At 41.4% G+C, this 1,047,066-nt stretch overlaps 1 protein-coding gene across 5 annotated transcripts; it reads right to left on the bottom strand.

The window, feature by feature from the left end:
- Nucleotides 1–84,441: 84,441 nt before the first annotated feature.
- Nucleotides 84,442–594,914, bottom strand: LOC126414647 (parathyroid hormone/parathyroid hormone-related peptide receptor-like). Of its 5 annotated transcripts, XM_050083365.1 has the most exons (13): nucleotides 594,778–594,914; nucleotides 480,347–480,420; nucleotides 335,085–335,163; nucleotides 300,659–300,765; nucleotides 278,976–279,107; nucleotides 271,909–272,003; nucleotides 245,619–245,784; nucleotides 227,818–227,980; nucleotides 212,498–212,628; nucleotides 174,652–174,737; nucleotides 174,397–174,538; nucleotides 157,195–157,309; nucleotides 84,443–84,706 (listed from the first exon to the last, which is right to left on the bottom strand). In XM_050083365.1, exons 2-13 carry the CDS (start codon nucleotides 480,365–480,367, stop codon nucleotides 84,621–84,623), a joined length of 1,323 nt encoding a protein of 440 aa, XP_049939322.1. In that variant the 5' UTR covers nucleotides 480,368–480,420; nucleotides 594,778–594,914; the 3' UTR covers nucleotides 84,443–84,620. The 5 variants fall into 5 exon arrangements, with proteins under 5 accessions (XP_049939325.1, XP_049939322.1, XP_049939324.1 ...); XM_050083364.1 differs by lacking the exons at nucleotides 480,347–480,420; nucleotides 594,778–594,914 and adding an exon at nucleotides 383,553–383,616 and having other exon boundaries at nucleotides 84,444–84,706; XM_050083366.1 differs by lacking the exons at nucleotides 84,443–84,706; nucleotides 480,347–480,420; nucleotides 594,778–594,914 and adding exons at nucleotides 128,937–129,647; nucleotides 383,553–383,616.
- Nucleotides 594,915–1,047,066: the final 452,152 nt, after the last annotated feature.

The following is a 1,047,066-nucleotide window of genomic DNA, read 5'->3' as shown; positions in this document are numbered from 1 at the left end:
ATTACCACATGTTGTGTTGGATAAACACATTAAATGTCATAAGTATAATCATAGTGTTCGATAGTCGCAAGTTTATGTGTCTGTATTTTTGTTGTGTGTGCATGTGTGTATATAGAAGTGCAGGATTATTGATCACTCAGATTTGTTAGTCCTCTTACATTTGTATAATGTAATGGAATTGTTAGTGTTCTGTTTAATACTTGAGTGAATGTCCATTCAGGTAAAATATATTTCTTATTATGAGGGTGATAAGTTATCTTACATCTTTTCTTTTTGGTAAATTCTGTAGCTAAATTATGCATTTATGTATCGTAATTATTTTGTGAAAGTGTTAAAAACAAAATTTCACTGCTCATGATTGCACTAAAATAACTGAACTTAAAAGCTCCCAGTATGCAAAAAATTGTAACTTTGAAAAGACTTTCATCATTTGATTTCAAACTACCATGTTATGGTCCTTTTTAATATAATTATTTTAACAAAGAAGGGTAAGATGTAAATGTGACATGTGAATAAATTTAGCATATTTTGTAAATAAAAATTAATGTAAGTTATTTTATACAGAAGTACAGTTACAGCAAATCAACTGAAATTTTTTGTTATTTACTACACATTCCCTGTTCTATGCCTACAAACATGTATGCATTGTGGCTAATGTCTGGCATCACTCATTCACTTATGCCCTGAGAAGAGAACTGTGCACCCTTAAAACACAGTTGCAGAACAGTTGGTTCTGGATAACAACATTGGCTGTGGCTCATGTATGTTAAGCAACTTGCTGGTTGTAAAACCTGCAGTGTGCTTTCTGACAAATAGTTTATGAAAAATGTTATTGTTTGGATTCTATATAAAACTACTACTAACCAGCCAAGCTTGGCTGTTGCTCAGTCTGCTTAAATGGAAAATGCAGAAAAGAGAAAGCACATATTTCTAATATGTATGGGAATTGGACATAAGTCCTAATCTCCTTCTCTCCCCTGTCTTTGTCCATCTCCCCCTCCCCTTCCTTTGTCCATGTCCTCCTCCTCCTCCTTCCTTCCTTCCTCTATCTTTCTGAGTCTTGTTTGTTGTTATCGAAAATTCAGATTCTGTAGTAGTGCTCTAACCCTATATATGAAAAAGTATGTAGTCTGGTGGTGGTGGTGGTGGTGGTGGTCTTCAGTCCAGAGAATTGTTTGATGCAGCTCTCGATGCTACTCTATCCTGTGCAAGCATTTCATCTGTGAATAACTACTGCAAACCTTCATCCTTCTGAATCTGCTTAGTGTATCCATCTCTTGGACTCCCTCTAAGACTTTTACCCTCCACGCTTCCCTCCAATACTAAATTGGTGATCCCTTGATGGCTTAGAATGAGTCCTACCAACCGATCTCTTGTTCTAGTCAAGTTGTGCCACAAATTCCTCTTCTCCTCAATTCTGTTCAGTACCTCCTCATTAGTTACGTGATCCACACATCTAATCTTCAGCATTCTTCTGTAGCACCACATTTCAAAAGCTTCTATTTTCTTCTTGTCTAAACTACTTATCGTCCGTGTTTCACTTCCCTACATGGCTACAATCCATACAAATACTTTCAGAAAAGACTTCCTGCCACTTAAATTTGTACTCGATGCCAAGAAATTTCTCTTCTTCAGAAACACTTTCCTTGCCATAGCCAATCTACACTTTATAACCTCTCTACTTTGACCATCATCAGTTATTTTGCTCCCCAAATAGCAAAATTCATCTACTACTTTGTCTCATTTCCTAATCTAATACCCTCAGCATCACCTGATTTAATTCGACTACATTCCATTGTCCTCGTTTTGCTTTCATTTATGTTGGTCTTACATCTTCCTTTAAAGACACTGCCCAATCCGTGCAGCTCCTCTTCCAGGTCCTTTGATGTCTCTGACAGAATTAAAATTAAAATGTCATCGGTAAACCTCAGAGTTTTTATTTCTCTTCCATGGATTTTAATTCCTACTCTGAATTTTTCTTTTGTTTCCGTTACTGCTTGCTCAATGTATAGATTGAATAACATTGGGGATAGGCTACAACCCTGTCCCACTCCCTTCCCAACCACTGCTTCCCTTTTGTGCCCCTCGACACTTATCACTGGTTTCCCATTTGAGCTCTTGATATTCATACAAGTGGTTCTCTTTTCTCGAAAGCTCTCTTTGATTTTCCTGTAGGCAGTATCTATCTTACCCCCAGTGCTATGTGCCTCTATGTCCTTAAATTTGTACTCTAGCCATCCCTGCTTAGCCATTTTGCACTTCCTGTCAATCTCATTTTTGAGACGTTTGTATTCCTTTTCGCCTGCTTCATTGACTACCTTTTTGTATTTCTCTTTTCATAAATTATATACAATATCGCTTGTGTTACCCACCCCGATCTCTACTAGCCCTTGTCTTTTTACCTATTTGATCCTTTGGTGCCTTCACTATTTCATCTCTCAAAGCTACCTGTTCTTGTTCTGTTGTATTACTTTCGCTCCCTCTCTACTACCTCTGGTTCTTTCAATTTATCCAGGTCCCATCTCCTGACATTCCTACCTTCTTGCAGTTTCTTCAGTTTGAATCTAAAGTTCATAACCAATAAATTGTGGTCAGAGTCACATCTGCTCCTGGAAATGCCTTACAATTTAAAACCTGGTTCCTAAATCTTTCTTACCGTTATATAATCTATCTGAACCCTTACAGTGTCTCCAGGCCTCTTCCACATATACAACCTTCTTTCATGATTCTTAAACCAAGTGTTAGCTATGATTAAGTTCTGCTCTGTACAAAATTCTACCAGACAGCTTCCTCTTTTATTCCTTACCCCCTTTCCATATTCACCTACTACTTTTCCTAGTCCTACTATCGAATTCCAATGCCTCATGACTATTAAATTTTTGTCTCCCTTCACTATCTGAATAATATCTTTTATCTCATCATATATGTCTTCAATCTCTTCGTCATCTGCAGAGCTAGTTTCATATATACGTGTACTACTGTGGTAGGTGTGTTCTTGATGTCTATCTTAGCTATAATAATGCATTCACTATGCTGTTCGTAGTAGCTTATCTGCTCTCCTATTTTTTATTCATTATTAAATCTACTCCTGCATTACCCCTATTTGATTTTGTGTTTATTACCCTGTATTCACCTGACCAAAAGTTTTGCTCCTCCTGCCACCAAACTTCACTAATTCCCACTATAAGTAACTTCAATCTATCCCTTTCCCTTTTTAAATTAACTAACCTACCTGCCTGATCAAGGGATCTGACATTCCCTGCTCTGATCCAAAGAACACCAGTTTTGTTTCTCCTGATAACGATTTCCTCCTGAGTAGTCCCTGTACGGAGATTCAAATGGGGGACTGTTTTACCTCTGGAATATTTTACCCAAGAGGACACCATCATCATTTAACCATTAAGTAAAGCTGTATGCCCTTGGAAAAAATTACGGCTTTAGTTTCCCCTTGCTTTCAGCCGTTCGTAGTACCAGTACAGCAAGGCAGTTTTGGTTAATGTTACAAGGCCAGATCAATCAATCATCCAGACTGTTGCCCCTGCAACTTCTGAAAAGGCTGCTGCCCATGTTCATATGTTTGTCTAGCCTTTCAACAGATACACCTCCGTTGTGGTTGCACCTATGGTACAGCTACCTGTATCGCAGAGGCAAGCAAGCTTCCCCACCAATGGCTAGGTCCATGGTTAATGGGGGGAGGGTATAGTCTGTCTGTGTCTAAAAATACATTAGAGGAATGTGTAAATATTGTAAATAAGTTGGAAAGGTACATTCTGAGATTGTTAAAAAAAAAAATGTTTTCCCTAAATATACGTATATTGAAGAATTTAAGTACCAGTATTAGAATTCAATGTTGTGACAAAATTTAAAAGCAATCGGTAAAGAACTTTTTGGAGATAACAGTCTTGAACAAACCAACATTTAAATTTCTATAATGATTCCCCTTTTATTACATACATATTATGTAGATACCAGGTGGCATTCCAGTAGGTACATAAAGAGTATTCAAGTGCAATGTTCTGTCAGAATTTCAAAGCAATCTGTGAAGACCTTTAGGGGATACACAATTTTAAACTAACATTTACATTTTATTTGTATAGCTTGTAGCCTCCACTTCTCCCTACACCTCACATAGTGAGATGGTGCAATGACCGTTATGGTGAAGTCTTGTTAATGAGAAATAGGGTTCGCATTCCCAATTTGCCATCATGATTTGAATTTCGTGTAGTTTCCCAAAATTTCTTCCAGCAGATGCTGGGGTGGTTCCCACAGAAAGCATATGGCAGCATGTCTTGTATCTGAATTTTTGCTCAGTTTTTAATAATATTGCTAATGACACATTAAAACATAACCTTCCTTTAATCCGTAACTTCATTATTTTGACAAGAAGTTACAATGAAGAGCATTGGGAATGTGAAGATGTAATATTCTGTTAAAATTATGTCTACTGAAGTATTTAGTGTTTTTTTTAAGGTGCATGTGCGAGTGCATGATGGCTGAATTATTGAAGTGAACATAAATTAACACTTTCATAAAGTCTAATCTCGTGGATGTAATGGTACAAGAGTGTGAACAAACAGGTTTAAAGAAGTTTTCGATCTTGCTCAGATTTCAATTACTGGTGCTCATATTGGTTCCATAAGTTTCCTATTCTCAAAGGGCAGTGGTAGTGCTAGGTGAAAACTGAATGTCAGCTTTGTGAGGCCCCTTTCACTTTCCAGTGAGAAAGGAAATGTTAAATTAAATGAGCTGAATTATACACTGAAGATAAAACAATGGAAAATCCAGGATGGAATGTAACGCAAAAAGCTTTTGGCCGTCCCCCCCCCCCCCTCCCCCCTGCCCGAACACACACACACACACACACACACACACACACACACACACACACACACACACACAATTTGCTCAAATGACTGCAGTGTCAAGTAACTAAGTAACTGAAACCACATTGAGTGTGGTTTCAGTTGCCCGAGACTGCAGTTTTGTGTGTGTGTGTGTGTGTGTGTGTGTGTGTGTGTGTGTGTGTGTCACACATTTAATTATTATATTAATTTTTTAAGATGATGATATAGTTAATACCAACTGCTATCGCCACTTCAATTGATGGTACTGACAATGCACAGATTGTCTTTCTTGGCACATTGTGCTTCTTAAGTATGTCTTAGTCAGTTTTAACTTTGAGAAACTTCTCTCGGCAGAACCTGTACTTACTGGAACTGTGAGCGCCATTCTGATTGTTATGTAAAAATTTTGATATGATTCTTCCAAATTATTTTGTAATATGCACTAAATAACCACATTATTGGGTCCCGTATGTTGGATTTTAAAAGTTTGAAAGGCTATATTCACTATTTTCAGCTTTTCGAAGTATTGTACCTAAATCATTACAATGTTTGTGAAGGTCATCCTTGGTTGAAGATTTCAAATAATTCATATCATAAATAAAACGTAGTTAGTCAAAATATTCATCGAGTGGTTTGAACCGACATTATGTTGACTATTACAGCATCTATTATTGTGTTAACAAAGCTAACTCTGTACTGCATGTCAGCAGATTGTATAGGTTCATCAATTTGTTCATAACCAAACATTCATTTTTTTCTGTACTATTTTTATTTCTTTAACTGAGACTCGATTTTGTAACTGTGTTTTTCTACAAACAATCGAGCTTCTGCAACACTTGTTTCAAATACTGTTTTACAGAATTCCTTGAATCCAGTCACGAAATAAACATAAAGTGTCAATAGCGACTTTCAAGTTCACTGGAACCAATTTTCATAGTTTACTTCAATTGTTGACATGCAGTAAAATCTCATACCATCCATGTATTGCAGCAATAATCTCAAAAGTTAACTTTTCCTTCATGATAGCTTCACAGTTGCTAAGAGTTTTGGAATCATCAGTTCTATTTTTCAGGTCACTCACAGTTTCGATGACATCATTAAATTGCAAAAATATGTCTTTTGCAGCTCCGATTCTACTTTCCCATAATGTTTCAGACAGAGGTTTCAATGTCAATTTCAATTTAGTTTTTATAAGATCCCAACGATTGCTTGTGTAAAAAGGACATAAACTTTATTGATGAAGCTGAAAAACGTTTTAGCTGTTGTAGAAGTGTAGCGGCATCTAGTAAAAGCAAATTCCAACAATGACATCTGCACAGCGTGAACAAAGGTCATGGATTAAGATTGAGTATTCTTGCTCTAGCATCTTTATTAATGCCAGTCATATTGGCGTCATTATCGTATCCCTGTCTTTTACAGTTTTGGTTGTCTAGGGCATTATTTTCTGCTTCATTTAAAATAGCATTTGTTAAATCCTCTCCCATTGTTTCTGCGATGGCAATAAACCCAGAGAAATGTCCCTCTATCTCTCCAGTTGAGAAATTACAAAATCTTAATATTATTGACATTTGTTTCACACAGTTCAGATCCCTGGTACAGTCAAGCATGAAGGCATATTATTTTGCTTGTTTGACTCTGTTTATAATTTCGTTGATAACAGAATTGCACATTAATGTAATTAATTAATTTTGTGTCTCATGGCTCGGATAATGCTGACAAATTTGCTTTTCATTAATATGTTGCAAATGCTCTTTTAGTATTACATCATATTTGGATTGCAGTTTAAATAGGTCTAGAAAATTTCCACTGTTTCTGCTACTGCTCAGGTTAAGGGATTCTTGATACCTTCTAAATGCCAGTTTGTGTGAAGCTAAGTGTTTTATAACATTAATCAGTCTTTCAAACAAGCTGTACCAATACTTTTGTGATTCCCTAGCCACTCTCTTATTTTCCTTATGTATTGTTTTTCCATATTTGATTCTTTTACAAAATTCCATCCATCTAATCGTGCACTCCATGTATCCTTGACTTTGTTCATGTCTTAGCAATTCCCTACTCAGATATTTCCAGTCACAACATCCTCCTATTACCATCTGTGTCTGCAAATGTGAAAAAAGTCGACATGGAAAGCAATAAACTTTGTCTTGAGATGTGGCATAAGCTAACCATCTTAGACGTTGGTTTTCACTGTTACTCAATTTTCTAGTTAAATTAAATTTAGTAAAATGTATTTTATTTACATCTTTGGGGCAACTTTCATCAGGTTTCTCTACAGCGTGTTGGGGACAATTTTGAATTAAATTATGATGCTGCAAATCTGTTACTAGAAATATCCACTTTCCTGGATCTAATTCTATAAACGACTGTCTTACTTGAATGGTTTGCTCTTGATTATCATTTTTGAAGTTTTTATTCATCTCACAATCTCAGATCATAGCAGTTTCACTCAACTCAGATGCTGTATCAGAAAGGATAACAGATTCATTCGACCCTGAAGCTAGTTTTAAGAAACTAAAGACACTTGGATAAGAGCTTCATCGGAGGCCTCTGGAGCAGTTACACCTGAAGGAAGTTTTCTTAAGAGACTTCATCATACTCAAACTTATAGCTTGAATGGATATAATCATCTCAGCCTTTCTTTTTCTTTTTGATGCACCAGATTCCCATTTTCTCCCTATGTCTCTGTCTCTTGAGTGTCCTGACTTGATCTAAAAAACATTTTGTGTTAAGTACGTTAATAAGTACTGTAGGGTACTTCAAGTACTCAGTGACATAATATAGAGTTAATAGCCTGTGTGATTAGCATACATGGCAGAATATATATTTTTTTATTCTGTCATGTGACAGCAGCCAAATAAATACATCAAGAAATATATTTGTATACTGACTTACCATAGGATAAGGTTCCTTTAGTATGTATGGTTGAAATCGATACAACCACACCTTCAGATATGACTTGTTCACTTGTATCAGTTCAATAACTTGAAGTCCGCCCCCGTTAGCTGAGTGGTCAGCGCGACACTGTCAATCCTAAGGGCCCGGGTTCGATTCTCGGCTGGATCGGAGATTTTTTCTCCGCTAAGGGACTGGGTGTTGTGTTGTCCTAATCATCATCATCATTTCATCCCCATCGATGCGCAAGTCACCGGTGTGGCGTCAAATCGAAAGACTTGCACCAGGCGAGTGGTCTATCCGACGGGAGGCCCTCGTCACACGCCATTATTACAATAGCTTGAAGAAAAGAGTGAAGTGTCACTTGGTAGGATTGGTTTCAGAGCTGTCACTTCTGGCTAAGACAATGATCCTGCCTGTATTGTCTCTTCCACAGAGCATTGTTGCATTTGTTTGTTGTTGGATCAAAGTGTCAATTCAGAAAAACTATGCATACCAAGTGGGCTGCGAATATGGTATATAGAAAAGTAAGTGTAAGTGTATTTTCTGTTTAACATGCATCTTTCTTTAATATGGGAATCAGCTTCTTCTCTAAATATACACTTTAATAATGTATCTTACAAAATCTTTTTAGTCTGTATGGACGATTTTACAACAAAACAGTCTCCTTAGAGTTCCATGCATTACTGCCATGTAGTAGACCTACCAGAACCAGCCTGTAGCCCCAAACTTGTATGCTTGGTGTGCTGCCTCACAGGTGTACACCTTAGATACATCTTGTAATGGGACTCAGCTATCATAATGTTGCCAGATGACCCCAGATAAATGTTACTATGTTCATATGCAAGTAGAGATGACAATTAATTAGCTAAAATTTTAACAGCGTCAATAACTTCTTTGCGGGGCCACCACAGGCATCTGGCCATCAGCAGTCACCGACGCCTAATAACACCACTGTCAAAGAGGGCTCATGCTCTCTCCAATTCAATGCTAACTGTGGCAGGAATGGCACAGAGGCTTTGATTTTGTATCCTACTGTATCCATGGACACTGATTGTTGTAACCTGGTCTTTACATTTTGATAGTTACACACTCGCTGTCCAATCAGTTGTTTGAATTATTCACTGGTTTATTGAATAAGTTCTGAGTATGAAATCTAGATAAATTCCAATACAATTTCTGATCTGTAGTTTATATTACACCATCTGCAGTAAATTATCTTATATTTTTGGACATAAAAGTTGCTCCCTGTAAACTCGTTGCAGAGTGATTTAAAGTGGCTTCCAACATACACTTTGTATAAATTTTTGATAATTAGAGTTGAATTGACTTATTGTTGATTACTAGCTTTTCACAAGTTACAATTAAAGTTTTATATTTGTGAGTGACTGAATACTGGAATAAGATTTGTTTGAATGGTAGGTTTTAGATAGAACAATAATTTCTGTCGAATTACACTAGCTAATTTGCCTAAATACAGGATTCTATTTGAGTAACAATGTTTTCACTAAGCTATTCACTCTGAAACTATACAAGTGCAAGAGTTGCTAACTTATTTCATCATTAGCTGTAGAAATGCTACAGTCATTTACATGCCTTTTTTGTCTACTCTGTTGGGAAGTTAGTAATCAGGTATATGTTTACCAACAAACAGTGACAAACAAATCAATAATTACCGTATTTACTCTAATCCAAGCTGCACTTTCTTTCCGGTTTTTGTAATCCAAAAAACCGCCTGGGCTTAGAATCGAGTGCAGAGTAAACGGAAGTTCTGAAAAATGTTGGTAGGTGCCGCCAAAACTAACTTCCGCCGTCGAATATATGTAGCGCTACATAGGCATGCTTTGCAGGCACAAAGATAAATACTGGCACCAAAACCTCTGCGTCAGAAAATAAATTAAAAGAAAAGGTAGAAGAATGTAAACATTATGTCATGTATTCATTTGTGTTTGCTGCTGTCTCATTTAAATCCTGTCTGCCTAATAAACTACGAAACTAGGGAGAGACAACAGCAAACTTGGAAGAATATACATATCATGTCATGTTTATATTTGTATTATTCTTAAGCTGTATAGTGATACAGTCAGAAACGAAGTGCAGCAACTGATTAGCTTTTTAAATCTAAGATGACTCTTAATTTCTGTGCAGAATGTAATGTACTAAAGAGGCGTCTGCAAAGATTTTCAAACTGAGAAAAATTTTCGCTTAACTCTCGTTCAGAACATCTTCTATCGTATGCAGTCTATTATTTGGTTCTTGTTGATCATTATCAAAGAAAGCAGCAGTGTACTGACACAGTACAATAATGCATTTTCAGCTTAGAGTGATGTAAACACCTATAACAAAGACAATGGCACTCATCAGATCAAAGCAAAATTAGCAATCAATTCAAACCAGACGAAGCACGTGAAAAAGGAAGGGTACCTGTATAAATACGGATGGAGCACCTGACACATAACAATGGCCACGTAGTAAACTTAAATGTTAAGCTTACGACTCTAACCAAACTACTGTAGCTGTATCTTCATCCATTTAACCTAAATTGTGTCTCATGTTACAATGGACCAACTTTGTTTCGATTTGGAGGTGCGATCTAAAACTTTTCTCTCCCCTTGAATTTCGAGTCTCAATTTTCAGGTGTGGCTTAGATTTGGGAAAATTTTTTTTCCTTGCTTTTGAGTCTCATTTTTCAGGTGCGGCTTAGATTCGAGTAAATACGGTAATGATGTTTTGTAATAAGCTGAGCTTTTAGGCAAACTAGATAACTCCTTACAACCAAAGGAATGTAATAGGTAACAAGAGTTAAGTTGATAAGGCCTGCGTCAGTATTTGAGATTTTTTGTACTGTACACTTGACGTAAAGGTACCATTATTGAAGATATCACAAAACTTGGAAAAAAATTAATATAATATAGATGAGGTCTGTTCAATAAGGAATGATCATAATTTTTTTTGACAACATACCTTTACTCGTAATTGTAATTTTGATGGCCCTTCTCAATGTAGTCTCCCATGAATGCAATGCACTTGTCCCAGTGTTTGTGCCAGTCTTCAAATACATGCTGGAAACCAATTTTTGAGAGGTCCTTCAAAATCGCCTCTGCAGCCTTCACCATTGCTTCTGATGATTGATAATGCCTCCCATGAAGTTGTTCTCGTGTTAGGGAACAGAAAAGAGTCACATGGGGCTAAATCCGTACTATAGGGAGGGTGAGGGATTCACTTCATGTTGAGTTTTGCACGATATTCAGCAACAACATTGCCAATACGCGGCCATGCATTATCGTGGTGCAGCATCCAGCCTGCTTCACGGAAATGTGGTCTTTTGCATCTGATATGGACTTGCAATGTTTTCAGGATATCCCTTTAGCATTGTCCAGTTACTGATGTGTGTGCAGGTACAAATGCTGATAATCCATTCTACGAGTATCAAAGAATGATATGACCATAACTTTCCCAGCAGAAGCAACCACTTTTGCTTTTTTGATCAGCATGATTACATTTGAAAGAAACTCTGGATCTTCCTCTAACATCAACTTTAACTGCATGCAGATCTGCACGCAAATGTCTTTGTTTGGGAATCAACAGCCTTGGAACTCATCGCGCACAAACTCGTGTCCTGTAATTTTTCTGTCACCAACATGTGGGTGGCACCCAATGAAATGTTTAGTATTTCAGAAAGAAATTCATCAATCCTCTCTCACAATGACAGCAGCAGTGTTGATGTTTTCTTCCGTAAGAACAGTGACTGGAGCACCGGATCCACCTACCTTTGAAATTTATTGTCTCCCCTTTTTAAACATTTTAAACCACCTTCGAGTTGTGCTTTAGGGAAGAACAGACTTCCCATAGGCCTCCTGTAACAGTGTATAGCCTCAGCTGAAGATTTATTGAGACGAAAGCAGAATTTCAGAGCCTCGTATTGTTCCTCACGTTTACCTCCATTGCAGTGGAAGGTGATACTGAACATGTCTGACCTTGCCTGCAGTCCCAACAATGAAACTACTATGGCGTGTTTGTTGTGCATTAAGCTAACAGAATATCATAAGATTAAATTTTAGTGTGAGAAATTATGACCATTATGACCATAAAAAAATTATGATCATTTTTTGTTGAATAGCCCTCATATGTATTGGGGGGAAGGGGGGGGGGTGAGGAATCACACATTCAAATTCAAAATTATTTTGGTTGTTGTAACTGGACATGAGCCTACAATAAAAAATTAAAAAATACAAACTGGTCAAAACATAACACAGAAGAAAATTGTGTTTCGTAGTTAAATGTTTTTCCTTGAAAATCAGAAGATGCATAGCAAGAGAAAACAAACTAAAAAGATAATACACTTATTACTTTTTACAAGAGAAAGAAACTTCCCAGCTTCTAGTCACTTCACTACTTTTTGATTGCAAATTCACTTTTCACAGTTACATGTAGATGAGACTGTGTCCATAGCTTTTTCAGCTCCAAATAATTGTCCCGTGTCCTCTAATTTCATCAGAGTCTTTGGAGATGGCTATACTCCATCATTGTGCACAGAAAGCAAAACAAGACATCCTCTTCAGTATATAATCAATTGTCATAACTAAACCTATAAGAAAATGTTTCATTGTTAGAGACATCCATTATATACACTAACAATTTCTCAAATTGTCACAATAGTTCACATATAAAGAGAATGGAATCTGTTTCACATCCTCCTATACTTGATGGCGTATCACTGTTTCATTTCTCTGGACTCGGAACACAAATATCTAATTTTATATTTCAAATAACCAAGCATGTATTTTACATATTACTAAGAGAACAAAACCCTGATCACAATACCCTGACATAATCACTAGTTAAATTAAGGAGATAGAGGCTGTTGCAAATCATTAATTACTTCACTCAAATTAGATTACTGCCTTCACTCAACCAGAAAATTAAATACTCATTAAATTCCCCAAACGTCGCCAAATCGCCCACTCTTGTCAGAATATTCACATTACTTCTGAACCCTTGTTATCAGTTATTTAGCAAAATTATTTTTCCTTTAAAGTATCTTCGTAACCATAAGTCAGTCATTACCCATAACAAAAATAAAATTTCCCAGTAGTGTGTAGAACGGAACATGCAGCAATATATAACTAGTACTTTTTCAAAATATTACTCTTTCATCAACTTTCCATTTTCAGTGTCATGAAATTACGCAGATAAATACTAGCAAATGTTGCTTAGCTCGAGCAGATTTTGCTATAGCAAAATTATACCTGCCTGTAAACAGTTAGCATTATATTACTCATACATATCTGTTAGTTTCATCATATCATTTCAATCCTAACCTTTGTTATCTAGAGCAGTGCATACTCAATAATTACCATACTGTAGGGCAGATCCCCCCCCCCCCCCCCCCCCCAATGATTAATACCCTACCTAACACATTTCTCATTATTACTTCATTATTTGGTTGATGCATCATTATACCTCATATCCTTCCTTCATCATTACCTCATTACTATATTATTTAAGAAATAAGCACCTGGTTTGCTCCTCATGTACAAAACTGAATCTACAGAACTACACTTCACAGTAACAAACCCTATTATTATAGGCAAGTTTTACTCTCATTACATAACATACAATATACGTACTTCATACCATCACATTACTTTAACTGTGGCCTGAAGGGAAATACATATACAAACATTTCTTTTCAATTCCTCATACATTACTACAGGGAACTCTATCTTAACATTATTCTATTTTAATGATGCCAGAAGTGCTATAGCATGACACATTTCAACACAGATGGACAAACCTCTACATAAATGATTTCACTGTGCACGAAACGTTTGTATGTTGCCACAAATAGCATTAAATCATGTGTTCAAGATGTTCTCTCTTACTGACTCCAAACATTAGCTCATTACTTTAGATCTTAAATATGAGTTTCAGCTACTGTTGCATTTTTCACATATCCTGACACACTTTTAATTTTCTACTTACCTTACCTTTTGGCTGAAAGAAATTTAGTAGTGATGAAACAAAAGTGTTCTCATTATGACCTTCACAACTAAAATACACACAGCTCCTCATCAATTTTGCCAAATACCATATATGTATTGTATACTGTTCCTGCCTCCATCCTTTTGTACTTCCATTACTTCTGATCATTTCTCCAATACAGTCCAACAGCACAGAATAAATTCTGCACTCAGTCATATAACCATACTGAAGGTAACACAAAAGTTGGAGACATGTAGTGACCAACTTACATGCTACTTGCTGGATATTAGAAGAGGTTGAGTGCCTCAGGAAAAAGGAGGGATGAGACATCCAGCTCAGGGAAGTTTTATCACCATGTAATGAATTCAATACAGAGCATTGAACCACCTACTTGCTGGTAGGTTCACAATTAATTTGATCCTCTGCTATTCCACCTAATTTTATATTACTGATTTCAGAACAAAACTTGTGTTTAAGAAAATGTACATTCTCCTTTCATTTGCATTGCAGATTAATTCCTGATTCATGTTACTACAAACTGCTTCCTGTATACCTTCATTGAAAAGTGTTCTTGTCACACAAGAATTGAAATTTAATTTTTGGGCTTGATACGGAAAATTTCTTTTTCAAATTTACACAGAAAATAATTTCTTGCAGTTTCTCACCAAATATTAGTGTTTGCAAACTGTTCACTATTTAATGTATCTCCAATGCTCTGTACATATCAATCACTGATGACTTGTGAACAAGTTAATTTAATTTGGTGACTTTTCTCCTCTCAGTTCACATTTCAGCACAACGTGATTTACATCGATTGACATTTACCAGTTGTGTTTCATATACCTTATTACTAATTATCAAAGCTTTGGATTCTTTGTTGATAAGACCATCACCTTTGCCAACATTTTTGTTTACTATCAGTATAAACTCTGTTTCAACATCAGATGTACCATTATTTACATCAACAGTTTTCTAATTGATCCCCAGATCCTGAATATTAACATTACTTACTTCACTGCATCCATAACCACCACCACCACCACCACCACCACCACCACCACCACCACCACCACCACTTATATCAGTATTTACACCCGTATTTGTATGCACTAGCCCAGGTCATTGACTGAGATAAGCATGTTACCTGAAACTTTGGCACATTTTGTTTTCAGTGTCATTTACTTTAGGTTCAATTAGTGGCAGATCACCTACACTACTGTTAATTATCAAAGTCTCATCTTCTTTCTTATTCTGACATCCATTCACACTATTATCTACTATGTCAAGAACATCATTCATTATTTCCACACACTATGCCTCAACGTCCACACAAACAGCAGCTTTGTGCTCAACAGAATCACATTTTTTTTGCAGCTTCACGTACCCCTACACTAGTGGTCAACTTTGTTCACTTTCACTTTATTTCTAATGGGCAAAGCTTCCCCACATCTGTTCTTCAATAAACTGATCAATGAGACTGAACCATTTCATTTAGTATTGATAAACACATTGTGTTACCACAGCTACTTTGGTCTCAATAGACTGCTCTTCATTTACTTCAGTAATAATCACCAATAACTCAACTGTTCCTTTCCCATCAGCTTCCTGTTCCAAATCATTTACCTTCCCAACAGCTTAAGTCTCCATCTACCAACTTACCGTTTCAGCCTCACTCACTTCAGATTAATCTGCTTATACTTCATTTACATCTGTGTCACTAGTTACTAATTCATACACTCTTTCATTCTGACTTTCAGTCTCATACTACTCTGTAGCATCACGCCAGTTCTCCACTATCCACTCATGTTCTGTATAAATCTCCTTGCAGTTGTCATCTAATTTATCCTTACTATTCTCTCATGCCTTTTTCACCCATTCATGTCTCACCCTAGCTGGTATTCATTCTTTAATTGCATAAAGTCTGCTTCCCGCTCTTCCATAATAGCTGGAAAGAATTCACCTGCTTTGTAAAATCTTTTGCCAATTATCTAATTTCTCCACCTCAAAGCTCTGCTGTAGCGATTGCATTCCAGGAGTCCAACACAGTTTCCATCCCCTACTGAAATTTGTAGGCCCATCCCAGAATCTCTCACACTGATGACACCCTGCACACCCACCTTCTACATGCTCCCCAGAATCCACAAAGCCAACAGTTCATTAAAGGTGGTTGTTGTGCTTCCATCAAAAGAATTTTTGCTCTTGTTGGCCAACACTTCCAACCAACTGCCTGGAACCTAGCCTCTCACATCAGATCACTAAGCACTTTCTTTCCAACTCTCTGTGATCCCCATCCCTCTACCTCCTTGGCAGCTACTCGTCACTGTTGATGCTACACCCCCATACACTCAACATCTGTCATGCTCAGGGCCTTGACACTATCAAACAGTAACTCACCCAAAGTCCTTCAGATATCAAACCCACTACGTCGTCCCTTGTACACCTTACCAAAGATATCCCGACAACTTCTCCTTTGAGGGGACGCTATGTAAACACATCCATGACACAGGCATGGGCACCTGTATTGCACCCTGTTACACTGACTTTTTTATGATCCATGTAGAGGAAACCTTCCTAGTCTCCCTAAACCTCAAACCCCCCATCTGGTTCTGGTTGAGTGATGATATTCTCATGACATGGACTCAGGGCAAGACATCCTGTCTTCATTCCTTCACAAACTCAACACCTTCTCTCCCGTCTACTTCACCTGGTTCTCCTCACCCAGTGTGCTATCTTCCTGGATGTTCACCACTACATCTCTGATTGCTCCATCCACACATCTGTCCACATTAACTCCATCAACACTATCTGCTTTTCAACTGCTGCTATTACCTCTGCACCAGAAATTTGTAAGCAACCATGCATGCAAAGTGTTTGAGCTGCTGGAGGAAAGTTAGTTCTGGTGTTATATGCAGCTGTTGTGACAGATGGTTTCATGCATGGGGGAGAGGAGAATGTAGTGGCATGAGGACTGGGGAAGTAAATGTGACTCTTCCTCAGTATTACAAAGTGTGTTCAAGAGACAGGAAAATAGTTGAACAGGAAGGGAAGAATAGAGCCTGTAAGGCTGAACTTGATAGTACAAGGGAGGAACTGATGACGTTAAGGGGGAGAAGGATACAGATAAGTGGAAAGTGGTAGCAGAGAATAGAGGCCACAGAAAGGGAACAGTATGTGACAGTTTCTTCAGTGGCACAAAAATAGATTTGCCTCATTACCTCAATTAATAAGAACAGGCTCATGTAGACGTATGTGTAGTTAATACCCAAAAACTTTTCGTTAGCAAACCAGATGTTTTAAGAAAAGTAGGAGGAAAGTTAGGTGACACGTACAATGTCACAAACTTGATCTAGCTCAGTGCAGCAAGTGGTAGAGGATGTAGGATCCTTGTGCAAGAGATTTACAAAGCAGGATCATGTCGTGATAGTTGGTTGCGCAGTAAAACACTATTACTAGGGATCAAGGTTACAATGTTGAGAGTGACTTGGTAAAAATAGCTTCTACAACGAACCATTGAAATGTGGGAATAGTGTCTGCTTTCATGCAGTATGATCAGTCCCAGCTGTGAACACCTCTGTAGAAGGGTCAACATGGAGTTAGACTGATTGCTTTGGGTGTCTACTGGGTCAAATAAGGTTTTTACTAGCCATGGCCTTCATCTCAGTAGGAAAGGGAAGGGTCAATTGGCTAGTTAAATAGCAAAATCCCTAAGGAATTATTTATGGGAGTACCTCTTTTTTTAGGCTAAGATCAGTGTTCAGTGCTTCAACGTTGAAAGGAATTTGGCTTAATGCGAAGTTCATGTGGACAGGTACTAAAGACATTAACATATCACAAGATTCTTATAAAAGTACAGTGAAAAATAATGTCAATATTGTTTAGAATATCGGGGGAATGAAGAACAAAGTAGAGGATCTTATTGTTTGCTTGGAAGATTTAGAAACTGAGGATCTACTATATGTACTATGTCTGTCTGAGCATTGTACAAGTCACAGATACAGAGAATGTTAGTGTAAGTGGCTAAAAGCCTTCCGCACATATAATTAGAAACAGTATGAAACAATATGGAAAAAGGAGGAGTTGTAATATATGTTAAAATGTATCATAGTGTGAAAAATTTAGAAACAAAAAAAATTTTGTGTAGAGCAGCATACAGAAGCAAATGTCTGTGAGCTTAAACTAAATAATGGCACTTTTATACCTGTAACTGTGCATAAATTCCCACTGGGAAATTTTCAGCCATTTCTGAAAAACTTGGATTTTTTGTTATGTTATCTGGAAGACAGAGGAAAATTAATTATTATTTGTGAGGTTTCAGCCTAGACTTTCTGAAAGAGTCTGATAGGAAGACTGACCTTGAAGTCTTTCAGTTTGGTATTAGTTATTGATTTTTGTACTTGGATAGTACAGGAAAGCAGCACACTGATAGATAACATTTTCAGAGACCATGACAAATTTAAGCAAGTAAACATTTATCCTGTTAAGAATGGTCTTTCTGATCATGATACTAATTACAGTGTATGACATAGCTCCATACAGTAAAGCTAAACAATGCTCCAAAATGATGCATTCAGTTAATCATTTAACAATTGCAAATTTTGGGAAAGCTTGCAGCAGTTAGATTGGAATGAGGCGTACAGGGAACCTGATGCTAATTTAAAATATAACATATTTCATGATATGTTTGTAAGCATGTCTGAAAAAGTTTCCCTATGAAAACAATGAAATGTAATTGTTAACTATATATGGAAGCGGTAAATCTATGAAATTTTTTAAAACTGAAATTCTACCCAACTCTCCTTTGGAAATTAGGAAAATAATAAACTCGCTCAAACTAAAATCTCACATCAAATTGATGGCATTTCCAACAGAGTACTAAAAGCTTATTCCCAACATATAATTAGGCTTCTCAGCCACATATGTTACAGTTCACTGAAACAGAGCATTTTTCCTGATAGACTGAAATATGCAATTGTTAGACCAGTGCATAAAAGGGGAGGCAGATTTGATGCAAACCACTACTGCCCGATCTCATTTCTAACAGGTTTATTCAAAATTCTTGAAAAAAGTAATGTATTCAATAGTAGCTTCACTTATTTGAAAAAAAAGAAATAAGGGCATTTTCAACAGAAAATGCTATATATGCTTTCACTGATCAAATATTAAATGCTCTAAATAACTGATCACTCACAGAGATTTTTTGTTTTCTCTCATACCTTTTGATAGTGTAAAGTGCAGAATTCTTCTAGATAAGCTTAAGTATTGTGATATGAGTGGACAGTGCACAAATGGTTTAATATGCGGTGGCTACCAACCATGATGACCATGACATCATCATCATCATCATCATCATCATCATCATCACTGACCAGTGACAGCGACTTTGTGGACTCTCTCTGACTGTTGAGAAAGCACTGTGCTCTGTTCGTGTGCTGAATCCTCATGTTATCATCTTCAATAAAAAGTGTGTCGCTCTATGTACCGTTTGTGTATTCGATGTTCTACACCTGTCCATATCCCGAGTTCCTGCATTGATGACCTCGACCTCGATGACTCAAGACAACTGTGTATGAGGTAATATTTATGCCAATACAGTTAACGACAATGTGACCCACACATAACTGCTGAACACCAAAATTTGCATGCCACACCAATGGTTCCCATTCCGGACCGTTCAGTGACTCTCAGCTGACTCTTCCACCATCTTTAGACATCAATTGTGCTAGTGAAATGTTTCAATACTGTGGTTCCACTTACAACACTAGTCTCAAACAATTGAAAGTGAGAAACGATCCACTGTGGAACCTCATCGCCACATCCTACTTTGAGAAACTCTATGCAATGACTGGACTGCACCATTCTGGCTGCATGGATTCTCTTTCATCCACCACAGACAGCACATCTAACACGTCTTCTGCACCACACAAAAAGTCATTTGACCTGCCCTTGCTGCCGCTGGTTGCCCAGTGTTTGAAAATGACCACAGAACATACACTGGTTAATCCAGACAAAATATTTCATGAATCACTAATTTGATACTAATATTTTTGATGGCACTGTTCACTGCCAAGCACCACAGCAACACTCTCTGCATCCTTCTTCCACACAGCAGCTGAGCCCAACCAACTATGCCTGATTGCTTCCAATTTTGAAGTCACAGCAACTGGCTGGAGCGACAACCTTCGCACATCTACAAACCCCCTTCTCCCTGTGACCTGCTCTGCACCCTCCCGAGCACAGAATTCCGTTGAGCAGGTCGCTCCCACACCTGCACAGAACTTCCCCATCAGTGTCACACCCAGGCCAGGGCAGAATGCTGCTGAGCACTCTATGATCTTCACTGCACAGAACATCATCAACCACGCTGTGCCTCCGCAGCAGTTCCATGCAATCAACTGCATCGCACCCAAGCAGAATTGGTTTGGCCACGAGCTGGTATCTTACGCCCCCCCTCCCCCTCCCCCCCCCCCCCCATCCCCGCGGCCTGCAGTCCAGTGCAATGACTTGCAGTCTGTCAAACCAAGTAACAATGAGCTGTGTGATCAAGCCTTTCGTGCTGATACATCCACATGCGACTGTCATTCAGTTTGTGACTACTCAGTAGTGCCCGTAACAGGTTTATCTGTTTGAGAAGTCTATCCTAGTCACTTCATCCTTCTGCATGACAGTTAGTCTTCCCTCACTACAGTGACAACAATTGCTACTGCATTTCACACCTCTGACTGTGCATGCGAATGTGATCTTTTCACCAATTTTGATTATGATGAGTGTTCTGAGAGGCTTCCATCCCTGCCTGTTCCTTTTTTCTACTTTCAATGAACCATTTTCCAGCAGACATCAGCACTGGTATAAACTCACCCCTGTTTGAAAGCTCATTGACAATGGACGAACCTACAGCATTGCAAACACATGAAGATGCCAGCACATCAATCACAGTTCACGGATCCATGACCCAAACTCTACATGTGTCATCTTCTTGGAGCCTCACATGGACATTCTCTTGTAAGGGCATCATAAAACTAGACCTAGAAATGGACTTTTTATGCCAATTCCTCCTGTCCTTGTTTGTACATCACTCCTGTACATCACATTGGTCACTGAATCCCAGGACCTTTTGCCCTGACACCTCCGCCCCTCCCTGGTACATCAACTATTCAAGACAGACAGCACTGAGACAGTCGTACATCCATCAATATATTCAAGTTGTGTACCTTGTTAGCAGATGAGTTCATGGTGATCCATCAACACTACACTGACTGCCATGTGTCAGCATCCACACTCCATATGGGGATCACGTTGTTCCCACAATGTAATAATGACACATCCACTGCCCTTACCATCGTCTGCAAGCAGCTCAAGGGCTCAACAAACAACCATCATGACAATGAGTGTGGCAGCACACATGCAATCTCGGTCCCTTCGACCAGTCATGCCTACACGAAGTCTGACCACACATGAACCACACAGCATCTGCACTGTTACTGATCCCGGACACGCAACAAAACACACTCAACAGTACACAATGTTTATTCTTGCCACCTGGCTCCTCTGGCACTGGCATCTCTGGGCATGCCCTTCTGGCTGGACACCACACTGTTACCGTCTCTCTCACCAGAATGCAGCTCAATCACCATCCACTACCAATCTCCACATGACATCACCAGTTTGATTGACTACATTCACATGGTCCCACATTCAATTACCATACACCTACCACAGGTTGATTATGGTCTGTAATGTCACATTCAGAACACATCAGAGGAATCAAACACAACACAATGCCAGTGTGACCACTGTCAACTGCATTATTCACCTCCAACTGTCACTGACAACTTCAGTGCCAGTTCCTGAGATGACCTCACTCAACACAACAATGCCAGACTCTATGACTGCATCTCTCCCTACACTGACTTAACAACAACTCAAAACAGATTGGTACCCAGTACTCTTGCCTCCTCCCAACCTCCAACCCATCATGGATAGTCACTGCACAGGCCAAGCCCATCAGAGTTTGCACAATTAGTGTATCACATCAATTGCACCACCCTCTCAACATACGCCATCACTCTGATCATATCAGAGTCCCTTTGGTACACATGGACGCCACATGCCGACATCCTCACCACTGACACTCACACCCTTACCCCACTGCCTGCCCCCCCCCCCCCCCCCCTCTCTTTGGTTGAATCACCGGCATCCCGTGTGGACACATAAGACATTTCTCACATCAGCCACAGATATACCAATGCTCAGTAGTCTTATGATAAGCACCATGACTTTGAGAAATGATCCAGACGTGTCTCATGAAAGAGGCAGCTATGGCGCAACTGGTCATGCGGCTCGTTGCCTACGAGAAACAGTTCAGCTGTGCCTGATTCCAACCCCAGCCAAGACATGGGTGATCAGAAGAGATTCATAAGTGCAAGAAATGGTCCAGCTATGCCTCCCTTCTAGGCCAGCCAAACTGGCCATACAGGGTGCCCAACATCGGCTACCTGCCATATCACCTCATTGACCTCAGTGATGCTCCTTCATTTCCTGCCCTGTGCTCCAAACTGCCATGGGGGAGTGAGGGTGGGGAGGGGGGGCGCTATCGTCCATAACCACCTCACTGGCCAGTGAGAGTGGCTTTGTGGACTCACTCTGACTGTTGAGTAAGCACTGTGCTCTGTTCATGTGCAGTGTCTCATATAATTGTCTTCAATAAAAAGTGTATACTCTATGTATGGATTGTGTATTTGATCTTCTGCACCTGTCCATATCCCAAGTTCCCACAAATTCAAATTTAATTGGAAGAGTGCATAAGGTTGAAATAAACAGTTCACATAATGTGAAAAAATCTGCAGATTCCTCAAACTGGGGAGACATCAAGAATGGGGTCCAACGGGGTTCAGTTTGGGTCCCTTACTGTTCTTAACATATTGATGACTTGCCACTCGAATTCATAAAGATGAAAAGCTATTTCTTTTTGCTGATGATAGTAACCACACCCAACAAAGAAGAATTAACTGAGGAAATTGTAAATAATGACTTTCAGACATTTTTTAGGTGGTTCTCTGCAAATGGACTCCCATTAGATTTTAATAAAACACAGTGCATACAATTCTGTACAGTAAATGGTATGGCACCATCAATAAATATAGAGTTTGAGCAGAATTATGTAGCTAAGGTAGAATATTCCGAAGTTACAGGTGTATACATTGATGAAAGAGAAACACAATGGTGATCTACTGAAACATTTGAGTTCAGCTACTTATGCTATTAGGGTTACTGCAAATTTTGATGATTAACATAGCAGTAAATTAGCTTACTATGTGTGTTTACATTCACTGCTTTCTTATGGCATCATATGTTGAGGTAACTCATCATAAGCATGAAATTAGAATAATAGCTAGAACCCACCCAAAATCATATTGCAGACATTTATTTAAGGAACTATGGACAATCACACTACCTTCGCAATACATACATATTCACTTACAAAATTTTATATTAATAATTCACACCAATTTAAAACTAATAGCAATGCGCATAGCTACAATCCCAGGATAAATTCTGATCCCCACTGTTATGGGTTAAATTTAACTTTGGCACAGAAAGGGGTGAATTATGCTGCCACAAAAATCTTTGATCTCATGCCAAATATCACCAGAAGTCCGACAGATGGCTAACTAGCTTTTAAATATAAATTAAAAGAAATTCTGAATGACAGCTCCTTCTACTCAGTAGATAAAATTTTAATGTAATTAGTAATCACAAAATTATTTTAAAAAAGGATTGAATTATGACATGTACAGAAACTTTAGTTAAAATGACATGTTCCACATCATTATGAAATTTTGTGCTCGTGCTCTATGGAACAAGCATTTACCTGACATACCCTAATCTAAAAAATCCCTCCCATACATTCTAGCCATCCACGGACAATGTTTTTGCAGCAGCGAGAACTCGGTTGCCCAGTATGCTGAAGGTGTCACAAGGATTGTCACAGACAGGCACTAGCCCACAAGCCTAGTTCACAAACAGATTTTCTATGCTGTATCCTCAAACACCTTTAATCTCCCCATCACCCACAAGAATCAGTCACAAAGGAGTGCCCTCTTGTTACCCAGTATCATTCTGAACTGCAACAACCAAACCATGTCCTTTGCCCCCTATTTATCACTCCCGTAGGGGTTATGAGGACAAGGTCAGATTAATCACAGCAAGGCATTTAAACAGTCATTCTTCCTACATTCCATATGTGAATGGACTGGAAAAAAGCCCTAATAACTGACAAAGTGGGATTTATCCTCTGCTGTGAATTTCCCTGTCGTTTACAGAGTATGGATATAGATTTAGATGTAAATGTGGGTGTACAGTAGTCTAACCCCTCCTCGTGCTCATTGGTATCTTTTTTTCTATGATTTCAAGTTTTGACTTTTATTAGGATCCTCAATTTCGTTCTTCTTTTCTGTTGTGAAAGTCTTAACTACAATATCATTTTCTTTATCATCTCGTCTTTCATCATATATGAAATTATCAGAGGCAACAATGTCTTTTACATCAGGAAGGTGTAGTCTGTAGCAGAGAAAATCCAAATCATATCTGGGAAAGGTTCCTTTCATTGATTTCTTTTCAATCTTTCTCTGTTTGTGATCCTCAGTGAGAACACAGCAGTCACACCTGAAACTTCTCTTAGACAAATATATATTTTGTGTCCAAAGTGCAATTCTACAGGGTTATTGAACTTCTCTAGTTTGATTTAGCATTAAGCCAGCACAATTTGTTGGTTCAGCCTACAGAATCTCATTCAGGTTTCATACATGTATTGCTGATTGTGCTGACTCTACAAATAAGCACATTTCTCTTTGATTTCTTTCATTTTGTTGAGGTGTGTGTGTGTTTTGTCTTGATGTAAATAACTCCCAAATTTATCTAGAAGCTCTAAAAGAAATAACTCTTGATTTTGATCTCATTGTCTTATGGTTCCCATTTTATTTTCATCCCAAACTAATTTTATACCTTTTTCATTAAGACAGAAATATGGAAAACAGATTCACCTTTCACATTCAGAAAATAAACAGTTTGGAGATGTGAAAAATCATCTTCAAACAACAAAAAATGTCTTGATGCTCTTAACAATATGAAATTCATTTCACACAGGTCACCATGAATTATATCCCAAGTATTTTCAGCAAACATCATATTTGTTAGATGAGAGCTGTGGTTGTGATGTTGTTTGCCTTAAGTACAACCAAAGCATGTATATTCATTCCATTCATCAATAAAATCAAATGACATTTATTTTTAGCATGTGTATGACATATATGACATTTTGAAGAGCTAAATTTTCATGCCACATTTTAATTGAGGTTGCTGTTATATATTTGTTAGACTCTCTTGTATGAAACAATATTTTATACTGCTGTTGTTAATGTCAGTCCATTGCTGCAGTTTCCTGACTGTCAACCCTTTTGAAAACTGAGATGTTTGCATTTGCAGTTTGAACAGAACCTTTATTTAAAATTTCAGTAACAGAAAATAAATTACATGTTATATCTGGTGCATATAAAATGTTCTTCAGACCCATGAAATACCATCATTACTCACTGAAAGCTGCTAATTGAAAGTATCCTATCCAATTCCTTCTATTTCAGTAGCATCACCAATCAGTACTTTTGGATATTGATTCAGTTTTATGTAATTTATTAACCAGTTACTTCTAAATGTCATGTGTTGCATGGCAACCACATCCTTTGTACCAAATGTTTTCTTGATTGGGTAACAAAGTCAGGTCATTTGTATTAGCAATACATAATCCAACAGTGGCTAATACATTTGAAACTTTTTAATTCTCTACAATCAGATTGTTCACTTGTCTCATTTCTGTCTAATGTTGCATTTGAACATTCCCTGGCAAAATGATCTTTTTGTTTGTAGGTGTTATGTGAATAATTGTCTCTACAATATGCAAAGTATTTGGCACATTGTTTATTTCTACAATGTTTCTTTATACACACTTTTTTGTCACATTTGAAAAACTGAACTATAGACTTTTTCTACTGAATTGCTTTGAAAAAATGTTTAATTTGTTCTGAGATACATGCATTTCAGGACACGTTTGACTGTTCTGTCACCTTTCATCCAGGTTCTTCCAGACACAAATATCCAATACACTTCAAGATCCTTTTTGGCTGCTACTGCATTATGCCATGCAGAACAAAAGTGGTGAATTTTTGATAGTAACATTCCAAGAATTTGTGGACTCTGTGCCACAACTCCACCTTCTGCTGCGAAATGTTTCACATTTTCTTGGCTCTGCATGAATTTTTGAAAAGCTGACTTACTAGTACCATATTTGTAACTGAAGAAATTTCTCCACAAACCTTCAATTTTCAAATATGGTTTCTTGCTATAAGACATAAAATTGCTATAAATCATATTTTAAGTATTTCACTAGCTGATTATTAATTTGCTTCTTTTTCCAGGCAATGTTGCTACTGCCATTCAAACCTACAAAAATTTGTGCCTCTAGATCTTTCTCAATCCATGATTTTATACGTTGTTCAGTTTCTCCTCCTGTTAGTTTAATTTCCTGTCCAGTTGCTATTGAATGAAATGTCTTTGACTCTAATGATAAATCTAGTTTAAATCGATACCAGAGAAGGAAAGTTGCTACTCACCATATAGCGGAGATGCTGAGTTGCGATAGGCACAATAAAAAGATTCACACACTCCTAGCTTTCGACCATTAAGGCCTTTCTCAGCAGTAGACACACATACACACACGCGCACACAAACACTCACGCAAACACAACCGCGCACACACACACACTCACGCAAACACAACTTGCACACACGTCTTTTCAGTCTCAGAGAGCTGAAACTAAATCACCAAGAGACATGGATAAGAAGTTCTTGGTTTACTTGCCATGTCAAATTTAAATAAAATCCCAAGCTTTTGATGATTGCTTCCCTCATCATTGTCAGCAGCTGAGCTTAATGGTTCTGAAACTTGTAAGGCTCTCACTTTTATGGCCAGAAGATTGCATCTAATTGGCTGCATTATGTCATGATGGCATCATTGAAATTTCCCGTACTGAGATAGTGTCATCTATATCAATAAATTATGTTTTTGCTCTCCATCTAGTGCCATCCACAGTGCAATCGCTCACATTGGGGTAACAAGTGAAATTTTCAACTGGATTGAGGACTTTTTGGTAGGAAGGATGCAGCATGTTATCTTGGATGGAAAGTCATTGTCAGATGTACAAGTAACTTCAGGAGTGAGCCAGGGAAGTGTGTTGGTACCTTTGCTGTTCATGTTGTATATTAATGACCTTGCAGACAAAATTAATAGTAACCTTAGACTTTTTGCAGATCATGCAGTTGTCTATGGTGAAGTACTGTCTGAAAGGAGCTGCATAAATATTCAGTCACATCTTGATAAGATTTTAATCTGGTGCAGAGATTGGCAGCTTGCTCTAAATGTTCAGAAATGTAACATTTTGCACTTCACAAAACTAAAAAAAAAATGTAATATCCTATGACTACAATACCAATGAGCTACTGTTGGAATTGGCCAACTGATACAAATACCTTGGAGTAACACTTTGTAGATATATGAAATGGAATGGTCACATAGTTTCAGTTGTGGTTAAAGCAGGTGATAGACTTCAGTTTATTGGTAGAACAATGGGGAAGTGCAATCAGTCTACAAAAGAGATTGCTTACAAATCAGTCGTGCAGTTCTAGAATACTGCTCAAGTGTGTGACCCGTACCAGATAGGACCAACAGAGGTATCGAAAATACACAGAGAAGGGCAGCATGAATTGTCAAAGGTTTTTAAAGGAAAACACCACCATTTGATAGTTTTATTGTTTATTTAAATACTACCCAGGTTTTGCCCTTTTATGTCATCATTTTCAAGTATTTGATTTTATGTCCTTAACATATATTGAGGAAACTTAACATGCTGTCAAGCTCAAAGTTGGCCACAAATTAAGAACAATATTGGCTCCCCATGAAATGCCATCTTGTAATGGATGAGTAAATAATCATGGGAGAACATCATATTTAGTAAAAACAGGCTTACACCGGTAAAAACAGGCTCATCAACATAAAATATGATGTTCTCCCATGATTATTTAGTGATCTGTTACAAGATGGTTATTTTACATCAGGAATTTTGTGGGGAGCCAATATTTTTCTTAATTTATGGCCAATTTTTAGCTTGACAACATCTTCAGTATCTTTAAATATATGTTAAAGTCATAAAATCAAATACTTGAAAATGTCGTAAAAGACCAAACCCTGGATTGTACTTAAATAAACAGTAAAATAGTCAAGTTGCGGTGTGTTCGTTTAAAAATATTGTATGACTGTTGCTCAGCAACATCAAAATCCCCTATGTATCTCTTACATAGGGATTATAATTGTGGAGATGGGAACTTGCTCTTCAATATATCCTCTCTTCCCGTTACCCACCAGGCCTCAATCTCCGCTATTTCAAGTTGCCGCCACTCATACCTCACCTGTCATTCAACATCATCTTTGCCTCTTCACTTCCGCTTCGACTGACATCTCTGCCCAAACTCTTTGTCTTTAAATATGTCTGCTTGTGTCTGTATATGTGTGGATGGATATGTGTGTGTGTGCGAGTGTATACCTGTGCTTTTTTCCCCCTAAGGTAAGTCTTTCCGCTCCCGGGATTGGAATGACTCCTTACCCTCTCCCTTAAAACCCACATCCTTTCATCTTTCCCTCTCCTTCCCTCTTTCCTGATGAGGCAACAGTTTGTTGCAAAAGCTTGAATTTTGTGTGTGTGTTTGTGTTTGTTTGTGTGTCTATCGACCTGCCAGCGCTTTCGTTCGGTAAGTCACATCATCTTTGTTTTTAGTTATAGTTATCCCACGTGGAATGTTTCCCTCTATTAAATTAACATATATAGTTACACAAACAATACTTGTAACAAGACTGTTAATTACTTTGGAATTAATTAAGGGCTGGCTTTGCTAACATGTTTTCAAATAGAGCCAAATAAATACTTAAAGAATGCTAGTGTTTTGTCTTCCAAACGCTTATAATTATAATAGAATTTATATTTATTTATAAGTCAACAATAGAATTTAAGTTACAAAACAATTACTGATTTCACCTATAACAATAGATACCAACTAGGCATAATCGAAATAAATTAGAAAATCAACTACATACATAAAACTAAGCACGGAATTAGATCTGGTGTTATATTCTTTAAAACTGAGGGCCAACCTTTCTGTTTTATGGAAATGCAGATTATACTAATGTATGTTAGTAGTAATTAGTCAAAAATGAAAAACAAATTAAGAGGAAGATGGCAAAACAGGAGGGGAAGTAAAAATATCTGAGCCTGCTTCGTTACAGACAGATATCTAAACAAATGACCACAGGATAGAAGAACCAACTAAAATCCCTCAAAAGAGTGAAAATAACGCCGAAGAACTTCTATATAGAACATGCTAAAGAACTTTCTTCTCTCCTACTACTCATCCTGGAGCTCTCCAAACCATGGATATACACCACAAGTTGTGTGATGCTTGCATTGTCCGGTTGGTAGATGCTATACTGCTGAGGAAAAATAAACTGGATTTATGGGTGGCCTTTGTCCACAAGGATAGATGCACACTTGTGTTAATTTATTCATCAATTGTACCTTCCAGAAATATGAGATTACTCAGGCAATGCTGTGAAAACATTTCCCAGATCATGATGCTCCCTCCTGTACTTTTCCGGTAGTGGTTCAGCATGTTTGCTTTGAGTCTTTTCACACCGATGGAGCATAAACTATGATTTGTTTGAAAAGGCTGCCTACTGCCACTCACTGGATGTCCAGTTTAAGGTATTAATGTGCACATTCCAGCCTTTGTCACTGACAAACAGCAGGCGCATGCTGAGGAGGCCCATACACTGCAACATTAACTAAACAGTCTTTTGGGAGTCATTGTTGGCAGCCCCGTGGTTCATCTAGGTGACCAGTTGGTCAACAGTTGCACTTCTATTCACCCATATACATTCAACCCTGCCATCTATGGCCCATGGTGTGCCACAGTTGTGTCATTGCAGGATGTGGATAGCACCATTTTGCCAAGTGCAGTGTAATTTAACCATGATGGCACACAAACTGTTCGCAAATTTAGCCATTTTGGAAATGCTTCCACCTGTGGCCCAAAGCCAGTGATCATGCCCTTTCAGACATAAGATAAATTACTCTGTTCCTGCATTACAATGAGTGCACTGTTTCCACATCATCTGGACACACTTCATACACCCTCTACTGTTAGTGCTGCTACCTGCTGTCTGTGAGAGATGGTGGTTACATTAATGTGACAGGACCATATACATATAGGGCATTCCTGTTTTTAAGGATGATCATGTAATGGATGCACTCAATAATAGGCCAAAATCGTTGCCACCAATCTGTTCTACATCTTGGGAATGAATTTTATACGCAATTTACATGAACTTTACAAACAACAATCCTATGAGATCCACCTTCCTCTGTTCATCAATAAGACTCAAGCAGCACTATGGCTGGCACTCCGTTCCTTGACTTCGGGAAACACAATTTGGGAAAAACAATTCTGCAGTTACCTAATGAACCACATATGAGCATACAGACTACTAGACAAGCTTTGTGATTAGATTTTAGATTGAAGAGCTTGTAGCAAATAGAATACAATATGTTATTCTTCATGATGAAAAATTTTCTTTCATAAAAGTATGAGGCACATCTGTAAAGTAAGTTTCCCTCCCGTCTGATAGCTAGCAAGCCATATGTTGTATGAAGTGACTGCATGTACATGATAGAATAATGACACAGCATGGTACATACACTAACAGAACTTTCCAAGATCTCACAGTACCATCATAGAAGGAGTTGAAAACTGAATCTGGTATTGCAGCTTTGGGTATATGTGAAGCACAGTTGTTGACAAAGTTTTTGAACACAGAACAGGGTGCCAAATGAAATTAATTGAAAGCTATGCCAAGTCTGTGGTACTAATGTCACAAGCGAGCAGCTGGTGCATCACTGGTGCAGAGACTTGGCAGCAGGTCACCAAAATTATTATAGGCAATCTTATGGTGTTTGTGCGGGAATGTGTTACAGAGCATCGTCACTTCACAATTGCAGAGCTCGCCTATCAGTTTCCATAGGTGTACCACTCCCTATTGCATGAAATTATAAGGGAGCATCTGTTCTTTTGGGAACTGCATACCAGATGGGTGCCAAAGCAACTAATTCCAGAACACAAAGCAAAGCACAGGAGGGCAGCTTTGACTTTTCTATGGTGGTACCATGAAGTAGTGATGAGTTTCTAACTGGATCATGAAATATGATGAGACTTTGGTTGCATGCAATACTGCAGAACCCAAGCAGCAATCAATGCATTGGCTTCACAGTAGCTCTCCCTGCAAGATGAAATTTAGGGACACTGTGTAGGTGTGGAAAGTGCTGTGTTCAGTGTTCTGGGACAGACAGAGAGTTCTTTATATTGACATTCCTACCAGCAGTGAGATGATTAATGCCAAATGTTAATGCAAAACGATGAGGAAATTGTGACAGGCCATTCAGGACAGGCAACGCAGGATGTTTACTGCAGATGTTATCTTGCTGCACAATAATGCTTGGCCACACATGGCTTGATGGACAATAGAGTTCCTGCAAACGTTCAGCTGGAAAGTGACTGATCATCAAGCTTACAGTCCAGATCTAATTCCCAGTGATTTTCATCTGTTCCAGAACCTCAAGAAATTCCTATTCAGTTGGAGACAGCGGTTTTAGACTAACAGATAGGTGAATTCTGGTTGTGAATATGTTGAAAAATTGCTCAACACTGCCTGTATCCATTCCGGTAAATCTTTCTATTAAACTGAGTTTTCTTTCTGTTCACGACTGGAGGGAAACATATTTAGTGGATGAATCTCATAGTTTGAAACATACCCCAAAGGGAATGTTACAAAGCATAATTATTCATGAGACAGATATTGTATATGACCAGTGGATAACATCAGAAGCTCCATGAGGCAGTTTGCTGATGACACTGTTATAGGTAGATAAAATAGTGGTAGAATGCAATAAGGTTTGCAGAGGATCAGCACTTAGTGCAGAGGTTGACAAGTATCCTTAACATCAACAAATGTAACATTGAACAAAGATCTTTGTTTATCCTTGTTCACACTATAGGTGGTACTCTTCCATCCTGGGGTCTGAGTATCCAACCCTTCCTCTTTAACCAAACCTATCCCTCTCCCAACCAAGGAAGGAACCATTAGTTCCAAAAGCAACATAATGTGTCACTTTAACTTTTATCTGTGTCCATCCTCAGTACTACACATTTTGCCTCCTGAAGGTAATTAGTGGCCAGAAATTCTGTTTCATAATGTATTAAATTTTCATGAATAATTTCTACCCTGTTGTACTTCTAGTATTATGTGAGGGTGGAAATGACAGTCAAAGAAAGACAATCCTTTAAATATACTGTTTATACATGCAAAACTAAACTAAAACTCTGTCTGAACAAGCCTTGGAAGACCCAATGGTACCAACCAGTTGCTGTGTCATCTTCAGTCAATAGGCATCACTGGACGCAAATATGGAGGGGCATGTGGCCAGCACATGGCTCTCATGGCCATTATCAAGTTTTGTGACTGGAGTCGCTACTTCTATGTCAAGTAGCTCCTCAATTGACCTCTCAAGGGCTGAGTGTACCCTGCTTGCCAACAGCTCTCAGCAGACTCAGATGGTCACCCATCCAAGTGCTAGCCAATCCCAACAGCACTTAACTTTGGTGTTTCGATGCAGACTGATGTTACCACTGGGGCAAGCCTGTTGGCTGTTTACATATGTAAGTATTGGTAAATTTGAATGGTGGCTGTTTTATTAAAATTGGTAAATTTGTTATCATTCAACTCACAGTGAAAGCATAAAAGGCCATAGGTCTGTGTGCTAAAGATGAGTACACGAGAATGGCTGGAGACAGGGGCAAGGTCTGTGCCATTGTAAGTAATGTTAAGGAGTTTGATTTCTAGTGATGAGTTGGGTATGTTATTTAATATCATAACTTTTTGTGTGGAAGTTTGAGACTTAGCACATCTCTTGAAGGCAAAGTGACTGCCTTCGAGTGTGAGTTCATAATTTTAACATTGTACCCCAGTGCGTAACTTTGACTGAGCACTTGGTTATACTTTATCATTGTATGTCTAGCTCAGCATAGTTTTGCAGGCAGTTTCATATTTGATTCTGAGCACTTGTTTGGATCAAACTCTTTTTATATTGGGACAGTTGCAATTCTGGACTTATGAATTATTTGCTGCAGTTCTTTGTAAGTTTCTGGTGTGCTTGATAGACATTGACACACATTTTGTGTGGATAGTCATATAATTATTTTAGCTGATGAGTAGTACTTAATGCTTTACTTTTGGTTTAGTGAAAATATAGTGCCATCAATCTGTAAAAATTTGCACATTTTCTGACACACACATGTCTTGCAACTATATAGACTTCTCTGTATTAGTGTTGATTATTAACTGTGTAGAATCTGCACTTGTCCTGAGGCTACAATTCCCTAGTGACTCTCCAGATATTTCAGTAATAACAGATTTCTGTGGTGTTGGCTACTATTATTAACCTTTAGTGATTTAGTCCTACATTATCTATTTATAATTTGATTGATTGATTTTTATTGTTGTAGAGATCTCAGAGATCATCTGAGGCATTACAAAAGTCAATAGTCAATATAAACCTGCTTCAAAAGATTTGTTTGCACAAAGTATAATTTGTTGATTTACTTAAGGGCTTAAACATAAGGGTGTACTGCCACTACTGTGACCCGAAACCAAGCCAGCTTTGTCACTAGGTCGCACTTTTCTCTGATTTTCAGGTGCATTCAATATACTTTCATGACTAAATGTTGACTATAATTGCAATAAAGAGCATGTTATACAGTGGTATGCTTAAATTGTTACGTGCCACTTTCATGTACTGTATGTGTAGTATCACAAATATAAGCTTTTCCACACCAACACAGCACTCTGTAGACTACAGCTTTTTGTGAACACAGATCATCCTTTACCACAACCAGAAGAGCATGTGTTTTTGTAGGTAGCCAGAAAATTAATTAAGCATAGTACTTTTTTTAAGGATACTGCCTAATTTAGGTGAAATGATGCATACATAGAGGTGGAGAGGGGGAGTGCATTGGACTGGAATAGCTCCATTCCTCCTTTATCTTGTGACTGATCACATTTACCCTTCACTGTAGCTGTACAAATATGAGTAGTGGAATATTTGTTTTCTTCAAACAGAGACTGTGAGTGTTCTGACTTCTTTATATTACTGTCCCTGTCAGACACAACAAGAACTCAGTACACAGAATTTGTGAAGGGTGATATATTTATCAGTGATATTTATGATGAAAACACATACTAATGTATAATATTTGGGGTCAAATATAGACAATCACAAGCTCTTACAATCTTACACCCCTAGATCTAGTCCCCAGGTCCATTTGATCACTGAATTAGATGCACTTAAAAGTCCGTTGTTGTTCCTTTGTATGTTCAAAGAGAACATCAGCAGTGATATGGTGGACTGACTGTCAGGAGTCACCACAGTCACAATGTGCAGAACGAGTCCACACCCACTTGTGCTGCAGGTAATCACATCTTCCTTGTCTGTTTCGAACCTGTTTCATGATTGTTCATTGATGTCTGTGGAGATCAAATCCTTGTATCTGAATGGGAAGGTTCTCAACTATATATGTGTTGACTACTAATGACTGATCCCACTGGGTTTTCCATGAATGGTTGTTAGTGAAAAAGGACCCAAATAGCTTCTTTCCTGTGTGCCATGATGATTTCAAGCATTGGTATTCTGTTTGTACAATATATTGATGAATGGGTAGCTGAGGATCCAACTGACTCATGTTTCAGACCTTCAGAAGGGCAGTGGCAGTTAGAAACCTACACATCAGTTCATGTGGGCTTAGATAGCAGCTTTAGTGAAATTAAGGTAAGGCTGTTTTAATGCAGTTGTAGTGCAAGGAGTTGAGGAAAATGGTATTTGAGGCATTTATTAATTATGAATGACTATGAAGCAGTATGTTGTAAGAAACTTGCAGTCCATGGTTGGAGTTTTGGACTAAAAGTTTTTTATAACATGTTAAATAAGTGACTGTGTTGTCAACACCGAACTTTACCATGGATAAAGTGTTAAATTTATAAATACACTTATATTCATTATTAAATGAATTAATCACTGCCACCACTGCATATTGTTATGATTGTGGTAATGTGACAATTGCCTGGCCATTCTGTTTCTCCAGACCGCAGCATTCTGCCATACGAATAATTATTTTTCTCACCCCATTGCGAATTAAACTTTCCCTAGAAATCTTTACACTTCTCGGTGGTGTAAGGAACGACCTCGATGGGCCAGCAATGGCTTTATCATCACTTATTATTTTGAATTACCTTTGCCCAGTTCCCAAACAGCTGCTACTGTTAGATGGCTAAGATTGTCAGAGATTAGAGTGTAGACAGTCGGCATGAAATGTTCCAAATACTGTCAACACTACAATGAAAGAAAGCCACCTTATTTTCTTAACCAAACTGAAATATTCGACAAAACTGAAGGATTCTTTCCGTATTATACCTGTCATGAAATGGATAAAATTGAGTAGCTATATGTTGTTTTATATTTGACCTTATGTTTTCTTAAAATATTACAGGGTGCATCCATAAATGTATGTGGGTATCGCTTCCTAACAAGTCTCTGAACTAATACTAAAGAGTATCAAAGCTCATACTATAGATGAGTCATTTATTTTGCCTGCTTGCAAAAAAATGGTCATGACAATGCTAGGAAATGAAGCAGCTATGAAAATAAGCAAGATTACTTTGTCGAATGATACAGTTCACAGGCGTATTATAAAGATGTCTACTGATATCAAGAAAAATTTATGCAGTAATAAACTCAAGCACTCAAACTTTGCATTGCAAGTTGATGAATCGACAGACATTACCGACCAATCACAACTCTTAGCATTTGTCCATTTCATTAATCAAGATCAGATAGTATATCCATTTCTTTTTTGCAAAGAGGTAAGTGTGTCTACTAAAGGTGAGGACGTTTTCAGCATTATAAATGATTGTCTTAATAAGTGGCAGTTAACACGGAAGTCGAATCTAGACATTTGTACAGATGGCTCCCCTTCAATGGTAGGCTGTGTTAAGGGCCTTATTCCTTTTGAAAAATAAAATAAAATAAAATGAAGATGTTATCATAACTCACTACGCCAAAACTAAAAGTTACATTTTAATTAGTAAGTCTAAGTTTCAGGAATGCTTTTGTTAGTTGCTAAATGTAAATACTGTAATAGTGAAAAATTCTTTATCATTTAGTGAGAGGCCTATCCAGTAAAATTGTAGAGGAATATCAAGTGTGTAAAATAACGAAATGTGCAATGACATCCCCTGTAACATGCACAAAACATAGTGAAGTGAATATTCGCCTTGCTTAAGCCACAAGGAGTATTGGGAAGGGAAGGAAACCAGCCCAGTTATTCTGTGCTATGATGAATCTCCCACTGCTACCTGTCAAATCTGAGATATATTATATCTGTTACCCCCAACCCCCCAATGAACCACGGACCTCGCTGTTGGTGGAGAAGTTTGCATGCCTCAGGGATACAGGTAACCATAGGTGAAACCACAACGGAGGGGTATCTAACAGAGGTCAGACAAATGTGTGGTTCCTGAAGAGTGGCAGCAGACTTTTCAGATAGTCCCCATTCGGATCTCCGGATGGGGACTACCCAGGCGGATGTTGTTATCTGGAGAACCAAAACTGTCGTTCTATGGATCGGAGCATGGAATGTCAGATCCCTTAACCAGGCAGGTGGGTTAGAAAATTTAAAAAGAGAAATGGATAGGTTAAATTTAGATATGGTGGCAATTAGTGAAATTTGGTAGCAGAAGGAACAACACTTCTGGTCAGGTGAATACAGGTTTATAAATCAAATAAGGGTAATCCAGGAGTAGGTTTAATAATGAATAAAAAATAGGAACATGGATAAGCTACTATGAACAGCATAGTGTATGCATTATTGTAGCCAAGATAGACACAAATTCCACACCTACCGCTGTAGTACAAGTTTGTATGCCAACTAGCTCCACAGATGACGAAGAGATTGATGAAATGTATGATGTGTATGATGAGATAAAAGAAATTATTCAGATAGTTAAGGGGGATGAAAATTTTAATAGGAAAAGGAAGAGAAGGAAAAGGAGTAGGTGGATATGGACTGGGAGTAAGGAATGAAAGAGGAAGCCGCATGGTAGAATTTTGCACAGAGCATAACTTAATCGTAACTAACACTTGGTTTAAGAATCATGAAAGAAGGTTGTATATGTGGAAGAGGTCTGGAGGGTCTGGAAGGTTTTAGATAGATTATGTAATGGTAAGACAGAGATTTAGCAACCAGGTTTTCAATTGTAAGACATTTCTAGGGGCAGATGTGAACTCTGACCACAATTTATTGGTTATGAACTGTAGATTAAAACTGAAGAAACTGCAAAAAAGTTGGAATTTAAGAAGATGCAACCTGGATAAACTGAAAGAACCAGAGGTTGTAGAGTGTTTCAGAGAGAGCATTAGGGAGCGATAGACAAGAACAGGGGAAAGAAATACAATAGACGAAGAATAGCTTTGAGAGATGAAATAATGAAGGCGACAGTGGATCAAGTAGGTGGAAACACGAGGGCTAATAGAAATCCTTGGGTAACACTAGAGATATTGAATTTAATTGATGAAAGGAGAAAATATAAAAATGCAGTAAATGAAGCAGGCATAAAGGAATACAACCGTCTCAAAAATGAGATCGACAGGAAGTGCAAAATGGCTAAGTGGGGATGGCCAGAGGACAAATGTAAGGATGTAGGAGGATATACCACTATGGGTAAGATAGATACAGGAAAATTAAAGGGACCTTTGAGGAAGAGAGAACCACCTGTATGAATATCAAGAGCTCAGATGGAAAACCAGTCCTAAGCAAAGGAGGGAAAGCAGAAAGGTGGAAGGGGTACATAGAGGGTCTATACAAGGGCGATGTACTTGAGGGGAATATTATGGAAATGTAAGAGGGCGTAGATGAAGATGAAATGAGAGATATGATACTGCGTGAAAGACCTAAGGCAAAACAAGGATCTGGGAGTAGACAACATTTCGTTGGAACTACCGGTAGCCTTGGGAGAGCCAGCCACGGCAAAACTGTTCCATCTGGTCAGCAAAATTATGATACAGTAGAAATAACCTCAGATTTCATGAAGAATATAATAATTCCAATCCCAAAGGAAGCAGGTGTTGACAACTATGAAAATTACCGAACTATCAATTTAACAAGTTCAAAATGTTCAAATGTGTGTGAAATCTTATGGGACTTAACTACTAAGGTCATCAGTCCCTAAGCTTACACACTAATTAACCTAAATTATCCTAAGGACAAACACACACACCCATGCCCGAGGCAGGACTCGAACCTCTGCCAGGACCAGCAGCACAGTCCATGACTGCAGCATCTTAGACCGCTCAGCGAATCCCGTGCGGCATTTAACAAGTCACGGTTGCAAAATTGTAACATGAATTCTCTACAGACAAATGGAAAAACTGGTAGAAGCCGACCTCGGGGAAGATCAGTTTGGATTCTGTAGAAATGTAGGTACATGCGAGGCAATACTGACAGTACAACTTACACTGAAGAGCCAAAGAAACTGACACACCTGCCTAATATCGTGTTGGGCACCTGAGAGCATGTAGAAGTGCCGCAACACGACGTGACATGGAGGGTACTGACACCATAAACCATGTAGGGCTGTTCATAAATCCGTAAGAGCATGAGGCAGGGAGATTTCTTCTGAACAGCACATTGCAAGGCATCCCAGATATGCTCAATAATGTACACATCAGGGGAGTTTCGTGGCCAGCGGAAATGTTTATGCTCATAAGAGTGTACCTGGATTCACTGTATAGCAATTCTGGACATATGGGATGTCGTATTGTCCTGCTGGAATTGCTCAAGACCATTGGAATGCGCAACGGACATGAATGGATGCAGATGACCAGACAGGATGCTTACGTACATGTCACCTGTCAGAGACGTATCTAGACGTATCAGGGGTCCCACATCACTCCAGCTGCACACGCCCCACACCTTAAAGAGCCTCCACCAGCTTGGAACAGTCCCCTGCTGACATGCAGGGTCCATGGAGTCATGAGGTTGTCTCCATATCTGTACATCTCCTCTGCTCGATACAATTTGAAACAAGCCTCGTCCAACCAGGCAACATGTTTCCAGTCATCAACAGTCCAATGTCAGTGTTGACGGGCTCTGGCGAGGCATAAGGCTATGTTTCGTGCAGTCACCAAGGGTGCACGAGTGTGCCTTTGGCTCTGAAAGCCCATATCGATGATGTTTTGTTGAGTGCTTTGCACGCTGATGCCCAGCATTGAAATCTGCAGCAATTTGCGAAAGGGTTGGACTTCCGTCTCGTTGAAAGATTTTCTTCAGGTACCATGGTCCCGTTCTTGCAGGATCTTTTTCTGGCCGCAACAATGTCGGAGATTTGATGTTTTACCGGATTCCTGATATTCACGGTACACTCGTGCAATGGTCGTATGGGAAAATCCCCACTTCATCATTACCTCAGAAATACTGTGTGCCATAGCTCTTGCGGCAACTATAACATCACGTTCAAACTCACTTAAATCTTGATAACTTACTGGTGTAGCCACAGTAACTGATCTAACAACTGCGCCACATATCTCTGTACTTGAATACGCATGCTTATATAGTTTCTTTGGCACTTCAGCGTATCTTATAAGATAGGTTAAGGAAAGGCAAACCTACATGTATAGCATTTGTAGGTTTAGAGAAAGCTTTTAAACAATGTTGACTGGAATAATCTCTTTCAAATTTTGGAGGTGGCAGGTGTAAAATACAAAGAGCGAAATACTATTTACAATTTGTACAGAAACCAGATGGCAGTAATAAGAGGTGACGGGCACGAAAGGGAAACAGTGATTCAAAAGGTAGTGAGATAGGGTTGTAGCCTATCCCTTATGTTATTAAATCTGTATATTGAGCAAGCAGTAAAGGAAACAAATGAAAAATGAAGAGTAGGAATGAGAATACATGGAGAAGGAATAAAAAGTTTTCAGGTTTGCCAGTGACATTGTAATTCTGTCAGAGACAGCAAAGGACATGGAAGTGCAGTTGAAAGGGATGGACAGTGTCTTGAAAGGAGGACATAAGATTAATATCAACAAACGAAAAACGAGGATAATGGAATGTAGTCAGTCAAGTGATACTGAGAGAATTGGATTAGGAAATGAGACACTTATAGTAGTAGACAAGTTTTGATATTTGGGAAGCAAAATAACTGATGAAAGTCGAAGTAGAGGGGATATAAAATGTAGATTGCCTATGGCAAGGACAGCGTTTCTGAAGAAGAGAAATTTGTCAACATTGAATATAGAATTAAGTGTCAGGAAGTCTTTTCTGAAAATATTTATGGAGTGTAGCCATGTGCAGCAATGAAACATGGGCAATAAATGATTTAGACTTGAGAGGATAGAAGCTTTCGAAAAATGGTGCTACAGAAGGATGCTGAGAATTGGATGACTAGATCATGTGACTAATGAGGAGGTACTGAATAAAATTGGGGAGAAGAGGAATTTGTGCCACAACTTGCTAGATGAAGGGATTGGTTGGTAGGACACATTCTGAGGCATCAAGGGAATACCAGTGTAGTATTTGAGGGAAACGTGGAGAGTAAAAATTGTAGAGGGAGACCAAAAGATAAATACAATAAGCAGATTAAGAAGGATGTAGGTTGCAGTAGTTACTAGGAGATGAAGAAGCTTGCACAGGATAGAGTAGCAACGAGAGCTGCATCAAACCAGTGTCTGGACAGAAGACCACAACAACAACATTATAAACGTATGCATAATGCCATAACAGAAGCAAGTGAAGCATCTACACAGAGGGCAATGAAAGGAACTGTGAATATATGTCAGTCTACTGACATTATTCCTACATTGGATGGTTCCTGGCAGAAGAGAGACCGTACATCACTGAATGGAGTTGCCAAAGTTACGTCCTTAAATACAGTTAAGATGCTGTACTATGACTGTCTGACAAAACACTGTGAAGGTTATACCAATAAGGTAAATGAACACAAATATGACACAAACTGTGAAGAGTTTAGTGGTGGTATGGAAAGCAAGGGGACATTCATAATCTTAGTAGTTCAGTTGCTAGATGTAGTGTGTGATATGCTCATTACCTTGATGATCGTGACTCTAAAGACTTCAACAGTATTGTGGCAGCTAAATCATATGGTGTAACAAAAGTTAAAGAAATAGAATGTATAGGAGATGTGCAGAAGAGAATAGCGGCAAGATTTAGGAAACTCAGCAACAACATGACTGGAAGAAAACCTCTCTGCTAGCAAAGCAACTGGTGGTAAAAGCAAACTAACCAAATTAGAAATAGAAACCCTCACAGAATATTATGGTCTAGCCATCAGGAACACAGTGTAGATTTCAGTTAGATGGGCAAAGCAATTTGGGCAACATTGTTTCGCAGAATATCCACTGATGAGCATCCAATAACGGCCTCTGCACAAAAAGAAACACTTAATGGTGCAAGTGTAATAGCTGTGAAACATCTACATCTACATGGATACTCTACAAATCACATTTAAGTGCCTGGTAGAGGGTTCATCCAACCACCTTCACAATTCTCTATTATTCCAATCTCATATAGTGCGTGAAATGAATGAACACCTGTGTAAATAAAGAAATCATGAAAGCCAACAAACAGTTCGAGAACATATGCAAAATGTATGACAATGCTCAATTTCTGCCTGTTAACTACCTACAGAGAGACTGCTTTACAAGAAATGGTAAGCACTTAAACGGAAAGGGAAAGAGACTTCTCAGCTATAAAATTTTAGAGACACTGATGACAACAGTAGAACCAAGATTACCGTGCCAGCCACAAATAATAGTACAGCAACCACCACCAACTACAGCTGTGAAACCATCAAAAACTACAGCAACAAAAAAACCACTATCAATATCAGAAACAAAACCACCATCATCAGCTGGTTCAGCACAGCCCTCACCAGTGGCAGAAAAACCAGCATCGACTGAAGCAAGACAATCCTCATCAACAGCAACAGTAGGCATAGTCACAACATTAGCTGACAATCCACCATCAGTCATGGCAGAACCACTACCACCACCACAGCAGCAGCAGCAGCAGCAGCAGATGAATCAGCATCATCACTAATCCCAGTAACAAGACCAAATACTAACAGGGTGAGTAAACGGAAAGCAGTGCTTCCCTCCCATCTAAATGACTTTTTAGTGGTAGGCCGAAGGGGGAGGAAGATCTGAAGGTAAACAGACTCAGGCACAGATCAGACAATTTTAATGTCCTTCACTGGAATGTACAGTGTTTATCTAATAAGTTGGAAGTAGTGGAAGATGTCATAGGGACTTATCACTTAGATGTAGTCTGTCTCGTAGAACACTGGTTAAAGCATGATGAAATAGATCTATACTGCCCTGAGGGCTACACCCTAGCTGACAAATACTGTAGAACTAATAAAAATCATGGTGGGTGTGTTATATTTATAAAAAAAAGGGGATTAAATATGAACCAATAGCAAAAGTTAAAGCATTATCTCTAGAAATGTTATGTGAAATTGCAGCTGTTAGGTTAATAGATTTAAATTGAATAGTTGTAGCTTTGTATTCAACTAAGACTGGAGGCAATTCAACAGATGATTTTGTTAACAAGTTAGTGTCTTTATGTGAGACAGTCTGTAAGTATAAGTGTAGGATACTAATCTGTGGAGATTTCAATTTGAATTTTCAGTTGTTCACTATCTATAACTCATACTGTCAGTAACATAGAAGAACTGTCCAAGATGGCGGCGAGTATACACGTAGTTTCAAATCGCTCGGTAATTTGTGATCGTATTTCGTCAGTGAAGTGTACCATATACCATAAAATTGTGTTAAATGGATTAAGAATTTGCGCGTTCAATCATAAGTGGTGCCATATCCATTGTTTCTCACGATCGGAAGTTCTAAATAAGTGCGACTGCGGTATAGAATGCAACGGGCGGGACAAAGCCAGTGAAATGCACAGGGCAGGTTTGCAAGTGAATGTAGAGAACGAACTTAGGAAAGAACTCGATTATATTATAAAATACGCAAAAATGCTTGAAAACTTGGTAATAAGTGTGAGAAATTCCTCAAAATCTAGCCTACAAGAGTTCTCAAATACCAGTCAAATAGACGGCACACGACCAAAAACAAAAACAGCGGAACTTATTTTAAAACTAGGTTTAGTGTACTTGAAAATAGCACAGAGGAGAAAGAACAATCAAATTGTACCATCATCCACACGGACAGTTCAGTGATCAACGCTAAATTGCGCTCACAAAGCAAAACAAATCGGCCTGCTATTTGTAAACAAAACAAAAAACACACGTTGGAAAATAGACATGAAATCCTTATTCTAGCAGACAGCCATGGAAGAGGTGTAGCCGAAATTATGGGTTCTAAGAAAACAGGATTCAAGGTAACTGGCGTAATCAAACCAGGAGCGCCACTATGTGAAGTTTTAAATAGCTGTAATCAATCTATGACGAATGGCAGCACATGTGTGATAATTGGAGGCGCCAACGATGTATACCACAATGAAACTAGACGTGCTACAACAGTTTTAAAGCAAGTAATTTGTAAAATGCCTGAAGTGAAATTTTTTGTTGTCACTATCCCTCATAGGTATGATCTCATGGAAAACTCTTGCGTGAATACTGAGATTATTACCGCCAACAGACTTTTCGCTAAGATATGTCGAGGTTATCCTAATGCTACATATGTTGGGATAAATAGTGATTGCAGAGAGCATTTTACAGAGCATGGACTTCACAGAAACATGAAAGGGAAAGAAGCCATGAGTGCTGAAATATCGACTGCTATTAGAGACTCTAAAGTAGAACGAAACACTATTACCCTGTCTGAAAACGGCCTTAAAGTATCAACATTAGCGGAAATAGGAAGAGCTGATGTCCCACAATCATTGGTAGCAACAGAAGATTCTTTGACGTTAGAAGAAGTAAAAAAATCTGAAGTGTCGTCCAGTACAGCAGCCACATCAGCCAAATTGTCAGTAGTGTCGAAATCATCAAAAACAGCTGAACCATTATCATCAGCAGCAGATGTACCACCCTCCCCAGCAGGTTCAAAATCAAGTCCAGAATCTGTGACTAGTCCATCAACCAGAAGAACAGAGGCAAGAACAGTGGTACAAAATGCCACTCAGATATCATCAACAGAAAAAAATCAACACCATCGGAGCTTCATTTATCAGTTTCATACGCAGCTTCAACGTCCACAGTAACGTCAGTGCCAACTGTAGTTCAAGATTTAAACGAAAATACAGTTTCAGCAAAAGTTCCAGTATCAATTGGAACATCACTTCCAGTATCAATTGGAACATCACTTACAAAACCAGTTTCAGCATCAAAATTGGCAGCATCTCCAACATCCATTGAATCATCAGCTTCAGAAACACCTCCAGCATCCACTGAAACACCAGCTACAACTATAGATACAAGAAGTATGGTGGCACGTCCAGGGGTAAGAAATACAAGGAGCAGGAAACGTGTAATTCTTAAGGATTTTTGGTACCCAGCCTCGGCAAGGAACAGCCGGTAACATTGGGAAACATGAGTACAAACTCCTCTCAATCTAATTTCAATAATTTAAAAATAATGAGCCTTAACATACAATGCATTAAAAATAAAATATTAGAACATGAGATTGCAGCCAGTGAAGCTAATATAGATTGTATTTGCATTCAAGAACATTGGTGCATGAGTTATGAACTAGAAAATATTTGCATTTCCCCATACAAATTAGTAAGCCATTTTTGCAGGAAGGAAACAAGACATGGCGGTGTTTGCATTTATGTAAAACCTGGAGTAAAGGTTAAAAATATGACTGTAACTGAATCCTTGAATGAAGAAAAACATTTTGAGGCTGCAGCAATACAGTTGAATATGCAAAAGAGTAAATTAATAATAATGTCAGTGTACAGATCACCATGTGGTGATCCTGAAATTTTTAGAAATAAGTTAGAGGCATTGCTCAAAATATAACATCATAAAAAATCAACAATAATTATAAGTGGAGATTTTAATGTCAACTTATTGACTGAAGGTGCATCCAAAGATCAGTTCCTGAATGTTTTACATAGCTTCAATTTGTATCCACATATAACTAACCCTACAAGAATAACAAACTCTTCAAAAAGTCTCATAGATAATATCTTCACAAATATAGATGCCATAGATATAGATGTAATAAATGTTGACCTAGGAATATCTGATCACAATGCACTTATCCTTAAATTTCCCATAGCCCCTGTGACCAAAAATAGTTCATACCAAATGTACAAAAGAACCTTCTCCACAAATAGTTGCAGTCACTTCATAAATACACTGACTAACCAATCATGGGTAGAAGTACTGTTACAAACTAGCACAAACACTGCATATAATGTTTTTTTCTTCCCTGTTTATGTTGAATTTTGAAATGTGTTTTCCTAAGAAACTTGTCAAAACAAACACATATGGGCATACACATGCTAACTCCTGGATCACAACAGGTATTAGAAATTCTTCCAGGACCATGAAAATGCTTAACTATAGACTGAAAAGTTGGAGTGACCTCAAGTTTAAAGAATATGTAACAAATTACAAAAAAATATATAGAAAAGTAATTACAAAACCAAAATTACTAAGTAATGATAAATTAATAAGAAAATCAGGCAATAAATCAAAAACTATTTGGGAAATTGTGAAAAGGGAAACACGTAAGGGCCTCAAGGATCAGGAAATAGTACTCAAAAATAGTGACAATATTGAATTAAAAGAGGAAAAACTGGCAAATTACATTAATAATTACTTTTTAAGTGTACCAGTGTCATTTACTAAACATGAGAAATTAACAGCCCCAAAAGTAGACAGTAGTATGTTGTTAACTCCCACAAATGATAATGAAATATTACAGGTGATAAAGAGTCTAAAATCAAAAATGTCTGCAGGTGTGGATAAAGTGCCTGTGTCAATAATAAAAAAAGTTGCCCAACAAATTATAAAGACCCTGGTACATATTGCCAATTTGTCTTTCAGTGAAGGTGTGTTTCCTGAGAGGTTGAAAATCTCTAAGGTTAGACCTCTGTTTAAAAAAGGAGATCCATACAAGGTAGAAAATTATAGACCAATATCCCTTCTCCAATCATTTTCAAAAATTCTAGAGAAATTAATGAAAACCAGACTCATAAATTACTTAGATGCTCACAAACTTCTAAACTGCAATCAACATGGCTTTCGCTCAGGCCACAGCACAGAATCAGCTATCCATGCCTATACCAAAGAGATTGTCAGGAGTCTCGACACTAAAAAAAGTGTAGTGGGAATTAACTTAGATTTATCTAAAGCTTTTGATACAGTAAATCACAAAATTCTGGTAAACAAGATGGAGGCAATAGGTGTAAGGGGAGTTGTGAAGCAGTGGTTTGAATCTTACCTTCAAGATAGAACTCAGGTGGTAGAAATCATCGCATAGCATAAAAATCAGAAAATCAAGTGGGTCTCAGATGCAAAGATATTGGAAATAGGTGTCCCACAGGGCAGTGTTCTCGGTCGTTTATTATTCTTGCTTTATATAAATGACATGAAAAATCCTAATATTTCTACCAAAATAATGTTGTTCGCAGATGACACTAGAATAATTATAAGTGATGATAAAAAATCATTAACCACCACAACTGATATAGTCCTGAAATATATTCAACATTGGTTTAATGCTAATGAGTTAACACTTAATCTAAGTAAAACAAATTATATACAGTATGGCAAAGCAACTCAAGATATGGACCTCCAGTTAAAACTAATGGATAAGAAGATAGAGAGTGTACAATCCACAAAGTTTTTGGGCATGCACATTGATCAAAACTTAAGCTGGAAAGACCATCTCAAGTACTTATCCCACAGGCTCAATTCGGCATGTTTTGCATTGAGGATATTATCTAGAGTATGCAGCACAGACTGTACTAGACTAGCGTATTTTGCTTACTTTCAGTTCATCGTGTCTTATGGCATAGTGTTCTGGGGTAAAACTAAATCAAGCTTAACAGATATCTTCAAATTTCAGAAAAGAGCTGTAGGAATCGTAACACATAACTCTCCAAGAACTCATTGTAGGCCCCTTTTCAAAGAACTGCAAATACTCACAATACCATCACTGTATATTTTTAAAGGCATTCTGTGTGCAAGAGCACATATGAAAAAAGTACGTACAAATGAGGACTGCCATAATTATAATACTAGAACTCGTAAGAATTTGTATGTAGAAAGGGTAAGGACAACACAAACCCAAAAGCATGTAAGTTATTTTGGAATAAAACTCTACAATGCTCTGCCAGTGTACATGAAGGCAATAATAGATGAAGTAAAATTTAAGACTGAACTTAAAAATTACCTTTTATCAAAACTTTCTATGACATAGATGAGTACTTTGATTGTGTGTAAATTTATTGCCAAAAATTTTAATTTGTATGTCTAAACTTGTACTTTTAAAAAATGTCTTGAAAGTAATATTCCATTACTATGTCTGTAGTACTTGTACTAGTATGATAACTTTGTTGTGATAATTCCTACATCATGTAAATGATATACAGGAAGATAATAAAATGAAATGAAATGAAACATATGTAAATAATTTATTAAATTCTTTTGATCTTTATATTACAACCACTGAAATAACAAGGCCACATTATAAAGATACTGGTACCTGTATTGACAATATAGTTGTACCAAATGAGTTAATGCGAGGTAATTAAGACCTCGGTATCTGACCACTGGCCACTACTTCTTAGAACAGATATAACAAGAAATTGTAACACTGACTCAGTGAACATGGCAGGAAAGAAAGTATGTGTGGTCAATTATGATACTCTAAATATGTTTAAGTCTCGTATTGATAAAAGTAATTGGTTACAGGTTTATCGAGAACATGCAATAGATAGAAAGGTGGAAGAACTCATATCTACTCTTTCTGTATATGCTAAGATGTCCTTTCCCATTAAGTTACTAAATAATAAAAAGGCACTTAGAGTAAATAAGGTCAAGGATGAAAAGGTGTAGAAGATCAAGAGAGAGTGTGATCAATATTATGACTGGTACAGAAGTACAGGTTCTCAAGTATTTAAAGACATGCTCACAGTGAAAAAGAAAAGATTAAGACAGGCCTTAAAGGAATCTAGGTGTAAAAAAAATGAAGATATAATACTAACATCTGAAAATAAGACACGTGCAATGTGCAATATCATTAACAGTCAGTGCAACAGGAAAATGACTTCACAGGCTGAAAGCAGTAATCTGAATGCTGCACAGTTAAATACATTCTTCACTCAGAAGGTGCAAGAAATAATAAAGGTGATTGGCACTTCCAATATAGTCACTGACCATAAAAACTACCTGATAAACACCACAAAGCCTGAAAGTACATTTAGCTTTAAACTGGTCAAGGTACAGGATGTTACTAATACACTAAGGAAAATGAAGAACAGTTTTAGTAATGACATTTGTGGTTTAAGTTCAGCCAGGTTAAAGTGTGATTCAGTTCAACTGTCAGAATTGATAACACATGTAGTAAATACATGTATTTTGGAGGCTCAGTTCCCAAAGGCACTAACGTTTGTTAAAGTCACTCTAATACACAAAAAAGGCAGCCTCTCTAGTTGTGATAATTTTAGGCCTGTGTCAATTGTGTCGCCTGTGTCAATTGTACCAATCTTGTCTAAAGTGATAGAAGCTATATTAAATAATCAAATAGTAAAATACTTTGAAGAAAACAAAATCTTCACTGATAGTCAATTTGGCTTTAGAACAGGGTTAGGAACTGTTAAATCTGCCTTATAACTTTTAACACAGTGTGTGAAGCAGCTAGAAAGCAAGCTAGTGGTTCAGAATAAACTCTTTGATTTATCAAAAGCTTTCAACACTGTGTCTCATGAAATCTTATTGAACAAACTGCAATTCTATGGCTTTACAGGAAGTGCTCTGGAATTAATAAAATCTTATCTAAGTAATAGAGTGCAGAAGGTGGTTTTTAATGGTGCAGAATCTGATTACTTACCTGTGGGCATGGGTGTCCCACAAGGTTCTGTACTTGGCCCAATTCTATTTATTATTTATATAAATCACTTACCATGTAACATAGTTGGGCCGTCAACTAGGACTTACTTATTTGCAGATGATCTTGCAGTCTGTATAACTGCAGATACAGCACAGAAGGTGAAACATGAAGCAGACCAGTGCACTGTCAAAGTTGAAAATTGGTGTAAAGCTTATTCCCTTTGTGTCAGCCGAAAACAAAATACAAGACCTGTATGTATCATGGAATAATAACACTGAACTTGAGCAGAGCTCAAATGCTGTTAATTTCCTTGGAATCTCAATTGATTCAAAATTATCCTGGGGTAGCCATATAGAAAAAGTGGAAAGCAGCATTAGCAAAGGAATATTTGCTCTAAGGAAGCTGCGTCTTTGTCTAAACGTGCCAGTACTTAAATTGGTTTATTTTGCTTTAATACACAGTCACATTTCCTATGGTACAATACTGTGGGGACATCAAAGCAAGGCAGCTAACGTCTTCACACTACAAAAGAAGGCAATAAGACTGATATGTAGCTTGGCACCCAGAGCTCACTGTAGGCCAAGATTTAAAAAATTACAGATTATTACCCTGCCAGCAATATTTATACTACAGTGTGTAATGCATATTAAGGAAAACTATCCGAGTTATCAACAGTATGACATGCGACGTAATTATAACACAAATAACAAGCAGGACCTAGTTTCTTTCTGATGTAACTATAAAAAAAACACAAAAGTGCTTCTTATACAACTCTATAAAAATTTTTAATGTCATACCCCAACATATCACGGATCTTCCAATTCAACAATTCAAAAAAAGTGAAAGAATTTCTTCTTGAGCTCAGCATTTACGAAACTGATGAATTTTTAAGGGAGGCTAAGAATATGGTATGACTACACTTTGTGATCAGTTTTTATATGCTTCTACATATGAGGAAGTCTGTAGTTGGCTAAATTTAGTATGCAATATCAGTTTGTACCAGAAGTTTCTCTGTTATGTTTTTGTGTGAAGGTACCATAATTATTTATGTAATATTTATATTGTGTAATATTTTTCTTGTTTTTGTAATTATTTGTGTAACATTTATACTATGTAATATTGACTTTTGTAATGCCTCAGATGATCTCTGAGGTCTCTACAACAATAAAAATCAATCAATCAATCAATCTATATCTTTCCGTATGAGCTCTGATTTCCTTTATTTTATCTTTGTGATCGTTCCTCCCTATGTAAGTCGGTGTCAACAAAATATTTCCGCATTCGGAGGAGAAAGTTGTTGATTGGAATTTCGTGAGAAGAATCCGTCGCAGCGAAAAACGCCTTTCTTTTAATGATGTCCATCCCAAATCCTGTACCACTTCTGTGACATTCTCTCCCAAATTTCGCGATAATACAAAACGTGCTGCCTTTCTTTGAACTTTTTCCAAGTACTCCGTCAGTCCTATCTGGTAAGGATCCCACACCGCGCAGCAGTATTCTAAAAGAGGACGGACAAATTTAGTGTAGGCACTCTCCTTAGTAGATCTGTCACGTTTTCTAAGTACCGTCACTTGGGGTGATTTGGAACTACTGGGGTGAAATGGAACACGGCATCCATTTCAACTAATCATCTTCGCTGTGGAGGCATACTTTGGTGTAACTAATGGAAACCACCCTCTAGAGTTACCACAGATATTAGTTGTTCCAGTGATATAAAAATTGTATGTGTCAAAGATGTATGTGATTGAAAAAAAAATAATGTATTTAAGTGTAAACTTTACCTTTTTTCTAAAACTCTGTAAACAAACTGTTGGACTGTTATTACTCTGGTAATAATAATACAGTTCTCTGAGATTGGAATGTGGAGGACAATTATCAGTGATGATGTTTGAAAAGTTAGGTTAGGTTTGGTTATGTTATTCATTAGCTGCAGGCATAAATGCAGAAAATCATATTTTTTCAGGGTGAATTGGAGCATGCCACGGGTATACAAAAGAAGATTGGGCCAGCTGGCTATCAAAAACGCAGCGAGAAAAGCGTGCAGAAAGCTGTCAGTGATGTCAAGGCATGTAAATTATCACTCAGGAATGCATCCAAAAAATATGGTACACCACCTAGTACACTTTCAAGGAAATTAAATAACAAAAATCCTTTGAAAATAGGTGGACAAACTGTTTTGAGCTTAGAAGAAGAGAAGACATTAGTCAGTGGATTATTTAAATGAGCAGAATGGGGTCAGCCATTAACAACAAGTGAGATAAGGGATATTGTAAAGAGTTACTTGGACCGAAGGGGAAGAGTGGAAAAGACTTTTGAAGACAACAGGCCTGGATATGAGTGGGTAAAAAGTCTGCTTTCACATCACCACAATCTTACTGTCCGTTTGAGTGAAAATGTAAAGAGAGCTAGAGCTCAAGTGAACAGAGAAGTCATAGCAAGCTATTTCGAAAATTTGGAGGAGACTGTGAGAGGTGTTCCACCTAGCCACATAGTCAACTACGATGAGACTAATTTCTCCGATGATCCTGGTGTTATCAGAGTGTTGGTCAAGAGGGGATGTAAACATCCTCATAGAATCATAGACTCATCCAAAACAAGCACATCTGTAATGATAGCTGCTGCAGGAGATGGACATCTTATCCCACCTTATGTAGTTTACAAGGCCACTCATCTGTATCCAACCTGGACAGAAGGTGGAGTGAATGGTACAGCCTACAACAGAAACCAAAGTGGATGGTTTGACCTCAGTATATTTGAAGACTGGTTTCAGACAATAGCTTTGCTGTATCTTAGAAGGCTTGAGGGGGTCAAAGTTCTGATAGGAGACAATCTCTCAAGCCAGATTTCCTTGTTTGTAGTCTCTCAATGTGAGAAGGAGAATATTAAGTTTGTGTTGCTCCCACCAAATGCAACACACATCTGCCAACCTCTAGACGTGGCATTCTTTCGCCCAATGAAGATAGCTTGGCGAAAAGCTTTGACTGATTGGAAGAAAGGCAATAGAGGTGTGCTTCCAAAAAGCGACTTCCCTAAGACATTGAAGGCGACACTTCACTACATGGGTGAGAAAATTCGAGACAATGTTATTGCAGGATTTCGTGCTTCTGGTATCATACCTTTCAATCCAAGAAAAGTTCTCTCTCTCTCTCTCTTACCTGTTAGTAGTTTGGAAAATGAAACAGGTGACCGAATGCAGGTATGGTCTGAAGCCTTTGTGGAACACTTGAAAGATGTTCGTTATGGATCTGTTAATTCCCAACCCAAAAAAGCTCGTGGTAGAAAACTGTAAGTTCTCCCTGCGAAAAGTGTCATGTCACAGACAGAAATTTCAGACAATATTGGAGAGGACAGCAAGGAGAAGGAAGCTGATGATCCCAAAGTTTTGGAGCAGGAAACTATAATATCTGAGGCAACGACTGAAGAGGAATATGGACCTGGACCTTCTGAGGCATCTCCAATGACTCTGGCCAAAAATGATTTTGTCGTGGTTAAGTTTCCTGTTACAGAGACTAACCATTCAAAATTACATGTAGGAAGGATTGAGGCTATCGAGCTGCATGACGACATTCAAGTTAATTTCATGAGGAAAAAAATTAGTGAGAAGCAAGAATACTTTTTTTTCCCTGATGTTGTAGACATGTGTGTGGTGTCAAAAGCACAAGTTATGATGAAGGTGCGAAGAACTGATTTTCGACGAGGTAGAATGATATTTAAAACTCTTGAAGGCCTTGACATCATGTGATGTAAAGTGTTGTATTAAGTAATGAATGATATGGTTTGTTTTTTGTAAAATAATTGTCGTAGATAAGCATTTGTAAGCTCAGAGATTTAATGGTTAATAAAGCTGGTCGCTAATATAAAAAATATTAATTGGCAATAATTAATACAAAGTTGACGTAGTATAAATGCATTTTTCTTGGTAAAATGCTTGTTAGATGTGTTTCACATTTTCCAATCCACCTCCCCACATGTTTCAAATGCAACTACAGTTCAAAATATGAGGTGTTCCAAATCACCCCAAGTCTTGGGGTGATTTGGAACACAATTCAGATCAAAATTTGAAGCAGGGTTACGATACAGCATTTTCATTCGTGTAACACATTGCTGTAGGCAGGACTAGAGATGCTGTATTTAAAATTTCAAAATTATAGTACAATATTTTGATATTAATTTTTTGTAAAAATTTCACATTTTCTGTGTGTTCCTTCCAATTTAAATTGTTCGTAATTCTAATACCTAGGCATTTAGTTGAATTTACGGCTTTTAGATTAGCTGATTTATCAGCTAACCAAGGTTTAACGAATTCCTTTTAGCACTCATGTGGATGACCTTACACTTTTCGTTATTTAAGGTCAACTGCCATTTTTCATACCATTCAGATTTTTCTTCTAACTCGTTTTGTAGTTTATTTTGATGTGATGACGTTATTAGTCGATAAACGACAGCGTCATCAGCAAACAACCGAAGACAGCTGCTCAGATTGTCTCCAAAATCGTTTATATACATAAGGAACAGCAAAGGGCCCTTAACACTACCTTCGGGAACGCCAGAAACCACATCTGTTTTACTCGATGACTTTCCGTCAATTACTACGAACCTCTTGTTCTGAGACGATATTCCATAAGCACGCAATTTCACTACGAGCCGCTTGTGTGGTACAGTGTCAAAAGCCATCCAGAAATACGGAATCGATCTGAAATCCCTTGTCAGTAGCACTCAACACTTCGTGTGAAAAAAGAGCTAGTTGTGTTTCACAAGAACGATGTTTTCTAAACCCATGTTGACTGTGTTCGAACACAATATATGTTCTAAAATCCTACTGTATATCAACGTTTACGATATGGGCCTGTAATTTAGTGGATTACTCCTACTACCTTTCTTGTATATTGGTGTGACCTGTGCAACTTTCCAGTCTTTAGGTGCGGATCTTTCGTCGAGGGAACGGATGTACATGATTGTTAGGTATGGAGCTAATGCATCTGCATACTCCGAAAGGAACCTAATTGGTATACAGTCTGGACCAGAAGATTTGCTTTTATCAAGTGATATAAGTTGCTTCACTACTCCGAGGATATTTACTTCTACGTTACTCATGTTGAAAGCTGTTCTCGATACGAATTCTGGAATATTTACTTCGTCTTCTTTTGTGAAGGCATTTCGGAAGGATGTGTCTAGTAACTCTGCTTTGGCAGCACTGTCTTCGATAGTATCTCCATTGCTATTGTGAAGAGAAGGCATTGATTGTTTCTTGCCGCTAACATGCTTCACATACAACCAGCGTCTCTTTGGATTTTCCGCCAGGTTTCGAGACAAAGTTTCGTTGTGGAAACTGTTACAGTCTTCTCGCATTGAAGTCCGCGGTAAATTTCGAGTTTTTGTAAAAGATCCTCAATCTTTGGGATTTTGAGTCTGTTTAAATTTGGCATGTTTCGTTGTTTCTGGAACAGTGTTCTAACCCGTTTTGTGTACCAAGGAGGATCAGCTCCGTAGTTTGTTAATTTACTTGGTATAAATCTCTCAATTGCTGCCGATACTATTTCTTTGAATTTAAGCCATATGTCGTCTATACTTATATTATTAATTTGGAATGAGTGGAGATTCTCTCTCAGGAATCCGAAAAGTGAATTTTTATTTGATTTTTTGAATAGGTATATTTTTCGTTTATTTTTCAAGGATTTGGGGATTACAATGTTCAATCTCGCTATGACAACCCTGTGTTCACTAATCCCTGAATCGGTTTTGTTGCTCATTATTAACTCAGGATTATTTTTTGCTAAGAGGTCAAGTGTGTTTTCACAAACGTTTACTATTCACGTGGGCTCATGAACTAACTGCTCGAAATAATTTTCAGAGAATGCATTTAGCATAATTTCGGTCGATATTTTATGCGTATCTCCGGAGTTAAACAAGGTATTTTCGCCAACATATCGACGGTTAATTAAAGTCACCACCAACATGTATTTTCGCCAACATATCGAGGGTAAATTAAAGTCACCACCAACTATTATTGTATGAGTCAGGTACGTGTTGAAATCAAACTCAAGTTTTCTTTGAACCTTTCAGCAACTGTATCATCTGATTTGGGGGTCGGTAAAAGGATCCAATTATTATTTTATTCCGGTTGCCAACAATGACCTCTGCCCATACTAACTCACAGGAAGTATCTATTTCAATTTCGCGACAAGTTAAACTGCTTCTGACGGCAACAAACATGCCATCACGAACCGTGTTTAGCCTATCCTTTCCGAACACCATTAGGTTCTTCACAAAAATTTCGGCTGAGCTTATATCTGGCTTTAGCCAGCTTTCAGTGCCTATAACGACTGGAGCATCAGTGCTTTCTATTAGTGCTTGGAGCTCTGGTATTTTCCCAACACAGCCATGACAATTTACAACTGTTATACCAATGGTTCCTTTATCTACGTTTTTCCTGTGTTCAGATTGCATACTTTGTGACTGACGCCCTTCTTGCGTTTTCCCAAGATCCTCTAACCTAAAAAACCGCCCAGTCCACGCCACACAGCCCCTACCACCCCTGCAGTCGCCTCCTGCGTATAGTAGCACCTGGCCTATTCAGCAGAGTCCGAAACCCGACCACCCTTTGGCGCAAGTCGAGGAATCTGCAACCTACACGGTCGCAGAACCGTCTGAGCCTCTAATTCAGACCCTACACTTGGCTCTCTACCAGAGGTCCGCAATCGGTCCTGTCAACTGTGCTGCAAATGGTCAGCTGTGCTTTCATCTCACAAGCAAGACTGGCAGCCTTTACCACTTCTGTTAGCTGCTCGAAACCAGAGACAATCTCTTCTGATTCAAAGTGACACACATCATTGGTACTGACATAAGCCACCACCTGCAGTTGGCTGCACCCTTTGCTCTTCATGGTATCCGGGAGGACCATTTCCACATCTGGAATGATTCCACCCGGTGTGCACACGGAGTGCACATTGGATTTCGTACCCTTCTTGTCAGCCAAGTCCCTAAGGGGCCCTATAACGCGACTAACATTGGAGCACCCAACTACCAATAATCCCACCCTCTGTGATTGCCCCGATCTTGCAGGCTGATTGGATTCCTCTGAAACTGGGGAGGCCTTACGTGCGGCTGCTGGGGAAGTCTTTGGCCGCGTGCTTCACCCCAGGGTGACCTCCCACTCGACCACAGGTGAGGGGTCAGCCTCAGTACCAGCAGTGACTGGGTTGGCCACCAGTGAGGACCGATCGGAGGACTCTGACGTGCTGGACGTCCGTTGGATCCCCATGGATGGCCCACAGAAGTGTTGCCCATCCACTGCAGTCTTAAGCTGTGTAACCGAAGCCATCACAGCCTGAAGCTGAGAGCTAACTGCCAGCAACTCGGCTCGCATCCACACACAACAATCGCAGTCCCTGTCCATACTAAAGACCGTGGAAAACTAAACTATGCAGATAAACAGACTGTAGGCATGTGCTGCACAACTCTACTGTAGAACCTGACAAAAATGCATGAATTGTGTCTAGTAATACACAGATATTCAAAAACCTAACCACCGAAGCACTCAGGTGCTTGTAATATATCACAAAATCGGTTTACTTTCCATCACAAACGAAAAACGCGACAACTGTTGCTATTAGATATTAAATTTACACGCAGACACTCAAGAAACGGATCTATTAAAGCACACAGATGATATTGCTCGGTCTGTCTCGGTTGGCGACTGCTGCCTGAGTGACAAATCGACGAAAATATACACCTGCGCACACCATGCCAGAAACGGTTATGTAGTAGAAGTAGTAGTAGTAGTAACAGCTTTATTCATCCATAGATCTCTTTTTACAAGGATATAGGACATGTTAAAGAATTTAAGAGTTTAGACCAATTTAAAATAAGCTAATTCGTATTGACATATATTTACAGACTTCTAGTAAGAGACAATCATTAGATTTACTCCTGGTATACAATACTTTTTTACAAATAACTTATCAAATAATGTAATGCCACACTGTTCACTCATATCTCAGTACCAATCACTGAACACACTATACGCACATTGTTTCATAACACTTCACTCTCTCTACACACACACACACACACACACACACACACACACACACACACACACACACACAGAACTAAACCCATTATATTGAGATCTTTCAGATTATAAACTCATGGAGGAATGTTTACAAGACAAAACATAGAATCCTAATGACAGCTTAAAATATGCATTTGTGAACAGTTGCCAAAAATTGTTTTGTTGGCGTGTCAGCTTTTCAGATTGATGTGATGGATGCCATGATACATTTTAATGATGCAGTAGCAACCAGATTAAAGACTGTGGCAGACTAGGCATCAAAACTGTGGACGACAGGAAATGTGACTTGCTGCAAGTAAATGGGCAACATGTTGCTAAGCTCTGAAAAACTGGTGAAGTATGACAAATGAGGCCAGAATAACAAAGAAAAGAAAGAATACTAAAGAGGATGAAACAGACACTCAGAATCAACAAGATTATGGAGCTGGAATGTTTTGACATGTTATCACTGAGAAGAAGATGACATGCACAAACGTTTTTGCATACTTAGGTGTTATTATTTCATTCACTATTAAATCTACAAAAACAAAATTTTGTACGAATAATAACAAAGTGCTTGCCCACACAGTGAACCACATTATCGAGCAACACATTAAATGCTTTAAGCTAAAGCATGTCTTATGTTCTTAAATTATCAGGAGAAAAAAATTTTTTTAAACAAGTAAAACAGTAAATTCGTAAATATTTCTGGTCTACTGTTTTATTTTGAATAATGTGGAAGTACAGTGTACCTAAAATAAAAATTGCATGTAATTCAGCACATAACATAAAAATCAATATTCGTACCACTATCTACTCCACAGTTTTTAAATTTTTTCCAACATCTATCAAAGTTTCTGAGTTGCTAAATTTCAAAATACTGGTAAAACTACAGGCCAAGATGGCCATGTCTCCTTAACGATCATTGTTTTTGCCTGCAGCCGTTTGAACGCCGCAGTTGAGAGCTGACAATGGCACTTCCATCCTTCACCAACTAATCTGTAGATACTTCATGAGGCTGGTTTTAGCAGAGCTGCATTAGACTGCTTTTCAATCTTAACAGAGAGAACAATGCTGCTACACTCTCCATTTGCACTGATGAAGAACAGTGTCCTGTAATCCGTTGTTTTATGATGTGGAGTCGTGCCAGGTGTTGAAACCCACAGAAGACCTTCAGCACATTACAGTGGCAGTGTTTCATCACAGCAAAGTTTTTACCAATGGACTGCACAATTCAAAAGCGCTAAATAAGGACGAAGGACGAGGAAAAAACAGGATGTCCAGTCACATCCACTGCTGCTACCAACATACAGTAAGTCCATAAATAAATTTTAATAAAAGACAAGTTAAAATGAAATATATTGGGCGTGACCAAGAGAGCTGTCGCTGTACAGATGTCTTAAGAGTGGAGTGGACAGGGATGTTTTTTTGCACATCCAATGTTAACTCGAATTGTCGCTTACTGTACAAACTGTCTAAAGCATTTAAAGATACTGAATTCGACGCAAGATTAATTTGATCTTTGATTTGGAATCTAAATGAAGGAAAAATATTTAAACCAAAGTGGTTAACAGCTGCTTTCGATGCTACTACACATAACTGAGTCATTTACACACATTTCTACGCAGGATCATTTGGCAGCTATATGCAGACTCAGTTCATGGCCCAAGCAACACAAGTGGCTGCTTGGGGCACCACGCTGAGAGGAGCACCACTCATCCAAGTGCAACATCTGTACACTGGCTGTATTACAAATAGCGTGAAGAGTAACACAGGTAAAAGTTTATGATAATAGATGCAAAAATGTTGACTAATTAAAAAGTTTTCATATGAAATACACTGTCTGATAAAAATTGTGAAGCACTTAGAAGGAGGGGAGTAACTGAAATAAAACTTCATCGGTTGAGAGGGTATGAATTGTAATTTCAGTGATAACAAAATCTAGTCAAATTTATGGAGAACTTAGCAGTATGAGTTCACTTATCAATATGACGATGTTCATCTTCTGGCCTTGATGCTTGCACTGACTCATTTTGGAAGGGTGCCATAAATCCAAGAGCGTTCACATGTTGCCTTGGCCTGTATGATCACCTGATCTATGTCCAGTGAAACGTGTATATGACATCATCAGACGTCAACTCCAGCTTCATCCACAATGAGCGTTAATCGTTCCTGTGTTGACCGACTAAGTGCAACAGGCTTGGAATTCCATCCCACAAACTGACATCCGGTGCATGTACGACACAAAGCATGTAAGTTTGCATGCCTGAATTCTGGCAGTTATATAAGTTATTAATGTACCAGTATTTCACGTTTGCAATGGCTTTTCTCAGACTTACACTAAACTGTGATGTTGCAACATTAATCAGTTAAATATGTTACATAGACAAATGTAATCCCAAAAGTTCGTTACCCTACATTAATTATTTCTTGGTGTTGGGGTTTTTTGATCATTGTATCTTCAGATCTAGCATCTGAATAAAATATTATAATCATTCTTCGATCAAACGTTAGTGTGAGAAAAATCTTACTCCATTTGTTCATGACAATACGTCAGCTACTCCAGAGCTTTGGTCTGCGTTGTGTCGGGCGCAGCTTTGTGAAGAAAAAAGTATCACTTTTCTTAAAGAAGACGGTCATCTAATGACGAAACAATTTAAATTGGTTACAAAATTTCTTCTTTTGGTCGATGTTGACTGTATTATAACTGAAAATATAATACATAATCGCCTATTGGTTCACATTTTACAGATCTTAGTCATCCAAGTTTAGCAACTTTTCCATTATGCATAATAGTATCTTTGTAGGTGAAAATGTCAAAAAGGTGTCTTACTTTTTCTGTTTTGGTTTATTAACTTATTATGACACCATATTCTTTCATAGGTCTTCTTACAGGAAGAAAGTGTTCCTTGCACAAAAGTGTATAATAAGGATAATATGTAATGTCCACTCTAGAATCTCTTGAAAACAGCCCATTGAGTTAGGCATAATATCAACAGCTTTACAGTACATTTACTACTGCATGAACTTTGGTTCATTACATTACATTTATACTTGTTCCATAGATTATGAATGCGATATTTCACAATGATGTGGAATGTGTTAGCTTAACATAAGTTTTCATTACATTTTTTTTACAATTACTGCTTCATATCTAAAAATTCATATATTGAGTAGAAGTAGTTGTCATTCAGAAATTTTTAATTTGTTTTTAAATGCTGGTTGGGAATCTATTAACCTTCAATTCTATTTGGCAAATGACCAAAGATTTTTGTGGCAGCATAATTCATCCTTTCTGTGCCAAAGTCAAATTTAACCCACAACAGTGAAGATCATCCTCTCTTCCAGTGTTGTAGCCATGCAATTTGCTATTGGTTTTGGATTGGGTTGTGTTATTAATAACAAATTTCATAGGTGAATACCTGTATTGTGAAGGTACTGTGAATATCCTGTGTTCCTTAAATAAATGTCTGCATTGGGATCTTTGGTGGCTTCCATCTCTCATTTGATTACACACTCTTGTGCAGTGAATACTTTTTCGCTTAATGATGAATTACTAAAAATATGACGCCATATGAAAGCAGTGGATGAAAATAGGCATAGTAACCTTAACAGCATAAGTAGCTGAACCTAACTGTTTCAGCAGCTCATCAAAGTGTTTCTTCCAATTCAATTTCTCATCAACAGTTGCATCCAGAACTTTTGAGCAACAGGCCTCCATTCAAAGTCTATATTTGTCAATAGTGCTGTGCCATTTACTATACAGAACTGTACATACTGTGTTTTCTCAAAATTTCGTAAGAGTCCATTTGCAGAGATCTACTTAATAATTCCCTGAAACACAATATTTACACTTTCTTCAGCTGATTCTTGTTTGTTGGGTGTGATTACTATACTTGTATCACCAACAAAAAGAACTAGCTTCACATCTTCATGAACATGAGCAGCAAGTTATTAATCTATATTAAGAACAATAAGGGACCTGAGAATGAACCCTGTGGGAACCCATTCTCGATACCTCCCCAGTTAGAGGACTCTGCTGATTTTTGTTATCTGTACCGTTAATTTTCACTTTCTGCATTCTTCCAGTTAAATATTAATTAAACCATTTGTGCACTGTCCCTCTAATGCCACAATACGTAAGCTTATCTAGAAGAATTTCATGATTCACACAGTCAAATGCGTTTGACAGGTATCAAAATAGCCCAATGGGCGATATTTGGTTATTCAAAGCGTTCAATATTTGATAAGTGAAAGTATATATACCATTTTCTGTTGAAAAGCCTTCCTTAAAACCAAATTGACATTTTGTTAGTACATCACTTGTACAAATAATGTGATGCTACTCATGAATACTTTGCTTTTTCAAGAATTTTTGATAAACTGTCAGAAGTGAGCTTGGGTGGTAGTTTCTAGCGTCAGAACTATCCTTTTTTTATGCAATTGTTTAATAATAGCGTGTTTCACTCGGTCTGGAAAAATGCCCTGTTTCAGTGAGCTACTGCATATGTGGCTGAGAATCTTACTTATCTGTTGGGAACAAGCTTTTAGCACTCTGCTGGAAATGCCATCAGTTGCATGTGAGCTTTTACTTTTGAGTGAATTTGTTGTTATGCTAATTTCATAGGAAAGGTGGGTTGCATTTAAATTTTATCCAATTGCATAGGTATTGCCTCTTCCATTTACTGCCTTGCATTTTCTAATGAATAGCTGAATCTGATCTTTTCTACAACACTTAAAAGTGATTGTTAGAAATGTTTTCTACTCCTGGCTTTTTGTTAAGAAACTTTTCATTGAGTTCAATAGAAATAAAGTATTCCTGTGCTCTTGGTTGCTCTGTTTCCCTTTTAACAATATTCCAAATCGTTTTAATTTCATTATCGAAAGTTCTTATCTCAGGCATATTGCACATTCTTCTACACTTTTTGATAACTTTTCTTATTACAGCGGAGTAGTTTTTATAATGTTTGACTGTTTCTGGATTATTACTCATTCTAGCTGTAAGATACATTTCCCTTTTCTGTTTACAAGCTATTTATATCCCTCTAGTTAGGCTTAGCCATTTACTATACAGAACTGTACATACTGTGTTTTCTCAAAATTTCGTAAGAGTCCATTTGCAGAGATCTACTTAATAATTCCCTGAAACACAATATTTACACTTTCTTCATATAATTAGTCTAAAGAATTACAATTATGTTTCTTTTTTTTCTTCGGGAAACTGTTTTCAAATATATTCACTAAGGTATCATGAAACTGGTTAAATTTTAAATTAGCATCAGGTTCCCTGTACACCACAGCCCGTTCTAACAGTTGCCAACTTTTCCTAAAAATTGCAACTGTTGAATCGTTAATTGAACACACTTTTTTGTATTACTGTATGAAGCTACGTCATATACTGTAACTAGCTGTGCATCATGATCAGACAGGCCATTATTAACAGGAGAAGTTTTTATTTGATTAAATTTATTTCAGCCTATAGTAAATTATGTGTCAGTGTGCTGCTTTCCTGTACCACTCGAGTAGGAAAACCAATAACTGATGTTAAATTTAAAGAACCAAGTAATACTTTAAGGTCAATCTTATTAATGGACTCTTGCAGAAAAGCTACATTGAAATCCTTGCAAACAATAATTTATTTTCATCTGTCTGACAAATCACACAATAAAAAATCCAAGTTTTCTAAAAATAGCTGAAAACTTCGGAATGGGGACCTACACACATGTACAATTATAAAAGTATCATTATTCAGTTTAAGCTCACACACACAAGCCTCTATATGTTGCTCTACATAATTTTTTTTTAGTTTTCACATTTTTCACAGTATGGTACATTTTAACATATGTGGCAATCCTCCTCTCTCCATAGTGTGTCTACTTACATTTTGTGAAAGCTTATGTCCACTTACAGTTATCTTTTCATATCTGTGACTATTTGATGTTCAGTTTTCAATGGTCAATTGCAATTCGAAAACAATGGTAATGTTTGTCATTAGTTACAATAATAGGAAGAGAAATTCTTTAGACTAATTATAAACCATTCATAATTATGCACAGAAATGGGTGAGACATTCCAACACAAAAATCTTTTAGAACTTACTCATGGAAGTTAAGAGTGTAATTGATACAATAACTAAATTAGTTTCATACAGCAACTGAAATCATTATATTTGGTGGACTACTCTTCCACTCCACCGAATTTTTTAAAAAATGTGTAAGATCATAATGGGTGTATGTGGGTGTGTTTGTATGTTGTTACTCATAAGTCAGTGTTCACAAACAGGGATTATTGGTAGCACAGATGAATGCAAAAGACTATAGTGTAAATAATCAGTATGTTGTCTTACTTTTTGCTGACAAAAAGTATTTTAAGTATTTCGCTATACAGTGAGAGATCGTGTTTATTAACCATGGGACAAACAAAATATTTAGTATCTTCTTTGAGTCATTAGAGAGAATGTTGCCTGACAACTAGGGGAGAGTGGGGCACTCTGAACCACGGGGCACAATGAATCAGGTAGCATAATTTCAGTTTAAGATGGTAAATTATTTTTTCCTCTGTGCATATGTTGTCAGTACTGCTCTATCAACTGCCACTTGCTTTCTGCAGGATCTAGTTCCCGCCATTAGTGTTGTACTGGTGATATGTTAGTTTCGTGACAGTGAAGTAATTTTTGGGGACATATATAGATTGAATTTTGTTCAATCCTTTGTCACCAAATTTTAGAGAAAGTAACTCATTGTAACAATATCAGTACTGTATTTTAATTATATAGATCTTCAAATATTAACAATGTTCACACATAACCTCACATGAGCTTTGTTTGAAATATGTACTATTGGGGCACATTGAACCAAGCTCTCCCAGGGCACAATGAGCCAGAGTTCATTGTGCCCCAGGAATCTTTTAATTGTCCAACACAAGCACTCTGTACTTTGTTTCCTTAGCATGGGTAAAACATATGTGTAGGAATTTTTTAAACTTTTAAATCACAGACGTTCAGCAGTCCTGTTTTATATTATCAGGTTTGTAGATGGTTCTTTCATACCGCAGGAAGACAGACAGAGGTAAAACTGATCATTACGTTATGCAAGAAGCTGTACAGGATGTTCTTAATAAGGGCATGGCAGTTCACCATGCAGATAAATCTCATTTAATGCCTTACCCAACTCTTCATTGATATGTTCAAGACATTAAATGGGGTTCCAGAGAAAGAGTGACACCAAACTATGACAATTGTAAGGTATTTTCTGTGGAGCAGGAGAAAGAATTAGGTAAAGGATGAAGCTTTTGTTCCAGATAGCAACATACTTTATGTGCTATAGATGGTGTGACAAAGAGACAAATATCATATTTCAAATTTGGAATCAGCGCCAAGTCCATTGATGTTCGGTAATTCCAAAATAAGTAACATGATTGTGTGCCTACAGATTTCGCACATGTACACATTATGTTTAAAGTATATTTACACTTTCTTTGTATGCTAAATAGGTTCTTTCAATGAACCTGTTTAAAGTGGTTCATTGTACCCCACATGTGGGGCACAATGAACCATGTACCAAATTTTCTTCCAAGGCCTGCAACTAAAAAACAATGAGTGACAATGCAATCATATAAGGTCATTTGATACTTGAGTGATTAAACTGTAACATCTGTAAATCACAACTCTGTAATAAAATTATTGGATGAGTAACACGGATAAATATTTTTTATGGTTCAATGCGTCCCACCCTCCCCTACTTCGCAAATCATTAATACCTCGATAGGTAACTCTCTCTGTTTTAGAGTTCTGTGCCTCAATTGGTAAAAACGGAACTCTTACAGGATCATTTTGATATCCATCTATCTGTCTGTCTGACTATTCAAAACCCTTTTTCTCAGTAACGAGAAGATGTATCAATTTAAAATTTTTGTCACATACTAATGTCTATGATGCGTTCGTGACGTAAGAAAATAAAGCTCCCAAATGGATGCAATCAAAAGACTCGACCATTTATGTCACAGATTTTGACAATCGCAAACTCACTCATTAAAACCTATACGATACTTCCCCTTGACATAGAATCATGAAATTTGGCAAGAAGAAAGGTTTCACACAGCAAGCAAACGAAAATTGTTAATTTGCAATTTTATCACATGAAAAAGAATTTCTATTGACACTTGTTATCCATCTTCAAACTTGAAATTAAAACATTCTCTAAAGTGTTGGAACTCCTGGGACCGATAACTTGACAGTATCAATATCGATAACAAGCAAAAATCGTCGAGACTCTCGATTCTGTAATGGAAGAACCGTCTAGATACACAAAACTAGCTTACTGCCCACTGCTTCACTCGCATAGACTGTATAACCTGCAGAAAATTTTTGTTTTTATTTCATCGAATTTCCAAAATCAGTGACATGTATATGTTTTATTTCATGCAGACAAATCAAATACAAATTTTCATAGATTTATTTTCAAAAATGCTTGCAAAATGAAATATTTCCATAAAGCTTTCATCCCCCATTTTACCTCCATAGGAGCTGAGTTTCTGAAGACAGCGAAACACTTATTTTTATTTCTAACTGAGAAGCCAAATTTAAATTTTCATAGATTTAGCTTTAAAAATGCTTTCAACCCAAAATATTTTCATAAAAATCCTCATCCCCTATTTCACTCCCTTAGGGGTTTAGTCTCCAAAAACACTGGATCACGTATTTTTTTATTTGTAACCGAAAAGTCAAGTACCAGTGTTCATAGATGTAGCTTTAAATATACTTTAGTATATACTAGAAATCTGTGAATATACTATAAAGAATTTAAAAGAAGTAAATAAAATTTTTAATATCCATGAACATGAAACAAGACAAAAGGAAAAATTTCATGTCCAGTCAATAAGAACATCAGCCTATAAAACCACCACAGTAAAGAACGCTGTACAAATTTAAAATAGTCTTCCATATAAAGTAAAAGACGTATCATCATTCTTACTCTTTTGTAAAACCCTAAGGGCATTCTTATTGGATCATTACTTCTGTTTAGTAGCAGAATTTCTAGATCATCTAAGATTCGAAGACATGAAACAATATAGTGCAGCTATTGCAAGAACCTTTGTGGATAAAGCTAAAATTCATGTATCTGCTGAAACAATTATGATCTTATTCTGGGCAGGTGTAAAATGAATGCGCACAATGGAAAATAATGAACGCTAAAATAATGATTTGGCCCTGTCTGACTGCCTCTTGAAGCAGATCTTGGAATCTCTTAATGCTCTTTAACATACAAATTACAACCTAAACATAAATGAATGATTAAGGCAACTAATACTACTAAATGATAAACGTTATTTCATATTATACATTTACTGTAGATTAAAAAGAACCCTTTGTTACAAACGTCTATATTTCATAACTAAAAATTGCTAATCAATTGCCCAAATCTGCCTCTTTTTATGGCCACGCGATCTAACATAAATAATGCGAAATGACTGACATCATCTACGTTCCAAACACTAGAAGACACTACTTTCAAAGATGATCTATGGTGGTGTGGAACCTCAGTGGAAATAAACTAACGTTATCACAGCCGTTTAGCTTTATAGCCCTAATAAGCTGAAGCAATTAGCAATATCACTGTATGTACTGCGTCCGGTGCATTGGAGTGATGGTTCTCGTAGACATCTGTGACAATGGAAGAATTCCAGCCACAGAATAAAATGCTTTCAAACACTAGGATGGCAGAAGGCGGTCCTCTGACTAATATACTCTAATACTGTCTTCTTCTCTCTGTGTTCTACAGACAAGAAACACGAATTCCCAGCCACAAGGACGAAGTTCAAATAACGTCTCAATGTAAGTATAGGCAGAAGAAGTGCTTTTAATCACTGAATGCTACGTACTCAATAATGACTTCCAACCTGAAGGCGAAGTCCAGAATCGTATAAGCTCGCAACAGTACAGTGCCTAACTGTTCTAACTATAAACTGTCGTGAGAGCAAAGAGAGCAAGTTTGTCTGTACCAAAAAAGCGGATACTGAGCGACTGTCAAACATGGGGCCTCAAAACGGAAGACCTCTTTTTTCCACTGCTGGCTCCCCAGCAAGGCTCAGCTCCCCACCCTCATAACTCAGAAAACAAATCATCTTCTCGAAACTACAGAATATTCTCCCTCTCTACAGATTCTTCCGAATGCTGACCAACCATATTTTAGTCTTTTGTCGTCCAGCGCGGAAAGTTTTCGAGAAAATACCTATACTCATACAATGTTACGCCTCTGACTAAAATCCTCGGAAATAACCCAGCCTGTGTGATTTCCGAGGTGGCACTTCCTCGTTCCTCACAGCTGCATCCAAGATTTTCATGGTTTCTGATGTATAGTTCTTCTGACCTAGCTACAACACTGGCCAGTCACCGCTGTATTGTGTTTCCGTGCCCAGGTGTCCAGGCTGTCTGTCTTGGCACTTCCTGTGTCAAGGAGGACCAGCACACCTGTGCGGGCTTTTTTCCAGCCAGGGCTTGAGCTCCGCCTGTTGTTTCATCTCCACTGGCACTCCAACCTCTACTAGTACAGGCAATCATTCATTATGCTGTTTTGATAAGCAAGACATTCTATCAGCTTTCATGCAAAAGCGTTAACAGTTATTTACAAGGCATACGTGACAATGTCAGTCTTCTTTAAATATTCATATATACAATGTACAACCTATCAAACGATACCTAGGTTAGGTTAGGTTAGATTGATTGTAGATCACGGCAAAGTATGTAGATGAATTCTTCCATTGTCACAGATGTATTATATATATATATATATATATATATATATATATATATATATATATATATATATATATATAGGGTGTTACAAATAGGTACGGCCAAACTTTCAGGAAACATTTCTCACACACAAAGAAAGAAAATATGTTATGTGGACATGTGTCCGGAAACGCTTTTTTCCATGTTAGAGCTCATTTTATTACTTTTCTTCAAATCACATTAATCGTGGAATGGAAACACACAGCAACAGAACGTACCAGCGTGACTTCAAACACTTTGTTATAGGAAATGTTCAAAATGTCCTCCGTTAGCGAGGATACATTCATCCACCCTCCGTCGCATGGAATCCCTGATGCGCTGATACAGCCCTGGAGAATGGCGTATTGTATCACAGCCATCCACAACACGAAGAGTGTGTACATTTGGTACCGGGGTTGCGTAGACAAGAGCTCTCAAATGCCCCCATAAATGAAAGCCGAAAGGGTTGAGGTCAGGAGAGTGCGGAGGCCATGGAATTGGTCCGCCTCTACCAATCCATCGGTCACCGAATCTGTTGAGAAGCGTACGAACACTTCGACTGAAATGTGCAGGAGCTCCATCGTGCATGAACCACATGTTGTGTCGTACTTGTAAAGGCACATGTTCTAGCAGCACAGGTAGAGTATCCTGTCTGAAATCATGATAACGTGCTCCATTGAGCGTAGGTGGAAGAACATGGGGCTTAATCAAGACATCACCAACAACGCCTGCCCAAACGTTCACAGAAAATCTGTGTTGATGACGTGATTGCACACTTGCGTGCGGATTCTCGTCAGCCCACACATGTTGATTGTGAAAATTTACAATTTGATCACGTTGGAATGAAGCCTTATCCGCAAAGAGAACATTTGCACTGAAATGAGGATTGACACATTGTTGGGTGAACCATTCGCAGAAGTGTACCCATGGAGGCAAATCAGCTGCTGATAGTGTCTGCACATGCTGTACATGGTACGGAAACAACTGGTTCTCCTGTAGCACATTCCATACATTGACGTGGTCAACGTTACCTTGTACAATTGCAACTTCTCTGACGCTGACATTAGGGTTATCGTCAACTGCATGAAGAATTGCCTCGTCCATTGCAGGTGTCCTCGTCGTTCTAGGTCTTCCCCAGTCGCGAGTAATAGGCTGGAATGTTCCGTGCTCCCTAAGACTCCGATCAATTGCTTCGAACGTCTTCCTGTCGGGACGCCTTCATTCTGGAAATCCGTCTCGATACAAACGTACCGCGCCACGGCTATTGCCCCGTGCTAATCCATACATCCAATGGGCATCTGCCAACTCCGCATTTGTAAACATTGCACTGACTGCAAAACCACGTTCGTGATGAACACTAACCGGTTGATGCTTCCTACTGATGTGCTTGATGCTAGTACTGTAGAGCAATGAGACGCATGTCAACACAAGCACCGAAGTCAACATTACCTTCCTTCAATTGGGCCAACTGGCGGTGAATCGAGGAAGTACAGTACATACTGCCGAAACTAAAATGAGCTCTAACATGGAAATTAAGCGTTTCCAGACACATGTCCACATAACATCTTTTCTTTATTTGTGTGTGAGGAATGTTTCCTGAAAGTTTGGCCATACCTTTCTGTAACACCCTATATATATATATATATATATATATATATATATATATATATATATATATATATATATATATATATATATATATATATGTGTGTGTGTGTGTGTGTTAATGTGTTATATATATATATATATATATATATATATATATATATGTGTGTGTGTGTGTGTGTGTGTTAATGTGTGTGTTGCATCCCACAATCTGGATAGATTTATAGAGTGAATCAATAAATCAGTAGTTCTTTAATAATGTTGTGTTTTCAAAAAAAGCTTTCACCCACTACTCCAGTCTCATAGTTTTAGGGGAAGGTTGGGGAATTACACGCATGTGGGTAATCCCACACAGGCTGATTTATGCAGTTTGAATGACGCAAGCTGTTCCCAGTTGCTGCTACACCCTGCCGGCAGGAGTAACAACTACTATGCAGCTTACGCCAGCCATTTTCCAGTGGCATTGTTGGAGCAGTGAAGTATTGTTTATTTTCGGCGTGTCTCATGTAATTTTGGTTTGCTGTATTTTGCAAGGTAAGTGCTACTATAAGTTGCTTTAATGTAATTCTTGCGTATAAACTGCTAACCCTAGATTAAACCTTTAATTTAATCGTAGATTTGTCCTGCTATTTGAATTAGGAAGGTTAGTCATCGAACTTACGGTGGGGTAATGCCACGCAACTGTTGAAGTGCGTGGTATTCCCCTTTGTAGGTTATATTTTCAATACTAACGAGGTTTTTTTTTAAATTTCAGATGGGTAGATATTATAAAAGAAAAACCCAGAAAGCAAAACGGATGCAAGAGGAACTTTGTAAGGCTCTTGATGCCATCAAATCTGGAAGAAAAATAAGGGAAGTATCAAGAGCTTTCGGGATTCATGAAGCTACCTGCGAACGAGAATGAAGGTTAAAAATACCGAGGGTCCAAAACTTGGAAGAAACCCAACATTTTCGACAGAACAGGAAATTGAGATTAGGGATCATGTTATTACAATGGCCAAGCTGTTCTATGGCATTACATGCATCCAGCTGCAAAAGATTGCGTTTGAGTATGCACAGGCTAACAACATTGCAAACAATTTTGATAAGTCATCTAGGTTAGCTGGAAAGGATTGGCTAGCTCTATTTTTAAAAAGAAACCCGAGTATTAGCATGAGAAAACCTGAAGCAACTAGCATTAACAGAATACAGGCATTTAATGAAGAAGAGGTTAACGCATATTTTAAAAATTTAGAACGTGTCTTTGAAAAATATAAATTTAAAGAGGGGCAAGTGTTCAACGTCGATGAAACGGGCATAAATATTGTACAAAAGCCCGACAGAATTTTGGCTCCTAAAGGTGTTAAACAAATAGGTTGGGCCACGTCTTGGGAAAGGGGGAAAAACGTGACTGTGATATGTTGTCTCAGTGCTGCTGGTACCAACATCCCCCCTATGTTTATCTTCCCCAGGAAGAGGAGCTCAAATCTCTTAAGTAATGATGGACCAGTTGGAGCAATATATGGTTGTTCCGTCAATGGCTGGTCCAATGAGCCATTATTTTCCGAATGGATCTAACATTTTCAGAACAATGTAAAATCAACTATTGTTGATCCTGTGCTGCTGATTTTAGATAATCACAGCAGCCACATTTCACTTGACATTTTTGAATTTTGTAAAAAACATTCTATTGTCATGGTAATCATACCTCCTCACACTTCTCACAAGCTTCAACCACTAGATGTTACATTCTTTCCCTCTTTGAAATCAGCCTTCAATCGTGAATGTGACATGTATATGAAGCCACAGGTGTATCAAAAAATTACACCATATGAGTTAGCAGAACTTTTTCATAATTCATATATTAAGGTCGCTACCATGGACAAAGGGCAGTCAGGGTTTAAGGCATGTGGGATTTGCCCTTTCAATCCAAACAAATTTCAGTGTGACGACTTACAACAATGTGAGATCTTCAGAGATGTTGTCCTTGAAGATGAAGAGGTTCCGAATGCAACAAATGGAAATGAAGTGGTAGCATCTACAAACGAGCTACATATCTCCAAAAGGAGTCAAGAACAGATTCCTGGATCTTCAGCATAAGATGTTCCACTTCTAGTAGGCCTAGAAGAGGTCACAACAACATCAACTAAAAGTGCATGTGTCAAGCACGTTAGTGTATTTGACATATCTCCTGTTCCAAAACAAAAACAAGTTCATCCTAAGACGAAACAAGCCAAGGGAAAGCCTAAGGAAAAGTCAGTGATCCTTACAGCAACTCCAGAGAAAAATAAACTGCTAACGGAGTTATCAATAAAAAAATAAAAAGCAGCCATGAAAATGATAGCTGAAGGAAACAAGAAAAGAAATCTTATGGATAAAGCAGATAAGTGGAGAAATCTGCAACTTAAAAAAGTCTCAAAGAAGAAACAGACATTATATAAGAAGAAACACCACCAAGAAAATGAAAGTAGCAGCGAGGATGACCTAAATCTGGACTTGCAGAGCATTAGTGATGACGATGAAATGGATGATATTGATCCATTGGCGATTTCAGATGTCTGTTTAGTTTGTGGAGAGTTTGGGAAAGATGGAGAACTATGGTAACGATGTATTTCTTGTAGCAGATGGAGTCATGAAGAATGTAGTGGCTGGAACACTCCAAAAGGTTGCAAGTGCGATCTTTGCTGTATGAGAAAATGAACTCTTTTCACATCAATAAAAATGTAAAATACAAAAATTATAAGAGATGTTTGTAGAATTACATTATTTCATTCTTAAATATACTGTTTACTATTTGTGGTAACTAATAAGCAAATAAAAATAGCAATTATTGTACATTTTTATGGTTTGTTTGTTTCACGTGTTATTACCCAGTGCTTTGCGTGTCATTACCCTCAGGGGTGGGGAATACCACGCATTTGCACTTTTTTTTATTTTAATGTTCAAAATTAAGATACTGTTTATAACTATTTACAGACGATTGGAATATGTGGAGAAATGTCCATTGTATGGTATGTACTTATTTTCGTAGGTTTTAATGACGTAACGAATGGTTCACATCGATTTTTCCTTAGGTGCGTGTATTTCCCCCACTCTCCCCTAAATTTCAAAAAATGCTGAAACACATATTTCTTTTTTTGTGACCGAGACACCTGATTTCAGTTTTCATAGGTCTAGCTTCAAAATTTCCGTAGTAGCGGCCATCATTTTTTTTAAAATAAGTTCATTCTGTATTTCACCCTCTTAGGATCGGACTTTCAAAAAATTCCATTTAAACGACTCTTACAGTATAAAACCCACATTTTCTCCAAATTTCAAGTTTCTGTCCTTAGTGGTTTGGGCTGGGCGATGAAGAGTCATTCAGTTAATCAGTGAGTCAGACAGGACATGCCTTTTTGTATAGAGATTAAAGATAAGGTTTCTACAGAATCCTCAGTGCGCCAGTCAAACCCACACTCACCAGTTTTAAGACATTTTCCAAATTGTGCCATGAAAGTTAAGGCGGTTACCTGTTGGAATTAGGAGCTTTTGACAAATTTATCCGGCCACATTCTCGCGAGTTATTAGAGTGTAGTAAATGCTGAGAAAATCTTTAAGTTCAGAACAAACAAACTGAAGAGTTGGTTGTCCATGGGCAATCTAGCCAAAATTATAGTTATGTCACTCATAACAAGTGTATTTCTTGGGATCCGAATTATCAATCAATAAAGGCCAGGACGTTTTCATACAATGTATATGAAACTGATATTTTGACAAACAAAACATTTTAAAATCATTAGTCATTAAAATCAAGAACCATTATTGTCTTACTTAGCTCCAGAGTCTACATCATAACACCATCATCACTGCCATCGCCTCTACATCTGCGTCTACATCATACGCTGCAAGCCACCTAATGGTGTGTAGCGGAGGGCACTGTTTGTACCACTGACTGAGCCCTTCAACTCTCTTCTACTCATGAACAGAACTTGGGACGAACGATTGTCTGTAAGCCTCTGCATTGGCTCTAATTTCTCGAATATTCTCCCTATGGCAATTACGCGAGCCATATATGGGGGAGTGGGGGGGGGGGGGGGGGGGAGGGGAAGTAATATCTGGTCCGTCTCTTCCTGGGAAGTGCTCTCTCGAAATTTCAGTAGTAAATCTCTCGGTGATCCACAACACTTCTCTTGTAACGTCTGCCAGTGGAGTAACGCTCTCGTGCTGACTAAACGATCGCGTGACGAAATGTGAGCCACTCGTCGTTGGATCTTCTCTATCTCTTCTATCGGTCCTATCTGGCAAATGGATCGAATAAGCGCCTTATAAGCCACTTTATTCTTGGATGAGTCAAGTCTCCTTAAGATTCCTCCTATGATATGGAGTCTGGGATCTGGTTTTCCCACTATTTGCTTTATGTGATCATTCCACTTAAGATAGCTCTGGATAGTTACTCCTTGATATTTTACGGCAGGTATTGTTTCTAGCAGTTTCTCATCAACAGTGTAACTATACAGTAGCAGATTTCTTTTCCTACGTACGCGCAAAATGTTACTTTTATTTATGTTCGGGGTCAACTGCCAGAACCTGCACCTTCATCAGTTCTCTGGAGGTCATTCTGCAAATCGTTACTATCTTCTGGAGTTGCTACTTTGTTATACACAACCGCATTATCTGCGAACAGCCTTAGAGAACATCCGATGCTTTCTACTAGATCATTTATATATTTGCTGTAAACAGTAACAGTCCTCTCATACTTCCTTGGAGTACACTGGACCTTGACATCTGTCGATTTTATTCGTTAAGAGCAACGTGTTGAGTTCTGCCTGCAAGGATGTCTTGAATGCAGTCTCAGATGTAATTTTGTTCGTCAATCCCACGGCTCGTCTTAAAAATGTGCTTTCTTCCAGTCGCTAGTTACCTTCCGTTGCTCAAGCGAAAAATAGCTGCTAGAAGTAGAGCAAGTTCTTTCATATAATCTTTGTAGAGTCTTATAGGTATCTTGAAGCAGAGACGTGTGGTATCACCGCTTACGGTCATTAACATGCAGTGAACCGGCTTTGTTGCCACGCCCACGCACTATGTTCGAGGGTGAGACTTGGTGATAGAATTACTAGAGCAGGTTTGGTTGTGACACATTTATTCTTCGGAAACTTACACCACATTACAAATGAAATCCACCATTAATGTTCGTCTGTACAGCTGTGTTGCCCTAAGGGTACGGCTCGATCACAGATCCCGGAGTGTACACACTCCAGTGATGAGCCGTGGCGTGACCGCGTGGACCGAACAAGACAAAGGCCACGTCACTGAATGTCCAGCTCCTGGCACGAGCGGAAGTGCCGCAATGCCTGCAGAAGGGAGGAAGGCACTGTCAAACGGAAGGGTGCACTCCGCGAAACGAGCGACTGCGTTTCAGACTGCGCATACTCGTTTGCAGGGGAGTTGCGTTAACTCGACACACGTGATCAGTGACGGTGAAGCTGGTGGAGCAGAGACGTGTGTCACATTGCGTTGACCAGCTCGCACTGTCTGCTTGCTTTGTTCTGTGCATCCAGTGCACGACGCACCATTGCCAAAATTCGGCATAGTGATACAGCTGCACTCGTGAATGCTGGGCGTCGCTTACTTCATGCATTCAGCCCTACACGCATTTGAACGGTGTGGCCGCCACACAGATCCACCCTTGGAGAGCGGAGCTCTGTATCTGCTAAAACATGGCAATCTTTCTGTGGAGCACGTGTATTTAAAGTTGGTGCGCTTCGTGATGACAGTGTGTCAGCCTTGGCAGGGGTCGGTCAGTGTTGGAAGGGCGGTGCCCCGTGACGTCAGCGAGCCGGACCGGTGAGCGTGCGGTGGGTGCAGCTAGTGACAGTGGCGTGAAGCACTGGCAGCAACTGTCCATACCATAAACAGTGAAGGCGCGCGCTGTAGGTCATTTGGTATGGGGTCTCGAAGGCACTGACATCTTAATAATAATGCCAAACATCCACAAGAGCTACAGAAAAAAATCACTATTTACATTGTTCAGAGTGGCAAGTCCAAGTGTTCATACGTTACAACGTTCCACAAGTTCACCGAGTGGCTCAGTTGCAGCAACACAGAGCAGCATTCGAACTGACCTTGACGTTCGAGACAATGGAGGTCCAGAGAATATGCGCAAGTGTGGTACCATCGGGAATCGAACGCTGGTCCAGGAGCCGTGACGGGCAAGCTGGGCGGTGTGGTGTGCGATGCCTGGAGCTCAACAGCAACGCGAATACGTTAAACTGACGCAGATGCCAAACTGGCCTAAATGCCCGACGTGGCGGAGGCAGAGGGATGCGAACACGGGTCTGGGAGTGGCGATGGACACGGGTGGCATTGCCCGGGGCTCGACTGGAGGTACCGGCCGAGGGCGCGGGCAGCTGGAGGCAGATCTCTACATTGGATGGCGGCTCGTGCTCGCCGGATTCTGACGGCTTTCGGGGGCTCGGACACTTGTTTAGTGTTTTGGGTAGTGCGGCGCGTTGGTGATGCAGCATGGCCATTGGAATCGGACGCGGCGGCCGGTGTGCGTGACGTAGTCCACTGGTGGCTGTGGTGGGGACGACCGGTGCGCCTGTGGTGGGTGCGTTCTGGGCGCCCATGCTGGCTGCCTAGGCGGGGTGGTGGGAGCTGCACATGGCGACGCAATGACAGGCGGCTGCAGCTGTGCATCACCGGTGGCTACGGGTGTGCGCTCCGTCTGACCGCTGGCAGAGGGAGTGTCGTCTGTAACCAGATCTTCCGCCAGGTCGAAGAAATGCGTGGCTACTGGAGTGGGCAAGATGTAAGCTGGTTTGACGCGATCGATTGACACTGCAGACGGCTTCCCGTTGCACTTGATGACAAGCGTTTTGTCTCCTCGTGCGATCACGTGATGTGGTCCGCTGTAGGGCAGCCGGAGAGCTGGCTGTACTGCGTTCGTACGTAACATGATGTGAGTGCAGCCCTGCAGGTCGGCGTGCACGAATACCTTTTTGGTGCCATGCCATGTCGGTGCATGTGCTCAGAGGCCGGCCATGTGAGTGCGCAGACGTTCTGCCAGAGTAGGTGCTGCGGCGTTGTGTGGGAGTGATACTTCCTTGACAAAATCGCCCGGGATTGTGAGAGGCTGTCTGTACACAAGGTCGGCAGGTGACGCATTGATCTCCTCCTTCAGCGTTACTCGCAGGCCGAGCAGCACCAGTGGGAGTGCCTCTGGCCACGAGGTGTTGTGGCAGGTTAGGGCAGATTTCAGAGTCCTGTGGAACTGTTCGACCATGCCATTCGACGCCGGATTGTAGCTTGTTGTCCTGTGTAACCAGATGCCACACAGTCTGGCGACGTGCGTGAACAACGTGCAGTCGAATTGGCGGCCACGGTCAGTTGTCACGTGACTGGGACACCCAAAGCATGCCACACCCAGGTGTCGACGAATGCAGTGGCGATGGTCTCAGTGGTGATGTCCGCGACGGGCGTTGCTTCTGGCCAGTGAGTGAAGTGGTCCACCATAGTTAGCAGATACCGCTTGCCTTGAGAGAGAGGAAGCAGGCTGACGAGGTCCATGTGCACGTGCGCAAATCGGCGGCTTGCATCAGGGAAGGTGCCCATGCATGCATGGGTGTGCCTTCTGACTTTGGCACACTGACATGCCATCCAAGTGTACGCCCATTCCCGGGAGTACTTCCGAAGCCCGGGCCAGACGAAACGGGCAGCCACGAGTGTCGCAGTGGTGTTGGTGCCGGGGTGTGACAGTCTGTGGACGCGATCGAAGGCACTGCGCTGGAATTTCTCCAGAAGAAATGGTCAGTTCGTGCCGGTTGAGATGCCACACCAAATCTTCCATGCACAGCTGGGGACAGGCACCAGCTCCAGTTGGAGGCCGCTGCAAGTGTCGTGACGGAAGTGGTGCAGTTATTCATCACTCTCCTGTGCTTGGGCGACGTCCTCAAAGTTCACAGGGGATGAGATGACGGCTCACGCTCGGGAAAAACGATCGGCGACGATATTGTCTATCCCTGAAATGTGTCGGATGTCTGTCGCGAATTGCGACATGTACTCCAATTGATGGAGTTGGGGCGGTGAACGCTTGGTGTGGTTGTTCTGGAACGTGTGGGTAATCGGTTTGTGGTTGGTGAAAATTACAAATTGTCGGACTTCTACGGACGGTCGGAAGTATTTCACTGCCACATACACCACAAGCCACTCTCGGTCATAAGCGCTCCAAGCACGTTGCAATTCGGACAGCTTTTTAGAGAAAAAACTGAGAGGCTGCCAGCTCCTGCTGACGCACTGTTGTAGCGCCGCACCGATGGCAGCCTCGCTGGCGTCCACGACTACGGCCAAGTCTGCGTCATGTACTGGGTGCGCGAGCAACATCGCTTCTGCTATATTTCGTTTTGAGTCCGTGAACCTCTGCTCCATTGCGTGTGTCCAATTAAAAGGGGTCTTTCCCTTTGAGATAGGACCGTGTAACGCCTTAATCAATGGCTCTTCCACGGCGGCTGCGTTGGGCAGGTGTTGACGATAGAAGTTCATCATGCTGAGGTAACGGCGTAATTCTCTCTGTGTCTGCGGACATGGCATTTTCAGTATCGCTTGCACTTTCTCCGGTATTGGCGTCGATCTGGTGGGGGTAATTAAGTGGCCAAGGAACACGATTTCCGTCACACCGAATTCGCATTTCGCTGGATTAATAACGATGCCAGCTTCACTCAGGCGCTGAAAGACGGTCGTTAGGTGGCAGCAGTGGAGCTCGAGCGACTTGGAATACACCAGGACGTCGTCGAGGTACGCGAAACAAAATGGCAAGCCTCGCAAGACGCCGTCCAGGAACCGCTGCCAAGTCTGGGCAGCATTCCGAAGACCTAAAGTCATAAACAGGCTTTCGAAAAATCCAAAGGGCGTTACAATAGCTGTTTCTTTAATGTCTTCAGGCGCCACCGGAATTTGGGTGTACTTCTTTACACAATGTATCTTGCTGAACACCGTGCAGCCTGCCAAAGCATAACTGAAGTCTTGCAGGTGTGGGACTGTCCGTCACCGTTTGCGAATTAAGGGTGCGATAGTCACCACACGGGCGCCACGAACTGTCTTTTTTGTGTACTAAGTGTAACGCCGATGACCATGGGCTACTCGATGGTCGAATAATGCCTTGCCGCAGCATGGCATCGAATTCTCCCTTTGCTGCTGCAAGTCTATCGGGTGGGAGGCGACGTGGGCGACACGATGTGGGGGGGTCTGAGTGTTGTTATTATATGGTGCACTGTTGAATGTTTAGTATCTCTCGGTGCGCTGGCTGGGTGGGTGAGGTTGGGGAATTTTTCAGGGATGTCAGCGTAAGGGCTGGGGCACTACACAGGTTTAACACTGTAGAATGTGGCCTGCTGGCACTGTCCCGCTATCCTTAAATTTGTTGTCTCGCCAATGAGCTGGTAGTTTGAGAAGTCAGTTAGCAGCCTGTAGTGGCCGAGAAACTCCGCGCCCAGAATCGGCTCATTAACGTCGGCCACAGTAAAAGTCCATGAGAATGTGCAGTGTAGAGCTAGACCTAAATTGCGGCTGTGTGTGCCGTAAGTTTTAATAGCTGAATTGTTCGCTGCTGTGAGGGAGAGTGCCTCGACCCACCTGCATTCTCGTAACATAGAACGGGGGAATATCGAGAGGTCCGAACCCGTGTCAACAAGGTACCTCATGCCCACATCCCGTTCCGCGACAAACAGATGCTTCGAAACCGCACTGCAGCCGGTTGCGCCTAGGCCCGGTCGTAGCTGGCGTTTGAGTGCGAGCAAGAGGCGCGGCACCTGGTTGCTTCATTGCCAAAATGGGCGTAGTACTAGCAGTAGCCGCTTTGTGCCTGCTCTGACGTCTGCAGGGTACCGTTGGAGCGGCTGTTGCTACGTTGTCGACTGTGTGAGCCGTGCCTGCTCTACTGCTGCTGCGGTGCGTGCTACCCTCTTGCTGCGAGCGCGTCAACCGGTCGACTTGCGAGGATAGAGCTTTCACCTGTGCAGCCAAGTTTTGCACTAGCTGATGCAGGTCAGCTTCCGATGTGAGGGGACGGTGTCGTGAGCTGCCGTGGCCGCGGTTCTAGGCGCTGTTGTCAGCGTATCGTGCACTCGATCGGCCAAGTTAGCGACGACGTTCAGCTGCATCTCCGTCTGTGCTGTTATCACTGCCTGCACCTGAGCTGGGAGACTGTGCACCCAGATAGTGCATAACAGAGAATTTGGCACCATGTCGGACTGTGCGAGGCTCCACAAGTGGCGCAGGAGCTGTGAGGGACTCAGTTCGCCGCATTCCTCTTGCCGCAGCAGTTGCTGCACTCGTTCCTTGGACGACGAGATCCGCCGGATCAGCTCCTCCTTGAGTCGTTTGTAGGAAGACTGCGTCGGCGGGGCTTTGATTATATCCCACACTTTGGCCGCATAGTTCTTATTGTGCTGGCTCACTACGTGTCCAAATTTTGTCAGGTCACCTGTTACGTGGTTGCTCATAAAGACCACCTCCACTTGGCTGAACCACATTACAGGGCCACAGTGCCATAAGAGAGGCAGCCTGATCAACACCCATCCAGTGCTTGTGGATGCTCTGGTGATTGTAGGAGGCATCGGTGTGGCGGGGATTTGCACACCAAAATTGTCCTGAGCTGTCTGTGGCTGCACGGTGTCCGCGTGTGTAGCCCGTGCTTGTAGCTCACTCTCCAGTCGCTTGTTGCGTGCGAGCAGGTCTTCAATGGTCTTTTGCAACTCTTATAATGTCACCATCTTAGCTTAGAGTTGAGTCCTCGCACAAGGGGAAAGCACACAGTGAAAATAACATGACAAAGTAAAACACAATAAAATAATACTAGACTGTTCGGAACTAAACTCATGCGCAAAAACAATACAAAAAAAGTATGTTAAAAAAAAAAAGTCTATGTAGCACTGTTCGGGTGCAGACGTGTACGGGCCAGCCTACTCGCGGTTCCACATCACTCGTACCAACGAACGTTCGTCACCATGTGTTTTTAGCCTTGGGTCACGTCGGGGTCACCAGTGAAGTGGGGATGTGTGGTATCACCGCTTACTGTTATTAACATGTGGTGAACCAGCTTTATTGTCGTGCCCATGCACTGTGTTCAAGGGAGAGGCTTGGTGACGGAATGACTAGAGCAGTTTTGATCGTGACACATTTATTCGTCGGAAGACTTACACTATGTTACAAATGCAATGCATCATTAACGTTCATCCGTACAGGCATGTTGCCCTAGCAGTACGGCTCGATCACAGATCCCAGAGGGTATACACTCCAGTGATGAGGCATGGCGCGACCGCGTGGACTAAGTGAGACAAAGGCTGCGTCACCGAATGTCCAGCTCCTGGCGCGAATGGAAGCGCTGCGATGTCTGCAGAAGGGAGGAAGGCACTGTCAAACGGAAGGGTGCACTCCGCGAAATGAGCGACTGTGTTTCACACTGTACGTACGCGTTTGCGAGGGAGTCACGTTGATTCGACACACGTGGTCATCGACAGTGAAGTGGAGACGTGTGTCGCGTTGCATTGACCAGCTCTCACTGTCTACTTGGTTTGTTCTGTGCGTCCGGTGTGCGACACACCGTTGCCAAAATTTGGTGTAGCGGTATAGCTGCACTCGTGAATGCCGGGCGTTGCTTACTTGTGTTGGCTGTGCCGCAGTTTAGCCCTTCACGCGGCCGCCACAGTCTCATCTGGTCCTGATGCCTTTCTGCCATTAAGTGACTGTAGCTGTTTTTCTATTCAGCATTCGATTATCTCAGTATTGGCCACTTCAACATTCGTACAATGACTGAAAGGAGGAAACGTATAACGACCTTCCGTGGTGAAACAACTTCGGAAGATCGAATTCAGTATTTAGGTCTTCTCTCTGTCATTTTCCGCTTCGGTGCCTGTATGGTCACTGAGTGAATGAATGGATGATTTTGACTCACTTACTGATTTTGCCTACGGCCAAAACCTCTCAACATTTTTACTCAGATCGGTTAACAATGTTTTACTTTCAAAAGTCATTGATGGTTCCTCTCGTTTCTGTCCTTACGCTCATTATTGCTTCATTCAGCTTTTGTTTGTCAACTAGGTTTTTACTTCTCTTGAATCTGAGATGAAGTTCTCCTTGTTTACATACAAGTTTTTTTAACATGGCTATTAAACCATAGAGGTCTTTCCGACCCCTCAATACATTACTGGGAACGTATTTGTCTAGGGCACACTGCATGATTCCTTTGAATTTTTTCCATTTGTTTTCCACATCTTCATCCTCATCACTGAATGTTTGATGATGACTGCTCAGATAATCTGCAGTTCGTATCCTGCCACTCTTGCTAAGCAAAAATATCTTCCTATCTTTCTTAACATTCTTTGTCAGACACATTCTCATACATGCTATCACAGCCTTACGAACACTGATACGTTCCACTACATTAACTGATTCGATAAGTTCAGGTCTGTTTGTTGCCAGAAGGTCTAAGAATTACCCTCATGCATTGGTTATCTATTTGCTCAAACTAATTTTCGGAAAAGACATCCAGGAGAATGTCACACGAATCCCTGTATCTGGCACCATTTTCGATAGCATAACACTCCAAAACTATACCTGGCAAGTTGAAGTCACCCCCTATTACAACGGCATGGACAGGATAATTATTAACGATATTTTACACGTTCTGTTCGATGCGCTGTACCACTAGAGCGCCTGACACAAGCGGTCTACAAAAGCACAGGATTACCATTTTTAACCCATCTTTGATGCTTGACATCACGCAGATTATTCACAGTCGGGATCCATGATAAACTTGCTATATTTTATCGAATTCTTTACTAAGATAAATGTGCCACCTCCATTGGTGACTAACCTATCCTTATCAGAAAATTTCCAATTTGAACATAGGATTTCATTATCATGAACGTCTGGTTTCAACCATATTTCTGTTCCTGATAATATCTGTGAATTATAACCACCATTAGGTGGTACTAATGCTGGAACCTTTCTTGAATGCTCCTACAGTTTACTAAAATGATATTAATCTCTCCTATCTCTGATCTGCTATGATGAATATTCTCTGAGGACATTGTGGCTAATTTATTAGGCAAATCATCTTTTATCCCACGGGAGGGCTTCTCTAACCTAAAAAAGCCCCATGTGCCCTCCAGACATACTCCACTATCATAGTAGTCGCTTCGTGAGTGTTGTGTATGCCTGACCTATTAAGGGGAACCCTACAATACTGTTCCCTATAGCGGAGGTCGAGAAATTCACATTCAATACTATCGCAGAGTTGTCTGAGCCTCTGGTTTAGACTTTCCACTCTGCTCCAAGCCAGAAGACTGCCATCAACAATGGGTACATGCTACAAATAGACAGCTTAGCCTGCACCTTGTGTGCGATACTAGTCACCTTCATCAAATCAGCCATTTGCAGAAAGGAGCCAAGAATGCCCTCAGATCTCAAGTGGCAGGTGTCATTCATGCCAACATGTGCCATTACATGAAGTCGTTTGCACCAATGCGCTCGACAGCTGCCAGCCAAGCCTCTTACAAGTCACAGGCGAGACCCCCTCAAAACATACTGACTGTGCACTGGCTTTCTTTCCCACTTGCCTGCTATTTCCCTGAGGGGCTCCATCACCTGCTTTACACTGAAGCTCCCAATGACAAGCATACCCACCCTCTGCATTTGTCTGGACTGGGCAGGAAAATCGGCTGCTGGCCCAACAGGAGAAGCATCCCATGCTGGTTCAGAGTTATCATCTACACTGGGTGGTACAACGTACCTTTTCCTGAGGTGCAGGGAGCCAGCCGCAAGACCTGCTCCCTCTTTTACTTTCTGCCCAGTGACACTCAAATCCACCACTGTCTGAAACCCTCTCGCGAGTGAGGATGGACCGGCCAGTTGTTATGTATCAGAAAATGCAGCAACTTTCAGGTCACCAGGGGATTCCAAAGGCACCAAAGGTGAAGCATGTCATGTTCCCAGCACCCCGATGTCGCCGCAACTTTGAGCATTAGCCGGAAGCATGTCGACGTTACCAACGCTGCTTCCATCTGTTAACTCCAATTCATGTATCCACATCGCCTACAGCATTAAGACTACCCACCAGGTCCAATAGCCGTGCATCACATCTTAGCCTGTGTACCTGCCACCCTTCCCACCCTCATTCCTAACAAGCAAATTGGCTGCCTCCTGCTAAGCTACTAGCCACCTGCCCCCACGCCTTCTTCCTGCCTCCATCTCCCTCTATCCACCCCACCTGGCACTATGGCCACCAGAAGCTGGTCCATTTGGTACTATATAGGGTCATAGGATTATTTTTGTATGTGTAGGAGGGGGGGGGGGTAGGGAAAGGCTGTGGCAGCTGTGAGGTATCAAAGACATGCAGGACAAATGATGGGAGTAGAGAAGTACTGAGAGACTGGAATAACATTACTTTCCTCCTGCTGACAAGCTTGGTGCCCCTGCAGATTTGAGCAGGTTTCTGCCAACTTTTTGACATCTCCACCACAAGCCTTACCATTATAATACCATTTGAGAACTCCACCATGATGTCCAACAACTCAAAACATTAGGTCCATCCCAGAACCTGCTGCATGAACCTTTTTCCTCTTCACACCGGCAATACCTCACACACTTGTCATCTGCTCTCAGAGTTGTTCAAACCCAATGCTACTGATCTCCTTATTTCTCAAAAAGAGATTTGTTTGTAGTTCCACTGCACAATTCAATTTTTGCTAAAAGAAACTGCTATCTTAAAACTAAGCAGATTTTTATTTCAACATATCATCTCTCCTCAAAGTCAGAAGGAAGAGTGATGTGGGACCTGGGTAAGCTGTGTAGGTTTAATGTTACATAAAAGACCAAATGCGGGATATGCATCATACTAAATAAATAATTTTACAGATGTAAATAAAAGGATTTTTTCTTTCACACCATCATTTCAAATATGATTTCTTTCAAGAACTGTATTAAATATCACTAGCCTCAAATACAATTCAATTGCCTACATTCATTTTTTCATATGTTTGCTAGTAATCAATTGTAAATTAATCAGTATTACAGTCTCTCATAACAGCTACCCAAATTTCTTATTTAACAAGGGAAATGATATCCTGAACATATGGATTTCCATGTGTCTCAACAAAATGCAGCAAAACCTCATCCTTGTAAGATGTCTTCTGGCTCTTATCTTCATTTCATTTACACCATGTGCTGTACTGGTACTGATCCTGAGTTTTGCCTGCTGCTGGGTACACCACAAGAGGGATTTTACATCGGTGAACTGCAAAAGTTAGAAACCTTAATTAAAATTATCTTCATTGACCATAAAGACCTATAAATCTATATTTAAAATGCACAACATTGGAGTAGTTAAATAAATGTGTTCACCTATTGATCAAAGTTTGAATATTAGGATTACCTAAAAAGTACCATAAATACGTTACAATAATAAAACAAATGATGTCATACATTGCAGTAGATAAATACATAGGTATGAGAGATCCTGGATGCTACTCTTAGTACATCCTCATCACTTGCACACTCACCACTGACATGGCTAAAAGTGCCAGTTTATATTTATTCCCCTGCCATCTACCAGGTTAGATCTGAATGTTTCACTACACAAAAGATACTTTGGAACAAAATTAATTATAAAATCTACCAAGTATATTAGGCAGATGAAGATAAGAAAAATGAAGCAATGTTGGGCAGCCATAACTCATCAATGAACCTTCTGAAGTTGCAGCAAGTCATTGTGGAAAATCAATATTCAAGTTTAAAAATTTGACAGCTATATCCTGGAGGAATTTCCATCTTTGCTACACAAAATTGCCACAAAAAGTTTTAATATTGTTTGAAAAAGTATGTGGCAAGTGAGCATTAAAGAATTTTGTCGCTCCAGTGATGTTGTGGTGATAGCTTTGAGTTCTTGAACAGAATTATCGTAGGTGATTAAATGTGATATCTTACTTATACCAGAATGCATCAAGAAACTAGTGCATTTGTATCACAGTGAAAGACTAGACTCAGGCATGTATATTGGATTTGAACTGTATTACAAGACTGAAAGATCACTGTGTTCATTAACTTCCTTTCCAAAAATAAGAAAGTGAATTCTGATCGTTATGGTGAAATCATGGAAACTGAGACCTGTCATGCTACTTTGTCAAAAACTGACGTTCTGTGCCTGTTTCTGTGTGCAAAATACAGGATGACACTTACACAGAGATAACAGCAACCAGCCATTTTTTACATTGGCATTTATTCATTTAAATGGTGCCACTACCAGTTTCAAAGTGACAGGTTCATCATAAGATGGCTAGTTCATGTTAAGATACATTTTACATGAACTAGCCATCTGAAGATGAACCTGTTAGTTCAAAAGTGGTAACAGCACTATTTAAATAAGTAAATAGCACCATAAAATGTGGTTGTTTGCTGTTATCTTCTATGTAAGAGTCAACCTATGTGAGACATGACACTCAAAATGGGCTACTCATACACGTTTTGTTTTCATCAATAAAATGCCTCCACACATGTAACTCATACACAATACATATTATGTGTGACTTAGGATAGGAAGTATTCAACAAGGGAAACTGATAGAGAATCTATATCATTACATAAATAAATAAGAAAAGCTGAACTCATCAAGTAGATTTTCATGAGGTGCTTGGTTCAAATGATGACAATGTGTAGTGCTGCAACACTCTCTTCAACTGGCCGGTCTTCTTAAGTTCTGCACCCATGTCATTTTCAGTACCTAATGATAAAAAACCCTAGCTGGCACATATATCTCATGTTGGTATGTCTTGTGGTGGATTGGTTGAGATAGGGATGTTAATTTTAGTGTCAAGATTTACAGAAGCTCTCCTGCGAACCCTGCAGAACTAGCATTCCTGAAAGGAAGGATATTTCAGACATGGCTTAGCCACAGCCTGGGGGATGTTTCCAGAATGAGATTTTCACACTGCGGTGGAGTGTGCACTTCTGTAAAGTTTGGAAGATAGGAGACGAGGTACTGGCAGAAGTAAAGCTGTGAGGACGGGGCGTGAGTCGTGCTTGGGTAGCTCAGTTGGTAGAGCACTTGCCCGCGAAAGGCAAAGGTCCCGAGTTCGAGTCTCCGTCCTGCACACAGTTTTAATCGGCCAGGAAGTTTCATATCAGTGCACACTCCACTGCAGAGTGAAAATCGCATCATGTTAAATATTCTATAACTTGCTCACAAATGCATCAGTAATTTAAATCAGAAATAGAAGACCGGCCAGTTGAAGAGAGTGTTGCAGCACTACACATTGTCATCATTTGAACCAAGCACCTCATGAAAATCTACTAGATTAGATCAGCTTTTCTTGTCAATTGAGCAAGGAGAAAATCCAACTTAAAATTTTAAAATGAAATACACAGTGTTTTTAAAAGGAAATATAAAATAATCTAGAAAAACAACGTCTGCCCATGCAGGAACATATAAAATGGAAGCTCAGGAGAAATGCGTAGGCAGTCAAAACATTTATTAATACAGCCACTGGACTAGACAACCTTTCTGAAAATTGAAGTAAAGCCTGGCAATTAAATAAAGTGCACGTTCGTTACAGAAAAATGAGTGAAAAGTCAAATGACTTCAAACTGAAAGGGGACAAAATGCACTGGTGATACACAAACTTGGCCATTGCATCTGTACAGTTCACACATGTGGTCACAAAGCAAACAGTGACTGCCATTAATATAATGTGCCAATCAGACTGAATTATGTGCACTACATACAACAGCTGACAACTGACTTATTATATATTCAGTTCACACCCAACCAGCAGAGAACAGCCCCATCTTACGATGTACTTCACTACTTCGCTGCCTCCAGGTTCTGTCTGGGGAAAAGACCAGCCAGTTAGCCCTGAAGTGAACTGCGCTTAGCCACAGTAAGTATTTGGCCAGCTCACTCCTCCATGTTGCAGCTGCCACATTATGGCAGCCACAGCATGCAATCAAATCCTCTATAGCGTCTGACAACTGCTTGTTGCCCACTTGCTCTCCAGCACCAGAGTCTTGTCTCCTTGGCGCAAATGATGTGACAATGTGTGGTGCTGCAACACTCTCTCCTTGCAATGGTGCTTATGTCATGATGTGCAGCACCACCAAGGAGTTGCTCAGCCATCACTGTTGTACCCGTGATGCAGATTTGAAACAGCCGCAGCTGCATAACATCTCATGATGCCACACCATCGCATGAACAGCACTCATATTCTCCTAGATATACTTGCAATGAACTTCTCAAACAGAGTAATTTTTACCCCTCAAATACATGCATCTGGCATGTCCATCCATTACATGATTTTCATGGTGTACTCACTAGAATATCCCAGAAAGAAACTGCACCTGTCTGCTACCGGGGTTTCAAATGCATTAATTTACCTGAAATTACAACTGAAGTGCAAGAAACAGTCTGGGGACATCTTCTATTCCTTTCTCAGGCGTAAACAAAAAGCTTCATGGGTTTACTAACAAACTCACAAAAGTATACGACAAATATATTCCCCTAAAGACTGGAAAATTAAGAAAGAAACCTGCATCTTGGCTAACCGAAGAACTAAAACAGCTCATGAATCTCAGTGATACTGTACACTACGCATACAAACTATGCCACATGCCTGAAAATCATATTGCTTGCAAGCAGAAGTGGGGCAGAGTCAGTCAAGCTACAGGAAAAGCAAAACTGTAACTTGTCCATACATTAAATGACAACAGAAATAGACCAGCTGCCCTTATGGAAAAACCTGTGTGGCAAGGGGGGTAAATTACTGTAGCCACAAAAAATTCTATCCAAAGCATGGGTCCTGCAGTATCTTCAAAAATGCCATCATTCATATCAGATCAGCATCTACTAGACATGATGACCCCACACTCCAAATTATGAAGCTTATTATTGAACCATTACTGCCCACCATAACTGATATTTCCAACCACTCCTTAACCAAAATCATTTTCCCTGAGGCCTGGAAACAGTGATTAGGTAAGCCACTACCTAAAAAGGATGTTGCCACAGCAGCCTCTAATTACCAGCCTATTTGCATTCTTCTTGCACTGTCCAAGGCTTACTAACTACAAAAAACCTACAACACAAATACTAATTAGGTTTCTGTAAACATCATAGCACAATATCTGCCTTAATAAAGATAACAAATGACCTGAAGCTTGCTGTGGATGCATTAGAAGCAACTACTGTGTGCTTCTTAGATTTCAACAAAGGCTTTACACTGCTGACTTTGACATTTTACTTGCCAAACTTAGCAGCCTAAATTTCTTGCCAAGTGCAGTGCAATGGTTTAGCTCATAGCTGGCATCTCACCAGCAATGCACCATGTCCAGCACTATAAAGTCACAAGGGAGGCAAATAGCATCAGGCATCCCCAGGCTTTGGCATTAGATCCCATACTCTTTTCGTTGTGTGTAAATGATGTGTCATCTCTTTTATCCTACTGCAAATGCCTCATGTACACCAAAAACCTCCACTTGTATCTAAGTGCAAAATCAATAAACCTGAAGACAGGTATAGAGAATTTCAGTACCAACTCATGTGCGCTTTCGAGATGGGCACATCAACCCACCCAAAATCCAAGCAATACTTGCTCGTCATTCTAAGCTCATTAGCCTGCGGTACCAGGAATCCCTACCATCTTTAACCCTAAATGGGTCAAATATCAACTTCTCTCCTTCAGCAAAGAGTCTAGAAGTAATAGCAGATGCAAATCTAAATTGGAATGAGCAATAACTACAATGTGCAAGATGGTATCAGCATCTCCCCATGCCCTATCAAAATATAAAAAACTATTCCCTCTTGTGCTTATAAAGAAACTTGTACAAGCATGTATACGGCCAGTTACTTACTGCAATGTTATCCTATAAGGTCTTTCTCAGGAAAGTTCATGGGGCCTGGAACTGGTTATGTGTTTGTAATATCTTGTTATGTGTTTGTAATATCTGTGCTGTTTGACCCTTTGATCATATTTCATCAGCTATGCACAGCTGTTCTGGCTTTATGCAGACAAGCACAGAGATTTCCATACCCTCTATTGTCTTATAATGAACACTGTCCCCCATATCTCTCCTCAAACTTAATACTCGTATCTGAACAACATGGCAGAAACACTTTCCCCCTTCATCATTCAGCCACTTTTTCAAAATACTTCTCAGTAGCAGGAATCTAACTCTGGAACAGCCTCCCACATTATATTAAAGAACTGAATAACATCTTCAGTCTGACAGTAAATGACATTCCTACTAATGCAACAATAAGGATTAGCATTGTTCCTGTATGCACTCTTTACTTTGTACATTCTTCTTTTCAATTAGATCTTCATCTTTTCGCAGTATTCTTAGCTGGTGCATCTCCTTAAATTTCCTTTCCCCTGAACTCACCATATCTGACAATGTCTATCTTGTACACCTTTAAATTCTTTTCATACCCACCACTATCATTATTGGTATTGTTATTATTATTATTAAATTATCGTTACTATCACTATTAGTGGCAGTTGCAGTAGTCCTAACTCTGCCAGTATTATTTACCAACACTGCCAGTTCAGACACTCAGATCATTTTAATATTATTTGTCATATTAAAATTGTTATTCTTTAGGAAACTATGATGTAAACAAGGTACTATATGTGCTAAATCCCAGTCCAATGTAAGGGAGGGCATGATGGATCTAATTCAGTGTGCGATTTGCAGGGGGGGGGGTGGGGGGGGGGGGGGGGGGATTGGGGGGGCATCCCCCCACCCCGCCCCCCTCTGCATCAGACCATCCCCTCCTCTGGCTTTAGTTCATGCATCTCAACTTGGCATGTTTATCTCCCACAGACTGGACTAAAACTTTACATAGAATTTAAATTTATGGAACCGAACACTGAAAGTTTACTATTAATATGTTTTCTTATTAATTTAGAAAAAGTGTGATGTAGTATTTAAGCATTTCAAAACATTTAGAACTAATTGACAAGACGACGCACGCCCTATTTCCGTAGCATGCCACAATGTTGCAAGATGTCGCCACAGCGTAACCGAGGCTTTAGAGCCAGTTCTGTATTGTATGGTGGATGTGATGTATTGCGTACAAAACTAAAACCTGCAATCAGATCCAAACGACGTGGAAAACTACGAAGAGGTGTCATCCTACAGCAAGATAACGCTCGCCCTCATTCTGCCCAACAAACAGCCGACGCAATAAAGGAGTTGAGATTCGAGGTGCTGGAACATCCATCATACAGTCCAGACCTGGCTCCAAGCGATTTTCACATGTGTGGACCATTGACGGAAGCACTACAGGGAAGAAGATTTGAAAGTGATGAAGATGTCATTGCTGCGGTGCAAAATTGGTTACAGATGCAACCGATAAGACGGAAAAACTGCATTGAAGTCCAGGGAGGTCACGTAGAAAAATAATGCATGTTCCAGTTTTCTATTATCAGAATAAGTACAGCTTTTCACAAATGTGCCTTTACTTTTCGAATTCCCCTTGTATACCTGTATGTAGATGATTTTGTAAATAAGATTTACCTATAATGTACTTTTAAAGATATAAGAAGGGATGGCTTTTCTGATAGCGCATACGCGTGAATAGTGAGTTTCGGCATAACTGTTTAACCATGGGTAACGCCACGGTGCAAGCTAGTAGCATGTATAATTATACTAACCCCCTCAGACATCCCCCCCCCCCCCCCCCCCCCACTGGTAAAAGCACAAATCACACACTAATCTAATTAGATCGTGTTAAATAAATAAATAAAGAAAACATTGAATTGCACAAGTGCAGTACATCTACTATAGTCTGTCCATACTTAAGGACTGACAATCCACTTCCGGGATTGGAATGACTCCTTACCCTCTCCCTTAAAACCCATATCCTTTCGTCTTTCCCTCTCCTTCCCACTTTCCAGATGAAGCAACTGTTGGTTGCGAAAGCTTGAATTTTGTGTGTATGTTTGTGTGTCTATCAACATGCCAGCGCTTTCGTTTGGTAAGTTACATCATCTTTGTTTTTATAACCAACAAATCAGTTGGTTTTACTGAGAAATTCATCAATGGAGTATAAGGAGTTGGCCACCAATAAATCCTTTAGGCTTCTCTTAAACTGAATTTCATTGGTTGTTAAGCTTTTTAAGGCTGCCGGCAAATTATTGAAAATGTGTGTTCCTGAAAAATGCACACCTTTTTGTACAAGACTAAGTGACTTTAAATCCTTGTGAAGATTATTCTTATTTCTAGTATTGATTCCATGAATTGAGCTGTTGGTTTGAAAAAGTGATATACACTCCTGGAAATGGAAAAAAGAACACATTGACACCGGTGTGTCAGACCCACCATACTTGCTCCGGACACTGCGAGAGGGCTGTACAAGCAATGATCACACGCACGGCACAGTGGACACACCAGGAACCGCGGTGTTGGCCGTCAAATGGAGCTAGCTGCGCAGCATTTGTGTACCGCCGCCGTCAGTGTCAGCCAGTTTGCCGTGGCATACGGAGCTCCATCGCAGTCTTTAACACTGGTAGCATGCCGCGACAGTGTGGACGTGAACCGTATGTGCAGTTGACGGACTTTGAGCGAGGGCGTATAGTGGGCATGCGGGAGGCTGGGTGGACGTACCGCCGAATTACTCAACACGTGGGGCGTGAGGTCTCCACAGTACATCGATGTTGTCGCCAGTGGTTGGCGGAAGGTGCACGTGCCCGTCGACCTGGGACCGGACCGCAGCGACGCACGGATGCACGCCAAGACCGTAGGATCCTACGCAGTGCCGTAGGGGACCGCACCGCCACTTCCCAGCAAATTAGGGACACTGTTGCTCCTGGGGTATCGGCAAGGACCATTCGCAACCGTCTCCATGAAGCTGGGCTACGGTCCCGCACACCGTTAGGCCATCTTCCGCTCACGCCCCAACATCGTGCAGCCCGCCTCCAGTGGTGTCGTGACAGGCGTGAATGGAGGGACGAATGGAGACGTGTCGTCTTCAGCGATGAGAGTCGCTTCTGCCTTGGTGCCAATGATGGTCGTATGCATGTTTGGCGCCGTGCAGGTGAGCGCCACAATCAGGACTGCATACGACCGAGGCACACAGGGCCAACACCCGGCATCATGGTGTGGGGAGCGATCTCCTACACTGGCCGTACACCACTGGTGATCGTCGAGGGGACACTGAATAGCGCACGGTACATGCAAACCGTCATCGAACCCATCGTTCTACCATTCCTAGACCGGCAAGGGAACTTGCTGTTCCAACAGGACAATGCACGTCTGCATGTATCCCGTGCCACCCAACGTGCTCTAGTAGGTGTAAGTCAACTACCCTGGCCAGCAAGATCTCCGGATCTGTCCCCCATTGAGCATGTTTGGGACTGGATGAAGCGTCGTCTCACGCGGTCTGCACGTCCAGCACGAACGCTGGTCCAACTGAGGCGCCAGGTGGAAATGGCATGGCAAGCCGTTCCACAGGACTACATCCAGCATCTCTACGATCGTCTCGATGGGAGAATAGCAGCCTGCATTGCTGCGAAAGGTGGATATACACTGTACTAGTGCCGACATTGTGCATGCTCTGTTGCCTGTGTCCATGTGCCTGTGGTTCTATCAGTGTGATCATGTGATGTATCTGACCCCAGGAATGTGTCAATAAAGTTTCCCCTTCCTGGGACAATGAATTCACGGTGTTCTTATTTCAATTTCCAGGAGTGTATTTTTAATGGCAAATTTCATTAAGGAATAAATATATTGGGAAGCAGTAGTTAGTATCCCTAGTTCCCTAAACAGGCTTCTGCAGGATGTTATTGAGTTCACACCACATATAACTCTTACTGCACATCTTTGTGTCCAGAAAACTTTAGATTGGTCTGATTAATTACCCCAAAAAATAATACCATATGACATTATGGAATGAAAGTAAGCATAGTATGCCAGCTTTTTCATTTTTATATCCTCTATGTCTGACACAATTCGCATTGCAAACAGCAGTTCTGTGGTGTGCTCCTCCCAGTTGAATTTATTATCAAGCTGTAATCCCAAGAACTTAACATTGTCCACTTCTTCTATCTTCTTGTCATCGTATGTTAGACATATACTCATGGGACACCCCTTAAAAGTTCTGAACTGTGTGTAGTGTGTTTTTTCAAAGTTTGGTGACAAAGAATTTATTAGGAACCAGTGATTAATGTCCACAAATATTTTATTAGCTGATCTTTCTAGGACTACACTTGATTTGCTATTTATTGCAATGTTTGTATCATCAGCAAACAAAACGAACTTGGCATCTGGTAATGTTACTGATGAAAGGTCATTGATATACACAAGAAAAAGTAAGGGCCCCAAAATGGAACCTTGTGGACCCCACATGTAATTAGTTTCCAGTTGGATGGTGCCTGATAGCTTGATACATGTCTCTTTCCTAATAACACCCTTTGTTTCCTGCTAGAGATGTAAGATTTGAACCATTTTGCAACATTTCCTGTTACACTATAATATTCTAGGTAGAAGAGCAAAAGATCTACTTGACATTGTGCATTCTGATGTTTGTAGACCAATGAGGGTCACGATATCTTCTCACTTTTACAGATGATCTGTCAAGAAAAACTTTTGGTTATATGTTAAAATCAACAACGTAAGTCTGTGACACATTCATCGAATTCAAAGCACGAGTAGAAAATGAAACTGGTCGAAAAATCAAAATATTGTTTTTAAAGACGATTGGAATTAAACATGAAACAACAACTCCTTACACGCCAGAACAGAATGGTGTTGCAGAACGCTTAAATCGAACAATCACTGAAAAAGCAAGATCAATGTTAACAGATGCAGGTCTAAGTAGACAATTTTGGGCCGAAGATGTAAACACAGCAATTTATTTGAAGAATCGTTCTCCAAAAAAAGCTGTTAAGAATGTCACTCCTGAGGAATTATGGAGTGGTCGTCGGATAAATTTGAGTCATTTACGAATCTTTGGATGTCGAGCATTTGTACATATACCAAAAGAAAAAAGGACGAAATTAGAAGACAAATCTAAGGAACTTATCTTTGTTGGATATTGCGAAGATTCTAAAGGATATCGTCTGATTGATCCAAATTCACCAAAGACAATTGTGAAAGCCCGTGATGTGCAATTCATCGAAAACTCAAAGTGCACTTGTGGAAACAGTATTTCAAACAATAACCCAATAGACGATAATCGTATAGACAGTCGTCAACTAGCGCCAGCACCTCACATCATTGAAGAGGCAACTGAACTGACAGAACCTGCTGAAGTTGACAGAAATGCAGTTTATCTTGAATTAGCACTAAGTGACACTGACAAAACTGTAAATAGCAACGTACATAGTCACACGGAAGTTGCGCAGCCAGAAATGCAACCAGAAATTAGAAAATCATCACGTGAAAGAAAACCAAATACTCAATATTTTAATGATGATTTTGCTTGTCTTGCTTGTATTTCTGAACCAAATTCGTATGAAGAAGCAATGAATTGTGATGACTGTGAAAAATGGATGGAAGCCTTAAATAATGAATATAAATCTTTACTTGAAAATGAAACATGGATTATGACTGATTTACCACCAGGCAGGAAGGTAATTAGTTCGAAATGGGTGTTCAAGGTGAAAGAAACGTCAAATGGTGAAATTGAACCTTATAAGGCTCGTTTTGTAGCGAAAGGTTATTCCCAAATACCAGGAATAGACTTTGATGAAACGTTCTCGCCTGTTGTTCGTCATTCTTCACTTCGCATCCTGTTAGCCTTATCAGCTGAATTTGACATTGAACATATGGATGTTCAAACTGCGTTCATATATGGTGATCTCGATGAAGGAGGTTACATTCGTCAACCTGAAGGCTACGTGAAGAAGGGGGAGGAGATGTAGGTTTGCAAGCTGAAGAAGGCAATTTATGGTCTAAAACAGGCGTCACGCGTTTGGAATACGAAATTAGATGTGACAGTACATAATATGAACCTAAAAAAGGCAGAATATGATTCTTGCATTTACTTCAGAATTGAGAAACAAAATATTATAGCTGTTTATGTAGACGACTTGATCATTTTCTCTAATAGAAATAATAAGTGGAAGAAAGAATTGAAGAAAGGATTAATGGATCAGTTTAAGATGAGAGATCTTGGTGAACTTAGTTGGTGTCTTGGCATGAGAATAAAACGAAACAGGATACAAGGGACGATTAGTATTGATCAAGGCAAATATGCAGCAAACATACTCAAGAAATTTGGTATGGAACATTGTAATCCGGTTGCATATCCATTTGAACCTGGTTCAAAGCTGCAAAAATATGAAAATAAATTGACAGATGAGGAAAACCTTGTGTTACATCGCATTCCTTGTCAGCAAGCCGTAGGATCACTATTGTATTTAGCTCAAAGTACAAGACTGGACATTGCATATGCTGTGGGGGTTCTAAGCAGATTCAATTCTAATTATCGGAAAATCCACTGGGAAGCGGTCAAACGAATTATGCGATGCATTAAAGGCACAGTCAATGTAGGACTAATGTACCCAAAACGTGGAACAACTGAAATTGAAGGTTTCTGTGACGCTGATTATGCATCAGACTTCCATCAGCGGCTATCAACGACCGCCTATATCTCCAAGTTAGATGCGACAGCAGTTTCCTGGACTTCAAAACAACAAACCGTCGCTCTATCAACTACAGAAGCTGAGTATATGGCTCTATCAGCAACAGCGCAAGAAGCGGTATTCCTTCAAGGACTGCTACGTGAATTGTGTGTTACGCATAGTGAAAAAACAGTAAATGTATGCTGTGATGATAGAGGTGCCATTGCACTGAGTCACAATGGTGTGCATCACGCTCGAACAAAACACATTGACGTGAGGCACCACTATATTCGTGATTTTATTTAAAACAGGAAAATTCAGTTTGAAACCTGTAAGTACCGTTAAGCAGTAAGCTGATTTTTTGACAAAGGCACTGCCTAAAGGTAAACATCAGTGGTGCTGTCAAGCTGTGGGACTTGCAGAGTTCACGAATTTACATCTCGAGAACTTGTGGAGGTGTTGGGAACAATCATATTTTACATTTGATGTGTTATATGTATGGTAGTTTATGTTTTCTCTTTGATCTTCGTTATGTAACATCGCTGAATAAATAGTCTCTAAAAATGTGTGTTCCTGGCAATATGGTGTATTGTGTATTTGATTAAAAGGTCAACTTTATAATCTCACAGAGGACTAATTAGAATCAATATCTAATAAATGGTCTACTCATGCCTCAACTACTAATCGGATGCCAATATGGCTTCAACATGAGAAACAGATCCTATAGGTTTGTAATAAACCTATCTAATTTCTCTAATCTGCCTACTTCATTCTAACACAACAATAAGATTAAGCGTGTTCACCATGGTGGGGAAACATATTTTAAATAGGCCTACCTCTACTGTTTGGAAAGAACAAAAGCAATACAAATAACAGGGTCTGCATATTACAGCAGCTATAATGTAAACAGTAATATTTAATTTGAGTGATACTGACTGGATTCCTGAGATGATTAAAATTTCAAAACTTTCAATGATATGATTTTGTTATGTAGTTACTTACTGACATAAATTGTGCACACCAAAACCACAGCTGTATCTCCCGTGCTCCATTTCCTTGGGGAAATGAAAAAACCCCTCTGATTTCACTCTTGTTGCTAAGGTTGCTAAGATGGATTCTTGAAATGTCAGTTTCATTGTCATTATCACTGCCACTATTGTCATTTAATGAAATTTTCATCTACTCCACTGAATTTTCCAAAGGAGCTTCATTCTGCCACCCTCGTTCTATGATGCTCTCCGTACATTTGACAATTTTCAGGGGTGACATTCCTGACAGCTACCCTTGTTAGTGCTTCTACTGCAGAAAGGGTAAATTTACCATAATTACTTGAAACATAACCTTTAATTTGGGGTTCATCCTCTGTATTACTTTTCTGGTGTGCTTCCAGGCCACTGAGTATCTTTTTATTATTGGTAACCGATCACAGATTACTCTAAATTTGTGGACCACTTCCTAAAACCTTCACATTAGGAACGAGAATGTATCCTTGAATTCCATGATTGTTTTCTCCATTCCCTCTCTCCGCTCCTGGCCCAGTTATAGGCCACCTTGTATACTTTTTCTAAGTACTACAGTTGGATCAGCCTCTGCATTCTCCACACCCACCTCTGGCTGATCGTCTGTACACAGGATGACATCTACCATGTTTCTTGTTTCTGTGTGAGTTGTGATTAATTTACATCGCACAGAAACACCTGCGGTTCACTGAAAACTGCCTGCCTTCCACAAATTTTTCAATCATGGATGGAACAGCATTATTTTCTACTAATGGCTAATGGGCATATACAAGTACTATACTTGTACTTCCATGGCGCACATCACAGTGCTTCCCAGCCACTCTGAAATTTCTTTCACATTCTCTGCTTCACATGAGCCTCTTAGTTGCAGTGCGGGCTTCACCTTCAACTTTTGTCATTATATCAGCGCCCTTATTGTCACGGCGTTTGACTGTGCTCTCTCTCTGCTTGTTATTATGTTCCTTTTGGAACATGTCTTCTGTAGTCACATGGGTGACTTGGGGTGTCATGAGAATGTACTCATTAACAGCTTCTGGCAGTCTAAATCCTAAAGGCTCATGTGCAGTGGTCTCTAACCCACAACCAGTTGCATCATGTCTGTAAGATTCTCTTTAGTTGGCAGTGTTCATTGAATTCTCATCACAACTTTTGGATAGCATACTGACTTCATCTGGAATGCGTGTTACCTCTAACAAATCACCTTCTAGCTACTGTGGCCCACCTATGAACTTTCCTCGGCCTCCTTGCATTGTACTAAATTAATTGTGGCCTTAGTGCTATCTGTACCCCATGCAACCAGATCTTTGTACAAATTTACCATGGTTTTAGTGCTCCAGTTGATGATCACCACTCTACTCAAGAGTATATCATTAGCGATTATAAAATCGAGTGCCAACCCACAGATGACATCTGAATTCACCTGGAAGCCACTTCTTCCGTTGCTTAGCAGCATGAAGGCCTGCTTTTCTACCTTTATCCTTTTTGCCTCAAAAGCAGGAATTAGTGAGATTCCTCTTACTGGTACCTCAGCTAATTTACTGCCTATTTCTACCAGTATCACGTAAAAACACATTGAAAATGCTGTCACTTCTGACCCGAAATCCAGACATGCTCTTGTCTTAATTCCTTCCATGGTTATCTCAGAGATGGGACACCGACTGTTCTGTTTTTCTGGGAAATCATAGTACTAGTCACTGTCGTCTTCCACTTGCTATCGCTGGTACCTCATACTGCATACGTAATGTCCCTTCACTACTGAGGTGTCCCCTGCAATACCTCATTGTCTTTGGCCAGTCACTTTTGTGACCTCATGCACATCTGCCTGAGGTGGGGCCAGTGGTGGTGAAGCTCCATAATTCTCAAGTCCTTTGTCGTAATGTGATGATTGTACACAATTCACATAGTGTCTGTGATTTAGCACTTCATTCCTGCCCTGTTCTCCCTAGTGTGGACCATGGCGTCTATTTAGCTCTTGTCTATTCCATTCTTCTGTCCTTTGTCTGTTATTGTGCCAATTCTACCTGTCATTGTGAGTAACAAACCTTTGTAACATGTTATTTTCTTCCCTCATTGTGTTAGCATGTACCATCCCTTGGCAATCCTATTTCTCAATGACATCCAAAGACATTAAAATATCGAGGAACTGTTCTCTTGACAGTGCTCTGATGAGTGCTCATTGTACCTGAGCAGGAAAATGTGAGCATATCACACTACACAATTCCTCACCTGTCATTTTGTTGTTCAAGTATCCCAACAGAACAAAAAAGTGAGCAGTATGTGTTGCCATGGATTGGCATGACTGTGCGACACATACTGTCCCTGATATATGCTTTCTTTGCATTTACCTTTGTGGCCATGCTACAGTACATTGCCAGAAACTGAGTGCAGAAATCCTTGTAACTACTGTTCCTGCAAATTTCTACATCAGATCAGGCAGTCTCCTCCTGGTCGGCAGTCTGCCATGCAACGAGGAAAGCGTTACCTTTCACATGCAGATAGGCATCTAAGTTCTTTAAGTATGCCTTCAACTGGCTACTGCACATTTGGCCGAACTTGACCAGTGGTATGTCCACCACGTGAATCAAGAATGTGGTCTGCAAATTCGCTGACATGACCTGCATTACAAGGACATTACCTTGTCACATTTCAGACATTTCTTGCTCAAGGACTGACACTTGTGTTTGTGTTTTCTTGGGCTATTTACTTTTCTCATCCGTACGGATGGAAATGTCTGTCATCTTTGCATTTATCTCATTTCTGAGTTGTTGACCTTCGTTTCACACTCTTTGCTCTCTTTATCCAGGCTGTTGGTGATTTCTGACCATATCTTTTTCGTTTCTTTTTAAGCAAGTCGTGCTTAATTTCAGCAGTCTGTCCATCAAGCTTCTGAATGCAAAATTTTATCTTGGCTTCCAGTCTTTCAAATCGTGTTTTATTTCCCTCACTCGTGGTGATGAACAACAATGTGTGGTTTTCTAATACCAAGAAAATTCCATCCAGTGGACTGTGACTGTGTATGGCAAACAGATGTGCCAGCCATCTCCTCATTCGCACCTGATCTCTCCTCCATTCGCCTGATGGTTTGTAATGTACTCTCAATTTGTATATTCCCCACAGATGTGCATGGCATTTCCTCACCCACATCGAAACTCTCCTCCAGTGTAATATCAGTTTCCATATCTATCAATCTCCCAGATCTCAGGTGCATAGAAAAACAAAAACCACAAACTTAAAGCACTCAACAGAAAGTACAGATACAGACAATACAATGCTGATGGCAGTGCTGGTAGCCACAAACAGAACAACGAAAATGGGGAACAGAATACCCATAGAAACAAACGATATTTTCTAAAACTACCTTACAAAATACATAGAAGGCTGTGGTAACCGAAACTAAATACACTAGCAATTGCAATGTGTACTTCGTACTCACATTTGCAATGCTTTCAGCACACAAACTCTCTATCCATACACCTGACCTCATACTCAAAAAGCTTAGCATATTCTAATAGAGAAATAGGAATTCTTTCTGAATCATGTCCGAAAATTTAAATGTTTTCACACTAGCAAAAACGTGAGAATGAAATCAAATCGAAGTCCCCTTTGGGTGCCAAAAATATAGTGAATCATTCAGAACTCTGTGATATGGCATAGCATAACATTTCAAATTATTACGAGTTGTCATCTTGCATTGAAAGTGTAGCTCACCGTGGAGCCGGGAGGAGAGCAGATTTGGTATTCATGCTGATGCTGGCTACTGGGCCTAGCTAACTGTATACTTGCTTAATCCTGCATGCAATATGTTACATATACAGTACTCTCTGTGAACCTGTAGAAGTACTTTTAAATATTAATCAATATTTTTCATACTTAGTACACCAAATGCTATGGATAACACAATCATACTGTTAAAATTCAAATCAATAACTTCAGTACTTTTGGAGATATACATTTTTACCTAAAACACATAATAGCCGTGATGGCATTGTGAAAGTGAGTTAGGGACTTTAATGTATTCATATATAGTATAAATTGAAGCTACAACCAAGAAGATACGTTCATATAATCTAATTTTCTGGAATTTTCTTTAGTTTCATTACAACAGATTTCTGACATAGAAGTACAACATAAAGTAACAATTAATTTACATGAATTTCTGTTTCAAGTTGAAGGAAACTGCAGCTGAAACCCACCAAATGCTGATGGAGACATTTGGTGAGATTGCATTCAGTCAAGAAAGAACATTTGAGTTGTTAAAGCGCTTCATGGAAGCCCAAGAATCTGTGGAAGATGAAAAACATTCTGGTTGATGGTCAATGTGCACTACACTGGAAATAATCATGAAAGTGCATGACATGATTCATGAAGACTGAAGGCAGACAATCCAGGATGTTTGTAACAGATGTGGGCTGTTTCATGGTACATGTCAACGAATTCTAGCCACTGAACTAAATGTGAGATGAGTTGCAGCAGAGGCTGTCCCTCAGCTTCTTAGCATTGACCAATGAAACCTCAGGATTCAGAGGGGCACTGAACTGCAACAAAGAGTTCAAGAGTGTCCAGAGTTCGTATGCAGAGTTGTAACAGGTGATGAACCTTGGGTGTACAGTCATGACTCTGAAATGAAGCAGCAGTCATCAAAATGGAAAACACCTTCTTCTCCAAGGCTGAAAAAAAGCTCAAAAAGTTTGCAGCAACATGAGGTAAACACTGATCATTTTTTTCAACATTCAGGGAATTGTGCATAAGGAGTTCTTTCTACATGGTCAGACTGTCACTGGACATCTTTGCTGTGAGGTTTTGAGGCAACTGACAGAAAATGTTAGGTGAAAATGGCCAGAGTTGTGGAAAAAGAAAGACTGATTGGTGCACTATGACAATGCATCAGTGCACAGCTCTCTCACCATGAAGGAATTCCTGACCAGAAACAACATGGCAATAGCCCCCACTCTCTCTACTCACTAGATCTAGCCCTATGTGACTTCCATCTGTTCTTGAAGGTGAACATTGCACTGAAAAGGCAATGTTTTGGCACGGCTGAAGACATACAAGTGGAATCACAATAGATCCTTCATCCTGCAGACTTCCAGGAATGCTTCCAAAAATGGGAACAATATTAGGATCTTTACATACATGCCAAAGGTGACTGTTTTGAAGGTGACAGAGGACATTAGGATGTAAGTATAGTTTCCTGATTTTTACAATAACTTTCTGGGATATTTTGGGTGGCACCTTATATAAAACTTTGTTTGCTTGTAAAACTTCAAACCTGGTCATGTTATTTTCATATCTTACATATTTAATGTTGACTGATACAATTAAAATTGAATAAAATCTGTTTTAAAAACTATACTTTTTGGATTGTTGGAGTAAAGTATTGCCTAGGATAGACATTCCTAACTAGATGAATATGGGGAGAACTCCCCAAACAAACCTAAAGTTACCCACCAAAATTGACTTTTAAGCGGCCTAGGATTGAACAAAGTCAGGTCTCATCTCCCCAATTTGACACAATATTGTGTAAACATGCTAACTGTGGTGCACCCCATAGAGATTGAGACAGTCCCAATTGACTGCAGAGGATATAATTTTTGATCTTAAAAATTCACACCCTTTTTCTTTTCTTCTTGACTGATGCTTATGGGGTCCACAGATGTATAGATGCATTTACCTAAAATATAGCACTCTTCTTAGAGTATAATACACATTTACTACAGTAAATGTGCCAAGCTGAATGTAAAGTTAGGAAGCAGTCATGAGTTTTCTTTGTCCACAAACCAACTGTAAACTACTGTTGTGGTTAAACTTATGCCATAGGTGGAAATGATGATAAACATCTGATGAGGCATGTAGTGCTTCACAAAATATTTGGACTATTCATAGCAGAATGCTACTCGAGTTTATTTCATCCACAGTTGTAGCAGTGGTTTGCAGAAGGCGTCCGCCAGCAGTTTGTGATCAGTAAGAATGAAGAAAGATGGCTCTCAATGTCAGTGTGGAAATGTTTGATGGCCTCGTACACTGCCAGGAGCTCTCTATCAATAGCGCAATATTTATTCTGTGCTGTAGACAGTTTTTTGGAGAATAAATGAAGTGGTGAAACTGTGTCGCCTATGCTTTGTTGTAATACTGCCCCGACCGCGATGTCGCTGGCGTCCGTAGTGATGAACAAATCGGCAGAGGGATCAGGGTGGCGAGTACGACTGTGTGAGCTAAAGCAGTTTTAAGAGCCCTGAAGGCCTCTAGCATGGGTTCAGTCCAATGGACTGGTTTAATGCCTGAAGTTTGTTTGCCAGAGAGTGAGCCCGTCAGCGGGGCCTGCACGGCAACGGCAGAAGGTAGATGACGGCAATAGTAATTCATAGTACCTAGGAAACGTCTGAGTTCTTTGTACGCAGCTGGGGGTGGAAAAGATGTGATAGCCTGCATGAGGGATTTGGGAGGCTGTATTCCATCTGTGGAGACAGTGTAACCCAGAAATGTCACAGAAGACTGATGCAATTGGAATTTTTCTTTGTTGACCTCGACACCATTGGATGCCAAAGTCTGGAGGACTTGGGATAAATGATCTTTGTGGTCTTCAGTCGATTTGCTGAAAATGAGTATGTCATCCAGGTGTGCAAAACAGAACTCGAATCGTCGTAAGACTGAGTCAATAAAACGTTGTCATGTTTGTGCCGCATTCTTTAAACCGAATGACATGAAGTTGTACTGGAGCAAACCGAGTGGTGTGATGATCGCACTCTTTGGAATGTCTTCTGGTGCTACGGGAACTGGTGGTAAGCACATTTGCAGCCAATCACACTGAAGATTGTGGCACCTGATAACATATGAGTGAAATTGTTTATCTTCAACTTTTATAGTCCTGTCTTCCTCAGTTGCGTGTAATATTACAGTATATTGATAATTTTTACTTATGGACCGTCTGACAGCAACTGAATAAAACACAATTTGAGTGCCATACGCATTTTGCCTTTATTTTCTGCAAGGCATCATTAGTGGCCTGGAATATGTACATATGTTAGCTATTTTATTTACATTTTTGTCATTGCGCCTATAGGCACATTCAGTTGCTGTCAGATGGTCCATAAGTAAAAATTATCAATATACCGAAATTGTTTATGTTTGGCACTGTGTAATTGTCCATGACAGTGTGAACATTTAAATGTCTGCAATCACCACACATTCGAAAAGAACCATTGTGGTTACATCTTCAACTTTTATAGTCCTGTCTTCCTCAGTTGCGTGTAATATTACGGTATATTAATAATTTTTACTTATGGACTGTCTGACAGCAACTGAATTGTTCAGTTGCTGTCAGATGGTCCATAAGTAAAAATTATTAATAAACCATTGTGTTTGTTGACGAGGTGAATTGGTGAAGACCAATTGCTGTCTGATGGCTGGAGAATGCCTGCCTCCAGAAGTTCGTTAATTTGCTGCCGGGCCGCGTGCAACTTAACGGAGTTGAGGTGTCTAAACTTGTGTCTAATACAAGGGCCGGTAGTGGTAATTATCTTGTGTGTTGTTCCATTGGTGACAGAAGAAACTGAGAATTGCACATGAGGCTGAGTAACATACTGACGTGGAGTTCTGGGACGAGTGAGGCGTGATGAGGTGTAGCCATTAGCACGAATGGGAAAAGACAGCACGAAAGTCACATGCCTATTACGCGAGTGCAGCATTCGCTCATTTGGAGAAGTCAGCTGCACACGCAGCACAGAGCGGAGTGGGGCATGCAGTGACTGTCTGTTGTTAACTACGCCTTGGGTAACCGGCGCGGGCAAGAGAGGCACTGGTGTCGCACAAGGGACAGCGATGGCCACTGAGTTGCTTGGCTGGTGTGCGGGAGAGGGGGAATGTTTATCAACAAGCGGGGTGGCTGCCTGTGTAGTGGGCGTGGTCGTGCTGTGCAAGCAACTGTTATTAGAGACACTGCTTGAAACACGAGGCACTGCATGTAGTGGGCGCTAGGATGGTGCAGAGGTCACTGAACATGAATCATCACATGCAATGAATGTTTTTGAACTGTCCTGATGAGTGTTTGGAATGATGCTTGGCGATGAAGTTCGATCTGGTGAAGGAACTGTGTACTGCAGTTTCAACAGTGAGTTGCAGGCCGAAACGAGCTTGTTGTAAGTGTGAGCAATGCGTTGTTTCAGCTCATCGTTCTCCCAGCAGAGGTGCACCGCTGAGTTGTATTCTGAAAGTAGGTTAGTGACACAGGTCACAATCCTGCCTGCGAGGGTGGAATACTCGTGAACCAAATCCCATGTTGCGGCGGAAGTAGAATGAGGAGCATGGGTGCTGGAACATGGTATCTGAGTGTTAGACGGGTGGTGTAAGACTGAACATTGGACTACTTTCTGGGAGAGCTTGTAATGGGACAAAAAATTCATACTGAGAATTGGTTCGTCGATGTTGGCGATGTACGAGATCCACAGGAAACACAGAGAAGGGGATAGTTGCACCATCACTTTCACAGAACCGACAGTTTGCAACATTGATGCACTGACAGCTCATAGGAGAATCTTCATTGGTGAAAAGTTGGTAGGAGCCAATGATCAAGGTATGATAGACACGTCAGCACCATTGTCAATTAGGTAGACAAACTGCGATGAAATATCTGTCAAGTAGAAATGACTGCTCGGCCGAGAGGACGAGCGGACAGAGTGCAGTGTCAGGGGACGCATGTAAAGTTCCGCGCAGGACTCGGAGTCACTTAGTTCCTGCAGTTGGCATTTGGGTGTTGGCAAGGTGACCTCCATTTCTTGGCCTCAGCCCCAAAAATCTTGCAGAACCAACAGTACGGATGAGCCAGATGTGCCGATGACGGTGACTGTGATAGCAGGGGAGGCTTGTCCATGTTGATCTGTTCTGTGATGTAAACCAGGACGTATGGGGCGTGGGCGAGTCTTGAGTGCTCGGAATGAGGAGAGAGCAAATGAGTACTGCCTGGCAGCATAGAAGGCATGGAAGCAGAATGGGGCCTGCCCCTGCCTGCAGATGGCCAGTAAACAGGAGGTGTAGTGGCACACAGCGATGGGGGATGAGCTGGGTGTTTCTGTCACAGGAGCACGTACAGCTGATCTGTGATGCATAGGCAAGAACCAATAGACTCGAAAGAGTGCAGCAGTAGGGGTATCTGTAGGTCGGTAGGTAACTGGAAAGACCATACCGCCCACAGAGTGATGTTTGGCATCATGTGTTCACTCACAAATAACCTGAGGTGGCACCAAAGTTGTGATGGATTGCAGTCCCCCAGGTGCTCCTCGCACAGAATCTTAATTACCAATTGCTGTGGCGAGCAGGCAAGTTGGTCCAATATTGTTTTCTTGGTGAACTCATACTTCAGTGGTGGTGGAGGCAAAAGTAGGAGATCACAAATTAAATCTGCATGATTGTGAAGGTGTGTGACCAAACATAGAAACTTGGAGTTGTCATCAGTCACTTGATGCACCTCGAAGAGGTCCTCCACCAGTGCAAACCATGAAACTGGATTGTCCTCATATAGGGGAGGTAGCTTAGGTAGGCAGCCTGGAGGTGGAGACAAAGGTGGCTTCGGCGTGTCTTGGAAGGCCTGCGGTCTCGCTGCACAAGAGTTCGTGCTGGGATCCAGCATCACCGGAGCGGAAATGTTACTAGCACACATGTTCGGAACAACGGCTGGTTGTAATGTCTCTGAAGACACCCAAAATCACGACGTGGCAGACACGGTCAGTACCGTGGGAGTGAACAGGCGAGCAGTACAAAATGAGGGCCTGTAAACTGGACAGGAAATTGTAGGAATAGCACTGACATTGTCCAACTCGGAAATGATGTGCAAGGCCGGTGCGGCAAATGCAGATGGTACTGCGCAATGAGCGAGCAGTTGTATGGTCAGAATCGAGGACCCCCCATGGGTGATGGGGGGGGGGGGGGTAGGGGGGGGGTCGAGCTTAAAGTGGCAACAATGAGAGTTTTCTGCACACACTGGCCATGCACCCTTCGTGGGAGGACCATAAAACACTGGTGAAACCTGTTAGTGGTTGCACTGTCACAGTACAATGTCGCTGGGTGAAGAGGCTATGTTGGGTGAACTTGTACCCTCACGGTCGCGAAACTGGGCCGCCGATACAGTAGTTTGTTGTGGCGAACTGGATGCATAAAATGTCTTTTACTGATCTGTGAGGAAGGCAAGGCTGGCATAGCTTGGTAATAGTTGACTGCATGTGCATTTTGAACAAATGGCGGCACTGCACACGGCACTGCTCCAACCGATGTCAGGGTGCATAGAAGATCAAAGCATGTGCGCGAATTTCAGTCCCTTTGAACTTCATGTGAGTGATTGATTGTCACACTATTTAGTAGATTGTCCACTTCACTTTCAACTTGTTGTTGGGTGTAACCCGGTGAAACAAAGCCTGAGTCCATTGTTTGAGGTAACTGTGTAACACTTGGTCGTTGTGGTGTTGCTAAAGTAGAGGTTATCCTCGTCGAAGATTGTAGATCATTGTCTGTTAGCTCTGAAATAACCAATGGTGGAAGGTTGTGTTGGCCTGGTTGTAAGAGCTGGGCCTCCAAATCTTCATAAAGAATGTTCAGTGATGTAGCCATGGCATCAGACGTGAAACCTGTTGATTCTATATGACCAGTGCGGAAGTTGCAGAAGACATAGAACTTTTTTGTCCAGGGTCACCAATATGGGAGTTCTGGATATGGATCATAATATATGTAATAAACAGTTCCCAAGTTTTCTATATACAGATATATTTTACCATAAAGACTGATACAAATGAACACTGCATGAAGTACAAAGGCAGACGGAATTAAACATGGCGGATCGACAGAACAGTTAATATTCCAAAGATTGTAATTTGTGTGGTCGATATGACCTATCGATGCCACAAACTGATATTCTAGAATTTTCTGTAAAAGTACTTTTATGTAAAATAAAGATAACTTTAAAACAGGAAGCAAACCTACTTAAGCATAATGGCTATTAAAAACTAATTTTGAAGTGAAATTAAGTATGTCAGTGTTAACAGTAATTTATAAAATTCGTGTCTTGTATGTGACCTGTGTAACAGGAATGACAATCGGTATTGGCATCAATTGCATCATTATAGTGTTTCCTGGTCTGCTACATTACAATGTGCAATAAATTTTACAGTTGTACATGTTGAGGAAAAAGTACCCATCTTTGTCAATATTGCTCTGTTGTTGTGTGATGTTGGAGGATATGAAAATGACTCCTGTTTTGTGGTCAGTTGCCAGATGAAACTTTACTCCATATGGACATGTGGAATTTTTTTGGAACAGGTTATGATGAGTACTTCTTATTCTATTACTTTGTACAGTATACCCCTCATACTGGACTCTGGGCATGCACAAGTGTTAGTATTAATTTGAATACACAATTAATCCCACTGCATTCACTAATGCAGTCATTGTGTTCTCTAGATTCCATTGGGAAGAAGGACGTTCAGGGATGTGAACATGTCACAGTATACATCAATGAAAGCTGGGGAAATCACAGCAGTTTAATCTGTATGCCACATTAACAATAAACTTTGGCTATACCGCTTAATACTATTCATGTTTATTCCATCTAAAACTGATCAAGTAAATTAGACAGATAGCTGATACTTTGAAAAACATTGCTGCCACCTCATTTATGCTACAGAGATGCTGTGTATCTACTGTTAGTAAGTTAATATTTACTCGATTGCAATGGCATGAAATATATTTTCTGTCACTACTGCTTTCATCCTGCAGGTAATTCTCAAATGATAATTTTCTAAAAAAGATGGTGGACAAGTAAATTGTTTATTATTATGTCCAATATGTTCTTGTTGTACTCAAGGTTTCCACAACTGTTATCAGTAATTTGAATAAATAACAGCTCCAATTGAGTGTTAGTCTGATGCATATGCTGGTATTACCAGTCACTAACCTGGCTTGGATATTGCTAAGCATAAGGGAGATTTAAGTTTCCCTTTTCATGAGTGGAATGCATAGTAGCATTTGCTCCTAAGTCTGTTTAGTAGCTGCACAACTGGGGTACATTGCGAATAAATTTAATATAATACTTAATCTTACTGAGGAAGGCTGGAAATTTGTTCCTTAAGTGTTGCTAATGCATATGGCCTTTCAGATTGACCATGCTTTGTGCTTCACAACCAAAACTGTGTGTTTCATACAGACACACACTGTGAAACCTCAGCTACCGGTGATTCCAGATATACATCTGCAAGTCTCTTTTTAGAAGTACGCTAGTTGCCGAGCGATTAGAGGCACCATGTCACTGACCGAGCGGCCCCTGTTGCTGGAGGTTCGAGTCCTCCGTCAGGCATGGATGTGTGTGTTGTTCTTAGCATTGGTTAATTTAAGATAGTTTAAGTAGTGTGTAAGTCTAGGGACTGATGACCTCTACAGTTTGGTGCCTTAAGAACTCACACACATTTTTGAACTGGCTAGTTTTGAAAGTAGCTGATCATTGCTGATGATGGATTATACTTCTGTGGCAGACTGCAAATTTATTGTGGTTTAAAATCTCTGTAGCTACATACAGACTCATGAATTTCTCAAGCACAGTTGTATCTCTGTCTCACCCATTAGCTGACACGGATTCAATGTGCTCTATACTATGTAGCCTACTGAATTGATTCTCTGGGTTTTCTCCAGTCATTCTCAAAAACTGATGTGGGATAGTGTTTGGCCAGAGTGTGATACAGGGCAGTAAGCATAACTAAGACATAGTTAAGATAATGTGACATTACTGTGACAGAAGTTGTCAGTTCTACTTAAAGCAATATTATCAAAAATCATATTTACATCACTTAGTACTTAAAGCAAAAGTTTATGAAGGCATCTCAACATGAATATTTTATTGAACTTACATGGCAACCACTATAACAGCTATTTTTTATGTAACCATGTTGTGTCAAGTATGAACACTGCAGTTTTTTCTATTATAATCCTTTGGCTGTTTAGGGGGACAGGCAAAAATGTGATGCACCTGATTGGTGACAGGTCTGTTGATTAATTAATGTCTTGACTGAACCTGTATCAATCAAAAAAGTGATTTCAGATTCCAAAATAAAGAAACACATAAACCTTTTGCACGACATTTGAGAGCATGGAAAATATTCAGTTAATACTAAATTGCTGTGCATATGAAAAATGAGCTAGTTTGTACTTTTGGTATCAGACAAAATATGCACAACTAAATTTGTTGTACTACAGGAACATTCTTTGGCAAAATAGATGTGATGTCAATTACAGTATGACTGTACGCAGTATTCGTAGACTCCTAAGGTTCACAGTAACTGCATGTATTTTAAAGTTTTCCACCTTCTACTGATTTACAGGTAGTATGATGAGACTGTAGTGACCCACACAGATACACATCCAAGGTCAAGGTGCACAGTCGCGAGGTGTGCCACAGAAGTCAGGGGACGCAGCTAGAAGTCCAACAACTGTTAGATGCCCTCACACATGACTGTGTGCGCAGTATCTCTTCCTCACACTCTTACCAGCTGGCCAAAACACTTAGAAACAGGTCTAGACAGCTCTGACTCCATTACACATTAACCTCTTCGTATGTGTTATTGGATCTTACTGTGGGCCACTTCGTAGCTAGTGCAACCATTATAAAAAGTTGTTTCCTAGACTTAATGAAGTTTGTTGTGCCAGTCATTGTGTGGTATTCTTTTGTGGAGTCAAAACACAGACATAAGGAAAGCATGTGACCCACACAGATCCACACTTAAGATCCAGGTGCACAGTTGCAAGGTGTGCCATAGAAGTCAGGAGACGCAACTAGAAGTCCGACAACTGTTAGATGCCATCACACATGGCTGTGTGTACAGCCTCTCGTCCTCACACTCTCACCAGCTGGCCACAACTTTTAGAAACAGGTCTAGACAGCTCTAACTCCATTACACATTCACCTCTTCATATGTGTTATTGGATTCTTACTGTGGGCCACTTCATAGCTAGTGCACCCATTATAAAAAGTTGTTTACTAGACTTAAGTTTGTTGTACCAGTCATTGTGTGGTATTCTTTTGTGGGATCAAACCACAGATATAAGGAAAGCATGTGCACACTGTATGTGTTAGGCAGACTAATGCGGTCTTTCCAGTTTTCTTGGAGCACTAATATAAACGTCTGGAGAGTGGAGGAATCAAGCTCTCCATCAAACACCCTGTCAAGGGGAGAGGAGTGGTGCTGAAATAAACAAGCCTTGCCTCTTTCACTCCATGCAGCATCTCTAATTATGTTTTGTGCTTCAAATTTATATACATTTAATACTACTTGTTAGTCCTATTTGGAATAAATGCCACTCTAACAGTGTTCTATCATGTTCATGTAAGTATTTCAGTAAGTTACCTCCTGTGTAGACTGATTGCCTTTTTACAGTACCCTATTGATGATCCTATGTCTGCCACCTGCACAACTGCACAACTGTAACCTATGTGATCATTACAGTACACATCCTTACAAATGGTTAAACCCAGATATTTCTATGAGTTGACTTATTGTAATTCTGATTCAGTGATATATAAAACATAGAATGCTACATTTTTGTGCTTTATGAAGAGTACAGCTTTACATTTCTGAACCAGTCAGTTCTTGATTATAGATAACTGCATCATCTGCAGAATGTTTCTGGTCACTGTTATTGTTGTCTGACGGCTTATTAATATACAACATGAAGACCAAAGGTGCTAACACATTTCTCTGGCACATGTCCAAAGTTACTTCTATAACAGTCAAGGACTCTCTTCAAAGATAGCATGCTGCATTCTCCCTATTAAGAAATTTATTTGAGACTCCACATGATCATATCTTTGTTAATATGTGCTGATGTGTGGTACTGAGTGAAATGGATTTGAAAGTCAAGAGATGGTGCACCTACCTGATTACCTTGATCTTTGGCTTTCAGGATGTTATACGATAAAAGTGTGAGTTGGTGTTTGCATGAGCTATTTATTTAGAATCATTGTTGGTTGACAAGAAGAAGGTAGTTCTGTTCAAGAAACCTCATTATGTTTCAGCTCAGAATGTGATCTAGAATACTACAACAGATGGATCCCGACGGGGTCAGGGATTTTCTCTGCCTCGTGATGGCTGGGTATTGTGTGCTGTCCTTAGGTTAGTTAGGTTTAAGTAGTTCTAAGTTCTAGGGGACTGATGACCATAGATGTTAAGTCCCATAGTGCTCAGAGCCATTTGAACCATTTTTACAACAGATGGATATCAGTGTTTTTTTTTCTATATGGAATCTGATAAATTTATGGTCACATACAAAAACTGTTTTGAAACAGCCTTTTCCAAATAATCATCATTAAAAATTCTGTGTGAGATTTAAACAAGTGTATCACAGCAGGAATGCAAATATCTTGCCAGAATGATGGAATATTTTAAGCCTACTCAATGCAAACCACAAATCTTGTCTTCATTATTTTAAACAATCTGAACAAATATTTTGACAAGTGATATCAAAAGCAAAGAGGTTAAAATATGACATTAAATAGAAAATTCCGGGAACAAGACAAAAGCAACTTCAACGACCATAGGTGCAATGTCATTAGACTACAGTGACATAGAACGTAATCAAAATAACAGTTAAATGATTCACCTCTCATTAGGGGCTAGTACAGTTAACATTTACTTTTCAAATAGCCTACAGTGCAAAATCTTATTGCCAAACAACAATAGACAGAACCAGGTAGCAATAAACTACAAACAGATTAAAAATTCATACAAGAATACTACTCATGTCTCCTGCAACACCTGATGAATTGCCTATGATTATAAAAAGATTGCCCAAAATATATTCAGAGGATCCTGATGGAACACTGGATATTGTAATCAAAGCAAATGTAGTATTTACTAACAGTTAATTTCCAATTAACATTTGTGGGTGGTATATTCCAAAAAATCTGAAAACTGCAAAGTAACATCTCTGCATAAAAAAGGAGACATATGCGAAGCTGAGAACTGCAGCCCTGTATCAGTTTGTCATGCTTTGGTAAAATTCTTGAAGAGCCTTATCTTGGGATACTGACAGCATCTCTAAAAGAAAAGTAATACTAATAAGTGATTTACAACACAGATTCAGAGCTGGCAGGTCAGGCAGTCATCTATTTTTGCCTTTCTAGATGAAGTAATAATTGCAGCAGATAATCAACGCAACATTTTTGGAATATTTCTTGACCTTAGCGAAGCTTTTGATGTGATATTCTGTTGTGAAAAATAAATAATTATGCAATTTAAGGAGTACCAAACAGGTGAATCCATTCTACCTCCATGATCACCAATAAATCAGTCAAGTAAAATACAAAGATGCAAAAATTTTAAAAATTTCTAATTTTTATAGTAATAGCTCGCTGGTGCACAGAGGAATGGCACTGAATAATTTAAATGATCTGTTTACAAGCCACTTCTGAGATTTTTAAGTGCTAAAATGCAATAAAACCAGCTCATATTTATTTCTGGTATTGTACATGCCATCCTGCTGGTAACTACAATAGTCCTTCTTCAGGTGCATTCAGTGTTGGCAGAAACATAATCTTCAGTTGTCTGAAATTGGGTCTACAATAAGCTTTGGGTAAAATGTTGGATGTTATCCTCACTGTCTTCATTTGTAATTTAATTATGTTGTTTGCTGAATGAATACATTGTTGATAAGGATACTATTATCTAAAGCAACTTGGGTAGGGAACTTTACGACTGATGTGAAATTATGAGTGGCTAAAGCACCTATAGATCACTTTTGCTGTCAGATTCTTTCAAGAAATTTACATTAAAATCACCACATATTAATAATCTAGACTGTCACTGACCCTGGGGAAGTTGCAAATAGTTTCAATTCTTACTATGCAACTGTTGCTGGGAAATTAGTGAAGGAAAAATTTGGAAATCCACCTAATACAACATGGAAAGAACTTTCGTCTATTGAAATAAATAATATATCCATGTTCCTCAGTCCAGTAAGCCCAACAGAGCTCCTAAATACCATTAATTCACTGAAGAGTAAGTATTCAACTGGTATTGATGATATTCCAGATTATATTATAAAAATAACAGCAAGACAAATACTTTCACCTTTATTGGACATATGCAATTCATCCTTATCATGTGGTGTCTTCCCTCAGCAACTGAAAATGGCAAAAGTAATACCCCTATATAAAAAAAGTGATCATCAATGTATGGGTAACTATAGGCCTGTGTCTCTATTGTCAGGGTTTTCGAAAATTATTGAAAAAGTGTTCCTTTCAAAACAAATTACATTCTTCGACAAGAATAATATTATTTCTGGATGTCAACATGGCTTCAGACCACAGAGATCAATTGAAACTGCCACTTTCAATCTGATAAACCATGTCTTAAATGCAGTGGACAACCACAGAAATATCTCAGGTTTATTCCAGGACCTAACAAAAGCTTTTGATGTGATTGATCATTCTATACTCCTGAGGAAGCTCGAATGGTATGGTGTAAGAGGTGTGCCAAATCAGTGGATCAAATCTTATTTGGAATATCGTTCTCAGGTAACTGAAATTAAGCACACAGAAGGAAATGAATTCCAGGTACATGTTTCAGAACCATGTGGACTAACTCATAGTGTTCCACAGGGGTCCATTTTAGGTCCCTTTCTTTTTTTGGTCTACATTAATGATTTCCCATCACACGTTAGGGATTCTGAACCAGTACTGTTTGCAGATGACACCAGTCTATTGATTGAAGGGAATAATGAGGAAAATCTTACTGCATCTGCAAAAGATATTACAAAAGGAGTGTCTGAATGGTTTACCATAAACAGGCTAATAGTTAATCCCCAAAAAACGGTACTCATGAATTTTCATACTGATAAAAATAAAAATCCGGCACAACCTGTAATATGTATAGATAACCAAAACATTAGTTCTGTCAATGAAACTAAATTTCTTGGGATTCATATCCAGGAAAATCTTAAATGGAACACTCATATCACAGCCCTAAATTCAAAACTAGCAAAAATGAGCTATGTGGTAAGAATTCTCTGCAACAGTACTAGTGCAGAAAGAGGGCTGTATACTTTGCTCGTGTACATTCAATACTGAAGTACGGTATCATTTTCTGGAGAAATGTACATCAGGCCATAACAGTTTTCAGGAAACAAAAGGCAATTATAAGAATAATGAAACAAGTGAGCAGCAGAAAATCATGCAAACCTTTCTTTAAAGATCTGAAGATCCTACCACTTCCCTGCATTTATATACTGGAAATAGTCACGCATGTCACAAAAAGCATACTGAGAAAAGAAAAACTTTTTCCTCATAACAAAAGTGTCCATGATTACAGTACCAGGTCAGACAGTGACATACATGTCAATCATTGTAACACCACATATGCCAAAAAGGTGTATATCATGCAGGAACAAAACTTTACAACAGATTACCAAGACATATAAAATCTCTTACTGAACTACAAAGCTTTAAAAAGTCTGTGACATCCTACCTTCTGAAAAACTGCTACTATTCAGTCTCACAGTATCTTATGAAAGAAAAAATGTAATTTGTGTCTTTAATTGTAGAAATAAGTTATAAATATACAGTATTTCAAAAATTTGTAATTATTAACTGTATAGATCCAATTTGTCATAAAAATTTATAAAATTTATGTTTGATATTTGAAAATCCAATAGCTAAAAAGGCTTTCTGTCCAATATCCTGTGTACAATATATGTACTTAAAAAGAGATTTATATGGACAAATAAATAAATAATCTGTACCTTAATGAACATTTCCCAACTACCCAGTGGATATCTGTTTACTGTAACAATTACAAATTTTATAGTTCTCTATAGCAACTTCACAAGCACGTACTTCTATATCATAATTGACATAGAACTTGGTTATCTCCACATTTTTGCATTTATATCTCTTTATTATGAATGTGTCAACTCCTATTTTATCCATATTGGCTCTACATGAATAGGCAGTTAACATATAGTCACTTACATTTTAATTTTCTATCCCTGTGGTTCTACGGCATTCAGACAAAGACATTATATCAATTTCTTTCCAGCTACTAAGATATTGCAAATAAATTAACCACTGATTTACTTTACTTTTTACTTCCCAAATATTCAGATGAAGCAACTTGACTTCATTGTTCCCTCTATCATTATAAGATGAACTGAGAGTCTTTGTTGATTTAATTTTCTTTACTGCTGTCTGTCTGATTTTGGTATTTGCCTTAATGTTGGTGTCTCACTTGGCCCGTATAACCACTGGAATTTGCTTGTGTGTGTTAGCAGTCCACTTTGTGTTTTCTCTAATAGATCTGCTAACTTGTCCTTACCCCTTCTATTCTGGTGGAGGCCCTGAGAAGAATATTCCTGTGAAAGTGATAGTGATTACTGGATATGAGATCTGGCATCAATCTGAAGGAGTTCTCTCAGTTCAATGTGTACTCACTTTGCCGTTGAGCTACCACAGAGCTGGTCATGGTACCTCCCCAAAACCCATACATGCATGCTCAGTAGCTGCTCCTTTCCTTCTCTAATTTTGGTAGCAATCAAAATCTATTACTTAACTAAATTTCAAATTTGCTTACAACCTTTTCCCCTGTTCACCATCTGCCTGCTACTTTTTTTTCTTCCCTCCCCTTCAACTGCCTTAATTCAGTTTGTTACAATTTCTAACTCTGCCTGAAGGGGACAAATCTTCAGCTCCTGTTCCTTGATTTTCTGGTCTTTCTTGTATAATCTACGATTGCCCCAGTGAAACCACAACCTATAGTTTTCACAAAACATTCCTTGTTTAACTAACCTGCAGCAACGTCCATACATATCAGTCACAAAACAAATGAAAAAGAAATTTATTTTACTCTTTCCTGTGTGATTCTCATGCATAAATTTAGGTCGAAGATTATGACTATAGGTGCAATTAGAAAAATATACTTTTTGCACTATTTTACATTATTCCACACAATATTAATGCTTCCACTCATGTTTATAACAAGAACTGTTAAAATGTAGCTTCTAATCTACCTTTTACATTATTATTTACAAAAGCAGAATTTCCAGTGATCTTGTGGGAATCACCTGAGGAACGCCTGTGAATGCAACAAGCGCACAGACAATCTGCTTTATTCTTTGATTTTGATGAGTATTCTTTGCATTGACTTAGATTTTTTCTGTTGATTCACATTTGAGCTTAAAGAAATGAAAAGTTATTGCTCGGCTGCTTTGTTGATCTCTTTATCAGACAGGCATAAACTGTAGTTGACATGTGGGGACTCCGTATATTGAATTCCATTGTAGACGAGAAAATGCAGCACTGTTCAGTATCTTCTACCACAAAGACGGCATGTCCACATGACACATGGAGTACTACAGATTGGCACGATGCTTTATTGAACCACAATGAAGATTTACAATGCAACATTGAAAACAAGGAAAATATTGCACTGAACTTTACTACAGCATCTAGGACTGGCCGTTCAGCAGATAACAGTAGTGAAAAGAAGACACATCCACCATATCTCATTCTGATAAACCCAAATTATGGCTTGCAATGCTCAATATGACTTTCCAACTCTATGGCATTGTAAATGAAGAGACCATATTTATGATTGCTGATAGTGCACTCGACAATGAAACAGATCATGGCTGATGTCCCACAGTCATTGGTAGCAACAGAAGATTCTTTGACATTAGAAGAAGTAAAAAAATCTGAAGTGCTATCCAGTACAGCAGCCACATCAGCCAAATTGTCAGTAGTGTCGAAATCATCAAAAACAGCTGAACCATTATCATCATCTGCAGAAGTACCACCTTCCCCAGCAGGTTCAAAATCAAGTCCAGAATCTGTGACTAATCCATCAATCAGAAGAACAGAGGCAAGACCAGTGGTACAAAATGCCACTCAGATATCATCAACAGAAGAAAAATCAACACCATCGGAGCTTCATTTATCAGCTTCATACACAGCTTCAACGTCCACAGTAACGTCAGTGCCAACTGTAGTTCAAGATTTAAACGAAAATACAGTTTCAGCAAAAGTTCCAGTATCAATTGGAACATCAGTTACAAAAACGGACTCAGCATCAAAACTGGCAGCATCTCCAACATCCACTGAATCATCAGCTTCAGAAACACCTCCATCATCCACTGAAACAGCAGCTACAACTACAGATACAACAAGTATGGTGGCATGTCCAGGGGTAAGATACAAGGAGCAGGAAACGTGTAATTCTTAAGGATTTTTGGAACCCAGCCTCAGCAAGGAACAGCCAGTAACATTGGAACACATAAGTACAAACTCCTCTCAATCTAATTTCAATAATTTAAAAATAATGAGCCTTAACATACAGTGCATCAAAAACAAAATATTAGAACTTGAGATTGCAGCCAGTGAAGCTAGTATAGATTGTATTTGCATTCAAGAACATTGGTGCATGAGTTATGAACTAGAAAATATTTGCATTTCCCCATACAAATTAGTAAGTCATTATTGTAGGGAGGAAACAAGACAGGGTGGTGTTTGCATTTATGTAAAACCTGAAGTAAAGGTTAAAAATATGACTGTAACTGAATCCTTGAGTGAAGAAAAACATTTTGAGGCTGCAGCAATACAGTTGAATATGCAAAAGAGTAAATTAATAATAATGTCAGTGTACAGATCACCATGTGGTGATACTGAAATTTTTAGAAATAAGTTAGAGACATTGCTCAAAATATTACATTATAAAAAATCAACAATAATTATAAGTGGAGATTTTAATGTCAACTTATTGACTGAAGGTGCATCCAAAGATCAGTTCCTGAATGTTTTACAGAGCTTCAATTTGTATCCACGTATAACTAACCCTATAAGAATAACAAACTCTTCAAAAAGTATCATAGATAATATCTTCACAAATATAGATGCCATAGATACAGATGTAATAAATGTTGACCTAGGAATATCTGATCACAATGCACTCATCCTTAAATTTCCCATAGCCCCTGTGACCAAAAATAGTTCATACCAAATGTACAAAAGAACCTTCTCCACAAATAGTTGCAGTCACTATATAAATACACTGACTAACCAATCATGGGCAGAAGTACTGTTACAAACTAGCACAAACACTGCATATAATGTTTTTTCTTCCCTGTTTATGTCGAATTTTGAAATGTGTTTTCCTAAGAAACTTGTCAAAACAAACACATATGGGCATACTATGGTCCTCCAGGACCATGAAAATGCTTAACTATAGACTGAAAAGTTGGACTGATCCCAAGTTTAAAGAACATGTAACAAATTACAAAAAAATATATAGAAAAGTAATTACAAAACCAAAATTACTAAGTAATGATAAATTAATAAGAAAATCAGGCAATAAATCAAAAACTATTTGGGAAATTGTGAAAAGGGAAACAGGTAAGGGCCTCAAGGATCAGGAAATAGTACACAGAAATAGTGAAAATATTGAATTAAAAGATGAAACTCTGGCAAATTACAGTAATAATTACTTTTTAAGTGTACCAGTGTCATTAAGTAAAAACTTTACTAAACATGAGAAATTAGCAGCCCCAAAAGTAGACAGTAGTATGTTGTTAACTCCCACAAATGATAATGAAATATTAAAGATGATAAAGAGTCTAAAATAAAAAATGTCTGCAGGTGTGGATGAAGTGCCTGTGTCAATAATAAAAAAAGTTGCCCAACAAATTATAAAGCCCCTGGTACATATTGCCAATTTGTCTTTCAGCGAAGGTGTGTTTCCTGAGAGGTTGAAAATCTCTAAGGTTAGACCTCTGTTTAAAATAGGAGATCCATACAAGGTAGAAAATTATAGACCAATATCTCTTCTCCAGTCATTTTCAAAAATTCTAGAGAAATTAATGAAAACCAGACTCATAAATTACTTAGATGCTCACAAACTTCTAAACTGCAATCAACATGGCTTTCGCTTGGGCCACAGCACAGAATCAGCTATCCATGCCTATACCAAAGAGATTGTCAGGAGTCTCGACACTAAAAAATGTGTAGTGGGAATTAACTTAGATTTATCTAAAACTTTTGCTACAGTAAATCACAAAATTCTGTTAAACAAGATGGAGGCAATAGGTGTAAGGGGAGTTGTGAAGCAGTGGTTTGAATCTTACCTTCAAGATAGAACTCAGGTGGTAGAAATCATCGCAGAACATAAAAATCAGAAAATCAAGTGGGTCTCAGATGCAAAGAAATTGGAAATAGGTGTCCCACAGGACAGTGTTCTTGGTCCCTTATTATTCTTGCTTCATATAGGTTGACCACATGCTTGTTGAACATGCTGCCAAACATAATGTCCTTCATTCCAATGACTGCTTCACAGCCTGTGCCATTTAGATCCTTCCCACCAACACCAGCTTTTCTGAATTGTGCAGGTGGGAACTCTCTCTGTAATACATCCTATGTTCTTTAACCCTCCTGGCCTCAACCTTAGTTAGTCACTGTCCTCACCCATCCAGCCCCTTCCCTGTTGCCATTCCAGTACTACACAACCATCATTCCACAATCACACTCAGTCTTTTTACTTCTCTCCCTTTCTGATACTTTCCATCCCCACCTCTTCTGTGCCCTCAGTCTAACCTGTAGCACTTCACTGTCTGCCACGCCCACCAAGCTATACCTCCCCCTCCCTGCCCCAGCCTCCTCCTTACCATCACCCAGTCACCACTCCCATCATGCACTGGTGCTGGTGCTCACAGTGTGGTTTCAGTTGCCTGAGACTGCAGTTGTGTGTGAGAGTTGCGTTTGTGTGTGTGTGTGTGTGTGTGTGTGTGTGTGTGTGTGTGTGTGTGTGTGTGTGTGTGTGTGGCTACATCTATCATTGACGAAGGCCTTAATGGCCCAAAGATGTATTTTTGTTGCGCCTATCTGTGACCCAGCATCTCCACTATATGGTGAGTGGCAAGGAGTAACTGTTTAAAATCCGTATATTTCTGCATGGTGGGCAGTCTGAGTATTATATCTGCATTCATTTCGTTTCATTTCATTTTATTATTTTCCTGTAAATCATTTACATGATGTAGGAATTGTCACAACAAAGTTATCATACTAGTACAAGTACTACAGACATAATAATGGAATATCACTTTCAAGGCATTTTTTAAAAGTACAAATTTAGACATATAAATTAAAATTTTTGGCAATAAATTTACACACAATCAAAGTTCTCATCTATGTCATAGAAAGTTTTGCTTAAAAGGTAATTTTTAAGCTCAGTCTTAAATTTTACTGCATCTATTATTTCCTTCATGTACACTGGCAGAGCATTGTAAAGTTTTATTCCAAAATAACTTACATGCTTTTGGGTTTGTGTTGTCCTTACCCTTTCTACATACAAATTCTTACGAGTTCTAGTATTATAATTATGGCAGTCCTCATTTGTACGTACTTTTTTCATATGTGCTCTTGTACACAGAATGCTTTTAACAATATACAGTGATGGTATTGTGAGTATTTGCGGTTCTTTGAAAAGGGGCCTACAATGAGTTCTTGGAGAGTTATGTGTTATGATTCGTATAGCTCTTTTCTGAAATTTGAAGATATCTGTTAAGTTTGATTTAGTTTTACCCCAGAACACTATGTCGTAAGACACGATGGACTGAAAGTAAGAAAAATACACTAGTCTAGTACAGTCTGTGCTGCATACTCTAGATAATATCCTCAATGCAAAACATGCCGAATTAAGTCTGTGGGATAAGTACTTGAGATGGTCTTTCCAGCTTAAGTTTTGATCAAAGTGCATGCCCAAAAACTTTGTGGATTGTACACTCTCTATCTTCTTATCCATTAGTTTTAACTGGAGGTCCATATCTTGAGTTGCTTTGCCATACTGTATATAATTTGTTTTACTTAGATTAAGTGTTAACTCATTAGCATTAAACCAATGTTGAATATATTTCAGGGCTATATCAGTTGTGGTGGTTAATGATTTTTTATCGTCACTTATAATTATGCTAGTGTCATCTGCGAACAACATTATTTTGGTAGAAATATTAGGATTTTTTATGTCATTTATATAAAGCAATTTATGAAGCTGTCAGACATGTCTGGCCACAAGTGGAAGCCAGGCCATTCACAGTTTTCACAGACCACAAGATGATTACTTTTGCCTTCAGCAGTAACAAGGATGGGTGCTCACCGCAACAATTTAGACAACTTGAATTCATCACCCAGTTCATGACAGACCTGCAGCATATAAAAGGACCTGAGAATGTCATGGAAGATTCCCTGCCATGATTGGAATCAATCTCTGAGGCTATTGGCCACAGGGAGTTAACTTGCAGTGCAAAAGACATACCAACAACTCACCAAATTCTGTTATGATAGTACATTCAGGTTATGTCTGCGGCAAATACTATCTGCTGGTGAACATTTCCGAGTTTGGTGCAACATATCACAGTGAAAACTGCAACTTTTGTACTCAAGAAATTGCGATGGGGATTATTTGACATCATCCATAGGCTGGCTCATCTGGGAATAAACACCAGCATCAAACAGATAATGGACAAATTTGTTTGGCCCAATACAAAGAAGTATTGCTGTAGTTGTGCAAACATGTCCTTCGATTTTCAGAGGGCCAAGGTTGGACAACATGTGCACAAAGCAATAGGACGTTCATCCAGGAATCAAGACCCACCAGTTGAAGAAACACTTAAGCAACATACACTTTGTGGTCAAAAGTATCCAGACACCTGTATGAAAATGACTTACAAGCTTGTGGTGGCCTCCATTGGAAATGCTGGAATTCAGTATGGTGTTGACCCATCCTTAGACTTGATGACAGCTTCCACTCTCACAGGCACATATTCAGTCAGGTGCTGGAAGGTTTCTTGGGGAATGGCAGCCCATTCTTTACAGAGTGCTCCACTGATGAGAGGTATCAATGTCAGTCGGTGAGGCCTGGCATGAAGTCGGCATTTCAAAACATACCAAAGGTGTTCTATAGGAACAGGTCAGAACTCTGTGCAGGCCAGTCCATCGCAGGGATGTATTGTCATGTAGCCAGTCTGCCACTGGCTGTGCATTATGAACAGGTGCTTGATTGTGTTCAAAGATGCGGTCGCCATCCACAAATTGCTATTCAACAGTGAGAAGCAAGAAGATGCTTAAAACATGAATGTAGACCTGTGCTGTGATAGTTCCACACAAAACAACAAGGAGTGCAAGTCCCTACCATCAAAAACAAAACCACACCATAACACCATTTTACTGTTGGCACTACACACACTGGGAGATGATGTTCAGTGGGCATTCGCCATACCCACACCTTGCCATTGGATCGCCACATTGTGTACTGTGATTTGTGACTTCACACAACGCTTTTCCACTGTTCAATCACCCAATGTTTACATTCCTTATACCAAGTGAAGCCTTGTTTGTCATTTACCGATGTGATGCATGGCTTATGAGCAGCCACTCGATCATGAAATCAAAGTTTTCTCACCTCCCATCTAACTCGACTAATGTTGAAGTAATGTTGGAGAGAATAGATACGGTGAATCCTGCAAGGCTGTCCATAAATCCATAAGAGTATGAGAGGGTGGAGATCTTTTATGAACAGCACACTGCATGATGTCCCAGATATGCTCAATAATGTTCATGTCTGCGGAGTTTGGTGGCCGGCAGAAGTGTTTAAACTCAGAAGAGTCTTCCTGGAGCCGCTCTGTAGCTATTGTGGACATGTGGGGCGTCACATTGTCCTGCTGGAATAGCCCAAATCTGTTGGAATGCACAATGGACATGAATGGATGCAGGTGATCAGACAGGATGCTCACATATGTGTCACTTATCAGAGTCATATCTAGATGTATCAGGGATCACATATCACTCCAACTGCATATGCCCCACACCATTACAGAACCTCCACCAGCTTGAGCAGTCTGCTGGTGACATGCAGGGTCCATGGATTCATGAGGTTGTCTCCATACCTGTACACATCCATCAACTCCATACAATTTGAAATGATACTCGTTCAACCAGACAACATGTTTCTGCTCATCAATAGTCCAAAGTTGGTGTTGATGGACCCAGGTGAGGCATAAAGCTTTGTGTCATGCAGTTATCAAGGGTACATGAGTGAACCTTTGGCTCCAAAATCCCATTTCAATGATGTTTCATTGAATGGTTCACATGCTGACACTTGTTGATATCCCAGAAATGAAATCTGAAGGAATACGCGGAAGAGTTGTACTTCTGTCATGTTGAACAATTCTCTTCAGTCATCATTGGTTCCGTTTTTGAAGGACCTTTTTCAAGCTGTATTGATGTCGGAGACTTGATGTTTTACAGATTCCTGATATTCATGGTACTTGTGAAATGGTTGTATAGGAAAATCACAACTTCATCACTGCCTCAGAGATGTTGTGCCCCATTGCTCAAGTACTGACTCTAACACCACATTCAAACTCACTTAAATCTTGATAATCTGCCATTGTAGCAGCAGTAACTGGTCTAACAACTCTGTCAGACACTTGTTGTCTTATATAGGTGCTACTGACTGTGGCAACGTATTCTGCCTGTTTACATATCTCTGTATTGGATTACACATGCCTATACCAGTTTCTTTGGTGCTTCAGTGTAATAGCCAAACCATGACATTAGCTATAAATCTGATAAACTGTCAGTGATCTCATCAAGTGAAAGCCAAGTATAGTGGTCACTATGTCTATTTTTATATCAGCAATAATCTTTTCACACACCTGTTTCAAATAATGCTTGCGCAATGTCCTTTCATCTGGTATATTGTGGCTACCGATACTTCCCAGGAAGCCCTTAAATGTAGGGTTCTTTACCATGTTATGTGGCATATTAGCCAACAAGTCTATATTAAAGCTGTCCACTGAACTACTTGTCATAGAGGAAATTAAAGGTTTAATCTGTCGTTTGTTCTTTCTTGTAGTAACTTGTAAGGTGAGCTGCAGACTCTTTGTGTTGAAGTAAATGTGACTTTTTATCATGACTTGACAAACTAAATCAAATGAACACTAAGAAGATGGCAATAACTAAAATATGATTGTGATCATATGAAAATGTTAACTACAGTAGAATCACTTATGCATGTCCATAAACTAATTTAAATTTCAATTTGAAAATCTGAGAGAAGAAGACTGGCAAAAAGACTGGTAGATAACATGAATGATGAAAATAACTTGTGTTTTCTTTCTTGTTTTTTACAGACTTGGAAAAGAATTACTCAGCTTTTAGTTGCAAAACTGGTCTTCCCCGGTCCACTGCCACAGAAGCCCAGTTTTTGCCAATTTTGGTATAGGCATGACAAAATTACACTTTAAGTGCACTACTCAATATGAGGCAACACACCATGAACTTTTACTTCATACACATACACACACACACACACACACACACACACACACACACACACACACACACACACAAGTGTCGCCAATTTGTTCCTTTGGTATAGCTTTCTATTGTCGGATGGCATTTAAGTAATGGATGGCTGAGTTTGTTCCAGTGCAGCAGCATGTGAACATATTCTCTAAACAATAATGCTTCATAGACAGTGTTAATTTCAAACTACAAAAATAGAGTCAAGCTCAAAAATGCAGCAGAATAAAGACAAGCAACATTGAGCCATACACACTCTGACTTGAGTGCAGTGCACAAATTTATTTATTATGTCTTTTCTTAATGTGCAAATTGAGAAATTGATTTTCCTTAGTATTAATTCAGAAAAACTTTTAAAAACCGTGTTTTCTGCAAAATTCCTATTTATACCCTTGTAGACCTGTGTGTATGATGTAACCCATTTTAGATTTGATGAGGTAATGACTAGAACCAGGTTGAGAACACTTTTCCACACCACCATCATTTGGAACTTCCGCCCCCTTCATTTTTTCACATAAGTAAGAAATCATTTGGTGCTTCCCTCATTTTTCTTTACATCATACATTAATTGCTGTTCTTTGGGCCCTTGTTAAGGCCTTTAAAAATAAATCTTATTCAAGTGGGTACAGAAATAGAATGTTTTCACTACTAGATGTGATACACCCAGTGTAAAAATTTTGCACTAGAGGTGTCTCTCACACCCATCTCAGCTTGGCATCCCACACACATCTCAGCTTGGCATCCCAAGTGGCCTTTTGCAATGCTTGGGCCTAAAACAGGCCCTGCTTATGACCAAGGTCTTTGTTGGTAGGGCTGATCTTTTTTAAGAAGATGAATCTTTTCTTTTCACTTAAGAATATTTTCTTTTGTCACATCAAAGCCTGAACTTCTACACCAGTTATAATTATCATCCACTCCCTAAATCTTTAGTGTTTTTCATCATAAACTTTATTACCTGTACTTGTCTTTTTTGATTTAATATTTCGCAGGGGAAAGACATGTTAATTGTTGTGGAGAGAGTGAGTTGAAGATCAACAACCTTTTTACCTGTGTAATGTTCTCAGTATATTTGCAATCAGTTACCTTTATCCAAATTAAACTTGTTTGTATTTAGAGTCTGTTAATTTACTACATACATATTTTCTCTTGAAAAATATACAGAGTTTGTTCCACCATTTAATGTAAGAAAATTTTTAAGAATTAAATAACTGCAATCAGATGCTTCAGTCTTAACTATATCTATCATTATTACATAGAAAATTTTTAAGAATTAAATAACTGCAATCAGATGCTTCAGTCTTAACTATATCTATCATTATTACATATGTGTAGCTTTGAGAGATCAAATAGTGAAGGCATCACATGATGAAATAGTTATGGCCTAGTAGACATCTTCAGATAGCACAGGATATATTGAATTTAATTAATAAAAGGAGAAAATATAAAATGCAGCAGATGAAGCAGGTGAAAGGGTTTACAAATGTCTAAAAAATGAGACTGATAGGAAGTGCAAAATGACTAACAAGGAGTGGCCAGAGAACAAATGTAATGATTTAGAAGCATAGATCACTAGAGGAAAGGTGGATACCGGATACCACCTACAAGAAAATTAAAGAAGCCTTTGGAGAAAAGAGAAATAGCTGTATGAATATCAAGAGCTCAGATGGAGACCCAGTTCTAAGCAAAGACGGGAAAGCTGAAATGTGGAAACAGTGTACAGAGGGTCTATACAAGGGAGATGAACTTGAAGACAATAGTATAGAAACGAAACAGGACATAGGTGAACATGAGATGGGGGAACAAAATACTGTGAGAAGAATGTGACACAGCAGTGAATGACCTAAGTCGAAACGAAGCCCCAGGAGAAGACAATGTTCTATCTGAGCTACTGATAGCCTCCATCTAGTGAGCAAGATGTGTGAGATAGGCAAAATACCTTCAGACTTCAAGAAGGATATAATAATTCTAATTCCAAAGAAAGCAGGTGCTGACAGGTGTGAATATTATCAAACTATCAGTTTAGTATTTCATGGTTGCAAAATATTAACATGAGTTCTTTGCAGAAGAATGGAAAAACTGACAGAAGTGAATCTTGGAGAGAATCAGTTTGGATTCCAGAGAAATGAGGGAACATGTGAGGCAATACTGGCCCAATGATTTATCTTAAAAGAAAGGCAAACCTGTGTTTATAGAATTTTTTGACATAGAGAAAGCTTTTGACAATGTTGTCTGGAATACTCTCTTTGAAATTCTGGAGGTAGGAGAGGTAAAATACAGTGAGTGAAAGACTATGTACAATTTGTACAGAAACCAGACATCAGATACAAGAGCCAAGGGGCATGAAAAGGAAGCTGTGGTTGAGAAGGAAGTGAGACAGGCTTGTTGCCTATCACCGATGTTATTCAATTTGTACACTTAGAAAGCAGTAAATGAAACCAAACAAAAATCTGGAGTAGAAACTGAAGTTCAGGAAGAAGAAACAAAAGCTCTGAGGTTTGCTGATGACACTGTAATTCTATCGGAGACAGTAAAGGACTTAGAGGGGCAGCTGAATGGAATGACAGTGATATTCATACATACAATACAAAAGGAGAAATGATTTACAATGTACATCAGTCAATCTTACTGAGGAACACAAAAGAGTAAAAATCTTTGATCACAAACTGAGTGATGTAAAAGATTCAAAGGATAATAAAACTAACTTGAAATACAAACTCTCTCTACTCTACATGACAATTTCGGAATGTGTACTGATATGGTTGTGTGTGTGTGTGTGTGTGTGTGTGTGTGTGTGTGTGTGTGTGTGTGAGAGAGAGAGAGAGAGAGAGAGAGAGAGAGAGAGAGAGAGAGAGAGAGAGAGAGAGAGAGAGAGATGTACTGTACAAAACTCTGTAGTATGCATGTAAGTAACAATAATAATAATAATAACATGCTGAACATAAAAAAATCCGTGGAATCTGCAAATAACTAAACAACAAACTAGCTTACTTTCTAGTCAAAGACAGACTTATGTCTGATGTAAATGATTTACAGTGGCTTAATTACCAGAAACAAAATGTGCACAAAAGTTTATATCTTAAATAATGTCTTTGCATATTTTGATTGGGTACCTGGCACTACAGGTATCAAATTTATGGTAATTGCTGAAACTGCAAAGAACACTATCAGTAGAGAAAATTTTTCTTAATGCATTCTTCACTGGTGTGAGGGTAGCTGAATCCACTGATAACTCTTAGATAACAGTAAAACACTGAACTGTAATGTTTATGTCTAAGAACTCAAGGTTGCTATAGAAAAAAAAACTCAGCATATCTCTAATTTTGTCAAAAACATATTTGTCTTTGAAATAAACTTTAACTGCTGTAAATGAAATTGTTTCTTCTTCATTTAAATGATGGAAAAATAACTGTATTTATTTTGTTTGAGGGATGTGTCACTGCATGTTACTAATGAATTTTGATACTGGAAAAATGTTTTCTAATAAGGAATTTTTTGTGTCAGTGTCAAATAGAAAATAACAACATCTTTGTCATTAATTTTAATATGTTACATGATTTAAGAGAGATGATGATGATACATTGTTTATGTAGATGGAGATAAATTCTAATGGAGTATTACTGTAAGAGATCTATTTTAGATTATGCAACTTTAAGCATTCAGTTGAGCAAGTACACAATTCCAGAATGAAATTTTCACTCTGCACCAGAGTGTGAGCTGATATGAAACTTCCTGGTAGATTAAAACTGTGAGCTGGACCAAGACTTGAACTCAGGACGTTTGCCTTTCACGGGCAAGTGCTCTACCAACTAAGCTACCCAAGCACAACTCATGACCTGTCATCACAGCTTTATGTCTGCCAGTAACTTGTCTCCTACCTTCCAAACTTCACAGAAGCTCTCCTGCTAGAGCACTTCCCATGAAAGGCAAAGTTCCCAAGTTCCCAGTCTTGATCCGGCACACAATTTCAGTCTATCAGGAAGTTTCATGTACACAATTTTTCACAAGTTAAACACCTCTTTCAGTCCATATATCACCTTTCATTATGAGTACAGACATTCACATGCTTTTATTGTTGCAAAATACTAGCTTAAATTGAACACATTAAGGGGTAACAAATTTCTAATTCAGTCAGGAAGTCATTGTTACAGTAACTTTTCAAATTTATGATTTAGTAGCTTTAAAATTATTTTTTCTTGTCTGCAGTGCCTGCAGCTGAGACTCATAGGAATGCTTTTCCTGCAAAAACATGGAAAATAATATTAGAATTTCATATAGTTTGTTTGAAAATTTATCTATTTTGTTCTTCTCTTTGAGAAAAGAGAGATTTAAATAACTTCATAACACTCCTAGACAATAAGTGATAATAATAAGATTTATAATTTTATGCTTTTAATAGTTCCTCTTTTACTGTGGATATTTTGGATGGCAGTAGCATACAAAAATAATATATTGTACTGTGTTATGATCTGTAATGATAAAAATAATATCATATGACAACCAGGAAAGGATATTATGTGCAGTGTATTCCTTTGTTCAAACAACAGAATCAGGTGATGATGTTGATGGGTGGGTTTTCTGGTGTTCTCTACATTTGAATCTTTGGTGGTCACACTACAAGTGTGATTAAAATAATTATTGAAAGTTTTGTTAAAATAAACTAACTGAATCTCTCTCTCTCTCTCTCTCTCTCTCTCTCTCTCTCTCTCTCTCTCTCTCTCTCTCTCACACACACACACACACACACACACACACAAGTAGTATAAAATACTTGATATTAAAATACAATAGCAGATCCATGCGCTTAGAAGTGTTTGGAAAAAGCACATTGGAACCCCTTAGTCCAGCCACATTTGCACTTAGAATCACTGCAAATCTTGGGTATAGGTAGAGCAGTAAGTTTTGCATATTTTCATTAAATAATGTCATATGGTATAATTTTCTGGGTAACTCATCTTTAAGAAAAAAAATATTCATTGTGCAAAAATGTGCTGTAAGAATAATCATCTTGTTGACATCTGTTTAAGGATTTGGGCATTGTGACTACTTCTTTACAGTACATTTATTCCCTCATGAAGTTTGCTATAAATAATCCACTACAGTTCAAAAGGAACAACGAGGTACAAAATTACAATACCAGAAGCAAGAACGATGCTCATTACTCCACATTAAGCTTGTCTGCAGTACAAAAAGGGGTGCACAATCCTGCAAACAAAAACTTTTTGATCACTTACCCAGTGATATTAAATGTCTTACAGACAGAAAAGCAAAATTTGATAACAAAATGAGAAAGTTTCTTCTTGACAACTCCTTCTATTCTGTAGAAGAATTTTTATTACTGTAACATGTAAAAGGTGGTGGGTATCTCATCTGTATATCTTTTTTTTAATAGGAAAAAAAAGACCTTAGAAATGTTCAAATGTAACCATATGTACAAATTATTTCGCAATGTGAATATAAAATGACCCGTTCCACATCATTATGAACTGTCATGCAAAATGATCATTGGAATATGTAACTAACTAGCTAGAATGCTAATATCCTGCAAGAGGGACAGTAAATTCCATTATAGTGCATCCCTGATAAGCTTACTGCAGCTCTATGTGCCCTGGCATCCAGCAGAGTGATAAACCTACAGCTGTATTCTTAGTTGGTAGAGGGGGTCATGTGGCAGCAGAATAATTTTTTCTGCTAGGTACCTCAGACAAATTGTTTGGGGGCAAATTATGTACCTGGAGCAGATCAGAAAATTCTTTCTTTGATAATGGCTCAGGATTTCATATAGCTTCAACACTGTACCTCAGTAATGCAATACGAGTGAGAATAGCAGAATGAAAGACTTCAGACTCTCCTGCTCAGACCCATCTATGTGCACTGTAATAAAATTGCAGTGCTTATCTAAAATTTAAGCTGAATATTCAAAAAATAACATTTACAGTGCTTTACCTTTATTATTATTTTATTTTAATGCTAGGTCTCCTGGATCTTCAGAGGAGCTTTGGTGACTATTTGTTCCAATGTTGGAAGAAAAATAAATATTTCAAAAAGACCTCACTGACCTCTGACTGTTAAAAATTCATCTCATTGTATATGTGAGAAATACTATGGTGTACTGGTGATGGGGGAACCATAAATTTTATTGGCCTCCTATATCTTGAAGCTTTACCGTCTGATAGAATCTGGTGGCTAAGCAGCCTCTGTACAGAAGCTGTGAACGGGAGTTGTGTTAAAATCCCCTGTGGCCAGCCTAATTCCTTTGTAGTAGGCTGTATTAATTTCCTTTTGGTGAGAAACGTAGTGAGATGAATAAATCAAGCAACCACAATCAATTATAATAATTTTTTTATAATCCTGGAGCAAATAAGCTTAATTTGTTTTCATTGTCTTGTAATTGATGCATATTTCTATGTCAAGTTCTTTAAGGGACCATGCTTTCAGATCCCTTAGATGTAGCACTCTAACAAGTCTGTTATCAAAACTGAGGCCCAGAAACTTAAATCTTTGAAATTTAAAATGGTATATCGCATTCTAGTTTCAGAAATATTAAAAACATAGTATGAATATATATTTCTAAGAAGAAAATTTAAAACCAATATGCTTTACCTACTCCTACAGCCTTGTAATTGTGAGTTACAACAGCCACATGGCACCTGAGGGAGTGAAGGATGATTAGAAAGTCAAAAACTCATCCACAAATATGAAGCTCTAAATAGAGCTTCTAAAGGGAATGTTAGTTACAAGAGGCTCACATCTAAATCCTGTATTGAGGAACACTGTTGTATTCCCCAGACTGATCAGATAGGATATCACTAACTCAGTATTAAAAGTAGTATGAGGAAAGAAATAATTACAATAAATGAGTAGACTTCCACAGAAACCATATGAATGGAGCTATCTAAGAATACTGTACCTTTGTGAAGTATCACTGGCCTAATCAAGATCAAAGAAAACAACTATAAAGTCATGCCTGTGCAGAATAGGGTGTTATAGACCAGCCCCTGCCTGGGTTAGGTTATCCACTAGTGCAAAACACACTGAAATGACTAAGGAGCTGTGTGAATTCTAAGATACAAGGAAGGTAGCAGTTGACTGTTTACTGTAAGATGTTTCCTACATGGCTAATGAGGGAAAAGTTATAATAGCTCTTCATATGTCTGTTCCTTCCCAAGTGTGAGGAGAAGATTTGAAATTACTTGTTTCCATGACTCAGAAAATGGTCCCATTTAATACATAACAATAAAATTTGTGGTATGTTGCCTCAATAAACTATTGTGTCTTTTCTTATTACATAGTGAGGTATCAAATGCTACAGAAAAGGCTGAATCCAGCTCACACAGAGAAAAGGCAGTTGTCAGCTTCACTGTTTATGGAACTGAAGTCTCCCAATCACTTCGCTAATGCAATCACTTAGCAGAAAACTGAACCCTGGCTACCAGCAGTAATGATTTGAGTGAGGTGCACTGCCATAGGTTGAATGGTAGTTTGAATAATGTTATTCATCAATGCAGCATTAATAGGTCATCTTGCACCTATAATTGAAAGACTCCTGGTGGTATCTCACACAAATGAAGATTTTAAGGAAATGAAAAATTGTTACCAATATCTGTTCCTTTTATCCTTAATAATTCAGTGGCACTTTGTCAACACCACATCAAAAGCTGTCAGACTTTCAGCAGGTGACTGACATTTGAACCTAAACAGAGCCATACATCAGCTTTTGTTTGTAAAGCAGGACTGTTTACACAAGCAGGTGACAGACTGTCTTCATATAAGTTCTGAAGAACTGTATTAGCAGTTTGGTGGGTCCAATTTTTTATTCATTTAATTCGTTTTGATCTTAAAATGCAGGAAGCTGGCTGTACAATGTAGTTTACTTTGCTAAGTATCCATTTTAGTGGCTTTCTTTCAAGCACTGTTCTATTTACCAGGAACATCCAGTTGGACAGAGCTTCACTAGATTGTAAATTGTTAACCAGATACCACTGGGTAGTGTTTGCAAGCACAGGAGGACATACTGAAAGAATGATGGCAGAAAGCAATTCTAAAATGGTGCTGAAGTGCATAATTTCATCCATTTTTGGGAGACATATTGTTCTGCCCAGGTGATTATGGTGGTGAACCTTGATTGTATATTGTGTACATCAACATCTCCACAAACAGAACCTAAGCTGAGGGAGTTGTAGGATATGTTTGTTGATAGCCTCATCAATGATGGCTTCATGCAGTGGCAGGTAAAAGGAACAGTTCATTGTCATATATGACATATGCACTGTAGCAGCAACTGACTGCTAGATTGTGCTGAGAGGGAGAAGTGACCAGAGGTATTTTTTGTTGACACAAATATTGTCACTACTATTTTAGCTCTCTACCTGCTGAGGTCAACTTTTCTGCAGGCCTTTAATATATGGGTATCGATGCCTCACCTGTGCAAAGAATCTCAATTCCCTCACATAAATCCTGAGTCATTTTATATACCGATCCAGAATGGGGGTCACTTTATCAGTTAAGTTTTATTTGATCCTGATCCTTACCCTTCTGCCAAGGTGAGGTAACTCTGAAGTACGGGAAGTTGTTAGGCAAACTTCATACATGATATCATTATATTCTCTAGTGGTTCATCAGACATTGTAAAGGATGCATGATGTCATAGTTTTAGTGTTATTATTTTTCATTTATTAGCACTGTTCATTAAAAGTTTGTCTTTTGGAGACAATGCTGAAGCTTTAGTTACAGTAATATTACTTCTTTTTCCTCTGACTGCCTCTTGGGAAGATCTGGTGACATATTTTTCTATGCACTGGACCTTCCACACTGGATACAGTGGTACATTTAGGTTATGATTCCATTTTGTAACTGCATTTAATGTAGGTGCATTTTTTATCACCTGTATCTATCACTGCCTTAGTGTCAACTCTAGTCTGCAGAATGGAATGTTACACCAGTGAGGTGACAAACTTTAGGATGTTAAGTAATTCAATGATATTAAATCATGTAAACTATGATATATGTTCTGAAACTTTGATTTCATGCATATTTTTCCTTTTATGAAGACCATAGTCTATCTGCAGGAAGCTTGCCCAAGTAACTGACACAAAGAGGCAGATACCCATTTCATGTGCAGGTGAACCACACTTCCCACAGGTTGCCTGAAGACCTTTACACATGAAGGTAGTACATCAAAATCACAAACACATGAACATTTCATAGGATTTGGCATATGGAAATAAACTATGAGGCAGGTAACAGCAGCTGCAACTCATTCTGGGTACTTCTCATTTTATTTTATTTATTTTTTGTTTTTCTTTTTTCGTGGACCACACTTGTAATATGGGCAATGAGACCAAGGCCTTTGTTTCCTGTAACACACAACATTCCACCTCTGCATTACATGGGAATGCTGAAGCATACAAAGATTTTGCAGTTAAAGAAGTCTGGCTAAGCTCAGCGGTCTCCTGTTCAGGAACCATCAGGCACACCGAACTAGTAGCTAAGTTAGACTGAGCTCTCTTAGGTGCTTGCCATATAGCATGACTCAAGAAGGATATGTCGCTTACTAAGTGCTATGGATATGATCAGTATTATTCCCAAATAACAGAATCACAAAATACAATCTTAATAAATGAAAAGCACCAGTTTGCTTTTGTTCTACAATATTGTAGAACAAAAGCAAACTGGTGCTTTTCATTTATTATAATGTTGTTCTACCAAGAACCGACGGAAGATTCTGCTAATAAAATACAATCTTCACTAGATAGTAAAATTATTGAGCAGTGGAAAAACACATGAATAAGATGTAAATAACAAGTTGAAATCATGATCAGCATCCAAACTTGAGTTCAGACTTGGATTCTGTTTCAGTGAGTGTGCATGCATGCATGCTGCACCCAACACTCACCATCATGCGCATGTGTGCCTACACACACACACACACACACACACACACACACACAGCTACATCAGTATGGCTAGCAGTCTATACCATGTGTGTGTGTGTGTGTGTGTGAACTCATATCTGAATGTTGAGGTATTTGTTTCTGTTGCTATGCACTGTTCAGTGCTTACAGTATTTGCCACCTGGTTATCTTTCTGTATTTTGGTTTGTATCGAGGATTTCCATTAACATATCAAAATGTGTTTGTTAACCCTACAGTGATGGAAGTAGTTAAATTTAATATATTTTTGCATTAAAAATTTTTCAAAATGTGTGAGCAGATGACTAATATTGCAACAAAGAATATACCCCTTGGTGTACAGTCTATTACTGATCAGCTAGCTTCATGAGAGAAGTTGAATTGTTAGTGCCTTTGGAGTACGGTAATGTGCTTGGATCATTGCCAAACACTGCCACTGATTGATATGTTTTACATAATCAGATAATCAGTATACCAGGTGCTGCTGAAATAATGACTCAAAGGATGACATCAACACCAAAGTATGGATGAAAGGATCTAATCAGCAATTGGCATGTCTGAACATTGAAGAGGAAAGAGGATTGTCACAAAGTACAGAGGGGTTGGCAGATACGGGTCACAACAAAACTCAGTCAACATATTGAGAAAACTCTTTCTAAAATAATAAATAAAATACCACAATAATAATAATAACATTAAAAATTCTGCCACCACTTGGTGAGTAGATTTTCTATCCATCCAATTAAATAATTTTGTAAATAAAAATTACCAGTGTCATAGGGATCATGCAAATGATGTTAAATGCCACAATAATGATTGGAAGAAAGTAGTACATTCTGATGATCATATGTTCATCTTTTCCCAAGCAACAATCGGAAGTCAAACATATAAATGTCATATACTTCTTAGTGAATCTGTGACACCTTTGTATATTCTATGTGACACAGGAGTACCCTGCAGCTAAGACTGAAGCCAGGCTATTGCAAAGCAGCTTCAAAAGTCCATGTCCACAAGACTTGCAGTATTTACAAGCATAAGCCCTGAGTAGATAATGGCTGTAACAAGTAGTATAGTACTAGAAAGCAGTATTCATGTTGCACAGAAACATATGAACACAAACACAATAACATCATTCAATTCATTCACTCATTCCTTCTTTGTGTTATGTATATCTTATAGCGAAGGAGAACTTTTCTAGTGCCTCTGCAATGATAAAAATTTACAGAAAAGTTAATTTACCCATGTTAATGGGTATTGAGCTCCATAGCTGTGAACTGAATTACTTGAATAAATATAACCAGCCACTTTTTAAATAGCTTTATTTATGCCAAGACATGTTTCAGGCTTTCATCAGTCTTCGCTGGTGCACAACATTGAGTGAAACTAAAAGTGTTTGTGCTAAGAATATAAAAGCAAAAAGAGAATTATAAGTTATAGAACAAAATAAAAAAAAAACAGCATTTAAAATGCAGTCAATTAAAATATTGTACTGATGAAGGTATAATTGTATTAAATGATCTGGAGATTGGTGAAAACTGAAAATGCATTTGGCTTCAATAAAACTCTATAATAAAAAGGCTGATTGCCATATTTCTTCAAGCAGCTTTAGATAATACTTGTCTGAAATAATTTCTGTAGCACATTCTTCAATTAATTTTCATTATTGCACAATAGTCTAAATGTTGTTTGAAAATTGTATAAACTGACATAATACAATCAACAGGAGAATTCCTCCTGAACAAAAAATTGATCTTTTAATGAACTATGTGAGTTAGATGAGAAGTTTTCAGACTGACATGGAGATATTATTGAAGTAAATAAAATTTTGTTTCTGTGGTATTGATGGACATAGTGCACTAGTATAAGTCAAGTGTCAATTTAACATGCAGAATAGGCTGCCTCATAGGCTTCTTAAATTTCTAATTTTGTGAATGTTTTGTTTTAAAGAATAAACAAGAGTACCAAATAGAATGTCTAAAACATTCAGAATGGTTTATCACCAAAATAAATAAATCAAAAATTAGTGAGGTTCATAAGAAGCCTCCTCAATGATTTTCAAATGTGTTCATATTTCGTCGCATATGATCCCTGTGAGGGTCAACAAATAATTGCTACCATACATGGAAACTTGTAATCAAAGAAGATGATGTAGAGAGTTCAGTGAATCTGCCTGCTGCTCCATATCCATTTGAAATAGCTTTGATCTCACAAAAACTCTGTCATTTGTTTTTTACACGACAAACTGTCTGTCATATCTATTTCAGCTCTATGTGTTCAATAGTTTGGTCACCGTTTACTGAAAGATTTTATCCTTACAACTAACCAAATTGTACACACTTGTATCAGATGTTGAAGTTCACAATTGGATTTGTCTTGTCGACCATGGATATAGCACATCATCTACATATACATTTTCGCTTTTTGTGGCTTGCAGAATTATATATGAGACATCTTTCACAGTTACAAAGACATCACAGAGTGGACCATAGTCTCTCAAAACTTCCTGTACTGCAAGACCCAAACAGTGTAAACCTAAATGTCATATGGAATTGTTTGCTGAAATATCCCACAGGGTAGGTTCAGCTGCCCATTGGAAAGGATGTTCTTCTGCCTTGCAAAATAGCCTCTTTTCTTACAGATATGTGAGAGTTGTGTTGTATGCATAGTTTCAGTATTCAGGTGAGTGTAATGGATGTGTGTATAGTGTAGTATCATCATGATGATGAGAGAAGGGAAGGCATGAAATCTGATGCAGCAACTGCTCCTCTGAAATAGCATCAAGAAGACAGCCAAGATTAATATCTCGACCTCATGGATGGAAGAGCATCAATTTGTGATTTAATCCAAGACATTTTCAAAAACACTGGTGGTGAGAAATGTTACACCATCACTCCTGCTAACCAAATACTGGCTGATCCGGACATGTTATTTTTTTCTGACAAAACATGGCTGCATTTAATGCAGTATGTGAACTTGAAGAACAATCAACGTTGAAGTCCTGGGACTCCTCATTAGTTACATCATAGAGACTCCATATGACAACACAAGAGTGTTTTGTGCAGTTAACATCATACAAATTAATGGACTGGTCTTTTTCTGCCATACCATAACTTCTTAAAGGTGTGTGAACAATATACTTCAACCTCTTTTTCAGAGAACTGAAAACTAATAACTATGTTGATTTAATGCAGGTCAGTGCAAGAGCACACAGTGGCAATGTATCTCTGACAATATTACAGGTACAGTTCTTATTGTCAGTTTCCATGGAAGTCAGAATGTCATACTTGGTCATACTACATAGATGTAGTACAGTACACTATGTTCTCCCTGATCCCTGCGTCCCCTGTACAGGATCCTTGGATCTACCACTTGCACACTACTCATAGGCAACAAGGGGTGTTAGATCCTCTAAATCATGAAGAGGAGACAGTATCCACAGGAGAGTATAATAGTTGAGATACCTTCGGTGTCTCTGTTACGTGTCTCTTGGCAGCCTGCCAAACACACAATTTGCAGCAGCTTTAAATATAACAACATTTCAGGAGATTTGCAGCTGCTTATAAACAGGAAACAGCTCATCTATACCTGAGAACAGCATTAACTGTGAGGGCTTCATTGTGGCTCGTACAAAGTTTTCCTGAAGAGTAAACAAACAAAACTAAGCTCTTTCTGAGTTCCTGGATCCATTGCACTACAATAATTACATTTTTCTGTGCAAAAATGAGCTATTAATACCTAAGAAAGTGATTATGAGAGCATATCAGAATTTTATCCTAATTCTAATCCCACCGATTTCAACTTTACTTCTCAACTGCCTTGTCCTGATTAATCATAGGTGGCTCTGCTATAGTAGCTGATGGTGATGGTTCTGCTGCTGTAACAGGTGGTGGCTGATATGCTACTGTTTGTGGTTGGCATGCTACAGTTGGTTCTGCTGTTTCATCTTGTGCTAACTGCAATCAACATTTCCAGAACTTTATAGCTGAGAAATTTCTTACTCTTTTGTGACATTCGCCTGCTTTATTTCCTCATTGATTGTCCTTGGTATCAATATACTGTGTAGCTATACTGTATGAAAAATGGGAGGGTGGAAGTTCAACACTGACTACTTTAAATGATGTGGCCGACAGGTGCACATTTGCGTTTCACAGTTCTTTTTCACTGTTCACAACCCCCCCCCCCCCCCCCCCCCCCCAAAAAAAAAACCAGTTATATGGCCAGTCCACTATAAGTTAACTTTTATAATCCTCATTAACACATTCAAGCAAACATCCACATACTGCTACAATAGTTTACTGATGAATGTCTAAGAGCAGTAAAATCTTAACCACACAATTCAAAGTTCTTGCAGAATAATACAGTACATATTGAACAGACACTGTCATTGTTTTAACACATGGCCTATTTGTCTTACACTTATTTCACAGTTAAGTTGATGCATTGTTGTCGATCTAACAATTCGGGTTCATCATCTGAAACTCGCGCGTGGACTGACTGTCTCGAGACCAAAAACTGGGCCTTTATATATCATCCCAATAATAGGTACTGAAACTATACATTGTTTGAGTTACAGAAATTACAACTGAAACATAATTCATTCAATTAACTGAATACCAGTATACAGAAAAATTCTGTCTTTTTAACAGTTTATTCTACTACAAGGGTTAAGCCGTATTATTTGTTTCAGTCATGTAATTAACAGATATAGTTATACAAACAATAATTTTGACGAAATTGGTAATTACTTTGGAATTAATTAAGGGCTGGCTTTGCTAACATGGTTTTGAATAGAGCCAAATAAATACTTATAGAATGCCACTGTTGCAGCTTCCAAATGTTTATAATTAGTACAGAATTTACATTTGTTTATAAGTCAACAATAGAAACAATTACTGAATTCACCCTATAACGAAAGATATTGACTAGGAGTAGTCAAAATAAATTGAAAAATCAATTACATTCTTATAAGGTGTACACGAAAATCGAGTTCTGCAAAAAATGTAAAAAATAATGAGTCTTTGTGTATTCAGTGCAATTAAAAGTATAGTGGTTCAACCTGGAAAATGTTACTGCTGCAAAGTTAAAGCACAAAACACAAATGAAATCATTACAAGATCAAAATCTAGTGAATAAACCATGGCAGATGTAAATTCAGTGACATCAGTATGTAAACATTGTGATGACTTTTGTCTCATTTTTGGTATGTTGGAAATCTGGCTCATTGTTTGTATACATCGAGTATGATGAGTAGACTATTTTTGATCTTGATGTTCACTATCTTAATTGTGCTACATCTAGTGTATTTTTATCAGAATATAAGTATTATGAACAATCTGTTACTTCTCGTTTTCAATGCCTAATCTTGCTCTGCTAACAGATTATGGGCCCAGAACGGCAAATCTATGTTTGTTGTGTGGGTAGGAAGATAAATAACTGAAGAAACGTGTTAGGTTATGTGCCCGCGTTGTGTGTGATACTTGTTTCGATTTGTGTTTTGTCAACTTCATCAGCATTTGAACTCTAATTTTCAGAAGAAATCAGTCTCATATTCTAGTGCTTTGAATTCAAGTGTCTGAAAATGGCTTCAAATGTAAGATTGACGAAAACCACTACTCCAGTGGTAGACAAACTGCGAAACAAGGATGATTATAACACATGGAAGTTCAGAATGAAACTCATTCTAATGCATGAGAAATTATGGGATTATACCATTGGTGCAAGTACTGCTACGAATGCAGAGAAGGATATAGATGCGTGGACACTTATTCTTTTGCATGTGGATAAATCTCTGTATGCGCAAGTGGAAAACACAACAAAAGCAAATGAAGCTCGGGATACTTTGGAAAACCTGCTTGTTGGTAAGAATGAAACCAGATGGATTAATCTCTGGGATGTTCTGCTGGATACTACACTATCCAAAATCGAAGGGACTACTCAAAATTACGTTACTCACATGTTGGATGTAGCCAGCAAACTGCAGAACATCGACAAACCAGTTGATGATGGGATAATTGCACTGGTTATGCTTAGAGATTTACCAAAAGTTTGTTTACCACACTGGATGGGTATAGAGCCCAGTACAGTGGATGAAAATTTCACATCAGAAAATATCAAAGCAAAGTTGCTGAATGTAGTGTGGAAGAATACCTCAAGTTGGACAAAGGTGGCAGTGATAGTGCCTTATTTACAAAGAATTATAAGAAATCACAGTAGGGTTTCTCAAAAGACAAGCAAGAAAAGAAGGAAGTGAAATGTTTCAATTGCTGGAAGTATGGTCACTTCAAGTCCGAATGTCCTCAGAAGCAAGACTTGTCAAAGAAAGAAACAAAGGGAACAGAAAAGTGATTGTTTTGTGCACTTGGTATTCAGTTTTCAACCAGAATGAGTGGATCATTGATTCTGGAGCATCGTCACAAATGACATCAAGAAAGGAATGGCTTAAATATTTTGACAAAGAAACATACAGAGGAGCTACACAAAAGAACTGGCCTTCAATAAAATATTATAAAAGTGGAAGAGGAAATAAATGAAAATAAGATATGATGCAAGGGTTTGTGAGATGAACTTGACAGCACACTGTAATAATTCCAATTCCAAAGAAGGTAAGTGCTGACAAGTGTGAATATTATGGGACAACCAGTTTAATAAGCCATTGTTGCAAAATACTAAAATGAATTATTTAGAGAAGAATGGAAAAACTGTTTGAGGCTCACCTCAGCAAAGATCATTTTCTGTTCCAGAAAAAAGTAGGAACACCCAGGACATACTAACCCTATGACTTATCTTAGAAGATACATTAAAGAAACGCGAAACTACACTTATAATATTTGCAGATTTAGAGAAAGCTTTTGACATTGTTGACTGGAACACGTTCTTTGATATTTGTTGACTGTAGTACATTCTTTGATATTTGTTGACTGTAGTACATTCTTTGATATTGTGAAGGTAGCAGGGATAAAATAAAAGTTATACAACTTGCACAGAAACCAGACTGCAAGCATAAAAATTGATGTACATGAAAGGTAGCAGCAGTGAAGAAGGGCATGAGACAAGGTTGTAGCCTATCCATTATGTTATTCTGTCTATACATTGAACAGGCTGTGAATGGAGCCAATGAGATATTTGGAAAAGAAATTTATGTCTGTCTATGACATGCATGAATGCAAAAGTAGCTATAATCATTACACACAGATGGAAAATAACCTGTATTTAGTACATGCAAACTCAAGTTTATGCCAGAAAGGAATTTTCCACATGGGAATTAAGCTATTTAATTAGTTAACTATACCTATTAAGAACTCTGATGACGCAACATTAGTTCAGAAGCCGTTTGGGGCACGGCTAGAGGGAATTAAATTATGAAGTGAGACACTAACAGTAGTAGCTTGAGTCTGCTATCTGGGCAGCAAAATAACTAATGAAGGCTGAAGCAGCGATGACATAAAATGAAGAATGGTAACAGGAAGAAAATACATTTCTGTAAAACAGACATTTGTTATACATTAGGAAGATTTTTCTAAAGATATTTCTCAGGAATGAAGCTTTGTACAGATGGGAAAAGTGAACAATAAACAGTCCAGTCAAGAAGAGAACAGAAGATATTTTAATATGGTACTTCAGACAAATACTGAGATTATATGCTAGATATTATTAGCTATTGGACTAATTCCTTCATCTGGCATAGACAAAAGAAACATTTACACATGCATAACTGACACACACATTGTCACTGTAATCTCTGGGCACTAAGGCCTGATTATCACTGTGTCTGAGGTGACCAGTGATCATTATTGCATTGGGTAGAGGAATAAAGAAGAGGCACGAGCAGGAGGGGGAGTGATAGCAAGGTAGGGATGGGGAAAGATAATAGTGCTGTCTGGGGACAAAATAGTGGTCTGCTAGATGCACCATCAGGCGGCTGTACTGGAGAAAGGGGGGGGGGGGGGGAAGAGAGAGGAGATAAGCAGAGAAGGGGCAAAGATTCTGTAGATGTAATGGTAAGACAGCAGTTATCTATGGAGCTGGATTGGGAGCAGGGAGGGGGATAGGCAGGTGAAGGACAGGGACTAGCAAAGTTTGAGGCCAGGAGGAAGATATGGAGGGTATGTTGCAGGGAGAATTCCTACCTGCGCATTTCAGAAAAGCTGGTTTTGGTGAGAAAAATCCAGATGGCACAGGCTGTGAAGCAGTCACTGTAGTGAAATGTATTGTGTTGGGCAGCATCTTCAGCAAATGTGTTGTCCAACTTTATCTTGGTCAAAGTTTTGTGGTGGTCCTTCATGCAGACAGATACTTTTAGAGATCATGCCGCCAAAGAACAAGGCATAGTGATTGCAGTTAAGCTGGCAGAACACATGTCTGCTTTCAAAGGTGTTCCTGCCTTTGATGGGGTAGGAAATGCATATGACAGGTCTTAGTTAAGTGGTAGCGGGAGAATGTATAGGACAGATCTTGAATTTGCATCTATTGGAAGAATCTGAGCCATAGGACAAAGGATAGGGAGCAGAGGTGTAATATGAATGGGCAAAGATATTGCTTAAGTTGGGTGGACAGTGGTATAGCACTGTGGAACTGTCGGGTAAATAGTGTGGAGGATATTTCTCATTTCATGGCATGACGAGAGCTAGTTGAAAACATTGTGGAGAATGTGATTCAGTTGCTCCAGCCCTGGATGATACTGAATCACAAGGGTTATGTTTCTGTGTGGCCAGACAGTGGATATGTGGAGGCTGGTAGTTGACTGGGGAGGCTACGTGTGGGAAATCTGTTTCTGTAAAATGTGTGAAGGGCCTTAGTGTGACCCTTGTCATATTTGGAGAGGAACTGCTCTTCACTACAAATGTGCTGACCACAGGTGGCAAGACGGTAGAAAGAAATTGGTAGCAGATGTGCTGTTAAAGTGTAGTTATTGTTGGTAGCTGATAGGTTTGATGTGGGTAGAGGTATTGATGTAGCCATTTTTGAGATGGAGGTCAACATCAAAGAATGTGGTTTACTGCACTGAGGAGGTTCAGGTGAAGCAAATGGGGAAGAAAACGTTGAGACTCTGGAGAAATGTGGATAGAGTGTCCCCACCCTTGCTTCAGATCTTAAAAGACATCATCAACAGATCTGAACCAGTTGAGGGGTTTTGTATTTTACGGGGCCGGCCGCAGTGGCCGTGCGGTTCTAGGTGCTTCAGTCCAGAACCGCGGGACTGCTATGGTCACAGGTTCGAATCCTGCCTTGGGCATGGATGTGTGTGATGTCTTTGGGTTAGTTAAGTTTAGGTAGTTCTAAGTTCTAGGGGACTGATGACCTAAGATGTTAAGTCCCATAGTGATGAGAGCCATTTGAACCATTTTTTTGGATTTTGGGTTGTTAGGAAGGACTCCGCAAGATAGCCCATGAATGGGTTGGCCTAGGAAGGGGCTATACAGGACTTGAATCCATCATTTAAATACTGATCCTGATTGCGTAATCTTACTGGCCACAAAGGCTCCACCAATGTGACTATGAACTTCAGGGATTATGAGCAGAGGGCTCCAGCAGCTGTCAGATACATGTATCTGCAAGCCCTGCTACAGTGACACCATTCCAGATATTCAGCTGGACTTCCTGCCGCTCTTGTTCTAGGTGCTACAGTCTGGAACCGCGTGACGACCTGCGACAGGTTCGAATCCTGCCATGGGCATGGATGTGTGTGATGTCCTTAGGTTAGTTATGTTTAAGTAGTTCTAAGTTCTAGGGGACTGATGACCTCAGAAGTTAAGTCCCATAGTGCTCAGAGCCATATGAACCATTTGAACCTGCCGCTCTTCAAATCGTCCCCATTGCCTGACCAACTCTAGACCTAAGGCCTCCTACCTCATCACCATGACAAACTATACCCTCAACAACAATTACTTCTCTTTTGACACCAGCATGCCTCCATTCCATATGAACCTTATCATGGACCATCTAGAAGAATCAACCGCAGGAATGGCTAAATCACTACTTCCACATCAAATGTGTCACCTATCAAAAATACCCTCACTTCAACAGCTGCCCTCCCATTCTACATCAACTAGACCCTTGCATACAGCCTAGCTATCTGTGATCATCACACATAAGCCTATCCCCTTCCCTGCTTCCACCCTCCATATACAAGAATAGTCCTCCCTCCTACATCCCCCCCCCCCCCAAATGGCAGCCTCCTGGTTCTGCAATTAGCAGTCTACTATCTTGTCCTCAACACGTCGCTAAATGCAGTGCTAGTATCTTCCCCACCCCCACACTGCTCTTCTATGCCACTACTACACTATGGCCATTAAAACAGCTACACCAAGAAGAAATGCAGATGATAAATCGGTATCCATTGGACAAATATATTATACTAGAACTGACATGTGATTACAGTTTCACACAATTTGGGTGCATAGATCCTGACAAATCAGTACCCAGAACAACCACCTCTGGCCGTAATAACGGCCTTGATATGCCTGGACATTGAGTCAAACAGAGCTTGGATGGTGTGTACAGGTACAGCTGCCCATGCAGGTTCAACATGATACCACAGTTCATCGAGAGTAGTGACTGGCGTATTGTGATGAGCCAGTTGCTCGGCCACCATTGACCAGACATTTTCAATTGGTGAGAGATCTGGAGAAGGTGCTGGCCAGGGCAGCAGTCAAACATTTTCTGTATCCAGAAAGGCCCGTACAGGACCTCCAACATGCAGTCGTGCATTATCCTGCTGAAATGTAGGGTTTCGCAGGGATTGAATGAAGGGTAGAGTCACGGTTCGTAATACATCTGAAATGTAATGTCCACTGTTCAAAGTGTCATCAATGCGAACAAGAGGTAACCAAGACGTGTAACCAATCGCACCCCATACCAACACGCTTCCAATGTGCATTCACCACGATGTCGCCAAACACAGATGCAACCATCATGATGCTGTAAACAGAACCTGGATTCATCCGAGAAAATGATGTTTTGCCATTTGTGCACCCAGGTTCGTTGCTGAGTGCACTATTGCAGGCGCTCCTATCTGTGATTTAGCATCAAGGGTAACCAGAGCCATGGTCTCCGAGCTGATAGTCCATGCTGCTGTAAATGTCGTCGAACTGTTCGTGCAGATGGTTGTTGTCTTGCAAACGTCCCCATCTGTTGACTCAGGGATCAAGACATGGCTGCATGCTCCGTTACAGCCATGCAGATAAGATGCCTGTCATCTCGACTGCTAGTGATACGAGGCCACTGGGATCCAGCACGGCATTCCATGTTACCCTCCTGAACCCACCAATTCCATATTCTGCTGACAGTCATTGGATCTCAAACAACGCGAGCAGCAATGTCACGCTGCGATAAACCGATAAACCGCAATCGCAATAGGCTACAATCCGACCTTTATCAAAGTCAGAAACATGATGGTACGCATTTCTCCTCCTTACATGAGTCATCACAACAACGTTTCACCAGACAATGCTGGTCAACTGCTATTTGTGAATGAGAAATCGGTTGGAAACTTCCATCATGTCAGCACGTTGTAGGTGTCACCACCAGCACCAACCTTGTGTGAATGCTCTGAAAAGCTAATCATTTGCATATCACAGCATCTTCTTCCTGTCGGTTAAATTTCATGTCTGTAGCTCGTCATCTTCATGGTGTAGCAATTTTAATGGCCAGTAGTGTACACATCCCAGCAAAGATTGCTGCCCACCACAAATGCAGTCACAGTCAGACCTTAGTTCCAAGAAACTATAGTGGCCACGTGTCCATGAGTTGTGCAAGTCTGAATATGTGTGTCTCTTAGAAGAGAATCATGGCATTTGAGATGTGGTGCTCCAGAAGAATTTTGAAAATCAGGGGAACTGATGAGGTAAGGAATGAGGACATTCTCCTGACAATCAGTGAGGAAATGAATATATGGAAAACACTGACAAGAAGGAGGGAGAGGGTGGTAGGAGATCTGGGGAAAAATTCATGGCAGACCACATCAAACCAGTGGAAAAAGAAGGAAGGGAGAGATGGAAGATACAGAGAGAGAGAGAGAGAGAATGAAAAACTTAGTCTGAGAACTAATAACATCTAGCAGTCTTTTTTTCAACGTGCCATCACACAAAGCAAAATCCCTGTGGTGACTGTTGTTGGGGAGGTACCTTTTAGGTGAGAATTAGGATTCAGGCATTCTGTTTTGAAAGAAGCCAAAATGACAGAAGGGTCCCACAAAATGCTTAAGAATGCACACAAAAGTAAGGTTAGTTTATTTCATGAAATTATTAGAGAACTACATAATAATGTAAAGGGCTTCTTATCCATGTAGAAAATTTAGAGAGCTCTGAAAAGCCAGACCTAGCTTGTGCCTATCCATTCACCACATACCCATGGGGTTGGATAAGTTACATGTAAAAAATTACATTCCAGCATCTCACTCATGCAAAACCAAAGGAGGAGTTGTCACATACATTAAGACAGAGCACAAGTTCAAAAACATTGATACAAGTAGATTTTGTAGTGATCAGCACAAAGAAGTGTGTGCTTGTGAATTAATACCAAATAATAGTCTGCTTCTGTATTGCTTACTCTATCAGTCAGAAGCAAGCAATTAATAATCTGTGGTGAGTTCAGTGTAAATTTTGTAAAGGATTCTGGTAGGAAAAATGATCTTAGTGCCTTACAGTATAGATAGTCCTCAGTGGAAGTCAGTTATAATAATTAATGACTTCAGCACAAATGTTTTTAGGAATAGCTTACAAGAGATCACCTAGAATGAAATTTATAATGAACCTTATGCTAACATAAATTCATGTCATTCTTTGAAAACAGCATTCTGTGTAAGCTAATTAGAAAGGACACTAAACAGCCATGGAAAAATCATGGATTCCTAGAGGGATTAAAGTATCTTGTGAAAGGAAAAGGAAAATGTATCTGTTGGTAAGAAGAAGTACAGATCCTAAGGTATTTGCGCAGTGCAAAAACTGTTCAAAATTACTAACAAAGGTTATTAAAAAATATCAAGTAACATGCATATAACATCAGAAATCAGTAATTCTGACAACACAATGTAGTGAAATAAGAAACAGGACAACCAGCCATAGAACAGGATAGCCTTACTGCTGAACTGAATGGAAGGGCTTTAAGTGAAGACTCATAGATAGCGTACACATTTAATAATTATTTCTTAAATGTTGTAAAAAATATAGGGACAGACAGTTCTAGAGAAAAATCACAATAATATGTTGAAAAATTAACTCTCATAAAATTCAGTTATGTGAATTTATCAGCAGTTTCTCCTTCTGAAATTAAGAAAATTGTATATTCTCTCAAAAATAAAATCTCATTTGGTTTTGATGGTTTTTGCAGTAGAGTAGTAAAGATTTGTATTAGTTTGATAAGTACAGTCCTATCTGAAATATGTAATGCATCACTAACTTGAAGCATTTTTCTGAAGAGACTGGAATATGTCACTGTTAAAGAAAGATGGTAGGAGGGATGTCAAGAACTACCAACTTGTTTCACTGCTGATATCATTTTCCAAAATTTTTTAACAAGATGACATGTTCTAGAAGAGTATCCCACCTAAGTAATAATAATGTCCCCAGCGAATCGCAGTTCATGTTTCAGGAGAGTTGCTCTAATGAGAATGCCATTTATACATGCACTCAACAAATTTAACAAGCATTAAATAATAAAATAGCACTGATTGGTATTTTCTGTGACCTATGCATGGTATTTGACTGTGTACATAACTATTCCCCTAGATAAATTTGTTTTATGCAATTAATGGTACAGCTAACCAATAGACAATGTCATATCTAAATATAAGAATCTACAAAGCTGTACTTGGTAATTCAACCAACACAATCTGGGATCATAATTCTGACTGGGCAGAAACCACTTATGGGGCTCCCTGAAGCTCAATAATAGGTCTGCTATTGTTCCTCATATATGAGAATGATCTTCCTTCTAATATGCATAAAGCAGAATGCAGAATTAGTTCTTTTTTGCATATGAGACTGGTACTGATAAGTGTAACACTTGGTGGGGAGTTAATGTACATAGGGGCAAGAAAAAATCTTTTTTTTTATGGCCAAATGGGGTGTTAAATTTTGACCAAATTTGGTGATATTTTTAGACAAATTTGATGTTATCTTTTCTTGCCAAATTCGATGTTGCATTTTTTGCTAAGTTGCATTTTTGCTAAATTTGATGCAATTTTTTTACAAATTAGGTGTCACTATTTTTGCCACATTTGGGGTAATTTTTGCCGAGTTTGTTGTTTTTTGCCAATTTCGCATTTTCATGCCAGTTTAGGTGGTTTTGCAAATTTGGTGCTATTTTTTGCTTGCTTTGTCATTTTTATATTTTTGTCAAATTCGTTTTTTGCCGAGTTTGGTGTTTTTTGCCAATTTTGGATTTTCATACGAATCTCCCTGTTTTGCCAAATTTTGTGCTATTTTCGGCCGTTTTTAAACTTTTTATCTTTTTGTTACATTCGTTGTCTGTCAAGTTTGGTGTTTTTTTTTTTTGTCAGTTTCGGGTTTTTGTGCCAACTTCACTGTTTTTGCCATTTGGTGCTATTTTTGCTAAAATTGCTGCTTTTGTCATTTGTATCTTTTTGGTTTTATTCTTTTGCTGAATTTGAGGTTATTTTCTTGCAAATTCGGAATTTTTTAGCTAATTTGGAGGTTCTTGCCAATTCTGAAGGTTTATTTATTTTTTTCAAAATTTGTGTTGTTTTCTATCAGTTATTTCTTTGGCAAATTCGCTGCTATTTTTTGCTTAATTTGGTGGTATTTGCTGCCAAATTGGCTGCTATTTTTGCCAAATTCGTTGTTACCTTTCTCGCCAACTTTGATTTTACCTTTTTTGCCAGATTCTATAGTTTTTTTATCAATTCAGTGTTTTTGTCAAATTTGGTATTATTTTTCTTCAAATTCGTTGTTTTTTGCCAATTTTTGTTGCACTTTTGATATTACTTCTGACATCAGATCATAGCTACACAGGAAATGATCATGTATATTAAGACTGTACACCAACCTAAGCCTTGAGGAAATAAGATGTCAAAATGCAATTGCGATATTAAATAACTAGCAGTTATGAAAATCGGCAGATTGACGACCTCATATTTATAACATTTTTTTTACAAGCGAAAATGACACATTTCTCCATATTTTTTAAAAACTGCCAATTTTGTGACATTTCATTAAAAATTGCCAATTTCGCATTATTTTTCACATTATAGTTTTTGCAAAATTTTCTTGTCCCCAAATATATAGGGTTGGGCCCCCACGAGCATGCAGAAGTGCCGCAACATTATGTTGCATGGACTCGACTAATGACTGAAGTAGTGCTGGACGGAACTGACACCACGAATCCTGCAGGGCTGTCCATAAATCCGTAAGAGTACGAGGGGGTGGAGATCTCTTCTGAACAGCGTGTTGCAAGGTATCCCAGATATGCTCAATAATGTTCATGTCCAGGGAGTTTGGTGGCCAGTGGAAGTGTTTAAGCTCAGAAGAGGGTCGATGGATTCACGAGATTGTCTCCACACCTGTACACATCCATCTGCTCAATACAAATTGAAATGAGACTCGTCCAACCAGGCAGTATGCTTCCAATCATCAACAGTGAGTCGTGCTTCGGTAGCTCAGTTGGTAGAGCACTTGCCCGCGAAAGGCAAAGGTCCCGAGTTTGAGTCTCGGTCGGGCACACAGTTTTAATCTGCCAGGAAGTTTCATATCAGCGCACACTCCGCTGCAGAGTGAAAATCTCATTCTGGAAACATCCCCCAGGCTGTGGCTAGGCCATGTCTCCGCAATATCCTTTCTTTCAGGAGTGCTAGTTCTGCAAGGTTCGCAGGAGAGCTTCTGTAAAGTTTGGAAGGTAGGAGACGAGATACTGGCAGAAGTAAAGCTGTGAGACCGGGCGTGAGTCGTGCTTCGGTAGCTCAGTTGGTAGAGCACTTGCCCGCGAAAGGCAAAGGTCCCGAGTTCGAGTCTCGGTCGGGCACACAGTTTTAATCTGCCAGGAAGTTTCATCAACAGTTCAATGTTGGTGCTGACAGGCCAAGGCGAAACGTAAATCTGTGTGTCATGCAGTCATCAAGGGTACATGCGTGGCCCTTCAGCTCCGAAAGACCATATCGATGATGTTTCACTGAAAGGTTCACACACTTGTTGTTGGCTAAGAATTGAAATCTGTAGCAATTTGTGGAAAGTTTGCAATTCTGTCACATTGATTGAATCTCTTCAGTCATTGTTGGTTCCATTCTTGCACGATCTTTTTTCGACCGCAGCTATGTCGGAGATTTGATGTAACCCAGACTCCTGATATTCATGGTACACTCATGAAATGGTCACAGGGGAAAATCTCCATTCATCAGTACCTCGGAGATGATGTGTCACATCACTCATACACTGACTATAACACCACAATGAAACTCATTTAAATCTTGATAACCTGCCACTGTAGCAGCAGTAACTGATCTAACAACTGCGCCAGACACTTGATGTCTTACATAGGTGTTGCTGACTGTAGTGCCTTATTCTGCCTGTATACATACATCTGTATTTGAATAGACATGCCTATACCAGTTTCTTTGGCACTTCAGTGTATGTTGTGCTCACCCACAATCATCTTGTAGTCATCTGTTTAAGGAGTTGGGCATTCTGACTACTGGTTCACAGTATATTAATGCCCTCAGTAAGTTTGTTGTAAATAATCTATTACAGTTGAAAAGGAGTAATGATGCACATAATTACAATACCAGAACGAAAAATGACGTTCATTACTCCACATTAATGTTGTATTTTGCATGAAAGGGGTGTACAGTGCTGCAACTAAAATTTTTGATCATTTACCCAATGATATAAAATGTCTGACAGACAGCAAAGTAAAATTTGAAAACAAACTGAAAAACATATCTCACTGATAACTCCTTCTACTCAGTAGAAAAATTTCTATTATTGTAATGTGTAAAAGGTGGTAACCTCTGCATATTTTCTTTTTTAAACAAAGAAGAAAAAACATAATTATAAGTTTCAGCATATAGCCATATTTACAATCTGCAATGTAAATGTAAAATGACTCTTTTACATCATTACTATTTATCGTGCATAATGATCCATGAACTTGAAACTAACTAACTAGTATTAAATCAGTCTACAGTCTTCTGAGTTACATGTCTCAACTAATTTTCAACTCTCTATCAAGAAATATTATGTAACAATTTTCGATTAAGCACAGGAAATTTGTTTACTACACTGAGCTCAAATCTGATAATTATAATGTTCCAAAATGTGTTTTTCCAGCTTAAATTCTCATCAAGAATATTGAAGTATCAACCCCATATAATACTTCCTCACCATGTGTTACACTTATCATTAGTGTAGTACCCCTAGATGTGCAGAACTGGATATGCTGTGTATTTTTAAAATGGAGGGTGACAGCATTCACAGAAAATGAGTCACTGATAGTTTTAAGAAGACTGTGTACCATTTCTTCTGTTCATGTTTATATGCTTGGATTGTTTAATGCACTGGTGTCATCTGCAAAAGAAACTAATTCTATTTGTTGCATACTAGATGGAATATTATTTATGTATATGAGGAACAATGTCAGGGGTGTAAGACTGGGCTTTGGGGAAGCCGTGTATGATTTTTCCCCAATCAGAATTACATCCACGGACTATATTGATTGAATTACCAAGACAATTTTCTGCATTCTTTTGGTTAGTTACTCTTACTGAGAAATGTGCAAATTTACTGCAAACTTTGTTAAAAATTCATTGAAGTGGTCTGACTTCACTGTCCATCCAAAAAGTTCCATGACTAATTTTATACCTGACATGTAAGTGACATCAGCATAGTAGCTACACTGGCAGCTTGAACTGACAGCTGTAAACAACAAGAATGCATTCCACTGGTCAGTTGTGAGTAGGCAGTGTTAAGTAGTGGACATATGGCCATAGTTTGTCAACATTGTTGTGTCATAAACTGCTGTGGAGCAACTAGCAGTCATTCAATTTCACTCAGCAAAGTGGCTATGCTGCTATTTGAGTCCATGGAAAAGGCTTATTGTACTAATTATTTAAAGTATTCAATTTATGGTTGAGTGTTTGAGCTGTTTAAACATCTTAAAGGACAGGTGTTGCTCAAGGACAATGAGAGGTCAGGCAATACACCCTGAAGTTCAAACAACAAAAATGTTGAGAAAATCCTCGCTCTTTTAAAAAATGATCACCATGTCTCATGCTGAACTGTTGTTGAAGACCTGAACATCTGTAAAACAAGTGTTTAAGACATTCTCCATAATGTTTTGAAGAAGAGAAAAGTGTGTTCGAAGTTTGTCCAACACACTTTAACTTGCAAACAAAAACAGTGATGCATGTACACCTGCTGTGACTTGACTGGAATAAAAAATGCAGACATTTCTTTTCTGGAAAAAATCATCATAGATGACAAGACTTGTTGTTATCAAAACAAACCTACCACAAAAGACAAAGGGCAGAATGGCTCTTTGATGATTTGTCAAGACCAAAGAAGGTGCAAATGACAAAATCAAGAGTGAAGACATAGTTTGTCACCTTGTTGATGTTATAGCATTATCCAAAGGGAATTTTTTCCTACTGGCACCTCTGTAAAGTTGCGCTATAACTTGGGTGCCATGGATTGGTTGCAGAAGATGATTCAGATGGTTTGTCTGCAACAATGAAAGGGAGGGGATTTCTTCTTACTGCATGGCATTGCTCCCATTCACCTGGCTGCAAATGTAGTGCAGATTCTGGCACATAATGAGTGACAGCTCTCAACTGCCCTTCATATTCACCTGATTTGGTGGTAAATGACTTCTTATTATTCCCAAATATAACAATTCACATGAGGGGTCAGAACTTTGATCACATAACCAGCATTCAAGCCAATGTGATGTGTGAGTAGAACAACATCTTAAAAGGAGGATTTTTCTGACAGTTTCACATTGTTGCATGAACATGCTGTGCATTGTGCACAAGTGGAGGAATACTATGTAGAACAGCTGAACTGTTAAAACCAAAAGTTTCTCTATTTTTAATTAATACAGTCTTGAAACTTTTCGGGACTGATGGGGTCGTATCATTTTCAAGGAAGCCACAGTAATTGGAAACATTATTGTGGTTAATAGAAGTGCTACAGTGATAGACGAACAGTAGTGAGAGTTCATGTCAAATCTTGAACAAAAACAAAACAATATCAAGGTATTTTTGTATTTCAATAAACCATGGACCTTGCCGTTGGAAATGGGAGAGGATGTAGATGAAGATGAAATGGGAGATATGATACTGCGTGAAGAGTTTGACAGAGCACTGAAAGACCTAAGTCGAAATAAGGCCCCGGGAGTAGACAACATTCCATTACAACTACTGACGGTCTTGGGAGAGCCAGTCCTGACAAAACTCTACCATCTGGTGAGCAAGATGTATGAGACAGGCGAAATACCCTCACACTTCAAGAAGAATATAATAATTCCAATCCCAAAGAAAGCAGGTGTTGACAGATGTGAAAATTACCGAACTATCAGTTTAATAAGTCACAGCTGCAAAATACTACCGCAAATTCTTTACAGACGAATGGAAAAACTAGTAGAAGCCGACCTTGGGGAAGAGCAGTTTGGATTCCGTAGAAATATTGGAACACGTGAGGCAATACTGACCTACGGCTTATCGTAGAAGCTAGATTAAGGAAAGGCAAACCTATGTTTCTAACATTTGTAGACTTACAGAACACTTTTGACAATGTTGCCTGGAATACTCTCTTTCAAATTCTGAAGGTGTTAGGGGTAAAATACAGGGAGCGAAAGGCTATTTACAATTTGTATAGAAACCAAATGGCAGTTATAAGAGTTGAGGGGCATGAAAGGGACACAATGGTTCGGAAGGGAGTGAGACAGGGTTGTAGCCTCTCCCCGATGTTATTCAATCTGTATATTGAGCAAGCAGTGAAGGAAACAAAAGAAAAATTCGGAGTAGGTATTAAAATCCATGGAGAAGAAATAAAAACTTTGAGGTTTGCCTATGACATTGTAATTCTGTCAGAAACAGCAAAGGACTTGGAAGAGCAGTTAAATGGAATGGACAGTGTCTTGAAAGGAGGGTATAAGATGAACATCAACAAAAGAAAAAAGAGGATAATGGAATGTAGTCGAATTATATCGGGTGATGCTGAGGGAATTAGATTAGGAAATGAGACACTGAAAGTAGTACAGGAGTTTTGCTATTTGGGGAGCAAAATAACTGATGATGGTCGAAGTAGAGAGGATATAAAATGTAGACTGGCAATGGCAAGGAAAGCGTTTCTGAAGAAGAGAAATTTGTTAACATCGAGTATTGATTTAAGTGTCAGGAAGTCGTTTCTGAAAGTATTTGTATGGAGTGTAGCCATGTATGGAAGTGAAACATGGATGATTAATAGTTTAGACAAGAAGAGAATAGAAGCTTTCGAAATGTGTTGTGGGATTGGTAACCTTTGATATTTTTCAAGTCATGACAGTACTTGCCTTCCCCCTTTCCTTTTTAATATCACTTACTCAGGAACTAATATTAGCAGTTATCATCCAACAGTTGATCAACATCTCTAGCGTAGCTGCCTAACAACAAAACTTTCTTTCTCTTGCTGAAATTTTATTGTGACCTGTCTACAACTGCATTACCTGATGCTCATCTATGTCTGACTGAAGCAACAGGTCAAGCCTCTTTTCCATGTCCTATACCGGTTCACTCTATTAGACGTTACCATTTCCCATATCTCTTTACCACTGATGCCTGGAGTACATTGACAGTACAACATGGCTATAGAAATTGTTAATTTCATCTATAAAAAGAAAAAAACTAGTATCAAAAGCAAAATGAATGCACACTCACTCCTCTCCTAAGACCCTTTCCATCACAGACACTCTGCATTGAATTAAAAATACTTCCTTTTATTTGGCTAAAGCTAAACTTATTTATTCTACACTACTAATACCTTTAAGACTGTGGTTTATAATTTTAAATGGATTTAGTATTTTATATATTAAAATTAAAAGAATTCATGTACAAGTTTTAACTGAAAATTAATTTCTATAAATATATGGGTTTCCACAGTCATTATTAATCTCACTAAAATCCCTCTCCATACACTTCAGTTTCAGCTTACAAAATAATTAAAATGCTAAAATACCAAAACAGTTGATGCTTTGACTGTGCCACAGCAATCTTTCTCAGGGCATGGGCAAATTAAGCTGGCGTGTTCGTGCTTCAGTGTATTGTATGTCTAACATAATAAGAGAGGTGAAACAGAGTAGTTTGGAAGGTTACGTATACTGCAAGGTGAGATGTACTCTATTCCTCTTTCCTCCCTGAGAAAAGAACATGTAAGGCTTGGAAGATGGGTGTAGTTTCTTTTACACTGAAGAATTTATTTCAACAAGTACCTGGGAATTTCATCTCATAAAGGTAAGTACTGTCTAATTATTCCATCTCTTTGTAATTTTATAGAGTGCTAAATTAAATTTTCCTTTTATTGTGATTTTATTGTACTGTAACAGTTAATATCGCCTGAAGACAAAAATTATACTCTAAAACTTGTCACTTTGTGCAAAGCTATCCAATAGAACAACAACTGTGCTGAAGATGATAAAAACAAATACAGAGAAAAATGCAGTGGGATTATTGTCAATTGCTTCATTGATGTAGCAGTTTCAAAACTTTTGTTAGAAAGCCATGTACAAAGCTATGAAGTAACACAACATTTAGGCATGTACACTGTGCAAATCTCATTGTCTTCTGTGAACTTCTATACTGTTGTCACTGACATACTCATGAAATAAAATATAAGTAGTATACAACCATCTGGATGGTTGTATACAGTTACAACACTACATTCTACATATCATACCATCGCTAGCATCGGTGTTCCTTCTTCTTCTTTGGGGCCACTGAAAAGGTGTCTTATTTAGCTCTGTCCTGACCTCTGAATTCAAGAAACAATAAAGAAGTGCCACAAGGAAACCCTGTAAACAATTAATACAGTTAATAAAGCACTAATGATATTCTTGGCACAGTTACAGACTAGTAATAATGTTGCTCGAACAGTCCACGGGTATACTGCCGGTTCATTGTGTCCAACGGGCACAATATTTCGGCGATCAGACGTGTCGCCATCATCAAGTGCGCTGATGAACTGAGCTCCTGAGGGCGGACGGCCCATTGAACACTATGAACCGGCAGTATACCCGTGGACTGTTTGAGCAACAAATATGCTGGGAGAAACTGAAGAATCACAGTAATAATGTTATCAGACAAGGAAAAGTAAATCAAGCCATCTAAGTTTATTTTTGAAAACTGTTATTAGAGTTCATATAAGTATATGAAATGCCGACAGAAAACAAATTGAATAATATGTATTTAAATAGTTAGGATTACAGAAGACCACTCACTGGATTGAAATTTGTTATTCATTCAGAAAATCTCTGCAGATTGTGGGATGTCATTTGCACCTGAGCAAGCACAGCAATGCACATGCATGTGAATGGCCCCCCACACACCCTTGCATGCATGCATAGAAAGGCTCATGCGTGCACACACACACACACACACACACACACACACACACACACACACACACACATCATGCAAACACAGCTCACACACTCACACACACATGACCACTCCCTCTGGCTCCCGGGGCCAGACTACATGCAACTGTGTGTGATGAGAGAAGCATCCCAGTTGGTGAGGGTAAGGAGGAGGCTGGGGCAGGGAACAGGAGGGAGAGCAGGGTATAGGTGGGGGATGGAAAGTTCCCACCTGCATTATACAGAAAAGCTAGTGTTGATAGGAAGGATGCAGAGAGCACAAGCTGTCATTAAAATAAAGAATGTTGTGTTGGGCAGCATGTTCAGCAAATGGATGGTCCAGTTCTTTCATGCCCACAATTTGTCAGTGGCCACTGATGCAAACAGACAGGTTTTTGGTTGTCATGCCAACATAGAATGAAGCACAGTGGTTGCAGATTAGCCTGTCGATCACATGATTTTGTTTCACAGGTGGCTGTGGCTTTGATGGGATAGGTGATGCTTGTGACTGGACTGAAGTACGTGGTGGTGGGAGGCTGTATGGGACAGGTCTTGCATCTAGGTCTATTATAGGGATATGAGCCAAGAGGCAAGGGGTTTAGAGCAGGGGTTGTGTAGGAATCGATGAGGATATTGTGTAGACTTGGAGAGTGGCAGGATACCACTGTGGGAAGGGTGAGGAGGGTATAGGGTAGCACAATTTTCGTTTCAGGGCATGATGAGAGGTTGTTGAAACCCTGGCGGAGAATGTCAATCATTTGCTCCAGTCCTGGGTGGTACTGAGTCAGAAAAGGAGTATTCCTGTGTGGCCATATGGTGGAACTTTGGCAGCTGGTGGGTGACTGGAGAAATACGGCATGGGAGATCTGTTCCTATACAAGATTGAAATGATAATTACTGTCTGTGAAGGCCTCAGTGAGTCCCTTAGTATGTTTTGAGAGGGACTGCACATCACTATAGATGCAATGAGTGCAAGTGACTATGCTGTATGGAAGGGAATTCTTGGTATGGAGTTGGTGGTAGTTGCCATAGTGGAAGTATGCTGGTGACTGGTAGGTTTGATATGGATGGAGGAACTGATGTGGCATCTTTGAAGTGGAGGGGAACATAAAGGAAGGTGGGTTTTTGGATTCAGGACAAACAGGTGAAGTGAATGGGGGAGAAGGTGTTGAGGTTCTGGAGGAATCCCCGATCTAGATCACGAAGATGTCATCAATGAATCTGAAGTAGGTGAAGTGTTTGGGATTCTGGTTGGCTGGAAATGATTTCTCTAGATAGCCTCTGAAAAGGCTGGCATAGTATGGTACCATGAGGGATTGAAAGAACTGCAAGAGAATGGTGTAATTGCTCCCATTCAAGCTAGTGAATGGGCAAGTCCTTTTGTTTTGCTGCCTAAGCCTTCTGATCGCATTTGCATTTGTGTTGACTTCAAGCCTATAGTCAACCCACAGACAGTAGCTGACACTTACCTGTTACCTCGCCCTGAGGAACTCATGGACAGGTTTGGTGCAGGAAGTTACTTTTCTAAGATTGATTTGTGAGATGTCTGTTTGCAAACTCCACTGGATTAAGGATCACAGAAAGTGTTTGTTATAAATACATACTTAGGACTGTTCGAAATTTTTCAAAGTTTTTGTTGGTGTAATGCATCTTCCCATCTCTCTCTTGACAATAAGTGATTGAACATTTCTACACTCTATGTGTTGAAATTTCTTAGTCATGGTTCCTTTATCATGTTGGTTTGGCACTAAATAGTCTGAGAGGGTTACCACTTGCACTTCATGATCTCTTGTATTTATATTTATGCATTTTGCAGTATAAATTGTGTTTGCGAATATCTGGGCCACAGTAGTAACAGTAGTTTTTGTAATTCTTATTCTAATTGTTAGTTTGGTTTAAATCAAAGTATTTATATGGTTGAGTGATAGTTTTTTCTCATGCTTGTTCCAAGGAAAGGTGTTTAACTGCCTACATATTGCTGTTGATTTCATGCCTACATGTATCATACTATGCAATGTTTCAGGTTTATTGAAAAATAACTCAAAATTCCCATTAGCAGAGCAATAAGTGAGTTGTATTTGCACCACTGATTTGTACAGCTGTTGCTTCAAACTTTTCTTCAATGAAGTACTGAAAACTGTCAATAGTTTTGTATTTAAGTTTCAATTAAAACAGTAGTACTACTATTTTTGTGATTTCTTCCACAGGAGTAATTTGCAAGTGTCTAGCATGGTATTGAAAGTGAATCAATCAGATCTGCCTTTAACCAGTAATCTGAGAGACATAGAACACTGACAAAATTAAGTTCAATATTTAGTAAGACCTCAATCTTAAAACATTGTCTGTGACTGACTGGACGTTCTGGTGGTGTATAGAAAGAAACTTGTCACTACAATTTATTTGTCTACTGGATTTTAAATTAACATCCAAATTTCCTAAGACCATTTTAATTACATCACGTATCTCATCTTTGTTTGGAGAGATTCTGTCCACAAAAATCATATGTGCACTTGCTTGGAGTCGTCTTTTGTCTCATTGACCTCTGAGTGCTTTCTGCCACCTAGCAAGTCCATGTGGTAGCCTCATTTGTGTTGTAGTTGGCTCCTTGCACTTCTGTTACCCAACATTTCTTGTTTGTAGAATTACTTTTGTCCTTGAGAGGTACAACTTCTGGAATATAATGCTCCAGGTTTAATTTTTTACCTACTATTTATAAAATCTTGCAGGTAATTAAATTCTCTCCCACTATGTTGAGGTGAAGGTCATGAGTTGTGTGAAATCTTCTTCCAAGTTTACTTATATCCACTAATGTTCCATTATTAAATTGGCTGCAGGTATTTGGAGCCTCTTTGTTTTTTTATGTATATCTTTGCTTACACAGGACCAACTTGGTAGCAGAGGCATTGAGTCACTGACAGGCACACACAAAAGACAATGAAAACTTTTTTAGCTTTCAGAAGAAATGCATTGACAAGCTACAGTACACACACACACACACACACACACACACACACACACACACACAGAGAGAGAGAGAGAGAGAGAGAGAGAGAGAGAGAGAGAGAGATAAGGGGAGGGGGGGGGGGGGTGGAGCAGGTAGCACGAGAAGGGGTTAGTGGTGGGTAGCTAGAAGCTTGCTGGGAGGCAGGAGGTGTGTAAAATAGAAATACTGGAGGGAGTGGTGGCAGCTGCAGGAACAAGGTGAGGTATGGAGCACGATGAAGATGAAATGGAGACACGGCCTAGGAAGGAGCGACAGTAGAGAGGGTGATGAAACTGTTGGGTAGGAGGTGTCAAGACAGTAAGTTAGCAGAGGCTGAGGCCTGAAGGATTATGGCAGTGAAGTATTTGTTGTAAGGAAAACACGCATTACGGTGTTCAGAAAATCTGGTGTTGGCTGGAAGGATCCAGATGGCACAGATTGTGAAGCAACCACTGAACTCCTCATGTTGTGCTCAGTGGTGTGTTGTGCCACTGGGGGTTCAACTTTGTTCTTGACTACATTTTGGCGGAAGCCATTCATTCTGTTGGACAGCAGGTTGGTGGTCACGCCCAAATAAATTGCTGTGCAATGATTGCAGTACAGCTAGAATATGATATGCTTGTTTCACGGGTGGCCCTGCCTCTGATGGGATAGGATAGGCCTGTGACAGGGTTCAAGTAGGATGTGCTGGGTGGTGTGCTTCGGGCACATTTGCACCTTAGTCTACCATCGCAATATATATCCCTGTGGCAAGGACTCTGAATTGGGAGTGGTATAGGGATGTTGTGCAGATTGAGTGGGCGATGGGACACTACTTTAGGAGGAATGGGAAGATTTCTGGGTATGGTGTCCCTCATTTCAGGGCTTGATGAGTGTTTATCAAAGCCCTGGCAAAGAGTATGGTTCAATTTTTCCATTGCAGGATGATATTAGGTGACAGATTGGCAGGGGGGGGGGGGGGGAGGGAGGCTCCTTTGTAGTTGATTCTTAGGGTTGGTGGGGGGAATGAGGATGTGTGAGGATATGTCACAGGAAATCTGTGAGGACTATGTTTGGAGATGGGAAGGGGGGGGGGGGTTTATTGCCTGTCAGTGAAGCCCTTCATGAGATGGGGAGAGGAATAAAGACGTATGTACATCTGGATAGATGCACATATTGTATAGTTGATATATGATGGTTCTGCATCATCCCTTTTTTTTCTCTTGTCACTTCTTATATATTTATACATAGGTATAAGAACAGAGACAGTTCTACATTGCACAAGGTAGTGTGAGAAATGAAGGAGAGTAAAAAGTATGGAAGAACTAATGAGCATAAGCCAGGGAGGAACTAATGGTGATAATTATCTAGGAATATCAGTCGAACATTTATTCTGATGATTTGTAGGATAGTGGGACAAGTATAGAATAAAGAAAGGTATGTTATATTGAATTATATATAAATATGAGGTCTGCTGAAAGGGTAGAAGTTGAAAAGTAGTGGAGGACTTTAGGGGATCAAATAAGGTACTCAGAGGTAAAAGTGAATTGTGAAGTAGAATTGAATTTTGCCAGGTAATATTTAGCAACAGTATACATAAAGACGTATACTAGGGCAATGAACCATGGGGCCTACTCACAAAGGAGTGGGGGCACACCCAGCTTTTATTGAATGAAGAAAAGGGCAGATAGGCAGATCGAAGAGAGGCTGACGTATACTGTGCAGGCAGGTGCACCAAGAAGGGGATTGAACTGTAAAATAGAATATGGGGATAAGAAAGAGGTGTACATACCAATGCGGAAGGAGTTAGTGCATCCATAGGAGCATCTAGGAGTTAAAATATAGGTACTGTGCCTAAAGGAAAGGGCAGTTTCATGACAGAAGTCACACAGTTTTATAGAGAGCATTCTGGTATGTTTGAACAACAGCATTATTAGGAGTTATGAGTGTCAGAAAGATCACGTTCACTTTTTTCTCCAGAGTTTCCTCCAGACTACAAGCTACTGTAGGAAATAAAACTGTTAAGTACTAAAGCAAAGATAGTTTAGAGAAGTATAGTAAACAATGAGCCAATCAAAAGTCTATGCCACCTGGAGTTTGTGATTGGAAATAAAAAATGTCGTCCGCATGATTCCTGGATGTAAAAATACTAGCTCCAACATCGGGTGAAATGCTCAGATAGTTATTGTCAAAATGAAGAAAAACAGGACTGAAGACCACAACAAAAACAAGTACACAAGGACTAAAAGAGATATATTGTATACTGATTGAAATGTAAATTAGTGTTGTGATAAATATTAATGTCCCCCCATGAACCACGGACCTTGCCGTTGGTGGGGAGGCTTGCGTGCCTCAGCGATACAGATAGCCGTACCGTAGGTGCAACAACAACGGAGGGGTATCTGTTGAGAGGCCAGACAAACGTGTGGTTCCTGAAGACGGGCAGCAGCCTTTTCAGTAGTTGCAGGGGCAACAGTCTGGATGATTGACTGATCTGGCCTTGTAACACTAACCAAAACAGCCTTGCTGTGCTGGTACTGCGAACGGCTGAAAGCAAAAGGAAACTACGGCCGTAATTTTTCTCGAGGGCATGCAGCTTTACTGTATGGTTAAATGACGGTGGCATCCTCTTGGGTAAAATATTCTGGAGGTAAAATAGTCCCCCATTTGGATCACCGGGCGGGGACTACTCGAGAGGATGTCGTTATCAGGAGAAAGAAAACTGGCATTCTACGGATCGGAGCGCGGAATGTCAGATCTCTTAATTGGGCAGGTAGGTTAGAAAATTTAAAAAGGGAAATGGATAGGTTAAAGTTAGATATAGTGGGAATTAGTGAAGTTCGGTGGCAGGAGGAACAAGACTTCTGGTCAGGTGACTACAGGGTTATAAACACAAGATCAAATAGGGGTAATGCAGGAGTAGGTTTAATAATGAATAGGAAAATAGGAATGCGGGTAAGCTACTACAAACAGCATAGTGAACACATTATTGTGGCCAAGATAGATACGAAGCCCACGCCTACCACAGCAGTACAAGTTTATATGCCAACTAGCTCTGCAGATGACGAAGAAATTGAAGACATGTATGATGAAATAAAAGAAATTATTCAGATAGTGAAGGGAGATGAAAATTTAATAATCATGGGTGACTGGAATTTGTCAGTAGGAAAAGGGAGAGAAGGAAACGTAGTAGGTGAATATGGATTGGGGGTAAGAAATGAAAGAGGAAGCTGCCTGGTAGAATTTTGCACAGAGCACAACCTAATCATAGCTAACACTTGGTTCAAGAATCATAAAAGAAGATTGTATACATGGAAGAAGCCTGGAGATACTGACAGGTTTCAAATAGATTATATAATGGTAAGACAGAGATTTAGGAACCAGGTTTTAAATTGTAAGACATTTCCAGGGGCAGATGTCGACTTTGACTACAATCTATTGGTTATGAACTGTAGATTAAAACTGGAGAAACTGCAAAAAGGTGGGAATTTAAGGAGATGGGACCTGGATAAACTGACTAAACCAGAGGTTGTACAGAGTTTCAGGGAGAGCATAAGGGAACAATTGACAAGAATGGGGGAAAGAAATACAGTAGAAGAAGAATGGGTAGCTTTGAGGGATGAAGTGGTGAAGGCAGCAGAGGATCAAGTAGGTAAAAAGACGAGGGCTAGTAGAGATCCTTGGGTAACAGAAGAAATATTAAATTTAATTGATGAAAGGAGAAAATATAAAAATGCAGTAAATGAAGCAGGCAAAAAGGAATACAAACGTCTCAAAAATGAGATCGACAGGAAGTGCAAAATGGCTAAGCAGGGATGGCTAGAGGACAAATGTAAGGATGTAGAGACTTATCTCACAAGGGGTAAGATAGATACTGCCTACAGGAAAATTAAAGAGACCTTTGGAGAAAAGAGAACCACTTGTATGAATATCAAGAGCTCAGGTGGAAACCCAGTTCTAAGCAAAGAAGGGAAAGGTGGAAGGAGTATATGGAAGGTCTACACAAGGGCAATGTTCTTGACGACAATATTATGGAAATGGAAGAGGATGTAGATGAAAATGAAATGGGAGATATGATACTGCGTGAAGAGTTTGACAGAGCACTGAAAGACCTGAGTCGCAACAAAGCTCCGGGAATAGACAACATTCCATTAGAACTACTGACAGCCTTGGGAGAGCCAGTCCTGACAAAACTCTACCATCTGGTGAGCAAGATGTATGAGACAGGCAAAATACGCTCAGACTTCAAGAAGAATATAATAATTCCAATCCCAAAGAAAGCAGGTGTTGACAGATGTGAAAATTACCGAACTATCAGTTTAATAAAACACGGCTGCAAAATACTAACACGAATTCTTTACAGATGAATGGAAAAACTAGTAGAAGCCGACCTCGGGGAAGATCAGTTTGGATTCCGTAGAAATATTGGAACACATGAGGCAATACTGACCCCACGACTTATCTTAGAAGCTAGATTAAGGAAAGGCAAACCTACGTTCCTAGCATTTGTAGACTTTGAGAAAGCTTTTGACAAAGTTGACTGGAATACTCTCTTTCTAATTCTGAAGGTGGCAGGGGTAAAATACAGGGAGCGAAAGGCTATTTACAATTTGTACAGAAACCAGATGGCAGTTATAAGAGTTGAGGGGCATGAAAGGGAAGCAGTGGTTGGGAAGGGAGTGAGACAGGGTTGCAGCCTCTCTCCGATGTTGTTCAGTCTGTATATTGAGCAAGCAGTAAAGGAAACAAAAGAAAAATTTGGAGTAGGTATTAAAATCCATGGAGAAGAAATAAAAACTTTGAGGTTCACCGATGACATTGTAATTCTGTCAGAGACAGCAAAGGACTTGGAAGAGCAGTTGAAAGGAATGGATAGTGTCTTGAAAGGGGGGTATAAGATGAACATCAACAAAAGCAAAATGAGGATAATGGAATGTAGTCGAATTAAGTCGGGTGATGCTGAGGGAATTAGATTGGGAAATGAGACACTTAAAGTAGTAAAGGACTTCTGCTACTTGGGGAGCAAAATAACTGATGATGGTCGAAGTATAGAGAATATAAAGTGTAGATTGGCAATGGCAAGGAAAGCATTTCTGAAGAAGAGAAATTTGTTAACATCGAGTATAGATTTAAGTGTCAGGAAGTCGTTTCTGAAAGTATTTGTATGGAGTGTAGCCATGTATGGAAGTGAAACATGGACGATAAACAGTTTGGACAAGAAGAGAATAGAAGCTTTCGAAATGTGGTGCTACAGAAGAATGCTGAAGATTAGATGGGTAGATCACATAACTAATGAGGAAGTATTGAATAGGATTGGGGAGAAGAGAAGTTTGTGGCATATCTTGACTAGAAGAAGGGATCGGTTGGTAGGACATGTTCTGAGGCATCAAGGGATCACCAGTTTAGTATTGGACAGCAGCGTGGAGGGTAAAAATCGTAGAGGGAGACCAAGAGATGAATACACTAAGCAGATTCAGAAGGATGTAGGTTGCAGTAGGTACTGGGAGATGAAGAAGCTTGCACAGGATAGAGTAGCGTGGAGAGCTGCATCAGACCAGTCTCAGGACTGAAGACCACAACAACAACAACAAATATTAATGTATGTGATGAATATGTGTAAAATATCACGTGTTCGAGCTAAGGGGAGGGATATGTAGTGCTTTGAAAATTTCGGGTAATTTCTACAAACACTTGGCTCTCCACCATCTCAAACACCTGATATTTTAATGATGAGGAAGAGAGAGCCTTTTTACATATCTGTGTGTGGAGGAGGGACAGCTGTCACGAGAAGCCAGGAGCTGTCCCGACAAGTGGTTACCAGCAGTGCCTTGGAATTTATTTCAAAAAGTCGAAGAGTGCTTGTATAATGTTATGTGGTTTTTGGTGTCATGAAGAAGCGTGTATTGCATAGAGACTCTTACTTCATGTGTTGGCTCTGCATGAGGCAGCATGTATGTACGAGGTGCATTCAAGTTCTAAGGCCTCCAATTTTTTTTCTAATTAACTACTCACCCAAAATCGATGAAACTGGCGTTACTTCTCGACGTAATCACCCTGCAGATGTACACATTCTTCACAATGCTGACACCATGATTCCATGGCAGCGGCAAAGGCTTCTTTAGGAGTCTGTTTTGACCACTGGAAAATCACTGAGGCAATAGCAGCACGGCTGGTGAATGTGCGGCCACGGAGAGTGTCTTTCATTGTTGGAAAAAGCCAAAAGTCACTAGGAGCCAGGTCAGGTGAGTAGGGAGCATGAGGAATCACTTCAAAGTTGTTATCACGAAGAAACTGTTGCGTAACGTTAGCTCGATGTGCGGGTGCGTTGTCTTGGTGAAACAGCACACGCGCAGCCCTTCCCGGATGTTTTTGTTGCAGTGCAGGAAGGAATTTGTTCTTCAAAACATTTTCGTAGGATGCACCTGTTACCGTAGTGCCCCTTGGCATGCAATGGGTAAGGATTACACCCTCGCTGTCCCAGACATGGACACCATCATTTTTTCAGCACTGGCGGTTACCCGAAATTTTTTTGGTGGCAGTGAATCTGTGTGCTTCCATTGAGCTGACTAGCGCTTTGTTTCTGGACTGAAAAATGGCATCCACGTCTCATCCATTGTCACAACCGACGAAACGAAAGTCCCATTCATGCTGTCGTTACGCGTCAACATTGCTCGGCAACATGCCACACGGGCAGCCATGTGGTCATCCGTCAGCATTCGTGGCACCCACCTGGATGACACTTTTTGCATTTTCAGGTCATCATGCAGGATTGTGTGCACAGAACCTACAGAAATGCCAACTCTGGAGGTGATCTGTTCAACAGTCATTCGGCAATCCCCCAAAACAATTCTCTCCACTTTCTCGATCATGTCTTCAGACTGGAGAAATACGGCATGGGAGATCTGTTCCTATACAAGATTGAAATGATAATTACTGTCTGTGAAGGCCTCAGTGAGTCCCTTAGTATGTTTTGAGAGGGACTGCACATCACTATAGATGCAATGAGTGCAAGTGACTATGCTGTATGGAAGGGAATTCTTGGTATGGAGTTGGTGGTAGTTGCCATAGTGGAAGTATGCTGGTGACTGGTAGGTTTGATATGGATGGAGGAACTGATGTGGCATCTTTGAAGTGGAGGGGAACATAAAGGAAGGTGGGTTTTTGGATTCAGGACAAACAGGTGAAGTGAATGGGGGAGAAGGTGTTGAGGTTCTGGAGGAATCCCCGATCTAGATCACGAAGATGTCATCAATGAATCTGAAGTAGGTGAAGTGTTTGGGGTTCTGGTTGGCTGGAAATGATTTGCGTAACGTTAGCTCGATGTGCGGGTGCGTTGTCTTGGTGAAACAGCACACGCGCAGCCCTTCCCAGATGTTTTTGTTGCAGTGCAGGAAGGAATTTGTTCTTCAAAACATTTTCGTAGGATGCACCTGTTACCGTAGTGCCCCTTGGCATGCAATGGGTAAGGATTATGCCCTCGCTGTCCCAGACATGGACACCATCATTTTTTCAGCACTGGCGGTTACCCGAAATTTTTTTGGTGGCAGTGAATCTGTGTGCTTCCATTGAGCTGACTAGCGCTTTGTTCCTGGACTGAAAAATGGCATCCACGTCTCATCCATTGTCACAACCGACGAAAAGAAAGTCCCATTCATGCTGTCGTTACGCGTCAACATTGCTCGGCAACATGCCACACGGGCAGCCATGTGGTCATCCGTCAGCATTCGTGGCACCCACCTGGATGACACTTTTTGCATTTTCAGGTCGTCATGCAGGATTGTGTGCACAGAACCTACAGAAATGCCAACTCTGGAGGTGATCTGTTCAACAGTCATTCGGCGATCCCCCAAAACAATTCTCTCCACTTTCTCGATCATATCTTCAGACCGGCTTGTGTGAGCCCGAGGTTGTTTCGGTTTGTTGTCACACGATGTTCTGCCTTCATTAAACTTTCGCACCCACGAACGCACTTTCGACACATCCATAACTCCATCACCACATGTCTCCTTCAACTGTCGATAAATTTCAATTGGTTTCACACCACGCAAATTCAGAAAATGAATGATTGCATGCTGTTCAAGTAAGGAAAATGTCACCATTTTAAGTATTTAAAACAGTTCTCATTCTCGCCGCTGGCAGGAAAATTCCATCTGCTGTACAGTGCTGCCATCTCTGGGACGTATTGAGAATGAACGCGGCCTCATTTTAAAACAATGTGCATGTTTCTATCTCTTTCCAGTCCGGAGGAAAAAAATCGGAGGCCTCAGAACTTGAATGCACCTCGTAATTGCATGGGTGTTTTGTCAATTCTGATATTTATCTTGGAACCAGTTGGCTTGCTGGAGCTTGTATAGAATAATTGTTACTTTGTGGATGAGAGTTGAAAAAATATTGTTGTTGAACTGAAAAGATTCTATGAGTACACAGTTTATTTCAAGAATAGAGAGTTGGTTAATATTATTCCCTTTAATGTGAAACAGTCTTCGGAGAAGAATTAAACAGTGAGAGTGGCATAGATGATGACCCAAAGAAGAGGATCAGCTGCACATGCATTGTATGAGTCAACTGGAACAGACATAAGAGTCATGCAACCCAACACAGCACTGTCTCTTGTCATCGAAGAAAGCGTTAGAAGCTTTCAGTATGTCATGTGAGAAAAGTGCGAGTTGGGTTTCACATGATTGATGTTTTCAAAAACCATGCTGGTTGGCATTGAGGAGGTCATCAACTTTCTGTACCTAGTGTTATGTGAGCTTCACTGCTTTTCATGAGTGCTTCAAACTCTGGCACTTTGTTGCAAATGCTTCGGCAGTTTACTATTAGGGTTTTAATACTCTCACCTATGGGAGGCATTTCTTTTGATCTTACACTTATACTTCTGGGTTTCCTACAGATATTGTTATCTGGATTGGTTGGAGGGTCATCTAATCAAAAAAACATTTGTGCGCACACCATACAAAGTCAGCTACCTGAGTACCAGCCTCTGATGTGTAGCACATACCTGACCTTTTTAGGGGGCTCTACAGTACTCAACCCTATGGAACAAGTCCAGGAAGCCACAGCTGGAACAGCCTCTTCAATATGCTGAATGAGGCCCACAGGCATACACACTGAGTGCACCTGGTGTCCTTTCCTGTCCCTTGCTGCCATGTCCTTAAGGTGTACCATCATTCATCATACATTTGAACTGCAGATGGTTAATAGGCCCCAATACTTTTGCATTTGCCTCCTCCTGACACCAGAAAAAATAGGTTTCCCCACAAAAGGTGAAGTGAGCCCCACTTGTTAAGCTTCAGTTTCTGTGAAAGACAGAACCTCAGACTTGTTGGTTAGGGGACTGATACAACACTCTGAGTCGTCCCTGATCACCGTCCACCCTGTACGGGATGCCTAGATCTACCATTGATGTGCCACTCACAGTCATATGGACGTGTAATGACAGATCCTGTACTTTCTGCAGAGGAGACGGGATCCATAGGCTAGGACAGTACTTGAAGTACCTCTGGTACAGGCATTGCCGGTACACAACTCTTTGGAGCTCTTCCAACACACTGATTCGAAGCACCTGTCAATCATTTGACAGCAATCATGATGATTTCCAGATGCTTACAAATGTCAACCAACTCATCCTCTGTTTGAGAACAGCCTTCACGGTGGTGCTGCATTTTGGCTGGTGTAATGTATTACAAGGCAATGAACAAAGGATGCCCAAGATTCGTGATCTTCTACAGAAGCCCAAAATTTAGCATGGACTTCAATGTGAGATGCTTATAACAGTTTCCACAACGAAATTTTACTCAAAACCTGGCAGAAAATCCAAAGACATTATGGTTGTATGTGAAGATGTTAGTGGCAAGAAACAATTAATACCTTCTCTGAACGATAGCAATGGAGATACTATCAAAAAAAGTTCTGCCAAAGCAGAGTTACTAAACACAGCCTTCTGAAATGCCTTCACAAAAGAAGACGAAGTAAATGTTCCAGAATTCAAATCAAGAACAGCTGCCAACATGAGTAACACAGAAGTAAATATCCTTGGAGTAGTGAAGCAACTTAAATCACTTAATGAAAGCAAGTCTTCTGGTCTAGACTGTACACCAATTAAGTTCCTTTCAGAATATGCTGATGCATTAGCTCCATACTCAACAATCATATACAACTGTTCGCTTGACAAAAGATACGTACCCAAAGATTGGAAAGTTGGACAGGTCACACCAATATTCAAGAAAGGTAGTAGGAGTAATCCACTTAATTACAGGCCCATATCATTAACATTGATATGCAGCAGGATTCTGGAACATATACTGTGTTCGAACATTAAGAATTACCTTGAAGAAAATGGTCTATTGACACGCAGTCAACATGGGGTTAGAAAACATCATTCTTGTGAAACACAACTAGCTCTTTATTAGCATGAAGTGTTGAGTGCTACTGACAAGGGATTTCAGATTGATTATGTATTTCTGGACTTCTGGAAGGCTTTTGGCACTGTATCACACAAGCAGCTTGTAGTGAAATTGTGTACATATGCAATATCGTCTCAATTATGTGACTGGATTTGTGACTTCCTGTCACAGAGGTCACAGTTCATAGTAATTGACGGAAAGTTATTGAGTAAAACAGAAGTGATTTCTGGCATTCCCCAAAGTAGTGTTATAGGCCCTTTGCTGTTCCTTATCTACATAAACGATTTGGGAGACAATCTGAGCAGCCCTCTTAGGTTGTTCGCAGATGATGCTGTTGTTTATTGACTAATAAAGTCATCAGAAGATCAAAACAAATTGCAAAATGATTTAGAAAAGATATCTGAATGGTGTTAAAATTGGCAGTTGACCCTAAATAACAAAAAGTATGAGGTCATCCGCATGAGTGCTAAAAGGAATTCATTACACTTCAGCTACATGATAACTCAGTCAAATCTAAAGGCCTTAAATTCAACTAAATACCTAGGAATTACAATTACAAACAACTTAAATTGGAAGAAAACTACAGAAAATGTTGTGGGGAAGGCTAACCAAATACTGTGTTTTATTAGCAGATCTGCTAAGGAGACTGCCTACACTATGCTTGTTTGTCCTCTTTTAGAATACTGCTGTGCAGTGTGGGATTCTTACCGGATAGGACTGACAGAGTACATTGAAAAAGTTCAAAGAAGGGCAGCACATTTTGTATTATCGTGCAATATGGGAGAGATACAGGATTTGGGCTGGACATCATTAAAAGAAAGGCATTTTCCATTGGGACGTAATCTTCTCACAAAATTCCAATCACCAACTTTCTCCTCCAAATGCAAAAATATTTTGTTGATGCTCACCTCCATAGTGAGTAATGATCATCACGATAAAATAAGGGAAATCAGAGCTCGTACAGAAAGATATAGGTGTTCGTTCTTCCCACGCGTTATGAGACTGGAATAATAGAGAATTGTGAAGGTGGTTCAATGAACCCTCTGCCAGGCACTTAAACATGATTTGCAGTGTATCCATGTAGATGTAGATGTAGAATTAAACCTGCTGATTATCTTTTAATCTGTAGAGCTAAAAAGTTTTGGTGTGCAAGGAATGAAAGCTATCAGAATGCTTGTACTGTTGTTGATTAGTGGATTTAATACGAAGAGAAGTTTGGATGGAGCCACCAGAAAAGTGATGGTCAGTGACCAGGAACAAGGTACATTTGGTTGAGGAGGACCAGTTGTAGCAGGGGGGAGAGAAAGTGCTGAGGGTGTGCAGGAATGACAATTGGATGTCTTGGCCCTGAGTCCAAATCATGAACATACCATCAATGAATCTTAACCAAACAGGGGGTTTGAGGTTTTGGGAGAGCACAAAATTTTCCTCCCAATTGCCCATTAACATCTTAAAATAGGAGAGTGCCATGTGGATGCCCATGACTGGGCTGTGGATATTTTTGTATATATTCCCTCAAAGGAGAAGCAGTTGTGTTTGTGTATATAATTGGTATGGTGTATGAGAAATGAGGCAGTGTGTTTGGAGTCAGAAGGACTTTGATGGAAGTAGTGTTCACCAGCAGCAAGGCCATAGACAAGAAGGGTATTGGTGTATGAGGAGATGGCATCAACAGTGACAACTAGGGATCCAGGTGATAATGTGGTAAGGATGGTCGAAGATCAGTGATGGAAGTATTTAGTATCTTTGATGTGAAAGGGTAAGCTTTTGGCAATTGGTTGGACATGTTGGTCAACCAGAGCAGAATTATTGCAGTGGGAGCACAATGACCAGCTACAATGGAATGTACAGCATTGTAAGGTTTGTGAATTTTGGAAAGCATGTAGACAATTGGTGTGTGAGGGTCACTGGGGTAAGGCAGGAGATGGATTCAGGGAAGAGATTCTGGGATGGGTTTAGGCATTTCAATAGGGATTGGAGGTTATGTTCTGAGGAGGAATTGCTATGTGCAGGTGTTCGTGGAGGAGTCAGACTGTTGGTGGCAGCCTTCTGTTGTCATAATGGTGGTAGAGCCTTTGTCTGCTGCTAGGATGATTAAATCACAGTTTGTTTTGAGGTTAGGAAAGGCTGTTCTTCCTTCTGTTGTGGGGTTTGTTTTCTTGAGAATGGACAAGGAAATAGATGGTGATCAAGTTGGAATTAAGGAATTCTTTGAAGGTAACTGAGATTTGTTAGATGGAAGGGTCATGGCTGGATCTTAGTGTGAACTGGGAGAGGCAACGTTCACTGTTGGTATTAGGTTAACCTTGTTTAAATGGATTGGTAGCAAAGAAAAAATTCCACTGAATGGATCAAGAGAAGGAGAGTAAATCTTGGATGAGTTTCACATCTCACGAGCTCTGGTACCCATGTGGCACATGCCTGACTCATGCACCTGCTACCCCTCCTTGCACGTTCCTTTCTTACATACCTGCTACCTCTCTCTGAGCCACTGGCTACCTGTCCCCAACACCTCCTCCTGCTTCCAGCCTCTTTCTCTCTCCACTCATCCCACCTGACACAACTCCCAGCTGCCAGACTGCAACCCCAGCATTGTTTGAACATCCAGCACAGTGCAGCTGTACATTCTACCAGAACTTTCTCACATATTAGTAGACTTAATTAGATACTTTAAAATTAATTTTGGGAATAGTAAGTACTAAATTACTCATGAAGCTGACTTGTAGCCTTATTGATACATAAGGAACAGATGGTTGGTTGGTGGTTGGTTAGTGTTTAACGTCCCGTCGACAACGAGGTCATTAGAGACGGAGCGCAAGCTCGGGTTAGGGAAGGATTGGGAAGGAAATCGGCCGTGCCCTTTCAAAGGAACCATCTCGGCATTCGCCTGAAACGATTTAGGGAAATCACGGAAAACCTAAATCAGGATGGCCGGAGACGGGATTGAACAGTCGTCCTCCCAAATGCGAGTCCAGTGTGCTAACCACTGCGCCACCTCGCTCGGTAAGGAACAGAAGTACAAGCAAACATTAATACAACATATTATACACAATAAGTGCAATAGTAAAAATAATTTTCATCAAAATAACTGTTTTATAATTTATAGTTATTTGTATGTAAATCAGGTAACCTAAAGACATGTTTAACCAACATACCTGGAAAGAATTAAATAGACTGCTGGCAATGAGGACCACCATTTCTGCTCGGATCCCAATTTTTGAATTTTCAAATGCCAGAAATACTACATAGTGCACTCCAAACAATGGTATAAGTGTTAGTGTTGATTTTGCCAGGCGTCTAGTAATTGGGAAGATGCACAAGAACTTCACATCATTCTTATAATGAGAAATATAATTATTATTTCCAGCAATGAAAATGATAATTAAATCAAAGAAAAGAAAATAATTTACCTGTAGATTTGTGTCTGCTCACATACTGATGATTGCAGTTTTGTTAAGATAACTCTGACAAGCCTAATGAATAATATGAAACATATCTGTAAACAAAGAAAATGGTTTACTGTTAGCAGATCTTACAGATTTTTAACATTAAATATGCGTGTAAGTCTAGCTCTACAAGCTTGATTATCTTACATTCATTTTATGTTAGTTGTTGAGAAGATCATCGCTTAGGATATCACAAATTTTATCTACCATTTCATCAGAAAAAACATCAAGTGAAACTCCAGAGCATGGCGAATCTGTATCACTCGCACAACTATTTTTAAATTTGTTTTTGCAGTGATAAATGGTCAAGAGTTATGGTGGAAAGTCCCCAAAAATTTCCTTTATCTGGAAAACAGTTCACTCAATAATCATATATTTTAACTAATTTTTATGCACTTATACAAAAAGTTTGACACCATTCAGTTAAGGGACATATTACATGATCAACAAAAGAGTGAACAGTCAACTAAACTACAGCTGAGAAGGTCTACAATTCATAGTGCATAAACACCCCACCAGGCATGCAAAGTACTAAATACCGTGAAGTGGTATACCCTAAACTCAATATTCTTATTTAATTTACTTATTTTTCATCCTTTGGCCACTTATTCTAGTGATATTGGATACATTAGGATATAAGTACATGTGTTAAAAAGTGTTTGGTATTTACATAAAAAAAATAAAAGTACACTGTTTTTTAGGCTTTTATGACAAAACTGTGTAGAATTAAAGTGTACATCATGTAAAATAAAAACAGTTATAATGAGTTTTCTGTATTTCACACACACACAAAACAGTTTCAGACACAGTTAAAAGAATATATAGTTGGCAGCACAACATCTTTACATGTTTTTATATGGCATTTGTAGAAAAATCTCTTATTTAAAACATTCAATGTGTGGCTTCAGCTGCCAGAGACTGTGGTCATACGTGTGTGTGAGTTATGCGTGTGCACGCGTGCTTGCGTAGCAACTTTACTTTTCATAATATTGTTCATTCGATCCTGGATTTTCAATTGTTTGATTATTTAAGGGATTTGTACACTTTATTCAAAGAACTCCCATACATTGTAGCAACAGCCTGAGACCAGTTGGCTTATTAGTTTTTATTTGAAGTAGATAGTGTTTTTAAGTTATTAATGCTGCATGGAAGTTTGTTATAAAGTGTTCATTTCAAGATCTTTGTCACTTAACTTGTGACTATCTGTATACATGGGGTAGTTACCTTCACAAATACTTATATTTTTATTCATCAAAGCTGTATAGTTTATTTTTAGGATTTAGCTGTTTCAAATATCTACAGTGCAGGCACTGTTAGTATTTGGAATTCTGTGAATTGGTTTCTGCAGGACAGCTTTGGTGATAGGTTTCTAATGCACATAATTGCCTTATACAACAGTATGAGTAACCTACTTATATGTATGTTACCTGCTCTCCCACACAAGGGTATATAGTAAGAAGAGAGTGGATAAATAAGACTATAAAGTATCATGGTCAACAGTTTGTGACATTTTTCACAGGAGAAATATATTTGTATTATTTTTTGAACAGATTTATATCTATATGAATCTGTTATGACATGAAACTGTCCACTGTCAATCCTAAAATCTTGCTATAAGGAGCTTCTGAAATACTTGAGACACAAAGCTGGTTATGAGGATTACCTACTTTAACTTCGTTTTGTGTTCACATAAAAGTTGCTTAACTTTCAGTTAAGAAAACATTGCACCCTCAAAATTTTTCAGTGGCCTATCCATCTACTACTAGAGATATGTCATCAGTATACATGACCACTGTTTCATTTACAGCACCAGTCATGTGATTTACATATAGAATAAATAGTAATGGTGCCGATGCTAAATCAATAGAACACATTATTTTACCACTTTGAATACTGAAAGCACAGTATCCAATTAGATGCCATTTTTATATTTTATTTTCAATAAATAAATCAATAACATTTATTGCTCTACCTCTTAGCCATACTGATTTAATTTTTCTAACGGATGTCTGCGACATACACAGTCAAAGGTCCTTGACATGTCAAGGAGTATACTACATACTTGTTTCTGTTTTTCCAGTCCCCTGACTACATATGCTGTGAAGTCTGCAGCTGCTGTCTTTATGGCTCAACCTTTTCTGAACCTGTGCTGTGTATTATTTATTACACCAGGTGTTTCAAGTGAATATTGGTGTTTAAGGCTTAGTAGCATTTATCACATTCAACATATGATTGTAAGTGATACAGCAAATGGAAGATCAACTAAAACAGTTTTTCTTCCAAGTGTCCAATGTGAACACTATTTTTCACACCTATGACCAAGTGTTAAATGAGTAAGACAGTTTTTCATGCATTGCCCCACGAAATCAGTTCGAGAAACTAGTGATGAATTAGCAGTTCCAGTGACATCTGTGTGGGTACTTCTAATGAGATGTTTTCAACTATTTCCTTACTGTTTGCAGTTCTTACAAGATTTAAAACCTATGTACCATGGTTTATGTGCCAACTTTGCAAACAAAATGTTGCTGCATGAGAAGGAAGATTTTCTCGACCATGTCATCTTTGGTGATGAATCGACAGTCACTTAAGTGGAAATGGGGACACACATAATCTGCACATCCACACAAGGTGGTACAGTTACAATAGGACTTCCACAAATTATTTGATTTTTAGGCCATATACCAGTGCAGAGTTTATGGGCCTTTCTTTTTTTCATGGCTAAACTGTAACTGGTGTTTTTTCTCTTGATGTGCTGTAGCTATGGGGTTTCCCTCAATTGGAAGAACCACAGAACTTTAGTTGGTAGCAAAATCATGTGCCATCTCACTGGCATAACTCAGTAAGCAATTCGATAAATGACATTATACACAATGTCTGGATTGGCTGCAAGAGGTTGGATGACAGAGCTTGTGCCAATGGCCTCCACATTCATCTCATCTGATGCCATACAATTTTACCCTTTGGGGGTTCATAAAGGATCCTGTGTACATGCTTCTGCTACCAGCTGATCTACCGAACTTAAGAAACACAATTAAAGCAATTGTTGCAACAATTACTCCAGACAAACTGATCAAGGTCTGGCAAGAACTCACCTATTGGCTCAATGTGTGCCATGGGATGAATGTTGTTCATGTTGAGCACAGGTAAGAGAAGCAGTTTGAGTTGCTCTTTCATTTGCTGTAATATTTGAAATTATGAGTTTAATGTAAAAATCCTGCGAAGCACCAGGTATTTTATTTCTGGATGAAATTTACAAGCCTATCCTTTATGGCTATTTCTACAGTTTAGTGTTGCTGCACTTCACTGTCCACTACTCCCATCATAGTATCCGTCCCCCTCCCTGCCCCAGCTTCCTCCCTACCCCCACCCAGGCGCCACTCCCATCATGCACTGGTGCTGCTACTTGCAGTGTGGTTTCAGCTCTCTGAGACTGCAGACGTGTGTGCAAGTTGCATTTGCGTGAGTGTGTGTGTGCGTTTGTGTATGTGTGTCTACTGCTGACAAAAGGCCTTTATGGCAGAAAGCTACAATTGTGTGAATTTTTTTGTTGTGCCTATTGCGACTCAGCATCTCCACTTGGTATTTATTTGTCTGATAATCTTTATACACTCCCATTAACTCCTCCCTACCCCGACTAATTTTTGGAGTGATGCGATTTCTACCAGGCTTTTTTTGTACTTTTCTGCATATCTTTTGACACTAGTAACAACAATTTAAGAAAAGACAGATTGCTACTTACCGTAAAGAAGACACATCAAGTTACAAACAGGCACAATGAAAAGACACCCACATAAAGTTTTCGACCACAGCTGTCATCACTAAGAGACACACACACCTTTCACCCACACACTAGCAAGCACACTTCATGCACCCATGACCGGTCCGAGATGCTGGAGATGGCGGTCATATTCCTACCAGGAGTTTACTTTGTTTGATTTTTGACACTAATATTTATATAGTAATTCATAGCTTCACAGAAAGATACCCAACTCTTATTTATTTTTTCATTATAAATCCCTTCCCAGTTTTCTGTTTTCAGTAAAATGTCCAAGATGTTTAGGTTTCCTGGTTCAGTTTGTCTTAGTTCTACAACTGTGTATTTGTTGTCCATGACATTATCCTTAGAAATAGGAATAGAGAATTGGTCTGCATTCCTATTATGCAGATGGTATACCACCCAGCTGCAGTCAAAATATTCATTCAAATTTAAGTGCACCACATCCCATGGGTTTACAGAGCCAATAATAAGTCATTGCTCCTTACTCCCATTAGTCATTGTGCATAAAATTATTAAAAATTTATGTTTACCAAGCATCATTTTCTTTTTACAGAAATTTACCATACTTATCAATTCACCCTCAACATGCTTCCCCTATAATTTCATTTTTAAAACTGTCTGAAACTGTTGATTAAAATGTAAAGCTGTCAAACCAAAAATACAGCATATGTGTAAACAAAAAAAAATGCATTTACATATGTCTGCTTGTGTCTGTATATGTGCGGATGGATATGTGTGTGTGTGCGCGAGTGTATACCTGTCCTTTTTTCCCCCTAAGGTAGGTCTTTCTGCTCCCGGGATTGGAATGACTCCTTACCCTCTCCCTTAAAACCTACATCCTTTCATCTTTCCCTCTCCTTCCCTCTTTCCTGATGAAGCAACCGTTGGTTGCGAAAGCTTGAATTTTGTGTGTATGTTTGTGTGTCTATCAACGTGCCAGCACTTTTGTTTGGTAAGTTACATCATCTGAAAAAATGTGCAGTTGTTAAATATGGTTCAATTATAGTTAGCAGTTGGTGCTAGGATGTTTGTTGAATGTCACAAGACGTTGTTGTGAAATGTTCAGTCATCCCAGGACTTGCAGGAGGACTGGTTGAGCACTACATGAAGAAGAACACATATTGATACTATTGGAAACAAGTTAATGAGGTAGCTCAAAGGTGGGGAGAAGTGGTGGAAGGTTTTATGGATCATATTAGGAAAATAAATTCTAATACATATTAGGAATTGACAGATCAATAGGGACCTTCTGCAGCAGGCTGAGCAAAAGGATGCTAGATGCATTTTTGGGGGGGTTTGCCTGTTGAGATGTTGCATAAAATGTGTACGGAGTTTCCACAAACTTTAAACGAGTCTGTAGAAACTGCAACAGTTTTCACCTAGATTGACATAGTGACCAAACTCAGGGTGAAAAGAGTAGTTTTTAATGCTCAGATAGCATTTTATAGATGCGGTTAGCCTGGCCGTATTCAGTGGAATTGTGGGAAGCTTCAGTGTTAGAAGTGTAAATGAGAGGGACACTCTGAAGAGAAAAACCAGTGGAGGTTTCCACAAACACAAGGGAGGTAGCTGCAGTGTAGACCCACAGCACAGTGTTACATAACAGAAAGAACAATGCAGCCACTGTGCTGTGTTCTCAGTTAATGTAAGCTTGAGACACCCCTTTGTGGAATCAGTGGCAGAGTATTGTTTAACTGGGTATGTAGAAGGAAGTCTGTGCAAACGGATGATTGCAGGTACCCATAGCAAGTCCACATACTTGATATTTAAAAAAAAATTTAACCATCTCATTGTAGGCTAAGTGGTGCAGGTTGGCATTGTATTCACTTACTCGGTCCCACATTGTTGAATTTCCAAGTGGGAGGGTGATAGACTTCTGGCCTTGTGTGGAAGTACTCCCTAGGCTTGACCTTAGCTACAATGTCATAATGTGGCTACATTTTCTGATTAAATATCATACAAAGTCAACCTTGAACACTGCACAGTCAGAATGGATGCAACATCATTCCATTCCAGTTTTACTATTAAAAAAAACCAAACAGTCACAAGGCACACCTAAGCTATGTACATGGTCCCTTAGAATCAACTCACTGGATATAACACTGGAAGCTACAGGAAAGCTTATCTGGGTGGATAGAGCAGTAGATCTGACTTTTTATACTTTATATGTGGTTGAGACCTTGACAGGGAGCGAAGAACTGGACACAGCACAGTGTTTTATATGCCACAGTTTATCATATGCACAAGAGGTTGATGGAAGCTGCCTAGTGCCCATCAGCATGATTAATTATGTTTTCACTAGAAGCAGAGATTTCACTAGGTGCACTGACAGCTAACTTGGAGTACTGGAGGAAGAAGAATTAGTTACGGATTTCAGGCAAGAATATTCAAAGCTGACACAGTCTATTAATTCAGCTGCACAATGGCATTGTTGCATCTGGTAGATTTGTGTACCAGTGAACACTAATGGAGATGAAATCCAACACAGGAAAAAATACAAATATATGTATGATGTTTCACAGAAGTAAAGAAGACGAAGTAAGCAGGCAAATTATGCAGAAAATTCACATACACATACACACACACACACACACACACACACACACACACACACACAACTGTTATCAGTAGTGATAGTAATCTGCAAAGTGCAATTACAATTGCAATGACAAAAATGGACATCGATTAAGTGATACAGCATGCAGTTATGACACAAGAAACAGTGAGAATTGCACTAAAGTTGCAACTGAATGTGTTTTATTCTGTTATAAAGCAGAATATTAATATTTACCAGTGAAAACTATAATTTTCAAGAACAACTTAACCAGAGTACATGAATCAACAACATGTCGCCATGCATATAAACAATTGGTAATGACTTTATTCATTGAAAATATCACATGTTGTGGCTGGTTTGCATCTACAGATTGCTAAATGTGAATCGAGCAGTACTTAAATACATTTGCAGCATGCCAGTTTAAGGCTGTGAAGAGTCATTGAAAACGAGTACATAAGTTGTCTGCTTCAGCACCCAGCATCATAAACATACATTAGTATGCACACATTTCAACTCTCCACATTGTCATCTCACAGCAGTGCAGTGCATTGTTTAAGATTGCACATCATCTACCTTTATAGCAATTAATTACCAGTGGGTCAAATATGAGATATGTTTGTGTGTTTGTACAGTTGTAAATATGTTGCACTGAATGAATTTGGTGCATAACTAGCACTTAGTGACTAATAGATGACCTCTGACCTCTAAAGTTCTTTTAAAGTCAGGGCCACCCCTATTTAATTCGATAGTATGGCAGTAACTTTGTGCTGATATACTAAATAGTTGGAGATGAGTTTAACAATCATGAGTCTCTTAGAAGGTCATCAAACAGCCGAAGCATTATTATATACATTCATGCAATGGACCAACAAAAATGTTCACAGATGGAATCACAATTTTCACAGATGGAATCAGTTTGTCATCAGGTTGTTACAGAAACAATGACAGATCAGATGGATAACAATTTTACCCATTTAAATCAAGGTTAAACCAAATGAATACCAGATTACAACAGGTGGAATTAAATATCAATACTCCTATGACACAGGTCAATGTGAGAATGGATATATTGGAAACTAGACTTGACCTAGTGTTCCAATGCTTAGAGGAAATAGATACACAATTAGAATTATTAGATGACAAGGTAGAGTGGCAGTTACAACACATTCATTCTGTCAAGACATAATAATTAAACAGCTCAAAACAGAAGACTGAAATGAATGTGCAAAAATTGACAGAAGAGATATAGAAACAATATTGTTCTTAATGAATAAAATTAACATTCATTCAAAAACAGTGGAATGCTGTAATGAGCACAAAGAAACTACATTACATTCACAGCAGAATAATACCTCACATACACAAGACATCCCATATCCAGACACTGCAGTCAGACCAGCAGACACTAGGTTGATGACTCGTAATAGTAACAACAGACTCCCACATTTATTGTCCAACAGTGATGATGCATCCACTCAGTAGTGCCCACAACCAGAAAGAAAGCATAGGGATGAGGAATTAGTTAAGAGCAATCAACAAAGTAGTATGTGTGATGATTTTATGTCAATGCTTAGTAAAGGAATTAACCATAAAGTTCCTAAATTTACACCAGGCAGAAATATACATACTTTATTATTCCTCAAGCCTGAAGTATGTTACCCAGCACGTGGTCAGACCAGAATAAAATTAGATTCATAGCCAGCCATTTATTGTAAAACAAAGCACAATATGGTATGCTGATGGTAGATGATTTCAAGTCTTTTATTGATTTTGAAAGTGAATTCAAGGCTAAATACTGGAGTGGGAAGTACAAAAGTAACTTCACCTGGAACTACTGGGGTCAAAACCATATAACAGCAGTGAATCGATGGGATACAGGGATTTTGTTGACTATCAACTAAATAAAGCCAAATGCCTCAGTGATCACATTTGTGAGGAGCACTTATTAGAAGTTATTATCAGCCTCCTACCGTGAAGAGTATGAAATAAGTTATTAGGGAAAGGCTGGGGAAAAGTTAAGATCGTTTTAGAATATTTGGAACAGCTGGACATGACAGAAAGCCAGCAGGAATGTTGAAACAATAACCGTAGGAACATGATCAGGGACAGAAGATAAGCACAAGCTAACAGTCAATTTAGGAGAGAAAGAGAGTAGAGAAATGAATGCAATAACCAGCGTAACAATAGATAAAGGTGTAATTGGAAAGATGCTAATCAAAGTACTCCTGAAGGAGATCAAAACACTCAAGAATTTCATAACAGCACACAGAGGGAAAACTTATAAGCTTCAGAAGACAGGCTCGACTTCTGAAGTGTTTCAGTCAAGTCAATATCATTGGAATCCCATATGATTATTAGGTCCCATATGACTGTTAGGTATGATAGAGGTAATATGATGATGAATAATTTATTATATGAGAATCAATGTATAACTAAAAATTACATCTGACAAAAGTTACATTATGATAGGTGAAGTACCAGTAGATATAATTATGGATTAGGCATTGAAATTTGTGTTGTGAACCAGAATTTTTTAATGACCTGAAATTTGTTGCATGTATTCATGACACTGCTGGTCACCAGAGTGAAGGTGATGGGAAATACAGGAAAAAGTAGTAACCTGGTGCAGGCTGAAATATTAATGCATTTTTCTATTGGCACATATAAATTTAGTTGTATGATGTTCCTTGTATCTGATTTAAACATCCCTATACATCTGGGAAAGGAATGTACAGGATCTGTAACTTTTCCATATGGTGATGATCAACAACTAATAACATTACCATTTGATTCCATGGCAACTGGTAACATACATGTAATACTCACAACAGAAACTGCAATAGATCAAACAGAAATGCATATGGCCTCTATTATATACAGAAACAATATAAGTGGAAGATATATTAGCTAATATTGATAAATCATTAGGACTTCATGCAAAGGAGAAATCAGACATTATTCAGTTGGTTACCAGTCATAAAGAGATATTTTTGTTGAAACCAGGAACAGTTGAAGATTTGACATACACACTAATATTGTTTTTGTATATGTAGAGACCATATGCATTTCCGTTAGATGTATTACAGTTTCTGTTGTGAGTATTACATGCATGTGACTAGCTGCCATGAAATCAAATGGTAATGTTACTAGTTGCTGATCATCACCACATGGGAAAGCTACAGATCCTGTACAAATGTCTAAAATAACTTCAGAATCTAATAGCCATTCCTTTCCCAGACAGATAGGGATGTTTAAATCAGATACAAGGAACATCACACAACTAAATCTACATCTACATACATAATTTGCAATCCACCATACAGTGCGTGGCGGAGGGTACCTCGTACCACAACTCGTATCTTCTCTCCCTGTTCCACTCCCAAACAGAACGAGGGGAAAATGACTGCCTATATGCCTCTGTATGAGCTCTAATCACTCTTATCTTATCTTTGTGGTCTTTCTACGAAATATAAGTTGGTGGCAGTAAAATTGTACTACAGTCAGCCTCAAATGCTGGTTCTCTAAATTTCCTCAGTGGCGAATCATGAAAAGAATGCCTCCTTTCCTCCATAGACTTCCACCCGAGTTCCTAAAGCATTTCCGTAACACTCGCATGATGATCAAACCTACCAGTAACAAATCTAGCAGCCCGCCTCTGAATTGCTTCTATGTCCTCCCTCAATCCAACCTGATAGGGATCCCAAATGCCTGAGCAGTACTCAAGAATAGGTCGTATTAGTGTTTTATAAGCGGTCTCCTTTACGGATGAACTACATCTTCACATCTTCCCAAAATTCTACCAATGAATTGAAGACGACTATCCGCCTTCCCCACAACTGCCATTACATGCTTGTCCCACTTCATATTGTTCTGGAATGTTAAAATTTATATGAGCCAATAGAAAAATACACACTCATGATCCATTCTACGTGAGACAATACAAAATACCGGCAACAGTAAATGAGACTGTACGGCATAAAATTCGTAGGATGATAGTTTTGGATGTAACAGAAATATCTAACAGTTGTTACAATAACCCACTGGTTATCATTAAGAAACCAGATGGAACAGTCAGGCTAGTGCTTGAGGAGAGAACACTAAATAGAATAACAGAACCAGAAACAGACAGACAGCCCATGACAGATGAGTTGAAAAGATTTGCAGAGGTAAAGTACATTAGTACTATCGATTTAACATTTGGATATCAGCAAGATGTCACATGACTATATAGCTTTTCTATTTGAGGACAGAGCTCATCAATTCATGGTTCTACCATTTGGATTGAACACCTCAGTGTTTTCATAATAGCTCTTGATAAGGCAACTGGAGATGATCTGAAACACAAGATCTTGGCATATCTAGATGACACGGTAATAATATTGAAAACCTGAGAGGATCACATGTACACATCGGATAAACTAATATCTGGATTATATTCACAGGAAATTGACCTGAAATTATCTAAATCTCAATTTGGTAGGACTGAAGTTAAATTTTTAGGACATGTGATAAATAGGGAAGGAATAAGACCAGAACCACATTAGTTAGACACAACCAGTAAATGTCTGCAACCACTAAACAAAAAATAACTGTGGGTATTCTTAGGGGTGGAAAGATTTTACAGAAAGTTTTTGAACAAACAGGTCCTAAATATACTGCACCGGACAAAGTTATTGAAACAATATTCAGTGTGGTGATGAACACAAGAATGCACAGCTGACTTCTTAGCTGTCAGGGACAGTTTGGCGCAGCACCACTACTGGTGTAACCTGATTTCAGCCAACCATTTCATCTCACAACAGATGCCTTGGATTACAGCCTCAGCACCAAGATGTACAAAGAAAAATTATTGAGTGCTATAGTTGAACACAAACCTATAGCATTTGCAAGCCATGCCCTCAGACATACTGAAAGAAATTATGGCGTAACAGATAACAAGACATCAGCAGAAGTATGTACATTTAAAAAGTTATTAGGCCATGAGACCATTGTCTATAGTGATTGCAAATCATTAACGCTAGTCTCAAAAAGTAAGCTGCTACATAACAGGCTCACTAAGTGCACACTGTGCAACAGGAATTCAATTTTTTCTACAGGTTATGTCAAAGGCAACAAAAATTTAGTACCAGAGGCATCATTGTAACTTCCAATAGGTTTATAGCAACAAGAAGACATATGAGAACATGGCACTTTTGCAATATGATTTTTAAAACCAGTTTGCATAGGGATGTCATAAATTTCTGCCATAACTTGTGATTTAAAATGGAATGATCATATAAAGTTGATCGTTGGTAAAGCAGGTGCCAGACTGAGATTCATTGGAAGAATCCTAAGGAAGTGCAATTCGAAAACAAAGGAAGCAGGTTACAGTACGCTTGTTCGCCCACTGCTTGAATACTGCTTGACAGTGTGGGATTAGTACCAGATAGGGTTAATAGAAGAGATAGAGAAGATCCAACGGACAGCAGCGCACTTCGTTACAGGATCATTCAGTAATTGCGAAAGCATTACTGAGATGATAGATAAACTCCAGTGGAAGGCTCTGCAGGAGAGACGCTCAGTAGCTCGGTATGGGCTTTTGTTGAAGTTTCGAGAACATACCTTCACCGAAGAGTCAAGCAGTATATTGCTCCCTCCTACGTATATCTCGCGAAGAGACCATGAGGATAAAATTAGAGAGATTAGAGCCCACACAGAAGGATACCGACAATCCTTCTTTCCACAAACAATACAAGACTGGAATAGAAGGGAGAACCGATAGAGGTACTCAAGGTACCCTCCGCCACACACCGTCAGGTGCTTGTGGAGTATGGATGTAGATATAGATGTAGAACTTACAAACAGAGTAACACATGGATCAAGCACTACTCCAACATACTCAATGGTTAGAAAATGGGAGTGATGAGTTAAACATCAAATGGAAGCTTCACAGAGGGATGCTGTTCCACAAAAGTCACTCTTTAAGTAACTGGCTGCTCTTTATTCCCTTCAACCCTACTGAATTAATAACATGGTCCATACATCTAAGATTTGGTCACCTTTGGTCATAAGAACTGTACCATGCACATTAAAATGTATTTTTGCATTAAAAACATGCACTGGAGAGTTACAAAAATTTTACAACAGAGTGGGATATGTCAGATGGTGAAAAATGGACGACAAAACTGCACAACTTACTTCATCCCATAATACTCAATGAATTATGGGATTTAGTAGTAGTGGACTTCTATGGTCCACTGTCTGGGTAGCAGGGAGTTGGGCAGTTGTCCTGGAATGCTGATTGAAATTAGTTAAATTATATCCATTGAGAAAAGCCATGGCCCAAAGTATCATACTGATGCTGAGACATCATTACTTACAGCACGTAGGGAGACCAAAACACCTATTGTCAGATAACAGTAAACAATTTACAGCAAGTCAATTTGAGGAGTTCCTAGCAAGTCAATTTGAGGAGTTCCTAGCATGGGAAAAAATCAATCATATCCTCATATCATGGTACCACTCACAGGCTAACACCGCCAATGCGAGATGTGAGAATTAGGAAGCTAATGTCAAACATATTGTACTGATAAACACTCCAAGTGGAATGAGAGTGTTGGGTGGTTTTGAAAGAATACTGAATGAACACTCCCATATGGTTACCAGGACAGCACCAGTAGAACTGGCCTGAAGAGACTGTGTGGATTACTCCTGTACCATAGACAAATATCAAAAAGGCATTAATTAATGCAGGTTAGGGGTCGCCTAATAACTTGCTGTCAGTAGCTATAAAATGCCGTCAGTGACAGACGAAGGGACCCGTCAGTTGAGGAATCTTTTGTTGCATCTATGGCTAAATTCAGAACATGCTAGGGTGCCCTCCTGTAGCAATACACACCAATTGTGCCTGAGTGATGTGAGAAATGGGCGTGGGTTACCTACTCATGGATGTGGTAGGTTAAAGAAGTTAGTTCAACCTATATAACTAATGAGATTAGTGATCCTCAATGTTGGTTCATTGACCAGCTGACATTGTGAACTAGCAGAAATGCTTAAAAACAGATGTGTCAACATTGCCTGCACCCAGGAGACCAAATGGAAAAGTTCAAAGAGAAAAGAAATCAGCGATGGATGCAAACTCATCTATCATGGTACCAGTACACGAAATGGCATAGCAATAGTTGTCTACCAGGACTTCTGTAACAATGTCACCAGTGTCAACAGGGAGTCAGAAAGGCTTATGTCTATCAAGATTGATTCAACAGCTATCACTGCCCACATTGTATCTTGCTATTTACCTCAAACTGGACACACTGAGGATGAGAAGGACAAGTTTTGGAACAGTCTGGGAACCCTCCTTTGAGAAATTCCCCAGGATGAGTCTATCATTGTTGGAGGAGATTTGAACGGACATGTCAGGGCTCACAAAGAAGGGTATATGAGATGCCATGGAGGACATCGGTTCAGTGTACGGAACGATGATGGATGTCAGATACTTGATTTTGCAGCTCATGATCTCATTGTGACGAACACATACTTTAAAAAGATGCCAACACATCTGGCTACTTATACAAGTGGAGGTCATGCTACTCAGCTTGATTATTGGCTAGTTCGTCAACAAGACATGATGCTGGTAATGGATACCAAAGTAATTCCGTATGACTGCTTTGCCCATCAGCACCAATTGCTTGTCCTTGATATTCATAAGTGTGTTATACAACCCAAACCTAAACCTAAGACTGGGACTGAGCAAATTAAGTGGTGGCGAATGAATACCCAGCGAAACATGTTGATGGCAGCCTTGGCAAACTTCTCCGTGAAGACCGATCAGTTGGTTGAAGATATATCGAAAGATGCTGTGGAACAAATACATCAAGCAGTGACAAAAACGCTGGGAAAAACCATACCTGGAAGAAAATACATTGATAAACAAACCTAGCGGTGGACAGATGAAGTCAAGCAAGCAATCAAGGAGACGAAGATGGCATACAGGACTCAATGGAACTCACGAATTGACACTGACCTCCAGAAATATCATAACCTGAAATCAGCAGCAAAAAGGGCAGAACATCAGTATTACCAGACACTGTATGACCAGCTTGACACACCATCGAGAGAAAACAACATCTACCATCCCGATAAGTCATGTCACCTTTCAACTCAGGACATTGGACATGTCATGCACATCACGGGAGCTGACACCAAACTGCTAAGAGATATTACGGTATATTGATGATTTTTACTTATGGACCACCTGACAGCAACTGAATAAAACAGAATTTTAGTGCCATACTCGTTTTGCCTTTATTTTCTGTAAGGCATTATCAGTGGCAGGTTGCGTGGAAAATTTCTTACATATTACACTCCTGTTGCATTTTTGGTGTTGTTGTTTTTCTTATGAAAGCCAATTTGTGTTTTTTCCCCCACATTCCACAGCACTATGAACTGAACGATTGTTTCAATGCAATGTTTCATAATTCATAGTGCTGTGGAATGTGGGAAAAAAACTGCATATTGGCATTCATAAGAAGAAGAACAACACCAAAAATGCAACAGGAGTGTAATATGTAAGAAATTGTCCATGCAACCTGCCACTGATGATGCCTTGCATAAAATAAAGGCGAAACACATATGGCACTAAAATTGTGTTTTATTCAATTGCTGTCAGATGGTCCATAAGTAAAAATTATCAATATACCATAATATTACATGCTACTGAGGAAGACAGGACTACAAATGTTGAAGCTGCTAAGAGATAAATTATCTATTTTCCTGCGTTGGACAGCCTACTTTCATAACATCAGCAACAAAGAGTTTATGCATCCACCAATTACTAGTCCTCATCCTACCTCAATTACACCTGAAGAAGTAATGCATGCCATCAGCAAGATGAAAAATGGAAAAGCAACTGGCCCAGATGACCTACCAGTGGAAATCAGGAAAATGCACAGAAGGCTGCTTCAGAATTCCTTGTCTCACTCTTCAACCAAATCATCACTGAAAAACAGCTTCCACAAGAATGGACAACTAGCATAACAGTTCCAATCCAGAAGGGAAAAGGGGACATGAACGATTGCTCGACTTATCACCCTATTCAACTCCTCTATCATACTTGAAAGATCTTTGAATGGGGTACTTGATAGCACATTCAGAAGTATTGTTTCTGTAATACCAAACCAGTGTTGATTTGTTAAGGGATGCAGCAACATCAATGCTATCCATGCCATGCACCTTTTGATGGAAAAACACAAGAGTGTACACATGGCATTTCTAGATCTAGAAAGGCTTTCGATCATATCCCACATGATTTTATTTGGCAAGCTCTTCACTGCCATGACATCCCTGAAGAGTACGTAAGCTGGGTACAACTTTTGTACCATAATTCCCCTAGTGTTGTTTGGAGTCCTGCTGGAATTTCTCCACCGTTCGATATCACTGTGGGTGTTCATCAGGGTTCTGCCCTTTCACCATTGCTATTCATTCTTTGCAGGAATACGGCAACAGCTGACATACAGACTTCACATCTCTGGACCCTTCTTTATGCAGATGATGTGGTACTTGCTGATTAAGCCCACCCTGAACTCCAGCACCAGGTTCAAATGTGAAAGGACAGACTGGCTGAAAATGGACTGCACCTCAATGTCCAGAAGACAGAGTACCTAGAATGTGGCTCCCAAACCAGAGGCACCAAAGTATTGGCGAATAAGACCTGCAGAAGACCAGGCATTTTAAGTACCTAGGGTATGTCGTCACCTCAAACTGTGACACAACTCTTGATATTCGGATGAGGGTGAATGCAGTTTGGCTCAAGTGAAGACATGTCACTGGAGAGACAAAGGTACATTAGACCATGGTATGCCCAGCAGCAAAGTATGGGACTGAGTGTCACTCTACATTGAAACAACAGGAGCAAATGTTATATACCATGGAGATGAAGATGCTTCAATGGTCCATGGGGCTGACACGATGTGATCATGTAAAAAATACAGACATCCGGCAAATGTTCGGTGTCAATTTGATCACTGACAAAGTGAGGGAAGCCCGTCTCTGTTGGTATGACCACATCATGAGAAAGCAAGACAAGTCAGTCACAAAAACAGCACTCCATATCAACCCAGGAGGAAGAAGGCCATGAGGAAGACTGGCAAAGAGATGGACTGACAACGTCAGGGGAGACATGCATGTTGTTGGCTTAAGACCAAAAGACGTCAACAACAGGGAGAAATGGAGGAGATGTAGTGAAACAGCAGACCCCACAAGTCAGGATTAATGCTTGGAAAGAGACAGAGAGACAGAGAGAGAGAGAGAGAGAGAGAGAGAGAGAGAGAGAGAGAGAGAGAGAGAATGAGAGAAAAAAGGAATGGGAAAGGTGCACCCCAATAGTGTATAAATTAGGGGATTTGGTATTAGTAAAGAAGACTATAGAGAGTGAAGGACTAACTTCCAAGTTCCAACATCTCTACAAAGCGTGACATGCAATAACACCCAAAAGAAACTGTGTAACTGACCCAATTGCAAGAAAAGAAAAGTAGATGTTTAACTTGCACGGTTTAAAACATTTTGGAGTCAGTGACCAATAAATTTTTCACTATATTATGTTCAAATTTACGGCAAAGTGGTATTCAATGAAATCCCACAACCATTTTTTGGTCAGAGAGTACGATTTCAATTAAAGGCAAGGGAAAACCCAATGGTAGTTCATATATGAACCAACAAACAAATAAATAGTAATTAAGTGATTAACTGTAATCTGAGCTGAGTGGTGTGGTGGCCGTGAAAGCCATGGCTGATGTCAACCTGTGAGGTACCTAGTAAAGTATTAGCATTACAGTTACTAATAAAAATAGTTATTAAGTGTCCTTGAGTTATTCTTTTAAGATATGAAATTTTGAGGTTTTTTTTGCCTTTGGCATGAATGGGGTATATTACTTAAGATGACATTGTCTGTTTAATCAATTTAGATTAAGGGTACATGGTACTGGTGTTAAATGGTGCATACTGTAAAGGGACACCCTCCTCTAGCATTACTTTTCCTCAACAGAAATATTCGATAACAGAACTAATTTTTGAATTTTGAACAGGTCAATCAACATTGCATCAGATTTTTTTTTTTTTTTTTTTTTAAATTCATATAATTTTGTACGCAATGTGTTAAATTCAAGACACTGTCCACCATTCTGTTCAGCTGCTCTTCCAGGTCCTTTGCTGTCTCTGACAGAATTACAATGTCATCGACAAACCTCAAAGTTTTTATTTCTTTTCTAAAGATTTTTTTTTTTTTTGCACCAAACTTTTCTTTTGTTTCCTTCACTGCTTGCTCAATATACAGATTGAATAATATCAGAGATAGGTTACAACCCTATCTCATTCCCTTCTCAAACACTGCTTCCCTTTCATGCCATCTGGTTTCTGTACAAATTGTAAATAGCCTTTTGCTCCCTGTATTTTACCCCTGCCACCTTCAGAATTTGGAAGGGAGTATTCCAGTCAACATTGTCAAAAGCTTTCTCTAAGTCTACAAATGCTGTAAATGTAGGTTTGCCTTTCCTTAACCTATCACCTAAGATAAGTCGTAGGGTCAGTATTGTCTCAAGTTTTCCAACATTTCTATGGAATCCAAACTGATCTTCCCCAAGGTCAGCTTCTATCAGTTTTTCCATTTGTCTGTAAAGAATTCGTGTTAGTATTTTGCAACTGTGACTTATTAAACTGATAGCTCGGTAAATTTTTACACATGTCAGCACTTGCTTTTTTGGGACTGGAATTATTATATTGTCCTTGAAGTCTGGGGATGTTTCTCCTGTCTCATGCATCTTGCTTACCAGATGGAAGAGTTTTGTCATGGGTGGTCTCCCAGGGCTATCAGTAGTTCTAATGGAATGTTGTCTACTCCCGGGGCCTTATTTCGACTTAGGTCTTTCAGTGCTCTGTCAAACTCTTCACGCAGTATCATATCTCCCATTTCATCTTCATCTACATCCTCTCCCATTTCCAAAATATTGTCCTCAAGTACATCGCCCTTGTATAGACCATCTATATACTGCTTCCACCTTTCTGCTTTCCCTTCTTTGCTTAGAACTGGGTTTCTACCTGAGCTCTTGATATTCATACAAGTGGTTCTCTTTTCTCCAAGGGTCTCTTTAATTTTCCTGTAGGCAGTATCTATCTTACCCCAAGTGAGATAAGTCTCTACATCCTTACATTTGTCCTCTAGCCATCCCTGCTTAGCCATTTTGCACTTCCTGTTGATCTCATTTTTGAAAAATTTGTATTCTTTTTCAATTGCTTCTTTTACTGCACTTTCTACTTTCATCAATTAAATTCAACATATGTTCTGTTACCCATGGATTTCTACTAGCCTTTGTCTTTTTACCTACTTCATCCACTGCTGCCTTCACTATTTCATCTCTCAAAGCAACCCATTCTTCTTCTACTGAATCTTTTTCCGCTGTTCTTGTCAGTCGTTCCCTAATGCTTTCTCTGAAACTCTCTTCTGCCTGTGGTTCTTTCAGTTTATCCAGGTCCCATTTCCTTAAATTCCTACCTTTTTGCAGTTTCTTCAGTTTTAGTCTACAATTCATAACCAATAAATTGTGGTTAGAGTTGACATCTGCCACTGGAAATGCCTTACTATTTACAACCTTGTTCTGAAATCTCTATCTTACCATTCTATAATCAACCTGAAACTTTCCAGTGACTCCTTACCTCTTCCATGTATACAACATTTCTTCAATCTCTTCATCATCTGCAGAGCTAGTTACCATATAAACTTGTACTACTGTGGTAGACATGGGCTTCGTGTCTATCTTGGCTACAATAATGCATTCACTATGCTGTTCCTAGTAGCTTATCTGCATTCCTATTTTTTATTCATTATTAAACTTACTCCTGCATTACTCCTACTTGATTTTGTACTTATAACCCTGTATTCGTCTGACCAGAAGTCTTGTTTCTCCTGCATCAAACTTCACTAATTCCAACTATATCTAACTTTAACCTATCCATTTCCTTTTTATAAATTTTCTAACTTACCTGCCCAATTTAAGGGATCTGACCTTGCATGCTCTGATCCGTAGAATGCCAGTTTTGTTTCTGCCGATAGCGACGTCCTTCTGAGTAGTCCCTGCCTGGAGATCCAAATGGGGAACTATTTTGCCTCCAGAATATTTTACCCAAGAGGACGCCATCATCACTAAACAATACAGTAAAGCTGCATGTCCTTGGGAAAAATTATGTCTGTAGTTTCTCCTTGCTCTCAGCCGTTCACAGTACAAGCACAGAGAGGCCATTTTGGTGGATGTTACAAGGCCAGATCAGTCAATCATCCACACTGTTGCCCTGAAACTACTGAAAAAGGTGCTGCCCCTCTCTAGGAATCACACATTTGCCTGATCTCTCAACAGATACCCCTCCATTGCAGTTGTACGTATGGTACAGCTATTTCTATCGCTGAGGCATGCAAGCCTCCCCAGGTCCATGGTTAATTGGGAGGGGGGGGGGGGCTTTAGTGGGTACCTTTTCAATTACCAATTGATTTTCCAAGTGCCCTGCATGGAGCCAAGCATTCACAAAGTGTGGCAGACAAGCCAGCTGGTGTGACATCACAAATTCTTTGCCAGGCCACATTTCTCATGGACCCTGCATTGAAAGCTGTTTTTTGTTACCAAGTATTGCATAGTCTTTTACACATTTAGCTGTCAGCAGACATTTATGTGTGCACTGTGTTTTGCAGTTGTAAATGGTACATTTTCTTTGCAAATGGTGTTTGATTTTGGTGTTATTCTCTTGTTTACGTTGTATTACTGCAATTCTTTTGTTTAAGTTGTATTGCTACTGTATTATTCTTCAGTAGTGGGATAAAGTAAAATTCTTTGTTCAAGTGTCAGTTCTTATCAGTCTAAATCACAAAAATTTAACTGGAAACTAAAGCAACACAAAATTTATGGAATTCTGAAAAACTCCTGAGTTTTTCTCTGATTTTTCCTGTATAAGAAAATTCCCAAGATTTTCCCAGATTTCCCTTTAGTCCTAGGGCTTATTTACCCTGTATCTGTGACTTTCTTGGTAAATCAGGATGACTAGTACATTGTCTAGAGGTAGGTAGATTGTTACTTATTTTATTACAAATTATCAAAAACTCAATAATTTTGAAGTGTTACTTCAACCTGGAAAGATTCATGGTAATGAAAGCAGATTGAATCACAAGATACACACTGTGGAACATATTGGTATATCTGCAGACTATGCTTAGGCCTGTGACTGGGATTGTCAGCAATTCTTGATGGATGCTCAGTTCACACACACACACACACACACACACACACACACACAAACACACAAACACACACACACGACCACACATGCACATGTATATATACACACACAAAAAGTGCTGACAAGTTTACAGGAAGAAGTTTTGTGACAGGTTTCAGAGAGGAACAGTATGTCAAAGATTGTGTACTCTGTGTGCAAAGGGCTGAGCTTAATTCTCAACAGATTCCATTACAAAGGTTACACGTGGCTGATAGACAATTCCAAATGATTGGTATGGACATCTTGGTCCCTTTGCATAGTCATCAGTGGGGCATTGCTATATTTTCACGATTTATATCCATGGCTACTAGGCTGAAACAGCAAGCAGAAACAGTAGCTCAGACAATGTTTAACCACTGGCACTAACCTATCTCTGAACTAGTGAAGCAATTGTGTCAACTTTCATGGATTAGAAAGTTAAGGCATAGTCCAGTATACCAGCATGTGATTCAGAGGACAGAGAGGATGCACAGCACAATAGGAAAAATGTTAAATTATTACGTAGTAAATAGTCACCACTGGGACACTCTACTATTGTACTTTGAAGCAGACTATAATTCAAAGATACATGAAAGTATGGGCTTATAACCATAAACAGTTGTTTCTTCCCCTTTTGAACTTTGTACATGGCACCATGGGGAAGATGTATCCCCCATCCAAAACTTTGATAAGAGATAAAAGTGTATATGGTGCCAGGTTCAGAAGATGAATTTAAAAGTCCTGGAGTGGCAAGTGCACATAAAGCAAAACCAAAGCCACCAAGTACCATGTCACATAGTGGTAATGTCAACTAACCGCAATGTATTTAAAGGGAAAACAAGGAAGTTAATAACACAGTATGTGACAAAGCAAGCTGGGATCTCTTTACTTCCTCTGTTGTTCTGCCATCTGCCTCCTTAAATTCATTTTTTTAATTTTTGACTAATTACCATTATGAATATAATCTGCACTTTCATAAAAGAGAAAGGTTGGCCCTCACTCTTAAGAAATATAGCACCAGATCTAATTTTGTGCTTAGTTTTGTGTATGTTATTAATTTCCTATTTATTTTGCCTATTCCTAGTTAATATCTTTTGTTGTGGGGTGAAATCAGTAATTGTTTCATGACTTAGATTCTATTGTTGACCTATAAACAAATATAAATTCTATACTAATTATAAACATTAGGAAGAAGAACTATTAGGATTCTTAAAGTATTTATTTGGCTCCATTTGAAAACATTGGCAAATTCTGAAATAATTACCAATGAATTCTGAAATAATTACCACATCTGTCAAAATTATTGTTTGTATAATTAATTTCATTATTTAAACAAATAATTCAGCCTAGCCTTGGTGGTAGAAGGAACTGTTAACGAGACGGAAATTTTCAATTTATTCAGTTAATTGAATGAGTTATGTTTTAATTGTAATTTCTGTAAATTAAACATCAAACAATGTATAGTTTTAGTACCTATTATTGTAAGGATATATAAAGGCCCAATTTTTGGTCCTCAGACAGTCAGTCCACAGCTGACTTTCAGACAGGAAACCTGTATCAATCTAGAGTAACAACGATGTGTCAACTGAACAGTGGAATTAGTGTAACATAAACAGGCCATGTGTTAAAACAATGACAGTGTCTGTTCAATATATTTGAGAAATAGTGAACTGTATGGTTAGGTATTTTCTGCTCGTAGATGTTGAACAGCAAACTATTGTAGCAGTATGCTGATGTTTATGTATGAGGCTCATCAAAAGTTAACCAATAGTGAACAGGCCATATAACTGTGCAATATTGGCATTTATGAATTGAAAGTAAAGAACTGTGAAACGCAACTGTGCAACTGTTGGCTACATCATTTACAGTAGTCAGTGTTGAACTTCCATCCCTTCATTTTTCAGCCAGTATAACAATGCACTACATCAACACTGTGGACTATCAATGGAGAAAGAAAGCAGGTGAACATTACAAGTACCATGAGCCTTTTCAACTAACTGAATGATTTCTCCAGTTAATGTAAAACTGAAACTCTCAACTTCTACCATGGTTGTACATTAGGATCAGTCCATCCACTCAAGGGAACCCCTGAAACACTGCCTCACATTGGTAGCAATTCCTTCAAAACGGGGGAGGGATGTGGTAAGGAGAGAAGGTAAGGTCAGGTGAAAGGAACATTGTACCACTTTGGTTGCGCTGACATATCCATATGCTCTAAGGTCATGGGATAGTCTAGTAAACTAACTGAGGGTGGGCTAATTTTGCCATCACCAGTGAAGGTACCATACTGGAGGTTGTATTTCATTCCTACTTGGTGGTGTTGGGAGCTTTACAGAATAGTGCCCGACAGGAAATCCCACGCACTGCTCTCCACTTCTAAGTTGCTGCGGCAAACAAGTGGGCTGATTGGGTCATAATCTGCCCCCCCCCCCCCCCCCACACACACACACACACAAAGGTAATACATAAGGCCCAAGCGTCATGTAAGCTCAACCCATTCCATGCTCAGAGGCCCATGAATGAGTGCCCCAGGGTTGTGTTTGCAAGTAAAACTGGACTTTTCCAAAAGGTAAGGTCACATTGGCTCTTTTCAGTAACAGACACAGAAGTAATCATATGTAATTGTTATGACCAAGGTCCCTTAAGTAGCACACAAAAACTAAAATTGCACGGGCAAGGCTGTTGATTAATGGTACCTGCTGCACCATTTCTGGACCTACTTTCTGACTACTTGCCACTATAATTGAAACAACAACCCTGAATAACATTTGTTTGCTGCTTTACTTATTCAGACTTACATTTTTAAATTAAGCCTAAAGAATAACTGCCATATCTAAATAACACCTTAGACCTAACCCTTCGAGCTTCACTAGACTAGATGCTGGCTGCTAAGAATGGCCATGTATCAATGGAATATTTGCCTGGGCATGAGAAAAAGACACCAAACCAAACAGACGTATCATCTGCTTGTAGGAACTACCACATCAGTTGCATTCATAGTCATGGCAATAGTACATTGTTTGTAGCTACCTCAAGTGTAGAGTTGCCCAGATCCCATCCTCACCATTTTCAACCTGCATGCCCATACCAGAAGTGCTGATGCAGGTAAAGAAATGACTCAGCCTTGAAGAGAGCCTTGAAAAGTTGAAATGAGATGGTGCAAAAACTCAGGAATCACTCAATGACCAAGTGTCATGAAGGTGAAATGGTGTAAAAAGTGTAAATGTCATAAAAAGTGTAAATATTAAATAGGAAAGAAAAGACTATAAGAGTGTAGCAGCTAACCTACAGTTCGTACTCCAGACCTGTGTTTGAATCGGGATTTTGTAAGGTGTAAAACATAAATGAATATGTGCCACTTTTTGGCCAGACTTGTCAGATTAGACATTCAGTGGGCCTAACTCTTCCAACATGGTAAGAAATGTTATGATCCGGGCCCATGCTGCGGTCTGTTACTGTCATGTGTAGAATCAGTATTTCTGCAACCATGACCCAGCCACTCGGGCAATGACTAGCATATAAGAAATTTTGGCAGTGCTAGGCAAGCCTTGTACTTGATGCATGCAGCAACAAGGCATGACCTGTCATGCGCAAAAGCTAGCCATCTGAATGGACTGGGCCTGTGTACAGCTGGGCTTAGAACTTGAGTCCGCTGCATGTAGGCTGCTGCTGTGATGCCACTAATGTCATTTCATCATCTTGACTGGACTGCCAGCTGGTGGTCCAGCCACAGATTAGATGGGCTGAAGGTTGAAGAAAGCCCCTCCCAGCCTTATGCCATTAAGATCCACTATCACTAGCTGCCATTCTCCAGCCACTGGTCTGTGCAACGGTGCTGGATACTGCTGTGCTGAAGATCAGCCTGCTCAAGCCACAGTCAGAAGAGTTGAGGTACCATCACCTGACACAGTATTGTGAAGCAGATTGGAATGTATAGCTAAGCAAGGTTGTTCACTACAGAACCACACAGATGAGAAGGACTGATGCTAGCAACTCTACACCAGCCCACTCTAGCTGGATGTTCACTACTAGTGACCTGATGCATGCCTCTCACAGCCAGATATTCACTATACCTAGCAATAAAATCAACAAACAGTATCAAACTGCCAACATCTTCTGCACCTCCACCAGAGAACCTCATGCCGATACTCATAAATACCTGTTACAGTACAGAAAATAATTTGAAAATGGCCTAAAAGTAGAAACTAGTCACATACTAATAAAACAAATAAAGCAGTGGTTAAAAAATGTCACATTCTTTTTATCTGAAACTCATTGAACAGAACAACTGTTCATCATAATGACAAATTAATGTTTCCATCTGATTCTGTTAAATTCATGAATGGAAATCATAGAAAGATGGTGCAGAGTAAAAGTGTAACATATTCAAAGCTCACGAAAACTGATATAAATACAAGACTATTATGTGCAAAATGTGTAAGAAATGGTGGTGATAAGGACAATCTGTGCTACTCGTGCACTGTAAAAGTAAATAAATGTAAAGGTATGTTTACACGATCAAAAATGAAGAACATGGTGCCACATGGTGATCACAAACTTGTAACGGACTCAGCATCAAAAGACGAAATAATTAAAGTGTTGCAAGAGGATAGAAACGTTCTGTTAGCAAGAATCAGAGAGTTAGAACAAGAACTAAGCAGATATGTAAGCAGTGAAGAGTGGTGTACCGTAAAAAGTGCATCCAACACACACAATTTAAAATCACAACTAAAAAGGCACTCGTGTTATAATGTATCTACAACGCCAACGGTACCCAGAAAAAGTGCAACCAAACAAGTAAGTGCACCTTCAGATAAAGAAACTGTTCTGATGTCAGCTGGTAAAGAGCCAATGCAATGTGTGAGTGTAACTGAAGGCAGCGTTTACACAGCAACCAGTAAAAACGAAACTGTAATGAACGATACCAACTGTGTTCCAGAAGATAAAGCACCTCAACATATGAAACAAAGTTACGAGTTAAGGAATGCAGTATGGAATCCGAAAGTTTTAATAGTGAGTGACAGCCAAGGCAGGTACTGCAGAAACATTCTGGAGACAAAACTAGACACAAAATATGACATTCAAAGTTTTATTAAACAAAATGCTCCTCTCCGTGAAGTTTTTAATCAAACTGACAAATTAGCAGAAGACTTGAATGCGAGTGATACTTTTATCTTAATCGCTGGGTCGAACGATACTGAAGACTCCTACAACAACATTGTGGAAAGCATTGATAACGTGTTACCAAGTGTTCTCCAACTCCGTAACAAGACAAAAATCATTTTGCATCCAATTCCCCAAAGATTCGACAAAGAATATATAAACAAAAAAATTGACATGGTTAATCACCATTTAGTGCAAACAGTGAACTGTTCAAAATCTTGCAACAAAAGTAGAATATCCATAAACTTTGAAATGGAAAGACTGTCTCGTGATAAATTCACACATCACGGATTCCACTTGAACAGACAGGGGAAGGAGCAAGGATGCAATAGACTGTCTTCGTTAATTAAAATTAACAGTCGTACAAACCAGATGCATCTCTCTCTGAATCGACCAGTCTACCTGAAGAAATCAGTGTTTCACCAAAATAAATACAATGTGAAAACCAGTGCAATACAAGTGCCTAAAATGAAACTGTAATGAACGATACCAACTGTGTTCCAGAAGATAAAGCACCTCAACATATGAAACAAAGTTACGAGTTAAGGAATGCGGTATGGAATCCGAAAGTTTTAATAGTGAGTGACAGCCAAGGCAGGTACTGCAGAAACATTCTGGAGACAAAACTAGACACAAAATATGACATTCAAAGTTTTATTAAACAAAATGCTCCTCTCCGTGAAGTTTTTAATCAAACTGACAAATTAGCAGAAGACTTGAATGCGAGTGATACTTTTATCTTAATCGCTGGGTCGAACGATACTGAAGACTCCTACAACAACATTGTGGAAAGCATTGATAACGTGTTACCAAGTGTTCTCCAACTCCGTAACAAGACAAAAATCATTTTGCATCCAATTCCCCAAAGATTCAACAAAGAATATATAAACAAAAAAATTGACATGGTTAATCACCATTTAGTGCAAACAGTGAACTGTTCAAAATCTTGCAACAAAAGTAGAATATCCATAAACTTTGAAATGGAAAGACTGTCTCGTGATAAATTCACACATCACGGATTCCACTTGAACAGACAGGGGAAGGAGCAAGGATGCAATAGACTGTCTTCGTTAATTAAAATTAACAGTCGTACAAACCAGATGCATCTCTCTCTGAATCGACCAGTCTACCTGAAGAAATCAGTGTTTCACCAAAATAAATACAATGTGAAAACCAGTGCAATACAAGTGCCTAAAATGAAACTGTAATGAACGATACCAACTGTGTTCCAGAAGATAAAGCACCTCAACATATGAAACAAAGTTACGAGTTAAGGAATGCAGTATGGAATCCGAAAGTTTTAATAGTGAGTGACAGCCAAGGCAGGTACTGCAGAAACATTCTGGAGACAAAACTAGACACAAAATATGACATTCAAAGTTTTATTAAACAAAATGCTCCTCTCCGTGAAGTTTTTAATCAAACTGACAAATTAGCAGAAGACTTGAATGCGAGTGATACTTTTATCTTAATCGCTGGGTCGAACGATACTGAAGACTCCTACAACAACATTGTGGAAAGCATTGATAACGTGTTACCAAGTGTTCTCCAACTCCGTAACAAGACAAAAATCATTTTGCATCCAATTCCCCAAAGATTCGACAAAGAATATATAAACAAAAAAATTGACATGGTTAATCACCATTTAGTGCAAACAGTGAACTGTTCAAAATCTTGCAACAAAAGTAGAATATCCATAAACTTTGAAATGGAAAGACTGTCTCGTGATAAATTCACACATCACGGATTCCACTTGAACAGACAGGGGAAGGAGTAAGGATGCAATAGACTGTCTTCGTTAATTAAAATTAACAGTCGTACAAACCAGATGCATCTCTCTCTGAATCGACCAGTCTACCTGAAGAAATCAGTGTTTCACCAAAATAAATACAATGTGAAAACCAGTGCAATACAAGTGCCTAAAATGAAACAAATGCTACTTGACACGTGGATTACCATTAGAAGCACCACAGCACAGAAAGGCAGGGCCCAGAATCCAGGGAACCAGTTAGCAAGAAGACACCACCCACACCTCAAATCAAGGAGGATTTTTTACAGCTAACAATACTAGATGTAAAAAAGAGGTAAGTGGTCAAGCAAGACACAATATAGTCCCTGCTTCATACTTTAAACTGTTCCATCAGAATGTTCAGTGTCTTTCCAATAAACTGAATGAAATACAAATCTTGTTAAATGATATGAGTGATATTTCCGTTTTATGCTTTACTGAGCACTGGCTAAATAAAGACATGAAAGAACTAGCACAGCTACCTCAGTTTAAATTAGCTGCCACATTTTGTAGAGAAGTACTCAGGCATGGTGGTAGCTGCATATATGTTCGAGAAGATATAGATTTCACTAACATAACCAAATTTGACAGCTTATCTAAAGAAAGAGACATAGAACTCTCAATAGCAGAACCACCAACTAGCAATTCTGTAATCATCTGTGTATATAGGTCACCAGATGGCGGTAAAAAAGTGTTTTATAATCATATGGAAGAGCTGTTATAGGACTTCAACACCCTTAAAAAAATATTATCATATGTGGAGATTTCAATGTTGATTTCTCCAAACCTAGTAAATTTAAAGATGAAATCAAAGACTTTCTGAAGTCCTTTAAACTAAAACCAACTACAACCAACCCAACTCATATAACCACTACTTCTGCAACAACCATAGATCAGGCGTCTGTAAATACAGATAAATATGTCTGCAACACAGAGACTGCAAACACTGGGTTTAGTGATCACAATGCCCAAATACTAACAATCGCTATTCCAGGAAACATGAAAGCCCAGAAAACTAGAGCTATTGTGAGGAAATTTAATAATGAAAACATAGATTACTTTTGTTCTCTCTTGAGAAGAGAAATTTGGACTGATGTTTACAGTTCAAACAACACAGATGACAAGTTTGATAAATTTATGGCCACATACAAACATTTTTTTGAAATAGCCTTTCCCAAACAAACGTCACTTACAAATTCTGTGCACAAACCAAATAAATGGATCACAACAGGAATAAATATATCATGCCAGAATAAAAGGAACTTATATGAATACTCAAAGCAAGCCAAAAATCCTGTATTCATCAACTACTTTAAACAATATAAACAAATACTTAGACAAGTTATAACAAAAGCAAAGAAAATGGAAAATGACAAACAAATAAAAAATTCCAGGAATAAGACTAAAGCAACCTGGAGTATCATAAAAAGAGAAACAGGTACTACATCATTAGTCCACAAAAATATAGAACTTCATGAAAACAACAATAAAATAATCAACCCCACAGTAGTGGCTAATAAATTTAACAACTACTTTTATAATGTTGCACACCACCTGATTACAAACATTACAACTCACAACCAGACAGCAATATACTCCAGTCAGATACAAAAATTCTCACAAGAACCCCACTCACGTCTCCAACAACACTTGAGGAATTATCTGTCATTATAAAAAGGTTACCCAATAAGTATTCAGCAGGTACTGATGAAATACCAGATATTATCATCAAAGCAAGTGTAACATCTATCATAGAACCATTAACAGATATTTTCAATTCATCATTCGTGAGTAGCATATTCCCGAAAAATCTGAAAATGGCAAAAGTGACACCACTGTACAAGAAAGGGGACAAACATGAAGCTGCAAACTATAGACCTGTATCATTATTGTCAGGTTTTGGTAAAATTCTTGAAAAACTCTTTCTTAGAAGGCTGACAGCCTTTCTAAACAAAGAAAACATAATAAGTGATGCGCAACATGGATTCAGAACTGGCAGACCAACACAGTCAGCTATTTATACCTTCTTAAATGCAATTCTAACTGCAGTAGATAATAAGCAACATGTGTCAGGCCTATTTCTTGACCTTAGCAAAGCCTTCGATGTAATTGATCACAATACTCTGTTGCAGAAGCTAGGTAATTATGGAATACGAGGCCTGCCAAACAAGTGGATACATTCCTACCTTCATGACCGTCAACAGATCATTAAAATAAAATAAAAAGACATAAAAACACAAAACTTTGTAATTTTTACAGTCAGGCAGAAAACATATCATATGGAGTTCCTCAAGGGTCAGTCCTTGGGCCAATTCTTTTCATTCTTTATGTTAATGATTTGTCAGAAAAAATAACTAAAGGGACAGCAGTACTTTTGGCAGATGACACAAATATCCTAATCAAATCACGTGATGAAGAATGCCTACAAAAAACAGCTACAGGAATAATACAAAATTTGACACAATGGTTCAGAACAAACAAGCTAATAATAAATAATGAAAAAACAGTGACAATCAATTTCCACAATTCACAGAAACTACATCCTGCAAGACCAATTTTTAAAATTGATGGAAAAACTGTCTCATCTGTGAGCAACACAAAATTTTTAGGTACACATATCCAGCAAAACCTAAAATGGGAGACACATCTTAACCATGTAAATAAAAAGCTAAACACACTTACGTACGCAGGAAGAATCCTTGCACAAAATACAAGCTGTGTGTCTGTGATCACAATGTACCATGGCAGTATTCAGTCACTGCTGATGTATGGCATTATCTTTTGGGGGAACTCCGTAGGTACAAACAAAACATTTAGGCTACAGAAAAAGATTGTTAGAATAAAAAACCATGCTAAGTACAGAGACTCCTGTAGACCAATATTTAAAAGTCTCAATATACTGCCTCTCCCTTGCTTATATATGTATGAAATATTAAATTTCACAAAAGGGAGTATTTTAAAAGATGGAAATATCTTCAAGTATAACTGTGATTACCACCCTCATGATACTAGGCAGAAGCATTACTTGCATGTCAATACAGTAAGTAAAAACATTTGTAAGAGAGGAGTGTATCATACTGGCATAATGCTGTACAATCACATGCCACCCTATTTGAAACAGATGCAAAATTTACAAAAGTTTAAAGTGAAACTGAAAGAGTACTTGCTTGACCACTACTTCTATTCTGTTTCTGAGTTTTTAGAGTACCAGAAAAGTGTAGTGTAGCTGCTCAAATATTCTTAATAAGTCTATCATTTTATTTCATTATATTTGAGGGAATATGGTATAGTTGTAGGTAAACAACTAGAATTCTCTCATATACAGATTTATTCACACTTAGCGTCTACACAGATACAAGTCCGGCGGCTAACTGCCGTTAGCGTCCAACATGCTCTCCAAAGCCCTCTCCTCAAAGATAGCACACTTACGCACAGAACAAATATCGATGGCGCTCTACGCCACATCCCCCCCCCCCTCCCCCCCGCGCAGTATGGAGTACATCCCTGTGAATGGGAGGGGGGGGTGAGAAGTTAGGAAGGTAACGCACAGTTCTTCTGCATCAGGCGGAAGCGGTCGACTGGTAGGAGTCCGGGGGGTGAAGCCCGGTACGTCGATGGTGAAGTCAGCAAGCGACACCGGCGGCTGAAGATGACGTCCCGTCCTGGAGTGAAGGTGTAGCACTTCGTCAGCCAGCAGGCGGAGAATCACCTTACCAGAAGGCCTAACAAAGACACGCAAATTGCCACACGCAGCACTTCTGCTCAATTTAAAGTGGCGCACCACACGAGATTCTGCACTTCCTCCATCAATATTGTCACATGCGAGTACCACACACACTGTATCGCCATCTACGACAACAGATAATTTATGTATGTCATCAGGGTGCACATGTGTTGTGAATTCTTGGATGGCACCTGTACGAGCAATGGTAGGGAGGCAGGGAGGTGTGGGAAAGCCATGGCAGGGGGAAGCATCTGCTAAGAGGGGGGTGGCAGGTGCACTAGACTGTGCACGAGACAACCTCGGGCGATCAGCTGACAGACGAGGGAGCATGACCGAAGGCAATGAGGAGCCAGCGTGGGTTGAACGGTGTGACAAAGAGCTGTCACACGAAGATGGTAACACAATGGTAGAATCCGAGTGGTTGGCAGTTCGACTGCGAGGGCTGTGAGGAGTGAAGCCCCAAAAAGATTGGCCACTCGAATTAGATGAACGCGGAGAAGGAGCAGTGCTCGGCAGAGAAACACGCTGTGGAAAATCAATACCCAAATGCATGGTGTGGGAAGATGGATGGCCGCTCGAGGCAGGAGTGGGAGAAATAGGGGCAGAATCAGGGAGGTTCACCTGAGGCTCAATGAAAGCTGGTTTCACTCGGTTGAGTGAGACCGTGGTTACAGAGTCTTTTATGAGGAGATCCATGTTATTCTCAGAGCGTTTGACGAACTTGTAAGGACCTGTGTAGGGCGACTGAAGCGGGGCTTTGACTGAGTCGTCTCTGAGAAACACGTACTCACAAGAGTCTAGCATGTGCGGTACGTACACGCGCGGAGGTGTATGGGCAGCTGGATGTGGCGGCTGAATTTTGCTGCAGTGCAAGCACACCCGCTCGAGAAGTGAAGGGAGTTCAGAGGGCCGTGGAAGTGGGGTCAGAGTGACTAATTCTCCAGGCAAAACCAGAGGTTGGCCATATACAAACTCGGCTACGGACCCCTTGAGGTCTTCCTTGAAAGTCGCACGAAGGCCAAGAAGCACGAAGGGCAGTGCCTCTGTCCATAGTGAGTCATGGCAATGCAGGGCAGACTTCAGGGTGCGATGCCATCGCTCGACAAGCCCATTGCTTTGGGGGTGGTATGCAGAAGTATGAATTTTGACAATACCACACATTTTACATAAGTCAGAGAAAACTGAAGACTCGAATTGTCGCCCCTGGTCAGTGGTGAGGTAAACAGGCGAGCCAAATCTAGAGATCCACGAATCTAAGAATACTCGACTTACTGTCTCAGAGGTAATGTTCGGAATAGGCACAGCCTCAGCCCACCGAGTCATCCTGTCAATAGCTGTAAACAAGTAACGGAAACCCTTGGAGGGGGGCAAAGGGCCTACGAGGTCGACATGAACATGGTGAAACCGGCCTGGAGGTTAGGCAAAACAGCCAAGGGGTGGAGAAGTGTGCCTGGAAACTTTGTTCTGTTGACACACCATGCATGCCCTTGCCCAAGACTGACAGTCACGGCACATGTTTCTCCAGACAAACCGTTCAGCTACCAGACGGGTGGAGGCTTTGACACCGGGGTGTGCTAATGTGTGTAGTTTGTCAAAGACCTGGCGTTGAAGGGGCTTAGGAATGAATGGCCGCAATGTACCAGTCGATTCATCACACCACACTAAGTCAGATATGCCAGGGAAAGTAGAGCGTACCGGTTGGAGAGAGGAGCTGTGGTCTGAAATTAACTGCACGGTATCGGTGTCTGCCGATTGCAACCGAGGTAGGTCCGTTAAGTCAATTAAGGTTGTGACAGCACCAACACGTGAGAGAAAATCAGCGACCACATTGTCCGCTCCTCGGATGTAACGAATGTCATTTGTAAATTGCAAGATGTAATCGATGTGAAGAAAGCGTCGTGGGGGCGGATCAGCCGCAGGATTTTTTATGGCAGGAACCAACGGCTTGTTATCAGTGAGCACATAGAAATCTCGTCCCTCAACATCAGTTCTGAAGTGTCTTATGGCCTCGTAAACTGCAAGTAGTTCTCTGTCGAATGCTGAGTATTTCTTCTGTGCGTTGTTTAGCTTTTTTGAGAAAAACTGCAGGGGGGTCGTAACATCGTTGTATGTCTGACTCAGTACTGCGCCGATAGCATTGTCACTAGCGTCAGTAGTGATAAACATTGTGGCGTCTGCCCGTGGGTGAGCAACAGTGACAGCGGAGGCCAACAGCTGTTTGAGTTCCTTAAATGCCTTGCCCATGTCTGGTGTCCATGGTACCTGGCGGGTGCCAGAAGTTTGTGGGCCAGCGAGAGCATCTGTGAGAGGAGCCTGCACCGCAGAAGCAGCTGGCAAATGTTTCCGGTAATAATTAACTGTTCCGATGAACCTGCGTAATTCCCTGTAGGTCTGAGGGCGTAGCATCTCGAGAACAGGCTTGATCTTGTCCTGTGGTGGTGTCAGACCGTCCGATGACACAACATAACTTAGGAATGTGATGGATGACTGGTGCAATTGAGTCTTTTTATTGTTCAATTCAATACCAGCGGCTGCTAAAATATCTGTCACGACTTGAACACGCTCCTCACTCTGTTCTAAAGTAGAAGCAAAAACCAATATGTCGTCCATATATATGAAACAAAAGTCTAGATGGGATAAAGTTTGATTGATGAAACGCTGCCACGTTTTGGGTGCATTTTTCAACCCAAACGGCATAAATTTGTATTGGAACAGCCTGAAGGGAGTGGTTATAGCAGTCTTTTCAATGTCCTCCGGAGCCATAGGAATCTGATGAAATGCATGCTTACAGTCCAAAACAGAGAAGTACTTTGCACCTGCGAGCGCATGATTGAAGTCTGCGATGTGTGGGACCGGATATTTATCAATGATGGTGCGGGCATTTAAACGCCTATAGTCTCCGACCATACGCCAAGTACTGTCTTTCTTTTGGTCAAACAGGATAGGACTAGCCCAGCAACCGGAAGAAGGTTCAATTATTCCCTTTTGTAACAGATCATCCAATTGTTCTTTTGCAATTTTCATAAATTCCGGCTTGAGGCGGCGTAGACGTTGCGATATGGGCGGCCCATCGGTTAGACGTAACCGATGAACTGTGCCATTAGTGACTACTGCAATACGTGGCGCGGCACGATAGTCAGATGTCCGTGAAGTGGAGCAGGCAGTGGCGGACGGGCCAAGCTGTGGCGCTGAGGACACGGAAATACAGGTGTGCCACCCGCTCGTAGGCTGCATAAAGGCCGCACACATGTTAACATGGGCGAGGTTGGTACACTGGTTCTTAGTAGCGGGCCGTGCTGCTACGAGCGCTGTAGGCACGATTGGGCGTGGCCGGACAGCAGATGGCCGCAGTTCATTGCCACAAGCTTGGCAAGTTAATTTTCCATTCGGAACGCAAGGAGCATGAGCACTCGGGCATACCCGATCATAACAAAAGGGGGTGCTGACACAGTTTACAGAGTTCACAACATTGTCGTTAACGTGTGCGGGCATGGGAACACCAGATTGGCACGGACTGACCTTGTCTGTAGCCGATGAGTCGTCTGCTTGTAGTGCCGCGAGGCGTTGTTGTGTGGAGGCCAACTTGTGGTGTACGTCGCGGAGATGCAGCAGCATTTCCATACGTTCCATCCGCAACTTAGAAGACTTGGCGCACTCCACTAGCCACTTGTTTGTCCAAGATTGCAGCTCCAAGGATAGGTTTACACACTTCTTAGCACAGCACACATGTTTGGTGTTAGCCGAACTGTCACTCGGCAAAGCGAAAGGAATATGTTTGTTAAGGGAGGGGTAAAACACAGTATTTTGCACAAAATCTAGTGACAGCTGATAGTGCTTGAGGAAATCAATTCCGAGAATAGGTTCTTCAATTGTTGACACTAGAAATGTCCACTCCAGCTTGCACTCGGGCGAAAGTTTCACTGTATACAAAGTGGAACCCGAACACTGTAGGGTAGACAAGTTCACTGCACGAAGTTCTGTTTTGTGTGGTTGCACTTTATTGGTTGCTAGGCGAACCGGCAGCAAAGAGACATCTGCGCCAGTGTCTACCAGAAAACATACACCTGATCGTAAATCGCGAACATAGACTCGACCACACTTACTGTTATTGTCCGAAACGGAGTGCAACGTGGGATGGTGCCCGTTGTTTACATCGCAGGAGGTGGCACCGTAGCCTACCTGCGGTTGGAGTTTGGGTAAGAACACGGTGACTGGCATTTGCGAGCTTGCTCCCTGAATCTCACGTGGAAGAAACAGTAAGGTTGGGCGGGCCTGTGCCCTTGTGGGTAGTTGCTAGGTGACGGAGTATGTCCCCCAGAGTCTTCCACAGAGGCCGATGTACTGTCGTTGCGAGGAGTTGAAGGTGCAGGCAGGGCGGCTAGTTTAAAAAACTTGTTATCAGCAGCACCAGACAAGGGCGTGGCGTCAGAAAGCGTCTTAGTGCGGTCACGTCCAGAATGCAGTGCACGGAGCTCACGTTGCCTGGCGGAGTATGCTCTGTCGGCGGCGCGTAAACGTTCATTTACTGGCCTATCTTCATACGCAGAGATTGCAGTCTGGACAGGCAAAGGCAGCTTTTCAGTGTGATCAGGCATAACTTGCTCATCGACGAGAAGACGGATGCACCACCACAGCTGGGACGGAGACCTGTCGCCGAGATGCTCTTCGTAGATGAGCTGTCGCACATTTTCTCTCCTGGTTTTAGAGACGTGCTCCAGTATCGTTTGTTTCACCAAAGCATACTTCCCTGCTAGGGGGGGTGCTTTGACCAGATCATAAATTAAATCGACGCGGTCGTGAAGATGGTTCATGAGGCAGGCGAAGCGTGCGTCGTCGTCCAAAGCACAGACATTGAATGTTTGCTCAACCAGGTTAAACCAGAACTCCAGGTGAGCGAGTTTGAAGTCTGGTAACTTCAGCAGATTCGGCACTGCAGTCACTGCAGAGGTGCGCCTATTACTTCGGACGGAAGTAGAGCATGCAGAAGCGACGGACGCGACGGGCGCTCGAACGGTGTGAGGATCGTAGTCAAAATGTGCATTCTCATTGACGTGGTAGCTCGGAGAGAAGCCACAAGTGATTAAGTACGCCGGTGAATGTCCGTTATGCACACAGTATTCACTCGACCGTGAGTGGTGGGACTGGTTGTAGATGTCGGTGTAATTACTATCCAGCACAGAATTGTTGACCTGATTAGAAGCAACACAAGGATCCCACACACGTCCACTAGGATGCACACTCGGTGTGATATTTGCTGTTTGGCGAGCACTGAACACCTGTTGACTAGCCGGCACGGAAGGATACACACGTGGCGGGAACTGATTTGAGTTTGAATTTACTACTGGATTTTCCAAAGTAGCAAAACCTCGCTCAACGCCACGAACTGTATTGAATTGTGTGTTCGACACTGGAGTAGAAACGTTCCGACCAACCCTCTGTGGAGAACATGTGGGAAGGTCCAGGCTAACAAAGCCAGAGTCCACGACCGTTGGCAGTTGGAAGAAACTGGTGGCACTCGATGAATTCCACTGCATGTTCTGGCTGAAGGATTCTGAAGATTCTTGCGGCATGTCCACTACGATGGCAGGGGTGCTGGAGAGATGTTGCTGGAATCCGGGCGGCGGTGAATGCTGAAAGGCCATTGTCTGGAGCTGAACAAAGGCCCTCACGATCGCGGAGAAACCCGACGCGGTAGGCGCGTAAATAACCTTCAGGCGGTAACTCGGACGCGTATTACACAAAAACGGGGTCACCAGTGAGGGAATATGGTATAGTTGTAGGTAAACAACTAGAATTCTCTCATATACAGATTTATTCACACTTAGCGTCTACACAGATACAAGTCCGGAGGCTAACTGCCGTTAGCGTCCAACATGCTCTCCAAAGCCCTCTCCTCAAAGATAGCACACTTATGCACAGAACAAATATCGATTTTTATGGTGCTCTACGCCACATATTAAATTTGTCATCAATATTCAACATGTATTGAATAATTTTTAATTATTTATTCTTTCAAAATAACAATGTGTATGATGTTGTATATACTGTACCAACCTGACTTGTCCTACATCGTTTGTGCAAAATATGTACCTAAACACGATTTACAGGACCAATAAAGAAATACAAATACAAATAAAAATACAAATATAAGAAAAGGGTTTTTGTAAAGAAAGACATAGAATGTAATGTCTGTTTCTGAGGGCACTAGGCAATCCACCACTGGTGCTGAAGTTATGGTGACTCTGCTTTACTTTTATTCATCTTTGCTACAAGTTACAAGAAAATTAAATGACAAGCCAAAAACATGCTTTTCTATTATTGCATATACAAGATTTTTGCAGGCCATACAAATACTGCAATTACTTTTGTCACATAGTTAAAGTTTCTCATTGAGAAATTATGCTGAAATTCAATACTAGATATTGTTGCTACTCTCCTGTTAAATCTTCCTAAGTGACTTCAGGTATGCTTTCTTTGATATGAACAAATATGAACAAAAGATAAGAAATAATATTCATCTAAACTTACAATATTTGAGGCAGCCGTGGGAACATATATAATTGCATATATATGTTTATTTAAATTTAAAGTCCAACAGAAGTCATCTTCTAAGAAAATACGGCATATAATCCATGGAATAAGAAACAACAAAGGCAATCCTAGAACAAAAAAGACAACATGATTTTTATTTATTTACTTATGTACTTACATTGAAAAATGCATTCTATACACTTGACATTAACTAAATACTGTTACCATTATCATCTACAGTGTTCTGTCTGCTGTCAGTTCCACAGATGGCTAGGAAAGCTCATCCTTAAGACATCAGGTTTTAGTTATGATTCTTCTCCTCCATTTATCTCTATCTTCAGTTGTTTCTGCAACAGCTGATATTTGTTCTTTGTCTTTAATTCATCAATCAATGCTGGTCTTCTTCTTCTTCTTCTCATTCTGAGTTTTTTCTCCTAACCTGACTTATGTATCATCAAGTAAGAGACATTAATGTCTCAAAATATGGCTTATCAGACTGTGTTATCTGTAGATGATATTTCTGCAACTGACTACCTCTCACCAACTCATGTCAGCACATCTATCTATGTTATTCTGTCTGTTCATTTTATATTTTCTATCCTTCTTCTACACCACAACTCAAACTTGTTAAAATTTTTTTGTCTGTTTTCCTTAGTGTCCAAGTTTCTCTCCCATACAGTTCCACACTCCATATATAACACTTAACCCACTTTTTCGTAATATCAATATTACTAGAAAGTAGAGATTACTTTATGACTGCGTCTTTGACCATGGCAAGTTAGGAACAAATTTCAATGGGATGATGCCTATCACATATTAAAAGGTGTCCAGATTGCCTTCCAGATTGTTTGATCCCAATCTCAAATTTAACAGTGTATCATCTGAAGACATTCATGTGACATTTGTCTTTTCTACATTAATTCCAAAGCCATATTCTCTCCCAGTGCCATCCAGTCTCTGTATCATATCTTGCAACATTTTTATTTGGTTTGTCTACAACCACTGTAATGTAAGCTGTCCTTAATCCAAGGATGCAGCATTTTACTAAGCAAGGTTCTAATGGATGTAATGTGCCCACACCTTCCTCTGATCTCTGAACTTCCTTTCCAGCAAGTTATAGGAGGACCTGTAGTTTTAATGTGCACTTCAAACTATGATACTGGCAGAAGTAAGGCTGTGAGGACCGGGCGTGGGTCGTGCTTCGGTAGCTCAGATGGTAGAGCACTTGCCCGCGATAGGCAAAGGTCCCGAGTTCTAGTCTCGGTCGGGCACACTGTTTTAATCTGCCAGGAAGTTTCATATCAGCGCACGCTCTGCTGCAGAGCGAAAATCTCATTCTGGAAACATCCCCCAGGCTGTGGCTAAGCCATGTCTCCATAGTATCCTTACTTTCAGGAGTGCTAGTTCTGCAAGGTTCGCAGGAGGGCTTCTGTAAAGTTTGGAAGGTAGGAGACCAGATACAGGCAGAAGTAAGGCTGTGAGGACCAGGCGTGGGTCGTGCTTCGATAGCTCAGATGGTAGAGCACTTGCTCGCGAAAGGTAAAGGTCCCGACTTCGAGTCTCGGTCAGGCACACAGTTTTAATCTGCCAGGAAGTTTTATGATACAACTTGTAATTGCCAAATGTGAAGAAAAATAAGCAAATACGAAAACTTCTAGGATTGAGTGTGGACTGAACTACAAAATGTACCTTGAGGTGTAACACATTATTTTAGGGAAGATGATGGGTCATACTCTCAGTCCTTCTAAATAATGAAAGATGGTTGTGACATTAATAAATATTTGTATAAGTAGTTAAATTTCAGAAAGCATATTGTAAGAGAAATAGTTTATTATTATGTGAAGATGATGCAAGGTACGTGGACATACCACATCTGCAAAGCAGGACAAGGAGCTTCATGAGTCCACCTGCTGTGAGTTACATGTTCTCAGATGTAGTAGCTTGGAAGTGTGTTGTGGCCATGTAAGAACGGTGCTCACAGTAACAACAGTAACGTTGTAGAAGCAAGAACCAAAAACATTTCAATGACCTTTTGTTGTGTCTTACATTCTTGGCTGTTTTGCATTTCCAAATGTATTCTCATTGTACAAGATATTTGAATCCAAACATTTGTGATATAATTGTAATGTACATATCTGATGACAATTAGCTCAATGCATAAAGCAGCTTAAATAGAATGATGTTGAAAGAAGAAATGTTGTTGGTTAATATGCAAAGAGGCTCTTGTATGATGAGCGAGGTATTTTCAAGGGTACAAACAGGTGACTGCGTAGTAATGGCACCTTGTGTTGTACACAGAAAATGGAATACAATTTGAGTCAATAATTTCTACCAGGAACTAGTTAGTCTACAACAAAACAAGGAGTATTCTTTTGAAAAGGATATTCTAAGGAGAAATCTCTGGTCTGATAACTTTAGGAGTTATTGTTGTTTTAAAATACATGATTAGGTCATTTAGTAGATTTAGTGAACACGTCGGAAAAGATTGAAAAGTTGGAAAACAATGTAGGCAAACCGTTGCTCATTGTAAGTAGGTCAAACAGTGAAAATACTGCATCAGGAGACATTTTAAAAATTCCAAAAATAAATGCGCACACCTACACTACCACACACTTCAGTGCAAAAAAGGAAACTACATTAAAAAACACATCTCCAGCGAAACTGCAAACTGAAGAACATTTATAATACATGTGGTGAAAAAGCAACACTAGTCAGGTGAGAAGAAGAACCTTAAATCCTCTGGTTACAAAAAGAGTGAAACACAAAACAATCTGTGTGTTAGGTGATAGTCACGGCTGTGAAATTTCTGCAATGTTGATGAGAACATGTAGTTTCAAGGCATCTGTTTTCATAAAGCCAGGGACTCCATTGAGTGAAATAACAGATCTAACAACATCAACTGACATTGCTAGTTTGAATAAAGACGATTTTGCTGTGTTAATAGGAGGATCAAACGACGTCTATAGAAATGAGACATACAAGGTTATTACAGAAATGAGGAAATGTTTAAATAATTTAACCCACACAAATGTACTCATTATGAACATCCCACATCAACATGATTTACCACCCTGCTCACGTGTGAACCACGAAATTAATGTTGCAAATGAGTGTATCACTGAAATGTGCACTAACTTTAAGAATGTCGATATTGTAGATATAAACAGATTGGAGCGAAGGTTCCATACAGTCCATGGACTTCATTTAAATACACCAGGAAAGAAATTACTAGCCAAAAAAATATGTACTCGCATCTCGAAGAAGAGTGAAGAAAAAAGTATAAGTGACAAACAAATGGAGATTAAGAAGTGCTTTAGATGAGTTACAAGCTGTGCCATCGGCCAGATACAAATTACCAAGTGGTTTAAACCGATTAGGTGAGAAACAAACAATCAAGTCATCAGCCAAATGAAAATCATGAAATGGTTTAAACCAAAGAGGACAGATGTGGATGAAGCAAAACTTATACAATCTCCAGAAATTAACTCACCTGTTGATTGCCACCAGCAAACAGAAGCCACACACAAGAAAGATAGCGAACACGTTTTAGGGTAAGTGCTGTATTAGAAATGCCATTAGATCAAGAATCAGAAACCATTTCAACTAAAGTTACTAAATACCCAGATTTTGCTACACTACACCATAATGTTCAGTCACTCACAAATAAAATTTCCATGTCAGAAGTACTACTCCAGTATGCACTAAACGTAGACATAATTTGCATTACAGAACACTGGCTATGAAATGATGAAGTAAAATTAACCTCAATCTCAGGATATAGATTAGCAAGTCATTTTAGCCTAGAGTTTTCCAAACATGGTGGCTCTGCTATCTTTGTGAAAGAACAAATGAAGTTCTGTGATGTCAGTAAAAGTTATATTGACCCAACTGAAAAAGACTTTGAACTTTCCATTACTAAACTGCCAGAGCTTAGTTTCATAGTTATTAACATATATAGAGCACCAAGTGGAAACCTGATAGTCTTCATGAATAAACTAGAGGTTCTGCTGAACAGGATCTGTACACTAAATATGAGGATAGTGCTTTGTGGGGATTTCAATATTGATTTTTCAAAAGACAGCAGCACCAGAGATGCTTTAATAAATATGACCAACACATTCAATATGATCCCCACAAGACACTGCCCAACAAGTTTAACAGAATGCACAAATTCCATTATTGGCCAAATATTCATATCAGAAACAAATTACAGTTTCACAAGCAGAGTACTGAGCATGGGTTATAGTGAACATGAGGCACAGCTGCTGTATATAGAAATGCCTACAAGTAGTAGTAGTTCCGAAAAAGTAGTTGAAAAAATAACCTTTTCTGAAGACAACATTAGAATTTTTAATCTCTTACTGGCAAAGGAAAACTGGGAAAGCATTGCCACTCAGAACAATGTTGAAAGCATGTACATGAGTTTTCAGAGCATCTTTCTTCACTATTTTAATGTAGCATTTCCAAAATTAGTAACAACAGTAAAACCTAACAATCATAAGCAATGGGTAACTGTAGGCATAAAAATTTCCAGTGAGAGAAACAGATTTCTGCAGTACTATTGTAAGAAATACAGAGTAACCCAAGAATTCACAGATTATTCAAAAGCCTACAAAAGAATCTATGGTAGAGTAGTCAAAGAGGCAAAAATTATGTGGAATGACAATTTGATAAGAAACTCATCTAACAAAATGAGATCCACATGGAGAGTTATAAAGAAAGAAACTTGTAGTTCAGCTCCAAAGAAAAAGAATGGATCATTAACACTAGAAGTCTCAAAAGTCACAGACCCAAATTCAGTTGTGGAAAAATTCAATGAATACTTCATTTCACTAGCTGAAGACCTCATTCAAGTACACTGTCAAGGACCAGTCCCAAGTTTCTCCAGCAAGTTAGTGATCTCGACTGCTTCTATGTATGTTTATGAAACAAACTCCAATGAAATTATAAGTAAAATTAAACCATTAAGCAATAAAATGCAAGTGATCTTGATGAAGTACCTGATTTCATATTAAAAGCATGTGATCACCACATAGCAAACCCCTTGGCAAACATTTTCAACCTGTCTTTAAAAACTGGTGTTTTTACAGATATTTTTAAAATAGCAAAAGTTTCACCACTGCTAAAAAAAGGTACTTCTTCAAAAATATCAAACTACCGATCTGTGTCACAGTTAAGTTCCTTCTCAAAAACTCTAGAGAAACTCTTCTACAACAGGCTTTTAAGTCTCATAAATAAATATGCACCTCTTACAGTACAACAACAAGGTTTTAGAAAGACTAAATCTACACAAACAGCAATTTTCGAATTCTTAGACTGCATCTTAAAATCCCTTGATCAACATAAATTAGCTGCAGGTATTTTTCTAGATCTATCAAAAGCCTTTGATGTCCTGGACCATTACATTCTGCTCAAAAAAATTAGAAAGTCAAGGCGAAAGAGGTGTAGCCCATAGCTGGTTGAGTTCATACCTAAAAAACTGGAGGCAGAAAGTATCACTTCACTATGAATTCAACAAAATGAATAAAACAAGAAACAACTCATTTCTTTCTAACGAATTACCAATAAAATATGGTGTACTGCAGCGCTCAATCTTAGGTCCACTACTCTCCTTTATTTATGTGGACGACTTAGTTGAATATATGAGTCCCACACAAACTATCCTGTTTGCTGACGACACCAGCATATTGCTCAATGGATCCAGTCCAGAAACTTTGCAGTCCACAGCAGAAAGTTCTATGAAAAGACTTTCTGAGTGGTTCACAAAAAGCAAACGCATTATAAATACTGAAAAAACTGTGTGTGTTGATTTTCATTTAATTCCTCCGTCTAATCAAATCTCTATTCAAGCACAATTAAAAAATGATCCCCTAGAAAATGTAAGTGCCACAAAATGTTTGAGTCTATGGGTTCAGCAAGACTTAAAGTGGGACACACAATATAAATAACTTTTCTAGAAAACTATCATATGTGTGCTATGGCCTAAGAGTTTTAAAGGCTACAGCAAGCAAAACAACAGTACTGCAGGCATACTATGCTCAGTTCTACTCACTAGTCAGATATGGGATCGTTTTCTAGGGATACTCAACTCACAGTGTAAAGGTTTTTAATGCAAAAAAGAGCTCTAAGAATAATTTGTGGCCTGAAAAATATGGAGTCCTGTAAATCCCATTTTACTGAGCTTGGTGTTCTAAATGTTCCAAGTTTAATCATTTATGAAACTATCTTGTTCACTAGGGACTACCTCCTGAAAACAGGCAAACTGCTACAGAACAAAAATGTACACAACTACAGTACCAGAGGGGAATCAAATATACATCAAATATCACAGAACAACCACCTATCAGAGGAGTATAATTAACATTGGTGTAATACTACACAATAAGATACCAGAGGAAATAAAAAATGCTACTCATCCAATATTTAAAGCTAAACTAAAGGCATTCCTAATAAAGCACTGTTTCTATTCTGTCAGAGAATTTCTGAATACATAGCAAAATTAATTGTAATAGGTACCTATTTTTAATTTGCCTACTATTTTGCTAATACTATGTATTATTGTAACTTTTATTTCATCTGTCCAATATCAATTGTACAATTTTTGCTGTATGATAAAACTGGACCAATAAAAAATCAAATTGAAGTAGCCACCAGAAAGATCGCGGGGGAAGTCCCGTCCACCAGAGGGCACGCGAGAATTCGGCCGTGCCCTCTGCTGGCGGAACAACAACAACTCAGGCAGCATGGGCCGTGCCCAGTCAGTTCACATCGGGCATGCCTAGCAGACAGTTCCTGGCCTACACTATGTGAAGTGCGACGGAAAATGTGAATCGTGTTACTACACAATTGGTGACGAGGATGGGATTGTTCTTTTGCGTGTTGCGTCGTTGTTCCGGTTTCGCAGCTTATCCACGGCATGGAGGATTTGTGCCGGTTTTGTTTGAGCAGCAGACAGAGCTCATGGCAACCATGAAACAAGTGCTTTCGGCGTTGCTCTCCACACAGTCTGCTCCAGCGCCATTCCCTACTCCCTTTCCCCCGTATGACGAGACGACGGAGGATTGGGATGCTTATGAACATCGTCTTTGGCAGCATTTCCAGGCGTTTCATGTTGCTGATGCAGAGGTATGTCATGCTCTTTTCTTGTCTTGGATATCTCCCTCACTGTATCACGTTTTGCAGCAGCTAGCGCCATTGCAGGAACCCTCATCCTTGTCTTTTGACGCATTGTGTTCACTGCTGTCTTCATATTATCACTGCTGCATGCATGTTGTGGTGGCTATGGTCAAGTTCTATCAATGCAAGAAGCGGCCCCATCAGTCTTACTGGGCGTGGGTCGCTACCCTGCACGGTCTTAGTCGCAAGTGTCATTTTGTCACGGAGCAGTCGCGAGAGTCGTATGCCCACGTTATGGTGCGCGACGTCATTGTTCGTTCGGCCCCTGACAGGGAGGTCCAGCAACGGGCCCTGCAGTTAGAAGACCCTTCCCTTGAGGAAGCCCTGTCCATTGCTCAATCGTATGAAGTCTCTCACTCTGCAAGTCAACAGTTTGAAGCGTGGTGCGACGTCGCAGTGGTTCAGGGCGGTGCATCCGCGTCCACTGCGTCTGGGGTGGACGACGTGCGAGCAGTACAATCCGGCCATTACGGCTGCTCCCGCATGGCGCATAAACAGAGTTCCGACCGCCAGCCCCTGTTACCATACTGTGCATCGTGCTATATACATTATGATTGGTCAGAGTGCCCCCAGCATTGGGCTGTTTGTCGCAAATGTAATAAAAACGACACATTGCTAAAGTTTGCCTCTCAGCCTCAAAAGAATTGAAGGAAGCAGGTACAGAGGACATGGACGTTGACATTCAGGAAGTTTCATCGGATCAGGTTCTCGACACATCGGCACACAAACTCTTTATCGAGGTGTTGGTTTGGTCGCGCCGATTACAACTGAAAGTAGATACGGGCGTGGCAGTTTCCTTATTGAATGCACAAACTTACTTTGACCTTGGGTCGCCCCTGTTGGCGCCAGTTTACCGGCGTCTATGTGGTTATGGTAAACAGTTCATTCCCCTACTGGGTCAATTCACTACCAACATTACTTACAAATCAGTCACTCTGCCTCTTACTTTTATTGTTGTCAGTGATGCGAGCTCCACTAACCTTTTTGGATTTGATGCCTTTCAAGGTTTTGGTTTTTCTATCGCAGACACCATACAGTTGGTCTCCAAAGATGTTCCCTATCAATTATTGGAATCTTTGATCTCTGGCCTGGGGTGTGTTTCAAACTTTGAAGCTCACTTAACATTGAAGGCGTTGGGTCGCCCACATTTTCTACGCACGAGGCAGATCCCCTTGGCTCTCTGCCCTCAGGTAAAAGTAGAGCTAGATCGGCTGACAGCCCTCAGGGTCATTCTTCCCATTTCTTCTAGTGAGTGGGCTTCACCCCTCGTTATTGTCAGGAAACCTTCGGGAAAATTATGTCTTTGTGGCGATTTCAAGGCTACCATTAATTCCCAATTGGTGGTGGACACCTATCCCTAGCCTCGTTCTGATGAATTGTTCTCTGCCATGTCGCGAGGCCAATATTTTTCAAAAATCGATCTTTCGGAGGCTTATCATCAGATACCACTTGATGAGGACTCCAAACGGCTGGCGGTCGTCAACACCCCGTTTGGCATTTACCAATACCAGCGGTTGGCCTTCGGAATATCCAGTGCCCCGGTGATATTTTAGCGTTATCTTGAGCACGTCAGGTCGACAATCCCTCATTGTATTAATTACCTGGGCGACATAATTGTCACAGGCCACAGCACGGAGGAACACTTGCACAACCTTCGAACCCTCTTTCTCAAATTCAGGTCCGTGGGCCTGCGTTGCAACCTGTGTAAGTCGAACTTCTTCCAACCGTCCGTTGAGTATGTGGGCTACACCATCTCTCGGCATGGCGTCCAGCCGCTAGGAAGTTTGGTCCAAGGTATCGTCAACCTTCCGTGGCCCGCTTCGCTGAAGGAGTTACAAGCTTTTTTAGGCAAGATTGCCTATTACTACTGGTTCATTCCCAGGGCTTCCACCATAGCCCGCCCCCTGTATTGCCTTCTGCACAAGAGTGTTCCTTTTGACTTGTCGCCTGCATGCGAGCGAGCATTGACCTCGTTGAAGGGCCTCCTCACGTCAGCGCCTTGTTTGGCTGGTTTTGACCCCAATAAGCCGTTGGTCCTGGCTAGAGATGCTTCGCAGTATGGGATGGGGGCGGTCCTGGACCATCGCAACATGGATGGCTCCGAGCAGCCACTGGCGTTTGCATCTAAAACTCTTAGTCCCATGCAGGCCCATTACTCCCAGGTGGAAAAAGAGGCTTTGGCCATTGTCTACGCTGTTACCAAGTTTCACCCTTTCTTGTATGGCACGAAGTTTCAGTTAATCACTGACCATAAGTCATTAATATCGTTATATGGCCCAGCCTCTCAGATTCTGGATAGGGTGGACCACAGACTGCAGCGCTGGGCCTCGTTCCTCTCTAAGTACCATTATGACATTAATTTTCACCTTACCAGACAGCATGCCATCGCCGATGCTCTTTCCCGTCTTCCGGTGGGCCCGGATTCTAAGTTCGATCGGGAGGAGATTATGTGTTTTCATCTGGATGTGGCATCCCACTAAGTGGTTGATGGCTTCCCGATCACTAGTTCTAGAGTCGCCAGGGAAACGGCAGCTGACCCAGTTCTCCGGCAAGTAGTTCGCCTCATTCAGTAGGGGTGGTCGTCCCAACCTCCAGGCCGGGCCTTGGACCCTCTTCGTAATTATTTTGTTCTACGAGACCACCTCTCAGTCTTGGAAGGAGTTCTCCTTCTGGCTACCGATGATACAGCTACAGCTCCTCGCATGGTTGTTCCTGCAAGTTTGCGAAGGGAGGTCCTCACGTTATTACATGAGGGGTGTTTCCCGTACTAAAACCTGGGCTCGCAGACATGTGTACTGGCCCAGTATTGTCAGAGAAATTGAGCACTTGGTGGCCGCCTGTTCCCAGTGTGCGAGCCAACAGGCGTCTCCCAGGTCAGCGTTCTCTTCATGGCTGCCTGCAGCCCAAGCATGGGAACATGTTCACATAGATTTTGCGGGCCTGTTTCTCAATGGCTTTTGGCTCATTGTCATTGATGCTTATTCCTGATTCCCATATGTGGTTCGCTGCTCCTCAACCACTTCATAAGTTGCAATTCAGGCACTAGCAAAAATCTTTTCTGTGGAAGGTCTGCCAGTCACCCTGGTATTGGACAATGGACGTCAGTTTATTTTGCAGACCTTCCAGGATTTTTGTAGGCCCTTCGGTATTTGGCATGTTTGCTCTCCCCCCTTTCATCCACAATCGAATGGGGAAGCCAAGTGCATGGTGTGCACATTTAAGACGCAGATTAAAAAGTATGTGCACGAATTTCCTGCGGAGGTGGCATTGACGTTTTTCCTGACGGCATACCGGACCACACCGATGGAAGAACGCAGCCCCGCAGAGCTCCTCCACAGGCACCAACCTAGGACTCTGCTGCACCTCCTCCAGTCTGGTCCTTGCCAGTCTTCGCAAAACGGGGTACCCGGCTTTCCACCGGGTGTGTCGGTCTGGGCACGTGGGTTTGGTCGCAATCCACGTTGGATATCGGCGGTGGTCCTGCACCACAATGGCCGCCGGCTCTATACCCTGCAGTTGGGGGACCGGGAAATACGTCATCACCAAAATCAGCTACATCCACGTTTGGCCACCCACCTTCCAACCCCTTCTGGCTTCCCCATTGCCGGCACCTGTGTTGTTTTCTCAGGGGACACTACCACCCCTCCCACCTGTGACCCCGCCACACTGCGATGGTTCTCAGCCTTGGGAGGCTCCAGTAGCTCCAGCACTGGCATCACAATCGTTAGAGATGCCCCGGCAAGAGCCGGCCCCCCGCGCAGGCCCAGTTTCTCAGGATGCTGGTTCACCTGTGGTCGTCCCTTCCCCATCGTCCCCGCCACTGGGTCTTGCCCCTCCTGAGGTGGACCGGGATCTGGAATTTGACGGCTTGTCGCCCGTTCTGTCCCGGGCTCCGGTGGTGGGACAACGGGGGCGTCTTCATGTGGGTCACTACCAACCGTATTCGAAGGTTCCGGCTTGAGGGTTGGCAGATTACCCCCAATTCTAGACTTTCAATGGATGTGGAGGTCATCGCTACTGCACGACGTTCCAACTTCCGACACAGTGGGACACAGTGGCTTCACCGCCCGAAGGAGGAGTGCAGTAGCCACCAGAAAGATCGTGGGAGGTGCACATCGGCACGGCACGTCACGGACAGTAGTTGCTGCAAGTAAAGTCCCATCCACCAGAGGGCACGCGAGAATTCGGCCGCGCCCTCTGCCGGTGGAACAACAACAACTCAGGCAACATGGGCCGTGCCCAGTCTGTTCACATCGAGCGTGCCTAGCAGACAGCTCTTGGTCTACACTATGTGAAGTGCAACAGAAAATGTGAATCGTGTTACTGCACAAATCAAATCAAATCAAATCAAATAGTACAAAATTAATGTCTGCCAGTGACTAGCATGGTGCGAAGATAATATTTCTTGAGTTCTGTCAAATGGTGTAGGGATATATGTGATGTGCTAACTTAATTAGTCACCAGACATAATAAATTGCTTATAAACAATATTAATTTTTTTACAAATAATCAAGAACAGACATCTAACACATGCAAAAGAATTTGGAATGATAAGTACGTAGTAGTAATAATACCTCCTTACATTTATAGATTCTATGTACTTGACAGAAAACTAGATGCAGCTATTTATAATAATTACAGGAAACAGTGTGAGGAATGTGCTCAGTGAGGAATGTAGACTGTGAGGTCTTTCACTTAGTTTTATTTTCCATAGATTACTTGTCTAATTATTTATAATGATGTTTATCACCATATCATACTGTATGCTTCCTTACTATTAATTTTAAATAATTTTCTTTCATTTCACAAAAAAAACATGGTAGGCAAGAACTCTTAATTAAGCAACTACTAGAATTTTTGATCTGAAATTTTGATCAGCATGTAGCCTTCACAGTTTAAATGTTGTCAAAGAAATTTCTTAGTGATGTAGGGAGAGGTTACTGTGCCAAGATATAATAGCATGGAAGCAGACAACACAGATCACTGTTACTATGATGTGAGAATAGGTCTGTGTCAGTCTGGATGGCAATAAAGCTGCATGTCTTAACGGAGTAGCATGAGTCTTGGTTGTAGAGTTAAAAAAGTTATCCATTTTTGAGAATTGTAACTTCTGTACTTCATACATTTCCGAGTGAATGTTGAAGCCTGATAGAATTACTGTTTGTAGAACTGGCATTTGCAGCAGTGTAGACTGTTCTTTATTAACTCTGAATTATTTCTAGCTGTGTAGTTTGAGATTTAAAATTCTTCTTTAGTGATCTGGACTTAGAATTCGAAGCAATTGAAACTGCTTCAGACTTACAAATATTTCATTAATACACTTGTTTCATTATTAGTGCTCAAATTAATTGAACCTTGATTGGTTTGAAAATTAAATTGTAACTTCAGAAGTATTAAACCCAGTCTCAGAAATTTTTTATACACATCCACACAGTCTTACTAGTACTTATTGCAACCACAATGAAGCATGCAAGGTAAGCAGATTATTATCTTCTTTGTGGATATATATTTTCTTACTGAAGATTAATTATCTCTGTGGTGTCTAAAGCAAGTTCAGAAATAATCCCACATTTCTAAAAGTTTAATTACACCTCAGGTGGCTGCAGACAGTCAATTTCAGGAATATATTGTGGCGGTGTATAGTCACTCCTTATCAGTCAGTGATCATAGGTAATCATAATGACCACACATTGTTCCACTGATCTCTTGGAAATTTGCTAAAAAGTTGATTTATTACTACATTAAATACACTGATACCAGGGTAGACTTACTGCAAAAGGGACACCTATGCAATCTACCAGAAGACTTCTAGAGGATGTTTGTTGAATTGCTACGGGACTATAAGGTGATGTCATGAACAAAAATAGTCTCATATTGTAATTTATTGTTTTAGGTAAATCAATTTTCTCTGCAATCATTTTCTTTGGTCAGTCTTTTGAATGTTTTCTTTTATTTTCTGTTCTTCCTACTGTTACATCTTCTTCTTTTCATGGGTGGTCAAAATAACTTTTTTCTTCTTTTTTCCTTTTGTTCTTTTTTTGTCAGACATTTGATCATTTACATTTTCTTTCTTTCTCACTGCTCTTCTTCTTCTTCACTGCTTCTGAGTTTGGATGAACAGTCTTTAAATTTTCCATTTACTTATTTCTTTTCATTTTTCCTGCAGTTCCCTCCTGCTCCACCAAAAGTGGCTTATTCATCTGTATCATTTTCTCTTGCTTTTATATATGAGGTTTGTTCAAAAATTTTTGGAATGTTCATAATTTCTCTTCTGGTGCATTGGAGTGAAATACAGTTGGCATCCCTGCACATGCCCATGTTTAATATGTAACTACTGAAGTTTGATTGTTGTATGTCTGTTAGTTATTGTTCAGTGCTGTACTGGGTAGAACATTGTGTCACACAGTTTGCAAATTTCAAGATGACAGAGTTAGAGGAGCAACACGCCTGCATTAAATTTTACATGAAACTCAAGAAAACCTTTTCGGAGACACACCAAATGATGTAGGAAGCCTACAGTGATGAGTGCTTAAGCCATACTTGATCTTACAAGTGGTTTACAAGGTTTAAAAATGGCCAGGCAGAAGTTAAAGACAACACTCATTCAGGACACCCTTCAACATCTAACAAAAATGCTCATGTCAGGGACGTCAATGAAGCTGTACACGCCAATCAAAGACTGATTGTCCATAAGATTCCAGAAGAATGTAACATCTCAGTTGGATCATGTCATGAAATTCTGACACAGCATCTTGGAATGCATTGTGTTGCTGCCTAGTTCATCCTATGGCTCATGAGTCAAGACCAGAAAAACTTTTGCCTCATAGTTTGTGAAGAGGTTTTGGATCCCACAAATGAGACTGAGATATCCCTTAATAGAATCATAACTGATGATGAGATGTGGATCTATGGTAATAATGTTAAGGCTGGTGTTTAATCTTCACAATGGGCTGGGAAAGGTTCTCCAAGACCAAAAAAAGCTCATCAGGTTATGTCAAATGTCATAGCTATGCTGTCACTTTATTTTTTCTTACTTTTAAGGATTAGTTCACCAATAATTCATGCCACAGGGATAAACTGTTAATCGGAGATACTATCAGGACGTGTTGTATTGCCTGTGAGAAAATGTGAAAAGGAAACATCCTGAAATATGGTGAGACAATTCATGGCTCCTGCATCATGATAACTCATCTGCACATTCATTCCTTTTGGTGTTTGACTATTGGAAAAAAAAAAAAAAAAAAAAAAAAAAAAAAAAAAAAAAAAAAAAAAAAAAAAAAAAAAAAATCACTGTGCTGCCTCATCCTCTGTACTCTCCAGACCTGGCCCCTGCAGACTTTTTTTTATTTCCAAAGTTGAAAACCCCATTGAAAGAACAAATATTTGCAACAATAGACAAGATAAAAGAAAATTCACAGATGGCACTTTGCACAATTCAGAAAGAGGCTTACCAAGACTGCTTCTGGAAATGGCATTGGGAGTGGTGTATCAATTGTGAAGGAGAGTATTCCGAAGGAGACCATGGTCAATAAGTAATAGGTAAGCATAGAAAAATTTTGTGGACAAAGGTACAGAATTTTTTGAACAGACCTTGCACACACACACATTGGGCTTCTGGTGGAAGCGGGTGGAGCGGGAGGGGGAGAGGGGGGGGGGGGGGGAGCACTGGAAATAGTAAGCAAATTATCACTAATGACAAATGTTTATCAGCTGGTGCAGAAAACTTTGTGTGTTTTTCTTAAAATATGTATTATAACTGTAAACAAGTGAATTGCTCCACATGAAAGCAAGAGATAATTATAACCCATGGAACACACAAATAATTCAACTAGTAAAACCAGACCTCTAAAATTATGATACTGAAATATGTCACTTTTAGCCTTCCAGTGCGGAATCAATTATTACACTTTCTTTATCTGTCACCAATTTATATATTTATTTAGCATGTATTCATTGTCACTTCTAATTGCTTGCCAAGTTATTAGTAATATTTCCAAAACTTGAAACCACCATTACTACAGTTATGTGCATATATAATACCCACAGTACTTCTACAAATGAGCCATGAGAACATCCTGAGAGCACTGTTGGCATATTGTGGCAGTTATATTTGTAGTAAGTTATAATAAGAACATACATACCCCAACCTAAAATGATGTAGAGTATCACACTGCTTCTGTCCGAAAAAAGAGCATTGAAAACAAGATTGTGTAGGTAGAGGGCTTCCATCAATATCCAGCTATAATTAGCTAGGATGAAATATTGCCAAATACTGATTACTAATTTGCATTCCCATACAATTCTCTGGAAGAGACAAGGAAGATGTTAAATATATTAAGTATAAACTATAACAGAAAGAGTCTTACTATCTGATGGAACAAAATTTCAACATCTCAGTTTTTAGTGTAAATAAAGACCTCCTAATTATAAATTTCTATGATGTTTACATGGAGTATGGTGAACTTTAAAAAGAAAAATACATTTTCTTTATATATTTGCACATTTGAGCTGGTTAACTTTGTCCCTGCATAAGAGACCATCAGAATACATGCACTTTATAAAATTACAAGGAGACAGAATAACTGGCTCTTCAAAAGGAAGAATTTTAAATGTGTCTATCCACAGTACTGAAGGTAAGTGCTGGTCAGTTATTTCATCTCCCTACAATTTTTTGAATTTTTTGAATGAATTTTTCTAAATGCACAATTTATGTTAGACATATGTAACTATTAACAGTTATGGTTTTTGAATACACATAACCACACAACTGGCACAAAAACAACATCTTTTAGTGCAATTATAAACTGCAATAGCAGCTTCTACAAATGGTGTTTTTAAATTTGAGACAGTGAACAAGTTACTGGGCTATAACCTACAAGGTTGTTTGACTCTGAGTTCACAGTTAATCTTTTTTTCTATAATATTATGAAAGGATGAATAGATTACTACTTACCAAATAGAGAAGACATTGAGTAAAAAACAGGAACAACAAAAAGAGTGAGTTTATTAAAAAACTAGAAACCCACCTCGACTGCGAAAAAAGCAGCTAGTGTTAACCCAGGTTTCAGCGTAGATAACTATACCTTCTTCAGAACAATAAAACCCACAAGTGCCTAAGAAGACCTTTGTCAACGATTAAAAGAACACCATAGCTATACATTTATAAACGAAGAAAGGAAAACACAAACAGTACATACGTACAAAGTCAAAACCACTACGTAACTTAATGGTGTAAGATAAGTAGTGGTTTTGACTTTGTACATATGCACTGTTTGTGTTTTCCTTATTTTCGTTTATAAATTTATAGCTATGGTGTTCTTTTAATCATTGACAAAGGTCTTCTTAGGCACTTGTGGGTTTTATTGTTCTGAAGAAGGTGTAGTTATCTACGCCGAAACCTAGGTTAACACTAGGTGCTTTTTTCGCAATCGAGGCAGGTTTCTAGTTTTTTAATATATTAACCAACGATTACTGATGTGCTGTGATGTTGAAGGTTCTTAAAAAGAGTGAGCTTTAGACCAAAAGGCCTTCCTCTGCAGTAGACAACATACACACTTTTGCACAAGGACAACTCATACACAAATGACCACTCTGTGTGGCTGCAGCCTCAGTGACCAGAGAGAGTGGTCGTGTGTGTGTGTGTGTGTGTGTGTGTGTGTGTGTGTGTTTTCTACTTTGGACGAATGGAAGAAGGCCTTTTGGACAAAAGGTTGAATGTACAGCAGTCTTTTTGTTGTACCTGTCTGTGACTCAACACCCCCTCTATAACATGTGTAGCAATCCCTCCTTTTCATAATATTGTCATTATCCCAGCCCCAATTTCCCATGCTCGTTTCTTGCTGTAGTAAATATACAGTTGCATGCTCATATATGAGTTTTCATCAGTATTAATTGCAAACTCTTTTAATGTCAAGATTACTGGAATATAAAAAGGTGTTGTTAGCACATCTGTCACACTGGCAATGACTTGGAATATTCCGCTGGCAATAATAGGAAGGATGAAAAATAGTCTTCTTCTTTTCCTTCTTCTTCTCCACTTAAAGTATTATGCCTTCCTCCACTGTGGTGCCCATCTCTTCCTCGGCCATCCCAGATTCTTTTGGTCTCTACTGGATTATAGCTTCTGACTTATTTAAGCTAGTCTGCTGCAATTTATTATGTTAACTTGTTCACTCCATTTTCAGTTTTGCTTCCTAAATTAAATATCTTTAATTCCTTCCTAATGTCACTGTTTTTTAATCTGTCTGCTCTGGTAAAACCTTCCACAGCCCTAAGAAATCTGATTTCAGCTGCCTGGACCTTGTTTGTAAATGACCCATGACTCACTCTGTAGAGCAATGTGAGGATAGACATTGCTTTATAAAACTTCATTCATGATATTTTTTGTGCCTTGTTCTGAAGTACTTGTTCATTGTTCCACGCTTTATGTCATATATCAAAGATATGAATCTAATTTGAAGAACTACACTACTGGCCATTAAAATTGCTACACCATGAAGACCACGTGCTACAGATGCGAAATTTAACCGACAGGAAGAAGATGCTGTGATATGCAAATGATTAGCTTTTCAGAGCATTCACACAAGGTTGGCGCCAGTGGCGACACCTACAGTGTGCTGCATGACGAAAGTTTCCCACCGATTTCTCACACACAAACAACAGTTGACCAGTGTTGCCTGGTGAAACATTGTTGTGATGCCTCGTGTAAGGAGGAGAAATGCATACTATCACATTTCCGACTTTGATAAAGGTCAGATTGTAGCCTTTTGCAATTGTGGTTTATTGTATCACAACATTGCTGCTCACGTTGGTCGAGATCCAATGGCTGTTAGCAGAATATGGAATCGATGGGTTCAGGAGGGTAATATGGAATGCCGTGCTGGATCCCAACAGCCTCATCTCACTAGCAGTCGAGATGACAGGCATCTTATCCACATGGCTGTAATGGATCGTGCAGCCACATCTCAATCCCTGAGTCAACAGGTGGGGACGTTTACAAGACAACAACCATCTGCACGAACAGTTTGATGATGTTTGCAGCAGCATGGACTATCAGCTCGGAGACCATGGCCGCGGTTACCCTCGATGCTGCATCACAGACAGGAGCACCTGCAATGGTGTACTCAACGACGAACCTGGGCGCACGAATGGCAAAATGTCATTTTTTCGGATGAATCCAGGTTCTGTATTCTTCATCGCCATACTGGTGTATCACCCGGCGTGATTTGTATGGGGTGCCATTGGTTACATGTCTCGGTCACCTCTTGTTCGCATTGATGACACTTTGAACAGTGGACGTTACATTTCATGTGTGTGACCCGTGGCTCTACCCTTTATTTGATCCCTGCGAAACCCTACATTTCAGCAGGATAATGCATGACTGCATGTTGCAGGTCCAGTACGGGCCTTTCTGGACGCAGAAAATGTTCGACTGCTGCCCTGGCGAGTACCTTCTCCAGATATATCACCAATTGAAAACGTTTGGACAATGGTGGCCGAGCAACTGGCTCATCACAATACACCAGTCACTACTCTTGATGAACTGTGGTATCGTGTTGCAGCTGCATGGGCAGCTATACCTGTACACCCCATCCAAGCTCTGTTTAACACAATGCCCAGGCATATTAAGGCCGTTATTCTAGTATAATATATTTGTCCAATGAATACCCGTTTATCATCTGCATTTCTTCTTGGTGTAACGATTTTAATGGCCAGTAGTGTATGTTATGACAAGTGTGACAAATATTATGTTTGAACTGGAGAAAAAACAGCAAAATAAATCATCAAACATAAAAGAAAAGTGTTCAGTCATTTATAAATTAAAAACCACACCAATTTCTGAAAAGTTTTGATAAATGAATTTTAACCCTGGGAGCACTGAAACTATCAATTTATTTTTATGATTACCATCAGTAAACCATTGTGGAAAGATTGTTTATATTTGGGGGCATCAAACACGATCATTGAGATTTAGACTGAAATACTAATAAATATTCTGTTTTTCAGTGAATGTTATGAATAAATTTCACACTATATAAAAGTTTGGATGATGACGAAAAAGAACAGTGCATCTGAGATGAAGCTTGTGGAAAACTGAGGAGCAACTGGGCCACACTGTTGAAAACAGTCAGGGATCTGGACTGGAACTTTATGAGAAAAGTATGTTATTATAAGTGGTGTAGTGTATTTCTAATTAATTTTTTGATTGCAGAAAATAAAATGTAACTTTTTCAACATGATGAAAACAAAGCGAAAAATTTAGAGGACAGTGGGTCATGGGGGTTAATGCTGGATCAGTCTTTAGAACATTCAGAAGGATCAAAGAAATTAGATACAACTGAAATGTTCAGAATGCTTTTGTTGCAAATTAAAGAGGGCAATGCTTCCATCAGTGAATAATTTAGGTTGCTAATGGAGGAAAATAATAAAAGACTTAGCAGAACTGAAAACTAACTTGAAGTTTATAATGAAAACATCTCTGACTTAAAAATGAGGCACTGAAAGAGGACTTAGTGATGCAACAGTTAGGAGCATTATTAATAACGACAGTGAAAACGATTTTGAGCGTTGAAGCAGAAAATTCAATGGAAATTGCCAACGCTGCCCTTGTGGTATAAGATGAAAATTCAGACACTAAGAAAAGTATAGGAACAAACAAGGCAGTGTGGTTTCAGTTGCCTGAGACTACAGTCATATGTGTGAGTTGCATTTGTGTGTGTGTGTGTGGGGGGGGGGGGGGGGGGGGGGGTCTATTTTCGATAAAGGCAATTATAACAAATGCAGATTTATTTTAAGCTCAAAATAGTAAAGTTTAGAAAAATATAAGAAGATAACTTGACAGAAGGTATATTTAAATAAGTGCTAGGAGTTATCAGACCATTACATTGAAAATGCTTGTAACATAAGTGAGAACAGTTTCATGATGTTACCTCAGTCTAGTCGTGACAAACTTCTGCCTAATTTAACTGACATTGGAAGTTATTATTATTATTATTGTAAATGTTTAAGACTGTTGTAAAGTTCATTATAGGGTAAGACATACAAAATCAGAGTTGCCGGTAATGTGATTACTTGCAAAGTTTCAAACAAATGTGCTAAAAAGAAAATGAAGCTTGGATGAAGACAACATTGCACCAAAATTTTGTGTATATATGTGAAAAAATTGTCATATGCAAAGAGATTTTCATTAGTAGAAACAGATGCAGAAGTCAGTGATGATGAGGATGAGCTGCAGTATTACTTCTGATTTTCATCTTCTCATATTGCAGGTGCAGGTGAGCACCTGTCTACCTTTACACATGTTCTTTGACTGTCTCAATAGGTTAAGTGTCTTTTGAGCTACAAGTTAAGACGTCTAGTGCTAAGTGCAATCTCACAATAATTCTACTGTCTGGTTAATGAGGAAATTTATTGTGACTTTCTTTGGTTGAGAAGAGATGAAATTTTTTACACTTTGAAAATCTTGTACCATAAAACACGATTTTTTTTTGTTTTTACATATTTTACACTATCTGAAGCTAGGAAAGTTTAAATAATGAAATATCTCTTCCAGCTGAAGATGACTATGTTGTGTTGATGAACTACTATTGGGGACGATTGAGGATATTTGACAATTAAAGGAAAAAAGACTACATTTGGGGGAAAATTGCTATTTTGAAGAAGTTTTGACATTGGTCCTGAAGTAACTTGCTCGCTGTTTACACATTAAATGTATCTGGATCTGTTTCAGTGTATAGAAATTAATGAATTCTGGCCATGTTTAGAAAACTACTGTACATGTACCCATAGAATCTGTTTTGTTATATCCTAAAAGGTGAGATGTGAGACATAACTGTATTTTGCTGCAACATTATTGGTCTAGTCAGTTGTTAATTATGATTATTCTGGAAACATCTAAAGATTTAGCATGAGACCTCAATGTGGACAGAAACCTTAGAGTTACAGTTTTGTACACACATACATTAATCCTTGTTCCATTTCATAATGACCTGGAAGTCACTTTAACATAAGTTTTCTTTATGCAAAATCATTAACCCCCCCCCCCCCCCACACACACACACACAGTTACTACTTCATATCTAAGAACTCATCTGTTGAGTAGAAGGTGTTGTCATTCAGAAATTCTTTTAATTTGCTTTTAAATGTTGGTTGGCCTTCTGTTACACTTTTAATATTATTTGGCAAATGACTAAAGATTTTTGTGGCAGCATATTTCACCCCTTTCTGTGCCAAAGTGAAATTTATTCCAGTATAGTGAATTTCATCCTTTCTTCTAGTGTTGTAGCTATGCACGCTGTTATTTTTGAATTGGGATGGGTTATTAATGACTAATTTCATAAGTGAATATATGTATTGTGAAGGTACTGTGAATATCCTGAGTTCCTTAAATAAATGTCTGCAAGGTGATCTTGGGTGGGCTCCAACTGTTATTCTGATTACACACTTTTGTGCAATGAATACTTTCTCTCTTAATATCAAATTGCCACAAAATATGAAGCCATATGAAAGCAATGAATGAAAACGGGCATAGTAAGCTAATTTACTGATACGTTTATTGGCAAAATTTGCAGTAACCCTAATAGCATAAGTAGCTGAACCTAACCATTTCAGCAGATCATCGATGTGTTCCTTCAAATTCAATTTCTCATCGATGCACACACGAAGAAATTTTGAGTATTCTGCCTTAGCAACAGACTTCCATTCATAGTCTATATTTATCGATGGTGTTATACCATTTACATCTACATCTGCATGACTGCTCTACAATTCACATTTAAGTGCTTAGCAGAGGGTTCATCAAACCACAATCATACTATCTCTCTACCATTCCACTCCCGAACAGCATGTGGGAAAAACGAACACCTAAACCTTTTTGTTTGAGCTCTGATTTCTCTTATTTTATTTTGATGATCATTCCTACCTATATAGGTTGGGCTCAACAAAATATTTTCGCATTCGGAAGAGGAAGTTGGTGACTGAAATTTCGTAAATAGATCTCGTCGTGACGAAAAACGTCTTTGCTTTAATGACTTCCATCCCAACTCGCGTATTATATCTGCCACACTCTCTCCCATATTAGGTGATAATACAAAATGAGCTGCCCTTTTTTGCACCCTTTCGATGTCCTCTGTCAATCCCTCCTGGTAAGGATCCCACACCACGCAGCAATATTCTAACAGAGGACGAATGAGTGTAGTGTAAGCTGTCTCTTTAGTGGACTTGTTGCATCTTCTAAGTGTCCTGCCAATGAAACACAACCTTTGGCTCGTCTTCCCCACAATATTATCAATGTGGTCTTTCCAACTGAAGTTGATCGTGATTTTAACACTCAGATACTTAGTTGAATTGACAGCCATGAGAATTATACTATTTATCGAGTAATCAAATTCCAACGGATTTCTTTTGGAACTCATGTGGATCACCTCACACTTTTCGTTATTTAGCGTCAACTGCCACCTGCCACACCATATAGCAATCTTTTCTAAATCGCTTTGCAACTGATACTGGTCTTCGGATGACCTTACTAGACAGTAAATTACAGCATCATCTGCGAACAACCTAAGAGAACTGCTCAGATTGTCACCCAGGTCATTTATATAGATCAGGTGTCAGCAGAGGTCCCAGGACGCTTCCCTGGGGAACACCTGATATCACTTCAGTTTTACTCGATGATTTGCCGTCTATTACTACGAACTGTGACCTTCCTGACAGGAAATCACGAATCCAGTCGCACAACTGAGACGATACCCCATAGGCCCACAGCTTGATTAGAAGTCACTTGTGAGGAACGGTGTCAAAAGCTTTCCGGAAATCCAGAAATGCGGAATCAACCTGAGATCCCCTGTTGATAGCGGCCATTACTTCGTGCGAATAAAGAGCTAGCTGCGTTGCACAAGAACAATGTTTTCTGAAACCATGCTGATTACGTATCAATAGATCGTTCCCTTCGAGGTGATTCATAATGTTTGAATACAGTATATGCTCCAAAACCCTACTGCAAACAGACGTCAGTGATATAGGTCTGTAGTTCGATGGATTACTCCTACTACCCTTCTTAAACACTGGTGCGACCTGCGCAATTTTCCAAACTGTAGGTACAGATCTATCGCTGAGCGAGCGGTTGTATATGATTGCTAAGTAGGGAGCTATTGTATCAGCGTAATCTGAAAGGAACCTAATCGGTATACAATCTGGACCTGAAGACTTGCCCGTATCAAGCGATCTGAGATGCTTCGCAACCCCTAAGGTATCTACTTCTAAGAAACTCATGCTAGCAGCTGTTCGTGTTTCAAATTTTGGAATATTCCATTCGTCTTCCCTGGTGAAGGAATTTCAGAAAACTGCGTTCAATAACTCCACTTTAGCGGCACAGTCGTCGGTAACAGTACCATCGGCACTGCGCAGTGAAGGTATTGACTGCGTCTTGCTGCTTGTGTACTTTACATACGACAAGAATTTCTTCGGATTTTCTACCAAATTTCGAGACAATGTTTCTTTGTGGAACCTATTAAAGGCATCTCACATTGAAGCCCGTGCCAAATTTCGCGCGTCTGTAAATTTTAGGCAATCTTTGGGATTTCGCATTCTTCTGAACTTTGCATGCTTTTTCCATTGCCTCTGCAACAGCATTCGGACCTGTTTTGTGTACCATGGGGGACCAGTTCCATCTCTTACCAATTTATGGGGTATGAATCTCTCAATTGCTGTTGCTACTATATCTTTGAATTTGAGCCACATCTCGTCTACATTTGCATAGTTAGTTCGGAAGGAATGGAGATTGTCTCTTAGGAAGGCTTCTAGTGACACTTTATCCACTTTTTTAAATAAAATTATTTTCCGTTTGTTTCTGGTGGATTTGGAAGAAATGGTATTGAGCCTAGCTACAACGACCTTGTGATCACTAATCCCTGAATCAGTCATGATGCTCTCTATTAGCTCTGGATTGTTTGTGGCTAAGAGATCAAGTGTGTTTTCACAACCATTTACAATTCCCGTGGGTTTGTGGACTAACTGCTCGAAATAATTTTCAGAGAAAGCATTTAGGACAATCTCGGAAGATGTTTTCTGCCTACCACCGGTTTTGAACAAGTATTTTTGCCAACATTTCGAGGGAAAGTTGAAGTCCCCACCAACTATAACCGTATGAGTGGGGTATTTATTTGTTACGAGACTCAAATTTTCTCTGAACTGTTCAGCAACTATATCATCAGAGTCTGGGGGTCGGTAGAAGGAGCCAATTATTAACTTAGTTCGGCTGTTAAGTATAACCTCCACCCATACCAATTCATACTGAGTATCTACTTCAAATTCACTACAAGATAAACCACTACTGACAGACACAAACACTCCACCACCAATTCTGCCTAATCTATCTTTCCTGAACACCGTCTGAGACTTCGTAAAAATTTCTGAAGAACTTATTTCAGGCTTTAGCCAGCTTTCTGTACCTATAACAATTTCAGCTTCTGTGCTTCTATTAGTGCTTGTAGCTCAGGGACTTTCCCAGCACAACTAAAACAATTTACAACTACAATTCCGACTGTTCCTTGATCCAAGCACGTCCTGTATTTGTCATGCACCCTTTGAGATTGCAGCCCACCCCGTACTTTCCCGAGGCCTTCTAACCTAAAAAATTACAGAATTGTATAAACTGTGTTTTCTCAAAATTTAGTGAGAGTCCATTTGCAGAGAACCACTTAATAATTTTCTGAGAGACATTATTTGCAATTTCCTCAGCTGATTATTGCTTCTTGGGTGTGATTACTATACTTGTATCATCAGCAAAAAGAACTAGCTTTGCATCTTTATTCTGCACAACCCACCCATCATTTTGCACGATAATGCGCGGGAGCATAGAGCGCAAGCTGTGGCTGCTCTGTTTGGTTGATGGGACTGGGAAGTACTGTACCATCCACCATACTTCCCAGACTTAAGTCCTTGTGACTTTGATTTGATTCTGAAGATGAAGGAACCACTTCATGACATTTCCTTCAGAATTGTTCCAGAAATTCAACAGGCAGTAGACCACTCCATTCGCACGATCGACGGAACTGGCTCTGCTAACAGTATACTATGCCTTCCCCATCACTGGACACACAATGCTGGTGACTACGCTGAGGGAAAGTAACAGGTGCAAACATGTAACTCTTTTGTATTGGCTGTGAATAAGCAGTTGCCACTATTTAAGTTCCAACCTTTGGAAAAGGAGATTGTATGAGTACTCCAAGCAAAATAGTAATCCTGACTTTATTGGATATTTCAAAAAAATACAAAAGAATGCTAACACGAGTTACTTCAAAAGCAAAAAAAAAAAAAAAAAAAAACTAGAAAATGACAAAATATTGTGTAAGTTCAAGAATAAAACTAAAGCAACTTGACAAGTTATAAGGGAAGAAATGGGCACCAGGCCAGTTAATCACAGTAATATAGAGCTGATTGTGAATAAAGTAAACTAACTAACCTCAAAAATGTGGCTGGTGCTTTCAACAATTATTTCTCTAATATAGCACAGAAGTTAATAAATACACACCTTGACAAACAGCCTGTCAGTCACTCAGATCAAAAAATTCATCCAAACACATTTTTCATGTATCCAGCAACACCTGAGAAACTGTCAAGAATCCTGTAAGAATTACCTAATAAATGTTCAGTGGCTGTTGATTAGATACCAAATTTAGCACAACATTTATTGTGGAACCACTAACAGACATAGTAAATTCATCTTTTGAGAGTGGTGTGTTGCAAATAATCTAAAAACTGCAAAAGTAACACCTTTGTATGAGAAGGGTGATATTATTAACTATAGTCCAAATGAAGTATTAAAAGCAGTGGATGACAAGCAATATGTATCTAGGATATTTCTGGATCTAAGTAGAGCCTTTGATGTTACTGATCATGGCATTCTCTTGCATAAATTAGGTAATTATGGAATTAGCGGTCAGTCTGAAAGGTGGCTCCAGTTGTACCTCAGTAATCATCAGCAGATTACAGAAAAAATTTCTTGTTTTTACAGCTGTAAATAAATGACTCAGCAAGTAAAATACATGATGGATGTACTGTACTATTTGCAGATGACACTAATATTCTAATTAAATCACAGAATGAGGAAAATCTGCAGGAGGCTGCAATATCAGTTATGCATACCTCAAGGTACTAGTTCAGGACCAATAGGTTCATCATAAATTCTGAAAAACCTGTGGCAGTTAACTTCCACATCACACAAAACCTGCAAACTTGGTTTTCACTATTGAAGCAAAAATGTGTCGAATGTCATTCATACAAAATTTCTATGCATTCTTGTTCAGGCAGATCTGAAGTGGGACTTATGTATGGAATAATTTTTTGGGGGAATTCCACAAATTCTGTGAGAACATTTAAAATACAGAAAAAGATTATCAGGGTGATAAAAAAAACTAAATGCAAGGATTCCTGTAGACCCCTTTTTAAAACTCCCAAAATATTGCCAATGCCTTGCTTGTATATACATGAAATACTAATTTTCACAGAAGGGAGAATCTTAAGAAAGGAAAATCTCTTCAGACACAACTGTGATATACACACATATGAAACTAGGTAGAAGATGAATCTATACATGAACACAGTAAATACAAACTTATGCAAAAGAGGAGTGTATCATACTGGAGCTATTTTATATAACCATTTGCCTTCGTTACTAAAATGCATACCAATATTAAATGCATATGTCATATGCGAAAGTGCTCTCAAAAAAATTTGCCACCAATAAGCTGTTCACCCGACACACTATTGATTTATGTTAGCAAAAAAGACAAAACAAATATTGCCAAACAAGACAGCGTGCACAGCAAAGGTAGGGAGAAAATTGGTATGCTCTGAACAGCACGTACATGTAAAATCGCATGCAGACAGCCAAGGCCAAAATATAGCCACTGAATTTCAGCGCACAAGCAGTCAGAATTTTAATTGTACAATAAACCCAGGAGCAAAATTCAGTGCTGCTACATCAATGACTCAGGAACAAAATTTCTTCACTGAGTGAAAAGGACTTCCTGGAAGGATCAAATGATGTTACAAGGAATGAAAAAAAAAAAGCATATTTTAATCTCATTAAAAAAAAATCATATGAGCTGAGAGAAACAAACATTATTGTTTTTTCAGTGCCACATCGTTATGTCTTGAGAGAATCATCCTGTGTAGATGAAGATATCGAAAGTGCAGAAACAGAGTTGCAAATATTTGCAGGTGGTTTAAAATATAACATTTGTGAACATAAGCAATTTTGGAAAAAGACTTCAAACAACACACAGTTTTCACCTAAATAAACTTGAAAAAACCTTTGTAGTAACAAAAATTTTAGATGTAGTAAATAAAATCTCAAATGTGCAATGTGATGATACAAGAGTCATACCTCTCATGGACAAGAAGTGCATATTATCTGGAGACTCAAATGGAAAATCTGCTGTCAGCAAAGCTGCAATCCTCCAAGACAAATGTGAGCTTATGCTAATGCAAGTGAAAACCCCAAATGCAAGCAGCTCACAGAACAGCACAGTAGTTGTAGAAGAGCAAACACAAGAAATAAGTGAAGCAGCAGCAACATGATCATCAGAAGCAGTAGCAGCAGCAGCAGCAGCAGCAACAACAACAACAACAACAACAATAATAATACTAGTAGTAGCAGCAGAAACAACAACAACTGGAGCAGCAATGCAAAACACCTTACGTCGAAGCCATAGGCAAAATACATCTGTTCCATTCAATGACAATTTTTTATGGTTTCAAGCCAGGAAAAAAAGAAAACTGTGAAAAATCAGTCTGCCAACTCACAGATAATTCACTGTAATATCTTATTTCTAAACTCACAGGTAGAGTACAGAAGTATGAATATGGTTCTTTTTCATCAAAATGTGCTATCACTAGCTAGTAAAATAATTGAAATCCAAATCTTCTTAGAAAACAAATTAAAAACTACCTCATTATCATGTTTCACAAAACTTTGGCTTGATGAGGACAAGTTATGTATTGTGTCCCTCCATAACTTTGTGCAAGATTGTTATTTCTGTAAAAAATTCTTAAGCTTGGTGGAAATTGTACATTTGTAAGAAATAATACAAACTTCATAAATATAAAATTTGTTGTTGAAATAATGAACGAAAAAGCTGTAGAACTATCAGGAGTTGGGATTGTTGACACTAAACTAGCCATTATTTGTTTATACAGAGCTCCAACTGGTGACATAAGTATCTTCCTAAAACTTTTGGAATATTCACTTAATAGGCTAACACAAAGAAACAAAAGAGTTATTTTACATTGTGATTTTAATATTGACTTTGCAAAGAACATCAAAGAAAATAATGAATTTCTGAATCCCTTGAAAACTTTTAACATGAAATCTACTGTAGAAACAACAACTCATATCAAGAAGTCCTCGTCCACCACCATTGATCAGATATTTGTAAACACAGAAATGAACTTACAATAGAAACACTAAATATGTGCTTTGGGGATCACACAACCTGGTAGAAACTACAGTAATGAAAATATAAATCACTTTCTCCATTACCTGAACAAAGAAGACTGGAAAGATATTTATAACTGCAAACACACAGATGAAAAATATAAAAACTTCATCAGTAATTGTTCCTACTATTTTGAATTGTGCTTTCCTCTAACACAGAGGAAAATATACACAAGGAAAACAAAAAAATAAATGGATCACTTCTGGGATTCTGGTATCCTCAAACAAAAAAAGATTACTACACACATTTCCAAACAGCTCACGTCACCAGAATTTGATACTTATTACAAAACCTATAAAAAGTTCTTCAAAGATGTCAGACAAGCAAAAATAATGGCAAATGACACATGCATGAAAAATTCCTCCAATACAATGAAAGCCACATGGAATATTGTAAGGAAGGAAACTGCAGCAGAACAGGCAGATTTCCTTAAGATGAACTGCCTAATGGAAAAGTCAGCTGTGATAACTGAACCTACAAAAATTGCAAATAAATTTAATTCCTACTTTACACAGATAGCTGAATATCTTATAAATCGAATCCAAATGTACTCCCAGAAATCAGTCCATTTGTACTTAAGATAATAAATCTATTTTACTATATCCTACCAATGATAAGGAAATGCTTGCTATAATCAAAGAACTGAAGCCCAAATTCTCTTTTGTTACTGACAATAACCCTGACTACATCTTGAAGAAATGTGCTTCCCTTATACCCAGGCCACTTGTCGACATCTGTAACTGTTCTCTATCAGAAGGGGCGTTCCCAGAAAAATTGAAGAGAGAAAGAGTAGAACCACTGCTCCAGAAAGGGATAAAAACAGAAGTATCAAATTATAGGCCTATTTCTATACTATCTGGTTTTTCCAAAATAATTGAAAAATCTATTACAAAAGATTGATCAATTTCATAGAAAAAATAATTACTTCTCAAATACATAAAAAGGATTCTGAAAATTTAAATCTACTGAGACCGCTATTTTTGTATTCCTAAATGAAACCTTAAATTCAATAGACAGCAAAGAGCATATCTCATCCATGTTTCTAGACCTCTCCAAACTATTTGATGTCATAAATCACATCTTTTTTAAGAAAATTGAATCTGTAGGTATTATCTGCCCAGCTTGTGAATGGATAAAATCATATCTCCAAAATAGAAAGCAAGTAGTTGAGGTTGCTATCCAAGAAGGGAGCAAGAGAAAGTCCTACCACTCAGAAAAGCAGAGCATTAAGTACAGCATACCACAAGGCTTTATTCTATGTCCAATTCTGTTTCTACCTGTTTCTACTCTTTGTGAATGACTTGCAATCGACCAGTCCATACCATAATTACATAAAACTTCCAGATGACACAAATCTGATAATAAAAGAAAGGACCAGAGAAGAATTACTGCAAGCGATTAAAAAGTGTACCACCCACATTACAGACTGGTTTTCTGGAAACAGTTAAGTAATAAACACAGAAAAAACAGTCACAGTGAACTTACACAAAGTGCAAAATAAATGTCCACTAACACCAGACATAGAGTTGTTTACCAGAATCCTTGAAAACTAAGAGCTCTACAAAATTTCTCGGAATATGGATCCAACATGCAAAATACATTATAAATAAACTGAATATCATTTGGTATACTATCAAAATTCTTTCTGGTTGCACATCAAAAGAGACACTACGAAGTGTATACTTTGCCCAGGAACTCCAATATGGCATAATGTTTTGGGGAAATGCATCTGCCAGCAAAACTTATTTTATGTGCTAAAAGAGAATTGTAAGAGCCATAGAAAATGCTGCCTCAAGAATCTCATGCAACCCCTTATTTAAGAAACTTCACATCCTTCCACTACCATGTTTATATATCTTACAAGTAATAATATTTATTTGGAAAATCTTAGAAAATAGCAACAATCTTATATAAAATAACGAGAGTATCCACCTGTATAACACAAGGAGAAAGCAGGATATACATGTTCCACATGCATACACAACACTAAAACAGAATGTACTACTCTAAACATGTTACAGACAATACAATAAGCCACCTAATAACATTAAAACAATAAAAGACATGTCAACATTTAAAACAGTTGTCCATAAATATTTATTGCAAAATTGGTGTTATACTATAGATGAATATCTTGAAACATAAAAATTTGTTCCCAAATATTAAGAAAAGAATGAATAAAATGTTAATCAAAAGTTTTACATAAAAAAAACTGATTGAACAGGGTGGTCCATTGGTCGTGACCAGGCCAAAATCTCACAAAATAAGCATAAAACAAAAAAACTACAAAGAACGAAACTCGTCTAGCTTGAAGGGGGAAACCAGATGGCACTATGGTTGGCCCATTAGATGGCACTGCCATAGGTCAAACGGATATCAGTTGCATTTTTAAAAATAGGAACCCCCAGTTTTTATTACATATTCGTGTAGTACGTAAAGAAATATGAATGTTTTAGTTGGACCACTTTTTTCGCTTTGTGATAGATGGTGCTGTAATAGTCACAAACATATAAGTACGTGGTATCATGCAACATTCCACCAATGTGGATGGTATTTGCCTCGTGATACATTACCCATGTTAAAATGGACCGTTTACCAATTGCGGAAAAGGTCAATATTGTGTTGATGTATGGCTATTGTGATCAAAATGCCCAACGGGTGTGTGCTAAGTATGCTGCTCGGTATCCTGGATGACATCATTGAAGTGTCCGGACTGTTCGTCGTATAAGTACGTTATTTAAGGAAACAGGAAGGCACTTATTTGTGACAGTCTTTCTGTTGTGGCTATCTGTGACTCAGCATCTCCGCTATATGGTGAGTACTAACTTTCCTTTTCATAATATTGTTAAGTTTTGCAACATGCATTTTGCAAAGTATCTGTTGAAAACGATATATTTTTAACACATTCACCTCTAAGAATTATTGTACACATCATCTTACAGTCATTGTACAGTTCATAATAAATGTTTTAATACCCCACCATCAATTTTGTTGCATCTGAGTATTCTTGAAAGAACATTTTGTGTGGCTTGTCTGAGTACCTCTGCATGTTCCATGATGAGAGCAGCAGCATGGAGAGACTCCATCATGGTGGAAGTACATTATAGCCTTCGTGACCAAAGAAACATACTCAAGGAGTTCAACAACAATTTTTCCAAAAAAATGAAGATAATTATGTCCCATCATTTGCTCTTCTAAAAGAGGTCAGATGGGTAAGACACATGTGTACACATCTAGCCCAAAATCAAACATCCATTAAATATGTTCTGTCTCAGAAACCACTCAGAATAGGGCATATGTTCATATGATGTTTTTGCTTACAATGAGCATACCTGTCAAATCCATGAATAATGACCACTCCACCTGCCCTAACATGTATATCTATGCTGCCATAGCCTTTGAAAGGCAGTTTTGATCGTGCCTATATTCCTTCAGTATCTTCTGTTTTTGGTTATATTGGTTCTGCTGCTGCAGCTAATGGTGGTAGTTTTCCTGCTCGTAATAATAGCAGTCCTGCTGCTGATAATTATATTTTCACTGTGATTTGTGATAATTGTGTTGGTGCAGTTGGAATTGGATGTGATAGGGATGATTATGTTTGTTGTGCTATTGACTGCATTTCTGCAGGTAACAATATTATGGATACATTATTTCTTATTCTGCTGGCTACATTCAACATTTCCAGGATTTGGCTGCATAAACTGCAAGTCGTAGGCTTGGCACTGCACAGAGTACCACACACTTGGCTCTAACACTGTCACTCCTGAAGACATCTATGCCAGCCCATTACAATTTCCAGACTTCTGTTTAGGTGAAATCCATGTCTTGTGAAACTGTCTGTTTGTGGATGATCAACAGACAAAAACTGAGTGTTTTGATACGCTTTGCAGATCTTACTGAATAATTTTCTTATTCACACATGAAACAGTTATAAGGCTGTCTCTTTAGTAACCCTACCAGGTGTGCAAATGGAAGATACAGGTGTATGGGTATGTGTAAAATCACCCACATCTGGCAAGGGCATCAGCAGCAAGAGCACTGCCAATATTGCTGGCTGATCATGTGAACTTCCACAGAGGACAAATATAAGACTATGCATTGGTGGGCTCTCTCTCAATTGCTATCATCTCACTTCATCTTCTGGACCGCTTTAGCTTTATTTTGCACAGTACTTCGGCTTGTAAGTGAGCAAGTTTCTAAATCTGTTTAGTTTTAATAGGGGCTTTTGTACACCTTTGATTCAGGCATCTAAGCCATGATCAGTTCACTATGAAACAATCTATATTAGCACTAATGATGATAGTAATAAATGTTAGATATTCAGTATATGAGAAAATCTGATGAGAAGGAAATGGACACAAGTTAAGTGACAATAACTGTATTTGTTGTAAGAGATAAAACAATTATCTTTCTAGATATAGATATTACAAAGTTTCATTGCTTACCTCAGGTTGTTCTTTGAAGAAATATATACCACTTTTCTCTACTACATTGCTTGGGAGGCCAATAGAAAGAACAAAACTACTTTCTTTAAGTAGTGAAGCAAATGCTCTCAAAATAAATGAAAGAAACAAGTTCATGTGCAAAATATTTCGAGGGCACCACAATGTCCTGCAATGAAAAAAAACGTAAATTAGTGCCTTTTAAAGTGAAAAATGAATAACAGCTTAAGATCGATACCCTATATTTTAGTTCACAATAAACCCCAGTGATATAAACTGTTCCTCAGACCTGTTTAATGATTAAAAATTCTAATCCATTCTCAGAGGTAAGAGAGAGTGTTAAGCAAAAACTTCGGTTGTAAAGGTAATGTGAATTTTTTTTCAAATATTTTAAATGAGAGGCAAGGTGCTACATGGAATATGAGGCTCTGAAGTAGAAATTGGATATATACACAAATTATTATGGAGCAAACGTGTGTTAGATTCAAATAATGTACAATTTTTTCTTCTTAATTAAATGTTAGTAATCATGTGGAACACATTTACAAGTTCATTTATCATTATATTCAGCTTAAAGTCAATGCAGTAGCCACCAGAAAGATCGCGGGAGATGCACATCGGCACGGTGCGTCATGGACAGTAGTTACCGCAAGTAAAGTCCCTGCCACCAGAGCGCATGCAAGAATTAGCAGCGCCCTCTGCCAGTGGAAGAACAACAACTCAGGCAGCACGGGCCGCACCCAGTCAATTTGACATCGGGCATTCCTAGCAGACAGTTCCCGGTCTACACTACGTAAAGTGCGACAGACAACGTGAATCGTGTTATTACAGTTCATACCAATAATTACATGCAATGTTACCTCTTAATCAGATTATAATTATGAACAACCATGTCAAAATTCTGCCAGTAAGATTTTAATACCACAACCTCTTGGGACCATATATCCTATTCCAATCTCATTTCTAGTCTCCCAAATAGGGTATGTATATAATATACATAATATATATATATAATTTACACTAATTTGAACTGCTGTTTTGACATTGTTTACATTGGGTCTCACCAGTATATGGAATGAAGGAAACATGTTGGATTAAAAACTAATGTATCATCATAATTCACACACAAGACAACTTTCAGGTACATGGTAGGATTGATTTTGCTATTGAAATTGCGGAGTAATTAACCATTAAATTTCCGATATTTCCAAGTCATAGAGAGTAAGGTATTTTTATGTTTTGAAACCAGAAATTGTGTGAATCCCTAATAAAAATATGACAAGATGATTTTTCAGTCAGAATCAAGCATACTCACGTTTTAATTGGTGTTCCTTAATACAACTGTAATAACAACCATATAGAAATGTAAAATTTTACTCGTTGAAAAGTTAATTAGTTGCTTCTGGGCCATTCATTCAATAAAACTAATCACTCTGTTCAACTGAAAATGATAGCATGATTTTTCTTTAAGTTAGTTAAATACTATATGTTAAATTAATGAAATATATTGATGCAATGATAAAACATGTAATTTATAGTCTTAATAGAAACAAATTCTTTCCTTTCTTTGCATGAAATTATTCTCTTTTATTCCATGTAAATTTATATGTAATTTGGGAAGAAGTATGTAAAAACTTTAATTGTATAAATGCAAAATTTTATATGTAACAATGACAGTAAGTGTTTAAAACCATATAAATAGAGGCAATTTGTAAGTTGCCATACTTCAGTCTTAGACCAAATTTTGTATCAACAGCATGTAGTTAGACTTTGTACATATGCCGCTGAACATCTAGCATGCGAAATGAACAAGAAGCACTAAAACTTAATTAAACCATTACATGATATCCATGTAATGATGCAGTAACATCAAAATGAATCTATGGCAGCATCATGAGGCAACACCCCAGATTACGTGAGGTACATATAGTATAGTTAACATTGTTTTCCTTGTGTTAAACAACGATACACATTCCAGACACCTGAAAAAACATTTTCACCATGTTTTATTACAATGTCGTGAAAAGAGCTGGGATATGTATAAAACTTCATTGTATGCTAATGGTTATTAAGTTTTGGGTGAAATAATTTTTTACCATATACTGGGACATGAACAGAAACAAGGACCCATATGGGAAAAGTGGACATGTGAATAAATGGACCAACACTAACAGCCAGCAGCATGGACTGTCAGATGAGTACCAAAATATTACTTACATAACAGAGTATTGAAACAGTTAACTGATAAGAAGAGAAATTACATAATAAAGTCAGTCAAATAATTGTGTGTGACATACTTCACAAATATTATAGGAAAGATAGTTTTTGGAAGGTTTTTTTTTTTATCATCTCATCAAGTTGTGCAAAATTAGTTAAAATGAGTAGAAGCAATACGTTTTCTGCATGTGACCAAGGCGGAATCACAACAAGATCGGGTCAACAGCTGCGTGCATTGACACCGAATCCAAACATTCAAAGCCACGAGAATTCATCAAGTAGTATAATTTCACCTTTATTTGTATTTCAACAACCAGAACACCTATTAGATCACTTTTCTAAGTTACTAGATAGTAAACTGTCAGAGCAAAATAAAAAAAGTAGAGACAATGTCAAAAATAATTTCAGAAAAATGTTCTCAAAAAATGGACCAGAAGCTAGAAGCAATTAGGGAAGATGTTAATAAGGCAAATAAACAAATAAACAGTGAACATGAAACAGTATCCAATGTAGAATCTGAGGTGGATTGTCTGAAGAAGTTTGCTGTTACTGAATTACAGCTAGTTAACAAACATGTTGGCCTAGTCAACAAATGAGTAAAAGGAACAGAAAAGATTGTCACTGACAAACTTGACAGAAGAAAATCAGAGTTGCATAACAAACAGACTTATATAGAAACCAAAAATAATTTCCTTGACAAGAAACTAAAATTAAATTCTATACTTGTTTTAGAACAAATTTCTTCAGTAAACAGCAAGTGAATGAATTAACAAATAGTCTTCAAGCAGTCACCTCTAAAGTAATAAATCTAGAGATTAATATGTTTAGTAGTATATATAGTGGTAATAACATGTTTCAGAACAACTGCAGTAATGTTATTACCAAAATTTTTCTGGGTGATTTTAAACTCCATCCTGTCACTTACTTGTACTGGTGCAAGGACAGCTTTGCACCAGGCATGCCAGAACATATGAAAGTGAAATTTTTAAATCTATTTTAGATGGAGAAGATTTATCCTGGGCTAACCAGCATGTTAACACAGAAATGACATTTACAGAGTTTGAAAAATTATTTCTAAACAAATTTTGGTCAGAAAGTAAGCAGGCATGAATAAAATCAGAATTTTTGAATATAATTAGATACTGCAAAGGAGATATGAGAATGAGAGAATTTTGTGAAAATCAGCTTAGGACTTTAGCACATTTACGTAAATCACTTGATGCATTAATCCAAATTGATGTGCTGAAGTGGCGTTTACCTGACCATGTTCAGTGGAGTCTTATTTACAGACCAGACAACACTATAGAGGAATTTCTGAAATACGTAGATAAATTAGGTTGAGCTTGGGAGAACAATTTTCAGAATGGGGAGTTATCACAATACCACCAGAACAAAACAAGGACAGTTACTGAAATATTAATTTTTGGGATCTAAACATAGACAATAGGAAAATGACAGCCATAAATGTTAATTTAGTAAATATGTTAAGATCCTATCTCTTTTGTGGTAATGAAAGTCCTGCAAGGCATTTCTACTCTCTTGACAATCTAATAACAAATGTATACAAATGTGATTTTGAGCTAGGGTTATTTAATGTTGATTACCTGTTGGACCATAGAGGTATATGGGTGAAACTAATTACTGGAAAAAAAAAAAAAAAAAAAAAAAAAAAAAAAAAAAAAAAAAAAAAAAAAAAAACAACCAGGAAGAAATTCAGTATGTGAGACTATTTACAGGTAGAAATATTAGGAAGTGTAGAGAAGAACTTAGGTCTATAGATTGGAATATAGGGCACATTCCTCCAGAAATGTGGATGAAGCCTTCAGCACATTCCTCAAAATCATTTCTGAATTTTCCATACATGCTGTCCAAAGATTAAAAAACAAAAAAGTAAGGGAACCTAGCCACTCAACTTTACAGAAGTGGTTTTCACCTCAATTACAAAAACTGAGACTATTGGTAATTACTTGTCATGATAAGGTCAAAAAGGGATCATTAGATAAAGAAACTTACAAAAACCTAAAAACAAAATACAGATCTAAAATTAAAAATAGCCAAATGTAAGCCAAATGGTGATTTCATTAAAAAATCACACAATAAATGTAAGGCTTCATGGAAAGTAATAAAAGCAGAGCTAGGTGTGGACATAAACTATAAAGACAACACAAATGCTGCTAACATCACTGTTGATGATTTCAATCACTTTTTTGTCAACTCTGCCAAACTTAGCCTCTCAACTCAGGGCAACAAGAATTCCAATTCTACACATACACCTATTTTTCACCCCACATCTGGCAGAAATTTTCAACGGAACATTACAAACATAGTATTAGCTTGTAAATGGAGAGAAGTACAAGTAATTGATATAATTAAAGCAACCCCTAAATTAGGATACTCCAGATCTGAAAATGTTTATCGCCTGTCAAACTTTGTAATTTAAAAAAAAATTTTAGATCTCATATCATATCCTCTTTTCATACTGATAAACTGGACGCTCTCTAGTGGACACTTTCCAGAATGTCTCAAAAAGACAGTTGTCATATCATTTTACAAAAAGTGTGACAAGTCCTGTATCAATAATTATAGACCAATTTCACTTGTGCCTATTCTTTCAAAAATAATAGAATACTGCATACTGCAGCAAATATGCATACACCTATCAAAAAATGGTTCAAATGGCTCTAAGCACTATGGGACTTAACATCTGAGGTCTTCAGTCCGCTAGACTTAGAACTACTTAAACCTAACTAACTTAAGGACATCACACACATTCATACCTGAGGCAGGATTCGAACCTGCGACTGTAGCAACAGTGTGGTTCTGGACTGAAATGCCTAGAACCACTCGGCCACAGCAGCCGGCTATACACCTATCAGACAATAATATATTAAATGATTCTCAGTATGGATTTAGGTCAAACCTATTGACAGTCAAAGCATTTGAGTCAGAATTATCTGCCAAAGCCATTCAAATTGGCTTGAGTAAGGCTTTTGACTCAGTTAACCTCAAATTATTAGATAAACCATGTTGCTTTGGAATCAAACACTTGGAACTCTCACTAATTCAAACATACCTCAGCAATAGAAAACAAATTGTAAAGCATAAAGGCCAAAAGTCACAGACTCTAAGTATAAAATGAGGTGTTCCTCTGGGCTCAGTGCTTGGCCCTCTACTATTTATATTATTTGTAAATGACTTTCCGAGTAACATACCCTATAAATCTATCCTCTATGCTGATGACACAACATTGGCTAGTACCAGAAAGGATATAAACAAATTGAAGGAGGAAAGTGAAGAATGTCTTGAAATATCTAATATCTGGTTTAAGGCTAATGAGTTAACTATGAACCATGAAAAGACTGCCAATATAATCTTCAGTCTGTCAAACAGTAACACTGATTATCATCTATTAAACTACTAGGAATACATGTTGACTCGAAATTAATGTGGGACACACATACATATTATGTGTGTCGAAAGCTATCACGAGTTATCTACCTACTAGTCAAAATACACACATGTATTACACAAGATTTATTACTTCATTTATACTATGCCTTCTTACACTGCCATCTACAATATGGCATTCTTTTATGGGGTAACTCCCCAGGAGCCAAAAATTTTCACTTGGAAGAAAAAAAGCAATTAGATGTCTTTATGGAATCACTGACAACAAGTTCTCATGTAGACCTTATTTTAAAGACTTATAAATTCTCACAGTCCCATCTCTTTACATATATTGTTCCCTATTAAACATAAAAGAAAACTTAAACCACTACACTATAAGGAAATCTGTTCATCAACACAATACTCGACAATCAAATATCTACATCTACATCTACATTTATACTCCGCAAGCCACCCAACGGTGTGTGGCGGAGGGCACTTTACGTGCCACTGTCATATGATTGATATATCCACAACCAGGCTTAAGAAAACCCAATCTAGCTATGAATACATAGGCATACAATTATTCAACACTTTACCCATTTAGGCTCAAGTGGTTTCACTGAACATATTTAAAACTAAAACCAAAGTGTGGATGAAGGTAAATACTTTCTGTAGTATAGAATAATTTCAGAATAGTTGTAAAGATGATCTAATTTATTGATAAACTAAGGCTTACTGTTATGTATAGATATGGGTGTAGAGGCAGCTATAAGCTAATAGGGTACAACACTGCTACATTTTTTTTACCATGCAATAGTTTGTTATATGAAACATAATGTACAATTAGCTATAATTCTTCTGACGACATCAGTTGCATGTTAATGCTAATAAATTAAGGCTTACTGTCATGTATAGATATGGATGTAGAGGCAATTATAAGATAATATGGTACAACACTGTTATACTTTTACCATGTAATATTTTGTTATGTAAAACATAATGTACAAATAGCTGTAGTTCTTCTGATGACATAGATTTCATGTTAATGCTGAAAGATGGATAAAATAAATAAATCAATCAATCAAGATAGAGGCAGGAGAAGAACGTGGGATTCAGGCCACAGACACCACAACAGACACAATAATTCCAGATAAACAGAGTTGATTATGATAAAGCATTTTGGGACTTCATGCTGATGGAAATGAGGGAAAAGACTAGTAAAACAGGAAATACATTTAATCTTAGTACAGATAATTTGACTAAGTTATTTGATGAGAGTTATGTGTTTAGTAATAGCAACATTTATGATGATTCTGATGAGTACTGTTTAGATAACTTACTTTATGATGACAAATTTTTGCTATAATCTGAAAAAGATGTGGAGAAAAGAAAGAATCATATACCTAAGTTAAATTATGTTTGTGTGTCTGCTGGCACATGTTCTAGTACTTTTGATAGTGATTGTGATGAGGAGACGTGTAGTTGAAGTGGTTGCAGATGATGTTGCTAATGTGTATTTTGATGCTGTTGCTGATGTTGTATTTTATGATGAGTTAGATGGTTTGGTTTATGTGAAATTACTAAATAATGATATGAGTAATAGAACAGTAGGATATGATGATTTGGAATTGGTGAAACAGGTACATGAAAATCAATTGATACCTGTTGAGGTCAGTGAGATATTACGTAGTTGTTACAGCAAGGAGGATCAAGATAAGCTAATTAGTTATAAGATACTTAAAATATTGGAAGAGAATGAGGAGTCTGTATGAAAAGGAGAGAGCTGTGATAGTATTAAACACACAAGCAAGCACACCTCACACACATGTGACCACTGCCATTAGCAGCTCTGACTGTGACTGTCACGTGAATAGCATTCCAGAGTGTGGTGGGGAAGTGGGAGAGAAGAGTTCTGTCTGTTAGGGTATGCAGGTACCAGAGACTAGTGTCAGGATGTGGGGTGTGGGGGACAAAATGGGCAGTGGAAAGGGAAAGGAGCACAGAAAAAGAGGAGCAGGGAAGGGGAAAGGATGGGTGGGTAGATGGTTAAGGACTGTGAAAAGGGAGGAGGTGATAGGACGAGAGGGTGGAAACTGCTCAGTGAAGAGTGGTGGGATGGTATGTTACCATAGGTTGAGACTGATCTGGATCCTCCCCTCCATCACCAGGTTTTCTGAACTGTGCAGAATAGAGTTATCCTTACAACACATTCTTCCAATCCCAAAATTATCCTGCTCTCAACCTATGGTAACCTACTGCTTTGCTTCCCTGATTGTCTCATTTCCTGCTACTCTCCTTTTCCACTCCCTGCTTTTCCCACCACATACCACCTCCCGACACGGTACATGGCATTCTCTAGTCCCTGCACACCCCACCAGACAGTGCTCTTGTATCCTCCCACAATTCCCTGCTATCTCTTCCCCTTCCCTGCCCCACTCCATATTGCTGTTCACATGATAGTCACATTCTGGTCAGAGCTGAGGTGTGCTTGCTTATGTGAATGTGTACATGTTTTCTTTGCTGAAGAAGGCTTTGTCCAAAAGCTATAATGTATAACAGTCTTTTCGTTGTGCCTGTATGCAGATCAGTGGGTCATCTTTATGGTGAGTAGCTGTCTATCCTTTTCCTAATATTGTCAACATTCAGCACAGTGTATGCTCCAAGCAGAGTAAGATTCATTCTCCCTTAATTACCATGCTTCAGTATAGAGTAAATTCCATGTGAGATTATGTCTGATTCTGAGATTAAGATGTTTGAGTCATTCTCACCAGTAGATTTCCTTCCAATCAAGTCAAACTAGCTGATAGAATATAATGTAAATGGATAGATAAAAAAGTTTACTCACCAAGTGGTAACAGGAGAACACACACAAAAAGAGGTTTAACTTATGCAAGCTTTTGGAGCCAGAGGCTTCTTCTTCCAGCAGACGACTTGAAGCGTAATGAAGAGTGGTGAAGGAAAAGGACTGGAGAGGATTAACAGAAGAGGTACAGTTTGGAAAAGTCACCCAGAACCCTGGGTCAGCAGTGACTTAACGGACAGAATGAGAAGGGAAGACAGTTTGTTGGGACTGCAATGGATGAGATTTAAAAACCTGAGAACTTAAAAGTGGAAGACCATGCAATGAGCAAGACAGAGATTACTACTAAAACATCCTGCATGAGTTAATAAGAGTGAAATGTTAAGCGTACTGTACGTAACAGAGGTGGGAGGGGAGAACGGTGATAAACAGATAGGTCAGAAAATGAAAGATGTAGAAAACTAAACTGGAGTGAAGAAAGGAGTTGTTACGTGAAGAAATACTGACGTGAAAGGAATTAATGTAAATTTCGGCCAGGTAGGTGGTGAGAACCAAGAACATGTTGTAATGCTGGTTCCCACCCACAGAGTTCTGAGAAACTGGTGTCTGGAGGAAGAATCATGTGGTGAAACAGGCATTGAGGTCATGACTGCTACGTTGTAGAGCATGCTCACCAACAGGATGTTGTGTGTTGCCAGTATACACCCTCTGTCTATGTCCATTATCCTAACCAAAATAATTGGGTGGTAGTCATGCCAATGTAACAGGCTGAACAGCATTTACATAAGGGCTGGTATACGACATGTGTCATTTCACAGGAGGCCCTCCCTTTGATAGCATATGTTTTGCCACTTACAGGGCTGGTATATGTGATGGTAGGAGGGTGTATAGGGCAAGTCTTGCAGCAGGGTTGGTCACAGGGGTATGAGCCATAGGATAGGGATGGATATAGAAGGAGCATAGGGTCTGAGGGTGATGAAAAGCTATTCTTTGAGCAGTGGGAAAAATCTCAGACAGAATGAATCTCATTTCAGTGCATGATTTTAGTAAGTCATGGTCTTATAAAAGTAGCTGATTAACACATTTAAGACCAGGGTAATACTGAGTGTAAATTGTGGGGGATCACTGCTGTCAACTGCAGTGGGATGTTATGTGAAATCAGTTGCAATGAGTGAAAATGTGTACCAGATTGGGATTCAAACCCAGGATTTCCTGCTTACTAGGCAGGTGCATAAACCACTGCACCACTTGAAACACAGAGTTACTGTAACTGTATGGACTATCTTGACATGCCTCATGGTTGATCCACATTACCTCCTAGTGCCACCTATCTGCAATCCCTGTCCATTGACTTTATATTCACAACTCTGAGATTCCCACAGGAGATTGGAGGTATTTGTGCATCTGATGATGCACTGAAGAAGATGGATCCATTGTCCAGCTAGGTGTATCAATTATATGAATGTGCGGTGTCTATTCTTTCAGACGTGTCTAAAAGAACAGACACCATGCAGTATCTGCAGCTATCAAACATTATGTGTAAACTGATGGGGATCACTGCTGTCACTTGCAGCAGAACAGTATGTGGAATCAGCAGCAATGAGTGAAAATGTGTACCAGACCAGGACTCAAACCCAGGATCTCCTGCTTACTAGGTAGGGGTGTTAACCACTGCTAACCAAGACACAGCATTATTGCAACTGTGCGGACTATCTCCGCACACCACAGAGGCAATCCATAATCCCACCAAGTGCCACCTATCTGCAGTTCCTATCCACTGACTCCATGTTTACTACTCTGAGATTCTCACAGGAGATCGTAGCTTGCAATAGGTTTTTTTCACCTATCCAATTACATGAAAAATTGATTATTTTGAATGTTATATTAGCTGATAGAATAGTTTCTTTATGCTTGTACATATAATAGCTGATGTAGCTTTGATAGCATGAAACCTTAAAAAAGTTGTGTTTCAGCAGTAAGAATACAAGGTAAAATTGCCCACACTTGGACTTGTGCCTTGCATGAAGCAGTTCATGCTCATTACACTACATCATTGCTGGAGTGTAGTTCAAGGATGCTGCCACACCCCCTCTGTTCATCGAGCATGGATACAGAATGCAGTGCTACACCACTTCTCTAATGTTTCATGCCTTCTTACCCACAACAAGCCACAAGTTTTGACGATGATACATGTGTGACATCTCAGTAAAAAACTTTTGAAATAGTTGTGATTCACTAACAGCAGAGCTTTGTGTGACTAGCATTTTCTCAGCCCTTTAAGCAAGTGCTCTGTCTAAAGATGAATCCGTAAATTATATATCATGCTATTATTACTTTTGTGAGGTTCTTTACCTGCTTCATGTGGACATGTTCTTCAAGTAAGTGATAACTTTAAGATGTGTATATTAATATTGTTCAATAGATATATTTTAAATATGTTTAGAAAAGTTTGCAAATTTTTCTGTTTTCATACATTTAATCTTAATGTGCAGTAACCATGTAAAACACAACACTGAGTGAAGTAACACAAATATGGCTTTATTCATAAACCTCTGAACAGTAACACAAATTGGCCTCACACATAACAAGACAAAAGAGTCATACAGAAGGTGCAGCATAAGCGATACACAAAACAATTGATGTGAGTGCTACAAAATAAAACAACATAGCGAGTGTGAGTCAATGCAGCTCCTTGTATATATAGACACAAGTCACTGGTGGACAGTGTGGGGGATGCCATGCCATGTGCAAGCTTCCTGCGGGTGGCCTTAGTGCTCGGCTAATGCTGAAACAGTTGGCAGTTGATTTAAGTAGACACACATGGCCACGCTACACTTGGCATACTAAAACTCACACACACTAATAGCAGGGTACGGCACACCTCTCCTTCATGCAAAGAAGGCACCCCGATGAGGGAGGAGAAGCTGGTGATCCAATGAGAGACATATCTGTCAGATACAGTATGGCAGGAATATGGTTTCCATGGTGGGGGGTGGGACATCGTGTTGATGACAGCACCAAGGAGGAGGGTGCCATCGCCATGTTTGCATTGTCATCCGAAGGTAGGACCCAGTGTGGAGGAGATGGAGCTGGACCCACCAGCAATGATGGCTGAGGCGATGATAGTGAGGGAACCAGTGGAGGCGGCCCAACTGGAACAGCAGGCTGCAGCAATGGACGTGAGTCTGGAGACTGGTCAGCACCTGGCATCAGGAAGCAGGAACCCCAGGCTGCTGCATGTACAGGAGGCAGTCAATGGGATGGGGACACCTCCACAGGAGGTGATGCAGGTTGCAGTGATGGGGGCTGCACACATGAAGAGGTAGCTTCTGGGAATGAGCAGAGGTGCAAATAATCAAAGTAGCATGCCACCAACCCATTGGCCATACAGACATCTCAAAGATGGCCTCTTTGATGGCCAGTATCCACTTGGGCCGGCAACCCAACCTTCACGCCCCACCCATCAGTCATGGTGTGAAGCAGCCGGTTGAACCTGACAGGTGTGGCACAGGCCACAGAAGGTGAAGGAGCATAAGTGGCTGCTGACCATGAAGCAACTCAGCTGGGATCTGCTCCCCAATAGTGGTGAAGTGATAAGAGCACAGAAAATGGAGAAGGGCATCATCCAGCAAAGAATCGAACAAAACTTTTTCATTTGGGACTTGAACATATGCTCACCATTTGATTGAGGGTGGAATGATGGAGACGTAACATGACAAATGCCTTGACAGCAAAAAAACAGTTGAAAGGTGTGAGAAATGAACTGGAGCTCATTATCAAAAATTAAGGTACAATGCAACACCTCAATAGAAAAATCCCTCAAAAGCAGATGAATTGTGACTGCAGCTGACATTGACACACTGCAGAATGTAAGGACACCAGGAAAATGCATTCACAAGAAATAGCCAATAGGAATTCAAGAAGGGACCCACAAAGTATACATGAATGCATTCCCCTAGCTGGTACGGAGCAGGCCAGTGGGGTAGAGGCACTCTGGGACTGCTTTATGTAGGGTGCACTGCTCACAAGCCAAGACAATGTTGCCACCAATCCCTGGCCTAGCTAACAGTTTAGTGCAGTAAACTACCTAATGGCCCTGATGGAGAAGGCATAGGACCTGGTGCCATAATGCAGTGGGAATGACTACTTTGAGAGTGGTCTTCCCTGGACAATAGCAATACACCATGAAAACCAGAAAGGCAATATCATAAGGAAAAACAGTTTCAAAGGGATTTCATAGCCCAACCCAGTGTTTTATCTGGCCAGCCCTGTTGAACAAACAGAACCACCTGGCAGAGAACTGGGTTGGAGGCAATGGCAGCTGCAATGGACAAACTCATAACTATGAAAATAATGACTGTGGCATGTGTTTCAGTATCAATATAAGAGCAAAGCAATTCTCCACAACTGTAGTCAGGATCAGGACCCACAGGAAGGCAGGACAAGGTGACTGCATTGGCACATTTAGAAGTAGGTAAAAAATGGATTTCATAATTGTCATAGACAATAACAGCATCCAGTGTTGTAGGCAGTGTACTGTCTTGTCAGGCAAGGATGTGTGAAGGTTCATCAAGGAAACCAAGAGGTATGTGGTCAATAATAAGGTGAAACTTGGAATCATACAAAACAACATGAGTTTTCTGGAGAGCACAGACTATGGCAAGAGCCTTTTTTACCACCTGAGAGTGCTGCTGGGCTGGATTGAAAGATTTAGAGGCAAAAGCAACAGATCGTTCAGAGCTGTCAGCATATCAGTGCACTAGGACTGCATAGAGGCTGTCATGTGAGGCATCATCACCAAAACTAAGTACTGGTCTGGAGGGAACATAGCTAAACATAGGGATGAGAGTAGTTTGGAATACAATATTTGAAAAGCATGTTCACATTCCAGGCTCCAGCAAAGAGGTACATTCTTGTTTAACAAGACATACAACAGGTGGTCCAATGTGGCTGCCCGGCAGGAATTTATGGTAGGAGGATACCTTCCTTAGGAAGGCATGATGCTCCTCCACGGACAAGGGGCAAGGCATAGATGTAACAGCAGAGATGTGGTCTGGCACAGGGCAAACCCCATCCGATGAGACTTTAAACCCCAAATAAACAGTGGAAGGCTGAGAAAAAAGAGATTTCCAAAGGTTCCACTGTAAGCATGAGGACTGTGAGACAGAAGATAAAGGGTACAAATTTTGTAAGTGATCTACTGTGCAGGAGCCCTTGGCAACAATATCATACAGATAATTAATGGAATACCAGACAGACATAGTCAGTTGTCTAAAATCATTGGAAAATAGCAGGGGAGCTAGCCACACCAAAAGGCCTATCCAAAACTAGAACTCGCCAAGACTATTCATCGACAGGAACCCGAGGAACTTGCAGATATGCTTCAGACAAATCAATTTTAGAAAATTACTGACCACCCAATTTTTTGTCAACAGTTCCTGCTGCTTTGGGAGAGGATACATATCCATGACTGACTCCATGCACTAGTAGCATAATACAGCATAAAGAAACTTGAGTCTGTTTCTGTGATTACATTTGTACTTATGATTACATTTTTTGATAGTCTACTAGGAAGTGTTTACTGTCTTTTGTGAGTATAATTATGATGTATCTATTACAAACAGCCTCAAACAGCTCATTTTTCATAAATTGTGGTCAAGTTCACAGTTAAAATTTTCTCTAACATTGTTAGTAAGCTTTTCATTTTCTATGCATTACTGAAAAATATTATGCTAAGTTTTGGCAGTGATTTTTATCTACATTTTACCGTACATCGCTTCAAAAGTTTGCTATCCTATGATCATTATGACAGATGTATTTTTTTGTATTTGTTTCAAAGTTCTTACATAAGATTTGATTGTCAGTAGGGCTTTGCTAACATTCTATAATGCATCACCGTTAATGTTGTCCACATTCACCTTTGTACAATGGTAGATCACACTTAGGTAGATTATGAACATTCTTTGATGCTTGCTGCTAATATTAGAGACTTTCACCCATACACCAAGCAAGAGGACTGATACATATGAGAGGTATTTCTCTACAATCTCCCCCAAGAGAAGTATTTACATTCCATAAGCTCCACCGTTTATAGAATCATTTACGCCTTTGCATGGGTTAGACTTAGGTTAGGCACACAGCACACTAATTAAAGATGTGTCACAGTATTAATTAAACTTTATTATACTTTTGTCATCTTTCTTGGATGAACTGGATGTTTTTGATCATGGCTTTGTTTCAGCATTTGTAACTTGGATTTTTCATTTGCATGAGGAATCCACGGATAGAAATTTAAGAATTCTAGGGATATGAGTTAACTTTTGCTGCGGTCAATACGAGAAGAAATAAAACATCTGTGAGGTGTGACAGTATGTGGTTAAGCATCTCTTGGCTCAAAAGTGAATTTTACAGTTGCCTGTTTGGAGCATGCACCAGTCCAGCAGCAGTTAGCGTAGAGACTTCAGATGTGTCTGATGGCAGACACTCTTTCAGAGGAAGTCATTGTCATTGGCACTGACATCATCATTGTTGTCATCATCGTCATCCTCCACCTCCTCCTCCTCCTCCTTCTTCTTATTGAAACATTTCTGCTTGTACAGGTTTTTCACAGGGCCACTTTCAAGATTCCCTTTTCTCCCACAGTCTATCCTTTAGCATCTCCTCCCACAGCTGGCCCCTTTAGTTCACATCCTCCTCCACCTGGGCTCTTTAGCTAGGTCATGGTCTTCCTGTTGGACTTCGCACAGATTCCGTCTGTTCTACTTCTGAGTCTTCCTGGTCCCACTCTTTTAATATGGTCAAACCATTTATGCCTACAGTGCTCCATAGTTTCTTTTAGGGATTTGTTCTGCAGGGTGTTTTGTGTTGTTTTGTTCCTTATCCTGTCTCTTCTCTTCTTACCCAGGATCATTAGTAAAAAGTGTATCTCTGTTTCCTGAACGAAATTTTTATTCTGCAGTGGAGTGTGTGCTGATATGACACTTCCTCACAGATTAAAATGGTGTGCCAGACCAAGACTCGAACTCAGGACCTTTGCCTTTCACGGGAAAGTGAACTACTGTCTGAGTTACCCAAGCGCAACTCACAACCCATCCTCATAGCTTTACTTCTTCTAGTATCTCATTTCCTACCTTCCAAATTTCACAGAAGCTCTCCTGCGAACCTTGCAAGAATAGCACTTCTGGAAGATAGGATATTGTGGAGGTAGAAGACGAGGTACTGAAGGAAGTAAAGCTGTGAGGAAGGGTTGTGAGTCATGCATGTGTAGCTTAGTTGGTTGAGCACTTGCCCATGAAAGGCAAAGCTCCCAAGTTCGAGTCTCGGTCTGGCACTTGGTTTTAATCTGCTAGGAAGTTGGATCTCTGTTGCTTGTATTCTGCTCAGATCTTTCTTTGTCCATTTCCAGCATTCTGATCCATAGCTCAAAATGGGAAGATAATAATATTTCATTATCATGATATTTGCTTTGGCAGGTTTTTCCAATTTCTAATTATATCTGATACACAGTAATAAAATTTTGACCAATTTTCTATTCTCTCCTAAATTTCATCATTGATGTTTTCTTTTTTGGTTAATTTACTTCCTAGATACTTGAAAGCAACTACTTCCTTCATAATTTTCCCATTGCAACTTACATGCTTAATTCTCTTTTTTCATTTTTTTATGCTGATTTTTATTACTTCAATTTTTGTTAAGCTTATTTCCATGCCTGCTTCTTCAATTATTGCCTGTCAGGGATTTAGCTGTTCAAATTTCTTCTCATTTTCTTCCCTGTCACCACATCATCTGAATATTCTATGATTTTCATATTATCTGCTGTTGACTCTTGGTGAACTTTTTTATGATGTTGTCCATGACTATATTAAAAATCACTGGCGAGAGTACACTTCCTTGCCAAATCCTTCAGTCCATTATAACATTATAAACTATTATGATTGTTGTTGTCTATTATACTACTTTTGGTAATTTTTTTTGTACATGTTTCTCAGTTGCATTCCTTCTGACAGTTCCAGTCTATTCAGACCTGGCCATGAGTATTTCCTTCTAACAGTTCATAAGCCTTACATATATATGCAAATATGATGCTTTTACCAAATTAACATTTCCTTTCTATAACTTGTCTGGCTGTAAATATGACATCTTCCAGGTCAGAATCCTTTTTGTTCTCTTAATTATGGTTCTATCTCTTTCCTGATTTTCTGTAAAATTATCTTTTCATAAATCTTCATGCAGTGCAAGAGTAGAGCTATTCCTCTGCAATTCTCACAGAGGAACTTGGTACTCTTCTTAAAGACTGGTACAATAATTATCCTTTGTCTGATCACAAGTAATCCTTCTACATGTCCATACGATCCTCATTATTCTATGCAGTCGGTGAATTCTGATAGCTCATGTGGCTTTGATCATTTCCACTGTGATGTCATCTACTCCAGGAGCTTTGCCATTTTTCTCTACATCTAAGAGCTGCTGATCTTCTCTTTTATTTATCTGTAATGGCAATATCTCTTACATCTCCCTCTATCTCATCATGTGCATTTGTTTCATCCCATCCTTCATATAGTTCTTTCTGTACTTTAAAAACTTCTTTCTCTCATTACACTATGGAGTTCTTTGTATCTGATTTTTGTCCATGTCCTTCCACATGTTTCTTCTGCTGCATTGACAAGGGCCTGTTTGAAATTCCTCCATTCATCCTTCACATCCTTCCTCTCATCTTTAGGAAGCTGTGCCTTAATCTTCTCCCCATCTGTCTCTCAGGTTTCTCTATCTTTCAGTTTCCAGGCCTTGATTTTTGCCTCTCTTTTCCCCCCATATGTAAGTTTTCTGATTTTTTTCAGTATCCCTACCAGTAGTCTGTGGTTTCCATTGAGATTAATGCTTGGGATTGATTCAACTTCTGTCAGGCTTCTTGTGATTTCTTTAGTTATTATTAAATAGTCTGTTGTGGATTTACATTCTAAATTCCTATCACATTTGGTTCACATGTGACTATCTCTTTTCTTATACCATCCATTACCAATTATACATTCACTTCTCAGACATGTGTCTAGTAATACCTTATCTTCCTCATTTATATGATCTTCTCTGCGGCTTCCTATGACTGTTTCATATGCTCTTCTATCATCTGCAATTCTATCATTAAAGTCTCCCATAATGACAGTCTTGATAGATGTTAAAGCATCTTCCAGTTTAGAGATGAACTCTTCCTTCTCATCTGTTTTGCAGCCTATTTGAGGAGCATACATCCAGACCACATCAAGAATATCTTCTTCTATCATTATCTTAACTTTAATTATTGTGTCAATCACATTTTCTACAATAAGTACATCATTTGCCAGTTCTTTAGCTACTATTAGTGTGACACCAGTTCTTCTTTTGTCTTTTCCTGACTACCACATCCTTTTCCCAGCACTTTACTTCTTGCATACTTTTCTAAGGATACAGCATTAATAGCCCAGTTCTTGTATATTTCTTTCGGTGTGTCTTTCATCATGACCATTTTGGTCATCGTACGTGGCAGATCTGCTCAAAGGCTTTGTCACTTTCGGTATTGGTTTTGATCCAGGCCTCATTTGAGTGTTGAAAGCAAATGGATTATCCACTGCTGACTCCACCAGAGCCCCCTTGGCCACCACTTTTCAGGGCTCTGTAGGGCCTTCATAGATACTGTAGCAGTCTGAGGGCACACACAGTCCCCATTGTACTGTGCTACAGGCAATCCCTTTCTTCATGCCATTGCCCATCTCCCACATCATGGATGAGGGACTGGACTTGTGGGAGACTGTCAGAGAAAATGTACTGAAAAAATTCAATACATTTGGAATATGAAACAGTAATTTCCAAATAGGGAATGGCATCTAAGATTGAAACATTCATGGAAGATGGAATTTTACTTTTCTCATCGATATCTGATCCTTCCTGAAGCAACTTTGCCACTAAGGCCTCTCTTTGCTCTTGGTACTTGTTACACAGAGATTTTATATCATGTACAGAATCTTGAAGACTTTTCTGAACTCTGTTAATGCTGATGACAGTTTCATCCCAGAATTGTAGCAGAGTCAGGAAAGCATAGCCCAACATCAAATTTTGTCTTTCCAGTCCAATGGTTATCTATCTTATATCATGTCCTGGAGAAATTGAACTACCTTTGCAAAATTTTGCACAATGGGATGCATAACTTCTCACATCAGGCCTGCCTGATATTGTTTTCGGAAGTGAGATTATTGGTATGACTGTTTTAAGTTTCTCTCAGCAAAGAGACTGTTTATAAAAAAAGTCAGTGTCCAAGCTCTGGTCTGGCATTGTCAGGGCAAAACATCTATCAGAACAGAGTACAGAAGGCCAATAAAACAGCCAAAAACTGAAAAATTTAGGAGATTGCTCAAAGAAATTAATTGGATGAATGTTTACAGCATCCAAGACACAAATGGAAAATGCAGAACATTCATTAATAAAGTTAGCACCTTATTTGAAAATTGTTTTCCCCTGAAGGTAACTCAAATTAAGCAGAAGTCTAATAAGAAACCATGGATCACACAAGCGATAAAGATATCATGTGAGACAAAAAGGAAACTCTATCTCATATGTAGGGACACCTTTGATATTAGCATTATAGCTCATTACAAAAATTACTGCAAAATATGGAAGAAGGTTATCCATAAATCTGAACACCTGCATTATGAGAAGAAGATAAATACATCCGGCAATAAAATGAAAACAATACCGGATATAGTTAAGTCAGAGACAGGTAGGAGCAGAAATGAGGAGTAACAAATAGCTCTAAAAATAAATGAAACTGACCCTTAATATAGACAAATGTAATGCATTGCGAATACATAGAAAGAAGGATCCTTTATTGTATGATTAAATGATAGAGGAACAAACACTGGTAGCAGTTACTTCTGTAAAATATCTGGGAGTATGCGTACAGAACGATTTGAAGTGGAATGATCATATAAAATTAATTGTTGGTGAGGTGGGTGCCAGGTTGAGATTCATTGGGAAAGTCCTTAGAAAATGTAGTCCATCAACAAAGGAGGTGGCTTACAAAACACTCATTTGACCTATACTTGAGTATTGCTCATCAGTGTGGGATCCATACCAGACCGGGTTGACAGAGGAGATAGAGAAGATCCAAAGAAGAGCGGCGCGTTCTGTCACAGGGTTATTTGGTAAGCGTGATAGCGTTTCGGAGATGTTTAGCAAACTCAAGTGGCAGACTCTGCAAGAGAGGTGCTCTGCATCGCGGTGTAGCTTGCTGTCCAGGTTCAAGAGGGTGCATTTCTGGGTGAGGTATCGAATATATTGCTTCCCCCTACTTATACCTCCCTAGGAGATCACAAATGTAAAATTAGAGAGATTCAAGTGCGCACAGAGGCTTTCCGGCAGTCATTCTTCCCACGAACCATACGCAATTGGAACAGGAAAGGGAGGTAATGACAGTGGCATCTGTTACATTACCAGATGCTAAGTTTGTCTCATTTGCAGATGATACAAACACATCGTTGGGTGGCTTGCGGAGTATAAATGTAGATGTAGATGTAACAAATGCATGTTGTGTTGCAAACCATTTAAACAAGTATTTTGTCTCTGTTACTGATAGCATGAGGTTGTCAGGTTCAGTAAATGATGCAATGGAATATCTGAGACCAGTGCACACAAGCTATCTCAGTAAAATAGAACTGACACTTACATCACCCAAAGAAATAGACTCCATCATAAAGTACTTGAAATCAAAGCATTCTAGTGGTTATGATAACATATCAACAAAGTTAATAAAAGTGTGTTCATGTGAGCTTAGTCGTATCTTAAGTTATTTGTGTAATCAGTCATTTATCACAGGAACATTCCTGGACTGGTGTAAATATGCTGAAGTTATACCTCTCCACAAGAATGGGGACAAAGAAATATTGTCAAATTACTGACCGATCTCACTTTTGCCAGCTTTTTGAAAAATCTTTGAAAAGGTTATGTTCAAGGGTCTACTTAAGCACCTTAGTGAAAATAGCATACTGTCAAAGTCACAGTTTGGGTTTCTTAAGGGTTCTGATATTGAGAAAGTTATTTACACTTACAGCAAAAATGTCCTTAATTCATTAGACAACGAATTAGAGGCAACTGGTATATTCTGTAACCTGTCAATGGCTTTTGACTGTGTGAATCACAGCATTCTTTTAAGTAACTTAAAATATTATGGCATCACTGGCAGTGCTGCAAAGTGGTTTCAGTCATATCTTACTAATAGAAAACAAAGGATGTCATTACTTAACACTTCAGCAGTAGGCAATCAGACATTGTCAAACTGTGAAGAAATTACATGTGGTGTTCCCCAAGGTTCCATATTAGATTCACTACTTTTTCTTGTGTATATTAATGACATGTCATCTGTTACATTACCAGATGCCAAGTTTGTCTCATTTTCAGATGATACAAACATTGCAATAAATAGTAAATCAAATATAAATTTAAAAATAGCAGCTAATCTAATCTTTATTGATATTAATAAGTGGTTCATAGCCAATTCACTGACATTAAACTTTGAAAAGACCCACTATATGCAGTTCAGAACTTCCGAGAGATTTCCTTCTAGTGTGTGTATAAAGTATGATAACATGGAAATAGGAGAAGTTGAGAGTGTAGAATTCTTGGGATTACAACTTGATAATAAATCTAGTTGGGAGCGGCATACTAATGAATTGCTATAGCGCCTAAACAAGTCTGTGTTTGCAATGCGAATGATGTCAGACATAGGAGATACAAATATAAAAAACTGGTATATTTTGCTTATTTTCACTCCATTATGTGACATGGTATCATATTTTGGGGTAACTCCACAAACGGAGAAAAAAGTTTAGAGTACAGAAGCATATAATTAAGAGTAGTGTTTCATGTAAATCCAAGATTAGATTAGTCTGAAAACAAAGATGATGTGACTTACCAAACGAAACGCTGGCATGTCGACAGACACACAAACAAATGCAAATATACACACAAAATTCTAGCTTTCGCAACCAATGGTTGCTTCATCAGGAAAGAAGGAAGGAGAGGGAAAGACAAAGGATGTGGGTTTTAAAGGAGAGGATAAGGAGTCATTCCAATCCCGGGAGCGGAAAGACTTACCTTAGGGGGAAAAAAGGACGGGTATACACTCGCGCACACACACACATATCCATCAACACATATACAGACACAAGCAGACATATTAAAAGGCAAAGAGTTTGGGCAGAGATGTCAGTCGAGGCGGAAGTGCAGAGGCAAAGATGTTGTTGAATGACAGGTGAGGTATGAGTGGCGGCAACTTGAAATTAGCAGAGATTGAGGCCTGGTGGATAACGGGAAGAGAGGATATATTGAAGAGCAAGTTCCCATCTTTGTTTTTAGATATATTTTTCCCACGTGGAATGTTTCCCTCTATTATATTCAAGATTAGATTAGATTAGATTAATACTTGTTCCATAGATCATGAATACAATAGATCATAATGATGTGGAACGTGTCAGGTTAATAAAAGATTTCTGTACAAGATATTACATTACACAAAATATTGCATGACACTAATGTTTAAGTTTTTTTTTTTTTTTTTTTTTTTGCCCCCCTTAATTTATATCTAAAAATTCAGCCAACGAGCAGAAGGAGTTGTCATCTAGAAATTCTTTTAATTTATTTTTAAATGTTAGTTGGCTATCTGTCAGGCTTTTGATGCTGTTTGGTAGGTGACCAAAGACTTTTGTGGCAGCATAATTTACCCCTTTCTGTGCCAAAGTCAGATTTAACCCTGCATAGTGAAGATCATCCTTTCTCCTGGTGTTATAGCTATGCACACTGCTATTACTTTTGAATTGGGCTGGATTATTAACAACAAATTTCATAAGTGAATATATACACTGTGAGGTTACTGTGAGGATCCCTAGATCCTTAAATAGATGTCTGCAGGATAACCGTGGGTGGGCTCCAGCAATTATTCTGATTACACGTTTTTGAGCAACGAATACTTTTCTACTCAACGATGTATTACCCCAGAATATGATGCCATACAAAAGCAGTGAATGAAAGTAGGCATAGTAAGCTAATTTACTGAGATTCTTATCACCAAAATTTGCAATAACCCTAATAGCATACATAGCTGAGCTCAGACATTTCAGCAGACCATCAATGTGTTGCTTCCAGTTTAACCTCTCATCAATGAACACACCTAAAAATTTTGAAAATTCTACCTTAGCTACAGACTTCTGCTCAAAGTCTATATTTATTACTGGAGTTGTGCCACTTACTGTATGGAACTGTATATACTGTGTTTTATCAAAATTTAAAGAGAGTCCGTTTGCTGAGAACCACTGAATAATTTTGTGAAAAACATCATTTACAATTACATCACTTAGTTCTTGGTTATTACTATACTTGTATCATCAGCAAAAAGAACTAACTTTGCATCTTCATCAATGTGGAATGATAAGTCATTAATGTATATCAAGAACAGTAAAGGACCTAAGACCGAACCCTGTGGGACCCCGTACTTGAGAGCCCCCCAGTTTGAGGAATCAGCTGATGTTTTAACATTACATGAACCACTTATTTCAACTTTCTGCATTCTTCCAATTAAGTACGAATTAAACCATTTGTGCACTGCCCCCCTCAAACCATAATGATTTCGCTTATCTAAAAGAATTCCATGATTTACACAATCAAAGGCCTTTGAGAGACCACAAAAAATACCAATGGGTGATGTCCGGTTATTCAGAGCATTTAATATTTGATCAGTGAAAGTGTATATAGCATTTTCTGTTGAAATGCCTTTCTGAAAACCAAACTGACATTTTGTTGGTACTTTATTTTTACAACATCATATCGAAACCTATTCAAAGAATTGGGCATACTAACCACAGCTTCTCAGTATATTTATTCCTTAATGAAGTTTGTTGTAAATAATTCAACTCTATTTCCAACTAACTGCTTAGTACACAGTATTAATACTAGGAATAATACTAGGAATAAGACACACCTGTGTATGTGCGGTTGGATATGGGTGTGTGTGCGAGTGTATACCTGTCCTTTTTTCCCCCTAAGGTAAGTCTTTCCACTCCCAGGATTGGAATGACTCCTTACCCTCTCCCTTAAAACCCACATCCTTTCGTCTTTCCCTCTCCTTCCCTCTTTCCTGATGAAGCAACCGTTGGTTGCGAAAGCTAGAATTTTGTGTGTATGTTTGTGTTTGTTTGTGTGTCCAGCGACCTGCCAGCGCTTTCATTTGGTAAGTCACATCATCTTTGGTTTTAGTTATATTTTTCCCACATGGAATGTTTCCCTCTATTATATCCATATCATTCCAGTTTTACTATTTCAGAATGTTTTTCATGGATATTATTTCTATCATAGAATTTTCATTGATTTCACCTCCATCATCCATTCATTTCATTTCAGTGAATGCAATTAATTTGATATTTCATACAAATAATACAAAGTAACACTAGGAGAAGCCTAAAACAGTTCTTCCTTAAATCATCTCTTGGGTGCAGTAATTTGCAGTAATGGACAAACTATCTGTTATTCAGGTCTCTCTAACACGTGGTTGTAATCCAAGATAATAATACTGTCTAGACTACATTGAATAAAGTTTATCTTTTACCACCATCCAAAGACATGGCTTGTGTTGTTGCTGAGCAGTCTGTGTTAACCAACATACAGGACTGGTTTAAGGGCCAAGCAGTGTAAGATACTGCTTGTGGTACATAGCCTCGAGAGGCACCAGATGTGCCCCAGCTACAAGATTTCTATACAGGACGTATGACAACTAGTGGAGGCGAGTTGCTGTTTCAAGCTGAGATGGGTGCCAGAGGATCCCAAGGGCAAGATTTGAATTCCATGTAATATGTTTAGCGACTGGAATATTTTTGGCAAAAATGACTTTTGTTTTCAGCAGAATCCACATCTAATTTTGTTTGTAAGAGGTTAGATGCACAAATTTAAAACCCTATCATGTTATGTGCATGAAGATAAAGCCTGAATGCCTGGTGGTCTGAAACTGATGGTTAAAAAAGTGATGACTGGGGAACTTTTAGCCTGGAGAGCTTTTTAAATCCCAAAAGGAGCTTTTTTTTTGCTGTATTCAAATTTTAAACAAGTGATTGTTGTGTTAAGAAGCAGCAGCATTTTGAGAAGTAGCAGGATTTTCACGACAGCGAATTGTATATGTCTGTGATTTAAGGTGTTTCTCGACATTACTTTTCATTTTGCTGCCCAAGTCAATAACTATAAAACCAGCAGAATGTTAATTTTGACCTTTCATAAGCATACATAACCATGCTACCCATAGCTGACAATGCTACAGTTAGAACCAACAAGGTACTTCGAATAGAAATAGAACTGAAAATAACTCTGCTCTATGTTATTGGGAAGAATTTTGGCATAGTATAAAGTGTTCCACATTACATCAACTTTTTAATTTTAGCTACCTGTTAAATGTACACATTTCTTTGTTATAAGTTGTTAGGTTTCACAGCTGACTACTACATTACATGATGTGGCAAGTACGAACCTGTAATGTTTGCAACAGCTTTATTAGTATCCTGCTTGACACACTCACAATGTGTAAATACCTGGGTGTAATGCTGCAGAGTGATATAAAATGGAACAAGCATGTGAGGATTGTGGTATGAAAGAAGAATGGTTGAGTTTGGTTTATTGGGAGAATTTTGGGAAGTGTGATTCATCTGTGAAAGAGACCATATATAGGATGCTAGTGCAAACGTTTCTTGAGTACTGTTTGAGTGTTTGGGATCCATACATACCAGATTATAGAAAGACATAAAAGCAATTCCAAGGCAGGCTGCTAGTTTTGCTACCAGTAGGTTTGAACAACAAGCAAGTGCTACATAGATGCTTCAGGAACTTAAATGAGAATCCCTGGAGGAAAGGCAACATTTTTTCTGAGGAATACTATTGAGAAAATTTAGAGGAGCTGCATTTGAAGCTGAGTGTGGAATGATACTACTGCTGCTAACATACACTGTGTGTAAGTACCATGAAGACAAGATATGAGAAATTAGGGCTCATATGGAGGCTTATATCTTATACAGACCATTCTGCCACTCACAGTTGGCATAGCACTTGAAAATCCAGCACAATGGCACGTCATTGCAGTCATGCACTTTTTATTTTGCAAATACATTCTTAGACACAGTATCTTTCAAAACTCATTTTGCCGCATGATGTGCAATACCAGTAACCGAAGATTGGTTACATTTTGAAAATTTATATGCAGAAAATAAAGCTGTTTCAAAGCATCTCTGATAAAATAGTTCATCTAGATACAATTTTCTATAAAGTAGCATTTTATGTCTTCACATTTTTGATGCAGAATTCACGTTTGTATTTGCATTTGTCACAAAATGCAAATTTTGTTTGCCCCTAAATACGTGGAACACTGATGGTGCAGCTGAGGGTTGTGTCTGTTCCAGGACCCCATATTCCAGCAATGTAGCATGCTCCTCTCAAGATGCAGTTGTTCCCTGCCTTCTTTCAAAATGTTAATCATCTACCTTAGTATACAAAATCCCCAGAGCTATCACTGATCACACATGCAATATAAGATTGGATAGGGTACTTCCTTCTGTATCTAAAATGAGAAATATTTGGTGGCAGTAACAAAAGTTGTTGCACAGTTGTCCTCAGCAGCAAGCCAACAACTCTGAGGCATCATACTGCTTATAATGTGAACTGTCGTCATGCAATATTTGATTGTATTAGTTCCTTCAGAAAATTCTACAACTTCTTATGAAAATGTTGGTTGATATCTGACTGCTAGTGTGTGTGTGTGTGTGTGTGTGTGTGTGTGTGTGTGTGTGTGTGTGTGTGTGTGTGTGTGATTATAATTAACACAATACAACATACCTGACAGATGCCAAAATGGTGAATGCAAAAATAAGTGATACCATTGAAATACTGTAGCCTGCTTTGGAAATGTCTGTTGAAAGTTGCACATATGTCTGTAAAGAATAAAGCATCTTTATAATTTCATTGGTTTCTGAAGAAACATTGTTTTCATTTATATATGAAGCCATCATAACTAACACGACAGATTTAGAACATTGTTTATTGATGATGTCTGTGAAAAGTATCCGCCATGTACACTTACTTGATTGCTATTGAACGTCAACAGATACAAAGCAAAATATAAAAATAAACATTGCCTAGAAAATTCATCTTTTATCAGTGCCTTAAATCTTCAGTATAATGCAAAAACAGTCGTAATGATTTGTGATATACTGTCTACATTACCATGTTTCAATTAGAGTCTGATAAATTTACAGGGCACACAAGAATGCACACAACAATATCTGTTGACTACAGCAACAAAATGAACAAGTTTCCAATGACAATGATGCTCACACAGCAAAAATCATTGAGTTAGCAGTTTCAGGCTAAGATAGATACCAACAAACGGTAACAAAAGCTTTACTCTAACAGCTGTGATGCCACCAGTGAGAGTGTGACTGTAACTACTAGGTGCAGTTCTTCCAAGAACTGTCAAGAGCTCTACTGAAAGGTACAGGAAGCATACATGTCTGCCCAAGCATAAAATGAAATTGGCTCACAGCTCTGCCAGCAATTCTGTTTTCCCATTTCTGTCATTTCAGCTAGCCAGAATGCTATCTACAAGCATGTCAGGCTTAGCCACATCAGTGGTAGTAGTCCTCAACATTATCCATGGCCAGTAAACTTTACCAATATTATAAGTTGGTCTGTGATTCTTTAATAAACATTACGTTTCAAGAGACCTTAAAATTCATGAGCATTTGATGTCAGCTACAAGCTGAAAGCTATGAAAAAAGCAGTAACATGATTTGATATTGACAATGACGAAAAAGGGCAGGTTGATATAAGAATGAAAATTATGTTTTGGAGTTTTAAGGCCCTCAGTGGTGAGGTTAACAGTGTAATTATTTCTTCAGTGGTTATTCTGTAGGTCTTATTATATTACAAACTGGGCCTTATTAAGAGACAGCTAATTCATGAAACTAGTGTATGGTTTAACTTCTAAGTACAACTCAAGCTGCAGAAAAAGAAGAATAAGAAAGTATGAAAGTGGGGAAGTTGACTTAAATGGCTAAAATAATAAGTAGAAATGATTACAGTCATAATTATGAATTTCTTGTAACAAAAATTGACACAGCATTTAGGTAAAGGAAGGTGGCTAATATGCATAAGAAGGTAAAGACGAATGATAACTAACAGAATATTTTAATGAAAAGGTTGCTGAACTGTTTGAATAAAAATAAAATACTTTGGAATGCTGAAAATGGATTCAGAAAAAAAACCATATAAACTGATACATCTGTCTCGACCTTAATTCCATACAGTGGGTAAGAATTAAACTGTGGGCTGCTTTTAAATCTGTCTAAAGCGTTTGATCAAATCAGTCATAATCTGTTGCACACCCAGTTGTACTGTTATGACACTCATGAAATTAAATAAGTCTTGGTGCTTCCGATACATGTCTACATTCAAAAACAAAGAGCCTGCAGCATTATGGCGCACTGTTCAGTGCAAATAAAGGTTTAGCAAAGCAATAATTTTTAAACTTAAAAATAATCAATAAGGACAATGAAACAGGGTACCAACAGAAAATCACAGAGGAAGCATTTTAAAGAATTTAAAGGTATAACTCTCCCAGAAATATAGACATCAACATGTATACATTTCTTGAAAGCCAGGTTAGTAATCTATGTAAATAAGAATGTAAATGTTCATTTGTACAAGATTGCAAATCTCCAAAAGTTCTTCACCACTTGCTTTGAAATTTTGACATATCATTGTATTCAAGCACACACATTTTTATTTACCAGGTGGTTATAATTAAACCTTCCCTATTTAATAAGTTATAATAGAGAAACTAATTACCATACAAGGACCAAACTTGGTAACATTAATGTCCAGGACATGGGGAAGAGAAATATAAATAATGCAGAACCAGTTCAACTGAAAGATTTTAAATGTGCAACTACGGTTTATCATACCATTTCATACCGGTACCATTACTGCAACAAAAGTGGCTCAATATGGCACCTGTCAGTGTCCAGGAGAGTCTGAAAGCACAGGATTGCATACTGCACAGTAGAACAAAGCATGCTGACTATCTCTCATGATATGCTGGACTTCAGGTCATGTGTGAATGTTCCCTTGGTAAACCCTGTCCGTCAGGTAGCCCCACAACCAGGAATCACATGGAGTGAGATCAGGTGATCATGTCGGCCAAGCAATTGGAAATAATTGGCTGATAATTTGATCTTTTTCAAATGTTTTTCAGAGAAGCAGGTGAACTTCAAGAGCGATGTGCAGTGGGGACCCATCTTGCAATGAAAACTGTTCAATGCATCTCTCTCCTGTAGGGTGAGTATGACATGCTGGTGAAGCATATCCCAGTAATGCTGGCCAGTCACACTGCACCTCTTTGATCCTTGAGAGCCAAATTTTTCAAAAAAGAATGGGCCAATGATGAAAATAGCCATGAAGCCACACCATACGGAGACACATTCACTGTACAGAGCAACTTCATGCACAGTGACTGGCGGTGAAGATCCCCACACTCAGCAAGTCTGTGTGTTCACCTCCACTGTCAGAGAAAAATGAGCTTTGTCTGTCCATAGGATGGTGCAGGGTCAGCCGTCGTCAACTTCAATACTTAAGAGAAAGTGGACAGCGAAGTCAACATGTTGTGGATCCTATGGTGCCAGCTGCTGTACCATATGGATCTTGTGCGAATACCATTTGAGAATGGTTCGAAGCAATTTCTATACAGTGGACCATGGGATGTTCAACTGTCATGACACAGAATGTGCACTGCCTGACAATCAGGAATTACAAGCAGTATTGTATACCCAAATTTGAATGCAATTTTGTGTCAAAATTTCAAAGGAATTGCTGAAGAACTTTCAAAGAGTTAAGATTCTGAATGATGAACATTTGATGATTCAGTAAGTATACAAAAACACATGCATGTTAGAATGCAACATTATCAGTGAAGAACTTTTGGAGATTTGTAATTTTGTACAAATGAACATTTACATATATATAAATAAAAATTTATATGCTTTGTCTGTTCAAAATCTTAAATATCCAGATGTTCTTCATTGATTGTGTTGAAATTTTGACACAATGTTGCGTTTGAATATGAATGTATTTTTATATGCCCATTTTTAATGTATATGTCTTATATAAATAAATATGTGAAATATAAAGGAGAAGTGCTATTACCAAAAATGTCAAAAAGTTCTTGACTTATTTACCTTAAATTTTTATGCAATACTCTAATGAACATTCGGCCAGATATACTCTACATAATTTAATATACAGGGTGTCCCATAAAAACTCCAGCACCTTTTAAGGACAGTTTCCTTATACAGATGTAAGTAAAAAAGTGTGGGGTAAACATGGGTTTTAAAATGTCATTAAACAGATCTCCTCTGCTGCAAGGTCTTTGATTTCCATAATTCGGGATTTATTTATTTATTTATTTCTTGTTCCGTAGATCCAGTTAGTGAGTCAATCACAAGGATATGGAACGTGTCAAATTGTACAGGTTTCAATTTAAACTTACAATAAATACAAGGGCATTTCAATGGCAAATTGTATATAGTTTAAGTAAGACATACTATAAATACAGTAACAGATACAATGTCAGCTAGATAATATAACTACCATTTGACAGAAAAAGGAGTTTCAAATAAAGGTTAAAGATAAGAGCACAAAGTTAAATCAGATATTAGGCCCACAAGAGTAAATACATGTACAGCCAATCTGTTGTTACAAAAAGTGTGCTAATGCCCAAATGCACAATAAAATCAATTGAACTACTTCTAGACATAATACGTTTAGTGATGGTATACATTTTCTTTCAGGTATTCATCCACAGTATAATAAGATTTCTCTGTCAGGTAATCAGTAGGAAGTATTGACCAAAACAAGAAAAAAAAGTCTAATGAACTTAGGGTCTAAAATGCACTTGTTTATCTTCACTAGTGTGAAACAGATCTCCTCTACTGAATAACTACGTATAGCTCTTAAGGTATACGTTTTAGAGCCCATGTTTCCTAGAGTTTTTCTCTTGGTCTGGTCCACACTACCGCCTCACAAAATATGAAAAGCAAAAGCTTGCAGTAGAAGAAATATGTTTCATAGTATATCAGATGAACTAATGCTCATATCTCTTAAGGTATGCTCTTTAGCACCCTTGTTTACTAGACTTTTTTTTCTTGTTTTGGTGTGAGGAACTCGTGTCTAAAATCTGTTGCTGTTTCTTTGGGATACCCTGTATATAATACACTACTGGTCATTAAAATTGCTGCATCACAAAGATGACATGCTACAGACATGAAATTTAACTGACAGGAAGAAGATGCTGTGATATGCAAATGATTAGCTTTTCAGAGCATTCCCACAAGGTTGGTGCCGGTGGCGACACCTACAACGTGCTGACATGAGGAAAGTTTCCAACCGATTTCTCATACACAAACAGCAGTTGACTGGCATTGCCTGGTGAAACATTGTTGTGATGACTTGTGTAAGGAGGAGAAATGCGTACCATCATGCTTCCAACTTTGATAAAGGTCGGATTGTAGCCTATCGCAATTGTGGTTTATCGTATCGTGATATTGCTGCTCGCGTTGGTCGAGATCCAATGACTGTTAGCAGAATATTGAATCGGTGGGTTTAGGAGGGTAATACGGAATGCCGTGCTGGATCCCAATGGCCTCGTATCACTAGCAGTCAAGATGGCATGCATCTTATCTGCATGGCGGTAACGGATTATGGAGCCACGTCTCGATCCCTGAATCAACAGATGGGGATGTTTGCAAGACAACAACCATCTGCACAAACAGTTTGATGATGTTTGCAGCAGCATGGACTATCAGCTTGGAGACCATGGCTGTGGTCACCCTTGACACTGGATCACAGACAGGAGAGCCTGCGATGGTGTACTCAACGACGAACCTGGGTGCACGAATGGCAAAACGTCATTTTTTCGGATGAATCCAGGTTCTGTTTACAGCATCATGATGGTCACATCCGTGTATGGCGACATCGCGGTGAACGCACATTGGAAGCGTGTATTCGTCATCACCATACTGGCGTATCACCTGGCATAATGGTAGGGGGGGCCACTGGTTACACGTTGTAATGTAACAGACTACTGACGGCACTTTGAACAGTGGACGTTACATTTCAGATGTGTTACAACCCGTGGCTCTACCCTTCATTCAATCCCTGCGAAACCCTACATTTCAGCAGGATAATGCACGACCGCATGTTGCAGGTCCTGTATGGGCCTTTCTGGATACAGAAAATGTTCGACTGCTGCCCTGGCCAGCACATTCTCCAGATCTCCCACCAATTGAAAACGTCTGGGCAATGGTGACCGAGCAACTGGCTCGTCAAAATGCGCTAGTCACTACTCTTGATGAACTGTGGTATCGTGTTGAAGCTGCATGGGCAGCTGTACCTGTACATGCCATCCAAGCTCTGTTTGACTCAATGCCCAGGCGTATCAAGGCAGTTATTATGGCCAGAGGTGGTTGTTCTGGGTACTGATTTTTCAGGATCCATGCACCCAAATTGTGTGAAAATGTAATCACATATCAGTTCTAGTATAATATATATGTCCAATGAATACCCGTTTATCATCTGCATTTCTTCTTGGTGTACCAGTTTTAATGGCCAGTAGTGTATATAAATACATTTATATATTAAATACATTTATATATTAAATATATAACAACAAAATATTGTTGACAAACAGGAAAATTGTATAAGTGATAAGAAGCTCATGGTAACAAGTTGAATATGCAATAACAATAAACAAGGCTGAAAGTCAGAGAGAGTGAGGAAGAGGAGATCGACAAAGGGTGAGAGGAAATGGAGATAGAAAGCAGAAATGAGGAGATGGACAGAGAAAGGGGACAGGAGGAGATGGAGAGTGAGGAGTGAGAAGAATATGAAGAATATGGACAGAAAAAGGGAGAAGGAGGAGACACAGACAGGGTGGGTGGGTGAGGGGTGGAGGGGGGGGGGGTGGGGGGGGGGGGGAAGGAGATTTGCATGTACATACAATTCCCATAGATGTTAGAAATGTTTGTTTTCTGTTTTCTTTCTTTTTCCATTTAACATGACTGAGCCATAGCAATGCATTCCTGGGAACAGCTAGTTACAAAAACAGAAAAATTGTTTAGCTAAGTGCAAGAGTCTTCACTGTAAATGAGTGTCATGCCAACCTAAAGTAATTAACATTACTTCCCCTAAAATTATAAAGAAGGTAAAAATTGGCATTCTATGAAGAAAAAAAAATTGAATCAGCTAAGTAATTCCCTTTTTGTAATGGTAAGCTTTGCCTCATACAAGAAAATACTCATTTATCATTGCCAATTAAAACACTTTACATTCACGAACAACAATATTATGTGGAAGAAAACTACAAGACAGGAGTGTTAAGGAAATAACAAGTTATAATTTTGTGTAAAAATGGATTATTCTTCTTCCACATGGTTTTTCTTCCAGAACAGCGATAGTGATAAGATTATGACCCCATTGTAGCTCCATTGTACCACAATTTACTATTGCTCAAGTAATTTGATGAACTATTAATTTGGTAAACTTGCTAATGATCACTGTTAAAAGAGATTATATCAAACTGTTACTTATTTCTTATAAATTTTTCCATTTTAACACCTGAACTGTACAGGAGGTAAAGTTGTATACCTGTGATCATGACACAACTAACTGCAAGTTTTTGTCTTTCATCTCTTCATAGTCAAGGATTTTTACTTTATATCATCTACAGATAACAGTCACATTGTATCCAGGCTTCAAAGTTCTGAACATACCATAGTCTTGTACGCTCAGCCCTCCCATACAGTTACAAAAAATTTGTTTATTATAATTTTAAAAAATCTAAAATTTCATACCTCAACTGAAGAATCGTTAAGGGTTTCATCAAACTGTTCAGTTACTGTGACGTACATGCCATCAGAACACTGTGAGTAGTTGCTCCAATGCTCCCACGTTCCATTCTCGTAACAGTACTTTGTCGCATTTTTCTGTTGATATGTGAATTAGTTATTACTTTTAGGTGAATGAATCAATAAAAATTACCTCTTTTGAAAGTATCAAGAATAAAGCTAGGAGCAGAATTTAACATTACACTTTTTCATAAAATATATTTCTAACAACCAACAACAGGATGCTATTTCAATCTATTACATGATTTAATTGAGGTAATTTTCTTGTGGTGCTTTGGATGCAGGCATTAGGGAAAACTTCCAAACAGATTTCATTACTTTGTACAATAGAAAACTAACTGATTTAGTGACTGATGTTGATTAATGACTTAGTACCTGATACTGACCAAGCATAACAAGATTACCCTTGGCCAGCACATGTTCAGTGAGGAAACTGACTATCTAGATGGCCATCACTGGCATTTAGAAACAATCAAAGGTCAGTTGCAAGTGCTGTGAGTCTAGCACTGCTGAGGATTGGTGATGGACATATGTCTCACCAGATATGTCCAGCCTGCTGGCTAATGTACTATGGAGAAGATTGTTGGAGGACAATTTGCTATTTGTGAATTCCTGAGATATCTGTCTGAATCTTGGCCTAGGTTAATGCATGTTGGAGGTAGAGGACTGAAGGAACATGAGCAGCGTGTTTGTAATAAGATGCACTACTAGCTAGATCTCGAACCAAACACTGCTACATGAAGTTTGACTAAACAAAATATAATGGATACTAAACTCATTATTTATGTCTGCCATAGGCTGTGACAAATTTTTTATACAGATTAACTTCACTAAATCACATATTACAGTACTGGACAGTAATACATGAAGTAGTAGAGGTTGTCTGTATCAACAGCATAAATGAGGTCAAAGTAGTCAAATGACTTTTCAGTAGGCAATTTCAGATTTTACTCCAGGAACAATAGAGGACACATGCTGGTGAAATTCTCTAATAAGAAGCAAATGTTCATCACAGAAACATTTTTAATAAAAATCTCAGGCAAAAATTGGACAAAAAAAGGACCATTTCGAATTAAAAATGAAACTATGTGCTGTCAAACAACAGACAAACCAAGTAGAATCTGTCAGTCTTAAACCACTTCATGGTTTCCAGTGACCACACACTAGTAAGAAGCAAAATAAAACTGAACAGTAAGTTGTAAAGAACAAAACTCTTGAGGCACAAACCCAGTTCCATTTATTCAAATAATTTAGGTACCAGTATATAAGAGGAACAACACTAAAATTTTTGTTAATTTAGTGTTATTCCTATTATATAACTATTTTTTTACCCATAAAACTGCCTCAAGAAAATGAAGAATCTGTAGATTTAAACATAAGAAATGGTAATTTAATAAATATTATACTGGAAACAATTAGAGATGTTTCAAGAGTGAAGGGAACAAACAAAATAAAATTTCATTGGAGACCACAAAATCGAAGGAAAGATAAGAAATAAAAACAAATCAAAATAGAAGTTCAATAGAATTGACTGAACTAAACAATACTGTTCGAAACTCTTAACAAAAATCTGTCAGAATGAATAATGAGAAGGTCATAAGAGAAAACATTGAGAATAACCAAAGAGTGAAGAAAGCAAATTAGGCACTTGCAATGGGTAAACATCACATCAGTGGAGATATCTTATGGATCTGTTAGCATGTACGAGGGGATCATACTTCATACTTCATACAGGTGTCTGAGGATTTCTTCAGAAATTAAATATTGCCACTAAGCAAAGAAATACCCTGACAACGTATTGCGAAAATGAGTGGGTTGTGGAAGTACTATCACCAGAAAATGTAGAGAAAGTGATGCGGTGTATGAAAAGTGCAAAAACCACTGGAAATGAGGGAATAACAATGGTAATGATAAAAACCTGGGAGGAAGTGATGAAAGCAAAAACTTCTCTGTTAAGCGTAGAACATTTGCGTTCAAGAACAGTCTTAGATAGTTTGAACAATGCTGTAGCTCCTATAATTCATATGAAAGGTATCAGGGAAAATATGAGATTTACAAAACTTCAAAACATCCTTGGGGTAGATGGGAGTCAGATAGTATAAGGAGTTAGTTGGCACACAGCATCTATTTCCTGCCAAAGTAGAGCTAGAGTGATGTCATTGTGCTAGTGGGGAGTGTGGAGGAGGCTGTTATACCTTTGATTACTTTTAGTAAAGTATACTTTTATCATAGTTGTAAAGAGAAAGAGTCCACCATGTTTGGCATTGCCCTTTTTTTTCAATGCTGGTTTAAAAGATGGCACAAAATGGTCTTGTACAATGCATCACACAAATCACACAAATTGTACCTTGAACCACACAAACTGCAGGTAGGAAGGTAATAATTCCTACTGCAGGTAGGAAGCTGTAAAAGTTAAACAATATAATCATTAAATGTTTTACACCGCATTTGACCAGTATTTAAATTAAATGTCCTGCAGCAAGAATTTTTAAAGAAATTATGATTTTAATACTCTTAAACAATTTTAATGTTTAAAAAACCTGTGAATTTTTTTAAATCAATGAACAAAAACAACAGAAATATCACAAAATTAGATGATGCCTTAAAGTATGTTGACACAATAGGCTGCCTACTATTTTACATAATTTTTATAAAATCAACTTCAAACAATATACATTTGCAGAAAAAAATTGGAACACCAAAAAATAATTAATATATAGTAATGAAATTTCAGGAGTTCATTTGTCTAGGTAACATATATACGTGATTAAGATTGTTAGATCACAGGATAAGAGTGTGATAAGCTATTGCAAATGTGAAATGCTAGTACATTAACAGTGTAACCACCTGAATATTGAATGCAAGCAAGAAAAAGTGCATGCATTGTATTGTATAGGTGCTGGATATTAGTTTGTCAGATGGAGTTCCATGCCTGTTGCTCTTGGTCAGCAGGTACAGAGATGGTTGATGCTGTCTGTGGATGACATTGAGTTGTTGTCTAATGATGTACCATATGTGTTTGATTGGCGACAGATCTAATGATAGGCAGGCCAAGGGACATGTTTACACTTTGTAGCGGAAGTTGGATTACAACAGTGGTATGGGTGAGTAGTATACTGTTGGAAAACACCCCCTAGAATGCTGTTCATGAATGTCAGCACAGCAGGTGGCATCACCAGACTGAAACAAATCTGCAGTCAGGGTGCAGAAGGTGACCACAAAGTACTATTGCTGTCATATAAAACTGCATCCCAGACTGTAATCTAAGGTGTATGTCCAGTGTGTCTAGCATGCACAAGGGTTGTTTACAGGTCCTCAGCTGGCCTACTTCTAACCAACACGTGGCTGTCATTGGCACTGGGACAGAACAAGCTTTCATCAGAAAACACATTGGGCCTCCACCTTGCCCACCAATGAGCATTTGAGCCGCTGAAGTCACGAGTGGCTGTGGTTTGTAGTCAGTGTAGTGCATACTATGGGTATCTGGCTCAAAGCTGTGCTTGAATTAACTGACTTGTAACAGTTCATGGTGTCTCTGTAGTGCTAAACGCTGTTCAAATTGCTGCTGCAGATGCAATGTGCTGCACCAGAACCATACACCAAACTCAATGATTTACCCTCTCGGGTTGTCCCATGTGGCCATCCAGAGCCTGGTCTTCTTGCGACTGTATATTCTTGTGATCACCATAGCCAGCAGTCATATACAGTGGCTACATTCCTGTCAAGTCTTTCTGCAATATTGCAGAAGGAATATTCAGCTTCTTGTAGCCCTATTACAAGACCTGGTTCAAAGTCAGTGAGGTGTTGATAATGGTGTCTTTGTCATCTTAAGGGCATTCTTGACTAACATCAATTCACCACATCCATTCTCAAAGGTAAATAATGCTCATGATCATTACAATGTGTGTTTAAAGCAAACCTTTCATTACAGTGTGTACTTAAAGCAAACCTGATTTGCATTCTCCTAGTGGTGCAACTAGTGCCTCTCTTAAGTTACTCGTGCAAAATCTGAATAAGCATCATCTCCCAGTTGTAGAAACATTTATCAATTGTTGGACACTACTATGTAAACAAATGTGTACTTCCTCATCTGAGGGAGAATTATAGTAGCAAAATTGCTACTGTGGTGTCAAGCGAATAGTGTATGATGAGACAACTGCACGTGATGCTGTATGTTTTAATTTTGTTTTATTTTATTTGTGATATGGTGATGTTCCCTATCACATTTTATGTGAGGCAACATCATTATGCGGCTTTCAGTATTGTAACAAGCATGTACAAGTAATAATGTTGCAAGGTACATTCTAACATCGAAGTAGTGTACATGGTGGCTATATGAAACTGGGTACATTTAAGTCACCTTCACGTGGGATGTTTTGTTTATGTAACTTTCAGATCTGATGATGACCATGTAGTTCTGTTGAAATCAGTCATAGTAATAAAAAGAACCGCTTGGCAGACTTGATTCTTCAAAAATAATGTAATGTTTAGATCACCCCCAAACTGATGCAATGTCAAACACATAAATCAAAATGAATTTCAGTAACCAGAAACACAAATAAATCTCATCCAATAAATGCAAACTGGCCTTATCTGGAAAAGAGAAGTATTATAAGATATTATATAAATTTGACTGTTAGAAAGCAAGCTGAACATACAAAATATTGGGCATCCCCTAAAAAGATCCCCTGATGTAGAACTGAACCAAGTGTCAATATGACCCTCCACTTCTGCTGTAAGTCATGGAGTGACATGATATGTCCCTGCCAGTCTGTTGTACTGAATCTGTGCATGCAATTCTACATGTGCCTGATTCACCTGGAATGTATGAGGTCTGTTCAAAAGATTCCAGGTCATCTGAAATTTCGTGCCTATGGTGTGTTGGAACAAAATCCAGTTGGTATACCTGCATATGCCTGTGTTTAATGTATAACTTCTACAAGATTCATTGTTGTATGTCTGTTAGGTAATATTCGGTGCTGTATTGAGTAGAATGTTGTGTCACACAGTTTGTGAATTTTGAGCTGGTAGAATTAGAGGGGCAATGTGCCTGCATTAAATTTTGATGAAACTCAAGAGTGCTTAAGCCATACTCAGTGTTATAGATGGTTCACATTGTTTAAAAATGACTGGACAGAAGTTACAGATGAACCTCATTCAGGGCACCCTCCAACATCTACCAACGATGCTCCTGTGGGGAACATCAACAAAATTGTGCATGCCAATAGAAGACTGACTGTCCAAGAAATTGCAGAAAAATGTGACATTTCAGTTGGATCATCTCATGAAATCCAGACACAGTATTTTGTTGCCACCAAGTTCATCCCACAGCTGACGAGTCAAGACCAGAAAGACCTTCACCTCACAATTTTGTGAGGAGCACTTGGATTGTGCAAATGAGAATAAGATGTTCCTTAAGAGGTCCCTGTGGACTTTTCCAAAGATAAAAATCCCATTGAAAGGACAAAGATTTGCAATGGCAGATCAGATAAAAGAAAATATGCAGATAGTGCTTTGCATGATCTAACAAGGGGCATACCAAGACTGTTTCCAGAAGAGGAAACAGTGTTGGGAGTGATGTATCAATTGTCGAGGAGAGTATTACAAAGGAGACAATGTACAATAAGTAAAAGGCAGTCCTCATATATGTGAAGCCATATGAACATGATTGATGTCATCTTTGAAGATGTGAGCATTTACAGTATGTTATACATGAAGAGGTGGAAGACAGGGCAAAATGTGACTACTGAGAATGTTGAAATAAACATCCCAATTTATGCACACAGTGACGTGACTGAGGAGTTGCAAGTCATGGGACAGAATACCCCTCAAAAATATCTCAGAAATATTCCTGGACTGAACTACCCCTTCCATACACAGCAGGTTAAATGCTTCACTGGGTCATCTGTGTACTCAGTACCCTGTATCATTCGAAAAGAGGCAAAACTGTGATTCATAGGATCACAGCACATGCCTTGAGTCAGATATTGTTCATTTTCTGTATTGTTTCCCCCTTTCAGGATGCAGATGTAGATGTAAATGTGACAGAATGGCAGAAAGGAGCTATTGTGTTTGATCAGGCCTGAAACTACACCCTGATTGAAGCTGTCTGATTTGTTGATGTATCAACGTGAGCTGTCCAACATGTCTACAAAGACTGGTGTACCATTCACAGCCATGTGACACAATGTTAAGAACAGTGGTCATAAAAGAATCCTAACTGATAGGGACTGGAGATGAGTGGCACACCTCATCCCTGAAAATTGGTTTTAAACCCAATAGTGAATTTCTGCTGTCAGTGAATGCAGATTCCTCCCAAACAGTTTCTGAATGAACATTGCAGAAAAAAATGCATGAATTGCACATTGGTGTTGGATACCTTATAAAAGGCCATTGCTCAAAGCACACACAATGCTTCCATCTTACAATATAACAACAACCACATTTGTAGGGCTGCATATATAGACTACTGTTTTGGCGAACACTCTGTACACACTACTGTACTTAACTGCTGGCTGAATCACCTGATTCTGTGGGGATATTTGGAACAGTAGCTGAAATGTAACAGTCAACATCCCCACAATTTGGTAGTTCTTCAAGATCTAAACATCAATGTTGACTTCAACTCAATATGGCATACCTGAAGAAACTTGTGGACCCTCTTCATTGCTCACTTCGAGCCATTATCAGAGCTATGAGTGCTGTCAAATGGAATTGTGCTTCTTTTGTGAAACTATTTTGTCTGAATTGTAACATGGGCAATAAACAATATAGACAGGTAAAGAATAGAAAATTTGAAAATGGTGCTGCAGAAGAATTATAAAGACAAAACAGGTTGTAACATAGTTATGTAAGCAGTACACACATTTCTCAATGCTACTCTGTAAGCAATGATTTATTTAACTGATAATCTCACTATGTTTCACTTTAATCTTGAAGGCCAACTATTGAATGACACTATACATCAGAACCCTCAACCCATGTTCAGAAAATTAGCTTATGTTAAATTCTGCCACCATGCCAGAGAAAGAAGTGGGTGTGTCACCATATTAATTGATTTCATAGCTAATTTATTTTTTTATTCATAAAAATCAGTGGATAAATGAGCCACTTCATTTCATGCAAAGCAAGGCTGTGTGTGAAGAATCAAAACGAAGACATTGTGTAGCAGATATGAAGGAACACACACCTTGGAAAAATGTATGTCAGAGGCAGGTAAGCAAATAATGGAAGTATCTAAAAGTATTTTAAACAATGTACCATCCTGACACCCAGGTTTCTTGTTGGGCAGATTTTCTGCCAGAGATGGATGTGGGTGCAGCAGAGGAAAACAGCTGGTGGATACAAATGCCCTTTATAATTTATTATTTACAATCATTCAGTCTTTTTGGCTATGGGAATTAATCTCTGAGACCTTGCTCTGTGCTTTCTGAATGATATTAACTGCAATAACTGCATCAAAATGATTTATTAATCATGACTCATTTCATGACATTATAGCCACATCTTCAGATAACAAACTGCTGACTTAAAGAAGATACCAACATTGTAATTAAGACCATCCTGAAACAGAACCTATGGAATTAATATAATGTAAGGTATGTGAAACTTTCAACACATTATGCCCTTAAAATCTCCATAAGGGTAAATTATGGAAGTCTCCTATCTTCTTGCACAAAACTGACATCATAATATACATAACCATCATGAATAAAATAGCCAGTGGAACCGGAGGAAGGCATAACACAAGAAACAAAAATTGTTGAATAAGAACTGCCATCATAAAATATGGAGACAAATCCCCAACCTAATGGGCTTACTGGACATTTGTGGTACATCTGCTCAGGCACAGCAGCCAGCACCACCAGTGACTGAATGAGTGGGTCCCATCCTAGGAAGAACCCACTGAACAAGAGAAATCAACATAGTGGGCCAGAGGCCACAAACAAACACAAAAAGCAACAGCAAATTGCCAATCTAAACCAATGTATAAATGCGAGTAAGCTTTGGAAAACAGAGAAACCTCTGTAAACAACAAAAAACAGGGATATCAGGTCTTAACAATTTTACAATTAACAAGCAGATATTACAGTACCAAAACACAGTACGAGAATAATGTGTATAATGTTAAGATACAGATGGAGATTGGAAATGATTTCATGAAAGGCATAGAAAGAGAGGGAAACTTATGTGTTATGTGTCCCCCTCCCCTCCAACTGTCACTTGTGAATGTTCCTTGTCGTCAGTCAAAATCTGCCAAAAGTGGATGGTGACACAATCCTAGCTGCACGTTCTATCTATACCTGAGAAGATGTACCACATATGTCCCACAAGCTTACTTAGGCTGGACATTCTTTTCCAAGCTTTATGATGGCAGTTCTTATTTAACAGTTTTTGCTCCTAGGGCTACATCTTTCTCCAGTTTCACAGATTATTTTACTGATGATGGTTGTGTTCTTTGTGTTGCCAATTTTTGCAGGAAGATAGGTGACTTTATAACGAGTCACCTTCCTCTAACATTACCTTCTTTTATGCAGATAACCAATACCATATGTACTATCGATTTCTGCATAGGTTAAAATTATCTCAGCTGTTTCAATAAAAGAATTCATATGATTTTGTATACGTTGTATTATATTTCAAGCTAAAATGTATAAAAAGAAATTACAAGTGATATGTACCAACAGTTAAAATTACTCTTCTTTTAAAAATAATTGAAATTACAAAATTTCTGGCATACATAAAATTCATATTATTAATTTCACAATCTGATGATGATTATTAAACTTATTTCTAGATTGATTTACAAAATAATGATATATTTTAGCAAAGAGTCTTCTTTGGTAAAGAAAGTTTGTAAACTCTTTGGTTTGTAGACTCTTTGGAAATTATGAATAACGCAGAATGTAAGTAGTGGTGGGCGTGCCTCTGATGGAAGTAGATGTTTCCTAAGTTTGTCACCAAATATGTGCTTATTGGTTTTTTTGAATGTGGAAAGTGTAAAAATAGTGTGATGTTGAAAGATATGACAAAGAATACAATTCAGGAATAATACAGACAAATCTTCATCAGTTATTTAGTCATCAAGAATCTAAGAAATCAGATTTTAAGCTGCAAGAATGTACCCCTAGACAAGACTTTGAGCCATGATCAACAACAACAATGAGATAATGAAGATGAGTAAAAAGTTATTATTTTGTATATCTTACACCTCTTGAAGCTTTTGAAAATAGTGAAGATACTAAGACAATGAATTTAATGGTGATGTGTGGGAGGGTAAGATTACAAGTGGTGGCGTTAGCCATGATCTGTTGACTGATAACGAAGATTTGTCTGTTGCAAAAGAGGAATGGATTTTGGATATGTGTGTTCGCAGTTTTTATGTAAATGAAGATTTGGAAGCTCCAATTGCTTGACGAAAGGAGATCCGAGAACTGCCCAACAAAGTCATATCAACAGTGATGAGAATTTCATATGATATCAACAACGACAAACCGGATGAATTGAAAGAGGACTTGACAAGTACTACGAAGAACACCAGCAAAGATAAGTACAAACTATTTGTGAAATTAATAGGTTTGGTGAACCCATGTGATTGCTAGGAAAATGAATAGTGATGAGGATAGTGATGCAGATGCGAAATCTGTAGGACAAGCCTAGACATGTTTGAACCAAGTGAAAGTGTAGTTAGCAAAGGGACAGTGAAAACCGATATTTTGCAGTTGATTTTAGTAAAATTAGAGGAAATGAAGACAGACAACAATAGCAAATTTAGTACAGTTAATGATCAGTTAACTGAAAAATTTACTTCACTACCAGGGCAATAAAATAAACGGAAAACTGAAGACAATGACAAAATGGACAAGGTACTGTCGGGTTCAGCTAAACTGGTGGCTGTCCGACCTTTGCTTAACATGATTCAGAAGAATAAAGACCTTCAGTTCAGCAACAATAACTTTATTGCGAGCGCGTATCTGACGACGCCCGGCATGCATGGACTGATCGAAGTTACAAAATTTACTTCCGGCCTCTACAGAAGGATCATTAATACTGGGAAAACTTCTGTAGTTATTGGAGAGAAAACAGTACTCGTCCACACAGGCCAGGAGGCATGGAACTACTCCTTAACTCAAAAAACAAGGAATAATAATAATAAACAGAACGTATATAAAAGCTAGAAAATACAGCGCCTCTAGAGGCTGGGCGCGGAACTACACCGACGTTGTGTACAGTAATTACGACCACACAGCACTGCACTGACACACGGGCACACACCACACACACACACACACACACACACACACACACACACACACACACACACACACACACACACACACACCGGCGAGCTTGAACTAGCGCGCGGCAGCGTCGCTACAGTACAATATCAAATAGACCAACTTAGCAATCAGGTTTTGGAGGTAAAAAATTGGTTGTCAGATGGATTAAAAAGTGTGAATGAAAAGTCGATGTATTAGAAAATAAATTTATTGTTTTGGAAAATGAGATATTGCACAATCTTTGCAACAGGAGAAGAATGTTAACGACATCAGAGTTCAACAGAAGAGGAAAAAATGGAACAGAAGTTTAGTAGTTTAGATCAAAAAATTTTTGATGTTGAAAACAGTATGCTAAATGATGTAAATGTTATAGATCAAAAAATTTCAGTAGTTCAGGAAAATTTCATTAACAATAATCTGTATTCAAACAATGGTATCGTGTGGTCCAACATTCCAACCAAAACTTTTCCATCAGATAGCTTACATCCAGTGGATTTTTGACACCACTGTAGACATAGTTTTGCATCAGGCATGACTGATGACCAAAAGTTTAAATTTGTTAAAAGATGTCTTGAAGGCGAAGCTCTGTCTTGGGTAAATCTAAATTTAAGTCAGTGGGAAACATACCAAAGTTTCAAGAAAAGTATTTTAAATAAATTGTGGTCACAAGCTGAACAGGGAAGAATTAAAAGTGAATTTCTGAATGGTACAATTTATAGGAATAGGGACAGTACACTGAAAGAATTTTGTAAGAATCGCCTTAAGAAATTTGCACACCTTCACAGGCCATTTGGCAAAATGGCATTAATCGATGCACTAAAAAGGAGATTACCAGAAAGGTTGCAGTGGGATTTAGTACATGGACATTGTCTAGAACAATTTTTATGATATGTAGACAGGCTGGATAGGGCAGCAGAAAGAAACATATACCATAACAATCAAAATGATAGAGATCACAATGGTAACAACTACGGAAACAGAGATAATGGTAATTTCAGTCAGGGACAAAATGGTGATAGAGACAGAAATTTTGAACCTCAGTAGAACAGGAATAGTGGGGATAACCATGGGCAATATCATGTTGTTGTTGTTGTCTTCAGTCCTGAGACTGGTTTGATGCAGCTCTCCATGCCACTCTATCCTGTGCAAGCTTCTTCATCTCCCAGTACCTACTGCAACACAAATCCTTCTGAATCTGCTTAGTGTATTCATCTCTTGGTCTCCCTCTACGATTTTTACCCTCCACGCTGCCCTCCAATGCTAAATTTGTGATCCCTTGATGGAGAAAAAACATAGAGGTAACTATTTGGGGAACAGTGGTTTGCCTCAATGAAGGTCCATAGTGTTGGGGTGAGGAAACACAACAACTACAGGACGCCCAATTTACATGTACATTTAGACAATAATAATAGTATGAATAATGTAGCACAGGTGTCTGAAGTTGAACAGAAGGAACATCAGATTTCTCATTTATGTTTTGATCAAAAGTTTTGGAATACTATGTTTAATTATAATGGTGTAGATACTAATCACAAACCTGAATGTCAGAGTAATGACAATTTTTATGTAGTGTGTTCTAATGATTTCTTCTCTTGGTCAGAAAACAGTGTTATTGATGGATGTCAGATGGGTAATAACTGTATTGGATATGAATTAGGTGGTATTTTTGATGTAGGCGTGAATGAGAGCTGTGAACTGACTGAGGCTGATAAGTCTGAGACTGATAGTTTATTGCAAATGAATGTATGTGAAGTGTGTGTGACTTTGAGAGTGATGAGAATTGTGTTGTTAATGATGTTATTGATGAAGTAATTTTGGAAGAATATGATGATGGTAATGATGATGATGAGTATCAGGTATTTGTGGAGTTTAAGAATAATAAAGTTTCAGAGTTATTTGTGAATACAGGTAAGACAGGTGATGTTTGTGATGATGTAAGCGAGAGTCATGGAATACCAGTCCAGTCAAAGCAGTTTTTCATTAATGTTATCCAGACTAATGATCCAAACTGTAAAGGTGGGTTATCTGTAACCTCAGAGAATAAAGGTGAATTTTTTTTAAAATGTGTTTCTTACCCTATTGATGATAACATAGATAAATTTGCATTTTGGAATAAGTTAGCTGTGGTTAGTCAAAATCTGTATCCAAATTAGTGGAATGAAGTGAAAGAAGATCTAAGTAGAAAGCGTAATTTTGACAGTAATGTATTTTTTGTTCCTTCTGTAATAAGTGATGTTAGTTGTGCTATAGAACCCATTCAGTGTGTTCAATCATTACCTGACAACATGTGTAACCAAAGTAATGCTATGATACCAGTAAAGATGATAAAACCCTGTAAAAACAGTGCTGATGTAGCATTTATGAAACTGAAAGTGATCTTTTACATGAAGTGTCTAATGACAGAGATGATAATTCAGATGTTGGATGTCCTTACATCAAGAGTACGATTGATCAGTGGCAAGGGAACTGTTTGATTGATACAGGTAGCCTGATTTGTGGTGTATCTGAACATTTTAGAGGCAAAATCCAGTACAGGAAGAATTTTGTGGGAATGACCATTTTAGATGTAAAGATAAGAGGAGCTAGTGGTAAGCAAAGCAGGTATGTAAGATGTCAAGTACTGGTAACATGTAGTACACAGAACAAGAGATATGAACATGAATGTGTAATAATACCTAGCCTAGAAGAAAATATTCACTGTGTTTGTAAATTTTTTAGGCTATGTAACTGAGTTTTGTTTGCCTTGAATGTAGTATGTAAGATCATGTAATTTTAAAGTTCTGTCTTATCTATTGTCTGAGGAAGATTATGAAAAAACAGGGGGATAGGAGAAAGCAGAGACATGATGGTGAAAGTAGATTTTGTAAGTTTGAAGTAGGAGATCTTGTGTTGGTGAAAGCCAAAGAGAATTCTAAAGTATTGACATCTGAGATAAATAAATTTTTTGATATTTATATTGGACCATTCAAAGTTCTTGTATTCCACATCCTAAAGCATACAGACTTGTGTATCCAAAATCTAAGAAGTTCTTTGGATTATGCAACATCACTGAACTGAACGCCTATAGATATGATTCATAAGTATCTAATCTTTGTTTGTTTGTACCTTTTCCATTGCCATGAATGTAGTATGTAAGATCATGTTTTTCCTAGAGTTCTATCTTATCTACAGACTTAGTTTAAATCTATCTGTATATGCATAAGACTATACAACTGTGTTTTGTTTTCTGTTACTTAGTATGTGAGTTGATGTGATTTTTGAAGTTCTGTATTTACTGGATTAAACTCTACGATACACTATGTAATTATGTTCTGTAATGGATTTGTGCTTTAGAATTTAATATATAGATGCCATGAGACTGAATGAGTAGAGCTTTTTACAGTTCTGAAATGGAACAATACTCATAACTTGTACTGCAAAGGTTAGGAATAGTATCTGAGCATATCTGTGTGCATTACCTTACAAGTCCATTTTTTATTGCATGTAACTCTGATTATTAATCTTTCATAAGTGAACACTTTTTAATCACACCTGACATAAATCCCATATAATTGACTACATAAAATGCAGCTAGAGAGCATACCTCGTGTGATGTTATGAAGGTATTGAACAACATTTTTAGTGCATGAAACAATGTTTCAGGATTTGATGTGAATGCTACACAGGAAGTTACCTATCCACTGGAGTGTGTAATGATAACTCTAAGGAAGAAGCTGAAAGATGGGGGTAAATCCATTCTCCACATTGCTGTATGGCTGTACCCTGCTGGACCAGTCGTCTTGCAAGAGATTGTGTGTGCTGGGTAACATACTCGAGCATCTGTCAACTGGAATGTGTGTTGTGTCTGATATTTGTGAATTGTTAACCAAGACTGATAAAGACAGTGTTATTCAGCATAAATGCATGGTTTTTTTTTAAATTATATTTTTTTATTGGGGGTGACTCTCCAATCATTATGTAACTTTAAATCAGTATGTATTTTTTCACCATTTGTAAACAAATCTTCTAGGTCTTTGTGTATGTAGGTTAGTGTAGAAGACATTTACTAGTATGGACAATATAATAAGATGTATGTATGTCTGCTTTCATACTTGAATTTTGGTTTTCACGCTACTGAATTGTGTCATCATTCAAACCTAACTTGTGAGTATGTTTACCTGAATATATCCTGAGTATTGCAGTATTATATCTGGTTGGATCTTGAGTTGTGGACAGACTCATCCTTAGCTCTGTTTTGGGTACCCCTAGTCATCATGACTGTGTGTGCGTGTACTAAAGGAGAGTGTACAACCACTGACTGAAGCTAGATGCTTCTCACAGTTATTCTTTGGATATAATTTAACTCATTGATATGATTATGAACTTTATTCATTTTGTTGTGTTGAACCTTTTTTCCTGGTTTGTACCCAGTGTGGTTTGGATTTCTTGAGTTGGTCCCCACATCATAAATTCAGGCCCTAATATTTTTCCATTATTTTGTTCATTCATGAGTCAATACATCCATAAATACTATGATTTATATGGCTGATTGATTACTGCCCATGATTGAGTGTATTCTTCTGGTCTGTACTCATCGTTGTGAGTTTTTTGAGTCGACTTACTCATCATACACTTATGCTCTGAAATGTTTTCTCTTTTGAAGATTTTGAAGGTTTCATTGTATAGATCTTAACTTAAAACTTATAAATTCTAGTAATTTACATTGTCTTTATTTTTCTACATTTTGGTGATGCTGTAGTTTTTACCTTCTATTATTTGTCTTGTAACAGTATGTTCCATAGATCTGAAAATCTGAATGCCATATCCTGATATACATATAGATTATGATTCTTATAGTAAATATTTTAAGTTCTCCGTTATATGTTGTGTATCAGATACCTCTATACATCTATCTGCTATCCTGGGCACCTTAGAATGTCTGGCAAACCTTATAGTCTGTCACAAAATATTGTAAACATTCTGTTTCCAAATTTTGTGAGGGGGATATTATAACAAGTCACCTTCCTCTAACATTATCTCTTTTTTTTTTTATAGAGATAACTGATACCATGTATACTATCAATTCTTGCATAGGTTAAAATTATCTCAGCTAAAGGAATTCATATGATTTTGTATACAATGTATTATATTTCAGGCTAAAAATGTATAAAAAGAAATTAATGTGTTACAATCAATATGTACTAACAGTTAAAATTACTCTTCTTTTAAAAATAATTGAAATTACAGAATTTCTGGCATACTTAAAATTCATATTATTAACTTTACAATCTGACAATAATTATTAAAATTATTTCTAGATTGATTTACAAAATAATGATATATTTTAGGGAAGATTCTTCTTTGGTAAAGAAAGTCTTTAAACTCTTCTGCTTTGTAAACTTTTTGGAAATTGTGAGTATTGCAGAATGTAAGTAGTGGTGGGCATGCCTCTGATGGAGTTTGTCACCAAATATGTTCTTATTGGTTTTTTCTGAATGTGTGAAATGTAAAAAACAGTGTAATGTTGAAAGATGTGACAAATAATAAAATTCAAGAATAATACAGACAAATCTTCATCAGCTTTTTGGTCATCAAGAACCTAAGAAATCGAAATTCCAGCTGCAAGAATGTACCCCTAGACAAGACTGTGAGCCACTGACAACAACAACGAGATAATGAAGATGAAAAGAAAGTTATTATTTTGTGCATCTTACACCACTCAAAGCTTTTGAAAATAGTGAAGATACTAAGACAATGTATTGTGATGTGGGAGGGTAAGAGTACAGCTTGTATTATTTACCCTTATGAAGATTTTAAGAACATTAGTATTGAAAGGTATGTATATCTCATTTGCTAATCAACACTATATTAATTAGGTAGTTCCTGCTTTAGGACAGTTATAATTATGATTTAGGTATCTTTTTTAGGTCAACAGTCTGTTAGCTGAGGATGTGACCATAACGCCATGAAAGTAGTTGTTAATAAATCATTTTGATGCAGCTGTTGTGGTTTTCACCATTTACAATACTTAATCACAGCCATGGTTGCCCTTCATTCCAAGTTATTTGTAACTTGTCAAGTGTGGAAAATATGTCACTGCAGTGTCTTCCAGTGCAGCTGTCCTCGCAGCATCATTCTTGTCAGCGGCAGCGCATACTGAGCCTCGCTGAAGCTGTGTTGGGCCTCATAGGCATCTTGTGTGACTGAGCCCATAGCAGACCTGATGCAGTGTCTGCTACTGTCCCAGTAAAGGTGCTCATTTGACAGTAGGGTGACACAGTGCCCCAAACTCCACACTGGAGGATTGGTGGCTACAGCTGGCTGCATCAGGCCTCAGTGGTGCAGAGCTGGTGAGAGCTCATTTCAAGCCCTGAAACATGGGTGGCAGGGCACAGGGATCCCAAGAGCATGGGAAGTCAGGCAGCAGTCAAGAGTACAAGGGATGGTGCCGATGTTAGCAGCTACATCATACTTATATCACTATCTTCATGACTGCACCTGACACGGAGTGAGCACCATAACATAGCTCAGCTGTGCAATAATGGCTGGCTAACCCCAGGGACTTAAAGACTCATGTCAGGAAGCCAATTATGTGCAAGAGGTTGCGCTGGTGCATTCTTCCATGACATGGAAGTTTCTTGAGGACTTGGTCATTGTATCACGAAAGTCTGTCGGAACACAAAAATGACTTGATACTGAGGGTGCTGTGTCAGTATGGGTCTTTGACTGTGGTGGTCAGTGCCCTGAATACAGAACTGTGGCTGCAGCACTGTTTGATTCATTACATTTACCTCACTCAGCCACAGGTACACTATATTAATGTAGGGAAACTCACATTTACTTATAAGATCATGAGAGCCAATTGGATATGATCATCTGTGAAATCGAATTACAGTAATTTTTAATTGGAAAAGTGGTCAAGTGGTGTATTGTATTATCTCTCCATCTGTCTAAGCCCCATGTGGTAGCAGCAGCAACAAAAATCTCATATGTCGTACTGATGAAAGCTTATACTTGCAAAAGTGATTAAGCTTGATGACACCAGTTTCATTCTGATGTCTTTTATGTTTACTGTGATATCATTTAGGGGTGTACCAGGAAAATGATATTACTTTGGCATCATTGTTGACTACAAATGCTAATTTGCACTAGTGTGTGGCAATTAATAATACATTAACAGTAGAAACTTAAAAAGTTCTGTCAAATAACATCAAATTAATTTTAGAGATAAAACAACACTCTCATTCTTCTAAATGCACTATTATGAAAGAAAGTGCATCCCTGCATTGACAGTAGACTGTGTACATAAAATGGAGTGACAAACAGCTTATTTTCAGGGTGAAACCAAACCTCAAGGTAAGTAATAGTAAATGTGTGTAGTTGTGACACTCCTCTCCACTTTGACACCACCAGTATGTTTGTTTTCCTCTGAGATAAGGAAGAGTAGATCAGAAAAATACTGAAGATCCACAAAACTACCATCCATTATCCTTGACATTGGATTGTTTTAGAATCTTAGAACATATTCTGAGTTGAAAAATAATGAAGTATCTCAAACAGAATGATCTTCTCCATGCCAGCCAGCAAAGATTCCAAAAACATCAATCATGTGAAACCTAACATACATTTTTCTCACACGACATACTGAAAGCTTTGGATCAAGGCAGTCAGGTAGATACAGTATTTCTTGATTTCATAAAGCATCTGACTCAGTACCACACCTACACTTATTGTGAAAAGTATGATCATATGGACTTCCAAGTGAAATTTGCAACTGGACTGATAACTTTTTGGTACACAGTATGTTCTCTTGGATGGAGAGTCATTGTCAGATGTGGAAGTAACTTATTTGTGAGACCGCCCGGCTTGCACGGTCTAACACGCTGCTTCCCGAGCAGGAAGACATGCCGGTCCCCGTCACGAATCCGCCCGGTGGATTAGGGTCATGGTCTGGTGTGCCGGCCAGCCTGTGGATGGTTTATAAGGTGGTTTTCCATCTGCTTCAGCAAATGTGAGCTGCTTCCCCTTATTCTGCCTCAGTTACATTATGTCAGCGATTGCTGCACAGACACTGTCTCCATGTACACATACATTATAATTACTCTACCATGCAAACACTTGGGGCTACACTCATCTGGTATGAGACATTCCCGGGGCTGGGTCTGCTAAGGGCCGTACCACACAATAACTCTTGGTTCGGCGTGGAGCAGCAGGGAGTTGGGTGGACTGCTGTGGCCTGTTGTAGGGTAGTGAACCAGTGAGGGCTACAGCAGGATGAAGCCTGTCCATTGTTTTTAGGTCCCCAGTTCAATACAGACAATACACAACTTTTTTGTGGCAATTTCAATGTAGATTTTCTGAAAGAGTCTCGCAGAAAGCTTGACTGTGAAGTATTACTTGGTTCTTCCAATTTGACATCAGTTATTGATTATCCTACTCTGGTGCTACATGAAAGCAGAACACTGATAGATAATGTTTTTGTAGACCAAGATAGGTTTAAACAAATAAAAACTTTTCCTTTTATGAATGGTCTGTCTGATCATGATACACAGCTAGTTACAGTACATGGCATAGCTCCATAAAATATTGCAAAACAGTCCTGCAGAATAGTGTGCTCCACATCCAGCACCACTAACTTCCATGATGGACCCAGATATGAGAATAGTAGTTCTGGGCAATCGTGAGATCAGCATAATGCCTAGCCACAAGAAGAGGACACAGTAACATCATGTGTTGAGATGGACAGTGAACCCTTAGCTAACTTGCCTACCCAAACCTCCCCCATACCAGTAGAGTGATCATGATACTGATGAGTACACTTCTGGTCATACATACAGATTAAAGAGGGGAGGGATACTGTATCTCTGTCATTTGACAGCTAGGTTAATATGCTGCAATGTCTGCCAGGAGGAACTCCTCCAGCAGTTGGTAAGAGATGCCAGCAGAATATCACAGGGGGCCTGGTTGCTTTGACATCAATCTGAAGATAAGACCTTACTACTGAGCCACTGTAAGACACTTCAGATTATGTTGTGCTAAAGTCTCTACCATGCTCACACTACACTACGTGACCCAGTGGACTGGAATTGTGAACTATCATGTGATTGCAGTGTATCCATATTTTTTATGTAATTGAGAGTGTGTTACACAAAATGGGTGTAGCAATATTTCTTTAATTTGAAAAGTTATATTTACATCTGTGTCCATGTTCTTAAAACCACTGTAAAGAACACAGCAGAGAGTACTTCTCATTGAAATTAATATTAGGATTTCTTCCCTTTCCACCCACATACAGAGTGCAGATAAAATGACAGCTTTATTGCTTCAGCAGGCACTGTATTGAATCTAATCTTGTCTTCTGGGCCTGTAAGAGAGTGATACATAAGGGACTGAAATATATTCCTAGCTTGTTCACTTAATACTTTTTCTTGAAATTTCCTATGTAGGCTTTCACAGGATAGTTGATATCTTCAAGGGCCTGTCAGTTTAGGTTTTGTCAGCACTTCCATTAGGCTCTTCTGTTACAGAAACAGACCTGTAACATTTCGCACTGCCCATCTTGTAAAAGTTCAGCATCCCTAGTTAGTAATATTTGGTATGGGTCCACTGCACTTGCATAATGTACTGGGATGTTTCAGACAGTATTTTGTATGCATTCACCTTTCTGATTGCATTTTCTCAATGTCCTACCTGTGAGCTGAAGACTACTACCTGCTTTACCAACAAGTGAGTCTATGTGAACATTACTTTCAGTACCTCCACACTGATTACACCAATGAGTTGACCCATTCCAGGTGTGACTCTATTTTTTAGTCATACAAGACTACCTTTCTGTGGTTTTTGAAACACATGAATTTAAATTTCTGAATATTTAAAGGAAGCTACCAATCTTCACATCGCTTTTAGATATTAAGATCTGACTGAATATTTCTGCACATGTTTTCAGACTACTCATTAAGGATATCAGTATCATCTGTGAAAAGTCTGAGGTTTCTATTACTATCATCAACCAACTCATTACTGTACAACGTGTACAGCTAGAGTCTCAACACACTTCCCTAGGCAATGCCTGCAGTTACTGCTACATCTATCAGTGGCTCTCTATCCAAATTAACATGCTGCATCCTTCCTATAAAAAATCTGCAAGCCTGTCACAAACCTCATTTTTGATACCCTCAAATTATAAAACATCAGTAAAAAAATGTCAGTGTGGTAGTAAGTCGAATTCTTTTAGAATTCAAAAAGATATTAAAAGCAATGAAACTTTCCTTCAGGATAATGTACTGCTACTAATAGGAGCATAGTACAGAAGGGGGGAGCAGAGAAGACTGGGGGGGGGGGGGGGGGTGTTGAATGTAAAAATATGTTTGAGAGCAAGCTTCCCATCTCCAGAGTTTCGGGAAACTAGTGCTGAGTGAGAGGGTCCAATAGGCTCATACGGTATATCAGATACTTCAGTCTCTTCAGTCATGATGAAGTCTGCTCAGCTACTGAGAACTGGTTGTCCTTAAGGCAGTCAATTCTTCTGTGCCCACTGATGTATGCACCTAGCTTCAGGTATTCTTTCTTATCTAAAAAGCCATGTGGTGATCTCATGCATGGTTTCACATGTTACTCTTTATATGATACTGTAGGATTTACTAGTAATGCAACTGGAGTAAGTGGTAAGGGCAAGTGCATGTGATTGATTTTAGAGTGGGATTAGTTGCAGAGTAGGAACATTGTGGTATGGATAATGGACCAGAAATGCTGAGACTGTTACATGGTTTGATTAGGATGTTCCAAGGGTTAGGAGGATGATAGAAAGCTGTGGTGGACAGCGTATTATGGATGTAAGGGAGAAATGATCCCATAACAGAGTGTGACTTGAGTAAGTCATTGCTTTGCTGGAGTTATTTTGGAATAATTTATTGATACAAGCAAGCACAAGTCTTGTTTGAATGTATGTTTCTATTTTGGAAGAAGGCCTTTTTTTGTCTGAAAGCTTAAATGTTTGGAAGTCTTTTTATTGTGCCTTTTTGTGTCTCAATGCCTCCTGTATGTGAATGGAAATACATCCTTCTGATATTGTTGTTAAATTTAATGTATTGCAATATGTAATCAGGATTTCCTTGCTCAACATAATGACACCATATGAAAAAGCAGTATTTCAATAAAAACATGTAGTTATAGTAACAAACTCATATGAAAATTTACATTAGAAAGAGAGTAAAAAGGTCAATAACATTCTGTGAAACATGATAACCAAGCTGATAGCATTTAAAAAATAAAAAGTTTTGCCCCAATGCCAGTGAAATACTGTAAATTTCATTGTGTGATTAAGTGTTAAGCTTAATCATCAAAAGATATTTGACAAAATATGATCATTACCATAGGATCAAAACCTAGAATATAGTCTGCACATGGTAGAATCTGGTATTGTCCAGGTTCTGTCTCTGGCCAGCATGAAATTGTATCCCATACTGGTTCACACGTCCCTGGGACAAAACGTAAAGAAAGGTAACAGTATTGTTGCTCTTGATAACTATCTACAGTAATTTGCAAATACAGAGGTGAAAATAACATTACAAAATGATTTATTGAAACTTAATCAGGAATATCATCTATTTTCTACTGAATTATTACAATACAGGGAAGTAACTTAATTCAGCATGCTGTGACCTCAGAAATGTTGATAAATAGAGCACCATCTATCAAACTAAACATACGAGGTGCATTCAAGTTCTAAGGCCTCCGATTTTTTTTCTAATTAACTACTCACCCGAAATTGATGAAACTGGCATTACTTCTCGACGTAATCGCCCTGCAGACGTACACATTCTTCACAACGCTGACGCCATGATTCCACGGCAGCGGCGAAGGCTTCTTTAGGAGTCTGTTTTGACCACTGGAAAATCGCTGAGGCAATAGCAGCATGGCTGGTGAATGTGCGGCCACGGAGAGTGTCTTTCATTGTTGGAAAAAGCCAAAAGTCACTAGGAGCCAGGTCAGGTGAGTAGGGAGCATGAGGAATCACTTCAAAGTTGTTATCACGAAGAAACTGTTGCGTAATGTTAGCTCGACGTGCGGGTGCATTGTCTTGGTGAAACAGCACACGCGCAGCCCTTCCCGGACATTTTTGTTGCAGTGCAGGAAGGAATTTGTTCTTCAAAACATTTTCGTAGGATGCACCTGTTACTGTAGTGCCCTTTGGAACGCAGTGGGTAAGGATTACGCCCTCGCTGTCCCAGAACATGGACACTATCATTTTTTCAGCACTGGCGGTTACCCGAAATTTTTTTGGTGGCAGTGAATCTGTGTGCTTCCATTGAGCTGACTGGCGCTTTGTTTCTAGATTGAAAAATGGCATCCACGTCTCATCCATTGTCACAACCGACGAAAAGAAAGTCCCATTCATGCTGTCGTTGTGCGTCAACATTGCTTGGCAACATGCCACATGGGCAGCCATGTGGTCGTCCATCAGCATTCATGGCACCCACCTGGATGACACTTTTCGCATTTTCAGGTCGTCATGCAGGATTGTGTGCACAGAACCCACAGAAATGCCAACTCTGGAGGTGATCTGTTCAACAGTCATTCGGCGATCCCCCAAAACAATTCTCTCCACTTTCTCGATCATGTCGTCAGACCGGCTTGTGCGAGCCTGAGGTTGTTTCGGTTTGTTGTCACATGATGTTCTGCCTTCATTAAACTGTCGCACCCACGAACGCACTTTTGACACATCCATAACTCCATCACCACATGTCTCCTTCAACTGTGGATGAATTTCAATTGGTTTCACACCACGCAAATTCAGAAAACGAATGATTGCTCACTGTTCAAGTAAGGAAAACGTCGCCATTTTAAGTATTTAAAACAGTTCTCATTCTTGCCGCCGGCGGTAAAATTCCATCTGCCATACAGTGCTGCCATTCTGGGACGTACTGACAATGAACGCGGCCTCATTTTAAAACAATGCACATGTTTTTATCTCTTTCCAGTCCGGAGAAAAAAAATCGGAGGCCTTAGAACTTGAATGCACCTCGTATATCAGAGCTGGTAACTATAAGCTATTTGCATGATTGTATATGATACACAATTAACTTTTCCTTTCATGGTATTAATTGTTTATATTATACATGTGGCCAAAAGGTAAACAGTACAGACAAAACTGATGTGAATGACAAGGGCCTTCAAGACTGCAATGGTCATTATGGCAGTATTGTCAATGAAAAAGAAGGTTGACTCCACATGGGAATCTTTATTCATCTTCCATGAAGACCCAAAATAACTGTTAAAAAAGTGATGTCCTGATAGGGCCTATTATTTGTATAAAGATTCCTGATGATGCAATACCATTTTCTAGTCAGTATCTCTGCAGATGTTTACAATAACTTCAGTCATACTTGCATGAATTGTTGGTATTTAAAGGTATACTTTCTTTCTTAAGCAACTCCAGCTAAAGTAAATCTGGAGATGCAAGATCTGGTGATACAGCAGTTCCACTTCTTTTTCTTCAATTGTGTTCTTTAATTGGTCACAAACTTTTTGGGTTTAATTGTGTCTTCCAAAGCCTGTTAAGCCTTGTTTAAATACAAGGGGTAATCATAAAGTTTTAATTATCATGTAAATTAATTTCAACAGTCTTGAATTCTTGAGTGTACTGTCAGATATCATAGTCTTTCTTGTATGATATTTTGGTGATGTGACTCATTGCCTTCATCAGGAGCTACCTGAAACAGGCAGCACCTGATGCATGCAGTGAGTCTCATCACTGAAATATCATGCAAGGAAGGTTATGATACAACTGCAGTACACACAACAAATCAATAACCTCACATTTGGGAGGACAGTGGTTCAAATGCCTGTCTGGCCATCCAGATCTAGGTTTTCCATGATTTCCCTTAATTGTTCCAGACAAATGCCAGGATGGTTCCTTTGAAAAGGGCGTGGCTGATTTACTTCGTCATCCTTCTGTAACCCAAGCTTCTGCTAAGTCGCTAAAGACCTCACTGTTGATGAGATATTGAACTCTAACCTCCCTCCTATATCAAGAACGTCAGCAAATAGCTGGTAAATCCTGAAGAATTACAATTAAGTTTTCTGTGTTTTTGCACGTATATGTTTCTGGTGCTGATAATCATCAAATTTCCTGCACCACAGCATGTCACTACAGGAGCCAAAAGAAAATAATGTAACTCACTGATAAAATGAAGTACAGCGTAGCAATTTCTTTCTAGTATTTGAAGGGAAACAATACTGCAACAACACATGATGAGGTCACAGATGGGTACAGCAACAATACATCATCTTATGACACATTGGTTAAGTGGTGCATATACTTCCAGTGGGGCCAGAAAAATCTCAATGATGAAGAATGAAGTGCAGACCATATCTTTGTGAAGAATTCAGAATCACATGGGAAATGGGTGCCCAGAAATTTCGAAGACCAGCACAGCACAACTGAGTTGATAGGGAAAGAAGTGAAAATCAGTTTTCAATATTTTGCATGACATTCTGAACATGACAAAAGTAGCTATCTGCTAGGTATTCAAGACTGCTCACACCCATTCAAAAAGTCCACTGAATCAAGGCAGAGCAGAAATGCTGTACCTGTCCCATAGCAATCCACACAGACACACACACACACACACACACACACACACACACACACAACGAAAAAAAAAGAAAAGAAAAGCATCAGGCAAGGTGATGCTGAGTGTTTTCTGGGACTACAATGGTGAACAGCAAACAGATTATGGGAGATTATGTTTGTAAGGGGAAACTTACACAAGTGCATACCGCTGAAATTTCCTGATGAGCTGTGATGAATGAAGAGTCATGTGTGGACATCAAAGAGTGTGTTTTTGGTTTGTAGTGATGCTACAGCTCACTCTACACAAGAAGGAGTCACACTTGATGCTTCTTTGTGCTATCAAATTTTGCCTCAACCACTTCATGCTCCCAATATTCTCCTGACATGACACCCAGTGGCTTCTTTCCCTTTCATCATGTGAAGAAACCATTTATGGCAGGCACTTACAGCAAGATAATAAGATGATTTTTGAGGTCATGCATTTCATGAACATTGAAAATGCAGACTTCTACAGCCAAGGTCTACACCAAATCATCCACTGTGGGGAAAATATAATGCATTGATGGGTGAATATGAAGAGGGCTGACACAATCACCAAGTTTCATGACTGCACCTGGATTTCTTTAATGTGATAATTAAAACTATCGATGATAAAAATATTTTTTAAAATTATTTTCAGGAATCTTACTTCACATTTTACAGATAAATGTAATCTGTTTTATAGCACACATGGTATTACCATCAATGTTGTGGAGACTTTCTTGTTCATAGGTACTTCATTTTTGCTTCTTTACATGGCAAGTGATTCAAATATTGTTCTATTTTCAAGTGACACAAGTGTCATTATGAGAGACAGGAAATTTAATGTGAATGGTACAGCAAGTATGGAAGTGAATAAGATTAGCTCATGACTTGCAGAAAACAAATTAACACTTAACAGCAACAAAGCACAGAGCATACAGCATAAAGAGCAGACACAGATCTGTTGTAGAAGTAAACTTTTACTCTCAGAAAGAGCTCAAATAATCATTCAAGTTCATCATTTCAAATTCTTTGTACCCAAAATAAACGAAAAACTCTCTTCACAGTATGAGATTATGATCCCGTATAGAAACTTAACGCTGCTATCTATACTACTAGCATAATTTCCTCTGCATCTGACACTGAAACTTGTTACTTTGCATACTTTCACTGTATCAAATCATTTAGCCATATACTGTAAGAATTTACAAAGAATATTCTTAGCTCAGAAAATGGCTCTCAGAACAATGTGCAATGTGTTTGTGTAATTCTGTCAGCCCTGTACACATGGGATTTATGGTTAATAACACAGACTTATTCAAAAGAAAATGGCATGATGAAAATTAGATAGAAAAATAACTGCAGCATGAAGAACTTTCTTTAAAAATTGCAGCAATTTGTGCAGTATGCTGCAGTTTTCATTTTCAATAATCTTCCAGGGAAAGAAATTAAAATACAAAAATTAAAAATATCAACCATTGACTTGCATCTCTCTGTAAAACTGGGGTTGCAGAAGACCTAATACCATGTCAGACCTTCTTTTTCCCAGCATAGTGCAGCAACTTGACATGATATGGATTCAAGACGTCGCTGGAAGTCCCCTGCAGAAATATTGCGTCACCCACAATTGCGGAAGTGTTGCCAGTGCCGGATGCTGTGAATGAACTGACATCTAGATTATGTCCTTAATATTCAGTTTGAGAGGATTGATGTTGGATGATCTTGGTGGCAAAACCATTCAGTTGAATTGTATAGAATGTTTTTCATGATGAACTGTGGCCCCCTGACATGACATTTTTGTTTGGGAACATGACATCCAAGAATGGTTGGAGATAGTCTCCAAATAGCTGAACATAACCTTTACAAGTCAATCAGTTCAGCTGGACCAGCTCCAACTGAAATCAGGACTCATCTGATTAGGCCACAGTTTCTAGTTGTCTAGCTTCCAACCATCATGGTCACAAACCCTGGGAGAGGTGCTGCAGTTGATGTGCTGTTAATGACTACATCAGAACTTCCTTCCACATCAAACCTATGTATCAACCAACAGCAGTACCTCCACTTCGACAGCTGCCATGCATTACATACCAAGAAGTCCCTTCCATACAGCCTGTCCACAATAACTGTCACATCTGTAGCCAAAGATTTTCCTCCATTTCCACAGTAAATTTGATATTCGTGTGGATGCTGTTGAGGTACTCCAGAAACTCATGCTTACACCGAGAACTGATCGCGGCCGCCAGGGCGACCGCTACCCCCACCACCGTGCCCACGCTGCTGGTCCACCACAGCATCCCGAGGTCTAGTGGAGAGGGGTGACCGCACATATGAATACTCCACTCTCTGCGAATCTCGAGACTTCGCCATAAGATGGGTAGTATGACACTTCCCGAAACATCGCGATACATCAATGCTACCATCCTGCTGGAGACCCAAGAAACCTTCATCAATGTTTAATGTTGATTGGAACCACAGTGCAGTCCTGGGTTCTTTACTTGCTGTTACTGGAGATGAAGAGGGTATGTTAGTGGCTATTAAAAACTGGTACCCCCAGTGGAAATCAAACCCACATCTGAGTCATTTGAAGCTAGTCTCAGTCCAACCAACCCCGAATTTCACATGTTTAAGCATCATGTTTTTGTCATAAAGGGGTAAGCAGCACATGGGGAGAGATGTGTTGACTTACACATCAGCTATTGTCAATGTCACGCAGTACGAGGGCCAAGTGGTGATATCAAACTCATCCTTTTCCTTGCTTTTTAAAGGCACATTCCGTCTGTCTGCTAAGAGCATCAATCTGACAGAAGGTCAGAGAGATTCTCGTTATTTTTCTAGTCACCCAGTAACAGAAAATTCTTAATGAAACATGTTAACGAAATGGCTCATGGGTGTTGGTCATGCTAAAATCAATTTCAGCTCCATTAGCCATCGGCCATTTGATGCAGACCTGCTTCCACCCAAGTGATCACGATATATCAGGCATAGAGTCTATGATCTCCAGCGGACTTTTCTGCACTCAAATTAACAAGTACGATATTATGAAACATTTTGTGTTATATAATACTGTGTTTCTGGATGCTTCGTGGCGATTTTGTATGGCATGTTACTATAAACGTATTTAACAATGGTCTTACTTTGTTCAAGTTTGTAGTATAGGTCGTGCCATGACAACTTGAATATTTCTCATTTCTGGCATTATGAGGAGCGTCATTTATACATTAGAAAATGGGCTCTAAAACGGAGTAAAGTCTGATATTTGTACCATTGTGTTCTGTTTGTGTTTAATATGAAAGCAGTGGAGGCAATTCGAAACACCTGTCCCCTGTATGGAATGGAATGCGTGCTTTCGAGAAAGTTCAGTTGTATCGTTCCAAGTATGACTGATTTGAGATACATTAATCACCACATTCAATTTACTACCATGGTCAATGGCAGTGTATCCGATAATTGACAAATGTGATGATCAGTTAACCTTTGTGTGAGATTTGCCTTCATAAGTCATATTGAGGTTAAAAGAAAAGGAGGGTTATTGTACAACATCTCGTCGAAAACGGGATTAGACGCGAACTGGAAAAGATGGGGAAGGGTGTCATCTGCGCTATTTCAAAGGGCTGATCCTTGCATTTGCTGAAACAGATTGAAGGAGGTCACCGTAAACCTAAATCAGTGAAGCCTGATTGCGATTTGAAGTACCATACGGTAACTTCATAAGGACAAAACAGTGGGTAAGCCTTAACAAAAGTTATGTCAAACAATGGTCTGTATACGTCAACAAATTTTATTGTTGTTGATATACATTTGGTGGCGCAAAGTAGGTAGGCGTTTTGTGTTACAAACTGCTTCACAGGGACATTCCTTTGCAGTTGACGTTTTTGGCAATAAATGAGATGCTTTGCAGTCGAGGAGTAACTAACACAAGCGACATAGAAGACAGCACCGAGGAGCTTCGTTGACAAACATACCTATTGCGCATCTTCTAACCTGGCAACCGCATGTGTTTACCTTCCTCGCCCTTATCGATCAACCACCAAGGAAGTTAGTTTTTTTCTTTTGTTTGTTTTTGTTTTGGTGATTGTGCTTTACACGTGGCTTAACTCAGAATCAGCAAGTCATTACCTGCATGGGATCGAAAAATTACCCGCACATCATCAAATGGTTTTCGATAACGCGGTGGAATATATTGTTGACAATTTATCTTATATTTGTATCTATTTTTTTTCAATAGCCTAACGGGAAACGTTATTAATATGCGCTACAATAATACAACTGGGGTCTCATCATAATATCATACAAAAATGGCTATCTTAATCAACGTGAAGTCTTTTGTCGTACTTCTGTAGCTTTACCAAGCTACAATGTGAATACGACAATGTGAATGTGAGAGTAGCTGCTGAATGAAATACAGTTAACCGAATATTCAGTGATAGGATTTCATTAATAGATTTGTGTATTTTCAGTAGGAGATCCGGTGTATTTTATGTTTCTTATCTCTAGAGGTTGTACAGAGTTGCAGGGAGAGCATAAGGGAACAATTGACAGGAATGGGGGAAAGAAATACAGTAGAAGAAGAATGGGTAGCTCTGAGGGATGAAGTAGTGAAAGCAGCAGACGATCAAGTAGGTAAAGAGACGAGGGCTAATAGAAATCCTTGGGTAACAGAAAAAATATTGAATTTAATTGATGAAAGGAGAAAATATAAAAATGCTGTAAATGAAGCAGGCAAAAAGGAATACAAACGTCTCAAAAATGAGATCGAGAGGAAGTGCAAAATGGCTAAGCAGGGATGGCTAGAGGACAAATGTAAGGATGTAGAGGCTTGTCTCACTAGGGGTAAGATAGATACTGCCTACAGGAAAATTAAAGAGACCTTTGGAGAGAAGAGAACCACTTGTATGAATATCAAGAGCTCAGGTGGCAACCCAGTTCTAAGCAAAGAAGGGAAGGCAGAAAGGTGGAAGGAGCATATAGAGGGTTTATACAAGGGCGATGTACTTGAGGACAATATTATGGAAATGGAAGAGGATCTAGATGAAGATGAAATGGGAGATACGATACTGCGTGAAGAGTTTGACAGAGCACTGAAAGACCTGAGTCGAAACAAGGCCCCGGGAGTAGACAACATTCCATTAGAACTACTGACGGCCTTGGGAGAGCCAGTCCTGACAAAACTCTACCATCTGGTGAGCAAGATGTATGAGACAGGTGAAATACCCTCAGACTTCTAGAAGAATATAATAATTCCAATCCCAAAGAAAGCAGGTGTTGACAGATGCGAAAATTACCGAACTATCAGTTTAATAAGTCACAGCTGCAAAATACTAACGCGAATTCTTTACAGGCGAATGGAAAAACTGGTAAAAGCGGACCTCGAGGAAGATCAGTTTGGATTCCGTAGAAATGTTGGAACACGTGAGGCAATACTAACTTTACGACTTATCTTAGAAGAAAGATTAAGAAAAGGCAAACCTACGTTTCTAGCATTTGTAGACTTAGAGAAAGCTTTTGACAATGTTGACTGGAATACTCTCTGTCACATTCTAAAGGTGGCAGGGGTAAAGTACAGGGAGCGAAAGGCTATTTACAATTTGTACAGAAACCAGATGGCAGTTATAAGAGTCGAGGGGCATGAAAGGGAAGCAGTGGTTGGGAAAGGAGTGAGACAGGGTTGTAGCCTCTCCCCGACGTTATTCAATCTGTATATTGAGCAAGCAGTAAAGGAAACAAAAGAAAAATTCGGAGTAGGTATTAAAATTCATGGAGAAGAGGTAAAAACTTAGAGGTTCGCCGATGACATTGTAATTCTGTCAGAGACAGCAAAGGACTTGGAAGAGCAGTTGAACGGAATGGACAGTGTCTTGAAAGGAGGATATAAGATGAACATCAACAAAAGCAAAACGAGGATAATGGAATGTAGTCAAATTAAATCGGGTGATGCTGAGGGAATTAGATTAGGAAATGAGACACTTAAAGTAGTAAAGGAGTTTTGCTATTTAGGGAGTAAAATAACTGATGATGGTCGAAGTAGAGAGGATATAAAATGTAGACCAGCAATGGCAAGGAAATCGTTTCTGAAGAAGAGAAATTTGTTAACATCAAGTATAGATTTAAGTGTCAGGAAGTCGTTCCTGAAAGTATTTGTATGGAGTGTAGCCATGTATGGAAGTGAAACATGGACGATAACTAGTTTGGACAAGAAGAGAATAGAAGCTTTCGAAATGTGGTGCTACAGAAGAATGCTGAAGTTAAGGTGGGTAGATCACGTAACTAATGAGGATGTATTGAATAGGAGATATTGAATTGTGGCACAACTTGACTAGAAGAAGGAATCGGTTGGTAGGACATGTTTTGAGGCATCAAGGGATCACAAATTTAGCATTGGAGGGCAGCGTGGAGGGTAAAAATCGTAGAGAGAGACCAAGAGATGAATACACTAAGCAGATTCAGAAGGATGTAGGTTGCAGTAGGTACTGGGAGATGAAGAAGCTTGCACAGGATAGAGTAGCATGGAGAGCTGGATCAAACCAGTCTCAGGACTGAAGACCACAACAACAACAACAATCTCTAGATCTACTGGTTACTGAACGTAGCGAGACGTCCCAGGATGACAAAATTTCTAAAGATGTCGTTCATCTGTCCTGCTGTGAGCTCACTCTCTTCCTGCCTCAGCCAGGAGCTCTTTTGGTAGGGCTTCTTTCAATGTAGTTCCTCCACCATCTCGTTCCAATGGTATATGCCACACCACACCTTCTGCCAGCTACTCTGATGGAACATTCACCTTCGCCAATAAGAGCGACAGTTCTCAGTTTGATGTCTCTCAGTGAGCCTTTACAACAGACGGCCTGATGTGTGTTTATGCTTGCCAATCTTATATTGATGCCAGGAGAGGAACTAAACATGCCTATGTCGAAGGGAGAGGCAGAGGCAGAGCCATGAATAATTGTGGCTGTGCTGGCCTGTCCCTGGCTGGGGGGAAGGAGGTGGGGAGTGGGGGTCTGTTGGCCTGTCACTGCCGGCTCGCTCGCTTCGGTCTCACCTCGGCACCAGGCTGTACACTATGTGATCAAAAGTATCCGGACACCCTCCCAAAACACACGTTTTTCATATTATGTGCATTGTGCTGCCACCTACTTCCAGGTACTTCATATCAGCGACCTCAGTAGTCATTAGACATCACGAGAGAACAGAATGTGGCGCTCCGCGGAACTCATGGACTTCGAACGTGGTCCGGTGATAGGGTGTCATTTGTTTCATAGGTCTGTATGCGAGATTTCGACACTCCTAGACATCCATAGGTCCACTATTTCCGATGTGATAGCGAAGTGGAAACGTCAAGGGACACATACAGCACAAAAGCGTACTACAGGCCAGCCTCGTCTGTTGACCACCGACTGTTGAAGATTATCGTAATGTGTACTAGGCAGACATCTATACAGACCATCACACAGGAATTCCAAACTGCATCAGGATCCACTGCAAGTACTATGACAGTTAGGCGGGAGCTAAGAAATCTTTGATTTCATGGTCGAGTGGCTGCTCATAAGCCACACATCACGCCGGTAAATGACAAACGACGCCTCGCTTGGTGTAAGGAGCGCAAACATTGGGCGACTGAACAGTGGAGAATCGTGGTTGTAGAGACAAATCACGGTACACGATGTGGCGATCCCACGGCAGGGTGTGGGTGTGGCGAATGCCTGGTGAACGTCATCTGCCAGCGTGTGTAGCGCCAACAGTAAAATTCGGAGGCTGTGGTGTTATGGTGTGGCCGTGTTTTTCATGGAGGGGGGTGCATCCCTTGTGGTTTTGCGTGGCACTATCACAGCACAGGCCTACATTGATGCTTTCAGCACCTTCTTGCTTTACACTACTGAAGAGCAATTCGGGTATGGCGATTGCATCTTTCAACATGATCGAGCGCCTGTTCATAGTGCACGGCCTCTGGCGGAGTGGTTACACGACAGTAACAGCCCTGCAATGAACTGGTTTGCGCAGAGTCCTGACGTGAATCCTATAGAACACCTCTGGGATGTTTTGGAATGCCGACTTGGTCCCAGGCCTCACCGACTGACATCGATACCTCTCCTCAGCGTAGCACTCCGTGAAGAATGGGCTGGCATTCCCCATCTTATGTTCTAGCACCTAATTGAATGTATGCCTGAGAGAGTGGGCCAACACCATATTGAATTCCAGCAATACCGATGGAGGGCGCCACGAACTTGTAAGTCATTTTCAGACAGGTGTCGGGATACTTTTGATCACGTAGTGTATCTTGCTGGCCAGCCAAACAGCCATCCAGGCTGGATCTCCCGTCGCTTACGAGTCGCGGCTACTATGGGTCCTAACAAAGCCATGCTTACTCCTTGAAGTACCAACCATTTCATGTACACTACCCAAGTCTACGACACAAACTAACGCAGCTAGAGCTATTTTGCTACAACATGAGGAGGAACATCTACTTTCGACGTTTCATTCAAATACACTCCTGGAAATTGAAATAAGAACACCGTGAATTCATTGTCCCAGGAAGGGGAAACTTTATTGACACATTCCTGGGGTCAGATACATCACATGATCACACTGACAGAACCACAGGCACATAGACACAGGCAACAGAGCATGCACAATGTCGGCACTAGTTCAGTGTATATCCACCTTTCGCAGCAATGCAGGCTGCTATTCTCCCATGGAGACGATCGTAGAGATGCTGGATGTAGTCCTGTGGAACGGCTTGCCATGCCATTTCCACCTGGCGCCTCAGTTGGACCAGCGTTCGTGCTGGACGTGCAGACCGCGTGAGACGACGCTTCATCCAGTCCCAAACATGCTCAATGGGGGACAGATCCGGAGATCTTGCTGGCCAGGGTAGTTGACTTACACCTTCTAGAGCACGTTGGGTGGCACGGGATACATGCGGACGTGCATTGTCCTGTTGGAACAGCAAGTTCCCTTGCCGGTCTAGGAATGGTAGAACGATGGGTTCGATGACGGTTTGGATGTACCGTGCACTATTCAGTGTCCCCTCGACGATCACCAGTGGTGTACGGCCAGTGTCGGAGATCGCTCCCCACACCATGATGCCGGGTGTTGGCCCTGTGTGCCTCGGTCGTATGCAGTCCTGATTGTGGCGCTCACCTGCACGGCGCCAAACACGCATACGACCATCATTGGCACCAAGGCAGAAGCGACTCTCATCGCTGAAGACGACACGTCTCCATTCGTCCCTCCATTCACGCCTGTTGCGACACCACTGGAGGCGGGCTGCACGATGTTGGGGCGTGAGCGGAAGACGGCCTAACGGTGTGCGGGTCCGTAGCCCAGCTTCATGGAGACGGTTGCGAATGGTCCTCGCCGATACCCCAGGAGCAACAGTGTCCCTAATTTGCTGGGAAGTGGCGGTGCGGTCCCCTACGGCACTGCGTAGGATCCTACGGTCTTGGCGTGCATCCGTGCGTCGCTGCGGTCCGATCCCAGGTCGACGGGCACGTGCACCTTCCGCCGACCACTGGCGACAACATCGATGTACTGTGGAGACCTCACGCCCCACGTGTTGAGCAATTCGGCGGTACGTCCACCCGGCCTCCCGCATGCCCACTATACGCCCTCGCTCAAACTCCGTCAACTGCACATACGGTTCACGCCCACACTGTCGCGGCATGCTACCAGTGTTAAAGACTGCGATGGAGCTCCGTATGCCACGGCAAACTGGCTGACACTGACGGCGGCGGTGCACAAATGCTGCGCAGCTAGCGCCATTCGACGGCCAACACCGCAGTTCCTGGTGTGTCCGCTGTGCCGTGCGTGTGATCATTGCTTGTACAGCCCTCTCGCAGTGTCTGGAGCAAGTATGGTGGGTCTGACACACCGGTGTCAATGTGTTCTTTTTTCCATTTCCAGGAGTGTATTTAACGAAAAATAAGTTAAAGAATACACTCATGATAAATGTAGCTAACGCAAAATATTTCAACTAGCTAGCAAAAACATGATGCAAGAAACTATTCTTTCTTATAAGTACTCTGCATAAGGTCTTTAAGAAAATACGTGTTCTACTAAGATAGCTAAACAGATTTTAAAAGTAAACAGTTTTAGTGGCAATATTGCCAAATAATTGGGTGTACACGGTATATTATTCACATTTTAGCACTTACAAAGTATACTTAGTGTATCTGAAACTTTAAGTGCAGCACAACGGAAATTACGTTCTGCTGAGGCACTTCATTTACATCACAGTGATACACGATTACTCTGTAATTCGCAGTTCATTAAGGGTTCACAGAATCACTTCAATTTCGCGACCAGTCAACTCACATATGAAGCCCGAGAAAAATGAACAGCAAAAACTTTATGTCCGGGAGTTCTAATTTCTCTTATGTTACTACAGTTGTAGTATCATCCTTTGTACGGCAGAAGCTTGTATTCAGAAGAGGAGGTTCGTGGCTGAAATGTTGTTGAAATAACGCGATACAGTGAAAAAGCGTTTGTTTTGATATTGTGTCCCCAACTCGTCCCCCTGCCTCCTCCCCCTCTCCAACGTCAAGGGGGAAAAAAAACCGTCACCCTATCTCCCCTAATTCGCTAGACTACAAAATCAGCTGCCTTCTTTCAACGTTTTCAGTGGCCTCCATCAACCCCGTCAGGTGATGATCGCACAGTGTTCAGCAATATTCCAGAAGAGGCCGAACAACCGTAGTGCTCGTGGTCTCCTTAGTAGACTTCTTCGGTTTTCTAATGGCTGTGTCAGTAACCCAACATTTCGTAGCAGGTCGAGGTTTAGTGACACTAGATAATGAATGTCAGTGACAGAGACGAGCTAAGGTCGTTATTTTGTCGGGGATGGCTGGAGGGAAAGCGACACTTTGTGGAGGTAGAGTGGGCTCCTTCCTTGGCTCAGTGGGTGAGGTGTGAGAGAAACGTTGGTGGTTCCACTAACAGTCATTTATTTTGACATAAGACCCTTTGAACAAACGGGGTAATACTATGTGTTTCAACTCGCTCAATTCCTCGCGGCTGCGGAGCGGCGGAGTCGTAGCGCGCAGATTCAGTGACCGCTGATGCGGCGACGGCTCGTGTTTCAGCGGCGTGCCAGGCGTCGTGTTCTTCCCTCAGTACCGTGACCGTGACCCACTGCGGCGGCGGTGCGGTCTTCTCCTTATGAATTCTCTCGCTGCGTTATTAACAAGCGGCTACAGCGTGGCGTGGGGTCCTCCATCACAGAATCGAACCAGCGACCCCCAGGTTTGGCGTCCTCTGGCAGAGTTCATCAATTCCTAGGCTCACAGGAGACCCATTTGGTGAGGCCGCAGTCCCTTTGTCCTCACCAGTCACCTGGATAAGTACCACACGAACTTCTTGCTGGTAACATCTGGGATGGCATCTTCTGCGTTGACCTATTGGCGCGGTACTGACATCTGTCAAGCAGCGTGGCGGCAAAATCGTTGTAGCGAAATACGACGTCCTCTGACTAACCATCGTTCAGGCGACGTTTCCTCGTGTCTTCTTTCTTCTCTCGGAGGACCCTCTCATGCCCGTTTGTCGGAGGTATTTATTCGGTGTTTTTGCCAATGTTGGGATGTTTCTAGGCGGCAACTTACTCTTCGGTCTTTGATCTATCCTTCTCACGTTGGGCAGAAACGTGACCAATGTCGACACACGTGCTGGTTTTCCATTGTTTTACCACTGTGATAGTGTGATCGGGCATTTCCCTGTCGTCTCCTCCGCATCGCCAGATACGTCACGCACGTGAGTTCAGTGTACTGACAGTTCCTGGAGCATTGACCACTGATGTGCGAACAGCGATGGTCGTTGGTCTCTTTGGAAGCATTGCCCAGCTGCTCGGTCGTTGTTTAGTTTAGTCTAGTTTAGTTAGTTATGTGTTCCATTGATCAATAGCACGGATTTATTTACTCATATTCAAGAATTCATCTATGGTGTAGAAAGAGTTGTCAAGGAGGTATGATTTCAATTTGTTTTTTAAACTATTACTGCTGTCTGTCAGACATTTTATTTCATCTGGTAATTTATCAAGAAGTTTTATAGCAGCATATTTTACCCCTTTCTGTGCCAAAGATAAGTTAATTAAAGGATATTGTAGGTCTTTCTTTTTTCTGGTATTGTAATCATAATCATGAATGTCGCTGTTGATTTTAAACTGGTCCATGTTGTTGAGAAAAAAATTCATTACTGACTGATGTACTGTGAAGCAGTTGTGAGAATTCCTAACCTTTTAAACAGATGCCTACAAGATGTGTGACTATGAATCCCACACATTATACTAACTACTTTCTTTTGAGCAGAGAATACCTTTTGAATAAGTGTTGAGTTGCCCCAGAATACTCTTCCATATGACATCAGAGAGTGAAGTATGCAAAGTATGTTAGCATACTAATTTCTACATCCTCAAAATTGGCAATTATTCTGATTGCGAAAGTTGCTGAATCTAGTCGCTTTAGGAGGTCCAAAATATGAATTTTCCAATTAAGATCCTCATCTATATGTACACCCAAAAACTTGGTATGCTCTACCCTGGCTACTGACTTATTTTGATGTGTTATGTTTATTGAAGGAATTATACTTTTTGCAGCAGAAAATTGGATGTACTGTGTTTTTTCAAAGTACAGAGCAAGCCCATTTTCCAAAGACATTATTTGTATCATTTTCTACCAGACTTTCTTTTACTGGATTAATAATTATGCTTGTATCATCAGCAAACAGTGTCAGTTCAGCATCTTGTTTCACATAAGAAGGGAGGTCATTCACATATATCAAAAACAGGAGGGGACCCATGATCGAACCTTGTGGAACACGTAATTTCACCCCAGTCAGATGAAGTGGCAAACTCCTTTGAATCACTTGAAGTATATAAAGAGACTTTTTGCTTCTTGTTCTGTAGATATGACTTAAACCACTCATATGCTGTTCCATTTATACCATAGAATTGTAATTTAGAGAAGTTACAATTACAATAATGTCATGGTTAACACAATCAAATGCTTTGGATAAGTCACAGAATAATCTGTCGAACTGTTGACTGCTGCTGCGCAAACTCTGCTGGTTATCGGCCTTCTCACGTTGGGCAGAAAAGTGTCCACCAATATCGGCACATGTGCCGGATTTCCTTGTCCTACTCCTGCCGCTTCCGAATATTGTGGCTTCATATGTCAATGTCTCTAAAATATTCACTTAACCTATGACAAGTCTTTACGTATTTTTCTGCTTTGACAACCATAAATAACACACAGTTATTATACATAATTATTATACACTCTACATTTTGTTTCACCTCCGTCACAACACGTGATGTTTCCCAGTTATGCTGTTTATATTTGTTAGCCCCAGGACTTTTGTTAAATCTATAACCCTCAAATTTATTTTATTTATGGACTTCTCGAAGCTTGATGAAACCTTCTTAGTAGTCATGTGGGGAACCTACCACATCTAATTGTGTAGGGTCAATTGTCACAATCTGCACCGTGAAGATTTTCAACATCATTTTGCAATTCGCTTTGCTCTTCTGAGGACTTTATGTGATGGCAGCATTATTTGACACAAATCTAAGACAAATGTTACGACTGTCTGCTAAACAGTTTGTATATATTAGAAATAGCAGAAGGTCTACATCACTTTACTTGTGGAATCACACGCATCACATCCGCTTCATTAGATGACATCCTGTCACCTACTGAAAACTGTGACCCTTCAGACAGGAAATCACGAATCCAGTCCACAACAGGCGATAGCCTGTAGGAAAGCAACGTGGTAGGAATCAGGTTATGAGGAATGATAACAAAAGCCTTTTTGGAACTCTGTAAATACGAAATCAATTTGGGAGACCCTTTACACAGTATGTTGTGTGAAAAAGTGTCAGCTTCCCAAATCCATGCTGGTTAGATGTCAATATCTAATATATTTCGGGGTATTTAATAACGTTGCATCAAAGTAATTATTCACATGTCCTTCTACATGTCATTATCAATGAAATATATTTGTAACTAAGTGGATTACGGTTATTTTCTTTCGTATGCAGTGCTGTGGTCTGTGCAAATTTCCCTTCTTCTCCCTCATCATAAATACTTGAAAAGTACTCATGACGTGGTAGGAAAATTAATTAAGCCGCTGCATCGTTGATGCAGAAGGTGCACTCCTGAATTGTTAGCCCACTCGAGGAATAAACATAATCTTCCTGGTACAACTATGACAGGATCATGACAACAGAGTGTAACATGTCTGATGACGATGTGATAGTTTTGTTACTTCCTAGAATGATAGAGAATTATCTTTCAAGTGGTTGTATATTCGTGGTATACCAATCAAAGATTCTGAATGAATTTTTCTTTGGTGTGTCACAGACTGATCAAATACAAGTTTACAGACAGGGGAGATTACTTTCATGCAGCTACTACAATTAATCTCGTTGCCTACATTGCGAATTATCTGTATCAGCCATCACAAGGGCAATGAGGAGGCGATGAACGCAGCAACTGATCGCGTTCTCCATGAAAATGTCGACGCACTGTAAAGAGGAAGAGGCAATAGCTCTCAGTTCCAAACTGGCGCGAGAGTAACATTTTAAGTCCTCTGTGACAGAGCTACACACAGCTCTATCGAACAGAAAACGACATCTTTAGAAATTTTGTCATCCTAAGACGTCTCGCTACGTTCAGTAACCAGCAGATGTAGAGGTAAGAAACGTAAAATACTGCGGAACCCCTACTGAAAATACACAAATTTGTTAATGAAATCGTATCACTGAATAATCTGCGACCTGTACTTCATTCAGTAACAACTGTCACAGCCACATTGTCGTATTTACGTTGTAGTCCGACAAAGGTCCTTGAGTATGACAAAAGACTTCACGTTTAATTAAGATAGTCTTTCATCGTATGGTATTATGACGATGCATCAGTTGTATTACTGTAGTGCACATTAAAAGCGTTTTCCATTAATTACTTAACAAAATAGACACAAATATCAGAGAAACTGTCAACAATACATTCCACCTCGTTACCGTCTTATCGAATCCACGCATTGAGGTTAAAAGAAGGGAAGGAGGATTACGGTACAATGTCTCGTCGAAAACGAGATTAGACGCGAACTGGGAACGGTGGGAAAGGAAGTCATCTGTGCACTTTCAAAGAACTGACCCTTCGTGCCGTAGACTACTACACAAAGAATACGTTATTCACAACAACTTGCTGATTCTCAGTTAAGCCGCGTTTAACGCAACTGTCAAAACAAAACAAACAAAAGACAGCGGAAAGTAACTTTATTGATGGTTGACCGATAAGGGACGAGAAAGGTAAACACATGCGGGTATCAGATGAGAAGACGCGCAGTATGCATGTTTGTCAACCAAACTCCTTGGTGCTGTCTTCCATGTCGCTTATGTTACTCAGCGACTGCAAGGCATCTCATTTGTTGCCAAAAATGTCAACTACAAAGTACTCATCCCTGTGAAGCAGTTCGTAACACAAAAAACCTACTTTGCGCCACCAGATGTATATCAATAACAATAAAATTTGTGGAGTTATACAGGCCATCGTTTGAGGTAATGTTTATTATGGCTTACCCACTATTTTCTCCTTATGAAGTTACCGTATGGTACTCCAAATCGCAATCAGGCTTCACTGATTTAGGTTTACGGTGACCTCCTAAAATCTATTGTAGCAAATGGAAGGAACAATCCTCTGAAAGTGCACAGATGACTTTCTTTCCCACCTTTCCCAGTTCGCGTCTGATCTCGTTTTCGACGAGCCATTGTACCGTAGTCCTCCTTCCTTTCTTTTAACCTCAATATGACTACCGAAGGCAAGTTCCACATGAAGGTCAATTGGTCGTCACACTTGCCAATTAACAGGTACACCGTAATTGACCGTAGTAGTAAATTCCAAGTCCTTCATCAACGCCTGTTTGTCTTCCTGAATGTGGTGATTAATTTATCTCAAACTGATCATACCTGAAACGATATAACTTGGCTTTCTCGAAAGCACTCACTCCATACAGGGAAAACGGGATTTCGAATTGCCTCCATTGCTTTCACCCTTTTATTAAACACAAAAGAACACAATGGGACAAATGTTAAACTTTACTCCTTTTTAGAGTCCGTTTTCTGATGCATAAACAACGCTCCGAAACAAGTAAAAAATGAGAAATGTTCAAGTTGTCAAGGCTCGAGCTATGCTATAAACTTGAACAAAGTAAGCCCATTGTTAAAACGTTTATAGTAATATGCCATACAAAATCGCCATGGAAGGTGCTAAAACACAGTATTATACACTACTGGCCATTAAAATTGCAACACCACGACGATCAAGTGCTACAGGCGCGAAATTTAACCGACAAGAAGAAGATGCTGTGATATGCAAATGATTAGTTTTTCAGACCATTCACACAAGATTGGCGCCAGTGCCGACACCTACAACGTGTTGACATGAGAAAAGTTTCCAACCGATTTCTCACGCACAAACAGCAGTTGACCGGCGTTGCCTGGTGAAACGTTGTTGTGATGCCTCGTGTAAGGAGGAGAAATGCGTACCATCAGGTTTCCGACTTTGATAAAGGTCGAATTGTAGCCTGTCGCGATTGCGGTTTATCGTATCGCGACATTTCTGCTCGCGGTGGTCGAGATCCGGTGACTGTTAGCAGAATATGGAATCGATGGGTTCAGAAGGGTAATACGGAACGCCGTGCTGGATCCCAACGGCCTCTTATCACTAGCAGTCGACGTGACAGGCATCTTATCCTCATGGCTGTAACGGATTATAGAGCCACGTCTCGATCCCTGAATCAACAGATGGGGACGTTTGCAAGACAACAACCATCTGCACGAACAGTTCGACGACGTTTGCAGCACTATGTACTATCAGCTCGCAGACCATGGCTGCGGTTACCCTTGACGCTGCATCACAGACAGGAGCGCCTGCGGTGGTGTACTTAACGACGAACCTGGGTGCACGAATGGCAAAACGTCATCTTTTCGGGTAATCCAGGTTCTGTTTACAGCATCATGATGGTCGTATCCGTGTTTGGCGACATCGCGTCGAACGCACATTGGAAGCGTGTATTCGTCATCGCCATACTGGCGTATCACCCGGCGTGATGGTATGGGGTGCCATTGGTTACACGTCTCGGTCACCTCTTGTTCGCATTGACGGCACTGTGAACAGTGGACGTTACATTTCAGATGTGTTACGACCCGTGACTCTAACCTTCATTCGATCCCTGCGAAACCGCACATTTCAGCAGGATAATGCACGACCGCATGTTGCAGGTCCTGTACGGGCCTTTCTGGATACAGAAAATGTTCGACTGCTGCCCTGACCAGCACATTCTCCGGATCTCTTACCAACTGAAAACGTCTGGTCAATGGTGGCCAAGCAACTGGCTCGTCACAATACGCCAGTCACTACTCTTGATGAACTGTGGTATCGTGTTGAAGCTGCATGGGCAGCTGTACCTGTACACGCCATCCAAGCTCTGTTTGACTCAACGCCCAGGCGTATCAAGGCCGCTATTACGACCAGAGGTGGTTGTTCTGGGTACTGATTTCTCAGGATCTGTGCGCCCAAATTGCGTGAAAATGTAATCACATGTCAGTTCTAGTATAATAGATTTGTCCAATGAATACCCGTTTATCATCTGCATTTCTTCTTGGTGTAGAAATTTTTATGGCCAGTAGTGTACCATACAAAATGTTTCATAATTATGTACTTGTTAATTAGAGTGCAGAAAAGTCCGCTGGAGATCATACACTCACTTGGGTAGAAGCAGGTCTGCATCAAATGGCTGATGGCTGATGGCGCTGAAATTGGTCTTAACAATTACCGACACCCACGAGACCTTTCATAAACCTGTTTCACCAAGCTTTTTCTGTTACTAGGTGGTTAGAAAAATAGCGAAACTGTCTCTGACCTTCTGTCAGACTGATGCTCTTAGCAGACAGATGCAATATGACTTAAAACAGAAAGGATAAGGAAGGGTTTAATATCACCACTTCGCGCTCGCACTACGTGCTGTAGACTATTACACAACGTATACGTTATTCACAACAACAGCTGAACTGCAAATCAACACTTTTTGTACCACGTGCTGCGTACCCCATTATGATAAAAACTGATGCTAAGACATATAAAATTCGGTGGTTGGTTGGACTGAGTATAGATTGTAATGACTAAGGTGTGGTTTCTATTTCCGTTGGGGTGCCAGTTTTTAACAGTCACAAATATACCCTCTTCTCTTTCTGTAACAACAAGTAAAGAACCCAAGACTGTACTGTGGTTCCAAATCAACATTAAACATCTACATTCGCTACTGGCTGCAACAGAGTTGGATTAGTTTTAGCCGTCAGAGACAAAGTTGCTGCTTGCAGAAACTCTGTCTCTAGTAAGCTTTCTTACACTAGTAATGTTATTTTAGTTCACGAACCAATCCTCATGTAAGGTCATAGGACTTTCATTTCTTATTTTAAGTGACTTTGAGATCTGAAAATTTTTACACTAGACTAGGATTCGAGCTCCGTTTCCAATTTTTCTCTGGATTTGAAACCTTCTAGATGATACTCTCCCATCATTTCGTTTTTTACTCACGATGTCAAACTCCTCCAGGTATCTACGAACGGCGCGATCCTAACTACTAGTGAAAGCGAACGAAGTAGTTGACATCTCTTCATGTGGGGTCAACAACGACGATATGCGCTGGGTTGGAGCCCCTGGCACCTCTAGCCGAACATGTGCACATCTCGCTACTGGTGAAGAAACAATAAATGTTTCATGTCTATTCGTAGCTACAAGACAATAGTGAAAGGTGCTGGGTTCGAATCTCTGCCAGGCAAAAATCACTTGTACCGTCGTTTCAGGTTCCAACATCACGCTATTGATGAGCATACTTAATACCTGAAGTCCGATTGTGCTTAGTTAACAATTCAAACAGGTACTGGGTTCTACTCCCTGTCCATCACCACAACTTTACTTCATGGCGTTTCGCGCTTGTGCATTGCACTTTATTGCATGCTTTTTGTGGTTAGTTTTCAGGGGCAATATAAGCTTCATGAGGTTCTTAGTGCAGTGCTAAAAATATCGTCATTTATTTCCAGATATGGGCATTCGACCTTTTAAAGTTATGCTGGTGAAAACTTCGATATTTTAGTCTGTTTATTCCTAGTTCAGTCTCTATCAGACACACAAGCTTTGTTCGGTTAAAACTGCGTTCAAATTCAGAACAAGAACAAAATCTCGTCATGTCATTTAATGGGCATGGTAAGACTTCTGAAGTGTCACTTGTTGTAAATAAGTTTAATTTACAAGCGTTAGCAGCTGTCTAACCTCCAAAACGTGTTTTCTAATATTTGTTGCATCGCAGTATTAGTTTACATTTGGATGACAGCCATAATGAGCAGTGTTCTCTAGTGGTCTCTTGTGGTAACCATTGTGTATAGTCAATCGATTGTACCCAAGAGGGTTTCGGTCTTTAGAGGATTTGCAAGTCAGCTACGTTATGTTGTCTGCATTCAGCAGTGGCCCACTTTTTTTGCTGTCGAGTGAACATTAGCACTGTAGTGGAAGTTGTATTAAATGCACCAGTAATGCGCTCCAAATGCACCCTTAATGTCATTAGAAGTCTATTAGTGGGCGAGACTGAGATGTTCTGGTGAGCAGGAAATTCCAAAGTCTCGTTGATTTGTTGTAGTAACCACCACACTGTTTCTTTTGAAAGACGAAATTTCTCTTCAAATTTCCTTCTTTGAAAGGATTTCCCCTTTCCAGAAGTACGTGAATACAGTTGTGATGATGATTTACATGGTCAAGATATAACATTTTTTCATCTTCTGTGCTATCTGAAACATCAAAACGCGCCGCCATCTTAATATGGTATGTGTTTCCTTATTTTAAGCGTGATCAATTCAAGATAAATGAGCCTCCAACCACAGTCAACTTTAACCGCAGTTAACTTTCTCGTTTAACTTTAAACTAAGTTGGTGCAGACGAATTTTGAACTGGCCAGTGTTAAATGCAGATTTAACCACAGTTAACTTTTATTCGACGTTGGTGCAGTCGGCCATGACATTCATTGGAAGAATCCTCAGGAAATGCGGTCCATCAACAAAGGAGATAGCTCACAAAACCTGGTTTGGCCTATAATTGAACACTGCTCATCAGTAGGGGATCTGTATGGGGTAGGATTGACAGAGGACAAAGAGAAGCTCCAAAGAAGAGCAGCACGTTTCATTACAGGTTCGTTTAGTAAGCACAAACGCGTCACAGAGACGATCAACTAACTCCAGCAGCAGATGCTGCTAGAGAGACGTACTGAATCGCAGTATGATTTATTGTTAAAGAGCAAAGAGTGTACGTTCCTACAACAGCCCACAAATATACTGCTTCCGCCAGCCGGGGTGGCCGAGCGGTTCTAGGCGCTACAGTATGGAACCGCGCGACAGCTACGGTCGCAGGTTCGAATCCTGCCTCGGGCATGGATGTGTGTGATGTCCTTAGATTAGTTAGGTTTAAGTAGTTCTAAGTTCTAGGGGACTGATGACCTCAGAAGTTAAGTCCCATAGTGCTCAGAGCCATTTTTTAAATACTGCTTCCTCCTATGTATATCTCGTGAAAAGACCACGAAGATAAAATTAGGCAGATTTGAGCCCACAAGGGGGGTTTACCGGCAATTAATCTTCCCTCAAACAGTTTGTGAGTGGAACAGGAAAGGCGAGGTGACACCGCATTACAGTATTGTTTACTGTTAAAGTGTCCAGAGTGCACGTTCCTGGAAGGGTCGACAAATATACTGCTTCCTCCTATGTTTATCTCGTGTAAAGACCAGGTAGATAAGAGCAGAGAGATTTGAGCCCGCGTGGATGCAACTGTTCTTCCCGTGAGATATTTCTGAATAGAATAGGAAAGGGGGTAATTGATAGAGGTACACAAAATACGCTCCACCATACAACACACCGTGGCTTGCGGAATATGGATGTAGATGTAAGTAATAGTTAATAAAAAAGGAAACACACAAACAGTATTCACGCCCGCCCAGTTAGCCGTGCGGTCTAACGCACTGTTTTCCCGGTGGGAAGGCATGCCGGTCTCTGACATGAATCTGCCTGGCTGATTACTTTCGAGGTCCGGTGTGCCGGCCAGTCTGTGGATTGTTTTTAAGGCGGTTTTCCATCTGCCTTGGCGAATGCGGGCTGGTTCCCTTTATTCCGCCCCAGTTACACTATGTCGGCGACTACTGCGCAAACACTTTCTCCATGTATGCATACACCATAATTATTCTATCATGCAAACATTTGGGGTTACACTCGTCTGGTGTGAGATGTTCCCAGAGGGGTCCACTGGTGGCCGAACCGCACAATAACCGGGGGGGGGGGGGGGGGGAGTGGTTCGGTGTGTGTGTGTGTGGGTTGGGGGGGGGGGAGGTGAGTGGACTGCTGTAGCCTGTTGTGGGGTTGTGTACCACACCACTGAGGGCTACGGCGGAGACGAAGCCTCTTTGTAGTTTCTAGGTCCCCAGTTCCATACAATACAATACAATATACGAGGGTTATTCCAAAAGTAAGGTCCGATTGATTGCCAAATTGAAACCACAGTGAACATCAGAAATGTTTTACTTGTAACAATTAGCTACACCTTTCAGCTACTTCTCTACGTAGTCGCCGTTCTGACTTAGACTTTTGTCATAGCGTTGTACCAACTTTTCAATAGCCTCATCATAGAAGGCAGCCGCCAGTGCTTTCCGCCAATTCTCCACGCTGGCCTACACCTCGTTGTCTGTGTCAAAATGTTGTCTTCAAAGACAGCGGTTCATGTGACCAGAGATGAAACTCAGGGGGAGACAATTGCGGACTGTATTGTGGGTAATCTAACATTTCCATTTGAAAACGATGCAGGAGCATCTTCATTGCCCCTGCAGAATGCGGCTGAGAATTGTCGTGAAGACGAAACAGCACGACAGTTATGTAATGTTGGCTGCATAGCTTCAGGCGAAATTTCTCACCAGGCCCTCGTACTTGGCGGCAGACACTACTTTCTAGACATCTTTACGCACTCACTGCGAGCTCAGAAATAAGAAGAGCGACGTGATGCTAACTGGGGTTATACTAGAGACACTACCCAACACATCTGTGCAAAGCTTTATCGGATTTTCATAGTCGTTTCCATTTCGCGACCGATCGGACCTTACTTTTGGAATAACCCTCGTATATTCACGAATACATTTTGAATCAGGGCCGGTACCGATGTAGTTGATTATTGTATACTGAATCGAGGATATTCCGTAATATGAGCCATATGAACCTAGATTGTAAAGGAAAGGTCTACATGTAGGGAGACAGGTAAAATGAATGCTGTCCTTGTATACACTGGTGTGACAAAAGTCGTGGGATAGCGACATGCGCATATACAGATGGTGATAGTATCGCGTACACAATTTATGAAAGGGCAGTGTATTGGCGAAGCTGTCATTTTTATTCAGGTGATCATGTGAAATGGTTTCGGACTAGCTGGAGCTAGACTCATGGGACATTCCATTGTAGAAATCGTTAGAGAATTAAATATTCCGAGATCCGCGGTATAGAGAGTGTGCCGAGAATACCAAAATTCAAGCATTACCTCTCACGACTGTTAACGGTGTGGCTGACGGCCTTCACTTAACGATTGCGAGCAGTGGCGTTTGCGTAAAGTTGTCAGTGTTAACAGATAAGCACAATGCGTCAAATAAGCGCACAAATGAATGTGGGACTTACAACAACGTATCCGTTAGGGCAGTGCGGCGAAATGTGGCTTTAATGTGTCATGGCAGCAGCAGACCAACGCGAGTGTCTTTGCTAGCAGCACGGCATTGCCTCTCTTGGGCTTGTGACCAATCGGTTAGACGAATGGAAAACCGCGGTCTGCTTAGATGAGTCCCGATTTCAGTTTGTAAGAACTGCCTGTAGGGATCGATTGCGGTGCAGACCCCACAACGCCTGGATCTAAGTTGTCAATCAGGCACCGTGCAGGATGGTGGTGGCTCAGTAATGGTGTGGGCTGCGTTTACATGGAATGGACTGGATCCTGCGTTCCAACTGAAACGATCATTGACTTGGAAATGGTTATGTTCGGCTATTTGGATACCATCTCCAACCACTTGTGGAGGTCATGTTCTCAAACAGCGATGGGCCGTGTCACCAGGCCGCAACTGTTCGCGACTGGTCTGAAGCACATTCTGGACAAATCGAACCCATGATTTAGCCACACAAGTCGCGAAACACGAATCTCACCGAAAATTTACGAGACATGATCGACAGGTCAATTCGTGCACGAAACCTTGCACTGGGAACACATTCGCAGTTATGGACACCTATAGAGGCAGCATGTCTTAGTAGTTCTGCAGGGGACTTCTGATGACTTGTTGAGTCTATGCCACCTTGTGTTGCTGCATTAAGTTGGGAAAAGGGAGGTCGGACACGCTCAGTGTATACGGGATGTGTGGGTGAAGCGAAGATCACAACGACACTGAAGGCAGAACCAGGAGTACCATGTCAACCCCATGGTGGCGTAGTTCCACCATGGCGATGCAGACGAGGAGATGCACACCAGAGCAGAGCTATCTCTGCCATAGAATCACTTTTTAGTTCTTGTAATTAATAGAAAAGAAACAAAGAACAGCACCAGAAAAACCATAGGGACTGATTAAGGCACTGTCTTACACTTCACTTCAATACCCTTCTCCTCGCCTTCGTCGCCGAGGTAGAGCTACTCGTACGCCGCTGTGGGGTGATGTGCTACTACTGGTCCTGCCTTAAGTGTCGCTGTGATCTTCACTGCACATTTGCATTCGCATGTTCCACAACACTAGATGTACTCGCTAGCAATCGTTATTCACATTATCGCTCCTAAGGTGATGCTGTGCAGGGTGGGAGAGATTCTGTAATTACCGAACACTGGAAAATATCTCTTTTTCTTGCTGGTAAATGGTAATAGCAACATTGTCTACTATTGCCACCAATCAATATGTCTTCGAAGATCGTAAAGTGGTTGGTTAGTCTCTACTGGTTCCATAATTCCAATATAGGGCGTCACAGTTAAAGATAATGATCGAGTGTTGCTGTAGGCACACACAGACAGACCCCATAGTCTTTCCTGTTAAACGTGTACAGGTAAATTGGATATAGGCCGTGTCCCACAGTGTCGCATCAGGTAATGTAATATCCTATCTCACAAGTATCTCAATGACTTGAATCACTTTGCGCCAGATATACAGGCAGCATACATAACGTAAATGTCTTGCAGGATCTCTAAACACTTTTCGGTACAGTCGTCTGACTATACAAAGTGGTTATCACAAGTGACCTCCAGAAAACACAGCTCTGTATAGCAATCGTTTCAGATGTAAACAAATACGAAGACGCAACAAATATCAGTAAACAGCTTATTAGGGACGAGATAGTACCCAACGCCTGTAAATTCAAATTTATTATAATGAGTAATTCCAGGTAAGGTGAAAAAAATTAATTAGTAATGTTCCTTTTTTCCTGTAACCTTATTTCGGCTATAACGCTGTTCCCAAGTAAACGTCTAGTTGGAATGTCGTTTCAGTGAGTAAACAGTCGACTGTTCTTGACTACTGCTGTGCGGTGTGGGATCCGCATCAGGTGGGACTGACGGATGACATCGAAAAAGTACAAAGAAGGGCAGCTCGTTTTCTATTTTCGCGAAATAGGGGAGATAGTGTCACAGACAAGATACGTGAATTTGAGTGGCAATCATTAAAACAAAGATGTTTTTCGTTGTGACGGAATCTCCTCATGAAATATCAATCACCAGTTTTCTCCTCCGATTGTGAAAACATTCTGTTGCCATCCACATACATGGCGAGAAATGATCATCACGAAAAAAAAAGAGAAATCAGGGCTCGCACATAAAAATTAAAGATCTCGTTTTTCCCGCATGTCGTTCGAGAGTGGAACGGTAGAGAGACAGCTTGAAGGTGGTTTATTGAACCCTCTGCCAGACACTTCGTTGTGAATAGCAGAGTAATCACGTAGATGGAGATGTAGATAGATGAGGTCAATCTCTTGTACTCTTGGCAGCTGTCATGGTAACATAACTAAATATTTATGGTAAATACTAAAGTGTGTGTGTGTGTGTGTGTGTGTGTGTGTGTGTGTGTGTGTGTATGTGTGTGTGTGTGTGCGTGTGTGTGTATGTGTATGTGCGTATGCAATTTAATGAAAACAGAGATGATACTACTGCAAATATTGTCATTTTTGTCATTTAATATGGATTCAGGTTGTTTTGTTTGGTGTTTGTATGTTTGGAGAGTTTCAAGGATATCTATTTTTCTGGGTTTTGGTTGGATGTGTAGGATGCTGATACTTGTGTTGTTAACATGGAGCTTTATTTCATGCAGGTGGGTGGCTATTGTTGTTGTGTGGTATTTTTTGTTTTTTAGTGCTGCCATGTGTTCTTTGAATCTAACCTCAAACGATCTGCCTGTCTGGACTATGTAGAAGCAGTCACAGTCCAAACATTCAGGTTTATACACACCTGTGTGATGAAGTGGGTTTCGTGTGCTGACGTTGTGGGGTAGCTCCTGTCCTATTTGTTGTCTATGATAAAGGATATGCTTATGCCTTTTCGTTTGAAGACATTGGCAGTTTGATAAGAAATGTTATCTGGAAAGGAGATTGTATGGAAGATGTTACTTTCTTTCTTTTGTTTGTGCTGTGATGGCTTTGCCATTATTGAGTGTTTTAGGGTGTCCACTATGGAGCTGTTATAACCACTCGCAATAGCTGATTGTTTTATTATTTCAATTTCCTGATCACATTTTTCTTCAGAGAGTGGTAGTTGTATAGCTCTGTTGATCACGCGCCGGAATGCTGCTATTTTGTGGGCTGTGGGGTGACAAGAGGAGTTATGGGTTGTAGTGTGTGTTGTGTTGTGAATTTTATGTTTTCATGGGAGTTGTTGAATAACTGGTTCAACTCACTGATGTCATCTATAGTGCCTTTGATTAAAATGATGGTATCATCTACATATCTCTAGTAGTTGATGATATTTTTGAGGAGACGGTGGTTGAAATTCAGGATTTTGTCTTCTAAGTTACTTATAAATATCTCTGCTAGCAATACAGACAGATTCGAGCCCATTGCCAGAGCATCTGTTTGTTTGTAGATTTTATTGTTAAATTTAAAATAGTCGTGTGAAAGTGCGAATTCAAGAAGGTCCATTAGTTGAGTAATGTGAACTGAAGGGATTTTTTGTGCTTTTTCAGGTTGGCATTGATTATCTGCTGTGTGTGATCTACTGTCACAGAGGAATAAAGATTTTGTTTGTTAAATGAGGCAAGTGTGACTCCATCAGGTACTTCTATGTTTTTGACATGTTGTGTAAATTTTGTTGTGTTTTTAAGTGTTCTCTCGTTATTGAATGTGTATGCTTCTTTGAGAATGCTGAAGAGTATTTTATTGAGTTTGCATGTTGGGCTGTTCCTACAGTTCACTATAGGTCTGATGGGGGTCCTATTTTTGTGGATCTTTGGTTGTGATCTAAGGCAAGGTGCTTGTGGGCTCATTGTTACAGTGTTTCTTGCTTCTTGGATAGTGAGTAGAAAGTTGTAGTAGTTTGAAATGTGTTTGATCTCTTTTTGTATTCTGGCTGTTGGATGTTTATGTATTTCTATTATGTCGTTGGTTTGGAAGAAGTTTAAAGTTTTTTCAACGTATGTTGCTGTGTTCATTACAACAGTTATGTTACCCTTTTACAATTATTGCATTATTCATGATTAATTTAGTCTCAATGGTACATGTAAGGGCTTCTTTTTTCTTGTATGCTGGGAATGGCTCTGCAATTTGCTTTTCAATGATTTCGTTAAGTTTGTGGCAGGCTGCTATTCTGTCATTTTGCTTCTTAGGGGCGATGCTTAAGATCTGTGTGACACTAGTGATGAGCTTTTCATGGTTCTTTTGGTCCAGTGGAGCTTGAACATTGAGTTTTAAACCTTTGCAGAGTAGTGCCTCTTCTTCTGCAGTGAATATTATGTTCGTGTTGTTGAGGAAACGTAGTGTAGAATGTGTGTTTCCTTCGGCTGTTTTGGTTCAGTTTGGGAGGTAACTGTTGCTTTATAAGATTGGCTAGTTTTTTCTTCCGCGTAGCTTTTGTTTCTTTTGTTTTCTGTACGATGAACTCGGTGTACTATCTGACTTTCTCGGTTACGGAATCATATTCTAGTCTTTGAAGCAACTTTCCCAACCGTAATTCTGCATTATAAAGCTGTGTGTTGAACATTTGTTTTTTAATATAAAGTTCTTTCAGCTCGTTTTGCACCCAGAGTTTTCGTGCGTTTACCAATGTTTTCTTTGCAGTTGTGGTGTTTGTTTTGAAGTCAGTCTTGACATAATTTGGAATGAGTTATCTTTGAGACGATTTCTACTGAAGTGAGTATGCTGTATCGTCATTGCGAGCTTTTCTGCACTCTTTTTGTACTCGAAAATAGCCTTGACTGCTTGACTGGGCAGATTAACTTCAGATGCGATCATTTTAGGTTCCGCCCTTTTTATTGCTCGTGAAAACCACACATTGCATGTTGTACCACCATACAGCGAGACTTCCAGAAGCGGTGGTTCAGATTGCTGTACACACCTGTGCCTCTAATACCCAGTAGCACGTCCTCTTGCATTGATGCATGCCTGTATTCATCATGGCATACACAAGTTCATCAAGGCACCCTTGGTCCAGATTGTCCCACTCCTCAACGGCGATTCGGCGTAGATCCCTCAGAGTGGTTGGCGGGTCACGTCGTCCATAAAGAGCCCTTTTCAGTCTAGCCCAGGGATGTTCGATACGGTTCATGTGTGGAGAACATGCTGGCCACTCTAGTCGAGCGATGTCGCTACCCTGAAGTAAGTCATTCAGAAGATGTGCACGACTGGGGCGCGAATTGTCGTCCATGAAGACAGATGCCTCGCCAATATGCTGCCATATGGTTACACTATCGGTCGGAGGATCACATTGACGTATCATACAGCCGCTACGGCGCCTTCCATGACCACCAGCGGCGTACGTCGGCCCCACATACTGCCACCCCAAAATGCCAGCAGGGAACCTCCACCTTGCTACACTCGCTGGACAGTGTGTCTAAGGCTTTCAGTCTGACTGGGTTGCCTCCAAACACATCTCTGACGATTGTCTGGTTGAAGGCATATGCAACACTCACTGGTGAAGAGAATGTGATGCCAACCCTGAGCGGTCCATTTGGCACGTTGGCGCATGGTGTCGTGGTTGCAAAGATGGACCTCGCCATGGAAGTCGGGGGTGAAGTTGCGCATCATTCAGCCTATTGCGCACAGTTTGAGACGTAACATGACGTCCTGTGACTGCACGAAAAGCATTATTCAACATGGTGGCGTTACCATCAGTGTTCCTTCGAGTCATAATCCGTAGGTAGCTGTCATCCACTGCAGTAGTAGCTCTTGGGGCGGCCTGAGCGAAGCATTTCGTCGACAGTTCCAGTCTCTCTGTATCTCCATGTCCGAACAACATCACTCCAAGACACCTGGACACTTCTCTTGTTGAGAGCCATTCCTAGCACCAAGTAACAATGCAGACGCGATCGAACTGTGGCGTTGACCGTCTAGACATGGTTGAACTACAGACAACACGAGCTGTGTACCTCCTTCCTGGAGGAATGACCGGAACTGATCGGCTGTCGGATCTCCTCCGTCTAATAGGCGCTGCTTATGCATGGTTGTTTACATGTTTGGGCAGGTTTAGTCACATCTCTGAACAGTCAAAGAGACTGTGTCTGTGGTACAATATCCACAGTCAACGTCTATCTTGTGTTTAAGATAATAAGTGTCTGGGGCAGTTGTTAGATCGGTTGCAGGCAGGTTATCAAGATTTAAGAGATTTAATACCGCAGCCACTTTCGCCAAGTCGCCGCGAGCTGCCGTGGAGGAGGAAGGGGCCCGACTCCCTGGGCAGAGTTCCCGGGTACAGTCAACAGCAGTAAACGACGAATGATAACAAGAATGGTGAGACGATTCGTTCCCTCCTCCTTCCCCTTAATAACTGAGTCGTGTCCGTACCCTGTCAAATCGGCCCTGAGATTTGTGATTTTGTTTTTGTTTTGTATAAACAGCACAAAAAAACATTTCTTTCATGTTTTGAACATATAAGCAATCTTTTATATTCATACAGGAACCCCTCAGTTTTGTACCCTCCGTGTTTAAATTCATTTAATTTCTCGAATTCACTACAGTTTTGGCGCCCGACATGAGGCGACCGGTATCTGATGTCAGAAAATAATTTCCCGAGTTATCACAACAGTGAGTTTGAACGTGGTGTTATAATTGGCGCACTGGCGATGGGACACAGCAACTCTGAGATAGCGATGAAGTGGGGATTTTCCCGTACGACCATTTCACGAATGTTCCGTGGAATGAGGCATCCGGTAAGATATCAAATCTCCGACATTGCAGCGAAAGGAAAGAGATCCTGCAAGAACGGGACAAACGACGACCACAGAGAATCGGTCAACGTGACAGAAGTACAACACTTCCGCAAATTGCTGCAGATTTCAATTCTGGGCCATCAACAAGTGTCAGCGTGCGAACCATTCAACGAAACATCATCGATATGGGCTTTCGGAGCCGAGGGTCCACTCGTGTACCCTTGATGACTGCACAAAACAAAGCTTTATGCCTCGCCTGGGCCCATCAAGACCGACATTGGACTGTTTGCGACTGGAAAGATGTTGCCTGGTCGGACAAGTCTTGTTCCAAATTGTATCTAGCCGATGGACGTGTGCGGGTATGGAGGCAATCTCATGAATCCACGGACACTGCCATGGCAGCAGGGGACTGTTCAAGCTGGTCGAGCCTCTGTAATGGAGTAATATGGGACCCATGATACGTCTAGAAACGATTCTGATAGGTGACAGTTACGTAAGCATCGTGTCTCACACCTGCATCCATTCATGTCCATTGCGCATTACGACGGACTTCGGCAATTCCAGCTGCACAAAGCGACACCGCACACGTCCAGTATTGCCACAGAGTGACTCCAGGAACACTTTTCTGAGTATAAACACTTCCGCTGGCAAACAAACTCTCCAGACATAAACATTATTGAGCACTTCTGGGATGCCTTGCAACGTGCCGTTCAGAAAAGATCTCCACCCCCTCGTACTCTTACGGATTTATGGACAGCCCTGCAGGATTCGTGGTGTCAGTTCCCTCCAGCATTACTTCAGTCATTAGTCGAGACCATGCCACGTCTTGTTATGGCACTTCCGTGTTCTTGCAAGGACCCACACGATATTAGGCAAGTGTACCAGTTTCTTTGGCTCTTCAGTGTATAAAGTAAAGAAGGCGACTGAGGATAATTTGTGGCCTTAAAAAATGGAATCCTGTAAACCTCATTTTAATGAGCTTGGCGATATAACTGTTCCATGTTTGCTCCTTCTTGAAACCATTTTTTCGCTGGGAACTTCCTCATGAAAATTGGTGAAAAATGCAGAACAGGGCTGTGCACAAAAAATTGGTGAAAAATGCAGAACAGGGCTGTGCACAATTGTGGAACCAGAGAACTGTCAATATCTATCAAATGTTTTCCAGAACATTATCCTACATCAAAAGTATAATACAGTGCGATGTCACATTACACAATAATACAATAGATGAAATAATATTGCTCCAGAACTAGTATTTAAGGGAAAAAACTAAAGGTATTCGTAATGAAGCACTGTTTTTATTCTGTACAAGAATTTCTAAATTTGGAACAATAGTAATTTTTCTTCATTTATATCAATCAGCACAACTCAGAGTTCAAGAATGATTATATGCGTTTTCCTTTTGCGTTTATATTGAATGACACGTTATTCTGACGTGTCCAATAGTACTTGTACAAGCTGTACTGTATGCCAAAGCTGGATCAATAAATATACAGTACAATGCAAATACTTCAGTTATGGGAGTGATGCAAATAACAATAAAATGTCAAATAGTGACACATGAGTTTCTCCCAGAATATACAATGTTCAAATTAACTGGCGGGAACGCAGCCAGGTGACGTGAAATGCGGTTGTCGACTACGCCATCCGGCTGCATTCCCGTAAGTTATTTGAAAAGTTACGTTAATCAATGATCAGTTACTTACAACAACCCTTAGATCTACAATCCTAAATGACAGTACACAATACGGAAATTATTATGAGTTGTTGACTTACCTGGTGCATTCGATGCATTTAATTTTCTGCATTCAATTTCCTTTATTATTAAAATTTCCTTCTGCTTTTCCATCTCTCGCTGAAAAAAGATAAAGAATTTTGCTTCACATTTAGGTAGACAGTTTCAATATACTTGGTTTTCCTTGAAATTACGAGTATAATAAGCAGTTCAAAACAGTCACAATGGTCTACAGTATTTGGCTGTTTCATTATATGACATTATGTCGTCTTGACTGAAGACCATTAACTGTTTTATTCTGAAGGTAATAACCACAGCAAGCCCCGAAAAGATGTGCACCATCTATTACACAATAATGTGAAGGTGCAGAATGATTTTGAAAATTAAGTACGGTACACTTATTATGAAACGGAGAGGTATTAGGTTCCATGAACTCAATGTTCGAACCTTGACTGTTGTTGAAGAGATTGCACAGTCTTTACTTTTCCTGCTCAGCCAGTCCATATTCTTGCATTGTAGTCGAAGACACAAGCTATAATTGTTTTACACAGAGAGCCAGTTACAAGTTTTGGTCACCAACTGCCGTCACATTAAGAATTTTTATAGCCATTTGGCAGGTTTTCTGGAAATCTATGAAACTTTTTTATGAGGCGATACTCACTTTCTTTAATTTTCCTTAAAACAGCATACAAAGACTGTGGTGTTACTGTGCAACAGGGTGAGGGGCAGGTGAAAAAGGGGGGGGGGGAGGGGAGAGTGAAATAGACGCATCTCATCAGCACATCTCAGCCCTCAGTGTCCTTAAAGAAGATATATATTTAAAAACAAGTGGCAGTAGCCACAATGGATTGACCAGGAGTACGAAGGCAAGACGAGGATGATGTAAACTTCATGGATGAAATAATATTCCTATTTGAGTGGGATCTCGCTGCAGATGGCATGGTGGAATGTCACTGCAATACAAGTAGAGATTGAGAGGATCCATTCATTCAGACTTCGTATTCTGTTAGTTTCATCATGAAGGAAAGTCTGTAGGATACATCAGGTTATGCATTAACAGGCAAAAACAACCACAGCTGGCTACTTCTGTAAGATGCATAAACAACAAATTAAAACTGGTGCTAATCTACCTACTCTAATAATTCTGGTAACTACGCATAGATTACTTGTGTATTACGAGAAAATTGCCACAGCAAACTCCTGATCATACAGGTTAATATGAATCAAAGACTACATGGTTAAACGAAAAATCTGGATAATCCAAAATACAAGTTTTACTAGAAAATGACATTTACAAAATTTTAGTACTTTCAACATTGCAGCCCAGTCAGCAATCGTGATAATCTAATATATAAGAAACTATCAGCCTCCATTGCGGTAATTATCGCAATCGAGGCTGATAGTTTCTTGTATTTTATGTTTACAAAACATGGAAAATGTCATATTTGAAAGGCTACTGCTATATTTACACATTACTCACTGGGAACTGACAGCTTGTTTACAGTCGGCCGCGGTGGTCTCGCGGTTCTAGGCGCGCAGTCCGGAACCGCGCGACTGCTACGGTCGCAGGTTCGAATCCTGCCTCGGGCATGGATGTGTGTGATGTCCTTAGGTTAGTTAGGTTTAAGTAGTTCTAAGTTCTAGGGGACTGATGACCACAGCTGTTAAGTCCCATAGTGCTCAGAGCCATTTGAACCATTTGAACCAGCTTGTTTACAAAACTAAAACACACAGTATTCGCTACTATTTGTTTTTAGCTCACTCTCAGAAAATAACTGTCAATTTTTTTCTGTTTTTCATTCATACCTCCCAGACAGCCAAAACATGTGTATAGTCAAACAAATTTCTTCCACCTTACTCTAATGACAGATCAACGCATTTCAATGTCTTGAAATATATGATAACACATGAGTCATACGCAGCATAGTGAATTTTAAAAGAAAATATTGATTCAAATGTTATCAGAGGATTTGAGGCTTATTTTTCTCCCTTTTCTTTAAATCACTGACTCAACCACGGATAATACGCTAACTAGATAATTGCACCTAAATAATTGGTAACTTGCTGCATTTTGTAAAAAGGCACCGCTAAATGGCTAATGTGATTCTTTCACTTTGCTTTTGAAGATTTGGGGTCTACAAATTTCATGCCTGATGCTCCACTAGCAAACAGGTATAAACTTGTGTACCAGAGTATTAAAAAGTTCATTCTGAACCCTAAAGATGAATGCATAGTCTACATGAAAATTATATTTATTTCTAGTATTGTGGTTGTGAACTGCAGAGTTAATCCTCAATTCATTCTTATTATTAACCATAAATACCGTGAAAGAGTAAGGTATTAGCATATAATGGAAGTTTACGAAGATTTTCAAAGATCTTCAGTTGTCTTCTTTATACAATATTCTTACTTCATGCATTTGTAGAAGAAGTATGTTTTTCACAAAAATATTGAGTGAATATGCTAGCACTCTTGTCTGCAAGTCAACAAAATGAGAAGGTTTCTAAGCGCAAAGCAGATATAACTGAGACTTTTTGTTAACTTATTGACATGCTGGTGTCACGTCAATTTACTGTCCACCTGGGTGCCCAGTAACTTCATACTTGGAGCTTCATCAAGCGTACGACCATTGATCTCTACTTCTAGTACCTGTAAGATATTCTGATTTGTTTGGAATTGTATAAAATGAGTTTTTTTTTATAAGATTAGAAGTGGAGCTGTTGGCTGTGAACCAGCTGTAAGACCATTCACTTACACTCTCGGTGGTGTCTACTATGGATGTGTTTGAATCCTTTATCAATGTGTTCATTCGTAATCAGACATTACAGCTTTGGAGAGTTCCACAGTATCCCAAGTAAATCATTTAGATCACGAACAGGAATGGGCGACATTGAACCTTATGACACCACAATATTTAATGTGTCCCCCTCGGGATATACTCTTATTATTGCATCATCATTAGCTACTGTGATCCTCGCTCTTTTTGTGGCCATGTATTGCTACAGTGAGGATACGTTCTCACAAAAATCGTAATAAAATCAGGAAGAATAGAATAATGGTGATATGAAGCTCATGTGATGAAACAGCGTATACGCGTCAGCAACAAACGTATGCGTTCAAAAGGCGGTCTGCCCAAAGCTTTTAGACTTCTAGTGTTTGAAAACTGAGAATCAGAGAGTCAAGGAAAAGACGTGCGGGTGTTGCGTGTACTTCACTTCTGATCATCCATCTTTGCTCTTCCATACCGAGGTGACTTCTTCTCTGGTCGTCTACGAGTCCTGTCTTGGTACGAATTTAAAGTCGCACAGAAGGATGTACGTCATCTTTCAGTTAAAGTGGTCACCGTTTTCTATAAAAATTCAATACTGGCCACGTTCCTAGTAAGAAAAGCCTCAGAAGTATACATAATTAAATAAAATCCTGTTCGCCAGCGACTGTAGATGCTATTTCGTCAACAGCCAGGAAACATCGCGGAAGAGAGTGATGTATTTATAGACCCGTACAGCGCTGCGACATTACTTACTCACTTCCTCAGAGATAACACGAAGACAGCAATGCCAGAGCTGCTCCCGTAGACTGCGGAGAACGTGTCACAAGTTTTGGAAATGAAATACTGTTCACAAATGAAGCGGAAGTGTCAGATTACAATTGCAAGGATTGAGGATACAACTGCGGATGTTATTCAGGACATTTCCGTTATTTAACAAACTCTTGTCCATGGGAATGCCTCTTGTATCTGAATAAATGCCACATCGAATGGTTCGAATTGTGGCTTAAACAGCTGACCTCATCATACCTGTAAAGTTGAGGACATTCTCACGTGGCAGTAAAAATGAAAGTTTCCATTGTACTGCGTACAACTGTTTAGTGGAATGGTTTCAGTATTGACTTATTTTCCATTTTCTAAAGTCTGAATTAAATTAGACTGTAACATCGATCAGCCTCCGTCACTCGGCACATGCACGTTATCGAAAACGAAAAGATTGCGTATATTTCTTATTGTAATATGATATTGCAAGAAACACACGCTCTTTCTATTGTTTCATGGTATAGGCGTGAGGCGTCGCAGTAGGACCTGTTTCCTTACCGTTACGCAGCCATCCTTCCTGGTCTACGGTGGCGTAAAGCGACGGCAGTTTTGCAAACTCTCCCCCTACCCCACCTCCGAAGCGACTCACACAACCCTAAATTTATAATGAAGAGAAATGAATTTAATACACTACTGGCCATTAAAATTGCTACACCAAGAAGAAATGCAGATGATAAACGGGTATTCATTGGACAAATATATTATACTAGAACTGACATGTGATTACATTTTCACGCGATTTGGGTGCATAGATCTTGAGAAATCAGAACAACCACCTCTGGCCGTAATAACGGCCTTGATACGCCTGGACATTGAGTCAAACAGAGCTTGGATGGCGTGTACAGGTGCAGCTGCCCATGCACCTTCAACACGATACCACAGTTCATCCAGAGTAGTGACTGGCATATTGTGACGAGCCAGTTGTTCGGTCACCATTGATCAGACGTTTTCAATTGGTGAGAGATCTGGAGAATGTGCTGGCCAGAGCAGCAGTCGAACATTTTCTGTAGCCGTAAAAGACCCATACAGGACCTGCAACATGCGGTCGTGCATTATCCTGCTGAAATGTACGGTTTCACAGGGATCGAATGGAGGGTACAGCCACGGGTCGTAACACATCTGAAATGTAACGTCCACTGTTCACAGTGCCGTCAATGCGAACAAGAGGTGACCAAGACGCGTAACCAATGGCACCACATACCATCACGCCGGGTGATTCGCCAGTATGGCGATGACGGATATACGCTTTCAATGTTCGTTCACCGCGATGTCGCCAAACACGGATGTGACCATTATGATGCTGTAAACAGAACCTGGATTCATCCGAAAAAAATGACGTTTTGCCATTTCTGTACCCAGGTTCGTCGTTGAGTACACCATCGTAGGCGCTCCTGTCTGTGATGCAGCGTCAAGGGTAACACAGACTTGGTCTCCGAGGTGATATTCCATGCTGCTGCAAACGTCGTCGAACTGTTCGTGCAGATGGTTGTTGTCTTGCAAACAACCTCACCTGTTGACTCAGGGATCGAGACGTGGCTGCACTATCCGTTACAGCCATGTGGATAAGATGCCTGTCATCTCGACTGGTAGTGATACGAGGCCGTTGGGATCCAGCACGGAGTTCCGATTACCCGCCTGAACCCACCGATTCCATATTCTGCTAACAGTCATTGGATATCGACCAACGCGAGCAGAAATGTCGCGATACGATATACCGCAGTTGCGATAGTCTACAGACCTTTATCAAAGTCGGAAACGTGATGGTACGCATTTCCCCTCCTTACACGAGGCATCACAACAATGTTTCACCAGGCAACGCCGGTCAACTGCTGTTTGTGTATGAGAAATCGGTTGGAAACTTTCCTCATGTCAGCACGTTGTAGGTGTCACCACGGGCGCCAACCTTGTGTGAATGCTCTGAAAATCTAATCATTTGCATATCACAGCATCTTCTTCCTGTCGGTTAAATTTCGCGTCTGTAGCACGTCATCTTCGTGGTGTAGCAATTTTAATGGCAAGTAGTGTAGTTTTGAATTGTAGTGAATTAAAATATGTCTCGAGTTCTTGTCTTGATTTAGCTGCGAGAAGTTGAAATCTGTTTATAAGTGTTAGTTCTGTCTGAGACGTGTATCTATTACCGCAGTGAAATTAATAATTGCTGCCAAAAAATTATTAAAAAGCTAACGTTCATAATTTTGAAGATTTTTTTGGAAGTGTGCTTGAAGATGAATTTTACGAGTGACTGATTTGGAAAGCAAATTTTATTTACGTGAAGTGAAGTCTTTTTGGCGTTGAAGTTTCGTTTATCTCGCGTCTCATTTGCCACGAGACTGGAAGATATCTGGATTATTGAGCTTACGCTATTGAGATTTTATGGACTTTATTTCACGGAAGTTTGAAAGAAAATGATTATTCGGAGAGGCTAAAGAAGTTTATATCCCTTGTGGAGTGAAGGTATATAAAGTTAGCTGTGAAACAGATATACAAGTGACAGTTTATAATACGTAGGACACGCTTCCCCATGTCAGGCGTGAGGACTGAACGGGGCCTTCCACTGTCAGTCTTCCAAGGTGCACTGGAAAAGTCTGCAGAACAGATTATCAGAGGGCACTCAACACTACAGATATTTTTCAGCATAGAGGGCATGGGCTCGCAGACTTCTTTCATTTGCTAAACCGTAGCAGAATATCATATCTGCCATTTCACATGTCGAATAGTAGGCTTCCATTGCTAACAAGTGGTGGAAGAGAGAAAATGTAATTGTAAATGTACTACGCCATTTGTACGTACAAACAGCCCAGTAACAGTAAACATATAAGTGAATCTCCGCTTTACGAAAACTAACGTAGCCTACAACACGATTCGAACCGCAATACTGACTGTAGACCACCTAACGGTAAGTAGAGTGCTAAGAGCGAAACATCATAATACCTTGCTGACACATTTGATGGAGCGCCGATGCAACGACTGCGCTTATATTCGCAACTAAGCGTCGCGCAGCCCTTCCTATAAACGCGTGTTTATCACGGAAAGTATATGTTTCCAGACCCATGTTTATTGGACTTATTTTTCTTGCTTCGACGAATATTACCTCCTCTCCAAGTTTTTGACACTTTATTTTGAACACCCTGTATATTCTCTGCTCACTTTTTATTTAGCCTCAAGCGCCCTATGTTAGATTTGGCTAATATAAAGGTGTATCGGCGCACAGCCAACTTCAGTTATCAGTCTTTCAGTGATTATTACCCATTACGAGATCAGATATCAGTTAACAACCCAACGAATTTTAGCATCTAGAAAAACCTTAGGCTTAAAAATGGGTAAGATGAAAGATATTTGGCTAACCTTCAAATAAGTAAACTTCTGTTTTTTGTCTCGATCCTTTATTAGGTATAGAATAAGTCAATGAAATGTTTGGTACTGCTTCTTTCTTTTTTTTTTTTTAGGATTGGTGTCTACCAATGCACATCATACATCATGTTCCAAGTTCATTTCATTCTCCACTTTTGTTTTGATTGATACAGTAGTTAAAATATTACACCTGCAAGTAGTGGCAAATAGAATATGTTTTCATAAGACTTGTTTGGATAGAATGGGATACTCGCCAACAATATTTTGTTGAAATGTTGCCAAGTCCATCTTTAAGCTGTGGAGTGGTGAATGGAGGTGACAGGCCCAGCGCAAACACTGTTAACAGTTACAAAGAACTTTTATGGATTTCGATACATGGATGGCATTGTGAGGCAGGCACGCCTCTAGTCGTTGACTCTAGGAGGGGGGGGGGGGGGGCTTCTGCCTGGTGCAGGTGAGCCGGCACCCTACGCTGCTTAGGACGGCAACCTCTGTAGGCCACGGCCGTTGAAGCCAGAATCGCGTTGTGTTGTGCTGTGATAGTAACCCACTCGGATTATAGCCCCTCGCAATTGGCGTCGGTGGTGGCAGGTAAAGATGGCGGTCTCAAACTCATGACTGAGGCTGTCGGAGCCCAGTCGTCTCATTGTCCTGCGTCGCATCGTGGTGGTACTGCTGGCCTTCGGCGTTGACAAGTGCTCCCTGCCTCAAAATCCAGGCTTATTTATATGCCTCCAGGACTTAGTTGTTTCACTAAAACCCGGCTCCTAGTCACGTTTCCATAACAAGAGACTCAACTTGATGTGATGATACCTCTCCCACTTGCTCCACTGTTCCCGCTACGCGGCTCGTTTACCACTGAGCTCAGCTGTCCTTGCAGTGCTATCAGTTTGTGGTCTGTTACTGTGACCCACACGTCACCATAGTGGCTGCTACCGACTGCAGCTGTTAACGCTATGCTCTATGGCGCTTCCCTGCTACTTCTCTTTACTTTTGTTAAAGGATAATAGTTTTATGTCCAAAGACTGCGTCGCGGTACTACACTCCCCCCCCCCCCCCCCCATCCCATGGAGAAGATCTGGTTGCTCGGGTCTCATTCCCAGCTTTTTATTATAATTACTTCTACCCTTAATTCGTAAAATAAGTACTGAATCGTCCCTGACTCCATAAATCCATCTTTCGTCTCTCGTTTTTTTTGCACAAACTCATATGATTTCTCAATAGTCTTCTCCCCGGTCCTTAATTCAAATTCTACGAAACATATTCCACTGCTAGGCCCCTTACCATGCTCATGCACACAAAAGCTAGCTCTCCATTTCACACTTACAAGCTAAAATGACTCTCATTCTTTCTTAGTCAATTATCTTTAATATGTCACCGGCAACAAAACTTGGTCTGGCTCCATTACAACTTTACGCCCTTTGCTCTGGCACAGCTTTCGGACCTTTGTCCTTCGGACAACAGTTCATCTTACGCTTCCCAAGACAACATACTCCAAAAACTATCCTTAAATATAGTACTCCCATTCCCAACTCCTCGACATGTAGTTACACTTACTCTTTTCATTGTACCACTCGTTAATGAATTTTCTGATACTCCTGCCTACCCAAAACAACTTCCCGTTGTCTGCCGGCACTGTGTCATGCGGTTGGTTGGTTGGTTGGTTTGGGGAAGGAGACCAGACAGCGTGGTCATCGGTCTCATCGGATTAGGGAAGGATGGGGAAGGAAGTCGGCCGTGCCCTTTCAGAGGAACCATCCCGGAATTTGCCTGGAGTGATTTAGGGAAATCACGGAAAACCTAAATCAGGATGGCCGGACGCGGGATTGAACCGTCGTCCTTCCGAATGCGAGTTCAGTGTCTAACCACTGCGCCACCTCGCTCGGTGTGTCATGCGAATTATTACTGAATGTATTTGTACATAGCTTAAGTGGTTCGTCTTCTACACTAGATGCACGTCGTGAGGTCTCCACACTGATAACGGATTTTTGTCACCGTCGGTCAATTTTGGCATGATGTTCAGTCAGGCTTGCTTTGCACCCTTCACCCATTTCATGCTCATCCCATACACCAGCCTATGGCTGTGTTATGAAAAGCTCGCTCCGCGCGTCACGGCTGTGACTCAGTACCTGCGCTCGTTTTTGCATTCCGAACCTCTGACGTACACTTTTCACCAGATTAAGCTCTGTCCACCTGATTATCAACTCTACAGCCACGCCTTCTCTTACTTTTCCTCCATTCACCCTGATTCTGAGGAAACGTGCGTGCCTGCACCGTTTCTGTCACAACGCCTGCAACATAAGTATCAACAACTTCTCGTGTATTCCCTGTAGTATATAAAACAACAAATCCGTCGGTAGTTCCACTCTGCACAACACAAAAATCAGAGGCGCTTGCACTTCCCTGGGTGTCCGGCCTAGACTCTCTGGCCTCAACACGGAACCCACCATCACCCAGTGGGACAGGCAGTACGTCACATGAATCACCCCTGTTGCTTTCACTTCACTGAATCACTTCGGTACGGTCCACACTCATTCCGTCTGGCACTGCAGTTACCCCAGACTCCACAATTCACTGGATATCGGAGCAGGAATTGTACATTACTCTCCTTAACTTCAACAACGTCATTCTTCTCTGCCTTACTTAAATTCCCAGAAAGTCGTATTTCGACACAATGCACAGTTAATTTAGTCTTCCTACCAAGAAAATCGTGTAACCAATCCGAACATTCTGTCCTGCTCTCCTCAGGTGTGACAGGTTTAACCACATCAACTGTAGTCGGACATTCTGTAGGAACAGGTAAATTATCCGCAAGCCTGCTCCTCTCCCTTTCAGCATTGTCCTTCTTCCATTCTGCTTCCTCTTTTTTCTTTCTGTCTTCTCTTCTCTGGAGTCTTGGGCTACGTCTTTTCCTCCATCTAAGTATCAAGTGCTTCTAATCTCTTATTCTTGTCCATGCTTTCCACTCGCACTCTATCTACTTTGTACCTTAAAATTCTCAACATCTTCTCCCTCGTAGCTCGTCTGGTATCAACGACCTTGCTGTACTGATCCTGTGATACTGCATGAAATGATTATAGGCCATGAGCTACACAATCATAAACGAGAAAAAAAAAAAACACTGAAACACTCCGCACTGCCTTGCATGCTATGATATCGAGTCATACGCCTTGCTCCACACGAAACAAAATAAAATTACGAGACCACTTAACTGCAACACTAACATATTGCTCTCGTCTGAGTGGCTTCTTTTACTCATTGATTTTATACAGCAAAACAACTACTTAACTTAGCTTCTCCCGCCAAATTACTACTGATGATTAACAGTTTTTTATACACCTCTACATAATAGCTGTTACTCATGACACCCTTATTGCCCATAACTACCAGAAAACTAACACTAACAAGTAATCCTCCTCGCATTACTCTTTGTGTTCCTGTATCACACACAAAGCTTACAGTAACAACTCAGCCCCTGAGAAAAACTCACTGACTAGTCATGACACTCGCAGTCAAACAAAAACAAAACAAAAAGACTGCACTCACCCAGCAATGAAGATACAATAGCTGTTGTTGCTCGTACTGTTGTCAAGAAACGACTTAGTGATGGGCTCGAAGACTACCTGCTGACACCAGATGAAGCGGTCAATGGGTTGGTTACAGAGACGAGGGGGTCCCTGGGCAAACACTTTTCAGCGTTACAAAGACCTTTTAGTGGTTTTGATACCGAGCGTAGGGGTGCAAGCACGCCTCTACTCGTAGACCCTGGCCGGGGCTGATGAATAGGGCCCAGATTTTGATTACCTAACAAACAGTGAAATATGCAAGCATTTATGACCTACACAACTGGCCATCAAAATTGCTACACCAAGAAGAAATGCGGATGATAAACGGGTATTCATTGGACACATATATCATACTAGAACTGACATGTGATTACATTTTCACGCAATTTGGGTGCATCGATCCTGAGAAATCAGTACCCAGAACAACCACCTCTGGCCATAATAGTAGTAGGGCAACCTTCGCATCAGGCCACTCTGCATTGTTGCCAAATTTATTCAAGATGGTGGCGATGACGGATTTTGGCGGGAAAATAGGCCAATTGAGCTACGTCCACTAACCTAAGCCTCCAGAAGAAAAAATGGCGGGAAGTTTGAATTCCAACAGGATAATGCATGCAAAAACCGTACCTGTCTTTATTATTATTATTCATTATTATTGATTATCATTTATTAACATTCATTATCATTTATTATCATTCATTATCATTTATTATTATTGACCTGCCTCCACTAGAAAATTCCCTCCAAATTCAAATTCCAACACGATAATGGCTGCAAAACCTTACTTTTGTTTATTATTATTCATTATTATTTATTATCATTCATTATAATTTATTATCATTTATTATTATTTATGTTCATTTATTATCATTTATTATTATTTATTATTATTATTGGCCTACCTCCACTAACATAGAAAATCGCGCTAAGTTCAATCATTTATTATTATTTATACAATACGCCTGATTTTGGCGGCAAGAAAGCCATTTCCCTTACTACCATAACAAAAAATCGGCCACAGGTTCAAATTCTAACACGATAATCGGTCACACATACTAAATAGGCCACCTCATCGTACTAAGTTTGAATTTTTCTCGCAGTCACTTATTGTTTCACTCATAAGCTATCAAAGTCTCGTCAAATAATAATGATAAACTGCACTTCCACTAATCTAAGTCAACTCCTGTGAATTCGTGGGAAATGGACTGAGGTCTTTATTTCAAACAGTACGGTCATCACTAGTTCTCCAACATAACATATTCGAGATCGCAGCAACATCCACCATGCTCGCTACGAGGTCTGGAGTCCAACTGTGTGTTAGTTCGTATCTCAGCCACCCGAGGACGTCGCCGTGATGTCATTTAAGATGGCGGCAAGAAAGCCAATTGGGTCACGTCCACCAAGTTTGAATTTTCGCGGTCACTTATACTTCCGTTGCAAAATTATTAAAATCGCGCCACTTGTACTAACCTAAGTCACCAGGTGGGGAAATGACTCTTTATTTCAGGCATTACGGTCATGCAGGTGTGTCCCAACTGACTTGTCCATGCTCACACAGCAAACTCCAGAGCGCAGCTGACGTACGCGTGGCCGGCTGAGCCCGCTCCATCGGCAGCTCCCTGGCCGGCTGACGTCAAGCGACCAGCAGTGCCCGCACAGCCCCCGGCCAGCGCGCCAGGTAGGCGGCAAGCGGCGCCTCAGGGTCCAGCCACAAACGGTCAGCCGCGTTCGCCTCAGACTCCGGCTACGTAAACATCTTTCTGCTCCCGCGAGCACTTAACGCTGGACAGGATGGAACCTGTCGACCACGTGCTGGACAAAGGACACATTCCACCCCAAATTTATTTTTCTGAACAGGTTCGAACCTGCCGATACCTACCTCACACAACCGCCCGAAATGTTTGGAAAGTTCTATCACGTGACACGCTAAAAGCTATATCGGTCCTAAAGTTCGCAAATTCCTAGCTCCGACGGACAGGAACTGTCACACTTGCTTTGTCCAAACCACCCTCACGCCACATACCGCGCCACCAGCACGTGTGGTGGAGCACAAAGGACGCCCTCACCCTCATAAACTTTGCAATTCAAGACCGATAGACAGGAACCGACACGCTCGAACTGGAATGTTTTTTCTACCGAGTTGGAAACTTCCTTGACGTCACAACGCGTGTTCGACCATGTGGCTCTGTCGGACAAAGAACGCTCTCACTAGGTTAACTGATCACCTGATTCTCATTATTCATCCCACATGCTTCGATTATCTAATCCAGGATCTTGGCGAAAACACACGTCCGTACACATGAGCCATCGCGCGCACCTAGCTCAGTACCTCCGCAAGTGAATGTAACAAAGTCCGCATGACTATTTAATTAATCTGATCAATTAATTAATCTCTCTGATGCGGAAAACTGCCACGTCCACCTAGACTTGGAATCAATTTTCGCCACTGCCACACCCACCTGGACTTGAAATGAAATAGTTAAAGTCCCTACAGACCACCACGTCCTTCTACCGACCCATGTTCGTTGGCTAACATTTACTAATGCTTGCTTCCGTTTACTAATGTGCACTAACATGTACTAACCTACATTAACTTATATCACATTCTGTCTATACAAATAAGCCAAACTTCAATTCTGATGGTCAGTTCGTGTTTCGCTACCAAACACAAGAAAATTGTGGCAAACGAAGCCACTAACCTGTCACCTGTGATGACTCAAAATCGTCTGGTTTGCCTCTCTCACACACCACGAGCGCGAGACCGCCCACATCACAGTCTGGACCTTTATACTCGCGTCGGACATAGTCCTCTATAAATATTGTAGCTAAACTATGACCCTAATACTGTTGTTCAATCCACACGGTCTAGCACATGGCCAGAGCACACCCCCGGTACCTAAACCGAGAACATTGCTCGCCTCATCTTTAGTTAACCGCTGAGAGACGGAGTTATGCTGCAATCACATCCCTCACGCTCTCGTCGCTACTCGCCTCAGCTATTCGATCTAACAAACCCTCCAAGTAGAAAAAATAACAACCAACTCGAACTCTCTCATATTCTGTATCGTCCCACAAATACTTAACGTACATTTTATTTACGCATCGAGTGTACCTCTCACTCTCATACAAAAAACACTCGCCCTGGGATACCTGGTATGAAGTTGCACAGTCGGCAGACACGCAAACAGCTCCTAATTTCAGTGCACAATATCAAACTGCGCCTAAATAATGCAGTACACATAACGGTAAACACCATCAGTACTCATAATCTGTCCAAATAACGCATAGCAAAATAACAGACGCGTGCAATCAACCTGTCCCACACCAAGTCACACGTCCGACAGGCAGTTACATTTACAGGCAATTTTACAACACAGAACGATATGTTACGTCGCAGTAGTGTGGATCGACCTGACATAAAATCGAAAGAAATGCGAAAACTGATTAGTGCATACGTATAAACTGACCTAATATGGACCGAGATGCGGTGAAAGTGAGGACATGCTTGCTTATTTTCTGGTTCGCAGGGAGCAATTTGTACATGGAGTCAAGTATGCGGCAACAAAACGAATGTAGGAAAACGATGATATCGAAGCGAGCGGAATCAGGAAGGTAGTCAATTTTTTTCTCCTTGAGTTCGTATTATAGTGTATGTCTACTAAGGTGCAGTGATACACGAGAGTTGAATACTGTATTTGATGCTTTTCAGGAGGACAGAGAATCATTCCCGTCTAAACTTACTCACATCTGTGTTAAAAGATAACAGAGAGTGTACGGGATGATCGATTGAGATAGAGCTGTAACTAGGTACGATTTAAACGTTGACTCATTTATTCTACAGAAGGACAAGTTGCTGAAGGTCAATTTTTTTCCAGTGTTCTATCTGGATGCTTCAGTCACGTGATATAGCCTGCGTTCTAGCCATATGCAATTGGCTTTCTTGCCGCCATCTTAAATGACGTCACGGCGACGTCCTCGGGTGGCTGAGATACGAACTAACACAGTTGAACTCCAGACCTAATAGAGAGCACGGTGGATGCTGCTGCGATCTCGAATATGTTATGTTGGAGAACTAGTGATGACCGTACTGTTTGAAATAAAGACCTCAGTCCATTTCCCACGAATTCACAGGAGTTGACTTAGATTAGTGGAAGTGCAGTTTATCATTATTATTTGACGAGATTTTGATAGCTTATGAGTGAAACAATAAGTGACTGCGAGAAAATCCAAATTTAGTACGATGAGGTGGCCTATTTAGTATGTGTGACCGATTATCGTGTTGGAATTTAACCTGTGGCCGAATTTTTGTTATGGTTGTAAGGGAAATGGCTTTCTTGCCGCCAAAATCAGGCGTATTGTATAAATAATAATAAATGATTGAACTTGGCGTGGTTTTCTATGTTAGTGGAGGTAGGCCACTAATAATAATAAATAATAATAACTGATATAAATGAACATAAATAACAATAAATGATAATGAATGATAATCAACAACAATGAATAATAATAAAGACAAGTACGGTTTTTGCATGCGTCATTCTGTTGGAATTCAAATTTCCCACCATTTTTTCTTCTGGAGGCTTAGGTTACTGAACTTACCCAAATTGGGCTATTTTCCCGCCAAAATTCAAAATTTCCGCCGTTTTTATGGAGGGTAGGTTAGTAGACATACACAATTGGCCTATTTTCCCGCCAAAATCCGCCATCTTGGATGACGTCAAGCGATGTTGCCAAGTCTACATGCCGCCATCTCGGATGACGTCATCGCCACCATCTTCAATAAATTTGGCAACAATGCAGAGTGGCCTGACTACTGATAATAACGGCCTTGATACCCCTGGGCATTGAGTCAAACAGAGCTTGAATGGCGTGTACAGGTACAGCTGCCCATGCACCTTCAACACGATACCACAGTTCATCAAGAGTAGTGACTGGCGTATTCTGACGAGCCAGTTGCTCGGCCACCATTGACCAGGCATTTTCAGTTGGTCAGAGATCTGGAGAATGTGCTGGCCAGGGCAGCAGTCGAATATTTTCTGTATCCAGAAAGGCCCATATAGGACCTGCAACATGCGGTCGTGCATTGTCCTGCTGAAATGTAGGGTTTCACAGGGATCGAATGAAGGGTAGAGCCATGGGTCGTAACACATCTGAAATGTAACGTCCACTGTTCAAAGTGCCGACAGTGCGAACAAGAGGTGACCGAGACGTGTAACCAATGGCACCCCATACTATCACGCCGGGTGATACGCAAGTATGGCGATGACGAATACACGCTTTCAATGTGCGTTCACCACGATGTCGCCAAACACGGGTGAGACCATCACGATGCTGTAAACAGAACATGGATTCATCCGAAATAATGACGTTTTGCCATTCGTGCACCCAGGTTCGTCGTTGAGTACACCTTCGCAGGCGCTCCTGTCTGTGATACAGCGTCAAGGGTAACCGCAGCCACGGTCTCTGAGCTGATAGTCCATGCTGCTGCAAACGTCGTCGAACTGTTCGTGCAGATGGTTGTTGTCTTGCAAACGTCCCCATCTGTTGACTCAGGGATCGAGACGTGGTTGCACGATCCGTTACAGCCATGCGGATTAGATGCCTTCCATATCGACTGCTAGTGATACGAGGCCGTTGGGATCCAGCACGGCGTTCCGTATTACCCTTCTGAACCCACCGATTCCATATTCTGCTAACAGTCATTGGATCTCGACCAACGCGAGCAGAAATTTCGCGATACGATAAATCGCAATCGCGATAGGCTACAATCCGACCTTTATCAAAGTCGGAAACGTGATGGTACGCATTTCTCCTCCTTACACCAGGCATCACAACAACGTTTCACCAGGCAACTCCGTTCAACTGCTGTTTGTGTATGAGAAATCGGTTGGCAACTTTCCTCATGTCAGCACGTTGTAGGTGTCGCCACCGGCGCCAACCTTGTGTGAATGCTCTGAATAGCTAATCATTTGCATATCACAGCATCTTCTTCCTGTCGGTTAAATTTCGCGTCTGTAGCACGTCACCTTCGTGGTGTAGCAACTTTAATGGCCAGTAGGGTAAAACTTACATGAATATGACCTTAAAAAATAAAATACCACTGAATATAAGTTTATTTAAAGCATTCTTGTTTGTTTATTTAATTTTTTATTCACCATAAAGTAATACAAAATTCACTTCTCAGAATACTGTAAGTATAGTTCGTTCTTTGTGTAGGGTTTGTGGCTAATTTGCACTTATAATTTGAATGTTTGAATGTTTTATTTTCTAAACACAAAGTACAGTGAAAAGATCATCTGTCGAAACAGTAAAACAATGTTATTATTTCTACGTAGTATTTAAAACGTTTTACACTATTTAATACTGTATGTCAATCTCCAGTATCTGCAAAGTTGCACTGGATCAGAAGGTGCATTTTCAGGTTTTTCGTTGTCAGAGATCTACAGTTGTCGCTGAGGATAGTGTTGTACCTGGAAAAGCTCCTCTCCACTTCACAAGACGTTACTGGGGCGTATTTGAAGGAAGCCAGGTCACTGGAGTTCAGCTTCGGCAGCCAGGTCACTGGATCTCAGCTTTGTTTCAGTATCTTCAAATGTTGCGGCATTCCCTGAAAGACTGCCACTAATTTTGCACAGTGTAGAATATCCAGGATTCCGTTGGAGAACACTTTGCGATTTGGTTTTCACTCTGTCAGCCACATGACCACGAGCTCGACCCAGCTGACTCTGGACATGTTGCACAATACTCAGGGCCTCACATAGCTGAGTGCCAACAGCTTCCAGTCGTTTGAAGGCTTTTGATATCACTGGCTAAAATGGTTCAAATGGCTCTGAGCACTATGGGACTTAACAGCGGAGGTCAACAGTCCCCTAGAACTTAGAACTACTTAAACTTAACTAACCTAAGGACATCACACACATCCATGCCCAAGGCAGGATTCGAACCTGCGACCGTAGCGGTCGCGCGGTTCCAGACTGCCTAGAACCGCTCAGCCACTCCGGCCGGCTTGATATCACTGAAAAATTGGCGTTGATGTATGCCAAGTTTTGAGACAATGTATCTGTAAAAACTTTTTTCACAATTTTGATAGCAATTGATTCATCGCTATAAGCTCACAGAAGATTGTCTTTATTTGGGTGTAGTTGGTGCAGTAATACTCTGCAGCATTAAGCCAAGAACCCCATCGTGTAAGAACAGGTTTAGGTGGGAGGGGCGTTGAAGGTGCTTGTTCCTTGAATTTCTGCACCCGTAGCGGAGCCTTCACATAGATTTTCTTGCCACAGGAAACTAATTTGTCCATGTCAGGGTAATTTGATAGCGCCCCTTCGGAAACTCTGTGCAACGCATGTGCAAGGCAAGTGGCGCACACCATACTGGGGTGGAGAATCTGAAGCCCTTTGGCTGCTTTAGCCATATATGAAGTACCATCTGTTACAAGCAGCAAAACGCTGTCTCTTTTCACACCATCCGGCCACAGTAGCATCAGAGAGCTGTCAAACAAAATAGCAGTCGTCGAATTGTTTACTCTATCGAGAGCTTCACACGTTAGTAGGAACATATCTCCAGGGCCATCAACTTTTAGAACACCAACAACAACATTTGCAATATATCGCCCACTATTATCCATAGTTTCTTCTATCGACAGCCAGATCTTTTGCTCAGCAATAGTAATTCGTATTTTGTTGAGCACATCATTGTAGCATACGGATAAATAGTTCTTTCTCAGTGTAGAAACAGGATGTGTTGTGTACTTCTCCAAGAACCGTCTGAAGTGTGGATTCTTCAGCTTTTCCAATGGGATGTTGCAGGACACCATCATCTCACACAAATCCTTGCAGAATGATTGCACAGTTGACGATTGACCTATCTGTTCAAATAACAGCGTTTGCCTGCTGTTATTTTCAGCACTTCGTTTCACACAGCTGCTGTGTTTAGCGGTATTACAGTGTTGTTGCACATTATAGCGCTTTTCTGCACTAACTTTAACTTCACACAGTTTACAAAATAGTATTTTTCCATCAGTACTAAAGAACTTCTCTCCAAATTTTCGAACATATCCTCGCAACTTTGCTTTAGGCATGTTGAACAAGGCAAAGGCTGTATTCAAACTGGTTACTGGTAACACCTGTGCGACTGCGACGATTATTACGGCAGAAGCCGCCTTTGATGGCTCTGAGAGCGCATTGTCGACTCTGCGCTACAATGTTTTATGTTCGCGAAACGACTGTTGTTGTACACCGATTTTCTGCTACAGTCCTGAGAAATAAAGCTGTGTACTAATTTATCTGTTTATCTTTCATAATAGCACGTGAAATATTGTCTCGTGAGCAACATATTCCTTTTCTTATTCGTGTGTCCCGTAAGATACGAGAAACACGGTATATGCATTTTTGGCAAAAGTTGACGGAAATATAACCTATTATATTAAACGTTAGCCGCAGTATGACCTATTACTAAAATTTGTTGAAATATGACTTTATATTGCACAATCAAAATACATTTTTCGACACCAAAATGCCTAGATTTGTGTAAAAATTGTTCTAAAATTCACTTTATAGTTCAGAAAAAAATATGACTTGCCATTAAAATCCGGACCCTACTGATGAATGAGCGGTGGCTTTCGCCTGGTGCTTCTGAGCCGGCACCTTACACTGCTGAAGCCCGCCTCACATAAAGTAAGGTTCTCAGCAAGTGTATTTGATGGCGCGTATGGCTGATGGCCAGCAGGTGGGAGTGACGGCTACCTCGCATGCTGAACTTCTCATACGGTGTATGATTTGGCGCGGAAGCTAGCTGCCTGGTTTGACTCCATGAACAATAGGGCGCGCGAGCATGCCGAACTGCAATCTTTCTCGAACGATTGTAAGGAAACTAATCGGTAAAAAAGTTTTATTCTTGCACATCGTACAGGTTCATTCGTCAGCTTCATTATTAACTGCCTATCATTTCATTAAGGATAAAATTTATTGTGATATTTTAATATTAAGTGGACTACTGCAAGTATTTCATGAAGTTTGCAGTGAAAAATGGAAGTTGTTATGAATTTTCGTTTCGTACATGTAAATGTAGCTAAAATATTGAACTTTCTTTAAACTTTGAAGGTTTTGCTCTAGAAAATGTATCATACACAAAGCGCTTCGTCCCGAAATCGAGCTCAAGTGAAAAAGCCAGAACGAAATATTCACAAAATTCCTCGTATCTCGTAAATGGCTTCAGATATATAAACAACATTTTTGAAAATGACAATAAGCAAAGAGGAGAGTTTTTCGCCGTATGATTAATATGTGAAACCTCCCTATCTACCACAATATTGATGCTACTACAGATTTTTCAGTGAAATTATGTAATACGTAAGCACCAGCGATAAATGTGGAAATGAGAGTTACTGTGGGTTTGGAACAACATATGTGAGGAAATTTCACTTTATTTTTATACTGAGAATGGGTATTTTCAAAAACTATTGACTTGTCTTTCCATCAGTTGTTGTATTATGATTCTGTAGCAATTTCAGCTGCATTAGAATGTCAGTGACGTGAGTATTTACAAACTCTGCTGCGTTTCGGCGAAAGAAGCACATTTGAATGTGGCAACAAGGGTACGTGTTACACAAAACTCGCCGCTGATAACATCACTCTGAAGAAAATTAGAGGGAATAAGAAGTCTGGCGAGAATAAATCGATAGTTCTGTTCAAAATTTTAATGGAATCCTACACCCCAGAGTGTTGTGGATTGACACTGGCCAAATAATTTCATTTATGTATCTCAATTATCTGAGAAACATAAAAACATTTAATTTTGCAAAATCCAGTCAACTACACATCATGATGTAAACAGATCACCAATATCTTTGGCTAATTAAAAGATGTTTGTGGAGAAAAAGTACAATCCCGTAATTCTGTATAGGGACAGGAAAGAAGGAATGGCATGCTACGTGCTGTTAGCTGTTTTAGTATTTCTTGGATAACTGCCCAGTTTCAATCCATACCATTCGTTATTAAAAATACATTGGGGTAGAGGATTTCGCCAATATTTCAACAGGATTAGCAAATTATTTTCCCCGGACTTGTCCTCAAGTTTATTATTTTTTTTCAGAGAAACGTTATCATTGACGAGTTTTGGGTAATATGTAAGACTCCTTGTTGCCACATTAATCAGTTTCCTTCGTCAAAATGCAACTGAATTTATAAATATTCATCTCACTAACATTCTAATGCAGTTGAAATTGCGATAGAATCATAAAACACCAACTGATATAAAGACATGTCAATAGTTTATGAAAATGCCCATTCTTGCTATGAAAATAAACTGTAATTTCTTCACGCATATTATTCCAAAACCACAGTAATTCTTGTTTCACCAGCTATCGATGGCACTTAAATATTACAATTCATTGAAAAAATCTGTAACCGTTTGAATATCGTGGTAGATGTGGAAATTTCTCAATTACTCAAATGGCAAAATACTCTCCTCTTTGTATATTTCCATTTGCAAAAATATTGTTTAGATGTCTGAAGCCATTTACGAGATACGAGGAATTTCGTGAATATTTCATTCTGGCTTTTTCACTAGCGCTCGAGTTCGGGACGAAGCGGTTTAAATACGATCCGTTCCAGAGAAATTCTCCAAAGTATAAAGAAAAAAATCAAAATTTTAGCTACATTTCATACACCGCAACATATGACGTAACACGCACCAAATGAAAATTCATAGCAACCTCTACTTTTCACTGCAAACTTCCCAACATTCTTGCAGTAGTGTACTAAATCCTAAAATATCACAATAAATATAATCATTAACGAAATGACAGGCAGTTCATCACGAAGCTAAAAAAATGAAGCTTTAAGATGTCCAAGAATCAAATCTTTTTATCAAAGTTTCTTTACACTCGTTTGAGAAAGATCGCAGGTCGGCCGTCGGGCGTGTGACGTTCTGTTTGGTCTCGAGGGTTAACTGGCGTTGTCTCAGAATTCCCGCCCTGTAGGCTGTGACGTCAGTGACCAAACGGGACTCCTGATTGTCCAGAGCAGGTAGCATGCATGAAACCTGACTGGGCCTCACAAGAAAAACAGTACCATACCTGTCAACGGGAAACATGCACAGCTTCCTGCAGGGCAACCGGCTAGCAGACAAAGAGCCGTCACATGAATCGGCAAGTAAGATTTCATTGTTGACGTCGAGAATCACTATCAGCTCTGGCAAAATTGAGTTGTCTTGGCCTTCAGTCCTGCACTGATAAAGGTCTATTCTGTGAAGGAAACTGGTAACTTGGTCTTGTGCTGTCAAACTATTCGCTATATTTCCTCACAATCTGAGGTCAAACGTAATTATTTCCACAAATAAAAAAGAACGATATGGCACTTTCGAAATACATAGATGGAAAAAATTCACAACACCAAAAAATGAGAGTAATGAAATTTCGGGAATAATTTGTCTGGGTAATATATTTAAGTGATTAACATTACAAGATCACAGTTAAATGTAAGCGCGATATAAGCCATTGCAAAGTTAAATGCTAGTACATTAATATCAGAAAGTTGAATGCAAGCATGCAGACGTGCTTGCATTGTGTTGTACAGGTGCCGGAGGTGTTTGTGAGATGACGCCCCACGCCTGTTGCACTTGATCGGTCAATACGAGGACGGTTAATGCATATTGTGGATGACGGTTGGAGTTGTCGTCGATGAAGTCCCGTATGTGCTCGACTGGTGACAGATCTGCTTATCGAGCAGGCCAAGGTAACATGTCGACACTCTGTAGAGGGTGCTGGGTTACAACTGGGCGAGCGTTATCCTGTTGGAAAACATACCCTGGAATGCTGTTTACAAATGGCAGCACAACTGGTCGAATCACCACTGACGTAGCAATTTGCAGTCAGGGAGCGTGGAACAACCCCGAGAGTGCTGCTGTTGTCTTAGAAATTGCATCCCAGACCATAGCTTCAGGTGTAGAACCAACGTATCTACCATGCAGATAGATTGGTTGCAGATCTCAACTGACCGCCTTCTAACCAACACATGGCCATCACTGACACCGAGGCAGAACTAGCTTTCACAACACAACAGACGTCCACCTTGCTGTGCAGTGAGCTCTTGCTTGACACCACTGAAGTCGGAGATGGTGGATCAGCGGAATGCATGCTACAGTTTGTCAGCCTTGGAGCTGTCCCTGACGTAACTGATTTGTAGGTTTCCGTTGTGTCACTGTACTGCTAACTGCTGCTCAAATTGCTGCTACAGATGGAGTACGATGCGCCAGAGCCATAACGAAACCAGAAGGTCTTCCCCCTCGATAGTGCCAATTGGCCGTCCAGAGCCCGGTCTTCTGGCAACCGTATATCCGTGAGCACTGCTGCCAATAGTTCTGTACGGTGCCTATATTCCTGTCAAATCTTTCTACAATATTTCAGAAGGAACATCGAGCTCCTCGTAGCCCTATTACACGACCTCATACATACTCAGTGAGGTGTTGACAATGGCATCTTTGGCACCTTAAAGGCATTCTTGACTAACCTCAGGTCACCACGTCCAATCTCGAAGATAACTGACACTTACGATCGCTGCAGAGTGTACTTAAAGCAAACTTGATTTGCATCCTCATAGTGGCGCTACTAGCCTAGTTTACACGACACTAGGTTGCAAGTAACTGAGCTACCGGCCACTGCGCATACGTGCCGCGCGTTTGCGCAACTCGGTGAAACTAAACCCTTTCGGCGTGTTCCTACTATGGCGACACTAGTTGCATGAGTTTTGAGGTTATGTGTATCGTAGAGTGTAGACAAACTGAAATGTGAAGTGGGAAACGGAAATTAATGTTCGCTTTTTGGATATCTACAAAAACAAGCAACATATTGCTGCCGCTGAGACCGTAATGTGCGATCATAACATAGATGGTTTGACAATGTCTGAGCTGCAGGGGAAAATTTGTTGAGTTAGGAGCACATATACAACTGAATTAAGAAAAATACAAGCAAGTACAATTCTAGCTGTGGCAATGCTCTTGTCAACAAGACTAAAATCCCGCCGTTCGAGTAAGCCAACTCCTTGTTAAGGAACATTGTTGACAGGAGGGAAGGCTATACAAATTCAAGAAGCTGCATTCTTTATTCAATATTCATCTATTTAAAATGTCGCTGCAGTGCTCCCCGTCCACGTATGTTAGAATTTTGAAATATTGCCACTGTACAGATCTATCTTCAAGAGAGTAGTTTGCAAACCATTCTCTTCTTAATGCGGCCTGCTTCGAATAATTATTGTTGCTAATGTTCAGTAATTATTAACATTAACAGTAATAATTATTGTGTTAATGAAATAGCGTCATCACCGACTAAAACCGTATCTTATAGCATGCCGAGTGTTCTCGATTGTAATGCACGCAATATGATATGTAATTTCAGTTCTGGCGACAGTGCCTCATGCATTACAGTACCTTTATTCCTTATTGCATAATTAACTCCATTTAGAAGAAACGTGAACAGTTCTGGTGACATTCTAAGGTAATTAAAACAACTTCATGGATCCTCCGTTATAAATTATTTCAGCTAGTCAAGAATCGAAACACGGTTCTTATTTTTTTCTTATGCAGCGATTGCACGCAACAAGCTTTAACTCCCTCACAACTCGTGCGACGTGCAGCTGACAAAACTTTCATTTCAGACACGACTTACGAGACCCACAAAACGACGAAACTGAAGTGTATACTGGTGTCGCCGTGTCTACAGTCATGTATGAAACCACTTGCGTGCAACTCATTCCACACAACGAGTGGCGCAACCCAATGTCGTCGTGTAAACTAGGCTTTATGGGAGTGGCACGAAATCTGAATAGACATTGTCTGTCAGATGTAGAAACACGCCGACCAACTTTCGTTTATCTCGGACAATTCCTTCTTGATGTGGGATGGTTTTTTATCAGTGCTAGTTGCTTAAGTCTGTAGTCTTCCGTGGCATTTATTAATGAAATCAAAATCTCCATTGTCAAGAGGCCACATGATTTTCATCTTCTGCATCTTCAACAACTCGATTTTTTCCTGTCAGTATAAATATATTATCTGTTATTTCAGCACGTTAAGTGTTTCTCCTTTTCCGTCATCGCCCTTTTCAGAAACAAAGCAATTCCTTGTTGCAAATCGAGCGCTCTGTGCAACATATTACCACGTCATAGCCGTCGTATTTCGGTGTGAAACAAGAGGACATCGAATTTTGCTTCAGTTTCTTTTCACAATTCTTTGAGAACTCTTGTGTTCGTTGCACTGTCTCGAATAGGGTTTACAATATTCACAGTATGAGTGAGTTCAATGAACATATCAAGTGGAATATTTTCACTGTCAAAGCGAAACGATAATACCGGCGTGGCAGAACGTTGTATTTGGAGAACTTCTTTCACCAATACGTGGATTCGGAGAGAATGCCAAGCATGGAAGGTGCTCTGTCAGTGCTTACACGTACCAACTTTGACCAACGTCTCTAATTTTCCTCAACAAACTTCTTCGCTGATCGAAAAACATATTCGCTGCTGTAGTAATGTCTCGTGATTACGGGAACAAGAAGTATTCCTCTTTCAGGCCGTCGTCTTGCATGCATCGAGCACAGACAAGCAGCTGGAAGCAAGCTAGAACGTCAGTCCATTCATCCAAGTGCGGTGCAAAGAAATAACTTAATATTATTTCGTTGACTACCGTGTCCAAAATATCCAAACTCACGACTTCCGATAATATTGTTAGAAAGAGATATCTTGTTTATCCTTTCCACATGTTGCTGTCCTGAAACTATCTTCAGCGCAACTAATAAGCACCGCTTAATGATCTCCTCTCCTGCTGTATGATATTGCTCTGTCTCGGCGATTCGATATAAAGCTGCAAAACTAGCTTCCGTTGACTGGAGAAGTAGCCTGATGAGTCCATGCGTGAACTTTCCAGTGCGGCGTCTTTGTGTTTCAAGATTTCGGTGTTTTTTCCTGCAAATTCTGCATCGCTTCTTTCAAACTGGTCTTCTACTTTGATGTGTTTCGTACTCTAAGTTGTCAGCATTTGAGATGTAATTTCAGTGTCAGCTGTCAATTACTGGAGCAACGTCGATCGGAACAGCTAGCAAAAGAGTTCTTGACTTTAACTTAAATTGATATCAAGCAAATATTCCATTTTTTTAAATACATAAGACATGTTTATAACAATAGCACAACATTGTTGATTGCTTGCTAATGCCATAGAGCTCTTTTTACTCGATAGTTTGTACTGACTACCCCACAAACCATTAATCTTTGCGCACTTGCTTTTGCTGAGGTGAGGCGCGGGAAATCGTTTTCGAGGTCAACGAAACCAGTCTTCCCGTTAGGAAACTTTCCAAGTTGTGTAGTGTTGATCACTTGTAAGGAAGATTTACTATCAGGGGAAGAAGATTTTAAAACAGTAAGTCTTGAAATCTGTAGCAATATTTCAATTGCGTCTTTCTTAGTGGTTGAGGTTATGACCAAAGATTACATTTGTGTTTAAGTGGGAAAAATGACAAAGGACTACGTCGATTTTGCGCTGTTTCATCCAAGGCGGTTAGAATTTATTTTAACCTCCTTGGCTCCGTCACATACGTTATCGACTGCTGAAATACAGAGTGTTAGTTTAAAAAAAGCGTATTAGAAATAAAGACAGTAATTAGCAACCAAAAATAATACTTTTTATAACATCATGAAATAATTTTTGGAGGCAATGGTGAATAAATACATAGTTGACTTCAAACAGATTGTCGTGGAATGGAAGCGACGTGACATCTGCTGTTGCTGCCGTTACAAAGAGTTTGATGGGATGACTTTAGCATCTTTGGTGTACAGTGTACCTCAGGTTACGCTGTTCTGGAAAGAACGAGGTGAGAAAAGCGGTCAAGATGATGCTCGATTTCATAATGTACGCTCACAAGACTGAAAAGCTGCTAGTCCATATTTTAGACCTTGAATCGCATCTTTGTGGATTAACCTGAACTGACACTCGACATATAGCATATGAGGCGTCTCAGAGAACTGTAAGTGATCCTTCTTTTAAGGAAGATACTAAGATGGCAGCGTTGGAACGTTTCCGAAATCGTAAACCTGAGGTAAGTCTACGGCAACCAGAACAAACCTGTGCAGCATGTTCACTGGCTGTTAATAAGCCACAAGTCTTAAAATTTTTCTCTCTGCTTGAAGAGGTAGTCGACAACGAAAACACTTCTGCCATTACAAATGTATGATTTGGGCGAATCATCGCTCACAACATTCAGAAACCTCAAAGAATTTTTGCTAAAAAAAAAAAAAATTAAAAACAAGTTGGTGCCATAAAGAGTTATGAGTGGAATTCACGTAACTGTTGTAGCGTGTCCCACTTCCGACTGTACATTCCACCTGCATAAATATTTCTTCGAAAGAAGCTGAATTCCATCTCCAATACTGTACGATGCAGATAAAGTGGGTACGCTGCATCTGCACAATGAAAATCGTTACATGACTGCAGAATTATGTGTACAATGGCTGTAACAATTAATTTCCATAGTGGAGCCAAACACAAAAAAAATACTTCCAATACTAGATGGCCATAGTAGGTACAAGAGCACACATACCTTTGAACTTTCCAACGAAAACGGGGTTGTTCTGTTGCGTCTCCCACCACACTGTATGTACGGGCTTCAGACTTGACATCCTTTGGACCACATGACACAAGCTATAACCAGGAAATAAGGAAGAACAACAACCCAAGCAGACTATTTTCAGTGCTCCAAATTGGAAAGCTTTCCTGAGAAAGCCTATTTGCTAGCAGCATCTCAAAAAAATGTCATAGCTTCCAAGTTTCTACAATATTTCTGTTTAACACAGAACGTTATATCAGTATGGAGGCGAACTGCAATATTGTGGGGTCTGAAGAAATTTTAAACTCCAAGATCGCTAGTAAACCATTTATTAGGTAACTGGTTTCGGCAAGACCTTTTTGACACGATCAGACCTGCTACAGGAAGAACTCACGATGACAGGATAAACAGTTAACTAGCATGATGAAATACTTACACGAATATTTCATTTAACCCAATACATGGAAGAACCACAACATATCTTATGTTTTATGACATCACTGCACCTTTTTCTTCAGTACTGTAAGTGGCGATATACCACATACATGTACGTCAGTGTAGTGGAATTTACTGGAAGTCGGCATGTCAAACATAAAAGCAACGCTGCTTTATAACATCAAAGCATCTTTTTCTTCAGTTCTGCAAATGGCGATATACCACATACATGTGCGTCAGTGTAGTGAAATTTACTGGAAGTCGGCATGTCAAACATAAAAGCAATGCAATATACAAACATGATTGGATTCAGGATTTCCTAGAAGAAAGAACACAACATGTCATTCTTAACGGTTCAAAATCTGCAGATGTAGAGGTAATTTCGGGAGTACCGCAGGGAAGCGTGATAGGACCTTTATTGTTTACAATATACATAAATGACTTAGTTGACAACATCGGTAGCTCCGTGAGGCTATTTGCAGATGACACGGCTGTCTACAAGAAAGTAGCAACATCAGAAGACTCGTACGTACTCCAGGAGGACCTGCAGAGGATTAATGCATGGTGCGACAGCTGGCAGCTTTCCCTAAACGTAGATAAATGTAATATAATGCGCATACATAGGGGCAGAAATCCATTCCAGTACGATTATGCCATAGGTGGTAAATCATTGGAAGCGGTAACGACCGTAAAATACTTAGGAGTTACTATCCGGAGCGATCTGAAGTGGAATGATCACATAAAACAAATAGTGGGAAAAGCAGGCGCCAGGTTGAGATTCATAGGAAGAATTCTAAGAAAATGTGACTCATCGACGAAAGAAGTAGCTTACAAAACGCTTGTTCGTCCGATTCTTGAGTATTGCTCATCAGTATGGGACCCTCACCAGGTTGGATTAATAGAAGAGATAGACATGATCCAGCGAAAAGCAGCGCGATTCGTCATGGGGACATTTAGTCAGCGCGAGAGCGTTACGGAGATGCTGAACAAGCTCCAGTGGCGGACACTTCAAGAAAGGCGTTACGCAATACGGAGAGGTTTATTATCGAAATTACGAGAGAGCACATTCCGGGAAGAGATGGGCAACATATTACTACCGCCCACATATATCTCGCGTAATGATCACAACGAAAAGATCCGAGAAATTAGAGCAAATACGGAGACTTACAAGCAGTCGTTCTTCCCACGCACAATTCGTGAATGGAACAGGGAAGGGGGGATCAGATAGTGGTACAATAAGTACCCTCCGCCACACACCGTAAGGTGGCTCGCGGAGTATAGATGTAGATGTAGATGTAGATACTAATGCGCGACTACAAGTCATCAAACACATCAACAGATGGCAATTGACTGAGAATGAGAGTAAGCATTCTAACTGTTACATAAGCCCACCACATGGCACTTTGGTGGTGTTACTCGATAACACCAACTTACAATGGACAAAAGCATGGATATATGCCAAGCCTGAAAACATTGCCATTAAAAACATTTTTTGTAAAATAACATATTTAATTATTTTACAAAAACACTTCTTACAATATTAAAAAATTACACAGTCAAAAACCAGAAGACATATGGCTTAGGTTCTCTATGCAGGCCTAATAGTAGCAGGAACGAGGATAAAACTATTGTATCTAAGACTAAATCGATATCTTAGAGTACAACTGCCTATGTCTTGATTGAAAGTACCACATGATACATTTAATTTATGCACTCACAACTGTGTCTAGTATGACGTTTTGACAAGTTTTTTACTGTTACAATATGTCACCCGATGTCTAGTTTATTTTAAGTATAGACCCTACATCAGTTAGGAGGACACCATCCTAATTTCCATCTTATACACGAATTAAACCCATAGACTGTAATGGAGGTCACTAATGAAAATCTATATGGTACACTTATGTCGTTATGAGAGTAATTCAATGTTTAGACACATCTAACTAATCAGCCTGTGTCCAGGTGAAATCTTAATAGAAAAACTGTTTTAAATGGGTTACACTATTAAAACCAATTTAATGTCACTTAGATTATCTATACATACTTGTTATAGAGTTATATGTAGCCGAAACTACTACTAACCAAGAATTCCTACATTATCTATGTGTCCACTTTCCTATGTCATGATAGAGCTACCACAGATTAAATCAAACTTTATTTTCGCATAACCAAAGAGAAAAAATTATTGTACTTACAACAGAGTCTTCTGTAATATCATTGTCAAGGAAATAGTTAATATGTTAGTACATCTAAAAATAGCACCAGATGTCTGGGTGATTATTAGGTAAAGACCATACAGCGATAGAAAGGACAGCAAACTTAATTGTGGCCACGTATACAGAGCAAATTCAAAATATCTGCCAAAGATCATTAAAGCAAGACCTACACAGTACGCTTATCTCCTCCTGAACAGGTCACGCGGGGTCTGGATGATTATCAGGTAAACATTATGCATATCAATAAAAATGATAGCACTTTGACTTTTATAAAGTATAGGGAACAAATTAATAATATGTGTCGAAGACCAGTATCTCAAGGGTTAAAAGTACTTATTTACTTATTCCATACTGTACGTCCCGATACTCTGACTTGTACCACAAAGTCTAGGTGAAAGATAACAAAGAAAAACCATCAACTAAGAGTAATGCAACTCGTAACTGAATAAGGCTAACTTTAATACATGTGTCATTCGTTGCTTATTGTCTATGTTAATATTCTACATCGACCAGATTCACAATAGCAGGTGTCACAAGCGTACATTTAAGGAAAGGTAACGTCTGGGTGCAGGAACATAAATTTAGTACATCGGTTTGTAGTCTGAAATGCAACAGACGTATAAAAGGTACACCGTGTGAAGACCATGCAGATAACATGGTGTCGCACTCTCACGTAACAGAACTTTGTTATATAAGGTGCTCAAAGTCTGGCTGGATACACATTTTGGCATTACTATTTGATACTTTTTTAAGACACATTACTAATTTTTACTGTGTGCAGCGATTAAACATCTTACGATGTACGACTTCAAAGGTTGCACCATAGAATCTCGATTGCACAGATCAACGCACAGGCAATACCTAGGCGAATATACAAAGATGTCTTTTGATACTAGCTAACGTCGTTGTAATCTACACATACTGAGAAGACAAAAGTCATGGGATAACGATATACACATATAACGATTGCGTCGTAATGCGTGCACAAGCTGTAAAAGGGCAGCTGCATTGGGGGAGCTGTCATTGGTACTCATGTGATTCATGTGAAAGGTTTCCGAAGTGATTACAGTCGCTCAACGGGAATTAACAGACTTTCAATGCGGAATAATACACTACTGGCCATTAAAATTGCTACACCAAGAAGAAATGCAGATGATAAACGGGTATTCATTGGACAAATATATTATACTAGAACTGACATGTGATTACATATTCACGCAATTTGGGTGCATAGATCCTGAGATATCAGTACCCGGACAACCACCTCTGGCCGTAATAACGGCCTTGATACGCCTGGGCATTGAGTCAAAAAGAGCTTGGATGGCGTGTACAGGTACAGCTGCATATGCAGCTCCAACACGATACCATAGTTCATCAAGAGTAGTGACTGGCGTATTGTGACGAGCCAGTTGCTCGGCCACAATTGACCAGACGTTTTCAGTTGGTGAGAGATTTGGAGAATGTGCTGGCCAGGGCAGCAGTCGAACATCTTCCGTATCCAGAAAGGCCCATACAGGACCTGCAACATGCGGTCGTGCATTGTCTTGCTGAAATGTAGGGTTTCGCAGGGATCGAATGAAGGGTAGAGCCATTCGTCGCAACACATCTGAAATGTAACGTCCACTGTTCAAAGTGCCGACAGTGCGAACAAGAGGTGACCGAGACGTGTAACCAATGGCACCCCATACTATCACGCCGGGTGATACGCAAGTATGGCGATGACGAATACACGCTTCCAATGTGCGTTCACCACGATGTCGCCAAACACGGGTGCGACCATCACGATGCTGTAAACAGAACCTGGATTCATCCGAAATAATGACGTTTTGCCATTCGTGCACCCAGGTTCGTCGTTGAGTACACCACTTCAGTCGCTCCTGTCTGTGATGCAGCGTCAAGGGTAACCGCAGCCACGGTCTCTGAGCTGATAGTCCATGCTGCTGCAAACGTCGTCGAACTGTTCGTGCAGATGGTTGTTGTCTAGCAAACGTCCCCATCTATTGACTCAGGGATCGAGACGTGGCTGCACGATCCGTTACAGCCATGCGGATAAGATGCCTGTCATCTCGACTGCTAGTGACACGAGGCCGTTGGGATCCAGCACGGCGTTCCGTATTACCCTTCTGAACCCACCGATTCCATATTCTGCTAACAGTCATTGGATCTCGACCAACGCGAGCAGCAATGTCGCTATACGATAAACCGCAATCGCGACAGGCTACAATCCGACCTTTATCAAAGTCGGAAACGTGATGGTACGCATTTCTGTTCCTTACACGTGGCATCACAACAACGTTTCACCAGGCAACGCCGGTCAACTGCTGTTTGTGTATGAGAAATCGGTTGGAAACTTTCCTCATGTCAGCACGTTGTCGTGTCGCTACCGGCGGTAACCTTGTGTGAATGCTCTGAAAATCTAATCATTTGCATATCACAGCATCTTCTTCCTGTCGGTTAAATTTCGCGTCTGTAGCAAGTCATCTAGCTAGAGGCATGGGACATTCCATTTCAGAAATCGTTAGGGAATTCAATATTCCAAGAATCACAGTGTCAAAAATGTGCCGAAAAACCAAATTTCAGGTATTACCTTTCATCACGGACAACGCAGTGGCCGACTGGCTTCATTTAAGGACCGAAAGCAGCGGCGTTTGCGTAGAGTAATCAGTACTAACAGACAAGCAACACTTCCTGAAATACTCACAGAAATTAATGTGGCCGTCTACGAACGTATCAATTAACGACCGTCGGACGAAATAGGCTATAGCAGCAGACGGCCGACGCGAGTGCCTTAGCTAACAGGACGACAGCGCCTGCAGCACCTGTCCTGGGCTCGTGACCATATCGGTTGGATCCAAAACGACTGGAAAAACGTGCCCTGGTCAGATGAGTTCTGATTTCAGTTGGTAAGAGGTGACGGAAGGTGTCGGGTGTGGCGTTGACCCCACGAAGCATCGGACCCAAGTTGCGAACACGGCACTGTGCAAGCTGGTGTTGGCTCCATAATGGTGTGGGCTGTGTTTAAATGGAATGAAACCAATCATTGACTTGAAATGGCTATGTTTAGCTACTTTGAGACCATTTGCAGCCATTCATGGACTTCATATTCCCAAACAACGATGGACTCTTTACTGAAGACAATGCGCCATGTCACTGGGCCACCATTTTTCGCGATTGGTTTGAAGAACATTCTGTACGATCCAAGTGACTGATCTGGCCACCAAGATCGCCCGACAAGAATCGCATCGAACCTTTAAGGGGTATAATCGAGAGGTCGGTTCGTGCACGAAATCCTGCACCTATAACACTTTCGCAATTATGAGCGGCTGCAGAGGCAGCATGACTTAATATTTCTGCAGGGTGCTTCCAACACTTGTTGAGTCCATGCTGTGTCGAGTTGCTGCACTGCGCTGGGCAAAAGGGGGTCCGACACGATTTTAGGGGGTGTCCCATGACTTGTCACCTCGGTGTAAGTAAACATATACATCTTACATTGTTTGATGAAAATCAGTGCACAATTATTTTGCCACTTAGGGCTATAGTAGCTCGAGGACAGCTTGTGGTCTGGTACTATGAATTCATTTTACTTGCATGTGTGCTAGTTTTAATCTCTCATGTTCATGTAATACTGTTGGTTGAATAATCAATGTCAGATGTGCCATCATGTGACACAGTGTGGCCGTTGTGTAGGTCATTCTCTGCACATCTCCTGGTATCTTGTAGGCTAGTATTACACACCTCACAAGTGAGCACTTAGTACGCATTATGAAGGCAAACAAGCAGCCGATACATTGGATCTTAGCTCGCATAGTTATAATAAACGTTAGTAAGACAGCTGTATTCTCCATTACAACAGCTCATCAGAAATAGCAGTTCTTTCGTTAGATTCCAACAGATCATTTAAGTACTCTGGGCATCTCTTGCTACTGCTCAGACCTAATGCATCGGCCACTTGTTTTGATTCATAATGAGTGTTACTGTCTGAACAAGTATAAGACTGAACCGTGGAACAGACAAACGCCCGCTAGTTTTTCACGTTGCCGGCCGCGGTGGCCGAGTGATTCTAGGCGTTTCAGTCCGGAACCGCGCGACTGCTACGGTCGCAGACTCGAATCCTACCTCGGGCATGGATGTGTGTGATGTCCTTAGGTTAGTAAGGTTTAAGTAGTTCTAGGGGACTGATGACCTCAGATGTTAAGTCCCATAGTGCTCAGAGCCATCTGAACCATTTTTTTCACGTTTTATTTTCATTTCGGTGGTTTCAACCTGTATCACATACTGTTATGCTCTGGGGGAGAGGAGGATGGGGAAATTTTATAAGTTATATAAAACGGGGGCTAAGAAATTAAGGGATATAGGAAATCGGCGAGGCACGGTTGACAATAAGGAAGATGGAAACGGCCAGCAGTCTCGCACCCATAATACAGTCCATACCTATTGGACTGTGGAAAAAGCACTTTGAAGAACTCCTGATAGAAAAAAGAAGAGACCACGTGATAGAAGTTTACAACAAAATAAGTACATTAGGTAATACTGAACCTATACTAGAGCAAGAGGTAAAAGAGATGCTGAAAGAGACAAAGAACGGAAAGGCATGTTGACTGGGAGGAAGAGCAATGACACTGTGGAAATATAGGTCCCCTCAAATGGTGAGACTTGTACGTGAATTGTTCAGTCAGATTGTGGAGGGAGAGGAAATACCATGAGAGTAGTGTGTACAATACAACTTTTTAGTGCTTACTCAAAAGCAGATTGGAGAACTAGATTTAGGGAAAAATGCAAGGGGAACAGGCACGTTTTACAGTTGGACAATCTTCTATGAATCATATTTTTAGCTTCAGACAAATAAGTGAGAAAGTGTATTCTAAGGGTCAAGCAGGACACCAATATTTTTGAATTCTGTACCCATCAACAGAGTAGCGGAAGCGGCGGAGTATATATAGGAGTAGAAACAGAACATATATCCTTCACTGAAGGATTATACCATCAATCGTACGTAGCAGTTAAAGTAGGGAGAAAGTTGAGTGAGGCATTCTAAACATCGGAAGGATTCAGACAGTGTTGCAGTATCTCACCGATCCTCTTTACACCGTACATGCAGTATATACTGGAACGTTGGAATCAGTCACTCAGAGGTATGGGATACTAGTCTATCCACTCATTATCATTTTCCAGTGATCAAGTACTGACAGCACAAAGGAGAGAGGATGTCACATTTATGATAAAGAAATTAATGGAAGTATCTAAAGGGGGCGGGTTTAGAAAAAAATATGAGCAAAACTGGACATCTAGTAAGCTACTAGAGGAGAGGGAATGGATATAGAACTGCCGCAAGGAATTATTAAAGCTGTAAAGCAGTTCAGAAACTTAGGATCGATTATCTGTTCCTGAGCAAGCTGTGAAGCAGATGTGGAAGGCAGAATTCAGCAGGCAAGAGCAGCATTTAAAATGCTGAATGGAATTCTGTGTCGATTATCTGTTTCTGAGGAAGCTGTGAAGCAGATGTGGAATGCAGAATCCAGCAGGCAAGAGCAGCATTTAAAACGATAAATGGAATTCTGTGGAGTCCGGCAATGTCAAAAGAAACAAAGAAGAGGATTCTGTAAACAGCAGTGGAAAATATATCAACATACACTGATCAGCCAGAAAATTATGACCATCTACCTAATAGCCGGTATGTCTATCTTTGGCACGGATAACAGTGGCGACGCGTCGTGGATTGGAAGCAATGAGGCCTTGGTAGGCCGTTGGAGAGGGTTGCCACCACATGTGCACATACAAGTCAACTAATTCCCGTAAGTTCTGGGAAGGGGGCGATGAGCTCTGACGCCTCGTTCAATCATATCCCAGATGTGTTCGTCTGTTTCAGATCTGGCGAGGTCGCGGGCCAGTTCATCATCTGGAACTTGCCACTGTATTTCTCGAACCACTTCATCACATTCTTGACCTTGTGGTATGCCACATTATCTTATTGAGAAATGCCACTGTCGCCTGGAAACATGATCGTCATGAAGGGGTGTACGTGGTCTCCAATCAATTTACGATACTCCTTGGGCACCATAATGTCTTGCACGAGATCCATTGGACCCATGGATGACCACGTGAATGTTCCGCGGAGCATGACAGAGGCGTCGACAGCTCTTCTCCACCCCACAGTACAGGCGTCAAGGAGCTGTCCCCCTGGAAGTCGCAACCTCCCATCGGCTTGATGAAGAAGGTATCGAGATTCATCAGACGATGCAACGCTCCAGTGCCGATGATCATGTGCCAATTTTATTGACAGTTGCGATGTCGTGACGTTAACATTGGCACATGCATGCGTACTCGGCTGCGGCGGGCCACCGTTAGGAGTGTTCGGTGCACTGTGTGTTCAGAAAAACTTGTACTCTGCCCAGCATTAAAGTCTGATGTTAGTTTCGCCACATATCGCCGCTTGTCCTGCTATACCAGTCCGTACAGCCTACGACATCCATCTGTAAAGAGCGGTGGCGGCCCAACCCCATGGCATCTGGACGTGGTTTCACCTTTTTTTTGGACGTGGTTTCATCTTGGTTTCGTCACATGTTGAAGACACTCATCACAGCACTCCTAGAACAGCCGACAAATTGTGCAGATCCAGAAATGCTCTTGCCGAGCCTCCAGGGCATCACAATCTGCCTTCGGTCAAACTCAGATAGATTGCGAGCCGTCCCCTTTCTATAAACGGACAGCACGCTCACTGATACTACATGCACCGTGTATGTGTCTGACTAGCAGTCATCCACGCCAGCCGACAGATCTATTGCCTGGTCGGGTTTATATCGATAGACGGTCGGTTGTCATGATATTTAGGCTGATCAGTGTACGGTGCAGAAGGATAGACCCTATGGAGAGCGGCAGAGAAGCAGAGTACAGGCAGTAGAGATTTAAGAAATAAGAACGGCAGCCAGTACATCCGCGACACAGAGAAAAGAAATGATGAAATTAGGAAAATAATGGATATGGAACAATTAGTCGTGCAAAGAACTGAGACCAGAGCTCTTCATTGGTATGGCCACATACGGAGAATTGAGCAAGGATAATGGCCAAGACCAATTCTGGAGTGGTCGCCGCCAGGAAGGAGGAAGCGGGGACGGCCGAGGTTAACATGAAGAGCGGGAGTAATTGGAAACATGAGGAAGAGAGATATGAAATAGGATGGCTGCCATGATCGTGAAAGGTGGCGAATGGGAATACAGAACAGCTATTGAAGAGTGAAAAAGCCCTTGAAAGTATGTAAATAATTCCAACCTGCCCTCCTACGCCTCCTCACCCCTTTTTGTCTCCCCTAGCCCCCCCCCCCCCCTCGCGGTACCCCTCCCTCCCCCCACACCCCTCATTCCCTTTTTTACTCTGCTGTCTTTTGAGTGTTTGTCTTAGTGTAAAAACCTTTAGATGTTTTACATAAAGTTTTCGTCATTTTGTAACCATGTCTACAGCTTTTTATTATATAACACAGCAGTTACTGGACAAATAATTGTCTCATGAGGTTGAATCGCCATGATTCTTGGTATTTATAGTACGTTAAAGTATTTTACTTTGTTTACATGTGAGCTTTGAAATTGAATCTCCACGCTACATAGTCTAAACACTGTCATGTAGTGTTTATGGCAAAATTAATGTACTCAGCATATCAAGTAAACAATTCTACTACTTTGTCCCTTGACGTATCATAGATTAAGTAGTGCAGATTGTGATGTTTCTCTGATGGCTTTTCAAGATCGTTTACTTACATTCGTGACAGTTGATGTTCAGACACTGTGTAATGAAGCTTAAACCTGTGTCTTGGACGTTCAATTTGCGTCATAGCTTCACTACATTTGCCAGGCTTCCAATTTTCCAGGTATTTTGTGTGTCGCAGGTATGTGCTCACACGTACTTACGAACAACTGATTTATGTAGCCTGATTTGTACTTCGCGAGGCTGAATACTGTTTCACACAGATCCGACGATTTTTTACGTGTAAATAATTTAGCAAGGCGTGTAATTCGTACAGTAATTTCTATTCTTTGTATTTATGCCCCTCTCCGTTATTTAAATTTTTTATTGTTTAGTCATTTCAGTACACACTCGAAAATGACCTAATGGCTAAATCTAGATTAGTGTAATATATATAGTTTAATGGAGGTAACATAGTTCCGAAAATTTAACATTGTGTTGTGAGTGTTAAAACTTGGATTTTTCTATAGCTGGTTATATATCTTACAGTGATTTGAACACTGCTAATGTAGACTTGGTTCCCAGCAACGTCAATTTTATGCAGGTTGTGAGGGAAACTGATTTCTACAGTATGGATTTTTCGTGCAAATTATATAAGTGCACTATCGACAAACCTATAGTGACATCATACATTAATAATGCAAGTAGCACGTAGACTTGGTAGGTAGCTGATGTATATTTGTTGTTAAATAATGCATTATGGAAATTGTTAAACTAGAGATGCAAGTGTCGCCGTTAAAATATCAAACTGTTCTAGTTGTTTAACGTGCGACATTGACGTAATTTCTTTTATATCCCATTGTGGTAAGAGATGAGTTTCGATTTTTTTTATGTGCATGTCTTTAGAGAAAATTTGCCAAGCTTATAAACAGCAGTGGGACGTGTTTTGCTAATGCTATTGTTTTTTAACAAACTGTGACCACACGTATAAACTCGTAACATGGGGACAAGTCATTCATAGGAATAGTTTTTTTTTTCTTTTTTTTTTTTTCTTTGGTAGTTCTAGATCTTGGAAGATATCGTTTTAAGTGCATTGCTCATATTGTGTCCCTCTTACCCACATTTTAAGAAAACTTCTGAGTGTGTTCTCCAAGCTAACCTTACCAATGTGATGGACACAGAATTTAATGGTGGACGCAGCCCGAAACGTGGGGAGAGCAGTTACTGCAGACAGTATTCTGGGGAGTTGCTGTTTACTGAGGTTGAGTCAGTATTCTTCGGCGTGGGTTTCGTCTCGTGATTGACGCACTTCTGCCAGCTACTTCTTCCTGCCTGCTATGTACCTTGTTTGGGCGACTTATCGATGGTTTGTTCATAGTGTCAGAGATATTCTTGTTCTCACTCGCACTCTCTACAGTGTGTGCCTGCGGTACTGACAGTAGATGGTGGCCATTGTGTGCCGTAGGGGTAACTCGCAGATACCTATGCCTGCGTCGGTTCTACTCCCTACCTGCAGCTGGGGTATAGGTGGGAGACGTGCAGCGCCAGCTGTTAACAATGGGAGATGGTCCTGAGCAGGCCTCCACATCGCATTTTTTAAAGTTTGTTTTATACAGTTTTGTGGAGAAGTTGTTTACAGTGTAAATACAGCGATATATGTACATAGTTGGATATTTTCCATTTTTTATTTTACAAATTTTCTATAATCCGATAGTGGCATAGATTCCCTAAGGCAGTACTGTAGTGACGCTTCACACTAATAAAGCAGGAGTGAGTTTTCGTAATCTAGATGTGTATTTGAGCATTGTGGTATTTGTTTATCGTGGGATGTGGGTGCGTTTGTTAATAATCACGCTGTGCTAATTGTTAATGTCGTTTTTGCACGTGTCTATCGTTGAAAGTCTTGAAAAGTCTGAGAAATCGATAAAATTGCAGAAAATTACTCAAAATTTGTAATAGTAATGGGTGGTGGGAGTGCTTACAGAATTTGCTATGAAGTCATTAAATTCCAGTAACTCAGCTGTGCCACAGTCATACACTGTATTGTAATACTGTCTTAGATCATATTTTGTTAATATTTACAGAAATTTGGCAAAATATGCAGTGACGTGATTAAGTTACAGTATTTCTCCCAACACCACAACGCTCTCATTTTAACACATACACTACGATCTCAGTCAATGATATGCTGTGCTAGGAGATTGCGAGGATTGTCAGGGAAGGAAGGAAGATTGGGTTTATCGTCCCGTCGAAATTGAGGTCATTAGAGACGGAGCACAAGCTCGGATTGTGTAAAGGATGGGGTAGGAAGTCGGCGGTGCCCTGTCAAAGGAACCATGCTGGCATTTGCCTGGAGCACTTTGTGGAAATCACGGAATGCTTAAATCTGGATGGAAGGACGCGCGTTTGAAACGTCGTCCTCACAAATGCGAGTTCAGTGTGTTATTCACTGCGTCACATCGCTCGGTAAGATTGTCTAGCAGCCAATGTTATTGCTTACCTAGCATAGCCCAGGGGTCACGTGCAGAGTATTTTAAGATTACGCCTTTGATGAGAAGGAAAATGTATTTCGAAAGTGATGTGTAAATACTATACAACTAATAATAATAAATAATATGACACTAGTAATGTTGGGATGATACAGATTTGGTAAAATTATAGTAATGCAGCCACATACTGCAAAGTATCTGACATCATAAATTACGTTAATACACTGACGGAAAACAAATCGAAACACCACGGAGGAGTTGTGCGACATAAACGAGAGCAGTTAGGCGTGTTTCTACATTCGAAAATTGGTGTCTCTTTAAATTTCGTGCCACTCGCATAAGAGTGGGGCTAATAGTGCCACTTGATGATGCAAATCATGTTTGCTTTAAATATATACTGCAACAGTAGTGAGCGTTACTTCCCTTTGAGATTGGACTGGTGAGTTGATGTTAGTCAAGAACGTCTTTAAGGCGACAAAGACTCCATTATCAATACATCACTGAGTTTGAACGAGCTCGTGTAATAGGACTATGAGGAGCTGGATGTGCCTTCTGCCAAACTGCAGAAAGACTTGGCATGAATGTAGCCACTGTACATGACTGCTGGCAGTGGTGATCACAAAACTGTACAGTCACAAGAGGACTGGGCTACGGAAGGCAATGTGGCACTATCGAGAGGAAAGAATACCGTGTTCAGTGTATGGCTCTGGTGCATCGTACAGCATCTGTAGCAGCGGTTGGCACCGCAATGATACAACGAACTGTTACAAATCGGTTGCTTCAAAGAGCCAGACGCCCTATAGCATGCATTCCACTTACCCCAAACCACTGCCATCTATGGCTTTAGTGGTGTCAATCGAGAGCTCATTGGAAGGCAGAGTGGAGGTATGTTATGTTTTCTGATGAAAGTTGGTTCTGCGTCGGTGCCAGTGACGAACGTGTATTGGTTAGAAGGAGGCCAGTTGAGGTCTTCCAACCAACCTGTCTGCATACTAGACACTTTGGACCAACACCTGGAGTTATGGTGTGGGGTGAGATTTCATATGGCAGCAGGTGTACCCTTTAATTCCACATCATCCTGTCTACAAACTGGTGCGGGAGTATGGTGGTCGGCCCGTCTTATTAATTTGTATCTGCTAATCCTTCTCTGTAAGATCCACTTCGCACCTGCTCTGCTCTGTTCGAATATGTAATTTTGGTATCGTTGTGCTCAAAAAGCTTCCTTCTGTACAGAAGATATTTTTCTTTCCCCTTCCATATCTAACTCACAAAATGAGTAAAGCATCGATTTGAGACATGTTCCTGTATAATTATGTTGCTAAATGGGTCGTGAACATTTCGCTAATGAACGATTTTAACGTAACCATTCTTGGCTCCTGCTAATGGAATTTGATGGAAACAAAACGGGAAGATGAAAAAAAAAAGTTCTGTGAACTTACTTAAGTAGCAAAACTGGTTACTACAAGCAAAACAAAAGGTACTGGCATTAAACTTGCTATGTACTACTCAATAATAAAATTAACGTTTTCAGTTTGCAAACTACAATTTCCGAGAAGGAAGGAGAGTGTCAAATCACTAACAGTATTTGTAGCAGATTTTATTTCTGTATTTATTTTTCACTGCAATACTTAAATGTTTACAAGATGTGTCAAACATAACAACTTTAATATACTGGCCTGATTGATTGTTCTGTTGTAAATGGTCGATAAAACTGAATAACCTCGGGACACTGTCGTCCTTCAGCAGCTGTTTATCGGTTCCTGTCTTCAGTATGTCTTTTGTAAAAGAGTGCCAAAAAGTAACTCAACGGTATCTATTTCCCCGTACGTAGTGTCACCCATTTATTTATATATTCTGCACTCGAATGAGGAAATCTGAATATATTTCACATTTCTAGTAGCATTTTATTGTGTCAGTTGAATATTTTCCTTCACGCATGCAGCTTAGCTAATTTAACTGTGGAAACAGAACAACGCTTTCTGTCGACCATCAATTACTGAACCATACGAAACATAATTCTTGACCATTTTGGTACGAAGTATAAGAGGAAAAGATCACTCGAAAGTCATAAACACAAGCGAAAACTCCGAATGCCTCTCGCTAATATGACAGATTTACCAAAGACTATCCTTCCAAATATGTCTTTGTATAGTCTTACGCATCGCGCTCACTCCTTCAGCTCATGGAGCTCACAAGGGTTCAAATGGTTCAAATGGCTCTGAGCACTATGGGACTCAACTGCTGTGGTCATAAGTCCCCTAGAACTTAGAACTACTTAAACCTAACTAACCTAAGGACATCACACACATCCATGCCCGAGGCAGGATTCGAACCTGCGACCGTAGCGGTCGTGCGGTTCCAGACTGTAGCGCCTTTAACCGCTCGGCCACTCCGGCCGGCCTCACAAGGGGAAGGCCTCAGACACGGTCAAGCGATTCGGCTCAAATTTGGCAAGTCGCTTGTGTACTACCTAAAACAAAGGAATCTAAGATATTTTGGGTCAACGCCCTCGCTTTTTTGAGAAAATCACCCCTAAATATTATGACGAGCAAACGACTCAAAATTGGCGGAGTCGATAGATAATTGTAAATAGAGCATTTTTCATCATCAGGTATGGGGTCCGAAAACGCATACTTTTCCAGAAATCGAAGTAAGAAACTTTTACAACCTACGCTTCTGTGCCCACATGGTAAGCTCTTTTCGCCGACAGCACCGATAGCGCAACGCCCAAGGTAACTGGCTGGGAGTCGGAGTATCTGGGTTAGAATCTTGAAGAAACCTAGCGCATGTTCTTCTTTTCGTTTGTATTTTTCCATATCTCAATTGATAGGGATAGGAGGGTTAATAAGGTAAGTAAATCAATAAGGAATGATAATAATAAGGTAGGCAAATAACCCTCCTATCCCTATCAATTGAGATATGGAAAAATACAAACGAAAAGGATTTTTTTTTTTTTTTTTTTTTTTTTTTTTTTTTTTTTTTTTTCCCGTTGGGTTTGGTCGTTGCGGAAGTCCGTTCAAGTACGCCGGCCGCGGTGGTCTCGCGGTTCTAGGCGCTCAGTCCGGAACTGCGCGACTGCTACGGTCGCAGGTTCGAATCCTGCCTCGGGCATGGATGTGTGTGATGTCCTTAGGTTTAATTAGTTCTAAGTTCTAGGAGACTGATGACCTAAGATGTTAAGTCCCATAGTGCTCAGAACCATTTGAACCGTTCAAGTACGTTTGTTGATCCTTCCACTAAGTTTTTTTTTATTTTTATTTTTATTTATTTTTTTTTTATTACAGAGGTCAACCAGCTCTCTGACCGAACGCACTGAGCTACCGTGCCGGCTTTACCTTGGCCGTTACGCTATCGGCGCTGTCGGCGAAGAGCGTTTACCATGTGGGTACAGAAGCGGCAGTTGTAAAAGTTTCTTTCCTCGATTTCTGGAAAAGTTTGCGTTTGCGGACCCCGTACCTGGTGATGAAAAATGCTCTTTTTACAATTATCTATCGATCCCTCCAATTTTGAGTCGATTGAGCGTCATAACCTTCAGGGGTGATTTTCTCAAAATCATGGGGGTGTTGACCAAAAATATCTTAGAGTCTTTCGTTTTAGGTTGTACACAAGCGACCTGCCAAATTTGAGCCGAATCGGTTGGCCGTGTCTGAGGCCTTCCCCTTGTCAGTACTGGTCTAAATGAAGTTTTATGAGCGTTGCGGCCCAAGATCATCGTATCTGATGGCCACCATGCACAGGCAGGAAACAAAGTGTCCACCATTGTAAATCTTTTACAATGGATGTTTCAGATTTTTGGAAAAGAATCTAATTACCTGCTTCAAAACTAGCGCAAAAAATGTGACATTTGAAAACTCGAGTGTGATTTGGACCTGGACAAGCTGATCAGTAAAATGATTTAGCTTTATTTGTACTTTTGGTGTATTCACTCAGTCTGTTACTGTCCAAAACAACTGCCTGAAACTTAGTAGAAATCGTCAAAAGTAGTTTCTTCTTATTCTATTACTTTGTGCTCATTCCGTCTAGTACGTACGGGGTCCGTGGTCCGTTTTACACAGGATTTGGCAAATTTATTTTTATTTGGTTTGCAACCTAATGGCCTCCATCTTGCAAGTAAAGTTACCCAAGGAATACACTTCTATTTTGATCAGCTTTGAATATGTTTCTGTGTGGAGCAAACTAAGATTTTTTTATACGTATCCATACGGCCGTCAAGGATGTGACACAACCTCTTGAAAAAAAAATTGACTTTAATATTTCTGATTGGGCACCGTTGAAACGGTAACAGATATTAAAAGAACTTCAAGTAATAGTTCTATGGCTTTTAATGTACGTTACAACAATGCATTCAGATTTGTCGAAAAATCATGTTTTTCGAAATCCCCTCTCTCCTACATATCATTTTTGATTTCGATTTTTGAGTAGTAGCAAAACGTGTTAGCAAAACGTGCAGCGTCGTTAATACCATATTCAGTCATACATGATGAAATGGTATTCCAAAGAATTTGACAGACAAAAGCTAGGAATACCTCTGTATCGCTGTGTGTCCACTTCAATGCCAAAACTGCCGAAAGATTCTGGGCTTGCTTATTATTGTACATATTTACAATAATGTTACAACAATAATGTACAAACAATTTGAAATGTAACATAAATAAATCTGAAAAGTTTACAACTTGGAAAAAAGGAATACCAAATGTAAAAAGAAAACACGAAACAACACAAGATTTTTATATTTCATGGAATTAAAAGAAAAAAAAATATAGAATATACATTCGGACTATATTTGTCTGAGAGAGGTTTTTTAAAAAAACAAACCAACATGCACGTGGCACATATCGGGCTCGCGTACACCATATTTCTAGATTATTTCTGACAAATGTGTCTTTGGAATACCGCTTCATCATATATGACTGAATTTGGTATTAATGATGTCATACGTTCTGCTGTTAGATGATGATATGAAAAACGGGGGCGGGGGATTGCGGAAAAACGACTTTCTCACAAATCATGGTGTACCGTTTTAACGTATCTTAAAATCATAGAACTTACATTCGAAGTTTTTTGTTTTGTTTTATATCGTTTCAATGGTATTCATTCAGAAATGTTATACTCGGGTGTTTCACCCCTTTAGTGGATGCGCCACTGTCTGAATTGTGTGAATTTTATTCCGGTTGTGACCGTATTGTAGGCCTACCTGTTTGGTATCGTATTTTCTGAGACAGAAATTGGGGACCAATCCAGTATTTGCTTAAACGAGCGAGAGAAACTGCATAAAAACCACACCCACGCTTTCTGAGGCACCAGCCACGGTCTTTAATCCGCGACGAGGATTGGATGCCTGTCTCGGAATCTGGCACGCTGTGCATTACACTTTATGAGCAACTCACCGTTCCACCGCTGATGATAAAAACAAAATTGGTAATGACCTATGAAGTGGATCTATTAAGCGGAAGAAAGAAGCACCATGCCACAGATCGTCTGTTTACGTGTAGAAGCGGTGCAGTCGTGTAACGTTTGGTATCGAACATCTATGGAGGCAGAAGTGACGTACAGAGGTAACTCCCCATATGGACCAGGAACTGTTTCATTCCAATAAAAAAATCCTGAAGACAGAGAAATGAAACACAGCGTACAGTTTCTGCTGTATTGGGGAAGAACTACTTCCAAGAATCGTGTAACTTGATGACAAAACATCGTGGGTGCACGTTATCTGAGGCTGACCGTAAGGCCGCAGCAGAAGTAACGAAGGGAAATTTTTTTTGCGAAACTAACACAGTTCCTACGTCACTGAGCATATCTCTTGGAATACACGTGCTAAGATGGAGAGAGTGCTACAGTCTGGACAGAAACATTGGGCTGTTTGAAGCCAGTGGGATGGTGCAGAAATATTGCAATACGTCCTTAGTACATCTATATCTACACTTCGTGAGCTACCTTACGTTGTGTGGCGGACGGTACTTTGTGGACCACAATCACTTCCCCATTTTCCTGTTCCGAGAGCGAATAGTTCCCAGGAAGAACGATTATTGTTAAGCCTCCGTGTAAGCTTGAATCTCTCTAATTTTACCTTTTTGATCTTTTCGCGAGATATATGTAGGAGGAAGCAATATATTGGTTGATTCTTCTTGGAACAATAAACCGCGAGTGACGTATAACGGCTTTCTTGCAACGTCAGCCGCTGGAGTTGGCTCATGATCTAATATGAACATGTAACCAAATGCGCTGCTCCTCTTTTGGGTCTTCTCTATTTTCTCTATCAGTCCTATCTAGTACGGATCTCAGACCGACAAGCATCATTCAAAAACTGGTCGAACGAGGGTTCTGTAAACTTCCTCCTTTGCGGATGGACTACATGTGCCAATGATTCTGCCTGGCATCTGCCTTACCTACCACTAGTTTTATATGGTCTATCCACTTTAAATCGCTACGTACGCATACTCCCAGGTATTTTAAGTATGTGACTGCTTCCGACGATTGTTCTGTAATAGTGTAATCATACAATTATCGGTCTTTCTACTTTTCTATACGTAATACGTTATATTTATGTTGAAGGTAAACTTCCGCTTCTTGCACCAAGCGTCGATTTCTTTAGGTCTTCCTGTATTTCGCTATAGTTTTCTAACATTGTGACATCTCTGTAGAAATAGCGTCATCCGCGAAAAGCCTCATCTAACATTCTACGTTATTCACTAGGTCACTTAATAGGGTGTTTAAAAAAAAGTGTCGAGCATTTTGGGAGGTGGTAGAACCACCAAAACAAGAGAAGGAAGTCCAGCATAACATGGGATCTAAAATGCATACCTTAAGAGGTACGAGCACCTGTTCAGCGAAAGAGCTGTGTTTCACACTATCGAAGATAAAAGAGTCTCATAGCTCTTAAGGTATACATTTTAGAGCCAATATCCGAAGGACTTGTTTTTTGTTTTGATCTATAGTACTTCCTCCCATAACATAGAAAGCGAAGAGTCCATGTTTATTGCACATTTTTTCCTTGTTTTATTTCGAGAAAAAAAAATAAAAAAAATAAAAAAATGTGCAATAAACATGGACTCCTCGCTTTCTTGTTTTGTGGTTACTACCACCTTTCGCAGACTTCAAGAAGAATATAATAATTCCAATCCCAAAGAAAGCAGGTGTTGACAGTTGTGAAAATTGCCGAACTATCAGTTTAATAAGTCACAGCTGCAAAATACTAACACGAACTCTTTACAGACGAAAGGAAAAACTGGTAATGCCGACCTCGGGGAAGATCAGTTTGGGTTCAGTAGAAATATTGGAACACGTGAGGTAATACTGACCTTACGACTTATCGTAGAAGAAAGTTTAAGGAAGGGCAAAACCTACGTTTCTAGCATTTGTAGACTTAGAGAAATCTTTTGACAATGTTGACTGGAATACTCTCTTTCAAATTCTAAAGGTGGCAGGGTTAAAATAGAGGGAGCGAAAGGCTACTTACAATTTGTGCAGAAACCAGATGGCAGTTATAAGAGTCGAGGGGCATGAAAGGGAAGCAGTGGTTGGGAAGGGAGTGAGACAGGGTTGTAGCCTCTCCCCGATGTTATTCAGTCTGTATATTGAGCAAGCAGTAAAGGAAACAAAAGAAAAATTCGGAGTAGGTATTGAAATCCATGAAGAAGAAGTAAAAACTTTGAGGTTCGCCGATGACAATGAAATTCTGTCAGAGACAGCAAAGGATTTGGAAGAGTAATTGAACGGAATGGACAGTATCTTGAAAGGAGGATATAAGATGAACATCAACAAAAGCAAAACTAGGATAATGGAATGTAGTCAAATTAAATCGGTTGATGCTGAGGGAGTTAGATTAGGAAATGAGACACTTAAAGCAAAATAACTGATAATGGTCGAAGTAGAGAGGATATAAAATGTAGAAAGTGTTTCTGAAGAAGAGAAATTTGTTAACATCAAGTATAGATTTAAGTGTCAGGAAGTCGTTTCTGCAAGTATTTGTTTGGAGTGTAGCCATGTATGGAAGTGAAATATGGACGATCAATAGTTTAGACAAGAAGAGAATAGAAGCTTTCGAAATGTGGTGCTACAGAAGAATGCTGAGGATTAGATGGGTACATCACATAATTAATGTGAAGGTATTGAATAGAATTGGGGAGAAGAGGAGTTTGTGGCACAACTTGACAAGAAGAAGGGACCGGTTGGCAGGACATATTCTGAGGCATCAAGGGATCACAAATTTTGCATTGGAGGGCAGCGTGGAGGGTAAGAATCATAGAGGGAGACCAAGAGATGAATACACTAAGCAGATTCAGAAGGATGTAGGTTGCAGTAGGTACTGGGAGATGAAGAAGCTGCACAGGATACGGTAGCATGGAGAGCTGTATCAAACCAGTCTCAGGACTGAAGACCATAACAACAACAACCACATTTCGAACTGTTACACGCTGTTTCTAATACGCTCTATATCTTGTGAAAAGCAGTGGCCCAATAACACTGCACTGCGGTACGCACGAAGTTATTTTTACATCTGACGGATTCTCACGGTTGAGGATGACGTGCTAGGTCCTGTTTGCTAGAAACTCTTCAGTCCAGTGACACAGCTGGTCTGGTATTCGTGTACAAGTGTGAGCTTACCTTTCGATAGTCGTTGAGGTAGACCATTCTGGCCCAATGCTGTATGTGTGGGGCGTCGCGAGCTCTGCTGGACGCACACTGGCGTCGGCAGGAGACTGCACGCCACATCCGCCGCCTTCCCCGTCCGGCCGCCGTGCTTCCGCGTCGCGTCAACGGAGTGAAAATCTGTCTTTCCCTCTGGTGCTGTGACTCGCGTCTTGCCCGCACGTTAATATAACGTGTACGTCCTGAGGGACCGCGTGCAGGAAAACTGCTTCTCGACTTCAAATCAAAAGCTGCATACCTCAGTGTTACGCTTACACTCGCTTTAATAAACTAATGGTGGCTGGAATAAGTGTTCCACAAAAGAGACGTACGATTAATTTGGTTAAGGGGGTAGGACGTCAAACGGGACGACTTGGAGCTGGAGAGACACCACAGGAATTTTTAATTTCCACTGTCTATACTTTTAAAAATAAATTCATAAAACTTTGTCAGTGGTGGAAGTTCAAAAATATAAGAAAATAATTTATTTTTTTACATTTGTATTTCATCTTTTTTCACTCACATTGGCTGCATTGGTTGCTATAGGTACACTTTTCTTCATAAGTAAGGGAGATTCTTCGATAAATTTTGCACAGCATACAAACCACACTTACAGGTGTATGAAACTCTAGAATTTTCCAAACCTATTAAAAACTGTGGTAAAAATTGAGATAATTAACTATAAAATTTGAGTTTTTTCTAAACATGAAGTTTAAAATGTAACAGCACATTCATTTTTTCATAAATTAAATAATTTCTAGAGTTTCATACACCTGTAAGTATGGTTTGTATGCTGTGCATAATTCATCGAAGAATTTCTCTTACTAATGAAGAAACGTGTACCTACAGCAACGAACGCAGCCAATAGAAGTGAAAAAATGATGAACTTTCACATGTAAAAAAAAATTATTTTGTTATTTTTTTTTGAACTTCCACTGCTATGATTGTGAATCCTTAATCCTTCTTGGTCATGCTGACAAAGTTTTATGAATTTATTCGTAAAAGTATAAACACTGGAAATTAAAATGTCCTGTGGTGTCTCACCTGCTCCAAGACGGCCCGTTTGACGTCCTACCCCCCTTAAGCGAGAATGGGAAAAACACTATTCGATTAACCAAGCAGCACATAGGGAGTGGCGTGTACAGCGGGGTCCAGAAAAATGAAGACACTCACTGATAGTCAATATTAATGAAAAAAATGACGTACTGTTAAATGGCGCGGGGGATTGTTACCTTATGTGTTCAAGTGACCCCCATTAGCAGCCAAACAACGTCGATCCCTCTGAACTGTTGACAGAACTACGGCTGTGAGTATTGCCGGTGTGACAGCCGCACAGGACGCCACGACGCTTTCTCGTAGCTCGTTCAGTGTAGCTGGCTTCTGTTGATAAATTTCATTTTGCAAGGTCCTGCAATGGTAGAAGTAAAGAGTTGTAACGTCTGGATACCGTGGTGGGTACTCATCAGCTCCTCTTCGACGTATCCATCGTCCAGGTAGATTTTCGTCCAAGTAGGCTCTGACATCTCTGTGTTAGTGAGGCAGAGAGTCATCTTATTGTAGGTAAAGTCTTTCACTTCCAAACACCTTTCGGATGCTAGGTGAAATCGATGTTTGCAGCACATGAAGATACACTTCGCCAGTTACGGTACCTTCAAAGGAGAATGGGCCAATCGAACCGTGCGATGACAGACCACACCGGGTAATTTCCAAGAATTTTCCCTATCGAAGCCGCGGGCTCCAAACGATAGATATAGAATGTGCGATTCTAAATAGATCACGTGACTGTGGTGGCGGGCGTTATGATAAACTATTGGTGAAACTTCCTGGCAGATTAAAACTGTGTGCCGGACCGAGATTCGAACTCGGGACCTTTGCCTTTCTCGGTTTGAGAAAGCACTTTATACTGCCCGGTGGAAAAGTGATTACAGACGTCTTTCACTCCTACAAGACACTGAAAGCAGAAGGTTTCAACCACGAGTTCGCCAACCGTACTATAGGCTTCGTGTCTTCCGGTGACCCCGATGTGCACATGCAGAACATCGAGCGGCTGTGGAAATCATTGAAATCTTCCATTAAAAGAGAAGGGCATCCAGGAGAGAGAGAAACAAACCCCACTTGTTTCAGTATCGCCGGCCGAAGTGGCCGTGCGGTTAAAGGCGCTGCAGTCTGGAACCGCAAGACCGCTACGGTCGCAGGTTCGAATCCTGCCTCGGGCATGGATGTTTGTGATGTCCTTAGGTTAGTTAGGTTTAAGTAGTTCTAAGTTCTAGGGGACTAATGATCTCAGCAGTTGAGTCCCATAGTGCTCAGAGCCATTGGACCATTTTTTTTTGTTTCAGTATCTGTATTTCTATAACTTGGGGTTGCAAGGAAAAGTTGACGCATGTGACACTCTACCCATATTTTTGCGTGACATTGGCAGAGCCGGCCGCTGTGTTCGAGAAGGTTCTAGACGCTTCAGTCCGGAACCACGCGGCTGCTACGGTCGCAGATCCGAATCCTGCCTCGGGCATGGGTGTGTGTGATGTCCTTAGGTTAGTTAGGTCTAAGTAGTTCTAAGTCTAGGGGACTGATGACCTCAGATGTTAAGTCCCATAGTGCTTCGAGCCATTTAAACCATTTTGAACATTGGCAGAATCTACCCAGGTTACGCCAAAAAGAGAATGCTGCCGTAGCGCACACATCAAATGGACTTTCTCATGACTACAACGTCGACAACGAGAGAGGTAAGTCGTTTCCTTTGTAATTACAAGTATTTTAGTGACGCTCTTATTTTGTCGTTGCTGCAGTGACCAGTATAAACATGCTCATAACGCCCGCCACCACAGTCGCGTGAAAGATTTAGAATCGCACGTCCGGTATCTATCGTTTGGAGCCCGCGGCTTCGATAGACAAACATTCTTGGAAGTTACCCCACACCAGACATGGACACCCGGTAGATTAACATTTACGTCCCCGTGAACGTGAGGATTTTCAGGAGCCCAGTACTCCCAGTTGTGGCGGTTTACAGAACCGTTCAGTCTGAAATGCGCCTCGTCAGCCAATGTAACCATCTCTGCAATCTTTTGTCGTCGCGAAACATCCCTGCAAACGATTAAGAGTACTCGCAGTCGTCCTCTTTCATAACGTGCGTCGATCTTGAAAAGTACACTTTCCACTTGACACGCTTCAGAATTCGTCGTACGCTTGATCGGCTTACCCCTCCCCCCCCCTCCCTCCCCTTTCACAGATTTTTGAGGTGACCTAGTAAAGTGTTGCAACACAGAACACAGCAGTGCTGGCATTTGCAGTTGATGTTTTTGGCCGGCCAGACCTTTCCTTATGCTCGTCCCGAACAGCACCAACGGCTTTAAATCCATCCCGAATACGAATAATTGTTGTAGGTGTTGGTGGCTGAGTTCCGTAGACATTATGCCATTGCCGTTGTACCTCCATCATGTTTTCGAACTCCAAGTACTCCTTCAATACGCCCTTGCGTTACTCAAACGACAATCTTACTTCATTTATCGCTGCATTGTCATCTGATGGCGCAAAATTAAAACGATATGACATTTTGACTCAAAGATATTAACTAGCAGAGAGTGTCTACATTTCTCTGGACTTCTCTACCCCCTGGATTCAACTGAAAACACAAATTGCAGTAACCGGCAGAAAGCTTCCGATAATCTGCATTAAGAGGATCCGAAATGACACGCAATAACCCAATGGTCGTCAAACGGCGGCCCGCGGGTGTTCGTGCTGCCCGCGGTTCTCAGCCGTATTTTATAATCCGAGTAATATGCTTCTAGAAACTAGCAGCAGAATCAAAAAAGTCAACTAACGGTAGGAGCATCTTAAACAACTACTTACAGAGATAGCAGTATTTTATGATGTGCTTAATTTGAATTGACGTTGGTGAATTCGGCCGTGATTCCTTTGTCAGAACAGGCTACTGTTATGTAATTAGGCGAGAGAGTAGGTGCCCCATGAAACCTACTGCCCTATCGTGATCTTTAGTTGTTACAGATGCTCTGTTTATGGTGACATAATATGGAGTAATAGATTTATCTGATTTCAACATTACAATAGCAGTTTTCTTACAGAGATCTAAAAATGCAATTTCACAAGGTTTGTTCGGCATCTACGAAAACAGCAAACAGTAAGCAATGTTGTGTTCATGTTAGAAACATGTCCTGCGTAAAACAAAAATAGAATTTACTTAATATCAAGTTAGTTTAGAATCACAGTGTCTGTTGCAAGGTGCTGCGATTATCTTTGCTTCAACAATCGACAGTCGATAACTTAAATTGTACCTCAGTCTTCGTGCTAATAAAACCATTTCCTGACACGATGCGTGTCGACTATGTTTCTCCGCACAAGATGCATAAATTGATCTTCTCACAAATGATCAATATTCAAATGAGATCTGCATGAGATAATAACTATGTAATCTATTCTTACATACAGAAAGTAAATGTCGTTACTTCTGCCTACTTCGTCCGATTGCACTGAAATGTTAGTCATTTGCACATTTAAGCTTCATGTCAAATTGACATTAGTTGCATGCCGCGTTTACTGTGTTGCAATTATAATGGTTTTTGAAATTTTTCTTGACTCATACCATGTTCTCATTATCGCAAACTGTGTAACCCAACACTTTATCTGACGCAAGAGTGACATGAAAGAAAAACCCTCATAATTACAACGCTGTATTTTTGGACGCACGTTTTAATGCCTTCGGTCGCATAGCCTACGAGTTGAACAACATTTCTCGTACACACGTTTGACTGCTCTCTATGATACACCATCAAATCGTGAAACATAATTCACGGGTTGGTCACGGGCACGATAGAAAACAATAGCTACTTTCTAACATTCTGTTAGGCGTCCACGTCGGTCCATTTAACTGAGATTATTCCATACAGTCGTCTGGAACGTACACATCACTTCAATGCCATGACTTAGGTCGGCCGAGGAGAGTTACGTTGCCTGCTGTTACCAGTTCTACACCATCTACAGTGCTTCAAAGCGACCAGTGTGGGATGTGACTAAGCTTTCTCCGTTGAGCTTAATAGTACGTGGATGCATAAACATTATTTTGTATCTGCATTAGTGAAATGGCACATGTATGGGAGGTTACCTGCATGGTTATTGCATTCTACTCCAACTAATGTTTTTAAAACTTATTATGTTGACGATACTCTTGTATTTACGTAACTGACCGCATATACATCTTACGAAAAATAACCACGAACCACGAAGCAACTATCAGAATGGGACAATAGACGGAGATATCATGTACATTTGACAGCATAAAAGCAGGTCACCCCTGACTAGGCGGCACCTGACTGTATGCAGCCAACATAGCAAGCGGCTTCGCAGGTCCTCTAAACCTTTACAGTACAGTCGTTTGACTATACACAGTGGGTACCACAAGAGACTACTAAAGTACTTGCTATTTATGGCAGTCACTCCAGACGTAAACAAATTCCGTCATACAACAAATATCAGAAAACACGTTATAACAGATGAGCAGTCCTTAACGCTTGTAAATGTAACTTCATTATGATAAGCAACGCTGTATAAGTCTTATCACACTCATTAAATGACATGAACAGTTGATGTTCGTGATCCGAATTTGCACCCACTGTTAATCAAACACAGCTTGCACGTCTGACGGAGACTCGACTAGGCACAAGGAGATGTAAAATATCATTTACCAGTATCAGTTTACAAGGCCAAATTCCGAACCTGGAAATAATTGACGATGCATTTAGCACTGCACTGACAGCCACATGATGTTTATATTGCCCCTGAGAAGTAACGTACTGAGAAGTAAGTTACGTAATAAAGTGCAGCGCAAAAGCGTGAAACACCGTTAAGTAAAACTGTGATGATGGGAGGGGGGATAGAACCACTTACCTACATGAATTGTTAGCTAAGTACCATCAGATGTCAGATATTACATATTTTCATAATAGCGTGATACTGGAACGTGAAATGACGATACAAATGGTTTTAGCCTGACGGGGATTCGAACCTGGCACCTTTCACTATTATAGCTACAAATGGACATGAAACATTTAGTGTTTTTCACCAGTAGCGAGATGTGCACATGCTCGCCTAGCGGTAACGCAACATATAGGCTAGTTCTGTACTGCCTGAGACTGCAGTCCCACGCATATCGTCGCTGTTGACCACATACGAAGAGGTGTCAACAACTAAATCACCTTTTGCTAGCAGTTAGGATTGCGCCGTTCGTAGACACTTTGGTGGGTTTGGCATCATGAGGAAACAATGAAATGATTGGACAGTATAATCTCTAAGCATGCAAATCCAGAGAAAAATTGGAATCGGAGCTGAAATTCCAGTCCAGTGCCAATACGTTTTACGTTACACGCTTGTAGGTTAGACGTGATAGTGGCCATGTTTCTTAAGAACGGTTGGTGTAAATTTGGGTAAATTGGATTGGTGTCAAAATGGGTCCCTATTTAAGGAGGGCCCATAATTATATCATCTCTTCTCTTAAACAATGTAAAGTATTTAAATAATTTTATGGGGATTTGGTTAGTCGATTTTTGTTTAAAGATCGTATAGGCCCTATACAACTCACACAGCAACAAACAAATAGAATTTTCAAATTGTGATAATAGGTCCTAGTGCTTTTGTTCGTCCTTGCACAATGCTGAGAACGAAGAAGCGCTATGAATGTAAGAACCAGAGGCATCAGTTGGATGAATCTCAGATGTTACGTGCCATAGCAGCTGTGAAAGCAAGGAGGCTTCTTTGAAAGGTGCTACAAGAACATTCGGGGTGCCTCGTACCACTTTGCAGAGACTTCTTGATAAAATCCCTGAGCAAGCGATTCAAGAGATAAAGCTTGGAAGGAAATCGATTTTAAATGCAGACCTCGAACAACAGCTAATTTCTTATCTCCTTGAGACGGAGCAAAAATTCTTTGCGTGCACTTCGGTGGATCTGAGAAAAATGGCATTTTACTTGTCTAGGGAAATACTTTGGCAACCCCTTTCAGAGAAGGAGAAGTAGGATGAGCTTGGGATGTCCTTTTTCTTGAGAGACACAAGGATCAGCTGTCAATTCGCAAACCCTGTGGGACTTCACATGCCAGAGCCTTAGGCTTCAATAAAGAGAGTGTGATGGTTTTCTTTGATTTATTGGCAGACGCTTTCAACAAACACTCATATCCACCAGACCGAGTGTATACCGTGGACGAGGCAGGCCTGTTCATTGTCCAAAGCAAAATTCCAAAAGTGGTAGGAGTGAAACGGAAGAAACAAATTGCAGCTCTCACGTGTGCAGAAAGACGGGCTACAATCACAGTTATCGCATGCATGAGCGCTTCGGGACATCATGTCCTGCCAATGATAATTTTGTCTAGAACCAACATGTCCCAAGCTCTAATGAGAGGCTGCCCCCCTGGGGCAATTGGTAGAGCCCATCCTTCAGGATGGGTTCAAAACAATTTGTTCACGGAATGGTTCGTTCACTTCATTGAGAAAATATGTCTGACTGAAGAAAGGCATGTTCTCTTCATCTTGGATGGTCATTATAGCCACGTTCGAAATTCAGATGCGATTGACTTGGCGAAAAAATACTACGTCACTATCATCTCACTTCCTCCACTTTGCATCAACAAACTGCAGCCTCTAGATAAGACGTTCATTGGACCTCTGAAAACGTACTACAACGAGTCAGTGAGAGTATGGTTGCATCACAACGGGCGTCCTCTCACACCTTACTACGTTATGGAGGTTTTTGGCTAAGCCTACCTTCGTACTCATTCAGCTGAGATAGCAATAAACGGATTCAAAGTGTTGCGGGTTGATATTTGTAATTATAGACACTCTGGAAATATTGATTATCCTTGAATTAATGTTTTATATTTCATGATGTACGTTCCTTGGAGAGAAATAAATTAATGTTGTGTTGGAATCACGGTGTTGTGTGTCCGTAATATTTTGGTGCCGAAACCCGGGAAGAATTTGCGATTTCCTGCGTGATTTCAACAATTAACGGCTTACTTCACGCTGTAGGAAACAAGAGACGACGTCGGACCGCATCACAAGCTAAGTCCATTCCAATATAATATGATCGCATGAACTGGTTGCTTCAAAACAATTTATGCGGCTTTGTATTGCAAGCCTGAAACTTGCACTCAGAGTAGCTAGTTTTGTTAAAAGGTTTTCGTTCACTTACGTTTGCGCAAACGCTGCTTGTTAAACCTTTAAGCTATTCACAAGCGCACTCGTTAACAATCTTACAACAGCCGTCTTTAGTAAGACATACTGCAGGACGAATCAGAGATACAGTTAGCAAACTTCAAAAGAAAGCGAACTAGGGAGAGGACTAATGCTACGCGGTTTTGTGCGGCTGTTGATGCTTTTACCACAGAAAGCCCGTTTGATGATTTTGAACATTACGGGGAACGTCTTCAAGAAGCTCTAGAGAAGCTCGTTTCATTAGATGACGCTATTCATAATTTTCTCTCTGACGATGAGTACAATGCAAACGTGCTGAGCTGTGAGGAATATATAGACAAAGTCAAACGCGCTATACAGAAGGCTACAAAAGCTATTGATTACAAGCTTTCAGCCATAACGTCACAAATGAATATCACGTCACCACCAGTGCTCACACAACCAACTGTATTCCACTCTGTCAAGCTACCAGCAATTAAGCTTGATTCATTTTGTGGAGATGTCGAAATGTGGTCCCGCTTATGGGAACAATTTGGATCGACCATTGATAAAGACCCATCCCTTTCTACAGTAAACAAACATGTTTTCCTACGAGGATATCTGTCAGGTGAACCGAAGTTGCTGGTAGATGGAATACCTATAACGGCTAACACGTATGAAGAAACAAAGAAAATTTTACTGAATAGATACGGAGTAGCAATCGCATTATACAGGCGCACCTCGATTATTTGGATGCGCTAAAGCCTGTACAGTCAGCGACACCTGAAACGCTGAACAGTACATTCCTGGAATGCAACCGTCGTATTCAAGCACTGGGTGCCTTAGGATAAGACGTCGTGGCATACGGTAAAATTCTCACTCCGAAAATTCTGCGTGCATTTACCGCTGAAATGTGCCAGAAATGGGTCATTCATGCTAGAAGAACCGAAGTAGCGGAAGGAGATTACTGAAACTACTTAACGTTTTGGAAGAAGAAGTTCGTGGTGCTCTCACTGCACAAAAGATTCGTACAGAATATCAGTCATCCCCTAGCTTCACGCCCACTGCAGCAGCGCTTCACATAGATTCAAAGCAAGCGAAAAATCCGCGTAAGCCTAAACGAGAAGTACCGGTACAACCATATTGCGTATTTTGCGAAGCTCGCTCTCATTGGGCCCAAGACAGCAACATAGTAACTGATAGCCAACAACGTATCGATAAACTAAAGCAAGATAATCGCTGTTTTATATGTCTAAACCGAGGTCATAATGCTAGAAACTGCAGTAAGAAGGGCAAGGTCTCGTGTTCTAAGTGCAAGAAAAGTCATCACAAAGCTATCTGTACTGACATTGCTGCCTCTTCTTCATCTTCTCAGCAAATTAGCTCTACACCTGTAGGGAGAATCGACGTAAGTTCAGCAGGTTTTACTTATCTTTAGACAGCTCGAGTTTGGGTCAGTGGACCCGCAGGATTAAGCAAACTTACTCGCTGCGTTCTGGATAGCGGTAGTCAGTCAAGCTTCATTTCCAAGTTCCTGATTGATGAGCTAGGTTTAAGAACTATAGAACATCGTGATCTATCTGTCAACGCCTTTGAAATGCCATCCGCAACTTCAACGCATCGTAGAGTCGTAGAATTCACACTAAAGGGCACCTGGACTAATTCCAAGACGTCTATGACTGCGTTTGAAAGCACATACTCATTTTCCGCGCACCCAACTGTGCCTTCCGATTTAAGAAAACTTGTACGCACACGGAGACTTCAGTTTGCTGATCTAAGGGATGGTACAGAAGATCTTCCCATCGAGATTCTTATCGGAGCAGATTACTATTGGAAAATCGTTAAAGATTCCCCTCCGATTCGACTAACGTCATCAGTTGTTCTGGTACCTTCCACTCTAGGTTGGATTCTTAGTGGAAGCAAATCAAGCACCACGGCTTACCTTGTGACGGCAAACTACATCAGTTTAGAGGCAGCGACAACAACAGACGATATTTTACGACGTTTCTGGAATTTAGAAACAATGGGAATCACAGAAGATGAAACAAAAACTCTGAATCAGAAGGAACTGGCGTTATTGCAAGATTTCTCAAAATCCTACTGCATCGAAGACAAAAGAAGAGTGGTGTCTTTCCCCAGAAAACCCAACGTTATGTTATCTAATAATCTTCAGCAAGCAGAGAAGAGATTTGCTTCACTGGAGAAAAAATTAACGAAGGTCAAGAAACTGAAACAAATTTACGACGCGCAAACACATCAAGAAGAAACATGTGGAAGTCACCCCTTCTGGACAGAAATTGCGTGACACATTTTGTCTGCCAGATCATGCAGTAAAAGTTAGGTGTCATCAAATGGAGGATTGTATTTGATGGTTCGTCGCACGAACAGAATACACGTTCATTGAATGACTCTTTAGAAATAGGTCCTAATTTACTTCCTGACATTCTTTCAATATTACTGAGATATCGTCTACATCAAGTAGCCTTAATTGCCGATATCAAACAAGCATTTCTACAGTTGGTTCTTCACAGGGAAGATAGCGATCTCACGAGGTTTTTTTGGTACAAAATAATCGTAGATCAACTAGGACACTATATTACAACTGACGAAAGGATTACATACCGCTTCACCCGGCTACCTATCGGACTTACCTGCAGTCCGCTTCTTATTTCCGTCACACTGAAAGAACTTGCTGTAATGCACAAAACGAATTTTCCGCAAGCTGCTTTACTTGTTGAAGATAATTTGTACATGGATGATTTTGTAGCAGGTGCTAAAGATGACAATGCCGTAATTAACTTATATTATGAGCTTACATCACTCATGGGACAGATCAGTCTACCAATGGCAAAGTGGGCCACAAATTCAAGCCAACTGATTGGAATATGGCAATCAGAAGGTGTCATAAACACTACAGATACGGAGGTACTGGGAGTCCACTGGAACACACAGACTGATACGCTCACTGTTCTTCACAACAATGTTACCGACAATGTTATAAATCGTCCTGCCACTAAGCGAGAAGTACTACGAAACACGGCTCGATTCTATGACCCACTGGGTTTGTTGTCGCCTGTGTCCCTTACTTCAAAAATAATTTTTCAAGAAATTTGGTCAAGAAGAATTGAATGGGATGAGCTTTTACCCCTTGATCTTAGCAAACGCTGGCGAATGTGGGTATCAACATTGCCATCATGTTCACACATAAAAATGCCCCGATGGGTTGGTGTATCTGAAAACACTGAGCCAGAAATCCACGTCTTTTGCTTCGCTTCAGAAAAGGCCTACGGAGCAGTCCTTTATGTACGGTGCACCACAACAAATATGGTATCAATCCATTTAGTTTGCAGTAAAAACCGACTAGCTCCCATCCAAAAATAACTCTTCCACGGCTGGAACATCTGGCGACACTTCTTGGATCAAGACTACTTCATTATTTCTGTAAGGCCACGAGCTATAATGCAAGTCGTGCAACATTGTGGACTGACTCAACTGTAGCTTTAGGATGGATACAACATGACCCAAATCGATGGAAAACCTTTGTGTCAAACCGTATTACGGAAATACCTGCCCTGGTGACGAAAATCCAGCTGATCGAACCTCCAGAGGTACCACAGCAGATAAACTTCACCATGCTTCTGTATGGTTCCATGGACCTGCTTGGTTAACAGAGAACAGAACACAGTGGCCTTGAATTTTACAGACGGAAGAGCACTCCTTGCCAGAAAAGAAGAAATTAACAGACCAAGTCTTCATAGTACAAACAACGATTCCTATTTTAACAGCTACACGGTACAGTAGCTACTTCAAGCTGTTAAGAGTTACAGGATGGGTACTTCACTTTAAACGGCACTTATTGAAAGAAAACAGAACATCTGGAGAACTAACAGCATCAGATTTGGGTAGAGCACGCACTTACTGGATTCAAGTTGTTCAACAGCAACATTTTGCGCTCGAACTGCATGCACTATACAACAATATGCCTCTACCACGTAATTCTCAGATGGCTCGCTACAACCCATTCTTGGATAATGGTCTTATTCGTCTCGGTGGACGGCTGCAGTTTGCAGAATTACCCAGAGATCAACGCCACCCGATTCTTCTTGAAGGACATCATTATTTCACACGTTTACTGATCCAGCAGACTCACATTCGTTTGCATCACCTTGGAGTAAACATAGTGTTATCTGAACTGAGAACAGAGTTCTGGATCCTTAGAGCTCGACAGGCAATTAAACATGTTCTACACCGTTGCCTACCTTGTAAGATGGTGAAAGCTCACGTTGTTCAACAAATTGAGGATCCATTACCAGCTGAACGAGTACAGTAACAGGTATTGACTTTGCTGGTCCATTATATGTCAGACAAGGACATATTACGAAGAAAGCGTATATTGCTCTATTCACATGCGCAACAACACGAGCCATACACCTGGATCTATGCTCACATAAGTCAACTGACAGATTTCTTCAAGCCCTACAAAGGTCTGTCGGAAGACGAGGAGTGCCCAGCACAATTTACACTGATAATGCTACTACCTTCCATGCCGCGCACTTAGAGCTGAAGAAGCTCTGGCAGGTTCTCATGGCAAGCAAGACGCACAAGTACCTCGCCCAGTAAGCCATCACTTGGAAATTCATCGCCCCACGCGCGCCTTGGTGGGGAGGATTCTGGGAACGGATGGTGGGATCTGTCAAACGCTGCCTGAGAAAAGTTTTAGGACAGTCACAGTTGGACGAAGAAGGTCTCAACACAATCCTGGTCAGCATAGAAGCAGCACTAAACTATAGACCAATTACGCAAGGGGGAGAGGAATCTGAGCCACTGACGCCCGCACATTTCCTTGTAGGTGATCGACTCACAACACTACCTACTCGTCCAGAACCACCAGTTAAAAAGGATTTGTACAAGGAATTTCAACGGCTGCAGAAGATGGTAGAACACTTCTGGAACAGGTGGAAGAAAGAATATCTGACCCTGCTCAAAAACTTCCATGAAACTCATCAACCAAGGCCAGGTTCAGGAAGACTCCAGCTGGGTGATGTCGTTCTTCTACAAGAGGATGTTCGTCCACGACACATGTGGAGAAAGGCGCGGATAGAAGATCTTCATGAAGGAAGAGATGGGAAAATACGAACTGTAACATTACGAACTTCAGAAGGATCCATAATCTCACGTCCCGTTCAACTGGTCATTCCTCTAGAAGTTGACCAGGGTGGGGAGGGTGTTGCGGGTTGATATTTGTAATTATAGACACTCTGGAAATATTGATTAACCTTAAATTAATGTTTTATATTCCATGATGTACGTTCCTTGGAGAGAAATAAATTAATGTTGTATTGGAATCACGGTGTTGTGTGTCCGTAATACAAAGTAATCAGGTTATACCCTATGAACCGTTACATCCTTCACATACGCTGATTTCATAGCTGCTGATTTGGTTGTAGGAAAAACCTGCTCCACAGCGGAACATAGATCTAATGTTTCTGAATCACAAGCTCCTTTACTTGCTGTCTGTGGACAATCGACATCGTCTGCTTCTTCTTCGAGTTATCCTGATGTACAGTCACTTCAAGCTATACCTATTCCAGTTGATGAAGCCATTGAAACACCGGGAAGTTCTCAAGGGACTTCAACAAATGCAGTTTCACCATTTGGCATATCTCCTGTCCCCACCATTAAGAGGAGAAACAACGCGGGGACCAAAAGCAGCAACCGACTGCCACATCACTCGAACGCCATACAAAGATCAGACGACAAAGTCGCTTGACAAAAGTGCTGCCAAGAACAGGTCGTTGAGTTTCTCCGGAGTTAGAGGCCGCCCTGCGGACAGAGGGCAAAATCCAAAGTCCTTCAAAAACAGAAAATTTGTTCCACAAAACTACCTGATTCATCATCAGGCTCTTCAGGCTTCTGCAGCCCTCACCTGGTGGACAGAGATAATGACCTTGATGTGAACGATGAGGATACACTAGACTGAAGCGATGCAAGCTGCATCTTTTGTGATGATAAGTTCCCTCAAGACAGGAGAGGAGAGGTGTGGATTAAATGTGTTATGTGCCAAATGTGGGCACACTTAGATTGTGCTGGAGCCGAAGAAGCTACTTACGTTTGTGGTTACCGTAAATAATTTCAGATTTCATGCATAATTCTACGAAAGTTGCTTTTTGTAGACTAGTCTACCATTTTGTATTGTTTTAACCTATTTCATTAAAATATTTCAAAAAATTTCTTGCACCTTTTTCTGGATGCCCGTGTTTGCACCCCCTTTTTTTAAGTTCCATTTTACAAGATTTTTGTAAATCTTTGTTTTCGAGTCGAAATAATGGATACTAATCGTTGTTTCATCTCTCATAATATCTTAAACTTCTTATAGTTGTTAATCTAGAATTTTTATAAAAGAAAGTACCTTCAAGCCAAAAACAAAAGAGGATGTCCATATTTGCACCTGTTCCTCTATGCACTGTAGTAATACAACTATTGTCTCATCGTAGCACTATACAACAAATGGCTATATTAATTAAACGTGGGTTTCATTCCCACTGGGTGGACCAGTTTTTAACAGCCACAAACATATCCTCTTCACCTCCAGTAATGATTAGTAAGGAAAGCAGAACTGTGTCATGGTTTCAGATCAACATTGAACATGTCCATTTGCTACTGACTGGAGCAGAGTCGGATTAGTTTTGGCTGTCAGGAGACGGAAGTCGCTGCTTGCAGAAACTCTGGCTCTAGTAAGCTTTCTTACACTAGTAATTCCACCTCGTTATTGATAACTATCTGATGATGTGCAGGTAGTTTTAGGTCATAGGACCTTCATTTCTTATTTCAAGTGTCCTTGAATTTTTGAAAATATTGGCACTGGACTGGAATTTGAGCTCCGATTCCAATTTTTCTCTGGATTTGAACCCCTCGAGATGCTACTGTCCAATCGTTTCATTGTTTCCTCATGATACCAAACTCCTCCAGGTCTCTACGAACGGCGCTTTCCAAACCACTAGCAAAAGTGGATTTGGTAGTTGACACCTTTTCGTGTGGGGTCAACAACGACGATATGCATGGGGTTGGAGTCCCAGGCAATACAGAACTATTTTTTGCGTTACGTCTAGTTGAACATGTTGACGTCTTGTTAGTGGTGAAGAAACACTAAGAATTTCACGTCTGTTTGTAGCTATAAGCAGATTGTGAAAGGTGCCAGGCTCGAATCGCTGCCAAGCAAACATAATTTGTATTGTCGTTTCACGTTCCAGTATAATGCTACTGGTGAACATATTTAATATCTGACATCTGATTGTGCTTAGTTAACAATTCACCGTCCATCACCACAACTTTACTTCATGGCATTACAAACTTGCGCGTTGCACTTTATTACATACATTTTGCTATTACTTCCCAGGGGCAATATAAGTTTCCTGGGGCCCCCAGCGTAGCGCTAAACGGGTCGTCATTTATTACCGGGTTTGGACATTCGGTCTCGTAAACTGATACCGGTAAAATCTTCGATATTTTATATCTCTTTATGCCTACTCGAGTCTCGATCATACACGCAAGCTATGTTTGATTAACAGTGGGTTCAAATTCAGATCACGAACAATAACTGATTGTGTCATTTAATGTATTTGATAAGACTTTTGTGTCACTTATTGTAATTTAGAAGCATTAATGACCGTCTCATCTCTAATTAACATGTTTTCTGGTATTTGTTGTATCGCAGTAGTAGTGTACATCGGGTCTGACTCCTATAAAGAACAATGTTCTCTTGTGGCCTCTTATGGTAACAATGGCGTATAGTTTCCCCACATGGTTTCGATTTTTAGAGGATCTGCAACACAGCTAAGTTATGTTGGTTTCATTCAGCAGTGGTCTACGTTTTTTGCTGTCATTGTATATATACTGACCAAAAATGGGTACAAGTTCAGAAAAACAGGGCGACGTACTTAAAGAGGAAGAGCTTCACAGCCGGCCGGTGTGGCTAAGCGGTTCTAGGCGCCTCAGTCTGGAACCGCGCGACTGCTACGGTCGCAGGTTCGAATCCTGCCTCGGGCATGGATGTGTGTGATGTCCTTAGGTTAGTTAGGTTTAAGTAGTTCTAAGTTCTAGGGGACTGATGACCTCAGATGTTAAGTCCCATAGTGCTCAGAGCCATTTGAACCAAGAGCTTCACAAATTGAGCGAGTCGTAATGCATTGGTCCATTTTTGTCCCATATGTAAGCAGTTATTCGACTTGACACTGATTGATAGAGTTATTAAATGTCCTTGTAAGGGATATCGTGCCGAATTCTGTCCAATTGGCACGTTAGATCGTCTAAAGCCTGAATTGGGATTTCCCATAATGCTTCAAACGTTTTAGATTGGGATCAGATCCGGCGACTTTGCTGGCCAAGGTAGAGTTTGGCAAGCACGAAGACAAGCGGTGGAAACTCTCGCCGTATGCTCGGGGCACTATCTTGTTGAATGGCTTGCTATGAAGGACAGTAAAACGGGGCGTAGAATACCGTCGACGTACCGCTTTGCTGTAAGGGCGACACGGATGATACCAAAGGATGACTGCTATGAAAGGAAGTGGCAACCCACGGCGGGCATCAGGCTGGTATGCTACCGCGGTCCGGGGCGCCTCTACACATTCCTAGGCTGGTCATGGGGGCTCATATCGAGGCGGAACTCGTCACTAAAGACAATTCTACTCCAGTCAAAGAGGATCTATCCCGTAGGCGTGCCTGAAGACGTCCCGGACAGCGGTGGGATGCCAACCTAACTGTCGCCCGCCATACGGGCCGACAACCAGGAGTGATGGTCTAGAGTGCCACTTCATTTCATAGCAGGACCCCTTTGATTGTCATCTGCGGCACCCTTACAGAACACCGGTACGTCGACGATATTCCGCGACCCGTTTTGTACATGCCGTCAACCTGGTATTACATTTCAGCAAGATAATATTCGCCCGCACACTGCGAGAATTTTTGCTGCTTGTTTTCGTGCTTTTGAGAAACTAACGTGTTAGTTGGAAAGAATGTGGCACGATATCTATCAGGACGACATCCAAGAACTGTCAATCAATGCCAAGCTGAATAAATGCTTGTATGAGGGTCAGAGGTGGACGCAGGCGGTATTGAATTGCTCAATTTGTGAAGCTCTTTAGACTGAACAAACCAGCCAATTTTTCTGACATTGGAATCATTTGATTTTCTACACATGTATATCACATTTACCGATTCAGTATCATTCCAATCATTCCCTCGGAGTGCGTCATTTTTTTATGGCTTCGAGTGTAATCAAACTACTACACTACTGTCCATTAAAATTGCTACAACAAGAAAAAATGCAGATGATAAACGGGTATTCATTGGACAAATATATTATACTAGAACTGACATTTACACGCAATTTGAGTGCATAGATCCTGAGAAATCAGTACCCAGAAAAACCACCTCTGGCCGTAATAACGGCTTTGATACGCCTGGGCATTGAGTCAAACAGAGCTTGGGTGGCGTTTACAGGTACAGCTGCCCATGCAGCTTCAACACGATACCACAGCTCATCAAGAGTAGTGACTGGCGTATTGTGACGAGCCAGTTGCTTGGCCACCATTGACCAGACGTTTTCAGTTGGTGAGAGATCTGGAGAATGTGCTGGCCAGGGCAGCAGTTGAACATTTTCTGTATCCAGAAAGGACAGTACAGGACCTGCAACATGCTGTCGTGCATTATCCTGCTGAAATGTAGCGTTTCGCAGGGATCGACTGAAGGGTAGAGCCACGGGTCGAAACACATCTGAAATGTAACGTCCACTGTTCAAAGTGCCATCATTGCGAACAAGAGGTGACCGAGACGTGTAACCAATGGCACCCCATACCATCACGCCGGGTGATACGCCAGTATGGCGATGACGAATACACGCTTCCAATGTGCGTTCACCGCGATGTCGCCAAACACGGATGCGACCATTGTGATGCTGCAAACAGAACCTGGATTCATCCGAAAAATGACGTTTTGCCATACTTGCACCCAGGTTCGTCGTTGAGTACACCATCGCAGGCGCTCCTGTCTGTGATGCTTGCGTCAAGGGTAACCGCAGCCATGGTCTCCGAGCTGATAGTTCATGCTGCTGCAAACGTCGTCGAACTGTTCGTGCAGATGGTTGTTGTCTTGCAAACGTCCCCATCTGTTGACTCAGGGATCGAGACGTGGCTGCACGATCCGTTACAGCCATGCGGATAAGATGCCTGTCATCTCGACTGCTAGTGATACGAAGCCGATGGGATCCAGCACGGCGTTCCGTATTACCCTCCTGAATCCACCGATTCAATATTCTGCTAACAGTCATTGGATCTCGACCAACGCGAGCAGAAATGTCGCGATACGATAAACCGCAATCGCGATAGGCTACACTCCGACCTTTATCAAAGTCGGAAACGTGATGGTACGCATTTCTCCTCCTTACACCAGGCATCACAACAACGTTTCACCAGGCAACTCCGGTCAACTGCTGTTTGTGTATGAGAAATCGGTTGGCAACTTTCCTCATGTCAGCACGTTGTAGTTCTCGCCACCGGCACCAACCTTGTGTGAATGCTCTAAAAAGCTACTCATTTGCATATCACAGCATCTTCTTCCTGTCGGTTAAATTTCGCGTCTGTAGCGCGTCATCTTCGTGGTGTAGCAATTTTAATGGCCAGTAGTGTATAATGATCAAGAATTTCTCTTTGAAGAGGCACACTTTCTCCTTTCAGGCATGTCTGTTTATAGTCACGGAGAGAGTCATAGATAAATAAACCATTTTATTTCTTTCTGGCACATTTTCGATGATTTTAGCTGGTATGTCTAGTACCTATGAAATACTGCAGTACTGCAGGAATGTGTCGGAGGAATAACATTTCTAACTGTTATTATCAGCAGATTACTGTTCAAGGAAAAGCGATCAATGCTCCAATTGGCTCAGTCGGTACACGTGAGAGAACCTGAAACTTCTCACAGCTTTTTCTGACGTCGTTTGGTGAACATGCAGCAAATGTTTATTGTGACTACTGTAGCCCGGCACGTGCGATTGAGGAACTGCGCACGTATAGGAAATCCACATCCTCAAGGAGAAATGATGGTTGCGCAAGGTGCAAATCCCGCTAAAGAAAACAGAACCGAATTCGGAATATGCTGAAGAAAAATACTGTGCGCTATTTTCATAATTTTGTTCTTGTATTTTTAATTGTTGGTTTTCACAATTAACTTAATGTTCGACCAGAAATTATAAATGTTGTGTGGCACCAAGCGTGGTGCAAGTCTTTTGATTTGAGGCCATGCGCGTTTCAGTTTCATTGTTTATTTAATCAAGCAGCTTCTCATTTTTCCTCAGCAGACTGAGCGGACCTTACTCCAGACCTTCCCACTTTACAGTAACCCATGACCGTCATGGTAATCGAACTTAGAATCTCTACGCCATACACTAGAACACTTGACTCAAGATGATAGAAACTATATTTTATTTCCATAGGTGAAAGTTCAGCCTGTTACATTCTGAAATGGAAGACGAAGTATCGTTTGGAGTTGGTCCTTTCGCTAATGGAAAAAGTACTAAGGGTTGCACTCGAATTACTTAGCGATTCTGGTTATAAAAGCACGAATTAACATTCGAAAAGGCAATGTGCTAATACGTAACGCCAAATATTTTGTGTTGTTGTCGTTGTGGTCTTCAGTCCTGAGACTGGTTTGATGCAGCTCTCCATGCTACTCTATCCTGTGCAAGCTTCTTCATCTCCCAGTACTTACTGCAACCTACATCCTTCTGAATCTGCTTAGTGTATTCATCTCTTGGTCTCCCTCTACGATTCTTACCCTCCATGCTGCCCTCCAATGCTAATTTGTGATCCCTTGATGCCTCAGAACATGTCCTACCAACCGATCCCTTCTTCTTGTCAAGTTGTGCCACAAACTCCTCTTCTCCCCAATTCTATTCAATACCTCATTAGTTACATGATCTACCCATCTAATGTTCAGCATTCTTCTGTAGCAACACATTTCAAAAGCTTCTATTCTCTTCTTGTCCAAACTGTTTATCGTCCATGTTTCACTTCCATACATGGCTACACTCCATACAAATACTTTCAGAAACGACTTCCTGACACTTAAATCTATACTCGATGTTAACAAATTTCTCTTCTTCAGAAACGCTTTCCTTGCTATTGCCAGTCTACATTTTATATCCTCTCTACTTCGACCATCATCAGTTATTTTGCTCCTCAAATAGCAAAACTCCTTTACTACTTTAAGTGTCTCATTTCCTAATCTAATTCCCTCAGCATCACCCGACTTAATTCGACTACATTCCATTATCCTCGTTTTGCTTTTGTTGATGTCCATCTTATATCCTCCTTTCAAGACACTGTCAATTCCGTTCAATGCTCTTTCAAGTCCTTTGCTGTCTCTGACAGAATTAACAATGTCATCGGCGAACCTCAAAGTTTTTATTTCTTCTCCATGGATTTTAATACCTACTCCGAATTTTTCTTTTGTTTCCTTTACTGCTTGCTCAATATACAGATTGAATAACATCGGGGACAGGCTACAACCCTGTCTCACTCCTTCCCAACCGCAGCTTCCCTTTCATGCCCCTCGACTCTTATAACTGCCATCTGGTTTCTGTACAAATTGTAAATAGCCTTTCGCTCCCTGTATTTTACCCCTGCCATCTTTAGAATTTGAAAGAGAGTATTCCAGCCAACATTGTCGAAAGCTTTCTCTAAGTCTACAAATGCTAGAAACGTAGGTTTGTCTTTCCTTAATCTATTTTTTAAGATAAGTCGTAGGGTCAGTATTGCCTCACGTGTTCCATATTTTGTATTGTCCCGAAGTCGCTGCCAAAACCTTCAAATGGCTCTTGCTGCTATGACTGTGATTCTCTGTCGTCCTGACGTCTGATGATCCTACCTTACAAAACAATTTGCAAACGATATCTTTTCCGGTTTTTATATTGCCAGTTCCACCAAAAGACTGCGTTCTTACAACCAGATGTAAGCTCGGCTGAGCCATTGCAGATCAAATGCACTGATTGTTCACTATTGTTGAATCACCTGCCAAACAGCAAAAGGGGGACTTGACTGTCATTGAGTGTTGATTGTCATTGTTTACAACTTCCCTTTCCATTTATCTTTTCCCGATAGTGCTTAATTCTTGGAAACAAACATTTACCCGTTGCATAATTTACGTTTACTTTTACTATTAAGTGACCAGTTGTAGACATTTGCAGACAAAACTTCGTTTTGTGTTGTTTGTTACTGTTGATGATTCTTCGTCTGAAATAGCGAGAAGTCATAGGGAACTAGATATCTTCTTCTGAATTAACACAAAACGCTAACAATTCTTCATGAATTTACAACAACAAGCAGTCGTTTCCGACAATAGTCAAAACCCTCACTGCTGAGATGCAAGTGACAACACCAAACACAGCGTGATTCGATATGTTCAAGAACGACTCGTCGGCATTACTGCCAAACCAACCTTCTTTCCAGAAGGTAAATTTCTGAACTGAGAGTCATCTAAGGTAATTCCTTGTAGATATTTAGATTATTTTTCAACAATTAAAGCAGCGCAATATCCAACTTAAGCCAAAAAAGAATAATAAAAGTGCAGCATTTTCAAAGATTTCGATAGATATAGTAGCTTGCCATAAGAAAATGGAGTCTGATTACGAAAAGATAATTTAATTTTCGAATTTAGCACCTATGACTTAGCAAAGAACACCATTCAGATTCTTCATTTTGTGACCAGTGTTACCTGACTGGGAAGTGAGTCAGAGGAGTGCAAACTCACACAGCACAAACTCACACATAAAATAACAAACATTTTCAAAAGACAAGGGATAAACACATCATTCAAAACAGACAATTCAATCCAAAGGCACATTCCAAAAACAACGAAAAACACAGATATCTACCAAAAAGCAGGTATATACCAACTACAGTGCAACACCTGTGATAGAAGATATATAGGACAAACCAGCAGAACATTTGACATCCGGAACAAAGAACATATCAGAGCATGGAAATATGGAACGAGCCACTCAACTTTTGTAGAACATTTAAGAGAAAATAACCACAAACCTACTACAAGAGAAAACGATATGAAAATAATTAGAATAAATAATGAAAGATATATCCTAACATTACAAGAAAATTATCATATATACAAAACAAAGGCTGAAAAGAAACAACTACTAAATGACCAAGTAAATATGACTAACAACTCATTATTTTCACTGATTGATCATATAATAGACAGAAATCCCAACAAATGATTACACATCTGATCTGATTTCTCCGCTCCCCCCCCCCCCCCCCCCCCACACACACACACACGCGCGCACACATTGACAAAACAGTTGAATGCAGAAAACTGAGAATGTTAGTGACACTTAGGAAAACTAATGAAACTCTGTATTAAAAAGATGGCAGTTACAGTGATGTGTAACGTAAACAGTGAACTGTAAGATGTCCGCCTAGTTGGCAGATGAGAAAAAGCAGTTTGCTTAGATGCAATGAATTAGAAGTTACCTGTAAGGACCTTTCCATTTCATAAAAACACGTTAAGGAACTGTTTTTAAATCTATAACCGAGATGTGAAACCATAACCTATGTGTAAAAATAGACAAATCATGTACTATTTCAGGACACCTACTGAAGATTCCTTGTAAAAAGGGCGAAACGCGTCTGGGTGCAAATATAAAAATAAAAATTTCGATGTGCAGCATGCAAAAAGGCATTTTCTTTGAAACAACTGCAACAGTTTTTGTTTGGTGGAGAAGCGTTCGCTACAAAATATCGTCAAACGTAAACTACACTGCTTAGAGGACTCGGTCTGTAGACCTACCAGATTTAAACGCAATTTGTCACACCCGTCTGGCAACTAGTTATATTTACCCTCGGCCAAGCTGCGTAAATCTCACTCAAAGGTTTCGTCGAACTAGAGAGCTCGCTGTAAAAACTGTGTACTAAGTCTCGCACAAAAATCTTCATAAACATTTGGGTCACTGCTATTAACCTCGCTGCAAGCGTTCATTTGTCGGATAAACAAAAGTTTATCTTTTAGTGGCCATGGGTGTGCTGAGGCAGTTGCGCCGGATGGATGACGGCACTCCAGCTTCGTAACAGAGAAGACTTCCCTGTGGTGACCAGCAGTCGAATTCTTATCACTCGGAACGATGGAGAAATATACAGGGTGTCCATAAAAGAATGTCCCAGTTTCAGAGGTATATTATAACAGTTTAATTTAGAACATTTACAACAAATGATGCACGAAACTAAAGGTAAAGTAAACAAGCTTTTCTTACAAATGTTCGATGCGTGCACCTTCAGCTACACAGCACACATGCAGCCTAAAATCCAATTCTCCCCACAAATTGCTTAACATGTGCGGAGTAACGGAAGCAATAGTCAATTCAGTTCCGTGTCTCAACTCTGGCAAATCATTAAGTAGTGGCCGAACGTAGACATTTTCTTTTATAAAAGAAAGAAAGCCGCATGGTGCGAGGTCAGGTGAGAGTGGAGATCAGTGGAAAATAGCTCTGTTTGACCATTCAGACCATCCAGCAGTTAGGGACTTCGACGTTGAAGCACTCTTATACAAAGAAATGCCAAGTTTGTCGCACAATAAAATTTTCAGGCTCACCTTCTAATCGGGGAAAGAGCCATTCTTGCAACTTATCCAGATAAGACATCCCCGTTACGGTAGCTTCACCGGAAAATTTCCTACTCAAATAAAATAGTATCTCGTCACTGAACATGTCTCATCAGTGAACACCACATGGACAAGAAATTCGTCTTCCCGATGCAACACCCCACGTGCAAAGCTATAAAGTACATAATACTCATCTGGCTTTAAGGCTTATACAAACTGTAGCCAGTATGTATGAATGTGTTTTGTTAAAAGACTCCACACTGACGTTTCTCGCAAGTTCAAGACTTGCTTTCCTAACAGACGTCTTAGGACTTCAGAAATAAGATGCTCTGACACGGTCAACATCCTCAGCAGACACTTTGAATTGTCTCTTGCTTTTCCCTTTACAGGAACATTCTGTCATTCCGAACTGATTATACCGTCGGCATATGTTTTTACCAAATGGAGGCTCACAATTAAACTTTAAACGAAGCGCATGTTGAACTGAAATTACAGATTTAAAAAAATGGCTCTGACCACTATGGTACTTAACATCTGAGGTCATCAGTCCCCTAGAACTTAGAACTACTTAAACCTAACTAACCTAAGGATATCACACACAGCCATGCCCGAGGCAGGGTTCGAACCTGCGACCGTAGTGGTCGCAAGGTTCCAGACTGAAGCGCCTAAACCGCTCGGTCACACCGGCCGGCTTACAGATTTACTCTTAGCAAACTGCAGACCGCAAACCGCTTTACGCTCAGGAGCCACCATTTTTCCTATGTAGCGCTGCAAGCGGGAAAGAACAAAGCAGTATTCGCACATTGGGTTATGTAAAACTGATTGAGTTTCTCTTAAATTATAACCTTTTACCAACAGCCTACGGCGCTTAAAGGGCCCTCTCACGTTCAATAACACTGTCAAACCGTCCATATATTGACCGTTTGAGGGTGTGTATTGACGTATTGTCCACACTAAAAATATTGACGAGATTTACTGCTGGCCTTCAAAATATTCTCATTATTGTCAATACAGACTGAACGCGTGAGGTCACGTATTAACGGTTTGAGAATAATCTCCATTCACATACCGACAGAGCTCTCTGAACCAGCCACAGACGTTACAGTGCACTGTTTACGTTTTCAGTTCGCCTTTGTGCATACCACACCTCAGATTCAATTTTTCAAAGTAGTATTTTAGTACAAAAGAATTTTAATCGGCTGACCAACGGAGGATTCTCAACTATACTGTTTACTTTATTAATTTGAAAAAATATCTAGGTCGATGAATTACATGGCAGTTTGGAAAAACGCCTGCACTTCGAAAAATACGTCACGTACCTGCAGTGACTAGTAAGAGCCCTCTGATGCATACCAGTTTCACCAAATTATCATAAGCCGTCAAAGATATTTTGCATATTAATTACCTGAACATATAGGCAGATGAAAACTTTCGAGTCCGTGCCTCTGATTTCAGTCAATAAATTAACTTGTGATCAGTCCTTTTTTTCAACCACCCTCGGAAGAATTTCCTGTTTTTCGTTGTTTTCAGTTGCTTGCAAGTTAGTTGGTATGACTGCAGAACTCGCATTTGTTTTTGGGGTGTTATACATCTTAAACGTGTAAAATCGCGTTGTCAACTGACAATTTTTGTCAGTGTTATTGATGGTGTGAGGTCGCTTAAATATATCGAATGTTTGACAAACTAGTATTGTCAATTAATGTCGAACGTGTGTAGGCCCCTTAACAGTTGATCGTTATTATATATTATTACTCAAGTCAACATGCCTTTTCCTCAACGCATACTAATCGTACAGGGATGAATGAGGTATCGTTTAAAAGATTTTTTGATAGGATTCTGACATTGCATTCCTATTTTGCGCTATAACTTATCACTTATGGATGCACCTATATTTACGAAAATAACTTATTCCTCACGAATATGAGACTCACTCTTTATACTATCTTACTACAAATAAAATTTTACTTGTTTCAAAGTGCTTATCAACTGAATAATTTTTATACAGTATTCTCATAAATAATAATCGTGACCACTGCGCTAGTGCATTACCTCCTCCCGTGTACAAGTTGACTTTTCTAAACGAATATACTTTCCGAAACAACGTACATATTTTTTATTGCCGCCTTGAGTTGCTATTTACCTATTGCTATTACGGCCTAACGTGCTTACTTTAATTGAAAATATTGGTCGAGTTACAGTTACACGTCACGTGCCACTACTAACACCCCCTCATCTCTGCGCGTCCTACAAGCCGGGGCAAACATTCCGAATGCAAAACATATTTTTGGGCATATGGAAGTGTATATAAAAGGATGTATTATAAATTCAGAGTTATTATTTCACGTCGTACGGATCATTTTTAAAGACGTTTACTCTTCATTCTCGTAACTAACCTTATCCGAGCGACTACACTTATTCCAAATCCTGTCATTATTTGAAACTATAAAAATCCGAAAGTTTCCCACTGGGACTCTGGTTTTCATATAACTGGGAAAGCAAATGCTGTTTCCGAAGTAGCTCCTTTTTTGTTAACTTCACTGCGTTAAACTTAGGTTGAGTACCCACTAATAGCTTGGAACAGTTTAACAGTAGTCAATTATTGATGCAATTTATAGCTGCTGTTTCACATGATTAATGTATACCATCGCTCCACATCCCTGAAGACTCTTCTTCATGACGGCACCTGTCGAACGCAATGAACAATTGAATTAATAAACGAATGAATAAATGAATAACTAGTATTTCCCAATACGAACGAGCGACATGTTGCATGGCTATACCGCTGCACTGGAAAATGGAGTGCACCTGAAACCGGTTATCAAAGCGAATGAATCTCAAGCGGAATTTGATTTTCCGCCCAAAAATTGCATTTTCTGCTGAAGATGGAATTGTTGCACGGGACTTAGTACAAGATTTTGTCTAAGAAAACATTGCGATGTTATAACTAAATATGTTCTGTTGTATTTAAAGAAAGAAGAAAGACAAGTCATCTACATTTTGGAGCCGATGAGATATTTCTTCCGCCAAAGGCCGTTTGAAATTTTCGTCTATCTTAACAGTCAGAGACTGTGGTTGGCGCCCCTGTCATGGAGGCATTCGCGGAGAGCTGTGAGGTTATTCATGAGTGTGGGGCTGCCAGCATCTGGATGCCCATTAGCGCAAATTAGTGATGTACATTTTCTCAGCTGCTAATTCGTCCATTATAGTACTGCGCGAATGACTCTGTGACCTAGTCATTTGCGTCTCTTATCAGCTAGTCTTAATTATAAACCGCAGCACAACACTTCTTTGTTAGAAGGATGTTCAGAAGATAGGAAATCACAATTTGATGATTCACTCCTTTAAAAACGCTCTAAAAACCTTAAATTTTATCACCATGAACCACATTCACCCTCGCGGTAATGACAGTGCATAACGTTACCTCGCCATTGGAGCAATTAGTCACTGACAGATTCATTTTATAAATCGATATCTTACTGATAACATTGCATAAGGAAAACCACGAGAATCTTTCGAAGACGTATTCTGATTATCCAGTAAATGTTTACAATTTGTTCAATATAATTTCTACGTCAGTACTGTATTTACAAACGAAGAAATTCCGACAGTTATACAACCATTAAATACGTTATCTACAGATATAACTACACTGTCTGACTAAAAATGTGAACCAGTCAGAAGGGGAGGAGGAAACGAAATGAAACTTCACGGATTGAGAGGTATGTATTACAAAATCGAGTCAGATTTACGAACAACTGCCGGCCGGAGTGGCGGAGCGGTTCTAGCCGCTACAGTCTGGAACCGCGCGACCGCTACGGTCGCAGGTTAGAATTCTGCCTCGGGCATGGATGTGTGTGACGTCCTTAGTTAGGTTTAAGTAGATCTAAGTTATAGGGGACTGATGACCTCAGAAGAAGATAAGTCCCGTAGTGCTCAGAGCCATTTAAACCATTTTACAAACAACTGGGCAGTACGATTCACTTATCAGCATGACGTTGCATCCCCTCTGACCTGGATATATGCACTGACTCGGTTGGGAAGGGTGTCATAAAGACGTTGCATCCTCTCCTGAGGCAAGCTGGCACACAGCTGTTGGTCCTTGATATCCTGGATACTGACACTGGAACGAAGTCGAGCTGGTGCCAAGCATGTGCTTCGGGGGTCAGATCTGGGCACCTTGCTGGCCACAGGAGTGCGCAGACGGCTCATGGAGACACCGTGCCAAAACGGACGAGCAATGTTCTGAGAAAAAATGTCACCACGACACTGTCTCATGGAAGGTAAAACATGAGGACTCAAGATGTCCGTGACGTTCCGTTGTGCCGAGTTCCCTCAACCACCACCATTAGTTAACTGAAGACATACCCAGTGGCTGCCCACACCATGACGTCAGGGGTAACACCGCTGTGCCTCTCCAAAACATTGGAAGCTCATGACCTCTCCTAAGGTCGCCAACTTAATCATCGATGATGGTCATTCAGTGTACTGCAGATCCGCGACTCATAGCAGAACACAATGCGACGCCATTCTACATCTACATCTACATAGATACTCCGCAATCCACCATAAGGTACGTGGTAGAGCGTACCTCGTACCATAACTAGCATCTTCTCTCCCTGTTCCACTCCCAAACAGAACGAGGGAAAAATGACTGCCTATATGCCTCTCTTATCTTATCTTTGTGGCCTTAACCACGAAATATAAGTTGGCGGCAGTAAAATTGTACTGCAGTCAGCCTCAAATGCTGGTTCTCTAAATTTCCTCAGTAGTGATTCACGAAAAGAACGCCTCCTTTCCTCTAGAGACTCCCACCAGAGTTTCTGAAGCATTTCCGTAACACTCGCGTGATGATCAAACCCACCAGTAACAAATCTAGCAGCCCGCCTCTGAATTGCTTCTATGTCCTCCCTCAATCCGACCTAATAGGGATCCCAAACGCTCCAGCAGTACTCAAGTATAGGTCGTATTAGTGTTTTATAAGCGGTCTCCTTTACAGATGAACCACGTCTTGTCTTCCCAAAATTCTACCAATGAACCGAAGACGACTATTCGCCTTCCCCACAACTGCCATTACATGCTTGTCCCACTTCATATCGCTCTGCAATGTTACGCCCAAATATTTAATCGACGTGACTGTGTCAATCGCTACACTACTAATAGAGTATTCAAACATTACGGGATTCTTTTTCCTATTCATCTGCATTAATTTACATTTATCTATATTTAGAGTTAGCTGCCATTCTCTACACCAATCACAAATCCTGTCCAAGTCATCTTGTATCCTCCTACAGTCACTCAACGACACCTTCCCGTACACCACAGCATCATCAGCAAACAGCATTCTTCAGCATTCTTCCCCCTGCCCCCCCCCCCCCCCCCCCGCAGTCCGCAGCTCGTGGTCGTGCGGTACCGTTCTTGCTTCCCGCGCCCGGGTTCGATTCCCGGAGGGGTAACGGATTTTCTCTGCCTCGTGATGACTGGGTGTCGTGTGATGTCCTTAGGTTAGTTAGGTTTAAGTAGTTCTAAGTTCTAAGGGACTGATGACCATAGATGTGAAGTCCCATAGTGCTCAGAGCCAGCATTCTTCCCGATCACGGCACCATTCCAAACGCAGCCGTTTGTGTTATGGGTTAACAACAGCCTACCCATGCGACGGTAATTCCCTAGTCCGGCCACTGCTAGTCTCCTACCAATGGGCGTGATGACACAGAATGCTGGAGGGAGTCCATTGCTTGAACTCGTATGAGAGGCGCAAATTTGAATGGGTTATGAAGTGGTTGGTGCACAATACGGCGATGCCCCTTTGTGGTCCGACGAGGGCGACCAGAGAAATGATGACGATTACGCCTTATTTCACGTTCCCATGCAGCCCACCACTGGGCCCTTGACACTGCGAAATGCCCTACATATCTGGATATTGTAGGATTTGATGAGCCGGCCAAATGGAGATCCACAATGAGGTCTCTTTCAAACTGCGTCAGTAGCTGATAACGATGTTCCACACGAGTATGCGACACCTCCGCGTCCTTCGCAGTGATAACTCAGCATCAGACACGGTTCACGCCGCTTACATGCACTACCTGGCATCGTAACACTAAACACGAACAACGCTCATGTACTCTGTTGGCCATTATACCTGTCAGAGAAATGCAACTCTAATCCTTTACGTATCCCCTATAACATACGGGATGTTCAAAAGTCTCTCCGCAATGCTGTATGATTGTTAGCCGCGCGTGCCGTATGCCGCAGTGAACATACGGAAATGAACCTCAGTGACATACAAGTTATTAATTTATTGAATATTCATTTTTACTTACAAATTTCCACATTAAATGTTGAAAGTGTTCCCCCTGTTGTTGAATACACAATTCAGTTCGCCTAATCATGTTCCCAAACACAAGCTGTAACATTTCTTCTGTAACAGAAGCAGTGAAAGTGGATATTGCAGTTTTCAGTTCATCGACGGATTTTGTACGGTTTTTATAGACAGTTGCTTTCGCTGCACCCCAGAAGAAAAAGTCAGGTGGTGTTAGGTCAGGCGACCGTGGATGCCAAAGTTCTGTGAAATTATGTGATCACCAAAAACACCAGCAAGCAGTGACACTGAAACACGAGCTGTATGCACGGTTGCACCATCTTGTTGAAAATAAATGTTCAGTATTTCACTTAACACAAGTTCTCCTATGAATGTGTACGGAATATCACTGCAGTATCGTTGTGCGTTTATTGTTTCGGTGAAAAATATGGGACCCACAGTCCGACGTCTCGAAACTGCAATCCAAACTCCTATTCTCACAGAATGAAGTGGTTTCTCATGAATACACAATGGATTTTCAGTACTTCCCGTACGAGAATTTTGCCAGTGGATAAATGAAACCACGCTTCATCTGTGAAAAACGTTTCATTAAGAATTTCCTTTCCGTTTTGTTGAACGAAATTTTTGAACCATTGACAATAATGCAGTCTCTTGCCATGATCAGTATTTTTCAGTTCTTGCATGACTGCTACTTTGTATGGGAAAAGTTCTAATTTTTTCCTTATAGCTGTGTGGGCCATTCCGACACTAACATCGATTTGCTGGTCGAGTTTTCTTACTGACTTACTCGGGCTCATGGACATTTTATCGGAAATATCGAGTAGTTTATCCTCAGACAAAACTCTAGAACGACCACTTCTCGGTGCATGTGTCACGGAACCCGTACTTCGAAATTTGTTAATCAAATCTTGCACAGTATCTCGATGTGGAAGTGCTGTCTCCGGGAAAACTGAATTAAATGTTCGACGAACTGAAACTGTGTATTTACCGCCAGATTTTAACACTTGTTCGACTAAAAAAAACGTTCTTCAATGGTTAGCATTTTAACAATAACAAAACGAAACAAACGAACAAAGGAACTAAACTTAAACGCTCGTCAACACGTAACGACGCACACCAACGATATTACTGGCGCTGGTTGAGATAAACGAAACAGTGGAATGTTGGGAGAGTCCACTTGAAGGTAAGTAACCCAGGCAGGCGAACAATCATACGGCACGAGCGGCTATCATACGGCACTGCGGAGAGACTTCTTGAACACTCCGTATAAGTGTACGACGTTATACTGACATCCATTTCTTTTAAGTTTTTTTTGACAATCAGTGTATTACATCACGGAGCCATCGCACTATACCTGTAGAACCCGGAGAAATTATTAAACAATAGTGATAACTATACAAACGTCTCAAAAATGAGATCGACAGGAAGTGCAAAATGGCTAAGCAGGGATGGCTAGAGGACAAATATAAGGATGTAGAGGCCTATCTCACTAGGGGTAAGATAGATACTGCCTACAGGAAAATTAAAGAGACCTTTGGAGATAAGAGAACGACTTGTATGAATATCAAGAGCTCAGATGGAAACCCAGTTCTAAGCAAAGAAGGGAAAGCAGAAAGGTGGAAGGAGTATATAGAGGGTCTATACAAGGGCGATGTACTTGAGCACAATATTATGGAAATGGAAGAGGATGTAGATGAAGATGAAATCGGAGATATGATACTGCGTGAAGAGTTTGACAGAGCACTGAAAGACCTGAGTCGAAAGAAGGACCCCAGAGTAGACAATATTCCATTGGAACTACTGACGGCCTTGGGAGAGCCAGTCCTGACAAAACTCTACCACCTGGTGAGCAAGATGTATGAAACAGGCGAAATACCCTCAGACTTCAAGAAGAATATAATAATTCCAATCCCAAACAAAGCAGGTGTTGACAGATGTGAAAATTACCGAACTATCAGTTTAATAAGTCACAGCTGCAAAATACTAACACGAATTCTTTACAGACGAATGGAAAAACTAGTAGAAGCCGACCTCGGGGAAGATCAGTTTGGATTCCGTAGAAACACTGGAACACGTGAGGCAATACTGACCTTACGACTTATCTTAGAAGAAAGATTAAGGAAAGGCAAACCTACGTTTCTAGCATTTGTAGACTTAGAGAAAACTTTTGACAATGTTGACTGGAATACTATCTTTCAAATTCTAAAGGTGGCAGGGGTAAAATACAGGGAGCGAAAGGCTATTTACAATTTGTACAGAAACCAGATGGCAGTTATAAAAGTTGAGGGACATGAAAGGGAAGCAGTGGTTGGGAAGGGAGTAAGACAGGGTTGTAGACCTCCCCGATGTTATTCAATCTGTATATTGAGCAAGCGGTAAAGGAAACAAAAGAAAAATTCGGAGTAGGTATTAAAATTCATGGAGAAGAAATAAAAACTTCGAGGTTCGCCGATGACATTGTAATTCTGTCAGAGACAGCAAAGGACTTGGAAGAGCAGTTGAATGGAATGGACAGTGTCTTGAAAGGAGGATATAAGATGAACATCAACAAAAGCAAAACAAGGATAATGGAATGTAGTCTAATTAAGTCGGGTGATGCTGAGGGAATTAGATTAGGAAATGAGGCACTTAAAGTACTAAAGGAGTTTTGCTATTTGGGGAGCAAAATAACTGATGATGGTCGAAGTAGAGAGGATATAAAATGTAGGCTGGCAATGGCAAGGACAGCGTTTCTGAAGAAGAGAAATTTGTCAACATCCAGTATTGATTTAAGTGTCAGGAAGTCATTTCTGAAAGTATTCGTATGGAGTGTAGCCATGTATGGAAGTGAAACATGGACGATAAATAGTTTGGACAAGAAGAGAATAGAAGCTTTCGAAATCTGGTGCTACAGAAGAGTGCTGAAGATTAGATGGGTAGATCACATAACTAATGATGAAGTATTGAATAGGATTGGGGAGAAGAGAAGTTTGTGGCACAACTTGACCAGAATAAGGGATCGGTTGGTAGGACAGGTCCTGAGGCATCAAGGGATCACCAATTTAGTATTGGAGGGCAGCGTGGAGGGTAAAAATCGTAGAGGGAGACCAAGAGATGACTACACTAAGCAGATTCAGAAGGATGTTGGTTGCAGTAGGTACTGGGAGATCAAGAAGCTTGCACAGGATAGATTAGCATGGGGAGCTGCATCAAACCAGTCTCAGGACTGAAGACCACAACAACAAACAACAGTGATAACTAACCATCATCACACGTACTATGGCGAGTAAGGTGCGTGGAAACCATAAAGTCAGGAAGAAAAAATATTGTGTTCATTAATACTCAGATAAATATCAGTAGAAGATCATGTACCACTGAAAACAATAAGAAAAATATCTGTAAGATGCTTAATGCAGAACTGGCTAACGCAACATAATGAAACAAGTCATGGCTATAACAAACTAAAAATGATATTTGTAAAATCGCTTACAGATTTTTTTCTATCATCAAATGCATTCAGCGCTACTGGTTTCTGTTGATGTAGATTCCATTTGTCACAGGGATATCTGTAAACGGAAAGTACCTCATATCAGGTAAAGCCAGTGATGAGATGTGGATGGACTAGAGAATATGAAAAAGAATACAAACAAATCTACCATTACAGCTGTTTCGATACAAAAGATAGAATGAGCATGGTGACAGTAAAGGAAAAACTGAACATTTATGTGTGGATTGCGTTTTAAGCATCGCCGTCCTAGAGAGTAATTGAGAAAGTTGCTTGCTCTAACTACAGTACAAGAACCAAAGATGTTCTTTTCATAAAAAGGTACGAAGCTACTGTCAGTATGAGCTAAAAAGAATTGTTTTTTGTTTTTCTTTATGTATGTGATATGAACTTCAAATAATCAAGGAAACACAATATTCTAAGTTATCAACTGAAAAATAGATTACAGGATCAAGGACTGACGAAGAGACGATAAGAAATAGAAAGAATAATTCACTACAGGTGAAGACGTCTCGGGAATGAAGAAGTAGTGTTGTTACGTCTATTTGTTTCCACTGTGTACACTATCGGAAGTCCTGAAATTCAAAGACCGCGCTTCAGATAGGGTCAAAGCTTTTCTTATTTATTTTCGTAATAGTAATTAACCAATAATTTGCGATGGACCTTTATTCGTCTTCAAACGTTGCTTATGGAGACGTCCTTGAACTTTAATGTCATCAGCTTGTCGTTGTTTAAACTATGCTAACACTGAACTACTACAAAATTTGTGGAAATTTTTATAAGGCAAGAAATTAACGAATAGTTTTACTACCTCAAATTTAAATGACACAGCCTGGAGACCAATGCGTTCGGAACCCACTCAAGACAAACTGAAACGAAAGAGAAACACAGTCACTTACGATATCAGGGAAAAGTTCCAGGAAACTTGATAAGCTATAGCCGTACTAGAACGACTCTTCTCTTAGCTTAAGACAGTCAATAAACAGATGACACAGGCTGTTTGATATACTGAGTGAGATGAGGATAGACACAAGAGCTCTGGGGGTTATTCCCATGACTAACAGAAGAGAGAAAAATAAAAGTGTATGGGCAAAACCCTACTATTTCTCGATGGTTTGAAAAATGCAATTTTTATACTTCATACCACTTAGCAACAAGTAAAGCAGTTATGAATCAGAAGACTGTTTTGAACCCCACAGTACTTCACTAGGCATCGTCCTGCTGGTGGTAGTATGTCGTTGTCTTCATCCGACCTTTGAACTGACTTATCCAGCCAGGTACATGGTGGCCCACAGTTTAACGAGGCTTCCGAACCTCTGTCAACTTATTTTTCACATCGACGAACGTTGCCAGTGGTAAAAGCATTGATAATTGACAGATAAAAATCCTATAAGCGACGGGTGATCGAACCTGACACCATTTGGTTTGTTGTATGCCACTTTACCCGTGAACCACTTAGCAAGCGCGCTACACTGACACAGGCCTATTTAAATTCGTTCTCTCCGTCTCTGACGGATGCTACTGCAAAAAACGGTAATAGCCGACCTAAATTTAAATAGTGTAAATGATCGCGCAATCGAATGGTGATCTAATCTCGTTATGTTACATCGAGGTGCCGATTGTATAAACATTTCTGGGTGAAGGTCAATTTCGGCCTTAGTTCAGAAATCGAACATTGCTCAGACTCTGCCATATTGAATAACAATAAACTTGGATCCACCGAAGGAGGTTTAGTGTTGATTTAAATTAGCACAAAACCTGCTTTGCAACACCGCTAAAATCAGCTATTTGCACGATTACAGGGCTGCGATCGAAGTTACTGATCATACATCCTAGATACACAGTACTTATTATCGAAGATGTATTGTGAAGATAAAAGGAAGCAGGAGAGTTGCGATCTTCAAACTTTTTCCCAGTCAAAACTGATTTCATGCTGGAAATCAGATTCGGTTAGCTTAGAGACACAATTGAGGGCAAGGAACTGATAAAAGAAAATGCAAGGAATTCACAGAACTAACAGGTAAATCGTGACCGGAAATGTTTGAAAATGTGTTATGTCAGTGATAACAAGACAATGACAAATATCTTATCCTAATGCAAGAAAACTTCCACATGCAAAAAGCCATCGCTGAAAACAAACATCTGTACAGACTCCCCATTACACTTAATAAAAAAAAAGGTAAGGTAAAAATCATCCCTCTTGCACATGCAACCACATTAAAACAAATACTTACCTTCCTCCCTCTCTCTCTCTTTCCCCCTTCGCCTTCTGATCTCACACACACACACACACACACACACACACACACACACGCACACGCACGAAACCAAGACAAATGCCATTTCACACACACAAAATTAAAATTAAAATAAAAAACAAATGATCAGTTCTTAGTGCTGTGAAGTGTGGGCAACAAAAACCCAAATGGAAATTATAAGAAGAGAAACAGCGCCAAAAATGGAACATAAACATAACATGTAGAAAATCGTCCGCGGAACCTGTATTACTACGTCATGGAAAAACCAAGCACCAGAACGTCTATAACCTATAGATATATTGCCCCAAAATGTAAACTAAATAGCAAAACTATGTACATATTCCAGATCACTGAAGATGCCTTGCAGAGAATAAAGGCGAAACGCGTATGGCACGAAAATTGTTTCATTCAGTTGTAGTTAGGCGGTCCAAGAGTAAAAATTATCAATATACCGTAAGACCAAGAAAGCATTTGCGCATGAGAGGATATAATTTAAGACACATTTTACAGATATTACATTTCATCTCATTGTGATTGCACAAACTGGAGCAAAAAGTAAGTCAAAACTTCTCAGTGTTGAAATTCATAAACTTGGTAGCGGTAATCTCGATAGACCTACGGTTACAGAAAAGGGGCAGAAGCTAATTTTAGGGCTGAAGCCACAATTTATTCGTGTTTCCAACACCTACGATGTTATATGCGGTAATTTGAATACTTTTAATACCATTGAATACACTGCTGGCTACAATTCATTCAGGCTCCCCATCCGATGCACCGATAGCTATACAGGATTATTTAGAATGGTCTAGACAATTTCAAGTGATAGTTCAAAATGTTTGTATTGAGTTAAGGTATTATATGATTATATGTATGGCTACAGCAACACAAGAAGCTTTTTTGTTGCAATGATCTCCAGCAACATGGTGGACAGACCAACGGAGAAGGCATTTTGGATGACTGAGATCTGCAATAGCGAGTCCTCAACTGATGCGTGTCGAAGATTCAGGACCTTAGGTACAAAAGTTTAAATAAAAACACGATGTCTTTGTAAAGGCGGACGTATCAGGGTAGCTGTGACTGACATCAATGCGGACACCTTAGGGCGAGTGTGGGTCGATTTGGATTGTAGATTGGGCGTGTGCCGTGTGACTTTTCTTTTCACACACTGAATGTTTGTAAACATGACACAAGAACTTCTTGAGTTGCTATTTCCATATATATAATAATATAATACAGATACACATAATCATATAAACAAACATTTTTACAATCACTTCAAAGTGTCCAGATCATTTTGTACAAACCTGTATTGTATTGTGCAAGGCAAGTGCTGCAGCTATAACTGCGGCGCGATTTACTTTTATTCTGACAAAGGGAACCTACCATTGGTAGCTTTCAGATACAGTCCGAACTTAACAGGGTGAAGGAATGGCTTAGGTACCAACAGTAAATAGTTTCCGAGAAACGTACGGTCGAAGCTTCGACCTCGCTTCATCAGTCAGCTTGCGCAGCGTGTACTTACGTGAGGTGGTAGCGCAGCGGTTGGGAGCACAGCTTTGAATGTATGCGTCCCTTGTTTAAATCCAATAATATGTTCTTTTTCTCTCTTTTTTTCTCAAGAAAATTATGTGGCATCAATATTTTTTGTGACATCGTGAAATACAGCGGTTTTATTGACAAAAGCAATGAGCATTTTATATCGTATTAAAACTAGATTTTATCACCACAAACTTCATACAGTTTTATATAGCTAACGGTAATCGATAATTGCAAACATATAAATTCCAGTATTTCATTTTCTGCCTTGCTACTTACTTTCATGCTTCAAGAGAATCTCTCCGTTCTCCATGTCGATATCTTAGAAATACGGAGCATCACGGGCAATGTGCGAAGGCACATGCCACAGCCACATTTTTTTTAGTGTGAATATAATTAGAACAACCTCGTTAATGTAGCTACTAGTTATCAGGCCATATTCGTGGTGAACTACGTATGTCGGAACATTTTCTCGAAAGACAGAGCCTGCAATTGATTATGGATAAAGCTGTGTATTTAAACTGCATCACATCTACTTGTGATTTCCCTTTGCTGTGTGAATGTCATAGTTTTCTGGAAAGTGTTAATCCACGTGAATTGTAATGATAAAAGCTATTTTTAATAATATTTGAAATGGACAAAGTTAACTTAGAGACATTCACTTTGCCAGAATTATTTTAAATGAACACGTCGGTATTCTAATTTCATCAACAAACAAGCCGTCGTATAAGGAGCTATCGATTTGACCACCCAATGAGTCAATAATGTAGAGAAATGTCTCCAGGCTTACGCAAGGTGACGAAAATTTATCCAAAAACTGAAGATAGGTTTCTTTTTGAGCTCTCACTATTTTGTGTATGTTGCGTAGATATTCTGCTGCAGTTGGTTTACGTCTTCTAATCGAGAAGCATATTTGCCAACTGTGACGAAGCATGCTGGAATATTTTTACTTCCCCTCTTGTATTGTCCTCTTCCTCCTTAAAATTCATTTTTTCATGTCTGACTAATTAAGATTAACATACGTGAGTATAATCTGCATTTTCATAAAAGAGAAAGGTTGGCCCTCAGTTTTAATGAATACAACACCAGATCTAATTTTGTGCTTATTTTTATGGATGTAATTGATTTTCTAATTTATTTCGACTATTCCTACTTAATACTATTGTTATAGGGTAGAATCAGTAATTGTTTCGTTTCTATTGTTGACATATAAACAAATATAAATTCTGTACTAATTATAAACATTTAGCGGAATAACTAGGCCCTAATAGTATTCTTAAAGGATCTATTTGGCTCTATTTGAAAATATGTTAGCAAAGCCAGCCCTTAATTAATTCAAAAGTAATTAACAGTTTTGTCAAAAGTATTGTTTGCGTAACGATATCTGTATGTTTCATCATTTAAAAAAATTATTCGGCTTAACTCTTGTAGTAGAATAAACTGTTAAAAAGACGCAATTTTCCGATGTATTCAGTTAATTTAATGAGTTAAGTTTTAATTGTAATTTCTATAAATGAAACTTCGAACAATGTGTAGTTTCAGTATCTATTATTGTGAAGATATATAAGGACCCGATTTTTGGTACCAAGACAGTCAGTCCACGGCCGAGTTTCAGACGAGACACCGGTGTTGATTAAAATAACAACAATGCTTCAACTTAACTGTGAAATAAGTGTTACACTATTAGACAGTGTGTTAAAACAATGACAGTGTCTGCTCCATACGTAACTTTCTATTCTTCAAGAACTTTGTACTTTGTGGTTAGATTTTTTACTGCTCATAGATATTCAACAGTAAACTATTGTAGCAGTATGTGGATGTTCGCCTGAAAACGATTGATGAGGCTTATCGAAAGTTAAACAATAGTGCACTGGCCATATTAAATTTGTATATAGGGGGGGGGGGGGCTGTGAAAAGTGAAAGTAAACAACTGTGAAATGCAAAAGTGCACACGTCGGCTACATCATTTACAGTAGACAGTACTGCACTTCCACCCCCTATTTTTTTCAGCCAGTAAGTCGACACTGAGGACAAAAAAAACAAAGAAACAAAAGAGGGCAAACCGTCACACAACGACTAATTAGAGACAAACAAAGACTGTTGGTGATAGTTTACTGGAAAGTGTTAATCCATGTGAATTGTAATGATAAAAGCTATTTTTAATAATATTTGAAATGTTTATTTTTTCCTAATAATTCCTTTGTTTTTCAAAATGTAACAAAAATATTGATGTCACAACTTCGGCGACAGTAAGAGAGAGAGAGGAAGAACATCAAATAAGACAGAGTTTCAACTCGGAGTGCAAATATGATAGATTCCTCTCGTGAGATGTAAACTTCAACAGCTCAGTATGTTGTACATTAACAAACACTGCCAGAGGCGAAGCAAGTGACAAACAGAAAAAAGTTCCAACAAATGACCCGCGATCGAACCTGACTTCCTCTGAAATGCACTATAGGAAGCAACCGCTAAGCCACTGGCTTTATTATGCATATAACTGGAATTGTTCAACAACGTGTGTGCAGTTGGCATAACATTTTATGCACTTGTTCTGTAGTTAAAAAATAAATGCTGTATAGGTACCGCTATACGAGGCTAGAGAACCGTTTTAAAAAAGACGTTTAATCGTTATTGGCTGCGGTCAAGCTCCATACACTTAACTTGTCAATGCAAATATTAAAATTTCCATTTCTTACACTGCCTCTAACAAGGGAACCTCCCCATCGCACCCCCCTCAGATTTAGTTATAACTTGGCACAGTGGATAGGCCTTGAAAAACTGAACACAGATCAATTGAGAAAACAGGAAGAAGTTGTGTGGAACTGTGAAAAAATAAGCAAAATATACAAACTGAGTAGTCCATGGGCTACATAAGCAACATCAAGGAGAATGTGAGCTCAGCAGTGCCGTGGTCCTGTGGCAGCGTGCGCAGCTGCAGAAGGAGAGGTCCTTGGTTCAAGTCTTCCCACGAGTGAATATTTTACTTTCTTTATTTTTGCGTAGTTATTATCTGTCCGTTCGTTCATTGACGTCTCTGTTCACTGTAATAAGTTTAGTGTCTGTGTTTTGCGACCGCATCGCAAAAGCGTGCGATTAGTAGACGAAAGGACGTGCCTCTCCAATCGGAACCGAAAACATTTGATCGCAAGGTCATTGGTCAACCGATTCCTCCACAGGAAAACACATCTGATATATTCTATACAACACTGGTGACGGCATGTGCGTCACATGACAGGAATATGTTGTCGACCCATGTACACTTGGCGAATGGGTAAAAAGATTCTTCTACCTTGCCCGATTTAGGTGTTCTTGTGGATGTGATAATCACCCCCAAAAAAGTGATGAAAACATAAGAGTTTGTCACATAAACTGAAAATAAAAAGTTAAAGTTTTCACTCGATGAAAGATTAGAACCAAGGACCTACCGTTCCGCAGCTGCTCACGTTACCACGAGACCACGGCGCTCCTGCGCTCCCAGTGTCCTTGATGTTGCCTATCTTCCCATGAACTACTCAGTTTGTATATTTTGCTTATTTTTTCACAGTTCCACACAACTTCTTCCTGCATTCTCAATTGATTAGTGTTCAGTTTTTCAAGGCCTATCCACTATGCCAACTTATAACTAAATCTGAGGGGGGTGCGATGGGGAGGTTCCCTTGTAAGTGCTTGTAAAATGCCTGAAACTAATCCCATTAACTACGAGTCATCTCCAAAAACTGTTATAAGATCCGATTGTTACCTGTATTCATTAATTACATAGCCGCTCATTCTGAACCCAAGAAAGCGTAAAAGTATTTAGAGCTTTAGCAATTTGAGAGTAGCGTTTTCACTTATTTACTTAACATTTTTTGTGTTAATAGCATTATTTACTTCTTTTTAACTCGGATTTGCGCAGAACAAAAACGTTGTTTTGTAATGCCAATAAGGTTGTAATCTGACGACTGTGCTTAAGTTGACTCGATCCGAGAAATAACGCCAGTCGAAGATGATTGCACTTCACGACGAAATAATCTAGGATTAACGTTAATATAAGGCTGATCTCGGAATTCAGATTGATCATTCTTGGTGTCACGTGCTTTATACAACCCACCCTTATTTAACGTAAGTGTATTAGTTAAAGGTGATAAATTCTACATATTAGGTTTTGAGCTACAAGAATGAAGTTAAATTTACCGTGCAACTCAAAAGCCCTGAAACTGTGCTTTATACTCGCCTTGCACCTTTATGCAAACATGCACAAAATCAGCACCAATAAAATTAAATAAACATCGTTTTCTGGCATTATAGTTGCCATAAATACAAAGTACCGAGGCTGTTGAATAATAAATACGCATGTAACGAAAAATGTGTTTAATTACTCGGCATATACCGACGCGACAAACCATGCAAATCACATGTAAACAAACATGCTCCAGAACACATGTACAGGACAAAAATGGTTCAAATGGCTCTGACCACTATGCGACTTAACTTCTGAGGTCATCAGTCGCCTAGGACTTAGAACTAATTAAACCTAACTAACCTAAGGACATCCACGCCCGAGGCAGCGTTCGAACCTGCGACCATAGCTGTCGCTCGGCTCCAGACTGTAGCGCCTAGAACCGCACGGCCACTCCTGCCGGCGTACAGGACAACAGCTGTCAAATTCGAATACTGCTGCTGTTCTCCGCTAATCGCAACAAAGCATACTTACGATAGGTTTGAGTGCACGCCACATAACGGCTGGTTGCAAATCTATTCATTTGACACAATTATTCATAAATTATGTAAAAACTCAGAATCGTCGAAACTTGGGTGATACACTAAGTGATTGAGAACAGGTGCAACCACTATTTTATTACATAGTAAAATAACTATAAGGAGATAGGTGGAGAAAACACAACATTTATACTGTTCAGTGTCAATTTAGTTTGCGCGGAAAGTGGGTTGATACTGTTAAATGACAATGTTGTCGTAGATCGACTAAAAGCAATTCTACAATTGGAACAAAATTTCATTTTAGAGAAACAACAGGTAATTTTGTAACTGAGAGACTGATAGTGTTTAACAGTAAATGGCTGCACCTCACCTCGTTGTAGGATTCCGAGTTAATGTGGGGAAGAACACACGCAGTGCTGGTATTTGACGATTCTACTTTGAAAATAATGACTCCAAATCTGTTATACATCTGCTGCAAGTAATGATAGGACTCCGGTACTGTCGCAGCTGTCGTCGTGAGCTTGATGCTGCGGAACTGCAGTAACAAAATGCGCACGATTTGAAATACTGTCATAAGTATGGGAGACTATTCGCCTGTACAATGTTCTACTCCGTTGTATCAGCGTAACAGTTTCTGTTCAGTGACTGATACGACACATTTGAAGGGCTATACACACCAAAACACAGTTCTCGAAGTATTCAAACCTGACATTGTGCACAAGCATTGTTTGCCAGGGACCCGTTGATTTGAATTCACAGCACACGCGAAAACTCCGTTCATACACGCATAATGCAGAGTGTTCAGTTCACAGTATACTCAACATTAATCACTGTTTTCCTGCTGTTCAACACGACACGGAGGACATACTGATTTACATGTTTGACACGAGTCTATACATACGACAACCGCCAAAACTCAACAATCAGCATTAACCTCATCGTCATCACCGACCTACCACTCTATTGTGCAGTTTCGATAGTTGCAAACACTTTCTCATGTAGTAAAGCCTATCAGAGTCATTAACACACTTACGTTCTTGTAATACCTGAATGTACTGAGATCCGTTACTAAACATAATAAGAAAAACAAAATAATGAATAAAAATATTTATATAGGCTCCCTAGTGCTATACCTGTACACTATCCTTTTTACTAACCTTTCAGGCGTGTTACGAATGTTGTGAATCCTCGTCTGATCTGGAAGATGGTCCAGATTCGGAAAATATATGCCAACTCGCTCCGCAGATATGAAGAGTTTGGAGAAATATATGATGAGACATACACGAGGGCGGTTCAGAAAGTAACCTCCGATTGGTCACAGTGCGGGTTGTGGGGGGAGTAGCGACGCCATCTGTGCGTTCACGCACTCAACAGGTCAGTCGGCATCAAGCCGTGGTCGAGTGAACGTCGTACCTGCGCTAGTCTAGTTTTTGTGGCAGTTTGAAATGTGTGCTGCAATAGAAAACCCCGACAAATGTGAAGTGCGTGCTGTCATAAGGTTTTTTACAGCCAAAGGATATTCTGCAGCAGCTATTCATCGTGAGCTTTGTGCCATGTACGGACCAAGAGTTATGAGTGAAGGAGTTGTCCGTGAATGGGTACGTTTATTTAAAAGTGGACGAGAAAACGTTCATGATGAAGAGAGGAGTGGTAGACCATCATTGGTGACTGACGAACTCGTTCAGACAGTTGATGCAAAAGTTCGTGAAAATCGACGTTTCTCAATGTCGGAGTTGTCTACTGGTTTTCCACAGATTTCTAAGACTCTCTTGTACGAGATAGTGACAGCAAGATTGGGTTACCGTAAGTTCTGTGCACGATGGGTGCCCAAAATTCTTACCGACCACCACAAAACTCAAAGAATGGCCTCTGCATTAGACTTTCTGTCATGTTATGAGGACGAAGGAGAACCATTGTTAAACAGAATCGTGACCGGTGACGAAACCTGGATTAAGTACGTGAACCCTGAGACAAAAGAACAATCAAAGATGTGGGCACATTCAAATTCGCCTACCAAACCAAGAAAAGCCTCACAAGATTTTTCTGCCAGAAAACTGATGGCAACGGTGTTTTGGGATGCCAAAGGGGTGTTGTTGGTTGAATTCATGGAACGTGGTACGACCATTATTCAAGACGTGTACTGTGAAACAATAAAAAAGTTACGACGGGCTATACAGAACAAACGCCGTGGTATGCTGACTTCCGGTATCGTTTTTTTGCACGATAACGCCCGTCCTCACTCTGCTCGCAGAACAACGGCCCTTCTTGAGTCCTTCAAGTGGGACGTTATCAACCATCCACCTTACAGCCCAGACCTGGCGCCAAGTGATTATCACCTCTTCATGCATTTGAAGAAATGGCTCGGGTCACAATGGTTTGATGACGACGAAGAGCTCAAAGATGCGGTCACAGGCTGGCTCCAGGCACAAGCGGGTGATTTTTATGCAGAAGGAATTTCAAAGCTTGTGAAGAGATACGATAAGTGCCTCAATCGCTATGGAGACTATGTAGAAAAATAGTGCAAAGATGTAGTTGTAAGATGTATATATTAAAATATTTTTATTTAACTTGGTGTATTTTTTTAAATCTACCGGAGGTTACTTTCTGAACGGCCCTCGTAGTTAAGGAAGATGATAATTCAGTTGTGAGGGGGACTGGAATTCGATAGCAGGAACAGGAAAAGAAAGGAAAATAGTTGGGTTAATATGGCCTGGGGGAAAGGACTGAAAGAGGAAGCCGCCTAGTAGAATTTTGCACAGAGCATAATTTATCATCACTGACACTTGCGTTAAGAATCATGAAAGGAGGTTGTATGCGTGGTAGAGGCCTGGAGACACTGGAAGCTTCCACATTGCTTAAGTAATGGTAAGACAGAGTTTGGGAACCAGAATTTAAATTATAAGTCATTTCCAGGGGAAGATGTGGACTCTGACCACAATTTATTGCCAATGAACTGTAGATAAAACTGAAGAAAGGTAGGAAATCGAGGAAGTGGGTCTTAGATAAGTTGAAAGAGCCAAAGGTTGTTGAGATTTCCAGTGAGCATTAGGCAACGATTGCTAGAACAGGGTAAAGGAATACAGAAGACGACGAATGGGTAGCTTTAAGAGATGAAATAGCGAAGGCTGCAGAGAATTAAATAGGTAAAAACGCACGGCCTAGTATAAATCCTTGTATAATTCGAGAGATATTGAATGTAATCGATGAAAGGAGAAAATATAAAAATACAGCAAAGAATGGGGCGAAAGAGAATAATAATGTCTAAAAAATGAGATGGATAGGAAGCGCAAAATGGCTAAGAAGGAATGGCTAGAGGACAGATATAAGGATTTAGAAGCAAATTTCGCTAGGGGAAGACAGATACTGCCTACAAGAAAATAAAGTCCTCGGAGAAAAGAGAAGCAGCAGCATGAATATCAAGAGTTCTGATGGAAAACCAATCCTAAGCAAAGAAGGGAAAGCTGAAAGATGGGGGGTCTGTACAAGGGAGATGAACTTGAAGCCAACACTACGGAAGTGGATCAGACTTAGTTGAATATGAGATGGGAGAAGAATTTGAGAAAAAACGTGAGTCGAAACAAGCCCCAGGGAGTAGACGACATTCTGACAGAATTACTGATAACTTTGGGAAAGACAGCCATGACAAAACTCTTCCATCAAGTGTGCAACCTGTAGGGGATAAGCGAAGCCCTCTCGGACTTCAAGAAGAATATAATAACTGCAGGTAAAAAGAACACAGTTGCTGACAAGTGTGAAAATTACCGAACCGTCAGTTTAATAAGTCATAGCTGCAAAATACTAACACTAATTCATTACAGAAGAGTCGAAGAACTGGTAGAAGTCGACCTCACAGAAGATCAGTTTGCTTTGCAGAGAAGTGGAGGAACAAGAGAGGCAATACTGACCCCACGACCTATCTTTGAAGATAGTTGAATTTAGTGAAACTAAATTTCTAATTGTTGTTGTTCATAGGTTCCCCAACTCTGACTTCAGAGCATTTCTGCTCAAGCTAGAGAGAGTTCTTGATTCACTTTATAGGAAGTACCAGAAATTGGTTATATGTGGTGACTTCAATATTAATTTTGTATATGATGGTGCAAGAAAAAGGATGTTTGTACATCTCCTAAATTCGTATGATCTGATGCAGACTGCGTTTTTTTCCAACTAGGGTGCAGGGGAACAATAGCACAGCCATAGACAATATTTTTATTCATTCTTCATTAATAAATGGGCATGCTGTTAGTAAAAGGGTGAATGGCCTTTTAGATCATGCGGCACAAATTTTAACATTAAAAGGATTTTTTACTCACGCAAACGTCACAAACTATGTAGGAAAGTCAATTCAACACCAATAGAGAGTTTTTTAAACCTCGTTAGGGAACAAGAGTGGCAGGATATTTATGGTGCCAATAACACAGATGACAAATATAATGCTTTCCTTAACGCATTTCTCATGCTCTTTGAAAGTTGATTTCCATTAGAACGTTCTAAAAGGGGTACTAGCGGTAAAAGGCTAACTATTTGTATAAGGAAATCATGTAGAAAAAAGCAGGAATTATATCAAAATGCTAGAAGTTGTCACAATCAAGCTACAGCAGCCCATTACAAACAGTACTGCAAGGTGCTTAAAAATGTTATTAGGAAGTCAAAGAGTATGTGGTACGCAAATAGAACAGCTAATTCACAGGATAAAATTAAAACAACATGGTCAGTTGTGAAGGAAGTCTCTGGTCAGCGGCACAAGGTCGACGATATAAAGTCAATTCGTAGTAAAAGTATTTCTGTTACTGATAAATAAGTATTTAACAATCATTTTCTGAGCATTGCTGGCGAATTAAATAAAAATTTACTTTCTACAGGGAATCATATAACTCTCTTCGCACATGCATTTCCGAGATTGATGTCTGAAATAATCATCTGTGATACAGACAAGAGGAAGATTGAGCCAATAATTAAATCACTAAAGACTAATTAGGACGTTCATGGATATGATGGAGTGCCTATCGGAATATTAAAGCACTGCGCAGCACGTGTTAGCCCTGTATTTAGCCATATTTGTAATTTTTCCTTTAGGAATGGTCAGTTTCCTGAACGATTAAAGTACTCAGTAGTAAAGCTGCTTTATAAAATGGGAGAAAGAGATAATGCAGACAATTTTACACCTATTTCTACGCCATCAGCGTTTGCTAAAGATATTGGAAAGACTGTGTATTTAAGGATATCACACGATTTGCTTTCAAATGTACAGTTCCACTTTAGAAGTCGTTTAACAAATGAAAATGCTATATTCGCTTTCTCTGTGAGGTACTGGATGGGTTAAACAAAAGGTTTCGAACCCTAGGCATATTTTTTTATTTAACTAAGGCGTTTGACAGTGTTGGTAACAAAATAAGTTGGACCATTACAGAATACGGGGAGTAGCTCATAACTGATTCATCTCTTACTTTAGCAACAGAAAGCAAAACGTCATTATTCACAATGCTGAGAATGGCTGTGATGTAGAGTATGGGTGGGGTACGGTCCACTCTGGGTACCCCAGGAATCAGTGTTGGGGCCATTCATGTTCCTTATTTATATAAATTATGTGTCCTCTAGTATTATGGATAACTCTAAAATATTTCTGTTCATGGCTTGTAGAAAGTAAACCAAAGCTAAATCACAGTACGACTCAGTTTTTACAGTTTATAACTCACAATTTGTACAGAGTTTCAGGGACAGCATAAGGGAACAATTGACAGGATTGGGGGAAAGAAATACGGTAGAAGACGAATGGGTAGCTCTGAGGGATGAAGTAGTGAAGGCAACAGAGGATCAAGTAGGTAAAAAGACGAGGGCTATTAGAAATCCTTGGGTAACAGAAGAAATACTGAATTTAATTGATGAAAGGAGAAAATATAAAAATTCAGTAAATGAAGCAAGCAAAAAGGAATACAAACGTCTCAAAAATGAGATCGACAGGAAGTGCAAAATAGCTAAGCAGGCATGGCTAGAGGACAAATGTAAGGATGTGAGGCTTATCTCACTAGGGGTAAGATAGATACAGCCTACAGGAAAATTAAAGAGACCTTTGGTGAAAAGAGAGCCACTTGTATGAATATCAAGAGCTCAGATGGAAACGCAGTTCTAAGCAAAGATGGGAAAGCAGAAAGGTGGAACGAGTAAATTGAGGGTCTATACAAGGGCGATGTACTTGAGGACAATATTATGGAAATGGAAGAGGATGTAGATGAAGATGAAATGGGAGATACGATACTGCGTGAAGAGTTTGACAGAGCACTGAAAGACCTGAGTCGAAACAAGGCCCCGGGAGTAGACAACATTCCATTAGAACTACTGACGGCCTTGGGAGAGCCAGTCCGGACAAAACTCTACCATCTAGTGAGCAAGATGTACGAGACAGGTGAAATAGCCTCAGACTTCAAGAAGAATATAATAATTCCAATCCCAAAGAAAGCAGGTGTTGACAGATGTGAAAATTACCGAACTATCAGTTTAATAAGTCACAGCTGCAAAATACTAACGCGAATTCTTTACAGACGAATGGAAAAACTAGTAGAAGCCGACCTCGGGGAAGATCAGTTTGGATTCCGTAGAAATGTTGGAACACGTGAGGCAATACTGACCTTACAACTTATCTTAGAAGAAAGATTAGGGAAAGGCAAACCTACGTTTCTAGCATTTGTAGACTTAGAGAAAGCTTTTGACAATGTTGACTGGAATACTCTCTTTCAAATTCTAAAGGTGGCAGGGGTAAAATACAGGGAGCGAAAGGCTATTTACAATTTGTACAGAAACCAGATGGCAGTTATAAGAGTCGAGGGACATGAGAGGGAAGCAGCGGTTGGGAAGGGAGTGAGACAGGGTTGTAGCCTGTCCCCGATGTTATTCAGTCTGTATATTGAGCAAGCAGTAAAGGAAACAAAAGGAAAATTTGGAGTAGGTATTAAAATCCAGGGAGAAGAAATAAAAACTTTGAGGTTCGCCGATGACATTGTAATTCTGTCAGAGACATCAAAGGACTTGGAAGAGCAGTTGAATGGAATGGACAGTGTCTTGAAAGGAGGATATAAGATGGACATCAACAAAAGCAAAACGAGGATAATGGAATGTAGTCGAGTTAAGTCGGATGATGCTGAGGGAATTAGATTAGGAAATGAGACACTTAAACTAGTAAAGGAGTTTTGCTATTTGGGGAGCAAAATAACTGATGATGGTCGAAGTAGAAAGGATATAAAATGTAGACAGGCAATGGGAAGGAAAGCGTTTCTGAAGAAGAGAAATTTGTTAACATCAAGTATAGATTTAAGTGTCAGGAAGTCGTTTCTGAAAGTATTTGTATGGAGTGTAGCCATGTATGGAAGTGAAACATGGACAATAAATAGTATGGACAAGAAGAGAATAGAAACTTTCGAAATGTGGTGCTACAGAAGAATGTTGAAGATTAGGTGGGTAGATCACATAACTAATGAGGAGGTATTGAATAGGATTGGGGAGAAGAGAAGTTTGTGGCATATCTTGACTAGAATCGGTTGGTAGGACAGGTCCTGAGGCATCAAGGGATCACCAATTTAGTATTGGAGGGCAGCGTAGAGGGTAAAAATCGTAGAGGGAGACCAAGAGATGAATACACTAAGCAGATTCAGAAGGATGTTGGTTGCAGTAGGTACCGGGAGATCAAGAAGCTTGCAAAGGATAGATTAGCAGTGAGAGCTGCATCAAACCAGTCTCAGGACTGACGACCACAACAACGACTCACAATTCAACAAAACCTGACGTTTCAATTTCAAAGAATGGTAATGTGATTAGTGAAACTGAACAGTTCAAATTTCTAGGTGTTCAGATAGATAGTGAACTGTCGTGGAAAGCCCACGTTCATAATCTTGTTAAAAGACTTAATGCTGCCATTTTTACTATTCGAACGGTATCTGAAGTGACTGATCGTTCGAGACGAATATTAGTCTACTTTGCTTATTTTCATTCCCTTATGTCGTATGGTATTATATTTTGGAGTAACTCTTCCCATTTTAAAAGGATATTTTTGGATCAGAAACGGGCGGTTCGGCATTAAGTAGTGTAAGTTCACGAGCCTTTTGTCGACCCCTGTTCACGAGTCTGGGTATTTTGACATTGGCCTCTCAATATAAATGTTCCTTACTGTCATTTCTTGTAAACAATATTAGCGTATTCCCAAGGATAAGCAGCTTTCCCACAGTTAATACTCGTCAGAAATAAAACATGAATTTGGATCGATCTTCCGTAACTCGTGCAGAAAGGTTTGCAATATACTGTTGCATCCATTTTCGATAAACTACCACTAGAATTCAAAAATCGTAGAAGTAATCCACGCTCTTTCAGATCGAAACTGAAGAGTTTCCTCACGGGTCACTCCTTCTATTCTGTCTAGGAGTTCCTTGAAAAATCAAACCGATTCTTGTTGTATTGTTGATGCGTTTACTTAAACTAATGGTTTCACTTGTTTCGGTTCCATAAACATTTTATTTTTATCTGTTATTACTTTTATGTTTTAATTTCATGTACTGACAAGTTCCATGATCTTGGAGATTTGCTCCTCAATTTAGTGCTACGGAATTTGACGTGTAAATAAATAAGACAAACCTATGTTTGTAGCACTTGTAGACTTAAAGAAACCGGTTGACAATGTTGAGTGTAATACTCTCTTTGAAATTATGAAGATAGCAGGGATAAAATACAGAGAGCGAAAGGCTATTTACAACTTGTGCAGAAACCAGACGGCAGTTGTAAGACTCGAGGAGAATGAAAGGAAAGCAGTGGTTGAAAAGGGAGTGAGACAGGGTTGTAGACTATCGCTAATGTTATTCAGTCTGTACATTGCGCAATACATTGTGCAAACAGTGAAGGAAACCAGAGAAAGATTGGGAATAGGAATTGAAGTTCAGGAAGAAGAAAGGAAAACTTTGAGGTTTGTCAATGACATCATAATTCTGTCCCGAGACAACAAAGGTCTTGGAAGGGCAGTTGAATGGACTCGACTGTGTCTTGAAAGGCGGATGTAAGATGAACATTAACAAAAGGAAAACAAGGGTAATGGGATGTAGTCGAATTAAATCAAGCAATACTGAAGTTTAGGAAACGACACACTTAAGTAAATGAGTTTTGATATTTGGATAGAAGGTAACTAATGATGGTCGAAGAAGAGTGGATATAAAATGTAGATTGGCACTGGGAAGAAGAGCATTTCTTAAGAAGAAAAATTTGTTAACATTGAACACAGATGGGAGTGTTAGGAAGTCTTTCCTGAAGATATTGCATGGAGTGTTTCCACTTATGAAAGTGGAACGTGTACGACGAACAGTTTAGAAAAAAGAGAATAGAAGCTTTTGAAATGTGATGCTACAGAAGAATGCTGAAGATTATAAGGGCAGATCACGTAACTAATGACAAGGTATTAAATGGAACTGGGGAGATAAGAAATTTGTGGCACAACTTGATTAGAAAAAGGGACTGATTGACAGGATACTTTCTGAGACTTCAAGGCGTCACCAGTTTAGTATTGTAAGGAAGTGTGGAGGATAAAAAAGGTAGTGGGAGATCAAGAGATGAATGCAGTAAGCAGATTTAGAAGGATGTAGGTTGCAGTAATTATTCAACGAAAAGGCTTGCGCAGGATCGAGTACCATGGAAAGTTGCATCAAATCAGTCTTCGGACTCAAGAACACAACAGTAACAACAACAACAACAACAATGTGTGCTAAGGTGGTCGCCTCAAATCTCGTTGACAGAGGCTATAAATGAAGCGTTGAAAATAACAGAGAAGCATTCTGCTGAAAATCCAAGACTACGCGACAACTAAATAGTAACGAACATATAACTTTCCTCCCAAATGACTTATCAGTTTGTCAAGAAATCAGAGAAATATATTATTAGACTCTTTCAGCCGCCTTTCGCAAGAGTACTATTTGTAATGATTAACTTGGCTTCAAATAATTCAGCAGACTGCTTTGCTGCTGTTTGCTTATCATGTAACCATGCCTGGGAGAAGAATTACGCGGGGTCTTGACTGTATTGATTTTGTGCAAGAAATGTATTTGCAGTTGTAAATATGGATAACCATCAGCTGTATAATGGAATGATGACAACAAAAATTGGTGCCGGAACGGGACTTGAACCCGAATTTTCGGCTTATCGCGGGCCTCATCATTTGCCTACCAGAGCACCACTTACGTCCAGACCTAAACTTCCATATGTCCTTAACAATGTGTCTACAACCTGTACTGGTACATCAATTATGTATATTCCCGTACAGGGGAGACATTTTGTTTGAAAGCCTTGCCCAGTGTCGGAGCATAAATACGATATGGCAGTGCCTGTGTTGTTCCGAATTCCGATGCGAGGTTCCAACGGACATGCAATTCCTTTTATCTCTTATGAGCATTCTATTTTACTGATTACCCGTAACTTGATAATGGTTAGCTCTGTGTTGTATGAGTATGTGGTTAATTGGGATGCATGTGTCATCGTAGAGTCAGTAAAGCTTCCTTGGTTTCACGTTGTAGAAACGTAAGAACGTCCGTTGAATTTTTAGCTTTCAAAACTGGAATGTGGCGTGACTGGACTGGAGATAACAGTGATGATCCCACTCTTTTTAAATGTTCGTCTTGTGACTGGTCAGTTAGCCCTGCGTGCGAACTACGGAAATTTCCACCGAATTCCTGTTCGAATTTTTGTTCAGTAAATGGGTGGGGAGCTGAGCAACGGGCGCCAGCATTTTTATCGTCCACCTGATTGGATGAAGCGTTTGGCGTCGTTCTTTACGAAAATTGGTTGGCAGCCACCTTCCCCCCTCTACCTCCCCCGCCCCCACCCCCCCGCTCAGGGAGCTTGCACTAGAGCGCAGAACCTGGGATGTTTTAGAAACTTTCGGGAATACTAACAAGGGAACCTCCCCATCGCACCCCCCTCAGATTTAGTTATAAGTTGGCACAGTGGATAGGCCTTGAAAAACTGAACACAGATAAATCGAGAAAACAGGAAGAAGTTGTATGGAACTATGAAAAAATAAGCAAAATATAGAAACTGAGTAGTCCATGCGCGATATAAGCAACGTCAAGGATAATGTGGGCTCAGGAGCGCCTTGGTCCCGTGGTTAGCGTGAGCAGCTGCCGAGCGAGAGGTCATTGGTTCAAGTCTTCCCTCGAGTGAAAAGTTTACCTTTTTTATTTTCGCAAAGTTATGATCGTTCTTTCATTGACGTCTCTGTTAACTGTAATAAGACCGCACCGCAAAACCGTGCGATTAGTAGACGAAAGGACGTTCCTCTCCAATGGGAACCGAAAACATTTGATCGCAAGGTCATAGGTCAACCGATTCCTCCACAGGAAAACACGTCTGATATATTCTATACGACACTGGTGACGGCATGTGCGTCACATGACAGGAATATGTTGTCGACCCATCTAACTTGTACACTTGGCGAATGGGTAAAAAGATTCTTCTACCTTGCCCGATTTAGGTTTTCTTGTGGATGTGATAATCACTCCCAAAAAAGTGAGAAAAACATAAGAGTTTGTCACATAAACTGCAACAAATGAATGCAACAGTTTCACAGTCGCACAGTTTTCCCTGTGCTCTGTCAAAACATATGTTTTTAACGTTTTCAAATTTTTCCGTGTGTAGACCAAGCAAATCTGAACATGTCCTGTAATTTTGGAGAACGAAGTTGATTATGTGTGAGTGCCTAAACTTTGAAAATTGTCTGAAAATAAAAAATTAAACTTTTCACTTGAAGGAAGACTTGAACCAAAAACCTCTCGTTTCGCAGCTGCTCACTCTCCTCACGGGACCACAACGCTCCTGAGCGCATACGTTCCTTGATGTAGCCTATGTTGCGCATGGACTACTCAGTTTGTATATTTTGCTTGTTTTTTTCATAGTTCCACACAACTTCTTCCTGTTTTCTCAGTTGATATGTGTTCAGTTTTTCAAGGCCTATCCACTGTGCTAACTTATAACGAAATCTGAGGGGGGTGCGATGGGGAGGTTCCCTTGTAAGTTGCAATCTGACGGTGTGATGAGTAACGGTTGGTGATCTCGGGCGCATTTAGGATAAAACATTTTTGGTTGGTAATCCGCATAAACATTGCCTTTCATAATTTAGATAATCAGTGCAGTAATTAAATCCAGTTATCAAGGGAGATAGGTAGCTGATTTCCGCGTGTGTAAATTTTATCTGTTTTCAACTGGGATTTTGGAAGGGCGACATGTTTTTTCATTAGTCACTCCCATTAGAATTTCTTCATTGTGCTCTACAGATTCTCTTGGGCAGAATAAATGGTCAGAAGCCAGGTTTGACGGCAATCCATAATTCGCAGGAATTGTTGGTGAATTCGCACTGAAGAGCCAAAGAGACTGGTACACCTCCTTAATATCGTATAGGGCCCCCATGAGCAAGTAGAAACACCGCAACACGACATGGCGTGAACTCGACTAATGTCTGAATTAATGCTGGAGGAACTGATACCATGAATCCTGCAGGGCTGTCCATAAATCCGTAAGAGTACGACGGGTGGAGGTCTCTTCTGAACAGCACGTTGCAAGGCATCCCAGATACGCTCCAGCGGAAGTCTTTAGACTCGAAAGAGTGTTGCCGGAGCCACTCTGTAGAAATTCTAGACGTGAGAGATATCGCATTGTGCTACTGAAATTGCCCAAGTCCGTCGGAATGCACAATGGATAACGAATGAATGTAGGGAACCAGACGTGGAGCTTGTGTACGTGTCACCTGTCACAGTCGTATCTAGACGTATCAGGGGTCCCATATAACTCCAACTGCACACCCTCCACACCATTACTGAGCCTTCATCAGCTTGAACAGTCCCCTGCTGACATGCAGGATGTATGGATTCATGTGGTTGTCCCCATACATGTACGCGTCCATTCGTCCGAGCAGGGAACACGGTTACAGTCATCAACAGTCCAATGTCGGTGTTGACGGGCCCAGGCGAGGCGTAAAGTTTTGTGTCATGGAGTCAACAAGGGTACACGAGTGGACCTTCGGCTCCGAAAGCCCATGTGTCGTTGAATGGTTCGAATGCTGTCACTTGTTGATGTCCCAGCACTGAAATCTGCAGCAATTTTCAGAAGGGCAACACTTCTGTCACGTTGAACGATTCTGTTCAGTCGTCGTTGGTTTCGTTCTTGCAGGATCTTTTCAGGCCACAGCGATGTCGGAGATTTGATGTTTTACCGGATCCTGATATTCACGGTGCACTCTTGAAATGGTCGTACGGGAAATTCCCCAATTTATCGCCACCTCGATATTGCGTCCCATTGCTCGTGCGTCGACTATAACACTACTCTCAAACGCATTTATATCATGACAATCTGCCATTGTAGCAGCAGTAACCGATCTAACAACAGATCCAGACACTTGTTGTCTTATACAGGGGTTGCCGACTGCAGCGTCGTATTTTGCCTGTTTACATACACTACAGGCCATTAAAATTGCTACACCAAGAAGGACTGCAGATGATAAACGGGTATTCATTGGACAAATATATTATACTAGAACTGACATGTGATAACATTTTCACGCAATTTGGGTGCATAGATCCTGAGAAATCAGTACCCAGAAAACCACCTCTGGCCATAATAACTGCCTTGATACGCCTGGGCATTGAGTCAAACAGAGCTTGGATGGCGTGTACAGGTACAGCTGCCCATGCAGCTTCAACACGATACCACAGTTCATCAACAGTAGTGACTGGCGTATTGCGACGAGCCAGTTGCACGGTCACGATTGACAAGGCGTTTGCAATTGGTGAGAGATCTGGAGAATGTCCTGGCCAGGACAGCAGTCGAACATTTTCTGTATCCAGAAAGGAACGTACAGGACCTGCAATATGCGGTCGTGCATTATCCTGTTGAAATGTAGGGTGTCGCAGGGTTCGAATGAAGAGTAGAGCCACGGGTCGTAACACATCTGAAACGTAACGTCCACTGTTCAAAGTGCCCTCACTGCGAACAAGAAGTGACCGAGACGTGTAACCAATGGTACCCCATACCACCACGCCAGGTGATACGCCAGTATGTCGATGACGAATACACGCTTCCAATGAGCGTTCACCGCGATGTCGCCAAACACGGATGCGACCAACATGATGCTGTAAACAGAACCTGGATTCATCCGAAAAATGACGTTTTGCCATACTTGCACTCAGGTTCATCGTTGAGTACACCATCGCAGGAGCTCCTGTCTGTGATGCAGCGTCAAGGGTAACCGCAGCCATGGTCTCCGAGCTGATAGTCCATGCTGCTGCAAACGTTGTCGAACTGTTCTTACAGATGGTTGTTGTCTTGCAAAGTGTCCCCATCTGTTCACTCAGGCATCGAGATGTGGCTGCACGATCCGTTACAGCCATGCGGATAAGATGCCTGTCATCTCGACTGCTAGTGATACGAGGCCGTTGGGATCCAGAACGGCGTTCTGTATTACCCTCCTGAACCCACCGATTCCATATTCTGCTAACAGTATTGGATCTCGACCAACGCGAGCAGCTTTTCTTTTTGCATACTTGCTTTCCATTGATGCCCTTCTTCTCCTGTGACCAATGAGTATAGCTGTCCAGCTTGAGAAAAGTCTCTTATATTGTTAGTGTCCTTCTCGCTTTTCTTTTTGCATACTTGCTTTCCATTGATGCCCTTCTTCTCCTGTGACCAATGAGTATAGCTGTCCAGCTTGAGAAAAGTCTTTTATATTGTCAGTGTCCTTCTCCAGGACTGCCACCTCACTACGGTAAGGAGGTTTGCTCGTCCCTTTATATCACATACAGAATACGATGGCCGGTAGATGCGCACACGGCAGGATGCAGGAGTGGAAAGCAGAAGGCGGCAGGGGGGACGCTACGGACAGGTGCTGTAGGGAAAATGTCGAGCGCTGGAGGGGAAGAGCCGTTCCAAACTGAAGCCTACACTCACATTTTTGTCACCTCTGCTTTCGTTAGTATCTAAAAAGAATTTCACCGACAATGCATCAATTTGTTTTCGACTGGCTAGTTTACAATTTGCAAATTTCAGAGAAGTGTCACGAGTAGCGAATTTTGAGTAAAACGTACTAATTTCTCCTATTACTACGTTAAAATTTGCTTTTGTTGCCCAAACACAGTCTCACCTCATTAAGACGTGCAGATGCAATTACGCCAGTATTCTGAGACAGTGGTTTATTAAGTGAGGAGCTGAGGAAAAGTAAGGTTAGTATCTTTTGAAAACGCTTATCCTTGGTACAAAATAAACGTGTAATGTCTTCACTTACGTTTTACCAACCATCGATGGCCCTTAAAAATTACATACTTCCAACGAAAAATAACACTGTAGATAATGAAGCTTTCCAAAATAACCATACGGCAAAATACTCTCCTCTTAGCCTCCTATGATTTGCTCAAATCTCATTTCGATATCACAGGCCGTTTATGATATATGAGGAATGATGTGAATATTTCACTCTGGCTCTATCGCTGGCGCAGCGCAATCGCGAATGAGTGAGCATGTCGGATTAATTGTTACGGGATTGGTGACAGATAAGAGACCCCCATCCAAATCTAAATAAAATTCAACATCTTTGTTAAATTTAATATGCAGCAACGTATCATGAAATATTCATCAAATGCAAAATCATAGCGATCCCTATTTTTCATTGGAAACTGTCTCGAATTTCGCGCAGCATCTTACTTACGCGGAAATATCACAGTAACTATGACCATTAACGTAATAGTGGGCACATCATAATGAATCTGACTTCTAAATCTACAAGTAAAGCAAAAATGAAATGTTTTTACCCAATACTTTCTGTGAAATCGTTTGAGAAAGATTGTAGGGTGTGCTTCGATTCTGTGATCGTCGACTGGCCGAAATGTGGCAAACACTTCTTAGCCTCCCCTTCCAAACAAACTAATGAACTCGCCCAGCGCTTTAGATGAAAATTGGTCACTACGCATCGAACACTGTTTCCTGTGCGGTCTCTGCCCTGAGAGCAATGCTAGCGGGAGCTTAAGGGTTACATTGTACATGAAATTTGTTGAAATTGGACATTTTCTCTTTTCTACTCCATAACGGACTTTCCTGAACATTTTGGTATATATGGCATGAAAATCAGACAATTGAGAGACCTTCAAATAATATTTTGAATGTTGACGTGTGACTAAAATTTCGCGGCTAAGCGTATACTGCTACAGTTGATCACTCATGTCTTGGGAACTGCACAGTCTAGAAGGCTGTGAATTGCTTTGTTTTGTACCTACCACTACGTTTCGGAAGTTGGCATTAAGAATAAACAAATCAGTCCCTTTTTCTGATACTAGTTTTCGTTGAACGTAGTGTGATTATCGGCTGTTTTTGTTGTAAGCTAACTTCTATTGATTTTTATACGTAAATACAATGACTAAGCGTAACAGTAACTTTAAGAAACGCAAATTTACGGGTAACAGATATGTGAGACCTGCATTTTCTTCTGAAGTACTTGAAAACAAGTGTGCTAGCAATGAAGGAAACCAAGATAATGTTTTTGAAGTGACCACACTTCCTAGTGCACCAAAAAGGAAAGTAACTTTAGAAACGGGTGACAGTGGTAAAAGTAATGATATTATGGCAATCAAACTTATTTACAGAGATTTGGCAAATCCTGAGCTACTAAAGAAGTTTTTACATGTGAAGGCCCAGAATGTGAATGAGTTCTTCAATAATGTTGTGTGCTGCCGTGTTCCTAAAACGTATTTGTTGACCTTACGACTCTAAAGTTAGCAGTATCTGATGCTGTTATAACTTTTAATGGTGAGAACTATAAAAGACTAAACGTTCTGGAGAAGTTAGAGGTAAGATTTGGACAAAACACAGCGAAAGGACTGCGGGAACTGGATGAGCTTCGCGTACGTGAAGCAGAGTTAGCTTCTCAGCAAATGGCAAAAGAAGCAAGAAAGAAAAGGAGGTGCAAGCACTGGGCTGTTGTGACACAGAAGAAGACACAGACTGTTCTAGCGTATAAAAGACGCAGAAATGTACGTCTGTATAAGAATTTGTAATAACAAAGTTTTAAACCTCAATATGTCTAAACTATATTTTTTGCAGTAAATGACCCGTTTTCTAAAAAAGTACTGATGGTAGAGACACGAAATTTTCACAGCATGTCAAGTGTGAGATTTAACACATATGGAACTAGAATAATTAAATTGGGTGTTTGAAAAAAAGGATAACATGCCCAACAATACAATCTAGTTTAGTGTATCTACAAAGGCGTATTCAATAATTATGGAAAATTGTAAGTTGGTGTCTTAAAAAGTTTCCAAGATAATGGGTCACAAAATTCGATAATTTAACTTTGCGGCATAGGACGTACAATGTCCCCTTAAGCTCTTTGCAGGGTCCCCCAAGCCAGACGAAGAGCAATCCACAACGAGGTAACTGAAGACTTTATATTAGAGGGCCTCCAAGAGGGCTCAGACATGGGGCATGAAGGGATTTTAGGCATGATGAAGACAACCTTTCAAGGGAAATAACCCCAAAGAAAAATTAAACGCTGTTGCCTTGCAGGTAGGTGGTGGATTAAATAGAAGACGACTCAAACAAGAAAAGGACAAACGGTTCAGAATAGTGGAAAAGCTCAGCACTGCGACGTGGAAGCCTGCACACACACACACACACACACACACAATCACGTAGAGAACGGAAGAAAAGAAACATTAATGTTGCAACAATTACAGAAACAAATAAAAAGTGAGAGGAACTGCAGATTTACATGGATACTTAAAGGTTTACAGAGGTGCAGGAAGTGATAAAAGAGCAATAGTGTAGTAGCTATATTTGTAGTAAATAGAAATCTGAAATCGAAGACTATACTTAAATAAATGACAGAATCATAACATCGAGGTTCAGAATGGGTCGAGAGCGTTTAAAACTGATTGGGGTGTACGCTCCTGAAGACAGAAAAAAAGAGACTGAAGTTGTTTGTGAAACCCTACAAAAAAGAAGTGGATAAGCAAAATAAAAAAGATCACCTATTAACCTGCAGAGATTTAAATTGCCGGAGTAGGAAATAATCCAGTATCCGGTGCCTGTAACCGAGGGAACTTTTGGCGAACAACACATAAATGATATTGGACATTCTCTTGTACATTTGCCTCAAGTAATGGACTGAAAATTACTTTTTTTTTTTTGGAAGAGAGATATGCATAAATTCAGAGATCATGGCCAACAGTAACCTATGCAATCAAGTTCATGACATTCGGGTTTTAAGAGGTAGCGACAGTCACTCGGACCACAACCTAGTGGTAGCTAAAATAGCCAAGCTCGCTGGATGGGAGACAACAAACAGAGTTCAAATAAAAAGGGAAGAAGGGTTTAACGTTCATCTGTTACAGAATGAGAGCATAAAACATCTACACCAAAACAGACTGAATCTACGGCTAAACCAGACAGATACAAGTGACAGTTTGGAAATAGAATGGCAAAATATAAAGCTGTGTATCGAACAGGCCGCAAATGAATCACTAGAAGAAAAGAATAAGAGGAGAAATAAGAAGGAAGTTAGAGTGTGGAACTAAGATATCGCAGCAGCAGTTGAGGAAAAGAAACTAGCGTATCAGATTATAATAACAGTATATGAACAGATTTGGTGTAATGAAAACCAAGCATCGGTGACAGACCCACCCGAAATGTATAAGCCATATGGCGGCGATCTTACAATGATCCAAGAACTAAACAATGCTCTGAATAAAACAAAAATTGAAAGACCGGAAAGTAACAGGACCAGACGGCGTAACCGCAAAAACTACTTAAATTTGGGCCGTTTTGGAAAAGACGCCAAATCCCAAAACTATGGACAGTTGCAGATGTCGAATTAATCTTTAAAAAAGGAAACGAAATGAATGCAGTAATTCCCGTGGTATAACGTCAGCAGATACAGAAACAAGATTTAAGCCAAAATAATAAATCAGTGCCAACAGATTATCACCGAAAATCAATTATCTGCAGAAGAAAATAGTTCCAGAAAAGCGAGATCCTGTGCTGATAACGTTTTCACACGTAAACAAATTATAGAGAAACCAAGAGAGTTCAATAGCGAAACACGCATCGTATTTATAGACTGAGAGAAAACCTTCGACCCTGTAGATAGGAAAATTTTATGAAATTTATTACACAAGAAAGGATAACTACAGCAAATAATAATGGTGATAGAAAGCCTGTTCAGAGGTACAAAAATAAGAATAAAGACTAATCATGCTATATCTGAAGACATACCAACAATTCAAGCCGTCTGACAATGGGGTAGCACATCGTCCACACTTTTTAATAAATACACTGACGACGTGATTCAAACATGGAAACAACAAATTGATCTTGCCTTACGATTATCAAATAACATATTCTTTAATACAATGCTTTTTTGCAGATGACCTCGCAATTGTACAGGTTAGCCATAAGCTTAACCAAATTTCTAAAGAGTATAATACGAAAATATCCATACCAAAAACAAAAGTGATGGCTTTCAAAAGGACGAAATCGGTGAGGACTAAGCTCATTAAAGGAAATAAAAGTAAGTTATTTCAATAAACTGCGAAATATTATAAGCTACCAGAATGAACTCGACATTGACAACAAACAGCAGAAATATCAGATGATACGCAGAACAATCGATAGAACATTGAGAAACAAAGTGAGAAAAGACAGAAAAATAATGTTTCAGTAGATAATGGCCGTGTCCACTTTAATACACAGAAGTGAAACTTGGACAACTGCTGGAAAGCAAGAAAGTAGATTCTAAGCATCAGAAATGAAATTTCTACGAGGAAGGAAGGTCTGCACAAGATTACATAGATTAAGAGCAGAACTTGGGATATATGCAATAAATGAGAAAAATCTAATCTAATTGACAAAACTAGTTAGAACATTTACAAAGAATGCCAGATTCTAGACTACCAAAACAAGCCCTAAATTTCAGAATTTTAGCTACCAGGTCCGTAGGAAGACCAAGAAAAAGATAGCTGGATACTTAGAAGACGGAACAGGCCTATGGCCTAGACTATGGTGATAGAAGCAGAAGAAGAAGAAGAAGAAGCAGTTAACAATGAAGCTCATTTCTGATCAGTCATACTGAATTCGTTTAATAAGATTCCATTGTGTGCTTTAGCTAAATCATAGGGCCAGATATCATTATATTCTCTTACCGATTTAAGACGAAATTTACCGAGAGAGAGGCATGTCTGCTATTAATAGGAAGCACCATAGCTACACCAAGTCCATTAGATTTGACGAAAGGTGTGTCCTGTATCTAGAATAGTGTTAAAGTTCAGAATTAATGTTAAAAGAATAAAGAACAGATTTTATCTGGCGATGCCTCCCAGAATTTCCTTTTTATGTCACGGAATTTTTGATAATTTGAAAATTTAATCTATAATATAATATAATCCTGTATTGCACATAACAGCTCTGAGGAACGGCATTTTACTATAGTGTTGTTGGTTACAGTGAAACGTCCCCTTAGAAAAATTACTGATACAAAATATTTTTTGGCGCAACGCAATCTGACTTTCAAAAATTCCTACAAAAGAATGGCCCTGACTAACATTAACCTATACGTTTCACAAATCACTTACCTCACAAAAATCTTGGTTACTCGAACTACTGCAATACAGAAAGCGCCACTACTGCCAGCTAAATAAAAGATTCAAACAACGGAAGGCACTAACTACTGATAGGCATAGTTAGCAAATGAAAGGTTTTAATAGAGAACAAACAATGTATTTACCTTAATAGTGTTGAAAAATCATAATATACATAGCAGTTCATGACATCCAATCTTACAAATTTCAAAACCCCGCCATTTCTCTCCCCACATACACCACTGCTGACGGCTCACCTCCAACTGTGCAACGCTACGCGCTGTTCGCATCCAGCTGCCCAACACTACAATGGCGGACAACAATGCAAACTAGCCACAGACTGCACACAGCACAGCCAGTGATTTTCATACAGAGCGCTACGTAGCGTTACCAATAAGAAAACCTAAACAGCCTACTTACATAGCCCCCATGCCCCCCACAAAAAATTTTACAAATTGTTTTGGGCTGTGGCCAATACTGATTTGAAATTTTTTTTTCATAATTACAATAACAAAAAAATCAAATGCACATGCTTATTGATAAAATGTTGGTCAAAAGCTAAAATTTTCTCACAGTCCATAAAGACAGTCCTGATCATTCATCACAGTAAAATAGCAGTGTTTTTCTCAATGTCTGAGCAGTAAAAGAAAATGCACATGGAAGTAGTGGATTTCCAAGCAGTCTTGAAGAAGTAGTGTTGTCCTTCCAACGGAAAGACAGTGCTGACTCTTGACATGCAGACAGGTAATGGCCCACAATAGAGCAAACCCACAGCATAGTCATTCGAAGTTTCGAAGAATACTGGTAGGTAGGTCATCACAGAGCAGACCCACTGTAGTCCTAGTAGAGATTATGGTATTGGTGGGCCACCAGAGGTGCAGACCCACTGCAGTCCTTGTAGAAAGAATGGTATTGGTGGGCCATCGAAAGCACAGACTCACTTCAGTCCTTGTAGAGACAGCCAGCAGCCATCTGTTGCGACTGTGCAGGTGCACAATCACCATCGAAGAGTCTTGTACTATATAGTAAGTTCATAAACCACCACTTGTGCACTCACAAAGTTTTTGGAATTGTACTTAGAACCAGCAATGCTGTTAACCAGTCCCTTGCTGAATTATCAACACATGTGCAAACACTAACAGTCCCAACTTCTCACATATTGTGCATTACTATGACCAACAGAAACGTGTGCAGTGAAATGTAACTTACAAGTTACTTAATTTGAAGAACTGGTGTCTATATTATTATAAATTTACAACATAAGAATACAATTACAACGGTACAAAATACATAATTAAAGAACATAACAATACAGATAACATTTGTAGTACAGGCTTTACAAAAGAATCGAAATAACATATACATCAGTGTTACAGGAATTATGACATGAGTACATACATAAAAGATCAGAATAACTTTTGAAACATCAACTTCACACATGAGCATTAAAACAGAACAGAATAATTAATGTCTAAACATCTTTACAAAGAAAATAACATATTATTAGAAAAATTCTACAATGTAACTCTCATCAGATAAACACATAAAGACAGGAAGAACACAAATACCCAAAGGCACACAAACACATAGTGGGATAACACAAGGAAAGGACAGGGTTTGTTTTACTGCAGTATTTTGCAAACAAAACTTTCTTTACTTCTCGGAGATCTCCCTTCGTTCTTCATTATTTCCCAAAAGTCCTATCTATACCTGCTTTCTGTACTTTTTTCGTATAACTTCTCAATGCATTTCTTCCAATGCATCGTAACTCATTCTCTTATATAGTCTACCCCCTCTTAAGCTAACTTAAATCTGCTGAGCTCAGAGCTAAACTAAAGGACGAGGCAATGCAGCAGCACAAAACAATTAATACAAACAGCAATGAAAAAAAATGGAAATCGTCAAAGCAAGCTACAGTAAATCTAAATTACCAAGCAAATGCAACATTACAACTCATATGAGCCAATGTGCAGCAACAAGAAAAATAAATCAGTAGTAAAACTGGCTTAACAGAGTAATACAAAGTGAAATTTAGTAGCACTGTGCCTGGCAAACAGCAGCAGCAAACGCAATAACTTATATCTAAACATGACAAAGCTCAAGCAGAAAAATATTACAGTAAAGACGACAATGCAGATATGGGAAATGTCTGTTCACATCTTAATATCTATGTCATTAAAGTGGTGCACCACAAAAACTAATTCTACAAAAAATTACCAAGTACTTGAAAAGAAAATTATATATGCAGTTACTGCTATTAGTCCCTTATTATTGTTCTTTCCATTCCAAGAGCTCCTTTTTCGATGAATGTGGATCATAAAATAATTATTTAATAGATCTGTTGACAGAAAGTGTTCACATTAGTAAATGCATTTAAGTTTATTTTATAAAACCAATGCCGCAACACAGCTGGAAAACAGATATCAAATGAAATAAGCAATTATGCAAACCAAAGCATAAAAACATCATTCAACAGCTATGTGGCATTTCATAAGTCTGTAGAAATTCTCTCAATTCTCATAGAAAGACACTTGTCATAATCAGGTGTGCAGATGTACGAATATTTCCCGTCAATTCATAAGCATTTCAGTAAGTAGCACAAAGTATGAGTAATCATGTTTCCAAGTAATGAGCGTGTCGTATTTGCGATGCTTTCTACAAAGAAATGTCAATAGTGAGGATAATGGCCTCTTTTTTTCTCCACCTGTGCCTCTGAAAGGCACACAATAATGGCTTTTTTCCAGGCAGATGGTACAGCTGGGCGTCCAAGACGCATTACGTGAAGGTCACTTAACTTTCTTACCGAAATATTTACGACAGCAGTGACAGTCTCATATAGAAATTTCACAGGTCGAGAATTTGCGTTACAAATGTGTAGAAACAAAATCCTGTAAATATAACAGTGTCAAAAAAATTTTCGCCGGCGTTGTGATACATTCATGCATTTACACACATTTCATAAATCTTAAAGTACGATTCTTGGTTTCCAACATCCTTTTTCACAAGTCAGAGTCCCTAACCACTACTCCTTATTCCTTACCTTACTACACATATACATATTCATCAACACGTCTTCAATATTACATCATAATAAATACATAGCATAATCAGATTCCTCATATAGCATCATCTCATTGATCATAAACATACCTCAACAGCATAATACACATCATCGTCATAATAATAACATCATAACAGATCAATCACATCTCAAAATCGTCGTAGCTTTCTGAATATTTTAAAACATAAAAAAAATTGTCTGCTCATTTCAAAAGTGTTATCTACCTCAAACATACTTTAAAAATCATGATCCCATACCAAATACGACATTCAAAGCTCTCATAGTATCACAATAGTTCTGAAAAAATATGAACAGTTCACAAAGTACAGACAAAATACAATTTCATAAGTGCGAAGTTATCCATCTGTGTAATTGCGTAAACATGTGTCACTGATGCAATAAAAAAATGTTTGTTTCTCTGTTAAATAATCAGATAGCTGTGTAATTTATGTGTTAGAGAAATATGGTACCGATGTGTAAAGTTGTATAAGCAAATACCATATTAGCTAGGGCTCCTTGTGCTTGCCAAACACATGGTACACAAAGTAGGCGTGTACCCCCCTGAGGATTAATGTAATTATACCCTCAGGTGTTACAGATTACAGCACTGGAATGAAATGTATCATGGAAAACTTTCTTTGTAATTTAAAAATTTTGAAAAATAAATGGTTGAAGTACAAAATTAATCACTCAAATGAGTGTCCTGTAACGCTAAATGTGCGTCTTGCAGTAAGATAATTCTGTGGAAGTGTCGTAGTTATCGTCCTCTGTAAGTAAAGTTCTGCTGAAGTTAATGTACTTACCTCATCATAAACAAAAGTGAAATGCTTTGCGTATATATATCGTAGTTATTACGTACCTTACTGTGATCAAGAAAGTACTATAATGTGACGTATTGTTGTGCTACGAAAAAGGCTGTCTCATTGTAGCTATACCACAGAAGTTACTACTAAAACATGTTTTACTTTCCAGAATAATACAGAAAAATTGTGCAGATATAAAACAGATACACCGCAAAAGCAACAATGTAAATTGTGTCACATATTAATAGCATTGTGATATAATCGTGTAGCTATCAAAGAAACGAAATGCTAAGTCATCTTTAATCTCACCGAATGTACTTCAAATAAAGAGTATCTTTTCAAATAAACCAAAACACAATGTAAATTGTGTCACATATTAATGGCGTCGTGATATAATCGTGTAGCTATCAAAGAAACCAAATGCTAAGTCATCTTTAATCTCACTGAATGTACTTGAAATAAAGAGTATCTTTTCAAATAAACCAAAACGTTGCATTAAAATCTCATTAGCAGTATATGTTCTAAGTATGTAAGCTTGATAGTCGTTACGTCATCGTGCAACTTGTTGCAAGAATGTGCAACACTGTGTCGTCTGTTCACTATAACAATGCATTCGTAATTACTGTCTAAATAAGTTGCCCATGTTCTTGACTGGATATTTAACTTCAAACATTGTTGCATGGTAACAGTTTCTTAAGTCTGACAAAGCATACTAGAAATGTGAAGTGAAAAGTTTTATGGCAAAGACAAAGTTAAAAAGCAGATTATCTTTCAACAAACTGTTTTACATGTGAAATGTGGTGTAAATCTTTACTCTTACTAGTACACAGAGTTTCAACTTCAACGCAGTTATCATGTGGTATACGTTGGATTCTGTAAGGTCCATTGTAAACTAGAAAGAATTTGTGACTCAAGTGTTTCTTCTTATGTGACAATGAATGAGCTTTAATGAGAACTTTCTGACCAATACATAATTTCTTTGCATTTGCTTTACCGTGTAGTTTTTTCCTTTTGTCTGCTGCAGATTATATATTTTTAATAGCCAAATCAATTATGTCTTTGTGTCGAAGTTTACGTGTATTCGGGAAAGGTACAAGCTCTCTGATTCTGTTCGGTGTTTCTTCATTCTTCAGTACAAGAGTAGGTGGTAAAGCAGTGGAGTCATGAGGCATTTCATTCAGCACATTTTGAAATAAGTGTAAATATCTGTCCCAATGCTGATGCTTTCTGTGACAATAAAGTCTGCAAGGCTTATTGATTTCTTTCATAATCCGTTCAGACGGGTTACAATGTGGTGAGTACAATGAAATAAAAACAGGTTTGAATTTATGGTTCCGAAGCATGCGTGATCAAACAGCAGATCTGAATTGCGGTCCGTTATCTGAAATGACCTTAGCAACGTGGCCAACTTCACGTAAGAAATTTTTAACAAAGGCGTTGGATACAGACCATCCAGTGGTTTTACGTAACGGAGTGAAAGAAACAAATTTTGAAGTAAGTTCAACAGCGACTAGAACGTACGAAAATCCATTCGACGTTCTGACAAGGGGTCCCAAGAGATCAACAGTAGCAAATTATTTTAATTTAGAAGGAATGATAGGAAACAACGGAGCACGATGTGAGATAGTAGATGGTTTCGCCTTTTGACAAAGTTTACAAATAGGCAAGACTCTTCGAATTCTCTTTTCCATATTGTTAAAATAACAAGTCGTTCGAAGAATATGATAACATTTTCGTGGACCAAAATGTGCGTAACTGAAATGAATGTACCAAATGAGCTTATTAACAAAATCATCTGGAATGCAAAGTACCCACAGCTTGTCATCAACAGTGCAGCGTTTGAACAGTATGTTGTTTCTAACCAGATAATAATGCCGAATCTGTGTGTGTCTTTTCATGCCATTTACTTTTGATGTCTTTCCAAATCGGATCTTTATCTTGTTCATGAGCAATGTCCTTTAAAGATGTGGTGATGAAGTTTTCAAAGGCGACTTTCTGAATGTAAAGAATACTGAAATTTTTCTCGAGGTTACCTTCTGTGTTACTTTTCTCAAGCCCAGCCGGTGCGCGTGACAGTGCGTCCGCAACAATGTTCTCCTTGCCGGGAATGTAGACTATTGTGAAGTGGAATTCTTGCAGAAACAATGCCCAACGTTTTAACCTGTCATGATTTAATTTTGAAGACATAAGAAATTGTAATGCACGATGATCACTGCATACTTTTACGTGCTTACCAGTAAGAAAAACGGAATTTGTTAAATGCCCAAACGATAGCTAAAGCTTCTAATTCAGTAACGGAATAATTTTTTTCAGATTTTGTTAGCACTCGGCTAGCAAAAGCAATGGTTTTCTGAACAGTAGTGTCATTTTCTATGGCTTCTTGAGATAAATGGGCACCAAGACCGACTTTAGAAGAATCCGTGCTAAGGCAGAAATCTTGTGACAGATCTGGATGAGCTAGTATTGGCGCGTTAAGTAACGCTTCTTTCAAAGAATTGAATTCCAACTGTGCTTGTTCGTCCGAGTTCCAAATAGTATTTTTTCCAGTGAGAGAACAAAGTTTTGGTGTAACTAGAATTTGCATATTCAGAAAACGACGGTAAAAATTTACGAGACCTAGAAAACTGCGGACTTGTTTTTTTGTGGATGGAACTGGAATGGCTCTGATTGCTTCTAACTTTTCAGGATCCGGCTGAATGCCTTCAGAAGAAATAATATGTCCCAAAAACTTCGCCTTTGTCCTACCGAATTCAGACTTTTCCAAGTTAACTATAATTCCAGATTCTGCAAAAATATGTAACACGCTGTTGAGGATGCGATTGTGTTGTTCCCATTAGGCTTCTGCTATCAGAATATCGTCCACATATAAGGTGATGTAACGTTTTAGTAACTCAGGTAATATGGGATTTAGCCCGCGAATGAATGCTGCCGAAGAAATCTTCAAACCAAAAGGAAGTTTCCGAAACTGATAACAAACGCCGAACAAAGGAAAGCTGTGTATTTTCTACATTCTGGATGAAGTTCGATCTGATAAAAGCTGGATCTGAGATCAATAGAAGACAACACTTTTACACCATTAATATTTTGAAGAAGTTCTTCCAACGTTTGCGGCCTGTCTGTTTCAGGAATGATGATAGTATTGATTTGTCTCGAATCTAAGACAAGCCTGATCGATCCATTTTTCTTCTCAACAACATGTAATGGATTGTTGTATGAGCTTACTGCAGGCTCAATAATACCCTCATCAAGCATAGATTGCATTTCTGTTCTAACACAGTCCCTATAATGTGCCGGAATTACGCATGGTCTAACACAAAATTTAGTATGCTCACGAACACGAAATTGGTATTGAAATCCCTTGATTGTTCCTGTTTTGTGAGTAAAAACTGTGGAATGTGCTTGTAAAATCTCAAAAAGGTCTTGCCTATCAGTGTCATTACAATTCTCAATTGTTTGAATTTTATTCTGAATTAACTCATCAGTATCAAATGCGCCATCGATATCATCCCTGTCAGTACTTGCAGAGTGATTGTTAGTGTCAAGTTCCGTCGAAAATTCCATACTGTTGTCTAACAGGAGGTAAAGCCGATTAATTTCCTCGTCATGGTTTGAGAGCCAATCTTCAAATTTCGAAGTTATTGACTTACCTTCTTTCTCTAAACTTATTTCAGCATCATGAAAGTTTAAGATTGCTTTGTATTCATTAAAAAAGTCTACTCCCAATATAATTTCCGTCGACAATAATGGGACAATAAGAAAGTTCATAGAGAAGCTGTGGCTTTGACAAAAGAATTCTAAGTTGGTTTGTTGGCGTACATCTACACTTTTTTCCAAAGATTGCACCTTGTAATTTAATCTTACGTAACGGAAGTGTGGGGCAATCGTTCGATTTGTTGCATTTGTTAAAGACTGTTTCACTAATTACTGAAATGGGACTGCCAGAGTCAAGTAGTGCCGTAAATTTTACGTCATTTACAGTAATGTGAATCACAGGATATGCAATGTTGTTATGTTTTACGTCGTGCTCCTGGAGTAAGATGTCCCTAATGTCTTCCATTTTTACGTAATTACTAGCTACGGCAGCTGCGTCGTCAGTTTCATAAGTACGTTTTGTGGCTGCCTGCGGTATGAGTCATTGACTATTGTGTCTTTGTTGGCGCGCGTCGTTATTGGGATTTGGAGACCTAACTTCTACAAGTTCACCTTGTCGAGAGGGCCATGCTCTGTTTGAATCCCGCCAGTTCTGATGCAATTCAGCTCTGTCGTTACGATCATATCGTCTGTCGTCATGTCGGTAGATTCCATAGTTTCTTTCTTGTTCGGTCACGTGGTGGAGAATTTCTCCCTGAATCGTAACTGCGCGCTGGACCGTTGCGTCTAAAAGTTATTGTGTCGCCCTTGATAATAATTATTTTGGTTCCCAAATTGTCTGTTTCTATGGTTATCTCTGTCATATTCATTACTACAGAAGTGCGATCTTTCCCTGTAATTAATACTACTCTGCCAATGGTTGTCATATGGATGGTGTCTGTTTTGGTCACGATTTGTGTTGTGAGATTAGCCTTGTCGTGTCCAGTTATTATTTCTTTCATCGCGGAACTGTGACGGATGTGACCTGTAATCGTTGTGCTCCTGTTTTCCCGTACCGTGATTGTCAGTGTCAATTTCTAATTCTTGCAAGAGTCCCTGAAAAGCTTCAATGTCACCTTTGCAGCGTCCTGCCAAAACAATATCTCGTAAATGTTCAGGTAATTTGATTAAGCAAATGCGGATAAGTTCTGAGGAGCTGTAAGGGTTTGACAGATACTGATTCTTGTGCAACATGTCTTCAAAATATTTCACAAGACTGGAAAATTCAGATTGTTCGAAATGTTTCATCATTATGATGCTATGTTTTACTCGGTCTTGTGTAGCTTGAGACTAATACGCTGAGAGGAAGGCATGGTAAAATTCTCCTTCACTGTGACAATCGTGAATGACCGATCGCATTCTTACAGCTGGTTCATTCTCTAAATAGCCACACATAAATTCTAATTTGTGCTCTAATGACCATTTGGGAGGAAAACAATGAGAGAATTGATGGAGCCACGCTTGTGGATGAATGTCGTTGCCAGAATTCTTAAATGTTTTAAATTTACGTGTAGTAATGAACAGCTTATAGTCAAAATCATCATGTCGGCGAGTCGCATATCTGTCATTGTTACGTCGTTTCGGCGGTTCCATTTCAAAATTCGGTGTACCTTGCCAATTTCTTTCATAATTTCCGAAGTGCCCTGAGTTATTATTTTGAGGCTGTTCCGTATTTCTATGTCCCTCTTCCTGTATTGGAGCGCGAGTGGCCTCTAAAATATGTAATTCCTGTATTACCTGTGTCAACTGATCTTGTACTTCCCGGATTTCTCTTTGGTGTTGCATATTAACTTGATTCTGATTTTGTTTGAATTTCCTAATTTGTTCGCACTCTTCTGTGTCATTAAAGACTACCGGTTTTGTGTCATTCAGATTATCATCTACTTTCGTAGATAAATTATTTAGCTGATCCGAAAGTTCAAATACTTTCTCTGATAATGAACTAATTTCCTCCATGTGTCTTTCTGAACCAATTTTCAGAGTATCTACTGTGTCGTTTAAGTTTTCCTTATTTTTGCAAGTTGCTTAACCGAATCGGTAGATGCAACTGAGTCAATTTTAGCTTGCAAGGTGTCGTGATTTTCATGCGCTATAGATTGCAGTTCCTTTATGGCTGCTTCGTGATTCTGTAATGCATTTCCATGACGCGAAAAAATAGGTTGGAAATGCTCACAAATTTGTGTTTTTACGTCATTACAGACTTTTTGACATTTCGATTCGATTTTATGTAACTCAGTAGTTAAATCTTCACGTGTTTGTTCAAGTGTGGTGTCTAACTTTTGAAGATTTTGTTCCATTGCGTCTAAATGTTGCTGTGCTTGTCTCTGGTGTTGTTCCATTGTGTCTAACTTTTGAAGATTTTGTTCCATTGTGTCTAACTTTTGAAGATTTTGTCCCATTTGTTTCTGATTTTGTTCAAGCGTTGTGTCTAACTTTTGAAGATTTAGTCCCATTTGTTTCTGATTTTGTTCAAGCGTTGTGTCTAACTTTTGAAGATTTTGTTGCATTGTGTCTAACTTTTGAAGATTTTGTTCCATTGGGTCTAACTTTTGTAGCCTTTGTCCCATTTGTTGCATTAACTGTAATAACAATGCACTGGTGTCTGAAACATGTTCCTCAGTGCTTTTTGGCAGTGAAGTTGCACCGGCAACATTCACATTTTGACAAGCGGAAAATGTGTCTTGACTTATTTGAGAAAACGGTGAGGACCCAAAACCTGAATTTGCAGTAGTTGCAAAATTGTGTCCTGTCATTCCTGATTCCTGAGGCGGGCTGTTGCTGACCGATCAATCGATAATGCTTCCCTGTTCACTAATTGTTTCACTGTCTACACCATTGTTTGCCGCTCGCTCCATTTCCCTATGCACAATTACCAAATTACTATGTTGAACATTAGTTAATTCATTACACAGTGGTGCTGATAAGCTACGCTCATCGTCACTATTATTTCTCAGTTTACTTTGGAGCCTAGTGTTACGTTTTTCACACGCCATTATTGTCACAATATTTCACACGATAACACAGAAAAGCACAATTTGAAGAGAAAAAATAAGAGAACACATTAACATAGCATTGAAAATAATATCTCATTAATTGCAAGCGCAGCTGCGAAATACTTGGTGCAAATCTACATGCATGCTACAACTGTGTTACTGTACATGAATGAAAAACTACAACTACAAAGGAAATTCTCTCTACAATTACATGCTAGCAATAAACAAAAGCTACACTAATTACACAAACTACAAGAAAAAATCAGAAGATTCCAGCGAGGTGTCCTGGCAGGGTCGCCATATGAAACGTCCCCTTAGAAGAGGCCCTGACTAACATTAACCTATACGTTTCACAAATCACTTACCTCACAAAAATCTTGGTTACTTGAACTACTGCAATACAGCGAGCGCCACTACTGCCAGCTAAATAAAAGATTCAAACTACGGAAGGCACTAACTACTGATAGGCATAGTTAGCAAATGAAAGATTTTAATAGAGAACAAACAATGTATTTACCTTAATAGTGTTGAAAAATCATAATATAGATAGCAGTTCATGACAGCGAGTCTTACAAATTTCAAAACCACGCCATTTCTCTCCCCACATCCACCACTGCTGGCGGCTCACCTCCAACTGCGCAACGCTATGTGCTGTTCGCATCCAGCTGCCCAACACTACAATGGCGGACAACAATGCAAACTAGCCACAGACTGCACACAGCACAGATAGTGATTTTCATACAGAGCGCTACGTGGCGTTACCAAAAGGAAACCTAAACAGCCTACTTACAACAGTTATGTGTATGCGTTTTTAGGAGGGTGGACTATCAGTGAGTGGTCGAAGGAAAAACATTAAGTATAGTCTTTGTGCAAGCATAGTTCTTATGAAAGTCAATGTAAGTAATTAGTGGGAAATGTGCACCTGAGATTGAGGGGTAGAATTTTTGATTAGTATTTAAAACGTCCTCGGTCCCGGATCTAACCCCACCACCGCTAAATTGTGAATAAAAGTCATCAACACTGGGGGCTGAAGACTTCCGGCATAAGAAGTCACCCTCGCTCTGTCAATGACCTTGTCAAAAAAGGGCGCTGAAGCGGACAGAGGTTCAGGGCACTCTTTTGTCCATGGGATGAGAAGCTGCCCCTAAAGGCAAAAGAATCAGCAGTGATCAACGGCATGTGGTTGCAGAATGGAAAACACTCCATTAAACACACATAATGTGTAACCACAGGACATGTGGTCTGTAATTAAAAAGTGTCATGATGGTCTCTCCATTGGGAAAAGATTCCGGAATAGTCTCCCATTCGGATCTCCGAATTCCAGGGAGGAGGTGACCACGAGAAAAATATTGTATAACCAACGAAAGGATAACGTTCTACGAGTCGTGGCGTGGAATGTCAGAAGCCTGAACGCGGTAGGGAAGCCAGAAAACCTGGAAAGAGAAATGCAAGGCTCAATCTAGATACAGTAGGGATCAGTGAAGTGAAATGGGAAGAAGACAAGGATTTCTGATCAGATGATTGTAGGGTAATAACAACAGCAGCAGAAAATGGTGTAACAGGAGTAGGATTCGTTACGAATAGGAGGGTAGGACAGACAGTGTGTTACTGTGAACAGTTCAGTGAGAGCGTTACTCTTACAAGAATCGACGGCAAACCAACACCGACAACAATAGTATGTGACAATAAAAAATTGTGAAGATTTTAAATGGGTAATTCAGTACGTAAAGGTAGATGAAAATCTAATAGTCATGGGAGACTGGAATGGGGTTGTAGGGGAAGGAGTGGAAGAAAGTATTACGGAAGAGAGAGGTGAGAGGAGAAAGACTAACTGAATTCTGCAATACATTTCAGCTAGAAATAGGGAGTATTCCGTTCAAGAACCACAAAAGAATGAGGTATATTTCTTAGAAGATTTCACCATGGCCAGGCAAAGATTCTGAAAACAGTTACTGGATTGTAAGGTGTACCCAGAGCAGATAGAGACTCAAATCACAATTTAATGGTGATGAAGAATAGGCTGAAGTTCAAGGCAGTAGTTAGGAAGAATCAGTGCGCAAAATAGTGGTATACGGAAGTGCTAAAGAACGAAAGGTACGTATGAAGTTCTCTAAGGTTATAGGTACTGCAATAAGAAATAGCTCAGTAGGCAGTTCAGCTAAGAAGAATGGACCTCTCTAAAACTGCCATAGCCAGAATTTGGAAAGAAGCACATAAGTACAAAGAAGATAATTGAGAACAAACCATGGATAACACAAGAAATACTTCAGTTGATCGACGAAAAAAGGAAGTACAATGATGTTCAGGGTGTTTCAGGTATACAGAATTACAGATCGCTCAGGAGTGAAATATATAGGGAGTTCAGAGAAGCTAAAATGAAATGGCTGCACAAAAAATGTGTAGAAATCGAAAAAGACATGATTGTATGAAGGTATGGATCAGCATGTAGAAAATTCAAATCAACCTTCGCTGAAATTAAAAGCAAGGTGATAACATTAAGTGTGCAACTGAAATTCCTCTGTCAAATGAAGGAGAATGAGTGGACAGGTGGAAAGAGTACACTAAAGACCGTTATCAGTGGGATGACCATCTGATAATGCGATAGAAGCATAAACAGAAGTCGGCAATGAAGAGATAGGGCATACAGCATTAGGATCAACATTTAAAAGAGCTTTGGATGACTTAAGATCATATAAGGCAGAAGGGATAGACAACGTTCCATCGTAGTTTTTAAAATTACTGAGGGGGGGGGGGGGAAGGAAGGGGCGTGTCGAATGTATAAGTCTGTAAGTCTGGCGGCATACCATCTGAAGAACATCATCCACTCAAATCCGAAGATTGCAAGAGCTGATAAGTGCCAGAATTACTGCACAGTAAGCTTAACAGCTCACGCGTCTAAGAAGAATATAGAGAGGAATAGAGAAATAAACTGAGAATGTATTAGATGACGATCAGTTTGGCTTCAGGAAAGGTAAAGGCACCAGAGAGGCAGTTCTGACGTTGCAGTTGATAATGGAAGCCACACTGAAGAAAATTCAAGACACGTTCACGGGATCGTCAATCTGGAAAAGGCGTTCGACAACGTCAAATGGTACAGGATGTTCGAAATTGTAAGGAAAATAGGGGTAAGGTATAGGGGAGAACGGGTAATATATAATACCTACAGGTACCAAGAGGAAACAATAAGAGTGGGAGACCAAGAGCGAAGCTCACTGATTAAAAAGGGTATAAGACAGTGATGAAGTCTTACGCCCCTACTTTTCAATCTATATAGCAAAGAGGCAATGACGGAAATACACTGCAGGGCTAAAGAAACAGGCATCGGCATGCGTAGTCAAATACAGATACACGGCGCTACGGTCCGCAACGGTTATGTAAGACAACGAGTGTCTGGTTCTGTTAGATCGGTTACTGCTGCTATAGTCACCAAGATTTAAGTGCTTTTCATCGTGTGTTATAGTCGGCACGCGAGCAATGGCACACAGCATCTCCGAGGTAGCGACGAAGTGGGGATTTTCCCGTACGACCACTTCAAGAGTGTGTCGTGAATATCAGGAATCCGGTGAAACATCAAATTTTCGACATAGCTGCGGTCGGAAAAAATCCTTCAAGAACGAGACCAACGACGACTGAGTACAATCGTTCAGCGAGACAGAAGTACAATCCTTCCGCAAATTGCTCCATGTTTCAGTGCTGGGCCATCAACAAGTGTCAGCGTGCGAACCATTCAACGGAACATCATCGATATGGGCTTTCGGAGCCGAATGCGACTCGTGTACTCTTGATGACTGCACGACAGAAAGCTTTACGCCTTGCCTGGGCCCTTCAACATCGTCATTGGACTGTTGATGACTGGAAACGTGTTACTGGTCAGACGAGTCTCCTTTCAAATTGTGTAAAGCGGATGGACGTGTAGGGGAATGGAGACAAACTCATGAATCCATGGACCCTGCGCGTCAGTAGGGGACTGTTCCAGTTGGTGGAGGCTGTGGCGCGTGTGCAGATGGAGAGATATGGGACCCCTATAGCGTCTAGATACTATTCTGACAACTGACACATACGTAAGCACGTGTCTGATCACCTGCATCCATTCTTGTCCATTGTGCTTTCTGAAGGACTTGGGTAATTCCAGGTGCACAATGCGACACCCCACACGTCCAGTATTGTTACAGAGTTGCTCCAGGATCACTCTTCTGAGTTTAAACACTTCCGCAGGCCACAAAACTCCCCAGACATGAACATTATTGAGCATATCTGGGATCCCTTGCAACGTGCTGTTCAGGAGGGATTTCTACCCCCTCAAAGTCTTACAAATTTGTGGACAGCCCTGCAGGATTCATGGAGACACTTCCGTCCAGCACTACTTCAGACATTAGTCGAGTCCACGCCGGGTCGTGTTGCGGCGCTTCTGCGTGCTCACGGGGGTTCTACTCAATATTAGGCAGGTGCACCCGTTTCTTTGGCTCTTTCAGTGTAAAAGAAAGGTTCAAAAAATGAGTTACAATGCAAAGTGAAAGGATATCTGTGATAAGATTCGTTGATGTCATTGCTATTCTTCGTGAAAGTGATGAAGAAGTAGAGGAGCTACTGATTGGAATGAACCGTCAAATGGGTACAGCGTATGGACTGAAAGTAAATCGAAGAAAGACGAAAGCAATGAGAAGTATCAGAAATGAGGACAGTGAGAAAATTAACATCCCGCTTGGTGATCACGTAGTAGATGAAGTTACGTAATTCTTCGTCCAAGCCAGCAAAATAACCTATGGTGGATGGATCAAGGAGGACAATCTAGCACTGGCAAAAAGGGTATTCCTGGCCAAGAGAAGTCTACTAGTATCAAGCCAATTTCTGAGATGTAAGTTTGAAGCACAGCATTGGATGGTAGTGAAGCACGGACTGTGGGGGAACCGGAACGAAACAGAATCGAAACATTTGAGATGTGGTGCGGCAGAAGAATGTTGAAAATTAGGTAGACTTCCGAGGTACGGAATGAGGAGGTTCTCTGCAGAACTGGCAAGTAAAGGAATATATGGGAACACTGATAAGAAGTATGAGACACCTGTTAAAATATTAGAGAATAACGTCATCGGTAGTAGAGGGAGCTGTAGAGAGTAAAAACTGTAGAGGAAGACAGAGATTGGAATACATCCAGCAAATAACTGAGAACGTAGGTTGCAAGTGCTACTCCTCTGAGGCGGAAAGATTGGCTCAGGAGAGGAATTCGTGGTGGGACACATCAAACCAGTCAGAAGATTGATGACAAAAAAAATAGTGAAACAGTTTTTATTTAGAATTCCTTCTAAGTTTTGTCATGTTTGTTTTCTGTTTTGAATATCCATCAATAAATTCAGTCTCAAATTAAGAGGTGTTCAGACATGAACCGTTAACATGGAGAAAGTGTCGACAGGGTTGGCAGTGGGAGCGAGGGGGAGACGTGTTCCCAGAAGGAAATAGTTTTTCAGTGGACACAATGCAATTGTTAGAAGGCGGAGCGAAGGTTTTAGACACTGACGCAAACGCCATGCGTGGGCCGAGCCCCTCCGGACATCTCTCAGGAGATTAGCCTGCAGTCTAGAGGTGCCAGACGGACTGGCATGGCAGGTACAGGACGAGTTCCCTGAACCCGAGTGAACAGTGCCAGGCTCTGGCTCACCTGTTATAGCCATGATTGTCCGCACCTCGTGATCTCGCGGTCGCGTTCTCGCTTCCCGAGCACGGGGTCCCCGGTTCGAATACCAGTGGGGTCAGGGATTTTCACCTGCCTCGAGATAACTGGGTGTTTGCGTTGTCCTCATCATTTCATCATCCTTCATGAAAATGGTAAATTGGACTGATCAAAGGTTGGGAATATGTACAGGCGCTGATAACCACGCAGTTGAACCCCCGAAACCAAACATCATCGTATCCAGAATTGACTCTAGAGCTTTTCAGAAGCTAATTATGCAGCAATTGGAGTGAGAACCTAGGAAAGAGAATGAAAGTGCAGAGTTAGTCAATCTGTACAAGAAAATTAAAGTGAAGACTACTGATTAGGAGAAGAGGCTAGGGCAAAAGACTGAGGCGCAAAATGCCGAATCAAGAAGTAGATGTCTTGGGATAAACTAGAGTCGCTAGCCACTGCCATTGAGCGACTTTCTCTCCTGTCTGTACAGGTGAGTGTTCTGATTGTACATGACTCATAGCAGTAGGCGATGGAACAGAAGTCCAGTTGCTGCTACAATACAGGCAGAATCAGATTGAGATAAACAGGAAGCGTCGGGGAGTGTTAGGTGAGCCCCGATGAATTGTGAACTGCAACCAAGATGTGAGATGCAATACTACAAGTGCTGCGTTCAGTACAAGAAAGAAGCGAATTCAAAGTAATCAGAACAGAGGAATTACAGGAAAGGTTATGTCAAATTAAATGGACATCCATGCATATTACACCGAATGAACTGGACGAGTTGACTGATTTTGATGAGGACAATCCTCAATACGACTTGTCCTCGGTCCAGAAGAAAGCCTTATGCCCTGTCCCTTGGCAGAGCAACAGCTACAAATGTGCCTTGATGAGCTGACAAAGCTTTACCCATGTCTTCGTTCCCTTGTTCAAGATAAATTTCGTCTGTGGGCACCTGTAAGATGACTTTCCACGCAATCATATAAGATTGTAAAATGTACCAAGCTTTCAGATACACATTTCTATCTGAGTTCTGGTGCAAGAGTATTTAGGGTGAGGTAAAAAATAAGAATTTCCATGATGGAGGCGTATAGTGAATCAAATAATAGTATTCCAAGACAGTATTTCAAGGAAATGATGAAGTGAAATCAATACCTTGATTTGTCGTATGAGCCGGCGGAGCTAGTGAGAATTTGGTTGACGAAGCTGCCTCATTGTCTCCAAGAAAGTCACAGCCAGGAGGTGCATGAACGATGTAAGGGCATTTTGATGTCTCTTACAAGAGCTGGGCTGTGGCTGCGGCAACAAGGTAAAAGTCCTCGTGCAGCAAGCCGGAAATAATTCAACTTCAGAGCATTGTCTGGAGGGAAGCAGAATTTGACATTCTCGCTATCATTCGAATATGATTGGTGAAAGGTGGAACAATGGGTCAAAGAGAGGCTGGCGGTCTCCAAGAGGCTCTTACAGTGATAGGCCTGATTTTGGGAGATATGAGAGAGTACAGAAGCGTGATGCACCACAAGAAATTGTGGAAGTACTCATGGCCAATTCAAGAAATAAGTGCGTGTTAAACCAGTATTGCAAGGAACTGACTGGAGGAATCTGGAAAGGCAATAGTGTAAATAATTATCAGCTACTCGTATTATTGTACATTAGTTTTGAAGAGTTAACAGAAGTTCTATTAAGAGAGGGAGATGATGTGGAGATTCCAGGTTATTCTGTAATTAGAGTAAGTATTAGCAGTAACGAAATTCATTGTATTTTTGACGCTGGCAGTCCCTGACGAGCAATAGTGCTTATGAGAAATGTCTACGAGGGAAAGCATGCTCTAAATTTCCAAGGTAGAAGATAAAAGTGAGAGAAGAAGAAATGAGGAAAGCAATGAAAGTGAAGAGACGAGCTAGAATCGATTTCGTGTGGCAATCATAAGCAATGTGGGCAAACGTCTTCACTGTTCCGCCCCTATTAGATGCTAAACTAGGGCTGGGATTTATAAATTACCGTAAAATGATGATAAGTTTTGATATGAAACTGTTCATGACAAGTACTGAGAGTGAGTTATACACGTTGAATTTCGAGGATTGTGTGATAAAGGACGTTCTAGAAAACGATTGTTCAGTGGCTGTCATTGGTGTCACACGAACAGAAGATGTGTGGAACTATGGAAATAATGAGAAGTCCGAGTTGAAAAGAGTGGTAGATGATAAATTAGGGCACCTTTAGTCAATCGAAAAGAGATCCAGGGAATAGGTTCCTTTGGATGAGAAACTTGTATGGATGTTTCAGGAGAGTACGTGCTGAGAAATGTATGTTAAGAAAAAAAAATAGATATGTTGTGCTGTTTCCGATTCATTTAGCATTAAAGTTAGCCAATCAGGTAGTCCCGTGCACAAACTCAAGTAGATTACCAGATATTGTTGCCAACCGTTTTCTTCGTTTGGTTTCCTCAAATCGAAGAAATATAGATCATACAATGTCAGGTTCCTCGACCGGTAGTGATATCACGTAAAACTTCCAGGCTGATAGATCGTAGTCTATGCATAAAACATACCGTACCATTTTATCTCCGACTACAGGAGACATCTCCAGAAGTAAAGTGGCGAACTGGAACTATAACTCTGGGAAGGGGCAGGGGGCACCGGATATATAGGCATTGTAGAGCACACTACAGTCCATCACATGACGTCATCTATGAAATTATCTCTGGTAAAGCCAACATTCTCAACTGCAAAAAATATATCGTCATTCTTACGGTGTAACATTGAGATCGAAATGTTGTCTAATTTAACACCTTCCTCTTTTCTGTTAAAATTATTACAGTGCTTATAAATCTGAACAGCCTCTTTATACATGCACCCATGATAATGCGATGTTTTAGATATGACACTCGTCTCATTGAATTTTATTTTATGATCACTCTCTTGGTAAACATGTTCCGACATGGCCGATAGGGCCATAAGAAATTAGGAAAGCCAAACATACTGACCGTTACCTTCATAAAGATTCTAACCACCATCCCAGACAAAAAACATTGGTAGACAGGACATACATAATTTGTGAACTGCCTTGTTTAAAAGATGATCTTGAACATCTACGGTCGACATTCAAGAAGAATGGTTATTCTAACAAGGACAGATATCAAGCACTTCGCCCTAGGGGAAAACAGGAATTAACAAGGAGCAACGGCCGCCCAAGGGTAAAGTTTTCCTTTCGTTCGTTAGTAAGATTACAGGTTGCATTGGGAAGGTGTTGAACAATTATGGTGTGGAAACTACCGACAGACCAACTGGGAGGATGAAAGAATGTTTAAGATCGGGAAAACATATACGACATCCTTTGGCGCACCAGTTATATAAAAAATTCCTTGTCTTTGTGGACTGTTTTATATTGGTACCACGAAAAGAAGAGTTAACATCCATCTGGTCGAACTCAAGAGCAGATATATGGATAAATCGTCATGTTTACCTAGTGGGTGATAAGGAAAAACATCCAGCGAAACGAGTGTCAGATCAAAAACACCGCATTACCGTGTGCACAGATATAGAGAGGATATTCAGATTTATAGACTGTAACGATTTTAACAGAAAAGAGGGAGGCGTTAAATTATATAAAATTTGAATGTCAACGTTGCACTGTAGGAATGACGATGGATTACTTAAAATCGAGAATGCTGGCATTACCAGTGATAATTTCGTAAATCCTTCGTGCAGTACTTCTCTGACAGAATCTGCTGTTTTCTGTTCTCTGAAAGGGCATTCCAAGAGTTCCTATAATCGGACTTCCACGTGTCTATAACATCTTTTGTTTTATTACCCCTCCCCCGCCATTCGAATACAAAGGGTTATACAAATGGGTGCACTGTAGAAGACATGGAAGCCGTGAAGTTACCGTCAGCTGCAATAAACATTCCACTTCGGGGCAGTTTTTGTTGCGGCTGTGACTGAACTTTCTTTCACGAGTTTTAAATTTTGGATCTGATGATAGCAATAGCCGAATCACGTGATGATACCGGAAAGAAATGTTCACTCTGCAGCGGAGTGTGCACTAATGTGAAACTTCCTAACAGATTTAAACGGTGTGCCGGACCGACACTCGAACTCGGGACATTTGCCTTTCGCGGGCAAGTGCTCTGCTAACTGAGTTACCCAAGCATAACTCACGAGCCGTCCCCACAGCTTCAATTTCGCCAGTGATGATAAGTGAAATTAAGCAATCTATTCACAAAAAACTGTAATCAGGTATAATTTTAAGCTCATCGGAGGAAGCGTGTTAGCTGCTGAACAGTGATCGCCCTTGCGTTGCAAGTCACACCGCCGTGGCAGCGTGTGCAGACAGGCGGTTGCTGCGTGGAATTGCTTTGCACAGCGCCGCCTGCTCGCTTGTTTTTTGCGGAAGCGCCACGGGCCTGCAGGAAGTGGACTCAGATAAACGGTGACGTCACAATGGCGCCACGTAGCCAAGGTTGAGAGCCAGTCGGGCACTTCCCTGGTCTGCTCGTGGCTGACATCTGTAAGGCGACAGCCTCATAAACTTCCAGCGACCAACTAACTCGATTTCAGTACTAAAGTGTTAATTAAAACAGAACGCGACACTGCAGAACTATGGGTGTGCCTCCGGTAACACGGTCTATGGACGGTCTACGTACGCCACAAGGCTTCCAGAATGTTCTGGGAATACACAGCTCCCAGTGCAACGGATAGCTGACTTAACGTTCTGGCGACGTTGCGTTTACGAGTGACTTGCAGTTAAGGGCAGTGTATTGCATGCTTCAGATAAAAATTCCACATACACCTGTCTCACTCGCACCCCCACCCCCGCCCCGTGCGCTATGCAACTCGCTTTGTTACGAGTGGAAACAGTCTAAATTACGATGCTACATTACGGGAGGCGTGATTCCTACAGTATTAAAATCATGCAAGGCCTTTAGGAACGTCGTTATTATCACGATGTTAAGCTGAACAAAAATGTTATTTAAGCAAACTGCAGAGGTGAGAGACGTCTATATAATACAAATAGCAGATTTAGTTGCTACGCTATATCACCAGACAGTGCTTGTAAAATTAGCCTACTGCCTGTTCGGAGACGATTGGAAGGCAGCTGCAAATGTTGGAAATTCGTACCCCAGATGGTGTTGACCTCAGCTGTCCTTTCTGTCAGAAGACTTGTATTGTAACCTTTCCTGATCCCTCAAATCGACACATTCTAGTAGAGTTCCACCACTGAAACTAGACCAGGTAGGACTATATGAAAGATCAACAGAAGGATTATATATCAGTCCCCGGTGGCGTCTAACTTAGCGGTTGCCCTTCGAGGACAAGTATTGTGAGTATCAAGGATGCATCATGCACAAGCTTTTCTTTATACGTCTACTGACAGCGCAGGTACGCGCATCACGTCACAGTAACTCATGAACGCAAATGACTACCAACCAAAATAGTTGACTTGTTGAAACATTGCATGACTATAATGGTTCAAATGGATCTGAGCACTTTGGGACTTAACATCTGAGGTCATCAGGCCCCCTAGAACTTAGAACTACTTGAACCTATGGACATCACACACATCCATGCCCGAGGCAGGATTCGAACCTGCGACCGCGCATGACTATACCTCTGCCAGTCCGAACTGACAACATCGGGTATGCAATAACACCATAAAGTTCCGTAATGTCTATTAGTTATTTTTATATTATATTAGATTAATTATATATAATTTATACATTAGATTATATTATAGTAGACTAAGCTTTGCGGCTACTGGACTCGAGTATGGGAGTTCTACATAGAGAACGAGCTTCGTTACGAAATAAATCGGACCATGCGCCTAATACGAAGACGTGTCTCTTATACTCCTCAAATATATAAGTTATTCAGTTAAGTCATGACAAATATCGCTTTGAAATAATAACAGTAAAAGTCAAATTATTTGTTTTATTGTCCCTTTTGCACGTAACACGTTTCTCTAACAATGCCCAAGTCCATCCTGCCTCATGATAACAGGTACACTTGTTTCACATTCATACTGAAATAACCATTGCTACATTGCGTTTCCACAGTAATTGAATAAGCTTTTTATTTATGTTCTACTATCAATATGTTTCCCCACGAAAATTACTGATTCACAAACATTACATTGTTTCAACCTTAAATTTCATAACTAGAGTTCTGCTGTACCAGAACTACAGTTCGTTAGTTTTGATGCACGTACGCTACATAAGTGAGTATTTAATGGTAGGATTATCGATAACATTGGCGGAATTTGTAGGGAAAGAAACGTAAATTAATGTATAAGAGAGATAGTGAAGGCCGACGACTTCCCTTTTTTTTGTTTGTTTTACATATACTTAGAGCCACACATCATTCAGTTTTAGTCCACTGTGTATTTTATATCCTTACAGAATATAAATTGCATCTTATAAGTAATAAAAATTAGTTGACCACATGACGTATGAGCTTTTATGTCATCCACGCAAATACTTCCGATGCAAGTACAGTTTACTTGCAGAAACACATAGAAATGTACATAATTACTGGTTTTATTTTGTAATCAATAGAATATTCCCCGTCATGTTCAAAGGCAAGAGTCTCCTGTTACTATTGATAAACGCGAATCACTTATGAACAACAGAAACATATTTTACTAAGTTCGACAAAGTATTGAGGTAATGTTTGATGTATTTTTGCTTGCTTTTTTTGATTTACCTTTTTGACGAAGAAATGGTATTTTTAGCTCTGTGTGATAAAATCTGTATCGTTTTCTTCATTGTTAGTATAATATCCCTCTGTTTCACGTTACAGATCAACTGTTTTTTAATAAAATCTCAATTACACATTTCAGTTTTGCTGTAAATACTGTTTATTCTTAAGAGACGTACAGGAGGAATAACTATATAGAACAAAAATGTTCTGTAGTTTACCTGGCCTTTTATATATCCTCAGTTTATAGACGGTTCAATGCTTCTAGCTTCAACAGGAATCTACTAAGACACTGATCGCATACACGACGACGTAATGCCCGAGAGGTATGCAATACACCCAACGTACCGGTAACACAGGTACGATCGTAACTGCTCAAAGCTACTAGGAAAACTACTGTAGTGTGAGCTCACTTATAGTAGTCTTCCATAGTTCTACAACTCAACTCATAACTAATCCCGCTCGCCTTTTCTCGAAACAACTGAATAACTCGATTAACTTTCTCCTACGAATCGAAGTTACACTTTCGACTCTTAATAATACTCCCTATCAAATTCTTCATCCCGATTTATCAGCGACGTGCCTCGGCGCTACCGCTCCTAGCTGAAACACAACAACGACTCGACTTTGTACACACCAAGAAGGCATGTAAAAACTTCTGCTGTGGCGTTGTTGCCATTATACAGCAAGACAATGCTCCCTCAGAGATAAGGCGCGCTCGCCTTCGAAAGTTCCAGAAACGAGCGATAAATATGAAGTACAATGTCGATACGTTACAACATTGAAGATACGCTCGCCTTCGAAAGTTCCAGAAGCGAGCGATAAATATGAAGTACAATGTCGATACGTTACAACATTGAAGATAACAGTACTCCTTACAACACGACGTCGAATGATTAATATTTATATTTTAAGGACTCTTACTCTTAAAGAGCCCGTCAGTATTATGAAGCTTTTGCTTCCGATCTGAACGAAAAAAAATTGCCTGAGCAGCCTCGACGATAGATTGAGGCACAGAGGAAGACATTTCAGAGAGTGGAGAATTTCAAAAGTTTCATAAAGAGCAGATTCAGCTACTTCTATAGTATGATGCTTGGTCAACACATTCGGTGTGGCCTCCGGCGTCTGGATCCTTTGAGGAAATCTGAACAAGTGGGAAGCATATCCGATTTACCTCCAGAGTCACGTTTCGCATTCAAGGAAATATCACTGGAGCAAAGTCGTGGTCGTCTCCTGAGATTTTGTGTTTATTGCGTTAATTGCCTCCGTTGTCAGACCTTAGCGAGTTGTGTTTGAGGAAGTGCGTAATTTCTTTTTTAATTTATTGGATTTCGGAACGTGACTAAACAGTCATCTCAACTCGAAATGTTACGCTACAGTTCATAGTATACATAAGTTTTAAGTCATACCCTGGTACGAAGATACATAACAAAGGACAGATACCGACATGAAACAAATTTTACATCCGTGGTGTACCGAAACGAGTAAACAAGACGAAAATGTAACACAGGATATACAGAGGTAGTATGTTATAAAATCCTACTGGTAACACAATATGAAATAACAAATTGCCGTTGGTACACATTTACGATTTCCCACTTTAATGCATGTTAATGACTATGTATCTACATTAACAATAAAAGGTTCTTTTGTTCGCCCTGTAAGAATTGTTTCAAAAGCTGCGACAGAGAACGAATATTTGTGCAGGTCTAAACGCGTCATCTAGACAGAACATTACAGCAGTAAGTTAGGATGAGATTTAGGTATTACAGCCAGACATAAAGATATACCAGTATTCCGACACATACAAATAGGAGGTGCTTAGTGACATACATTCACAGTCTGAGCGTCCCGCACCCTGCTGAGTAGCACGTGAGAATATTGTCAGTTAACTGTGCTTTGGTCTTCTCCTGGTATTTTAATTACCAGGAACATTAGGTTAGCGGTACATGGGCACCGTTGAGAAATGTGTAATTGATCAGTGCATTGTACAAAGCGTGTGGCTAGGACAGATTTCCTGCCGTCCTGTCGCCATTGGACAGCAAATCTGGTAGAATTGAGTCGGCGTTGTCTATCTGAAGTACCACTGTTAACTACCAGCAATTGTACGCCTACTCTTAAGATAATCAGTTTGGCCCAAATTAGTAAAGCCAGGCTGATACCAAATTCCCAGGCATGAGTTTGGCAGTATTGTACTCGGCACAACCATACAAGGTTTCGGCAGGTCATGAGCGGAATTTTCAGCATGGGTTACGAAAGCATCTTGTAACCCATCTCTGAACTCTCTCGCTCATTCCCCAGCCGTGGTACCGAATGGTTGGTGCAATGCTTAGCACACAGGACTCGCATTCTGGAGGACATCGCCCATCAAGATTAAAGTTTCCGTGGTTTTGCTCTGAAAGTACCGATTTCTTTCCCCCTTCTCTGCAAAATCCAAATTAGTGTTTTGGTTAATGACCTCGTCGTCGACGAGGCGCTAAGCCCTAATCTTCATGCCTCGCTTTGCTCTTCCAGCCTCGGTCCGGCCTCGTAGACTTAGGGTGGGTGAGTCACACAACTACGCTGTAGGGAACCCACTCCCTAGCTTGCAAAAAACTTATGCAAGGGTGTTATTTTCCAAGGGTTGAGTGTAACGATAATGGTTAACTTCCCAGGTGTCGACAGCGTCATCTTTCGAGTCCAGTCGAAGCCCATGGATCTGACAAAATCTACAATCATTTCATGATTGTTTTCACGAAAATACTCGGCTTGAGTTTCCATACACATTACTACCGAAAAGGCTTTTTCTTATACATTTATTTTGTTTTGCATTCAGTAACCATACAAATTGTATTTTTATAACAACAGTTTATAAATTATGCATGTGCCAGAGTACTTAAAAATACCAAGAAAACATTAAAGAAAGTGAAACTTCCTGTCAGATTAAAACTGTGTGCCCGACCGAGACTCGAACTCGGGACCTTTGCCTTTCGCGGGCAAGTTCTCTACCATCTGAGCTACCGAAGCACGACTCACGCCCCGTCCTCACAGCTTTACTTCTGCCAGTGTCTCGTCTCCTACCTTCCAAATTTTACAGAAGCTCTCCTGGGAACCTTGCAGAACTAGCACTCCTGAAAGAAAGGATACTGCGGAGACATGGCTTAGCCACAGCCTGGGGGATGTTTCCAGAATGAGATTTTCACTCTGCAGCGGAGTGTGCGCTGATACGAAACTTCCTGGCAGATTAAAACTGTGTACCCGACCGTTCTAGAGACATCCCCCAGGCTGTGGCTCCGCAGTATCCTTTCTTTCAGGAGTGATAGTTCTGCAAGGTTCGCAGGAGAGCTTCTGTAAAGTTAGAAGGTAGGAGACGAGATACTGGCAGAAGTACAGCTGTGAGGACAGGGCGTGAGTCGTGCTTCGGTAGCTCAGATGGTAGAGCACTTGCCCGCGAAAGGCAAAGGTCCAGAGTTCGAGTCTTGGTCGGGCACACAGTTTTAATCTGCCAGGAAGTTTCATATCAGCGCACACTCCGCTGCAGAGTGAAAATCTCATTCTGGATTAAAGAAAGTGCTTAGTAACGATGGAAAATAAACTTTGAAAACATTTGTTTTAACTAATCTCTGAAAAATAATTAATTTATTAAAGTCCAGATACTTGCAAGACCGACAGCACTATCTTTGGCGAAATGAAAGTCTTCCAGTATACATGTTGTCAAACTCGAACAGGGAGGGGAAGTGCTGGACTGACTGTGGCTCTCTGCATACTCGGGGATCAGCTTGGTCCCCAACGAGGTTTCATCTTGCCATACACACTTCCATTCTTATTACTCGTCTCCTTAATCTAAGGGATTTGCCAATGGCCTGCGCTCTGCTGCACGGACTCGTAGTTGAAACAGTCCCGAATTTGTCTTATCAACTGCTACTGAGCGTCTATCGGATGTGATGCAATGATGGATCTGAGAATGTGTAGTGGGGGGGAGGGGGGAGAGAACCAAACAGCTAGGTCAACGGTCCCACGGGAGAAGGGAAGGATAGGGAAGGAATCGGCTGTGCCCTTTCAAAGGAACCATCCCGGAATTTGTGTGAAGCGATTTAGGGAAATTACGGAAAACCTAAATCAGGATAGCTGGACGCGGGTTTGGGCCGTCGTCCTCCAGAATGCGAGTCCAGTGCTCTAACCGGGACTTGAAGAGATTAACTTCTGAAAAGAGAGGAGATGCGAACCATACCGAGTAATATTGCGTTAAAAGAACAAATTCACGTGCTCTCTCTCTCTCTCTCTCTTTCGCACACACACACACACACACACACACACACACACACACACACACACACACAGAAAGCGAGTGAGAGAGAGAGTGACAGGGGGGGGGGGGGGGAGGAAAGGTGAGCGGGGGGGTCCTGGACGTTCCTTTGCTGGTCCTCTGTCAGCGCGGCTAAGTAATGAACATAAATCTGCAAAAGATTTGTCCTACTGCATCTTCAGATATTTGTTACGGTGGCGGACGCACGGGGGCAATAAACGACAATAAACACAGACCATTTTCATTTTTATGGCGTAAACAAGTTTTGCAATATCATGGAGAACAGCTATACCGGCAAACGTCCAGAAGACGGCTCTACCCTCATATGGCCGTCGAAAACAAATAGGAGGAAATAACGCACAAACAGAGCACGGAAAGTACTTCATAAAAGATAAAAGCTAGAGTTGGCAAAGACCAACGTATCCATCAAAATTCCAGCAGGAAAAGAGTGGAAAATAAGAGTTGAAGAATACTTGTCATTCAGTGAGGTTCTGGACGAACGTTCTAGTAACTAAAATATAATATTCCCGCTATGGTAATACTTCTGTTTCAGAAGCCGTCAAGAAAACTGCTATTTTCGTTCCTGCTAGCAATAGAACAACTATAGTTAAAGAAAACAGTGTTTAATAATAGTGGTATTAGTAGTAGTAGTAGTAGTAGTAGTAGTAGTAACAGTTGTAGTAGCAGTATTAGTAGGATTGATATAAATTAAACAAAACAGTGCGTTATCCTTCTGAAACGAGGACAGTACATAATTTACTGTAGTAATTAAGTGCATTTCTAAATCAAGGTAACAGATTCTTCATAGTAGCTTGTAAATGTCTGTAAGGAAAATGAAATCATTTTTATATTATACTAGAAGAAAACAAACCAATTTTGACATTTTTTAAACTGGTTCATACAGAACTTAGCAGTGTTGTTACCTTCAAAGACATGGTCAGTTTGTCATTTGTGTGATAAATGAACGATTTTATTCAATTACAATCGCACACTGAGGCGTAGTTTCGACGCCGGATATGTTAATAATTTCTTGTAAGACTAGAGACTATTGACTCAGGACCAGGAGGAATAGTTGGAAAAGTAACAGCTCGACATAAAACGGCTGAGAGGTTTGCTGATTGATGACTATGCCCATCCCTATAACCGTTCAATGTTGTCTTAGAGCAAAAGAAGGGAGCAGTGAAACGGTCGATGTCACAACGTCCATCCCCACCGCCTCCGTACCCCACAACACTTGTGAATATAGATTAATGGCAGATCGTGAGTACAATTACAAAACGGAGCAAAGCATATGAATTGACCTTTTGACTGCGATTTATACAATTTTACATACCCTTTGATTAACAAGGAAACCGCGTCTACTCGTCACCGCCGATTTCCTTCAGATTTGTGTTATATACAGGTCTTGGCGAGAAATGAAAGTGGCAGAAGAGGAAGCTGCAGAGGTCCAAGTGTTTAGAAAAAAAATCACTTTCTGGCGAGAGTCGAGCGAGACATGAGCCATTTACGTTACTATACAGTATTTCATTGCCTGTGTTGTTAAGAAGAATGATGTAATGTTCCTTCGGACATGCATGCATGAAATGTATCATTCCCTTACACAGCTGATGTTTCTTCGTATTCGCAACTGTGAATACATTTCATGTCAGCCATTTACATTAGCATAATTTCACGGTAGCGGTTAGCGCAGCGGGTATGCCCGGCTCCGTAGCTTAGCGTGTTCGTTCAGCGAACTGACCGTCCTCTGTATTAACAATTTAAAAAGAAAAAAGAGAAAAATCTGCGCGATGTTTTCATCGATCGAATTTTAGAAGCGTCATGCGACGTCCGCACAGAAATGCAGAGGAAAAATTGTAAAGCAGTTGACAGAACGACAGAAGAAGGAAGAAATAAATAAATAAAATAAGAAGAGTGAGTACAGAACAGTAATCCAAGGCTCGTGGTGTCGAGTCGCTATGCAGGAACCTTTCTTTATTTTTAGTAATCGTCGTTAGCCTTTCCTTTCGTACTTTTTACGAAAATATTAATAAATACGGCATACCGAGGGTAGTTTCGGTTCATTTGCAGCCTAAGTAAGGTAAAAACTGAAAATAGCAAAGAATTCCCGAATAGGAATTCGCACACGCGATCCACTGATTACCGTTCCATACTCTTTCAGCTGTGGTAACCACTGCCTGGAAACCACACAGACAAAAGTAGCTCTTGCCTCGTCCAAGACTATTTTTTCTGGACGCTTGACTACCTAGAGCTCCCATTTCTGTCACTCTCATTTCTGGTCAAGCATTGCGTATACAGTACCATAAACTAGGACTAAATCGTTCATGAGGAGTAGGTGCGGTCTCCTTGTCAGTTCCAACAAATTCCACACTAGCAGCTCTTGACGAATAAGGCATTGTTTCAGTACGAGCTTATAATATGTATGTCAATGCGACAGTTTCTATTAAGTCTCATCAGAACAGTGGGAAACTACGAGATGAAAGAAGTGCCGGTAAGGAGATTCCTCAGAACCAAAAATATTGTTAGCAGTTCTAAAGGAAGTTTTCAGATCCTAGAACTGTAAGGACAAAGAAAGAATCTTGTGTTAATTAAACGTATCCGAAGCATCTTAATTTTACTCATGAGATTGTATTTCCTTATGTATCAAAAAAAGATTCACTTAGACAACGAGTGGAACTATTTAATAGAGCAACTACTGAAGATGGCCTGAAAATCACATTTAATTAGTAAAGAAAGCTTCAGATATGGTTTTCATTGCATTGTTCGTATGTTTCTATATGCTGTAGCTGCAACACCGCTTAGGATAGGGAATGTTAATTTTGTGCAATATTCTGAGCACTAGTTACAGCCAGGTGCAAGCCGGATTGCAGTGAGTTAGGCATACCAACAGTTGCGAAGTACAATAGAGGCCACAGGTTTGCTGAAAGAGTCTATGTAGCGGTTTTGCATGTCGCAAGTCGCAGGCAGAAGGGGCCCACTGGCCAACCTAGCATGTTATGAGTACGTGATGCGAAGTGGGGTGTATGGCAAAAGAGAGGCGCACAGCCGCGTATAAATAGGTGCGGGTTTCTAACGAGATTCATTCAAGTGTGGCAGCTCTCCTGGATGGCGGGGCATGCCACACCACCAGCTACAGGCAGCAGCAGATGGGGCGCCAGCATTCCAGTACACGGTAGGCTACTGGTTCGACCCTTTGAGGCCAACGTGGGGTCCATAACCAGCCAGCGGCGGGCCACTCCACAGCTCGCCACCGCGGGCAGTCTTTCTGGCTTCCAACACACGCCGTAAGCATCCCGAGGTGAGGGCCACAGATTCGGACTCCAGATCACGGGCACTTGTTGTCACCGGGTCCTAAGCCAACCCAGTGAGGGAACACGATGCGGACCATCTTGCAGTTGTCAGCAGGCCGCTTGCGGCTCACACCGAGCAGCGCAGAGTCGGCAGGGATGTAGACTGCCAAGTCGGCTGCCGGCATCCTGACGATGCCGCAACTCCACTGGCGTACAAGGCCGGCTCGACACAGCATTGCATTGCACGGGCTGCTGGGGTGCTTCCTCAGCATTGTGGGGGCCTGTGACGCAGACCGAGGTGTACGAGGGCACTGTGGTTGGAAACAATAAATCATTTGGAAAGCTCCAACGAGTCTTAATACAGTGCCTTCTACCTCTTCCCGCTACATTTGGTCATCCTGATACATTCGGTGGCAGAAGTCGCCACTACAATGCCATCACCACAATAAAAACTTCATATCTGAAGCGTTCCTTACATTGAATACATGATCGCCCTCCAGCTGATAATGTCAGGTATTTATAACATTTAATAAGTCTCAAATGTGTATTTAAGACACAGAAAGAATGTAGCACAAATAAAAAGTCGAGTCATAGAATCAGTTGATTTGCCTAGATGAATAAGAAAATAAACAAATAAGAAATGAGCTGTAGTGCTTGTCGTATACTAAATATAATTTTCAAATTTAAGATTCAAACGTGTCTGAAAGTTTTTAGTCTGTGAATTTTCAGTAAAGTGACTAAAACATAGAGAGGTACAGCATCTCATGGCAAAGATCTGGGTAATGTGATCCCTACGGCTTTTGTCATGGGACCACCACAGTATGGATAGACTAAAAATGAAACTTTACGTCTGAACTTTGAGGACGAATAAGGTAACCTCTGTTTCAAGAAATTTCACTCTGTGAGTACATCGTGTATTAACATAAAATGCTGATGGGCCAGTATACTACGACCACTGCCCACCTTGCACGGTGATGTTGCAGGCACATAACGTGGTAAGGAAAGTACATTAAGTGGGCAGTGACGAATGTGGAATCACTCTAAATGCGATAAGATATGCAAGTGAATCGTCTGACGTAATCGACTTTGACGAATGGCAGATTGCTACAGACTGGCACCAGGGAACGAGCATCTTGGAAACGGTGGAAATGGTCTGCTGCTTGTGTGCTACAGCTATGAGCATCCGTAGGAAGTGACTGAAGTATGATACGTCCACGCCTCATCATAAACTGTGGAGATCGGAGGCGTGTCTTCTCTATAAAGTAGGTTCATGAAGATTTGTGGTAGATCTGATGATGGGGGTTGTACCAGCCCGAGCCCAATTTTCACCCCCTCTTCGTCTGCTTGATAGAGGTTGGGGATGGTTTATGACACCCCCTCCACGTTCCTCTCCCGTTCTTCATGTATGCCAATTGCCTTACGTATAAAAGCTGGGCTGTTATTCTACTGACTAGGCTACTGACCTTGAATATCTAGACACTCCCCCAGTCCCTTCTCTGTCTATCTCTTCTTCCCCAGTCGTTCTGTACCACTTGCATTGTTATACAGTTTTTATTTAGGGTCAAATTTTTGTCCAAGATGGCTGACAGATGTTTTTCCAAGGTAGCCTTCTCTTAATTAGTATATTTATGACGCAGTATGACTGCCAAAATCAAACATGGCTGATCGAAGATGTCGAAGTGACAAAATATGATGGATTTATGTCACTCTCATACATGGCTGCCTATGATTTGTGTTATGAATCTGTACCTATAATATTACAGTGGACATAGTCCAGTGTCAAATGATCCGAAATTTAAAAAAAAGGAACGTTTCTGGATGTCTCCATACATGTGTAGCAGTACGATTGTAGGCTCATGATTTATTATTATTGATACTACATGATACAATAGGAAATTGATGTCTACAAAGCCTGTGGGATGTCCAGACGGGTTTTTAGAAAAAGGATAAAGAAGATGGTGGATATAGCCCAACAATTTGTGTGAGAGAGTATTTTAGACAAAGTACACTTTTTATATGTAACAGTTACACTGCGGAGGAGTTCAGGTTCATTCTCCTAACACAACTCTTTCTACTCTTGATGCTGACCAATTGTAGTGTGGAGGTGCAGAGCCATTTTTAAACAAATTGTACGGATAGCTCCCTTGTTATAGATTTAACAACGACTGTGGCTCCCCTGGACATTCATGTAGCAGTGTTTTATTAAAGTCACACTGAAGGTGATGGGCTCCATCACATAATACAGTGCTGCCCGACCGAGACACGCATGCTGCAGCACACCTGTTGCTGCGGGTGTTGCTGCTCTGCGAGGATCAGGGCAACACCAGACCTGCCTTATCTTCTGACCCGTACTCATACTGTCCATGCCAGGGGACTGATCATTCGTCTCCACACGTGAAGACAGCATCCCACACGCTGTGGTCCAGTACAGAATACTAGACACTTTCTCTCACGCAAAAAATATTTCTTAAAATACAGTTTTCCGATTTGTGATTAAGGCTGCGGTCTCAACTCACATTTGATGCATTTTGGGGCTATACTCTGGAGAATGTGGAATGTGGCAAACATGCAGGGGCAGCTAGTGTTTGCGAGCTACCGCGCTGTCGGCCTGAGGCAGCATCTGGCTCCGCCACTGCATAGAGGCTGTAGCAGTTGATAAGTTGCACTGTTCTGCGAGTCGCCTGTCTTGTTATAGTGCGCGTGCATGTAAAGAGGGACGGTAGTACTCTACACAAGCCGGCCGGGGTGACCGAGCGGTTCTAGGCGCTAAAGTCTTGAACCGCGCGACCGCTACGGGCATGGATGTGTGTGTTGTCCTTAGGTTAGTTAGGTTTAAGTAGTTCTAAGTTCTAGGGGACTGATGACCTTAGAAGTTAAGTCCCATAGTGCTCAGAGCCATTTGAACCATTTGAACTCTACACACACAGTGCGGTCTACGGCAGTTGTCGCACAAGCTTCGGTATAACAACTAGCGGTCACATGACACCAATCTTGGCTCATTTTTTATGCGCAGATGCAGACTGATTTTGTAAGATGTAATAATATATTTTATATTGAATCCACTTGCTGACACCGGCAGCGAGCCACCAAATGAGATCAGATGCGTAACACAGATTTATTCCATTCCATTAAGAGTATCTTGTTAATAGTGTTGTTTATGGTAAATTAAGTTAGTAATAATTATACACTGCTCAGTATCGCATTTGCAGGCCACCACTAATTCTCACAGCAGCATATTCCTGTGAGGTGGCAGCTCACTGTACACAGCAACGATAAGACTATGGAACACACTGTTCGATTTTCCCACTTGTTATTCGAGAGTGGGATGGTCGATATGGCTGACTTTGAAACCGATGTTCGGCTAGGAAGAGTGTATACCTCCTGCCACTTGAACAGTGCACATGCGAACTTGCTCCCCTCTTATTTGCTTGCAGTGTGGTGTGATCTACTTTGCGCTTACGCTATCTGATCAAAAGTATCTGGACATATGCTAGTGAACATTAACATCACGTGTATCTATTATCGAAACACAACATATTAAAAAAATCGTGAACGACAGAAGAAAAAATGTTATTTTGTGAATAAACTCATTACTTACGAGGATGGGATTTGCGGCCATTCATCCAGTAGGCTGGTCAGTCTGACAGCATTGTTTTCGGTGGTTTATAACATCTGCAAAAGCAATTCCTTGGCTGGTTTTTTTTTTTCTGTGCACTGTAAATGGTATTATCTGCATTTTAAATGATTCGCTTTTGATAAAGTGCTGCATAATATTCTTGTTCTTTCTTTTGGAAACATTTCACGATGAGTCAGGGACATTCCATTTGACAGCTGCCTCGACCCCAACTAGCCACTGAATATATATACCGCTAACACTACGAGAAAATAAACCGCTAAAAGTATATACAAGATTCAGAGCCGCACGAAATTCCCTATCACAGCCTCATAAACATGATGCACACGCCGGCAGGTGAGTGATAAAAAATAGTGGCTAAACGGACGCCGATGCTTCATGAATGACTGATAACGCTTAACAAAGTTAACCCTAATTAAAGAATCTTATTCAATGTACATTTGCTGTACGTCAAAAATTCGTGTAAAAAAAAGGTTGGTGTATACAACTCAGGAGTAAAGGGTTCTGCTATAATAATAATAATAATAATAATAATAATAATAACAACACAACCACGTGACAGTTCCTATAATACACTCTTTGCAATAATTAGGAGCTAAATATATGTGCGGTGTGAGTAGTGCTTGCGTTGGGTTCCAATGCAACTCATAACTTTATCTCTCGTACAGGAAACGTTGACTGTATGGCAAATTGCCCCTGGATGGTAGAATCTTTACAAAACGCGTCCTAAGTGAAGTTTTGAGTCACAGATCCGAGTTCTGGACTTTGAAGCACATTTAAAAACGTGTACTGCAGAATGTCTTTTCCTTACAACAATCGAAGTAAAAGCTATTCCTACTTTATCACTTATGGAGCATGGCCACCTGACCACTGATGCCTCTAGTTATAAAAGCAGTAATGAATCAATATTTTGAAAAAGGAAGAAGGTGGCACGGAGGTATTTCCTTATATTAAGCGCTGATATGTGTATCCAGCGCTGCTAAGCAGTTCGCACTTAATAAAGAAAACCATGACTGACAGTAGAAAGAACTTATTTTCTCAATAAATCTGTTACTTGAAGTAAAACACACGGATTGTGGTATAGCTGGAGTGCGTTACAATGTTATTTAGCACATGGTAGTTGCATATGTGTTTAGCTGTCTTAAATACTCCTTCACGCCTACTGAATCTTACGAAATCTAGCTCCATGAGCACCTAACAACCTGTTTCTACTTTCTCGTATGTTTGTGTGTGTGTGGGGGGGGGGGGGGGGGGGTGGAGGGGGGCGGGAGGCGGCTTCTCCTCTGATCAATATCCCGGACCCAACGTGCACGGGTCCACCTTCGAACACTACTCAGGTACCGACTGGGGTGCGTTTGCCTCTGAACACTAGCTGGAATTAACACTGGTGGATCCATCTCAGAAACCTAAGCCCAGGCCCTGAGGGTACCCAGTCCCATTAGGTCCAGAGTAGGGTGCGAAGGAAGACTTGCGTCAGGTCTGTCATAGTGTTTGGAAGTGGACCCAACCACGTTAGGTTCAAGAAAGAGTCTGGGGGGTACCTGTGACGCACGCGCACGTGTCCGTGCACACACACACACACACACACACACACACACACACACACACACACACACACAAAACGCAACTGGGCTAAGAGTTTAGAAGTGGATGTAGCCTTCGAACATTATTTCAGCTCATCATTATCATGTACCGATGGATGGTCTGAGATTGTGTCACCGGTGTAATACACCCTCTGGTTATTGAAAAGGTAATCTGTGACTATGATATAAATAACATTTTACGATGTTCTTCGTTGAATATATATTTTTTTTTTAATTCAGAAACATTTTGACACGGTACAGACCCTATATTAGAGACGCGGATATGAAAGGGCATAATGTATATTTACATTAAATGAATTCTCAATTGCGAATAAGAACAGCAGTCAGCCGTAGAATGGAATGACGACAGTTAAAATTTGTGTCGGACCAGCACTCGAACCCGGATTTCCCGCTTATCGCGATCGGTCGCCTTACCGTTTGTCTATTTGTGCACGACGCAGAGCCACACTCAGACTTCCATATGTCGTCAACCCCTGTGTCTGCGACCAGTGCTCGTACATCCATTATGTATATTCCCTTACAGGCCAGACATTGTACTTGAAAGTATCTTGTCCGGTATCGGCAGATAAATATGATATATCAGTGTCTGTGTTATTCTGATGCATGCATGTCCAAAGGAACTTTGCATTGTAATCAGAATGGCACAAGCACTGAAATGTCATATCGTATATAACGTATATTTGTTCAAATATTTGACTTTATATTAGATTTTCTACAGAATACCGTTTTATTCATAGCTAAGTCCACAGAGGGCAGTTCAAGGCCTCTATGACACTACTTCATATACTTCACTATTTTATATATGTTAGATTTTACTCACTACATTTGTTCAGACCTTCTGTTACATAAAACAAATACATTTTGTGAAGTGGTTGTAAATTTAGCATCCAATACATGTGTTGTAACAGACTGCTGCTTTGATTTGCACCAGATTGTATTGTAAGTCCAGAGGAGGCACCTCAAGTCCCATACTGAACACTTTTACGTTATTTTACTCTAGTGTATACATCCCTGAATTTTAAATGGATTTAAGTATCCTAGCTGATTTTAAATCTATTATTGTAGGTACTTTTGTGAATAGATTCTAAAATATTACTCTTAATATTATGTATAAAGCATGTGTGCAATACTGTCTTTAATCCCATGTAAAATGACTTTTCGTTTCACCATACCACATTGTAAATCCTTGACATACATTTTTAAAAGATCTTATTATCAGCTTGGTTTTATTACAAAAAGAATTTAAAAAATATTACAATAAAAATGTTTTTTGATGTATAGTTCAATAGAGAGCACCACAGGTGCTCAAAGATATATATGTCCTGCCACTTGCGATGGTGTAAGCAAAAACCTCAGTTCTCTGTCAGTCACATGCATACCTGTATCATTTATTTCTGTTTTTCTTTGATACGTTGGGGCCTACATCACCTATTGGCAACTGGTGTGTTATTGCTGTGTACTTTCTTATGGATTGCAGTAGCTTTGATATTTGAAATTTTTTTATATCTGTTGTTGATTCCACATATCTTTGTTTTTATTAGCTCCGATGATGACTATGTAATAGTCGAAATATAGATAAACGATGGATTTTGGGACTGATTGCCGTCCGATTCTTGATATTGAAATTCTCGATAGTGGCTGTGCACACAGGGATCTAATAGAGTCCAATTTAGTTAAAAAAATCATCTCATTGGATTAGGCTCCTACAGATAGAATTTGCCTGTAATATAAATGATTAATATCTTGGTAAAGGTCATAACATGAATCGATGTTTTTTTCCAAACCCAGTCCAGATAAATGCTTTGATCCAGTCCAGATTAACGCTTTGTTTCTATTCCTGACGCTTTAAGCATCTTCAGAGATGGTTCATACATTATTAAACGACATGCTACTGCAATGATTATAGTAAAAGCCCAATGGAATATCTATAACGACTGGTATTTACGAGAGTAGATGGGTCACCCATATATTCTCCAATCCATCATACAACACACTTAAAAAGGTCATTTTTCTTAGAGACCATTTATCGTATATTCTGTCATCTCGCGGCTAGGGGTCGCTAAAGGAGATATTTTAATACGTGTTTTAACATCACATTCCTGCAGTGGTGCAGAGAGTCCATGAGACATTCGGATGTGAAGAGGGTGGAATTTATGACAGGGTATCAAATGGATGTTTGAGAATGTAAGAAAAATCAGCGTATTTTCAGTCGAAATCAGTGCCTTTCTACCAAAATCAGTGAATTTTGTGTCAAAATCTATTCATATAAGAGATACTTATAGGTTTCTGATACTATTCTCATTTAGAGAAAACAAAAACAAAAAATTGTGTTCCTTTACTCCAAACATCGCTATGTTACATCAAAACAACTGCACCACACTATTCTGCAGTTCAAATCAAAGTGCTTGATGTAGGGTGCAAAGACTATTTATTGACCATTCCACTCTCCAATTCTATGTTGGAAAAAATGGTCAAAGCACATTTTAAACACCTAAATCCTTCCTTGAGAGTTTGACTACATCTGTCGATTTCGTTCATGAATTGCAGTTCCACTTATTATAAAATTGATGAATCCTGTCACAAATCTGACCGGATGTTTGTATTTTGTTCGCTAAACGACTCAGTGCGATCAAGCAAATCTGTTTGCTGAATAGTATATAGGTCTACACGGGGAAAAACAAAAGTAATGAACACAAAAATCTTTCTCTGTGAGCTCTGATTTCTCTTATTGTGTTGCGGTGGCCATTTCTCGTTATATAGGTGGAGATCGCCAAAATATTTCACTTTGTTTTACTGATTGTCATACAATGACACTCTCTCCCTTGAATATCGTACGTTATTTATACATGAGCAGGTTGCTTATCACAGTACACTTCCTCACCTTCGATATTGCGGAAAAAACTTCATCTACTGCAAGCTCTTTGCTTTCCACATTTTGAGAGATGGCAGTATGGATTAAAAGACCAAAAAAAGTCCAGTAAACATGGGTTCTAAAATGCATACCTTCATAGCTATGAGCACTTGATCATCTTGACTACTGTGAAAAAAAATCTCTTCTACTGAACAAGCTCTTAAGGTATGAATTTTAGAACCCACGTTTCAAAAATGTGTGCGAAATCTTATGGGACTTAACTGGTAAGGTCATCAGTCCCTAAGCTTACACACTGCTTAACCTAAATTATCCTAAGGACAAACACACACACCCATGCCCGAGGGAGGACTTGAACCTCCGCCGGGACCAACCGCACAGTCCATGCTTGCAGCGCCTTAGATCGCAGAACCCACGTTTACTGGACTTTTTTTGGTATTTCAATCGATACTGCCATCTCTCAAAATGTGGAAAGCAAAGAGCTTGCAGTAGATGAGATTTGATCCACAATATCGATGATGAAGAAGTGCTGATATCTCTTAAAGTATGCAATTGAAGTCGTCTGTAATGTAACATCATGCACTGCCTTGATTTTCTTTCCTCTGGTAGTCATTTGTGTAAAAACAGTTTTTCTGTCGATATGAACTGCAAGTTATTCAAAACATTAATGATCTGAGACATTTTTGGTATTGTTTAAGTGCGCAAAATTCACGTGTATGCACTCTGAACAACGTTCCCTTGCCACTGATGCAGCTGTTTATTCGCCGATTTGCGCGTTAGGGCTGTACAAACTGCTGTTACTGGCGATTCTTGATTCGGCAAAAATGAGTAACTTTAACATCTTTAAAAAAATATTTGCAGTGCGCCTTAGCAGCTGAAGATATGACAGTGCATTTCTTGTGCGTGAAAAATTTTGGGATATGTTTCGACATATCGGACTGGACCATTCCCTTGTCTGTTATTACACACTGAGGTGACAAAGGTCATGGGATACCTCCTAATATCCTGTCGGATGTCCTTTTGTCCGGCGTCGTGCAGCAGTTTGGCATAGCATTGACTCAACAAGTCGTTGGAAGTCCCCTGCAGAAATATTGAGCCATACTGCCTCCCTAGCCACCCCTAATTGCGAAAGTGTTGCCGGTCAGGACACCTCGATTGTGCCCCATAAATGTTCGATGGGATTCATGTCGGGCGATCCGGGTCGCCAAATCATTCGCTCCAACTGTCCAAAATGTTCTTCAAACCAGTCGCGATTAGATGTGTCCCGGTGACTTGGCGCATTGCCATCTATAAAAATCCCATCATTGTTTGGAAACATGAAGTCCATGGACGACTGAAAATGGTCTGCAAGTTGCCGAATATAGCATTTCCAGTCAATGATTGGTTCAGTTGGACCAGAGGACCCGTTTCATTCCATGTAAACACAGCCCACACCATTATGGAGCCACCACCACATTGCACAGTGCCTTGACTACTTGGGTGCAATTCGAACGCTACCATCACCTCTTACCAACTGAAATAGGGACTCATCTGATCAGGCCACAGTTTTCCAGTCATCTAGAGACCAAGTGACATTCGCGTCAGTCATCTGCTGCCATAGCCCATTAACGCCAAATTTCGCCACACTGTTCTAACGGATACAATCGTGGTACGTCCCACATTGATTTCTGCTGTTATTTCAGGCCGTATTGCTTGTCTATTAGCACTGACAACTTACGTAAACGCCGCTGCTCTCTGTTGTTATGTGAAGGCCGTCGGCCAATGCGTTGGCCGTGGTAAGATGTAATGCCCGAAATTTGGTATATCTGAGCTCACTCTTGAAACTTTGGATCTCGGAATATTGAATTCCGTAAGGATTTACGAAATGGAATGTCCCATGCCTCTAGCTCCAACTGCCACGCTGTGTTGACAGTCTGTTAACTCCCGTCATGAGCCCATAACCATGTCAAAAACCTTTTCACATGAATCACTTGAGTACAAATGACAGCTCCTTCAAGCGTAAGCTGTCACCAGCACACCGGTGATGAAACGAAGATCGATTAGTAGGCACTGGCTCAAGCGCACCTATTACAGGAGAGGCCAGAGACATATCACAAGCCACACGTAGCCAACGCCTTCTCGAAATAATGTATTTAGGCTGCCACCACTGACCGGAGGGACTAACTGACTCACTTTCACTCTTCCAGTTTGGTGTCCGTCAGCATACTCGCAGAGCGGGCTCAGTTCATAACAGGCTACGACAGTACATAGCGACCAGATTAGTGATTAGAGCGGGACTAGCAGTGACACTAAAGTTTGTAATAGCAAGATTGTCGATATTGTCTGCGAGATGATTATTACTGATGAGCTTATACCACAATATATGGGCTCTATTCAAGATAAGTAGCTTCCTGTTCATGTAAATAAAGAACCGTGTTAATCCACGTGCGCATTTGTGCTGTAGAAAGAGTATACCAGCCACTCATGACAACATCCTCTTCCTTGCTAACCGGCCGAAGTGGCCGTGCGGTTAAAGGCGCTTCAGTCTGGAACCGCAAGACCGCTACGGTCGCAGGTTCGAATCCTGCCTCGGGCATGGATGTTTGTGATGTCCTTAGGTTAGTTAGGTTTAACTAGGTCTAAGTTCTAGGGGACTAATGACCTCAGCAGTTGAGTCCCATAGTGCTCAGAGCCATTAGAACCATTCTTCCTTGCTTCTTTGCGGAACAAGACTCTACACTACAGTCACCTATTTACGTGCATATCACTTTCCCATGACTTTTGTCACTCAGTGTACAATACAGCAGACAGGCGCTCACCGTTAACTTCCGTTATGTGAAGGTGATAACTGCTACACTGCCACGCAGTAGGGCAATCTCTAAGTACTTTCGATGCGGAATTAAAACCTGGCACCACCACATCGAATTTTCCACAACAGCAATGGACATGGCCAAAAGAATCCATGACTTTACACATGGCTGCCCACAACGTAACCACTACCAAACAGGAAAACCTGCTGCCTTCCAAAATCAACACTTTCCAATATCCTGTGCTGGGTGCTAGTCGACTGGTCCCCTCTGTACTGCCCAAGCCCTTCCCTTCCTTTCAAGCTCGCGCGGCTTTCTCCCCACGGACTGTCAGCAACAGCTCCTCTCCTGGCCTGCTGCAGAACTCCTAGTCAAATAACCGCCGCCAGCTTAGCCAAAATATATTTACACGAACGTATCATTTTGTATTGATTTTGAAGCATACGTAGAAAGCGTATTTGTTCAGTGTTTGTGGAATAGGTTAGGTATTGCCTGTTTTACTGCCTGCTGTGACGTAAACCTCTTCATTTTGATAACGGGAGTGATAACACTTGTTGGTGCACAGACTATATAGTCGCCCAGGACGCTTGTTCATTACTGTACGTTGGAAAGCACGTTTACTATATTTTTGAAATGGAGTCGTTACCCGTAACATCAACTGCGATTGAAGGAGCACCCTATTAGTGAATAGCGTGAGATTAGGAAGAAGGCTGAAGAGACTCAGATGTGGTACAGGTGGACTCTGACGCCTTGGCTGGTTCCAATAAAGCCGCTGCAGTGTTGGATGGCTCTCTGGTATGGTAATAAATAGGTTTGTACTGCTGTGAATGTCGAATTCTCGGAAATGCTTGAGAAGGGCATTGTACTAAAACAATATTTCTTACATTTAAGTATGGGCGGGAATGGCGTGAAAGACAATCAAATAAAGTGACTCACTGTTTGCATTCAGTCTCATTCAAACTGTCTCGACCTTAGCACCTTTATTGTTAGTTTCACCGTCTTTTTGTGGGGACTGGTTCGTGAACACTTAAAAAAATTGTCACTTTTCTAAATAGCGTAGCTCAAAGAGTAAGATTTGTAACACACCTCTTAGGTAGGGTTGCCTGACCTAAGGCGCAGGGCACTACTTGGCTACATGTACACTGAAGAGCCAAAGAAACTGGTACACCTGCCTAATATCGTGTAGGGCCTCCGCGAGCACGCGTAAGTGCCGCAACACGAATTGGCATGGACTCGAGTAATGTCTGAAGTAGTGCTGGAGGGAACTGACAGCATGACTCCTGCAGGGCTGTCCATAAATCCGTAAGACTACGAGGGGGTGGAGATCTCTTTTGTACAGCAAATTGCAAGGCATCCCAGATATGCTCAATAACGTTCATGTCTGGGGAGTTTGGTGGTCAGTGAAAGTGTTTAAACTCATAAGAGTGTTCCTGGAGCCACTCTGTAGCAACTGTGGTCGTCTGGGGTGTCTCGTCGTCCTGCTGGAATTTCCCAGGTCCTTCGGAATGCGCAGTGGGCATGAATGGATGCAGGTGATCAGACAGGATGCTTACGTACATGTCACCTGTCGGAAGCGTATCTAGACGTATCAGCGGTCCCATATCACTCCAACTGTTCACGCCCCGCACCATTACAGAACCTTTAACAGCTTGAACAGTCACCTGCTGACGTGCATGGTCCAAGGGTTCATGAGGTTTTCTCCATACACGTATACGTCCATCCACTCGACACAATTTGAAACGAGACTCGTCCGACCAGGCAACATGTTTCCAGTCACTAACAATCCAATGCCAGTGTTGACGGGCCCGAGCGAGGCGTCAAGATTTTTGTCGCGCAGTCATCAAGGGTACACGAGTGGGCCTTCGTCTCCCAAAGTCCATATCGATTATGTTTCGTAGAATGGTTCGCACGCAGACACTTGTTGACGGCCCAGCGTTGAAATCTTCAGCAATCTGCGAAGGGTTGCACTTCTGTCACGTTAAACGATTCTCTTCAGTCGTCGTTGGTCTCGTTCTAGCAGGACCTTTTTCAGGCCGCAGCGATGTCGGAGATTTGATGTTAACCGGATTCCTGATATTCATGATACACTCGTGAAATGGTCGTACAGGAAAATCCCCACTTCATCACCACCTCGCAGATGCTGTGTCCCATCGTTCGTGCGCCGAGTATAACACCACGCTAAAACTCGCTTAAATCTCGATAACCTGCCGTTGTAGCAGTAGTAACCGATCTAACAACTGCGCCAGACACTTGTTGTCTTATGTAGATGTTGCCGACAGCAGCGCCGTATTCTGCTTGTTTACATATCTCTGTATTTGAATACGCATGTCTATACCAGTTTCTTTGGCGCTTCAGTGTATATCAAAGACCCCGACAGGAACATTTTTAACGTGCTTGGATGGCACCGAGGATGTTGCCGTTTCATTCACGCTTGTGCCAATGTTGCTCCCCTCCGTGATCACGCCACAGGAGGGCACGAAACACGAGGGCTGAAAAAGAATAAACACCCTGTGCTGCATCGTATCAAGTTCACATTTCTTCGAATGGTTTTAAACAGTCCGTAGTGCTATCACTCTGTAGACCAGAGCAAAAATTACGATTGGACTACAGATTGAGTTCAGTGGCGTTGCAGTCCCATGATGCCCTTAGAGTAGGGTAGAATCGTCCAGGATGTGTCAGAGTATCAAACGTTATCAATAACGTCACTCTGTTGCTCATTGCTCTGCAAACCAAGGGAAAGGATGTTTTCTTTGAAATCCTTTGCGCTACCTTCCTGTGGGCTTGTCGTGTTGATTCTGAGCGGCTGTGTCTCATATATTTCCCTAGGCCACCCGCAGGAAAACAGTATGATTTCAACGCTGGGTGACGCGGTACTAACTTCCATCGCAGAGGCGTCGAAAGAAGTGATGAAATGTGGCTAAGTGGGAGTGTGACGACTGGGAGTGGACGACACTGCCATCGTATGACACGTCTCCGATGATGTTGGGGAGGACTTTGGTGATGTTTGGTGAAAATGTGCAATCATTAACCCACTTTTCACTTCACGTGAACTTATGAGATGTGGCCTTTTTTAGCACCTTTTCGTTTGAAGCTTCGCCGAGCCAGCGGGTGACGTCGGTCGCATGTCACCACGCTTATGCACCATTAAAAAAGAGCCAACTTTCAGACTTATGCTTCGCAATTGGAGACAATGAAGAGGTTCGAAAAAGTGATATCTTTAGGGGCATTATATTTCTGAGTTGGTATTACTTAAGTGTTACTTAAACTGTGCTGCCTATTGAATTGCGTTGTAAACACTTTCGGTAATTGTTCCTTTTGCACAACAAACTGTCCAGGCTGTTTGAACAGTGTAAGACTAGCTGCCCATAAAATACAAATAAAATCCCAAGCAAGATTTCATGACATTCTGTCTGATTCAAGAATGAGTTGGTTACTTGATATCAAAACCGAAGTCAGAACATGCGAAAAAGCATTGAACCTCCCCAGACCAGTGAGAAGGTGGTTGGGAGCCCACCGAACATTCTGGTTACGTTATTCCAAGTACTGTTTGAATATAGATTACGCATGCATGGTCTATTCACAATGCTGATAAAAGGTACAGGTACTGCTGGACAAGCTCAAGTAAAAAAGCCTACATGTCTGTCTCGGAGCTTAGCTTTCTTCCCCAAATAATGCCCTTGGAAATGATTCTTGATATTCGCGGAACAATGCTGTGTGATCGTCATATCCTATACAGAATGGCTGATACTAACCATCCACCGATAAAAAAGTGCAAAACGCTCTCTTAAATCCGGTTTTACAAAAATACCAGGAAACAACAGTTTCGTATCTACAACCGATACAAACTTTGGAAATATCTGAGTTCCTTCCAATGTTCCCATATGATCATCATAGCTGTTACCACAATATTCATGTGTAACAGATGTCGATTATTTCAGCAAAGGAAAAGGATACGGGGAGTTTTCGCCTACGCCGTACCTGCAAGGAAAGTGGACAGGATATATTAAATTATATGCAGATGGCTCAAAAATGGATACGGAAAATCATACAGGATGCGCTTTCTTCTGTCCACAAAATGCGAAAGAAACTAAATTTCTATTACAATGCGATACATCCATATACCTTAAGTAATTGCTATTATGCAGGCACTAAAATATGCAAGATACCTCAAAATCCACAAGGCGGCCGGCCGGTGTGGCCGAGCGGCTCTATGCGCTTCAGTCTGGAACCGCTACGGTCGCAGGTTCGAATCCTGCCTCGGACATGGATGTGTATGATGTCCTTAGGTTAGTTAGGTTTAATTAGTTCTAAGTTATAGGGGACTGATGACCTCAGCAGTTAAGTCCCATAGTGCTCAGAGCCATTTGAACCATTTGAACCTTCCACAAAGGCGGTAATAATCACCGGCTTATAAAGCGTTCTTAAATCAATTGTTTCAGTAATTGGAGCAAAATAACTGGTAAATTCACTCTCCACGTAGTAGACCTCTATCGTCAAGTAAATAAGCTGATCAAATTATAGAATTTGTATGGATTAAATCTCATTTCGACATTAAATACAATGGCGAGAGATGCAATTAGCAGTGGGAGACACATGGACATAACACTCCTCCTGATAGTAGAACAACAAGTGATTCTTTCGCGCCAGGGAAACTGTAGGAAAAAAAAAGAAAAGAAACGAGAGATAAGAGCCTTGAAAGCATACAGCTGTTCATAACAAGACAGCCATGGTTTATAAATTACAGACATTCAAGGAAAATAATAGCGTCCATTGTGAGAACGCGTCGCGCTCTTGGATCTTTCCCCTCCCATTTTTAAAGAATCGGCGTATTGGAGACAACGTAGTGTGAGCTTGATGACGAAACAATTGCTAATGTAAATCACATCCTACGTCAGCGCAAGCGCTGTGAGAAAGGAAGGGTCAGTTTTTTAAAGGAACTGTCGACACTTGGTCACTACCAGCCGCTTTGCACTATCCAGATACAGCCAGGCGTGCATGTGATACCATAGCCAGATTTACAGCACAAGATGACATCAAAATCTTAAAGGGAAGGTAGCCATTTAACTTAATTCACCAACTTCATTAACTACTTTAATACAAACGAGTGGTTAACTGTTAACTCTGTCTAACAGTTTAAGTGAATACGTGTAACATCTTCGGTTTGAAGATCGATTTACGAATTTACGTCCTAAAGTGTTCCTATGGCGAAGGTAAAATGTTATCTTGCCATATTTGTCAATCCTTTCAGTTTTTACAGCTAAAAAAAGTAACATTGATGTAAATAATCTGTGTGATACTTGTAAGAAAATATCTGTAAAGCGTAATATTTTGAAGAAGAGACAAGGTACAGTTGTTATGTGCAAGAAGTCCTTTTGAACATGCAGCAGTATGAATTATCTTTTGCTGCAACCAGTTTCGATATACGCTCCAGAACGTCAGTAGTACCTGCCCAATGCCTAATTACACGAATGTTTACAATTGAATCTAAAAGCAACGAGCGTATAAATTGTAAAACGTTACAATGTTTACAGTATACTGATGTAAATGCACTTAAAAGATCATACATCAGCTGCGAATCATGTAATTTTGTGGATCGATTTACACGTGGCTAAGATTTTAGATGTTCCTTACATTAAAGTATTACTTTTGCTCAAGAAGACAGTAATTAATTGAAAAGAAACCTCTATACTCTCGATGCTTAATGAATATTGTAATGAGATGCATATTTCAACGTTTAACCACATAATGTGTGCGTTTCAAAATTCGAATAAATGAAATGAGCGTCGTATGTCACTGCTTATTACGATACGTATTACTGGCGCAATGCTATGGCGAGATGGCTGATAGAAGTACTTGACAGAAATCGAGTAACATCGGTCGGCATTAATTGATTTCACTCCACTGCCAACTTCAAAGAGTAGACTGCAATTTGGTAGTGCGTCTGAATGAACGAAAGCATAAGTGGCAAGCTGAGTTGACGATCGCTGAAATGATAAGTGTAATTGAGTTCGAAATTATCTTTTTTATTAATGCACTAAACCATTAGTAAACACTAACTGAACTTGGTAGCGGCCGTAAAGCAGCAATATCGGTTAATAGCATTCGATTTCTAGCAATTCAACGTATAAGCCATATCGTCGAGCATCTTCTTTGCGATTGTAGTACAGACGAATTTCGATGCGTTGGAGACAATTTTTGTCGTTCACATGCATTGCTTCCAAAGTCACATGGCTCTGTGGAACAAACTCACTAGAAGTAACTGTTTCCCATTTTATGTATTTCAGTATGCATCCGTAGTAACCATAATTATTCACGGCTATGCTTACAAATAAATCTTTCCAATACAGTAAAAATACCGTCTAATATCAATTTCGGTCTCTATCAATATGTAAACAGCGTACCATAGAAAATCCCTTGATATCTACTCTTTGATGTCGGGGACAAACCCAATACGCTGTTTACATCCCACAGATTTTTCTGCTTTATGGATGCTACCATGCTGCCACACGTGGAGGGATGCTATGAAAGAGTATTATTATTAATTACCTATCGATCAACTCCACTACTGGCAAAAAATTAATACACCTCGAAAGACGATGTCGATTTTGATCTTTTGACAGCACACGCCACATGGGAGATTGTTGATGTACTGATCATTGTTTCAACGTCGTCCCCTAAGAGATAGCGTAGTGGCATAGCTACCAGAACGCCATGTGTCTACCCTTTGGTAGGAAATCCTTATAGTCAGAAGACTCAGTATGGTGCAAACCTGTGAAGCAAGCTGGTAAAAATGCCACGGAGATGCACTCGTGCTTCCGACAACCAACTGGGCGAGTTTCCAAGGGGTCAAATTGTGGCCTTCCAGGTGGCGGGATGGTCCTTTCGGAGAGCTACCACACAAGCTGGACGTGATGCATCAGATGTGGAATGATGCTGGTATCAGAGGTCACGTAGACATTTCCCACCTGTAGACGACGTTCTGGACGTTCACGCAACACAGGCGCCCACCGGAATCGTCGTATTGTAAGGGCAACAGTGGCAGATCGTGCATCACAGATAAAGGGCCGTTTGCGAACCGGTTGTGGGACAACGGGCACGCCACAGCATCAACGTACACGGTTTGACTGGTGCCACCACAGGATCACTCTGAAGATGGAATGGCGAGCCGTGGTCTTCAGCGATGAAAGCCGATTCTGCCTTCAAGCAAGTGACAATCGTTCGTGCATACGACGTAGATCCGGTTAGTGTAGGGTGCACTCACCCAAGACATACTGACCTTATCACAAGCCTTATGGTCTGGGGTGGGATAAGCTACAACTCTGGCTCACCTTTGGTGTTTCTGGAAGTAAAGCTATTCAGCGCTCGGAACGTGCAGTATATTGTTGTTAGACCCTTTCTTTCGCCGTTCTTGCAACAGGAAGGTGACCTATATCTACATCTACATCTACATGATACTCTGCAGATCACATCTAAGTACCTGGTAGAGTGCTCATCGAAACATCTTCACGATAATTCTCTGTTATTGGTTCAAATGGCTCTGAGCACTATAGGACTTAACATCTGTGGTCATCATTCCCCTAGAACGTAGAACTACTTAAACCTAACTAACCTAAGGACATCACACACATCCATGCCCGAGGCAGGATTCGAACCTGCGACCGTAGCAGCGGCGCGGTTCTGGGCTGAAGCGCCTAGAACCACTCGGCCATAACGGCCAGCCGAACACAAAATGGGTTATAACGCTGCCTTGGGAAATGCCAGAAAATATTCCTCTTTTACTCGATGACTTTCCGTGAATTACTAGGAGCTGTGACCTCTCCGACAGGAAATCACGAATCTAGTCACATAATTGAGACGATATTTCATAAGCACGCAATTTCACAACAAGGCTCTTGTGTGGAACAGTGTAAGAGACCTTCTGGAGAACTAGAAATACGGAACCAATTTGAAGTCTCTTGTCAATAGCACTCAACACTTTAGGTGAGTAAATATCTAATTGTGTTTCATAAGAACGATATTTTCTAAACCCGTGTTGACTGTGTGTCAATAGGCTGTTCTCCTCCAGATAATTCATAATGTTCGACCACATGATCCAAAATCGTGCTGCATATCGACGTTAATGATTTGGGCCCGTAAGTTAGTGGATTACTCCTATTCTCTTTCTTGAATATTAGTGTGATCTGTGCAACCTTCCAGTCTTTGGATACGGATCTCTCGTAGAGCGAGCAGTTGCATATGATTGTTATGTATGGAGCTAATGCAGCACCATACTCTGAAAGGAACCTACCTGGTATACAGTCTGGACCGGAAGACGTTTTACTAAGTAATTTATGTTGCTTTACTACCACGAAGAATCTACTTCCAAGTTACTCATGTTAGTAGCTGTTCTTGATTCGAATCCTGGAACATTTACATCGTCTTCTTTGCTGTTCTGACTTGTTTTGTGCGCCTTGGGGGATCAGTTCGGTCGTTTATTAACTTGTTTGGAACAAATTTCTCAATTGCTGACGATACTGTTACTCTGAATTCAAGCCACATCTGTTATACTTACATTGTTAATTTGGAAGGAGTGGAGATTGTTTCTCAGGATGGCGTCAAGTAAATTTTCATCCGCTTTTTTGAACAGATAATTTTTTTTTAGTTTTGAAGGATTTGACAGTTACGGTATTCAGTCTCGCTACGACAACCCGGTGTTTACTAATCCCTGTTCCGTTTTGATACTCATTATTAGCTTAGGATTATTTGCTTGCAAGACGTCAAGTGTGTTTTCACAACCGTTTACTGTTCGAGTAGGCTCCTGAACTAACTACTCGAAATATTTTCAGAGAATGCGTTTAGTACGATTTCGCTTGATGTTGTATACGTATCTCCGGATTTAAATATGTGTTTTCCCAGCATGTCGAGGATAAATTGAAGTCACCACCAACTGTAATTGTATGAATCGGGTATTTTTTTCTTTGAAACTTTCAGCACCTGTATCATCTGAGTTGGGAAGTCGGAAAAAGGATCGAATTATTATTTTATTCAGGTTTCCAAGAATGACCTTTACCAATACTAACTCTCAGGAACTATCTACTTCAATTTTTCTACAAGTCAAAACTACTTCCAATAGCAACAACCAAGCCTCCGCCAACTGTATTTAGTCTGTCTTTTCTGAACACCATTAGATCCTCCGGCTTTAGCCGGCTTTCAGTGCCTATAACGATTTGAGCGTGAGTGCGTAGAGCTCTGGTACTTTCGCAACAGAGTTACGACACTTTACAACTGTTATACCGATCTACGTTCTTCCTGTGTTCGACCTACACTCTTCAAGACTGAAACCCTTTTTGTTTTCCGCGAGGCCCTGTAACGTAAAAAAAAAAAGAAACGCCAGACCACGCTACACAGCCCCTCGCTACCTACGTAGCCGCCTCCTGCGTGTAATGGATTCCTGACCTATTTAGTGGAACCCGAAACCCCACCACCTTACGGCGCAAGTTGCGGAATCTGCAGCCTACATGGTCGCAAAACTGTCTGAGCCTTTGATTCAGACCCTTGACGCGGCTCTGCACCAGATGTCCGCAATCGGTCCTGTTGACTATGCTGCAAATGGTGAGCTCTGCTTTCATTTCGCAGGCAATACTGGCAGTTCTAATAGCCGCTCGAAATAAGAGAGAATCTTTTCCGATCCGAAGCGACACACATCATTTATACCGAATTGAGCCATCGCCTGCAGTTGGCTGCACCCCGTACTCTTCATAGCATCCGGAAGGACCCGTTCCACGTCTAGAACGACTCCACCCGGTATGCACATGGAGTGCTCACTGGCTTTCTTCCCTTCCTTGGCAGCCATGTCCCTAGGGTGCCCCATAACAAGTCTAACATTGGAGCACCTAACTACCAATAATCCCACCATCTGTGATGGCTCGGATGATGACATGGATGAAGGACAATGTCAACCACAGACAGCACCTTGAACCTGTTTGCCAGACTGATCGGGGAGGCCTTACGTTTGGTGCCCTGGGAAGCCTTACGCAGTCTGTGATGTGTTGTTCCAACAGGATAACGCTCACCGACACACTGTGAAACTTACTATGCTCTGCAGAAGTGCGGCAACTTTCATGGCCAGCGCGATCTCCTAACTTGTCTCCAATCGAGCACGTGTGGGATATAATGGGACGAGAAGTGACTCGTGCGATTCACCAACCAACAACTCTTACAGAACTACATGAAGAGGTCGACCAGGCGTTGCGTAACGTATCCCAGGACCTCGCTATTTGTACGATCGATTGGATGCCGGAGGCAGCGCCTGCACTGCCTCATGTCGAGGCTACATCACCTGCTAATATGGGTGCTTCAGCGTGTGCCGATATCTGACACCGCTTGTGCCATTGATCTGTAAATGTATTCATTTCATAAATATTGAATGAACTGGAAATCTCTGAATTTGTATACTACTTTTTTCCGGGAGTGTATTACGGTCATCGATAACTCGACCAGAGCTTAATCTCTGGATGCTATATATCAACTAAATAACATTACACAAACTGAGATCACTTGAAAATACAAAGTGCATTTGTTTTCTTGCCACACTGCATGAGTATCTCTGGCCATAAAACCAGGAAAATCTAATAAAAGAGCACAGAAATGTTTAATAACTGTGCTCTTTTATGAGATTTTCCGTGTTTTATGCCATGGCCCAGTTCATTATTATTTCATTATTGTTTAATAGTAGTGAACTAGTAATGAACTGGACAGTGTAGGTCCATTTGGAGTACAAACGCTCATTTTACGTGATCGTGCCTGTTTCATAATATATCAAATCATTCATAACAAAAGATAATTTATGCAGTTGTGTGCTAAAAATGCGTTTCTACAAATCTGTCAGGAGTCAGGCATATATGTGTTCGAAAGTGCGCGCCAGTTTAAACTACGCATTACAGAAGCATGAGTGACATAAAAGTAGATATCTTATGTGTTGCGAATCAACCGAAATCACTTAAGAAAGGCAAGTCTTCCGGTCCATATGGTATACCAATCAGGTGCCTTTCAGAGTACGCAGACAGAATAGCGCCTTTCTCAGCAATCATATATAACTGCTCACTTGACGATAGGTCTGTTCCTAAAGACTGGAAAGCAGCACAGGTCACACCAATATTCAAGAAAGGAAATAGGAGTAACCCATTGAATTACAGACCCATATCACTGACCTCAATTTGCGGTAAGATTACGGAGCATATACTGTGCTCAAACATTATGAATCACCTTGAAGAAAATGACTTATTGATACATAATCAACATGGATTCAGAAAATATCGTTCTTGTGCAACGCAGCTAGCTCTTTATTCCCATGAAGTAATGAGTGCTGTCGACAAGGGATTTCAGATCGATTCCATATTCCTAGATTTCCAGAAGACTTTTGATACGTTCCTCACAAGCGCCTATTAATCAAATTGCCTGCATATGGAGTATCGTCTCAGTTATGTGACTGGATGCGTGATTTCCTCTCAGAGAGGTCACAGTTCGCAGTGACAAACGGTAAATCATCGAGTGGAACAGAAGTGATATCTGGCGTTCCGCAAGGTAGTGTCATAGACCCCTGCTGTTCCTGATCTACATAAACGATCTAAGTGATAATCTGAGCAGCCCCATTAGATTGTTTGCAGATGACGCTGTAATTTACCGTTTAGTAAAATTATCAGACGATCAATTCCAATTACAAAATGTTCTAGAGAGAATTTCTGTGTGGTACGAAAAGTGGCAATTGGCAGTAAACAAAGAAAAGCGCGAGGTCATCCACATGGGTACTAAAAGAAATCCGATAAACTTTGGGTATACGATAAATCGTACAAATCTAAGGGCTGTCATTTCGACTAAATACCTAGGAATTACAATTACGAGCAATTAAATTGGGAAGACCACATAGATAATATTGTGGGGAAGGCGAAACAACGACTGCGCTTTGTTGGCAGAACACTTACAAGATGCGACAAACCCACTAAAGAGACAGCCTACATTACACTTGTTCGTCCTCTGCTGGAATATTGCTGCACGGTGTGGGATCCTTACCAGGTAGGATTGACGGAGGACATTGATAAAGTCCAAAGAGGGGCAGCTCGTTTCGTGTTATCGCGCAATAGGAGTGAGAGTGTCACTGATATGATACGCGAGTTGGGGTGGCAGTCACCGAAACAAAGGCGGTTTTCTTTGCGGCGAGGTCTATTTACGAGATTTCAATCACCAACTTTCTCTTCCGAATGTGAAAATATTTTGTTGACACCCTACCTACGTAGGGAGAAATGATCATCATAATACAATAAGAGAAATCAGAACTCGAACGGAACTTATTTCGGTCTTACTGGCCACCAATGATATTCGTTTAGAAAGTGAGTTGGCTACTAAAAGTCCGGACCAAAATTCAGGTGTCACTTTTCATATATCTTCACAGTGAATACTTGCACGATATTGAAATAGCTTATATTGTTAGTAGCAGAAATACTTACTTTTCTAACAATAACTGATATCTGATTCGCATCATTGTTCAGATTATTAAACGCAGGCAATCAGATACTAGAAGGGGTAACGGTCACGACTTAATGAATTTTAGATTCGTCTTTGGTAAATGTTGCTAACATGTATCGTTTGTTTATGAGTATGTTATAAATATAATGATCCGTATGTATGCAGGTGAGTTTTATTTTATCTTTGTCAGCTTTTCTGTACGTAATGTTAGTACTGTTGACGCTGTGAGGTGCATTGTAACCGATGTCGTAATCATCGTATTTCTGTCGCTGTGTTTCTATTATGTAAAACCTTGCTTTGCTCAGAGAACCACGGAAAAATATTTTTGTGACGAAACCATAATAGTACGCAGAGACAGTGGAAGATATACATTTTACGAAGGTAGGTCCACGGACTGTCTGTATTTTCTTTAGGGAACGAAAGCTCGATGATAGGGTTTCAAGATTCTCTTGAGGGCTTTAATCATAACGTGGTAAAGCAGTCGCAACCTGCATACTGCGAATGACTGGTGGTCTACGCGAAATTCCTCTAAGTTGTTTGGTTTTCAATGGATATTGGCAATCTATGTGCAGTGGAAACCAAACAAATGAGTGAATTTCACCAGTGACAAACAGAGATACTGATTCTCGCAATGTGTAGGTGTGACTTCTTTTATTACTTCATGACGAAGAGCTCAAGTGAGTTTTGGGAACACTAACAACGAAGGTTGCGTTCCAAAATACGGATCAGAAATACAAGTCTAAAAAGACCGAAATACAGGCAGTAGACGTACTTCTATCCACGGAAGACTATTTAATGCCTTGAGGTTGACTCGGTAAACGTTTGTCAGGGGCACAACTTTGAGTACTTTGGGAGAAATTATAATTAATGAACACAGTTGTGAACATTCCTTCGTCATTTGAAAGTTAAAACCCGACTTCTGTAAACACGTTTTAGCAGAGAGAGAAAGATCCCTCAATGTACGATGATTTAGTTTTATTTATAAGTCAGGGAAGTTCCAGTTAGACCGAGCAGGTTAGCTGAGATAAAAGAGTCGTCAGTAATTACACTTAGACTAGTTGTTGGGAGGAACGAATTGCATCTCCCGACTATTCTCACTGAGGTTTTCTGTGTTTTCCCCAAAACTTTTTGGTTGAATATTGCTTTAGCTCCTGCGGAAGGCCCACCGCCCACACAATTTCCCATAGTTGTACAGTCCGTGTTAGCAGACCCGTCTGTTTCGGCATCGACGGGTTATTTCGATTCGAGCCTTCCTTTCAATTTTTCTACCATTCACATTGTGTAATGGGTTATGAATGGAATATGCGCCACTTAAAGGATAGTTATAGTGTTTGAAATATAACTGTATGAAGCGGAATTACTACAACATACCGAAGTTAAAACATCAGGTTAGGTAGACTACCGAAAACGACCGAAATTATATCGCATAAAAAAGAGCAAAAGCAACAAATACAGAATTACTTAGGAAAACTGCTGAATGTTCTTAGAAGATTCTCAGCAACAGATCAGTTTATCAACAGTAACAGACCAAATGTACACTGAAATTTTCAAACCAACTACTGGACGATTTGAATCCAAATCCTCATAACTGCACTTCAAATGATATTAATTCAGTCGTCATGTCTTTGGCTTGATACAAATCGTTAGCAAATGGTCATCTAAAACTCGATATTTGAAGGTAAATGAAAACACAAGACATGGAAATGTACTCTGGTATAAATCATAATAGCGAACAATAATGACAGAAATGGGAAAAATGAAGCGAACTGATGATGGCAAGTCATTTGAACAGGTAATGTGTCACGTAGACAACGGACCGAAGTGTGAAGCTAGAACAGGCGAAAGCCAATGCCAAAAATTAAGAAGAAGAAAACAAGAAAGACAATATGTCTCCGAGCTATAATTTATTTAACGAATTTCTGGAGATCTTCAGTTTAAGGAGGAAATTAAGTATTCGTCGCGCTTGTAAGAATCAAATATCATCCAAGTGAACTATTATAGCAAATCCTAAGATAACTATTACCTTAACATTTATCATTTTATTATAAACAGAGACATCTGTAAAATCCCTGCCCCTTATCAGAGATATTGTCTCGAATTTGGTAAATAATGTTACGGACAGGCGTTGACAAAGTGAGAAAATACTGTCTATATTACTGTTTGGAAAAATTCCATACCCTGAAAGAAGTACAGAAATGCTGAAAAAAGTTAAATATTGCTACAAACAGTGTTATATTCTTTAATGTCTATTCTTTTTTTTGACAATCAGAATAATACTTAAGCTTGTTTGCTATGGGAATAACTGGATATGCATTGGTAATTACTATGTATTTCATTTTCAGAGTCAATTCGAATTCTTGCTAAAGTTTCAGAATACTAAACAACATCCCCATTAGGCTCGTACCACTGCAGTACCACATTGTGTTAAAAGGAAATCGCAATTTTCAGTTATGTAAGCTTGAATTCTTTTTGTTAGTTATGAAAATTTATTATATTTTTGCCTCTGGATAATTACATGCAAGATGGTTAAATGAGAAACTTTATTCTCAGCGGTTAAACGAAAAATTTTATTCTCAACGCATAACTGTGTCTCAATGTCAGGACAGTGTCACCGAGAAAAGCCAGGTGCAGTTTCTGCTATAACCCTCGTATTTCACGTTGAACACCGATTTAATTACCGATGGAATATAACTGTATCTGACAGAGATTGTTCTTAGGCTGGCTCAGAGAGCATTATACTTTAGACAAGGGCACAATGGTCTGAGACAAAGATACGTAGCTGTCTGATGTAGACGCAAGCTAAGCTGTCAGGAAAAAGAATAAAACCGTCATTCTTGCTAGGTCATGTCCGTATAGTTAATTTTGATGCAATTATTGCTTGCCTCCGGGACGAAGGTTGAATCAACGGGACAGCTAGGTGTTTGTGGCTTAAATGTGACATATTGTAAACATAATAGGAAACAAAACGAATTCGTGCATGTTTTGCATCTTCGAACAGAAAGTATTTTATCTAGTTTTCGGCGTTTGTTTCCTGTAGTCATATGTAAAGCAAACACCAGTAAAATATACATAAACTGCTAAAATAATCTGTTCCACGATTCAGTAGGATCTAAAGAGATGCGAATAGTTAGAAGCAAGCCTTTGCCTGCCCGTGTGTAGTTTGAATAACGATCCGTGAAGCACTTGGTAATCCTTTAACTGCGAAACTTCCACCATTTCAGTAAGGAATTGCAGGAAGTTTACACGGGCTTTTGCTGGGCTAGCAGAGTTGTAAAAGCACCTCGTAGCTGTTCACTACTTGACCTTTAGTGAACAGTTCGCATCTTGGCGAAAATTCTTACCTGTTCGGACTTCTAAATGTCTGTAATCGCTTCAGTTTTATAGGCTATTCGAGTGCAAAGAAAATAACAACTCCCTTATTGCTGGATACTCCGGGTACCCTCGCTGCTTGCATCCCGTCTGACACCGCTGTGTTCCGGGTTGCCGACCACGCCTGCAACGCAGTGACCATCGGTCGAACGGCTGCGCAACAGAGGTCGACTTCGGCGGAGGAATCACTTTTGCCGCGCCTCCTGCCTGCCAATCCAAGACTACGATGACATCATCCGATCAGGTAGGCCAATCGGCGACGAACTCGCTATCTCCGATAGCGGCAGCCAATCAAGCAACTACACTGTATTCATTTGCGCGGTATTATAGCCCCCGACCGACGGCTGCAGATTCTGTCTCATCAACAGTCTTATCAAGGCGTCAAACCCTGAAATCGTATCATGTAGTGGCGACCAGCTGATTTTCAGTTACTGTCGGTTAATTGGGTCTCCAGACTGGAATATTCCGTAGCAGTGACGAACTTGTCACACAGTAATCAACACAGTCAAATACTGTATCGCTATTTGGATCGAGCTTCAGGCAGAGAGTGTATTAGAGGAAATATTGTATATTTGTGTTCAGAGTTCTCACCAAGGTATCTGTCGGTTATTATGAAATATAATTTCTGAACGTTGGCTAATGTATAGCGTAGCGGCATTGGAACATAACGCTGGCGCAGTAATTCAGAGTGACGTACCTCACCAGCACTGAGAGCACGTCACAAAACACTTATAGTTTATGAAGCCGTTTTTTACCTGTAACTACCCACTGCATCAAGTTTTAGATAGCGTTTATCTGGGCAGTAACCGTGAGTCGAAAACATGAATGAAGCTATTTTAAGCAAGCAGCTGAGTGCGCTATACAGATTTCATCATTCACGTTCTTACATTTTATACAAAAACCTAAGCCTAGGGTGAATGTCTCGTCGCTAATGAAAAGCTTTGTCAAACTTGTATTCAAACGGAATGCTGCATTTTAGCAAGAAGTCATTAACAAATTGCCAAGACACACAAAACACGGAATTAAGAATCCACTCCTACTAAAAGTTTAAACAACATTTTTCCACACAAATCGTATTTGGTTAACTCCTAACCTGCGACTGTGAAATAAGTCAACAAATGACTCTGTTTTCTGATATCGACGGCAACTGAACTGAACTGAAAGGTGTCAAATGTTCGACCTTAGGTTAGAGGGACCCCCCCTTGGGCGAAACGATAAAATACCTGACGGCTTACCAGAGAGGACATTATCATCGTTGATAAAGAATGTCCGTCTTCAGAGACCAAAAACAGGAAAAGTTAACGTAATATTGGTAAACTGCAGGAGTATCCAGGGCAAGGTTCCTGAATTAGTATCTCTTATTGAAGGAAATAGTGCGCATATAGTATTAGGAACGGAAAGTTGGTTAAAACCGGAAGTGAACAGTAACGAAATCCTAGACACAGAATGGAATATATACCGCAAGGATAGGATAAACGCCAATGGTGGAGGAGTATTTATAGCAGTAAAGAATTCAATAATATCCAGTGAAGTTATTAGCGAATGCGAATGTGAAATAATCTGGGTTAAGTTAAGTATCAAAGGTGGGTCAGATATGATAGTCGGATGCTTCTATAGACCACCTGCATCAGCAACCGTAGTAGTTGAGCGCCTCAGAGAGAACCTGCAGAACGTCGTGAAGAAGTTTCGTGATCATACTATTGTAATAGGGGGAGACTTCAATCTACCAGGTATAGAATGGGATAGTCACACAATCAGAACTGGAGCCAGGGACAGAGACTCTTGTGACATTATCCTGACTGCCTTGTCCGAGAATTACTTCGAGCAGATAGTTAGAGAACCAACTCGTGAAGCTAACGTTTTAGACCTCATAGCAACAAATAGACCGGAACTTTTCGACTCCGTGAATGTAGAAGAGGGTATCAGTGATCATAAGTCAGTGGTTGCATCAATGACTACAAGTGTAATAAGAAATGCCAAGAAAGGAAGGAAAATATATTTGCTTAACAAGAGTGATAGGGCACAAATCGCAGAATATCTGAGTGACCACCATCAAACGTTCATTTCTGAGGAAGAGGATGTGGAACAAAAATGGAAAAAATTCAGAAACATCGTCCAGTACGCCTTAGATAAGTTCGTATCGACTAAGGTCCAAAGCGAGGGGAAAGATCCACCGTGGTATAACAATCATGTACGAAAGGTACTACGGAAACAAAGAAAGCTTCATCATAGGTTTAAGAGTAGTCGAATCATAGCTGATAAGGAAAAGCTGAACGAAGCGAAAAAGAGCGTAAAGAGAGCAATGAGAGAAGCATTCAACGAATTCGAACATAAAACATTGGCAAACAATCTAAACAAGAACCCTAAAAAGTTTTGGTCATATGTAAAATCGGTAAGCGGATCTAAATCCCCTATTCAGTCACTCATTGACCACGATGGAACCGAAACAGAGGACGACCGAAGAAAGGCAGAAATACTGAATTCAGTGTTCCGAAACTGTTTCACTGCGGAAAATCGTAACACGGTCCCTGACTTCAGCCGTCGCACGGACGCCAAAATGGAAAATATTGAAATAAACGATATCGGAATTGAAAAACAACTGCTATCACTTAGTAGCGGAAAAGCATCCGGACCAGACGAGATACCCTTAAGATTCTACAGTGATTATGCTAAAGAACTTGCCCCCTTTCTATCAGCAATTTATCGTAGATCGCTGGAAGAACGTAAAGTACCTAGCGACTGGAAGAAAGCGCAGGTCGTTCCCATTTTCAAGAAGGGTCATAAATCAGATGCGAATAATTATAGGCCTATTTCGCTTACGTCAATCTGTTGTAGAATAATGGAACATGTTTTGTGTTCTCGTATTATGACGTTCTTAGATAATACAAATCTCCTTTATCATAACCAACATGGATTCCGCAAACAGAGATCATGTGAAACTCAGCTCGCCCTATTTGCCCAAGAAATTCACAGTGCCGTAGACACTGGCGAGCAGATTGATGCCGTATTCCTGGACTTCAGGAAGGCATTTGATACGGTTCCGCACTTACGTTTAGTGAAAAAAATACGAGCTTACGGAATATCGGACCAGGTTTGTGATTGGATTCAGGATTTCCTAGAAGAAAGAACACAACATGTCATTCTTAACGGTTCAAAATCTGCAGATGTAGAGGTAATTTCGGGAGTACCGCAGGGAAGCGTGATAGGACCTTTATTGTTTACAATATACATAAATGACTTAGTTGACAACATCGGTAGCTCCGTGAGGCTATTTGCAGATGACACGGTTGTCTACAAGAAAGTAGCAACATCAGAAGACTCGTACGTACTCCAGGAGGACCTGCAGAGGATTAATGCATGGTGCGACAGCTGGCAGCTTTCCCTAAACGTAGATAAATGTAATATAATGCGCATACATAGGGGCAGAAATCCATTCCAGTACGATTATGCCATAGGTGGTAAATCATTGGAAGCGGTAACGACCGTAAAATACTTAGGAGTTACTATCCGAAGCGATCTGAAGTGGAATGATCACATAAAACAAATAGTGGGAAAAGCAGGCGCCAGGTTGAGATTCATAGGAAGAATTCTAAGAAAATGTGACTCATCGACGAAAGAAGTAGCTTACAAAACGCTTGTTCGTCCGATTCTTGAGTATTGCTCATCAGTATGGGACCCTTACCAGGTTGGATTAATAGAAGAGATAGACATGATCCAGCGAAAAGCAGCGCGATTCGTCATGGGGACATTTAGTCAGCGCGAGAGCGTTACGGAGATGCTGAACAAGCTCCAGTGGCGGACACTTCAAGAAAGGCGTTACGCAATACGGAGAGGTTTATTATCGAAATTACGAGAGAGCACATTCCGGGAAGAGATGGGCAACATATTACTACCGCCCACATATATCTCGCGTAATGATCACAACGAAAAGATCCGAGAAATTAGAGCAAATACGGAGACTTACAAGCAGTCGTTCTTTCCACGCACAATTCGTGAATGGAACAGGGAAGGGGGGATCAGATAGTGGTACAATAAGTACCCTCCGCCACACACCGTAAGGTGGCTCGCGGAGTATAGATGTAGATGTAGATGTATCTCTTGTAACTGCAGATTTTGCTGTCGTACGAATTGTTCTGTATGTTTGTCTCTCGAATTAACGACTATTATTGGGCTGTATAATTGAAGGAAGTACCATTGTGAAAAGTACAGTAAATTGTACGTGAACGCGACATACAGAATTTCACAGACGAAGTTTGTCTGTAGCCTACAAAACATTGTTACAACAAAAATGATCTGGAAAGGAGAAAGAATACCGCATGCGCGGAGGAGTAGTTACTGGTTCCCATATGCAAGGGGAAGGAGGATATCCAAAATTGTGGCAATTATAGAGGGATAAAGCTGATGTCCCACACAATGAAGATCTGAGAAAGGATAATTGAGAAGAGATTGCGTGTAGAAACTGAAATATATGAAGAGAAGTTTGGGTTTATGCCGGGAGGAGGAACAACCGACGCAAAATTTGTACTAAGGCAACTGATGGCGAGGCACAGAGAAGTACAAGCCGAACTGCATATGACCTTTGTCGATCTTGAGAAGGCAAGAGATATGGAGATGTCTGAGATGTAAATGCCTGCCAGAAAAATATATCAGGTAGAAGACATGTATGAAGGTGCAATGACACAAGTCAGGAGCAGTGCAGGTGCAACAAAGGCATTTCCAGTGAGAGTAGCACTGCATCAGGGATCTGCTCTCAGCCCATATCTCTTTGACCTTGTCATGGATTTACTAGTCAAAGATGCGAAAAAATAGGCACCTTAGAGCATGATGTTTTCCGATGATGTTGTAATCTCTGAACCCACCCAGGAGGCACTTCAAGACAAGCTTGAACAGTGGAGAGAAGCTCTAGAGGCAAGGGGAATGAGAATTAGCAGGGTGAAAACAGAGTATATGTGTACAAAGGATGCCAAAGACCTGTATATAAGCCTGCAAGCAGAACAACTGACGCTGGTCAAGAAATTTACCTAGGCTCTTACATGCAAAGTGACGGAGGACTGGATGCCGAAATACAGCACAGGGTAAATAGTGGATGGATGAAATGGAGGAAACTGAGCGGAGTACTGTATGATAAGAAGGTTAGCTGCAGAATGAAAGGAAAGCTTTACAAGTCTGTGGTGAGGCCTGCGGTGCTGTATAGCGCAGAAACTTGGACAATCAAAAAAGCCCAAGAGAAAAAGATGGAAACGCCAGAAATGAGAAGATTAAGGTGGATGAGTGGGGTGACACAGAAGGATAGACTAAGGAATGAGTACATCAGGGGAACAGTGAACTTACCAAGGAGAAGAGGAAGACCGAAACTGAGATGGAAGGACAAGATATCATGGGACCTACGGGAGAAAGGCTGGCTCAGAGAAACGCACTTGATAGGCATTTATGGAAGAGTAGGATCTAGCAAAGCAACGCCGATCCCACATGATGTGGGAAAAGGATGAGATGATGATGATGATGATAACGGTGAGACATGATCTGTTAAATAAGTCAAAGACGATGAAAAACTTTATTATTTATTAAAGGTGCAAGGGAGCGTTTCTGCGTTCATTAGTCTTGTGATTTTTCTTCTCTGTACGAATTAGAAGTTCCGAGAATTTGCAATACTAGTTGTGGAATATTTCCGAACAGAATATCTTGTGGAAAAATCGTTTATAGTGTATTTTAATTTATGACTACGAATATTTAACTCAAAAAATGTTCAAACGTGTGTGAAATCTTATGGGACTTAACTGCAAAGGCCATCAGTCCCTAAGCTTACACACTACTTAACCTAAATTATCCTAAGGACAAACACACACACCCATGCCCGAGGGAGGACTCGAACCTCCGCCGGGACTAGCCGCACAGTCCATGACTGCAGCGCCTTAGACCGCGAATATTTAACTGTAAACTGTTCAATCTGTGGTGCTGGTCACTTATGTGCCTCAGCCTAGCGCACTCTACAAGCTACACCTCAAGTTTTTATACGCATACGACGCGCTCAAGCAATCGCTGGGACATTCTCATGTACCTGTGTGCACAAATTATGTGGTGCTGATGCTTGTATCAGAATACCCGCAAATTTATATTACGACTTTCAGCTATGTTATCGTTTTTGTATATTCTTATATTTTCTTCTATAGACTTGGCGGTCAGCCAGTTAAATCTTTTATTGTTACGTTAGTGTTTTTTTAATCTTTTGTAACAGATCTGGTAACTGCGGTAATTCGGAGCCGGTCGTTGCAAATTGTGTAATAATGTGCGATACATAGCGGTGCTCGCCATACTGGCTGTCTATGGCATTCCTCAAGTCGTCTCACTGTTCGCATCGATAACTGTTTTGCTCAAAACAAGTCGTTTCCTGACGAAAGGTAGATGACGTACGATACTGCATGCCCGAACAAAAAATATGTCGGTCCAATCGAACACTAGTTGTACAGGGCCACTTAGATCCTGCACGGCGATGAGTACGGCCCTCCTGGACACATAGATTCCATATTCGCATGACGGTCTTACAACTCCGACTATAACGCGAACAGCAGTATAGCGAAATGGTAAGCTGCAGTCTCCGTCACTGCTGTTGTCGAATTCCGACACGTGGTGGAAGACGTTTCTCTTTCTCACAAAATGCGTAACACGTTCATAAATAATGAAAATAAAATGTGATTTTGGAACGGGAAACACTCTCAGTAGTCATTCTTCATGTAGAAACATAGATGGCATTTTACTTACCTTCTTTGTGCGATTGAACTCTTTTGCATATCCAGATATGGCAAATGACTTAGTTTATGAACAACATAAAAAAGGCTGCCTATCTTTTTCTCGGTCCGGAATTGAACCTACATGCGCGTCGTCAGCGATGTAATAAAAGATACACATTAATACAATCATATTACCGTATACTACGGACTAAATGCAATGGGATTCGGGATGTGTTTCCTATTTTGCGCTAGAATGTCCAGTACTAGTATGGAATTTTTATACCATGATAGAATTTTTTGTACATGATTTTACATATGTCATTTTAAATTTTAGCTAGTTTCTAGCAAGTCCTCGTTATGTTGTGGGCTTGCTGTGCAATACCAGCAACGCATTTCGCCGTCAAAAATGACAGAGATATTTATTCCTGTGTGGAAGTATACCTCTATGTGTTCGTGCATATTGTATTCTATGATTTAAGTGACGCATAGACCGTGATCTAATCGTTGTATTTAATTTCTTTCTATTATTTCGTTTACTGATTATAAACACATTAAATAAAATTAACATATTAATTCTGTTGCGTTTTGCTTAGCCCGTTATTTCATCGGTGAGTGAGGATATCTGTGAAATTTTTTATAAATTTTTTCTTTTTTATGTTTGTTCGTTCGTTTAGACTATTACTCGGATCTTTTTTCTATGGAGGTAAAAAAAGGAAGGGAGATGGCACTATCACAGTCTGTGGCACTATAGACTTACGCTGTACGTTGTTTTGAAGCCAGAGCAGGCTGGGCCTGCAGCCATCTTAAATAGCCCAAAACGCACGCTGCAACTGCTGTAAATGCTAATAATTACAGTGCTTGCATGAGTAACACAACGTCAGAAAGGCAATTATGAACGTCTCTTTGTTCTTAAATGCTCATTTGATCTTGCAATACGACACATTTGGTCTCGTTAATGTAGCTTGTTTTTTATTTATATATTTCGAATAACCAAGAAGGAAGGAAGTAGTGTGAAAATCATGCTTTCGTAATCCATTTAATTTCACTTTTACTCGAAACAGATGAAGCTGGAACTCTGAAACCAATGCTTGTTCGCTACCGCTACAGTTTCTTATTCGTTACACTCACAGCTTTCAATCCGTATGCACAACATTTTTAATGTTCTCGTTTGCAAAAAACTTACCTACGTGTTCTTTGCCAGCCCATAAACATGTGCAATGTGGAAAGAAACAAGGCATCCTATTGTATCTCGTGCTAAATATTGTGAAATACTACAAATGTGGTTAAGGGAAGGGGGTCAAACGCATAGACCCAGTAAAATGGATATTTTGCTTTAACATGCATGTAAAAAACTTTTCTTTTGATAACGATAACCTAACCCGTGTAACATATAGGCCTACCTTTCGAAAAGTACCCTGTTTGCTTCTTTTCCCGGAATATTTCTCGCCAGTAACTGTCAGTGTTTCAGGAACAACCAAACTTATCAATATTACGATATAGTCTACTTTGATCATCTGCTGCAATTTACTTTTACATTTCATTTTAAGATTTTCGAAGTTTAGAATTCATACCATGCATCTTTTTATAATAGTTAGTCAGTTACTTACTTTCATTTTCAAAAAAATGGCTCTGAGGACTATGGGACCTAACTTCTGAGGTCATTAGTCCCCTAGAACTTAGAACTACTTAAACCTAACCAACCGAAGGACATCACACACATTAATGCCCGAGGCAGAATTCGAACCTGCGGTAGCGCGGTTTCAGACTGTAGCGCCTAGAACCGCTCGGCCACTCCGGCCGGCCTTTCATGTTCCACGTTTTATTTTCACGATAAATCTTAATGATGTGGAATGGCCATTTTATATTAACATAGATTTTTTTGTAATTACGCCTCCATGTTGATCATTTATTAGTCTTTCGTTCTCTAATTAGATGCAGACACATGTTAGTAATTCCTAGTCATCACCACTTATACATTACAATAATAGATAGTCTTCTACAGAGCGGGAGGAGTTATAAAGGAGAAGTGTTTTCAGTTAAAGTTCAAATTTTACTTTTCTGTCTGCCAGGCGTTTTGTAACACTGAGTAAGTGATCAAAACCTTTGGTAGTAAAGGTTGTCTTATTCATAAATGTTCTTATTAAAGGTCGAAGTAAGGTCTCTCAAATAGAATTTCTACGGTCGCCGGACAAGGAAAGATCAGACTTCGAATTTAAAAGATACAGAATGCTGGTCTGCAAGGACACATATGAAGCGCTTATTTCAATAGTGATACAAGTCAATTTTTGTTCATATTGAGATAAAGAGTCCTAAAGTTAAATGAGCGCTGAAAAATCTGCAGTTGAGATACCAGAAATGTTCAAGTATATGGCTTCTTGCTAGAGATGAACCTTTCTTTCTGTTTGTTTGGCTCATTAATTTCAGAAGCATTATAGACAGAAAAGTGGAGGTAATGGACTTGTACCACTATTGAAATAAGCCCTTCGTATATGATACAAGACCACTAATAAAAGGATACTTAACCGCCATTATACTTTATCAACTATCTTCGCGCTGATTGCTGCGAAATATTACTATACAAATAGAAATTGTTTATAACAGAAGCAATTAGATTCGGCATACTGTCATTTTAAATAAAACACCGATACTTTTGATGACATACTTTATCAACTAAATAATTATACAGCATCTGGCAGATTACGCAAATACGTTCCTCTCCAAACTCTAACATAGAGAACAGAAGAATAATGATTGTAAGTTTTTGTCTTATCTCTTAAGCCTATCACATGAATATAAATTAATTATTTGGCTGTAGTCAGCATATTTATTCCATACGGAATTTTTCTTTTCCCTTAAATGATCTGTTATATTGCCCCATAAATAGCGAGCCTGAATGTCAAACTACAGTCGAACTATTTACTTACAACGTTTGTTTACAATATTCTTCAGAACATGCATATACCAGTTTATTTTTATATTTATATACAATAATCAAATTTAAATTCTCGTGCCGAGCTTCTTGGAGCATTATTTGTAGTCTCAGTGCTAGGAGAACACGTCCAGCCGACGTCACGCAACGTTCATATTTCAACAGTCCTTGATATGTGCAATAGCTCCAGTCTTTCCACAGTACAGTGTGCAACGGCTTAATACTTGTCGTATGTGATTAAATATTTGGCTTCTTGCACAAAGATCATCAATAGAAGAGGAAATCATACATTTTAACAAAGTAAATATAAAACAGATAGTACAGTAAATATAATTCGTTTTTCATACTCAAAATAATGTTGCTTATATTTTAATATATATGTACTGATGACATCAATTTACTGATTTTTAATGTAGTTGCAGATAGTCCATCATATGCAGTGTCTATTCATTGCCCAGACAAACTTAAAATCGTTATAAGGTCAGTATTTCTGAAGTTAATTATTCATTCGCCGTCATCGTTAAAAGAGTATTTTCTCGTAATCCACGTTCATGCAATGTTTTACATACAATGATTCCTTTTTTTACGATTTTTTTGCGGAATAACACGCGCACACAACGGTGGTCTTCGCGGTTGCGATTCACTTGAGAACAAAGGCCATAACACACTCGTTCTTCGAGGAACCGCGCCGAAGAGTGACAGAATTTCTTGGTCGACCCCTGTTTTGGATTTGTACTTGGCAGGTGGGTTGTCGTCACGTTTCTGAGAACATTTCGCCCTCCAATTTCCTCACGACTTCTCACACCCGTAGTATTCATACGTTTATATTTGTTTTTGCTACTTGCCATAGCCTTACATATGTTTCATTGAACACTACGTTGAACTTCTGTGATTGAATTTATCACAGTTTATGGCGCCTTATAATATTCCTGTCTTCATATACATGATTTCATTTGTTCTTTTAAATGTTTTCTGTCTAATTACTTTTGTCATTGTAAACAATCTACTACACTTCTGTTTAGCAGCAGTTTTGTGTTTCCATAGGCTTTCTTTAATAACTGCTGAAACCTGAAAGAAAAGATTAAGCCCAGCACAAGCGGCGCACCAATACATGAGCTCAGTAGCTTATCTATGCATCAAACACTACAGTTTAAGCAACAGTTAAAATTTCTCCTAATCGAGCTACAAGATACAGTAATTGATGTGTTTGTGGACCTTAATCTGTTTTCCAATGTGTTGTAATGATTTCGTTCGTCTACATCATTTGTCTGCATCCTTTGACATTTTCCATTACATTCTGAAAGTGTGTGGTTTCATTATGTGTTTTGAAAGGTAATTCATTTCTAAGAATGATTTCTGTTTGTGTCACGTTCATACGCGCTCAGTCATCTGTCATTACTGTCACACAGAAAATCTCTGAGTGACTGGCATAACTTTCATTATGCAACATAATAAAATTAAATAGATGATTAATCACATAGAGATCATTTATATTGTAATAAAGTTCTCTTCCTCGCCATCTCGTCTTTCTTCTTAGTTCCTGTCCTGAAATAAAGTACCTTAGATGATTTTATATACACAAATCAAAAAAAGTTTTGCATCACCTCGGTTCCGAGGGTTCCGGAACCTGTACAGGAAACTGGAATAGAGATCAACATAAACGTCATTTACACACTTTTTATTGCTCGTGAAAACCACACATTGTATGTTGTACAACCATACAGCGAGCCGTTCAGGAGTGGTTGTCAAGATTGCTGTACCTCTAATACCCACTACCACGTCCACTTGCATTGATGCATGCCTGGTTTCGTCATGGCATACCATCCACAAGTTCATCAAGGCCCTGTTGGTCCAGGTTGTCCCACTCCTCAACGACGATTCGGCGTAGAGCTCTCAGAGTGGTTGGTGGGTCATGTCGTCCGTAAACAGCCTTTTCAATCTATCGCAGGAACGATCGATAAGGTTAATGAATGGAGAATATGCTGGCCATTCTAGTCCAACGAAGTTGCTATCCTGAAGGAAGTCATTCACAAGAAGTGCACGATGGGGGTGCGAATTATTCTCCATGAAGACGAATGCCTCGCCTATATGCTGCAGATATGGTTGCACTATCGGTCGGAGGATGGCATTCAAGTATCGTGCAGCCATAACGATGCCTTCCATGACCACCGGCGGCGTATGTCGGCCCCACGCAATGACACCCCAAAACATCAGGGAACCTCCACCTTGCTGCACACACTGGACAGTGTGTCTAAGGCGTTCAGCCTGACCGGGTTGCCTCCAAACACGTCTCCAACGATTGTCTGGTTGAAGGCATATGCGACACTCATCGGTGAAGAGAACTTGATGCCAATCCTGGGCGGTCCATTCGGCATGTTGTTGGGCCCGTCTGTACCGCGCTGCATGGTGTCGTGGTTGCAAAGATGGACCTCGCCAAGGACGTCGGGAGTGAAGTTGCGCATCATGCAGCCTATTGCACACAGTTTGAGTCGTAAAACGACGTCCTGTGGCTGCACGAGAAGCATTATTCAACATGGTGGCGTTGCTGTCAGGGTTCCTACGTACCATAATCCGTAGATAGCGGTCATCCACTGCAGTAGTATCTCTTGGGCGGCCCGAGCGAGGCATGTCATCGACAGTCTCGCTGTATCTCCTCCATGTCCGAACAACATCACTTTGGTTCACTCCGAGACGCCTGGACACTTCCTTTATTGAGAGCCCTTGCTTGCACAAAGTAACAATGCGGACGCGGTCGAACCGCTGTGTTGACCGTCTAGGCATGGTTGAACTTCAGGCAACAGAACCGTGTACCTCCTTCCTGGTGAAATGATTGGAACTGATCGGCTGTCGGACCCCCTCCGTGTAATAGGAGCTGCTCGTCCATGGTTGTTTACATCTTTGGGCGGGTTTAGTGACATCCCTGAACAGTCAAAGGGACTGTGTCTGATACAATATCCACAGTCAACGTCTATCTTCAGAAGGTCTGGGAACCGGCGTGATACAAAACTTCTTTTGATGTGTGTATTTGTAATCTGTAGACACCGCGTCGTGCTTTACATTCGTGGTTTGTGATTCATTTGCCTGCTTGTTTCTTAATGAAATAATTTATGCTTTTACATGAAACGTACGCATTATTCAACATGGTGGCGTTGCTGTCAGGGTTCCTACGAACCATAATCCGTAGATAGCGGTCATCCACCGCAGTAGTCTATTTTGCTTTATCTAGGATTTGTAACATATATGACCCATGATGTGGAATGCGAGCAGTGACGTAAGGACTTGAAAAAGAAGCGCCCACTTAGCGTCATGTCGCTTCAATGTACAAGATTAATGGCAAAAGTACTTGTGTGTCAGTTGTAAATTTCTGAGTTCGTTTTATAGTTCTGTCAAATTCATGTTTTCTGATCCTGGCGTTATTTACGAGGGTAGTTAATACATCTCATATCTTGCTGCCGTGAGATTCCGGTTGTACAGGAACCTTCGGAAGGGGATCACACCATTCGTTACGTAGCTTCATCATACTACTAAATAAATTTTCCTAACAGATGTTCATTGTTGTCTCGTTTTGTGTAGCTGCTGTGACATTCTGTAATACACGTTGATCATATCCGTTACCTACAACACTGTCAGAATATGCATTTTCAGTGTTATGCTCAATTTTTGCTAATTATATACCTGTATTAACCATACTTGTACAAAAACTCTATTGATAAAATTTTGTTTTAACAACAGATTTTTGATTTTTAAACATCCCCTGCTACGAAAATTCATAAAGTGAAATTCAAAAAATTTTCTGTCCCAATATTATTTTCTTAATGGCGGCTCGCTATTTTATGAATGATGTAGCCAAACGAAGCCATCTTGTGAGAACAATGTTTTACGACTTATTGTTACACTCTGTTGTAGTGTGAGTGTATATTATATGAATTTTGAAATGAAAACTGCTGCATCAACTTCAAACTAAGCAATATTTCACATAATGAAGTCTACGACACACATGCGCTCTTGCTAATGTGCTGGAGCTAAGCATTGCTACGCCTTACCTTTTCTGGTTCTTCTCTCCTAAATTGTGCTTTTAAGTATCTCGTCAGATAAATTTTACTTTTCGGTTCCAGCCGTTCTCCTATCATGAACAGTTTTGTAGCATGAAACAACAAATAAAATAAATATTAGCACACAATTACTATAGTCCTTTCACGCAAGTCACCAATAAAAAATTGTCTTATTCATAAATTACGTAAATATTCTTATTACAGGATGGAGTTGCGCTCTCTCAAATAGAGTTTCTACGGTCGCAGAACAAGGAAACATCAGAGTTCGATATTTAAAAGATATGGGTTGCTGCTGTGAACGGACGCTATCTGATATGAGACCACTAATAAAATGGTACTTAACGACCATTATGCTTCATCAATTACCTTCGCGCTGATTGTTGCGAAGTATTACTATACAAATACAAATTGTTTATTGCAGAAGGAATTAGGTTTGGTATACTGTCATTTTAAATAAAACACCGATACTTTTGACGACTTACTTTATGGACTAAATGACCGTACAGCGTATTGTAGATTACGCTAAGGTGTTCCTCTCCAAACTCTAACCGACAGAAAAGAAGACTAATTGTAAGTTTTTGTCTTCCGTTTCATAAATTAAATAATCGGAGATATTACCTCTTATGCCTATCACATGTAAATAAATTAATTCTTTGCCGCTACTCGATATATTTATTTCATACAGAATTTTTCTTTTCTCTTAAAATATCTATTATAGTTGCAGCGTTGAGACCCACTGTTTGTGTTACAGACAACCTTAATGTGGCGTAATGAATGTCCTTTTTCTTCTGGTATTGTAATTATGTATCATTATTCCTGTGAAGTGCAGTAGATTATTTACAGTAGGGAATGACTATAGTATGACTCGCAAATCAAGCAGCAGGCAAGCACGATGAGAGGAGTGTTCACATAAATATTCGGCGAAAGCCTTCTTCACAAAGGAAGCGAAGCGCACACACATTCATACAAACCTACACACAAAACTCACGTACACCTGACCGCTGTCTCCGGCTGTTCTAGCCAAGCTGTTTTTTAAAGAGAGAGGAAATGTGAACAACGTATAATTATCAGCTGCAGGAATTTAGGGAATGAGATGCTGCACCAACAACCAGAGCGGTCATATAAAAATGGTTCAAATGGCTCTGAGCACTATGGGACTTAACTTCTGAGGTCATCAGTCCCCTAGAACATAGAACTACTTAAACCTAACTAACCTAAGGACATCACACACATCCATTCCCGAGGCAGGATTCTAACCTGCGACCGTAGCGGTCCCGTGGTTCCAGACTGTAGCGCCTAGAACCGCTCAGCCACCCCGGCCGGCGGTCATATACACTATGTGATCAAAAGTATTCGGACACCCCAGAAAAACATATGTTTTTCATAACAGATGCGTTGTGCTGCCACCTACTGCCAGGTACTCCACATCAACGAACTCAATAGTCGTTGAACATCGTGAGAGAGCAGAATGGGGCGCTTCGCGGAACTCACGGACTTCGAACGTGGTCAGGTGATTGGCTGTCACTTGTGTCATATATTTGTACGCGAGATTTCCACACTCGTAAACATCCCTAGGTTCACTGTTTCCGATGTGTTATTGAAGTGGAAACTTGAAGGGATACGTACAGCACAAAAGCGTACAGGCCGACCTCGTCTGTTAACTGACAGAGACCGCCGACAGTTGAATAGGGTCGTCATGTGTAATAGGAAGACATCTATCCAGATCATCAAACAGGAATTCCAAACTGCATCAGGATCCGCTGCAGGTACTATTACAGTTACGCGGGAGGTGAGAACTAGGATTTCAAGCTCGAGTGGCTGCTCATAAGCCACATACCACGCCAGTAAACGCCAAACGACACCAGACTTGGTGTAAGGAGCGTAAACATTGGACGACTGAACAGTGGAGAAACGTTGTGTGGAGTGACAAATCACGGTACACAATGTGGCGATCCGATGACAGGGTGTGGGTATGGCGAATGCCTGGTTAACGTCATCTGCCAGCGTGTCTAGTGCCAACAGTAAAATTCGGAGGTGGTGGTGTTATGGTGTGATCGTGTTTTTCATGGAGGGGGCTTGCACCCCTTGTTGTTTTGCGTGGCACTATCACAGCACAGGCCTACATTGATGTTTTAAGCAGCTTCTTGCTTCCCACTGTTGAAGAGTGATTCGGGGATGGCGACTGCATCTTTCAACACGATAGAGCACCTGTTCATAATGCACGGCCTGTGGCGGAGTGGTTACACGACTATAACATCCGTGTAATGGACTGGCCTGCACAGAGTCCTGACCTGAATTCTATAGAACACCTTCGGGATGTTTTAGAACGCCAACGTCGTGCCAGGTCTCAGCGACAGAGAGCGATACCTCTCCTCAGTGCAGCACTCCGTGATGAATGGGCTGCCATTCCCCAAAAAACCTTCCAGCACTTGATTGACTGTATGCCTGCGAGAGTGGAAGCTATCATCAAGGCTAGGTTTGGGACAACACCACTCTGAATTCCAGCATTATCGATGGAGGGCGCCACGAGCTTGTAAGTTATCTTCAGCCAGGTGTCCTGATACTTTTGATCACATAGTGTAGCAGTATGTTGTGCTAGTACGAGGCCGTTGATACAGAGTGGCTAGGATGTCAGGTCAATGAAAAACACGGGAAAGGATAAAAGTAAACAGTGCAACCATAACTCATGTATACAAAAGAAAATGTTGCTTACGAATGAAACGTGATTCCTTTAAACTTTAGATTACGATCGGATCCATTAGTACACCAGTAAACGACGCATAATGATGAAACAGTTGCATCTCCACACAACCAACGCACCGTATGCTATTTGCGATACGGCCACTAAATTCTACATATGTCAAGATGTCGGACGACGGCTTCAATTTCGCGACGTAATGATAAACCCTTTTTCTACCTCCATGCCTTTTTACATGAGTAGAAACATCTCTGGAGTGAACGTCGTGTTCTGCATATGCTGTCAGTATTAAACCGGGATTGTCAAGTGATCTCGGAATCTGTGGATTTCGCTGTTTGCAAACGCCTTCTGGAGATTTTTTAAAATAAATTTCCGCCGTGTAGTTGTTAATTGTTCATATATTTTACACGATAATGATTTCGCTTTGTAGCCATTCTCAGGTTGATGCTGGAATGTTAAAATGTGTCAGACCTATCCATGAGACGTCATCGTCGAACGAACATATTTCTGGTCAGACGAACTGCAAACCAGCTAAACATTAAGTAACATTTGCATAAACATTTAAAAAAAATCTGAGGGTACAAAAAGAAATTACACGTAAGCGCTGGACATTCTAGCTCACATTTGGAAATACGTACCAAATCCTATCGTATATAGTCCATAGCGTATAGAATCATGTACTGTATTACTGTGAATCTTTTGCAGGACCGTTGACGATGGGAATGTGGCCCGAGAATGGCCCGAAAAAAAAATAAAAAGAGAAGAAAAGTCATGAAGATAAAATTGCAGACATTGGAGTTCACCTGGAGGCCTCACCGATCTTCACGCACACCTTTCGCGACTAGAATAAGAAAGGGAGAGGGGATTGTGAAACACAAAGTGCTCTCCGCCACATACCACAAGGTGACTTGTGGAGTACACATGTATAAAGTACATGTACGACCGTAATCTTCCATCTCACCGCTGTATGGCTCGTGCGGACTAATAACTGCACCATACTGAACTAGTGTCGCCTTTTTGTAGTAGCCTTCTGCTATTGTTTCTTAGAGATGTTCGTACCGATTCGGTGTGACAAATCTGATACACTACTAACAAACTACAGTACCAATATCACAAAGAAAAAACGACATCATTTACTGATTCTCCGCGAAACGGAAATTTTCGTATGAAACGTTGATATAAATTTTCAAGTACATTTCGAGCAAGCTTTGCACTGCAGCTGTGATCCATATTACAAGTAAAGGCAAACCGATGGCTAGTACGTGGCCACAGTTCGATCTGAGGTCACTACTTCGTAGTGTCACGTTGTTACTTTCGAGTGTGAACGTCGACGAAAGAAAAGGAAAAAGAGGAAACAAAACTTTCTTAAGCAGAAATATACAATGAATGTGGTGATATTCACCGAAGTTGCTGCAAGTATTTAGCCTCTAATGCAGGAAAAGATTTGTTTGTTGTGGTTGTATTTCCTTCAGGATTTGGTGTAAGAAGTGTAGAAGTAAATGAACTGTATAAACAAAACATCGCATACCTACAGGTGAAAATAGCAACAATTTGGTGAATTGTGGGAAAATACTAGGACTTATCCCTTGTTCTCATACCTATAATAGTGAACGTAAGGGTTCAGATTTTAGTGTAGGATCTACGGTAGATTTGGTGTGAGCACAGAAGTGGGTTACGTCGTCACTGACGTAAACAACGTCGTAAAACGGGTCTGTATTAAAGGCGGCGGCTCAGTTTTGCGGTTGGCAGACACGGAGGAATTCCATTACCACTGGGAGATGTACACTGCTGCTCAGAAGAATCTTTTAATTCTGCCAGGCAGTAATAGCGTGTGTCTGTAAAATGAGAGAAACGTACATGAGCGTGTAATAACATTTTTTGTCTTAAATGTGACTAGAACCAGAATTACGGGGCTCACAGTGAATCCAGTAGTGCTACTACCCTAGATGAAATTTACTTTGCGCTATCGTGTTTTTATTGCCCTGATACTTGTTGTCATCGATAATTGCTTACCTCATATACACGTTGACATCGGTTATTACAGTAGAGAAGAATTCTGTACGATTGGCGCCTTGTGGGTGCCGCAGCCACTAAATCTATGAGCCAAAGCCACTAAGAACTAAAAGTCACATATCATTCCAAAAAATTCAACAGTTTACTGGATGTGTTGTTGTGTTGTGGTCTTCAGTCCAGAGACTGGTTTGATGCAGCCCTCCATGCCAGTATATCCTGCGCAAGCTTCTTCACCTCCAAGTAATTATCCTTCTGTGTCTTCTGAATCTGCTTAGTCTAGTTATCTCTTGGTCTCCCTCTACGATTTTTACCGTCCACGCTGCCATCCAGTACTAAATTGGTGATCCCTTGATGCCTCAGAATATGTCTTACAGTCAAGTTGTGCCACAAATTCCTCTTCTCCCCAATTCTATTCAGTACCTCCTCATTAGTTACGTGATCTACCCATTTAATCTACAGTATTGTTCTGTAGCACCATATTTAGAATCCTTCTGTTCTCTTATTGTCTGCACAAGTTATCATCTATGTATCACTTCCATACATGGCTACACTCCATACAAATACTTTCAGAAACGACTTCCTGGCAAATCTGTATTCGATGTTAACAAATTTCTCTTCTTCAAAAACGTTTTCCTTGTCATTGCCAGTCTATGTTTTATATCCTCTCTACTTTGGCCATCATCAGTTATTTTGCTCCCCAAATAGCAAAAGTCATCTACTACTTTAAGTGTCTCATTTCCTAATCTAAATCCCTCTGCATCACCTGTTATGATTAGACTACATTCCATTATCCTCGTTTTGCTTTTGTTGATGTTCAACTTATATCCTCATTTCTAGACACTATCCATTCCGTTCAACTGCTCTTCCAAGTCCCTTGCTGTCTCTACCAGAATTACAATGTCATCGGCGAACCTCAAAATTTTTATTTCTTCCCCATGGATTTTAAATCCTACTCAAAGTTTTTCATTTGTTTCCTTTACTGTTTGCTCAATACAGAGATTGAATAACATTGGGGATAGGCCACAACCCTGTCTCACTCCCTTCCCAAACACTGCTTCCCTTTCATGCCCCTCGACTCTTACAACTGCTATCTGTATTCTGTACAAAATGTAAACAGCCTTTCGCTCCCTGTAATTGATCCCTGCCAGCTTCAGAATTTGAAAGAGAGTATTCCAGTCAACATTGTCAAAAGCCTTCTCTAAGTCTACAAATGCTAGAAACGTAGGTTTGACTTTCCTTAACCTATCTTCTGAGATAAGTCGTAGGGTCAGTTCTGCCTCACGTATTCCAACATTTCTACGAAATCCAAACTGATCGTTCCTAAGTCGGCTTCTGCCAGTTTTTCCATTCGTCTGTAAAGAATTCGTGTTATTATTCTGCAGCAGTGACTTATTAAACTGATACTTCGGTACTTTTCACATCTGTCAACACCTGCTTTCTTTGGGATTGTAATTATTGCATTCTTCTTGAGGTCTGAGGTAATTTCGCCTGTCTCATACATCTTGCTCACTAGCTGGTAGTTTTGTCAGGGCTAGCTCTCCCAAGGCTATCAGTAGCTCTAATGGAATGTTGTCTACTCCTGGGGCCTTGTTTCGACTTAGGTTTTTCAGTGCTCTGTCAAATTCTTCACGCAGTATCATATCTCCCATTTCATCTTCATCTACGTACTCTTCCATTTCCATATTATCGCCCTCAAGTACGTTGCCCTTGTATAGTCTCTCTATATACTCCTTTCGCCTTTCTGCTTTCCTTCTTTGCTTGGAACTGGTTCTCCTGCTAAGCTCTTGATATTCATACAGGTGGCTCCCTTTTCTCCAAAGATCTCTTTAATTGTCATGTAGGCAGTATCTATCTTACCCCCTAGTGATATATGCCTCAACATCCTTACATTTGTCCTCTAGCCATCCCTGCTCAGCCATTTTGCACTTCCTGTCGATCTCATTTTTGAGACGTTTGTATGCCTTTTTGTTTGCTTCATTTACTGCATTTTTATATTTTCTCCTTTCATCAATTAAGTTAAATATCTCTTCTGTTCCCCAAGAATTTCTACTAGCCCTCGTCTTTTTACCTACTTGATGCTCTGCTGCCTTCACTATTTCATCTCTCAAAGTTACCCATACTTCTTCTACTGTATTTCTTTCCCCCAATCTTGTCAATCGTTCCCTAATACTCTCACTGAAATTCTCTACAATCTCTGGTTCTGCTAGTTTAACCAGGTCCCATCTCCTCAAATTCCCACCTCTTTGCAGTTTCTTCAGTTTTAATCTACAGTTCATAACCAATAGATTGTGGTCAGAGTCCACATCTGCCCCTGGAAATGTCTTACAATTTGAAACCTGGTTCCTAAATCTTCGCCTTACCTTTATATAATCTATCTGAAACCTTTCAGTGTCTCCAGGAAATAAGAAGCACAAAGAAATTGTGGTGTTGTAAATTAATTCGCTGGTGAAAGAAACAGGAGGAAGACTTTTCTAGAAAGGCCTACACTAGAAGAATCAGAATGGATGTATCAGATACGGCCTAATAACTGCCACAAAAAAGTACAATGTGCTAAATACTTTCTCATGTGTCTGTTTGCCCAAAGCATAAGAGCACCTCCCCCTGTTATTATAGTAAAAGAAATCTATGGTGAGTGTTCTGAACTAGTTGCTTTGTTGTTTAAGAGTTTGAATAGTTGAAGAATATTTATAAAATATAAGAGCTAGTGATTTTATTTTCGTGCAAATCCAGTGACTGGAAAGTTAAGTACTTTGAACATTTAAATCACAAGCAAGAGAAGTTTTGTTGCCTGATTAAAAATGACTGCAAATTACAGTACCATACAGTATAGTAAATGAAGTTAAATGTGGAAATAAAATTCTAAGAATTAAAATGTGTGCATAGCGAATGCGCATGTTTTGTTTCTGCTAATGAGGTTGTGACGTGCAATATCTTTTTCAACCTACTTCTCCACCGAAAGAAATTGGGTACGAGGAGTTATAACAAATCAGGGAACTATAATGAAATTTTTGTACTTCACAAACACCCTAATTTATGTTTGGTAGTTAGTTACATAGATCACTTCAACGGTTCTTTTATAGAAATGATGTGCAATGAGTCAGTTTACATGATACGTACACATGATTTGTGTTAACGTTAAAAATAAAATTATTTTTATAGTCTTACCAATGCAAATATATATAAAAAGTCGTTTTTTCATGTCTACCAGTTTTTAAACAGAAATTCGTTTATGAAATAGAAGGAACTATCCAGGAGCAATGCTTTTAATTTAGATTTAAAACTTACTTTGCTACTTGCCAGACAATTTATGGTATTGGAAAAATGATCAAAAATTTTCTTGCTGCATACTGAATTATATTTCTGAGCCATTGACAGTTTTACTAATGGGTAGTGAAGGCCATTTTACTTTCTGACAATGGGTCTTATCTATAACCCATCGTTCTTCTCAAACTATGATGGATTATTTATGACGAATTTCATTAGGGAATATATGTACTGTGACGGCGCACTTAAAGTGCCTAGCTCCTTGAAGAGGTACGTACTTGACGTCCGTGGGTGATCACCACAAATTATTCTTACTGCCCGCTCGTGTGCAACCAGTACGTTCTTTCTAAGTGATGAATTACCTCTGAAAAATATTCTGTAAGACGTTGAGTGGAAAATGGCCAAAATATGTTAGGAGGTTAACTCGTTTGTTTCCAAGATTAGCAATTATACGAAGAGCGAAAACAGCTGAACTTACTTGTTTGAGAAGCTCAGTAATACGCTTCTTCCATTTAAAGGTTTCATCAATATGGAGACTCAGAAATTTGGAGCATTCTACCCTATTTACTGACTCCTGCTCACTTGCTGCATGACTATTTGTTGTACACATCTGAATGTAGTGTGTTTTTCAAAATTAAGGGAGAATCCGTTTTCAGAGACCCACTTAATAATTCTTTGGAAAATATTATTTACAAAACTTTAGCTCCTTTCTCTGTAATGAGATTTATTATAACACTAGTATCATCTGCAAAAAGTATCAGTTTTGCTTGTTGAATGTTACGTGGAAAGTTATACTCATATGTAAGGAATAGGAGTGGACCCGAAATTAAGCCTTTTGGAATGACCGTTGTGATTTCTATCCAGTCATTAAAATTTGCTACCTTTCCAACATTTTTGAATTATTCAGCACGACTTTTGGCATTCTGTTTTTAAGTATGTCAAACCAACTGTGTTTAAAGCCCTCAGTTCCATAAAACTTGAATTTTTCTTAAACAGTAACATGATCTAAGCAATTAAACACCTTGGATAGGTCACAAAAAATACCAGTGCTCGGTATTTTATTATTTAAGGATGAATGTATAAATAGTACTGGCAGTCGAGCAACCATTCTGGAACCCCACCTGTGTTACGCTAAGTAAATTGTTTCCACTTAAGTGTGAGACTACTCTTGAATTAATTACTGTTTCGTATATTTTGGGAATAAATATCAATAAGGAAATTGGTGATAACTGTTTAATCTTTCTTGTCGTCTTTCTTATGAAGAGGTTTAACACTTACATATTTTAGTCTTTTTGGAGGAATTCCCTGTGTCAGTTGTGCATTACATTAATTATTAGATTAGAACAACTTTCCAGAATTCTGTTTGAAATTCCACCAATAACATACTAGCTTTTGCGTTTTAAATTTTTATAATTCTATTAATTTCAGTGAAGGAGGTTGGTGCTGTATCTATCTGCTTAAAGTTTCGTGGAATGACATTTTAATCATTCTCTTGCATCTTCAACAGAATCAATTAATTCTATCTTTATGCTACATTAAGAAAGTTTTTGTTAAAGAACAAGCAACTTGTGTATTATCAGTCACAATATTGTTATTTAGTTTGTTATGGTATCTAGTACACTAACTGGGGGTCCTGTCTCGCGTTTAACAATATACCATATAATTTTAATCTTATTAACCGTCAGTACTTATTGACTGCCAGTATGTACATACTTCTTGGCTCTTAATGACGTTTCTTAAAATACAGCAGCATTTTTGGTAGTACGCAAGTAATGTCGGATCTTGACTTTTTCCGGCCCTTACATAGATTTCCCTTTTCCTCTTACATGAGATTTTAATTCGCTTGGTTATCCACGGCTTAGTTTTTTTTAATGGACCTCCAAGATAACTTTTTAGGAAACCAGCTGTCAAACGTCGACACAAAATTACTACGAAAAAAATGGAATATGATATTAGCAGCTCTTTCTATACACACCTCATCCCACACCACCTCTCTTAACTTACTATTGAAACATTGTGTCTTCTTCTCTTAAATAAGCCTCTCTACTTCGTACGAACCTGCCTCAGGGCTGTGTATATATTATCGCATCATTCTTCTTCCAGAAGCAATACTGACAGGGCTTGAACAAACAAATGGAAACCCCGTGAGAAATGCATGTTTTACTATAAATACCGACGCTAGCCAAGTCTGCAGGTTGTGCTGTTGTATTTGACAACGAACAGCACCTGCGCGATGTCCTCAGTAAGTTTCAAGCGTCACTCGTGGTTATAACGGTGTCCTGTTGTGATAAACCTTTTGCATTTCCTTTACGTTTTCGTCTTCCTTAAAGGCAAAGAGACAAGATGAAGCGGTAGCCCATCATAGAGCCTATGCCTACCGTCATGTATTTTTTGACTTTCAGTTGTTAATAAACAGAGGATTTTTTCTGGTACCGGTAGGAGGAAGGAGGGATTCGAGCTCAGCTAGTGAAAGAGTGAGAAGCACGTCAATTTTTTAGCGAGTAATTGTAGACCGCCATTTTGGGGTCGCTATGAATAAGTGAGGAGTGTGGATTTCATATGTGCACCGTTCAGAAAAATACAGTATTGTTTTATTAACAGAAAGGTCGTGTGAGTTGTTATTTCAAATAGTACAATAATTACAATAACTGAAGCCCACCTGTGTACTTTGAAAAATTACGAAGATCCGATAAGCTTAATAGGAACACGGTCAAGACTTCAAATGTGAACGCGGCGACCAAACGTAGTATTATAAAGAATGGTAAGCACAAATCTACAGCGGAGAAAGAAACTACTCCGCCCTGCAAAATAATATGAACTAATACGGACTTATTTCCAGGCATAGCTCAGCTTATTGTGCTTGTCATTCACACCGAAAAATTAATCTCATTAATTCAATACATTTTAAAAAGCCACGCATTTTATTATCATCTATTCCATTATTTTATTATACTATACTGTGTAGTTGTGAGTGCACTATGTCGCAGCTCAGTGAATTCGTAGGTGGAAAATTGTTGATGATCATATGATGGATGCTTCCGTAAACAAGGGAGTCAAACTGTTTGGTGTTTCAAAATTTATACTGCATAGAGGGTACGCGGCAAAGCATCCGCTAAGTCACAAAGGTGACGAATGTGTGTTCTGTGTGGTCGTGACAGACGGTCATTGTGATGAAAAAGAAGTGGACGATAGATGCAAAAGTCACTGCAGAAGTTAATGTCGCACTTGCAAACCCTGTCGGCACCAAACCAACGCGGGGGGGGGGGGGGGGGGGGGGGAGCGAACTACAGGGCGAGCTGGAATTGCAAAACCACTCATCGGTGATGCAAATGCCTGTGTCAGCAAAACGTGGTGCCGAAGACGAGAAACCTGGAGAGTGGTGAAATGGAAGAAATTAATATGCTCAGATGAGTATCGTTTCACACTGTTTCCAACTTCTGGCCGAGTTCCCAAGAATGAAGCATTGTTAGAGTTCGTTGACGGTATGGGTAGCTGTATCGCCATATCCATGAACCTCACGACTATGCCACATGGTCGCATTACATCCAAAGATTATGTGGTAATTTTAGCTGATGAGGCCCATCCCATGGTAGAATTTTTGTTCCCTGTGGGTTGTTGAGTTCCAAGACGACAGGGATCGTGTTCACACAGCTCGCATCGTGAAGGACCAGTCTTCACGAGGAGGACTTGTACCATATCGGCTGACCGTCAGTCAACAAATCTCAGTATTATTGAGCCCTTGTGGTCTACGTAGGAGAGAAGGGAGTGTGATGGCTGTCCACCTCAGTAATCGTTACCTGAACTCGCTACTGTTTTCCAGGAAGATCAGTATAAGATTCCCTTGAAAACCATACATGACCTGTATTTACTCAGTCCGAGAAGACTGGAACCTGTTTTCAATGCCAACGGGTTTTCTGTCCCGTATTAAGATTTGTAATACACTATGTGATCAAAAGCATCCGGACACCGCCAAAAAAATGCGTTTTTCATATTAGGCGCATTGTGCTGCCACCTACTGCCAGGTACCCCGTGTCAGCGACCTCAGTAGACATTAGATATCGTGAGAGAGCAGAATACAGTGCTCAGCTGAACTCACGGGCTTCGAACGTGGTCAGGTGACTGGGTGTCACTTGTGCCATACGTTTGTACGCAAGATTTCCACACTCCTAAACATCGCTAGGTCCACTGTTTCCGATGCGATAGTGAAGTGGAAACGTGAAGGGCACTTACAGCACAAAGGCATACAGGCCGACCTGGTCTGTTGACGGACAGAGACCACCGACAGTTGAAGAGTGTCGTAATGTGAAATAGGCAGACATCTAACCAGAGCATCACACAGAAATTCCAAACTGCATCAGGATCCACTGCAAATACCATGACACTTAGGCAGAAGGTGAGAAAACTCGGATTTCATGGTCTAGCGGCAATTCATAAGCCGCACATCACGCCGGTAAATGCCAAACGACGCCTCGCTCGGTAAGGAGCGTAAACATTCGACGATTGAACAGCGTAACAACGTGGTGTGGAGTGACAAATCACGGTGCACAATGTGGCGATCCGGTGACAGGGTGTGGGTATGGCGAATGCCCGTTGAAAGTCATCTACCAGCGTATGTAGTGCCAACAGTAAAATTCGGAGGCGGTGGTGTTAAGGTGTGGTCGTTTTCTCATGGAGGGGGCTTGCACGCCTTGTTGTTTTGTTTGGCATTATTAGAGCACAGGCCTACATTAATGTTTTAAGCAGCTTCTTGCTTCCCACTATTGAAGAGCAATTCGGGGATGGCGACTGCATCTTTCAACACGATCGAACAACTGTTCATAATGCACGGTCTGTGTGTTTACTTGACAGTAACAGCCCTGGAATGAACTGGCCTGCAAGAGTCCTGATCTGAAATCTATAGAACACCTTTGGGATGTTTTGGAACGCTAACTTCGTGCCAGGCCTCAGCGACCGACATCGATACCTCTCCTCAGTGCAGCACTCTGTGAAGAATGGGCTGCCATTCCCCAAGAAATCTTCCAGCACCTGATTGAACGTATGCCTGCGAGAGCGGAAGCTGTCATCGAGGCTAAGGGTGGGCCAACACCACATTGAATTCCAGCATTACCGATGGAGGGCGCAACGAACTTGTAAGTAAAAAAAAAAAAAAAAAAAAAAATGGCTCTGAGCACTATGGGACTTAACTGCTGAGGTCATTAGTCCCCTAGAACTTAGAACTACTTAAACCTAACTAACCTAAGGACATCACACACATCCATGCCCGAGGCAGGATTCGAACCTGCGACCTTAACGGTCGCGCGGTTCCAGACTGTAGCGTCTAGAACCGCTCGAAACTTTACTTTTGATCACATAGTGTATGTTGCGTTTTGGATGTTCCATATTTTTTTTTCAATCATCTGTAGTTATTTTGTGTCCATATTGCCACATTCCTTCACTTGTAAAGGTTTCTTTTTGAAAGACATGGCGTGGCTTCTCGGACGCACAGAAAACTTCTAGAGCGTGACATTGGCGGTGCAGATCGCGAGCTGAATTGGGTCAGCGCTTGCGCCGTATGCAGCAATTTGTCTATGTCACAGTAACGTGATAGGAAAACCGTGAACTGGCTGAAATAGCTTTGAGATTGGCTGTTTCTGACTGACTAGCTTCCGCCAGCAGACTGATATCATCTTGGGCACCGGATTTCATGTCTTATACGGTTTTCTGTCTGTTAACAACGGATCTGCTTACCTCCGCATCGACTTTCCTATCTGTTACTGAGTAGAAATCATTCTGACGCCATTTATATGAAGTTCTAATCACATTATGAACACGCAAAGAGGGAAGTATTGAATTTTGTAAAATTTTTCAGAGATGATGTTTGTTGCAATAGTTACACTAATTAATTCCTGAATGGTCCTAAACTTAAAACTGCACAGTGTATAAATATCAAAATTTATAGATGCCAGAATTTTTAGAGCACAGCATGGCTTCTGAGAAGAATTACGTTTTAAATGTAATGTACTCGTAGACATTCACTGAAGGCAGCAAGTCAGTAAAACACAGCAGCAATGAACGGGTCTCATGTAAATCCTTAATCATGTCTCAAAATTCAGAAGCTATAACCGTCTACAGTTCAGAATATGTACGATAATGTGCTGAATTATAACGCCCTACGATTATTTGTAATGTGAAAACTCTTAAAGCTTTTTAAATAAAACAAATGTTATTTACATTCTACAGTTTGTTCTTCATGTATACATATTTTATTTGTCGATCTAATCACCCTGGCAACGAACACATTTCTCCTAACGAAAGACCAGTTTGATGATATCCTCACTGTAGAATGTTTGATTTTTTGACGGAGCCACAACCTCACCACTGCTTGCTTCAGTTCCACACTGCCAAAGTGAAGTCGTTGAAGGTATTTTTTAAGTTTTGGAAACAGATGAAAATCGGATGGGGCCGAGTCTGCACTGTGCGGGGGATGATCGATGACAGTGAAGCCAAGGCGTCGGATTGCTGCAGACTTAGAGCCACTCGAGTGTCGCGGGCACTGTCATGGTGAGGGAGAGGGCGCTCCGTGCGTGGACGAACTCTTCGAATACAAAACTCGATTACAGCTCTCTTTACTCACGCACCGATATTGTTGCGTTACACACCGTCAATTCGGAACCCTCTAGCGACAGAGGGCTGCAAATTTGTGGAAGTGAAGAATAAAGAATGTAAATAACCTTTGTTTTATTTCAAAAGCTTACGAGTGTTCATTTAAAAAATTTGGGGGAGTTACTTCCCAGCACGTCCTCGTATATTTGTCTTACTGATGTAGAATGAACATGAAAACACATGGCGAAGTGAGTTGTAAATTTGCCATATAGTACATTTTGACGTACGGAAATATTATTTGATGTCTACCGCATTGCGTGTAAGTTGGTGATTTATTGCGGTTAATATTGGTTTTAAAATTTCTTGGAAGTGTTTTTCTTCTTTCGTTGCACCCTACTTTGGGCTACGTTAAGTCAATCAAATTTTAATGTTTTGTAGTTTTCTACAGTTTAGAACTGTTTCATTCTTTTTGATCCTGTTTTCGTTCCTTTTTCAGAGACTTGGGTTGTTCGTTTGGTTTTCATTTTGACTTGAAACCTAACTTTGATATCTTTTTTTTTTAAGCTATGAGCATATTTTCTGTGATTTGGAATTCTAGTAAGTCCTTCTCCGTTTCCATAATCCAATTTAATTGGTTTTTATGTTGTGGAAGTAATCAAAAATTTATTTCGTTAATCTACGGTGGCGGATAAAAACCGCAAAACAAGAAGGAGTTGTGCGACCTAAACGAAAGTTGGAAGGCTCGTTTTTACGTCTGAAAGATGATGTCTATTGAGCGTTCGCGCCAGTCGTATAAGAATGGCTCTTGCAACGCCACCGTGAGGATGCAAATCGATTTGCTTTAAATACGCGCTGTAACGGTCATGAGCATTAGCTACGTTTAAGGCGGGACGTGGTGAGTTGATGTTATTGAACAATGCCATTAAGATGACTAAAGACGGCACTATCAACACCTCACTGAGTATTAACGACGTCGTGTTAAAGGGCTACGAGAAGCTGAATGCTCATTCTGCGATACTGCAGAAGGACTTCGCAGAAATGTAGCCATTCTACTTGATTGCTGACAGCGGTGGATACGAGAACGTATAGTCTCAAGAAGCCCGGGATCCGGACGGCCACGTGGCACAACCGTGAGTAAAGATCATCGTGTCCGGCGTGTGACTCTGCAGGAGCAGTTTGTGCAGCAGTTGGCAGCACGTGACACAACGAATTGTTATAAGTCGGTTACTTCGAGGAAAGCTCCGAGACAGACGCACTGTAGCGTATATTGCACTGAATCCAGACCACCGCCATTTGTGACTTCAGTGGTGTCAAGGGAGAGCTCATTGCAGAACGGGGTGGAGGTTTGTTATGTTGATGAAAGCTGTTTCTGCCGCGGTGCCAGTGATGCCGTGTGTTTGCTGAAAGGAGGCCATTTGAAGGCCTGCAACCAATCTGTCTGTGTTGTAGACACACTGGATCTATACCTGAAGTTAAGGTCTGGGTGCGATTTTGTATGACGGCAGTTGCACTATCGTGGTTATGCTTTGAACCTGAGTGCAAATTTGTACATCAAACTGGTTATTTGACATGTGTTGCTGCCATTCATAAACGAGATTGCAGGGGCGTTTTCCAACAACATAGCGCTCGCCCACATACCGTTGTTGTAACCCAACATGCTCTACAGAGTATCGACATGTTGCCTTGGGCTGCTACATCACGAGATCTGTCTCCAAACGAGCACATATGGGACATCATTAGACGACAACTCAAGTGTTATCCACAACCAGCGTTAACTATCCCTGTATTGACCGACGAAGTGCACCAGGCATGGAACTCCATCCCACGAACTGTCATTCGCCATCTGCACAACACAGGTATGCACGTCTGCATGGTTGCCTTCAACATTCTAGTGGTTTTAACCTGTGATCTTGGAAGGGTAATCACTTAAATATGTTACCTAGACAAAAGTATTCCTGAAATTTCATTACTCTGCATCAATGATTTTTTTGTTGTTCATCTGGGTTCATTCTGAGGATGTGTCCTTAAAATCAATTCTCCTTTTTCTCATTGTGTCTGAGAGGTTGTCAGTATTTGGTAAAGAGTTTTGTTTTTTATGTGAATTAGTTTGTTGTTGTGGAATCTGGGATCAAGAATTCTTTGATCTCCAGCCTTTAAACTGGGCCATGGTTGGTGATGGACAGTGTTTCGGATGCGTACACGGCTTTCTATTTGATTACTGTATTGTAATGTCTTGTGTTTTCATTCCACAAGGGGATATTTTTGTTGTATGTGTTTTTGGTGAGTTGGGAGGTCAGTTCAACTTTACTTCTTCCAGTTTCCTTTGCCTTTTTCTCGAGAGCATTCCAGCTGATCCACTCTCTAAGAAATCTGAAATCTCTAACGATCTCTATTTTTTGTTCTCCCAATTTAAAATATTTTGGTGGCTTTTCTACGTCTGTGATTATCTTGGCCCCCTCAAACGGATTTTGAGACCTATTTTTTCAGCTTGTTTTTGTAGTTCGAGGGTCTGTTCTTCGCCTTCTTCCCAGGTCTCAGCTAGTAGGGCATTACCACATCTAAAGTCTAGGTAATTGACTTTAATGGCTTTGTTTTTTGTTCCTAGACGGATTCCGCTATGGATAATCGTGTTCCATACTCTGACTACTTTTTCCATACTTTTGACTACATTTAAATAGCAGTACAGCACTTTTTATCTCCGAAGGGTAGGAGAATTCTGCCATGAATCTGACTTGGTAGTACGTGTTTTTAAGCGTTTCTCTAATTAGGCTTGTGGTTTTGTTGTCTCGGTTTAATTTTTTTAGTATAGAGATAAGGCATTCCCGGTTTGTTGAGGCGTATGCTTTCGGAAAGTCAATGAAAGTGATAACGTATGATTTTGATCTAAATTATTGATAGGGCATGAAGTTTCTGAGGTTTAGAATTTACTCTCGTCAGGATCTTCCTTTCAAGAAACCCACTTGGTATTCTCCATATCGATGGTCTGGTTGGGTTTTTCCCTGTTTGTAAGACTTTTGAGAGTGTCTTGTATGTTACGTCTAGGAGTCAGATCCGTCTGTAGTTGTTGAGGTCTGTTTTAGACCCTTCTTTATGGTGTGGGGTGGATCATAGCTGTCTATCATTCACCTTGAACTCTTTCATTAATCCACATTTCTTCAGAGGCTTTATAGCTTCTGGGATTTGAAATGACTCTCTGCAGTTCCTTGGTGGAGGGTGGTTTAGAGTTAAGGCCGGTTATTGTTGAGGTCTTAAAGTCAATTTTTCTGTGAGTTCTTAACAGTTGAGAAGGTTTTTGAAACATTCTGCCAATATCTTGGAATTATCCCTGTTGCTGTGGGCAATACTGCCGTTTTTGTCTTGGAGCTGTAGGGTTGGTGGGATGTATTTGCTTATTTGTTGTTTAAAATTGTTAAAAAAGTTGCTTGCATGTTGTTTTTGATGAGCTCTTCGTTGATCTGGAAGAGGAGTTGGTTTTCTTGGGCTTTTTTGTTCCTTTGATATTTTTCCTCACTAATTTTCTAATGTTTAGGAAGTTTTTTCTGTTAAGTTCATTTTTCTGTGATTGACGCTGTTGCTATGCCTTTATTTTTATGTCAAGGGGTCTGTCACATGCTGCTGTCCACCAGGCAAGTTTTTTGGCTTTGACCATGGGAGCTAATTGTTCGGCTTTACTCATTAGACTTTCTTTTATTTGATCCCAGTATTGGCTATGCACATCTTCAGTTGCCAGGCGACACTCCACTGAGTTTACCATCTTTTATTGGATCGACTTTTCTTCTTTTGGGGTTCCAAGTTCTGTTTTTCCGTTTAAGGAATTTTTCATTGTAATAAATACTTCAAAATTTATGGAGCCACAATTTTTCTTGCTCAAGATTTTTTTCGTGTGATTTTAAGAGATTGAATCATTCCGTGACCCTTTAAGATATATGAACTGTGAGTAACTCCTCAGTAAATGACTTGTAGTCACTTTTCATAGACATCTCATAGAGATACCGGTACCATTTTCGCTTTTTCACATAGAACTAAGGTAATTTTTGCCACAATTATCAAATTCTAAAAGACTAATTCAACGGGGTTCCACACTTTAAAATCCGATTACGCTTATTTATAGTCATGCCTAGTGAAGCTCTGTGGTGTTCAAACCATTCTGCTGGTAGATGAACAGCTTTACTTTTGATGTTTCCCCGTGGAATGTGTTGTACTCCTATAATACTGAAAAGGAATTCAACAAAAGCAAAATATTTAAGTTGGGATAACACTTCCTTAATCAATGTAAAGAAATGTGTACTCTACGCGACAGCTTTATCTTTTAATGCTCTTCAATTAGAATTACAAAATATGAATTACATGCTCGATATTTTAAATTTTAAGTTTGTAATATCCGTGGGACATACTTGTTTTAATCCGTGCGAGAATTTCTCTCAGTAGAGCATTTTGTTATATTTTTGCACTCAGCTATACGGGAATTATACAGGATGTTTCAAAAAAGTGTGAGATAACAACGGTTCCCGTCAGATCACCGCAGTTAAGCGCTGTCGGGCCTGGCTAGCACTTGGATAGGTCACCGTCCGCGTCTGCCGAGCGCTGCGGCAAGAGTGTGCACTCAGTCCCTGTGAGGCCAATTAAGGAGATGCTTGACTGAAAAGTAGCTGCTCTGGTCACAAAAACTGACAACGACCGAGAGAGCGTGTGCTGGCCACATGTCCTCCATATTCGCATCGAGTGGCGTCTATCGTCTGAGGACGACATGGCGGTCGATCGGTCGGTACCGTTGGGCCCTACTGTTCAGACAGAGTATAAAAGAAGTATCCCATATTTTTATAGTCGATAGCACTAGTCAAAACTAGAAACCAGCACTCGTTTTAAATATTATGCTTTTCTTTTGTCAGGAAGCAATAAACCCTACCTGTTAAGGACAGGAGAAAAGCAGAAGTGTTCCCCTTGGCGTTAGCGTAAAATGTAAGACTCTGAACAAAGGAAAGGACGTTAACACTTAATAAAGTTCCAAAGATTAAACCAAGTAAAAATGGCTTAAACCGTCCACTCTTATATGAGCATGTTACAAATATATAGAATTTTACTCACTTCTCGTCCGTTACAGAATTTTACACACCATAAAATTCTGTAACTGAATACGTTCCAAATAGCCCTCACATATTACATAGCACTTAAATGTGCAGAACTCAAAATATTCACAAAGCTCCACAAAACACAACCTAATGTCTGACAGAAACAAAGACAGTATAAAATGCGGCTGACTTCTTATGACGGTCTCTAGAGCGCATTCCTTCATGTGAATCTAAAATTGGTCACTAAACTGAAACACTAGCCACGAAATATCATGTATACCTAGGTACGCTATCCACAAGGTACAACACTCTCTCCTAGTAAAGTGTCACAGTAAGACACATAGGTCTACTGATCCTACTGAGCCATGTGAAAGCCATGTGTTAGGAACGTATTTCACGTTATTTATCACCAGGGGATACGCAAGTCACTAGCAGAGCTCAAAGACGATCTATTCACTGTTTTGTTCTTCTAAGGAACTCACATAACTCCTTAAATAAAGAAGTCATAGACGTACTAAAATAACTAGATCGCTCACTGGCGCCAGTGTAGCGTTCCCATACTGAAGTCGCCATTGGCAATGCAACTCTGTGTTTGTACTTACTAAATAATGCCATATATCTGACAGAGTGTTGCATACACAATGGAGTAACAGATGAGGACTGTGAATCCCTGTTAGAAAGATGAGCGAAAATGAAATGGCTAGTTCAAGTTATTATTAAATTCCAAGCTAGCTGAAGGAAAAATACGACAAAGTTGTGGAAAGAAACGTAGATAAAATTTTGCCACGTAAAAAAATTAAAGAGGAAAAACTAAGCGCCAGAGATAGACGCAGGTTATTTGTAAGGAAATATTACACAACAACCGAGGCTGAAAAAATAAGTAAATGAAAAAATAACCCCACTATACGCTACTACATACGTTTCATGCAACTGTCTTGAACCAATAACTTGCCGCGTTGTTGCTCCTACTTGTCAGGAACGAACCATACATTCTTGAACAGATGCCTGTAATTTCCCATCTTTTGATGTAGACCTTATGCAGAAAACTAGGGAGTTAAGTTATTTAAGCCAAGTTCCTTCATTTTTTTCTTTCGTTTCTACATCTATACTCCGCGAGCCACCTTACGGTGTGTGGCGGAGGGTACTTATTGTACCACTATCTGATCCCCCCTTCCCTGTTCCATTCACGAATTGTGCGTGGGAAGAACGACTGCTTGTAAGTCTCCGTATTTGCTCTAATTTCTCGGATCTTTTCGTTGTGATCATTACGCGAGATATATGTTGTCTGTCATACCTTCCAAATCATTAGGGCTGTTTTCACATTAATCCGCCCGAACTGCGGCTTCGATTCGGGAACACTTGCTTCAGTTCCCCGCTACGGTATGGTAGGTGCTAGGGTGAAGCATATCTGCCCGATGTACTTTGCAAGCAGAGCCCCGCCGAGCAGTCAGATGCCGTTAGGATATGAGTCCTCATTGCCCATGTGAACACGGAAGAGCACACTTCCTTTATCAGTTGTTCTGAGGCTGGATCTTTGTCCTTGCCACTAGTCAAGGCAGCAGCCAACATGTTCTACGTGTTAAAGTCAGACGTCAGTGTCTTGTGCATTATCGACAAGGCCATTTCGGAGCAGCAGCATTCAAGATTTATGGTCAGAGTATTGCTTGCTAGCGTTGCATTGGTATAATTCTGTATTGTACTAGTTTTACCTTTGCAAGTTTGGTCTCATTGTTTGCAAGATTAGATCTTGTTCCGATCAGGGCTTCGTCCATGGTACAAGGATTAACATCGATTTGTCATTTAGTAATCCAGGCTTATAGGCCGTTTCTCACATTAATTTCCACCTATTTAATATTACAGAAATCTGAAAATACACTGGTGGAAGAATATAGTACACCCGTTTAGAGGGATTTCACTCAAGATTTATTGTTGCATCAGTGCATATGGACTACAAGAAATGGTTACATTTACAGATCAATAGCACATCCGGTTCTGAAGTACAAGGTACCGACCCACGCTGCAGCACCCACGTTATTATGTGGCGTAGTCTCAACGGGCAGCAATGCAGGCACTGACTCTGGCATCCAGTATATGATATAGATGGCGAATCTATCCTGGGATACGTTATGCCACGCCTGCTCGATCTTTTCTCGGCTGGCGAGTCATACGAGTCAAATCTCGTCCCATGATATCCCACACGTGCTCTATTGGAGACAAGTTCTGAGATCGTGCTGGCCAGGGAAGTTGCTGGACGTCTTTAAGAGCACGATGAGTTTCACGAGCAGTCTGTGGGCGAGAATTATCCTGTTGGAACAACACATAACCTTCCTGTTGCAGTAACGGCAAAATAACGGTTCTATCAACATTCTGTACCTACCGAGCGCTGGTTAGCGTCCCTTTTAAAAAGATCAAGAAAGGTACTAGGAGAAATCACTAAATTACAGGCCCATATCGTTAACGTCGATATGCAGCAGGATCTTAGAACATATATTGTGTTCGAACGTAATGAATTAGCTCGAAAGAAAACGGTCTATTGACACACAGTCAACATGGGTTTAGAAAACATCGTTCCTGTGAAACACAACTAGCTCTTTATTCACTTGAAGTGCTGAGTGCTATTGACAAGGGATTTCAGATCGATTCCGTATTTCTGGATTTCCGGAAGGCTTTTGACACTGCACCACACAAGCGGCTCGTAGTGGAATTGCGTGCTTATGGAATATCGTCTCAGTTATGTGACTGGATCTGTCATTTCCTGTCAGAGAGGTCACAGTTCGTCGTAAGTGACGGAAAGTCATCGAGTAAAACAGAATTGATTTCTGGGGTTCCCCAAGGTAGTGTTATAGGCCATTTGCTGTTCCTTATCTGTATAAACGTTTTGAGAGACAATTTGAGCAGCCGTCTTCGGTTGTTTACAGATGACGCTGTCGTTTATCGACTAATAAAGTCATCAGAAGACCAAAACAAACTGCAAAACGATTTAGAAGAAATATCGGAATGGTGCGAAAAGTGCCAGTTGACCTTAAATAACGAAAACTGTGAGGTCATCCACATGAGTGCTGAAAGGAACTCGTTTAACTTCGCTTACACGATAAATCAGTCTAATCTAAAAGCCGTAAATTCAACTAAATACCTAGGTATTAGAATTACGAACAATTTAAATTGGAAGGAACACACAGAAAATGTTGTGGGGAAAGCTAACCAAAGACTGCGTTTTATTGGCAGGATACTTAGAAAATGTGACAGATCTACTAAGGAGAGTGCCTACACTACACTTGTCCGTCCTCTTTTAGAATACTGCTGCGCGGTGTGGGATCGTTACCAGATAGGACTGACTGGGTACATCGAAAAAGTTCAAAGAAAGGCAGCACGTTTTGTATTATCGCGAAATATGGTAGAGAGTGTCACAGAAATGATACAAGATTTAGGATGGACATCATTAAAAGACAGGCTTTTTCTTTGCGACGGAATCTTCTCACAAAATTCCAATCACCAACTTTCTCTTCAGAATGCGAAAATATTTTGTTGACACTGACTTACATAGGGCGGAACGATCACAAAGATAAAATAAGGAAAATCAGAGCTCGTACGGAAAGATATAGGTGATCATTCTTTTCGGGCGCTATACGAGATTGGAATAATAGAGAATTGTGAAGGTGGTTCGATGAATCCTCTGCCAGGCACTTAAATGTGATTTGCAGAGTATCCATTTAGCTGTAGATGTAGATGGGTGAGACTCATAGTTTTCTCGCACCCCAGAGGATCAGGCCTGGGGTGGAACCAGTGTGTCTTGGACGAATACAATCTACGAGACGGCGCTCACGAGGTCTATGTCGTACACGCAAACGAGCACCACTTCCGTGCAGGCAGAATTTGCTTTCGTCGCCGAAGACCACGGCAAGCCGTGCACTTCGATGCTGTGTCGTGAGTGGAAGACGGGCTGTTGGTATCGTTTTCTTAGTATACCTCTCTGTTGACCATATTGACGCTGAAAAAAAAGTTCTAATTTTGGCCACCAGATGCAAATCTGGCGCTGAACAGGATCTCGTTCACGTCTCAGGTGCTCACATTGAACAAACTGCGACAGCGGCGGTTAATAATAAAATCAACATAATCGCTCTGTCACTTGTTTGACCTTTCCTGTCCACGTCCCGATCCTAATCCATTACATGTTGTAACACTTCCTTCCATAAAAATTCCTAAGCTTTACGAAATTTATGCTCGGTTTGTAGGCGCGTATTCATCCATTGTTCACGTTCGCAAATGAGACGAGCGCAGCTCACTGAAAAAGAATCTGCGTTCCACAGAATTAATATAATGAGAATCTACTTTCGGCAGGTAGAGTATCTTCCTTTCTTTCATGCAACTTTCAACCAGTCTTAGCTGCAGAGAGCATCGAGACACATGCTGCAGTCCTGAATATGTTGAGCGTTCGTTCTTTTGTGGTTCACCCTTAAGGAGCACTTTGCATCTGTATTCGTTTCCTCTATAAGAGAAGATGAACCAAATCTTATAGGTTGCCTTAAAATGATTGAATATCTTTCTGATAGTTTAGTGTCACTTTAATAAATGTTAGTAACCCCTTCATGTACAGGATGGTCAGAACTAGTCTGAATAGCTTGTAAGGGTGTTGTAGCGTAGGTTGTGCTAAAAAATAATTGTTAAGAAAAAAATTTGCTACGTTGTGCCCCTTCCGATCTGATTAGCATTGACGTTAGCCAATGAGGCCCTAGCGCGCGCAGATTCAAGCTGCCCGCCAAAGACGATCTCGCCAAATGTGTTCTTCGTTTTTTTTCCTAAAACCGATCAAGACAGCGACCTGAAAATTTAACACGGGACGATAGTGAGGATCGAACCCGGGCCAAAGGCTGAGCAGTCTCGTGCACTATCCTCTAACCTATGAGACAGATTCTGACACTAATTGTATCTGGCACGGCGCTAGAATTTGCGAGTACTACGACTCTTAAAATAGGAGATGCGTTTTGTTACTTGATGATGATCGAAGTTGAGAGTATATAAAATGTAGACTGGTAGTGGCAAGGAAACCGTTTCTGAAGAAGAGATATTTGTTAACATCGAGTATAAAGTGTCAGGAAGTCTTTTCTGAAAGGAGTTGTGTGGAGTGTAGCCATGTATGGAAGTGAAACATGGTCGATAAATAGTTTAGACAAGAAGAGAATAGAATCTATCGACAGAGGGATTAGGGCGTATAAACTATGGTTCCCAACTGACGGACGAATCACTGCCAACAGTATTAAGCTGGCTGGGTATATTTATGACCACCTAAGTTAGACACAGTTAGGCCCAAGCTGTGCCTCAATATCATTATCTATGTTACGGACGGCGGAAATGGAGGCCGATTGCTCATATATAAATAATACTTTCAGTACTGGTGCAATTAATTTTTGTGATACATATATCAAAACGTCCTGTTTTCCTTTCCCTTTACTTTTGAAGCAATTTTTATTTAATGATCCATCTTTTGCACATTCGATGATATCGTAACCAAGTCTAGTGCAGTTGTTTCAGGCCGATCGATAAGCACAATAGCTAAGGCATGGGATTCGTCTTCTGAGGAGAGCGACTGAAATCCCTTCCCACTACTCAGGTTTACGCTGTCCATGGTTTCCCTGACTGATTTTAGTGGAATGGCGGTACAGCTTTATTTTGAAAAGGTTACTGTAAACCTCCCCTTCCTTGTACGGTCAGAGTTTGTATACCTTGTCTACGATGGAATGTTGAACCCTAACCTCCCTTTTTACGTTTCTCTCGTCAAATGAAATATTGTTCAGCGTAGTTAAGAAAGAAACAGTCGGACATGTGAAGTATATACACATATCAATACTTCAAGGCTCGATGCTGTGAACAACAGGTGCCGGCCGGAGTGGCCGAGCGGTTGTAAGCGCTACAGTCTGGAACCGCGCGACCGCTACGGTCGCAGGTTCGAATCCTGCCTCGGGCATGGATGTGTGTGATGTCCTTAGGTTAGTTAAGTTTAAGTAGTTCTAAGTTCTAGGGGATTGATGACCTTAGAATTTAAGTCCCATAGTGCTCAGAGCCATTTGAACCATATTTTGAACAACAGGCTTCCAGTTAAGTTGTGCTTTGTCACTGTGAGACATTCCCCAAAGCCACAGAACGTGAATATGTGTGGTTTAATAGGTGTTGTTCACTAGTGTTATGATTCACTCTAAAAGGGGTGTCCCATTTAAAGACGTACTGACGGCTGGGGCACGCTTTCAAGTTCTAGAGGAATCTGGGATATGTGTGGCGGAAGACGTGACGTGGCAGAGGAGCGGGAGCTAGGCGGCTTAAAGGCCTTTCCTTTAAAAATAAAGGGATCTGATCTTAATCTGCAGCGTTGTTGGCGACTCAAGAATGTTTAGAGAAGAACCTCCTCAACACATCCACAAGTGCTTCCAAGAAATCAGACGTGTTAGCCTCCAGGGAACTTGTCGTAGAATGAGGCTGGCGCTGCAACTCGAGACGGAATGAGACAGCTGTGGGAAAGCCAACAATAACCAGGAATTTTTCGAACTGAGATAGAAAAGTTTGGTACATTACAACCAGCACTGGCAGGGTGAATCAACCAGTGTCGACATTCATTCTCAGAAATTGTAATTAGAGCCCATTAATAACTAGACAGCACGACAGGAAATTCAGTTTCCTGAACGACATGAGTGAAGGAGAAAGAAGAAAGGAACTCCTGAGCAGGAGTTCCTGAACAATGGAGGGCATCCCAAGTCATGAGGTGATTGTTTTGCGAAGGGTATTTTGACTTTGCCTACTGGTGGCGTGTCAGTCTGTCTTACACCCGATTTCCATACTTCATTTCTGATTCCTGATTCATCCTGATGTTTAGTGTAATTAAGTGACAATCCTTATTTTCGATCCAGTGTTGGGGGGCTTTTCTTTCATTCTAATAATTGGGCTCAAGAACATTCTACTGCGTTGCCGCTACCTGACATTCAACTCGAAATACACCTTGGAGGCATTCTCTGCAGTCTAATCACTGCAGACAAAAGACGCTGCATGAGCAGTGGGAGATACTGAACAGCTGCTGCAGCCCGAACAATAGCGCAGTGCTGGCTGCCGGACGGTGGCTTTTTCTGGACAGCAATTAAGGAGGAAACTGCACAGAGCTCGTATTAATTTGCTCTGTGAATCGTCCATGAAGCCGTGGATAAACGGAGATGCGGAGGTGAGGGCTCCTGGCTCAGCAAACAGACGCGCAACACCACACCACTCATATGGGGAGCCGACATTTCACCAGCTGTCATTCATCACCAGTTCTCTCATGTAGTGAGATAAAATGGTTAACTCCCCCTCCCCCCACCCAGAATCCTCAATTATTGACTCGTTACCCAGTCTAATCTACTCTAACACTTTTGTATAATGAATAAGCATTGTTATCGTTACATCCTATCTATGTTTCCAGTTTAAAGTTTTATTGTTTTTTGGCATCCATCGTGGAACCATCCCATTATTTTAATTTTTACCACAGTATGGGACCTGGGGTAAATGCAGTCTGCTCAGACGTTGTGGATTCTTCGTTCAGTGTGATATCCGGTCTGTTGGCACGAGGGTCTTTAACTCTGTCAGTGTTTCGTGGAGTTCATACCACGGCCAGTGTCATCAGGTTGGAAGAGGATGCTGCATACTGCTTGTAAGAAGCTTGTAATACAGTTGAAGATAAGTGCAAATAAATGATGGGCAAGTGAAACTGCTCCACTGCAGGCCCGCTATCTGTCCACCACATGCTATGAAGTTGCAGCAATCTGTTACCGAAACTTCAAAACATGCGTGATACAAAGAAGGAAACTTGGCCTACACATATCCTGCGATAGTTTTAAGTATAGCCAGGTTGAAACGCTCCACTTGCTATAGTACCACTTTTAACATGAACATAATTTCTTGTGTTGTCTGTTCCATACATAACGTATGTACAGTACTGGTAGTATATAAGAGATTTCCGAATTCATATTCAAGCCAATTTTAGAATATGCGGCCAGTTGTTAACCACAACAGGATCTTTGCCTAATGTATATCTGCATTCTACACATTTTCTGCCTTTCGTGTTAATATCTAATTTATAATATCTTTATACTTTAAAATTTCGTGATTGCTGCCCTATGCACATCTGTAAATAGGCGTTGTGCGCAACCCATTGACAGCCGGCAACTAGCTAGGACCGCAATTACTACCTGTTGGTTCTGTATCAGTATTAGCAAGACATTCAGGTACAATTGCATGTCAGTTAGTCTCCAGTATTCAAGTTAAGTTCCATTTAAGTCAGCATTGTGCTCAGTCCACTGTTTAAAGCCGGGCATTCAAATAATACATGCACAATATAAGCTCGTGGTTAGCATTCAGTATGTAAATTTGTATGTTGGTCATTCAGCCACCGATAATCATCATACGAAATTCTGAGTCCATCAGTCGGGGAGAATATTGTACCTAGACGATAGTGCCCTAGGAATACGTCATATTATTTGGTCGATAATTTATTCTATTGACTGGTTTTAGAATCACACGAAGAAATGCGCTCTAGAGATGACCAAAAGAGGTTTCCGCCATTTTATAGAGTTTTTGTTGTTGCTGGACACGAGATTATTTTGTGCAATATGTGTAAATATTTAGAGTTCCACACATTTTAGCATTGAATAATTTGTTAAAGGTAATGATAACATATTATTAATTTTTTATTTACAGAATTTTATGGCAAGCAAAATTCTATATATTTTTAAAACTAGTTATATAAAGTGCGAATGGTTACGCCATACTTCGCCGGTCATGCATCATCTTGCACTTTGAACCAGAAGGAGAACTTTCACCGTAAAACACGTGATATTTGCAAATTAACCGAGTTTCGTTAATGTCTTAGCAATTTAACCTGTCCTGAAAATATGGAAATTTGTGTCAGATTCCAATAGCTTCAATTTCATAACATGTTTAACTTGTAACTAATTTTTGATAATACTTCTGCTTTGTTTCATTTCCTTACTAATTATTGGTCTGTACTAGAGTAATGATGTAAGTGACAGATGACTGAACACAGTACTCACAAGTTGGCTCGGTTGAAACGCCATTAAATTTCAATAGACCATTTTTCCTGTGTACATAACGTGTACGTGAGAAAATGTTTTCACATTTGGATCAAAAAATGGTTCAAATGGCTCTGAGCAGTATCGGACTTAACTTATGAGGTCATCTGTCCCCTAGAACTTAGAACTACTTAAACCTAATTAACCTACGGACATCACACACATCCATGCCCGAGGCAGGATTCGAATCTGCAACTGTAGCGGTCGCGCGGTTCCAGACTGTAGCGCCTAGAACCGCCCGACCACTCCGTTTGGCTTCACATTTGGAAAAACTTTAATTTTCCGAAGGAATTTTCGTTATCTTAAGACCGACTGCTACACTTAAAAAGTGAATGCCATCATTTAAAAATGGAATAAGAAAATATGATAAACTTCTTTTAAAGGGTCGAATGGGGCGATAATCTGAGTGTTCCAAGGTTCAACACCTCCATTATTATTTTCAAGTCAGTCGACGTCCAACCTTCAGCACTTAAGGGCTATGTAGCAACTAGCGTATTTTCAAGTGATGTATTATGTAATTATCGATTACTGCCACTCGTATATAATTTTACTACTCTACTGAATGAAACATACGATCCCATACTTAAAACTGATCATCTTCGTTAGTAATAATATTAGTCGACATACGTAAAAGAGAAAATCTAAACCAGGGCGGGCTACGGGCGGGCCAATGCTCCACCTGTATCGGCTTCGCTCGTAACTTGCCGGAAATACGCGGTACAGCACAGCATTTCATTTAGCATTGCGGTGTGGCATTATTCGGTCGGCACAACTCTTTTCAGTTCAGCACAGTCGTGACGTCAGCTGTGTTTACCCCTCGCAATTTGTTAATGGTGTGATGCGCGATCTCAGATCCAGTGGATGTTTGCACAAAAAAGAGGTAGTCTTGCCATCTATCGTCACAAGCCTTTAAAAATAAACCGGAATGACAGAAGAGAGGGATGATAATTTTCAACATACTGTATTTCCACAATGTTTAGTAAACGGTCAGATGTCCATGACAACATCTGGAGCTGGGAATGCTTATCAGTGACAAAATTATTAGATTTTCTAGAATGAAATTTATTATTACAAATATTTCTTCCGTCCTTTTTACCAGTACATACTAGAAAAGCCACGCGGGGTAGCCGCGCAGTGTAAGGCGCCTTGTCAGGGTTCACGTGGCTCCCCCTATCGGAGGTTCGAGTCCTCCCTCGGGCATGTGTGAGTGTGTGTGTGTGTGTGTGTGTGTGTGTGTGTGTGTGTGTGTGTGTGCTGTCCTTACCGTAAGTTAATTTAAGTTAGCTCAAGTAGGGTGTTAGCCTAGGGACCGATGACCTCAGCACTTTGGTCCCGTAAGAACTTCCCACCATGCAGGTAAAACTCGTACCTTAAAATAATATATGAAATAAATGAAGTCAAAGATTATGAACGAAAGACAGTTAAGACATTATGTGCCGTCCCATTTCTGTTGTTGAGAACCATTTGCATCAAGACTCTTTCTAACTCACTGATGTCAACATACTCGGAGTAATCGCTTTACGAGGAGCAGTGTTTTGCTCTCTCATGTCCTCCACAATCGTTGAAAACTCCTTGTAGGCCCCATGCATTACATGACGCTGAGAGAGGGTCGCGTCAGATCAAGTGATAGTACTGGATCCCCTTGAATGGGTCTACCTCGTCCCATTGACCGATTTGGAAATAAGCGATTCAAAGTGATGCTACTGAAAAATTACGGGCAAGGTATCCACCATGTTGAAACCACATCATTTGACAAGTTGTCAAGAACAATTTTTTTTATCAGTCTTCTGATTTGTTCGATATGGGCCGCCAGTCTCCTGGTTGTTTTCATACAGCCCGCCATGAATTTCTACTGTGCGAACCCCTCTACCTCAGAGCAGCACTTGCAGCCTACATCCTCAATTTTTTGTTGGATATGTTTTATCCTCTCCCTTCCTCTACAGTTCTATCCTCTGTAGCTTCCTCAAGTGCCATGGAAGTTATTCCTTCGTGTCTTATTACGTGTCCGGTCATGACGTGCCTTCTTGTTAGTGTTACCCACATGTTACTCTCCTCGCCGTTTCTTTATTTATTTTTTTAATTTATTTATTTATTGTTCCGTGGGACCAAATTAAGGAGAAGTCTCCATGGTTATGGAACGAGTCAATACATGAAATTATAACACGATATTAAAAACAGATAAAATGAAATATAAAAAAACATATTCAGGTGACAAGTCGTAAGTTTAAATAAAGAAAATCAACAATGTAACACGAATTTGCTTAATTTTTTAGCTCTTCCAGGAGCTTCTCGACAGAATAGAAGGAGTGAGCCATGAGGAAACTCTTCAGTTTAGACTTAAAAGAGTTTGGTCTACTGCTATGATTTTTGAGTTCTTGTGGTAGCTTATTGAAAATGGATGCAGCAGAATACTGCACTCCTTTCTGCACAAGAGTCAAGGAAGTGCATTCCACATGCAGATTGGATTTCTGCCTAGTATTAACTGAGTGAAAGCTGCTAACTCTTGGGAATAGGCTAATATTGCTAACAACAAACGACATTAAAGAAAATATATACTGCGAGGGCAATGTCAGAATTCCCAGATTTTTGAATAGGGGTCGACAAGAGGTTCTCGAACTTACACCACATATAGCTCGAACAGTCCGTTTTTGAGCCAAAAATACCCTTTTTGAATCTGAAGAATTACCCCAAAAATAATACCATACGACATAAGCGTATGAAAATATGCGAAGTAGACTACTTTTCGTGTTGAAGTGTCACTTATTTCAGATACTGTTATAATGGTAAATAAAGCAGCATTTGGTTTCTGAACAAGATCCTGGACATGGGCTTTCCACAACAGCTTACTGTCTATCCGAACGCCTAGGAACTTGAACTGTTCCGTCTCGCTTATAATATGCCCATTCTGTCTGATCAAAATATCGGTTCTTGTTGAATTGTGAGTTAGAAACTGTAAAAACTGAGTCTTACTGTGATTTAGCATCAAATTATTTTCCAGAAGCCACGAACTTATTTCATGAACTACATTATTTGATACTGTTTCAATATTACGCACAAGATCCTTCACTATCAAGCTGGTGTCATCAGCATACAGAAATATTTTTGAATCACCTGTAATACTAGAAGGCATATCATTTATATAAATAAGAAACAGCAGTGGCCCCAGCACCGACTCTTGGGGAATGCCCCACTTAACAGTGCCCCATTGGGACTGAACATCACTACCACTCTCAATATTGCGGAGAATTACCTTCTGCTTTCTGTTCTTAAAGTAAGAGGCGAACCGAATGTAAGCTACTCCCCTTACTCCATAATGGTCCAACTTCTGCAGTAATATTTTGTGGTCAACACAGTCAAAAGCCTTCGTTAAATCAAAGAAAACACCTAGCGTTCGCAACCTTTTATTTAATCCGTCAAAAACCTCACAGAGAAAAGAGAATATAGCATTTTCAGTTGCTAAACCATTTCTAAAACCAAACTGAACATTTGGCAGCAAATTATGTGAATTTAAATGCTCCAGTAACCTTGTAGATACAACCTTCTCAATAACTTTAGCAAACACCGATGGCATAGAAATAGGTCTAAAATTGTCAACATTATCAATGTCTCCCTTTTTATAAAGTGGCTTCACTATCGAGTACTTTAATCGGTCAGGAAACCGACCACTCCTAAAGGAAAAGTTACAGATATGGCTAAGTACTGGGCTAACGTACACAGAACAATACTTCAGTATTCTGCTAGATACCCCGTCATATCCATGAGAGTTCTTCGTCTTTAGTGATTTAATTATTAACTCAATCTCCCTCTTGTCAGTATCATGGAGGAGCATTTCAGGTAACGGTCTCGGAACACTTTTTTCTAAGAGCGCTATATGATTCCCTGTTGGGACTTGGTTTCTATTTAGTTCACCTGCTATATTCAGAAAGTGATTATTAAATACTGTACATATATGCGACTTATCAGTAACACGGACATTCCGACTACGCACTGATCCTATATCCTCGACCTGTCTCTGCAGACCAGCCACTTCCTTTACGACTGACCATATGGTTTTAATTTTATCCTGAGACTTAGCTATTCTATCTGCATACTACATACTTTTTGTCTTCCTAATAACATTTTTAAGCACCTTACAATACTGTTTGTAATGGGCTGCTGCATTTAGATTTTGACTGTTTCTCACGTTTTGATATAATTGCCACTTTGTTCTGCAAGATATTCTTATCCCTCTAGTCAGCCACCCAGGCTGCCTGTTTGTGCTAGTATCCTGTTTTGAACGTTCTATCGGAAAGCAACTTTCAAAGAGCACGAGAAAAGTCTTGAGAAAAGCATTATATTTATCGTCTACTGGGGGGGGGGGGGGGGGGATGTTTAAGGGGGACTAAACAGCGAAGGTCATCAGTCCCATTGTCTACTGTATAAGCGCTATAAACATCTTGCCACTCTTGTTCCTTGATAAGGTTTACAAAGGTCTCTACAGCAACTGGATCAGCTTTCCTAAACAGCTGATGACTATATTTAACACGTGTTGCAGCACAAAAATCTTTTAGAGTTAAAATTTGTGCATCATGATCTGAAAGGCCATTCACCTTTTTTTTTAACAGAATGCCCTTTTAATAATGAGGAATGAACAAAAATGTTGTCTATGGTTGTTCTACTGTTCCCTTGCACTCTCGTTGGAAAGAATACGGTTTGCATAAGATTATATGAATTAAGGAGGTCTACCAGCATCCTCTTCCTTGCACAATCACTTATACAATTAATATTGAAGTCACCACATATAAATAACCTTTTGTATTTCCTATAAAGTGAACCAAGAACCTCCTCTATCTTTAGTAAAAATGTTGTGAAATCGGAGTCTGGGGATCTATAACAACAGTTAGAAGTTTAGCTCCGTTAAATTTAACCACACCTGCACAACATTCGAACACCTTTTCAGCGCAGTACTTTGAAACATCAATTGACTCAAATGGGATGCCGTTTATCACATACATGGCTACCGCAAAGAGCTCCTCGAAAAGCTGCCAGCCAACCTGTATCCTGGTAAAGGAAGCCTCTGAATTATCTCCTTATTTAAGAAGTGTTCAAATATACCAATAATTTCAGAGTTAACATCTATAAGCAGTTCACTAACTTTATCTCTAATACCTTGTATATTTTGATGAAATATACTAATTCCCTCATTACTCGGATACCTAAGCTTTGTCAAAAGTGGTTACTTTCTGTCTCAAAATAAAGCCGATGTTTAATACTAATAGACTTCTTTTCGGTAGGAATTCGCTCTTTGTGTGTGCTAGTCTGCTTTTAAGTCCTCCTTGCTTCATCCAGTTTTATACTTCCTTCCAACGCAGCAGAATTCCTAATGATTTTCCGATAATAAAGGTAAAATGCGTGCAGTTTTTCCCGTTCATTGCACCAAGGCCGATCATGTGCTGTCCGCTTATCCTATATATTGACACTCTGCTGTCGTCGGTGGAGCACATGATCATGTGCTTTCCAGTGACCAGCAGGGCACCTGTCTCAAATTTACTTCCCATGAATTAAGAATGTGCTCTCATCAGTAAACAATACTTTCTACAGAAAATTGTTGTTCTTTTGGTACCGAGCGCCGCGGGTTTCGAATCCGCGCCAGACGGCATGGACCTCGATTACCACTAGAGGTCTCTGCAGCCGTCGCGCCGTAAGCCGTGGCTGCGCGCCTGCTCCTGGCCCGCGTATAATATGAGGGCGCCACGTTGGATCACGTGGTCCCAGCAGGCAAATAGTAACGTACTCTGTCAGGTAAGCGCCTGCCTCTCGCTCAGCAAGACTTTCTCCAGTACGCTGATGAAACCGCCTTCCTTGCCCTCGTCCCCACCCATCAACGCTCCCAACACCTTCTTGACTGCTCCACCACTTGGTGTAACCAGTGGTTGCTCAGGGTCAATCCTTCCAAGACCCAGGCGATCATTGTAGGCAAAATCACCCCTTCCTTCCGTCTCCTCGACTTTTGTATCACCATCGTTCCCGACTCTGTCTACTCAAGCCCCTTTCTGGCCGCATGTGGGGTCTGGACCCCTCCACCATCCTTCACACCTATAAATTCCTCATCCACCCTATCCTCTGCTGCGCCCACCCCGCCTGGATCTCCGCCCCTTCTACCTTTTACAAATCCCTTCAAATCCTAGAACGCCATGCGCTCCGCCTCGCCTATCGCATCTGCTTCCCCTCCCCCATGCGGATCCTGTATGACCTCATTCCGTTCCCACACCTCCTCCTCTTCCTCGAACAGATATGGATCCTCTACACCTCCCTCACCCACTTGTCTCTCCCATCCTCTCCCACTCCCATCTGCTGCCACACCTGTATTCCCACGTCCTGCCTGCTCTCCATCTCTCCACTCTCCATACCCTCGCCCAAGCTGGCTTCTGCCAACTCCCCCTCCCTGATGATGCCCTCATCTCCTCCACCTACCCCTCCTACCAACTTTGATCCTCCCCTTCCACCCCCTGTGTCTTTTCCCTTCTCTCCCTCCTCCCTCCCTCTGCTCCCCCAGGCTTCCCCTACCCCCTACCTTCTTTCCTTCCCCTCCCATCTCCTTTGCCACTGGCATCTACAGACTCCCCTCTCCCTCCTCCCCCACATTTTCCCTTTTGGCAAGTCCCTGGACTCGTACACGTACAGTGAACATTCGCGTGCTGGAGATCATCGCCATTGGTTTTTGTGTGTGCCATCGTGTTAGTGCTTTAGTGTTTCACCGCCCATGCTCCATCGTTCACGTATGTCATCCAAGTCATCTGTGTTCATGTCCCAGTGCTGAACGTTTTTTTTTTCTTTTTAATACGCCTGTGAACGGCTCCATGTTTTTTACTTAGTGTGGCTACTGTTTTTTGTCCATCATTTTGTTTTGTTTTTATATGTCTTCCTCTGTTCCACTTTTACTATCTGTGGCCGAAGAGCGGCGTAGTATTGCTGCTGCGGGCCTACCTTGTATAGGGTCTTGAAACAACAACAAAGAAAAAAAAACTCAGCAGGCAGTCTGATATTCGCGTTAGTCTGCCGACCTCTCGCCTACAGACAACATGTTTACTCGGTTCCTGTGCATGAGTGGACGTTGTGGATTCGTGAGGTTTCGCTTGTGACACAGTTGCTATTTGCGTGTTGTTGTTCGTTAGGTCTTGCTCGGTTGTCCGTCATTGTTCGTGTCCGTCCTTTCCCGTTCGCTTTGTTTGTTCGCGGGTCGCTCCCGTTTGGTCCCGCCGCGCTTCCGTTCTCGGCAGAACCCACGACAATACTCAAAACAACGTTAGAAATCACTACCATATAATTCTTGATGTATAGAATCATGGAACAGGTGATATTTGTGTCTATGGAGATTACGCAGAACCCTTTGTATTTGATGAGAAATGACATGGTTGTGAGGGGGGACGAGGGGCCGGCATCTGCCTCCTAAGTGATCTGATGCAGCCTGCCTCGATTTCTTCTCTTATGTAAATCTCAGAGTTGCCGCTACACACAAGTCTATTATGAGTTCTATATAATATCTGTCTTACCGTACAGCTTTTGACAATGATGGCTCCCTTTACCACCATGTAGTTTGTTCCCTAATGTTTTAAAACATGCACTATCTTCCAGTCTTTCTTATAGTCGGTGTTTTTTCATGTTCCTGTCTTCCCGGTTCTGGAGAGAACCTTCTCATTTCTTAGCAATCTACTTCCAAGATAAAGGATACTAAGGAAACGATTTTGTCACATCTTGACGTTTATATCCAGAAAGAATCTTTCCCTCTCAATCGGAGTCGGTGCTCTTCTTAAAGTTACCGAGAGATTAAAACTATGCACCAGCCCTCGACACGAAACCAGAAAACACTCTTAATGACAGAGCTACGCGTGCGGGACTTAGAACCTATCTTTGCAGCTTCAGTTCCAGCAGTACCGTTGTTCGACATTTCAAGCTTCCAGCATTAAGCTTTAAACCGCCAGGACAGATGGAGATAGGCAGATAGACAAACAGATAGTTAAAGAGAGAGAGAGCCATTAAGGCTGCTTCTATATAGTGTTAAAAATTTTGCGGAATTGGTTTGTTTCTCTACCGCATTACTTCACTTCAAAATGGTTCAAATGGCTCTGAGCACTATGGGACTTAACATCTGAGGTCATCGGTCCCCTAGAACTTAGAACTACTTAAGCCTAACTAACCTAAGGACATCACACACATCCATGCCCGAGGCAGGATTCGAATCTGCGACCGTAGCGGTCGCGCGGTTCCAGACTGAAGCGCCTAGAACCGATCGGCCACACCGGCCGGCTTACTTCACTTCCTCATTTGGAAGTGCATTACTTTCTTCGATCTTTTAAGTAGAATTCGTCAGCGCGATACAGCAAAAGCGTTTATGACGACTCGGTATTATGCTAATTTTCGGCTTCTGAAGAGGGAGAACCGTCCCTCTTAAACAGCAAGAACTTTCTGAAATTACATTCCCTCCCAACTGAAAATACATATTTAAGAGAGGTGAGTGTGGCACAAGGAGGAGGCATTAAAAGAAGTAAAAAAAAATGGAAAAAACCGTACCGCCTGCTCTTTGAGTAACATGCTTTCTTAAAGAGTGAAGGTACTCGTTTGGAGGACACAACCAGATTTCAGGCGGTAATGGTGCAATGGTGTATGGAACGACGTTACTGGGGACTGAATGGCATGACACAGTGTTTTCAGACGAATCCGACCGCAGCCCGAGGTCTAGTGGCTAGCGTTGCTGCCTCTGGATCTTGGGGTCCCACGTTCGATTCCCTCCCGAGTCGTGGATTTTCTCTGCCCTGGGGACTTGGTGTTAGTGTTGTCCTCGTCATTTCTCATCATGATCATTCGTGACAGTGGCTAGATTGGATTGTTTAAAAATTGGGATTGATGACCGCACAGTTGAGCGCCCCACAAACCAAAGATTATCATCATCGGACGAATCTAGGTTCTGTGTGTTTGAAAACGATGGCCACAGTTTGGGTCACCACAGACAGGGTTAGCGGTCTCGGAATGACTGTATTCGCAGAAGATAGACAATGCCAACTCAAGGCCTGACAGTGTGGGGTGCTACTGGTTACAACCACAAATCACAGTTGGTGCGGGTCCTCAGCACTGTGACCAGTGTGACCCACGTGAACTACGTCCTGCAGCCCGTAGCCAAACCCTTTCTGCACAACACCCCAGACGCCATTTCCCAGTAAGATAATGCACGACCACATGCTGCTCCACAAACATGTGCCTTCTTGGTGTCACAGGATGTCTTGGCCAGCCAGATCACCAGACTTGTAACCAGTCGAAAATGTGTGGGACATAGTGAAACGACATGTGCAGTGTTGTGACCCAATGCCAACCACCACAGATGTACCCTATAAAAGCCCAGAGTGTTATCTGATGCATTCTGGGTTAAGGCAATTAATTAGCTACTTAAAATGTATGTCTATCATCAGACATTTCTATCAATGAAGAGAATGTTATTTTATAAAAGGTTTGGATAAATCCAGCAGATAGTGGTGCACCAGTGGACTTACACACCTGGACAACAGACCCAGCCACTATAAAATCGTACACACAAAGATGAATGTGTTGGGGTAGACCTATTTGACAGAGGGTTGGTTAGCTGCTGTGAATGGGAAGCTTTAAACGGTTGCTTTCACTGTCGCTGTGGATCCATCTCTCTTGATCTTGCAAGGTTCCCTTCCCTGTTTTTCATCAAAGTTGTCTTCTCTAGGAAGGTCAACTTCCCTACACCAAAAGCCGCTCATTCACAGCCTGACCGATGTGCCAAACCGTTCGCCGACCTGATGTTGACCCTCTGTGTGGGGAGTGGTGACTGATTGATGGACCCTACCTGCCTGCAATGATGGAGTGTGGACTGGCAGGTAGTGGACAGGGTTGGCTGTGAGCAGTTCTCCATCAAGCTCATGCACCCAGACCATGGACCCAACCATTGAAAAATTGCTCATTCGCAATTCAACAGTTCGGGGCAGACGCACTTGTCAGGGGGCATCAGCCAACTAGTCGGCCTGCATATGGGGGCCTTCAGAGCCCTCTCCCCCAATCTCCTCTGTTGTGGACTGTTCGTCATCTGGCTCCTATCTAAAAGACTAAAACTCAAGGTCAGCTCGTGCACAACATCCTGCACTGACAACACTTTCGTAGTTATCTCTATGCACTGCCAATGTTCATTCCACATTTTCCACATCTCATGAAATGCCATTTTCGATTTTGTTATGATGGTTTGAAAATTGGTCTCGGCCCGAAACTAGTCATCGAATGAATAAAAAGTAGCAACTTGGACTGGTTTTTCATTCTTCTGGTTAACAGAAGTTACTGACCCAAGCTACTGCAGCATGCTGGAAGTTCGTGGAATACTCTAATTTTAATCAGTATCGTGCATTTTGAACAAACATAGAAGAATATTAAACTGCTGTTGAATCACAATAACTACAGATGAGAAGTTTAGATACTCAGCTATTGAGTTCGCAATAGTATTATACAAAACATTGTGATTTGCTGATTTACTGTGCCATCAGCTTAAATGTCATCTTTAACACAGCTCTTGAATTCATCTAATGTTATGGGACAAAAGTAAATAGATCAGGACACAGATTTCTGCCTTAAATAGGCATCATTTCGTAAGAAAACTGGGACAGTTGGCAACACCAGAAATAACTGACGTTGCAATTGCTGTTCAGATTGACTTCAATAAGTCTAGATTGCAACTGTGGGAGACATCTCCAAACTGCATATTACTTAACCTTTGGCGCCCATCACACTCGGCATTTTTTCACTTTGCCATTCAGGGATGTAAACCTTCATACTGCGATCAACATGCTAGTTTCTAATGCATCCACTTTCATCCCTATAGATCATGCTGATGCGAGTCTCGTTCGATGAAATAATATTATTGTCATTCCGCATATAGCTGACGAATTTTAATTCCAGTCGCAGTCTGAGGCATTTATTCTCTCTGGACCATAGAACTGCGCCAAAGTCTAGTCCTCAGTAGACGTCGCCCAATCAACACAGATTACTTCAAAGCCGTAGCTTTCCTGCAAGCACTGTGTATGAGTTTCAGATGAAAGTTACAAGATGGCAGTCATTCTGAGCATGTGCTTTGTGTGTGTGTGTGTGTGTGTGTGTGTGTGTGTGTGTGTGTGTGCATCTATAACATTGGGTGTGTGTGAATTAGAGAGGTGCTATATTTTAAATCTGCAAAAATATTAGATGTAGGGAAATAAAATTTGAAATCACAACCTGTCATTCATTTGTCCAATCACATAATGAAAGATACTGACTGAAATGTTGTTAATTTAGGGACACATGCGGTTCAGCCTAATTTTGACTTATCCCTAAACTTTCTACAAGCACAATGTCTGTATTTCATGAACTCACAATACTTGTACGATGGCAGTTCAATAAGTAATGCAACACATTTTTTTTCTGAAACAGGGGTTGTTTTCTTCAGCATTGAAATACACCGGGTTATTCCCCAATCTTTTAGCTACACAACACTAGTTTTCAACGCAATCTCCATTCAATGCTACGGCCTTACGCCACCTTGAAATGAGGGCCTGTATGCCTGCACGGTACCATTCCACTGGTCGATGTCGGAGCCAACGTCGTACTGCATCAATAACTTCTTAATCATCCGCGTAGTGCCTCCCATTGATTGCGTCCTTCATTGGGCCAAACATATGGAAATCCGATGGTGCGAGATCGGGGCTGCAGGGTGCATGAGGAAGAACAGTCCACTGAAGTTTTGTGAGCTCCTCTCGGGTGCGAAGACTTGTGTGAGGTCTTGCGTTGTCATGAAGAAGGAGAAGTTCGTTCAGATTTTTGTGCCTACGAACACGCTAAGTCGTTTCTTCAATATCTGAAGAGTAGCACAATACACTTCATAGTTGATCGTTTGACCATGGGGAAGGACATCGAACAGAATAACCCCTTCAGCGTCCCAGAAGACTGTAACCATGACTTTACCGGCTGAGGGTATGGCTTTAAACTTTTTCTTGGTAGGGGAGTGGGTGTGGCGCCACTCCATTGATTGCCGTTTTGTTTCAGGTTCGAAGTGATGAACCCATGTTTCATCGCCTGTAACAATCTTTGACAAGAAATTGTCACCCTCAGCCACATGACGAGCAAGCAATTCCGCACAGATGGTTCTCCTTTGCTCTTTATGGTGTTCAGTTAGACAACGAGGGACCCAGCGGGAACAAACCTTTGAATATCCCAACTGGTGAACAATTGTGACAGCACTACCAACAGAGATGTCAAGTTGAGCACTGAGTTGTTTGATGGTGATCCGTCGATCATCTCGAACGAGTGTGTTCGCACTCTCCGCCATTGCAGGAGTCACAGCTGTGCACGGCCGGCTCGCACGCGGGAGATCAGACAGTATTGCTTGGCCTTGCGGCGATGATGACAAACGCTTTGCCCAACGACTCACCGTGCTTTTGCCCACTTCCAGATCACCGTAGACATTCTGCAAGCGCCTATGAATATCTGAGATGCCCTGGTTTTCCGCCAAAAGAAACTCGATCACTGCCCGTTGTTTGCAAAGCACATCCGTTACAGACGCCATTTTAACAGCTCCGTACAGCGCTGCCACCTGTCGGAAGTCAATGAAACTATACGAGACGAAGCGGGAATGTTTGAAAATATTCCACAAGAAATTTCCGGTTTTTTCAACCAAAATTGGCCGAGAAAAAAAAATGTGTTGCATTACTTATTGAACTGCCCTCGTAATCATAATGATGAATTGTAAACAGGAGAAAACTTTGTATTAAGGGAAAAAGAAGTATCAGTCATCAAATCAGCGTTCTTGGAATGTCCTTCAATTTATGTTATGAATGCATCGTTTTTCTTCACTTGGAGAGTTGTTAGACTGAAGCATTGGAAAGAATCTGAAACGCCTAAACATTTTGTTGTTACCCTGATGAGCACGATTCGCTGACAAAGCTGGAAGCGTTTGGAACTGAAATTTGTGAAGAACAGAGGGGAGCTTTTTTCAGCATTATATGGATCTAAAATACACAGAGACTAGCTACGGCTAATAAAGAAACATCAGCCATCCGATTTTGGGTCTCCGATGCCATTTGCAAATCCAAAAGTACTTTATGTATGTACATTTCTACTGGAGATTTCAGTGTTATTTTATTTTCTCTCTTCGATGCGAACTAATCGGATACTGTTACGCATTACTAGACCAAGCGCCAAAACATCAGGTGTGAGATTAAGGAGCCAAAAATTTCCATTCCCTTGAAAATATATTTATTGTTGAATTTTCCCAATTTTTGTACTGAAGAAGGGTTATTATTGTTTCTCGTAGTAGTGGAACCTCAACATAATTAAATTCTGAACATAACGAGAAAGTAACAGAAATGGTCGTTAGCCAACTTAAGCTTAATTGGCGCATGTGAGCTTTTGTTATGCATCCATAGACTTAAAGACTGGAATGTAATTTGGTGTCATTACGCATAACTGAACAGCGAATTAGACCCAGTATAGCCGGCCGTTGTGGCCAAGCGGTTCTAGGCGCTTCAGTCCGGAACCGCGTTGCTGCTACGGTCGCAGGTTCGAATCCTGCCACGGGCATGGATGTGTGTGATGTCCTTAGGTTAGTTAGGTGTAAGTAGTTCTAAGTCTAGGGGACTGATGACTTCAGAAGTTAAGTCCCATAGTGCTCAGAGCCATTTGAACCGTTTTGAAGACCCAGTATAACAATATAGCATTATTAAACCATAAGCATTTCATAGCATAAAACAACTGCATGAGGTCACTTGTTGAAACGGAGCTTACATAAATTGAAAATTATGTTTTGTAAGCTAAAAACTGTTGGAAACGTGCTGGAGTTAACAGAAGTCTAGCTATTGTAGCATGGACATATCTTTTATTGCTTTTATGAAACAAAAAACAACTGAAACAATGCAAATAAGATTAAAGACACATCATAGAAGATCTATAAAAGTCAAAGATACATTCTTACATTCTAATCGAAAGTAAGTTTTATTAACTTGTAACAAAGCAGGTGGATGTTACCCCTTGTTTTATTTTTCTTGCAAATATCGTCCAGATGTGCAGAACACCAAAAGTCTCAAATATTAACTCAGGGCTAAGTCAACTTAGCCTTATTATCCAGTACATTCATTTAGTTAATCGGAATCTGTTGGTGGGATTATTTTATCTAAAAGCTGTGCTAGTTGCAAAATCCTGACAATATAAAATATCATTCCTCACATGTAAGCATATACCCCGTTACGAACTTTCGGGTAAATTAGAGAAAGAAGACATGTAAATAACTATAACTTTTATATAACTAATGTTGGAAACATGGTAGTAATTTTTTCTCATTTAGTTTCGGAATAATTTTCATTCTTTTTCTAAAACATCTTTAAAGATAATTACCATTTTTGTTCTGTCTAAGAAGCACATTTTTTAATTAGATTACATATTTCGATTATTCTGGATCATATCGTCTTCAGATTTAAGTAGCTGCGTCATTAACTTTTATTATCTACTCAGAACCACGTATCAGAGTACTTTAGACATGAAGATTATCCAGAATGGTCGAAACATGTAATCTAATTTCGAGCGTGAATCTGAGACAGAATGGTAAACGTGAATTATCTTACGAAAATGGTTGCTGAATCTCTCAAAAGGATTATTTCGACTATAGTAAAACATTGTTACTGAAGTAGAATTCGATATTTTGGCAAAATAGAGAGCATAATTGGATATCAATTATTATTGTATCTAAAATTTCACAGTCAGATGAATCTCTGTCCACTATTCAGTCAATCAGGAATGTAAATGCTTAATTGTAACTTGTAAAAAGACTGTGGAGAACAATATCTGAGAATACTGTTAGTAATAATCATAATTAAAGCACAGCCGTCGAGCGTAGTATCTGGCTTATCCTTTACCTGTGCTTAAATTATAGTAAATGAGACTCGACCTAGCGATAAAAAGTAGGTTGTTTAATGTTAAAGTGCAATTAAATTGTTTTGGGTTGTGAACCTTGTATGAACAACATAATTTGAAATGGCCGACTTTCACCAACCACTTTTCGGCCAGATTCGACAGAGGTGCAGGTACTGGAGACATACTGGCACAAGTAAAGAGGGTAAATGTAAGATCTTGGAATGCTGACAATTTGCTTGGTCAGTAAACGTTCGTCTGGCCGCAGTGCGCCACAAGAGAGTAAGCCACTGGCCGCCGTCCATAGCGCGCCGTATAACTAGCGCAGCCTCGGGCGTAAGTATGTCTCTTTTCTTAGCTCACCATGGAACCTTTCGATACGACCATAATTAGCCGGTGTTAGGAAGTCAGACACAATGATAATGGGTGCGCGTAGCATGCGTGTTTTATAATCCGCCTTTTGTTAATAAACTGTTTAAACTTACTTCTCGGTGTTCGCGTATTCTGTACCTCAAGAACCCATTGCTTACGAATACTGACAAATGTTTCGTGTAATTATCATCCGGGGGTAACAACCTTCTTATAGTAAAGTTATATCGCAACGCAGCCTGTTGTAAAAACGGAGTGGTCGAGCGGTTCTAGGCGCTACAGTCTGGAACCGCGCTGCCACTACGGTCGCAAGTTCGAATCCTGCATCGGGCATGGGTTAGGTTTAAGTAGTTCTAAGTTCTAGGGGACTGATGACTTTAGCAGTTAAGTCCCATAGTGTTCAGAGCCATTTGAACCATTTTGTAAAAACTAAAGATAATGGAACAAATACAAACAAAAATTGCTATTAGTTGTCCATAGAGACGATCGATGTCGCCTTCCACATTAGTATCACTTTGAAAATACCGGTAAGTTTGTCTTCTATCTTTCCGAATCAGCACCAGAAAGGACTTCATGCCTTCAAGTGTTTCTTTAGAAATCAGTTTTCCTCCTTCCCATAGTGGAATTTAGTGTTCACCCAGTTGCAATGGGTGGGAAGGACGTCTTCCTTTTTTCTTCTCTTTTCCTGAACGCTTATTTCAACTGCAGTCTCCTGGTCAGGGTCTCTTTTCATGTAAATTCTTAGGAGTTTATAATTTCTCATTCCAGTTCCTGTAGTTTTTAGCCAGTTTATATTTGGTTTTTCTGTTTCAAATTTGCGGTTTGCTATTTGTTTTACCAGCTTTTGGGGTGAATTCTTTCTTTTCGACTTCGTGGACAACCAAAGCATTCTTTTTACGACTTGATTTCATGACATTCATAATATCAACCACAGTGAACAACCGTTGCAGTGGCTTCAGTGCACACTCTGTCTTCATAATCACTGCCGCTGGCAAAAGTCTGTGACTTGGTAGATCTTAGCCACAGTAATCTTTTCTAGCAAGCGGTGATTTTTCAAAAGCGTTGTGCGTTGTGATTGACAGCACCATATTTATTTTACCGTCTTGGCCTCCATGCGAGTCTGACCAAAGAATAAGTTCCTTTCAAAAACATATTCTTCTATACGCTGCTTGAGGCAGCTGCCAACCTCCTGAGCTCTGCGGCCAGGTTCACCCTTAACCAAGACGTTGCAGTGGGCTTTGCTATCCTTTCCACTGTGAATACCTAAATTATACACACACAACTGCCTTCTATAATACACAGTGTTGGTGGAATCTTAAGGAGAAGCAATGTTTTTTATAAATCAAAACACAAGGTTTCGACTTCAGGACTATTCTCGACTAAATGCATATCTTCCTTCCTGCTTCTTTTCTGCTTATTCCGAATGACAACCTTCAAATTATCATCCCTCTAATTACCTGATCTGTCACACACATTGCATACGTCCTTCTCATGTAGGTTGAATTTCGACAAAAAAAGCTTTCAGGTCGACAAGCAAATCTAAAGAAAAGGAAAGTATTGATAAGTGGCAGAAATGAGAACAACGAGGAACAGAACATCAGGATTGGTAAACACGACGTAGATGAAGCTAAGGAATTCTGCTACGTAGGCAGCAAAATAGCCTATGACGGACGTAGCACGGAGGACATCAAAAGCAGACCAGCACTGGCAAAAAGGACTTTCCTGGTCAAGAGAAGTAATAAACATAAGCCTTAATTTGAGGAAGAAATTTCTGAGAATGTACGTTTGGAGCACAGTGCTGTAAGGCAGTGAGGCATGGACTGTTGGTAAACCTTAGAAAGAGAGAATCGAAGTATTTGAGTTGTTGTGCTACCGCAGAATGTAGAAAATTGGATGAACTGATAGGGTAAGGTATAAGGAGGTTCTCCGCAGAATCGGAGAGGAAAGGAACACATGGAAAACACTGACAAGAAGAAGGGACTGAATGTTAAGACAAGAAGAAGGTACTGAATGTTACGGCTCTGTAAAACGAAAATGTCGTGTGGCTAGGGCCTCCCGTCGGGTAGACCGTTCGCCTGGTGCAAGTCTTTCGAGTTGACGCCACTTCGGCAACTTGCTTGTCGATGGGGATGACATGATGATGATAAGTCCCTGAGCGGAGAAAATATTCGACCCAGCCGGGAATAGAACCCGGGCCGTCAGGTATGACATTCCATCACGCTGACCACTCAGTCACAAGGAGCGGACAGGACATCTGTTAAGGCATCATAGAATATCTTCCATGGTATTACAGGGAGTTCTAGAGGGTAGAAACTATAGAGGAAAACAGAGAATGGAATACATGCAGCAAATAATTGAGGACGAAGGTTGAAAGTGCTACTCTGAGATGAAGAGGTTGGCACAAGGGAGGAATTGGTGGCGGGCAGCATCAAGTCAGTCAGAGGCCTGAAGACTCTCATGAACTCTTTCAGGGCGTTTCTTACATTGAAAAACGTTATTTACTCAACACCTTGATAGCCTCAAAGTCGGTAAAGAGAATGTTTCACATACAACCATCTGAAACAGCTCGTATAGCTTGCTAAACTTTCTGTTGTTTGATGTTTTCACTCTTTTGCGTTTTGTTTCGGTAAAGAGAATGTTTCACATACAACCATCTCAAACAGTTCGTATAGCCTGCTAAACTTTCTGTTGTTTGATGTTTTCACTCTTTTGCGTTTTGTTTCAAACTCAGAAACCATTGAGCAAATCAACGCACCCTGGGCTGGGGAGATTTAACAATATAAAATTAGTCGAATTCTTTCCTAGCATTGTCCTCTACTATTTTTTCCAAACATTTTCAGGGACATCATTTGTTCTTAGTCCCTTGGTTTTCACACTTACGTTTTCGTCACCGTTTTGGCATCCTTTTCAATTACTCTTTTCTGTGTGGTAGATGAATGTTATTCTGTACATCATTAGTACACGCATTCTGCTGTGGGCTCTCTTGATTTACTTTTATTTGCCTTTCTTCGGTGTCATCGTGGTTGGTTGCAGATCTGTAGTTCTCATTTCATTACGAGTTACAACCCCATCATCGGTTTCCTTACCCACTTCTAAATTTGAGGTTAAATCATTCTTACAGTTATTTTCATTCAGAGAAGATTTTTTAGTTGAAATTTCCGTGCTCGAAATTGTGTATTCTCCCTAATGAATGGAAGAAGGGAACGCGTAAAGTTTTTGATATTTTGTTTAGATGTTTTTGGAGAAGTTTTGTGGTTATACTCCAAAAGTAACTTAGGTTTTCTTACCTTTACAGCCCCATATCCATTACACATCCTTGTTGCACTTTCAGTAATACGTTGTGTTCTTGGTTTGAAGGCATCCACTATCGCACGTGGTAATCATAACGTTCACGAGGTTTCAACAGACAACCGAGTATTAGGTCCGTAAATACTACACTACTCATAGACTAAAGAAAGAAGGTATTCAGCTTGGACTTTGCAACCAGTCGATGTTGTGGACCAGCATTGCAGCATTTTCCGTATACCTTCGCTAGACTAGAGATTGATAAGTGTGCGCTTGGTCCATTGTTGCAAAACTACAATTTGGATTGTGGCTTGTGGATTTGTGATGAGAAATTGAAAATAAAACCTAGGTGAGGCGACACTCAGTCTTCTCGTATATTTTGTGGCAACCGTCGCTACGAAGATAATGATGATTTTTTGGCAAATAGTTTACGTCGTTTTTATGTTGCTTCCCTACGGAAGTGAACTCACATCAGAAAGTTTAAAGGAACTGGGTTCGGCCTAGTGATGCTTACTACTGCCCGTTTATGAATCAAAGTGGCTCGTAAAGAACATCGTATTAAGTGCCCCAGAATCACTCCTCTTGTTCAACATGGATTCGTCGCAAGTGCGAACGAAGGCTTTTTATTTTGTTCTGGTTTCCCTGTGTTGCTACCAGATTTTTCTTACGTCTGGGGAACTGTAGACAATTATTTAGTTTCACTGTATTTATAATCCATGGAATTAATCAGCCAGAAAAATGAAATACTCAGTAAAACTGTTCAAATTCCACGTGTTTCTCATTAGACCATTCGGCCAATGTGTTACGCAAACACAAATTTCAATGCGTGCGAGGAACTGAATCTCTTCACCATGAGAAGCAGTAAAATAAAGCACCGAACGGAGAGAACTGTCAACAGGCGATTGAATGTTGTTTGTATCTCCCAAATTCTGGTGCGTGCGTGAATTTGCACAGGTGCTTGGGTCCGCTTGCTTCTACGTGCAATGGCTGCACGCACCTGGTTCGCACCGGCTGGGGTGGCCTAGCGGTTCTAGGCGCTACAGTCTGGAACCGCGCGACCGCTACGGTCTCAGGTTCGAATCCTGCCTCGGGTATGGATGTGTATCATGTCCTTAGGTTAGTTAGGTTTAAGTAGTTCTAAGTTCTAGGGGACTGATGACCTCAGAAGTTAAGTCCCATAGTGCTCAGAGCCATTTGAACCATTTGACCCTGGTTCGCAGGGAAGTTGCAGGGGTGTAGACTCTGATTTACAAGAAGCATAACACTACCTTTCCACAGACAACATTCAAATGTAGTTTCTGAACGTTAAATTCGCTTCATTACTTTCCTCATTTACAAAATAACAAACCAATACCCCTAACTTCGGTTTGCTGTAGAGTCCTTGAACATATTCTCAGGTCGAATACAATAAATTTTCTTGATACCGAGAAGCCTACGTCCACGAACAGAAAGCATCGCTCGTGCGAAACTCAGCCTGCCCTTTTCTCACATGATATACTGCGAACTGTGGATGAAGGGCAACAGGCAGATTCCATATCTCTAGATTTCTGGAAAGCGTTTGATACTGTGCAACATTGCAAACTTTTATCGAAGGCTCGAGGACATGGAATAGGTTCACAGATATGCGAGTGGCTCTAAAACTTTTCCAAGTTATAGAACCTAGAGTGCTGTCGTCGACGGCGAATGTTAATTAGAGACAGGGGTATCGTCATGAGTGCTCCAGGGAAGTGTGGTAGGGCCCCTGTTGTTCTCTATATACATAAATGATTTGGCGGGCAGGGTAGGTGGTAGTCTGTGGTTGTTTGCTGATGACGCTGTGGTGTACGGTAAGGCGTCGAAATTGAGAGACTGTAGGAGGATACAAGATGACTTTGACAAAATTTCTAGTTGGTGTGATAAATGCCAGCTAGCTCTAAATGCGGGAAAATCTAAGTTCATGCCGATGAGTAGGAAAAACAAACCCGTAGTGTTCGGATGCAGCTTTAGTCGTGTCCTGCTTCACACAATCACGGCGTTTGGGCCTAACGTTGCAAAAGTGATATGAGGTGGAACGAGCATATGAGAACTGTGGTAGGAAAGACCAATGATCGACTTCGGTTTATGGGAGAATTTTGGGAAAGTGTGGTTCATCTGTACAGGAGACCGAATATAGGACACAAGGCAATCTATTCTTGAGCACTGTTCGAGTGTTTTGGATCCGTAGCAGGTTGGAATGAAGGAAGACGTAGAAACAATTCAGAGGCGGGCTGCTAGATTTGTTACCCGTAGGTTCAAACAAGACGTATGTATTACGGAGATGCTTCGGGAACTCAAATGGAAATCCTTGGAGGGACGGCGACGCTCTTTTCGAGGAACGCTACTGAGAAAATTTAGAGAACCGGTATATGAAGTGGACTGCCGAACGATTCTACTGGTGCCAATATAAGTTGCAATCAGAGACCACGAAAATAAGGTACGAGAAATTGGGGCTCATGAGGAGGCATATAAAGAGTCGTTTTTCGCCAGGAAAGCAAATGATTAGTTGTGGTACTGGGTACCTTCCAAATGGCTCTGAGCACTATGGGACTTAACATCTATGGTCATCAGTCCCCTAGAACTTAGAACTACTTAAACCTAACTAACCTAAGGACAGCACACACATCCATGCCCGAGGCAGGATTCGAACCTGGGTACCTTCCACCACGGGCCGTACGGTGGCTTAAGGAAATATTATGTAGGTGTAGATAATGTAGATGGTGTTACTTCTCCTTACATCATTCCGTTGCGCCGAAGTACTATTCTATTCATTTGCATATTCAAGCACGTAGACACTTCATACCATGTTGACGTTCGTTGCATGCGTTCTTAATGGTGTCGCAGTTATAATGGCCGACAGTGTGTGGAACATGAAATCCGGTATTACTGCTTGTGTTTCTTGCTTTGAAACTCATATCCAGCTGAGAGGTTTTACTAATAAAGCAGTCGTTCCTCCTGCAGCTACATGATAATGTTCAGGAAAGTAAAACTGTGCACTTCACAAAACGAAAAATCGTAGTATCCTTTGACTGTATCAATGAGTCACAGCTGGAATTGATCAATACACTCAAATACCTGGATGTAACACTTTGTTGGGTTATGAAATCGAATGATCACCTAGGCTCAGTCAAAGGTAACGCAGGTGACAGACCGTTTTATTGGTAGAATACTGGGAAACGCAGACTACAAAATGAATTGCTCGAAAGTCACTCTTGCGGTCCATGCTAGAATACTGTTCAAGTCTGTGGGTTCCATAACAAATAGGACTAATAGCAGACATTGGACGTATATGGAGAAGGCCAGCACGAATGGTCTCAAGTGACAGATTTCTTATGTGGGATGGTTCCATTAATAGATTTTATATGATGACTCCAGAAATATACTACAACCTCCAGCATACAGGGTGTTCTGAAATTCCCGTTACAATCTTATAGAACTAGTAGATGGGAATGAGCAGGTAATATTTTGAATAGAAACCCAAGTCTGGAAACGTCATCCAACGACCTTACAGAGGGTCAAAGCTATAGGCGCCGGCGCCTGTAAATGTATGTATATACAGGGTGATTCGCTGATGACGTTACAGACTCCCTACGATGATGGAGAAGGATAAATGTACCAATTTTAGGTAAGCGTCACTATAACTAAAACGAACGAGTCCAAAAATATAGGCAAAACTTGTTCCGATACATCTCACGCTGCAGTACACGTTTCGGTACTATTGTTTCTATGATCGTAGTGTAGGCAACTTTCAGAGACGGTACTATGGACCAATGCAAGCAAAAAGGTCTGTTAAACATGGACCTTAAAGTCGATAACTTCAGAGATACGAGGACTTGTTCAACAGAGGAGATGTGTTTCACAGCAGGAATACTGAGAACAAGATTAGGGGCGTTCAAAGATTTTTTCCCGCGTTCTTTCCAGGAATGGAAAGGGAAAGGCGCTAATAACCAGTACAATGGGACGTATCTTCTGCCATACTCTTCACAGTGGCTTACAGAGCGCAGATATAGTGATGTAGATGTAAATGTAAATAGATGTTAGTAGAAATTACAACAGCACATGCAGAATACGACCCTAACAGAGTAAAGTCAATGGTAGGTGGCAGAAGTAAATACTTCAAATGATTTTCGTCGTATCAGAATAGGACAAAATGCTACAGATTCCATCAGGCATTGTCGGGTACTGGTTGGGAGTACTCCTCCATACGAAAGCGACTGTGGCAAAGGGGGTTTCCGCATTCATAGCGAATGTGTGTCACCAAATCAAGTCCATGTGACGTTACGTTTTAAGCTTCCCTTCCTTTTTGTTAACAAAACCACGTCAACGCATAAGCATACGCAAAACAGTCGTGGAAACCCGATTTGATGAACTAGTTTCGCCTATGTCAAATTCGTTCATCCTGTTACTGATAGGATAAAACGCTTTATCCTAGGTCGAGTCGGTTTATCCTAGTTAGAATTTACATGCTTTAGGATAAACTGATACGTCCTAGTCTGAACTAATTTCAACTATTTTGTATCTTCTTTAAATTTTTCAAAGTAAGCGGAACAAAGGGCCGGCCGCGGTGGCCGAGCGGTTCTAGGCGCTTCAGTCCGGAACCGCGCGACTGCTACGGTCGCAGGTTCGAATCCTGCCTCGGGCATAGATGTGTGTGATGTCCTTACATTGTTAAGGTTTAATTAGTTCTAAGTTCTAGGGGAGTGATGACCTCAGATTTTAAGTCCTATGGTGCTCAGAGCCATTTTTTTGAATAAAAGAATAGAAATAAATTAGTCAATATGAAAATCAGACTAAGAACAGCCGACCAGTTGCAAAGGATAAAGTAATCTTTACCTAGGTTTCAATAGATATAAATCTATCTTCTTCAGAAGACGGCAGTATTATAACAACATGAAGTGATATGTCCTTATCGTTTAGGCAAACATCTGCATAGTTACATTAATCATATAAAATATAGCCCTGAAAACAGGGTTTGTCAGACAAATAAAATAGGTACATAGAAGTTGCAGAGCGCCTAAGCTTAGGCGCTCTGCAACTTCTATGTACCTATTTTATTTGTCTGACAAACCCTGTTTTCAGGGCTATATTTTATATGATTAATGTAACTATGCAGATGTTTGCCTAAACGATAAGGACATATCACTTCATGTTGTTATAATACTGCCGTCTTCTGAAGAAGATAGATTTATATCTATTGAAACCTAGGTGAAGATTACTTTATCCTTTGCAACTGGTCGGCTGTTCTTAGTCTGATTTACGTGGAACCGTTGCTGTAGCGCAGCTATGTTTAAAGTACTGATAGTCAATATGATTCATTAAATTTATTTGTTAACTAATCAGTAATTTCACATCTGTCCACAGAAATCACCTTATCTGCAATTTGCTTATTTTTGCAAGGTTTGCTCTGGTGGCATTTAGAACTGCAGAGTACTGTGTTATTCTTACAATTGCATTTGATTGTTGCACAGTTTTTCATGCAACTGCATTTCACGAAGCCTTGCTCTGATCCAACAGAATGTTTTGTGGCTGCAGTCCTTAAAGATATTTCAATATCCTGGTTAATATCTCCTACATCTAAAAACTTATGACTGCAGACGTCGAAATCAGTTCTAATAAATAAAAGAAGAAGTTAAAACAAATATATTTTAATATTTTATTACAAAAAATTGTGGAAAATTTTAATAAAATTATACCTGAAATAATGTTTTTGAAGTACGCCATGTTTGCTGCCAACTTTGTAGAGGCTCTCATCAGTCTTTTGAAGTACAGGGTGAGCACAATGTCTTGCCCTGATTATAAAAATTTCCAACAGAATAACCGTTTGACATAATAAGTTACATTTGATTACATAGGTTACTGTTACTAGTTTTTTTTTTTTTTTTTTTTTTTTTTTTTTTTTTTTTTTTTGGCCACTGACGTTAGTAAACCTCAACATGTACTCGCTCGGAGAATGTCGAGGCTGTATTCCAGTCCCCGCCGTGTGTTTCGTAATATGTGTTCTGTCACAGTACCCACAGCAGCTTCTATCCTAGCCTTCAGTTCGTCGACGTCAGCAACTGGTGCGACGAAGACTCTGTCTTTGATATAGCCCCAGAAAGAAAAGTCAAAGGGCGTAATGTCTGGAGAGCGGGGTGGCCAATCCAATCCAATCTTAAAAAAAAACCTAGTAACACTAACCTATGTAACGGCATCAAATGTAAATTATTATGTCAAACGATTAATCTGTAATAAATTGTTATAATCAGGGCGAGACTTTGTGCTCACCCTGTATTACTCCAATTATGTTTCGAACGTCACCTCTGCCTTTATCTACATCTGGAATAGGCATGGCTACGTTGTCTCCAATGTCAGCTGGCGGATGGGATTGGTCAGAGGAAGCTTTCATTCTTTTAGTTTGTTTTTTTAAATTTTCTGTCGCAATTTTCTTTCATTTTGAATGTCGTTTGTATCAATTTTCACAATGTTATAATCATCACTGTCTTCGTACTGTTCAGTATTGCTGTCACCCGCGATTGCGTTCTTTAGATCATCTTCATCCTGAATATAATTTACGATTTCTTGAGGGAACGAGGAAGTGGAAAGTCCTACTCAAGGTTCGATTTACAATAGTGCTTTGTAAGGTGATTGTTTTATGCCGTAGTGGTAAGCTAGATTTTTCATGAACTGGACATACCTTAATCCTTCCGACCACTTCGTCGAATTGTTGTCATTTAACCAAGAACTTATCATATTTACAATGTCTTGGTTGGCAACAGAATCCTGACTTTGGCTGTGCCTTGGTTTTACATGCAGAATTTTCAGTTCTGACCAAAGCTTTGCGAGTTCACTTACAACATTACTGACAATTTCTCTGCTATTACCAGTTTGAAGAGTGAACGGCGCCCCTACAGTTAAGAGTATGTCATTCAAATGATAGGCTACTTCTTCAGCCCTCTTTGATGTTAACGCACGAAGGATAAAAAAAAAAATTGTGAGAGGGTCTTGGTAAACTAGAATGAATTTTAAATTCCCGTCTAGTTGTGTTTGGAAACCAATCAGATCGACTTGGCATCTGCTATTCATTTCCGAATGGGGAATTGCTTTGAAATTAGCCCTCTTTTGTTTTTTGTCTTCTGTTGTTGACAAACATCACACATTGATAAACAGAGGCGTATCATTTCCTTTGTGATACTGGCATATTTTTTTGATGTCTCGGCTAACATGCTATCGCGGCCACCACGACCCACAGCTACACAAGCTGCGTGAATCACATCACAGTTCATCAGCTGGAACAAAGTATTTTATATTCCCTTCACACCGTGCAATGAGTTTTTTCACATTACGGATTTTCGAAACAACAAATCGTTTCAGTCTTCTTTTTTGTAATTATGTTCTTTTTTCCAACATTTCCGCCTTTTCTACTTGTTTAACCAAATCCGCATATTCGTCTACTGATAACACGTTATAACGAGAAGATTTTTTGTTTCCACTCTGCAAAATTTCTTCCAGAAACTTTTCTCTCCACAGCTTTTGGTTGGCTTGTCTGTTACACGAAGGCTCATCCATGATGAAACGCCTCACAATTGTTATACTAGGATTATAATAATATCTTCTAAACGCAACCAGCAACTTAACACGCGCACTCGTCGATGCAAAATACCGTTCAAAACAAAGAATAGTGTAAGCGAAGAGCGGTTAAGAGGCGCGAGGGGCGAACCAGAGATGATTCGGGGATTCCTCGTTCGTACAGGCAGCGACATGCGTTGCGACTAGGCAAAATTAGTTCAGACCAGGACGTACCAGTGTATCCTAAAGCTTGTAGACTTTAACTAGGATAAACAGATTCGACCTAGGCTATTTTATCCTAGCGGTAACAGGATGAACGAGTTTGGCCTGGGCGAAACTAGTACATCCTAAATTAGGTTTGGCTTATATTATGAAACACGCAGTCACGACATAAAAAAGGCGATGACGCTGCGAATGTTGGGAAGACGACGCACGTACATGGTAATTAATTTTGTTTCGAATGGCCTCGAGAACGGGAAATTTTCGTACAAACCCTGCATCAGGGAAGAGCGCCACTCGTCCTTGAAGCTGTTTATCGATTTTAAGGACACGGGTTAGTGCAAAGAGGAAAATGGCAGTGTGCGACTCCGAGGCATGTTACAAACGAGGCCAGTAACTTTACCTTGTATCCTCGCACAGATTAGCGTATCGCAATTCCTCCATACGTATCTCCCAACACAGCCAGAGGGATTCGTTACAGTTCATCGCTACAAATGGTAGTGTTGTAAAACATATTAGGTTTTTTTTGGTATTTTAATCATCTATGGGCTTCGATAAAAGGCAACGTACCAGAATTCTTATTCCTTCGATCAAGACAGTTCGTATGTATATTAGACCTATAAAGGATCGATAGTTCAACTGTTTTCAAGCAAAGCTTGAGTACGAGAGTATCCGTGTTTTGCAATGCAAGTAAGCTGGGGACACTTGAATAGAAATGATTTGCAGTTAATTGGAAGATAAATTTGGAAATTTGTGGAAGTTCTCTGGGCCCAGACTGGTGAGGTCATCGGTTGCAAGCCTTACACACTACTTACTCTGACAACGTACGCTAAGGACAATACAACTACCGATTCCCTATGGAGAACTCGAACCTCCGACCGCGGGAGCTGCGCGAACCATGGCAAAGCGCCCAAGACCGCGCGGCTAAGTGATTGCTTAATAATGTTACATACATTCAAGGATGATGGAGAAGAATATCTGCATCAGTTTTAGCTAAGAGACCCTAATTCGGAAAGGACCGAGACGAAAGATATAAGCGGAAATCTACTTTAGTTCCGTCTTAGCTTCCTGCTGCGCTCAAACTAAGGGCTCCAACTTCCGAATCATGACCGTGATGCACAGAATTTACTCTGAATAATCCCCAATACCCTCAGGTAATTTCACCTTTTGATGTACAAGTAATGGCGCACTTAACTTGACTTCACAGAGATATTTTACTCAGATTCTGCGGTACAGTAATAATTTATTGCATTTACCTGCACAGGTTTCACAAGCTGCTACATCCACAACAGTTGGCCGAAACGGCGTCCACCAGCGTTAAAGCAGGCGTAACATCGGCGTACAGTCCTGTCGTATCTGTTGTAATATCACCGATGTTGCTTGAACAGTGCCCCTGTAGTGAGAATTTTTGCATGATCATTTTCAATCTCGACTGGCGTCTCATACACAAGAACTTTCACATGACCCTACAAGAAGAAATCATGAGGGTTGAGACGAGGTGTATGTGTGTCCGCGAAACAACACCTACGTTGCCTATCCACTTTTCAGGGAATGTGTGATCTAAGTGTTTACGAACCCTCAGTTCAAAGTGAGATGAAGATGCATCACGTTGGAATCTCATCCCTTGATGAATAACAAGTGGGGTATGTTCCAGGAACCTGAGTAGTTTGCCTCTAATAAACACTGTGTACACTGATGCATTGAAGCAGAGAGGAAGAAGAAACGGGCCTACTACGTATTCACTGACCATGCCTGCCCACGCGTTGACTGATGATCTGTATTGATGACTCTTCACAAATGTAGCGTGGGGATTCTCGTCGGCCGAAAAATGACTACTGCGACTATGTAGCATTCCGCCTGTGGTGAAATAGACTTCATGAAATATAATAGCAGTCGCGCATACGAACAGCAAGGGAATGACGACAACGAAAATTTGTGCCGGATCCGAACTCCATCCAGAATTTTCCGCTTCAAACTAGCGGTCGTCTTAAACGTTTTGCCTATCCGCTCATGACTCACGGCCGGACTTGAACTTACATATTTCGTCGTTCCTGCTTCACAGTCTACACTCGTACACAGACTATGTAATTCTTGTAGAGAGGAGGCTATTTTAGTTGAAACTCGTTGTCCGGTACGGCAGATAAATACGATGTTGCCATGCGTATGTTGTTAAGAACAACGATGCAATCTCCCTTCGTACATGCCTACATACAACGCAGGCACTGCAATATTGTAGTTATCTGCCGATACCAGGCAGCGACTTCCAGTTAAAATGTCCACCTTCGTACGGGAATTTCATAATGTGTGTACGAGCATAGGTTATGACTCAGGAACCACGACCCGTGAGTCGCTCACGGTTAGCCGAAGCCGTTGAGGCGACCGCTCGCCTAGAGCAGGAAATCCGGGCCCGAGTAACGATGCAGCACAAAAATTGACTGTCGTCATTCACTTATACAGGTGATAATTGCCCGTATTCGCAACTTCACGTACATTTCATGTACACTCACATTCATAAATTAAGGATAATGCTGATACATGGTGAAACAACGCTCTGGTGGGGGGTTTGCTGGTTTGAATCACCTCGGGGTATGACCATGCGGTGCATTTGACCTGCGGTCGTCGCACGGTGGCGCTGGCAGCAGTCCACATTTGCAGAGGTGTGTTGGTGCATGTCAGAGTACGGTGCAGCGAGTAAGTGTGCGGACGTTTTGCCGGCCGCGGTGGTCTCGCGGTTCTAGGCGCCCAGTCCGGAACCGCGCGACTGCTACGGTCGCAGGTTCGAATCCTGCCTTGGGCATGGATGTGTGTGATGTCCTTAGGTTAGTTAGGTTTAAGTAGTTCTAAGTTCTAGGGGACTAATGACCACAGATGTTAAGTCCCTTAGTGCTCAGAGCAATTTGAACCATTTTTTGCAGACGTTTTCAGACATGCTAATGGTGACTGTGTGTTGAAAATGGCTCAAAGAACACATATTGATGAATTTTAATAAACATTTTTTGGAACAGTGATCAAAAATTTTTAAAATTTTTCTTTTTTAAATTCAATCTTGATCACACTACGTATGTTACAAGAACATAGGTGACCGGTTTCGGCCATGTCACAAGACCATCATCAGACCCATGGCATCCTTTGGAGATGGTAGGTGGAGCACTCTTCTCAGCTGCTGTCAACCAGTTGACATCACAGCAGCTGAGAAGAGTGCTCCACCTACCATCTTCAAAGGATGCCATGGGTCTGATGATGGTCTTGTGACATGACCGAAACCGGTCACCTATGTTCTTGTAACATACGTGGTGTGATGAAGACTGAATTTTAAAAAGAAAAGAAAATCATATTGATGACGTTATGAGGGGTATAATACTAGGACGACTGGAGGCTGGTCAAACACAGAAGGTCGTAGCACGGGCCCCTCCGTGTGCCACAAAGTGTGATCTCGAGATTATGGCAACAATTCCAGCAGACAGGAAACGTGTCCAGGCGCTACAGTACAGGACGTCCACAGTGTTCAGCACCACAAGAAGACCGATATCTCACCATCAGTGCCCACAGACGGCCACGGAGTACTGCAGGTAGCCTTGCTCGAGACCTCAACGCAGCCGTTGGAACAGTTGTCTCCAGACACACAGCCTACAGACGACTGATAAGACATGGTTTATTCGCCGGGAGACCTGCAAGCTGCATTCCACTGACCCCTGGTCACAGGAGAGCCCGTAAAGCCTGGTGTCAAGAACACAGTACATGGTCATTGGAACAGTGGTCCCAGGTTAGGCTCACGGACGAGTCCAGGTATAGTATGAACAGTGAATCCTGTCGGGTTTTCATCTGGTGTGAACCAGAAACCAGAAACCAACCCTTTCATGTTCTTGAAATGGAACTGTATGAAGGTAGTGGTTTGACAGTGTGGGGTGGGATTATGATTGGTGCATGTACACCCCTGCACCTCTTTGACAGAGGAACTGTAACAGGTCATGTGTATCGGGACGTCATTTTGCACCAGTATGTCCGCCTTTCCAGGGGTGCAGTAGGTCCCACCTTCCTCCTGATGGATGATAACACACGGTCCCACTGAGCCGCCATCGTGGAGGAGTACCTTGAAACAGTAGACATCAGGCGAATGGAGTGGCCTGCCTGTTCTCCAGACCTAAACCCCATCGAGCACGTCTAGGATGCCATCAGGTCGACGTATCGCTGCACGTCTTCAAACCTCTAGGGCACTTCAGGAGCTCCGACAGGCACTGGTGCCAGAAAGGGAGGCTATATCCCAGCAGCCGCTCGACCACCTGATCCAGAGTATGCCAATCCATTGTGCGGCCTGTGTACGTGTGCATGGTGATGATATCCCATATTGATGTCGGGGTGCGTGCGCAGGAAACAGTGGCGTTTAGTAGCACATGGTTTCTGGACGGTTTTCTCAACTTATCACCAATACTGTGGACTTACAGATCTGTGTCGTGTGTGTTCCCAATGTGCCTATGCTATTAGCTCCAGTTTTGTGTTGTGCCACGTTGTGTGGCACCACATTCTGCAATTATTCTTAATTTATGAGCATAAGTGTATTTCATAACGCTGTAGTAGCCGTCGCAGTGCCTGTTCCTTGGGTCATGGACGCATGTCTGTAAGAATATTGCATCGTTCTGCTTCACAACGCAGGCACTGCCATATCGAAACAGGCTTCATCTGTGGTATGTATATAGGCAATGGTAAGTATATGGGCGATGGTCCACCAGCTGGGACTAACGGATCCACGTTTCGTGCTGGCGTTTACCAATGCCTCACCGACAACACACGGAGGAATATCGGCATTCGAGTACTTCCGAAAGGGCAGAATGATTGATCTCCAGGTGGCGGGTCTGTCGTTCCGCGACACTGCGGTTGGGAACGCTGCTTCAGGAGTGGGGCGTATGTGGAACTAGTGGAGAGCAGACGGCCGACAGGGTAATGGACGATAAAAACTGACGAAAATATCAAATGACCGAAAGCTTCTCCTTTTGGTCGTAAAGGACATAACAGCTTCGTCCAGTGTTGGCGCGACGTTAGAGGACTGCAGCCAGTGTGGTCATGTCTGTGTCGATGGATCGACGCCGTCTTCTACAGGCTGGACTGGTGACATGCATGCCATTGCATCGGATTGCATTCACCAAAACCCACCAACACCGAGGATTGAAATGGGCACGTGAACGTCGTTACTGGCATGTTGAGTGTCAAAATGCAGTGTTTTCGGATGAGTTCCATTTCAGCTTGTCCTACAGTGATGGGCCCATAAGCGTTTGATGTTGCTGTGGTGAACGCACCCAGGCGGAGTGTATTTTTGAGCGTCATAGGGGACAAACGCTAAGTATGATGGTTTGGTGCACCATTGCCTCCTACACTATGTGATCAAAAGTATCCGGACACCTAACTGAAAATAACTTACAAGTTCCTGGCGCCCTCCATAGGTAATTCTGAAATTCAGTATGCTGTTATCCCACCCTTAGCCTTGGTGACAGCTTCCACTCTCGCAGTCATACGTTCAATCAGTTGCTGTAAGGTTTCTTGAGGAATGGCAGCCCATTCTTGGTGCTGCACTGAGGAGAGGTATCGGTGTCGGTCGGTGAGACCTGGGACTAAGTCGGCGTCCAAAACATCCCAATTCTATAGGATTCAGGTCAGGACTCTGTGCAGGCCAGTTCACTACAGGGATGATATTGTCGTGTAACTACTCCGCCACAGGCCGTGCATTATGAACAGGTGCTCGATCGTGTTAAAAGATACACTCGCCATCCCCGAATTACTCTTCAACAGTGGGAAGCTAGAAGTTCCTTAAAACACCAATGTACGCCTGTGCTGTGATAGTGCCACACAAAACAACAAGGGGTGCAAGCCCCCTCCATGAAAAATACGACCACACCATAACACCACCGCCTCAGAATTTTACTGTTGGCACTAGACACGTGAAAGATGACGTTCACCGGGCATTCGCAATACCCACACCCTGCTATCGGATCGCCACATTGTGTACCGTGATTCGTCACTCCACAAAACGTTTTCTCACTGTTCAATTGTCTAATGTTTACGCTACTTACATCAAGCAAGGCGTCGTTTGGCATTTACCGGCGTGATGTGTGGCTTATATGAGCAGGCGCTCGACCATGAAATCCAAGTTTCCTCACTTCACACCTAACTGTCAGAGTACTTGCAGTGGATCCTGATGCAGTTTGGAATTCCTGTGTGATGGTCTGGATAGATGCCTACCTATTACAAATTATGACCCTCTTGACGTGTCGGCGGTCTCTGTCAGTCAACAGACGAGATCGGCCTGTACGCTTCTGTGCTGTACATATTACTTCACGTTTCCACTTCACTATCACATCGGAAACAGTAGACCTAGGGATGTTTAGGAGTGTGGAAACCTCGCATGCAGACGAATGACACAATTGACACCCAATCACCTGACCACGTTCGAAGTCCCTGAGTTTTGCAGAGCGCCCCATTCTGCTCTCTCACGATGTCTAATGTCTAGTGAGGAGTACCTGGCAACAGGTGGCAGAACAATGCACCTAATATGAAACACGTATGTTTTTTTTGGGGTGTCCGGATACTTTTGATCACATAGTGTGTCTCTTGAGGTCAATCTGAACCATTACCGCTACATAATGGAGGTCTTACAGCCTGAGACACTGCGCCTCCTGCAGGCCGTTTTACTTGCCATATTTCAGTACAGCAAAGCCCGACTTCAAGTGGCGAGGAAGTTGCAAGTCGTTTCCGGGAACGACGTGTACCTCTGCTTCCCTGGCCTGCCCGTTCGTCTGACATGTCGCCTGTGCAACATGAGTGGGATATGGTCAGTCGGAAACTTATTCTTTCAGATCCTCCTGAGCCACATACGATGCATTGTGCGTTGAGGACGTGCCTACAAACCACTTACAGACACCGCAGACACACTGCGTGTACTGGCCTGTAATGAAAATCATTTGTAGTGTCAGGTCCCTAATTAGTTGAATAAATTTCATTGTTACCACATCTCTTGGTCTTCGTGTTTCCACACCGTAGTGTACGTTACCAGGGTTACAACACAAAAGAAAATACTTTTTATACCACAGTTGTAGGGCAATACGTTAGTAATGTTGCGGCATCAGCTATAGGCCAAATCGCACAGCCAATCAATGGGGCGTGCAAGCGACCTGCTAGGTGCTAAAACCTGCCAGTACAGAAGTTGACCATTTCAGTGGGCTGTTTTTCCACATGCCGCAGCACAACGCTGCACTGCCGCCTGCTACATGGGATCAGAAGTACTGAACTTTCAGTTTAATAAAAGTTTATTAGTCCTCACGGCAATGCAATTTACACCATATTCGGGGTAAAGTTTTGGTAAATGACAGGGGGCAGGTTCCTGTCAGAAGCAGTCGAGACCAGAGCATTTAAATATGCTCTACACTCAGCCGTTAGCAAGACTTGTTCTGGGAATCACGAATTTTGCCGAGGCTGTGACAGTCCTCACGCCAGCTGCTGGTCCGATGTGGGGTTGAGCAGCTTCATCAGCTACGCAAAGCCGCTGGGCGATGGTCCGTCAGCTAGAACTAATGGCTCCAGGTCTCGTGCCGGCGTCACTAAGTGGAGGCTACCTCTGGGTGTCATCTTCTGACACTCCAAGGGCCCTTGGTTCAGTTTAGGGCGTTTACAAACCTGGGCGCTTGCCTGGAGCAGTGTGTCAAATAATTTTTATACGAAATAAAAAGACATTTCAGTCGTACTGCAGACGCCAGTGATCGCTCATTTGGAAAACATTTTGTTACCTGGGGCCGACGGAACAGTTTCATAACGAATTTGGCGGTTTTTGACGATGTGGTTTCCGCAGTGGTGGGAGCGAACCACAGCATCTCATATGACCTGCGGTGACCGCCAAAACCTCTAATTTCGTACCGAAATTGATGTAGTTGTGCTGGAAAAAAAAAATTACTTTCAATTTTTATTTGCGTCCTGAATCCAAAATATAAAATTAGGACAGCACGTTGAATACCGGTAACGGCGAAAGGCGCTATTGCTCTTAAAATAGGGCACCGTCGCTTCCGTCATTCAATCTTCTTCAGTTGAGTTGTTTACTTCATTTTTAATTAAGTCAAAGTCGACCACGTGTTCATTCTTGCATTGTAATGAGACCCTACATAGGATTAGAACTACTGAACTTTCTGTTTTACAAGAGTTTATTAGCCCTCACGGCAATGAAATTTACACCATATTCGGGGCAAATTTTTGGTAAATTTTGTAAACCTGAAATACTGTAAATGAAAAAAAGCTGATTTTTCAAATGTTTTCCCCTTACTTGAAATTCATTACTTGCCAGCATATTCATTGGAGTCAATTTTTATGGCGCTAAACACGCAGTCATCGTAGCTATGAACAGTGCTGAAAGTTGCCTAGTATGTCTTAATACTGAGACATATACTATATGGTAATATTCTATAAGTTGACAAAAATAATGCAACCAATGTATTTAAATTTCAAAAACGCGCAGTGAGAATAATATGCAGCATAGTATCCACAGTTTTTTTTTATCTAGCTTCAGAAAACTGAAGGTTATGACTGTGCAGTATCTAATGCATATCAAGAACAACTATTGTAGATAACAGCAGTACAGCAGCAGTATAACATGTGCCATAACCACACTCCTCAGTAAGTATCAAAACATACGAATATGTTTTGTAAACAAATCATTTAAACTCTTCACTGCCATGCCTTAGTGTTTCAGGAAGTTACCAGATCTACAGTTAAAAAAATTAAAGTTTTCCACTAGAATTGAGTACTTCTGAAGTTAATAAGTTTTCAACTGAAGCCAAAAATATGGTGTGATTGCACGAATATGTTCTGTAAACAAATCATTTAAACTCTTCACTGCCATGCCTTAGTGTTTTAGGAAGTTGCCAGATCTATAGTTAAAAAAAATTAAAGTTTTCCACCAGAATTGAGTACTTCTGAAGTTAATAAGTTTTCAACTGAGGCCAAAAAAATGTTGTGATTGCAATTTCCGTGCACGCTATAATTTCAAAACCAGATTGCTCCACTCCCTAAAACCACTGCTCCCCACAGTTTCAAAAGAAAACATGACACCTACTACGTAGTTATATTTTAGAAGTGAGTATTTCTACCTGAACTGTGGCAACATGTGTACAGTCACCATCGCGATTTCGGCCTGTCGTGCCTTTCTTAAGTGACAGCTCACTGCACAGTGATGATCGTTGTTTGTAAGGGGACACTGTCCTCGTTTCCAACATGTTTACGTAACTATGCATTCAATATACACAGTAAATCATAATTCTTCCTCACTTATACAGGGTGGAGAAAAATTATGGCAAGAAATTTTAACCCTGGGTAACTGATGCCAGGAAGAATCAAAATTACTAATGATGTGTAGTTCACACATACAAACGTCTTTCGCCCCCCCCCCCCCCCCCCCCCCACTGCCACAACGTGATACGCACACGTGTCGAATAGGTCTTGCTGTTTGTCTCCACCTCACTTCAGACGCATTCACACGTAAGCTTCGTTTCGGAGCATACACACGTCACCTGCGATTTAGTCATACAGTAAACATGACGGCACAGTATTCTTTTGAAGAACAACGAGATATGGTTTTTGTTTATGGACTAGCCGACGGTAATGCGCATGAAGGTTGGCGGTTGTATGGAAAACGGCACCCAGCGAGACGCCACCCACACCCGTTTACAGCAATTCAGCGGCTACTTGACGAAACAGGCTCTTTAGCGGGATATCATGGTGATGCTGGAAGACCTCGAACACGACGGGATGATGCATTTGAACAGACTGCTCTCGAGCGCTTCGAGGAAGCACCTACGACAAGTACTCGAGCTGTTGGACACAACGTGGGGGTAACTCAGCAGTTGGACTGGCATGTTTTGAGGGATGACGACCAGCATCCATTTAGTTTCCACCCTGACCAAGACCTAAATCCCGCGGCGGACTATGAACACAGGCTAGGGTTTTGCTGGTGGTTTCTGCGACGTGTTGCACGAGATACCTACTTCGCTGCCACTGTGTTGTTCACCAACGAGTGCAACCCCCATCGGGATGGCCTTTACAACACTTGAAACGTTAATTAGTGGGCAAGGGGAAACCCTCAGGTCACGTACGTCCATGGACACCAGGAACGATTTTCGCTCATCTTTTTGGCAGGCATTGTGGATGACCATCTCAATGGGCCGGTCCGTCTACCTCCTCGACTTTCTGCGGCAAATTACCTTCACCTTTTGCAAGAAACTCTACCTGGCCTGCTGGAAGATGTCCCCCGGACATATGGCTACGCATGTGATTGCAGTATGATGGGGTGCCCACTCATAATAGTCGTGCTGTGCGCGGATGTTTAAATGTACTCTTCGACGGCCGGGTCATTGGTAGAGGTTTTTGTAGGACATGGCCCCCGCGCGATCACCAGACCTCGCGCCACCAGGCTTTTTCCTGCGGGGATTCTTCAAGGTTCTAGTTCACCCACCCAGACGTAAACCACCTAGAAACGAATAGCAATTAATGGATCGCATTCAACATGTCGCCAATCACATCAGGGCAATGCCAGGAATCTTTGAAAGAGTTTGGCGGAACACCTTTCGACTTTACCAAGCTTGTGTCGCGTCACAGGGTGCCAGTTCGAGCACTTGCTTTAAGTAAACAATATCCTAGCTAGAAAAGAGGCCCTTTTCGGGGCTGAAACTATTTGTAAAACACTTTCTGTACATGAACTAACAGCTGTTGACAGATTTGTTCTCGGTACGTCTTATCATGAAACTATAATGGATGTGTCGAGACCTCGGAGGATTCGCCCCCAGAGTGGAAGGCTGGCGCGCTGCCACCGAGCGTGCGGGTCGCCTTCGATACATCGCGATCTCCGGCAGGCGAAGCATTAGCGGTCATGCGTTGTCCAGAACATCCGACAACAGGGCAATGCCGCGGCCAATCGGACCGCTTGGCGCCAAGTTTCCGTAGTTTAAAAATTGTGCGTTGTTGACCTACACAACATTAGTAATTTTGGTTCTTACTGGCATCAGCTATCCAGGGCTAAAATTTTCGTGACACAGTTTTTCTCCACCCTGTATAGAGGGGTCCAGGAAAATGTAGACACTCTTTGACAATTAACATTTTTGCAACAAAATGACAAAGGGTAATGATTGTTTCCCAACAGTTCCTGCAGAAGTGACGTGATTTTGAAGTCACGCGCAATGTCGACGACCGCATGATCGGGTATCGACTTCGTGACAAGGAAGAATATGAATACTACTGCTCTTCGATTCACTCGCAGCAATTCAAGTTGCCGTGTTAGGTTTCTGGCTAAACACACACTCGGCAGGCGTCACATATTCGGAAATAAAGAGCCAAATTTTATGTGGAGGAAGAACATGAATTTTATTGTTGCTCGTTTCAGTCGCAGTAATTTAAGCTGTCCTCTTAGGTTCCTGCCTAGCCAAGTACTCTGAAATAGCTATGTATTTATTTCGTCCTTTGTTCTCATAACATACTGAATGTAAATAACATCCAGTATTGCAGAACATTCTTTCGTAAGAAAGTAAAAGAATGTGTTAACAATGCTAACAGAAAAAAAAAAAAATTGGATATATCGGGATTCGAGCCGACAACTTTCGATTCCACCAACCACGACTTTATTTATTAGGCTCGCACTTAATCGGGCGATGTTTAACTCCGGTCTTTGTTATTATATTCTGTCTTTAAGGCTTGTATCGCTGATGTGTTAATAAGTGATATTTAATGACGCGCATGAAATCTTGTGAGAGGCCCGTATGGAACGCCAATGAAAGTCGATTGCCGATAATGCGGTCGTCGATATTGTATGTGACGTCAAAATGACGTCAAGTTTGCAGGAATTGTAGTGAAACGAGAGTTACCCATGACATATCGTTGCAATTTTGGGCGGCAGCGTAGTTCTCTGTTTTCTCGACAGAGCCTGGCGTGCGTTTTCCAGCAGAAAACAGTGCGGCAGTGAATGAAATAAGTTCGTTGTTTAAGCAACGCAGGGCCAAACTGAAGTGGTACTGGAAGTACGAAAATCGATGGAGGTACAACGACAGTCAATATGTACAACAATTTATCATATTAGGGATAAATCTGAAGCTGGCGGTACGGTTCAGGATGTGCTTAAGAGAATGTCTGCAACATTTTACTAAGTCACCTCAAAAATCTGTGAACCAGGGTGCCCGGAAACCGTGTGCGGCGGCACGGTTCCTTTCGTCCTTTTTACCAGCTCATACTACACGCCACCGTACCATTGAAAGGCTGGGCTCCGACTATTAGACTGCTGTAAGCATTCTATATCCTCAAGAGAAAAGAAGCGCGAAGAATACTCCGTTCTCATTGTTCATTTTCTTTAGGTCGATGGAACTGTGAACTGTGAACTCGTTGCAGCAGATCGCCGGTAGGAAAGCCGAGCAGAAACCTACCGTACTGCAACGCGCACCAGACTGCATACAACGTAACTATTCTAAGAATTGGGAAAAGGTCTTGATTTTGAATGAAAGATGAAAATACTGGCAAAACTTCGGGATATTCTGAAGTCAAGAATTACACGTTCGTTGCCAAGCCCATGCTAATCCTAGCACAGTCAAGCAAAAACCCTTTCATTCAAGTTAGCGTATTTCCCGAAATCTGAATAGCTAGTAAGCTTTGATTGTTTTTAAATGAAACTGCTAGCCATATTATTAAGTTTATCAGTGTCTAATGCACTCAAGTTTTTAGTCACTTATCTGCTCAGTATGCCACTCGGAATTACTGTCTTTTCTTGTATACAAATTTACTTAATAAATCAGTACTTTCTAAAAAATCGCAACGGAATAAATATGCCTTCACTTTAAAGCACTTTTGAGACATATAGCACAACTAAAACCGACAAACTATAACTTCATTCAGAGCTTATACTACACGCCACCGTACCATTGAAAGGCTGGGCTCCGACTATTAGACTGCTGTAAGCATTCTATATCCTCAAGAGAAAAGAAGCACGAAGAATACTCCGTTCTCATTGGTCATTTTCTTTAGGTCGATAGAAAAACAGTATACTCGCACATTAGTCCGCGCTTTTGGTGACTAACCAATCAACACATAACACACTTTCGAACTGTACTTTTGCCCGCAATAAATATTTAACATTCTGATATTTTGTTTACACTTTACGTTATTAACTATTTTCATTTACACTCGAATTATTTTCCTTTTATCATAACCTTACTTAACATATGATGATACGAAATTCCCCGTCGTCTGCGTGCAGACTGTCTTAAAAATTTCTCACGCTAGTTCGTACAGCGTTTATCAGTAGAACAATGATCTACAATTTACTTTAGACCACATTCATGCGTCATTCACACTACTAAAACCATATACAAAACTGTACAAAGATAAATAAACAAGAAATTCTTCAAGAAATAAACAGAACAATTCACAAAAACATTCTCTTGACCTGCCTCTTGAATGTCTCTGAGCACTACTGGACTCTGGTGCAAGAAACTTCTATGTACTCGACTGAACCCGCTTTAGACCTTCTATCGCTGTGCACGCATGAGTCATTCTCCCAATACACAGGCTCTAGACAGGAGCGATAAAAGGCGTCACGCCTCACGTTGTAAGCTGATCAAGCCCAGGACGAATTCTGAAGGTTACAAAGTGGAAAGTGTACTTTCCAAGCTCGTTGAACGCTATGAACGAGGATGACTCGGATCTAAGGATGGAGTACTGCAATTGGTTTGAAGGCAAGCTTCATGAGGATGAACGGTTTTCAGGGATGGTTATCTGGTCTAACGAGGCACAATTCAAACTGAACGGTACAGTAAACCTCCACCACTGGGTGTACTGGGCTCCTGAAAATCCTCACGTTCACATGGACAAACAAGTTAACCTACCAGGTGTTAATATGTTGTGTGGTGTGTCTTCGTTTGAGTGGCCCATTCTTCTTTGAAGGTACCGTAACTGTTGAGGTGTACGACTATTTTCATATGCTGCAAATATCGATTTTACCTGCCATCTGAGATGTGTTGGGAACTGAAAGATTTTACCTACAACAAGATGGCGCTCCACCTCATTACCGCAGAGACGTCAGAACCTACTTAAATGAAGATCTTCCAGGACCATGGATAGGTCGAAGAGGAGCTGTTGAGTACTCACCACGGTCTCTAGACCTTACATCTCTTGACTTCTACCAATGGGTGGCCTTGCAAAATAAGTTTATTAACAGAAGCCAGCTGCACTGAACACCTAAGCAAACCATGGAGGCGTCCTGTGCAGCTATCACACCGGCAACAATGACTGCCGTAGTTCCGTCAACAGTCCAGAGGGGACGACGCTGTTTGGCCGCTAATGGGGTCGCTTTGAACACATAAAGTAACATTCTCCCCGTGCAAGAACTGTAACAGAAATCTTCAAATGTATTTGAAATCTTATGGGACTTAACTGCTAAGGTCATCAGTCCCTAAGCTTACACACCACTTAACCTAAATTATCCTAAGGACAAACACACACACCCATGCTCGAGGGAGGACTCGTACCTCCGCCGGGACCGGCTGCACAGTCCAAGACTGCAGCGCCTTAGACCGCTCGGCTAATCCCACACGGCAAGAACTGTAAGTCATTTTGTTCCATAACTATTGACTACCAAAGAGTGTTTTCATTTTTCTGGACCCCTCTGCATCAGAACGTGGCACTTCGTGTAGTGATTTCTGTACAGTTCATGTCGTCAGTGCACTTAATTTTTACTCAGCGTCCAGCAGGAGTAGCGCCTGATAACGATCGCGCATTGAGACCCTTCACTGTCATCTGTCACTTGAGAATGGCATATCAGGTCGAAATAGCGATGATAAATGCATTTAATTATACTACGAGAAGAAAATATTGCCATTTGTCTATTTTTTCTTATTGTTACGGAGGAGGTGCTAACATGCAGGTTTTGAACCACCTTCCTCTCTGTCTCGTCTGTTCATGTAAACTTGAATGTACTTACTGTCTATGCTAGCGTGTAGGCTGCAGCCGGAATTCAAAATTCCGTGCTAACCTATAGCTTTGCCGTCGGCTTATTAAAGGGACAGGATGTCGAGTTGGCTGTTTACCAATCGATTGGCCATGTTTGCTCTCTCAACTCCACATTATTGCAATGGTTACTTACTCTTTTATTCGATAATAATCACAGCAGATTATTTAATTTCCGTCACACTCGCAATTTAATATAGGCGATTACTTCTTTTGGGCCGGCCGAAGTGGCCGTGCGGTTAAAGGCGCTGCAGTCTGGAACCGCAAGACCGCTACGGTCGCAGGTTCGAATCCTGCCTCGGGCATGGATGTTTGTGATGTCCTTAGGTTAGTTAGGTTTAACTAGTTCTAAGTTCTAGGGGACTAATGACCACGGCAGTTGAGTCCCATAGTGCTCAGAGCCATTTGAACCATACTTCTTTTGGCCATGGAGTACTATGCACTCTGTTGACACACCAGAACGTGTAGTCTATTACGAATATGACTTTAGGTATTCGTCTCATACATAACAAGAAACGTAGACATGATTCTGATAATAGCTGTGGTACATTTTCATGATATATAATAGTCGGGATTTCGAACAGCCCGTTAGACTACTTGGAGTAGAGAATGAAACGTTCAATAAATTGAATTTGGCTCTAAACTACGTACAACTTGACTAAACATGTTTAACGATACAGGAACCCTCTTGTAAACATAGTTGCATCCAATATTTTTGCAAATGCACTGGAAATGGAGGCTGTGGATTCCAACGCAACTGGATAATCTGATGTTTGTATGTGTTTGTCGGTGAAATGAGGCGGTGTTCGAAGCTTTCCTTTCATCTATCACAGTTACCGGAAACTTCCACATAAAGAAAAAAAAACCATACAATCCTACCAGTCTTTCAAGAGCGAAGGGCGTTAAATAGAGATTTGTTGCACTCCTACGAAACACCAGAGTAATTGCAGGAATATTATGTTAAACAATGAGATTGTAAATATTGACCATGCGGCAAAAAACAGGTCCCATAACTTACGGTCACTTGTTGAAAATGTTTCGGTATCTTTAACGTTTCATGGTTTATTAAGAAATATTAACTACTTTACTGTGAATAAAATTCCTTTGAATATGTAACCACATCAAACAGAAACTAAAGTCATTATTGAAAGAGCCTTATTCCAAATTTAAACAAAATGAGTTAAGCACGATATTAGATTCTATACACACAGATACGACTTTCTGCAAGAAAAAGGTGTTACTCCTGGAATAAATCGCTTTCAATGGTGATCATCTTCGCATGGCATCTGTCGAGTGCCTAATGTTCTATGCTTTACGTCTCGCTTATCGTAGTTCAACTGTTAGTATTTCTAAACATGTGTTGTGAGAAGCACTGGCTCTGAGCACTATGGGACTCAACATCTATGGTCATCAGTCCCCTAGAACTTAGAACTACTTAAACCTAACTAACCTAAGGACAGCACACAACACTCAGCCATCACGAGGCAGAGAAAATCCCTGACCCCGCCGGGAATCGAACCCGGGAACCTGGGCGTGGGAAGCGAGAACGCTACCGCACGACCACGAGATGCGGGCTGAGAAGCACTGAGTTGGAACGTAGTCAAATTACCAATAAAAGAAAGAAAGGAGGACGTAATGCTGGAAATTACGAAAAGAATGTTATAAAAATAGGAAGAGCTAAAGGTGATCGCTATATTACCTGTAAAGAAAAACTTTTTCAGAACGATAAACCGGTGAACGATGCAAGTTAGGTACAATGCTTTCACAGCTATATCAACGTTTATTATTACTTTTACCAGTGTACCGGGTGATCAAAAAGTCAGTATAAATTTGAAAACTTAATAAATCACGGAAAAATGTAGATAGAGAGGTACAAATTGAAACACATGCTTGGAATGACATGGGGTTTTATTAGAACCAAAAAAATACAAAAGTTCAAAAAATGTCCGACAGATGGCGCTTCATCTGATCAGAATAGCAATAATTAGCATAGCAAAGTAAGACAAAGTAAAGATGATGTTCTTTACAGGAAATGCTCAATATGTCCACCATCGTTCCTCAACAATAGCTGTAGTCGAGGAATAATGTTGTGAACAGCACTGTAAAGCATGACCGGAGTTATGGTGAGGCATTGGCGTCGGATGTCGTCTTTCAGCATCCCTAGAGATGTCGATCGATCACTATACATTTGCGACTTCAGGTAACTCCAAAGCCAATAATCGCACGGACTGAGGCCTGGGGACCTGGGAGGCCAAGCATGACGAAAGTGGCGGCTGAGCAGACGATCATCACCAAACGACGCGCGCAAGAGATCTTTTACGCGTCTAGCAATATAGTGTGTAGCGCCATCCTGCATAAACATCATACGTTCCAGCAGGTGTTTATCAGCCAGGCTGGGGATGATGCCATTCTGTAACATAACGGCGTACCTCTCACCCGTCACGGTAGCAGTCACTGACGTTTTGCTGTCCAGCGCTATATGTCGGACATTTTGTGAACTTTTTTTTGTTCTAATAAAACCCCATGTCATTCCAAGCATGTGTGTCAATTTTTACCTCTCTATCTACATTATTCCGTGGTTTATTAAGTTTTCAAATTTATACCGACTTTTTGATCACCCGGTATATTACGTCTGAAAATAGAATGACAAAGTAACGTTATATTCGTTTTCCTTCCTTCTAGCTGCTGTGACATGTGTTTTGAAAAGTTCACGGAAGATCTACATCTACATTTACATCCATACTCCGCAAGCCACCTGACGGTGTGTGGCGGAAGATACCTTGAGTACCTCTATCGGTTCTCCCTTCTATTGTCAGTGAAGACTGAATGACGTAAAGTGTGCCGTACTGCTTGCGTTTCTCATTTTGGTTATTGTGGTCCAGAAGATATGCGGGGAACTGGTAACAAGAGCCGTGCTATGCCATCTGCATATGTGAAGCTCATTCACGATCACATAGCCATTTCCTGCACAAGAGTAACTGCACTCTTCACATGGATTTAGAAATTCGACTTCCAGGCTCACAGTTGAGGCTATGTACGAGTTGCTGCAAACAAAACATCCCAGTTCTGGCATTAAATTTAAGTATTACGCCAAATATTTCAGGAAGCATTTCAATTTATTTCGTATACACCACATGAAAAATGAATGCATGTATGCCATGAAGGCATTCCTAGGAAAAGAGCAAATGAAGTGTACTCCTTCCTGTTTGATTATATGAAAGAATGTGTCCCAGCAAATGTCGAAGAGCTACATTTACTTCCGACGGCCACACAGAACAAAATAAGCATTAGTATATGCTTCGAAAGTCTGCGTCTATCGCGGCAACTAAAAGTTTAATGAAGTGGAACAGTATTTTTCCTGTTAGGGAACATTCGTATAATGTGTGACAGGAAATTTTTAGTGGTAAAACAGGTACCCAGATGAGTTGTCAGAATATATACGGTGAAAGAATATCGTTAAGTGTTCCCAGAAATAATACGTTCACCACGAAGCTAAAAGAACCTAATTTACAACCTCTCTGGTGGCTGTCGCATTGCAGGAAAGGGGCGGTTGTCGGAAGAATAAAAAGATAGACATGTTCCAGGAAGTCGAGTATCAACCGTAATCCTTTATGCAGTTTGAACATAGTTTTACAGTCATCTGTTGTGGCTGCTGAATACATAAGAGGGCTAAAGATGCATACATTCAATCATTTACAAGTATCAAGAATAGTTTTGGATCACACCGGTTCCCGGAACTCCTGAAGATAGCCGTTGACTGTGGATATTGTATCACTGTCACAGTCCCTTTGACTGTTCAGAGATGTCACTAAACCCGCCCAAAAATGTAAACAACCTTGCATGAGCAGCACCTATTAGACGGAGAGGGTCAGACAGCCGATCAGTTCCTGTCATTCCACCAGGAAGGAGGTACACGGCTCGTGTTGTCCTGTTTCAGAGGAAACAACTCAGCCAGAAAGATCCGGGCAAACACTGAGAGTGGTATTATTGGTAGTTGGGAGCTCCAACGTTAGGCGTTATGGGGTCCGTTAGGGACTTGGCTGACAAGAAGGGAAAGAAAACCATGTACACTCCGTGTGCATACCGGGTGGAGTCATTCCAGATGTGGAAGGGGTTCTCCCGGATGCCATGAAGAGCACAGGGTGCAGCCAACTGCAGGTGGTTGCTCATGTCGGTACCAATGATGTGTGTCACTTTGGATCAGAAGAGATTCCCTCTGGTTTCGAGCGGCCAACGGAAGTGGTAAAGGCTGCCAATCTTGCTTCCAAGATGAAAGCAGAGCTGACCATTTTCAGCATAGTCGACAGGACCGATTGTGGACCTCTGGTACAGAGTCGAGTGGAGGTTCTGAATCAGAGGCTCAGACGGTTCCGCGACCGTGTAGGCTGCAGATTCCTCGACTTGCGTCAAAGGGTGTTTGGGTTTCCGGTTCTGCTGAATAGGTCAGGTGTCCACTATATGCAGGAGGCGGCTACACGGGTAGCAGGGGCTGTGTGGCGTGGACTGGGGAGGTTTTTTTAAGTTAGAGAGTCTCGGGAAAACACAAGAAGGGCTTCAGCCACGAAGGATGCAGGCTGAATACAGGCTAAACGTAGATACAGGAACCATTGGTATAACAGTTGTAAATTGTCGTAGCTGTGTTGGGAAAGTACCAGAGCTCCAAGCGCTAATAGAAAGCACTGATGCTCAAATCGTTATAGGCTCTGAAAGCCGGCTAAAGCCAGATATAAGCTCAGCCGAAACTTTTGCGAAGAACCTATCGGTGTTCCGAAAGGATAGGCTAAACATGGTTGGCGGGGGCGTGTTTGTTGCTGTTAAATAAAGTGGTTTAACTTGTCGCAAAATTGAAGTAGATACTTCCTGTGAGTTAGTATGGGCAAAGGTCATTGTTGGCAACCGGAATAAAATAATAATAGGATCCTTTTACCGACCTCCAGATTCAGATGATACAGTTGCTGAAAGGTTCAAAGAAAACATGAGTTTGATTTCAAACACGTACCCGACTCATACATGTCCACACCACTACATTCGTAGTGCGCCTAATGGATGTTTGCCCATCACAGTCATTACTCGTGGCAGATTAACCTACCCGGCCATTGACCTTGTACGAACACACACTCTATGCCTCAAGTCGTACGGGACTTGGTAGATTAATCCGCCACGAGTAATGAATGTGACGGGCAAACATCTGTTTGGCGCACTACGAATGTAGTGGTGTGGACATGTTGGGAATGTGGATTTCACGGGAAGCGTACAAGGGATAAGTCCCTGCAGGCGCAGTATACTCTGTGCCCTCGGTGGCTCAGATGGATAGAGCGTCTGCCATGTAAGCAGGAGATACCGGGTTCGAGTCCCAGTTGAGGCACACATTTTCAACATGTCCCCAATGAAATATATCATCATCTGTTTGCAACTAGGGTGTCGGTTGAATTATCATTTCATTCTAGAGAAGCTTCACGTCATTAATAGTATCTGTTCTTTCGGGAACGGATACTACCTTCATATATACCTTTAACAAATGACTGTAACAATTATGAAACGAACAGCTGACCTGTTCAGGTTGCCCTGGAAAGAGATACTGAAAGTACGGTGAAAACGTCGATTTTAATAGCTATTCTAGTTTCAAAATAAGGTGACCTAATACCCAAACGGATTTCATTCAGATAGACAGGGGTCCGCAGAACGCTACGAAGTAGTATTATTCTTAAACGCCACTCTACTCCAGTAGAATGATTGAGTAATTATACAATTTCGATCAGTTTCGAGGGGCTGCAGGTGCTGAAATGGACGACGGGGTATTGCCTTCTGGAACGATATAACAAACTGAACCAACGTGTGTTCTGAAGAACAGTTACGCGTTATGGCAAGCATTTTCGATTATACAGGATGTAGCTAAATTCCCTTTATATATTTTGAGGACAGGTTCCTTCCACCAAAAGAAGAGCGTAATGTCTAGTAAACATGGAGTCTAAAGTACCATACTTTAAAAGGTATGAGCCCTTGTTCACCTTGGATATTGTGAAACATATTTATTCTACTGCAAGCTCTTTGCTTTCCATATTTTAGGAGGAGGCAGTATGGACCAAAAGAAGGTAAGATTTTCCAGTAAACATGGGCTCTAAAATGCATACTTTAAGAGCTATGAACATTTGTTTATCCTCATTACTCTCTTCTGTTGGACAAGTACTAATAGCTTTTTGTATTTTCATTTTAGAACCAATGTTTACTTGCCATTTTTCTTTGTCCTGGTCCATAGTACCACCTTCCAAAATACTGTACAGGATGGCAGCCAGTCAAGGAATATTTTAGGGAACTGGTTTAAGAAATTTATTTCAAAGGCCCAGTGGAATCTTTACTAGGTTTCTCCCCAAGTAATTCATGCCGTGTCTACGTGACACAAGTCGCTTGCCTTTCAGAACCGAGGCGGTTCTGTCCGCCACTGATCTTAGACAATAGCGTACGCGGGATACCGATCACGTGTGTGGACGCCAGAGCGTCCTGCGGAGCAGAACACACTTGCTTGCCGGCCGGAGTGGCCGAGCGGTTAAAGGCGCTACAGTCTGGAACCGCACGACCACTACGGTCGCAGGTTCGAATCCTGCCTCGGGCATGGATGTGTGTGATGTCCTTAGGTTCGTTAGGTTTAAGTAGTTCTAAGTTCTAGGGGACTTATGACCACAGCAGTTGAGTCCCATAGTGCTCAGAGCCATTTGAACCATTTGAATCACACTTGCTTCTCTCTCTTGTAATCCAGACCTCGAGCAGAGCAGGCGTCTTTTTGGAAGGCGCGGCCTCCGGCTCTGCCTTTCGCGACCGGCCACCACCGTAAGTTAACATGAACCACTTCCCCTTCCGTTGCCCATTTTAATTGATTATTCGACCTCCTAGACTGGTCTAAACCTGCTAACTTGCGACCCTAGGCGCGCCCTTTGTACTCCGTATATTGAAATATATCCTGCTCATTGTACTTAATTTCCTGTTTTGTCATTTAACGGCAGCCCTGGATGCTCACTATCAAATCCTGACCGCTCGACCTCCTGCACACTGCCGCCACGAGGCATATTTAACAGCCTTCTTTCCCCTTTCCTGCCAAGCTACACATTAACATCGGTTGCAGAAGTCCCTTATAAATTTCCCCTAACATTACAATTGGTGTCAAAAGTGGCACGTTAGCGTCTGTATAACTTTACAATTGGTGTCAGAAGTGGGATGTAACAATTATAACCCCCCTTCCTGGCACGTTAGTGGCACGTATAACATTACAATTGGTGCAAAGAGCTTGCTGTGGAAGAGATGTTTTTTACAGTATTGATGGTGAAGAAATGCTCATAGTTCTTCAGGTATGTATTTTAGAACCCACGTTTACTAGTTTTTTTTTTGTGGTGTAAGGAACTTGTCCTCGGAACCTGTAAAGGGAATTTAGTTACATGCTGAATATAAGATACAGGAAGCTGCTGGAAACTTACCTGGAGAAGCACTCGCGACACAGCTACCTCTCCTGCTGCAAAGTGCGAAACCTGGTGCGCACACACACTGAACTGCGAGCTGCGGTGTTCCGGCCCGTAGCGAGATTCGCGCGCGTCCCGCTCCGCTGCCGGCAGACCACTATTGTGCGTGTGTTTGTCGGCGCCTCACTCGCGGGTCCGAGGCCGGCCGGCGGGCAGATAATCCGTGACGTCACCACAGCTGCCGCGGACCGCGGGACGCGCCGGGGCCACGCGCTGCTAAAGGAGGCATCTGACATGCTAGCTGGGGCCAGGCCAGACGCCGAGGTCGGGGCATCAGTCGCCCAGCGGTGTCAAGCGTGAGATTCGCAACATTGGGGGTTTGGACGCAGTCCGACAGATTATACGAGGGTCGTTTGAAAAGTCCGTGCAAAGTCCGAGAGATGGCACCACCGGCGCGTATCGAGGTCATGTTTAGTTAGTAGCATCTTTGGAAAGAACACGCACCAAGTTTCAGCCATATTGGTCTATTTCTTTGTGTTTGGCATTCGTGTGAATCAAGGAAGTCGAATGATCGTCAAAAAATAGACGAAAAAGAATTTCGTATGTCCATTAAGCATTACTTTATGAAAGGCAAAACGCCTCAGGACACTAAAGAGAAACTTGATAAACATTACGATGACTCCGCACCTTCGATTAGAAATCATTGATAAAATCCATAATATGGTGATGGGTGACAGGAGACTTAAGATGCGCGAAATTGGAGGTGCTGTGGGAATCTCGAATGAACGGGTATAGAATTTTTGCATAAACATTTGGACATGAGAAAGCTATCCGCAAGATGGGTCCCGCGATTGCTCACGCTTGACCAAAAACGGAATCATGTGATGTGTTGCAAGGATGGTTTGTAGCTGCTCAGGAAGAATCCGCAGGACTTTAAGCGTCGTTTCATCACTGTGGATGAAACTAGGATACATTACTATACTCCTGAGACTAATCAACAATCTAAACAATGGGTTGCCAAAAAGGGCGAAGACTATTCCTTCGGCCGGAAAGGTTATGGCGACTGTCTTTTGTGATTCGCAAGGGATAATCCTTGTCGACTATCTGGAAAAGGGTAAAACTACTACATGTGAATATTAATCATCGTTATTGGACCGTTTGAAAACCGAGCTGCAAGAAAAACGCCAGCGATTGGACCGCAAAAAAGTCCTTTTGTATCACGAAAATGAACCAGCACACACCCCAACAATTGTAGTCGCAAAATTAATGGAAATACAATTCCAACTCGTTTCACATCCCCCTGTTCTCCAGACTTGGCTCCCTCGGACTACACTTTGTTCCCCAATTTGAACAAATGGCTGGCGTGACAAAGATTTTATTCAAAGAGGAAGTGATTGCAGCAACTAATAGACTTGGACAATTCCAATTATTCGGAAAGGATCAACAAATTAGAACACCGGTGGACGAAGTGTACAAGTCTAAAAGGAGACTATGTCGAAAAATAAAAAAAAAGTTTACCCCAAACACGTATGTTGTTGTAGTTGTAGTTGTGGTCTTCAGTCCTGAGACTGGTTTGATGCAGCTCTCCATGCTACTCTATCCTGTGCAAGCTTCTTCATCTCCCAGTACCTACTGCAACCTACATCCTTCTGAATCTGCTTAGTGTATTCATCTCTTGGTCTCCCTCTACGATTTTTATCCTCCACGCTGCCCTCCAATACTAAATTGGTGATCCCACGATGTCTCAGAACATGTCCTACCAACTGATCCCTTCTAGTAGTCAAGTTGTACCACAAGCTCCTCTTCTCCCAAATTCTATTCAATACCTCCTCATTAGTTATGTGATCTACCCATCTAATCTTCAGCATTCTTCTGTAGCACCACATTTCGAAAGCTTCTATTCTCTTCTTGTCTAAACTATTTATCGTCCACGTTTCACTTCCAGACATGGCTACAATCCATACAAATACGTTCAGAAACGACTTCCTGACATTTAAATCTACACTCGATGTTAACAAATTTTTCTTCTTCAGAAACGATTTCCTTGCCATTGCCAGTCTACATTTTATATCCTCTCTACTTCGACCATCATCAGTTATTTTGCTCCCTAAATAGCAAAACTCCTTTACTACTTTACATATCTCATTTCCTAATCTAATTCCCTCAGCATCACACGACTTAATTCGACTACATTCCATTATCCTCGTTTTTCTTTTATTGATGTTCATCTTATACCCTCCTTTCAAGACACTGTCCATTCCGTTCAACTGCTCTTCCAAGTCCTTTGCTGTCTCTGACAGAATTACAATGTCATCGGCGAACCTCACAGTTTTTGTTTCTTCTCCATGGATTTTAATACCTACTCCGAATTTTTCTTTTGTTTCCATTATTGCTTGCTCAATATACAGATTGATTAACATCGGGGACAACTCTGTCTCAATCCCTTCCCAACCACTGCTTCCCTTTCATGTTCCTCGACTCTTATAACTGCCATCTGCTTTCTGTACAAATTGTAAGTAGCCTTTCGCTCCCTGTATTTTACCCCTGCCACCTCTAGAATTTGAAAGACAGTATTCCGGCTAACATTGTCAAAAGCTTCCTCCAAGTCTACAAATGGTAGAAAATTAGGTTTGCCTTTCGTTAGTCTTTCTTCTAAGATAAGTCGTACTGTCAGTATTGCCTCACGTGTTCCAACATTTCTACGGAATCCAAACTGATCTTCCCCGAGGTCGTCTTCTATCAGTTTTTCCATTCGTCTGTAAAGAATTCGCGTTAGTATTTTGCAGCTGTGACTTATTAAACTGATAGTTCGGTAATTTTCACATCTGTCAACACCTACTTTCTTTGGGATTGGAATTATTATATTCTTCTTGAAGTCTGAGGGTATTTCGACTGTCTCATACATCTTGCTCACCAGATGGTAGAGTTTTGTCAGGACTGGCTCTCCTAAGGCTGTCAGTAGTTCTAATGGAAAGTTGTCTACTCCGGGGGCCTTGTTTCGACTCAGGTCTTTCATTGCACTGTCAAACTCTTCAAGCAGTATCATATCTCCCATTTCATCTTCATCTGCATCCTGTTCCATTTCCATAATATTATTCTCAAGAACATCGCCCTTGTATAGACCCTCTATATACTCCTTCCACCTTTCTGCTTTTCCTTCTTTGCTTAGAACTGGGTTTCCATCTGAGCTCTTGATATTCATACAAGTGGTTCTCCTTTCTCCAAAGGTCTCTTTAATTTTCCTGTAGGTAGTATCTATCTTACCCCTAGTGAGATAAGCCTCTACATCCTTACATTTGTCCTCTAGCCATCCCTGCTTAGCCATTTTGCACTTCCTGTCGATCTCATTTTTGAGACGTTTGTATTCCCTTTTGCCTGCTTCATTTACTGTATTTTTGTATTTTCTCCTTTCATCAGTTAAATTCAATATTTCTTCTGTTACCCAAGGGTTTCTACTAGCCCTCGTCTTTTTACCTACTTGATCCTCTGCTGCCTTCACCACTTCATCCCTCAGAGCTACCCATTCTTCTTCTACTGTATTTTTTTCCCCCATTCCTGTCAATCGTTCCCTAATGCTCTCCATGAAACTCTGTACAACCTCTGGTTTAGTCAGTTTATTCAGGTCCCAGCTCCTTAAATTCCCACCTTTTCGAAGTTTCTTCAGGTTTAATCTACAGTTATTAACCAATAGATTGTGGTCAGAGTCCACATCTGCCCCTGGAAATGTCTTACAGTTTAAAACCTGGTTCCTAAATCTCTGTCTTACCACTATATAATCTATTTGATACCTTTTACTATCTCCAGGGTTCTTCCATGTATACAACCTTCTTTCATGATTCTTGAACCAAGTGTTAGCTATGATTAAGTTATGCTCTGCGCAAAATTCTACCAGGCGGCTTCCTCTTTCATTTCTTAGCCCCAATCCATATTCACCTACTATGTTTCCTTCTCTCCCATTTGATACTCTCGAATTCCAGTCCCCCATGACTATTAAATTTTCGTCTCCCTTCACTATCTGAATAATTTCTTTTATCTCATCATAGATTTCTTCAATTTCTTCGTCATCTGCAGAGCTAGTTGGCATATAAATTTGTTCTACTGTAGTAGGCGTGGGCTTCGTGTCTATCTTGGCCACAATAATGCGTTCACTATGCTGTTTGTAGTAACTTACCCTCACTCCTATTTTTTTATTCATTATTAAACCTACTCCTGCATTACCCCTATTTGATTTTGTATTTATAACCCTGTATTCACCTGACCAAAAGTCTTGTTCCTCCTGCCACCGAACTTCACTTATTCCCACTATATCTAACTTTAACCCATCAATTTCCCTTTTTAAATTTTCTAACCCACCTGCCCGATTAAGGGGTCTGACATTCCACGCTCCGATCCGTAGAACGCTAGTTTTCTTTCTCCTGATAACGACGTCTTCTTGAGTAGTCCCCGCCCGGAGATCCGAATCGGCGACTATTTTACCTCCGGAATATTTTACCCAAGAGGACGTCATCATCATTTAATCATACAGTAAAGTTGCATTTCCTCGGGAAAAACTACGGCTGTAGTTCCCCTTGCTTTCAGCCGTTGCATTACCAAAACAGCAAAGCCGTTTTGGTTAGTGTTACAGGGCCAGATCAGTCAATCATCCAGACTGTTGCCCCTGCAACTACTGAAAAGGCCGCTGCCCCTCCTCAGGAGCCACACGTTTGTCTGGCCTCTCAACAGATACCCCTCCGTTGTGGTTGCACCTACGATACGGCTATCTGTATCGTTGAGGCACGCAAGCCTCCCCACCAACGGCAAGGTCCATGGTTCATGGGGGGAGTAAGTAAGTAGATTTTATTGTTGCACGGACTTTTCAACGCCCCTCGTATGTACATCAGTAATTTTGAGAACATTTATCCTGGAGAACAGCGGTCCGGCAAAAAATACGGTAAAAATAGCAAACAGTCTCGACCTCAAAAAGAATTTTTATGGTAACCGGTTTCGATAATTTTTTGACCATCCTCAGATCGTCACACCATGGTGGTAGGTGGTGGCCGTGAATGGAGAGCGCGTTGAACAGTTGACGTTTGTACAGCTACAGCACCCGCCACATTCACCGCCACCGCCTACCGATGACGGTCTGAGCATGGTTAAGAAACAAATGTTTTTGCGTCGACCGTTCGTTTTTAAAATATATTTACATCATCATACTCTGCAAACCTCTGTGAAGTGCACGCGTTCGACAGTGGCCAGACGTCAGAAAGGAGGAGGAGGCCTTCTTGTCGGGCCGCAGACAACGCTAACCGTCACGTGTCTGTCAACAGTAATCTGCAAACAGACATGGCTGTTAGTGTAGCAGCTTAGGAGGTGACCGAGTTCGACCGGAAACACGCGGTCAGGCTCCTTAATGTGCATGACGACTGACAGCGGCCGGCTAACGGACGGTTTGAAACTCCAGCACTATAGCACGTAGTCAAAGAACAGATATGCATATCAAACTAAGGTGTCGTTCAAGACGAAACAAATAAGTCCACTCTGAACTCTGTTGCGTACTTAGTTTAGGAGACACAGCGTGATACAAACTTAACATTTATCTTAAATTTAGACGAATTATAAGTTTCATTGTGCAGTATGATCATGAAGTCTCGCTATAATATAAAAAAATCATAGTTTCGAAGCTATTGGAGAGACACTTAAAACGTTTAGCAGCACTCACTTGTTTCTTCCTTTGTCCTTAATTGCAGATTTGACTTGAAGTTTATGAGAATGGCGACATATCAGGAGAAGGTTCAATTTTTCGTCTGGTATGCAGACCTCAAATCTGTGGCAACGGTAAATCCGGAATTATTATCAGCATGGGAGGGCGGAGGGACACCCATGGGTCAGGTACTCGACACGGTAGCTCAGCGTGTTCGGTGAGAGAGAAATCTGTAATAAAAATTTTGAGTGAGGTATTTAACGATGAACTTCAATTGGTACCGATGAACTTGGATGTGTATCAAGTGACGTCCGCTCAGATCAAACGGCGAGAAGAATGACGAACAAAATGAAGAAAGGAAAGCAAATATCGTGCGTAAAAAAATTTAAAAATGTGTGGCATCTTTGACTAGCAATCAAAACGCCCTCGGTCCCAGGTTCGAACCTCGCATAAATTTAGAATAAAAATCGTCAGGAAGTCGCCCCCGGTCTGTCAACGGCCTTATCAGAGAGGGCGGAGGCGCGGACTAACGTTCAGGGGACTATCTTGCCGCAGGCCGTTGTGGCCGATTGTTCTAGGTGCTTCAGTCTGGAACTGCGCGACCGCTACGGTCGCAGGTTCTAATCCTGCCTCGAGCAAGGATGTGTGTGATAGGTTAGTTAGGTTTAAGTAGTTTTAAGCTCTAGGGGACTGATGACCTCAGATGTCAAGTCCCATAGTGATCAGAGCCATTTCTGACTCTCTTGCCCTTAAGGTGCGAAACTACCACTAAAAGGCGGAATAATAAGCAATGATCGACGGGAGGAGGATGCAGATTGCAATGGAAACCACTGCATTAAAGAGACATAATGTGTGTCCACAGCACACGTTCCCTGTAACTGAAAAGTGCCTTGATGAGCTCACCACGGGCAAAAGGTTCCGGAGTAGTCCACCGTTCACTTCTCGGTAAAGGGTCTGCCAAGGGGGAGGTGACCACGAGAAAAAGATTTAATAAAAAAAAAAAAACGAAATGGTAACGTACTACGAGTTCAGTGAAGTGGAAATTAGACAGAGATTTCTGGTCAGATGAGTATAGAGTAACATCGACAGCAGCAGAAAATGGTATAATGGGAGCAGGATTCGTTATGAATAGGAAGGTACGTCAAAGAGCCTGTTACTGTGAACAGTTCAGTGATAGGGGTGTTCTTCTCAGAATCGACAGCAAACCAACACCGACAACGATAGTCCAGGTATACATGTCAACCTCACTAGCTGAAGATCAAGAGACAGAGAAAGTATATGGGGGTATTGAAAGAGTAATACAGTACGTAAAGGGAGATAAAAATCTAATAGTCATGGGGGCTAGAATGAAGTTACAGGAGTAGAAGAAAAGGTTTTATTTTTTTAAGTCAATGGTCTTCCGACTGGTTTCATGCGGCCACGAATTTCTCACCTGTGCCAACCTCTTCATCTCAGAGGAGAACTTACAACCTACGTCCTCAATTACCCGCTGGATGTATTCCAGTCTCTATCTTCCTATACAGCTTTTGACCTCTACAGCTCCCTCTAGTACAATGGAAGTCAGTCCCTGATGTCTTAACAGTTGTCTTATCATTCTGTCCCTTCTTCTTGTCAGTGTTTTCCACATATACCTTTCCTCTTCGATTCTGCGCAGAACCTCCTCAATCCACCTAATTTTCAACATTCGTCTGCAGTACCACACCTCAAATACTTCGATTCTCTTCTGTTCCGGTTTTCCCACAGTCCATGTTTCACTACCATACAATGCTGTGCTCCAGACATATATTCTCAGATATTTCTTCCTCAAATTAAGGCCTGTGTTTGATGCTAGTAGACTTCTATTGTCCAGAAATGCCCTTTTTGCCAGTGCTAGTCTGAATCTGATGTCCTCCTTGCTTCGTCCGTCATGGGTTATTTTGCGGCAGAATCCCTTAACCTCAACGACTTCGTGACTATCAATCATGATGTAAGATTTCTCGCTGTTCACATTTCTATTACTTCTCATTACTTTTATCTTTCTTCGATTTACTGTACTCATTAGACGGTTCATTCCATTCAGCAGATCATGTAATTCTTCTTCACTTTCACTCAGGATAGCAATGTCATAAGCGAATCGTATCATTGATGCCCTTTCACCTTGAATTTTAATTCCTCTCCTGAACCTTTCTTTTAATTCCATCATTGCTTCTTCGATATACAGATTGAACAGTAGGGGCGAAAGATTACATCCCTGTCTTACACCCTTTTTAATCAGAGTATTTCGTTGTTGATCGTCCACTTTTATTTTTCCCTCTTGGTTCTTGTACAAATTGTATATTACCCGTCTCTCCCTATAGCTTACCCCTACGTTTCTCAGAATTTCGAACATCTTGCACCATTTTACATTGTCGAACGCTTTTTCCAGGTCGACAAATCCTATGAATGTGTCTTGATTTTTCTTTAGTCTTGCTTCCACCATCAACCGCAACGTCAGAATGGCCTCTCTGGTGGCTTTGCCTTTCCTAAAGCCAAGTTGATCGTCATCTAACACATCCTCAATTTTCTGTTCCATTCTTTTGTATATTAGTCTTGTCAGCAACTTGGATGCATGAACTGTTAAGCTGATTGTGGTATAGTTCTCGTACTTGTCAGCTCTTGCAGTCTTCGGAATTGTGTGGATGATATTTTTCCGAAAGTCAGATGGTATGTCTCCAGACTCATACTATCTACTCACCAATATGAATAGTCGTTTTATAGACACCGCCCCCAATGATTTTAGAAATTCTGATGGAATGGTATCCATTCCTTCTGCCTTATTTGATCTTACCAAAGCACTTTTAAATTCTGATTCTAATACTGGAAGTCCTATCTCTTCCAAATCGAATCCTGTTTCTTCTTCTGTCACATCAGATAAGTCTTCCACCTCATAGAGGTTCCGAAATTAGATTCTGGATTGTAAGGCGTGCCCAGGAGCAGATATACACTGGGATCACAATGTAGTAGTGATGAAGAGTAAGGTGAAGTTTAAGATATCAGTCAGGAAGAACAAATACACAGAGAAGTGGGATACAGAAGTACTAAGGAATGACGAGATACCTTTGAAGTCCTCTAGGGCTACAGATACAGCAATAAGGGATAGTCCAATAGGCAGTACAGTTAAAGAGGAATGGACATCTCTGAAACGGGCAATCACAGAAATTGTAAGGAAAAACAAGGGTACAAAGAAGCTAACTACGAAGATACCACGGGTAATAGAAAAAAATTATTCAGTTGATCAATAAAAGAAGGAACTTCAGAGAAATTCAAGAACAGAAAAATACAAGTCGTGGAGAAATGAAATAAATAGGAAGTGCAGGGAAGCTAAGACGAAATGGCTGCAGGAAAAATGCGAAGAAATCGAAAAAGAAATGATTGTCGGTAGGACAGACTCAGCGTACAGGGAAGTCAAAACAACCTTTGGTGAATTTAAAAGCGAGGGTAGTAACGTTAACAGTGCAACAGGAATTCCACTGTTAAATGCAGAAGAGAGAGAGGTTAGGTGAAAAGCGTATATTGAAAGCCTCTGTGAGGGGGAAGATTTGTCTGATGCGATATAAGAAAAAACAGGATTCGATTTAGAAGAGATAGGTCATCCAGTATTACAATCAAAATTTAAAAGAGCTTTGGAGGACTTCAGATCAAATAAGGCTGAAGGGATAGATACCATTCCATCAGAATTTTTAAAATCACTGGGGAAGCGGCTATAGAACGACTATTCATGTTGGTGTGTAGAACGTGCGAGTCTGGCAATATACCGTCTGACTTTAGGAAAAATATCGCCCACACAATTCTGAAGACTGCAAGAGCTGACAAGTACGAGAAATATCGCCCAATCAGCTTAACAGCTGATGCTTCCAAGTTGCTGACAAGGATAGTATACAGAAAAATGGAACATAAAATTGAGGATGTGTTAGATGACGATCAACTTGGCTTTAGAATAGGCAAAGGCACCAGAGAGGCAATTCTGAAGTTGGTGTTGATGGAAGCAAGACACGTCCATAGGATTTGTCGACAATGTAAAAGTGGAAGATACTGGAAATTTTGGGGAAAATAGAGGTAAGGTATAGGGAGAGACGGGTAATACACAATATGTACAACAGCCAAGAGGAAATATTGAGAGTTTACGCCCCGAATGAAATGCTCGTATTAAAAAGGGTGTAAGACAGGGGTGTAGTCTTTCGCCCCTACTGTTCAGACTGTACATCGAAGAAACAATAATGGAAACAAAAGAAAGGTTCGGGAGTGGATTTAAAATTCAAGGTGAAAGGATATCAATGATACTATTCGCTGATGGTATTGCTATCCTGAATGAAAGTGAAGAACAATTACAGGATCTGCTGAATGGAATGAACAGTCTAATGAGTACTGAATATGGATTGAGAGTAGATCGAAGAAAGATGAAAGTGAGGAACAGCAGAATTTGGAAAAGCGAGGAAGTTAACATCAGGACTTATAATTATGAAGAAGACAGAGTTAACGAATTCTTCTACCTAGGCAGCAAAATAACCAATGAGGGACGGAGCAAGGAGGACATCATGAAGCAGACTAGCACTGGCAAAAAGGGCATTCCTGGCCAAGAGAAGTCTAATTATATGAAACATAGACTTTAGTTCGAGGATGAAATTTCTGAGAATATACGTGTGGAGGACAGCATTGTACGGTAATGAAATATGGACATTCGCCTGGGCTCCATTGGAGCTTCAGTAGTAATCGAAGATACCTTAGCAGCTGTGTAGTACGTGAATATTATTGTGGACCACTTGTGTACCTTCTTGGCTGGTATCTTTCCTGGCGACAATGGCATGTTCCAGTGGAATAACTGTCCGACTTACAAGGCTAAAATCGGGTTACGGTGATCTGAAGAGCATGATAGCGACCTCTCGGTGATGTCTCGGCTACCAAACGCATTGCTCGACCATTGTATCCCATTCTTTTAAGTTCCTATGCATAATTATTGTGCTAGTTGGACTCCTTGTGGCATTTCGGAAATCACGAAAGATTCTTTCCGCTGATTCCTTTCGATTTTTACAACTACACTCCGCAATATTCGACGGATTCTGTCCGTGAGTATATGAGGTCTACCTGTTCTTGGTGTAGCTCTGGTTGTTCCTTCGCTTTTCCAGTTCACAGTCACATTACCCACAGTCGACTGGGGCAGAAGAACTGAAATGTCCATGAAGAATTTTTTTACTCAGGTGACATCCAATGACTGGTCCACATTCGAATTCACCTAACTCTCCTGACCGATTCATTCTGATGTTGCTGCTTCTCTATTGACAACACAATACACCCCACCTCCATTTAGGCTAGTGTGTCCGCTTGTCGTGACATCTAGTGGTCAATTTCACAACAGGTAGGGTGTACAAATACTTCTGATCAGATAGTATAGATTTTGGTGTAGATTATAGTAATTGTATGCTGCAATCAAGTGTTGCATATCTGAAACGAAGGATTTTGTGTAGGTCAGTGCAATTAGCAAATTAGTGTGATTAAACGAAAATAAATAAAATATACGTGCTCGTATACATCGTTGGACTCAGACTATTATTGAGGTTTCACTTTCAGAGTATTCCAAACGATAGTCAGTATTATCTATCTAGTTTTCCTGCGCTACTACAGAATCCGTCTTGTGTTTACGTGTACCTCTGTTTCGTGATGCACGCATCAGTCGTGTTTTCAGGAATTTACAACTTGTTACTGTCGGCGTTGTGTGCTCCTTACACTGCTGCTAACAGTTTACACTAGACCTGGGTCCCGACCACTGGTGAGTATTGGTACGTGATTGCTCTCACATGGACTTCTTGTCTTTGCCGATGGATTTCATTTAGACCGTTATGGATCTGAAGAGGTTAAAATTTTGAACGATGTACACTTTGAGGAATCAACTCACATTTACCTACCACCATCGTCATCAAAAGCTCTGTTGATGCTTATTTGCTAGAGCTACAACCCAAGGGATGGAGCGTGTTGTATGAGATACTGAATAACGTATTTTCTAGTTCAATGACGCTTGTTTGTCGACGTGGAAGAAGTGTTCGACAATGTAAAAAGATGAAGTTGTTCGTAATTTTGAGAAAAATAGGAGTCTGCTATAGTGAACACGGGTAATACACATTATACACAGTAATCAAGAACAACCAGGAAGGGCGGATGACCGGAAACGAAGTGGTCATTTTAAAATTGGTGTCAGAGAGGGAAGCAGTTCATTGCCCCTATTGTTCCATCTGTACAGGAAAGAGGTAACAACGGAAATGAAGGAAGCGCTCAGGAGCGGCATTAAATTCACGGTGAAAGAATATCAGTGATAAGATTCCATGATGACACTGCTATCCTCGTTGAAAGTCAGGAAGAATTACAGGATGTATTGAATGGAGCGCATCTATGGTTTGAGAGTAAAACGAAGACAGATAAAAGTATTGAGGAGTAGCAGAAATGAAAAAAAGCGATAAACTTAAAATCAAAATTGGTGCCTACGAAGAAGAAGATAGGGATGTGTGCGATTTAGGAAGCAAATAACTCATGACGGACGAAGTAGGAAGGACATAAAACGTAGACTAGCACGGATGAAGTGGACATTCCTGTCGAACAGAAGTCTACTGGCATCAAACATAGGCATTAATTTGAGAAATGAATTTCAAGAGAATGTACGTTTTATGGTAGTGAATCATGGGCTGTGCGAAAACCGGAAAGGAAAGAAATAATGTTCAAATGTGTGTGAAATCTTATGGGACTTAACTGCTAAGGTCATCAGTCCTTAAACTTACACACTACTTAACCTAAATTATCCTAAGGACAAACACACACACCCATACCCGAGGGAGGACTCGAACCTCCGCCGGGATCAGCCGCACAGAAAGAAAAGAATCGAAGTCTTTTAGATCTGGTGTTATAGAAGGATTTTGAAAATTGGGTCGACTGATAAGGAATGAGGACGTTCTCTGCAGAATCGGTTAGAAATGAAATATTTCGACAACGCTGTCAAGAAGAAGGGACAGGATGACAGAGCAGGTGTTAAGACAAAAAGTATTAACTTCAGTGGTGCTAGAAGGAGCTGCAGAGGGTAAAAAGTGTAGGGACAGAGATTGTAATACGTCCAATAGTTATTTCAGGACACAGGGTGCATGTGCTGTTCCGAGATGAAGAGTTAGACATGGCAGAGGAATTCGTGGCAGGCCACATCAAACTAGTAAGAAGATTAATGACGCCCTCCCTCCTCCCCCCCCTCCCCCCAAAAAGGAAAAAAGAAGCATCTAGGAAGGTAGCAGTGTATTCACTACGAAAATAAGCAGATGGGGTAAGAAATTAATACAGCAAAATAAATAGCGGGTGTACCACGATATTATATGATGAAATTCCTTAACGTATTAACTATGTAAGAAAGTTATCTGTACAGTCTTAATTACTTACTGACGAGCTACTGCTCCTCTATGTTCATGAAAGGGAAAAAAAACTGACTCGTTAATGAGAAATGATTTCAGAAAAGCTCTTGGATGATCATAAGACAAATGAAAACCGCAAGGCAACTCGTTCTGAATGTTTTGATATTTTGGAATCTACAGCACGTTGAATTAAGAAACTGAACTTACCGCGATGGCTTCTTCTCACACCGTCTTCCGTCTTGTGACAATGTAATACACTCTACCTGTATGAAGCTGCTTGCTCATTCACAAGTTAAGTAAGACAAGAAAAGGTCTGCAATATAAGCGTTCAGTCAACGTTCTGGCAAGATGTAAATATCGTTGTGGAGTGTTGCTGTCGCAGTCCAGCACAATCAGTTTCTCTATTCTTGTGACCTCCACCCAGTTCTGTCGGTCCACTCATTTTCACGTACAACCAATAAATCCTTCATAACTCACGTGCACGAAAATTCTGCACACTCACGCACAACGGCCTGACGGCGTCGTTTTATATCAGTACGGTGAGGTATATAGTGTGTGCATCTGTTCAGAGACCATTTATTTCTCCTTTCCTAAAAAGTAGTCTACTTCCTACTAAAGAACCCCATAATTGTGTTCAGGAGGCTGTGAGGACGTGTTGTCGTCGTTTCACCAAAGAAAATTTCTTAGCAGTACAAGGAACCGAACTCGTGTCTACCGCTTTGGGTAGGCAGACGCATAGAAAAGGAAAAAGAAAAGAGTTCAAATTTCCCTCCACAGATCTTGATTTAGATTTTCTTTGGTCTCCACAACTTGCTATAGGCGAAAGGAGAACGGTTGCTGCACAACTGTGATGGACAGTTTACGGCTAGGCCAGGTCGCAATAAGATTTGGAAATCATATAAAGTTATTTTAATGCTACGTTATTTAAATTGTTGCAAGCAAGTGTTTCGAAAGCCCGGCGGACACATATTAACATAGTAGAAAGTGGATTCGAGGGCGGAGAGACTGAAAGCCATTTGCGCTCATTATTGTGTGCAAAAGACCCGGTGAGCCGTGCATGTTGAAGCTTCCGGTACGGGAGACGTGCCACCCCCTGATCGATTAACGACAACGCTCAGTATAGTGCGTCGGCCTGCCTGGATGTGGTTTTTATGCGGTTTCCCACATTCGACTGTGGGAGGCAGCACCGACACAAACAAGGAAAGAGAGATGTTGCGATGGCTGGTGGCAGGAATCCAATATGATCTGTACAAAACACTTGCAGATTAATGGAACACTTTATTTCTAGAAAGGAAAGAAACTTCTCGTTATGAGGTGGCTTCCTGTGTTCCCTGAGCATCCTACATGCAATTACATTTATATACCACTACTACTCGCAGAACTCAGGCTACGTAGCGTCTTCCTATTACTCAGTACTCTTTTTGGTGTTTCCAAAGTACTACCATTCGTATCATTCGTATTGGTGAACTTCTGGGGTGTGAAGGTGGATGGGCCAGTGGGAACCAAAATTACTAATGCTGTGTAGGTCGACAATGAACAATTCTTAAACTAAAGAAACTTGGCGCTACGCGCTTCGATTGCCCGTGGGATTGCCCTGCTGCCGATCGTCGGTTGATGGGCACCGAGCGTGCGGGCCGCCTTGGATTCATCGTGATCTCCGGCAGGAAAACATTCGCAGTCATGCTTTGTCCAAAGCATCCGGCATCAGGCCAATTCCGCGGCCAATAGGAGCTCTTGGTGATAAATTTCAGTAGTTTAAAACTGGTGCTTTGTCGACCTACGCAACGTTAGTATTTTTGGTTCCTTCTGGCATCAGCTATCCGTGGTCAAAATTACGTGACACAGTTTTTCTACAACCTGTCTTCAATCGGCTTCACGTCGACGTCATTAAGGAAGATCTTCCTCGATTGCTCCAGTATCTTGGCCCCGTGCCATTGTCCAGATACCACAAAGTCGACATTCTGAAGGTGCCTGGTTAGCAGAACGTAACGCTTCAGTGTTGTTGAGGAGTTTTATAGAGGATATCTTAATCTGTTCCCTAAGGAGTACCATGTCAAGTTCACGATGGAGGTCATTGACTGGGCCCAACTAGGTGCACGTAATATGACCCGAAAGCACCGATTCTGGACTGGTTGGAGGAGGTGTAAGAATGAGGGGTAAACAGTGCCCCAAGTCAAGGAGCTGTAAAAAGCGCTGGGAGGACTGTTGCGGAATAAAGGCGGAGCTTGGTCCTGGTCTGTAGTTCTGTGCTTGCCAGTACAGGGTAGAGCTGGTGGAGAAGTTGTAGCTACTCGATCCGTTTCTCTCGTAAATGTATTTAAAAAGTAGCTTCTTGTCCAGGATAATACCACGATACTTAACTCTGTCTGTCCAGTTGAATAGTCAACCGTGCAGAATCAGGCGGAGATTGAGGCGTTGTCGTGTAAATATCATGGCCTCAGCCTTTTCTTCATTGAGCTCAGTACAGTTTTGGGCCATTCATTGTTCAGTTAACGTCAGTTGTCGCTAGAGGCGGTTAATAATGGCGTGGACTAGTCGGCTAGCCGTCAACAGGGTTGTATCACCAGAAAATTGGGCAAGCACCACTAGGGGCAGAACTGGAAATCGTTAACATAGATGACAAAGAGAACTGGTGACAAAACCGATACCTATGGGATTCTTTCCAAAAGGTGTTTGAGACTGGAGCATTGTCCTTGTATCTTAACTGTTCCTGTCCTGAAAAAGCTGATGATCGACTTGATACAGTAGCCAAGAAGGACGTGAAGGTCGTACAATTTGGTGATCAGTTTGTCACGCCGGACCCGTTGGTGCGCCGTCTGTATATCCAAAAAATGGCGAGGTGTAATTAGACATATTCATATTACAGGCGATATACAGTATTATGAGGTACGTAGAAAGCCGAGGTTGAAAGGCGAAGAGATCCAGCCTTATCATATCCTGGTCGAAGATTACGGTTTGTATCCTGTAGAGCAGCAACCCTTCAAGCATTTTGGACACTGTCACTATCGACAAGAGACTGCTTGGTCGATAATTGGAGGGCTGACATAGATCTCTTCCAGGCTTCAGAATAGGCACAACCTGAGCAAGGTTGTGGTTGTGGAAAGTACCCAATGACAGCTGTTGCTGCTGTTGTAGATGTGTGTGACCAAAATAAGTCGCTTCCAGGGGGGTGTGCTTAACTTGATCATGAGTAACGCCATCTGGTCCCAGTACAGAGTGAACCCCGAAGTTGCGAATTATTCATCGGGTTTCCGCCAGGGTCACGAGAAGTGGCTCTGCTTGCTGGATAGTCTCCCTGATTGTGCTCTCTGCGTGATCCCAAATGGTTCAAATGGCTCTAAGCACTATGGGACTTAACTTCTGAGGTCATCAGTCCCCTAGAACTTAGAACTAAGTAAACCTACTAACCTAAGGACATTACACACATTCATGTCCGAGGCAGGATTTGAACCTGCGACCGTAGCGGTCGCGCGGTTCCAGACTGTAGCGCCTAGAACCGCTCGGTCACCCCGGCCGGCTGTGTGATCCCATTTGCGTCTCCACCATCTTCTAGGGTGTCCACCTCTTTCTAAGCTTCGTAGGTGGAAGCAAGAAGTTTATAATTTTTAACATTTTTATGCAGCGACAGCAACTGAAGTTGTTTATATAAGAATATATAGCCTACAGTTGCAGGTTAACTTTATCGTTTACCTAGGTTTCAACGTTAGTGATAACGTCTTCTTCAGAACATAAATTATTATTTAAATGTTTGCCTAAAACAAGCCATGTCCTAAGTCAACTTTATAAAACTTGAAGCATAACCATAAGGTTTTGTCACTTCTATTAAACAAGCTGTAGCAAATTCACTTTAAGCCCGTTCTAAAGAAGACGTTATTACTAACGTTGAAACCTAGGTAAACGATAAAGTCAACCTGCAACTGTAGGCAGTATATTCTTATATAGAAGTAAGAAGTTCTGCTTTGTCGAGAGGGTCATATGTCGGTCCTGCGGGACCCTGGAGCGCTCGATTCAGAGGTCGTGGATTCTGTATGGTGCGGAAAAGACTGCACTCGTTACGGGACTGGGGCAGAATGGTGGACATTTTGTTTCCCCACACCACAGTTCGATGTTCTAAAGCACTCCAGCGAAGTTCGTTTGAGAGGCATTTCATCTCCCTCCGAGCTTCCGGGTTTCCATAGCACAGCCTGCGTCACCTGGCCCTCTTCTTAAGAGTTTTCAAATCTTTGGTGAGGATAGCGAGGTTCTCTTGATAAGGCGCAAGGTAGGTTGTGATGAATGATGCCTGTTTGTATGTTCTTCGAGACTGGCCAGTTAGTTTGTCAATGGTTTCATCAATACAGGCTGCAGATGAAACGAATACAGCGGGTCGGACTGTTTCTTTTGCAGCCACCGTCCGAACTTGTCCCAATTCGTGGACGTTTGTGATGGATGTCACATTATGGTGGTTGGAGGTCAAGTCTTTGATCGTCTGCAGTTGCAAATCCAGCCTCACGTTCTTAAGCATGGCTATATCTAGAACATCCAATCTACGATGGGATGGGACAGAATGTGCGTTGGATCCTCGGACGCGAACGTGGTAGCATCATGTGTGTGTGTGTGTGTGTGTGTGTGTGTGTGTGTGTGTGTGTGAAATCTTATGGGACTTAACTGCTAAGGTCATCACACTACTTAACCTAAATTATCATAAGGACAAACACACACACCAATGCCCGAGGGAGGACTCGAACCTCCGCCGGGACCAGCCGCACAGTCCATGACTGCAGCGCCTGAGACCGCTCGGCTAATCCCGCGCGGCTAGCATCAAGTCTTTCTTCCAAAGCACAGAGCCTCCACTTCTCGGGCTGTTGCTTCGAGAGTATCATGCGAAATGCTTTGAACTGAGATCAGCGCACATAAAGATTTTATCAAATCGGTCAAATATCGCCAGGAAATCATCTCCAATGAATTGTCTATTGGGGCTGAGGTACTTTGAGATCAGCGTGATGTGGCCATAGGCAGTAGAAATTATGGTGACCGTGGCTTCAAGGATTTCCAGTGCTGGGAGAATCGTTAGTGCAGGCGTGTTCCCTCTTACGTCCCGTTCGTTTGTTTCGGACAAATTGAAATCCTGCCGGTTGGACTCGTTTTCTTCGATCGTCGTTCGTTTTTCTTTGTCCCTGATGGTCTTCAGTCGGTTGAATATTGATAGGTGGTGGGGGTGTGTGTTCCTAGTGTGACTGTCTTTCCCCTGGAGCTGTGGCGGTTTCCAGAACACGACCACTGACGTTGAGGGCGCAGCCGGGGCCCGGAGCGTCCGTTGTTGTCCGTTCGCGCCATTCCAGATGTTACCGTGTCCACAGCCTTGGTCTTCGAATTTTCTTCCTCTGTGGCATGGTCGTCGTAGACGATCAATCGATCATTGTGCGGTCGAGACAGCTCGCTCCGATCCACTTGCTTGTGCATCGCGTGTTCGAACACACTGCCTGCCTACTAGCGATGAGCCGCTGATTAAGTCAATTTTGACAGGGGGCGCTGATCTCTGTCTCCCTGGCGGTGTTGCGCTGCCCGCTCCTTCCATAGGCGCGAGGGTCAACGCGTTCTTGATGCCGTTTCGCAGGGCTGCGCTGGTCGGTGTGCAGTCGATGCCTTAGGATTCCACAGACTGTATGAGTACCGGGATGATACCCAAGTCCAACCTCAGTTACAAAATCAAATGGCTCTGAGCACTATGGGACTTAACTTCTAAGGACATCAGTCCCCTAGAACTTGGAACTACTTAAACCTAACTAACCTAAGGATATCACACACATCAATGCCCGAGGCAGGATTCGAACCTGCGACCGTAGCGGTCGCGCGGTTCCAGACTGTAGCGCCTAGAACCGCTCGGCCACCCGGGCCTTCCAATCTCAGTGACACAATTCGCAAACATGTACAAAGGTTTCGCCCATCTTCACATGACTACCACTATACGCAGACCGTTGAGGTACACACATTCCGTCTCGGGAGTAACGGTTTAGCAACAGGAACGGGATCCGGTCACTCCTCAAATTAACCACGCCAAATCCACTAATCACCATGTCGACACTGCGCCGATGCAGGAGATGGCACAAAAAGAAGGAAGACGATTGTGGTCAAACAATATTCTTGAACAAGACTTCTTGCAGATACAAGGCACAAAAGCATCTCATATTCTGGTATCCACCTCTTAGTTACTTATCCGACGCTTCTTTTCGTTGTAGGCTGGTAATTAAAATACTTCTGGGGAGCCTGTGGCTTATCCATTTATTCCGGTGTTTGTCAGCTGTCTGCTGTGAACTTGTAGCTTTGAGATAGTTTCTCGGACTTTGGATTTTTATAGGATCTAGCTATGATGTTCCTTCCACCGCTATAACAAAAGCATTTCGGCTGCTTGAATTCTATCTTTCGACGTCATGCTCCATGTTTCACTTTCATAAAGTTCTGTTGTCATTTTTGGCGAATTTCTTAAACTTTTCCTTTATTTATATGTTTATATCTGAAAGAATAGACACCACACATATAATTAAGGCAAGGCTGGCCAATGATCCCTTCAGTGCAGATGCTCACCACGCTCGAAGTCTTACGGGAATTAGCGAAACGCCGTGAGTAGTGAGTATAGGGGAGACCCGCGTTTGAACTGCGGCCCAGCTTAAATTATCAACTTTCTCCAGTGATATATAACAATGCAGACTAGCACCATATGTCATTACTTCGATTTTAACTTTTTCTTTGTTTTCATCCTATGCATTATTCCGTATATTCACCTTCGTTCTTCTCACGTGGAACTAAATCTATCAGTTTTGTGATAAGTATCTACTTCACTTACAAGGGAAGTTATTGAATCTCCCGACGAGAATTTGAACGAGACACTGAGAGGTGAACAGGCACGCGAAGGAAACAATATGTGCGAAATACGGTGTTCCACAATTGCTCGAAATGTAGGAGTCCGCTCACAATACAGTGCTAGGTTAAAGTACATATCTAGCCTTGACTTTTGAAAACGGGTTGGCTAAGGAAGATTAGAAGTATAATATTGGTAATAGAGATTTGGCCGTACCTCATGGTCCTAATAGTAATCATTGGTGCCATTCTTAAATGCACCATCTTCGATTCCGCTCACAAAGCTGAAATAGGAAGGGGGTCATGTGCACCAAGATTATGTGCTAGACTTTCACGAACACACAATTTTGTGCCTGCGTCTAACCGTTAACAACACGTGCGACGAGCCATATGGCACAACTGCTCACAACTTCGGACTAGGACATACAAATGAGACGCCCGCTCCAGTAGGTGCAGTGACAGAGTTTGCGATAAACATGGTATGAACATCCTAAACGAGAGACGGAGCTTCGAAGGGCGAGCGCTGCAGTTAAACATGTCTGCCGAACCACGTGTGTCCCATCGGAGAACGTGAGTGCAAGACAACGAGCGCTGCCACTCACCATAATTACCTGCAGACCTTGGAGGAAAACAGACAATATATATGACGTGCATTGCGAGGTCATGTGAGCAGGCGCATGCGTGGAAGACGAAGCGCGTGTCGTACGGCAGTGATGTTTACCTACGGAGGGGGTTAGTAGTAAGTAATGAGTCAGGGCATAAGCCTGCTCGTCGGTTCAACACTGAAGTTTTAGAAGGGCGTTTGGCAGTGAGATTACCGAAATGGCGTGTAATCCCCGTGCTGCGGCACAAAGACGGAGGTGACAGAGGGTTATCCACCATACGACACGGCTCCAACATACATTGGCCGGCGTATTGCATAGCAGTTGATGAACCTGTTGGAGAAACATGTGCTGAGGTGCTGTCATGTTGGAAGGACAGACGTTAAAGGACAGATGTTATGGTGTGACAGGATGATCTTGCAAATGACTGGACGATAGGGACGTGGTCTGACAGTGATACTCCACAATTGCCAGTGCAAAACGTGGCAACCAGTTCCAGTCCCTACGAACCATCCCCCCGCCCCCAGGGTGCGACATATAGGATTTCATAAACATTTCACACCAAGAACAGTGAAGAGGATGTATGACATTGTGAAGGCTGCGCCCAAATCCGTAGCAGCGACTACGCGCAAAAACAAAGCCAGAGAAGGTGCGGCAAATTGTTCCAGTCCTTGAATATGGCGGTATTGAGGAACAGAACACATGGCGGCAAGAATTCGCCAGCATATACACTCCTGGAAATTGAAATAAGAACACCGTGAATTCATTGTCCCAGGAAGGGGAAACTTTATTGACACATTCCTGGGGTCAGATACATCACATGATCACACTGACAGAACCACAGGCACATAGACACAGGCAACAGAGCATGCACAATGTCGGCACTAGTACAGTGTATATCCACCTTTCGCAGCAATGCAGGCTGCTATTCTCCCATGGAGACGATCGTAGAGATGCTGGATGTAGTCCTGTGGAACGGCTTGCCATGCCATTTCCACCTGGCGCCTCAGTTGGACCAGCGTTCGTGCTGGACGTGCAGACCGCGTGAGACGACGCTTCATCCAGTCCCAAACATGCTCAATGGGGGACAGATCCGGAGATCTTGCTGGCCAAGGTAGTTGACTTACACCTTCTAGAGCACGTTGGGTGGCACGGGATACATGCGGACGTGCATTGTCCTGTTGGAATAGCAAGTTCCCTTGCCGGTCTAGGAATGGTAGAACGATGGGTTCGATGACGGTTTGGATGTACCGTGCACTATTCAGTGTCCCCTCGACGATCACCAGTGGTGTACGGCCAGTGTAGGAGATCGCTCCCCACACCATGATGCCTCGGTCGTATGCAGTCCTGATTGTGGCGCTCACCTGCACGGCGCCAAACACGCATACGACCATCATTGGCACCAAGGCAGAAGCGACTCTCATCGCTGAAGACGACACGTCTCCATTCGTCCCTACATTCACGCCTGTCGCGACACCACTGGAGGCGGGCTGCACGATGTTGGGGCGTGAGCGGAAGACGGCCTAACGGTGTGCGGGACCGTAGCCCAGCTTCATGGAGACGGTTGCGAATGGTCCTCGCCGATACCCCAGGAGCAACAGTGTCCCTAATTTGCTGGGAAGTGGCGGTGCGGTCCCCTACGGCACTGCGTAGGATCCTACTGTCTTGGCGTGCATCCGTGCGTCGCTGCGGTCCGGTCCCAGGTCGACGGGCACGTGCACCTTCCGCCGACCACTGGCGACAACATCGATGTACTGTGGAGACCTCACGCCCCACGTGTTGAGCAATTCGGCGGTACGTCCACCCGGCCTCCAGCATGCCCACTATACGCCCTCGCTCAAAGTCCGTCAACTGCACATACGGTTCACGTCCACGCTGTCGCGGCATGCTACCAGTGTTAAAGACTGCGATGGAGCTCCGTATGCCACGGCAAACTGGCTGACACTGACGGCGGCGGTGCACAAATGCTGCGCAGCTAGCGCCATTCGACGGCCAACACCGCGGTTCCTGGTGTGTCCGCTGTGCCGTGCGTGTGATCATTGCTTGTACAGCCCTCTCGCAGTGTCCGGAGCAAATATGGTGGGTCTGACACCCCGGTGTCAATGTGTTCTTTTTTCCATTTCCAGGAGTGTATATACTAAATTTCAGGCGGCGCGCCACATGGAACTCTCAATTCACTATTGGAGTGTAAAGACGTGAGCGAAACAAGAAGCTATTGCTCTATGCATCTCTAATTTTAAGGGCAGCACTTCGAAAACCGCTATACAATAACTTCACTCAAGTTCACACGGTTCGTTGCAAGGCAGGATGTTACTATGGACACTATCGTGAGAATGAGGGCATTGGAGTTTGTGCAAAAGGTGACGGACTATCTTATTGCCAATGAAATTGATGCCGACATGATGTTCAAACCGACCAATGTCGATTTGAGTACGAACTCACAGCAAACCGGACACTATCAGAGAGAGGTGAGAAGACAACCGAAGCCGTTGTACAATCTGTCGCATGTACTTCGTGCTGTTGTAAAATTCAAGTGCTTTTGTCCATGTCCAAACACCTTTCAAAATATGTATATCTGCTTTTAGGAATCGTATGAGACGTTTGGCAGACGTGTGTCCCAAACGTTACAACGCAACGAACCACCGAACACAGAATATGACTGCAGTGGTAGTGGGAAGATGGCTACGGCATTTGTTTTGTCTCATATGCGGAAGGTACTGGAACCGGAAATAACGGGTCCTGCCACTTTGTAGCTGGATTAGTGGTCAGGTCAAAGCGACACGAGCCTGCCAACCAAAGCCTTCGGCAACAGGGACAGACAGTTGCAGAAAATGATCATACCACCGAAAGTTTGCCAGCCTCTGCTCGTGTACTTCTTTCACCAGTATAAACCATTTGCGCACCGCATGTAGGAGTACATGCGCTGTGATGAGGATCATGCCATCAATCTGCGTGACAGACTCTTCATTTTTACCTTCAACTTTTGTAGTCCTGTCTTCGTCAGTTGCGTGTAATATTACGATATACTGATAATTTTTACTTAAGGACCGTCTGACAGCAACTGAATAAAACACAATTATAGTGCCATACGCGTTTCGCCTTTATTCTCTGCAAGGCATCATCAGTGGCAGATTGCGTGGACGATTTCCTACATATTACTCTCCTGTTGCATCGAAACAAGTGTTCAGTTCATAGTACTGTGAAATGTGGGAAAAAAACGCAAATTGGCATTTATAAGAAAAAGGGGACAAAAATACAACAGGAGCGTAATATGTAGGAAATCGTCCACGCAACCTGCCACTGAAGATGCCCTGCAGAAAATAAAGGCGAAACGCGTATGGCACTAAAATTGTGTTTTATTCAGTTGCTGTCAAACGGTCCATAAGTATAAATTATCAATATACCGTAATCTTAATTTTTAGGTCGCATTCTTTCACATGTAATCAGTTATGAGCAACATTATACCAACCTATGTATGGAAAGCGCCGGGATACGTGGCACAGGACACGCCTCTGCCATTCCGCAGTGTGTTGGACGTGATCTTTGCTGCAGTTGATATGTGCAACACCCCTGAATATGGTTCGAGTGCCGTCGCGACCTGCTTCCTGGAGTACGTTGACACTTTGTTTACAGCGTTGCCTTCTCCCACCATATTACCATGCCGCGGAGTAACGTAGGTTATATAAGGTTTGTATTGTTATTTTTATTTGTTACGTTGATGTATGGGGTGTGTGTGACTCAGGTTTTATTTGTGTATGGTCTGATTTGGAATTCTGCTCATAGTTCTGACGGGGGTAGTCGCATTAAGATTTGGACATATTGTGCAAGGAACGCTCAGGACAATGTTTCTAGTGCAAGCACAAAAGAGTACGTACCGGTAACGTTTTGTTTCTGTGCAATGTGTGTCATGGAGACCGTAAGACGTACAAAGATTATGTGTTATTTGGATCTACGGTGTCATTTTGTCTGTTGCGCTGCATTTAATATAGGAGAATACACAAATATGAAATGTTACTGCCATTGCCCTTGTTGATATCCGCTTTTGTATCCTTTTTTGTACCATGTCCTCATCCCGGGTTTGCGAGCGACTGCGAAACGTCGTACTTCGCACATATTGCTTTATTTGCATACCTTTTCTCATGCAAATTCTTTTCGGGAGATCCAATGGCTTCCCTTGTTAGATAAAGAAATTAAGATTAGACATTCAATAATTTAGTCTTTTACCATACCTTTTCATTTGATAAGCCATTTGCCCACGAAAATCCACAGATTTGTTTCCTTTAGAGACGACCAATCAGTATTCTTGGTTGTAGATTTCATCAGTCCCTTATTTGCAACAGTGGTTTGATCATCAACATCAATGAGGCTCCTAACGATTTTACGTCCTCCCATAACCTCTCCAGTGTTAAAGTTTTCCAGCTTTCTAATTTTTCAAACAACGCATAAATTACAGAGGAATTTCTACATCTGTTGAAATAATACGAAAAACTTGAAAAGGGAAACCGGACACTATCAGTGAGAGAAGACAACCGAAGCTGTTGTGCAATCTGTCGCATCTTCTTCGTGCTGTTGTACAATTCAAGTGCTTTTGTCCATGTCAAAACACCTTTCAAGGTATATCTGCCAGTCAGCTACGTTTTTTGGAAGGGAAGAGTCTTTACTGATAATGTCTTTGAACTAAAACAGGTAAAAGATAAACACGAAGAATTCAATAGACAGTATTCGTTTCATAGATTATGTTAAAGCTTTCTATATCTTAAGCGATAAGCTGTAAGAACTAATGAAACTACCTATTAGAAGTTATGACACATATGCGTCAAAAGCCCACAGTTTGTTTTAAGACAAACGCAGTGGAATTATCCACATTAATAAATACGGTAAGGCTGCTGCGTGCCGCCGATGTTATTTTACGTTTACATTTGTGCTACGATGATATGATATTATTGCATCGCATGTCCATAACAATGCTGAAAAAACTGCAAATTTCTTCATGTTTCGTGTATGTGCAGTTGTTCATTCAGATGCGTGTGCAGTCACAATCATATGAAATAATTCTTAATTCTTGTTTAAAGAATCATGAAAGAAGGTTTTATATGTGGAAGAGACCTGGAGATACCGAAAGGTAACAGATTGCTAATATAACGGCAAGACAGAGTTTTCTGAACCAGATTTCCAGTAGTGGATGTGCACTCTGACCACAATTTATTTGCTGTAAACTGCGGATCAAAACTGAAGAAATTGCAAAAAGGTGGGAATATAAGGACATGGGACCTGGATAAACTGAAAGAATTATAGGGTATAGGGAGTTTCAAAGGGAGCATTAAGGAACGATTGGCAAAAACAGGGGGAAGGAATACAGTAGAAGAAGAATGGATATGGCAAATGGCTCTGAGCACTATGGGACTCAACTGCCGTGGTCATCAGTCCCCTAGAACTTAGAACTACTTAAACCTAACTAACCTAAGGACATCACAGACATCCATGCCCGAGGCAGGATTCGAACCTGCGACCGTAGCAGCCGCACGGTTCCGGACTGCGCGCCTAGAACCGCGAGACCGCCGCGGCCGAAGAATGGATAGCTTTGAGAGATGAAATGGTGAAGGCAGCAGAGGATCAAGTAGGTAAAAACACGAGGGCTAGTAGAACTCCTTGGGTAACACAAGAGACATTGAATTTAATCGACGAAAGGAGAAAATATAAAAATGCAATAAATGAGTCAGGCGGAAGGGTATGCAAACGTCAAAGAAATGATATCAAGAGTGCAAAATGGCTAAGCAGGAACGGCTACAGGAGAAATGTAAGGATGTAGAAGCGTATATCAATAGTGGTAAGATAGAATCTGCATACAGTAAAATTAAAGAGACCTCTGGAGAAAACCTATATGAACATCAAGAGCTCAGATGGAAAACCAGTCGTAAGCAAAGAAGGAAAAGCAGAAAGGTAGGTGTATATAGAGGACCTATACTAGGGAGATATACTTGAGGACAATGTTATGGAAGTGGAAGAGGACGTAGATGAAGATAAGAACGTAGGTATGATACTGCGTGAAGAATTTGATAACGTATTGAAAGACTTAAATCGAAACAAGGCCCCGAGTGTAGATAACATTCCGTTAGAACTACCGATAGACTTGGGAGAGTAAGCCATGACAAAACTCTTCCATCTAGTGAGCAAAATGTATTATACAGGTGAAATATTTACAAAATTCAAGAAGAATATAATAATTCCAATTTCAAAGAAAGCACGTACTGACAGATGTGAAAATTACAGGTCTGTCAGTTTAATAAGTCACGGTTGCAAAACGCTAACACGAATCCTTTATAGAAGAATGGAAAAACTGGTAGAATCCGACCTCGGGGAAGATCAGTTCGGATTCCGTAGAAATATTGGAACACGTGAGGCAATACTGACCCTATGACTTATCTTAGAAGACAGATTAAGGAAGGAAAATCTACATTTATAGCATTTGTAGACTTAGAGAAAGCTTTTGACAATGAAGACTGGAATACTCTGAAATTCATGAGATGTCAGGAGTAAAATACAGGGAGCGAAAGGCTATTTACAGAATGAAATTTTCCCTGTGCAGCGGAGTGTGTGCTTCGCAGAAGAGCTTCTGTGAAGTCTGAAATGTAGCAGACGGGGTACTGGGAGAATTGAAGCTATGAGAATGGGTCGTGAGTTGTGCTTGGGTAGTTCAGTGAGTAGAGCACTTGCCCGCGAAAAGCGAACGTCACGAATTCGAGTCTAGGCCCAACACACAGTTTTAATGTGCCAGGAAATTTCAGGCTATATACAATTTGTGCAGAAACCAGATGGCAGTTATAAGAGTCGAGGGGCATGAAAGGAAATCAGTGGTTGCGAAAGGAGTGAGACAGGGTTGTGGCCTATCCCCGATGTTATTCGATCTGTATATTGAGCAAGCAGAAAAGGAGACAAAAGAAAAATTTAGAGTAGGAATTTAAGTCCAGGGTGAAGAAATAAACACTTAGACGTTCGCCGATGACACTGTAATTCTGACATAGACAGCAAAGGAGTTGAAAGAGCAGTTGAACTGAATCTACAGTGTCTTGAAAGGAGGATATGAGATGAACATCAACAAAAGCAAAACGAGGATAATTGAATATAATCGAATTGGCTCACATGATTCTGAGGGAATTAGATTAGGACACTTAAAGTCGTAGAAGAATTTTGCTTTTTTTTTCTCCTTACCAATTAGGCCAAAGTCTTGATCTTTAGGGAGGAACCTGTTCCCTCTAATGGGGAAGAGGTATGTGGTTCAAATGGTTCAAATGGCTCTGAGCACTATGGGACATAACATCTGAGGTCATCAGTCCCCTAGAACCTAGAACTACTTAAACCTAACTAACCTAAGTACATACCCACATCCATGCCCGAGCCAGGATTCGAACCTGCAACCGCAGCGGTCGCGCGGTTCCAGACTGAAGCACCTAGAACCACTCGGCCACAGCGGCCGGCAGAGGCATATGATGGTTGAAAAGTTTCAGAACGTGAACCACACAGTACAAAAACTGAATCATTGTCTTGTTTTCATTCTATCCGGGGCACTATTCAGAGATTGGAAACAGTTCATCACGCATTTGATCTTCTGGAAAGTTATTCATTATATACAAGAGCAAGGCTGTCATTTCATCTGGGCCATTTTTAGCCTCATGCTCCAGGTACCGATACATTTTCACAGAATCGTCTGCTAAGTTATGAACGCAGAAAATATTGTGTCATCCTTGCCGTGAATAATAATCAGGACTACTCTGAATGTGTTGCTGAGGAAGGTTTTGCATGAAATCAAAGCATAGACAAGTTGTATAACCTACCTTAGCTTTCATAACAAATCTTTCTGTCACGTAAGCATCAGCTCTCTTTAAGTCTTGTGTTTTTTCTACTATGTTTTGGGCTTTTATATTCTCGTCTGCATCTATAGCTGCACTGATCTTCTGCTGAAGTGCGTCGCTTATTGCACATGTATCCGACCTTAGGAATCCAAGGCCTGTGTTGAAAGTGTTGAAAATTGGCCAATATGATTTGCTGGGTACATCAATCTGATACAAGTTAAGAGTATGTTGACGTATGACAGCAACGCTCAACTCTTGAGAAAGGTATCACCGCTTTGGACTGTCCCTAATTGAGTAATGAGATTTTCTTGCCTGATATAAAGTAATGTGATATTCCATATTTCACACAGTCAGTTCCTCGGTCTAGATGTAGGACGAACATGTTTGCTTTTCGGAGACCCCCCAGTTGTCAATAAGCTGTGCTATAATCTGTTGAGTCTGTTCTTAAAAACTGCTTGGAAGCTTAAAAAACCTTATTGGCACCGGTACTTCCTTACCTTCAATGCGAACTTTGTAAGCATAGGCAGCTGCATATTTTCTTCTTTTAAATTGGGTAGTATTCCATGGCCGCTTCTTGAAATTACGTGACTTGTAATTAGTCCATATAGATGGGAGTCTTGATCGTCCTTTGTACCCAAGCTATCAAAGTCTTCCAAAATCTGTTGCCGTTTGCCATCATCGATATTTTTAAAGCACCTGAACTTTGTGGGCCTAAGAATACGATAGAACTGTATTAGCAGTGGAATGGAACAGTAATTAAGTATATAACTACTGAAATATATAAGTACCAACAATATTATCAACAAATGTTAATGAACAACTTACCTACAATCAGCACAAACTATTCGCTTTGGGACAAGGTTCCGATCATGGTTTACACGTTATTCACCTCGTACTTTTGCATCTGTTACGATACATTCACGTTTCCTCTTTTCCTGTTGCCTTTCTGATCACAAACAACAGTTAGTGTCCTCTATTGTCCAAGGCTACTAAGACAGTAACTTGCAAGACTGTAAGAAAAAGTTTAAAGGCTATGTCAGCCGACAGTGCGGAGCGCACAGTAACGCACTCTACCGCTATATTCTGCAAACAGTAGACTATTCCAAGGACTAGTCTGGAATTTGATGGAAAGATATGGGTCTTGTCTTGTTTTTGTAGTACCCTCAATATTTTAAGGGTGTTTATCTCTGGACTTGTCTGCTACTTGGAGCCGGCCGGGGTGGCCGAGCGGTTCTAGGGCCTACAGTCTGGAACCGCGCGACCGCTACGGTTGCAGGTTCGAATCCTGCCTCGGGCATGGATGTGTGTGATGTCCTTAGGTTAGTTAGGTTTAGGTAGTTCTAAGTTCTAGGGGACTGATGACCTCAGAAGCTAAGTCCCATAGTGCTCAGAGCCATTTGATTTTGCTACTTGGAGACAGAAATAGTATCATTACACAGAGCTGGCCAAAGAGAAAAAGAAGACATGTTTAACTCAAAAAATCGATATTTGGACTTGTCTGCTTTCTGGAAACAACCCTTCCAACATCTAAACGTACAGTCTTGACAGGATCTGTGATATGATCAGGGGGTGGGGGGTTGAAAGAACTCGTCCACACCGCAGACACCAGTGCTGTATAGCATCCAAATGCGAGGACAATATGTAGAACACATTCTTCCATCAGGTACAAGAGAATAGTAAATTGTGACATATGACATGACGAAATAGTGTTTTCTTTCTTGGTAAGGAAGGCCACGAGTGAAATTTAAACCCAAATAAAGGATGTTAAAAGTGTCGAATGTTCTGGAGATGGTAGTTACCAGTGAAGCAAGAAAAAAAGTGCAATAAACGTGAGCATACTTCCTGAGTTTTGTACACTTGTCCATAATGGCTGAAGACGTTCGGTTGCGAACATGTTCGCGTCGCTTACTGACATCGAGGAAACAAATACTTTAAGTCCACAGTCGCTGCCTGGGTGATCCGTAAATAGGGTTTAGTACTCTACATGTCTCTCTGTGTCGACGTCTCTATTGTACACATTAGTCTGAGCATTGGGTAGTTTACAGGTAATTGTGTCGTTTGCGTTGTGTTGTAGGTACTGTAGTTTCAATCCTGTTAACGTGTGCTATTATGCAGTGAATTACTTGCAGCCCTGAATATGTATCGTAGTGCCATGTCAGCTACCAAAAATGGCATAATTGTTATGTTTACTTTTATTGTGATATTTCAACCGTCATGTACACAAATGTTTCAGAACATTTTCCTTTAAGAATTTTTAACATTGTGCAGCCCTGTCAGCAACTGTGATAATTGAACTGTAGTAACTGGTTACTATGGTGCTACAGTTTTATACTTGACATGGCCAAATTTTTGCATGCAATAGTTTAGTGTCACTGGCATTTGAAGAAGACAAAATTATTTTGACTGAAACCTGGGTAAAGATTGGTTTATACACTCCTGGAAATTGAAATAAGAACACCGTGAATTCATTGTCCCAGGAAGGGGAAACTTTATTGACACATTCCTGGGGTCAGATACATCACATGATCACACTGACAGAACCACAGGCACATAGACACAGGCAACAGAGCATGCACAATGTCGGCACTAGTACAGTGTATATCCACCTTTCGCAGCAATGCAGGCTGCTATTCTCCCATGGAGACGATCGTAGAGATGCTGGATGTAGTCCTGTGGAACGGCTTGCCATGCCATTTCCACCTGGCGCCTCAGTTGGACCAGCGTTCGTGCTGGACGTGCAGACCGCGTGAGACGACGCTTCATCCAGTCCCAAACATGCTCAATGGGGGACAGATCCGGAGATCTTGCTGGCCAGGGTAGTTGACTTACACCTTCTAGAGCACGTTGGGTTGCACGGGATACATGCGGACGTGCATTGTCCTGTTGGAACAGCAAGTTCCCTTGCCGGTCTAGGAATGGTAGAACGATGGGTTCGATGACGGTTTGGATGTACCGTGCACTATTCAGTGTCCCCTCGACGATCACCAGTGGTGTACGGCCAGTGTAGGAGATCGCTCCCCACACCATGATGCCGGGTGTTGGCCCTGTGTGCCTCGGTCGTATGCAGTTCTGATTGTGGCGCTCACCTGCACGGCGCCAAACACGCATATGACCATCATTGGCACCAAGGCAGAAGCGACTCTCATCGCTGAAGACGACACGTCTCCATTCGTCCCTCCATTCACGCCTGTCGCGACACCACTGGAGGCGGGCTGCACGATGTTGGGGCGTGAGCAGAAGACGGCCTAACGGTGTGCGGGACCGTAGCCCAGCTTCATGGAGACGGTTGCGAATGGTCCTCGCCGATACCCCAGGAGCAACAGTGTCCCTAATTTGCTGGGAAGTGGCGGTGCGGTCCCCTACGGCACTGCGTAGGATCCTACGGTCTTGGCGTGCATCCGTGCGTCGCTGCGGTCCGGTCCCAGGTCGACGGGCACGTGCACCTTCCGCCGACCACTGGCGACAACATCGATGTACTGTGGAGACGTCACACCCCACGTGTTGAGCAATTCGGCGGTACGTCCACTCGGCCTCCCGCATGCCTACTATACACCCTCGCTCAAAGTCCGTCAACTGCACATACGGTTCACGTCCACGCTGTCGCGGCATGCTACCAGTGTTAAAGACTGCGATGGAGCTCCGTATGCCACGGCAAACTGGCTGACACTGACGGCGGCGGTGCACAAATGCTGCGCAGCTAGTGCCATTCGACGGCCAACACCGCGGTTCCTGGTGTGTCCGCTGTGCCGTGCGTGTGATCATTGCTTGTACAGCCCTCTCGCAGTGTCCGGAGCAAGTATGGTGGGTCTGACACACCGGTGTCAATGTGTTCTTTTTTCCATTTCCAGGAGTGTATTTGCATCAGGCTGACGGCCGGCCGGAGTGGCCGAGCGGTTCTAGGCGCTTCAGTCTGGAACCGCGCGACCACTACGGTCGCAGGTTCGAATCCTGCCTCGGGCCTGGATGTGTGTGATGTCCTTAGGTCAGTTAGGTTTAAGTAGTTCTACGGGACTGTTGACCTCAGAAGATAAGACCCATAGTGCTCAGAGCCATTTTTGAGGCTGACGTATTACATGTGCATTTTCCTTTCTCTTCTACATGTTAGTAATGGAAGAATTCTACTCCACAGGTGATGCGACGAATACGCTTTTCTGCTATGGGTTAGCAAATGGAAGTAGCCTGTGAGCCCGTGCTCTCTACGCGGAAAAAATATCCACAACGCGGAGTACCATTCGACAACCAGTTCTGCCGCCTTTTACAGAGTTTTAAGGACACGGTTTCTCTTGCACCGCACAAGGTAAACAGTGGATAGCCTTGGTCAGTCCGCACACCTCAGATGGAGGATCATGTGTAATAGCTAATGGACGAAACCCCTGGAACCAGTGTGCGGCGTTTGGCAGCAGAAGTCATGAGCTATAATCTTATCTGGGTGGTGCTACATGAATAGTTGGTGCCATATCATCTTCAGCGTGTCCAGGCACTAAGGCCAGAAGACCATCTTAGCCGTTTGCTGTTCTGTCAATATCTCTTGTGGAAGTGCACTGCAGATCCACTGTTTTTGTCGAAGATTGTACCGACGCGGTAGAGTTCACAAGAGATGGTGCTCTGAATTTTCATAACCAACAGGTTATGAAACTCCCTATGCAGTTACAGAAAGAGGACATCAACATCATTTCTCCTTGTTAACGTATTGTCTGCCCTTTCCCGTAGTAAAGACTACAGATGTGGTTTACTGCCGGCCGGGGTGGCCGAGCGGTTCCAGGCGCTACAGTCTGGAACCGCGCGACTGCTACGGTCGCAGGTTCGAAATCTTGCGTCGGGCATGGATGTATGTGATGTCCTTAGGTTAGTTAGGTTTACGTAGTTCTATGTTCAAGGGGACTGATGACCTTAGAAGTTAAGTCCCATAGTGCTCAGAGCCATTTTTTTGTGGTTTACGCACGATTAGGCAACAACACATTTTCTGCATACTGTGCTTGAACATCTGAAGCTGACATTTCAGGACCGTTGGAATGGTCGCGGAGACCCCACTCCTTGGCTTCCACGTTCTCCGAACTTCAATCCCCTGGAATTTTTGTTACGGAGACATTCGAAGGCATTAGTCTCCCCCAGCCCAGTCAACGTGGTCCAGATAGTGTGGGATCGCGTCGTCAATGCATGCCAGTACTTACAACAACACCCGGGTGTCTTTCAAAGACAGGAAGCACAGAAGTATGCATTGCCTTGGAGTTACGCCATGTTGAGCGCCTCTTATAACAAGCGTCGTTCCATCTCTCCTATCAACAAGTGTACAGATCTCAGAAAGTATGCGTTTACGAACCTAATGTTTATTGGACTTTCAGTAGCTACTATCACCTCTCGAAATATTCGAGACATTTTTTGGGAGACTGAACCGAAAAGTTTACGTGTCAGATAGACTACGGTGACAAACGTCGTGGGTATTTCCTAATATCGCGTTGGACTTCCTTTTGCCGGCGTAGTGGTATGCACTCAACAAGTGGTTGGAAGACCCCTGCCCGAAATATTGAGCCATACTGCCTCCATAGCTGTCCATAATTACGGAAGTGTTGCCGGTGTAGGATTTTGTGCACTAACCTCCTGATTATGATCCATAAATGTTGGATGGGATTCATATTGGGCGGACTGAGTGGACAAATCATTCGCTTGATTTTTCCAGAATGTTTTCCAAACCAGTCGCGAACATTTGTGACCCAGTGAATGGCACACTGTCGGCCATAAAAATTCCATCGTTGTTTCGGAATAATGGCTGCAGATGATCTCCAAGTAGCCGAACATCCAGAAAACCCAGTCCATTCCATATAAACAGGGTCGCTCACCGTTATGGATCCATCACCAGTGCCTTGTTGACATCCTGGGTCTATGGCTTCGTGGGGTCTGCGACACACTCGAACTCTACCATCACCTCTTACCAAGTGAAATCTTAAAATCTGGACTTATCTGAGCAGGTCACGGTTTTTGAGTCGACTTGGGTCCAACCGACATGGTCACGAGCACAGGAGAGGCGCTGCAGGCCATGTCGTGCTGTTAGCAAATGCGCTCGCGTCGGTTGTCTGCTGCCATAAACCATTAACGCCGAACTTCACCGCATTGTCTTAACGGGTACGTTCGTTTTGCGTCCCACATTGATTTCTACGGTTATTTCGTGCAATGTTGCTTGTTTGTTAGCACTGACGCCGTTCTCGGTCGTTAAGTGAAGGCCGTCGGCCACTGTGTTGACCCTGGTAAGAGGTAATGCCTGTAATTTCTTATTCTCGGCACAGTCTTGACACTGCGGGTCTCGGAATACTGAATACCCTAACGATTTACAGAATATCCCATGCGTCTACCTCCAACTACCATCCTGCGTTCAAAGTCTGTTAATTCCCGTCATGGGACCATAATCACATCTATCACCTCAGTAAAGATGACAGCTCCGCCAATGCACTGTCCTTTTATACGTTTTGTACGCAATACTACCGTCATTTATATATGTGCACACCGCTATCCCGTAACTTGTCACCTCAGTCTATATTTGTCCTAACATGACAGTATTTCATATGTAAGACAGTGGCGTTACTTAATCAGACATTTGGAACTATCTGGCAGTCGTCTGGTGTGCATATCCAAGTTTACTGGAACGTATTTGCTTCTGTTATCGTATACTACCCGCCTTTGTTTTCACTGTTGATTATAGTACTTCCTAGATATTAGAAGCATGGTGTTGTTTCAAAATTACTCTTATCCATAGGCCACGAGGATTTATAATTGTATTTTTCTTGGTCAGTAACTTAAACTCATATACAGTTCTCAAGGACCTGCAGACTACCTAAAGTCAGCACCGGAAGGGCTAGAGCTTTTACCATTTTTTTTTTCCTTTCGTCGTTCCTGTCGCAGCTCAAGTCATCATCAGTTAGGTTTTGAAGCGTATCTTATGTAAATACACATCAGATCTTGCAACGTTATAACATTCTGCGTGGTGTCTGTTTGCTCTTATCGTGTCTCCCTACCACTTTCGCGCAACGACGCTCTGAGCGTGTTTTTTAGGGAATTGACTAGTTTGAACCTGGGACCTGTTGCTGGTAAGGAGACGCCAGACCACACATGACATGTAGAGTTTAGAAGAGTTCAATGAGACTAGCGATGATATAACGAAATACTTAATGATTTCCGCGTCAGCTCCACTGCACTCCCTGTAAAAGAATCTTAATACTAACTAAATTTAGTGGAAGGGGTTCAAGGCTTTCCTATTTTTAGTTAGCTGATAAAATAACGTCGAAAAAGCAGTTAAGTTTACCATTGGAAAGTTTATTCTACTCACAAAACATTGTTTATAAATTGCACTATTGATAAAAGGAGATGTTTTAATACAGGATGGTAAAAACCAACTGCGTTCAACAAAAATGTGAACGAATATTCCCTGAATGGGTTTCCAAGTTCTACAATGGATCGAAGGATGACCTATGGCATATCACATCTATAATCTAGATTTAAATTAAGTTTCACAAAAGAGAAAACTATCAAAATGGTCTACAGTGACCCTCAATTATCTTTAATTACTTATCGAACTTGTCGTAAATTACAGTCGCTGATGTGGCTTCTCAATAACTATATAACAGAAAAGTCATCGCATTTCAGATTTTTACTTCAAGTGGCAAATGTGAACACCATGAGCTTTAATTGACGATCGACACTAGTATTACGCAAAAAGGGGGTGTAACAGATGAGACTTCTGCAGTTCTGAGTGAAGCTTTATGCGCTGTTATGCGGCATCGCGTGCGTTCATTACCTTGTCGGTGTTCGTCAGGGGACAGCGGGCAGCACAGCTCCGCTCACCTCGCCGTCTCGGAAGCAACTCTCTCCTAACTTCTCCTTCCTACAATTTACCGATGTTCGTTTAAAGAAAAACTATCTGGCTGTGTTTTCATCTGACCAATCAGGGTCTCAATGTTAACCTTAAGCTCCACCTACAAAAATTCTGTCTATCCAATGACAAACGTTATACTTTTCGTGGTGGGGCAATGTTTTTAAAGTTTGCAATGTAACAGAGACGCGAAAAAGTCTCACGCTAAAACTTGCAGCTGGTGTGGTCCTTTTAGTGTTATCGTAAGATCTATACTGTTCTTCTGGAGGGCTCTATCTTTTAACATGGGCTGGGGGGTGGTCCTGACGTAACAGAGACGCGAAAAAGTCTCACCCTAAAACTTGCGGGTGGTGTGGTCCTAGCGGTTAGCTGGCGACGTGGGTGTCCGTCCGTCCACTATCGTAGGTCCTTCCAGCTTAACACGGTTCTGCTCTCGGCTTCTGTTCTCGTTTCTCCCCTCGGAACTGCGTCTGTTTCACGGTGGGAAGGTATGACATGCATTTAGGCATTCTTGTGTTAGTCTGTGGTATTCCATTTGCTCACTCGTTACTCGTATTACTTTGGTTAATTTAATGTCACGATTTATTTGGAGCTATGTGACATACTACTGGATTTGCTTATCACGTCAGGGTTTTCATGGAAGGTGTTGGGTTTGCCTGACACCTTACAACGACACTACTGACATTTCGCCGCGCGGGATTAGCCGAGCGGTCTCAGGCGCTGCAGTCATTGACTGTGCGGCTGGTCCCAGCGGAGGTTCGAGTCCTCCCTCGGGCATGAGTGTGTGTGTGTTTGTCCTTAGGATAATTTAGGTTAAGCACTGTGTAAGCTTTGGGATTGATGACTTAGCAGTTAAGTCCCATAAGATTTCACACACATTTGAACTACTAACATTTCATTAATTAAAATCATCATTTTTGGACTTACTTTCTCGTGACTTTTCAGTGCCTGACGGAACAGGACCAATTCGAGTTAAAACCATTTGCATTGCTCCATGCATACCAATTACGTAACATAAAATTACTCACACGTAACAGAACACTATTCATACATAACAGTACAGTACAGGATTCGAACCTGCGACCGTAGCAGTCCCGCGGTTCCGCACTGCAGCGCCTAGAACTGCACGGCCACCGCGGCCGGCTGTACAGTATTCACGACAGTAAACAACTGACCTGTCAACTTCAGGACAGATATCTAGCGACACTGAAATTTTATATTAATTAGTGAAGTATAATACAGCGGCACCAAATTTGTGCAGTAACAAGAAAAAATCGACCAAACACAAAAAATAATAAACACGAAATCGACGCCTGTAATTCTTGGAGGTGATGGTTATTATACTTTTCTTATAATGAATACAATAACACCCGCAGCTTAACGTGTGGGTAAAAGTACTACAATAACTTTTTTCGTTTTGTAGCGGAAACTTCTTCTTTTGCCTCTTTACAGTTAGAGAAGTATAATGTGCCTGTGAAGATGGCTCTTGTATTTTCAGGTCAAAACTAGAATGTCAGGTTTGTTTTCGGATATTCCATTTAGTATTATTGTTCAGCTGTTTAAATGGCATGAAGCTTTAGTTTACGATTTTAGCTAATTCCATTACACATGTGACGGGCTTCAAGTGCCAATCCGTTGCCCAACAAAAACAATGTTTGTGCTTTCTCTTGTACCTGTGTTGTGGTTTCTGACGCTCTGTGTGTCCTGTGGCCATAAACAGCAGGCAGCGCAAATTACACTGAAAGCACCTGTATGTGACAGCTTTGGGCTGGCTCGTGTCATCGCATTTTATTTCATCTAAATGAGATACATCGCGAAACATTCTGCTTCCCTTGTTTACGTCACATTCAGATGTAAATCAACCACTTCTGCATTCACAGCACAAGAAATGTCGATGGTCTTAATTATTTACCGAGCGAGGTGGCGCAGTGGTTAGCACACTGGACTCGCGTTCGGGAGGACGAAGGTTCAATCCCGTCTCCGGCCGTCCTGATTTAGGTTTTCCGTTATTTCCCTAAATCGCTTCAGGCAAATGCCGGGATGGATCCTTTGAAAGGGCACGGCCGATTTCCTTCCCCATCCTTCCCTAACCCGAGCTTGCGCTCCGTCACTAATGACCTCGTTGTCGACGGGACGTTAAACACTAATCTCCTCCTCCTCCTCTTAATTATTTTACTGGACATGTTGCAAATACATGACAAGAGAAAACAAAGGATATAGAAACGATCCACAATCGTCTCTTTCCGAGACTTACACCAAAATCAGTCACCCTCATGATAAAATTCGAGGGGCGCACATATCCTTATGGTAAAGGGGTTCACCGAAATCAACCCTAAACAGAACAGGAAACTAGATTACCATGTGCCAGACTTTCAAGTCATATGAAGATGGCATCTGTTCTTTCGGACATGTCCTAAATAATAGATGGCATCTTCATATCATTTAAGGTTAACCGGCTGATGACCTTCTTCAGTGCGGTTGCTGAACTCTTACGGGACTCGGTGGATTGTCTGCCGCGAGTAATGGGTATAATGGCAGGGGCACTCCGAATGTAGTGTGTGGGCTATAAGTTGAGAATGTGCGTCTCGCGGGGAGCGTGCCGGCGATATATCTCTGCAGTCGCAGTATTCTCTGTGTTCTCGGTGGCTCAGCTGGATAGCCGGCACAGTAACTCAGCGTGTTCCGTCAGAGGGTTAGCTGCCCTCTGTAACAAAATAGAGAGTTAATGGACCAACAACGAACTGAAACGGGTGTCTTGCGACGTCCGCCCCGAGCAGATACAACGAACAAAAACGAACAAAATGAGACTAAAAAAAAAAAAAGAATAAAGCGTCTGCCATGTAAGCAGAAGATCCCGGGTTCGAGGCCCCGGGCGGGGCGCACATTTTCAACTGCCCCCATTGATGCATATCAATGTCCGTCAGCAGCTAATGGCATTGATTTAACTGTAATTTCATACTTTTAAATTTCTAAATGTAAGTGCATTAGTGTAAAATCAAATTTGCAAAACTAAATTACATTTTCAACAGTAACATTAACTGTTCAGAACAAGTAAATTTATATTTTTATCTAAAATGTAAAGCACAATCAAATGAGTAGGTTCTAAATTGCAACAAACGGAAAAATTGAATTTTTTCGATTGCCGTGCTATCTACCACGAATCGAAAAAAAAGTTTCTTGTAAATCCTGGGTATTATCTTGGCGTAGAAATCGGACATGTAATAAAAATGGGCGGTTCCCATTTGAAAATAAAAAGCTGGCCCTCTCCCCATGGTGGGGGCGGGGGGTGGGGGGGAGCACCGGTGGAAAGATGTGTGGGCCAGGGGACGGTCAGTTTTAGAGTTTTAGCACGGACATATCTCCCTTCAAAATATTACAGTTTCACCTGGATGTGTTGTTCATATGACGCGTATTTTTCGAGGTATTCAGTTGCTCCAAGTTAAAACAGACATCCTATATACACTGATCAGTCAGAAGATTATAACTACCGTCCTACTGTCGATATAAACCCATCCAGCCGATAGCAGCGCCACCTGGAGAGGAACGACTGCTAGTCACACACGTGAATGGTGGATGTAGTATGAGTGAGGGTGTTGTCCGTGTGTAGAATGGGGAACGCGCGCGATGTATCTGCGTTTGACCGAGCGCAGACTGTGATGGCCCAGAGACTCGGCGCGAACATTTCGGAGGTAGCACGACTTGTCAGGTGTTCTAGGAGTTCTGTGAAACGATGTCCAGACGTCGTGGGATTTGGCGGCCACCCTTCATTATAGATGTCGGACGTCGTAGACTGCACTATCTGGTAAAAGAGAAAAGGCGGTGAACTGTGGGGACCATCAGACTTTAACGCTGGACAGAGTACAAGTGTGTCTGAGCACACGGTGCACCGAACACTCTTAACGATGGGCCTCCGCAGCAATGTTAACGCAGTTACGACTGAAATGAGCACGTGATTTTCGACACTGGACGTTGAAGCAGTGGCAGAGCGTTGCATGGTCTGATGATCCCAACAGCTTCTTCATCATGACAAAAGAGGTTGCGAATTCGTCATCTTCCAGGGGAACATCTCCTTGACAACTGTACTGCAGGAGAGACAAGCCGTGGGTGGCACCATTATGCTCTGGGGATCATTCACATGGGCATCCGTGGGTCCAGTGGAGCTCGAGCAAGGCGCCTTGACGGCCAAGGAGTCTAGTACAGACCACGTACACCTCATAATGATGATCATGTTTCCCGATGGCAATAGTAGTTTTCAGCAAGATAATGCACCATGTCGCAAGGCCTGGAGTGTGGTAGAGTGGTTCGAGGAACGCACTGGCCTGTTCCAATTAATGTGCTGGCCCACGGCTCGCCAGATCTGAAGCCGATCGAACACATCTGCAATGTGGCTGAGCGTGGTCAGGGCTCATCGACCCCTTCCCGGAATTTACGGAAATTAGGTGAGCTGTGTGAGCAGATGTGGTGCCAACTCCCTCCAGCGACCTACCAAAGCCTCACTGCTTCCATGCCACGATGCATCGCCGCTGTTATACGTGTCACAGGTCGAGATACGGGCTACTAGGTAGGTGGACACGATGTTCTGGGTGATTTGTGTATATACAGGATGTTAAGAGATATTGTGAGCATTGGCATCTTAGTATATACTCATTCCAATGTATTAATTCATTTTCTTTGCCTCTGACAGTTTTCCCACAAAGACGTTACATAATTTGCTACTCGATGTTTTCTGCACTTTCGTAATGTCGCAGTTCATCGATACTATCAATAGGGCAACATGTCTGGAGTAGACCAAAGATTACAAAAAAAAGTAAAAATCAAAAACAGGTTCAATTCTGGGGATCTTGGCAGCCATGGTACCAGCGAGTCACGATCAGTACACTTGTTGTCAGAACGCTGTTCACCAGTAATTAGATATCCGGAATGATGATAAAAACAAACGAGGGCAGTTGAGCACTTCGTAATCGCAGCATTTCTAGGTAAATTAGCGTTAGAATTTTTTTTGTGTTCAGCCTTCCGACGGAGTGATGCAGCCTGCCATTAATTCCTCTCCTGCACTATCCTCTTCGTCTCGAAGAAGCACTTGCACCCAACGACCTTAATTATTTGTTGGGTGTATTCCAGTCTCTTCTTTGCATACACTGTTTACCCTCGAGTACAATGAAGGTTATTTCGTGCAGTCATAACACATGTCCTATGGTCATGTCCTTTCTTCTTGTCAATGTTTTCCAAACGTTCCTGTCTTCACTGATTCTGCGAAGAACCTCAACATTCTTTATCGTATCAGTCCACCTAATTTTCAAGACCTTTCTGTGGCACCACATCTCAAAATCCTCGTTTCCCTTCTTTTCTGGTATTCCCACTAAACGTGATTCACTGCAATAAAGTGCTGTGCTCGAAACGCACATTCTCAAAAATTTGTTCTTCGAATTGAAGCCTGTGTTTGATACCAGTAGAATTCTCTTGGCCAGGAATGCCCCATTTCCATTGCTAGTCAACTCTTTGTGTCCTCTTTGTTTCTTCCGTTATGGTTATTGTGCTGCATATGAGGCAGAGTTCCTTAAAATTGTAGGATGTAAGGTCTGCCAGCTATGCAAAACACCGTTTATTCCAAGTTCCCAAACATGTTTCAGTATCACTGTGGCATAATCGTGGCGGACCTTACATGTCACAATTTTAACTGCAAACACGGTAAATACAAGGAGCTGCAAATCTAAATGATGAACAGAATTCCTTAATTTCATCTACTTCATGATTAACAGTCCTGACGTTGAGTTTCTGGCTGTTCTTATTTCTGCTACTTCTAATTACTTTCTCCCGTTTACTCTCAGTCCATATTCTGTAGTCATCAGACTTTTCATTCCATTCAACAAACCTTGTAACTCTTCTTCAGCTTCACTGAGGAAAGCAATGTCATCAGCGAAGCATATCTTTGATATCCTTTCACACTGAAATTTAATCCCACTCTTGAACCTTTCGTCTACTTCCTTCATTGCCTCATCGATGTATAAATTCAACGTTAGGGTCGGAAAGCTGCGTATCTGTCGAACCCCTTTTTTAATGCCAACACTTCATTCTTGGTCATCCAGTCTTATTGGTGCCTCCTTGCTCTTGTACATGCTGTATATTACCCGTCTTTCCCTGTAGCTTGCTCCTGGATCTGAGACTGGAAATATCTTGCAGCATTGTTCAATGTCGAACGCTTTTTATTGGTCAACAAATCCTATGAACGTGTCTTAATATTCCTTCAGCCTTGCATTCATTATCAATCGCAATTTGAGAAATGCATTTCCGGTGCCCTTGTCGTTCCTCAAGTAAAACTGATCCTCAATTTTCTTTTCCATTGTACTGTATATTATTCTTGTAGCAGCTTGGATTCGTGAGCTGCCTGTGCGATAGTTGTCTCACTTTTTTTTCCATTGCTGACTTAGGCATTGTGTGCGTAATATTTTCCCGAAAGTTTGATGGTACGCCGACAGTCGTAAAGATTCGACCCAACAACTTGAATAATCATTTGATTGCAACTGCCCCAAATAATTTTAGAAATTCCGGCGGAATGTTATTTATACCTTCTGCTTTATTTCAGCTTATGTCTTCGAGAGACATTTTAAATTCGGACTTTTTAACATTGGTTCACCTTCGTCATCCATATCGACTCTAGTTTCTTCTTCTGTTACGTCATCAGACAAGTACTCACACTCGCAGACGCGTTCATTGTACACTTTCCATCTATCTGCTCTGTCTTTTCTATTTAACAGTGATATTCCCATTGCGCTATTGATGTTACCACGCTTAGTTTTAATTTCACCAAAGGTCGATTTTTTTTGTATACTGATTCAGTCCTGTCAATAATTTCTTTTTCGATTTTGTCACATATTTCCTGGAGCGATTTTACCTTGGTTCCCTGCACTTGCTGTTTATTTTATTCCTAAGGGATTTACGAGGGGCGTTCTTTAAGTAATGTAACAAATTCTTTTCCTCAGCCAATTTCGGTTGAAAAAAAATGCGTAATTTGTTTTGGACACATTGTGGAATACTCCCGCTTCAGCTCCTATAGTTTTATGAAGTTCTGACAGGTGGCGGCGCTATACGTAGCGTTGAAAATGGCGTCTGTAACGGAGGTCCGCTCCAAACAGAGGGATGTCGCTGAGATTCTGTTGGTGAAAAATCAGATACTCGTAGTTGTTTGCAGAACGTATAAGAAGACCTGGCAGTGAACAAAGGCACAGTGAGTCGTTGCGAGGTGTCTGTCATCATCACAACAAGATCCGGCAAACCTGCCCATCTCCCGCGTGCGGGCCGGCTGCACACAGCTATGACTCCTGCAATCTTGGAACGTGCGGACACTCTCATTCGAAGTGATCGAAGTATCACAATCAAACACCTCACTGGTCAATTGGATGTTTCCGGTGGCACAGTGCTGACACACTCGTCCATCAATTCGGGTACTCGAAGTTATGTGCCCGCTGGGTCGTCGCCACCTAACTAGAAAAAAAAAAAAACAAAAAAAAAACGAAAGGCCATCTGTGCAGAACTGTTGATCGTCACAATTGCACTACCAGCCAGAAAGCCATGGCGGCGGTCTTCTGGGACTCTGAAGATGTTATTCTGTATGACTGTATGATGTCCTCCTCTATGTTGCAAAGATTATCTCTGAAGTGTACTGTGCTACCCTCAGGAAATTGAAGAAACGACTTCTGGATGTTCGTCGCCACGAAAATGGAAACGAACTTCTCCTTGTCCATAACATCGCAAGGTCTCACATGTCAGCTCACCCAAGAAAAGATCGCAACATTTCATTGGATTGTTCTTCCTCGTTCACCTTACAGTTTCAATCTCGCACCAACGAACTTCCAAATACGTGGAAAGCAGTACGTGAATGATGGGGAGGTTACTGAAGCAGCAAGACGTTGGTTCCGACGGCGACCAGTAGCATGGAACCAGGCGCGCGTACAAGCCGTCCTAGTAAGGTGGCGTAAGGCAGTCGCTTTGAACAGAGATTACGTTCAAAATTAGAGTTTTGTAGCCAAAAGAGTGGGTTGGAATATTGCTTTCAGAAAAGAAATGTTGCATTACTTATTGAACAACCCTCGTATATTGCTGTATTCCTGTTATTCCCTGAACATCTGTGTACTTCCTTCTGTCGTGAATCGATTTAAGTATTTCATCTGTTTTTCTGAAAGGCACCTGCACATAGGTTATTTAGGTCTTGCGGCGAATACATTACAACTCCAGCTGTTGAATAAAAAATCTATGTACATACGGCGTTTGGGAGTGATTCACTGAATGCTACAGGTTATCTGTGTAGTAGGATGCGTCATTAACAACGAACTCACAATAACTCCCACAAGACAACCTTTTTGTTGCTAAGGGGCAGAAGTTATTTAAGTAATGATGTTATTCTCAAATTAGGACGATGTATTATTCGCAGATGTCAAATGTGCAGATGCGAGAAAGCAATTTCTTAGCTCGCGTAAGTAAAGTCAACGGGAAAGCTTGCAAAATCGTGCACAACGTGTCCCGATTTCAACTGTGGCTTATAAATTTCTTCTACCAGGAGTGGGATTGAACCAGAGTGCCATCTTGCCAACGATGGATTCGTAGCAAGTGTGGGGTGTAGCATATGTTCCATCAACGCACGAATGGACACCTAAGACATATCCTACCGATATAATCGTCATGTACAGAGCTGCTTGCTATTACTCAGGGAAAGGGGACGTTGAGAAGGTGAGGTGCAGCAAATCACGAATGAAGTCCAAGTGAAATTCTGGAGAACAGGTAGGTGACAGACGGACTGGGACGATAAAGATACTGGTTGTTGTGGTTGCCGATAGTCCTGACATTCGAGAAGGTAGATATGAACCCAAGTAGAGGACTGACCCTTTTCACAACGGTACATAGACCATACCCTGTATATCTATGCAGTATTGGCAAAGTCAGGCACATGTGAATGTGTGTAGATTAACATACCCCATATCTCTCGTCGCATTGTATTACATTGTTCTCTAAACAGAGATATCAGGAGCAACATCGCCGTAACTATGAATATTCTATTTGCATTAAGAATCCCTGCTTCCTTGGGCAACTATAAACAGCATTGCTAGACAAATAGCCACGAGAAACCTCTAAAGTGAGACCTATATGGTCAATACTATTGTTCAATATTTGTCAAGATCTCACTAGACTGCTCGTAATAATGTCTACGATATTATGCAATAACACTGTGATTAGGATTTTGGACGATAAAGACGTTGCTACTGTGGTTATTGTTCTACATTATTGTAGGCACAAAAAAGTGGATGAAAAATGATTTAACGAACGTCAAAGATCACTCACGAAATCTTGCTGACAGGATCAGGGATGAACGAAAGAAAAATTATCGTAAGTTTTTGTATGCTGTTGGCCCAAGATTTGATACATTACTGGATATGGTTCTCCACATACATTAGCGTCCCAGTTCATTGACATTTGCCCTCCGCCCCCCTCCATATCCCCCCCCCCCCACCCGGATAAATTTCTTAGGACGCTGGTACCCCATCATCAAAACATAAAATAGTACAATGAGAAGCACAGTTCTACCAAATCAGCGCTTACGTTACGACACTTTGCTCCTGGCAGCGCTTTCGCAGACTTTAAATTTACAGTTGCAGTTGCACCGTATAGTATTTGAGACAAGAAGGAAATGTGTCACGCAATAATAATTGCACTAACGAATTATCTTTAATCATTATCCTATTAATATTACTAGTACTATATGAGGTTCAAAGTATCATAAATTTCTAATACTTTCATAACACCATTATAACATGAGTTTATTAGACCCGTTGCAGATAACTATGGAACAGTTCATGTAAAATGATAGCATCGGTGAAAGAAATTGTATAGGATTTGTTTCGCTTCACATTCAGGGTTACCTGTTCAGTGAACACACCTCAAGTACTGTGGTGTCTTTTTGCAGATCGCAGTCACTTACTTCGTTGCCAACCATCACTTTCTTTCCCTTCAACTAACGTCATTCTGTGCCTCTTACGGCACTAAGTAGCCATTATTTATCTGTGCCGCTTCGCCACCTTGGGAAAGCGAAAGACCTCTTCCTGGTCCGCTGCCATCGGTCCTGCTTCTTTACGGTCTCAGAGGAAATACGACAGCCTCGTGTGTGAGTCTACGTGAGCTGCGTGCTGAAGCCTGTTCAGTGGGCCCTGAACTTCTTACGACTGACAACGTGGGCACTGCGGACTGATTCATAATTTTCCTGTTCCACTTGAATGTCACGCTAGTTTTACTAATGGAAGATGGTCGGGAGCACAAAAGAAGTAAAAGCCTCGAACGAACGCCTTGATTACCCGTATTTAGCGGCGTACCTTGAAATGACAGAGGACAACTGTGTGGAAAGACTGGACGTAGCTCGCTGTTTTTCTACCAAGAGGCTCTTTTCTTTTAGCTATTGAATACATGCAAATTATAACACGATCCACAACTCGCTGTACTAGCGAATTTAAAATCTCGGTTCTCAATTTAAAAAAATGGTTCAAATGGCTCTGAGCACTATGCGACTTCTCAGGTCATCAGTCGCCTAGAACTTAGAACTAATTAAACCTAACTAACCTAAGGACATCACACACATCCATGCCCGATGCAGGATTCGAACCCACGACCGTAGCGGTCGCCCGGTTCCAGACTGAAGTGCCTAGAACCGCTCAGCCACAACGGCCGGCGACAAACAACAAAGGCATCGTCTACATATATTAAAAAAAAAAAAAAAAAAAAAGAACAACAAGTTTCCGAGACACGTTCCACAAAGTCTTCCACAAAGAAATTGGCAGTAGCAGATGACAACAGGCTTTCCATCATAGCTCCATCTGTCTGCTCGTAGTACGCTACTGGTCAATGATTAAAAAGTAATGGAAGTCGGCTAAGGTCTCAAATAGTTTACCTCTACGGGGATGTTGGAAAACTTCTCAGCGGTGGAGTAAGACTGCAATGCGCATTGTCGTTTTTGGTGAGGAGCCATGATCAAAATATTGTTCCAGCGGCTGTCAATGTTGTGCATCATACTACTTCTTCTGCCGCCAGTCGCAACAAGCAACGCGCTGACCCCGCTCCGCTTCGTGAAACGATCCATTACACTCGTCGCCAGTTGGATTTTGTTCCCAAGGAATTGTTTCTGGTTCATTTAATGTTGGCTTCAAAAATTCCGGATTTTTCTTAGGGCTGGCTGGACGGTGCTTTATTATCGCAGTGTGACTGCCCGGCATGTGACGAAGTTTGAATGTTTCCGTGGCTCGGAATCTGATACTGTGTCTAAACGTTCTGTGATAAATCTCACGGAGAGAGTTCTTGACGGCGCAGTTTTATCCGTGTTAGGTGCGTGGGGATTCAGGTATTTTAAAACGTCGTTCCGTGTGTGTGGTTGAATTTCCTCGTTTTGAGAGTACTCAAAGGCGATCTGTTTTGATGGTTAAAAACCATTTAACAGCCAAGATCGCATAAAATATCTCTTTATTTAAGACTACCAGTTTCAACAAACTTTTCTGTCATCTCCATGTCTTAAAAATCTTTTGTTGTAAAATGTGTTCATTTTACGCTGAACCTCACGCACAAGATATCAAGTGGATAAAAATTAGCACATTATAAAAGGTTTGTCATCGCTAAAGTATTTAAAAACATAAAGCACCTTGCGCAAAAGGCCATGTCCATATACATATTGTTCAGAGATGCTTGTTACATCAGTCAAACATGGTACAAAATAGCACAACTGTTTACTTGTGCTGGACATATTATAAATATATTGTTTTAGAATATGGCTGATGTATGGTTTTTAACAGTTATTGTTTGGTGTTGCGTATTTTTTGCGTCAGTGTAGTTCCGTTTATAGTTCAACTGTATTATAACCGAAACGAAACATTTATGCGTTTTGCTCTTTGTTTATATGAAGATGTATGCCTGAAGATGTGGCTCTAACGCCGCGAAACTAGTTGGCTCATAAATATTTATCATATAGCTAAAGCGGTATTTTCCATTACTATAACACTGAGAGGAAACTACTATGATAATTCATGTAGTCTGTATTACACTTTAACTAAGATTAATAAACGTAATTGTGAGACTTGGTGTGCTGGGCCGACGCTAACTATCCATCTCGTGTCGTGGAAGCAAGTCACCTCATATAACAACTAAGCTGGCGCGCTTTCTCACAGACCTGGTACCCGTTGTTCCATCTGCACTTCACTCAGCCTGCACCTCACTCCACTTCGTGCGCGAAACATCAGCTAATGCATTCTTTCTCAACTACGAAGTAAAGTATGGGGTTGAATGTTATGTCTCCCAGAGCTACAGATGTTGCGGATGTCCGAGAAAGACAATGATCCGAATACATGAGCCAGTACAGCTTCTTATTCTTTTAAATCATCAGTTTGTGGTTGTGCTCTAGTTTTTCCTATCTCATCTCTTCGTTTCTCCCATGCCCAATGTTGGCCTCCACAGCTGAGGCTGGTAATGCAACCCTGTGCGGTGGCGATTGGCTCCGTGGTAGTCAGTCCGAATCCAGCTGCACCTAATGGACAATTCCTGCCTGCCGTGGAAGATATTTCACTGGTCATTTTCTTCTGGTAAAAGGCTTCCGATGTCTTCTTGCCTCACGTATTCTTTTTGGTTCCTTTTCAATTAACGGTTTACATTTCGACAGCACAGCATTTGAAATACTTGAGTTGCCTTATTCTCTTGAGCAACGGTCTTGCCGCAATGGATACACCGGTTCTCGTGAGGTCATCGAAGTTAAGCGCTGTCGGGCGTGGTCGGCACTTAGATGGGTGACCATCGAGGCCGCTTGCGCTGTTGCCATTTTTCGGGGTGCACTCAGCCTCGTGGTGCCAATTGAGGAGCTACTCGACCGAGTAGTAGCGGCTTTGGTCAAGAATACCATCATAACGACCGGGAGAGCGGTGAGCTGACCCACTGAGGATGACACGGCGGTCGGATGGTCCCGGTAGGCCACTCGTGGCCTGAAGACGGAGTGCTTCTTCTATTGATTTGAGGTGGTTCTCGTTTCACTGCCATACAGTACTACATTCCAGGACCGGATAGTACAGGAACTTCTACCTCAGTTCCAGTACGGGTTACAATATTTATCTGTGGGGAGTATTGAAGTTTTCAGTATGTGACTTTATCAAGACGGACTACTTCCATGAAATAATGTTTAAGCCAACATTGCAGCGCCTGCGACTGCAGTCGTTACGAAATACATGAAACGTACTCGAAGTTGCGAATGTGGACAACCATCAACTGTATAACAGAATGACGACAGTGAAAATTTGTGCTGGACCAGGCCTCGAACCCGGATTTCCTGCTTTAAGCGAGCGATCGCCTTAACCACTTTGCCTATCTGTGCACGAGTCGAGGCCAGACCCAAGCTTCCTTCGGTTGTGATTCCTGAGTCACAACTTGCGCGCATGTCTGAAGGAACATTTCATTGTTCTTACTAATAACACAGGCACTGCAATATGGTAGTTATCCGCTGATACTAGGCAGCGACTATCAATTAAATCTGCGCGGGAATTACATAATGTGTGTACGAGTACGGGTTGTGACGCAGGAACGACGACATATGAAAGTCTGGGAGTCGTTCACAGACAGGCAAAGTGGTTGAGACGACCTCTCACGTAAAGCTTGAAGACCGAGTCCGGGTCCCGGTCCGGCAGAAATATTCATTGTCGTCATTCCCTCACACGACTGATGGTTGTTTTGTATTTGGAACTGCGAATACATTTCATGTAAGCCTTAAAAAGATTGTGGTGTACAGTTTTTGCTCACCAGATAGTGTGCCGAAACTTTACTACAGCCACACTGAGAGAGGGTATGTGACACTCGCTACTGAATAGTGGCTTTCTCTGGGATCTGGACTATAGTTATAATCCTAGTTAGTATCATGTTTCATCATATTTCCATCTTCAGCTCGATATGACGTGAAACGTGTCAAATGGTTTTCAAATAGGACACATTCTGTCTGTAGGAACATGGTTACATGCTGTCCAATTGGATTTTTATTTTAAATTCCAAATACAAAAATAAAACTGTTCTCGTTCGAATCCATTACGACAGCAGTTATACATTTAAGCGACTGACGTACTTATTAAGAGTGAGCATTGAAAATGGCACATCGCTGAGATCAGCTTATCGGTTATTGTAATACAGAAATGCGGAAAATCGAGTTATCTTTTGCGATTAAAACCGTCTAGATCCTTAGTAAAATTTCGTTATTTGTTGCACCGTTTCTGCTCGATCATCAGATACCTGCAATGAAGATTAACGGAACATAAAGGGCGACAGGCGTTTATTACACAACATGAAGCTAAAAGGACTGCCAAGTTTAAGAAAATATTTTTCAAAAGTTTACTCACCAAAAAACATAGCACTTGTAAAAAAGGCCGGCCGGTGTGGCCGTGCGGTTAAAGGCGCTTCAGTCTGGAACCGCGTGACCGCTCCGGTCGCAGGTTCGAATCCTGCCTCGGGCATGGATGTGTGTGATGTCCTTAGGTTAGTTAGGTTTAAGTAGTTCTAAGTTCTAGGGGACTGATGACCACAGATGTTAAGTCCCATAGTGCTCAGAGCCATTTGAACCATTTTTGTAAAAAAGGTTTAGTGTCCAGGATTAAACACCATACGTAACAGGGACTTCAGATAACAGCTTGTTTCAAAAAACTGAACAGAAGATGTAAGTTTCAGCTGAAATGCGGTGCTAGTTGGGGTACGGTACCTTCAAACTTCACTTAATACTTATAAAGAGGCAGGCATTCTTTAAAGAAGCAGGTTAATAAATCAATGTAAAATTTGAAGGCAAGGCACCACACACTAGCGCCACCTGTTAACTGGAACTTACAGCTTTGTATAATTCTTTAACCCAACCGACAGCGGCACCCGAGTTAGGCCTAGGTTTTAATGCTGACGCTGAACTTGTTTTGCAAGGTGCTAGTTCTTGGTAAGTGAACTTCAGAAAAATATTTTTTAACTTTTTAATTTTTCTAGCTTCATATTGTATAACAAACACCTGTCTCTCTTTATGTTCCTTTAATTTTAATTAGATTAGATTAGTACTTATTCCATATTTCATGAATATGACACTCCGTAATGATGTGGAACGGGTCAGGTTAATAAAAGGTGTCAATACAAGATATTACATCACACAAAATATTACATGACACTTAATATTTTTTTGTGGTGGGGGGTGGGGAAATTAATCACTTACTACATCCAAAAATTCATCTGAGTAGAAGGAGTTGCAATTCAGAAATTCTTTTAATTTCCTTTTAAATACTATATGGCTATCTGTCAGACTTTTGATGCTATTAGGTAAGTGACCAAAGACTTTTGTTTCAGCATAATTTACCCCCTTCTGAGCCAAAGTTAGATTTAACCTTGAGTGGTGAAGATCATCCTTTCTCCTAGTGTTGTAGGCATGTACACTGCTATTACTTTTGAATTCGTTCAGATTGTTAATAACAAATTTCATAAATGAATATATATATATATATATATATATATATATATATATATATATATATATATATATATATTGTGAGGCTACAGTGAAGATCTCTAGCTCTTTAAATAAGTGTCTGCAGGATGATCTTGGATGAGCTCCAGCAATTATTCTGATTACACGCTTTTGTGCAATGAACACTCTTTTACTCAATGATGAGTTACTCCAGAATTTGATGCCATACGAAAGCAGAGAATGAAAATAGGCGTGGTAAGCTAATTTACTGAGATGTATATCGCCAAACTTTACAATAACCCTAATGGCATAAGTAGCTCAACTCAAACGTTTCAGCAGATATTCAGTGTGTTTTTTCCACTCCAACCCCTCATCAATGCATACACCTAGAAATTTTGAATATTCTACCTTAGCCACCGATTTCTGATCGAAGTCTATATTTATTAATGGTGTCATTCCATTTACTGTGTGGAACTGTATATACTGTGTTTTGTCAAAGTTTAATGAGAGCCCATTTGCAGAGAACCACTTAATGATTTGATGAAAAATGTCGTTTACAATTTCATTAGTTAATTCTTGTCTGTTGGGTGTGATAATTATACTTGTATCATCAGCAAAAAGTACCAGCTTTGCATCTTCGTGAATACAGAATGGCAAGTCATTAATATATATTAAGAACAGCAGAGGACCCAAGACTGAACCTTGCAGCACCCCATTCTTGATTGTTCTCCAGTTTGAGAAATCACCAGTTTTTTTGCATTTTATGTGAACTGCTTATTTCAACTTTCTGCACTCTTCCAGTTAGGTATGATTTAAACCATTTGAGGGCTGTCCCTTTTATACCAGAATATTTGAGCTTGTCTAGAAGTATTCCATGATTTACACAATCAAAAGCCTTTGAGAGATCACAGAAAATCCCAACAGGTGACTTCCAGTTACTCAGAGCATTTAATATTTCATTAGTGAAAATATATATAGCATTTTCCGTTGAAAAACCTTTCTGGAAACCAAACTGACATTTTGTTAAAACTTTATTTTTACAAAGGTGTGAAGCTACTGTACAATACATTACTTTTACAAGAATTTTAGATAAGGCAGTCAGAAGAGAGATTGGGCGGTAGTTTTTGACATCAGACCTATGCCCTTTTTTATGCAGTGGTTAAACAATGGCATACTTCAGCCTATCTGGGAAAATACCTGCTTCAGAGAGCTATTCCATATGTGGCTAAGAATCACACCTATCTCTTGGGAACAAGCTTTTAATATCCTGCTGGAAATGCCATCAACTCCATGTAAGATTTATTCTTGAGAGAGTTATTATCTTCCTAATTTCAGGAGGAAAGGTGGGTGGAATTTCAATTGTATCAAATCGTGTGGGTAAGGCCTTTTCCATTAACTGCCTTGCTTCTTCTAATGAACATTTAGATCCTATTTTCTCTACAACATTAAAAAAAAAATGATTATTCAAAATGTTTTCGACTTCGGCTTGTTGTTTGTCAAGTTTCCATTCGCTTTGATGGTAATGCCGTCATGCTGTACTCTTGGTTGCCCTGTCTCCCTTGTAATAATATTCCAAATTGTTCTGATTTTGTTAACAGAGGTATTAATCTCAAACAAGATGCACATGATTCTGGACTTTTTAATAACCTTTCTTAATGTAGCACAGTAGTTTTTATAATATTTGGCTGTTTCTGGGTCATTACCCTTTCTTGTTGTTAGATACAGTTCCCTTTTGTGGTTACAAGATATTTTTATTCCTTTAGTAAGCCAAGGTTTTTTGCATGTTTTCTTATAATCAGATTTAACTACTTTCTCGGGGAAACAGTTTTCAATTCTCTTACAAGTGTATCATGAAATAAGTTATATTTTAAATTAGCATTGGGTTCCTTTTACACCTCATCCCAGCCTAACTGCTAAAGATTTTCCCTGAAATTTCTAATTGTTGCATCATTAACTGAACGTACAAATTTGGAGGGTAGTTTTGGACTACTGAATGGAGCTATGTCATATACTGTAACTAGCTGAGCACCATGATCAGAAAGGCCATTCTCAACAATACAAGAATTTCTGTTTTTAATCGTATCTTGGTGTATAAAAGTGTTATCTATCAATGTGCTGCTGTCCTTTACTACCCGAGAAGGAAAATTAATGACAGATGTCAAATTGAAAGAACCGAGCAAGACTTCCAGGTCATTCTTCCTATTACACTCTTTCAGTAAAGCAACATTTAAGTCCCCACAAATAATAATTTACTTTCCCCTATCTGATAGATAGCCTAACAAGGCATCCAAGTTTTTTAAGTTGACAGGCACATGCTTTTATATGTTGCTCTAGACAAAAATTTTTTGTATCTAAGCTTTTTACACAGTGATAACTTTTGACATATATGGCAACTCCTCCTCTCGCCTTATTCTCTCTACTTATATGTGCAACTAGTTTATAACCACTGATATTTACCTTTTCCATATCAGACAATGTGATGTTCAGACAGGCATAGTATATCTATTACATTATCAGATTTAATGTCATCTAAACAAACCAAGAGCTCATCTACTTTATTCTTCAATCCCGGAATATTTTGGTGAAAAATGGTAACATTATTTTTTACTTTAATTTTGTGAGAATCTACTTTTTTCTTTGATCCACCAATATGTTTGTTGAATATGATAACATTATTATTTAATTTACTGTTGTGAGAATCTCGTGAGTTTTGGACCTCTTTAGCACCTGCCTGCCGGAACTTCTCACTGGACACTGATATTAGTCTAAAAGAAGAGGTACATCCATAAGTACTAGTGTCTTCCCTTATGAATTTCTCTAACCACCCTTCCAGTTTATCCTTCATGGAACATATCGGATGACGGCAGTAGTTGAAACGGTATAATAAGTACAGAAATTTATTTAGGGATCTAGACGGTTTTGTTCACAAAATGATTGAGAACTTGTAAAGGAAATTTATTAATAAGGAATGGTAGTTTAATAAATTTGTAACTATTGCACCCGATGTGGAAAAATATTTATTAAATGTAATCGAATGATGTAACAGACTCCAACTGTGATATAATTAATGTATAGAATAGAGGGAGTTGTTGAGCAGGAACGATTTCATAGTTCCTAGCAGTTTAACATAGCGTTTCATGCCAGGTCTCGAACGCAGCAGCTTGCATTTCGTGAACATCGAGCTTAGCGACTGAAATATCCAGATACGACCCATCCTCACAGCCACACTTCTTTCAGTCCCTCTCTTATACTTTACAAAATTTACAGATTTCCTGCGTCATTTTCGCTTCGCTGCAGAGTGAAAATTCATTCTGAAGCAAATATAGTTTTTTATCTTTAGTGAATTTCATGCTTCAAACACTGTTACTAATATGAAGACAATATAATCCACAAACGACGGTAAGGAAAACTGTTCTAATCTGCCAAGAAAATACGCAGCAGAGCACACTCCGCTGTAGAATGAAAGATTCATTCTAGAAATTATTCCAGTTTGTTTTTGTGGTGACGTCCAAAGAACGAGGTCCAATGCCAATGTTGAAACTTCATGACAGAACTCCAGGTAAGGACAGTCGCTGCCAGACGCAGCTACGAAAGAGAGAGGTTGGCGTAGACACGCCCTCGCACCTCAGTGCCGCTCACCCCCATCATCGACCGCGACGGCACCAGCGTCTTACTTCACATCCACCTGCGATCTAACAGACCCATTAGTCATAACTGCGTAGCAAAGCTTTAGTCAAGTGTAGAGTGAGCTGTGACTAATACACTGTATTTTATCTGTTATAGTGTGCAGCTACAGTAAGAAACACATTTATCATTCCTGTGATCGTGGACTGTTTCCATGCTAAGTATTTTTGGTTGTTGGAAGTTGAATAAGGTGATCCAATGTTTTGTGTGTTATAATATCTGTTCGCCGTCCTCCAAAGGTAAGGGGAAACTGAAAAAGGAAGAGCAGATTTCAGTTGTTTGTTACAAACAGAGACACATTGCGCATGTCACTAGATAAATAAAGGTTCAAAGTTTTATATTCGCACAGACACTGTACCATTGCGGGCTATAAAATACAAAATGAAATGATGATGTCCCTCAACTACGTACCCTCAATCTCAGAGATGAAGTATTAAAAGTTTTGGCTGGTTTCGTTGTTTAGGGGCTGGGATACGTAGTTTCCGCATTACAAGCCAAAGAATGCTGAGTCTATAGTGTACAATACAAATATAAACATGAATCGAATGTCGAAGGTTTCTGTCACTCGGCAATCGCGAATTTTGAACGTAATACAGACATTTATAAATGAAAGACTTTACATGATGAGTACGATAGCAGAAGTCCACTTAATGGTGTCGATGATCCGGCAAGTAAATAAAAAATAAGTTTAATAACAGGAAAACAATAGATTTCTACTTCACGTAATTAGTTATGAACAACAACATAGTTCGCGAGATATTCAGTTCTAAACGCATACTACGTGTTTACTGCAGAAGCCACGGAAATCTCACAAGAGCACAAGTCGGCACTACGAAATATTTCTAGCTCTCGCGACCACGCGCAAACTGCTCAACACTCGGCCAGTATTTCCTGCGACCGGCCGTCGCGCCTTCCCGATCAGCACTCCCCGTGTCCTGTGCGACCGTCCTTCGCGCCGTGCTGTTCAGTAATCCCTGTCCTCTGCCACCCGATGCTCCTCCCCCACTTCCACACAGTTCCTCCACGTGTCGTTTTTGTAACGATCGCTGTGATTGGCTAGAGCGCTCCCGCCCTGTCTCCAAACCAACGCACACTCACAGACATAATGAAACACCTTCGATATACTGGATTTACATTTAAATAACTTGAAATTAAACAAATATTCCTATGACCGGACCATAAACATGCTCTAACACACATTATTAAATAAATAAACAAATCAAATAAACATATATCAAAGGAACAGAACAGAAGTAAGCCAGTAGCCTAATGTCTCTGTGCTTTCTAGAACACAGTAAATAATTGACCAATTTTTTTCATGAATAGTATATATCGGATATAAACAAAGAGACAAATGAGTAAATATATTTATAAGCATGCTGCTACCGTTTTCTCGTGTGACTGTGGAGTATTTATGGCCTGAAGCGATCGATAGTTATCGTCCACTTTGACCTCCAATAACTCATGTACTATTCAAGTCACATGCCTGTAATTAATAACAATTTAGGTTTATACTAACAGCTCTCTAAAAACACGTCGATCGACAAAATCGAATGAACCGTTTAGATTTTGGAAATTCCTTACTGGGTGTTACTTGTATAATTTACAGTGAGATACAAAAGCTTAAACTAATAAAGATATTGAAAATCTGATTACACCATCAGAATCGTCGTGCAAACAATGGTTTTGTACATGTTTTTTTTAGGGTATCATGATTCCTCTGGCTATTATTAATATCTACATGAGCTGTGTAATGTCTGTCATTATGATTTCACAAAATCCGCGATCTTTGGCACTCCACGGCGTACAAATCTCCTTCATCATCACAAAGCCCATTCCGCGATACAGCATTAACATGGAATTCCCAGCCACGTGGTCAGCCTGGACCATGTGCTTATGCTACCCCTCTTGCTCCGCGTAATGTGTGGCACCACTCGGTCGCTGACGAGCCCCGGATTGCTGAGCGGCCCGTGCTGCCATGCCAACACCGAACTTAGAATATTTTCAGGGTGCCACAACTCGCCTGTTACCTTACAGTACCATACACTCAATGTCAGCACCATTGGTTGCTCGAGAAAAATCGAAACAGTAGTCCATTTCATTCTACACACGAATCAGTAGATCCCTGTTTATTGAATCGACAACGTCACCAATTCAATTTCTTAGCTCTTGAAGAGTAGCTGCCATTGGTGGAACAAAGAATCTGTCTTTTTGTGTACCCCTACAGAAAAAAATCGCGAGGTGTGACGTCTGGTGACCTGGGAGGCCAAAAGCAATGAATAAGATCTTGTTGTTCACCTCTTCCGATCCAACATTGTGGGATGGTGTTGTTAGATAATTCCGAACCTCAAGACTAATGTGTGGGGGTGGGGAGTGGAGGCTCCGTCATGAAATCGCTGGACGCTTGTTGAAGTTGATGAAACAACCAGTTTGTCAGTATGTCCAGCTATGACATTCCTGTCACAGTTATCTCCGCAAAAAAGAAAGATCCCTAAACTTTGTAAACACAAAGGCCACAAAATATATACAGTCTCTGTGAGTCTCTTTCACGTTCGACCAAGACGCCAGGATTTTGTGACCCCAAAATTTTTATATTACGGTCCTTTACTTTATCGAATAGATGAAACGTTGATTCGTTCGAAAAGATGAGTCCTTCAGAAAAAATTGCCCTCTGCCATATCCTGAAAAACTAAAATGCAAAATTTGGTCATGGCTGCCAGGGCACAGTTGCTGCAGTAGCTGTAACGGTTGCTTTTGTGGTGTAGTCGCCATCTTGCTACAGTCAACCAACAGTGCAACTGTGTCAAAACTATGAACCTTCCTCTATCCAGTGAAATTCGCAATGTGTTTCTATCTTTTGTAGTTCGTCTATAATAAACAACTGAAATCAGTTCTTTTTTAATGCCTCGTAAATCTAGGCTTTCTATGACACAGAATAGTGCCGATGAAGTTGTCGCAAGTGATTTTTCGTCCGGAACTACAGTTTTCAGAATTTCCGTTACCTGCCTGCATCTTTAATTCACAAGGGCAGTAGTAAAATATTTTTATGGAGGCATATTGTGTCATCTGTAGCAATATATTGATGAGGCTTTTCCAGTTTGGCGCCACTGCTTGTTCCTTGCCTTTGGCTGGTGTAGTTTTCTCTCTGCATAGGCAGTATTTATGCGCGCGCGCGGCGCGCTCGGTGGACGGTGACGGTCAGTTATTACTATGTTCGGCGGCCTGCTCGTGAGTGGAGAGCGGGTTTGTTGCTACTCGGCCATTCGCATGCACGGAGTTACTGTGGACCTGTCAGAGACAGTGAGTGGAGCCTTGAATAACGTTGGTGTGCTCGGTGGGTGACCCGCGAGTAGAGAGCATGTTATTTACGTGGCCGCTCGCGTGCACGGAACTATTGTGTCTGCTGAGTTCTGCCATTTGAAGGTACAATAAAATGTGGCTGATCAATTTGAAGATGGTGTGCCTACGTTCCGTCCACGTCCGATACACGAAATGTATTTTAGCCACGATGCCAGTATATTTCTAACACGTAATCTTTGACTTGAACAGGTACTGCAGTCTTGTAGAAGCGATACCGCAGTTAGTTCAGAAGTATCCAGAGCGTCGATATAATGTGCAATAATTGATTGTATTTGTTGTGCCCAACACCATCCCAAAAATAGGCTTTATGTATCTTGTATAATATTACGCAGCTTGGACGAGTGTCTGTGCAAAGCGGAGAGCTCTCTTGCTAGATACTGTTAGTAATTAGATTCGCGCTGATTGCCCATATTTTGTGCTTGTTCTGCGTCACGATTATGTCAATAAATTATTAGTAAATGGGTTTTGTTCACAGGGATCCACAATATGCGAGGGGCATTCACTAAGTAATGCAACACATTTTTTCTGAAAGCGGTTTTGTTCTGTTCAGGATTCCAATTCATCATATTACTATCTGATTTTTTGGCTCCAAAACCCTACTTTTCAACATCTACATCATCTACAGCATACTCCGCAAATCACCTAATGGTGTGTGGGGGTGGGTACTTTCAGTTCAAAGCGGAGGGTACTTTCCATTCAAAGCGACGTACTTACACCACCCTACCGGGATGGCCTGTATGCCCTCATGGCAACACTCTACTGGTCGGCGTCCGAGCCGACATCTTTCTGCATCAATAACCTCCACATCATCCATATATTGCTCCCCTCAGAGAGCATCCTTCATTGAGACAAACAGATGAAAGTTAGAGGTGCGAGATCCGACCTACAGGATGGATGAGGACGAACAGTACCCCAAATAGTGGACGAGTGTGTCAGAACTACCAACAGAGACGTCCCGTCGGGAAGAGTAGTGTTTGGTTTTGATCGCTCGATCACCTCGAATGAGTGTCCACACGTTCGAACAGTGCAAGAGTCACAGCTGTATGCGACCGATCGGCTCATCGAAGATCAGACACGTTTGTGCGACCTTGTTGCGATAATGCCAAACGCCTCTCTAACGACTCACCGTGCTTTTGATCACTGCCAGGTTCCCGTAAACATTCTTCAAATGCCCATGAATATCTGCGATGCTCTGGTTTCCCGCCAAAAGAAACTCAGTGTTATCCCTCTGCTTGGAATGCACCTCCGTTCCATACCCCATTTTGAAGCCTACTATAGCACCGCCACCTGTCGAATCTTGACAAAGTGTTGGTGCTGAAAGCGGGGTTATTGTACGATGTCTCACAACCGATTCCGCAATTTTTCATTCGAAATTGGCCGAGAAAATAAATGTTCTTGAAGACGTCACGTGTTCTGTTAATACAGTGACCTGACGGCGCATGAATGGGGTAATGTGTTCAGCACAAGTCAGCTCGATAGATTTTCACTGTTATAAATAATGCATATGTGTACTGCTTTGCTGCAGCAGTAGTAACTTTTGTTACTTTCAGAAGGCCACAGTTATTTCCAGTGTTAGTACTAAGCTGTTTCACGATAGCTACTATGAACTTATTTGTGCCTTCTATTTATTGGTGTACTGTGACTCCAGTACCAAGGGCAATGTGAAGCTTCCAGTTTCAGTTGAAGTTAATTTTTGTCTTTATTGTAATTATTACCTTACTGTTCTTAATTGATTCATTGTACATACACTGAAGAGCCAAGGAATTGGTACACCTGCCTAATACCGTATAGGGCATCCGCGAGCACGCAGAAGCGCCGCAACACAACGTGGCATGGACTCGACTAATGTCTGAAGTAGTGCTGTAGCGAACTGAGACCATCATTCCTGCAGTGTTGTTCACAAAACCGTAACAGTAGGAGTCGGTGGGGATTTCTTCTGAAGAGCACATTGCAAAACATTGATCAAACAGGATGCTTGCGTACGTTTCACCTGTCAGTGTGGTATTTAGACAGGGTCCTATATCATTCTAACTGCACACGCCTCACACCAATACAGTGCCTCCACCAGCTTGAACAGTCCTCTGCTGACATGGATTCATGAGGTTGTCTCTATAACTGTACACGTCCATCCGATCGATATAGTTTGAAACGAGACTCGTCCGAGCAGGCAACAAGTTTCTAGTCACCAACACTCCAATGCCGGTCTTGATGGCCCCAGGCGAGGCGTAAAGCTGTGTCGTACAGTCATCAAGGGTACACGAGTGGGCCTTCAGATCCGAAAGCCCAAATCGATAATGTTTCATTGAATGGTTTGCGCGCTGACACTTGTTGATGGCCCAGCACTGAAATCTGCAGCAAATGGTTCAAATGGCTCTGAGCACTATGCGACTTAACTTCTGAGGTCATCAGTCGCCTAGAACTTAGAACTAATTAAACCTAACTAACCTAAGGACATCACACACATCCATGCCCGAGGCAGGATTCGAACCTGCGACCGTAGCGGTAGCTCGGTTCCAGACTGTAGCGCCTAGAACCGCACGGCCACTCCGGCCGGCAAATCTGCAGCAATTTGCGGAAGGGTTGCACTTCTGTCACGTTGAACGATTCTCTTCAGGCGTCGTTGGTCCCGTTCTTACAGGATCTTCTTCCGGTCGCTGCGATGTCGGAGATTTGATGTTTTATCGGGTTCCTGATATTAACGGTACACCAGTGAAATGGTCGTACTGGAAAAACCCCACTTCATCGCTACCTCGGAGATACTGTGTCCCATAGCTCGCGCGCCGATTATAACATGAAACACCCCCGTTACGTCCTTTATTGGGTTTTGTGTGATTTACCGAAGGCGCCAAACAATTAATTATTATTATTTTATGACCGTGTGCTTAATGGATGAAAGGCTATCGGTTTTCCTGCTGTGGTTTCGGGGGTATTCCAACCGAGTGCGGCTGTTCTGAGACGGAATGGTTAATGACTGAACGTTTGTCTCTTATTAAAGACCATAAAGGATGCGATGTACAAAGTGATATGTATTTTCTACTAACACACAAATTCTGAGGCAGTTGCTACCTTCGCCTTATACGTTTAATTAAGGTTATATCTGTTATTGGTTCCTGATTTTAAGTACTTCGTCACACGCAATGATGATGGTTAACATTCACAACAATCCTCACTGCAATCCATGGTTGTTGCTGGCCGACGCGGTTGACGCGAAACACGTAATTCGGCACTTGTCACTTTTTGTTTCATATCACTCGCGAATCGATATCGATGAGGGTCAACCCCAAGACGATCAGTGGCACGCACTCATATATCATACTCTGGTGAATTTACCGTTTACTACTCACTCGACCACCATTCTTGCCCGTCTCTCCAATACTACTGCTCACTCGACACTGCAGTTAGAAACGCCTATGTAAGACATGCGTCTGTCGCAGTTGTTAGATCGGTTACTGCTGCTACAATGGTAGGTTATCAAGATTTAAGTGAGTTTGAATGTGGTGTTATAATCGGCGCATAAGCGATGGGACCAGCATGTCCGAGGCAGCGATGAAGTGGGGATTTTCCCGTGCGACCATTTCACGAGTGATATCAGGAATCCGGCAGGACATCAAATCTCCGGCATCGCTGCGGCCGGGAAAAGATCCTGCAAGAATGGGACCAAAGACGATTGAAGAGAATCGTTCAGCGTGATAGAAATGCAACCCTTCCGCAAATTGTTGCAGATTTCAAAGCTGTACCGTCAACAAGTGTCAGCGTGAAAACCATTCAACGAAACATCATCGATATAGGCTTTCGGAGCCGAAGGCCCACTCGTGTACTCTTGATGACTGCACGACAAAAAGCTTTACACCTCGCCTGGGCCCATCAACACCGACATTGGACTGTTTATGACTAGAAACATGTTGCCTGTTTGGGCGAGTCTTGTTTCAAATTGTATCCAGCGGATGGACGTGTACGGGTATGGAAAGAACCTCATGAATCCTTGAACCCTGCTGTCAGCAGGGAACAATTCTAGCTAGTGGAGGCTCTGAAGTGGTGCGGAACGTGTACAGTGGGCGTGATATGGGACCCCTTATACGTGTAGATACGACTCTGACAGGTGGCATGTACGTAAGCATCCTGTCTGGTCACTTGCATACATTCAACTCCGTTGTTCATTCCGACGGGCTTGGGAAATTCCAGCAGGATAATGCGACACCCCACACGTCCAGAATTGCTTCTGAGTGGCTCCTTTCCTCAGGCATGAATATTATTGAGCATATTTGGGATGCCTTACAACGTACTCTTACGGATTTATGGTCAGCCCTGCAGGATTCACGGTGTCAATTCCCTCCAGCACTACTTCAGACATTAGTCCAGTTTATGCCACGTCGTGTTGCGGCACTTCTGCACCCGACAGTAAGTACAAAACTAAAATTTTGCAAACATATCGACAGATAAACTCCACTCATGGCGATACATTAAAGCATATTCCATCTTTGTCGCAAAGCCAGCACCCAACATTATGCTGGAAGTAGTGGTGCAGCTTTCAGAAAACCATCTGAAGATGAAGCTGATAGGTCCTAAAACTAATTCATGGAATAATAAATGACAATTCAAAAAAGTGTCTGGTTGCAGTTTTATGTATTTACATTCAGTTAACAGTCACGCGTTCTAAAACATACGCAGTGGATAAGCATAATTTTCCTACAGACCAGAAAGCGTTCTCAAGGAGAAACTATTTCTGTTTCTTTTCAAACTGAACTCTGCTATCTGTTAGTTAATTTACGTCGTAGTGTAGGTCATCAAAAAATTTGGTGGTAGCATTGTACACCACATTTTGGGCTAAAGTCAACTTTAATACTGAGTAAAGAATGTAACTTTTTATATGATGTTATAATTAAGTGGAACATTAAATTATGTAAATCACACTGGAAAGCTTTCACACGAGACTTCCTGAGGTAAAAACACCGCAAGCTGCTAAAAATATTTATTATTCTGAGACTAGTTCCAATATTAAAGTCATCGCTTGGCAGTCTTCAAACAACTTTTTGTGGTGTATACCACGTCTACAATTTTAAAATATATTAAATAACACTGTGTTAAATAATTATTTAGTATATTTTAAAAATTTATTCGTGTAGTATGCACCATATTTTTTTAAAAATCTGCCTGATAATGAGTCAAATGTCGAAACTAGTCTCAAAATAATAATACATTTTGGTAGCTTATGGTGGTTTTACAATAAATGTCTTGTACATTATTGTTCGTTTTGAACTCTAACGTTTTACTATCAACAAGCTTGACGAGAGAATACATTTAGTGTGAAGCAGTAATCAAGACAGCAAAGTCTTCGAACAGATGTGTACAAGACGATCATGGGTGAGTACCACATATTATTCCTACAACACGTTTTTGAGCAATAAAAGCTTTCTTAAGATGTGTTGCTGTAGAACATTATTCCACAGAATATTAACTCACAGATTTGTCACTCTACAATATTTACAATGACTTGAAGTGCAGAAGTGTGGGTCCAGATTGATTTGTAGTTTTTCCTTGTTTGGAGACAACAGCCATAATATACTTTTTAAATGAAATCATTGTGGCCATTTGTCAGTAACTTTTTGTTATTTATTTATTTCACTATCGCAATTTCGATTGCAGAGACGTTTTCGAGTGCAAGGTAAGAGCAAGTCAGTGAGCATCAGTTATGGCTGAATGACATGACGTCGTCAAAATATTACAAAATATGCGTACCTTTTCTAATATATTGTAATTATACGACTTAAGAAGACAGTCGTAGATTGGATGGTGTTCTTTATTAACTCAAGAACGACTCGTTTGGCTCGGATGGGGCATAATTAGGTTATTCGAAAATATAAGGGGACGATAACATTACAGTAATTCTACATTTATATTTTATATTATATTATTTTCGGATAACGTGATATGCCCTAACCGGGCGAAATGACTTGTTTTTGAGTTAATAAACTTATTTGCTTTTTCTCATCTTGCACTAGAAAATGGCTCTACTTTGGTGGCTTTCTAAATAATAAAAATGAAATGCTGGCCCTCAACTACGTATCCTCTGACTCAGAGTTGAAATATTAGAAGTTTTGGCTGGTTTCGTTGTCTAGGGGCTGGGATACCTAGTTGCCGCATTACATACTGCTGTGTTTACAGTATACAATATGAATATACACATGAATCGAATGGTCGAAAGTTTCTATCACTCGGCCAACTGCAAATGTAACGCAAAAATTTATAAATGAAAGATTGCTTTTAAATAAAATCTGCAGATACTATCTTAACGACTTTGAATAATGAGTACGATGGTAGAAGTACTTTTGAGAATGCGATATATTTCTGCAAAACACCTACAGGTGTCGATGTTCCAGCAGTTAAATAAAATATAAATTGAATAACAGGGAAACAATAGATTCCTACTTCACGTAATTAGTTATGAACGACAACATAGCTCGCGAGATATTCACTTCTAAACGCATACTACGTCTTCACTGTAGAAACCACGGATATCTCACGAGTTCACAAGTCGGCACTCCGAAATATTTCTATCTACCGCGACCACGCGCAAACCTCTCCACTCTCCAAGTCTTTCCATGCGTCTGTCGCGCCGTCGCGTCCAGCACCTCCCGTGTCGTGTGCAGTACTCCCCAAGTGTCTTCTCCCATCCTGTGCGCCTGTCCCTCACGCCGCACTTTTCAGAACTGTCTTGTCCTCTCTCCAAACGCTGCTCTTCTCCCACTTCCATCCAGTCTCCCCATTCACGAGCGCTGTGATTGGCTAGAGCGCTCCCTCCATGTCTCCAAGCCAACACATACTCACAAACGTATTGAAGCACATACGAAATGCTGCATTTACATTTAAACAACTTGAAATGAAATAAATATTCCTACTGCTGGACCATAAACACTCTCTAAGAAACATTATTAAACACATACACAAATTAAATAGACATATATCAAAATATTAGCAAGCAAAAGCAGGCCAGTAGCCTAACGTCTCTGTGCTTTCTAAAACAAAGTAAATAACTGACAAGTTTCTTCATGAATAGCGTATATGGGATATAAACAGAGACATAGATGAATAAATTTATTTATAATCATGCTGCTACCGTTTTTTCTTGTAACTGTGGAGTACTTATAGCCTGACGTGATCGATAGTAATCAGCCACTTTGACCTCCAATAACGCGTGTACTATTCAAGTTACATGCCTGTAGTTCATACGAATTTAGGTTTACACTAATAGCTTTCTAAAGACACGTAGATCAACGAAATTGGATGAGCCGTTTAGATTTTGGAAATTCGTTGCTGGGTGTTACTTGTATAATTTACAGTCAGATACTAAACTTTAAACAAATAAATATATTGAAAATCTGATTACACCCTCAGAATCGTTGTGCAAATAATGGTAATGTATATGTTTCTTTTTATGGTATCATGATTCATCTGGCTACTATTAATTTCTATATGAACAGTGAAATGTCTGCCATGATGGTTTCACAGAGTCCGCCATCTTTGGCACTCTCAGCATACAAATCTCCTTCATCGACACAACGTCACCATGGAATTCCCAGTCAGCTGGGGCTACCCCTCTTGCTAAGCTAACGTTTGGCACCATGTGGTCCCCGCCGGGCCGCGACCCGCCGAGAGGCCACAGCTCGGCCACACCAACTCCGAACTTAGAATATTTTCAGGGCGCCACGACTCGCCCGTTACCTCACAACTTTCGAAATGGCGATAGCATTATAAATAAATAAGAAAAGAGTCAAGTGGTGTGAATGGTTTCATAACTAAATAGACTATTTAAGTTCATAAATGCTGGACACCTAAAGTTTTTAAAGATCACACTCTAGTTATTATTTTCCCGCCATGTGCTACATTTATTATTGATGTGGTGCCTCTATATGTGCAGAACTGAATGCGCTGTGTCTTTCGAAAGGGTGAGGAGTGCTCACAAGGGGTGTAGCGCAGTCCTGCTACGTTCGCTGTCGTTTCTCAGCTTCGAGGGATGGAGCAAGTCACAGCCCAATCAAGTACATCCACTTGTTTGTACTTCAACCAAGTCAATGCATCACCTCCCTCCCTCCACCTACTATTTCCAGTACGCTGTAAGGTGTCAGGCAAATCCAACACCTTCCATGAAAACCCTGACATGATAAGCAAATCCAGTAGTATGTCACATAGCTCCGAATAAATCATGACATTAAATTAACCAAAGTAATACGAGTAACGAGTGAGCAAATGGAATACCACAGACTAACACAAGAATGCCTAAATGCATGTCATACCTTCCCACCATGAGACAGACGCAGTTCCGAGGGGAGAAACGAGAACAGAAGTCGAGAGCAGAATCGTGTTAAGCTGGAAGGCCCTACGATAAGGGACGAACACCCACGTCGCCAGCTAACCGCTAGGAACACCCCAGCGGCAAGTTTTAGCGTGAGACTTTTTCGCGTCTCTGTTACGTTGCAAACTTTAAAAACATTGCCCCACCACGAAAAGTATAACATTTCTCATTGGATAGACAGAATTTTTGTAAGTGGAGCTTAAAGCTAAAATTGAGACCCTGATTGGTCAGATGAAAACACAGCCAGATAGTTTTTTTAAACCAACTTCGGTAAATTGTAGTAAGGAGAAGTTAGGAGACAGTTGCTTCCGAGACGGCGAGGTGAGCGGAGCTGTTCTGTCCGCCGCCCCCTGACGAACACCGACAAGGTAATGAACGCACGTGATGCCGCATGACAGCGCATAAAACTTCACTCAGAACTGCAGATGTCTCATCTGTTACACACCCTTTTTGCGTAATACTAGTGTCGATCGTCAATTAAAGCTCATGGTGTTGACATTTGCCACTTGAAGTACAAATCTGAAACGCGATGATTTTTCTGTTGTATAGTTATTGAGAAGCCACATCAGCCACTGTAATTTACGACAAGTTAGATAAGTAATTAAAGATAATTGAGGGTCACTGTAGACCATTTTGATAGTTTTCTCTTTTGTGAAACTTAATTTAAACCTAGATTATAGATGTGATATGGCATAGGTCATCCTTCGATCCATTGTAGAACTTGGAAACCCATTCAGGGAATATTCGTTCACATTTTTGTTGAATGCAGTTGGTTTTTACCATTCTGTATTAAAACATCTCCTTTTATCAATAGTGCAATTTATAAACAATGTTTTGTGAGTAGAATAAAATTGCCAATGGTAAAATTAACTGCTTATTCGACGTTATTTTACCAGCTAACTAAAAATAGGAAAGCCTTGAACCTCTTCCACTAAATTTAGTTAGTATTAAGATTCTTTTACAGGGAGTGCAGTGGAGCTGACACTGAAATCATTAAGTATTTCGTTATATCATCGCTAGTCTCATTGAACTCTTCTAAACTCTACATGTCATGTGTGGTCTGGCGTCTCCTTACCAGCAACAGGTCCCAGGTTCAAACTAGTCAGTTCCCTAAAAAACACGCTCAGAGCGTCGTTGCGCGAAAGTGGTAGGGAGACACGATATAGAGCAAACAGATACCACGCAGAATGTTAGAACGCCTCAGTATGGTGTGAGAAACATTCCAAAGTTCACATGACCTCAGTAACATCGCAGCCGCAACACTCCTGCTCACTTTCGTTACATAGTGTGAGAACAGCGCGCCATGTGGCCTGTACACTATTACGTTCGTTACAATATCCGAAGAACATGAGTAGTTTCCTTTATACTGATCTGTAGCATTCGGGAGGACGACGGTTCAATCCCGCGTCCGGCCATCCTGATTTAGGTTTTCCGTGATTTCCCTAAATCGCTCCAGGCAAACGCCGGGATGGTTCCTTTGAAATGGCACGACCGACTTCCTTCCCCATCCTTCCCGAATCCGATGAGACCGATGACCTCGCTGTCTGGTCTCCTTCCCCAAGCAACCCAACCCAACTGGTCTGTAACTTGGTTCCTGCAAGAGGGAGAATATATATTAAATTGCGCCAATAATAAAATTAATGAAAAACGCTATGACATTCAGATCTCATAACTAAATTTTCCACGAGACATTTGCGATAATGCTGATGACTCAATATTCGAGTCCCTGGTGTGACAGAACTTTTAATCCATTTCTTCAGCTTCCAGCATTGTCGCAGATAAAGATGAGACTTAATGTCTCACAGAAAATGTAATCATAAGATCTAGACGACCACTTGTGATACAGGACTTCCCAATTTCTTCCAACGCTGGGGTGCTATTCCTATGCTGAAGATCCCTGGCACTAGTGACAGTTTAGAGGGAAAATAAGCTGAAGATGTAAATTTGTGTTGTCGAGGACATTCGACTTATGTAGTTTGTGCAGCAGCGTTGACCATAGTGGTGCGATGATGTAATGTTCTGCATTTCTGCTTAGTAACAAAAAACTCTAAGTTCATGTCCAAGCCGTGGCACATATTTTAACTCATGTCTTCAGCTTGCAGCATTATCGTAGATTGTGACATTTATCACTCGTTAGAGCTCCTGAGAGGTAAAACATTGTGTTACAGGGCTATTCATTTTTGATTCTCGTGTAAGGTACACATATTTACTAAACGTTAACGTTTGTTTTTCGGAGTATGAAATCGTTAGTAAACAGCAGAAGGACTTCGTACTGCTACATAATAACGTGAAGTTTTGTTTGCTACACTTCGAGCCAAACCAGTTCACGAACGCCATATCAGTTGCGTCTCAAAAAGAGATATATTATGCAGCCGTGATAATAAAATGTCAAAAGCAATCGGACTGAGTCGTTGTTGTTGTGGCCTTCAGTCCTGAGATTGGTTTGATGCAGCTCTCCATGCTACTCTATCCTGTGCAAGCTTCTTCATCTCCCAATACCTACTGCAGCCTACATCCTTCCGAATCTGCTTAGTGTATTCATCTTTTGGTCTCCCTCTACGATTTTCACCCTCCGCGCTACCAATACTAAATTGGTGATCCCTCGATGTCTCAGAACATGTCCTACCAACCGATCCCTTCTTCTAGTTAAGTTGTGCCACAAGCTCCTCTTCTCCCCAATTCTATTCAATACCTCCTCATTAGTTAAGTTATCTTCCCATCTAATCTTCAGCATTCTTCTGTAGCACCACATTTCGAAAGCTTCTATTCTGACTGAGTCAGACCCTCAAAAATCAGAATCTCCACCACAGACCTTTTGAAAATTAATTAGTTAGATTAATGGCTCTGAGCACTATGGGACTTAACATCTTGGGTCATCAGTCCCCTAGAACTTAGAACTAATTAAACCTAACTAACCTAAGGACATCACACACATCCATGCCCGAGGCAGTATTCGAACCTACGACCGTACTAGTCCCGCGGTTCCGGGCTGCAGCGCCTAGAACCGCACGGCCACCGCGGCCGGCTTAGTTAGATTAAATAAACCTATTCATATGTAGGAAAGTCGAGTGAAATGTAGCATTATGTTCAAAATTATCTGACAAGGATAGTGCCCATCATAATAAGAACAGAAAGCCACTAAAATATCATAGAAACTAACCAGAACGAAAAATGCTCCTATCCTAGCATAAAAAGGCCAATGTGTCCTGGGCAGAGTCAGGGATGTAGAAAAAGGGAACTAGCTTTTCGACTTGTCTAGTGGCAAAGACATTTTAATCAAAACATCTTGAAATATTCAATATCTTTTACTTGTTAGTATTGATATCCATGTCATGTAATAAAATGCATCATGTCAACTAAAGTAACATGATACACAATGTCATGAAGTATAACATGGCACATGCCACCTTTTAATTCAAAACGGCACGTGTCATTAAAGTTTAGGATGCATGCCCCACTCTGGGATAGTTCCTATTTCACATGCACCTACATTCTCGGATCTTCCTATTGTAGATGCATCCTACTCTCTAGAAGCACACAAATTTGTGTTTACTCTCTTCACCACACATGTATCAGGGAGTGAATTTGGGGGAGAAATGGTCCCTTCGCGGAAAAAAACGACCGCCCACACCCAGAAACCAAAAAACTTTTTAGTGTCACCTCAGGAACAAACACACCCACAGAAAATTTATCCACTCAGATAAACTCTTTTTAGCTGTTACATGTATGCTCTTCGCCAATGTGATACTGTCTATTGCTTACCATGGCTCGTGAATCTTCTGGAGTTTGGCTGCAGGATCAGGGACTTTAGTCTGTAAAGTGCAAGATGCAGATGTGTCAACGGCTTGCACCTACGAGAGCTTATTGCGCTGGGAAAGTAGGGTTACCTCGTAAAATAGAGCGAATATGTCAAGATGTTTTGATTTAAACGTCTTTGAAGCTAAAAGGTAGTTCGCTTACTTTCTCTCCCTAACTCTGTCCCGGACATATTCACCTTTTTTGTGCTATAATAGGAGCATTTTTCATTCTGGTTCCCAACTTTTACGCTGTAACAATTTTGGAATTAGACCGCCATAACTTGGCAATGGATGTAGATTTTTGACCCAGGCGACGACTGATGTGGCAACGAGCAAAGTTTTCACCAAAAAAAAGGATGAGCATTAGTGACGCGTTTTTGCCTACCTTCTTACAAAATTTGTACCGATTCGCAAAAGTTTGAAACAGAAGTGGTGCATAAAAAAACGGACAAAACACCAGTTTTTTCTGCGTAAAATCCGAATGAAGCTAGATTTTTGAAAGCGAGTTTTCCATTTTATCACAAGAATGCATTTTCTATTTATTTGATTCATTTTAATCCGTTTTCGCGCCTTCAGTTCACAACAGAGCGAATTTTACATACTGCGTTTAGCTCGACTTTAAAGCATCATATCTCGACAGCGGACAAAGATTATTCGATGAAAAAATTTCATCTCGTTTTGCCATTATTTATCTACCCTCATCCAGAGTGTGAAGCGATTCGTACAAGTTTAAAATATGGAAGTGGCACGCTTCAAAACCTCCCAGAAAAACGTGTTTTTTGTACGTAAAATTCAAACGAAGCAAAATTATTTCTAACGGTTAAAATTTATCTTAAACGAGATGCGACACTTCGGTAGACCAATTTGAACCATCAGTCTCGTTCCAGTCTGATGACTGTTCTTGCACGTACAAATGGTGCAATTAGCTGAGCATTAATTTCAGCCCAATTAAAATCTTTTGCACAAAGAGGTAATCAGGCAGCGCAACTTGCCTGGGCACCAGCTCCGGTTCGTTATTCAAGCCTTGCTTAATATAATGTAATGTAATAATGCAGTACAAATGGCCGCTGGTCCGGGCTATTTGTTACAGCGTTTCCGCGTTGTAACGATTAAAGAAAGACAACCACATTTGAAAAAAAAATTGAATCCAGGTTCATAAAAAACGCACCTGATTTGTTATTTAGCAGATCAGAATGCTGTTGAAGTGAAAACTTGGGGCAAGATGGAAATACGGAAAAAAAATTTAGAAAATATTTTTTCACGAATGAGTTGTAGCTTACGCAATTTCTTTCACGAGTTTGGGCGGTCTTAGGGTTTATTTTAGGAGCATTCACTTCTCTTGATATTGTATAATGAAAATATATCGTAAATTATATAAAAGATAATTAAAAACAAACAGTATTCGTATGTTGCGTAATGGTCGCATACGATGTTAAGAAAGGAACAGCTTTCTCTCCGCTTGAGGCGCTAGTGTCGCTCCAACTGTCACCAATAACACGAGTACGTACATAACGGTCGCGGCCGCGAGGGTAAATTCGCCCGACGCCACTGAAACTCTCTGGATAGTCGTTTAGGTCATTGTTACTCCTTATTTATTCCAACAACCTATTTGGTCACTTGAGATTGCGAATACTCAGCTCCATAACTTCCAGTCGCAGAAAGCCGTAAGTGATCACAGGGAATCAGATTCTCGTCGTCAGGTTAGCAACCAGAGACACTAACCATGTGACATACATAATTATCGGACTGCAACCAAGCCTTCGGTATCATGAAGTATCTGTTCCTGTGGTTTAGATGTAGCTAAGTCTTACATATGGTAATATGAAATGGGGTTTTACGGTCATAATCCTAATAGTCAACTGCTGTGGATGCCGATGGAGAACCAGAACAGGCCGTGAGGTAGGTCTCGTTGGGTCTCCTGCTTGACTAAGAGAAACTACTACAGGTTCTATTAATTTCTTGTAAGTGGATAAGAAATTTTGACGAAAGAAGATTTATTATTTTCGTAGAACGTCATTTGAATATAATAACATGTGCAAACCAAAAATTAAGTTTTAAAATTACGTAATAACAAAGGAAGCCGCATACTTGGTATTACCCTTTCTCTGTAGTTTCTGACAAAGAATATGGTATTTTCTGAATATAAACTGAATGACAAATTAGCGGGCAGCATCCCTTTCACCAGTTTTGCCCTCCTGCAGCAGAACTACGGCTCCCTCCCTCCCCTCTTTCCCCGGCTCCCGTCCATCTCCCTCATCATCCCCGATTAGTTTGGTCTTCCTGTGTGTCAAAAGTTATTGCACTAGCCTGCCTTATACGTCTCGGCGATGGATGTTTGTGACTCTTACCGGTATATCACACGAGGGTCGTTTAGTTAGTGGTGCAACACATTTTTTTTTCTGAAAGCAGGTTGCTTTTATTCAGGATTTCAATACACCATATTATTCCACACTCTTTGGCTACAAAACCCTATTTTTCACCATAATAGCCCTTCAATTCGATGGACTTATGCCACCTAACTGGGAGGACCTGTATGCTGGTACCACTCTACGGTCAACGGAGCCAACGTCTTGCTGTTCCCCATCATACACTTATTGCTCCCCGCGAAGTGCATCCTTCACTGGGCCAAGCAGATGCAATCCGGAACGTGCGAGATCCAGGATGAACGGGGGATGAGGAAGAACAGTCCAATGAAATTCTTTGAGCTCCTCTTAGGTGCGCAGAGTTGTGTCAGATATTGCGTTGTCATGCCGAAGGGAAAATTCACTTCTACTTTTTTGGTGAGAAACACGCTGAGGTATAATACACTGAAGTATAATACACTGAAGCATAATACACTTCAGAGTTGATCGTTGAGAGAGATTTCAGGTTACTCTCACTTCTGATTTGATGTTATGCTGCTTCATGTTCTTAGGGAATATGATCTTTATTGCAATTTGACTTCATACATATTGATGAAATGGTGGACAGTAGTTAAAACTCTTGCTTGCATGCTCTATGGAAGGAATAACAGTAAGCTTTAACTGTGTTCAAAGGAATAGGGTGCCGATTTAAACAACTGCAGTAAAAGAGCATGGTGATGGTGGGCTGAAGGAAGCGCGTTTTTTCAGTGGAACCTGGGTGGAAACATTTCCGGACGGCCGAGTTCTGCGGCCTCAATGTGCAGGCACTTAAGTTGGCGCCAGTCGGGAGGCGGCCGCATCCAGGTAGACTGACTAGCGCCGAGAAGTCGCCGCTGCAATGGCTAGCACTTAGTAGACTGGCAATGAAGCAGAGGTTGGGCCCTTGTTAGGCAGGAGGCCGACAAAACAACTGCGAGCGTTCTGCGAATTTCCGTGGGGCAGGTCACTGGGGCCCAGACATCCAGACACTGTTACAAAATATATTCGTGAAAGCACAAGGCATTTAGTGAGTTTGTGGCCGTTCTTTGAAAACTTTGAAATGGACGCAACAGGGGAGATAACAAGCTTTTTATGGAGGGGTGTGGTTCGATCCTGGTCACGTTGTTAGCAAAAGACACGGCGTAAACACGCAGGAAAGAGGCTATGAAGGTGAATCTTTTCTCCTTTTTTCCCAATTGACTTTAAAGTCTCTGATTGGTCAAATCGGTGTATGCAGAGCAAGGGCCCCTCTCCGAGCTTCGAATGCTGTGCTACAACTCGAGATTGGCTTGTGCTAAAGTGGGCGAAGTGTAAGATGTAAATGTGCTTTGCCACCGAGCTGAGGAGGACGCAGACAGAGAGAAGAGATGTCATTCTTGTACTGGCGCTTTGCTAGTAAAGAACTGCAGGTCTCTACCTAAACGGCGAGACTTGCATCCTTTGCTAGTGTGCCGCTTAGAGCCTGTGCCAGTCGCCTCTTGAACCGCCAGAACTACTGCTTCTAGCATCACTCACACAACGAGCGATGCGTGGGTGTACTTATTTGTCTTGACTCGGCCGTCTAATCATTTGACATATTCCGTGATGCATAGTCGTGGCACAGAGACAAATTGGTTTGGCAGACCAGCAAACGGGTCCACCTGCACTCTGGAATCCACCGGGGCTTCAGAGGCTCACAGGAAAGTACCTGTTTTCCGAATTAACTGAACGCGAGACCGCGTACTTGCATTTCTCGGGCTCGCGCCATTAATAACAGATTGTGGCCGTCCATGACTTCAGTCGCCGAACGCATCGTGGTGCGCCGCCCTGACCAGCAGGAGGGTAAGGTCTTCGCTGCTACGACGTAGGGCTCAAATGTATGTTTCTCAGCACCCTGTTCTTTTGAACCATATTTTTCTTTTTGGAATGGTAGAATATAGATGCTTGATGTTGCCACAGTTTTTGTGTCATAACCTGGATTCACGTGTATGAAGTCAGATAAAACGATTAGTGTTCCCGTTAGTGCCGTGTGTCGATCCCCAGCTGATCACTTTGGCCACCATAGACCCCATGTCAGTGAAAGCGTTTGTCAAATAAAAAGGTTTAGTCTTTTTTTTGTCTTGTGATGTTAAGGCTTGATAAATCTATTGTCATTTAGATCAGAACTTCTCCCAGAGTTCTGATTAACAGTACCTGAAACATCCCCTTAGAAAATTTTATGAATTACTGTGCTGGTAAACCTCTTACGTTATTTGATTTTCAAACAGCTGAGCAAAACTGAACGTACTCAGACATTTCTCTCTTTACTTATTCTGATCATCACTAAACTGACACACAATATTTTTAGCGCAACGCAATCTGACTTTCAATAATCCCTACAAAAGAATCGCACTGACTAACAATAACCTATACCTTTCATGAATCACTTACCTCACAAAAATCTTCGTTACTCGAACTACTGCAATACAGCGAGCGCCAATACTGCCAGCTAAATAAAAGATTCTAATTACGGAAGGCACTAACTACTGATAGGCATAGTCACCAAAAGAAAGATTTTGATAGAGAACAAACAATGTATTTACCTTAATAGTATTCAAAAGCCATAACATATATATCAGTTCATGACATCCAGTCATACAAATTTTGTTTTTCTGACGGACACACGTCCAGATCGTCCACTCTCAAAACTCTGCCATGTCTCTTCCCACATCCACCACGGCTGGCGGCTCACCTCCAACTGCACAACGCTACCCACTGTTCACATCGAACTGCCCAAATATTCCAACAATGCAAACTAGGCACAGACCGCACACAGGGCGCTACGTGGTGTTGCCTAATTAAAAACCTAAACAGTCTACTTACATACCTTCCCATTTTATTATTAAATTCTAGATCTGAAACGTAAGTAGAAGGCTTTCAGTTGCGCCATGAGGAAGAACGTAAAACAGAATAACCCCTTCAGAGTCCCAGAAGACAGTCGCCATGAGATTACCAGCTGAGCGGGCGGCTTTGAACTTTTTAGTCGGAGGAGAGTTGGTATGGCGCCAATTCATGGGTTGTCGTTTTGTTTCCATTTCAAAGTGATGAATCCGCGTTTCATCGACCGTGACAATGATCGACAGAAAACTGTCAAGACCAGGCTCGTAACGCGGAAGCAATTCAGCGCAGATGACTCTTTGTTGTTCTTTATGGTCTTCCGTTAGGTGGTGAGGAACCCAGTGGCGTCTTGTCACGGTTCACGCGGCTCCCTCCCTTCGGAAGTTCGAATCCTCCCTCGGGCATGGGTATGTATCTTGTCCTTAGCGTAAGTTAGTTTAAGTTAGGTTAAGTAGTTCGTAAGCCTAGGGATCGATGATCTGAGCAGTTTGGTCCCATAGTCCTTACCACAAATAAAAAAATAAAGAACCAAGTGGATATACACTTCTGAGTACCCCAACTGCTGGACGAGTGTGTCAACACTACCAACAGAGACGGCCAGTTCTGCAGTGAGATGTCTGATTGTGATACGTCGATCATCTCGAAAGAGAGTGTCCTCACGTATGAACATTGTAGGAGTCACAGCTGTAGGCGGCCGGCCGGCACGCGGGAGATCGGACAGGTTTGCGCGACCTTGTCGCAATGTTGACAGACGCCTCGTTCAACAACTCACCGTGTTCCTGCTCACTTCCAGGTCTCCGTAGACATTCTGCAAGCGCATATGAATATCTGAAATGCTCCGGTTTTCTCCTAAAAGAGAGTTAATGAAAGCTCTCTTCTTCGAACGCACCTGTATTACAGGCGGCATTTTGAATGCTAAGCAAGCCGGAGTAGCCGTGCGGTTCTAGGCGCTACAGTCTCGAACCGAGCGACCGCTACGGTCGCACGTTCGAATCCTGCCTCGGGCATGGATGTGTGTGATGTACTTAGGTTAGTTAGGTTTAACTAGTTCTAAGTTCTAGGCGACTGATGACCTCAGAAGTTAAGTCGCATAGTGCTCAGAGCCATTTGAACCATTTTGAAGGCTACGTGTGGCGCCGTCACCTACCGAAACTTCATGTAACTACACTACTGGCCATTAAAATTGCTACACCACAAAGATGACGTGCTACAGACGCGTAATTTAACCGACAGGAAGAAGATGCTGTGATACGCAAATGATAAGCTTTTCAGAGCATTCACACAAGGTTGGCGCCGATGGCGACACCTACAACGTGCTGACATGAGGAAAGTTTCCAAGCGATTTCTCATACACAAACAGCAGTTGACCGGCGTTGCCTGGTGAAACGTTGTTGTGATGCCTCGTGTAAGGAGGAGAAATGCGTACCATCACGTTTCCGACTTTGATAAAGGTCGGATTGTAGCCCATCGCGGTTGGGGTTTATTGTATCGCGACATTGCTGCTCGCGTTGGTCGAGATTCAATGGCTGTTAGCAGAATACGGAATCGGTCGGTTCAGGAGGGTAATAAGGAACGTAGTGCTGGATTCCAACGGCCTCGTATCACTAGCAGTCGAGATGACAGGCATCTTATCCGCATGGCTGTAACGGATCGTGCAGCCACGTCTCGATCCCTGAGTCAACAAATGGGGACGTTTGCAAGACAACAACCATCTGCAGGAACAGTTCGACGACGTTTGCAGCAGCATGGACTATCAGCTCGGAGACCATGGCTGCGATTACCCTTGACGCTGCATCACAGACAGGAGCCCCTGCGATGGTGTACTCAACGACGAACCTGGGTGCACGAATGGGAAAACGTCATTTTTTCGGATGAATCCAGGTTCTGTTTACAGCATCGTCATGGTCGCATCCGTGTTTGGCGACATCGCGGTGAACGCACATTGGAAGCGTGTATTCGTCATCGCCATACTGGCTTATCACCCGGCGTGATGGTATGGGGTGCCATTGGTTACACGTCTCGGTCACTTCTTATTCGCACTGACGGCACTTTGAACAGTGGACGTTACATTTCAGATGTGTTACGACCCGTGGCTCTACCCTTCATTCGATTCCAGCGAAACCCTACATTTCAGCAGGATAATGCATGACCGCATGTTGCAGGTGCCTACGGGCCTTTCTGGATACAGAAAATGTTCGACTGCTGATCTGGCCAGCAAATTCTCCAGATCTCTCGCCAATTGAAAACGTCTGGTCAATGGCGGCCGAGTAACTCTCACCAATTGAAAACGTCTGGTCAATGGCGGCCGAGTAATGGCTCGTCATAATACGCCAGTCACTACTCTTGATGAACTGAGGTATCGTGTTGAAGCTGTACCTGTACACGCCATCCAAGCTCTGTTTGACTCAGTGCTCAGACGTATCAAGGCCGTGATTACGGCCAGAGGTGGTTGTTCTGGGTACTGATTGCTCAGGATCTATGCACCCAAATTGCGTGAAAATGTAATGACATGTCATTTCTAGTATAATATATTTGTCCAATGAATACCCGTTTATCATCTGCATTTCTTCTTGGTGTAGCAATTTTAATGGCCAGTTGAAGCGAGAAAACTTCACGGTGGCCCACAACAAATTATTTTTCTAAACCAGTTTCGGTTGAAGAAATGAATAAGTGTATTGCATTATTTATTGAATGTCCCTTGTACTCTCGGAGTTACAGATCTTTCGTGGAACCTATAAAAGAGGAAAAAATAAGGAGACAGGAAACAATCCAGGGAAAAGTGCTTATAACACGAACTTGAATAAGAGTAAAATTAAAAACATGATGGAGAAAGATCAAAATTACAATATTTGAATACGTAGAGACTGACGCTCGGAATATGAATCTCTGACCTGTCGTTGAAATTCTGTCATAACCACAGACAGAGCGAAAGCGTCATGTGTTTTGGAGTAGTAAAACACCTGCGCCATGTACAAAACAAGAAATATGCGTGAGAGCAAACTAAATGGCTCGGTGCAACTTCTGAATGCTAAGTTTTCTTGGAGTTTTAATAACGTGAAATGTAGCCACACGGCATTCGCGTGAACGGTCATCTACTTCTGCACAGAGATGTTGCTGGCTTCCTTGCAGCTGGAACAGCAGCAGCGTTGTGTTGACGTCACAACATCCGCGAGTGTGTTGTGGAGCACGGAAGTTCCTCAAGAGTGCTGCTTCCGCACCTGAAGAATGTGGCGTTGAGAAGCATTCCGCTGGAAGGCCACTCAGTCGTCAGGACTCTGTGGCTCCGTGCCAGAGCGCACCACTGCAAAGCCACCTTCTGCATTTCATAGTACTTGAGAGATGCTTAGTAATGACATCTGGAAGAATGTTGTGCTAGTGTAATGTTTGCAATGGATGACCTTAATCTTAGTAACGAAAAAGAACAGCTTCATTTTATGTCTAGATACATTCGAAAATGTAAGATGGAATGAATGTTAGTAATTGTAAAGCGATGGGGATCGCACACAGACACAGGAGAGTAATAGTATATGTATAGAAATATGTAATTGAAATGGGATGTCTGTGTTGCAGATTAGCGCCGCTGATATTTTACTTGTATACAGAAGACGTAATGAGGGATATGGAAGAAACTTTTAGAACGGGAGCAAAACTGCAAGCGGAACTAATACAAAAAACTCGCTGTTGACGTAGCCTTCCGATCGAAAGCTAGGATTAAATTATAAATGTTACTCTGCTTGTCCCATGTTAGGTGGCAAATGGTGCAGTGGCCCTCCTCCCTCATCAGCCATGTTTCTGGTTGCTGGGTGCCAGTCCGCCGAAGATAAAGTGCATCAAATAGGCGTTATAATGTTTATAATACATGTCGGAGAACGACGAAAATTTTTACTTAAGTAAGTACTTAACTTCCCACTACTGAAAATCCATACCATTTCATTCGGTTTGTGGCGCAGGGCACTTTACGTGCCACTGTCATTACCTCCCTTTCCTGTTCCAGTCGCGTATGGTTTGCGGGGAAAACGACTGCCGGAAGGCCTCCGAGCGCGCTCGAATCTCTCCAATTTTACATTCGTGATCTCATCGTGAGATATAAGTAGGGGGAAGCAATATACTCGATACCTCATCCAGAAACGCACCCTCTCGAAACCAGGACAGCAAGCTAAACCGCGATGCAGAGCGCCTCTCTTGCAGAGTCTGCCACTTGAGTTTATTAAACATCTCCGTAACGCTATCACGGTTACCAAATAACCCTCTGACGAAACACGCCGCTCTTCTTTGGATTTTCTCTATCTCCTCTGTCAACCCGACCTGGTACGGATCCCACACTGACGAGAAATACTCAAGTATAGGTCGAACGAGTGTTTTGTAAGCCACCTCCTTTGTTGATGGACTACATTTTCTAAGGACTCTCTCAATGAATCTCAACCTGGCACCCGCCTTACCAACAATTAATTTTATATGATCATTCCACTTCAAATGACTCTGAGCACTATGGGACTCAACTGCTTTGGTCATCAGTCCCCTAGAACTTAGAACTACTTAAACCTAACTAACCTAAGGACATCACACACATCCATGCCCGAGGCAGGATTCGAACCTGCGACCATAGCAGTCGCACGGTTCCGGACTGCGCGCCTAGAACCGCGAGACCACCGCGGCCGGCCCACTTCAAATCGTTCCGTACACATACTCCCAGATATTTTACAGAAGTAACTGCTACCAGTGTTTGTTCCGCTATCATATAGTCATACAATAAAGGATCCCTCTTTCTATGTATTCGCAATACATTACATCTGTCTAGGTTAAGGGTCAGTTGCCACTCCCTGCGCCAACTGCCTATCCGCTGCAGATCTTCCTGCATTTCGCTGCAATTTTCTAATGCTGCAACTTCTCTGTATACTATAGCATCATCCGCGAAAAGCCGCATGGAACGTCCGACACTATCTACTAGGTCATTTATATATATTGTGAAAAGCAATGGTCCCATAACACTCTCCTGTGGCATACCAGAGGTTACTTTAACGTCTGGAGACGTCTCTCCATTGACAACAACATGCTGTGTTCTGTTTGCTAAAAACTCTTCAATCCAGCCACACAGCTGGTCTGATATTCCGTAGGATCTTACTTTGTTTATCAGGCGACAGTGTGGAACTGTATCGAACGCCTTCCGGAAGTCAAGGAAAATGGCATCTACCTGGGAGCCTGTATCTAATATTTTCGGGGTGTCATGAAAGAATAAAGCGAGTTGGGTCTCACACGATCGCTGTTTCCGGAATCCGTGTTGATTCCTACACAGTAGATTCTGGGTTTCCAAAAATGACGATACGCGAGCAAAAAACATGTTCTAAAATTCTACAACAGATCGATGTCAGATATGCAGGCCTATAGGTTTTCGCATTTGCTCGACGACCCTTCTTGAAGACTGGGACTACCTGTGCTCTTTTCCAATCATTTGGAACCTTCCGTTCCTCTAGAGACTTGCGGTACACGGCTGTACAAAGTAGCAAATATATTAACGTGCACAATAATTTAGTCTTTTTCAAATGACTTGCAGGAATACCACACCATTTGTACCTTGCAAATGACAGTGTATGCACCTGTCGAAATAATGATGGTTACGTCAGACGTTGCGCGGCCACTGGCATCTGCCCCCGCAGCATCCACTGTATGTGTTGTATTGAGGCAAACAGTGTATAGAAGGCTTCGACAGAGTGGTGTATTGTCGGAGACCTGCTGTATGCATACCTCTGAACCGTCTTCACTGAAGAGGACGTCTAGAGCGGAGTCTGCAACATGCCATCAGGACGTTCGAACAGCGGACCAACGCTCTTGTCACAGATGAACCCTGATTTTGTCTGGAGATTGATTCCCAACGGATTTGCATCTGGAACACGATTTCGGGTCCCAAACGTAGAGCAAACAGACCGATATGGAGGAGGATCCCTAATGGTCTGGGCAGGGATTATGTTGACCAATTAGACACCTCTTCATGAGAGTGTGTGGATGAATCAGCAAGGTTTAACTGCTGTCAGGTGTCGTGATGAGATCTTGGGACCTTGTGTGCGGTTGTTGCGTGGAGCTGTGGGCCCAGACTTCGTATTAATGGGCGATAATCATCGACCTCATAGAGCACATGTGGTTGATGATATCTTGCAAACTGAAGATACTGCACGTATGCCTGGCCTGCTCGCTCTCCCGATCTCAAGTGCAAAGATCATGTCTGGCAGGCACAAGGGAGGCGCGTTGCATCCAACAACCACTCTCCAAGAACTTGCGAGCAGCTCTGCAAGAAGAGCGGGCGTTATTTCCTCAACATGAGACTGATGACTTCATATGCAGCACGCCCCGTCGTTGTCAGGCCTGAATTGCTGCCGGAGGTGGTCACACCCCATAGCAAGCACATTATCAAGTTGTCACAAAATACACTACTGGCCATTCAAATTGCTAAACGGGTATTCATTGGACAAATATATTATACTAGAACTGTAATGTGATTATATTTTCACGTAATCTGGGTGCATAGATCCTGAGAAATCAGTACCCGGAACAACCACCTCTTGCCGTAATAACGGCCTTGATATGCCTGGGCATTGAGTCAAACAGAGCTTGAGCGGCGTGTACAGGTACAGCTGCCCATGCAGCTTCAACACGATACCACAGTTCATCAAGAGTAGTGACTGGCGTATTGTGACGAGCCAGTTGCTCGGCCACCATTGACCAGAGGTTTTCATTTGGTGAGAGATCTGGAGAATGTGCTGGGTAGGGCAGCAGTCGAACATTTTCTGTATCCAGAAAGGTCCATACAGGACCTGCAACATGCGGTTGTGCATTACCCTGCTGATATGTAGGGTTTTGCAGGGACCGAATGAAGGGTAGAGCCACGGGTCGTAACACATCTCAAATGTAACGTCCATTGTTCAAAGTGCCGTCAATGCGAACAAGAGGTGACCGAGACGTGTAACCAATGGCACCCCATAACATCACGCCGAGCGACAGTCCAGTATGGCGATGACGAATACATGCCGGCCGGAGTGACCGAGCGGTTAAAGGCGCTACAGTCTGGAACCGCGTGACTGCTATGGTCGCAGGTTCGAATCCTGCCTCGGGCATGGATGTGTGTAATGTCCTTAGGTTAGTTAGGTTTAAGTAGTTCTAAGTTCTAGGGGACTGATGACCACAGCTGTTAAGTCGCATAGTGCTCAGAGCGAATTGAACCATTTTTTTTTTTTGACGAATACACGCTTCCAATGTGCGTTCACCGTGATGTCGCCAAACACGGATGCGACCATCATGATGCTGCAAACAGAACCTGGATTCATCCGAAAAAAATGACGTTTTCCCATTCGTGCACCCAGGTTCGTCGTTGAGTACACCATCGCAGGTGCTCCTATCTCTGATGCAGCGTCAAGGGTAACTGCAGCCATGGTCTCCGAGCTGATAGTCCATGCCGCTGCAAACGTTTTCGAACTGTTCGTGCAGATGGCTGTTGTCTTGCAAACGTCCCCATGTGTTGACCCTGGGATCGAGACGTGGCTGCACGATCCGTTACAGCCATGCGGATTTTTTTTTTTTTTTTGGTTGGGTTTAAGGGTGCTCAACTGCTGAGGTCATTAGCGCCCAGTCATTGTTGTTGGAGCACATGGAATCCAGTAAAACTCAAGGGGATGGGGGGGACAACAGAAGGACCTGACAAAGATGCAGATAAAATAAGTAAAAAGGTGAAATGTCTTTGGACAAGCCAGTTAAAGTTATAAAACGCAGAAGACGAGCAGCTGCTCGAGCGTCATCAGCTAAAACATCCGGTAAAGTAGATGGCAGGGACAGGACAACACGAAATTGACTAAAACGGGGACACGACAATAAAACATGGCGCACTGTTAATGCCTGACCACAAGGGCACTGCGGGGCTGGGTCACCGGAGAGCAGGTAGCGGTGGCTAAACCGGCAATGCCCAATCCGCAACCTGGTCAGGAGGACCTCCTCGCGCTGAGATGGTCGGGAGGATGTTGTCCAAGCAGTTGGGAGCGGTTTTACTGCCCGGAGCTTGTTTCCTTGGAGGGATGACCAAGCATCCCACCACAACGACACAAGCCTCTTACATACATCCCCACGAACGTCAGATGACGGGACACAATGGGAGGCTGGCCGAGGCAGGAGGACTGCAGCCTTGGCTGCAGCATCCGCAGCCTCATTCCCAGGCACTCCTACATGTCCGGGAACCCACAGAAAGCTGACAGAACCACCATTATCAGCGAATGAATGGAGGGACTGCTGTATCCGTTGAATCAAGGGATGGACCGGATAGGGAGCTCCAAGGCTCTGAAGAGCACTGAGTGAGTCAGAGCATAGTAAATACGATGAATGGCGGTGGCGGCGGGCATACTGAACGGCCTGATGGAGAGCAAAAAGCTCGGCCGTAAAGCTGGAACATTGGTCGAGGAGCCGGTATTTAAAGGTGGCGGCCCCGACGACAAAGGCACAGCCGACACCATCGTCAGTTTTGGAGCCATCGGTGTAAATAAAGGTGTGACCGGCAAGTCGAGCACGAAGTTCGACAAACCGTGAGCAATACACTGCAGCCGGAGTAACCTCCTTCGGGAGTGAGCTGAGGTCGAGATAAATATGAACCGGAGCCTCGAGCCAAGGTGGTGTCGGGCTCTCACCCTCTCTGAAGGTGGTAGGGAGGGAAAAATCCAATTGTCGAAGCAGGCGACGGAAGCGGACTCCGGGGGGCAGCAGGGCAGACACATACAACCAGTACTGACGGTCGAGAGAATCGGCGAAGAAGGACTTGTAAGAGGGGTGATCGGGCATAGACAACAGCCGGCAGGCATACCGACACAGATCTATGCGGATAAGATGCCTGTCATCTCGACTGCTAGTGATAAGAGGTCGTTGGGATCCAGCACGGCGTTCCGTACTACCCTCCTGAACCCACCGATTCCATATTCTGCTAACAGTCATTGGATATCGACCAACGCGAGCAGCAATGTCACGATACGATAAACCGCAATCGCGATGGGCTGCAATCCAGCCTTTATCAAAGTCGGAAACGTGATGGTATGCATTTCTCCTCCTTACACGAGGCATCACAACAACGTTTCACCAGGCAACGCCGGTCAACTGCTGTTTGTGTATGAGAAATCGGTTGGAAACTTTCCTCATGTCAGCACGTTGTAGGTGTCGCCACCGGCGCCAACCTTGTGTGAATGCTCTGTCGGTTAAATTTCGCGTCTGTAGCACGTCATCTTCGTGGTGTAGCAATTTTAATGGCCAGTAGTGTATGTACCTCTATGCGTGTTGCAGTTGTTTCCGTTCTGTATTCTTTACATTTTACTATCACCTGTTTATATTATTTTGTGTCAAAATAAACATAACCTTGCAAAATTTTCGTTTGTTGCTTTAATTTTGGACACCAGTGTATAAATACGACTGCTTGCGTTTCTCGCGTGAAAGATTTGTATTATCTGTTTCATAATCATATGATTTCAGTTGTAAGCAAGGTCTCATAAATAATAAGAACGAGTTTTCGTATTCTTTTTTTCGCGTTTTCTCGGAGGATACTTCCTCCAATAAGTAACCTACTCCTGCCATCGTTGCACGTAGTCCCAGCTGGCACTGCCCCGTATGGCGAATGTGTTTGTGGTAGTAGACCCACATACACATGCCTTGTTGTAACAACCTGTAGCTAACTAACCCGCATAACAACGCAATCTAATCGCAACGTTTAAAGGTGGCGTTATATTCAGCTATTTTCCAGTGAAGCGCTCGCTTTGACTGAATCATTGGTATGTATTGCGGTGAGTTGCTACTCGTGACACACATGAAGCTGTTTTGTTTTTTATTTCTTTGTTATACTCTACTACATACCGTCAAAGCAGCAATAATAGGACATTTTGTTTCATCATCAAGCAAAATAGTGAAGTGTTAGACACATGATCTGCACTATACTGGCGTCATAGAAATAGAACCGAAATTACCGGTTTTAGTCAACCTCAATCTTCCATCGGTACTTACAAATGAAAAATTATCATGAGGATCTCTAATTAGCAAAAGATTCCAGAATATACTCGCATAACGATCTCTGAGAGGAAACCACCAAGGAGGTGGTCCACGACAAATTAACGCACCAAAGAAATGTACAATTCTCCATTCGGTTGTCAATGTAAGGATTTGAATGTACTAGGAAAGGACGAATGTAAGTAAAACGGTAAACTAAAATTCAGAGGCTCAGTCTAGAAGTAATAAGAGACAGTGAAGTGGAATAAAATAAGAATTTCTGCGGCATCAGCAGCAACAGAAAACTGGTGTAAGATTCGTTATGAATAACAGGGCAAGACAAAGAACAGTTCAGAGACAGGATTGGAATAACCGAAATCGGCAGCATATTGGGGGCCAACAGCAACATTTCACGTAAACACACCGATGTTACGACCAGAAGCTGAAGAGATAGTGTACACGAGGACAATGAACGGCTAACTCACTACGTAAGTCATTTAACGCTATTCTGTTCCAACCACCAAGAGCTATACACCAGCGAATCTATTCAGTGTAACTGCGCACGTATTTTTTATTTTTAAGCAAGCTGATTGTTGTTATTGAGTTTGCCACATAGCCAATGCTCACATAGTATGTGGGAGCATAAGCATACATGTTTCGATTCAGACACATTTTCTCCTCCCACAATCAGCTTTTTTCCAGTGATGGTCCTTCAGCTTTTTAAAGAAAGTGCAGTGTCCTTTTTAGGATTCGTGCCTCAGCTGGTAGAAGCGGAGCCTCTGTGGGATCATTTTGTTGTTCGTCTCTCTGTCCATCTGTCTGTCTGTGTTTGTCTGACTCTTAGGAACACTTTTTTTCTTAGGAACAGATGGACGTATCAAGTGGAAATGTATGTCACTTAGTAGAGTGTACGGTCCTTTTGAGTGTAAAAAATTTAAGCTTCTAAGTCAAAGCAATCAAAATATACGGCTATTTATGTCACTTATTTTGATACTGATAAACTAACTCATCAAAACTTGTAGGATGCTGTCCGTTGACCTAGAATCAAGAAATTTAGCAGAAAGCAATTTTCCACTGTATAAGTAACAGTAAAAATCCGAAAATTTCTAATTTGTAATTATATCACACACCAAAAATATTTTATTAGTCATTTATTATCCGATTGTCGGTCTGTTAAGACTCCTTTTCCTCAGGAACAGATAAGCGTGTCAACTTCACATTTATGTCACATACTAAGGTCCACGGTCCCTCGGCGATGTGAGACACTGAAGCTTTTACGTCAACTCTGCTAAAAGATTCGGCTATTTATATCACATACTTTGTTACTCGCAAACTCACTCATCAAAACATACACCGTACTTCTCTTTGACCTAAAATCATGAAATCTGAAAAGCAGCTAGGTTTCACTGTACAAGTAAAGGAAAAAAATTCCGAAAAACGTTAAACTGTAGCTATATTACATAAGAAGATCCTTAATGCCATTACAACATACGTTTCATTCATTATCCGTCACAGAAAAATATTACTGCGTGCAAAAAAAAAAAAATGTAAGTGGAGTCTTTCTTTAGTAAGTAAATAAAAATATTTTATTAAATCTTTTCTCTTTACAGATATAAACTGATGTCCCCTGCTCGCTTATTTTTCTGTGTCCAGGCCAGTCTCAGGAACTACCGTACGGACTCTGTCTTGGAATTCCGGGGACCCATATCTTGCCAGTTTCGATATCAATAACAGACAAAAATCGAGCCGGCCGAAGTGGCCGAGCGGTTCTAGGCGCTACCGTCTGGAACCGCGCAACCGCTGCAGTCACAGTTTCGAATCCTGCCTCGGGCATGGATGTGTGTGATGTCCTTAGGTTAGTTAGGTTTAAAAAGTTCTAATTTCTAGGGGACTGATGACCTCAGAAATTAAGTCCCATAGTGCTCAGAGCCAACAAAAAAAACAAAAAAAAACAAAAAAAAAACAAAAAAACAACAACCGTGGAGATTCTCTGTTTCCGAGACGCATGAAAAATCTGTATACATATACTATGTGATCAAAAGTATCCGGACACCCTTCAAAACATACGTTTTTCATATTAGATGCATTGTGCTGCCACCTACTGCCAGGTACTACGTATCAGCGACCTCAGTAGTCATTAGACATCGTGGGAGAGAAGAATGGGGTGCTCCGCGGAACTCACAGACTTCGAACGTGTTCAGGTGATTGGGTTACACTTGTGTCATGCGTCTGTACGCGAGATCTTCACACTCCTAAACATCCTTAGGTCCAGTGTTTGCGATGTGATAGTGAAGTGGAAACGAGGAAGGACACGTACAGCACAAAAGCGTACAGAGCGACCTCGTCTGTTGACTTACAGAGACCGCCGACAGTTGAAGAGGGTCGTAATGTGTAATAGGCAGACATCTATCCAGACCAACACACAGGAATTCCAAACTGCATCAGGATCCGCTGCAAGTACTGTGGCAGTTAAGCGGGAGCTGAGAAAACTTTGATTCCATGGTCGAGTGGCTGCTCATAACCCAACATCACGCCGGTAAATGCCAAACGACGCCTCGCTTGGTGTAAGGAGCGTAAACATTGGGCGACTGAACAGTGGAGAAACGTTGTTGGAGTGACAAATCACGGTACATAATGTGGCGATTCGATGGAAGGGTGTGGGTGTGGCGAATGCCCGGTGAACGTCATCTGCCAGCGTGTGTAGTGCCAACAGTAAAATTCGGAGGGGTTGGTGTTATGGTGTGGTCGTGCTTTTCATGGAGAGGGCTTTCACCCCTTGTTGTTTTGTGTGGCACTATGACAGTACAGACCTATATTGATGTTTTAAGCACCTTCTTGCTTCCCACTGTTGAAGAACAATTCGGGGATGGCGACTGCATCTTTCAACACGATCTAGCACCTGTTCATAATGCACGGCATGTGGCGGAGTGACTACACGACAATAACATCCCTGTAATGGACTGGCCTGCACAGAGTCCTGACCTGAATCCTATAGAACACCTTTAGGGTGTTTTGGAGCGCCGACTTCGTGCCAGGCCTCACCGACTGACGTCAATGCCTCTCCTGAGTGCAGCATTCCGTGAAGTATGGGTTGCCATTCACCAAGAAACCTTCCAGCACCCGACTCAACGTATGCCTGCGAGAGTGGAAGCTATCATCAAGGCTAAGGGTAGGCCAACACCATATTGAATTCCAGCATTACCGATGGAGGGCACCACGAACTTATAAGTCATTTCCAGCCAGGTACCCGGATACTTTTGATCACATAGTCTATAACTGAATTTGTACGGAACCCTCAGTGCGTCAGTCCTACTCGCACTGGGCTCATTTTTGAAACATTATCGCCTTTTCTGTAGCCGGCAATAGCTCAGCTAGGAGCCGACTTGTACTCTTTTCTTGGACTTCGATGTTTTTATACATTTTACCCTAATAAGTACATGCATCAGCGTGCTGGTTTTTTTTTCTTCTATGCGTCGAACAGTCTTCAAACAAACAAGTCGCAAACTTTAAGACCTGGTGTTTTCTGCACTGTCACAACTGCAACAATGAGCGGGCTATGACTGTCAGCATAGACTACCCGTTTTGTGTCCATGTGTCCACACTTCAATACCTGAACCGCTGCTGCTGCTGCATAGCGGAAAATAATTGTTAATGGCTTGGTGTTGCCATCCACTTGTACTTGGAGGTACTACCCACTCTAAAAATATATAAATTGGAATAGCTATAACTGTTGGTTTGCAAATGACTTAACTGCTGATTTAATGTTGTTCACTGCTACTAGAGGGCTCCGAATTGTAGCGTGTAACGTGGCGGTGTTTAACGTAATTGTGTAGTCGCTTGAGAAATGGTGTATAGTAACAGAGTTTTACGAAGTCGAAGGGTTTGTCCACACATGGAGCACTCTGTCCTTCAGTAGGATAAGGCCAGACCATACACGAGGGCTGCGACACTTGCAGCAATCCGATGCCTTTAGTTCAATCTTGTCGATCAGCCTCGATACAGCCCCACTTGTCCCCATCCGATTTTAACCTTTTTTCAGAACTAAGAGAACACCTTCGAGTACTTCACTTTGATAGTGACGAAGCGGTGGAAGCGGAGATGAGGTTCTGGCTCCGTCAACAAAGTCAAACATCCTGCGATGACAGTGTCAACAATTTAGTCTCTCGATAGGAGAGGTGTTCGTCACCGGGCTGACTATGTTAAGAAATAAAAATGTAGAGATGAAGTATACAGATGTAAAGTGTCTATAAAGTTTGATTTTACACAAAAATCGGAGACATTACTTTTCAGCACATCCTTGTATACGAGGTGCGACAATAAAGTAATGAGGCTCATTTGAAAATAAATGTTGCTTACCGTTTTAGTGAAGTTTAGGTTGTCTCTTTCGAAGTAATTCCCTTCTGATTGCACATACTTTTTCCAGCACTTCTGCCACTGATGGTAACATTTCTGGAACTCATCTTCTGTAATATCGTCCAAGACCCTTGTCACAGCTTGTTGGACATCTTGTGTTGTATGAACAATTCCCTTGGAATCAAAGAAGCACACAAGCATGCATTTCACTTTTGACTTTGACAGTCGAGCTTTTTTGGGTCTGGGTGATTCCTTTGAGCATCATTGCGAACTTTGGCGTTTTGTCTCTGAATCATACTGGAAAAACCAACTTTCATCACCAGTAAAATGGAAATGTCGTGTGGCTAGGGCCTCCCGTCGGGAAGACCGTTCGCCTGGTGCAGGTCTTTCGATTTGACGCCACTTCAACACGACTCAACAATTCTGGATAGAATTCCGTTTGCTCTAACAGATCGGCTGCCACATTTTTCCGCGTTTGTCGCTGTTGTGATGTGAGATTTTTGGGGACCATTTTTGCACAAATCTTTCTCATACCAAGATCTTCAGTTATTATAAGACGAACCGTTTCTAGATTGATGTTCAGTTCTTCTGCAATCATTTTCACGGATACTCTTCGATCAGATCGTACGAGCTCACGGACCTTGGTCAAGTTGACATCTGTCTGTGAGGTTGATGGTCGTCCACTGCGGTCTTCATCTTCAACATTCGTTCTGCCTTCACTAAACATTTTATGCCAACGGAAAACTTGAGCTCTTGACATAACCTCGTTTCCAAAAGCCTTCTGAAGCTTACTGTAAGTTGTAGTCGCGTTTTCATCCAATTTAACGCAAAAAGAAATGGCACACCGTTGAGCAGTATTATGCGGTTCCATTTCCGTGATGAGAGACACAAACACCTCACGACTGCGCAGTGGCATTGATGTGCCGCTTGGATTAGAAGCAGCTTATAGACCAAGGTCAAAGATATTGTGCCTATGCAAGCCTGAAGGGTTGCCATATCTTGCAAAGAAAATCAGTCTCATTACTTTATCGTCGCACCTCGTGTAACAAAGTCCTTCGATTTTAATTTCAGCAACAAAGCACGGCAACAGCTTTAATGTTTTGTAAACGCCGTGAGGAAAAGACTGAATAACCAACGAAAGGTAATGTTCTACGATTCGTGGCGTGGTTTCAATGTGGTAAGAGATCTAACGAATTTGAAAATGTACATAATGAGGCTTCATCTAGATATAGTAGGGACCAGTGAAGTGAAATTGAAGGGAGCCAACGATTTGTGTTCAAATAGGTATAGGATAATATCAATAGCAGAAGAAACTAGTAGAACAGGAATAGGAATCTTTGTGAATAGGAAGATAAGGCAGACAGTGATTTACTGTGAACAGTTAAGTGATATGGTAGTTCTCATCAGAATCGACAGCGAAACAACACCGACAATTACAGTTCACATATACATGTCGACGTCATAACCAGAAGCTGAAGAGATAGGGAAAGTACATGATGATACTGAGAAGGCGATTCAGTACGTAAAGGCAGATGAAAATTAATAGTCATGTGGGATTGGAAAGCGGTTGCAAGGGTAAGGGTAGAAGAAAGGATTACGGGAAAATGTGGGGTAATTGAGATCTGCAATAAATTCCATCTGGTAATAGCGAACATTGTTCAAGAATCACAAGAGGAATAGGTATTCTTAGAAATGAGAGGGAGATATGGGACGATCTGAATTAGGTTACATCATTGTCAAGCAGAGCTTCTGAAAACTGGTTTTTATGGCGTACCCAGGGGCAGATATAGATTCAGATCTGAGTTTAGCAATGATGAAGAGCAGACTGAAGTTTCAGAGACTAGTCATGAAGAATCAGTTTGCAAAGAATTGGGATACTATATGCTAATTTGTGTGAAGAGATACTCATGAAGTTCTCTGAAACCATTGATACTAGATAATGAAGAGCTCAGTAGGTAGTTCAGCTGAAGACGTATGGACATCTCTAAAAAGGAGGAATTACAAAATGTTCAGGGAAATTCATGAATATAGAAATACAGGGCACTTTGGAGTGACATTAATAGGAAGTGTAGGAGGTTAAGGCGCAATACTTTATGGAAAAATGTGAAGATATCGAAAAAGAAATGAATGTTGGAAGGACTGACTCAGCAATTAGATAAGTCAAAACAATTTTTGGTGAAATTGAAAACAAGGTTGGCAACATTAAGAGTGCAATGGGAAATCCAGTTTTAAATGCAGAGGAGAGAGCAAGGTAAGTAGTAAGAGGACACTGAAGGCTTCTGTGAGGGGGTGGCCGCGCGGTTCGAAGTACCATGTCACGGACTGCGCGACCCCTCCCGCCGGAGGAACGAGTTCTCCCTCGGGTATGGGTGTGTGTTGTTGTTCTAAGCGTACGTTTAAGTCAGTTTGTGTGTAAGTCTAGGGACCGATGACCTTATCAGTTTGATCTCTTAGGAATTCACACACACATTTGAAAATTTTGAGGGGGAGGACTTGTCTGGGAACATGATAAAAGAACAAACATGAATGGTAGGGAAGAGATAGGGAATTAATTATTAGAATCAGAATATGACAGAGCTTTGGGAGACTTGCTTTCAAATAAGGCAGAGGGATCAGTAACATTCCATGGGAATTTCTAAAATCATTATGGGAAGTGGCAACAAAACTACTATTCACACTGGTGTGTAGAATGTATGAAACTACTGATACACTATCAAATATTCTGAAAAACATCATCCATGAAATTTCGAAGATTACAGTAGCCGATAACTGCGAGAATTATAGCACAATCAACCTAACAGCTCATGCATCCAAGTTGCTGACAAGAATAACATACAGAAGAATGGTAAAGAAAATTAAGTACCTGTTAGATGACGATCAGTTTGATAAAGGCATTAGAGAGGCAGTTCTGATGTTGCGGTTTATAATGGGAGCAAGACAGAAGAAAAAATTAAGACACATTTGTAGGATTTTTCGATCTAGAAGAAGCGTTCAACAAATTCAAATGATGCAAGGCATTCCAAATTCCGAGAGCGATCGGGGTAAAGTGTAGGGGAAGACGGGTAATACACGACAATTACGAGAACCAAAAGGACATAATAAGAGGGCGCTACAGTCTGGAACCGCACGACCGCTACGGTCGCAGGTTTGAATCCTGCCTCTGGCATGGATGTGTGTGATGTCCTTAGGTTAGTTAGGTTTAATTAGTTCTAAGTTCTAGGCGAGTGATGACCTCAGAAGTTAAGTCGCATAGTGCTCAGAGCCATTTGAACCAACCATAATAAGAGGGGAAGACGAAGAACGATGTGCTTAGCCTGACGGGTGTGTAGGACAGGGATGCGGTCTTTCATCCCTACTGCTCGATCTATACGTAGAAGAAACAATAATAGGACTAAGGTTCAAGAGTGAGATTAAAATTCAAGCTGAAAGGATATCAATGATAAGCTTCACTGATGGCATTCCTATCCTCAGTACAGATGAGAAGTATTACAATATATGCTGAGTAGAATGAACAGTCTGATGACTACAGAATTGGACTGAGAGTAAATTGAAGAAAGGCGAAAGTAATGTTAAGTGACAGAAATCAGAACAGCGAGAAACATGACATAAGAATTAGGAACCGAAAAGTAAAAGAAGTTAAGGAATTCTGTTACCAAGGCAGCAAAATAATGGTGTACGGAACAAGGAGGACATAAAAAGCACACCAGCACTGACGGAAAGGACATTCCTGGCCTAGAGAAGGCTAGTAGTACCAGACACAGGTCTTAATTTGAGGAAGAAATTTACGTTTGGAGCACGGCGTTGTATAGCAATAGAACAGGGAATGTGGGAAAACCGGAAAAGAAGGGAATCGAAATGTTTGAGATATTGTGCTCAGAAGATTGTTGAAAATTATGTGGACTGGTAAGGTAAGAGGAGGTTGTCTGCAGAATCGACGAGGAAAAGAATATATCGAAAACACTGACAAGAACAAGGGACATAATGATGAGATATCTGTTAAGACATCAGGGAGTAACTTCTGTGATACTAGAAGGAATAATAGATGGTAAAAGCTGTAGAGGAAGCAGAGCCTGGTATTTTCCTAGAAATTAATTGAAAGTGCTACTCTGTGATGAAGGGTTTGGTACAGAAGAGGAATCCGAGACGGGCCCCATCAAACCAGTCAGAAGACAAAAAAAAATTATTCTTTTAGAGTTCTTAGAAACATATGTGAATGCTTCGACTTTTAGTAATGTTTGTTCCGTCCTCATTTATATTATTTTTAAGGCTTTTGGCTGAAGAGCGGAATGTTGTATTGCTTACAGCTCACCCTTCATCCAATGGGTCGAGGAGAATGTAATAACAATAAAGAATAAAAAATAGATTCACGCTACAGGAAACTATGTTCCACCATGTCTCTCCTTAACGTTGTAGAGAGAGCATTAACGTCTGTGCCTTAAAACGACAAATTGTCAAAACTGAAATTACAATAAATACTTCTGTTAACCGAAATGTCAACTGACTCTCTCTCTCTGTCTCTCGCCTCAGCGATCACAGCCCTGTAGACCACGCACTGCATCAACGGTCTGCTTCCACCGCCTTCTGTCTCTCGCAGCCTCTCTCCACCCTGCGGAAATTCCTAATGCTGCGATGTCCTTTTCTATGTCATCTTTCCACCTTGTACGAGGTCGGCCCAATGGTGTTGTTGCCTGGAGAGTTCCTTCAAATGCTTTCTTGGTGATTCTGTTGTTTTCCATTCTGGCCACATGTCCAGCCCACTGCAGTCTCCTACCTTTTAATTTCTGGATGATAGTGGGTTGCTTCATTAACTGATAAATTTCATTGTTCTTTCGAATTCTCTATACTCCATTCTCCAACACAGGTCTCCAGATTTTTCTCATTACTTTTCTTTCAAAAACATTCAGTGTTTCTCTTTCATTCTTTGTAAGCGTCCAGCTTTCTGAACCGTACAGTGCTATGGGGCAGATAATAGTGTTGTATATCTTCATTTTTGTGGTGATTGACAAAGCTTTACTTTTGAGTGGGTTAATTAGCGAGTACAGACATCTTGACTCTGAGACTATTCTTTCATTTGTATCCATTGTTATGATATTTTTACTGTTGAAACGTGATCCAAGGTATTTAAACTGGAGAACTTTTCTGAATTTAGAATGTTTGTCAATTTCAAAGTAAGGATTTGAGTTTATGACTCGGCCTGTTTCCATTACATTAAGGCTGTGAACCCAGTACTCAACAGAATCCTCGACTGCTCTGTTGAGAGTGATCTGAACAATGAGCAAGTTTTGGAGCCCAAGTAACTCCCACTTCTTCGGGCAACGCCTGATGCCATTTTTCAGTAGAACAACCGTCAGGAGAAAAGCGGGAAATGTAAATGCGCCCCTACGATAAAATGATTAGCCTACATCACAGACTAATACATCTGTCTGACATGTCGCTCAATTAATTTGTCTTAGATAAGCCTGGCCGTTACCTTGTTCGTCTGGTTGCCGTAGCAACCACTTCCCTAATTTTGTGGATTCGCACATGCTGCAAGTGATTTGGCACTAAACGCCGGTCGATCTGGGAGGCCAGCTTCAGATGGGAGACTCAAGTAGGAGACAATGGAGAGCCCGCATCTACAGTCCTGATTTCTCCCCATGCGAATATCACGCCTTCAGTCCCTTACAAAAGTCTCTGAGGCGTCACGATTTCCATCGGACGCGGATGTGCAGGACGGAGCAGGAATCGATGTTTTACCATATTCAACCTGGCGCGTCGATGGGATGATTTCCTGTATGCTCACGTCGATTATGCCTCATTGGCATATCGATTCTGGACTCCACGTTCTTCGATCTGAAACTTCTCGATCGACCCTTATAGTAAAACAGCTACGAGGTATACACGATTTATTCTTTTATAACTGATTAAAAGCTTGAGGTGGTAGGGCCCAGCGACCTTGTTGGTTTATGATCTTATTCATGGCAACACATTCGAAGCCCTGTGATGAGAGTATACACAAAAGGTAGAGGAGCATCATGTATGTCACTTTAATTTCCTATAGCTTCTATTCGTGAAGCATTCTACATGTCAGTGTGTGTCACAAATTTGGAACATACATTTTGCTTACTCCAAACTTAGCATTAACGCTATGTTTGTTAGTCCCTAGATTCTCCTACGTCAGCTCAAGAGAGCAGTTCCGATTTTAGTCTAGTATCTGACGGTCGAAGTGTGGAGCATCCTCAAAAATTTTGTTTCTCTGGTGAAATATACAATACGTATAAGAACGAAGAGGAACAGTAAAAACAGAAGAAGCGAAAAGTGCTCGGATTAAAAAAGGCGAAGGTTAGGGATTCAGTCATTCTACACTACATCTACATCGAAGAAGAACAAAAGTTCAGAAGTGTGATTAAAATTCAGAGTGACGGGGTATCACGGGTAAGATTCACCAGTGACAGTGAATCCTCATTGAAAGCAAGGAAGAACTACAAGACTCGTTGAACTATCTATAAGATTTCTCGTCACATAACACATTATGTAACAGAGTATGCTGACAGTAATGTTGCTAATCTCCTTTGCTACGTTAATCTTTAGCTTCGGCAGAGTGTGCAGCTCATTTTTATAGACCAGATCCTTGATTTATGATTGTTCATGCATCCACTGATGTGAATAAAACGCCTTTGTTTATCCGGTCTCTTAAATTTCTGCATACGTCAAGACTCGTCTTCACAGCTATGCTTTCGCAGTACCTCATCTTCTAGGATTAGAAATGTTTATGAAACAAAAATAAAATATTAAATGTATCTTGAGTTTTTAATTTCCTTTTGTCGGCTCGAGCAGAGTATTAGAATACGCGGCTTGTAACACTCTTTTGCGAATAACATATTATATTTACAGATATGTCTATTAAGGCAGCTTCTTTAACAAATTAGCATAAAGGTGGCCTTCAACATTTCGTCCTTATTGTTTGCTACAATGAGGACCTGATCATTAGCACAGAAAAGTGTGTACACGCCCTGGTCCCCTACTTCAAACACCATGCACATGCCTCAAGGAGCCAGTGCCTTCTGCACATTCATCTTCAACAGAGTCGGAGACAGACAGCAGCCTTGTTTCAGGTCTGATGGGCTCTCTAGAAATTTCTTTCCCCACTTTAATGACACATTCTGTGACTTTTGGAGGTTTATGTTAGTTGTTACATAAATGTTTGGCAATTGCCCTGACTACAGGACCTCAGATGATATCTTTGGAGGACTGAGTTACATGCTTTCTCAGGATCTATGAAGACCAAATAACTGCTTAGATTCCAATCTCTTCTTCATCCTCTCTCTGCGGGTAAAGCTGTTACGTACACGTGACCTGCGTTTTCGAAAGCCACTTTGTTCTTCCAAGATCGAGTGGTCATACAATTCTTGTATACATTGTTCTTGAATTAATAGTCTTTACCAATTCTATAAATTATATCTATAACATAAACAAAAAGAAATGACAATTTGCAGTTTCAATTAAAGTACAACAATTTTTGTGTCAAACAAAAAAGAAACAAAATCATATGTTTTGTGAGCGTGTATAGCACAGTGTTGCATGTGACGCACGTTCACTTTCTAAAAGCACTCTTCATATCAGGTACGCCTTGAAACTTGTACTGGAAAATCCCATTGGAGCTTTAATTCTTAATGAAGTAGTTCGGGCGCAAGTTCTCAGCTCAGCTCACGGACGATCGATTGGCATAAACCACAAGCAACTCCCAACAATTCTCTTCGATAGGGTAAACTAGTTTTAGTGCCGAAGTTATCTATTGGTCGGATGGAAAAGGCAGAAGATTTGGGCGGAACACGACGAGGGGCGAGGGGAGGGGGGGGGGGGGGGGGCGCTGGAGTGGCAAGGAGCTCCTTACACTTTCGTTGTCACTAAACAAGACCATAGCTCGACATCAAATAGGAACAAAGCTAGACATTTAGAAAATTAAAAAAAATTCTTTCAGTGCATTATCAATTAGGCACTTCTACATAGTTGAATTTTTACCAGGTCCTCAGTAGTTTCATAACTGTGTGGTAAGACGCTGTGTTCATAATTTTTCATCCGCTTTGCTTGCCTTTACCCAATGAAGACCATTTGCTACACGAAACTGTTGACATTTTTAAGAACTTAAAATAGGACGTCACATGACTTTAACGTGTAACGTTGCATTTCGTGGGTAGTGGTAAAGAGGTTGCACCATCCGCGTACGCTTCACGGACCATTTTAATGTTTCAAGTTGTCATTCCTTGCCCTCCCATACCGAGCGAGGTGGCGCAGTGGTTAAACACTGGACTCGCATTCGGGAGGACGACGGTTCAATCCCGCGTCCGGCCATCCTGATTTGGGTTTTCCGTGATTTCCCTAAATCGCTCCAGGCAAATGCCGGGATGGTTCCTTTCAAAGGGCACGGCCGACTTCCTTCCTGTCTTTCCCTAAACCGATGAGACCGATGACCTCGCTGTCTGGTCTCCTTCCCCAAAACAACCCAACCCTTGTCCTCCCCCCCCCCCCTCCCCCTCTCCCCACCCTCAATGCCTCCCAAGCTCCAGGAATCGCGGTCTGGCATACTATTTAGATGGTCGGAAATGTATATCCTATAAAGAATGGGATAATATTCTCGCTGCTTAACAAAAATTCTTTAACATCGACCTATAACACAGAGAAGATATTCTGAACAGGTTTCCGCAGCGAATCGGGGAACTCACAAGAGCATTTTAGTTCAGACATAGTATAAAAACATGTTAGGTACTCAAAAAAATTAATTCGCATGGCGAGATACGAAAGAACTGCAAAAGTAAGGTGGGTAGATAAGAAGATTTACTGTGTAAAACTGCAGTTGGATGTACTCCAAGGTTTTGTTTCTACATAATTTTTTTCAGAAACCGAGATCTCTTGTCAGTCTTGCCTTAGATGTTGAGCAGTTATCGTCAAAAGAGGAAATGAAAGAGTAGTACCGTGTGTTAGTAATTTAGTTTCTCTCGAGAGACAACAGTGCTTCAGATTGTGGGGAAAAGTGTTGCGTGATCGAAAACAGAGCGTTATTGCCGATATGACTTTACAGGAAACTCAGACAAACACATGGAGATAGTGTACTAAAATCTTTTCTCACAAATAAAATACAAAGTACAGCAAAACTGACAGAAGATTTTCTTAAAACATTCACGTACCGAAAGTATGTATCAAATTGCCAATGTCAATGCGTACGTAATACTGAGAAGACAGGCGAACGACACAGATGACAATTTGTCAGAGAATCGTACGGATTCGGAAGAGGAAAGGGAACAAGAAGAGCCTTTGAATGTCTAAGCATAGGCATGGAAACTATGAAGATGTTAACAAGGAGAAGTACGAATGTCTCATAGATTGAGAAAATGCTTTGATGAAGAAAAATCCGAGAACTGCCAGTAGGACTCGCGCTACTAGGGTAAAATGTTCAGATGTGTGTGAAACCTTATGGGACTTAACTGATAAGGTCATCACTCCCTAAGCTTACACACTACTTAACCTAAATTATCCTAAGGACAAACACACACACCCATGCCAGAGGGATGACTCGAACCTCCGCCGGTATCAGCCGCACAGTCCATGACTGCAGCGCCCAAGACCGCTCGGCTAATCCCGTGCGGCTGCTACGGTATTTTAATTATATGTCTGGAACTAGTCTCTAGATATATAGATGAAACTAGTTTCATGCGGCTCAACGGCCTGGTCCAAGCTTTTTTATTGGACGCCACTTGGGCGAGTTGCCTGTTGTTAATCTATACCAGTTATCCGAACGGGAAAGGAGACCTACAGTTTAACATGAAATCCGAGCCCCATGTTGTTTCTGGCGACTCCTCAAACCGTTGAGAGGCGAAAGCTAGTATAAAAGACGGAATAATCACTGGTTCGACCGACATTCGATCCCGTTATCTCTCTGTTTCCAAGCACACGCTTAACCGCAAGTCCACCAGGTCTGATACGTCTGTAGGTAGTTCGTCTATAGGTTTGCAAGTATCAAAATATGTGACAAATACTGCCGTGTCTTCTGACTGTGTTAACTTAGAAGCTTAAATTTTTTACAGTGCCCGAAAGACCGTAGATTCTAGCATGTGACAAATTTCAACTTGATACCTCAACCCTTTCCTGAGGAAAAGTGGCCTTAACAGTCAGACACACACACACACACACACACACACACACACACAGGCAGACATACAGCAAAAGTGATCTTAAAGAGGTTCTGTTTTTATCCATTGCGGTGTGGAAACCTAAAAACGAAAGATGTCATTAAAATCATTGAAAGAAATATGAACACGCAGTAAGTCAAGGAGAGACACATGCGCAGGAGAGAAATGGTGAGAAAGCAGGTGTGATAAACGGAGAATATAGTTAATATGGGCGACATGAGACGAGGCTGAAGCATGTTCACGTCTGTTTGATATGTATGGTGACAGATCTTCGGCTGAAGCCTCGTTAACCTGGTCAACCCCCACCAAATTTCACGCTAATACAGTGCAACATCGCTCCTAGCCATGTCAATGGCCTCAGTTCGGCGAAGAAGAATTTCCGGACACTTCTTAAGGTATGATGTATACAGCTGAAGCCAGTTATTAATAATCAGATAGCGCAGGGTTGCCAAATTCCGGACATGTTACCTGCTATATTTTACCCGTTGTTCCACATAGTTCCAGACATTTTCTCTGTATGAATGGCGTTCAATAAGTAAGCCTGTAAGACGTCGTGGTCTCCTGATCTTCATTGCTTACACATTCCACCCTCACAATCATATTCCACACATCAAGACGCTTCATTCGAAACCAAACTCGATAAGATAAAGTCAATGTTGTATGAATTTATGTAAATGATACGCAAATAACAAGTAAGCGCACCGTGGTTGAAATATTCGAGGCTGGCATACACAAGTACATTCCAGACATGACGGTCACAGGAGCTTTTAGTTCGGGAGAGAAACCGCACAATGGGACGCCAGTCCCTTCAGAGGATGACCCAGCCTATGTTGGCCGGTGGACGCCCGTGGAGCGGACAGCGTTCACCTGAGGAAAAGGAGGAACGACCCCGTGTTCGGGTTAAAAGCAAATTCCGCTACATTGTGTGGGAGCGGCCAGCCTACGCATTCTTTACACATAGCACACAGTTTCAGAGGTTTTCACAGGGAGACCGCAAACGCCAAACGCCAATGCTACAGGTTTCCGGATTGGTCGTCTTAAATGAAACGTCATTCTCCCGTTTTAGAAGAGCAGTGCTGATTGGCAGACAATATTTCTGACATCTTGAGCTGAAGGAGTAATGGAAGAGACCGAAAGATATACCCCTTCGCATCTGGCGTGGAGTGGCGCCGTTCCATTGTCGCTCTTGGAGTGAGGAACAAGTCTCTCCTCAGTACTTCACTGGGAGGGCACCTCTGTCGAGAGTGAATCGGAGTGTGACTCTATATTGAGTCCATCCGAATTAAGTGTTGTTCACTGTGTTGGCCGACGCACATATTGTGCAGTGTGAATGGACAGCGTTATAGTTAAACTCCTGCACGCGAATTTTTGAGTGGCATCACTGTGGACTCGTTATCTGACCTGTGTACCACGCCAATAGTTAGACTAGGGGCGAATAGGAACCGTTGACTTCATCAAGGCGTAGGGAGAGTTTGATTGGCGAAGGTCAGTCCAGATAGAACTAGAGTTATCTTATCTGTCAGCAGTGAGCGGCGCAGACAACAGTCATCACAGCTTATGGTATTGTGCGCTACAGCTATTGCGAGCCCCATATTTCCTCCACAACAGTACACTTCACTGCATTTAACACGCAACAGCCTCAACTGTACCTAGCAACATTCTAAAGGATAATTATTCAAGTTGAGTAGGCGCGCCTCTCAGCCATTCTGCCAAGTCAAGAACCATCTTAAACTTTGCATAGAAATTTCATTAGCGAATCCTATCCTTGAGAGGTAACTTCACATTCCAAAAAGAACCAGGGTATAACTTGTTCAATTCATAACTAAAAGTGCCATTGTGATTTCTCAGAATTTTTGCAAAACAAATAATAACTTTCGTTAGTTTCATGTTTTTCTTACAATAACTAGCACTACTCCAGTACCCAAGTATCCCCCTAGATACGTAAGAAATTTTGTGAATTTTTGTGTCATTTCCTTACAGCGGACGACTCCAGAAGATATTTATTGCTGAAAGTTTTTCAGGCATTTCTCTTTAGAACGTCAGGAGCGTCTGTCTGATTTCTGTAGTAGTGTGGGGGTGGAAATTGCATCTTGTAGGAGCCACAGGGTAAAGGGTACATCTCAGATTAATCCGTTGCGCAGAATAACAGAATAGCAAATCAACCCCACGCTCACAAGGCAACATTTTATATGTGAAAGCACGTTGGTTTTATTCCGAATTTCAATACGCCATTTTATTCCTAGGAGTGCATCTTCACTGAGCCAAAGAGATGGAAGTGGAAGGTGCGAGACCCAGGCTGTTCCAGTCAGATCACCGAAATTAAGTGCTGTCGGGCTTGGCTACCACTTGGGTGGGTGACCGTGTGGGTCTGCCGAGCGCTGTTGGCACAACTTGTGAGACCAAAAAGCTAGCAAAGGCCAGGAGGCCAGGAGAATGGCGTGCTGACTAGTTGCCGCTCTACATCCGCTTCCAGTGACGCCTACAGGCTGAGGACGACACAGCGGTCGGTCGCTACTGTTGGTCCTTGGAAGGCATGTTTGGACGGAGTTTAATTTCAGTATAATAAGTGCAAAGGGTACATTCATAAATAAAAGCGAGAGTAACAGAAGGAAGAGATTTGAAAAAGAGCTTAAATGAACTGGAAATAATAGCTAGCCAGTTGCAAAATACAGGTTTACTAAAGCTTGACTAAAGTTTGACTATGGTTTCAACAATTTTACAACTGTTTTCTTTAGAAGGTATAGCACCTATTTACAAAGTACCTGTTATGCAATACATTTTATACACTGAAGGATTACTTAGCTAAAACAGAGTAGGGGTTTGGTAAAAAATGTTATACAAATAAATAATAAAAATAATGATTAGAAAATATTCAACATTCCACATAAGACTTTCACTTTATTTTTTGTCCTTTTTTTCCTTTCTAGAAATACTCATCCCCATGCTATGGATAGCACAGTACTAATACCACTTCCTCTTTCTGAGCTCTACATCTGACTCATTATGGAGGGATGCTGACTCCGTTTTTCAGGATAGTAAATGGGAAGTTGCGGTACAGAAAATGGCCTAGAGATCACCAGTGTGTGTGTGTGTGTGTGTGTGTGTGTGTGTGTGTGTGTGTGTGTGTGTGTAGTGAGGGAAGTGATATGAAACAATGTGTGTATAGTGTGTGCAGTAACTGATAGTGATATTTGAGTGAACAATGTGGCATTACATTATTTAATAAGTTATTTGTAAAAAAAGTATTGTATACCAGGAGTAAATCTAATGATTGTCTCTAATTAGAAGTCTGTAAATACATGTGTATACGAATTAGCTTATTTTAAATTGATCAAAATTTGTAAATACTTTGACATGTGCTATATCCTTGTAAAAAGAGATCTACGGATGAATAAAGCTACTACACTACTACAATCATTATGACATTATGTGTGCAAAGAAGGTGATATCATTACAATAAGCAAAATTAAAGCAAATGTTTAATTTTAGTGAATCACATAGTACCTATATACGATGTGGGTGCCGTTGACTCCGTCTAGTACATGTGCGTGTCATCCACTTAATCACCATTTGGAAAGACATTTAAAAGAAGTACATGTATAGGTCGCCTCTGGTAGGTGGAGCTACAGTGTGTGCTGTATGTACGTAGCTACAACGAGCAGCGTATATGATATCACAAGTACATATTCATTACTAGAATTACCACATCAACTAAAATGTTGAAAAGAGGGAGAAGGAAAGAGGGAGGGTAAAAGAGTGTGCCATTAAAGTCATACGGCCTATAAAGTTCCCGCAGGCTCAGGTAAACAGAGCTAACTTTTTACAATATGTGCAAAAAACGCACGAGAAGCACTTGTGCGTGACTACGCAGTTGTAACAAGCGTGAGTATCACCGCAACAAGGCTTCGAGAAATTATCATCAAAGCATAAGAGGCCCAGTACTTGAGGTAATAATTTGACCCCTGATATGAAGGAATATGTTGAGAGGACACACTGTGACCGAGAAACTGCAGGAAATATCTGCTTGCAAGCCGAAGCTGATCGTTTAAAATGTAGCCATAGTTTTGCTCTGAGCGTTTGAAAATTTCAAGCCTTTTCCCTAAATCTAATCTACACTCTTTTCCTGTTAACATTACGGTATCCTCTAAATCTTTCGGAATGTGACCAGTAATAAATAAATGTTTTGCAAACTTGGTATTGTGTGTGAAGTTGCAAAAGTGCGTAGATTAGATTTATGGGAAAACGGTGGCTCCTTTAAACGATCAGCTTAAGCTTGTAAGTTGACATTTCCTGGAAGGCTTTGTGAGCCTCTACTTCTGGTCGAGTAGCCAGGTTCATCGCTCGGCGCTGGCCTCCGCGCGGTGTTTTCGTTCTTCAGAATTCTATGTTCAGTAAGAATACAACGTTTAGTTTCCTATATTGCAATGAAGACTTCGTTATCCACAGATAAGTTGCTGTTCAACATTTCTGCAATCAACCACCTTAGACTCTGCCCCCCCCCCCCCCCCGGCCTCTGTGTTTTTAGTGCGTTTTATTCTGCCTATAACATCGTGATTTCTGGGCGTATATAAATTGCTTAGCAATGCTTCGTTTATTCTTTGTTTTGCTGGGTATTTTGTGACACTCCCCTCTTCTAGTATGTTTGTTTATATAGCATGCTTTAGCAGTACGGCAACTTCCCTTAGCATGCCGCTTCACAAGTGATGATCTACCCTCCCCCTTCCCCCCTCCTCCTCTTTGTCCTACTTGCATTGATCTTTCCTTCTCTTTCCCTACTTGGATTTGTCTTTTAATGGTTGCAGTTTCTCCTCCTCAGCATGTCCTTTTACAGTATTCTTCCATGTCAGGTGTCAACTTAAAATACGTTAAGTATTGGGCCTCTTCTACGCTGACAATAATTCCTTGAACCGTTTTTGCCGTGATACGCATGCTTGTTACAGTTGCGTATTCACGCACAAGTGTTTCTCGTGCATTTCTGCACATATTGTAAAATATTTGGTCTGTTTTCCTGACCCATAGCCTCCTTATAAGCCATATAATGGCACACTCTTTTAACCCCCTCCATTCTCCCTCTTTTTAACTTTTTAATCAATATGTTCCTTCTAGTAATGAAAACGTACTTGTGAAATCACACACGCTGTTCATTGCAGTTACGCGCATACAGGATGTGCAACAGCGCCACCTTCCTGGCTAGTGCTTCTACTCTTCAGACGGTAGGCGCATGTCACTAACTCTGTACGCGGCATACTTACGCTCTGTAGGATATGCTGCCATGTTTTATATATATATATATATATATATATATATATATATATATATATATATATATATATATATTAATCATGCATTAGACACAGTCAGCTATTTCCTCATCGGGAATAGATAATGTGATTCTACGCGAGTATGCTCCACTAAAATTATTTGTAAACATTTCCTGCAATTTTACTTATTGTAATGGTACCATCTCTGTTGTTCACACAATTTCGTAATATTTGTTAATAGGTACAATACCTTCTAAGAAGCCAGTCTTAAAACTTTCAAAAGTATGGCCAAGGTTTAACAAACCCTTATTTTGCAATTGGTTGCCTGTTATTTCCAATCGATTGGAGCTCTTGCATGCACAGATGCCGAAGAGCAGCCATCTTTAAAATCTTAAGATTTAAGAAAATACAAAGAGAAATTAAAACAGCTGGAAGACTTTGGAACCCGGCTCTGAAGATGAAAGGGGAGAATTACATTAGTAGAAAATGTAAGGACCGCAAGAAACAAGAACTGCCCAAAGACTTCTATCACGTGAGACCCAAATCGTACATTTCTCACATAAGACACTGAAAACATAGAACGGGGCAATCAGATACATACAATATTTTATCACTACCGCATGGCATTTGTGTCAGAAACTACGGAATGGCATTTGTCTCAGAAACGAATGTGGATAAAAGGGCTAAAAATGCTGCCACATCGTGAGGAGTAAAGCTACAAAATATCGTTTACTGATTCACTCACTCACTCACTCACTCATCCTCATCTCACTCACGTTCACTCATACACTTACTCTACCTCACACGCCTTAGGACAACGGAGAAAGGCTGAAATGTGCTATACCAGGGATTAAAACATAAAGAAAACGACAGAGCAGCTAAAATAACAGCACAGGGAAACGTGGCTGGCTGGCCACAAAAAACAAGAGTGAGCCAGCCTATAGAATGCTTTGAAGGTGCTAGAACTAAAAGTAAAACAAGAAATAAAAGAGAAAAGCTAAAATAGCAGCACAGGAAAATGTAATGCTCCGCAAATATTCAGTCAAACCTTGATAAGAATAGTAAGTGGTATAAGGATTGGCAACGTTGCTTTAAATGTTCGGAAATGTAAAATTGTATACTTCACAAAACGTGAAGACGTAGTATACTATGTCGAAAATTTCAGTGACCCAAAGTTTTAATCGGTAAACTTAAAGAAATGGTTGGATGTAACGATCTGTAGGGATCTGAAATAGAGCGATCACATAGGCACATTCGTAAGTAAAGGACGTTCCAGACTGCGGTTCCATGGTAGAATACCAGGAAAATACAAGCAGTTCACGAAGCGGATTGCATGCAAAACACTTATCCGACCCCTCCTGGAATATTGCTCAACTGTGTTGGACTCTTACCAAATCTCACTAACAGGGAATATTTAACGTATGAAAAGAAGGGCAGCATGGATGATCACAGGTTTTTTTGACCAGTGAGTGTCACAGACATGCTGAAAGAATTGTACTGGTAGATTCTTGAACACAGATTCTAACTATCGTATGAAAACATACTTAGAAAGTTTCTAGAGCTAGCTGTAGGGCATGAATCTATGATTACGCTACAATTTCCCCCCTCCTGTATCATTCCCATTGGGATTAGGGAGATAAGATCAGAATAATTACGATACGCATGGACATATTTAAGCAATCATACCTGAAAGGAAAGCCCTAATAACTGGTACAGTGTACATCACAGGGGTTTTCAGAGTATATCAGTAGATATGAATGTAGATGAAGGTGTAGGAAGAGGAAAGCAAATTGGATTGATAACAGCAGTTTACGAAAATTGTCACAGAATGGAGAATGGAAGGAAAAAGAAGCAGTGGTAGAACATACGCAATGCTGATATGGAGAAAGTAAAGAATATTTTACCAACAAGTAAAGGAAACAGCAAAGAACTAGACAATGTTTAGCGGAAAATTTTTGTACAGATTTATAAACATTGCTGGTGAGTTAAACAGCTTAATAAGACTAGAAGATTTGTGGCCATTTTTCCGTGTTTACGAATTACATTTCAACGCCAACCAAACAAGACAACACATTATCAAAGACAACAAGACCATTATCAAATGTAAAATACAAAAGAAACAGCAGAACAAAAATGGCCAGAAAACAAGATGCTAAAAAAGCATAATGCCCTCAATACCGAGGCAGTTGAAGTAAATACACTAGTACTAATGAATGAAAGGAATATATTAGCAAGACAAAATAGTTCGTTGATGACAACAGAACCATTAGACGAGTGAGCGATCTCACTACGGTGTACAAAAGAAAAATACAGAAAGTCCTGAAAACCATGAAAGTCACCGCTATAAAATATCAAGCTATTTATGTGTAAGAACATAAAAACATCAAAACTAAATTGCCCATCAAAGACCCACAAAGAGGCCAGTAGTCATCTTTGAATATACACCATCAGACCTATCTACACACACACACACACACACACACACACACACACACACACACACACACAGAGAGAGAGAGAGAGAGACAGAGAGAGAGAGAGAGAGAGGCGGATCGGATACTCTTGTGGATAAAAGCTCTACATTGCATACAGATTCAGCACGGAATTCTGCCACTATACAGGCCAAATACAGTGGCACATCCAGCTATGGTGAGAAGGTGCCAGGATTTGAGAAGGCCACACGATGTGGGTGGCGCTAAGTGGGAAGAAAGGACATTGACACCAACTACAGATGTTAAAACCCAGCGATAAAGGAAGTGGTTCACAGGAGTCATAGATTTTCCAACAATGTGGATGTCCACACAGAAGTTCTCAAATATCTCAGTGAGCAAGGAGTTGATTTCTATCACCGAGGAGCCAACTGATTACTGGAACGTGCATTGTTTACAGAGTTTTGGCAACTATGGTGAAAAATAGAGTCCTGAATCTGTTTCGCTTTAAAATATAGTGCAGCATTCCGTAAAACTTACTTCTGAAGAATAGTGTCCTGAATCTGTGCAGCATTCCGCAAAATTTACTTCACCTTCCATAAAAACTTACTTCTTGAGGTCCGCTCCGCCAATATACTATACATGCCAAAAAAGTGAAGCACAGATAAGATATGGATGTCAGTGTAACATCGTATACGTATACACCATAAGCAGAATGTAAACGATTAGATTTGTCATTTGTGTCAAAAGTGGAACGGCTGCTAGAGCGCATTAGTCATGTTTGTGCTTAGTGTTAGCAGGATTGTCGGGTTACGTAAGGGGTGTGAATAGCATCAGATGTTGCATGATCATTATGAAGGAGACAGAGATACCACAAATGAGACAGCGTTGCCAGTACCTGGCAGTTTGAGAACGGCCTCATTGTCGGTTTTATTTGGCCACCTAGTTGGATTGTGCCATATACAGATTTGTGGGGCTTTCGGACATAGCGGTAATTCTATGTTGGACTGAACGGGACGCGCGGGCAGGCACGATAGATGTCTAGGCCACAGTAGATCACATCTATCACAACAAGGGAGGATCGCCGTACTGAGCACCAAGTACACTGTAACTCCTTCACATCTGTCATTCGAGAACACGTACTGGTCTAACTGCAACATTCTGTGACGTTGCACAATAGCAGCAGTCAGACTATGGCATTACTGTCTCATGTGTAGGCTGCCATTTACACCACGACACAGATGGCGGTGCCTGGAGTGCTGCCACCGGGTAACGTGAACTACTTATTAAGAAGTGTGAGACTTGAATGGCAACACTGTACCAGTGACAATATCCAGGAAATCAAGAAACAGTTAAAAAAGTCGAGTGCCATCTTGTCTCAGGACAGAAAACCCCCGGATTTATGACACCCCTCCCAGCAGAATCAGTGCATGCATCCAGGACAGAGGGGATGCAGCGTCGTATTGGTAAGTGGGCTTCTAGTGCCAAGTTCTTCGAAAATTTGACTTAATTTTGTAATTAAAACAGACTTATGGTCTGGAGGTAGCGTCTTTGAGTCTCAGGTTCGTAACCCGCCACTGCTGAAATTCTGAAAAAATCATCACCCAATGGCGGCCGAAGACTTCCGGAATAAAAAAAAGTCACCCTCATTCTTTCAACGGCCTTGTCAATGAGGGGGGCGGAGCGGCCAGAATTTCAGGGCACTCTCTTGTCCTTGGGTTGGAAAACTGCCCTTGAAAGGTGAAAAAATCAGCGATGATGAACAGCGTGAGGATGCAGAAGGCAATGGAAACCACTGAGTTAAAGATACATCAGGTGTATCCACAGAACATGTGGGCTGTAATTGAAAACGTGTCATGGTGACCTTTCCATTGGCAAAAGATTTCAGATTAGGCGCCCACTCGGATCTCCAGGAGAGGACTATCAAGAGGGAGGTGACCATGATAAACAGATTTAATAACCAAGGATAACTATATACGAGCCAAGGCGTGGGATGCTAGAATTTTGAACGTGGTAGACAAGCTGAAAAATCTGAAAAGGAATTTGCTAAGACTCAATCGAGATATAGTCGAGGTAAGTGAAGTGAAACCGGTTCTCGCCAGATCACCAAAGTTAAGCGCTGTCGGGCTGGGCTAGCTCTTGGATGGGTGACCATCCAGTCTGCCGAGCGCTGTTGGCAAGCGGGATGCACTCAGCCCTTGTGAGGCAAACTGAGGAGCTACTTGATTGACAAGTAGTGGCTCTAGTCTTGGAAACTGACATACGGCCGGGAGAGCGGTGTGCTATCCACATGCCCCTCCACATCCGCACCCAGTGACGCCTGTGGGCTGAGGATGACACTGCGGCCGGCCGGTACCTTTGGGCCTTCATGGCCTCTTCGGGAGGAGAGTGAAGTAAAGTGGAAAGAAGGCAATAGTTTATGGACAGACGAGTACGAGGTAATACCAACAGCAGCAGAATATGGAATAACAGGAGTAGTTATGCATACAAAATTAGGAAACAAAGTGAATTACTGTGATTAGTTCAGTGATAAGATTTTCCTTATTAAACTCGATAGCAGACCAAATACATGCCAACGTCACAAACCGAAGAGCAAGAGATAGAGGAAGTATATGAAAATATCGAACGGGTTATTCAGTACATAAATGGAGATGAAATTCAAACAGTAATGGGGGACTGGAATGTGGTTGTAGGGGAAGAAGTAGAAAACAGGGTTATGGGAGAATATGAGTTTAACAGAGAAGAAGGGTACCGTGGTCTAGGCGAAGCGTCTTTGATTCATAATCAAAACGTCTTTGGTCCCGGATTCGATCCCCGCCACTGCCTAAATTTTGATAAAATAAAATCGGCATTGGCGGCCGAAGACTTCCGGCATAAGAAGTCAGCCTCATTCTGCCAACAGCCTTGTCAAAGAGGGCGGAGGAGCGGATAGAGGTTCAGGGCACTCTCTTGTCCTAGGGGTGGGAAATTGCCCCTAAAGGCGGAAGAATCAGCAATGATCAACGACATGAGGATGCAGAAGGCAATGGAAACCACTGCATTAAAGACACGTAACGTTTATCCACAGGACATGTGGCCTGTAATTGAAGAAGTGTCATGATGAACTCTCCATTGGCAAAAGATTCCGGAATAGTCCCCCATTCGGATCTCCGGGAATGGACTGCCAAGAGGGATGTTACCATGAGAAATAGATTGAATAATCAACGAAAGGATAACGTTCTACGAGTGGGGGCGTGGAATGTCAGAAGATTGAACGTGGTAGGGAAACTAGAAAATCTGAAAAGGGAAATGCAAAGGCTCAATCTAGATATAGTAGGGGTCAGTGAAGTGAAGTGGAAGGAAGACAAGGATTTCTGGTGAGATGAGTATCGGGTAATATCAACAGCAGCAGAAAATGGTATAACAGGCGTAGGATTCGTTATGAATAGGAAGGTAGGGCAGAGGGTGTGTTACTGTGAACAGTTCAGTGACCGGGTTGTTCTAATCAGAATCGACAGCAGACCAACACCGACAACGATAGTTCAGGTATACATGCCGACGTCACAAGCTGAAGATGAACAGATAGAGAAAGCGTATGAGGATATTGAAAGGGTAATGTAGTATGTAAAGGGGGACGAAAATCTAATAGTCATGGGCGATTGGAATGCAGTTGTAGGGGAAGGAGTAGAAGAAAAGGTTACAGGAGAATATGGGCTTGGGACAAGCAATGAAAGAGGAGGAAGACTAATTGAGTTCTGTAACAAGTTTCAGCTAGTAATAGCGAATACCCTGTTCAAGAATCACAAGAGGAGGAGGTATACTTGGAAAATGCCGGGAGATACGGGAAGATTTCAATTAGATTACATCACGGTCAGACAGAGATTCCGAAATCAGATACTGGATTGTAAGGCGTACCCAGGAGCAGATATAGACTCAGATCACAATATAGTAGTGATGAAGAGTAGGCTGAAGTTCAAGACATTAGTCAGGAAGAATCAATACGCAAAGAAGTGGGATACGGAAGTACTAAGGAATGACGAGATACGTTTGAAGTTCTCTAACGCTATAGATACAGCAATAAGGAATAGCGCAGTAGGCAGTACAGATGAAGAGGAATGGACATCTCTAAAAAGGGCCATCACAGAAGTTGGAAAGGAAAACATGGGTACAAAGAAGGTAGCTGCGAAGAAACCATGGGTGACAGAAGAAATACTTCAGTTGATTGATGAAAGGAGGAAGTACAAACATGTTCCGGGAAAATCAGGAATACAGAAATACAAGTCGCTGAGGAACGAAATAAATAGGAAGTGCAGGGAAGCTAAGACGAAATGGCTGCAGGCAAAATGTGAAGACATCGAAAAAGATACAGTATTTGTGTAAAGCTCGATCTCCATACTGTACATGATGTGTGACAACTGATGCTATGTATTGGATGAACAACAAAATGTGCGGGCCTGCACTAATGTTACTATTAATTATATAGATCGACAGTAGACATGCTCAAGAATTAACTACCATTTGCCAACAATCTACATTCTATGTCTTTTGAATAAATTATGTTATTATGCCGGTCGAAGTTTTACTGAGCTATAAAGAACATGCAACTATTCTACTTTCGCTCGCCCGTCGTCCCTCCATCTCGGGTCTGTGGTTTGGTGACCTGAAAAATAGCATCCCAACAGGCGCGCGCCGAACAGTTGTGGTAGAAAACCCCACAATATTAAGGATCTATTTATTGTTAAATCCTCAAGTTTAACTTATCCTAGTATATGGTACTCTCTCTCTCTCTCTCTCTCTCTCTCTCTCTCTCGCTCTCCCTCTTTTTTTTATTTTATTTTTTTTACCTTATACAACACTCTTACATAATTCCTGTTACGCTGAGATGTCTCGCTGCTCGCCGCTATTGACGACAGTGATGTGCGCGCCATACGACATGGCCTCCGAGTTCTCAATACGCCTCACTGAAACTCCAGGGACTGGGTTAGACATGGCTATACAAGACAATAAATTTATAGTTGCAACTTCTTTTTCTATGTTATGCGGTTTTCGCGATCAAAGCACACCTTTCCAGAGGCAATGTAATATGACCAAGCCAGGACTGGTTCCTGTTGAGGATTCAGTCGCCCACCGCACTCCAGCTACACAGTATGTCACGAATCTCCAAGTATAATTCCTTGGTTATTCATCTGTGACAGTCACGAGCAGCACACTAAATCCCCAAACAGCACATTGGCATGGTAGGCTTTATACCCGCATTTCTACCGTCTAGGGCACCATTGGAGTCAAACGGTCACAGGTTCACCCAGACTTGCAAGACAACGATGCTGGCGCATCTCTGTAAAAACTATATTGCCCATATTCATCCTCGAAATCACGCAATATACCACAATCTTGCAGTGCACTGACGTGTGCCTGCAAGTATTGGTATGAACGTCTTACGAACTGGTTGTGGCCGCTATGGAGCGTATCACAACATCCCAGAACGCTTCTAGGAGCACGTTCTTGTATGCGCCCGTTTGTGCGACATCTCCTCACTCATCATTATCCCTCAACATGGACACCATACAGGAAAGGACAAAAACATTGCTCATGGAATGGTAGTGCCTCCTACTCCATCGACATTGGAAGTCGGGAACATATACAAAAAAAAAAAAAAAAAAGGACTAGCAGCAGTAAATTCTTTTACAAGCCAACGCAGCGTGTTAATACTTTAACAATCTTAATCTATTAATGCAACGATTATTGTTCCCCGAAGAACGGTTCATATATTTGCCTATTCTACTATGTACATTACTTAAACTACTATTATTCCATGAACTTCTTTGTGTGAGAGATGTGGTGGAGTCCTATGGACTAGCGCCAATCCCTTGTTAGACTCCCCCTCCTCTGACGTGCATTAGGATTTGCAGGTCTAATTTCGATCTCCTGGTTATCCTGTTGTCCTTGATTTCGCTCCCTCCAATTACGGTCGCTTTGCCGTTCGTTATTCCTCCTGTCCCCGCTTCCTTGTCTAGCATGATCCTGTTCCCTGACGTTCTGGTTTCCGTGTCTCTGGTTTCCAAAACCTTCGTTAGCGTAATCTTGATTTCCGTAACCCTGGTTTCCTAAATGACCAGTGCGATTATGCCATCTGTTGACGTCCTCCCTTGCTGGTCGTTGGTATTTGTTACTCGGCCCCTTCTTCCTGTCCTTTGCGTCTTGTTTGTCAAAGACAACTTCGAGTTCACGCAATAGACTCTTGAATGCTTCTATGTCAGATCCACACTTCCCGACAAGTGTCTGTTGCTACCTAACTGGCAATTTGGAAAAACAAAATTTGATGATTTCTCCCTTGCTATATGGACTATCTAAAAATTGATTCTTCTTGAGTAAATCATCAAAAAATTTGGTTGCGCTCCTTTGCCCGGACACTTCCAGTTCAGGACAAACTATTATTTCCTCTTAAATCTGTCTTGCGTTTCCTTTGACCAGTAGGTCCGCAGGAATGCACCAACAAATTCCTGATAAGTCCGGCACGTCACTGCCACACCTCGCATCTTTTCCGCGGCTTGGCCTTCGATGTGTCCACACATGAATTCTAATTTTGCCTGGGTTGGCCATGATGCCGGTAATGAATTTATAAACTGCATCACCCAGCTCTTCGGATGCATCGACCCTCCATTTTCTTTGAACTTCTGGAATTTTAGCATCGACAGGAAGTGATTGGGATCAAACTCCTGTCTGATCCTTGCACTGGTGTTGTCACTCGTTTCCGATACTTGCACGTCTGCTGAGTGTCCTGTTCTATCTTGCTGATAACTGTGATGTGCTACCTCTGTATCACAGTGGAAGTGGCACTCAGAATTCACTCTCCTAAGTGGGCTACAATTATTGGAGCTATTACTCGCTGTTTCTGCGTGTGCATTGTTAGTTCCACACTCGGTCATTCTGTGTACTCCACCATTGGTATCCGAACGCGCAGTGCTCGTGTACCCGTTTCGCTCTAGTTTTGCTATTTGACTCTCTACTTCTTTCATTCGTTTCATGATGTTCGTAACCGCGATATTACCTTGAGTCTTTAAGAACGCTAGGGATTTTGAGTGGGCTTGTGTCACACGTCGCAAGCGACCTGCGAGTTGAGAAGTTACTTTTGCGATTTTCATTGCCCCTGTTGCTGCCGTTTTGGCTAGGCCTGCTACTTTTTGTGCTACCAGTGACATTTGTTTTGCTTCTCCACATTCTTTCTTTATTGTTAGTAATTCCCCACGAATTTTCCCTATATGCGAAATTATTGCCTGAGTGTCCTTCTTACGCTGTTCGTCAGCTTCTTCCTTCTCCTTCTTACGTTGTTTCTCATCTTCTTCCTTCTCCTTCATACGTTGTTCGTCAGCTTCTTCTTTCATTGATCGTAGGAAGCTCAGTATTGGGTTTATGTCATCATTTTGATCCTCGTCACACATGGGTGATGTAACTCTGGACACCTCGGCGCTAGAGCTCTGACGTGACAGAGCTGGCCTCTGTCTGCACTCGTTCGTTTGATTATAAACTTCTGCTGCCGTCTCGACCTGTGTGCCTGTCTCAGTTTCATCCTCTACCACACTATCATGGTCGCGACGTTGCTCTAAGATCGCGTCCAAATCACCTTCCTCATCAATGACCCTGTCGTCTGGTGCTGCTAAAAATGTGCCCATCTCATCTCCGAACCTATCCTCGTCAGTAACCTGCCTCTTATCCATTATGCTATTCTCTTTTGTTTTAGTTTCGCTCGCTAATAGTCGTGCCTTACTTCTCGTGATCACTCATGAAAAAACAAATTTATCTAAAATTCACAATATAAATCATCTACTCCCAATATTTTTCCACATAGACATAAAATTTCAACAACGCCGTTCCAACGCTGTAACTACAAGCACGATTTGTTGCGGTACGGAAACTGCACACAAACCCAACAAAGTGTGATGTGGTACGGACAACACATCAAAGAAACACAAAAAACAATGAACAAACAAAAAATATATACACTGAAACCAAAAACTGAAATCATGCGCCGCTAATGAAAACTAATCTCAGAATTACAAGAAAAAGAACTTGGGTACTAATCATTAAAAAAAAGTAGAGAAAAAAATTTGAATGTTCCTACTAAGAACACTGTTAGCTTATCAGTGATTCACAGGAAAGATCCGAGGCCAAGGGTCGCCATTTTATGCGAGGAGCCGGTGCTAGCAGTGTATTTAACACTAAATTCTTCTAGAATCTACATATGTAAATGATGCTCTAAGGCCCCCCCCCCCCCCCTATTCTAACTCCGACTTTTGCTGTTGCACACGGATTAAAATGATACGCGAACTGACTGTAATCAACCCTGCAAGTGGAGTAGAAAAGAGTTTGGCACCTGCAATAATTTAATTTGATAAATAAGTTAAATAAAGGAAGGTTTCATTAACGTAGTGAGAAATGATAGGGTTGCTCTACCAATTAACAGAATGAAAGTTCTGTCCAAAATAACAGTATGATTTATTAACACTAAACACAAAATAATAAACAAAAACGCATGAAACATTTACAATACATCAAATTGGCTCAAATTGGATACTCAAATAAACGCTGTGAAGATGAAGTTGTCCCTAAACTACACTCCTGGAAATTGAAATAAGAACACCGTGAATTCATTGTCCCAGGAAGGGGAAACTTTATTGACACATTCCTGGGGTCAGATACATCACATGATCACACTGACAGAACCACAGGCACATAGACACAGGCAACAGAGCATCCACAATGTCGGCACTAGTACAGTGTATATCCACCTTTCGCAGCAATGCCGGCTGCTATTCTCCCATGGAGACGATCGTAGAGATGCTGGATGTAGTCATGTGGAACGGCTTGCCATGCCATTTCCACCTGGCGCCTCAGTTGGACCAGCGTTCGTGCTGGACGTGCAGACCGCGTGAGACGACGCTTCATCCAGTCCCAAACATGCTCAATGGGGGACAGATCCGGAGATCTTGCTGGCCAGGGTAGTTGACTTACACCTTCTAGAGCACGTTGGGTGGCACGGGATACATGCGGACGTGCATTGTCCTTTTGGAACAGCAAGTTTCCTTGCCGGTCTAGGAATGGTAGAACGATGGGTTCGATGACGGTTTGGATGTACCGTGCACTATTCAGTGTCCCTTCGACGATCACCAGTGGTGTACGGCCAGTGTAGGAGATCGCTCCCCACACCATGATGCCGGGTGTTGGCCCTGTGTGCCTCGGTCGTATGCAGTCCTGATTGTGGCGCTCACCTGCACTGCGCCAAACACGCATACGACCATCATTGGCACCAATGCAGAAGCGACTCTCATCGCTGAAGACGACACGTCTCCATTCGTCCCTCCATTCACGCCTGTCGCGACACCACTGGAGGCGGGCTGCACGATGTTGGGGCGTGAGCGGAAGACGGCCTAACGGTGTGCTGGACCGTTGCCCAGCTTCATGGAGACGGTTGCGAATGGTCCTCGCCGATACCCCAGGAGCAACAGTGTCCCTAATTTGCTGGGAAGTGGCGGTGCGGTCCCCTACGGCACTGCGTAGGATCCTACGGTCTTGGCGTGCATCCGTGCGTCGCTGCGGTCCGGTCCCAGGTCGACGGGCACGTGCACCTTCCGACGACCACTGGCGACAACATCGATGTACTGTGGAGACCTCACGCCCCACGTGTTGAGCAATTCGGCGGTACGTCCACCCGGCCTCCCGCATGCCCACTATACGCCCTCGCTCAAAGTTTGTCAACTCCACATACGGTTCACGTCCACGCTGTCACGGCATGCTACCAGTGTTAAAGTCTGCGATGGAGCTCCGTATGCCACGGGAAACTGGCTGACACTGACGGCGGCGGTGCACAAATGCTGCGCAGCTAGCGCCATTTGACGGCCAACACCGCGGTTCCTGGTGTGTCCGCTGTGCCGTGCGTGTGATCATTGCTTGTACAGCTCTCTCGCAGTGTCCGGAGCAAGTATGGTGGGTCTGACACACCGGTGTCAATGTGTTCTTTTTTCCATTTCCAGGAGTGTATATAGATAAATTATTTCCATGTCTAGATTAGATACACCAATATTTTGTTATAATGATAGCCAAGGATTAATAACGATAAAAGTAAAATAAGAGTGTCTGAAATGACAGACCATCAATGTGTCATTATGTAAATTTATTATAACATAGTAGGTCATGGGAAAAAGTTAGGCATAAGATTTTTACCAGAATTGTTGCAGATGACCGGTATCGTGGTAATGCAGAGGCCAGCCGGAGGAAAAACAAGAGGTCTTTGGCTACCTGGAAGAAGGGGAGCATCAGCACGCCACCTAACGAGAAGGGCGCGGGAGCGTCCAGTCCTGTAAGCTGACAGTCACCGGGCCGTATACCTGAGGGATTAGGCGAAATCCTCGCTGGGCCACATGTGAAAATGAGGCTGGCTGTTGACACTGACATGCGACCCACACGCGACAGCCAGCTAGCTCTCCGGACACCGCAGCCGTTTGGAGGAATTCCCTGCGGCAGACCACGTTGTCGTGAGTACACGAAGAAGATCACATATGGTGTCAGAACCTGCGCCTGATGTGCCTCAGGACAGAAAGGGACGCTATATACTCACCTGTTTGGGTTTTTACAACTCACTAGCATTGGCCAATCTGCATACACAAAGCAGTATTGTGCCGCAAACTCTAACAAATGAATTGTCTCATTTCTAACTTCTCCTCTCTATTAGAGAGCAGTTGTAGCAATCGTCGCTCCTAGTTCGATCCTGTCTGGATGACCTAACACACTTGTGGAGTCACTCCACGTGCCATCATCCCTCGTCGAACTTCAATATTGGGAAACGTAAAGTACTGTCCAGGGAAAGATATCTGAACTAGTGATTCATCCCAACTATTAGACCTCAGAGACAATTAATCGACATGAGGAGAGCCTATCACTATGTCTTCCTACCCTAGCAACAACACCCAACGTTTACCCCTTGTGATGTCAGTACTGTGGCCCCATCCCAAAAGCCACCCTCCGATGCTCAAGACATGGAACCACGTGCATCAATGCATATGACTCAACATACCAACCCCCTCAGAGAAACTAACGAATTTGTGAAGTGCTTCGAATATGTCTAACAATGTGATTTAGTGCCTCATTCTCAGCACAGTCATGAACATTGTGCAATGTGCATGCACAACTTGACACCCCATGAACCATGTTTTTTTTCTTAAATTTCTTTCTCTAGTGTTGTTTTTGTAATGTATGTTATACCTTGTATGTGTTTGTGTTTTACACTGTAATTCTTATGTAAGTGATAGAGTAGGGCGCAAAAACTACAAATTACTGTATTGTTCTCCACACCATTTTTTTTTTTGTATTTATTGTTGTGTGTATGCAAATAGTGTGCCTGAAGTCCCCATAAACTGAAGCAGATACCACCACTTTCATTTTGAATGGACCATCAGTTCAGGGAACATTTTGTAAAGGTTATTCTTGCTGCAGGCAGACAGAATGAATCGTAGGTTGGAATTAGATTCTGAAAGCTCACAAAGAGATTGTTAACTTAAATAGTATCATGTGTGAGTGAGTTCAGGTTAGTTTAATGATTCAAATTGTTGTAACATCTTGGGCATTTAATTGCGGAGCACTCCAACTCTGATTGTAAAGAACAAACTGCTCCACATTTGGCTCACCTGCCTGGGCCATATTTAGAGCGTGAATGTCTGTGTGAATCGGTGTTTGGAAGGGGCTCCCTGGGTATGGATGTGTGATGTGAGTGTTAGAGTTCCATATTAAGAAGGTGAAGTTAGCTAAATCATAAATAATCCTCCCTTTATGAGCTGCATTTTTCAGTTACAGTGATTTTTTTTATAGAGTGCGGCATGTGGAGTCAGTTTGCAAGATTGTTTTTGGGCGATTGACTCACTGCCATGCTGCTAAGTGAGCCAACCGCTCATCAGTTACAATCTAAAATGGCTTAGGGGCTATGAGAGGTGGCATGAGCCCCCTCTCATATTTCTATCTTACGATTTTCCTCTCTAATTACATGCAGTGAAAAGTTGCTATTCCTTCACACGCAGGCTTCCCACGCAGCGTCTATCGTCACCCGGGTGGTCCGGTGACAGGTGGAATCTTCCGATCTTGAAAGGGTAAGCCGACGGGTGTGAGGGAGTCGAGTGAATGCTTTCCAGACGCCGACATTGTAGAATAGTGGCGGAGACACTCTCGGAGGTGCGTGAAGTAGCGGCAGGGCTAGGGGTTCCGTTACTTCGCAGAAACACTTTCTGGTGGGCTACCAGCGAGGCGTGGGAATGACTTGTGTACCCAGGCAGTTGTGGCGGGCAAAGTCCCGCGCTTTCTGCAAAATCGTAGCTGTGATTGGCTTGCTCAGTGCATAGCTCCGTGACGTGGCAAAATCAGCGCAGAAATTGGCGCCAAGAATCCCCATTGGTGGAATGGTAGTGCTCCCACAATAGAGTGGAATTTTCCGCCGGTTTTCGAGTTGCTGATTGGAACGGTTAACCACGGCCACTGTCGTGGGGGCGGGAATGTTCTGTGTTCGGTTTGGTATGGGTGCTCTTGTGGGGTAGTCGGCTCTCGCCTTTCAGTCGGAGTAGGTTACAACACTGAGCTCTCGCTGCTCTGGACAGCCTGCCTTCCGTTGGCTGTCTAATATACTTTTATTTGATTGTAACTGTTTAACGAAGTTGCTGAAGTTGCTGAAGTTTCGACTTCAACGTAACTTTCCGAGTACAGTTGGCAATCGAGCGTTCTGCGTACAAGCGGCCTATGTTGCCTGTCTTGGGCAGTTTTGGCTAAAGTTGACTGTATCGGAGTTACTGTGTGACTTCGCTTGTGAAAATCAATCACTGTACCGTCAGTGATTGTGTGGCGAGCCTTCTTCGTCTCCCTCAGAGGCGCGTTTGTATTGATTGGAGGTCTTTAGTCTGGAACAACCAGAGCAGGACAATTTGTTTCGGGCTATACTTGCAACATTATCATCACCATGACCGGACGTCGAAGCAACCAGCCATTGCTTCCAGTACGCCAGTTCGTGTCCTTGCAGCTAAGAAGACAGCTTGGTAATGTACGTCCGCAGCACCGGCAAAGCAGGCACTTTTGCTAGGCGATAATCAGAGCTCAGCAGAGCGCGCCTGTTCGTCTTTTGTAAATTTGCTCTATCTTGGGTGTTCATTGTCTGAGTTCTCACTAATGTAGCAGCAATTAATGTTGGGTTAGCTGTGTGTCTCTCTTAAGATTTGAGTTGCAAGGAATTGGCTCCACATACCACTTCGTCATAAACGTCACAATCTAGTTTAGGGACAACTTCACCTTCACAGCGTTTATTTGAGTATCCAATATGAGCCAATTTGATGTATTGTAAATGTTTCATGTGTATTTGCTTATTATTTTGTGTTTAGCCTTAATAAATCATATTGTTATTTTGGACAGAACTTTCATTCTGTTAATCGGTAGAGCAACCCTATCATTTCTCACTACGTTAATGAAACCTTCCTTTATTTAACTTATTTATCAAATTAAATTATTGCAGGTGCCAAACTCTTTTCTACTCCACTTGCAGGGTTGATTACAGTCAGTTCGCGTATCATTTTAATCCGTGAGCAACAGCAAAAGTCGGAGTTAGAATAGGGGGGGGGGGGGCCTTAGAGCATCATTTACATATGTAGATTCTAGAAGAATTTAGTGTTAAATACACTCCTGGAAATGGAAAAAAGAACACATTGACACCGGTGTGTCAGACCCACCGTACTTGCTCCGGACACTGGGAGAGGGCTGTACAAGCAATGATCACACGCACGGCACAGCGGACACACCAGGAACCGCGGTGTTGGCCGTCGAATGGCGCTAGCTGCGCAGCATTTGTGCACCGCCGCCGTCAGTGTCAGCCAGTTTGCCGTGGCATACGGAGCTCCATCGCAGTCTTTAACACTGGTAGCATGCCGCGACAGCGTGGACGTGAACCGTATGTGCAGTTGACGGACTTTGAGCGAGGGCGTATAGTGGGCATGCGGGAGGCCGGGTGGACGTACCGCCGAATTGCTCAACACGTGGGGCGTGAGGTCTCCACAGTACATCGATGTTGTCGCCAGTGGTCGGCGGAAGGTGCACGTGCCCGTCGACCTGGGACCGGACCGCAGCGACGCACGGATGCACGCCAAGACCGTAGGATCCTACGCAGTGCCGTAGGGGACCGCACCGCCACTTCCCAGCAAATTAGGGACACTGTTGCTCCTGGGGTATCGGCGAGGACCATTCGCAACCGTCTCCATGAAGCTGGGCTACGGTCCCGCACACCGTTAGGCCGTCTTCCGCTCACGCCCCAACATCGTGCAGCCCGCCTCCAGTGGTGTCGCGACAGGCGTGAATGGAGGGACGAATGGAGACGTGTCGTCTTCAGCGATGAGAGTCGCTTCTGCCTTGGTGCCAATGATGGTCGTATGCGTGTTTGGCGCCGTGCAGGTGAGCGCCACAATCAGGACTGCATACGACCCAGGCACACAGGGCCAACACCCGGCATCATGGTGTGGGGAGCGATCTCCTACACTGGCCGTACACCACTGGTGATCGTCGAGGGGACACTGAATAGTGCACGGTACATCCAAACCGTCATCGAACCCATCGTTCTACCATTCCTAGACCGGCAAGGGAACTTGCTGTTCCAACAGGACAATGCACGTCCGCATGTATCCCGTGCCACCCAACGTGCTCTAGAAGGTGTAAGTCAACTACCCTGGCCAGCAAGATCTCCGGATCTGTCCCCCATTGAGCATGTTTGGGACTGGATGAAGCGTCGTCTCACGCGGTCTGCACGTCCAGCACGAACGCTGGTCCAACTAAGGCGCCATGTGGAAATGGCATGGCAAGCCGTTCCACAGGACTACATCCAGCATCTCTACGATCGTCTCCATGGGAGAATAGCAGCCTGCATTGCTGCGAAAGGTGGATATACACTGTACTAGTGCCGACATTGTGCATGCTCTGTTGCCTGTGTCTATGTGCCTGTGGTTCTGTCAGTGTGATCATGTGATGTATCTGACCCCAGGAATGTGTCAATAAAGTTTCCCCTTCCTGGGACAATGAATTCACGGTGTTCTTATTTCAATTTCCAGGAGTGTACACTGCTAGCCCCAGCTCCTCGGAACGGCTAATTATGGAAGCAAGGCTAAAGAAAAATTAAGACACTTTCATAGGATTTGTCGACCTGGAAAAAGCGTTCGACAATATAAAATGGTGCAAGCTGTTCGAGATTCTGAAAAAAGTAGGGGTAAGCTACAGTGAGAGACGGGTCATATACAATATGTACAACAACCAGAAAGGAATAATAAGAGTGGACGATCAAGAACGAAGTGCTCGTATTAAGAAGGGTGTAAGACAAGGCTGTAGCCTTTCGCCCCTACTCTTCAATCTGTACATCGAGGAAGCAATGATGGAAATAAAAAGTAAGCTTCAGGAGTGGAATTAAAATACAAGGTGAAAGGATATCAATGATACTATTCGCTGATGACATTGCTATCCTGAATGAAAGTGAAGAAGAATTAAACGATCTGCTGAACAGAATGAACAGTCTAATGAGTACACAGGTTGGTTTGAGAGTAAATCGGAGAAAGACGAAGGTAATGAGAAGTAGTAGAAATGAGAACAGCGAGAAACTTAACATCAGGATTGATGGTCACGAAGTCAATGAAGTTAAGGAATTCTGCTACCTAGGCAGTAAAATAACCAATGACGGACGGAGCAAGGAGGATATCAAAAGCAGACTCGCTATGGCAAAAAAGGCATTTCTGGCCAAGAGAAGTCTACTAATATCAAATACCGGCCTTAATTTGAGGAAGACCGGAACAGAAGAGAATCAAAGCATTTGAGATGTGGTGCTATAGACGAATGTTGAAAATTAGGTGGACTGATAAGGTAAGGAATGAGGAGGTTCTATGCAGAATCGGAGAGGAAAGGAATATGTGGAAAACACTGATAAGGAGAAGGGACAGGATGATAGGACATCTGCTAAGACATGAGGGAATGACTTCCATGGTACTAGAGGGAGCTGTAGAGGGTAAAAACTGTAGAGGAAGACAGAGATTGGAATACGTCAAGCAAATAATTGAGGACGTAGGTTGCAAGTGCTACTCTGAGATGAAGAGGTTAGCACAGGAAAGGAATTCGTGGCGGGCCGCATCAAACCAGTCAGTAGACTGATGACCAAAAAAAAAAAGAAATGTTTAATTCAAGACATTCACCATCAGAAGGATGTTCCACAAAATACTAAGAAATAGTGCTATAACTTTTGTGCCAAGTAATTTGTAACTTCCTGAAATTGTTGAGTTGTGGGTATTCTGTTTGGGTTTTTGGAGCTTTTGATTAAATTTTTATAACTGAATTTTAATTTTCTAATTTTCTAATAGTAGGCATTAATGCATGTTTTCTGAAAATTTGTTGTGAATTATATTACGTATTTCACCTCAAATAAACTCCTGACTACATTATTCAATGAATCTCTCCGAAGTGTATATTTTGCTTATTTTTTCATAGTTCCACACAACTTCTTCCTGTTTTCTCGATTGATCTGTGTTCAGTTTTTCAAGGCCTATCCACTGTGCCAAATTATAACCAAATCTGAGGGGCGTGCGATGGGGAGGTTCCCTTGTGAGTAGGCAGGATTATATTAATCTAGGAATTAATAAGCCAACGTGTAAGGTAATCCAGTTTGTTTATACACTCCTGGAAATGGAAAAAAGAACACATTGACACCGGTGTGTCAGACCCACCATACTTGCTCCGGACACTGCGAGAGGGCTGTATAAGCAATGATCACATGCACGGCACAGCGGACACACCAGGAACCGCGATGTTGGCCGTCGAATGGCGCTAGCTGCGCAGCATTTGTGCACCGCCGCCGTCAGTGTCAGCCAGTTTGCCGTGGCATACGGAGCTCCATCGCAGTCTTTAACACTGGTAGCATGCCGCGACAGCGTGGACGTCAACCGTATGTGCAGTTGACGGACTTTGAGCGAGGGCTTATAGTGGGCATGCGGGAGGCCGGGTGGATGTACCGCCGAATTGCTCAACACGTGGGGCGTGAGGTCTCCACAGTACATCGATGTGGTCGCCAGTGGTCGGCGGAAGGTGCACGTGCCCGTCGACCTGGGACCGGACCGCAGCGACGCACGGATGCACGCCAAGACCGTAGGATCCTACGCAGTGCCGTAGGGGACCGCACCGCCACTTCCCAGCAAATTAGGGACACTGTTGCTCCTGGGGTATCGGCGAGGACCATTCGCAACCGTCTCCATTAAGCTGGGCTACGGTCCCGCACACCGTTAGGCCGTCTTCCGCTCACGCCCCAACATCGTGCAGCCCGCCTCCAGTGGTGTCGCGACAGGCGTGAATGGAGGGACGAATGGAGACGTGTCGTCTTCAGCGATGAGAGTCGCTTCTGCATTGGTGCCAATGATGGTCGTATGCGTGTTTGGCGCCGTGCAGGTGAGCGCCACAATCAGGACTGCATACGACCGAGGCACACAGGGCCAACACCCGGCATCATGGTGTGGGGAGCGATCTCCTACACTGGCCGTACACCACTGGTGATCGTCGAGGGGACGCTGAATAGTGCACGGTACATCCAAACCGTCATCGAACGCATCGTTCTACCATTCCTAGACCGGCAAGGGAACTTGCTGTTCCAACAGGACAATGCACGTCCGCATGTATCCCGTGCCACCCAACGTGCTCTAGAAGGTGTAAGTCAACTACCTTGGCCAGCAAGATCTCCGGATCTGTCCCCCATTGAGCATGTTTGGGACTGGATGAAGCGTCGTCTCACGCGGTCTGCACGTCCAGCACGAACGCTGGTCCAACTGAGGCGCCAGGTGGAAATGGCATGGCAAGCCGTTCCACAGGACTACATCCAGCATCTCTACGATCGTCTCCATGGGAGAATAGCAGCCTGCATTGCTGCGAAAGGTGGATATACACTGTACTAGTGCCGACATTGTGGATGCTCTGTTGCCTGTGTCTATGTGCCTGTGGTTCTGTCAGTGTGATCATGTGATGTATCTGACCCCAGGAATGTGTCAATAAAGTTTCCCCTTCCTGGGACAATGAATTAACGGTGTTCTTATTTCAATTTCCAGGAGTGTATTTGTAAGTGTGTAGTTTCTTATTGTAGAACATTGCCTATAACTGAAGTCTGGTGTAGAAATTTTACAATGCGATATACGGTTTTGTCTTACAAATGAAACAAGTGTCAAGGATTGTAACTGCGCACAGGAAAATTATTAAGAAATATTTTGCTCACTTGTCTAGTTCTGAGAACCTTCTGAAAATGTGTATTGTTGTGCCTTAATGAAGCGTAGTTTAACTTGGAATCTTGTTCTCCTTTATTAGTCTTTAAGCTGAGTTCCCCTCTTTACGTTCTTTACCTTTATGAATGTGTTTTGTATACTCGCATTGCACATCGCGAGTTATGTGCTGCAGAAGCATTTTTATGTAAAGTGATAATATGCCGTCTTGCGTTGCACATCTCAAGTACGGTAAATGAAATTTGTGTTTTGACAGTTTCATCATTATCTTAACAGTAGCAGGTTGTAGAACAGAAGAGCGTCCCGTTCGCAGAGGTAGGCCAAGAACATTATCATCAGAATCCTTGCCCACTGTGAGGCACAGTGATTGTCAGAGAGTTGTTTGTGAAAGGAATATATTAAGTCGGCCCGCCCCATTGGCCGTGCGGACTAAGGCACGGCTTTCCGGGCGGGAAGGAGCGCCTGTGAACCGGCCAGTCTGTGGATAGTTTGTAGGCCGTTTTCCATCTGCCTCGGCGAATGCGGTCTGGTTTCCCTTATTCCGCCTCAGTTACACTATGTGGGCCATTGCTGCGCAAACAAGTTCTCCACGTACGCGTACACCACCATTACTCCACCACGCAAACATAGGGGTTACACTCGTCTGGTGTGAGACGTTCCCTGGGGGGTCCACCGGGGGCCGAACCCACAATAACCCTGGGTTCGGTGTGGGGCGGCGGCGGGGTGAAGTGGACCTCGGTAGTCGTCGTGGGGTTGTGGACTACTGCGGCTGCGGCGGGGACGGAGCCTCTCCGTCGTCTCTAGGTCCCTGGTTAACATACAATAGAATACAATATGTTAAGTCAGTGGCTTAATACCAGTGGAAAATGTCAGTAAAGTGCTATTTTGTGAGTCCTCAAGCAATTTTGTCAGAAAGTCAGGTGCGGTAATTTTTATGTTCATTTGCTGTGTAGTTACAGTAACAATTATGGTGCAGTCATTGTATGCAAGACTAAAGATAAAGATTAACAATATTCAGGGCCAACATTTTAATCTGAGTCGTATGTTTTGCAGTCACATACGATATATAAATTTCACTGAAAACTGTTTTCTTCCTCGCAGTCGAATTTTATGATATACTGGCTAGACTGAAGTTCGCATCGTGTAGCGTGAGCTCCGCATATTTGCGTTCAAAATTTAATTGTAACACAGTTCAGTTGCCTTACCCTGAGATTTACGAGTTTCGGTATCAAAAGAAGTTTTACCAATTTCTCAGATAGCAACCGGACATTCACCAACACGAACTTTAACAAATACAAACACAAGTTTAATACTTAAGCATTACTTTCAAAGTTAGACAAATTTTATCATCTGAATTCCGGACGAAACAAAGTACCGAAAGGTCAGGAAACAGTTTTGAGAGTGAAGTGTTGCTCGTACTCAACATGTCAGGAAAACGCAAGAAAAAAAAATGTCACTCCTCTAGCCACTCAAAACAGTCTATCTGTCGCCACTATGGTTGCTATTGTAAACACTGACAGAGAAATTGCCCCCTCTTTCGAGGACAAAGGAGAAGAAGTGGTTCGTCGGTAACGTGACACGGGAGCTGCTTAGCGGCTGTGTCAGTTTGAGCAACTGCCGCGCTTGCCGTCTCACGTAGCCCTCTCGAGACAAATGGGGGTGCCGTGTTGGGCCCCTCAGCGGAACGTGAGGCGAGTGTCGCTACAGCGGCTTCCCTGATGAACACCCCACAGCCTGAGCGGCGCCCTCACGCATTCCGGGAGAGGTGGTCTCTGACAGGATGAGGAGCCGTGTCGTCATACTGCGTACAGTCATCAGTCTAGGTAAAAGATGTACGAGGGCGAGTCAAATGAAAACCTTAAATTTGTAATAACAAATCGAAATTTCACGCCGTTATCCTGTAAGTTGGTAAGCGTGCTACAAACAGCGTGCAGAATGGCCTGTACATCTATATCTATTTGATTACTCTGCAATTCACATTTAAGTGCCTGGCAGAGGGTTCATCGAACCACAATCATACTACCTCTCTACCATTCACTCCCGAACAGCGCGCGGGAAAAACGAACACCTAAACCTTTTTGTTCGAGCTCTGATTTCTCTTATTTTGTTTTGATGATCATTCCTACCTATATAGGTTGGGCTCAACAAAATATTTCGCATTCGGAAGACAAAGTTGGTGACTGAAATTTCGTTAACAGATCTCGCCGCGACGAAAAACGTCTTTGTTTTAATGACTTCCATCCCAAGTCACGTAGCATATCTGCCACACTCTCTCCCCTATTACGTGATAATACAAAACGAGCTGCCCTTTCTTGCACCATTTCGATGTCCTCCGTCAATCCCACCCGGTAAGGATCCCACACCGCGCAGCAATATTCGAACAGAGGACGAACGAGTGTAGTGTAAGCTGTCTCTTTAGTAGACTTGTTGTATCTTCTAAGTGTCCTGCCAATGAAACGCAACCTTTGGCTCACCTTCCCCACAATATTATTTATGTGGTCTTTCCAACTGAAGTTGTTCGTAATTTTAACACCCAGGTACTTAGTTGAATTGACAGCATTGAGAATTGTACTATTTATCGAGTAATCGAATTCCAACGGATTTCTTTCGGAACTCATGTGAATCACCCCACACTTTTCGTTATTTAGCGTCAACTGCCACCTGCCACACCATACAGCAATCTTTTCTAAATCGCTTTGCAACTGATACTGGTCTTCGGATGACCTTACTAGACGCTAAATTACAGCATTATCTGCGAACAACCTCAGATTGTCACCCAGGTCATTTATATAGATCAGGAACAGCAGAGGTCCCAGGACGCTTCCCTGGAGAACACCTGATATCACTTCAGTTTTACTCAATGATTTGCCGTTTATTACTACGAACTGCGACCTTCCAGACATGAAATCACGAATCCAGTCGCACAACTGAGACGATACCCCATAGGCCCGCAGCTTGATTAGAAGTCGCTTGTGAGGAACGGTGTCAAAAGCTTTTCGGAAATCTAGAAATATGGAATCAACTTGAGATCCCGTGTCGATAGCAGCCATTACCTCGTGAAATAAAGAGCTAGCTGCGTTGCACAAGAACGATGTTTTCTGAAACCATGCTGATTACGTATCAATAGATCGTTCCCTTCGAGGTGATTCATGATGTCTGAATACAGTATATGCTACAAAACCCTACTGCAAACCGACGTCAATGATATAGGTCTGTAGTTCGATGGATTACTCCTACTACCCTTCTTAAACACTGGTGCGACCTGCACAATTTTCCAATCTGTAGGTACAGATCTATCGGTGAGCGAGCGGTTGTATATGAGTGCTAAGTAGGGAGCTATTGTATTAGCGTAATCTGAAAGGAACCTAATCGGTATACAATCTGGACCGGAAGACTTGCCCGTATCAAGTGATTTGAGTTGCTTCGCAACCCCTAAGGTATCTACTTCTAAGAAACTCATGCTAGCAGCTGTTCGTGTTTCAAATTCTAGAATATTCCATTCGTATTCCCTGGTGAATGAATTTCGGAAAACTGCGTTCAGTAACTCCGCTTTAGCGGCACAGTCGTCGGTAACAGTACCATCGGCACTGCGCAGCGAAGGTATTGACTGCGTCTTACCGCTTGTGTACTTTACATACGACCAGAATTTCTTCGGATTTTCTACCTGTAGGTGGCAGCATAGTGCATATGCACACATACCGTCGCATTATCAGTATAAAGATGGCCGCTCCACTTGCGAATTGCACCAGGGAAGAACGGCGTTCTGTTATTCGGTTTTTGCGTAGTGAAGGTGTAAAACCTATTGAAATTCATCGACGAATGAAGGTTCAGTACGGTGATGCATGTTTGTCACAGCAGCAAGTCTACGAATGGAGTAGGAAGTTCGCAAATGGTGTGACTTCAGTGGAAGATGCTCCTCGTCCATGTCAGGCACAACGAGTTGTGACTCCACAGAACATTGCAGCAGTTGAGGCATAGCGAAGGAAAACCGCCAAGTGACTCTCAATGACTTTGCAGCATGTTTAGGATTAGTCATGGGTCAGCACACCACAATGTGCATGATGTGCTCCAGTTTCACAAAGTGTCTGCAAGATGGGTGCCACGGCAGCTGACTCCTGAAATGAGAGAACGACGTGTTGATGCTTGTGAAGAACTTCTTCGGCGCTTTGAACGAGAAGGTGATGGCTTCCTTGCAAGAATTGTTGCTGGGGACGAAACCTGGGTTCACTTCCACCAACCCGAAACGAAGAGAGCGAGCAAGGAATAGCGTCATTCCTAATCACCAAAACCAAAGAAGTTCCGAACAGAAGCATCAGCAGGGAAGGTTATGCTGACTCTCTTTTGGGACGAAAAAGGCGTCATTTTGGAGCATTACATGCCTAGAGGGACCACTGTCACCAGTGCATGATAGAAAGATCTCCTAAAAAATTATCTGCGGCCTGCAATCAAATCAAAGCGACGTCGATTGCTGTCAGCAGGTGTCCCTTTGCAACATGACAAAAAATGGCTCTGAGCACTATGGGACTCAACTGCTGTGGTCATAAGTCCCCTAGAACTTAGAACTACTTAAACCTAACTAACCTAAGGACAGCACACAACACCCAGCCATCACGAGGCAGAGAAAATCCCTGACCCCGCCGGGAATCGAACCCGGGAACCCGGGCGTGGGAAGCGAGAACGCTACCGCACGACTACGAGATGCGGGCGCAACATGACAATGCAAGGCCCCACACTGCCCGTACAACAGTTGTAACAATCACAGACCTGCATTTTGAGCGTCTTCCTCATCCACCATACTCACCAGACCTTGCCCAAGTGATTTCCATATGTCTGGACCACTCAAAGACACAATGGGAGGAAAGAAGTTCCTTTCTGACGAAGAGGTACGCCACGCGGTGCATGAGTGGTTGCGCGGACTACCAAAACAATTTTTTTCTAAAGGAATTTATGCACTCTGTAAGCGCTGGAGGACATGCATTGAGCGTGGGGGAGATTATGTTGAAAAGTGATACAGCTTTGTTCCACTTCTGGACAATAAATAATACTTTAAAAAATATTTAAGGTATTTATTTGACTCACCCTCATACATCATCTGATCAAAAGTTGAAACGTCCCCTTTGAAGAATTATACACGACTGTGCTTAAACTGACACACAATATTTTTAGCGCAACGCAATCTGACTTTCAAAAATCCCTACAAAATAATGGCCCTGACTAACATTAACCTACACGTTTCACAAATCACTTACCTCACAAAAATCTTCGTTACTGAACTACTGCAATACAGCGAGCGCCACTACTGCCAGCTAAATAAAAGATTCAAACTACGGAAGGCACTAACTACTGATAGGCATAGTTAGCAAATGAAAGATTTTAATAGAGAACAAACAATGTATTTACCTTAATAGTCATAATATATACACTGACATTACCAACAGCCGGCGGGCGTACCTAGTATGACTAGTACGCCCGTCCGGGATAACGTCAAAAATCGAAAATTGAAATTTCGAAAAAGTGACAATGCCATTGCATACACATGTTATATAGTAGTGAGCAGTTCATGACAAATTACAAAACTCCGCCATCTCTCTCCCCACATCCACCACTGCTGGCGGCTCACCTCCAACTGCGCAACACTACGCGCTGGTCACATCCAGCTGCCGCTGCCCAACACTACAATGGCAGACAACAATGCAAACTAGCCACAGACTGCACACAGCACAGCCAGTGATTTTTATACAAAGGTGGCGTTACCAATAAAAAAACCTAAACAGCCTACTTACATAGCCCCCATGCTCCCCACAAAAAATTTTACAAATTGTTTTGGCCAGTGGCCAATAATGATTTGATAAAATTTTTCATAATTACAATAACAAAGATATCAAATGCACACACTTATTGATACAATGTTGGTCAAAAGCTAAAATTTTCTCACAGTCTATAAAGACAGTCCTGATTCATCACAGTAAAATTACAGTGTTTTTATTTTTTTTCAAAGTCTGAACAGTAAAAGAGAATGCACACAGAAGTAGTGGATTTCCATGCAGTCTTGAAGAAGTAGTGTCCTTCCAACAGAAAGACAGTGCTGACTCTTGACATGCAGACAAGTAATGGGCCACAATAGACCAAACCCACAGCAGAGTCATTTGACATTTTGAAGAATATTGGTAGGTAGGTCATCACAGAGTAGACCCACTGTAGTCCTGGTAGAGAGTATGGTATTGGTGGGCCACCAGAGGCGCAGACCCACTGTAGTTCTTGTAGAAATAATGGTATTGGTGGGCCATCAAAGATGTAGACCCACTGTGGTCCTTGTAGAGATGGCCAGCAGCCATCTGTTGTGACTGTGCAGGTGCACAATCACCATCGAAGATTCTTGCGGAGAATATAGCAAGTCCATAACCACCACTTGTGCACTCACAAAAAATTTGTTTGAAATGTCCTTAGAACCAGCAATGCTGTTATTCAGTCCCTTGCTGAATTATTAACACACGTGCAAACACTATCAGTCCCTACTTCTCACATATTGTCCTTATACTATGACCAACAGAAACGTGTGCAGTGAAATGTAACTTACAAGTTACTTAATTTGATGAACTGGGGTCAATTACAATTTTATAACATAAGAATACAATAACAAAGGTACAGAATACATCATTAAAGAACATAACAATACAGATAACATTTGTAGTAAAACAGGCTTTACAAAAGAATAGAAATAGACATATACATCAGTGTTACAGGAATTATGACATTAGTAAATACATAAGGATCACAAGAACTTTTGAAACATCACCTTCACATGTGAGCAACAAACCAGAATAAATAATGTCTAAACATCTTTACAAAGTAAATAACATAGTATTAGAAAAATTCTACAACATAGGTCTTATCAGATAAACAACTAAAGACAGGAAGTACACAAATACACAAGGGTACACAAACACATAGCATAATAATCCAAAAGGAAAGGACAGGGTTTGTTTTACTGCAGTATTTTGTGAACAAAACTTTCTTTACTTCTTGGAGATCTCCCTTCATTCATCATTATTCCCAAAAAGTCCTATCTATACCTGCTTTCTGTATTCTATTCATATTTCTTTCAATATAATTATTTCTCAGTGTACAATACTCATTTTGGCCCAAATCTTTTTCATATAACTTCGCAACGCATTCTTTACCTATTCTCCATAGTCAGTTTCTTATATAGTCTACCCCTCTTAAGCTAACTTAAATCTACTGAGCTCAGATGCTAAACTAAGGGACGAGGCAATGCAGCAGCACAAAACAATTAATACAAATAGCAATGACAAAAAAATGCAGCTTTGCAAAGGAAGCAGCATTATAGGAATTAGCAAAGCAATTGCAATATTACAACTAATATAAGGCAATGTGCAGCAAACAATAAAAATAAATCAGTAGTAAAACTGGCTTAACCCAGTAATACAAAGTCAAATTCAGTAACACTATGCCTGGCAAGCAGCAGCAGCAGCAAATTCTATAAACCTAAACATGACAAAGCTCAAGTAGAAAAAATAGTACACTAAAGACAACAACACAGATAAGGGAAATGTCTGTTCACATCTTAATATCTATGTCATTAAAGTGGTGCACCACAACTATTTCTACAAAAGAAATTACCAAGTACTTGAAAAGAAAATTATGAATGCAGTTCCTGTGAAGGTAAATGTCTTTTTTGTGCTCCCTCATTTTTTTGAAAAAAATTATTATTTACTCGATCTGTAGACAGAAAATATTTATATTAGTACATCTATAAAACTTTATTTTAACCAATGCTGCAGTGCAGCTAGAAACTAAATATTAAACAAAATAGGCAAAGCAAGGCGTCAAACGTCATTCACTAGCCATATGGCATTTCATAATGCAGTAAACAATCTTTCAACTAGCTAGACAATAGACATACAATGTTTCTCATCATTTCATTTCAGTAAATATCATAAATTAAGAACTCTACAGTGTAATCATGTTTTCAAGTTTGAGGGTGTCGTATTTACGATGCTTTCTACAAAGGAATGTCGATAGCGAGGATAATGGCCTCCCCCCTTTTTTTTTTTTTTCCTACCACCTAATGGCTTTTTCTCAAGGCGGCTGGCACACCTGGCTGCTCACAACGAATTACGTCACGGTCACTTATCTTTCTTACCGAAATATTTACGACGGCAATTTCCGCCACAGTGACAGTCTCATATAAAAATATTTCACAGGTCAAGAATTTGGGTTACACATCTGTAGAAACAAAATCCTATAAATATAACAGCATCCAAAAAATTTTCGCCAGCATTTGTGATACATTCACGCATATACACACATTTCATAACTCTTAAAGTACGATTCTTGGTTTCCAACAACCTTTTTCACAAACCAGAGTCCCTAACCACTATTCATTACTCCTTACCTTATTACACATATACATATTTGTCGACACTTTTTCAATATTTCATCTTAATAAATACATAGCATAATCAAATTCCTCATATAGCATTAGCTTATTGATCATAAACATACCGCAACAGCATAATACACATAGTCATCGTAATAATAACTTCATAACACCTCAGTCAACTCTCAAAATCGTCGTAGCTTTCTGCAATAATTTCAAAACCTAAAAAAAATTCTCTGCTCATTTCAATAGTGTCATCTACCTCAAACGTACTTTAAAAATCATGATCTCGTACCAAATACATCATTCAAAGCTCTCGTAGCATCACAATGGTTCCGAAAAAATATGAACAGTTCACAAAGTACAGACAAAATACAATTTCGTAAGTGTGAAGTTACCCAACTGTGTAATTACGTAAACATCTGTCACTGACGTAGTAAAAAAAATGTTTGTCTTTCTCAGTTAAATGATCAGATAGCTGTGTAATTCTGTCTTAGAGAAATATGGTACTGATGTGTAAAGTTGTATAAGCAAATACCATATTAGCTAGGGCTCCTTGTGCTTGCCAAACCTATGGTACACAAAGTAGGTGTGTACCCCCCTGAGGATTAATGTAATTATACCCTCAGGTGTTACAGATTACAACAATGGAATGAAATGTATTACGGAAAACCTTTGTATCATTGTCCTTCAAATATCTTTAAAAATAAATGATTTAAGTACAAAATTAATCACTCAAACACATGTCCTGTAGCGCTAAATGTGCGTCTTGCTGTAAGATAATATCTGTGAAAGTGTCGTAGTTATTGTCCTCCGAAAGCTAAGTTCTGCAGAAGTCAATGTACTTACCTCATGATAAACAAAAGTGAAATGCTTTGCGTATAGATATCTTAGTTATTACACTTATTGCCGTGATGAAGAAATTACTGTGCTGTAACGTATTGTTGTGCTACAGAAAAGACAGTCTCATTGTAGCTATTCCACAAAAGTTACTACTAAAACATGTTTTACTTTCCAGAATAATTCAGAAAAACTGTGCAGATATAAAACAGAAACACCGCAAAAGCAACATTGTAAATTGTCACTCATTAGTAGTGTCGTGATACAGTCGTGTGGCTGTCAAATAAACTAACCACTGTGTCACCTGGTATCTCTCAGAAAGCACCTTGAATCCATAATGTATTCGCAAGTAAACCGAAATGTTGCATTAAAATCTCATTAGCAGTACTGGTAAATGTTCTAAGTATGTGAGCCTTACAGTCGTTACGTAAACGTGCAACTAACAAGCAAGAATGTACACACACAATAACACTGTGTCGTCTGTTCACAATAACAATGCATTCGTAATTTCTGTTTAAATAAGTTCTCTTGGTTCTTGACTGGATATTTAACTTCAAACATTGTTGCATGTTAACAGTTTCTTAAGTCTGACAAAGCATACTAGTAATGTAAAGTGAAAAATTTTATAGCAAAGACTAAGTTAAAAAGCAGATTATCTCTCAATAAACGGTTTTACATGTGAAATGTGGTGTACAGAGTTTCAACTTCAAACCAATTATCATGTTGTATACATCGGTAAAGAATGCTAAAATTTTTCTCAAGGCTAGCATCTTAATGTTATTTTTCTCGGAGCCAGCGGGCGCACGCGGCTGCCTGCTGTGCGAGTCATTGTCTGTCTCTTTGTTGGCGCGCGTCGTTATTGGGATTTGGAGGTCTAGCTTCTACAAATTCACCTTGCCCAGAGGGCCCAGCCCTGTTTAAATCCCACCAGTTCTGATGAAATTCAGGTCTGTCGTTATGATTATATCGTCTGTCGTCATGTCGGTAGTTCCTGTAGTTTCTTGTTTGTCGATCATGTGGTGGAGAATTTCTCCCGGAATCGTAACTGCGTGCTGAACTGTTGCGTCTGAAGTTATTCTGTCTCCCTTGATAATAATTATTTTGGTTCCCATATTGTCTGTTTCTATGGTAATCTCTGTGATAGTCATTACTACGGCAATGCGATCTTTCTCTGTAACTATTATTACTCTGCCAACGGTTGTCGTACGGGTGGTGTCTATTTTGGTCACGATTTGCGTTGTAAGAATAGACCTGTCGTGTCCAGTTATTGTTTCTGTCGTCACGGAATTGTGACGGATGTGACCTGTAGTGATTGTTTTCCTGTTTTCGCATCCCGCGACTGTCTGTGTCAATTTCCAGTTCTTGTAACAGTCCCTGAAAAGTCTCAATGTCTTCTCTGCAACGTCCTGCTAAAATAATATGTCGTAAATGTTCAGGTAATTTGATTAAGCAAATGCGGATGAGTTCTGAGGGGCTGTATGGGTTTGACAGGTACTGATTCTTGTGCAACATGTCTTCAAAATATTTCACAAGACTGGAGAATTCAGATTGTTCGAAATGCTTCATCATTATTATGCCATGTTTTACTCGGTCTTGTGTGGCTGGAGACCAATATGCTGAGAGGAAGGCATGGTAAAATCCTCCTTCACTGTGGCAATCGTGAATGACCGATCGCATTCTTACAGCTGGTTCATTCTCTAAGTAGCCACACATAAATTTTAATCTGTGTTCTAACGACCAGTTGGGAGGAAAACAATGAGGGAATTGATGGAGCCATGATTGTGGATGAATGTCGTTGCCAGAATTCTTAAATGTTTTGAATTTATGTGTAGTAATGAACAGCTTATAGTCAAAATCATCATGTCGGCGAGTCGCATATCGGTCATTGTTAGGTCGTGTCGGCCGTTCCATCTCAAAATTCGGTGCACATTGCCAATTTCTTTCATAACTTCCGAAATGCCCTGTGTTATTATTTTGCGGCTTTTCCGTATTTCTAAGTCCCTCTTCCCGTGTTGGATCGCGAGTGTCCTCTGAAATACGTAATTCTTGTATTACCTGTGTCAGCTGATCTTGTACTTCCCGGATTTCTCTTTGGTGTTGCGTATTAATTTGATTCAGATTTTGTTTCAGTTTCCTAATTTGTTCGCTCTCTTCTGTGTCATTAAAGACTGCCGGTTTTGTGTCATTCACATTATCATCTACCTTCGTAGATAAATTAGTGAATTGATCCGAAAGTTCGGCTACTTTCTCCGATAGTGTACTTATTTATTCAGTGTGTTTTTCTGAACCACGTTTCAGAGTATCTACTGTGTCCTTTAAGTTTTTCTGAGTTTTTGCAAGTTACGTAACCGAATCGGTAGATGCAACTGAGTCAAATTTAGCTTGCAAGGTCTCATGATTTTCATGAACAATAGTTTGCAGTTCTTTTATGGCTGCTTCTTGATTTTGTAATGCATTTTCATGCCGCGAAAAAATAGGTTGAAAATGCTCACAAATTTGTGTTTTTACATCATTACAGACTTTTTGACATTTCGATTCAATGTTATGTAACTCAGTAGTTAAATCTTCACGTGTTTGTTCAAGAGTTTGTTCCAATGAGTCTAACTTTTGAAGATTTTGTTCCATTGTGTTTAACTTTTTAAGATTTTGTTCCACTGTGTCTAACTTTTTGAGATTTTGTTCCACTGTGTCTAACTTTTTGAGATTTTGTTCCACTGTGTCTAACTGTTGCTGTGTTTGTCTCTGGTGTTGTTCCATTGTGTGTAACTTTTAAAGCTTTTGTCCCATTTGTTGCATTAATTGTAATAACAATGCACTGGTGTCTGAAACATGTTCCTCAGTGCTTTTCGGCAGTGAAGTTGCACCGGCAACATTCACATTTTGACAAGCAGAAAATGTTTCTTGACTCATTTGAGAAAACGGTGAGAACCCAAAACCTGAGTCTACAGTATTTGCGATATCGTGTTCTGTCATTCCCGATTCCTGAGACGAGCTGTTGCCGATCGATCGATCGATCGATAATGCTTCCCTGTTCACTAACTGTTTCACTGCCTCCGCCATTGTTTGCCGCCCGCTCCATTTCCCTATGCGCAATTACCAAATTACTACTTTGAACATTAGTTAATTCATTACTCTGCGGCGCTAACACGCTGCTTTCGTCTTCACTGTCATTTCTCAGTTTACTTTGGAGCCTAGTATTACGTTTTTCACACGCCATAATTGTCACAATATTTCACACGATAACACAGAAAAGCACAATTTGAAGAGCAAAATAAAATAACATAGCAATGGAAATAATGTCTACTTAATTGCCAGCGCAGCTGCGAAATACTTGGTGCAAATCTACATGCATGCCACAACTGTTTTACTGTACAACAATGAAAGACTGCAACTACAAAGGAGATTCTCTCTACAATTACGCGCTAGCAATAAACAAAATCTACACTAATTACACGAACTACAAGAAAAAATCAGAAGATTCCAGTGAGGTATCCTCGGCTAAGGGTCTACATATGAAACGTCCCCTTTGAAGAATTATACATGACTGTGCTTAAACTGACACACAATATTTTTAGCGCAACGTAATCTGACTTTCAAAAATCCCTACAAAAGAATGGCCCTGACTAACATTAACCTATACGTTTCACAAATCACATACTTCACAAAAATCTTCGTTACTGGAACTACTGCAATACAGCGAGCGCCACCACTGCCAGCTAAATAAAAGATTCAAACTATGGAAGGCACTAACTACTGATAGGCATAGTTAGCAAATGAAAGATTTTAATAGAGAACAAACAATGTATTTACCTTAATAGTCATAATATATATAGCAGTTCACGACAAATTACAAAACTCCGCCATCTCTCTCCCCACATCCACCACTGATGGCGGCTCACCTCCAACTGCGCAACGCTACGCGCTGGTCACATCCAGCTGCCGCTGCCCAACACTACAATGGCAGACAACAATGCAAACTAGCCACAGACTGCACACAGCACAGCCAGTGATTTTTATACAAAGGTGGCGTTACCAATAAAAAAACCTAAACAGCCTACTTACAAAGTATCTGGGTAACTATTGTCTTTCTGGCGGCTTGAAATCTGCTACGGACACTTTCATTATGGTGTGTGAGAGTCTGCAAGGGAACTGACAACAAAATCTTCCTCAAGAGCCGAAAACAGAGAAGATCGGATCGGGAGTCTGGGCAGACCAGCCTATTTCAGGAATTTTGTTGTCAACAAAATGCTGCCTCAGGAATGCTACCTTATGACAGAGTACTTTGTCATAATGATACAAGCACTCTGTATCTTCATACATACTCAGCAAACTACCTTAAAGTGCGTGGTGGAAAGTACCTTGCACCATTAATAATCATTTCCTCTCCTGTTACATTCGTAAATACAGCGAGGCGAAAACGACCGTCTAAAAGCCTCGGTACGAGCCCCGATTTATCGCGTCTCATCTTCGTGGTCCTTACGCGAAATGTACATTGGCGGCAGCAGGATCGTTCTGCAGTAGGCCTCAGATGCCAGTTCTCTAATTTTGGGCAGTAATGCTTCGCGCAAATAGCATCGTCTTCCATAAAGGGATTCCAATTTGATTTCACGAAGCATCTCCGTAATACTTGCGTGCTAATTGAACCTACTGGTAACAAATCTAGCAGCTCGCCCCTGAATTGCTTTTACGTCTTCCTCTAATCCGACCTGGTGGGGATCCCAAACTCTCTAGTGGTACTAAAGAATGAGTCGTGCTAGCGTTCTATACGCCGAATCCTTTGTACATGAGCTACACTTTCCCAAAATTCTTCCAATAAACCAAAGTTGACCGTTCGCTTTCCCCATTACCAACACGAGATACTCTTTCCAATTCATATCGCTTTTCAGCGTTACGTCTGAATATTTAATCAAAGAGACTATCAAGTTGCTCCCTGCTAACCCTGTATTTGAACGCTGCAGGACTGTTTCTCCTACTCTTCTGCACTAAAATGTTTCTATATTTAGAGCAAGCTGTCATTCACCTCACCAAATAGGAATTTTGTCTGTCTTCTTGTATAGCCATCTTCTTGTATAGCCCTTCTGTCACTCATGACGGCACCTCCCCGTACACCCCACCGCCATCAGCAGACAGTCGTAAATTGCATTTCCCCTTAATCGTCAGATCAATTATGTATATAGAGAATAAAAGCGGTGCCATCGCAATTCCCTGGGGCACTCGACGATACCCTCGTCTCTGAATAATACTGTCCATCGAGGACCATGTACTGAGCTCTATTGCTCAAAGTCTTCGAGCAAGTCTCATATTTGGGAACCTAAACCGTTTGCTGTGATCTTCGTCAATCTTTAATCTGCAGTGGTGTGCCGTGTCAAATGCTTTCCGGAAATCTAGGAATGTAGAATCTACCTGTTGTTCTCCATTCACGGTTTATAGGAGAATGGCAAGCTGATTTTAATACGAGCAATGCTTTCTAAATCCAACTGATATGTGGACAGAAGCTTTTCTATCTCAAGGAAATTTTGTTATATTCGAACTCAGAATGTTAAGGATACTTGGTCTCTAATTATTCTGCACAGTTATTTTACATTTCTTGTACATCATCATGGGGGACTGGAATGCAGTGGTGGGTGAAGGAAGATATGAAGATACAGTAGGAAAATTTGGATTAGGAATAAGAAATGAGAGAGGTGAACGACTAATTAGTTTATGTAAAGAAAATTCATTAGCAGTGGGTAACACATTATTTGAATAGGGAAAGATATCAGCTGGACTACATCCTGATACAAAAAAGGTTTAGGAACTGTTTGAAGAATGCTAAAGCTTATCCAGGATCGGATGTAAATTCAGACCACAACCTAGTGAAGGGAGAAATACAAGTGAAGTTGAAAAAAGTCTGGAGAGGTAAAGCAAAGGAAAGACTAAACATACAAAGACTCAAAGAGGTAGGAAAGGCATCTGATTTGGAGAACAGATTTATGGAAAAATGGCAAAGAGGTAGTGTTGATGAAAGTGTTAATGACAAGTGGATAAAAATGAGTGAAGGACTGATGGACTCTACCAAGGAAGTACTAGGAATTAGAGTATCCCAAAGCACCAGGAAAGAATGGCTAACAGAAAACAAGTTGAAAAAGATGGAAGAGCGCAGAAAGTGGAAAAGTGTAGAAACTGAAGAAGGCAAAAAGAGGCACAGGAAACTGAATAATGAATTAAGAAGAGAAACTGAAGAAGCAAGAGAAAAATGGATGAAACAGAAATGCGATGAAATAGAGAAAATGGAGAGAGAGGGAAAGTATGAAATGATTATAGACTGGCTAGTGAGATAGTTTTTGAACGTAAAAGAAAGAGGAATAACATGGAAATAGAAAGAGCGGATGGTACTCTAGCAGAAGAACCACAGGACGTTTTGAACAGAAGGCAAGAATACATTGAATGTCTGTATAAGGGGGATGAAATGCAAAGCGAAATTAAGGTTGAAGAGGAGCAATATGTGCCAGAAGATGGAAAGGAATTTACCATCTTGGAAGCAGAAGTAGAAAAGGCGCTCAAGGAGATGAAGAATAGGAAGGCATGTGGAATAGATGATTTGCCAGCAGAATGTTGAAGGGTCTGGGAAACAAGGCAAGAAAAGAAATAGTCTACCTCTGTAACGAGATATATGACAAAGGGGAATGGCCTGAGGACTTCGCAGCAACAGTTATGAAACCAATAGAGAAAAAGAGAAATACTAAAAAATGTGAAGAGAACCGGACCATCAGTCTAATTTCTCATGCAGCTAAAGTCTTGCTGAGAGTGTTGAATAGAAGGTTATATGGCAAGCTGGATAGAGGGATTGCAGAGGAGCAGTTCGGATTTAGAAGAGGAAAAGGAACAAGAGATGCTATTGGCCTGATAAGAACTATAGGGGAAAGATTTATGGAAAAGGGTAGAGAAATCTTTGCTGTTTTTATAGATTTAGAAAAGGCTTTTGACAGAGTTCAGTGGAACAAGTTGATGGATATCTTCAAGAGGAAAGGAGTAGACTGGAAGGAGAGACGACTGATACAGAAGCTATATTTACACCAGAAAGTAAGGATAAGGATTGGAAATGAAATGTCAGAAGGAAGCAACATTGGACGAGGTGTTAGACAAGGTTGTTGCCTTTCCCCACTGTTGTTTAATGTATACCTTGAAGAGATTATTGCAAAAAGTTTGGATGGGAAAAGAGGAATATGTATTGGTGGAAAGAGAATAGAATGTATAAGATTTGCTGATGACATGGTATTAGTGGCAGAAAGTGAGCGGGCAGTGAATAACATGCTCAAAGATCTGAATGAAGCTTGTGTGGAATATGGGATGCAAATAAACAGAGCAAAAAGAAAGAGCATGGTCATCAGTACAAGAGGCAGATTGTCCAATATTAAAATAGGACAGTCTACCATTAGACAAGTAAGTGAATTAAAATATCGCGGAAGCACAATAACAGAAGACTTGAGATGTCACCAGGACGTGAAAACTCGAATTGCCATAGCGAAGGAACCATTCAACAGATAGAGGAGACTCTTATGTGGCAAATTAGATAAAGGACTAAGGAAAATGCTTGGCAAATGTTTTGTCTTGTTTTGTCTGGAGTGTGGCACTATATGGGGCAGAAACATGGACACTTACACGAGAGGATGAAAAAAGGTTAGAAGCAATTGAAATGTGGATGCGGAGGAGAATGGAGAGAATAAGCTGGATGGAAAGAGTGAGTAATGAAAGAGTATTGGAAAGGGTTGGTGAGAGAAGATGTCTGCTGAAGGTTGTAAGAGAAAGGAAAATCAACTGGTTGGGACATTCATTGAGAAGGGAGTGCTTGCTAGTAGATGCTTTGGAAGGATTGGCTTGTGGGAGAAGACTGAGAGGAAGAAGGAGATACAAGGTGATATACGACACATAGGGACGAGGAAATTATGCAGACCTGAAGAGTATGGCAGAAGACCGGACAGCCTGGAGAACTACAATGTGAAAACCTGCATTTAGGCAGAACACTGATGATGATGATACATATAATTCACCTGTGATTTTTTCCATTCGCTTGAGACTTATAGCTGCACAAGAGACTCACGATTAATGCGGGCTTTGTTACAAAATACTATACCTGGACAATCATCGTTTCTGAAATGTTCCTCTAATGCACGGAATATGCACTACTGTACAATGTGCTCATGTTATTCCGCATTTAGGGTTTTCTTAAGTGCAGTAGTGGGACCACACCCTAACCACGAGGAAAAGCCCCAAAGCCTAACACCACATCCTCCATACGTCATTGTGTGCGCAAAAAAAAAGAAAAAAAAATTGTTCAAATGTGTGTGAAATCTTATGGGACTTAACTGCTAAGGTCATCAGTCCCTAAGCTTACACACTACTTAACCTAAATTATCCTAAGGACAAACACACACACCCATGCCCGAGGGAGGACTCGAACCTCCGCCGGGAGCAGCCGCACAGTCCATGACTGCAGCGCCCTAGACCGATCGGCTAATCCCGCGCGGCCACTGTGCGCACTACGAATGATGGCAGGTAGCGTTCTCAAGACATTGGCCAAATCCAAACGCTTCCTTCAGATCGCCAAAGGCTATAACGCGATTCGATCATCTAATTCATTCGTTTCCAGTCATCCACTATCCAGTGGGTCGCTCTTTACATCATCTCAAACAGCGCATTGACTACTGAAATGTGTGCTTATGAAGAACTGCTAGGCCATTTTAGCCCATTGTTTTAACTCCACACGCAGGGTCACTATGCTAGCTGGACTGCTGGTAGTACTTTGGAACTCACGAGTATTTCTCTCTGGTGATTTTATGCGATTGTTTACAATCACCGCTGCCAGGGCTCGACGTTTCCTGTCCGTCAGTGCATCAGATCTGACTGATCTTGGTTGGCTGTGGTTGTTCCTTCGCGTTTCCATTTGACAATTACATCTCCTGTGTAAACAGAAAGAAAATGCCTAGCTGAGCAGTGGATCCACTTTCTCCAGTGGGAATGCACAAATACCTCCGACCTCCTGTGGGGATCTGAGAGTAGTGAACAGGAGCTGGTGGACAGGGATTGCAGATAGGTAACGCTGGGTGGGGATATGAATCCGCCGTGAGGCGTACGAGATGGTCCGCGCAGTTGAGACAACACTGGTCCCGGATGGAGCAGACGTTAAAGCACCTGCCTAGTAAGCAGTCGATTCCGGTTTCGAATCCCGGTCCGGTACATATTTTCGCTTGTCGCCGCTGATTCCGCGTAATGTTCCGCTGCAGCCAACAGCAAGGATCCCCTTCGATTTCCATATAGTGTTTGGCAGCTGCAGATTCTGCAAGGTGTATGTTCATATAATTGCATCACCATACGTCGACAACTCTGGAAGGGTCGAAATGTCCTTTATGGATTTGTTACTCAGGTGAATGTGAATGTCGTACGACTAGGGCCTCCCATCGGGTAAACCGTTCGCCGGGTGCAAGTCTTCTTTAATACTCGACGATCCGCCGCTCATGACATCTAATAGTCAATTCCTCATTTCGTAGTGATGTTCGGATAATTTTGATCAGATAATGCCTCTGTGACCAACGGCCTTGCCGCAGTGGTAACAACGGTTTCCGTCGGATTACCGAAGTTAAGCGCTGTCGGGCTGGGAATGGGTGACCATCCGGTCTGCCGAGTGCTGTTGGCAAGCGGGGTGCACTCAGCCCTTGCTAGGCAAACTGAGGAGCTACTTAATTGAGAAGTAGCGGTTCCGATCTCGGTAACTGATATACGCCAGGGAGAGCGGTGTGCTGACCACATGCCCCTCCATATCCGCATCCAGTAACGCCTCTGGGCTGGGGATGATACGGCGGACGGTCGGAACATTTGGGCCATCATAGCCTGTTCGAGAGGAGTTAGTTAGCGTATCTGTGTCACAGCAGTTAATGTGATATTAAATTAGTGTACCATCGATTTCAAGCCTCTATCGTGTAAGAAACTGAGGGCCAGAAGTGCCACTTGCTTTTGTCCATTGAAGGAGGATGTCGTTAACCGAAGGGTCGATTTCAGTGCGCCACTAGTTCCATATAACAACAACCAACAGCAGCAGGTAGAAAAATAGAATGCCTGCTGCTGTGTCGGCCGGAGTGGCCGAGTGGTTCTAGGCGCTACAGTCTGGAACCGCGCGACCGTACGGTCGCAGGTTCGAATCCTGCCTCGGGCATGGATGTGTGTGATGTCGTTAGGTTAGTTAGGTTTAAGTAGTTTAAAGTTATAGGGGACTGATGACCTCAGAAGTTAAGTCCCATAGTGCTCAGAGCCATTTGAACCTGCCGCTGTAAATAAGTATCACGTTGAAAGTAATTTGCTTCTTGCTACTGCCAATAGATGTCACATCAAATGTAACTTGACTCCCTGCTGCTGCAGGTAGACGTAATGTCAAATGAGACTTGACTTACCACAGCTTGTAGGTGTATGTCATACCCAATGTAATATGGCTTCCTACTACTATAGCTAGATGCCATACCAAATGTAATTTGACTACCAGTTGTTCCAAGAGAGTTTCACTTCAGAGGTAATTTGACTTTCATGTCAGTTGTATTCTCACTTCCATCTGCTGCAAGTACACGTCACCCGAAATGCAATTTGAGGGTAATCTGCTGTAGGGAGATACTATGTCAGATGTAATTTGATATTCTGCTGCTGCAATTAGGAGTCATGTCGGTGATAATTTGACTTCGTACTTCTGTAGGTAGTTAGTTGTGTTGTGTCTAGACAAGACAGCCTAGACACAATGAGAGGAAGCCGAAAGGCACGCGCTAAGCTAAAGCTGGATGGCGAGAGGTCTGAAACAGGATACGTAATGAATGCTAAAAAGAAAAGCACGTAGCTTCTGGAATACTTAACTTTAATCCATCCTTTTTGGTACATCTGGAGATTGTGGCGATACAAATGAGACTCTATAGATACATGCAAAGTTACTAATGGCGCCTTGCTAGGTCGTAGCCATTGACTTAGCTGAAGGCTATTCTAACTATCTGCTCTGCAAATGAGCGAGGCTTCGTCAGTGTGCATCGCTAGCTACGTCGTCCGTACAACTGGGGCGAGTGCTATTCCGTATCTCGAGACCTGCCTTGTGGTGGCGCTCGGTCTGCGATCACACAGTGGCGACACGCGGGTTCGACATGTACTAATGGACCGTGGCCGATTTAAAGCTACCACCTAGCAAGTGTGGTGTCTGGCGGTGACACCACATTCCTCCCCCGCAAATCGGCGAACGGTCGTGTTATAAGGCTTCCGCCCGCCGTGGGGAGGACCCCATGTTGACGTATGCGATGAGGTGGGGAGCCTAACAACAGGCGAGGCTGTGTCACCCGCACCCGGCCATTTGGTCCGAGGGGAGCTAGGAAACGCCTGAAAACCTAGTCCAGGGTGCACGTCAACATGCGGTGGATGCGCCCGTAAAGAGACAGGAGGGGCCGAAGGGTCGACCTCCATTGCGTCGGGGTATCCGACGCGCGATGACGTCATGTGGTCCGGAGCGGGCAAGAGTTCCATGGCGGAGGACGGCTGGTCACGGGAAGCGATCGGCGGCGCGTGACCCAGGGAGGCGCTTGGCGGCTGCAGTGAAGCGTCCACTGCGGGCGGCGCCGGCTGGAGGACAGGCGGCGGCGGCGGCGGCGGCGGCGGCGGCGGCGCGTCGCTATGGGGCAAAATGGAAGGCATCATCGGTAACACCTGGGGATGAGGCGAGCCAGTAGATGGGTCCCCAGGGCGCTGACCGGACGGCACCGTCGCTGAAAGCAGACGGGGAGCGGCAGAACCCGTGCGACGACAGAAGCGCAGCTGATTGAGATGCCGACGCACCTCACCAGAGGCCCCCAAAACCAAATACATCGCGCGGCCGAGGCAGCGAAGAATGCGCCCTGCGAGCCAACGCCGGGAACCTCGATAGTTGCGATAGAATACAACGTCGCCTGGAGCCAAAAGCAGGAGTCTACCGCTGCACAGGAACCTGATGCGGCGGGTGCAGCAAAGACATCAAGGTTCGATGAGGACGACCGTGGAGCAACTCAGCCGGCGAGCGACCATCTCGTGGCTGAGAGCGATACGATGACAAAAAGAGCAACAACGCGTCCTCCCGAGAATGCGACTCTTTCAACTTCAACATCTGTGACTTGAAAGTCCGGACCAATCGTTCAGCGGCACCGTTTGACTGAGGCGAAAACTGCGCGGATGTCAGATTTTGAATACCATTGGCCTGGCAGAATGACTGAAATTCTGCGGACATGAATTGTGGGCCATTGTCGGAAACAATAGTCTGCGGAAGACCTTCAATGCAAGAGATAGCAGACAACGCTTGGATGGTGGCAGTTGACGTCGTGGAAGACATCCGGACAACAAAAGGAAAATTACTGAAGGCATCTACCAGAACCAACCATCGAGCATTCCAGAATGGACCAACAAAATCGATGTGCAAGCCTTGCCAAGGGGGAAGTGGCTTGTGGCCATGTAAGGACTTTCCGCGGCGGTGCGGATTGTTGTTCGGCACACGCCATGCAAGAAGAACACACATTCGTAATCGCAGCATCGATTCCGAACCAAGTACAGTGCTGACGAGCAAGTTGTTTCGTTCACACTATACCCCAATGTCCTTGGTGAAGAAGCCGTAAAACAGAGGACTGTAACGAACGTGGGACCACGACCCTGGACTGATCATTATCAGAACGCAAGAACAAAACACCACGTCGAGCAAAAAGTCTCTCCTTGTGAGCAAAAAATCGGCGAACCAACGGATCCTCGATCCGAGACTTTGACAAAGGCCATTGCGTAGCAACAAAACGCAAAACGGTAGCAAGGACCGGGTCAGCAGCTGTGGCTGTAGCTACACGACGAAAATCAATTGGAAACGATTCGACCACTTCATTGGTTTCCGAATCAATGAACATGCAAGCAAGTTCGGAAGAATCGAAGGCTCTATCCTCAGCAACAGGCAAACGGGACAACGCATCGGCGTTTCCGTGCTTAGCAGTGGACCGATACAAGATATCGTAGCGGTACTGCGAGAGGAAAATAGACCAGCGAATGAATTTCTGCACTGTACGCGGAGGTACAGGCTTGTTCGGATGGAAAAGCGACGTCATAGGTTTGTGGTCTGTGATGATGGAAAAGTGACGACCATACAAGAAATCATGGAACTTAGTAACACCAAACACGAGATCCAAAGCTTCTTTATCTGTGAATAATTTCTTTGCGCAGACGAGAGCAATTTGGACACAAAGGCAATAGGGCGATCATGCGACCCATCTCTGTGCGCAAGCACAGTACCGATCCCGAAATCCGATGCATCTACCATCAACAAAAGGGGTTTCTGGGGATCAAATGGCGTAAGACAAGTATTTGAAAGCAACGCCGATTTCAACTGGCGAAAGGCGCGTTCGCATTCCGTCGTCCAGACGAACGGAACACCTGTACGGTGTAAGCGATGAAGCGGAGCTGAAATGGAAGAGGCATTGCGCACATTCACTCACACCTTGTGATTCCAAATCATATAAGGTTCTCGCGACCTCATCACGCAATGCGTGTGGAACATTGCGCGCTCTGAAAAATTTCGGTTGCGCGTTTACTGTCAGTTCCAAATGTGCTTCATAGTTCTTAGCGCAACCAAGGCCCTGTGCAAAAATGTCTGCAAATTCTTCATATAGCCGAGAAACACTGGCGGAAGGCACAGTCTGATTCACTGATAGGACCTGATTTACAATAGACAAGTTAAACAATTGAAATAAATCTAAACCAAACAAGTTCACTGCAGTAGAAGAACGAAGAACGTAAAATGACACAAGTTTTGTTTGTCTCTTATATGTTGCAAGAGGGCTGCACTGTCCAAACACGGGGATATTCTGACCTGAATAACTATTTAACTGAACATTTGCGGCACGCAACGGAGGTTTGCCCAGTTGTTTGTACATGTCGTGATTGAGCAATGAAACTGCAGCTCCGGTATCGAGCTGGAATGGTATGACCTTGCCATTGAAGTCCAAATCTACAAAAAGTTTATTGTCCTGCTGACGACAAGAGCGACCGTCTCGTGCAATTTGAACTGATACAGGTACAGCATCACTTGCTAATTGACGTGATTTCCGGCGACGTCGACGCACAGTATTTGTGGGACGAACACAGTCACTGTTAGAGAACGTGGCACTAGACGAAGTGGAATTAACTACATGAATGTCCATGGGTGAAGGTCCACGAGCCTGAGTGTCCTTGGTTCGATTCTAGCGCGAAGCAAAGGGCCAGGAATGATTAAGAGTGTCTGACCTGAGCCTTTTCTGGCAAACACTTTGAACATGTCCTTTCTTATTACAGTAAAAACAAATAGCTTGACGTGACGGGCAATTTTCACGCGAATGTCTAGTAGCACACCGCGGGCATGATTTCACTGCATTTGTATGCTGTCGCGGCACACCTGGTTTAGAGCGTTGCGGCAGCTGTGCGGACGTGTGCGAGGGCAGTTTACCGTGCCGTGCAGCGCGCCCGGCGGGCCGGTTAATGTTACACACGGCTGGCGAAGTTGCAAATGATTCCTGAGCAAAGTCAAGCGTCTTGCCTATCCAATATGTCTATCACTTGTTGAAGGGAGGGATTGACGAGTTTCAAAATCTGTTCCCGTATGCGAACATCAGAAACGTTCTGTGCTATTGCATCACGTACCATAGTATCTGAATAAGGGAGTCCACAGTCACACTCAAAAGCACAATCCCTAGTAAGGCCTTGCAACGTTGCAACCTACTCCCTATTAGTCTGACCGGCCGTACGTTTTGTACGAAAGAACGTATACCTTTTTTGCAACGACATTGACTGTTTCTTTGAAATAGGCGTCCAATGCCGACAAAATTTCTTCGTAGGACAGAGTTGCTACGTCGCATCGGGGAAACAATTTCACTATCACACGGTACGTTTGCTCCCCTACACACGACAATAAGTGAGGCTGCCGCTCGTTGCCTTGAATTCTGTAGGCGGCGAGATGAAATCCAAACTGGCGTGACCACTCCATCCATGTTTCCACGTTTGCTTGAAAATTACGGACTGGTGGTGCAACTGCATGTTGTGGCTGCGGTAGCCGTGAAGCGGCGGCTGCCGCATCGTTTTGCAGTGCACGTTGACCCTGGACGAGCTGTCCAAGAGCATCCAATAACGCCTGCGTCTGCTGATTCTGCAAGCGATAAAATTCGGACAGTACATCTGGCGAAGCCATGACACAAGTAAATGTAAGCAATTAGAAAGAACAAGACCCTTTCCGTGAACTCGTCGCCAAAAATGTTGTGTCTAGACAAGACAGCCTAGACACAATGAGAGGAAGCCGAAAGGCACGCGCTAAGCTAAAGCTGGATGGCGAGAGGTCTAAAACAGGATACGTAATGAATGCTAAAAAGAAAAGTACGTAGCTTCTGGAATACTTAACTTTAATCCATCCGTTTTGGTACATCTGGAGATTGTGGCGATACAAATGAGACTCTATAGATACATGCAAAGTTACTAATGGCGCCTTGCTAGGTCGTAGCCATTGACTTAGCTGAAGGCTATTCTAACTATCTGCTCTGCAAATGAGCGAGGCTTCGTCAGTGTGCATCGCTAGCTACGTCGTCCGTACAACTGGGGCGAGTGCTATTCCGTATCTCGAGACCTGCCTTGTGGTGGCGCTCGGTCTGCGATCACACAGTGGCGACACGCGGGTCCGACATGTACTAATGGACCGCGGCCGATTTAAAGCTATCACCTAGCAAGTGTGGTGTCTGGCGTTGACACCACAAGTTGTCTTATCAAATGCAGTTTTTCTTCCTGCTGCCTTACGCAGATGATTTTCAGTGTAACTTGCGGCACGCGTTAGTCATGGGTTTAGTGAGTAATAGACATCTGATTTAGCGAGAGACAGGTAATATTCATAAAACATACCTGAAACCACTGCATTGGTACTGAACGAGGGATTGTCTGTGCGTGCAGTGATATGTACACATATCTAGAAAAGATTTGCATCACACCGGTACCAAGGACTCCTGAAGATAGATGTTGACTGTGGATGTTGTTTCAAAGACACAGTCCCTTTGACTATTCAGAGATGTCACTAAAACTGCCCAAAGATGTGAACAACCATGCATGAGCAGCGCCTATTAGACGGAGGGGGTCAGACAGCCGATCAGTTCCAGTCATTCCACCAGGAAGGAGGTACACGGCTCGTGTTGTCTGTAATTCAACCATGCCTAGACGGTCAATACCGAGGTTCGATCGCGTCTGCATTGTTACTTTGTGCCAGGAAGGGCTCTCAACAAGGGAAGTTCAAACGGCTCTGAGCACTATGGGACTCAACTGCTGAGGTCATTAGTCCCCTAGAACTTAGAACTAGTTAAACCTAACTAACCTAAGGACATCACAAACATCCATGCCTGAGGCAGGATTCGAACCTGCGACCGTAGCGGTCTTGCGGTTCCAGACTGCAGCGCCTTTAACCGCACAGCCACTTCGGCCGGCAACAAGGGAAGTGTCCAGGCGTCTCGGAGTGAATCAAAGCGATGTTGTTCAGACATGAATGAGATACAGAGAGACAGGAACTGTCGACGAAATGCCTCGCCGCGGCCGCCCAAGGGCTACTACTGCAGTGGATGACCGCTACCTACGGATTATGGCTCGGAGAAACCCTGACAGCAACACCACCATGTTGAATAATGCTTTTCGTGCAGCCACAGGGCGTCGTGTTAGAACTCAAACAGTGCGCAATAGGCTGTATGACGCGCAACTTCACTCCCGATGTCCATGGCGAGGTCCATCTTTGCAACCACGACACCATGTAGCGCGGTACAGATAGGCCCAACAACATGCCGAATGGACCGCTCAGGATTGACATCGTTCTCTTCACCTATGAGTGTCGCATATGCCTTCAGCCAGACAACCGTCGGAGAAGTGTTTGGAGGCAACCCATTCAGGCTGAATGCCTTAGACACATTGCCCAGTGAGTGCAGCAAGGTGGAGGTTCCCTGCTGTGTTGGGATGGCAGTATGTGCGGCAGACGTACGCCGGGAGTGATCATGGAAGGCGCCATAACGGCTCGACTATAGTGGCCAGCACATTTTCCAGACACGAACCCTATCGAACATGCCTACGATAGATTGAAAAGGGCGGTTTATGGACAACGAGACCCACCAACCACTCTGAGGGATCTGCGCCGAATCGCCGTTGAGGAGTGGGACAATCTGGACCAACAGTGCCTTGATGAAATCGTGAATAGTATGCCACGACGAATACAGACATACATCAATGCAAGAGGACGTGCTACTGTCTGTGAGAGGTACCGGTGTTTACAGCAATCTGGACCACTACGTCTGAAGGTCTCGCTGTGAGGAGGTACTACATGCAATGTGCGGTTTTCATGAGAAATAAAAAGGGCGGAAATGATGTTTACGTTGATATGTATTCCAATTTTCTGTGCAGGTTTCGGAACTCTCGGAACCGAGGTGATGCAAAACTCTTTTGATGTGTGTATGTCAGTGGCATCACCTCCACATCTTACCATGTGGTACCGTGACAGCACACAGCGGGAAATATGACACCCTTATGTACATCCTTAAGCTGGCTCAAATGTAAACGATGGCAATATTACACCATGCTGTCGTCTCCTGAGCTATTTTTCACAATACCGTCCTCTACATGAACGAAATGTACATCTTCGTCTCATTGAGGAAGCTTCTGAAGTTCGCTGCAGTCATGTTGCTGCTGGCAATCCTTATAGTTACGGAACCAACCGAATAAAAAAATCGATTCAGTCGGTTGTTGGAAAAAAAATCTACTAATTCGGTTATAGTTTTACCTATTGGTTGAGTTATTCAGTCTTTCTTTTAAGTGAAAGCAGTGTGTGGGAGCAACCACATGAAAACAGTCTGAGCAGTCCTGTGCACTCATTTCTGAGCGGAAAGATTCGATCGTTTAGCCACTATTAAATCTTTATTCTTGACGATGCCTTCCGCTATCGCCTGTCGCCACTTTTACCGCCGTTTTTATTCAGGGCCAATAAGTAGCTGTTAGTTCAGTTTTTTGTCCGTGCTTGTGAGCAGGCGCTTTCTTAATAGCGGATTTTGGGTCTGGATCGGAATACCGAAACGCTCAGTGGGGCGGAAACAAAACAAAAAAAAAAAAAAATCATGTGACTGGGTAAAAAGTGGTCAAGATAAAACTCAGTCCGACGTATAACATCTTCTAGGATGGTTCATATTGTGAAATTACTTGAATTAAAGAAGTGCAAAGATAATTGACGACAAATATATATGAAAAAAAGAAAAGAAAAACGAAAAGTAGAAATCTGAGGAATGATAAATACGCGCTTAAAAACAAGAGGGTCCCCCAACAATTAAAAAAATTGTGTCTTATATGGTTTCTGTTCTCTTCACCTCAGCATTTACCGGAATAGAATTTCCGATGACGGGTGCAAAACCAGCGGGAAGAAGGAGACAGAGCTTCTATAAATTTAAATAAAAAACTAATTGTTAATGTATTTAAATAGAAATTCATAATGTAGCACCCGCTATTAACTTCTTAAAACAAACTAATGTTTAATGCCAAAAGTATGAAAACTTCATAGACTGAGTGAAAACATTTATATAGCTGACATGTCCGGAGAGACTAGTTTCATTTGGTTGTTGTATTCGACTGAAAAAAAAAAAAATCCGACTGAACGGAAGAAACAATCGATTTTTAAAACAAGTCGGTTGTCCCATCGCTCCCATTCCTCGCGTGGTTGAGAGTAACTTTCTAAAGCAAATAAAAAACCATATCGAGATATTTACAAATTAGTTTGTGATGTGAAGATGAAGAAATTACTCGTTGCACATTACTACTATTTACCGTGCAGATGACGCGTGGAAGCTAAGGCACTAACTTACTGCTAAATTAATTGGGTGTATATGATACTCTGCTAGTAGTGAAAGTCACTGTAGGTACTAACATTTCTGCGAAAGCAAAACAGGGCTGTCTTCTTTTATTCACAATGAAATCCCTTCTACTCTTTTTCATCACACGCTACATTTTTCCCCTTATTTTTGCTTCCACGCATCTCTGCTGAGTTATTACTTTTGGCGGCTCGACGAAATTGTGCTACCCGACTGTAGGAAGCTTCTCTGGAACCAGGAAGTATTGCATCACTCTAATTACCACCGTGTAAGCCGGAAAGGTCTAGTAACAAAGGGCAATTACTAGGACAGGCCCACCCTCATTCACTGAAGTCAATTAAATTGCGTGACGGCTATGACACGCTGGCAGAATACACGCTGTGAACAAGGGTACTCATTAGCGTATGTGTAGGAGCTTCTCAGAGAGAAAAGTTTCCTTATATATACAAACACACGTTGATCAAATTACTGAAATTACTGACAGCCGAAGGTTCTGACCAATCGTGTCGGAAGTTCATTTAATTATTTTTTTCCTATGCTGCTCGACTGTTCATTGGGTTCTAGATGAAAAATTTTTACCTGTCGTTGTAAACTGGGAGGTAGTAAAAAAATCAAGGACTATATTTTCAAAATGGTATCTGTACTTGAAAATTTGTTGTGTACAGCCTCAATTTCTCGAGGTAAACGATGTCTCGCGAGCATGTGAGTGCTTGCTCAGGTTTCACAAGGCGTATCGATGAATATTCTGTGAAAACAATTGAGTAAAAACTACAGTATGATAAGAAAATACAATTTTTCTCTTTACATATTTTGTATACATGCAAGTATTATACACAACAAATACAAAATTTCTAACTCGTGAATATTAATATTTGTGGTTTTACTTTTTTGTCTGTATGTTGTACGTGACAGATGATGATTATGGGTGTGCAAGTGTAGTAATTAATGGTACAAAAAGTACAGCCCCAGCCGCAGTTTTAGTTTCTAACACTACCACCAGTTTTAGCCACCAAAGCCATTTTCAAGTCATTATGAGCCTAGCAATCGGGGAGATACACAGTTGCAGACAAGGCGGACTATGGATATAAAAAGGGCAAGATATCACGAGAATTTCTCACTTGGTGGTAGTAGGTGATATAGTTTGTGTAGATCAGCATCAAGTCGCCGTTACAGTACAGGCAGCAGCTGCTAAAAGAAGGTCATTGTAAGTAACCGCTGCTTTTTATGATCCCCTGAGCTTACTAACCCCAGTGTTTACAATAGGAAAACTTTCGAGACTTTGGGCTATTTGGGGGGAATGAACTTTTGCCTCGGTATCTTGCCTCAGTGGCACACCCGGATGTCAGCCATTATATACCAAGGCGTATCAAAACTTTGAAGAGGGTAGCATTTGCACCCATGCTTTCTGTCATGATTCCGAGCGACGATATGATGTGGTATTGTGTGTCAGGGGTGCTAAATAGTGAGTCTCATGTTCAATTGACTCGCTCATTACTAAAACTCCTCAAATATTGGAAATGCATATTTTGTTAGTTTCAGTTTCCTGAGACAGAGGCATGAACTGAAATTAGGGGATTGAAGGGACCAGACTACAACGGCCATCGATCAGGTCGTCATTGCTTTGTTGCTTGTAGAAAGCGAATTTAATTATGCAATTGTTTCTAGTAGAGGAGAAATCCAGGGGTTGTCACATTTTAGAAATAAACTTGTCCCAGGAACGGAGTCATGCTGAATCAGCATGTCTTTTTTGTTGATAACTCTGATTAACTGTTCCACGTACAGTATTAAATTGAAGAACTCAGAATTTGAAGTTTAAAATAATGATGAAAACAATAAAACAAAAGAAAGATAAACTTGACTGCGTTTTAGTAAGCTATGATTTTGTAATTTCGAGATATAGGGCACGGAAACAAAGAAACATATTTGTTGTCGTTGTCATGTGGGTCAAATTAAGAAAGACACTAATGCAGTAACACCTTTCTAAACATTACATCGAATACCTTGTCTCCAAAAACATAAGAGAACGGCACTTGTTCGGCGATGCATTTGGAGGCCAAAATCACAATCATACAGCTACAGGAATGTTACTGTTGTTAACAGACAGTGATAAATTTAATAAAAGCCGTCACTTGTTCCCCATTTGAGGGCACTCTTTTCTACCATATGAACGAATGAGTGCTTATTCTAGAGCGGTATTTGTAACTTATCACCGAATCCAGCCGCCTTGATCACCTTTAAGTATATGCTGCAGAAACAAGAGAAACAGTGGATTTTAAGACTTGATGGATCCCTTTATACACAAATGTCATCATCTCAGCTCGAAAAGTAGGCGGAGCACTAGAAAACATGACTAAGTGTCATTTTCTCCCCATCGATTTCTGTACTATGAGTACATGTCAAAAGAGAAAGGGCAAACAATTGCTAGGCCCTTTATTGGAGAACCTGGGATTCATACATTAGTGATAGCCTGGAGATATTTTCCCAACTAGAAGGCTGGGCTCCCTTAAAGAGAAACATATGGTGGAAAAGCTCAGATAAACAACAAGAAGAAAGACTATATTGCTAAACTACTGAAGTATATTACATATTCACATCAAGTCAGCTGAACGCCGGGACTACCACAGAAGTAGATGAAGATGACTGAAAAATGACTAGAACAAGCCACCTTTGGTAATATATTTTGTATCCATTTTTCTACGATCGTAGGACATTTTTGTGAAAAGTTTGTGCTACAGAGCTTTTATAAGCAAACATTCAGTGGCTTATCTTCAAAGCATTGTGAAAAAGCGAGTTGTTTATCATTTGAATTTACTTCGCATCGTGATTATGTACGGCAATAATATATTTTACAGTATAATAGTACGCTCAAGAAAGACATATATACTTTATATTACATTTGTTGGACTCGAAATATTGTCATTCGTTAATTATAGGTTGTTATTTTCAAGTAATTTTAATGATTGCTTTAAAACATATTTGTTTCCTCATTTATTTCAATAAGGGGTAACTCTAGTTGATACATCTCATCACAGTAACTACAAACATTTTTAGACTAGGCACTATTAGCCTCACACATTCCAGAAAATGGGCTGTTAAACAAGGTTGTGGAATGTTTTTTTCCTCCTCCTCAGTAATTCACCGTACGTGAGTTGGCCACTTTTGGAAATAAGCAGACAAACCACTGTGAAGAGCATTACGCTGTCACAATTGGAACTTACGACAGTATTAATGACGATGTGACTTCTTCTCCTGTTGCAACGCAAACGAGACAGATCCCATGGTGACACTTCATTAGTTAAGTGCTAGTCCCGATACTTGAAAAACATTTGTATGCATCTGGACTACCGAAATTCAGACGTATATCTCGGCATCCCAGTGGAGACACTATAGGGACGATCTTGCGAATCGTACTTCAAGAAGAAAAACGCCTCAAACTTCGTATTAGAGACATCTGATGGCATGGGCCGTCGTGGCATTTACAACAGCCCCAACGCTGGCCAAATGAATATCACAAGTTTATTTTCCGGAGATTAAAAACTAGCACACAGATCCACAGTTTCTCCTTATGGAGACGCCCCATGTACTGACATATATTAAAAGATTGACTCTGAAAACTGGGGTTGGTCACGTCCCACGTTCTCCGACTGAAATGTAAATTAATTGACAATATGGATTTGTACGGTTAATTTACAGTACAAAAGGTTTGTTGGCGGACGCTGCATTGCACGCACCATTTATAGTGACGACATGCAAGCATTGCACACCCGTGCCACAAGTCGTAACAACTTGACGAGAGAATTCAGACTCCGTCTGAATACAGCAGAAGATTTTGAGAGCACTGGGTCAAGGGTTAGCGCACGCTCTAGCTCTGTTTCCACTAAGTCAAATGATCAAATGGAAGATCAATGAACATCCAAGTCGGTACGCCGACGTCTTTCTGCAAGAATACGTTACCCCATGGCACATGTGAAGAAGGCAAGAGTGCAAGAGCAGAAAGAAGGCAGACATGGAGTGCCGCGCACAACCACCTCACCAAGCCTTTTTTGGATGTTGATCAGGGTGAGGAGGAAGTGGAGGATCGCTAAACGGCATATCTGCGTTTGTAACTAAGGGCGTTAAGTACACATAAAAAATATTTTTGCATCACCTCGGTTCCGAGAGTTCCGAAACCTGTACAGAAAATTTAAATACAGATCAACATAAACATCATTTCCACCCTTTTTATTGCTCATGAAAACCACACATTGCATGTAGTACCACCATACAGCGAGAACTTCAGAGGCAGTGGTCCAGATTGCTGTATACACTGGTACTTCTAATACCCAGTAACACATTCTCTTGCATTGATGCATGCTTGTATTCGTCATGGCATACTGTCCATAGGTTCATCAAGGAACTGTTGGTCCAGGTTGTCCCATTCCTCAACGGCGATTCGGCGTATATCCCTGAGAGTGGTTGGTGGGTCTCGTCGTCCATAAACAGCCCTTTTCAATTTATCCCAGGCTTGTGCTATAGGGTTCGTGTCTGGAGAACATGCTGGCCACTCTAGTCGAGCATTGTCGTTATCCTGAAGGAAGTCATTCACAAGATGTACATAATGGGGGCACGAATTGTCGTCCTTGAAGACGAGTGCCTCGCCAATATGCTGTCGATATGGTTGCACTATCGGTTGTAGGGTGGCATTCACGTATCGTACAGCCTTAAGGCGCCTTCCATGACCACCAGCGGCGTACTTCGGTCCCACATAATGCCATCCCAAAACAGCAGGGTTCCTCCACCTCGCTGGACACTGTGTCCAAGGCGTTCAGCCTGAACGGGTTCCCTCCGAACATGTCTGCGACGATTGTCTGGTTGAAGGCATATGCGACACTCATCGGTGAAGAGAACGTGATGCCAATCCTGAGCAGTCCATTCGGCATGTTGTTGGGCCCATCTGTACCGCGGTGCATGGTGTCGTGGTTGCAAAGATGGACTTCGCTATGGACATCGGGAATGAAGTTTTGCAGCATGCAGCCTATTGCGCACAGTAACACGACGTCCTGTAGCTGTACGAAAAGCATTATTCAACATGATAGCCTTGCTGTCAAGCTTCCTCCGAGTAATAATCCGTAGGCAGCGGTCATCCACTGCAGTATTTGCCCTTGGACGGCCTGAGCGAGGCATGGCATCGACAATTTCTGTCTCTCTGTATCTCATTGATGTCCAAACAACATCGCGTTGTTGCCTCCGAGACGCCTAGACACTTCCCTTGTTGAGAGCCCTTCCTGGCACAAAGTAACAAAGCGGACGCGACTGAACCGCGGTATTGACCGAGAGGCATGATTGAACTACAGACAACAGATCCGTGCACCTCCCTCCTGGTGGAATGACTGCAACTGATGGGCTGTCGGACCCTCTCCATCTAATAGGCGCTGCTAATGCATGGTTGTTTACATCTTTGGGCGAGTTTAGTGAGATTTCTGAACAGTCAAAGGGACTGTGTCTGTGATACAATATCGACAGGCCACATCTATCTTCAGGAGTTCTGGGAACCGGGGTGATGCAAAACTTTTCTTGATGTATGTAACTTCCATGATCTGTGTAAATGAAGTTATACATTGGCTGACGTTAGATGACTTTCTAATTGCTCCCAGTGCCTTGGGTGTTACCGAACGAGGTGTTGCAGTGGTTAGTACACTGGACTCACTTTCGAATGGACTACGATTCAAATGCGTCTGGCCATCTTGAATTATATTTCCCTAAACCGCTCCAGACAAATGGCGGTATTTTTTCTTTCAAAGGTCACGGCGATTTCCTTCCTCATACTTGAATCAATCTGAGCTTGTGTTCCGTCTCTAACACACTAGATGTCGACGGGACGCTAAAATTTTATGTTCCTTTTTTCTTTTTATTGTTGGATGTTGAAGAAGGACAGAAAGGCTGAATAATCTGCGAAGTAATGGAAAAGGATACATTTTGACTATTAAAAGTAGTACTCATAATGTTGCTAAGACAACTGTTTCCAGTATTTTTAGTTAAAGACTAAAACAGGAATCGCGTTTCCCAGATAAACAGTGTTTAGGCCAGATTTCCGGTATCGCGGAAACAGTTTTTGCACACGAGTAAATTGCCGCCACTGCGACGAGTGTTTAAATAACGGACGTCCAATCATAAGACAGGAAGCATGACCAAAGTTTTAGCAACGATCTCATAGGAAACAGAGCGCAAACTCGGACGAATGAACGTTGCAGAAGTGAATCGGCCGAGCCTTTTCAAAGTGAGCATGCCGGCAGCTATTTTAAGTGATATAGGGAAATCGTGGAAAACTTAAATCTGAATGGCTGGGACGGAGTCGTGGACATCTACTGAGATTTTACCAAGAAGAATCAAGAGTCAATTAATTATAACCGATTAACTGATTCTGATGTTGACTAAAAACATATACTGCCCCAAGAAATAAATGTGACAGTAACTATATAAAAATTACTGTATCTCAAAATACTGATAGGTGAGTATACTTCAATAGTTTAATTTTATGTTGTTAATACGAAGATGGATGCCACCTTTTTGATTAAACGATTTGAAATTACGTTCTCATACGATTAAGTCCGTGGTATCCAACTAGTCACGAAATAAAGCTAGAAAATAGCCGTAAAATAATTTATTCATAGTTTTGGGTTGCAACTGAAACCAAAACTCTAAAATAGGCGAAAGAGTGAGGATGGTTATGAAAATCCTAGAAAATATCAACAAAATGCCACATTAACACATTACGCACTGGAGAAACAAGGATTAGTCCTAAACTGGAGAAAGGCACACAGAAGTGGCAGAAGTCATGGGGTACCTCCCAATATCGAGTCCGGCCTCCTTTTTCCCGGCGGAGTGCAGCAACTCGACGTTGGATGAACTCAACAAGTCGTTGGAAATCCTCTGCAGAAATATTGAGCCACGCTGCCTCTATTGCCGTCTAAAATAGCGAAAGTGTTGCCGGTCCAGGATTTTGTACACGACCCGATCTCTCGATTATGTCCCATAAACGGTCGATGGTGTTCATGTCGGGCAATCTGGGTGAGTTCATGTCGGACAATCTGGGTGACTCGAATTGTCCAGAATGTTCTTAAAAACAATGGCTGACAAAGGTAGCCCGGTGACATGGCGCATTGTCATCCATAAAAATTCCATTTTTGTTGGGGAACATGAAGTTCATGAATGGCTGCAAATGGTCTCAGAGTTGCCGAACATGGCCTTTTCCATTCCATGAAACACCACCCACACCATTATTGAGCCACCACTAGCTTGCACAGTGCCTTGTTGACAACTTTGGTTCATGACTCATTGGGTCTGCATCACACTCGATATCTACCATCAGCTCTTACCAAGTGAAACAGGGACTCATCTAACCAAGCAACGATTTTCCAGTGGTCTAGGGTCCAAACGATATGGTCACGAGCCCAAGAGAGGAGCTGCAGAGCATGTCGTGCTGTTAGCAAAAGCACTCGCGTCAGTCGTCTGCTTCCATAGCCCTTTAACGCCAAATTTCGCCGCACTGTCCTAATGGATGCGTAAATTGTACCTTCTGTATTCATTTCTGCGGTGATTTCACGCAGTGTTGCTTGTCTGTTAGCACTGAAATCTCTGCGCAAACGCTGCTGCTATCGATCGCTAACTGTAGGCCGTCGGCTACTGCGTTGTCCATGGTGAGAGGCAACGCCTGAAATTTGGTGTTCTTGGCACACTCTTGACTCTGCTGATCCAGGAATATTGCATTCTCTAACGATTCCCGCAATGGAGTGTCAAATGCGTCTAGCTCCAACTACCATTCCGCGTTCAGAGTCTGTTAATTTCCTTCGTGCGGTCATAATCCCGTCGGAAGCTTTTTCCCATAAACAGCTCCACCAACGCACTGCCGTTTTAAGCCTTATGTACACGATAGTACCGCCCTGTGTATATGTGCACATAGCTATCCAATGACTTGTCACCTCAGCGTAATACTTAGTTTGCTTTTAAGACCTCAAACTTGTTCATGGTAATGACTTCATTGCTTTACTTTCATGATTTCTGTTTTTAGTCTCGACTAGAATAAGTGAATATGACAAAATGTGTTTTGAACGCTAAGTTATTTTTGGAGTTGGCTAAGTAACCTGCAGCCTAGGGTTAATATACGGTTTGAAGAATGTGGGAATCCTCCTTAAATATGCTCAAATGGTTTGGTACTTTCAACATTTATCAGCCTAGAACTGAACCAAGTTAATCCGCATCTCTACAGTTTGTGACAGTATTGTGCAGCATGCAACTGGAATGCAGCAGAATTCGTAGCTCTGAGACTACTTCTGGCGCTGTACTGCATCCATAGACTTTGAGGTCTCAAACCTCGAGAGCACATTTTCTCGACCTTGAAATTTCTCATGTTTTTCCGTATCGTCTAGTGCAGAAAAGATTTTTTTTTTTTTAAATTTCTGTTATCTGTTTCGGATTAAGTATAGATTTACACACCTACAATATACATTTTTCCATAGACAGATGGTAAACTGCTGTTGTGATTGCGTCATGCATTAAGGAGGTAAGGAGGTAGGGGTCGGCAGGAGTGGCCGTGCGGTTCTAGGCGCTGCAGTCCGGAACCGCGGGACAGCTACGGTCGCAGGTTCGAATCCTGCCTCGGGCATGGATGTGTGTGATGTCTTTAGGTTTGTTAGGTTTAAGTAGTTCTAAGTTCCAGGGGACTGATGACCTAAGATGTTGAGTCCCATAGTGCTCAGAGCCATTTGAACCATTAAGGAGGTAGGGATCATCATCTTATCATAATCATCATCTCCTTCCAAGGATTAGAATTTGTAATAACCCGTTCCGGTCTTTATCATCCATCCATCAATCTTTTAAGAGCTCTTCTCTCTTTTCAGTCTGCTGATTACTCATCTTTTTTGGTAATTTGTTTTCTGTCATTCTATCAACATGATCCTTCCATTTCTTTCTATTCTCCTCTATCTTGTCATTAACCGAAAAGATTTATAAATGTGATCTTATTGTTCACTCCTTATTTTCTCCGTTTTACTACAGCCTCTTGCATACCTCATGAACTTCATTTCTGGTGCTTGTGTACGTGATTGTTATTGTCCATGATCCGGAACAATATAAAAGAGTAAGTACAGCCATAACTTTATTTGCAATTGTTCTGCAGATAGCTTGATGTTTATTAACCTCCTCAATGTCTTTGTAACAGTTAAAACAAATGTCACATCCTAGATAAATGAAGATAAATGAAATGAATATGTATTCAAAAATTTTATCATTTATTACTATTTTCGACCTGACTGGCTACTTTCCTCTGAATGTCATTATCTTCGTCTTATTTGCACTTATAGTTGTAGTATATTGCGTTTTGGCTCAATCTGCTCTTTTTAAATTCTGTTTCCTGTATAATTATCTGGTCATCAGCATATAACAGATTATTTAACGATACGCTAGATCAAATTTCAATTTCTAATTGTATTTCATTTTTCCCTTCATAACCAGGTCGTCAATATATAAATTAAATGAAGTGGATGACAGACTGCACCCATGTTGAACACCTCGAGTTGTTAGAATTTCATCTGACATTTTCGAACATGAACTTATAACTATTTTTGTATTTACATACAGACTCTTTATGGCATTAATAAGATGTTTTGGAAAACCTTTTATTTACAATATTTTCCAAAAAAGGGATCTTTTTAGCTTATCAAAGGCTGTCTCATATCAATAAATGTTAAATGCATTTCTAAGCCAATTACTGACTTTTTCTATAATTTGCCTTATTATAAATATATTATCATTCCACGAACATCTCTTCTGAAGTCTGATTGTTCTCTTGAGATTATTGCATCAGCGATATTTTGTAGCATGTGAATAAGAATTTTTTCATAAATTTTATATCCTGCACTTAGTAAACTTATTTCTCTTTAATTTCCTCTGTCTTTCTAAATGCCTTGTTTAAATATAGAATTAGTTTTAGCTGCGTTCCATTCTTCAGGTACAGAACACTTCATCCAACATTCATGTAAAAAATGGAGGAGACAAAATTATAAAGTGATTCCTCCATATGTGATTAATTAAGCATTAGTAAAATCTAGGCCAGTAGCTTTTCTGTTTTTCGTTACATTTAAGGCTGCTTTTAATTCTTATCTGTCTATTTGATCTACAAAGTTATTATCAATTTTTGTAGAATAGCTTTCTTCAGTATCTTCATTACACTATAAATTTCGTAATTGTGTGTCCATTGACTTTCTGTTATTATGTTAATGTTTACAGTATATTTCTCCATTTTATTCATTTGCTCCATAAGTTTAAACGCTATATTCTGTCTTCCATGAAGGTCATGTTCAATATTAGTAATAAATCTTTCCCAGGATTCAATATTGTATGTATTAATTAAATACTTTGTTTTATTTCTTTTCTGTTATATATTTCCCAGGCTTCATTTGTTCTTGTTTGTAAGTATGTGCCATGAGCATTTTTTTCTTTAATATTGTCAACTCTTTCTGTGTTCTATATTTTCGGACCTCTTTTCCGGTTTGGTACTCTACTTTTCCCTAGTACCTCATTAGCTATTTTAAGCATTGGTGTTTCTAATTTTTCCCATTCTTCTTCAATATTGTCTTTAGTTTCAACCATTTGCAATTCCAGTGTGAGCCTTCCTGATGTAAGTTCATTAAGTTTTCATTCTGTAGCAGATGAACTTTATATTTCAGGTTTTGGCTTTGCGCAATTCCAGTGTGAGCCTTCCTGATGTAAGTTCATTATGTTTTCATTCTGTAGCAGATGAACTTTATATTTCAGGTTTTGGCTTTGCGCAATTCCAGTGTGAGCCTTCCTGATGTAAGTTCATTATGTTTTCATTCTGTAGCAGATGAACTTTATATTTCAGGTTTTGGCTTTGGGTTTTCTTTACAGACGTTTGTTTCCTCCATCTTGCCCAAATTTAAATTTCTAAAGTAACTAGGAATTGATCAGGGTGTATATGATTACCTATGAACATTCCTTAGGGGAACTGGGGCGGATGACTGGCACATAGGCCACTGCCGTGTGCATTTGGAATCGGCGACGGAATCAGTGCACCAGGGTGTCAGACCTGTACCTTATCTCAGCAGCTCGGTAAGGTCTGAACAAGGAACCGACTGACTGAAGTCATGATTTCGGAGCGGTTCTGTACAGGCTGGCACCCATCTTGACCAACGCCGAAATTGCAACCGCATCATGGAATAGGCATTATTTTCCACGAACAGAGTAACAACTAAGAAACCCTAAGGTCTATAGTGGCTGTTAAAGCTGCATTATTTCTCGTCGGGTTCTCAGTGTTAAATCAGCACTACAGTAGAGACAACGGTTCCTAGAATTGCGGGATGACTGTGTAATGAATGACAAGTCTGCACCCATATCCCCCCCCTCCCCCACTACCTCACTTGCCGACGCCTATGACGGCTGTAATTTGCCCCATAGCACTCCTGCGCCTCCTTCCTGGGTACGTTACAATCTCTTCTCAGAGCCATAAGGGACGATCGACGTTCTGCTCTGAGTCAGTTCGCCCCTGGTGTGGATGAACCGCTTGCACTGCACAGGCTTCACCAGCAGACAACCGCATCTTAAAAACAGTGCCGTCCCATGACTTTTGGCCCTTCAGTGTGTTCAACAGATAACATCCATATTGTCCAGTTACAATAATTTAAAGAAGCGAAAGGAGAAACAGAAAAATAAAATCACTGTTTAGTTCCGTACGCATTCAGCTGACGATGCCATTCCACTGTGATTGAGATAAGGGGATGTAGCGCATTCACCTCAAAGGACTGATGTAATTGCAGTCTTGATTGATGCAGGACGCTCTGCTCCGTCTCTACAGACAGCGCGTGGTGAGCGTTTCTCCTGTTTCGCCTGCTTCTTCAGAAAGAGAAAATTGTTCTGGACCGTCTTAGACTGGTGGCGGTGGGCGCCACTGCGCCACTGTTTGGGGCTGTGGCGCATTCTGCTTCTTGCAGCATCAATCGAGTATTATTCTGTTAGGTTGGTGGCTTCATCTCGCTTGAAGATTTCGTGTGACGCCTTCGGCTGCAGTAGAGAACTCTATAGTACAAGCTGAACAATCTGTCATTTTGAATCCCACGTGGAATGCGCTCGTTTAAACTCTATGGAACACTTGCACTTTTTAATATGCTCTTATGGCCATCAAATGTATATTCCTTGCACAGATAATATTACAGCGTAATAAATATATTGACTTACATTTAACTTTAAGGGGCAAGCAAATTAAAGTATGTAGTTAGATGAATATTTCGAGATATAATACATTCACTTACGTTCCATGTAAGTCATACATTGCTGTTCTAAATATTTACCAAATACAGTTAAAACGCGCTACCAGTGTCGTATTTCCTGGTTTATATACGGTACATCCAGTGCTTTAGGCTGCAGACTGTTGCGTGATGACGTCACCAGGCCGCTCCGTCACTCCGTCACTGCTCCGCTACTTCGGGCTGTGCGTTCATTTCCGCGCAGAATTTCTGGGCTATGGTGCACCGGCATCTTTATGAAGGCAGGTGTTTTCTACAGCCAAACACCGGAAGAGGAAGCCGCCTGGAAGAATTTTGCACAGAGCATAACTCAATCGTTGCTAACACATGGTTTAACGATCATGAAAGATGTTTTATGTGGAAGATACCTGTAGACATTGCAAGGGTTTTAGATTATATTATAGTAAGAAAGAAATTTCGGAACCAGATTTTAAATTGTAAGAACTTTCCAAAAACATATGTGGACTGACCACAATTTATTGGTTATGAAGCGTAGGTTAAAGCCAAATAATTTGCAAAAAGGTAGAAAACGAAGCAGATCGGACCTGGACAAGCTCAAAGAACCCTAGAGTGTTGAGAGTTTCAGATGGAGCATTAAGCAACGATTGACTCGAACAGGGGAAAGTAATACAGTAAAGAAAAAACGGATAGCTGTGAGAGATGAAATAGTGAAGGCAGAAGAGGATTAAATAGGTAAACATAGAAGGTCTAGTATAAATCCTTGGATGAGAGAGGATATATTGTAAGTAGGCAGTTTAGATTTTTATATTGGTAACGCCACGTAGCGCTCTGTATGAAAATCACTGGCTGTGCTGTGTGCAGTCTGTGGCTGGTTTGCATTGTTGGAATTTGCTATTGTAGTGTTGGGCAGTTGGCTGTTAACAACGCGTAGCGTTGCACAGTTGGAGGTGAGCCGCCAGCAGTGCTGGATGTGGGGAGAGAAATGGCGGAGTTTTGAGAGCGGATGATCTGGACGTGTGTCCACCAGAGAAAGTAAATTTGTAAGACTGGATGTCATGAACTGCTATATATATTATGACTTTTGAACACTATTAAGGTAAATACATTGTTTGTTCTCTATCAAATTCTTTCATTTGCTAACTATGCCTATCAGTAGTTAGTGCCTTCAGTAGTTAGAATCTTTTATTCAGTTGGCAGTATTGGCGCACGCTGTATTGCAGTAGTTTGAGTAACGAAGATTTTTGTGAGGTAAGTGATTCATGAAAGGTGTAGGTTGTTGAAAATGCTCACAATTTTGTGTTTTTACGTCATTACAGACTTTTTGACATTTCGATTCGATTTTAAGTAAATCAGCAGTTAAACCTTCACGTGTTTGTTCAAGCGTGGTGTCTAACTTTTGAGGCTGTTGCTGTGACTGTTTTTAATTTTGTTCCACTACGTCTAACTGTTGCTGTATTTGTCTCTGATTTTGTTCCATTGTGTCTAACGTTTGAAGATTTTGTTCCATTGTGTCTAACGTTTGAAGATTTTGTTCCATTGTGTCTAACTTTTGAAGCTTTTGTCCCATTTGTTGCATTAATTGTAATAACAATGCACTGGTGTCTGAAACATGTTCCCCAGTGCTATTCGGCAGTGCATTTGAACCGGCAGTATTCATATTTTGAAAAGCAGAAAATGTGTCTTGACTTATTTGAGAAAACGGTGAGGATGCAAAACCTGAATCTACAGTATTTGCAAGATTGTGTCCTGTCATTCGAATTCCTGAGGCGAGCTGTTGCTGACCGATCGATCGATAATGCTTCCCTGTTCACTAATTGTTTCACTGTCTAAACTATTATTTGCCGCCCGCTCCATTTCTCTATGCACAATTACCAAATTACTGCTTTGAATGTCTGTTAATTCATTACACGGTGGTGCTGATAAGCTACGCTCGTCGTCACTATCATTTCTCAATTTACTTTGGAGCCTAGTGTTACGTTTTTCACACGCCATAATTAACCCGTATTTCACACGATAACAAGTAAAGCACAATTTGAAGAGCGAAACTAAGAAAACACATTAGCATAGCACTGGAAGTAATATCTCATTAATTTCAAGCGCAGCTGTGAAATACTTGGTACAAATCTACATGCAAGCCACAACTGTTTTACTGTACAACAATGAAATACTACAACTACAAAGAAAATTCTCTCTATAATTACGTGCTAGCAATAAACAATAGCTACACTAATTACACAAACTACAAGAAAAAATCAGAAGATTCCCGTGAGGCATCCTCGGCTAAGGGTCGAAATATGTGTATGTGTAATTAGGTAAGGAATAATAAGTAGTGGGTAGGGACTCTGGTTTGTGAAAAAAGGATGTTGGAAACCAAGAATCGTACTTTAAGAGTTATGAATTGTGTGTCCATGTGTGAATGTGTCACAACACTGCTATTCATGAGATTTTGTTTCTACGTATTTCTACTGTAATTTCTTGATCTGTGAAATTTTTTATATGAGACTGTCGCTGTAGCACAAACTGCTGTCGTAAATATTTCGGTAAGAAAGCTAACTGACCTTGACGTAATGCGTTGTGGACCCCCAGCTGTGCCAACTGCCTGGAGAAAAAGCAGTTAGGTGGAGAAAAAAAGAGGCCATTAACCTCGCTATTGACATTCCTTTGTAGAAAGCATCGCAAATACCACACTCTCATTACTTGGAAACATATTGTACTTTGTGCTGCTTACTGAAATGCTTATAAACTGATGGGAAATATTCTTACATCTGCACACCTGATTATGACAAGTGTCTTTCTACGAGAGTTGAGAGAATTTCTACTAACTTATGAAATGCAGCATGACTATTGAACGATATTTTTATGCTTTGCTTCACATAGTTGCTAATTTCATTTGATATCTGGTTTCTAGCTGTGTTGCAGCATTGGTTTTATAAAATAAAATTCAATGCATTTGCTAATGTGAACACTTTCTGTCAACAGATCTATTAAATAATAATTTTATGATCCACATTCTTCGAGAAAGGAGCACGTGGAAAGGAGAGAACAATACGAAGGGACTAATAACAGTAACTGCAAACATAATTTTCTTTACAAGTACTTGGTAATTTTTTTTTGTAGAATAAGTTGCGCTGCACCACTTTAATGACATAGACACTAAGATATGAACAGATGTTTCCCTTATCTGCATTGTTGTCTTTACTGTAATATTTTTTCTGCTTGAGCTTTGTCATGTTTAGGTATAAGTTACTGCATTTTCTGCTGCTGTTTGTCAGGCATTGTCCTATTGAATTTGACCTTGTGTTAAGCCAGTTTTACTACTGATTAATTTTTCTTATTTGCTGCACATTGCCTTATATTATTTGTAATATTGCATTTGCTTTGCTAATTTAGATATACTGCTGCTTGCTTTGCCAATTTGCATTTTTTTGTCATGGCTGTTTGTGTTAATTGTTTTGTGCTGTTGCATTGCCGTGTCCCTTAGTATATATATCTGAGCTCAGTAGATTTAAGTTAGCTTAAGAGGGGGTAGACTATATAAGAAACTAACTATGAAGAACAGGGAAAGAATGCATTGAGCAGTTATATGAAAAATATTTGGGCAAAAATGAGTATTTTACAATGAGAAAAATTTATTTAGAAAGTGGATATGAACAAAACAGTAGGGTTTGGGGACAACAGGTATAGATAGGACTTTTTGGGAATAATGATGAATGAATGGAGATCTCCAAGAGGTAAAGAAAGTTTAGTTTGTAAAATACTGCAGTAAAACAAACCCTGTCCTTTCGTTTTGTGTATTCCGCTAGGTGTTTGTGTACCCTTGTGTATTTGTGTTCTTCCTGTCTTTATGTGTTTAGCTGATACGAGTTATGTTGTAGAATTTTTCTGATAATATGTTATTTACTTTGTAAAGATGTTTAGACATTATTTATTCTGTTTTGTTTTAATACTCATGTGTGAAATTAATGTTTCGAAAACTATTCTCATTATTTTATACATTTACTTACGTCATAATTCCTGTAACACTGATGTATATTTCTATTCTTTTGTAAAGCCTGTATTATTACAAATGTTATCTGTATTATTGTGTTTTAATGATGTTTTCTGTATCCTTGTAATTGTATTCTCATGTTATAAAATTGTAATGGACACCAGTTCATCAAATTAAGTAACTTGTAAGCATACATTTCACTGCACACGTTTCTGTTCGTCATAGTATATGCACAATATGTGAGAAGTTGGGACTGTTAGTGCTTGCACGTGTATTAATAATTCATCAAGGGACTGGCTAACAGCGTTGCTGGTTCTAAGGACATTTCAAAAAAATTTTTATGAGTGCACAAGTGGTGGTTTATGGACTTGCTATATTGTCTGCAAGACTCTTCGATGGTGATTGTGCACCTGCACAGTCGCAATAGATGGCTGCTGGCTGTCTATACAAGGACTGCAGTGGGTCTGCACCTCTGGTGGCCCACCAATACTATAATCTCTACCAGGACTTCAGTGGGTCTGCTCAGTGATGATCTACCTACCAATATTCTTCAAAACTTCGACTGACTCTGCTGTGGGTTTGCTCTGTTGTGGCCCATTACCAGTCTGCATGTCAAGAGTCAGCACTGTCTTTCCGTTGGAAGGACAACACTACTTCAAGACTGCATGGAAATCCACTACTTCTGTGTGTGTTTTCTTTTACTGCTCAGACTTTGAGAAGAAAAAACACTGAAATTTTACTGTGATGAATGATCAGGACTGTATTTATGGACTGTGAGAAAATTTTAGCTTTTGACCAACATTGTATCAATAACTGTGTGCATTTGATATCTTTGTTATTGTAATTATGAATTTTTTTTCAAATCTGTATTCGCCATAGCCCAAAACAATGTGTAAAATTTTTTGTGGGGAGCATGGGGGCTATGTAAGTAGGCTGTTTAGGTTTTTATATTGGTAACGCCACGTAGCACTCTGTATGAAAATCGCTGGCTGTGCTGTGTGCAGTCTGTGGTTGGTTTGCATTGTTGTAATTTCCTATTATAGTGTTGGGCAGTTGACTGTTACCAGCGCTTAGTGTTGCACAGTTGGAGGTGAGTCGTCAGCTGTGGTGGATGTGGGGAGAAAGATGGCGGAGTTTTGAGAGCAGATGATCTGGACGTGTGTCCATGAGAGACAGTAAATTTGTAAGACTGGATGTCATGAACTGATATATATATATATATATATATATATATATATATATATATATATATATATATATATAATGACTTTTGAACACTATTAAGGTAAATACATTGTTTGTTCACTATCAAAATCTTTAATTTGCTAACTATGCCTATCAGTAGTTAGTGCCTTCAGTAATTAGAATCTTTTATTCAGCTGGCAGTATTGGTGCACGCTGTATTGCAGTAGTTTGAATAACGAAGATTTTTGTGAGGTAAGTGATTCATGAAAGGTATAGGTTATTGTTAGTCAGGGCCATTCTTTAGTAGGGATTTTTGAAAGTCAGATTGCGTTGCGCTAATAATATTGTGTGTCAGTTTAGTGTTGATCAGAACAGGTAAAGAGCGAAATGTCTAAGTACGTTCAGTTCTGCTCAGCCGTTTGAAAATCAAATAATGTAAGAGGTTTATCAGCACAGTCATTAATAAATTTTTCTAAGGGGATGTTACAATATGAATTTAATGATGAAAGGAGAAAATATAAAAATGCAGCAACTGAAGCAGGCGAAAGGGAACACAAAAGTCTAAAAAATGAAACTGATGGTAAGTGCAAAATAGCTGAGCAAGAATGATCAGAGGACAAATGTAAGGCTTTAGAAGCATGCTTCACTAGGGGAAAGATAGATGCCTCCCACTGAAAAATTAAAGAAAGATTTGGAAAAAAGAGAAGCAACTGTATGAATATAAAGAGCTCAAGTGTAAAAACAGTCCTAATCAAAGAAGGGAAAGGTGAAAGGAGTACACAGAATGTCTATAAAAAAATTGAAGGCAGTGTTACCGAAATGGAAGAGGAGATAAATGAAGAACAGATGAGCCACGTTGGTGAGTAAGGTCGCCGCATCTCTCCCTTGTTGAGAACGTTTGCAGCATTGTGCACAAGACCCTCTAACTAGCTCAAGATTTTGACCATCTGATAAGCCTCTTGTACAGAATTTGGCACAATGTCCCTCAGGACATCCAGATACTATATGAATCAATGCAAAGCCAAAGAACTACTTGCATAGGGGCCAGACATGGACCAACACGTTATTGACTTTCCTCAATTTGTGGGGTTCTTTCTCTGGAATAAATCATCCATTTTTTTCTGAAACTGTAATCATTCGTTTGTGTGTACATGTACATCACATCTACTGATTTCCGTCGCATTTGGATTTCATCTTGGTATGTCGTTTTACTGTCTACAAGTGTATTTTAAAGGTGCTGACAACCGAATCAACAGTTTAATAAGTCATGGTTGCAAAATAATGACACGAATTATTCACAGAAGAATGGAAAAACTGTTAGAAGGTGGCTTCGGGGAAACGTACAATCATGCAAAGCAATTATGATTCTATGATTAATCTTAGAAGATAATTTAAAGAAAGGTAAAAGCCATGTTTTCTCGCATTTCGAGATTAGAAGAAAGGTTTTGATAATGTTGACTAAAATGCGTTGTATGAAATATTTAAGGTACCAGTGATAATACAATGGAAACGAAAGATTACTTACACATTGTATAAAAGGCAGACTACAATTATAAGAGTCAAATGATATGAAAGTGAAGCAGTGTCGAATGACATGAAAGTGAAGCAGTGATTGAGAAGGGTGTCAGACTGGTTTACAGCCTATACATGATGTTGCTGAACCTGTCTGTTGAGCAAGCAGTAAAGGACAAATATGGAAATGGAATTACAGTTGAGAAGAAAAATAAAAGTTGAGGAATTCTGATGATATTGTTATTCTGTCAGAGACTGCAAAAAACTTGGAATACCAGTCGATTCGACTGGATAGTGGCTTAAAAAGTAGTTATAACATGAACATCAACGAAAATAAAACCAGAGTAATGGAATGTTACGGATTAACATTAGGAAATGAGCTAGTAGAAGCAAGAGATGAGTTATGCTATCTGGACAGCAAAATAACTGCCAATGGCTAAACTAGAGAGGATGTGGAATGTAGACTGACAGCAGCGAGAAAAGCAGAGAAATGTGAATTATAATCAGTTCATACAAGAAGAGTGTAGAAGCTTTTGATACGTGGTATTATAGAAAAATGATGACGATTAAATGTGTAGATCGAATAACTAATGAGAAGTTACTGAATCGAATCGGAGGAAAAATAAATTTATCGCTCAACCAGACTAAAAGAAGGGCTCAGTTGATAGGACACATCCTGATGATTTTGATATGTCAAAGAATTGGTAATAGGGGGAAACGGCGGGAGAGGGGGGGGGGGATTGTAGAGGAAGATTAAGGCATGAGTATAGTAAGCAGGGTCAAACGGATGTCAACTGCCGAAGCTATTCAGAGATGAAGGGGCTTGCACAGGATACACAAGTGCAGAGAGCTGTATCAAACCAGTCCTCGGACCGAATAACAACAAAAACAAGAACACTTACGGCGAGCATTAATACTTTAAAGTAAAAATACTCGATCTTATAAGTGAATGTGCTGCTGAGTAATTCCATTTCGTGATATTCATTACCGTGAGTGGACTATTATGATAACGTATTTAGTGAGGGCTTTCATACGAACTGTACTGTGTAGAAATAGCAACAGACAAATAAGAGGTGTTTGGATTTCACTTTTATTGATACAGTTTTATCACAAATCTCCTTCGAGAAGAGTAAATGAAATCCTATGCAGTACACGTTTCAGTGATTTACGTAAAAAATTAAAAACTTTTAAATGTTGTCGATGTTGGCGTGACATCAAACACTAACGTTCCATTATTCTTTCTTTCAATTATGACATTATTGACACGAAAGAAAGAAAAATGTATCAAACTCCTATGTACCTTATTTAAATACGAGTCAGAAATTGACGTGATTGTGTAACTCTGTGAATCTATAACAGTACGTATAATCTCTGAGCTGGTGCTTTTCTGACGCCAATTTCCACTGGCGCCAGCTTCCATAGATTGTCTTTTGATGGGTGAGTCGACTTCGATGCTTATTTGTCTTCTTCACATCTCTGGCGTCGGGGAATTTTAACTGCAGTGCGCGCGCTCTGCTGGGGGCTGGTGCGTGGGTATCCGTTGTGTGATGTGGAGTGACGAGGGACTGTTTGTATGCAGCACGGCGAGAGGCCGAGTTGGCACGACGAAGGACCGTCGCCTGCCGCTATTGCGAGTTTAACCTTTACAATGCAAATCTTCTGCCCATCGTGATTGGGTTTTTTCGAGGTTAGAAGGACAAGTTCCATCGAGTTGGAGTCGTCGAGTTGCTTCGGTGGGTGGTGTTCATGTTAGCTAAATATTCCAGTGTACTAAAAACCATTTGGAATTGTTCCAGTTCTTTATCACTGGATTTGGTTTTTTGACTTGATACCTTGACGGCAGATAAGGAAGTGCAACGACGCCCACCAAACAGAAACGAAGCATGACTAAACACGTAACTACAAGTGTAATACTGTAGTGCGTAAGTCTGTGTTTGGCGTTCCAAGCTACGCTGAAATATTTTTCCCATTCCACCTGTTACGTTATTATTTTAGTCTGGCCTTTAAATGTGTGCCGAGATTATTCTTGCTGTTCTAACTTTTATGCCATTATTGTAGTGATTGTTGTAAGGGATTGGCTAACCAAATTTTAAGAGCCGTGAAGCCCAAGTAAGTAACTGAGATTAATTCTGTTGGTTTCATTTGTGGAGTATATCATTGACAGATATTGATAACTAGTTGTGCAGTTAAGATTGTGTATCTCACGCCCCAGAATATTTCCTGTTCATTTCTTGTCCCGTGGATTTCTTGTACTGGTAAAAATCTTTTGCTGTGCTCGCGTCCATCACTAATACTCAGGTAAAGTGGAAGTGGCCCGTGTTAAGTTTTTCTTGGGAATATCTTCTCGTTATAGTCAGGTAATGAAATCATACGAACCTGGTATATGGAAGTAGTTTTGTTCTATTAATCAGAAGTTGGCCGAGTAAAGTTTAACATTTTTGGGGCTTGTTGAACTTAGAGCTTTGATGTGAGTTAGTCATGTTTTATGAATCAGGATTTTATGAACATTTTATTAGTTGGTGAAAATTTGGCCGAGTAAAACTTAAGATTTTGGTGTTTGTTGAACTAAAAACTTTTACCCGAGATAGTTATGTTAGTCATATTTTACGAGCATGCTTTTATTGATATTGTGTTTGAATTATGAAAAGTTGGCCAAGGAAGCCTTAAAACATTACTGTCTGTTGAACACTGGGTTGGTTATGTCAGCCATATTTATCTTAATAACGGTTTTATGAATAGTGTTTCCTTTAATGAAAAGTTGGTCGAGTAAACCTTAAGATTTTGGTGTTCGTTGAACTAAAAACTTTTATCTGAGCTAGTTAAGTCAGTCATATTTTACGAAGGGTGCTTTTACGAATATTGTCCTTAAATTATGAAAAGTTGGCCAAAAAAGTCTTAAAACATTACTGCCTGCTGAAATCCGAACTTGGATGTGATGAAAAGGTAGATAAAAGGGTTCTCTTGTAAGTGATGAAGTAGTTTCAATTTATTTGTGAGTCATATTGAATTAATTATATGTCCATGGACATGGTTTAAATTAATGTAATTGGTTGAAAGAAAACGATATGTGGAAGATATCTTAAAAGATTTTTTTGTTCTGTAAGACAAGTTTTATCGTGATTATGGTTACTGTGAATGTATTATAAGCAATGTGTTTGTAATAAAGAAGTGTGTGGCTACTACAACTGATTTCGATTTTGATTTCTGTGTGTCCATTAGGGACCACTCCCCAATCTCCTCGTGTACTCCAAACGAATGAAAGGATAATAGGTGACAAGTATTGAGAAACTCTCATCACAGACAGAGAAACACTGACATGAAAGTCTTGGCTGAAAAGACTGCCCGTCACATGTCCGAGGCTGTGTAATGTTGAAGTTCCCGCTGCTGGCACAGCCTGTCTTCTCAGCTTTTCAGCGAGCTATCCTTTACTCTTACGTAAATTCAAAGGAAGTGCACATAAAATACTTACTGCACCATGAAGTAGTCCTACATAAATAATTTTGCTTCTGCGATTCATCTTTCATTTGTAACTGAGTTTGTTCAACACTGAAACCTCACAGGAGACAGCAACCCATTTGGATGTGGCCGTAGACCATCTGCTAATGATGGTTAGTGCTTATTTCTGTTCAGTGACTGCATAATTATTAACTAATTTGCGAGATGACTTGCGATTTACGATCTTCAGTATATACCAGCAGAGAGAGCAGCTCAAAGTGAATCAGTGAGGCATTTCAGCTATGCTGCATGTCAGCACTTTCAAAACCAGTCCTTCTTTCAGTTAATTAGTAAGTTCCTTGTCCCATAAATCTTACTCTCAATAAACGTTATACTGTGGAACATGTCAACAGAACAAACATGGAAAACACACACACACACACACACACAAACACACACACACACACAAACACACACACACACACACACACACACAAACACACACACAAACACACACAAACACACACACAAACACACACACAAACACACACAAACACACACACAAACACACAAACACACACACAAACACACAAACACACACACAAACACACAAACACACACACAAACACACAAACACACACACAAACACACAAACACACACACAAACACACAAACACACACACAAACACACAAACACACACACAAACACACAAACACACACACAAACACAAACACACACACACACACAAACACACACACACACACAAACACACACACACACACAAACACACACACACACAAACACACACACACACAAACACACACACACACAAACACACACACACACAAACACACACACACACAAACACACACACACACACAAACACACACACACACAAACACACACACACACACACAAACACACACACACACACACAAACACACACACACACACACAAACACACACACACACACACAAACACACACACACACAAACACACACACACACAAACACACACACACACAAACACACACACACACAAACACACACACTCAAAAACACACACACACAAAAACACACACACAAACACATACACAAACACAAACAAACACAAACAAACACAAACAAGCGCGCGCGCGCGCGCTCACCCGTGCAGGTGTGTAATACATGAGCTTTACAGCTGCATATTTCATCCCTTTATGTGCCAGAGTTAAGGTCCTTCAAGAGCAATGAAGACTGTTTGTCTTACTAGTGCTGTACTTGTTAGTACCCCTGTTATTCTTAAGCTCAGGTCAAACGCTGATAACAAACTTTGTAAGTGAATAAATGTGCTATGAGGGTATGGTTCACATTCCCAGATGCTTAAAATGATGCCTGCAGGGTGTATGTGTGATAACCCCGCATTCATCTCTAATTACTGTCTTTTAGGCAATGAATACTTTTTGCCTAAGTGACGAGTTAACACAGAAAATTTTCTATTTCAATAGTGAAACAAATTATACAAAATTTGTTAATTTACTGACACTTATCTCTCCAGAGTTTCAATTATTCTAATGACAAAAGTAGCTGAACCTGTATGATTTTTCCAGTTTACGTATTAATCATTATTCACAGACAAATAGTTGAATTACATACGCTGTATATTATTTCTTGTTGCTGTTGTAGGTTAATTGGAAGTGGGAGTTTTTGACAGTGCGAAACTTGATGATGTACGGTTTTTCAAAGATTAAAGCTAACTCGTTTGTGCAAAATTTCACAAAAGCACTAGTTACTCCTTCTCTGTCGATACGTCTTTGTTTGACTTTGGAACAACATATCGTCTGCAAACAGGACAGTTTCTGTTTTCAGATTCAAAATTGCAAATCATTAACACAAAAAGCAAAAACATTAGATGGCCACTGATCGAACACTGTCGGGCTTTCATTGTAAGTTATGGCCATGCAGAAGATGTGGCATTCCTTTTTGTTCTAGTTGAACAGGGTGAGGTAACTCTCTGCATTTTATTTCTTAAATAAAAATAACCCAGAAGTCTGCTGAACTAATTACAAAAATCTCAACTTCTCTAAAAGAATATTGCGATTGTCTCAATCACATGACTTCGATAGGTCACAAATATTCTACTCGGTGATATTTTATTGTATAAAGTTTGTATTTTATGCTCAGTAAATTGATAAACAACTGACTGAAAAGAGTAGCTCTCCTGAAATTCAATCTGTGATTTACTAAGTATCCCCTAACTACACAGGTGGATGAGAACCCTAAAGTACATTAATTTCTGAAAAGTTTTACAAAATGATGTAAGGAGTGACACTGGCCGGTAGTAATTGACATGTGTGGGGTCGTCCTTTCTATAGAGAGATGTAACAATAGCATATTTCAGCTTATCTGGGAAAATACTTTGAGTTAATGATGCATTAAGTAACTAACAAGATCGTTACATATAACAAGGCCACAACCTTTTAGCGTCTTATTTAAGATATTGTATACCCATATGAACTTTTAATTTTTAGATCTTCCTTATGTAAGGTAGGGATTTGATATTAATTTCGCTGAATGTCCTCTGTAATGCTTCTTCAGTGTAGTGTTTTGCTTCCTCTTCAGAACTATTTGTCCCAGTGTTCTCTCCTATTTTCAATAAGTAACTATTAAAATTATCAGTTTACATGAAATGTCTTTTACAATGATTCCATTCTCTTTCATAGAAACAGTGTGACCTCCTACGGCTTCTTTCCATCTTACTCTTTCAATAATATTACATACTGATTTTATTTTAGTATCCCGTTCTCAATCACAGATAATATGTTTGTACAAAATATGTTACAGTAATGTCTAAAATGTGAGAATATTTGTGCGTTATTTCTTGTTCCATTTCTACATACTTTTTCTCGTGGTGGAGACACTGTGTTACCTGCAGTGACAGAAGGTTTCTTTAATGACTTCTCATTATCATATTTAATTATCTTTTAAGGACAACTAAAGTAATAAAGAAAACAAACTCATTAAAAAATATATTGAATTTAGGGTTAGCATTTGGCTCATTGTAAACCTAGTAAATATTTTTTAAGCTTTCTTTAAATTCTTCAGTACTTTGTCGTTAGTTAGTTTTCCGCGACTGTTTTTGAATTGTAGACTGTGTTAAATTATGTAATGTGAACAGTTATGCATCATGGTTAACCATCTGCTTACCACAGGATAGGCATACTTTTCTGTAACTTTCGCTTGTTGTATGAATAGAACGCAACTATCTTGAGCAACTTCGGTAGGGACATTTATAACAGGCTAGGAGCGCTGCTGGATTATATTTTCTGTCGCACTCGTCCAAAGAATTTACATGAAAATAGCCACGAATTACTCATCCTTTCTTTCTGTCTAACGGAGACAGTGGAGATTGTGACAAAACAGGAATCGCCACCACCAATATTTCTCCTACAAGAAAAGACATTGCTCACATATAAAAAGTGAAGGAACTTGACATGTGTGTGATGAAATGTACGCAAGATCTCATGTACATAAATTTTGAAGTAACTGAAAGCATGAAAATTCTATTAGTTCAAGAATTAATTAAAAATTACGCCCGCAGGGATGAAACTGACTACTAATATTCACCAAACAAGTACACAAGATCCCACAATGGCTTTGGAATACAGCAGCATTACAAATTCTGATACGCAAACAAATGCCACGCAACATGCATCTGGCAGATTTAAAGTTTCTGCTCTGTCTAAGTACTTCACCAATGAAAGCACCGTTACTGTTTATTGATTGGCTGTAATTAACTAACCTAATGACACTTGCTATATCACTTGCGTATTTCGCCAACACATGGAAATAAATAACTGATATTTAGGCGAATAAACCGGATATTATGTAGTATACAGCAGCAGCTCTCACATTTACCGTAATTCTATATTTATGTAGGCAAAACGAAAGAGAAAACAAATATTGGAAAATATTGTATCGCTGCCAGTAACATCGCTGCCAATAATTTGGTAGTACACATAAATGTTGTAAGAATTAAGGCAGTGTAAGAAGATAAAATATTTGCAAAAATATGATATTGTCTATGGGAAGTTATTGAAAAAATAAAATTAATTCTGTTTCATGGCTTTGAAAGTTACGTAAAGCGATATTTAAAAATGCTTGGGATTTCAGTTACGTGAAGGGTAGCAACAATGAGAAACAAGAACGACTTAGGCAGAATTGATAATTTTATTACAAAAATCTTTCTAGCAACGTGCGATGTTTAATCAGTTACCTGATGAAGTCGCGTACCGTCATTCCATGCTGCCGTTCCATAATCCCTCAGTGTAATTCTCGTAATAATTGGTGCCGTAATTGGCCTCTTGAGAATGATCTCCCGTTTGAAGGTGGAGCAGGTACGTGCGACTTTTACAGTACCCTCTCGATTGAAATACTTGTAGTCGGTAATGCAGACGGGACGAACTTCACCAGTAAACACGTGGCGTATTCCGACGTCATAGTGATTGTTAAACGTTTCTAGTCATAATTCAATTTTTTTGTTTCACATCAGATTACGGCTAGAAGAATTTCCGTGATGAGACAGTTCACTTATTAAAGATGTTGCTTCATTAAGGTGATTATATTTTTGTAACAAGAATACAGTCCATTTTAAATGTGAATGAGTAAAACTGCATCGTCATACAAACGAAGATTTCGAAACTAATAACAAATAAATTAATAAATAATGTATGACTTACATTATGCAGTAGCTCTGAACTCACTCCAGAGAAACAGCCCTGAAGAACTGTTGAGGCAAGAGTCATCCTCATCAATATTTTGCTGATGAATGGACCTTCAAAGTAAGTCTACTTTACCACCAACACTCTGTAAGAATTAACCAACGTTGATCAAAATTCACCTTACTGATCAACATAGCTTTCAAAGTTCACACTGACAGAGCTTTCTTCTCATTTGTCCACAAACCATTGACATGAGAAAACACTCGTTCGGTGTGGGCGTTAGATACAGTCAAACAAAGAAGAAATTGTATTATCAGTTTGTATTAGGCACATTGTTTATTTTACAATGTGAAATGATTTCTACTCAACAGTTGCTAGGTGATTTGTTCCAGTTTCAATTTTTGTAATATTTTCGGTTATCAGTGGTTATCAGTGGTTATAAATTAGCTGCACATATGAGTAGAGAGAATAAGGTGAGAGGAGGAGTTGCCATATATGTCAAAAATTATCACTGTGTAAAAAGCTTAGATACAAAACAGTTTTGTCTAGAGCAACATATAGAAGCATGTGCCTGTCAACTTAAACTGAAGGAGGGCCCTTTTATAATTGTAACAGTATAAAGGTCCCCTTCAGGAAACTTTCATTTATTCCTGAAAAACTTGGATGCCTTGTTGTGCTATCTGTCAGATAGGGGAAAGCAAATTATTATTTGCGGGGACTACAGTGTTGATTCACTGAAAGAGTGTAATAGGAAGAATGACCTGGAAGTCTTGCTCGGTTCTTTCAATTCCACAACTGTCATTAATTTTTCTACTCGGGTAGTAAAGGACAGCAGCACATTGATAGATAACACTTTTATACACCAAGATACGTTTAAAAACAGAAATTCTTGTATTGTTGAGAATGGCCTTTCTGATCATGGTGCTCAGGTAGTTACAGTATATGACATAGCTCCATTCAGTAATTCAAAACTACCCTCCGAAGTTGTGCGTTCAGTTAATGACTCAACAATTAGAAATTTCAAGGGAAAATCTTCAGCAGTTAGAGTGGGATGAGGTGTACAAGGAACTCGATGCTAATTCAAGATATAACTTATTTCATGATACTTTCCCCTAGAAAGTAGTTAAATCTAATTATAAGAAACCATGCAAAAAACCTTGGCTTACTAAAGGAATAGCAATATCTTGTAACCACAAAATGGAACTGTATCTAACAACAAGAAAGAGTAATGACTCAGAAACAGCCAAATATTATAAAGACTACTGTGCTACATTAAGAAAGGTTATTAAAATGTCCAGAAGCATGTGCATCGTGTCTGAGATTAATACCTCTGATAACAAAATCAAAATAATTTGGAATCTTATTACAATGGAGACATGGCAACCAAGAATACAGGATGACGGCATTACCATCAAAGCGAATGGAAACTTTACAAACAAAAAGCTGGAAGTTGAAAACATTTTGAATACTCATTTTTTTAATGTTGTAGAGAAAATAGGATCTAAATGTTCATTAGAAGAAGCAAGGCAGTTAATGGAAGAGGCCCTACCCACACAATTTGATACAATTGAAATTCCACCCACCTCTCCTTCTGAAATTGGGAAGATAACAAACTCTCTCCAGAATAAAGGTTCACATGGAATTGATGGCATTTCCAGTAGGATAATAAAAGCTTGTTCCAAAGAGATAAGTGGGATTCTTAGCCACATACGTAATAGCACTCTGAAGCAGGATATTTTCCCAGATAGACTGAAACATGCCATTGTTAAACCACTGCATAAAAATGGGATATGTGTGATGTCAACAACTACCGCCCAATCTCTCTTCTGACTGCCTTATCCAAAATTCTTGAGAAAGTAATGTATTGTAGAGTAGCTTCACACCTTTGTAAAAATAAAGTTTTTACAAAATGTCAGTTTGGTTTCCAGAAAGGTTTTTCAACGGAAAATGCTATATATACTTTTACTAATGAAATATTAAATTCTCTGAGTAACCGAAAGTCACCCATTGGGATTTTTTGTGATCTCTCAAAGGCTTTTGATTGTGTAAATCATGGAATACTTCTAGATAAGCTCAAGTACTGTGGTTTGAATGGGACAGCAATCAAATGGTTTAAATCATACCTAACTGGAAGAGTGCAGAATGTTGAAATAAGCAGTTCACATTATATGAAAAAACTGGTGATTTCTCAAACTGAGGAACAATCAAGAATGAGGTGCCGCAGGGTTCAGTCTTGGGTCCTCTGCTGTTCTTCATATATATTAATGACTTGCCATTCCATATTCACGAAGATGCAAAGCTGGTACTTTTTGCCAACAGACAAGAATTAGCTGGTAAAATTGTAAACGATGTTTTTCAGAAAATCATTAAGTGGTTCTGTGCAGATGGGCTCTCATTAAACTTTGACAAAACACAGTACATACAGTTCCACACAGCAAATGGAATGACACCATTGATAAATGTAGGTTTCGATCAGAAATCGGTAGCTAAGGTAGAATATTCAAAATTTCTAAGTGTATGCATTGATAAGGGCTTGAACTGGAAAAAAACACACTGAAGACCTGATGAAACGTTTGAGTTCAGCTACTTATGCTATTAGGGTCATTGCAAATTTTGGCGACATACATCTCAGTAAATTAGCTTACCACTCCTATTTTCATTCTCTGCCTTCATATGGCATCATATTCTGGGATAGCTCATCATTGAATAAGAAAGTGTTCATTGCACAAAAGCGTGTAATCAGAATAATTGCTGGAGCTCATCCACGATCATCTTGCTCACCCTTATTTAAAGAGCTAGAGATCTGCACTGTAGCCTCACAAAATATATATTCACTTATGAAATTTGTTATTAACAATCCGAACGAATTCAAAAGTAATAGTAGTGTACATGGCTACAGCACTAGGAGAAAGGATGATATTCACTATTCAAGATTAAATCTAACTTTGGCTCAGAAGGGGGTAAATTATGCTGCTGACAGATAGCCATACAGCATTTAAAAGGAAATTAAAAGAATTTAATGGCAACTCCTTCTACTCATTAGACGAATTTTTGGATGTAGTAAGTGGGTAACTTCCCCAACCTCCACAAAAAAAATATTAAGTGCCATGTAATGTTTTGTGTAATGTAATATCTTGTATAGACACCTTTTATTAACCTGACACGTTCCATATCATTACGGAGTGTTGTATTCATGATCTATGGAACAAATACTAATCTAATCTAATATAATATAATCTTGGTGAGATATATTTGTTTAATATACACATACTCACCACACAGACCAGTATCGTCTATTACAGCCATTACACGAGTGAAATCTTCAGTTTCTTGTATAACTTTCTAATGAGGTACTCGATCCGTAAGTGTTACCAAACTCCGCTGTTGCAAACCCTCGATGGGTTCAGACTCCTTTCTTAAACAATCGGCTGCTGTCTGATAAAATTAAGTGGACACACTGTTCAAAATTTGCGATATCTGATGATAAACCCTCATGAACGATGTTATGAAACAGTCTTTATCTCGAAAACTGAATTAGCTTTTAAATCATTGAACACTGATTTTTTTTTCGAACACTGTAATTGTTTCACCACCATCTCCTTGAACCACGGTGAGGGGTTGATGCTTGATTGGAAAGAAGGTACCGTCAAGCTTCTGATAAAGGATTTTCAAAGAATGATCGCATAATAATTGGACATTTATTTTGAGATTCTAAATATGATTTCAGAGGAACATAGTCAGAAGACATTCAACATAGCCGAAAACTTGTTTGTACTCATGGTCTAAAATTTACAAAATTCTGTAATATATTCAATCCTAAATAAGTTATGACCTAAATTTTCTTTCAGTTTCGTGAATTGACGCCCTTACTCGAAACACTCCAGAACTGCAGTTTGTATTATCTCTACAAAGAGCGACTGATTTTTTTGAAGTTATTACCCTTCAAACTCCCAGTAAAAAGTGTAGCAGTGATTTATGATGTTTCTCCAGGCAAAGATATCAGATCTAACATTTTAACTTGAATGGCCTCTTCGGGATTAATCTCTCTAGCAACAATGACATTTTTTTTACGTCCTTATGGTATGATGCATCTGTCATTACTGAAATAAAATTAGCTTTCTGTAAATGGGATTCTAGTTGAGAAATTTGCTAGTGGGATTGAAAAATTGCCTCCTTTTTGCTACGATCACAAGTAAATTTTTGTCCAAAAGTACGTTGGATAAGTTTAGCTGTACGGTCCATTGATCTGAAAGACTGGTTATTGTGGACAGTATGGTAAGCGAATGGTACTCCAACAGTCCCTCAACAGCTGTTAATGTCTTATACTTTGCATGGGGGCTTAATTACATAAATGATGAAAATGCAATAATTTTAGTAGTTGCGTGTCCGGTTACGAAGCATAGTATTAGTACTCAATCTGACTGCATAAAATGACAATAAAGAATGAAAGGAAATTTCCGTTAACACAATTCATTAATTAAGTCCCCTGCAACTGTAAAATCTACGAAACAACAAGGCACAAGTGTAACTGTTCTGTGTGTGGTAGTGTGATTCAATGTACACGTATCTGGCAAGGTTCTTTCTCAATACGACAAGAAATTTTGAACACCATTTACAATCAACTAATTGAAAAACCAGAAATACTATACTTACACATAGAAACCAGAATTGCAGTGTAATACATGAACACGAGCCAGATGCTTTGTTGACTGAACCTGTGACCAAGAGGCATTGTTATTTAGGAAATCTGAAATAAAAATTTTTTTGTTACCTTCATATATATTGACGAAAAATACACTGTGATCATTGCAACATCTTCCATCTATACATTACACCAACCGAACAGCATCTGCTGTGTCGCCCAACAGAACAACCTCACACGACATGCTCTCAACTAGTACTGCTCTCGACATCTTCTGAACAAGCACTGCTCACGACAACATCTGAACTACAACTGCCCTCGACATTCTCTGGACAACTGCGCCAGTGGAGGCGGCGGAATGATACTCTTTGGCGCAATCTCTGGCGCTGTGACTCAGTGTAGCCACCTTTCACCTTATCAATAAAACATTCGCTTTTCAAAAATTAGTGAATACGATGCTGGAAGAAGCACTTGCACGCATCATTCGGTTGTGGTTTTCGTTGTTTGTATGTGATATCTCATATTGCGCCCCATTGCTAATGCCGAAAGTAGATGCACAGTTATTACATCGAACATCTGGATCAGAAATAGTTTTTAACGTACCGGTATGTTTATTGTAATATATAAGAAACTACCAGCCTCGATTGTGGTAATGAAACCAACCTTTACCTAGGTTTCAGCCCAAGTTCAAAAATGGTTCAAATGGCTCTGAGCACTATGGGACTCAACTGCTGAGGTCATTAGTCCCCTAGAACTTAGAACTAGTTAAACCTAACTAACCTAAGGACATCACAAACATCCATGACCGAGGCAGGATTCGAACCTGCGACCGTAGCGGTCTTGCGGTTTCAGACTGCAGCGCCTTTAACCGCACGGCCACTTCGGCCGGCGTCAGCCCAAGTAATTGAGCCTTCTTCAGAAGATATACCTGATTCTATAATATGTCTACGAGGGCATGGTCTAGAAAAAAAAACTAAAACAGCCTCAATAGACGTAGTCACATTTTAAAAATGCGGTTTATAGTTACTAAGTCACTAGGAAACTTAAGTCCGGCGAGCGCCTCGTCTCCATGGACGCCGTGCAGTGGGCCTCGGGAGCTCAAGTGAAAATGTGTTTTCCTTTTGTAGGTCATTATTAAAAACACGCTTAGTTTTCGGAAGTGCCTTCTTATTAACTTCAAGCATTTTAGCACTCACAGTTGACAAAGGTTTCCTGTATTTTATTATTTCACAAATGCAGAACACAGCACTGTCTTCAGCTAAAGTCACAATCGCAATGAATTTCTTTAGACCCACACTCAATGATATGCGTTAATAGTTTTCATTATTGTTGGTGACATTCACATCAAACACGAGCGGTTACGATAACAATGGAAATACTGTCGATGACAGTGCTGCTAAAGCAGAGTTACTAAGCACAGCCTTCCGAAATTCCTTCACCAAAGAAGACGAAGTAAATATGCCAGAATTCGAATCAAGAACGGATGTCAACATGAGTAACTTAGAAGCAGATATCCTCGGAACAGTGAAGCAACTTAAATCACTTAATGAAAGCAAGTCTTCCGGTCCAGACTGTATGCCAATGAGGTTCCTTTCAGAGTATGCCGATGCAGTAGCTCCATACTTGGCAATAATATACAATCGCTTGCTCTACGAAAGATCCGTACCCGAAGACTGGAAAGCTGCACAGGTCACATCACTATTCAATAAAGGCATAGAAGTAATCCACCAAATCATAGGCCCTTATCATTAAGGTCGATGTGCAACAAGATTTTGGAAGGTATATTGTGTTCGAATTTTATGAATCACCTCGAAGGGAACTGCCTATTGACGCACAGTCAACACCGATTTAGGAAACATCGTTGTCGTGAAACACAATGAGCTCTTTACCCACACGAAATGTTGTATACTATCGACAAGGAATTTCAAACTGATTCCGTATTTCTAGATTTCCAGAACGCTTTCGACACCTTACCTCACGAGCGAGGTTTGTAATCATATTGCGTGCTTATGGATTTTCGTCTCAGTTAAGCGGCTGCACTCTTGATATCCTGTCAGAAAGATCCCAGTTCGTAGTAATTGACGGAAAGTCAATTACTAAAACAGAAGTGATTTCTGGCGTTCCCCGAGGTAGTTCTATAGGCCCCCTGCAGTTCCTTCTCCATATAAACGATTTAGGAGACAGTCCCAACAACACTCTTGAAGTTGTTTGCAGATGGTGCTGCCGTCTACCGCCTAGTAAAGTCACCATAAAATCAAAAAACTTGCGCAATGATTCAGAAAAGATACCCGCATAGTACCAAAATTGGCAGTTAAATCTAAATATGAAATATTTAAATCCCTGGTTTACAAGACCAGTGCTCTGCCCCTGAGCTAAGGAGGCTGTTGCAGTATACAGTTCTTTGCGATCGCCACAGCCCTCGAGAAAAATACATTTCAGATCTTAGAAAATGCGTACAAAGATTTACTCTGCCACAACAATTCGCTACCACTGAGGTCTACAGCGATGACAGACGAGGTGCTGCCGTCTTTCGTCTATCATCTGTGATCTTGGCTCAGGCCTGAAAAGACACGCTATTTTGAAATTTTCGGTTCAAAGCATTACATCGGCCCATTTAAAATTGTGCTGCTCCCTGTGAGAATCGAACTCACGACCCCTGGTTTACAAGACCAGTGCTCTGACCCTTATGTAAGGCGGTTGTCGTTGATGGTGGTATCTTTCGGAAATTTTGCTAAATGCTAAAAAGAATCCTTTAAACTTCGGTTACAAGATAAATCAATCAAATATGAAGACCGTAAATTCAACTAAATACCTAGGAATTACAATTACGAACACCTTAAATTGAAAACACCTTGTTGTGGGGAAGGCGAACCAAAGATTTTTAGAATACTGCTGCGCGGTGTGGGGTCCTTACCAGGTAGGACAGACGGAGTACATTGAAAAAGCTCAAAGAAGGGTAACACTTTTTGTACTTTTGATACAAGATTTGACGTGGACATCATTAAAATAAAGACGTTTCTCGTTGAGGCGAGATCTTCTTGAGAAATTTCAATCACCAACCTTCTCTTCCGAATGCGACCTACATAAGAAGAAACGATCATCATAATAACATAGGGAAAATCAGAGCTCGCACAGAAAGATACAGGTGTTCTTTTTTCCGCGCGTTGTTCGAGAGAGTAATAATAGAGAATTATTGTGAAGGTGGTTCGAAAAACCCTCTGTAGATGTAGACGTTAGCTGACAGAGCAGACCAGCGGAGTTCAATTGTCGTCCGCAACTGTACTTATCAGAGCGAAGTCTGCACATGGTTTCAGGTGTATTTGTACCGTAGATCCATAATATAAATAGTGGTTTTCCTTGTCAGTTGTTAGTACCGTTAAATTTATCAAAGTGATGCAAAATAAGACTTTTGAATTTTTGAGAACTATAGTTAAACGGCGTTTTATGTCGATAACTAACTGCCACAAAAACGGACGTTTTGGCTTCCCGTTGTACCTTGAGAAAAACGGGACAGAGACTCAAAAAAGGGACTGTCCCGTCTAATACAGGGCATCTGGATGCCTTATACTTCACGGTTCCAAAATTAAAATGTTGCTATTATTATAACACGAAATGATGGTCCGTGGTAAGACGTTAACTCTGTTACGCCAATGTCACTGCCAGCACTGTTCTTAGAAAGCATTCAGCTCGATATAACTCTCTCTTCACAGTCCATATAAGCAGCTTTCGCCTTATTAGCTTGCAACCCAATACGGTATAGCACGGTCACTATAAGCTGTATGGCCGGCAGGAGTGGCCGTGCGGTTCTAGGCGCTACAGCTTGGAGCCGAGCGACCGCTACGGTCGCAGGTTCGTATCCTCCCTCGGGCATGGATTTGTGTGATGTCCTTAGGTTAGGTAGGTTTAATTAGTTCTAAGTTCTAGGCGTCTGATGGCCTCAGAAGTTAAGTCGCATAGTGCTCAGAGCCATTTGAACCATTATGCTACATGTTCATTAAGTTCACAGATAACTCTGCTGAGCAAAATCCGTCCATTCGGCGGACGAATTGCTGCACTGTTCATACATCATATCTTTCGGGTTGACATTAGGAAGCGACATTCCATAATGCGAGAGTATTATATTAATCTGTATACTGAACTTGAAATCGAATATACGCATCAGAAGAGTTTGTGTTGTATACACCGGGTACCGCTCACACACCAAACACGCTACTCGGGCGCTGCATATCGTATTTTCAAGTTTAATTTTCGGAATGGCAGTCCACGGTGTTAAGCAATGTAATATGTTTACCTTGTAGCTTCATCGTCCGTGGTATGTACCTAAATCTAAAGCGTAACACGATAAAAAACAGTCTAAAGACTGAAGCCGGAAACACATCACGCTCGCGCTAACGCGTGCGACAAGACAATCAGTCCCAATCTCAGGCTCATATATAGGAAGTCTGGGTGTCGCCTAATCTGATGCAGAAGTTAAAATAGCACAACTGACGACGATAAAACATTACAGAATCAGTAAGTGGATCGCGGAACATGAAGTACTTGCTGCAGAAATAGTACACTACTGGCCATTAAAATTGCTACACCACATAGATGACGTGCTACAGACGCGAAATTTAACCGACAGGAAGAAGACGCTGTGATATGCAAATGATTAGCTTTTCACAGCATTCACACAAGTTTGGCGCCGGTGGCGACACCTACAACGTGCTGACATGAGGAAAGTTTCCAACAGATTTCTCATACACAAACAACAGTTGACCGGCGTTGCCTGATGAAACGTTGTTGAGATGCCTCATGTAAGGAGGAGAAATGCGAACCATCACGTTTCCGACTTTGATAAAGGTCGGATTGCAGCCTATCGCAATTGCGGTTTTTCGTATCGCGACATTGCTGCTCGCGTTGGTCGAGATCCAATGACTGTTAGCAGCATATGGAATCGGTGAGTTCAGGAGGTTAATATGGAACGCCGTGCTGGATCCCAACGGCCTCGTATCACTAGGAGTCGAGATGACAGGCATCTTATCTGCGTGGCTGTAACGGATCGTGCAGCCACGTCTCGATCCCTGAGTCAACAGATGGGGACGTTTGCAAGACAACAACCATCTGCACGAACAGTTCGACGACGTTTGCAGCAGCACGGACTATCTATCAGCTCGGAGACCACCGCTGCGGTTACCCTTGACGCTGCATTACAGACAGGAGCGCTTACGATGGTGTACTCAACGACGAGCCTGGGTGCACGAATGGCAAAATGTCATTTTTTCGGATGAATCCAGGTTCTGTTTACAGCATCATCATGGTCACATTGGAAGCGTGTATTCGTCATCGCCAAAACGGCGTATCACCCGGCGTGATGGTATAGGGTGCCATTGGTTACACATCTCGTTCACCTCTTATTCGCATTGACGGCACTTTGAACAGTGGACGTTACATTTCAGATGTGTTACGACCCGTGGCTCTACTCTACATTCGATCCCTGCGAAACCCTACATTTCAGAAGGGCAATGCACGACCGCATGTTGCAGGTCCTGTACGGGCCTTTCTGGATACAGAAAATGTTCGACTGCTGCCCTGGCCAGCACATTCTCCAGATCTCTCACCAACTGACAACGTCTGGTCAAGGGTGGCCGAGCAATGGCTCGTCATAATACGCCAGTCACTACTCTTGATGAACTGTGGTATCGTGTTGAAGCTGCATGGGCGGCTGTACCTGTACATGCCATCCAAACTCTGACTCAATGCCCAGGCGTATCAAGGCCGTTATTACGGCCAGAGGTGGTCGTTCTGGGTACTGATTTCTTAGGATCTATGCACCCAAATTGCGTGAAAATGTAATAATATGTCACTTCTAGTATAATATATTTGTCCAATGAATACCCGTTTATCATCTGCATTTCTTCTTGGTGTAGCAATTTTAATGGCCATTAGTGTAGATACTTGACCTCCCGCTGTTTGAGAAAGAGCACGTTTGGCTTTCATCTTGTCTGCAGTTCTCTGTGCTTTACACCAGTGCAATTCTAGCACCTTTTTTGCAGGTACAATTTGTGCACTTTGCCCTTGAGTTTCACATTGCAGTTCGTCGCAGGATTTCCTTTTATCTACCGTAGGACGACGGGATTTCACTTCAGGAAAATTTTTGTTTAAAGATCTTCTTACAGTATGTGCATCCAACTTCGTTGCTTGGAAATATTTCATTAAACGCAACTGACGGTCTGTGGATATTCAAGTCTGGAATGGATTCCATTCTTCTGAAACTAATTAACATGAGTTTTTACTCTACACTCGTCAACATCTGTGTGCACTAATACACTCATGGAAATTGAAATAAGAACACCGTGAATTCATTGTCCCAGGAAGGGGAAACTTTGACACATTCCTGGGGTCAGATACATCACATGATCACACTGACAGAACCACAGGCACATAGACACAGGCAACAGAGCATGCACAATGTCGGCACTAGTACAGTGTATATCCACCTTTCGCAGCAATGCCGGCTGCTATTCTCCCATGGAGACGATCGTAGAGATGCTGGATGTAGTCCTGTGGAACGGCTTGCCATGCCATTTCCACCTGGCGCCTCAGTTGGACCAGCGTTCGTGCTGGACGTGCAGACCGCGTGAGACGACGCTTCATCCAATCCCAAACATGCTCAATGGGGGACAGATCCGGAGATCTTGCTGGCCAGGGTAGTCGACTTACACCTTCTAGAGCACGTTGGGTGGCACGGGATACATGCGGACGTGCATTGTCCTGTTGGAACAGCAAGTTCCCTTGCCGGTCTAGGAATGGTAGAACGATGGGTTCGATGACGGTTTGGATGTACCGTGCACTATTCAGTGTCCCCTCGACGATCACCAGTGGTGTACGGCCAGTGTAGGAGATCGCTCCCCACACCATGATGCCGAGTGTTGGCCCTGTGTGCCTGGGTCGTATGCAGTCCTGATTGTGGCGCTCACCTGCACGGCGCCAAACACGCATACGACCATCATTGGCACCAAGGCAGAAGCGACTCTCATCGCTGAAGACGACACGTCTCCATTCGTCCCTCCATTCACGCCTGTCGCGACACCACTGGAGGCGGGCTGCACGATGTTGGGGCGTGAGCGGAAGACAGCCTAACGGTGTGCGGGACCGTAGCCCAGCTTCATGGAGACGGTTGCGAATGGTCCTCGCCGATACCCCAGGAGCAACAGTGTCCCTAATTTGCTGGGAAGTGGCGGTGCGGTCCCCTACGGCACTGCGTAGGATCCTACGGTCTTGGCGTGCATCCGTGCGTCGCTGCGGTCCGGTCCCAGGTCGACGGGCACGTGCACCTTCCGCCGACCACTGGCGACAACATCGATGTACTGTGGAGACCTCACGCCCCACGTGTTGAGCAATTCGGCGGTACGTCCACCTGGCCTCCCGCATGCCCACTATACGCCCTCGCTCAAAGTCCGTCAACTGCACATACGATTCACATCCACGCTGTCGCGGCATGCTACCAGTGTTAAAGACTGCGATGGAGCTCCGTATGCCACGGCAAACTGGCTGACACTGACGGCGGCGGTGCACAAATGCTGCGCAGCTAGCGCCATTCGACGGCCAACACCGCGGTTCCTGGTGTGTCCGCTGTGCCGTGCATGTGATCATTGCTTGTACAGCCCTCTCGCAGTGTCCGGAGCAAGTATGGTGGGTCTGACACACCGGTGTCAATGTGTTCTTTTTTCCATTTCCAGGAGTGTACAACGGAAGTTATACATCCAAATATCGAGCCGAAGCTCCTCCTCTTGCCCGGCGCAGAGCTAGTCGTGGCATGAACTCAATAAGTCGTTAGAAGTCTCCTGCAGAAGAACTGAGCGGTCCACAATAGCGCAAGTGTTTCAGTGCAGAATTTTATGCACGAACTGGTCTCTCAATTCTGTCCCATAAATGATCTATTGGATTCATTTCAGGCGATCTGGGTGACCAGATCATTCGCTCAAATTGTCCAGAATTTTCCTCAAATCGATGATATGGCGCACCGTCACCCATAAAAAATTTTTTGGGAATGTGAATTCCACGAATAGCTACAACTGGTCTTTCGGTAGCAGAACATGATTATTTCCAGTCAATGATCCGTTAATGTGGACCAGAGGTCCCAGTCCAATCCATATAAACGCAGCCCATACAATTACGGAGCCACCAGCCACCACTGACTTGCACAGTGCCTTGTTGACAACCTGTGTCCATCGATTCGTTGGTCTGCGCCGCAATCCAACGATACCATCAGCTCCCGCCATCTGAAATATGGGCTTATCTGACCATCTCACTGTTCTCCATTCGTCGAGGGTACAATCGATATGGTTACGTGCCTAGGAGAGGCGCTGCAGGCGATGTCGAGCTGTAAGCAGAGGCACTCGCATTGGTCGCCTGCTGCCATAGTCCATTAACGCCAAATTTCACCGCACTGTCCTAACGTATACGCTGGTCGTACATCCCACAATGATTTTGTCTGTTAGCCCTGCAACGCTGCGCAAAAGCCGCTGCTCTCAGTCGTTGAATGAAGACGCTCGGCCACTGCGTTGTCCGTGGTGAGAGGTAATGATTGAAATTTGGTTTATCGGCACACTGTTGATACTATGTGTCTCAGGATATTGAAATCCTTAACGGTTTCTGAAACGTAACGCCCCATGCGTCTAGCAGAAAGTCTCATTGAGCGTTGAAAGTACGTTAATCCCCATCACGCCGCTATAATCACATCGGAAACCCTTCCACATGGATCATCTGAGTGCAAATGATAGCTCCTCTGACGCTGTCGCTGACAGCTCCCTTTTATACGTTGTGTACACGACACTACCGCCATGTGTACGTGTGCATATGGCTGCCGAGAGGCTTTTGTCACCTTAGTCAACTCAGATTAGTTTTACTATTGTCGATGTACACTATATCGCCCTTTTTATTTTTAGAAATTATCACTTATGTTTTTTGCGACCTACGTTATACTTGTTCATGAATGTGTTTCTTCGAACCTGTGTCAAATTGTCTTCCTCATCTAGGATACGTTGCAGTAAACTGCCGCCTACTGGTACCTTTACTCTCGTTATTATGTTTTCGGTGCATCTGAGCCTCTCCACGAGAAACATACTGCATAAGAGAATTCTTCTGGCTTGTACGATCTAGGTTCAAGATTTTAGTGAAGACGTACAGCTCTGAATCTTTGTTGAATTCTCCGCACTGGAATATGAATTTCATGTTTTCTGCACAAATGAATTATAAAGATGTAAATTACCAAATTAATAATACCTGACCTAGATAATGGTTTCACTTTATATCAAAATTTAACATAATCAAGTTTAGCATGAAAATCACGTATCCCAAGTGCTGGACGTTTCTTCTCTTTAGACTCTGTACTGGCAGGCATGATCATAAAAGAAGTAGTACCATCTGTCGCCATCAGTTGCAACTCGCAGACGATGAACCGAGAAATAACTCTTTTGAGAGGAAAACGGCTTTGGCTTAAAGCACTTTCTGATCTAAAATCAGAATTATATGCATTTTGACACTTAACACCTTTGAGAGTTTCACTCTACAACTATGGACTTGCACTATTATGAAAATAAATCAGTTTACTACGATAAGAAAAAGTAAACATAAATAGAGAAAATATATCAGGAAAGTGAGCTAAAGGTAAAACTGAGCATCGAAAACTGACTTTAGATATGGTTTTACATATGGAATTATTGTGAGATGCAACAACCACGCCGAAATCCATGACTGAAAACACGATAAGTGTCCTTTCGCAGAAATATTTACTCAGAGATCGTGTTACATCCGCTGTTTCTAAACTAGAGGGAATCGTTTGGTAAGGACCGATAACAGAATACACAGATAGCGCCGATGACGCCATTTGCAATATGAGTGTTTGCTGAGCGAAGGATAACTTGTATCGTGCCAGCAACACTAAATACGTCACGCTTGGTGCTCGGATATGTGCGACAAGCGTTAACTGAGCCAGTGTTAAATGGACAATAGCTACACAATGCATTCATATCAGCAGTTTCCGGGTGCTAAGCAGACACCCATCAACGCTTCGTTGTTAGTTGCTGTTCAGAAGCTCGTATAGCCTGATTTCTGCCTAGCGTAACCACAACATGGAACAAGAGACATGAAAATGGGAACAACAGTGACAAAGTTCCTGTAATTTTCGCGAGGCACAACAGAAGAAAACGAGCAGCCACAATGTTCACCATCATCTAAGACAAAATACGACGGCAAAATGAAACGGTCTCGTACTAACTCAGGAACGATATTGATATCAATGATTATTTTTAAATGCCAAATCGATAAGCGCTAAATTAAAAATAAAATGGTGAAAGGAAAATCTGAAACTTTATCCGCATCTAAGACCGGAGTATAAAACATCCGAGCCACATGTTTTGTGCTTTATGTTAGTTAACAGTGTTGCTATTAAAGTTTCTTTATGCGGAAATGTGTGAATACCTCTTATGGAAAACTAAAGTTGCTTATTTTGTAAATTTCTCGGTATCAGTTTTGACCAACAGCTTTCTTTTCTGAAATAAACCGCCGTTTTAGCTTCTAATACGTACTACGCATTACGTCAGACGCTGCTCGCTTTGATCAGTAAATTCTACGACATTCAAATTATGGCTTTTTTGTAGTATAGATGCAAGTAATCATTTCTCTGATCGTATTAGAGGATATAAATCACTAACTGTTTCCCCAAGATCAAAAACACACAGAGCGCTTGAAACGAGTAGATGTACTTGGAGAAACAAAGCCGCAAACATTATAGGAAGTTCGTTTGTGTATCTGAACAAATGCGGCATGTGGATGACATCGGAAGTTCACTGAGGCTTTTTGCGGATGATGCTGTGGTGTATCGAGAGGTTGTAACAATGGAAAATTGTACTGAAATGCAGGAGGATATGCAGCGAATTGACACATGGTGCAGGGAATGGCAATTGAATCTCAATGTAGACAAGTGTAATGTGCTGCGAATACACAGAAAGATAGATCCTTTATCATTTAGCTACAAAATAGCAGGTCAGCAACTGGAAGCAGTTAATACCATAAATTATCTGGGAGTACGCCTTAGGAGTGATTTAAAATGGAATGATCATATAATGTTGATCGTCGGTAAAGCAGATGCCAGACTGAGATTCATTGGAAGAATCCTAAGGAAATGCAATCCGAAAACAAAGGAAGTAGGTTACAGTACGCTTGTTCGCCCACTGCTTGAATACTGCTCAGCAGTGCGGGATCCGTACCAGATAGGGTTGATAGAAGAGATAGAGAGGATCCAACGGAGAGCGGCTCGTTTCGTTACAGGATCATTTAGTAATCGCGAAAGCGTTACGGAGATGATAGATAAACTTCAGTGGAAGACTCTGCAGGAGAGACGCTCAGTAGCTCGGTACGGGCTTTTGTCAAAGTTTCGAGAACATACCTTCACCGAAGAGTCAAGCAGTATATTGCTCCCTCGTACGTATATCTCGCGAAGAGACCATGATGATAAAATCAGAGAGATTAGAGCCCACACAGAGGCATACCGACAATCCTTCTTTCCACGAACAATACGAGAATGGAATAGAAGAGAGAACCGATAGAGGTACTCAAGGTGCCCTCCGCCACACACCGTCAGGTGGCTTGCGGAGTATGGATGTAGATGTAGATGTAGAACGAATCTATTCTTAATCCTTTAATTAAAGGGGCGGTGACATAAATCAGTAGAACTGCATGTGAATGTGCATGTGAATATTGCACCTTGCTGCATCTATGGACGTCCATAATATTGCGAAAGTGTTGCCGGTGAAGAACTTCGTGCATGAACTGACATCTCAGTTTCGCCCCACAACTGTTCCATGTGATTCACATCTGGCGATCTTCGTGGCCAGATCATTCGCTCGGATTATCCAGAATGTTCTTCAAACCAGGCGCGAACCATTGCGAGCCCGCGACATTGCGCTTCGTCATTCACAAAACAAGTGGCTCTAAGAACTATGGGACTTAACATCTGAGGTCATCAGTCCTCTAGACTTAGAACTACTGAAACATAACTAACCTAAGGACATCGCCGGCCGGAGTGGCCGAGCGGTTCTAGGCGCTACAGCCTGGAACCGCGCAACCGCTACGGTCGCAGGGTCGAATCCTGCCTCGGGCATGGATGTATGTGATGTCCTTAGGTTAGTTAGGTTTAAGTAGTTCTAAGTTATAGGGGACTGATGACCTCAGAAGTTAAGTCCCATAGTGCTCAGAGCCATTTGACCATTTTTGACCTAAGGACATCACACACGTCCATGCCCGAGGCATGATTCGAATCTGCGACCGTAGCAGCAGTGCGGTTCCGGACTGAATCGCCTAGAACCGCTCGATCACAGTTGCCGGCCATCCACAAAAGATCCATAGTTTTTCGCGAACATGAAGCAGATGAATGGCTGCAAATGGTCTCCAAGTAATTGAACAATAAAATTTCCAGTCAATGATCGGTTCAGTTGCACCAGAGAACCCATTCCATTCCATGTTAACACAGCCCACACCATTACCAAGCCACCATCAACTTGCACAGTTCCTTGTTGACAACTTGGGTCCATGACTTCGTGGGGTCTGCGTCACACTCGAGCCCCACCATCAGTTCTTACCAACTGAAATTGGGACTCATCTGACCAGGCCACATTTTATCAGTCGTCTAGGGTCCAAAAGATTTGGTGAGGAGCCGAAGACAACCACTGCAAGCGATGTCGTGCCGTTAGCAAAGGCACTCGCGTCAGTCGTCTGCTGTTTCAGCGCACTGTCCAAACGGATACGTTCGTCGTACGTCCCACATTGATTTCTGCGGTTATTTCACGTAGTGCTGCTTGTCTTTCAGCACAGAAAACTCTACAAAAACGCCGCTGCTCACGGTCGTTAAGTGAAGGCTGTCGGCCACTGCTTTGACCGTAGTGAGAGGTAATGCATCAGATCTGGTATTCTCAGCACACTCTTGACACTGGGATCTCGGAATGTTGACTTCCCTAACAGTTTTCGAGACAGAATGTCCCATGCATCTAGCTCCAACTATCATTCCGCATTCAGAGTCTGTTAATTCCTGTCTTGGGACCATAATCACGTCGGAAATCTTTTCACATGAATCATATGAGTGCAGGTGAAACGTATGCCAATGCACTGCCCTTTTGTATCTTGTGTACGCAGTACTACCGCCATTTGTATATGAGCACATCGTTATCCCATGACTTTATCACCTCATTGTACATCCAGTGTTACAAGGATCCTGGAGTGACTAATAAAGGTCGAGAAATTCTTTCAAATAATTCCGGAAAGAGGATCCAAAAGAGTTTAGTTTCTACCTGGCCTACCCAAAATGTGTTTTAGTTAAACTTTCATGTCTTCCTTTCTATTTCGCCAAAACGAATGTTGTCTCTTACAAAACGTCTGGACGCTGAGGCGCAGCTGAATATTTTGATGGAAGGAAGAAAAGATTAGGGTTTAACATCGTGACGACGACGAGGAAATTACCAAATATTTTGAACAACTTTTGCAATAGTAATAAAATTTACTAGAATGCTAATTCAGCTCACGTCTTAGCATCGACATTTCTGTCTGTTATGTTGTCTTCTGTTCAAAAAATGGTTCAAATGGCTCTGAGCACTATGGGACTTAACAGCTGAGGTCATCAGCTCCCTAGAACTTAGAACTGCTTAAACCTAACTAACCTAAGGACATCACACACATCCATGCCTAAGGCAGGATTCTAACCTGCAACCGTAGCGGTCGCGCGGTGCCAGACTGAAGCGCTTAGAACCGCTCGGCCACCACGGCCGGCTCTTCTGTTCACTGATGACGTGAGTCACACATTTGTATAGAGGAAAAAGTGGAAAAGCTGTAAAGCATAGAACAGCCTAGACCACGTTTTATGATGTGTTATGACCAGTTTATACCGAATGAGGTATCTTCAGATTTAATACTAAAATATCGGTATGTAGCTACCACCAGCGTCAGTTGGTACCACCAGGGTCAGTTGGTGTGAGCGGTCCTAACAGCTAATAGAACGAGATGAAGGCAATTTTGTTTAATGAATAGTGAAACAAATTAGTGACTCCTCCTGCAACAAAATTTTGTCTCTCTGTAAAGTTGAGATGTATTTGACAACACGAATTGATCATGTAAACATTGTTTTTTATTCTTTTTTCAAGTGATGCGTGACACTTTAATGCTCTCTCAGAATGTATGCTGTTACGTCAGGTGTTTACTTCAGTTAAAACATCCTGGCTGGGAGTCCGTGGTCGATGTACAAAATTATTCCCTCCTGTTTCGTCTCCGACTACTCCTCCCCCCCCCCCCCCCCCCACAACCCCTCCCTCTCCGCAGACGTAACAGTTATCGCTTTACCTTCGAAGATATCTCCGCAGTTCGAAAACGGAACGTCAGCCGTATCGAGCACGGACACTCAGGCTATGAGTTATAAATTAATTTTCATTCCAGTTACTTCATCAAAGTTGTCGCAAGAGACTGTAAATTTTACGGTGGCAGTCAACTATAGGCTAAAAAAATGATTATATCGGCGCCGTAGTAAATTACTTCTATGTAATTAAAATTCTTACTGCCAACTAGCTGTACCTGGCCACGCTTTGCTATGACTTAGGTTAAAAAGAGAAAGCTTTCGTTTCTAATATGTTTAATTTCAAAATGATTGTGCGTATACAATATTTTTGTTGTTCCATTCGGCGACTCTAAAAATGCAACATACCTGTATAGCTGAAGAGCCAAAGAACCTGGTACACCTGCCTAATATCGTGAAGGACCCAGACGAGGACGTAGCCGCAACACGACATTGCATGGAGGGAACTGACACCACCAATCCTACCGGTCTGTCCATAAATCCATTATAGCAGTAGGGGGTGGAGATCTCTCCTAGACAGCACGTTGGAAGGCATCCCAGCTATGCTGAATAATCTTCATGTCTGGCGAGTTTGGTGGCCACCGGAAGTGTTTAAACTCAGATGAGCGTTCCTGGAGCCACTCTGCAGCAGTTGTGGACGTGTGGGATGTCACATTGTCCTGCTGGAATTGACCAAATCCGTCGGAATGCACAATGGACGCAGGTCAACAGACAGTGTGCTTACGTCACCTGTCAGAGGCGTATCTAGACCTATCGGCGGTCCAATATCACTCCAACTGCACACGCCCCGCACCATCACCGAGCCTCCACCAGCTTGAAAAGTCTCCTATAGGGTCCATAGATTCATGGGGTTGTCTCCATACCCGTACACGTCCATCCATTCAATACAATTTGAAACGAGGCTCGTCCGACCAAGCAACATGTTTCCAGCTGTTAACAGTCCAGTGTCGGTGTTGACGGGCCAGGCGAGGCGTAAATCAATGTGTTGTGCATTCATCAAGGGTACACGAATGGACCGCCGGCTCCGAAAGCTCATATCTATTACGTTTCGTTGAATGGTTATCATGATGAAACTTGTTGATGGGCCAGCATTGAAATCTGCAGCAGTTAGGGAACTGCTGTCAAGCTGAATGATTCTCTTCAATCGTCGTTGGTGCCGTTATTGCAGGATCTTTCTCTTGGCGCTGCGATGTCGGAGATTCGATGTTTTACCGGACTCCTGATATTCATGGTACACTCGTGAAATTGTCGTATGGGAAAATTCCGCCTTCATCGCTACCTCGGAGAAGTTGCAGTGTCCCATCGCTCGTGAGCCAATTATAACACCGCGTTCAAACTCACTTAAATCTTAGTAACTTGCTTTGTAGCCGATCTAATAACTGCGCCAGACACTTGCCTTACATAGACGTTGCCAAACGCATCGCCATGTTCTGCCTTTTTACAAAACTCTGTATCTGAATGTGCATGCTTATACCAGTTTCTTTGCCGCTTCAGTCTAATTGTCCACGAGAGAACCAATCCATCTGTAGAAGTAAACAGAACGCTTCTGAAGATTAGCTGTTATATTTCTTAATCGTAATTGGAAACGCCAGTCGAATGAGGATTTGCAATCTCTTAAGCAGATAAATTGGTATATCCGATGGAAATACAGGTATGCGGTAAATGGGGACATTTTCATCTAAGAGTGGTTCTGTCAAGATTGTTGCTTCTATGATGCTGCTCATTAATTTTTTTGCTACAAGCTGTGTGCCGTTGCAAGGCTTTGGCTAGTTGATGTTTCGCAGCAAGACAATTTGCACACCGATTTTCGGTTGCAGTATGAGCGGCGGCGTTCCAGGGACATCGAGATGATTTTCAAATTTTCTTGGACAGTTAACCGCTTCATCTTCTTCCACAACAGTGTCGATGGAGTCGTATCCCACTGCCTCGCTTTGAATATTAGATTGAATAATGTTGTTTAGTTCATAGAAGCTTATGTTCTTGGCGGCAAGAACAGCTCTTTGACTCAGCCACTATTGCTTCTTATTTTCTTGAATATAGGGAAATACTTTTTCAACCAAGTCTTGTTCTGACGCCATTAAATTGCAGAAATTGTGAGTTAGTCAAATTATTCCTGAGGTCATATCAACGAGACCAACAACTGATGTGGAATGCCTCAGATGATCGATCGTTTTGCAGCCGTACACGCATGTTTGTAATTTCAACGTCTTCACGTGCCGCCACAAAGAGTATTTCAGGAAAGCATATATTTCGTCCGTTGGTTTCGACAGCGAAATTATAGCTAATGTCTGCCTAAAATCTCCTGCAAGCAACATGAATGCGTTCCCAAAAGGTCTGGTGTTTTCATGCAAATCTTGCAATGATCGATCAAGAGACTAGGGATTTTGTGTGTGACATTACGATTGCATTTCTGCAACAATTATACTATGCCAGATGATTTGGAAGCGTTGCACATGGGCTTTAAAATGAAATTGCATGTTCAATGGAAATTTCAAATCAGAATGAGCAGTCCAACCTGTTAGCAATGTCGCAGTTATTCCAGACGACGCAAAGGTTAAGGCTGTATAATTTTGGGAAAGAAAAAGGCCGGGAGATACGGGAAGATTTCAATTAGATTACATCATGGTCAGACAGAGATTCCGAAATCAGATACTGGATTGTAAGGCTTACCCAGGAGCAGATATACACTCAGATCACAATATAGTAGTGATGAAGAGTAGGCTGAATTTCAAGACATTAGTCAGGAAGAATCAATACGCAAAGAAGTGGGATACGGAAGTACTAAGGAATGACGAGATACGTTTGAAGTTCTCTAACGCTATAGATACAGCAATAAGGAATAGCACAGTAGGCAGTACAGTTGAAGAGGAATGTACATCTCTAAAAAGGGCCATCACAGAAGTTGGGAAGGAAAACATAGGTACAAAGAAGGTAGCTGCGAAGAAACCATGGGTAACAGAAGAAACACTTCAGTTGATTGATGAAAGGAGGAAGTACAAACATGTTTCGGGAAAATCAGGAATACATAAATACAAGTCGCTGAGGAATGAAATAAATAGGAAGTGCAGGGAAGCTAAGACGAAATGGCTGCAGGAAAAATGTGAAGACATCGAAAAAGATATGATTGTCGGAAGGACAGACTCAGCATACAGGAAAATCAAAACAACCTTTGGTGACATTAAAAGCAACGGTGGTAACACTAAGAGTGCAACGGGAATTCCACTGTTAAATGCAGAGGAGAGAGCACATAGGTGGAAAGAATACATTGAAAGCCTCTATGAGGGTGAAGATTTGTCTGATGTGATAGAAGAAGAAACAGGAGTCGATTTAGAAGAGATAGGGGATCCAGTATTAGAAGCGGAATTTAAAAGAGCTTTGGAGGACTTACGGTCAAATAAGGCAGAAGGGATAGATAACATTCCATCAGAATTTCTAAAATCATTGGGGGAAGTGGCAACAAATCGACTATTCACGTTGGTGTGTAGAATATATGAGTCTGGCGATATACCATCTGACTTTCGGAAAAGCATCATCCACACAATTCCGAAGACGGCAAGAGCTGACAAGTGCGAGAATTATCGCACAATCAGCTTAACAGCTCATGCATCGAAGCTGCTTACAAGAATAATATACAGAAGAATGGAAAAGAAAATTGAGAATGCGCTAGGTGACGATCAGTTTGGCTTTAGGAAAAGTAAAGGGACGAGAGAGGCAATTGTGACGTTACGGCTAATAGTGGAAGCAAGGCTAAAGAAAAATCAAGACACTTTCATAGGATTTGTCGACCTGGAAAAAGCGTTCGACAATATAAAATGGTGCAAGCTGTTCGAGATTCTGAAAAAAGTAGGGGTAAGCTACAGGGAGAGACGGGTCATATACAATATGTACAACAACCAAGAGGGAATAATAAGGGTGGACGATCAACAACGAAGTGCTCGTATTAAGAAGGGTGTAAGACAAGGCTGTAGCCTTTCGCCCCTACTCTTCACTCTGTACATCGAGGAAGCAATGATGGAAATAAAAGAAAGGGTCAGGAGTGGAATCAAAATACAAGGTGAAAGGATATCAATTGTACGATTCGCTGATGACATTGCTATCCTGAGTGAAAGTGAAGAAGAATTAAATGATCTGCTGAACGGAATGAACAGTCTAATGAGTACACAGTATGGTTTGAGAGTAAATCGGAGAAAGACGAAGGTAATGAGAAGTAGTAGAAATGAGAACAGCGAGAAACTTACCATCAGGATTGATGGTCACGAAGTCAATGAAGTTAAGTAATTCTGCTACCTAGGCAGTAAAATAACCAATGACGGACGGAACAAGGAGGACATCAAAAGCAGACTAGCTATGGCAAAAATGGCATTTCTGGCCAAGAGAAGTCTACTAATATCAAATACCGGTCTTAATTTGAGGAAGAAATTTCTGAGGATGTACGTCTGGAGTACAGCATTGTATGGTAGTGAAACATGGACTGTGGGAAAACCGGAACAGAAGAGAATCGAAGCATTGGAGATGTGGTGCTATAGACGAATGTTGAAAATTAGGTGGACTGATAAGGTAAGGAATGAGGTGGTTCTACGCAGAATCGGAGAGGAAAGGAATATGTGGAAAACAGTGATAAGGAAAAGGGACAGGATGATAGGACACCTGCTAAGACATGAAGGAATGACTTCCATGGTACTAGAGGGAGCTGTAGAGGGCAAAAACTGTAGAGGAAGACAGAGATTGGAATACGTCAAACAAATAATTGAGGACGTAGGTTGCAAGTGCTACTCTGAGATGAAGAGGTTAGCACAGGAAAGGAATTCGTGGCGGGCCGCATCAAACCAGTCAGTAGACTGATGACAAAAAAATTTTGGCATCGCACTGCTGCCAGAATCAGTTAATTAAGAATGTTTTGCTAGTTCCTCCTCGGGCATATAAGAAGAAGATTTCTCCAGTTCCACTCTTGACAGTTTTAATTATTTGATCATAAATGCCTTTTGCCCAAGCATTAGCTTCGGAGAATTTTGATTGTAGGTATGACAAAAGATCACCCCTGTTGCAATTTTGTTCACGAACCAAATTTACGTCGAACGAAGCAGCATAACGTCTATTTGACTATGCCACTTACAGTTGACTGACAATTTTGCTTGCGTTTCCTGATCACGAACCTTTTTATCAATGCTTCGTTGTAGATTTCTGCTGTGAAATTCATGTTCATTTTTGAATTTTCTTCCCATAGTCGATATAAAATATCTTGAGCCATGTGCGATTTATATTTTTCCCATTACTCTGCTGGAGATAAAGGAGAGCAAGCACTCAACATGACTGCAAACAACACACCAATTTGATTTGGATGTGACATGCTGCAAGCGTCATTAATTCATACATCTCAGTGTCGGTCACTCACCATCAAATTCAGAGCTCGACATGCACTGTGGAAAATGGCTTATGTTACGCCACTGACAATTTTCAATAACTGGAAAGACGCTGCACCGGAACATTTACCAATGACAGTCGAAAAAGAAGTATTCATCCTGGGAGGCACAGTGTACGGTCTGCCTATCGTAGCTTCTTTGATTATGTCAGGTTGTCCTTCAGCTGGCCCTAATCGCTGCGTCTTTCAAACTATTTTCTACTCGCATTCCATGTGTAGTACTTAGGCACTTCCGAATACGACAGTGATTTTGCAAACGCATCATTTTGACGTAACGTGAAGAAAGTATTTAACATTGTTGTCGATGGATTCAGGACTATTTTGTTGCACATTTGCAGTTGTGAAATAGACGCGCTGTCCATTTTCTAGATTTCCTGCTGCGCAACTTCGTTCATGTACGGTAAATGGAAGAATATGCCATACAGCTTCATTGCCGCCTATGTTCTTCCAACCTCATACCGCATTTGTATCACTTCTTTCCGACTGCATGCTAAAAAGTGCCACGACGCTGCCTTTATTCACGTACTTACAAATTTATTTGATCGATTAAACAGAGGTACAGTATTCCATTTCCCCCCTTTTATTATCATTTCATTCCCCTGCCCCATCTGGGCAGGGGTGGGCTGGAACCGGCACAATTCGCCGCTTTCCAGCCAAGAGATTACATGAAATACCACAGGAGAACTTACAAATATAAAATACGAGGACAAAATATGAAATGTGTACATGAGATGGGGGAAGCGACTGGAGTTAAAATATACGAAAAAGGGGTACTTGGACAAGGCATGTTTACATAAAAACCATATACAGCTAAAATGGCACTGAATAAAGATGTAGCACGTTAACACTGGCGACACGAATACCACAATCAAAAACGGTGTTCACAGTATGGGACAACGACACTGCACACACACACTGCACTAATATTACATGCACAGCGAGGACAGAAACACAACAAATTAACTGCACTATTATTTGAATGGCCTGCCGCGGGGGAGGGGGGGGGAGTGGGAGGCTGGAGAGGAGGGAGAAAGAGAGATAGGGGGAGGGGGGATTGACAGAGGAGGGGAGCTGGAAGGGGGTAAGAGGTGGGGCCGATAGCACACCAAGGAGCAGGAGATGGGGAGGGGGCATAAGGACATCGAAAGGGGGAGGAGGGAGGAAACAGCAGAGGAGGGAGGGTAAAGAGAGTGAGACCAAGAGAGGAGGGAGGGGAAGAGGAGGGACAGGGTTGGAAGGAAGGATAAATATTGGGGAGAAGCCCATTATCCAGGATGGGGAGACAGTGGAAATTTCTTTGGAAGAGAAGGTGGAGGGTGTGGAGATGGAGAGAGGAAGGGCCGGCTGCTGTGGCCGAGCGGTTCTAGGAGCTTTGGTTCGGAACCGCGATGCTGCTATGATCGCAGGTCCGATTCCTGGTTCAAATGGTTCAAATGGCTCTGAGCACTATGGGACTTAACTTCGAAGGTCATCAGTCCCCTAGAACTTAGAACTACTTAAACCTTACTAACCTAAGGACATCACACACATTCTTGCTCGAGGCAGGATTCGAACCTGCGACTGTAGCGGTCGCGCGGTTCCAGACTGTAGTGCCTAGAACCGCTCGGCCACTCTGGCCGGCTTTGAATCCTGCCTCAGGCATGAATGTGTATGGTGTCCTTAGGTTAGTTGGGTTTAAGTAGTTATAAGTCTAGGGAACATGACCTCAAATGTTAAGTCCCATAGTGCTCAGAGCCATTTGAACCATTTTTGAGAGAGGAGGGGACACATCGATAAAGACGCGGCAGCAGATGGGGAGTGGAGAGGAATGGAGACACCAGGGGGTGAGGGGGATCGAGGTGACGATTGATGTAGAGGATACGGATGTGTTCAAGGAAAAGGAGGAGATGTGGGAAGGGGATGAGGTCATATAGGATCCTCATGGAGGACTAAAGATGGATACAGGAAATGAGGCGTTCAAGGATTTGGTGGGCTTTATAGAATTTAGGAGGGGTGGAGATACAGGCAACACTGGTGTAACAAAGGATGGGGCAGATCAAGGATTTGTAGGTATGAAGGATGGTTGAAGGGTGCAATTCCCATGTCCAGTCAGACAGGAGTTTCAGGTGGTGGGGTCTATCGTGGGCTTTGCGCTGAATGATAAGGAGATGTCGAGTCCATGTGAGGTGACAGTGAAGGGTGAGGCCAAGGTTTTCCAAAGTGGGGGTAAGCAGTATTGCACTTTGTTCCCAAAAACACAGAAAGTGCACATCAAAGGCGAATATGGAACAATCCATCGGTTTCCAGTTCGATGTGACCATCTCGCTTTTGTATGGTTGCTAATCTGTCACCATCTTCTACTGATCTATGTAAAGGATACACACAACTGTCCAAAATTAAAGCAACAATTCACTATTTCCCCATACTTTGTCTAATTCACGATATAATCATAAAAACTGTCAACAGATGTCCATACGATCGTGTCTTGAATGGAAGATGGCATTCTGGTCAATGGACAACCACTCCAATGATTATGTCAGGGCACTTATCAAACAGGATAGTGTTTGCCAGGTAGCCCCATATAAACAATCGCTTTGTACCCAGATTGTGCAGTATGGCACAGAGAAGACGCCTACCAGTCTGTCTGTGGTGGAGGGCTACTGGAAGAATGGAAGCAGGACAGTGGCAAACTGATGTGGCCCAATGGCTTAATGTGAATCATTCAGTTGTTTTTCGAATTTGGTGACAGTTTATAGAGATCGAAACAGTATCCAAAACCAAGGGCGGGACCAATCACTTGTAACATCAGAAGAAGAGAACCGTTATTTTGGCAGTAAGGGCACTTCAGCACCGTCATAATACTGTACGGAAACTGGAATCTGACCTCGCAGCAGCCACTGCACGTGTTGTATCAAGGCAAACGGCGTTGAGAAGGCTTTGACAGAGTGGACTGTTGTCAGAGACATTCTGTATGTGTATCTTTGACGTGTCTTCACAGAAGGGAGCATCTAGAGTGGTGTAGTCAACATGCCATCAACATGCCACCTGGACAGTTGAATATTGGGCCAATGTTCTTTTTACAAATGAGTCCCGATTTAGTCTGAACAGTGATTCTCGACGCATTCGCATGTGGAGGGAACGTGGGAAACGATTTCGAGACGATTCTGGAAAGAGACTGATATCGACGTTGGTACCTACTGGAGTGGGCAGGGATTATGTTGCCCATTCGAACACCTCTTCAAGAAATTGTACGGTTAAGTCAGCAAGGTTTAACTGCTGTCAGGCATCAAGACATTTTGGGATCTCGGGTGTGGTTGTTGCGAGGTGCTATGGGTCCAGACTTCGTATTGCTGGACGATAGTGCTCGACCTCATAGAGCACGTGTGGTTGATGTGTTCTTGGAAACGAAACATACTGCACGCATGGTGTGGCCTGCTTGCTCTCGCAATTTGAATCCCATAGAGCATGTCTGGAACGCACTATGGACATGGATGGAATCACATCAGCATCTACCAACCACTCTCTAAGTTTTGCGAGCTGTACTACAAGAAGAATGGGGGTTATTGCCCCAACATGAGATTGATGGCATCATTCACAGCATGCTCCGTCGTTTGTCAGGCCTGTATTTCTGCCAGAGGTGGTCACACACCATACTGAGCTTATTGACCAGATGTCAGATTGTGAGTGTAAATCCATTAAGTTGGAAAAATGAAGAAAATTTTTGTCTACCATTATGCATGTTGTAGTTGTTTACGTTCTGTAGTCTTTGTAATGTTTCTAAAAACATGGTTCAAATGGTTCTGAGCACTATGTGGCTTAACATCTGAGGTCATCAGTCCTCTAGAACTTAGAACTACTTAAACCTAACTAACATAAGGACATCACACACATCCATGCCCGAGGCAGGATTCGAACCTGTGACCGTAGCGGTCGCGCGGTTCCAGACTGAAGTGCCTAGAACCGCTCGGCCACACCGGCAGGCTGTATTGTTTCTACTTTACTATCACTTGATTATACTGTTTTGGGGTAAACTAAATGTAGCCCTGCAAAAGTTCGGTTTCTTGCTTTCATTTTGGCCAGCCAGTGTACATCGCGTCCCGTAATTGTCTTGGATACTAATGCTCGAGGATATCCCTTAGTGCATTTTCCGTCTACAGTCCACAGTGAAATTGGATTCAGTGCACCGCGCCGTCCATGTATCATATTTTTCGTCGCAACTTCATGCAAATTCTTGTCGACGTCGGCATCGGCGACGGCATCCTATATTTCAGCACTTGTTACATCGTCGATTTCGTCTGAAGTGATATTGTTACAAAGCCGAATATATGTTTGTGGAAGACTTTTCTTTTGGAATTCCACTGAGAACATCCAGCAGCTCACACACCTAAAAAATCATGTTTTACCATCAACCTTTTCATCTTCTGTCTGGATACACGTGCTGAGAAGTCATGTGTCTTCACCACTGATTGTCCAGAAAGTAAAAGCTGTGGTATATCTTTCCAAGCAGGGTTGCAAGTAATTATAATTATTAGGTCTGGACACCCATAGTGACGAACGTACACAACTGCACCTTTAATGTACTCATACATGTGACGAGGACTGCCTGTTTATGAAGATGGCAAAATCGTTAGTTCCCAACGTTAGTTGTATTACGGGTCATTTACAAGTGAATCTCTCAAATGACCGCACGGTTCAGAACAAAACGTAGTCTTATTTAAATGGATAAAAATCAAACTGTCTGTTTCCAGTTTTTGGTTACATATCTACGAAGTATTGGTGAACTAGCTGACAGCATTTCAGAATGTGATTGTCTTCATTCTGTGGAATCGTTAATCGGTGTGGATAATAGTTCACTGAGCTGCATTTATTATTAGTTTCGTCGCCACTGACTGCATTCATCATCTTAATGTTGACGTGGAATCCATTAGCACGATCCCAGAAAATGACTGAATATTGCGGAGTATCGTAGGACCGATAAGTTTCTGCAACATGTGTCGAATGATCGTTTCTCAGATGAACTACAATATGTCTGGTTTGGAATCTATCTCTGACTACTACAATTGCCATTTCTTTGATTGTTATTGCATTGAATCTTCACACATGTTCTCCAGCATGAATAATAATTTTGTGTGTATCAGATGGCTTTATATCGATTGCAGCTTTGAATAAACGCACTGTTTTTTTCTTTTTTTTTCGTGAGGAAGCTCTTGCAGTTGGGAAACGATGGAACATTTTACGTAGATACAAATTCCGCATCGTGCATTCAGTTCATCATTGCCGTCATCGATGAAATACGTCTGAAGAAATTTATGTTAACCATTTTGGAACGGAATCACGGAGCCGGCTTTATGTTAAATTTGTCCTTTCTCTTTGAAAGTTGACATGAATAGGGCTGTTACACTATCTTCACCGAAAGACGTCAGATGACAATATCTACATCTACATTTATACTCCGCAAGCCACCCAACGGTGTATGGCGGAGGTCACTTTACGTGCCACTATCATTACCTCCCTTTCTGTTCCAGTCGCGTATAGTTCGCGGAAAGAACGACTGCCGGAAAGCCTCAGTGCGCGCTCGAATCTCTCTAACTTTACATTCGTCATCTCCTCGGGAGGTATAAGTAGGGGAAGTAATATATTCGATACCTCATCCAGAAACGAACCCTCTCGAAAGCTGGACAGCAAGCTACACCGCGATGCAGAGCGCCTCTCTTGCAGAGTCTGCCACTTGAGTTTGCTAAACATCTCCGTAACGCTATCACGCTTACCAAATAACCCTATGACGAAACGCGCCGCTCTTCTTTGGATCTTCTCTATCTCCTCTGTCAACCCGACCTGAGCTGTATTTACGAATGTTAGGTAGGAAATGTTTAGATTCGGTAGTATATTCGGATAGCAAAGTTTGCAATGATTCTAGTGGTTCTCTAGGTTGAGGCATTTTAATTTTTCCAGTGGCCTAACACTTTCCTATGGTTTCTCCATTAAATTTCGGAGCTTTGCAATGAGGACTCACGGTACTCACAGTGCCGATGAGGACATGCCGCCTCAAACGACAGTCACTGGCTGGGTTGCATGTTTTCATGTACCTATTACAGATACAACATTTTTTAATTTTATAAATTTTATAACTGAGGAAACTGGTTACAAAATATCTCAAAAACTTTATATATATATATATATATATATATATATATATATATATATATATATATATATATATAATATACACTCCTGGAAATGGAAAAAAGAACACATTGTCACCGGTGTGTCAGACCCACCATACTTGCTCCGGACACTGCGAGAGGGCTGTACAAGCAATGATCACACGCACGGCACAGCGGACACACCAGGAACCGCGGTGTTGGCCGTCGAATGGCGCTAGCTGCGCAGCATTTGTGCACCGCCGCCGTCAGTGTCAGCCAGTTTGCCGTGGCATACGGAGCTCCATCGCAGTCTTTAACACTGGTAGCATGCCGCGACAGCGTGGACGTGAACCGTATGTGCAGTTGACAGACTTTGAGCGAGGGCGTATAGTGGGCATGTGGGAGGCCGGGTGGACGTACCGCCGAATTGCTCAACACGTGGGGCGTGAGGTCTCCACAGTACATCGATGTTGTCGCCAGTGGTCGGCGGAAGGTGCACGTGCCCGTCGACCTGGGACCGGACCGCAGCGACGCACGGATGCACGCCAAGACCGTAGGATCCTACGCAGTGCCGTAGGGGACCGCACCGCCACTTCCCAGCAAATTAGGGACACTGTTGCTCCTGGGGTATCGGCGAGGACCATTCGCAACCGTCTCCATGAAGCTGGGCTGCGGTCCCGCACACCGTTAGGCCGTCTTCCGCTCACGCCCCAACATCGTGCAGCCCGCCTCCAGTGGTGTCGCGACAGGCGTGAATGGAGGGACGAATGTCGTCTTCAGCGATGAGAGTCGCTTCTGCCTTGGTGCCAATGATGGTCGTATGCGTGTTTGGCGCCGTGCAGGTGAGCGCCACAATCAGGACTGCATACGACCCAGGCACACAGGGCCAACACCCGGCATCATGGTGTGGGGAGCGATCTCCTACACTGGCCGTACACCACTGGTGATCGTCGAGGGGACACTGAATAGTGCACGGTACATCCAAACCGTCATCGAACCCATCGTTCTACCATTCCTAGACCGACAAGGGAACTTGCTGTTCCAACAGGACAATGCACGTCCGCATGTATCCCGTGCCACCCAACGTGCTCTAGAAGGTGTAAGTCAACTACCCTGGCCAGCAAGATCTCCGGATCTGTCCCCCATTGAGCATGTTTGGGACTGGATGAAGCGTCGTCTCACGCGGTCTGCACGTCCAGTACGAACGCTGGTCCAACTGAGGCGCCAGGTGGAAATGGCATGGCAAGCCGTTCCACAGGACTACATCCAGCATCTCTACGATCGTCTCCATGGGAGAATAGCAGCCTGCATTGCTGCGAAAGGTGGATATACACTGTACTAGTGCCGACATTGTGCATGCTCTGTTGCCTGTGTCTATGTGCCTGTGGTTCTGTCAGTGTGATCATGTGATGTATCTGACCCCAGGAATGTGTCAATAAAATTTCCCCTTCCTGGGACAATGAATTCACAGTGTTCTTATTTCAGTTTCCAGGAGTGTAGATACTTAAGAACACGCCCGTTTTAGGAAACAACGATGTGTCAAAATTTCAAGGCAATCGGTTAAAATCTTTCGAAGACTGACTATTCCAAACCAACCAAAATTTATATAGTTATGTTTCCAATTTTATTACATATATACCAGATGGCGTTCCAGTAGGGATATAAAAACATTTGTGTATTCTAATCCAACATTGTGGCAAAATTTTAAACTGCTCTGTGCCGAAATTTTCGGAATCTGAGATTTTTAAGTAACGGCCATCTGCGCTTGTTCTTGTATAAAAAATGTAGATGTTCCAAATCACAAATTTCAGAAAGTTTTTGACCAATTGCTCTGAAATTTTAACATAGCGTAACATTACAATACCCACATATTTTATGTACCTATTTTTGAAATATATTTGACACACAAATTTATACAAGTTTAATAATAGGTAAACGTTCTTAGGAAACAATCTCAAAAATTTGCATAGAGAAATATTATACATCCATATTAAAAAATTTGGTATCTATTCAATCTGTATATTGAGCAAGAAGTAAAGAAAACAAAAGAAAAATTCGGAGTAGGAATTAAAATCCATGGAGAAGAAATAAAAACTTTGAGGTTCGCCGATGACATTGTAATTCTGTCTGAGACAACAAAGGACATGGAAGAGGAGCTGAAAGGAATGGACAGTGTCTCGAAAGGAGGATATAAGATGAACATCAACAAAGGCAAAACGAGGATAATGGAATGTATTTGAATTAAGTCGGGTGATGCTGAGGGAATTACATTAGGAAATGAGACACTTAAAATAGTAAAGGAGGTTTGCTTTTGGGGAGAAAAATAACTGATGATGGTCGAAGTAGAGAGGATATAAAATGTAGACTGGCAATGGCAAGGAAGTCGTTTCTGAAGAAGAGAAATTTGTTAACATCGAGTATAGGTTTAAGTGTCAGGAAGTCGTTTCTGAAAGTATTTGTATGGTGTGTAGCCGTGTATGGAAGTGAAACGTGGACGACAAATAGTTTAGACAAGAAGAGAATAGAAGCTTTCGAAATGTGGTGCTACAGATGAATGCTGAAGATTAGATGGGTAGATCACATAACTAATGAGGAGGTGTTGAATAGAATTGGAGAGAAGAGAAATTTGGGGCACAACTTGACTAGAAGAAGGGATCGGTTGGTAGGGTATATTCTGAGGCATCAAGGGGTCACCAATTTAGTATTGGACGGCAGAGTGGAGGGTACAAATCATAGAGGGAGACCAAGAGATGAATACACTATACAGATTCAGAAGGATGTATGTTGCAGTAGGTAGTGGGAGATGAAGAAGCTTGCACAGGATAGAGTAGCATGGAGAGCTGCATCAAACCAGTCTCTGGACTGAAGACCGCACGCACAGGTATCTAAAAACATGGCCATGTTAGAATTCAAAGTTATGTCAAAATTTCAAAGCAATTGGTCAAGGACTTGCTGAGGTAAACAATTTTGAACAGGCGAACATTTCTTTTATTAACATAGATGTTTCTCTTCCCTCTATTAATGTAAAGGACCGATATGGGAAATGACTTGGGACACTGGATTCGTGGCCTCATGGCGGACACGTTTTCCATTTTAATGGTCCGAGCGCCAATTACGAAGCCAGTAAGCCTCTGGCAGGCAGAATGGCGAAACTAACTTTGTTAGTAGCAACGTGCCAGCGAGTGGGGGTTAATGGTGGTATCGAGTGGGCGTGCGGATAACTCAGCGAGATGACGCAGTGGATACAGACCGGAGGAAGGGCGAAATTGATAGGGAACAGGCGGCAGCTCGTGACAACCAAACTGGCTGACAGTTAAGGCGTCCTTCAAACTTTTGTTTATAACTCCTCCACAGGCAAGCGCTCTTACCGGTAAACATGGGAGCTAGTTGCTAGCACTGCGGTGGAACACTCCAGGTAGGCAGTACGTGTACACGTGTAGTAACGAAGAATTTTGATCTGTTAACGTTATATTTAATCGCTAATTCTGCGGCAGGTAAATTCATATGTAGATGTGAACTACTCATAAATTACGACTGTCCCACTGCAATTTATTTTGCGTAGTTAAAGAATATGAGTCGTGGATTTCAGGGAAAACCTTAGACTGCGGAAAATGAAATTATACTCTTAGTTAGTTGGTTTGTTTGTTAGTCACGTTCCATAGATCATATGAATGGTTCTTTTATCGAAATGATGTGGAACGAGTCAGTTTCAGGATATGTATGCATGGTCACAGTTAATATTAATGATACCATAATTTTTTGGTCGTACTCATGCAATTACACCTAAAAACCAGTCTTTTTTCCCTTTTCCTTGTATGCACCTCACTGTTCTTCTAGTATTGGAATGAGCTACTTGTGACAAGTTTCGTTAGTGAATACACGTATTGTGACGGCACATTTGAAATGCCTTGCTTCTTGTGCGGGTGCCTACACGAAGTACGCGGGTGAACTCTGTAACCTATTCCATAAAAACGAACTAAACAAAATGATAACGTGATTTTTTGAATGTTCACTGCTCGAGAAGTGGCACAAATCGAACTGATGGAAGCAGAAGCATGATAATGACTTGGAGACGTCCTAATGCGTCGATGTATATTCAGTTACGTGATATCTCAAGTTCTTGCAGAAGCCAGGTGCAAAAGTCGTCGCTGAAGACGCAGGAAAGTAATCGTAACAGATTACTTAACACTTCAGTAACAAAATATTAAACGTCATGAATTAGTGTTAACGTCTGGAATTTTAACTTAACTCAACATTTGCCTCCTCCACCCCTCTCTTCTGGGTGTAGTCGACAGAAAACCAACTGCGACGGGGCCATCAGATGTTAACTCTTTAAAAGTTTCGGTATTATTGTTCATCGAAAATTGAAAAAAAAAGATTTACTTTACAAATGTGAAGATCGTTACTTGCAGTTCTTCGAAAAACAATTTGTCATAACATGCGCATTTGCTAACGTTGATATGTCTTAAAAATTTATGCTCTAGCTGTTTAAACTGTTTTAATTAATTTTTTGTGTATAATAAAAGCCTTACAAATTTTTAATCGAAGCAAATATTTTTTCGATTCAATAACTTCTCTAAATAAGATCATATCGCTATGGTAAGATACACAAATTGATCAAAGTAGAAAAATGGTTACTTTTTTTCTTTTTTTTAATAGTAAGCCTTAAAGTTCATGAGATCTGGGTTGTAAAAAATATTGGACATTTCTGTAGTTGATGACCAGAGTTGATGGACCCAAGGATAAGGAGTAGGCGACGTTGTCGTCTATGGAAAGACCTATCTTAGTGATCAGGCTCCAGACGGAAGGGTCGTCCAACGGAACAGTAGGCGGAAAGTGTCAGCAAAGGTCTGGTTGCATCTAAAGGTAGTCACAGAGTGTTCGTCGTCGTCGTTTCTCTCGATAGAGAAAATACTTCAAAGGGAACAGTCCTCCAGTTAAACGACACTGAAAAATGCGTATGATTCGAAGATACGCGTGCGTATATTTTCGTACAAAGCAAGCACATTCCGAAAGCGGTGGGTTCATTATTTTGGCGTATAAATTGCATTAATACCTTTTATAAACAGCCATTAGTGATTTGAAAAAGTAAGACATCAGTCATCATCCTTATCGCTAAAAAAAGAGATTAATGTTTCAGGCCAAATTGTTTTGGTGGTCTGCCGTCATTGTTCGGTGACTCTCGACTGTGAATGTTTAATCAAACTCTTACACTGAAAAAATGTAGGAATTAAAATAACCGGACTTCAATGCTGACAAAGACAGGTTCTTTTTCTCTTAAGTGAATGAGTAACGAAAGAGCACAATAAAGCTCAAATCGTATGGTCATTGAACAATCCAGTTCCAACATTTTGAAGACGGCCTCTGAAAATCATAAATAATACATGTAACACACACAAAAACAATTATTTCGACGTGGTATTTCGTGTGACGCTACTTAATGAAACTCAGTAATATAGTTAAATCTTAACTTAGTATTCCGAATACACAGTACACGAGACTTGCATTTTGCTTTTACCAAGATCAGACAGGGAAAGACAAGTAGGTACAGAAGAGGCAATTGATGCTAAAATATCAGATTGACAAAACCAGATAAAAATGTGGGTAACCTCTCCAGCTAGTCATATTGATGACATGCTTTGGTATTTGGAGATCAATGGATTGAAATTTTTATTATTTTTTTTAGTTTAAACACTGTGTCTCAGAAAAAAATTTGACACTTACTTTCGTCTATGATTAAAAAGGTAATGATGTATTGCCCTCTTGAATACTAGAAGTTACGGGCATCAACAGCATTCAATCCGAGAATTCAATCACCTAACAGGTTTTGTTTAGAGCTATGCTACGATTTACAGTTTATTTGGGAGACACTTTAAAATATTTTAGTGCATAATGGAAACTGGGAATGAAATAGCTGTGCGCGAGCTAATATCGCAAGTTTTGCCTCCCCATTCGGGCATGGGTCACCGGAAACCATGCCAAAACGGAGACCGACTCCTTCGAATCCCTTCATTTATTCATGTCAAAATGAAACTTTCAATTGGCTTAGTCATTATAAGCGATCGTATGGTTAACAAAAATAAATCATTTGCTTGAACTTATATGAATTTTCCTTTACAGATTTACTTTTTGAGTGTTAGAATATTTGTAATGGATGCGTATTTTTAGTTTTAGTTTAGTCTGATAATCACTGTTGAAAGGATTCCTTTAAAATTTCTCTATTCATATTTTGTAATCGGTATTCAACATCAATTAAAGAATAAGTGTAACATTGTGTTTCTTACGTAACAAAAGTTTGACTTATAATTTCTTTTACAAAGCGTATATTGTTGAAACAAATGTGTAGAATTAGGGGTAGTGAGGTTCAATTGATCTGCGACAGGAAAGAATGTCGGTTATTGACCACATGACCCTCGACAAATCGGCAGGAGCTCCGACGCCGAATCCGGTGAAACAATCGATGGTTGGATAGATTAGGTCGGATTTGTAGACCTTCTAAGGGAGTCGATAGGCAGCTCATAAAGAGTGCACATGAAACACCAAGTGAGTGGTATCAGTGTTACATAACAACAAAATGTTCTAGGCTGGCGATGAAATAAGGCTTTTGTTAACGTACTCGTAACATAATGATGAGTTACTTACAAAAAACATTCTGCTGATCCACGTTTATTATAGACTTTTGTTTCATTTTTATTATTAGCTGTTAAACCAGGTTATAGGTGACATCTGTCACATAGGTGGGCAATGAAAGAACCGCGCTCCCGGGACTACCTGCATGAGCACGGGCAGAGCCAAGGAGCCGAGAGCAGCAAGCACAGCAACAGCGACGTACCTAGATGAGTATACAGTATTATGTTATGGCACAATGGCTTGTGTAGTTGAAATGGCTGGTCAAAGGATTTTCATAAGGCGGCGTTCTTCTTTACAGCTCAACTGTAGTTGGGAACGTGATTACTTGTTCACGGAAAGTGAAGGAGGAGCACAATGTTTGGTATGTGGTAAAATATTATGCATTGTTGTTGTTGTTGTGGTCTTCAGTCCTGAGACGGGTTTGATGCAGCTCTCCATGCTACCCTATCCTGTGCAAGCTTCTTCATCTCCCAGTACCTACTGCAGCCTACATCCTTCTGAATCTGCTTAGTGTGCATAAAGAAGAGTAATTTAGAACGTCACCACCGTCATTTCAACCAGGATGAAAGTGAAGTGACTTAGTAGGTGAAATACGACTTAATCTTCGCAATAATCTATACGACGATGGAGCTATAATAGAGATATGTATTATAATATTGTACCTACATACGATATAACTTAATTACTACGGCTAATAAACCGTATGTTCCTTTCAAGTGACAAATCCGTTAATTTCTTACACAGGAATATGAGACCCCCCTCTTCCAGTGCACCTGTTCGTGCTAGTTACAGAATAACTTTGATGATCGCCCGTTCTTCCCGACAATTTTGTGACGGCGAATTTGTGAAGCAGAGTTTGGAAATCATAGCAGACGAATTGCGCCCATAATTATCACGTTCTTTCGCAAGTTTGAGCCCGTCGCCGCGCGCTATAACTCGCCGTATCCAACGTTTGTTAGGTGATGTTATGGAACAATCAGTGGATGTCATTTGGAAAGTCTTGGTGCTTTCTGTTGCATTAGATAAGAGTACCGACTTCTTCGACGCAGTCCAACTGGCTACATTTATTAGAGGTGTCGATACAAACTTAGTAGTAATGGAGGAACTCCTTGATTTATGTCCTCTCAAAGACATACTGCAGCGCTTGGAAGATGCATTTATCAGGTTTGGTCTACCGTAGGAAAAGTCGTTGAGTTGCCACTGATGGCACACCCTGCATGGTCGGATGTAGAGCAGGGCTTATAGGCCGCCTGAGATGCAAAATTCTGCAACAAAAAGTAAGGTTCATACCTGTGCATTGTCTGATTCATCAAAAAAACCTGTGCGCAAAGAACGTCACAAGGGAATATGTAATGACTGTAGCAGTGAGAACAGTTAATTTCATTAAGAATCATGGACTGAACCGTAGACAATTTAAAACTCTGCTGAAGGATACTGAGTGTAAATTTGGTGATACTGCCTACTTTTGTGAAGTTCGTTGGTTCAGCAGAGGTAACTTAAAAATGAAACATAATAAATAGAAATTACAAAGAAGCTAAGGCTACATAAAAAATACGAAGAAATCGTAAGAGAAATAATTGTAGGAAGGACTGAGTCAGCATATGGAAGTCAAAATAACCTTCAGTGAAATTAAAAGCAATGGCGCTAACATTAAGGGTGCAATGGGAACTGTAATTAAATGTGGAGGAGAGAGCGGACGGGTGAAAAGAGTACATTGACGGCCTCTATGAAGGGAAGCTCATATGATGACGTGATAGAGAAGAAATAGGAGTCGATAGGGAAGAGATAGAGGATTTAGTCTTAGGATCATAAGTGCTCTGGAAGACTTGAAATCAAATAAGGCAGAAGTGGTAGACAAGATTCCATTGGAATATCTAAAATCATTGGCGGAAGTGGTAACAAAACGATTATTCATCTCAGTGTATAGAATATATGAGACTGGGGATACACCATCAGACTGTCGGAAAAATATCATCCACAAAAATCCCAATATTACAAGAGCCGACATGTGCAAGAATTAGCATACAATTATCTTACGGCTCATGCATCCAAGTTGCTCACAAGAATATTGTACAGAAGAACGGAAAAGAAAACTGACGATCAATTACGCTTTAGGAAAAGTAAAGGTGCTAGAGAGGCAGTTCTGCCGTTGTCGTTGATAATGGAATCAAGACTGAAGAAAAACCAAAATACATTCATAGGATTTGTCGACCTGGAATAATCGTTCGATAATGTTGAATAGTGCAAGATGTTCGACATCTTTAGATAAATAGGAAGAAACTATACAGAAAGACGCATAATACACGATATGTACAAGAAACAAGAGGGAACCATAACAGTGTAAGAGTGGAAGATCAAGAAGGAAGCGCACGGATTAAAAAGGATATAAGACTGAGATGTAGCTTTCAATCCTGTTGTTCAATCTATACGCTCGAAGAGACTATAATTCGAAGTAAAAGGATATCAGTTATACGATTCGCTGATGATATTGCTATCCTCAGTAAAAGTGAAGAAGAATTATATGATCTGATGAATGGAATGAACAGTCTAATGAGTACAGAATATGGATTGAGAATGATGGTCACGAAGTAGAAGAAGATAAGGAATACTTCTGCTTAGGAAGAAAAATAACCAATGACGGACGGAGCAAAGAGAACATCAAAAGCAGACTAGCGCTAGCAAAAAGGGCATTCTTGGCCAATAGAAGTCTACTAATATCAAACATAGACCGTAATTTGAGGAAGAAATTTCTGAGAATGTAACTTTGGAGCACAGTATTATATGGTAATGGGGAATGGGCTGTGGGAAAACCGGAGCAGAAGAGAGTACAATAATCTGAGATATGGTGCTACAGAAGAATGTTGAAAATCAGACGGACAGATAAGGTAAATAATGATGATATTCTCCTTAGAATCAACGAGGAAATGAAAGTATGGAAAACGCTGACAATAAGAAGGGACTGGATGATAGGACATCTGTTAAGACATCACGGAACAATTCCCATGGCACAGGACGAGCTGTAGAAGGTAGAAATTTTAGAGGAAGACAGAGATTGGGATACACCTAGCAAATAATTAAGGACATAGGTTGCAAGTGCTACTCGGAGGTGAAATATTGGCACAGGAGAGGGATTCGTGGCGTGCCATGTCTTCCAGTCAAAAGAATGATGACTCAGAGCAAAAAAAAGGGAACATCACCGAGCATCACATTAACTGCTGCTTGAACAACTTCTTCAGGTTATTCTTTATGTAATTCTGAGTCATATCAGACGTGATCCCTTATATCAGTGACATTCTTCGGTTCAAGTTAGTGCCCCCATACCACGCTGCGAACAGTAGCCGGCCGAGTGGCCGAGCGGTTAAATGCGCTACAGTCTGGAACCGCACGACCGCGTCGGCCGCAGGTTCCAATCCTGCCTCGGGCATGGATGTGTGTGATGTCCTTAGGTTAGTTAGGTTTAAGTAGTTCTAAGTTCTAGGGGACTTATGACCACAGCAGTTGAGTCCCATAGTGCTCAGAGCCATTTGAACCATTTTTTTTGCGAACAGTATTGAGGAATGTGATGAGGTCACGTTTGATTTTACGTGCTAGTTTCGATGTGCTAGTTGGGATGGAGGGGCATTGGCCTTCACCTCCACAGTGAGTATTGCATAATTCCGATGTTGTTGCTGCTATTTTGGAGGGGGTCCTCCATGAATCGGGGTCTGTCTACTGTTTAGGTTTGATGTGTTTATATGAGGCGGCAGAGAACTTGGGTGACATTGATTCCTGATGATTTTGCTATTGATTTTATAGATGGTTATTGTGATTAATATTGTATCATGGGTTAAGTCTGTTGTTATTTCTCTGCCACCAACTGAAACGTGACGAATTCTCTGTAGTTTTCTGTCTGTTTTGTTTTACTAATTTGCCCTGCGGCGCTGCTTTGTAGTCATAGCAGTCATTGTTTCGGCCATGTCTGGAATGGGCAGACTGTATGCCACGTTCCCCACCATTACTTTCAGAATCTTCCTGTATCAGGTCTGTAGCACCTAATATTCATAGGAAGTATTTATGTTCGTTCTGGTATATGAACTACGTTCACACGAATACTTAGCGGTAATTTTGGCTTTTATATTCGTAGGACATCCCTACGCGAAATCGGTTTGTCCCAATATCACCTTTTGTTTATGTATAGTTCAAAAGGACATCCTTTTGGAGTTGTTCATGGATGCTAGGTGATCAATACTTTTCCAAGTACGCCTGTTCAAATTTTCCGTAAGCAGAACATTTTTCCGTAGCTTCCATTGCTCAGAAGGGAGACTTTCCCTGAATCCGGAATGTTGGCCGACGTGATCTGAATTTTTGATGATCTGTCCATATTTTCAGCAAAACGCCTTTAAAGGCTTTAATTAATTGTGAAACAACGTGTGGTTTTCTTATCTGGAGTTAAAACCTAGAATTTTCCGTGCTGTAGCAGACTTCCCTCCACTAATGTGTGATCTGAGGTTTTCCCGCCGTACAGAAATCTTGAAAAATTTTCGGGTATTCGGCCGGGTAGCATCGTCCAAAAGGCGCGATATTTCGGCAAGCCGACTTCTTGCCATCTTCAGGCGTTCTTGGTGTCTGATTGACCTCTGATGGATGCCGACTTTATATAATCTCCACCCCTCTGCCGCAGCCTCCGTCTGGACACTTCCGAGCTGTCCGCGGCCGGTGGTGGGTGAAGGTTCCCCTCATTAATGTTGATGACAACGTAGGAGCTGACCCCACATTGCAAGCTAAATGCTCGAGTGACAAAGTAAACACTTCTGTGTTGTGGCTATACAACCTGTCATCTGGACAAGTGGCCATATACGAGTCACTTGACCTATGAACTAAGGCTGGGGCGGCATGCACACTATTCTTGACCGTTGATGATTCTTTACATATGTCATTCATTTGTACGATTATATTATCTAGCCACACAAATAGTATACTTTATATATTTGTGCTAGCTTCTCATAACAAAATGTGATTTTTGGTGCTGAAGCAGTTGGCAACGTCGCAATGCTTCATTCATTGAGTGTGTTTATTTGATGACTTACAACTGAGTACTACTATCTGCCCCCTCAGCTGAGGAAATCAGCTGGCAATCAGCGACGGAGGGACGAGGGCGTTCTAGTAGCGTACGTGAGTTTGTTCACTTCCAGCGAGCGCTAGTCGCCTACTACATGTTCATTGAAGAAACACGGCGAACTACTATAGAAAGAACACTAACGAGATTACATTCCAAGGTGAATACACACGATATTTTGCGTGATAAACTACATTTAGAGCCACAGGACATCACTGATAAACACTTTTCGATCACGACCAGTATCGTCAGCGTTAACATAATTATCAAAGAAGCGCGCACTAAGGTGGTTACAGGTAATGCCGGCAAACTCCAGCTTAGGCGCTTAGATGTACATATCGGCTCTGTTACCGATGGAAATGCAGGCCTGGGCGTGACGACCCTCCGAGTTTTCGGGTTACCTTTCGAGGTACCCGCTGGTTCCGTTACCTCTGCTCTTAAGCCGTGTGGGACTGTCATTAGCCACATGGCTGACAAGTGGCAGACTTTCACAAGGTATCCGTGCTATTGACAAGGGATTTCAAATCGATTCCGTATTTCTGGATTTCCGGAAGGCTTTTGACACTGTACCACACAAGTGGCTTTTAGTGAAATTGCGTGCTTATGGAATATCGTCTCAGTTATGTGACTGGATTTGTGATTTCCTGTCACAGCGGTCACATTCGTAGTAATTGACGGAAAGTCATCGAGTAAAACAGAAGCGGTTTCTGGCATTCCTCAAGGTAGTGTTATTGGCCCTTTGCTGTTCCTTCTCTTTTTATTTATTTTTTGTCATCAGTCTACTGACTGGTTTGATGCGGCCCGCCACGAATTCCTTTCCTGTGCTAACCTCTTCATCTCAGAGTAGCACTTGCAACCTACGTCCTCAATTATTTGTTTGACGTATTCCAATCTCTGTCTTCCCCTACAGTTTTTGCCCTCTACAGCTCCCTCTAGTACCATGGAAGTCATTCCTTCATGTCTTAGCAGATGTCCTATCATCCTGTCCCTTCTCCTTATCAGTGTTTTCCACATATTCCTTTCCTCTCCGATTCTGCGTAGAACCTCCTCATTCCTTACCTTATTAGTCCACCTAATTTACAACAGTCTATAGCACCATATCTCAAATGCTTCGATTCTCTTCTGTTCCGGTTTTCCCACAGTCCATGTTTCACTACCATACAATGCTGCATTCCAGACGAACATCCTCAGAAATTTCTTCCTCAAATTAAGACCGGTATTTGATATTAGTAGACTTCTCTTGGCCAGAAATGCCTTTTTTGCCATAGCGAGTCTGCTTTTGATGTCCTCCTTGCTCCGTCCGTCATTGGTTATTTTACTGCCTAGGTAGCAGAATTCCTTAACTTCATTGACTTCGTGACCATCAATCCTGATGTTAAGTTTCTCGCTGTTCTCATTTCTACTGCTTCTCATTACCTTCGTCTTTCTCCGATTCACTCTCAAACCATACTGTGTACTCGGTAGACTGTTCATTCCGTTCAGCAGATCATTTAATTCTTCTTCACTTTCACTCAGGATAGCAATGTCATCAGCGTATCGTATCATTGATTTCCTTTCACCTTGTATTTTAATTCCGCTACTGAACCTTTCTTTTATTTCCGACATTGCTTCCTCGATGTACAGATTGAAGAGTAGTGGCGAAAGGCTACAGCCTTGTCTTACACCGTTCTTCATACGAGAACTTCGTTCTTGATCGTCCACTCTTATTATTCCCTCTTGGTTGTTGTACATATTGTATATGACCCGTCTCTCCCTGTAGCTTACCCCTACTTTTTCCACAATCTCGAACAGCTTGCACCATTTTATATTGTCGAACGCTTTTTCCAGGTCAACAAATCCTACGAAAGTGTCTTGATTTTTCTTTAGCCTTGCTTCCACTATTAGCCGTAACGTCAGAATTGCCTCTCTCGTCCCTTTACTTTTCCTAAAGCCAAACTGATCGTCACCTAGCGCATTCTCAATTTTCTTTTCCATTCTTCTGTATATTATTCTTGTAAGCAGCTTCGATGCATGATCTGTTAAGCTGATTGTGCGATAATCGCACTTGTCAGATCTTGCCGTCTTCGGAATTGTGTGGATGATGCTTTTCCGAAAGTGAGATGGTATATCGCCAGACTCATACATTCTACACACCAACGTGAATAGTCGTTTTGTTGCCAGTTCCCCCAATGACTTTAGAAATTCTGATGGAATGTTATCTATACCTTCTGCTTTCCTCCAAAGCTCTTTTAAATTCCGATTCTAATACTGGATCGCCTCTCTCTTCTAAATCGACTCCTGTTTCTTCTTCTATCACATCAGACAAATCTTCACCCTCATAGAGGCTTTCAATGTATTCTTTCCACCTATGTGCTCTCTCCTCTGCATTTAACAGTGGAATTCCCGTTGCACTCTTAATGTTACTACCGTTGCTTTTAATGTCACCAAAGGTTGTTTTGACTTTCGTGTATGCTGAGTCTGTCCTTACGACAATCATATCATTTTCGATGTCTTCACATTTTTCCTGCAGCCATTTCGTCTTAGCTTCCCTGCGCTTCCTATTTATTTCATTCCTCAGCGAGTTGTATTTCTGTATTCCTGATTTTCCCGGAACATGTTTGTACTTCCTTCTTTCATCAATCAACTGAAGTATTTCTTCTGTTACCCATGGTTTCTTCGCAGCTACATTCTTTGTACCTATGTTTTCCTTCCCAACTTCAGTGATGGCCCTTTTTAGAGATGTCCATTCCTCTTCAACTGTACTGCCTACTGTGCTATTCCTTATTGCTGTATCTATAGCGCTAGAGAACTTCAAACGTATCTCGTCATTCCTTAGTACTTCCGTATCCCACTTCTTTGCGTATTGATTCTTCCTGACTAATGTCTTGAACTTCAGCCTACTCTTCATCACTACTATATTGTGATCTGAGTCTATATCTGCTCCTGGGTACGCCTTACAATCCAGTATCTGATTTCGGAATCTCTGTCTGACCATGATGTAATCTAATTGAAATCTTCCCGTATGTCCCGGCCTTTTTCTTTCCCAAAATTATACAGCCTTAACCTTTGCGTCGTCTGGAATAACTGCGACATTGCTAACAGGTTGGACTGCTCATTCGGATTTGAAATTTCCACTGAACATGCAGTTTCATTTTAAATCCCATGTGCAACGCTTCCAAATCATCTGGCATAGTATAATTGTTGTAGAAATGCAAACGTAATGTCACACAAAAAATCCCTAGTCTCTTGATCGATCATTGCAAGATTTGCATGAAAACACCACACCTTTTGGGAACGCATTCATGTTGCTTGCAGATTTTAGGCAGACATTAGCTGTAGAGAAACGATCACCACGATAAAATAAGGGAAATTAGAGCTCGTACGGAATGATATAGGTGTTCGTTCTTTCCGCGCGCTATACGAGATTGGAATAATAGAGAATTGTGAAGGTGTTTCGATGAATCCTTTCAAATGTCTCTGAGCACTATGGGACTCAACTGCTGAGGTCATTAGTCCCCTAGAACTTAGAACAAGTTAAACCTAACTAACCTAAGGACATCACTAACATCCATGCCCGAGGCAGGATTCGAACCTGCGACCGTAGCGGTCTTGCGGTTCCAGACTGCAGCGCCTTTAACCGCACGGCCACTTCGGCCGGCGATGAATCTTTTGACAGACACTTAAATGCGATTTGCAGAGTATCGATATAGATGTAGATATATATACATATGTAGATCCAGCCTCAATGGAGGAAGTCAGATCAAACTCGAAGTCACAAAGCATGTTCCTTCATCCTTGAACATTGACAGTTCTCGTACCGTTATGATGTACGATGGACAACCGTGTACTGCTCGGGATGTGGACAGGAGATAGATTTTTGCTCTGATTGTTTGCAGCGGCGGATCATCCAGATTCCATCAGGCGAAACGGTACCCTATTTTCCAACTCCGATTTTACCAATTGCTTATGCACCTGCGACGTCTGGCGGTGGGATAGGTTACCAGCGGAGACAGACGGACACTATTGATGGGGCACATAACCGCCCTCTCGCTGCAGAGGGAGTCGCCAGATAAAGCCGCACAACGAGCGGCTGTATATCGATCAGCGAGTCGTGCCAACCCACGCATTCCTCTCGGAAGACGTAGGGGAGTCGGATCTACATTCACATTCCGACTCGGCGCGCACGTCCAGGAGCAGTGTTCACCCCGCAAGCAAGAAACGACGACAGACGCTGTCTGGCGACTGTCTCTTGCGGACGAATACACACGATCGTAATGATCTCGACCTGATACACAGATGTCAACCTATACTGCTCCCCTATTAGGAACCGACGCAATGGATGCTTCTTCTCCTGGACATCTGTTCGGAGACGGAGGGGCGGTGGAACTACGACAAGGGACTCCTTGGTAGTCGCTGTAGCACGCAGGCAGCCTGTGGTCGGACGATGTGGGAGACGACTTTTTGGCAGGTACAATACTTGTAGAAGAAAGAGAGTTACACCCGCCTCCCCATCTGCTGCGGACGGCATGATGATACAGAAGACAGGGTGACTTTGGGGATGCGAAACTCGTCCCCATTGCTCACACTGGTGACCGCCACTACCGAGGGCGAACGAGAGTCATATCGATTCACGACTATCAAGATCAACACTATTCGGCCGCGAGCGAAGCTGCCATTGTTACGCGACACACATCGACTTGGTCTTATTACTAAAGGTATACGTTCTCGTGTTCCAGGACGTTTCTGGATACACGACATGCATATCACATGCGTCGGATACGGTTAGTGGCGTCGCAATTCATCTGAAGGGCATCTATGTACGTTACATCCCGAATGTTAGGGGTATGACTCTACTGGTCCCAGAGATATACCCCGTCAATATTTCCTCGCCGTCGGGTGCCAGAAAGATGCGTGAATGTTATCTATTATTTGTTGAGGAATTAACCCAATTATGCCAAGGCAGGACTGTCACGTACGTCGCGGAACATTCGTGTAGCAGAATTGACCTCCCACTCTCTCAGGGATGCTGTCACGGTCGCCAAGTTGTAGCTGGCGGCATTTACTGACCACACCGCTTACATCTGTACCATCACGCTTGCACGCCAGCGGGTGTGGCGCAGCCACAGCTCGTGGAAATTTTACACCACTCATCTGAGCTCACCGATGGGAGAGACATGGTAACTGAGCCTACGATGACGAGGTGCATATACGCCTACTTTACAGTGGTGGCTGAACTGTGCCAAGCCGAGCCTTTTACCTTCAAGGCGTATAGTAGGGAAGCTGCGGTCTGGAGGCGCAGCATTAGAGAGCTCCACTATGCCATCCCCAGGGAGAACTCCGTTATGCCACTGGGCAGCCAGATGACTGTCAGCCGAGCAGAAGCGAAGACTGAGACGTTGACGAGTCAACACTTTGAAGGGACCATCATTTGTTCACATCAAACAGTCGGAGTCGCCAACGAACGATCGTACATATACCATATAACGCGGATACAGGACTTTGATCCATGAGGTGACAACAGAAGATGACGTCCGTCACATCATGCAAAGAGACAAACATTACGCAGTGTACCCATTACTGCCACATGAATGGAGAGGAGAAATTTGACCCAATGATCGTTGCTGCTGTCGTTGGTTTTACGCACTCCACGGTTACTCCGGACCTCCAACAGGAACAACTAGAACCGGTGACTGAAGGAGAAATGGGTGCAATAGGAAAAGAGGCAGCCACTAAGACATCAGGACCTGATGCATTAACCCTGAATTTTGTAGGACGTTCCAGAGGCTATTTGTCACCAAGTCATGATGGCAGAGGTGCACCTTCCGACAGCCTTAGTTTGAGGTGTCATCATACCAATCCGTAAACCTCGCGAAGGATCACACATTATGGACTACCGGTCATCAACTTTACTGAACTGTGATATGAAAATCTTCATACGCCTATTGACAGCTCGAAACCAGCGTTCGACGTCTTGGTCCTATCAATGGATCAGGCATCGATGGGTAGGACGCGTAACATGCGCCTTGCCCTTTGCCGCTACAGGGACCTGATTGTCCTTGCTAACGTGCGTCGTGTAGTGGAAGCGCTGGCTGCGAAAAGCTTTAGTCAACCATTTCATTGCCTCGATCATACGTACTGCTGTTCTCCAGACTATGTATTACCCGGGCGCTTTCGTCGGGATGGTGCTCAGTCTTCTACGTGGCGCAACATCAAAAGCGCTTGTCAACGGTAGACTGCCGAACACACTTGCGGATTCGCTACTCCGTTAGACAGGGATGCCCCTTATCGACGATACTCTACGCTTTAGCATTAGAACCGTTGTTGCGAGGCTTGGGACACCGCCTCACTTGACTGCCTCTTGGTGCCATTGTTTTCAGGTGCAACGCGTATGCAGATGATCTGACGTTAAATCTTCGTGACGAGCATGATGTCCGTGGAGCCGTGGGTTGGTTACCCACTTTTGGTGAAGGTTCGGGGGCCGTATAAATGTACATTGAATATTGGCACTGGGATGACACCTGAAAACGTCGCCCCACGCAAACTGAGCGATAAAATCCTCTGTCTTGGTATCGGCATCACGGACAACATCTCACGCACGACGATCCTTGATTATCAGATCCTCTTGCAACATATCCGAGCTGGACCTGTGGATCGTCGTCTCCGCACTTCGACCCCTTATCAACGAACCGAATTTATTAATGTCTGTCAGGCATCACGAATTCCGCATGTACCGCAAACGCTACCGATGCCTAAACACATAGCTCGAAGCCTCATGGCGGCATTCGGTTCATTTGTCAGCGCAGGAATGAACTTTAAGGTTCGATACGCCTCCCTCATTCTTCCTAAAGAATGTTGATGATCGAGCAGTATTTCTGTAATTTTGTATGCACCTCTAGCTTTGGCGACGATGCCCAACCAGCCTCATGGGTTTACTGATGGAGGCTGTGGCACCATGTTGATCCTCCAGTGGCGCTTATTGAGATACCGGTTTCATTTTGCTACTTTGGGAGGTTTTATCTGGAGTATAGCTACCTACGAGACGTTCTTCCTGTCTCTCACTTACCAATGGACAGTGACGTTTATCGAATCGTAGTTCGCAGCCGGTCACCTAATATCGTCGAACTGACATATCCTATTGTGCACTATAAGGTAGTATGGCGCACTGTCAACGCAGTAACGCTAGATTCAGACGTACGCTCGACCTGGTACGTGACGGTGAGCAAAACTCAGATTATTTGAGAGAGACTCCACAGATCCTTCTTGACGATTCGCCTTTGTGTGTGAACTCCAGCTTTCAGGATACAGACGAACATCAGCTACACTGTGGGCAGTCTGAAGAGATATGGTATTTTGTGCGCTAAATTTTGGCTCTTTTTTCACGAATGTCGCCCGCTTATGTCAACTCACGCCCTCTCCTCTATCCGGACGCTGTTACCGAGAACGAAACACAGTGCTGTCACATGGATCATAGGTCACGTGATTCTCTTGCTTTTTTAGGTGGTGTCATAGGACTCACGCATGTTTGTAACTAAACGATCGTCATTGTGCTATTGTGGAGAACCCGAAGTACAGAGAAAACTTTTCGAACTTCATGTGGAGCTACTTCGACGATCCGGCCCTAGCTGGACCATTCATGACAGGACAAATTTGATACATTCACACGTAGAAGATTGAACAGGTAAAGGTACCTGCATGACATTACGAAAGAACATTCCATGAAGATGGGAAGGCGGCGTTCGAAGGGTATCGACGCGCATGTAAGTACTTCAGAAGTGTTACCTTGTGTTTTTTTTTCATGCAAGTCGTACGTATCCCTCAAGTCATAGGATTTATCTTTTGTCAATGAATAAATGAATATTCACCTTTGGCCACTTAACTCCTACCGTATGTTCCTGTTTGGCGAAGGAGACATTGTAGCCAGGCCTCGTAAAATGACCCTTTCCCACTTTATCCCCAGGACCATTCAACCCCCAACCCCCACCCCCATCCACTCCACAGACAATAAAATACACTCCTGGAAATGGAAAAAAGAACACATTGACACCGGTGTTTCAGACCCACCATACTTGCTCCGGACACTGCGAGAGGGCTGTACAGGCAATGATCACACGCACGGCACAGCAGACACACCAGGAACCGCGGTGTTGGCCGTCGAATGGCGCTAGCTGCGCAGCATTTGTGCACCGCCGCCGTCAGTGTCAGCCAGTTTGCCATGGCATACGGAGCTCCATCGCAGTCTTTAACACTGGTAGCATGCCGCGACAGCGTGGACGTGAACCGTATGTGCAGTTGACGGACTTTGAGCGAGGGCGTATAGTGGGCATGCGGGAGGCCGGGTGGACGTACCGCCGAATTGGTCAACACGTGGGGCGTGAGGTCTCCACAGTACATCGATGTTGTCGCCAGTGGTCGGCGGAAGGTGCACGTGCCCGTCGACCTGGGACCGGACCGCAGCGATGCACGGATGCACGCCAAGACCGTAGGATCCTACGCAGTGCCGTAGGGGACCGCACCGCCACTTCCCAGCAAATTAGGGACACTGTTGCTCCTGGGGTATCGGCGAGAACCATTCGCAACCGTCTCCATGAAGCTGGGCTACGGTCCCGCACACCGTTAGGCCGTCTTCCGCTCACGCCCCAACATCGAGCAGCCCGCCTCCAGTGGTGCCGCGACAGGCGTGAATGGAGGGACGAATGGAGACGTGTCGTCTTCAGCGATGAGAGTCGCTTCTGCCTTGGTGCCAATGATGGTCGTATACGTGTTTGGCGCCGTGCAGGTGAGCGCCACAATCAGGACTGCATACGACCGAGGCACACAGGACCAACACCCGGCATCATGGTGTGGGGAGCGATCTCCTACACTGGCCGTACACCACTGGTGATCGTCGAGGGGACACTGAATAGTGCACGGTACATCCAAACCGTCATCGAAACCATCGTTCTACCATTCCTAGACCGGCAAGGGAACTTGCTGTTCCAACAGGACAATACACGTCCGCATGTATCCCGTGCCACCCAACGTGCTCTAGAAGGTGTAAGTCAACTACCCTGGCCAGCAAGATCTCCGGATCTGTCCCCCATTGAGCATGTTTGGGACTGGATGAAGCGTCGTCTCACGCGGTCTGCACGTCCAGCACGAACGCTGGTCCAACTGAGGCGCCAGGTGGAAATGGCATGGCAAGCCATTCCACAGGACTACATCCAGCATCTCTACGATCGTCTCCATGGGAGAATAGCAGCCTGCATTGCTGCGAAAGGTGGATATACACTGTACTAGTGCCGACATTGTGCATGCTCTGTTGCCTGTGTCTATGTGCCTGTGGTTCTGTCAGTGTGATCATGTGATGTATCTGACCCCAGGAATGTGTCAATAAAGTTTCCCCTTCCTGGGACAATGAATTCACGGTGTTCTTATTTCAATTTCCAGGAGTGTAAAATAAAATAAAAAATGTGACTAGGCAAAATATAAATAAAAACAAAAGTAACAAGAACATCTGACAGCCGTGCAACGAGCCCGCTTTCGTTTCCCGACTGGGTCGGGGATTTGTCTGCTCGTGGACTGGATGTTGTGTTCTCATCATCAGTATTTCATCGTCATCGAGACGGAAGTCACGCATTATAGCTTCAACTGGAAAGCTTGCAACTGGGCGGACGATCATTTCGTCTGGATCCACAAGTTAATTTGCACTGAAACTGGCTCTACGCCATATTACTTAAACACTTTTATGCTTGGTGAGGTCTTTGGTATAACCGTTCATATTCCCTTAAATTGAATTTTCCTTTTGCTATGCCCACCATAAATCGTTGTGCTAATAAAGTAAGTGTTCACTGCTAGGTAATTCTCTACTTCCTCCGAGTCAGATCAGGTTACTAAATTTGATTCCTGGGCCGAAAGTTTGTATGTGAGAGGGTATTTTTCAACAAATCGAGATTTACCAACACAAGTAATCCTTACGTAAAACCTAGCAGGACGCTTACAGGGCGAACGCAAAAAAGAATTACTCACATTCATTATTGTGCAAAATGCTCAGCTTGCAGTGCATCGACATTGGATTTATTATATCTACCTTCCGTAAGTAGTTTGGAGTCGAAACATAGAGTCCAAGGAAATATAAAAGGAAGAGGCAACCAGAACGCGAGCGGAGATGAAATACAGCGCTAGCCAGCCGGTACGTCCCAACGCAGCAGTTCGAGCTGAATTGCCGCCTGATTAACTACAGACCGCATCACAGGGAGGGATTCAGGTCACTAGGTGTCACGTGGGACGAATTACAGACCCCCTCAGTCTGAACGTGTCTTCAGTTCGCCCTGCGCATTCCCCGACCAAGCAAATTACGTGAAAGCGACGACTGTCTGAGGAAGAGCTTATTTTGCGTCGCTCTCACTCGGGGTCCACTTTCCACGGAAACTCATCAAGCTATCTTACACCGATGTGGGTTACTACTCTGAAGGAGAACACCTAGTTCGTCTGCCGGAGTCGCTTGTTGCCGACATTTTGCACAGTACCACAAAACGCCGCACTTCTGCAAATGAAGTTTCGTATTCTTTACTCCTAACTAAAGATGGCTAGTTTCGTGTCGTTAGCGCAGATCGAAGCGCTTTGATTGTATATTATTATTATTTATTTGTTAATTCCGCTGGTTCCTCTCCAATCGAATAACGGTACCAAGCTACAACGAAATGGGTCTTGCCGGAATTCGCAGTACGAAAGTTGTTTGCCACTTATGGGGAAAAGCACACTTTAAAAATATTACTGGAAGCAGCACTGATGTAGGCCTGTGAGGAAACGTTGTCACGGCTTTTATGCAGAGTACTGATTTTTAATGATCGACTATCAGACTGGTCAAAGGTAGGATTAATGAAATAAGGCGCGCACAGTCTGACGTAATTGAATGAACACAAATGTCAATTTGGACCCAATGACAGAAATGATGTCAAACCAAGGGGAATAGCAAATTAAAACACTCACTCATAGGCAAAGGTACTGAAAACATTTAATTTAGATGTCAATGCTAGTAACAACTCCATATATCCAAGCAATGCTGTCGAAATCACTTCGACCTTAGTACCAATAGGCAACAATAACGAAACGAATATTCGTTTCGTTAGAAACCACAATACGTTTAACATATTATTTCAACAATGAAGATTAACAGCGACACTGAAATGTTACAGTCGATTTTTCTCTTTACTTGGCTGTTCATAAAAAGGTACCACAAAAATTCTCACTAACTTTAGAAGTTAAACTAAAAAAATTTAAAGTAAAGTCATTTTTCTTAATAAATTCGTAATTTTACAATGATTCAGCAGGACAAAAAAATATTAGTTGTAGCGGGTAAATTACTGACTCGAAAACAGGTTTTAGTTTTATGAATCATTTTCATATAATATCCTTAGGCTTTGTAAATCAAAAGAATTGGCCACATTTACAATATTTATCTAGTCGCTGTTCTGTAGACGGTACGGAGGTGGCACATGATGAGAAATATAAAGTTGTAGTCTGCGGTAGTCAGCCACACGATTGTAATCGTGCCTTCGTTCATTTGTGTCTCCGTCTCTGTCTGACTGGACCTCAGACCAATGACAGTCTGATAAGCCTGTAGCGATTTCTGTCCACTTCAAGTTACAGTGAGGCTGATAGCAAGCGCGATCACAAAGCCTGTTTCATCACGAGCGTAAAATATTGTTCAGTACGTCGTGGTCGACTCTATTGTTTGTGCACATCGCATCACAAGAACTCTTCAGAACGACAATACTTAGCCACTTTCATACAGCTTTCTGGTCCAGATTAATAATATTTACGAGAGCAATACTAACAATTTATCTTCCTCAATTATCTATTTAATTCTAACAAAAAATTGGTTCATTAAGTAAAAAAACATTGAGTATAAATAAAGTTTTATGTCGAACGTATTTGAGAAATTTAGAAAACTACTACTTTTTCCCCTAGGTGGAGTGGCTAGCATGCCTCAGTGGCAAAGAAGGCAGTATGATAGGAACAATCACGACGGAGGAGTATCTTTGGTTGCTGAAAAGTGGGAACAGTCTTTTCGGTATTTACAGGTACAACAATTTAGATGATCCATTGATTTGGCTTTGTAACATCAGCCAATATAACACTGCTGTGCTGGTACTGTGAACGGTTGAAAGCAAAGGGAAAATGCAACTGTTATTTTTCCCGAAGGCATGCAGCTCTACTGTATGGCTTAATGATTATGCCCGCGTCTTGGGTGAAATATTCCAAAGATAAAATAACCTCCCTTTCGGAAATTCTGGAAGGGCCTATGTCGTCATCAGGAAAAACAAAACTGGCTTTCTACCAGTCGGGACGTGGAATGTTAGCTCGCCTTAGTAGGCCGGGTAATTTGAAAAGAGAAATGCAAAGGTTGAAATTAGACATGGTGCGAATGCGTGATGCACGGTGGCAGAAAGAACAGGACTTCTTGTCAGGGAACAGGGTTGTCAAGACAAAATCAGACGGGCTATGTAATAGCAGCCCTAATAGTGAATAAGAAAATAGAAACGTGGATAGGCTACTATGAACAGCGTAGTGAACAAAGTATCGCAGCGAAAACAGACACGAAGTCAAAACTCACCACACTAGGACAAGTTTGTATGACAACTGCCATCGAGCTACGCAGATGAACAAGACATAGAAAGAGTGCTGATGACATATGGCAAATTATTCAGGTAGTTAAGGGAGGTGAAAATTTAATCGCAGTGTGTGACTAGAAATCGATGCTTGGAAACGGAAGAGAAGGAGAAATAAGAGCATCGACTGGGGAAAAGGAATGAAAGTATACTGGCCAGAATAGAATTTAATCATTACTAACTGTTTAAGAATCATAAAAGAGAGCCGTAAATTTGGAAGAGTCCTAGGGATACTGGAAGGTCTTAGATTGATGATATAATGACGACACAGAGATTTCGGAACCAGATTTTAAACTGTAAAATGTGGAACGGACTATTATTTATTGGTTGTGAACTGCAAAAAGATAGAATTTGAAGGGGATGGGACCTGAATAAATTGAGAGACTCTGAAGTTGTTGAAAGTATTGGAGTAAGTACTAGGCAACGCTGAACTGAAACGTGGGAAAGGAATACGATATACAAAGAAGAATGCAAAGCTTTGAAGGATGAAGTAGTGAAAGTAACAGTGGATCGTACAGGTAAAAAGACAAAGCTAGCAACAAATCCTTGCATAGCGCAGGAGAAATAGAATGTAACTGGCGAAAGGAAAAAATAGAGAAATACGTCACATGAAGGGGGGCAAATGGGGATACAGACGTCTAAAACATGAGACTGACAGCAAATGCAAAATAGCTAAGCAGGAATGGCTAGTGGAAAAATGCAAGGCATTAGAAACTGAAGGGAAAGACAGGGAAAGATAGCGTCATCTACAGAAAAATTAAAGAGACCTTTAGAAGAAAGAGAAGCATTTGTGTAAATATTAAGAGCTCATATGGCAAAGAAGGGAAGGCTTAAAGTGAATGTATTATATACCTATTGAGGGCCCATAAATCCCCTGTTCGTCGGGGCTCATTTCGAAGCGGGACTCATCACTGAAGACAATTCTACTTCAGTCAATGAAATTACAGGCCGAAGACGTGCCTGGAGACCAACCGGACTGTCGGCCGCCTCACGGCACGACAACCAGGACTGATGGTCTGGGTTGCTATAGCTTTTCATAGCAGGATCCAGTCGGTTGTCATCCGCGGCACCCTTACAACAGTGCTGTAGGCCGACGATATTCTACGCTCCGTTTCGTTGCCCTTCATGGCAAGCCATCCTGGGCTTGCATTTTAGCAAGATAAAGCTCGCCCACACACGGCGAGAGTTTCTATTGCTCGTATTCGTGCTTGCCAAACCATACGTTGGCCAGCAAGGCCGCCGGATCTCTTCCCAATGTAGAAAGTTTGGAACATTGTGGGCAGGCACCAACCATCTCGAGATTTTGACGGTCTAATGCGCCAATTGGAAAGAATTTGGCACGATATCCCTCAGGAGGACATCCAACAGCTCTATTAATCAATGCCAAGCCGAATATCTGCTTACATAGGGGCCAGAGGTGGACTGACACATGACTGATTTGCTCGATTTATGAGGCTCTTTCTCTTGAATAATTCATCGAATTTTTCTCAAATAGTAATCACTCATTTGTCTGTACATGGATCAAATGGCTCTGAGCACTATGGGACTTAATTGCTGAGGTCATCAGTCCCCTAGAACTTAGAACTACTTAAACTTAACCAACCTAAGGACATCACAGACATCCGTGCCCGAGGCAGGATTCGAACCTGCGACGGTAGCGGTAGCGCGGTACCAGACTGTAGCGCCTAGAACCGCTCGGCGACTCCGGCCGGCTGTCTGTACATGTACATCACTTGTACCATTTATGTCTCATTCGTATGATTCTTCGTTGTTTTGTCTTAAATTGCGACTGAGAATTACATAATTTTTAAGTGCTGTGGGTCCTACTGTGGTGCTGTTGTATAGAATGAGACTGTCATTTTTGACACAAACAGTGATGAATGCTGATGTAAAGGGATAAGTCACTGGTAACTAAAATGCTGAGTAGCAACTTCTAAGACCAAATTCCATCCGAACAGAGCCTGGAGGGCCCAGTGGAACAGACCGACCGTCTTGTCTTCCTTAGCCGGTAAGCCCCACTGGAAGTAGCAACTTCTGCGTCGATGTATTGTCTCACTGCATTCTTCAGTACTAACGCTGATGAGTCTATAGATTAACTGAGTATGGGGAGAAGCTCTGAGCGGGGGCTGCTTAGAAGAAGCGCCGTCTAATCAGAGTCGCACGCCGTGACGTCACGTAAATTCAGAGATGCTCTAGTCGAGTATAAGCGTTGCGCCCCCCATCAGAGACAGCGTGCGATGGAGGCGTCAGCTCGCTGGCGGCGCGCTGGCGGAAAATTGAAAAGTGTACTTGTCTCCCGAGCACATATGTGCGGTATTGGGCGTGCGGATTCAGTCGTCGAAATCACCGCCGACACGGCTAATGCCGCATATCTACGTCCTCACACGCACTAGTAAAATGTTGTGGTAGAAGTATTTTTCTTTCTGTGGTAAAAAAAACAAATATTCTGCGCTTTTTAGTAGATCATACACTGACGGAAAAAAGTCTCAACACCAAAAATTAATAATACAGAACAAAGAAATTTCGGGAATACATTTTTCTATGTGACATATTCAAGTGCTTAAGGGGCTCCGGAAAGGCTCAAAATCATGAAAAGTTCAATTTTTACTTTTTTGCGTTTTCTGAATCTGCAGACTATTACTTTTTAATAGCTATATAATTTATTCAATTCCGAAGACTACAACAATTTTTAAATTTTTTTTGAAATGTGTTCTACATGGGCGTGACCCACTGTGGCGCTGTTAAACTGCTGTCAAATGGTGTTACTATTAACGTCCGTGTTCATCAGGTACATTTTAGTGATGTGAGATAAAGTATGTGTTGTGGCTAACCTGTGATGGTTCAATATATATCGCTGGTGTAACTGTCGATTGTTTCATGTTTATTTACTCTGTCGTTATCTCGAAAATATTCGTAATTGGTTCTGTTTCTTGAGTCTCTGTTTTGTTGAAGTATAATAATGAGTAAAAGTAAAGTTATTAGAAATCCTCTGAAGGCTTTTAAGAAAAGGATAAATGTTGGAAAGCCAAAGGCATGTGTTATTACTGTAAACAATAAAGACGATAACCAAGTGAGTGAACCTAACCTCTCAAGTACACCTGCCCATAGCAGTCAAAGTGGGAAAGAAAATACTTCACAGAAGAAGCTTGGTTCAATGAGTGAAAACTATGAATGTTTTATGGGCGAATCGGATGTGAATGAAATATTTGATATGTCTGTTCTCAAAGGAATTTTTTCAAACTGTGTAAGATGTTTTCATTGTAGTGAAGTTGGTCTGGAACTCTCCATAATAAAGCACTTAGGACTTGCTAGTGAAATACAACTGAAATGTGATAAGTGTTCATACATGACCACCTTTTGGAACAGTGTTGCAGTAACTGCAACTGAAGAAAATGGTAGCAAAATCTACGAACACAACAACGAGCGATGCTTGCTTTAGACAAGGAACGCCTTCGGGCTGCAGACAGGGCTGTAAAGAGTCTAGAAATACAAGCAAGAGTAAACAGGAGGAGGAACAAGAGGAAACTGGAGGAGGAGTTTGCAGAGGATGAAGATAATCCATCCTATGGACCTGGAATGCACTAAAAAGTTAATCCAATCTTTGTCGCTCGATTCCCAAAACTTTTATTTTCTCATACTAATTACATGTTACTTTCAGTAAATGTTACACAGTACCTTCTGCATAATTTAACACAGTCTTTTCCAAAAAACTGTATATTTTTGAATATATAAATAAAAAATTGCAATAAAATGTTGTGAATTTTCATTACAATTGAAAAAAATCATCTTTAATAACTGAACTAAAATTTTGTAAAATCCCTGTGTTAAGTTGTAGCCCATATTCCAATAAATAATCTGTAAAAAGTTCAACTTCCTACCTCAAATACTTTGTGAGGAAAGATGTAATTTATAAGCGTTATTTAACATTGCAAGTATAGGGCGTTCCGGAGCCCCTTAACACTGCAAGATGACAGGTTAATGTGAGTGCCAGCTAAGCTATTGCAACTCTTTTACGCTGCTACATTAATAACAGGTGTAGCTACCGAATGTCGAATACTAGCATCCAAACGTTCAAGAGTTGTGTTGCACGTCATTTTGTGGGATGAAGTTCCATGCCTGTTGCACTTGGCCGGCTAATACAGGGACGGTTAATGCTGGCTGTGGATGACGCTGGAGCTGTCGACCGGTGTCCCATATGTGCCGGATTGGAGACAGATCTGGTGATCGAGCAGGCCAAGGCATGAGCGTTTCCTGTTGTAAACATCCCCTGGAATGCTGTTTACGGATGTCTGCACAACAAATTTTCTGTCAGGGTGCGTGGGATAGCCACGAGAGTGCTCCTGCTGTTGCACGAAATCTCACCACAGACCGTAAGTCCACATGTAGGTGCAACTTGTCTAGGAAGCAGACAGGCTGGCTCCCCATTGGCCTCCTATCCAACACAAGTCCATCACTTTCACCGAGACAGAACCAGATTTCTAGAGAAAGCACAACAGTCTTCCACTCTGCCCGCCAATGACCTCTTGCTTGACGCCACTGCAATGGCAATTGGCGGCAGTTTGGGGTCAGTGGCAGACACGCTACATGGCGTCTAGGTCGGACTTGTCCATGAAGTAACCGATTTGTAACAGTTCGTTGTGTCTGGCATATTGCAGAAGGACCATCCAGCTTATCATAGTACTGTTACTCGACCTCATTCAACTCAGTGAGGTGTTGATAATGGCTTCATTATTGCCTTAAAAACGTTCTTGATTAACATAAACAGCATGTCGAATCCCAAAGGTAACTAACGCTCACGAGCATTACAGCATGTATTCAAAACAAACCTGATTTGTATCCTCATGGAAGCGCTACAGAGACCATTCTCATGCGACTGGCGCTAAATCTGAATGGACATCATCTTTCAGATGCAGAAACATACCAAATAACTTTCGTCTGTATAGCACAGCCCCTTCTTGGTGTTGAAAAATTTTTCTTCCGTTAGTTTATTTTGTCTGATATTGAATCTGTGACCCAATATTCTAATGCATACTAGGATAGTCGTTAAGTTTTAATTATCACATCACAAAAACAATTAAACTGCGACCATAAACTTGGTGATGGTGTGAGACCTTCCCTGCATGTCCACCTTTCAATGCAGCACATCTGTAAGTAATAAGACTGATTTTCTATCTACCAAAGTTTTTATTTTTTCAAACAATAGTATTGTCCGCTTCAAGGTAGTTCCCTTCCGCAGCTGTACACCGGTGGAGTCGTTCTTCCGAGTCTTGGTAGCAGCAATGAGAGGCATCAATTAGTAGGGCCTTTAACATGCCGGTCACGTTCCTTTGAATGGTCTCCACAGTCCCAAAATGACGTCCTTTTGAGATATTTTGCAATTTCGGAAAAAGAAAAAATCGCAAGAACTCAGACTACTTGAATAGGCGGCTGTGGAGGAACAGGAATGCCTTTTGAAGTCAAAGATTCCTTGCTGTGAGTGGTGACGTCACGACGGGCGTTGTCATGATGAAGCATCCACTTGTCTGCAGTGTCCGGTCTCACTCGATCCACTGCGTTCCTGAGCCTTTCAAGAAAGTCTTTGTAAAATACTTGGTTGACAGTTTGTCCTGGAGGAACGATCTCACAAGAGCACGCACACATTCAACGTTTCGTCGGTGTTTAAAGTTGAAAGTCTCACTGAGGGAGGTTCATCTCCTCGACCTTCCAAAACTGATTTGTGCCAACGAGAAACTTATGAGCTTGATAAGGAACGTTCGCCACAGGCCCGTTTCACCTTTTCAAAAGTCATACTTGCTGATTCCGCAAGTTTAACACAAAACGTGACCGCTTAACATTTCTCTAAATTCCGCTATCCTATTTTCTAAACAAACAACAATAACAACTGGCCCACTTAAAAATCTCGTGCTGGTTGTATGAAGCTGAAACTTGGACTGAGCGTATGAATGGGACGAACACAGCGGTCTACACAAGTAGAACAACACTGCGTTGCCAGATCGCTCGCAGTACCGTCAGTGTCATTTTTCTCATACGCCTCGCATGTGGTAGCCACACACTCACTAACATTGTTTCATACTATATGCAATTAGCATTTATTTTCGTTGAACACAAAAATACAAAAACTTAACCAGAGTTGTTCAGTATTTGACTTAATGTGCTCAATTAGACTGAACCACAAATTAAAGATTGGTAAACACTAAAGCTTATTTTGTCTCCGTTCATGAAAGCACCTGATAGTGTTACGACTTGACGAAGTAAAATTCGTCCAGTTACAACTGTTGGTTTTTTTATAGCTCTTTTGTATGGCTGCCAGGGACAACGCCATATGAAACATGTTTCAAATTTTTCTTCTTTTTGAGTCATCAGTCTTCCGATTGGTTTGATGCGACCCGCCACGAATTCCTCTTCTGTGTCAACCTCTTCTTCTCGGTGAAGCAATTGCAACCTACATTATTTGCTGGATCCATTCCAATTTCTGTCGTCCTCTACAACTTTTACCCTCTACAGTTCCATTTCCATCAAGGACAATGGAAATTATTCCCTGATGTCTTACCTGATGTCCCTTCTTGTCAGTATTTTCCATATATTATGTTTCTCAGCGATTCTGCGGAGGACGTTCTCATTCCTTACCTTATCAGTCCATCTATTTTCAACATTCTTCTGTAACACCATATCGCAATTGCTTCGACTCTTTTCTGTATCAGTATTCTCACAGTCCATGTTTCACTACCACACAATGCTATGCTTCAAACGTACATTCTCAGAATTTTCTTCCCCAAATTAAGGCCTATGTTTGATATTAGTAGAGTTCTTTCAGCTAGGAATGCCCTTTTTGCCACTGCTAGTCTGCTTTTTAAGTCCTTCTTGCTCAGTTCGTCATTGATTATTTTGCTACCTCGCTAGCGGAATCCCATAAATTCATCTACTTCGTGATCATTAAACCTGATGTTCCGTTTCTCGATGTTCTCATTCCTGCTACTTATTACTTTCGTCTTTCTTTGTCACAAACCATACATTGTATTCATTAGACCGCCGGCCGGAGTGGCCGAGCGGTTCTAGTCCCTACAGTCTGGAACCGCGAGACCGCTACGGTCGCAGGTTCGAATCCTGCCTCGGGCATGGATGTGTGTGATGTCCTTAGGTTAGTTAGGTTTAAGTAGTTCTAAGTTCTAGGGGACTGATGACCTCAGAAGTTAAGTCCCATAGTGCTCAGAGCCATTTGAACCATTTATTCATTAGACCGTTCATTCCATTTAGCAAATCCTGTAAGTTTGCTCCACTTACACTCAGAACAGCAATGTCATCAACGACTCTTGTCATTTACACCCTTTCACCTTGAATTTCGATGAGACTCTTGAACCTTTCTTTTATTTTCATCATTGCTTCTTCGATTTATAGATTGAACAGTAGGGGCAAGAGAATACGTCCCTGTCTTACACCCCTTTAATCCGAGCACTTCGTACTAGGTCTTCCACTCTTATTGTTGGCTCCTGGTTCTTGTACATGTGGTATATTAACCGTCTTTCCCTATAGCTTACCACTGTTTTTCTCAGAATTTCGAACATCTTGGCATTTATTACATTTTCGAACGCTTTGTCCAGGGCGACAAGCACTACGAACGTGTCTTGCCTTTAATATTTAATTTTTCCTTCCATCATCAACCGCAATGTCAGAATTGCCTCTCTGGTGCCTTTACCTTTCCTAAGCCAAACTGATCGACATCTAACACATACTCAATTTTCTTCTCCGTTCTTCTGTATATTATTCCTGTCAGTAACTTGGATGTATGAGCTGTCAAATTGATTGTGTGGTAATTCTCGCAGTGTCAGCTCTTTCCATCTTCGGAATTGTGTTGACGATATTCTTCTAAAAGTCTGATGGTATATTGCACTTTCATACATTCTAAACGCGAACGTCAACAGTCGTTTTTTTTTTCTCTCCCTCAATGGTTTTATAAATTATGATGGAATTTTATCTATCCCTTCTGCGTGATTTGATTTTAAGTTTTCCAGAACTCTTAGATTCTTATACTCGATCCCCTATCTCTTCTATATCACTCCTGTTCAGACAAGTCTACCTCGTCATAGAGGCCTTCACTGCGCTTTTTCCACCTATGCGCTCTCTCCTCTGCATTTAACAGTGGGATTACCACTGCAGTCTCCACGTTACCGATTTAGTTTCAGCGAAGGTTGTTTTCACTTTCTTATGCGCTGAATCAGTTCTTTTCAGAATTTTCCATGTAGCCATTTCGCCTTAGCTTACCTGCATTTCCTACTTTGCACTTCCTACTTATTTCATTCCTAAGTGACTTGTGTTTCTGTATTCCTGAATTCCTAGAACATTCTTGTGATTCATTCTTTCATCTATCAACTGAAGTATTTCTTCTGCTACCCATGGTTCTTCGCAGTTACCTCCTTTGTACCGGCGGTTTCCTTTTCAACTTCTGTGACTGCCCTTTTTAGACACGCCCATTCCTCTTCATGTCATGTGCCTACTGACCTATTCCTTCTCTAAATATCTACAGCCTCAGAGAAGTTAAAGTGTACCTCGCCATTCCTTAGTACTTCCGTATTCAACTTCTTTGTGCACTGATTCTTCTTGACACGTCTCTTAAACTTCAGCGTCCTCTTCATCACAACTAAATTTTGATCTGAGTCTGTAACTGCCCCTGGGTACGCTTTACAATCCAGAATGTGATTTGGGTTCTTTGTCTCGGCATGATGTAGTGTACCTGAAATCTACGCGTATCTTCCAGCCTTTTCCGCGTATATCTCCTTCTCTCGTAATTTTTGAACAGAGTATTCTCTGTTACTAGCTGAAATTTATTGCAGAACTCGATTAATCTTCCTCCTCTCCGCCACGCATATCTGAACTATTATTGTCGTTGTTACATCTACATCTACATTTATACTCCGCAAGCCACCCAACGGTGTGTGGCGGAGGGCACTTTACGTGCCACTGTCATTACCTCCCATTTCTGTTCCAGTAGCGTATGGTTCGCGGGAAGAACGACTGTCTGAAAGCCTCCGTGCGCGCTCGAATCTCTCTAATTTTACATTAGTGATCACCTCGGGAGGTATAAGTAGGGGGAAGCAATATATTCGATACCTCATCCAGAAACGCACCCTCTCGAAACCTGGCGAGCAAGCTACACCGCGATGCAGAGCGCCTCTCTTGCAGAGTCTGCCACTTGAGTTTATTAAACATCTCCGTAACGCTATCACGGTTACCAAATAGCCCTGTGACGAAACGCGCCGCTCTTCTTTGGATCTTCTCTATCTCCTCCGTCATCCCGATCTGGTACGGATCCCACACTGATGAGCAATACTCAAGTATAGGTCGAACGAGTGTTTTGTAAGCCACCTCCTTTGTTGATGGACTACATTTTCTAAGCACTCTCCCAATGAATCCCAACCTGGTACCCGCCTTACCAACAATTAATTTTATATGATCATTCCACTTCAAATCGTTCCGCACGCATACTCCCAGATATTTTACAGAAGTAACTGCTACCAGTGTTTGTTCCGCTATCATATAATGATACAATAAAGGATCCTTCTTTCTATGTATTCGCAATACATTACGTTTGTCTATGTTAAGGGTCAGTTGCCACTCCCTGCACCAAGTGCCTATCCGCTGCAGATCTTCCTGCATTTCGCTACAATTTTCTAATGCTGCAACTTCTCTGTATACTACAGCATCATCCGCGAAGAGCCGCATGGAAATCCCGACACTATCTACAAGGTCATTTATATATATTGTGAAAAGCAATGGTCCCATAATACTCTCCTGTGGCACGCCAGAGGTTACTTTAACGTCTGTAGACGTCTCTCCATTGATAACAACATGCTGTGTTCTTTTTTCTAAAAACTCTTCAATCCAGCCACACAGCTGGTCTGATATTCCGTAGGCTCTTACTTTGTTTATCAGGCGATAGTGTGGAACTGTATCGAACGCCTTCCGGTAGTCAAGGAAAATAGCATCTACGTGGGAGCCTGTATCTAATATTTTCTGCGTCTCGAACAAATAAAGCGAGTTGGGTCTCACACGATCGCTGTTTCCGGAATCCATGTTGATTCCTACAGAGTAGATTCTGGGTTTCCAAAAACGACATGATACGCGAGCAAAAAACATGTTCTAAAATTCTACAACAGGTCGACGTCAGAGATATAGATCTATAGTTTTGCGCATCTGCTCGACGACCCTTCTTGAAGACTGGGACTACCTGTGCTCTAGAGACTTGCGGTACACGGCTGTTAGAAGGGGAGGAAGTTCTTTCGCGTACTCTGTGTAGAATCGAATTGGTATCCCGTCAGGTCCAGTGGACTTTCCTCTGTTGAGTGATTCCAGTTGCTTTTCTATTCCTTGGACGCTTACTTCGATGTCAGCCATTTTTTCGTTTGTGCGAGGATTTAGAGAAGGAACTGCAGTGCGGTCTTCCTCTGTGGAACAGCTTTGGAAAAAGGTGTTTAGTATTTCAGCTTTACGCGTGTCATCCTCTGTTTCAATGCCATCATCATCCCGGAGTGTCTGGATATGCTGTTTCGAGCCACTTATTTAACGTAAGACCAGAACTTCCTAGGATTTTTTGTTAAGTCGGTACATAGAATTTTACTTTCGAATTCACTGAACGCTTCACGCATAGCCCTCCTTACGCTAACTTTGACATCGTTTAGCTTCTGTTTGTCTGAGAGGTTTTGGCTGCGTTAGTTTGGTGTCGATTCTGATGAGACTCATCCTATCACTGCATTGCACACAGCAACTCAATATCAGCCCTACCTTCCTATTTATAACGAATCCTAACCCCCATCCCAACATTTTCTACCGCTGCTGATATTACCCTGCTCTTATCTGACTAGAAATTCTTGTACTCTTTCCATCTCATTTCACTGACCCTCATTATATCTACACTGAGCCTTAGCATTTCGCTTTTCAGATTTTCTAGCTTCCCTACCATGTTAAAACTTCTAACATTCCTCGCTATAAGTCGTAGAACGTTATCCTTTCGTTGGTTATTCAATCTTTCTCTCATCGTGACCTCCGCATTGGCAGTCCCCTCCCGCAAGTCCAAATGGGGAGCTAGTCCGGAATATTTTTCCAATGGAGTGATCATCATGACGCTCTTCATTTTCAGGGCACATGTCCTGTGCATACAGGTTGTGTGTATTTAGCGCAGTGGTTTCCACTGCCTACTGCATCCTCATGCCGTTGATCACTGCTGATTCTTCCACCTTTAGGAGCAGTTTACCATCCCAAGGGCAAGAGAGTGCCCTGAACCCCTGTCCGGTCCTTTGCCCTCTTTGGCGAGGCCGTTGGCTGAATGAGGGATGACTTCTTATGCCGGATATCTTTGGCCACCACTTAGTTCACTATATTACAAGATTGATAAAAAGATACTTAATACAATTCCTTGCCGCAGGAATGAGCCGAATGTTCACTACTATCTTTGAATAGTAAAGCATCACTTGATGCACACAATTACATACACTTCTCTTGAAGTTCAACATTTACAAAAGTACAGTCCCTTTGAGATTTGAATAGAGCAGATGTACCACCTAGATAATGCTGCTTCATTGGAGACGTCAAACAGGGGCTGAGCTCAGCTCTGTATCAACCTCTGTGTGATGGTGCTGTGGCCCTGAGAGAGGTGGTGCTTCGTTGTGAGTTTTACCACTCTCCCTTGCGTATTGGAGCAAGATACTGGTAATGACTGTGGTATCGAAGCGCATTGCCGACTTTGGTGTGGCGTCACGATCTTTGGACGATACCACAGAAATGTTGTAAGTTCCAGGGAAGTATCCCGGTGATGGAAGTCTCTGAACTACTTTACTTAGGACTGGCCCCTTCTCAGGAAGTGCAGAAAACTCAACGTCTATTTGGTAGTATAGTGATGGCATCTGCAGAGCACAGTTATCAGTCAAAGTAATACATAAAGATACCAGTCTGGGAGCAACAGGCCCACAGGAGGCCAAATTGGAGGACGTAAAATTCCCTGAGCGGCAGCTGGTTGCTCGTACTTACCGAGGTCCATTATCCTCCAGATCGGGTTGCTCCTGGAAACGCACAAGAAGACAGAAAAGAAAATTTCTGTTTCACAACTATCCACAAGAAGTCTATTTTGCGGATAATAACAGGGCACGCTTGAAATTTAATAGCTCCCGTCATTACAAATATAAACATACTATACTTATATGCAAGACTAAAATAACTTCGAAGAAGAATATCTTCAAGATTTGAAAACTAACTAGCCCATTGTGAACTAGTGCATTAGGTTCAAATAGCTCTGAGCACTGTCGGACTTAACATCTGAGGTCATCAGTCCCCTAGAACTTAGAACTACTTAAACCTAACTAACCTAAGGGCGTCTCACAAATCCAGGATTCTAACCTGCGACCGTAGCGGTCGCGCGGTTCCAGACTGAAGCGTCTTGAACCGCTCGGCCACTGCGGCCGGCAACTGTATTTGCATTATGCGCATTTTTGTGTGTTCACATATAAAGACAATTTTCATATAAATTAAACTTAAGGGGCAGTTTGCACATTTATCTATTGGATACAGTACAAAAATATTTTCTTTGTGAATCTAGTACCTATTTTCTTAAAGAAAAAGAAACACTTGGTGTGGATCATGGTGCTTGCTTTGCTTCAGAAATGATGTAAGTGGCTCAGTGAACTAAATGGCGTGTCGTTCTAAATACATAATGCGGAATGATACCTGCTTGATGGTTGGATGGCCTACGATTCAGGAAGGCAAAGTAGTGCTTCCGTTTGTGGCGATGTTGTGTGGGATGCGTGTGCCTCTGGTCTCTAAGCAGATGCCTCCGGTGCTGGAGCTAGCACCGTGTGTTTCTGTGAAGCTGCCTCCATTTCTTAAAAGATTGGCGTGCTCTGCACACAATCCAATTTGGTACACTGACGGAAAAGAAATTGTTACACCAAAAACATATAAATGTAGAGTAATGAAATTTCGGGATTCCATACTTAAGTGATTCACAAGGCAAGGTCACAGTTTGATGTAAACGCGAGATAAGCCATTGCAAATGTAAAATGCTGGTACATTAACAACAGGTATAACCTCCAGAATGTTGCGTGAAAACGTGCATCCATTTTGTTGTACAGGTGCCAGGTGTCAGTTTATGGAATCGAGTTCCATGCCTGTTGCACTTGGTGGGCCAGTACAGGGACGGTTAGTGGATGAAGCTGGAGTTGACATCTGATGATGTCACATAAGTGCTCTATTGGAGGCTGGTGATCGAGCAGGTTAAGGCAACATGTCGACACTCTGTAGAGCATGTTGGTTAGTAACAGCTGTATATGGGAGAGGAAAACACGCCCTGGAGTACCGTTCGTGAATGGCAGAACAACAGGTTGAATCACTAGACTGACGTCCAAATTTGCAGTCAGAGTGCATGGGAAAACGACGAGAGTGCTCCTGCTGACATACGAAATCACACCCGAGATGATAACTCCAGGTGAGGTCCACTACGCCTAGTATGCAGACTGGTTAGTTGCATACCCTCAGCTGTCTTCCTCCTAACAAACACACGGCCATCACTGGCACGAATACAGAACCAGCTCTCGTATCTTCACCCTGCCCTCCAATGAGTACCCGCTTGACACCATTGAAGTGGTCCGCCCCGGTCCACAGCTCGTGGTCTAGTGGGTAACGTTGCTGCCTCTGGATCACGGTGTTCCGGGTTCGATTCTCGGCCGGGGTGAGGATTTTTCTCTCTGCCCTGGGACTGGGTGTTGTGTCGTCCTCATCATGTCATCATCATCATTTGTGACAGTGGGTAGATTGGATTGTGAAGAAACTGGACCGTACAAAAAATGAGGCTTAATACGGGCGCTGATGGCCGTGCAGTTGAGCGCCCCACAAACCAAACAGCATCATCACCGGCAGTACATATGCCGGCACGGTAGCTCAGCGTTTCGGTCAGAGAGTTAGCAGCCCTCTGTAATAATAATAAAACTTAGTTAATCGATCAACAACGAACTTCAACGGATGTCTTACTACGTCCGCCCAAATCAGATATAACGAACAAAAGCGAACAAAACGAGATAAAAGTGTCGTCAGCGTGACAGATTGACGTTCTACGGGCCCGGGTTCGATTCCCGGTTAGGTCGGGGATTTTCTCCGCTCAGGGACTGGGTGTTGTGTTGTCTTCATCATCATTTAATCCCCATCCGGCGTGCAGGTCGCCAAATGTAGCGTCGAATGTAATAAGACCTGCACCAAGGCGCCCGAACCTGCCCCGTAAGGGGCCTCACGGCCAATGACGCCAAACCCTCATTTCCATTTTTTTTACCACTGAAGTGGCAAATGGTTTGAGGTCAGTGGAATGCACGCTACAGGGCGTCTTGCTTGGATCTATCCTTGAAGTAACCGATTGGTAACAGTACCTTGTGTAACTGTAGCGCCATCTGCTATTCAATTGCTGCTGCAGATGACTATCGTGTGCTGGTCTCCCTTCTCGGTAGTGCCACGTGGTCACACGGAGTCTGTCGTCTTAAAATCAATCTTGACAACATCAACTCCACACGACCAATCTGTAGTGCAAATATCCCTCACGACTGTTACAGCGTTTATTTAAAGCAAACCTGAGTTACAGTCCCATAGTGGTGCTACTAGCTTCACTCTTATGTGATGTCGCACAACTTCTTGTTGAGTAGCGATTTTTTTCCGTCGGTTTATTATTGATATGCTATGGCCGCCATACTGTTGCCTAAGGAGTGCGCAGAATGAGTGTTCCTGCAGTGGCGGAGCACAGGCAACTTGCAGGATACACCTGTAATGCGGGTAGTTGTAGTCTCAGGCGATGGGCTTGGATACATCTGTTACCACACACACACACACACACACACACACACACACACACACACACACACACACACACCAAAATTCAGAATGGAATGTTGCAGCATTGTTCACCTTCAAATGCAGTAAATGAAGCAGCACGCGTTAATTCGCTTTATCAACAGGCTGCACCTTTATGTTTTCGCTGCCCTAGCAGCAAGTTGTGCTTCTCTGGCGTGGGGAAAAAATGGTTCAATGGCTCTGAGCACTATGGGACTTAAATTCTGAGGTCATCAGTCCCCTAGAACTTAGAACTACTTAAACCTAACTAACCTAAGGGCATCTCACAAATCCATGCCCGAGGCAGGATTCGAACCTGCGACCGTCGCGGTCGCGCGGCTCCAGACTGTAGCGCCTAGAACCGCTCGGCCACAGCGTCCGGCTGGCGTGAGGATCTCAAAGTGTACCACGACTACAGGCAAGCACCTAAAAAAGAAGTTACTTTACCCCGCGAGGTGATTGTTAAAACTTCACACCTCGTTGAAAATCCGCATATAGGAGAGTAGCGACAACCAGAAATAACGCACTTGTAATGGTTTAGGCCGAAGGATAATATTCGAAACCTCCTGGAACATCTCGTAAGGACCCCACGGCGTGCAGCACTATTACAAAAGGGGACGGGCAGGTGCAGTGTAGACATTCTCTTTAGTTGATCTGTTGCAGCTTCTAAGTGTTCCGACAATAAAATGCAGTTTTTGGTTATACTTTCCCACAACATTTTCTATGTGGTCTTTCCAATTTAAGTTGTTTGTAATAGTAATTACTAGAAATTTAGTTGAAGTTGCGGCCTTTAGATTTGATTGATTTATCGTGTAATCGAAGTTTAACGGATTCCCGTTCAGCACTCACGTGGATGATATCACACTTTTCATTATTTAGGGTCCCCTGCCAGTTTTCGCACCATACAGATATCTTGCCTGAATCGGTTTGGGGTTTTGATCTTCTGATGACTTTACTAGACGATAAACGACAGCGTAATCCGCAAACAGACTGCGACGGCCGTTCAGATTGTCTCCTAAATTGTTTACGTAGATAAGGAACAGCACAGAACCTGAACACTACTCCGGGGACGTAAAAAATTACTTCTGTTTTATATGGTGACAACTCATAAAGGCCGAATCATCGCAAACGAGCTACTGATCGAGTCTTCTTCGAAGGTTTAATTCATCTTAGAAAGTTGTTTCTTATTCACGGCTGAATGTTCTCACGAAAAACTTATTTACTAAAAGAGGATTCATGGTGACATCTATGTTATTCAATTGACATTTTACGCCTATTACCTAATGTACATCTTGGAACTTAATATTCCTCACTCGCCTCCCTTATCGTCAGTTCAAGAAGTTTCACCTTTTCTACGACTTCCGGCATGCTATCTGCAGGCGATTCATATCGCGACTTCTCCATATTTCCTAGCCGAAGGAAAAATGTCGTAAAACGGTAAGGTTTTATGGTATCTGTTTTGTTCGGTACAGTTCAAGACTGCTCAGTACGATGCAACCGGAACGAATCGCTGTGATGGTTTTACCTTTTCATTGTTCTTCCTGGTGCTAAACATTGTTCCGCATTACAATATAGAGCATAACATCACTTTTATCGTTGGATATAATGAAAATATAATTATATTTATTTGCAAACGAAACGCAAGAATAGAAAGCACAGCAAAGTTTCCACTAGGCAAGTTCGTGCAAAGCGAAACTAATTCGAAATAGATAACTTGTTGCCACTTGTAAGGTACCGTCGGAGGTTCGAGTTCTCCCTTGGGCACGGGTGTGTGTGATTTTCTTAGCATAATTTAGTTTAAGTTAGTTTAAGTAGTGTGTAAGTCTGGGGACCGATGACTCTCAGCAGTTTCATCCCTTAGGAATTCACACACATTAGAACATTTTTAAGGTACCCCTTCTGTTCAAGCCACATTTTATTTGCTTATTTTCCTGTTTTCCTATTTTATATCGCGTCTGCAGACATCATTGGTTGGTTGGTTGGTTGTTTGAGGTTAAAGGGACCAAACAGCAAGGTCATCAGTCCCTTGTTTCAAATAGACTCCATTCTGCTAACGGGACATCTCAGTATAGTCAGAAAAATAAAACAGAAAAAGGGGAAACGTAAAAGGGCAGTCACGTTGTCATTAGTAAAAACAAATGAAGGAAGTTGGCAAGAGAACGGACCCAACACTATGCTGAAGCAGCATAGGCAAGACCACCTGTGTCTTAAAAGGTACAACTGCTATAATGCAGAAAGTACGGATGGGAATAGAAAAACTAACCAAGCCTTAAAAAGAAGGGGTAAAAACAGAGTAAAAGGGAAAGAAAAGAGGATTCCGGTCAGGGAGGTGAATCGGGAATCTCTGAACACTGCCTACAGTGGGAGACACCCAAACACTCACCGCCCCGCCCCAACACCAGAGGGAGATTAAAAACTTTAAAACTGAGAATAAAAACCACTCTCCCGGAGGAAACCTAGAACCAGAGAGACCATCCGGGAATCGTCAGCCAACATCAAAGGTAAAGTGTGGGGGAGTCTGTACTTAGCACGCAGAGCCAAAAGAAGGGGGCATTCAACCAAAATGTGGGCCACTGACTGGAAGGCTCCACAACCACATAGTGGGGGTGGCTCATCACGCAAAAGGAAACCATGGGTCAGCCTGGTATGGCCAATGCGGAGACGACACAGTGTGGTCGAGTCCTTGCGGGAGAGGCTAAAGGAAGAACGCCATGGGCCTGGATTCACCTTAATGGCACGAAGTTTATTAGACAGTGGAGTAGCCTCCCAAGAATTGGCCCATGACTGTGCAAAGTGGGATTTGATGTGAAGCCGTAAATCCGCTGCAGGAGGGGTTACAGAAAACGGGGGGTAAGTAACTGCTCCCCCAGCCAAACGATCAGCGAGCTCATTACCCGGGATACCCACATGGCCCGGGACCCATAGGAAATCAATGGAACAAGCAGCACGGTGAAGATCAGCGAGATGGTCATGGATGGCAGAGACCAAGGGATGGCGCGAAAAACACCGGTCAATAGCAACAAGGCCACTCAACGAGTCCGTACATAACAAAACGCGGTTGTGTTGGGATTGTTTAATAAAGGTAAGGGCCCGGGAAATTGCCATCAATTCCGCAGTAAACACCCCACATGAGGGTGGCAGTAGATGATTCTCCGTTCCAACAAAGGACGTGAAGGCATACCCAACATGATCAGCAGATTTAGAGCCATCAGTGTAAAAAACAACAGCATCCCGAAACTCCCATAAAATTTGGCGGAAAAAGGAACGGAACACCACCGGGGGGATGGAATCTTTCGGACCGCGGCGGAGATCCATCCGAATTCGAGGCCGAGGAACTAACCAAGGAGGGGTGGAGGGGAGGGAGCGAGGAAGACAGGACAAAGAAGGAAGCCGAAAATCACGGGTAAGAGACGCAAGGCGCAGCCCAACCGGTAAACCCGCCCGAGGGCGGGAGTCAGGCGGGCGACGTCCATGGTCTGGGAATAGGATAGAATAGGAAGGATGAGCGGGAGAAGAACGGATAGTAAGGGCATAAGACACCAGAAGCTGGGACCGCCGAACAGAAAGGGGGGGGATCCCAGCTTCAACCAAGAGACTATCAACAGGGCTCGTAGGGAATGCACCGGTGGCCAAACGGATACCACGATGGTGGACTGGATCCAGCACGTGCAGCGTGGAAGGAGCAGCTGAACCATAAACTTGACAACCATAGTCCAAACGTGACAGAACTAGAGCACGATAAAGACGGAGGAGGAGGGAATAGTCCGCACCCCAAGAGGAGTGGGCAAGGAAGCGAAGGACATTGAGTTTTCGGAAACATCCTACCTTCAGGAGTCTGATATGGGGCAGCCAAGTGAGCTTGTTGTCGAAAAGAAGACCTAGGAAACGAAACTGTGGAACCACAGGCAATCTTTGTGCAGCGAGATAGAGCTCTGGATCAGGGTGGACCGTAGTACGGCGACAGAAGTGGACCACCCGCGATTTTAAAGGAGAGAATTGAAACCCGTGTGAGAGGGTCCATGCAGAGGCACGCCGTATAGCCACCTGGAGCTGCCGTTCTGCAGATGGCATCGAGGAGGAACTAACCCAAATGCAGAAATCATCCACATACAGGGCAGGGGCGACCAAGGGACCGACAGAGGCCACAAGTCCATCGATAGCAATGAGGAAAAGAAGGACACTCAAGACAGAACCCTGTGGGATGCCCGTCTCCTGGGTCCGTGGAGAACTAAAAGCAGTACCAACTCGAACTCTGAATGACCGATGGATCAGGAACTGGCGGATAAAAATCGGGAGTGGGCCCCGAAGACCCCACTGATGAAGGGTTAGTAAGATGTGATGGCGCCAGGCCGTGTCATAGGCCTTGCGAAGGTCAAAAAACACTGCAACCAAATGGCGGCGCTGGGAAAAAGCCTGCCGAACTGCGGATTCCAAGCGAAGCAAATGATCGATTGGAGATCGTCCCTCTCGAAAGCCACACTGGTAAGGGGACAATAGATCCCGAGATTCGAGGACCCAAGTGAGCCGACGGGCTACCAGCCGTTCAAGTAACTTACAACCAACATTGGTCAAACTAATTGGCCGATAGCTGTCAACAGATAGGGGGTTCTGACCAGGCTTAAGGACAGGAACCACAATGCTATCCCTCCACTGAGAAGGGAAGTCACCCTGGAGCCAGATACGGTTAAACACCCGAAGAAGATGGTGCCGTTGTGGAGCACTGAGATGTTGAAGCAGCTGGTTATGAATGGAATCTGGGCCAGGGGCCGTATCATGAGAAGAAGATAGAGCAGAAAGAAATTCCCATTCAGTGAAAGGTTCGTTGTAAGATTCTGACTCACAAGTGGTGAAACATAAGGTGACAGCTTCAGCCTGCTGTTTTTGATGAAGGAAAGCAGCTGGATAGGAGGCCGACGCTGATGCCACTGCAAAATGGGTCGCAAGATGTTCTGCGAGAACTAATGGGTCCGTACAAATGCCATCTGGGAGGTGAAGGCCTGGGAGGGTGGACTGCCGATGGCAACCTTGGAGAGAGCGAAGTGTAGCCCATACCCGTGACAGAGGGACAGTGGAACCAAGGGAAGAAACGAATCGTTCCCAACATATCCGTTTGCTCTGTTTAATTAAATAACGGGCTTTAGCGCGAAGGCGCTTAAAGGTAGAAAGGCTGGCTACAGATGGGTGCCTCTTAAAGTGTTGCAAAGCTCGACGGCGATCACGGATGGCAATGGCAATGGCCGTACTCCACCACGGGACTTGCCGACGACGAAATTGTCCAGATGAGCGCGGGACAGCAAGGTTAGCAGCGCGAACAATCGCGGCAGACACGTCACGTAGGACGTCATCAATACAACCCAACAAAGAGGGAGAAAACTCGACCTGTGCAGTATATAGAGGCCAATCGGCGCGGTGGAAAGACCAACGAGGTAACCTGTCCATCGGGGAGCGGGAAGGGAGCGTGATAATCAACGGGAAATGGTCACTATCACAAAGGTCGTCGTGTGGCGACCAGTGTAATGAAGGGAGGAGAGAGGGAGAAGAAAGAGAAAGATCAATGGCAGAAAAGGTACCATGACCAGCACTGAAATGAGTAGGGGAGCCATCATTAAGAAGGCATAGGTCGTGGTCTGCAATAAATTGGTCTATAAGAAGACCTCGTCTAGATGGAAAGGCACTGCCCCACAAAGGATGATGAGCATTAAAATCCCCAAGGAGGAGGAAGGGAGGAGGAAGTTGCTGAAGAAGGGTGGTTAAGGCAGCAGGTGTAAGAGTCCTGTCAGGAGGGAGATAAAGATTGCATACTGTGACTGCAGAGTCTAAGTGGACCCTAACAGCAACCGCTTCCAATGTAGTGTGGAGAGGAATCCACGTGCTAGCAATGTCTGTACGGACCAACGTACAAACGCCACCAGAAGCCCGCAAGGGTCCGACCCGATTTCGACAGAAAACACGGAACCCACGGAGGGTCGGTGAGTGAGCATCAGTAAAATGAGATTCCTGGAGAACCACACAAGCTGCTGAGTAGGACGAAAGAAGGGATTTCAATTCCGGAAGGTGACGATAGTAGCCATTACAATTCCACTGGAGAACCACAGAACGATGGTTTAAATGAGGGCTGAACACGCTAAATCCAGTCATACCGCCGGGTCCCCACCCGTCACCGACAAGGAGGGGGCGACATCCATAAACGACAGGTCAGAATCCGGTTGTGAAGCCGGGGAAGGGACCTCTGGTGACACCAGAGGCTCTTTGTCCCGGGACTTATGTTTCTTCTTCTTTTCAGGCTGAGATCGAGGGGGGCTGTGTGGCATAATGGAGCCAGCTGCAGCAAGATCAGGAACAGAAAGAGACCGGGCGACCGGGGGGCCGATAGACCGCGGCTCTCGCGGTCGCCGCGCTGCAGCAGACCTTTGACCTGGAAGGTGCCGGGAAGGGGCATCCCGGGAGAGGCGCCCTTGACCGGCAGACGCCGAAGGAGTGGGACACTTCTCCGGCTGGGGAGGGGGAGCAGCGCCCAGAGGAGAAGGTGTGGGAGCCGCAGGGGAGGGGGGAAGGAGAGGGGTCCGGGATGGGGGTAAGGAAGGGGGAGGAAGGGATGAAGGGATGAAGATGTAACCAAGGCGTAACTAGATGTCATGGACACAGGGTGCAATCGTGCGTATTTCTTACGGGCCTCTGTGTAGCTTAAACGATCAAGAGACTTCTGTATCTTTTTTTCTTTCTTATAGACGGGGCAATCTGCTGAACGAGGAGAATGACTACCACGACAATTTACACATACAGGAGGGGGAACACAGGGACTCCCCTCATGGAGTGGACGTCCACAGTCACCACAGAGAGGGTCCTGGGTACAGCGAGAAGACATGTGGCCAAAACGCAAGCACTTAAAACACCGCATAGGAGGTGGGATGTACGGCTTCACATCACAGCGATAGACCATAATCTTAACTTTCTCAGGAAGGGTATCCCCTTCAAAGGCCAGGATAAAGGCACCAGTATCAATACGATTATCTTTAGGACCCTTCTGAACACGCCGAACAAAGTGAACACCCCGCCGTCCGAGATTGTCCCGAAGTTCCTCATCAGTTTGAAGGATGAGGTCTCTGTGAAAAATCACACCTTGTACCATATTTAGAGACTGGTGAGGGGTAATGGACACGGGAATTGTGCCAAGATGGGTACAGGCACGAAGGGCCGCAGATTGGGCAGCCGAAGCAGTTTTTATCAGTAACGAACCCGACCGCATCTTGCTCAGGGAGTCCACTTCGCCGAACTTGTCTTCAATGTGTTCCACAAAGAATAAAGGTTTGACACTGGTGAAAGTATCTCCATCAGTCCTGGTGCAAACTAGATAACGGGGGAAAGGTTTTGCCCCTAGACGACGCGCCTGACCCTCCTCCCAGGGGGTAGCCACGGAAGGGAAGGCCGAAGGGGCAAGAGAAGCAGCACTTGAGGAATCAGTACCACGCAGAGAGACGGCCGCAGAAGAGCGGCCAGAGTTTTGGACCCGTATGCGTTTCATCTGCATAGCGTCCGCCCTGATACCACCCACTCCGATCAGGGGCTCTCCTCACGGGCGCCACCCAGCCACAGCAAGGGCCGTCTGGCACGGCGGCCATTGCCGGGAGTTCCGATGCTCCAGGATGACGAGCAACCACTCCAAGGCATGCATGAGGAGGTCACAGCTCAGGTATCAGAAGTGTGATCCCTGTGTGTTCAGGGGGCTCAACCAAAAGGGTACATAGCGACCCCACCACACGGGCTGGCTACCGTGCTGGCTATGCACCCTAGCATCAGACAACGACGTAAAAGAAAAGGTGGAATGTACTATGAGGGCACACGTCGGAGACACTAGGTAAGGTGCTCTTCCCCAAATGGCTCACACTACGGAAGAGAAATTTTGGAATGGAGGTCAAACCCCAGAGGGGGACCAAGGAACGCCAAAAGGAGGAGATGATTACGCAAAAAAAGCCGGAGTGTAGAACCAACAGAACCAGGAGGATAGCGGGGGCCAACATAAGCAAGGACACCAATAGAGAGAGAGGAGAGGGCGAGGGGAAAGGGGTATGGAGGGGAAAGGAGGGGAAGGGAAAGGAAAGGAAATGCAGCCCGGGAGAGAAAGAAGGCTGCAATGGCTCGGGGCCCCGTGCTCGCCACGCACGTATCCACGAAAGAGTTGTGGACCCCCTGGGGGGTGCAGACATCATGTACCATTCTGCGAGTAAAGCTGTACTGCAGAACAAACACAGTCGGAAACAAGATTTCAGTTCCCACGCTGGCTGCAAGACCCAGGGGACCATATGGCGTTTCAAGTGGACGATGGTGTGACGCGCTGTGGCTAGACATAACGACGACCGTTACGTCAGCAACGAACTACTTCCTACTCCGGGGTGAAAGATCATGCTTAATAAAAAGGTGTACTTGCTAATAAACGTTGCTTTTTCCAACTCAGATATTACGAGAAGCCTACAGATCGTAAGTACTTTCTTATAACAACATTACAACTCCAGAAATCGATCATCTTAATCAATAAATGAAATGTTTAAACTAACGAAAATGTACGAACCGCTATGAAATATCAGGAGTGTAAGTACGAGGTACAGGCTGTGCGCCGTAGTCGCCAGTCGCCGATAGGATGCCTTCCGCTCTAGCTTTGTCGAAAGACCAGGGTCTCAGGAAATTCTTAGTTTTCTCTTAAATCCTTTCTCTTAACTGTGTCGATGTTACCAATGTAGGGTATTTAGTAAATAAATAGATCGTAATGCCATCTCTTTAGAAAATAATTCCGAATAATGTAGCTTCCCGCTTCATCACTTAAAATAACAGGAAGTAGAATTGCACTTTACAGAGAACGCGACAGCGCTGATACTGCTTCTGCGAGGGACATAAACTTCGAGAGCTTCTCGGCAAAACAAATAGAATTATAAAACGACGACTCACTAAGATTGTCCAAGAACGGATTGCTTTAATCTCCACAAAACCTGGATGGCAGAGCACGTCTCTTTGCCATGCTCTACGTACTCTCCGACTAAACTGAGACATTTAAGGAGATTTAGTACAAGATGGGGGTTCTTGTACACTCCGAAACGCTGTGTTGTTTGGATTCAGAATCGCATGAGCCTTCTTGTTATTTCATAGTTCACACTGAAAGCCGCCACAGGTACTTCCACTAGCGTTATACTTCGGGACCAGCTCTTATCCAATACCATCTGCTGTCCAATAATACCCAACTTTTCCATAGAGAGAGGCTACTTGTTTATTGTTTTGGTTCAACTTCTTACGTGCATGCTATACTTTATCAATGAGTTCTCTCTGACATTTGTACGTTGCTTATGTGCCGTTCCATATGATGGTGTCGTACCTTTGTTAGCTGCATCAATCTTGTCAGGAACTCGTAAATGGAAGGAGGTTGCAGTCCGAATGTAGCCCCGACACGCTGCTGAATTTCTAGCCTTTGAATGCTAACCACTTTTCGGCACCTACTCCCTGCGACGCAAACCTTGTGTCGGTCCGTTATTTTCGTCACTAGTAACGCCCGCATACAAAGCACGTTCGAAACGATCGGTACAAGCCTCGCGAGCCACTTTCAGTTGTCAATCAGAGGAACAGCAAATTTCTATCTGATACACTGTGTCATTGCTGGCGATGCGAGGTAGAAAAATGGGGGATTCCAACACCGATCGTTACGGTTCAATATCTGGCACCAAGTACGTTGGAACCTTCTGACTTTTGCTCCACACGCTGCATTGATACCATAACGATATGATTTACGTGTGATTTCTGTTGTCTGCGGCCGGTGCTTATCTCTCACGAGATCTCTATCGCATGACACACGATGAAGAATGATACAAGAAAATGAAAATGTGAACTGCAGGTGGGTGTTGCGATAGCCGATATCACGTCGCGTCCGTATCATAGATTTATAGCACTTGAGGGAGCACTGCCTGAATAATTTTCAGGTAAAAATGTTTGACAGTAGGAGCAGTAAATAAAGGGCTTATCTTTCGCCAAAGACCTGCTTCAGTCATTCAGAGTACGCTTATTGCTGAGACTGAGTAGGATGTATACATAAATATGTTTTGTTTTTCGTAATTAATGACATAAAAAAGAAACAGAAAACATTGTCACAAGAAAGTACGAGACCTAATTACCTATTTCAGTCACAGTTGAAGGGTGCTTCATGTGATCAGTTTCTACATTTAGTGATCTTTTTCAGATCTACACTGGTTAATTGCTGGACTGTCAACCTACGAGTGGCTTCATGGAGTGTTCCATTCCTGTGGCTCGTAAGATATTCTTTTCAACTCAGCCTAACTGCTGTATCTTACATCATTGATGATTTGCCAAATCTACACACATCTAAGTCCGCTCCTGTGATTCTGTCTGTCGACGATCTCTTCAACTACAGTATTCTGTAACTATTAATGTCGTAATATGAGCCTAACCGACTTCTGAAGATCACCCTTTACGAAGCAGTTTTTCTCGTGAACTCTTTTCACGTCTTCTTAATTATTTAAGTGAACGCCTACAGCAGCCTCCTGTAACATCACATTAAAAAAGTTTTGAATAGTTTCTTATCTGCGTTGTCCAATGTCCCATATAGCACTGTGTTCCTAACACAGCTTTTCATGGACCTTTTACCAACCTCAAAATTTGTGCTTTTGAGCGACATAATTTGTCTCAGTACCTGTCTGGTGCATTTCTTGCTGCTACGTCTTTATTATATTTTCATTTTCTTGGTTCTTTTCTACTTCTGATATAGTAATATTCTTCTATCTCTTCAAGAATCTCTTGTATAAGTTTACATTTTAGCCATTCAGCATGTTCATCATCTACGCACACCAGTGCCGTCTGCCGTAGTTTCCTTTTTGTTTATGTAAATAATTTAGACATCAACTGGAAATCGCTTCCTTTCACTCTGCTCTCCATTCAATGTCAGTTCGAAAGCCCGTCAATACTTTATACTTAAAGCTTGTGAGTTCAAAAGAAACTATGACCAAGGTTTTCAATGTCCTGAAACATTCCCCTTTTATGTTTATCTGACCCACAGGTGAACTAATGCAAGTTAACGTTCTTTGAATTTCGTAGTGACAAGGAACAACGTCACACCGCGACAGAAGATATAACAAGAAGTTTTAACGCAGGCTGAACCAAAACACAACTGAAACCGTATCTTTACAATAGATCTCATGTAACTACACACTGTATGTGTCTATGAACTGCAACTTGTATGTGGGTGGGTGTGAATTCCTAAGATACCAAACTGCTGAGGTCATCGGTCCCTGGACTTACATACTACCGAGACTGGCTTAAACTACCTTATGCTAAGAACAACACACACACACACACACACACACACACACACACACACACACACACACACACACACACACACACACACACCCAAGACCGAGGGAGGACTCTGATCTTCGGTGGGAGGGATCGTGCAATCCGTGACATGGCGCCTCTAACCGCGCTGCCACTCCACGCGGCTTCCTATGTGTAATCTGTGCAATGAAAATGTGTTTGAACTCCATTCGACAAAACGCAACAAACTGAAAAGATTTGAACTGCGTGATATCGGAGTCACCGTCACTGCAACCATATGCCTTCTGTTGTTGTTGTTTAAAAATAACGCGCTACGGTCGCAGGTTCGAATCCTGCCTCGGGCATGGATGTGTGTGATGTCCTTAGGTTAGTTAGGTTTAATTAGTTCTAAGTTCTAGGCGACTGATGACCTCAGAAGTTAAGTCCCATAGTGCTCAGAGCCATTTGAACCATTTTTAAAAGTAACGAAGTGTCTCCACTGTAATATAGTAAAAGCGAATCGCAGTTCATTCGAGAACATACGTAAATATTTGAATGCTGATCAGATTACATACAACTGGCTTTCAACAGACCACATGTCAGTACATGACCGTACATATACAAAAGACAAAGAAAATCACCACATATTTGTATTAACCCCAATGGCATTGTTTGATGATTAGTGAGACTATCAACTTGCAAAGCCGAATGGCTGTATAACGACTGGCTATTGACTCCCGCACGTTCTATCGTAACTGTGAACTCTAACAAAGAACTAAAATCTTACGTTCCACAAAGCGGCGCTACTCAAATTCAGGTCAAGCAAGCAAACATTTCACCATAACCCAGAACGAGGGTTCTTCAACGTATCTATTTCTTTATCACAAGAGAAAGCGTCTGTGCCAAACAGATCGCCACGCCCTCACAGCACAAAGCGGAAGACGAGTTTTCACGTTGTCCAGTGACCACCCGGCCCTTCATAACCGACTCCTGCCGCGAAGCATCTCTATTGACTTTGTCACCTCAGTCTTCAGGCGACTTATTTAAAACACGCCTCGCAGTTCCCAGACAAAGATAAACCACTCTAGCAAACGGATAAGTAAGACTTTGAGACACACAGGTGAGTCTTTGAGAGATGCAGTCGCTTGTCGGTGTGTGCATAAATACATGGCAAGAAAGATGTCTTAACAGCAGACAACTTTCAAGTTCCGTAACGTGTTGTGTTCCTTGACAGTATTCGATAATACAGACATTCACGGCGACGAACGTGGCTTGTTACACTGTGCACAATATGTAGAGAACAGCGAACAGTAACAGTTCACAACGCTCCTCTAAGGGAACGCCAGAAGCAGTGTTCACATCTGGCCGTTTATCTCCGTTAACATCGGCTACGTAAATCGTTGGGTGATTGCCGAACTGGTTGGTGTGTGACTGATCTAAAGCAGTGGATCCGTGCGCTGTTGGCATTCACTCTATGCTGCACAGAGATCATTGCTGCTCGTTTAAGAGAAGAAATCACATTTACGGCCATTTACACGTAGCAATCTATCGATTTTCTTTTCCGTGTGAAGTGGTGGTTGTCTAGGCCACATGTGCCTTTTTAGGTACAAAATCACGAAATTAGGAAACTGAACCTATGCTGTAGGATGCCACCTATTATTCATGTTATTTTTCCTGTGCGATATCGCCCAGGTTGGTTCTATTCAACGAAAAGTGGAGCGGATGCCATTAAGCTTTTACATCTTGGAAAAACGATAAATCTCATTTCTTAACATAAAAAAAGAAATTGAACATACATTTATCAGTATCAGTTCAGTTAGTAACACTGATACGTAAAATGTATTAATACAATCTTAATATTACAGAGCACAAGTTTGTTTGTTAAATATGATGAAGAAACTCGCACTATCTGTTAAAAATCCGTATTCTTAGTTAAAATCTTTTTTATGCTCCAGAAACTTATACACTCCAGTTATTATACGAGTGTATAAGTTTCTGGTGCATAAAAAACATCATTTACCATTTTCCCGTTATAAATAATAATTTATAGTGATCCTCCATAATCTTCACATTTCTATGTGCCAGATCATTTACAACTTCAGTTTATCAATTAACTGCAGATGTTGATGAAGTCTTTTCTTTCATGCAACTGAGAAGTGTTTTTTATTCAAGTCAGATCAGGTAAAAAACATAAACAAATTTTTGCTGGTGGGACATCCAAAGCTTTTATACGTAACGTTCGTGATTAAAACAGCCGTTACAGCTGCTCAGTGCATTATTGATTAAAGTCTTCACTGTAACAGATTCAAAATGGTTCAAATGGCTCTGAGCACTATGCGACTTAACTTCTGAGGTCCTCAGTCGCCTAGAACTTAGAATTAATTAAACCTAACTAAACTAAGGACATCACACACATCCATGCCCGAGGCAGGATTCAAACCTGCGACCGTGGCGGTCGCTCGGTTCCAGACTGTAGCGCCTAGATCCACACGGCCACTCCGGTCGGCACTCTAACAGGTGCCACGGACTATGCCCCATCTTCAGGTGTATTTGGAAGTTAAGGTAAAATAATATCTCTAAAATGCAGGTTCATAACAGTATTAGAGAAGTAAGATACTTGGAGTCACATAAACCTATCTCGTAATGCTGGCCTATAAGCAGTAGGTCGAAGCTTTCGTGTCAAAAGCTAACTAGGAAGCAACACATCTACCACATGGCTCATCGGATTCAGTGCCCAAATGTGGCCGCGCAACAAGCACCTTCCAATTGCAACTGGCGTAAGTCAGCCCAATTCAGAAAGTGCCACTGAGAGGAGACGGAATGTAAAAAAAAAAAAACAAAAAAAAAAAACTAAAGACTGATTAGACATTAGGCGGGAGGCGGAAAATTGAAAACAGCAGGCTAAAAACTATGTAACATGTAACTACACTTTCGGAAGGAGCAACCGATCAAATGTTTATGCTAGCGCTCTTATTAGAAGGCAACTCGCAGATAAAAACGTGATTCCAACAATGAAACCAGTGTTCAGATACCATTAACTGAGTACGGTAACCACAACACCTGAAACACAACGCTACCACGCTGCAGCTAATACCAGATATAAGTAACAGAGCGTTAGGAAAACCAACATGTTGTTCATTATTGGAACACAATCTACGGCCAGCTTAGAGACAGAGGTGATGACACTTTCTGCGAGACCTGACCATCATTTTTGAGGGCAATGCTCAAGCACGTACAGTGCAAGCAGTTACTGATTTCTTTGACTGATGGGGCTGCTAAGTGCTATACCACGTACTGCACTCGCCTGACTTAAGCCTTCGTGAGTTGAACACGATTTCTAAACTGAAGGAAACACTTCACGGCATTCGCTTCAGAACTGCTACAAATTCGTCAGGCAATAGACTGCGCCGCTCGAATTTGTAACATAACTGGCACTGCTAAGAGTATCCTACGACATCCACATCGCTGGCAACGGGTTACGCACAATGTTGGTGACTACTTTGAAGGTCAGTAAAACTTTGAAACACGTACCTGTTTTGTGCGAGCTGTAAATAAATAGTAGCCACTATTAAAGTTCCAATCCTGGTATCTTCGTTTGATGATAGTATCTCACAATGAAATGCGTGGATTCAGACGACATATCATTTTCAGATAATGTCGAGGCGACAGATTCATGGCATATTTACAATAAATAGCTTTAAATTTTTATCGAAGCTACTTGAGAAGTATCAGGATTCAAAAACTGATATGTTTGAAGTTTTCAATGAATGGCAAAATCAAAATACGATGCTTTGACTACAGAAAGGCAACAGAATCACTGTTTGACATATGTACTGAGAGGGAAATATAAATATCAAACATTGCATTTTCTTCGTGTGCTAATTAAATTCATCAAAGAACATAAACACTTTCAAGCCGTAAATAGCTTTTAGCGTGCACCTTATTTCGTGAATAGCATATGACGTATATACCACGATATTGTGTGTCGCCGAAGAAGATTGTAATTAATTGTAAACATTCAACAAGACTATGTAGCTGCCACCGTTGTTGATGAGTTTTTACACAAGAAAACCATTACTTACGGTATAGCTAGCATGCCAGTTTGACACACAATTAATTTACGCGCCCGCGAATTATAAAAGAAAACCATTAACTTCCGATTAACAGCCAGTAGCTTGGTTTCAGTTACATCATGCGACTAATACCCGAGCGAATAAGTTCTCTTTTAAGTGAACTGAAGAAGAACATATTGTACATAGTGACACATACATTCTGCCTAACCTGGAACATTAAGAGGAGCATTTCAGATCGCTTTGCAGTCTCTACAGGGCTTGGAGTGATTCACCTATCACGTCATCTGTGAAATAAGGAAACATTAGGAAATTAATGACTTTGTTATGAAGTAGTGCTTTGTGAAGGAGATATTGTTTTCTGGATTTTCTAAATTTATAGACCCATATGCACTTATTCACATCGTCCAAATTTCGTACAGCACATTTTTGCATGGAATTAAACCAACCAGGTGGGTAGCTCTTGAAATATCACAATATTAAAAGAGTACCACACACGAACTGCTCTATCGTGTACAGACGATACGCGCGGCGGGTCGCAGCCATTACAGGCGTCCACCAATCACTGCCAGCCAGCATCGAACGTATGCCCGCATAGTGTGACATCGTGTTACGCCCAGTTACCTGCCATTTATGGGTCCGCCCACTAGAGTGACAGCGAATATCCTTTGCATTCGCTGCGACAGCTATCGTGCCTTGCTCCCTCATTAGTGGAGGATGAATCAACTTCCTTTCTGACTGAAACATACAATTCTAATGCCTGACATTATGGAATACGCTCACGAGGAGAAAATTCAAGTTTCTTGCCTTCCTGACTAAAACACAGAATTCTAATGCCAGATGTTACGGAATACGTTCACGGGGAGAAAATTCAAGTTGCTTGCAAATGTTTCTGAGGGCACAGTTACGCAGCCACCATTCTCACGATACGAGGGTACTCCAAAGAACTTTTCTGGTGCTACAGCATTCTAATATAAGTAACTGTTATTGAAGCTGCACAGTTCTTTTGTGCAGTATGAACACGCAACTGCATAACTGCTGCGGTTTCTATACTCAGTATCTTTTCGTTTCTGCTCCAATATTCTCTATGTGGCCACAGAAAGGAAATACGTCACATACTAGCACAGATGATGTAATTAGTTCGTTAGATAAAGCAGAGAAAGAAATATATAAGTTTCATAAATGAATTAACAAGACAAAAGTAAAACTCGCATTAAAAAAAGTAAAAAAAGGAACCAATACAATTTGTTGACATAACAAGAACAAAGGAAAGTGGTAAACGCTCATGTAAAGCACACAATATTACACTTGATATCCAGTCATCTCCACAACCAAACATAGGCTGAAAGCTGAGTTACATCGTGAATAAATAGGATCCCATTCAAGAGAAATTCTGAAAAAGAAATGCAAACAATGAAAGAAATAGCAGTCAACGATGGGTGTGATACAGCGATAACAGATAGGCTAGAATGACATAGTACACAATAACGTACACAGATAAAGTTGCGAACATTCTGCAGATAAATCTCCTAAACGTAGCATATACTACAACAATCACCCTCCAAGTAAATTTAAGAAACGTCACATAAAATCCAACGAGTACGCCCATAATAACTCAACAGCCAAAGCTGCAGTACAGTGTATGTAAGGAATGACTAGGAGAAATTTTAAAAGACGATGTAAAGCACACATACGATAGAAATACGACACTAACCAGCCCACGTTTTCAGAATATTTAAAGTAACGTAACCATCATACAATAAATATAGAGCAAGATGGAGAAATGACCCGAATCAGTAATCACAGCAAATATCCCAGTGTAAGAGTATTACCGTATGTAAGACGCCACACCAGAGAGTAAGCAAGTAATAAGTGACAAAATGCACAACTTACAATTAAATGTAGCCAAACACATGAATTAGATACAAAACACATATACACAGATTATACTGTTCAAGTATTGACATCATATAAATAACTCTACAACTGGAAGCATTACACAAAACAATCAACATAGACTGGTGGGAACATGCGTGTGTTATTTCTGTTCTCAGACAATAATTAGTTGTGTAGCTTTACCAGCGGGACAGAAAAGTCGCAACTGAACAAAACCAACACTGGTCGTAGTGACACTAATTTAAGTAGCGCCCAAGTACTTGGACCAGAACTGTTTTTAGCTTATATGAGCAATGGAAAAATATGTTAAACGTAAGTACTGTATTTAAGCAAGCATGTGTATGTACTAAACAAGGTCAAACGTGTGATGCAATTTATACAGCTGAAAATCTATATATGGAAAGTAAAAGTAACTTAACATTCTTGGAAGGCGACTAGCAACAGCCGTCAAGTAATGTATAAAATGCATCTTTGACCATCAGCTGCTTTTATTTTAAACCCAAGTATCTATCGGTTTCAGCCCTGGACTATCCTCACGGGTAAGGGTTAAAATGCTTTAAGCCACCACCTTACATTTGTCATTACTTAAATATTGTGTAGAGAATGTCATGAATCTCAGTACACGACACAGTCCTTTTAGAAGCAAACATACTAACACTAACTGTACACAGAGCAGTAATGAAGAGAAGATCAGCATCTTCTCTTCAGTACTGCTCTGTGTACACTTAGTATTAGTATGTTTGCTTCTAAAAGTCCTGTGTAGTATATTGATATTCATGACATGCTCTATACAATATTTAAGTATTGGAAAATGTAAAATGGTGGCTCAACTGGTCGTTTACCAATTCATGTTAATAAACATACAACAACTACTATAATTCAGAATAGAATCTGATTGATAGGATAAAATTTGATACCTCTGAATGGTATTTTGTTATAGAATGGTAAAATTATCAAGATTCTAATCAGAAGCCCTATGTCACAGGAATGGAGACGAGTAAGTAAATTGACTGGCTGGTGGTACCGACGGCTGCTTCTGTCCCAGTCATTCGAGACGATAGGGCTTCGAATCAGCATTGGGGTATGTATAACTACGCGTATGTATGACTGCGTGAACAGAGGACCTCAAAACGGCGAAAGAAACGACGCACACCAACAGACGATTGCTTTCTTCTTACGGGAGAAGAAGAACGCGAAGAAGCAGACGACGATGACGCCATAGACGCCATAGTAGAGAGTGCTGGGGTCTCCGACGACGAGTGCCGTTCCACCACTTCTTACAAAACTCGGTACTTTCACTTTAACAGTAAATCCTGAACTATTATAGATATGATCAATATTGAAGTGTTATTGGGATCACCTGAAAATTTAAGAAAGACAGTAGATTAAAATTACTGTTCGTTCATTCCCTGAATTACTACAGAAGGAAATAGTTTTATAAATGTTTCCCTTTACGGCCCATCTGAGGTCCGTCATATTTAGCACATACAGCTCCTATGGGGTTTCCCTATGATGTAGGTTCTCATCTGTCTCACTCACACTACAGCGCTTGGGCCTGATGAGCATGAATTTCCCCATCTTGTGGTGAAACTGCGCTCTTTGCGGCACACGGTCCTGGACGACAGGATTCGTTTCACAATTTCTGGAAGGCTGTATCTTTCGGCCATATACTTAAATGAGAGCGAATTGCTCGTTAAGTCACAGGATTTGCGGTAGCGTGACGAAAACAGGTGGTCACGAGGTCCGAGTGGCCGAACTCACGAGCTGCGCAAGGAGGGCCTGCGCACAGCGAAGATACCGGAGTACTTCACCGGGGTCAGCGTCGACTACAAGCAGCGGGCAGACATCCCGTCGGTTGGTTGGCAACATTCGCGTCGATCGACCGCTAATGGCCTGGCTGCCCTCTCCTACCACGCTTTCGTAGACACCACTCAGTAACCGTTGCGATGCACCGTGGATCCATGGAACTACCTGCTTATAAAAGGGACTAATATTCTGTAATCCTCGTTGTGATTTGTGTCATTGTCTACGTGCCATCCTTATTATTTTCTGGTTTGCATCCGACCCTCAGAGTTTTACTCGGTAGGCTCTTTGGTCGTAAATGGTTCAAATGGCTCTAAGCACTATGGGACTGAGGTCATCAGTCCCCTAGACTTAGAACTACTTAAACTTAACTAACTTAAGGACGTCACACACATCCATGCCCGAGGCAGGATTCGGACCTGCGACCGCAGCAGCCGCGCGGTTCCTGACTGAAGCGCCTAGAAGCGCTCGGCCACCGTGGCCGGATTTTTCTGTGTTTTATTACGTCCACAATTCAGTTTTGTGTACTTCGCCAACATTGTTTTAATCAGAACTTTTTAGAAAAAATCGAAATGACTGGTATAAATAAAACTTTTATTACAGTCGCGAAAGACGGAATATTTCTCAATATTACATACGACACCTATCTGATACTTAAATTAAATGAGGTATTATTATACAGTAAATTTTATATGAAATTAAGGTATCTTGACCACATTTCATTCTCAACATTGTGGCAACTAAAATCGACCATTGCAAACTCTTCAAAATTTCGTGCAATGGTTTACTATATTTAATGCTGCGCAATAAGTGCGTTGAACATCGAAGCAGAATTAAGTCATTTATGGGGGGAAGGTGTCAGTCATGAAGTACCCTCCGCCACACACCGTAAGGTGGCTCGCGGAGTATAGATGTAGATGTAGATGTAGATATGTAAAAATCAAATTTTTGGGCCAAACAGTTTTTGTGAAATCGAATGATAAGTGTCAAAGCAGTCGGAACACCATGTGTCAGCACAGGCGAGCAGTGCAGTGATGACAATGCGGGGAGTACGTCTCTGTAGCAGGGAAAGGGTTAATGCGGCCGTGGTGGCTTTACTTCATAAACTGCGCGCTCCCCCCTAAACGTAAGTTTGCGAACTATACTATACTACGGCGCTGCTTCTCTTGGCACGTGCATCGTTTGCAACTGGCAACGCAGCAATCTCCCGCGTCTGGGCGGGCATGCGCGAGCCGCCAAGATAAAAGAATTGAACTAATAGTTGCGAAGATGACTGCCTTCCATATCTGTGTAGGACAACAAGTCACTGACCTTACAATTGTTTCCTCCGGACAGAACGTATTGCCCATGAGCCAAGACGAACGCGGTGACATGGCTAATAGCCCAAGTGGAGCCGGCCGCTGTGGACGAGCGGTTCTAGGAGCTTCAGTCCGGAACCGCGCTGCTGCTACGGTCGCAGGTTCGAATCCTTCCTCGGGCATGGATGTGTGTGATGTCCTTAGGTTTAAGTAGTTCTGAGTCTAGGAGCTGGTGACCTCTGATGTTAAGTCCCATAGTGCCTAGAGCCATTTGAACCATTTAGCCCAAGCGGTGCATTATCTGCTTCGCGACAGACTGAAGACTGTGCTGGAATTGTGGAACCAACTTCATGAACTCTGGCGACTCTGCACTACCAACAATATTATTCTAATTTCCTGGAGAGTGCGTTGCGAGATATTCCACGTAGCCGGTATGTCCAACGTATGAAAAGGCGAAGTTGAACAACATGAGGAAGTATACAGTGACCATGAAGAAACAGTTACCTCTTCCAGTCCTGCGAGTTGACGCGACCAGAGGCAGAAGCTCCGGAGAGAGCTGCTCTTATACTCACCCATCACACGCAGATTTTCTTTTTTCTCTCTTTTAGTTATTCGAAAACCCGTATCATTCTTAGTGAAGAGCGCCCGGTTGATTTCGTTACACAATAAAAAAAAGGAAAGAAGTAGTTGACAGAGCACTCGTCCGTGAAAGTCAAAGATCCGGAGATCTGGAGTTCGAGTCTCGGTCCAACACAAAATTATAGTCTGCCAGGAAATTTCACTGGAGTACTAATAAAGAATGAATTGCACTGGTTTTCTACAGGCTGTCATCTTTCTAGATGAGCTTCACTATCTTAAAATTCTCCGAATAAACCGAAACCGGCAGCCCGCCTTCCCTACTACTGCCCTTTGCGCTCGTTCCACTTGATATCGCTCTGCAGCGTTACGCCTAGACATTTTACCGACGCCACTGTGTCGAGCAGCACACTACCAGTGCTGAATTCGAACATTATGAGACTGGTTTTCGTACTCATCTGCATTAAGTTACATTTCTCTACATTTAAAGCAAGCTGCCACTCATCGCACCAAGTAGATATTTCGTCTAAGTCGTGTTGCATCCTCCTACATCCACTCAATGCTGACACTTTCCTGTACGCCACAGCATTATCAGCAATCAACTCCAGAATTCTGCTCACTCTGTCCGTCAGATCGCTTAGTTATACTCAGAATATCTCGCTTACCAACAATCGTTGTTACCTCACTCAATTCGCTATTTGTACCGAAAAGTGGGAAGCAGCGGTGGAACATAAAAGTACACACTGACAAGTACCGTAAGGTGACTTGCGGACAATAGGTGCACATGTAGATGAATAACTCCAAAAGTGGTTGAGAGATCTGCAAAAAATGCTCTTCAGGGCGACAGTCCAATGACATCTGTATCGAAGTGAGTAATGACAACACAAGCAACAAGCTGTTTTGCGTTATCTTGTTGAAACGTCAAATACAGAGCGTAATCTCCGACATTAACACGTCAGAATGTAACGGCTGTTGTCCAAATTCCCAACTAAGCGAATAATCGGTGACCGTGTCGCGTACCGTCTTGTACCCCATACCATTTGAAATAGCTGCCGTGTAATTTTTTCTGTTTTATTTCCATAATCCATAGATATTATAACGACGGATGTGTGGACGTATGTGTGAATGTATGTTCCATGTTGTTGTTGTTGTGGTCTTCAGTCCTGAGACTGGTTTGATGCAGCTCTCCATGCTACTCAATCCTGTGCAAGCTTTTTCATCTCCCAGTACCTACTGCAACCTACATCCTTCTGAATCTGCTTAGTGTATTCATCTCTTGGTCTCCCTCTACGATTTTTACCCTCCACGCTGCCCTCCAATACTAAATTGGTGATCCCTTGATGCCTCAGAACATGTCCTACCAACCGATCCCTTCTTCTGGTCAAGTTGTGCCACAAACTTCTCTTCTCCCCAATCCTATTCAATACTTCCTCATTAGTTATGTGATCTACCCATCTAATCTTCAGCATTCTTCTGTAGCACCACATTTCGAAAGCTTCTATTCTCTTCTTGTCCAAACTATTTATCGTCCATGTTTCACTTCCATACATGGCTACACTCCATACGAATACTTTCAGAAATGACTTCCTGACACTTAAATCTATACTGGATGTTAACAAATTTCTCTTCTTCAGAAACGCTTTCCTTGCCATTGCCAGCCTACATTTTATATCCTCTCTACTTCGACCATCATCAGTTATTTTGCTCCCCAAATAGCAAAACTCCTTTACTACTTTAAGTGCCTCATTTCCTAAACTAATTCCCTCAGCATCACCCAACTTAATTCGACTACATTCCATTATCCTTGTTTTGCTTTTGTTGATGTTCATCTTATATCCTCCATTCATGACACTGTCCATTCCATTCAACTGCTCTTCCAAGTCCTTTGCTGTCTCTGACAGAATTACAATGTCATCGGCGAACCTCAAAGTTTTTATTTCTTCTCCATGAATTTTAATACCTACTCCGAATTTTTCTTTTGTTTCCTTTACTGCTTGCTCAATATACAGATTGAACAACATCGGGGAGAGGCTACAACCCTGTCTTACTCCCTTCCCAACCACTGCTTCCCTTTCATGTCCCTCGACTCTTATAACTGCCATCTGGTTTCTGTACAAATTGTAAATAACCCTTCGCTCCCTGTATTTTACCCCTGCCACCTTTAGAATTTGAAAGAGAGTATTCCAGTCAACATTGTCAAAAGCTTTCTCTAAGTCTACAAATGCTAGAAACGTAGGTTTGCCTTTCCTTAATCTTTCTTCTAAGATAAGTCGTAAGGTAGGTATTGCCTCACGTGTTCCAGTGTTTCTACGGAATCCAAACTGATCTTCCCCGAGGTTGGATTCTACTAGTTTTTCAATTCGTCTGTAAAGAATTCGTGTTAGTATTTTGCAGCTGTGACTTATTAAGCTGATAGTTCGGTAATTTTCACATCTGTCAACACCTGCTTTCTTTGGGATTGGAATTATTATATTCTTCTTGAAGTCTGAGGGTATTTCGCCTGTATCATACATCTTGCTCACCAGATGGTAGAGTTTTGTCAGGACTGGCTCTCCCACGGCCGTCAGTAGTTCCAATGGAATATTGTCTACTCCGGGGGCCTTGTTTCGACTCAGGTCTTTCAGTTCTCTGTCAAACTCTTCCCGCAGTATCATATCTCCCATTTCATCTTCATCTACATCCTCTTCCATTTCCATAATATTGTCCTCAAGTACATCGCCCTTGTATAGACCCTCTATATACTCCTTCCACCTTTCTGCTTTCCCTTCTTTGCTTAGAACTGGGTTTCCATCTGAGCTCTTGATATTCATACAAGTCGTTCTCTTATCTCCAAAGGTCTCTTTAATTTTCGTGTAGGCGGTATCTATCTTACCCCTAGTGAGATAGGCCTCTACATCCTTACATTTGTCCTCTAGCCATGCCTGCTTAGCCATTTTGCACTTCCTGTCGATCTCATTTTTGAGACGTTTGTATTCCTTTTTGCCTGTTTCACTTACTGCATTTTTATATTTTCTCCTTTCATCAATTAAATTCAATATTTCTTCTGTTACCCAAGGATTTCTACTAGCCCTCGTCTTTTTACCTACTTGATCCTCTGCTGCCTTCACTACTTCATCCCTCAAAGCTACCCATTCTTCTTCTACTGTATTTATTTCCCCCATTCCTGTCAATTGCTCCCTTATGCTCTCCCTGAATCTCTGTACAACCTCTGGTTCTTTTAGTTTATCCAGGTCCCATCTCCTTAAATTCCCACCTTTTTGCAGTTTCTTCAGTTTTAATCTACAGGTCATAACCAATAGATTGTGGTCAGAGTCCACATCTGCCCCTGGAAATGTCTTACAATTTAAAACCTGGTTCCTAAATCTCTGTCTTACCATTATATAATCTGATACCTTTTAGTATCTCCAGGGTTCTTCCATGTATACAACCTTCTTTCATGATTCCTAAACCAAGTGTTAGTTATGATTATGTTGTGCTCTGTGCAAAATTCGACCAGGCGGCTTCCTCTTTCATTTCTGTCCCCCAATCCATATTCACCTACTATGTTTCCTTCTCTCCCTTTTCCTACTCTTGAATTCCAGTCACCCATGACTATTAAATTTTCGTCTCCCTTCACAATCTGACTAATTTCTTTTATTTCATCATACATTTCTTCAATTTCTTCATCATCTGCAGAGCTAGTTGGCATATAAACTTGTACTACTGTAGTAGGCGTGGGCTTCGTATCTATCTTGGCCACAATAATGCGTTCACTATGCTGTTTGTAGTAGCTTACCCGCATTCCTATTTTCCTATTCATTATTAAACCTACTCCTGCATTACCCCTATTTGATTTTGTGTTTATAACCCTGTAGTCACCTGACCAGAAGTCTTGTTCCTCCTGCCACCGAACTTCACTAATTCCCACTATATCTAACTTCAACCTATCCATTTCCCTTTTTAAATTTTCTAACCTACCTGCCCGATTAAGGGATCTGACATTCCACGCTCCGATCCGTAGAAAGCCAGTTTTCTTTCTCCTGATAACGACATCCTCTTGAGTAGTCCCCGCCCGGAGATCCGAATGGGGGACTATTTTACCTCCGGAATATTTTACCCAAGAGGACGCCATCATCATGTAATCATACAGTAAAGCTGCATGCCCTCGGGAAAAATTACGGCTGTAGTTTCCCCTTGCTTTCAGCCGTTCGCAGTACCAGCACAGCAAGGCCGTTTTGGTTATTGTTACAAGGCCAGATCAGTCAATCATCCAGACTGTTGCCCTTGCAACTACTGAAAAGGCTGCTGCCCCTCTTCAGGAACCACACGTTTGTCTGGCCTCTCAACAGATACCCCTCCGTTGTGGTTGCACCTACGGTACGGCTATCTGTATCGCTGAGGCACGCAAGCCTCCCCACCAACGGCAAGGTCCATGGTTCATGGGGGGTTCCATATCACCTTATAAACCTCTGTACCGATTTCAACTAAACTTGGTACACATATCACTTACCGTCTGTAAAGTATCATTGCAGGGATAAGAAACACCTATCTGTCAAAGGGATCGGGATGGGTGTGAAAAACTTTAGTCATCCAGTATTTGGGAATGAGAGCGCTTAGTCACGTGCAACAAACTTTACATATAATTTGAAACCTTTACGAACCGTTTTCTCGCCGACAACATCAACAAAATGATGAAAGGAAAAACGTTTATCGCTTACTTCATTTTCACTGTTCGTGAAGTAAAACTGCCGCATGGAGCACGACGTTTCAATTTGTTACTTCTTTACTGCTAATTGTATTCACGACTTGTTTTTCATGCAGTAATGACATAACACTGAATGTACCAGCAAAGTTATATCACTGTAAGACACATAGTACAGGACATATGACGTCAAACAATGAGAAGCCTAAGAAATTGCCGCGTCATACATAACGTTTTCATTTATTAATTTTTTACTGCTAACTCTGAGCGTTTGGCGTCATTGGCTGGGAGGCTCCTGATGGGGCAGGTCCGGCTGCCTTGGTGCAGGTCTTATTACATTCGACGCCACATTGGGCAACCTGCGCGCCAGATGGGGATGAAATGATGATGAAGACAACACAACACCCAGTCCCTGAGAGGAGAAAATCCCCGACCCAGCTGGGAATCGAACCCGGGCCCCTTAGGACGGCAGTCCGTCACGCTTACCATTCAGCTATAGGGGCGGACTCTATTTCCAATAAATTTCGCATATCAGTCACGTATATCACTATTCGTACCTGCAACACCATATCAATGTACAACCGTCATAACCAATGATTTGCGTGAAAATGAAACTGAAATGCGAAATTCGCTAGGGATGCAGGTGAAATATACGTACAAATACGATTGAATACGTTAAAACATTATGACCAGTGCCCACCGCGAGGTTGAGTACCTTCTGGAAATGCGGAAATCCACTGATATGAGTGGTTTTGACAAAGGGCACATTGGTTGTGGCGCTGAGGCCGGAATCAAGAATCTCTAAAACGGCGAATTTGGTCGTGTGTAGGCGTACTGTTGTCGTCAGCACATATGGGAAGTGGCTGAAGGTTTGTGAAATAACGATTAGGCCGTATAGTATTGGACGTCCAAGTCTCATCATTAAACGTAGCGGTCTGAGGATCTCCCGCTGTGTAATCCAGGATTGGCAGCGATCTGTGGCAGATCTGACGACATAGTACAATGCTAGTGCAGGCTCAAGTGTTTCGCAGCACACCGTTCTAAAGTCATTGTTGAGCATGGAACTTTATATCACACGACACCTAAGTGTTCCTGTGTTGACCCAAAGAAATTGTCAGTGCAGATTGTAGTGGGCACAGCAACCCTGTGTTTTCACTTTTGTTCAGTAGAAACGTGTCGTCTGTCGAATGTGTCTCATTTTTTGTTACACCAGGTCGATGATTGGATCCTCACATGCCCTCATCCAGGCGAATGGCTGCACGAAACTTGCACCATGCCACAGATGCAGGCCAGTGAGGGCAGGATTATGCCATGGGGTATAATGAGTTTGTCTTCCATGAGATCTTTGGTTATATCACGACAGCGGTGAGCTACGAGACCATTATTACGGACCACCTGCATCGGCGTCGGCTCATGCTTTGGAGTCACCCCTAAAGTGATGACATCCTCCACCAGGATAACTTTTCGTGTTCCAAGATCAGAATCGTACTACAATGGTTGAAGGGGCATTATAGTACTCACACTGAGTATTGGTCAGCAAATGTGCCTGATCTCTAAGCACTGGAACATATCGGGTGCCACCTGCATACCGGTAAACCAACATCCCTATACGTAGACAACTGGTGCCACATGCTTCTGGAATCCTGTCAAGAACTTGTAGAATCCAAGCAGAACCTCTGTTGTACTGTGTTTGAAAAGTGGAATAGCACTCTATTAAACAGGTGCTCGTAATGTTTTGGCTCTTTAGTGTATGTGAAATGTATCTGATATGTGCTTACGTGCGCCAAGCCACGGGTAAAAGGCTCATCCTAAACTCATGGAACGATTTCATCCAGGTATGACATACATATTAGTTACAATCTGAAAGAAATACTGTGGGGATGAGAACTACCAGTTTTCTAATGGGGTGAGCGTGATGACGTGGAGAGAGAAGGGGGAGGAGCCAATGGACAGAAAGACAGAGAGAAGGGAGGAGATGGACAGAGATAGGGGGGAGGGGGGGGGTGGAAATGGACAGAGAGAGAGACGAGAGAAGAAGATGGACAGAGGGGAAGGTAGAGAATGGGGAAAAAGAGGTAGAGAGAGAGAGAGAGAGAGGGAGGAGAGGATAGAGAGGGTGAAGAGGAGGAGATGGACAGATATAGGAAAGAGGAGGAGAAGGAGATGGACAGAGAGAGAGGGAGGAAGAGATTGATAGAGAGAGGGGGACGGAGGAAATAGAAAAAGATAGGGTAACTAAGTGTTGGACTAATGGAAGGTTGAAATAAGTATGCCGGGTACTCAGCTAGTAATATCTGTAGAGGCTGTACTGGTTGTGGTCACAGTTGCTGTCTTAGGTTTAGATTAAACGGCAGTTTCCAAAGCTAATTTGATAAATGATCTATCTGAGTCTTTACCCCTGCACCCTAAGAACAAAATTAGCACCGTTAATGCACTAGACGTATTAAAGGTGGCTACAAAAATATGTCGAATTCCATAATACTTTCTCCCAACGTCAAGGACGTAATTGCTTACACGTGGCGTAGTGAGAAGAAGGTCGTATCTTTGTCTTTATAGTGGTAGTAGGTGTAATCAAGAATAACGGTAATTACCCAAGCCGTGTTATTACAGCACGAGTCAACAAAAGAAATTACTCTTTTTGCATCAGTAAACAACACTCCATATCTTCAGTCCTTCGAAATGGCGTTACGCAGAGCAGAGGAACTACAACCGTAATGCCAAGAGCCGTCTGCAATAACGGCAGCACTATTAAAATTCTGCAGCACGCCTTAATAGCTGCAGCCGCGTGGTATTATTGTTCACTAACGAGTGCCGGGCAAGAGCGCGGCGCCAAGTACACCGCCACAAATGAGGTACTGGGTCATAACCTATCCCCACTAGAATTTGAAGAAGAATGATAAGGGTTTTTAATCTCTTAGGCATTCTCCTCCTCTTTCCTTTATCTGTTGGAAATAAAAAAAAAAATTCTCTAAATAACAAAACGTAGGAACAGGATAACTTTCGTAGGGCATAGCTCTCTTAGGCGTACAGAAGAGAGCTGGTCGAAGTAATCAAATGTTAGAGAAGACAAGCCACCGTTAAAACCTGGAACGGCATTTCTCTTTCTTGGTTCTTTTTTTTAAATCGAATATTACTGTATACTAAGACAAAATAAGCCTGAAATCACAGACGTGCCCTTCACCAAGCGTTGTCAGTTTGAATCTAATGCTCCATTCGAACTCAGTGTCGGTTGGATGCCAGAGTTTTAACTGATGCCCTAACTTACTCCACATCGTTACATCCAGCAATATTCTTTTCATTCCTGTGTATCTACTATAACAAACTGCCTTGTATCCTGGTTTATATACTCTCTTCCTTACCGCCCGTATGGGTTTTCCTTGTGATGATCGTCTCACAGTGGACTATTAGAGTGCGTCTCTCTAATTTACCCTATCCTTCTGCTAAGCACTTTCCACGAATTCAGATCTTCTTAGTATTACCTCTTAATCTCATACGTTATCAGGTGCATCATCAGTGGCGAAGCGTGGCATTTTTTGTAGAGCAGGCTGAGAATTACGAATTTAGAAAAAAGAAAAATCTTAAATCAAATCTTATAAAACAGAAATACTGCCAAAGGAACTTAGTTTCACATTTCTACTTCGATTGGAACTACCACAGAAATTGTGATAAATTCATAAAAATATTAAATAGCTACACACAAAAAAAACATACTAATGCATCGTTACATCTTTTTATAAATTTGTTCTATTCTTCTGTCCTTTTCTGGGCATAAACATCAATGACACGAGATATGAGATCCTGCTGATTGGTTGAAGGTTTCACAATTCCCTTCTCTACAGCCAAAACCGCCAAGTTTGACAGTCTGTTATTTCTCATTGTGTTGCGAGGGTAGGCCCTAACGCGTTTCAATGTACTCATGCTCCTTTTGCAAGATCCAGTGGTTGCTGAAGTTACAAGAACTAACGACAGTAACTTCACACATTCAGATAACACGTTTTTAAACCATTATTTATATTGGATCTAAGGAGGTCCTGAGGCTCTAGACGTATATCCTCACTGCTGTAAATACACGTTAACTTCTCTTTCCACTTTTGCACTGTCAATAAAGGATATATTTTAATGAGTTTTCCAACTTCACATATAGAGAAACTGTTTGTCCTGCTATAACCTGAGAACTTTTTCTCATTTACAAGTTCTGTAAAATCTGTTTTATGGAAGTTTTGGAAACTAGTTTCGATGTTTACTGCTACTGTGTCAATTATTTCGAATTATAGCCTTCTTAGCTTCTGGACAATTACTTCTGTTTCGTTAAAATTAATTTCAGATACTCCTAAGTTTATATGGCTCTTAGATTCAATTATGCATTTCAGAATTATTTCCTCACACCTTAGTCATTCCCCAGCCTTAATGCAGTTTTCAGTTTCAAGCTTACTGCGTCTTATGTCTACAGTTTTACTTCGCAAGATGTCAAACAAGATGCTTGTATGCTAGAAAACGGAATTGTACAGTTGCAGTAGAAAAAGAAAAGTCCGGTCTTTCGTATGTTATGTAGCCCAAATGCTTGATGTGAGGAATTATCATCCCACCATTTATTGTTTATCACATCGTTAGGTTCTGTATAATGAAGAATAATGATTTGTACAGCGCGTGAATGAAAACTCCATCTTGTTTCACAAGGACCTGATAGTTTTAATTCCTTTCCCTCAGAAGTTCACTTCATTTACTGGGACGGCAAAAAAATGCGTGAAATCCTGACAGATCTGCCACAAAAACTTTTAGTTGCATAATATTTTTACAAGCATAGAGGAGGACTAGGTTCAATTGATATGCGTAGCAGTGGATAGAGAGAACATGAGGATACGCTTGTTCCACAATAGACTGGACACCATAATTTTTCCGTGCCATTGCACTGCAGCCGTCGTATGTTTGTTGAGTTGAGTCGTTTTGGGGAAGGAGACCAGACAGCGAGGTCATCGGTCTCATCGGATTAGGGAAGGAAGTAGGCCGTGCCCTTTCAAAGGAACCATCCCGGCATTTGCCTGGAGTGATTTAGGGAAATCACGGAAAACCTAAATCAGGATGGTTGGTCGCGGGATTGAACCGTCATCCTCCCGAATGCGAGTCCAGTGTCTAACCGCTGCGCCACCTCGCTCGGTCGTATGTTTGTGACACTGATTTTTTTTAATTATTCCAATTGCAAGGCACATGCAATAAAACAGTGGCTATGCCTTGTGCACTCCGGTTCTTAGATACGTCATAAAACCCTACGAATCTCTCTTGTATGTCTCCTGATTCGTCATTTGCAAGACGAAAAATTACACTCATTTGACTTCTAGTTGAGGCATCCGTTGTTTCGTCGGCTTGTACTTATATAAAATGACTATTTTTAACTTCACTTGAATTTTTTCTTGAACAACATCCGTAATACAAGCTATTAAATCGTTCTGGGCGTCAGAAAAAGTGCCCTTAAATACTTCATCGGATGCTAAATGATATTTCATGTACGGGTTTTCTACTGCCAAGAAACCCAGAAGTTTTAAATAATTTCCTTTATTTACTGATACCTCAGATTCGTCATGACTTCGAAAGCTAACTCTTGTAATGCTAAAAAGCAGATTGTCGAAATAAGTCTCTTCATTACACTTCTGTTTTGATCAATGTTTTCGTTGTGTTACAAACCTTACAAGTGTGTTGCTTGTGAAAGAGAATGGTCAATTCTTACTGTGCCTAGCTGATTGTATTTAACAGCGTGAAATGGAACATTCACGCATTTTAGCTGTCGAAAGGAACTAAGGTGATTAATTCTATTCTCCGATAGCAAAGAAAACGCCTTTTACGAACACGTAATAAAGCCTAACCGGAGAACAAACACGGGATAATTAAAACAGTAATTCTAGCAGGTCAAGAGACTGTTTTTTAGAACGAGATAGGAGAAGGAACGGGACATCACACAAATTATATGGAAGAATATGAAGATTTCAAATTTATATAAAAATTTCGTACTACTACTACTACTTTTGTATCATGCTTGAGAAACTGGAGCACATGAATGGAAAGTGCAACTATTTGCTAACATAAAGCTTTTTGCTTGTAGTAGGCCTAATAGGCATTTTATTTTGGTACTTCGTGAATTCTGTTGTGTTATTTCTGCAAATGAGATAGACAAAAATGACCATATGTGCCAAAAAATTCTCGCTTATTTAAGGTGTGTTGCAATTACTGCAGTATTAGAAAGAGGTAATACGTTTTATCTAATAGACAGTGAACAATAGACGTTATCAATGTGAGAAACCACACCAGGCCTGATACTATTCGTATTGACAGTTTTTTCAGTATTAGTCAAGGACATTTTGATTTTCCAGGTAGCAAAAGTTTGACTAACTTTGATGAGGTCATAGATTCTTTCGCAGCAATGAAAGCACGCCGTGGAAAGCTGTAGCAAGATTAGAGAGAAAAAAATTTCTGGACCTAAGGATTGAAGAAATGTGCACGGTCTTTCTTGTTTCTTGTCTTTACTGCTTTTATGTTTCCTATATTTAATTTTATGTCATACAAAACAGAAAGTTATCAGCTAATAGACAATAAAGAGTACCAATTTTCTGAAGAGTTCTTATCCTCCCGGTCACAAATAATCCCACTGATTATTAACTGTAAGTATTTTTAAAGGGGGTAGGATGTCAGACCGGGCGACTGGGGGGCAGGAGAGGCACCACAGGACATTTTAATGTCCACTGTGCTGAACATAGCTTTGATGGCTTCTATTACAAAATATACACATTTGAATTCCACAGAGCGAAATACTGTGATGTAAGATAGAAGAAAGCTGTGTAAAGAGACGTGCACTAAACTTTGGCACACTTAAGACCAAATAACATGCCTTACATTTCCTTGAACATGTATGTTTTATGTGTGAAACTATTCCGAAAGATGAGCGCTAAAAGTGAATACATCGTTGAAAAATCTTTTCTTCTTTTATTTTAATTTATGCCGCCGTATTTTAAACGCTCGAGGGGGTGAGGGGGGGGGGGGGGGGGGGGGGAGGGTGGGCGCTACTATCAACTTTTTGCCCCCGATCGGAAATATCGTAGATCCGGGGCTCTGCTTCACAACATAATGACTTAAGTATTAGACAATCAGCAGGTTTTCTTTCGACAACACAGTGTCAAGAAACATTGATGATGACATCTCATACGGGACACGGCACACAGAAATATACTTCGCTAATCAGTTAATCACTACCACTACTTACTACATTTCAACTGCAAAATTAATATTCGCGGTTTCGCCATAAGCACGTCTACTACAGTTGATGTGAAAACCTACAGACACGATACAGAACTACCAACGTTTGAAATAAGTCTGAGGAACAATGAAAATACACAAGCTATTTCTTGTCATCATCCAATGGTGCATTCACATTTATTTTCTATGAATTATGAATACTTTCTCGTTCTTTGTATTTGAAATAAACACTTAAATTAAGAGTTAATCGTTCTCGTTCTGCCCGCCTTTCTGCTTGCGTGCTAGACGATACGAAGTAGCGCTATCTGTCAGGGAACGGCTGAAAGACTTGTCATTACACTTAGGCGTGCAACCACCTGCTGGCGAGAAGCTGAAACAAATCAAACGCCAGCTTTTACAAACCATATCCAGGCTGTAGAAACCCTAGTCTGCCACGTAGAATTCCGAGCTACTATAGGTTGTAAAGCTAGAGGAGTGTTGCATTGTACTGGCAGGTGCATATACGAAACTTTAACGTAAAATATTTGAAAACATTGACGAGGGTAAGTGATCAGAGCGGATTAAATTCAGTATGGGCGAATTATTTTGAAATTTATATGGTAGTCTCGGCCTTACAAGGTTACTGGACGCTTCACCACTGTTCTTCATCCTTCTATAGCAGACGTGGCAAAGAGTGGCTCGCGTATCATTCCCCTCTAGTGTGCGCTTGCCCCCTCCAACTTGATTTTCGTCGTCACGGCCTGGCTACAGATTTCTGTACGCTTGTACGTCAGCATTCGAGTGGGGTTTCGAGATATGCTGTCGCACCGTCACTCGCATTCGGACTTTTGTTCAGATTTACTCTCCTTAATATTGCGCTAGTGTCGAACTTGCCAGCTTGTGTTATTACTGTGACTATTATTCTGGGATTTATCCTGGTTATTGCAGTGATTACCTCTTTGTAAACATTTCAGTAAAAACTGCAATGTTTAGTAAAAAAATGCCTAAGTCAAAACAAAGGTAACAGTCATTCTCGATATTTCTCTTCGCACCATGAAGCAACAAACGGGCGCCACTCTAGGACGATGTACCTCAGTGAGCAATTTATTTATTTATTTATTTTTAAATGCTGAACCATCAAGTCTTAAAGAAAAGCTCAAAAATGCTTCAGCGGCCGCTTACTCGTGTAAGAATGTATACTAAAGCATTTGGTTACAGCGATGCCGCCAAAAATTTTAAAACAGCTGCTTTGTCACATGACACTGTGAAAACTCGAATACTTGATATGGGATTGTATAGAACATAGCGCAAAAAGGAACTAAACAATTTAGTTGCAGTCTGGCAGTATTATTTGTTTGTGTTCGGACGAGAGTACTGAACGAACAGATCTTTGTCAGGTACTAATTTTTATTCGCCTGATAATGGATGACTTTTCTGTGCTTAAGTTTTACTCGCCTGAAGTTCGTTGCTCGGAACAACTGGTTTGGGTATTTTACGTGTACAAAAAATTGGTGGTTTTAAAAAAAATGGACGGTGTGTACGGACTGTGCCCTAGGTGTTGTTGGTAACGAAAATTATTTCGTTGGCCAGTTAAGGAAAACAAATTATTTAACTTCTTGTTGCATTTACATCAGGGAACACTACGCGGATAAAATGTCAGAATGCTGTCCGTAACGAAGGATGTAACGGAAATTATAAATTTAATATGCAGAGGAAATCGTCCACTGCGTCATCGGAAATTTAAACAATTCTTGGAAGACTCTGACAGAGAATATGAAGGCATACTTCTTCATTCCGAAATTCGTTGGTTGTGTGCACAGGAAATATTTAGCTCGGTTTTCTTTTTATTTAGAAAAGATCTTTTCAAGACTCAAGAAGAAACATGAGATACTACGGAATTTGAAAAAAGATGAAGGATTCATTTATTTGAATGAGCTTTTACCGTAGATTTTACAAATCATTTTCAAGAAAAAGGGATGTACTATTTCTTATTTGTTCACGGATGTTAATGGATTCCAGTGTAAACCTGCGCTGCCTAAATTGTAGTTAAACAAGGAAAATTTGTGTCATTTCTCGAGTTGCTGTGACGTGAAATAAGAATACGTTGACCAAAATTTTCAAGATTTACTTCCATTGCTGATGACTGTTCAATGAGTTCTATAGTCGCTTCAAAGATTTTGAATCCCTTGAGTCGGACATTATTTTCTATAATAATCGAACGAAAATTGATCTTGGAAGCGTAAGAAATGATCCGCAAGAGAGTGCAGTTTATAAAATGACCCGTTCATGCTATTCAGAACACAAAGAGGTTTTACAGAAATTACGCCACAACCTAGGCATCCCAACTTTGTTTCTGTAAAACGCAAATTAAATCCGATATAGCAGAACTTGTCAAGATCAAGTTAAATAAATCTACCCTAAATAGTACTTAGAAATCTCAGGAAAGCAAGAGCAACAGTCCGAGACAAATAATTGAACAAAAATTCCCTTCCGGTGTGGCCGAGCGGTTCGAGACGCTACAGTCTGGAACCGCGCGACCTCTACGGTCACAGGTTCGAACCTCGGGCATGGATGTTTGTGATGTCCTTAGGTTAGTTAGGTTTAAGTAGTTCTACGTTCTAGGGGACTGATGACCTTAGATGTTGAGTCCCATAGTGCTCAGAGCCATTTGAACCATTTTTTGAACAAAATTTAAAGTTTTTGTCATCTGAGGTTGACGCACAAGGAACAGGTAGAATTTTCTATCCACTGTGACTGACAGTCTCCCCTGTGATTGGTTGGGTGGTTGTGGCGTGGCCGTGACGTCACAGGACCAGTCGAGTTGGAGGGGGAAGCACTCGCTTGAGAGGAATGGCTTGCGAGCCACGTTTCGCCAGGCATCACAAAAAAAATGAGTGTGAAATCTTATGTGACTTATACTGCTAAGGTCATCAGTCCTTAAGCTTACACACTATTTAACGTAAAGTATCCTAAGGACAAACACACACATCCATGCCCGAGGGAGGACTGGAACCTCCGCCGGGACCAGTCATCACAAATCAAATGCTTCCAACTTTCTTTCCTCTCGGTCTTTTCCAGTGTCTTAGAGACAGTACTGGGTTCCCATAAAATATCTAGGAATATATTCCTCAATTACATGTCAGTGTTTGATACCAGTTCAGTTAATTGACGAGAAGAAGTTTATTTGGGTGTGTCAATCCACATCTGGTCCCTCCCCTTGTATATCATCTTTGTACAGTCTTGATTGCCAGATAGCAAACCTCTTCTGCGCAAGGTTACATCTGCACATATGTTAAATCTTGCTACTAAGTCCCCCGATCAGCCTTATTGTTTCAAATGTGTACTGAAACTACGCGACATCCACTTCATTTCAAATTTTTTATGCGGCATTATGGTACAGAGCTCACTCATTGCATCTGGAAATTTCCGTAGAAACATCTCTCTCTCATTACTGAACGATCTGTGGTCTGAAAATCCGCTAAGAGATAGTTTTCTCATCCACTCCTGACCAGATGAATGTATAACCCTGATTCTCTCGTCAGAAACTTCAGCGTTCTATGAAGCACGTAGTTTTTTCAAAAGTAGAGCGTCGTCTTCTACTGCAAAGCGCTGATGGTGCTCAATCCGCCCAACGATGACACGTGAATTGGCAGTGCGTGCGTTACTCAAAGCCGCAATCCGCTCTGACTTGACACAGCGTGAATCGGCAAGGCGATAGCGGAGAAACTCGAGCTACAGTTGCCGTATTCTTGTATATGAGCTTCTTTCTTATGTTTTTTGTCATTGCCATAATTTACTGTAATGGAGTACTCCGGCAATTTACAAGGCACTTGTTTACTGCCCGTAACCTTGCCACGTGGAACAGGAGAGCCATTTCCAGTGCCTCGTTGTGGCTGGGCAGGCATCCGTGGTAGACAGCTTTCAGTCTGATATGCGGAATTCTGTTTCTGGCTACAAAATATGAACAACCCTATATAAAGTTAGCTTGTTTCCTTTACCGTCTTACATTTCTTTGAATCTAAGAAAGTTAACAGTGTACTTAATAACCTTAGTAGCAAGCAGAGATCGAGATCTCCGAATCTTTAAAAGTATATGATAAATTTATCGTCGCATAGGTGAAGTGTAAGAAACGATGTGTGAAGAAAGCTACTGAGTGTCCATAATTACAGTTTCAAACTCCTGTAGAAAGAGAATCACTGCTCACAATTACATCAAATTTGAACAGCATATTATTGACGCAGGGGAAAGAATCACGAAAAAAAAACAAAAGTAACGAAAATTTTACCAATAGATGGTACTGTAAGCGTCAGAATATGCACAAGGATGTCCCCAGTTTTCAGCCGAGATGCCAGACATGACTTACTATGACTGACCGCACTTGCGGGAGAGCTCTTTTAGAAGAACTTCGACTTTGTACCTGTAGCACTGCAGAAGTTACGCACACTCAACGAAGTCATGGGTGCGATTTTTATTGACGGTCAGGAGAAAATGATTACAAAATTCGAAAGTACAGGTTCTTTTGAAGTGCAATGGGGCTGAGCGAGTAAAGCGGTTGATCCGACGTCTGTCGAAGATGAGGCCACGGGGTTTCAGGAGAGGTCGAGAGGTGGTGTGTGGACATGCAGTGCACGGTGAATTACCGGAACATTCAACATGCCTGCGAGCGCGGTGCATAAAATCCTACGAAACACGGTGCATTGCTATCCATACGAGATCACTCATGTTCAGGAGTTTCTTCCTGCTGACCGGCCAGCAAGATAAACGTTCGCTCTGCAATTCCTTGCTCGCATGGAAGTGGGACAATGAATGACCGTGGAACATCTTATTTAAGGCGAAGCCCATTTCGATCTCCAAGAAGATGTCAATACGCAAAACAGCAGAACATGGGCAACGGAAAATCGGCACGCACATCAACTGGAGGAATGGGTTGACGGCACCGTTTACCGTGCAGTCAAATTTTTCAAAGATATGAGACCTGCGGTTCTTGTTACACGTACCATTACTGGTAAATGGCAAGGGAGTCTTTAACGCATCAACGTCATGAAAGCAATTCAACGGCGTAGATGCACTGGTAGGATCATTTTTCTACAAGATGGCGCTCCTCCGCACATTGCACAGCCATCGAGCGGCAGCAGCAGAGGGATTTCAAAAATACTAGAACTATCAGCTACCATTTCCCTATAGCCTGGCCATCCAGATCATCTGACCTTAATCTGCGTGAATTCTGGCTGTGGGGTTATCTGAAAGATGTTGTGTTTAGTGCTCCAATTACGAGCGTAACTGAATTTAAGGCACACACTGCGCAACACATTCTGAACGTGGCCCTTCTGCGACACTCAGATCTGTTGTGGATGACGCTGTTTCACGATTTAAATTTGTGACAGAAAACGTGGGCAGCATATCGAAAAAATCTTGCGCCGGTCTCACCACGATTAGAAACCGATGTCATGTTGCTTTTTATCCGGGTTTTTCTCCGTGAACAATTAAAAATAGGTGTCATTTTACTTTTTATACGGTATTTGGACTAAGGACAAATAAAAACCGGTTTTCCCATCCGATTTGTGGTAATGTCTTGCCTTGATGGAATGGATTTACCTAACTAATAGTTGACTGCCATACTTGTGCAGTCATACACTTTGAACGGTACGGATGCTGTAATGTGTAAGTCAACCATAACTGTCGTATTGTGATTCATCTGTCATTTGTAGCCGACCCCATTTAGGTTAAAGCGCTTTATCCGTTTCTCCCTGCTTAAAAAATATGCTGTTGAAATTTGACGTCATTCTGAGGAGTGCTTCTCTTTCTACAGGTTTTGGAACTGGCCCTTTTTTATGCACATTTTGAATTTCCTGTACTGTAATATAAAATTTTGGAGATCAATGGTCTGTGGTGGCTCGTTATAGACTAATAATTTAATTATGATTAATTAGATTTGTTACCACAACGTCCTTTGTTCAAATGATTCAAATGGCTCTGAGCACTAAGGGACTTAACATCTATGGTCATCAGTCCCCTAGAACTTAGAACTACTTAAACCTAACTATCCTAAGGACATCACACAACACCCAGTCATCACGAGGCAGAGAAAACTTCCTTTGTGTCCATGAAGATACTCTGGCAACAGAATAAAACACAAAGTACCCAATCTCCAAAATGTACAGTACAAAATTCAGAGTCATGCAACAAGTCTCAGACGAAACACATACACTTTTATCTCTAGCATTTGCCTTAAGCAGTATAGGGGAAACCATGACCACGCAAAACCGAATTCAACATTTAATGATACATGGCGACAGAGGGAGAAGGATAGCATATGAGTAATATGATTTATTATAAAGGTGCACAGTGATGTTCCTTTACCAGAGGTTAACTAAATTATATGAAATAAAAGAGGATGACTATTTACGTCATTGAGACAACAAAACTATTATGCCTTCGTGATAAGGTAATGGTGCGGAAGAACTGCTTCTGTGTCAGTGGGGGAGGAGTATTGCGACTAACCAACACTTCACCAGTGTTGTTGCGTGTGTGTGAATTCTTAAGGGACCAAACTGCTGAGGTCATCGGTCCCTAGACTCACACACTACTTAAACTAACTTATGCTAAGAACAACACACACACCCATGCCCGATGGAGGACTCGAACCTCCGATGGGAGGGGCCGCGCAGTCCGTGACATGGCTCCTTAAACCGCGTTGCCACCCCGTGTGGCACCAGTGTTGTTCTTAACATCGAATACAACTGTGCCGGCGCTTCGTCACGTTGAAGCCACATAAACTGACGTATTCTCAGCATATCTTCTAGGAACTGTCGGATGATATGTAGAAGGAACATTTTTGTACACAAGGCTAATCAGTTTATCGGGTAGTACGTCACGCCCAGTCAAGTAACCATCGACAGTACCACCTCATTCATTTACAACGAACTTCCGTTGATATGACCGGCACACCAGTATGAGCGGATCTACGTCATCACATCCATCTGTTGTTGAACGTGTCCTCCCTTGCAAACATAGCCTCGTTTGTAAACTACACGAAAGCGAAATAACTGTGGTTTTCTTCCCATTGCTCCAGAGATCAATTTGTAGACTTTATTCGACATCGAAAGGAGGCTGACTGCAATGATTGCACCTTGTGTTTATGATGCGAGTGCAGCTGAGGTTGGTATAAGATTGTCAAGACAGTTGTTTGGACTACGTTCAGAGCTCGCAAACGGCACCGACCACATGTAGCACGATTGACACCTTGTAGAGATCGGGTGTTCTGGCCATAGAGTAGAAATGTCTCTGGAGTGAGCATTGCGTCCTGCGCATGTTGTCAACATTAAACTGGAATTGTCACGTGATCTAGGGACAACGCCGATTGTTTAGCGCCAATTCGCGTCCGCCATCAGGTAACGTCACGTCTCGTCACGTAACACCAAAACATTCTACAACACCTTTCGAATGGAGGCATTCGCACAGCTCGTCAACGGAACGTCACGTCATTTCACGGTACGTCACGGTTTCTCGGGAAGAAAATTTTAACGGTACTAGTCTTAACATCTTAAGTTAACCTATTTTCACCGCACTCTCATTCTCCTTATAATAGTCGATTTTGTACTGTTGTATCTTCATAATCTTTATTTTATAATAGCGCTTTGTTTTAGTGACAAATTGGAGATGTTCCATGACGACTGGGATATTTTTTCCACTTTCTTACACAACCGAGGTCGTATATTTGAAGGCGAAAAGTTATTTAGGTTTTACGATAACACAACGGCGCTGACACCCACCATGTATATGTATAAGAACATAAGTAGACGAAGCAAATTCCACCATATGACATTTTAAGCAAAAAAGTCAGCTTTAATGAAGTAGTAAAATACAGTTGTATATGACGTTATATAATTACGTAAGAAAAAACATAATGGATAAGTTTAACAGGCTTCATTAATTCTTTTGAAGCTTTCTTTGCAGTGTAAGAATGTACTTATTTTCCCTAGCAAATAATTGTCGATGTTTTGAAACGTTGTCTCACTTCTCAGTAATTTACCAAACATAATTGATCAAGAACATAGGTTATAAAGTTTGCTTCGGCCATTGACAAATTTTGTCGTTGTTAGCTTCTCAGTTCTGATACTAAAATATTTTATGAATATTAGGGGTGGTGACTCAAAACCCCAATTTCGCCGTTCAGTGCTGTGTTAAGCGACTTGACGAGATGTGACATGCTGACGTGAAGCTTCTGTGACGTCATGCTCGTTCATTTTGCTCTTGAAAGCTAAGAGCCCAATTTATTTCAAATATCAGACGTAAACTGCTATGGTGCCTGCAAACGTCTATACTAAATCCACATCACTTACGAGGGGAATCTGTCTTTACTAGCGATATGACAACATTCAAAATTTGTAGGGCAAATGACGGACAAATCTACGGCGTCCCGAGATCACGTGACCATTGTGGCAACGTATGTTGACAACACAAAATCAATTCTGCGCTTCTGAATGCTCCCTCCAGAGATATTTCTACTCTATGGTTCTGGCGCACCTCACATGGCCAGTACCTTCCATTCTAAGACAAGAGGATCCAGTTTCTCTTCGTCCCCTATGTAAAAGTGAGAATTTACCGTGACGTGGTTGCTTAGCTACGGGAATAGCTCAGGATAGGCCGCTGTGCCGATTTTTCGTTCGAGTCAGTAAACCCATACACAAGGTCCACGGCTAATTCCTCATCAGTAAATCCCTCATACTGCAGTGTATCACTGTCAGTGATACACTGAACAAACATGAGACAGACCCGAAGTGTTCTGAGCACAAGCTTGAGGGCGAACAATAAAGTGGGAACTAGCAGCCAGCAGTGAATGGAACATGTCCGCTTCCACACAAGACGCACATCGCACAGCATCGGCTTTTGTGCTGTTGTGCAGACATTTTCACTAGAATGATACAAAAATAAACGGGGTTTGAAATAAAATGAAGTACGAGCTTCTGAAGACTACGCTCCGTTAATCGCAAAGTAGCCTTGAAAAACATCTGCAATTTTCGTCGGTGGATTTCCTGGTCACCTTGTATTATACCAACGGCGGATGTTGAGTGACAGAGCCGCGCGTAGTGGTCGCGTGGTTAGAGGCGTAAATCTAGGGACCGATTACCTCAGCAGTTTGGTCCCTTAGGAGTTCACACACATTTGAACATTCGTTGTGTGCCAGGCGAACAATATTTGATTGTGATTTTAGGCAGATGACCAACATCTGGTAATGATTTAAAGATTAAAAACAGTCTTGATCGCAACTTTTTATTTTCATTGGAGTGACCGGTTTCGATTCTATTTAAGAACCATCTTCAGACTCTGAAAAAACATATTACCAGATAGAGGGATCGTTATAATAGTAAGTATATATAAAAAATGTAGAACTAATAAATAAATGTATCCAGGACGGTGGGTGGACTCCGTGGTGCAAGTTGCGCCGACCCTCGACGCTGCAATAACTACTAATTGGACAAGGAGAAAACGGTTATTAAATAGGCTTCGTCACGCCCACCGTCCTGGGTATATTTATTTATTAGTTCTACATTTTTTATATATACTTACTATTATAACGATCCCTCCATCTCGTAATGTTTTTTCAGAGTCTGAAGATGGTTCTTAAATAGAATCGAAACCGGTCACTCCAATAAAAATAAAAAGTTGTGATCAAGACTGTTTTTAATCTTTACACTTTAAAATTAAAGATCGCTGGTAATATTTTCAAAAATTTTATATCTGGTAATGATTTTAAAGGAAATTTATATGTAATAAATTTCAGCTCCAGAATTACATCACATTTTCTTGAAATGGGGGTGACAATGAAGATACAAAAATACAAGTATAAAAAAAATGGTGCACTTTGATAGCTTTAACTCTATTATAAGGTATCATACTTTGGGGTAACTCCACAAACAGAGAGAGATGTTTTCAGGGTGGAAAAGTTTCCGATGAGACTCAAATGTGGTGTAAATTCAAGAACAGCATACCGGAACCCATACAAAGAACTAGGTATACTAACAACCGCTTTTGAGTATATTTATTCCTTAAAGAAGTGTGTTTAAGTAATATGAATCTTTTCCCAAGTCACAGCCTAGTATACAGAATCATTATTAGGACTAAAAACAATCTCTTTCGTTCCGCTTATTAACTTCCGTACGAGAAAGCTGGCTGCAGTCAGCGTTACACCACTGAGAGATGCTGAAGTCACGCTTACGAAGCATATAGTAAGCTCGGTTAACGCTGGAAGGCGTGGCTGTAACGAAGAATATTGTTCGTCCCACTTCTTCAAATAAACACAGGAGAATCTAATCTTCTTGCTTCGTCGAGTTTGTATATCTTCACTCTCACTGTGAGGACGCATGATGAAAAGTGATTCACTTTAGAAGCAAATGAAGATAGATGTGAAAGCTGATCAGTATAGTAGTTATGCTTTCGGAAAGAAGACCACGCAAGTCGAAACATTTCATGCTGCCTGTCTTCTAGTTTCGATTGCTGCAAAATTAAGCAATCTATCAGCACTGACTCTTTCGAATCACTGCGAAATGTTATGTCGTATGAAAAATTAACAATGTAACGAGTATGTTTAAAAATGAATGTAGTTCTAATCCACCTTCGCGAGTCCTTGTTAGTTCCGTGAGTTATTTCCACCACAACTGTTCATCGGCACAATACGAGCGCATCTGTGGGTTGTCAGTACTGACCGAGCAACAAGTAGGAACTACTACTCTCACGACCCCTCGGCACGCGTAGGCTGTGTCGTTCTTTCCCCACTCCTCACATTTTCTTGAGCCAAACCTTCTTTCCGTAGAATCACGAACAGAAGAAAGAGTCAATGTCGACAACAGTATCAGTTATTGTACAAAAACCTTGCGAGATCCGTCGGTCATGGAATTTGAATTACCGATGGTACTTCGCAGACTTAATAATATTAACATTGATCACTGATGAAATATGCTGGAGAAACAGGCGGCCAATAAAGGAACGGGGGAGAAAAGAAAATTCTGTCATACCACCCCCCCCCCTCCCCGCCCTTAAATACGAGAGAGTTGATCACCCTATTGTGTGATGATACGAGCGATACGTAGCAGAAGGAAAACTAGATAGAGCTTGCACTGCAAATAACAAATCAGATGCGAGCCCAGTAAACTGACTATACGAAATAGAAAAGTAAATCTGGCTCACCATACTCCAGCGTTAGGGTAATGTATCTGAAGAGTTAATTTGCAACGAGAGCAGATCCCAGAGGATATTCATCGGATGAGGAAGCCTTGTCGCGAGTCACCGATCGCAAAAGCGATTTTTCAGTCCAGTTAAAATCCTGCCTTACAGCTTTTGCCGAATCGGTTTTGTACACACAATGACCTATTGACTACCTCAATACGTCAACTAAAGGAAAGAGGCTGTTTTAGCACTAAACGTTTTTGAAAAGCACTAGTTTTGGCAGAGGATTGCCCTCACAGTTATGTACCTGTAGTGTTGTGGGTAGAGATGGGTCCTCCGTGAAGCAACAGGTCTAAAGGGGCGGTTCACTAAACTGTACAGAAGGACCGAGGAACGACTTCCAAGGAACGCTCGTCCACCATTCCTTCATTCCCGCCTGTCTCGTTCGCTTGGTCTCGTCCTTCAAAGGGTGGTCACTCGTTCCTTGTTCCAGCTTCTCCGCTCTTCGATCAGTTGCAGCTGCTTTCGTTCATTGAGTTTGCCCGTACTTGTTCATTTTCAAACTGTTCTAGAAATCTCGATCTCTAGTTCTTTACATACTCTGTGCAACGCATTTTGTTATGATTGTTTATTAAAGGTAAGAAAAGAATTCCAGAGTCAGTGGAACTTGCTTTTTAGTTTGCTAGTGTGTCTTTCCAAACAAATTGCCCATAATTTTTACTTCAGTACTTACAAACGATATGCAGTATCTATGTTTTGTATACAGGCTGTCCCTGGAGGAATAGTCAGGATTTAGGAATATGACAGGAACGATCATCTGCAGAAAAAACTTCATATGGACGTTTGCCCTATTCCGAATGTTTTTCGATATACAACAAATTTAATGTACATTGTCATTATTTTCTTTGTTATTCAGTACATTCTCAGGTTTACATATGTACGCATGTGCAAATATCAGTAAACATTATAAGTTTTTTGCAAAGTATCGGCTGAAAAGTAGGTATTATTAACAAATTCACTTCAAAGCATTATATTTCACGTCACATTACAGCTGTTATATGGTTCACAATAATTTTTCAATACCCCATTCCCAACCTTTATGTATTTAGTGCTCTATAGGGAGAATATGTCGTGCTGTTTGAGTGCCCCTGCACGTTCCCTATTGAGGGCAGCAGCAACCACGACGAAACGAAACAGTTCATCTCGCATATTCGCATTTAGTTTCTACAGGTGAGACTTCATCCAACCCCGTAAGCAAAAAATCTAATGGCGTGAGATCTGGCGAACTAGACACTACCAATACAGTGATCAGGGTAGGTGCAGTTGAGATGTTCCTTCGCACATCAGGTACAATCTGGAGAGTTTCCGTCATACAGAAACAAATTTAGTCCTCGTGACAAAAGAAACATCCTCGAGATGTTCAACAAACAAATTTTCCAAAAATGGAAATAATTATGTCCCGTCATTCGCTCTTCTAAAATGATTGGACCTATAAACATTACCGATCATGCGGCACCAAACATTGGTCGAAAACGAACTCTGAAATTCGTTTCCACTGTAGCGTTTGGATTTTCCTGTGACCTTCGATGATTCTTAAGTGTGTTGTTGATTTCTCCGTGTAAACGTGGCTTCATCAGTGAATAGTATTAATTGAAGCAAATGAAGATTGTCATTCATTGTTATGTAACCAGTGACAAAATTCAGTCGTGTGCCACTGTCGCCAACGTGAAGACTATGGACAAGCTGTATGTGAATTAGGTACAAATTTACCACAAGTAATGTTCGCCCACAAAGGTGTTCGTGGGTCATTGATACGCGAAGGAAGTCGCCGTGTGCTGATCGTAGGACTACGCTGCACCGTTTCAACAGGTGTTGCTGTTCCTACGTAGGACGTTGCACTAGACGTTCAGAGGAAAAATGAGAACTTGTTAGAATACCTGTTTCGTGAAATGTGCTCAAAACTCTGGTGAAGACTGTACGATCAGGAGTTCAACGTGTCGGAAAGCGCCGACTGTGTTCTTCAACAACAGTAGGGGCACTACCATCTCAGAAGCCGTACACGTATTTGCATGTTTTCGTTAGTGTAGATGTGTGGCACTTTAGTAAGACACAGTTAGAACTTTAGAACGAAATAAAATGATTTTATAAAAACAGTTCCGTTTTCACTTTTCGGAATCTGAAGCACCTCGGGTAATCGTTTGAAGGTACTAGAGGGGAACCGAACTACGTCAATTCTAATCTGTATCTCGCTCAAGTCACGAAGCCGAATTTTAAATATTTCTAATGTTACACCCCCCCCCCCCCCCCAATGAACCATGGACCTTGCCGCTGGTGGGGAGGCTTGCGTGCCTCAGCGATACAAATAGCGGTACCGTATGTGCAACCACAATGGAGGGGTACCTGTTGAGATACCAGACAAACGTGTTGTTCCTGAAGAGGGCAGCAGCCTTTCCAGTAGTTGCGGGGGGGAAAGGCGATTATTGACTGATCTGGCCTTGTAACACTAACCAAAACAGCCTTCCTGTGCTGGTACTGCGAACGGCTGAAAGCAAGGGGAAACTACAGCCGTAATTCTTCCCGAGGGTATGAAGCCTTACTGTATGGTTCAATGATGATGGCGTCCTCTTGGGTAAAATATTCCGGACGTAAAATAGTCCCCCATTCGGGTCTCCGGGCGGGGACTACTCAGGAGGACGTCGTTATCAGGAGAAAGAAAACTGGTATTCTAAGGATCGGAGCGTGGAATGTCAGATCCCTTAATGGGGCAGGTAGGTTAGAAAATTTAAAAAGGGAATGGATAGGCTAAGATTAGATATAGTGGGAATTAGTGAAGTTCGGTACAGGAGGAACAAGACTTCTGGTCAGCTGAATACAGGGCTATAAATACAAAATCAAATAGGGTAAAGAAGGAGTAGGTTTAATAATGAATAAAAAAATACGAATGCGGGTAAACTACTACAGACACCATAGTGAAAGCATTATTGTGGCCAAGATAGATACGAAGCCCACGCCTACCACAGTAGTACAAGTTTATATGTCAACTAGCTCCGCAGATGACGAGGAGATTGATGAAATGTCTGATGAGATAACAGAAATTATTTAGATAGTGAAGGGAAACGAAAATTTAATAGCTGTTGGTGACTGGAATTCGATAGAAGGTAAAGGAAGAGAAGGTAAAGTAGTAGTGGTGCTACAGAAGAATGGTGACGATTGGATGTGTAGATCACATAACCAATGAGGAGGTATTGAATAGAATTGGGGAGAAGAGAAATTTGTGGCACAACTTGACTAGAAGAAGGGATCGGTTGGTAGGACATGTTCTGAGGCATCAAGGGATCACCAATTTAGTATTGGAGGACAGTGTGGAGGGTAAAAATCGTAGAGGGAGACCGAGAGATGAATACATTAAGCAGATTAAGAAGGATGTAGGTTGCAGTAGGTATTGGGAGACGAAGAAGCTTGCAGAGGATAGAGTAGCATGTGCAGTTGCATCAAACCAGTCTCTGGACTGAAGACCACAACAACAACAATGTTACTTCATTTTCATGCGTGTACCGACTACGCTGCACTCTTCAAATTTCACCATACTTAAAGGGTTTGAAGACCAGTCACCAGATATCAATTTCCTAAAGCAGTAAGACACAGTTTTGAAAAAAAAAAAACGGATACATCGGCTTAGAAGATTAGGTTTCCGAGAGTTAGGAAGTTTAAAACAACTGTCAACACAGCGGCTGGTAGTTGGAAAATAGTGTAGAACATAGACGTTTTGTATCCGTAAAGTCGTTGGTTCGAATCTGACTAGTAGTAACACTTTTTCTTCTTTTCTTCAAAGTCCATGTAAATTAAGAAATATAAATGTTGAAACTTCCTGGCAGATTAAAACTGTGTGCCCGACCGAGACTCGAACTCGGGACCTTTGCCTTTCGCGGGCAAGTGCTCTACCAACTGAGCTACCGAAGCACGACTCACGCCCGGTACTCACAGCTTTACTTCTGCCACTACCTCGTCTCCTACCTTCCAAACTTTACAGAAGCTCCCCTGCGAACCTTGCAGAACTAGCACTCCTGAAAGAAACATCCCCCAGGCTGTGGCTAAGCCATGTCTCCGCAATATCCTTTCTTTCAGGAGTGCTAGTTTTGCAAGGTTCGCAGGAGAGCTTCTGTAAAGTTTGGAAGGTAGGAGACGAGGTACTGGCAGAAGTAAAGCTGTGAGTACCGGGCGTGAGTCGTGCTTCGGTAGCTCAGTTGGCAGTCTGCCTTCGGCAGTGACACAGTGCGGACCGTGTTGCCTGCCGACCGCGCTGTGGTGCGCGCGCCTGTTTGTTTACGCCGGAGCAGCTTCGCGTGTGCGGTGTTGTGAGAACGAGATGGCACACTCGTACAGAAAAACGACTTTGAAGTTCAGTTTTGCAAACGACTATACACGACCAAAGGCACACGAGATTGAACGTTTCTTCAGAGAAGAGGTAAAAATCGATCCACAGGAAATCGTGGGAATCAATTTATCGCTCGTTTCAAGCGTCGTCTATGTCAAGCTTGTTGACGAGGCTGCTTGCGAAAGACTTCTACAACGATCACCGAACGGGTATCGTTTCTGTCATGCCGACGGGAATGTTGGTGCGGTTACAGTCGATCACGCGGGAATGGGGATCCGCACTATACGAGTCTTCGAACTTCCGTTTGAGGTCCCGTCTGAACTTGTTACCGACGCCTTTCGACCATACGGTACAGTTCTATCCCATGTGGCCGAAAAATGGACGAGTTTTACCACGTACCCCGTTTTAAATGGGGTGAGACAAATACGGATAGAACTGCGCAAGCACGTCCCCTCTTATTTGTACATAGGAGGTTGTCGAGCGATTATAATCTATGATGGGCAACCTCGCACTTGCTCGGGGTGCGGGAAAGAAGGTCACGTCCGCTCGGAATGCCTCCAGCGACGTTTAGTGCAAACTCCACGGGATGACGTTCAGGCGCCACAACCGCCGACTGTCTTACCGTTGACCTTTGTGGAAGCCCTGAGAGGCGACGTGAGGGAGACTTCCGGTGGGCACCAGCAGCTGCCCCCTATAGAGAACATGGACACCAACGGGCTGGAACTCCGACCACCGGTTCCACCACAGCAGACACCGGACACCACAGAAGAGATGCAGCTGACGGCCGCTCCAGGCTCATCCGTGGTGGCTGCCAGTGCTTCCACCGAGAGCGTGATAGGCCAGGCCCAAGACGGAGGATACGCAACACCAACAGCCGATGCGGAAGCAAGGCAACGGAAACAGCGTTCGCCGAAGAGAAGAAAGAAGCGTCGACTGACTTCTGCTGACGATAGCCATAGTCCCGAGGGGACAGTGGACGACAACGACAGTATCGACCTGAGACCAGTGGATTCAACAGATACCGAGATGACGATGCAGGAACTACACAGCGACGATAACTTGAACTCTCCTTCTGGTGACCGGAAGGCGGAAGTGGAGATGACAACTGTCCAACATCAGAGCGGTGACAACGTTACCTCCCATCCTTCGACCAGTTCCGGAAATATGCTGGGGGACTGGGCGCAAGAAATGGACCAACAGGAACAGGATGAAGATACGAACGCGACGATTGAGGACAGTCCTGGCCAGAGGCCGGGAGGGGTCGGGAAATGTTGACCAACTTAGTGTGTTGAGGAGCGCCGGGGGTGCAGATGGACGCTTTATGACACCGCCCTACAACTGATGAACACAAGCCAGGCGTACCGCATTGCTACGATAAACATTAATGGCACACGGACACCGCTTAAAATTCAAATGCTGAAAGATATGTTACGCGCTGCGGACGTGGATATTGTACTCCTACAAGAAGTGCGTTTCACATCGCCGCCAGAGTTCTACGGTTACGAGGCACATTATTCAGTGCACGATGAAAGTGGATGCGGTGTGGCGATTCTCACCAGGGAAGGAATAGGAGTGGAGGACGTCAGGTCTCTCCCTTCGGCACGTGGCATAGCGATCACTGTCGACGGCGTTCGTTTCATCAATTTATACGCACCATCTGGCTCCACAAAACGAAGAGAAAGGGCGACTTTTTACACCGAAGAGATAGCACCGTTGTTCGCTGGACGCTTTGATAACTATATAGTGGGCGGCGACTTTAATTGTGTCGTCGACAAAAAGGACCAAGTACCTCATTATGTGCCATGCATGGAACTGCGTGCGTTGATTACAGAAATGGCGCTTCTGAATACCTGGGAACTGCAGCATGGTGACAGACCGGGTTATACGTTTGTCACGGCACACTCGGCGAGTAGACTTGATAGAGTGTACGTGACACGAGCTCTACGGACGACGATACTGGATGCCGAAATCTGGCCAGCGGCTTTTACGGATCATATGGCGTACGTCTGTACGATTTCACTAACGCGTCAGAAGATATGGCGGAGTAAAGGTCACTGGAAAATGAATTGTGCACTTTTACGTGACACTGAATGTCACCGGTCGATGGAGGCGGCCTGGGAGACCTGCGTTCGCCGCCAACGAGCATACACCTCGGTTCTCCAGTGGTGGATTAAATGCGCAAAACCAACGTTACGGAGTACGTTGATACGATACGGGCAGGACAAATCGCAGTGGAACCGCACAATGGCTGATTTTTATTTTACAGCCCTGAGGGAGCTGATAACCCAACAACCATCGCCGGAAAGGCACACGGCCATGCGCAGGATAAAAGCCAAGTTATTACAGCTGACGAGACTAAGAATGGAAGGTATAATGGTCCGGGCGAGATTGGCGGACACAGTTGCTGCCGAAACCCCCTCCATGCACCACGTGGTACGTGAACGCCAACGACGACGCAGGACATTGATCAGGGAACTAATCTCTGAAACTGGCCAGCAAGTTGTGCACCAGCGTGATATTGCGCATGTGTTTACCGACTATTTCCGCCAGTTATATGGACCTGTACATGTGAACCACGAGACACTACATGATGTCATCTCGGAAATGCCAGATAGAGGACCACCACTGGATGCAGAGACTTTCATCACAGCGATAACAGAGGACGAGCTGACAGACGCAATTGCCAGGGGGGCTCCGAACAAGTCCCCAGGACAGGACGGCTTCCCAATTGAATTTTACCGCGCCTTTGCATACCTCATGGGACGGACCTGGATTCAGATGTACAACGAACTCCTGTTACCGCAGACTGAGATACCTGCCGAATTCACGGAGGGTATCATCATCCCAATACCCAAACCACGCGGTGGCAGAAAGCCAGGAGATTATAGACCACTCACTCTCTTGAACTGCGACTATAAGATTTTCGCGCGCATCCTTGGGGCTCGCCTGCGGTCTTCACTTTCTGATAGACTCCTCATAGATCAAACTTGCCTCGGCGGTAAGAACAACGTACATACGGCGCTCAGTGACTACCGAGATATCATCGCATTAGCAGCGGCATGCCGAGTGCGTGGGGCACTCGTCGGTATTGACTTCGATCATGCATTCGACAGAGTGGATCATACCTTTTTGCATGCGGTGATGGGCAGATTGGGAATCCCACAGGCCTTCATTCTAGTGATCACGCGACTGTTACACGGCGTACGATCAAAGGTCTCGGTGAATGGGCGGGGCACTGACTACATTGTTATTTCAAGGTCAGTTCGTCAAGGTTGCCCCCTTTCGATATTTTTGTATGCAATGGCTTTGGAACCCTGTCTATATGGTCTCCGAAGATGGTTGGAGGGAGTGCCGTTGCCACAACTGACCTTTCATTGCCGCGCTTATGCTGACGATATGATGCTGGTGGCACGGACAGGCGAAGAAGTACGTACGGCGTTGGCATGGATACAGCGATATGGGATGGCGGCAGGAAGCGTGCTTAATCTACAAAAAACACGCTGCATGAACGTCGGTCGAGGATTACAACCGGGGGAGGAAGGCCCGCTCATTCTTGGTTAAGACCATAAAATGCCTAGGTATTACGTTCCACACGGATGTGCAGCGGACAGCAGCGGATAACTACCGACGCATATTGAAGCTGATGCGGACAATGGTGCTGTTACAGAAATTAAGAGCGTTGGATATGATTCAGAGGGTGACCTATGTTAACGTATACCTAGCACCGAGACTCACTCACGTAGCGCATGTCCTGCCTTTAAAGCGCACAATGGCGTCACGGATACAAGCAACTTTCGGAACCTACGTGAGTGTGGGACACCTGTTTAAGATCCGATACACAACGCTTACGCTACCACCTGGAGAGGGTGGACTTGGTCTAGTGAACGTATATGAAAAGGCACGGGCGTTATTCGTCAGTACGATTTTCCGACAGTGGCGCGGTCAATTTCGCAATATCTCGGGTGCGTTGGCCGATGTACTAGCGCCCACTTCAATGCTGCCCCCAGTCGATGTGGGCCATATTTTACCGAAGCTGTCACATTTCAAGTCTTTTTTTTTGGAGCTTAGCTATGTCAGAGATTCCTTCCCAACAACACGACTACCGACGACGCGAGACGTATACCAACTCTTACTGCGCCGGTGCCCCAGGAATACCCTGGAAAAGAAGTACCCAGACAAGAACTGGCGACAGATATGGCGCGTTATACGGAACGTTTACCTCCCAACGTCGGTACGCTCAACATGGTATGTGGTGATAAATAGGAAGTTCACAACGAATCAACGGCGGCACGCGATTCATTTGGCAGACACTCCACTATGTTTAGGCTGCGCAACAGTGGACACTGATGAACATCGTTTAACATGTAGTGGGACGGCTCCAGTGTGGCACTTGGCACAACAGATATTGGCGTTCCTGTTACGCTCCGCCCCTCACACAATTTCATCAGACACACTTTTTTCCCCCCAAGAATATTATTTCCCGGTCCAAAAAACCAATGCAGTGACATGGGTGAGGGGAAGGGTGGTGGGCTACGTGTATAACGAATCGGAAAAGGACAAAATTGATTTTTGGCATTTTCTCCTGGATGGACACACGAAGCTGCAACAGCATAAGAAATATAGACAAGACTTCGCTAATTACTTGCGACTTACATTTACCGACCCGCCGGCCAGATGGGGTGTGACGGGTGAGAGATGAGATAGACGAAGAAGCCGAGACAGACGTCTATCACACTTACGGACCCTTAGTTAATTTCGAGAAGACGACCCAGTCTTACACCAACGTCTGGAGAACGAGTCGATAGATGGCTCTCTTGCTCTATCGAACGTCGGGTCGTGAGCAGGTGTCGCCCCCGACATGAATTTCATTTCATTGCTACAGGAGCATGTTTCTTTTGTATTTGTACTATCCGCAATGTCTTCATGTCTTGCATTTGGGAATTTTCAGTTTTATTCATTTCCTTAATTTATTAATTTTCTAATTAGCCACTATTTGTCAACATATGGACTTTGTAGACACTATTTATGCGATAGTACAACAACATGTATGTCAGCAAAGGTGGTAAGCCTGACATTGGATAAAAAAAATGGATAGAATGTTAAAAAAAAAAAAAGTTGGTAGAGCACTTGCCCGCGAAGGGCAAAGGTCCCGAGTTCGAGTCTCGGTCGGGCACACAGTTTTAATCTGCCAGGAAGTTTCGTATCAGCGCACACTCCGCTGCAGAGTGAAAATCTCATTCTGGAAACATCCCCCAGGCTGTGGCTAAGCCATGTCTCCGCCATATGCTTTCTTTCAGGAGTGCTAGTTCTGCAAGGTTCGCAGGAGAGCTTCTGTAAAGTTTGGAAGGTAGGAGACGAGGTACTGGCAGAAGTAAAGCTGTGGGTACAGGGCGTGAGTCGTGCTTCGGTAGCTCAGTTGGTAGAGCACTTGCCTGCGAAAGGCAAAGGTCCCGAGTTCGAGTCTCGGTCGGGCACACAGTTTTAATTTGCCAGGAAGTTTCATATCAGCGCACACCCCGCTGCAGAGTGAAAATCTCATTCTGGAATATAAATGTTAATCAATTAATATTGAAATAACATTCTTTAATAAAAACGCTTTTTATTTTTAATTCTGTCCCTTCTGAAAATAGAATTTCGTACAGGGACACAGTGTAACATAATTAGAGGAAAACGGAATGGCGATCGAACAAAGATGAAGGAAGCACTGGTGACCTGCAAACTAATACTCAAAGATGAATGAGTTTGCCCTTCTCCAACGGTGAGACATTTTACACTCAGGTGACGGAAGTCATGGGTCAGTGATATGCACATATACCGTTGGCGGTACTATCACGTACACAAGGTACAAAAGGGCAGTGCATTGACGGAGCTGTCTTTTGTATTCCAGTTATTCATGCGACAAAATGTGCGACGTGATTAAGGCCGCACGACGGGAATTAACAGTCTTTGAACGCTGATTGGTAATTGGAGCCAGACGCGTGGGACATTCCATTTTTGAAATCGTTAAGGAATTCAGTACTCCGAGATTCACAATGTCAAGAATGTGTTGAGAATACCAAATTTCAGGCATTACCTCCCACCATCAACACGCAGTGGCCGACAGCTTTCACTTAACGACCGAGAGCAGCGGCATTGGCGTATAGTAATCAGTGCTAACAGACAAGCAGCGCTGCGTGAAATAATAGCAGAAACCAATGTAGGACGTACGACGAACATATCCATTGAGACAGTGGGGCAAAATTTGGCGTTAGTGGGACGTGACAGCAGACAACAGACACGAATACCGTTGCTATCAGCACGTCATTGCTTTCAGCGCCTCTTCTGAGCTCATGACCATATCTGTTGAACGCCAGACGACCGGAAAACCGTGGCCTAGTCAGATGAGTATCGATTTCGGTTGGTAAGAGCTGACGGTAGGTTTGCAGTGTGGCGCAGACCCACGAAGCCATGCATCCAGGTTGTCAACAAGACACTGTGCAAGCTGGTGGTGGCTGGATAATGGTGTGGGCTGAGTTTTCATGGAACGGACTGGGTCCTCTGGTACAACTGAACCCTTCGTTGACTGGAAATGGTTACGTTAGCTACTTGGAGACCATTTGCACCCACTCGGGACTTAAAGTTCCCAAACGACGAGGGAATTTTTATGAATGATAGTGCGCCATGTCACTCCCACAGATGTTCGCGATTTGTTTGAAGAACATTCTGGACATTTCGAGCGAATGATTTGGCCGTCCAGATCGCCCGATATGAATTCCACCGAACATTTCTGGGGCATAAACGAGGGGTCAACTCGTGCACAAAATCCAGCACCGGCAACACTTTCGCAATTATTGACGGCAATAGAGGCAGCATGGCTCAGTATTTCTGCAGGGGACTTCCAACGAGTTGGTGAGTCGATGTCACGTCGAGTTGCTGCGCTACACCAGGAAAAGAGGGTCTGACACTCTACTAGGAGGCATCTCATGGTCACCTCACTGTATAATGCCTTATGAGGTAACAACTCATTTCCTTGTCTCCCACTGATGGATTAAAGCCGACCGGAGTGGCCGAGCGGTTCTCGGCGCTTCAGTCTGGAACCGCGCGACCATTGCGGTCGCAGGTTTGAATCCTGCATCGGGAATGGATGTGTGTGATGTCCTTAGGTTAGTTAGGTTTAAGTATTTCTTAGTTCTAGGGGACTGATGACCTCAGAAGTTAAGTACCATAGCGCTCAGAGCCATTTTTTAAAATCATTCTTAGTTCAATATTCTTATGTCCTTCAGTTCAGTATGTTTTCATCCACACTCATGACCGTCCTCAATTATGGATAAAGTTCATATTTCATGTTTCGTATTTCAGTATCAGCAAATACTAAGGTGAGAATCTATTGCACAGTGATATGCCCAGCGGTTATGTATGGTTCGGAGACCTGGAGCGTGACTAAACGAGAAAAGGAAAAACTGTTAATATTTGAAAGAAGAGTAATGATAAAGACACGGGAACCGATCTTACATAAAGAAGAAGCAAGAACGGGTAAATCTTCCTCCTGACGGAACAACCAAATGTCCTACAAAAGTAGAAGCGCAAAAGAATATAGTGATCGGTCCATCTAGCACATATGCCAGAAGAAAGAAGTGAAGAAGGCATTTGAGGGAAAACCGAACACCAGGACGTGCTGGATGGACGTCCTTGCGAAGGACCTGGCAGCCCTGGGGACTGAACTCTTGTAGGAACCGTGCACAAAACAGAAAGGGATGGAGGCAGGTTGTGGAAACAGGGCGTGGTCTGCAGGGACTGGGATCATTGGATATGTATAGTTATATGTTGTTGTTTCATTGTGATGAAAGTAGAACTTTAAAATGTGTTAATGATTTCCGCTTTCGTAGTTAAAAATAATTCCCCTGATTCAATTGTTGTCCTTTTGTAGCCCTATTGGTAACTTCATTCGTTTCGCTGGTGATAGTTCCATTAAAAGCGTTCATATAAAGTGCGTCCGTCGACTGGTAAGATGTTTCAGCCAGCTTGTAGCGCATTGTACAAAACAAAGGGAATTTCAGATCGTTTGTAAAACCTTCTAACATTTCAATTGGATAAAAATTTATGTTATTTATATTTCAAAAGGTACATCTGGAATTTATTCCCACTTTTAACAAAATGCAGTGCAAGTTTAATATTACTTCCATAGAAGAAATAATAGCCTATAGAACGTCACGATGAAGTGTCCCCTGGCACAATCAGTGGTTATTGCAGCATTTGCTGCAGCACATAACGGGGAGTTTTGTGCCCTTGCTGGACAATTTCACTCGAAACGTTGGATTGCAGGCCATATCAAAACAGAATTGATGTTCAAAATGGTTCAAATGGCTCTTAGCACTATGGGACTCAACATCTGAGGTCATCAGTCCCCTAGAACTTAGAACTACTCAAACCTAACTAACCTAAGGACATCACACACACCCATGCCCGAGGCAGGAATCGAACCTGCGACCGTAGTGGTCGCGCGGTTCCAGACTGAGGCGCCTAGAACCTCTCGGCCACACCGGCCGGCAGAATGGATGTATTTACGTGTAGTCTGTACCAGCACTGAATGCCATTGAAGTCCGGATCAATTAGATGATGCGTAACCATAAAGGCACGAAAGAAGAAAAGCACGCTGGCTGCCTTGTTGATGTCGCTATATCACCTACCGGTGGAAAAAATAAATGATATTGTGATCTAAGGTAATCAGACGAAAGTGCACAGTGTCTTTGGGACTCTAGGCATCCCACTTGACGGGTTTAGAATATCACACATTAAAAATAGAAAAGAGACAGCTGTGTTTGCGATCTGTAATTCAATTTTGACAAAAAACGCACCAGGTAAAACTTTTTGGCGCATCATTTGGTAATGTTTATTTGAAATCCGCTAGACCTTTTGCGACTGTGGAAGAATCCTACTAAGTCGAAATAGCAGTCAAACCAACGGGAGCTTGCCGAGAGTGGACCGAAGAGGGAAAAATCTGTTTCTCCGCTTGTAAGTGGATTGTCATTGGATTCCCAGTGAATAATTCCCATAGACTACTTGGGAAGGGTCAAACGGAAAACTGGTGCCTTTTTTGCTTCGTTGTTGCAAGTTTATCGAATAGGGGCAGAAGTTACGACTCCACAAGGTTTCCTTTCTCCAGAAAATGTATCGTCGCGCACTGCAACATTCACAGTGGTAAAAGTACTTGAATTAGGCTTTGTGGTTCTCCATTCATCCCGTTCGTCCATTTTAGCGCCAAGTGATGTAATCCTATTGTCAAAAGTGAGCACTTACGTTAGTCAGAAGACATTTGCATCATGTGAGGAAGTGATCATTGTCATCAATGAGCGCCTTGGAGACATTAGCAAAAACCCATTTTTTCTAAACAATAAAGAAACGCACGGTCACTTTTTTCTTTTTAGGTCTCTTTTCCAGTTATAAAAGACATTTAGGTTAATACTATATTCTGCTACTTGTTAAGACCATGCATGTTTCGCTTTATTTCAAAGCGTGTTTCACTGGTCAGTGTAACAGTTGGTGATTTCACAAATATATTTGCCAAGATCGTAAAGAGTTCTCAAGTTTTAAACTACCGCTATTAAACAACATTAAATCACAATTAATATAGTTGTTTCCTATTTACTTTATACTGTTCTTTTGTCAACGAAAGTGCTCTAATCGTATTCGGTATCGATTTCGAAGTACCTGAAAAGCAGATCTGGTGCACATCACTGTAGGTAACCCAAAAACTAGAGAAGAAGAAACTGGAAACAATGAAGTGTGGTGCTATCGAAGAACGATAAAAAAATAAGTGTTCAGATGCAGTTGCTGAACACAAGTGTCAAGACACGCTATCTATTGGGGAATTGACCATTAGGTGTCAGGAGAGGAGGGCTCGCCAGCATTAAAAGTGGGCGGGAATATTGTCAGCAGAGAAGCAATACTACCAGGATGGGACGGTCAGGAAAGCTCTGTGGCTTCGTACATGGACTGATCATTAAATGTCAGTAATAAATTTACCAAGAACTGTTTAAGCCTTAGAAAAGCTGAAACTTTCTGGCAGATTAAAACTGTGCTGGACCGAGACTCGAACTCGGGACCTTCGCCCTTATAAAAGCTGCCAACGTAGACAGGTGGTGATGTTAATGTGAAACGGATACGCCTAGGGTGAACTATGGCTAAACCAAGACTACACAGACCTCATGTACTGATAGGCACACACCGTCGAGCATTGAGGTGGGTGTTTGTAAAAAGTCACATGAAATGAGCGTGAGCTACAAACTGCTATCAGCAGTCCAGATACCATAGCGACTCTGCTTACGTGGTAAAAAAGAATGGGATACAATGCTCGAACAGTTCCTCACAAGCCACATATTTTTGTAGTGTGACGCTTGAAGTGTTACGAGTGATAATGATGATGACGTCTGGTTTGTGGGGCGCTCAACTGCGCGGTGCCCGCATCTCGTGGTCGTGCGGTAGCGTTCTCGCTTCCCACGCCCGGGTTCCCGGGTTCGATTCCCGGCGGGGTCAGGGATTTTCTCTGCCTCGTGATGGCTGGGTGTTGCGTGCTGTCCTTAGGTTAGTTAGGTTTAAGTAGTTCTAAGTTCTAGGGGACTGATGACCATAGATGTTAACTCCCATAGTGCTCAGAGCCATTTGAACCATTTTTGAACTGCGCGGTCATCAGCGACCGTACAAAGTCCCAATTTTTACACAGTGCAATTTTTTCGCAGTTCATTGTAGCCACTCTCACGAATGATGATGACGATGATGATGATGATGAAATGATGAGGGCAACACATACACAGAGTCCCCGAGGAGAGAAAATCCCCAATCCGGCCGGGAATGTGTTACGAACGCGACTACTCGACAGTGGATGAATGGAAACTAGTGATACGGTGTGACGGATTATGGTATAACCTATGACAATCCGATGGAAGGGTTTGGATTAGATGAATTGCTGGGATATGTTACCTATAATCATATGTAGTGCCAACAATGAAGTACGGAGACGTGGTGTTGCAGAATGGGAGTGTTTTTCGTGGTTAGAGGGTTGAACCCGTGTTGCCCTTGAGAAATCGCTAAATGCGGAATGATATGAAGACATTTTACTGCACTGCGTTCTGCACAAAGTAGGGAACAGTTCAGAGGCGACGACTGTTTGTAACAGAGTGACAACACACCCTGTCATAAAGCAGCACCAGTGAGGCAATGGTTTGTGGACAACAACATTCCTGAAATGGAATGGTCTGCTCAGAGTCGCAATTTGAATCCAGCTGATGACCTTTGCGATGAGTTAGAATGTTCACTTGCTCCAGACGCAGGATCCAACACCTCTACGTTTTCTGGTTTCGGCTCTTTCGGTTCTTGAGGAAGAATGGGCTGCCATTCCTCCACAGACCTTCAGACACCTCACCGAATGTGTATCCAGCAGAGTTCAAGTCGCAGTAAAGGCGAAGAGTGGAGACATCCCGTATTAACGTCCACTAATACTTTTCTGGATATTTTAAAGCAGACAGTTTAAAGCAAGAAATGAAGTAATAGTACAAAGAATAGACGAGGAAAGTAGTCTAGGGAAGATTACATAACTTGGGGCTTTGAGGGGCGGTAGTGGTGAAAAATAATAGGGACGCTCAAGGACTTAAATATGCAGGAACAATTTAAAAAGGTGTTTGGTGTGATAGTTACGTAGAGATGGAAATGTTAACACGACTTAGAAAGAAAAATAGAGCACCATCAGACCAGTCAAAAGATTGGTAGCTTAAGGGAAGGTATACTATCTTTTGGTTCAAAAAATCGGTTTTTTTAAATTGCATTTTTAGATCCATAAAAGTGTTTAGAATCCACCCCTGAAACGGTTTTTCCGAATACGGAACGGAAATGTTTCTTATTCGCGGTTGAAGAAAAAACAAAAAATACACTTGCCTGAAATTGGCCTATTTCAGACACCAGTCTATATCTTTCGGAGGAGGAGTTATTGTACCGGTGCTTGGGAGGAAACACACAAAATTCAAATAAAAGTTTGAACGCATGTGTTTGGAAGTTGGCCCCCACGCATTTGCATTCTGGTGCGATGACCGTGGAGATGGCGACTTTCCTGGCAGTGAGCAGCTTCACCAAAGGTGTTCAGCAATTCTGAAGTCCATGACAACGATGGACGTCACCCTGGGACTTGAACGTATGTTGCATAATATTGCATTTGTATGTAGTCAAAACTTCAAACGCGTTTTTCTCGAAATGACTTTTTTTTATCGTGCGGTATGGTAACTTCAAATCTTCTGAACTGATTGGCTTGATTATTTGTTTCCGACGAAGCTAACTAAATTGTCTATGAGTTGTACCACTTTTATTCCGATCCATCAACTATAAATTTTTTTACTTGGCCGACGAAATCGAAAAATCGATGAAAAAACCCTATTTTTCTCCAATAGCCGCCATTTTGTTTCCTGTGGTCCAAATAACTTAAACGAGATACAGCTCCTAAAAAATCTTATATACTTCGCTAACGTCAACTCAAATTTGATTTCAGGCTAGCCGGTTGACCTTTGACAGATCGCGCGTGGAGGTCTACATAGAAATTTTGTTTCGTTCCGACGGCACTCCCGCCTCTGCTCTTCGACATTTCCGATCGAAAAAATTCCAGTTTATAGAGGAATCCTCTATAAACTGGAATTTTTTCGATCGGAAATGGAAATATAACTTAGAGAAAGCTTTTGACAACGTTGACTGGAACACTGTTTCAAATTCTAAAGGTGGCAGGGGTAAAATACAGGGAGCGAAAGGCTATTTACAATTTGTACAGAAACCAGATGGCAGTTATAAGAGTCGAGGGACATGAAAGGGAAGCAGTTGTTGGAAGGGAGTAAAACAGGGTTGTACCCTCTCCCCGATGTTATTCAATCTGTATATTGAGCAAGCAGTAAAGGAAACAAAAGAAAAATTCGGAGTAGGTATTAAAATCCATGGAGAAGAAATAAAAACTTCAAGGTTCGCCGATGACATTGTAATTCTGTCAGAGACAGCAAAGGACTTGGAAGAGTAGTTGATCGGAATGGACAGTGTCTTGAAAGGAGGATATAAGATGAACATCAACAAAAGCAAAACGAGGATAATGGAATGTAGTCTAATTACGTCGGGTGATGCTGAGGGAATTAGATTAGGAAATGAGACACTTAAAGTAGTAAAGGAGTTTTGCTATTTAGGGAGCAAAACAACTGATGAGGGTCGAAGAAGAGAGGATATAAAATGTAGACTGGAAATGGCAAGGAAAGCGTTTCTGAAGTAGAGAAATTTGTTACCATCGAGTATAGATTTAAGTGTCAGGAAGTCGTTTCTGAAAGTATTTGTATGGAGTGTAGCCATGTATGGAAGTGAAACATAGACGATAAATAGTTTGGACAAGAAGAGAATGTGGTGCTACAGAAGAATGCTGAAGATTAGATGGGTAGATCACATAACTAATGAGGAAGTATTGAATAGGATTGGGGAGAAGAGAAGTTTGTGGCACAGCTTGACTAGAAGAAGGGATCGGTTGGTAGGACATGTTCTGAGGCATCAAGGGATCACCAATTTAGTATTGGAGGGCAGCGTGGAGGGTAAAAATCGTATAGGGAGACCAAGAGATGAATACACTAAGCAGATTCAGAAGGATGTAGGTTGCAGTAGGTACTGGGAGATGAAGCTTGCACAGGTTAGAGTAGCATGTGCAGTTGCATCAAACCAGTCTCAGGACTGAAGACCACAACAACAACAACAACAACAACAACAACAACAACAACAACAACAGAGGAAATATCAAACATTTTGACCAAATTTGACATTGATATCTATAACACATTTCGAGAAAAAATTCTCAAGGGACACGCTTTTTTCTGGTGAACGATAGTAACCTCCCCCTCAGAAAAAGTGAAACAACCCTTGTATTGCAGAAACGTCGTCACGAAACTTACGTATTCGCAGTAGTATTGCGTGCTACCTTCATGTGACGGGTTGTCCTTTGTGATCGTAACCCGATCCACGTATGAAAGCTCTAAAATGAGACATACACGAAAATGGTGTACATATGTTTTGCGTAGCGCGTTCGGTATTTGTATTGCGCTAAAAACTGTAGTGTGGACTTACAGTTGTCTCTCGAGAACTGAAGTGATAAAGATGCGGGAAGGAGAGAGAGACTGGAGGGAGTGTCGTCAACCGCTGGCGTCGCTAATAACTCATCGTCAAGGGAGGCGCAAGACTTCATTTTCAGCTGAGTTGTCAAAGGAGAAAATTACTTTGCAACTATGTTGACAGCTTACACGAAAGCAAAGGAGCTTATGAGCCCTGTTTCGCAGGGATTAGAAACTAATTACTTTACGCTTTTCAGAAGAGCACGTATGTCCACAGATGAGGCCGTTAACACACGCTAGTGCTGTGGCGTTCGTTTCAGAAGCGCTCGGATCGGGTATTGGTGAAAGTAAACAATTTCATCATGCGTGTTTGTAGAGATGAACACAGGCGGTGGCGATGAACACGAGATTGCGAGGCCATCTTCGTGGGCTACATTCTGAAACACTCTGCAATGCATCATGATGTCACTGCACGAAATAAATGATAATACGTGCTTCGGATGAAGGCGTAAGGATCGGTGTATTGCCATGTTCTATTCTTGAAGAGTAGCTTTTATGGCGGCAGGTGATTTCATTGTGTTAGGCATATTCATTCCTTTAACTGAACTTACAGCGCAAACAACTCGTCAGCGTAGACGCTCAACAAAGTCATCTACAGTACACAAATGACACAGTGCGGAAAGAATGAAGCCAACTGCTTGTCCCTGCCGTGCCACCCCTGCACCCCCACCCCCCTCCCTCTCTTCCCCACCCCCGCCAACTTCGACAGACCGGTTAAAGCAAGCTCCAACGTTGATATCAGAATGAATATACAGGCACATACTGTGAAGGACGTTTTGGACAAAGTGCAAGGTCAAGACAGATCAGTAGCGTGCAAAAATATAGTAAGTTAATCATATCAAGATTGATTACTTATGCAACATACAAACATAGTTCGTGGTCGAGTGTTGTATCTACGCAATAAATGAAAGAAAGCTTTTTTGCCATACGTAGTGTATGACAAAATGCAAACTGCCTTTCATTTAGCTGCATAGACAGAACATAATTCCATAAGTTTTGCAGCAACTAAGGCACGACGGAAAACAAAAGAAAAGTGACGATACAAACATTGGTTTGAATCTGAAAACGATTAATGGGCAAGTTAATGAAAATGAAAGAGCTCATATTATTTAATATGAAATTATCACATACAGCATTTACTGTCCAGGATAATACGTGGGTAATTCTTAGATCAAAGGTTGTTCTATAAAATTACGCGGACCTGCTGAGAAGTAGTGCTTCCGAATTTTTTTATATGGGTACTCTTAATACTTAAACGTTATCAAAATTCAACAACTCTATTCTTCGAATGTAGATGTTTATTTCTCAACACCGTCACCTTGGTGACGAACACATTTCTCCCAACGACAGACCAGTTTGTTGACAATGTCACTGTAGAATGTTTTACTTTGCCAAAATCTTGCATTTCTTCCAACGACAGACCAGTTCGTTCATACTGCCACTGTATAAGGTCTGATTTTGCACAATCTCACATTTCTTCCAAGAAGAGACCAGTATGCTGATACAGACACTGCTGATACTGCCACAACCTCACCTGTTCTTGCACAGCTTAATCGCTATCAAAGTGAAGTCGTTGAAGGTATTCTTCAAATTTTGGAAACAGACGAAAATCGAGTGGGCTCAAGTCGGGACTGTAAGGACGGTAATCGACTATAGCGAACCCTGGGCGTCGGACTGTTAATGACGTCGTAACACTCGCGTGTTGTGTGGCATTGTCATAATGAAGGAGAGAGTACGCCTTGTGTGGGGGAACTCTTCGAATTCGTGCTTTCAGTTTTCTGAGGGCCTCGCAGTACCTTGCAGAATTTACGGTGTTGCCTTTAGACATGAACTTCAAAAGTACCACACCTTGAACATCCCAGAACGCTGTGGGCATGACTTTGCCTGCTGATGACATGGTCAGGAACATTTTGGCGACGGTGATTCTTTGTGGCGGCACTCCATTATGGTCTTTTTTTTTGGCGTGTAAATGGCTAACCCCCTTTTCATCACCAGTCATATGGTTTTAAGAAACTCGTTATCCTTACTCTCAAAACGCAAAAGAAATTGTTGACACATGTCCCATCTCCTCTGTACCATGTAAGGTGTGGGCGTCCGAGGCAACCAATAAGCACACAGTTTTCTGAACTGCAGTTCTACCATGGTGGCCATACACGTTCTCTTAATAAGCCAAACTGAGTGCTTTGTCTATGTTACCAGATATTTTGCTGATGACAGTCGTTGCAGGATGGAAAGGGGGGGGGGAGAGGGGGAGCCCAGGTAAAGGGCAGAGGGAGGGAGGGGGAGTGAGGATCAGAGTTGGTAGGAGGGATAAATGGAGGGAGAGAGGGCCTCATCCGGGAGGAGGAGTTGATGGAAGCTACCTTGGGAAAGGAGATGAACGGCATAGACGTGGAGGGCAGGGAGGACACAACGGTGAAGGTGCAGCAGAGGGCAGGGATTGGAGAGGAGAGGCGCAACCAGGGGATGAGGGTGATGAAGTCGGCAGGTGAGGTAGGGGACGTGGATATGTTCGAGGAAATGGAGGAGATGGGGGAAAGGAATCAGGTCATAGAGGATCCACGTGGGGGACAGGAGGCATATACGGAAGGCGAGGTGGAGTGCATGGAGCTCAAGGATCTGGAGGGACTTATAGAATTTGGGGGGGGGGGGGGGAGGGGCGGATATCCAGGCGGAACTGCTGGCTTAACAGAGGATGAGGTGATTAAGGATTTGTAGGTGTGAAGGATGGTAGAGGCGTTCAACGCCCATGTCTGGCCAGAGAGGAGTTTGAGACGGAGCCATTTGTGGGCTTTGGATTGTAAAGAACGGAGGTGAGGGATCCAGGTGAGGTATAGTCAATGGTGAGTACCAGATAGGTGAAGGTAGGGGAATCTGCGCTTTGTCTAACACATTTAATTTAGCTCCACAGTTTGCTTCATTACGAGCGCGAACAACCCAACGCCGAACATTACTAATGTGATGCAGTCTTCATTGTACACAGCTTTCATTCTTCTATGGATTTTAATTGAAGGCATGTACTGTATGGTTAGAAATTTGATTACAGCGTGTTTCTCTCGCACCGACATCGTTACTTTACACATCGTCATGTTTCACACTATAGTTTGGAGGCCTCTAGCGGCAATGGGTTGCAACTTGTGTCAGCGAAGCGGAGTAATGAGCGTGACACTTGGAGAACAGAATAAATGACTGAGCACGCCTACGTAGTTCGAAGTTCAGCGCCGTGTGGCGTTAAACGGACACAACGATGCTGCCATCTGTTGTAAATTAAATATTAGTATTATACGTAATAGCGGCATAATAATACTATGTGTAAACAATTATTTGCTTGATATATGAATTTTATTAAAAACTGTAGAAGGAAGACGTTGGAAACTTGCGAAGTTCCATAAGACCACGTCATGAGACATACTCCTACCTGTATCTCGCGGAACGACCATGTTGCTATAATTAGAGGAATTCAGCCTCTACAAAAGGGTCTCGACAATCTCTTGTCGCGCATCACCCGCGAATGAAATAGGAAGGGAACAAAATATACTGGAACACTATCTACCCTCCGCCACACACCATTTGGCGGTCTGCAGAGTGAAGATAGTTTTACACTGGTCACCATTGAAATTAAACCACCATGACAGAGGTATGTAACAATTGAACTGGATATGCAAATAATTAACACAAGGAAAAGGTGGCGTTAATGCCACATAGATACTGTATGCAAGGAACGATTACGCGGCAAATTACTCATTCTAAAATCGAAATCGGGTTTTCCAGAAGATCGCTATACGCCACTTGTAAGAAGGAGAAGCGTCTACCAGTTCGGAGAAGAATTCTATAGTGGCTGAACCGTGGCCTGTCAGGATTGCGGTTTCTCTTTTGGTGATGTCTTTGGTCGGATTCTACGACTATAGTGGAATGCATAGGTTCAGGAGAGCTATACACGATGCCATGCAGAATCTCAGCGGACAGTCTGGGAGATGACAGGGACAATTATTCGAAGCAAAAATATCTAACAAACATGACCACTAAAAACCACACCTCGTGGGGAGACTCGACGCAAAAATTAAACTTTTCTTCTTTTTCGTCGATTTCAACCAAATTTTAAAATCATGTCTATGACGTGAAGATGTAGCAATACCATGTTTTGAAGTCCAGAGTTTCATTGATTTTTGAGTTTTAAATTTTTAATACGATTTTAACGGTATTTTTGAAAACCAGCTTTCGGTACTCAAATGTCAATTTTCACATTCTAGACATTTTGGGTATTACACATTCACAAGACATAATTCAATTGTTTTCTGCACTGATTTTTTGAGAAATGTTATTAATTTACTTTCAGTCTTTATTTCATGTTTCAAACTTAAATTTCCTTTAATTGTTAGTGCATAAATGTGAAATAAAATAGACGAAATTCGTTTTGATAATATTAATGTATACAATTATGAAAATGCTTAAAGAACATGTCCTGCAAAAATTTCATCGAGATCGGTTAATAAATAGGATAAAAATGTTGGCACTGAAAACAAATTACGGGAAAACGGATTTTAAAATTTTGTTAAAGAATGAATGTTAATACAAGACACATAGTCATTAAAATTCATCAGCACCGTAAGTTTTTTCTTCCTGCTCCTCCAAGGGTGCTTCTGGCTGGGAATCAGTTATTACGAAAAGGTCATGAGTCCAATTTTTCACGAATTCATGTTTCAGTATTTTTGCGCTCTCCATCTGTAGACGCATGTATCAGTGTTGAAAACGTCATGAGTTTCTGGCTTTAAAGCCAAGAAAATCTTTGCCGAAATACTTAAGAATCCTGACGTTTTCATACTACATCTTCTCATTAGTTTTATGTAATATTTTTTAAATCACCGGAAGTAGCCTACGGTTTATGTCCCTACATAAACAACAATCAGATTTTACCAGTACCGATTTCTTGATCTATTGTTGGCACCACATTATGAGACAAATCTTGTGTGGTTGTTGTATAATCTTTCATTAGTTAGTGGCAATTTAATCAGAAAAGAGAGTATGGACTCAGATGAAGAAGGTAACAGCCATAACAAGACGAAAGGTATACTACATTATGATAAATACAAACATCATAAAGAAGGATATACAGGGTGTTACAAAAAGGAACGGGCAAACTTTCAGGAAACATTCCTCACACACAAAGAAAGAAAATATGTTATGTGGACATGCGTCCGGAAACGCTTACTTTCCATGTTAGAGCTCATTTTATTACTTCTCTTCAAATCACATTAATCGTGGAATGGAAACACACAGCAACAAAAGGTACCAGCGTGACTTCAAAAACTTTGTTACAGGAAATGTTCAAAATGTCCTCCGTTAGCGAGGATACATGCATCCACCCTCCGTCGCATGGAATCCCTGATGCGCTGATGCAGCCCTGGAGAATGGCGTATTGTATCACAGCCGTCCACAATACGAGCACGAAGAGTCTCTACATTTGGTACCGGGGTTGCGTAGACAAGAACTTTCAAATGTCCCCATAAATGAAAGTCAAGAGGGTTGAGGTCAGGAGAGCGTGGAGGCCATGGAATTGGTTCGCCTCTACCAATCCATCGGTCACCGAATCTGTTGTTGAGAAGCGTACGAACACTTCGACTGAAATGTGCAGGAGCTCCATCGTGCATGAACCACATGTTGTGTCGTACTTGTAACGGCACATGTTCTAGCAGCAGAGGTAGAGTATCCCGTATGAAATCATGATAACGTGCTCCACTGAGCGTAGGTGGAAGCGTAGGTGACGAAACTAAAATGAGCTCTAACATGGAAACTAAGCGTTTCCGGACACATGTCCACATAACATCTTTATTTTATTTGTGTGTGAGGAATGTTTCCTGACAGTTTGGCCGTACCTTTTCGTAACACCCTGTATTACGAGTAGAAGCGTACATTAACTACAAAGGACAAAACATCCCTGCAACTAAAAAGGGGAAAAATTGCAAGTAAGTATGAATTTAGGAACTAATTGTTGAATTCATGTTTTGTATATGTGTAGTAAACCGCAAAGCCTATGTTTCCCTTGTTTATTCTAAACATTGCTTTCTTCTATTGCAGTTGTAAGCTTCGCTGTTTTGATGCCATTGATGAGATCGACAGAGCCCAGGTCCTGAAAATGTTCAAGGAATTCTGGAGCAAGCATGCACTAGATGGATATCTACAAGGTCTTATAGAAGTTACGAAAATTACCCGCAGACGCCCATGGAAGGATAATCGAAAAAGTAGGGAGAAGAACTTCAAATATCATGTTCAAGTTCAGGGAAAGAGAATACTGGTATGTAAAACTGCATTTATTAGTATTCGTGGCCTGAAGAGTGACATGAAGATTCGAAGATTAGGATACCTGTTGGTTTTAGGAAAATTTCCTGTAGATAACAGGGGTAAGATCATGGGAAGCAGAGCCAGAGCTATAAAAGGTGACGTTATTGATAAAATAAATCAACACATTAAATCGTTCGAGGTAAAAGTTACTCACTATGCAACAGAGATTAAGTATTTGAAGGCCAGTTTTAATGTAAAGATCATGCATTCGCTATTTCTAGAGACGTTCCCTGATGTGGATGTAAAATATGGATTTTATTTAAAGTTTTTCCACGAAAATTATAATTACAGGTTTGGTAGACCTCAAAAACATGTTTATGGTTAATGTGAGGAAGTTAAAACTAAACTACAAAACACTTACCTTTGTGGTTCAGCTAAATAAGTGATTGTTGCTGAGCAACTAGTTCATATTCGAAGAACCAAAAAGTTTTAAGAAAAGATAAAAGCTGCACAGGAAAAGTGCAAGCAAAACGACGATGTCGAAGGCATATGTATGGATTTTATGCAGAACGTACCACTTCCCTGCGTTCCAGTGCAGGACGTGTTTTACCTTCGTCAGCTTTGGGTCTTTTCTGTATTTACGACCTTAAAACTGGCAAACCTCATTTCTTTGTATTCCACGAAGGAATAGCCAAAAAGGGAGCTAATGAGATTTGTAGTTTCTTGCTTGCTTTCTTCGAAGACTATTACTTAGGTAAAATATTAAGGAGATGCACATTTTCTCTGATGGTTGTCCAGGACATAACCGTAACAATACAGTAGTCCGATTCCTTATGGCATTAGTAGGGCTTGGTATATTTGAAAACAATTTTCAGTACTTTCCTATCCGGTGGCACTCTTTCCTACCTTGTGAAAGGGTGTTCGGGGCTATAAGAAGAAAGTTACGACAAACTGATAGTTTACACTGTGAAAGAATATATTGAACTTATTCTTCATTCTGCCAATAAAAAGAACTCATTCATCGTCATCTACCTTGAGGATAACATTTTTAAGAACTATAAGGACTAGTGGCCAGATCTTTTTAAACGCAACTCCCAGAGTTTGGAAACAATGGGAAAAGACAGTTCAATGAAAGTCAACTTCAGTGTTTCACAGTACAATATGTTCGAGTATGACAGCCACAACCCAGGGGTATTAGTAGCTCGATCATTCATTGATGGACTGACTCAAAACTCTTTCAGACTTTTAAAACTCCTAGCAAATATCAGACTCCCAACAACCTCCGCACACGGAGAGAAATGTCCCATAAACAAAGTTAAGATAAACGATATAAAAAAACTGGAACAGTACATCCCGGAGGAGCACAGAAACTTTATATCGATTTATTCACTTGGCGTACAACAGCTGAAGAAGATGAAAATGTATGAAACCTACAGAAAATGTTGCAACAATACTTATCTGTAATGATGATTATGTGAAAATACTGTTTGTAATTTGTGTTTATTAATACATTTTTCAAAATTCTACAGTTGTACTATTATTTATTTTAATTTCGTTCGCAGAGGTCATGAGTCCAAGATAAAAGAAAATTAATTTGAAGAATATGAAAATAAAAATTGGTGATTTGAAGATGTTGATTTAATGGTTTCCTGGTACACCAGAGTACAAAACTCCAAGTACTTCGTATCTTCTAACATTGAAGCATAAAACAGTTTTCTTTGAATATCTCAAAATCATGATCTTTTAATAATAACTGATTCGACCAGGGTAGCCTTTTTCTTCAATTATTCCTTCTCCTGACAGCATCTTGTCGACTGCTTCATACGTCTTTGATCTATAGGTAAGCAGATCTCATGCTGAGAGGGTAATAAAGGAATACTGCTGCTACTGTTGTGTTTAGTCTTCAGACGTCTCTTTCTACAAGATCAAAAAATATCTTCTTTTTAGACTCAAAAACTTCTTTGGGACTCCTGGACCAAATGACGTCATGTAAACTTTCATTTGCATTTTGTGTCTTGCCATCAGTGCATCTTACCAGTAGTGCATCAGATGCGAGTCTCTGATAGTCAGGTACTATCTAGATAATACCTATATAAGAAGAGTGTGAATTTTATTTCCGTTTCACTTATTGCAACACTCCTATTGTAAATACATCGTCACAGTTCACCGCTCGTACATTTTTATGCTTTGGTTTTTCTTCAGTGCTCACTCAGTGAGCATAAACAGTGTATCATAAATGGCTGACTTCATGTTATTTACATCTGGGACTTTATTGGCAACTGCTCCTCTGTAACAGTTTTTCGAGTTTTTAATTGTGGATTTAGACAACACCCAAATGCAAAAAGTTATCCCATCGGCGTGTAGATGGTTCTGTTTGATGGCCATAGAAGTCAATAACTATCTTTGGCAGCCGTCCGTATTCCACGCTTCCTCACACACATAAATTTCAGGTTTTCTAAGACGTACTGTAACGCAGCGAAATAGTTTTTGGACCTAAGATTAAACTCTCCAAAGATGCGAAATAACCAAATTTTTTTTTGAAAATAACAGAAGTTTTAAAGTGGAGTCTCCCCTCCATAGATGTTAGAACTTCTTCATCCCCGATACTGTGAAACACATCTCTTTTACTGCAAGCACTTTGCTTTCCACTTTTTGAGAGGTCGTAGTACGAACCAAACCAAGAAAAAATGTCCATTAAGCATGGGATCTATAATGCATATCTTAAGAGATACGAGCACTTGTTCGTCTTCCTAATGTTGAACCATTGGTCATAACTTTTAAAGTATACACTTTAGGCATATACTTGTTAATGATCTTTTCTTGTTTTGGTCCATACTACGTCCCGATATATGGAAAGCGAAGCTCTTGCGGTAGAAGAGATTTATTTCAAAATATCGTAGATGCAAAAGTGCTACTAGCTCTAAAGACAAACATTTTAGAGGTCAAGTTTATTAGAATTTTCTGCTTCGAATGATCGTTCCTGTCATGTCCTCGAATATTCGCCATTTCTTCTGGGACAACATGTATAAAGTTCACTCCTGATGGGTCGTGCACCCAAGTACTTCGAGAAAGGAAATCTCGCTTGTTCTGAGCAAGACAACCGTCCACAAGGACAGTGCAACGACTTTTGGAGCACTGCACTCTGTCAACATGGCGATCATTGTGGCAGTTTGCTTCAACTTGATACAAGAGACAGGTGCGTCGAAACTAGTGTATCACATCACAGGTGGTATACTACGTCACAATACCATGATGGAAGTATCCGTGTGTGGAGTCTCCTTGGAGAACAAACGTTACCAGAGATCAACATCATAGTTGTATGGTTGTAACAGCTGGCGTTATCCTATTGAATATCATAGGGAAAGCAAAACGATTGTCACTGATTCACATGGCCAATAATTTTGACAGGAGCTGTTACATTTTTTTTACATTGTAAGTCTGGCAGGTGTGCTCTATTTTCGGGGTGTCCGAGACATCTTTCATCAAAATAAGGCAAGATTACTTATCTGGGTACGGAGAGGGGGGAGGGGTTTAATGTTGCCCTCAACAGCACATTCTTCAAATCTTTCACCCACTGGAAACATGTGGTCATGGGTTACTGAGAGTTTGTCACGCCAAAAATCACCACCCAATACAACATACGGACTCTATAGTGCATATCTTAAGAGATATGCACTTGTTCCTCTTCCCTAATGTGGAACGAGTGGTCATAGCTTTTAAAGTATGCACTTTAGGCATATACTTGTTAACGATCTTTTCTTGTTTTGGTCCATACGTATAAAGATGAAACAATATGGAATGATCTGTGTTTTGCTGTGGTCTTCAGTCCCGTGACTGATTTGATGCGTCTCTCTACGATAATTTGTTCCGTACAATCCTCTTGATCTCAGATTAACTACTGTAACGTACATCCATGCATTTGAATCTGCTTACTGTATTCATCCCCTGGTCTCCTTCTGGAATTTTAATCGCCAACTTTCTTTCATTACCAAATTGACAATTTTTGATGCTTCAGGATGTGTCCTATTAACTGATCTCATTTAGTCAAGATGCGATATTCAGCACTCTTCTGCAGTTGCACATTTCAAAAGCTTGTTTACATTTTCGTGTCCTAACATAGTTCACTTCGAGGCCCACCCTCTTTGAAGCCCTTATAGTTGCCAGAACTGGAAGTTTCATAAAGATGTTCAGTAATAGTATAGAGCGATGTATGCATTGTCTGGGTACACTTTTGCGTGATTTACCAAGGCAGAAATATCGAGAAGAAGCAAAAGGCAAAAGCTTTTGTTTTGTGTCCCACATACCATGTGTAAATGCAATCATTGTCCATAGCCAAGAAAGTCATGCGAGACTAAAGAGTTGACCTAGAAAGGTATTCTTCTACGTGTGATTGTGTTTATCGGTTTGCTAAGCATGAGATTACTAACACCGATTATAATATCACCAACGAAATAATGACCTCATCTTTCACAGTGACAAAGGCACCAATTATGTTATTTTTTATTTATTATTGGCTTTGGGCAGCCAAGACCATACTGACAACAGTAGTTATAGAAGTGCCATGTTAGCATAATTGCAATCTCCACACTAGAACGAAAAAAAAAAAGAGTTCCATGTACAAACATATGTTCTTGATGTAAAATAAAAATACTAAAAGATGAGGATAGTGCCTAGCGGAGCTATATACATAAAACCTTAACGCACTGCCATCAGGGACATGATTGTAAGTCATGTAGTAAGTTGTGGTTAGCTGTTATGTACTGTAAATTCCACAGACTGGAAGTTAGGGACCACCGATGAGCGAAACTAGTAATAAATCAGATAACAAATAATAAATCTAATAATATGCGCCCTGTGGCAAGTCCTCTGACTTAAGAAGATTTCGGTTGTCCCCTTAAGCCTGGAAACTGCTATTAACATTCTTCTTTTCCTTGTGCCTTTGTCCCACGTCGTTCGGGGTTTGTAGTGGATGTGGTGTGATTAATTTTAAATTTAAAATAGTGAATTGATGCCCTTCCTGTTGCCACCCCGTTACCCCCTATCCCTCCCCACTGGGGTGGAATACTTGTAATACAACTTTCGGTGCGTTGTTTTATTCGTGTGCAGTGTGTGAAAGTTTTCTAAATTTTTGCGAATCGTGCAACCAAAGCGAGACTTGGGTACCAGGACAGTATTCACCTAGTGAGGTGTGAGAAATCGCCTAAAATCCATATCTAGGGTGGCCGGCGCACCAACCCTCGTCGTTATTCCGCCAGGTGGATTCGATGTGGAGCCGGCAAACCTACCCGTCCTGGAAGCGGCGCTCTAACATGCATTGCTATCCTGACGGTCCGGAAACTGTTGTTACTAAACATGCAATGTTTTAGTTCATTCTCCCAGCTTCCCACCCATCCCTGTGGTACTCTCGCACTGTTTCCTGTCACTGTTCAGGTACGTTGCAACCTTTTTCCTAAGCTCGTGTTAAGAAAGTCAGCTGTTTCTTCTACCTACCCACTGGCCCCAAGAACCGCCACGTCCTAAGCCCAGTTTCCTAAGCGATTAACAAGGACAAATACGTGCTGTGAATTGTCAACTCAAATAAAAATGAAATGATCAGTGAGATCGAACATGTCACTTGTGTACTGAGTTTATCTGATGTCACTTCACTTTCCAGTAGCAGTTAACATCCCTGCAGAAGTATTAAAATCGAACTAAAGAGTTCGGCTCCAGTTGCTAAGAGATTTGTTTTTGCTCCATGAACTTGTACGGCTTTGATATTGAAGCCATTTTCTAATGGAAACCGTGAGGGACTTTGTAAAAACACTACCGGAGAAAAAAGAAAACGACATTCTCAAGAGTGTGAGATAACAAGCATTACGCTCTTATTTAAATATACAGCCGAAAGAGTCAGCCTACAGGAATTGTGAAACGAACCGCATGCCACAAAGGGCGTAGATCACCACGCGATGGGGAAATTCACAGGCGCCTATTGTTTATTGAGGTCTAAACGCTGTAGTGTGCGAGTGAGACAGAAGAGAACCTACGTCATATGGAACCCAGTAGAAGGCTTTTGTGGCCGAGGAGACATACCAGTGTTAAATATGGCGGACCTAAGATCGGCCATAAAGGGAAACATTTATGAAAACTATTTAATTCTGTAGTAATGCTGGGAATGAAGACATAGTAATTTTAACCTGTCATCCTCCATAAAATTTCGTGGTGAAACCAATAAAACATGAATATTGATCATGTCTATAATAGTTTAGGATTTACTGCCAAAGTGAAATTAACAAGTTTTGTAACAAAACCTGAATGCTAAAATCTGAACGCTTTGGTCGATCTTAACGATCGTCATTTCATATAAAAGCGTGTCATTAAAATGACAAATGTTTTAAATATCAACCCTGTAATTTTACTTGTGTAAAAGATATAGTAACTTTAAATTATCAGTATTTTCATTTAAGCATCGGATCATCATTTCCTCCACACCAAACACACTGAACGATGACAGCATGACACCTTTTTGAATCATTAGGTAATAGAATATTTGTTGTAAGGTTTAGTGCATAACAGTTACTTTTGTTCTTTATTTGTTTTCAGAAAGCACATTGGTGCAAGGCTACTGGCCGTGACACTCAAAGTTAAGAAGGTAATTGTATTGGTTTTATGTAAAAGAATTTAACGTTTATTATGTAATGGATATTACTGTTTATTTATGAAGTGAAAGTGGTGAAGCTTTGATTATCTAAATATATTAAAATGTAAAATACTGTAGAATAAGCTGTAGCCAATCAGATGGATGGCCTCAGGAAAGAGAACTGCCCTAGTCAGTTGAGGGAAGATGTTCGGCGCGTGGACGGGGAGAGTGAGTGCTGGTCCAGACACGAAAGCGGACAGTTCTGTTCTAGACACTAAAGACTACAGTTCGGCTGGAGACACCAAAAGGGAGAGTACTGGTGGAGACGCGAAAGCGGACGGTCGGTCTGTAGGTACCTAGGAAGTGAAACGGCTTAGAAAATTTCGCGTTGTGTGGTATCGTGGGACTTAGTCTCTGAGCGGTGAGCAGCAGCGCATCTGGTATGAACTGTAACATTTCGCGTGGTTAACGAGATGGACTTGTAATTCGCGATGAGATTGTGAATGATCGAAATGTGTCAAATGGATATGCGCTCGAGGGTAACAGTAACTCTATATACGACTACTTTCGCTATTAGTTTGCTTTCTGAATAAACAGTATTCTAACCAAATAGCAACTGTGTGGGCTACATCATTTATGGGTCATTAATTTAGTACCCGATATTATTGCTGTTATTACGTGTTATATTATCTTTGTATTTCACAAACTTGCCATCAGCCAGACAATTTAACCAAAGGGTCTCAAGTGTCTAATTTAGGGTGTGTAATGCGACACGTGCGGTTCAACCCCTAGACGAGTCCGAGCCAAGAAATTTCGACGAAGAGGAACCGCATGTGAACCCGAACATCTTTGGGACGTTGTCTCGCAAGAGCAAGTGCATTTTAATTAACCAGTGATTCGGCAAGTAGTCCATTTTAGGAGTACATGATAAATGTAGACCAAATTAAACATACACGGCACAGTAAATGGTGCCCAAGAAGTTTATTCAATACACTGTGTACTGCCCTCAGGCGACAACGCACATGCGTCTTCTCGCCGATCACAAAGGTGCTGAATAGCTTCCTACGGTGGACTGTCCCAACCGCCTTGCACCTTCTGTTGCAATTCATCAGCGGATCTTGCAGGCTTTGGGGGATGAGTAAGTTCCCGCTTCACCACGTCCCATACTGTTCAACTGATGAGATATCTGGTGGTCTTTTCTGGCCAGAGCAGTTTTACACTATGAAGAACATATTGCGTCGGAGCAGCTATACGTGGATGTGCATTGCCCTGCTGAAAAAGCACATCACCTTTCTGTCAAAGAAACAGCAGTAGCACTCAGTGACAACCTGCAATGTAGTGGACACTGATTACCCTGCAGAAACAGTTTACAAAACGAAAACATTTTTACTAGCATGGGAGCACAGACACAGAGTAGCACAGTGTCGTAGTGGCCCCTTACTAATTAGAGGACCCGCACAACCGACACGCAATATGGGTTGCCAACGCCCTCTCAGAAGCGCGGAGAGAAACATCGCCAGCGGGCAGAAACAGTAACAGATTTTTCCAAATAAATACGGAACTAGTTCGCCAGACATCATGTGATTGTGCCTCCAATCGGAGCTCATATGACTCATGTAGCACTCCGCTGACCTGGCTTTATAAGCACGCCCAGGCCGTCAGGCCACCAGTGTTTACCAACCGCTAGGAACAGCTGAACCAGTACTTACGCCGGTCCTAGCATTGTATTCAGTCACCGTAGCATTGTTGAGGCACGTTGTATTTTGTAGAGTAGATTTTGGTCAGTATTTCATTCCATTGTCTTGATTCCTTATCTGGTTTGCCACGACGAGAATTGTGGGTTTTCTGGTTGTTCTTGCGAAGAAAATTTAGTGTGCCAAGAAGGCGTTTTTCTTTAGTTATAATAAGGTGTTCAAACAGTCCACGGTTGTACTGCCGGTCCATAGTGTCCAACGGGCACAATATTTCGGCGATCAGACAGGTCGCCATCGTCAGGGGCATTGACGAGCTGAGCTGAGGACGGGCGGCCGTCTTAAATCCCCTCCCCTCGTGAGGCGTTCTTTCCGCGGTCCGCGCTCGCATATCGGCGGTCGATGAGACGCTGGCGTCGGCGTCTGTGGTGGCGTCGGTGTAATTGCCTCGTCCGTCCTAGTCGCGCGTGGCCATCCGCTCTTTTGACCATGACGTCCAGGAATGGTAATCTTCCTTCTGCTTCGGTCTCCATAGTGAATATGATGTTCGGGTGTATAGAGTTCAGGTGTGTAATGAAGTGTAGGAGCTTGTCCCTTCCATGGGGCCAGATCACGTACGTGCCATTCACATAACGTAGAAAACAAGTTGGTTTCCATTTGGATGACTCCAAAGCTTCCTCCTCGAAGTTCTCCATATAGAAATTCGCGACCACAGGCGAGAGTGGGCTCCCCATTGTGACTGTTTGCTCATGGTATTCTCCATTAAAGAGAAAATACGTGGAGGTCAGAACGTGCTTGAAAAGGTCAGTCGTCTTCTCATCAAATTTCTGTGCAATAACCTCAACTGACTCTCGAAGAGGTAACCTTAATGAATAATAATACAACGTCATAACTCACCAGGATATCTGAGTCTTTCAGCTTGAAGTTATCGAGACGTTTTATGAACGAAGAAGTCACAGCGAAAGAGATAGCCACTGCCTATATACCGTATATTGGCGCACTATCGGGGAAAATAGGACGAATATTGAGGAAACACACAGTAGGAACTGTCTTTTGCCCACCAAATAACACGCGAGCATAACTGGGAAGTGTCAAAGACGATCTCGGTTTGCGGACGGCCGGCATATACCAGATTCCGTGTCAATGTGGGAAGACTTACATTGGACAGACAGTGCGCACCATCAAAGATCGTTGCCGAGAACATCAGAGGCACACTCGAATAGAGTACCCCAAAAAGTCGGCGGTCGCAGAACACTGAGCCACGATAAAAATTGCTGTTTTGAAGAGCGCGCCGCAGCGCGTAGTGTGAAGCAGTCGCCCTCCGTTTCTGGCGGTGGGGCCGCTGTGGCCAGCACAGATTTGGTGTCTCCCTCTGGTGGGAAAGGGGAAAGGTTGCTTGTTCACATGCATTTACGGGGCGCTAGGAGCTCGTCAGTCAGTCGGAGGCAGTTGGTCAGCCAAGTCAGTCTGAGTCGGTCAGTCTGAGTCGGTCAGTCGGAGTGAGTCTGGGGTCAGTCTCGGCGAGTCGATCAGCTGGTCAGTCGGGTCAGTGTGGGGCAGTCAGTGTGTCTGTCGTCCGGAGTGCTTGTATGTGTTAGGCAGCCAGTCTACTCGAGTTTGTTCAGGCAATGGACATTGGCGGTTGGATTGATCGGTAGGTCGGTCTCTTCCCGGAGCAGGGATGTTGGGTAGCCTGAGGGCATGTGTCCTCTGCAGGGGTGGGTCCGACCGGGTGTATCGCTTAGTCAATGTCGGTCTGCCGTCTGGAGTGCCAGGATGTCTGTCGTTCGGATCGACCTTTAAGGCCGGTAGGATCGATCGGTTGGTCGGTCGTGCACTGAGACGCAAGATGCCTTGTCCGTCTTGAGCGTCGGCGCATGCGAGGTCACCACGTGGCAGCCAGTGGGCCGCGCCGTATAGCGAGGAGTAGTGGCTTCGCGGCCGACACAAGAGCAACAGGAATCAACCCACGACACCGGTCTGGCACGCGCGAGCTGCGACGCCGTGAGACGGGAGATCGGCGCGCCTTCCTGCGTCCGTTGAAGCGGCTGGAAGCGGACGGTTTATTAGAAGTTAAGAGATTGCTGATATGTTGTTTCATTTACTTGTTAAATTCTACTTGTTTTCTTGGCCAGTCTCTCGTCCCCAGCTTGCTCGCCTGTCTTTCATCAGCATTTGTTAGGCAGTTAGTGTCTGTCGGTCTGCCGTACGTTAATAGCTGCCTCCATCATGTTTGTCGGATTCGGGGTTAACGAATTTATTGTTTAAAGTGTAACTGCCGAATTCCTGAAATATGTTTTTATCTTGCCTATCATCTTGCGAGGCGGTATATGTGTAATGTAGAGCATGTTGTACATTTTATGTACGTCTGAATTTCATGGGTTTTATTTAAATAGTAATTTTTATAAAGCTGCCACCCTTTCACACTGAGAGTCCTTTCAGAAACAAATTGCACTTTCGGTGGCAAATAATTTCTTAGTGTGAGTGTTTGTACCATTTCCATCCCCCTTACGGGGTGGATAGTTAATGTGTTTGTTGAGTTGTTAAAATTTTTAGTTTAAAGTAATCTGGTGTGTTGCAGATTTGCACCAGTGTAGTCTTTCAGAGGTGGTTGTTGGTTGTGAGCGGTCGTGACTACGGCCGTGTTGAAAGGGAGCGACAAGCTTCTCAGCCCGAAGGCTCATGCTATCAATATTGTTCTTCTTGCCTCTATATAAAACTAACTTGATATCTAGAGGATGCTTTTCTGCTTATAAATTTTAAATCTGTTTTTGAAAATGCTTTTATGAATAAAATTCCCATTTGCTACAGGTAATTTCATTTTCATCAGTTACTCCCTGGCAACTACTTCCACGCTTACCTAGTGTGATTAAATGTGTTAATGTTCTTGATGAATAGCTAGTAACTGAGAGGCCGAGTGGTTCTAGGCGCTACAGTCTGGAATCGCGAGACCGCTACGGTCGCAGGTTCGAATCCTGCCTCGGGCATGGATGTTTGGTATGTCCTTAGGTTAGTTAGGTTTAAGTAGTTCTAAGTTCTAGGGGACTGATGACCTCAGAAGTTAAGCCCCTTAGTGCTCAGAGCCATTTGAACCATTTGAGCCAGTAGCTAGTAAACAAAGTAAATTCTTTAAGAAAATATTTTGAAAGTAAATTCACGGTTCACGCTGTTTGTTCAAAAATCACGAAATGGACTACCAACATACCAGGGTCTTGGCATAGACATCTAAATACTGGGACAGAGTCGTTAGAGAGGCTATCGAAATTCATACCAGAGACGGACACATCAACCGAGATTGCGGCTACAACCTCAGCAGGGCATGGGAACCAGCACTGAATCTAATTAAAAAGACGCTCAGCAAGGGAAACGAAGGGGCGACTGGGGCGGACGAGGCAATTACACCGACGCCACCACAGACGGCGATGCCGGCGTCTCACCGACCGCTGACGTACGGGCACGGAGCGCTGAGAGAATACTTCGTGAGGGGAGGGGATTTAAGACGGCCGCCCACCCTCAGGAGCTCAGTTCGTCAGCGATCCTGACGATGGCAACATGTCTGATCGCCCTTGGACACTACGGACCGGCAGTACATCCGTGGACTGCTCGAGCAAGAAATACGCCAGGAGAAACTGAAGAATCACATAATAAAGTGTGTTCAAATTGACTGTCAGTTCTTTCCTGCAGATCCCCCGGCGCTACTAACTTTGTGTGTGGACATTTTCGGTCGTGTGGGGTTTATCAGTGCAGGACGCGGTACAGGCGTTGCCTATTCCCTCATCGGATACCCTCCCGGTTCCGTTGCTCAGAAAATACGAAACGTTGTTCTCATCCTCCGCATCAGGGGTGAAGGGTTTCACCGCGCATGTTCAGCTTTTTCCCTCTGCTGTTCCTCGTATTTTTAAGACCCACCTGGTCGCTTTTGCTCTCCGAGACAGGTTCCAGGTGGAACTTCTCCGCTTGCAAGACGAAGGCATCCTTTCTCCCGTCGCGCACAGCCGCTGGGCGACGCCTATCGTAATAATCGAGGAGCCAAACGGTGCTTTACGCATCTGTGGCGATTCTAAGGTCACGGTCAATTCTCAGTCTCATCGATGCATATCGTGCCTCATCGGTGGATGACATACTCACACATCCTTCGGGCTTGATTGTTTTCGCCAAAAATTTATTTGCGCGGTGCTTATTTGCATCTGCCATTGGACGAGGAATCGCAGCAGATCCTGGTCATCGATACCCCGTGTGGTCTTTTCCGGTGCAACCATCTCCAGTTTGGCATTGCCAGCGCCACCGCCATTTTCCTACGTTATTTGGAACGCCTCACAAGCCAGGTGCCCCGGCTGGCCAATTATCTGGACGATGTCATCGTCGGTGGCTCATGCGCGGTGGTCCACGCGGACAAGCTGGATCGGCTGTTTCAGCCTTTTTCTGAGGCCTCTCTGCGTTGCCGGAGAGAAGAACATGACTTCCTTGCGCGTGAGGTCAGCTATCCCGGGTTCACGATTGATACCTGCAGCTTACACGCCTCTAATGTGTATGTCGAGGTGATTCAAAACCCACCAACGTGCAGCAACTGCAATCCGTCCTCGGTCAAATCAACTATTATCGGCGTCTTATATCCCACGCTGCCGAGATTTCGGCGCCCCTGGCAGGATTGTTCCGCAAGGGTGCGCGCAGCGTCGCCACCGATGCCCCAGACTATGGCCTGTGTGCGGTCCTCTTGCAAGTGGTCGACAACGTTCAGATGCCAGTGTCTTTCACATCCAAAAAATTGACGACGCTCAAACCAAATATGTTGTTGTGGTTTTCAGTCCAGAGACTGGTTTGATGCAGCTCTCCATGCTATTCCATCCTGTGCGAGTTTCTTCATCTCCCAGTACCTACTGCAACCTACATCCTTCTGAATCTGTTTAGTATATTCATCTCTTGGTCTCTCTACGATTTATACCTTCCACGTTGCCCTCCAATACTAAATTGATGATCCCTTGATGCCTCACAGTATGTCCTACCAACCGATCCCATCTTCTAGTCAAGTTGTGCCACAAATTTCTCTTCTCCCCAATTCACTCAAAACCTCATTAGTTATGTGATCTAGCCATCTAATGTTCAGCATTCTTTGTAGCACCACATTTCGAAAGCTTCTATTCTCTCCTTGTCTAAACTATTTTATCGTCCACGTTTCACTTCCATACATGACAACACTCCATACAAATACTTTCAGAAACGACTTCCTGATACTTAAATCTATACTCGATGTTAACAAATTTCGTTTCTTCAGAATCGCTTTCCTTGCCATTGCCAGTCTACATTTTATATCCTCTCTACTTCGACCCTCATCAGTTATTTTGTTCCCCAAATAGCAAAACCCCTTTTCTACTTTAAGCGTCTCATTTCCTAATCTAATTCTCTCAGCATCACCCGACTTACTTCGACAACATTCCATTATCCTCGTTTTGATTTTGTTGATGTACATCTTATATCCTCCTTTCAAGACACTGTCCATTCCGTAAAACTGCTTTTACAAGTCCTTTGCTGTCTCTGACAGAATTACAATGTCACCGGCGAACCTCAAAGTTTTTACTTCTTCTCCATGGATTTTAATACCTACTCCGAATTTTTCTATTCTTTCCTTTACTGCTTGCTCAATATACAGATTGAATAACATCGGGGATAGGCTACAACCCTGTCTCACTCCCCTGCCAACCACTGCTTCTCTTTAATGCCCCTCGTGTCTTATAACTGCCATCTGGTTTCTGTACAAATTGTAAATAGCCTTTCGCTCCATGTATTTTACCCCTGCCACCTTCAGAATTTGAAAGAGTATTCCAGTCAACATTGTCAAAGCTTTCCCTAAGCCTACAAATGCTAGAAACGTAGGTTTGCCTTTCCTTAATCTATTTTCTAAGATAAGTCGTAGGGTCAGTATTGCCTCACGTGTTTGAAGCTGACGCTGTGGTTTATCGACTAAGTCATCAGAAGATCAAAACAAACAGCAAAACTATTTACTAAAGATATCTGTATGGTGTGAAAATTGGTAATTGACCCTAAATAGAGAAAAGTGTGAGGTCATCCACATGAGTGCTAAAAGCAATCCGTTAAATTTCGGTTACACTATAAATCAGCCAAATATAAAGGCCATAAATTCAACTAAATACCTACGAATTACAACTTAAACTGGAAGGAACACACATAAAATGTTGTGGAGAAGCTTAACCAAAGACTGCGTTTCATTGCCAGGACACTTAGAAAGGGTAATAGATCTATGAAGGAGACTGACTACACTACGCTTGTGCGTCCTCTTTTAGAATACTGCTACGCGGTGTGGGATCCTTACCAGATAGGACTGACTGAGTACATCGAAGAATTTCAAAGGAGAGCAGCACGTTTTGTATTATAGCGAAATATGAGAGTGAGTGTCACAGGAATGATACAGCATTTGGCTTGGACTTCATTAAAGGAAAGGAGTTTTTAGTTGCGACGGAACCTTCTCACGATATTCCAATCACCATCTTTCTCCTCCGAATGCGAAATATTTTGTTGACACCGACCTACATAGGCAGCAACGGTCACCATGATAAAATAACGGAAATCAGAGCTCGTACGGAAAGATATAGGTGTTCATTAGTTCCCCGCGCTGTACGAGATTGGAATAAAAGAAAATTGTGAAGGTGTTTCGATGAACTCTCTGCCATGCACTTGAACGTGATTTGCAGAGTATCCATGTAGATGTAGACAATCGACTGGGCCTGCCCTCTGCGGGAGCCATTTCCACGGCTTAGCGTTCTTGTCCCCCGTGGTCCGTATCATCAACAGCAGCGGTTACTGTCGCGTGATCTGATGTGTTGAGGCTGGTTGGTCAACTTGTGTCGCCTGGCTTCTTTAAGGCCCCCTGTTACTTACAGCCGGTTTTATAGATGTTCTGTACGGGGTTGTGGAACCAGGTGTACTCGCTAGCTGCGTAGAAGTGTTGTGTGCCCGGTCGTTATTCAAAAAAATAGTTGATGACGTTAGTTTAGGAAAGGCTGATTGTGTCAAGAGTTAATGAGTACGGTGGTTTCAGTTTTGCTGGTGTGCTCTATTTAATCGGGACTAAGTCACATGACATGTCACGAGCAATATCGCTTATCTTTCATTCGCCTTGAGTTTTTGATGAAGGGTAACTGTGTTGATAAGTACAGTGGCTGTTTAGTGTACTTACAATTTTTATACAGTTTACTACAACACTTATCCGGTAGTAGTTCCCAGGCTTGGATACTAATGGATTTATAGACTGAGTTTTAAGAATACGGATTTGTCGCAGAATTTACGATAGTTGTTATGGTGCTTTTTCTAAAACTATTTTAACTTGTTTTTGTATCTGTCAAGCAAATCGTGGAAGACGAAATGTACCTAGCTTCTACAGTGATATCAGAAACAATCAGCTAAATGAAGGTCTTTTAGAGTTGACCATTTCTACATTTCTTTTAATTTGCTATGGTTTTACATTGAATAAATGATTGCAGATACGTAACTTTGGCATCAATGTCTCGAGGTACGTTTTTTCTGATAATTTGGTGTTAATAATGGTCTGGATTTTTGCCAGTTACTTGAATAAAACACAAGATTCCTGTTTGGCTGTTTTTTAAAACGAGCAAAAATCTCTTCATGTGCTTTTTACATGGAAAATGCGTTCCAGTCTCATCACATAAATTCTTCACATCAAATTCATAACTTTATCACTCAAATAAATTTCACAAAACAAAACGATAAAGCTAAACAGATAGGTTGCATAAAATGGCGTTTTTCGACTGACTCATCTAAGTACATAACACAGACTAGTGCCGCAAAATAACAGCTGGCTACTAAAGACTATTGTGATAAGCTTACTTCAGCGGTGTTTCATTGATACTGAAATGTGAACTGCGATATTAATTTTGTACATATGAAAAATAAAAATTATTTCAAAATATAGCTTGTATTAACATTGATAATTAATTTCATTTTGAAATTAAAATACCTGGATGATTACTTTTTCAGATCGCTTTTATTTTCGTGTAAGAAGCTTCTGAAAATTCTCATAGTCATCCGGTAGGACAAAGAATAGAAACGATGAGCAAATAAAAAGAAAGGCAGCCAGCAGCAAGATCTGAGAATTGCATGAATATCGACAAAGGTGGTATCGACCGATTCGTTACCAGAATTACCAGCATCGATAGTCAATTTGGAAGAGAGAAAACCTTCCTGGTGTTGGTACAAGGCGTAGCTATTTTATTGTTTAAAATTATATATGGCTTTAAATTGTAGTATTGTCATCACTAGATGAGAGATTTGTTTCTGAATATTGCTGCGTTTTTGGTGGGACTCTTGCTGTAATCAATTTAACTTAGCAATGAGCTTTTGATGAAGTGCAATGTGGAAGAAATACGTTACACTCACCTCGGTCTAGTCCTTCCACGCATTTTACCTGTACCAAGGATTCAGTGCGCAGTTGTATAGCAGCTGTGCTCTCCACACATGGAGAATCTTTACTGAAAGAAATCGTACAAAAATCTATCAAATGTTATTTCAGATGATAAATGACGTATATATGAAGGGAGAAATATCCCACACTTTTGAGCCGACAAGTGTGATTTATATTCCGAAGAACACCAATGCAAAGGAGTACGAACAGTACCGAACAGTCTCTTAGCATCTGCAATAGAGCAGAAAACAGAAGAACATTTACAAAAAAGACCAGTATAGTATTCGAAGGAACCGTGAAATAGGACAGACAATACTCATTTTACGATTAACACTTAACACACCAATGTTGATTGCCTTCATTAACATGGAGTAAGCGTTAAGTAACAGAATTGGAACGAAACTGATCAAGAGATGAAGTGTATAGGAATAGTTTACTCACGCTGAGCCCGAACGGGTTACGTGTAGTGATCAGAAGAACTTCTTAGCGATACCGCTATAAAAATCTTTATTGCAAAATATAAAAATATGTCCGATCACATCAGAGGCATGCTTACGGCTCTCGCACTCTGCGGAAATAAACATATTACAAAGGGTTTACAATTTTTCCTAACAAATGAATTTCTACTACTTTCTGCTACATTATTACTTTCGATTATTATTTCATAAATGAATCAAGAAACAAACATAGTAACCAGTACAGTATTGCGTAATCAATAATAGAAATTTTAAGTGTCCCAATAGTTCATAATTTCAAGTGTTTCTAACAAAAGTAATTTTAAATGTACATTTAGAACTAGTACTTGTCGATTATAACAGCGAGACTAAAATATTTTATAAAGTAAATCATTTCTATAAATTTTAGCTTGAAATATAACACTGTGTTTAGAATTATATGTAAGTTTTCAGAAAAGCAAATGAGATAATATTGACCTGTCCAAAATTCGAAAAACAATACTGGTATCGACAACTACTGTTGAGGAAAAGTAATGCTAGAGAAGGATGTCCTGTTACATCCTCTCTAAGTACCCTGATAACGGCAGTAATGTACGTAATGTTATATCCTTACAGAAACTGACACCTGCTCCGGAATGAAATTTTTGGAAATATGTGATAAAGTTCTATGGGACCAAACTGCTGAAGTCATCGGTCTCTAGGCTTACACGCTAATTAATCTAACTTTAACTTACGCTAAGAACACACGCACCCATGCCAGAGTGAGGAATCAAACCTCCGACGGGAGGAGTCGCGCGAACCGTGACAAGTCGCCCTAGACCACGCGGCTACCCCACGCGGCTCCGGAATGAACAATTTTATTAAGTTTTCAATCGCAGGCAAAGTAATCTTTGGTTGGACAACAAGTACGATGGTTGAGAGTAAGGCAGTGATTAAGTGATATTAAAAAAAGTAACTCTAAATACATCACTAGTTCCATCAATACTAATGAAGACTAATACATTCATTTTATTGAATTTAATCTTTTGTGCTGTTTAGTAGCCTGTATATGTCCTGCATATAGCTGTATTCACAAATAACATAAGCAAAGATTCTAAACTGATTTATTTTGCATAATTTCGATAAAAATCATGGGAAGGATCTCGTTACCTGTAGGTTAGGTGTGTTCCGTACCTGTCGAGCACCATCTCGTTTCTATCGCTTTGTTTACGTATGCGTTCACTGTCTTCCCCTAGAAGATGGAAGCGTTGAAGCACCTAGAAACTGAGTGAAGATATGTAAAGAACCACATAACCTATGGAACAGTGTGTGACCAGTGTTCAACATGCGTCATTGTCTGCAAATGTGGGAATTGTACGATACGATGACCATCGAAAACAAGACGTAAGCTACGTGTCATAATGCAGTGGCTACTCGCTTACGATATCACCATCAGAAGCGTAGACTGTGCCCACAATCTATTGTTGCTCAGGATCCTTTACAGAGTCGGGAAAAATTTCGAACACCACTTCTCAAACAAGTAATGAGATGTCAATGTCCAGTGTGTCTTTGAGCTCACTTGGTTTGTAACGAGAAACAGGAGTGTTGTCCTAAAAATACGGATTTACAATATAGCACTACAAAGCGCAATTTCCTAAAAAAAGGTAAAAGTTGGATAAAACCAAAGTAGAACAAACTGGAAATCAGTCATCGTCTCAGTGCTTCGGCAAGCACGTATGAAACAGGTTTCTGAGATTGATAAGCAACGTGTGCTTTTATCACCAATAACAGGAAACCCCCTGGCTTTGACTGTGATAGAGAACGTTCTATTGAGTACAAAATGACAACAGTTATATAGAATTTTTCATGTTTGTTCTTGTAAACAGAACTTGCATCAAAAGTAACTGCTTCAGTTACATAAGAGAACAAAAGTTACGTGGTCAATTTACACTGAAGAGCCAAAGAAACTGGTACACCTGCCTAATATCGTGCAGGGCTCCCGCGAGCACGCAGAAGTGCCGCAACATGACGTGGTACGGAATCCACTAACGTCTGAGGTAGTACTGGAGAGAATCGACATCATGAATCCTGCAGGGTTGTCCATAAACATAAGAGTACGAGAGGGTGGAGGTTTCTTCCGAACAGCACATTGCAGGGCATCCAGATACGCTCAATAATGTTCACGTCTGGGGAGTCTGGTGGCCAGAGGAAGTGTTTAAACACAGAACAACGTTCATGGAGCAACGCTGTAGCATTTCTGGACATGAGGGGTGTCGCATTGTCCTGCCGGAATAGCCTAAGCACGTCGAAGTGCACAATGGACACCAATGGATCCAGGTGATCACACAGGATGCTTACGTACGTGTCACCTGTCAGAGTCGTATCTAGAAGTAAAAGGGGTCCGGTATCACCACAGCTGCGTACACCCCAAACCATTACAGAGCCTCCACCAGTTTGTACAGTCCCCTGCTGGATGCAGGATTCATGGATTTATGAGGTTGCCTCCAAACCCGTACACATCCATCCGCTCGATAAAATTTGGAACGAGACTCGTCCGACCAGGCAACGTGTTCCAGTCATCAGTCCACGCACGCTGACTCTTGTTGATGGCCAGTACTGAAATCTGCAGCAATTTTCAGGGGGGTTGCACTTTTGTCCCGTTGAACGATTCTCTTCAGTCGTCTTTGGTCCCATTCTTACAGGATCTTTTTCCAGCTGCAGCGATGTCGGAGATTTGATGTTTTACCAGATTCCTGATATTCACGGTACACTGGTGAAGTGGTCGTACGCTAAAATCCCCACTTTATCGTTATCTGGGAGATGCCGTGTCCCATCGTTCGCGCGCGTCACTATAACAGCACGTTCAAACTCGCTTAAATCTTGATAACCTGACATTGTAACAGCAGCAACCAATCGAACAACTGGGCCAGACACTTGTTTTGTATAGGCGTTGCCTGCCGCAGCGCCGTGTTCTGCCGTTTTACACATCTCAGTATTTGATTACGTATCCCTATACAGGTTTGTTTGAATACTGATAAAATGCAATGGATTAAGACTGAACGAAGCGCTTTTCTGATTATGTGGAGAACAAACGAAAATAAGTCGTTGGCTTCCAATTTCTCTCTTATAAGTTAATTTATGTTTGTTTCTCTACGAATGTAAACATCTACTACGTCATTAATATACTGTACCAAAACTACAGTACTGCAGTTTCGGTAGAGCGTAATCCTAGTTAAGATGGAGTAATGTCGGACACACCCGGCGGGTACAACTGACTAGGTTCCAGCAGAAATTACGTGAACGGCTATTTGAATATTAGGTGTGTGTGTGTGTGTGTGTGTGTGTGTGTGTGTGTGTGTGTGTGTGTGTGTGTGTGTGTCAACAGACGAGGTCGACCTTTACGCTTTTGTGCTGTACGTGACCCTTCACTTTCCCACTTTCACATCGGAAACAGTGGACCTAGGGATGTTTAGGAGTGTGGAAATCTTGCGCACAGACGTATGACACAAGTGAGACCCAATCACGTGACCACATTCGAAGTTCGTGAGTTCCGCGGAGCGTCCCATTCTGCTCTCTCACGATGTCTAATTACTGAGGTCGCTGATTTGGCGTACCTGGCAGTAGACGGCGGCATAATACACCTAATATCAAAAACGTATGATTTTTGGGTGTCGGGATACTTTGGATCACATACTGTATGCTAAGAACAACACACTCCAGAGCCCGAGAGAGGACTTGTCCTTCCGGCGGGAGGAGCTACGCAATCCGTGAAATGGGGCCTGTAACCGCGCGGCCACTGCGCGGCTAGCTCCTCAAAGCACCTTATTAATAAGGAAGATTTTTGCTTTGAGTATAAAGGCATCATCTTATGGTTATGTTGACGTACCCAGGGCCAAAATTAAAACAGGTTCCAGAAGGATTTTTGGCAATGACAGCTAGGATAGGACAAGAAAGGAAAGGCGATTATGGTTTAATGCCCCGTTGATGTCTAAGTCTTTAGAGGCGGAGCACAGGAATGCGTCTGAAGTGAGATCAAATGAAGTGACATTCAACAAGCCTTATGGCGAACTGAAGGTATGGTGCCTATTTTTTTAGTCACATTCACGTAGTACAACCTCGACAATCACAAAACAAAATTATGTTGTTGCTGTGAGCCTGTTCTCTGTTGATCGTCACTTACTTTCATGCTTGTTCTGGCGAAAAATGACAGTCACCTGTAACAATAAAATAGTGCACAGAGTTGGTAGCTCTTTGAAGAAACAGGAACTTCAAATATGTAGTGGACATAACACGATAGCTCAGAACACATTCACACACGCCGAGTAATTCAGGATTTCAGATAGATACCGTCCTAGATTTAACTCTTGTCAGTCAACTTATTATTGTTATTATATGCGGGCTAGTTTGACATTTTGTTTTTGGTACGTGAATTCCCTTATTCGTACCACACTTACACACCATATCTTAGGTACCATAAAAGAGGAAGCGGGATGGAATCATGGTTGGTAGTCACAATTTATAATTAAGACAGTTTATTAACATTACGCCTTTTAAAGAATTTGACAATTACAAATTGTGGACGAGCGACTAGGTAAAAATAATAAATGTCGTGTGAATTGGGCCTCCCGTCAGGTAGACCGTTCGCCGGGTGCAAGTCTTTCGATTTGACTCCCCTTCGGCGACTTGCGTGTCGATGGGGATGAAATGATGCTGATTAGGACAACAACACTCATCTCTGAGAGGAGAAAATCTCCGACCTAGCCGGGAATCGAAATCGAGCCCTTAGGATTGACATTCTGTCACGCTAACCCCTCAGCTACTGGGGGCTGACAGCCACTAAAGCTTTGCCGATACAGTTAGAAACCCAACGTACTCAGTACTCAAATAAACAGTTCCTTATGAGAAAGCAACCCCAGGTGTTACTTGCTTCACCCACTGTTCCTGCTGTCGAGACATCTTCGCGGGTACCGGGCGCGGTTGAGCCTCCCTCTCCCCAAGGGGAATGGCGGGTTCAGCGGCGTTCGCGGCGCACGAGGCGGAGCGTAAATGTGGAGGCTGGCCGTGTGGCATCGCCCACTCTGCCTGTGAGTGGACATGTGGCCACTCCTTCAGCAAGGTCCGAGCAGGCACACGGGGGGAGGGGTTTATTAGTTATTGCGAGCTCCAACGTTAGGCGGGTGATGGAGCATAAGGGGAAGAAGGCCAGTGTTCACTCTGTCTGCTTGCTGGTGGGGTCTCATCCGAGATGTGGAGGAGGCCCTGCCGGCGGCGATAGAGAGCACTGGGTGCACCCGACTGCAAATTGTTGCTCATGTCGGCACCAATGACGCCTGCCGTCTGGGTTCAGACGTCATCCTCAGTTCGTACAGGCGGTTGGTGGAATTGGTGAAGGCTGAAAGCCTCGCTCGCGGGGTGGAATCAGAGCTAACTATTTGTAGTATCGTTCCCAGAACCGATCGCGGTCCTCTGGTTTGGAGCCGAGTGGAAGGCTTAAATCAGAGGCTCAGACGATTCTGCGGAGATCTGGGGTGCCAATTTCTCGACCTCCGCTATCGGGTGGAAAAATGTAGGGTCCCCCTGAATCGGTCAGGCTTGCACTACAAGCCGGAAGCGGCTACAAGGGTAGCGGAGTACGTGTGGAGTGCACATGGGGGTTTTTTAGGTTAGAGAATACCTCCCTAGACCCGACAAGACGCCTCCTGAGAAGCGGCAAGGTAGGAGTAGGCAAAATGCAACAGGGAATAATATTAATGTGCTAATAGTAAACTGCAGGAGCGTCTATAGAAAGGTCCCAGAACTGCTCTCATTAATAAACGGTCACAACGCCCAGGGACAGAAAGTTGGCTGAAACCAGACGTAAACAGTAATGAAATCCTAAGCTCAGATTGGAATGTATACCGCAGAGACAGGCTGGACAGTGAAGGGAGGCGTGTTTATAGCGATAAGAAGTGCAATAGTATCGAAGGAAATTGGCGGAGATCCGAAATGTGAAATAATTTGGGTGAAGGTCACTGTTAAAGCAGGCTCAGACAAGGTAATTGGATGTCTATAGGCCCCCTGGCTCAGCAGCTGTTGTGGCTGAAAATTGGGTGGAGATTTTAATTTGCCAGATATAGACTGGGCGACTCAAACGTTCATAACGGGTGGCAGGGACAAAGAATCCAGTGAAATTTTTTTAAGTGCTTTATCGGAAAACTACCTTGAGCAGTTAAACAGAGAACCGACTCGTGGCGATTACATAATAGACCTTCTGGTGACAAACAGCCCCGAACTATTTGAAACAGTTAACGCAGAACAGAATCAGCGATCATAAAGCGGTTACTGCATCGATTTCAGCCGTAAATAGAAATATTAAAAAGGTAGGAAGATTTTTCTGTTTAGCAAAAGTGACAAAAAGCAGATTTCAGAGTACCTGACGGCCCAACACAAAAGTTTTGTCCCAAGTACAGATAGTGTTGAGGATCAGTGGGCAAAGTTCAAAACCATCGTACAATATGCGTTAGATGAGTATGTGCCAAGCAAGATCGGAAGAGATGGAAAAAAGCCACCATGGTACAACAATTGAGTTAGAAAACTGCTGCGGAAGCAAAGGGAACTTCACAGCAAACATAAGCATAGCCAAAGCCTTGCAGACAAACAAAAATTACGCGAAGCGAAATTTAGTGTGAGGAGTGCTATGCGAGAGGCGTTCAATGAATTCGAAAGTAAAGTTCTATGTACTGACTTGGCAGAAAATCCTAAAATTTTGGTCTTATGTCAAAGCGGTAGGTCGATTAAAACAAAATGTCCAGACACTGTGACCAAAATGGTACTGAAACAGAGGATGACAGACTAAAGGCCGAAATACTAAATGTCTTTTTCCAAAGCTGTTTCACAGAGGAAGACTGCACTGTGTTTCCTTCTCTAGATTGTCGCACAGATGACAAAATGGTAGATATCGAAATAGATGACAGAGGGATAGAGAAACAATTAAAATCGCTCAAAAGATGAAAGGCCGCTGGACTTGATGGGATACCAGTTCGATTTTACACAGAGTACGGGAAGGAATGTGCCCCCCTTCTTGCAACAGTGTATCGTAGGTCTCTAGAAGAGCGTAGCGTTGCAAAGGATTGGAAAAGGGCACAGGTCATCCCCGTTTTCAAGAAAGGACGTCGAACAGATGTGCAGAACTATAGACCTATATCTCTAACGTCCATTAGTTCAAATGGCTCTGAGGACTATGGGACTCAACTACTGAGGTCATTAGTCCCCTAGAACTTAGAACTAGTTAAACCTAACTAACCTAAGGACATCACAAACACCCATGCCCGAGGCAGGATTCGAACCTGCGACCGTAGCGGTCTTGCGGTTCCAGACTGCAGCGCCTTTAACCGCAAGGCCACGTCCATCAGTTGTAGAATTTTGGAACACGTATTATGTTCGAGTATAATGACTTTTCTGGAGACTAGAAATCTACTCTGTAGGAATCAGCATTGGTTTCGAAAAAGGCGGTCGTGTGAGACCGAGCTCGCGCTATTCGTCCACGAGACTCAGAGGGCCATAGACACGGGTTCACAAGTAGATACCGTGTTTCTTGACTTCCGCAAGGCGTTCGATACAGTTCCCCACAGTCGTTTAATGAACAAAGTAAGAGCATATGGACTATCAGATCAATTGTGTCATTGGATTGAGGAGTTCCTAGATAAGAACGCAGCATGTCATTCTCAATGGAGAGAAGTCTTCCGAAGTAAGAGTGATTTCAGGTGTGCCGCAGGGGAGTGTCATACGACCGTTTCTATTCACAATGTACATAAATGACCTTGTGGATGACATCGGACGTTCACTGAGGCTTTTTTCAGATGATGCTGTCGTGTATCGAGAGGTTGCAACAATGGAAAATTGTACTGAAATGCAGGAGGATCTGCAGCGAATTGACGCATGGTGCAGGAAATGGCAATTGAATCTCAATGTAGACAAGTGTAATGTGCTGCGAATACAGAGAAATAAAGATCACTTACTATTTAGCTACAATGTAGCAGGTCAGCAGCTGGAAGCAGTTAATTCCATAAATTATCTGGGAGTACGCATTAGGAGTGATTTAAAATGGAATGATCATATAAAGTTGATCGTCGGTAAAGCAGATGCCAGACAGATTCATTGGAAGAATCGTAAGGAAATGCAGTCCGAAAACAAAGGAAGTAGGTTACAGTACGCTTGTTCGCCCACTGCTTTAACACTGCTCAGCAGTGTGGGATCCGTACCAGATAGTGTTGATAGAGATAGAGTGGATCCAATGGAGAGTATCGCGCTTTGTTACAGGATCATTTAGTAATCGCGAAAGCGTTACGAAGATGATAGATAAACTCCAGTGGAAGACTCTGCAGGAGAGACGCTCAGTAGCTCGGTACGGGATTTTGTTAAAGTTTCGAGAACATACCTTCCCCGAAGAGTCAAGTAGTATATTGCTCCATCCTACGAATATCTCGCGAAGAGACCATGAGGATAAAATCAGAGAGATTACAGCCCACACAGAAGCATACCGACAATCCTCCTTTCCACGAACAATACGAGACTGGAATAGAAGAGAGAACCGATAGAGGTACTCAGGGTACCCTCCGCCACACACCGTCAGGTGGCTTGCGGAGTATGGATGTAGATGTAGAATATAATGTGTCAGGTGTTTATTGAAACCTGAAGCATAGCAATTATCAATTACTTCACATAGCCACTTCAAACTCCTTCAAACCAGTTATTATACTAAAATGGGCACACTTAAAACATTTTTCACTAAAGTACCCCAATAAACTCACTATTTCAATCCGTTAAAGAAGCACTTGTTAAAAGGTCAATTACGAAATTAACGTTGCCGGGCACTACTAATACCCACCCCCCCCCCCACCCCCCCGCTTTATTTTCCCTTATTAAGAAAACTGAAATTTCAGAAATTCAAACTCCCACGTAGGATTTCCCTCAAAATACATATAATGAAACAGTTGCCAGTAAAGGGTGACTTAATGACACTTCAACATAAGTGCCAAGCTAAGATCCAATTACATAACATGATGGAATCATTTACATAAGAAACTACAACAGGAAGACTGATCTTTAAAAATGAATGTTCACGTGCTCAGACGTGTTAATAGAAAAGTACTACAAAGAACTGGACAAGGAACTCGGTAGATGCTATGCAATTTAAAGTTTAGCCATTTGCCAGTCGCTAATATTTAATGAAACAGTTTCGTATAAGAACAGGTTACATACAATATATATTTACACATCTACCAGCTTAAACCGCCTTGGCGGAAGGAAGATAAATACTAAACTTTGGAAAGCGGTATGTGAACAACTCCCGGTGGTGGCCATGTTCTTAAAAAACACTGCCAGGCCTAGACCTCGGATGACATTTCACTCCCCGCCAAGGCGCTGTTACAATCAAAGCTTTTTGCGCGAAACACAAAGACATTCTAATAACTCTGAAACATAGAAACACTCGGCAGAACCTTTGACTCGATATATGGGTAAGCGTGTAAAGGAACACGTTACACTACTGTCAAATTCACAACTTCGACTATAAGCATTTTATACATGGTCAACTGTATTAATAGAGTGCAGGCTTTGAAGACGCCAACATAAAATCATTTGATTACAAGAAACACAGATCTAGTAAAACTTCTAAGAACGTTTTCAAATAACGGCCATCATTTAACTAGGCCAACTGAACTCTTCCACACCATCTTAAAGTTGGACTATGAAAGTCTCACGATAATAATAAAGTTAAAAATCTCTGAGTGCATCGGTGAACAAACAATTACGACCACTTACTTCATATCACGCGCACAATACGAAGGAGCGAGTTCCGCAGCTTCACCGTTTCGCTTCAAATTTGTTCCCAGCGAAGTCACAGAACTTGTATCTCCAAGCTGCCCATGTCGCCAAAGCGCCCGACCAATTCCACACCACAACATATAACGGTCATCACGCTCGTTCGGTAGCCGTTAACACTCGTCTCCCAGGGAAAGTCACGAGATCTCGAGGGTTACCCGTCGAACGCTAACTACTAACTCGCTTCACCCGCCAACCCGGAAGATAAGACAGGCGAAAGCAAAGATAGCTTAGATCAACCACAATCGATCTCAACGATACATGAACCAAATAACGCTGGCGCCAGCTCGTACGGCTCAGTTTTGTCTGTGCTTTTTTGTTTTGCTGTGTATTGCGTGTTGTTATTGTCTGTGTGTCATTGTTTTTCTGTGTTGTTGTATAGTGTTTTGTGTGCGTGTGGTGTGTTCGTTCCCCGTCTGTTTCTATATTTTACAGATTAGGGTTTTATTGAACAGTGTCTCTGACACCTGGTTATTATAACAATTCTTCCCAGCTATTTCTTTTACTGTGTTCAACTTCCTCCAATTACTATATACATGACAGACGCGAAGAAATTTTGAAATGATGTGTTCGGTGACAGTATTTCTGTATATATTTCACAGAGGGGAACACAGATGAAGACACCGACTACAAAAATAGCTGTATATTGGCGGTTTATGTAGGTAATATGTAAACCGCCAATTCAAAATATAGTCGCAATTAGTCATCCACAGTGGCTACCATATATTATTGTCGCAAAATGTACCGGCGAAATATTTTCGCGCAACGAAACTGCATTTATAGATTAACTAAACTCACAACAACATTCAGTTGCAGATGACAGGTTATAGAATAGTGTAAAAAATGTTGTACGCGAACGAGTGTAACGTAAACTCCGTTCACATGCCCTGGTGGGCGCATCGGAACCGACCGACCGCCGTGTCATCCTTTGGTCAATGGCGTCATTGGATGCGATATGGAGAGTGTGGGGTCAGCAGACCGCTCTCCCGGCCGCTGTCACTTTTTATGGCCTGAAGACGCTACTGCTCTGTCCAGTGGCTCCTCAGTTGGCCACAAGAGGCTAAGTCACCGCCTTCACGTACTCTCACAAAGGGAAAATCCCTGGCAGTACTGGGAAGCGAACCCTGGTTTCCTGCAAGGCAATCAGTCGCGCTGGCCACTCATCTACGGAGACAGACCTACAGGAGGGCCCTGAAGGATCTAGAATTTTAGAGACTAAGGTAAGAATCAGATTAGACATAGAATGTTGATAGGAGTAATTTTTGTTACCGCAGTTATAACTTAAAACGTGTAAACATTTCACAGACCTGAATTCCCTTGAAGAATGGATCATAGACAGTCTAAACTGCTTTCGCTATCAAGTTCGCTACACTATTACACTCACGTAAGTAGTGTTATCCTTAAAGTCATGTCAGTAAGTTGTTTCAAAAGGATGTGTACTGTATAATGCTGCAAAATGTTGTCAATGTGATCCAGAAAATGCGATAAATATCCACGATGTGAAGTTTTATGGTCATCAGTACAAATCTGTAAATTTCTTACTCTATTTTTTGGAAGATCCAATTAAAATTACTCCATCATATTTAATTTTCTCTCCTACTGAAAAAAGGAACAGAAGGAGAAAAAAAAAGCTGAACGTAGAAATGGGACACAGTTCAATCTCAAACAACCCCCGACAAATCTAAAGTTACTACGTATTGAAATAAAACAAATTATTTATTCATAGAAATGACAAATAAGTGTGCCCCACAATGGGTGAAAAACTGTAAGAAACTGAAAAGGATAAATGACAAACAATGTCGCAGTAAAAACTAATTGGTTAAAGGATTAAAACACGGAAACATTTATGACAAAGAAACAATGATAATATATGTTTTGAAGCCGGAGCAGACAACATTGTCTAATCCAAGGAGCGCAAAGGAAGAAGAAGAAGAAGAAGAAGAAGAAGACAAGTATATGCGTTGCATTTAATCTGTCTGGGCATAAACACAATTCAGTACTATGGCAAATGGGGCGGAAGGGGGGGGGGGGGGGGGGAGAACGGACTATTTCCTCTCACCACTCCACAGAATCAGTTTTTGAAGGAAAATTTTTTCTTCACAGGCTCACTTAAACCCTCATGTACAGCGCCAAATTTCCGGATGACGGGTTGTTCTTGTGCTTGGCGACTATTGCCTGTGGCAGTTGTATATCAGAGGCAGCGTTACCGTAATATTTCAGGGCGGAAGTCAGACACGGAAGTGCAATCATATGCTTAAATGTTCGAGCACTGATCCATGAGGATATCCATATAACTTACGTATCTATGGACCAGAAACTAAGGATGTCACAGAGTGACGATAGACATTGGAATGAATGCATGGATGTGGTCCAATGTTCGAAGACGCGTTCTGGAGTAGGTTGGCATGCCTTCAGAAGGCAGACTCACTCTCTATCCACACATCTCTGATTCCATTCCCTCAATTCCCTCAACATTACAAACGCATTGCCTACTCACCTTCCCATATGATTCTTCCGACTGCCTCCTGTCTGATCACAGTCTCTCTGACTGACTGGCAGTTTTGTTATTGGTTTCCCTCACTCCCTCCCAGGGCGCTGAATTTTCCATCATGTCGTCTTTGTCGTTGGTAGGTTCAGTTTGCAATCCCACTCAGTGAACGATCGACGCCATGTAACTATGCCTCCCGGTCTTTGTGCAGGATGAAAATTTCCGATGCTGCAGTGGCTGAGGTGCAATCTGAGAACTCCCGTGTCGCTCTGAAGCGTTCCATGTGTGGCACTTTGCACCGCGGGCTGAGGCTCCATTGTGCTTCAACTGTTTGCCTGCATTTCTGAGTTGTCAAGAAAGCAACCACACTATAACAAACCTACTCATTGGCAACGGGAATACCTGTGCTTTGTTCAAGTGTCCCAGTTGCTCGTGACTCGGCGGCATCCGTGCTGCTGTCTGTCAGACTTAAACAGTGCCATCCTCTCTCAGCGATGTAAACAATTCCGTTAAGCTGTACCTATCCCTCTTCTCGGAAAGTATCACATATTGGTTACAACTTAAGCGTTCCCTCTTGCCATGAGCGCCTGGTAGTAGCAAAGTAATACGGCATGCGTTAAATTAACGTACGAAGTAAGATAATCGCATACCATCAGAAGCATATCTTAACACCCTGTCAGCCGTACGCTGGAAGTATCTTCTGGTTGATTATGTTCGGGATAAAGTTTTCCATTTATTACATATTCTAACTGCCTTGCTCTTACATCTACATTAACTTTTGTACTCCACAGTTCACTTTATAGTACTGGTGAAAGGTGCATTATGTACATCTGTTACTTCCCTCTCTTCTCTTCCAGTCGTGAATTGTGTAAGAAAGAGTAAGTGTTAATAAGCATCCGTGTGATCTGTATCTCTCCGGTTTTACCTACCTGGTCTTTCTGTAAGATATGCATAGGAAGAACTATTATATTGGTTGACTTATTTAGGAATGTACGTTCTCAACATCTTAACAGTAAGACCCTTGGCTCAATTTTTCCCTGTTTTGATCTAATCTTCTCATTGCCTAACGTATTTAATTTTCTGCTAACAATTCTAAGCAGTCGTAACACTTTTAAGATATTTTCGCCTTTGAAAATTTTAGCTTGCAATAAGAGGGTTGGTGTGGTAATTCATAGACTAAATTCATACACAACTTCCAACAAGCTCATATTCAGATATTTGACAATACTCACTTTAAAAAAAATTATCTTTATCGAGGCACATTTTGCTGCTATTCATGGGTGAGATAAATACTACGTTGTTAATGAAAATAGCTTCTTCTCCTCTAATGTTTGTCTGCTGCTATATCACTTTCGGTATCTTTTTTTGTTCATTTAGGTAAATATGAAGCTTTCTAGGTTAAAGAAAGTCATAATTCTGCAGAGGCTGTAGCTCTGTAGTATACTTTATTTCTTACTATTGGCCGATTTTGACCACATAACCATTTTAAAGCAGACGTTGTACTTTATCTGTTCTTACGTGGTGTCATCTGTTTAGGAGAATTGCGGACGCTAGCTTGAAGGTTTGTATTTTTATTATTTTCTGTTTTTACTAATGACGCCCCTGAACTTAAATTATTCTCTGTCTATATAATGTTATATATCTTTTAGTATATAATTGCGGACTGGTATAATGATATTTTTAGTCACAAGAGTGGCAGCCTATACTGTTGTAGTCTCAATCCACTTTGTGTTGACAACTCTCTGCTTGAATTATGCTTGACAGTCCAAGCAAACTCATGTAGCAAAAGTTAATATCACAATACTAGCAAGTAAAATATCATCACGCTGAAACTACTTTACACCAGCAGGTAATATGAACGCTAAAAAACATTTTTGGAGTCACCCTCAACACGTTTAGAAGGGGAGCAGTGTCTCGTTCCTACATTATAACGCCACTCCTTTGATATTCAGAAGATTTTCAGCACTGTTTTCTGGGGCAGTAGACAATCTCGGCGTGTCTGCTTTTCAGGTCTGTTTTCCGTCCCTTTGGGGTAATGGGACGCCACAGCAGATGCAGGCCGCTGAAGCGACAAAACCGGTGCACTATGCTCGTAAACCCTCTCCCGATGCGGCCGCCTGTGTTTTCCCTGCAAATAGTCCCATCCCCTGCTCCCCCCACACCTACACAGCCTGGCTCTGTTTTCTTGCTCCCGTCCTCCCTTACATAACTTCCGAGAACGGAAAAGACAATGCTCTCGTATTTCAAGGAACGTTATCTCTCCTTACCTGGAGCTCCAACAGTGAACAGTTGGCCTTGTTGTTGTGGAAGCTTAGACATACTACAGGCGATGTTTGGACGTAGGTTTCACGTTAGACACGAGAAGACTCGTAGGAGAAGCTACCTCCGCTGGGCCCATGTTACGAGGGTAGCTTGTCAGTGTTTGTTATCGAGCTGTTGAGCCCCAGTTACCGCCTATCTGCACATAAATACGTTCTTTCAGCGACTGGCTCTGTGGTCAGTTCGTTTCACCGTATAAACGGGACATTGTCAGAAAAGTGTACATCTGTATCTGTAGTTGTCTAAATTACAGTGAATGGTGGAGGGTCAAACTGGTACCAACTATAACGATACAGCCTTCCACAAAATTCATATGAAATGTCTGATTCCACTATTTTTATATGCATCCGGTAGTTATCGGACGATTCAGTGCTTCCTAAGGCTTTGTATGTGTGTATTTATATATATCATTCTGTCCTATTTCATAAAAAACTTGATATTCATTGCAAAGGCGTGTGGAATGTTCTGGAAGGACGTGCGTTGTCGTAATTATCGGAGGATTCTTGTCATTGATAAAATTATGTACATGTACTAAGTTAAGTCCTTAGCAATAAATAACTAGAGACTCCTGAGATGTTAGATTGAAAATCAATGCTTCTAATTAACAAAATGGTAATCTAAAAATCCAGTGACAGAAGACCTCACTATCTTGAGAAACAGCTTAAACGTTATTACCAAGCGAAGTATTCTCATTTATTATTTATTTTTATGTCTTCCTCTGTAATTAATATTCTTTGTAATTACATTTCTAATTAACTCTCCAATTGTTTACATCTCCCAGTTTTCCAATTTCCAGAATTTGAGGCCTTATTTGTGCATTTTATGTATGTAATCGGATAAAGTACGAGCTCTGTACCACCACTGAATATTAGTAACCAAATCCAAACTGTAACTAATTACGTAACTAAAATAATACGTGAGACATTATTATAATTAACTCCCAGAATGATAATATTACGGAAAACTAAAGATATTACTATAAAAGATTGTCATTGAATATTGCATTTTATGCTTTATGCGGCTGTAACATCAGTTTCTTTACGTTTTGTAAATTTTAATTGTAACTTCAAAATTCTACAAAATAAATAATGCTTTATTTTGGAAGTTACTGTTAAAATTCTATATAAAGTGGTACAGCGATGCTGCGAGAAAAAATGGTTCAAATGGCTCTGAGCAGTATGGGACTCAACTTCTGAGGTCATCAGTCCCCTAGAACTTAGAACTACTTAAACCTAACTAACCTAAGGACATCACACACATCCATGCCCGAGGCAGGATTCGAACCTGCGACCGTAGCGGTCTCGCGGTTCCAGACTGTAGCGCCTATAACCGCACGGCCACTCCGGCCGGCAAGCTGCGAGAAGTCAGTTTGAGGTTACTTTTGGAAGTCAAAGAGATCAGTGAAGTCTGTCCGTGTTTTGTTTACATGACAAGTGTGCAGTTCGGATGTCAGTTACTGTGAATAAATTTTGTGAAGCATGAAAATTTCACATTCATTCATCAATGGACCAGGCAGAAGAAACTTAAGTTAGGTAACATTCAACATGAATCGCTTCACAATTTCTAATCCTTCTTTCCCCATTCCATTTTCTAATGGTCCGTAGTCAGAACGCTTATCGATAAACATCCGTATCAGCTCTCAGCGCTTTGATTTTCTCGTCGTGATCATTTCGCGTAACATATGTGGGAAGAAGTCGTATGTTGCCGGACTCTTCTTGAAACATACACTCTTGAAAATTCAAAAGTAAATCTCTCCGTGATAATGCCCTCTTGTATCGTCTGCAATTTGAGTTTTAACTATTTCCATAATTCACTCACACCATCAAAACGATCCCATGTGGATAAGTGCACCACTTCGTTGGTAGTTCCCCAACTCTCGCAATAAACTTGCATCGTAAGCGACTCAGGTCGATAAACAATCGGACGAGCGAGTGATTTGTAAGCCAATGCTTTCGTGAGTGAATTACATTGCCTTCAAATTCTCCCACAGAATACTTTTACGACTAATTGTTAATGTAATGTGGTCCTTTCACTTGAGGCTGTGACAGATGGTTATTCGTAGGCGTTTTACGATCGTTACAGTTTCCAGGGATTTTTTGCCAATAGTGTAATCAAACAATACTGGATCTCCTCGCTTATTTATGTATAGCACTTTATACTCACTTACGTTCAGGGTCAGTTGACAGTGACTGTACCTGAGCTGGTTTGGTCTTCTGTATTTCACTACAATTTTCTGGCGTTGCATTGATCCCTAACAGCTTCACGCAGCTTCCAGCTTTGTCCATAGCACCATTAATACGCGATGTAGTCAATACCGCCTACCTACTGTCGATGTCAAAGTATGGTAACCAATCACAGACAGCAGGTGGCAACACTAGCAGTTGAGCGTACTTAAAGTATGTCGGGAGACGCGGAAGAATTGCAATAGTTGTCGTAGCGCGGAAACTGAGCGATTTATATGATTATTGGCTTTCGGGTTAAGGGAGGAAGCATTTACGAAACGGATAAGTTTGTAAACTGTTCGATACCGTTGTGGTTAAGTATACCGTGCATGGCAAAATGGCACGTGATGAAGCAAATGTGGTGCTCCACAGGCTTTAGACGACAGGGGTGTAGGCAACACCGACTCAAAGGAAGGCCTCGGCGCTTGTTCGTGACATCACGTCAGCTAGGCACGGCGAACGCCAGGTCTGTTGCAGGCATACTCATATTGGTGGTGTCTCCCTCTCTGACACAGGAAAATGTGAAACTATTGGCGGTAGTTGACCAACACAGTTTGTTCTGAGAGATTTCTGCAATCAATTAATTGTGCAATTCATTACACTTCTTAACAAATAGTGTACTCCTGAAATTAAATTTCCACCTGTTTTAAGGATGGACATACAAAATCAACTTCATGGTCCAGCAGCAACAGGATTCGTGCTTCTTTACCTTATTTGTAAATCTGAGGAAGTTACGTTTGTACTAGGTTGCTTTTACAAGAAACTGTGAACATATTGGTGCTCTTCTTTAGGTATCTTGGTTGACTGTGGGGTGAGAAGCACTGAATGTTAATGAAATATGTTACGAAGACGAGGCAAAAGAGAGATACTTGTTTTAGCAAATAAAATTTTTTTATCTTATAAAGTTTCTCCTTTCGGTTGCAAGAGGGGAATATTTATCTTTTCTAACGTGCATGTTTAAAAAAGTTAAAGCTCAGCAGTATTTTCGATGTATGAAGCTATTTTGTTTCCTGTTTAGAATTTCTTTCGTTGAAAACTACTGTAATCTAATGACTGGCAACAGTTGGACAATTACACATGTAAATTAGTTCACATTTCCAGTGACGATGTCAAACGAAAAAAAAAATAAATAAATAAAAGAAAAGAGTTCATTGTAAGGGGGTTGGGGTAAGTTTCGATAACAAAATGGATCAAGTAAATGTAGTTGCTTGAATGTAAAATTCCCGAAGCTTGCAATGGGCAAAGCATCTTCTCATATTGATCTACGTTTGTTTCGACAGGATTCAGTAATACAGAACTATGATCTTCATTTGTAGTTTTACGATAGTAAGAAAATCTTTCATCTAAATAAAACTGCATAATCCAAAACAATACCAAACATTTTCTCCAAAAATAAGAGATTTATAATGATAAGCACGCCCAGGCGTTTCTGCCTGCAGCAGACCTGGCGTTCGCCGTGCCTAGCTGACGTGACGTCACCAACAAGCGCCGAGGCCTTCCTTTGAGTCGGCGTTGGTTGGTGTAGGCGACTGCGGAGATATGTACAAGCAAATAGGCATGCAACTGTTGAGCAAATGACCGGGCAGATTAACCAAAGGGCTACCAGCAGTGACGCCTTAACGACCTCTCAGCTAACATTGCTGCGTACGGGCCTCTGTAGCTGCTTTCTGATTCGTGCACCCATGCTGACTGCCCTTCATTGGTGACGAAGGCTGGAGTTTGCGCAGGAGGACCGCAACTTGACGTCCACACACTGGCGACAGTTGACCTTTTCAGATGAATTACGATTCACGCTTCATCGGACAGATGGCCGTTGGCGTGTAAGGGGTGAAAACACCCTGTAACAATGACCGGAAGGGTCCAGGTCGGAGAAGGGAGAGTTGTGGTCTAGGGGATGTTTCCGTGGTATTCGCCGGGTGTTCTCGTCATCCTCGAAGGTACAATGGATCATCAAAGTATTTACCTATCCTTGGGAACCATCTGCAGACCTACAAGCAGTTTGTTTTCCAGTGGCATGATTGCATCTACCATCAGGACAATGCACCGGGTCACAAAATGGTTCAAATGGCTCTGAGCACTATGAGACTTATCATCTGAGGTCATCAGTCCCTTAGAACTTAGAACTACTTAAACCTAACTAACCTAAGGACATCACACACATCCATGCCCGAGGCAGGATTCGAACCTGCGACCGTCTACATCTACCATCTACATCTACATCCATACTCCAGAAGCCACCTGACGGTGTGTGGCGAAGGGTACCTTGAGTACATCTGTCGGTTCTCCCTTCTATTCCAGTCTCCTATTGTTCGTGGAAAGGATTGTAGGGCTCTAATCTCTCTGATTTTATCCTCATGGTCTCTTCGCGAGATATACGTGGGAGGGAGCAATATGCTGCTTGACTCCTCGGTGAAGGTATGTTCTCGAAACTTCAACAAAAGCCCATACCGAGCTACTGAGCGTCTGTCCTGCAGAGTCTTCCACTGGAGTTTATCTATCATCTACGTAACGCTTTCGCGATTACTAAATGATCCTGTAACGAAGCGCGCTGCTCTCCGTTGGACCTTCTCTAACTCTTCTATCAACCCTATCTGGTACGGATCCCACACTGATGAGCAGTATTCGAGCAGTGCGCGAACAAGCGTACTGTAACCTAATTCCTTTGTTTTTGGATTGCATTGCCTTACGATTCTTCCAATGAATCTCAGTGTGGCATCTGCCTTACCGACGATCAACTTTATATGATCATTCCATTTTAAATCACTCCTAATGCGTACTCCCAGATAATTTATGGAATTAACTGCTTCCAGTTGCTGACCTGCTATATTGTAGCTGCTTCCAGTTGCTGACCTGCTATATTGTAGCTAAATGATAAGGGATCTTTATTTCTGTGTATTCGCAGCACATTACACTTTTCTACATTGAGATTGAATTGCCATTTCCTGCACCATGCGTCAATTCGCAGTACATCCTCCTGCATTTCAGTACAATTTTCCATTGTTACAACCTCTCGATACACCACAGCATCATCTGCAAAAAGCCTCAGTGAACTTCCGGTGTTATCCACAAGGTCATTTATGTATATTATGAATAGCAACGGTCCTACGACACTCCCCTGCGGCACACCTGAAATCACTCTTACTTCGGAAGACTTCTCTCCATTGAGAATGACACGCTGCGTTCTCTTATCTAGGAACTCTTCAATACAGTCGCACAATTGGTCTGATAATCCATATGCTCTTACTTTGTTCATTAAACGACTGTGGCGAACTGTATCGAACGCCTTGCGGAAGTCAAGAAACACGGTATCTACCTGTGAACCCGTGTCTATGGCCCTCTGAGTCTCGTGGACGAATAGCGCGAGCTCGGTTTCACACGACCGTCTTTTTCGAAACCCAAGCTGATTCCTACAGAGTAGATTTCTAGTCTCCAGAAAAGTCATTATACTCGAACATAATACGTGTTCCAAAATTCTACAACTGATGGACGTTAGAGATATAGGTCTTATGTTCTGCACATCTGTTCGACGTCCCTTCTTGTAAACGGGGATGACCTGTGCCCTTTTCTAATCATCCTTAGGAACGCTACGCTCTTCTAGAGACCTACGGTACACCGCTGCAAGAAGGGGGCAAGTTCCTTCGCGTACTTTGCGTAAAATCGAACTGGTGTCCCATCAGGTCCAGCGGCCTTACCTCTTTTGAGCGATTTTAATTGTTTCTCTATCCCTCTGTCGTCTATTTCGATATCTACCATTTTGTCATCTGTGCGACAATCTAGAGAAGGATCTACAGTGCAGTCTTCCTTTGTGAAACAGCTTTGGAAAAAGACATTTATTAGAATGATGTGTGTACCGCACTCCCCTGGTTTCAGAAAGCTGCAGATAAAATCCCAGTAGAAAATCCTTGGGGCTACTTCGAATGGACTGTCCGCTCTATGGATCCTCAGTCAAGGACCTAGCGCAGCTGGCCACTGCACTGAAGTCGGCATGCCTCTACGTCCCTTCCAGTTCCTTTCAGAACCTCATCAATCTCTTCCAGCATGTCTCGCAATTGTCCGCACTGAAAGAGAGTGTTGTTAAGGCTTCTGAAAGATTTTCACTTTAATGCGACTGGAAAGTGTATAAATTGTAAACAGTAACGGTCCAATATCACTCCCTTGGGATAGTCCCGCAATTACCAGTTCAAAGCCTTTAAAAGAATGAAGTAAAGGAAACACTGTTTAACGACCCGCCGACGCTCACATACGGACCCCAAGCCTTGACAGGGCAAGAAACCATCCATTTATGTATTTGGCGATGCAACCGAATACATAAATCCCTATGGCCAGTTGGAGTTTCGAATTACGCTCCTACCGAATGCAATCCTCGTGTGGTAACACTAGCCCACTCAACTCTGTCGAATACATTACCTCGTTATTAACTGGTTTTGATTTGGAGAATTAATGGAATTTCTGAGTTTCCCATAGAACGATACCTAGATAGTCACGAGCCCAGGGCGCCGGAGACTTCCATCAACTCATGTATTTCGATAGATTTAATCACACGTAAAAATAATTGCAGGTAATTTTAATGCAAAAAATCCAAACCAGCAGCTCGGTAGCTGGCATATCGTTTGGCACTTTGCTAAGTTTCGCTGGGTGGCTCTTGTTAAGACCGCTGATTCTAACTTCGTAAGTAGGCTGTTTGGGTTTTTATGTTGGTAACGCCACGTAGCGCTCTGTATGAAAATGACTGACTGCTGTGTGCAGTTGTGACTGGTTGGCATTGTTGGAATAATCGCTATTGTAGCGTTGGGCAGTTGGATGTGAACAGCGCGTAACGCTGTGCAGTTGGAGGTGAGCCGCCAGCAGTGGTGGATGTGGAACGAGAGATGCCAGAGTTTTGACAAGTTAGTATAACCGAACGATCTGGACGTGTGTCCGCCAGAAAAAGGAAATTTGTAAAGATGGATGTCAGGAATTATATATATATATATATATATATATATATATATATATATATATATATATATATATATAAGAATACTATTAAGGTAAATACCTTGTTCTCTATCAAAATCTTTTATTTGCTAACTATGCCTATCAGTAGTTAGTGCCTTCAGTAGTTAGAGTCTGTTTTTAGCCGGCAGTACTGGCGCTCGCTGTTTTGCGGTAGTTCGAGTAACGACGATTTTGTGAGGTAAGTGATTCATGAATGGTATAGGTTATTGTTATTCAGGGCCATTCTTTGTAGCGATTATTGAAAGTCTGATTGTGTTGCGCTAAAAATATTGTGTGTCAGTTTAGTGATGATCAGAATAGGTAAAGAGAAAACTCTTTGAGTACGTTGAGTTTTGCTCAACTGTTTGAAAATCAAATAACGTACAGCACAGTCATTCCTAAGTTTTCTAAGGGGAAGTTTCAACTTCTGTGCAGTTGTGTTTCTCATCTATTCATGTACATTACATTCATTATCAATTGTCATCACTCGGCGTGTTAGCTATTATCTGATTTTTAAATGTAGTCCATTCAGTATGATGAACGTTGCGAAGAAGCTCAGTGGTGCACAGAATAGAGAATAGGAAACTATGTAAAGAAAAAAAAGGTGAAGGTATGGCGAATATTTTTGTAAGGATGAAATACAAATTTGAACAGCACTATCGGTTGTGAAATCTCAACATCATTCAAGCAAGTGTTGATTTTGGGAATCGAAACACCGTCATCCGTCTAAATTTACAGTTGTCATTTTATTTGAGCCACCAGTTTCAGCGAGGTAGTACGCAATCTTCAGGTCCCGTGATTGACGTGAAGCAAGAGTCCTACCTTTGCTCCATTCAAAATACGGGCAAGCATTCAGTGGCTGGCATCTGTTTATTTTTAAGAAAGCGATCCCTGCGATCATCACTTGCCGACCGAAGATGGCGTAATGCAGCGCTGAAACTGGTTGCTCAAATAAAATAACAACTTTTAATGTAGCCGGGTGAAACTGTTATGATTCGACATTTTATACCGAACAGCCGAGGTCCCGCAACCATCTTTATAAAGATGGAGTTACACAGACTAGTTCTGGATTGTCTGAAGGCGGTACAAGCCGGTAGTCTTGTGTCCACGAGTGTATTATTTTTGACTGCTGCCAACATTTTTTTGTGTTATTAGTCTTCTGTCTGGTTTGATGCGGCCAACCACGAATTCTTCTCCTGTGCCAACCTTTTCATCTCAGAGTAGCACTTGCAACCTACGTCCTCAGTTACTTCCTGGGTGTATTTCAGTATCTGTCTTCCTCTACAGCTCCCTCCAGTACCACACAAATTTTTCTCTGGTGTCTCAACAGATACCCTGCCATCCTGTCCCTTCTTCTTGTCTGTGTTTTCCATATATTTCTTTCCTCATCGATTCTGCGCAGAACCTCCTCATTGCATACCTTATCATCCAACTAACTTTCAACGTTCGTATGTAGCACCACATTTCGAATGCTTCAGTTCTCTTCTTTTGCAGTTTTTCCACAGACCATGTTTTACTACCATAAAATTCTGTGCTCCAAACGTACATTCTCGGAAATTTCTTCCTCAAATTAAAGACTATGTTTGATACCGGCAGACTTCTCTTAGGCGCTAATGCCCTTCTTGCCTATGCTAGACTGCTTTTGATGTCCTCCTTGCTCCGTTCGTCATGCGTTATTTTGCTGCCTAGGTAGCAGAATTCCTTAACTTCAAGTACGTCGTGAGCATAAATTCTAATGTTAAGGTTCTCGACGTTCTCATTTCTGCTACTTCTCATTACTTTCGTCTTTGTTCGATTTATTCTCAATCCATAAGCTATACCCATTCATTCCATTCCGAAAATCTTGTAATTCTTCCTCACTGTCACTCAGGTTAGTCTTGTCATTGATACCCCTTCACCTTGAATTTTAATTCCAGTCGTGAATTTTTCTTTTATTTCCGTCATTGCTTCTTCTATGTAGAGACTGAAAGTAGCAGGTCAAAGACTACATCACTGTCGTACACCCTTTTTAATTCGAGGACTTCGTTCTTGGTCTTAGAATCTTATTCATTCTTGGCTCTTGTAAGTGTTATACATTACCCGTCATTCCCTAACGCTTACCCGTATTTTTATCAGGATTACGAAAATCTTGTACCATATTACACTGTCAAATGCTTTCTCCAAGGGAAATATCCTATGAACGTGTCTTGATTTTCCGTTAGTATTGCTTCCATTCCAAAACTCAACGTCAGAACAGCCGCTTGGTACCCTTTCCTTCCCTAAAGCCAAACTAATCGAAATCTAACACATCCTCAGTTCTCTTTTCGATTCTTCTGTATATTATACTTGTGAGCAACTTAGATGCATGAGATGTTTAGCAGATTGTGGAATAGTTCTCGCACTTGTCGGCTCTTGCAATTTTTGGGGTTGTGTGGTTGATGCTTTTCAGAAAGTCAGATGATATATCGCTCACCAGTCTGAATAGTCGCTTTGTCGTCATTTCTCTAATAACTTTAGAAATTGTAATGGAATGTTGTCTATCCCCTCTGCTTTCTTCGATCTTAAGTCTTTCAAAGCTCTTTTAAATTCTGATTATAGTAGTGGATCTTCTATCTCTGTTTAATCGACTCCTGTTTTTTCTTCTGTCACATCATCAGAGAAGTATTCCCCCCTCATAGAGACTCTTTCCACCTATCGGCTCTCTCTCCTCTGCATTTAATAGTTGAATTACCATTGCACTCTTCGTGTTTTTACCCTTGCTTCTAATTTCACCGATGGTTGTTTCACTTTCCTATATGCTGAGTCATTCCTTTAAACAATCATATCTTTTTCGATTTCTTCACATTTTCATGGAGTCATTTCGCCTCAGCTTCCCTCCGCTTCCTAAGTTACTTATATTCCTGTATTCTTGAATTTCCCTGAACATTTTTGTGCTTGTTATTACTATGTACTAATACCAAGAGCAGACAAGGGAACTGTAACAGTACTCATGGGCAAAGAGCAATACATCACAAAACCAAGGAATACATAAATACCAACACCACTGAAGTAAGATACAACTACACGAGTCCATGCAAACCTGAAACGAAAAGTGAAACACTTTGAACACACAGACAAAGAGAAATACTACATAATACGGAGAAATCCACAAGCACCAACACTCCACAGCCAACGAAAGATACATAGAGATAATATGTCAATGAGAGCCGTTAATAAATTCAAGAGAGCCTCAACATAACACATTGCCAAACATCTCCAAAAATTAATTACAAAATACTATAAAATAAAAAATAACAGAGCAGTTATAAACACAGGCAACCTAATAGAACACATCCAGAGCATGCAGGTCCCACACAGCATCACTGATCTCATTCGACATAGAAAATATGTATACCTCCATCGCTATTACAGAAACGACAGAAATCATAGAACAAAATCTCACATCCTACAGCAACCTCACAACAGAAGCAATAGAAGGAACGACATATATGCTGAGAATGACGACAGGACAAAACTATTTTTAGTTCGAGAACGAATATTATCTATAAAGAGATGAATTGCCCATGGGATCTCCAATATCAGGAACATGAGCAAATATTTTCATTAGTCATCTAGAAAATCAGATATTTGAAAAGATAATCACTAACGAAAGCTTTGAAATCATATATTGGTACAGATACGTGGATGACGTTATTTGACTGGTAGATGGACCAACTGAAAAAATAGATGAACTCCATTCGAAAATCAACAAAGCAATCAGAACATAAAATTCACACTTGAGAAAGAAAAAGAAAATCAAATAAACTTTCTTGACATAACAATAAAAAAAGAAAATGGCAAACATATATTTAATATCTTCAGATAACCAACAGCCACAGACAAAATAATACATTCCACATCTAAACATCCCCGCTACTAGAAGCTTGCAGCACTAAGACATATGTTACATAGATTAAACAGGATCCCACTCAACAAAAGAAACTACGAAAAAGAAATGAGTACAATCATACAAATAGGAACAATGGGTACGACACACATGTAGTACACAGGCTCAACCAAAAAATAAAAACACATTACAAAACAAACATAACACTTCCAGAATACAACATAACTCACAAGCTGCAAACTTCCAAACACACCCAAGAAATACACAAAATGACAACACCACACAGAAAAGAACCAGGTCGTACACTATGACTCACGCATATAAATTAACACACAGAGTTGCAAACATCTTGAAGAGTCAAGGCTTGAAATAGCATATAAGACTGGGCAAACCCTCCAATCACACCTAAGCCAATCAACTACCAAGACGGATAAATTCCAGCGATCAGGAATGTAGAAACTTGAATGTCAAAGTTGTCATGCAGTGTACGTGGGCATGACATGCAGGAATTTTAAAACACGCTGCAAAGAACATATCAGGTGTTGGAAATACGAAACAAACCATTCCTCATTTGCAGAACTTTTAAAACATTATAATCACCATCCTACAAACATGGAACAAGAAATGAAAACAATGAGAATAATCAAAAATGGCTCTAAGCACTATGGGACTTACCATCTGAGGTCATCAGCCCCCTAGACTTAGAACTACGTAAACCTAACTAACCTAAGGACATCACACACATCCATGCCCGAGGCAGGATTCGAACCTGCGACCGTAGCAACAGCATGGTTGCGGACTGAAGCGCCTAGAACGGTGAAAATAACCAACCATGACAAATATCTTATACAAATGCAAGAAAACATTCACTTTCAGAAAGCCATCGCTGAAGACAAACATGTGATAAATGAACAAACACACATCAGTACAGGCTGCCTGCTACACTTAATAAAATAAATGATAAGATAAAAATCGTCCCTCTTACACAATTAGCAAAAAAAAAAAAAAAAGTCAAACTCCCCCTCCCTTCGCCTCCTGCACACACACACACACACACACACACACACACACACACATACACACACACATCCACATACATATACATACGTAAATAGGTCACATATACTTGAAAAATTACACTGGAAAGTTTGCAAAAACATTCGATCTTTGGCAATAACATCCGACAGTCGGCAACGCAAACCAAGACATTGCATTAAAACAAGTGTTCAGTTTCTAGTGCCGTGAAACGTGGAAAAAACCACAGGTAGGCAGTTATAAGAAGGAGAACAGCACCAACAATGGAATAGAAACGTAATAAGTAGAAAATTGTTCACGCAACCTGTAAGTAGAATTTAAAATATTACTACATCATAGCAAAAACAAACCACCAGAACTGTTTATAACCTATAGGTACATTGCCCCAAAATGTAAGACTATATAGTAAAAATAAGTATTTATTCCAGGCCACTGATGATGCCGTGCAGGGAATAAAGGCGAAAGGCGTATGGCACGAAAATTGTGTTTCATTCAGTTGTAGCCAGACGGTCCAAAAAGTAAAAATTATCAGTATACCGTAACATTAAACGCAACTGAGGAAGACAGGACTATAAAAGTTGAAGATTTGTGTCCTTCCTTGTTTCATCGTTCAACTGAAGTTCTTCTTGTTATACAAGGTTTCTTCGCAGTTAACTCCTTTGCACCTATGATTTTCTTTCCAACTTCGGTGAGTGCCCTTGTTAGAGACGTCCATTTCTCTTCAACTGATCGGCCTACTGAGCTATTCCTTATTGCAGTATCTATAGCCTCAGAGAACGTCGGGCTTGTTCCTTCCTTACTATTTCCGTATGCCTCGTGTTGCGTAATCCGTCTTCCTGTCCACCCTCTTAAACTTCATTATAGCTAAATTATGATCCGAATCTATATCTGCTTTTGGGGACGCCTTACAGTTCAGTCTCTGATTTCGGGATTCTGCCTGTCCATGATGTAATCTAACTGACATCTTCCTACACGTCCTGCCTTTTCTAAGTATACCTCCTGCTCTTGTGATTTTTGAACAGAGTATTCGCTATTAATGGCTTAAATTTGCTGGAAAACTTAATTTGTCTTCCTCCTCTCTCTAAGCCAAAATTCTCGAGTAGTTCCTTCTATCCTTCCCCTACAACCGCAATCAAATCCCGCATGACTAATAGATTTTCATCACCCTTTACGTACTGAACTACCCGTGCAATGTCTTCATATGCTTTCTGTGTCTCTTCATCTTCAGCTTGTGACGTCGGCATGTATACGTGAACAGCCGTTATTGGTGTTGGTTTCCTGTCGATCCTGATGAGAACAACCCTATCACTGAACTGTTCACGGTAACACACTTTCTGCCTTTCCTTCCTATTCATAATGAATCCTACTCCCTTTCTATCATTTCCGCTGCTGTTGATATTACCCTATACTCATCTGACGAGAAATCCTTGTCTTCTTTCCATTTAACTTCACTGACCCCCAAGATATCTAGACTCGGCCTTAGAATTTCCCTTCAGCATTTCCCTCTTCAGATTTTCTAAGCTCTGTGCTACGTTCAAACATCTGACATTCGATGCCCCGACTCGTAGGACGTTGGTTATTCAGTCTTTATCTCAATGTCATCTCCCCCTTGGAGGACCGATGGGGGAATAGTATGGACTCTTTTGTCAGTGTAGATATCATCATGCCTCATGCCTGCTTGCCTTTCGAGAAAAGGGCCTACTTAGAAAGAAGTAATCAGAATTCTATGGTCAAATAACGGAAGGCCGACGGACAAGCATGAATAACAGTCATGGGAGAATACAGTTTCTCTCGCTTTTAATAAAAATGTGGCAGATCAGGTCAGAAGGATTTTAAAGGAAGATGACATGAGAACAGGTTTCAGACCAACAAAGCAAATAGGCCAAACACTACGATTTGTAAAGAATAAACGCCCTCCTCTCTCTATATGTGACGTGTACAAAATTCCGTGTTCACCGGATTTATAATTATACATAAGCAGCACTACTTCGGGAAAGAATACATTATGCAAAATAAGAGATTGATCCTGTAGATTTTAAGTTACTGCGTCTGCATTTATTACTTGCTGCTAAGTTACAGATAGAACTATGCAACGAAGCAGATTACCTTACGTTCAGACCTTTGGAAACTGTGATAGAAATGACTACTAGTAGCGATAAGAAGTTCGAAAAATCAGAAATTTATATATAAAGCACAAATAACACAGTAATTTATGATGTCGTTGTTAACAAGTCAGGGAGAGTATTATCTCAAGACGAGATTTCCGTCCTTGCAAAAGGAGGAACTGCCCTATAACGCCTTTGAAAGTACTAGTTGAGGAGAAGTTAGTATACGTACTCTTCCCAAGGAAACTGCAAATGCAGTCCGGACTGAAACCACCAGAGTACTGCGCCTCAATAACCCTTTAGAAAGTACTTTAATGAGAGGTGAAAGAAAGGCTTGTAGAGATTGAAATGCAGATGAAGACACAGTGATTCTTCCGGCTGATAAGGGGAATGCTAGAGTTCTAATGCTAAAGAGGATCACCAAAGCAAAATTTTAAATCCTTTAACGTCAGAACAGTACAAGAAACTTAAGGAAAACCTTACAGCTGGCGTACTTAAGAATACAAATACTCTGTAAATTCATCTACTTCTATTAAAAAAAGAAGAAAAAAGAGCTTTATTGAAGACGAAGTTATGATTTTTGTACTGGATATTTTCCCAAGAGATTCATCTGCACTTTTCAGATTTTGCCTTACTTCGAGTCAGTTCCAGTCGGATGATGAATTGCATGAACCACGTGATAGTGTAGATATGAGTAACCCATTAGGTCCTGCTACAGGTAATTTGTATATGGGAGATTCCAATAGCCAGCTTTAGAAAAAGAAAATAATAAACCGTCTCGCTAGTATCGGTTTGTGGTTTGGCTATATGATAGAAAGGGTTTGGACGATATAAATCCAAAAATCAAGTTCGCCGTTGAAATAGCAATATCTTTCTTGGATGTTTAAATTATGAGAAAGACCGATGGAAGTTATTTGAAAAATAGCGCACACGAACTCATTTTTACGTAACTCTAATCACTATCCGCAACGAAAGAGATGTGTCATTAAAAGTCTTGCCCATAGAGCCAGAAGGATGTGTACGCCAGAATACCTGGTCACTGAATTAAAACATCTAAAACAAGCTTTCGAGGAAAATGGCTAATGGGGGAAACAACTAAAGAGAGTTCTACGAACAAGTACCGGAAGTTCGAATGACAAGCATGAAAGACAACGTTGAAAGAATACAGTTTCTCTCCCTTTTATTAAAAAAGTGACAAATCAGATCGTAAAGGTTTTACTGAATCATGACATTAGACCGGTTTTTAGAACAACTTAGAAAGTAGGTCAAGCACTCCTATGGGTAAAGGATAAAACGCCCTCCCATGTCAGCATGTGGCGCATATAAAATTTCGTGTAAGTGTGGTAAATTTTATATTGAAACAACCAAGAGAAGCGTCAATAGAGGGTGAAGAAACACAAAAGTCTTTGTTGACTAGGGAAAACAGACAAATCGGTTGTAGCAGAGCATGGTGTTCAGCCAGGAAGTCACGAAGTGAAGTTTTCTCAAAAAAATTTTTGTCTGTTACGACGAACTGTTCACGGCTACGTAGAAAAGCCATTAAATATATGAACATAGGAATTGTTTTAATAGTGAAGAAGAGGCGATGAAACTTAGCGACATATGGAAAGCAGTTCTGCCGAATCGCTAAACAGTCTTTTATCTTTGACGACAGTCGATAGTTGTTTTATATCTGACAAGCATCATCTTTGCTTATCAAGTGTAGCTCCGGGCTTGCCTACTTTTCTACAGTACCTATGTCTCTATCATACGCCCGACCCGTCAGTCGGCCAAACTCAGCGGAGGAGTAACGCCTCTGAAGATACTCAGCGCAGTTTTGGACGTAACGTTAGGAACGACAGAGTTTTATGGAGCATGACCTTAATACTTCGAAAGCTTTCCCAGCTGCAGTTGCTGCATCCTTTGAAAGGAAAGAAAAATTTGGATTTCGCGTCCCATCGACAGCGATGTCATTAGCGATATACGGTGTCAGGAGACAAAGTAGGAAATAACTGTTAGTCTGACAGATGCCGCGCTGTGCCAATTGCAGCCGTGAATCTCGCGATGTACAACGAGATCAAAGAGCTATATTTTGGCTTTCAGAACAGAATGTACAATAGATGCATTGACGCTTACAGATGAGTTTTCAGTTCAGGGAGATTGCTTAAAAGTGTGTTTCCAGTGTGAGATCAATGTTCTATTTTGCGTACAGCACCGCTGCGTTTGTGTCGGTATCAAGAAGACTGTGGGTGACCACACACACTGAACAGTCACGAGGCATAAAAAGAGTGGTGGGGGAATCATTGGCTTGCAACATCTACGTGTCATTTTATCAGATTCTCTATATAGCGAAATGTCGAGTGATGTTCAAAGCAATCTGACCCAGCAAACACAAGCGCCATTGATGTTTATTCCTATAAAATGCAGAGATTTTTAGTATGAAGTGAAACGCAGATTAAGTAATATGAACCTGAAAGTAAACTAGAAATCACAAAGAAAGATAATAGTTTTTACTGCGATGAGTGCAAGCGGGCGTCGACTCGACAGATACATGTTGCATCTACATACGTATTCTGCAAAACATTGTGAACTGCATAGCGGGGATTGTTTTGCGTTGTACGAATTGTCAGCATTTCTTCCTGCTCCATTCGCTTATGGAGCGGGGGAAATGCGTCTTGCGTCTGTAAGTAAGCTAATTTTGTCTTTGCAGTCGCCAGGAGAGCGATGGGTAGGGGGCATGTGGGGGGTGGGGGAGGTGTGAAGTGTATGCCTATTTCCTTTACGTAAAAACCAGCCCTCATGTACCGTTTGCTTGTGTTACACAAGACCAGAAAATCAATGTCTACCTTAGACGCATGAGTAACGATGGAACTACTGAAATTAAACACTGTTTCAGCACATAATTTTTAAGAGAAGGTTTATTATCTCTGGCCCGAAAAAAGCATGTTTTTTGAGAATTTTTTTCTCGAGATGTGCTATAGATATCAATGTCAAATTTGGTAAAAACGTTTATTGATATTACTTCTATAAATTGGAATTTTTTTGACCGGAAATGTCGAAGAGCAAAGGAGGAAGTGCCGTCGGAACGAAACAAAATTTCGATGTAGACCTCCACGGGCGGTATGTCACAGGTCTGCCGGCTCGTCTGAAATCAAAATTGAGTTGACATTAGAGAAGTATGTAAGATTCTTTAGGAGTTGTACCTCGATAAAGTTATTTGGACCATAGGAAACAAAATGGCGGCCACTTGAAAATAAATAGGGTTTTTCATCGATTTTTCGATTTCGTCGGCCAAGTAAAAATATTTATAGTTGATGGATCGGAATAAAAATGGTACAACTCCTAGACAATTTAGTTAGCATCGTCGGAAACAAAGAATCATGCCAATCGGTTCAGTAGATTTGAAGTTACCATACCGCGCGATAAAAAATAAAAAAAACGTCATTTCGAGAAAAACGCGTTTAAAGTTTTGACTACAAATAAATGCAATATTATGCAACGTACGTTCAATATGCTATTCCGGATCCGTAAACTACTCCTTCCGCTTCCTCATAGAGGGCGTTCTGCTCGATCTGGGCCATCCTGCGCTGCTCCAGAGCCGCTCGTACGTCCGGTGACAAGCTGTTTTCGGCCGCTTGAATCGGGTGGTCGTCCGAATGCTTGGCGAACTGTGTCGAATAGAGTCCCAGGGTGACGTCCATCGTTGTCATGGTCTTCAAAATTGCTGATTACCCTTCATTGAATCTGCTCACTCCCCGGAAAGTTGCAATCTCCACAGTCCGCATCAGAATGCAAATGCTTGGGGTCTAACTTCCAAACACACGCGTTCAAACTTTCATTTGAATTTTGTGTTTCCTCCCAAGCACCGCTACAATAACTCGTACTCCGAAGGAAAAAAACTGGTGCGTGAAAAAGGCCTATTTCAGGCAGGTGCATTTTTTTGTTCAACGGCGAATAACAAACATTTCCGTTCCATATTCGGAAAAACTGTTACAGTGGCGAATTCTAAACACTTTTATGGATCCAAAAATGCAATTAAAAAAAAAAGATTTTTGAACCAAAAGATAGTAAACCTCCCCTTAAATAAATATAGAGAAATAAAACCGGTCAAAAAGGATTTACAAAAGAATTATTTATAAGAAACCCCAAAAATTAAAACAAAAGATGCCCTCTGGAACAGGCAGCTTACCAGGCCTATACAGGTCACCTCCATTGCTCGCATAAAGACTGAACGTACTCTCAACACTGAAGACAACACATGGTCATTGCACTCTACAGTCAACTCTTTCACAACACCGGAGTAGCCACGCCTAGTGGTGTAATTGTGTCAGTGGTACCCTGGCCAGAGGCCCACGTGATCTTATTCCAACTAGAAGTAGATGGTTCCCAACGGTCCCTGATGATACGGCAGAAGAGAATATGCCCTGTTCTCGTCCCTGGATGATGCTCAGTAGGCCACCAGTGCACAGCAGTGCGTCGATTTTTACATGCATCTTTATTATACAGACTTACAGAAACTTGTCTACAGGTGTGTGAACGTTCCAGAGACCACTGATGAAACCAGAACCAGCGACACATCACCGATACTCTGTGCCAAACATGTGCAGTATTCCATCAGTATGTTCATCCTGCTTCCTAAAGGCCCACAACCTGACCCCATTTCAGTGGTTGAAGGTGTTCACCAGCAGTACATAATCGTTGGTGGTGTGTGGTTGTACTCTGTAATGAGTGTTACAAACTTTATTCGCTTCTTTACTCAGCACAGTTATTATTTTCAGAGCAAAAGCACATGATGCAGAGACGTCTTCTGAGCGCCATCTGATCACCAATGAGCGTGAGAAATGAGTCACTAACACTGCAGCTCCCCAGTATGACCATATTATTCTCAGTTGCCATTGACCATAGCCCTTGCTGTTGCATTTTTTGACCTGCAGTGTATATAATTATTTTCCTGATTCTTCACATCTGAGTGCAGTAGTTCTTCGCTCATGCGCTCTGTCGATGTTACTGTCCTATAGACAGCAACCTCGACGCTCTTATCTGCTGTGCATACATGGTCCCACTGCTTTCTTTTCTTGGTACCAAAGTACCTCTAGTAGCGAATGCTTTTGGTAGGCATCAGCCAAGTGAAGTTACTGTATCCCGCAGGAAAGCTCGCTGACTAACAGTCTATGTAGACTTTCGAGGAATGGATATGGGAGTGTGTTCACATAAGTGCGTACAATCTGATACTCATGGCCTATTTTGCACAGATAGCTGGCAGCTTGGCCACAGATGACTCTCAAATTTTTTCCGTGATTGAATTAGAATAGTAATTACTTTTACAGGGCTGTTTTAACACTGCTTTCTTCAGATCTTGACAAATATAGCTCTATGCCACTGACTGCTGGTTACCAGCTCCAGTTCAATATGACTGTGCTTACAAAAGTTTCGACATCATTGCTGAGTTACAGGTGGACAAAAGGGGTTCAGATGTCTGTAAAGGCTCTCGACCTCAAGAAATCCGTGTTAGTGAGCATCTTTTTGAGGTAAAGTGAAGTAACTGCATGCATCTCCTTGGATAAACATAAGTTTAGTGTATTACATGAAAAACTTACTTCCTCCGTCTCATAGTTATAAAGTTTCAGTCTTTTCAAATTTACAGTCTCTTCTCTGCACGCTGTTTCTGCTTGAAACAAATGTTATTGATATTGTGAGCTTCCGTCCGAAGATTGGATTACTGCAGCTCTCCACGCTAACCTATCCTGTGCAGGTCTAACTGAATAACTGCTGCAACCTACATCCACTTGGATCTGCTTACTACATTTGTCCCTTGATCTCCGCCGGCCGCTGTGGCCTAGCAGTTCTAGGCACTTCAGGCTGGAACCGCGCGACCGCTATGGTCACTTGTTTGAATCCTGCCTCGGGCATGGCCGGCCGCGGTGGTCTAGCGGTTCTAGGCGCTCAGTCCGGAACCGCGCGACTGCTACGGTCGCAGGTTCGAATCCTGCCTTGGGCATGGATGTGTGTGATGTCCTTATGTTAGTTAGGTATAAGTAGTTCTAAGTTCTAGGGGACTGATGACCACAGATGTTAAGTCCCATAGTGCTCAGAGCCATTTGAACCATTTGAACCTCGGGCATGGATGTGTGTGATGTCCTTAGGTTAGTTAGGTTTAAGTAGTTGTAAGTTCTAGGGGACTGATGACCTCAGAAGATAAGTCCCATAGCGCTCTATCTACAATTTCTAACCACCTTCCGTTACCAAATTGACGAATCTGTGATGCTTCAGGATGGTTCTTTCAACCGATCTCTTCTGCCAGCGATGGTGTGTCCCAGTTCCATTCAATACCTATTCGTTAGTTTTTCGATTTAGCTATCTTATCTTAAGTATTCTTTGGTCTTCACATCGAGAAACTTATCTCCATCAATCAGCATAATTTCAGAAAGCGTTGCACTTGTACAACTCAGCATGCCCTTTCCTTACGTGGTACATAACGAACTATGGATGAACGGCAACAAGCAGATTCGATATTTCTAGATTTTCGGAAAGCGTTTGACACGGTGCCCCATTGCAGACCATTAACGAAGGTACCAGTGTGGAATAGGTTCCCAGATATGGGAGAGGCTCGAAGATTTCTGAAGTAATTGATCCCACTATGTAGTCCTCGACGGAGAGTGTTCATTAGGAGGAGCTTCGTCAGATGTGCCACAGGGACGTGTGATAGGACCGCTGTTATTTTCTACAAACATAAATGATTTGATAGACAGGGTGGGCAGCTGTTTGCTGATGATGCTGTGATGTATTGGAGGGTGTTGAAGTTGAGTGACTGTAGGAGGATACGAGATGACGTAGACACCACGTCGCTCAAAAATCTGGGCGATATGAAATGGTACGAGCATGTTAGGATTGTTGTAGGGAAGGCGAATGGTCGACTTTGGTTTATTGGGAGAATATCGGGGAAGTGTGGCTCATCTTTAAAGGACACCGCATGTAGTGTGACAAAGCTAACGTTACGGAGATACTTCGAGAACTAAAAAGGGAATCCCTAGAGGGTTGACGACTTTCATTTCGAGGAACGTTATTGAGAAAATTGAGAAAACCAGTATCTGAAGCTGACTGATTCCACCGCCGCCAACATGTGTTTCGCATAAGGTGCGCGAATATAAGGTCCGAGAAATTAGGGCTCGTACCGAGACATATAGTCAGTCGTTTTTCCCTTGCTCTGCGAATGGAACAGAAAAGGGCACTCTCCGTCACGTACCGGACGGTGGTTTGCGGAGTATGTATGTAGATGTACAATACAAAAGGTTATACTCTCTTTTTAACAATTTCTTGTCCACGTTTTACTTCCGCATTAGGCTACTCTCCACACAAATACGTTCTGAAAACGCTTCCTAACTCTTAAATTTATATTCAGAGTTAACGGACTCCTCTTTTTGAGAAACGCTTTCCTTGCTGTAGCCAGTTTGAATTTTACAGACTCTGTATTTCGGCCATTATAAGTTAGTTTTCTGCCCAAACAGCAAAACTTTTCTACTACTTTCAGTGTTTCATTTCCCCATCTAGTTCCCTCTGCATCGTCCGATTACATTCGACTGCATTCCATTACCTTTCTTTTAGGTTTGGTGTCATTCATCTTATAATCTCCCTTGAAGACAGTGTACTTTCCATTCAGCTGCTCGTCTTAGATCCTTGCCGTCTCTTAGATAATTACAATGTCAACTTCAAACCTCAATGTTTCTATTTTTTGTGCCTGAAACTTTAATTCGATTATAAAATTTCTCCTTGGTTTTATTTGTCCCTGGCTCAATGTACACAATGAATAACATCGGGGATAGGTTACAGCCATGTCTCAGTGTCTTTAGAATCTCTGCTTCCCTTTTCATTTATTTCGACTCTTTCAGCTGCAGTCTCGTTTCTGTACGATTTTTAAATAATCTTTCGCTTTCGTGTTTCATTCCTGTTACCTTCAGAATTTCAAAGTGTGTATATTACTCAAAAAGGGCAAATATTTTTGAATCTTCTAGAATATATCTTAGCGTTGGTATTGCCAGAAATGTCCCACATTTCTACGGAACACAAACTGGTCTTCCCCGAGGTTAACTTCTATAAGTTATTTCATTCTTCTGCAAATAATACGCGTGAGTATTTTGGAACCATGAGTTACTAAAGTCATAATTCGTTAATATTCATACCTGTCAGCAGATGCCATCTATGGGGAAACGGTGCAATAGTTTTGTCACGGCTGGCTCTCCCAAAGGTCTCAGTAGTTCAAAGAGATTTCCGTCTACTTTAGGGGCCTTGTTTTTTTTCAGTACTCTGTCCATTTCTCTTTGCAATACCTCTCATCTCCATTGACTTCCTCTTCCCTTTTGTATAATGTTATCTACAATTCCATTTTCCTTGAATGATAAATATGATTAATAATGATCTGTTTTGAAAAAAAAGGTGGGAAACACCACACTTTTATCGATTTACCACTGTACTGAGCAAAACCAGATACAATATTCGAGCACGTTTTGGACGTCATCCACTTGCTACGAATGCTACCAGAAGAAAAAGAGTAATATGTTTTTCTTCTGATGTCGGTGACAAATGAGAGTGAGTTGGCACAGGGGTACATTTGGTCAAGGGAGCGCCTAACCAATCTGAAGAAAAACTCAAACAACAAAAGATAGAAAGAAAAGGCTCCGTCACAAACACTGAACTAAACGCACCGTGTGATATCGCAGTGGGGAAGTTTCTACCCGCTGAAAGTAAGTGCAGATACTGCGCTTTTGTACAGTCAGATGCAAATGGGAAATAATGCAAATGGATTGTTATTGTGGTCTTCATTTATCTTCAAGGACCATCAAAACATGTACCACATTACTATATGTGAGTGACATTATGAGATAACAAAGCCTAACGGTACGTCATATGAGAACGAATGCAGTATTAACGTCGAAGATGGGATGCGTGGAGTCGGACATTGGCATAAATATGGTGCCAGTACAAGTGAAGGGTCGAAGATGGCAACGAAAATGCAAATGTTATAAGATAGGGCCAGGAGATACTCATGGAAATACACTGGTGCGCAAAACTTAAGGACGGAAGTAACTTCGGCGTGATGTGTCACTGCCAGGTAACAAAGCCAATTAAACTTGGTCCATACTTAAGAAGAACTGCTAAAATATATGCTGAAGAGCCAAAGAAACTGGTACACCTGCCTAATAACGTGCAGGACCGCCGCGACCACACAAAAGTGCCGCAACACAACGTGGCATGGAGTCGACTAATGTATGAAGTAGTGCTGGAGGAAACTGACACCATGAATCCTGAAGGGCTGCCCATAAATCCGTAAGAGTATGAGGAGGTGGAGATCTGTTCTGAACAGCACGTTGCACTGCATCCCAGGTTGCTCAATAATGTTCATATCTGGGGAGTTTGGTGGCCAGCAGAAGTGTTTAAACTCAGAAGAGTGTTCCTGGAGCCACTCTGTAACAATTACGGACTTGTGGGGTGTCTCATTGTCCTGCTGGATTTGCCCAAGTCCGTCGGAACGCATAATGGACATGAATGGATGCATGTGATCGGGCAGAATGCTTACATACGTGTCACCTGTCAGAGTCGTATCTAGAAGTACCAGGGGTCCCGTATCACTCCAACTGCACTCGCCCCACACCATTACAGAGCCTCAACCAGGTTGAACAGTCCCCTGCTGATATGCAGGGTCCATGGATTGATGAGGTTTTCTCCTTGCCCATTCACGTCCATCCGCTCGCCACAATTTGAAACGAGACTCGTCCGACCTGGCGACATGTTTCCAGTCAACAACATTCCAATGTCGGTGTTGACGGGACCAGGCGAGGCGTAAAGGATTGTGTCGTGCAATCATCAAGGGTACACGAGTGGGTCTTCTGCTCCGGAAGCCCATATTGATGATAAGTCGTTGAACGGTTCACACGCTGACACTTGTTAATGGCCCAGGATTGAAATCTGCAGAAATTTGCGGAAGTGTTGCACTTCTGTCACGTTGAACGATTCTCTTCAGTTGTCGTTCGTCCCGTTCTTGCAGGATCTTTTTCCGGCAGCAGCGATGTCGGAGAATTGATGTTCTACAAGATTTCTGATATTCACGGTACACTCGTGAAATCGTCGCACGGGAAAATCCCCACTTCATCGTTACTTCGGAGATTCTGTGTCCCATCGCTCGTGCTCCTACTGTAACACCACGTTCAAACTCTCTTAAATTTTGATATCCTGCCAGTGTAGCAGCAGTAACCGATCTAACAACTACACGAGACACCTGTTGTCTTATATAGGCGTTATAGACCGCAGCGCCGTATTCTGCCTGTTTACATATCTGTGTGTTTGAAAGCGCATGCCTATACCAGTTTCTTTGGCGCTTCAATGTAGTTCGGATGGTAACTGTAAGAAGTACCCAATGTAATGTGCAGAAACGACACTTTTATTCAAAGACAATAATTACATTGGGGTCACCACAATTTATGTTAGACCTTGGATATTACAAAAGGAGGGGCATGGTTCTTAATAGGGCGTGTGACGACCACGAGCAGCAGTGTACGCTCTGCAACCTGCTCGCATTCTAGCCATAGTGACGGTAAACAGTTCTTGTGCTAGGACGTTCTATTCTTCCAACAGCACGGTTGCGGAACTGCTGGTGGGGCGTTGGAGCTTGCGTACGTGTTGCAATACGTGTTCCTAACGCAACCCACACAAGGACAATGGGATTTAAGTCGGAAGGGAACGGAAGGCCGGTCCATTCGACGAATGTCCTCTCGTTCCAAGAGCTCCTCTGCTTGCGTTGTTCGATGCGGTCGTGCATTGCCATCCATAGAAATGAAGTTAGGTCAGAATGCACACCTTAAAAGACGCACATCAGGAAGGAGGGCAGTGTCACAGTAACGGAACATCTCCCTGATGTGACTGACCCAGAAAAACGGGAAAGAGAAATGCAACGGGGGCGAACGTAGAACTCGTCAACACAGGCTGGAAAAAGCGAAGGAGAAGTAAACAGCATTTGGTTGATCACGCCACTAGAAGTAGCCGTATATCACAAGAATGTGTCTTTTTGAACATTTTCCACTATCTGTCACTGAATCACGGACGGCTCTACCTTGTATTCGTGCTGTAAATAGAAGACCGTGATAAACTGACTGGAGAATGAAACGGAAATTTCCAAATTATCGCTGCAGAGCAACGAAATATGTACCATTTGTCAGCATATAGAGAAGAAGAAGATATGACAATGATAGTACTAAATCTTATGGTTGTCGGCTGTGCTTCCTTAGGATCTTTGGCTTATTTGGTATGTTGCTTTTGATTTATTTTTCTCCGACGATAACTTGAAATTAATTACCGGTATTACACGTATGTGGGCGTATTTAAAATGGTTCAAATGGCTCTGAGCACTATGGGACTCAACTGCTGTGGTCATAAGTCCCCTAGAACTTAGAACTACTTAAACCTAACTAACCTAAGGACAGCACACAACACCCAGCCATCACGAGGCAGAGAAAATCCCTGACCCCGCCGGGAATCGAACCCGGGAACCCGGGCGTGGGAAGCGAGAACGCTACCGCACGACCACGAGACGCGGGCGGGCGTATTTAATTCTGATGTCAAACAAGGGGTTCCCCCTGGGAACAGTAACGATTTTCATAATGTCAAACTGAATCGTGTCACTTCCTACAGTTACTTTAGACTCGTTAGTAATGACTGATTAATTCAGTGAGGTGATTCGCCATTTATAAAATGAAAATAGATGTCCGCTGTTGCAGTTTTCAAAAAGGGTAAGGTACTACTACCAGTCGGACTACTAATGAAGCGAAGAACGGCACATTTTCTTTGTAAAGATCCTAAACGTAACTTCACATTAATAATTTTTATATAAAACGCACGAACACTTTGCCTTCTGCGGTCTGTTTCAGTTTCAGTTAAAAACTGTCTGAGTGTACTCACAAGGGAACCTCCCCATCGCACCCCCCTCAGATTTAGTTATAAGTTGGCGCAGTGGATAGGCCTTGAGAAACTGAACACAGATCAATCGAGAAAACAGGAAGAAGTTGTGTGGAACTATGAAAAAAATAAGCAAAATATACAAACTGAGTAGTCGATGTGTAAGATAGGCAACATCAAGGATGACGTGATCTCAGGAGCGCCGTGGTCCCGTGGTTAGCGTGAACAGCTCTGGAACAAGAGGTCCTTGGTTCAAGTCATCCCTCGAGTGAAACGCTTAATTTTTTATTTTCAGACAATTATTATCCGCCCGTCCGTTCGTGCGATGGACATACGCAGGATTTGACGGTCTACACACGGAAAAATTTGAAAACGTTCGTTAAAAACATATGTTTTGACAGAGCACAGAGAAACCTGTGCGACTGTGAAACTGTTGCATTCATTTTTTGCTGTTTATGTGACAAACTCTTATGTTTTCATCACTTTTTTTGGGAGTGGTTATCACATCCACAAGAAAACCTAAATCGGGCATGGTAGAAGGATCGTTTTACCCATTCGCCAAGTGTACAAGTTAGGTGGGTCGACAACATATTCCTGTCATGTGACGCACATGCCGTCACCAATGTCGTATAGAATATATCAGACGTGTTTTATTGTGTAGGAATCGGTTGACCTATGACCTTGCGATCAAATGGAGAGGCACGTCCTTTCGTCTACTAATCGCACGGTTTTGCGGTGCGGTCGCAAAACACAGACACTAAACTTATTACAGTGAACAGAGACGTCAATGAACCAACGGACAGATCATAACTTTGCGAAATAAAGAAAGTAAATTTTGTACTCGAGTGAAGTCTTGAACCAAGGACCTGCCGTCCCGCAGCTGCTCACGCTAACCACGAGACCACAGCGCTCTGGAGTTCCTGTCATCATTGATGTTGTCTATCTTACGCATGGAGCACTCAGTTTGTATATTTTGCTTATTTTTTTCATAGTTCCACACAACTTCTTCCTGTTTTCTCGATTGATCTGTGTTCAGTTTTTCAAGGCCTATTCACAGTGCCAACTTATAACTAAATCTGAGGGGCGTGCGATGGGGAGGTTCCCTTGTCAGAGGTACTATAGACGTTATTCTGGAAGCATTTGTTTTAAAACGTGGCAGGTTTTTGAGAAAGTATAATCAATAGATGTATTAGAGCACATACAAACCACGAAGAAACAGACTGTGTAATATTACGTTTATTGTCTTGTCAAGGAAAACAATTAACAATAAATTAGTGTTAAGTAAGTTAAAGCAATGTTAGAAATAGAAAAAGAAGAGGTCCGCAGTGCCCGCGTTCTATTTCATTGGCGCCGGTCCGCATGGATAGCTCACGCGTACTCTTTGAATCCCGCGGGGCGAGGTAGTCTAGGCCCGCGGGAGAGCAGTGAGTGCCCCAGCGCAGTGTATTATTAGAGACACGTGCAGGACGGTGGAGAGAAGTTGTTATTGGCCGACGGAAAGGAGAGTCCTATGGTCAAAGTAGCGTGTCGGCAATGTTTGGGCCGATCACTGCTGTGTTCGCGATGGCAGCACACTGTAGTGTCTTGGACGCCAGGCACCGATGGTGCCCTGTGATTAACACATCGGGCCGTGGACAGGTGGAAGACACTTTGGCTGCCCGATATTGTGATTCTTCTAACGGTGGCACTCAGTGGGTCTAGTGAAGTACTGGTTTTGCATGGGACTCACCCAAAGCATTCTGGTTCCAGCTGTGTGTTTGTCCAGATGATGTTCTCCTCAAAATTTTTGCAGGCGCTTGTGCCTGCGAGAACGTGTAATAAACTTTGGCTCTTGGCGTTTTGGTATTTACGCTGTCGCGTCGCACGTGCGACGGTGATACTTTGAACACATTTTAATGTTGCCAATCCATGGTCGTTGACATTTAATGTTCTGTGGAAACTGCAGATTTTGGCCGGCTGCTAATTGTTATATTTTGACGCACAATATTTCAGTTAGGGATCTAAATTCTGACATATTTATACATTTTTTTTGTGTGGCCAGTCTATGGGACACGATATTAGAATAATTGCTGTTCTGTATAAACGCAGATTTGGTCACTTGTGATGTATGTATACTAATACGCTATGTTTGTGTTAGAGACCTACGCTCTGATGTATGTGTATGTTTGAGGGCAAGCAATCGATGGGCCATTGATTGCGAATAACTGTTGTTACGAGGAAGCTACTGATTCGGCCAGTTGCTATTTACTTTTTGTTGTTGTGTACTAACTTCCATTATTCCAGCCAATTACTTAAGCTCTGGTATATGTGTGTGTATTTTGCAAGCGTAAAGCAGCTGTTGGGTCCAAAATCTTTACTGGGTCTAAAGAGGAGTATGGGTAAGTTCAAAATTGTACTCTTCCGTAAACGCTGTGTACCCATTGTCATTGATTCTGTTTTTAAACCGTAATCAATGTATCTCACTGTGTTACCTTTCCTTTAACATTACTCGCTGGCCGTGGCCAGCGTGCTTTATTTTAGGCATGCGCTTAGTGAGCCTGTCTTTTTTTTTCTTGTACGCCCCCCTAAAGCTAGTTGGCGTAGCGTTAACTTTATTCTGTTTGAAACCTAAGGAACGCTGTTGACTGTTGGAGGCACCTCTCTCCACGTTTAAAAAGGAAAGTGAAAAACAATACTTTCATTAAGTAGAACTAGTTAGCTTAATTTTTTGGTTAGGCTAATTTCCGTCTTCCGCACCACGAAAGGATTATACGAATGTAATAGAAATCGGTAAATGTGATATACATATATAGACAGACAAATGATTACAGTTTCAGAAAAGTGTGATGATTTATTCAAGAGAAAGCACTGTTTAAGCAAGAAGCTATTCGTCCTGGCATTGATTAAGAGTCGTTGGATGTCCTCCTATGGGATATCGTGCCAAATTCTGTCCAAACGACAGTTAGATCGTCAAAATCCCAATCTGGTTGGAGAGCCGCTTCCATAATGCTCCAAATGTTCACATTCCATGCCATCACTCCCGGATGTCGTGCTGTATTACGAGTGATGGTCAGTTTGGTTTTCCACCGCTGTGAAGGTCATCTCCAGACACATCTTCGCTGTTCATCGGGCCACAATTCGAAGCGAGAGTCATTACTGAAGACAGATCTACTGCAGTCAGTCAGATTTCAGGCCGAAGAGATGTCTGGAGGTACCCTGAAAAACGGTGGGACACTAAGTTGACTGCCAGCTGCCAACGGCCCGACAATCAGGGCTGATGGTCAGGGATGCCATTTCTTTTCATAGCAGGACCTCTTCGGTTATCATCCGCGTCATTTACAGCACAGCGGTACGTCGACGATATTTCAAGCCCCGTTTTGTTGCACTTCATGGTAAGCAATCCAGGACTTAACATCTGAATAAGATAACACCCTCCCGCACATAGCTAGACTTTCTGTTCCGTGTTTTCATGCTTGCCAAGCCCTACCTTCCCCAGCACCTTCGTCGGGTCTCTCCCCAATTGAGAACGTTTGGAGCGTTATGGGCAAGCCCCTCCAGCTAGCTCGGGACTTAGACGATGTACCGCCTATTGCTGTTGTGGTCTTCAGTCCAAAGACTGGTTTGATGCAGCTCTCCATGCTACTCTATCCTGTGCAACACTCTTCATCTCCGAGTAACTACTGCAACCTACATCCTTCTCAGTCTACTTAGTGTGTTCATCTCTTCGTCTCTCTTTACGATTTTTATCCTCCATGCTTCCCTCCAATACTTAACTGATGATCTCTTGATGCCTCAGAGTGTGTCCCACCAACCGGTCCCTTTTTCTAGTCAAGCTGTGCCACAAATTCTTCCTCTCACCAATTCTATTCAGCAACACCCCATTAATTATGTGATCTACCTATCAAGTCTTCAGCATTCTTCTGTAGCACCACATTTCGAAAGCTTCTATTCGCTTCTTGTCCAAACTATTTATCGTTCATGTTTCACTTCCGTACATGGCTACACTCCATACAAATACTTTCAGAAACGACTTCCTGACATTTAAATCAATACTCGATGTTAACAAATGTCTCTTCTTTAGAAACGCTTTCCTGGCCATTGCCAGTCTACATTTTATATCCTCTCTACTTCGACCATCATCAGTTATTTTGCTGCCGCAATAGCAAAACTCCTCTGCAACTTTAAGTGTCTTATTTCGTATCTAACTCCCTCAGCATCACCTTATTTAATTCGATTAAATTCATTAGCCTCATTTTGCTTTTGTTGGTGTTCATTTTACATTCTACTTTCAAGACGCTGTCCATTCCATTCAAAAGCTCTTCCAAGTCCTTTGCTGTCCCTGACAGAATTCTTCTTCCTGGAGTTTAATTCCTACCCCACATTTTCCTTTGTTTTCTACACTGCTTGTTAAATACACAGATTGGATAACATCGGAGACAGGCTGCAACCTTGTCTTCCTACCTTCTCAACCACTGCTTCCCTTTCATGCCCCTCGACTCTTATAATTACTATCTGGTTTCTGTACAAATTGTAAATAGCCTTTCGCTCCCTGTATTTTACCTCTGCCACCTGTAGAATTTGAAAGAGAGTATTCCAGTCAACAAATTCTACGTTTCTTCGGCATCCAAACTGATCTTCCCTGAGTTCAGCTTCTACCAGTTTTTCCTTTCGTCTGTAAAGAATTCGTGTTAGTGTTTTTCAACCGTGATTTATTAAACTGATAGTTCGGTAATTTTCACACCTATCAGCACCTGCTTATTTTGGAGTTGGAATATTATATTCTTATTGAAGTCTGAGGGTATTTCACTTGTCTCATACATCTAGCTCAGCAAACGAAAGAATTTTGTGTTGGCTGGCTCTCCCAAGGCTTACAGTAGTTCTAACGGAATGTTATCTACTCCTGGGGCCTTGTTTCGACTTTGGTCTTTCAGTGCTCTGTCAAATCCTTTACGAAGTATCATATCTCCCACCTCAAATTCATCTACGTCCTCTTCCATTTCATAATATTGTGTTCTCAAGGGCATCGCCCTTGTCTAGACCCTCTACATGCTACTTCCACCTTACTGCTTTCCCTTCTTTGGTTAGGACCGGTTTTCCTTCTGAGCTCTTGATATTCATACAGGTGGTTCTCTTTTCTCCAAAGGTCTCTTTAGTTTTCCTGTAGGCGGCTTATATCTTACCGCTGGTGATACATGCTTCTATATCCTTACATTTGTTCTCTAGCCATTCCTGCTTAACCATTTTGCACTTCCTGTCGATCTCATTTCTGAGACCTTTGTATTGCTTTTTGCCCGCTTCATTTACTGCATTTTTATATTTTCTCCTTTCATCAATTAAATTCAATATCTCTTGTGTTACCCAAGGATTTCTACTAGCATTCGTCTTTTTACCTAACTCGTCTACTGGACAAAATTTGGCACGATATCCGTCACGAGGACATCCAACAATTCTATCAATCAGTACTAAGCCGAATTACTGCTTGCTCGAGGGCCAAAGGTGGACCAATGCTCCACTGACTTGCTCAAACTGGGAAACGCATTCTCTTCAATAAATCATTCAGTTTTTCCGAAATTACAATGATTTGTTTGTTTGTACGTCTACATCAATTTTGCCATTTCCGTCCCTTTTCGGTAGTTCCTTCGTGGTGACTCCGTTTTGTCTGAGTGATTTGTGTGATCACATGTAACCGATTTTACTAAATTTGTTTTTCGCAAAATGATACAGTAAAATGTTCAGTTGTCTCGTACTGCCTAAGCGATAATATTTTGTCTTTGTATTTCTGTAAGGTATACTGACCGTGTGGTTGTAGTTGATGCGTTTGGTGAAACGTGCGAAATGAAAGAATGATTGGCACGTTACCTCACGTCTCTCAGTTGTGTAGCAGTGTTTGAAGTTATGCAGCCACACACTGATTCCCTTCAAATCACCGTGATCTGTGTCCCATGCAATTTGATGTGCCCAACATAGCAGGCGCGAATGTCAGAAGCTTGTACGTGGTGGGGAAGCTAGAAAATCTGAAAAGAGAAATTCAAAGCCTCAATCTAGATATAGTTGGGATCAGTGAAGTGAAATGGAAAGAAGACAAGGATTTCAGGTCAGATGAGTATTGAGAAATATAAACAGCAGCAGAAACTAGTATAACGGGAGCAGGATTCGTTATGAATAGGAAGGTAGGGCAGAGAGTGTGTTACTGTGAACAATTCAGTGATGGGGATGTTCTTATCAGAATCGACAGCAAACTAATTTCGACAACGATAGTTCTGTTATACATCGTGACGTCGCAAGCTGAAGATGAAGAGATAGAGAAAGTATATGAAGGTATTGAAAGGGTAATACACTACTTAAAGGGAGATGAAAACGTAATGGTCATGGGGGACTGGAATGCAGATGTAGGGGAAGGAGTAGAAGAAATGGTTACAGGAGAATATGGGTTTGGGACAAAGAATGAGAACGGAGACAGACTAATAGAGTTCTGTAATAAATTTCAGCTATTGATAGCGAATACTCTGTTCAAGACTCGCTAGTGGAGGAGGTATACTTGAAAAAGGCAGGGTGATACACCGGAAAATTTCCGTTAGATTACATCATGGTCAGACAGAGATTACAAAATCAGGTACTGGATTGTAAGGCGTACCCAGGAGCACATATAGACTGAGATCACAATTTATTAATGGTGAAGAGTAGACTGAAGTTTGAGAGATTAGTTAGGAAGACTCAATATGCAAAGAAGTCGGATGCAGAAATACTAAGGTATGACGATGACGAGATACGTTAAAAGTTATCTAAGGATATAGATACAGCAATATGGAATAGCTCAGTAGGCAGTGCAATTGAAGAAGAACAACTCAGGTTCAAAAGGGAGGGGGGACTGCGAAGAAGCTGTGGGTGACACAAGAAATACTTGAGTGAATCGAGGAAAGAAGAAAGTACAAAAATTTTCAGAGAAGTTCAGGTATACAAAAATACAAGTCACCGAGGAATGAAATAAATAAGAAGTGCAGGGAATCTGCATGAAAAATTTGACGAAATCGAAAAAGAAATGACTGTCGGAAGGACTTACTCTCCATACAGGAATGTCAAAACAACCTTCGGTAAAATTAAAAGCAAGGGTGGTATCATTAAGAGTGCAAAGGAAAATCCACTATTAAATGTAGAGGAGAGAGAGGACAGGTGAAAAGAGTACAATGAAGACATCTATGATGGGGAAGATCTGTCTGATGTGATAGAAGAAGAAACAGAAAAGACGATTTAGAAGAGATAGGGGATCCGTATTAGAATCAGATTTTAAAAGCGCTTTGGAGGACTTAAGATCAAATAACACCGAAGAGATAGATAACATACCATCATAATTTTTAAAATCATTGCTGAAAGTGGAAACAAAACGACTATTCACGTTGGTGTGTGGAGTGTGTGAATCTGGTGACATACCATCTGACTTTCGAAAAATATCATCCATACAATTCCGAAGACTACAAGAACTGACACGTGCGAGAATTATCACACAATCTGTTTAACAGCTCATGCGTATAAGTTACCGACAACAATAATACACAAACGAATGGGAAAGAAAATTAAGGATGTGTTATATGACGATCAGTTCGGCTCTAGGAAAGATAAAGGCACCAGAGGGGCAATTCTGACGTTGAAGTTGATAGTGGAAGGAAGACTGAAGAAAAATCAAGAAACGTTCACAGGATTTGCGAAAAAGCGTTCGATAATATAAACTGGAGCAAGATGTTCGAAATCCCTAGAAAAGTATGGGTAAGCTATAGGGAGAGACGGATAAATACACGATGTGTTCAGGAGACAACAGGGAGTAATAAGAGTGGACGACCATGATCGATGTGCTCGGATTAAAAAGGGTGTAAGACAGGGATGTTGTCTTTGCCCCTACTGTTCAATCTGTGCATCGAAGAAGCAATGATGGAAGTAAAAGGAAGGTTCGAGAGTGGAATAAAAATTCAATGTGAAAGTGTATCAGTGACACGACTTGTTGATGAAACTGCTATCCTGAATGAAAGTGAAGAAGAATTACATGAGCCACTGAATGGAATGAACAGTCTAGAGAGTACGGGATGTGGATTGACAATGATGGTCACGTAGTAGATGAAGTTAAGTAATTCTCCTACCTAGGCAGCAAAATAACCAATGACGACAAAGCAAGGAGGACATCAAAAGCAGACTAGCGTTGGCAAAATGGCACTCCTAGCCAAGAGAGCCTACTAGTATCAAACATAGGCTTTAATTTGAGGAATAAATTTTTGAGAACGTACTTTTGGAGCATAGTGTTGACCCACCCTTAGACAGCTTCCACTCTCGCAGACGTACGTTCAATCTGGTGTAGGAAGGTTTCTTGGGGAATGGCAGCTTATTCTTCACGGAGTGCTGCACTGAGGAGAGGTTCGATGTCTGTCAGTGAGGCCTGGCACGAAGTTGGCGTTCCAAAACATCCAAAAGTTGTTCTATAGGGTTCAGGTCAGGACTCTGTGCAGGTCAGTCGATTACAGGGATGTTATTGACCTGTAACCACTCCCCCAGGCCGTGCATTATGAACAGCTACTCTATAGTGCTGAAAAATGCAATCGCCATCCCCGAATTGATCTTCAACAGTGGGAAGCAAGAAGGTGCTTAAAACACCAATGTAGGCCTGTACTGTGATAGTGCCACGCAAAACAACAAGGGGTGCAAGCTCCCTCCATGAAAAACACGACAACACCAAAACACCACCGCCTTCGACATAGTGTATATGTCAGCGAACACAACGCCACACGTTCCACTGACTCATCGTGCAGGAGAGCTAATACTTCATCTGCTACTTCTGGCTCACTCTACGAAATTCCTTTGCCTCCCTTCTGATGAAATGTCAACTCCGGCAACTATTGTTGTAGATAAAATGAAATGTTTGTTTTGTTTATTGTTGTCAGTGCTCTGCTTTGCTGTATGGACACCAATTGGAATGTAGCACTGTTGTGAGTTACTCGTTGACTAAGCAGTTCAACTACATTCCTTAGCTTCATGGTGTTCTCACCATTACATACCTCCATACCCGCCCACTGTTGTCATTAGCAGCCAGGATTCTGGTTGCCTGTTAGACAACATGTGGGGCATAGAATGCCCTAAACATCATTGGCGTTTTGCCACCTCGCATTCAAGGGGTTCTCTGTAAGTCATCTCCTGTGTCATCTTCGAGTAGCACTTGTATCCAATGTCGTGATATATATTTAAATTTGTCTTCCCCTACAGTTTTTACCCAAGTACAATGGAAGTTATTTCTTGGTTTCTTAACACGTGTCCTACCGTCCCGTCCTTTCCTAGTGTCAATGTTTTTCCTTGTTTCTCTCCTCGCCGATTCAGCGAAGAACCACATTTCTTATAAGTGCTGCTAATTTTCAACATCTTTCTGTAGCCTCACGTCTGAGACGAATCATATCTATTATTTTCCAGTTTTCCCACAGTCCACGATTCATATCTATACAACGATAGTCTCCAAACGTAGATTACTAAAAAGTTCTGCCTCCAATCAGAGCCGATTTTTGACACTGGTATACTCCTTTTGGCTACGATTACGCTCTTTGCTTTTGCTAGTCTATACCTTATGTCCTCACTAATTCCTCCGGATGTTTATTTTGCTTCGAATAATTTGTGCGCTTCGTTTATTTTGTGATATAGAATTTTGATGTTTCTGACACTCCTAATTATGTTCGTATTTCTTCGGTTTACTCTCAGTTCACATTCGGTATCCATTATAATGTTCATTCCATTCAATAAGTCCTGCGACTCTTCCTCAGATTTATTGAGAGTAGGGATGTGATAGAAAATTGTTATCGGAAAAGTTTCACTCTAACTTTTAATCTCATTCTGGAACCTTCCTTTTATTTGTCTTTTCTTAGCTAACGACAAAAAACTGCCTATAGTATATCCTTCTGATCCGTGCACTTCATGTTTGGCCTTTTTAATTATTCCTCTTTTTTCTTGTAGGGCTACATGTTGTATGTCAGCCGTTTGCCTCTGTAGCTTACACCTACGTTCCTGAGAGTTCAGTTTATCTTGCATTATTTTACACTGCCGTATGCTTTTTCAAGATAGACAGTTTCTGTAAACGCACCTTGCATTTGGATGCTCGTGTATCCTTAACACAATATACACTTTTTCTATTTGCTGTTCTTTTGTAGAATGCCCTCTGCACCCTACATCTGAACTCAGAAACATTGTGTGCCACAATGACTCTAACGCCTAGATTCTCTTCTTTTCCGGTTTTTCCATGGCCCAAGATGCGCATCCATACATTGTCGAGCTCCGATATACATTCATAGGACTTTATTACTCACATTAATTGTTATGTTGTGTACCAGTAGATTTATTTTATCCTTGCTTCATCCATGATACCTAAATTTTTTTCTGAGGCAGCAGATTTGTTTGCACACCCACGAGAGTCATCTAACTTTTTGGGTCTATGGAACGAAAACTGAATCTAATCTAATCTTCAGCTATTTCGTTTTCTGCAGTTTTGATGTGTTTGTTGCCAAATTCATTTCTGCTATCCCTCGATATTTTCGTCTTTCTTTGGTTTACTCCATTCCATATTACATACTCAGCAGACAGTTCCGTGATTCTTACACAGTTTCTCGGACGTCATTGCTCTCCAGTAGTATCCAGTCGTCTTGAATGTTAGGCGCCCTGCTGACGGTATAGGAGGAGGCAGGTAATATACAAGAACCAATATGAATGAAATACAAAGAGGGAAGTGGTTGAGTAAAAATGAGTATTAGGCATGGATGGAATCTTTCTGCCATACTGTTCAATCTGTCTATCGAAGAGGGGAAAACAGACTTCAACGTTTATATATACGAAATAATCATTGCTCTGAACGTGATGGACTAACAATATGGGAAATGTATCACATTTTCTTTGTAGGTAGGCTGCTTGAAGTCCAGCATACAGAGTTCGTATAATCGTTCGTGAGATATCATCAGTCATTTCCCAGTAATAAATGAATTTTTCATCAAAATTATAGACTAACAAATGTAACTCGATGTTGAACTGTTAAAATTTCATGAAACACTGAGATATGGCTGTAAGGTATGTTGAAAAAGAAAGCTTGAAAAGTTATCTGTGATAAGAATCTCTGGTCACATTATGTGGTGTCACCGCCAGACACCACACTTGCTAGGTGGTAGCTTTAAATCGGCCGCGGTCCATTAGTACATGTCGGACCCGCGTGTCGCCACTGTGTGATCGCAGACCGAGCGCCACCACAAGGCAGGTCTCGAGATACGGACGAGCACTCGCCCCAGTTGTACGGACGACATTGCTAGCGACTACACTGACGAAGCATCGCTCATTAGCCGAGCAGATAGTCAGAATAGCCTTCAGCTAAGTCCATGGCTACGACCTAGCAAGGCGCCATTAGCCTTACATAGCAATTGATAATTATCGTCTAAAGCATGTCTCAACAAGAACGATGTATACAACAAGGATGGATTAAAGTTACGTATTCCAAAAGCAACGTACTTTTCTTTATAGCCTTCATTGAGCGTCCTGTTTCAGACCTCAATCGCCTGCTTGCTTAATGGCCGCCTCCCTTAAAAAATGTGCGTAGTGTTGGCAAACTGCCAACACTACAAATTACTGTCCTGAGATAAACTGATTAAGAATTACAGGACCTGTTGAATGGAATTAATTTTCTTCTGAGCGCAGGAAATGGTTTGAGAATAAATCAAAGAAAGTACTGTGCAGTAGGAGAAATGTGAACAGCGATAAATCTATCATATTTGGGGACTACGTAGTGGACAATGTGAAAGAATTCTGATAGCTTGGAAACGTCTCATACGAAGCAAGGAGGGAGTTTCCCGCTAAAAATATCTACTAACGTCAAACACAGATGGTAATTAGCAGATAAAATTTCTGGGCATGTACGTCTGGAGCACAGCATTCTAAAATAGGGAATCATGAACTGTGAGAATACCAGAAAAAAACAAAGACCGATGCGTTTTTGATGTGATGTTGCTCGCAGGTGCTGAAAATTTAGTGAGCTGGTAAGGAATGAGGCGGTTTCCTAAAGAACTGGCGAGGAAAGTAATAGGTGCAAATCATTGACTAGAAGGACAGAAAGGATATGGTACATTTGTTGAAGCACAAGGCAGTAACTTCCACAGTACTAGAGGGAGCTGTATAAGGCGAAAACTGATTGAGAAAACTGTTTGAAACATATTGCCTGACAAAACTAGTGAAGTATTCAGGAATGGAGGACGAAACGAAATGAAATTTCACGGCCTGAGAGGGTGTATAGTGTTAGTTCGGTGATTTCAAAATCGAGTCAAATTTACAAAATACTTGGAAGTATGAACTCTCTAATCAGTATGGCGTTCCACTTACACTGGACTGGATGCATAGGCTGATTCGACTGGGAAGCGTGTCATAAAGTTGTATTCGCTCCTGAGGCAAGCTGGCCCACAACTGCAGTGTCCTGGATAGTAAGTAGCACTGCAATGTCCGTTTCGTGTTGTACTGGGTACTAACAAGCACTTGACGGAGATGCTGTCCGAGTTGGTCCACACTTTTTCTATCGGGGACAGATCTGGGGATATGGCTGGCAGTGGGAGTACTTCTACATCTCGCACACAGTTCATAGAGACATGTGCCACCTGTGGACTAGCACTTTCCTACTGAAAAATAGCACTGCTTTATTGTTGCATGACAGGCCACACACGAAGTTGTAGGATGTCCATCACGTACTGCTGTGTAAATAGAGGTCAATCAAACGTGATCTGATGTCATACACGATGGTCCATCACACCATCACCCAAGTAGTAACAGTGCTATGCCTCTCCAAAACATTGGAAGAGTGAGCTCTCTCTCTAGGTCGCCACCCCACCTTCCAGCGATGGTCATCTGGGATTGTGACAACCGCGATTCTTCGCTGAACACAATGTCGACGTCATTCATCACCGGTCCAGCGATCACAGCACATGTCCAAATGCAGCAGTTTGTATTGTGGTGTTAAAGGCAGGTTTACACGTGGGACCGTGTTCCGTCGTCTGGCTGCTGCTAGACGACGACCATTGGTGGAGGATGACACAGTTTTCTGTAAGAAGCCCATTAGTTGTTCTCAGATGGCTGGCGCAGATATGAAGGGGTTACCATCAGCTTTGTACAAAACGACGATCCTCCATTTGTGGTGATCAGTCTTGGTCGACCGGGGCCTTGATAACGAGGACACCTGTCCACAAGTTCCCATGCAATCCAACGCAAGGCCTCTGTCACATCAGAACGCCACACAACTATGATCACTCAACATCTGAGGCTGCTGACGCCTCTTACACAGGGTGGTCGTAAACGGTCTGAAAAACTCGTAAGTGTACTGCAGGGTAGATAGTACTGAGAAATAATTGTTAAAAATGATAGATTGGTCCGTTTCCGAGATAATTAGCATTGAAGTTGGCCAATCAGGCCGTTGAGCACGTAGATTCAAGCGGGCCGTCAGATAAGTTACTATCAGTTGTTGTCATAGCGCAGAATATAGCGCACAAAACTCCTAAGCCTTTGGCCCCGGGTTCGATTCTTATTGCCGTCCCATGTCCAATTTTTCTATCGGTCTCTTGTTAGTTTTAGGGAAACCAAGCGAACAACACGTTCGGCGACACCGTCTCTGGAAGGCTGCTTGGATTTACTGCTCACAACAGCCTGAGGGGCTGAATTCGATTCTAATTAACTCGGAAGCGGCTCAGTGTAAGTTATTTTTGAGCCTAACCTGCCTGCAAAGATTTGCAGACTGCTTCTGACGACCTCTCATACCCTGTCAGACCTGGTAAAACACTGAACACGAACAACACTAATGTGCTCAGGTGGCCGTTCCACATGTCTCATAGAACTGAAACTCTAATTACTTATATAATTGCCTATGTTGCGGACGTGCACGAAATTACATTGACTTCTGACCACGATTTCTCTGGGCTTCACATTTTTTTGACAGGCAGCGTATATCCCTTACCTAGCTTGCATTTATCGTGAATCTCTCGCGCAGTACAAACTCCCAGGCTACTGAAAAAAGGTGCAGGTGACTCCAGCATATAAGAAAGGTAAAACAACGGACTCGCAAAATTACAGAGTTATACCTCCAACTTTTGTTTGCTGCAGAATCCTTGAGTATATTCTTAGTTCGAATATAATAAACTTTCTCGAGGCTAAGAAGCTTATGTCCACTAATCAGCATGGTTTTAGAGAGCATCGCTCGTGCGAAACTCAGATTGTCCTTTTCTCACGTCTAATACTGAGAACTATAGATCAAGGGCAACAGGCAGATTCCATGTTTCTGGATTTCCGGAAAGCATTTGACACGATGCCCCATTCCAGGCTGTTAACGAAGGTACGAGCATACGGATTAAGTTCAAAGATATGTGAGTGCCTCGAAGACTTCTTACATAATAAAACCCAGTATGTTGTCCTCCATGGCGAGTGTTCATCGGAGACAAGGGTATCGTCAGGTGGGCCTCAGGGATGTGTGGTAGGGCTGCTGTTGTTCTCTACCTACATAAATGATTTGGCGGACAGGGTGGGCGGCAATCTGCTGCTGTTTGCTGGTGATGCTGTGGTGTACGGTAAGGTGTTGAGTGACTGTAGGAAGATACAAGACGACTTACACAAAATTTCCAGTTGGTGTGATAATGGCAGCTAGCCCCAAATGTGGAAATATACAAGTTAATGCGGATGAGTAGGAAGAACAAATCTGTACTTTTCGGATGTAGTGTAACTAATGTCCTACTTGACAGTCAAGTATTTTAAATATCTGGTCTTAACGTTGCAAAGCGATATGAGGTGGAACGGGCATGTGAAAACTGTGGTAGAGAAGGCAAATGGTCGACTTCGGTTTGTTGGGAAAATTTTAGGAAAAAGTGGTTCACCTATAAAGGAGACGCATATAGGATGCTGGTGCGACCTATTCTTGAGTACGGCTGGAGTGTTCGGGATGCGTACCGAGTCAGATTGAAGGAAGTCATATAAGCAATTCAGAGGCGGGCTGCTAGCTTTGTTATCGGTAGGTTAGAACAACATGTAAGTGTTACGGAGATGCTTCAGGGACTCAAATGGGAATCCCTGGAGGGTAGGTGACGTTCTTTCCGAGAAACAGTATTGAGAAAATTTAGAGAACCGGCATTTGAAGCAGACTGGCGAACGATTCTACTGTCGCCAACATACATCCCGCCTAAGGACCACGAAGACAGTTATAAAGAGTCGAGGGGCATGAAAGGGAAGCAGTGGTTGGGAAGGGAGTTAGACAGGGTTGTAGCCTCTCCCCGAAGCTATTCAATCTGTATATTGAGCAAGCAGTAAAGGAAACAAAAGAAAAGTTAGGAGTAGGTACAAAAATCCATGGAGAAGAAATAAAAACTTTGAGGTTCACCGATGACATTGTAATTCTGTCAGAGACAGCAAAGGACTTGGAAGAGCAGTTGAACGGAATGGACAGTGTCTTGAAAGGCGGATATAAGACGAGTATCAACAAAAGCAAAACGAGGATAATGGAATGTTGTCAAATTAAGTCGGGTGATGCTGAGGGAATTAGATTAGGAAATGAGACACTTAAAGTAGTAAATTAGTTTTGCTATTTGGGGAGCAAAATAACTGATGATGGTCGAAGTAGAGAGGATATAAAAAGTAGACTAGCAATGGCAAGGAAAGCGTTTCTGAAGAAGATAAATTTTTTAACATCGAGTGTAGATTTAAGTGTCAGGAAGTCGTTTCTGAAAGTATTTGTATGGGGTGTAGCCATGTATAGAAGTGAAAGATGGACGATAAATAGATTGGACAAGAAGAGAATAGAAGCTTTCGAAATGTGGTACTACAGAAGAATGCTGAAGATTAGATGGGTAGATCATATAAATAATGAGGACGTACTGAATAGAATTGGGGAGAAGAGGAGTTTGTGGCACAACTTGACAAGAAGAAGGGATCACAAATTTAGCATTGGAGGGGACCGTGGAGGGTAAAAATCGTAGAGGGAGACCAAGAGATGAATATACTAAGCAGATTCAGAAGGATGTAGGTTGCAGTAAGTACTGGGAGATGAAGCTTGTACAGGATAGTCTAGCATGGAGAGCTGCATCAAACCAGTCTCAGGACTGAAGACCACAACAACAACAACAACGGAGGCGCACAGACAGTCGTTTTTCCCTCGTTCTGTCTGCGAATGGAGCACCAAAGGAAATGACCTAGTGGTACAAGGTACTCTTCGCTACGCACCGTACCTTGACTTGCGGAGTATCTATGAAGATACAGATTTAGGTATCCAACAAAGGACTCTGAGAAGCAGAGGTTGTCACCTCTACGGGAGTTACGACAAAGCCGCATCAAATCAGTTAGGTGAGAGATGAATTTCTAAATAAAGGAGTTTGGAACAAGAACATAGGGGCAAACTGGAACTCAGAATAAGAGAAGGCTGAGATCCTATGAATGCCCCACCCCTACGGGGTTTGTGGCGCAGCAGGTGGTGTTCTCCGAGGCCGGCGCCTGTTGGTCGCTGTCTGGTGACAAATGAGGGCAGCGAGCCACGTAATTGCGTCGCAGCTGCGACCGCTGCCGGCCGCCCACCGCAGGGCGCTGCGCGGTCGATATGTGCCACAGCGGCGCTGAGACGACGGATGATCGGCGTGGCCCTCGCGGCTGTCAACACGTGTACAGCGCACAGTGTTTCCCTCGATAGCTGGCGCTTCACAGAACTGGGCAACTTCGGCACGATGATAAGCTATGTACACATTGTTGGCTGATACACTTAGTGACACACTTAGTGTACGTATCATCACGGTTTCATATTCTGCGCTGCACGGTGAAACGATGAAAAGCCTATAGAATAGAATGTTAGATGAGATTGCTGAACGTGGGATGGATTGCTCTAATACAAAATGAGATGAGTCAACGAGAAAAATAATGATAAAAACATAGTGAAACAAAGTGGTAGTATGGTTTTGGCACAGTTTACATGAGTCGTTGCTGAAAACTGTAGCTGAAGGAGTTGTGGAAGGAATGAATCACAGAGGTACGCCTAGTAGATACGTGTATACAAGGTAAATAATCAATGAAGCAGTTATATTGTATTGAGAAGGTGGGAAACGACAGGAATGTAGAAATACACGAAACAGTTCTTAGAGTTGATGACCGATACAGTAAAACTATTGCTTATTTATGTGTTAGGTTCCATGGGACTATGCGAGCGAAACCTACTTACTCATGGATCGCTTCAGCACAGTTTACAGTATATACCTTAGAAAATTGTAACCAAAAGTTTTAATGAAATGGAAAAAAAATATACTGTGGGAGAGAGTTTGTGAATAAATAACAAATGATTGTGAAAAGTTCTCAACTACTGTGAGGCACTCCTGTATAGAATAGCAGTATGTCGCAAGGAAACATCTCAACTTGGATCTGAATACTTGACTTCGTCACTTGGTTTTTTCAATTCTGCTGGAAGCATTGTGAAAATTAAACTCGCTGGGTGGTGAGCTCCTTTCCGTTCAGTGTTTAAGGAACAATTGTCAATGTGCTTATTCTTTTCCGTCTAGTATTCACCGGATGAATATCGAAATTTCTTCTCAATGAGATAATAATGTCAACAACGAATCCTATGACGGAATATGTGAACAGGAACGGCAAAGTCACGCCTGGACAACTGTCTACACAAAGATCACGAACTGATATTACAGATCACACTGACCACCCTTTTCTAGGCTAAGTATTTGTTTGTGACTGCACAGAGTTGTCCCATAATGTAGTACTATACGATATAACAGGGTCACAGACAATGGATGTCACTCTCATAGTGAAGGTAGGTAGCATTCAGTTTCAGCACAATATCTTGAACATGATCCTGCCAAGGAAGCCTGTCATTTACCCTAAGATCTAAAAATTTATAATCGACTTCACTGACTATTTGGGCAACAGAATTTATCTTTTACAGAATTTCCACGTCAGAAACCGCACGCATTGAGTTTCGTGCAATTTAGTGGTAATTTAATCCTGAATAAAATGATTTTCGTTAATAGGCGACGCCATTATGAAATACTGAAACAGTCACATGCCGACGTTTTGATTGACGTTGCAGTGGTCCTTTTCAGCGCGACTAACTGAAAAGCACTACTCGAAAGACGGTCGAAACATCGGCATTTACCTTGTTTTACTGTTTTATACTGACGCACCCTAATACCCAGAATGATTTTATTCAAACTTACACCGGCTGTAGAAGCATAAGAACTTGCATAATCGTTAATTTGTTCTCCAAAATCCATGTTACGTTGTAACTAGCTACCCTATTAGCTACATCATTTATATTGTGTTCCATTTCTCTCTCAGCAACTCTTGTGTCATCTGTAAAGAGAAAATTTTTTCAGTCATGTGTTATTTTTACTGGCATGTCATTGATACACATCACGAAAAGCAACGGACCCAGAACTTACCCTCTAGCATACCAAGTTTACATGATACCATTCATATTCAAACCTCTTCCCTGTTTGTGGTCCCTGGAGGACAACGCTCTGCTTCGTACTTTCCAGACTTGAAGTGAACCATTATTGAGCTTCTTCCTAGGCCCATAATGTTCCAAATTATGCAAAAGTATTGCATGGTTCAAACAGTCAAATCTATTTGACAATTATTATGAAATTATTTTGCTGCTTTCATCACTTTTGTTGGACTTGGTTATGTGTTGCAACTGACATGAAAATCATGTGCTAGCATACTACAATAGTAATAATGATTAACTAATAATAAGAACGTCATATGTTAGTTAGGATATTGTGATGTATGTATATGTGTGGGGGTAAGAATAAAGTAACTGAAAGTTGCAATGGAGGGTGAATAGTGCGGCTGGAATAGCAGGCGGCGCAACTTTCCTTGGAGAACAGCGTAAATCTCTGAGTGGACAGCAATTCAACGGCCACAATGACACCAGAAATAGTCCCACTTACAATGTCTATTTACTCCACGACTTATTGTTAGATCTACAAAACAGCTGTATCACTGGGTTCGTCTCATCCATACCGTCTGTTCTGGCTACAAACAATGGCATATTTTTTCAAAGAAACCAAAGATTATGCATGTATCTCTCGGTTATTAAAGGAGTTGAGAAAGCGCATTAATGTTTCTTTTATGTGTCCCTGGTGACTGCTCTCCTAGGTGAGAACATATCAGAAATGTCTTTAACGAATCAAAAGTAATTTAAGATGCAAAAGTTAGCGACTCACCCCGCATACATGAATATTTATGTTCTGGAATAGCTTCAGAGCACATTGCCGTTGTGCGTCTGCTGCAACCATCACCATTTTCGTTTGTGTTGGTATGAGAACAGATAGACGTATAGCTAAAATCTAGAGATATCGCCCGAGGAAATATCAATAATGGTGTCAAAGAATGGTGTTGTATTATGCCAATACTTTTTTATTTACATTTAGACGGCCTTTTGATGGAATGGGAACAGCAGATTATAAAATTTGGTATAGAGGATGGTTTCGGAGGTAGAAATTCGATCAAAATTCTTAAATTTTCTGAAGAAAAGAATTCTAATAGCGGATAACAACGATAATTTACAGAGAGCTCTACATGAGGTATATAGACTACCAAAGTCCACTGTATTCCAGGATTCTCAACTTTGATGATGCAAATTCATATTAGCAAACAAAGCTATTGAAAAACTTAACACCTTCAAATTCGAGTGATGCGTCATGCCGTATCTAGGCAAAGTGATCACTGAAAAACGTTAAGAGATTCCCTATTAAGCGTAGCATCATGAAAGGATACATTGCCAGAATTTAGTAAAGTTATGGCAGTCCCTGTGGATCATACAGAAGTGACACTACTACACGTAGTTCATTTCAAGGAGCCGAGGTGAGATTTTTGAAAACAGTCCAGTGAGTAACGCGGTGTGATAAAATGGGACCATCCGGAAGTATGTAGAACTTTATAAATTAACTGAGAAAATGAAGGAACGCAGTAAAGAATGGAAAGAACATAGAGAAAGAATGGACGATGAACGTGTGCCAAAACAAGTGATAGAATACCAGCCTAAAGGAAAAAGGAACGTTGATAGGCCCAAGAGAACTTAGATGGATGAAGAAATGGAAATGGGCCACTTGGTCTAAAGCATAGGGGAGAAGAAGAAGCAGAAGAAGAAGAATACTATAATGAAAGAAAACTATAATAAAAAAAACAAAGGTTAGATTTCAAAAACAGAGTGGGAAGCATATCTTTATCTAAAATATTTTCATGAATACCCGATGTAATTGAGCCACCTACCACAACCTATGAACGAATTCAAAATAATTGAAGGCGGCTCAACAACACAACCTGTTGGCTGTTAAAGCGGCACATTCATTGTTCAATTTTACTTTCTCCATATTTTCATTACTTCGTGAAATAGTTATTGCAGTACGACTGCAAAGATAATTTTGTACCAGCATCGACTACAGACATTCACCATCTTTGAAGTTTTCTCCCTACGAGGTTTTGCGGAATCATGATCCACGTAGCGAGCAAGTGTGCGCGATGTAACATAGCATTTCAAATTACACTTGTTACTGGATCTCAGCGGCTTGAGGATGACTGCCGTACTGAACGTGGCTGAAACTGGATTAGTGTTTGTTTAGATGGTTCCGTTTGTTGGGCTTATTCGTGGGCGTTGTTTATCTGCAAAGTTGTTTCGTTAATCATTCTAAATGAACTTGTTTTCTACGGCAAAATTTTCTGTTAGTTTGCGTTGCTAAGGTTGCTATGAATTGCGGGAGTGAACTTCTGCTTCACGTGCTGTTGCTGCCGGCCGCTGTGGCCGAGCGGTTCTAGGCGCTTCAGTCCGGAACCGCGCAGCTGCTACGGTCGCAGGTTCGAATCCTACCTCAGGCGTGGATGTGTGTGATGTCATTAGGTTAGTTAGGTTTAAGCAGTTCTAAGTCTAGGGGACTGATGACTTTAGATGTTAAGTCCCATAGTGCTCAGAGCCATTTGAACGTGCTGTTGCACACTGTTTGCAACTTTTTGAAGTCAGTATGAAACACAGTGACAGTAATTTTTTCACATAGTTGATTCTGTAACGATAACGCAGCTGTGAGGCAATTTCTGTAATTGTACCTTTTATTATTACATTAATGTTGAAATATAATTAAATCTAGAAGAATTAATTCCAGTGAACTAATTGAAAAGGAGAGTTGTAATTATGATGTAGCAAAAACACTGGTCTATTCAGGGAAGTCTGCTATTGTACAGAGTCAAAGAACACGTTTGAAATAAGGAGTATTGTCGCTATGCGCGTAAGCGCGTGGTCAGGCGGAAGTAGTCGGCGTTATATATGGCCAGGCATTTTGTGCAGTTGTAAATGGGCACATTACATTGTCATTAACAGGAACTAATGTTCAAGAGTAGTACTGTGGGCCTAAACTTGTCATATGGAGCGACGATGAAGGAGAGCCTGTTGTCATACATTGTCCACGGATAATGCTTTACATCGCACCAGCAGCAACTCATCAAAGACACGACCAGTTTCATCCTCAGGCTGTACAAAGCTAGACAGCGTGGTAGTTTTTCTTAACTGAATAATAGCATGTTTAGTGCAGCTCGCGGTCTTGCGGTAGCGTTCTCGCTTCCTACGCATGGGGTCCCCGATTCGATTGCCGGCGGAGTCAGGGATTTTCCCTGCCTCGAGATGACTCGATGTTGTTGTATTGTCTTCATCATCATCATCCTTCATCTCCATTACGGTCAGAGGAAGGTAATGGCAAACCACCTCCGCTACGACCTTGCCTAGTCGGCGGTGAGTGTCTCCCGCATCGTTCCCCTACGCTCCTCGGAATATGACACGTCATCATCATCATCATCATGTTTAGTGAAGCAACTGTTATAGCTTAAATGAACTTTACCTCAATCAATTACTTAATAGAGTTCTATGCTGTTACTATTATATTAATATAATGAAAATGATGAGTTTATTTAATTTCGGTGAATGATATAAAGAAGTGCAATTTACAAAACTGAGAATTAGCCAAAACTGTCATTTAACAGCAGTGAATTTTGTTGCTTGGTACAACTAGTTAAAGAATAATGACTGTTCATCGTGCAAACTGTTTTGCAACAATTAATTTTGACGTCCGTGTGTTAAGTTCAAATTGCTCTGCTGCTTTTCTGATGAACTTTAGGTCACGACATTAATTGTGTTAATATATCTAAGCTCGAGTCAGCGCATTTCGTTCCGTTATCGTCTAATTACAATTAAGTGATTAGTTGATAACTACAATCTATAAACGATTAATAATCATATAGTAGTTTTTGCTCACACAATGAGCTGGTCACCGTTCTTAAGTAGTTTGCAATCTAAAATTTCAACCGATTCAGTTTATTTACTCCAAATTTCACAAACTATTCCTTATTTTTATCTTTTCTATCAAAATTTCTTTCGATCGTTATCTTGCAAACGTAGTCGTACGATAACGATTCGGTTATAACTATATCTGCACTTATCCGTGTATTCATTGCTCTTCGGAATAGACGCGTTTCCCAAACTACAGGGAGTATTAGACGTATCTGTTATTTGCAGCTCTTAATTAACAGGGAGTGTAGATACACAGTCCGACTTTCGTCAATGAATCCAAAGAGCGCTACAGTCAGTTTAATCACTCTTCCCTTCAGTTTAGCACATTAAATACTCTGCGCCTTGTATGGAGACAATGTTTACGTAATACGTACAAAAAATGGTTCAAATGGCTCTGAACACTATGGGACTTAACATCTGTGGTCATCAGTCCCCTAGAACTTAGAACTACTTAAACCTAACAAACCTAAGGACATCACACACATCCATGCCCGGGGCAGGATTCGAATCTGCGACCGTAGCGGTCAAGCGGTTCCAGACTGAAGCGCCTAGAACCGCACGGCCACACCGGCCGGCTGAATATAATACGCACACGTCTTCACTTTAGTTATCACGTGTTCTTGTGTGCTAAAGGCCATGTGTTTCCTTTTTGACTATTTTATAAGCAAATTATGTGAAATATTACCAAAACATTCGTTCTTTATTCCCGTCTCACTTATTGGCTGTTCGACTGGCATAAACGTAACTGGTTTTCTGCCGCCATCATGCGTTAGTACAACGCACTATGTAATCTTTGGATGTAATGACTGATCCGTCGTATGCTTCCTACGTAATTCCTTCACATCCAAGACAGCATCTACTTTTCTGAATATTACACTACTGGCTATTACAATTGCTACACCAAGAAGAAATGCAGACGATAAACGGGTATTCATTGGACAAACATATTATACTACAACTGACATGTGATTACATTTTCACGCAATTTGGGTGCATAGATGCTGAGAAATCAGTACCCAAAACAACCACCTCTGGCCGTAACAACGGCCTTGATACGACTGGGAATTGAGTCAAACAGAGTTTGGATGGCATGTACACGTACAGCTGCCCATTCAGCTTCAACACGATACCACAGCTCATCAAGAGTAGTGACTGGCGTATTGTGACGAGCCAGTTGCTCGGCCACCATTGACCAGATGTTTTCAGTTGGTGAGAGATCTGGAAAATGTGCTGGTCAGGGCAGCAGTCGGATATTTTCTGTATCCAGAAAGGCCCGTACAGGACCTGAAACATGCGGTCGTGCATTATCCTGCTGAAATGTTGGGTTTCGCAGGGATCGAATGAAGGGTAGAGCCACGGGTCGTAACACATCTGAAATGTAACTTCCACTGTTCAAAATGCTGTCATTGCGAACAAGAGGTGACCAAGACGTGTAACCAATGGCACCCCATACCATCACGCCGGGTGATACGCCAGTATGGCGATGACGAATACACGCTTCCAATGTGCGTTCACCGCGATGTCGCCAAACATGGATGAGACCATCATGATGCTGTAAACAGAACCTGGATTCATCCGAAAAAATGACGTTTTGCCATTCGTGCACCCAGGTTTGTCGTTGAGTACCCCACGCAGGCGCTCCCGTGTGTGATGCAGCGTCAAGGGTAACTGCAGCCATGGTCTCCGAGCTGATAGGTGTCGCCACTGACGCCAACCTTGTGTGAATGCTTGTAACGCCGGAAATGCATATCCTCCTATTTCCATCTATTGTACTATTATTTTTTTTCCTTGTTTTGTTACCTCAAGATATGACATTTCTGTCTCTTTATATATTGTAATTGTTTTACTGTTTGTATATATATATTTATGCACTTATGTCGATGTATAATTGGTTTGTTTCGTAAATATTATTTGTATTTTTACGCTGGGTCTTGCCTAGGGAAAACTGCTATCGAACGATTACATCGATGGGTCGTGTGAAGAATCAAAGTGTGTAGGATCTTTGGTAGTGTTAACTCTGCCGCGTGGAGCGCGGGCAGAGCATGAGAGGGAGTCTGGCTGGAGTAGCGAGTGGAGCAGGTGTGTTGTGTGACGCTCCCGCGAGTTGCCGCGCTTTCGGGGTTTGGCAGCATGTAATTGCGCTCGACTCGCGATGATAGTTTCTGACATGGTGTCGCGGACGGGAAGCATTAGCTGGCAGACATCAAGAGCCCGTTTCGCCTGGTGACCGTGTCGAGAAGAAGGCGCGCCAACATCTAGCTTCTGCAACAGCGACGGCCGACAATGAGTGACTGTCGCCACCTCCTCGATCGACGGCTTCAAACCTTCAATCAACCAACAAGGAAGACTAAAAGCACGTAAAGTTTCAGAACTGTAAGGCAGAACTCAGCTTTTCAAATTGTTCCATTTGCCTCGCAAAATTACAGCAATTTAGCATGAACCTTTGTTGCTCATTGTCCCAATTGCATTGCCAAGCAGGGTCCCTTCCTTTTCCGAAATGAGCCCGAGGGTCGTTGAAATTCAAACGCCAGCATCATTCGATTTCACTGCTTTAATTTCAAAGTTCAGCTGGCTACAATATTTAGATTGCACAAGCACAAATTAAGAGTGCGAGTTTTGTTACCGTATTTTAGTTACCTGTGACTGCAGCTCAGCTTGGTACGTGCTAAATTTTACTATTGTTAATTGTTCAGAATCGTTTAATTCAAGTTCAAAGTTAAATCTCTTCTTTCTAAATTGCGTAGATTCAAGTAGCTTTAGAAATGATTGTTGAGGTAGTCCAAGACTAACTGTATTTCGATGTGCTTCAGAAAGAAAGCTCACTATTAACTTCAGTGACTAAATTAACTTTCGATTTTCCGGTTTCATCAATTCTTTTGCTAAATTAAGTGTAGCGAAATTTGTTACTTCTGACAAACTTTCAGTTTTCACAGTACACGTGTCAACCTTCAGTTGCCACGCTTCTGGTGCTAATTATATGTGTAATAACCTTTCTTTTTCAGTTATTATAGTAATTGTCCATAGGACTGGCGACCGTAATTTCCCCCAAATCTCAAATATCTAATTACCGCTAGTTGATTGTTAACGTAACGGCCGCACATTTACTTTCTTTATTAACTTTATCCCTATTTCAAAATTAATTTCCACCAGTTTCACTTGCATTTTTCTTTTCATTTAGATGTAACCCTTTCCTCCCTCTTTACCGACAGGTTAACTTCGGTGACGATTGCTTTTCCAAAATTCCCATTAGGTACACGCGGTTTCATTTTTCACTGTCATTAAGGTCGATAAGTGAGGGGGAGGTTACACGTGGCGACCTGGTGACAGGACAATCTTCAGATTTGAGGTTGTTCTGGACACGAATTTTGCATTGTGCAAATCTCGTAACAAATTACTGGTTACGAAATGGTCGATACGTCAGCGAGAATATAAGTGTGAGGAATCCTAATTAGATTTGAGATTTGTTATTTATATTAAAAATTATTAAAATGAGTAAAGGCAACAATTACCAAAATTTGGTAGACTTGGATACGGAATAATCGGTCGAACAGTGGGAAACGCGCACCGCGGTACCCATTGTTCAGAGGCAGGCGGCTAGCATGAAAGACGCGACCGCCGAAACGCAACAAAGAGCAGGAATGGAATTCAAAACTTTAGAAAATGTTTCGGAATCGGAAGTGAAAATCAAATCTGAATCCCTTGATGACGAATACGGGGTACAATTAAAGAGGAAGCCGCTACGGAAGTAAAACCGGTAGTTTCCGGGAATTTAACTGATTTATTGAACGTTTTGATTAACGAAATCAAGAGTCAATCGGTCAAGCAAGAAGCTCAGTCTGAAAAATTTGAACGGATGCTAGACAATCAGAACAAAGCTATTAACGTTGTTAACAACAATGTTGGAGTTGTTAACACAAAAGTTGATAAAATCAAAGAAGATATTGTTGTAATTAATACCGAAATCGGTAATCTTAAACAGGAAATGATAGGCGTTCAGGCGGAAATTGCGAGCATAAATACTCGTTTTAATTCTGAAATTATCAGAATCGAGAAAAGTGTAGGAGAATCAGTTGCTCCGATCATCGAGAATAAGGTGACGGAACAAATTCAATTAGTGAAAAAAGAGGATCAAAAGAAGGTGGAAACTTTAAAGGCTTTAGTATCCGAAGTAGATACCAAAGTGACTAAGCAGGCTAATACCTGCGAAGAGAAAAAGAGGGAAGTGGAAACGCTTGCGACAACCACTTGCCAAGTGATTACGAGGGTGTCGGAATTAGAAAGGAAACTTGACGAAAAACAGAGCTATGTGCCAATCTGTGAACATAGTTCGGAGTTGTTGACGAAAGAGGAGCGGTTCGACCCCTTGAAAAAAGGCGGTATACACCCGACGGATTTCATTAAAAATTGTGAAAGAGTTTTACCCAGATCATGGACTGATGAGAGAAAAATTAATGCGATTATTGATGTGTTGGCTGGTGATGCCAAGCGTTGGGGCTTAAACCTCAACATTACGAACCTGACTTTTGACGAATTTAAAAATTTGTTTCTGGCTGAATACTGGTCAGAGCAAAAACAGCAAAGTGTCTGGCGCGAATTTGTCGTATCGAGGCCTTTCGATGCGAATTCGCGCGGTTCGATGAAGGAGTTTTGTGAGGGCTGGATCCGCAAGTTGGAATATTTGCGTGACCGCCGCTCGGAATCCGAAATAGTCTGGGAACTCTACAAGAAGCTTCCAGATGATACAAAACGATACGTAGGAAGCAATTACAGGACAATCAATGATTTCCTGGAAAGAGTGGAGGACGAGGACAATTGGCGCAATAATCGCGACAGTGGTAGAGGCCGTGGCAACAACAACGGGTACCACAGCAACCAAAACAGCAATAACCATGGGAATAATGCATACCGCAACCATGGCAGCAATAACAATAATGGTTCGGACCGTAATAACAATCGGTACAATGCAAATAATAACAGGAATGACAGAAACCAGTATCATACTAACGTGATACGGGCTTCACAGAATAGTAATAACGCCAGAGGGTGTGATCAGCCGCCTCAGCAGCATCCGGGGACTGTATCTGCTGGGACGAGACAGGGAAACCATTAGCCGCGCCGATGAGGGGCCGACCGGGCGTGGAGAAATTTTGGCGGCCCAATAACAGTAGAAAACTCAGGTGTCGTCGTTATGAAAATTCCGTATGGAATAATCAACGGCGGGAGAGTGTGCCAGTGTTAGGAGAAAGGAGTGCGCCCACAAGTAGTAGATCAGCTGTATACACGGCAGTAGAAGGTACATTCACTGTCTGTGAGAACAATTTAAGTAGTGTTCCGGAAATCGATTATAAGGTGCCAGCTGTAATACCCACAGCGGAACTGGAGATTGAGTTTAAGAATGATTCGCAATTGTTGAGAGAAGATCAGATGTCGGATAAAACGTCCGTCATCGAGCGAGGGGATGCAGAGAGGGATGAGGTCTGGTTAAGGCAGTTCGGTCGCTTATACGACGAACTAAGAGATTATAGGGGCCTGTATGGGAGAAGTGTTTATGGGGAGCGCGTGCAGGATTTTCCGCGTCTCTTCCCGCAGGAAGATAGTGTTTGTGAAATGATAGAAAGTTCTGGCCCTAACCGGCAGACTTTACTAGAAATAGTTGATGTTAATGGGGAGCACGAGCAAGATTCGTCGTGTTTCGTCCCGCAGGAGTTGAATGTTGAAGTAGTAACGGAAAGTTCTGGCCCTAACCGGCAGACTTTACCGAAAGTTGTAATGGTAGAAGTAGCCGACCCATCCGACGCGAACATCCAGTTTAAACATTGCGAGAGTATTAAGGAGAAAGATTACGAAAATTTTAGTGATAGCCGGACACGATTGGTAGAAAAGCACATAGATTACAGCGTGTATGAGGTTAGAGCTGACATTATACAGTCAGACGATAGCAGTGTGGGTTGCGCAGATCCAGAGGAAGTAATTTCAGATGCTACTGGGCACATTCCTCCAGGTAGATTGGCAGATGAGATCAATCTGACCAAAGTGGAATCAACGAAGGTGACAATTAGTGAATTGATAGCAAAGCAACACTCACTAGTTGACGAGTTACAGGAAAAGGTTTCGGTATTGGAGGCGAAGCTAGAGACTAAGCCTCAGGACAAACGTGTTGAAATTAAAACTGTATGTGAACAGAGACTGAAAAAGCCGCCAGATAAACCGGATTTAGGATCAAAGCCGGATGGTTTTTTCTGGGATGACCTGGATATAGACGAGGATTTACTGTGGGAAAATAATGAAACAGTCGAGGACAAGTGTAGACAGATAGTAGTGTCTGTTAATATGCGCGACCTACAACTAAACGTGTTGATTGACACCGGTGCAGAATTGAGTGCTGTATCTGGGAAAATATTTGAGTTACTGAAAGACAGACCTGGCATCGTAGTTATGCCAGTAACAGGAGTGAAAATTATCGGTGCTACTGGGAAGGCCAGTAAACCGGTCACAAAACAGATTTTTGTCAACTTCGAGATATGTGGGGCACGATTTGAACAAGAGTTTGTCGTCGTGCCAGACTTAACTACGGAAGTAATTATCGGGTTAGATTGGCTATTAAAGTACCGTGCAGTGATTAACTGCGAAAGCAAAACTTTGACATGTATGTCACTAGATAAAGCAATAGTAGTTAGTTTTGACGAGGCAGGAGACGGTGTGCATAGGCAATACCAGCCTATAAACATTGTTAACTGGCCGGATGACATTGACGTAGGAATGAGTTTGAACTGCCATAACATGAGGAATGTCGGCATTGACAAAAGTGTAGAAAGTGAATTGGAAGAGATAATCAAATTCCCTCCACGGATTAACATTAGTATTGGTGTGAAAAAAGATCGTTTGCGAGAAGTAATGAAGCTAAAAGCCGATGCTCGCATACGTCGTCATGACGCTAAAGCGCGTTTTGCTAAGTTTGCAATCGGAGACTTAGTACTTGTAAAAGCTCATGAGAAATCGAGCGAGATAGACAACGAAATCTCTAAATTTAAGTTTGTTTATAGTGGACCATATAAAGTCATTGGTATACCTCACACAAATGCTTATTGCTTAGAGTATCCAAGCTCTGGAAAGCTATTAGGTATACGAAACATTGTAGACCTGAAATTGTACCAACCAAGGATTGATTAGTACCACAGATAGAGTAATTTGTACAGTATGTAGATATAGAGTGTAAGATTTAAGGATGTGCCATGTGGCGATGCTTTTGCCTGACCTAAAGGTCATTAAAGAAGTTGTAATTAATAAGTAATTTATGTTGATTAAATGATTTAAGAGTTACTGAATATTAATCAATTTAAAAATCCAAGCTGCTAGTTTAAGTTTTCAGCTGAGTCACAGTAGATTAAGCAATGTAAATATGATTTTGTAAGTAGCTGTAAGATTCCATGAATATGTGTTTTACTAGTCATTGCCGATGTACTTAGACGCTGTTTTAAGTTTCGGGCTTGTACATGTGTGATGATGGACAGTGTTGAGTTATCCACTGTGATAGTGTTAATGGACTCCTTGAGATTACTCGGGAGTGAGTTTTTCCGAAAGAATTCAGTGAAACGGACGTTCTGGAAATGCCGTTACACAGGCGAGTGAGATCGAGCGTGCCGCACAGGCGGGCGCAACAATACTGGCGAGGCGGTGCCGCTGTCGGCTCTTGTGCCGCTGTCGGCATTCTTTGTACTTGCGAGTACGGAAGGCGGAATTGTTTTTCTTCCCCGACAGATGATGTGAAAGAATTCTGCTGTCAATACTTATGTTTTTTTCGATCTACTGAATATTATTTTCTTGTTTAGCATTAAGTGGACTCTCATGGCAAGCGTATTAATTACGAAAAGGTTATATAAAATGTGTATTCTATGTAATTAATAATTAATTTGCGTATTTTGATCTACCTGTTTTTAGGACCATGTACTCTGATTAATTTTGTAAATAGTATTCCATTTCTTCATAGTGTTACGAATTTTAATGATTTTGGAATAGCTAAACCATTTTCTATATTTTCTATGAATTTTAATATGTTGTCAACCTGTTTTATTTTGATCAAGATGACAGAGTGGAATAAGATTAGGAGTGTCTCCGCTCAATTATTATGATCTAAAATTGATTTATGCTTAATTAGACGAATGCTAAATTTTTTTGATGTTTTGAGCATATGCATTTCCGCTGTTTATTTTTTGGGACATTTTCTGAGTCTGTTTACGTTACACGAACATCCTCAGACAATGTGGGGCACGTGTAACGCCGGAAATGCATATCCTCCTATTTCCATCTATTGTACTATTATTTTTTTTCCTTGTTTTGTTACCTCAAGATATGACATTTCTGTCTCTTTATATATTGTAATTGTTTTACTGTTTGTATATATATATTTATGCACTTATGTCGATGTATAATTGGTTTGTTTCGTAAATATTATTTGTATTTTTACGCTGGGTCTTGCCTAGGGAAAACTGCTATCGAACGATTACATCGATGGGTCGTGTGAAGAATCAAAGTGTGTAGGATCTTTGGTAGTGTTAACTCTGCCGCGTGGAGCGCGGGCAGAGCATGAGAGGGAGTCTGGCTGGAGTAGCGAGTGGAGCAGGTGTGTTGTGTGACGCTCCCGCGAGTTGCCGCGCTTTCGGGGTTTGGCAGCATGTAATTGCGCTCGACTCGCGATGATAGTTTCTGACATGGTGTCGCGGACGGGAAGCATTAGCTGGCAGACATCAAGAGCCCGTTTCGCCTGGTGACCGTGTCGAGAAGAAGGCGCGCCAACATCTAGCTTCTGCAACAGCGACGGCCGACAATGAGTGACTGTCGCCACCTCCTCGATCGACGGCTTCAAACCTTCAATCAACCAACAAGGAAGACTAAAAGCACGTAAAGTTTCAGAACTGTAAGGCAGAACTCAGCTTTTCAAATTGTTCCATTTGCCTCGCAAAATTACAGCAACTTAGCATGAACCTTTGTTGCTCATTGTCCCAATTGCATTGCCAAGCAGGGTCCCTTCCTTTTCCGAAATGAGCCCGAGGGTCGTTGAAATTCAAACGCCAGCATCATTCGATTTCACTGCTTTAATTTCAAAGTTCAGCTGGCTACAATATTTAGATTGCACAAGCACAAATTAAGAGTGCGAGTTTTGTTACCGTATTTTAGTTACCTGTGACTGCAGCTCAGCTTGGTACGTGCTAAATTTTACTATTGTTAATTGTTCAGAATCGTTTAATTCAAGTTCAAAGTTAAATCTCTTCTTTCTAAATTGCGTAGATTCAAGTAGCTTTAGAAATGATTGTTGAGGTAGTCCAAGACTAACTGTATTTCGATGTGCTTCAGAAAGAAAGCTCACTATTAACTTCAGTGACTAAATTAACTTTCGATTTTCCGGTTTCATCAATTCTTTTGCTAAATTAAGTGTAGCGAAATTTGTTACTTCTGACAAACTTTCAGTTTTCACAGTACACGTGTCAACCTTCAGTTGCCACGCTTCTGGTGCTAATTATATGTGTAATAACCTTTCTTTTTCAGTTATTATAGTAATTGTCCATAGGACTGGCGACAGTAATTTCCCCCAAATCTCAAATATCTAATTACCGCTAGTTGATTGTTAACGTAACGGCCGCACATTTACTTTCTTTATTAACTTTATCCCTATTTCAAAATTAATTTCCACCAGTTTCACTTGCATTTTTCTTTTCATTTAGATGTAACCCTTTCTCCCTCTTTACCGACAGGTTAACTTCGGTGACGATTGCTTTTCCAAAATTCCCATTAGGTACACGCGGTTTCATTTTTCACTGTCATTAAGGTTGATAAGTGAGGGGGAGGTTACATGCTCTGAAAAGCTAATCATTTGCATATCACAGTATTTTCTTCCTGTCGGTTAAATTTCGCGTCTGTAGCACGTCATCTTTGTGGTGTAGCAATTTTAATGGCCAGTAGTGTACGTATCCAGCCCTGTGTATGCAAAGAAAAGGTAAGTGTGACGCTGTTTCAACTTACAGACACGGTGCATTTGCTTCTACAAAAGAGCGTGAGATTTATGTTGTAGATTTGACTATTATAACTGCAGTTCGAGGTGTGCATCCCTATTGCACTGTGACAGACTATATCTTCAGTTGCTACAACAAAATGGTTCAAATGGCTCTGAGCACTATGGGACTTAACTTCTTAGGTCATCAGTCCCCTAGAACTTGGAATTACTTAGTCCTAACTAACCTAAGAACATCAAACACATCCATGCCCGAGGCAGGATTCGAACCTGCAACCGTAGAGGTCGCGCGGTTCCAGACTGTAGCGACTAGAACCGCTCGGCCACCGCGGCCGGATGCTACAACAAATTCACTACTACAAACCATCGTGCTGGGAGAACATCCGCAACTGAGCATCGTGACAGACATGGAAATCACCGCTTCAGTTATACAATTGAAGCAGTGATTTCCGTGTCTGTTACATTCACTACTGCAGTAGTTTTCATGTTCACTGATATTCTGTTTCATATTGCCATTTCGTAATTTAAGCAAGTGTATGTTGCTCAAGTAACTTTTATTTTTTGCTGTGGTCAGACTACAGTCATTCATTAACTTTACATGGATTGTTACTTTATCTACGACAGGGTGTAGCTTGTTCAAAATCTGGGCATGTAAGCATTGAGTTATACTAGTAAGTCAAACTGTAATATGCGAAAACCATTTACGAGGTTAATACTGTTCATTATCCATTCTAAAGTTGTTTCATGGTCCCTCATGAAGTGGACTGACAAGGCAGCCAGTCCACAGTGACGTGTAGCCGATAGAAAGGCACGCGTACACACACACGCCGACGGGCGTCAATTCTGGAACAGGATAACTATTGAATGGTAGCAAGAAAAGTACGTAGCTGCTTTATACTTAACTTTATTATTTGATGACTGCAGCATTCTTCTTGAGACATTTATACTATAACTCTCAAAGTAGGTAAGGCTAATGGCGCCTTGCTAGGTCGTAGCCATGCACTTAGCAGAAGGCTATTCTAACTGGCTCTCGGCAAATGAGAGGAAGGCTTCGTCCGTATGGTCGCTAGCAATCTCCTCGTACAACTGGGACGAGTGCTATATCGTCTCTCGTGACCTGCCTTGTGGTGGCGCTAGGTCTGCGATCACACAGTGGCGACACGCGGGTCCGACATGTACTAAATGGACCGCGGCCGATTTAATCTACCACCTATCAAGTGTGGTGTCTGGCGGTGACACCACGCCTCATGTATCGTCATATGCTTTGATACATATAATAATAAAATCCTCCACACTGCTCTAAAGGACAATGACCCGTTAGTTACGCCACTCCTGGCTTCTTGTGATCTGTGTCAGTACAGCATGGCTTCATGAGTTCATCCGAGTCATGCCGCCTTTTGCAGACTTTTGCGGTGTTTAGTTGTGTGCGTTAGCTGCAAATTAAGTTCTTAAAGCCAACAGACAACGATGCAGTATGCGTTTGTCTGACGCTGACAATCAGTTCATTGGATAGGCCTACCAGAACAGTGATTGCGTTTACGGTTTCCTTGTCGTTTCCTCTTGATAACAATGTCCCTAGCCGCGTAACATGTTTGAGTTCTCTGTAATGGAGTGCTAGATAGTGTTTTCCTGTACCTAAGCCACATTTCTTTTTGTTGAATCATCCTGAAGAATGTCACGCGTTGTGCACCCAGCTATCATAATTCTGAGGCAGACTAAAAACATACATGACGTTTTCAATGGGTTGTACGAAGACTTAAATTAATACAACGAACCATGGATCTTGCTGGGGTGGCGATAACCAAACCATCGGTGGCGGGGGGGGGGATTGAGGGGAGTATCAGTCGAGAGGCCTCACCAACTAATGGTTCCTGGCGATGGCCAGCAGAGTTTTCAGTAGTTCCTTGGGTAACACTCTGGATGATCCACAGTCGCTTTACTATGATGACAGAGTGAACTGTTGAAATCAAGGAGAAACAACAGCTGGTGAATTTTCTGAGTAGAAAGCTCTACTGTATGGCTTAAAGTTGACAGAACTCTCTTTGGTAAAATATTACAGTCCCCTAGTTCTGGTTTAAGGCCAGGGATTACTGAGGAGGATGCTAGAATCAGGAAAAGCCAACCGCAAAATCGACAGCTAAGAAAGACAAATGTTTGATTAATTAATGTGGAGGTATCTAAGTATTTAAAAAGAGAAATGTATAAGCTGAAGTTATAGCGGTCATGGAAGTGCGGCGTCAGGGAGATCAGCGATTTAGGTCGGGTGAATACAGTGTAACCAACAAAATATGCAATAAAGCTGAAGCAGGAGTATGTCTCGCAATGGGCATAAAAATAAAAATACGAGCAAGCTGCTACAAACTGCACACTGAAAGTATATCGGGGTACAAGGCAGAACAAAGCCAACAGCATTCATAGTGGTGCCACTTCATATGCATTCTAGCTCCGCATATGACGAAGAGGTTGGAGCGACGTATGATGACGTATAGGGAATTATTCAGATTGTTATGACTGTAATCACCGCGCTGTAATGCACTGGCTACGTGGCTACGTAAATGACAATGTCAGTTTCATTAAAGCCATCCGTTCTGTCATAACTGTGGGCTCTTTGACCGCTCTGGGAGACGTTTGAGCAGAACTATACCGTACGAAATATTAGCTATTTTTGTTACAAGATAAAAGATTTAACGTTATACAGTTCATTTCTTCAAAAGTGCCGAATCGTAAAAACTTTCTTTGAATATTGAAGCATCACCTGATGCACACATTTACTAATGTCTTCACTTGAAGCACAAAGCTCTTAACGTTCCATATAAGACACGAGTAACACATGAGCTCTGACACTCTGACAAGTTTATGTTGTCTACTTGCCTGGAGGTCACGAACCGAGCAGTCTTCCTCTGCCTGGTTGTTTATCAGCATTCGTGTGGTGGCGCTGTGGAGCTGCTGGAGCTCCTGCTCCGTCTGGGCCTCCCATTCGTCGGTGCGGGCTGCAGCGAGACAACGCTAACTTCTGTGGTATCGATGCAAGTTGCCGACTTTGGTATGGCACCATTATCTTTGGACGACACTAAGACGTGCTGGCGTTGTGCTATCTTTGGATCCTCTGATTGACTGGCGTTCCGGTAGGAGGTGTGAATGCGGGACTGATTCGCTAGGTTTATTGTTGTTTGCGAGTGAGGAAACTGGGGGACCTGTGCCGCGTTTGACGAGATGATGTTGGTACCAGGTGGCAGGTAGGGACTGAGGGGCCAATCTGTTGACATAGAGGCCACTACGGCCTCGTGCTGTATTTGGAGCCGTATGCACGATAGCGTCGATTGTGGCTGATTTCTAGAGATTTTTTGCCTTCTGGAATGTTCTCGCCGTGTGCAGTTTGGATCCTGGCGACCGGAATAGTGCTTTGAATGATGCCATGTGGTGTACTAAGGAAATTAGGGTGCGTACTGTTTATTCCCTAAGTGAACCTCGCCTGCGGAGTTTTAAACATGAGGTTTTCTTGCAATTACTGTAACCTATTTGAAACCACGAGTGTAACGTTGCTGATATGCTTAGTGATTTCTATTATGTATGAATAAGAAAAGTTGTACAGGCAGCTGGTCTGTCAGAATCTCTGAGTTAGTGTCAGGTTACATGAATGTTTGCATAAATGGGCCACTGACTGAAATGATAAATTTGCCTTTGAACTGTTCTGCTCAGATTCTGCAGGCGGTAATTAATTTGCACTGGTGTATCGATTTGTTGTTCCTTAGCTTTAAGTCATTACTTATCTGTTGTAAGTTATGACCAATGTTGAATCAGCGATTGATGTTTTAAACTAACGATCTTTTAATTTTGTTTTTGACGGGTTTAAATCTTGAGCACCTTCAACCTCAATCTTATCTGTAGATGTTAAGCCTGAAGACCGTGCCAGGCGGGTAAGCTTGTATCTAATATTCTGTAGTTTCGAAAAATCAATCTATGTCTATTGGTAAATCTACTTTTGATGATCACAAGTGTCTTAGCCTTGTAACATCCCCTTAGAAAATTTTTATAAATGACAGTGCTGGTAAACCTCTACGTTATTTGATTTTTCAAACAGCTGAGCAGAACTGAACGTACTCAGACATTTCTCTCTTTACTTATTCTGATCAATACTAAACTGACACACAATATTTTTTTAGCGCAACGCAATCTGACTTTCAATAATCCCTACAAAATAACGACCTTGACTAACAATAACCTATACCTTTCATGAATCACTTACCTTACAAAAATCTTCGTTACTGAAATTGCTGCAATACAGCGTGTGCCAATACCGCCAGCTGAATAAAAGATTGTAACTACTGAAGGCACTAACTACTGATAGGCGTAGTTAGCAAATGAAAGATTTTGATAGAGAACAAACAATATATTTACCTTAATAATGTTCAAAAGTCATCATGCATATATCAGTTCATGATATCCAATATTACAAATTTACTCTTTCTGATGGACACACGTCCAGATCGTCCGCTCTCAAAATTCTGCCATCTCTCTCCTCACATCCACCTCTGCTGGCGGCTCACCTACAACTGCGCAACGCTATGCGCTCTTCACATCCAACTGCCCAACACTACAATAGCATAAATTCCAACAATGCAAACCAGCCACAGACTGCACACAGCACAGTCAGTGATTTTCATACAGAGCGCTACGTGGCGTTACCAACATAAAAACCTAAACAGCCTACTTACAGCCTTTACATTAGCAGTTTTAGTACAGAAATGGAAATGTGTGCTTACAATTAAAAGGTTTAAGCTAAGTAATTGCTTAGCGAACGTTACGTTACTTTAAGTGTTTTATTAAGTCTTGAATGACCTGAAGACCTTATTGCGGGAGTACTTGACTTGAGTATCGTGATGTGTTCGCTGCTAGTTGACAGCCTTGGCTTCTATTCCTTAACATTGTAATTGACACTGTGCTCGGCCCTGTTTACGTACTTCTGTATATCGGTCTGTGCATGTACCCGGACGGCGTGTTCTGTGGCCGCTAGCTCTCGCTGGAGTTTTGATTCCAGTTGCAGCTGATAAACAAATTGTTTTCTTGATATTCTATCTGATGGATGGTTTTAAGTAGCTGTCTTTTCGAGACTGCCCTGTCTTCTGATCTAACGTAACACATCTAATAATCTATCCTCTGTACTTGAGTTTACGAACATTTACTGTACTTAAGTTTTTGAACTTTTAAATTCCATCTCTAATTCACAGCTGTTGCTAGTCAGCTTGGCCTAACTTGGTTGCACACTTCTTGTAACTCATTCCAAGTTTACCTGATTTAAAGTTGTAAATTTGCCCTCTTTCTCGGAGGGCTGATTCTTGTTCTTGGTTGTTTTGTAATTTAATTTAGGAACCTTTACTTAATTCCACCGTTATACTTGTCTAGGTTTTATTTAAGGGCCTTACTCCTATTTAAAATTTTCGGTTAGTTTTACTTGCTGTCTACCGAGTTTTAAGAGTGGCGCCTGCGGGGGGGATAAGTTTGGTTTCGGCCCACTTACGGTGATAAATACACTCCTGGAAATGGAAAAAAGAACACATTGACACCGGTGTGTCAGACGTACCATACTTGCTCCGGACACTGCGAGAAGGCTGTACAAGCAATGATCACACGCACGGCACAGCGGACACACCAGGAACCGCGGTGTTGGCCGTCGAATGGCGCTAGCTGCGCAGCATTTGTGCACCGCCGCCGTCAGTGTCAGCCAGTTTGCCGTGGCATACGGAGCTCCATCGCAGTCTTTAACACTGGTAGCATGCCGCGACAGCGTGGACGTGAACCGTATGTGCAGTTGACGGACTTTGAGCGAGGGCGTATAGTGGGCATGCGGGAGGCCGGGTGGACGTACCGCCGAATTGCTCAACACGTGGGGCGTGAGGTCTCCACACTACATCGATGTTGTCGCCAGTGGTCGGCGGAAGGTGCACGTGCCCGTCGACCTGGGACCGGACCGCAGCGACGCACGGATGCACGCCAAGACTGTAGGATCCTACGCAGTGCCGTAGGGGACTGTACCGCCACTTCCCATTAAATTAGGGACACTGTTGCTCCTGGGGTATCGGCGAGGACCATTCGCAACCGTCTCCATGAAGCTGGGCTACGGTCCCGCACACCGTTAGGCCGTCTTCAGCTCACGCCCCAACATCGTGCAGCCCGCCTCCGGTGGTGTCGCGACAGGCGTGAATGGAGGGACGAATGGAGACGTGTCGTCTTCAGCGATGAGAGTCGCTTCTGCCTTGGTGCCAATGATGGTCGTATGCGTGTTTGGCGCCGTGCAAGTGAGCGCCACAATCAGGACTGCATACGACCGAGGCACACAGGGCCAACACCCGGCATCATGGTGTGGGGAGCGATCTCCTACACTGGCCGTACACCACTGGTGATCGTCGAGGGGACACTGAATAGTGCACGGTACATCCAAACCGTCATCGAACCCATCGTTCTACCATTCCTAGACCGGCAAGGGAACTTGCTGTTCCAACAGGACAATGCACGTCCGCATGTATCCCGTGCCACCCAAAGTGCTCTAGAAGGTGTAAGTCAACTACCCTGGCCAGCAAGATCTCCGGATCTGTCCCCCATTGAGCATGTTTGGGACTGGATGAAGCGTCGTCTCACGCGGTCTGCACGTCCAGCACGAACGCTGGTCCAACTGAGGAGCCAGGTGGAAATGGCATGGCAAGCCGTTCCACAGGACTACATCCTTCATCTCTACGATCGTCTCCATGGGAGAATAGCAGCCTGCATTGCTGCGAAAGGTGGATATACACTGTACTAGTGCCGACATTGTGCATGCTCTGTTGCCTGTGTCTATGTGCCTGTGGTTCTGTCAGTGTGATCATGTGATGTATCTGACCCCAGGAATGTGTCAATAAAGTTTCCCCTTCCTGGGACAATGAATTCACGGTGTTCTTATTTCAATTTCCAGGATTGTAGTACTTATTCGAATTATTGTTACTTCACTTTTAAATTTGCTTGTGTAAGTGATGCTTATTGTTTAAATTGATGCTTATCTTGTCTTAAAGACTGCTTGTTAAGAGAAACTTGTTGTTCATTATTATATGTCACATGCAAGAGAAGACTGTGGTTTTAATTATCATTCTGAATGTTGGTATGTTTTCAAATAAGTTTGTAATTTCTTAAGGAAAAGTGATGTGCGCAGCTTGGATTCGCCGTTCCACGTCTCCTATCCTTTGTTCATTTGTTCGGACATTTCAGACACTACAGGCACTTCTAACTCTAGTCCATACTAAGAGAGTTAATGGATCGCTTAGACGCTAAGTCCAAACTTTTGAGAGAGTTACATGAACACTTGGATGAGAAGTCCAAGATTGGTCTTTTGTTAATGATATACTGAATAATATACTGCTGGCTTTCTGATGACTGAACTCACTGTTACTGACGGATGCAGAATGTAACAGGGGCTGGCTCCCCCCAATCTCAACTGCTTTCTTCGAATCGGGCTACCTCTTAAATACTGGTGGAGCGGAAGAATATGTGCCTCACTCATTTGCGTACACGCAATCAGCGTAGGGAAAATAGTGCGCCGATGGCGGCGTTGATGACGCTGGTCTGGTTGGAGTCTTCTCCAACCTCCCCGTAAACATATTGTTATTTACACGCTGTTGGCATCTACCGATTTATGGAACCCAACGGAAGTGGCTGTATTGCATTATGTTCTAAGCCCTAGGATACGACGCTGATTGACAAGGGAGACTAAAATTTGATTGTGTTGGGAAAAGGGAATGAGCACGAAAAAGGGCTTGTAGAAAATTTTGCACAGGCAGAATTTAATCATTGCAGACACTTGGTTTAAGAATTCAGAAGGAAGGTTATGTACGTAAAAGATATCTGGAGACACTGGAAGCTTTCAGACAGATGATATAACACCACGATAGAGATTTCGAAACTAGATTTCATCCTGCAAAACATTCTCAGGGGTAGATGTGCACTCTGACCATAATTTATTGGTTATTAACTGCTGATCAAAACTGAAGAAGTGGCAGGAGATAGGATTCTATGCAGCTGGTACCTGAATAAATTGGAAGATAGAAGGGATTGTTATTGTTGTAGTTTTAAATGAGCGTTAGGCAACTATTAATATTCAAATGTAGACTCAAGCGTCTTTCACAATACAAAAGCGCTAAAACTGATGCATTTGGAAGGAGCAGATCTTCATAATCGGATATTTCTACAAGATTCTTATAAAAGTGATAAAGACAAAAATGTAGTCAAAAATATTAAAAATTCGTTGTCACTTCCCATGAAATTCTCTTTTTAATATGTAATTCAGCATTACTCATCCTGTCAGTAAAATGAACGTATGCAGTTCGTGAGTATTCGCAGCCGTAACAACAGCTATTTGCGTGCACGGCACATAAATTTCCAGGAAAGACGCAAACACAACCGGTTACAAATACGTAAGCAAGAAACTAGAGACATTTACGCCAATGATGAAAGATAATTAACACATCTATGGAGGTACTCAACCGTTAGAATCTCGTCATGCACCGAACGTCAACAGTTTTATTCGAAATTTTAAGCCGAAAAACGTACATCAGTTGCTTGTACCTCAACTTGAAAGAACTACCAATACGGCCAGTGTAGTTCGAATTGCAGCTGTGTATACTGAATTTTGTAGATCGCATCTTTATCATATTTATCAAACTCCTATTTCAAATTATTTCTTAAATAACATCATAGCATGCTGTTGGTTGTAAACGCGTTTTCGACTTTATACAGATTAAATGTTAGCTACGTTCTGAGGCAGGTTACCGAAACAAAAATCCATGACACTCTTAGCATTCTGCGTGGCATACGGATTTAGCTTCGTGAGCTGTTATATATGTAATGATTATTCCGTACATTTTGGTTGCATCTATTATCTCTGGCTAGCTGTCTTATAATATTCACCTCAATCGTTCTGCCATGTTTACTCAACGAGGTGTTAAACGAACAGTCTGTTAAACAGGGAATATGCACTACTGGCCATTAAAATTGCTACACCACGAAGATGGCGTGCTACAGACGCGAAATTTAACCGACAGTAAGAAGATGCTATGATATGCAAATGATTAGCTTTTCAGAGCATTCGCGCAAGCTTGGCGCCGGTGGCAACACCTACAACGTGCTGACATGAGGAAAGTTTTCAACCGATTTCTCATACACAAACAGCGGTTGACCGGCGCTGCCTGGTGAAACGTTGTTGTGATGCCTCGTGTAAGGAGGAGAAATGCGTACCATCACGTTTCCGACTTTGATAAAGGTCGGATTGTAGCCTATCGCGATTGCGGTTTATCGTATCGCGACATTGCTGCTCGCGTTGGTCGAGATCCAATGACTGTTCGCGGAATCGGTGGGTTCAGGAGGGTAATACGGAACGCCGTGCTGGATGCCAACGGCCTCGTATCACTAGCATTCGAGATGACAGGCATCTTACCCGCTTGGCTGTAACGGATCGTGCAGCCACATCTCGATCCCTGAGTCAACAGATGGGGACGTTTGCAAGACAACAACCATCTGCACGAACAGTTCGACGACGTTTGCAGCAGCATGGACTATCAGCTCGGAGATCATGGCTGCGGTTACCCTTGACGCTGAATCATAGACAGGAGCGCCTGCGATGGTGTACTCAACGACGATCCTGGGTGCACGAATGGCAAAACGTCATTTTTTGGATGAATCGAGGTTCTTTTTACAGCATCATGATGGTCGCATCCGTGTTTGGCGACATCGCGCATTGGAAGCGTGTATTCGTCATCGCCATACTGGCGTATCACCGGCGTGATGGTATGGGGTGCCATTGGTTACACGTCTCGGTCAAATGGTTCAAATGGCTCTGAGCATTATGGGACTCAACATCTTAGGTCATAAGTCCCCTAGAACTTAGAACTACTTAAACCTAACTAACCTAAGGACATCACACACACCCATGCCCGAGGCAGGATTCGAACCTGCGACCGTAGCAGTCCCGCGGTTCCGGACTGCAGTGCCAGAACCGCTAGACCACCGCGGCCGGCACGTCTTGGTCACCTCTTGTTCGCACTGACGGCACTTTGAACAGTGGACGTTACATTTCAGTTGTGTTACGACACCTGGCTCTACCGTTCATTCGATCCCTTCGAAACCCAATATTTCAGCAGGATAATGCACGACCGCATATTGCAGGTCCTGTACGGGCCTTTCTGAATGTAGAAAATGTTCGACTGCTGCTCTGGCCAGCACATTCTCCAGATCTGTGCCCAATTGAAAACGTCTGGTCTACGGTGGCCGAGCAACTGGCTCGTCACAATACGCCAGTCACTACACTTGATGAACAGTGGTATCGTTTTGAAGCTGAATGGGCAGCTGTACCTGTACACGCCATCCAAGCTCTGTTTGACTCAATGCCCAGGCATATCAAGGCCGTTATTGCGGCCAGAGGTGGTCGTTCTCGGTACTGATTTCTCAGCATCTATGCACCCAAATTGCGTGAAAATGTAATCACATGTCAGTTCTAGTATTATATATTTGTCCAATGAATACCCGTTTATCATCTGCATTTCTTCTTGGCGTAGCAATTGTAATGGCCAGTAGTGTATAAGAAAATCTTTTGTTACCGGCATTCTGTTTGAGCAGTTGCGCGATCGATAGCTCGCGCCACGCCTCCTGGATCACGATCTTTGGCTTGGAGGGAGAGGGCACGATCGCCGCGAATGGCTTTTAGGTCTTTTACCGACAAAGGCAGTGAGCGAAGCAGCACGGACTGCGCAGGTCTACGGGGCAACGGGCTAGCTGTTTGTTCTGTACTCTGTTCGTCGTAATAATCAAACAGATATAAACAAACACTAACGCGATGATTGGTCAGAAGCCGTAGCACACGTACACTGGTGTTCTTACGCCCTTGGAAGTAGGTCCTGTTTAGGTATTAGATATCTTGTTATTCAGTTACGTTAAATGAAACTTTAAGATATTCTAATATATTAACAGTCATCAACGTTTTCCTTAATCAAGCCTTATCTCTGTATTTTATATTTAATAAATCGTGTGCAGTCACAGTCTCTATGCTATTGTGCTCTGGTGCTCTGCTAATACGATGCATGAAAATGGCTGAGGCTGCTTGCTGCTCCGTCGAGAAACATACGTGTGAAACACGATTAAAAAATGCCGAGTAATAGGTTGTTTTAATGTTTTTCATAAATTTACAGAAGAAATCGGCATTGAGGTTTTCCGAGGGAGTGTATTTGATACATCTGAGATATGGAAATTTATTGGATGTATAGCGGGATCGGTAGCTTAGTGGATTGATAAAGCGGTGCAATTTGTGGATCGCTCGGTCAAGTTTCGTCTTGGTCATCCTTTATTTTCGTTCAGTTTGAAATATCTATACTCGTAACCGTAAAACTCATAGTAATAATGCACGTCTTCTTGTTCCTAATTACATGTGGCACACGTAATTCCTGTTTTCATTTCAAATATAAGTTCTTAGTTATCGATATATTATGAAATATTTTAATAAAGGTTGCTTAAATTAAGAAAACACGGCAATTTAATTTTTAGGACAAAAATGAAAAACCACATACTCTTTAATTGGGCTATGTCCATTGTTTTATACCATAGATGCAATTTCACACGAACCAGAGAAATAAATATCGCCGAAGCATGAGAAAGAATCATTTTCACAGCATCGAGCACACCATAATAATGGTGCATTTTTACATTTGACATTGTACCATTGCAATACCAACCCAAACATTGTACCATTGCAATACCAACCCAATAGAACTGATCTTGAGCCAAGTTAAGGGATTTGTCGTGGAAATAACAAGGCTGTTAAGCTGTCAGACGTACTGTAACGAAGGCACGCCGCTTTTTCACATGTTACTGCCCAACGCTGGTGGGATATAGAGCGGCACGTCACTAAAGGAGAAAAATTGCGGCGCCCTGGTGACTTCGTGGATTCTATTTATTGATCGACTCGTTATCAACTTAGCAGATGAGCTCCAGAACTGAAATGTATTTCTCGGATTCGGGAAAGGACGGTGCTAAGGGATTACCAGGCGGCTGACTGTAATTAATACCTTCAGTGGCTCCAGTATTCAACAATACGGTCAAGTACTTGTAGTAAGCTTTTGTATCACACATAGCTCGCTCAGAAATATTACCATGTGTTTAAGTTACTAAGTCAGAAATTTTCATCACTCTTGTTTGTAATTAGAATACTATATTCGGTGAGAACGAGTTCGTTTTATGCCTTCCGTCAAGTCACCTACGAAGCGTGCGGTAGTGCTGGAGTTCTGGCATATATTATTTCACTCTCTTTAAAAATGTAATGACATTCGAAGCTATATTGTTTCCCCGCTCGTCTTTTTTACATGTGAAATGCAACTGCTCTCATCATTGCAGGTTGGTTGGACCAGCTCGCAGGGTAGTGCTGTTCAAGTTAAATGCGCCGGTAAAGGTTCTGTCCCGCATTACCGGTCAGTCTATGTGCGTGTAACACAGCATAAAACGTATCCTTAAGATCATACTTGACTGTACTGGATACAGCTTTGCTTCCGCTCCACGTGAAACGAAATCCAATGAGGTTCAAACAAACGCGGAAGAATACATGGTGTGATGTTTACATCAGGTTCATTCTTACGATGAACCGAGTGTACCGCCGTGTGGGTTCCACGTTTCTCTGGCTGAGTGTCTTCCGGGTACGAGGGACGTGAACCATAAACGGAAGAAGACTCATTATTCCCTTGGCCGACCAAGTCTGGAGGCGGGGTGTGGGTCGTCATCGACGCATCGCCTGGAAACAACAAGCTGTTTCGTTTTCCACTGCATGTCACTGCACAGCGGCTTTGGATACTCGGTGATCTACTTTTAGCTTGTTGCTTCGGTGTCGAGACCACGCGGCATTTGTAAAGACTGATCTTGCTCCGCATTGTGAGAGTGACTGTTATGACTGGTTCGGTTCTTGCACGTGTTTGTCTCTTGCTGCTTCTATATCGGACTCCGTTAAGCCTCCTGTTGTTGTTGTTCCCCGTTCCTTGTCTGGCAAGGCCACTTGAGGAACGGTTCAAATGGCTCTGAGCACTATGGGACTTAACATCTGAGGTCATTAGTCCCCTATAACGTAGAACTACTTAAACCTAACCAACCTAAGGACATCACACACATCCATGCCCGAAGCAGGATTCGAACCTACGACCGTAGTGGTCGCGCGGTTCCAGACTGAAGCGCCTAGAACCACTCGGCTACTCCGGCCGGCTTTGAGGAGCGTGTTGCTCGTATAAAAAGACAATAGCTTTAATTTGATAATTGTCATAGAGTTGTGTGTTTTAAATCATTCGGGTTTTGAACACTTGGGGTCTTGTAAAATTTTTATGTTCGATGTTTCATTATTCGTGACCTTTTTTCACGGCGCTTTGTGCAATAAATCGCAAAGTCTCTTTCTTTAGTTATTTGGAGCCCTCAAGCTCATGCGTCTTGTGGAGGCAAAACTATTTGGATATATTTAGTTTGGTGGTTTACTTCCAACCAAGCTTAACATAGGTGAGATTCGTCAGCCAGCTGTTCGCGTTTTCCTTCCAACTATGTTTTCCGCCCCAGGTGACAGTTAAGCATTTACCGTTTTCACTCCTTATGGCGTGATTTGAAGCTGAATCTTGGTTGGTCGTGGAACTTCTTTACAATCAGTGGGGTGTGGTTGCATTGACTAGTTACCTTATTATCTTTTTGCGGCTTATCATAACTCTTTTGTCTACGCTGCCAGCTTGTAATTTGATGCCTGAAGTTTTTGCTTATTTTACTTAGTTCTCCGATGAACAGGCTGTGATTGTATGTTCGAGCCTTGAGGCGTGTACACGCTGGTTGCTTAGAAAAAGAGGAGTGAGTGGCGTATTGGGTCTGCCTAAGTAATATCGGAGCCATTCGTAAGGGCCAGATGCGTAGTGGTTTCATATCAAGCAGCTCCGTTTTTTTTCTTTCAATTAACTCCTTTTAGATAAACCTGAATAATTTGTTGTATTTTCGTCAGACACATTCTAAAGATGTTTATTGGCTGCCTTTATCTCTAAATTTGACAGTTTCGTATTGAGATAATTTTTATTACTGATGTAATAAAATAATAAGTCGGCTATAGCATCTCAATGGCCTCATCTGCACGTATTCACATATAGATTTTCAACGTACAGTGAAACAAGGCAGGATGCGTCAGTTGTAGGCTTGTCATTGTTTTTATTAATCAATGTAGAATTATTACTATTTGAAAAAGTACTCCCCAAAGACACAAAACTCCTGTAAATATTTATCATGCATTTTCGTAATTTCTTTCAAGGGTCTAATGGGTCAGGGTTTTTGTGTTGTACATAGAAACGTAATCCATGAAGCCATCAATTCATGATGTAACATCAAGCCTTTTCCCTACTGCCAATAATAAAGACTTCCTTTTCATTTAACTTTACCAGTACACGTTTCGTCTGTGTTGCAATTTTGTTACATTGTTTTATGAGTATAGTCTTTATTTGCCGTAATAACAATCACTTTATTAGTATTACACTTGTCATTAATAGAAGGGACTAATGATAATAATAATAATTAAAACAGTTTTTTCACAATATTATTAATGAAAGCAAAAATAATATTATTAATATATGGAATACGAGACATTCTGATAGAGAAAATGGAGTAATTGGGGTAGCTGGATTTCGTGGTCAGTCATTAATAGGGCAAGACTGTGCATCGGTAATAAGCAATTGCATTGCCAATGTTGGCATGCTTAAATATGTGTACAGCAAATTTTACTGGGCCTCAATAAGTCATGAAAAGTTAATGAAGGTCGGTTCTATGATTGATCATACAAATTGGCATACAATAGCGGCCGATCAATGACATCGCCTTATCGAACTTTGCACGTTGTCTTGTCGGACAAATTCTGAGACAGGGAAGTGCAGTTTAGGAAAAGGTAGGTATGATAACCTTTTTAAAGTAAGAACATTTCCATTTTTAACTTATATATTGTCATAGAAGACACACTCATCATCGTTTCCTTCCAAGGATTAGGCGTTGTATTCACCTGTTCCAGTTTGTATCACCCATCCACCTATTTCATATGAGGTCTAGCTAGTTCTCTCTTTGCAGTCAGTCGATAAGTCATTATCTTTTTTTTGCAATCTATTTTCTGTTCTTCTCTTAACATGATTCTTCCATTTCATTCTGTTCTCTTCTCTCTTGCCATTAACCGAAAAGGTTTTTAAAATCTAAACTTATTGTTCCACTTCTCATTTTTATAAATTTTGTTACAGCCTGTTACATATCTCATGAACTTCATTTCTCCTGCTTGTACATGTGATTATCCTTTATTGTTATGTACATGGCTAAGAATAATATACAACAGTAGGTACAGCTATAACTTTACTGAATTTCGTTTGTGTTACTTTTTCGTTTTGTTTTCCAGAGTGCTTCCCATGGTCTCTGGAGATAGCTTGATATTTATTAACCTTCTTCTCTGTGTCTTTGTCAGAGTTAAAATTACTGTCACATCCTAGATAAATGAAGTGGATACTTGTCCTAAAATTTTCTCATTTATAATTTTCGTTATGAATGAATTTCTTTCTTTGAAAGCCGCTGTCTTCATCTTGTTGGCAGTTGTAGTTAAGTTATAATATATCGCGTTTTGGCTCCATCTGCGTACTGATTTTTGAAAGTCAACTTCCTTTTCCTGTATAATTATATGTTCATCAGCATACTAAAGAATTTAATGGTACACTAAATCCTATTTTATTCCCAAGCGTCTTCATTTTTCCACTTCATAACTAGGTCGCCAATACACAAGTTAAATTAAGTGGGTGATGGAAGCTCCCTTGTTGCATATCTTGGTTTATTCAAATTTCTCCTGACATTTTGGACACTGAACATACAACTGTTTTGCATTTGCATATAGACTCTTAGTGGTATTAATAAGATGTTTGTCCAAAAGCTTTCTCAAAATCAATAATTGCTAACTTTGATTCTAAGCCAAATTTCCGACGTTTTTCTATAATTTGTCTTATTATAAATATACTTATCATTACACAGATGAGCCTTTTTAAAGTCTGATTGTTGTTCTGAGATTAATGCATCAGCAATAGCTTGTAGCCTTTTATTAAGAATTTTACCATAAACTTAACATCCTGCATTTAGTAAACTTATTCCTCTCTAATTTCCTCTGTCTTTCCTGTTGCCTTTTTTAAATATTGAAAAGTACAGTTGTGTTTCATTCTTAAGGAACAGAAGAATTCTGCCAACACAAATTTACAAATGGAGGAAGTAAAATTCTAAAATGGTTCCTCCATACCTGATTAATACCATCAAAGCCAGTGGCTTTTCTACTTTTTGTTACATGTGAGCCTTCTTTTAATTCTTTTATATCTATTTGATCTATGGAATTATTAGCAATTTTTATAGAATAACTTTCTCTACTGTCTTCATCATGCCATGAATATCTGCAGTAATGTATCCATCGCTCTTCTCTAGTATCTTTCTCCATTTTATTCACATTCTTCCCAATTCTAAACATTATGTTCTGTCTTCCATGAACGTCATCTTCAACTTAAGCAGTGAATCTTCCCAAGAATACATTGTGATATCTTTTTATTAAATTTTTTGTTTTATTTTGTATCCATTTATATGTTTTGCAGGTTTCATTTTTTTGTGCTTGTAAATTGGCGTTATAAGCAATTTTGTTTGTTTTTAATATTGTTAGCTAATTCTGAGCTCCATATTTTCAGATCTATTTTCTGGTTTGATACTGTACTTTTCCTTAGTATCTCATTAGCTGTTTTCTACATTCCTGCTTTTAATCTGCCCCATTCTTCTTCAATATTGTCTTTAGTTTCAACCCTTGTGTGTTTATGTTGGTATAAGCTCCCTGTGCTTTCTTGCTGTAGAAGATGAACTTTATATTTTAAGTTTTGGCTTTGGATTTTCTTTACATTTTTCCTCACATCTTACCCATACTTCAATTTTCGAAGTAACTAAGCAGTTACAGCAGCCCATATCATTACCTCTATACAAATGAGTATCTTGCACTTGAGAGCTTATTTTTATTAGCTAGCTTAGTCAGTTGCTGAGAATGAGTTTCTCGTGTTCCAGGAGTATTTATGTCTTTCTTTCTGAAGAAGGTATTTGTAATTTTTAGCTGGTTAAACATAGCAAAATCCTTTAATGTGCTGCCATTTTTTTTTAAATTTATTTCACCAAATGTGCCTGTTGTATCTACAATTGGTACTCCCCCAACTCCTGCATTTAAGGCACCTAATATTAGCAAATGATCAGTCTTGTTATATTTATTTACTTGTTTTTACAACTCTTCAGGAAATATTTCAGAATGTTCTTGTTTTCCTTCTTCAGGTACATTTATTCCGATGACACATAAATGTCCTCTACCAATTCTGAACCTAGCAAGTACTATCATCTCCTTTATGTTGTCATAAGAGTCTAGCTTTCTTTTCAATTTTTAATCCATAAGTATACCTACTCCATTCACTGCTTATTTTGTTTGTTTGACTCCACTGTAAATTAACGTGTAACTGTTTAAACATTTTGTTCCTCTCTATTTCTTGTTTGTTTTTGTCATTTGAGCAGTGTTTATGCTTCTCTAACCTCTAATTTCTATGATTTAAAGCCTCGTCTTAAAGTCCAGTTGCCTACACACAATACATATTTAACACCTTTATCATGGCCTTGCCATAAACTCTGAAAACTCTCCGGCTTATTCCTTAGAAATTTATGAGATATGTTTTTCCCATGGATGAGTAACCAGAAACCCCAGAACCCCCCCCCCCCCCCTCCGGCCGGTGTGGCCGTGCGGTTAAAGGCGCTTCAGTCTGGAACTGCGTGACCGCTACGGTCGCAGGTTCGAATCCTGCTTCGGGCATGGATGTGTGTGATGTCCTTAGGTTAGTTAGGTTTAAGTAGTTCTAAGTTCTAGGGGACTGATGACCACAGCAGTTAAGTCCCATAGTGCTCAGAGCCATTTGAACCCAGAACCCCCACACTGGGGAATCAGGTTTTCAATCGGAGTACTTTCTCCTAGATTAGTGGTTCCCAACCTTTCTTGGACCATTATCCCAGAGTGCAATCAGACGATAACTAGTACCCCCGCCCTCCCCTTCCCCTCCCCCACCTCTCAGCCCCCTCCCCCACTTTATCACTAACTTTGGCACCTACCTGAACTTTACAATGAAAGACTCTTCATGGAACACTTTTATTTTTTAAATGAAAGACTTTTCATGTAGCACTCTTATTTTTAAAATGGAAGACTTTTCATGGAACACTTTTATTTTTAAAATTAAAGACTTTTCATGGAAAACTTTTATTTCTAAAATGATGAAACTTGAATGATATTTAGTTCCTGTGTGTGTGTGTGTGTGTGTGTGTGTGTGTGTGTGTGTGTGTGTGTGTGTGTGTGCGTGCGTGTTAGAAGGAATGAAGAAGGAATTCGTGGTGTATCGCAAGTGCTACCCACAACTCCTCCTCTGATAAGAAAACTGTCAACAGTGAGGGTAGATACTTGTTACGAAACATACTCCCCCTGCATTACTTCTCTCCACTGCGGCACTTGATTCACCCGCACACTGCAACCCCATTTAACATCAAACAGATTCAGATGTCTGCAGTATACTTATTGTTTGTAAACACATGATTGCTGCATTCCTTGCTTCTGAAACGACAGAAATTGGACGCCTTCAGGTTGTTAATGCTTTGAGTCTAACCATAATAAAACTGTGTACAGCACTATGATAGCCCTTATATAGTTAATGTTACGTCGTACTGTCAATTAATTCCTCCTTGAGATTTTTAGCATTTGTTAAGTATATGTGTCACTTTAATTATCAGAGATGTACAGGTCAGTGTACAACATATGTGTAGTGGGTGGACTTTGTGAGGAGCCTGTGACCTCCACAACATTAATGCTACTAACTGAGAAAAAGTAATTATTCCTAACTTACATAATCAGTATCAGACTCTTACAAAATTACGATAATAGTAATGATCTTTTGAAAATAATGTAGTTTCTTGACTGAAACAGAATCGAATCGTTTAGTTTTTACCCCTCAGAAAATTTCATGTTACCCCTCAACAGGCAATTATCCCCAGGTTTGGAACCACTGTCCTAGTTACAATGCCGACGAGGACTTAAGACATCTACTTTGCCTTTTCTTCTGTTAATTAAACCCCAGCCGAGCGGGCAGCTGCTTCCGCCCTTAGAGGCATTGTAATGAGCGCCTGGCCATATGTTACCTAGCCAACTGTTGCCGTCTTCACTGCAAACCTGACAAGGGACTCTCTCAAGGAGCTATCACCTAGGCCAAGTACACTATTGGCTACAGACGCGAAATCGACAGGAAGAAAATGCTGTGATATGCAAATGATAAGCTTTTCAGAGCATTCACACAAGGTGTTGACTTGAGAAAAGTTTCCAACCGATTTCTCATACACAAACAGCAGTTGACCGGCGTTGCCTGTTGAAACGTTGTTGTGATGGCTCGTGTAAGGAGGAGAAGTGCGTACCATCAAGTTTCCGACATTGCTAAAGGTCGCATTGCAGCCTATCGCGATTGCGGTTTATCGTATCGCGACATTGCTGCTTGCGTTGCTCGAGATCCAATGACTGTTAGCAGAATATGGAATCGGTGGGCTTAGGAGGGTAATACGGAACGCCGTGCTGGGTGCCAACGGCCTCGTATCACTAGCAGTCGAGATGACAGTCATCTTATCCGCATGGCTGTAAAGGATCGTGCAGCAACGTCTCGATCCCTGAGTCAACAGATGGGGAGGTTTGCAAGACAACAACCATCTGTATGAACAGTTCGACGACGTTTGCACCAGCGTGGACTATCAGCTTGGAGACCATGGCTGCGGTTACCCTTGACGCTGCACCACAGACAGGAGCCCTGTTTCTTTTTCCGTCACGTCAAGAGACTTGTTTTCCTCCTCATAGAGGCCTTCATTGTACTCTTTCCGCCTACCGCCTCTTTCCTCTGCATTTAACAGTTGAACTTCCATTACACCCTAGCTCCTAATTTCACCGTAGATTGTTTTGTCTTTTCTATATGCTGCGTCAGTCCTTCCGGTAATCATTTGTTTTTCTATTTCTTCACTTTTTTCATGCATCCATGTCGCCTTTTTTTCGTGCACTCCCGATTTATTTAATTCCTAAGTGAACTGTATTTTTGTATACCTGAGTTTTCCTGAATATATTTGTACTTTATTCTTTTATCGATTAACTGAATTATTTCTTCCGTGACCAATGGTTTCTTCGCAGTTACCTTCTTTGTACCTATGTTTTTCTTCTAACTTCGATGACTGTCTCTTTTTTAGACATCCACTCCTCTTCAACCATACTTCCTACAGAGATATCCCTTAGCGCAGTATCTATAGCCACTACAAATACTGAATAAGCGTTTCTGTGCGGCATTTTTATAATGTTATTGCACCTTTGTCAGCTGACACGTTTGTAATTCCAGTAGTTGCGCACACAGAATTTGACAGTATCCAGGTCGTAACCGCGTTCCCGCTTAAAAGTTAGTACACGTATTTCTGACTGTCAGGCAACAATCACTGTAGACGTAAGAACCACATACCAATCATAGTTCATGTGATATGACGTCATAGACAATGAGAGGCGTGAGAAACTGCCGCATCGTGCATGAAGTTTCAAAATATTTATTCATTACTACTAAAACACTTCTACAGTCGACTCAAAGAAATCCCTGACACCTGGTAGCGATTTTGACAGCTTCGAAATTTTAAGCGCAAACAGTTGTAGGCAAACACAATAGCCGACTATAGAGCTATGAACAGGCGTTACTATATAGAGGTTTACAAACTGTCGTTGTAGAGACGCGAAGCAGCATGATTTCAAAGGTGTTTTGACTAATACATGGAAATGAATTATTTCCGATACTACACTACCAACACAGTTAATTTTTTTATAATAGTTTCTAATAGGAAATTAGGAAAATATACCTGGGCAGTGCCGCATTTGTCAGCTGGTATACTTAAAATAATGAGAGAACGAATCTCAGCACAAAATACGAGTTTTACGACATAAACTAATGTCGATATGCAATATGTCTATTCAAATTTCGCGCCAGTCTTGTAAGAGTGGTGCTAGTAGCGCCACTATGAGGATGCAGACCAGGTTTGCTTTGCATAACGCCATAATAGTTACCTTTAAGACCGGAGGTGGTGTGCTGATTTTAGTCAAGAATGCCTTTAAAGCGACAAAGACACCTTTAATATCACCCTGATGAGTTTAAATGTGGTCAGTCAGCTGGCCTACGAGAAACCGGATGTTGTTCTGCGATACTGCAGAAAGACTTGGTAGGAATCCAGTCACTGTACGTGACTGCTGGCAGCTGCGGTCACCAGAATGTACCATCGCAAGAAGTCTGGATTCCGGACGGCCACGTGGCATTACAAGTGTGTTCGGCAAATGGCTCTTGTGAATCGTACAGCGTCTGTAGCATCAGTTTGAGTAACACAGTGACGCAGCTAACTGCTACAAATCGGCTACTTCAAGGACAGCTCCGTGTCAAACGCCCTTTAGCATGCATCCCACTGAAACCCAACCACCACCATTTGCGACTTCAGTGGTGTCATCGGGAACTCATTGGAGGGGCAGGGTGGAGACCTGTTGTGGTTTCCTGATGAAAACTGCCTCTTCTGCGGTGCCAGTGATGGTCGTGTGTTGGTTAGAAGGAGGCAAGTTGAGTACCTGCAACGAACCTGCCTGACTGTTGGACACACTGGACCTACACTTGGAGCTATGGTGAAGGGTGCGATTTCGTATGACGGCAGGAGTACTGCTAGGGTTATCCCACTCATCCTGAGTGCGAAACTGTACGTCAGTCTGATGATTCGACCAGCTGCGCTGAAATTTATGAATAACATTCTAAGGGGTGTTTTCCAGCAGGATAACGCTCACCCAATTACCACTTTTGTAACCCAACATGCTCTTCAAATTGTCGACACCAGTTCTGTCTCTTGTCAAGCACATATGGGACAACTGTAGTGTCATCCACAAACAGCATTAACTGTCCCTGCATCATCCGAAAAAATGCAACAGGAATGGAACTCCACCCTACAAACGAACAACTTTCACCTGTACAACAAATTGCATGCATATTTGCATGCTTGCATTCAATGATGTAACGATTACACCGATTACTAATGTATCAGCATTTCATGTCTACAGTGACTTATCTTTCGCTTACATTAACCTGTGATCTTGAAACGTTAATCACTTAAATATATTACCTAGACAAATGTATTCCTGAAACTTCATTACTCTATCTTAATTTTTCTTTTGTTGCGAGTTTTTTCTGTCGGAATACAGGGTGAGTCACTAACTATTGCCACCAAGAATAACTCCGAAAGTACGATAATAGCTGAAAAGTTTCTAGGACAAATGTTGCATGGGACAACGGGGGCCATAATATGACGTTGGTTTATGGTTGCTAAGTGGGGTTGCGTCGACAGATACGGTCAACTTTGTATTTTTACTGCGATTCTATAGTTTGGTACTTATTTTCTGATAGCGGCTATCGAGACGAATCCTATGATTTGTAATAGTAAGGTCTTTGAACGTTAACGAAGGTCAAAAAGGTGGCATGAACGTCCATTTATAGAAGGTGTTCGAAGTGATGACCATTGGTATCAGTGCAGTGCTGCAGTCTTATCATCATGGACTGAGTGGTAATCCTTATCACTTCGGCACTTATAGAAGCACATGCTCTGAGAATTCTCTCTCGCATATAGTGCAAACAGTAAATATTCGCCGAATATGGCGTATCCATGTAACGTGTTATTGACATGTAAACACCATTCGACGGTTTGGCAATACAACACTAATAGGTATGGTAAGACTAGTATCGTCGAATCAAGCTAATGTGAATGATGTATTCTTTGAAGAACAAGTCGATGTGCTTCTCATTTACGGAGAATGCCAACGAAATTCAGTGACAGCTAGAGACTTATACGCTGAAAGATATCCTCAACGTACTCACTCTACACGTCGTACATTTAAATATATGAACGTTAAACTGAGAACGACTGGATCTTTAACACATAGGGATCATATCCGGCAAAGGAAAGTTACTAACTTGCAAACGGAATTTGGTACTCCTGCCACTGTGGTTCGAGATCCTTGTGTTAGTTCGTATCAAATCGCAAGGGAATCTGGCATCAGCCAGATTAATGTTGTTTGTTTTCTGCATCGCTATAAATACCATCCTTACCATATGAATTTCCAGCAAGAATCAACTGGCACGGCTTGTATGCGCCGCATTGAATTCTGCCGATGGGCTCAACTTCAGATACAGAGGGATGACACATTTATTAATCTGATTTTATTTCTTGGCAAGGCTACATTCACGAACGATGGAAATGTTAATCTGCATAACATGCGTTATTGGACAACAGAAAATCCATGTTGCCTTCGGCAAGCTGCACACTAAAAACTGTGGTCGGTGAATGTATGGTGTGGGATTCTGGAGGACAGAATTATAGGCCCCTATTTCATCGAAGGAAATCTTAATGGTTGGATGTACACCACATTACTGCAAGAAACATTAAGTCTGTTATTGGAAGAAATACCTTTAGGAACAAGGAACAGACTGTGGTATCAACACGATGGGTGTCCGGCACATTTTTCGCTGATGGCTAGAAATGAGTTGCAGAGACAATTCCCAAATCGCTGGATTGGACGCGGAGGAGATGTGTCGTGGCCGGCTCGTTCGCCAGACTTGACGCCTCTGGATTTTTTCTTGCGAAGATTCGTGAAAGGCATTGTTTATAAAGACGTTCCAACTACACCTGAAGATATGCGAGAGAGAATTGTCAGACCATGTGCTTCGGTAAGTGCCAATGTGATAAAGGATACCACTCAATCCATAATAAGAAGATTGCAGCACTGCATTGATACCAATGGTCATAACTTCGAACATCTTCTGTAAATGGACGTTCATGCCACATTTGTGACCTTTGTTGACCTTCAAAGACCTGACTGTTACACATCATTGGAATCCTCTTGATAGCTGCTATCAGAAAATAAGTACCAAACTATAGCATCCCATAAAAAAAGTTGACCTTCATATCTCTGCAGCGACCCTACTGCAACGAAAAACCAACGTTATATTATGGCCCCCGTTGTCCCATGCAATATTTGAGCTAGAAACATTTCAGCTCCTGTCATACTTTCGGAGCTCTTCTTGGTGGCAATAGTTAGTCACTCACGCTGTATATAATAGGAGTGAGTAAGTTGTGTTTGTTTTCTGGTTTTGACCATATAGATACCACAATTTAACACAATCTCATTTTATATGTCCCAGAGAACAGCAGCTGACACATTCTACCTTTGCGTTGGAGCTGTGGTATGTACAGTGTCAAAGATGTTTCGATAGTCCCCGTTGGAAGATGTTTCTTTAATTGCTTGTTAAATCACTTCTCTCTTTGCCTATGAGCTGGAGTACATTGCTTGGCAGTATTCCTTATGTGTACCATATTGGTTCCTGAGACATGGACTAACTACTTACAAATACTGAGTGATGATTTGCTTCAGTATTTGTATGACGTGCCTATGCGAGGTTAATTCATCCCTGTAATGCATTTTATTTATGTAACGTCCAAAATATTTTCGCATATATTGTTTGTTATTATATTGTTCAGGATTAAAGACTCCTTTGCAGACTTATTTTTGGACGCAAACTTACCAATATTTTGCCAAGAATGCTTTTTTAAATTGTTCTTACATAGGGCAGTTGTCTGCAGTTTCTATTGTCTTGCGGGTGGCTTCACCCTGATATATAGGCAGTGGTGAACTGAATTTTCTTATCTGGCAGACCGTCTTTAAACTCTTACAGTGAGGTGTGTAGTTTTCCTATCTGGAGGGAATCCTTGATACTGTCTGTTCTTTAACAGATTTTCCTCCATTAAATCACGACTAAGTAGGACCAGCCTCATGGCGCAAACTGAATGCTCAGTAGATAGACTAAATTGTTCTAAGTTGTCACTGTACGCTCTGTCATGCTGACTTGTGGCTGGCTACATGTCACGTCGTCTAGTAATTAAAAGCAGTGTGCTATGTACACTACTCTTGACCATTGACAGTTCCCTATATATGTCATTCATTTATGTGGTTACATTATCTCACCACTCACGAAGACCATTGGTCAGGACAATTTTATTTAATTAAACTCCTCTTTAGTAGTACCCTCTTCAGATATGACTTTTGCACTATCCAGCTGTACCACGAATTTTAGTTCAGTGTCCAGCTTTTCGGTAATCTCCATGCTTTCATTATTAATCCGTACTGAAAAACTATCAGAAAATTTCCTTTCCTGACTTTTCAATCGTTCCTGTAATTTTTCATCTTGGCTATCAGTCACATTTTTGACTGTGGTTACAAGTTTTTCTCTTTTCTTCGTCTGCATCGAAGGTCGGTATTTTGTCCATTACACCTATGTTAACATGTTTGAAGAAATTCTGTATCGATAGTGGAACCTCTAGATTTGTAGTACCAAGGTCATTATTTTGTAAGTACACTCCTGGAAATGGAAAAAAGAACACATTGACACCGGTGTGTCAGACCCACCATACTTGCTCCGGACACTGCGAGAGGGCTGTACAAGCAAGGATCACACACACGGCACAGCGGACACACCAGGAACTGCGGTGTTGGCCGTCGAATGGCGCTAGCTGCGCAGCATTTGTGCACCGCCGCCGTCAGTGTCAGCCAGTTTGCCTTGGCATACGGAGCTCCATCGCAGTCTTTAACACTGGTAGCATGCCGCGACAGCGTGGACGTGAACCGTATGTGCAGTTGACGGACTTTGAGCGAGGGCGTATAGTGGGCATGCGGGAGGCCGGGTGGACGTACCGCCGAATTGCTCAACACGTGGGGCGTGAGGTCTCCACAGTACATCGATGTTGTCGCCAGTGGTCAGCGGAAGGTGCACGTGCCCGTCGACCTGGGACTGGACCGCAGCGACGCACGGATGCACGCCAAGACCGTAGGGTCCTACGCAGTGCCGTAGGGGACCGCACCGCCACTTCCCAGCAAATCAGGGACACTGTTGCTCCTGGGATATCGGCGAGGACCATTCGCAACCGTCTCCATGAAGCTGGGCTATGGTCCCGCACACCGTTAGACCGTCTTCTGTTCACGCCCTAACATCGTGCAGCCCGCCTCCAGTGGTGTCGCGACAGGCGTGAATGGAGGGACGAATGGAGACGTGTCGTCTTCAGCGATGAGAGTCGCTTCTGCCTTGGTGCCAATGATGGTCGTATGCGTGTTTGGCGCCCTGCAGGTGAGCGCCACAATCAGGACTGCATACGACCGAGGCACACAGGGCCAACACCCGGCATCATGGTGTGGGGAGCGATCTCCTACACTGGCCGTACACCACTGGTGATCGTCGAGGGGACACTGAATAGTGCACGGTACATCCAAACCGTCATCGAACCCATCGTTCTACCATTCCTAGACCGGCAAGGGAACTTGCTGTTCCAACAGGACAATGCACGTCCGCATGTATCCCGTGCCACCCAACGTGCTCTAGAAGGTGTAAGTCAACTACCCTGGCCAGCAAGATCTCCGGATCTGTCCCCCATTGAGCATGTTTGGGACTGGATGAAGCGTCGTCTCACGCGGTCTGCACGTCCAGCACGAACGCTGGTCCAACTGAGGCGCCAGGTGGAAATGGCATGGCAAGCCGTTCCACAGGACTACATCCAGCATCTCTACGATCGTCTCCATGGGAGAATAGCAGCCTGCATTGCTGCGAAAGGTGGATATACACTGTACTAGTGCCGACATTGTGCATGCTCTGTTGCCTGTGTCTATGTGCCTGTGGTTCTGTCAGTGTGATCATGTGATGTATCTGACCCCAGGAATGTGTCAATAAAGTTTCCCCTTCCTGGGACAATGAATTCACGGTGTTCTTATTTCAATTTCCAGGAGTGTATCTACAAAACACCAATATCTTTAGATGATACATAGGAGTGCTAAATACTAATTCGAGATGGTTTAACAGCATGCCCGGTATCAATCTGAGCTGTCTCAAGCAAACACACATCAGATGATAATTCCCTGGTTGCTCCCACTCGATTTTTGTAAACTTCTTTCATTTACGAAATTTCCGTTGAAATATTTTTAAAATGATTGTTTATTTGCACTTGTGCAGACAATTTGTAATTTGTGTTGGCTTGGGAAGATTGCTCTTGGGCTGTTTGTCAGAAATTTGCCTCAGCTTGTTCTTGGGTTAGGAAGTTTTTCGAATAATTAGGTAAGTGGGTTTGAGACCTCCATCATTTGGGAAGTACTTACTGGCTGTGAATTGTGACTGGAGTTCCAGTTCGGTATCTATGGAACTGGAACCTATGGCTTCTGTTGCTGAATTAACCTATTTGCTAGTTTCGACATGAAATTCTTCCACATTCTTATTAGCTCAATCCATTTTCGTGGATTTACCAAATTTAACCATGCCACACAGAAGTAGTTTTCGCACTCCATGAATTTATTTACCAAGAAGAAGCACTGAGATGTAAATTTAAAGAAAGTAAGTTTAAAAGGTGAAATGTGTACATCTATAAAATAACCATCTAGAATTGACACTCCTTATTAGTTTCACACTAGAAAAGATGGCCATCTTTTAGACGAATTTAAAGATAATGAAACTTATCAATTTAAAAAAATTTAAAAATTAAAAATCACAGAAATTTTTTTAGAGTGGTTAATGTACTATCTGATGTATGCTACAATAGTCGTGACATACTAATACAAGGGGTTCGACAGTGACGCCCTTAACCTGTAACTCTTGCGATGAAATTTTCGGTCGTTTACAACTTTTTACAAATTTGAGACTGCAAATAGTTTCTTACGCTTTTCCTTGGTTAATTTGCGAGCTGTTGTTTTTACAATGCTTATTCCATTCATATCATCGTATTTCACTCAGATATCGACTAATGTATATATGCAGGGGAAAGGTTCAATTGTAACGACAAGCAATAAATATTTTACACAAAAGTACCAAGAAATGGTCGTCAGTTGAAATGCGCCCTCTCGATAGAGAAACTACTTCGAAGACAAAATCCTCCAGCTAAGTGACACTGAAAAATATGAATGATTTCAAAGTTTCATGTGCATACATTGCTGCGTCAAGAAGGCACATTACAACTGCTGCAGGATTATCTGTTTTGTTTACAAACAGATAAATGCTTTTAATAAGAAATATTTTATGAACTAAAAGATAAATAATTAGTTATAATTATTCCCATCACTATAAAAATTCTCTTTCAAGTCAATGAGTTTGATTGTTTGCCATTATTGTACAGCGACTCTCGACCGTGAAAGTTTATAAAATTCTTACTCAGATGAAATGTAAAAATTAATGACAATGGACTCAGATATTGATGAAGATGGTTTATATTTCTATTAAGAGAATGATTAATGAAAGATCAGAAATGGCACTCGAATTGTTTAGTCATTGAACAATACAGCTCCAATTTTTTGAAGATAGCCTCTGTAAATCATAAGAAATATTGATAATCCGAAAATGTTACTCCGATAATAGAAATAAGGTGTTTCACATAGTACTACAATAGTTAGTGTTAAGTCATCATTCTGTAAGCAGGCTGCACGCAACGACAAGGCGGAGAAAGATAAGTAAGTATTTAAATGACAAATGAAAATGAATCAAAGGTTTGTTAAAACAAGATAATATAGTATGCAGGTGGCCTCCCAGGCTTGTGATTTCAGTAATTTACGTTGGTATTCAGAGATTTGAAATTTGAGTCCTTGCCTTAAATACTGTATATACCAAAAAATATTCTGTCTAATTTTATTTTGTGATTAAATGGGAGTGGTAGAAAGAAAACATTCTTTATATGATATTGCTATTCTATGATTAAATAAATCAACAATAATATTATAATATTAATAGTCAGAGATGTACACAATGAGTCTTCTAAACTGTTAATTTCGACAAAATGACTGGAAATGTTGAAGGTATTGCAATAACGTTTCCTCGTAGATAGTTGAGAGGATGTCGTCACTAAACGGCATGTAGAATCTTGTTATAGAAATTTTAGTTGCACAGATATGTCTATTTAGAATGTCTAGCATTGCTGTCTTGCATGATTTAATGTCCAAATAGAGGATGCTAGTCTAGAAGGATACACTGGATATCTCATTTTTAGAGTATATGAGAGATATTGGTAGATATTACACTGTGTTTCTGTGTCCTGAATTGTGCCTGGATATCTCAGCCGGTGAACACATTACCTATGGAAAACAACTTTTCATATCCGAAGCCTATTAAGTCCAGTGAAACCGTCAGAAAAAAAGCCTGTACCTTGCAAAAGGTGATGTAGAAGATTTTATTCTTTTGACTCGTTCATATTATTGGAAAGGTTAGAAAACGAAGTTTTGCCAACAAAATTTGTCTTGGGAAAACTTTCTGCAGTCAAAAAACTTCGAAAATTTCAGACTTTTTTCAGTTTTTTCAAAATATCTCAGTTTTATTTGCTCCTATCGCTTTGACGTCTATTTTCCTTTTTAAAGATCACAACATTCTCTACAAATTTGATTCTTACCATTTTTTTCCACTCCCAGTATCTAAGGCGCTACAGAACGTCAAAAAATACCATTTTTTTCAAATTTCGATCAAAGTGGCAAATTACCTAATTTTTGAACACTGTTATTTCAGTTTCTATTTTTGTAGTATAAACATATTACTCATCATGTTATTCATTGGAATTTACCATCTCACTCTGCTGCAGGGCCAGGACAAACAACATCAAATTCAGTAACTACGAACACATTCACGTCGGATTGCGTGAAGTTTATTTGTGTTACAATATGTAATACGATTGCACGCATGTGCCGTACATTTTTTACAGTTGATTGACGTTAATGATCAGTTATAAGAAAAAGTATGTAGGAATTGTTCTTTAGCGGACAAAAGCGTATTTATTCTTTGGCCTTCGTTCCAGTGGAAGATGTGAAGTCAGGTGGGCCGAGTAAATTTTTTGTCATTGATGGATGGTACCTTATCCAAAAAGTGACTTGGACTCGAAATGTTTGCTTCAAGTCAATAGCCCAAAGCTATATTTCTTACCTGCAACGTCATTTTAGATCTCAATTTGCTATTGTATTTGATGGGTATCCATGTGAGGGAGACAAATGTAGCACAAAGAGTGCTGAGAGGATTCGTAGGTCCAAAAAACATTCTTCGGTTGACGTTGTGGTTGAATCAGAGATGGTGAACCAAGTCCCTCAGGACAAGTTCTTGTACAACGAACGAAACAAGATGCGTTTGATCACACTTCTTAAAAAGGAATTTCTGGAGTGTAGCATTGAATTGCTCCAGGCACAAGAAGATGCTGACGTTATGATTGTAACATCTGCCATTTCAAGAACCAAAGATTTTGGAAGTGTTGTCATTGTAGGAGAAGATATTGACCTGCTTGCGCTCATGACCGGTTTGGGGTAAGGCATTGAAAACTTATTTTTCTTAAAGCCGGGAAGAAGAAATGCAGAAGACAAGTGGTTTTCCACTGCAGCTTACAAGTTTGACAGTGAATATATTCTGTTCACTTACGCCTTTAGCGGATGTGATACAACATCTGCTTTTTTTGGTCAAGGAAAAATTAAGTGCTGCAATATTGTTGCCCTTTGCACGTTCAACAAACCATATGCTACCAGTGTAAAAATAATAACAGCAGGAGAACAGGTTACTATCGCATTGTATAGTGGAGGTGTCAACAGTTCCCACACACTAGACCATTTGCGGTACCAGCTATTCGCCAAGTCTACCACAAAAAGCAAACTGAATCTTGCACGGTTGCCACTTACACAAGATGCTGCACATCATTCGTTGCGGACTTACTAACAAGTCCAAAGTTGGATGGGAAACTGGAAACCTCCTGAGAAATGGGGCTGGAATCACAGTGACCACGGTCCAATACCCGTTATAATGAGCCAAGATCCAGCACCTGAAGCTCTTCTTCACATTGTTTCATCCTCATGCAAGCTGAACTGTGGCAGATCGTGCTCCTGCAGAAAAGCGGGTTTGAAATATTCTTCAATTTGTAAGAAATGTATTGGGGTCAACTGTGGAAACGTGCCAAAATTTTTACATGAAGACAGTGAAGAAGATGTTATGGAGGATGTTGAGGAAACCGCTGACGAAATCAACGAACTTGCTGAGGCTGACTCGCTGTTCAAAGAAGGGGTCAATCTGGGATCAACTCTATGTACAGACCCTGAATCCGTAACTCAAGGTATTTCTGGTGACACTGAGGAACCTGGCCCATCAAAACGTTGGAAGTGATGCTCATATCTGTCTCAAGTGCGCTAAAGTGCGATATTACAAGTATTGCACACCCAGAACTGTCAACATTTTTTAGTAACTGACAATGCATTTTAATTGTAATAAAGCTACTTATTTTTAATGTCAACTGCGTGGCTTTTAACACAAGAATAATTACCTACCTAATCAGGTTGCCTATTGCAGCTAATAATAGATCAGTTTCCTGAGACAAATTATTTTGTGTGCGTGTGTGTGTGTGTGTGTGTGTGTGTGTGTGTGTGTGTGTGTGTGTGTGTATGTATGTCTCTTAATGATGTATTTTTATATTTATGGTTTTACAAATACCAGGGCAGAGGTGCCCCATAGTGAACTTGAGGTAGTGATGTAAGAATCACAATAGTTGGCTGCCCAGCAATCCTCATGTTGCATACGGAGAAACTGAATACCTGAAAGTGAGGTGGTAAATTACAACACATAACATAATGTATAATGCATTTATACTACACAAACAGAAACAGAAAAAATAGTGTTCAAAAATAAGGTATCTTGCCACTATGCTCAAAATTTAAAAAATTGATATTTTTTTAGGCGCTGTAGCGCCTTAAATATTGGGAGTAGAAAAAATGGAAAGAATCAAATTTGTAGAGAATTTTGTGCTCTTTAAAAAAGAAAATAGACGTTAAAGCGATAGGAGCAAATGAAACTGAGATATTTTGAGAAAACTGAAAAAAGGCCGAAATTGTTCAAGTTTTTTACTGCAGAAAGTTTTCCCAAGCGAAATTTTGTTGGCAAAACTCGGTTTTCTAATCTTTCCAACCATATGAACGAGTTGAAAAAATAAACTCTTTTACCCCACCTTTTGCAAGGTATATCTGCAATTTGACTGGACTATATCGCGACAAACGATTTCAAATTTTCAGTAGGTAATGATGCTGATTTGGTAACAAAATATCGCGATTGCTGTTAAGAGAATAATCTGTTTAGAAATTGACAGACAAGTCTTCTTTCGAAATTCAGTTTCTATATGTATGATTCTGGAGAGCGCTACGAGACCTTGAGACTGTATAGGTATCACCCTTTCGCAGGGCACCACGCGACCCAGTTCCGCAGCAGAGCCGTTCGCCAGTCCATTGAGAACAGGCAGTAAAAGGGGCTGTTTTCCGGCGACGAAGTGCCTCCACCGGCAGTATTTTTCACCAGGAAGCGGCGTAACCTGGCCGAGTCTCGACAAGAATTGTTTACCACAGCGAACCTCGCCATGGCTTGCCTTCAAACTTTTCATGTGACTTTCATTCTACTTTATTAGTGCAGACTGTAAACTCCCGTCGCAGTAGATGTTGTTGAATCTTCTGAGCTATGTCGCCGTAGTCCACGCAGCCTTTTGTTCCCGTGAGCTGCGTTGAACTTCAGAAACGAAAACACGGACGTGAACATACCGACGAGCCAAATCATCATGAGCATCTGCTTAAGAGCTTGTTTGTCCGTCTTTGGAAAGAAATACAGGGTTATCACAAATGATTGAAGCGATTTCACAGCTCTACAGTAACTTTATTATCTGAGATATTTTCACAATGCTTTGCACACATATACAAAAACTCAAAAAGTTTTTTTAGGCATTCACAAATGTTCGATATGTGCTTCTTTAGTTATTCGGCAGACATCAAGCCGATAATCAAGTTCTTCCCACACTCGGCGCAGTATGTCCCCATCAATAAGTTCGAAAGCATCGTTGATGCGAGCTCGCAGTTCTGGCACGTTACTTGGTAGAGGAGGTTTAAACACTGAATCTTTCACATAACCCCACAGAAAGTAATCACATGGGGTTAAGTCGGGAGAGCGTGGAGACCATGACATGAATTGCTGATCATGATCTCCACCACGACCGATCCATCGGTTTTCCAATCTCCTGTTTAAGAAATGCCGAACATCATGATGGAAGTGCGGTGGAGCATCATCCTGTTGAAAGATGAAGTCGGCGCTATCGGTCTCCAGTTGTGGCATGAGCCAATTTTCCAGCATGTCCAGATACACGTGTCCTGTAACGTTTTTTTCGCAGAAGAAAAATGGGCCGTAAACTTTAAACCGTGAGATTGCACAAAACACGTTAACTTTTGGTGAATTGCGAATTTGCTGCACGAATGCGTGAGGATTCTCTACCACCCAGATTCGCACATTGTGTCTGTTCACTTCACCATTAAGAAAAAATGTTGCTTCATCACTGAAAACAAGTTTCGCACTGAACGCATCCTCTTCCATGAGCTGTTGCAACCGCGCCGAAAATTCAAAGCGTTTGACTTTGTCATCGGGTGTCAGGGCTTGTAGCAATTGTAAACGGTAAGGCTTCTGTTTTAGCCTTTTCCGTAAGATTTTCGAAATCGTCGGCTGTGGTACGTTTAGCTCCCTGCTTGCTTTATTCGTCGACTTCCGCGGGCTACGCGTGAAACTTGACCGCACGCGTTCAACCGTTTCTTCGCTCACTGCTGGCCGACCCGCTGATTTCCCCTTAAAGAGGCATCCAGAAGCTTTAAACTGCGCATACCATCGCCGAATGTAGTTAGCAGTTGGTGGATCTTTGTTGAACTTCGTCCTGAAGTGTCGTTGCACTGTTATGACTGACTGATGTGAGTGCATTTCGAGCACGACATACGATTTCTCGGCTCCTGTCGCCATTTTGTCTCACTGCGCTCTCGAGCGCTCTGGCAGCAGAAACCTGAAGTGCGGCTTCAGCCGAACAAAACATTATGAGTTTTTCTACGTATCTGTAGTGTGTCGTGACCATATGTCAATGAATGGAGCTACAGTGAATTTATGAATTCGCTTCAATCATTTGTAATAGCCCTGTCCGTCACTGAACCTGAGTATCAGGGATTCGAGAATTTGCTGACAGGTTTGTCGAGATATCTGGCATTATAAGTATACGCATAGGTAATGTAAATCGCTTAATAACGGGCCATTGATTTGTGTAGACGGTGATGGCGCCCGATAGCGACCTAAATGGGTTCCATAGAATTTACATTAGGCGAATTTGGTCACAGAGACATCAATCTGAGTTCGCTACAATGCTCCTCAAACCACTGTGGAACGGATCCTGGCTACTAGACACGGACAATTATACTGCTGAAAGACGAAACCGCCGGCGGGGAAGACATCAAGCATGAAGGGAGGTAGGTGGTTCGCAGCTGCCGTACAGCAGGTGTCTTCGATTAGTGTCACAGGTCCCATGCAAGCGAAGGAGAATTCATAGCATAATACTGCTCCCAAGTAGCGCACTGCACTTTTAGAGCTGTCGTTTACCTCGATGACGGTGTTCGTGGAGACGACTATCGATCTAGTGTGGCAAAATGATTCACCAGAAGAGCCGACAGTTTTCCATTGATCGACGGTCCAATCGCGGTGGTACTGGACGATGTCGTTGGACGATGTCGTTGGGTCAACACGTGAACACGTAGTGGTGGTCAGCTGCGAGCTCCATGTTAAACAATGTATAATGAACGGTGTGTGAGCGTGCGTGCACCAGCTCTTTCTGCAGAGATGTTACAGATCACCATCTACCCTAGTTTAGAGCGCAGACAATCCTCTGAACCCCACGTTCGTTGAAGAGTCGTAGTTGTCCAACCATTTGGTGCCTAGTGGTAACTTCACTGTCATTCTGCCTCTTTCCGTAGATGCTCACGACAGTAGCTGGTGAACACTGGAGTGGCTTCGCCGTTTTCGAGATACTCGTTCACAGGCTCTACTTAAAAATAATCTGCCGTTTGTCAAAGTCGCTTATCTCAAAGGATTTCCCCATTTACAGCCCATATCTTAGCTAGGGTGACCTCCCATCCTTGTCTGCCCGCTTACTTTTGTTACCGCGTCACGTACGCGCGACGCCACCACTCGGCATCCAATGACGCGGTGGGCAGTGATCATAATGATTTGACAGTTTGTATGAAGACGGCAGTGGTATCGCGAACATAGGTATAAATGGACATTGCATTGGCAGTGCTGTCATTTTACATAGGTGAGTAATTTGAAAAGGTTTCCAATGTGATTATAGCCGCCCAACGGGAGGTAACAGACTTCAAGCCCGTAATGGTAGTTGAAGTAAGACGCATCTGATAATCCATTTCGTAAATGTTAAGACTGTGCTGAGAACACCAAATTTCAGTCATTACCTCTCACGGCGTGCAGCTCGCCCAATGTGGCGTCGAATATAATAAGACCTGCACCCAGGCGGCCGGACATGCCCCGTAAGGAGCCTCCGATCCAATGAGGCCAAACGCTCATTTCCATTTTACCACAAACAACGCAGTGGCCGACGGCCTTCACTCAACGACCAAGAGCAGCTGAGTTTGCATAGAGATGTAAGTGCTGACAGACAAGCAACGAAGGGTGAAATAAACGCATAAATCAATGTGAGGCATATAATGAACGTGTGCGTTAGCACAGTAGAGCGAAATTCTGCTTTAATGGGCTATGACAGCAGACGACAAACGCGAGTGCATTATTTTGTTAACAGCATGAATATCGCCTGCAGCGACTCTCGAGTCCCAATTTCAGTTGGTAAGAGCTGATGGTAAGATCTGAATGTGGTGCAGACCGAACGAAGTCAAGGATCCAAAGTTGTCAACAATGCACTGGACAAGCTTGTGATGGCTCTGTAATGTTGGCTCTGATTGTTGGCTGAAAATGGTAATGTTCGGCTATCTGGCGACCATTTGCAGCCATTCATGGACTTCATATTCCCAAAGAACGATGGAATTTTTATGGATAATAAGGCATCATGTCACCTTGCCAGAACTGTAAAAAATTTGTTTGAAGAGTATTACAGATAATTCGAGCGAATGATTTGGTCACCTAGATCGCCACTGAACATTATGGAATATAATCGAGAAGTCAGTTCGTGCACAAAATCCAACACCGCAATTACCTACGACTGTAGATGCAACATGGCTCAAGATATCTTCAGGGGACTTGAACAACTTGTTAAGTGCATGCCTCGTCGAGCTGCTCCACTACGACGGATAAAAGAATATCCAACTCTGTATTAGGAATTATCCCATGACTATTTTCACCTCAGTGTATACAATCAAGTATCTTTTATGGTGACTGCACTAAAAGGCACGAGTCTAAGTTCTGTTTATGGGGTGACAACACAGTGCAGTGTAGATACAGTCACTGGGCTGGGCCTTGTCTGCCAAAGCCTATGAGATCGAGGGCATGGGTCCGCGGGAATGGGCCTGCATGCGTCTGGCAGGAGCCCGGCGTTACTTCGCAAAAGCTTGGTATGAACACGGTATGCAGCTCGGATAGGCCGCTAGAAGTAGGCGGCGTGAAGTCCAGCGAAGCGCTGTCTCCTGGAGGGTGAGTCACAACTTCAATTTGCAGCAGGGTAGAGGGTATACCCATCGGTACCTGATGGGCAAACTAGTACAAAATAGTTCCCTCGACCACAGTGTTGCTGAGTTGGGCGCTACATGTAACTGATGATAGCACCACTGCTGGTTTCTTCTAGCGATCAGTCTGTCAGTGGATTGCTTACCAGCAGAATAGTGTCCATAGCATGCGATGGAGTTGAGATACTTGTAAACAGTCTCCGGAAGGAGAAATGCATGCGGCACTGAAATCACGCTATACACAGGCTGCAGGAGTACTGCTGGAAACTGACATACGGCCGGGTATAATAATGATCCTGTGCCCACTGCATTTGTAACTGGTGAAGCCTTTGGGTCAGCTTGAGAGCACACAGTGGTCGTCTTCTGGAGAGCTGCATGTTCAACAACGTGCAGCGAACGGTGTTCTCCAGACTGAGCGGTGTGCTCTGCAACACTCTGGGCTGCACGACCATTGTGTTCTGTTGCCAGACCTGGCGCTTATCGCCTCTGATACTGCTGTACAAAGCGGTCAGACATCTGTCCTCCAAGTTCTGAGTCACGGACGTAAAACACCTTGTCAACCACTCGTGGTTTCATCATCCTTCAGTCAGTTTCAATAGATCCTCACGGCACTAGCACGCGAATAACCAATCCGCTTTGCCGTTTCTGAGTTGCGTGTTCCTAGGTGCTACGCATTAACACAATCGGGCCTTCGGAAGGTTGCTTGTATTTTTGAATTTCCTCTTTTGCGACCTGTATCGTCGCTATTGTCCATTCGTCTATGCTCCGTTTATACACTGATAAGCCAAAATATTAGGTTCACTGGCCACCGCGACGATGGATGCCGCGTGGTGGCGTTGCAGCTACATGACGCCATAGCAAAAGTATGTGAGCGGAACAGACACGGACGGGGGATGACCGTAGCGAAGATATGGCCTGTAAATGAGGAGTTCCACTGAGATAAACGACTTCGTCAAAGCGCAGATTATTATTACGCAGAGCCTGTGAACGAGTATCTCGAAAACGGATGCTGTCGTGGGCATCTACTGAAGGAGGAAGGAAAATGAGAGGACCACTAGGCCCTAAATGGATGGAGGTCCATGATTCTTCACAGAACGCGGGGTTCGGAGGCTTGTATGCTCTGTAAAATAGGACAGATGGTGATCTGTAGCATCTCTGCCGAAAGAACAAAATGCTGGTACACGTACAGATGTTTCGGAGCACACTGTTCATCATAAGTTGTTGAACATGGAGTTCTGCAGCAGACTTCTCCTAAGTGTTCACGTGTTGACCCAACGACATCGTCCATTACGATTGGAATGGGCACGGGACAATCAGTATTCGACGGTCGATCAAGGTAAACGTGTTGACTCGGGTGAACCACGCTTTAGCTACAATGGGTCGATGGTCGTCTCCACAAGCACTGTCATCGACGTGAATGGCGGCTCGAAACGTGCAGCGCGCCATGGACGCAGGCTGGTGGGAGCAGTATAGTCAGACCCTACGCAAAATTTGAAAAGTTTGCAATGAAAAATGAGGATTTTCTATGATTTTGTGTTTGGTGCGTATTACACCGTATGTTGTTGCGTATGAAATTTAGCTAACGTGCTGAATCTTTCTTTACACTTGGGAGGAAGTCTCTATCCGCCTCCGATCTCGAGAAAATGGATCTTATGTAACGCGTTCGCTCCCGATCTCATGCCCGCGAGAATGAAATATTCACAACATCTCTCATATCTCCTAAACCGCTGAAGACTGCGAAACGAGATGACAGCACACAAGAAGGAGAGTATTTTGCCAATTCCTAAACACACGGAACTTTGTTATCTATGGCAATAGATCAGTATTTATACTTCTTTTTTTTATTTTTTTTTCCTCCAGTGACTAATTTTTTAAGAGGCTAGTGAAACAGGAGTTTCCTAGTATGAAAATAAACATGAAATTTCTTCTCTTATGTTACCGCAAACCGATACTATGAGATTTTTCATAAACTATTGAGCTCTGTCATTGTCAATTATTTGTATAATGAGGCACTGTGTTTCAGAATTCTTTCGCAATAGCTGCTGTGAGATGACTTTGTGCAAATTACACTGTGTTTTGGTAAAGGAAGTACAATTAAATCTGTCAACAAGAGAAATGTCGCCGCTATTCGTAAACGGTGATGCATCTTCGAATGAGAAAAGGATAACAATTCACACAAAAAATAATTTCCATTTCTGTTGGAATTTTGGTTGAATCCCCGAAACCCATCGTATTTTTAACGCTGAACGAATGGAATGGAAACTTAACAAAGGTTCTTATTCCATCTCTTGATCTGAGCAGTATACAAACAATGACGAGCGTTCGCTTCAGGCGGAATGTATATGCATATGCATATGGCAGATGCTAGTTACTCGCCGACGGCTTTCCAATCTAACAATGAATAAAATAATTGTTACTGAGAAAAGTAAGCAGTTGATCTGTCACATAACACAATGGTCAATGTAGTGTCAGCAGCTGAGAATAATGCTCGCGACTGGAATGCTGAAGCTAGCCTTATGTGCCTTGTGAACAGGAGTTCGAAAAACATTGTCATGAAACTAGATCTGCCTTTGTCAGCATTACATTTCAACAAATTAAATATATCTAATCATCATACTGTTTCACGATCATTCTGTTTCCGTAATAATACCGACCATTTGTTTCATTTGTGTAGACTGTTGTATAATTAGTTTATTAATGGTCATAATGTGTATGCAACAACTGAAATGCTTTTTCTTATCATGGGAAGCCGAAAAAAAATCGTTATTTGTGACTGGTTTTCAATCGTTTGTAGCTTGCAGTGAAAATGTGATGTCCACATGTACATAGTATATTGTTTATTATTAGATCAATATCCAAGCAACGATAGTGAAACTTATGTACTTCATGTCTTGGACGTTTTTTACCAGAAGCACAAAGAAGTCATATGTGTGGAAATTACGCCTTTTCGATTTTTTGCAACAGATCGTAGAGATACGTGAGCATAACAGGCAGCAAGTAGATACCCTTGTTTTACTTTCCTGCCTTGCTTCCAGATCACATGATCTTATAATATTCCTTACTTCGTTATTCACTACCCTCACGATGAATCGTCTGTCCCTTCTTACGATCTGAAAACATGGTGGAGGCAGAAGATATAATCCTAGTGACTAATGGCTCACCATTTATTGAACTCTAGATTGTTCTTGACAAAAGAATAAACAAAACAAAAGAACTGTACAGATATATGTACTGACGAAAAGAGATGGAGCGCTTATATGGCGAAAAACGAGACAATACTAAGTGACAATAAAATTCAGTATACAGTAAGGCCGTACTTTTCGGATGGGCAATACTTCCACTACCCATATGCACCATACCGAAGTGAGCATATTGCAGGATTGCCTTCCCGCTCCCCCCTTCACCCCTCCCGCATTATTCGCGTGGCGCGCGGCGCGAGAAACTGTGCCACGCCCACAGCGCCGCGCGACCTGGCGCAGACGCGTGTCGCGTCCCAGTCGCGTCTCGCCCCTATTTGCGCGGTCCCCTTTGAACCTGTGTAGTTACAAAAATGTGCGCTGCGCTGTGTCGCTTCACACGCGCTATACGCGGCTCAATTTGCGCCTAGCGTTAATAGAATGGGAGACATCTCACCGCGTGCGTGGAACCTGTGGTAGTAATCGAAGACACACTGACAGCTGCAAGCCATCTGCATCCTCTCATGCTTCATCTTCACCTATGGTGATGTCATTTTTCAGCAGCATAATTGTCCGAGATAACCGTACTACAGTGGTTTGTGGAGCAATATAGTGAACTCGCCTTGATGTCTCGGTGACCAAATTCACCTGATGTAAATCCTATGGAACACATCTAGGTCGCTATCGGGTGCCACCACAACGTACGAAAAACAGTGGCGCCTTATTTTTGTACGTGAATTACGTGACCTGTGCGTAGACATCTAAAGCCACATACCTCGAAAAACCTGCCAGAAAACTGTCGGCTCCCTGAAACTCATAATCAGTAATGTATTTCGTTCCAAAGATGAACAAACAAGCTATTAAGCAGGTGGTCATAATGTTTCGGCTCATCACAGTGTATAGTTTCCTCTCCGCGTCACTTGCCCATAACGCCAGCAGTCTCACAGTGCGCAGTGGTCATACTGTTTTGGCTCACCTGCGTGACTGTGTTGGCCCCTGTGCGCAACTGCCAACATGTAGCGGAATGACTATGGATGAATATACGTCAATTACATTCGTGTGAGCGTGTTATGATCAGGTCGCCAGTAGTGTGAACACTCGATTAAAATTAGTCATTAGACCATTCGAATTTATAAAATTAGCATAGTACTAAAAGTGTCGGTTCGTTTGACACCTTACTAACAATATACACAAATATCTCGCGACTGAAGCAGAAGTTTCACGTAGTTTAATGACTGCGGGCAGAATCGTCTCCAACACTGCTAGCAGTTGCCAAGAGAGCTAAACAGTCCCCCTAATCATCTCAATGCAGTCCACCAAGTCTTCTCCAGTAGTAAGTGCCACCAAGATTCCGACAGAAATAAGAAAGAATAATGGACAGACAAAACATTCCAAAGCTAATTTTAGAAAAGAGATAATGTCAGCTAATCAAATTACAAAGCGAATGACCATAATCGCTGACAGATTACATGCACATTAAACAAGTATATAAGCTGCAAATCTTTTGTAGTCAGTCAGTTATACACGAAATTCTAAATGCATTAATATATTCTGGAAAGATTCTGTTAGTAGTCAGGGATGTCAGAACAATTACGTGATTAACATAAATTATTTTTATTAAAAATCCCATATTGCAGCGGCCTTTAGGGAAATCCGTTTCAGTTCATAGTTTGTTGGCG

This window comes from Schistocerca serialis, chromosome 1 (assembly GCF_023864345.2).
Source record: "Schistocerca serialis cubense isolate TAMUIC-IGC-003099 chromosome 1, iqSchSeri2.2, whole genome shotgun sequence".
NCBI lineage: Eukaryota > Metazoa > Arthropoda > Insecta > Orthoptera > Acrididae > Schistocerca > Schistocerca serialis.
This window is presented reverse-complemented; position numbering and strand designations above follow the sequence as displayed.

Excerpts from the sequence above, each read along its gene's own strand:
- LOC126414647 (XM_050083364.1), bottom strand. The coding sequence starts at position 383,579 with ATGGTCTACCTCAACGACTATCGAAAG. Across the intron at positions 300,766-335,084 it reads AAATGCATCGAATGCACCAG|GGACGTGTGAACCAGTATGG; the intron begins GTAAGTCAACAA and ends GTTTTGTCCCAG. Across the intron at positions 272,004-278,975 it reads TTAACGATTCTTCAGTTGAG|ACATATGTGCAACTTTCAAC; the intron begins GTATGAAATTTT and ends TATTCTTTACAG.